General features: G+C 41.7%; 42 protein-coding genes, 2 long non-coding RNA genes and 2 other non-coding genes across 73 annotated transcripts; 20 read left to right on the top strand and 26 right to left on the bottom strand.

Moving 5' to 3' along the window:
* Positions 1-1,640: 1,640 nt before the first annotated feature.
* Positions 1,641-6,396, top strand: ddias (DNA damage-induced apoptosis suppressor). 2 transcript variants are annotated; one of them, XM_047580211.1, is made up of 6 exons: positions 1,641-1,987; positions 2,238-2,399; positions 2,908-3,016; positions 3,451-3,758; positions 4,063-4,648; positions 4,748-6,396. In XM_047580211.1, exons 1-6 carry the CDS (start codon positions 1,866-1,868, stop codon positions 5,720-5,722), a joined length of 2,262 nt encoding a protein of 753 aa, XP_047436167.1. In that variant the 5' UTR covers positions 1,641-1,865; the 3' UTR covers positions 5,723-6,396. The 2 variants fall into 2 exon arrangements, with proteins under 2 accessions (XP_047436167.1, XP_047436163.1); XM_047580207.1 differs by having other exon boundaries at positions 4,063-6,396.
* A 6,224-nt stretch (positions 6,397-12,620) lies between these two features.
* On the top strand, positions 12,621-19,380 carry LOC125004937 (zinc finger and BTB domain-containing protein 34-like). Its single transcript, XM_047579779.1, has 4 exons — positions 12,621-12,779; positions 13,672-13,811; positions 13,980-14,455; positions 19,235-19,380. The coding sequence occupies exons 1-4, from the start codon at positions 12,774-12,776 to the stop codon at positions 19,339-19,341; spliced, it is 729 nt and encodes a 242-aa protein (XP_047435735.1). The 5' UTR covers positions 12,621-12,773; the 3' UTR covers positions 19,342-19,380.
* On the bottom strand, positions 18,730-21,711 carry LOC125004938. Of its 4 annotated transcripts, none has more exons than XM_047579782.1 (7): positions 21,546-21,711; positions 20,754-20,879; positions 20,480-20,581; positions 20,258-20,314; positions 19,876-20,043; positions 19,442-19,555; positions 18,730-19,300 (listed from the first exon to the last, which is right to left on the bottom strand). In XM_047579782.1, the coding sequence occupies exons 2-7, from the start codon at positions 20,874-20,876 to the stop codon at positions 19,253-19,255; spliced, it is 612 nt and encodes a 203-aa protein (XP_047435738.1). In that variant the 5' UTR covers positions 20,877-20,879; positions 21,546-21,711; the 3' UTR covers positions 18,730-19,252. The 4 variants fall into 4 exon arrangements, with proteins under 4 accessions (XP_047435738.1, XP_047435736.1, XP_047435740.1 ...); XM_047579780.1 differs by having other exon boundaries at positions 20,754-20,876; positions 21,546-21,703; XM_047579784.1 differs by lacking the exon at positions 21,546-21,711 and adding an exon at positions 21,378-21,539.
* A 1,149-nt stretch (positions 21,712-22,860) lies between these two features.
* lpin1a (lipin 1a) lies at positions 22,861-42,101 on the bottom strand. 2 transcript variants are annotated; one of them, XM_047580588.1, is made up of 23 exons: positions 41,936-42,101; positions 38,697-38,897; positions 38,292-38,387; positions 34,624-34,720; positions 34,321-34,534; positions 32,848-32,922; positions 32,393-32,485; positions 32,085-32,196; positions 31,509-31,701; positions 31,023-31,169; positions 30,834-30,927; positions 29,665-29,864; positions 29,261-29,354; positions 29,001-29,070; positions 27,704-27,796; positions 27,240-27,304; positions 26,980-27,118; positions 26,495-26,643; positions 25,980-26,066; positions 25,753-25,905; positions 25,539-25,653; positions 25,319-25,422; positions 22,861-25,170 (listed from the first exon to the last, which is right to left on the bottom strand). In XM_047580588.1, exons 2-23 carry the CDS (start codon positions 38,886-38,888, stop codon positions 24,999-25,001), a joined length of 2,754 nt encoding a protein of 917 aa, XP_047436544.1. In that variant the 5' UTR covers positions 38,889-38,897; positions 41,936-42,101; the 3' UTR covers positions 22,861-24,998. The 2 variants fall into 2 exon arrangements, with proteins under 2 accessions (XP_047436544.1, XP_047436545.1); XM_047580589.1 differs by lacking the exon at positions 32,848-32,922.
* A 5,131-nt stretch (positions 42,102-47,232) lies between these two features.
* greb1 (growth regulating estrogen receptor binding 1) lies at positions 47,233-63,433 on the bottom strand. Its single transcript, XM_047579861.1, has 33 exons — positions 63,277-63,433; positions 63,057-63,164; positions 62,740-62,916; positions 62,373-62,555; positions 59,593-59,706; positions 59,269-59,391; positions 57,853-58,014; positions 57,596-57,718; positions 56,740-56,925; positions 56,503-56,639; positions 55,997-56,273; positions 55,763-55,891; positions 55,481-55,675; positions 54,989-55,186; positions 54,608-54,791; positions 54,310-54,493; positions 54,077-54,213; positions 53,642-53,993; positions 53,378-53,493; positions 52,984-53,189; positions 52,277-52,868; positions 51,957-52,113; positions 51,777-51,879; positions 51,502-51,657; positions 51,238-51,374; positions 50,987-51,148; positions 50,441-50,645; positions 50,134-50,296; positions 49,883-50,001; positions 49,373-49,605; positions 48,908-49,108; positions 48,651-48,789; positions 47,233-48,245 (listed from the first exon to the last, which is right to left on the bottom strand). The coding sequence occupies exons 1-33, from the start codon at positions 63,428-63,430 to the stop codon at positions 48,082-48,084; spliced, it is 5,976 nt and encodes a 1,991-aa protein (XP_047435817.1). The 5' UTR covers positions 63,431-63,433; the 3' UTR covers positions 47,233-48,081.
* A 30,206-nt stretch (positions 63,434-93,639) lies between these two features.
* On the bottom strand, positions 93,640-109,589 carry LOC125005791. Its single transcript, XR_007112490.1, has 3 exons — positions 109,558-109,589; positions 94,287-94,615; positions 93,640-93,753 (listed from the first exon to the last, which is right to left on the bottom strand). It is a non-coding gene; the product is annotated as an uncharacterized LOC125005791 (long non-coding RNA).
* An 8,732-nt stretch (positions 109,590-118,321) lies between these two features.
* Positions 118,322-148,574, bottom strand: spata17 (spermatogenesis associated 17). The gene is made up of 10 exons (XM_047581070.1): positions 148,457-148,574; positions 147,962-148,051; positions 146,781-146,862; positions 145,325-145,375; positions 142,965-143,068; positions 137,305-137,428; positions 133,931-134,170; positions 131,230-131,378; positions 130,342-130,449; positions 118,322-118,437 (listed from the first exon to the last, which is right to left on the bottom strand). Exons 1-9 carry the CDS (start codon positions 148,522-148,524, stop codon positions 130,365-130,367), a joined length of 993 nt encoding a protein of 330 aa, XP_047437026.1. The 5' UTR covers positions 148,525-148,574; the 3' UTR covers positions 118,322-118,437; positions 130,342-130,364.
* An 82,415-nt stretch (positions 148,575-230,989) lies between these two features.
* esrrga (estrogen-related receptor gamma a) lies at positions 230,990-366,035 on the top strand. 4 transcript variants are annotated; one of them, XM_047581304.1, is made up of 10 exons: positions 230,990-231,190; positions 268,049-268,147; positions 308,582-308,740; positions 319,578-320,002; positions 325,316-325,432; positions 334,583-334,693; positions 337,106-337,288; positions 354,786-354,892; positions 354,973-355,135; positions 359,660-366,035. In XM_047581304.1, the coding sequence occupies exons 3-10, from the start codon at positions 308,583-308,585 to the stop codon at positions 359,902-359,904; spliced, it is 1,509 nt and encodes a 502-aa protein (XP_047437260.1). In that variant the 5' UTR covers positions 230,990-231,190; positions 268,049-268,147; position 308,582; the 3' UTR covers positions 359,905-366,035. The 4 variants fall into 4 exon arrangements, with proteins under 4 accessions (XP_047437260.1, XP_047437258.1, XP_047437257.1 ...); XM_047581302.1 differs by lacking the exons at positions 230,990-231,190; positions 268,049-268,147 and adding an exon at positions 298,007-298,352 and having other exon boundaries at positions 337,127-337,288; XM_047581301.1 differs by lacking the exons at positions 230,990-231,190; positions 268,049-268,147 and adding an exon at positions 298,007-298,352.
* A 10,428-nt stretch (positions 366,036-376,463) lies between these two features.
* Positions 376,464-552,598, top strand: ush2a (Usher syndrome 2A (autosomal recessive, mild)). The gene is made up of 94 exons (XM_047580544.1): positions 376,464-376,730; positions 377,239-377,978; positions 378,474-378,688; positions 378,857-379,063; positions 381,943-382,111; positions 394,052-394,187; positions 397,097-397,160; positions 397,825-397,926; positions 398,154-398,343; positions 400,157-400,371; positions 402,246-402,467; positions 404,377-404,470; positions 410,574-410,769; positions 411,675-411,805; positions 411,925-412,132; positions 418,184-418,467; positions 418,826-419,051; positions 419,165-419,302; positions 421,322-421,502; positions 423,769-423,932; positions 424,087-424,245; positions 424,350-424,578; positions 425,452-425,575; positions 425,737-425,884; positions 427,124-427,405; positions 428,763-428,938; positions 429,068-429,215; positions 434,301-434,407; positions 434,960-435,083; positions 444,314-444,444; positions 448,358-448,484; positions 449,027-449,128; positions 450,394-450,582; positions 451,053-451,183; positions 451,284-451,563; positions 451,998-452,222; positions 453,081-453,161; positions 454,770-454,958; positions 456,418-456,558; positions 457,444-457,519; positions 457,803-457,888; positions 459,531-459,690; positions 461,982-462,144; positions 462,238-462,385; positions 465,994-466,151; positions 467,726-467,873; positions 469,334-469,489; positions 471,682-471,829; positions 473,294-473,436; positions 479,848-480,530; positions 480,699-480,868; positions 480,966-481,132; positions 481,223-481,311; positions 485,054-485,388; positions 486,491-486,646; positions 487,478-487,641; positions 487,895-488,104; positions 490,962-491,164; positions 491,263-491,375; positions 492,115-492,334; positions 493,385-493,553; positions 493,671-493,892; positions 503,513-503,736; positions 504,416-504,728; positions 506,651-506,848; positions 507,033-507,187; positions 512,001-512,199; positions 518,615-518,722; positions 520,053-520,236; positions 522,575-522,732; positions 525,645-525,803; positions 526,152-526,314; positions 527,194-527,411; positions 527,496-527,632; positions 537,321-537,402; positions 537,506-537,651; positions 537,742-538,080; positions 538,315-538,676; positions 538,800-539,169; positions 539,478-539,759; positions 539,864-540,033; positions 541,182-541,512; positions 545,819-546,025; positions 546,115-546,207; positions 546,348-546,493; positions 546,575-546,693; positions 546,868-546,966; positions 547,054-547,230; positions 547,384-547,467; positions 547,577-547,718; positions 547,929-548,016; positions 548,433-548,498; positions 549,308-549,505; positions 549,919-552,598. The coding sequence occupies exons 2-94, from the start codon at positions 377,511-377,513 to the stop codon at positions 550,006-550,008; spliced, it is 16,797 nt and encodes a 5,598-aa protein (XP_047436500.1). The 5' UTR covers positions 376,464-376,730; positions 377,239-377,510; the 3' UTR covers positions 550,009-552,598.
* Positions 552,599-552,940: 342 nt separating this feature from the next.
* Positions 552,941-563,936, bottom strand: kctd3 (potassium channel tetramerization domain containing 3). The gene is made up of 19 exons (XM_047580543.1): positions 563,463-563,936; positions 563,088-563,141; positions 562,043-562,088; positions 561,541-561,614; positions 561,372-561,430; positions 560,647-560,727; positions 560,343-560,495; positions 559,400-559,490; positions 558,983-559,173; positions 558,770-558,885; positions 558,448-558,535; positions 558,132-558,248; positions 557,807-557,977; positions 557,537-557,692; positions 557,227-557,323; positions 556,955-557,148; positions 556,653-556,791; positions 556,426-556,548; positions 552,941-556,102 (listed from the first exon to the last, which is right to left on the bottom strand). Exons 1-19 carry the CDS (start codon positions 563,531-563,533, stop codon positions 555,520-555,522), a joined length of 2,604 nt encoding a protein of 867 aa, XP_047436499.1. The 5' UTR covers positions 563,534-563,936; the 3' UTR covers positions 552,941-555,519.
* Positions 563,937-564,647: 711 nt separating this feature from the next.
* On the top strand, positions 564,648-576,228 carry LOC125005744 (nuclear receptor-binding protein-like). The gene is made up of 18 exons (XM_047581296.1): positions 564,648-564,815; positions 565,202-565,607; positions 566,349-566,471; positions 567,115-567,216; positions 567,368-567,457; positions 567,731-567,771; positions 567,868-567,962; positions 568,399-568,482; positions 568,811-568,869; positions 568,952-569,050; positions 569,215-569,347; positions 570,114-570,201; positions 570,369-570,419; positions 570,673-570,808; positions 571,125-571,178; positions 571,297-571,360; positions 573,684-573,739; positions 574,151-576,228. The coding sequence occupies exons 2-18, from the start codon at positions 565,368-565,370 to the stop codon at positions 574,208-574,210; spliced, it is 1,575 nt and encodes a 524-aa protein (XP_047437252.1). The 5' UTR covers positions 564,648-564,815; positions 565,202-565,367; the 3' UTR covers positions 574,211-576,228.
* A 164-nt stretch (positions 576,229-576,392) lies between these two features.
* On the top strand, positions 576,393-580,722 carry LOC125005398 (keratinocyte-associated protein 3). The gene is made up of 6 exons (XM_047580737.1): positions 576,393-576,549; positions 577,785-577,969; positions 578,624-578,683; positions 578,779-578,973; positions 579,293-579,427; positions 579,636-580,722. Exons 1-6 carry the CDS (start codon positions 576,537-576,539, stop codon positions 579,705-579,707), a joined length of 660 nt encoding a protein of 219 aa, XP_047436693.1. The 5' UTR covers positions 576,393-576,536; the 3' UTR covers positions 579,708-580,722.
* A 1,156-nt stretch (positions 580,723-581,878) lies between these two features.
* LOC125005737 (frizzled-3-like) lies at positions 581,879-608,689 on the top strand. Of its 2 annotated transcripts, none has more exons than XM_047581289.1 (11): positions 581,879-582,115; positions 583,186-584,025; positions 599,702-599,898; positions 600,343-600,645; positions 600,839-601,001; positions 601,109-601,408; positions 601,653-601,904; positions 605,256-605,404; positions 605,730-605,841; positions 606,038-606,201; positions 606,281-608,689. In XM_047581289.1, exons 2-11 carry the CDS (start codon positions 583,720-583,722, stop codon positions 606,504-606,506), a joined length of 2,172 nt encoding a protein of 723 aa, XP_047437245.1. In that variant the 5' UTR covers positions 581,879-582,115; positions 583,186-583,719; the 3' UTR covers positions 606,507-608,689. The 2 variants fall into 2 exon arrangements, with proteins under 2 accessions (XP_047437245.1, XP_047437244.1); XM_047581288.1 differs by having other exon boundaries at positions 605,727-605,841.
* kif28 (kinesin family member 28) lies at positions 607,869-617,126 on the bottom strand. Its single transcript, XM_047581290.1, has 27 exons — positions 616,962-617,126; positions 616,080-616,271; positions 615,908-615,958; positions 615,661-615,813; positions 615,543-615,578; positions 615,310-615,429; positions 615,061-615,168; positions 614,185-614,526; positions 613,977-614,044; positions 613,767-613,909; positions 613,565-613,686; positions 613,113-613,203; positions 612,915-612,975; positions 612,615-612,738; positions 612,399-612,534; positions 612,211-612,329; positions 612,002-612,109; positions 611,819-611,911; positions 611,231-611,371; positions 610,987-611,057; positions 610,771-610,905; positions 610,517-610,683; positions 610,275-610,369; positions 609,940-610,072; positions 609,695-609,828; positions 609,084-609,268; positions 607,869-608,937 (listed from the first exon to the last, which is right to left on the bottom strand). The coding sequence occupies exons 1-26, from the start codon at positions 617,034-617,036 to the stop codon at positions 609,110-609,112; spliced, it is 3,177 nt and encodes a 1,058-aa protein (XP_047437246.1). The 5' UTR covers positions 617,037-617,126; the 3' UTR covers positions 607,869-608,937; positions 609,084-609,109.
* A 603-nt stretch (positions 617,127-617,729) lies between these two features.
* ahctf1 (AT hook containing transcription factor 1) lies at positions 617,730-635,408 on the bottom strand. 3 transcript variants are annotated; one of them, XM_047580294.1, is made up of 40 exons: positions 635,184-635,408; positions 633,262-633,388; positions 632,834-632,984; positions 632,506-632,608; positions 632,166-632,346; positions 631,761-631,968; positions 631,404-631,520; positions 631,193-631,277; positions 630,898-631,048; positions 630,446-630,578; positions 630,043-630,224; positions 629,873-629,934; positions 629,530-629,658; positions 629,300-629,390; positions 629,101-629,190; positions 628,555-628,695; positions 628,344-628,448; positions 628,097-628,193; positions 627,829-627,952; positions 627,639-627,695; positions 627,193-627,339; positions 626,813-627,003; positions 626,583-626,727; positions 626,343-626,474; positions 626,053-626,200; positions 625,740-625,890; positions 625,517-625,642; positions 625,199-625,343; positions 624,893-625,108; positions 623,898-624,546; positions 623,627-623,800; positions 623,295-623,400; positions 622,929-623,050; positions 622,517-622,821; positions 620,491-622,326; positions 619,973-620,222; positions 619,607-619,783; positions 619,437-619,528; positions 619,085-619,170; positions 617,730-618,883 (listed from the first exon to the last, which is right to left on the bottom strand). In XM_047580294.1, exons 2-40 carry the CDS (start codon positions 633,380-633,382, stop codon positions 618,685-618,687), a joined length of 7,725 nt encoding a protein of 2,574 aa, XP_047436250.1. In that variant the 5' UTR covers positions 633,383-633,388; positions 635,184-635,408; the 3' UTR covers positions 617,730-618,684. The 3 variants fall into 3 exon arrangements, with proteins under 3 accessions (XP_047436250.1, XP_047436252.1, XP_047436251.1); XM_047580296.1 differs by having other exon boundaries at positions 619,973-620,192; XM_047580295.1 differs by having other exon boundaries at positions 635,200-635,408.
* A 489-nt stretch (positions 635,409-635,897) lies between these two features.
* Positions 635,898-643,299, bottom strand: si:dkey-127k13.1 (PWWP domain-containing DNA repair factor 3A). Of its 5 annotated transcripts, none has more exons than XM_047580025.1 (14): positions 643,160-643,299; positions 640,552-640,625; positions 640,170-640,477; positions 639,808-640,063; positions 639,365-639,511; positions 639,202-639,272; positions 638,895-638,971; positions 638,719-638,779; positions 638,549-638,624; positions 638,398-638,448; positions 638,064-638,299; positions 636,588-636,809; positions 636,408-636,496; positions 635,898-636,306 (listed from the first exon to the last, which is right to left on the bottom strand). In XM_047580025.1, exons 1-14 carry the CDS (start codon positions 643,189-643,191, stop codon positions 636,207-636,209), a joined length of 1,800 nt encoding a protein of 599 aa, XP_047435981.1. In that variant the 5' UTR covers positions 643,192-643,299; the 3' UTR covers positions 635,898-636,206. The 5 variants fall into 5 exon arrangements, with proteins under 5 accessions (XP_047435981.1, XP_047435982.1, XP_047435986.1 ...); XM_047580026.1 differs by having other exon boundaries at positions 639,365-639,508; XM_047580030.1 differs by lacking the exon at positions 643,160-643,299 and adding an exon at positions 641,267-641,503 and having other exon boundaries at positions 640,552-640,652.
* trnah-gug lies at positions 642,636-642,707 on the top strand. Its single transcript has one exon. It is a non-coding gene; the product is annotated as a tRNA-His (tRNA).
* A 551-nt stretch (positions 643,300-643,850) lies between the features above and the next one.
* kif26ba (kinesin family member 26Ba) lies at positions 643,851-718,438 on the top strand. 3 transcript variants are annotated; one of them, XM_047580023.1, is made up of 29 exons: positions 643,851-643,991; positions 645,262-645,654; positions 666,844-667,563; positions 676,605-676,786; positions 682,739-682,946; positions 694,262-694,477; positions 695,372-695,465; positions 698,558-698,703; positions 698,933-699,049; positions 700,080-700,266; positions 700,725-700,917; positions 703,683-703,854; positions 704,481-704,813; positions 704,900-705,076; positions 705,459-705,594; positions 705,743-706,001; positions 706,095-706,199; positions 706,359-706,486; positions 707,282-707,461; positions 707,658-707,956; positions 708,144-708,837; positions 708,934-709,868; positions 710,000-710,226; positions 710,337-710,486; positions 710,588-710,802; positions 712,759-713,027; positions 714,231-714,381; positions 714,867-715,050; positions 715,153-718,438. In XM_047580023.1, the coding sequence occupies exons 1-28, from the start codon at positions 643,932-643,934 to the stop codon at positions 715,013-715,015; spliced, it is 7,095 nt and encodes a 2,364-aa protein (XP_047435979.1). In that variant the 5' UTR covers positions 643,851-643,931; the 3' UTR covers positions 715,016-715,050; positions 715,153-718,438. The 3 variants fall into 3 exon arrangements, with proteins under 3 accessions (XP_047435979.1, XP_047435980.1, XP_047435978.1); XM_047580024.1 differs by having other exon boundaries at positions 705,758-706,001; positions 714,867-718,438; XM_047580022.1 differs by having other exon boundaries at positions 714,867-718,438.
* A 2,262-nt stretch (positions 718,439-720,700) lies between these two features.
* On the bottom strand, positions 720,701-790,306 carry smyd3 (SET and MYND domain containing 3). Its single transcript, XM_047579816.1, has 13 exons — positions 790,218-790,306; positions 789,748-789,992; positions 774,084-774,147; positions 773,578-773,685; positions 773,283-773,340; positions 773,008-773,162; positions 736,854-736,921; positions 732,411-732,513; positions 731,809-731,919; positions 729,280-729,367; positions 728,605-728,779; positions 721,740-721,848; positions 720,701-721,601 (listed from the first exon to the last, which is right to left on the bottom strand). Exons 2-13 carry the CDS (start codon positions 789,906-789,908, stop codon positions 721,485-721,487), a joined length of 1,317 nt encoding a protein of 438 aa, XP_047435772.1. The 5' UTR covers positions 789,909-789,992; positions 790,218-790,306; the 3' UTR covers positions 720,701-721,484.
* LOC125004959 lies at positions 762,987-767,223 on the bottom strand. Its single transcript, XR_007112399.1, has 3 exons — positions 767,015-767,223; positions 766,643-766,683; positions 762,987-764,081 (listed from the first exon to the last, which is right to left on the bottom strand). It is a non-coding gene; the product is annotated as an uncharacterized LOC125004959 (long non-coding RNA).
* A 438-nt stretch (positions 790,307-790,744) lies between the features above and the next one.
* On the top strand, positions 790,745-797,498 carry gcfc2 (GC-rich sequence DNA-binding factor 2). The gene is made up of 18 exons (XM_047581205.1): positions 790,745-791,096; positions 791,563-791,664; positions 792,006-792,257; positions 792,432-792,677; positions 792,940-793,040; positions 793,238-793,389; positions 793,612-793,795; positions 793,904-794,027; positions 794,112-794,163; positions 794,328-794,419; positions 794,669-794,868; positions 794,980-795,124; positions 795,687-795,808; positions 796,011-796,087; positions 796,350-796,416; positions 796,505-796,645; positions 796,746-796,882; positions 797,186-797,498. Exons 1-18 carry the CDS (start codon positions 790,796-790,798, stop codon positions 797,316-797,318), a joined length of 2,628 nt encoding a protein of 875 aa, XP_047437161.1. The 5' UTR covers positions 790,745-790,795; the 3' UTR covers positions 797,319-797,498.
* A 590-nt stretch (positions 797,499-798,088) lies between these two features.
* Positions 798,089-807,716, bottom strand: LOC125005682 (NLR family CARD domain-containing protein 3-like). 2 transcript variants are annotated; one of them, XM_047581203.1, is made up of 14 exons: positions 807,543-807,716; positions 806,851-806,929; positions 805,915-805,954; positions 805,622-805,724; positions 805,451-805,540; positions 805,254-805,367; positions 804,573-804,640; positions 802,641-804,420; positions 802,383-802,556; positions 802,009-802,182; positions 801,467-801,640; positions 799,880-800,053; positions 799,480-799,526; positions 798,089-799,332 (listed from the first exon to the last, which is right to left on the bottom strand). In XM_047581203.1, the coding sequence occupies exons 2-14, from the start codon at positions 806,872-806,874 to the stop codon at positions 798,767-798,769; spliced, it is 3,528 nt and encodes a 1,175-aa protein (XP_047437159.1). In that variant the 5' UTR covers positions 806,875-806,929; positions 807,543-807,716; the 3' UTR covers positions 798,089-798,766. The 2 variants fall into 2 exon arrangements, with proteins under 2 accessions (XP_047437159.1, XP_047437160.1); XM_047581204.1 differs by lacking the exons at positions 805,254-805,367; positions 805,451-805,540; positions 805,622-805,724; positions 805,915-805,954; positions 806,851-806,929 and having other exon boundaries at positions 807,543-807,711.
* Positions 807,717-813,623: 5,907 nt separating this feature from the next.
* psmb1 (proteasome 20S subunit beta 1) lies at positions 813,624-816,111 on the bottom strand. The gene is made up of 6 exons (XM_047581553.1): positions 815,920-816,111; positions 815,467-815,574; positions 815,010-815,091; positions 814,732-814,861; positions 814,358-814,464; positions 813,624-814,236 (listed from the first exon to the last, which is right to left on the bottom strand). The coding sequence occupies exons 1-6, from the start codon at positions 816,018-816,020 to the stop codon at positions 814,051-814,053; spliced, it is 714 nt and encodes a 237-aa protein (XP_047437509.1). The 5' UTR covers positions 816,021-816,111; the 3' UTR covers positions 813,624-814,050.
* A 1,660-nt stretch (positions 816,112-817,771) lies between these two features.
* On the bottom strand, positions 817,772-826,481 carry phf10 (PHD finger protein 10). Its single transcript, XM_047580135.1, has 12 exons — positions 826,310-826,481; positions 825,180-825,289; positions 824,830-824,960; positions 824,483-824,566; positions 824,261-824,385; positions 824,005-824,154; positions 823,763-823,872; positions 823,489-823,636; positions 823,179-823,328; positions 819,837-819,945; positions 819,017-819,205; positions 817,772-818,852 (listed from the first exon to the last, which is right to left on the bottom strand). Exons 1-12 carry the CDS (start codon positions 826,379-826,381, stop codon positions 818,755-818,757), a joined length of 1,476 nt encoding a protein of 491 aa, XP_047436091.1. The 5' UTR covers positions 826,382-826,481; the 3' UTR covers positions 817,772-818,754.
* A 395-nt stretch (positions 826,482-826,876) lies between these two features.
* Positions 826,877-832,929, top strand: rab4a (RAB4a, member RAS oncogene family). Its single transcript, XM_047580134.1, has 8 exons — positions 826,877-827,068; positions 827,880-827,960; positions 828,487-828,601; positions 829,004-829,066; positions 829,169-829,323; positions 829,565-829,660; positions 830,425-830,570; positions 831,240-832,929. Exons 1-7 carry the CDS (start codon positions 827,053-827,055, stop codon positions 830,538-830,540), a joined length of 642 nt encoding a protein of 213 aa, XP_047436090.1. The 5' UTR covers positions 826,877-827,052; the 3' UTR covers positions 830,541-830,570; positions 831,240-832,929.
* Positions 829,831-829,904, top strand: trnai-aau. The gene has a single exon. It is a non-coding gene; the product is annotated as a tRNA-Ile (tRNA).
* Positions 832,930-833,929: 1,000 nt separating the features above from the next.
* Positions 833,930-836,698, bottom strand: ccsapb (centriole, cilia and spindle-associated protein b). The gene is made up of 5 exons (XM_047579826.1): positions 836,622-836,698; positions 836,025-836,398; positions 835,831-835,929; positions 835,406-835,626; positions 833,930-835,329 (listed from the first exon to the last, which is right to left on the bottom strand). The coding sequence occupies exons 1-5, from the start codon at positions 836,681-836,683 to the stop codon at positions 835,147-835,149; spliced, it is 939 nt and encodes a 312-aa protein (XP_047435782.1). The 5' UTR covers positions 836,684-836,698; the 3' UTR covers positions 833,930-835,146.
* A 1,741-nt stretch (positions 836,699-838,439) lies between these two features.
* Positions 838,440-842,495, bottom strand: acta1b (actin alpha 1, skeletal muscle b). Its single transcript, XM_047580174.1, has 7 exons — positions 842,329-842,495; positions 841,280-841,416; positions 840,457-840,781; positions 839,935-840,096; positions 839,387-839,578; positions 839,088-839,269; positions 838,440-838,930 (listed from the first exon to the last, which is right to left on the bottom strand). The coding sequence occupies exons 2-7, from the start codon at positions 841,406-841,408 to the stop codon at positions 838,787-838,789; spliced, it is 1,134 nt and encodes a 377-aa protein (XP_047436130.1). The 5' UTR covers positions 841,409-841,416; positions 842,329-842,495; the 3' UTR covers positions 838,440-838,786.
* Positions 842,496-846,319: 3,824 nt separating this feature from the next.
* abcb10 (ATP-binding cassette, sub-family B (MDR/TAP), member 10) lies at positions 846,320-857,186 on the bottom strand. Of its 2 annotated transcripts, XR_007112478.1 has the most exons (15): positions 856,204-857,186; positions 855,358-855,564; positions 854,570-854,772; positions 852,573-852,707; positions 852,242-852,388; positions 851,659-851,794; positions 851,438-851,533; positions 850,802-851,011; positions 850,619-850,698; positions 850,317-850,497; positions 849,639-849,682; positions 849,420-849,454; positions 849,160-849,218; positions 848,820-849,068; positions 846,320-848,712 (listed from the first exon to the last, which is right to left on the bottom strand). XR_007112478.1 is itself a non-coding variant. In XM_047581253.1 (14 exons), the coding sequence occupies exons 1-14, from the start codon at positions 856,637-856,639 to the stop codon at positions 848,875-848,877; spliced, it is 2,163 nt and encodes a 720-aa protein (XP_047437209.1). In that variant the 5' UTR covers positions 856,640-857,186; the 3' UTR covers positions 846,320-848,874. The 2 variants fall into 2 exon arrangements, 1 of the variants encoding a protein (XP_047437209.1); XM_047581253.1 differs by having other exon boundaries at positions 846,320-849,068.
* Positions 857,187-857,594: 408 nt separating this feature from the next.
* Positions 857,595-871,723, top strand: urb2 (URB2 ribosome biogenesis homolog). The gene is made up of 12 exons (XM_047581556.1): positions 857,595-857,732; positions 858,293-858,458; positions 858,600-858,776; positions 858,880-860,021; positions 860,134-860,272; positions 860,397-862,878; positions 863,051-863,211; positions 863,419-863,529; positions 864,956-865,198; positions 867,787-867,883; positions 868,527-868,660; positions 871,097-871,723. The coding sequence occupies exons 2-12, from the start codon at positions 858,333-858,335 to the stop codon at positions 871,292-871,294; spliced, it is 5,010 nt and encodes a 1,669-aa protein (XP_047437512.1). The 5' UTR covers positions 857,595-857,732; positions 858,293-858,332; the 3' UTR covers positions 871,295-871,723.
* Positions 871,724-874,959: 3,236 nt separating this feature from the next.
* galnt2 (UDP-N-acetyl-alpha-D-galactosamine:polypeptide N-acetylgalactosaminyltransferase 2) lies at positions 874,960-926,506 on the top strand. The gene is made up of 16 exons (XM_047580239.1): positions 874,960-875,441; positions 902,629-902,716; positions 907,587-907,740; positions 909,680-909,778; positions 909,877-909,944; positions 910,036-910,101; positions 910,207-910,328; positions 913,195-913,282; positions 914,131-914,218; positions 914,372-914,475; positions 915,955-916,081; positions 919,454-919,546; positions 920,253-920,336; positions 920,679-920,805; positions 921,868-921,987; positions 922,105-926,506. Exons 1-16 carry the CDS (start codon positions 875,346-875,348, stop codon positions 922,258-922,260), a joined length of 1,680 nt encoding a protein of 559 aa, XP_047436195.1. The 5' UTR covers positions 874,960-875,345; the 3' UTR covers positions 922,261-926,506.
* Positions 926,507-928,057: 1,551 nt separating this feature from the next.
* On the top strand, positions 928,058-938,756 carry smyd2a (SET and MYND domain containing 2a). Its single transcript, XM_047581211.1, has 12 exons — positions 928,058-928,347; positions 929,437-929,500; positions 930,593-930,703; positions 931,497-931,557; positions 932,592-932,719; positions 934,006-934,073; positions 934,352-934,454; positions 934,541-934,651; positions 935,212-935,332; positions 935,448-935,622; positions 935,830-935,938; positions 936,226-938,756. The coding sequence occupies exons 1-12, from the start codon at positions 928,175-928,177 to the stop codon at positions 936,307-936,309; spliced, it is 1,308 nt and encodes a 435-aa protein (XP_047437167.1). The 5' UTR covers positions 928,058-928,174; the 3' UTR covers positions 936,310-938,756.
* Positions 938,757-939,483: 727 nt separating this feature from the next.
* On the top strand, positions 939,484-955,682 carry cenpf (centromere protein F). 4 transcript variants are annotated; one of them, XM_047581234.1, is made up of 38 exons: positions 939,484-939,568; positions 940,198-940,373; positions 940,508-940,633; positions 940,775-940,845; positions 941,017-941,153; positions 941,238-941,329; positions 941,407-941,680; positions 941,788-941,990; positions 942,126-942,251; positions 942,357-942,485; positions 942,763-942,885; positions 942,999-943,134; positions 943,224-943,353; positions 943,441-943,720; positions 943,904-944,110; positions 944,308-944,516; positions 944,743-944,872; positions 945,105-945,383; positions 945,545-946,123; positions 946,249-946,422; positions 946,555-947,456; positions 947,567-947,772; positions 947,879-947,993; positions 948,082-948,217; positions 948,513-948,618; positions 948,863-949,116; positions 949,202-949,310; positions 949,440-949,645; positions 949,844-950,062; positions 950,335-950,478; positions 950,584-950,773; positions 950,860-950,957; positions 951,039-951,080; positions 951,226-952,185; positions 952,428-952,557; positions 952,737-953,441; positions 953,818-953,921; positions 954,782-955,682. In XM_047581234.1, exons 2-38 carry the CDS (start codon positions 940,212-940,214, stop codon positions 954,974-954,976), a joined length of 8,388 nt encoding a protein of 2,795 aa, XP_047437190.1. In that variant the 5' UTR covers positions 939,484-939,568; positions 940,198-940,211; the 3' UTR covers positions 954,977-955,682. The 4 variants fall into 4 exon arrangements, with proteins under 4 accessions (XP_047437190.1, XP_047437189.1, XP_047437188.1 ...); XM_047581233.1 differs by having other exon boundaries at positions 948,079-948,217; XM_047581232.1 differs by having other exon boundaries at positions 947,876-947,993.
* Positions 955,683-960,436: 4,754 nt separating this feature from the next.
* LOC125005520 (potassium channel subfamily K member 2-like) lies at positions 960,437-973,126 on the bottom strand. The gene is made up of 9 exons (XM_047580906.1): positions 972,878-973,126; positions 971,337-971,443; positions 971,086-971,198; positions 970,460-970,550; positions 969,968-970,085; positions 968,754-968,914; positions 966,311-966,497; positions 966,064-966,203; positions 960,437-963,425 (listed from the first exon to the last, which is right to left on the bottom strand). Coding segments are annotated over exons 1-9 (1,257 nt in total). The 5' UTR covers positions 972,879-973,126; the 3' UTR covers positions 960,437-963,086.
* Positions 973,127-983,794: 10,668 nt separating this feature from the next.
* Positions 983,795-989,008, top strand: cgref1 (cell growth regulator with EF-hand domain 1). Its single transcript, XM_047581584.1, has 7 exons — positions 983,795-984,036; positions 984,832-984,937; positions 985,060-985,134; positions 986,634-986,707; positions 986,949-987,073; positions 987,160-987,261; positions 987,377-989,008. The coding sequence occupies exons 1-7, from the start codon at positions 984,027-984,029 to the stop codon at positions 987,653-987,655; spliced, it is 771 nt and encodes a 256-aa protein (XP_047437540.1). The 5' UTR covers positions 983,795-984,026; the 3' UTR covers positions 987,656-989,008.
* Positions 989,009-989,153: 145 nt separating this feature from the next.
* Positions 989,154-993,674, top strand: efcab2 (EF-hand calcium binding domain 2). The gene is made up of 7 exons (XM_047581585.1): positions 989,154-989,578; positions 989,776-989,860; positions 990,671-990,743; positions 991,024-991,100; positions 991,664-991,706; positions 991,893-991,959; positions 992,055-993,674. Exons 1-7 carry the CDS (start codon positions 989,491-989,493, stop codon positions 992,189-992,191), a joined length of 570 nt encoding a protein of 189 aa, XP_047437541.1. The 5' UTR covers positions 989,154-989,490; the 3' UTR covers positions 992,192-993,674.
* Positions 993,371-1,000,983, bottom strand: adpgk2 (ADP-dependent glucokinase 2). The gene is made up of 7 exons (XM_047581581.1): positions 1,000,530-1,000,983; positions 999,050-999,209; positions 997,941-998,131; positions 997,710-997,806; positions 997,377-997,513; positions 996,695-996,831; positions 993,371-996,125 (listed from the first exon to the last, which is right to left on the bottom strand). The coding sequence occupies exons 1-7, from the start codon at positions 1,000,723-1,000,725 to the stop codon at positions 995,562-995,564; spliced, it is 1,482 nt and encodes a 493-aa protein (XP_047437537.1). The 5' UTR covers positions 1,000,726-1,000,983; the 3' UTR covers positions 993,371-995,561.
* A 366-nt stretch (positions 1,000,984-1,001,349) lies between these two features.
* ctsba (cathepsin Ba) lies at positions 1,001,350-1,007,688 on the bottom strand. Its single transcript, XM_047581582.1, has 11 exons — positions 1,007,521-1,007,688; positions 1,004,835-1,004,962; positions 1,004,672-1,004,757; positions 1,003,998-1,004,112; positions 1,003,651-1,003,766; positions 1,003,384-1,003,469; positions 1,003,150-1,003,296; positions 1,002,707-1,002,823; positions 1,002,490-1,002,618; positions 1,002,103-1,002,184; positions 1,001,350-1,001,981 (listed from the first exon to the last, which is right to left on the bottom strand). The coding sequence occupies exons 2-10, from the start codon at positions 1,004,955-1,004,957 to the stop codon at positions 1,002,111-1,002,113; spliced, it is 993 nt and encodes a 330-aa protein (XP_047437538.1). The 5' UTR covers positions 1,004,958-1,004,962; positions 1,007,521-1,007,688; the 3' UTR covers positions 1,001,350-1,001,981; positions 1,002,103-1,002,110.
* A 1,954-nt stretch (positions 1,007,689-1,009,642) lies between these two features.
* Positions 1,009,643-1,019,646, bottom strand: xkr5b (XK related 5b). Its single transcript, XM_047581541.1, has 13 exons — positions 1,019,427-1,019,646; positions 1,017,605-1,017,694; positions 1,017,398-1,017,503; positions 1,017,016-1,017,182; positions 1,016,241-1,016,374; positions 1,016,048-1,016,126; positions 1,015,735-1,015,904; positions 1,014,924-1,015,035; positions 1,014,655-1,014,822; positions 1,014,362-1,014,552; positions 1,014,193-1,014,273; positions 1,013,844-1,014,027; positions 1,009,643-1,013,128 (listed from the first exon to the last, which is right to left on the bottom strand). The coding sequence occupies exons 1-13, from the start codon at positions 1,019,533-1,019,535 to the stop codon at positions 1,012,449-1,012,451; spliced, it is 2,271 nt and encodes a 756-aa protein (XP_047437497.1). The 5' UTR covers positions 1,019,536-1,019,646; the 3' UTR covers positions 1,009,643-1,012,448.
* Positions 1,019,647-1,027,115: 7,469 nt separating this feature from the next.
* On the bottom strand, positions 1,027,116-1,035,490 carry eva1a (eva-1 homolog A (C. elegans)). The gene is made up of 4 exons (XM_047580789.1): positions 1,034,832-1,035,490; positions 1,029,697-1,029,865; positions 1,028,685-1,029,062; positions 1,027,116-1,028,235 (listed from the first exon to the last, which is right to left on the bottom strand). The coding sequence occupies exons 2-4, from the start codon at positions 1,029,797-1,029,799 to the stop codon at positions 1,028,123-1,028,125; spliced, it is 594 nt and encodes a 197-aa protein (XP_047436745.1). The 5' UTR covers positions 1,029,800-1,029,865; positions 1,034,832-1,035,490; the 3' UTR covers positions 1,027,116-1,028,122.
* Positions 1,035,491-1,040,633: 5,143 nt separating this feature from the next.
* itsn2b (intersectin 2b) lies at positions 1,040,634-1,069,228 on the bottom strand. Of its 5 annotated transcripts, none has more exons than XM_047580637.1 (40): positions 1,069,161-1,069,228; positions 1,061,548-1,061,667; positions 1,060,360-1,060,449; positions 1,060,039-1,060,102; positions 1,059,750-1,059,916; positions 1,059,368-1,059,625; positions 1,058,639-1,058,693; positions 1,058,417-1,058,553; positions 1,057,772-1,057,835; positions 1,057,173-1,057,310; positions 1,056,957-1,057,045; positions 1,056,282-1,056,544; positions 1,056,023-1,056,172; positions 1,055,771-1,055,911; positions 1,055,537-1,055,624; positions 1,055,215-1,055,354; positions 1,054,791-1,054,927; positions 1,053,873-1,054,687; positions 1,053,660-1,053,781; positions 1,053,287-1,053,556; positions 1,052,987-1,053,183; positions 1,051,754-1,051,809; positions 1,051,304-1,051,470; positions 1,051,079-1,051,109; positions 1,050,628-1,050,749; positions 1,050,144-1,050,240; positions 1,049,845-1,050,039; positions 1,046,726-1,046,847; positions 1,046,477-1,046,583; positions 1,045,771-1,045,954; positions 1,045,507-1,045,605; positions 1,045,308-1,045,391; positions 1,045,130-1,045,213; positions 1,044,960-1,045,022; positions 1,044,462-1,044,611; positions 1,044,201-1,044,319; positions 1,044,023-1,044,105; positions 1,043,853-1,043,939; positions 1,043,383-1,043,556; positions 1,040,634-1,042,953 (listed from the first exon to the last, which is right to left on the bottom strand). In XM_047580637.1, the coding sequence occupies exons 2-40, from the start codon at positions 1,061,552-1,061,554 to the stop codon at positions 1,042,805-1,042,807; spliced, it is 5,565 nt and encodes a 1,854-aa protein (XP_047436593.1). In that variant the 5' UTR covers positions 1,061,555-1,061,667; positions 1,069,161-1,069,228; the 3' UTR covers positions 1,040,634-1,042,804. The 5 variants fall into 5 exon arrangements, with proteins under 5 accessions (XP_047436593.1, XP_047436597.1, XP_047436594.1 ...); XM_047580641.1 differs by having other exon boundaries at positions 1,043,853-1,043,936; XM_047580638.1 differs by having other exon boundaries at positions 1,061,548-1,061,606; positions 1,069,161-1,069,223.
* A 452-nt stretch (positions 1,069,229-1,069,680) lies between these two features.
* Positions 1,069,681-1,076,543, bottom strand: LOC125005654 (excitatory amino acid transporter 3-like). The gene is made up of 13 exons (XM_047581136.1): positions 1,076,316-1,076,543; positions 1,075,027-1,075,167; positions 1,072,834-1,072,926; positions 1,072,193-1,072,304; positions 1,072,073-1,072,115; positions 1,071,921-1,071,980; positions 1,071,652-1,071,833; positions 1,071,394-1,071,501; positions 1,071,069-1,071,191; positions 1,070,709-1,070,903; positions 1,070,382-1,070,516; positions 1,070,120-1,070,236; positions 1,069,681-1,069,857 (listed from the first exon to the last, which is right to left on the bottom strand). Exons 1-13 carry the CDS (start codon positions 1,076,419-1,076,421, stop codon positions 1,069,785-1,069,787), a joined length of 1,488 nt encoding a protein of 495 aa, XP_047437092.1. The 5' UTR covers positions 1,076,422-1,076,543; the 3' UTR covers positions 1,069,681-1,069,784.
* A 972-nt stretch (positions 1,076,544-1,077,515) lies between these two features.
* cnsta (consortin, connexin sorting protein a) lies at positions 1,077,516-1,094,297 on the bottom strand. Of its 2 annotated transcripts, none has more exons than XM_047581433.1 (13): positions 1,094,160-1,094,297; positions 1,091,742-1,091,831; positions 1,090,826-1,091,212; positions 1,088,428-1,089,125; positions 1,086,480-1,086,510; positions 1,085,180-1,085,266; positions 1,084,817-1,084,898; positions 1,083,866-1,083,887; positions 1,083,577-1,083,643; positions 1,082,338-1,082,885; positions 1,081,858-1,082,025; positions 1,080,457-1,080,610; positions 1,077,516-1,080,361 (listed from the first exon to the last, which is right to left on the bottom strand). In XM_047581433.1, the coding sequence occupies exons 1-13, from the start codon at positions 1,094,197-1,094,199 to the stop codon at positions 1,080,153-1,080,155; spliced, it is 2,583 nt and encodes an 860-aa protein (XP_047437389.1). In that variant the 5' UTR covers positions 1,094,200-1,094,297; the 3' UTR covers positions 1,077,516-1,080,152. The 2 variants fall into 2 exon arrangements, with proteins under 2 accessions (XP_047437389.1, XP_047437390.1); XM_047581434.1 differs by lacking the exon at positions 1,094,160-1,094,297 and adding an exon at positions 1,093,866-1,094,103.
* A 419-nt stretch (positions 1,094,298-1,094,716) lies between these two features.
* tfb2m (transcription factor B2, mitochondrial) lies at positions 1,094,717-1,100,249 on the bottom strand. The gene is made up of 10 exons (XM_047581228.1): positions 1,100,086-1,100,249; positions 1,099,220-1,099,554; positions 1,098,582-1,098,780; positions 1,098,340-1,098,431; positions 1,097,765-1,097,918; positions 1,097,175-1,097,323; positions 1,096,429-1,096,518; positions 1,096,170-1,096,232; positions 1,095,934-1,096,082; positions 1,094,717-1,095,833 (listed from the first exon to the last, which is right to left on the bottom strand). Exons 2-10 carry the CDS (start codon positions 1,099,502-1,099,504, stop codon positions 1,095,644-1,095,646), a joined length of 1,371 nt encoding a protein of 456 aa, XP_047437184.1. The 5' UTR covers positions 1,099,505-1,099,554; positions 1,100,086-1,100,249; the 3' UTR covers positions 1,094,717-1,095,643.
* Positions 1,100,250-1,100,528: 279 nt separating this feature from the next.
* LOC125005700 (saccharopine dehydrogenase-like oxidoreductase) lies at positions 1,100,529-1,109,247 on the top strand. Its single transcript, XM_047581230.1, has 12 exons — positions 1,100,529-1,100,843; positions 1,102,594-1,102,706; positions 1,103,925-1,104,005; positions 1,104,627-1,104,756; positions 1,104,870-1,104,919; positions 1,105,124-1,105,254; positions 1,105,726-1,105,843; positions 1,106,718-1,106,837; positions 1,106,960-1,107,016; positions 1,107,123-1,107,234; positions 1,107,524-1,107,605; positions 1,107,844-1,109,247. Exons 1-12 carry the CDS (start codon positions 1,100,645-1,100,647, stop codon positions 1,107,932-1,107,934), a joined length of 1,284 nt encoding a protein of 427 aa, XP_047437186.1. The 5' UTR covers positions 1,100,529-1,100,644; the 3' UTR covers positions 1,107,935-1,109,247.
* A 2,476-nt stretch (positions 1,109,248-1,111,723) lies between these two features.
* Positions 1,111,724-1,115,297, top strand: LOC125005699 (tubulin beta-4B chain). Its single transcript, XM_047581229.1, has 7 exons — positions 1,111,724-1,111,916; positions 1,112,119-1,112,227; positions 1,113,212-1,113,322; positions 1,113,562-1,113,806; positions 1,113,916-1,114,238; positions 1,114,337-1,114,681; positions 1,114,785-1,115,297. The coding sequence occupies exons 1-7, from the start codon at positions 1,111,860-1,111,862 to the stop codon at positions 1,114,930-1,114,932; spliced, it is 1,338 nt and encodes a 445-aa protein (XP_047437185.1). The 5' UTR covers positions 1,111,724-1,111,859; the 3' UTR covers positions 1,114,933-1,115,297.
* The last annotated feature ends 1,429 nt before the right edge of the window (positions 1,115,298-1,116,726 follow it).

Raw genomic sequence — 1,116,726 nt, 5'->3', positions numbered from 1 at the left:
TGTACTAACAGAGTTTTCTTGGATCATCTTGGGAATTATATGCATTCTCATTAAAAATGTTCAAACAAAACAAATGTTTTCTTCAGAAGAATGGGAAACTTACATAATATAACATTACAGTAAATAATACCAATAGTCCACACTAGACACCTGTTGTAATCCCTGAAAGAGAGCAGAGAGGGTTCAGGGCATTCTCTGTTTTAAGGACCAATGTGGCTTTCCATTGTTTTCTTGCAGCTACTCAGCCACACAGAGGAAGGCTTATCATTGCCAAGGTGGAACGATAAAAGATTAAAAAAATAAAGAAAGAAAGAAAGAAAGAAAGAAAGAAAGAAAGAAAGAAAGAAAGAAAGAAAAATGCATGTAAGGTGATTTACATGGCAATTATAATCATACATATAGATGTCTCATTCTATAAATCAACATAATTATACAACACGAACATCTCTTTCAATGTGTGTGATTCTTGTTAAAATGCAGAAGAAGTTCATTTCACAGGAAAAGATATTTATGTTGCAAGAGCGGTTGAGCTGACTGGTCCGTTGCGTACATTTTTCTCAGGTAAATGATAATGATTCAAGCTTTGAGTTCCAATAAAATAAAATACATTAGTCATGAAGACTCAGAAACTCAGCAGCTTTGTGTGAAAGCAGATAGTTGATCTCCTGCAATGTCACACAAGTCAAAGATCACTTCAGCCATCACTGTGTCAGCTGGTCATAAAACAGATTTTAGATGTGTTGTAGTGTGAAAACATGTTTAACACAATGAAATTACACATTGCTATCCAAAAAAAAAAAAAAAAATCAGAAATGAGAGAACAAAAGATCTTGTATTGATGATGGGAGAGTCTGAGCACTGTGCAAAGCCTCAGTTATTCCTTCAAAAACAGCGCATAATGTAGGAACATGAGCGCAGACTCGCTGCTTATGCCTCTCTGTCTTCATGATATGGAAAGCTGTTGCTGGAAATGTTGATCCACTGTTTCAGTGGAAGTGGCCTTTGGATAAAATAGAAACTACAGGAGGATGAATAATTGTACATGAACATGTATGGCAGTGGATTGAAAATGGAGAAGGAATAAATGCACATTCATGATAGAGCAGCCCTATTTCATGTTCACAGTAACTAAAATCCCTTTCTTTTCACTGAATTTGGTTTACAAAATTCTTCATACAGTCGAGATTGTAAAGTTCAGTGTTGGCTAAACAGTTTTCTCATTAGCCATCAGTAAAACTATTTATTACAGCTGTAATCCAACAGTTTTTATCAGCTTTGTACCAAAAGTCAAAGGAGTAAATAAATGACAAACAGGCAGAACTTAGACATGTGTAAGGAAAGAGATTGTTGCGGACTTGGAAATCAGGAAAGGACAAAAGGTTTCATCAGCCCCATGTTTTATTTTTGTTTTTATAAATGTGTTCTGCATGTAATTTAAATATCACAGTGATCAATGATTAAAACGACTGCAGCTGCTGTAATGTAATGAGACTGAGGATAACAGCCAAGTGCTACTCACTGACACTGTGCATGAGAACAAGTAAAAGTTACAATGGCTGAACACATTTTGCCAACTCGCTGTTTCGGTCGTCGTCCAGTAGGTGGCAGTGACGCGTCTACCATCTGAGTTTTCATACAAAACGTGAAGAAGAAGAAGGAACAGCATTATGGGAAAGAAACAAATGTTTATAGACTACGTTAAATTTGAATATATTTATATATATTAATATTCTGATAGTTGTAGCAATTGATATTTTAGTTTATTGCTATAAAGTTAAGTTGAAATAGCTCTCGACGTGTTTCCGCTAGCCTCTGTTAGCCCTCTAGCTGCAGTTAGTCGCTTCAGATTGATTTTACTCGTATAAATGTCTGTCAGACGGGCTCTGGTGGACTGTGCTGTGTTGTCTCTGCAAGATACGTGTATTTTTTATCCCTGCTGTAAAGGCTGTTTCTCACGAATTGAGGTTGAACAGCAGGACACAACGAGGTAAAAACACCAACCTTGATTTAAAAGCACTGAGTCCATAGAAGTTACTGTTGAAACCTCATATGGGGCAAAAGTGTCCGAGTTCACCGAGAGTCATTACTGGTCGTAGGGAATATCTGTGAAGTGATAGTGCTGGTAGGAGGACTGTATCTGGACGACTTTCAAACTGAAACTAAAATGACTCCTCTTTGGAAAAAAAAAGCAGAAAGTTCTCCTACATGTCCTAACCCCGAACCCTCTGTCACCGCAGATGCAGATGCTCCAAGTGTGGTTATAGTTGTCTGAAGGAACAGCTGGATTACAGATATCGTCTGTCTCTGAAGGTGGCCCGGGACAGGTGCATATTTGGTGTGACAGTATTTGGAAATAGCCTGAACCCATTCTTTGGCATCGATGCAAGTGGATTACAGAAGTGAGTAAAGAAATGACCTCTCAGGCATCTTTCTGTCAATGTTTACACTGCTTTAGACAAAGTCCACCAGTCTTATACTGTGGCATGCTCCCAGTTTTGTACAAACCTCACTTGATAATCCCAATTTAAGGCCTTAAAAAGTCTTTAACATGGACATATTTTCCATTGTAGGTGTTAAATTACTTTTATTCAAGTCTCAAATATCCATTTACCGCTTCATTTGCAGTCTGGCCCCGGCCTATTATGTTTCTGTTACTCAGCCGTGAAGCCCACCAGGAATGTCCTGAGTTGATATTTGAATGACAATAAATTTTGTTATTTTGTAAGTAATTCTGGGTCTCTGATTTATTTATTTTTTTTAATACTTCATGTAGGTCTTAAATTTAATCCATAATGGCCTAAAACACTTGATGAGGGAAATCCTTCACAAAGCTATACTTTACCCATGTTTAATAGAACATATAAAAATGTCTTTGTCTTTGTCTTTGTTGTGTTTATAATTTTTTAGGTTAGTGGAAAATGTGGATGGACCAGTCGTTCCATCAACTAGATTCACATTGTTGTTGAAGGCTGTCAAGGACTGTTTCATTGGCAGACATTTCATCTTTGGTTTGAAGGTAAATGTACAATCTGATTCGGGATATTGATTGAATAGACAACTTTTGTACTGCGTATCAAACAGTCGTAAATAAGGAGGTCCCGATGCACAGCTCCTGATCTTGATTACGACATCCGTTTCACATAAATATGAAATAATCCACAAGGCCTTCATCGCGGCATTTTTCAAAAGGCTGTCCTGAAAAGAAAAAGATAGTTCATATTCATTATATGAAGTACTAAAATCTGTGGGTGTTGGATTCATAAACTAATTTCAAAATCAAATCCTTGTTCATCCCTCAGGATAAATAAAGTCTATGTATCTACTTATGTATCAGAATTTTAATTATGCACAAAAAGAATGAATGATGGGTCCAAAATGTGTGTAATTAGATTTTATCTGTTTTTAGGTGATTCAGTCTAAACTGTCCCTGGTATCATCTGTGTCTTTCAGTCAAAAACACAAAGTGGCCCATGGTTTGGTGATCCTGTTCCAAATGGCTCCAACGGTAAAGACTCAGCCCAGTTTGTCGCCAGCCAGATGATTCTTCCCAAAACTACGGGTCTGGAAGGCTGCACGGTGGTCAGCTATTATCGGATTCTTCTTCAGAAAGCTTCGGAATTTGAACTGGGATGTGTTGATCACAACAAAACTCCCAGACCTCCAGATACAACCCTGCTGATCAATCCTGATCATTCTCCAACCAGCAGCTTTAATGTCACACTGTCTGCCTCTGATCTTCCCTCCCAGTCACCATACAGGTAATGAAATTAAGAAATGATCTGCCTGGTATATCTTAGTTTTTTATTTCCAGGGCGGATTATAGCAACCACAAATATTTAATACATGAATAGGAGTTTGTCGTAGGAAATCTAAAATCAAAGTTAAAAGAACAAGTTTTTTGAAGCTTTTCATTTCTTATATTTTAGCGGCAGAGTACAGAATTTATGACTGTGTCACTATAATACCAAGTAACTTTAAGTGTAATCCTCCTGTGGTAGCATCTCTGGAGGAACTGTTTACTTTTGTGAAATTTAACGTTTCTTGTTATTATTTCCATCTTAGATCTTTGCACAGAGACTGCACCCGCACTCCCTTTTCCGTGTGGGAACAATCACTAGGAGTAATTACTTCATCGGCGGAGCAGGAGGAAGGCTGTAGTACCCAGGATAGTGGAGATGAGAGCAGCAGACAGAGAGCCAATAGCACAACACCACATCCGGGACCCAGACGTTTACTGGAGAAGCATAAAGTCACAGAAGACAGACCTCCACTGCTCCCTTTAGATCACAGTTTTTATAGCAGTCCATCATTTGCCAAATACCCAGACTTGTCTCACATTGAATGTGCTGCAAATAGCCCCAACCTGAACACTCGCGTTAGTCCCGCGAATGAGTTTTCCCGCAGAACATTTTTGTCAAGCTCATTGGCTTGGGATGATTTGCCATTCTCAGAGAGTCTTACAGAGTTTTTATGCAAAGAAAACAAAGAAACTGTAGAAAATAACCTTGAAACCACAAACGTAACAGTTGAATCAACTTCTGTATGCCAAAGAAAAGCGCATGTATCAGGCAGCCAATCACAGATATTACTGGACATCACCAATACACGTGCACCAACTGGCAGCGACAGTCATGATTTATCTGATCAGGTATGCAAAAGTCCTGTGGAAGGTTTTAGCAGGAGTCTGATATGTTCCTGTGAGTGTAATCAGGAGGGTGACAAATCTAGTTCTCTGTGTTTTCACAAGGAAGATGAAGAGCACCCAGGAGGGGACACCTACAACTGTTCAGCAGACCTATTCAGTAGGTCACTCTACAACTCTACAAGCACAGAGATGCTCAGCCCACATGCAGAACCTGTGAGGACCACCACAGAAGCATGCACACCGTTTTCCACCCAAGATGAAAAGCAGCTTGGGACTAAAAACACCACTGTCACTTACTCAACACCAGACACACAGAAACTGAAAAGTGGTGAGCGCTACAAGAGAGACAGTCTAGTACTACATGGGGCTCAAGACTTTGACTTTGTCCCTCCCTCTCAGTCCACCCCCATTGTAAAAGTAGGTGCTGTGCCACCTGTTTTTGGAAATCTGCATGAAGTAGACAGCAAAAAACAAACTGCAACAACATCTGTTAACTGTCAATTGAACATTGTTCACACCAATCAGCTGTGTCAGGTTGGCAGAGAGTCTACAAAAGAAAACTTGGCATGGAACACGAAATCCAGCAGACGCAGCTACAGGCTTACCCCAAAAAGGAGCTTCTGGAAACCAGACAATCATAGATTCCAGGCTCAGCAACAGCAAAGCGTAGAAAGAGCGGTCCTAAACCTGGGATCAACAGGAACGATCAAAACCAAATGTGACTCAACTGATTGTAACGTAACTGTGTGTGATTTTGAGCACAGTGAAGTAGCTGTTCCCCCCTCTCCTCCGGAGAGTGTGACGCTGAGACGAAGAAGGCGTACTGGTGACAGCAGGGGTAATGTGGGATTTGCCTGGGAAGGACAGCACGGAGATGGAGTTTATTGTAAAAGAACGCTTTTGGATGGAACTCCCTCGTCATCGTTCAAAAGTCTGGTCCAAGTGGGAAAGTGTGACAGTGAGACAGTTGATGCGGGGAGTCTTGATGGATCTAAAGATCTCCTCCTGGATGAAGAGAACCACACATGTGATTGGTCTAGAGATCTGTTCTCTGACTCCTGTCCTGTTGCAGATTGACTTCACTACTTTTGCCAAGAATTCAAGGTTTAATCTAGTTTATTTCCGAAAGACAAACTGATTGTATTGTTAAGAGTACGGCTGCTGTTGTCATTACTGCTACGCTGCATTACTCTGTGCAAGTTTGCACAATTAAATACTAAAGATAGGAGAGGGACTGTCTCGCCGTGTCTTCTGCAATTTGCACCGCGCCTGAAAATGTAATAATTGACCAACTTCACCTCCCTCATTCACTTAATTTTGAGCATTTCTAAAAGGTGCATCAAATGTAATCAAACTGTTTCAGTACATCAGAACACACTAAATACACTGAAGATCACAATGTCCAACTTCAGCATCTGACATCGCTGATGATACATGTGTCAAAGAAACTCAATGCAATCATTTCCAAAAGTGTCTACGGCTACGATGAAGCAAATCCTAATTGATGTTGTAACATCTCATCTGGAATAAGTCTAATCTGCTTTTCATGATTGGTTGTTTGAGTGGAAGGAAATATTTAAGGCTTTAAGCCCCAGTAGATGTGACGTGAATGCTTTTTGCTGCTCTGCACTTTCACTGTTGCTTGTCTGTGAGGATGATATGTGGATTATTATTATTATGCTTATTGTCCTGCAGCTGTTGCAACATGTCATAGACAATAATTAAAATGCACACACATTTGTTGCACTTAATGATTTTGCATCTTTGTTGATAGAAAATAGACACGGACGAAAAACTGGTAGAGTGAAAGGACTATGATATGGGACAGTTATCCCAAGCTTGACTTGAATACGGGAGGTTATAATTTCAGGGCATGATATTCCTCACATCCCCGTGGCCAACAAGATGTTCTGTCACTCTTGGATGCTCTCCAGTCTAATTTGAACCACTCTGCTCCCTGGTACTTCTTTTGGCAGGAGAGTTCCTAAGCAGACCCGCTGTCCTGTTGCTACTGTGTGTGTGTGTGTGTGTGTGTGTGTGTGTGTGTGTGTGTGTGTGTGTGTGTTTGCATGGGTGTTAATGTCAGGATGAGTGTGTATAACAATATGCCAAAGAGTTAAAAATAGCAGCCTCCGCAACTACAATGTTCTGGATGTGTGACTGAGAGAGAGGGAGAGAGAACAAGATGAAGATGATATTACATGTGTAAAAATGGAACTGGGACAAGAAGTAAACAGCTGGAGCCTCGTACAGTTTGTGTTGCAGAAACAGGACTGGTATGTATCCAGCTCGGTATTGTCTGTGCATGTGCCTGTTAGGTTGGTCTTTTTTTATTTGAAGCATGTACATGTGTACTGTACATTTTCTTCAAGCTCAGACTACAGATCCCGAAGTACTCGTCTGGTACACGTGAAAACTATTTTGTCTGGTTTTATGTCAGGACTTTCACACTCCCAGTAGCCTGTGGAGTCAGAAAGATAATCTGAATTTATTATGTAACTACTCTTTTTCGTGGCCCTGCTGCAATACTAGCATGGCTCTGGTAACAACACAATGGTCTGTTAGTCAGTGGAGACATATCTCCAGGTATTACAGTTTTCTCCATTGGTTTGGCTCATTTTTTGAAACTGAAATTACATTTCCAAAATAACATGGATAACCCTCCAAATCACTTGGCAATTGTTCACAACAAAATTGGATTTCTCATTCATTTCATCAAACTGCAAATTTCTCAGTAGATCTTTGCAAATTATTAAGTACAGACTACAATTAGCACAGTTAGCATTTAGCACAATTTCCAAGTGAGTAGATCTTGTTAATCTAAACTGATTCTCAGTCAAAAGGTTGTTCTCTCCCAAACATGTCGGCATCATTTCACTGTATAGGTCATCACCCGTATATACAGTCAATGGTCATCACGTGTATAGTAGTCTGTTCAGTTGTCAAAATTAGTCAAGAACATTATACCATGAATACCATATATGAATCTCTTGGAACATTTGATCAACTGATTAAGTGACCGTCAGGTCAAACTAGGACTTGACGAAATCATAGTCCCTGCAATGCATGCAATGGACGCTGTGTGTGAAGATATTACAGGAGATAAGTGTGGGGGGTGGCTGCGACATTCACGCCGTTTCTTCCCTTGTTGCATCGCAAGGGAGAATATATACGCTGTGATGTGGACGAGAATCCGTGGCCCGACAGACAGCAGCATGTGGACGGCCAGGAGAGGTAGTGTGAGGACAGCGATTAGTGGACAAGTGTTAGCTGTGAAACTCCAGTTTTATTTACAGCACTGTGGGCTACATATCATTTTCCATTTTTTATTTTTTTTTTTGTTTGTCTGTGATTCTATTACAGTATATTATGTTGAACACATTTTCTTTTTACTCTGATGTATGGAAGTTACTTTATGTGTGTGAATAAAAATGGTTACAATTTCCTTGGAAGTATGGGTGTCATAGTGTCAAACTTGGAGGGCCCTTTTTTTTCGCCTGCATTTGTCTACGTAGTTAAACACCACAGGATATCAACATTATATGAGTTTGATGCAGTTATATTGTTGCAGCTGAATATTTTATCACTTCAGTATGTGCGCGTGACAATCACCGGCCCTCCCTGATCTTTGATAAGTGGAGTGACTTTGTGTGGCAGTGATTGAAGTGCTACACCTCGGTGAATACAGGGGGAGAACAAAGGGCAGAGAAGATGTGGAAGGATGGACAGGGGAAGAAAGACGTGGTGCTGGAAGGAACTGGTGGTGTGTAGGGTCCTGTGCTTTCCAAGTCACTACACTCAGGTTTGACGGGGTCCAGGGAGGTGCTTTGTAGATCTCCGGAGAGATGCGAGAGGTCAGGAGGGTAAGGGTGTCCCAATAGAGGAGCTAAGTCATAGATAGGGCATATAGTGATAGAGTGAAAGAGCAGTCCAGTCCTTATTAGACGGGACTCATCAATTCTTCTTGATGTGGCCCAGCGTGAGCTGGCAAGTGACACCAAACATGCATGTGGGCATTCCCTGAATATGAGCGAGACCATTACCAGGGCCCAGAGTCGGGTCTGGAGACCCAGCCCACAAGAACCAACACCCCAGTGCGGAGCACATGGGTACCAAGACCAGAGAACCACCAAAGCCACGGGGCGAGCACAAACCGGTACAGGCCAGAAAGGCCCCCACACGCCCCCATCCACCGCTACTCTTACTGTACAATCCTTTTTTCCCCCAATTTTATTCACAACTGTATCCTGTAAGCTAGACAAAAACCTAGTACAGTCACCACTGTCAATGAAGTACTGGGCTAGGAGGACTGAGAGGTGGATATTTCAATGGTCTTCGGTCATAGTGACAAAACATCTAAACATTATTGACTTGCAGTGCTTACACAATGCCGAAGGGACGACGCATTTTGGGGGCACTGACTGTTTATAAGAGAAGGAATTTAGTTTTGACACGTGAGTGAAGTGTTTTGTGTGAGATATGAGCTTTTGCAGGTGAACCATGGTGTTGTGCTGAACCATCAAGGTTATTTTGGCAAAAGCATCAAAAGCATCGGTTTTAAGAAATGAGCCAAAGCAATTGAGAAGGATCTTTTGCATTCTGGTGGCACTGACTATTTATATGAGAAAGGGATTTAGTATTGAAGTGTGAGGGAACCGTTTTGGGGGAGATATGAGCTTTTGCAAGTGAGCTATGGGGTTGTACTGAACTGTAAGACTGTTTTGCAAAGTGATCTTAGAATTTTGAGAATGTAATTTCAGTTTCAATAAATGAACCAAACCAATGGAGAAAAACTGTAAATGAGGTTCCATGAAATTTTCCGCAGATAGTTATGATAACCAAAAGAACTCTTCTAAATGAAGTGGTCCTTCGACATTTGGTCTCGCACCACATCCACTATTTTATCCTACTGACAGTATACATGAGTGTTTGGCACAGTTTTTTGATGATCTGACCTGTCCTGTAGCGCCACCAGCATGTCCACATCTGTAGTTCAGAGTGAAATGTATCGACAGCTTTTGGATTTTCCTGGTCTTCTGACCATAATCGGATCAAATTGCAATAGTCTCATTGGTCTGTGACAGTGAAATGAAGACAGAGAGCTGGCTGAGAGAATGTTAAGAGAGTGAAAGGCTGTTAATGAAGCAAAGGGGTCTGCTTGGGAAAATCTGACACGCATCCAAATGTCAATGGATTGTTAAACTTCATATATTCGGTATAGTTCCACAAACTAGAAAGTAGTAAACAAAGAATAATATAAAAACCCTTGAATGTGTGTCCAACATTTTAATTGGTACTATGAGTCACATGTCTAGATTTCCTCTGGGAGCTCTGGGTTCCTCTGAATTGTGATGATTAGCTGGCAACATGTAACTGCTTGTAGGTGTGAATGTGTAAAGTGCCTCTCAACCAAAGCCAGCTGGAATTAACATCAACCACTCGCAGGATAGATGGGATTGCAGCTCTATGGTGGGCAGTGTGTTCTTGCAGAGCTTCTGCTGGCAGAGAGGTTATGTGGAAACACACTTGTGTAAAATACCCTGTACCTTGTCCTGGAAGATGGTACATGACATTGGCTAATGGAGTACCCAACAGCCTCAGACATAACAATGTGGAGAATGTGTCCCTGTGGTGCCTGTTTAGATGTTATGTCATACTGGCATGCAGCTGACTAGTCCAATGCAGTCATTTTAATGTTCAGTGGTTGTGTGTGTGTGTGTGTGTGTGTGTGTGTGTGTGTTTGCCTGAGAATTTTGGCTTCAATGCTTTAAAAATAAAAATAGTAAATAGCTACCACAACATTAAAACCACCTGTCTAATATTGAGGAGGTCCCTCTAGTGCAGCCAAAAAATGCAGTGACCCCTTGAGGCATGGATTCCACAATACTTCTGAAGGTGTCTTGAAGTTGGTTTAAGTCCTGTTAGTTCTGAAGTGGGGCCTCCAGGGATTGGACGTGTTTTTCTAGCAGGTCCCACAGATGCTTGATTGGATTGACATCTGGAGAATATGTGAGCCAAGTCAGCACTTTGAATTCTTTGTCATGTACCTCAAACAGTTCCTGAACCATTTTTGCTGTGTGGCAGAGTGAATTATCCTGCTGAAAGAGGCCATAAGGGAATTGCCTTGATGGTGTGCAACAATTTCTAGGTAGGTGGTACGTGTACACAAAAAACTTGACTCATCGGAACAGGTCACCGACTTGCGTTGCACCATGGTCCAGTTCTGACGCTCAACCCATTGGTATTCTGGACGATCTGCAGCTAAGCAGCCATGAACAGTGTCTTCTGACATCTCTTTCTAGTAGTCAGCATTAAGGGTTTCAGCAAATTGTGTTACCGAAGCTCTTGTGTGTGACGAGACCACATGCACCAGCCTTCGCTTTCCTGCGCTCACTGGTAATCGTGACCCTATTGCCAGTTCGCCAGTAATTTCACCGCGGACTCCTTTTGGTAGCAAGACCCCACACCAAGACCTGTCATTACTGAGTTCACTAGCCATCACAATTTGACCTTAATGCACATGGATATATAAAATTCTTTTTCCATTCAGACTGGTTGTGCTGCTAAAGGGTGGTGCTAAATAGGCCTAGCCACAAATCAGTTTAACCTTATTAAAAAACGGGCTGTGTGCATTACCCTTCTTCCAATCTGTGTTCTTGACCATTTTTGTTTGCAAACAGCTCTTTTTAAACTTTTACTCATTCCTGTATGTAGCTCACTAACATGTGTGTGCTGTGTCTGAGAACAAGTGAGACGCATCTTCTTTTGCCAGCCACCCGTACAGTATGTGAGCAATGACACCACACTCCCAGTGAATGTAAACTCTCATAGCCACTACTTGCCAGTAATACTGTACATGTTGTAATTTGTGTCTGTCTCACTGTGTGTGCAAGAGGGATTATTTAGTTAATTATCATATGGTATGCTCACTGTCTATATATTTGATTTAAAAGTCACACTGCGGAATCATGCCTGGAATAATGAGGAGACACAGGTCACCTGTCTGGAGCCATAATGTGAAACTCAGTGCTCTTAACCATCAGGCTACTATCCTCCCTTTATATCTCTGTGGATCACTGTGCCCAACAAACCCAAATACTGAAAGAAATTTCTTATGTACACGTTAGCGTTGGACATCTACCGCTGTCTCCTGCACTATAAAATAAAATGCCAGTTTTGTATTAAAAACAATCTTTTTATAATTCAAATTAATTTCATTTCATAGGAAAACAATATCTCTGTGTCTGCATATGCGCAATGCACATATTTAACCATGACATCAAATTAGTTGTGCAGTTATTCGCTGGAGCCATGAGACTAATTTTAAATGGTTCACTGTGTGATGCAGTAGTATTTCCATTGCGCAGACGCCAGTGCTGCAGAGATTAAAAGGCGTGACAAGCACATGGTGTGGAAGGGTGGAGAAATGACTTAGTATGGAGTTGTCAACAAAACGTCAGCTGAGTGGGACCGGCTCACAGTCCTGACACTGGAGAAGCTTCCCTCCATAGAACCAAAGCAGACAGAAATGTTGATGTGCATCACACATTTATTCCCCAGTGCAAACACGAGATGGCCTGTGTGTGTTAGGTTTACGATGCAGCTGGAGATTCCTGTGGAGACCAGTTAACGCTCTAAACAGATCCAGTTTGACACCTGCAATGTAACACTCCTGTAGCTCTGGGTTCAGACGTTTCCCCCTCAAAATCACGCTCACGTGAGACTACAGACTATTTTGTGATTGACCATAACATTTGACCTCCCTGCCAAAAGGAAAACTCCTTAAGAGCTTTAAGTAACTATTCTGCTATTAAGTATAATTAACTTCCAGTAGAAATACTGTCTATGCTTGCTCCAGTTCTGTGGTCTCTTGCTGGTTCTCAGTGGGCTGGTCTTAGTCTCCCTCCATAACAGGAGATGGAGATTCTGACGTGGATGCCAGCACTCCTTTTAAGCACCTGTCCTTCCGCGTCATGCCAACCTCAAGATGAAAAGCGTGTGATTGTCTTCCGAATGATACAGTGTGCGTAGATGGTAAACTGGGACTATATATCCTCCATGGAGGTTCTTTTCTTCATTTAACTGCAAGCAAGACTGTGGGTATTTGTTGCTCCTCTTTCAATTTAACATGGAGGTAAGGGAGTATTTATTTCTACATGTTCAAATAGTCTAATAACACTTTGCTAATTGAGGCAGTGTGTCTTTGTTTTTTCTTGTCATGCATTTTAGCTGAGAGTAAACTTTTATTAACAGTCGTGTTCATTGAAGTTATAGATTTATTGTCTTTGTTTGCTAAAAGTACAAAACAGTTTCCCAAAACTGGTTAACTTCGGAAATGAAAGTTGAGGATCACTTGAAGATGTGAGTAGAAACCCATAATGCATGATAAGACAAAACTCAAATCTCTGTGGTCATTTAAAGAAGCCTTCCAAATGTGCTTTCACTGTAAGTGAATGGGGAAACAATCTGCTCAGTGCTCACTCAATGCAAAGATCTAATTCTGTTTATCAGAAACAAACTTGAGGCTTTAAATGGCTGAGTGATATAAATTAGTATCTTGCAAAGAATTTACCCATTTTGGTATGAAATGTCCTCTTTCTGTTTCCTTGCCATTGAACAATATTCAACAAAAGGGGGAAAAAAAACTTTCTAACATTAGAAAATACTAATTCATTTTATGAAATTTATATGGCGGAAGCCTCATGTTAAACGTATCTAGCCCTTTAATTTCATTGTGGTAAAGAAAAATGTCAATGGATTGTTTTGATCACGCCAAGGAGATTTAGGAAGCTGTAAAGTAGGAACATTAAAGCCTGTCTGACTTCAAATGATTAAATCCGTCATCTTACTCTGAGAGGACATACAAATGGAATGGAGGCACAAACCAAAATTCAAGCGTGTAACAAAATAAAAATGTAAAAAGTTTGAGATTTTACATTTGCTCCAGTGGAGGGTTTGAGATTTCCTTTGGTGTGCATGCGTTATATCTGGATAACTACACATAACTGCCACCCTGCACTCTCCAGGTGCCAACCTGTGCCCAGAAGGTTAACAACCATGCAGCATCACTGTTGGCATATCTAAACATTCAGAGACAACAAGCTCAGTTCTGTGACTGTGTTCTCAGACAGAGACAAAGCCCGGGTCAACTATATTCTGCACACAGGTGAGTAACTCAACTTTTTTTTCATTATTACTTAAACATTTTGTGTATATATTGCAGAAATATTCATTAGGGCAATAGAATATAATCAATACAATATAATCGCTGTGGACATCTCACATGATGTGATTTCAGGCATTATCACAAATACAGTGTTCTTTCCTCCCCCAGGTGCGTCCTGGCTGCTTCTAGTCCAGTACTGGCATCTCTCTTGTCCTCTACTGGTGCCCTGGTGGAACTGCAGGCTCCGTGTCTGACTGACTCTGTGCTTGCACTGCTTTTGGAGTACATTTACACGGGAGCTTTGCCACACACTCATAGCCAGCAGCTGTATTACAGTCTGCTCACTGCGGCCTGCCACCTGCAGATGGATAAACTGGAGGAGGATCTGAGGACTTGGCAACAGTCTGAGGTCAATGCTGTTGATACTGAACATGCATCGACTGGAGTTGAAAATCAGTCATATAAAACAACCAATACTGTTAATGGGACGAGTGTGCACACCATGAGAGATCTGCCACCAACATCCAGTACTGATGCCTTTAGAAGACCTGAAGTAAGAGACACTTCCAGTATGCAAAGTACTGCAAGTTCACCAGAGAGAGCAACTCATCAGTATTCAGCCAGTATGGAGACATGTGATGAAGGTCAGAGACATTCACCCAGTATAGATTCAAGTAGTAAAGATGCAGAAACAGATGCAAGTTTAAATAGCAGCACAAGTTGTGCAACCCACTGTAGCAGAACAAATGCACGTGCTGCTTTTAATAATATAAGTACCTGCAGTAGTGTGCTAGAAAGCATTGGAAGTAACACAAATGCACATGACTACAGACAAGTAACCTTTCTGACACCAAAGGATTCGATTAAAAATATCCCCACCACTGCTGAAGTGCATGACATGTTTGGAGAGGACAAAGAGGTACAAAAGGATCCATTTCATTTAGCTGGCATTATAAAACCAGATATCTGGCATAAGAGCACAGGGGAGGTGCTAGTGAGGTCACTTGAGGACAGGAGGAGCTCCTCTACATCCTCTTCCTCATCACCACAACCATGTTGTGAAGCTGTGCCTGTCATCTGTCACAGCAGCAGAGCAGCTATCCTGCAGCTAACAGAAGAGCCTGCAGGGCCTCCCTACCGTCCAGCATCCCAGGCTTTAGTCAGCTCCAGCAAGGCTCCTGTCTCACAGTCAGTAGCCGCAGACAGTGACAACAATTTTGAAGCTTTTTCCACTGAACATAAGAATCATTATGGGGCGAAGAGTCAGGATGATACGGATCAAGGTGCTACAGAAGATTCACATCATAGATCCAATGCAGATAGATATGATGTGCTGAAGCAGGATCACAACAGATGCAATGCAGATCAATGTATAATACAGTACAATGGACATATGGACAGTGGATTATCCCACATTACAGACTATAATGATCAGCAGACTCATTGTGATTCCTTGCAGCAATTGAGCAAAGGCTTAAAGCTTAAAAGAGATCTCAGTTTTGAAGATTGTTCCTCAAACCATAAACGCTCCAACCTACATTGTATGGAGTGCTACAAGGTCTCCAATGCAACTGCAGCAGAGGAACACTCACAAGATGTGAATGCAGTAGTTCCAGTTCCTGCAAGGGATTCAAACACAGGGAGTAACACTCACTGTGAATATATGTGTAACCAGGAAGAAGCGAAAGAGGAACACAGTTACTGTAACAGTTGTCCAGCTGACACACAGGACAGCTATAACCTCTGCAAACCTAAGACGAGCTGGTACCCGCACATGTGTCAAGCTGAGGCGAGCACAAAAGGTAGCCAGCATGACTGTGATTCAAACAACATACATAGAGCTATGGAAAACCAAGAGCACCGTATTGATTCAAGCCTGCCTTTCTCCACAAGGGCAGAATCACGTTTGTATAATGGCACTGGCTGTCCTTCTCCCTTTGAATGCTGCACATCTCCAGAACCTGAAAAGATCTCGGGCACTGAGATCCCAGAGCCACGTATAACTTTCACAACACCTGTGGATGGTGCTGTGGGCCAGTCATACCGTGGACACCTTCATTATCACTGCCTATCACGGGAGGACTTACCACACGGAGGCCCTGATCTCAAATTTTCTCAGCCTAGCCACTCAGAATCCAGTGATGAGGAGGGGGTTAGTGCCTTTGCCAGTCCAGGACAAAATCCCTTGAAGCAGCACTTTGCTACAGAGGCTACAGACCAGGTTGTCCTGCTGAACATAAGCACCAAACCTGCTGAGCTGCTTATGTCTTGCAAGAGGGACATATCTGCAACTGGGGTCCATAAGCAAGCAATGAAAATATCTAGAGTTCAGGCTGAGAGTACTGATGAGTCTGAGACACAGTCATTGTTTGGACAGGCAAATGCTGAAAGAAAAAGACAAAGCAGGGCAGGAGGTCAGGTCATAAAAAAAGCTGCGGTTGTGGGGGTGGTTTCCAACCCTAAAGAGGGTGACCACCAGATCAGTACCTGGACAGTCTGTTCATCCCCTAGTGTGCCAGACTCTGTACAAGCCTCTATGTCATCCACCTTGTCTGTTTGCATACCATCTACCCTTTCAGCCAGCACGCCAACAAATATATCAGCTCATCTGTCAACTCCTGTTCACCACCCTTTCCAGTGCTCACTGTGCGATCGCTCCTTCAGCCAGCGGGGCTCTCTGAATAGACATGTGCGGAGTCACCTTGGTGTGCGGCCCTTCCCTTGCCCCCACTGCCCTATGACCTTTTCACGTCAGTACCGTGTCACAGAGCACATGCGTGTTCACCAGCGCTGCGCCCTGGGGAATGATTTTCAGAAGCCTCCTCCTTCTTCGGTATGAGACAATGATGAGAGGCCACAAAACTGAAACAAAGATGTACTTTGTTTTCACTAGATTTGGATAGTTTCTTCCATATTTTGCAAATGGAGTTGTGCCAGATATCACTGAAATGTAATGGAAATTGTCTATTTTAGAGGTTGGCGTGGAGAAGAGAACAGAACACAGAAAGTAGCATGTATGGTAGACTCTTTTCTATGTCAATAGTGAAACATAACTCTTGAAGGATGCAGTCACTCACGGACACTTTTACAGCCTGATCTATGAGGATTTTCAGTCATATCTCAGCTGTTTTTGGTGTCAGGTTCGTAACTTTGTTTGTTCGGTTTCACCTGCAGATAGCCACAGCTAGCAGCTAGCTTGGGAAGAAAGTGACATTGCTGTGGTATAGACCAAATTAATGCCTTAAGCAGGTAGAACAGATATTTTTGTAATGGTGTGACAATGTGAAAGGAGTGTCTCATGGTGACAAATCTACAGAGAACATCACAGGACTGTATTTCCTCTTTACCAAGTATGTAGTGAGCTCCAGCTCATTATTCAGCTGAGTTGGCGCTTTAATGCCCTGCGAGCTATTTTCAATTAAAGTGCTCGAAAAAGCTACTATACAGAATGTCTCCTGCACAAGGCAGCAGATCAAGATTGAACACAGATACATACTTGGAAGTGAAAGAGGCAGATATTTGGTAGGAGTTGTTTGGAGACTGACAACTTAACATGTTGCCATGTTGCTTTCCCACATCTGCTGGATGTATAATTAATTTTGTGCTTTGCAGCATCTATTTACGGTATGATGATATTGTATGTTAATTTTGGATTAACAGCTTCTTTTTTCTGCCATAAGCAACCTAAATATTTCTTTTGCTCAGACTTCTCTCTGACTGCAGAAGAAGTGGTCGTTGATAATAATGAAAGATGTAGAACAAAAATCTAGTGCATCTAAGCGCTTCAATGCAGATTTTGCTAAACATTAAGAGGAAAAATGTAATTTCAGTGTGTGCTAATGCAGAGAGGTTCTGTAGTGCGCTCTAATTTTAAACAGAACTGTTTTTCTTACATGTGCATGTCGCTCTTTGTCATATTTACTGTATGTGTTGACTCCATTCCATTTAGTACTCTAGTGTATCTGTAGTCAGCAGTCACTACTTTTCATCAAACATTACTCTGTCGTCTTTGTTTACAGAGAAGTTCATTTGCCATATGTTTCATACTGTCTTCTGTACATCAGATGTGTTGAGTGTTTGTGCTAATAGTGTGCTGTGCTATGAAACATGAGCTGTCAAGGGCAGCTGTGAGGCTTTGTACATGTTGTCTAGTCAATGCCAAACTTCTTCTGCAAGGGATGGAAAGGAGGCATTGGATTGCTTTGTTCAGTATTCAACACTTCAGGTACCAAGAACAGTCCAACACATGTGGCTGATGTTCTGAAGTTCCCATTCTGTTGTATGAATAAAAAAAGAAACTTGTATCACATTCACCTAAAATGTCTAAAATTAACGCACAGCGTGTTTCCATTTCATAATGAACTCCAATGTCTGCTATATGTCTGTGAAGGTTCTGTCATCCAGGTCATGGCATATCCAAAGAGCATTAATGAAAGGCAACCGGACTTGCAGAGTTTTGTTGAGGTTTTAACAGAAACATCTGTGGGTGTAGCCCATCGTAAACCTTGATTTATTGCTGTTAACAACCAGAAAATGGTTCTGGTGGTGAAAGGAAACAAGTCAACTACGTTTCTGAGAGCTGGCTCAAGATAAATAAGGATATTTTTCTTTTCTCATTTGGCATTCTTATTTTTAGCTTATAACTGATCTATCAAGTAAATGATCTATAAGCTGTTGACACAGCCATTCGTAATAGGCCATAAACCGTTGGCAAAAAGTGGCATATCAAATGTCCAGTGTGAAGGATTTAGTGACTTCTTAAGGTGAGGTTGCAGACTTCAGCCAAGTGAAGTTCCCCCCCACCCACTCTCTGCTTTAAAGGTCCTCTCTAGAGTCGGGGCAGCATGTAAAACTTATAGGAAGAGGTCTAGATCCATTTGCAGACATAAGGATCTCATTCTAAGTCAACACAAACACATTGTCATTAACAGTAGTATTTTATTCCATGTCTACAGATAGATCCCTGTTAATCCTGCACACTGATCCTTGAGATTCTGGTTCTTGTTCACTGTAGCAAAGACACCAACGATTCTAATCTCACTAATTTGGTTGTTTTTTAAGAAATTCAAGAAGCGTTAACAAGCTACACTCGTGTATTAGACGTTGCGCAAACATAACGTGGAGACAAGCCAGACTGCAGTTAGATGCTGTACTGTGTGGAAAGTTCAGTGCCATGGTTCTATTGATCCTGGTGGCAAACGTCAAAAGAGGTAAATACGGCCGTAACACAGTGGAGGAAGCAGGACTCACAGAATCACCACAACACATTTCATATCATACAGGATATACATTTTAGTACATTATACACAGTGACAAGCATGTTAGTGAGAACCGGCTACTGTTTAGAAGTCATGACGCATTAGCAAAGACGGACGATTTCATGTCTTCGTATGCTTCATGTTGTTTCTCTCTGCTCATTTCAGACCCTCCTCTTGTGCTCGTTATTCAACTGGGGTTTCATTCGCCACAGCAGTCATCACTACAATGGCCTAAAGAGAGAAGAGAGAATGCTCAACTTGACTGGGTCTAATGTTGCAACGTTGTTTAAGCTTTGCAAATATTGTGCGATAAGCTTCATTTAGTGGGACATGCGCAGCTCGCACCCATATCTGTGCACCTGTGTATTTTACCTGGCTCTTTGTGGAACGCAGGGCTGCCACGGCCAGAGATGTCATTACTATCATAATTATTACGCCAACCAAATTGTGGAATGCAACGACGCTGTCCACACTCAGCCTAATGGCCTGAATAAACACAAACAGAGCACACATCTCAAAAACCCACAACTGTTTGATGACACTTCATTTCTTATATTTACTCCACCTCCAGTTTTTATGTCTACTTTCTCCCGTGGACCAGTCATATGATATGATCAGTAAATACAAAATTGTATAAACACAAATAGGTCCTTATATTTTTTGAACAATCTCTTATATTAAAGTTGTAGTTATAGACTCTCAGCTTTAAATTAAAAAAATATATATTGTGCAGCTGTGCATTTTTACTAAATAGTCATCAATAACAAGAAGAGTAAAAAAAAAAGAAAAAAGGAAATAATAATCACCTCAGAATACAATTCCCATTTGTAGGAGTCTGTCACGTTCTTGTATCCTTCTTCTTGCTCGTGATTGTGCAAATAGTGGTAGTAGTGTCCTAAGTGTGACACAGTGTGCAGGATAGTCCAACATATCCACAATATGGTTACAATGGTCAGAGCTAATGATATGGTTACCTACAGCATGGAGACATCAAGAAATAGAACAAATCCTGCCAATAGTTCACACAATATATGACAAAATTGACAGCTCTGCAAATAAATAAGAGAATTAGGCTAGTGAAAACACTGTTTTAATTGAGTAAATCATGTTTGTCAAATGGAGGGGGGTCTTAGATCTTTGTTGGTCTTCTAATTGCTAGCTTTTGTAATACGCTATTATAGAACTTACTGTTTTCTTGGTAGGGTTGTGCTCTGTCACAATATACAGGATCCCAGTTGTGACGTACTACAGACAGGTAAAGAGAAAAGTGGTCTCATTAGGTGATCCCTCAAATGCTTACAAGTCCTTGTTCTGTATAGGTTTAGATTATTTATTATTATTATTATAAGTGTTTGGTTTCGGATCTGTCTCTATAGATCAATGTGAATATTCCCCATGCTAACTACCAACCAGTGATCCCTGCAAGAAACTAGGCACGACTGATATCTCTGCAGCTGCCATAACCGAAAAGGTGAAGATGAAGGAGGACACGCCCATGATCAGCACAGCAGTCTAAAAGAAAAAACAAAAACTGTTTCTAGCGTGACGTCTTCAGCACGGCTTCACTTTTTTAGCATAAGCATTAGCAGTGTTTCCATTTGCTGTGATGGTAATGCGGAAGTATCAGTGATTATTAGTGTCAGTATTACTAATTGTTACTAATTGGTGTGTGTGTTTGTCTCACGCCAATAATCTTGGGTTGGCCCCTAATGAAGCGGTGTATTGGTTTGCTTCCTTCCAATGAGGTGACAGCAGCGCTGCCATTACTCCCACCTGGTCCAGCCTCAGCGTAGAGTTCAGCAGACATCTACTAGACAAACACCAACCCGACACAGAGAGAGTGACTGCATGAATTTGGGTATTCAGGTGGTGCAGCCGTGTTGCGGTCTTTTCAAATGTTGACATAGATTCTTAACACTTTTGAAGAAAAAATACACCACAAAAAAAAAAAAAAAAAAAAAAAGGTATAAAAATATTATTCACTGCAGATTCAGGCTGCAGGGAATATTCTGGCCTATATTACGTAATAAACATGTTTGCTGACACAAGCTGAATTTTTGCATTGCACAACATATTTATGGTTGTAGTCATGGGGCTACTTTGTAGGCTACGTTTGAAAATAAATGAATGAAACCGACGAATTTAAATTAAATGTCAATAAAACGGGTGCCAGCATAGTTACATGCATTCCTGGGATTAATTAAAAAATATTTGTAAGTTTGAACTTGCTCCGCTGTTTAGTGCAGCACCAGATATGCACAGTCTCTCCGTAGGTCGCGGACTAACACCGAACAAGTTCGTTCACTACCTTGGACTGAGTCCACGTTTAAGTTTGGTCCACTTGCTGCTCAGCTCAGCTGTTACGTACGATCTTTAAACTTAACACCAAAATGTGAATCCTGAGGTGGACCCCACACAAAAAACCGAGTATCCTGCCCCGTGCGAGTCCCGCTGCTTTGGAGAAGTAATTACAAACCTGTTACAACCAAAAGAGACGTTAGAAGACGGATAAATGCCAGGTGTTGTGTAATTCTGTAGTCGGAGCTGTAGTCCAGTGTTTGTACGTCTGACCTCACACTAACTCTCCCATCTGGAGCGAAGTTACACTGGTGGGCGACCCCTGAACGATCGGTTCATTAGGAACTCCACCGCCAGACTAACCGGCTCGTTTTAGTTACAGGGATTTTTAATTTAATGGTTTCATTTGATATTTTCTAAGATCTATAGATCAGTCATTAAAATGTTTGTTGCGACTGATGGGATGGTATTAGTAACAAGACTCACATGCCCATATAAACCGATCAGGCATAATATTAAAACCACCGACAGTGAATGACATCTTGTGACAATGAGAAACGATTGGACCTAGACCAGATCAGGTAACCCCACCCCACAGCAATGACACCCCTTGATGTCAGCTACCATCCCCAGCAGGATGCAGCCTGACACAGACACACACACAAAAACGATTTAGCTATCACACCACAGGACACCCTCAGCAGGCTCATGTCCATCCTCTGACAAGTCGCAACTGTTTTAGTGTCTTTCTAAGTGTCGGAGTGTGCGTGTCAGTATGTTCAGTAAGTAATTACGTGCTTTATAATCCTAAACCCACCGCAGGAACAGCAGCTTAAAAATGGCTGAAAAATAGATATTTGCTTTTTTTTTGCAAGACTGATGCAAGACAGCGAGAAACGTGACAAATGATCCACTCCTAAAAGAGAGCCAAACTTTCCTTCACTCTTGCCAAAGGGGGGGGGGGGGGGGGGGGGACACACGATGATCTGTGTGTTTGTGGGGGTGCACACATGGGTTAAAAGGGGGTAGGGCTTAAAGTGAGAAGTATAAGGAATGTGATGAAATAGATGGAGAGACAGACACAGGATATCCTCTTTTCTTCAAAAGTAACACATCTGTTTGCTGTGGCATTAATCCTGTTAACCCATCAATGCCAGAGAGGCGAAAAAAGATGAAATGAAAGAAAAAACGCGCACAAAGGAAGAGAAAATGGTCACAAGGGGAGGTAGTGGAAGCAGAGGGACTGATGGGTTGGGCTTCATTTAAATTAGGGCTCAGTCCTTAATATGGAACAGATGCTTTAAGAAAAATAAGCATCTCCTGTCTGCAGTGGACAAACTTCTCTTGTACTGCAGCAGAAACTTGAGCTCTGGGGTATTTCTATCATCTCGGACACACATTAAAACTGAAATACAAATCTGACATGGCCACTGTTCCTCTAGGGCTAAACATCAGAGGTGAAAGGAAGGAGTAAAAAACACATGTTCAGTGACTGCTTTTTAGTCTAATTTTATTAAATCTTTCACAGAAAGAATTAGATGATCATCATCAAGATGACTTTCTACACATTTTGGACTTAAAATTAAAATTACATGGGGCATGGAAACCAAACCATCTAATCTCTGGGGTTTCTTTTTGCATTTTATATCACTTACATTTAGCATTTAGCAATGTACCTCCCTAAACGATCGGGCGACAGGACGGTGATCGTTTTATCCACATAAACATGCATCTTAACTTTACAACAGCAAGCTTTCTTTCTTCGTGAGCAACTTAACTTCACAGATTCATGTTAACATCAGCAATTTTAGATTCAGAGAAAGATTAATTCCCGTTAAGTTCTCTTTTACGCAAAGCCATCCACAGCATGGCATCAGACAGCATTCACACTATGTACACACAGAAACAGTATAGAAACACTATATGACAGTATAACAGTCAGTCGGAGGGCTCTTTAACTGCAAATAATTTAAAAATAGAATCAAATTAAGTACAGATTTTGTCATCAGTTGATTTAAATAATTTAGTTTCAACATGCACAGTGAAGGTTTTGCAATGTGTGAGTTGATGTCGCTCTTCTCCTCCTTCAAGTTGCAAAAAATACTGCAGTTCATAATGTTTCCATCTTGATCCATATTAAACCAGAGGTACAGAAAAAAGGAAAATGACTTCATTCATGATTTATCATGAAATGAGAGAAGAGGCAATTGATCTTTTTCTTAAAAATACTGCATGTTCCTCTATTGCTTCAGTGGTAACATGGTGAAAATTCCACCTCTCAGTGCAACGTGAGGCAGTTGGGTTGAAAAAAATAAAAATAAAACAACAGTAACAATGACCACCAGTACCACAATATGTTTGACAATACAACAGAAATTCAAGAGCTTAGAAAAACTTAATTTACAGTGGTTTGTCCTGTTGTAAGTTTTAAGTAGAAACGCAGGCTTCAATCTCTCATTAATGCGGTATGGTAGATGTTATTTGATCAAAACACAAACGTCTGAAAACAAATGGAAAAAAAAGAATATGTAGAAATATGTCTTTAAAGAAACCCACCTGTCACCACAGGACAGGTTAGTGCTGTACACGATAACAGTGCAGTGCCAACATTACCAAACTGAAAAGACTACTAGTCCTATGGGAGCTTATAAATTAGTTGCATTGATGAGTCCTTAGAAAAAATTAACGATTTACATATTGCATTCTTGCATATCACTGGAGTTCATTTGTTTGCATGTTTGTAAAAGTAGAGAAATAACAGAAGTGAATTGCATTGTCTTGCATTTGTCTTGAATATAATCACTGAACACTGTAAAAATGTGCCTTAGTCACAGTAGCACGGTCAAAAGACAACGCACATGTAGCTGAACCTGTATTGGAGTTGGACCCAGAACACGTCTGGCTCTCTGCTATTTTTTTTGCATGCCCTGGATGGTTTCACTGTAGTGTAATGTGGGGTATATGGTGCAACGTGTCCACTGTTCTTGAGGTCAGAAAAGATCATTAGCTTGTGCCAAGAGTCTTCTCTCACTATTTGGTGAATACAGGACAAGTTCAGTCTTAGTGCGAAATGTGAAAATGTCAAAAAACCTAAAGGGGTGTTACAGTTACTGTAAAGTTTTACTGTGTGTGTGTTTATGAGTCAGTGCCCTTTCAAATGTGTGATGTGTGAGTCTTTGACCCTGCTTTGAGTCTTTGTTAGGAAGAGTTATTAGTTAGTTTCACTCCCAAACAGCAGTTACTTTACCTTATTTTTTTTATTTTAAAAAAATGTTTTAACACACAGCAAATGTATTTATAATGGACTCTAAGGTTAGCTATTTTTTTTTATTTTTGCTTTATTTTAATCTTACCTTCCAGGACAGCACATGACTGAATGATTCCACTATTTATGTAGGAGGCTGGAAAAACATTCATCTACTGTGAGTCAATAGTTACAGTTACTTATCGTGAGTATCGTCTTTGAGCTTATGAGTCACCTTCTATTACCGTGTACTGTGCTTCATTCTAAAATAATGAAGATCTTCACGTTGGCTGCTGGATTAATTGACAAAACCATGCATCACGGTGTCATGCCGCACTGAAAAGCTGTAATGCAGAGACTTCCATAATGAGCTTTGGTGGTGTTTCCTCAGCTTGTTTCAAGAGGCAGCGGGTCTTCGTCTTCCTGACTGGTGCCACGAGACAGTGGTTTGCTCGAGTAGTCGCTCTGTCCAAAAGGGTCAGAGCAGTGGAAGTCTGCCTCCTCGTCTTGAACCAGGAGTGGGAAGACGTGGTCCACCATCTCGCACAGGTGCCCAAACCTAGGAGAGACAAACAGACTTTTGTAGTTTTTGCTGCACAAACACCGAATTCACCCCTGCAACCCTCTGGAGGACAAACGACTATGGAAGATGAGAAGTGTTGGCTGACACTTTTGAAAATACAAAAGCGACTGAGAGTATAGCTTACGAGGAGATATTGGCTTTAGCCTGCTCCTGTGTCACCTCCCCTTTAGGATTGACAGTGAATATCCTGTTCAGAGGGACGCCCACCTCCTTGTAGGAATACACATCCTGAAATGACACAAACAATTAGCTTCTGAAGAATAAGCCACAAGATCACAATATGAATGAGAATAATAAAATAAAAATAGGGTTCTTGGTTTGTGTGTCTTTGCTCATAGTCTCACCGTAGCTCTGTTGCCAAAAGCAGCATAAAACGGTTCAGTGTTTGGGTAGAAGAGGTTCTTGATGTCTGTAAGACACTCGATCTTAAACTTCTCTGGTTTCTTCTCAATCACCTCCCTGTACAAAACATAATAATAAACACATTTTCACATATTCATCTATGTCCATTATTCATGAGTAAGGTTTTAGAACTCAGCGGAGCACTGTGTGTCTGACCTGTGCAAAGCAGAAAAAAGACTGCTGGGGCTGAGCAGCACTGGGCCCATAGGCAGCATGGTTCCCCTCTCATTGACCCAGTGCAGGTAGCCTCGCGTCATATCAGCCATTCCGATGGCCCTTGCTGAGCAGTACATGAATTTATATCCATTCCTGTGAAAAAGGGACATACAGATGTTTAACTTTGGGACATACAGATGTTTAACTTATTGTGGGGCAGCACTCACAGGCTGACTCTGTGGTAGAGCTGTGCAATACCCTGGTGAGTCCAGTCTTTACCCAGTGTGGGCAGGATGTGACCCAGCGTGTCTGACCTAAAATGTGTGACAAGAGAGGCGCCATCACGAAATTAATTCAGATGTTCCATAAAAGAAAAAGTACTCAAACTTAAACTGGGACATGGAGAAAATTTTGACCCAGATGAAGGTCCTCGTATGAGTAATGGTCAGAAGGAAGCAAAAATGGTGGTGAACTCAAGACAATTCGCCTGATTTACTTTTAGCATTTTTGCACAATTTTTTATTTTGTATTACAAAATATGTGTCATAGCTCAAGAAAGGTTGGGAAACACTGCACTAGAGCTTACTTCACACACACACACACACACACACACACACACACACACACACACACAGACACACTCACACACAAACGCCAATGCCATGAAATCGAAACACTGACATCTACTGGTGATCTGCTGCAACTGAACAGACCAGATAACTGCTATCCCTGCGTCTCTTGCCTGGTGATGGTTCCATCTATATCGGAGATCACTATCTTGTCGTCCCAGTTCCAGAGATAGATTGTGCCATTACAGCGACAGGTGCCTTGATACTGAGTGGTCACGCTGAACACCACATCGTTAGGACCCTCCTTCAGCTGCAGATTAGCCTGTAAACACAGACATACACACAAGACAAGGGCAGACACAAACATTTTAGAGTGGTCCACATATGGAATACATATAAAAACATGTCGAAAACGTCTTAGTTTCCTGTCAACACATGAATGTAATATCTAAATATTAATTTAAAGACACAGTAACTATTCATTAATCAACACCACAATGATCCTCTGAAATCCATGTGAATACAATGAGGTTTGTCAAGTAAACTTGTCAAGATGTCAATTTGCCAATATCCTTACTTTATCGCTGTAAACCATGTGTTCAATATGTAATAAGTCCCTATACAGCTTCAAGGCTGGCTGCAGGATTAAATACTGTACCAGTTGCTCTGAGGTGAGCCGAAGAGTCTTCTTATAACAGACGCTGCCAGAACTAATGGGGGGCTCTGACTGATAGGATCCCGACACCAGGTTGGATGATGTGTGGTCCTCGTCACTTGAGGACGATTCATCCTTCAACCTGAAAAGTCCAAAAAACACAAGAAGAAAAGTGATGATAATGCAGGTGCGTGAGAGGGAAACATTGTCATGTAAAGATGGAAGAAAAAGACACACAAAAACGTACAAAAAATTTGTCTTACCTGTTCACTGAGGACATAGTGAGTGAGCTCTCTTCTCGGTCTCCTCCTGCCTCTGTCGCCGATTCCTGCAGCGCACAAAGGGACAAAGGCAACAACTGACTCAGTCAACTTTTTCACACGTATGGTACGTTTTCTTTTCTTGCCAGAGTCTGTTCGTGAGTTTCTTGGTTTCCCCGCGGTTCAATTTCCAAATTGACCAAAACGCATCAAAATAAACCACGTGAGAACGTTCACTCTGCCAAGTGGTCACATGCGCCTGTCACAGGAGCGAATAAATACAGATAAAGAAACTTCTGAGCACATTCACTCATAACTTCTATGAGTATTCAAGTAAACTACCGCATGCACTTTGAGTGATGTCTTTCTTTTGGCATGCATCCAAAACAAAGGAGGAAACAAACCTGATTCAACTGGACTAAGAGAAGAGAAAATGTCTCCGACTGTGTGCCTATCTGTGTACTTACTGACTTGGAGTCACTGTTCCTGCTTCTCCATGAGAACCACCAGCGTCCTCCTTTCTTTGGCATCTTCTCCTTCATGATGTTCTCCACCGAGGCCTGGAGAGAACCATGCACATACAACTCAAAACTGACTGAAAATTGTAACTCAAAACTGATGGGGGTTAAAAAAAAACTCAAATCACAGAGACAAATCAACAAGCCAAAAGACTCAGACGTAAAACATGACAAACACAACATTTCAAACCACGTTAACCTCCAACTAATCCAAAGGCAGTTGGAGGTGAAAACTGAAACACATGTTGGCAAAAGGCAAAAGGTGCAAAGTAAAAACCTGAAAATGAAAGATTCAGGTTGGATAGTGTGGACACGTGGGGGAGACAACAAGGCACAACATGAGGAGAATGATAGAGGCAGTAATAGAAACAAAACACAGAGACATGCCCTGACAAGAAAGCATCATACAGGCTGGGAAGTGCTGGAGCCAAACAGACCAGGGAGGCAGTATGAGAAGAGGCCAAAAGCAGAAAAAACATAACTCAAACACCAACACTTGGTAAACACAAACATCCAATGGATGGTGACAGGAAGCATGTATGTAAATAAATGAGAAAATAAGGAGGGGGGGATAGAAACATGACATTATTCAAGTGTTAGGACAAAAGATTTAAGGCAGTATTTCAATGTGGTGTAAGATTGAGAGCAATCACTTGAGCATTTCCAAGTGTGTTCATAAATGACTAATTTCGATTACTGCCAGTTCTGACAATGTATACATAATGCTCATAATGTTCATAAGGTTCAAAATTACATATCATATAGAAGCATGTGTTATCCAAAACAGATGTCCCATTGTGTGTAAATATTGATAATGAGAAATCCAAAACTACTGTGAACACACATCAGCTGGTAGCATTGTGTTTAACTGACATGAGACAATGAGAGGATGCTGGGAAATGACAACACGGAGCCAAAGCGAAACACCAGGTTAAAGAGAATTAATTGTCAAATGCTGGGAGTGCACAGGAGAAAGGCGATGCAGCTACAAAAAAAATGAAACACACCAAAAGCAATCTAACAACAAATAATTTGAACTCTGGTCTTTAATCTTTGTGACATAAAAGTTCTCATTATATTTGTCAAACTAAGAGTAATCCAATCCACTCCACTACTTAAGTACAAGGTACTTTTTAAAAAAAAAAAAAAATACTACATGCTGTTTTCGTTCCCAAGCCACTTTAACTCAATATGTTCAACCTGGGAAACAAATGAAAGTGAGTATGTGTCACTGTGGTGGTCTTACCTGCGGTAGGGGTTTCTGGTAGACCTGCATGGCCAACATGACGGGAGCTGCTGTGCTCCAGTTGTAGTACCTACAACAGAGGACAGAGCAAGATACATGAAACAATTTACTCCCCAGACACACTCCTACCTGAAAGCATGGGAATACACGCTGACCGTTAAGTAAAAATGTCAGTTTAACAAATTGTGAAGCTGAAAACACATACACTGTGTTTCAGAAACAATGCACTCATGATGTTACTGAATTTAGTTGATACGTACTTGCTTCCTATCTTGACCACCAGGTTAGGGTCATCAATAACGGAAGGGTTTTCAGAGAAATGCTGGAAGGAAACTGCCCTCTCCAAGAATTGCTCTGTGGCATGAAATAATGAAATAAAATAGGTTAAGACCACAGACAGATTAGCAGGCACGTGTATTAAAGAAACATTGTTTTACTTAAAGTTAGACACACATATGTTTTGTTTGCAAATTTGAAAAAGCGGACAGAAGTGTGACACATTTCGCTTCCGGTCTCCTGATTTCAAACATTTTATTAATATTCTAACAATATATATCCATATATATATATTGAGTTTCTTTTATGCAGCAGATGAGCTGAATCTGTGTTATAAACTGTGTGACACATGTGTGCTATTACTTGTCACTCATGTTCCTTGTCCTACCCCTTGTTATCTCCTTGTTGTCTGTCAGCCCTCCGCACAAAGAGATGGCGACGTGAGGCAGGTCAACCATTTGGTCCGACAAACTGTCCACACCGCTGTCCATCCCACTGCTGCCCACTGACTGTGGGGACTGATTAGCGCTCCTCACGCCCATCATCATCATCTCCGTGTCCCCCTTCATTGAGCTGCTGCCTCCGTCACTGATGAGGAAGAAACAAAGGGCTTTTGTAAAAGAGGACACAGAAGTTTAATATGTGTTGATCACAGCTGAGGATCTCCTTTATAGCACCACATAGACCACCCCCATGTTTAGGGTGGAAATAGAGGGCAATTTGTTCCTTGGGGGGATTTGGGCAGCACCACCAATGGGGAAATAATATTTTTATACAAGATTCCACCACATTTTGGCTAGCTGCCAGCGTCTCTGCTATAGACATTTTGTCTTTTAAATATAGTTTAGTCAACGTCAAGCTGTATTCCATAAATACTGCTGAGCCTGCCCCATTTTGGAGATTTAATTCTGGTCACAAATCGACCAAACTGTTCTCACAGACTCTTATATGGAGTCAGAAGACTCAAGTTTGTTTGTTTGTTTGCTTGTTTGACTTTCTTGTGTGGGGCAGCCAGTTAGCTAGCAATCCTGCTGAACAAATTCTGCTGCTTTAAAGGAGAGACAATATGTCAAAATAATTCAGTTAGATTACTGCATTTATTATTTAACTAACTGCACAATCTCGCCCCCAGTTCACCTGCTCTTAATTCTGGATTCCTGTATCTCAAATGAAATGTGACATGCTGAATTAGATTGCGAGGAGTTAAAATTAATCACAGCTACAGTAGTAGTAGTGCCTTTGCATCCTAGACTGTGGAGCTGATAAAAGGCAAACTGTTGATCTGTTGATGATCACTGTGGAATGTCTACTCATATTAAAGTCATACTCATTACAGAAGCTGGAAACGCCAGGATGTTGCCATCCACTCGTATGTGGATGCTGAAGATCCCTGGTGCAGCCTGTAAGGAGAAATCTTTGTGTTTTGTTTGCCATCTAGTGGTCACTGGTGGTATTGCTACCTGAGCTGACCAGCCAGCCTTTGCAAAAGCCAAGAGATTTTGAAGGATACCCCACTGACGAAACACACACGGTAGACGTATATGTCTGTTGTCATACCTTTTAGGGAAGTAGAGAGCAGCTACTTCAGGGTCCAGCTCCGTAATGTCATCCAAGTATATGCCGTCAGCACCTAGATGTTGGCTTCTCTTTTCTGGAAGGAACAGTATTAAACTTAATCTGAAGCAGAAACAAATTGTCACACTAACAGACACCTTTTAGTTTAAAAATGTAAGCCTCAGACTGTACCTTTCCTCTTTGATGGGGAATCCGTCCTTCTGACGGGACTTCCTCTGTTCCTGCCTTCCTCCAGGTGATCAAGGAGAATCTTCGGAGACACTGAGCAGGCCGTTAAAGCCTCCATCTCTGCACACAGTGGCCCAACACTTTCCACCTCTATTGCACAACACAACACAACAGTAAATCAACAGACTGATGAAATAACCACACAGATCACATGGATGTGAAGGTTACAATTGCAGCATCTCAAGCTCAAGAAGTTGTCTTCTACTAAAACACCACTAGCGGTCACAAAAGAAAGGCTTCAACCAGTTAAAGTAGTAAAGTATTTATTATCAACAGAAATATGCTCCTTGGAATTTGTCAATGAAGTAGAATTGTTATTGTTAACAGATACGAAATATAGTATTCTTAAATGTGTTTTGTGTGTATTTCCTACAGTTTATTAGCTAGTGTTAGCCTTTCCATTAGATTGATTATCCTCCATATAATTACCTTGCTCGTGTTTGATGGTTAGTTCGTTAGCGTCTTTGTCCCCGCCATGAGCAGCAGTGTCCTCTGGTGGGGGGTTATAGAGAGTAAGGGAGGGAGGTCCTGCATCACTGATGGCTCTGAAGTGGGTGCTGGTTGACACTGGGATGGAAACTCTGTCAGAGTCCTGCTTCTGGTGGGAAGTCAGGAAGGATGGCTGTAAAAGACAAAGATAAGCCACATGTGTTCATTTTTGTTGCTGTTGCTGCTATATAACTAATCATACAATGTCTTGAGCAAGGCACTGAACTACTGAACCTGCTCTCCTACGCTTTCTGCCTATCAAGGGTTAGGGTTGGAAAAAATATGTGAAAAAATTGTCCAATGTGTAAAAAACACAAGGTGCAGGTTTGTTTCCCGTTCCAAGATAACAAGCTGAAATATGAACAACTTTCCTAATCTTGTTTTACAGTGCCCTGGAAACCAGTAGGACAGTCAACAAACTACATCGATTCAGTGGCTGCTGCCGTCAAACAGATGTGACAAACAGATGAAGATGCATATAAACATTCCCACATGATATTATCACTGTGTAGATACCTGGGCCGCCTGCGGCAGCTCCCCCCAGGTCCACAGCATTTCCGGGTTGTCCTTAGACTGATTGCTCAGCTCTGAGTCACTCTTCGGTGTCGATGACCGCGAATCGTCATGGCTGCGTGGAAAGTGACGTGCGAGACAAGATCAGTTAGTCTAACAGATAAACAAGCTCCTTGTAAACAGTAAACTTTAAAATGCATGCACTATTTTCTGTCTTTATCTTGGTAACAGTATTTCACAGAATCATATCTGTGCTTTTCTATCATTATTTCATTTCCATTATTAAGAGACGGTGGAACTGAAGGTGATACCTAGGAAGGGACGAGAACTGTGAATTCCGCTGGGGACAAGACATAGACAGACCACAGGGTGGAGGCATGGACAGAGTCTCCTTCATGATATTACTACGGGAAGACAAAAGGACACAAACAAATAGATAAAGATGATAAGTCACTTTTCTCTTTCCTTCTTAATTACTATCTTCATCTGCTCTTTGTGAGGTCAGAAATGCATTAACAATAATCAGTATATTCTGAAAAACAGTTGAAATGTCCAATATGGACCCAAATTAGTTCATTTATCCCCTGAAGTTTGGAAAGAATCTTCAACATGTGTATAGTAGTGGTAGTTTCCAAGGCATGAGAAACTCTTAAAAATACCGTTTTGTCATTGTAGTTGAACACACTGCAGGTCCTGTACAGTACATGATAATATAACCATATAGGAGTTAAGGTGACAGCCTTATCATAAAGTGTGTATCTAATACCTCTCTGCATGAGTCCAGTCAGCGCTGGGGCGTGTGTAGTTGTTGGCTGTAGACCCCTGATCTCTGTACACTGATCTGATCACAAACACACACATGCAAGGAGATGTCAGTCATACACATGCAGATGTTATTGTAAAACCAGTGCAGACACCACATTATAAAAATAGTGTCTTTGTTGCAAGTTCAACAATGCATTTGATCTGATAGAGATTATTCATAATGCTTTAAAACAACACGTAAAAATTATTTGACATCACAATCCTGCCAACAAAATACGCTCATCCGGTACAATATGAAGTGCAACACAAAGCGGCCACATTCTTAGATTTCTTTCAGGCTTTTAGGAATTTTCCCAAGCCCACCATGTGGTAAACTTCCTAAAAAAGGCTTGGAACCCCTGTGGTACGGACGGGACTGACAGACATTATTTGAAAGAGACACAGAGCACTGTGGGAACAGGACAAATCCCTGGACAGTGTCCAACTAAAGTCGCTCTTGAGAGCGAGCGCTGCCTCACACACATAAACGTGCATGAACTTGCATGACTCCCACAGTGAATTAAATCTGACTTCTTCCGTTGAAATGATTTTACTGAAGTGAGGCAAAGGTAACAAAAACCTCTGTTTCATGTATCCCTGGTTCAAAGTCTCTGAATGACTCTTTATGCAAATATTAGCTTTCTAGATAAGAAACGGGCAGACGTCACTCATTTGCACAAATTAATATTTCACAACATTTGTATCAAAATGTACTAACAGTGGGTTGGTTGTTTGTCCCTGTCAATCAAATCTATCGCCACACAATCCAGATGAAGTAGAGTTCCTCAATAAATAATGATTAAAAACGTCTTTAAGTCGGATTTCAATCATAGACAGAAACAAGATGGTGGCCTAACATTTGATTGTTATCGAGGCTAAAGGGTTACATCCACACCAATAAGATTTTGGGTGAAACCGCATAAGTCTTGCACGTTTAGGCCGACCGTCTACAGCCTTGTTAGTGGATCTGGAACTAAATGCTAAATTCAGCATGCTAACATGCTTACAATGACACAAGTGACATGCTGACGTCGCAGTAAAATGTTGGCCAGTTTGACACGTCAGCATACTAACGTTAGGAAGCTGCACACAACAGAAAGTACATCTGAGGCTGGCAGGAACGTCAGAGTGTCAAGGCCACCTGAATGTTGGCTCATACAAAGTTCTGGCATTACATCTAGTAGCTGTTCAGATACTTGTGTCTGGATTGGTCTGGCCCAGTGGTCGTTACAGAGCCACAAAAACATTCATTGATGGCTGAAAATCATAAACAGTTATGATGTGGTATCTTGGCAGTGGTTAACTGTCACAACATTGTGATCGCTGACGAAAGTAGTTTACCTCAGAAATGTAGTCTGACTGACATTTAGTAACCTCCTCCTCTCTCTTTCACCCAAACACACACAATCATACAGCTTCTCTTGCATGGGCACACCTGTTTCTGTCTCCCTCCTTTTCCTCATCTGAGCTCAGGTCAATAGTGAACATGTCTTCGTCCTCTGAGAACTCTTCCCCGCTCTCCTCTCTCCTCCCTCCACCTCCATCAGGCCGTGCCTTCCTCCTCCTTTTCCTCCTCTTCTTGGTCATCCCTCCATCACCTTGCTGCAGTCCCAGGCCCTGGACAGGAAGCGAGTTGCAAGGCATGGTGTCTGTGTGAGAAGAAACAGCAGGAAAAAATTATTAAATAATCACATAGATTTTCACAAATTCCAGCATTTCATCTTTTGATGGAGCTTACCATGGTGGCGAGAACTGGCCCTGCCCAGCTGGGACTCCATTAACTCCTCCCCTGTTGATAAAATGGGTGATGTGGCAAGGTAGGAAGGAACTACTTCCTGTTGACAGGAGAACAGGAGTTGATGACATGTATGTCTTTAATATGATGATTAAATCCATAATCAGCAGAAATTCACAGCACTTGATTTAATCCCTCTCTCCAGAGCCCTCTGGAGGCCACACAGAGTACTACTCCTGTCAGCTGAGAGCAGGACACTGAGGAAACTACCATCAACTACTATCAAAATTGAATAAAAAATGGCATAAGAATATTGCCTTTATCCTGCGATATTCAGTTCGTACTAGCTAGGTGTACCTTATAAAGTTTCCAGTGAAGGCAGGAGCTCATTAACTACTCGATCTGTACAATTGAGATGCAGGTCTCAAAATTTAGAAAGAATTTATAAGACACAATTAAGAGCGATTGTTATTAATGCATCTCCCAGCCTGACTTCTATTTTTTTTATTTTGTCACGCTTAGAATTCTCACTACTGTTACATATCCACCTGAGATTTGATTCACTCGTGGACAAGAAGTGTGGGAATCAAGATTAAAGTTTAAATGGTTATCATTTACATATATTATTTATATATTAATAAGTTAAATGCAACAAAAATGCACTTTCTCATGTACTGTACTGTCATGTAGATAAACAATGTAAGTTTTGTTCATACGTGCATATTCTATACATGTACAATGCACATGCCTTTGCTGATTTAAAAAACTGAAATGGGAAGTCATTAGGTAAGAAATGGAGGAATATATAATCAAAACAGCTACAGCTACGTTTTATGATAAATATAATTAAACTCATTCTGATGTTGGACAGTTAGCACCAGTCTAGAGCCATCAACTCTCTGGGGGATAACACATTAACATAAATGCTACAACCAGGCAGTGAACAAGCAAAGTGGCAATGCTAACACATTTAGCAAGCATAAAGTATGAAATGCTACTCGTCTTAACTCTATTTTATTGCAATTTCTCTAGACACTTGCAAGTGGGGGGCGCTTAGTTAATCCGGTACTGGCCACATGAAAGAACTACGGATTGATCCACTGATGACCCTGGATGTTTATCTATAGAATGGTTGTCGAGATGTTTCAAAATGCTGAACCAACAGAGTACTGCAGAGTAGAAACTGTTGCTGACTGATGAACGTGGGTTTACAATAATCTGGTGAGAATTTGGGTTTGAGTTCGGATTAGGGAAATCACAGATTTGCTCGTTAGAGTCGCATTAACATGACGATGCACGAGGAATAAATAGAGGGAAAGGGAGGGAGGGAGAGATGGGACGAACAGTGCAGACTGACACATGCTTTGCGGTGCACGTGTCATACCACAGTCCAACGCGGCCCAGTTCACGCAGACAGGGGAGGAGAAGGGACAGGACTCAAAATGTGCACTCTGCAAGGTCACATCTGCTCTGAGTCTGCCTGGAAACATCGACCCCAAAACCACTGTATCTGAAAAATACGGTGATGTCTGTTTTCAAATAGATTATCAGCAGACCACCGATTCACGAGTTGTTTATATGGCGCAAAACGTCGCAGTTATTAAGAAAACAGCTCCTATTCTCAGTTGCATGGAAATGAAAGCTAAATATACCGATGAAATAAACACGAAGACGATTACGCTCATTTTTATGCTTTCACCCGTAGGGCACATTAACGTAGAGACATTAAGTAGCTTATCTGATTCCCCAACAAGTAATGAAAGATTCCAGAGGCTGCAAACTGAAGAGCAGAACATTTGGTAAATCTTTCATGTGGAGTATCTGCTTGCTCGTGCACAAGCCCCAACAAGTCCTTGAGTTTAACTTTACACCCTGAGGAAGGAATGGGGGCGCTGAAGACTGGGCTTCATGCCAAATAGTTCATTATAATTGCCATTGAGCTTGTCTAGATAACAACTTAGACGGTTACTATAAGACGGAGCAAATACACCGATGAGAGATAAACTATTTGAAACTGACACAGTCCTCAAGCCACAACAGGATTTCATCATGTAAAGTAAAAGAAAAAGATACAGCATGCTTCAGAACTGTGTTGTACTACTATTGGCCAGAAGTTTTCTCTTCTTGTCCTGCTCCTCTTGGTATGAATGTGAATGTTTCCTTTATCTCCTACTTTGAACTGTACACAGATCAATGACCAGCAAGGTCTGTGGAGACTGAATTATACAGAGGGCGAACTGGGCATTGCTACAGATAGGTCTCTGGTGGTTTTCCACTTTGTGGAGGAAGGGTTGCATTAAGGAGAAGATTTGACCCTTTGCACAGATTTTGTAAGAGAATTTGCAAATAATGATGGGGAAAAAAAAGAAAAACCTTTGCAGTTTTAAAAGCTGTTAAGTACTGAGACTTTTCATTATTAAAGCTGGAGCCAATCTAAAGAATTCCTCTTGCACCTATGGATTGAACTGAGTGTTAGAAAATGTCTTATAATAGATACAAAGTAAGTAATGAAAGCAGAACTGGTCCGCTGTAATCGTTCATACTAGGAGTTAGCTCTTCTCGGATTATGACATATTCCACTTAATTCTTTAATTGGGAGCACAGTCATCATTGCTCACCACTTCCCAAATACCACGGTGACTGCTAAGAAAAGTTGTTTACCACTGCAGTGAATCGAATCATCCTTGTTTTCTTAAGAGGGGTCGTGCCCCACAACTTCAAATCCCTCCGGCCTCCCTTCTAACCTATCATGTTACAGAATCACTTTTCAGAGCAAAAACATCCCCACTTCAGACTATTTCCTAGTATTTGTTTTTATCAGTGGGTCCCATATAATTCTATTTCTACAGATGAATTCTGGTTCAGGAAACAAAACAACAGACAAAAGTTCCAACATGGACATTGTGTCACATTGTCATGGGATGATGAATACCGGGATATTCACTATTGTTATACTTTTTTTTTTGTATATTTAGGTTATTTTAGATTGTGCCACATTCACATGCTGATATCAGGGGCCTACTCCTGTTTTTTTGTTGACAGCACATATGGAGACAACATATGACATGTAGAAATGCTGCTAACAACACGACTCGTCTGTCCACGGTCACGCCTGAGTTCGAGTGTGAGTCTGACTGATCAGTGTTTTTCACTTTAGTCATGCTTGTCAACACGATACCACGAAAGGACAGAAGCTCTTGTCCTGTCCCCTCGTTCATCTTATATTTCAGCTGACACTGTTTTCTGCTTTTGCACAAACAGAATTAGATCAGCGGATTGTTTTTTCCCGTAATAGGAAGACGCCATTGCGCATGCATGATTTAGCTGGAAATATCTGAGTTTGAACCGGTTTAATACAGATAACACAAAAATCTAATCTTAATGAAGTAGATTCACAAGGAAATGTGAGATCAATAAAGAGTTGTCTTTCCTCTTATTTGAACTGTGTCCAGCAACAAACACCATTAATAAAGTGAAACATTGTGTATGAATTATCACCATCAAAGAGCAATAATAGAACATCCTCTCTAAGAGCACAGAACGAATGAAGCGCCCACCTGTGTTTTATTTCAGGCTGCATAACGTCCAAGTGCAGAAGCTACTGTATGTTCTCTTCTATATTTGTGTGTGTTTACTGACTTGGCGGGAGGACTCTGTCAATCATTACTCACCAGCTTGTTCTCAGTCTCTTTGACAAAGAAGGCCTCTCCATTCTCTCCCAGCTTCATGTGCAAACTCACTGGCTCTCCATTAATCTCTATGTCCACCTGCAAAACAGAATAACGAGTCCTTTAATGGGGGCAAATCCAAATTTGATCTGTGTTATCTGTAACTGTTTACTTGTCTACAAAGATGTAGAGATGAATATATGTTTTTAAGATGAAATGAAGGAAGTACACATGTGGTTTTGTAATGGAAGGTAACTACAAGGTTATATCCAGGACTTTTACTTGGGTGTCGTATTGTGGTATTGAACTTTTATAATGGTACTGAACTGTGCAAAAAGATATTTCTTGTACACAGACATTGTGTACGTACGGATGAAAGGTAAGCGAAAGAGGACTCTCTGATCTCACCAGTTTCTCACGGGACCGCAGCACACCCATCTTGCCGAAGCGGACGTGGAAGGGGGAGCACTGCAGGGAGCCATCGGGCTGCCGCACCACGATGACATCTATACACCCAGACAGTGTTGCAGGGTTGAGTCCTCTGTACAGCTCCTTGACCTGCACAAACACCTGACCCGCCAGCTGACCCACATAGTTCATGGTCTGCAACTGGAGACAGACAGCAAGAGAGGAGGAAAGAGTTTGTTGATCTTGCTTACTGCCCTTGTTTATACTTAATAAAGCTCTGTTCACATTTACTAGGTAAGGCTTTTTAATTAAGTGACTGTGCACAGATAGCTGTTTTATGCACCTCGAAATCTATGGTGCATATAGTCAGTCTGGTGGAAGAGCATGTAAGACAGTGACACAATAGCAGATGAAGCTCCAGAAAATGGACAGGACAGCAGGTCAGTCATGGTTTGTTTTTGCCTAGCATGGGCCTCCTCACTGCAATTCGCATATAGCATCCCCTCCCCTGGCAGCCATTATTATGAGGCCTGTGTGACTGGAGGGGTGATCTTATCCAGCAGATCATTATACAGGTTGGCTGCTGGATGATTTCTATGCTGAAGTACTGCCTGGGGACACCAGACATGACCACCAGTACCACCAAGGTCAACACAGTTTAGAATCTGGGTAGGTACTATGTGCCACTGTTTTTCCACTCCACAGCAATTCGGCATGGTCTTGCCCTACTGTTAAAAGTTGCTAGTTTTATACACTGATCGAGCATAACATTATGACTAACTTCCTAATATTGTGCTGGTCTTCCTTGGGTCTCAAAACAGTTGTGACTCAATGGAGTTATTTACTTCTCCCATCAGTGGCTTTAATGCTGTGGCCATTTGGTCTGACTGTTCTCATCACTTCTGGTTATAGTACCGTCCGAGTGTATTTAAACACATACAAGCATACAGTAGATCATTTTGCAGCACGTGGTGATGACAGTATGTTTCTGCATGTGAATGGTGTGGATGAAAGCAAAAATGTTTTAAGGTCTGCCTGTTGGAAACAAACCGTGATCTAAATTCAGAAACGGGTTGTCCCCTCTATAGTGCAAACACAGCCCATTAGCGACGAGATTAATCACGTGGTGCTGTGCCAGTGTCTCCGATCCACAGCCTCTGGTGATCTACCGTATGTCTAGAATGCCAAACACGGCCCTGGAAAGAGACCCAGAAGGGGAATTACATTGAATGGGTGGGGGCAAGGAGAAAGGAACGGGAACCGTACTGAATATTATTGATGTATTGTATATAGTTAAGTTGACATTTAATGCCCTCATATAAATACTGAAACATCAAAAACACGAGTGCACTCTCAAGGTCTGTTTATGCTCGTGGTCTGTGCTGTGGTGTGAAGGCTGCGTAACAAACCAGCGAATGACATCTTCATTGGGTATCACCTCAGTACGTGTGCATGGTGAAGAGGAGTTTTTAGGGGGAAAATTTCCAAATATATAAATCTGCTTTTCATATGTTGTGTAAAGCAATAGGTTCAGTTTTCTTGATACAATCAACCCACCATTGTTTAGATTTACATTTGGATTTTGGACCATTTTGTGACCATTATGCAGATGAAGAAAACATTAATAAAAGGAAGAAGACTGACCATGTTAATTAAAATTAAGTGGAAATTCAGGGCGACATATAGAAATTAAAAGAGGGGCCAATCTTCATAGCACACACAATACGTGATGACACTTTGTTCTCTTTGTCTGGTGTCCCTTAAAATATCCACCTGTCAGCTCGTGCTGGCTCAGATGCCGTCTCATACACACACAAGCACACATGCACGCGCACACACACACATTGCTAAAGCGTGCCTGGAAGACAGATGGCCTCATATTGCAGCAGACCATGATAAGAACAGTAACGATGACGAAAATTTGTTAACATGCCTCAGTTGTTGTGAATCGCCAATTGTGAATTGTGATTAGGGATCGTCTGCTGTGCTGCCATGTGACTCACTCGTCACAGGTTTGTTTTGATCAACACAGGACTTAGAATGTCGACTAGTGAATGTGCTCTGATGCCCGTCTGATACTTTTTAGCGGGTTAGCTACAACACAGATTACTTGGACATGTAAAAGTCTGCGCAAACAAAAGGACAGAGGAAACTTTGCTTTTCTTGTAATTTGAGTTGGCTGTCATACTCATCGGTGCGAATGGATAAATATTTTACCCTTTATCTCATTCCAGCTCATTCTCACCCCCTCATTCTTTATTTTCTCTGTCTCAGGCTCACCATCATGAACATGCGGTTGTTTGTGCATGGCCCTGATATCACTGGCAACAATGGCCACGTGGAAACACGCACAAGCACGTGCGCGCGCACACACACACAGGCCTGGCCACTCCTCCGGGACATTTCTGTTAAACAGTGCTTCCCTATTATGTAATAGCCAATCACGAGACCACTCATTAGGTCACTCCCTGTCATTGAGGGAACATGCTGCAAAACAGGCAACTACACACACTTCTAAATGGCTGCTCCTCTTAATCTCAGCCATGCGGTTGACCTATAGCCTACGCCTTAGGCTACAGGTCAAACCAAGGTGTAATGTAACAGTCCACAGAGGCGTCTTTATTAAAAGTTGGTGAGCATAAAGGCAGTTGCACCCCCACTACAGCAAGACCACCAATACAAACAGAGAGGCAGGCTGAGAGGTGACAGGGAGGGTGAGGGATGATGATATGAACGATTATCCAATTACATCAATTTAATGTGACTGGAGCAGCAACCTGACACCAGGATTACTCTCTATAACAAACACTGACTGCATCTAAAGGATGTCACAACTGAAAAACATTAAAACAGAGAGAAGGAATGCTTTCCTTATAATGAGATGTAGTGTTATTATTATTTTTTATTATTATGAATGGCCTTCTTTAGATATTAACAGAAATAAATAACAGATCCATGGTCCCAGTTGGATCAGAACAGTGCACAGACGTAAATGCACCAGCGTGGGGTTTGTGGTGATATTGCGCGACATGTAAACATCTGCACACGGGGTGAGGCTCTGCAGTCTGCACCGGAGCCCTGCGTTCATTCAAACAGTAGAGCATTGAGATGCGCGAGAAAAAAAAAAAAACAGCACGAAGGTTTAAGTCAGTAATGAGAAAATGACATACACGCGTATAGAAATCTCACATGATGCCTCATGGCAGCAGGTTACAGCAGCAATCCTATCGCTTGCTTACGTTATTTATTGACGTCGCTCCTGGATCTTTCCACCGTCCAGTGTTTTTTCCACTATATGTCCTCCACGGGTTTAAGTCCTCAAATCAAGCATCGTCGGTTAGTCTCGGCCTCGCTCAGTTATTCTGACATTTGATCTCGGGTTGTCTGCAGGGTACTGCTTCGCTATTTAAACCACAGCAGAGATATTCCTCCCTCCTGCGTGGAGCTGCAAACACCGAGAGTCCCGATTGGCTGACCCGTCGGTGACGTCACAAACTGTTTACTGAACATTTCCCTCTGAAACTCCTTTAAATGTGATTTTGTATTAATATGACATAATCTGAGGCCGTGCCCTCTGTTCACACCTGCTTTATGCAACTTACACGACTAACAAATCGCAATCATACCTATGATACATATATTTAATCACCCATACTGGGTTGTCATTGAATTAATTAATCCGTCAGACAGAATACTCATCGGGCCATTTCACATATTTACCCGTAAGCATCACAGCTCATCTGGTATACATCTGGTGCTAAGTACTTTAAGTGTGCTTTACTAGAAAGCTTCACTTGATTTCTCTGTATTGACTTATTTGTTTCTATCTATCTATCTATCTATCTATCTATCTATCTATCTATCTATCTATCTATCTATCTATCTATCTATCTATCTATCTATCTATCTATCTATCTTCAGCAGAAATTGTGTATGTCTGCCTTGTCTGTGTTGAACACACATGTGTTATTTGTAACATCACTATAAAGTGTATAGCGGGACTCTGCATGACACTAATATAGCATCTGAAGAAATCTCAAATTACACACACATACATACTGTACATCTGAGTGTGATGAAGAGAAGAGCAGCGGGATCACGTTTCGATTCTGAAGAAGTACAAGTCTAGTATGTGGGGAGACAAGAATAGCAGTGACATTCAGGCAGCTTGAAGTCATCTACATTCGTGCCGTCAATTGACTGCGTCTCAGTTGTCAAAATGAAAAATCTACTCAGAGTCTGATCAGGACAGTGTTGATGTTTGTTTGTTTTTTTAGCATGCCATAAGCTATGCTTAGGCTATTGCATTGTTCTCTAAGTGAGAGACTATATGGGCTGTTTTGATACTCTACATACTGTGTATGACACACCACCTACATCCCACAGCTTACTGCCATGTAGCACAACAGAGGCCTCCGGTTTTGGTTTGGTTTCTTTTCTTTCTTTTTTTTTCAGCATTCTGAAAAATACACATTGACTTAGACGAGAAGACTGATATGATTATCTGTCTGTGTGGCAGACTACATCCAGCAGCTCCTAGTCAATTACCTTATAGATAAAGTCTGGAAACATGTGGAAACGATTAACATGGCTCTGCTTGAAAGAACCAAAATCTTTCTTCTATGACTGATTTACATGTTACATAGAATCAGTTTTATCATTACAGGAGAAAGTATAAAACTGTGTCAAAATCAAGTTGTGGTTTATACATAGCACTGCAAAGCAAAGCAGCTTCCCAGCTGCCAGGCCATAAGCTCAGTTAAATTCTTCTAGGAAATGAATCTGCCATACACTTCAGCTCATCATACTGCTGTTTTGAAGTATTATATACAGTATACACAACTTTAACACCACTGACAGGAGACGTAAATAACATGTTCTGCTGGGAAAATTTTGGACCTGGCCTTTGCGTGGATGTTACTTAGACATGTAGCACCCATCTAGACCAGACCAGGCGCCCCCACACTATAGCAATGACACTCCTTGATGGCAGCAGACATCCCCAGCAGGATGTGTGATACCCTGGAACAAGGTGGTCATAATACTATGGTTGATCGATGTATATACAGAGATACTGTGATGTTGACCAAATAGTGTGCAGCAGGGTCCTGGTAGCGTCTACGTAGGTAGAACATCTGCCCAAAAGGAAATATGCATACATTTTTGAAAATAATTTATAAGGTTAAAGTTAATGCAGTTGGCCGCTATTTGGTGAAAACTGTGATGTGTATATGTTGAAGGCATGACTGAAAAACAACCTCCTTCATGATAACAAACAGCTAAAGTTACAAACTAATGCTCCACAAAAAAAAAAAAAAAAAAGGTTACTGACTGGCAGAAAACTATGAATGTTCCTCAACTCGTGTTGTTTTTATGGTCCTGACACCATAATCTGATTACATTATAGCAGGTTTATGTAAGATGCTATGACCCCCACACTAGAGTCTGGACACAGAGTTCCCACTTCTAAGAAACAAACACAAAAGTCTGTCTCCCCACAGAGTCTCCTCTGGCCGGGTCTCATGGCTTTTAGTCGTTGCTCAATATTTCTAAGAACTAGCCCACCCGAGTTACACTCCCATTCTATCTGCCTCCTTTTCTGTTTGTTATTCAAAACCTTTCAGCAGACACACAAGATGAGGTGTGTGCGCGCATGAAACTAACATGTGATCCTTGACTCTATGGATACAATTCTGCTGTCATTACACACATACTTTGCAGTGCATAGCTGTGGAACACGTGACTCCCTTCACTTTAGCAAAGTGGCAGATGAACACACACACACACACACACACACACACACACACACACAAACTAGCAGCGGGACACAGAGGGAACAAGGAAGCACGTGTTGGGGTTTCTAAGAACTGGATCATTCATCCGGGGGCAGAAAAGTAGCAAACTGTAGTGAGGAGTGGGAGGAGACAGAGAGAGTATGGAAGCAGGAGAGTGGATACACAGAGAATCTGCAGAATGTAGACATTTGTGGTTTTGTATGTGGAAATATGGCAGAGAAGGAGAGGAACTGGTCTGTCCACTGTGGGGGCACTGCAGGGTCATGTGCTTGACGTCGCTTACAGTTTGAAGTAAAGCAATAATATCTATTATAGCTGTACTGAAAAACCATTAATAACAAGAAAACTACTATAATTATCTTGTATTCGTCAAATTTCATTACTGTATCCTGACTTTTTTCTATCTACCATTACCATATATGTCTTACTTAAGATCACACATGCACGTTTTTGTGTGAAGGAAAAAAACTGTAAACACAGAACAAATACACAGCAATTTCATTCAATATTACGCGCATGGACACGTGATCTGTTTGTTTCCCAGTGACACTTAATGTTTTCTCTGCCCGCATGAACCGCATGTATGCACAGCACCGTACGTCTGTCTGTATGTTTACAGCGGGTGTGCGTTTGTGTTTGAGCAGGCTGATAAGTTCTACATCAACCTGCAACGTTTCCTCCTGACAGACACGTGAGAGGAACAGAGAGAGGAAGGAAGGAAGGAAGGAAGAAGGTGGTTTGTAGAGAAAGGGGTGGCCTGATCTCTCTCTGGCGCTCCCTCTGAGGTCAACAATGCATTCACTTCATCACCACGGAGATGGGGGTATCTTTGAGAGGGATGGGCTGCTTGAGCCAATCGGAGGGCTGCCCCGGCCACACACCACAGCTGAACTACTGAACCTGCCCCCAATCCAGACACATCACACGGCTTTAGAAAAAAATCTGCTTAGCTTGGTTTCCAGGGACAGACACGTCTGACTAAAGCCACTCCCAGCAATCCTGTTTTCACCTGAACAACAACAACATGGTCTGGCAAATGCTGAAACAACTATATGCATCATGATTTCTAATTAAGAGAGGAGTGGTGCAGTCAGCGTCATTAACTGACCCTAAAAACTATGTCTTCACACCATAAATGAGCACACACAGCTATACACCGGCCAGCCATAACATTATGACCACCTTATCAATATTGTGTAGGTCCCCTGTGTGCCTCCAAAACAGTTGTGACTCATCAGAGAATGGACAGTCTGAATTTGGAGGTCAGGTCAACATCCTGTGGTGGTCTTCGTGTTTTCTGAGTTGTTGCCAAACCGTGGGGACACAACGTTACAGTCACACATTAACTTGAGACATGTGTGGTGTAATGCAAGAGGAGATAATGTGGAGTTGTTGCCTGAGCACACAGACCTCTCACAGGGCCCAGGCATGGTGTTGTCGTTGTTATGTAATAGCTGCAGCGGCTGTGGTGGTGTAATATGCCTTTATAAGTACCTCTGTGGGCTTGAGGTCAGGCGCAGAGATATGAGCTGGGACACTGTTGTAGTGCACACAGAGACTTAAGTTCTCAAAGCGTCGCACAAACACGCTGACAAATGTAAACACAGAATGAATGTTCTCTAAAGGAGCTGGTCAGCCCGAATCCTCTCCACCTCTCGCTCATTCCTCACACAGGAATTCATGCAAACGTTGCTTTTTTCATCCCCATTTCCACTAGATTTTTTTTTACCTACGTTTGCACAGGTCTACTCACTTGCTGGTTGTTAGCAGTTTAGGCATCTTGAACACTCATTGTGTGATTGACGCTGATGCGGAATGATGCTGAATACAGCATGATAATTCTCAACACAATTTTATATCGCTAATCCGTAAAAGTATGACAACTTGAGCTGTGTTACCCAGGACCAGCTGTCATTGAGGCTGTCATCCTCACTGTGGCTGCTGAAGTCTTCTTCCTCCATGTGTGTGATGGGTCCGTGCCACATGATTCACAGTAGATGTGTATTTCTTCTTCTACTGATTCTTCAGTGAAGAGTCTCAGGACTTGAAGTTGTGAAGATGTTTCAAGGAGTCAGGAATAAATTAGGATAAAGTCTTTGTTAACTGCAGCTCTTACAGGGGAAGAAAAGCTCTTGTGGATAGTTCTGGGTGAGTCCCCAGAGTCTTAAATGTGGGGGACTGTTTTTGAGTGAGCAGATATTGCTTGAGCAGTGAGTGTATTAGACTAAATTTATCAACAAATGTTGTTCTGAGTACTTAGAAGAAAGCTGAGAGGGTTCATACTCTCCTCCTGCTGCTGCTTCAGGTGCTGGCTTGATGCCACGTGTCGTAATAAATTCCACATATTTCCTGGTAGCATTTCTCTTGAAAGGCTTCAAACGTGTCTTTCTGTTTATGTTTTGGTTGAGCTTGTACTCATCCAGAAATAAGAATTAAAAAAAGAAAAAAAAAACACATCATTAAACGTGTCCTGAGTTCAAGTTGCATCGCACACACATAGACAGAACTTCCACGTGAGTATTTGACGGCAGCTGTCATCGAAGTGTAGTTCACCACTTGACTCCCTGTCCTTGTGATACTACTTAGCTAGCTAGCAGGCTAAGAGTAGGATCAGTGTCCACTTTGGAGTCTCAAATATCTCCTGAGCACTCAGGTGCAGCAGCACACGGGTCTTATTTATTGGGACAATGTCCCTTTTTGTGCACTTTTTCAGAGAGGCATTCAAACAAACACAAGATAAGTAAAATGTCTGTACATTTATACAATTAAAGGCATACGAATCTGCGACATGCCGTCAGTACACAGTAGATTTCTCCGACAGGTAAAAACCAGAATCATCGTACAGCCTTACAAGCATAACACATAAAAATGTTCTACAATCCCAAACAGATAAACAGCTCCGCAGTTATTTTTTCTTGCACACGCTGTGAAATAAGTACTTTTTATACATAACAGAAATATGACAAAAATACAATAATCAAAATACTTTAGACATAAAAACACACATGCAAAACAAACCTCTACAAAAGTCTCCCTATAAAAATGTTGCTAATAATCAGCTACCATTGCACACAAGTGATTGTGTCCACCCTTTTTTGTAAAGGTTCTCGTGTCACGTGCACCAGCATTTAAGTCTAAACGCTCAGATATCGCGGTAAGAAATTCTAAATGACTAAATCTGCATGCACAAAAACAAGGAATCCAAAACTAGTATTTGGAAGTCTAGCAAGTTTCCTTAATGGGTAAAAAAGCATCGAGTTCATTTCCTTTTTGATTAAATCTGTACTTATTGTCCGTACAAGATGATTCCTTTCAACATTTTATCCTCACAAACACACAGTTAGACAGTGGGTGTTTACGAAACACGTTTCATGGTTTCAAAATTTCCTTTTTTTTTTTTTTAAACCAGAATTTCCCGTGAGGTCCAATCTTATTCGAGTGTGTGATAGGTAACAGTCAAAGTTTCCTCTTTCTTTTCATAGGTTAGTGCGGACTGTCATGCCACAAATAAACACAATGCTGTCTTTGGCAGTTAAAGTGATTCCAGGCCTGGCTGCGACTCTTCAGCTCACTGCGTACCCCTGCTTCAGTCATATATGCTTTCCAGTCAGGAAGAAGAGCGGTCGGTCTTCTTTGGCGTTGGCTGTCTGAAATTCGTCGCTGAGCCTGAACCTCCACTCCTCCTCCAGCTCCAGCCTGCCCACCGTCTGCCTCAGGGAGCTCCGATCTGCACTGATGACACACAGAGTCGCACCTACAGCCAGGCAGAGAGGAGGTAGCACATTCAGTGTACAGTCTTGTTCTGTTTACCCATTCTCAACGAGAGTGTCTTATTTATCAAGACCATTTTTGGCTTTTTTTCCGTCAACAACAAAGATACAGACATGACATATGGGGAAACAGATGATATGCAATCCGAGGTGTTCAGTCAGAATTGAATAAGTGACGTTGCACTTACACAGTATGGCTTTAAATCACTTGAACACAGAACGACAATGTTGTTATTTTTTTGTTTTCAAGATATGCTACAAATAGGATATTTAAAAATTCAGAATAAAGTCTTAAAATCCTGGAGCACGTTTCAGCTCCCCTTTAAACACTGTGTACGGTTCACCTGTAACACAGATGAGTATTGTCTGATATTGGTCTCCTGCTATACCTTTAAGAAAGCTGAATTTCTTGAGGAACCCAGGAGTCACGAAGGCATCGGCAAAGCAGAGGAGAAGGCCACTGAACAACAACCCTGTGGTACTGATGTTGACGGAATGAGGTCTAGAACTCACAAAACACACCGTCACCTGTGGAGGGAAGGAAGGAACGGATACACAGATAGTTTATTTATCCAGAGGGAATATTCACATTCACAGTATGCAGGGATTTATACTTGTGCTCAAAGGTTAACTGCATCCACCCTACCTCTGGTCCCAGGTTGAGGTAACAGTCCACAGACAACACAGGGTGTGTGTAGTTCTTGGTGCTGAGTGGAAACAGCTTCTGGCTGGTGTGTTGGAGGTATTTTTCCAGGAGGAGCTGAGCTGGTGTAGCCAAGAAAAGGTGCTTGCTGTCTGGGGCACAGATGTATTGTGAGGGCCCCACTGAGGTGGGAACATCTGTCATCTGGAGAAGATAGAGATTATCAATTAATCCCAAAGGCTTCAGTCAGGCGGCTCACTTTCTGCAACAACTGAAGAATACAGTGTTGGTTTTATTGAAGTACTTGCAGTTATGAAAGAATTATTATCTTTCAGTACGTCTTACACAGTAAACAACACAATCTATTGCATCAACAATATTAGCAAACAGTGTCAGCATCCTGGACGCTTTCATTGTGGAGGATGTGGAGGAAAAAGAAACACCACAATAAAAATCTTCAGCATGTACCTTGGTCTTGATAATGAATGTTCTGTATCCTCCTATGGCGATTTGCTTCTTCATGACGCTGAAGCCGTTGAACCTGCAGACGAGCAGCCCGGCACTGTGCAGCCTCAGGGTGAAGTCCACGTCGTGGCAGGTGAAGCGGTTTTGGTCGTACTGGATGTTCTGGCTCCGGTCGACGTTGAGGAGGAGGAAGTCATGAAGGAGACCTCGGGAGAAGGGCTCCCGATATTTATTATCTGATTCAACAAAAACAAAGAGCAACTACAGCGTCATTTCACACAAGGGCCAGGGATGCTTGTTTGCATTATACATCACACACATGTCTACATGTGTGTGATGTGGACCTGATTTATTAGGTGTAAAAATGCACACAATTTCCTATCTGATAAAGACACAACAAACTGAAATTTAAAGCATATTTTTGAGGCTGTATATTATATCGAATAAAAGAAAAAAATGAATATAAACAAATCAAGTAATTCAGTGAAATTGTCTGACATTGTGGCTCCTGACCTGTGATTCCACGGCTGCTCCACTTCCTGATGCCGCACAGACCATAGTGGGCTAGGTCAGGACAGGCCTCCATGTGCTGTAAGACCTGTTTCAGAGACACGGCGTGCTCCACTGGACCACTGACGACAACAGAAATCAAAGACCAGCTATGTTAATCCCAACTCGTAAACCGACAATGTAACATATTCTCCCTTCTCTTCTCCTTCACGCACAGTGAACTTATATAATGTAAATTAATTGTCAGTATGTACTTGCGTGCGTTGAGGTCCACAGCGTTCCACATAACACAGGAGTCATCAGCCAGGATAATAAAGGGCCAGACGTCACCCGCTGGGCCTCCTCCCTCCAAACGCCGGCTGCGTTCCAGCTCCAAGTTGTGATATGAAAGCTCTTTGATCAGGAAGTGGGCTGCACCTGTACGATCATCAAGTTCTTATTAGGGTGGTATTTAAAAAAAAAAAAAACACACACACGATCCTGATTCTTAACCCCCATATGACAGTTTAAAAGCATTTATTTAAGGGATCATGAATTTAAGGTTCTACCCTGTGTACATACCTATCCCAGCCCCGTTGAAGACAGTGGGCAGCACCAGCATGATGTGGTTGGGCCAGTACTTTTTGTAGACAGCCATCTCATACTCTTTGACCACAAGGATATGGAGATGTGAGGCTCCATCCATAGCATGGTACAGGTTAAACAGACCATGCTCGTGACGACCAGTGGTCGGGGTGAAGATTGGACTCTTGATGCAGTCTGGGCTCTGTAAAAGTAAAAAAAAAAAAAAAACTAAATAACAGCTTAAAGCTACGTTTATTGTGGCATGACATTCTTCTACACTTTCCCTCCAAGTTATTCTGAATAACATCTTGTCAAACAGGAATCTTCTTTGCACATATTTTTCAATATAAATAAATAAAAGCTGCTATTTTGACACAGTCTGTCAACCTACGCCACCTAGTGGACCAATAAAGGTGTTGCACTCGGTCTAACCCTGCATGTCATACTTACACTGGGATCTGGCTTGACATGATCCACAGAATCAACTGCTGATACAGAAAAATGCAAACATGGTTGAACTTCAGACAGAGTAAAAAGACATACCCAGTCAGAAGTCAGAGGAAGACGCATGCTCTCCAGCTGTCCTCCTGGCTGGCTGAAGCTAAAGTAGTGCTCCTTGGACTTTGGGATGATGAAGTAGAGCTGGATATCTTCACCAAGCAGTAGATGGGTGAACGTGAAGGCATGCAGCGTCGACTCATACATCTGAATTATGAGCAGAGATGAACGTCACGTTTACATTCTGAAAGAAGTGTCACCTCTCATGAGGTGTGCCTGCCGTGTGTTATGCTGACCTGGTATCTAGGATTGAAGCCCAAGTACTGATGACACTGTTCGCAGTGATGATACGTGTTGTAGGCTGCATACTTGGAAAGCTTAATCCTAGAAGTCCGCCGACGTATGTACACGTCCTCCTGCCGAGCGGGAGTTCCTTGAGAAGACAATATAGGCAGGAACACATTAAGACTAAAGAAAAACACACAACACAGGTAACCTCTAAAGAAATATACAAAGTAGCTGTGACTGTGGCTACTGTGTGTTTTTGAGGCTGTGCTTACCCTCAGCACTGGGTTTATATGCAGGACAATACACTGAGCTGATATCATCATATTTGGGGTCGTGGATGGTGTAGTCAAATGGCAGCGTCCTCATAATGTCTGGGTTGGGCCAGGTAGCATTGGGTGGATGGTACTGCACTCCCTCCACCTGGGCACCTAAATAAACAACACGTTTCAAGTATATACATAGCAGGGTTGGTAGAAGACGACAGCAGAACATATACTCTTTTACAAGTAGTACGTAAGGATTGGTGGTTTCTGATGCATATACTGACTGTAGTTGATGTCTTCTTCATCGTAGATGTCCACCTCCATCAGTCGGATCAACATGCGAGACAGAATACCCAGGAAGTGCAGGTAAGCTCCTGTCTTACCCACCTGGAAAAAACAATGAAAAAATAAATATATATACATGAACAATATCAGTTTAAGTTTGAATCAAAGACAGAAAATACCTGTGGAGGTCCACTGAGCAGCAACCTGCGAGGGTGAAAGTTGTCACTTCGTCCTTCAGTGCGATTGCTGCTGTCCATGTGGTATGAGCAAGGGACAGTCCACTGGCGATAATAGAGCGACTGCTCCGTACATGTCATCATTTTACTCAGCAAAGGTCTGAGTAAAAATGAGAGAGTTCATGATTACGTGCATCAAGTGTCTTCAGTTTTTCTCAGGATTGTGTTGTATCTCCACAAAATACAGGATAGAAGGTTACAAGTTCATATATTATACAGATCAAACATTCACACTGGTGTAAGATAATAAATGTTTGTTCTACCTGAAGCTGCTTGCCCACGCGACAGACATATGCGGCAGGAATGAAGTACATCGTGGAAGCCCGCTGCTGTCACTGGCTGTGATGATGTCGTAGAGGGCATGGGGGAGGAGCACAGAGGGCGGACGACTCACGCCTCGCGCCCAGGAGCAGCTCTGATGTGGAGAAGAGGCTCGTGGGGACAAGGAACCAGAGGATGTTGATTTGGAGTGCTGCCGACAAGACTGGGAAGGGGGGGGTGGTTGAGACTGGTGGTGGAGGGTTTGCATCTGGGAAAGGGACTGCTGCTGAGGGGGGGCTTGAGTGTGAGGCAGATAATTAGTTTGAGATAATGGCTGACTTTGACTGGGGGGTAGGGTGTGGGAATAACTTTGAAGAGGTTGAGTTGGGTGGTGCGGTGCTGTTTGAGGATATGGGAAAGACTGAGATGAGGGCTGGGGCTGATGCTGAGTCTGTGATTGTGACGGAGACTGTGTGGTTTCCACTGTCCCTTTCTGGACATTTGGAGAGGGGGTGCTTTGAGCAGGGAAGGGATCCAACGCAGCGCTGTCTGGGCAAGACTGGAGAGGCTGACTGGATGAGAGGGGGGAGTCTCCTGGAAACAACGAGACCAAGATATTTTTTTTTAATTACTGACCAAACCAGCTGAAATTAACATTTTTGTTTTTCTATTAATATTTCACAACTTAGTTACACGTGCTTCATCTCACCGTTCTCTTGTCCATCCTCCTCCTCATTGTCAGTGCTGCTTAGTTTTTCAGCATCGCTTTCGAGAAGATCACTTCCTGGTCCGGGGTTGTGTGGGGGCCGTGACTCCGCCTTCACTAGATAAGCAGCCAGTCCCAGCTCTTGTTCAAGAGTGGTCCGCTGCAGGTAGGAGCAGCTTATCACTCGAAGGTCACAGTATTTTAGTGACCTGTAGATAGAACAAATTCACTTATTAGAATGACATATATATTACTTTTTTTTTTCTTTGGTTTCGCTTTCCTGCAAGAAACTATGGTTTAAATATTTATGTCAACCAGTGCAAAACTACACATGTAAGGCACCTTAAACTACAGTTCACCAAGTCAAGGATTTATTGTCAAAACTCAGCGTGTGCACCTGGGCAGTGATTCTCCCAGTGGCTCAGCCCCTGATAGGATCAGGATGCAGGGCAGGGCCTCCAGCTCCAAGTAGGTACGAGGAACCCAGTCAGCATCCTGGATCTTCAACCATGTCTGCAGGACACGCAAACACAGGAACAGAAAACATACAATGTTCATACATTTTACTTGTGAGTTTTTCAATCTATACATATATATATATATATATATATCAATTTATCCTCCACTTGATGAAACTGATCACTATTAACTACTGCTCCACCTTGATCTGATCAGTGAAGGTCGGTCCGATATTCAGTGCTTGGTTGGGATTCCCAAGTATGATTTCGAAACTCTCCTCCAGACCCAGCTGCCTCCTCACTCTGGAAAGCCGTCGGTGGGCCCACGCTGCCAGAGCCAAAGAGGGGATCCGCAGCAGAACCATGTGACCATGGTGGTTTGGACATTGCTGAGCAGCAGTGAGCAGAGACTGGACGATTTCCATGGTTTCCACAGAGGTGTGTTTGTGGAGATTGTGGGAACCGCTGATTCTGCCCGACACAGCCATCAGAGCTACACAGTAGTGGTGGATCAAAACTGTAGTCCGGATCACAGCACTGTGCAGCTTTGGAAATCTGGAAGCAAGGAGAAATTAAAATTGTAAAGGAGTCTTAAGCATAAGTTGTTTATGTGGATTAAGAACATTTGAGTGCATTACCTGTCCTCCAGGGCAGATGCCATGCTTTCAAAAGAGGAATCATAACGCATTAGAGGCAGGCTGCTCCCTGAACGAGTCGACTCTAAAAGCTCTGACACACCAAAGTACCGCATCCTTTCATGATAGAGGTCCACATCCTACATACACGAACACACACAGTCAGTTATTTGTCTGAATATGTGCGGCTACAGTATGCCACACTAAGAGATAACACCTGTCGCACAGAGCCTTACATTACTGAACGCAGACGGCCAGTGGATCTCGTTGTAGGGGCTGATGCGGGTGCACTGCGTCTGAAGAGCAAACGGGAACGAGGTGACGTGGAGAATCAGGATGTTTGCGGCATCTCTGACCTGTCGGGAGTTTAGCAGTTGGTCCACCAGACCCAAACCTCCATCTGAGCTGCTGTAGGAAGCACTGAGGGCCAGAAAACACACTGATTACTTTGCTCTCGTGGTACCGTGGTGTCACAATGACTGAATGCAAACAAATAGAGGAATTAACCAAACGTATTTTTCTCCCCACACACACCTGCTAATATCCCAGTGGGCGTGGTCATGGACCAGGATGTGGAGTGTGTAGGAGTTGCTGTGGGCTTCCCGGATCAGGTTATCAATTCGCGCCTGGGCAGTCTGGTCCATCTTGACCACATAACGCTCGGCCTCTCGGGGTGCGACACACTCCTGGTCTAAACTACCAAGCTCCTGGAGAACACCTGACACATACAAAGACAAAGAGCAGGACAGGTCACAAAAACACACCATGTATTATACACACACACACACACACACACACACACACACACACTCTCTTTTACTATTTGTCATGTCTCCATTTAAAGATCTCCTTTTCTGGTTCCTGACTACGGAGTAAAGCAGAACACAACTGCTGAGAATAATCTGTGTGACTAACCAGAACTCCAGAGGTGGAGTACAGTCTGCTGAAATGTGACCTCGGAGGGCGGGACAAGGATGAGGAAGCTGACTCTGTCGAAGGAGCCAAGGTCCAGGTTCTGCGTGCTGGAGTCCGCTATAGCACAAACATGGGACAGCAGCTTTCTAGCCACTGCCAGCTGGATGGGACGAACCTCACGCCATTCTACGGAGTACTCTACACACATACAAACACAAATGCACATCATACTCCAACAAAGATTTCCATGAACATAATGATCGTCCTGTTTTGCTGTGAGTGTTTATATGCAAAATTAGAAACAAGGGAGAAAATGTAGAAAAGGAAAGATAATCCAAGCATTAACATATTTTTTAAAAAAAAGCTGCGTGATCTTTACCATTAATCGTTTTACCCATGCTCTATTTTACATTTTTGTGGATTTTTTTTTTACATTTGTGTAAAGGAGGAAATGCATATTAACACATATACATCAACCCATGTAAATCTTACCTGAACAGGTTTCTTTGGGACTCGAAACTGTCTCTTTAGGGCTGAGTGAGTCTTTTGAACACTGTGTGTGTGAATCTTTTGGACTGTATGTGTTTTTAAGGCTCTTCTCTTCAGCTGATTCCTGGCTGCTGGTAAAGGGAGATGGCTCATTGCTGTCCACGCTGGCACTGTCCAGAAGGGAATCCATGTCACCGTCTGAGAAATGAAAAGCCAAAAATGTGTCAGTAGATTAAAACGCACATTAACATGCCACATAAACATAGCAGGGAAAGTCAAACACACCTTGACCGAGGGAGTTGCAATAGTGAATGAGTTCCTGGGCAACACCAGTGGAGAGCTGGTGGTTGATTTCTTTCAGACCCTCGCTGGGAGAGAACATACTCTCAGCCAAGGCACGACACTGGTGTTTTCCTGCAACGCAAGCATGCCAGTAAGGACACAATTAAAACCTTTCAAATCTTTATTTACATTCCCAGGACACGTCCACTGCAGCCTGACACTGACTGAATGCCCCACCTGTAACTACCACACAGGAGTGTGTTTCCTGTCCCGGTGCAGTGACGATAATGACGACATAGTTGGTCTTTTCAAGACGCCCATCCATTAACCGGCTGAACGTTTGCTGGAGGCCTTGAGACAAAGATCCAACTTCCTCCCCTACCACTATCACGCCCTCTCCACAGGACGATGCAGCCAGTTGGGCCAGCCAAGGCAGCTGGCTGGGGGTGAGGGGCTGCTGGCTATGGGGAGGTACAGGGAGATGATGGGGAAGACCAGGCAGAGCGGAGAGAGTCTGGGGACACAGCAAAAAATAAGAATTTATTCAGCCATATTTTGCCTTGTCATTAGCATTTGTTCTGAAAATGATGAATGAAGAAGGGTACTGACACTTGACTCTAATACGTGCAAAAAGCAAAAAACACTTTATGTGATTCTATAAAGGTTGGGCTGAAAAATATGAAGTATCTATTGTTTACTTGTTCATTTATATTTTTATATTATTATTATTTGTCATGACAGACCTCTATGCCATAGTGCCTCCCTTGTGCTCCAGGTGTTTGAGGCTGCTGGTACTGTCGGATCTCACTGAGATGGGACTCCCTCCATGACCGCATGAATATTTGCTCCAAGTCTTCAATCAGAGGCACTTGGTCAGGGCCTTTGGATAACAAAAAAAAGACAAAGACAAGACAAACAAAACTTAACATTATTACAATCAAAACACATGAGTTTCATTGAATATGAACGCAGGCACTGACCTAGCTGAACCAGGTAGTAGACGGTGAGTAGAATCTGCATCTCAGTGGACAGGGGCTGGATGGGAGACGGACCATAATGCTGATACACTCTGGGGAGTGTTTGCGAGCTCAGGTAACAACTCTGGAGCAGAGAGCTGATGAGCACTTCACTCACGTTGCCAGTCAGCTGAGGAAGAGGACCGTGGCCTGTGTAAGTAAGAGATGCACAGACAAAACATGTAGAGATGACAGAGAATAACTTGGACTGGGGTTCAACTCACTGGGCCAACAACTTGAAGACTGTTCCTTCTGCATGTCCCCATAAAATATATGTTCCCCTTAGACAAAAGCATGTAGCTATACATATATATTATCTGTATCTGCTTGTTGAGGTAATGTGGTGAAGTCATTACACAGCAACAAACCCAAATAGAGACCAGTAGTTGTTCAGGATCCGGTGATGGGAAAATGCAGTTTTGCCTATTCTCAAAGGAGACCAGGATAATTGAGGGGGTGGGAAAAATGTAACTGAAGACACAAAGAAGTCCAAAAAACTCAGGAAATGTGAAAATGATTGGCGACGTAAAGGGCAAATAGGTAATGAGAAATGAGACAAAAACATAAGGACGAGCTGAGAAGTAACACAAAGGGGTTAAAAAGGGTAAAGGGACTAAAAGGCTGAGAAACACCCTCGGGTGTTGGCTGACCTCTAACCTGGGAGGAGAGGAACGCTAAAATAGCCATCTGTTGGGGAGTGACTGAAAAGTCACCTGCCCGAGAGAGTTCAGGTGAGTGGAAAAAAAAAAAAACAATTAATGAAAAGCCTCAAAAAAGAAGCGTTTTGTTTTCATATCACTAAAACAATTGATGTTCTAACCTTTGAATATGACAGGTTGTAGTCTGCAGGTATGTAGCAGCTGATCAGGCACAGTTACAGGCAGCCCTGGGGGAGAAACTGCGGCTAAGGACCCTTGCGATGAACTCTGCAGGGCTGAGGTCTCTGAATGTGGTCGGCAAACGAGCAGAGAAATACTTTTACTTTTAAAATACGCAAACATCACACAAAATCACCACATATGTTTCTCCTTTTATCATTTGCATTAACTCGCAGAAAGTCTAGTCTTCGGTTTGTACCTGGTCTGGTTCCATTTGTGATGACAGAGGATACTGCTAACGTGGATATGGCTAATGAAGATGGTGGTGTCTTCGCATTGCTCTCGGTCATGCTGTTGGCAGATGATTCAGGAGACCAGCCTTTGTGCCTCTTTTTTGGTGGTCCAGCATTTGCATGGGGCCCTGGATGATAAATAGCAAAATTGCATGTCACACTAGCTTAAAAACTTAAGGATTTCTATATATAACAAGTACAAAATCGCATGAACTACTTAGATTTATTTATTTCACTTTTCTGTTTTTTTTTTTTTCCAGTGTCACATTTTTATTACTTCATTTCATTCCATTTCCTATAACATTTTTAAGTCTGTTTTCTCATTATAATCACACAAATCAAACACAGGAAAATGTTTGAGGCCGGACTTCATGGAAAACAGTTGTATTTTAGTCATGCGTTAACCCGTCTCTTCCTCTCGAGTTTCTGTTGAAATGCAGTAATAAGGGATTCACATAAAAGGCCTGCTTGTTAAATGGGGCCATGAAAAAAACACCACTGACAGGAAGGAAGCTTTCCATTCAGAGAGAAAGCAAGGGAAAGAAAAAAAGATGAGACAGAGAGGGAATTTTACAACCCTGGTTTATAGACGTGACAGACTGAGGGAGGGAGAAAGACAGAGAAACAGACAGAAGAGAAAAGAAGGAGGTAGAGGTTTAGTACCCGAAGTGTTGACAAATGAAAGCAGGGGAAACAAAAGACAACCCCCCCACCCCAACACACAATGCAGCTGGCTGGCTCCCGTATAGCATGGGTGTTAGAACAGACACACTCACACACACACACACACAGCACACACACACACTGTTTAGACTGCTGGTGGCAGGAGCCTTTCAGAGGTGTGAAGAACCCCAGGGGAGGGGCTCAGTGACAACAGACACAAAGTGACCATGTGCACAGAAGCCAGAAGTCAGATAAAGGTAAGAAATAAGTTGGGTGTTCACAAACCTATTATAAGATTTCTAAATAATAAAACTTTTTATGTAATTCTCAATTATGTCCCTGAAATACGCAAAAATGACAACAGCGCTGTCTCAAGAGGGTGGAACAGGCTCTTCTGTGTATTTTCTGAGAGGGACTCAGGTTTCTCATTTGTATGATGATGCTCCACAAAATCAAGAACGACATTATTGTAGATCCAGGCACATGCACTTAATTATTCTGCCTCTCATTCTTTACAGTTACATATGGTTTATATTTGTATCCAAAGTAGTTTTGCAACCTTATCGAAACACATGAATCCTGGCTTATCGTAAGTGAAAATATGTGTCCCAATAGATCACATGAACCACGTAAGGTGGATAACTGTTCACATTACTGCACATCCCTGTGGATGTGAGTGGGAATGAAGAGCTGAAGTCACCAGTGTGCACGATCTCTACCTGTAGCTGAAGGTCTGCCAGGCCCCGACTGGTTTAAAGGCTGCTGGGAAATGGAGGAAACAGCATGGCTGCCATTTATAAGCGTGTGGGGAATGTCAGCTGTTTGTGGCTCCACATGTGGCCCTGGAACATCCAGATACACAAGACAGGAATGGTTTAATAGCAACAGTCATGAGAGCTATTTTCTATGATCGTTACAGCAAAACAGAGACTGTCCACAACTGTCACTTTGAAACCATGAAATTAAATCTCTTTTCATGACAACAAGGCTTTTGCCGATTAATTGACAAATTTAAGTGGGTTGACATGTATAGATTCTGTTACCTGTGTAGCTGCCAGGTGTGTGTGATGGCTGCGTCGCTGTTAAGGATGGTGTCTGTTCGTCTGATGTCAAGTGGCCTTCTGAGACGCTGGACCCCATCTGTGTAATCCTGCCATCTGAACCACACCAGAAACAGACAAAAAAACAGTACCTATGTTATTGTAATGACTTATCACTTGCAGACTTGTGTGTTGGTGTGTGTCAGACCGTGATGTAGAATCACGGTCTGACACAATGTATTTTGTATTAAACTCTTAAGTTTCACAAATTGATGAATTTGGGATAAACATATTGGGAAGCCACCATATCTACGGTGTTAGCGTCCATTAAGAACAGGCCTTTTCCACTAGGCGCTGTCTTTTCTCACCATTACAGTCTAATGGGTTAGCTCCAGGCTGTGGCCTCTGTCTACACTCTTTAGCTTCACCTTTCACTTGTCCCCGAGGCTTTACTTTCAGTACATCTGGTCACACTGGTACACTCGTAACTTCACGATCAACACAGGTCAGTTTTCTCTGTCAACACAGGACTGAAGCTTCTGCTTTGTTCCATTCATGGTAATAACGCCTGATATTTTCAAACATGCATGCATGTACCGAGGCCTTCTTTTTCACTAAATTCAGGCAGTAATGTGTTAAGGTGGCAAATTTGTTCATTTGCAGCCTCCAATGTGTGTAAAATCCAATTTCAAGGAGCCCTGACACAAACTGGATCAACATATGTTACATTCATTCACTGACCTACTTCCTGACCACACTAGAGGCCACATTTCTTTAGCTCTTATAATAGCTGTATGACTTTTATTTGGGACTAACACAATATACATAGACACACTGATAATTTAGCATTCTCCACTGTATTGGTAATCCATCAGCATGGCTTCGAGGGGACAACACTCAATGCGTTTACATGCAGAGCTTAATCGAGCTATGCTAGAAATTCGACTCTCTGAATACAGTCAATCGAATAACTGACTCCACACTAGGTGGCGATAGGTGTTTTCTCAGCGGAATAACACCATGTTAATACTGACTGATTTTTAAGTGGATAACTGGCCATTAACCTGTGTACGACTTCTATTCACACCTTGTTATCACAATCTCCGGAAGTGACAATTCCACAATTACAGTCCAATCAAAAGTCCAAAACTCTGTTTAGTGATGCTTTTGCCCTCTTGGTCTTTGATTGTCTTTACACATAGAAACATACACTGGTCTGCATTTACACTATGGAGTGTTACACACTGTCTGAAAAAAAAAAAGTCACCACATGGATTTAACTAATCAAATAGCTACAAGCCTCCTATTGGGTAAATACTGCACAGACGATCTTTCAGTTTTCAGTTTTCAACAAGTTATTTAACCCCAGACCCAAGAAGACTGAAGCAGAAACTACTAAAATTGGGATAAGAACTGTCCAACATATTATTAAAAACTGGAAGGATAGTGGAGAACCATGGTCTTCAAGGAAGAAATGTGGTCAGAAAAATCCTTATTGATCGTGACTGGCGATAACTTGCAATGTTTGGTGAAATCAAATCAAAGAAAAACAACAGTAGAACTCAGGGCTATGTTTAGTAGTGAAAGTAAGATCATTTCCACATGTACAATGAGAAGGGAACTCAAGGGTTTGGGACTGAACAACTGTGTAGACTTAAGAAAACCACTAATCAGTGAGGCTAACAGGGAGCATTCAATTTGCCTTCAGTTTGCTAGGAAGCATAAAGACTGGACTCTGGAACAATGTGAGAAGGTCATGTGGTCTGATGAGTCGAGATTTACCCTGTTCCAGAGTGACGGGGCATCAGGGTAAGAAGAGAGGCAGATGAAGTGATGCCCCCCTCATGTCTAGTGTTTACTGTACCAGCCTGTGGGGGAAGTGCTATGATCTGGGGTTGCTGCAGTTGCTCAGTTCCAGGTTCAGCAACTATGTCCAAAGGATGGGGTCAGCTGACTACCTGAATATACTGAATGACCAGGCTATTTTTTCTTCCCTGATAGTATGGGCATATTCCAAGATGACAATGCCAGGTTCAAGGTGCTCATATAGTGAAAGAGTGGTTCAGGGAGCATCAGACATCATTTTCACACATGGTTTGGCCTCCACAGAGTCCAGACTTTAACCCCACTGAGAATCTTTGGGATGTGCTGGAGGAGGCTTAGCATAGTGGTCAGACTCTCCCATCATTAATACAGGATCTTGGTGGAAAAAGTAATAACACTAAATGGAAATAAATCGTGTGATATTGCAGACACTTATCATAATAATGCCACAGGGAATGTGTGTTGCAAAGCTGAAGGCGGACCAATGAAATATTAGAGTGTGCGATTTTTTTTTTTTTTGGATGGGCAGTGTATCATAAAAAAACAGAACAGAAGCCTGTAAACTGTAGGTTGTAGCCAAGGAAGTCAAGGGTAATTAACTCCAGGTGTTGCTGGTTTGTGAAGAGACAGTGAGGACAGTTTGTTAACGAAAGTACACTTTGTGTACTGTGAGTACAGCCTGTAAGTTTTTTAACCATGTTCCGCACAATGCTCTTTGTTTGCCAGCTGTTCTGTGTTATGCCGTCTATGAAACCTGTTTCATGTAGAGGCCGCAGTGGATAAAGAGAGGATCGGTAGGCGGCGCTCTAACTCACTGTGCATAACCAGTCTGAATCTGTTCATGTACAACATGGTCATACAGTGCAGAAAGTCACTGCCTGCTTTTTAACTCCACTCACTAAAATCTGTGAAATCATTTCAGCTGCCAAGTGCACAGTAACAAATTTATCCTCTCTTACCATTTCCCCTCCAGCAGATGGGAGCCCCTTTGACCAGCGTGCCCTGGTTGTTTCGGTACAGATGGTACTTCAAGTGCTTCTGTTTCTTGGGCTGTGTGCTGAGCTTCAGGTTAATGTGGTGTGAGAACTCCGTGAAATAGCGGAAACCTTTCTCGCCACAGCCAATACAGTTTCCTGAGAAGCCTGGAGCATACACACATAAAGATTTACAATTACTTGTACAACATAAAGTGTTTTATGCGGCCGTACAGTTAGTCGTGGAACTGGATAATATCATAAATACACTTGGAATCTCTCAAAGCTGACATTTTAACGTGTTTTTCATCAAAAATAAATGTTATTTCCTTCTGCAAGCCTCCAGCCTCACCCAGCAGTGCGTTGTGACCCTGTTCGTCTGGCAGGAAGCGGCGATCCACGGCACACACCAGCAGGTTCTCAGGGTTGGAAGGGGACTTCACCCCAACTAACATGAACCCAGGGGGAACATCCAAGGCATCGGATGCAAGCGAAGACAGACGCAAGTCCCTGCCTGCCTGGCAGAAGCCTGTGTGGAGGAAAAGACAGAGCAGTTATTTCTACAAAATGATCTGACACAAGTACAGAAAACTAAGCCTCCTGCTAAGTGTGTCTGTTCCAACATCCATTGGACAACTCCATGTACTGTACATGTGTATGAGGACAGACCATCAGTAGTGCAGCTTCCATCAGGTGGGGGCTTCATCCGGTAGGGCGTTGGAGGGCTGTTAGACTCCGAGCCTTCTTCATCGTCTTCATCATCGTTCTCAGTACGGCCTGTTGGAGTCACATGTTTGAAGGGTGGATATAAGCGGCAAGAAAAATACGGGATGTGGTCGAAACTGGATTGAAAAGGCAAATTTTTATCTAATCTTTCAGCGGAACCCACCATCATGCGTCACCAGCTGCTCCGATTCAAGGTACAGCTGTGAGAAGACAGGTCGAGGGATGACGGTGTTGGACCTCAGCGATGCCTCAATAGAGTTATGGAGGACCTCCTCAAACCGCGTGGTCCGCAGCTGGCCTGCATAAGAGTTCCCCATTGGTGTCCTGCTAACATAAAGTACCTTTGCCTTAGTAACTGATAATAAATCTGCCAGCTGATGGAAGCTTTTGTTTGTATTTACAATCTTATCTGAAACTCATGCTTCTTGCCCTCAGTGACTGTAAATACAGAGTTAGCAGTCTTTCCATTAGCCAGAATTGTACTATTGAAGCAGTGCCAGTTTTAGAAGAAAACAATAAACACAATGATGCTACCATGGTTATTGTAAAATTTCCCATAAAATCTGACTCATAATCATAATCACATTTATTGCCACATTCACCAAAATAACTTATCTGTGTCAGTGGATTTAAAGTCCGGATTGAAAATTAAATAAATTCTCCATTAACAAACAAGGTGTGTTAATGTCATGCACTGACAAAGGTTTGTTTCTGACAAAAAGTGCGACTCAAAACCTGAGTCTATACTAAAGCTGTAAGTTACACTTTGGAAGTAAAAGAAAGAATACACCCAGAGCCCTCTGACAGCAAGATCAGATGTGCTGCTTAATACTGTCAAGTCATTCAGTCAGACACATTTGCACTCACGCACTGGTGAACACACATAAAATTCAGACACACGTCTACTCCCACAGAAACACATACAGGTCCACACACACTTCAGCAGTGGTTAGCGGTGGATGGAATCTGTCCAGACAGCGTAATATAAAATCAGCTGCACTGACAGAGTCAGGGCACCCTGACCTAGACGTTACTCCCTCTCTCAGTTTTTCTGCTTTCACTTCAAGTGCATCTCTCTCTCTTTGCTTTTCTTGCTGGCTCTCTTCTCTGGCATATTTTTTTTAGCAGATATTGCTTGTAAAAAAGTGCATTAAACAACCACACTAAATAAAATAAGAACCTTATTTTCACAAAATCATAATTTCTGCGCTGAAGAAAACGGGTCAAATGAGGAGGGAAATACCAAGATGGATTGTAAACAACTTAATATACAATCTACAACTTCTCTAAACCGCTGAGCAGCCATCATGCTGGCTGTATGCTGTCTGCTACACATGAATGACTGACAAGCCAAAAGGCTAACATCTCAGATTACAGACTTAATTTTGGTGTGTATGTAAAATGCAACTGACATGATCGGAATTATGGCGCTTTTCCAACCCTGTGCACTAAACTCATGGCTGTAACACGTTTAACTTAATAGTCTTTTTGTTCGCTGGGTCACTGTCCTTTAGCAGGAAACATGAAAACAGAAGCCAATACAGCCAAGGAGACGCTTGTTTGCTCCTTAACCCTTTATGGGGCGAAGAACCATATATGGTAACTTAACAAGCACACATATTAAATTGTGTCCCTGTGCCTCTCAGTGGGTTTTGGCAGCATGTGGTTTTCATTTAGCCAATCAGAGAAGATCAAGGCAACATGAACACTGAATACAACTGCTTTATTAGGTAACGTGAAGAAGTGGCCTAATGTTGTCTAATGTGTATGTTGAGAAGTGCCTGAATCAGCCCCTATGTTCTAAACACATGTTTACATTTGTTTATCACTTCAGGGCAAGGAACCATATATGGTAACTTCATTCGCCTTGATTTTTTTATATGAAAATTAAAATGTTTTGAAAAGTATTTCAAGTATTTCAATGAAGGCCCTACAAAGGGTTAAGCAACAAAAAATGATCTTTCTTTAAGGCTCCACCTTCGTTTGGATTCTCAGGTTACATTCCACATCATTCTGTGTAGTGGAGGATTGTAATAGATTGACTGGAGTTTGGGCTCTGAAAGCTCATCTTTCATAAATGAGCAAATACTAGATGTGTTTAAAACCATCTGAGACTCAACAGGTAACTTGGCTCTAAGAATAAAAATTTAATCTGAATAATAAGAAGCAAAACGAGAATTTTTTTTTTCTTTAACTAACATCCATATAAAGAAAAGAACTGTAGGAAAAATAACTTCACACCGTCACTAGTGAGAGAAGATATAACAGAGAGCAATAGAACGGATCACACACACCAGTTTCTGATGTAAAGAAACTTATCCACTTTAAATAAATGTCTAAGAACAACACCAGGTCCAGACGCCTGGTGAGGCTTTCTCTGAACATATATTACAAAATTAAATTCCACATTCTCCTGACGAAATTCACAGCAGAGATGACCAAGCACACACGCTCTCTCACACACACCTTACCGGCCACCTTCTGCTTCCCGCACTTTCATATGTAAAGAAGCCGTGCAGACTTTTTAATGCCTTCTACCACCTTGTAGAGAGACAGAGGGCGGGAGGACAAAAAGCCCTGTCATAACACAGCCGGTACCGAGAGGAAGTAATCACACCTTCTACTCAAGAGCAGACTGATCTTTTTACAACCAGAAGAAGAAGAGACAGGGAGGGAAACGGGGAGATAAAAGCACCTTCTTCTAAATCATACAGCTGAACATGCAGCCAAATATCTGCTCTGAATCCTAACAGTACACGAAGGAACCGCGCGACTGGAGTTGTGTTGTTCAGTCAAAATGACCATCTCCATCTCTTCTCTCTAGCTGCACATGTACTCTTCATATGTTACAGATCCTGACTTTATTATTAAACTATTTCTGTTGCCTTAACTTCGTGTTTTGCCAACAAAACCAACAAGACGTGTAACACCACTGCCATGCAGCAGAGCTGACAGAACATGAGCCGCAAGTAGAACTTCTAAGAAAGCTTTTGTTGATCTTTTCTACTTCCATGCCCCCCACCCCCCACCTTTCCTCTCTCCTTGCCGTGGAAGTGGGAGATCCTTTCATCTCACCCCCCCTCCTCTTCTTCTCTTTCTGCCTCTCTTTCACCCTGGGGAGAGAAACACTATTGTGATGTTTTATGACCCCTTGGACTCTCTTCCCAACACCACCACCCCTAAACACTGTGCCCCGCATATACAAACCTGTAGTTAGGATCCCTTTTAACTCTTAAGCTCCGTGTATCCATGTAGTCCACATGCCACCACACCAGAGCTTTTTCTATTAAGGAATTAAACACTTTTAATTTTATTTTAATATTCTGTTTTATGTGGTGTATCGCACATGAACGCCATAATCAATGCCATTTGTGAAATCTGCTTAAAAAGCTTAAGTTCTGGTAGTCACCCCTGCACACCTTTTCTGTGTTCCTCCGCCCTTAATATATGCAAACGCCCATACACACTGTGTGTTGTGAAGGCATGGATGTATGAGTTTGAGGGATGTCTCATGACCGCAAGGTCAAAGGTGAGTTCAGATAACAATGTTTAAGTAAGACTTTGATGTGGCCTATACTTCTAATGCTCGTGCACACAATCATACACACTCACACACACACACACACACACACACACACACACACACACACACACACACACACACACACAGGCACCCACACACGCTCTCCCATGGTCTCTGGCTCAGTGGACACAAAAGGCTTGTCTTGAGGGGTGAAAGGTCATCCTGAGAGAGGTCAGATAAGAACCCCAGGCTCTTTCTCTGCGAGCCAGGCCCACATACCAGCCGCACACAAACACAAGCAGCATCCCTGCTATTCTTTCTTTATGTTCAGTTTGACACGCGGGGCTGCGGTCTTCGCACACACACACAACATTACCATTCAAGGAGCACATTGTCCATCATATTTGTGTGTGTGTGTGCATTCACTTAACTGTGCATATGTGTGCATATGTGTGTGTGTGCGAATGAACAGCGACGGTGATCGGTGTCAGCTGGTCAGCGTGGCATATCCTTCAGCCCTGAACAGGGGGAATTACAACAGAAAAACATCCAGCTCTGCAGATGCTCTGTGAGCGCTGAGCCACAGCCAAACGCATAAGCAAAGAGATGTCAGCCGCGCACACACGCGCACACAAGTGAACCCTGAGATGGGCGCATCACTGACCAGTGACCCACAGCAAATGCGTTCATTCACAGTTTGCTCAACGGACAGTGGATCGATGGCCTGCCAGCCAACTGACCAACTGGTTAGGCAACCCTCCAGCCGGCCATTCAGCTTCACATCATCCTCACATTCCACTGTTAGCTAAACAGTCGGTTCAGCCACAACACACAGATCCTAATCACTGAAACCCACAAAATAACCATTTTCAATTATTTTGACATAATTGAAATAACTGAATATTTCAATTACATGAAGTCAATTTGACTGACACGTTACACAAAACAGCAAACAGGAGTCGACACTGTGTCTTCCTACACACCGCATACAGTATATCTGCTGGAGTTGGTGCATATACGTGGCTGGAAGGCATTACAAAGCTCCAACTCCCTGAAATGTTCAGCATCTGCACTGCCTGTTGCGTTGCTATCTCACTAAACGTCCTTGAGCGGTTCTTGTTTCTTTTTTCTCTCTCTATCTTGCATAACTCCAGGGAAACTTGTGTTGTCTACATGCACGACAATCTAGTAAGAACTCTACCTTAGAAATGAGGTTTGAACCATTTTAGCAGCAGGACGTCTTCCTGACTTCAACCGAATTATGAGCAAACACATCCCCATCATCATTAGTCATTGGCAACACTTATAATCCCCAGATTATCCGGCGGAGGAGTGACATACTTAAATACACAAAACTGATTATTAAAAAAGTAATATTGTTGTAATTATTTGTTGAAACACCAATTTAGAGGAAATGTTGGAGCAGAGGTATTAATGTGTAACTTCTTTGTTTATGCTTGTAGAAAGCTGTAGATGACACGCTGCAACCTAGACACAAACTTTAAAAATAATAAGAAATAATAACAGCATACAGCTATAAAAAAAAAAATAATAATAAAACATTAAAAAATGGGGGCGTTTTGTGGATAGACTGCATTTAAAACATTAGTCCTAAAATTACACAGAGACCTGTCATATTAGGCGTAAAGATTGAAAAAAACACACGGTCAAAGTGTGGAAACACACAAATACCACGTTTCCCAGCGAAAGGCTAAACGCTCCGCTGTCCCTTGTTCACGAGGATTATTTCCTGTTTCCTATCAACATCAGCAACAACGGAGCTGAAGGTCTGTTTTCCATCAATAAGAAGCCAGGAAAGGTAGTGATGTGCTCTACCTGCAGGAAAAGCTCAGCACACATCGGACTTACCTCTACAGTCCAGCGGGAGAAGCGACTATTCTTCACGCGGAGCTTGCAGGTTGGCCCAGCGTGCTGTCAACATGTCTCCAGCTCGAGACCGACGGCGGGACTGGCTGGGTGTCCTGAGTGTCATCACCTCTGATCCTCCGCGAGGAAAAGTCCCTCCCTCCTTCCCTCCACAGCAATGGTACGGTCCGATGGATTGGCTCGTCTAATCACTTCACTGAAAGTCCACATTTTCTCATAAATATCATGACATTTCATAGCTGTTATTAATATCAAGCGCGGTCAAATGTTAGTTTTGGCATAGGCAGCCGTAAAACTTTTCGGATGAGGTGTTTTTAATGTGCAAAATATTTTCCCTGTTATCCCAGATCTGGAGTTGCATTAAATAAAATCCTGGCTAATTGTTGAAATCGAATCTAATTGAGTCGTCGATTAACAATATGCAATTGAGTATTTGGGTGTTTTTTTTCAGCTTTATTTTATTAACACAAACTGATTAATTGGGATTGACAAAATAAAACAAAATGTTACCTTTCTTCTTTTGTAACGAGCGGCACAATTGCTGTTAGGCTGACTATTTTTTTAATGAATCAGACCTGACGGTGGAACCTTCCAGGAGGCCATCAATCTGATATTTCACCGTGAAAAATAAAACAGAGGAAAGCGTTCGCAAGCCCGTCAGAGCAGGAACTGTCTGTCCTCCTCAAAGTTACAGAAACAGAGTCAAACTAATTTAGAAGTCAGGCAGAATATTGATTTTCTGCCAGGTGTGCTCCATAGGTCTTAGCTAATAAGATACTGAGCACATCAGAGGCAAAGTGGTTCACATCCAATGGAAGTAATTTATTTCTGCTTCAACAATGGCATGGACTGGAATTTTAAATACAAATCGCATATAAGAAAAAAAAAGTTATTCTGTTCTTATTTACATCAGACTTAATTAGATTATTTTGAAGTTACAATTACAATACATTTATACATTTTATTTGCATTGCACAAAATCACTAATTTGCACACTGGGGCTACATCAAAAGGCACAAAACACAAAAAAGGGAGAAAACACATAAAATGAGTACTAGAAAACAATCTCCTCAGATGAAAAATAAAATTAAAATGTTTGCCAATGCAGACGGGTGGGGAACCATGTAACCCCGCACACTCCGAGTAGTGAAGTGATTTAAAACATCGCTCGAGACACCTTTCCATTTCTAGATGTCTTTCGCCCTCTGCTGGACAAAAAGCTGGACTTACACTGTCCAGCAGATGGATGAATCTTTTTGCCGATTTAGTTTGAGAGGTGGCTGTCTGATATGGCATCTACTTCTTCTGAGCTGTTGTCAAACCAAATGTATTTAAAGGTTTTCAGAATTGATAAAGGTTTGGATTTAGTCACTTCATGACTGTGATCTAAATTGTCTGACAATGAATCTGTCATATAAAAAAAAAAGAAAAGAAAAATAGTATTATTACTTGTAAAGAAGTATTTTTAGCTCAGTTTATGTAGTCAAATAGGAAACTCCCAGTGACTGCTGCAGCCCAACAGGAAACTTTCAGGCTGTACATTAATGTACATTAACAATGCAGAGGGAAACCTAAATCATAATGTCTATATATATAAATATAAACAGCATTCCCTGATCCACTGTGGGTCCTCCCTCCTAATTACAGGTTCCATTTTTTTCTCCGGGAATCTCATACTTCATCCTCTCGGCTGCCCCAACTGGGCAGTGCCAATCTGTACAGTGGCACAGCCACGCCACGCCAACACAACATCCCCTGATGGGAGAACAGGTGTTGGACAGGGTCCAGTGGAGCAGAGCAGAGCGGGCTGCCATGATATATCAGATGAACCGGCCAGCACTGACTCCTCTGGCCCGAGGGAGGGGGACCCAGCCATTTATTAAGTGTGTGTGTGTGTGTGTGTGTGTGTGTGTGTGTGTGTGTGAGTGTGTGTGTGAACCAACAATGAACCCCAACAAAACTGACTGGGACTGAATCAAAAATCCAACAGACTGGGAAATTGTTGAAAAGATGATATATAACTATGCAAGCTTGCATCAATTAAAACCAAAAAATAATTCCAACAAATTAGCACTTTTGGTGGAAAATTTAAATATTGCACCTTACTTTGACATATCTTTTTTTTTTTTTTTTTTTGCACATTTTTGGGTGGCCTTAAAACTGGTCCCCATTTCCCTTTCCTGTTTCCCGACTCTGACCATAAGAAACTGGTTTATTGGGTTTTTGAGATCAGTTTCTCAAGTCCCTTTACTGCTAATTTTACAGCCAAAATGACACTGGGTATAATGATTTGCTAAGTCGCCGTGGAGCCATATTGGGCATAGCAAGGCTTGTGGTTCCTGTTAATGGGTCGAATATAATATTTTATGTCCCGTTGCTATAGCCACGGTGCTTAACTTGTGATGTAAAAATAGTCAGGCCCATTCATTTTAGTATAAATACTTCACTTCGCTTCAAGACACAGACTTAGCTGTATGTAAAACATGTCTATTTGAATGTGCCCCGGCAGAGGGAAAAGGTATTGCTACTTTACACATAATGACGGCCCAGGTCGTTTGGCTGAGAATAATGGTGGTTTCGCTGTAAAGCATATCACTCTCATTAGGTTTTTACACACTGGTCGTGCCTAACTGGAGATGCACTTGTCTGGATACACGCACACACGCATGCACATGCAAAGTGCACTCACACACACACGCACACACACATATATCCATCTCCAAAGTCATTAAATCCCTTTGAAAAGAGGCCTCATTTGAGAGAAGCAATAAAATTTTTAATCATTTTATTACCAAAAGAGTATTTAACAAGTGGGTAATGAAACGCCAAAGGCAGGTTAGCTGAGTTTAACCTTCATAGAGGAAGCCATGTATCACATGCTGCCCCCAGGCATGGTGGGACAGAAATGTCATCCTCCATTATCCACCATACCTGAAGTGTGGCGTTGCGCGGCTGGCAGGCAGGCGTCTCGCTCTGCAAGGCGAAGCTGACGGGAAATTAGAGGGAATTCAATTAATGGACGTTTTTTACGCACCAGGGAGAGGGCACAGCTGCACACACACACACACACACACACACACACACACACACACACACACACACACACACACACACACACACCTTAACGTGTGATGCACACACATTTTAACAAACGGAACACACTTGTGAGTGCACACACATATCTCAATGCACACCCTGCGCATGGGATGGGACAGAAGAGCAGGAGGAACACATGTTCTTCTCCCACTTACTCGTCATCCTGTCTCTTCTTTTTCGCCTTGTCCGCTCCTTTTCTTAAACTTCCATCCTCTTTGTGAGCTCTGCTGAAACTCCCGTCCTCTCAGTCTTTCTCCCTGATGTGATAGGATAGTGAGGTCGCTCCAGTGCGTTCCCTCGCTGGGTCAATTAAGGAGAAAATGAGGCAGAGGGGGGACACTCTCAGTCTGTCGCCGTTAAAGCACCATATATACCTATCAACCTGCTGGCCAGTTGCTCATAATAATACACCGTCAAACTGCAAACTGTGCAGCTGCAGCCGTTTGTGCAAGTGTATCCGTGTGAAAGTGCGCATGTAAAGAGAAGAAAACGGAGAGAGGGGGGGTATCACACAGTACCTGTACTTGTAAGAGAATCGAAAAAAAAAAAGTGGTGTTTCCAGAAAAGCAATCACCAAGTTCTTAAGGGAGGGGAAAGGCTCTCGCCACCTCTGGCAGAACCAAATACAGGTCCATACATTACATCTAGCAATTTCTTTGACACGCAGGAATAATTTATGGCTGATAACAAAAATACTCTATTTTCAATAACAAGCTTCTGTGGTACTTAGAGGGACTGGCCCCCAAAGTTAATTGAAAAGTGTCCTGGCTCTCATTTGCATAAGAAACACATTTAAAGGTGAAAAATTATAAATAAATATGCGGCCACCTGTGAAATATGGCTTTTGGCCTGCTGGTCATTTATAACTTTGCCTTTAATTACGTGACAGGCTGGGGTTCTGCAGCTGTAATGAGAGGCTGGAGTGATGGAGAGGAGTGTATGAGAGGCAGAGGGCTATAGGTCATTTAGGGTATGAGGAGACAAACATGCAGGCAGACGCACACAGATGGACAGACATACACGCAGGTGGAAAGATATTAAATGCGCGCACACATGCGTGGCTTTAGATGCAGGCGTGTGTAAACGGATACACACTTGTGACAGACACAAAGGTGAACTTGCAAAAAACAGTGAAAACACAGAAACTGTACTCATGATCCCATTTTAAAGTTTTAAAGGTTACCCGCGCATTATAATGTGATGTCTACTTATAGTTAAAATCAGCACGGAGCAGAGCTTATTACCTTTTGGCGACAGTTGCAGCAAAGACGTCGTCCTGCTGTTGATCCCTGTGTTCAGGACGCACCTGCTCCTTCACACTTTGCGTAGGAACCGTGGAGATTTAAACGGACTTTAAATGCTGGAGTTTATTCAATCAAATGGAAGAATCTGTCATTCAGTGTGACATTCATCATCCCAGTCGACTGAATCTAAAATCACAAAAGCACCTTCTTAAAAACATTTTCTCTCCAGTCATGTCAGAAAGTTAAGTTCTTTGTTCAGTAATTGTTTTATACGGTGTCATTTATAGTCAGTTTTTTTCAGTTTATTTCACTTGCTGCAATTAAAAGTGGTTCTTGTAGGTATTTTTGCAATGAAATAATTCACAAATTTACAGCCTTGAATTTCATTATTTTTTTAAATATAAAAGTATGGACAGCTTATATTTGAAATTTTCAGACGGACAACGAAGGATGTGAAAGGGCTGACAAAATAGTGGCGCACAGACAAAAATCAGGCGGAGGTAGACAGGCAGGCATTACAGAACATCAGACGGATACTTAGACAAAAGACTGGGTTGCGGAGATGCAGCGTGTGGCACTTCTGTCTGGGCCTCTCCTCCTCTCACTCCCTCCTTCCCTCCCTCCTTCTCTTTTATGCATAAAGAAAACAGCTTGCATTGCCCTGCAGGTACTACCGGAGCGCTGGGCCGCCACGCACCGCTTTCACTTTCACCTTCACTCCTTCTCTGCGGTCACTTCCCGGTAGAGCTCGCGTAGCAGCAGCGGCACTTCCTGGGGTGTTCTTTCTCTCTTTCCTCATCTCCTTAAAAAAAAAAAAAAAAAATAGTCGTTCTCCATCTCTGAATAGAGGGAGGGAGGGAGGGAGGCATGAGCACGCCCCGGCCCGGGCCAGTAAGTCCTATTATAAGTAGAAGAAGGCGATATTTCACCATTTCACCCTCCAGAAATATTACAAGATAGACAAGCAAGCAGGGGCTAATCCCTGGGATGAAATTAGCAGTGGAGGGGTTAGCGGCAGGATGGAGGGATGATAGAAAGTGGGGGTGGGTAGCTGAGCCCAGCTAGAGGCAACTCGTCCACAGGGATAATTACAAGATGCTCGTGGGGTCCGTCTGTCTGTCTGTCGGCTGCGCTGGGCTGGCCTTCATTTTTGATGGCTCTATTTTCAACAAGGGGGACTAGTTCTCTCCCTCACGTGTGTGAGCGTGCGTGTGTGTGTGTGTGTGTGTGTGTGTGCGCACGCGTGCTGCCCTTTCTTTTTGTGTCTCCAGTGCTTCAGATACATAGTAAAAGCCATTAAAATTGAAATTGTTCTAGGGGCAGTGAGCGAACGAAGGAGAGCGGCGACACACCATCAACCCCCATGGCAGACTGTTTAATAATGGCTGTGTGTGTGTGTGTGTGTGTGTGTGTGTGAGAAGTAAGCCTGTGACCCAACTGGCAGTTCTTGTATGAATTTCATAATAAGTTATAGAAAGCTGAATCTGAAGTGTCCAGACATTTAGATATGTTTAAAATGACCTCCTGTCTTTAATATCCAAACAACAGAAATGCTGCTAAACTTTAGGATTAAAAAAAAGAAAAGAAAAAAATAAAGGTTTCTGTTGAGCACCCATAGCATTTTCTATCTGTGAAGGTTCTGATTCATGCAGGTTATGATCTCTAAAAAAATTAACTCGTACTAGATGAGTTAACTTTAAGGCTTTTTGCCCCCCATCCAAGTGGCTTCTTCAGTTCTAGATGACCGGATGGGAGTTTTCTTCCAAGGTTTTCTATTAGGAACCTCTGTGGGGAGAAAGTCGTCATTGTTTAGGATCTGTTAATAACCATATAAGGAAGCGTTCAGAACACCCAGGTTAATCTGAACCATTCCTCTAGTTTCAGGTGAGTATCTGGTTATGATTTTGGGATACAATAGCTTTATTGTTCACTTATGCACCATAAGTCGAGCTGCAAGATGAAAAGAATTTTTAATTCGCCCGCATTACAGGTATAGGTGAGTCAGTCTCCCTCCCTCGCTCTCTATGGTCAGCGGCGGGAGGTGAGCGTGGCAGCAGAAAGCTTTGACCAAGCACACTGACCTCTCTCTGGGGAAACAATGACTTTGAGAACGCTGGGACACACATGCACGCACACACACACGCACGCACACACACCGAAAATGAAGAATGGAATGGGCAAACTCATTCATCACTTTAACAAATATAACAGGCTATTGCAAGTGCTCGCGAAACGAAGACAAAAGCTAAAACAGTTGCACTTAGGCGAACGGCTGCACTCACTCAGCCGCGTATACGTACCGCCTGGGCGGAATATGCACACGCGCCTGGCGACTTCATGCATTTTAAATTATATAACTACTAACTGAAACTTTTATTTTAATTTAGTTTGTATGACTTTTAAGCAAATTCAAAGCAAATGTTAAAAATGGATCACTTCCAGATTGATCTGATTTGCCCTCATCAACACAAAATCAATGACTTCACTAAATGCTTTCTTGTCATATTATATTTTACCTTCCAGCAATCTGGCTCTGGGCAAAACTGCATGTGTTATTTGATCATAATGCTTTGGAGAAGATGTCAGTTTACACGTTTTTAAAACAAATATATATATAATTAAGAATTCTCTATAATACAGTCATGTATGCGGACTGGGATAAAGCACAACAAGCATCGTTCTCCCCTCCTTGAGAATGATTCTAAAAAATGTTTGTTTCCTGAAACCGGTAAACGGGTGAGAGGAATGTGAGCAGCGTCTGACGTGTTCCTCATGGGACCTGTAGATGGAGCTCTGTACCAGGAAATGATACAAGACACTGACGGAACATGGACCATAGCGCAGAATAAGACCTGGTGTGTGTGTGTGTGTGTGTGTGAAGGGGGGGTTGGGGTAGGAAAATAGAACAAGAAAGATGGAAAGTGTGTGTGTGTGTGTGTGTGTGTGTGTGTGTGTGTGTGTGTTAGGAAAAGACAGAAAGGTAGAGGAATAGTGAGGAAGAGAGAGGGAAAAAGAGAGAGCGGGGCGTACAGTGCCTGATGTTACAGAATAGTCTAATGACCGTCCTTCTTTGTCTTTGAGCTGGCAGACAGAGTCATCCAGCACATTCAGCACCAGAATAGCTACAGAACAACCACGCATAAAGTGAAGTTCTAAACAACAACAACAACAACAACAAAAAGAAGCACACTCGATCACCGAGAGAGACGGGCCCGGGATGACATTTTCCTTCTGATAACTGCAACCTCTCACATCATTCACAGATTCATGGAAACGCTTGGACTGGAAGCTCTTGTGGGTGCAATTAGTTTAGAAAAGCTGCTGTTTCGCTCCGAAACTTTTAATAAGTTAAAGGAAGCAGGTGAACGCGCGGCGTTGGTTTAGCTAAAAGAGGCTTACGCATGATCTAAAAAGAAAACAGCCACGCATGCACACACACGTACAGACATTTGAGAAATAGAATTAAAATTTATCTGCGGTCAGGGTTTTTCTAAGATGAGTTTGTAATTTTCCCAACAATCAGCGTTACTTATTTCAGTAAAACCATGTGCAGTGTCCTCCACTCGTTGATTGTGACGTAATTACAGAGTAATAATATATGAAAAATGTGGAACGTATAGGGCAGTTCTATAGAAAAAATAAATCACGCGGTGTCGCCACAAATAACCGCGTGATTAGTACATTGATTCAAGGTCAAGTGAATAATTGGCCTCATGGTGTTAAGAGGTTGTGTCACATTTTGTTACACTGTAATTAAACTGTAATTGTAGAAAATAGAAAGCGGCAAAAAAAATGTGTTGGATTTAATCCTTTATCAATCTGAGACAAAAAAAATAAAAATTCAAGTCAACTGGCCTTCAGTTTTTTAAGAACAATAGCATATCAAACAGCATCGGATATGTCAACTTTCTAACAATGCACACTTTGTGAATAAACAATTCAGTAATTTCATGCCACTCTCCATGATCTGGTGTGACACACAAGTGTCATATTGTTTTTATCCACCTTCTGAATGAAGACGTTTCAGGGTAAAAAGCTGTTTATTTTGTGTTAGTGGCAATGACATTCATGAGACTGGGATTCCAGTCTAAAAATAGAAATACAGATGTGACCAAATAACCTCCTGCTCAGTGCGGCTGTCTGGACTACCAAAGCCAAATACTGGAGCATAACAATTTAAACCAGAGAGATCGCTTTGTGGCCAAATTTTCATTAGTGACTGGAATAAGCACATTAAATAAGATCAATCATTTTAATCATATCATTTTCATTGTAAAAAAAAAAAAAAAAAAAAGTTAATCTAGTTTAGCTTTCTTTTGCAGACAGTCGTCCTTAGCGAACCTCCTTTCAAATCAGATTATGATCAGATGTCAACATAAAAACAATTCGAATGCCTAGCTCAGCCTCAATCACACTTATAAATTTAAAATGCCCCAACATTTGGCTTCAAGAAAACATTACAGGTATTTGGCATTTTAAGCATCTAGTCACTGATTAAAAGTTTTGGACCATATGTTGTCTAAGTGCAGACAGTAATGTCATAATCTCACAGAAGCTGCAGATGAACGACCACATATGTCGTACCCCGCCACTGAATATGAAAAAGGTGTCCTTGACAGTGACTCAGCCTTTTTGCACTGATGCTTTCCATCATTATTTAATTGAACGTTTTCTGAGATTTATCTGTGTCCCCTATCTACGCGCGGGTGGAGTTTCACGCATGCAGAATCATAGAGAGCACACACCTTCTTATATGTTGTTGTGTGATGTAAAAGTAGGCTAATATTCCAGTTCCTGTTTTAGACTTCATTCATTATCCTCTAATATATTATATCACCTTGATTATAGCACACACTGCTGCTTTTGATCCTGTGATAGGATGTTGTGCGTGTCCACTAGACCAACATATACTCTTAAAAGGTATCATTTGCATTTTAATGGTTCATTCTTGTAGAGTATGTTATTTCTTTTTTTCTTTTTTTTTTTTAATTTTGCCTACGGTGAGGTCAGAGCAAAAGTTTATCTGTAAAACGGCACCCATGGGAACTAGTCAGGGTCTAGTGTCTTGCGTAAGGACACAAATAAAGAGACTAAGTAACACAGGAAAACAAGATCTTGAACCTCTCTAGATTGAAATAATTTGTAAAGCGATAAATGTGTAATCACTACAAAGACGTCTTTTAAACGTCTAATACTTATTAAATTAATATCCACTGCAAATCTTTTAAGCAGCGCACTATGAAGCTTTAAGCTTTAAAAAGATTTTTATTTTTTATCTGCCCTTAAATTCTATAATCTAAGCCAATAAAAACAGGTTATAATTTCTTTCATCTTGTTTAAAGTGGAGACAAGGCTTTGACTTGGACATCATCACCTTCACACTCCCTCAAGGTGTCTCTCACATATAAGGACGAGCATGCACGGACACACACACACGCGCACGCATAACACACACACGCATAACACATACACGCAACGGGCTCTTTAGCACTCGCCATTTCCCTTTTCTGCATGTCCCATTCAGCAGTGTATGAAAATAAAGGCGGCGCCCTTGACAAAGACGCCCCATGCTGCCAGTCCGCTTTCTATTTTCTTTCAAGTTTTCTGATGGGATTCTGTGTCGTTACACGAGGACTTTGACAAATCTGTCGTGGAAAACTGACTTTTTCTGTCCTTTACTCGGTAAAAAACAATCTCGACACATGTAATACAACCATTTTAACTTGTGGTTAAAATAATTAAAATTGTTTGCATAGTATGTATAATATTATTACCATAGTTATGGTTATTATTGTTTGTGATAATCAGATTATAAAACTCATTTAAATTATTTGTAAAATTCACACAGACGCAGGAATTTTTAAATTAAAAACAAAAAGCCAAGGAAATAATAATACAGAATTTTATATTCTTTGATTTTATATTGATTTGAGTGAGGCGGTTGATTCTATATTTGCATCAAACTATTTTTAGAATACATTCATTTGTATTAACTCTTCCGATTTGTCCTTGCTTTTCGTTCCCGTTGTCATTAAGTTATTTTATCAATGGTAGTAAGGTTTATGCGCTTATACAATTTCTTGTTTCATTGCGGTTATTTAGAATAATCATCTGAATTATCTGGATTTAATCTGCTGCACCATTTCTGACACTGACGCTGACGCTGGTTCTCTCTTCCTTACCGTCTCAGTGGTCTGACTTTGTTGTGTGCGTAATAGTTCTGAACGGTTACAACTAATGAATTGACCAGCCTCGGGGAGGTATATATAAACCTATTAGCTTTAATAAAGTCTGAAGGTATAAAATGACTCTCTGAGGTATTTCACTATACACTTAGTACTCTCCTCAACCTAATAATACCAGCCTCTCGTTCAAGTACATTGCAGTGGTATTGCATCCTGGTGGTCTGCCTGCACAATTATTTACAATTTAACCACTTCGAGGACAAGGGGGAGAAAGAGAGTGAGTGTGGGAACATGCGTTGGCTATATGTAACCTCAGGGACAACTCAAAACTAGAGGGAGGCAGAGGCAGGATTAGAAGGAAGGAACAACTGAAATTAAAAATAGTGGGAATGATGAAGAGAGAGGATGAGAGAAAAGAGACAGGCAGAAAGATTGAGAAGAGGAGATACAGTTAGCTGGGAATGTCTAATGTTCTCATTTGGCTGCCACCTAATCCCTGATTCAATTTCCAGCCTTTAAACATGACGAATTACATTCGTCTCCTCACCTAATGCTTTTAACACATCCCTATAAGAGGCCTTAATCAGGTGAGATGGGCCCCGATGCTGCTGGCTGTACACACCAACACACGTTTACACACACACTGACACACTAATAAACATACAGAGACACGGCGTTCATAGACATGCAAAGTGTGCAAATATAAATGGCTGCACACATTTACAGCGCACGTGCGAGAACACACACACACACACACACCTACAGGAACACACACACACACTGATTAGCCTAGCCGCGGCGCTAGCCGCCCCGGATAAGCCACCAGGTGGATAATGTGCTGCTTTAGCGCCTTAATTACGCCATAATCTGTTCAGCGCCTCAACCCCCTGCACAGAAGGACAGAGGGAGAGCGGGGGAGGTGTGGGGGGTTGGTGGAGGTGTGGGTTGGTGGGCGGAAGGGGGGCGGGGTGGTGGGGGCAAAAGACAGGACGAGAGAAGAGCGGGAGGAGGGAGTGAATGAGCGGAGTGAGAGAAAGAGGAAAAGGAGCCCTGAGGCTTCTTAACCTATACTTTTTCCCCCTTGTATCATCTCGAAACTCTCTCCGGTCCCTCAGTCTGCTGCCTGCATCTTTCTTTCAGTCATTCCTTCCTCCTTTTCCCCCCTTCTGTGCTTACCACCATCCGAAATTCTTACAAAAAATGCCCCCAAAAAACAAAACACAACTGTTTTGTTGCCACTTCAGCTCTTGTCTCTTTGGCCACTCTCTCCGACTCTCCCTGTCTTTCTTCCCTTTCCCACCCTCCCTTCTTCTTCTCGTTCTGTTCTCTTTCAGTCTTCCACTCTCCTTTAGTTGCTGTGTGCCTTAGCATCTCCGGCCCTCCTGTACCCTGTACCTGTCACTGTGCACAGGCCTTTGACAAATCACGTGAAGGGCAGACTGAGTTTTGTAGGACGAGACAAAGCTTAAACATATGGCTGCCATGTCCCCAGGTGCTCTGCTGTGTGCTGCAGAAAGTCCCCGGGAGTCCTTCTATATAACATTAGCTACCTGTCTGTCTACCAGGCTAACCTTCTTTTTGCCGGTCTGTTTCTGAGTTTGTCTGTCCCGACAGTTCTGCGCGTCATATATTTATTAAAGTAATACTGAGAAACATATTGAAGTCAAGATAAAGAAACAAAGTTGTTAAAAACAATTACCGCACAGAACTGTTTCTTCAATCTGTCATAGTGTGGAATGATTGATATCCGCAACAACTGATTCTTACATAGCGGTATTGCTTTTGGGATTATTGTGCAGTCTCACACACGTATGTGAAATGCTACTAACGCAGTGTGAAACAGACACATGGCCTACACTCAGCTGCCTGTCTGGACCAATCATGTATTATATACTGTGAGCATAAAGCTTTGCGCGGGACAGCTGTATTAAAAGACCGGACTTTTAAAACTGAGGTGGAAATCTAATCCATCAGCCCGACCGAGGCAGATGAAAAGATTTCCTCACATACGTTGTTTGCTGTCAAACGAGTAGTTTTATTTGTGCTTAAAGAGATGGACATATTTTCAACCCGGAGACACATTTAAGAATCTTATAAATTGACGGCAGGTTGATCACTAAGATGGTTGGGTGGGTGAACCATATGTGGGTCAGGTAATGTCAAGCCAAAATCATTTTTATGCAGATGATGTATATGTTTTGTTGTTTTTGCAACTTTATTTATTTATTTATTTTTTACATTTTATTTGAAAGAAACAACCACCGGGTGACATGCATTTGACCCAGTAAAAGTGTTTATCATTCCCTGCTGGTTACGGTTCCACACACACACACACACACATGCACGCACACACACACATGCACGCACATGCACAGCAAATCACATCAGTTTTCCTGCTAATGAAGATGAAGTGAGATATGAGTGTTTTCTCACCACGCTCGATGCCAATTAAGTGCCCCATTTAATGCCAATTAGCCACTCAATTTGTGTCATGTTATTTATTCTTTTGAGCTCTTCTTTCTTCTCATGTAAGTCAACACAGGAGAGGAACTATCATTACTCGGCTGAACACTAACGTCGCTAGTCTGGTAAATGTGAAGACGCAGAAGGAACGGCGGAAGGTTTACAGCAACTTGTGCACTCAGCATGTGTTTTAAAGTTCCACCAGTGACAGTGGATGACTACAAAGAATATTATTAGTTCAAATAGTTATTGTGAAATGTTTTACCATTAATGACCAACGCATAGCGTTTTATTTTATTGCCTATTACAGATAGTTGGTCCCCGAGTGGTTTAAGCTAACTGCAAGGCATACAAGGAAAGGGAACTAACTGTGGGAACGTTTTTGTAGTTTCTGAAATTTACATCCAAGCAGTGGTAGAAAGAATTCTCATATCTATCCTAAGTGAAAGTGACAATAGTATAATTTAAAAATACTCTAACTAATTTTAAAGTCCTACATTTCAACACTTCCTTAAGTCAAACTGTATGCATGTTATCAGGAAATGGTGTTTAAAGTATTAATTTCACACCGAAAGTGGCTCATCACTTTAATATTGTGAGTGAGGTAAAGCTGATTGTACTCATTCTGTCAGGGAGCTTCTGTAGCTGAGTAAGGAACAATAGAATTTAAAGTTAAAAAAAAAAAAAAAGACCCATAAAATTAATAAGTTCAAGTATATAGAAGTTCCTAGCAATTATAATTGAGTAAACAATTACCCAGTTTTAATGACTGTAATGCATAATTTTATTGATTTTACTATATGTTGCAGCTAAGTTGATCTTATACGCTCCCTATTTTCAGCAGTAACACCATCACAACATAACAATATGCTTTTCTCTGTCTCCAAGAGAGAAAGAGAAAGACTAAAGATAAGCAGCAATGGAGAAAAAAGTGAGAGAAAAAAAGAGAGAGAACAAGCAAAGGAGAGAAAGACAATGTTTGGACATGTCCTACAAAGTTTAGAAGTTCTTTCCCTTTTTCTAACTTTATGTGTATTTGCTGGCGTGCAGAATAATTTTGGGCTTTGCTCGTCTCCAGGGCAATGGCCTCAGGGGCAGGCAGACCCCCATGGGGAACAGGTGTCAGGCAGGTGTGTGCTTTGTGTGTGTCGGTGCGTGTGTGTGTGTGCGCTAGAGTGTGTGTGTGTGTGTGTCAGTGAGTAATGGCGCTATCAACTGGCCTCCACGATCCATCATGCGCGTCCCTGGCCTAGCACCTTTAGGGCCACAGCGCACATGCACATGCACTCACATTTAAATGAGCACGCACACATAGGCGCGCGTCTACACAAGCAAATGTACTTAAGCATGGAAACATTTAACAAACCAATCAGGTGCTGCAGCCCTCGGTTTCCGTCTCCCCTCACATGGGCCCAGTAAAAAAAAAAAAAGAGAGAGAGAGGGAGAGAAAAGGAACGAAAATAGAATCCACAGCCTCTTTCAAATCAATATTGTGACTGGTTAAAGTTGTAAGAATGTTTCAAGATTGTTTGTAAAGGGGTTGGTTGGTTTTCTGCTATTTGGAAAGTCACACTAATTCACTGTAAAAATCATCTACATCAACAGACGGCAAACGTTTCCAGAGGTTTAAAAGGCGCTGGCTTTGAAACCGCACTAAACACAGCTGTACTACTACTACTACAACTACTACTACTACAACTACTACTACACATTAGCCTCCACTTCCTGCTATTTTCTCTGCGTTCATATTCTGTCTCTTTTCACTCTCTCCCCACTTCCTCTGTCGCCTTCCTTCGTGTGGCTGAAAATCTCTCAGAACGAATCGCTCTCTTCTGTTATCATCTCAGCGGGGGAGGGTGGTATTATAATTAACAAAACAATAAAAGTTTATTAATGAACATTAAAATGCAAAATAGCAGGAAGAGAAGACGGCGGGCACTATCAATCAAAATGAAGTGACTCCCTTGCTTTTTTGAGTCTTAATTAGCCGTCCATTCATTAACGGGTTGAGTGTGTTTGCGAGTGCCCGCGCAGGGGAGGTTACAAAAGGACTTTAATTGATCAGTGGCCCCAAAATGGGCTATCACCAAGTTGGAGACAGAAAAAAAAAAAAGTAATTTATATAACGGTGTCAGTTTTATTTTCACCGCAGCTAATTATGAAAGCCAAGGAGTGCTGATTTAAATAGGTTGAAGGCCTGAACACAGTAGAAGAACAAAACTATGTACTGCAGGTAACCATAGCAACAACAGCAATGGTTAATGCTGCGCTGATGGTTAAACTAAAACTAACTGAGGGCCAGACCAGCGGCCATTAGCAGAACCCAGCTAAAAGTGAATGTTCATGGAAGAATCATGGCATTCATGTGCTTCTTTTAATGACAGCAACAGAACAATTATCTGAACTGTGGAAGTAAACGTCTGAATTTATTTTTTTTATTTTTTGTAGTCCATTCTGCAATTTCTTAATTTCTGTTTGTTTGTCAGGGGGTTGACGCAACATATTTTCAGACGTGCGCTCTGTCCGCTGGTGGGAGTGTGTTCACCTGTGTGTGCGTGCATCTGGGACAGTGTTGTGTATATGAGATGAATAACACGAGGCTGTTTAGTGAACAAGGTACAGACCTATTTTACAGAAAAGCTAAACTAAATGAGTTCTGTTATGACTTGAAATAGAAAATAGAATTAAATACAATGAACTTGACCTTCAAGGACGGGGGGGCTATGTAGGGTGGGGTGGGGGGGTGGGGTGGGGTCTGATGTAATGGTAGGGCAAACACTGTCACATGTGCACTGTAACATGTAAAAGTATGTGTGTTACTATAAATTAAATTAAATTAAATTAAACCCACAATATAGTTGGATAAAGACAAAAACAATATTTATCCGAAACTCATTCTAGGAGAGATATTTGGAAATATTTATTAACTCATTATTATGGACACAACATATCTGATAGTAGTTCTCCTTAATATGAACCTTTGCAACAGCTCAACATTTTATTCTATTTTTTTTTATATGTTGTTCAGCACTTCAACAAACTTGTTCTTTGAGCAGCAACTTCAGGCCATAAACGTCCAACACCGGCAGAGTAAACATCACTACTTCACCTTTTAACTTTAAACTTCACATCAAAATCAACTCCCACAATCCTCCATCCTTGCTGTACTGAATCGTAACTTTGCTATTTGATTTACAGCAGTCAATAAAAAGAGGCCGAGGGAGTGTGATGGGATGTTGCACAAAGTGCGTAATGAGTTGAATTTAGAGCACAACTAAAAAGTCGTACACCTTAAACCAGTGAGACATGAGACTGCCCCGATGCCGCTATATTTAACAGGACACTTTAAACCAATCAGAAGCCGCTTCCCTTCTTCCTCCTATAGTTCTCACGTGCGTGCGCCCACAAATTCACACACACCAGACCCGCACAGACTCACCTGAACACATATACAGCCCAGCTCGATTTATAATAGTTGGCATGACCCCGCGCCCCCTCTCTGGGAGGAACTAAGAGAGTTCAAATCGTGGCCTAATTACGCCCCGCTCCGCTTCGCTCCCTCCGCACCGTGCTCTCAGAAAGTAGAGCGCACGGCCTCAGCGCACACATAAGCACCAACGCGCACACTGTGCTCTGCTTTCAGAACAGACGGCCTGTTTCAGAAGTAACTCCCCTGCTTCTATCACACACACGCGCAATCATACACGCAGTACCACAACTGTTCCTTTGCGTCTGTGTGGCACTATATATCAATTACACACACCTACACACACACACTTCCTGGGTCAACCTACATTTTTCTCTCAGTGAGACCCAGTCACTGTGCTGGGAGTTGTAAAGTCAGATGGCTGAGAACAAAAAAGTAAAAAAAAAAAAAAAAGGAAACTAAAAAAGATCAGTCAGAGTAAATCTGAGAGTCAGTAGAGTCCAAATTTATGTAAACATATTATACAATGTGAAAAAGTTTATATAACAAGTATTTAGTGTCAGGTTGTTGGGATGATTGAGCTTGTTCTCCAGGATGTTGAGGGGATGCTCTGAATACAGAATATAGAGTAAGAAATAAAGTGTGTTTCTTTCTCTGACATCACACATAAATAGACAAACACAGTCTCACAGTAAAGTCGTGATTTGACTTCTTCAGACCATTTTCCATTGCAAGGCATGAAGTGAGGTTACCACCAAACCAGAAACGTACAAACATTTAGATGTTTTATGGACATTTGATCTCCTCCTTGAACTGTCACCTTACTGTGGTGGAGGAGTTTGACTGCCACCCTAGGGTGGGTCTTCTATAGGCAGATTGGTCCGAGGTGAAGGATCAGACAAACGATAGTTCTGAAGACCCTGAATGAAAAATAAAAACAAGAGTCTGCATACCTGGCCCAGAGGGTTACAGAGGGCCCACCCTGGAGCCAAGCCTTGGGTTTATGGGCTAGTGTAACTTTTATGGACAGATTTTCTAGGCGCATGTTTTCCTTTGGTCACAAAATCTAAAACATCATTCACCATCAATTTAACTTGATAAATTCCTTCCAGATTTCACACTGCCATGCATGTCAGTCAACTCATTATTTCATTCAAAACAAGCTTTGTCAGAAAGCATCTAAAGTAACTTCTCAGCTGCAGCGTGGAGAGTTTTACCTCTGACAGCGCTGTGGCTTCAAGCCGCTGCTGCCTTCTCCCTGACAGGCTCCATGAAGCAAAAGCAAAAGTTCTAGCTAATGTTCTTAACCATCAAAATGTTGCAGGGAAATGGAATAACTGGAGGCGTAAAACGTTCCAGACCTCTCAATGTCACAACTTTCCAGACACAAAGCTTTGATTTAGATCACCTGACTTCGTTTGAAGACCGGCAAGCTTCAAGTTGTGAAATCTGCCCGGAGAACTTTAATTTTCATTCACGTCCATACACACACATACACACAAATGGGTAATCTCTGCTAGTGTGTGTGAGGAGAGCAGAGCTGATAAAAGGGAACAGGAGTGAATTGGATGGTGAGTGTTTGATAACTCCATTCCTTCTTCTCCTTGCCATATGCTCAGTCTTCCCTCTACTCGGGTTGTTCGGTGACATCCCGCATTTCTTCCCACGTGTCCCTCGGTTCAAACAAAGATTACAGTAAAAGAAAATGAAAATAAAGATACAGAGAGTGAAAGAGAATGAGGGAAACAGAAAACTGTGTGTGTGTGTGTGTGTGTGCGTGTGCGTGTGTGTGTGTGGGAAAGTGGAAGTGGTTGTGGGGTCTCCTCACAAGAGAGATGGAGACAGATTTGAATTGGCCCTGTGGAGTCGCAGCAACTCGACGGCTCTATTCTACTTTTGCCTTTTTTTTTTCTCTGGCCAGACCCACAGGCTTTTCCCACAGAGCTGCCACAACACATACAGCACTACTACCTCTCCTATACATAGTGTGTTTGCGTGCACGTGCACAAGTGTGTCTGTGTGTGTATGCATGTGCACAGCTTTGACCTGTCCTTGAGAAGATGTGGTTTCTAGGAGAGAAGGAGCTACTAGTAGACAAAGAAAGAAAGAAAGAAAGAAAGAAAGAAAGAAAGAAAGAAAGAGCTATGGTACATATATTTCTTATTCTGTTAAAAATATGATTTTGACTTTGCATTTTGACTGAACAAATTAACCAATTAAAATCAACCAATGAATGTATGGTACCTATGGGATACATTATTATTATTATCATTTTGCATTAAATATTAAACTATCCCTTAACTAAAATATGTTGGATTCATGTTAATGTGTATTTAAAGAAATTTAAATTTGTGGGGGAAACTGAAAAAAATATAAAAGAAATATCTAACCAACCAAAGATTTTGTGACCCCCCTGAGGTGCCTGTTAAAGACTCTGCGGTACTGATTTTGCTCTCAGCACAATCATCCTGCACAACCAGTCACACCAATCTCTTTGATGAAAATGTGTCAGGACAGACAAATGTGATTTGATTCTCTCTACAAGCCTGCCTGTGACCCCAAACGCCAACAACCACTGCACTGATGATACGGCCCATCACTCTGTGTATCTGCATGTTTGCTCCATGTGGACACTTCACTTCAAGGGACATGGATGGTGAGATTAATGAAGAGCAGATGAGAGAAAGGGAGGAACTGAGGAAGAGAAGAGGACACAGAATAGAGAGATGGAGGTCAGGAGGAGAGGAGGGGAAAATGAAACTTTAGGAGAGAAACTGAACAATCTGAAAGAGAAGTTGAAAAAGTTGATATATCTTGGGCAGTTCGTGTACCATGTGTATGCGTTTGCTGTGTTCTTCTGCACTTTAAAGAGTTCGTTTGGCATTTATTATAAATGAAACACAAAACTCTGTTTAAGCTGCTGGGCGTAATTACTCTGTATCAACCTCCGTGAGCCAAAGGTAGCGTGCGTTATAAGCTTTGGTGCGTGTGCATCCTAAGGGAATCTTCTCCTGTTGAAAATCAGCTGTCTATGTCTGCAGCAGGCTGCCAATATTTTAGTCTGCTGTGTAATTAATTATTTATTTAATGTACTTAGTGTGTACATTTGTGTGTGTGTGTGTGTGTTTCAAGTAAAGGAAGGTCTCATCTCATTCAGGTATTGATGTGCTTCAACCTTGATGACTTCCTTTCTCTCTAGACACACACACACACACACACACACACACACACACACACACACACACACACACACATCCACTTACTTACAGTGGTGTATACCTGACTGGAGCAAAGGTGTAATGGAACTCAATTCAATGGGAAACAGCGCTGACAAAAGATCACTCATTACCAGGGTCACCACACGCACACACACACACGCCTTCGGTTGCGGGTGGTTCCACTGGGTCCACATTTATTCTGATTCACGGTAGCAGATGCTTTTTTCCTCCAATGGTCTAGCCCGATAAGAACAATGTGCTGATGGGCTTCCAGTATTACCCCTGTAGTGAACTGTATTACAGACAAGTGGCACTTAAGTTTATTTATTTCCAAAAGTGGATGTTCACAAATGTTGCTCATGTGTAGGTCTCTTAAGACATGTAAAATCCAGGAGACATACATCTAAAATCCTGGTACTGATTGTGCTGTTTCACTGGCACACTGTCACAACTAGAAAATACGCCAGAATTAATGTGACTGTAAGACAGAACACAAGGCATAACATCTGCAGAGGGAAAGGCCAATGTCTGTTTACTCACGCATTTACAAGGTCAAGTGAATTTCACATTCATGCTACCACAGTGGAGCTGGCATTATTATATATCAAAGCAAGACAGTCACATGATATTGAAGGAAAATGTTCTATTATGATGTTGATTAGGTGTAATGTCATGATTAACATGTTCAGTAATTTGCATTCACAACTTAGTCTGTACTCACAAATGGCACAAATACTTTTTAGCATAATGGACAACATATGTTCCATTCAACGATTGAAATATGCTTGTGACTACATGACTATCTTATAGAATATGTTTATGAGAAGGTAAAGGTCCACACACCCACTGACCACCCACACAGATGGTTTTTCTCACTATGAGGCGTGTTGCTGACCCAAGACAAAACACATCTACAAGTCTAGTCCAACTGAAAAGTGGACTAGCAGGCTAACAATCAGCTACCAACTAGCAACCAACAAGAAGACCCCGCTAACTTTCCTAGCCAACAGCTTAGCCCATCGTCATTTAAATTCTGAGCCTTTCAACATGACATGAAATTGGACATTTTAAAGCAGATGAACTTTTTTCCCCTTTTTTTATTTTTTTTCCTGACATCTCTTCTGTTTCTTACAGTCTGTTTGTCAATAATTTTCCATGCAATTGAAGCATGTGTCCAAGACCAGCAATCAAAGAGCAGCAAATAATTAAATATGGCAAACACTTAGTTGCTCACATGTTGATTATGGGAGAAAGATGTGACAGAAGGAATGAGAATAGCTTAGAATGGCAAGAGCAGTGTGTGTGTGTGTGTGTGTGTGTGTGTGTGTGTGTGTGTGTGTGTGTGTGTGCTGGGGGAGGCAGATGCAGCCCACGATGTGACGTCTGCTGAAAAGAGAACATCTGATCTCATCTGCCACAAAAGTGACATGTGGTGGTCTGTGTGTGCGCGACTGTGTACAATGTGTGTGTGTGTGTGTGTGTGTGTGTGTGTGTGTGTGTGTGTGTGTGTGCGCGCCAGTCAGAATGAGGGTCTGCATCACTGCTGATGACCTGTCTAGTCCAGTCAGAGCCCCACAAGTGTTGTGTGTGTGTGTTAAGGGGGGGTGAAAGGGAGTCTTAAAATGTCACTTGGCACTCTTCCCTGCAGCTGCATCTCTGACCTGACGCCACCCTCAGTGCGCACTCAAATACACACAAACAAACTAGTTTTACTTGTCTTGTCTTTTAAGAAAACTGCCTTAAACAAATAGATGGTACAATGTGTTAAACAAACACTGTAACTTGAAAGTAATCTATCATTTATGGGTGAATGCGTGACTGCTGTCTAATATTTACAATGAGGAATCGTGTAGACAGTTAAGTGTTGTGTGATTACTCATGTTTGGTCAGTTAATGTTACATTATCGACACAGGTTTTAAAGTCAGAGTATTGATGCTGTAAGGGTAGTAGTGGCCTAATTGATCAAACACTTGCTTAACGCTGACAACATTAAGAACATGTTGGAACTCCATCACCACACAAGAAACACAACACACATGCACATACACAAAGGTCTAGCTAAACAAAAGACATGAACAAGTACGACAGCAATGGCGCATTTTTTTTCTCGGCGAAACTTTTTAAATGAATGAAAATGGGGCTCGGTTGTAGTCGTGTGGTGTGTGTTGTAATGTGTTTTGGTTGCAGTCAAAAAGTGTTAAAGGATAAAACATGGGCCTCAAATCCCATATCATGCAAATGACTGACTGTGATTGAAAACGTTTTGGATAGAACTGCTACAGTGGTGTACAATAAACATGTATGAAGCTCTGAAGAAATATGTTCTCACTTTTTGTTCTCATGAAACATGAACCAGGCAGAACTTTTTTTTTCTTGTGTGGTGTCCAGCAATTATTCTGTGATTGGTCAGAAACTGTAAGTGGGCGTGGTTAATGCGGAAAAGTGGAAACGCTAGTGACCTTTGTGTAACTCTGCTAGCTAACTCTCATCATCTATCTGGCGCATTCCTAAAAATGCTTAGCACGTGTGAAGTTTGCTTTGCTGCACTGGGCATTTTCTCTGAGGACTACTCCAGAGTTTGGCAGTTGATCTTCCAGTGAAGCATAATTACTTGGTAAAAATGAACGAATTTCATAGAAAAGTGGTGTAGAGCTACAAAGTTGGAGTTTTAAAGCTTACTGTTGTTCAGGGAATTATTTTAACAAACTCAATTGCTAATTTCCAAATTGTATGTTCACCATGTTTACTGTGATTCTGGATGCAATAACAACCGATAAAAGCATTTTGTTCCTAAAGAAAAATGTTGCTCCAAAAATCTGAGTACGTCTGAGAGAGACTTTGACTCACAAAGCTAGCTATCCAAATAATTTATTACACTCAGTAAATAAGGCCCAGGTTCGAAATTCCCACAGTTATCTATACAGATGCCCTTAACATGATCTATGAAAGGTGGAGCAAACTTTTCTGTCTCTTTCTGTTTGCGCCTCTTTGAGATACCAGCGCAGTTGAAAGTGTTGCGTCCCGTTTTGCTATCAGTTGCCTTCCTGCCTCTTTCTTTCTCTTTCTCTTTCTCTTTCTCAGATGCCAGCCATAATGGCAGTGCCAGGCAGGTGATGGTGATGCCAAGCTGGAATGACACGCACACACACATACACAAGCATACCCCAACGTCTCCCTACAGACGCTCTTAATTAGACTCCACCCGTCCCCCACGGTCCCTGTGGCAGGCGAGACAAAGGGAGTCTCACTCGTTTGGACGTGCGAGTGCGCCTGTGTGCGTGGGTGTGTGCGCGAATGTGCGCGCGCTGTGTGTTTGTGTCTGAGGGGCCTATCTTTAGCAGATGCTCATACCTCTCCCGTCTCTCTGTGTGCGGAGCAGCGGTGCTATCATTAAAGTGTCATTGAGAAGTGGCACCACTTAATTTTAGCTGCTCTCACTGGGGGCACCGAGGGAGACGCTGGAGACTGAGAGGGAGAGCGAGGGAGGGGGGAGGTGGAGACAGAGGGGAGGGGAGCTGGAGGAAAGATGCAAAGGTTAGATAGAAGGGATTAAGAGGAAAAACGCATGTAGGTTTAGGAGACTGACTCAACTGTTCCGACCAGAACAACACAGGGAGCAGTGCCGCGCTCAAATATGATAAGATTCACACGGCAACTGCCCCCTGTAACAACATTTTGTATTAATTTGTGTGTTTTTGCCAACACAACTCAGTCTTCAGATGCTTTCTGATAGATTGTGATAATGTCCGTTCCCACATTGACAAATCACAGGACAAAGGTTATAATACAAGAGTAATAATATGAGTGTAGCAGAGATGTCCTAATGGCTGAATTAATAGGACCATCCTTTCTGGGCCATAATCGCAGCAAATACAGAAAACGTAAGCAAATTAGCTTTATCATTGTTTTAAGCCCAAGCCTGACTCTTCTAATATGTGTAACTCCACTGGCTAAAGTTGCTAAACACCGTCTGGTCTGTTCACTATTCCCTCACCTGCTTCAGTGGATTCAAAAGGCAGAGTCAGATATCTAGTCCAAATGTGCCACTGCATAAATCCTGACTTATGCACAGATTCATATTTTGTACAGAAAAACAGGGATGAAACAACAGAAGAAGAAGAGAGAGAGAGAAGAAATAAAAGAGGTAAAGAGTGAAATTTAGTGAGCGAGTGAAGGAGTGCATTACACTTCTCTCAGCAATTTTCCAAACAACTGATTGCCCTGAGACATAAGACACACACATCATCCCGGTGGCGTCGGGCTCAGTAATGAATCCATGTCTCGGGGACGTCAGGTGAGAAGCAGCACTTCCTATGGAGGACCCAAAATAACCAAGTGGTCGAGTGTTTACGAGAGACAGCCCACAGACAGACAGACAGACAGACAGATGGAGAGACTGTGCAGATAACTGAGCGGATTTTCAGACGTAAGAGAATGACAAGTCAAAAACATTGTAGATGGAAATGTGTGTCTGTGTGCATTTTGTAATTTGTAGGGTCTTTTCCAGCGACCTTTTCTGGTTGCATTATTGACCTTGACCTTGGCATCCCCACTCTTCTTCCCCTCCCTCCTTTGGATTTTTCTGTCTGCCCAATGTGTCAGTAAAATGTTAGCACATTGTCGTTGTCTTCAAGAGCAGGTATAGACTTGTTAATCCTGCCCTCATCTCTCCGCTGCTATCTGCTATTTAGATTTTGTCTCGGAGGCGAATGTGTTTTCATAAGGCAGTTGCCAACACATACAGAACATTCTTCCACAGTTTCTACAAACTGTTACTTTTCCTGGAGGGACTTTTAAAACTTTTTTTTTTTTTGGCCTCTCCAATATTATCCCCACATTATTATTCACATTCTCACCTTTCTAGCCTGCCATCACTTCCTCCCCTCCATCTCCCTCCATTCAAGGTCTTTCAGATCTTTAAAGCTACGTTTTGCGACATTTTACAGAACTGAGTTACTTATATATGAGTGGTTATCTAGTAAAGGTAAAAATCCTTTAGTAGATAATAGCAAGTAGTTAATATTGCACTTTCATAAGGTCTAGGAGACACAATCAAAGCAGCAGAGGTTGTCCTCTTGGATAAATTCCCAGAGTGATGCCTTCAGAGACACATAAGACATAACATAGTTTCATGTGTTTTAGCCATAGACCTTCTGAAAGAATTGGACGTAGACTCTGGGTCTACGTAAGTGACTAAACTTCCAGTGTTTATAAGAGCCAGAAGGAAGAAAAGAAGTCAAAGACGAAAACAGTGAACTTTATCCTATGGCATGTATGGCCTCATTAGCAAGTTTCAAGTCCTCTTGAGTACAGTGTGGTATACATTTGGTGAATTACGTTGCCATTTAAAGCAGAGCGCGTTTTGGTGCGTGATTAGACACCGGCCGTACTGTGGCCCGAGATTCTCGTTTGGATGCAACACACCTCATCCAAAGATGGTCACTTCAAGCTCCAAAAAACTAAGATGCCAACTTCCTGTTTTGGCCAATGGGTGATGTCCATGTCTTTTAATCATGTGGTGGAAGCTGAGTAGTCCAGGCTGCAGGGTTAAGCCTCGAGTGTCTTCAGGGGCATGGGTACGTATTCCATGACTTTCCTGAGAAAAAATAAAAGTAACATCTGATGTCCTATGCAAGTTATTGGGGGGCGGGGGGGGTTAATACAGCAAAAATGATGATGATGATGATGATTATTTAGGCCCAGAACAAATGCTTTTTGTTGCGTGGAAAGGAAACTAACCACAAACCACTGTTGTCGACAACCAGTGCATGAAAAAATAAAAAAATATCGTCAGATCTATCAAGGTCAGAATCTAATCCCACATATGCATCAACGGCACTCTCTTCAGCACCATGTCCTTCCTTCTCATTTTAATACGCACTCCTCATAGTCTCCTCTCTCTCACCTCTCCTTGCAGCCACCCGCTGATCCCTTCACCCTCACTCTCTCCTTGTTTGACACTTACTGTCATACAGTCTTGGCATCTGCTGCCTGAACCGCCTCCCACATGTCTTCCTACCCTGTACGGCCCCATGTATCCTTTTACTCGGTTTACATCTCTGTCCTTCTTCCTTTTTTTTTTTTTTTTCGCTCTCTGTCTACACGCTGTGTCTGTGTCTCGTCTCATACCATGTGGTGCACTCGATAGGGCAGCTCCCTCCACGCTCCTCATGGATCTCGGTGTGTTGTTGGCTGGGAAGTGATTGAAGTGCTTTTGGTGTTGAGGCTCCTCGTAGTCCTTTCTTTTCTCAGCGTGGGATCCATCTCTGTCTGTAACCGCCTCTGTTCACTTTGCTGAGTCCCGCATCCAGCTCTGCTTTAAGCACCGGGGCTGCCTTGCAGTTTTGTAGGTGTTTTCTTTCATATATCAGAGCAGGTGAAAGTGGTTTGGTCTGGCTTAATTCGCAATCAAGTAAAGCACTGTGTCCAACCGTTATCCATCGTCGATTTCACTCTGGCTGAAAATAAAGGGCAACGCATCATGCTGTTATCAAGGAAGGATAACGTAATGAGTTTTCTGCGGGTGTTTGACTGCTGTGTTTAGACCACTAATTAATGCTCCAAAGAGTTTCCACTGTACTGAGAGCAAACCAGTGTTTAATCACAGAGGGCGATTTGTCATGACTGCAACATCTGTCCCTTACAAGTACTACTGCACTCTACATCCTCCGTCTGTGTGTCATTTACCAAGTCGGATGGGGTCACAGGGTTTGCGTTATGGGCAGATCATGAGAGTTTGCCGGGAGAGGGGATGACAGGAAAGGAGACAAGAGAACACTGGAGGAGAAAAGAGCTAAAAAAGTGAGAGTTAAATACAGGAGAAACAGAGGAGTGAAACAATAAAAAAAAAAAAAAGCGAGGTCAGAATGAGGAGAGAGGAGCAAAGAGGGAGCCGGGGCGACGCGAGAGGAGGAGACGAGCGAGGAAGCGGGAACCAGGGAAGAAGGTTGTGGGAGGTGAGACGGGAGATGAGCGGGGAACCGAAGAAGGGATGAGAAAGGAGAGGATGAGGAGGAAAAAGGAGTGAGGCCCTCTTCATTTATTGCTCCAGTGGAGAAGAACGTGGAGCTCTCTAATGGCGCTGCCATGGTAATAACAATAAAAACCAGAAGAACAGGGGGAAAAAAAGAGACGGAGAAGGAAAGAGAAAAAGACAGAGGTTAGGACAGAGAGGGAAACATAAAGTATGATTGTTTTCTTTCTTCATTTCCATATTTTCCCGTCCAGCCCCCCCGCCCCCTTCTTTCTCAGCACCCTGAACAACACACAGACACTTTCCCTCTCTTCCTCTTTCCCGTCTTTCCGCTGTTGGCGCTGTGTGTCCTTGCTCTATGCTTTGTTAGGCAGGGCAGTGGCACCGCTGTAGCTGCTGTGTCAGGGCTTTCTATTGGTGGTGATTAATGTATGGAGATGGACTGATCGTCACCAGCCACCAACAATATTCTCACCGGCGGCACAGTGGAGGTGCACACAGGGGGTAGGGGACATGGAGACAGCCTGCACATGGGTGTCAGTATCACTGAATCATAAATGCTTGTTATATTTGGACAGGCATTCAGCAGCAAAGTGTTTGGGGGAAAGAACAGAGGAGGAAAAAAACTGCCAAGACGATTTGTAGCGAATGTGATTTTCTTTCCCAATAAATCCCAGTCAGTAATTTTAAATATGCGTCATATTATAAGATAAAAAAAAAGAAAGATATTTAGCAATATGATTCAAAGCAAATTAAATATTCTATAATGACAAGGGAAATTATATGAATAAAATGTGCTGAAAATAAAGCAGTTCTCATTATTGATTACCTTTTAAGATTTTATTGATTCCAGTTCCCTAAATATAGTCTAAATAGTATGTTGTTTTTATATAATTGCATATTGATATATACAGTATTCTCCAGACAAAACCAATGCATTGAATACATTTGGATTTCCAGTGATGAAAGTAAGCTGCTGTCCTGCTTCCAGTATTTATCTACAAGTCTTTTTCTCATGATTCTAACAATGGAAAGTTTCTTTTTTCTTTTTTGCTTCGGTGAATGCATTTCATATATATGCAAACACATTGGTGTCATTGCTTGCTCCATGTTTATGAAAAAAAACATCTTGTCAGCTGTTTTGGATGAGTGGACAAGTTTGCATCTAGTAAAAGACAAACTCATTCAAACATGACGGCATCTCTGAGGATCAATACGCTGCACAGTATTACTTATGTTTCTTACGACACAATTTGACACAATGCTATAGTAACATGACTAATCAGACCAGGTATGGCCTCAGTCACATTAGATCTGCAGCAAATAAATAAAGGTGAAAAACTCTGCAGTGGTAAAACAAAAAACAAAAAAAAAGAACTATAAAACAAGATGGAGCACCCAAAACAGTTGTTATTTAATGAGTGTAATTAACAAGTAAAATTTGTGCAATATCTGAGCACCAAATGGTGTGCCAGCTTGGCATTTCTGCCCACACTGCATATGTGTGTGTGTGTTGTGATTAGGCCACGGAGACAGTAGATAAATTAGCTTTGGGAAGAAAATGAAAGTGGAAGATATACTGGATTGCCCTGTGAGAGTTCATGTAGCGAGTAGCCACACATACGCACAACCGCGTGCGGACACACACACCAACACACTAAACCTTTCCTCCGTCTCTTCCTCCCTATCCACCTTCCCATCCATCAGGCCATCTCAGGGAGCTGCCCGCAGTTCCACTGGCTGGTTTAATTGTTAATGCTAATTGCTATTTATTGGCTCAGATGCAAATGATAGGCTGGCCAAAGTGAAATTTTATGAGGAGTGAACTCCCCCTCTCACACAAATTGAAAAAGTGAAACAAGAGGAAGAGGGAAATGAGGCGAGAAGAGAAGAGCTTAATGGCGGCTCTTTAATAGCAGAGAGCAAAAATTAAGACTGATTTAAGACACGGAGCTAAATCCCCCCAAAATCCTCCGTGATACCCACTCAGGGAGACACCCATTTGGCTCGAGGAGAGGAGAGGAGAGGAGAGGAGAGGAGAGGAGAGGAGAGGAGAGGAGAGAATTAAAATAAAACACTCGGCTCAGAAGCTTGATGTCAATATTATTTATTATATTATTTATGAAAACTCTCAAATATCATGTTTTTTTATTTTATTTGATGCAAGACTAAAATCGGGTGCTGTTAAGAAAGATAGATAGATAATTCTATTAAAGGAGAGCACATGGAGGATGACACTGGGCTGAGGTCAAACTTAGCCAGTGGCCGCCTCTCTCTGGCTCCCTCTGTGCACTTGAACAACATCCACTTTCTAATACACTTTAAAAGGCAAAGCAGTATTTGCACAGCGCATTATCTTAATGTAACACTGTCAATGTGTGTGTGTGCGCGCGCTTTGCCGTCGTCGAGGCACAGGATGGGCTCCCTGTGTGACACAACAGTGTCCTCTTTTTAGGCTCACTCATTTGTTTTCTGTCCATCCATTTACTCCCTTCCTCCCTCCCGTCCATCCCTCGCTCCATCACTCCATCTGATTGAAGGATCTTCTCCTCATCCTCAAGGTGTGATCGCCCTGCCAATTAAAGACCAATCCAATCGCATCTGAGCGTCCGTGTGTCTGTGTGTACGCGTGTGGGGGGAAGCAGTGTGGTTATGTGCGTCTGCATGTATATGCTTACATGCATGAGGATGGATGCATGTGTGTGTATGTGTGTGTGTGTGTGTGTGTGTGTGTGTGTGTGTGTGTTAGATGTGAGATCTGGGAGGTTAATGCAGTTAGGGTTATTTCACAGTCCATTAAGAAGCTTATGTTGACCCCCTGACCCTAAAGCCAACAACATAGAATCCATTATCACGACAATAGGACTGTGTGCCCACGTATATGTGTGTGTGTGTGTGTGTGTGTGACTGTAGACGCCATTTGACAGGGTTATAACAAGTCTGCATGTAAAAAAAAAAAAAAAAAGATCAGAGGGAGAGGTGACAAGAGAGAAATGGACATCTGCCTGTTGTCTGTTTGATCACTGCAGGTTTGAGCACATTATTGTGGACTGTGCAATAATTTCTATTATTGTATTATTTTTTATTTTAGCATGCTGGAAATTTTTTGATTTCATTATGTAGAGAGAGGTAAAGCTGGTGGTTACCGTATGTGCTGGAGATTAAAGTGTGTGTGCGTGACTGACAGATAAACCAACAACTGGAAGAGGAAGTTCGTCAGCTGTAACAATCAGCTGCAAAACTTAACAGAAGCAAAAAGAAAGACATTTCTTTCTGTTAAAAATACTAACAGTTTTTACAACCTTACATTTTTATTGTTTTTATTATTCAGTTTAATAACAGTGTGATATTGACATACATACTGTTATTTAAATCGTTTTAACATTTTTATAAACTACAGTATTAATCATTTGGTATATCCCTGCATTGTAAAGATAGAGAGATTAAATGAGGAACAAACTAATATCAATATTTCAGTGTTTTGTGCACTGAGAGAAATGACTTTTTTTTTTTATTATTTGTGGTCTCAACCTCAGTTTCTCCCCCGTAATTGACCAACTTCAATCACTCTCACTCGCCTTCTCATCTGTTTATCCACTTATTTCCCTAACGCCGGGCGTCTAACCCTGACCCTCACCTTGCCCCTCACCGTCCACACCTCTAGGATGGTTATTGATCCACGCGCGCACCCACTCACACAACAACGTGGGGCCGGGCCGCTGCGTTCGCGGCTAACGAGACAGACACGGCCAGCCTGGGCCTGGATGGGTTACAGTGTGAGGACCTATAAATAAACTTACAATGCCCGAGGGAATCACGAGATTGAATTTATTACACTTTTGGTCACAGCTTGAAAAAAGAAAATGTGCGGACACACGGGTGAGGGTGAAAATGGAAGAAGAGATGTTACCAGAAAGAGAAGACAAAAAGGCCAATAAAAGCTACAAATCTGCAACACAATTTACAGTAGAAAAATTATACTGAAATTATACAACAGAAAAATCTGTCTTTTTAATCACTCATTTACTTTTTAGTTAGAAAGTTACAATAAAACCGGAAAACTCAACTGTCCCCCCTCTCTCTGTGCACACACACCCTCCTTCCCCCTTCACCTCCGCTCTCCAGACAGATGTTTTAAGGTTGCGCGTGTATGTTGTGTGTGTCCTGGAATCAGCCTGTTACAGTGTGCGTTACACCCTGTTTGGTTGCCCGCTTTGTGCACCTGACAGCAGCAGCGTGGCTGAGCGAGACAGTTGAAAATTGATATCCCTGGCCGTTTCTTTGCGGCCCAGGCAATATGTTGCCTGTTCAGGGACTTATCAAACTGATGGATGGGAGGGGGGCACGTCCCTCGGGACCCCGGCCTTAATCAACCGCACACTTACACACACATTTCAACAATTTTAGCATGGACAAGTTAAGACAGTACAATGTTATGTGTGTGTGCCTACACATTTAGAATCAAAAGGTTTGAGTAAAAATAAAAAACAAAAAAACATGCATGCTAATGCTTTAGACGTACACGCATGTTAATTCATGCAATCAAAGCTGACGCTCATATCCGAATGCAGCCATGGTGTGTGGGTTTCTCTGCACACGCAACCCTGTCGCGCTAACTTACGTTGCATTTTATCGTGAGAACATAAATATTTTAGTCGCACTTCTAATGACACCGCTTCGCATCATGCTGATAAATCAGAAATTTAAAGAGTGAGTTACTCTCGGCGAAATCTTCCGTACAATTTCTCAGTAAACCGGCTTTCACAAGCATATTGCTCTTAAATAAAAACTCATCAAACCTAAAGCATCTACTCATACGCATTTAATGCTTCCATCGTTTCACAATCTTATTAAATTTGTCTCTCGCTTTAACTTGATATATGAAATTGAATTTCGGCAGTTGATTAAGCTGTGATTAAATTTGTATTTGAAACATTTGTCTTTGGTCTCATGTAGTTTCACCTCTCTGAGTCTCAGTGGATTTAGTGTGTGCATGCACAGACTCGCATGCACACACTAAATCTGTTTTAATGACTCTGGAAGCTGTTTATCAGTGAAGGGTATACAATGCTCTGTTGTCAGCGCTGTCCAAAAAACACACTAGGACAAAGAACACACACACACACACACACTCTCATATAGATGGTAAGGCTCTCTAAATTGTCCTTCACACGGCTCTCCCTGTATATTGACTGTGTGTCTTTTTCCTCAAGCTGACGTTATTGTCAAATTGTTTCTCAAACGGGACACAATTGAAAAGGCGGACAGTTGTTCAATGGCTCCAGTTTTACCATTGATTCCCAATAGGGCCGTCTATTCATCTGTCCGCTGGAGGAACGGAGAGAAACTCTGCTCTGCACTCGTCCCACGACCGCTCTCGTGTTTTTTTTTTTTTCCCAGCACACACACACTCACACGCACAAACACAGGTGAATCTTTACCGCTACGCACGTGCACACACACACACACACACACACATCCACTTTCATTTGAATATTGTCCCTTTCCCAGCGCATTCTGTTACTTGATACAGTATGATACCCACAGATCAATGGAAGCCAAGGAGACACCACACACACACATGCGCATACATCAGGGTGTGTGCAGCCCGTAGGCAGATGGTATCTGCAATGGATGCTTGTTATTCTCAACAACTCTGATATGGAGATCATTAGCACAAGGAAAACACTAAAATACGTTGAAACACCTGAAGCGTAGACACGAGATAAAACTTTTTACTTTACAGATCACCATATTAAAGCGGTAGCTACGTGTGGGATTTTTCTCTTTATTATACTGCTGATAAATCATTGAATAGCCCGGCTGCAGCTAAAAAAACGACAGATATGGAGATCATTAGGGCGTAAGGAACATTTTATAATGGATGGAAATTCAGGCATGAAGTATGTACCTAAAAATTCCTATTCAAAATGTAAATGCTTTACCTTTAATGTCAAGAGAATATGCAGAGACAGTATAATGACCATCTTCACCACAAACTGGGTCCACAATCTTCTCAAAACTAAACAATTGAGACAAAATGTAAATAAAATACCTACAAATGTTTAAAATCCTGCAGAAAGTCCTGAGCATGTGAGAAAATAAATATCAAGACGTAGGGTGAGTAAGAAGCAGAAGCTGGTAGACATTACAAATATTGTGTACTTTGGCGAGAGCAGAGGATGTAAGAGTTTTAACAAACATTCATATGATTTACTCACAGGACGAAGAAGAGGTGTAATATGAAAATGTGTTAAAACATGTGAAAAAGTGGCATGTGTATATCTAATTAAATTGTATTTATACAGGGACAATAGCAATCACAACTCAAGGTGAATTACAGTATTCAGGTCCTAGAGTCTGAAAGGGTACCATTTTTTTTTTTATGTATAAGTTTACTCAGATTTTTTCAATTAAGCTGCCTCCTTGCAAAATTAATTGTGCAAAATCTTATGTGTGTGTGTGCATCTGTGTAAGTTTGATGACTTTCTGGTCACTGCTCAGTTTCCTTTTTGGTTACTCTGTGGAAGAAGTTAAAATAAAGGAAGCGTCAGCAGAGAAGAGAAGAGAAGAGAAGAGAAGAGAAGAGAAGAGAAGAGAAGAGAAGGAATTGACAAGAACAGAAGAAGATGAAAAGGATGAGCATTATTTTTCTCCTTCTCTGTCCCTTTCTCCTTGGTGGCACTTTTTCAACAGTAAATAAATTAGACAAAGTAACCACGTGTGTCTGTGTGTGTGTGTGCGTGTGTGTGTGTGTGTGTGTGTGTGAGAAAGAGAGAGAAGGAAACACAGAGTGAGGCAGATAGCGACAGACACATTACAAGGCCCGTGGTGTATGTGAGTATATGTTTGTACTTGTATAAAGGCCCTCACTGCTCGGTGCTGTTCCTTCCTCTCTGTCTGTTTGTGTGTGTGTGTGTGTGTGTGTGCGTGTGTGTGAAAGAGACAGTATCTGAGGGAGCGTGCGCCGCTAGATTGATGTGTACCGCCGGCGTGGCCGTTTCTGCTGAGAACGGCCACACTCCTCTGCCTAATGATGCCACATCCATCCTGGAGCGCCGAGCGCCTCTCGCATAGGTGTGTACGTGTGTTGTGTGTGTGTGCGTATCCACAAGGCGTCTGTCCTGGGGGCTACAACGCAGCACCTTACACAGCCTCTGATCACTCTTTATTTGGCACTGAGCATGTGTGTCCGCACACGCGTGTGAGAGTGAAGGGTCCTATGCGCCCATTAATATTAAATATAGATACCCTTGTCAGTGAATTACATCCTCTGATCCCGTATCCTCCTCTAAGGGAGGAGAGGTGAGGAAGGAGGAGGCACGGGAGGTGTAACGGGGAGAAAGTGCGGATGGTGGGAGAGGGGTGAGGACTGGCGGGAGCAAAGGGTGAGGAAGGAGAGAGGACGGTGGGTGAGGAAAAGGCGAAATTCGGGAAATTAGTTTAAGTGAGAAGAGTTGGACGCTGAGGAAAGGAGAGGAGAGGAGAGGATTAAGGACTTCTTGTTAACAGAGAGTCATAAATGTTTAACTTGACCAGAGTGTGAGAGAAAAGAAGGATTGAGAGAGGGCACAAAGGGAGAATAAGAAAAAGATGGAGAGAAAGGGGAAGAAAAGGAGCGATGGGATCGAGCTTAATGATACAGAGGAAGCATCACATTAGAAGAAGAGGAGGAGGGAGACGGGAGGTAGAGAGCAGCGGGGAGGGAGGAAGGTGGAGGAAATCTGTAGAAAGAGGGACTACAGAAGGGACTAAGGGGTTTAGGGATGGATAGATGCAGGGAGGAGGGGCCAGCTGATTGATTGTGTAGAGTGTTGGAGACTTGAGGAAAGAGGGATGACGAGAGGGGGAAAGGGAAAAGAAAACAGAGGGCTGAATCCATCAATTGGAGGGAGGAAGAGAGAGGAAGGCGCTGGCATGCAAAGACAGGAGGGAGAGTTCGGGAAGATCAGGGGAGGAAATGGAGAGTTGGGAACAGGGCAGCGGCAATAAAATGCAAAAAGTCAAATACGAGGGAAGCAAAGCAGACAGCCGCAGATGAAGGGAGACGTCGACAGGCAGAGTTTTATTGGATGAAGATGTTAGAGAGAAAGCAGTGATTGAGTGATGACGGGCGGAGGAGAAACAACGAATGGTAGCAGCTTTGACCTGTCATCTGTCTGTAATGAAGGAGAGAAGGGAGGAAGAGAGGAAAGGAGGAGTGACAGTTTGATTTTCCTAGCCAGGCGTTCATTCCCATATTCCCTGGCAAGCTCTCACCTGATGGAAAGATGGCAGAAAATCAATAGTCCATGTGCGTAATGGAGTAATGACTCTGAGTGTATGTGTATGTGTGGATAATGATAAGTGTGTGTGTATCTGCCCGATCCCTAAGCAATCACACACAGCTTAAGCCAGTCCCATGGGGCGGGGGCCACTTTAACTAACAACTTCATTACTGCAGCCACACACACACACACACACACACACACACCATGTCCCAACAGAAGCACTGTTGATCATAGATATTTCTTCACTCCGTCAGAGTCCAGTTTTACAACGTAGTTCATTTAATTTCACTTTCATCTTGAAGAGGCCTGAACGCTTCATTTGAGCCTTAAACTGCAGAGTTGCTACGTTTTACATGTGGCCCAAAACTCTCTGACATCCACTTGTGGTACTTATGCTGTAATACGACGTGGATGTATATGCAAATGCTTAGTAATACCAAAATGAATCTAAAATCATCACATTTTCTTTGAGGCCTGCAGACAGTCCAAGTGAATCAGCGTGGTGTCTTTTGTGTGTTTATCCAAGCAGCTCTCAAAGTGTTTCCAGTCTCTGCCAAGTTGTTCTGAGGCTGTGAAAACATTCCCAGCTCTGGGAATGCTGAGGCCCTGGCACACACACACACACACACACACATACAGTCACACACTCACATGAGGAGATGCACCTCAATCAACCAATTAGGTCATCAAGGGGATCTCTCATCACAAAAACAGGCTCACTGCCATGTCCAAATGATGGGGTGCTGACGTACAAACACACACACACACACACACACACACACACACACACACACACACACACACACACATTCTCAACTGCAAACTCAAGAGACACAGCATTGAGCATACACACTCAGACACGATTACATACACACGGCCTGCATGGAAATACAAGCACACACACAACTCAAACACACACGTGGCCCCTGCTCATTACGGGTCCGCTGATCAAAAAGAATGATGCTCCCTGTAACCGTGTACCAGAGGAGGACGGAGGGAAGAGAGGAATTTGGACAAAAGGCGGCCCGTTGCGGCTTAGCGTCGGCACAGACCAGCAGCTCATGGCGGCAGCCCCCTCTGTTTACTAGCGGCTAATTAATTCGCCACATATGCTGAGAACATCTGTCGCTAGTGACCTGCCGGGAGAGCAGAGGACGCACTGCTGCGACAGCCCACTCCCCCCCAACTCTCATTAGCACACACACACACACAGCCTCATACGCACACACGCTATCATACACACGCGCACAGAGATGGACACACTCACGCACGCGGCACATGTAGACATGGATGAATGTATGCAGGGCCACATAGCTTCACGTAGTAAGACGTATAAGCGCGTTGGAGCAAACTTTCATCTGTTTTTAGTTCAGGGCTCGTCTCCGTCGTTTCTCTCTGATGTTAGAAATTGATGCAGAAGATGAACGTTTCAAGACAGATGCAACTTATATTTATACATTTACTGATCTGCTGCAGTTTGGTGCTGTTTGCATAATTTTAATAATGACTAAAGATATTAAAATGTGTACTTGGTGAGGAATCATTTAATACCAAATGAAAGATTACAGGTAAAAGTTCAGTTAATCAGAAATATTTTTTCTCCCGTACATTAAAAACACAGAGTTGCGGACATGAAGTTTTTCTTGCAGAAAAATAAAGTTCAGAGTTGACTAAACCACAATCTAATATGGCTAATGTGCATTGATGTCCAATAATTAGCTGAAGGACAGCCAACTTTCAAAGATGTCCAAAAATCCATGTGATGTGGGCAGATGTATGAATCCAAATTCGAGGATACTGTGATGTCTGTACTTGGTACCGGTTTCATCTAAATATAAAAAAAAGTAGAAAACACACTCAAAAAAATAACTAGAAGTCAAAAACGTTTTCACACCTTGAGATGGTTTTCTGTTTTGTTGGTACTTGGAGAGATGTGGCAACACACTTTATCATGTGAAACCACACAATCGCACAAGTTGTATGTGTGTTGTTCATGGATACAGTTTAGTTTAAATACTTTTTGTTTGGACGCAATCAGATTGAGCCAAAGAGTCGTTTAACCTGAATATTTAGATACAATATGAGCAGCATGGTCTGTATGTTTTATTGGTAAAATACTGTCATGCCACACTTTGTGTCCTTGTGTCAAGGCGGCTGTCTCAGTGTCCATGTCCACGGAAAGCTTAGACTGTGCCTTCGCCGTTACCGTCTTTGATCCAGCTTTTCCACTACTTCAGTAAAATTTAGCACACTTTTTGTTTGCCGTGCTGTCCTTCATGCTGCACTGTGCCGAAGCCAAATTTGTCGAAATAAAAAAAAAAAAGCGAAGCTCTGCGAGTGTGCAAAACGCAGCACCAGCAGAAAAACTCCCACCAGCCAATCAGATTCATTAACCTCCACTATCCCACAATCCCCCGGGGGGGACCTACAGAGACAAAGACAAACTCTCTCCCCCTTGTGTCCTGCGTCTCTCTCTCTCCCTCTTTCGCTCCTTTCTCGCCCGCCCACACTCCATTACACAGGCCCGGTCCTCCCTCCCTCCCTCCCTCCCTCACGTGCCACCCAGCAACCAGGTCTGATCACAGGAACATCTAACAGGGACACAATTAACAAAGCACGGAGCTCTGAGGTCTTGCTCAATCATATAGAACACAAAAGATTTATTGTAGGCCACTTTTTGAGGCCTTTCCTACAGTCAGATGACTTCAGTCCCTACGTGGTTAAACTGAGTACAACAGTTAACACACAGCGTTTTTTTTTCATTAGTTATATATCAAAGTATTTGAGCTTAATTAAAATTCATTTTTTAATTTACTTTACAACAGAACTAAATACTGAACTTGCATCTCATAAATTCCTTTAAAACTGAATAATTGATTTTAAACTTTATCTTGAATGAATCAGTGGTGCTGTATGTGTCTTATCTTGTTCATATATACGGCTGTATTAGTTTTTTTTCTTGTAAAACAGAGTTTGGTTGGTTGAATTATGAAATTGAACAAACTTCTATTATTTATTGAAGATTTTTTTTTGCGATATTAAAGGTTTCAATTCGAATCTGGGCCAACAATCACTGGAATATTTCCAAGAAACCAAAAGACACCAATGAAATCGGCTGGATGCGGACTCCGTCTAAAAGGTTCACGTGAGCCTGATTCTCTTTACTGAACTAAATCTAACTGCTAAACACTTACTAATAACCACGTCAGTCAGCCTTATAACAGTCACTCAGTCAGTCAGCAGGTCATTTATGTTGTCACCTCGCCTGTCTCTGTTAATCTAGTGAGGAATCATTTAAAGCATTTAAGAGTTTTCCGAATTCCCCTCACCTTCCTCTCTTCCGAAGGCCTCTAACGCAGCCGGTAAACCAATCAGCCGGCCAACTTATCTCGGCGCAACTCAGTCAACTGATGGCCACGGCAAGTCAACAAGTCGGCCTCTCAGCGAGGCGGCCCGACCAAGCATCCAGTCAGTCAAGCAGCCACCCAGCCAGCGAGCCCCCCACCTGTCCCTGCTAATTTGGTGAGGAATCAATTAAGGCTGTGTTTGCTGAGTTCTCCTTGCCTTCAGCTCATCTGCTCCTCTCTAATGCAATTGTCCTGTGTGCTGCGTGCAGAGCGGCATAATAAAGTGATAAGGCTAATCAGGTTGGCTGCTCCTCTCCTCTCCCCATACGCACACTACACTTATTCTATTAGATGTGTAATGAGATTCTGCACTCCATCAACACGATGCCGCTATGCGTGTGTGCATGTGGGAAAGCGTGTGACTTTACCAGGTGTGTGTGTGTGTGTGTGTGTGTGTGTGTGTGTACGTGTGTGTGTGTGCGCGCGTGGAGAAGTATGAACGTGTGTGTTTGAGCGAGAGAGCTTCTGTTCTTGCAGAGGAAATTTGCTCCATTTACATTCTATCATTAGCTTGAAACAAATGTGCCCTTGAGCTTAGCGCCCCTGTCTCTCTCTGCTGCAAACACTTTACTTTGGCAGGAGATCATAGTAGCATGCACACGCGGGCGCACGCAGACACACACACACACGCGCGCACTTGTGTAAGAGACTTCAGCATATAATCGAAAGTATACATGCACAAACACACGCTTAAATGAAACTACCGGCAATAAGGCATTACTCAAACGGTCGTGCGATGCTGCACATGCTGGTGAGATCATTAGTTAAGGAATCGTCTAACTTTTTATTATGTAAACAACTAAGTAAGTGGATATGCGCAGACACATGCACACATTGCTCCCATCCTGCCACGCACACACGAAAACTCGCACATTCAACCAACCACCAGCTGACACACATGCACACACACACACACACACCGCCGAGACAAGCAGAGAGAGTGATGGCCGAGTAGATGTAGAGGACACGGGGCTCTATGATGTGTAGAACAGTTCTGGTCAATGGGCCAGATAATGAGTTGCCATAAACAGCAGCAGTCTTCCACTGTCCAGCTCAGCTCATTACCATAGCTAGCATATGTAATCAGTGTGTTGCTGGGGCGTGTCTTAATGTACTCTACTCTGCTCTTTCTCAAAGGCAGGGCTGGGCCTTCAGGGTGGGTCACGAGAAGGTAAGAATGGATCAGTGGATCATCATCATGAAACATTAGGGATTAGTATTCAAAGCGGCGAGCTCCGAAGCCAAGTCCTTTCAGATTGTTTTAACGCAATTTCGCCTAAGTAAGCTACTAAAGAGAACATTATGTCATGCAAAATACTATATATTCTTAACAGTCTCCTTGTCAGTTACAAATTGAAAGCTACTCCGAAGTGTGACGACAATTTTATCTCAAACAGTACACGAATGCAAACGCTTGAACGGTATATTTCCTCTTCTGTGATTGACTTCATTAACATGAATCAGTGGGAAAACAAAACAGCGGAGGGTATACAGTATATGGGTGCTTTGGAGGCCAGAAAGCTGTCACAGAGACGTAATTAGAAAACACGCACACACCCTCGCACACACATACAAACACAATATCAAGCTGTGCGCACCCTCATTAACTCCATGAGTATGATAAAACACGATTCGTTCTCATCCCACCCAAGATTCCATAAAGAGGAGATAGTATTTCAAGCTGCCGACACCAACTCTAATTATAACTTTATTTGAAGAAAACAAGGGAGCACTTAATAAGCAAATGAGAGTGATAATACCTCGGAATATGGATTGGACCTAACAGGCCTAGATTATAAGGGTGAACCCCCACAGCGAGAGAGAGAGAGGGGAGGGGGTGGGGGGACGCAGAGAGAGAGGGAGAGAGAGTTGTAAATAATGTGACAGAACGGGTAAATTATGAGGCTAAATACTCAAAGCTGTAATTATGTCGTTCTTTGAATAGACAGAGATGAGTGGGTGTGAGGATGATCGGATAAAAAAAGTTAACTGCCTGATCCCCCCCCCCCCCCCATCTTCTTCTTCTCTCATTTCCTCACCCACAACACAGACACTCATTCCTGCATCCCTCTACTGTTCCTGTCCTTTCAGGCTGAGTTTTCCATTGTGCATTTAATGATTAGATGGCGGCGATGTCTGAAGATTATTCTGGTTTATTTAAACCTACATAAAGGGCCCTGTACGGATTTTACACTTCTGTTTGGTTTACTCGTCAAGATGAAAGTGCTGCCTAGCCTCTTAATGCCAGAGAAAGAGATTTTATTTAACATACAGTGAATTCTAATCACATTGCGTAATGAAAAAATAGAATTCCACACTGTTGGAGTCTCATCTGCACACGTGACAAACAGTTGAGAAATATCTGCTACTTTGAAAAACCTCACTAAATCGGCGACATGGCTACTGAGAAGTTATGAAAACAATCAAAAACAAAATATTACAGACAGTTTGTGCATGCACTTTTGTCGCATATTATTTCTTGTTGTAAATTAGCTGATAACATCAATAAGATCTTCGTGTCTGTATCAGAAATGTGTAGCCCAGGGGTCAGCAACCCACAGCAACCCACAGAAAAGAAAACACTGGGAGCCACAAAACCCCTTTAACATCTAAAATGAAGATAACACTGCATATATCGTTTTCACTTCTATGCTAGGCCTATAGTGTGTTGCATTTATGAAATGAAATAACTGCTACAGAGAGATTACATTTATGCATACATTACAGGGATTTATCCACGGTTGGCTTACCTGGGGTCGAAAAGTTCAACATGCTGGACCTGCCGGCGGGTGTCGCACGTCGGCAGTTGTGACGTATATTTTGAGCGACAAAAAAATTAAATACATTTTATTTTAATGTTAGAAGATCATCATCAATTCAAATTTAAAAAAACTAACGTACTAAAATAAAAATACATTTGAATTAAATGCTCGACAACAATTAATAAATATGCCGCAATGCACTGTGGGAGTTCAGTGTTTTTTGGTTGTTTGATGTTACAACCGTGAGTGTGGTGTGGCATTCAGTGTCATTCAGTTGTTGTGTAGCTCTCGCTCGTTCACTGATGAGTGACTAGTTGCCGCTATTCTGAGGCAGTTAGCGTGAAAAAGTGAACAATGTCCTTGCTCCGCAGCGCTCGCCGCAGAAAGCCGCAACAGAGGAACGAAAGAGCCGCATGCGGCTCCGGAGCCGCGGGTTGCCGACCCCTGGTGTAGCCGGAGCTAGCAGGAAGTTAGCTTAGCTGAGAATTAGGGATGGGCATCGATAAGATTTTATTGATACCGATGCCATTATTGATTGCATAATTGCTTATCAATCCGATTCTTTACCAATTCCCTTATCAATTACTGCAATTTTTTGGTCTAGAAAGGGTAGATGTTTGTGGTTTCGTGTAAAGAACAGCCATTTTATTAAGCTTCTAAACCAGAGATAAAAGTTTTTTTAAGGAAACAAATAGGAAATCAGCCACTGGATACTCACTAGGACTGCTCTGCTGAGACTTAATGATATGTGCACTCGTTGGAGATTGCTGAATACATGGCACTCTCTGTATTTAATGCCATACGTCGTCGACAAATGCTTCATCATGTTGGTGGTGTTGCTGTGAATGATGCTCTTCAACATAAAGATTCTTCTTCTTCTTCTTTTGTTTTATGGCAGTTGGGAGTTGCATTACCACCACCACTTGGTCTGAGATGTAGAGATTCAGCACGAAAGGATGGATAGGGGCAATCGATGAGTATGAGGCTAATGATATCGATGAATTAAACCAGTTGGAACCGGTTCTTTAAAACAACCAGTTATCGATGCCCATCCTGGGCATCATACTACCAGCCATTCTGAAGTTCACAAGATTAAACAATTGAAATATTAACTACATAAGTTGTGGTTATTCTCATTTGTTACGATAAAGAGCAACAGAGTTCTGACTTTTGCATTGGACTTCTCGTTCAACATGAGAAAGCAAATGAGCCTATTTCCTGCAAAAAGAGGCGACGATTTCAGCAGTTCTGGTGGTTGGACAAAATGGAAAAAATGGAAGTCAATCACATGCGTCATCACTTGGTGCAACCACATTTATCTGTAGCTCAATATAAGGGACGCGAGGCTCACAGTGAATTGTGAATTTAATAATGTTGCTCAAAATAATTTAAATTATTGCATCATTTAAAAGAAAAGCGTTATTCAGTTAGAAAAGCCTTTAAAAAAGGCAAAGACCTCAAACCTTCAACATCATTAAGTAATACGATGTGTCTTAACCCACTGAGCTGTCGGCAAGAATAACTTTTCTATCTGCTGTACAAGTCATGCCAGTACTAATCAGTGGCACTGTTAAGATTGGTCAACCCCAATTTAACCCACAATCCCAGTTCTCATCAAGGTCTCCTTTCCCTCACACTTCTTTCCATTTTTCCTCTTTCCCTCTGTAACCCCCTTTTATTCCTCTCCGTCTCCTGTCTATTTCTACACCGTTCCCAAATCTCTTTAGGTTTGTCCCGAGCTACAGGATATGAAATTGAGTTGTAAAGAGAAGACAAGTATTCACAGAGGATTTTGCCATTCAAGGTTGATTTCATTTTATTTGCTATCAGGGCTGTCTGTCTGTTTGCATGTTAAAGATATGAGCTGGGTCGCTGTGTGTGTGTGTGTGTGTGCGCGCGCGCGCACACGCATTTGTCTCTGCCATTCAGTTAGATGTACATATGTCACACAATCTCACTTTCTATACATGGTTATATTTGACGTATGCTTAACGGGGGCCAGGGGGATCGCTTGCGGCATTGTGCGCTCAGGTTGGTGTGTGTAGGTGTGTGCGCGTGTGTGTGGTTATGTGTGCGTCCCTGAGCAGCGCTCTGTGCCGCTGTACCAATCCAATGAAGTTGTCTGAGAATGACAGCTTCATTATCTTGTATGAAAGTGGGACAAATGGAGGCTTGTCTCTCTATCACTCTGAGTGTAAGTATGGAGAGCCAAGAAAACAAAAACGATAACGCACACACACACACACACACACTGGGACACACAGCTACGCCACCCTTTTTGTTCTTTCTTCTCTAACTTGTGCACAGGCTTATGGTTCAATCTCTTTAATCACCCATCTCTCTTACAGTCCTTCTCCCGATGTGCGTGCGCGTGTTGTGTTGGCAGCTGGGACCAGTAAGTGATGACTGTGTCTAAATGTTGATCACTGGGAGATGCTCTGTTGTTCTGAAATGAGGCGGTGGGGGAGATGTGTGCGTGTTCTGGGGGGAGGTTGGTGGCAGATGTCAAACAGTTGAGGCTTCACACAGATGCTCTGACAACTCTCTTAGTAACCGGGCACCTTAGGGGGGCAAGACAGGTGTGTGTCTATGTATTTGTGAGTGAGTGCGTGTGCGAAAGACTAGGAGAGAGAGAGAGAGAGAGAGAGAGAGAGAGAAGCAGACGTGACCCCCCCCCCTCCCACGTCCCTTCCCATCCCATCTGCATCCTGACATTTGACAGGGACATCACACCGGGCCAGTCCGCCAATCCATATGCGTGTGCGATGCTTCATATCCAGTAGAAAGGTAATGGTATGTAAATGACCCCACATATGTCATCCATGAGGAGACGGGGATGGACACACATACACTTTTAACCCCACTCTCTATTATACGCACACACACACTTTAATGCCCTCAGGGTTGGGGGGGTCCTGGCCCCTGTCTGATTTCTTTGGGTCAGTTTCTCACACTTCTGACAGGGTCACACACCTCTCCTCTCATTATTAACCTGCAGTAAAGCGGCAGCCAAACGCTCAGAGTGCGTATATACGGTAGCTGTGTGTGCGAGGGATCGAGTCTGTGTGTGTGTGTGTGTGTGTGTGTGTGTGTGTGTGTGTGTGTGTGTGTGTGTGAGAAGGAAAACTGACAAACTGTTCATGTGTGTGTGGGAAGGAGATTGAGATGGAGAGAGATGGAGAACCTGAGGTGTGTAGGAGTGTATGGAGAGACAGATAGAAAGGAAGTCACTGAGTTGGGTGTGTCTATGCGTGTGTGTGTGTGTGTCCTTGGGGCATTACCTATCACATTAACAATATGACAAACTGCTCGGCCTCCTCTCTCATTTCCTGTCAATCAAGCGTTTTCAGCCAACAATACCTCACTTTGAAGAGCAAAACCAGCCAATTACCGTTTTAACACGCTGCTCCTGCGCTTTAGGACACTTCAACGTATATCCATGAACATGGAGCACCATTTAGGAGCCTTTAACCTCATGGCTCCAATCTGCAGCCATTTCCCCACAGCCATTTACAGTCACACATAGGCAGCTTTCACTTTAATTTGGTTACGATATTATGCAAAAACGGCCACGAGGGAGAAAAGGAGTCATAAACATTCCGGATGCACTGAATGTATGAGTTGTCACCTGTTACTGCGGCTTCCAAAACACCACCTCAGAATAAAAGGCAGAAAGGATTCAAGTGAGCTGTGCAGAAAATAGCAAACAGAAGCATGTGTGTTATACACACATCTCCAGGACCTTAGTTTTTGTTCCCATGTTTCACAGTGTGCCGTTAGAATGATAAAAAATAAAATCTCCTATAAATTCCATCATAGTTACTGACAGGATTATACTGTGTGCGTGTGTGCATGCGTGTGTGTGTGAGGTGACAGGAGACGAGAGTCCCACATTGTGGTCACCGCCACACAATAGGATTATGACCAACACCTACCTGTGTGTGTGGGTGAGTGAGAGAGCAGAGCAGTGACCATCAGGAGAGCCTCTTGAATGATAAACAGTGACCATGTCTGCCTTTGTGTCCTCTTTCTTTGTCTTCCTCTATCTCCCCATCTATCTCTCCAACCATCTGGACCCTCTTCTGCGCCCCCAATAATCAGCCCCCCCCCCCTCCCCAATACACACATGTTGAGTATCATACACGTGGACACAGTACATTTCTAACCGATCCATAGAAGTTAATTTGACAAGCACACGTTGTTGAGATGTCATTTTCGGCATTTTTTTTCTTTTTTAAATGTGATCTGTACTCATGTTTCTTCCTGTGCTTTAATGCACACCACTTGCATTTAAGTTTTCATACAAAAAATTGTGGGTTTTAGTCTGATGTATGTAAAAGCTGAGTTGAAAGTTGAAAAACAATTTCAAGAAAAAGTCAAAAGTAGAAAGAAGACCTTTAAACCGGCAGTACCGTATGCATATGGTACTGCAGATATTCAAGTATTGTTGCTTAATTAATAATTAATATTAAGACTTTCTGATATATTATATTGGAGTGTTGCATTTCAACAGTGGCGTGGGTATTGTCACAGCCGGTGGCCTTGTCCGCTGAGGGTGGGACGTAAACTCCAACGCTCAGGAGCGTGCCACACGCATATTTTTCTCTTTCTCATGGGTGGCCCTAATACACTTATTCCACTTCCATAAATTTGGCTAGTTGCACATTCCAACCAAAAGCTAATCAGAAGGTGTCAGGGTATTCAATTAAGTTTACTCTACTGAGCCCTCTACTTAAAAGGTCTTGACTGAGACCATATATCCTCTGTATAATAGAGGAAGTTGTTTCCAAAAGACAAAAATGTCCTTTAGAGAAACAAGGGAAGACAATTATCAGGCAAATTCACAGAGCATTTGACTCCAAACTGTCTATTATATAACACTCTGCTCTGTATAATAAAAGTATAAATGTCTTAACCTTCTAAACAAATATGTATCTGACATGAGCCCAATGCAGACAAATAAAATAAATTTCATCTCATTGTATTGAGAAGATGTGTGTACATGTGTGAAATGCGTAGTGGTGTGTGTGTGTGTGTGTGTGTGTGTGTGAGAGTTTGTGTGTGGGTGTGTTTGTGCCCCCCCCCCCCAGGCTCACTCCATCAACCTCCCTTCACCACCAGCTGTCTCCCCTCATTTACATGCTCTCTCCTCCCACTAATGGAATTAACCACACGTTTCCTGAGGTGAGGCAACACACACAGACATGCAGAACTATAGACACAAGGTGCGTGCACTGCATGTGTGTGTGTGGACTGAAGATGTTCGGGTTGTGGTGTGCGCGTCGTGGATGGGCCTGCGAAGGTCAATCAGTAGGCACAAAGAGTTTAGTCCAAAACTACTCCGCTAAAACAATAAGGAAAGAAAAAATGTGATTAGAGCTTCCCTCAAAGGCCGTCTATCAGCCAGCCAATCAGCAAACAGAAAATCAGCCAATCAGCAAACTACAGTAAAACGGTACAGTTTGCAAAGAATTGAGTAAGTTACCACATCTGTTATGTGCCTCACTGTGTGGCTCATAAAAATCCTATGTAAAATCTTGCAAACGCACAAATGATTATTTTCTATTTTCACAAGATTACATTGACTCTCTCTTCAGCTGAAGGTGGTGCAGGCCTACAGGTCGCTTTACCTACTGTAACGTGCTGCAACACTTGAAGTTGGGCACACTAGTTCCAAGTTTTGCTGTGCTTATATTTCTCATAAAATTTGCGAATGTTTTACTTGGTGTGGTTGTTTCGAAATGAACAAATTGTCTGAAACGAAAAGCGATCTTGATTCCACTGGGAGATCATTGTTCTACAGTTGGACTGCTAAATAAAATGCTTGACGAAAACTTTCCTTTCTGTTCTCACCACGACCTTGAGAAAGTTTCATAGGTTCCAGACCCGGAGGACTCCTCCTGCCTTGTCCCCCTCCTTCTCTTGACTGTCTCCTCTTCTACCCCTCTCCACCCATGGCGCTCTGTTTCCTTTTGTTTTGTCCTCCATCTTGCTGTCAGCAGATCCCGTCCATCAATAGAGAGCTGTCAGTCACTGGAGTGACAATTGGCAGCTGTCGATATGTAGTGTGGAGGGTCGGCAGTCTGTATACAGACTTCAGCTTCTAAAACGCTATCAGCTGCCAATATGTAAACACACACACACATGCAATGCTACTTGCACAGTCTGACATGCAGAGCAGCGAAAGAAACCCACACATACGTACCTTTTCCTCTTTGCATCCTCATCACACTTGATCATCGCTGACACAGGAAAATTCCGTTCAGAAGCAGCAAGATCAGATCAGATGAGGAAACAATGAACCACCTTCGGACTATTCAATCTTTAGGAGGACACACACAAGCGCGCGCACACACACGCGCACAAAGTTGTACCGATCAAGGTCTCTGACACTGACTGGAGTCATTGACACATGGCACCCCCTACTGGAGACCTATAAGACCTTTGGCAATGACATTCCAGTCCCTGGTTACACTGAGGCGCATTAACATTCATTAATTGATTCAATCATCCATCTATTCATTTAATCACTCCTCCCTCTCGCCATCATCAGTTTCACTTGACTTTATCAAATTCTTCCTTTCATTCTCAGTTTTTTCCATTGTTTTGGCTGCGTTTAGGGCCATAATGATAATGTTCAAGCACAAAGTCAGATGGGGCAAAAACACAAGCAGTCTGAAACAGATCACGTGACAGTAAAACCTAAAGCAAGCACACAGCTTATGGCATATTCTAGCGCTTAACCAATAAATGACCAGGCCTGTGTTAAACCTTTATCAGCTCATCATATATTTATAATATGCCTGATATCATAGTTATAATGTAGTTTAGTAAGAAACTCACTAAAGGAAGACAACCTATAAACATTGTCACATGCATGATATGCAGAGAACAGTTTCTGGGAAAACTTTACTATTTATCATTGTTTAAAACCTGTATGATTCTTGGATATATTTCTTCCTATATTTCTTTTTACAGTCCAGAGCAGATGAGATGAACGCACGGGGAGGAGGCATGCCTGTCTGTGTTCTCTCCTTTACGCACATAGCGTCCATCCGTATGAGAAATGTGATTACAAATGAGAGTGTGAGTGAGAGAGCGGAGTGCCACAGCTGGCATGGCATCTGGCTTGGCATATCGTTGCACGGCCTCGCCCGCTGCCTGCGCACTCTAATGTGGCTGTCGACAAGCCCATTAAGAAGCCATTACTAAATGCTCTGTCTCTGCTCCTCTTCCACGCCTTATAGCACAGGCCCGGGGGAATGCCAGCGATACGAAGGCGAGGAAGAGGAGAGAGACGGGGAAGAAAGGAAAGGGGAAAAACAGGTGGGAGGAACGCTGGAGACCCGCCAATACGGACAGCGCCAAGTTTGCGTTAGAGACATAGTAAATGTGGAAAACTTTTGTATCATGTCTGAGTGTCGTGTCTGTGTCACAGACACAGAGTGAAGGCTCTGAACTCCCGTTGTATTTCATCATCAAAACACAGATCCAGGTGATGAGTCTCTGCCTCGGGGCATAGAGAGGGGGTGTTGTGAAGTCTTCACTTCCATAAAAAGTTCAGCACTGGTCTAAATAATTTAGACTGTACATTTTAAATGAGCTGGAGAGGCCTTTGAAAGACTTTCAAACTGAAGAAAGATTACATACGTTACGTGGAAGTTATTAAAGGATGTATTTTGGATCAGCTGAAAACCAGAATATCAATCAGTAGCTACCATGGATTGTCATTATTTGAGAGTCTCCTAAATTGTAAATCCGTGACATTAAAGAGAAAAAAGTAATCTTTGCATTTGTGGGACCATTGAAAGAGCCCTTTACTTACACTATCCATATGTAGAGTGCATGTCTTCCTCCTTTGTTAACCATGTTGCACTGCCATGTTTCTACAGTAGCCCAGAATGTACAAATCAAGCTCCAGCCTAGCGTTTTCTGTATTTTGGCAGCAATGAGAGGGCTCAGGGAGGTTTATTTAGCTGACTGCAATGTCTAAGCTCACCACTAGTCCGTTAAACTGAACATGTTTGGATTTACAAGAGTCACCATGATTTCTGAATGGAAACAATGAAACAATCTTTTTAATTTAGCAGGTGACACACTGTCTACGACATGACTTCAAATAACCGGATAATATGATAAAGTATCCTCATTACATTCAGTATTATACATTATATTATACCTGATAAACCAGTATGTTGCTCTAAATATGAAGTCCATTAATATTAAATGTCGGTATCAACGTTTTAACCATGTGTGTTTGCTAAAATGTCATTTCTAAGTGGCTTTGTTAGCCCTACAAATTCTGGCATCTTCAGATCTGTGTTAATTCTAACTGGCTCAGAAGTGAAATTGGACACAACATTGTTTGGTTTGTATATTATGAAATACTGTAGAACAACTGTTCAAATTCTATAAGCATCAGGTATATTCTGTTCATAACATGAGTATATATAAAATTTAATTGTGTTTACACAGTACAACATAGCTCCACTTAAGCACTAGTACTGGCACCCTGTACGTACACAACACTTTCTGTAAATAATACCTTCTTTGCACTTTAGGTTAAATACTGTGTTGCTGATTAGAAATGTATTTCAAACCTCTGACCCTCCCTCTCTGATCTGAGTTTGGTTAATTTGTTTCGAGATGGACAGCAAATGTTGTGTATTGTTGTGTTACCCGAAGTAAAGCATCTAAGGTGCTCATGAACACATTAAAACACATATCCATCATTAAAATAAACACAACATGATGCAAATGAAATAAACTTTATTCTTACTTCTGTTAATTTTCTCAGAGCAGAGTGGAGGTGTATCACACAGTGCTGTGTGCCGTGGAGTGCAGACCAGCAAACATTGTCTTCAATGGCTGGATGGAATGAGAGACAAAGCAGAGAATCGAAAGAATACAGAAAAAACAGAAAATAAGACACACACATATATATATTAGTTAAAATATTGATAATTTAATTCAATTCATTCATTTAAATCATTCAACCAATACTATATTTTAATTTTAATTAAACCTATCAAGCTGTAATGTGGTGTGGAGAACATCCCATGAACATGGCTGGTTGCCATAAATGTCATGGTGTACATTCATCCTTTACAATTTAAAAGTACACTCACCAAGACTGCGCGCAATTTCCTGCTATGTGTGTATATAAGTGTGTGTCAGAGAGAGTGTTTGTAGAGCGATGAATTGCTCTTTTCATGAGTGACTGTGACAGGTTTCTCATCAGGCCCTCAAGCCTCTTCGCAGTTAGGGCCCATGTACAGCACAGTTCCCAGACAACAGACACACACACACACACACACACAGGCACATGAATGTATAATGAACTGGGTGATGGTATGAAAGAGTTTTCTGTGAAACTACAACGTACCGGAGCAATTACTGGTACCACACACGTACACACATACGTATGTGTTTGTGCGTCTGCACCGGCTGCTGGAACTAAGCGGGGCTCTTAATCACGCCTGTAACAGGCAGCATTACCAGCAGCGGCACCAGGCTAATGATAAATGCCCGAGTCTCCGTGCAAACCCTGACCTCCTTTTCTGCTGCGCTGCACAAAAAGCTCTGGTTCTCTAACTAAAACACACATACACATGCATTCATCTACATGCACACATACACAGGTATACAGCACATATATTTAAGCAGAAACACTGGCCAGGCAAATGAACATAGACACAAATGCTTGAGCACGCACACACACTCCATGTTACATAGGTGGTTTTGACACCAACCTAGTGGCTCAGGAAATGGACTGAGCTGTGTGTATTTGTGTACATGTAGGCATAAAATCATACAGCCTGTTCTCCAGATTCCATGACCTCAGAAGTTGCTTAATGTCCACAAACCCAAAACATTTATCTTAAATGGAAGAAGACAGAAAGAAGGAGCAACTGGAACATAAAAGTGAGAGCGAGAGGAGGAAGGAAAGATACTTTACGTGATGACAACATGAAATGGAAATGAGAGAGAAAGAGCTGGCGAACCAGGAATAAAAGAGAGGAAAAGAGCAGTGCACGAGAAAGACAGATGGTAAAAAAAAAAAAGATGTTAACAAGAAAGATTTTGCAACAGAGGGAGTGAGTACTTATAAACGAGTGTGAAGTTTTGATGAAGGACAAACTAATGTCAGGGACTGGGGCGGTTCAGGCTTCCTGCTCCCCGGCTACCACATGTGATCCCGCCTGTCACTCACACTCCATCGCCATGACAATCATCATAATGCTGACGCCTGGAGGCGGGGACAAGCCTGTCCTTGTAACAAACAGAACCCCTTCGCAATCTGACGCCAACGACTGCCGAGAAGATCCCTCTCTCAGACACACACACACACACAAACCATCACATGGTAATGCCAAACAAACAGGCACAAATATGCAGCAACCTTTTAAAATTTAAATTGAAAGCTCTATTTTTCAGTAACATCTATGTGTTACTGTCACCCTTTACAGAGCATGCTGCACGCTTTGTCAAACACATTCACTGCACTACATGCAGCATGTGTTTTTCTGCATGCGGACAGGTGCGTGTCTGTGTGTGCTTTTCTAAATGTACTCGATTTGTGCGTTCAAACAATACAAATGGGTTTGTGATTGGTGTGTTCACATATCATATGTGTATGTGACAGACAAGTGAGAGAAAAACAGAGAGACAGTGTGTTCATGTGTGTGTGTGTGTGTGTGTGTGTCTGTGCATGTGTGTGCCACAGGGCAGAGAGCAGGGACTTGTCAAAGCGAGGAAGAGATGGCAAACTGGATGGTGATGCCAGCTCTGTGCGACAGTTCCTTCACATACACACCCATGCAAGCACGCACGACGGCACAGAGGCATGGAGGCATGAAGGCACGCGTACACACACACATACACACACACACACACACACACACACCACACGCTATAGCCCCTCAAACCTACCCTAGCCCACACTCTGGACCTGTGAAAGCTGGGACACATGAAGAAAACGAGACTGGTGGAACCTCCCTTTAACTGGAGGCTGATTGGTGTGTGTGTGTGTGTGTGTTTGTGGGGTGGGGTTCAATGTGTCACATCAATTTGTGGCTGTGCTGTTTCTGAAAGAGGCTAACCCCTCTGCCACTTAAGCTTAGCACAGCAGTGAACAGCATACTTGCAGACAGGACACATACATCCATGCGCTCACATAAATGCATGCACACATAATCTTGCAGACTTATTCGGAACTGCAAGTACGCACTGTTATATAATTTAGGCTTTTGGGGAATTGTCCCTTTGTTTGAGCTGAGGGTCAGGCCGTTATATGCAGTACAATTTGTGAAGTCCCTTAAGGCAGAGTTGCGATGTTGGGTTAAATAAATAATATTTGACTTCACTTGACAGGTTCTAGAGTAGCCAGATTCAGAATCCTTCATATGGTGGATGTGTAACTTTGTCATTTTCAACTGCTGCTGCTGCTGCAAAACATTTCCTTTGGAAAAGAAAAGTGCTAATTGTTCAGCATCACATACGCAAGTTAAAAACCCATACTGATATTTGTGGTAATTTTAGACACAGGATGACAGTGCAGCGCGTGCAGCACGTGAATAAAGAGGCTTTGATGCTTTGGAAACTTATTCCAGCACTTCCCCACATCTGCTTATACATATAGTTGAGATGAATCAAATTTTATGCAAGTCTATCAAATGTTTTAGGCATATGCCTAAAATTATATTTTCGCTGGGATGCTCCATTGTACCTCAGCAGTCAGCTGAGGTGGAGTTGCTGGTTAGAAACCCCTAGGGGTGACCTGGCCTGGGCCCCAGACCACTTTAACCACTCGTCTCCATTAACAGGCTCCCAGATATCATTATGCTCCCTGGGGACCAGGCGTGCTCTAACCAACCATTTACCCTCTCTCCTCTATTTCTCTCTCATGTCTCTCTCTCTCTGCTATGATGTTACTGTATGAAAAAGGACAGCAGGGAGAAAAATATGAGATTGATTTATTTGCTTCAGTGTTCTTTGGGATGGAGTCCTCTCCCACTCGTTCTCTCCCGTTTTCTCTCTCTCTTTCTCTGCAAACTGAAACCAATTAGCGGGCAGAGCACTTGTAGCGGGGAATGTAGGGCAAGCGAGGAGTAATAAAAAAGTATTGACTTTTCTGTGACTGTATGCGGCGTGAAAGGGGTGCCGCGGCCTTGTCCGACATGAAAGGAGCTCCATTAATTTCACTTATTTCACCCAGGCCCCTGTCAGGAGGCCCTAATGCGTCCCAGGCACACTTCTCTCATGCAGGCAGACAGCGCAACACAGCTTCAGCCTGGTTACCAAATGAGTTTACATTATATATCAGTCCGAGAGAGAGAAGAGAGGGAGAGAGAGGGAGAGAGAGGGAAGGAGTCATTTCTAATTCTCTGGTTGAGACACAAAGCGAGGCCTTTCAAACGTAGCTAATTTTGCCCCAACTTCACCACATTCTCCACTCGTCTCGCTTTCTCTCATCTGTTCAGCATCATGTAAAGACCATAGTCGCAGATAAATGACCAACAATATGAAGCCACATGAAACAAATCAGCAGGAAATTTTTAAATTAATTTTAGTTCACTAAAAAAAAATCTACAAGAGCATTGTTTGAGATAGATGCACAGTTATTGTTTCTGGAAACAACCTAAGATACAAATCAACAGTCTTTTTTTTTATATAACAAATACTACTGATACTACTGATATTCAGAGTTACATGATATCCAGCTGGATTTGCAAAATGAAAACAATGTGGTAAAACAATACAGGAATATGATTTTTTAAATGTAATTTAAAACAGATTTAATTCTTCAAAACTTAGTTAGTGTTATGTTTCCACAGCCACAAAACATTTGTGCCATTTAGAACATCCATCTCTAAAAACTTCTTGTCGGGTTGGTGTTTGATCCATTTCATATTGTCTCTGAGAGACTATTACTGCTTCCGATCAAGAATAAACAGGCTCGATGATTTGTTCTCATCAGACTCTTAGTTACCAGATAAATTCCCATTTATTGGCATTTGAAAAGCATTAAGTGTGTGTGTAGGTGTATGCTTGTGTTTGCATGTGCATGCAAACATATATGTGCATGTGCATGCAAACATATATGTGCATGCTAGAAAGAGACACACACCATGTGCGTCTGTGTGTGTGTGAGCAAGAGTGAAGAGTGAGAGGCTATCTGCAGACAGAAACTAATCAGTGTGTGTGAGATAAGAAAGCAGCCTTTATGGTGTATGGTAATCAGCCCCCCCTCCTCTGCCTGCCACCACCATGCATAATCACCACGACTTATTCACATGATTGATGAAATATGCGTCTGTGAAATCTGAGCTGCTTTTGTTATCATCCCGTTTTTCCATTCTCCCTTCTTTCTTTCCTTTTCTCTCTTTTTTGTCTTATTCAACCTCTCTGTCCCTTCCCCTCCATATCTCTCCGTTGCTCTGCAGTGGCCTAAGATGTTTGGAGCCATGTACAAACAAGAAATTACACTCACAGCATGTGGCCCCTCGCATACACACCCAAACACACTCTACACATATTTTTCTCTCCTGAGGTGGTAATGCGATGCATTTCAGATGCATAAGAAAAGCAATATTGTTAAAAAAAGGAAAGGGTAAGAGAGAGTGACTAAACAAGAAGATACATTAATTGTTCTGTCCTGCAGAGAGAAGTGTTGGCTGGATTAGAAGAGGATGAGAGAAGAGAAAGATGAAGTGATAGATGGAATTAGATAGATAGATGCTTCAGAGAGCTCTTGTCATTGAGACTCAGTCGCATTAATCAGGGAACAAATGCAGAATTCACAACTAATGCAAAACAGAGAAACAAAAACAGCAGCAACGAGCAGCAGAAACTCATTACAACACAGCATCTACAAGAAAGACTGGGTACAGTTGGCACAATTTAAAATGCTATTAATAATCAGGAACATAGTCTCATATAAGAAGTTACGGCAAAATATATGTGAATCAGTCAACATAACATCTTTATTGGCCTCAACTTTCCATGGTGTATAATATGGATGGTTTCTCGTCAAGTGCTTTATTTCCACCATCGATGATGTAATGATGCAGAGTCGTAAATCTAGAGTGTGAATGTTACAAAACATTGTGCAGGGTATTGGTATCTCAAACGGCTTCAAGATCACCAATCTTTCATTCCTACACGACTTTGTATTCATTCTGTGATGTCTTAAAGTTTGAGTTATATCATCTACACTTTGGGGACTGAGTATCCTCAGGTTGCAGTATAGAACAATAAAAAGGTGAAGACTAGGAAGAAATTAGCGTTTAAGTTAGCTGCTGAGGATGTCCATGCTCTTATTTCTTTGGTAATACCAAAGAACTCTACCATCAAACAAGTATGCTGACACCCTGGGGCATAAACTAGGAAAGGACTAGCAGAGACAAAGCATGGGAAGAGGGCTGCAGCGGCTCTGATTTGGGTTCAGAGTCGGCGCTGGGGGAAGGTGGGGGCTGAGACTGAGGGTAAGATTAAGACTGGGGCTGTGGCTGGTGAATTAAGGCCCCCCAGCCTCGGGGTGCTATTACACATCTATAATGAGAAACGGAGAAGAGGGAGGCTTGTCTTTGCACCTTGGCACACCTTAGATTAAATATGCACAATTCCCATGCAAAATGGGCCACGAACAGCCGGGACCAGCGCTGCTGTCTAATCCCCTGTGCTGGAGTTGTTTCAGTCAGGGTTAACAGGCTCATCAGTCAACACAGGCTGCTTTGCACAGGACATCAAGGCCATTTGCAGGTTTAAGTGTTTGTGATTGCTTCCCTTCCAGGTCCCACTGCCGCACCAACCCCCAACACACACAGACGCACAGACACATATACATGTATAAACCATCTAATCGAACAAATAACTGTGTGGCACATTAACATTCACATGTGGCTGATTACCAAGTACAGTATAGATAGATAGATAGATAGATAGATAGATAGATAGATAGATAGATAGATAGATAGATAGATAGATAGATAGATAGATAGATAGATAGATAGATAGATAGATAGATAGATAGATAGATAGATAGATATTTTGTATCCACCCATACTGTAGCCTATTTGCATTTCACAGCCAGGGTTGACTTCTATCAGCAACACGGTACTGTATGAGTTTGCTGTCATGTTCCTCAAGTGTGTGTGCGCCGCATTGTGCATTCAGCTATCTGATAGCATGCATATTTTTCCTGAGAAAGTGTGTGGGGGTATTGAAAAAAGTTGCTCGTAGGTACTGCAAGAGGAGAAGACAGAAAAACAGAACAAGTGTGCAAATAAACAAGACAGCGAGGCAAAGAAGGAATGAAGGCAGGAGAAAGAGATAGACAGTGATTATACCACACTACATACAGTATGGTTCAGTGGAGCATATCTGCACAGGGACAGGCAGTCCATTAAAGTACAGACATCCCCATCCAGCCTGTCTGCCGTCTTTCTCTTACATCTATGTACACATGGAGAAGAAACCATCTATATAGACCTAGAAGCAGAGTCGCATCTTGACTTCACCAAGGAATAACTATGATGACATAGCATTTTACACTGGAGATATATATTTTATTTCCATACTAATAACATCATGGCATTTTACTCTGCCAGAGGTTTCGTTGTCTTATTGACTGAGTTAAGGTAACCACATTGCAATGAAAGTTACACCTTGTATGTAAAGATGGACACCACAATAATTACCACTAGTTTCCTGGTTAACTGTAATCCTTGAGTGTCACTGTCCACATGAAGAGACCAAATCAAGTCAGCTTAGTTGCCCATGTATAAATGTACACAGACTAGGCATTTGTTCTCACTGAAAGTTGATCATGTTGTTGTGAAAGAAATTGCATGTCTGAATGTTCAGATGAGCTTGACTACTGAGAGGTGTTTGCCAGCCAGTTTTTACAGTATTCATTAGTTTCAGTTCAAGTCAGGTCCAACAGCTTTGAACTTAAACAATGTGTAATGTCATTCATTCTCTTAACTCACACCAAAATATGAATGCAAAATTATTTAATTGAGACTGCCCATTTAATATCATGCTGTGCGTACTCAGTCCTCACAATTACTCAGTATTCAGGCCTCACAGTGCAAAATGCCACCATAATGGAAGCAAAGTGTTGGGTTAATTGATAAATCTAAGGTCCTCAATAGAACGGAGTGTGGCAGGGGGAATGTTTTATGACTGTGCAAATGAAGGGGCTGCAGAGTTTTACACACGCAGTAAAATGGTTATGGAGAATTAGCATTCCTTATTTTTCACTGTAGTAACACCGTGGACACTAAGGTAGCAGAGCTGGATGGATGGGTGGACGTGATACATAGGAAATACATATACATATAAACTGCTTGGCCAAAAAAAAAAAAAGAAAGTCACAGACATGGCACAGGTATATTCCAAGATGACAATGTCAGGATTCATCGGGGTCAAATTGTGAAAAAGTGGTTCAGGGAGCATGAGACATCATTTTCACACATGGATTAGCCACCGCTGACTCCAGACCTTAACCCTATTGAGAATATCTGGGATGTGCTGGAGGAGGCTTTGCACAGTGGTCTGACTCTCCCATCATCAATACAAGATCTGGGTGAGAAATTAATGCAATGGATCGAAATAAATCTTGAGACAGAAGCTTATTGAACCAATGGCACAGTGAATGTGTGCTGTAATCAAAGCTAAAGGCAGTCCAACAAAATATTAGAGTGTCTGACCTTTTATTTTTGGCCAGGCAGTGTATATACATAAAGAAAGTACAATCGAGTTTGTGAATTTCATGTTTCTCCCTCAACTTATTCTGTTGTCTGTACTTGTGGACTTGTGGGTTTAGTGATTAATTGCTAATGATGAATTATTCCCATTAAAAAGATTCTTCATGCAGTCAGTTGTATGAATCATGGTTACAGCAAACCACCATATGTGTACATGTGGGCACACTTTGCACCCACAATAAATAATAAAGCTGCACCAGAGTAGTTGGCAGGAGGCTGTGGTGTTGTCTCAGTGTGGTAAGAAGGGGGGTGTGTTTGAGTGTGCGTTGTGGTGAGGGGAGGCAACAAGGACAATACTAGAGGAACATTAAAGTGTACATGTGCGTAAGCTATTCGCTTATTCGTTTTAGTATGCATGCACATATTCATGTGTATGCATGTGATTGTATACAGTAAGTCTATGTGCGTGAGTTGGGTGAAGAAGGGACACTTGTGCAAACATTCTGTTGTGTGTTGGTTCTGATAACATGCTAGCTTTTGAAAGTTATGATGGATGTCATTTTAATGCGAAGGGAAGGAAAGGCTTGGAGCACAGACAGACACAGACGTGACCACTCACTGTAGTGTACTTGATAAGCACATAGCCTTCTAATTAGCTATCCTCTATGGTTACAGGCAGTACCGCTGGTGACATGGCTAATAACACAACCACAAAATTAGCATGAACAGAGAGTGCGTTCCCATATCTGCATTTGAAATTAGTCGTTGCTGGTGCATTTAACTGGTACAGAAGCTAAAAATCCTAATATTTTATCTCATGATAAACATTACAGTAGTTGTTTCCAACTTTAGAGAGTATAAGCACTATCTGCCTATGCGTTTTTTTCAGCCACTGAATATGAATCGAAACAGCATGATGCATGTTTTTTTTGACACCTTTCTAACACAACTGGCAGTAAAGTTTTCAGTAGTTCAGTGGTGCCATAACCACTGCAAAATGGGAACATCCCATCCACATTGGATACGCTTTTACGTGTCATCCAGCCATAACAATGTGGCCCTTGTTAAAGATGTTCTGACCCTTACTCTTTCCAATTTTATTCCCTGCTTCCTAAACATGCACTTCAGCAACTGACTGTTCCCATGCTGCTTAATATATCCCACTCAGACATCCCACTCAGATGTCACCATAAGGGGATAATCAATGTTATTCACTTCACCTGTCATTGGTTTTAATGGCGAGGCCAATCGTAGTATGAAATTAATACTTTGTGGGTAAGGGTCAGGGCACATACAAGCCAGAAAAGGGGCAACCTTTACACAGAACCATTTGGCCTAAGACAGGGCACTGAGCTCCTGGAGAGGTGGGAACTGGCATCTATGAGATTATCTGTGGATGTGTGCGTGTCCTGATGGCTGGGCCAAATTAACACTGACAGACTTTCTTACTGTGACCCAGATGGCTAAGGTAAATAAAGGTCCAGGAGTCATGGGCTATTTCTAGGGCTTGATTTGGACTGGGGACGTTGTGTACATACTGCCAAGAGCTGTGATGGTCAAGCCAAAGAGCTGTGGTCCGGAAATAGGAAAAAAATGGGCTATGTTAATGATGAGGCTCCAGGCTGTGTAGAGAAGCTGAGGCAAGGCTTAGTGTGATGATTACAAGCATTGCTAGGTAATATGGCAAAGGCTGGGTGAGAGGGCTATGACTAGGGTTTGAAAATAATTAGAGGCATGGCTGGATAACATAACTAGATTATGTGGCTGGAGGGAGGCTGGCTAGGCACAGTATGAAGATGATGAGTACCAGGGTTGAGCTGTCCACTCCACTGGCCTTGTGAGCTGTGACAAGAAGCTCTGCTGGCTGCTGCTGTAGCTGGAGGTGATGCCAATGATAGGACTAATGCACTAATTACCGCATTGTGAGAGGAGCGAGGGAGAGAGAGAGAGAGAGAGAGAGAGAGAGAGAAAGAGAGAGAAAGAGAAAAAGAAATAGAGAGAGTAAACAGAGGTAAAGCAATACAGAAAGATGAAACTTCAGACAGATATGAAAGGGGGGAAATCTGAGGTCTGATGAGCTCTAAGTGACAGTAGCATGACAGGTCTGGGCTGGGGACAGACATGACTGTCTTCATTATCCTCAACAACATCCTGTGCAGCAGTGTTTTTGTAAAAGGAGGAAATGTTTAGAAAGAATTCCACCGGACAGTTAAATGATAGGAAATTACTACCTATCTATGATAACATACATGCAGTCACTATGTTTACATGCCAAGTTAAACTAAACCAGGCATAGTATATCTACAGTAAATTGTGCACTCGTCGCAATGTAGAGGAATGTTTTGTTAAGCAGACTCCAAAATTGTTTGTATTTTATGGACTGCCATGTCCAGGTCGGGTTGTGATACACGACCTCTCTGACGATAATATAGGAGAAATGATGTCACACTTTAAATCATGCATTTTAACTTATAAACATATTATTGAAATAAAGAATATTAACATATTCTTTTACAAAGTTCTAGCTGTGATAGTTACATAGCTGGGCTGTGAATGTAGTTACTGCTCGGCTGTGGCTGCATTTGTTGTTGAGTGTGTTACTCTTTGTGGTTATGGTTATGGTGGCTGTAATGGGATATGTAATAATGTAATAAAAAATATTTAAAAATATTACAATGGATCTCATCTTAATGTGAGTGAAATTGATTTTACTTAACTGAACTTAACTGAAGAAACTCAAAGGTAGTTTATAAAAAATATATCCAACTGTGACTCCTCAGATTCTCTGTAGATTTTAAATGCCATATAAATATCTGCATACTGTATAAGTGAAGACTATATGGTGTCTTCTAAGGTTAGCTACACTGTACCTGATTTAATTTCGTAAGTGTACGTGAAAATTCATTCATCACACATGTGTGATGTACAACCTTGCGTGTAACACTCTATTTTACAAAATGTGTAAAATGTACCAAGCAAATCTGATCTTACTCCCCAGCCTCTGTTGTCAGCTGGAGGAGACCCCATTCACCCGCCCACTCACTCCCCATACTTATTTATCTCCACTTCCTGGGGCCGTGTTAGTTCATTCCCCTGTCGCTGCTCTCTCCTTCTTCCATTGCTCCGCTCTCTCTTGTTTCACTCCTCGTTTCCGGGCAATTGGGTCTGGGTGCTGGTGGTGGGGAGTAAGGGGCCGGGGTGGAGCTGCTGGGAACTTTACGTGTGTGCTTGTGCGAGTGTGTGTGTGTGGGTTTGTGTGCTGGGAAGTGAGCTAATAAAGGACGGTGATCCATGAAAGGCCTTGAGCAAAGACACAGTCAATTACCTAATGCCTGGACCAGACCGCAGGGCCCACGCACACACATTCCCTCCGTAACCTACTCACACACACACACACACACACACACACACACACACACCCATGCATACACCTCATTTACGTATACATGGAGAGGGGGCAGTGGAGGGCATAGCTGGGAATTGTATGTGTGTGGGTGGGTGTACATATGCGTGTGATGGAGAGTGGCGATTTATTAAATTGCTGTCACTTTTGACAAATTTGTGTAACACAAGTTGAAAGGTTTACGCCGCACGGCTTCTCTGTTTTTCATCTTTTATTTGAGGAGTGAATTATACCTTTCACTTGGAACCCAGGCAACTCATGTCTGCCATCAGTCCGCAAAGTTTGAAATCTGGTGTCTGAAGTGGCTTCATGACCAAATTGCAGATCCAGCTTTAATGTTGACATGGATGTAACTTCATGCGTATCCATGAGAATCCTCGACTAAAGGCATGCTCCTTCCTGTTCAGAATAAATTTTACCTAAATATTTTGTAAATATGTGACAGCAGTCTGAAGTAAGCGGGTCATTATTGCTGTAATAAGTAGGGCTTGCTTGGTAATGTGACATTTGGTTTGCCCACTTTGAAGGGTTATGGGTGTGTGGTGGCCAGGCACAGGTCTTAATTCACAGCAGTTATATCATTTCTGTAAATCTCTTGAATACCTTTGACTTGCATATGTTTGTCTGATTTCTTTACATTATTAGTTTTCAGCTTACCCTCTCTCAAAGTCAGGGTGTAATCATCTGAAGCTCTTGCTGGCGTAGGCCGGCTGAGTGAAGGAATTACTGCTGTGGCTCAGAGGGTGGAGCATACTTATCATTTCCCTGGTTGTCAAACAAAAAACAACGATAACAAAAAAAATTAAGTGGTTGTAGACCAACTGAGATTAGTCTTCACTAAAACCGGTTGAACATGAATCTATAATGTCGAAAAGGTAGTAAATAAAAAATACAAAATACACTAAAAACCCTCCAGAGGACAAATGGATACAACGAACAAATGAACAAACTAATAAGTGAAACAGAAACGTTCTCGTCTGTTGTCCATTTCGGCATTTGATTGCCATGAGACACAAGGTTGCAGAAGGTTGTAATAGCAGACAAAAAAATTAGGGTGGTCTTTAATATTGCAGTCAGGGAAATTATTGTGGGAGACAGATCAAACAGAGGGTTAATAACAGTACTTCACGCTCACACATATGCAGCTGAGTAGATTAGCTTGTGAGTCGTAATGAGTTTATAGTCAGTAAGTGTTTTAGCAAAGACACACAAGCGCACGATTCCTAATTAAAACTAATAAAAGCTTTGAACTAACACTGTTGACACTGAATCCTTCTTCAAGTATTCTTGAAGTAATCTCCTAGGATACACCTATGAGTTCCAGTAAGTCATAATTAGGATATGAAAGTGTTAATTAATGAATGAATATGTTCTTTTGAGTGCAAACAATATACATGTATACACTGTATGTCTTGCCGTCGTGGTCATGAAACACACAAAGATTCCCATAATTGCGGGAAGTCTTTAAGAAGTCTTTTGGAGCTTAATTTTGATGTAGGTTTGTAATTGTGTGATTAGCGTAGGTGCTTTGTGCCTCATTCTTACAGTGTGACACTGGGGAGTCTTAGTGACTCGTGTTCCCGCAGCTGATTTTGTGCCTCCTCCAGGTGAGTGTATGAGGTCTGCAGACACAACATCACGTCGGGACAATGCACACGCTGTTCCCACACATCTCCCGGCTCTCTGACGAGACCCTAAAATAACCACCAACACACAAAATGACAGAGTTATTAAAGGGTACAGTTTGTTTCAGTTGTTATCTTCGGGTATTTTTTGAGAGTGCTTAGATACAAACGTGTAAAAAATACATTATGCCTTATTTTTATGCTTTGTTTGAATTCACCCAACTGATGCACCACATACAGAGCTTCTGGGACCAGATCTCACAAACAAGCCACTTAAACTTTAAGCAGGCTGTCTGTCATTTTATTCTTTGTACTTCTTTTTGACATTGTGACTCCTTCCCCAGAGTGATGGGTTTCTGATGTCAAATGATAGAAATTTGCAATGACAGAGAAAAGTCCTTTTTAGCGACAAGTCTCCCTTGCTTCACAGCAAGACTTCCTCATGCTTGCCGTACTATTACTATTTACTTCTAAGCACAATAAATACATATGAAATGCATCCAATACAACAGATATTGCTTTAAATAAAACAATTTTCAATAATGTGATCTCATAAAAAAACATCTAAATTGTCTATATATGTTTAAGAAATGAGCTGTTCTCATTTCTGACAGATTGACTGATTTTTTTAAATATGTTAAGGAAAAATGGGGGAAATACACCTGTAACAATCTAAAAAAAGTTTTCACTGTCCATTATTTGCTAGAGCATATTGCATAAAATGCTAACAATTCAGATTCAGATTCAGCGAGATGACGACATAAGCTCAGTTAAAATAAACCAAGAATAAGCCAATTGTAATATATATATGAAATAATGAAAAACAAACTTGGTGATGAATAGTGGAAGTGAGTAGTGCAAAACGACTTAACATTGCATACAATATATACATTTGGGTGCAAAATTGGCAATGACGTAGGTAAAGCACGGTGTGCAAAATACCAATGAGGCATTCACCTTCAGTCTACAGTAAAAGGTTTATTTTTACAGAGTGATGTATGGATGTAGAAATGTGAGTTTATGTGATGTGATGTGTGTGTTTGTGTGTGTGTATGGGAGGGGTCATCGAAGCCGTCAACCTGAGGAGAGTCACTCAAACGCTGGGTAGAGAGAGTGGGATGGGAGGGGTCCTAGATAATCCGGTTTGCTAACCTACGTGTCACATGTTCATATACTGAAGACAGAGTTCTGATAGATAGTCCTATGATTTTGGAGCAGACAGTGACATTCCTCCAAGCGATTCTTCACTTACAAATACTGCAGGAATATTTCAGTTTCTGTGTCCACTATACAAGGATTTCAATGTGGACCTGCTACAAATGTATTGCGTTATAATTTGTGGAAGAACACAACTGAGTCAAACTTTGAACACTGCAGATTAACTTAAATGTTTCTGCTTTGTTTAAGGTGACCTTCAGTTGTTGTTTTGTGTTAAAAAAAAAAAGAAAGAAGGAGGGAGCATGAGGGGGAACGATAGAGGGAGGGACAGGGACCCTGTCCTTGTTCCTATCGCCACGGGATCAGTGGCCTGGCCTGACCACTTCCACAGCCAGCACCTCAACCTTATCCATCACCACTAGATAGTTATCTTGCCGGGGACGGGAGGTGTTTGGTGGCGGGGTGAAATAAGGAAATAAAGGAGGACTTCCTGCATTAATGACACACTTAAACAACAACACGAAAGAGACAGAATAAGAGGGACTCGCACAAAGTAGTCCTACTCATATCTGCACTAGAGACTTTCCAAACACCATTAACGTTCTCACATCCAGTACAGCCAGCTGGAGACGTGTCTGTGTGTGTATGTGTGTGTCAAGAGCAGCTAATAAAACGAGACGAATCCATGCCTCATTTCTGCTCACTTATGTTTTACATTACAAGAAACTAATAATAAGGAAAGCACTTTGCTATAAAGAGCTGCAGAGCGTAAATAACACAAATGGCGAAATGGCTCCTCACCAAATCATCAACACACATACACACACACTCATACGAACATAGAAACATGCATGACATGTAGTCACAAATGCACAGCTGGATTATGGCATACTGTGCTGAGATAATTCTCTATTGACAACAACTGCAAGAAATGTTTAATTAACTACAGTTCAGCTGAAACTGAAGCAGCTAAATGGAATTCAGCATCTTCATCATCAACAATCAGGTTGCTGCTTTGTGTTTTTCATTTGTATTTACTCTCTACGGGAATTTCTCACCACTCAGACTTAAAACAATAAAAGGCACAAATATTGGATAATGCATAGCCACACAGCCACACACAGTACTCTCTTCAATACAGTCGCTGAATGACTGCAGTAGCCCCTGAGAGAGCTGTCTGCCATGCTTTAATGATGTCATTCTTCTTTAAAAAGAGTTTAAAGGATCACAGCTTTCATCAAGTACCATCCCCTATGAGGCTAGAAGGAACTCTAATAATTACTTTGACAGTTTATTAAAGTAATTCTTTGTTTAACCTCCTGTGCATGCTCTAATCTTTTTTCCTCTTTTTTGCTTGTTTGTTTTTCCACCTTAGAGTCTGTATTTCTTTTACGCCGCTGTGCAGCCGTTCTCTGTCTCCACGTATTTATGCTTGTCATCGTTTTAGCGTTGACCATCATCACCTGCTGTTTCTTGCCAACGATGGGAGGCAGTGTGGGCCTGGAGAAGCCGGTTCTAGTGGTTTCTATCCACGGGGATTCAACAGTCCCGGGGAAACTGGGGGCTGTTGGGTCAGGAATGCCCAAGGGACACGCCCTGCCTCTGGGGGCCAGCCTGGTGGGGGCCTGGTACTTGACCTGCCTCAGCAGTAGCTCCATCTCATGGGGCGCCGGCCTGAATGGAGAGTTGTAGACTCCTGGGCTCTGAAGAAAAAAAGAACAAGAAAGAGCAAGAAAGGGAGTTTACATTAGAGAAAGAGAGACTGAAAGAGACACAAGGAATTATTACAAACAATCAGAGGCCCCAGTTTTGGAGTGTCTTACTCCTGGATGGATGGATGGATGGATGGATGGATGGATGGATGGATGGATGGATGGATGGATGGATGGATGGATGGAGAAACTTATGGTGGATAAGCTATAGGCACATCATAAATGTGGCATCACACCAGACATTTAGTTATGAATCTAGATGTTACAAGCACACATGTACACACATAATACAGTTTGCCTCCCTGGGTCTAAAGTAGGGTAGAGATTTGCCACAGACAGCCTCAGCAATAATTATTCAAATCACAGTGATCCTTTTGCATGTGTATTAATTACCAGACCAAAGCTTTGAGTTGGAGGACTCTCTATCTACTCTATATGCTAATAACACTGCTTGCTATTTAGGCCACTCTAAAAGACTGGGACAACAGAGAAAGGAGAGAGAAAGGGCATAAGTGGGAAATTGCTCCAACTATATCGACCCACACCTCTCTCTTTTTAAAATAACATATTAACCAACAAGTTAATTAGTAAATGTTTCATTATTAGAACATGATTACTTTTGATCTAAATGTCAAATGGTGGAAGAATGAGAAGTGAGAACTGAGTTCAACTTCACCGACCCCAGTGTAACTGGATAACAGTAAATGTCTGACAACGATAAGCTAATAGTAGTAAGGCTACAGTTTTTGTAAGGTCAAATGATTTAACCACCTCTTGAAATAACTCCAATTAGCTTAGACACAAAAGGAACATCCCAAAAAATCCTGATCATGCAGAAAAAAAACACATTCATACACACAGATAAATACATGAAGGTTCAAATTTCACATAGCTTAGATAGACACAGGTGCTTTTCCAATAATGTCTTTCACAACTACAAGTTGGATGTACAACACAAGCACATTAACTTTTAGAGTATAAAGGCAAATGAGCCATCACCTGAATTATAGAGGGAAGTTGTCAGTTTAAGGAATCACACATTGTTAGATCAACTTATTCTTTTAAAATGCACAATAGTATCATTATTGTGTGCACACGCAGACAGCGTACCCCAAATGAAAAAAAAAAATGAGGTCCATTACTGCTACAAAATATTGTTAAAATAAATATGTCCCCACTCTAAAAAACATGAAACATGAAATAGGTAAAGCAAATGTTTTTACACCTGCCTCATGCACATGACTGCAAGGAAGTAATTAGGCATGCTGAAAAAAAAAGCTATTTAAGGAGCACTCAGCATAATCTGAAGAGTTACCTCACACTATAACTATGTCACTCTAATCTAATTATAAACACTCTGTACTAGAGATGTGTGTACCTGAACAGGAAGGGGCCAAAGACACAACACAGTAACACAAATACAACGTATATCTCACCACTCCTAAAGATACAAACACCAACCGCACACAAACCCAAAAGCACCAACCTAGCTACGGGAAGAGCAATGATGTTGACCCCAGGAACACAGCATCTCTGTCTCTGTCAGAGGGACTTGGGGCCTTTTGGTAAGCTGTGTGTGAGTATGCGTATGTGTCTGTGTGCGTGTGGGCTGGGGTCCGAGAAGTGAGGAAGGATGAACTGTGTGGGAGAGCCATCTATTCACTGCTGACAAGGTCAGAGCTACGAAGGGAAAGAGTCCCCTGCCATATGCAGAGAAAGAGAGAGAGAGAGAAAGCGATGGACAGAGGACAGGAAGTGCAAATAAACTTCCCCTCTTGCTTTCTGTCCTTCTTGCAGAGACATAAAATACCCGTTTTATTTATTTGTAGAAATATCACAAATGAGCACGAGGGACGTTTATGGAAACCACTAATTCAAAGCATTTTAAAAGATATACATAAAAAAAAATCTTGCAATCTTTAGCGCGCTCCAGCTAACACCGCCTCAACAATTAAACGTTAAAAAGTTCTATGTATGAGATGAACGTGGGATACCTCCAGGAAGACAACAGTGAGCCTTATAATGACGACGCTGGTCGCACAAGCATGAAGGAGAGAGAGAGAAAGAAATAAAGAGATGGAGAGAGAGGGATAGACAGAGCTAGAGGAGTGGTGGTGCTGAATCAACAGTGACCAGTGTGCTTTGTCTTCATTATGATCCCAGTGGGGAGTCACAGAGATGCGTAGATGCCACACACACATACACACCTGTGCCAGGGGAAGCACTAAAATACTCCACTCAGCACATCAGAAAAGCCATGAGGACACATACTTACTCATGTGAGCACACACAACTGCGCTTCACATAGCCCACTTGTGTTGACTAAAGGAAAGAACGACTTTTTTCTCTCTATAGGCCGCTTCTGGAGGAACTCCCTGCTGTATCTGGAAAGCTTATCTTGTTGCCTGTGAGAGTCCCTGCACAGTTTGCTGTTCATGTCTATACAAGTATAGGTACATGCACTCTTTTGCCATTTCTTTAGGCACAGCAGTGAAAACAACTTAGCTTCACAAAGGTTGTGATATTCAGCATTTGATTAATTAACTGGCAGAGCTGTTTATTCAACTGTGTTATCATTTCAGAAGCTGTAGTTTCTAGTACTAATGAATTGTATTGTGTTGTGCCAAAACATGTTCCATTTATTTTAAAAACCCCATTTTAATCAGTGTTATATGGACAGTAAAGGAATATATTTCAATACAATTTAACAGCACCACAAACTACATCATCCATCCTCAGAATGAATACGTTTTCACAGGTGTATCTCATGAGCTGGGAAGTGATTGTATATTCTCTAAAAATACATTTCAGATCAAAACAGTCACAACCTCAACTGTGCAGCCAGTGCAAATGAGTTAGCCATGTCTTATCCGACTATGTGTGCAATCTTATTATCATGTTATCTTGACGGACTTCAGAATTATGCCATAAACATGGGATTCTAATTACAGTACTCCTCCACTAATTACTGTCTATTACTGTGTGTTCAAGAGCATTTAATATCTCACTGAACCATTTTCATATAGCTGTGGTTAACAAGATAGCCTTTGTTCAGATATTGGTCAAATCAGAGTCATGTTCTATGTTAAATGTATCTTTATATGTTTGTGTTCCTGTAGGCCAACCTGCTTAGTACTGAGGAGGTGGTGTAACCGATGAGCCTGGTAGACTTTGGCTGTCTGCTCTTTCGCCATCTCCAGACAGTCTCTCTGTCTCTTCTGGATTTCCTCAATTTTGTCCAGTTCCCTCCTACAGAGAACACAAAACACACACAAAGAAATTTTGAAATTCTAATTCCAAACATTTATTTCAACTACAAATACAGGTATATCAAACCTTAAATCAAATGTTCTTAATAATATTACTTAAACAACTTCAATTAAATTTCACTGCTTTATAAGTAGTGAATCAATCTAAATCATACAGGAGTAGTAGCTCATTATCCTCACACTCACATCTACTCAATGACAACAACTGCTTGAATACTATTCCTATATTTTGTTATAGGTTTCAGACCATTCTGAAAATTAGTTGAACTCATATCTTATATGAATCAGAGACTACGTAAACCTCATGCATGTACATCTGTGCACGTATCAGTGTGTATTTGGAACTCAGTCATCCACTGTAAAGCTGACAATTCCCTCAAGTGTCCTTCAGATGAATAAAAAACTGCCTAATCAAACTGGGACAGACATGGAAAGATGGAGGAGCAGTGAGAGAAAAACAAGAGAATGAGACTGCATGGAAGGAGAAAAAAAAAACAAAGTGAGAGCGTGAGAGGCTATAAGTGGGAGGATGATGGATATATTTCATCACCACAGCCAGGACAGGTCTGCCTGTGACATCTGTTAAGCGAAGCCGGCTAAATGGGATGCATTAAAACCCCATACACAGCAATTTCATTCCACAATCACATAGTCTTATTGTTACAGGGAGTAATAACTTAAAAGGGGAATTGGAAACAATTACTAAAACGCACATGCCATGATAATGTGAAAACACGCACACAAAGCTAAAAGTAAAGCCAATCTAATTCCACAAGCACAATACCAATAACAGCTGAGCTATAGCTCATCAACAATCCTGTGTCTTTTTTCCCACATCCTTCCTTTTTTCTCTAATTCCTCGCTCCTGTTTCTTTTCCTACCAAACATCTTTTTTTTTTCAATTACAAGCCTCCACAGAGGAATCAGGATATTCAAAGTGTGTCTGTAATGTGAGGTTAACGCATTCAGCGGCTACTGACATTTAAAAAGAAATCACAACACGTTCCCATTGCCTTTGCATTCTCATTCCTTCCTCAGCACCAGATTAAATTGCAAAATAAATGAAATATGCAGAGCACTGTGTGTGTGAGTGTGTGGCAAGAAGAAGACCAAGTCTCAACGTGTGTGTTTATGTAACATTAAGCACAGTAATTTAACACAGTGTGTATGTGTGTTAGTGTGTACAGATTGAGGTTGCCTGGCCCCTATTTGTCCACCTGGCTAACAGGGATATTAGTTATTATTGTAAAATACTGTGGGGCAGTCTGGTTCACAAACCGATTGGCACATATTTGTATATCTGTGTTTCTGTTCACTTTGTAATAACGCCTTAAAAATTGACTGGAAATGTTTTCAGGGATCAGGACCCGTTTTCATACGTCTGTCTGAGCGGACGGAGTTTAAGTGAGATTTTATTAGTGATATGCAGGCCTGTGTCAGTGTTCATACACTTTGCTTGTATGTCTGCCTATATGTATGTGTGTCTGTGTGCGCGCGTGTGTGTAGGGCAGGCTGAATGGGTGACCTTTGCTTCCCTGCCCCCAGTCCCAGTGTTATTAATTGCTGTGTAGTGGACAAAAGCCAAACAGATTTGTAACGGCTGAAGGCACCTCGATCTGTGTCGACCCAACCAGCCACCACAACATACAACCCTCATTAGCCCTGTTCGGCAAGCGGCACATGCCCTCTGTGTGTGTATGGATGTGTGTGCGTTTGACTGAGTGAAAGCGAAAAGAAAGAAGAAATAAAAAAAAAAAGGGCTTTAATTCTTGTCTATGTCTCAGTTATGTCTGTTTTTACTTTTTACTGAATGGGGAGTCCTTCTAATGAGACACGTCTTAGAAGGACTCACCGAGATTTTGACGTTGTTGCAACATCACAGGAATTATTATTTATCTGATTATGGCAAATGTGGAACATACATACAGCATGACTTTACAATATACTCACAAACCACCAACATGCTATTGATATGCTATGATGTAATGGGTATGAACTGCTCAAGTCAGGATTATTCTTTGTGCTTGAAATGGTTGGGGAGCAAAATGTGGAAAATATAAATGCGTATTTCTGTTCATTAGAAATAAAAAAACACCTTTACCTGCTACAAGTACAGCTAGTTAAGTATGTCTATGACAATTCTTGTTATCCAGGCTCTAATATACTCATCCTTTGTCGACTATTTAAACTAAGAACAATTTCCCACATAACTGGTACTTATATTATGCTCATCAAGCCAGTATGGTGCGACTACCGAATACTTTTAATGGCTGGTGAACTTTTGAACAAGCCAGTCAAGCATATTTGAACTATTTTCAAATATATAACCGTATACTGACATTTTCCCCCTCAACCTTGAACCTATTTAAATGTCTAATATGGTACAGCTACATTACTCACTTTAGCCTCAATAATTTACTCCTCAGTTCACAACAGGATGTCAAGGACTGATACGATATCAGAGAGTGAGGCATAGTGGGATAGTAGGCCACACCTGCGGTCATCGAGGCCAACACCAGAGCAGCTAATTGGCCAGGTTCTTAATATTTAATGGAGGCTTGACCTGATTGGCTGTTTTAATTGCCCCAATTGAATGATTCAATACCTGGCAAGGAGGGAGTAGTTAGTCGGTCAATTTAGACAGTGACCAGCTCAATGTATCGAGTCTTCACCACACTCATAACACACCGCCTTCCTATTTAAGTGACTGACTGATTGATTAACTAATTCACTAACACAGTAAAACAGATGCCATGAAGAGTTGAGGAAGGAACCAGTAATTCAAGCATTTAAAAAATACCCAATAATATTCCTAAAATATGACAAAGATGAAAAACGTTTCACAACTCACATTTTTCGACAATGTTTCACGCTCAAAAGTAATTTTCTAAAGAAACAACGAGAGCACTGCACCCAAATTATACTTCAACAGACACACACACAGACACGCTACTCACACTGAGAACATACAAATCCAATCAGACTGAAGGAGTGAACTTGTCTGCACCCAAACTGGATCAGAAGGAAAGAGCAGCAAAAGAACGACTGACGCATAGAAGCAGAGAGTGATCGCAGGGCAGGCCCGCACTCTCTCCACCATAGCAGCTCTCCTTTCATGAATGTCCTTGAGAGGGACACAAGAGAGGGAGGAATGAAGAAGTTTGAAGTAAGAGGAGACATAGTACCGGAAGAAAAGGAAAAAACGCCGCTAACATCAGCCTAGTGACGGCCCATGAATTATCTGGGAGTGTTTTTGTACTGTTCAGGATAAGTTAAAGATTTTACCATGTTGTTGCAACAACACATGCAGGAAGAGTTATTTATCTGATTATGGCAGTAATAATTACCCAGCTGTTTGCTGCAGATAGAGGAATAATTCATGCAGTCAACAGGCCGTGCTAGTGGAGGCAGCGATGACACCAGCACATTTAGTAAATATGCAAAGCGGCCCGCTCCGCTTTCCTAATTGCCCCCATCGTCCCACTGCATGCCCTTATTAAAGCCCGGGAACTTTAAGTGTCTCTCTGACAACGTGATAAATTGTTGGGGTATCAAGGAAAACTGTGGCAGAGTGGGGACTGCGCTGGGGTCCTGACTTCATTAGGCTATGCAGAAGGCGAGGAAGGATGAATGGACACTAAAGCACATTGAACCTGTGGCGGAAAGAGAAGGAGATGTAGAGCAAAACAGATTGAGAAAGAGAAGGGAAAAAATGAAAGATTGAGATTAAAGGAGGGACGTGGAAAGAGGGGATATAAGGGGATGGTGTAAGTGGCATGGAGTAGTTGGATGCTGTACCTAATGAAATGACACAGACAGCTTTGTGCTGGGGCGATCTGTCATGAGAATGAGAAACTGAAATAGAGACGCAGAGTGAGAGAGGACAGAGAGAGGTTTGGCAGAGTATATATTACTCCTATATCATTACCATGCACAGCTGATCAGCCCTCACTAAATGGGGACCATTAGTCCAACTTTGAATAATTTATGCTGTACTTTGGACAGACAGACAGACTTACAGAGGGAGGGGGCATGCTGGCGGATTAAAAAGCAGACCTTTGCAGGGTGAGTGATCAGGCAGTGCGCGATCTGAGGGCTCACCAGCTAACACGGAAAGGATATTTTAAATAAATGCCGGCACGGCGTTAATTGATCGTGACCCCAGCAGCACTAAATAAACATGTGATTAACTGGAGTCAAAGTGACCTCAACAACCCAAACCGCTGTGAAGGAGGGGCTGCGTGTGTGTGTGCGTTTGTGTATGTGTGTGTGTGTGTGTGAAAAGAGTGGGGATGTCCCACAGTTGATAAAAAAAAAAAAGATTAAAAGTGTAAAATAAAATCTAATGGTATAGCTTTTATTTTATTTTATTTTATTTTTATAATTCTTTACATTTACATCTCTTTCACCGTGCCTAATTCAACACAGAATTTCATTGGTTTCAAAATATAAACATGAAAAGATGAAAATATGTGTGACAGTTTAGCAATATAACAATACCTTACATTGCCTAGGCCTGGTCAAAACAAATGCATAATATGTCACAGCCTACAGCTACAGTTTGCAAACTTACACCATGAGTCACCCTAAGTGAATTAGGAGATAAAGTCCAGTTTGTATTACAAGTCATCATAGATGTGAAAATATTGGTCAAATTATACAGTACATACAGTACTTTTTACTAGGACGTCTGTAATTCTTAAGGACTTTGTAGTCCAATTAGTTTTAGACATTTTAAGGTAACGATTCCAGTCACTGCTCAAAATTAACTTGATGCATTTGTGTCTTTGTGTGTTATTATACTGTAATGGCAACACTTCCTTGATGGACTTTAACAGCCTAGTAGTGCCTGCTACCTCGAAGAGGGGCAAGGAGCGGGGAGGAAAGGTGGAACGCTGGTGGGTAAGTGAGGGGGGAAGTCAGTGATCCAAGGAGCACTTTAACAAATTTACATTTAATTTTAGCAGAAGCCTAAAGATATTTTCGGGTAAAATATATTAGCAACATTAAAAATGTGACTATTAGCTAAACGTGATGTTTTTTTTTTTGTCAAAAATAAAAGATGGCGTATCTCTAGCAGTAAGCCCTGGAGCGCTGGATGTTTTATTAATGCACGAGCTGCGGTTCAAATCAGAGGCTAATTTTTAATTTCTTCACATCGTTCACTTCTCTCTCTCTTAGCCTCGAGTGCTTTAGAGGACTTCTCTCTCTCCTTCTTCTTTCTCCTCTATCTCTTTGTCTCTTGTTCACTTTCAATCCTGCGCTTTTCCTCTTCTGCTACCATAGTCCTACCGTAAGGTTATGGGTACACAGGTACATCTTTGAACCAAGTGCCTTCATTCTAACCACATATTACAGTACGTGCTATATCACTTCCTGGTAATCAAAGGACCAGCTGCTATGTGTTTGCACTGTACGGTTGAGAAATATAGAAAAAAGACAACAGAACTAGAGGAGAGTGATATTAACTAGCCGCTCAAGGAAAAATCCTCATACACAGGACCTTTTTTTCTTACCTGACCAGCTCATTTTTTATGGCGAGCCCTTCCATGTAGCGTTTCCGTGCGTAGAAGTTATGGATGTACTTCCTCACAAAGAATCCTCTCCATCTCCGCTGGATCTGTGAGGAATAACAGCAGATATTTCAGTGTCTTACTGACCCTTTCTTACTGTGTACTTTGTACAGACACAAGGGGCAGGGGCAGGAGGCAGCAACTGAATCAGTTCTGGGTTTATTTGAGTCATTCTTGCTGTATGTTGTATAACCAAGCATGCTTTCTTTTTTTCTATGTTGACAGAAAGACAATCCAAGGTGGGACAGACAACTGTCACAGCTCCATATATTTAACTGTCCCAGTTCACACTGATTGAGGAGGCTGCAGATTAGCTAGCACACACACCCACACTCACCAGTGGACCATTTTAAAGCAAGGGGGCGGATGTCCTTCAGACTAATTAGGAGATTAAAACAATGGCAGGTAAAAGAATAATCACGCTATGAGAAGAGGGAAGAGAAGAGGAGGAGTGGAGGATGGGGAAAAACAACAAAGAGCAAAATGAGAATTAGCATTGATCTGCCAGTCAATAGATAATTTTAAATAAAGTAATTGCCGCCTCCCGAGTTCTTGCTGACCTTTGTTGACTAGTGAAATCGATGCTGTTGAATCTAATACAAATCCGAGGTGCGGCATGTAAACACTGGTTTCTATTACGGCCTTAATACATTATCCTCTGTTGGCTACCACACTGTGATAAAGACAACAGGAGGAGAGAGAAAAAAAAAGTCAAAGAGTCAAAATTGATTCAAAGGAAATGTCACAAAGGGATTGTGAGATGATTGCATTTCCCTTTGGGTCCCTCTTTTTCTCCACATAAATACTTCTTGGGTTAAAGAGTATACATTGTCCTTTACTCCTTCTTTTTTGCAGTGTCTTTCTGTTGAGTTTCACACAAATGAACAAAGTTTTGCTCTGTCACAGGAAGATTGAGAGTCAGACTGTAAATGTACTGTATTTGAAAGTCCAATATATACTGTGAAAAACTTTCAACAGGTGGTATTGTGAAGAGGACAGGTCCATACATTAGAGGTATTTTATCATCTGTAACAATGTTTCACTTTTTGAAGGTTTGTTGGACATAACTGACTGGTTTGGACAATTTTTGTCTCTGCATTTGCCCCATGATATCTCTTTAGGGAGCAGTGGGCAGTGCACAGGGCAGCGTCCAGGGACCAGCTCTACCTCTGAGGCCAAAGCCTTGGTCAAGGGCAGTGGGAGAAAACTGGAGCACTGGAAAAATCCCAGACAAACCCGGAGAATACACTCTCATTCGGCCCTTGAGGGATTTAAACCCTGTACTTCCTTGCATGATGTCATCATCAACCCACCGGCCCTTCTCACATATTTTCCATTAAAATGAAATAAACTGTGGTTATTTGAAAGAGTGATAAAAGCCCCTCGCCTCTAACTTCAGAAGCTTCTCCCTTGCTCTACATGGCGACACCACCTTTAACGTTTCACCCTATGACCCAAACAGCTCAGTCAAACACTACTCCTGAATCAATGTGTCTCCTATAATGTGACATTTATTGAAATAGCATGGTGGGCAGCTTTATTTGTTTGGGTTTCTATTAAGTGTAAAACCTGAAGACTTCCATTTCCAGGCTTTTCCACCAATATGAAAATATTATAAAAATATCCATCCAGCTGGTGAGTGACACACCCTCTTCCATAAACACTAGAGGATTTTTTTGTTGGTCTATAAAACCCTTTAATGGTTTAGGCAGAGTGAGACCGCTAGCCAAAAGAGAAGACTATATGGAATTGTAAAAACATAAGATTCTTGCACAATATCCCTGCGTAAAAGTGCCAAAGCATCAGTCATTCAGTATTATAATTTACGAGCTGAACAGCAGTAGCTGCTAAGGGGATAGAAATATTTGATACATGAGCACTGAAGAACTAGAATAAATAATTGTTTCTAAAACTGGCAATCGATAAATGTTTATATGAAGGATAGCATTTAGAAAACACTTTAATTCAAAGGGCCTCTAACCAGTCACATCTACAGAGAACAAAGTTCGGTTAGATCTTGACATACTCATTGAAATGTGCTTAGAGGTGTATTTATCATGAGAAATCGTGAAATACTTTTTTTAATGAAACTGAGCCGGAACATGATTCACGTGAGGAAAAAAGAAAAGGCTGTGTAAGATGAAAGAAATTTCTATGATAGACAATTTTTGAAAAGAGGTATAATGACTCGGTCAGGGCCTTCTAGTGATGGGGCCTACCGTTCGCAGTGCACACGGCGCAACAGAGTGTCCCCCCGCCACGACACTCCATTTGCTAAAACAAGACGCTCTGGTGATATTTACCCTGACCGCCATCTCCTCGTAGAAATTCATCTTCATGATAAAATATGCCGCCTGTGAACACAAAGGAAAAGATGGCGTTACATCTTGTCTCCCGGCCCTCTGATCTGTCCACAGCAGGCGTCAAAGATAAAGAGCTCCTTATACATAATACATTGCACAGAGGCAGCACAGATAGAGCCACTGTAGATGGGAGGGGGGAAGGGAAGGGGGGGAGAAAGGGAGAGAGGGAAAGCAAGAGAGACAAGTCAGAGGAATGGAGAGAAAAGAGAGGGGAAGAGGAGGAGAGAAGGAGAGAAAGGGAGAGAGAAAGTGGTTAGTGGGACTTTGTATCAAGGGGAGGACGGTACTCTCTTAATACACCAACGCAGACAAGGGCCAAGAAAATCTATGGTAGTCAAGCAGCGCGCTAATGGAGATGTATGACGGCCAACCGCTCTCCTCTGGATTTCATAATCAATGACAGCACTGCCACAGAAGAGACTCACAAAAGGCCAGAGAATATTCAGCAGCACACTCAACGAGCCGTCGCGCTCCAAACGTGCCAGCCGACCACTGGGGGCACATTTCAGGAGCAAACTGGAGTGTCGGCCATAAAAGGGATTCATATCTCAACACGTCTTCTTTAATAATGACAGGGGGAGCGCGGAAGGGGAAGGGAGACAAAGACTTGAAAGAAGGCTGTAAATTCAGCTTGATGTTTTGAGAAAAGGCTCCGCGCACATCACATAACACACGATAAGGCCTGCAAAAGAGAAAAAGACAGACCGGGAGAGATAGAGGAGGAAAAGAATCTCTCAGGGCTAATTCAAGAAAGAGCGCAGTGGCAATTTTGAGTGATTCAAATTAGCGCTCGTCTGTTTCCAAATGAGACCAAACAGCCTCTTTTTAGCCCATATGTGTGTTGTGACACATCCTTCATTGTTTATTTCAACAGCCCCCCCTCCCTCCCCCTTTCCATTTCTTGAACGCCTCCCAAACGGCGGCTGGCAGTTATGCTTTAGCAAACAGTCAATTTACAGGCATGATAAATAGCTTGTTGTGATACGTTTACAAAACTCAATCCAGGGGAAAATTATACGTGAGTGCGTTGGGTATTGGATCCGGTATCAACAATCTGTTCAATTAAGAAGCAGTTGGAGGCAATATGCTGAAAATGAGGCCTTGTTTTACTAAGGTACACACATAGGTACACACATACACACAACATACACACTGCTCTTCCCTTCTTTCTATTTGTCACCGCACTCTTCCTATATGCATCCCAGGAATTGTGATATAGATGGAATTCCTTATCATAATGCATCATTTTTCCTAAGTGCTAATTTCCCAATGTGTAATGAGTGAATTATATTTCTTAAGGTCACATGCAGGGACTTAGGAATATAGCAATTGAATTCTAATGCATGCTATCATAACATAATCAATATATCTATGGCCGTTCCAGGGACTGGCTTACCTTCACCATTTGTCTGACACGTGCCCTTGCTGTGAAGCCCCGCCATATCTTCTGTATAATGATTGCCTTCATGTGCAGATGGCTGTAATAAAATCGTATTGGGGAGAGGATTGGATGAGTATTTTTCAGTTGAATAAATAATAATAATAAAAAAAAATAAAATATGTTGTTGAATTGCACATGGAGATTAATGGATCATATCTCTGCTTGATCATTAGCTGAGTTGTTTATGTCCAGAAATGATCCAATTAGCTAAGAAAAAAGTATATGGAAAGGTAAGAAAAGCAGGTTCTACAGTTGTGAAGAACTAGCAACATGCATGTGATGAATTAAAACACACAATTCCCTAAAATCATTACTACTGGAATACACTGAAAAGGAAAAAATAAATAAAGAGTGAGTTTCAGCATACAAATCTAAGGCTGTAAAAGGACGTAAATTAAAAGGTCAGGGAAACATTACAATTACAAATACAAGCTTTCACAAAGACACACACACACACACACACACACACACACACACACAGAACATCCCTGCTCTTCCATGCTTTTCGATCATGTCCGTTGAGCCTTTCACCCCCTTTAGTCAGCGGCACACATTTGTATTCATCTTCAAACTTACTCTAAATGCAAGTCCACTACGAATCTCTCCCTCCAATGAGGCCATCAATTTCCAAAAGGCCATTTATATGCCCAGAAAATCAATGCTTATAGTGGGGATAGCACAACCCCGGAGTTGCACTTAGGCAGCTAAAATTGTTGCTAATTATCCACTTAACGCATTGATCAATTAACTAAAGTAATCTGAATTAACCTACTGTCTGGAAGTTTGTCTGCTGACCCTGCAGAATGGTGCCGGGGTCACAGTACAGGAACGCGCACAGAGGTAGAGACATTCATTTCTCTGTGTGTGAAAGGAGCACAGGGTGCAAGCGACATTTATTCCTCGAGGCCATTTGCAAAGCTCCAGAAGTAGGATAATTATGGTAGTGAGCTAATATCAGGATTTCCCTTGAAATTAACTCTCAGAGCCCTTCCTGAATGTTTTACAACCCCCAAAAGGGAAACCAAACCTTAAATGGTATATCAAATCTTAAGCATCGCATTGTTATTTTGCTTATGGCATTTAAAGTCTCCTTACAGGGTTTGCAGATTCATAAACATCACAAATAGACACTATACCTGAGGTAAGCCCGCACTTTGCAGCCTCTGAACCAGCTCTGAATCCGGGTGGCAGCCTGGACCTCCTTCTGTCTGTTCTGCTCGGCTTGGCTGGGGTACACAGACGCATATAATTACCACAATACCACCGTGTGCTGTATCTAGGGTATTTCATTATGATTACCAGCGTTCATGAGCAATTCTGATCTTCACCTCTACTAGCTATGGTCCCATGTGCTGTTTGCTATCGTTCTGTCAATTTAAGTTACATTTCAATTTTTAAAAAGCACTCACTTTGCTAAACCACTACAAAAAACTATCCGTTATCTACTGAAACAAGCAGCTCCTGTTTACCCTCTAAAAGGTGACTCAAACCTGTCATGCTAATTAACCAGGTTACCTCACGGGAGGTAGCGTCAGCTCACATTTCGGGTTTATAGGTATAAGTTTATAGGTGACTGTTAGCCCGTCACGACAGCCTTCATATTCTATATATTCTGTATATTAGATACACACCAGTTCCTGAAGAAATATTCCTTTTGAAACTCCTCGAGTTCACTTTGGACTCTCAGCAGCTCAGCCATGTCTACTCAGGCCAGTGTTTACTTGTTGTCTTGACAACATAGACGTTTCCCAGGGTACTGGAGATGCGTTCATATATATGGGAAAAAAGAGGTTTATTCCAAAAAAGCCTCTAAATTATGTTAAAACAAAGTAAAAACTATAAATTGTCATGATACACCCCCCTCACTTTTTAACCAGTTAGTATGGACATCTTGATTGCAATATTAGCCATTTTGCTGATTTATTGCTGTTGCTTTCAAGAAATTATTCAAGTTTTTGTTTTTTTTACACATTCTGATAATTAGTCCCTGAATGTCACACACGGTCATGTGTTTTGACTAAAAGAAAATAAATGGATGAAACAACTTCACTAATAACTGATTTAAAAAAATAATTTAAAATAATTATTTAAAAAAAAAGAAGTAAAATAAATAAATAAAGACCAATATGTCATGTTCTTTGGTGACATTTTTTTATGCGGCTCAAAAAAAGAAAGAAAGAAAGAAAGAAAGAAAGAAAGAAAGAAAGAAAGAAAGAAAGAAAGAAAGAAAGAAAGAAAGAAAAGAATTTATTTAATGCAACTTAAGTTAAAAACTATACAAAATCATTTTCTTCCCATTTATGATTTTCTTTTCAAGACAGATTCAAATGGCCCTACACCAAATGATTTCAGATGGGCATCAAAAGATGCAACAAAAGTCAATTAATTAATTTAATCCCACAGCCTACAATCCAATATGACTTTCCTACTATACTGAAGCTAAAATTCAGCATAAACAAAATTGCAATGGAAGAAAAATTCCCAGAAAAGACATTTTAAAATGCCTGCTCTGTGGATGCAGATTGTGGCTCCTCGTATTGATCTGCCAGCTGCCTCACGTTTTTCCATCCGTCCCTGCATCTATTTCCCTCCTTTCCTGACGTTATCACCCTTCATCACACAGTTATCAGTTTATTTCTCATCGCTCTTCCTTCCCCATTTCTGCTCATCTTCACTCCACTCCTGTCAAAATGATCGCCCCTCAGCCGTGTGTGCGCGTGTGTGTGTTTGTGCGCGTGTGTGCATCTTTGTATCCGTGCAAGGAAAGACATCTGTCTGGCCAATGGTCAGAGGGAAGGATTGTCTGTATTATAGATTACTCCTTAGAGACAGGGAGTTGACAAATAGTGAGAGTGAATGAGTACGTGTCCACTCTTTCATGTCTGTGTACAGGCATGCCTGCTTTACTGTGAGCAAGGCGGCGCGCTTGTTGAGATGCTTTTTCTGTCTCTCTGTCTTTCTCCGAGGCCAATTTGCTGTCTGAGGGCCACCATGGTGTTGAAGAGCAGTAGGCAGACATCCCAGGCAGAGTTATGGCTGGAGGGTCGGACCCATGGTGGCTCAGCCCATCCATCGAAGGGCGGCAGGAGGGCGGCCACCCTGGTAATTACTGGAGAAATGTTGTTGTGACAAGAGGGTATGAACAGCGTATGTGAGTGTGCGAGAGAGATTTTTAGGGAAGTGTTGTTTTTGACACGACTGTAAGGACGGCTGGAAGCTATTCGTCCTGCCGCTGCACTGATTAGGTGTCACCAGGTGTGTATCTGCGAGAGAACGACACAAAAAAGGAGAGAGGGAGCACTTCATAAAAAGACATGCTGTTTACGCTCTGTCTAATGACCCACTTCTAGTCCCGGCCGTGCTAACATCTTCTCCCCGTCCTTCCAGCCGCACGTGCAACATGCTCTTCCATCAAGTCCTCGCCTTCCATCTTTCCAGACATCTTCCTCTGTGCTTCCGCCTCCTGTCTCCGGCGTTCGGTTCTCCCGTTTTCTTTCGTCTTCCTCTCTCTCTCTCTGTTCTGAGTCAAAACATTTTCCTTGCTCAGTGAGGCGCGAAGTCCTTATCCATGATTACCCATGTAAACCCGCTCTCCATCTCTCTCTCTGCCTCTCGCTCCATCTCTCCATACGGGGCATGTCATTTAACATGCCTCCAGTCACCTCTCACAGTCAGGAAGCTCATCCAGCCAGTCATTCTCCATGCCCATTGTTCCTAAATGAGGGCCATATGTGCTGCGGCCAGCTCTGGTCATAAAGACACACACCAGAGGTGATACCAGTGTCTATGGGTGAGTGTGTGTGTGTGTGTGTGTTTGCATGTATGTGCGTGAGACTCTCACACATTGTTCTTCACAGTCCGCACGCATGAATCATTATTGCAAGCGTCTGTGTATGAGTGATTACGCGCAAGTGTCTGCGTGCGCCGGCCTGTCTGTGTGTTTTTCAGAGTGTCTGTCGGTGTGTGTTCCTTCAGCCACAGTAGGGTGCGGCGGATGGAATGTGTGTTTCTCGGCAGGGCCAGTTCGGCCATTATTATTAAACATCTGTCCGCAGCACATTAATTCCCCCACTCTGACGCATCCCTCTCTGCCCAGGGATCACTTAATTGAAATCCATAATGACTCTTTCTTCTCCACTCTCCCACACTGAGCAAAGTGAAGCAGGGAAATACATCCCTGATGAGAAGGATATTTGTATCAGCTATTATTATCTAATCATTCCACCAGTCTACACAAGCTTATGATTCTAAGGTAACACCGAACTTTTAGATTTTGTAAAAACAAGGAAATCTAGATAATTTCCTGACATTTTCAAGTGGTTAATTGTGTCTTGCTGGACAGATAGTCCCCAAATTATTTTAAACAAGACAGTTAAGTAGATAAAATTAAATGGAGAATGAAAACAAAAGGAAGGACTATCATTAAAACATAAATGGCAGGAGATGAACGACTAGTGTTTCCATCAGAATCAGTCAGACTCAAGACTAGAAAAACAACACCATCACTTCAGATAACTAGTAGGTATTTTGGCCGGCTCAGAGCCCTGGGGAAGTAGAAAAGATCTGTGCTGTGTCCTTGCACAACGCTTTCTTTTATCGTGTTCTTCTTCTGAGATTTTTTCAACAGCTCACATGTTAGCAAAGAATTGGTCAAAAATGAATGAATATTTGGCCAGAGAGTATATGTGGTTTTGATTTTTAACATGTTTATAATATACACATTTTTGAGCAGATTGCATTTGAGTCAACATTTAGTTGAGTTATTATAGTTCAGTTTAAAAGAAAAAAAAACACAGATTCAAAACTACAGAACAGCAAAATAAAGAAAAGAAAAAAAAGTTAAATTATTACACTCGAAATGAAGGGCCCAGCTATGGCGCTGTTAAAGATTTACCAATTTTTACACATTTTTCAAAATTTTTCTCTTGTGAAGAAAAGTTGTGTCTTCCCCTTGATTATTCACAGTATTTTAATCCTTGTTTTGCCATTTTATTTTCCATAAAAAAAAAAAATAATAATAATAATAATAATAATAAGCCCTGCAAATCATTTATTCATATTTCATCCCTGCAGGGGCAGCTGTAACTTTTTGTAGTGGCGAGGATTTTACGCCAATTTATAGACATCTATTTTTCCCTTTCTCTCCCATCCCATCCCCTTCCAGCTTTCCTCACTCCTAATATCCCACTAATGGATAAAAACTACAATTCCGCTGGTAAAGGAGAAATATCATACCTTTATTAGCTCACCTATACCCAGAGAGAGAGGGGGGAGGGGGGAGAAGGAGAGAAGTAATGAATTGAGCATTGTGTAAAATAGTTTAATGCAGGGGTGGTTCATCATTATTTGTGGCGGATTGCGTGCAGACAGGGGTGATCCATTAGTGTGGTCGTTTCCATCTGTGTTTGCGCGTGTGTGCGTGTGTGTGTGTCCCACCCAGAAGGACATTCGCTGCTGCCGGCCCCACTGTCACAATGAGAGATTCATCACCACACACACACGTACACACACACACACACACACACGTACACACACACACAGAGGCTACAGTACACATGTGGCATTATTGTTCCATCATTACTCCTCTCATTCTCCCTTTCAACAATTTGTCATTTTGCTGTCTGTGTTGACACATACACACACATGCAAAGGCTCATCTGGCAGCAGGTTTTCTGTGTAGGAAGTGAAGGCCAGAATTATGAATATTAAACTGGATCAAATAAATGTAGTGATGCCAAGTAGACAGCATTACGAGATGAATATCGTCCGCAGTCCAAAACTTTTACAGTGCTTTGTTTGCAACCGTGATTAAGAAAATCACTCAACACTAAAGCAAAGTTTAAAGAAAATTGTAATTACAATCGATAAACTCCAGAATTCGCTCATGTTTGGTTTCTGGTTTCTGTGCTTCCTTTGCAGAAATTTACAAATCTAACACTACGAATTGCGTAACCCTTACTTTTGAAAAAAATTACATTTTCCTTTTGGTTTTGTTTTTGTTTTTTGTTTTTTTTTGCTGTTACAAAATTTTCACAAAACTGAAAAAAGAATGAAAATAATTTGATTAGATTTTATTTAGTATTCCCACATTTTATGCATTATATGGGCCAGGGAAAATAAATGCAAGCACAATCAAAGCGCAGAAGAACAGAAGAACAGACTAAGATGAGGGGAGACATTTTTTTTGTTGTTGATTGCCACATCAGATGACCATCCCTTTACTCCCGCATATACACGGCCACATTCTCCCTTCAAAATAAAGCCCTCAGTAGTTTAATTGAACGTAGCTTTTTTTCTCTCTCTCTCTCTTTCAGGGCCTCGCTATTGGAGGGGTGGAAATAAATCATCCAGTCCATACTCTGATCATGGCAGGGTGTAGTCTTGCATCTCAGAATTCTCCTTCTCTGTAGCGCTTTGCTACTTCCACTTCACTTGTTCTTTTCATCAGCCCCTTTACGCATCCTCTGCTACGTTCATCTCTGGTTCTGGTTTATGTCCGTCTTCTGCTTGCTCTGCTTCTGACTGGTATTGCTTACTAGTCTTATCTTTGTCTGCCTGGGCTTCTTCATTTGTTGGACATGACAGTTCTCTGCCTCCCGGAGCATCTTTTTCTTTGACATTAAACTCTTGTTAGTTTCTCCTTTTGTTTCCCACTGTTTCCCTCCCCTCTTTCTCTAAAAAGGACTTTACGCACCCACCATTTGAAGCACAAAGAGCACATAATTTTAAGAGGGAAATGAACCACTTTTGTCACCGGGCCTATATTCAACTCTAGAAATACTCAAAAAACTGTTGGTTCTCTGTCCACTGGAGACAGACACTCGTCTCGAACCCCAGTTGCTTTTGGCTGCAGTTATGGCATTCTCCATACAGAGATACTCTATTACGTGTGTGTCCTGTCACCGCAGGATCTAGTTACACGGAGCTATTTCTCTTTGCTCGCAGCTAATTGGTTGGACTGTGAGAGAGACGGGCTGAAGAGGTGGCCAGACCTGACAGCGAGTGTGTGAGCGTGTGTGTGTGTGTGTGTGTGTGTGTGTGTGTGTGTGTCAGATGTCCTCTGGCATGCCTCAGAGAGCTAATCATAACCACACTGCAGAGATTAATGAAGTCAAGAGCAATCAGCCCTAACACACAAACAGGGACACACACATGCACACACACTCACACGTATGCACACTCACGTGAACATATAGTGGTTCTGGCTCAGATACACTGGGCCCTGTTTAGTCGAGGCAGTGACATGTGGAGTGACTTAATGATTAATTGAATCTGTTCTTATGTGAACATCTGTAGGTACATATGTCGCTGTTACCAAAGTTCCTTTTTGCATGCTTGCTTAACTTGTGCTTAGCCCCTCTGGAGGTTTTTATTTTATTTTATACTATTCCATATGGGGAAATTCTGGGGATCACTATTGTATTTACAGTATGCAGTACACCGTTGGGCAGATGTCTCAACTTTCTTTGTATATGATTATACATTTAGAGGAATTTCCTCTTTCTGTCCCAGACGGTTGCAGAAAATCACCCTCAACTACTCCTACATCACATCACGCCGAACCTCCTCCATCTCTGCATCAACAAGGCAGCCATCCATCTGTCTGGAACCACAAAGCAGAAAACAAAAATGTAGAATTGGTCCACTAGTGGGACACTTTAACCTTCTTAAGTACCTGCTTGTGCTTCTCTGTCTACTGGGCTGGATCTCCCTTCCAAGCAAGATCAGTCAGGGGACTCGTCAACACTAAAAGGCAGAGAATGTGGCCCAGTCAGCCAGCAGCCTGCCAGCCAGCAACGTGAACCACCTCACATCACTTTTAAGTCTGGGCCTCAGGCAGGCAGTAATGGCAATGGACTAGCTAGGGGCGCACCTGCCTTTGGGCCAGGAGATTCCCCAGACGCTGAATCTCCCCCCGCCCAATTACACACTTTTTAGGGGTTGGCCGTGAGTCCTGCCTTGGGGACTCCAGGACCACCGCCACCATCTGCGGATCCTGCTCCCAGTCGTCTTCCACAATGATGACATCATCCACGTAGGCTGTGGAAAACATAGTTTGGTAAATTTCTTCCTGGGACCTTTTCTCCATTTAGCACAAAGAAGACCTTGCAGATATTTCTATGGATGTCCAGACTGCAGTTTCCTCCAACAATGTCGGGTGCTTCAGAGCAAATCATTGTCCAAGAACATGTTCCTAGAGTTCCTAGTGGTGTATACTGAAAAAATTGCATGGTTAAGGGCAAATATTGTCTCAGCAGCTTTGAGAGAGCAATAGATTATAGACTTGTGATTTTGAACTGACACCCACTGTGAACCTATAGTGCGATGCTTTTTCTCCCATGCTACATACAAATCTCACCAAACTGCCACAGCAGTCATCCTCCCTGTGGATAAACAGAGCTTCTGTTACTCCTAAATTATTTAGCCATTTCTTGGCTCTTAACTTACCAAAAAGTAACAAGCACAGAAGAAACACTGGGGTAAAAAATTATATTACATCTCTTGAGAGCAGTAGGTTTTCAGCTCCTCATAAAGACCTTGACCTTTAGTCCTCCCGGGTCTCTAACTGTGATTCACGGGCTACAGGGACCTCTGATCCCATTTATCTGTTAGGTATGCCTTGTTGTCATGTGTGCACACGTGGAAGTGCCCAATACACAGTTTGTCTGATCTTAAGTGTATATTTAATGTTTGTTTGTGCACATGTGTGCATGCACACAGGCATCCAGTTTCAGCTGTGTTGCAGTAAAGAACGAAAATAATGCGATCTTCAACCATTTCATGAGTCATATGAAAGCTGCCCTGGCAGTGTGCTCTGTATGCTTTTAATTTAGTCAATCATTCTGTGATATCTGTCAGATAAAAGTATATGGCAAACACACAAGGTCTGCTTTTACACACTTTTGAATGTGATGTTGCCGATGGCTGCTAGTGACCACCCTATAACATGCATCAATACATTTGCAATTGTTGTTCACCAAGTGTGTCCAAAGAACTTTGACTGGGTTTGGCCTTTTTGGCCATTATACCCACTGGTAGATTTGTTTTCTCACTCCCATTTAACTGCTAAGTGATTACCGCGATTCGACTAGAACTTTGAAATGGTTTTGTGAAGTACATTTTAGGAATGTAAAGGGAGTCTTGCACATTAGTTAAACTAAAATTCCATTAAATTACATGATCAGTGCTCCATTTTGCAGGTACTTTGAGCTGCAGTTCCAGTTTTAAACTTCAAGAAATTCCAATAATGAGCAAAGTGTAATCAGACTACTTTTACAGAGCTACTGTTTGTACTCCATTACACACTCTGCCCACACACAAATACCTCATTCACAGAATCACAGAAGCAATCTAACTTTAAAATCGACATATAAAAAAAAACAAGCCTGGCCACAGGTGACTGGCCTGGCCAAATAGCCTTTCACTGTGTTTGTGTCTTGTATTGGATTAAGATAGAGGTGAAACGTTCCCAACACTGAAAGACCCTCACTTTGCAAAATAAACAGTAATAGTAATGTGATAACTTCAGTTCAAATAATCTTGAAATAAATTTTAAACATTTTATTATATCGTCTAAATGTTTTTAATTCTACAGGAAACCCTGAATGCACCATGGCGGTGAAGGGAAATATTATATATATTGCTTTTTCTGAAAATGTATTTCATAGTCCCTGCCCCCAACTAAATTTAAGTGGTGGAATTTCAGTCAAAAGTCAGCATCATCTGAATTATTTATGCCAGACAAAGGTCTACTGGGCCAGTCAAATCGTTTAGGCAAGGTTTATGTGGAGGTGGACAGAAGAGTAATAGCACTGTAGTCACATGAATCACCTGAGTTCTGGTGGATTCGGTTTAAACATCTAATTGTCTAATCTAAATCTAATTGTAACCTGGTTTAATTGCATGCAGAGGTATTTATTTCTCTGTATTGCCTTAAATGCCAATTCTGATGCGAATTGAGACAAGTGTGTAAAGTGTACACTGTATAAAGACATATGCAAACCAATCCAAGGCAATAGACAGATACAAAAAAAAAAAAGTGATAATATTGCTTTATATATAGTAAAAAGAGAAAAAAATAACTAAAACTGACACACCTCATGAGATGAAAACAAGCAGCTAGTGCTACGGCAAACAGTACATCAACTCATGGTGGAGTGAGTGTGTAAACCTGATGATGATGAGCTTGTCTCTTCACATGTCAGAGGCAGCAGCAAAGGTCACTGAGCACTGAGGAAGCTTTTAGGAAGGAGGAAAACACTAAATACTCCTAATCCCCAGTTTATTTGCCGCATGGGTGGTTAAAAGCTACTCTCGGCCTCATAAAATTAAAACCAAGTGTGCACTGTGCTGTGGCGAAGACCCAAAGATATGGAAATACAGCAAGAAACGAAGGGAAGGGAAAGGGGCTTGGATCATGAGGCAGGAAAGATGGAGGGATAAAGAAGGAAGGAGGCGGAGAAGAGTGTGAAGAATAAAGGGGAATTGAGAAGCGGTGATGTGCAGCTCCAAAACATTCTTTAGCAGAATGAGCTGTCACCTGTGCCTCTTTTGGTTGGCGATCTATGGTTCACACCGGCTGCCTTTGATTAATACATCCCACCTAAATCATCGAAAGTTCCCCTTTCCTTCTTACCCATAAAATGCAATACACAACACAAATCAGCCCTTTAAACAGTGGAGCCGGATAACAATTGGAAAATAATGCATCTTACCTGGGCCATCCCAATAAATTGTTCCTTATAAGACCCTCCCTTAAACCAAAATCAATTCATCCGCCTCCAATTTTTATTAAAATCTCCAGTAATAAATCTTCCCACAATGTTTGTTCATCTGTTTTTTGATACATTTATATCACTTTCAGTTCTGCTCCAGTGTTTCCCCTGCCTCTACAGCGTAAAATGGGAAAATCTATTTGGGGCCAATAGAATAGTTAAAGGGGTGTTATGGGCGCCTGTTCTTCGGGTGAAAATGGGTGTCAGGTTTGTGTGCGTGCGTGTGTGTGTGTGTACGTGTAAATGGAATCAATAAATGTGGCAGTGTGGTGAGTAGATAGCACCCTTCCCCTCGCGTTTCTGATTAACCCAAGCCACTGAAAAGCTGACAGAGATGTAACAATATTAGAGGCGAGTGTGTGAAAGTGTTTGTGGGTATGTGTGCGCATGTGTCTTAAATACATCTGAAGCTGCCTTTGTCTTTCCATAAAGCCTTTAGTAAACATGCACAGCCATGTTTACAGATGGGAGTGCTTAGTATATCCACTTAAAGGATACTCTATACCTATCTGTGAGTGTGGATGGATTTTGCCTGTCACTCATTTTTCATCAAGTTGTGTTACATTGCACCTTAAAACAACATTTTTTTTTCTGTGTTCACAACACTTCAGTGGCAATAACGTCGTGCTTGCACAGAGGCCAATGTGACTTCTTCCCGACAGTTTGATTAGCCAATTGCATCATTATGCGATCTCATAATTCCAATAATGAAATTCCAATGGCATGCTAATGGCATGACTCTTTTCCTGATCTGAAGTGGAACTTAGAAACTAAAATGTAAATGTACAAATAGATGGATATGGGAGATTTTATTTATTTTATTTCATATTATAATTGCTATAAATGTCTTTCATTAAAAGCTGACTGGGTATCAACCAGTTTTAAGGCAAAGTAATCCCAAACTTGGTAAAAACAAACTGGTGCACTAGAGCGGAAAAACACAGATTAACTGTTTAGGTTCTTTAAAATGTGCAAACCATCTGCAGCTTCAAAAAATACTAAAAATACTAAAGTTTGTTGACTTCCTCACAGTTTGGCAAATTAGTTCGTCCTTATCCATTTTACCAAGTCACTCACAACCTCTCTGTTTGTGCTCGGATGATGATGGACGATGTAAGAATGCAGAGAGCTGAATGCAATAGGAATACAATACAATAAGCCTCATCGCCCAGTATTGTCTCATTTGTTGGGTGATCAATGAATGCTTTTCCGAGCACTGGATCAGCCAGTACCAAGGAACGGAGAGATGTGGTGTGATTTATTCTCAGTGTTAAAAAAATAATTTATTTGGATTGATTAACGTTAATTAATTATGCTAATTGAGAAGGACGAAAACAGATGTGGAAAGTGCCCTCATACTCATCCCTTGGTAAACCTGACCATTTAATTACAGAATGCTATTGGTTTATCTAAAAATAACTCATCAGAGATGCTCATGTTTGCAGAGCAAATGCGGACCCTGACAGACACTAACGTGATCCTCATCGGTGTGGACGTTAAGATGCTCATACTGACAAAGGCAGACATAGGACACATGGCAAGTTTAGAGATGGTCCCACGACGTGTTGCATCATGCTCTTATTTTGAAATTGACATCTTACCAAACTTGATCCACATTTGAATACCAAATACTTTTCTCATGTGGCGGCTCATCTAGCCCAAAGACTAGATTTGTTATTCTGTTTGTTTGTGTGTTTGCATGCTCTGTTTGTTCGCTTGATTCCTGCCGCTGCTGTGTTTGAATCTCATCTGTGAAGAAAATTTTAAAAACTGAAAATGAAAATGGGCTCTGAGATATCAAATGCTGAATCAGTGAAAGCAACTGTCAACACATTCAACTGCTTTTCAGCATTTTTTTTCTTTTTTTTGTCTTTGCAGCCAACCCCAGTAAATATTAAATATTAGATCTGAATGGCTTAAGTTACACATTTGAATATGTTGCCATGAGTCTTAAAGTTTGAGTTGAGAACAGGAGGTTTTACTGTTATGCTGAAGACATGTCTCATTTTAATGTGTCTGGTAAGTAACTGTAATAGTAAACATTTGTGTAAATCACCAGGAAATTAATGTAGCACAAGTATGTGAATGTGTGCTTGTGCTGTGCTGTGTGAAGTTGGTGTCTTTGGTGAATTTCTTAACCAAAGCCTTTGTGTGTGTGTGTGTGTGTGTGTGTGTGTGTGTGTGTGTGTGTGTGTGTGTATGTGTGTGCTGACGTGCATGTACATGCACACGTATGTGTGTGTGTGAATACGTGCAAGTGTGTGTGTGCTGGGATGGGGCAGGAGGCTGCGCTGAGCCGCATGGATTTGCTGCTAAAGTTTGAACAGTTTTAAATTAAAATGTATTGCCCATTCTCAATGTATTGATCTCAGACCCAGCTGTGTCAATACGCCGCCCCGGCTATTTTTCCAATAACTTATAAAGATCTGCCAGCCAGGCATAAATTCATTACATAGCTCTGAGTTTATATTCTCCCTCTTTTTTTCCTCTCTTTCTCTCCCATCTATGTCCCTTCCTTGGTGTCTGTCTTTTTTTTTTCATAACGCTCTCTTTCTCCCTTTGCGTTTTCTTCTTTTTCTTGCCCTCACATCTTACTCTTCTGTTTAAAGGTTAACCCAGGGGACTGTTTTTACTGTTATTTTATGTCTGATGGTTACCTGTTACCAGCACTCCCTGCTGGGTTTATTGTACGCTGCTGAAAAAAGGCAACTCTACCTAACTTAATTACCCTTAAGATGCTCTTTAAGCTAATTTTAGATGGTGTTCCATGGTCCTTTGGCAGGAATCACTTTGATTTGTTGTTTTATTTATACATTGCTGTGTTGTTTTTTTTTTAATTCAATTTTATGAATTGAGAAGAGATTTTTTGTTAATGTAAGAAATTAACCACAAGCTTTTGCCCCTAAAATAAAATAATCTGAAATCATTGTTTTCCTCTTCACTGTATGAATATTATTCTTCATAAGTAAATAAATAGATAAAACATCTTCATAAACCACTGTGTAAAAAGATCATTCAAGTCGTGGTTTACTCTCCTGAGTTTTTTCCGATTGATCGATGATTCGTTCTCGTCTCGTCTCCCTCGTTTCTTTCTTCAAATCATTACTTCTTCCCCTTAACTTTTCCTCCCATTTCTCATCATTCTCCTGCTCTCATCTCTTCCTACTGTCTCTCTCCTCTTCCCATCTCCTGCCTCCTCCTTCCTCTCTTTCCATCTCTTTCGCTAATCTCCCTCCACCTCTTCTCATTGTCAATACCTATCTAATTCCACTTTAGCACCAGTAATTGGCTGATGGATAGAAGCTATGGATTGGCCTCTTCCTGATGACTGCATGACATTTTCCCCCCCTCCCCAAGAGCTGGTAATACTAATAGAATTCCAAATCCGCGGCGCTGGGATCCTGTCATGAGTAGGTCAACCGCTGTGTCAAGGTCCTATTGGAAAGCCGGCATCCAACATCTTAATTTAGACTTAGCTTTTTTCCCTGTCTGCCTTGCAGGATGATCAGTGTGTGTTGCTGCGTCTCTGTTTCTGTTGCCTGGTATTTGTCTCTGTTCTTTCCCGTGTGTCTGCACCTCCTTAACTTGACATGTAAATACTTTTGTGTACTGCTCCATTTTTTGATTATTTAAAAAGTTTCCTTGGCGGTTGATCTACTATCGTGAATTTCATCTGATGCAAAAAATAAAACTTTTGGATGTCAAATGTCAAACAAATATACATTTGTTTTGTGTACACAAAATACAAAACCACTGATGAGAAAGCAGACAGAAAAAGATGAGCCTTAGTAAAATTGTAATGGAGTTCATATTACTTTTAAATTTTTTGCCTGATTTTTTTCTGTATTTTGAGCATACAAACACTCAGACAGACGGACAGTCCTGTCACAAAAAGACGGAAGTGCTGAAAAAACACTTATTGACTCACCAGTTGAAATCCTCTGAATTCTGAAGCTCAGCGCGGCGTCTCCGCTTGTCTCCATCTTGTTTCTGCGCCGACTCCACATCCCAGCTAATTCAAAAATGGTCAAAGTGGTGAAGAGTGAGTGGGGGTGAGACAGATAGCTGGTGACCTATGACAGCACCCACTTGTCATTCAAAGCGGCCACTCCCTTAACTATGTATTAACCGAATCCTCTGCGGAATTTTAAAAAGGGCTACGTATGTACGCTATGTAAAAATGCTCCCCTTGTGCAGTCGTCACAAACTGTGGAATTAGCTTGAGTGGAAAATATTTCTTGTCCTAGGCTGTAAAGACGGTGGGCCATAATAATACAGACGTCTATAGTCACTGGATGACTGATGTCAGTCAACAGTGGGAGTTATTTAATTTTTTTCACATACAAAGGACTACCTTCGTGTCTGTTTACTTGTGAAAGCGCGCAAAAATGTACACGTTTGAGTAACAGTGTGTGTATGTGTGTGTTATAGTGATGAATCGGGCAAAAGAGGTTGGCTAAATCGGGTTGTCATGCTAATTCAGTCAGCTGACTGCATAATGAAATGCAGCGGGGAGATGGACTGAACTTGACCCTGTTAAACCTGACCTTGGCCTCCCTCTATTTCTCCCCCCTCTCACTCACATATGTGGGTGCAGGGGTCAGCAAATTAAGCCAATAAATCTTTTTTGTGTGTTTGGAGCTTCTGCGTGGTAATGTGGGGAGTATCCCAGTGTTGGCGCTAAGAGTATTAAGGATTCTCCAGTTTACCACTTCCACACATACAGACACATTTAGGAATACTCGCTGGAACATGACATTTCAATGCCAAGTGCTTGGTTTTTCCTTTAAATATTGTAGCGTTTTCTTCAAAGGCAGCCACTAAAATTCTGTGACAATATATCTTGGTGAAATATTGGAGTAGCTGCCTTGTCTTAGTGATTTGGTTTAGCTTCACAAATTTTCAACTGATTTTGTTGATTTTGTTTCAAATGAGATACTGCTACTGAGATTAGTTTCTCTCCCACAATTTTAAATTTATTTAAATACACATTGACAGGAATCCAACGTATTTTAGTAAATAGTAAACTGTTCCACACTAGACTGAGGCCACATATTACACAGTGAATCTATATATACGGATAAAGAAAATAACTGGCAATTTCAACTTCAAACATAGCTAAATATTTTTGCCATCAGGGGAACCTGACAGAATCAGCATGTAATATGCGGCCTTGCAATTGGCTCAGCAGTGATAGAGGCGGGGCCTACTGTGTACAGGAGGCTTATATTGAAATTAAAAAAAAAGAAAAGAAAAAAGTATAAAAGTGTATTATTTAAATTGCTTAATATTGAAGGCAAAATGGTAATAATAATGTGTATTTATAAATAACACTAATTTAATATAGAACACATATAGTAGGTAGGTAGTTAATCTCTCCATCAGTTTGGGGGTCCTTGGCCTGAGAAACATGGAAGACCCCTGAATTAGCATTTTGATTTGAAAGTCTTCAGCTTCTCCTTAGGGTAAGTGAAGCATGCCAGTGCACTTGTGTATGTGCAAGAATTGATTGTGTTAACTCACCAAAGAATCAAACTCGGTTCAAACTGGTAGAGGTTCTTTTTGAGCATTACTGCACAAAGGGCCAAAGTTTTCTGCTGAGATTTATATAATTTCAAAACTGGCCATATGTTTTAAACTGTATGTTATTTCTCCAATTCTTAATCTGCTGAACGAAGATGCTAAGTTTAATAGGACTGTGTTTCTTAGAGCTACTGGTCTGGTGTTTTGTTTTCTTGTAACTGGACTTACGAGATAAGATTAGATTTTCCTCCAGACTCACTAACATACACATCCCCTCTGCCTGTGCCCTTCAGGTCAGCAATGAGACAGTGATTAGAAAAACAGATTACCCTCTTGAATATGTTATAGATTCAGATAAAAAAAAATCCATCATGTGTGAGAAGACAAATCAAATGATGAATAAGTTAAAAAATAATAAAACGTGAAAAATACAAAGGGAACAAATGGTTTGAATCAGCCATTCACCTGAAGTCAAGAGTAACATTTGTTTATTTTAGCCCGCTGTTAGGAGGTGGGGTTACAAGCCTGTGTGGAATGTCCCTTTAAATTATTCAAAGCCCAATCAGGTGTCTTTTTCTCCTCTGATCTAAAGATGGGTATCAGAGGTCATTCATTCTTCCTTCCAGGGTCACCTTTCCCTCTTCTCCTTTCCGCACTCTCACAAACTTTCACTCCCTATCTCTTTCAGGTCACTGTCGTGGTCACATGCTGGTGAATTGGTCCATGCACGTGGATTTAAAAAAAAAAAAAAACAGCAACAGCAAAGCAGCCGTGTGCATATATGCACACACATAGACAGTCCCGGCCTGCGATGCACAGATTAAATGCACACACACATCCTTTCTCCCCTGCAGTGAGCTCCAGTGTGTGCGTCATTGTTCACTCTCCTTCTGTGTTTCCATGTATCTGAATACCTCCTGACCTTCTCATGGACTGCAAGGATGTGAAGCATTATTGCTCTTCATGCAACTTGCTTTGGTGGGGCAACAACAATAGGTTATAAAGGTGGCTGGCAGACTGTGGGGAGGCAGGGAGGAGGTAAAGATTTTGCTTGGTCTTTTGACTTTGCATCCGCCTGCCCTCTACATAACAACATCCAAACATTACACTGTGCACCCACAACTTTACGGCTCATTATGTGAAACTATTTTAGCTACGTTATGAGTCTATTTATAGAGATAGTAACTTTTACCGCTTTTGTCAGGAATGGTAAAATCATAAGGGACCTCTCACACCAGCGCACCGCTCAGGCTCTACAGCCTAATCAGGACAAGACCTTCCACACACCAGAATAGCTTCTTCTCTGCAGCTGTAAGATTATAAACACTATCCTGCAAACCTCTAATCATCACTTTATAGGACTTATGTTCAATGCTACGCCGTGCGTACACGTAAACATTAGATAATCACTGTACTGTCTTCATGTCTTATAATGTTAACTCCTACCCCTGAGTGGACATAATGACTGTGCTGCATTTGCACTCTTGAACTATGCTGTGAAGCTGCCATTATGTGTTTGCATCAGGACATATGTTGTGTGTGTGCAGCGCTGTAGTGCGGCATTTCCACGCCTAAATCTTCACTGTACTCTCAAGTGTGCGTTGCCAGTGAGGCTGATCTCGATTCTGATCAAATGGAAGATTCTTTGAAGTTTTCTCCTGCAAATGTGACACAGAAGCAACTTTCCGCGTGGACCGACGTGCTCGATCACGTGCGCCACTTACGTACAGTTTCATGCAGTTTTGTGTGCGTTCGTTTGCACAACTGGAGCGGCCGCCGCTTGCGTGAAAGCCTCTGCGTACAGGACGTGTGTGTGTGTGTGTGTGTGTGCGTGTCCGTGTGTGCATGCTCACCGCTGGGGGCTTGTTGTCAGAGCTTCTCTCGACTGGCCAATTAATTATGATGGCCTACTTATGATGTGTAATGGGATGATTTATTAGTAAACACACAAACAGAGCAGGGACACAGACAGTCAGGTAGCAGCACTTGCGTTCCGTGGTCTGGGATCATATACTGGGGCAAGATCACAAGCCACCTCTGGCTGTGTCCTACTGGATCAGAGTGAAGATTACAGTACACTGGAGGAGCCGCGCGTCTTTAGAAAGATTACAGGGGCTGGCAGAGTGGAGAGAATCGACATGTACAGACTTCTGCATTATGTTTGCTACTTTTGTATAGTGTACAATTTTTTTTTATTATTATTATTTAAGAACTGACATTTTGCTTGTCTCGAATACAGCACAATCTAATTTAACCAAGAAGCCAGATTTTTCAAATGAAATTACACGGGTACTTTGTTGTAATCTCTTTACCGTAAGTGCGAATATGAAGTGGTGTCAGTCAGCTGTTTATTGCCTCGGTGACCGGCGGACTAAAAGTAACTGCTGAACATTAACTTCCAATCTGATTCACAAAGTTTTACTGTATGTTTGCTTCGTCTTCAATGTCACTGTGTGATCCAAGCCTTTAGTCTCTTATTTTTTCTGCTTGTTTGTGCGTCTTTTACTCACAGTTGCAACAAATTTTTCTTTTTTCCCCCTCCTCCACCCTCATCAACGGTATTGGCCTGACTTAAAATGTTGAGAAGCTCCTGCATGTGAGCTCTTAAGTAGAATCCGTGCTCTCGCTCTCACTTTAACACCCCGTTCGTTCTTGTGTTATCGGTTCGAAAGTGCGTGTCTTCAGCATGTAAGACGCAGCCAACGCACGCACACGTGTGCTGAGTGTGTGTTCGGGCAGCTTTAGGTGCGGCAGGTCCGTCCTGGTAGCGAGGAGAGCTATTTGTTTCCTCGGCATGCTGTCTGCCTCGCTGGGTGGGTGTCCTATTTCTGGGTGACACGCACACATATACGCACCGAACCCCGTGCCCCTCTACCATACGTTGTGGGACATAATTTATGATGGCTCTGTAACATATGGACTTTTCATCACTCAGCGGCAACAAACTCTGTGGACTCAATGTTACAGCATATTGTCTCTCTCCCTCCTTTTCCCCACTTTTCCCCCCACATGTCTGCGTTTGCCTCGTCTTTGGAGTTTTCTAGTTCCAGTTTTGCATATGTTTAAATAGAACTGGAGATACTGGCTTAATAGATATTTTACATAACTAACTGACATTACCACAATACATATAATAGACAAATCAATCCCGTCTTATTTATATTGGTGATTCCGTTTTCTAAAATGATCTACTCACAACAAGAACATCACATTACAAATATTTATATCACTTTATTCTCTCTTTTCTTTCTCCTCTTTTTTTGTTTTTCTCTCCTCCTCTTCTCTCTAATATAAGACAGTGTTTTCTGCCGTGGTGGAATTTTTGGTTTAATTTGTTGGATGCCCTTTCCCTGTGCGTGCGCGGTGGCGAGTTGACACCTCATCGTCATGCAACGACCATGTCGCCACGGCTATTATAATAAAACGCTTGCTAAGTGCATAAAGGCTGGGATCGTTACGGTTTTATTAGCAAACACACACACACGCACACACACCACCACAACTCATTGTAAAACAATTCTCACGGACAGGCACAAACCACGTTAATGTCCCCATTTTAGATTTATCATGCAGTCCTCTGGAAATTCTATAAAGAGCAAAGGTGGTGATTACAATGTTGACCACTGTTGATTTTTGCAGAATAAACCTATTCATCAGTGAGCCAGCTGTGCTGTTACCATGACACTAAGCGACTAAGTGTGCGGGTATGAGGGCCACTGGACAGAAGGGCAGTGGAGACTCAACAACCTTTCCTTGAATGCTCACTTGTTTTGTTTAAGACAAGATACATCCACATAAAAAGTGAATTTTTATAAAATCTAAATTCATCCATTGCTACCCTGCCTCTATTGGAAATGTTTAACCAACTACTCAAAGAAAAACAATCGTGAATTTTGGTTGATTTTTCCTTTAATTGTAAATTGATATATTCTGTAAGTTTTGTCTCCGTGAAGGCCTTCTCCACTGTGTCTCCACATGCGTATGGGAAGTATTTGCTCTCTAATAACACACAAAATGTACACATTTACACAACTCTTAAGGTGAAAAATTAATAAATGCGCTTTCAGCCCTGCAAAATCAGCTACATTTTTCTAGCGCTTCCAGTCAGTGAAACACAAACCCAGGTACATTAGAAGCATCACTGCAACCTATACAGCTGTTGTATTCTCTCTGTTTAAACATCCAAAAGTCACATCATGTTGTCCATATAAAAATATGTAATTTTTTTATCATCTATAGCATATTTCCTTATACGGTATCTACGTATTCCCCTCTCTGGTCTATTCTACTTTGTTCTTAACCAGTGTTCTGGCACTCTCTGTGTAACTATTGATGCCACTTTGTCCTAGTGATGAAGCAAGCGGGCCGTTGTTGGGTCGATGTGTGTCATTGTTATATTGATGTGAGGACAGACCCCTGAGGCCTGCAGCCTTCTACTCCCCTGAAAGCAATAAATCTATGGCGCACTGTTCCCTGTATACTCTGCCAAACATAGCTCTCCCCCTTTCACACATGCGCACGCATTCTATACTGTATTTAGACAACGAGGAGGATATCTAAAATAAAAACTTTATAGACTTCTCATCTGCAATGTCGACGACTCAATCTCTAATCCACATGGGTTAATTGCGTTTTCATTTATAATTATTCACGTCTGCGCCTTTTTCTTTGTGTTTGTTTGTTTGTGTGCATGTGTGTGTGTGTGGGCATGAATTCCTGCGTTCACTTTCTATGAATCATTTTAATTCCCTTCAGTCAGCCAGTAGAGGCCACTCACAGCATTCAGTACAGACAGATAGCACACACACACATGAAGTCGCGCGCAGGCGACAGCTGTCCATTACTAGGCAAGGGAGAGGAGGGTAAGGTGAGAGCGCACGAGGTGGAAGCAGACAGTTCAGAGACGGGAGGAAGAAAAATATGAGGAGAAAAGAGTAAAGGATCCAGAAGGGTAAATATAAAGGAGAGGGAGTGACAGACGTAAAGAAAGCAAGGAAGAGACAGCCCCGATGATGACGTGTCTTATTTTGTTTGCTCCTGTTTATTCCCATCAACTCTGCTCCGCTCACCGTCGCTGCTTTTGACTGAGGCAGAGAGAGAAATTGGTGAGAAATTGGAATTGACACTCATCCACTTTTTTCCGTGAGGAGGGAACTGTGGAGTTTAGTTTCCAGTTGTCATCGTACTAACACGTAACTACTGTTATTGTGCATTCACACAGTGGTTCAACATAGCGATGTATATATATAAATACACACACACGCATACACACCACCACAACTCATTGTAAAACAATGAGTTAAAGAAAGAGTAATATATATATGTATGTGTGTATATATATATATATATATATATATATATAGATATAGATATATAGATATATATATATATATATATACACATACATATATATTCCTCTTTCTTTATGGCTTGTTTTTAGCAGTAGTTTAAGAAACGAAGAAGAGAAATCACAAAGCAGAAAAGCCAGCTGGAAAAAATAGGAGGAGAAAGAGAAAAGGAAGGAGAGGGAATAGTATCTGCAGGACCATTAGTGTTATGTTCTTTTCATACAGTATTTTGATTTTCCCAGATTGTTGAGGTTCTTTGAATTAATGTCAGTTAAAAATCATGAAATTCAAACAGAAAATTACAAAGTAGACACAAGTAGAAACACAAAAACTACAAGGCAGAACACAACAGCATTGTATTATATTATAATATAAAATAATATAACGATATTATGCTACAATATAAAATACTGAATTACGGTTATTCGGCATTGTCTATATAGATTAAAATATATGAAATTTACTTTTATTAATATTTTTTATAAAACATTATTTAGTAGAAGTCTAGTGGAAGACAGATAATAATACGTTTGTCCTCCATGCATTGGACACAATGCACTGAAAAGATGGCATACAATATTAAAGACGTGGGGCCATCTTTCACATGACCACCAACGTTTTGAGGTTTGAAACCTGTTAAGATTTAAGGGGTTTGTCACAAGTTGTGAGGGTCAGGCTTAGGAAAGGGAAAGGGAATTCCCCAGGCTAGGGAATGCGTTATGTCAGCGGGATGTCCTCACAGAGATAGAAACACAAGCTGGTGTGTGTGTGTGTGTGTGTGTGTGTGTGTGTGTGTGTGTGTGTGTGTGTGTGTGTGTGTAATCTGAGGGTTTAATGGGAAAGTAGTCGCAGAGGATAGTTAATGAAATCATCTTAATCCTACAAGCTGCTTGTTTCTACCCCAGCAGAGAGACATTCTTTCTTTCTTTCTTTCCTTCTTCCACCGTCATCTCTCTGCCTTCCGTGCTCTCGTCTGCGTTCGCTAATTATTTCATCTTGAGGATGGAAAGGAGACGCCAAATCAATACGCCTCCTCTGTGGAAGCTGAAGAAAGGGACGACGGAGGAGGAGAAGTTCAAGAGGGCGGCTGGAAAAAGAAGCAATAGTTTTGTATTTTTCTTCAGTGTCCTTTCCGTATTGAAGAAGTGAGGAAGGCACTGGGTGTTTGTCAGGTTACAGCTGACCGCTTATTTAAAAGGTGTACTTGTTCAGTCTTTCATTTTTAAAGGAAACAAGAACACAGTTGAATAAACACAAATTAAACAGTTCACAGTTCCACACTTGACATTTTTTTATGTTGTTTATTATTTCCATAACCCCAACACAGTTCTCTCGCTGTGGTAATATGTTTTCATCAACCCACCATACATTCGTATTCCACATTTTAGGGCAGAATGAGTTCTGTAAGTCATGTGTGAATTGTGTAGTCTGGCAGTGAAGACATGAGTAGAATAAAAACACAAGAAGAGGACGAGTGGAAAGCGCTCAGGAATGTTTTAAAATGTAAGATGACCTTCATGAGGCAGAAAGGACAGAGAAGTTTGGGGGATTACTGCTTCAATATTCTTTTGGTTATATTCCTTTCTAGGAGGGGGATAGAGTGGAGATTCCTCGCTGTGACTAATGTGATATTTGTCGAATCCAAACTTTCTCCCGCCGCCCCCCTACCTGCTCGCAGTCCTCACATGGACAAGTTCTGTCTCTCTTGTTGTTGTTTTTTTATTCACTCTTTTTTTCTTAATTTTATTGTTTGTTGTATTCGTCTGTTTTCTCCTGACCGACCCACCTGCAGGTAAACAGGCAATTGTATTCTTGTGACCAGCCTCTGTGTGTGTGTTTGTGTCTCCAGTTCATTGCTCCTCCTGGTCCAAATGTGGTTTGTGATATTATATTTGTGTGTGTTTGTGTTTATGTGTGCCTGCGGAGGTGCTATCTGTGCTCAGATAAGACTGTAAACCAGATTAATCTGGCGTGGAAGAGCTTGTCAGCAGGACCACTGTGCGTGAATGTTTGTGTGTTTGAGAGTGTGTGTGTGTGTGTGTGATTGCTGCTCTCCTCCCTCCATCTCAGGCAGCCCATCAGGTGAACCGTTGGTTCCTATATCGTCTGTGTGTGTGTGTGACCGTGTGTGTGTGTGTGTGTGTGTGTGTGTGTGTGTGAAGGAAATCTACAGAGAATGCTATATAAGTGAATGTGTGTGTAGGGTCCAGCGCTAGATAATGTGATCACGACTCCATGTAACGCAGCATGACAACAGCTTGTGTATTTGAGTGTGTCTGTGTGTTTGTGTGTGTGTGAAACACGGCATGACAACAGTGTCTCTCCATACTACTGTGGAGAGAATGGATTATTCTGCTCTCTGACTCGAAACACACACACCTACACACACACACCTTCACACACACACACACACACACACACACACACACACACACACACACACACACACACACGCTTCTCATTCTCTGACTGACTTTTTTTTAAATACATATGCCGTCACACAGTATAGTACACCTTGCATATGTGTGATGAACAATGAACAAACTTTACATCAACATTCACAAGTCAGACAAGTCAAGTTAATACCACGATAAATTATCCAGGAGATATTATTCTGGGTGAACAGGACCCATGCTCCTACAATAACACTTCTATATTTGGCTAAAATGTAAAATTTAAACCAGATTTTGGACTTTTCAAAGCCAATTACAATGGCTTTCTCCAAACTTGACAAGTCCTAGCATTCATGCTGCCGGCATGGAAATCAACAAGTGTACTATCAGAAAATTTAGACATAAAATAATAACCTACAACTATTATCAGAAACTTTTTTTTCCTTTCCAGCGTTCAACATTGTTGAAGGCGCTTAACTTCCGCGTGCAGAGAAACAGTTCCATTGTCTGTGCTGTGAAAAGTCAAGTTCTGAGAGAGAAGGTGCTTTTTTGCAAAGTGAAAAAAGTGCTCTAACTTACACTCCCTCCACCTACACATAAATCACCACACGTAGCTGAACGCATCAAGCTGAGGTCACATCACCAGATGTAGAACACTAACTAAAGCCAATATATCCTATGAGCGAACAAATACAGTATTGTCTGTTCAGCAAGCAGAAAAAAAATGATGATTTGTCGGAGCAAAACAGCGTGTACCGGAGTTTGGGGGACCTTTGTTGTCATGGTTTCAGTATTACACATAATCTTATCCACAGTAGGGTAATAAAACAACAGAAATCAGAAAGAAACCAATATTAGAGGTCACTTTAGTTGTTCAGTCGTAATAAATTACAGCTTAAAGCAACTTCTGCTTATGTACTATCACTTTGTTTTGAGCCATTCCAGGTGTTGTCGAACCCTTCATCCACCCCAGCTCCTTCTCTACACAGACTTTTTGGAGAACTGACGTATCCACTGCTTGTTTTTGGATCAAAACCTAAGCAGACCCAGAGCACAGTAATAATAATGGTTTCACACTGGGTTCTGTAAAGCACCTTGAGACAATTTGTATTAATATTAACACTGTGTAAATAAAATTGAATTGAATGGAATTGAATTAACATCCACTGACAGATTAAATCAGAAAATGCTATATCTCTCACTCCAGGGTAAATATACAAACCTTGCAAGTTGCTGCTAACCCTAATGTGAAATAAGACTCCAGACTTGGGTACAATTCTAGAAGTTAGAAGGAGTTCACGTTGTTCAGTTACTATTAACCAGTAATGAGTCTGAAATAAGTCTTTCTGCATTCCCCCTCCTATCACATACATTTGCATTTCATCAGAGATGCTGGAGGCCACCTGCAGTGCAGCGTGGGACTCTGTGTCTTATTCAAGGGCATTGCTGGTGAGAACTTTAGAAGTAATACCAGTATCCTCCAGCTGCCAGCTCACAGCTAGAAAACACCCCATGTCTGTGGCGGGGATCAACCCGACAACCTTTAGGTTATTAGTCAGCCTCTACATCCAGGCCAACCTAGGGAGAGGTGGTGGGTGGGTGAGTGCGGGATGGAAGCCAAATGTGTGTGTGTGTGTGGTTGAGTGGGTGGGGGTGTTGCTTCCCCAGTGTAAGGAGCACACTGTATCTTCCCCGACTACTCTCTGACAGGCCTACATACATCACCACCCCCAACACCTCTGTTTCTCTCTCCTCTCCCTCTTCATCATCCCTATTCCCTCTCTCCCTCTCTCCATCCATCCACCTCTGCTCCCACCCTCCCTCTCACCTGCTCCCATCTCTCATGAGTGCTGGTGTCTCCGCATCTCTCTCTTTTTCTCTGTTTCACCTGCTCACAGCCCCCCCACACCTCTCGCCAGGCCTCCCTGAGTATCATTTACATCGATGATGCCTCATCATTACCCCTGCCCTACTTTATCTATCACCCAGCAGCTCTGCCATTGGGCCTATTCCTGCACCAGAGGCCTTATTCCAAACAGTCTGTCACAGTCAATCTCAACCACTGTAGCAAGGCATGAAAAATAACAACATCGAGTTGGAGTTAAGTTTGGCATCCTAGATATTAAAATGTAAAGTTTAATCCTAAAATCATGTTACATGTACAAACAAATTTCATAATAATAATGTTAACATATAACACATTTCTAAATCAAGTTACAAAGTGACTCAAACAATGACAATGATGTACCACCGTCAAATTGAAGAAGTGGTTGAAATCAGACAGCACATAGGCACTAATCATGGCAGCACAAGAACAGGCCAAGAGTCATAGAGGCCAAGATCTACCAAAGTAGATTTGACCCAAAGGGGCAAAGCACATAGTAGCAGGGTGTAAGATGCTAGCCGGGTCAGCGTACATGGAGAGGCACAACCAAGTGGCTGAGATAGTGTACAGTAACATCTGTACCCATTATAGAATAGAAATACCCAAGTCCCAATGGGCAATACCACAGATGGTGATGGAGAACAATAGGGCCAAAGTTCTATGGGACTTCAGCTTCCAGACTGACAAACAGGTCCTGCCTAACCAACTGGACAAAGAGCAGAGGAGGGTGGTGGTGAGAGATGTCGAAATACCAGCTGACACCAACATCAGAAAGAAAAGTAGCAAGGGTTAAAAGAGCAGCTGGAACAGATGTGAAAGGTTAAGGCGAGCGTGGTCCTCGTGGTAGTAGGAGCACTCAGGGCAGTGACCCCCAAACTGGGAGAGTGGCTCCAACAGATCCTAGGAACAACACCTGAAGCCTCAGTCCAGAAGAGCACAGTCCTAGGTACAGCTAAGATACTGAGCAGGACCCTCAAACTTCCAGGACTCTGGTAGAGGACCCAAGCTTGCCCTGTCTGCCGAGTCTGGATTTCAGCTGAGACATTCAGATGGCTGGGTCATTTGGCGCAAACAACATGAAAGCATGGCATCCTGCCTTGTGTCAACGGTTCAGGCTGCTGGTGGTGGTGTAATGGTGTGGGGGATATTTTCTTGGCAAACTTGGGGCCCCTTAGTACAAACTGAGCATGGTTTAAATGCCACAGCCTACCTGAATATTGTTGCTGACCATGTCCGTCCCTTTATGACCAAAGTGTACCCATCTTCTGACGGCTACTTCCAGCACATTAACGCACCATGTCTCAAAGCTCATATCATCTCAAACTGGTTTCTTGAACATGACAATGAGTTCACTGTACTCCAATGGCCTCCACAGTCACCAGATCTCAATCCAATAGAGCACCTTTGGGATGTGGGGAAATCTACATCACAGATCTGCAGCAACTGAGTGACGCTATCATGTCAATATGGACCAAAATCTCTAAGGAATGTTTCCAACACCTTGTTGAAAGTATGCCATGAATAATGAAGACAGTTCTGGAGATAAGATAAGATAAGATAAGATAAGATAAGATAAGATAAGATAAGATAAGATAAGATAAGATAAGATAAGATAAGATAAGATAAGATAAGAATAAAGACATATCTTATCAGTAGTATCTACTGTAAAGCCATATCATAACCTAACGTGGCTTGTATTTCAATAGTTTAAATACAAATATACTGTTCCATATATAACTAATTGTGTGTTGTAGCGAAAAAAGCGACAGGTGTGTTTGGATGATTAGGGCTGTAGGACGTGTGGCAGCAGAGTCGGTCAAACTCTCAGGCCTGAGCTGTAGACGCTCCACTTCACATATTCCTTATTGCTTTTAAGAGCTTTGAAAGAGCAGAGCGGACCTGAGGTCATTTCAAGTTGGCAACATTTCCTCAGTGATGAGTAAATCCTTTAGATTAGTTTATAATGAATTATTTAAGACTGCGATGATGTGAAAGTAATACTGCTCTGCCAATGCATACTTGGACTTAATCCTGTAAGTATATATTCCCGACAGTGACAGGTTTACAGTATGTTGTGGGTTCGGGAAATAAACAAAAAGAAAAATACAAATGTTATAACCTAACCATAATCGACAGTATATAAACTGTATCCACAATATATATTTGTGTTGACAGTACACTGTTGAATAGAGTTAAAGTGCATACAACGGGTAAAATAAGTATTGAACACATCACCATTTCTTAAATATATTTCTTAAAGTGCTATTGATATGAAACACAAATAATCCACAATTTCAAAGAAATCCACAGAGTGGACCTCTGAGTGTAAGTCACCAAGTCTAGCAGCTTTATTTTCTTTCTCTGAAACCATTTGAGAGTTTCCTTGGCTTTGTGTTTGGGATCATTGTCTTGCTGAAATGTTCACGTCCTTGTTTCATCTTTATCAAGAATGTTTTGATGCATTTCCATCATCCATCCTCTGTGGTTTATGGTGAAATCCTGTTCCATGCCCAGATTAGTGCCCCGACAGTGCCCACTGGCACATTCAGAAGTTGAGATGTCCTTCTGTAACCAGTACCATCCTTTGTGAGAGTTGTGAGAGAGAGTTTTGCTTTTACCCATCCTGATATGTTTCTTCTGTGACATCATGGAAATGAGACACCTTTTTATAGGCCATCATTTGGGACTGAACCAGTTGATATTAATTTGCACTGACAAGAGGCAGAGTGGCTTCCTAATTACTGATTACTCACTTGGCTTTCCTTGACTTTTTGCACCTTCCTTTCTTCCTACCTTTCTTTGTGTGTTCAATACTTTTTCCCTGTGTGATTTCACATTATATAGGATACATAGGATGAAAATAATCCACAGTTTTTATTTATATACATTTAGCAATGTGTGTTGCACTTCTTTATGCAGTTTGTGGCTTGAGAGTGAAAATGTGTTGTTTCAAATTTGACTAATTTGCGATCTAATAGGTCGCTGTGCGGTGTCCGTCAATGGTCCCTACTATAGACAACACAACTTCAGGAAGCCTCCTCCTCCCGTGTACACGGCTAGCGACAACATTGTCAAAGGGAAGCCACATGTGCCGTCATGTGCTGCTGTCTGTGCTCGGCTGTAAAGGCTCACAAGCAAAAACTTGCGGCTGTGTTCCAACACTTAACTGTTTTACTAAATGGGCGTCCGGTGTCACATTTATTTTCTTGATTTCTTTGTGTGGATTGCATGCGCTGTAACCAAGACCTTGTGAATATGTCATGCTAGTAGCACCTTTGAAATGTATTTACCTGCTGTGTGCATGCATATACATTCTATAAATACGTGCATTCATGTGTGTAAGAATATTTAAATGGTGTTGGTAGAAATTAATGCACTTTTAGTACCATTTAAAATGAGCTACCAGAGTCTTTACACAAATGAGGAAAAGTTCCCCTTTCCTGGAAAGAAATATGTAATTTGGCACAATTTCTGTGTCGTGTCCACGAGAGAGTGATTCATCAGCGAGGGAAGACTCATCACACCTTGAGCTACTTAAATAACTGCAAGCTCTCACTCACTTATATTGACATACAAATTTCTCCTGGTGAGATTAGTAGCATTACTTTGACCTTGGTACATTGATTTCTGTATTTTCTCCTCTTATTAAAAGAGAAATGGCGCCTCCAGCGTGCACAAGTGTAGTGGAAGTTGTGGTGGCTGTGCAGGATCAGGACCTCAGCTCTGAACCTGTCACAGATTATGTGTCCGGCTCATGACTTGTGCGAGATATCATTTATTCCAGTTTGCGTCACATTTGGCTGTCTATTATTGCAGCAAAGACCTGAATGTGAGGAAAATATGCACGGAATAAGCAACCTCGTGGTGAAGGCTACTGTACATACAGTACTGTACATACAGATACGGTGGTGGATTCAGTTTCAGCCCATGAACGGCAGTTTCTCATATTTCCTGTTCTTTTCCATGGAGTTTAACAAAAATGCCAGGAACCGTGTTGTTAAAACTTCATCCAGACTGGACTGTGCACATGAAAAAAGAAATATACAGAGTAAATTACAGCTAACATAAGAAGAAAATAGGAATAAAAGCAGATTGTATGTTGCAAAAAGTTTTAATCATTCAGTTATTTCTCTTCTCTTCCCCCATTCATTTTGCCCTCTTATCGTGGTCCTCACATCTGCTTAAACCACGAGCGATATCAGATCAGCATGTGTGCGGAAGGAGTGTGCAGGGCTCCTAGGGTTAAGTCCCTCACTGTTGCTTTCGCAGCGCTAAACCGAAGGAATCACGCATGCAAGTGCAGTAGAGGAGGACTTAATAATATGAAAGAAAATTGATTTTCTGGAACGAGATTTCTCCTTTGATAAGGTATTAGCTGGGAGGGGAAAATGTTGTGAATCTTCATTAAGAGCCTCTGATATGCACTGGGATAATCGCGGGGAGAGGAGTGCAAATGAAAAATGAACACAAAGGGAGAGAGAGGAGAGTTATGCATTAGGGACAGAGAGAAAGAAAGATACCAAGAGTGAGAAAGAGCGGAGCAGAGGGGGAATAACCCCACATCCACCCACACGTATGGGCACACTCGAATCAGAGACTTAAGCAAGAGTAGGCCTCCCTTAATAAGAGTAAAAATTGATTCCTTTCCACTTCCATAAGATGAGATCTAAAGATGATGAAGGTGAGGATTGAGCTGCAGTTCATTATGGAAAATTAGGCTACGTTGAAGCCAGCGCTATATCCCTAACATATCTACGCCGGCTTTATCTAACGCTACCTCTTCACACTCTGAGCAAACGGAGATAGAAGTTAAGTGGACTGGGAGCAGACAGAGAGGGAGCAAAAGGAGGGGAAGATCAGGTGTACTGTATAGCTGAGTAAATATCAGATAATGAGACGGGATGGCAGAGGAGGCGACGGGCGCGCAGAAAGCAGAGGAGGACAAACCGTGGGTAAAAGTAAAGCGGGAGAGATGAGAGCGGGGGAAAGGGAACAGTTTGCCAACAGGGTATCTCCCACAGCAGCGAGTATTAGGCAGAGCTGAGGTGAGGATGAGGACAGAGTTAGAGAGGATAACAGGCAGATGGACTGACTGTGGAGAGGAGAATTGAATGGAGCCTAACCTCAGCTAATACCGCTGACAGAAATTTATGACAGGCCAGCAGAAAATGATAGATCAGCCGGAGAAAGGAATCCGTTTGTTGAGATAGAGGAATTGCACCCACAAGACTAAACACAGAGCGGGACTGACGGAAGAGAAAGTTCAGTTCAGCAAAAGAATGAATCCACCCGACCAAAAAAAAAATTGAAAAAATAACCTCAATTAGCAAGCAAGCAGTTTAACTATGAGTGAATTGACTTATCTGGATGTGTGTACCTGGATGTGTTTGTGTGACACTGTGTGTGTGTTTCTGCCTGTCATGATTACGAAATCTCTGTATGCAGTGTTCAGAGTGTGATGTCTCTGTATCCCTGTGTGTGTGTGTGTGTGTGTGTGTGGGTGTGTGTGTGTGTGAGCATGTGTGTCGCTCTCTGCCTCTCTGTTTCAGCCTGCGGGCTGTCTGTTAATGTGTGAAAGCAGAAAGTGGAAAAGATCAAACCCAACCGACCTGAGAATAGTACTGACACCTTCTCACTCTCTACCACACACGTCGGTCTGAGCGTGTGTGTGTGTGTGTGTGCATATTCACGTGTGCACGGTTGAGTGAGTAGGTGAAACGCGGGCAGAGAAATCACACAAAAGAAGTAGGAAAATTTAAACTGACGTCAAAAGGACTAGAAAGTTTCGGTTGAAAACGGGGGCGTAAAGGAAGACAGAATGACAAACAGCCTGAGAGAGGAAGACGGACAGAGAAGCAGTGTGTGGGGGAGTCAGAAGAAGAGAGAGAGATGGGGTGAGAGCCGGCGAACATTTATTATGCCGGTGCTTCATCTACAGATACAAATCACGGGCTGTTATCACACGGAAGCAAACCCTGCTAGGACCCTACACTTGGATCCATCTCTGCAGACGTGCACGCACACCTGTGCGCAGGGGTGTGTGTGTGTGCAGTGAGAAACCAGAGGTGTGCGCGTGTTTGTGAGCTCGTAGTGATAGGATTATAAATAGAGCCATGGACAGACTCAAAGGTGAGAACATCCAGTGGGCATTATCAGGGACAGGCCAGCAGGTTTCTGTGTATGCGCGTTTGTGTGTGAGAGCATTTGTTTTTACACATCACCGTGTCTACCAGAGTCTGCGTTATTGCTGAATCGGTTGTTACTATGAAGGGAAAACATCTGTATGAAGTGTTGATGGTGCAGGCCAAGTACAGTACGATCTGTCACGGCTAGATTTAAATTGTTTCTGGAGTTTGTGTCTACTCTACAATCTTCCTTATATCCTCTGTGATAAAATAAATCTGGTGTGCCTGACCTGAACTATAAACTTCTTCAGCACCACGGACAGTGACACTCATGGAGCACACTTAAGAGTCTTGGACAGTCTTTAATTTGCAAACACAAGTGGTTTTAATTCAAAGGTTCACAAATATTTAACCAGAGTTTCCATCCACTATGTGAAATCTCCACTGTCCACTTAAATGTAGACGTTAAATTGTTTAGTGCTGGACACGTCAGATAAAATAGCACTCAGTTAACAATATGTGTGTGTGTGTGCGCGCGCGCGTGTGTGTGTGTGTGTGCATGTGTGTGTGTGTGTGTGTGTGTGTGTGTGTGTTTATGTTTTATTGTGAAACGTGTTATCTGTTATTTGCTCTAGGAAGGTGCTATTCAAATAAGAATGAGTGACATACTAAAGAAATAAAACTATCTCACTATCTGTATGGATGCAAACTTAAGCAGACGTTTTAAAGTTTATTGTGTAATTACAAATTATAAGTCAGGTCAAAACAACAAAATGCAATCAAATAAGCAGTTATTCTTAGCCTCGTTAAATATAACAATATAATAATAACAATAATATCCTTAATTTTATCAGAAGAAAAGCAAATATGTACAGATATTCCATTTATACATAGAGGGAAAGATAATAACTGTATTTGATGAATTACACCTTAACACACAAAGGAAATGGTGCATCATTTCCAAAATTACAATATGAAATGCAAATTTAATTCAACATAAAAAATTTTATAATAGTGAACCAAAAATGCAAATCTTAAAATGTGAATTTTCATTGAAGCACACAAGAAAGGTACACTGATCAGCCACAACATTAAAACCACTGACAGGTTAAGTAAATATCATTGACCATGTTGTGACAATATAATGTTCTGGTGGGAAACGTTTGGACCTGACCAGACCAGACCAGACACCCCTACACAAAAACAATGACACTCCTTGATGGCAGCAGCCACCCCCAGCAGGAAGCAGCCTGACACACACACACACACACACACACACACACACACACACACACACACACGTGAATGGTTTAGGAACAACTCAAAAAACATGAAGAGCAACACAAGGCGTTGACCTGGCCTCCAAATTCACTAGATCCCACACTGATCAAGTATCTGTGGGATGAACTGGAACAGGTCTCATCCACAGAGACGCCTCCCCTCAACCCCAGGAATCCCTCAGAAGGCCCATCCATTCTCTGATGAGTCACAATGGAGACCTACACAATATTACGAAGGTGGTCATAATGATATGGCTGACTGATGCACAACTGCACGGTAAAAGTGGCAAAAAGCAACTGTCCTAACCAATAGGTTTAATAAGTGAATATAAACAGATATATTTGGACTGATGTTTGTATTCTTTTCTTGATTCTTACTGAATCTTTTTGGATTCTTCATGAACTACTCATCTACAGTATCATCATTATTACAATAAAATGCAAGTCGCACTGGTGACATCTAGGCAGAGACTCTGTGTGTCCCTTTTAATTGTTAGTGAGATAATTACCGTAATGTGCTGCACCATAAAGCAGAGAAAGTGAAAGGCAGCAGTTACAGTCTGACTTACAGTGAGATGCATTATACAGTGACTGTTTAAAACGACTGCCGCTAGACCACCCACATGCTCGCCTCCCTGTGCTAATGCCCTCATTTGTACTGCATATTGTATGTCCTGTGTTAAAATACTGTGACTTTGAAAATGCATTTAAAAGCTAAGGCACATGCTCAAGGTGATTCATCTAATCACTTACCTTGTTCTTGGGTGTGTCACCACACACACACGCGCGCGCGCACACAGACACACACACACAGGTATATTATAATAACACACGAAAATGAACGGAGGGACATGTGCATGGGCGACACACATGCATGCAGGCCACAGACACACATTTAATAGAAGCTCTCTGGAGCGAACGGTAGCACAATGGAAGACCTTTGCCCGCCTCCTCTGTGTATTTTTTTATTTTTTTTTACATAGACCTTCAGTTTTGAAAACCAAAACAGCTTGACCTCTTCTCTACACCCACCTCCTTACCTACCCTCCCTGTTAACTAGCTACCTATGGTATGCGGTTCTCCCTCGCTCTCTCTGAGAAAACGTATAATTCGGTGTCTAATAAGGGGGGATATGCGACGCCTCGCTTTGGGGAGAGCGGATAAGCAGAGGGGAGAAGAGTGAGGAGGGTGGGGTTCTGGGCTTTGCCCCGTCTGCATTCAAAAAGGTGATCCACACCCACTCTGCCTGCACCCCCAACTCCCCACCGCTATTTTACTCCCTTGCTTCCCTCCCTCTATTCCTTCACTCCCTCGCTGGAGTCGTTAAAAGGCCGAGCGCCATGCCTTCCCGCGCTCGACCCCAGGCGAGTGTAAGGTTAAACACCTGAACCGAGGCTCTAAAGAAGCGTGGGGGGATGAGGGCAGAGGTTTTGTTCGATTGAAAGAAAAAGGGGGTAAATAATGAGAAATATGTTGAAAATGTGACAGAGAAAAAAAATGTGAATTTAAAGGGAAAGACGTAAACAGCCATAAAACGGTCTGTTTCAAAACAGCGCTCTGCTGTTCTTCCGCCGCCTCGCTGCTAAGAGTGCGGATAGCTGTTTTTGTTGATACTTCATTGGAGTAGAAGAGGTCAGGAGTACATTAGCTGAAATATATCCACTGTCAGAAAGAAAGAGGGAAGGACTAGGAGAGAGAGACCCTAGCTGGCAGCAGTGCTGTCTTTTCACCCCTAATTCTTTCCACCTTGTTAGGCACTCCGCCGTGGGCTGGGCAAATATAAACACCCTGGCAGGAGAGACAGGGATGGAGGGAGAGGAGGAGAGGCAGTCAAAAGTGTGCATCGGGATGAAAAGGGGGGGGGGAGAGTAAATGATGCAAATAGAGTTGTGGAGGGAAAGTCGTCAAGTGGAGGCAGCTACTGTGTTTTGGATGGAGAGACGTGCAAAGAGGGAAGACAAATCAAAGGAGGACGAAGGCAGACAACTTTCTGCGTTGTGTAAGAAGACGAAACACAAGTTTTACACCCACCAGCAATATCTTGGAAATGATTTAATTTCTATGCAGTTTGACTCCCACGGTTTATGACACAGTTAAAACATCCATATCATACATTGTTCTTTCTGCTTTAGCTTCAGAATGGATGATTTTTCCTTACAGTCAAACGTCACCTGAATTCTTCTCAGCATCCAGACAAAAAAAGACACAGACCTATAAATGACCTGTAAGCTTGTAAAAATGTTTTATTTGTAACCGACTCCCTGCTTTCCTTTCCCTCCTTCCTTCTTCTCTCATTCTCTTTCTGTGCCACCCGTCGTCGCCCCCCGGCCGTGTGCTGGTTGTCGAGCAGACTTCGGCAGTATTGCCGTGGCGACAGAGACAGGAGCAGATGTGACTCTGGTTGCCGGGCGTTTGGCAGGAGCACTCATCGTCACAGTGACGGAAATGCAGCTGGACGGCACATCATCTGTAGCTTTTGCGAAGAGATGGGTGTGTGTGTGTGTGTGTGTGTGCGCATGCTGGGGAGCGCTTGTGTGCGCGAGCGCGGATCGTAGCGGGTGGGGGCGGATGGAGGTGCGGGTTGGCATTGGGTGAACTCCCCTCACCCACCAGCTCGCACACACAGACACAGTCACACACACACAAACACACACACATTGACCCCACACACCCTGGAGGGACTGCAAGTGCACAGCCAGTAACCAGACAAGACGGGGGGTGATGTGTGTGTGAGTGTGTGTGTGTGAGAGAGGGAGAGAGTGTGTGTGCTCTAACCAGGCAGCAAAAAGTGCTGTCAAACACACAAGATGTTTATTTTTTTTCCTCCCTCTCTCTCTGTGTTCTGCATTTCTTGAGGTATTTTCTTCTATTCTGGTCCCTCTGTCTGGTAAGTTGGAGACAAATGGCTGTTTGGGGGCTAAATGTTTGAACTTGAGCAAGGAGACCCAAATTGACACACTTAAGGAAAACTGAGTCCTGAGGACAGCAGAGAGAGAGAGGGAGAGGGAGAGAGAGGGAGAAGAGAGATTACAGATGGAGGCATTACTCAAGACATCTGTAATGTGTACGCGCCGCCAAAGAAAACAAACATAAGAAGTGGCCAGCGGACATGAACTGCTGCTGTGCTCACCCCTCCACATCATCTCTCCATTCTCCCTCCCCCTTCGCAAATATTTTCTCCTCTTCCTCCTGCCTCAATTTCACAGTCACACTTCCAAAACTTTTTTTTTTGCCACAGCTTTTGGGAATGATGATAAATTTACTGAAACTATGAAATGATACTTTCAGAAAAAGCATCTGAATCAAAAAGGTTTCTCATGTGTGACCAGAAGTGAGAGCGTGTACCTTCCTTGTGCGCCCGCGAGTGTGTGAGTATTAGGGAGAATGTGTGTGTGCTCTTGTGTGTGTGTTTGTGCGTGTGTGTGTGTGTGTGTGTGCGCGCGCGTGCGTGTGTGTCTGTCAGTGGTGTGCACAACAGCGGTTTGGCAGTGGCCTGACATTTCCTGCTCTGACATCTTGTCTCAGTTCATCTCCCCTGCCTTTGAATGGACGGAAGCCCTGGAGGGACACACAAGCACCAGCGACGCAAACTTGTCTTTTTGTCAGCATCAGTGAGGAGCTCTCCAGTACATTAGTCACAGACACACACACACACACACACACACACACACACACACACACACACACACACAAATGCGCACATACATACGTTTTTTTTTTCCTCCATACCCCTCCTTTTTGATGTGAAATGACACAGTGACTGTGAAGTGCAGACTGTCAACTTTCATTTGTGACGATTTAATGATAAATTTGGTGTGCAGCTAAAGAACAACAGCGGTGTCGTCACCCACAGTGTGCATCCTGAATATTCAAAGAATGACAAATTTGTGTTTTATTTTCAAAAAATTTGGTAATTTGTCTCTGCCATTAAAATAATAATTACAGCTTCAATATATTACCACAGACTTATGTCGAAGCTAAAACTGAAATATGCCTAAAATGGAAAGAATAAGCTTTCTTTCTTCTGATGATTTATCAGTGATATGTTGTGATGGATTGCATTAGCACTGTACTTAAAGTTGGTTGCACACATAAAAGTACAGCATAACCCTCATTTAGGAAATTCTCCAAATAACAGATACAGCATACAGCTACAGACGCCATAACAGTTATTCATTTTCAAATCAATTTATTAAATAGCTGTCCAGGCTTTGTATTATTTTTTTTGTTTGTTTTTTGTTTTTTTGGTGTAAAGTCAGGGGATCCCCAACGCCATTGGGATTTTTTATCCAGGGACCATGACAGCTCTAAATGTTCTGTATTTTATCTGAATAAATAGTTGTTTGGGTCGAAATAGACAACTGACCAACCAACAATCCTGCTAACAATCCTTTTTTTTTTCATTTCTGTCTGTACAAGCAGTTACACTTCATTCAAAGCGATTCCCATCGAACTAAAGAAAAGTAGCTGAGGCAGAACAAACAGGACGGAACGAGTTTCCAGTAATGAGAAACCAGATCTGAACCGTTTCTTACATCCGTGTCGCTAAAGCGGATTCAGGTGTTTGACTCTCTCCCACCTCCTCGCCAGGCCTGCCATCTTCAGTTACCCCCCTCATCTCCCAGACTCTTCCATCCCTACCTCTGTTTCTCCCCCCCCATCTCCCGAGTCAGTCTCCTACAATCTTTACGAGGCTCAGGAGAGCTTTGACATTCCTAAATGAAAAGGCTCTCTTCCCGGCACTGCAACAGCTGACGATTTATGACAACGAGGCCTCGCCGGAATCTTAGCTGCTGTCAGCCAGCATAATGATGTTTTGATATAAAGATGATTGGTGGGGCTGCATGCGCTGCACTGTGCGTCAGGCCCGCGTGTGTGTCTGTGTGGGTACGCGCGTGTGTGTGTGTGTGTGTGATTGGGTGATTTAAGGTGGACACTCGAGTCGTTTACTTCTTGTTGTCTATTGTTTAGCTGTTTACTCCGTTGGTAGCCTTCTTTTTTTTATTATTTGATTTTTATTTCAACTTGACATTTAGAGTCCCCTTCAAGCGTTTTCCCGCCTTTAGTTTTAGCTCTCTGCCCCTGTCTTTCCAGCTTCTGCTTTCCCACTCCTATTTTCTAAAGCTCTGTTTTACTTCGAATCATTATCCTTTTTTTTGTCGTTCTCTTTTTGTCATTTTTTAAGTTCGATTTTCCTTCTTTCTACTTCTCTCAAAACACGCTTGCCACACTACCCCCATCACCACCACCACCGCCGCCGCCGTCACTGGTGACAGGCATATAGTTTGCTATAGTTTCTATTAGATGATCATTGCATGCTTGAGGGCCCCCACAGATTGGTTACATTTTGTTCGGCGGGGCATTAGTGGGCCCCGTCGAAGGGCCCCATCATCATCAGTGTGTCTGCCATCTTCCGGCGGTGATCTATGATTCGGCCATCAGACGTACATAAATCAGAGCGCTAAAAGGATTTCTACTCTACCCCACAACCCCCCCGCCTGTTAAATTTATGCTGCCGTAAAAGAAAGGAAAATTAGTCATTGAGGGGACCCCCACCCCACCCCACCGCATCCCCAAGTCTTTCTCTATCTCTTTGTCGCTCTCTCCATGCGATGTGTAGCAGTAAAAAAAAAAAAAGAAGAAGAAGAAGAAGAGGAAAGACAGGGTGAACAATCGCATGCGGCGCCCATCATCCTCCCCTCTCCTTCCTCCTCCCCCTCCCCTTCTCTCTAATATCATCATTATCAGAATCGTAAAGCGAAAAATAACATGCCAGAGGAAAAAAAAAAAAGAGGTGAGGGGAGAAGGTTTTGAGGGGGCTGCGCGTGCTCCCTCCAACCTCTAATCCTTCATCTTTCCTCTTCCTCTCTTCAATCATCTCCCTCGTACACATGTTCAGGCCACTTGAATTCGAGAGGGGTTAATAATTAGTCCAAGCTTGTGTGCTCATACTTGGCTGCATGTGTGTGCACGCTTACAAACGCTTTTTTTTTTTTATTATTATTATTTTTTTTTTTCTGTGCATGTGCGTTGCCGCTGCGTTTGCTGGTGTTTGTGTGTCTCCACTGTTGAATGCAAATCAGTGAGTCGCCCAAGCAGAACGCCTTTCAAATCCCATCGCCGCTCCGCTCTGCCCTTCCACTCCCAGAATGCAGTGCAGCAAGGCAGGCAGGTATGGAGCACGGGCAGTGCGTTGTTGTGGGTGACTGGTTATGTTATTGGCCCACAATCTACTCATTAACTTCCTGCTTTCCTCTCTGTCTATCACCACTGTCTCTCACTGAGAGGTTTGTCTGTCACCGCGAACTGCTGCGTATGCAAATATGTCTGCCTGTCCTGGCCGTCGGTTCACGTGCCTTCCAGTCGGGTATTTTATGTGACTCTGTTCTGTCCCTGAGTTTCTTTTCTTTTTCCAGCTCCTGACGCCTCAATATTTCTGTCAGTATTCTTAGTTTCTTATCAGAGGCACGTTCGTATATATTCTGTACTTCACTACCTTTGTCAAGTTACTTCATCATTTTCTTTTCTTGACTCATTTATAGAAAACTAACTAGATAATAACACTTTTTTATCGGACATACGGCTCTTGCAAAGATTGCCTTAATGGTGTTATTTGTAATAGAGCAGATACAGTGCATGTAATCAGTCGTATATATTATGTAGAAAAGTCTAAACACTTGTCTTAACAACACTGCAGGGCCTCACTTTTCAGAAAAATTACATCAGTATGAATTTTTGCAAGAATCGAAAAAGTCAAGAACATAAACCCCGAGTTTAGAGAACATCTGAAAATAAGAAGAAAACTTCAAAAAGTTTTATTGTAGGCTGCAGAGTACACTGAACCGCTGTGGAGATAAGTGGATGGGCCATTTGAAGAAAATGAAACAGGTAGTTCTGGTTAAGTAACGTAACTTTAACAGTAAATAAATATTTATTGTGCATGTGAGCATGCATATGTGTGTAATAGAGAGACAGAAAGTGTGTGTGTTCACCCAAATAACAGTGATGCCTACTGCAGGATCTAGATTGCTTAACAAGCTGCCAGTTAGGTCTACAGTCAGGTGGCTGGATCAACACACACACACACACACACACACACACACACACACACACACACACACACACACACACACACACACACACACACACACACAACCCCATTTCTGAATTGCTGACCTATAGACAATGGCTGTGTCTGAAATCGCCTACTATACAGGGCCATTTTGTAGTGGTGTCCGAAACCATAGTGATCAAATCCTATGCCCTACACAGAGCACTCAAAATTTCCCATAAAGCATTGCGAAAAGTAGTGACCACCGGATGGTCAGTCAGTGGGTGGTGGGTAACCCATTCATGCATTGCTAGCAGCGCCGCCATTAATGACTGTTAGTGAGGCACATTTTTAAGTTTCGCGCTAAAATATGAACGCTTTTTTTTTTAAACACAACTTTATTTTTTATTTCGTGAACATCACACGTATTTGTTTACAAAATCATCACGTTTGAGTAATATGTAAATTATAATGGGATGACCAGGGGAGCCGCGGCATTCTGACATGTAATGATGCGACAGCAGTGACGTCATTAATTGCACCTCAAACGATGACACGTGTAGTGTCCGAAAGCTGTTGGGATTGAGCTCACTATACAGTGCACTACTGCAACCCCACATAGGGAGTAGGGGTCAGAGAGTGAACAAAAGATTTCGGACACAGTCTTCAAGTCTGGGCTCAAACCCACCTGGGGCCTCACTGTAAGGAGTTTGCATTTGCTAAGACAGTTTTAACTCCTACCACCTGTTTACATGGCTGTGATTTAATGTGACACTAGAGGACACAGCATATTTTACTATGAGTTAGTTCTGAGTGGCTGTCTTGACCGTGATGAGACACATTGTTCTTCTTTTTTGAATGACTCCCATACCTACCCCTACTCACCGCCAAGTAACATAAACTGAATACAATACTGCAAATCAATGGATAATATGGGTATAATGGGCAATGATGCATGTTCTTAAGTGACACTTTCATGCAGTCGATAATTTCCTCTGAATCATTTTGGATAATCGATGGTAATTTGTGAGTGGCAAGGTGTCTTTTTGCGTCCACGGAGCACTGAATGACAGTTTGTCCTCTTTTATTCTCGCTGCGCAACACGAACTGAGGAGGTCATCCAGTGAAAAATGCCATTAAATAATCAATACCCTTTCAAATTATTCAGTGTTGTTCTTAGATGATGATGCTTCCAGATCAGAGAACCCGCAGGAAAACAATGGCTCATTCCCCTTAGAATTTACAGGTTCACCTTTTTAGTGTTACTTTTGCATGCGACCATGTATCGTTCATGTGCGATAATTATTTTCTAACATGTCGTATTAATAACTTAATAATTTAATTAATTACTAAAAAATAGTCCAGTAATCAACTAGTTGAAAAGAGGTCCAAAACAAAAGAGAGGGACCAGCCTTACACTAAGACAAACTGTCAAGTGTAACAATACTCTTTTAAGTTTGAATTCATACTGTACATATGGTATAATAATATCTTCTTTTTAACCCTACTTGGAGAGAGAGGAGGATGAAGAAACAGATTTATGCTGTTGAGCTTTGAGCTCTTTTCTATCCATTGCTATTGTCCTTATTATCGCGTGTGCATCAGTACAGATGTAAGGGCCGTCAGTTTTTTTTTCACTCCAGCTGCACCTTTTTGGTAAAACCGAGCAAGAGAGCAGTGTTAACTCATGTCAGAGCTCTTTGAATCAAGACAAGGAGAACGAGGCAGGCAGAGGGAAAAGGCTGCTTCTCAACTACTTGTAGTAATCCTGTCTTTGTATGACGCTAATCATATGTAAATCCGCGTTGTAAAGTGATTTGGTTTTCCTCGTGTTTGAAATAATTATACAGGCTGAGGGAAAACCTCTTCAGTTTCAATTGGTACATGGCTTTGCTGTTGTCACTGCGGAGGAGTGTACTGGCTGGCGTCTTAATCCACCAGACCTGCTTGTTTACCAACAACAAGAGAGTAATATCATTGTCATTGTCAGACACACTTATTGTTCATTTGACTCAATCAGGTTTGGGAAGGTTACTTTGAAGATGTAGTTCATTGCAGAATACTGATTACCTACTTAATACCAGCTTATTTTAGCTCCACTTTCTGATTACTTTTCCACTCACTTTGGAACTGCTCCTTCATCTGCACAATAAATGGATATTTATCTGGGAATATAGCACGGTATACAATTAAATGAAACTGTGCGTGAATACTAATGCAGTTTACACAATATACTGTGTATTCTCTGACACAGAAGTGGAAACTTTTTTGTCGAATTGCAAAAAGATCAAAACTATATTCTTAAAATATAAGATTCCCCCAAATATTTTGCTATGATAATAAGATTCACACACTCATACACATTACAGTGAGCACTTGTTTCTCTCTCATGCCAAAACATGCCAGCATGGGTTAAGATCAGGTGATTCCCTTTGTGTAACACCAAGAATTTGATTTCTTCATTGCAGGAAAAAAAAAAAAAAAAACAAATAGGTGTGTTCATGCGAGACTTCTGTCTTTCCAGGCGAGACAGTGAAAGTTTTGTATGTGTTTGTGGGAATCTCTACGTGTTTGAAGTGCGTGCGTCCTGACTGTGAATTGGTTCCGTGCAGGGACCGTATTGGATGTAACACCCGCAGCCCAGAGCCAACAGGGCCCTTTTCACACCTTCTGATTAGAGAGCCAACTCTGACATCGAGGTGGGCTCTTATGTGCGGGTTTGCGAGCGCGGCTCTGTACGCGAGGGAGTGTTCATACATATTCATGCGAAGGGAAAAATCAGGTAGTGCTAGAGATGTAAAGAGACGTGAAGAAAGAGAGGTGAAACAGATGAGAAGGCAAATATGGAGAAGGGATTGAGTAAAAAGGACTGAAAAAGCCAACTAGAGGGGAAATAGATGAAGGAAAAAATGAAAGGGCCATTTGAAAAATAGACACAAGACGTCCAGCAGGAGCTAAACGATGAACTAAAGAGTGACTCAAGAGTCGACTGAATATCTTCACATTTTACCTAGAAAGGAAAAGAAGGAGTGGAAAGGGAAGAAGTTACTAAAATGTGTGCAGTTTATCCGGAACCAGGAAACGTTTTAACAGCAGCCTCTGAATTATGGTACAACCAACACACACGCCAAGAAAAACAATAAGAAGTGAACGGTATAAAACAAGGGATGGACGGTGGATGAATAGGAGGAGGGCAAGAAGAAATTGCGCATGGGGTTGTGTCAGCGGTGTGGACATAGCAGGTAGGACATTATAAACACACACACACACACACACACACACACACGGGGTGTGGCTTTTATTTACGTGTGAGAAAAAAGGCTTATCTCGCCCACAGCTGTGAGGCTAAAGAGAGGTCTGACCTCGCCTCCTCCCTGCTCCTCTCCTCTCCTTTTCTTCTCCTCCTCCCTTCCTCTCACCTCTCCCCCTGCGGCTCGGGTGCGCTTGTTTGCTTAGTAACGCGCCGAGGGCTTTAACCTGCGACCCAGGCACATGGCACGTAGAAATGATTCACAATCTTCTCTGTGTGGCGCTGTTGAAAGGTTTTGTCTTTTATAACTTTGTTCAAGGAGAAAAGATTTTTCCGGTGGACGGAGGGAAACACTGAGACTGGCCAACGCAGCAGAAGGCGGACTCAGATTCTTTATAACTTTTTAGTTTTCTCTTAAGCCACTTGATACAGTGCTAGTATATTTAACCAGATACACAGCAAAGTTTGTTCTGCTTGTTTTCATAATTTGCGTAAAAGCCAGTTTCAGTCAAGTTGCACATGTCACAAAGGTCCTTCTTAACTGTATTAGTGGTCACAGCCTCCAACAGAATTATCTGTGGAGCCACCAGGAGTGATAAACACTGAGTTTAGGGGTTTATATGTTTCTCATTGCACTCTAATTTTGTTTGCAGTAGTTGACTACGTTCAGGTTAAATGAGAAGTGCCATTCTCATCAGGCCTTTTATTATTTCCAAGTGATATTACAGCCTCAGTTTTGGGAAAATTGATAATAATAATAATAATAATAATAATAATAATAATAATAATAATAATAATAATACTAGTTTGTGTGTTGCAGTATAGTTGAAAGTGTTTTTTCACTATATATGCAGGCAAAAATAAATGCTTTTCGACCTCAACATCAGCTGTGAAAAAAAATGCAAAAACCAAATATTAATTGAAAAGAAAGAGACAACGAAACGCAGAAACAGTCTGACTCGGGCCCTGACTCCTGTCCACTCTGTCACTCTCCTCCTTTGTCGCCTTTTATTCCCTTTCCTTCCTTTCATGTTCCTCTCCGGGGCGCGTGCGGCCGTAGGAGCGATTGTGCGGCCGGCAGTGACAGATGTGCTGTATCGCTGCTTCTCTTCATGAAAGCGGATGGGGGAGAAAAAAGAAAAAAAGAAAAAAAAAGAAATCATGTCTTGTCCTCCACATGTCTGCTCTCTTTTTAGAGCTACCGAGGTCCTGGCCCCATTACACTGATTTACACACACTCTCTCCCTTTCTGTCTCTCTCTCTGTCTCTCCAAGTTAATAGCAGAATGCAGATGAGCACTTTTTCACAAGGAGTCGGCTGACTGCGTGAGGCATATATATGTGCGTGCGTCCGTGTGTGTGTGTGTGTGTGTGTGTGAATGAGTCCTTGTGGCCGAGGGGATGAGAGGGTAGTGACAGGGGTCTTGACATGCTAAAGAGGCAGAGTAAATGGGTTTTTCTAAAGCAGTGGAGGAAATATCACCGTTTTATACCAGGCCAATTTATGTCCCCTTATCTCTTCCTCAAACATGTCACTTTAGCTACTGCTGAATGGTAATTACCACTCTCTCAACACTCAGTCACTCTCTAGCACACGCACACACACACACATTTACAGAGCTGTGTTTTAAGAGCACATCCAAGTGCACGTGCATAGGCCACATGAGTAAGTACACTCATGCGCATTTTAGATAAATATTGTCTAAGACACACGTGATTACAACTACACACGCCGCTGCGCTTAAATCTCTGCGCGCAAACGTAAATAAAACTCCGCGGACGTATTAAAGCATCCTTGTTTTTCCAGCAGATTCTAATGTTTCAAGGATTACCTACTGTCTTTTCCTATGTGCGTGATTGTGTGTCAGGCGCACTGTGAGGTCCGCTTCATGCGTTTCAAATGGTCTCCCCCAATCCGTTAATCCACAAAAATAGCCATTCATGACAGACGTGGACACACACACACGCACACATGCACACACAGGGATAAATAGCCATTTACACTCATCTCATTCTAATTCTGATGGCCCTCCCTACCCCATAAACTGTCTCAGGAATTGGATCGCCCTAGGCAGATTATGATTACGGTTATCAAAAAATCACATCACAGATTGCCTCACCACTATCTCTTCCCCTCTTTGTTTTTTCTTTTTGTTGTTTTTCTTTCCTTTTTTACACCGTTTGTGCTCCCATAGAGACTTTGCTTGTCCACAAAGTTAGAGGCTGACAGAGGAAAAACGCAAAATGAGGTTTAATGGTATGTTTTAAATAGTAAGGAGACTGTCAGTGGCCCATTCCAGGTGATAAAATGAAACCTGAAAATGAAAAAGAATCTTCCTTCCTCTCCAGCAAACAGGGCAACAGGAGGAAATGTCCCTTCTCTCTGTTCCTCACTTTTTCACACAACAGATGAGTTAGTGTCTCCATTAGCATCGGGCCAGGCCAAGTTAATACTGAACACAGCTGAAGCCGCCTGCATAAATAATGTCTTAATGAGGTTCAGCAAGCTGATTAGCCAGTAGCCATGCAGTTCTTAACTGCCAGTGACACACTACAGCAGCCGCGGTGGCCATGTGTTTAACATGTTTGCTTGTTTTTTTCTGCTCCGATGCACCGCAGAAAGCTTGAATGAATGAAACAGCCTATCACACGCAATCCATAATCTCCCGCGGCAATTAAACTGTGCTTAAGCAGCGTTAATGTCAGTTGCCCAGCAGACTGTCGTTATGCCCCCTCAGTCAATCTTTTGGTGAAGAAAGGGCTGAATTTGTTTGTCATCACACGAACTTTGTGCATCTGTGAATTCATGTGGAAGTTCTTTCTACTAAACTTTTGTCATTGTTGCCCAATGTTAAAATTTTTCCAATGGGTTTAATAAACATAAATGGGATTGTAACCTAATGAGGCCCAAGCATTTGTTTGGAATTTCTATAAGATAATATTAAGATCTTTCTGTATCTAAGATTAGTAAGAAGTATAAAAAAATAAGTATAAAAAATAAGCATCATCAATGAACTGGAAAGAGTTTTGGGGGAAAAAAAGATGTGCTCAAGCGTATACTTCTGAATTTGTTAAATTTGCATGTCATATCAAACTAGAAAAGTTAATAAGCATAAATAAACAAGTGTACTGACCCTTTGCTAGCAATACACGGCAGAAAAAGGTGTCTCCATATGAGGACCACAGGTCTAAAAGAAGCAGAACAAGCTGCAACAAGCCGAAAACATAATGTCCCCATACGAGGACACCGGCTCTATAAATAAATAAAACTATCTACAGATGGAAACATTTAAGAAGACCACATAAGAAAAGCATAGATAGTTCAATTCCTTGTGACTGCCTCAGTCTAATCCAGATATTTCAAACTGAGATTCTTGTTCATAGAAGATGATTTATTTTTTGATTTCTTTATTTAGATAGTCATAGATCTCTTTAAGACTTCTACAGAAAAATAAATCATAACAAATGTCCCATTTGATTTACTCTTTCCAGAACTATTTCTATTTTTTTTCCTAACTGATAAAAATAAACATCTGCACCCACTATGTATAGTGCAAGTGGTCCCCAAATTCATCCTGCAACAAATGGTATCGCCTCCACAGAGTCTTGACAGTCAGAGCAGCAACAGAGAAAGCTTAAACTCACAGGGGCTGCGTCCAGTTCTCCCAGCTTGGAACAACCTTCGCTGATTTCCTTGAGAAATTGTATACAGAGCTGAACTGATGGTGCAAAAATATTGATTTGATTTCAGTGTCAAGTATTAAATTAAAACTAACCCCTGCATGATTGTTGAAAGCACTGTCTCTCCAGTTTTAATGCCGGAAACTTTTGCACAGTCGGTGTGTATTTGTGTCTGGGCGTGACAGCGTGTTTGAATCTGTCTCTGCATAAGAATACATGTGTGTGTGTTGAATACAGTCTCGAACAATGCGTTGGTGTGTGTGTGTGTGTGTGTGTGTGTGTAGTCATGGCCCGTGGTAGCGAGTGCCCTCCCTGACCTTGAGAACAGAGCGCTACGTTGTCAGTCTGAGAGCTATAGCTAATGCTAATGCAGAGAGAATAGCCTCAAAAAAGTGAAGCTCTCTCATCCACCGCAGTTTGAAGTCTTTCACTTACTGGGAAGAAGAGCTGTCCAATGTCTCTTTTTGTTTCATTCAATATCTTTCTCTCTGTCTTTGTTCTCTGTCTTCCTGTAACTTTATTGAATGTCTCTTTTTCCTCTCTCTCTCTGTCTTCGTCAGTTTCAATCCGTGTCTCCACGTAATCTCCCTTTTGTCTTTCTGTGAGTTTCTGTCTTTCGTTTTCCTCTATCTGTCCTCCCGTGACCCGCTTGAGTCACTTTACTCCAACTTTTTATGTCTAAATATCTTATTTCCTTGTGGTCAAACATAGATCTTTACGATCCAAATGCACCTCCCTGCCGTGTGAGGAGAATACCTTCCCCTTCTTTTGCCATTTCAAATTGGCCCTCTGTTTTCCCCCCTTCTCCTGGCGTTATTAACTACCAGTTTCTTTACAAACTTTAACTTAATAAACAAACTCACTGAGGGAATCTGTCTCTGGCAGATGCATCACTCCTTCTTCTTGTCTCTCCATTCTTCATGTCTTTCTCCTTCTTTATTTGTCTCCGTCTCAGAGCGTCTCGCTGCTAAAGCTGTAATTGCTTGCTTCCGGTCTTTCACACTGTTTGACACCAGGAGGCACAATGCGGACTCCATAATAGGAGAACTGTAGAATTAAACTATAGCAGCGCCCTCCGCTGAATCTTGAACTGTGGGGAGGAGAGCGAGAGAGTAATAGAATCAGGGGGGAAGAAAGAGAAAAAGATGCCATATTGTGAGGGAGTACGCCCAGCAATCCTGTTAGAGACTACGTCTACATTCTCATTCTGCTTGAATTGTATTTTCCGAGCAGCTAGAGTGTCTTTCAGCGAGAAACTCAAAATTTAATTTGGCCCCATTGTTTAGTCTGCTTCAAATCCACAATCCTTAATTTTATGAAATGTGCTAAAGCTGTGATCCGTGATTGTGCGAGTGACTCAAATTATCTCCTCTGACCTGGCTTGGTTTTGTAAGGGCTATACTCTATCCGTGGAAATAAAAGGAGACTTGAGGCGCGCGTGTATATCATTAAATGCAGCTATTATGGTGAGATAATACTGCTGGCGCCCATGTGGTGCCTGCATATTGTGCATTGCCATGAGCCTGTAAGTCAGGCTCAGTAAAGTGCTGATAACTTTGGGGTGACATTGAACAGAATCTGTACAAAACTCATAAAAGTGCCTGCTGGTTTTCGATACCCTATTGGATCTGATAGCATTAATTAATTTGAGTTATTGTTGTTTTCCGAAGACAAACCCCGCCATTTCTGCTGGGACAGATAGTGTTGAGAGGAGAGTGGCAGCAAATATCAGGAGGAGAGAGGGCGTGGCGTGAACTTAAAAGCTGCAAGGTTTTCAAACTTATGATGTCCCAGTTTTATGGCACCTGAAAACTCTCATATAAAGTCCTACTGAAAGGAGCAATCTTGTGATGGGGTTTTTTTTCCGCTCTACTTTCAATCAATTCACTTCATTAAATCGTGTTAGTAAAACTCACAATACACTTAAAATGCTGTTCAAATGTTTAATCCAGTGTTTGCAAATATATATATTTTCCTCTGAAAGGTTCAGTTGTTACTTTCTTCTTCTGGTGTTTCCCTACGCTGCACCTACAGTGTTAGAACCTAGTTTCTGGATTTTACCTAAAATCTTTCATTACATTTCCTTCTGCTTGTTCAGATATGCGTGCACAGAGGAAGTATTAAACTATTAAGATAGCTGCTGTGGCCCATTTTGATGTCATCACTTCGTGCGACCATGTGTGTGTGTCTATGTGTGTGTTTCTTGACGTGATGATAGTGGACAAAGTGCTGGGAGCTCGAGCTGTCAACCTGTCACACACTGACAGATATGCTGCTCGTACACCGTCCAGGCGACGCCACATGGATGCACACGCTGTGTGTGTGTGTGTGTGTGTGTGTGTCCGTGTGAGTTGGTCATATGCAGTCAAGGCATCGCCAGAATACCCAAGCATGTACTTTATACCCAAACTCCTGTATGTGTGTCAGTTAGTAAGGAGACACGGTGATGGATAAGACCTTTGATATGTCATCTTCTGAATATTTTTTTTTTCCACTGCTGTATCTGCCTGTTTCTTGACCTGATAGAAAAGCAACTTAGAGTGAGAGAAGAAGAAAAGAGAGAGAACGTCGCGTATGAAAGAGGTCATTTAAATTAATTAAGTTTCAACATGGAGCTACGTGTCACTCCTTTTACGTCCACTTCAGTCTTAAAACGAGACACTACAGGTGAATAGGGTAAAATGTTTTACCATGAAACTTCTCCAGTTACTTAGGTGAATACAATATTTTTTTTTGTAATTCTGAGAATTTATCTTTAAACATGCAAATGAGGAGTTTTCTACTTAAATATGCACTAATTTGCACATGTTTCCAGAGCAGAAATCTGAATAATGGCTAAAATGAGGTTCAAAATTCTTGTTTCATTTTGTTAAAAATATTAGATTTCCAAGTATTTACAGAGGGAATTTGGGATATCTCTTTTTATTACTCCATTAATCACAAAACACTGTCAACAGTCCACAACAACCAAATTTTGCCATGTTTTTAGGAGTAAAATGTTATATAAATCCAGCTCTGAATGCTGAATGAAAAATCCCCTCTGTGAATACCGGTAGAATGCACTTATGACTAAATCTGGAAAGTTTGGTATGTGTAAGTACTATTGAAGTAGAGATTTCTGGCTCAGAGTATGCAGGAAAATGAGAAAACGGCCTTTAAATTTTACATCACAGAGTCATGTATATTTTTTTGTATTGGAAACCACTATGTACCAAAACCAAATCTACTCATATCCTTCAAAACATATCATATAATCAAATCAAGATATATATAATAACAATCTCAGATTCGGTTTTTAATAAGTTCATTCAAGCGTGAAACATGAATAGTGATCCACTGCTGATCGTCTCTTGTCGCCTTTAATTTACGGCCAGATGAACTCAAATGACTTCCCCTCTCCTCTCCTTCATCTGTCTTTACTTTAACTTTCCTTGCTAATTTGAGCTGTGATTTTCGTCTCAGAGAAGGCTTCACTGCATTTTTAAATGTCCCTCGCAGACAAACACAGACCAGCAGCATATCTGGTCACATGACACTTGTGAACCAATCAAGTTGTCAGAAACCGGCCAATGAGCGTGCGAGTTCAGCTTCCGATCAGCCTTTCTACTTTAGAAAGCCCATATTTGGACCCGACAGACTTCTGCAGGAGAAAAAGCGCTTCACAACGGTACCTCACACACCGGGTTAGAGACGAGGCTCACACTGCTACGAGCTGGTTTACAAAGCCTGTCGTGTCTCGCCTTGAGTTTTTAATTTTGTACGTCTGATAAAGCAAAAGTGCGTTTAAAGTAATGCGGGTAACCGCATTTTCATCACCTTGTTTCATGTGTTTTCAAAGCAAACCCTTTCTGACACATAATTTATACACATCTACACACCAGATACACACATGAGCACTGGTCCCTGATCTCCTGTATGTCCAGTAGGCAGACAACACGCTGGTTTCCCTTTGGCTGAACCTTCAAAACTGAGGATTCTGGGTAGAGCTAGGATTACCAACCGTCCGGGACTGTGAGTGTGTGCTTATGTGTGTGTGTGTGTGTGTGTGTGTGTGTGTGTGCGTGCTTAACTTGCACAGAGCATTGATATTTTCTTGCCCGACTACGCTCATGCGATTGGTTCCTATTCCCAGCAGTTATGACTGTGCGTATATTCTGTGTACGTATGTGTGCGTTCTAGTAAGTGTGCGATAATCTGGGTGTGCCTGTGTGCGCCGTGTGTCAGTGCGTGTGTGCGCGCTGGCAGAACAGATGGCATCGAACTGAGAGGCCCAGTGTGAGGTGAGACGTCTCCCACTGAACTCTGATACACACACACACATTTACCAAGATCCATCATTAATATCATTATCATAATACTCTCAGTGCGACGCAGCCTGCCTGTCACAAATATGATCACTCCTATCATTCTCACCGTTACACTGTAATTATTTAACTACCTTTGTGTAAGGACTCATTGTTGGCATCATTTGTTCCTGCCACGCCATTGTAACAATTATTTGGTGATATCATTCATGATTTCCAATTAGTAAAATTAATCACCGATGCTGCTTTCAGCCATAATGTTTAAATGTAGATTGTGTAGATATTTTTTCTGCATGGTTCAGGATTGCAATGCAATGTGGAGTTAATTTACAGCTATAGTAGTTTGAGTTTTTTTTTAATATATATATATATATATATTTAAATGGACACCAGATACACTCAAGTCCTTATCAATTGATTTCACACAATGATGATAAACCTGATCTGCTCCAAGGAAATCTCTCTGTATCTAGCAGTATATATCATGGCGTCATTCCAGTGCTGGTGCAGCGTTAGCATCAACCGGCAAAGATTGATTTACAACAGTATCAGTGGACACTGGCTCCCCAGACTGTGGGAGTAAGTTGGAATTGGCGGGGAAAAAGTTTCTGATGCACAAAAAAGAAACTCTGCATACAAAGGCCCGATTACAGTCTAAAATAGAAACGGCTGCACGGCAAGGACAAACGTTACATAACACTACTAGACCTGGAAGGTCCCAGGCCAGGTCCAGATGTATAACATAATATACTGTTATAGAGTAATAATACATTTATTTAAGACATTCAATTCTTAAATGTAATTTTTATTTATGTGTTGTGAATAACAAGCCTTTAACTAAACCCAAAGACTGAAGCCCTCAAAGCAAGCGCTAAAACAACAGCGGGAAAGAACAAATTCAGGCCGCGCCTCACGATGTTATAAATATTTAGTTTTAGTCAACTCCAAATGTGTTGCAAATGCCAACCTTCCCTCTCTTCACCACTGTTCTTTTAACACTCGATAATGAGGAAAAGCCACAGCACTGATAACCCATGATAGAGTGCTAGTTAGTGTTCATCATGTGGGCTGGCATATAAGTGGACCTACGTCACCAGTCGGGACCAGCTTAGTTGTTATCCCACAGTTCACTCTACACACATTTATTTATTTATTTATTTTTTATTGAGACCTATCTGGCCTCTTCATTTGTGTCAAGTTCTGACTTGTTCTCATGAATGTAAGATGTGACTCCGTGATTAACCTGCTCCATTAGTCAGTGGCATCCACAGTGGTTCGTGGTGGGAGCAGCTTTGGTCTGCTTGTATTTGGAAAAACACAGGTGTATTAATGGGGGCTGCATTCAACTTGTTATTGTGTAATCGTTCACTGGTGTAGGTTAACGGGACATTTGATGGAGCTAATTCATCATTAATACACCTGTGCTTTCCTTACAGTGGGAAGAAGGACTGACCAGTGGCAGGCTGATTTTTTTTCTCTGTATCAGTTCAAACCCCACAATTAAATCCAAATGGCTTGTTACGCTCATATTTTCATAAGAACTGAGTGTGGCTTGGTTTATTGCAATGGGGATTCATGTTCTTTATCCAAAAGGCTGATCACAATTTACTGTTGAACTTTCTGATTGCATCAAAGGACCGGGATGGCTGTTGTTGGGGTGACTGTCTGGCCACCTGCCTCAGCAGCAGACTGACTGATTAACGGGGTGACTGACTGCAGTACAATCACAGATGGCTGCGTACATGTATCACAGACATAGAGGATCAAACACTCACATTTTACTGTCCACCTAAAATAAAAAGGTGTTTACCACGTGATGTGTTCCTGCATGTATCTACACAGAGATTAAATATATAATACAGTGCAGCCGTCACTGCAGTAGCCCATACACAATGTAAAAATAGCATGTGTGTGTGTATGTGTGTGTGTGTGTGTGCGTATAATGGTGTTGTATTCCTCATTTAGCTGGCTTGAGCTCTTCTGTCTTTAAATGATCCACTCAGCTCTGGCAGTTTAAATGGTAATTAAACAGTAGTTCCACCGTCAACATCACACACATACACACACACGCGCGCACACACATCTCTGTCATGCACAGACGTACACACTCGCAGCCCCTGCTGTTTAAATGGTAATTAAAGAGCCATTCCAGTATCAACATCTGGGCATACTTATAAAGGATGACATTAGATCACAAATGCGCATACGCCCACCACCCCCACCCCACATAAATACAGATACACGCACACACAGATGGAAGCAGCCTTTTTTCTCACTCTTGTTCACTGCTTACTAATAGAGTGTGCCCCGAAATCAAAAAGTGAACATGCAGGACAGTGGTAAAATACAAGTCAACACACACAGTAAACACAATGCTACACACATGGTCGAGGGCCTCTCCACTGGTGCTTATTAGAGAGGATTACCGCACTGACACATCTTCATTAATCACAGAATTAGACAGACGCACACACGCACACACACACTTCAGAGGTGTGACTCAGTGACTCAGGTGCTTGCCAGCCCTTGCCCCCCCCCTCGTCTTGTTGTCGCTCCTCCTCTTTCCACTCCATCTATCCCTCCATTCAGGCCTCAGCATCTCACGCTTCATCACTTTTCCATTCTTCTTTTACGCATCTCCGTCTTCTGCTTGATCTTTGCTCGTTGAGATTTGAACGCCATGTTGACTGTATCTACATCAAACGCAATCTGCTCACTGTATTGGTATACGGAAAAACACTAATCTCGAATAAATATAAATTATAATGACATTTTTGGTTTATCTATAACAACACGTACAAGATACTTGTGTAGACAGGGACGTTCTGACTGTATCTTTATGTACACTGGTGAGTTTGTTTTTTGTTTGTGTTTTTTTACCTCCAGCAATTAACATGTCTATCTGATTTTAAAAAACTCTGGAACATCTGAAGAAATCCTGATCTTTTAAAATGAGTTGTCAATAGGATTTCTTATAAGATACAAAGCGTATTTATGAACATCCGATGATTCTGCTTAACTTTATTCTGCTCTTCATTTATCTCAGAGGTTGTGTTTCTGAAAACATTTCAGTTTAGTAAATATTTAAATGTGCTCTGAGTATTACAACAGGAATGGAAACAGAATTTGTGACTGTGCGCTGCAAAGTGGTGCCTTAAACTGTGTGTCTGTCTGTCTGCACCCCCCCTGCCTGTATATTTTGTATATATTTCCACTTGCCGTCCAGGGAACAATAAAGATAAAGCAGATGCCAGCAGATGCCCTGTTTAAAGATTATCAGCCTTTCTCTCCATATTGTTAAAACTCACCAGGGACGGTACAACATTTAACACAACCCATTTACACCACACGACACATGGCAATGTGGCACTGAAAGACAAAGTAAAACAAGGGGGAGACTGGAACGGGGAGAGGGGGAGGGTACAAAGGGAAGGGTGGGATGGGAGAGAAAATAATAGATGAGTGAGCGATGACACCGCAGGATGAGACATTAAACAAAGGCTGCTCATTCTTTGAAAGTAGAGTGGATGAGAGGGAGCTTTTCTTATTTAGAAATTATACAAAAATGCATGAAAATGCAAATGAACGCGAAACGAATGTGCAGTTTGAAGTGTGTAAATGTAAAAGTGTGGTTTCCTCAGTGCAAACTTTCACCAAAGAACTTTCGTAATAACTCACATTTCTATCAATCACCTTTAAGTGCACGGAGATAAACACGACCTCTCCCATTCCGTCGCATGACAACAGTGCCATGGTGAGATTAAGTAATTAAATGTGTCACTTAAATCTCAAACACTGCAGAACAAACATGATGGAAACATGACGTGTATATGTCGTTCATATATTAATTTGACAAGCGTTACAATCTTGTTATCAGTCCACTCATAACTGATGTTTCTGTCCTCTCATTTGTGATCCCTTTAGTGGGACACATAAGACGGAGTGCTTTCAGTGCATTTGCTTTAAATGCATCATGATTTATTTGCTTGATTTGAGTTATTTATGGAGATATACCAACGTTTCCACCCCATAAAACATCTACTGAGATTTTTATGCACACATGATGGAAACATGAGGAAATGTATGGAAAGATTAACCATCCGCATACGTGGCTAATATACCTAATAAGCAATCTATCATTTCTAGTGTTTCAGGGTTTTTTTTTTCTTTAAACAGGAATTTTTACTCAAGCCTCCAGAGTTTTGTCATAGTTCCTAACAGCCAGAAATGTAAACATCACAGAATGTTACTAACACGGCAGTAACCCCTTAATCCCCAGGACGGGCCTGCGTGCACTCTATCTACCGATGCACTCGTTCACAGACACATTTTATTTCATTCAGCTCAGCCCATCATGTTCACAAAAGATCAAAGTGTGTCTTTCTCTTCCACTCTTTCTGTCTCCTTCCGTCTATGCCAGCTCCCTCAGAGAGCATAATTACCAGCACAGAACGATAACACCATTAATAACTGCACACACAGTCAGAATGAGACAATTCCCAGCGTAAGACTCATTTCATGCTTTGACAATTCCTCCAGGAATCATGGCACACAAAGAAGCAAAGACCACTTCAGGATTTGTCATATTCCTACTACCGCCTCAAAAAGAGTTCAGGACTCTTCTGTTCGCTTCTCCTCTCCTTTCATTTCCTTTCTCCCCATCCTATCTCTGCTCTGACCTCCCATTGTTTCCGTCCAACTTTCCATCCATCTGGTCATTTTCTACTTCTCTTCAAACATTTTTGTCCCCATTTCCTTAAACCCGTCTTTCTGCCCGTCCCCCGGTCGGTCCGCTTCCTCGCAGGCTATAAATCTCTAAAACGGCTCCGCGGGAGCGTCGCCCTCTTTGTTGTCTTCTTCTGCCATCTATCCGTCTTTGCTTCCATCATCTCTTTGTCCTCCTGTCCTTCCATCCTTCCCCCTCTACCTTAATCACTTCATTTTTTTTCCCGTTTTGCCCTTCCATTGATCCTTCCTTCCATCCATCCATCTGTCCATCTTCTAGTTTACAGGTCATAAATTTACAGAGCTGTTTTACCAGTGCGCCGTCCTCTCTGTCCCTAAACGACCACACAACGTCTGTGAGCGTGCATCTATGAGTTCGCCCGCATAAACCTGCGCACGGAATTGGTGTACCCACGCATTTATTGCGCGCCTCCCATTCAGGCGCCATGAGCTCCCATGCTGTTGTGGGTGTTCCAACCCTTCCCCAGTGTGTAGGACTTTATTTTGGGAATATTTCTATAAATCATTTTGTCATTTACACATGCAGCAGCACTCTGGACACCGCTGATTTGGAGTGAGGGCCGGGTTGGTTTTTTTTTTATTTTTTATAAATAAACGTATAAGGTGTGAACCGGAGATACTCACGCACAGTGTAAACACATACTCATATAAACACACGTCACACACCACACATTTTCCCTCTATACTGTGACATGGCCATAACTCACCCCACGCTACCGGGTACTGTGAAATATGACAGCCCCACTGTGCTGGAGTGCGGAGTGTGTGTGCATGCATGTGTGTGAATCAAAAAGAGAGAGAGAGAGAGAGAGTGTGTGTGTGTGTGTGTGTGTGTGTTTACGGCATGCGACGACAAGAGTCCACCCCAATGTCCTTGTCCGTCTCTCAGTAAACTTTTCATTGGGTCAGACATTAGCATAGGCGGCTAACTATAACCCACATGATGGATGGAGCCACAACTCTATCTGTGATGTGACCCATGCACGGAGCCTCAATGGATAGAAAGGGCACTTCCTGGTGGATCATGCTAATGCCTCTGGTGCGACCGGGATGGTCGCTGCAGAATTTCAATAGTGTTGTCCCTGCCTCAGTCTGTGGCGAATGCATGATTTCGCTGCCACCGCAGAACCAGGTAATGAAATATATAATTGAGTTGAACATAAACAAGAAAATAAAAATGATAAAATCCAACTTTTTAAGAAAAAAGCACAACTGGCAGCGTTTTTAACGGGTCTTGTGAAAGTGCAACAATTTGTCAAGAAGCTATGTACTCTTTTTTTGTAGGACCGTAAAACCATAGATTTACTACCGGAGTGAAGTGAAATATCCCAGGTGTTAAATGTTCTCTTTTTATTCACATTTCAGAATTATTTTTCTCGTTCACTGTCTCAGTTTTGCCGGTTGGACCTTTAACACGCAGCAGACGCCCCGCACTGTGTTAACTGTGCACACAAACCCACACACAAAAGTTTTGATACTGAATGTCATATGAAATGTGACATTCAGTATGCATTTGTATGCGTTTTTGTTTTGTTTGTTCAGTTTAGTTTTTTCACTTAAATACTTGGTTGAGGCGTTCCTTTGACACCAGCCACCTTCAAAAGTGATTCACTTCCCAGTGACCATAATGTTCAAGTGCCAAGTTTACATGGATTTAGTTTAGATTTTAGTTTACGAGTCACCATTTAAATCGTATCAAGGTTTAGATTTTTGCATAATTAAGAGAATAAGGATTAACACTTAAAGGAGACATTTGTCTTGTTGAATTTGAGGACACAGCATTACTGGATACTGCATGCTTGTTTCAGCCACACTGTTGACACCAAACAACTCTCTCTGGGGCGGAAAAATAAGCCAAGTACCAAAAGTGCAGTTCCTCAACGGCAATTTGAAGGTGAGTCAATCACCATAGACCACCATGTCCATATTAAAATGTCCAACCTTAAAGCAAAAACAAGGGGTGGATCACCTCACAGATTGAATTTGGAGGTCAGGTCAACACCTTGTGCTGTTTATCATGTTTTTTTGAGTTATTCCTAAACTGTTTTTGTGTGTGTGTCAGGCTGCATCCTGCTGCCATCAAGGAGTGTCATTGTTAGTCTGTTCTAGGTTGTACATGTTTGAGTAACATCCACAAGAATACCAGGTCCAGAAATGTCCCAGCAGAGCATTGTATTGTCACAAGATGGACAATGTTATTTACTTCTCCTGTCAGTGGTTTTAATGTTGTGGCTGATTGGTATGTACATTAAAAAAACAACAACAAAAAAAAAACACAACATGTTCATGATGATAGTTGCAATAACATAAATTTAGAAAATAAATGCGTTTTATAAAAGTGAGCCCATGTACACAGTCAGTTTGGGGATGTTGAACACGGGATCAGTGTGTGTGGCCGTTCTCGCTTTAGGCTGGTTAAACACCATCTGAGCAGCTAATATCAGAGCGGCGCTTTCACAAGAGATTTCAGGAGAGCATGAATCTCCTACCTTTGCCTGAATTGACAAGAAGGTCTGCAGGCGATAGAGTGTGGGAGAGAGCATCAGACAGAGAGAGCCTGCAGTAGGCTTTCCCTAATTAGGATTTCATCCTCACAGATAGAGCAGACAATAACGCCCGTGGCAGTTACCGCACAAACATACACTAACGTAAACACATACGGACAGCAACTGTCTATGTTCATAATCAGAGCCTCTTAAGTCTCTGATGCAGTATTTTTAATATAATTTCCCTAACTATACATGGAAATTCCTTGATATGAAGGAATACATACTGCATTTTTTAATAAATGTAACATTACGCTGGAGCGTTTCAGACGGTCTGATGATCTCCAGGCCCTTAATTCTTAAACCAGACTAAAACTGTCCTCACGTCTCTCACTTTCCACCTGCCAGTTGTTGCAACTCTCCAACCATTCAATCATCCTTCCTGCCACCCGCAGACTCCATCCCCTCCTGCATGGTCATGGCCAATCATGGTGAGCCATGTTGTTAAGGGATTAGTGACAGCCCAATCGGATGGCCTCCTTCAGATTCTATCCCCCAACTCACCAGGGAACAAATAAGGCACAAAGACACACAAACTCACATAACTGGGGAAACCACATAACAGCAGAAGTCCAAAGCATTCTCTATAGGAGCATAGGGCATGCTGGGGGCTTAGCTCTGTGACATGATGGAGGCCCGGAGTGTGTGTGTGTACATTTGTTGTGGTGCGCATCCCTGTGTATCTGCTGCGCGTTTGCTTTTTCATTAGCAGTCTAAATAATAATATGTATTTGTGTGCAAGTGCGCGCTCGTGTGTTTATTTCATACATCCCGGCCAGGTGTAGGATTGAGGTGATGGGGAGATGAAAAACGGATGATGACAACAGTCGTTTGGAATGAAATTGATGTCACGTCTCTTCGCTGTGAGAAGGTTTCTGTGACGCACACCCCCTCTGTGTGCAATGCGTTCGCGCGGGCGTGAGATAGCGAGTAGGTGCGCACGTTACATAGTGTACGAACATAATGCATCAATTTAACATCCCACTTCACTGCTGCCATACACAATCACGCATGCTACCGGAGGTGCAGCGGGAAAGCATGTGACACGCACAATGAGCGTGCAGCTAAAGATCAAAATTAAATCTGTTTACACACAAATCAAAGCGCAAAGGTCAAAAACATGAACTATGTCTGGTACTTAGCACATGCAGCAAACAGTCTATACAGTGTACCCAGAGCTATGAGCATAATGCGGAAAACATAAAATAAATAACATGTTGTATGCTAGCATGCACTGCAAACTAAAATGAACATGCACACACACGATAACATGATGACAGAGTACATAATTATCCAGTTATCAATGAGACCGTGCGTCTGCCCTTCTCTGGACCACTGGAGTGTGTCATTACGTTTCCTCACAACCCCATCCGTCACACAGGCACACACGCACAAACACATGCCACATTCAAACACACACTTTTTTTTTTTTTTTTTTAAATACCATCAGTTTAAAAATGTTAAGGCTAAACATCACCTCTGTTAATGATGCTCGGTCCCCCCGCTTCAAGGCAGAGGTCAGAGGCCACGGCCAGTCCACAATGGCATCCTAGTGGCGCTCAACAGGAAATACTGTTCAGCTTCTACTCAGCCTGACGTGTGTCATTATTGTCTGTTTGAGATTTGAAGTCAGGCACTGGTCCCCTCCCTCTCGCAGCTTGAGCATGCTGTTTGAAAATTTAGGACAGTATGTAAAAGATTAGATAGATCCAGCTCAAAACGCAAGAGTAGGTTCACACACAGAGCCAGTCAGTTCTGGAGCTATGTTGGGAGAAGAGAAGAGAAGAGAAGAGAAGAGAAGAGAAGAGAAGAGAAGAGAAGAGAAGAGAAGAGAAGAGAAGAGAAGAGAAGAGAAGAGTTTGTATCCACAGCTAAACGCTCTCACCCCTCCCTGATAATGATGAAATCGACAAGACTCGCATTTTGTATGTGGATCCCATGCCCTAGCATAAAAAGTAGGAAACTGGATGGCAGTGATCGTCTCGTACATTGCATTGTATGCGAAAAGATTTATTCCCCTGCACTGGTAATAAACGTAACGCATGGGCCCGCCGGTAACTGTGTCCCATTCAGATCTTAACAAGATATTTAGGGATGACAAACAGTAATGTTAACTGTTATATACAGCTGGGCTAAGGCGGCGTGCTGACACTCTATCACACAAATGCACACTAGAGAGCTTCTTGTAGTTTAGCTGCTAGCTCAGCGACACCACAGGAACACGCAAAGTGGGTCCCTCAAAGTGCCAACAAAATGGGTTTCTAGCGATTGTCAAAGCTCCACCGGATCTTTTCTGCAGTAAAATTGAAATTCTGACAGAAATGGCAAATGCTTTGACTGTATTCATGCTTTGCTGAGAGGATGGTCATGAGATACAGCCTTGTGATGCACAGGAACCAGCCTAATCCAAAGGACCCACAGGACTCCCTCAGAAGGCCCATGTCCATTCATTCACAAGTCCAGATTGTGTTGGAGGCACAGAGGAGACCTACACAATGTTAGGAAGGTGGTCATAATGCTACGCCTGATCTGTGTTTATTTCATGCCGGAGTCGTGGGGGGAAATGTGCATTATCAAAACACGCTCATAAAGATGTAGGACTTTAACACAGCGCACCAGTTTCGATAGATGTTGCATCGCCATAACTAAAGTATTTGTGTGTGCATGAGTGACACAATATCTCAGTTGCACAGTCACAAATTGCCATGGTAACCTGCACCAGTCATGCCGTTGAGCCCTGTCAGTCTGGTCTATTCTGGGACAGTGAATCACCCTACTTTCCCCACTCGCTTTAACTCTCCTTCTTTCCCATCTTTCTTTCTTTCTTCCTTTCTTTCTTTCTTTCTTTCCCCCTTTTCGTCTGCCCTCCGTCTCAGATTCTGTGTCTGTCTGGACCTGTCAGAAGAGGGGAGGTGAGTATCTGTTGTCCTCCAGTTTGGGTATGTGTGTGTCTCTGTGCACATGCGCGTCTGAGCTTCATCCGGTAGTTTGGTGTAGATTTCAGCTTTCAGTGACCCAGTGTGACTAAATGAGGCTTAGGTTGCTCTCATGCAGAGAGAGAGAGAGAGAAAGGGAGAGAGAGAAAAGGAAGTCAGGCAACAGAAGAAAAAAAAAAACACATTGCTTGTATTTTTACCCAAATACACAAATTATTTCCAAATCAATAATGCCCAAATGCTATTTGGATTCCTACGTGATCTGTTATATGAAGATATCCAAGACAGTGCAGGCCTAATTTAATGACACAGCAGAAAGTATAAATGCTTGAGCAGTAATGCGGCAGATTATGTGACTTAAAATATGTATGAAATTCACTACTGTACTGTAATAGCAATACAATATGATTCATAATCTGACGCACCACCGCAGAAACTTATCCCTCACTTTGTTCCTTATATTCAGGGGAACATGCACCACATTATAATATTCAAGAAAAGTCACAGTTTTAACAGCAAACATTTTAGTAAAAAGATGTGTGTCATAATCCAAATGCGTACATTGCATCACTACACACATATGTCAAGTGTGTCACAATGGCAAATACAAGACAATAAAACCAAGCCACCTATAAATTTTAATTAAATAATTTAATTAATAACTTGTGTACTTCCCAAAAGGAACCCCTCAGTACTTATCAACCTGATTTAGGCCACAGCAAAAAGTAGGTAGCGTGCACGCACACACACGCACACTCAGACACACACACAAAGACACAGACTATAGCAACATTAGCCCCCAGTGTCTACTCTCTATACTTCCTCCTATTCTCGTAACCACCTCTTCCAATGCAGCTTCCATATCTGTTATCGCTGCTATTCAATAAACCTCAGCAACACACACACACACACACACACACAGACGCACGATATGTCTGACACCCCCTTTGGCGAGACACAGATGCCCTGCTCTGCTCTTTTCTCTCTTCTCCTCCTCTTTGCCGTGTTTGTTGGCTGTCTGTCACTTACTGACAGGCAGAGGCGCATCTTTATATACTGCAGTGTTTCGCTGGTGCGCTTCACTGAGCAGTTCTCTGTGGATGCTTGTTTCCAGAGTGTGTCGGATGCCATGACAGGCAGGCTATAGAAAGGAGGACTGTATGTAAATCAGTAATGACAACGATTTCTTTATATATATTTTAAGAACAGCACAAATCGGACAAGTCCGTTATTGCAGTTTTTCTCTTGACTATATTTGAGGAACTGGGAAATTCAAGATGATCATAACAAAAAATATTCAGAAGACTATCCTGTATAATACACTTAAAATGTTTTTTGTTGTTGTTGTTTCTTCAGAATAAGGTTTTTAAGTCTGAAATATCCTTTCTTTGTTTATGATGTTGAGGTTCCTATCATTTATTTCACCAGTGCAATAAAGCACTCATCATCTCTGAGGATCGTACATAACACGAATCAGAGACAGAGAGAGTAAGCGAGTTAAAGACAACGTGATACAGAAAAGAAAAGAAAAAAAAAACACAGACAAGATTGTCTGCTATTATGTGAAGTGACAGTAGCCTTACAGACGTGTATGGGCCCACAACCTGTAGGGCCTACAGATAGAGATTCATAGATCCAGGCCAGAGAGGCAGGCCAGCCAGCGGCCTCATCCCGTGACAGAGCCCTCCTCACTGGGCTGACTGGCTGCCTGGTCTGGCCCCGAGACCCACCAGCCCTCACCTCATCTCTCTCTCTCTCTCTGCCACATATGGGCTTAGAGGCGTGCGCACACCCACACACACACAATCTCTCTTTCATAGTGTGTGTGTGTGTGTGTGTGTGTGTAGGAGCCTAGTGATGACCCTACAGTGGAATCAGGGGGTGAGAAAAGAATCTACCCAAACTGAAGTGACCTCTAATTAGCGCTCTTGGCAAAGTGGTCCTTCCCAAACACACTCACACGTAGACCCACAAACACATGCACATGCCACACACAAAAACACATGCTTGAGGGTGTAATTTTGTGTGTGCGTGATGTGCACACAGATTGTCCCAGAGAACAGATTGAACATTACAGACCTCTTTTCTAAAAATGTAAGCATGTATAACGTATAAATTATTATTATAGTAGGTTATTTTGCCATTTGTGTATATTTTGCGTGCCCTTTAAAATTCACGCAGGCCCATTCTTCTGCTTTTGTGCTAGTAAGACAACTCATGTCAGGTTTTAAATTAATATATATTTAAATAATTGACAAAGTGTCCAATCTTTGTTCTACCAGTCTCAAAAACATCTCTTTCTGTCCACCTCCTTCCGCCTCAGACTGAATTTACTTGATTTGACCCATAATGTCATTGCTCTCCTTACACAGAACCTCCTTTTTTCCTTTCTTCACTCCTCTTCCCCCTTCTCTCTCAATTTTCTTCTCATTTTTAGAGACACTATCTAATCTCTCCCAGGGACAGGACCTGTCTAAGCTGCTGAGGTCCAGGCCATGTTGTATATTCATTGAAAAAACAGAGCTTAAAAAAGAAGCAGTGTTTAGGGTGAAAACTTCAGATTGTTTATTGATTTTTATTTGTGTTGTTGAATAAGTCTGTCTGACCATGATGTCCCAGTGGGGGCTTCGCTTGGGGCATTGCATTAGGCACACACATGCAGAGACCGAGACACGAGAACATGTGCCTGGACGGCCGCACATATAGATACACACACGTACACATTCGATCTAAGAGATTTACCAGAGACACTCATAATAAAATGCATCTTGAGTGAAAATAGAAAAAAAAAAAAAATCCACCTTGACATTTCAGGTCCATGTCACAAAATCAAAATTTAATCCATTTTAAATGCAGGCTGCAACATTTTAAAATGTGGAAAATGACATTCTGTGGACGCCGAACACAGCGGCCTCATTCACAAAATGTTCTGTCGCTCAAAATAAAAACAGGGGCAGCAGTGACCTCAAGGTTAGAGATGTGAGCTTGTGGCAGAGAGGAGGCTGCTTTGACCCCTGCAACCAGCGGGAAAGTCTGGCGGGGCAAGTAAACCTGCAGCTCTTTGCCCCCACTATCACCACCGATGAGGTGTACTTTAGCAAGTAATTTAACCCCGAGTGCTCCGGAGAAGTGCTCCCTGGCCAATATCACAACTGAGTCACCCACTGATCAGGTATGCATGTCCAAACTAGCTTGTTACTTCTCAGCCACATGAGACACGGAATGAAAATAAATGGATGTGTGACCCATCTTTGAATGTGTACACAAACTACTGGAACTTGCAAAAGAAAGTCAGCTGTTTGATGTTACATCACTTCTAGAATATCTTGAAATTGCCACAGAAGCACCGGAAATTTCACGACCGTTCCCATCATTATCTCCGCGAAGTGATATTTTCTGCAGCACTTGCAATGAAAAATGTGTCGCAAGGCAACACGAAGGGAACGTATTCAAGTGTGTTTAATATGCAAAGGTTACTGAAATGGTACTGAATGAAACGATAAAAGTGGTGCAAAAAGAAGTTGGGGACGCCGCCTGATCTAGAGAATCCAATTGATCAAATTGTGATTTTATTGGTCAGCTTTGGCGTTTGAGTGTCTGCGAAGTTCATTCGTGCATCTGCGCTCAGACAGCTACCCTTGGAATTAATGCAGTAGCTTATAATAAAACAAAAACTGGTAAAACAACATAAAAATGTAACTGTGAATAATCTTTAAAGACAGAATTTGACCATGAGTTTCCAGCTGTCCTTTAGTGACTGTAAAAAAAGAAAAAAGAAGAAGTGATGGAGTGTAATTAAAAAACCCAATAAAACACTCATACACACAGAAGGGAGAAGCTGGAATGTGAACATTTGGATTTCCTTCAAGTCATTCATCTGCATCTCATAACAGACCGAATCTGCTGGCCGGCTAATGACGGCGACAGCTGCTTAATGTCTTCTTCACAATACTGACGCCATAAAACACAAGGCAAACAGGCGTCACCCTAACGCACTGTCTGTCAAGCAATCACCTTAACTACACTGGCAACAGCGCAATGAGCGGAGGGCGATGAGGGAACGGCACCAATGTGGGGAGAACAACCTGGATGGAGAACGAGGGAAAGATTAATTGACACTCAGAGAATGAGAAGGACGGTGTGAAAGTGAGCCTATGTGAGGTAGACAGAGGCAGAGCTGAGAGATGAATGAGCTGCCTCTTAGGTAAATGACAGGGAGTACTGTTGTCTGTCTGTCATCCTGATTAAAGGTATCACCAACGCACAGAATCAAACACACACACAAACACAGGGCGATGGCCTTCGTATCCCACAGTATCCTTGTTCAATACGTTCTTGAGTGTTGTTCTTCATCACAGATTGCCTCTGCAAAACTAGCTTGTATTAATATAAGCACTCAAATTATTATGTTTCTTTTTTTTTTTTCTCGTAATCTATGTTATTAACTGTACATTGGGTATTAATGGAGAGGTAGATCTCATTATACTGGTGCATGTACATTGACAATGGCGGAATTAATCTAAATTCAATAGTAGGTCACGGTGTGCAATCGAGAGCTAAGGATATTAATCATGTTTTCTACTTCAAATTCTTAAACTTCTTTTTCCCCGCCACAAGCTCGCTGTACTTTGTGTCCTTGTACCCTTCATGTGACTGTGAGCTCAGGTCCCTGCCCCTTGCATCTGGTCTTCAGTCTTTTGGTCCCAGTCCCAGTGCCCCAGTTGGGGGAACTGGGAGAGTTAGAGTGGCTTTAGACTCTGTGTCATTTTAAGGTATTTTAAAGTTTTTAATAACCTTTTTTTTTTTAGAATGTGTGACCAACACAAAGTATAGTGCATAATGTGATGTTTTACACATATCTACAGAAAACAGACTTTTGGTAAAGCTGTACATAGATAAATGCACATTCAGTTTAAATAATTACACTAAATCTGACTTATTTCCAACATTAACTGTTTGAGCCCATAATCAGCGACAAGAGATGTGGAGCCAAAATGGCAGGCAGTGCCAAGGAGACCGTAACATCCTTTGCCTGGAGTAGAACCAACACAAAACAATAAAATACTCTACATGTTTATGTCTATATGGGTCTGATGTTTCCGGTTGATCTCCGATATAGGTTTTGTTTATCTTTTCCTGTTAAGAGGACAGAATCTGGTCCATCAGCAACTGCAGCACCTTATGAGACTTCTGAAGTGAATTGATCCACTCATTTAAACTGAAGTGAAGTGAAGCAGATATACTGGAGGTGCAGGATGGTTAGCATGCACAAAACATGTAAACACGATTTAAGACAGGTGCAGAGTGGAAGTGCCAGTGGAGAAATTTGGAAATAAGTAAGATTTTGTATGTCTTGTTTCACTTTATTCTTTAGGTTTGTGGGGAAACTTCAGAGCAACATCAGTGTGAGTGCACAGCACGTGTGTGTGGGCTGCTGTGCCTCATCAGATGAGCCTGAGCCCTTCAGGGACTGAACTCCAGGCCTGTCCTGGCAGGTGACGCCCCTCACAGAGTCCTCTAGTGTCAGGAGACCCAGCAGGCTGGAAGTATAGCAGCTCAGTTTGGTAACTTGACACACAAACACAGCACAAAGTAAAGAAACACTTCTGTTGTAGCAGTCAAAATCAGAAAGTCAGTGTTTTCTGTACATTTTCACGTGGTCTGTTTTAGCCGTTAGCAAGATTATTTTAATGTCTCATTCTAAACTTCTATAACTATATGGATATATATATATTATTTTTATTTCATTTTGTTTTTTGGTCTTATCGTGCATATTTTTTTATTTATTTATTTATGTATTTTTTATTTTATTTTATTTTGTTTTATTTTTGTTTTATGTCGACCATGCCCCGCCCCGCCCCGCTCCGCACGCGCTCCTAGGAAGTGGATGCGGTCTGGGAGAATGGAGTCATTCAGGTGTTCTGTCATCAAATTTTACTACCCAAACCATAAAACTGTGTCTCGACTAAGCAACGCCAACAAACATAACAAACATACAAACAAACAAACAAAAATGACAACTGTTTGTAAATTCTCCAATGCAGCTGTAACCATGCGACACGACAAAGTTTTCTCGGCCTCTCGAAAACGAGCACGGAGAAAAGTAAGCTAGGTAGCTAACAAGTGTGTAACTTAGCTGTGCTGAGACTGAACGACAAAACAAAGGACCAATGTTGATTTGCCTCAGAGCAGCTGGTCTGAGGAGCTCCACCTTAACTCAGGTCAGTGTTTTTATCTGTTAACTTTGGGCTTTGTTGCTCCTACTATTTGTTTTCGTTTTACTTATTTTCCTAACAAGTTGCATGTTACCCACAGGTTCCAACAACAGTTGATATAATGGTTTAACTTTTATTTAATTTAGTGTTTTGCTGTGTTATGGAAATAATGTAATTTGCCGAACAGATTTTGGAAAATTTTCTTGGGAATATGTTTTGTTTTCCAGTAAGTTTTTACATATACTGAAAGAGATGTGTTTGCCTGAATTGGTGTGAAAGCTGCTGTTGTTCAGTCCCAGTGACCGTGAAGGCTTCATGTGGTTTTTGAAACTGTCCATCCAACATGAAGCCTATGAGCTTTGTGGCTGGAATTTCTAAAAAGCTTTTATCTTGATTTGCCTGACACCCTAAGACAGGGTCTGCTCCTATGATGCTGGGGCGGATGAGTCCATCAGGGTCATAAACCATTGATTTAAATGATATGCGTCTTCTGAGCGAAACTCTCCGTGATATTATTTTGGGCCCAACACAGTGAAGTACTACACACCACAAAACACAAATAGCAAGAGTGTGCACTGATCAGCCATAACATTATGGCCACTGACAGGTGAAGGGAAGGTGATTACCTTATTCTGGTACTTGTCAGTGGGTGGATTGTATTGGGGGCAAGGATTTGAACGGCATCACGTGCATCGCATCATGCAATATTGTTCTGGAGAGCTTGGGTCCTTCCAGATGTTACTGTGACACCTACAACCTACGTAAGCATTGTTGCAGATCATGTACAACAGTATATCAGTGGCTCCTTCCAGGAAAATAAAGCTTCCTGCCACAAAGCAAATGTGGTTGGTTGGAGGAACACAAACACAACAACAACTGACACACGAGGTGTTGACTTGGCCTCCGAAGCCCGCAGCTCTGAGTCGAGCATCTGTGGTACGTGCTTGACAAAGATCCATGGAGGCACATGCCTCGCAACTTACAGGACTTCAAGGTCTGCTGCTGTCATCTTTGTGCCCGATACCGCAACACACCTTCAGAGGTCTAGTGCAGTCCATGCCTCAACGGGTGTTTTGGTGGCCAAAAGAGGGACCAACACAATATTAAGCAGGTGCGCATAATATTATGGCTGATTAAAATGGTGATAGGGAAAGCGCGGAGGAACTCTCTTGAGTTTTAAGTATGTGTGTCAGTGTAAGTGTCACGAAATGCAGCGAAAAACAGAAAAAAATACAACTTCTCGATGATCGTCAGGATGGAAAACATACTTATCAACTGGTAGTTAGGACTTTGGATTGAAGCTTTAACTCTGTGCTGGTGTGTGTTTGAATGTGTATATGCACATGTATGTGATACTGACACCAAGATGGGCTTTCGTAGCTGTGCATGATTACACGTTTATGTGTGTGAATGGGCTGTTTGTTTGCATGTATGTCAGGTTTGTGCATCTCTGTTGATGTGTGTGCGTCACACATCTGTTGCTGTGTGCAGTAATTTGCGTTCGCAGCTTGGCGCCCTAGTAATTATTCAGACGCTACCTTTTGCTCCAACATTAAAAGCCTTCATCTGGCGGACATGAAACGCAGGAGAACCCGATAAGGCTTCAAACACTGCCTGCCATCCAAAGAGAAGCGGAAAAGGTGAAGAGATGCATGGTGGGATAGATGGGATTGTTTTTCTCTGGAGGTTTGCTTTCACATTGGCGTAATATCTTCTCTGCCCAAACCGCACCAGAAAATGTGTGATCACTGGATTCTAGTGGATGAAAATTGAAGTAATATTCTGTGCCGGGTTTTGGAATAAATCACATGAGTGATGTGTTGCGCTGTTTTGTTTAGATACTTAGTTGGAAAAAGATGGGCAGAATGAGAAAGACATGTTATTAGTAAGACTGAAGTGGCAGGCTGCTTCAGGAAAAGGGATAAAATGGGATCTGTTCAGAGACGTTTCGTTGCACTGGTGACATATGACATGTGCCTCCTAGTTCTGGAAAGTCCCAGGGTCAAAAACACAAAGAAGATTCCACAGTTACAAGACAGTATCTAGTTCTAATACCAATATTTAGGTTGACAGAATTCAACTGCAACATAGCCTAAAGCAGTTATTTTAGAAACAGTTGTTCACAGTTCACAGTTGTTCATGCCTTGGATCGATTTCTTTCTGTCATTAATGTTTTGAGGTTTCTTTTCTAGAAGAAAGTTTCAGTTCATTTGTATATCAATTCATTTAGAGATATTTCAGTTGTGAAACTGTTTTGCTTGGTTATGAAAGAGGAATTCACAATAATGTTGTTGGTTTCACTTTGCTATTGGCTGCTCTTTTTGCTGTTGTTGTAGGTTTTAAATCCAAAAATTCTTATTTAGCTTTTCTGCCTGTACCACTGAGCGATCAGTTCATCAAGTCTTCCATCTTATTCTTCTCTTTATGGATCTGTTTGTTGAATGTTAAAGAATCCTTAGCATTGGTCACATTTGATTTAAAGAGTGTGTTACATACTGCTCAGGTTAAACTGCTGATAGCTGCTAAGATGCTGCAGATCTAATGCTCTAACATACATCTATGTTTGCTTACAGCTTGTATCTCTCACAGAATTACTTATACATCATTTGGGTTTGGCTCAAAGTTTGACTTCCTAATACTCAACTGAATACAAAACTGAGTTATTTTCAGTTGTGTGAGAACTCGCATCTTGAAAAGCTGGATTATTTGTGTTCCCAAAATGTGCCTAAAAGAGAAATACTTTTTCTTTAAGATTTGCAAAATCTAATATGTGATCTAAATAAAAGCCCTAAAAACGAAATGAGTGATACAGGCACCTTACAAGCAATTAAAATGAACTCTCTAGTACCAAAATGAATGTTTAAAATTATTAAAAGCCAGTGTGTGAAGTCCATATATTGGGTAGCACCCAACTTGGAGAAAAATAGATGAGCTGAAAATGTAACTAAAAATCCACACACGCTTGTTCACAGGGGACTGTGTTCTGTGTTCCCCCCTTTTTTTTCTTGTTATCGTCACCGAAACAAGTCAGTTTGTCCGCACATCCATATTCATCATTTGCCTCGGCATGAATATTAATTCTGCCTTTAAGAAGAGTGTGAAAAAAGCAAGAAAATAGTAAATGAGGAAAAAGAAAATATGACGGAGTAAGTGCGATGTCAAATTCATGTCAGTTTCAAAGCCCCTGTGTCTCTATTCCTGTGCCTGACTTGTACCAACATGCTAATCAGCCTCTCACTGTACCCTGTTCTGGCTAATTGTCGACAAATTATCTCAACTCCAGAATAATGTATGCGTGGCCCTTCCCTGGTACATACAGACGAGCCAGTCAAGTCAACTCCTTCTGTTTCAACAAGCAGCTCAATAGCACCATTTAAATGTAGACTTGAGTGCCGTCCACATTGTTTTGCACACTTAACTCACGCTGTCTTGTTTTCTTTCCCTCACTTTTTTCTTTTGCTCATTCGGATTCTGTTTATAGCCAGATTCAGCATGTTTTTCTGCTCACTTTATTCTTTGTTATACTCATTCACTTGCGTTTGTCTTTGCAAGTTTGGCTCTCCATCTTAGCAACTCTTAGTTAAAAGAAATTCACTGGCTTGTTTTCTTTTTTAAATTGAGTTTCGTTGCAAGTAAAGCCTAGGATTATTATCACTTCCTGACCGACAGTTAAATTAGAAGGAGCTTAATTATACCATGATTGTCCTCAGTGATTGAATCCCAGTTTAACCCTTCTGGGAGCGCGTAATGGAAAAAGCTCTGTTGGGAAATTGATCCACTCATTTCAACTGAAAATTCCCTTGGTTTACATGTCCCTGGGAAAAAAGAAATCGCCACAACCCCCACAAAAAAAAAAAAAAAAGAAGAAAAATCTTCTCTTAGAAATTCTGACAGAAGACGTCAAGGCAGCGTTTCAGCTGATTCCTTTGGACTCTTAATTTTCAATGACATGACTGAATCCAGTCTGAATGTTAAACATTTGCTGTGGGACAGCTAGAAAGTAAGAATGTTATATTAGAGGCTTTTAACAAGACTCAAGAAATAATAATAAAGCAGCCTTTTTTTCTGCGTTTTCCGACAGTTAAAGGGCCAGTGTGTATGTAAGAATTAATGTCATCTAGTGGTGAGGATGCAAATTGCAATTCCCTCCTTCACTTTTCCCTCTTCAAGTATTTAAGAGAAACTACCAATATACTACGTCATATGAATGTATTATTCGACACAAACAAAAAAAAAACAAATTGAACGTGAAGACATAATTATGAATGCTAATCTATCCCCTTAAATCCTTTACAGTAGACCCTTTTAAGCAAGTTAAGTTAATACATTACTAGTTAATGATACTGTAAATCAGTAAATGACGGTTTGTGCTTACACTTAAGGGATGTCATGACTTTCTTTTCATCTCTCATCTCTTTACCTGCAAGAATCTTCAGTGCATATTGTTCCCATCCGTCCAGTTTGTTGTGGTCAGCAGGAATAAACATGAAATTTATAACTTCATCAATTATGCATTCACATTCTTGTGATAGTGTGTCACTTTGTATTTATTACGCTGTGTGTGTCTGTATGCATGAAGAGGAACACTAAATGAATACAGCGGGCAGCCACACTAGGCAGAAGAAAGCGCATGACGCTGGCCTGTAGATGTGTTTCATCAGTACTTGTTGTTTGTGTTGTGAGTGGACACAAGGTGTCATAGTGTATGCAGAATATTTTCAGAACAAGAAGAGGCGCGATTAGACCTTTTTACAAGTTGAGCTTTTGTGCCGTCAGAGTCACCGTACCAGCCCGTTGTGCCAAATTTCAGTCAGGACCCGTAGTTTTTCAAACGCGTGCCTGTGTGTTTTTGTGTGTGTGTGCGTGTGTGTGTTTGTTCATCTGTTTAAGTGTGTGCCATCTGGAAACTAATCTGAGCTTGCCAGGGTTCACTGAACTAAAATACACAGTCCCTCAGCGGCTGCTCACACACAAATGCACACACATCACTTGGTTTAGAGGGACTTCCTGTTGTTTTTATCTTCATTGTTAACACTTTTGTACATTTAACTATGACCTACCTGGTCAACCTGAGACTTTCCGTTTGATATTTTACTGACTCAGATGTAAAAACACTTACAAATTGAGGAGTGAGTTCAGTTTTTCACAGTTGCTGTCCGTGGTGCTGGTTCTGGAGCTGACGTATCTCCTGATTTTAGTACTTTGATTTGACTAATCTCTAGCTGTCGATAAACCTTGCTGTTCCAGACTCTGGTGGCTGAACCTTAGAAACACTAAGAACAAATTACCTTTTACTTTAAGATCAGTCATTTGGCATCTCTGACCACCTCATGAATTTCAGGTATGTTATTTTCTTTTAGCTCTGTTTTTGTTGTTGCTGCCAAAGGGACTGAGAAATATTTGACTCTTGCTCTGTTCTGTGCTGAATGTACACTGTGTTTACCAGCTAAGTGCTCACTTTCAGTTGAGAGAACAGTGGATTTTCAAGTCACGGATAAGACAACTCGTGTGGCTGACAGTCCAGCGCATGATGAATGGGCCAGAAGACACGCTAAATACTTGTTGTATGGATGACTAATGAAAAACTTTCAATTATATATATTGTTGCTCCATCCTGGTGTTGGTGGTTGGTCCGTGTAGTGCTTGTCACCTGTTATCAGCAGATTCATAACAGAATGGTGCTACCTAATAAATATGCCATGATGAGTGCGACAAATCAGCCCCTGCCTCAGATTTATACCCTTAATAACTCCATTTGGCACAACGCTGACACCTGCTCAGCCAGACAAAATGGAACTAAATATTTCAATCACTGACAAAGCACGAACAACTCTTTCTTTTCCCCTTGTTTCATCTTTTGACTTTCCCACAGTGCTGCTAACAGCCCCTCTCCACGTGTCCTTTACTAGCTTTGAGCATCAGTATCTGCGTCTTCCCCTCTGAGTGTCTCTTTCTCTTGCCCTCTTTTTAAGAGTGGGAATCATCGGGCAGATCTCTTTTAGGTATTAGTTTATGGGCCATGACATGAGCTATGAATGAGAAACAACGAGAAAGACCTGAGAACATTAATCACGGAGCAACATATGGTAATAGACGGTTATCAATTCCCTCACACTCTGTGATTAAGAAGAGAGAGGGAAAGAAGAGGGTGAGGAGGAAGGGAGACGCACGAGGGAGTGACTGTGGCAGAGAGGTGGAAAAGAAAGAGAAGAACATAAAGTGAGAGGATCAAGAAACAGAAAGAAGAGAAGAGGCTTAGGAAAATATGACAAATCCTAAAAACAAACTCAACACGGAAAAATCATTAAATAGCTTTTAATTTCCTCATTTATGGCACTGCTGGCATCCAGACAGGTAGGATGACTCCAAGAAAAAGTGTATTGTAAGAATATAAAAGTAGAGACTTTCTAACAGTGATTTACGTATTTACACAAATATCCAGGCTTCTTTGTTTTTATAGTCGTTTAGTAAGCGGTTTATAAAATAGCTTATACTACATGGACTAAGTGATGTGGACAGACACAGGAGCTGTGTGGTTGCTCTTGTAAGCATCATTAGTACAAATGAAGGATATCCATTACCAGCTTAACCTTAACCGTCTTTAATCCAGCTTAAACCACTGCTGCCATAAACTGCACCTTAAACCCAGTGTAGACAGGATCCCTGTGCATCATCAGCCTCACTGCTCACATTTTGAGGCAATTCTCCTTTGGACAATTGAATTTCTCTTTGACTTCCGCAGAAACAACCCGACAACATTCTCTCTTCAATTTGTTAAACATAAGAATGTTATTAAATAGCCTAAATAGACAGTTTTCCATCTATTTTTAATATGTTTTCTCTTTTCAGAACAATGTTTTCACATGATCCTGAATCACCAAACTCTTACATTTGTTTCAGTTTTTATAGAGTGATCATTTTTTTCTCCTGCGTTAATGATCATTGAGAATTTACCACAGTGATCGTAAGTGTAATGAGTGGTACAGTTGCTATAAATAGCCTCAACCACAACACTTAAGGACACTTGTGGGAGTGGAAATGCACCCGTTTCCTTTTCTAAATAACAATATCTGAGGCAGGAAAAGATTACTCATGCATGTTTCTGTCTTTGTTTTGTCCTATTGCTCACAGTTAAATACAAGGCAGAGATTTTGAGAATCAGTAGTGAAGGCTGCTTGCATTATTTTGTTTTTGAGACTATTTTAACAGCTGTGTTGTGTTGTTAGAATGTTGAACTTGGCTTGCCTAGCTCTCTTCCAGTTAACTGTGTTTGTAGCTCGTCTAATCTCAGAATGTATATTGAGAGATAGTGAGAGGACGTAATTATTGTTATTAGATATAATTGAGTGTATAGTGAAATATATAGGGAAACATTGGATAAAACAGCTGCATATGTTTGCCCTCTAATGATATTTAGTTGTAAAAAAGTTGTGTTGACCTTGACAGATGCAGCCGCACCCTGACACTTTCTTTTCTTCAGCTGTCTGTGAGTTTCTGTTTGCTCTTTGATTGAAATTGTAAGGTTAGTCTTTCACGTTTCTCTCACAAAGACTTGATTGGGCTGTAAGAGCATGACCACTGTTGTTCTTCTGAATTAAAGCAGGTCTGCTGTGCTATTGACGACCATACCAGAGAGAGGAATCGCCTCCAGTGTACGTTAAAACTACAACTGCAGTTGTGACAAAAGCGGATCCTGTACACGTGAGGCGTAAATGTCATGATTCCAACAGATACCGTGTCATGCCATTTAAAGAGTGACACTTGTTCAACAATGGTTTGATGGCGCCGGTTGAAGAATCTCTGCAATCACCTGTATGTGTGGCTGTGCTGCAGGCAGATAAAAACACATGTCAGTTAGTGTTTTGTCTTGTTTTATGTTATGGATTATAACTAATGACTGGTGAAAAGATATTCAGTAGCAAATTATATAAGACTGGTGAGTCTTCAGAGGACAAAACAGGACAATGCAAGTTAGTGTTTTATCTGCTGATTAGAAACTGCGTTTAATTATGGTTCACAATATGACCTGCTTTCATAAAACAAATGTTTACAGGTGGAACAGTGGTGTTTACATGTGTCTATGCGTCTAAAAATACAGAGGCAAAAAAAAAAAAAAAGTTACCATTTTTCTGTCTGTGAAAAATGACTGAACACTGATGTGGAAATAACATAAGAGGAAAATCTGAGTTTACACCCCACTGCATCCCAGCCTGTGGAGTGGGGTACCTCCTGCCTGCCCCCCCCCCCCGCGCGTTTTGGTGGAGATTTATAGACGATCCACCCTGCTCTCATCACCATGCAGCTGAATTATCTCATCGGTCGCATTAATCCACCGATTACATTTGATTTAATTTTCATAATAATTAAAGTGAACCATCACTAAAATTAAAAGCATTCAGGAGGTGAGAGCGAGCACGATGTGTGTGTGGGGTGGAGGGGGGGTGGGGAATGACGTGCTTATAGACGAAAGGGCTGTTGTTGTGGTATTTGCCATCTCTCTCTCTCTCTCTCTTCCTCTCTCTCTCTCTCTCTCTCTCTGTCTCTTTTTCCTCTGTCTATTTGTTTCTTTCTCTGCCCCCTCCCTTCTGCCGCCTCCTCCCCCACCTGCTCTAGGAATCCCGATGAAGTGATTAGATTGATAGGTGCAAAAGGGAAAGAAGGAAGGGGAGGAGTGGACAAAAATGATTAAATTAGCATATCACAAACGCCTCACACATTGCCAAACGTGGAAAACAAAATCCCAGGCCACCTAAGGCCTGCCGCAGTGCTGAAGAGCCCGGGACCTGTGAGTGTGTTTGAAACCCCACACGGCAGGATTAAAAAACCCAAAGCCTGAGCTGGAGACAAAGTAGGAGCAAAGCCTTCTGGTGCTGAGAGACGGCGTGTGTGATATCTGCATTAGGTGGCAGCAAAGATACAGTACTCCACTTCCTAGCCTACGGTGGGTTTCTCCGTGCAGGGTGTATCACCGTGTGTGTTTGTGGGAGTGTGTGTATGTGTGAGTCGGGCACAGAGAGAGGCTTAATGTTTTAATCAGAAAGCTCGGTTAAGATGCAGACAAGTAAAAATACCCAGTCCTGAATTGACACGTGCTTTACTAAAGAAAACAATTTAGAATTTTCATAAAACATCATCAAGTTAATAGTAATTTAAAATTATCCCCTAATACTTATGCAAAGTGGGCTTGGATGGCTTCACAAGGAAACTGCCCTTTTTGCTACAAATGTGTCATTTTTTTAATCCCAACTCAAAGTTTTTAGCATCAGCAATAGTATTACACTCCCTTTTGTATTTCACAACAAGGGGACAATGCTACATAAAATGTTGGTTTTGTAACCAAAGTACAGCCCAGACCACAGTAGTAATTTGCTGACCTCTGTTCCCAGAAACAGTATGTGTACTTAACCTTGTGTCTGTGCGGATACACGCATATTAACCTAACCGCAACCCGAAAGAAGCAAAACTAAATCAAAAATCAAAAGTGAAGGGCTCCTCTCTGTCATTTAATTTGTTCCTCTATGTAGCAGTAAGATGTAGATGCGGTTCACTAGTTTGTGTCCACCACGCTCCATCAATGGGACATTTTACTCAGCGATTCTGAATCACCCAGTTGTATATAATCTGATTATCTTTGGTAATCTAGGTCAACACTGTCATAGTTTCCTGGTGGTAGTTTTGCTGAGTGATACTAGCAGTGATGCTGTTGTTGGTTGCTGATATGTGTTTGATTAATGGAAAACTTTGACATTTAACTTTGTGTGCAATGTCTTTCCCTTTTTTGCAAGTCATTTGTCATACTTGGGGTCATCGATTGGTATCCATGTCACCACAGTTCCCATACTGACAAAGATCTTCCCTGTTTCTGGTGTCACACAATTTGGTGCTTGTGTATTTTTATTAATAATTTGTTCCACCCAAATGGTTATATTATTGGACTGAGTAACATTACTGTGGTTGGCTTCAACATTCTAGTTTTCTTGTTTGGTAACATTATACTTCTTTCCCCGTTGCTGGCGAATTAGCACTAGCATATGTATATGACTGGAGCACATGAACTATTCTTTATTAATGCTTGTTCTTGCTAGTTACCTATCAACCTCTAATGCAGACCTTAACAGAAACTGAGATCATTTTTTTCACCAAGAAGGAAGAAGCACTGTGTTTCAACCCACCACTCTGTGCGTGAGGCCACTGTGTACCAGATGTATTCTGATGAAGCGCTGTACAACAAAGAGTGAACCGGGGACAGTGCAGAAATGGCATTTCTCTGACGAGTCAGAAAATTTGCCAATTCTGCATCCAATCCAATATTTGCAGCCAGAATCCCACCGACAGGGCAAGAGAAAACCCTGTGCGCAATGAGCTAATGAAATCAAACACACGGTGCGGTTTTGCATGTTAATGCTGGCAGAGGGTGTCAATAGCATTTAAAGATGTCAGCAGGTGGATAGCGAGATGGATGGCCCTCTGCCTGCCTTTCACTTCCCACCCCAAGGAAGTTAAACAGCATCTGCCTTAAATAGAAAACTTCAATATCTATTTAGGGAGAGGGAAGGAAGACTGTTAGGGAAAGACAGGAGAGCGAGAGAGAGAGGGGCAGGGAGAGGGAGAAGGAAGAGTTGAAATAAGGCAATAAGTCCCTGACCTCAAGTGCACATTGCGACACATTGACGCTGTTGTCATTTGTTGATCAATAGAAGTGCTATGCAGGCTATACATTTAATGGCATGAGATTGGCAAACCCGTAACAAAATTAAGGGAAGACTAAGACCACGGCCTGTTCCTCTGTTCAGTCAATTTACAGCCTCAATGACTTCAACGGAGCTAAGGGACACATGACTTTGAGTCCACCACCGCACTGCCACAATGAAACCTTGTAACTTCCTGCTTCCATGCTTTAACGTTTTATTGCTGCGAACTTCATCCATGAACTAAGCAATCCTTAGTATAATTTTAATGTGAACTCTAAAGGATCCTCTCTTGTGCTGCCAGAACACACATGAGATAATTACGTTAGATTAGAGTTCAGAAAATGCTCTGAGCGGTGATGAAAACGTTTCAGATGAAAGGAAAATATATTGTGCAACAATGAATGACAGCTGGAAGTGATAAGACGAACATATCTCTGAATGTCAAAGAGTGGAAACGGGAATTGGGGACACAACAGTATTCTAAATAAAATGTGTCTGGTGTTATAAACTTGTTCTCAGTGTGAGCGGTTCGTCTCTTGGAGTCTCTGTTTATGTGTGCGTGTGCATGTGCATGCATGTGTGTCTAGCCTGCCCTCATTATGCTCCATCTTCATTAATAACAGCTATGCTTTTTAATTTCTTTTGCAGGGCCTAAATTAAATGTGTCATCTTTTAGAATAAATAGTGTAGATCTCACATGTCCCCTCTCCCCTCCCCCAGGTCCTCTCTCTGTTGCTACCACACACACACACACACACACACGCACACACACACACACACACACACACACACACACACACACACACACAAACAAACAAACAGGCACTATGTGATAATTTACAGGATAAATAAAGCATTGCTCCAATTAGTCTTAAGTCAAATAAATTAGTCATAAATTCAATCTACTGGATTTTATTGGTTTGAGATTCATGATGTTGGTTGACGTATGAATATATTCTCTAAGCAACTGTGTTATATTAGTGCCAGGAAGTAAAGATAACACGTTGCATGTCAAGCCCCATCAAAAAAAAGAAAAAAAAAATGCAACTATGCTGTAAACAAATGTGTTAGTTAGTAATAAATCCTGGTATGTTGCAAAAATAATTTAAATGATTTAAAAGACTGTAAAAAAAATAAAAAAAATAATGTAATATGTAAACATAAATAGAGAAATCAAGTGGGCTGTCTGAAAGGATAGACTGCAAGAATTTATTCCAACCAAAGGAAACCAAACTCCTGATAAAGAAGGTCAGTTGTAGTTAAGTAATTCTGAAATTTTGAAATAAATTTTGATGCAATTCAAAAGTCTCCTGCTGCATCGTGTCTAGACGTGGTTACAGAACATCTGTTAATGTCAGAGTGTGGCCTAGTTGTATAAGATGCTCTTCCATAACCACAGGACTCATCTGAGTTTTGATTATTTGATCTTGCAGCGGCGTTTGACTAAACGTGCATTTTGCTGAAGATACCTCTTCTTAACTTAAATCAATGATAACTTTCATCTTTGGGTACAGAGTCATTGTAAGTTAAAGCTTATGAAGAATCTGCGTTGGTATAAATTACTTTGCTACAGGGATTTCCAACATATTAAGTTTTACACCTCTTTACATCATGCTTTTATTTGTGTAAACAGCCAATGGGAGAAAAAAACACTTAAACATGTGGACAGAAATTGCAGTGCGTGCGTGTGTGTGTGTACGTGTATGTGTATGTGTGTGCGTGCGTGTATATGTGTGTGTGTGTGTGTGTGTGCATGTGTGTGTGTGTCTGCGCGTTGAGCCTTTGTGTCAATCTGAAGGATGACGGATGATCAGGAGGTCTTAAGGAGGACTGATCAAACTCGCCTGATGTCTCAGCCCTTCTCCTGATCTGTTTTATAATATTTGTGACTACTCTACCTGCGCTCGAGTCACTTTTTCCTCTTGCTCTTTATTGTTTTTCTCGTTGTGGGTGCATTCATCTTTCTCTGAGAGCGTGGCAGGGTATGATCACTGTGTCCTCTGTTTTTTTTTTTATTATTTGCAGTGTGCTCTTTTCCCCCTCTCTCACTCCCTACTGATGGCCATTGTTCTCCGCCCTCTCTCTTTTCTCCCTCACCCTCTTGCTCTCTCACTCCTGTTCTGTTCCCTGTGTGCTCGCTCCGTCTCTTGGGCCCTGACCTCCCGCTGTGACCCCACAGAGCCACGGTGACTTTGGTGCACAGTACAGTCTACTTGGTAGAAGTCAGTGCAGAGGCTACAGATATGAGCTGCAAACTTTTTTCTCTCTAGTCAGCATAAAACTATGTGTGTGTGAATAGATCCTGTTGCATGCGAGTCCTCCATTTCTCTCAGTGTGTGTGTGTGTGTGCGTACATGGTGGATCCTGTTGCATGGTAGTCCTCTATCAGTGTCTGCCTCCTGATCTGATTGATTGTTCTGGGTAAATTAGGACTGGGCGCTGGTGATGGGGACAGGAGTGAGTTACACACTTCACCCCTGTCCTTGTCCTCCACCCTCTTTGCCTTCTCCCCGCCGGTGTCCCTGCTTCTTTTATCATCTGCCTCCTGGCTCTAATCCGTTCTTTAACCTATACTTCCTGCTTCTTTTTCTGTTCTCCGTCTCCTCCTTCCTTTGCATTGTTTTTCTTTTTATTTCCAACCCAATCCGTGTCACGGTTCTTGCATATTTTTAATCAATTATTATTTTGTTTTGGTCTCTCCTCTACAGTGTTTAGTTATATGATATTACAGTACAATCAGACTGCACAATTACCCTATGTATTACAAATGCAAAATTTGTGCAAAATGCGCTCACTCTACTGTTCATTAGGTAGACTAAATCTTAGCTTTAAGAACATTGTGGTATTCGGCATTTGTTTAAAGTAGCACAGCAATTCTGTTATTTATTGGCAAAATAAAAGCACCACAAGCTGCATCCTTCAGAATGATCATACAATTGAATTACCATCTTTCCGTTATAAGAGTCATGAAGGGGATTTAGTGCAAGACTGTTATATTAGAGATGCATTCATTTTCAGTGGGTCTATACAGTATATATCGGCACAACTCGATCCAACTGTTGTGTGTGTTGTGACACTGGTGCATTCACTGTCCAGTAAACCTGTGGCTTATTGTTGACATGTTCCTTCATACTGATTTTAGATAATATTTGAGTATCTGATTCATACATTTTAGTGTGAGAAGTGGCATTTACAGTCTCGTACATCAAGAGAAGTAAATGTTCTACGAGCAAGAAAAGAAGAGAGCACTGAAGTCCATCAAATTCTAGTTGAGTGTATTTTTATTACTTTTAAGTGGTGATATGTGAATCAGAATTAAATACATACTTCCAAGACACGTGATAAAGTGCCTTGTTTCTTGCATGGCTACTCGACAGAACAAAATCAAACTCCGCCATCACCCGTCTGCTGGGCTAGATAGCCTGTTGTTGGTAAAGACAAACATGTAACTCATTTTAATTTTCATCTCTGAAGAACACTCGAGCTGTGGCTGTGGTCTCTCTTTAACTAAAACTAGCCTGATTGATCTCATGTGTGATAAGCCACTGCTGATGTGGTGCATTTCCACAGCAAATCAATAATGGCTTCTTTATCAATGCATTAGCTGCACGGCTTTCCTAAGGCTGCACCGTTTCAAATGAGGATTATAGAAATCTCAGTCAGAAAATTAACATTTTATCAACCCTAAAATTCTCTGGGAAAAAAATGAAACAAACCAACCCAATACTTTTTGAGACTGTTATATTAACTTTTCATAACAGTGGGGTTTAATCTTACGAAGAGAAATGGACAGAGCAGATCTCAAAATACAGTATAAGTATTTTTGTAATGTGTTAGCTTTATAAGCTTTTTTAATATTTGTGGTAATTCCACTGAAGATATCAGTACATCTCATATACACATCCAGGCCAGTTCATCCGTAAAATAAAAGGATAAGTTCTGATATAAAAGTCCTGCACTAAATCTTAGCTTCATGAATTTTTTTCTTTATTCTTTTTTCATTCAACTGTGCTTTCATTTTGGAAGCTGTGGTTTTTTAGTCCTATTGAATAAACTGTGTTGCATTGTATTGACACATATTTCTATTATATATTTATATTTTGACAAGCTGAATAACTATTGAAGTATTTTAGTGTGTTTAATTCAATCCCTTTTTACAGCACCATAAACTGCAGGTGAATTACCACCTTCCTCACATTGTTTCAACATCAATGTAACACACTGAAAGGGGATGTAGCGCAGGGCTTCTATATTACAATGCATTTATTTTTACTAGTGTACCTAATGAAGTGACATGTGAGTGTATATGCACTTTTATATATTACCCCAGATATGTTCTACTGCATGAAAGTTGTGTTGTTTGTTGTTTTCATGTGCACTGCTGTTATGGTAGAGAGAGGGAGGGTGAGAGTGGAAGAGTGCAACTTCCAGGATTCATACTGGTCTGCACTGACCTATTTCTGAGTTGTTTGTATTCTAGAGAATATACTGTAAATTCTCTTAAATTGTCTTTAATATTCCAGTGTAATTAGCTGCCATGTCAATATTGACATGATTCTGCGTTTGGCCACATGCTGGTTTAAAACTACTTTTGTGAAGCTTATGGGACACGTTTTTTGGTGGCAGAGACTTTAACTGAGCCTCTGCCTGTCTCTCTTATTCTCTCCTCTCCTCTCCTCTCCTCTCCTCTCCTCTCCTCTCCTCTCCTCTCCTCTCCTCTCCTCTCCTCTCCTCTCCTCTCCTCTCCTCTCCGAAACATAGTTGTTACTCTTAAACTGCTGAATTGGTAACACTGTCAAAAAAAGCTGCTAGCAAATGTGTTGGGAAACTGGACCCCCTCCTCCATAAATAGATGTTTGTTTCTGCGCCGTGTGTTTGTTTGTGTTGCTTCTTTCTGGATCTGGCCTACAGGGACCATTTTTCAGAAAAAGACAGCAAGGCTTTAGGGAATACTTAGACCTCCTCTTTTCTGCCCTCCCTTTCTTCCTTCTCGTCTTGTCGAGACATCCCTCTTCTCTTCTCTCTTTTCTTCTCTTTATTTGAAAAGTAATTATTTTGTTTCTCTCATTTGCACATTTTTTTTCATCGCATACACCACGTCACTTTCTTTGGATGGCGAAACATGAGTGATGCTGCTGCAGCTTTACAGTAAAGCTGTTTGTTTTTCCTGCAGTCGGACTCTGGGTGGCTGTCTGCAGAACGTCCTGGAGTGGCACATCAGTTTGGTCAGTTCGCCCAGCACTCCTTCCCCCTCGTTCTCCCTCCCTTCCTCTTTCTCTCACTTCCTCGTTCTCATACTACCCGGCACTTGAAACAAGAGAGAAGCGCTGCTTCATGGCTTAGAGAATCTGCCTCTCAGCTGCAGACCAAGAGAGGAGAGGAGAGGAGAGGAGAGAGGAGGGAACAGAGGGGAAAGGGATGAATAAAGGGGAGAGGAGAAAGGCAGCGGCACACTTGCATCTGTTGTGGCAGCGTCCTGCAACCGAGAAGCAAATGAGAGAGTGTGAGAGAGACAGAGAGAGTATGCCAGAGTGAGAGGAGAGAGAGGGAAGGGATCTCAGACAGTCGTGTCCTTGAGAACTGCACCACAACTCTTTGAAGAGAGCCGGGAGATGGTGTGAGTAGCGTGCATCTCAGTGGGACATGTGTGTTTTCTGCGTGTGTGTGTGTGTGCGGCTACATGGATGTACATGTGCAGTACATGCGTCTGTGTGTGTGCGTGTGTTTGTCTGCGTGTGTGTGTGTGTAACCTGCTGCTTGCACACTGACCTGCCAAGCTCAGAGTGAAGGGGGTTTGGCTGCCGATCTTCTCTGCTATTGTCTGCCTGCCTAAGTGTTGCTGACAGGGGATTATGGCAAATACAAAACGCCGTATGGACCAAAAGACACAGTGCCAAACTTCATAGACGCATGCATGCATGGATGAAGCTCCATGTTGAGAGCTCTGTTTGACTGTGCTTGTTTGTGTGTGTGTGTGTGTGTGTGTGTGTGTGTGTGTGTGTGTGTGTGTGTCAATGCTTGCATAAGTATCTGGTTTAGTTGTGTATTAGCGACTTTTTTTGAGGGATAATAACAAAGAAAGCACACACTCTTGAACATATAGTATCTCTTTCCTTTTCTTAAACTTGCCGTAGCATTGAAACCACCTGTAATGGCAGAAAGTTGGTGAGTGAGTTGACGTTAAAATCTTTGTTCCGTGTCCTATACTCCACATAGGTCCACTACCAGCTGGCAGGATCTTTGTTGCATGTAATTCACTTTCTCTCTTTACTTACATTTCCTCCGTCAACTGCAGTATAAATTAAGATAAAATGTGCAGAGGAAAGAAATTAAGTCCCTAAGTGTTTGTAAAATCTTCCAAAATAATAAAGTTTAAACAAATTAGTATGGTTATATACTAATAGCATCCTACAGAATTATTTATTCATTCACTGCTCTAACTAGTCGCCCGCAGGTTTAGAGATAAATAAATCTGCTAAACTAATTTGAATTCAGCTCAAGCTGTGCTCGAGGTGGGCCTGTGGTTTAGGGGTTGTGTGTCCGAACTCTGTGAGGTCTGTGGATCAGTGCCAAGTGGTGTGACCCATTGAACTATTTGTAACTAATCATAGGCCACAAGCCACACAGCATGCCATGGAGCCCAGTTGGGTTACACTCATCAAAATATAATGAGAGTCATCACGTCACTCATGTTTCTGAAGGCGTTCTTGAGATGTTCGTCGTTCCTGAAGACGTGTGCCGGTTTATTGCACTAAGTGCCAAACATTTGACATCACGGGGGTTGGTTCATAGGTGAAATACCACAGACTATCACATTTAAAATGAGAACCAGTCAGAATATATCGAATACTTCAGGTAGGATACTGTCACACCCCGATCTAAAAATTCTCCGGTTGCCTCATGTCTTATGAAGCAATGTGGGTATCATATGTCCAGTATCATCTACCTTGTTTGATCATCTGAAGGCAGATAAGTGTGCCCGCTGATCACACTCACCAGAATATATTTGGATATTGAATTATAGCATGCTAAGTGCATACGTGGCATACCAAAGGATGCATATCATTTCTCTTTCTTGCAGCATATGAAAGGCATATGACAGGATTCATGTTTCCAATCAACATCTGTGTTGTATCGTAAATTACAAATTGAAGTTCTCGTACCTTTTAAAGTAAACCCATGTTAGACTATATATATATATACTACTGTTAAATGAACTCAGATATTGATTAATGTTGTCTGTCAGCATAAATAGTCAGTTTAAAGCTTTTAAAGTGCTTCTTTGATGCTGCAACAATTATATACATTACCATATATGACATCACAAATAAGGAGGAATCGATTTAGTTTCCAATTAGAAATACTGTACGTTATCGTAACGACACATTTTTCTGCAGAAATGGTTTTTAACAGGTTGTGTTAAGTCGTGTATCTGAAATTTCTCCTTTCTGCATTGTTTTTGACTGTGCTACTAGATGTTGGGATGTTGGTTTTATGACTTACAGTAGAATCGGCAGATAATTTAGTTTGCTTTAAATCATTGTTAGTAGTACGCGTTCCACAGTTCAGTCTGTTGTGTGAATGATCGGTTGTATTTCTGATTGATCTGATGTATTTCAGCTGAAATGTCTTGTTAATATGAACATTGTGTCCATGATATAAATGCGTGTTTTTGCGACATGCTTGTTGTCATAATTAATGCGCTCCTAGCATGAATGAACTGAGAGGAGTACCAGGCAGAGTTGATGTTGTCCACAGTATATATTTAGACATTAGAAACTGTCCCCAGGGTGAGCATGTAAGTGTGCAGTATGTACTGAGATTTTGAGTGCGAGAGCTCGATGTGAAAATGTGTGGACGTGTACGTGCACGCAGTGTGTATGTGTGTTTGTCGCGATGTGTTTTAGGCAGCTCCAGCCAACCAATTGAGGTCAGCCGCTCAATAATTAAAGCATGTCACTGGTTAGTGCACGAGTTGGGTCAGCCAATCAGAGAGACTGATGTCAGATCAGAGTGAAAGGGAGTCAGAGAGACTGTTAATAGACGGGAGAATGGGGGGATAAGGAGAGACCAGAACCTAGGACTTTGGGAGTCAGGGAGATGCAAAGTTTCAAGATTCGCTGTATGATATTTTACATTCATATCAAGTTTATTTAAAGGTGACTCTTGTGAAATCCAACTCTACATGAGCGCCTGCCATTTTTTTTTTTTAACTTGTTGCTGTATAAATCTGGCAAAAGTTTCCCAGCTACAATATAGAGTTTTTTGTTTCACTGTATTACAGTATCTAAGGACTGAGCACACCTAACATCAGTAACCTGAGTAGAAGAATACCAGGTAAGAAGAGCAGTGCTGTCACCTCATAGTTAAAAACGTCTTTTTTGATTGAATCTCCAATACAGACACAGTCTCATCTGGCCATTGGTCATCTGATCACTGGTAGCTCAGTCTACCGTGTAGTAGGAATAGCCTACTACACATGTTCAGGAGTAAATCACTGAGTCTGGACTAGGTAGACCAGGCAGTCAGGCCAGGTGCTCATTTCTGTATAGCCCAGGTTTTGTCAGGGCCACACTCCAACGCTCCAAGTTGCTGATCTTGCTTCCTTTGGTGGTACGAGTTGGGACACTGTCAGAGCAGTTCCTGTTGGTCGGAACTGACCAGCTAACGGGAGGCTAATGACAAATCTTTGCTAATCTCAGGTATTTGTACGTTTGATCGGCTGTGTAAGGGCTCAATTTGCTGCGTGTTTACACTGGGGCAGTTTGCGCTATGAGCTTTATCTACCATTTGTTCTGTCTGCACTACATATTGCCTATTTTAGTGGATTTTTTTTCCATTTTTTTTGTTTGTTTGTTTGTTTTCTGACGGTCTTTGTCTTTGGGCACGGTTGTTACTTTTTTGATGAGCAGATTACTGTACACCATTATCCTCGAACCTTGAATATTGTCTGGAGGTTGTAATCTGATCATAGACTCAAGCCTGATGTGAGCTTCTATTTATCTGGAAGCCTTTCTGGGTGATGTGAGTTCCTATTAATACTCTATGCAGCGGTTGCTGCCTGCCAGCACACACACACAAAGCTTGGTAACCAGAGACTCAAGGCTTCACAAACACTCGGGACTGCAGTCCACTTCAGGCATTGATGATGTCAATGGGACACCAAATTATTTGTGACATCACTGCAAACAGGAAATGACTTAAGGTAGAATTATACCAAGAGGCTTTCTTTTTGGAGTTGTCACTGGTCGTAACAGAGCGACAGTGAACAGACATTGTTGTTGTTTCACGTTCTCTTTCTTTTCTTGTGATGGTTTTAAAGAAAAACCTAAAGACCAAAGTCTTTGCAACTTTTCCCGTCTTTCTCCACAGTCGTAGATCATTTTTGGCCAGGTCTCGCATTTGCAGAAGGTCCACTACCACATCCTTAGTTTCTACTTCCTCTCAACCTTTTGTTTCAGTTCGTCCACCGCTGCCTCTCTGTTCTCCGTAAGCCTTCTGTATTTACTGTTAATCCTTTTTATGCTTCTCCCAGCCGGAAGCCCCAGTGAGATCCTGTAGATTTAGCCAGAGGTTGATCTCATGATTAGTATTCAGCTGTCAGCATACGTCAGTCAACTTTTGGAGGCCCCCTCTCAATCCCCACCCCCCCACCATCATTTGCCCATTAAAATCTCAATATATACCGCTGCATTATAGCGTGTGCGAATGTGTGCACACTGCATCAGGATGTATGTGGATGCATGGGCCCGAAGCGAGAGCCCTGCTTGCATTAATGCAGTTACATATTCACCCTCCTCCTGATTTTCCATGAAGTCACCCTCCATCATCTTAAATGACATGAAAAGCGCTGGAGACAGATATACGCATGAATTAATTGGCTTGAATAGAAGTATTTAGAAGCTTAATCCATGGGGATTAAAGCAAGCAGCCCTCTCTGGATTTAAGCTTCTGTGCATTTTCAGCAGAGGATTGTTTTATTTCACTCCATCCTCCTCCTTCTCACATGCCGCCACCTTTAGTTCTTAGTCATTGAGCCTCTAAAAAGCTGTCAAGTGTAGGATTAGCGATGTAGAAAACCACTAGATAACTAATTGCCCTTAAAACCTTTAAAAAAATACATATTATGGTGATTTTTATTGTGGCATATTGTTTGAACTGCAGCTAATTTTGACTTTTTGCCTTCGCCACACGAATATATTGCTGTTATTACCGAATTAGCATAGTAGCTACGTAGCTCATCAGTGACATATCGCAGTGGTTTACACAGCGTCTTGCTTAGTTAGTCTTCATGTGTGCACCTGGGGAGATTTAGTAACAACCGAGCTACTTCACAGTGATCCGGTGAAGCAAGTATCAATGTCTGATTCAAAAAGCCCCTAAAAGATGTGGCGTACTTTGTGTTCCAGTGGAAATCCAACTGACTCCCATTCAGCTTCAGCGCTATACATATGTTGTATTGTCATGCTACTCAGATGTCTTGTTTCCCAAGTTGGTGAGTTCCTTCTGGTCTTTGAACCTTACAATGTGGAAGCAACTTGCGTGCTTCAAACATGGTGTGTAAATTTTTTTATTCTGAGCTTTATCAGCATTTGTGTGACAATAAATGATTTGATGAAGAAGAAAACAGATTCTGGAAACAATGACATAATCAATTATAAAACGTATTCACCTTAATCAGAAAACTGTCTGTACGTGAATTTCTCAAGTCAGGATCTCACATTACTAATTATTCATTGGACAGCACCAATGCAAAAATTAACTACAAACTTTTTGAATGTACGATCCAGAGTTTTGTAAGATCTTTTACAACTGTTTGTAGAATTTGACAACAGTTTGCCCAAAATTAATTTGTAAAATCCGTGTTATGCTCCTTTAATTTTCCTACTACAGCTATGGCTTTAGCAACGTAATTCCTGAGGTCTATGTTTATTTCATGAGCAAATAAAAAAATGGTAAAGAGGAACACAACATCAGGTATTAATGTCCTCTACAGGAGAAAGAAAAATATCGCCGGTGGCCAATATAGTGTCATAGCTTTTTAACCGAAAAATGTCACCTCTTGTCTTTCGTTCGTTGTCTTTCCCCCATACTCTCCCTCATCCTTCTCTTTCCAGCCCCCGCCCCTTCTCTACACATCTTTCTCACTTCTCCTCCTCTGTCCTCTTCTCCTCCCCTCTTTTTCTATATAGTGCTCCTTCATCCTCTTCTTTTGTTTTTCTTGCACCTCCATTTACAGGCTTTGCACTGCGAGTCTATGAGATACAGAGCAGATCAATGCCTATAGATTGGCTCATTGGAAGCCATTAGTTATGGGTTTTTATAAAGCTAGTCATTATTGTGCTTAATCTTGCAGAAAATTAAATTTAGAGTTGTGTACAGTGTTTTGGTTAAAAGTTGTTGATTTTTTCCCCCCTCTCACTCACTTACCAGCTGCTATTTTTCTCGCCTTTTTGCATTTATTACTCTGTGTGCGTGTGTGTGCTTGTGTGTGTGTGTGTGTGTGAGAGTGTGTTCATGGGGTTATGGAGAATGAGAAGCATGCATGTATGCTCATGTGATTATTTACTGAAAGTCCCACATGTGTACATGTGTATTTTGTGTGATTACCACAATGTGTGTGCATGTGTGACTCCCAACACAAAGGTGTGTTTGTCTTAGGTGCACATACAGTAACTGCACTTGTGCACAAACTTCCATCATATTATCACATTGGGCCGATGCTATTATAGCAATAACTTGAATTTTTTTCCACCTTGTACTTAGTTTAGTCTTTATTATTACAGAACCTCTTTTGAACTGCACATAAAACTTGAGATAATGCATTACTGGATGCTTCCATAAAATGATAATAAACTAGTATTATTTGGGTAGAGGTTTGTATGGTTGGACAGTGTCATAATCAGGCAGATAAACACAGTAAATGAGTAGCAGACAGTATTATCTCTGACCTATCTCCCCCTGGAAACTGACTCACTGGTCTTTCTGTGTGATATGTATTATATGTATAATACTTAATAATACTGTTATTGTGCCTAATAATGGAGTGACTGCAGTTGTGTCATTTCTCCCCTGTGGATTTTTCCACGTATAGGTAGACAGGTAGACTACTGCAATAAACTCCTTCAAATTTTCCTAGAAACAGTAAGTAGTCCCACACATTCTCCCGTCCCCCTTCAGATCTCGATGTATGTATGTGTGTGAGAGAGTGAGAGAGATACATTGCTGTCACTTTTAATAAGCCATCATGCATGGTCATGCCAAAAAACCCTTTAAGAAAACTGCCCATACAACAACATGGCTTGGCGACAGTACTGCACACGCACTGCAGTTTTTTTTTTTTTTTTGTCAGAGTTGGCAAATTTCTCTATTTTCAGAGCCTCTATATTCACTGGCTTTAATAACTTTAAAAGTAATGGTGACTTCATTTTTTTCCCCTGCCACTTTGCCTTTGTTTTTTCGGAGAGCATTATGGCTCCATCCTGGTCCAGCTTTAATTTTCAGAATTAGTCATGAACTCTTGGACAACACTCCCAATTCTCTCCTCATGCTGTTTTCCTGTGCCCTGCCAGACATTCCCCACCCCATTACTTTCTTCCCTTTGCACTTTATCTGTCAACCTCTTTACCATTCCTACTTCTCCTACGTCCTCAGACCCATCCTTTCCCCCCCTCTCATCCTCCTCCTTTCACCCTTTCCCATTTTCCTTGCTTTTCCCTTATTCTCTTTCTGCACTTTCTCTTCCTGCCGTCCTCAACGTATCAAAATCTCTCCTTCTTCCCCTCCTGTCACTTTTTCCTCATCCCCAGTCCTCTCGTCTTCCCGTCCCAGTCCCTCTCTGCTCCCCCTTCACACACCCACATCTTCTCCAACTAAACAATAGATGCCTTAAGCTCTGAAAGATCACTTCCCATCCCAGCTCAACACCATCAACACTGCCCACCCTCCTCCTCTCCCGCCCCGTGATGATATGCAGAGTAGGGCAGCAGCCTTCTTTTGTTTAGCTTAGCGCAAATGAAAATTGCTAATCAATTTTTACCCCCTCTTATTTCATGGCGTGTAGTTCCTGCCCCTCCCCTGCCAGCTGTCATTGTGTGGTTGTGGCGCAGGGCTGAAAGCTTCATTAGCAGGAGGACAGCATGTTTTGCCCCTCAGCGCTGTATTCATGGAATTACTAAAGATAGGACATTGCCTGGTGTTACTCTGAGAATTAGTGCACATGGACGTTTCTTGTGCCGTGTGATCATGTTTTTGTCATGAGCGTGATACGGAATTTTATCATGTTGTTATAATTATATCTTATACTTTTTGAGGCATCAGCTAAGTGAAGGCATTAATAGAGGAATGGAAGAACACAACAGAGCTGAGAGACTTTTTATATACAAAAAAATACATGTGTAAAAAAACAGCACCACATCAGAAACTTCATTGAGACCTGGTCTCTTCTGCCCATAGTGGGTTACATGAATTTCAAAGTGTTAAATCAAGCAAATCACGAGTGGGGAATCCTCAAGTTTTTGCTCTCTCCTCCTTTTCTGTTACTCTGTCATTCTCTCACCCGTCGCTCACTCTCTCTTTGTGTCCCTCGCCCTCTGCGCTGCCTTCTGAATACTTTTATTCTGGAGTGCTGGACTATGCAGCACAAAAATGTAAAAATATCCAGAAAATGAAAGCCTTTCTGTTCTGCATGAAGAGCCGAGCCTTGCCCAGTAGAAATTGCTAGTGTGTTTTTATCCTATGCAGAAACTATGCGGCCACGCAGGAAACATGTCCAGTCATCAACTGGGCCTTCGCACAAGTTTTCTGTGTTTTATATTTCCACAGGATGTTGACTGGTACCAGAGTTAGACAAAGGCATTTTTCTTTGAGTAATATACTGCTTCCTTGCCAGGGAGAAGAAGTAGAAAAAATGTAATGAAAGCCATGTTCTTATTGTTTGCTGTCATATCCATTATTAAGGTTACAAGTTTTGTTTTTTATTGGTTCTCTCACTGTGCTGGTCATCTTTTGATGTATTATCAAACTGTTAACGTGACGTGATGCTACTGCATGTTCACCATTAGCCAGTATGTGATACTCCTTAATAATATGTAAGCTTTTCCTAATTAATTTAGGTTTAGGAATTGTAGCCATTATTCCAGCATAGTATAGTATACACAGTTCCAGCAGAGCTGAGAAATCCCTCCTCAGCATTAGAGAAGCTAGGCTCAATGCAGCTAAAGTGCACAGGTCCGAGGTCACAGGATCGCCAGTTGAAATTGGATGAAATAAGTAAGAGAGAGATAGAGAGCGAGATAGAGAGTGTTCTCTAGCACTAAATAGTGGAAGCTGATCTGACACAGATATCCTAACCTCTCTCTCTTCGATGCCATTTGATTAAAAGAGATGTGGTAAGAAATTAGAGAACCACATACTATGCAACCCTTCATATGCGAGGGTTGTGTGTGCATGTGCCGGCTGCCCTAGTTTAAGCCGTCTGTCTGTTTGAAAATGATAAAGGTCTCACAGGATCTTCTGTCTACTACGAGAAAAAGTTGGCACCCTCGTGTGAGAAAATGTTTTCTATAGCCACCAAAGGCTAAGCTAAACTTAAATCAACACTGTACTTTACGTACAGTATTTCGGTTATAGAGGCAGTTTGACTGCTGAGGAAATCACAGTTCATGGTTTGAAAGAGGAGACATCGTAATGTTCATGCCCACAACCCACCACAGTCTATTTTTTTCCCAAAATACACTTCAAAATATCATGTTTGAACCCATGATCCCTTTGGATTTCTGTTCTGTGTAATTTGATAATATCCTCCAAAAGAACCTGCATAGAAAATAAAGGTTAAATAAACATATGCATGGATTTATCTAAGTTATTATTTGTTATTTGTATTTGTACTATGGCATGATGTCACCATAACAGTTACAGCAGTATTTTTTTTTTTTATCAGTTTGTGTCCTAACTGATATTTACCTGAAACTCCGTTTTTATAAAGACAAGCTACTGAAAACATTCAGCGTATGACTGTTTGTTGCTTTTCTACCTCCGTCTTACTCTTGACCCTAAGTGCTAGTGTCAGGCTTTTCCCTCTCTATCCGCCAGTTGACCGTAGTTTTTCCATCTCCTTCTATTAATAGTCCAAGGATCTGTTTGTCACCACCACTCTCCGGTGTCTGGTTGCCTCTTGGGTGTTATTAATAACACCAGGGAATATAAATATATCAATACCTTCAATCCAGGGATAAGAGGACATGACTGCCTTAATTCAATCACACTTCCTTTTAAATGTCTCTTGGTCACAGAGACCAAAGTGGCTATCTGGTGTATGCTTGTACATGAGTGTGTTAGTGTGTATGTGAGTGTAGTAGTGAGTAAGTGGTAATCCAAGAAACTGATGGTTGCTTGTGGCTTTTCTCATGAGATTAGTATCATGTTGAAACCAGATCATCGCCACCGATCACATTTGTCAATGTCAAATATCTCCATGTAGGTATGATGGATTTATGGAAACCGCCATCACAATACATACTTCATAGCTGCATTATCACATATATGTTATCTCTAATTTGACATCATAATGGCATTGACAGAGATCAATCCTTTTTCCATAAACCTTTACACAACACACACAGCTGTTTGTTGTAATATTTTTTGGGCTTTTTAGTCTTTATTGGAAAGCAGAGCGAAAATTGACAGGAAATGGGAGGCAAGCCACGCAGGAAAGGGCGACCGGTGTGGGATTTGAACTGGGGCCTAACCAACTTGTAGTGTTGAAAGTTTTATGGAAACAAGAAGAAGAAATAGATCCTGCTTTTGACTAAAAGGATTAACTCTGACTTAACTCATTAAAATTATTAATCAAAGAGAAAAGACAGAAATAATAGTCGTATAACTACAAAATGTGCACAATATCATGCTTAATTTCTATACAAATACTAAATATTTTATAAAGCTAAAGGTCTTGTGCTCTTGATTACATTAGACCTGTTAAAACACAAAAGAAAAACAATTTCTTTTTTCACTCCTTGACAGTCAGCCCTGCTTCCAATGTGTTCCTCATAACGCTAGTATTCAGATATTTTAAATGTGTAAAAGTTACTCTCTAATATGTATCAGTCAGTGAAGTTGAGTGAAACATTTTGACCTTACCATACTACCCCCAGACTCTCTGTTCTTCTGTGTTCAGCCAAACTGTAACCAAGCGATACACCAGATCGTGCCCTCTGATATGCAATACCATATTTAGACAGAGGCAGGTGTGCCAGTTCCCTCTCAATGGACCACCTGTTTGTAAAGGAGTAAAGCACCGCACCAAGATATGACTGAAAGATCTGGAATAGTTAGATATTTGGTTTGATTGGTGACAAAGTTTCCGTTTTGATTACGCAATTCAACTTGTGCATAGTATCTATAAGCAGATCTTGTAGGTTCTTTTTTTCTGTCTTTTCAATGTTAAGTCCCTCACAGTCTGAAACAATAGTGTTTCTAGAGAGAAAACCACATACACAGAAACAAGGAAAGCATACTAAAATAAGGAAAATGGATCAGGTTGTTTTTGCTATGCTACAGGCAGACCATTCTAGCAGCTCTCTTCTAGTGTGTATGTACACTATGTGCTTGGTATAGCGAGCACTGGCAAGTGAGAATGTTTGGGTGCGCGTGATACTGTGTGCTGCAGTGCATTTGGAGCCCAGTGGAAAAGCAGGAAGAGTTGCTAATCCGTGTGGCTGGCCGAGCAGAAAGGCCATTCATATTTATAGCTGACTGAATCACATTCTGTCATACAGATGTCCAATACTGAGAGCAGGAACAGGAATAACTCTAGAACAAGATAGAAGTATGGATCTAAAGGAAAGCTCAAACCTCAAAGCTCAGAACTGTGTTTACGACCTGCTAGGTCACCCTTTGATACAGACAATACCACTAGAAGAAGGAAAACTTTTGAATTAAACCCAAATACAGTTTCAGTTGGAGAGCATGATAGTCTGCTGAGTCACTCATGTTGTAGAGTGGGATCCCTTTGGAAATGGTCAGGAATTATTGGATATAGGATTAGGGTTGGGTATTGTTTGAATTTGAATGGTTCTGGTTGCGATTCCGATTCCTCATTTCCATTCTGGTTCCTAACGATTCTCGACTCTTTTAAGAGGCAGGGTCAAAAAAAGTTTACATTAAATGAGCTAGCTAACAAGAGCTCTTTCTGGATGAAATAGTCTGAACTTCTCTAGGAATTTTAATTCTATGAACTTTTTACTTTTTAACTTCACTATGAATTTCTCACAGGGCTATTTTAAACCAGTATATAAATATCAAACCTATGAACCTGAATATAAATGTTATGAATTGTCTTTTCACAGGGGTACACTTTCACAAGAGCTTTATTTTTGAAATCTCATAAACACATATACACATATCCTTAATGTACGAAAAAACATTGAACATTACTGAGCTCCCACTGATGGGATTTCAAAATTTATGCTGTAACCTTTATGTGGCACTCTTCAATTTGTTGCACTGACATCTATGGTGAACAGAGTTCTTGGCTAACATTTGCAATTTCAGGTTGTTTTATCTATGAAAAATTACATGGGCTAATGTCAGCTGGGTATTTGCGTTTGAGTTGACCCACCATTTTAGGTCGGGTATAACTTGTTAGCTGCCTCAATGTTGGCATATGACGTATTGTATTGTTACCCGATTCTAAGTGCAGTGCAGTGCTACTACGCTGAGGGTCGGACTCGGAGCCGGAGGAAGAGGCAGCGGAGGAAGGCGCAGCACGTCAAAGACGGGGCACTCTGTTAGTTCTATTCCATGTTGAACCCGGAGGTGTTTCAACATGTTAGTTGTTTACCCTCCTTTGGACGATATAAGCTTCTTGCCCAATGTTGCACTGAGCCATCTGCTTTTTTTTATTAAAGTAAAGCCAAACTTTAGATTGCTGCCTTGCACTATCCATGGCTGCGCACACACTTCCTGCGGACTCTTCTTCGCTGGTGTTCGGTGGCTTTTTCTTCCGATCAGTGCACTGAGTATCAAAACTAGGAATCCAAAATTAAAAAATTTGTACGATTCCGGGATATATGCAGTCATCATCAATCACATTTGTGGTGGAACCACTATATTTGTTAAGGAACAACAAGGAACACCTACCCATACCACTGTCCTTTCTTTTTGGCCACCATTTGACCGTATCTTACAAAAATACACATGGGTAACAATCATTAATTTTTTGTCGTTGAAATGCTACCATGAATTACAAAAAATGTCAGTATGAATGTGAATTACCATTTCCTTTCATTTTAAACTACTCATTGAACTACAGTAGATCACTCATCTCGTGCTGCATAGGCGACCTGACCGTGTAATCAGTTCATTTCAACCTGTTTTTTTAAAGAGCGAGGGACCATCCATCCATCCATCCTTCCATCCATCCACCCACCCACCCATTCATCCATCTCAATCTTCAGAGAAACACTGCCTGGCCAAAAAAAATTAGTCGCCATCTGGATTTAACGAAGCAAATGTGTATGAGCCTTCTATTGGATAAGTACAGCATGGCTGATTGTCTTTCAGCTTGAAACACATTATTTAACCCCAGCTGATGCAATAAGTAGCTTCTCATTTCTTAAACAACCATGCTGAAAGACACAGAAGGGTTAAATCATTGGCATGCATCAAGCAGAGAAAACATCTAAGGAGATTGAATCAGAAACTACTAAAATTGGGTTAAGTTTGCTTCAAGAAGAAAAATCAGGTCAGAAAAAATCCTGATTGATCCTGATTGGCATTCACTTAAACGTTTGGTGAAATCAAATCAAAGAAAAGCAACATTAGAACTTGGGGCTGTGTTAGTGAAAAAAAGGGTATTACCAAACGTACAGTGAGAAGGGAACTCAAGGTATTGGGACTAAACAGCTGTGTAGCCTTAAAAACACTAGTCAGTGAGACTAACCAGGAAAGAAAAGGCTTCAATTTACTAGGGAGCATAAAAAATTGGACTCTGGGCAATGTAAGAACGTTATGTGGTCTGTTGAGTGCAGATTTACTCTGTTCCAGAGTGATGGGGCATCAGGGTAACAAGAGAGGCAGATGAAGTGATGCTCCCATCATGATCCTAGTGTCTACTGTACCAGCCTGTGGAGGCAGTACTATGATCTGGGGTTGCTGCAGTTACTCAGTTCCAGGTTCAGCAACACTATGTCCAAAGGATGAGGTCAGCTGACTGCCTGAATATACTGAATGACCAAGTTATTCCATCAATGGATTTTTTCTTTCCTGATGACACAGGCATATTCCAAGATGACAATGCCAGGATTCATGCAGCTCAAATTGTGAAAGAGTGGTTCAGGGAGCATCAGACATCATTTTCACACATGGTTTGGCCTCCACAGAGTCCAGACCTTAACGCCATTGAGAATCTTTGGGATGCGCTCGAGGAGGCTTAGCACAGTGGTCAGACTCTCCCATCATCAGTATAATATCTTGGTGAAAAATGAATGCAACACTGGATGGAAATGAATCTTGTGACATTGCAGAAGCTTATCGTAGCAATTCCACAGTGAATGTGTGCTGTAAGCAAAGCTAAAAGTTGCCAACAAAATGTATTTGGTGGTGACTTTTCTTTGGCCATGCATGGTGGTGACTTTTCTTTGGCATCCATCCATGCATGCATACATGCATGGATGGATAGATGGATCGTTAGATGGATGGTTGGATGGATGGATGGATGGATGTACAGGCACTCAACACCATACATAATATATAACAAAAAAAAAAATCAAAATAAAATAAAAAAACAAGAAAAGAATAAAATCACAATATAGCATATGCTCAATATTGAGACCTACAGCAAGAATTATAAGTGAATTAAAATAAGTGAATACAAAAAATAAAAAAGGAGTTGAGCAGTTGTATGTCTTGAGGCTGGGGAGATTTACTGTATAATGGTGTCACAAGAGTTTTGGTTGTGTAGCATCTTTCTACGTTTTTACAGTACAACAAATGCAGTAGCACTCACAATGATGATTTAAGCTTAAAACCAGATAAATAAAATTATTCCGCGCTGTAATTTGAGTGATGGACTCAAACTTTGGAACTTTATAACTCCGTAACTCTGTTTCCTTAGAATAGGCATATAGTCATGAGTTTTGGTTGACCCAGGCTATGGTCAGTACTACTTTCTCCAAATGGCCAGTGAGACTCAGTTTAAGGACACTGTGCCATTGCCGGACTCTATACAGCCTTAGAAAAGTAAAGCGATATTTTTAACCTGATTCATCACACTCATCCAGAGGTAAGACAAGAATAACTAGAGTTGGACAGCAATAGAGGGTCTAAAAGTGAACTGTGGCAGCGAATGCTTATTTATAGTATCAAGGGTCACATTCTGTCGTTGTAGGTCTATGCCAAACAGCTACAAGTTAGGAAAAAAAAGACATGAATCAAACACAAAGCAAACTTGTATACAGATTTCGGTGACATTTCGGGGCAAATCTTGCACCGACACATGCATTGAAAAATATCTCTCATGAAAAAAAAAATAGTTTACTTATTAGGTGTTCTGTGTATGTTTGTGTATTTGTGTGTAGGCACCCTCCTGCCGGATCACTCAGATGAGTTATTTTTGGAAAACAGTTCACTCTCAGTGTGACTCTAGTCAGTGTGCTATATTCATGATTCATATCACTGACCGAGATACACCTGAGTTATTGGGCATACTTACACAGAGATGTACAACTGAACATAGAAACAAGTCACAGAAATCAACAAAATATGTAATTATAGCTACACAGCACCCGGTTGACTGAGACTCACTGTTTGACACGCAGATAAACATACAGACATCAGGGCTCTAGACAGATGTTTGACGTAAACTAAAATTTGGTTCAGATAGCGGCAGCATTGTTGTAGTACTAATATAAAACTTCTTAGGCCAAGGTCAGAAAACTGTGACATTGTTTGTTAATGTAGTTTCATAAGAATTCAGCCAAACAAACCAGTCATAGTTTTTGCTGTCTGTGTGATTGTGATATGTTATGTGGCCCAACACATACCCAATGTTTTATGACGTGTGCTCATTAGGGATGATCAAGGCTTTTAAAAGAAAAAAAAGATAGTATCAGATTGATCACATAGCCAAAACAGGGGGTCCAAAAATGTTAAGTTACCAGCTTTTGTATTTGGTTCATGGATGCTTCCAACCAAAACCACAGCTGAACATGTCTGTGATGTACAAGTATTTTACCTTGTGTTATTGGGTGAAACTAGGGCTGGGTTGTATGACCAAAAATGTATATCATGGTACTTTTCAAAATTCTGGTGGTATCACATTTCTATCACTGTGTTTGTTTTTGTTTTTCATGCATAGTCATGTGTTCACAACATTTCCTACTGGTTGAGAGAGGAATTAATGCAGTCGATTCCAGTGGATGGACTATTTTACTGTGATTATGAGTAAATATTGTAGAATAATCCCACACTAGTAGTGAAACAGGTTCGCATTGCCCCGTGTTAGCACTGCCTGCTGGTGCTGATGATGGTGGAAATCTGGGCACATTTATAGCTCGGAGATTAAAAAACAAAAATTAAATGTTGTCGAGATGAAATGAAGAAATGGGGACAATTATGGTTTCATTGATAATTGATTGTAATGTCAATAGCAGCACCACTGGCTACTGTAATAATTGTAGTCTGTGCTCAACATTTTTTTCTCATTCATAAAAAGCTAAAATTGGGGACATTATCTGGGACAGCTTTGGCCGAGGGACAGGTCATCCAAAACAGGGACTATCCCCAAAAATTAGGTCGTCTGGTCACCCTAAAAAACCCAAACAATCTACACAAACCTTTTTTTGGCACAGGTCCCGTTCTGCTGCTTCATTTTTTGGACCCTTCTATCTTCACCACACCTCGCAGTGATGCTTTTGCATCATGTGTGTTGGAAGTGCTGCTTTGAAAGTGGTCTGGTCTGAAAGAGTGTTTTGCAGCGAAGCGTTCCTAACGCATTGTAATCAAATACACCTGTATAACCGGTATACTGCCCAGCTCTAGGTGAAACCCTTGTGCATTACGTGTGTGACATAAATGAGTGCTAGCCGCATGAAACCGACACTGCTGTCTGTTCACAACAGTTTTACTGTCTCCTTACTTTTCCGTCATCACTGTGGAGTTTAATTGGAACGAAAAGCTCATTACCAGCATTGAGCCAGGCGCCAGTAGCAAAGCTAAACTAAACCCAGAGGTATCCCTACTACGCTACAGAGCCGTGAATCTGGGAAGGTAACAACTGTATAACAAAGGCAGTCAGACAGCAATTTGTAAATTGTGGAGCGGTTTTGTGGGTCTCATAGAGCTTCATGTTACTTTGCACACCACAGAGCTACTGCATATAATTAGCATCAGCAGTCGTTTATTTTGTTAAAACAATCCAGCTCTGAGTGATTTTCAGTCGAGAGCCAGTATACATTTATATATATAGGTGATCGGATTGGGACTTGGATCATTGATACTCGGTGTTAAAATGATCAGATCGGGGGCAAAAAAAAACTTGATCTGGACATCTCTGGACATGCTCATGTTTGCATATGCTGTAGGTCTTAATTTGCATAATATTTTTATCTTAGCATGAGTTTGAGCTAGATTTATGATGGAGAGTCCTAGTTTCAAAGCTGTCATTAATTAGCTGGAAGAGACCACTGTCAGCATTAAAAAACTCACAGAGCACGAGGGTCCAGTCTCATGAAGACATGAGCATCAAGCAATGATGCTTAAAGTAAGCAACAAAAATGTTAAGTTACCACTTTGTAAAGTATGTGACTGCATCGTAGTAAGAAAGCGTCAGGCTCGGTGGGGAAATAGAAGTAAATGTACTAACAATACCCTTCACGAACAATGCAGGCGCCTGTTTTATCTGACTGTGTTTGTCAAAGGTAATCCATGTTGTTAGTAATGCAGTTACACGTCGGAATAAATGAGACTAGACTAGATATTCATCGCACCGTATTTGACAAGCATGATTTATATCAATAAAAGGCGGTAATTGAAGCGGTTCAAGGGGATAACTGCTAACAATACTCCAGAGAAACAGTCATACATTCACTCCGCTTGTATTTATCCGCCAGCTGCGTTGGCGGAGCCTCTGGAGAGACAGAAATACACATTCACACACATAAACAGTCGGAGTTCCACTTATTTACATACATAAAACACACAGCAGAGCCACAGTCATTATGTAATACATCTGACGGTACGCATTTACAGTCGCTGTAGTTATAATCCACATTTAGGATTATTGAATGTCTACAGTTTGTGTGCGTGTTCCTCCTCCTTCTCCTCCTCCTCCTCCCTTGAGTATTCGCACCTCCTCAACCTCTCTCAACCTTTCCACCTCTGCACATTCCCCTCCTGTCTAGAACTAGGGCTCCCTCTTCTTTCTTTTCTTCTTTTCCTCCTATTACTCTGTCTCTTGTTCTTGTTCCCTCCACTTTTAGAGAGATATTCTCTCTCTTCCTCTGCATTGAGATACCCCCTCACAGCACCCCCAGTGACCCTGTCTATGACCACTGACCTCAGGGGTAAATGCAAGGTCCCACCTCACCAGGAAATAAAGACATTAGCTTCCTCCCACTGTCTGACCCCGCTCACCTGCCTCGTCTTTCCTCACCCCTTCCTCTATATCCCTCTCCCTAAATCCCCTCTGTACCACCTCCTGTTCTGTTTTCTTTAGCTTCCTTTCAGCCAACTCTCTAAAAACTCTTACCTCACTCTACCTCCTCCGCTCTTCTTTCACTTGTCCATTGAACGGCCTCCGCTCACATGTTTTTGTTTACTTTTTATGATATTAAACAGCCTGATTTTGAAAACATGGGCATACATTCATGCATGTCATTCATTCACTATTCACGTGTCTCCAGAACCCTTTGACTGTAGTTGGGAGCATCTTTAAAAACAAGTTCAGCTGTTGTTTTGTATTTAATGTTTTTTATGTATTCATTTTTGTCATGATTGGAGACATACAGTAGGTGTTTCTGGTAACCCTTCGAGATGATGGATGGATAATACCGCTGCGTTTCCAATTACAATCTGTGCAAGTCATTGGAGGTAAAACATACTCAACAGTATGTGTGCAAATTAAAGGCAGAGCATGCTACAAGAGCAACAACAAGTTTCCTGATGAGGTCAAAACTGAAAAAAGCGGTTGTGGTAACCTTGTATGGTAAAGATTTTGTTTTCTCTTGGTTGGAACCTTGGAGCCAAACTTAACTCTGATGAACTCAAGACTCTATGTCTTCTTTAGGCTGAATTCTGAAATCATCTTCACTGTGTTTATTTTTTCTTTTGTTGATGAGCTGAAAATAGTTTAATGTCCTTATAAGCAGATGTCTTTCAACTGTCTAATTTTGGATGCGATTTTTAGTCAAAATGACTCATACAATGAGATGTCGCTCTCCAAAACGATGTGACAAGAGAGATTAGATGGATAGTTTTCTGACTTTTGACTAAGAGCAACTTGTTAATAATTCAGAATTTAGACAGAGCTGTTCAAGAGGATCAGGGTAACGTATCGTAAGTGTTTCAGAAGGTTATAAAGTCATTCTGGTCGAATATTCAGCAGATCTAGCTTCGCAACCAGCTATCAAACTTTAAATGAGTTGGAAAGGAGGGCAAACACGCTAAACATTCCTCTGAAATACACTTTGAAAAACTGTTTTGTGAGGCGGGTTGTGCCGTGTGTGCGTGACTGGTCGGAGGTACGTACTTGGTGCTTGTGCGTGAGCTACTGTGGCTTTGTGCTTATTTGCATGTGTGTCTGCATCATTAGTGTGTGGGTTTTTCATCCACAGCGCAAAAAAAAAAAAAAAGTTCCCATGAGATTACTTCTCTTCTCTCCCTCATTCCCTTGTTCCTGAGAGAAGAAGCGCTGGAGAAAACATTTGTCTAGTGCAGTTGTTCGCAGCAGCAACACAAGTCAAGCATGTCACCTGCATGTAACGCTTCGCTTCATGCATATTCATAACTTTTTTCCCATCTCAGGATATGGAACACAAGACACAGACAGAAAACAGCTTACATACTTCATCTCGTTTCCCACTGCTCCTCTCTACTCTAAAACCATTTCACTTCACACTACAGTGTTTGTTCAAACTTTACAGAAAGTACGGAAAGATTTAGTTTTGCCAATCCAGAAAAGTAAGTAAAAGCTACACAGTGCATGTAAAGGGGACAGGAATAGTTTGTGTGCCTTGTATGCTCTGGCAGCCTAAACCCAATGTTCTCATTTGAAAATGCTCTATCTATACACGTACTATTCTAGTGATCTGTTTGCTGAGATGTTTTTCTCCCAGGGATCATAAAAATTAATTTTGACTCAAAGCTGAAAAATATGTAAACTGAAATACATCACAGTGCTGTGTTTTCTAGTAAGTTCCATACTAGGAGAATGACTTGTAATCCTTCACATAGAACAATTAAAGTCGTTTTAAAGGTGCTTTTAACAACTCTTGAAGCTTTTATTTAAAAGCAAATTTCTTTGAATAGCTGGCTCTGACATGTAGACTTTCTGTAGATTGCAATGTACAAATTTGATTAATAATGAAAGCTATTTTTAGCTGTTCCTTAATATGTTACCTGAATGTGCAGTTAAAGAAAGCTTGTGTGGCCTGTGCGTACAAAACCTTGTTCATCAATAATCAAAACTCTTTTTCTCTTTTCACTAAAATTACTTTGTAAGTGGTTATATTTGTGTTGTACTAACGTATTATGCATGTTTCTCCAAATTTATGAAACAGCGCCCCCGCTGGTTGGGTGCGATGGGTCAGCTTGTACAGTAAAAGATGGGCTATGCTAAAGAGAAGCCAGGCGAAGCTTGTCAACAAGTATTATCTTTGTACAACTGTGACACTTTGATTGGAGTTTATTTTTCAGAAGTGATCATATGGAAGGAAGTCAGAAGCATGGCAGCAAAATGATTGAAATTAAACTATTCAGAGAGTTGAGATTAGCTAACAATACCAGACCTTTGGCCTGCAAGAAGACTTGTGCAAATAAAATAAATCTCAATTTTTTATTGGGAAAGGAATGCGTTAATGATCAGGTGGTAAGTGAAAATATGCCCTTCATTCACAAATATGCCTGTTAGCTGGCCCGTTTTACTACGACATTTTATAAGTTGTTAGTAGTTCTAGCAAAACAACCGTTAATGATTGTCCGTACTTACGTTGTGTAGCAAAAATGTGCAAATACAAATGTGTTTTTCTGAATGAAGCTGTTTGTACGTATCGTAGTCAGAGCCGCTGACTTTTGGTGTTACATGTGGTCTGTATAGACACTCAGCACCATGGACAGGGCCAGTCTGGGCCTCGACTTGTATGTGGTTGGTGAATACAGTCTGTATCGTGGTCAAGTTGGTTTCTTGTTCCTTTCTGAGTCTTGCAGCTTATCATCTCTGGTGAGTCACTTCTAGTAATACTATATGAAGTTTTTTTTGGTGAATTTAAGTCATTTACATAATGCATTTTTTGATAGGGATATTACTTTTAATTCTCTTCTATGGATCTTTTATGCTCCTCTGTTTGTTAATCCGACCATGTGGGAAGCTTACCCATACTGTAGCCCACATAGTTTATTTTATTTTTTGTGTTATGTAGCCTTAGTATACAGCGATCAGCCATGGAATTATGACCACTGGCAGGGAATAAGGGAAGGGAATAACACTGATTATGTTATCTATCACTGTCACTGTCATAACTGGACCAAAGGGCAATGGACCTGTGGTCTGAATATCATTGTGCTATTAAGTCGTAAAAACTTCACATATGTAATGCCGCAATTTTCAAAGCAGTGTCAGAATGGACGGTGCTGACCATAGGATCACATCACAGTCTAATGGGAAAGCTACTGAAAACCATACACAAAGCCTTTGTAACCTGCCTTCATTACACTGAAAACTATATAGACCGTCCATATGCATAAGAGAGAGGGGAAGAGAGAAGGGCTATGGTGAAGTCAGGTTTGTCAGTTTTTCTAGCTGTGTGTTTGATTTGCTTTGCTTTATAACAGATGGGCCTACTGTGACCCACAGGCAAATACATGCGACCCCCAACCCCTCTATACACACACACACACACACACACACACACACACACCTGACTGCAGATTTTCTGGTACAGATCATATAACTGTGATGATCACAAAGTCTTGGTGCTCTAGTTAATAGTAGACTTCTGGTGATATAAGTAACATAAAGGTATGTAAGGCTGTTGTATAAAGACTTACATATTCATATACAGTCATTTGAGGGAGGAGATGACTTGAGCCAATTCCTGGGATCAGTATTTAATAAATCTTTGATAACAAAAATTGAAATTTTGGTCTTTTCTTTATCGTACTCCATAATCACTGCCTGCACCACATTAAAATGTTCAGCGGGAGTTTTTTTCTTGAATGAGAGAGAAAGTGAGTGTGTAAATCAGAAACAAAATTCAGACGTGGAGGTTGGCATAATGCTCAGGGTTTCTAAAGCCTGACTGCAACAAATCCATTATCTCTCGTCTCTCCTGTTTAGAGTAGCTGACCCTCACTCTCAGCGGTTAAAATTACAAATGTCACTGGCAGCAGGTCATATCAACTCTTCTTCACTGAATAGTTACTTGATGGCTGGCCAAGCTTCCCTCAGTAATGCCTCTTAATCTAAAGTGGGCCGTGCAAACAATACATAGCTTCACAGAAAAGTATTCCCTTTCAGACGTCATGGCTGCACGACCCAATAGCAGTGTGCGACGGTGCGTTTAAAGACCCTGCCCTCAACGTGCATTTCCTTTTTATTTTGCTCCGTTCAGACCATTTTCTGCGCTTCAACCTTTGAACCAATAACAGCGTGTAAGAGTGGGTCGCTGCAAAAACTCGGAAACAAGGTTACGTTGCTTTGTCTGCCCTTCTCTGATGTTTTTTTTTTTTTCCGTCGGTGTCATGGATGTACAAAAATACTGCAGGTCAGTGTGCCGGTTTGATCAAGTGCTGTGCTGAGCAGAGCACTGGGGCCGACTGAAGCGTGTGCCACTTCTGCGCCTAAAATCTAGCAATGTGGCACCTTTTTGCAGGGTTGTGTGGAGGTGTGAGTGCCTTTTTTGAGGTGTGTGACCATAGTGAACAGTTACGTAATAAATGTTATTCCTCTGTTTATGCTACTTCTCTTCACTCACTCTCTGCATCTGCCGTCAGCGAGCAATAACTTAATATTTAGCAAGATTTTAATTTAGTAGTAATGGAATAGCCATGTAGTATTTCATGTTTGTATTGTGCTAGTTTGTCTGTAGTGTGATATGTTATAAATATGAGGCTTACAAATGATTTGCATCTTTAATTGTGGATAGGGTGCTCAGACCAACTTATAAGATTCAGTAAGAACTGCCAGCAAAATACTCTTGGCGTAGCCACATTATGAACACTACACTCAATGCCGCTGAAAAGCAGGGCCCTAAAAGCATCCCTTTGTGAAGCATACTTGCGTTTTAGTGGCCAATTTTGTCAGTTTAACACCATTAAACTAGAGGCTCTGAGCTTTACTCCAGAGACTTGGAAGAAGGTTTGCGTGGGTGTCATGTTGAGGCAATTTGTGTGGACAACAGACAGCCCGTGGACCCTCTGGGGAAAACATAATTCACACAGCTACCACGACGATTAACACCAGAGGTCAACACGGGTCAACTGGAAAAGAAACAGAAAATTAAGATGAGGAAGAATTTGTGAGAGGAAATGTGGAGAGCATCGGGGGGAAAAAAAATGAAAAAGTGTAAAAGGAGTAAGCTAAATGGAGTAACTGGGGAAATGGGACAGACTAATGGTTAGCAATGGAAGTAGGGAAATGCATTAATTTAGTTATTAATGGAAGAAGAGGATGAAAAATTGGTGAGGGAGGAGAAAGATATGAGAGTGGAACTGAAACACAGGGGCAAAAGGAAACAAACACTTAGAAAGCAGGGTGAGTATTGTAGACTAGGATGATAATAACATAAATAATAGTAATCACTCAGGAAAAAAGAAGAAAGTAAGTTTTCATCTTGGACTAAAAAAAGCACAGCCAGTTTTCAGTTATGTACCTTGAAACAAGTACGTAGCTCCGTTAGCCTGGATTGTGAGTAATATAACGATTTATCCACTCTATCAAAAACTTACATTGTGTAATGTGCATTGAATGATAGTAGGTAATTTCTCACTTTGTGTTGATGGAGGTAAAGCAGCAAGAACATGTAATACACTGATTTGCATGGAATCCACCAATAAGCTGCAATGTTTTTGTACATCCTCAAGTATGTCGACTCCCCCTGCCCCTTCAGCACAACCATGCACAAGCACCTCAACGTCATTGACTGTATATACGATGGACAAACCAATTGTGATGTCAGCCATTGGATTCTGACCCTCAAAAATGTGGGTGGAGCCCACGGTTGCCATGCTGGATGAGCTTTACTCTGCCCACAGTCGGATACTCCGAATGCGGACATGGGGGTCATGTTGGGACTGAGCTAAAGCAGCCTGAACATTGAGACCCACCGACCCAACTATCCGCTACTTTTTAGCTCAGGCTACCGCCTGTCACTCAAAGCAGGTACACCCTTCAACCGGCTTTTAAAGCTTTTAAAGTGATCAGTTCTTATTTCATTATTTCAAGGGACAAATCATATCTTTCTGTTTTGAAATCATGCTCCCGTACTTTCACTCATCTACTCACTGCTGTCTTTCTTGCTGTTTTTCCCTGAGTGCTTGTCTACTGTCCTCTTTCATCTGCCCTGCCCTGTCTGCCCCCAGCAGCAAACCTGTGCTTATTAGAGAAAGAGAGAGAAACAGAGAATGATGGAGAGCGAGGCTGAAAAGATACAAAGAAGGAGGACGGAAAGAAATAGAAAGCAAATTTTGCTTGTCAGGATTTCTCAGTGTGTGTGTGTGTGTGTGTGGGGGGGGTGCGCGCATCTGAGACTGAGAGGAAGAGAGAGAGATTTTTGCTTATCGGACAGGAAGTGGATCTCTTACAATAGCATTCTGACGTTTCTCCTTCTCTAATGTGGAAAACTGTTAAGATTCCTATTCCAGATACCACGCACACACACACACAAGCGCACGCACACACACAAAACACACACACACACACACGTCACAGCAGTGCAGATAAGATGCAGCCGCTGTGTTGGAGACAGAATCACTGAGTCAGCCATATGTATTCACAGACTTAAGACAATCACTAATTCACACTAACAAAAAAACACACACACACAGACACACAAGCATACACAATCATACATGAGGCTTACATACATTACATACAGTTTTAGATTTAGTATTCAGCTGATGTTCCAAATGCACACAAAACATGGAGATGGAAACAAAGGGAATGCACAGGTAAAGAAAAAGGAATTTAGCTTCGTAAAGATGGATGAAATTAGGAGAACTGTGAAAATGGTCAACCAAGTTTAAGAAAAAGAAATTAATAGATATAGAGTCTGAAGGAAAGGAGTAATAGGAGTAACAAAAGTAAAAGATTATGTTAATTGGATTGTCTGTATGATGTTCAGTGAGAAAGTTAAATGTTCATTTTTTTAGGTTATTACATTTTGAGTGGATTGAATTATGATCATTATTATTATCAAAACCATCTCCTTAAGCTGAACAAGTAACATATGCTGTAGTCTTTCTAGGAGAAAAAGACTACAGCAGTATAAAGGTAGTGAGGCATTATGTGTACATTATGTGTACATTATGTGTACAATGTGCTTTGTATAATTAATGGTAGACATCAGAACCGGTCATCATGTCCGACAAGAGTTGGTCAACAGGCAAGTATTTACATTTATTTAGACACACATCATGACCCTAGAAACAGGTAGTGGGTTGTACGTATGACGTAGGTGGTTTCGTGAATGAAGTCTCAACTACTACAGTATAGAGAAAGTTTACCAGGAAGGCTATTGATCTAAAAAAATACGTTGAATCCTGTAGTTTCCCCTGTCGTCATATGACAAGACAGACAAAAATTCTAGTCATAAAATGAGACTCACAACATACTGGTATTTCATTATGGGACGTGTTTCAACCAATACAGTGAAAAAAATACCAATGCAAACAGTGTGATTGTCCTGCAACTAATCGGAGCTACAATGTTGTAAACAAATTTCACTTGGTGCTCATATGATGCTGCAGAAACATTTGTGTGCGTGCCAAGGCTGTGTGGGCCTGGCTTCCAGACTAAAGACTGTATACAAAATATTATCACCCAGTCATCAACAGTGTGGAGCTTTGGGCTTTCCAATGTCAAATCTAGCATCAGCATTTGGACAATTACTTCACTTTATGTCTTTATGATTCTTCTGTTGGATGCCGGTGTGTGGAAGATGCTGGCCCTGTTAGGCTTCGCTTTTACGTCCGATCTGGGTGATCCCATTGTAAGTGGACTGCTTCTTTAATTCATTAAAATAAGAGTCCACATGACATGTGTCCTCAGCCAGCTCTTCAGATCCGATCTCTGTGTGCAGATAAACACCAGCATCATTTGGGGTGCAGCAACTGTCTCTAATGGATCTCTATGCTGGTGGATGTACCGCTGTTTCAGAACCACGAGCAACGTTGTGTTTTGGGCGTGCATCATGACTAGGGCACACATGTAAATGTATTATTCACCAAAAATAATTATGAGAAGAATCACACACTGTGTACTGGTATGAATGTGTTAATTCTTTGTTAATTCTCTGTCTGAAAGCACACAAAAATGTCCACATTATGGATGCAACTATGTTTTCAATACTGCTGAACGACACATGTTATGACAGGGTGGATATCTATAGATATATCATGGGCGAAGCTTCTCCACATACTTTAATAATGATTAAGCTCCTGACGTCAGAACTGACTGTTAACTGAAAGACAGAGTTTAGGAAGTAGATTTTCTTGGAATTCTGTAATATGATGGAAATGATAATAAAGAAGTTAACGTAAAGACTGGAACGTAAAGACCGATGGCGAGACATTAGGAGAACAGAAGTGTGATGCAAGAGTAAAGTTAGGTGAGAGAAACAGAAGAAAGGTGAGCTAGAAATTCTGTCTGTGAGACAGAGAGGGAGACAGGAAGAAAACCCAGGAGAGTGTTGCTCTGACTCTTATTTTTCAGTAAACCAGAATGATCCCTTCCTAGTCCAGAGCTGTTGAAATGTTTACATGGTGTCTGTGTGTGTGTGTCAGAGAAAGAGAAAGAGTGGGAGAGCCTAGAAGGAGTAATACAGCTGGATATGAGGAAGGATGGGGCTGGACAGGATGCGTATGTGTTTTGTGTGAAGTGGTGTGTCTGCTTGTAGCAAACCAGACAGGTGTGTGTAAGAGATCCACCATCATACAGCTAAATTCTCCATAAATGCTTGTTTTCTTCTCGCCAGAAACACTTCAAATGTTTTTTTAATAGGCTAAGCACACGTCCATGTATTCATTTAGCCATTTTTATCCCCTTACTCATGGATGGGTAGTGGAGACAACAAGCTAAGCGAGGAATTGTGGATGTCCCTGTCTCTCAATGCAGTCTGTTTCCTATTAAGGCATCCCAGGGCCTGCCAGTGAATTAGGGTTCTACCCTAGGATTACATTGGTTAAAAGGAGGCCACAGCACAAAGGGGACTTTCCTCTTGATGTCCAACCCTGTCTGCAATGCTGAGACTAGTCAGTCTATGGAGGAGCCTGGTTTCAGCCATTTGCATGTATAACCTCATAGATGAGGGTTGGAACGAGAGCGACTACTGAATTAAAAGCCTTGGTATTTTTCAGAAAGTGTTGTGCGATATTGCTAGATTTGGTATCGATCTGATACCAAGTAAATACAGGGCCAGTATCGCAGATACTGATACTTTTTGATAATTAAGGCGGATGCCTCATGAATCTCAATCTGAATGAATTTTTGTAATTTGCCTTTTAGAGTCAATAAAGAGAAAATACTTTATCATCACAATAAATGTTTATGTTCATAAACAACACTAAAGTATAACTTGAAAATAAATTCTTTTCAGGCAGAGTGTTCATAAACTCCAATACAATTAGATAAAATCTTTAACTAAATCTAAATCTTTTATGAATTTTCCCAGCCTGATTGGTGGTGGTGGGCGGGGCTTGGTTGCCTGGTGCCGCTGATGATGATGGTACAACAAACACATGAGAGGTGGAGGAGGAGCAAAGTGAGCCTGCAGCATTTAGACAAAAAGTCTGGCCACATCTTTAATGAAACCGCTGCAGCCGCGCAAGAGAGAAAGTGAAACTTAAGTATCGATATTTGGACCGATCCACACACCACTAGCAAGCGGTAGTGGTCTTTGACCTATCGGCACTGACTCTAATCACAGCCACTTCATATTACACCGCAAACTGTCCCAGCGCATGCTGATGGTCACGATCTGATGACTCCAACATGAATACATCATCTGCAAAAAAGCATACGTGATAGCACTGTTTATGGACAGGATCTCAATGTGCCCAGTAGGAGAGCGTCAGAACTATGCCATTTATTGTAAACTTTTATGAAGTGGAAAAGCACAAAATTACAACTTTACTAAGACCACTGAGAATTTTTCTTAGTTTTTTAGAACGTATTTTATTATGTTTATGTATTTTACATATTTTATAGGCAACAGTAAACCAGAAGTAAAGATTTCTCTTATGATTGAAACAAACTTTTCAACTTAAAAAGGCAAAACAACACCTGGGACTAACTACTGGCTACTTTTTAAGTGAGGAAAGTTCGGACCTTATAGACCATTTAACTGATGGCTTTAGTGGGACAAACCTTCACAGATGATTGCTCTCATAATGCTTAGGAATGAACTTTAATCTATTGATTTCCAGATGACTGTAGTAGAGACATTAGTGTGATTCAGAGGTCTCAGTCTACAGGAATTTACCTACAAAAACCTGTAAGAGCTTGAACTGAGCGCTGTTCCCTTTTACCCACGATGAAAGAGAGGTCAGATTTTTATATGTAATACAGTGAGGTCGACTATTGTCTGACTGATGAACAAACAGTCGGGCCGTCCCCAAATCTCAGTTGGAGTTTAGGTGCACACACAGACACGCACGTGCACGCAGTAAAATCCCACTGTGTGTGTGAACAAACAGAGGATGAAAGGCAAGACAGCGAGGGGAAGAGCACATATAAAGAGCTGCTGTTTTATTAATGAACCTGGAAACAGGCTTGGGATTCTCAGGACGAGTGCGTGTTTGTGTGTGTGTGTGTGTGTGTGTGTGTGTGTGTGTGTGTGTGTGTGTGTGTGTGTGTGTCAGTGTGTGTGTCAATACAGTCCAGGCACCCACCTTGGTTTCTATTGTTGTGTGGCTGCATAGCTAAAGACACACACACACACACACACACACACACGGTCTCTAATAAATTCACCCTAATTCATTCTCTCTTTTCTCTGGGGAAGAGCCAGCAGTTTGCCTGATCCAAGGAAGCTTCACGTTACCTTCACTAAATAATTGATGCTCTCTCTCTCTCTCTCTCTCTCTCTCTCTCTCTCTCTCTCTCTCTCTGAGTTGCACTCTCTCGCTCCTCTTTTTCGCTCTCTGTGTATCTGCCTGTTTTTCCCTTTTTTCCCGTCTGGTTAATTTTTTTGCCTCTTTTTTTCGTCAGAATGTCTCTGTTTCTGGTGTGTGTCTTTCTCATTGTAAAGATGCATCACAGACACACACACAGACAGTCCTGGCTGTAACAGTGCTGGTCAGTTTTACAGGAATAGCCAGCGGTTTGGGAGTTATAAGTGTTATAAAATTGTATTTTTTTTTCTTAAGTCCCTTGTGTGTATTTTTGTGCCTTGCCTATATGTTTCTCTTTCTCTCTGAGAGAGAAACAGAGAAGTGGCTGAGAGTTTTTTTGGATGAGAGGTCTTCTCGGGTCCAGATGTCGCCCCTCAAGAATTGGAACCACAGAAAAAAAGTGTCTGCATTTAGATGCATGATGTGTGTGAAAATGATTTGTGTATATGCACGTGCTTCTACAGTGTGTGTGTGTGTGTATTTCTGTGTGGAAGTGTGTGTGTGTGTGTGTGCAGGGACCTTCTTCCCCCACTACCACAGGGACCTGACCCCACTAACCAGGGGTTAAGTGCTCCTTCTCTCTTTCTCTAACATTCATCTTGTCTTCTCTCTCTCTCTCATTCTGACATGCTATTCCCATTTCTTTATTTCCTACCATTGCATTTTTCTCTATCCTATTTTCTGTCTCTGCTCAGGGTTCTCCACAGGAATCAGGATGCATACCATCCACATTTCCTGTATCCTTGTGAATACGTTAAACTTCAGAATAGATGTGTGCTGCTGAGGCCTTACATTTGTCTCCAAATCAGCATTATTATGTGGCTTATTTAACAAGAATTATGAAAGTTATGAGCGTGAATCACATCTTTTTAAATGGTTTACATGAGTTCATAGATAAAAGTCTGTATATGCACTTCAGTAGAGAAATCAAATTAAAATAATAACAACATTATAAGCATCTGCTTTGAATAAACGGTAGTCCAGGGATGTCCAACAGCCTACATCACAGCTGTTCATTACAGGGTTTTCATTTATTTTGTGAAGAGTTGAGAGTTCCTTCACAAAACAGTCAGGATGTTTGGGCGGGGGGGTGAAGGGATACGGGAACAGTGTTGTACTCAGTGGACTGAAGGATGTTGGGCAGGGCAGGAGCACGATTGGTGGTTGAGATGTAAAGGACATCACAGAGATAGTAGCCGTTGGTCAATCTGTTTCTAAGGATGTTATTGTATCTTCCCGATAAAACAGTTGTACAGCTTTGTGGTGTCTGTGGAATCCATGCTCTCATCAAATGCAATCAACAAGTCTTCAACTCACAATGCAACCTTGTATTTAGACATGGAGTTCTGGGTGCAGTTTGCATGTTCTCCCTGTGTCTGTCTGGGTGTTTTTTGGGTACTCTGGATTCCTCCCACTTCCAAAGATGTGCTCGTTAGGTTGACTGATGATTCTAAATTGAGCCTAGGTGTGAGTGTGAGGGCCGGTGGTTGTTTGTCTCTGTGTTATCCCTGTGATACACTGGCGACCTGTCCGGGTTGTACCCCGTTTCTTGTCCGATGACATCTGGGATAAGCTCCAGCAACCCCCGCAACCCTAGTGAGGAGAAGCTGTAGTAGAAGATGAAATGAGATAACATATTTATCCTGTAACTTGAGTGAAGCTTTTTTTTATGAAGTCACCATCTGAGAAAGGTTTCCTGAGTTGAGGGCCTCAGAACTGGCTTTTGCTGCATGGTCCTGGGTTTGTTAGAATGGGAAAAAATCAAGCAGCGGCCTCAAAAAGCTGCTGTTCATCGAGTGGCCTCTTGAAGCTGGCTCCAAAAGAGAGCAAGTCCCTGTAGACCCCGATGTTAAAAAGCCCAGCAATATTAAACATGTTTACAGCCTGGTACAAAAAATGATCTCGGTCTAAATGCTTTATTTCACTATTCGTGGCAACTGTACAGGGACGACTTTTTTTGTAACTGATTTGTTTATTTTTTTTATTAAGTTTAAAATTCTGCATAATCAAGGCATTTCTGATTTGAATGACCGGCGGTACCCTTAATAAACATGTAGTGGAGAGTTGGCTGCACTCTGCCCACTTCAGGCTTAAATTTTTAAAGTTCAGAATCCAATAGGTGACGTCATGATGGGTTTGTCCATAGTATGTAGAGTCAAAGGCAAAAGCAGTTGTAGAGCTTGCAGACTAGATGCCATGCTGTCATTTGGCACCATAGTTACCCTGACATTTGGCTTTATTATTTAGTGTTGTTGTATATTATACTCTTTTGTTAGTAGTGTCAGTAGCAGACACACTTGCTCTTGTTTTTTGTGAAGAAAACTTATAAATAAATAACTTACAAATAGTTTTGCACTCTTTGCTGTATTTTCAGTTCAATCATATTTGGTCAACTGTGGCAAAAGCTATCGCCACGTTAAAACTAAATACGACAGTGCAGTCAAGTATAAGTCCATATGTAGGTCATATTCAATTATCTGTTTAGGACTTGCTGCAAGTCAATTAAAAAGGGACTATGGGACGCAGTTGAATTGAGTGACACCTCTGCTGTAGACAAACCCGAGCAGCATGATACAGGCGAGCCTGACTCTAGATAATAGTTTGCAGCTCTGTGAATCTGTCTAGCCTCCCAACTAATAGGAGCTCTTCTTATTTTCTGAAAGCGCTGTTTGATGTAGACGTGGAGCTTACGGGCCAGTTGACCGTTAGCTGTGGTCTTTCTGGGCTGTTCAAGTTCAAAATTATGGCCCAGACACAAGTGACCTGAGGTGATGTTACAGTCTTTGTTGCTATTTGATGGCAGTTTGGTGCATACCTACTATTAGATGGATCCCCAGCTTCTCAATTAGAGGTCAAGGCGTAAGCAGATAGTGTATGTGTTCAGCCATGGTATCAACGTGTTTGACCAACAAGCCCTTTAGTTTGTGTGATTTTTTTGTATTAGGTTGGGATTAAGACTCTTATTTATTATCATTCTTTTTTTTTTATGTTGCTCTAATGCTGAAAATGTATAAAAACTGAGGGCTAATGGGGACACTATCTTCCAGTTAACAAATATCAGTCTTTAAAGTGCAGCATGCTCAACTTATGTGTGCGACACACTCAACACATCAAGTGGATTTTATAACATTTTGTAGAGTCAAATATATGCTGTAGCAAGCAGTAAATGGAAATACAAAGCAGCACTCGGTACTGCCTGTGTGTGTGTGTGTGTGTGTGTGTGTGTGTGTGTGCATGCTTTTTGCTTGTTGGTTCTTTAGTGAGAGGCTGAGAGAGTCAAGAGTCCCTAATCCTTGCCATCAGAGACTTCTCAGCACGCACACACAGATTCAGGCACATTCTTATCAGCTTGCCCAGTGAACCATTATGATGTGATGCGTGTGTGTGTGTGTGTGCACTGATGAGGGGATACCAGTCCTCCCATGACAGAGGTAATCCTGTTCCGTGGCAGGTCTGGATATTCCTGCGTGTGTTTGTGTGTTTCTCTGTGTGTATCCCATAGCAGCAGGTCATAGAGCCCAAATCTACTGTCTGCTCGTCTGTCTGTTAGTCTGTCTCTCTGCCAGTTTGTCTCCGTTCTCTCCGTGTCCCATTGTGCTCAGACTTCTGTCCATCTGCACTCAAGCGACTGTGGCTGTTTGTGAGAGAGGGCTGCTAATAGTTTTATCCTAAAGAGGCTCAACATACAAACTCGACATGGTGTATTAGTGCAACAGTGGTGACTGTGGTTCTTGGCCCATCATGCTGCTGCATGCGGAGCAGGGGGCGTCAAAAACATACGGCCCGCGGACCAAACCCGGCCCGCCAAAGGATCTTATCAGGCTTATGGCATGAATTTGTACAAAAGTACAAAATGCAGAAGTTACATAGAGGACTACTGGTATTTGGGAAGATTCATTAAGTATTCGGAATGTCCTATGTCCAACGTGGTTCCTGAATGCACCACAGTCTTGCATCGCAAATGGTATGGCGTCAATCAGAGATGGAGTGAGACAGAAAGTCAACGCTAAAACTTAGTCCAAGCTGTAGATATTTAGGTTAGTGGGAGCTTTCTTCCATAGTGAATTCTACTTAATTGCTGTTAAACCGTGACCCTACCACGGACCATTGCTAGTTAGCTCCTCGTGCTGTCAGTATGAGAGACTTGAGCTTGGGAAACACTTATTGCACCAAGCTGGTGACAGTCTACATTCTTTTGATCGTGGATGGAGCCTGAGTTTGTTTTGTTTCTTCACCACTGTTACGGTACACTACTGAAGGAGTGTGTTGCCACTGACTAACAGCATCCTGCATCCCAGGAACTGTGAGAACTGTTAAGACACTGTGAACTGGATTCAGATGAGCTCCAACATGTGCATGTAGCAACTTTTTGGTACCATGGACTCTTTTCAAATCGTTTCAAAATACATTTTTTAGTTTTGATATGAAATTGCAATGTAGGGAAAGACACACATACATATACATTGGTAAAGCCGTCATCTGTTTACCTCCCATGGAAAGAGTGATTACCCACCCTTTTGTAAAATAAGAGAACTACATATAAGAGAGTGTTACAAAAGTAACTGCTGTTCCTAATTTATCCACTGTTTTAGTAAGAGTAGTGGAAAGAACTACTATACCAGAACTAAATAGCAGACAGCAATAAAATTGTACATTGTTCATGACATCTTTTGGAAATGGATATCTTTAAATCAAATCATTTCTATAATTGTCTTCTTTGCACTAAAACAAAGGGAAACATTCAGAATTGTCTTTATTTATATATTTTTTAATAGTTTATTATACCATGTGAGATCAAATCTGAACTAAAATGAGTTGTAGAGTAATGTTTAGAGTAGTACTAAGGATCAGTGTGGAGACACAAGAATGTTATGTTCGGCTTGTATATGGTGTTTAGTGTCATTCAACCTTATTTAGGAGTTCACTTGATTTTCTTCTTTATATTGAACACTTATTGATCATTTAAGTGCAAGGAGCTTTTGTTGTGACACTGAAGGAAATCCTGTGTGTTTATCACTGGTTTACCTACATACACGTACACAACAATAGTAGCTTGAGTATGCTCATGGCACATTTAATGTTATTGTGTGCTGTGTGTGTTGCACGTGTGAGTGTGGCTGCGCACAAACTGTAAATTCGTCGTCATTTGTGTACGTGCATAAGGTGCGCATGCAGCTGACTGAATGTGTTTTGTAATTGTCTGAGGGTGAGTTTGCTTACTTGCATGCTGACATGGTTTCAGATAGTGCTGTGTGCGAGTGTGTATGTTTAGCCGTGTACTGTGTTGTGTTTTGGGAGCGTCTGTTTTTCAGGACGCCAGCGGGGGGCTAATGGAACGGCTTTGTTGGTTTAAAAGAATTACCAGCTTCCTTCGCCAAAATCAACTCATAATCTGCTTTACTGGCACCACTAGGCTCACTGCCACGCTACTGACAGCACCTAACAACACAACACAAACACACACACACACACACACACACACACCAGTGGTGAGCAGCCAAACAGCACTACAAGATGCTCTCATGTGAATACTGACTTGATGAAAAGAGAGAGGGGAGAGCAAGAAGACAAAATGAAAATGCCAGTAAGACAATAAGAAGGGGAGAGAGGTATGAGGTGAAGCGACAGAGCTGGAAGAGTGGGAGTGACACAGAGGGAGAGAAAGAGAGAGAGAGAGATGAGATGCTGCAGGGTTATCAGTGATTAACAGCTCCACCCTATAGAATGTTGCATCTGACATCAAAGAAAGCTGCTTTTTGTTTCCAGGCCTTGAGTGTAACCCTGTCAGGAGCGTGGTGTTTACACACTCATATACACGCTCCAAGTTTAACAGTGAGGGACACAAGAGGCAGAGATTGAAAAAGAAGGAGAGTGACCGTGAGTGGCATGAGAAACTGTCAGAGGATGGTGGAGGGATGGGTGGAGGAAGATGGGAGAGAGCAAAAGGAGCTAATTCATTAACTGTAACACATGTCAGGTGTTCTGAATCAACCTATTCACTTTTACAGCATTTAGCTTGTCATTCACATGTATATATATTTTGTTCTTTTTTGACTGAAGAATTACGCAGCAAATCTGACATCATGTCCAACTTTTTTTTTGCTCTCTGACCAATGAATTTGCCACACAACACAACATTGGATGACCATAACCAAAAAGTAGTCAATGACTTGGTTGATTGAAAATTTATGTTAGTCAAAGTCATCTAGCAAGAAGGCAACTTGAGTTTCTCACTTATAAGGATGTGTTAACACCTAGGTCTTCAACAGGGGGTCCGTGACCCCTAGGGGGTCCACAGAGGTACTGCAGGGGATGTTGCAAAATCTTTGGTTGATTAAACATTTTATATATATATATATATACATACATTTTTTTTTAAATTTCTCCCACAAATTTAAAATTATTTGTATACTACACATTAACATGGTTCCAACAGATTTTAGTAAAGAGATAAATGGAGGCACAAGACGTTATCTTTGAGTCAGCACTTCACTTATTCAGCGATACAGGAGCTGTCTCAACAGCACACTGTTTCATACAGATGAATATTTGGACCTGTATTATTTGAATAGCTTAATATTGAATGCAACATGATAATAATAATGTAAATTTATTAACACCTAGGCCCAATTTAATATAGAACACATATAGTAGGTAGGGGGTCCCTGCTTAATCTTGTCATCAGTTTGGGGGTCCTTGACCTAAAAAACATTGTGTTAACAGGATTTTGTTACAAAGGTGGAACAAACATTTGGATGACTCAAGAAAATGCTGCGTGACTGGACATTTGTGAAAACCCATGCATTCTAACATAACAGTCCTGCACCACATCCCCCTTTATGACTGTTATTTATTATGTTCAGTTTATAGTAAAACTCCATGATCATTACAGAGGATGTAGTTTGAGGTGCTGTTGAACTGGATTGAATTAAACACTAAAATGTTTCTGATGTTAACCATAGCCCACTGACTAAAATGGATTTGTGAAAATAATAGAAACTTGTGTTACAATACTAATAATTATACTAGAAACTACAGCCTCCAATATGAGAGCACAGTTGAATCAACATCTGTCTCAGTTATTTGAAACAAAAGCTGAAAACCATAACCTTCATGAAGCTAAGATTTAATGCAGGGCCCTGCACTTAAACTGGCAGTGAACTGGCAAGTGAAGGTAGAGACTTTCACTTTTTTTCAGTCTCGGTTTCAGTCTTCACCTGTTGCAGCCAACAGGATTCATTTTGTGTATTGTTCAAAGGCCCACACATATAAACTAGCACTAGCAAAGCACAGCCCCTAACCTGCACACACACACACACACACACACACACACACACACACACACACACACACACACACACACACACACACGCATTGTCTCATACTTGCCTCCACGTATAAGCACATACACACACAGAAGTAAAATGCTCCATCAAAGTACAAAAGTGGAGCGAGAGAAGGAGATGGAGAGGGAAAAAGGGAGAGGTCTGAGATCTGAGAGGAGAGGAGACGAGAACAATGGCTTTAAGTCTTGACAAACACTTAGCTGAGGCCTTTAGACTAACACTTTGGAGCAGACATGTCTGCCTGCATACCAATGGCAAACACTGTCATTCCCCATCTAACTCAGAGGCTTTTGATGTTCTATTCACAGAGATAGAGAGAATGGAGGTGAAGGAGGGGAATGGAGGTAGGGAGAGTGCAACAAGGGGGATAGGGGAAACACAGAGGAATGATAGAATTAAAGAAAGAAAGACAGAAAGAAGGAGCGAAAGCCGAGTGAATGAAAGGAAGCAGCGAGACCTTTAATTTATTGAGCAAACTGTGCCATCGCTGTCTGACATTTTTGTTATGTCTCCTCTCTTCCCCTTTGCTTTTCTCCCTCTGTGTCTCTGTATCTCTCTCTCTCTGTGTTTCAAACAATTTACAGATCATAGCAGTAAGAGGAAGTGGCAAAGAGAAGGAAAAGAAGAAGACGAGCAAAGAGCAAGTGGAGGACGCACAGTGGATCTTTGTCCGTAACATAATGGTAGATAACTTATAATGATGAACTTGACTGTCTCATTCTCATCTTCTATAGCCGCTTGTCTTCTGGAGGGTTGCGGGGGTGGGGGGGGCTGGAGTCTATCCCAGCTGTCACTGGGCGAGAGGCGGGGTTCACCCTGGACAGATCTCCAGTCTATCACGGGGCTAACACAGAGACAGACAACTATTCACACTCACACCTACAACCAGGAATCAATGAACCTAACGAGCATGTGTTTGGACGGTGGGAGGAAGCTGGACAACCCACGCAGACACAGAAAGGCCCCAGTCTTCCTTCAGGGACTAACCACTGCTCCTGGCACCTGCAGCTGTGTCATTCATCTGCAAAAGATTGCTTACTCATACTAACGTTAATGGAAATATATGGTGTTTAGTATAATAGGTCTGTAAATAGCGATAATGAGTGAGTGTTATGTCCACAACTCTTACTAAAACAGTGCACTCTCTAGTAGACAAATGAAGAATAAGTTCCTTCTATGATGCTGCACAGTGGTGTGGTGCCATTCATTCTTAAAGTACTGAAGATCCTCTACAGCTTTTCATCACACCAACGATGGCAAATGTTAGCTGCCGCTATGACATTTAACGTTTACATTTTTTTAAGGATTGCTGCTTTCGTGTAACACCGCTGACATACAACTGTGCATGCATGTATACCATTACCAGCGACACCTATTATCTGCCAAAGTGCACAAGCACTGGCAGGCACACACACAACCTCCCCTGCAAGTTGATAAGTGTGTTAGGAGAAATTATTAATTATCAGGCTAATGGGCACCAGGCTGAGTTCTGCTTCATTAAGCTCTAACTGTTTGTGTGTGTGAGCGTTTGTGTGTTTGTGCATCAGAGGATGGGAGATCTCTGAGTAATACACAAAGACTAGTGGAGGCAGGGAGGGGTTAGAGCACGACACATTCACTCAAGTAGACACTTGCATGAAAAATGTGAGAATCCCACTTTAGATTAGAGATTTTACCGCATGTATGTCAAATGTGGAGCCATTTGTTGTTGTTGTTGTTGTTGTTTTTTTATCACATCACACATACAATCCCAGCGAATTCCATATAGGACTGAATGAACTGAAAGTGGTCTGTGGCTTCGACACAGTATTTTCATGTGAGCCATGTTAATCATGGGCAAATGAGGCTTTTGGAGTTTGAAAGAAGAAATTTCTGTAGCTCCTTCAGAACCAGAAATCACCAACTAACCATGCAGTATAACAGTAAACTATGTGAAAGAATGGTTCACAGGGTGTGCCTGTTTTGTGTTTCTGTAGCACTGGTGGTATTTACACCCTGTGCTAAACGCTGTTGCAGTTTACTCCCGCTCTTTTGCTTGGAGGCCTGTGCTGGCTCCAGTATGATAAGTAAAACCAGCACCGACTTTAATCTGTCTCACTCCCACTAGGAAAGACAGATAAGAGAAGAGAAGGCAGAGGGAGGGTGAGACAGTGCGAGGAGTCAGAGAGTAAAACTTCCATTGTTGGAGTTCTTTGGATATTAGATGGAGCCCTAACACAGTCAAATCACAGAATACACTCTTTAAGGATATTGTTTGGCTTGGGACTTTCTTTGGATGCTTCAGTGAAGGATAAAGAAGAGGTGGGTCAGATTCAACAAACGTCCTGATTCCAATCAGGGACATTTCATTTCCGTAGAACCACTAGAGTTTAGACTAAGAAATTGTGTTGCAAATAAAATCCCAAAAAAGACGAGCATTTTAATTTCCCCCTCCTGCTGCCATCTTTCCTCATTTCATCCTTCCATGTTCAGGTTGAAGTTTTGAATTTAAACACCTGAGTAGCCCAGTATTAACAGCATATGACTTTGATTTGTGTGTGTGTTGACACATGTGTTTCCCTATAAATAGCTGTGATGGTAACATAAGCGGGGGCCCAGGCTCACTGGTTTTTCCCATTGATTAGATGGCTTGCTAATGCACAATCATCCCCACCACCCGTGCACACACGCACACATGCACACAAAATACTGCACTCGGCTAATGAGAGTTGGTTAAGACCCCCTAGGAACAACCAACCACCACTTTACTCCTTAGGGAGACAGGGGATGAGAGAGAGAGCGAGAGACTGGAAAAGGCGTCAAAAGACGAGGAGGTATAAGTCCGATAGAGAAACTAATGTGAAAAAGAAGGAGATAATATACAGTAACAGTGGACATGTGAATAAGTCCATGTAATCCTGCCTTAATTTTTGTGTGATTGTGGGTGTGTGTGTGTGTGTGTGTGGTTACGATGCCCCTGAGGGGTGTCCTCTTGCCGTCGATGTGTGTATCCCCATGTCTGGGTGTATGTGTGTGCTAGAATTACCCAGAATGCTTTAGCAATTGACTGGCTGGCTAATGGTGGTCTCTGTTTTCCTCTGATGGTCATTGACTAGGCCTTCTCATCAATACCTGTTTTTACAGCTATTCTAGAGGTGTGTGTGTGTGTGTGTGTGTGTGTGTGAGTGTGTAGTTGTGTGGTTATGTGGTTGTGCGCGCTACTTACGAGAGAAACTGCCTCTTCTTGGGAACTCCTGAGCTTTATAACAGACTCTGTTGCGTCACTTCTCCACACGTCTCTCCTTTGCTCTACCCTCGTCCTTTTTTTTCCATGCTTATTATTAATTCCGTTAGTATCCGTTATTATTACAGATACTAGCTGGAATAACGTCTGCTGCTGCTGACACATCTTGATATCAGTGTGGTTACTAGATCTGCTTATTTTGACTGAAGTAGAACTGGATACACTCGATTTTTTTTGATTTTAAGAAATTATTTAAAACTAGTTTTGCTTTGACCTTTTAACAATAAAGTTAACAAAGCAATATGGATTTTCTCTTCTGGGATTAGTAAATTGAAAATTGAAAATAAGCACAAGCCCATAAATATAAATTTTGATTATATATTTTAAAAACTAGCATGCTTGGGGTTGAAAGTGCACTGGCCCCTTCCTTGTCCCTGTCACAGGTGTGCTAAGCTGCGTGCCTCTGTTTGAGTTGCTGAAATAAATAATCTGCCCATTATGAACTCCAGAAGCCCAAGGGAGGCAGAGACAGTAGCAGTAAAAAATAATATTTCTGTGACAACATATTCAAATGAATCGATTACACTGATTTACTGACTAGCTCCAGCTTGAAGCATTTTAAACGTAATATTATATATTTGCGGGGAAACTATCCAGAAATGTGCTTGCTTTACTTTATGTGTACCATCAAATGCTGCTGGATGTCCTGTGTAATATTTAAGACAACAATAGCTGTAAAATGCTGCTTGAAGTTTACCAATACAAACAGAATATAGGACATCCCAGTGTGAATGAGGGGTTGCCTTCAGATGCCAAGTTTTGAATAATTCAGTAAGCACACTACATGAGAAAAGTCTCTTTAAGTGGCCCAAGATCTCCCTCTCTCCTCTTCCTTAGCCCCTGCACCTGTCTATTTTCCTTTCTTTTCCTTTTTTCTCTCCCCCCCTCGCTCTCCTCCCACGGCTCTACCCTCAGTTTGGAAAGGATTCGGTCTCACAGACACTCAGCAAGACTATCACCACTCCACCCAGGAGACCACTCATCTCTCCCTTCAACTCTTCCACCTCCCCTCCAGCCTCCTTCTATCCATCCATCTACCCATCTATCCATCCATCGATTGCCACTATTCCTGGACTCCTGTTATCCCAGTCCTGGTCCAGCTCAGGTTTCCCTTCCCTTCCCACCACTCAGCTGTGTGCGCGTGTGTCTTTGTGTGCTAACCTCCGTATTTCCCCCTGCCTTTTTCACTGTCACGTTTGATTAAGCATCAAATCCGCTCCAAGAAAGCCGTCTCAAAGAAAAATGAGCATTCATTTTCTTCCACCGTTCCCGATAGAAAACGATTTTCTGAAAATCAATAAGTGATCACTTTTTATTTCTTCAAAATACTTGATTGCAGAACTTGAAATGCGCGCGCGCGCACACACACACACACACACACACACACACACACACACACACACACACACACTCATTGAGAGCCTCTTTCCACGAAATGTGACTCAATTCCATGCTCATTAGTAGGAACAGTGCTCTCGTTGGCCGGTCACCTCTAAATGGCCTAAGTGGCCCAAGTATTGACCATCTATAAGAACTGGTCAATTGTATGAGTAAAGCTGAGCTGATCAATGGCCTGATTACTCTGGTAATAGGAGACCTCTCAACTCATTCATTGTTTCTTTCATTAATTTAATCATTCACTGTGTTTGCACAGATTCCTATGTAATGGGCACATTCAGGAAGCATTTTCGGTACCGTAGTACCTTTGTTAGAAACACATATGGGAGAGATGACAGGAAACAAGGTCCTACATCGCTAACGCTCAGTTTTTGTCAGTGACTTATCAAAGACCGATGCTGCCAATAATTTGTGGTCTTGTTATTGGAATTATCAGCTGTGCCGCTGATGATCAGGAGTTACACAACATCTGTCATACTCTACGCACTCTCTCCTCTCTCTTCTTATTTATGGAGGTGTCATGTTAATAAATGCTTAAGTGACAGACTGTTTAGGTAGAAAAAAAGATTTCCTCTCCTCTCCTCTCAGCAGACTCTCTTTTCTCTCTACAACCACAAGAGTGAACAGGATGCTGTGCGGCAGAGCAGACGTGCAGCGTGGCTTTGTGTGTGTGTGTGTGTGTGTGGACAGTAACTGTCATTGCAGGGTTTCATGTCACTGGCTCTAATTGTCTTTCATGTGAACACAAGAGAGGGGTGTTTGGCAAGCGCAGGGTAAAGAGACTGAGAAGACACAGAGGATGAAGTGGGCTGAGGGGGTCGCCGCGCTGCGGATGAGGGAAAAGAGAATAGGCAGATAAAGGGAAAACGGGCAACACGGGCAATCCATTGAGATGCCGGCGTTCACTTCCCATTGTTCTTTTAATGTTTCAAGAGACATTCCTCTGTCATTTATTCTCATGTGAGGACGGTGGATTATAGTAGTGTGTAGGATTTTTTTAAATTCTGTAACTAGGAACCAACTGTTTGTGCTACCAGTCTGACGTTAACTGTACGGACACAGCAAAGCAACATCAGAGAATCGGGAGCAGAAGTCAATTGTGACGTCACTTCAGGTTCCACAGACCCTGACCACCCAATACCAAGCAAACAACCGCATATTCACTCAGTGTCTCTCTGCCCCTCCCTGTACCTGCGCCTTAACAGAGTACCTGACAATAACACACATGCCGTTCAGAATGAAGTGGAAATCATTGATGCACTCACTTTAAGGCAAATTCCCACTTTGTGCAAAGAAAAATAAAGTGTGCCCTGAGCACAGCAACCCTAGCTCTAATACATGGTGTTCTTTCTGGCCGGTTTGTTCCTTCACCATCTGCCTGGCTCCTTTATGTTCGCCACAACAGACTCTGGTGAGGGGAATTTGTTTTAAAAGCCTGGTAATTGATGCTGGGCAGATAGCTAAGAGAGAGGCTGCTGCAGTTGATTAATGTACACTGAATGTGTGCGGCATTTCTTTCTTTCTTTTTTTTTTGAGACACTTTTAACTTGGCCTCTTAAATGATCACGGAGGAGGGGGGGAGACAGACAGGGCTAGAAAAAGCAATTCCCCTATTGCTCTCATTTTACTGGTCTGTGTGTGTCTTGTGTGTAAACTACCCCACTGTAGCTATTAAATGAAGTGACAGCTGTATGAGACACGTGCAGTTTAGCAGCTTTTGGAATACAAAATAACATGCAATGATGCAAAAACGTAATTAAAGCCCATCGCACAGATCAAAAGTCACTTTTGGAAATCAGTTCACCTCAGGTGGACTGCAACACATTGTACATTATAGTGTGAAATCATTCTGGTCATTATTAAGTGGTGCATCTCAGTTGTATATAAGAAAGAAGGAACTGTGAAAATGAAAGTGATCTTAGAGTCTTCTAGTTTTCTTCAAATATCAATGAGGGACCAGCTAAAACATATGGGTAATGAAGGAAATGTGGTGTGATTAATGCACTGTGGTGAATGTAGGAGGAACTCTGTCTCACTAAGAGGCCAGGATGTAAAAACTAACAAAAAGGACATTAATGTTCTAATATTCGGTGTCATTGGACCAAGTCCTCTGTGCCTGTATTAGTGTCCATGTCTTTGCTCGAGCACTAGATTGAATGCACTTCCACATACCTCTATGGAAATGAAGTCACTCACACACACATACACACGGTGGGACAATCAGGTCATTCCAAGGTAAAAGGACTTAGACATAGGGAAATATTCATACTTTAGAGGTAGTGTGTGTGTGTGTGTGTGTGTGTGTGTGTGTGTATGTGTGTGTGTGTGTGTGTGTGTGTGTGTGTGCGTGCGTGCGTGTGTGTGTGTGTGTGTGTGTGTGTGCGCGTGCGTGCGTGTATGTGTGTGTGCACCAAGCTCATGACTGCTACAAGCAGTTCTCTTTAATTGAGGTCCTGACGCCTCAAGCAGAATGCTTAGGAGTAAGATAAAACCTGCACAGTGGTAGGTGCTAGTGCACACACACACACACACACACACACACACACACACACACACACTCACACTCTCTCTCTCTTTCCACCTACCACACTCGCACAACAATGCTGACCTTAAAAAGTAAATAAATAAAAGTTGGGTATCAGGCAGTCTGAACCGATAATGATGCAGGATGCTTGCTGGTGACAAACGATGAATGAACATGTGACTGTTTTAATTATTAATTGCAATTCATTGCATGTCTGACAAGGTTGACAATATCTGGGTTTGAATATAGTAAACCCTCCTATAAATGACTTCCACGGAGGCCTGTGTGCTTACATGTTCAATTTAAATTTATATATTTTAAAGTTGTTACAGATGTCTTCCTGCAGGCACAAAAAAAGCAAAATTGATCATTTTTTTTCTCCTACTTTAACGATTCCCTCCTGATGAAGCTCAATTCCCACCATATAGCCTTTTGCTCTGGAACACAGACGTTTTATCCTCTGATTACAATCACAAATTTACATTTTAGCTATGAAGGCTAAAGCCCTTAATCTCCATGCCAATTACAAAGCAGTGCTTGTTGTACTGAATTTTGCGCGGTAATAGATCAACCCATTTGACATTTCTATTGGATTTCTGCTGTAATTGAACAGCTTTCCTAACTGTGTTATGAAATGTGACTTGATTAACAGTGTCAACTACAGGCCACCATAACTCAAGGGTCAGTGGCTGTGGATGCTCTGGGCTCCACCGGTGCCGTTTCACTTCTTATTGGCTGTCTGCAAATCTCAGCAGAGGTCATAGATTACGTAAGAGATACTTATATTATCAACTACAATTAAAATATCAGTTATTCAAAACTTTTAGTGTGCGTGTGTGTGTGTTTAGCATACAGTAGATAAGCCAGCCTTACAAAACAAATCCCTTTGGTATTTTCCCTGTATCACAATTATAGATATTCAATGTTTGACAAAAGATATTATAACACACATTTTTTACCCTCACGAACATGTCCCTGCACACACTGTGTGTGTTTGTAAATGAGAGGTAGATAATGGACAAAAGCTCTATTGTTTTCTCCAGAGATCTAAATATTGGTCTCCACTAAATAGTTTACAGAAGATAGTGTTAGGCACTTTGACTGGATACACAACACTGTTTGTGCTTGTTTCATTGTTCCAGGAAGTACGTGCCTGTCTTCATTTGTATGGTTTTTTAAGTGTGAAAGTTAAACAGTTCCATGATTGTTGGATTCTTTCTGGATCTGTGTGTCTGTGTGTCCATGTGTGCGGTATCATAAACTACCGGTTTAGTCAGTTTGTGATAATAGTGTGTCTTTAATGTTCAGTGTTCGTGGTTTCCTGTGTTCTCTGGCCTTTAGTGGCTCTGATAAGAGGTTCTTAATATGGTGTTAAACCTTATCAAGATTTTCCTCTTCCTGTTTCTTTCTGTCTTTCGTTCTGTTGCTCTAAAGTTAACGCATTATAAAAAGTTATACGTGAACACATACATACACACATACGTGTACTCAGATCCTAGCACTTTGCAGAAGCAGTGTTTTAAAATGGTGCGACGCATAGTTACTGCTGACTTGTGCTTCTGTTTTATTTATTTTCCCGCCATCCCATCTATGCTTTGTGAGTTCCTGTCTGTCTTCTTCTTTTCCTCCATTGCGTTCTATCCAGTTGTTTTTCCTGTGTTCCTCTTCTCTCACCTCAGTTGGCAAATTTTTCTAACCGACATTTTTTTCCTTTTTGTTTCTGTGATTTTCTCTATTCGTATTTGGAAGTGCACCAAAAAAAAAAATTGTGCGGCTAATTAAGACGTATTTTAGTGTTCTGGTCTCAGCAGCAAAACAAGAGCACCGAGGATGGAGAGAAAGAGGTGTTCCCCTCCCTCCCTACTTTCCACCCACCTTCTAATCCCCTAAAAGCACTTAAGAGATTGGCGCTGCCCGCCCGCCTCTGGCTGGTTGTCTACCCCGTTGGTCGCCACGGCAGCTGATTGGAGGAGTCGGGGTTCCTAATTGGATCATGAGGGTGTGATGCAGGCGACAGCAGCCACATTATGGGAAGCTGACTTTGTGCAGCGTAACCCTGCCAGGATGACCCTTTCCCTGTGCATGAAGGCGTGTGTGCATGTGTGTGTGCGTGTGTATGGACTGACCCCAATGTGACTAAGAGCCTCCGTTCATCAAGGCAGGCTGGCTGAGGCTGCAGCAGAGGATAGATTGATGAAGAGAGGATGGAGAAGTAGAAGAGGGAGAAAAGAGGAGAAAATTGAGTAAAACCTAAAACGGAAAACGGGCAAAGCAAAAAGGAGAAAGGGAGATGGAGATAGTAGCGCAGTGCTAAGGGCGCTACGTTTCAGTTTCCCTTTTTTTTCTTACAATTTTTAGTTCCTTTCTGACAATAGGGGGTATGGTAGGATTGATGACATGATGCAGTGAATTAATCCCCCTGAACTTTGTGCCTGCGCTCTGTGTGTGTCTGCGAGTGTGTGTGTGTCTTGGTGTCTTTCACTTTGGTGCAAAGTGACTGTGTTGTCCGTTACGGTGTAAATTGATAGCGTCACTGCTCTTTGCCGCATTATGGGGAGCGTTGAGCTGTACATTCAGTTTCCTAACTGCATTCTATATCACACCATCATGCACACCTGATCCCACGGACCTGAATGATACACCAGGAAGGACTATTTCTAAACAGTTTCACCTGAAACCTTGCTGCCTTTGTATATTTGATTTATTCTATTCAGCAGCATTAGTAGTAGATCTGTTAATTTAACTATGCTGAGTATTTTTTTTTTTTATCTGGTTATGTAGTTTAATGCTGAAAGAAAAATGTTTCGGCTGCTGCACAATTTGCGGTATATTAAAAAAATCTTAAGCGTTTAGGCAAAAGAACATCGATGACAAGACATTTATATTTCGAAATATACATTTTACATTTTGTTTTCATTTTTTGTATCTTTGATTTCTGTTCAGCTGAAAAGCAGTTTACAAGGGCGTTCAGTTTCCAGGCTACTGAATTTTTCTAACCAACTTAGGATATAATTTAGGGCTGGGTATTACTACTGATTTTATTTGGTGTTGCGAGATCAGATAAAGGTTTCTCATGAAAAGATATTTTTTAGAAGTGGTCCAGTTCCAAGCAGGAAAAAGTGTAAGGATTTGAGCGAGTTTGACAAAGGCCAAATTGTGATTGCTAGACAACTGGGTGAAATGATCTCCAAAACTACAGTTCTTGTGGGGGTGTTCCTGGTCTGCAGTGCATAGTATCTGTCAAAAGAGGTCCAAGCAAGGAACAGTGGTGAACTGGCGATAAGGTCATGGGCTGCCAAAGGCTCACTGATGCTCATGGGGAGTGAAGGCTGGCCTGTGTGATCCGTTCCAACAGACGAGGTACTGAAGCTCATATTGCTGAAGAAGTTAATGCTGGTTCTGATGTCTGTCAGAATGCACAGTACATCACAGTTGGTTGCATATGAGACTGTATAGCTGCAGACCAGTCAGTGTATCATGTGGGCATCAGGAGGCAACGTGGTGCTGTGGGCAATGTTCTGCTGGGAAACCTTGCGTCCTTCCTTCCATGTGGATGTTACTTTGATACGTACCACCTTGCCTCTCTCTGCAGGAAAAAAGCTGGGTCAGGAATGCATTTGAAGAGCACAACACCGAGTTTGAGGTGTTGACTTGGCCTCCAGATTCCACAGATCTCAATCCAATCCCTCATCTGTGGGAAGTGCTGGAAAAACAAATCCGATCTTTGGATCGGGAATCAGAAAAGCTGCTGCTAACATCTCGGTGCCAGATGCCACAGCAGACCATCAGGGGTCTCGTGGTCATAATGTTATGCCTGACTGGTGTATTTCTCCAGTAGTCCTGGTTATTATGTTGCTGCCTTTCTGAGCTGATACAAGGTGTTTCTTCTGCTGTTCTTCTGTCAGTTTGGTAGCTTTGACTCCAAGCTCAGTGTGGTTCAACAGGGGACGTCCCGGTGTATATCTGAGCCTGTGCGGGCACGTATAGACGTGGGCTTCTAAGTGAGGGGATTTGTGAGCGTGGCTCGACCATGCTGGGAGCGCGTGCATACGTGTGCAATCGTTTGTGCGTGTGACCATGTGAGTTGATTTCTGTGAGTGCGCACGGAAGGCCGTGGGCGTGTGCGGCGTGTGTGTCAGTGAAGTGCGGTGGTACAGCGGGGGCGTCTGATCCCTCCACCTTTTAAGAACATCAGAGGGTGTGAAAAGCACTGATTGCCCTAACCGCTCTCATTGGGACTCAAACCCCCGGCTTAGTTGTGCTTGAGCGAGTTTGGAGAGACAAGACAGAGAGAGGGAGATGTGTGTGTGTGTCTGTGTGTGTGAGGGAGGGAGTTAAGACGAAGGGGAAGGGGGAACAGGGGAGAGACGAGGGACAGAAGAGAGAGGGTGGAAGTGAATTAGTTTGGAGAGAGGAAATCAGGGTCAGCGAGGGAAACAAACCAGCACATTTGGTAAGAGAACAGGGGCCGGGAGCAGAGGACCGAAAGAACAGAGGGTAGAGAAATAAAAGGTGTATGATGATAGAGCATGTACGTTAGTGAAGTGGTGGACAGTTTATTTTTTTCAAGGCATTTCATATTTAAGCTGCTTGTTGAGGTCCATGCTGTTCTTAAACGTACCTAATGAATCCATCAGATTTACTAGAAAGCAAAACAATTTATTTCTACCTGAATAGGAAAAAGTGTAGGAATAAGTGAGCCTCAAAGATAATAATTCTTCCTCTTCAGTTTTCAGAGTCAAACATGTCGAGGGGCGACTATTTGAAATGTCGTCTGGATGACCAAGGTCAAGTCTGGGTGGAAAATCCCGGTTGCGTGTCTTGTGGGAGGGAAGTGAATCCCTGCCGGCTCTGGCTTTGTTGCTTTGTGCTTGACACTGTGTGATAAATGTCTCAGTTACACTATATCTTTGCACTGAATTCATAAGTTTTTATTCACAACTCTTAATTGAACTTTTATTTTTCATTTGAAACAAAAAGAGTAATTTACTTGTTTACTTTTTCCTTCGGTTCTTGAAGATTTTGCCACTTTTACAGATGGTATTCAGATATATGAACTCTAGTTTTGTTCCTTGGAAGATCTTTTTGGGCGACAGTGACCTTGTTCTGCTGTAGGTGTTTTTGTTGATGAAAGATTCATTTTAAAATACATGTTATATACAGATTTCAGCTCTTGTCAGATTTTTTTCCTGTGTGTGTATTTTTTTTTGTACCGGTGCGCGTGTGTGAGTGAATGTGAGCTTAATGTCATCTAGGGGTTAAACGCAGTGTTGACTGTGTGGAGCAGAGTAAGGCACAAGGCCTGCCAGCTGATATCCGCTGACATTCAACACATTAAGCCCTGCGCACTATCTACATGTGCTAAAAGTGCTGTTTATTCTCCCCCAGCAGCTGCATAAAGATACAGGCAAGAGACCTTTACCCTAACTCATATTTATTCTTCAGTGACCTTCAAGAGAGCAGCCGAGGGATTGTGAGAAATAAAAAGATATAGAAAAAAACACGTGCATATACTGTACACGCATGTCTTAAGTTTGTCTGACGCAGGATACAAGTTAAGAGTTATTTTAAACAAGTTCTTGTATATGATGCCATTAATAACGACAAAAAAGTAACAAAATAAACCGAGGAGATGAGACTAAGGAGCCTCACACATTAAGACAAAAACATGTATGTACACAAGGCTCATACACACAAAAGCACACATAGCATTGCCCAGCAGATTTATATGGGGCAGAAGGGTCTTGGGGTCAGATATCCAGGGGTAACCAGAGGCCTGACCCCCTGGTTTGCTTGGGAGTTCAGGGGCACACGTACACACACGGTTACACTCACGTGGAATTTAACACACACGTATTTGCTGGAGAGAAACATAAGAGTTTTCTTAACTCCTAAAAGCAATAAAGCAAGTAAATAAGTAATGATTGATGTAAACCATTAATACAGTATAAAAATGAAAGAAAGAAAGAAGACAAAACAACAGCGGATCTGGTGCTTAGGGGAAATTGAAAACACACACACACACACACAGACACACACATCAGGGTGGGGGTCAGGTGTGGAGTTAGGCTGTGAGGGTCTCTAATAGGTTCCCCTGACACATGAGGTGTCAACACCGGAGACAGAGATGTCATCACACTCACACACAGACACACTTAAGCACACAAACACACACAGGCCGACATGACACGGCCGCAGACATTAAACTGGCAAGATTACGTTAACAACTATAAGGGATTTCACGAACGGGTCGTAACACCAGCCCGTAATAACAGGCAATCGCTGCCGCACACACACAGACGCCCACACAAGTCTCAGGACCCCCGTCTTTTTGCACTTTAGCTTCTCGTCCGTTTGATCGTCTGAATTTAGAACCGGCTTTCACTGTTTATCTCGCAACCGCTATGTTGCACATTTGTGCGTGTTGCCGTGCTTTGCTGTGGGCCTGAGTAATAAGTGTGTCTTCAGTCTGTGAATATGAGAACGTATGAATGGATATGTCCGGTGTCTGTGCTTCTCTGTGTGTGTGTGTGAGACTGAGTGAGTGTGTGTGTGTGTGTGTGTGTGCGAGCGAGTGCACATGTGCGTGTGTCGTTATGGATTGCCACATTGTGGACTTGACAGGATCATAATTACAAGCAGTGATGAAATCTACCAAGTGTTTTCTCCCTGCATGGCTGCATGCGTGTGTGTGTGTGTGAGACAGAGAATGTGTGTGTGTGTGTGTGTGTGTGTGTATAATATTTGTCATCTGTGGCAGCACGCTCCCTGTTAGCACACAGTAACCATGATCACACCTCCATCTTCCACTAATAGGAGCACGACAGACAGAAGGAGAGGAAAGGAAGATAGATAGATAGATAGATAGATAGATAGATAGATAGATAGATAGATAGATAGATAGATAGATAGATAGATAGATAGATAGATAGATAGATAGATAGAAACTCTTCCTCTGTAGTTGGCCTCCCTCTGAAAATGTGCTGTTTTGTTGTGAGTGACTGAGATGTAAGTGTGTGTCAGACACGCACCCATTCACCACATAAAGGTGTTTTTTCCCCCCCTCCGTCGGCTTGTGATCCAGCCCTACCTGCCACTGTAGTCAAATCACTGTGAGGGAGAGATGGTCTGGTGGGGCTGGGGGGCAGAAGAGAGAAGAAGATGGAGGAAAGATGAGAGGAGTCAACAGAGATGGGGTGAGTGAGAGAAAGAGGGGGAGAGACGGGAGGCGCTCAATTTGCCATCACGGGTGCAACGGGGCAGAAAGTATCCAAGAAAGAGGATGAGTATGCGTGTGTGTGTGTGTGTGTGTGTGTGTGTGTGTGTGTGCGCGTGTGTGCGCGTGTGTGCGCGTGTGTATGTGTATAAGACAGAGAGTGAGTGTTTATGCATTTATGTGTGCGCGAGTGTGTGTGTGTGTCTAACAAGGGAGAAAAGACAACTCATTTGAATGTCAGATACAGAGAAGCGTGGCGTGCAGGGAGGGAGGAATGAGGCGAGGAGGGATGAGAAGAATGAATATGGATTACTGGGATGAAGATTCTATTATTTTCTGCCCGTTTCTCTGATCTCTTTGTCGCAATGCTATAGGCCCGTGTGCGTACGTGTGTGTTCAAGTAGTATAGAAAGAGTGCAGGTCTGCGACAGAAGGGCTATATTTGCTTATCTGCAGTCTGTATGTTTTTGTAATAGCGCTTGTGGTGTGAAAGTGTTTCGCAACATGTGCACTGGGTGTCGGTGTCTGTTTGAGCGTTTATTTTGTGTGCGAGTCTGAGACAGTTCCTAAGTTTCGATGAATGATTGGAAAACATGAAGTTAAGTGTTGGCTTCTTCTAGCCTTGTCATGTCCACAGGTGTCGTTGACATTCACTCGCACACACAGCACACAACCAATCCACAATTGTCATTTTTTTAAGCGATAACAAAAATGTGTTGTCGAAAAAATTTAATCAAAAAGCATAACGACATTTTGCAGGTCTAAAGATTTACTTGTTTTATTCTTGGGTGTGGGCATACCATATATACGACTACATTTTGTTTTTCCATCTTTATTCAAGAGCGTCTCCCTCAAATCAAGGGTCACACAAAGGTTTGCTCTGCTGTGAACCGCACATCTCCTGTCAGACGTTCTGCTGTTTGCACAGATTTCCTACGATCCCACTCAGCCCCTCCACCTAACTCTCTTCTTTTTGTGAAACTTTTGCTGTCAGATCTCTTCTCATGTTCTGATGTAACAGATGGCAACACCGATAACCAAGTGGCTGGGGGAGACTGGGGGACACATGCACCTTGCATGATGGCTCTGCCGCCATTGGTCTGTGATAGCGTGAAGGGATGAATCAGAAACTTTTTGAGAACCACTTAGATAGACAATCCCTGCGTCAGTGCAGACCATTTGTCATTTCCTTCCTGTGAGGTTACTCTTCTTCTAACCAGGTTCAGCTTTTTTCTACTTTTGGACTAAACAATTCATACTCACTATAACTCTGTTTGGAACAGCTTAGTAGCCGTAGCATATTATCATAGTCTGACAAATATTGTATAAGTGGAGAGGAGAGAATGATGTTATTGGAGCAGAATCTATGTTGAAGCATGGCGGTGGCAGCATCATCTTCAGATGATAACAGAGTTGATTAAATGATGGAGCAAGTCTGAGAAGATTCTCAGTCATCCAGGTCACAGTGCAGATGTTTCACTCAAAAGTCTTTTTCAACCTATTAGAACTAAAAAGATATGATCGATGGTGCCAGATACATCGCTCCAGAGTGCAGCAACCTGAGAATAGGACAGATGCTCACCAGTCAGTATACTAGTGTAAGAAAGGATGTAATCAAGACAATGCTGAGGTAGCTTCAGGACAAGACTCTGACTCGAGTGGTCTAGATAAATCCCAGACTTGAATAACCTAGAATATCTTTAGACAGAACTGCACATGGTAATTCTAAGAAACTTTCTGTCCTATCTGACAAAGCTTGGTGGGATGTGCCTGGAAAAATGGATTAAATTGGCCAAATCCTGGTTTTCAAAGACGCAATAAACCTTGAAGCTGTAATAGTGGCTAAAGCTCTTCTACAAAGTACTGGAATAAGGGCCTGAATATTTTCTCACAGCATCTGAGGACTCAGCTCTTTTAAGAAATTGTGAAAACCTTGCCCTCAGTGACAAAGTGTGCAAAAATTCAATTGCTCTGACCACTTTCTGAAACAGCGATAAATCCTATTAGCATTGTGTATGACAACAAACATGAAATTGTATAGTTCTTCATCTTTCGTCAGTCCTCTCCTCTTCCTTTTATATTTTACCACAACATTGTTTTTCTCCCCATCTTTTCTCTGATGCATATTGTTCCTCCTCCCCCCACTCCACACATTATCAATCTCTTTCTTTTTGTCTATTGCTCGCTCTCCCCGTCTCTCCGGTTGAGTGGCGAGCAGACAGAGAGGGAGAGAGAGAAAGATGTGAGTCCTGGCCAATTTGTTCTGACACATAGAGATGCTCAGCTTGGAGAGAGGTGTCAAACAACCAGGGGAGAGAGCGAGAAAGGTTTGTAGTAATGTGGGAGAGAGCGGATATAAGAAAACGGGAAGACACGTACAGGAAGGTAGAATGGCAGAGGAAATATCTTATATAAAGTATATATTATCACACTGAAAGGCAGCTTGGTGTGTGTTAAGATTTTGAGCAAAGAATCCCAATACGAGACACAGCCAACAGGAACAGACCCACATAGATGGTTAAAGAGGCAGCTGTTAGCTCTTCATGCCTTCTGTGAGTCTCAGTTATACATTTTAATGTGTCTGCCGCTGCAAGAGCTGTACTTAAGTATTAAAATACAGCTCAGGTACATCTAAAGGAAAGTCCGCTTGGACCCTTTAGCTGTCACTGTGACAGCTAAGGCTCAGTTATGACTTCTCAAATGCAATATTTTTCTTTTTTTTTCAGATTTGCCTCAAACATTCACTTAGAGTCGAGGATGGAGTGATCAGATTTGGTGGTCAAAGGTCATGATCAGTCACCTGACATCCATCCCAGTCTCGTTAATGCAATGTATCGTTCTTCATGGAGTTTAGCACCAACGTCCACTTGGACTCAAGAAGGAAGTGACTGGAGTTTTATGGCAAAAAACCTATGTCATGTGTCAACACGAAACCTGTTTTCAGGAACTCAGTAAAAACACATTAAATTCTCTTTAGTCTTCCCTGCATTTACTACATGTATGGTTTGGACAGACATGAATGTACTTGAACCTTGGCGTGTTGGTGGAGACACATAATCGTGAGGTTCTTTTTCTCGTATTCTGTGATTGAAAGCCACTTGGAACCAGGTATTTCACGAACATGTGGTACTGTCAATCATCATAAAATCACAAATGAAAAAAGACTAAAATTTAAAACTAAAAAAAAAAAAAAAAGTTGGTAGAGGAACCCAGATTGGGTTACCAGGGAATAAAATGCCTAATGACGACCTCTGCTTTATGTCATCAAATCATTTAACCTCTTTTATGTCATTTGAACACTTCTTTGAGACATTCAAATGATCAAATAACAGAAAGGAGCAGATAGTGAAAGGTGTGAAAGAGAAAGGGAAAAAAAAACAATTTTACACCAGAGAGAAAGGGAACGTAGATGGTTCCTGGGGCATCCCCCTGTGATAGTGGCATGTTCCCCTTGTGTCGCAACAAGAGAGAGAGAGTGGGATCGACAGAGAGAGAGATGTCTAATCTTAGAGGGTAAGGGAGCGTGGACTCCCCAGGGCTTGTCATGCTCAGCACCTTGTTAACCAGACATCTCTCTTTCCATCTCTATTTCCATCTCTTTCTCCACCTTGCTTCCTCTCACTTTCTAGCTACCTGCCCCTCTTTCTTGTTAGGCAGGCAGAACAGGCGTCTCTCCTCGCCTCCCCCTTTGCAGCTCATCATCCGTCCGTCCGTCTGTCTGTCTGTCTGTCTGCTATCAGTACCTATAATGGTGTATAAATTTTGTAATGATTTTGCTTGTGTGTCTTCTTCTTGTCAGGTGAAGGAAACGTCTGTCTCTGGTTAATGGAACATCAACCAAGGTTAACAAAGAGTGGCAGCTAAAGTACGGACACACACATAAACACAGGCACACACACACACACAAACATTGCCTCTGAGTCTCACGTGTAAATGCAGGAGGGCTCGGTTGCTCAGAGTGGTCAAGCCTTGCGTGGTAGTTTCCTCCGTGTCCCCCAGTGAACCCCCAAAAGCCTGAATGAGCCTGCGTCTCCTCCCAGAATCAGAGTGATACTGAATTTTAGGCGCACCATTCCCACAAACCAATCTCCCAAAAAGTTGTTGTGTGCAAGCAGCGCTGCGCGGGAATAATTCTTTCCCGAATGGCTTGATAAATGATGTCCAATGAGTCTTGCTCATGAACAATTTGTGACGACAGAGTTCCAGGCTAAGGCGTCTGTGTGGGACTACAGGGTATTATGCTGCTTAGTGCTGAGCTTTGAGGTTTCAGGATGCTGTAAAACAATGTGAGAAGCACTTTCTACTCGTTCAGACACTGCCGTAATGAGAAAATACTCTTAATCCAGCTCACACATACACACACAACGACACGCGCAGAGGCGTATTTCTGCTGCCGAGTGGTTTCTTGGTGAAAGCATATTGCGAGAGAAGCAGTTTAAGGAGTGGCAATTATAGTTTTGGACAACGTCATTGATTTAAACTCCTGATTAGAGGAAAGGTGACAGAGGTGGTACACACAATGGTGAGTGTAGGGGTGGGGTGAGGATGGGGGAATAGCACAAACACACACACACACACACACACACACACAGCCGTACTCTTTCCGTCAGTCATGGGAATGCCTTAGAATGGCAAGGGTCCCCCCCTCGCTCCCGCTTTCATGTTTCTCTCTCTTTCTCTCACACACACTCACTCTGTCTCTCTTTTTCTCGACACACCTGACTGAAATATTGATGTCTCCCAAGCGCTGCTGTTCATGCCTAAGTGGTTGTTTTTGTTTCAAAGAAAGAGTGACTGTTTCACACACGCGCACATACACACAAAGAGAAAAGACGTAGAAGAATGTAGTCAAGAGACGAGACACATGTAAAGTTGCTTGATTGCACGTGCTCATAAACAGGTTATTAAAATACGGCGCCACAAAAATACAGATGGTAAAACTTATTTTGTATGAATTTTGTCGCTCAGCAAATCTTACAACCTGAACATGTCAGCTTTTCCCTGGAGTTTTTATCTTTATCATTCATAGACAAGTTTCTATTCTTGGTTTGGTTTATGGTGCAGAAACTACTTGGTTAAGGTTAGAGAAGAATCCTATAGCCATGTTTTAGGAACTAATTGTGACTGCTGGCAGAGCACTTTGTACAAATGCTTGTCGCAGGCACAAGTTGGACACCTCGTATGCCCAGACAACACCTCTGTCCTTCTGGTGCAGATTTGTTGTTTGAGATGTCAGAAGATACTTGATCTACATTATAAAATTAATAACTGTTCACCCCACCATTATCTTCTCCCATCGCCTTGACAGTTGGTTTCTAGTGGACAGTCCAGGATTTGGTTGCCGAGGCAACCCATGTATATTTCCCTCCCCAAAAGATATCCATCTGGGTTCACCTGAGCCAGTGGTGCTCCCTTTCCAGATGGTGACGTTGGTGGTTTGAATCAAAGTCATGGGCGGTTTGTCCTTATTGTAAAAGTTTGGGGAACTCTGTATTTGTGCCATATGTCAGTCGGCAGTCATCGGCTCTTACGTAAAAAGCATAATTTCTGTTGCCTCAACGTTGAGATTAGTTAACTTTGTCCCTGCAGGCTTTGTGTTACTAAGGTGTCACTACAACGACCTGAAACCATTAGCATTCCATAGCCTTGTGTCACCACGTCACTGCTCGTCTCTCCCTGTGTGTGAGCCTGTTTACTATCGACTGGTCGGATCGTTTCCGTAGGGGAACACCTTTAGAAAATGTTGACATGCATAGTTAAATTGTCCCCGAATGTCAACATGCTGAGTTCTATTATTCTTGAATTTTATTTCAGTCCCAGTGGCATTCGTCTCGCTGCTTGGCAGGAGAAGTGTATGCATGTATGAACACACCCTCGGTGTTAGATGCTGTTCTGCTCCGTGCTGCCTTGGCGTCTCCATTTAGCATATCCTATTAATATTAGATGAGAATCATTTGTATCTGAGCCCACCATTGACCTTATGCTGCAGTACATGTGTATGTCTACATACCTGAGCCCTTGTTCTCAGAGCTCGAGTACACGAGATGTGTCCATTTCCACCAGGTCCCGACTCCTTGCACATGCCTTAGCTCGTTGTCTCTGTGCAAAAATAAAGATTTAGGCAATTTGTGCAATTTATTGTTGCACACACACAATAAACATGTCGGTTAAATGCTCGGGAGAAAATTGAATGACCAGGTTGCACCAGAATATCCACTTTCTGTCTGATACCTCTTTCAGTGAGATCCCAATTAATCCTGTGGTATCTGCACTGCTACGAGATCCATTTAGACTGTAGTGCTGTGACTGTGTGACCTCTCAGTGTTCGTGTGTGTGTGTGTGTGTGTGTTTTCGGGTAAAGCTGGGGTCCGCAAGCTGATGTCAGATAGTAATTGAGTAACTCTAGTTCAAATGTGTCTCCATTAACTCTACCTATCAGTGTGAGCTCACTCTGAGCCTCTAATTCACCCCTGGTTTCTAACTCTCAGGGCTTGAGAGGGAGGCTCCCAGAATCGTAGTTCAACTCTCACATTTTTAGCATTTCAAACCTTTTTATGTAATACCTGTCTGTTACGATGGTTACTTTAGTAAACAGACTTAAAAATAACAAACTGATCAACAATATAAAGCCCAACATCTTATAATCCGTGGGAAAACACACCAGGCAGTTCTCTGATTGTGGTGGTTGAATGGCAAACCTGGCTATTTCTGCACACTAACCTTTTGGACTATTTTATGTTTTTCATAGGCAGCACCTCTTCATTGTAAGAATGTCACGATCGTGACTAACTCAGCCACTCAAGAAATTTAGGCAGTCATGTGATCTGTCAGCCTGTCAACAAACTCCATGGCTGTTCCAACACATTGGAAGAAAAAACTTTTTAAAAGGCAAAATGTTTTCTTTCACTTTTACATTCAAATCTAGTGTTGTAGTGTTGTTTGCATCTCGTCAGATCATCTGATCTCGTCTCTTGTCATGTTGCAGTTTTGTGGTATCGGCTAATAAATCCACATGAGCTTAACAGTATTTTTACTGTTAAGCTCTATTATTATAATATTAATAATATTAATCTAATATTATAAACTGTAGCTGTCATTTCATTCAGGTAGCACCTCAACCCCCACACGGCTAGAGCCTCTTTTGATAGAGGAGTTCAGGCCTCTTCAGATACTGTACTGTATGTGTTTCGCATTGTGTGTACATGAGTGTGTGTGTTCTTCTTCATCAGTGTGTCCTCTATGCCCCTGTATTGTTCCCCACATTGTTTTTCTTCACAAAAAGTCATGGCCTGACAAGGTGCTGCGTGCTGTAAAAATTATGCCTTGTTTATACGTATTTATTTCCCCTTGACAGTTTAATTATTTCTGGCCCCATTGGAGGAAACCACATAAAAAACTCCCCATGTTCACACAGATTCTAATTAGGAATGCTGGGAAATTAAAACAGAGTTGTTTCGAAATGCTGTCATTTTTCCGGGGCCTCGTCTTGGAATTATGTCTCAATCAGCACAAGCGGAAATAATTACTTGTATACCTTCTAACTGCCAACATTTACCAAATGGCAAAGCAATTTACAGCCATCATGGCCCGAGAAGCAATCATTGGGCCAACTATAAATTCACAGGCCGACGGTTTGGAGAGCAACATTGGAAGGAAGGGTTATTGTGGAGAATTAGAGAGCGAGAGATAAAGGCTCGGGCTGTGTCTTTCTACCTGTGCACTCCCTCGCTCTCTGTCCCTTATTTTCTCTTTCCCGTTCCCTTTTCTCCCACTTCAGTCCCCCTCCTCACACCAATCATTCTCACTATTTTAACTCTCTTTAGTCCTCATGGCCTTCCCACTTAAGCCTGCATCTTTCAGCTTATTTTACAGTGAAAGCATCACATCGAGCACACACACTCAAACACACACACACACGCCTCAAATGGAGGAAGCGACGATTAAGTGATTATTTTCACACACACCATTAAACATACTCACTGCAGGCCCAGACATAGACAAAAGCCCGGATAAAAACATACATGAGCACAGACACTTAAACACCCGCACACACCGGCTTTAAAGTAATTACTCACACACGTCATTAGACACAGACACAGATGAAGTGGAGTGTGTTTATGTTCTGTGTATCTTTCGGTGCGGACTCTTGTAGTCCGAGATGTGGTCCCCTTTACTGGACGCAGTAATCTCATCCATGTCATCCACACATTTTTTTTTCATGGATAGAAAAATACATAGCAACAAGAAACAACTGAACAATAAAACAAATTTTAATGAAGCTGTTAACTTTTGACAAACACAGCTTGGGAAATTCAACAATCAGTAAACAGCAATTTTTTGTATTATTTATTCATTTATTAAATGTCATAGCTTCCTGCTTCAACCACATGGTCACATCTCTCTATTGTGACTATTATATTGTATTTAACATCCACCCCGCCCCACATGTGATCAACACACAAGCACACAAGGTGGAAGTTACTGTATCGTTGTAGGACGGAGAGTGAAGTAGAGTGATGAGTAAAGCAGTTCAATGTAATGTTTAACATTTCAAACATGCTTATGTGTGTTTTCAGAGAATGTTACTTAAGTCACAGACATAAAACAAAACTGTACAATTTAAAAAAATATTCTATTCTTTCAATAGAAATCTATGAGAAAACACCACAGATTGGAGTTGTGCTCATAGTAAGTGTCCTGATTATGGTGGTTGAATCGGATTAACAAGCACATTACACCATTTTTCTGTCTATTACTTTGTTAATGTGCATGTTTATTTATTGATGGGAACCAAAGAATGTGAATTGTTGAGTTTTAATTTGTTTGGGAAAGTTTTTTACTTTCAACGCTACCAGTGACTGACGCGACACGTATTCAGAAACCTCGAGAGAAATAGAAACACCACAAATGTGTTCATGTATTCTCTGACAGTTGGGAACCCCTAATTTTCCCCACATGAAGTTATGTTTCGGATCCTATATGAGTCAAAACTATATGAACTACACAGGCAAATCAAACATCCGTGCACTCCAGTCTGAAACTTGCAATTGATGTCAAATCTTGTGTTTGCTTGTCCTTGAACGACACATTTTACCGTCGGCTTTCCCCTCCCCTCCACCTTTCCCTCCCCCCTCTTCCTGTCTGTTTTATCCCTTTTCCTCCTTCATCTCGAACGTACACACGCTCTCTCTTACCGTCTTTATTAGTAGTGAAATTATTCACTTGGCTTGCACCTCAGTTTGAATAAATTGAGTGTTGAACTATTGAAGAGGGGGGCTTTTTTTGGCAGGCACACATGAGTGTACGAGTGTACACGCGTGTTATGTGTGTGTTGCGCTAACAAAGAGGCCGCATTGAGAGACAACTAATCCCAGTGGAATAGCCCACTCATGTTCTGTTTGAGAGCGGCGTAATTAAAGGAGCGCACCTCTCCGAAGTCACCTATTTCAATACAAAACACTGCTTTATGCAGACGCAGGCGGAGGGAAACATGTGCGCGCACACACAGACACACAGACGCACAGTACTTTCTTACCCTGGCAGAACTCGCGCTGTATATAATTACATGCTGGTTCTAATTTATCCCTGGGAATATATCAAACCTGAGGACGAGAAGGGCGCGGGGAGAAGGGATGGAGGGTGAGGTGGTAGCAGGGAGGTTTGGGGAGATCATTAGGTCAAGAGAATGTCAGAGAGTAGGGAATCGGTGACAGAGGTATTTGTTTAGCTGCTTTTACCAAAGGAAGCTATGTGTTTTGTGATCAGTCAATTATTGTACCTTCATTTCATCTTCTCAACATTTCTCTAAAAAGTTCCTATAGTCACTTCAAACTCATAACTTGTGGCATTTCCTGATGCCTTTTGCACATAAATCAAGTTTAATTTTCTCAAAAAATAAGTTTTATAAATTAGTCACCACTTTGGTATTGGCTTCTATTGACAGATGAACATGAAATGTTTTTTTGGTGTCGACCCGTGAGGCGGGTTGGAAGTCTTGCTCGGGCCGTGTGCTCGTGCAGTTCGTGGCAGGAACATTATGGAAATCATATGCACACACTAACACACATATCGAATGTTGACATCTATCATGTCTGCCCCGTCTGTCCACGGATGATGAGGTCACACCTCGGTCCGGCCCAGAGCCGTCCCCTTTGTCCGTCTCCATCTGATGAGGTCGCTCATGTGGTGAGGTGCGGTCCAGCCAACCTTCAGTCTCACCGCTGACAGGATGCTGACCACGAATGACCCAGCATTTGTGTCTCTATTTTTATGTGGGGGGAGAAAAAAATCTTCTATCTTCTTGCAGTCCATGAAGAAACTTAATTGTGGAAACAAGCACACATCGTATTTGTGTACGGTAAATGTGGAAGCAGTTGTGTACGAGTGTGTTCACATTAAACATTTAAATGTAACATTAACAGTGGAACCTTGTGAAAGTTTAGATGAGGTCATTCCTACCTTTATGTGAATGTTAAACTCCCATTCTCTGCATGACTCTCTTTCCGAGCCTCTGTTCGTCACCTAATTATACACGTGCCGTTCTCTATTTCTCGCCACCTCTCTCTGTGCGGTATTTGTGTATGTATCATGGTGTTGCCCACACACACCTCTGTTCTCCTAGCCGAGAAGCCTGCCTGACCTTTGCATGGAATAACCGGACTGTCACATGCCTCCCTGTTCTAAAGAAATCGCAGCCTCCCGTTCCCATGTATTTCCGCGTGGACACATGAGACGGCTTTGTGTGTCAGGTGCGCTGTGCGTTTGCCCTCTTCAAACTGCATGCAAACCTCCACACAAATCTCGTTTACTGTAACGGTGCGTTGCAGTCAGACATAATTGCAGCGTTGTCATCGCGAGCGCGCGTCGTGCACGTGTGCACTTGGAATTTCCACGCAGCCTCCTCCGAAGGTTACCCCGGACAGAGTTTTGGTGACAGGCTTCAGAAAGCCCCCTAAACCCGGCAGCTTTTCCCAGCAGCTGGTGTTCTCTCCTTGGCCTTGATCACTATCGCTGTCCCTTCCCTCCCCGCGGGTACTTTGGTTGACCTGCACACGTGTCCCCATGTGCACAGAATGGTACAGTGACCAAAGCAATGGCTTTTCTAATTTTTAATGGCAGGCGTCGGATTTTACCGCCAGATTTGTTTGTCTGTGTGTGTTCTGCAGAGTGTTGATAAAATGACCAAACCAAATAGTTCCACCAGTGCATCCGCTCTTTTCCTATGAAAACAAATGTCCTGCAAAGTAAACGGATCTTGCGTCTCTGTCTAACTTATTTCAAGTTCATTTTTTAAAATTGAAGGCTGAAAACCTCAGCTTCAGTGAAGAGAGCTTTGAAGTGTCAGAGCATGTGTTTCCTGAGCAGGCGCTTAGGGAAACTAGCTATGTGGACATACAGTAAATCCACATGTGCAGTGTGGACTTGACTTTTCAGTTGTCTGCATCTGTGTACTAATTTTTCTTTAAGGAAATCTTCTCACGTCACGTGCAAAGCCAAAGAGGCCTCAGGTACTTCCTTGGTGATTTCCAAACTGGGGGATTTAAGGCCAAGTTTACATTTGTATACACATTTATGGTTTATAATGCAACTGTTTCAGTTATTACAGCACGGTGGCAAAGTGGACCTTGTGCTTGACCACTGATAGCTGGGATAGACTGACCCCGTAAGCAGTGACTGATGGATGGATGGATGGAAGGTCACTTCATATGAACATGCATTGCAACAATAAAATCACATATTGGTTATTTCATTCATTAATGACCCTATGTTATTAATACCAGTTATATGAGTCATGTGTTTTTAAATGATACATTGTTTATTTTATTTATTTAGTTACTGCCTGCCTGCCTGCTGCTGATACAGCTCAGTTATCCTAAAAGAATCAATGTTTCATCTTAACACAGCGTGAACGTAACGGCCCTAAAGCGGCAAAGCAAGATATTTGGTAACACGAATAAACACACTCACACACAGCCCGAAATGAACTGCGGCTTAAGAGCAGGTCTTTATCTAATAACACCTTGTGACTGCAAAGCCTCTCACTGCTATTGCAGTCATTGGTCACAGGGATGTCCTTTTAGGTCTACATTTCAATTTTTTTTGCTCCCTGCTTTGAGATTCTCTCTCTCACTCTCTCATTTTCCTCCCCTATCTCTCGCTACCTTTTCCTCTCTGTGGGTTCTGTAGGAAGCTGGTTGGAGCAGCAGGCAGGGGGTCTGTGGTCAAATCGGCTGTTTCCACTCTGTGTTCTGCTATACCTGCTGACAGAGCTATCAGATAACTTAGCTCCATCTCTCCTCTTCCTGCTGTCGCTGTAGCTGTGAGTTGTGTGTTTTTGTCTGTGTCTGAGAACTGAGCAATTGTTATTATTGGTGTGATTTGTGAATTATGATTCATGCGTTATTGATAAACACACTTTTAAGCACATAAACACTCTTGCACACACACACACACACACACACACACACACACACGCACACACACACACACACAATGTGTAAGTGCTGCAGTTGGCTGCAAGCTGACCAGAGTCCACAGCTCCCTCTGTTGGTCGGCAGTGAAGTACAATCTCTTCCTCTCTACAGAAGCAAAGTCCAGTTTGTGTGTTTTGTAAAATCTCCAAATGAGTTCTGGTCAGTTTTGCTGCACTTTTAGTTAAGATTTCAATTGAGCAATGAAACAATAACCACTCGTAGTAATAATTTAATGCGACATAATGATCATTAAATGCCAATTAAAAAAAACAAAACCAAAAAAACATTTCAATTATCAACAGCGTCACATTTTTGCTCATCGTCACTGGGCTTTGTTTGCAGTCGTTGCCTCAGCTTTGTGTGCGACTGGCACACGCGTGTCGATGGGCGGCCGGGGGGTCAACTGCCTAAGTGGACACCTCATGAATTTGCGTTAGACGGTTTTGACCAGCGCAGGCACACATAAACACACACTCCCATATATTGCCTTGAATGAACTTGCTGTGGCCTATTGAGTGATGTGATTGATGTCGGTGAGAGTTGCAATAGATAATTCTTCCATAGACGTCAACAGGCCGCCACCACGGGGTCAAAACACACACAGACACACACACATACACAGACTTGAGAGGATTGAGATGAATGAGAGCTTTTACATAACAACCGCATCCCAGAGATGATGCAAATAACCTCTCGTACGCATTAATTAATTGTGACAATAGTTTTCAATTGCAGGACAATTTTATTTTAGTCTGTATTTTGCATGTAATGTTTATTAATTCAAGACGATGTTAGTGCTGGAGCCAGCAAACCAATATCCCCACTTGCGTGAGCGCACAATTTATTTCCTTAGCTTTTATTGTTATGGGTTTGTGTTTAAGAGGTGTGTGAGGTGGCCTAAAGGGGTCACTGTCAACATACACACTGGCTGAGAGCCAATCAATAGTCTGGGGAGGTTGGGTGTGTGCGAGGTCAAAGAGGGAAAAGAGGAGCGAGGCATGAACACAGAGCAAGTTTGTTTTAGGGTCAAACTGAAATGACAGGATTTTTTGGGATAGTATTTACATAAAAGAACATGGAGGAACATGGTTTTATGTCCTTGATAGGACTTTAATGTCTCACCATAACAACTTTTCCCTATTTGCATAAAAGACAAACACATACACACGGTAAAACCTGGTCCTTAGATTTCATTTTTGTCTTTTTAACACATTGCTGCTTCCACTAAAACCATTTTCTGTCACCTAAGCATCACTCTCTAGCACAAACTGCATAAATTACAGAATGTGGGAGAAAGTGTCACAGAAAAGAAAAATAATTCTGAAGTAAAGCACCACAAAAAAAAACGCCTCCACAAGCACAATCATTTCATCATAGATGTACTATTTAATTTATTTATTTTTTTATAAATCAGTTTTTGTCCAGACATTTGTTTGCAGTGAAGCCATGTAATCTTTCCTTCCCATTGTTTGATTAAGCATTATGTGAAATATTTGTATGTATAATCTGAGTTCCTGCCTCCCGTTCTTTCTTTACAGATTCAGAGATGACAAAAATATATGTGTGTGTGTTTGCGTGTGTGTTAGAGACAGAGGTTTTGGTAAAGGATTTGTTTGCCCAGTAGTGACGGCAGCATTGATTCACACTCATCTTTGTCGATGCTTATAAGCCTCTGGATACATCATAACTGTGTGTGTGTGTGTGTTTGTGTACATGAACCTCACAGCATCTGTGTATACACGGGTTTAAATGCATGTCCTTTAGTGGCAAGAGGCGAATGGAGGTATGTGCGAGCAGTGTGTGACTGTGTAACTAACCAGTTATTCTTGGAAAGATGCAGAAACAAGTTGTGTTGTGTTTCTGTTTGTCTCCTTCTTGCTCTTCTCCTACTTGTGGAATCACGTTTTGGTTTTTACGTGCAGCAACTTAAATCTAGAAGAACTGTAGAAATGAGGTGTTTAGTGTAAATATCTGTATTTTCAACGTGTCTCTGTACAAGTCAGGTACCCAGATTATAGGAATTAAGTAATGGCTGTAATCACAGCACAATGATTAATGGAGCTACACACGGTTTCTTTATCAGCACACAAAGCCAATATGCACATTCCACCCTAAGAGGCATATTTCTTTTACGTTCTAACTTCATTGTTTCAACATAAACCTGCTGTTAACTACTGGAAACGTTGAACGTTTCACCCAGTGTTTCACGTTAAAGAAAATTTGAGAAAAACAGTCTGGGGTTACTGTTAGACACACATACACACGCATACATCAAAGCAGGGATTGGTTTCAGGAAATGTTTTATTATCTGTTCAATTCCAAAGCTGCTAATCACAACCACTCTCTTTCATCTTTGCATTCCCCCCTTTTCCACCCCTTCCGATTTCTTCCTCTGTATCTCCCTCTCTGCTCTACACTCCTCTCTTCCCCTCCATCCGGTGTGCAGGGTTAGCAGACCGTTAGAAAAGTCAAATAGAAAGGAGGAAAACATTCGTAGGAAAGAAAGGAAAGAAGAGCGAAGGAGCGTGCGGCAGAAAGTCTCCCTATGGGCTTTGTCTTTTTAGAGAAAATCTTTCCCTATACGTTTCTCTTCCTCTTCCTCCGTCTCCCTGATGCTCTGAGACTCGGGGGCTTCTCCTGGAGAATCCCTCTCTCACCGGCAGCACCCAGGATCCAAGACGTTTGGAAATCCTGGGAACGCACAGCCGAGAAGACGGGGAGCGCGACAAAACAGCAAGCAGCGGGGAAAACCCTGTCCCAATCATTCCCAAATCATTCCACAACAAAGAACAAGCGCCCTGGAATTGCCATAATCTCACATTTTACTGCTGGGCTGTGATGGGCTCAGCTGCGCGGCGTCTGTGTGTGTGTGTGTGTGTGTGTGTGTGTGTGTGTGTGTGTGTGTGTGCGTTTGCAGTGTGACACGTTATTCGGGCTTGGGGTGTAGGGTCAAGCAGGGTCACACTCCTTCCTTTGATCTAGCAATTCTCTGGATGCGATGGGGCCAATTTTACGTTTGGTGAACAATTTCATATTTTCTACATGAGGGACGCCTCGAAACATGGTGCGGCACAGATGTTTAGCTCCTTTTGTTAAAAAAAGAAACAAAAAACAACAACAAAAAAAAGATTTTTGTTCTTAAAGCCTTTAACGTAAAATAAGAAAAACTATATTTATTTTACATATTGTCTTTTTTAACAGTTTTTTTTGTCAGTGACATTTCCAGTGGAGCTGCTGAAGCAAAGTCCAGCAGAGAAACTAGTTAAGAAAAAGGGGGGCTGGACAAAAACACAAAGAAGGAAAGAAAGAACGAAGCAGTGCGGCTTGTCTCGCTTTAAACCTTTTCCTCACCTGTCTTCTTCCCCCGTTCCCTCCTTTCCTTCCTTTCCGCCCTCCTTCCCTCTTCCCCTCCGTGCTCTTTGTCTGATCCCTCCCTCTCCACCTGCTATTCTCCCTCTCTCTCTCACTCTCCCTCCTTGTATCCACCCCTTTCCCCACCCCTGCCCGCAGCCATTGGCCAAGCGTCCACCAATCGCCGCGCGGCCGGGACCTGAGGGACTGCATATGCAAAACGCTGCTTAATATTCATGAGCTGCTATCGCGGCTTTAAGTCGTTGATTAGGACAGCGGCACAGCTTTCCGTCCCAACTGCCCGGCTGGCTGGCTGTGTGTGTGCCTATAGCCCCCCTCTCCCCGGCTCCCACAGACACAGTGCGCACACACGCTCCCCTTCACATCCACGCACACACGCAGAGCTGATCAGTGCAGGCGGCGCAGAGCCCGGTAATTGTATTGCTCCCTCCAAGTGGAAGGAAAGGACCGCGAGAGAGGAAGACGGGAGAAAGAAGAGGAGGAGAGATATTAAAACTTTGATTTTTTTCGAATTTTCTTTCCGTTTCCCTGGAGGAGGTTGACATGACAATGACCCGGTATCGCCGATGGATTCGGTAGGACACCACTTATCCGAGTGTTTTTTAATGCACTCTGAACAAGAGTAGGTAAATTTTACCTTTTAATCTTCTTACCTTTTCTCCATCATCCAACTTGTCATTGCCATTGTCTGTTACACTTTGAGTGACTGTGCGCGCGAGTCAGTGAGCGGCTGAGTGTGTGTTTGTGTGCTGGTATGCAGCGGAGGTGGCCGGCACCATGTCAAGGTTGTTTCTGCTGTCAGGTAGCACGCGTTCACTGTCTGTGTGTTAGTGTGTGTGTGTGTGTGCACTTGTGTTTGTGTGTATGCGTGGCTGCAGTATCCGGACGGCAGCTCTTACTCAGTGGGTAGAGGAGCGGAATTTCTGTCCCCTCCACCTGAGAGCGACACACACACTCCAACACACCTGAACACACACACACACTCAGAAGCATAAATTCATTTAAAACCCAGAGACAGCGTTACTTTTCACTTTCTCCGTCTTCGACACAGTGTTTTACTTTGATTGCTCTTAGGATGAGGTGAGACGGCAACTCGGGCAGGACGCGTCCACATGCTCGTACGCCTGTGCATGTGTGCGTACTTGTGCATGGGTGTTTTTAAGCGCATGTTTGTCCAAGCAAAGAATCAGCAAGGTAACAGGGCATTAAGGTTACAGGAATAACGTGGAGAGACGGGAGGAGAAGGGGCCATAAGTGAGGAGGAGGGAGGAGGACAGGGGGAGAGCTGCGCTCTTAAATGCCAGAGGAGGTAGAATTTCAGACGGGCAGCTCAGCGTGTGGCCCGGCACAGGAATTAGAGACAGTTACGCACACTCACACACACACACACACACACACACACACAAACAAGAGAGTGCTGCTGAGCTGCTCCTTTCGCCAACGCTTAGCTCTTTTAGTTGTATGTGAAAGAAGCTGTTCAAAAAGCAGATTAACTGATTGGCAGAGCGGATGGCAGCGTGTGTGCATATATGTGCGCATATTTACGGGAATACGAAATTAGACAAACAAGCTAATAAAGTATCCTAATACCCACACTCTTCTCCAACATTTCAAGGTAAAACGGCTCTCTGAAGTGAAGTGTGTGATTCAGTAAGTGGACATCACTCTCCTTTTGCATAGAGGGATGAATTCATTCGTGGCACTGACAATGTCAGATTTACACTGATCACATTTAAAGCCAGGCTTTTAGAGTGAATATGTGTTAAAATTATTTAAATAATAGAAATGTTTAGATCAGTTTTGCGGCGATGTCTTTGATTAATTTAAAATGTGTGGCACCAAATCAAAGCCACGGTTTAAGTGTCTTTACGGTGGAGGACAGTCGGAGGTGGTGGACTGAGAGGACGAAATCAAAGCAGAAGCTGATGATCGGTGATATCGTGATGTGTTTCCCCAACATCATGTGTTTAATATTTTTTAAAGACAATGGACAGTCTTGGTGTGCTTTGACCTCGCCTCATCTGTGTGTGTGTGTGCTGTGTGTGTGTTTTTGTGCGTGTGTGAACGCCTTTGAATTGTTCTTAACAGCATCTGGAATAGTGAGGGACATTTTAAGAGGAAAGGCCATTCTTTAACAATACTCTCATCTTTCATTCATTTTAAAATATGAAACTTTTTTTTTTTACTGTTTCTACGAGTAAATAAATAAATAAAATTAAAGTAACCCTCTTTGAACCACTTATTTGTAGAATAAAGGACTGACTGAGCGCATTTAGTTGAATCCAACTTTCGGTGAGATTGAGTTGAAGAAGGACGACTTTAGAACTGCCTTTCACGCTGATTTCCTTTTGTCAATCGATGGAATATTTAAAGCAAAGTCTACATTTAGTGCAATTCCAAATGTAAAGACGAACAGTCCGTGTGAGCGGTGGTCTTCCCACTGCAAAGCGCTGTGGTGTATTTTAAGAATCTGCGACAACTCAGGCTTTTAATTCTGATCTGGACAAAAAGAGAAAAGACTTTTGCCCAGTGACCGGTGTCTGATGGGTAAAAAGTGTGAAGCCTGCGATCTGTGTGAAATTACCCGTTAACACCCTCTGAAAAAAAACGCTTTCAAATCCAACAATTAGACTTTGGTTTGTCTGTGTGTTTCAGCGAGTGTACAGAAGCTCTCCCTCATTTTTTTTTTTTTTTTTGTAGTGAACCCTCTGATCCAGTCACCCGTCTGTCCGCTCCTTCATCCATTCACTCGTCCATCGATCCATCCTCCGCTCTCTTTCCCTGCTCAGGCTTTGCCTCTTTTGCTCCCAGGCACTGCTTTCCTATACTAATTAAAATATTAGGGATAATGATGATCATACTGATAATAATAACAACAAGTACCGCTTAAGCTGTTAACATAATTGCATTCCCCTCATGCCACCATATACATACAATTTGCATATCATTAAAATACATTTCCTTCAGTGACTTTAGTGAATTTGGTGTTTTTCGTCGCTGGGTGTGAAGGAGACGGACGGGTGGTGCGAACTGCACCGCGGCCGTACACATCATTCAGGGGAAAGTGTGCAGTGCGTTGGAGAAGATAAACACAGGGCAGCATTAAGTGGTTTCCTTCAATTTTTTTTTTTTTTTTTTAAACTGATCTGTCTAGATTAAATTTTACTCACAAAGGAATGATGATGATTTTTGGTGATTGTTTTGTTCCTGCAGTCAAATAAAAGATTTGGTGCATGTGTGAAATTACACTCGATCACAGAGTTCTCCCGGATGAAGATTTGAAATTTACCAGATGAGATTTATGAGTCCTTTATAAATGAATTAATTTAATCAGTCATATTTATTTACATTTCAAATAGATTTAATGATTAACCGCGTGCTCAGTTTTTTTTTCCTTTGCAAGGCTTAGAGCGTTGCATCTCACGGAATAAGACGACAAATCCCATTGTTTTAGGTCACGTTTGGTCAAATGATTTTAAAGGTGTCATAATGAGGATTTTTTTTTTTGTTTTTTTCAGATTTGTTTTTGCGACATGACCTACTACTTTTGACAAATTGACTGAAGACAATCAAATTTGAAGAAAAATCCCACCTGAAGGCCAGCCGCTCTGCTGCCGCTCTGTTATCAGCGAGTGACTGAGGGAAAGATCAACCTATGTGCAAAATTAAAAAGTATGAGGAGAAAATACCGCAGAGCATTTCTGGCATGTTTCTTAGTGGCTTTCTTTATTTCCACTGTCTGGTGCACTCTTTTTTTTTTTTTTTTTTTTTTTCAGGCAATCAGGGAGAAAACGCAGTAGAGAGATAGATAGAGGGGGGGAGTGGGTGGCGGTGGTGAGGGGGAGGCGAAGAGAGATTGCGTAAATTAAAATCCTTTTAATCTCCTTATAAAATCATTTACTTAATTCATCTGTCAAAGCATGTCAATATGTGATGCACTGATTTGCTGGCTGTGCCCGTGTGTGTCCTGTGTGAGTGTGTGTGCGTTTTGCATCAGTGTGTTATCGCACACTGGTCCGTGCCTGCTTACGAACGTGTGTGTGTGTGTGTGTGACCTATTGATGGTTTGTATGAGGAGAGCTTCATCTCCTTTTTTTTTTCGTACGTCTCCGGGCCTCGTCCGTCTGCCCCTGCCTACGCCGTTCGTTGCGCGTCAGTTTTTGCATTGTTTAAGCTCAAACGCACACTCCTGCGTACGGCGGCCTCTCTCTCATGTGAAGGGTCCGGGCATTCCAGTGGTAATTTAGTCCCGTAAAGAGAGAGAGAGAGAGAGAGGGAGAGAGGGAGAGAGAGATGCAACGAGAGAGACAGACAGAGCGAGAGGTGGGAAGGCAGGGAGGAGGGGGTTTGCTTTTGTCTGACACCAGCACTCAGGAGGTCCGCTGGACACACATGTACGCATGAATGCACACACACACACACACACACACACATGTGGGGAAATGCGCGCACACACACACACGCAGCAATAGACAGAATTTTTTGGCACATTCGCAGATAAAAAAGTGACCAAACTGTGTCCGATGCGATTGCGCATCTGTTCACACGAGAATGCAGGAATTAAAAGGCACCGTCTCACGTTATAAATTTGTATACGAAACCACAGAGAGGTGACAACAAAGTGGGATGAGCCCTGATGATGGGAATTTCTCTGATTTATGTCCAATCCATCATTGCTCTGTGTTTGTGCGAGTGTGTCACGGGTCAGCGGCGGCCTTTATGCGTAGAAAGAGCCGTAAGAGAGACTGTACCAGCTGTGGCACACACACACACACACACAGGCTGCAATTAGCCATTACACCACATTGCAGATGAAGATGTGTGTGTGTGTGTGTGTGTGTGTGTGTGAGATTGAATGCCAAAGTGGTGATTGAAAGAAGAGAGGGAGTGATATATAGTGAGGAGCATTGCTGCTCATCTCTTCTCCTCCCCCCGTCCCTTTCTCCACGGCGCTCATCCGCTCATCCCCCGTGTTCCATCATCCATACATCTCCGTCATCCATACATCAAAATGTGCATTCAATTATTATCAGTATCATCACTATCTATCTATCAAATCATGTGTGGTTCATCGAAGAATTACCCTGCGGTTTTAGAAATATGCACAATTATTATTTTTTCTTTACATTTTACAAAGTTTGCTTTAGAAAACTTTTTCTTCAATATGTTTTACGTATAATTGTTACTATTATTATTATTGTTATTTTTTTGGTCAAAGAGTCACTAAATCGTGAATTCAGCTGTTCACTCGATAAGCTGCGCTTTAGATCAAGAGACCGGTGCATGCATACGTGTGTGTGTGTGTGTGTGTGTGTGTGTGTGTGTGTGTGTGTGTCCATCGTGTTGTGCTCAGGGCTTCTAATGCTGCTTCTCACTCCTAATGGGAGGAGACAGCGGAGACCGGGCCACAATAGAACAGATTTAGATGGAGAGGTGCTGTGTGTGTGTGTGTGTGTGTGTGTGTGTGTGTGTGTGTGTGTGCGTGCATGAGTTAAAGAGAATGGAGAGAATGATGCGGGTTCAAACGACTTGTCTGTCTTTTGCACTTTTTCTGTCGGGCTGTCCGTGGGGAGAGCCCCTAACGATTGGCTGGTTGGGTAGTTCTCTCCCTCTACATGCGCGGGCCGACAGTATGATTAAATTGTCATTGTTTCGACGGTGTGTACGGGTGGTTCAAAAAGAGGAAGAAGAGAAAAAAAAGAGGGGAGAGATACAGCAGAACAGAAAGGGATAGCTACTGAGGGTACGAGAGAAAGAAATGAATGACCATGCCGCCTTCCGACTGACAGTGAAATATTCCCCCTCTCATCCTCCCATCATGCTTCATGTGTGTGCCTGATGGGGAGAGAATGACAGGCCAGCCCACCACCCCACCTCTCTCTTTAGTTTTCTTTTTTTTTCTTCTTTTACGCTGCCTTTTTCTACCTATTTCCATCACTCATCTGTGCACTCCTCTCCTGGTGTAATTCGCCAACTTTCCAAAAACCTGCCTCCCATCACACGAACATTTATTTAACGCCGCTTATGCGTCTTTAACAAACGTTTTCTCTGAATCAAAGAGCTGTGGTTCAGTAACACCTGAAGGTAAGACTCCTCGGAGGAAACCGTTTATGATGTATGTTTAAATTTTCCTGCTCAGTGCCCCCAAACATTTACTGAAATAGACTTTCGTTCCCACTCGCTTCAATGAAACACAAACAAAAAACAAGACGCGCTTATGTGTGGCTTTATTGTGTTAGTTGACGTTCTGCAGTGTTTTTGTGGAAATGGAACCACACGTTTTTGCAGAGCTTTATTTTGACCTAAAAAATGAAAATAAAAATTAGCTCAACAGCGTTCGTGCTCAAACCGTCCCGACGATCTAACTTTGTTACGGGAGCACACGTGTGTGAACGTGTCGGTCACATGTTCGGATGCATTGTCTTGAAGATATTGAGAGGTCTTTATCTGGAAACGTCACAATCAGAGGCCTCATTTCTCTGTGCGTTACATTTTAAAAATATTTTTCATAAGCGTTTGGATTTTTTCTTTTTAAATTTTTTTTTTTCCTGGTTTTAAACATTAGCACCGTATGTATTTTTTTATCATTAACTTTAACAATCACAAATGAGGAAAAGTCCACAGCTGCTAAGCGATTTCAAATCTTTCAGGTGTGCCGTGTTGCTGTTTGAAGAAGACAGCACTTCTGTGCTCAGAAACTAGATTTTTGTCTTTTTATATCTCTCTTTTTCCCCCATATTCTGAAGTAAAACAGTATCAGTTGGACAAATATTTGACACTTTCAACTCTGGCAACTTTACATAGCACCGACAAGGTGAAACCTTTCGTTTGCCAAAATATTTATACATACAAAAATATATAAAAAAATATTGTATAAATTATTAAAATACGATTAAAATTATAAAACAATACAAACACTTCCTGCCCTCAGGAGTTGCGTTCCTCTGCACAGCTGATCCGCACTTTTCTTCACCTCTGCGGATAATTCATTTTCCCTTTATCCCTGCCTTCCTTCACCACTCACCACCCCCCCCCCCACCCACCACACACACACACACACACACACACACACACACACACACTCCTCCTCTCCCTCTCCACACGCCCCTCCCTTGTGGAGCTGTCACCTTTCTGCACCCGCTCAGTCCCTATTAAGGCCGACAGCCCATCTGCCGCCTGCCCCGCTAACAGCTCCCGTCGCTAACGCTAACGCGCACACACATCCGCATCCACAGAGACACACACGGGGCTGCGTCCTGCCCCACCTGCCCCGATTCATGTGCAGACACTCAGAGGAACGTAGACGGACACATTTTTCTATAAATATGTTCCTCCTCTCAGCGTTCATGATTACCTAATGACTGCTTCAGTGTGCTCAGGACGCACAAAAATCAAAATGTCATCCTTTCGCCCGCGCAGACTTTTTAGGCAATTTTTAGGCAATGTTGTTTCCTGTAGGAGGTAGTAGTTCAGAGTGTGGGCTACAAGTGCAAACGAAAGAGAGAGTCAGCAGCCCTATCTCGACACCTTTTCAAGAAGCCAAGCAATAAAAGAAAAAATCATTTAAGATTCGGTGCTATTGTTAAAAAGCAAGAGAAGGAAAAGAATAAAGGGATTATGGGGTTTATTATTTTTATGTAGCAGAAAGTGTGTATTTATTCTCTGCTCAAGCACACAAGACAGACCGAATCTAGGTTTTCCTTTTCACCATAATCCTACAAGTTAGACGTCTTAGTTATTTCATATGTGTGTAAACCACGCACACAACTAGCAAACTACGTTTATGCATATTTATGAATACATATCGTACGTGTGAATAACATCACACTGTCCTGGCTAGAGGGGTAATTAGGTAGGGCTGTGTGTGTGTGTGTGAGCATGTGCGCATGTCCTTGTGCCTGTGTGTGTGTGTGTGTGTGTGTGTGCATGTGTGTGTTGTGGCATTTGCTCCCTTCAGGGAAAGGTGCATTTTGCATTAGCAAGAATGGCAACTGTCTCATCAATCACTGCATCACCATGTCTCTCTCTCTCACTCTCACACACACACAAACAAACACACACACACCCACACACACACATATTGTGTCATGGTCATTCTGTTCACAGATGGGCCAGCAACACATGAGCGAGTCACTGAGCATCAGAAAGACACCCACGATCTCCTTACTCCTTACACACACACACACACACACACACACACACACACACACACACACTGGATGTTTGTATATGTGTGTGTGTGCTGGTGCTGCTTACATGTAGTGACAGGAGCGTGAAATAGGTTAGGTAGAATCACACAGGTTAATAATCTTCTCTTTTAACCTCTACTTTTTCTTTATATGCATATATAAATATTTATGGTGGGAGCTATTTATTTCTTGAAGTACTCATACTGGGATTCTGAATGAATATAATAAAAAAAAATATTTAAATGTTCCAAATTCCTTTCTTCATCTGTAGTACTGTGCGCGTAATACACTTCTTCTCTTGTGCAGTTGCCCTGCATTGAATGGCTTCTGGTAACGCCTGATTAAAACCATCGACTGTTGATTTTAAGATGCCTGTTAGCCTTATTTTAATCTTCTGGAATGAATCAAGACCGTAAGAAAATATCCGATTACGTGACCTTAATTAGTCGGAGCAATAGTTAGTTATCTTGGTTATAGAGTAATAAGACAGGAGCCCTTTGTAATCCCCAACTGTTTCACTGCCCAGGTTAATGCAGGTAGCAGGCAAAGCCTTTTTGTCATTTAGCTAAAATTCTGTAATAGTGATTCATCTCGGATCCTCTACTTCGTGGTTCACGGCAATTACGATATAAAGTTAAATTTATTAGTTAATTTCTTTTTCCTTTTTTTTTTTTGTCTTGATTAATCCCTACGAAAAGATGTAACTGAACAACTTTGCATGTGACTGTGAAGGCCAGATTCAGACAACAGTATCATTTGCACATGGCACTGGATGTACCTTAGCACGCTGTGACACTCCCCAATAAAAAAAAACAGCAGTATTAAGTGTTGCCTGTCTATATAGCATTGTGACACCGCAACCAAAGCCAATAAGTGTCTGAAGCAGCAGCAGCAGAAAGATATTGATTCCTCCTATTCACCAGAGTGGAACTAAAACCTACATATTACACACCCTCTACACCTCTCGCTGAGCCGGCCCCGCTCTGTGGACGGATGGAGGGGCTGTCAGACAAGTCATTGGTCCGTCTACCTGTCCGTCTGCCCGGCCCTCACCTACAAACAAGAACCCACAGTGGAGCAACATCCCACTCACACGCGGAAACACAAATGTCTACGCAGGGGTTGTTTGTGTGGTAAACACATGTCTGTTAGTTTGCAACACATACAAACATCCTGCTCTGTTTACTGATGCACTGTCCTGGAGGAAGCGCACACTCAGGTACACGTTAATGCAAGGAAAACTCCAACAAAGCTTAGACAAAATCATGTGCTTGGAGACGTTTGGATTTTTATCCTTGTCCCACTTGAAACAATAAGTTAAGTCGGTGCCAGGGAGAGAAACTTATTCTGTTTCAATTGGTAGAATCGTTCAGACAAATTAAATATCGATGATAATTGATTTCTGTCTCAGACTCGTTTCGGAATCAGCATTAGTGTAATTATTTTAGTGCGTCTGTTACAACGCAAAAAAAAAAAAAGAAAACACATGAAAGGCTGGAAGTGCGTCGAGCGTCGCCAGCACCTCCGCACTCTCCATTACTTGAGGCCGATCGCTGTATTACTAGTTGTGTTTTGACATCTCTTCCCCGCTCTGAATTGGTTTCCGTATTTTCCATATTTTGCGTTTGTAAAGTGCTTTTCTTATCACAAGGCCCGCTCCGTTCTCCCCTGATAGTTTTGTTTTAAATGTAGGACACCCGCACTGTTCTTTTACAACCAGCCCTGCTCTTCTTTGACGTCAGCCTCCATCCTTTTCTTCAGTGGCTCTGTGTTATTTAATTATTTCATTTTTTTTTTTTTTTTTTTTGCCGTGGATGATTTTGATTCTGTTGCCCGCGGTGACCTTATCACCCCAGTGACAGCGCTTCCCCTGACGCCAGCGCTCGCTTTGATTGACGCGTGGCAGTACCTCCTCTGGTGCATTTACTTTTATATTCCCTCGGCCTGAAAGCCTTTTTTTCGGGGCTGAAACTGGTAAAAACTCCTCTGACGTTAAGTGAAGCTGGAATGCGCTTCTTGAGCTGTCCGACGCCGCGACTGATGCATGTGCACACGGGCAGATGTATTTGATAGAAATTTGTTAACACATTCCAGGACAAAGGTCTCGTGTACCGGTTTGAGTTTACAGCCCGTCCTCTGTCTGGAAGTTGTCTGTCTGCCCGTTGGCGTCCTCAGTCTTAAATGCCTTTATTTGAACTTGCGTTTCTTTCTACCTACTTGTGTTGGAGCTGTCAACTTATTCTGATACAGAATCAGTGTGTGTGAATGCGTGTGTCCTTTCACTGTATTTATAACATCCACCACTTTCCCCAATACATTTGTCACCACAATTACTGTGAAATTAACTTTCTGTTGTCTGTCAGTATGATGATCTTCTGGACATATTTTTAGAGATGTTCTTTTTTTGTTCTTTTTGTATTTGGTTTAAACTGAGACATGAAAAATAGTAAATATTCAATAATGAGACAAAGCTTTTCTATTTTAAAACTCGTCTACATTTAGTTTTATGACATGATTTTAGTGATACTTTATCGGACGTCCCAGTAGTGAAGCCGTGCCCCGGCTTCACTTCCCCGCCTGCCGTTTCTCTGTCTTTCTGTATATTTCTCTACCGTCACTGCCATTTCACTTCCTTCTCCGCTTCCTTTGCCGCTGCCTGCAGAATGAACTTATCGAAGGGGCCATTGGTGAACAGCAGCAGTGAAGATAACTCCAAGTCAACGTATGGTAAATGCGGCGCTGGCGCCTGGAGGATGCACCAGAGCTACGATCCACTGGAAGCCAACCACATGAGAGACGCACATGCCCTCTACAACCCCAGGTAAGACGGTGTGATGAGAAGAGGGCAAAAAAATAAAAAAATAAAAAAAAGAGTGAGCAGATGACGCAGAAGGAGGGTGACTGTAAATCTATGAATCTGTTCAGTTTTACACAAAAGTCACACTTGACCTCTTTAAAACTCGGATGAAAGAGAAAGGAAAGCCAAGCGTTTTGAGACATCCAAAGCCGGTGTGTGTGTGTGTTTTTAATGGTCAGTGTATTTGAGTGTGTGCGAGGCCTACTGCTGAGAGAAGTAACCTTTCTCTCTTTTTCATTAGGCTATTAGTATTTAGAATTTTATGACAATTTGGTTTATTACAGCAGCCTTTGAAGGAAACTGTCTGCATCCACGTCACTAAAGGCAAGAAGCAGCAAAAAAAAAAAATGTTGTTTTAGACTAGTTCACAATAGGTATCATGATCCAGTAATTTCTTTTTTAGTGAAAAGAAAGAAATAAACTAATACACTGTAATTCTTCCTAAAAATAGTTTCTAATATTTTTGAACTCCCAAATCAATCAATATGTAATTTTTAAAATAATGTACGTTCATCTGGGCAACCCTGGTTCAGTTTTTTTTTTTTTTTTTAACGTTTTCATAGTATGTGTCAAGTATCACAAGAAATTGGGATTCAACTTCTGGCTCAAGGACACTTCAGTAGTGCAAATGCGTCGCAGTGCAGAGGCTTCAAATCCTATCATTTGGTTGAAGGACATTCTCTTTCACCATTACAGTCATTCCCCCATGCCATCTGCATGTGCAATAAAACCTCAAGCAGGAAAGGCTTCAATCGAAGTGAAATTTCTCTTTAAAGTTGTCCGGTGGAACCAGTTCTGAGTTTGTGTTGCTGGGGGCAGGTTTTTACTGAGGGCTGCTCTGTCCATTTTTAGAACAAAAACTGTAAATACGCAGCTTGTTTCATGTTACAACACAGGAAATGCGCGCGGCGTGAAATGCAGACACACATTCTCTTCCTCCACATTCTTCCTCCTCCTCTGCCGCTTTTTCTCCCTGGCTTTTAATAATTAAACATCTCTCTGGATAAGAGTCACAGGCATATGCTGGTAACAAACTGTAAGTAACAGTTTTCTTTATAATTACCATTTTTTTTCCTATAGGTTTCTGGTTTTGTCTGATATCACATTTCAGTCTCAGGTTATTTTTGTGACCATGCAGCATGGCCTCACCAATTAACAGGAACATCTTAATGTTTTATTGCATAGCCCATTAAAACACTATTGATTAGTGCATTGTTAGCCCTTTGTATATGTGTGTGCGTGTGGGCACTCTAGACCAGGAAGTCTTAGTCCAATAGGATTTCAGGGTTAGTCTGGGTCAAGCCAATTAGAGGTCTGGCAAGCCATTCTCACGCAGACCCTCAGCCAGTCACCGAGAGGAGTGTTAGTAGCACAATGTGAATGTGTGTGTGCTTTCGGTGTGTTGGCAGACAGTGAAGTTGGGTGATGAGAGGTGTAAAGGTTTGCCAGGGGGTTGGAAGTCACGCCATGGCATGAAGTCACACACCACGTCCGTCCACGTAGACAGACACGACACACTGCTCCACCATGCAATGGTCCTCGTTTTGACCTGAAATAAAACTGATTGTAATTATGAATTAACTTGCCAGAGAAAAAGAGAAAAATAAACTTTTACTATCTCACGGAATTTAACACCAAAAGCAGTGAGTCCAGTCCCACTAGCGTCCCAGTGAATAGAAACAGAAGCAGCTAAATGGAATTCAGCCGTCATTAATTATATCATTTACTGCTGTCACAGCAACGTGTCCCATTCCTTAAAACAAAAGTCTGTAAAGACAAAGTAAATGGTAAATAGCAACGATGAAGGTAAAAAGTCAATTTCAGCCAACACACATGCATTTGTTTCCCCCCCCACACACACACACAGTAGAAGAAGCACATTTTCACACACACCTGCTGTATGAGATCACATGAACACTTCCTCAGGATATCTGACCTCCAACTGCGGTGATAGGATTTAGTCACGATTTAGACACACACTCTCTCTCTCAAGCACAAACACACAGAAAAGGAGAAAACATGCAATTCCCATTATAAATAATTATATATATATATATGTACATGTTACAAGTATTACAAAACTACATTTAAATTATAATGGATTCATATATATATATATTTATTTTTTATCTTACTACAAAGAATGACATTCCCTTTTGATATTACAAAGCTCTCATAAAATCAAAGCTATAACTGTTTTACACAAGACAACATGAAAAAAATAATTTGCTTCATTTCCCGGAGCCTTTTCTCAAATCAAAACTTTTTCTAAATTGTGAAGAAATTCCTAATGTGTTCTTGGACATCTGCGGCTTTCATTGGACAGCAACAATATTATTCCTCTTTTTATTTAGGCCATCAAACCATGGGAATGTGATTAATGTCAGGCAGCGAGGGTGCGCTTGAATACACACACACACACACACACTTTGCTGTAAACTGAGCCCAATGTAATCATAATGATAAAGCAGATTGCCTTAACACACAGATGGGCCTCCCAACAGCTCTGTGTGTGTGTATGCGTGTGTGTCTGTGTGTGTGTGTGTGTGTAAGTGTGGACAACGCTGATTGGATTGCAGATTTATAGAAGAGGATTACTGCAGGAGCAGAGAGAGAGGGAGAGAGAGAAAAAGAGGTAGAGGGTTTCAGACACTCACCTCTCATTAACTTCCACCCCGCCTTCACCTCGGCTCTCCTTATTCCCAATCATGGATGAACACGCACATGTACACACGCATACATATACGCAGTTAGGATCCGCTGGAAATGCAGCTCTGCGTCTGAAGCGCGTAGATTCATTTTAGTTGCAAACTGCTGAAACTGCGTTTAAATCTGTGTCATTGGCAGTTTTAAAGGTGTTGAGTTTTAGGAAAGTTTCGGGAGAACAATTAAATCATGTGGAAGTGAAGCTAAAGACAAAGACGACTTCGCTGATGTTGACGGATATCAGTACTGTCAAATGGTTTAAAATTGTAAAAAAAAAAAAAATGTGTGTGACTGTGAATGAGTAAAGAGGAAAATGATACATAAACTCAAACTGAGACTAACACAAAGGAGAGAGAGAGAGAGGGAAAAATAGAAAAATAGAACAAACTAACAAGCGACAGTCAAAGACGGAACAGAAATCGGACGGAACGGAGCGGGCCAGGGACAGAGAGCGAGACAGAGATGGGCAGAGACCGTGGGCACTCCAGCAAACCTGATTATGACTGGATGTGAATTAGATTCCCTAACAGATGGTCCAGGAGCGAGGCTGTAAGGTGCATCAGCCAGCAGAGAGAGGGGGGGGGGAGGGCATGCGGAAGGAGGGAAGATCACGCAAGGAAGCTGAGGAGGCGAGTGTCAACAGCAGCTTGTGGCAGGTCAAAATGTGCAATTGTGTATTCGCACTGAGCTGAATCTGGCTTTCAGATTATCGTTGAATGAGTTCTAATGTGTGTTGGGTTTATCCACAGCAGACGTCATTGGCCGCTAGTCAGGAACTGGCTTTTAATTCAGCCAATTTAATAAGTGTTAGTGATATCTGCATGATGTTAAGTATCATCTTGCCGTTGCTGAATTTAATATTTGTCGCGTATTGAATTGAAAATTGAAGACTAAGGCCTGGATGGCTCCTGTTTGGGATGGATGGATCCTCCATTTTTACAGCTGCTGTGCATTATTGTACATGCTCTGGCTCTGCTTCCCTCCCTCTCCCTGTGATGGATAGGTGTAAATCATCACAATCCTGTAGTGACAGCCCAATTTCCCCAAATCTGATCTGCTTAAAGAATGCAGCATTGACGCCGCGCTCACTTGTGTCTCCTCTCCCCTCCTCTCATCCCCATTTCCTCTCCTCTCCCGCTTTTCGTTTTCCCATTTTTCCCACATCTTCTCCTCATTCTCTCAAATGGAGTAACATTTTACACACACACACACTCTCCCTCTCTCTCTCTTTTGCAGCATTGCGCTCCTTTCCCCATTCCCTCCTTGTCTCTTTCCCTCTCCCTCCCCTCCCCTCTCCCTGCCGCCCGTGTCACATTTGAAAGCCCTGTCATATTTACTAGAGTGGAAATCCTCTTTCACCATCTGCTTAATAAAATGTGCTTTTAATCCGATGGGGGACATTTTGTTGTTTTTTTTATTTTTTATTTTTTATCATATTTCTCCGCAATTTCATTTGATACGGCGCCTTGCCCCGGTCTCTGTCTGTCCCCGCGTGAGGGAAAGAGCAGGAGATCCGTACAGTGCATAAATGGCCAAGTGTGCGCATACGTGTGTCCGTGCGGGCGCGCGTCGGCGTGCGTGTCGGCGACGAGCGGCAAGTGTCAGTAAGTGTTTGGAAGGGCTGTCGCACACCTAATGCAAAGCGATAACGTCGCTAATCCACACACACGCACATACACAGAAAGAGAAGAACACTAACCTTGATCAATGACCTTTCCGTTGTAAAGGAGCCAGCCTACAATTTATATCCGTTATACTCCTGCACCAACACTTCTCACCAATATCGTGTGAACGGACAGTTTGACTGCTGTTCGGCTGCATCAAACGTGTGGCGCGCAGCATTTAATCAAATCAGATATTTTGATAAAAAAAGAGGATTTCCCACGTCCAGTGTCTTCTTTAAAAGGTTTACCTAACTAGAGGATGCATTCAGTAATTTTATTGATTTCCACTCTTTCAGCCTTTCCAGTAAAAGGCTGGAGGTCACTACAAGTACATGCCGTGCATTGCGGCGCGCATCAGAGGAATAGAAATCCAAATTTTACAGTAATTTGCGCATTTATTCGGCGAATAAACGTTTCGCATAGTTAACAGATGCGGCGCGGCGTCGAGCTGTTTTAGAGACGTGAAGCACTGTTCTTACGGTAGACAACCACCCTTACGAACACAATGACACGCAGCAGATAAAGGAGACAGAACGGAGAAAGAGCGGCGCAGAGAGAGGTAAGGAAGGCAAGAGAGAGACATGGTGACAAAGATAGTGCCTGGCAGCAACACACTTATCAGCCACTGCTCCGCGAGAAAATGACCTAAATCATCAAGATTCCCATCTGACACACACACACACACGCACGCACACACACACAGAGGGTGAGTGGTGCACTGCCTTCCATGTTAGCCCTGAACATGTTCACCCTCTTCATATCATTTCACTTAAATAACTACACCGTCACCGCTGGGGTCTAATATCTAAGCTTTACACAGACCGTGTAGGAGTTGGAGAGACAAAGAATTTAAACAGAGGAACAGACAGGAAACAAACCAGAGAGGAGAAGATCATAATAACTTTAATGACAAGACACATGAAAAGTATCGATGTCACCAGACTCAACATGATGCTCCTGACTAGTTTGCAGTTTGAAAACACATAATTCTTAATCAATAGTGTTTGGTTGCCCTTCGTGTGCTGCCTCCCACTGTTTACCCATTCACATCTAGAGTGTGTGTAAACTTTATAAACCCCGGGATACATCTAAACAGCTTTAGCTCCACTAGCGTGTCTCTGTAAGTGTTGCCCAATTCATTTCACACCTGTGTGTGTGTGTGTGTGTGAGAGAGAACTGTACGTGGACAGTGTGTCTGCGTTTGTCACATTAAGATTCATACCTAGAAGGAGGCATCGCGTCTCGGCTCTCACACGCGCAGCCAGAGGCGCTCAGGAATATAGACACACACACTCGCATTTCCTCTCCTCTGCTAGTCTTTACAGCCCAACAGCCCATTGGGCAGAATGTGTTTTAGCCATTATCACATTGATTGTATGTAATCAGGGGTTTATTCTGCAGCCAATGAAGTGAATTACAGGTTTCCTGCCCGACTAACACTGTAACAATTGATCTGCTCCCTGGTGTGTGTGTGTGTGTGTGTGTGTGTGTGTGTGTGTGAGAGAGAGAGAGAGAGACTGGTGTGGATGCACGAGCAAGAGGGAGCGAAGCAATGATAGAGGGTGTTTGTGTGTGAGAAGTAGAAACGACGACACAGACAGAGAGAGAGAGAGAGAGAGAGAAGACCCCGGGAGCGCAGGGAAGAGAGGGCTAGAGAGAGCCCAGTAGGAGGGAGAGTGGTTCAGATTGACTGTCGCTGCTGGAGTTTTTATTTTTTATTTTATTCTATTTCGTCCCTGAAAACAACTATAATCATCGACACACTGTGATTCTGTAAACTCAGCCGCACACGTAAAACCCACAGCAACACTGCACCGAAAGGCCCGACTCATTTATTTATTTATTTTAACCTCCCGAGCTCCGCTTCTATGTCTTTAAAAAAGTCACGCTACGCACAGTTCAGTTTACTCAAAATACCGTGTGTGTGTGTGTTGGATCCAGTGTTTAAAAGCCGCAGCAGTAACGTGCTCCGTTTGAACCAACGTGTGCCGCTAACAAGTCACCCTTTACACGTGTCTGTGTGTTACGCTGGTTTCTGTATCAGACTCCCAAGCTGACAAGCAGCTCAACAACCCTCCACAGATCGGAGGCCGTTATAAATAGAGAGGGGGAAAAAACTGACCGAGGAGTGTGAGGCCTGAAGAAGCAATTCAGTTTATTGATGAAATCATTCTATTTGTTCCACTATGGAAATGTAAATGCATTTTGCTCCTCTTCTCCTCCTTAAGTCCATTCTTTAATTCAATGTATTTTCTTTTATGTCCCCCATCCTTCCTTCACTTCCTCTCCCTCCCGAAGCATTGCCGCCGTCATCTAGATAGAATTGTGTAAGGTTTTCTCTCTCTCTCTTTTTCTTTTTGCTTATTGGACTGTGTGTTCTTATCAGCATTGAGAGCACAATGCTTGGTGTGATGGAAAGGTATTAGCCGTCCCGTGGTAGCTACATTGTCAGCACTTCTCTGTCTCTGTTGCGACCACTTCTCCTTAAGAAGTCTCAGTTTTTTGTCTCCCCTCTTACTCCTCTGTAGTCATTTTAGTGCATTTGATTCAGTATTTTAGTTTATATTAAAGGGGACAATACTAGGATTCACTCTTCATTTGGTCATTTTGAATTTCGAATACATCTGCAATAGTTTGTAAAAAAAAAAATAATAATAATTTTAGAATAAAATCTGAGCACACATTTTATTTTATTTTTTTCACTATAGTCCATCAGGCCTTTCTCTTCGTTTCAGGGGGTTAGAGGACCAGTTTGGAGTTGTTGGTTTGTGTTTATGGCTGCCATCTAGCGAAGCAGTTGCACAAAGATTGTATGTAATAAAAGAGCATGAGTGCAAACACAAACACAGGCCGGAGGAGAGCACAGAGACACAAAGTGAGGCAGAGAGTAGTTGCTCTAATACGATGATTGTATGTTTGTCCCTGCCAGTTGTCGGGCCACTGCCTCAGCCCACCGCTCTAATGACAGCTTGTCATAGCAAAGTGGCCCACCTTCCTTCAAAACACACAGGGGAAAAAAAAGCTACATTCTTTCTATTCTTCCTCACTTTCTTTCTTTTACACCATTATTCTGTTCCTCCTTTTGCTCTCCTTCTCTCTCTCTCCCTGTCTCTCTCTCTCTTTCTGTTCCCCCACATATTTATCTGTCTTTCATGAGTCACTGTGCTTTCCTTCAAGAAGTGACAATTGAAAAGAAGAAATAGGAATTGAGAGAAAGAGAAAATGACAGGGATCGACTTGGAAATGGAGACAAGCAAAGGTGGTAATCTTTCTGGTGTGTGCGTGTGTGTGTGTGTGTGTGTGTGTGTGCGTGTGTGTGCGTGTGTGATCCCTCGGTAAGACACAGGTAAAAAGGCCTGCTGAATATTTGATGTCTGCTGGAACCGAACAGACACCTTTGTCACGCTGAAGATCGCAAAACTCTGTTTGTGCTCAGTGGTCAATTTTACTGGTAAAAGTTAATGAGGCAGCTGGGAGTCGACGCTGCTAAACATTCACTCTGACTTTAGATTTATTTTAGTTATTTAGTTACAAAAATCTTAACTTAAAAAAAGTTGCAAGAAAAATGTATTTATATATATATTCCACCTTCTTTGTGTGTCATGTTCCTTCCCTCCATCCATCCTTTATCTACCTATTACCGTGTTTCCTTAGAGGGTCGAGGGGGGATTCGAGAATATACGCCCTGGAGAGGACGGGTCTCCAGAGCATCACAACCAATATTTGACCACTATCCATTTTCTTCAGAGAGATTCTGTCCAAAATTGGGCTAAAAAAGTGAAGCAAAACTAAATGTAAAAAAGAAAACGTGTATTTTTTTCAAGGAATTTACTATAAATATTCTTGATGGAGTATGACGATTGATTGGTACCTTGTGTTACACACAGTCCATACAAAACACAACAATAAACTCACTTGACATTTTAGGACAGTGTTAGAATGCGCTGCTCTTCTAGTGAAGCTCATCCCAAATGAAGAAATGAAGAAAATGAATTTCAAAGCCCTTTTCTGCAACAGAATTAAGCAAAACACCTCATACCATGCGATTAGATATATATTCATCACAATATAGTATATACACAATATTTACAGAATTATAAAAAGATTACTGTACCTTTTGGTGTTTCATTGTAATGAGACATTCAAAAAGAAAAAGAAACACGTATAAGCCGTTTTTCAGCTTTTTATAGATTTATTTCAACACCTTAAAATAATAATGAGTTAAAACGAGACCCAACCCCTTCCTTCTCTCTTCACACTCATCTGAAGAGCAGACAGGCACAATAAGACTGCTCTTTCAGCACTGAGCCGTCGCTACATAGCGCCATAATTATACTGATAACATACATACATAAATGCATTCAACCTCTCGCTCGGCACAGCGCACTGGCTGTGATTTCTTAATCTTCTTTCCTCTACTCCTCTCCTTTGCACGCATGTCTTCTTTTTTATTCTTTTTATTCCTCCCCCTTCGACTGCCATTATTTTTCATTTATAAGCAGAGCGCGCCGGAGAGATGTGAGGGAGGGAGGAAAAGACACGACGGAGGGGAAGAGACGGAGAATGGAAAGAAAGATAGATGAGAATTTGAGAGAGAAGGAAAAAAGCGCCTGAGATCTTTTGGCACTTAAACTCTTTCACTTAATGGTACTCAGAGGGATTGACGGTCGAAAGGAGGGGGCACAAAAGAGCATAAAGAGTGAAAAAGGAGAGATTAAATCATCACCATCACATCATCTACTTAAATGGGTCTCTACTCTCTTTCTTTCGCCGCTGTGTTTTCACTGCCTGTGTTAGAACACAGACAACCCCGCGCGATCTCTTTCCTTCCCATCACTCTTTCCCTCATTTGCATTTATTACTTACTTTGCTCGTATGTATTTCTTTCCCTTCCTCTCTATCGACCTCCTGCGCGTCCTTTTCTTACCTCTTTTCCTCCTTCCTGATTTGCGCCCGGGCCTCTCTCGCGGCGTCCCTCTCATTCCAAACTAAATGCCCACCTTAGCATCAGATAAATGGATTTATAGACATTGGTGAATACCACAAAGCCACGATTAATGGAGTCCCTGAATTAGACGAACCTGCGGGGAGGGGAGGGGAGAAGAGGTGGAGGGAATAAAATATATGATGAAAAGGGTGAAGGAGGCCAAAGTATTCTACATCATAAATGTCATGTCACTTTATGAAAGGGAAAATTGACTCAAAAAATGCAAGTGGGAAGCAGGGAGATGTCAGTTTTCTTTTCAGTCTGACGCATTCAGTTCTGCTCTATATTAAAAACCAAACATGCGACGTTAATTTGTCCATCGTCGATCATTACCATGGAAAACTCCTCTTCCTCCCGTTCTGTCGTTTTGCTTCAGCCTGTTTTCTTGTCTGTGTCCATTCTTCTCTCCCTCCGTCCTCCGTCGAGGCGCTGCCTCTGTTTTATGGGTCCCTGTAGAACGGGGATCTTTTACAGGCCGACTGGACTTTAGAAGCCCCTCGTTTAGCAGCATCCTGCCTTAATTAAAAACCCCTTTTGTGCTTTCTGCCTTTAACAATGAAAGGAGAGAGACGAGAGGGAGGGCAGGGTTAAAGGGGCAGGGCGTAGCAATGTGTAGTGGAAATGAAAGAGAGAGTGGGCAGAAAAAGATGCCCGTGAATAGGAAGTGATAGGGAGACGGGCAGATAGATAGTAAGGTAGACAAAGGGGAGGATGGAGAGATACAGACAGAGAGAAGATAGCTGTTAATTACAACTGCCATTAACAAGACACCAGCCAGCCTCCTTAGGGAGAGGAAGAAGGAGAAGCAGGGGAGGAGAGAGGGAGGAAGGCGAGGAGGCAGAATATAATCTAGAAAGAGAGAAGCGGAACAAAATGGGACGAGAGGACTACCGCTGATACTTAGGCACTGATTAGAATTCAGTTTAACATAAAAATAATTCATTTCCTTTTGCGTGGCTGACTTCCACTGCCTCTACGGGTGTGCTTGGATATGACCATGTATGAATGCGTGTCTCCGTGTATGTGGGCTGTCTTTGGGATGATTGAGCAGCAGAGGGGCTGCTTACTGATTACCTTCATGTAGAACAAGCTGTTATTGACTGGAGAGTGACGGATGACCTCGGCCCCGAGCCTGGGAATGTGTTTGTGTGACTGTGTGGTACTACAGATACCTCTCCACTGCACTAAAACGCACGGCTCCCTTATGAACTGCTTTTATTGTGATTAAAAAAAAAAAGAAAAAATCCACAGCACAAAGTGAAAAATATGACATTAGAACAACGATTGCTATAAAAGTGAAAACAGTCTTTCCCTCTTCTCACAGCAGTTTCTCTCTATTGGCTGCTTTTCTTTTCTTTGCGAATACACATCACATGCATTTTCTTGTAACACTTTTCTCCTCCTTTTTCTTCTTCTTCTATTTGTTCCTGTCTCTTTACCACAGGCTTCTCTGCAGAATGTCCAGTAAGGAGCGCCACCTTGAGTCCAATTGTCCGTCCTCTTATATAAAGACTGAGCCGTCTAGTCCTGCCTCCCTGACTGACAGCCTAAACCATCACTCCCCCGGTGGCTCCAGTGACGCCTCAGGCTCATATTCGTCCACGATGAACGGCCACCCCAACGGCTTAGACTCCCCGAGCCTTTATGGCTCCAACGCAGGACCCCTGGGGCCCGCCGGTGGCCCCGTTTCAAAGCGCTACGAGGACTGTTCATCAACAATCGGGGAAGATTCGCAGATTAAGTGCGAGTACATGTTGAATTCAATGCCCAAGAGGTTGTGTCTGGTGTGCGGGGACATTGCGTCAGGGTACCACTATGGAGTGGCGTCCTGTGAGGCCTGCAAGGCTTTCTTCAAACGCACCATTCAAGGTTGGCTCCCATTTTGACTTCAATTATTTCATTGTTGGTGTATCTATGCATTGTCTGTGGCTGTGTAATGTCCACCATCACATGATTGTTCTGTTAAAGTTAAAGGTACACGTCCTTCTCTCGCATATTGAACCAAAAGATTTGAGAGCAATCCTGCACACATGGCACCTGAAGCCTAAATGTGTTGAAATAACCATTTATAATTGTTTTCACACACTCTGAAATGACCTCTCTCGCCCATACACACACACACACTCACACCAGACTAAATCCAGGACATATGACGATAGCTCCGGGCCAGATGTAAACCCAGATTTTTTTATAAGGTACATTTCTCCTCCTCTTTCTGCTAAGTGAGCCACCAGGACAACCACACAGTCTATTTTTTTTCTCTCCTTCACAGTTTCTATTTCCATCATGCTTGCACACACACACACACACACACACACTCACAAACGGCCATTCAATCAAGTGCGCACATATGCACCAGCTCCCAGACACCGCCCCCCCTCCCCTCCACCCCCACGGTCACCTTCAACCTTGACCTCCTCCTCGTCAACAACAATGAATAATTTCCTAGTAGTGTTTGCGTTTCCAGATCGGGCTGGTTAGGCTTCGCAGGAAGAGCGTGAGCTGTAAGCCTGTTGTCTAGAAGATAACGTAGTGTCAGATGAAGGTCAGGGGTCATGTCTGAGTGTCAGGAGTTTAGGTTACGGGGTAGAGGAGAGAAGGGATAGAGCAATAATCCACATGATGAGAAGAGTACCAGGAATTAGGCCCAGTAATCCTTTGCTCATCTCTTGTTAGGTCTAGAAGTAGTCCAGGAAGTACACAGGTATTTGAACTATGCTCTACAGGAGTGCGGATATTCAATTAATTCTCTGCTCTCAGCTTGACCACCGTTATATCTTTGATTATAGACACAGTCAGATGCAGTTTGTTGTGAAGGAAACCATCTGGTACATTGACCTTTATAACAGAACATTACAGATAAAGAGTTAAGAATAAACTTTCACTGAGGTTGATTTAAACGCAACTCACAAATATGTACACTTCCACCCCGTATTAAGTATCTAGGAACTAAGATGGTTTATCAGAAACAAAATACCAGATCATATGGCTTTTTCTTTTTCTTTTTCTTTTTTGCACACTATACATTTGTACCCCACAGGAATATGATGGTTACAAACACATGTGTATAGATCAATTCATAATTGGTTGGGTGTAGTTACAGAGTTTTTTTGACACTAGTGCTTAATAATGTCATCAGACTTGCCCTTTAATAATCTATTAGTCCTAGGTTCTTGAAACACTTAAAGTCTGGGTAATCAAGTTTTTATATTTTATATTCAGAGCGTCATGACACTTTTGACTGTTGACAGAGACTATGTCAGTGAGTGATAAAGCTTTAAAGATTTTGTGTTTGAGTAATAATCTTTTATGATTTGCTCGAGTTTTTTTTTTTCTTCTTTTTTTTTAAATAGCTAATAGGGTCCATCAGTCAGCAGGGCAGCGCTCTTGTCAGTCAGCCTGGCACTGCAATAACCAAGCTACCAGTCAGCCAGCCAGCCGTCATCGATCCATTGAGTCAGTCAGTCAGTCAGTCATATCAGACAGGATTCATCTATCTGCCTTTCCATCCATCCACCTATCTGTCGCTGCTTTCTTTTGGCTCCGATAAGCAGCTTTTCCAGTAAAGCCCCAGAGACAGACAGGAAGATGTGCAGGGCGGGGGTGGAAGTCTTACATTCACTAGATGGTCACCACTACCCAGAGATGACCTGTATGTGTTTATTGTGGGATGAGATCAGGACACGGTGCAATCCCGACAAATAGATTGGAGCACACGCATGCAGAGATAAAGGCAGAGACACACTGACGTACACACCAACAAAAACTCAGGGAACCACACTCAAACGCAGACACCGGCACACAATACACAACCACACACACACACGACCTTGTAATGATTCTGTGTATAGGTTGAACCCCTGATTCATCTGTCATTGCTCCAGTGTCATATACTCAACCAATTCCACATGTCTCTTTTCATTTAGAGTACTTGTTAAAGGTTATGTAGGTTAGGACACACTCACAGATTTAATACTATAGCCCAGAAAACATATGGATATCATGCTGTGATGACAGAGGAACCTCTTTTGAGTATGACCTTGGGCAGCTTTAAAGCTCTCTCTCTCTCTCAAGTCTTCATTTTCACTGTGTTTGTAATCCTGCCGTCCTCTGTTGTGGATATGTTGCACATGAGGAAGGTGAAAGTTAGAGGTCATGGGTCATGACCTGTAATGAAGTGCTTAACTTAAATGGAAATACTTTCATTTTAAAAAGTGGAAGTACCCCTATTCGTTCCTTATGGATTAGTTGGCTTAACTTCAGCCATTGTTATTTTACATTTTTATTTAAAATTATTGGGGAAACATTTTTTACATTTTGTTAATGGCGTGACTGGTGGTTTCCTGTTCATTTGATTAATACACACCAGGACATTTTTCAAGTAGTAAAACTCGGATTCTTTGTAACAGATTTCTGTTCATACTGTTTGTGCTACAGTAACACTGTTAATGTTTGTTTGGATGCAGACTGAGCCTTCTTGGATCCACTGGAACAAATGGGTCATGACATTATCTTTGGCTACCACACGCAGCCAGCTCATCTGCAGACAGTGTGGATGTCGGGTGCCTGTGTGTGGGCGTGTGCTCATCCAAATGTAAATGAGCACAAGTTTATGTGCACGTCTGTGCACATATTCCCGCTCACGCGTGGTTGTGTGTTGGGGTGTGTGTCCTGGCAGGGAAGCATGGCCAGCCTCAGATGGGCAGTGGCAGACATATTGGTATGTTTCAACCCATTAGCCAATAAAACCGCAGGTAATCACCAAAAAAACACCTCCAGCTGGACAGAGAGGAGAGGAGAGGAGAGGAGAGGAGAGGAGAGGAGAGGAGAGGAGAGGAGCAGATAAACAATAATTTGAGACAAGGACTGAGAGAAAGGCGTGGAGAAGACGGAGGAAGGAAGGACTGGGCACATGGATGTAGGAAGGAATTGGTGGCATGTGTGCGCCGGTGTGTGTGTGTGTGTGTCACTGCGTGGAGGAAGTGGCTTTGGCAGCTGCTGTTTCTGTGGCGTCAGTCCAGCGACACCTGACAACCTGCATCTATCACTCCCTTATTGAGAGGGGGGGATAAAGGGGAGTGAAGAGGAGGGCAAACTATGGTAGAGGGAGGTATAGTGCGATGAGATGGAAAGAGTGGGGCAGCAAGAGTGATTAAAGAAAAAGTGGAGGAGAGCGGGAAAGAGGAAGATGGGAATGGTGATAGTGATGTAGAGCGAATGAATAACTGAAAGTAGTAGATGGGCTCAAGTCATTGTTGAGCAGTATAAGCAAAGCTGCTCACAATGACGAAGGTATTTCTGTGTAAATACAATTCTCAATAGTTTAGCAGTTACAGAGACAAAAACATGTTGCCATCTTGGCGTATTCCTATCTCTACCCATTTTTGTTGCTCTCCAGTTAAAAATGTCTTATAAAAAGCCTCTGGACTAATACAAAAAAAGTATACAAGAGAGGGGAGGATATAGGTATAACACAAGGAGAGGCAAACAGACACAACACAGAGGATGGCCGGCCGAAACACACTCATATACTTATATTACATTTATATTGCACCATACAATAGTGGTCAATTGTCATGCAGCAGGTGGACATACACACATCTCAAAGGAGATTGCAGGGGATTTGAGGCCCTCACATATCCCCCACTTTCACAAACACACACACACACACACACACACACACACACAAACCCGCATCTTGTACACAGGAGCCTCCAAAAACCTCTTCGATCTAAGCTTACCCCGGTGCACAATAAGACACACAAAGACACGCATGCACAAAGAACTATGCGATTCTGATATAAACCCTTCTGCTCTAATTCCGGCCCTGGACGCCCACTCTGAGGGATGTTTATGTCTGTGTCTGAGCATACAAAGAGTTTGCAGCCAGGTAACACATACAGTAGGTTACAGGTTTCATCAGATTCCTTTTACACAAACATGTGACAGCAGTGTTAAACTCCACTGAACCGGCAGTCGGTGCTATTCAAATGATATACTGGAAACGGAAGTTTCACAATTGCTCTCATGGATGTCACATCAATCAATTAATAATATTAACTGACTTCCATTCAGGCACTCAGCATATCTGGCTGCCGACAGTCTCAATGAAGGTTTAGCATATTTAGCCTCAGTGCCTTCCACTCCCTAAGTGGCTCTTTGCCGCGGCTACCCATTTAGCAAGGCTTGCCTGTTTCCTTTAAATATCATCGAGGCCTTTTACCGACTACCCATTAACCAATGGTGATTCTGTGTCATTAGCGCATTTAGCCTTAATGCTAGGTAACTGTTCCTTTAAATTGCTTAATTGCTCCCCCTGTATCATCAGCATGTAGAGCTAGCTAACTAGTCCCATTAGACAGTATGGCTTCCCTTAGCATTTAGCATGTTTAGCCTTTACTTTAACTAACAAGGCCAATTAATGGGTGTCTTGTTACCCATTAAGAAGTGCATTTAGCCCTTTCCCAAGCAAGCTAGCCCCTTAATCAGCCCAGTAATTGGAAAACATCCTCTCCACAGCAGCAGTCAATAGTAATCACTGTTTACTCTGTTTCAGTGGGAGATGTATTGGCTTGCTGGGGTACTGTAGTTCTCAGATTGGCATGGGGGAAGAGAAAATAGTACAGATAAATAAACCTTGCTTAACGTAAAAGCAAGTTGAGCATTTCGGTAACAGACCAAGTCAACAAATCAACAGCCTACCTGGGTGCTACGTGAATGAAATGATCAGACATGGAGGAAAGTGAAGCTGAAAAAGGAGGCAACTAATAAAAGATGCACAATAAAATGGAATAACAGCCACATTATGCATAACAAGTAAGCCACTGTCTATATTGTAGGAAATTTAGTTTGTCAGTTGCAAAGTAAGTGACAAAGTAAGACACTGTTATTGATGGTAAAAGTGGTCACCTGTACTGCAGAAAGTCACACATCCTGAATTCACCCTAGAAGACAACTACATAAATACACTTATGTTTCTGTCTTTTTAAGATAATGCAACTACAGATTTTAATTCCGCGTACCCTGATCAATCTAAATTAACACATGTTGTGTATTTATTTGTCTATGTCCAGCAGGATGAGCTGAGGACTGCTGTCTAACATGCCTGTCTGATGTGCTGTGTCTATCTGAAATGAAACTTCTCTTTTTGTCCTCCTCCCCCAACATGCCTACGTGTCATAGGCAACATCGAGTACAGCTGTCCAGCCACCAACGAGTGCGAGATCACCAAGAGGAGACGCAAGTCGTGCCAGGCCTGCCGCTTCATGAAGTGTCTGACTGTGGGCATGCTGAGGGAGGGTAAGGGAAAAGGTCTCTTCCTTATCTTTCTCTGTTAACTATGCTACATGTGGCATTTTAAAGTATAGAAACATACTGTATTTAAAAGACAAGGCTGTTGTCAGTGAGAAATTCTTTATGAAAAAGTGGGCTAGTCTGAGACGGTGTTAAATAAACTGGTCTGCCAACTATTCAAACATCATATTTTTACATTAAATTTGTCAAAATACCACAGGCAGACCGGTAATCACTGTCGTTTAACAATGCTACATGTAGCATGTTTAAGAAAAGTGAAACTCATTGGGATCTATTTTGTGGTCGCCCCCTTCCATAACCATCATTCCTATAATAGCATGTTAGTTAAGTATTTATCTCTTTTCTTATCCCAATTAACAGTGGTCTGTGTTCTTCCCTGTGTGTGCTCACCTTTCACTTCCAACTACACGTTACATACAATAGCTGTGTGAGCAGGTACGCTTCCAGACACTGACCACATCCTCAATTTACTTTACAGAAATTATAGAAATATAGAAATCACCTGATAATTGTGACGCGCAGCAGTTGTTCAGTGATGATGAAAGCTAAAATAACAAGAGATATTATCTGCCCCCACACCACTTTGATTAAATACACTCACTCTCTCATTTTCACACTCCTCCATTGCCTTTTGCCTCTTTCTCTCCCTCTTGTCTGCCCACCTCTGACCTTTCTACTCCCACTGCACTTCCAACGATGAAAGGAGGGAGAGGAGTGGCGAGGGACGAAGAGGAGGGCTGATAGAGAGAGAGATCTACAGAGAGAGGGGGAAGGTGGGAGAAGCCCAGGCGAAGGGAGGGAGAAGAGATTGATTTATAGGAGCAGAGGAGAGGGACCAAGGGAGGATGGGAGGCAGGGGGAGGATGGTTGAATGAAGCAGAAAGTGTGCGAGAGGGAGAAAGCAGAAGAGAGGAGGGTCAAGGTTGTAATTGATGGGAGACCTGGCCTACGCCCCCTTCCTTACAGTGGTCAGGGAGCGTGCCTGTGCCGACGTCTGCCAGCCCTCCCTCCATCCATTCCTGTCTTCATCTCTCCCTGCAGTTCTCCCACTCAGTATTATTGTATTGCTTCTGTCGTATTCTTTTTGTTGTTTTCTGTGTTCTGCCTGCAGCGAAACATCCACACCTACTGCTTTTCACCAGCCCATGACGTTATTACGTGCAGCCAAAATGTTCAACTTTGGATAGAAATGTTTTATCAATTTAGATCACTGCATCCACAAAACCACAACTATTTATCTATATTATATAAATATAAAGCAGAAAAAGAGTGACTTTATTACAAATTAACCTCATACCTAAACATTTAATAAGGTGTCACAAAATAAAAGCTAAATCAAGTATTTGTAGTAGTAAAGAAACTTCTCCCACTTCACTCTTTCTCAGATGATTGTTCTAAACGGGAAGAGAAAATTACAAAAACTGTTCATTGTTATTCTCAGAATTCAGCACTGACAAAACCCTGATTTTGACTTCACGGTAAAAGGACGCTCACCTCCGTCTCTCTCTCTCTGTTCTGCACGGTCACAGAAAGACAAACACACACACACACACACACACGCACACACACTCCCAACAAGCTGCTGTCTTGGCGTTTGTTCTCCCAGTCGATCTGACACAGGCAGAACCTATGTCTCATCTCCTGTTTTGTCTCGTGTATGTGGCCACAAACACACACACACACACGTGTAATGGCATGTAGTATTGGCAGCTCCAACAGTCTCACAGTTTACACAGCTCAGACTGCATTCTCTTACTCAACACAGAAACCACATCACTCATCTATAAAGTCAGACATACCACTTATTAAAATATTAATACTTTAATATTATTATACTATTAATACAATAGCTATATATACATTTTTAAATGCCTACCAGTGAAAAGCCAGCCTCCTAAATGCTATATATATATATATATATGAACAAATCAGAGTGTCAAATTAATCATTTTACTGTGAAGGATGGTACAGTGTGTAGCTGAGGGACACATGTTTGTGTTTCCGTCCTGAGCAGGCAAACAAATAGCAGCCTTTTGTTGCGGCTGCTTCCCTGCTCCACACACATACATCATGCACACACACATCGGCCTGCATATCTATACATCAACATGACAGACCACAGCCACCCCATTTGTTGTGCAGGGTGTGAATTTAATACAAGGGGGTCCCGCTCTACATATGAATAAGGGTCATTTGGAAAATTGATACATCCATTTTCTTATATTTCCTTATTTTAATTCCTTTTGAACCCCATGGGGAATGTGAAGCTACCAGCGGCTATATGAAGGAGCAAAACATTTTTCTTCTCCACTAGATTTAGTCTGCTGGAACTTTAAGCTTATTATAAATAAGTGTCATTTTTAAAGAACCATGCAGTGCATCTTGCTGATTCACTCGATATCGCCTTAAATTTTTATGTGTAAATTGAACCCACAATTCAGACCCATTCTAATCGTGCTAAAACACACAAGAACATTTTATCACTCTCTACTGGGTCCTTCAAATACAAAATACACTCATTTAGGAACATTACCTTGTGTGTCTCGTGCTGCCCTTTGGGCTGCAAGCATTGTTGCTGCAGTGTTGCATAGATGATAATGGTAAGTGGCTAGATCTGTTAGCATCAGGGCTAACAGTGGTTGTCAGGGGCTAGCTCACGGGAGAAAGGTGAAGATAAAGTGGTATGGGTGGGGTGGGGAGGAGGACATGGGGTAGTGTGTGTGTGTGTGTGTGTGTGTGTGTGTGTGTGTGTGTGTGTGTGTGTGTGTGTGTGTGTGTGTGTGTGTGGATGCTGTAGTTTACCCCTTAGGGCAAGATCTGCCTCAAATTAGCTTTGTCGCCCTGGGAGACAGAGAGGGTGAGATGAAGAGCAAGTGAGGCAGCAAGGCTGCATGTGTGTGAGATGGAGAAAGAGAGGAGAACAAGAGGCCAGAGGGTCAGTAAACCATCTCAAAGCTTTTTTCTTTACATGTTCCCTTAAACACACACCTGATCATGCAAATGCACTCGCACGCAACCCCGTCCGTGTCCGTGTGGAACATTGTATTTTCTCACCCACTACCGCAGCCACACCACAGCAGAGGAGACGAGAGGAGCCAACGGGATAAACTGGAGGAAGGAACAAACACGGGGCACCCACCTACCGATATGTAGCAGCTAATTTCTGGAGCAAGGCAATTAAAAAGCCTGATTATATTATGAGAACTAACCCTCTGGCAATGGCTGTCTGTCCATTTTTAATGAGGTCATAATGATGCGTCAGCTGAAGACCAAAAGGTCATGGGGCGGGACTTAAATCTGCCTAGATGGAGGAATGGAGGGGGGGTAGGAAAAAAGGGTATAATAGTTGCAGGTAAAAAAATAAATTAGATGAAAAATAACAAAACTACACAAGTTGAAGGAGATTTTTAACGAATGCCAGCCTCCGAATCCATTTTATTTTCAACGTTGGTAAAACTGCAGCTGTCAGTCATTTCCCTCCACGCATGGACGGCAATGCAAGATGGACATAATACGCTCAACACCCGCACTAATGCGCAAAATTATCATGAAGAGAATACAAAGCACAGATCAGACATTTGAACATGAAAGGCTTTGGCAGAGACGCGCGAGCTAGGAGCCAGCAATATTCAATAGGTGTGTATGCTGTACATATGCTCATATTGACAGATTTGCTCCGTTACAGCAGCAGCTCTGATGGTGGCGAGTCTGATGAATCGTGCTTAAACAGACAGAATGCGCTGAATCCAAAACCAAAGCCTCCATCTCTATAATGCTGTAAACGGCCAGCTGGATTCAGATGCTAGACTACTGGAGGGACAAGTCCACGGACTGCAAATATAAACCTTGGCTCAGTGCCCCTCACATGCACATGCGCGCACACACACACACACACACACTCACATTAACGGCTCGTGCCAACTTTGGCCGCGCTCCCCACGGCCTCTAAGACCTAATGAGTGAGATCGGGTGGAAGGGCCCAGTCTGTGTGAGTGTTGCCGCTTGTGTGTGTGTCTGTGTGTGTGTGCGTCTGTGGTTTATACACAGCTGGTAGTGTGCGTCACAACTCTCCTCATAGCTCAACAATCTTGACCGCTGCTATCCAATCTCATTGCTCCACACACACGCAGTCACACACGCTAACAACAGCTGCCACAATCTAAATAAAAGGGACTCATTTCTTGAAACATGCGAGTGATTAAAGAAGCGAAATAAAAGGTGGATTCGGGGGACGGCGGGTAAACAGGAGGCAGATACGACGATAAGGGGAAAAACTGACGAGAGGAGGAGAGAGTGGATGATGGAGAGAGGGGAGGAGACGAGACAAGAGGGGAAACAAAGGAGGGGAGCGCCAGACAACTGGTGGCGTCTGGTGTTTCCCCCATGGGAAACTTGTAGCTAAATCCAGCCCTGTAGCGTCTGTCCTGCGTGAGTGTGTGTGAGTGTTTGTGTGTGCGAGTGGCATCTGGTTGCAACCCAGCTAGAAAGGAGCGATAATGGAAATGGTGTGGCGAGAGATCTGTCTAAGTGGTCTCTCTTTCACATACACTTTCTGGGAGAGGAGAGAAGAGGATGTAACAGGTAGAAGCTGCATCCAGTCAGACTCACGTAAACCATCATGGAAGGAAAGGAAGGACAAAGATCAATGGTGGTTTAGTATCCAACTTTATCTAACCATTTATTTAAGAGGAACTGATGACACCTATCCCAGTTTTCTATTATTTTAATAATGTAACGTTTAAACTAATATAAAAGTAACCATGTGAATCAAAAGCTCAGGCCACACAATACAGAAAATTAGCACAATAGGTCTCCTTTAATCGAGCTGATTGTCATAAAAACATCAAAGAAATATCCAAGAAGGGAATATTGGCACATCCAGCTCAGGAATCATGGACATACAGTCGTTGGATCAGTGTGTGACATAAACACAGTCCTGGAAGTAAAAAAGAAAAACACCAGACTCTTTTAGAGACACACACACACACACACTCACAAATTCACACACCAGTGACAGCCACCTGCCCGCTGCCTCAGGCAGTGCTGTTCTGGTCTAAACAAACGTCACTGCATGACACAACACACACTTGCCTCCTCACCCACACTCCGTAGCTCTCTCATCTTTATTTTTTCCTTCTCGAGCTTTTGTAGTTTTTTCAGTTATGACATAAAGATCATTGTTTACGTTACATTTACTTACATTAAGTGCTGCTTCTTGAACCCTAACATATAGGGTTTAAGTTTGAGGTTAATCTAATTCCTGATACTAAACTCGTACATTATGAGAACTTCCTACAGGGCCAGAAGGGAGACATGTCCTCTCAATATGACTGAGTAAATAGATTTATGTCCTCACAGCATGAGTAATACAAGTACCTCAGGCAGACACACACACTACATATAAATCCGTCTGTTGTCTTGCCCAATCTACTCACCTATCGTTTCTTAAACCCACATAGGAAAACCCTTAATGTTATTACAATAACACTGCAGTTTAACACTCATAAATACACACACAGAGAAACAAGATGTGTAAAACAAGATAGGTTTGAGGCTTCAACCTAGTTACATATTGTTAAATGTTCTCTTTCGCTTGTTGTTTTTTCATTTATTTTATATCATTGACCGTCTGAAATCGCTGCATGTCCCGCTTTTCCTTCCAACCTCTTCTCTCCTTTCCTTTCTCCTCCGTCTTTCTCCTGCATGTCAAATGCATTTCACTCGCAATTCTTCAGCTGTTCAAGAACACACACGTACGCTGACATGTGGCGAAGGGGCAGCTGTGTAAAAATCTATGCTGATGTGATCAGTGCAGATCGTACTATTGACAGACAGCAATAATCCCACGATGGCAGTGATTCACCTTCATCACTGTCAGACAAGAGATGTGAAAAACTGTTAGGTTAGACGGTTTTAGTTTGATACCCAGCTTTATTAAATGTCTGGTGTCAAATACAGCTCGCTGTGTGGAGCAAACAAATGCAGAGCAAATGTTTATCCCGGCATTTGATGTGAGTGTATCAGTGAAAGCAGAAGACTGGAGCGTACTGTTAGTTCATGGATCCTTCCTTTTCCCTCTCCTTTCTTATTTTGTTTGCCAGGCCATCCATAACGTACCTCTCCTGCTCATATTTCACAGCCCGCGCTCTCTTCTTTCCTCTGTTCTGGCTTTTCTACTCCTTCTTTTATCATGGTCTTCCATTAACCTGCATAATTAAGGAAACTTTATTACCTTTCTTGTTATTCAATGCCGTAACCGTTTATTCTGCCCTTCCCTTCCTTTTCTGTTTCCTCTTTACCTGGTTTATTTTTTCTTATATTTACTGTACCACTTCCCGTCTCCTCCTTTCATCCCCCACATCGTCTCCTCAGTCCTTTCCTTCTCGCCCCTCTTGCCCATTCTTTATGATTTGAAGGCTCATTTGTTAAGAAGAGGTAGCACACTCTCGCTCTCCCCCTAGGTACCCCCTGTCTCTTTTTTTGTGGGCTTTGGAAATATAATTTTCAATTTTTAATTTGATTCATTTAGATTTGATCATTAATCAGTGCTGAGAGAGAGTTAATTTGGTGGAAAATAGATGAGGTAGTTAGAGAGGGCTCTTTATGAAGTGAGCTCAGCACAGCTCTCGGTTTAAGGTAAGTGGGTAAGAGAAAGAGAAGAAATTGAGAGTCTGTGAGGAAGAGTTTGTGTGCAGTGTAGCAGGAAGTGGTGTGGAAGTGTTATAATCTGCGTCATTATGAGTAATATATGTTGATGCTTTCATACGTAAGTACATCGTTATCACTTTCAATCCAACAATAAGCAGCAGTTTCTTCCAGCCTCTGGTGTTTTACAGCCCGGATTAGAATGAGTTTAGTTTTTACCGTGACAAACAGATCTCAGAATCACTGGCAGACGTTTCACCACAGTGAAGTAAAAAATGTGTTTTCAATATCCTGAAATAAAAGACATCAGAGAACAACACTGTACGATCAGGATGCAATAGAAATTATGGGAATCTTGTGAAAATATCATAATTAGCGCTGCCATGGCATATAAGATACTATGTACAGAAGCTTAAAAATGATTTGAGTCACAGGAATTAAAAACTTAGTTGAATACCACATTAGATGTGATCTCACGTTGTGAACTTTGGTTGACAGTAATGCTACCCACGATCACTATGATTTCTGTGTGCTACCTCTGTTTAGTGTCCAGCTTAATCCAGAGATTTCAACAACATGATCTGGCCACGAATTAAGATGAACCTATGACAAGGAACGTATTAATTGCTTCCCTTTAACCCTCCTAAAATTATCATGGTCAGTGTAGTTTTCTTCTATTTTGATTTAACGCTGCCTCTTTAAATACGTAGCCAGACATGTGGTGCCACTCCACTCCAGGTGGACTTGCAACACAAAGGTTCTTCCAAAATCAAAATTCCTCCAAAATTTCTCATTGAATTTCATCGTCTGCTATTTTTGCTATAATTTTTAAAATTAATATCATTTGTTTCATTTAGATTTTATTTTTTAACTACCTTTCTTCTTTTATCTCCTGTCCTGTACTCTCTCTGCTTTCCCTCTTGCCCCCTCTTTTCTGACCAAGCACTGACCCAGGTAGTGACAGAGCAAGCTGCTTGTCAGGGTTTACCCAAACACAACACAGGCCTGTGGGCTGGAGAAGACGCTATGTGAATGTGTATGTGAGAGAGAAAGCGTGTGAGTGTGTTTCTACCCCCTGGTGTTAAGAGTCTCTTGACCGTTTGCTGACACTGGCCCCCCCACTGTACCTGGACTGTCAGCCCTTCTGTCCACCTATCTCTGTCTAAGCACTCACACAACCACACACACACAGATGTGTGTCATGTTCAGTGGGCAGTTGAACAAATCTCTTTATTAATGTATTTAGAACTACTTCCCTGATATATATATATTTTTTTCTATTTCCTACCAACAGGAGTTTTTCCATTAAATCTCTGAAGTGTGTTGTCTTGGATGTGGTCGCACATTTTCCAGAGGATTTAAGACTCTCACTCTTAATGCACTTTTCTCCATTTTTTCCTTTCACTTTGTAAATTGAAATAAACATTTTTGTCAGAATATGAAGCATCACATCGACATGTTTTGTTCCTCTTTGTCATTTATTTATTTTACACGACAGCAGGTTTGATCTGCAGCTCTTTGAGACTTTCTCATTAGTCATTTCTTGTGTCTTGAGCATTTACAGCTGGATATGAAATTGAGATTTGCAACAAAAAAAAAAAAAAAACTTCCTCCACGTGTCACTGTTAGTATTTTTGATGGAATCTTACACACCAAATGGTTTTCATCAAGAGGTTTTATTTTATACCTTTCAGGTCTTTAACGTTGTGTGCTCAGTGTTAGAATAACCTATATATGAGAATTTTTACAGGTTTACTTCTCATCAGTCTTTTAAACTTTTTTTTATTTTTAACTAGTAATCAATCTTGTATTTTTCTCTTCCCTTATTACTGTACATTAAAGCAACTTGAGACACAACTTGAACCCACTTTTGCAGCTGATTTTCCTCCTCAATTGGTTAATGATCCATCAAAAGTTCATTTGGAAAACCTCTTCTCCTCTCTTCCTCTCCCTCCTCTCACCTCCTCTCCTCTCTTCCTCTGGGGTACATGACACCTCTGTCTATCTTATCCATCTTTAAGTGGTAACCACGGTAACATCCAATCCCCTGAGAGATAGGCCTAATTAAATTAGGACTCCTTTGTGTCAATTAATTAACCAGACAGAGAGGGAGACAGCAATAGAGAGACTGAGATTGGGTAAGAGACAGTAAGTCAGAAAGCCTGAGAGACGACGTGTGAGAGAGAGAAGCTTTTTACTCAGATGGGCTCGCTATAAATTAGTCTCGTAGAATAAAAGAGAGCTGAGCAAACCTCAGAATAACATAATAATGAACGAACAAGCGTGCAACAAGTGTAATTACGTACACAGATCTCATATGTCGTTCCACACTCCTCATCCCTCATCCTCTTAACTCCTGCTCAGTTTTTGTTCGCCAGCAGGTTGGTTTTTCCTGTCTTGTGTAGTCATCAAAGAGTTACCTCTTTTTTTTGTGTGTGTGTCAAGCACGATGTATTGATACATACATCTTCTTTGCGTCACTTCTTACAGGTGTTCGTCTGGACAGGGTGCGTGGTGGGAGACAGAAGTATAAACGCCGGATAGATGCAGACAACAGCCCGTACCTGAACCCACAGCTGGCTCTGCCCCCCAAGAAGCCATGTAAGAACACACACACACAACGCGCGCACACAACCAACAAAGCTGCAAACAGTGTATAAAATAGCAGCCTTTTAACAAGGTTGATCAGTGATTGGTGAGGACAGGAATGTGTACACTCTCATTGTAAACCACAGTCTGTTACAAGCAAATGTGCAGACGCATCTAACGCTGTGTGAAGATGTAACAGTTTAGAAAGTACAATGGACGACGCACAAAGAAAATCTCAAACAAAACAATTATATCCAATAGAATTGAATGTCTATGTGCAGGCAGGAGTTGTTGTTTGGAGATCAGAAGTACAAGGAAGCGCCTTTCTATCAGTTTCCCTCCTAATGGAGACAGTTGGACAATAATTCCTGCAGACGCAGAAACGCTCGCGCACATAAATAGACACAAGGTAGTGAGAAGCCCATCTGTCTGGGACCATGTTTATCTCCCTGTTTCTACTGCCTCCAGTTTGGGATCATAACATTTTATATGTGTAATATTTCACTATAAAGGTATTCATTTAGCGTCGGCTGGATTGGCTGCGTTTTTTAAAGAATAAAATCACAGCCAAGGCCTGATGATTGAAAAATTAACAAGGGAGCGAGCGGGTGAGAGTGACAGAGAGACAGAGATGGAGAGACAGTAAACCTAAATGAGAGGGTTTCTCAGAGGGAGAGAGAGAGAGGGAGAGAGAAGAGGAAGTGAGATAGAGGGAGGGAGACCAGCCAGAACTCTAATCCGGATTAAATCCAATCTGGCAACCACATCAAACTAGAGTTAGCTCTCTAGCTAACCGTCTGCTTGCACGCATAACACATACACTCACACACACATGCAGTGCAGATTGAGCAGTGTTTAGCAGCTTGGTCCCCAAAGCCCATTTTGCTTAAAGCTGAAGCATATTCTGCTCAAGGCCAATATGCTGAATGGCTGCACGGCAGCTTACTGGGACTTTTGCCCTACTAATCATTGAAATGATGGGATAATGTGAATGTGTGTGTGTTTATAACGTGTGTGTTTACATACACAGAGCATTCATGTGCTCCAGCTAAGGGAACATCTTTACTGGCAACTAATAGATCCGTTTTCCTTACATAGTTATAATTGTTTTTAACCGGGATTGTTCTTATCCTCATCAAGCTGCTATATTCTTTAATTTCATTCATCAGTAAACGTTCATCTCTGACCAAAAAACAAACCTACTCTCCAATGTAGAATGTAACGGGTTGATATAGACTTCCTACATCTTTTCCGTTATTTCTGCACACACAGTCAATACACACACACACAAAGTATTTCTGTCCCTCTCGCACAGATACACTCACACAGCCTATCTATCTGTAGTCCAATCCCTAGCCTCAGCGTCCCCATTGATTGTGCGAGAACAGAACAATAGCCCAGGGTTTGGAAATGGGCTTCCATTGATTCTAATTAGGGAAACATTAAATAAGATTTACCCACAGATACTGCTGTGTGACTTAGATTGGTTAGGCTCAAATGACCCTGCAACTGGACGCTGCATGTGTGCGTGTGGACACATGCATACAGTATGCATGTGTCCACACGCACACAAACACACACCACCTTGTGTGTGTATATGTAAGAGAATTGGGGGTGGTGTGTTAGATCAATACGCAACTCATCCCCACAACTCTGTTTCACTCTCCCTTGCTGTTTATCTCTATCTAGCTGTCGCTCTCTGGACTCTTCCTGTCTGTCTTTTACAATCTGTCCATGGCTCAATTTCTACCTGTCTGTCTTCTCCCTTTTTTTCATTGCTAATCTCTCTCTCTCTCTCTCTGTCTGTCTCTATCCCTCACTCCACACTTGCTCTTCTATCCTCCGTTATTATTCCCATGCTTGATTAGTCAGTGGATTAATTTGGAAGCAGGGTATCAGTCTGTTGCTAATGGGCCATAGAGGTCTCATCACCACATGTCACCATTACCAGCTGAGCTGCTTGGCTTTCAGTATTATCGTTCCCTTCTGTATGTATCGGTGAAGCTTCTTAAGGTTGGGATACAAAAGACGACGTTTTGGGAAAGTTGAATCTCGGATAGTCATCACGTTTATGTTGTGGCCTGACAAATAATGACTGGAAATATGGTGTAACAAAACAAAAACTGCAAAGGTTTAATTTAACTGTAAGATTATTTTGTGTCAAATGTCTTTAACCTTATTCCAGCTTCATGTTTGTGAATTATGCTGATTTTATACAATGTGCTATGTCAGGTGCTTTATATGCCACATGAGGAAATATACACGTGTGTAACCAGCCATGTTATCAGGGACTTTGCATATGACCTTTCACATTTTTTATTTTTTTTGCACCGGATTGGTGTGGAACAGCTTGTAGCCCTATATGGCAAAAATTCACCATCTCTCTGTCTCTGTGTTTTTCTCCTTGTCTGGTGGTCATGTCAGTTGCCTTTGGCTGCCTTGCAGATAACAAAATCGTCTCGCACCTGCTGGTGGCCGAGCCAGAGAAGATTTACGCCATGCCTGACCCAACAGTACCAGACAGCGACATCAAGGCCCTGACTACACTGTGTGACCTGGCGGACAGAGAGCTGGTGGTCAACATCGGTTGGGCCAAGCACATCCCAGGTAGGGAAAAAAAAAAAAAAAAACCCTGCTGAACCCTGACTCTCACACTGAACTTAACCCTCACTCCATGTTGAGGCGCGCGCACACATATACAGCACACAGATTTCATTTTCAATGTCACAGTCAAGGCGAACTTCATACCCACGCCTGTATATGTGGTACACACAAGCTGTGTGAGCTGGCAGAGTTTGAGGTCGGAATTGGCTGATCCAGATGCAGTTCAGACACACTTACATAACGTACACACGAGTACACCTGATCTAAGATGTTACCTTTACCCCTCACCCTTGGGCTCAGACAGTGTGACCGTGTGACTCTTCCAATGACAAATCCTCAAAGACATGACATCATCCTACACACACACACACAAAGATACGTATAGTAAATACACTGCATCACTTGGTGTCTACAGTCTTTTTGAGCAGTGACCTGTCAGGGTTGTCAAGTTTAATGTATAATGTAGAGAGGATATGTCCTAAAAAATCTTATCAACATACGTATAAGAAGTAACTTCTCAATAATATTCTTATGATATTATTATAAATAATATAATATTTTTTATGAATTAAACTATAGTAAGTAATCTATCTATCTATCTATCTATCTATCTATCTATCTATCTATCTATCTATCTATCTATCTATATTATATATACATATACATATATATATATTGTACACACACACACACATATACGTCGTCTGTACCACATTTGTGTCCCTGGGTTCATTACTAAAAGAAGAATTTAAATTTAATCTTCTTAAACTAACCCCTTTTCTCAGTTAATCTGATCAAAATTGGATCTAGACAATGAGATCACAAACTTAACATAACGGCAGAGCCATGAGGTGAAGACAAAGTAGAGAAAATAAGGAAGTATTTACCTAAAAAAAAGCGCTTACCTAAAATGTGGAGGAAGCCAAGCAATGAGATATCAGGGAGAAAGACATGAAAACTATAATCTGATTTTGGTTTTAGCGAGGGAGCCTGCTGTGACAGCAGAGAGGAGGGAAGAGCAGTGTCTCAGATTAGCACAGATTAGCCGAAAGATTAGTCCCACTGTCGAATGGAAGTATGGTTATAGAATAGAATAGAATAGAATAGAATAGAATAGAATAGAATAGAATAGAATAGAATAGAATGGTCCACTGTTGCCACTGCTCAAAGAGTGTAGGGTGTTGTACGTGTGCAGGGGGAAGGCACCAGATTAGAGACATAAATACCACTCAGTCATGCTGCATAAATCTATAACAATAAAGTCAGTGGCGTTGGATAACAGGGTCTCCAAATGACATGTATATGACATCAGTAAATCTGAAAATAACTGTGAGAAAGAGAAAAACATGATGGTGATAGAGAGAATATACATTGCTTCTAGTTATTGTATTGATCCATGTGCTGCTATATGGACAATAAGCAGACATATACAGTATATTGATCCATATACTAAGTACAGCTCTATGGAAATTTGATTTTCTCTTTAAAACAAAACACATATCGCCTCAATAGTACACTGTCTTTCCTGTACTTTGATCTAAACTCCCCTTGCCCCTTTCCTTCCCTTCTGTAGTTCCTCCCTTACCCCGGGGTCTCCCTGTCGTCTATAACAAGCACAGACACAGAAAAATAACTCACTCACTCAAAATATACAACATGTATTGATTTGCATCAGGCCTGCATTTCCCTTGGATTACCGCTCTCAGAAGTGAGTGGACGAAGTTAGCCAGGTGTGCGGTGGGCTTGGTGTGTCGGCGCGTTGTGTGTGCATGCGTGCGCCGCTTTCTCTATAAAGGGAGCGAAGCGCAACGATTGCTTGGCGGAGGAGAGAAGATGGCGTGATTAGATGAACGAGGAAGGCAATCCAGTGCTCACAGAGAAAGATAGAACTCTTCATCTTCCAAGAGTGTGTGTGTGTGCGCGCGCGTGTGTGTTATATGAACACCTTATGAAATCCTCACAGTTTACAACACTGAACACTGATCTAATACTCACACCACACACGCACACACATACAGTACATGCCCTCACACAAAGTGATCTACTGTTCACTCAGAGTGGAAAGGATTGTCAGAAAGACATACGCCTCCTCAACATTCTTTATCAGCCTCGAACACACACACACGTGTGGACACACACACACACACACGGACATAGAATAGGGTAGGATAGACCTGTTAACCTTTTTGCAGCCCTCTTGTTTCACATCTTGTTGTGTGTGCGCCCGTGTTTTAGATGTCTACGTGCAGGGTGCACATGTGAGCACACACGTTCACAAGTCTTTGCTCGACATGGTACAGTAATTTTTTTAATCAAATTGATGGAGAGAGACAAAGAGAAAAAAGACAGAGGCAGAGAGAGAGAGAGAGAGAGAGGGAGGTGAAGCCAATTTATGCTTCATGATATGGCTGCGCAGGGCTGCATTCACACACATACACGCACACAAAGGCTGCTAACAGTGGTAACAACGTGTCAAGGCGAGCGCCAGGCAGCTAATTTGAAGTCATTAGATGTCTGCCGTACTGGCAACAATTTGTTACGCTCCCACACGCACAAACACACACACACAAAAACACGTCACATACACACACTGAGTTAAGAGCCGTCTGCGGATAGCGAGGAGCCTAAATTGTAAACTAATTTAAACATCACTCAGCATTAGAGAGGCTGCCTGCAAGACAGGCTCCCGGATAACAAGGCTAGGGTACGCGTGTGTCTGTGTGTGTGCGTGCACGTGTGTCTGTGTGTGTGTGTTTGTGTGTTGCTGGTCATGTTTGACACACAGAGTCGCCCAACCTTACAGATTTTTGACAACGCACACATATCCACAGATATCTCTTTGATTGGTTCTTTTATTCTAAGACTTATGTGTGTGTGTGCGTGCGCGCACGTTCATTTCCATACTGATATGGCCTTATGCAAACATTTGATATGTCATTAGGAGAGGAAAATGAGGTTTCAGACACAGTGTGCTCTTGTTATCCCACAAGGAATCGCACATGTGTACTTCACACATGCACGTGTGCATCAAAGGGAGCGATGAAATGCATGCAAATCCATAAAAACGCTCAAGTAATAGAAACTGATTCAAACTGTGGCCATGGCCTGTACAAGTCACCTCAGACTTACACACATCGCCACAATATGTAGTACACAAGCACTAAACTGTGGGTATGTGGAAATGTTAGAAGTTATTATTCAGAGGGCATGAAAGGCCTTAGCGTCCAATAATATGGATTAGTGAATAGGAGGTCTCGTTTTAATAGCTCTCAAAGAGACAACTCCAGTTGCATATTAGACTCCACGTCACTGTCAAGTGTGTGTGTGTGCGCTTGAAGGAGGAACGAAGTGCAGTCAGGTGAGAAGAGGAGGAGAACTACAGCAAATATTTAAACAGGAGCAAATGAGAGAGTGAGTTGAAAGAAAGAAAGGCCATTCAAAATGAGCCATTTATCTGTCAGTAGAATTAGTCTTTTCATCCTCTTTTCTGTAGTCTTACTCCCTCTCTTTCTGTCTCTCTCTGCCTCTGCCCCCCCTTCTCTTTCTCCCACTATAATAAGTAAATGACTACCGGGCAGTCATACTAGCAGCTCTTATCTAGACTCGTGCACACAAAAGAGAAAGACAGACAGGCGAACACTTGACTTGACGAAAGAGCAAGGAATGAACAAATGAATGAATCGACGAATGAGAGCCAGAACCTATAACACAGTCTATTTTACCAGAACCAGGGGCCACGCCATTAGTGCTTCTTTTTTTCTTTTCTTTTTCTTTTTTTTTTTTTAACAATCCCTCTCCCTTTTTCTTACTTTATTCAAGAAAGAAATTGCTCTTGGGCCAACCCCCCCACTTTCCCATAACTATTCTCCTGCTTCCCTATCTTTTCTTACTTGCTCTTTCTTTTCTTACCGTCGTTCCCCCTGTCTTTCTTTCTTTCTTTCCCCTTTCAATTTCGACACTCAGGATAAGCAGTCTGTGCTCGGGCAGTACCACAGCATGATTGAGCTGTTAAAATGGGGGATGGGAGGTGGAGAGGGGGGCCGCCGTCAGTCCATTCATTTAATCGGTCTTTATGGAGATATGGGAAGTTTGGGTGGTGGTGGGAGAACAGGTGCTGAAGGAAGCCCTTTCACTTCATGTTCTGTTTCTCTCTTTCCGTATTACTCACTACATTATTAGTCTGTTGCTTTATCATTTGTGTGGTTTTTGGGATCAGTGTGGGGGTTGAAGTAGACTATGACGAGGCTGTAAATATAATCCCTTAAATTCCTGCTACCAGGATACGGTAAGTGTGTTTCCACTGTTGTACTTGAACGTCTAATTATTTTCTGTTAGAACCCAACGCAAGCCTCACAATGTAAAATTCAGTCGAAAAAGGTTTAGAAATACCTACCCTAAATAGGTTCATTTTCAAAGTTTAATAACTCTTACCATGAATTAAACTGATGGTTCTAGCTTACAGTGGCTCTGTGCTTAAATCCAGTTTGAATTGAGCTCGAGTTTGATCACAGTGTGACAAAATACTGAAGCTGTTCACCTTTCTATTTGTTCGTAGTTCCTCAAGGCTCAATATTAGGTCCTGTTGTTTTTATTATTTTCATAATCATTCATACAGTAGTGAGACCATCTTTGGTGGACAACAGAAGTTAAATTCTATAAATGAATTTTTAATTTTGACAGCAACTTGTTCTTTCTTGTTTTATTTATTAAGTCTATAATTGTTTTCGAATTAAATATTTCATGATGATTTATCGCCATGAAATATTTCCTTAGTGTGATGATAAAAATACAATAGTGGAAGGAGAATGGCAACATTTAGGTGTGAAACAGTAAAGACAGGGTTGAACAGAGAGAAGAAAAGGATAGGAAATGGGAGCGTGAATGCAAGCAAGGAGGTCACATACATTACCTCAGATTCTCCCAAAGAGCCTTTAACACAATACCATTTTGACCGATGGCTAAATATCCCCCACCTCTTCAGCCTCTCTCTTGACCTCCTACTTTCTCTCTCCCTCCTTCCGCGTGTCCCTCCTTTACTCCCTCTCTCTGACCTGACCTCCCACCCTCTTTCTTCATGGTATCCTTAACCTCTTCATTATTAAGTCAACCCCATCTCTCAGCCCCTCTCCCCTCCCACGCCCCTCTTCCCTCAGCCTCCCAGCCAGCCATCTTTTACTCCCTTGTCTTTGGTTATGCCTGTCTGTGTATGTCTCTACGGGTTCAGTGATCAGAGTAGATTGAATCTGATCTCAGATCTAGTTTTGGAAATTTCAAGATCGACTGCTCCTCGAGTTGGTTCACAGCTCTCAATATGCAAAGTCAACTCAACTTTAGTCTCTGCTGTTGTCGTACTCCGTTTGTTTCTCTGGTGGAAATATTAGAAATTGTTTTCACGTAGAGATGTAGACACACAGTCAGGCAGGTTATTCAAGCTGCCAGTCAGTCTGTTAGTCGGGTAACTACACAACTAGTCAATCAACCAGAACGGCAGCCAGTAGTCAGCAAATATTGATTAATAGAAGTGTCCCGCTCCTTTTAGCAAATCAAATGTTGAGTCTCGGCAGCCAAGGGGAACCTCTACACACAAACACCCCCACGCTTATACACTTGGATACACACATCCTTGACTCTGATAGTGCAGCTCACTAAATTAACTGTGACACATGTTATAACACTTCAGAAGGAGATGCAGAACAGCACTGTGTGTCTTTTTGATGTCGGCACGTAGTTTTGTGTGTGTGTGTAGAAGGAGAAGAATGTAAAATCCCAGACTGGTAATGATGTCACTCTACAGTCATCCTCTTCAGTGAGTGTGGTCATGTCTTCAATCAGCAAAGAGGTTGCTGGTAAATCAAAGGAAGAGCAACTCTCACTCAAACACAAACTATTTTTTCTCCACGATTTTAAAGGCAGTGAACTCCATTACAAGGAACAACATTATTATTGTTGTCCTACTTTCCTCTCTTCTTCAGCAGCACTTCCCCTAGTTCATCTTTTGTGTGTGTGTGTGTCCCTCAAAGCTTTTACCCCCATTAATAAAATGCCATGAAACACACACACACACACACACACACACAGGAGTACACATGGACACACAGACGCTCAAGCAGATTTGCCCCCATTCTGTCAGGTAAGGCTAGTTCACCTTGACAGTCACAGCATGCTGGGTGCCTCTTTAACACACAAACACAATTCCCCAAAAAATACAGTACATTCACATAGACACTCGCATGCAGGTACAACACAGTTCACACACAACTACATTTATGTGACAAATACGTTGTGTTTTGTCAGAAATATACAACACGAATTTCAAGGTATTTAATTTTGAGTCTTGGTTGGCACAACTTCTAATATTTGTATCAATTGCATCACACATATTGTGGTGTCACTGAAATTTGCCTTTAAATGTCTAAATGGATCCATCAAGTCAGAAGCTGATACTGTAGTGAAAACAGATTATGATCCGAGAACAGCACAACATTTAAATTCTACATAGATTTTCCTCCGATGCTGATGCATTTACTGACTCTGGCTTTCCCTATGCTAATGAGGTCAAACTAAATATGACTTGATTAGGATCTGATTTAGATTTAGAATCAGAATTGGTTTTAGCTCATTGCCTTCGTCAATTTTGTGGTGGATGTCTCTCCAGCACGAATCTTCAAGCGTGTGTTTCCAGTCTCTGTTGATTTTCCGTGAGCTCTGTTGGGCGTGTTTGATTTCCATTCCTGCTCGTCCCTGAGCTGGATAACACATTTAGAGGTTGACGTCTTGGTTTCAAGTATGTGTGTTTGCCGATGTGTGAGCGTGTGTTTGTTTCATTGTCCACGTTCATGCAAAAGAGATATCTTATTTTCCATTGCAACGCCATCATGATTTCTTCTTGCAGCCCATACAAACAAACACGCTCCTGTTTGCAGATGAAAACAAATATTGATGAAATCAAATTAGGAAAAGAATATTTGATATTTGAGCTTAATGTTTGGATTAAGTTGGGCTTTCCTTATTGGATTAAGCCGGTGGGTATTGGAAGCATCGTCAGTATGAGAAAACAAAGGAGGGAAGGCATTTTATTTTCCCTCTGCATTGTATTTGTTCCGTTTTCATTTACTTCATCGTCTATATGTTGGTAAATATATTATTATTTAGAAGAGAACCATTTTTTTTTTTTGTGAGTTAGAGGATGTGAAACACTGCAACATGTAAACTAGTAAGATTTTTAATAAAATAAAGTTGCAGTTCACTCTCCAAAGATGCCAGTATTTTAAAATATCATCCACATCCACGTATCTATAACAATGTGCCCCCGATGACACACAAATTTATATTCTGCTTCACAAACACACTGGACACAGGCACTGATATCATCCTCTATCAGTCCACACCGTGGTGAGGAGGACGCACACCTTACACGTTTAAAGTAGAGCAACATGTCACATCATACGGACAGATGCACACATGCACACACAACTTGCTTTATGCTTGGTAACAGCTGTCAGTGTCACTGCATCATGTGTTACGCAATCAGAAACTAAAGCACAAAGAAGTTACTTTACAAAACACAATACGTTACGATGTTACAATGCTCAAATTACAGCTTCTAATTCCAATTAATTATTAATACTACATATCAATATGCACTATGTGTTATTATTACTAATACATATCAATGACTATTCAAATTTATACAGTGGATACATGTGTTTTAGACCAAGTATAAGCAAAAAAAAAATAAAAATGTGCTCAGCAGTCCATTCATGTTTTTCCTTATTGGTTTGATTACATTTGCAAATCAAATTCATTTGTCTGTCAGCCTTTGAGACACAGCCTGCAATCTGAGTACACTGACTAATCTGCATCAGATAATATCTGTCACACACACACACACACACAGACGAGAGAGAGAGAGAGAAGCTGCATAGATGCATGCACACCAGCCCGCATTCACAGACATTTACGCACACTTCTTAAAACGCATACACACGCTTATAAAAAAAAAGTGCACAATTTTATAATATGTGAAATCAGACGAGCAGTAACAAATAAATCAGCACACCATCTGAGCCCATCATCATCGGAGTCATTACTAGCAAACAGTCAGCTTTTACTACTTTCAATTTGCTTTTGTGTGCGTGCGCACGCGCATGTGTGTGTGTGTGTGTGATTGTCTAAGAGAGAGAGAGAGAGAGAGAGAGAGAGAGAGAGAGAGATGATGTGATGTGATATGATATGCTGGCGGGGCATAAAGATAGATGATCATAATTACGCACAGGCCAAACTCCATTTCAAATCATCATCATCATCCTATTCTATCAGTTCTAGCGGACATGTACACACACACACTGACACACACACACACAAAAACAGCAATATAAAGAGTTCGCACACATATATGGATTCACAGAAATCCACACTCACGTATCACACACCTGTGCCAGCCGCAGATCTAGTGGAAGGAGGGACAGACTTGTCATGGCATCACATTATTTTTGTCGGTTCATGCAAAGTTCACAGACAGGCGTGAAATAGTTATTCTCTCCCCGTCTACTTCTTCGCTCTCTGTTTACCTATCTACCTTTTCTCATGGTTTCTGTCTGCATTTATTCATTCTTCTCTTTTCTCATTTTCTTATTTGCTCTGCCCACTGCTGATAATCCCTTCACTACTTCCTCCCCTCTTCTGTCTCTCTCATGCATGCTCTGGCATGTTTCCTCCTCCTTCCCTTTCTCCTTCTCTCCATCTCTTCCATGTATGTTTTTATTTCTGACTTCTCTTTTTTTTTTTTTACCGTCCTCTCCTTTCTCCAAGATGCTTGTTCTACCCTCCCGTTTTCTCTTCCCATATACCGCTCCTCTCCTCCTTTCTCTGTCCTCTATCCTCCATCCATCGTTCTTAAATAACAGACCAGAGGATTCATCCTTTCCATCAGGAAATAAGCAGGTGGGAAAATAGGATTGGAGCGTGCCTGTCACCAGCTGGGGACGACTTATGGCCTGTGCACACAACACACACGCACACACACATATACAAAAGAAAACACCTGCTGACAGGCGACGCTTTGGGACTGCCCCTTTTGCCAACGCGTGACCAAACAGTCCCCGATCATAATATAATATGTGTGCGTTTGTGAAATAATTAATCTAAGGTCTGTTATAGTTTTCCATTAGCTTGTTGTATTTTGTCTGTGATGATGTTGAACTAGTTTCTCTTCTTCATGTTAACTTATGGTGTCCACTCCCATCGGTTTTGCATGTGGTTCCTTTGGTTGTGGTTTGTGTGAAACACTTCATCTTTACACAAGTATGTCACTTCCCACCTGCTATGTGGCGAAGCACCATGGCCTGTGGTGTCAGTGCTTCCCTGTGCAGCAGTAATAATATGTGTGTTTTTGTGTCTATTTAATCTTGATGGGTTGTTTCATCTGCAGGCTGCTCTCACAGCTGGCTGCCTTATTGTCTGGGACAGGCTGATGGCTTTGTGTGTCTGCTCGGGTGTGGGTGTGTGTGCGCTTGTATGCGAATTCTACAGTTTGTGTTTTTTTTTTTTTTTTATTAGTCTGCATGTACGTACATGTTTTTAATGCCAGTAATCAACAGTTTATTGCTTACACAAGATTAAATCCATTCGCCTTTTACATATCTAACCATCTTATATACCCGCATTGCAATATGTACATATGCGTGTGTGTGTGTGTGTGTTGTGTATATGCGCTGTCCATCAAGCCACACACATAGCCGCACCAAACCATTGGCTTGGTTGCTGATGATGACATATGAGTTCCTGGCCCTGGTAATGGCTGTTAAATCTCATAATTACACGCTTCTTTATTGCAATGCATAATGACCCTGCAGCACTATTGGACAATTAATTAAGATTTTCAGCCCAGGCTTTTTCAGACCCAGATGAGGAGGTGGAATGAGGTCTAATGTTCTTGACTTGAAGCTACAACATTAAGGCACGGTGCTGCGGGAAAGGGAGGCTGTCTCTCGCCGGCCACATTCGTTTTCATCTCCGTCTTCCTTTCAGTCTGTTTATGTCTCCGTCATCCTCTCCGTGCCCTCGCTCTCCTCATTGGTCTGATTGTTGAGCCCTTCCTCTCGATGCTTGTCCTCGATGATGATATTGGAGACCATATCTCTAATCTGTGAATGGTAAATTAATCCCTGCGGAGTTTCCGTGGTCCTCTCTCTATGGAAAGCTACGGGGATTAGGAAGATAGAATCAACACAGCCTCATAATCTCATATACAGACACTAGGCCTGGACCGGGTCCATTGGGTTTTGTTGTAAAGCCATAATCAGCAAGTTTCTACTTATACATCAATAGTTCTTTGAAAGGGGGGAAAAAGTCGGTGTTCTACCTATTTCACAATATACTTCCTCTAGCCCAGTAGAGAGTAGGGCACCCCGTTATGTCCTTTTGGGAGGATGGATGGATGGATGGATGGATGGATGGATGGATGGATGGATGGATAGATAGATAGATAGATAGATAGATAGATAGATAGATAGATAGATAGATAGATAGATAGATAGATAGATAGATAGATAGATAGATAGGACTGAGAGCATTGAGGCATCTTTATTCTTTAACTTTCTTTACAATTTTCATCTTTCTTTTTTGTCCCCAAAACTGTTGGTCAGCAATGTTACACATGTTTTGTATGTGTGTGTCAGAGACAGACACACGGACAAGGTTGGTGTGTAAGCTGCTCAGCAGAGTGTACACATGGTTAATTCCCCTGACAGATTTGTGCACACATGCCCATGCTCACACACACACACACACACACGGACAGAGTGGTCATTCTTGCCTGCATCAGCGTTATATTGATGGAGGGAAGGGCGGGATGCAAAGGATGAGAGGTAAATGGATGCATTGAGTGAAAGAAAAAGTAAAAGAAAAAAGAGGAGCGTCAGTAGACCACAAATATGACGTCGAAAGCTAATATGCAGTCGCACGTATTTCACACGAGCGATTCTCAAGCAGGGTCGTCCATTGTCACTCGAGCAGTGCTCTTGCCGCTGTGTGGAGTCAAGAAGACGTCGCCTCAGCGGAGCCCACACGCACTCACCCACACACTCCTTGACACAGCCCTGATGGAGCTAGAAGTGGGTAATTAAAATGTAAATATTGATATTTTATTATTTGAAACGGCTCCTCTGCAATGCTCTTAATGTCACTCCATCTGTCACCTCCACGGAGACTTGGGGTTGCCCTCGACGACCAGCTGCCCCCACACTAGCAACCCCACCACGGCGACAGCCATAACAGGCCATCTCTGCGTTCCCGCGTTTTCCATTTTGGGTCTAATTAAGTGTTAAATATTAGCACCCGCAACCACAGAGGCAGCACACACCGCACACACGCACACAGGGAATACCACACACAATCCGCCTCTTCTCATCCGTCTCTCTTTGGCGCGCACACACTCACAGGGCACTCATCTCCACTAGAGCAATGGGAAGATTTTAAGTGTTAATCTTGCAGTGCTGCTGATGGTGTCTAATGTATGCAATTAACAGTCAGCCAGGACTGAGGGTTTGGTAATTAGCTGGCTGTTCACACTGATTAGAGGCTACCGCAACCCTATGACTGCTCTACTTTCCCCCAGGCCACACAGAGAAAAGAGGGGTGTAAGGGGGGAAAGAAAGGGCGCGGGGGGAAGGGGAAAGAAATAGAAAAAAAAAAAGATATTTCAGCCAACAATATTAGAGGGGATGAAGGGGATGTGTGTGCAATGTACGCATTAAAAAAGTGCACAAATATGTTTACAGAAAAATATAAATAATTCATCTAAGTTGTAGTCTTTTACTAATTTACAGAATTTGAAACAAATATCCACGTGCAGGTATAAGATTAACCGCCACTAAATTTTAAACCCAATTTTAAATGTGACGTGTCTCAGAGCTGAATTCTCAGTCCAAACAACCCCAACAAGTCGATGGCACCTCCTGCAAAGTGACAAAGAAAGTGCATTGGGTTCCACTGGTAAGACGTCATTTTAATTTTAAATACTGAACACATGACAACTTCAGCTTCACTGCGAAGTCTATTCAAAGTACTTGTATGCCCACATCTTACACTTTAGATTTATTAGCATCAGTAGCCTCAGTCTCGCTACTCCACCTTGAGTTGGACTTGAGTGCAGTCTCTTTGTACACATACATGTCTGATACAATATGCAACAATTATGACAGAGCAGCTCATTTTTGTGTTTGTGAAAGATGGTATTTATTTCATATATTTGCACTTTCATATACTAACTCCACACATGATGCCTTTTAAAGGTTAAGTGGCTATACACGTATTTGGATGTTTGTGTGAAAGGAGGTGTGTGTGTGTGTGTGTGTATCTTTAAGCCCTTTCTAAATTAGGTGGTTCTCTGGGTAGATTTGTTTCCATCTCGTTGCGCATCTCTGTGTAATTGGGTCAGCTGGTGGATGTGTGTTCGCGTGTGTGGATGCGCGCGTGCGCACGTCACAGCGTTTGCCAGTGTGCCTGTCGCGTGCGCCTATCTTGTGTGTGTTGTTTCAGCTCGGCCAAAGCCGTCACAGGGGGTCCGTGTTCATTTTGGCCGGCGTCTGGCCGTATGGTACAGAACAGTTTGAGACGTGAACACACACACAAAGTGAAACTCATAAAGTACCACGAGGGAGCACATGCGTCGCACAGCAAGCAACAATATGCACGCATTTAAACACAAACACATACAGAAAGTGGAAAGGAAAGGGAGCAGCGGAGCCGCATAACACAGTGTGCATACAGAACAAACACGCAAACACATGCAGGGCAGCGGTGTGCTGGTAGCTGCTGGAAACTTCACGTGTCCTCATGCAATCTCTATCTCAGTGGGCCAGTAGACTTAAATCTGTCCCCTGCAGAACACAATACGTGCACACGGTGAACATAGACAACTGTTCTTCTCACAATAAACAACTAGACAATCAGAAAACAGTTCATGTCACAGTTACCATTACCCCTTTAAATATGTTTCACTATGACAACTGCCAAAATTACAAGGATTTATACAATTTATACAAAGAAGAGTCTGGACATTAAACAAACTCACATTAGATATTTTAACTTCTCTTGTTGCTCAAAGAAATGAAACAAATGTTTATCAGTCTGTCGCAGCATCCTTAAATAACACATTGTGTCCAGCACAATTTGCTTCTCGTTCATTTGTTAAATTGACAAGCTTTAGGTCAAGAAGTATCTGCCTGCCTGTAGTTTCCATGGGAGTCTTTAGTGTGGCTTTAGCTTTGCTCTGCCGTGTGACATTTCTGTGACAGCGTGTGGAGCATGTTCGCACAACTTCGTTGAGAATAACTTGATAAGCACGTGAGTCTTTGCTGTTACATTGTTGAGACAGACTGAGAAGGCTCCTGTTTAACGTGTCCTGAGGCTGTGATCAAATAGGATAGAAGACAGCGTTGTACGAAATTTCGTAACCTATTGTATTGTATTGGATGGCATCACATCATAGTAAATTCTGTGTGATGACTTTTTTGATAAGACTTTTTTGTGGTTATTACAGTGCAGATGACCAGAAGTAGTGCCTATTTAAAAAAAAAATATATATATATACACACACACAGACACACCAACAAATCATAAGCCAGAAAGCCAAGACTTACAGAATGTGAAGAATAGTCATGTGTTAGTAACTGGGACCAGATCACCATCGCGACCAGTTTTCACACCTGTCACATTAATCAACGCACACACAAAAAGAGTAGCCTCTGTAAATGTCTTTACAGGTGCACACACAAGCGCACAGGTACTCATAAGAATCACAATCGCTCCTCACTGGTTCCCTTTTGCCCCGTAACCACAAGAAAACAAATATAGGCCTCCTGGATATGTGTGTTTGTGTGCATCTGTAAAGCAACTGGGGCATGAGAGAGGGCTATCCTGTCTGTGTGTGTGTGTGTGTGTGTGTGTGTGTGTGTGTGTGTGTGTGTGTGTGTGTGTGTGTGTGTGTGTGTGCGCGCTTGTGGCAGACTGTTGTGCGGTCTCCGGTGTAAACGTGCAGTCAGGACTCATTTGGCAGACAAACAGGCCGCAGGGTGGCTGGGGAATCGACGTGTGTTTGTGGGTGTGTGTTTGTTCTCATGTGTGCACCTGATAGAGGAAAGGGAAAAGAAAAAAGAAAGAGAGCGCGAGAGCGAGCAGTAGAGGTTAAGTTTGCATGACTGCACTGTAGCCTCTTTCTGTCAGACATGGCACACACACACGCATACCTACATACACACACACACACACACACACTCTCTCTCTCTCTCACTGTACTTTCATAGACCCAATAGTGTCCTGCAGTTTGACTTTAAAGCAGACACAGCCACAGTGCAGACACACATACAGTACGTAGCTAACTCCCATGCACCTCTTTAAACGTCTAAAATATACGTGTGCACTCGTGTTTGCGAAAAACGCAATTAATATCAACACAAACCAGGGTTTCATCAAAGCTAACTAGATGTTTTTCTAATGCAATCTTCTCACTTTTCAAGTTCACGCTAATATTATTGAGCATTTCGCGTTAACCGCACATTCGACACAGCACCACAACAAACAACACACAGGTGGTACAACGTCCGCACAAACACACTCATGCTTCCCCACACAGTATGAGATGCCTTATCAACAATGGGCAGAAAGGAAATGTAATTAGAGCCAACTAAGGAACCGTCTTTTGTCAAGTGAAATCGCAGGTATGAAAGAAAGGTCTCCACCCCCCCACCACCTCCACCTCCACCACCACCACCTCTCCTTCCAACACCTCTCCCCCTTTTAACTTTCTTCTCTCCTCCATCCCACTCTCTCTCTCTCTCTCTCTCCCTCTCTCTCTCCATCAATACCCCTCTCTCTCCATCATCAGCACTAAATTCCCATTGATGTTTCTTTTCTTCTGTTGTATCGATCGCTTCATGAGAAGGAGGGGAGGAAGGGAGGAAGGGAAGAAGGGAGAGATGGCGTTATCTGTTAATTAATTTGTCCTGAAGCCGGCCGCCTATTAATCAGACAGATAAGAAGCATTGGATGGCTGAACGGCGCGGACAGGCTGGTGGGGAGGGGAGAGGGAGATGCACACACACACACACACAACACGCAGATGGAGACACACATGCAGAGGCTCGTGGAAACGCATGTACGGGAATGTTTGCGTACACACACAATACAAACATGCTGATGAAGCAACATGGCAGTGCTTCGACAGCGCACGTGTGAACGTTGTGTTCGCATGCACAATATAAACCTGGAGAGTTTCACATACAGCGCACACCTATATACACACAGAGACCTCATCCTGATAAAAATCATTGATGTGCCTCAATAAGAAAAGCTGCACTTTCAGCTCAATAAATTAATCACAAGGGTTTTAATTATTGGTGTTCCTCTTTGTGTGTGTGTGTGTGTGTGTGCGCTCTTTACGTGTAATTAGGAGGGAGGTGTTTGTTGATGGGTGTATGTAAAAACTCTGTTATTACTTTTTAGATGATGTCCACAGATTTTTTTATTTATTAATTTTTTTTTTTCACCGTGCGTGTACTTGTGTATATGCGGCTCGTTCTGTATGTGCGCGTGTGTTTGTGTGCCCTCATTGGGCCCGGATCAAATTCCACCAGAGGGATGCGTGTGAATTGATTGAACCCTTAGTTCTGCCCCCCGATGCCCGAGCTCCGAAAACACACGCACAGGCAAGTTAAAACACACGACCAGTGACACCATTAAATGATATTAACCCCTCACTCATGCCTTCTACTCTTCACTTGGCCCCCGGAGCTGGACTGATTCAATAAGTGCATGTGTGTTAATTTTAGCAATGCCAGTGCACATTTCCCCCGCTCACAATGAGTGCTGAAGTCCTAAGGACCCCCTAAAGACATCTGCCTCCGTGAATGAGAAGCGCGCGTGTGCGCACGAAGACCCCCTTAAGAAATTCACCTCTAATCCCTTCTGATGATTTCATTAAGTAGAAGAAGACACTGCCAGTTGGCAACGATACTGCTCCCTTCACTGTGCCGTGTGTGTGCGTGTGTGTGTGTGTGTGTGTGTGTGTGTGTGTATATCAATCATACACATTTGGATTCATTCCAGTGTGTTCCTATGCATTTATGTCTATGCATATGTGATGTTGTGTCTGCGTGCGCGGCGTCTGTCTTAGCGCGCGCGCCGGAGATGTTAACAGTGGTAGATAGAATGAATTAGAGCACATTACAAACAACAATAGCCTGCAACCTGGACATAATGAGACGCCTGCCATTACCCATCAACACACTGCGAGATAAGAGCCCCTAACGCACACGCACACAAAAACGCAGCAACGCGCACACTCTCGCACACCTAGCATCTAAAGAGGAGGCACATCGCAGCAGATGTTGCTGAAGAAATATCTCCCTTCTCATCTGCCTGCTTCTCCTGGCAGGATGCTGCTCTCAGACGCACACACACACACACACACGAACACACACACACACACACACACACGCACACACACACACAAACACGCACCGGAGGGCTGCGGCGAGGTCTGACAGGTGTGCTTGCGTGGCCCACTGTCTTTGCCTTTCCTATGAAGCCTTGCGCTTGCAAAAACACACACACATAAGCAGACAGGCAGGTGCGAATGGACAGGTGTGTGAGCGGAGGACAGCTGTGAGGAAAGGTGTGAGTGGGCAGGTGTTCCATTAAAGAGGTAGACAGAAAGAGAAAGACTAAGAGGGACAGACAACAAGTGACAGACCTGCACTTAAGACCATAATGAAACGAAATTAGATGTGACGTTACAATACGAAAAAGCAGCAGGTTCAAATATTTAACAGATACGCCCAAACAGAGAGGTCACGCAGGCTGACATGAACCAAGACGGATGGAAAAATGGTGAAACGAACACCAGACAGGCTGTGTGTCACGGGCGGACACTGCCAGATTAAAACAAGTCCTGGATTGTGATTGGAGGGACGGACAGATATTCAAATAGAAGGACAGGCATTGACACCGGAGAAAGCAGGAGTTTTGAGGCCGTAGCAGCAATTAGTGTGTGTGTTTGAGCGGCGAGGCAGCGATGGCCGGCATTGATCCAGGGAGGCTGTGTCAGGGGGAGATAAGGCCTGCCTTTCCCCAGAGAGTAGCCCTGGGCACAGAGGGGAGAGAGGCAGAGGCAGAGGAGGAGGAAGAGGAGGATGAGGAGGAGGACTCTGGTCAAGTGGATGGATCGAGGGTGGGCAGGGAGGGGATGGAGTCGATCTTTACCTCCTCAGTGGCTTCAAAATAAGCTTTATTCTCATTTAATTTAGCTCTGTATTTCCCATTCATTTACTTTACAAAGCAACAGAACAGTATACACAACAATAATCCCACTCGGCCTACCTTTACCTAGTTACCTGCATTATTTTGCATTGGATATATTTTTTCCATATGGCGAAACAACTTAAAAGCCTGACTTGTGAGACCTTTTGTATCTTATCCTCTGTGTATCTGTGTTCTCCAGGTTTCTCCACGCTGTCTTTGGCAGACCAGATGAGTCTACTGCAGAGTGCATGGATGGAGATCTTGATCCTGCGCGTCGTGTACCGCTCCCTGTCATTTGAAGACAAGGTGCGTGTTGCCTCTGTTTGTTTCCTGTGCTCGTGAATTCTAACATCTTTCTAACGTCTCCGACTCCATCTGTTTTCTAGTTGGTGTATGCTGAGGACTACATAATGGACGAGGACCAGTCGAAGCTGGCGGGACTTCTGGACCTGAACAATGCCATCCTTCAACTGGTCAAGAAGTACAAATCTATGAAGCTAGAGAAGGAGGAATTTGTCACTCTCAAGGCCATCGCTTTGGCTAACTCAGGTATGAAATGCTTCCTCTTCTGCTGATTTTCTTTCTGTCTGCACATCTGCGTCTGCCTGGTGGAAGGGAGTTAATCCAAGGAATCTCCGGTCCCCTGGGGCTCATTTAAGCTGAACCGTCAGAGGACTGATTTCAGTCCTCGGCATCCAGACACACACAACATCTACACGTGACACATGCTTACACACGGGGAGATATTTATTCTTTGGAAACATAAGCAGCTGTCAAGATTCCCACTTTCACTGTTGTCTGATCTTGTGGACGCAAAACAATATACTCGCACGTTAACGGCAGCACAAACTCACACACACACACACAGTCAACCTGAACCCCACCCCCAAACAAAGTGGCGATCCTTTTTACAATTAGCATAGTCGTCTCTTCAGATGCCTGTTAAATAAGGTGAAATCATTAGAACCCAAAATCTGTCGATAAGGCCCCCTCTCTGATGTATCCAGCTGCATCGACAGCTGACTGACACACACGCACGCACTCGCACTCTCTCACACACACACACACACACACACACACACACACGCCTTCTTCCTCCCATGACCCGTCTTTTGAACTTTGTCTTGGATGCCGGCCAGCTCTTCAGTACTCTTTAATTACAAGGGGGGAGCTGTCAATACAATGTGTTTAAATGGGAGAATGCAATGAGAGAGCTTTGAATAGAGAGGGGGGGCTTTTGTTCTGGTTCTGACACCATCAGCGCACGCACGCATTCTTGCACACATACACTTTCGCTCAAACATGCCTATTCAATCTCTCTCATATATACTGTACGTGTACACACAGTCGAACATGGGACTTTAGCGTGTACCTAAATATAAATCACTGAAAAGTGTTTGCTCACACACACTCGGAGTACATACTGTTATGCACATGCAGAAAATATTGACATGTTGTTTTCCTGGGGGCTTTGTGTGACAATCAATCCTTTGCCTCTGCCTGTGTGTGTGTGTGTTTGTGTTTGTGTGTGTAGGTGTGTCTGTTGGTGCATTTATGCTGTCGACTGAAGTTAAGAAAGCCCACTGCCTCAGCCAGCTGGACAACAGTGTTGATGATCACGGCGATGATTAGAGGAATGACAAATTATGTTGCAAACAGCCGTGATTAAACCATAAATAATAGTAATATTTCCCCGATCTTTTAAGGGACAAATAGCTGCAAATAAGAATAAATTAATTTCTTGGGACAACAGTCCTGCAGCAAAGCTTTGTCTTCACTGTAATCAGAAGGTATTGATCCGACTAATTTTTATTGCTGTTAATCTGCAGATTATTGTGCAGATCATTTATTAATCGTTATTTGGCGTGAGAAAACAATCCAAACAGCAAATAACCCTCCTCCTTTGAGAAGCTCTAGATTCAGCTTCAACTTCTGAGTTAGTGCTGGGTTTGTATTGGACTACATTATATTGAATTGTGTTTCCAATACTGTGTCCACCCACGTTTACACAGGAGGTGGACACGTGTACCTGGCCAAAAAAAAAAAACATGTTTTTTCTTATCAATAAATCCTTGTTTATCTTATTGTTTTTACATATTAAGTGTTAATAAATTATATCAGGTGCATTAAAATATCTTCCTGCTAAAGACAAAAGAACTGCTGGACGGGGGCTGACTGACAGAGAGAAAATAAGTCTTTCGTTATGATGGCATGTTGCTAAACCGTGTCAGAAGCTTACATCACTCTAAAAGAGAACTCACATTTCAAACAGCTATTCTTTTATCTGACTGCAATCGAAACAGCTGACGCCCAAATAAGTACTTTGTATCATTGCCCAGCCTCTCTAGCTGCTCTTCAAGACAACAGAATGCTAGCATTAGCATTTTGAAGGGCACTGACACTAATTAATTCGCAGGATGCTAATCGTCTGCATTAATGAAGCCAAGCCTTAAGAAATGTTAGCAAACGTGCCCCACATGTAAAGAAAGCTAAACTAGCCATGGGAAACGGGAGACACGCGTGTGTCTGTGCTCGCGTGTGCATTCATTTATGAGCGTGCATGTGTTGTGAGTTCCATGTTAACATGTGCGTTTTAACTGCCTCGTGTGCTTGTGCTCATTAACGTCTGCTGTTTTACTTGTGAGTGTACCGCGGGTCACAGCACAGGCAGAAGCCACGTCCGCCAGCTTAAATACTGAGCGCACAACACAATGTGAAACTCATTAAACTGGTAGTGTAACTTCTGCAAAGAACAAATCTAGGAATAAAGAGAGGAAGTGGAAGTGTTGTCATTGACTGACATAGGTAATTAATTTTGCATTTTGCGCTGCTTGTGACTTAACAGGATAACTCTGTGTTACATTAATTCATCAAGAGATACTTAGGTATTTGGCCAAGATTTATTGACAAAAACATAAAAATAATTCACACTAATTTGCATTGGCTTGCCAGTTCATTAGGTACACTAATGCATCAGTCTTCAGGCACTAAATCTTATCTTCATGAAGGTTATGATATTTAGCTTTTGTTTAAAATGACAGAGAGCTGTTGACTGGACTGAGTTATCATTTTGAAGGCTGGGGTTTGTGCACTTTGAACTGCTTTGTGTTGTACTGACACAAGTATTTTGACAAACCCGTTTCTGTCAATGTTCTAGACTAAATAACACAAACGCCACAAACTACATCCTCCACAGTGATCACATGGTTGAATTGTCGCTTTGCTAATGCTGTTTCAACATAAATGAGTCATTAAGGTGGGATTTAGTGCGCGACTATTGTATTAGAATGTATTTGTTTTCGCTCATGTACCTAACAAACTGCAACAGATTGTGTGTTCTGTATGTCTAAACAAAAATGTGGACTTTAATTGGACGTCTCCCCCCATGATCAGTGCTGCTCGGCAAAATGTCACCAAACAGAAAAGTAAAATGCAGAACAGTGCAGCACAGGTAAAAAAAAATAAATTGAGATCCAGTGGAAGCTGAGTTTTCTATTGATCCCAGCAGAATCCAACGCACTGACCGGCCTGGCCCTGCATACTGATACATGCATTACACTCAATAGATCCAGCACTGTGTATTAGTCCCCGCATCTGTGTGTGTGTGTGTGTGTGTGTGTGTATATGTGTGGCTGTGTTGACTGTGTTTTGCCCAGACAGTTTTTTCACACTCTTCTTTCTTTTTTGTGCATGTGGATGGTGTGAGCATGTGTGTGCCTCTGCAAGCTGCAAACCGTGATTCTGAACTAAAAGTGGCTCTGTCCCTTTGACCAAAACGTGACTCCATAAATAAACTTTTCAGTTGAATCCACCAGTTACACACACAAATCAACCCCACTATCTTAATATTAAACACCTGTGTTTCTACCTTACAGTCCTCAAAAGCGTGGTGAAGATAGTAAAAAGTGGGTCTGTGATAAAAAACAAATTTACCTTTAGATTTTATATAAAATGCCACGGCCTTTTTAAAGTGTGAACATACACTCATAGGCCTCATCACCTCTGTAGATCTGTTTTGTGTGTGTGTGTGCGTGTGTGTGTGTGTGTGTGTAGGTGTGTGTGGTGGGCAGAGGTGGCCTATCAATAGTTGTCTTGTGATTATTATTTAACATGCATGTAGCCATTGATCGGACCCATTGATCGGAGGTTGGGAGCTAAAGGCCAGCTCACATTAAGACTTTGCCTCCCTAAGGGGCAATATAGAGCATTATTATTGAGGGACATTCTCAGCCTTTACTGCCACATAGGCTGAAACACACACCTTGCATGCCTGCTCAGAGACAGCGTGCAGCCACGAGCTCTCAGGTGTTCCTGCGTCTCTTCATCATTCTACAAGTCTGCGTCTTTTTTTCTCCGCCCACTCGTCTCTTTGCCCGTCCATTCATCACACCCACAGATCCGCACTTTAAAGACAGAGAAGAGAGCTGGCTGTGGATAAAAAGCACCATTCGCGCATTTACTTTCAACCAGAACAGATGCTTTTATAGTGCTGTTGTGCACTGAAGAGCAGTCACACATTCACAGTCGTTTTAACGCTACTACAATGAGCTTTTGTTTGCTAAGATCTCAACAGTCAAAATACCAGTGTATTTCTGTGATTTATTTTCGAGTGCAAATGTAAATAGGTTTTTTTTTTTTTTTTTTTTTTTTGCACGTTTGCAGCAGATGTAGAAAGCAGTGGAATGTCAATACAATTTACATTTGTAGACTTTACAACCTGAAATGATGTTTTCTCAGGATCATTGCTGCATTGTTTCTATTTGTTTGGACTGAATTTTCTCTGTTACTCTGAATAAACAGCATCACAGATGGGGGGGCAAGCGTAGTGAAGACACTTACTGTTGAAAACTTCTCAGAGAGTTGTGGGGGTTCTCTGCACTGCCCAACTTGAAGTTTAGAACATCTGCCATTTAACAGAATGATGGGCTTATTTTAGAAAGGCCCGGTGTCTCTGTTGAAAATGGACTTTAAATCTCATCAGTGGACAACGTTGAATGTATATTTTACTGTAAACACCTGATCAAATGTTTGCTTTTGAATTGTAGTTACATGTTGTGCGTCCTCTGTCTTCAGACTCCATGCACATTGAAGATGTGGATGCAGTGCAGAAGCTCCAGGACGTGCTCCACGAGGCCCTGCAGGACTACGAGGCCTCCCAGCACCAGGAGGATCCCCGCCGGGCGGGCAAGCTGCTCATGACTCTCCCCCTGCTCCGCCAGACCTCCACCAAGGCTGTGCAGCACTTCTACAGCATCAAGCAGGATGGCAAAGTCCCAATGCACAAACTCTTCTTGGAGCTGCTGGAAGCCAAGGTCTGAGGACGGGGACTAGATGGAAGGACAGCTGGACGACCGTCTCAACCACCTGCGCTTCAAATCTAACTCTGAACAACAACTTTGAATGACCTCTTTCTCTTTCTCACTTATACACACACACACACACATAAAATGTCTCTGACGTTTAGTCACCCGTCTGTGGCTAAAGAAACTATCTGAACATGTCTCCTGACCTCTGAACCACCACTGTCTTGGACACCAGGGCGGCCACTTGACCCTCTGATTTGGGGAAGATGCTGACAGACTGATGTGACCCCCGATTACCAAGGGACAAAGATATTTCCCCGAAATTACTTAAACACAATTACTTAACAGTTACCACAGTGTGACTCAAGACACTGACGACGGAAACTCTCTTATGCATTTAATAACAGTTAAGATGTTATTAATGAAACATTTAAATGAGGACACATTTAAAAGAAACTCTTGATTTTAGTTCTGAGAGACTCGTGTCTCTCTTTCCCCCAGCAAAGTTTTTTAAATGTTCAAGAAGAAGACAAGCGGGGGGGAAAATAACACTTGGGAAGGATTAATGACGTTTGTTGTCAATGTACATGTACAGATTTGAATGGATGGACAGAAAGAAAAGAAGAGGAGATTTGCCCTGCCAAAGAATGGAATCATCCATTCAGAGGATGCCAGCAAACTTTACTGTCATAACCCAAAACTCTTTCTGGTTTGGTCTGTCAGTGGCTTTCAGTCCTGGGCCTCAAGAGTACCGCTGGTTCTCTGCTCTAACAGTAATTGTAAGAAACAATCTGATTATTATGAAAACCAGCAGTGTTTTCTAGGACCAGGATTGGAAACAACTGTTGGAAACACTTTCTGGTTCTCCCTAAATTCAGTCCCTGGTTTCCCATGACTCCCGTTACTTCAACCACAACTTTACTTATTTGTTGTATTCTCTGAGGTTCCTGTGATCCTGGCCTCCCAAACCTGTCAGTATTATCACAGTACGAGCGTTTGTATGCGTAGTGGAGCTAAAAATGCTTTCAGATTTCTAAACGCTTGAGGTCTGATTGACTGTAGCAATATTACTTCAAACTTACAACTTAATAATTATCTATACTGTCAAGAATGGGTTCCTGCTTGGCTAACAGACAGATGTGGGCTCGGTTCACATTGTCTGCAGTGCTCTGCGATCTAGCCAACACTCTTCTTGCATTTGGACATCTGGTTGGAACACTTTTAGCTTCTTGGTGGCCCCGGTTTGCAGCTCTTCACATACCAGTCAGTAGAAATTTCAGTCCGTCAATGTGCCATTAAGAATAGTCCAGGCCATGCTCATTACCCGCACTCCAGAAACTCCACCTCGGCACCACCCTCTTCGGCCCGTTGTTCTCACTAATTCCAGCTCATGTCTTCTCTCGTCAGTACCGAGATGTTTTTGTGACTCATTCAGGGAGTGTAGGGGGAGCCTAACGCAGTACGAACCAGATGGAGAGGCGTGCTGACAAAAACGACTGAGGAACAACAATCGTTGCTTTGAAACTCCTCGTTTTTTTCTTAATTTCTACCTTGAAAATAATCTTACCGATGGTACCGATATTAGGATTGTAAATAGTTGTCATCCTGTATATGACATATAACACGGCTTTTGTTTTTGTTATTAATATTGTCTTCTTAAAACTGAATCAATCAATATGTCGTTCCTTTTTTTCTATCAGCTTGACCACGTTCAGCAATTATCATATATATATATATATAAATATAACAAGTAATAATGTATTAACAAATCAGCGTTTATCTTAGAAACTCTGAGCAATAGTGGTTTTTAAAGGAGGGGTTTGTGCATATGGACTAAGTCTGCAATATTAACATTACGTGCCAGTCTTAAATTTTGGAGCGAGAGGGTGAGGATTTGAAGAAGAATCTGTAGCTTCTCTTTATCTCTGTGTAACTTGCCATAAGCTATTAGAAAACGTTCAACATTTCCTTCGTTCATGACGGTTAGACAGGAAAATTATGGACCAGGAATGGCAGCACAAGATGTTACTGCTGTTTTCAGATAAAGACTGTTGGCGAGAGGCCGTGTTAATGAACAATCAAAAGCAGCTAAACGCAAAAAGATCCTGTTTGGAATCATCACGTGTTCTCGTGCCCAGGCTTTGCAGGTCACCCTTTACCTGATCAACTGTTCTTTGCTGAAAACAGTCGAACTGATGATACATGGTTTTTGTCCATTTGCAGCCCAAGGTGTACGTTTTTTTTTTTTTTGTTTCTTTGTTTGTTTGTTTTTGGCCATGTGACCGAGTATGGGGACCATCAGAAGAACTTGACTAAATTTTGAGGTACTTTAAATGGTTCTAGCAAAATTTAAAACCAAATCAAATGACATTAGCCACTTCCTGTTAGCTTGCCGCCCCCCCACTTGCAACTCAAAGGAAAATTAGATGTTGCAACGATTAAATCTGTTTACCAAAAGCCATCTGAACTTCTAAAGAGGAATACAGGAAAAGCAGTTTGACCGATATCCCTAAATGTTCCTCTTATCTTGTTACCTACCTGTCTATCTTATGTTGATATTTAAAGGACCAGTGCGTACGATTTTGTGACACCTGTTGGTAAGGTTGAAGATTGCAATCAACTGAATAACTCTCCATCATCGGTCCATTACCAGTCATGTAGGAGAAACTACATTTGTCATCACTTCAGAGTAAAAAACCCCAAAGGCTTTCTTTAGAGCCACTATTCAGTTTGTCCATTCTGGGCCACTGTAGAAAAGGATGTTCTCCCTACAAAGATACAAATCGCTCATTTTAAGGTAACAAACTTTTGATTGTGGTGATTATACACTGATGAAAACATGGTTACACATACTCTAAATCCTCCACACTGCTCCTTTGAATCTGATGTAGTAGCCTTAAAGATAACTAAGTAAGTTGTAGCTTTAACATACTTCAAATTATGTCCGCTGTTAGCAGGTTTAACGTTGAACTTCAAAGGGATTCTCTGGAAACAGGAAGTGGAGAAGCTGAGCAGACAGGAAGCTGTCTTACATGTTACAGTCAAATGCAGTGGCTCTGACTTGATGATGTAATGCGTGGTTGACTGATCACAGCTTTAACGGGTAGACAGTCGAGGGATTTTTTTTCTAGTTTTTGTTTATGCATTTTCTAAAGCCGAATAAGAATGCCAAAACGTGTAAAGTAGACGACAGTGTAATCTAATATAAAATGGCAACTTGTCACAGCCGAGGAGCGCTGCAGTTTAAGTGTAGTTGATCTCTAACATCAAACATCAGTATTATTAGTAAGGGGTATTTTCTCAGCCTTCTTAAACATTGTATATTGTAAATTATACAGATTATAATTCTAACATAAGACATTTTATTGGAAACAAAACAGAGAAAAAAGAAAAAAAAATGTAGTTCAGCCTGTGTGTTTCATGTTTGCTGTTTTTTCTACCAAGAAAAAGACCTCTTTCTTTGGGTTTTCTCTGTTTCAGTTCTAAACTTCTGTTTCTGTTTGATCCTTTCCTCCTCTGTTCAGTCCTCTAAGGCGTTGCTGTGTACTTTTCTCTTGTGGTGATTCCCGTTCTTGTGCCGTGTGCTTCTTCTTTAGACGACACAGAGTAGAATAGAGGCCATGCTGTCTGTCTTTCTGTCTGTCTGTCGGATCAGTCCGCTGGGGGTCCAGGCACCGGATTCTCTGACAATGAACCGAACCGGATACAAGACTCTTCTTCTAGAAACTTAAGACCACCAGGATCAAATTACAATATTCATCTTTACCAAACTATACATAAATAATGAAATATTTAGTATCTAAATGAAGAAATACCTTAACGAGCATTTAAAAAGGGATCATTTGTGTAACTTTCCTGTAGATTAAACAATATACTGTATATCTTTAGGTTAAATAAAGCTGAAATGAAAAGGACATTTGAGTAATTCAGAACTGTAGGTGACTCTTTTTTGATAAACTTGCTGTATATAACTGCCTTCCATACAGCTCATTATACTTGCTGTTGCAGCAGGCTAAAAGAGGAAATACAAAGACAAACCTTTTTTTTTCAGCTTATTTCCTAGAAAAACTTTTCCTTTACTACAAACACTGAAACACGTCAGTATGATGTGTTTAGTTTGTGCTTGCTGTTTTTCTACACCATGCATTCATGACATTGTGCAGACGTGGTTCTACATTCTATTGGACCTAAACCACAAAATAGGCATTAAAACCTCCAATTTCGCCAACTCTTCAAATGATCTCACTCTACATGTCGATGCAGATTAACAGTATAGATACATATGCATATGCATATGCATATGCATATGCACTAATCACACCATCACAATGGAATATAAATATTCTGTTGCCTGATGTAGCCAGACTCAGTTCTTATGAGAATACGAGTCTGCTAACGCACCACTGGGTTTCCATTTGACCCTTGGCGTGTTTGCGAGAAACAAAATACCTCTGCAGGCATTTGAATAGTTTCTACAGCTAGTCAATCCAACTCAGCTCCTCGGCACTTAGAGGACGTGGATGACAACGTTACTCTTCTGTCCATCGCTGCTTAAAGCCTGCTAAAACAGCTTGATTGGCCCGGTAGATCTTTGCCAGGGCGTAATCTGTTCCCAACGGAGAGACTCCAGACCAGGGAAGTTGAGGTTGGCTTCCAGGCTAAATGCTCTTAAAAGTTAATCAAAGGTTTTAAGGTCTGTTGTTTTTTAAAGGAAATACATAGAAAAGATTTTTTCACAACTGCATGCAAGAAATTTCTAGGTCAAGATGAATTTCCTATTTTGACTTAGACTACAGCCCCGCAGTCAGAACGATAGTGTTTAGTTCCATCCTCTGTACATTATTCTCCAGGAACCTCCTGGAAGAAAGGGGCTCTTTTCTTACTATCGTTTCACTTCTTTTACTGTTCTAAGCGGTCATGCGTACTCCTGAACAATTCAACACAAAGAGAGGTGTTCCATGTCTCTATGGGGTGAATAACACTGAGCTGAACTAAATTCACAGCCATGTTGGAAAATGGGACTGGTGCCACTTTGGTTAGTTGACCAGGGCCATTTCAGACAGAAACACTGGAGCAGCTAAAGTCAGGAGGGGGATGTTTCTTTCGGATGGTTTGATGTAACTCGCTGCTCATAGTCACAGTTTTATTTAGATGTACAGGACAAAGCGTTTTACCTTTTACGTTGTCTTTTTTTTTTTTTTTTTTTAATTATACCTTGTTACAAAGCAATATTTTGAAACCTGTGCTATGACGAGGCAAGAGTTGCACACGTTTGTGTTGGGTTTTACATCCAAATACTGATGTATCTATTAGATTGATTTTGCATTTAGTGTTAAGACCTCATAAATAACAACAAACTGAACTGGTATTTCCATGAGGAGCAGTGGAAGAAGGACTGTTTTGTTTAAGTTTTCTTTTCTTTTTTTTTGCAGAGACACTGATTCAAAGAGTTTGACCAGGTTGCACTTTGGGCATCACGTGATTAGATCCTCATTAGATTCCTCATATGCAAACACTCCATGTAACAATCGGCTGGAGCAGCAAGACGAGTTTTCGAGCCATAGTCACAAAGCGGGACTGTCCATCTTCCATAGCTGCCCCTGAAAACTGCTAAGGCCAACAACCTGTCTATCTACAGCTCTACAGTGTTTAGTCCTTTAGTTGTATTTAATCTCCAGATGTAACTGCCACTTGTGCTGCAGCCTTCCCTGCAGCCTGAATTTGCAAATATGACGAAAACATGTAAGGGAGAGAGGCGTTGTTTGGGAACATTTCGATAAAAGGGATGTTTAAGGATTAAAGGACCCTTGAGTGGTGGACGAGAGACGACCCTGTAGTGTTATTAAAAACATGTCCGTAGATTTTAGATGTGCTTCACATCAGTAAAAGAAAGAAAAAGAAAAAAAAACAATTACCTGTATATTTTTGTGACGTGTATCATACAAGTGTGCTCCAACAATAATGTCCATTTGTGTAAATGTATTTATTTCACATTGTATATATTGTTCAATGCAAAAAGAGAGACCTATGATTCTGTAACTTAAACTACTATGGGTTGAAACATTACATGTGTTACTCCAGACTATGCCTTTCAGGATTATTACAGTAGAGCAATATCAATTAAAACCAGGCTTCCAGTTTTGAAATCCGTCTTTTGTCTCTGATTCTTCACATTTGTTGTTGTATCTGGTATGTGTGTTTCTTCTAGAGTGGCGGCCGTCAGTAAGCACCTCACTGATTTAACACAGATAAACAGAGAAACAGAGAAACCAGGAATACTTAATTAATTATAAAATTGGTTTATTGCTGTTGCTCCCATGAAGTGATAGTTGCAAAGTGACACAAGAGTAATGTAATCAAATACAAATAGAATTTAAAAAATAATAAATATGGAGGCTCCCACACTAAAATATTTGTTCCAACCCCATGCAGATGTCTGCTGAACCTCAGCAGAAGCTTCCTGTTCAAGTTCTACTGAGAATGGTGAATTGACGTTTCTCGTTGGCCTTCTGATTGGTCTGCTAACCACCAATCAGAAGGCACTTACCCTTGGTCAGGCCACAACTTCCATGTTACTATTAGACAAACAATAGAAAAGTGGGGGTCCATTCCCAGAGAGAAACTTTGAAAACCTCTACACTTACTTAGCACTGAAACTCGTAATTTTGATTCTTTAGTGATACAGTGGGGAAACAATCACAAATAAGAACTGCAAACTGGTGAAAAGACAAGGACCCACACTTATTATATTTGCATTAGCAACGTTAGCTGTCTCTCCTCCACGTATCTGTGAAGGTTCTCAGTTATTACAGGTTTTAAACATTTTCCATTGGCAATAGCCCCCCACAGCGACCTCTGAGCAGAGGTCAGCAGACCAACAAGAAGGACAACACAGATTCAGCTGTTTGCAGACCTTGCTGGAAAGTTGTCAGCGTTTGCTTGGCTACACGTTGGACGGGAGTGAGTCACTGGTAATGCAGCACAGTCCAGTTGTTTGAAAAGCCCAGACTGAGCCACTAGCCAAGATTTCCATTCTTGTTGTAATGCTTTATTTTATTGTGCGTTTTAGTGCCTTGTGAATGGGAACCATCAGAGTGTCAAGGGAGAGGTGACATTAATATTATATTATTAATGGAGGTGTGTTCATCTACATTTATGCTTGACAATTGCACAAAAAAGCACGAAAATAAAGAATGGGAGGGGGTAAGGATGGGGGGAGGATAGGAGGGAAGAGGAAATGGGAGCAGCTTGCTCCAGTGGGTGGCTAACTACTGTCCATTCTCAATGGCCAGATCTCCTGCTCTTGCCAAGGGCACTAAATATACAAACACACACCCGCACACAGATTAGGACATGCTGCGTAGAACAGGCAAACAAGAGTAAAAACACAAACGTAAAATCTTCTTGGGCTCCATCACTCGCTTTGCGAATGACAAGCCTCTGGTCTCCCTCCACTCAGACATCCCTCCTTCTTCCTTGCCTCCTGTTCCCTCTCTCTCACAGTCACATTCACACCTCCTTGTTTCCCTCTCCCCCTCTCCGTCTCCCTCTCTGTCCCTCTCTCTAATAGCCAGCAGCGGTAAATGGGATGCAGAGGCCAGATATTTAATGTAGCAGAGAGCCGTGAAGCGTTTTAAGAAGCCTTTTTCTAACAGGGGGGAGCCCTGACCTGCAGGCAAATATTTTTCAACCAGATGACATAAGAAGATATTAGTGGAAAGAGTGCAATGTTTTCACTCCTCTTTTTTTTTATCTCTCTCTTTGAAATACCTCTCCGTTCTCCCTTCTGTTTGGTTTGCTGCCTGGCCGCCCAGCCCTCCGCACAGATGTTTTATTTTACTCGCCTTTTTGGAGTTCATTTGTTTTATTTTATCTTTGATTCATTATTATGATACGATAAAAGCTACTTGGGCATTTCAGCTGCCGAGGGGCTCTTATCGTTAACCTTGTGGAACGCGTCTAAGAGTGGGTTCCACACGCCGCATCGCTAATGGCCAACTTAACTCCTTTCTTCTCCTCCTCCACCTTCTGGCTTCATCTACATCTCTCCCTCCATCTCTGTCTCCGTCTCCGTCTCTCTCCAAGCGACGTTCACCTCTTCATCTTGCTCCTGTGCCATCTCTTCTTTCTTACTGTCTCCCCTAATCTTCACCTCCTACATTTATATATGTTTTTTACTCGTGTGTTTATATTTCTTTTGTTTACAGGAAAATTTAAAGAAAAAAAACACAGGTCTGTTTCAGTCTACTCAGCATAACTGTCTAAACAATGACGCCGTTGTTTTTTTTTTTTTTTTTGCGACTGTTTAATTAAAACGAGGATATAACCCTGATCTGTCACAGTTGATAATTGTGATGAGCCAAATAAACTCAGTGGTTTTAAAGCTCGGCCATCTGATGAGACTACCCAGCCGCTAATACATCTGTTATTTTTGGGGTCCCAGGGGGTCAAAGTTTCAGCCCCATTTCATTCTCCATTTACATACATAAAGTTTCACTGTTATACCAGTAACACACAGTTATGGCTGCTCATAACACCTAATGATACCATTAGTCTGGTCATGTAGAAGCTGCCTTGCAGATATGAGGTGTTGGAGGTTGCCAACATTTGCACAACCTAATGAATCCCAGTCCAAACGATAAGTCCCGCTTTCAGTTCTGATGACTTCGTTATAATCGTTTACTGTAAATGAGGTCAAATTTCAAGGAAACCCTATTAGCAGTTTGGCTTTTGATGGAGAAGTAGACAATTAATGTTCACAACAGTGTCCAGATCTACCGAACTTGGCCGCATCTGCTCGCAACCTGCAGAGGGTAAAGGCGCGTCGCCGACGTCGCCAAAGAGCGTGTCGCCAAAAACCTCAAATTAAAACACGAAACCCAAACACACATTTGCACATCCCTCTCCATCCTTTGGGGCCAGCACTTTGTTTATTACACAATCTCAGTTCCTCTCACACATCTGTTTCCTTTATTTGCAGATTTTTTTGGAAACTTGCTCCTTTACTTTGGTCCACATTTAGCCTCGCCTATAGTGCTGATGTGTTGCTTTTAACGGTAGCAGCTGCTCTCTGCTTTTCTGCTGCAGGAAGATGTTGCGGTATTCTTCAGAATGTGGATGTGATTTTCACCTCTTAATGTGGTGCCAAGCAGGGTGAGTCTCCAAGGGTGACCATATCTGTTTTAGGCTATGTGACCTGTAAAGTGCTAATGTGTGGTAGCTTCACACCGATCGCACCAACACTGTTTCAAAGGCCTGGTTTGGAGCTATTTAACCCCTATTTTATGCGTGCGTGTGTGTGTGTGTGTGTGTGTGTGTGTGTGTGTGTGTGTGTGTGTGTGTGTCGCATCCCTACATATGTGTGTGTTTTATCTCTGTATCCCCTTGTATCAGTGGTGGGGTTCCCTCGGGTTTCACAGACCTGGTGACACAGACTCACGGTGGTAATGGCCTTTCACAGCATCTAGCTCCCCAGACGCAAGCAGACACACACACACACACACACACACACACACACACACACACACACACACACACACACAGACTAGTACCACCTGAAACACAGATAAGGAGAATACCACAGTGCACAGTGACGAATAAATGTGTGCACATATATGACTGTAGGTGGACTGGAAGAAATCTGCATCGCTGTGTACAGTATATTTTGATAAATAAGAGACAGAAAACGCATCGAAAATATCTTTAAAGAAGCCAGAAGTCGTTCTCTCTGACTCTCTCTTCCACCGCTTTCCTCTTGCTTTTCTTTTCCTCTCCCTTACCCTCCATTGACCCTCTACATCAGACCACATGCAGCCTTAGCGTGGATGCTAACTAGCGGACCACTCCCATGTAATTTATAGCCCCTCGTTTGCCCAAACGTCAGATGATTTACTTGTGCCGTGTTCTTTTCCTCTTTCCCTCTTTTTGACACCATCTCTCTGTCAATCATTTTTTTTTTGATCTCGCCTTTCATTTTTTGTCATTCACTTTTAATCTCATTCGGTGTGACTATAAATCACCGCTGCCTCACTTCTGTCCCTCGCCCATTTCCATTTGCCCATCATCTCATCCTCTTGTGTCATCCCATTCTCCATCCTATTCCCTCTCTTTCCCCATTCGCTCCCCCATCCCTCCATCACGCGGGGTGTAAAGTGGCCTCGGTGGCTGCGTGCATCTGCGCTGCCTTCGTGAGCTATAAGAGGGTCAGCTGTCTATTTGCACTTTTAACGTCTTAACTCCATACGATGGGCCATTTATTCTCGCTCGCTCCTCTCTCGCTCCCCCTTCCTGTCCTCTTTCGGTGTCTATTGCTCTCTATCTCTCTCTTAGGACAGTAAATGTTTTAACTCTCCATTCTATGGGCCATTCATTAAGTTAGTGTACTTTAATAAATAGTCTGATGTGTCACTGGCTAGTGAATTAGTGGCACTTTAAATCCCCCACTAGTGGCCAATAGAGAGCTGGAAGGTTTGATATGCTGCGGCCACTCATTCTCGGAAAACCAATTAGAGCCAACCAGGGCCAATATGTATGTTAATGACACATGTTTCTATATTACAAAATGTTTTGGTCACTCATCTCTGCTTGTAGCGACTCAAGAAATGCAAGACTCTTCTCAAAACAATCACAGACGCAACTCACACAGTCAACAAGTAACAGACAAGAATGCTGTAACATGACTGATCAGAGCAGTCCAGCATTATCTTCATGTGGCAGCCCAGTGTCCATATATTCTTCCTCTAATATTCAAAGCTTCCTTACTGTTTAGTCTAGTCATGCTGTTCATTGGTTCCTTCAGATTTCATCTTGGCCATTCGTCATACAAGGCCCTGAAGAATGGAGCATGTCTTCAGTAGTAAGTCCTTCATTCATTTGGTCATTCCCATTGGTTGTTGGCTCTTTCATTTCAGCTGTTGTGTTACCACTCCTATCTTTTCCTGTTTTCACCACGCCAAGGCTGCCAAGCTGTTACGACTGGAACAGGATCTGAATGAGACCAACATTGGTTGTAGTTGGGTGCTGGGATCAGGACTTCATTGTGAGCTGTGATTGTTCAGTTAGCACGGCTAAGCTAACCCTGCCAGGATTGTCAAATGGCTGGTTTTATCTCAGCTTGCTACCGGACCGGGTGTGGCACAGACAGATGGAACCAGAGGACTTCCAGCAACAAAGCAGGCGGTGACCTCACCTCACGTTGCCAGAATCAGAGCCAAACGTTTTCACTTGAACGCAGCACACAAACTACTAGGCTAGAAGGTGACGAAGAGCAACAACGTGACTCTCTGCAGTGACTCGTGCTGATAAGTGGGTGCACAGATGATCATGATAAATGATTATTATTTTATTTCACCTTTATTTCTCCAGTTGAGTCAGTTGGGACCGAGTTCTCATTTGCAACGATGGCCTGGGCCAGAGGCAGCTAAAAAGAGAACAATACACAAAAGAAGTTGCACAATTCATTACGAACCTATGATGCCTTAGCAGGGAAAAGCTGCTACGCTAAAAGGAATGAATAAAAGGAACAAAAACAGAATGAGAATGATTCATTTGATGAATGATTCATGAGAATGAGGGATTTCTTGTTCTGGTTCACTTTTTTATCCAAGAGCCCAGGACAATAGATGAAAATGTGTCTTTTTATTTTATTATTCGGTCGATCGAGGTAACGGTTATTTTCACATGGACGTTGCAGTCTGTTTGTCAGATTTCAAAACAGTGCAAATGTTACTTGATCTCCAAATCTTTCTCAACTTTATTCCACGCTGCTGTCCTCCCCTGATGTGGAATTCACTGCGATTCTTTTCGAGAAAATAAATAAACAAATTCTGTGCATTTATAGGCTGATTCCCATGAGTGAACGTAAGTGATGATAAGTTTCTGAAGAGCCCCAAGCTAATAATACAGCCTTGACAGGGGAAAGGTGATTGGCATAGACAAAGTGTGTGCGCGTGTGTGAATGGATGATTATGTGTATGTGCATTGTCAAGAGAGGCAGGAGGTTAATTCAATCCTATAGAAACGCAGCATGGAGGGGATTGGACGGCACAGCCCTGAGGGTGTCACTGGCCTCAACCCCAATAGGGGGCAGAAAGCGTTCCCGCACACACATGCGCACGCACACTCACACACACAGACACACATACAATATGGACAATGTGACTTCAGGGTACAAAATCTGAAAAGCCTAGGAAAATCCAAATTGTTTTTATATCTAGTTTCTGGTGCATTTCATTTGGAGCCAAGGAGGATAAATGATGAACATAGATTAAAATATATATATATATATATATCTGTCTATTTATAGAACCTGCTGCATAAAACAAGGACAAGAAAGAAGAGGACGTTTAGAGAGAGGCGGTGATGGAGGACGGTCAGAGGGTTTGAGGGCAGAGGGAGCGGAGAAAAGAATGAGCGGCGCCTGTGCCTGGAGAGTGGGGCGTGTGTGAGAGGTGTATAAGCGCAGGACAGAAGTGACCAAAATAGAGAGTATGGACAGCAGGATGACGCAAGTGTCAGGGGGAAAATGGAAGAGATAGCCCAAAATAAGACTTACATCAGCACAGCAAACTCACTCACAGCAGCATATTTGTCAAGCACGCGTGTTGCCGTGTTGTTTCTGATGTATGTGCATATTAGATGACAGCGGCTGTAAATTAGGTCTGACGGGTGAACAGCACAGGCAAGTAAAAAAATTTGGTCAGGAATTTTTTTTTTTTATATTAAAACGTGATCACTGTTGAGCTCCATGGCGTGTGTATGACTTGCCAAAGAGCATTTTAAAACCCCTATCCTTATCTTATTTATTTATTTTTTTTTTCTGGAGGTAAAAAAAGACTGTGGAGAAGGTTGCTGTTTTTAAAGCTGCAGTGACTGAGAGACCTCTTGTCTCCCCCTCCTGGCCTCGTCCAAAGAAAAGCCACACCTTGTCACAGTCGTCTTTTTTTTTTTAAACCACAGTTCTTCTTCTGGACACAGATTCTTTTTTTTTACCTGAAACATCAGAAATTTTCTTTTCCTCTATTTCGAATTTTTTCTGATCACCAGACACAACTCCTTCATCTCAGCAGAGCAAGAGGCAGTCAGAGCAAGTACAGCGGTACAAGTAACACTTTGTTTTGTACAATAACTGACACAACAAATAAGATAATATAGTTAGTTTTGAGAACTTACAAACTGACACAATTGCGCATTCATAGAACCTTGATTACATTCATGACCCTCATTTTTCCACATTAAGCTCCACTGCCGCTGTGGCTTTGTGCTCGTTGTTGCTTTTGGCTGCCGACTGCTGCTATGGCTGACCCCTCTTCAGCTCTGACAAACCAATCATTGCTCACACTGATGTTATTGTTGATGTAAATCATTTGTTGCGGGAACGGCGCCACAGTCACATGATTTAAAACCCCACTGCAATGCCATATTTGAGAGATTTACCTGGTCCTGATTAGAGTAATCATCCCTGTGCGAACTTGTTATGTTGCTGGAACGTAACAGAAGTTTACATATATTTTACTGCAGCTTTAAAGAGGCACCGTTCTTGATCACTTCTAGTGCCATGGAGCCACATTTCTGAAGTGAAGTTGTTACTTGTTTTACACAAACCAACATGTCCCACTAGGCATGATTAAGGTTTCTTAGACCTTAAGGGTCAATACAATAGATGAGAAACATAACTTTGTGCTGACAAAAACTCTCCATAACCTGCGTTATAAACACGCTCACACACACACACACACACACACACACACACACACTGGAAACAAATAGAAATCAGTGGCAGCCAAATGACGACCTCGCCCGCACCACAGCCCTATTATTCAGGAGCTAAAAAGTGCTCTTGAATCCATCTAGCCTAAAAATAAATCTGTGTGTGATGAGAGAGAGAGAAGAGATGCAGGGAGAATATGCATGTATGTGTGTAACATTTCCATATTGTTATCCTAATAGCATGATTGCCTGAGTCATATTTGAATGTTTTAAAGCAGCAAAACCACAATTTTTAGAAGCATATTGGTATTTTTGTTGATATTATAGCAGTAAGTCAAAAAAAATGACACAATGACAATTATGCTATTAGGCTAGCGATATGGAAAATCTAATATTGTATTTTGCTTTAAGAAACACATGCAACCCACCCTCCAATTTATTCCACTTTCCCTAATCAGCGGCGAGGCCAAGGATGTCTCCATACATATTCATGCTGCTCTGAAGACTCGGAGAGACGATACACTTACAGCCTACATTTACCCTGTTAGCCTTAATGCTATTAGACCAGCAAATACAATTTGGCGGAATATAAGTCATACACAAGTAATTTAGAGAACGAGGAAGTATTAATTGTGCGATCGTCATCCAGTCTTAATCCCGCTCATATGATAGCGCTTCAGCCTGTGGAACCGAATGTGACTGGCTGAATAAATTAGTACAATCAATGTATGACTAGATTCTTCGTCGTGTGGACACACTCTGTGCAAATCTATGCAAATGTCTTATGAGGAGAGGATAAGAGAAACTCTTCTCGGCTAACAACGCTCTTGATGATCATAGTCTATCTGACACTGTGGTGTAACGTCATTTTCGGCCTCTCACAGGAAGAAAAGAAAGATGGGAAATGGGAGGAGAATATGAAAGAGATGAATATTTTCTGGGTAAATGGTCAAACCGCATGTGAATGTTTGCTTGTAAAGTGATGTCGACGACACCATTGATGCTGCTCATTCTGCCACACCTTGTCTTGATGGTTTTATAAAATAACTATGATCACGTTTGTCGCGTTTTCCCGGCCCCTGCTAGTGTTCCATTTTCCCATTTCTTCCTCCCTTCATCTTCCTCTTCTTTTCTTCCCCACCCCTTTCCTCCCTACCTCTATCCCAGCCCCTAACCGCCTCCCCTCTCCTCCTCTCCCCTCCCTTTGCTCCTCTCTGCCTGGTATTGATTAGAAGGCGAACCTCTAATCTCCTTAAGGTCATTAGGAACACTTAATTAAAACCTAGTTAGAATGCCTTTGTTCAACCAAAGCAAATTGCAGCTGTTCAAACGCGATTAGTATGATAACGTATAAACTTGTCGGCAGGGAAAAATGTAAGAGAGGGCCTTTTTTTTTTGGTAGAAATGTTTACACAATTTAAATGCAGAGCGCCTGAGTACACAGTGGAAGTCTGAACTGCTGTACTTGAGCTTGAGTCTGAGCTTCTGATGTGTGTGATTTTGTTTGTGTGTTAAGGGACTTGTTTATAGTTTGGATTTATGCATGTTTCTGGCTCAGATTAGGCAATGAAGATTTGTCATAAAGGCCTGAAGAGGTGGTAGTGGTTGTCTTGTTGACCATTGTCAGAATAATATCCTTGATCTTGGGCTAATCAAATCAAAAGCAGAAATACAACAAACAAATACTTTTTTCACATCTAATGTGTCTTGTTCTATCAAAGATGCACTGTTATTAATAAGTCTTTGTCAGTTCTTAGCCAGGCCCAGTTAACCAGTTAACCAAGTTAACCAGACACAGTGGTGCAGCAGTGGCTGGTTAGAGAAGTGGGGTTAGAACAGAGAAAGTTCAAATCCATTCTATTCTTAATCTATTTTTCAGCTATTTTCCAACACCATTTGGGAAAGATCCCCAAAACCTGTATGTGTGGCTTGCTACTCTTTGTGCAAACATATAGATGAGTGAAATGCAACCTAATTTGGTTAAAATAATGTTTTAGAAGCTCTTGAACTGGTCTTCCTTTCGAAAATGATTATTTGGAGACTGAGTAGTTATTCAAGGCATGCCTGGCTTAAAATATGAATTCTCTTGACGCATGATGTGTTTGTTTCATTCATCTGTTGTTATCTTTGTCTTGTTTTTAACTTCTCTCCCCCTCGTGCACACTTGAGTCATATTTGAAGAAATTGAGACAAAACCACATTCTGAGCTGATCCGATCTGATCTATAACACTCGCACACAAAACGTGCGTTAAGCCTTCCAGTTTGTGCGAGCAGAAGATGCCACTGCACTCTCTCACAGAGGTGGTGCATGAGTTATTGATCCCATCTGTGCATCCTTCCCTTTGATTACGCCTTACATCCCTAAAATGTGATGCATGTGCTGGTAATGAATGCCGCCGAGTTGATTAGACCATAAGAAATAAATAAAATGATTCCTGGGCTCGGCGCGGATCACCGTTGCCTAGCGACGGCAGTAGCGTTCCTCTTTTCTCCGAGAGCCACTTGTCTGAGACGCATCCCTCTTAGGAGGAGGAGGAGGGGGGGTAAGGCATTACTACAAGGCAGGGGGTAATTATTTAAACCGCATATTAATGCCTCGTTGTCAAAGACAATCTTTGGTGTTTTGTAACAGACGCCAAAGGGATAGGTCGCCTCGCTGTTTGCCTCCGGGGCTCTCAAGTTTCCACTACTTTGCTCGCGAGGAGTTGTAACGCTGCGCCGCCGTTCCTCGTTACTTTGGGCCCGGTATCCTGCCGCCTCGAGCGCTGCTGGCCAGATGGCAGCTCGTGGTAATCTGCTTAGCAGCGCGCGCGCCGCATGTTCTGAATGAGAGATGTAAGACAGGGAGGAAGAAGAAGGGGAGCTTTGTCAACTTCAGCTGTACTGTCATTCAGCTTCAACTCTTTCTTTACAAAAAAGGGGCGAAACAGCTCAAGTCATGTCTGGGAAGGACTATTTTTTCTACGGCAGCCGCGTCCGTCCTCGCTGACAGGCAGCCAGGCGCAGAGACAGACAGTTGTGCGGACCAACAAGTGGCTTGTTTTGTTCGACTCACGCCGGAGCCAACAAGTGTTTGTTGACGCTGCACTTGTGATGGGGACAGAGCTTTAGTGCTGGGAGTCCACAACGACAGGTAAACCCTCGAGGAGCTTCCACATATTTTGGGGTGTTTATCTGCATAGAGTTACAAATTAGCCCTCCTCGGACACCCCGTAAGCCTTCCTATTTTCTAACGGACGTGACAAGCGAGAGCCTGGACCTGTAACACTAGAGAGGAGAGCTCGGCTGGCCTCTTTTCCTGTGTCAAAATGTGAAATTGAAGCTGCTAAGTATTGTAATGAAGAGAGCTTTGGCCTAAGCCTCAATTTCCAACAAACTTATGTGAAAAGCCGTTTAGTTGGATAAAACCCGGAGGCCAGGTGCCAGAGGAAAGGGGGCATGTTTAATTCAATGGAAAATGAAGAAAAGGCGAAAAGCAATGTAGCAGTATCCGTTGAGCTGTGCTTCCATCAAGCTGTACATGATAGTGTAGGCTTTGGCTAGGGAATAGCCTGCATGGCATTTCACTCTCCTCAGATTTGTCTCATGTTGGATTTTGGTCTGACCACGGCTCTCTTTCCTTCTCTCTTTTCCCTCTCTAGATCGTGAAATCCTACCTATCATGTGAAGGCTATGGTTGTGGTTTGTGTGTGCGTGTGTGAGGGACGGAGACAGTGTTACAGAGAGCTAAGCTTTGCAGCTTCACCCCAGGGGCACTGGCCTGTTAAAAAATGTCCCTGTAACCCTGGAACCAAGAAACCACGACAGTCATCGCTTATTCAAACGCCGCCGGGAGGCTCCAGAAAGAAATCCGGGTTCTGGAACAGCCCTCTGCTTCTGGGAATGTTCTCTCAGAGTTTCTAAACCCGGAACCATGCTGGAACCTTCAGAGAATCCGATTCTGAAACGTCGTGAGGTCAAAGGGCAGAGACGGACTGAAGCGAGGGAAGACAGGACCATCAAGTCGGGAGCTACGGGAGAAAATTTGCAAAGCAGAGCGGTGAGCAGAGTGAGGATGAAAAGAGGAAAGAACGAGCAGTGTAAATTATGGAATGGTGACAAGACGGGAACGAGAAAAGTAGCACAAGGAAAAAATGGGATAACACGGAAAGAGACAAGTGAGATGGATATCTTAGGGAAACGGACAGTTACGGAGAGAGAAGACGCACAAAAGGAGAAAAGCGTGAGGAAAAATAATCAGTGTCACGTCTTTGTGCGGGAAAACATCAGTAAAATGAAGGTGAGGAAGCAAGTCAACACCACGGGGAAGATGTGGCATCGTTTCTTCCACTTGTTTCCTCTCTTCTTCCTCAGCATCTGTGCAAAACCTGCTTCATCACAGGTAAGTGTCCCTTTCCAGAGTCAGTTTTAATTCTGTTAGATAGTCTCAGGAAACGCACAGGTACAACTATTCACATTAACAATAACAATGGCTGCGTTATTTACAAGTTACCCAGTAAGTTTTTGCAATTCATTGCCACGCACATTTCTTGAACTTGAAGCAGCTAAAATGAATTCCACCATTAATCATTTAATTATTTACAGCTGCTCTTTTCCTGCTGTCAGAAGCTACTGTAAAATCAGGGACTGTCTATAAAAACAAATATATCCAAATATGTTATTTTTTTGTTTTTGTTTCACAGGTTTTGTGTTCAAATAGCAAACGTGCTACATCATAAACCACAAATTTAACTTATTTAATAAAGCCTTGAATAAGATATGCCTTACAAGTTTCCACTATATCCAAATGTTTCTCGTCGCTTTTGCCCCAGATAAAGTAAATTTGTCCGAACACTCAGAGAGAATGGAAAGATCACATTTGTTTAATCCTTCACAGGGAAATTTTCCACGAATGGAGAACATTGCTGCCTTTAAGCCAGTGTCCACCTCTCCGCCTCGTTCCACCTGTGGTGTTCCAGAGCGGAGCAGCTATTGTCAGTCACCTTCATCGCAGGCTGAGCTGCAGACGTGTTATCAGGCCTTCTGTATCCAGGAGTGTCCCTATAGATCCTCCACTCCTCCGTACGCCCCGCTGCTGCTGGCTGCTCACAGGTAGCACTGAATACACATTCATGCTCATACTTTATTTTAGAATGTTACGTTATTTACGCTCTTTGAAAATGTTGCTGACACCGTTTGTGTACACAGTATTTACAAGTGGTGTAAATGCCTGTTAAATTCCCTCGGAGGAAACATTCTGATACATCTTAATTTCACCAGGGGTACCTGTGTAACTGAAGACACGAATGACACTCGTCCTGAGACTGGAGCCGTTACTGGTTCAGATGGGGTTTCTGTTGGTTCTGGGAGTCTGCTCTTCATGCCAGGCCAGGATGGATGTCTGGTCTCTCCTCCGTCACAGGCCCTTGGAGCATTGGGTTCCCTCACCCTGGCCTTGTGGATAAAACCAAGCTCTGTTGGAGAGATGTGAGTATTTTTTAAATATTAAATCTCTCTGTTGCATTGTTGGAGATAAATAGAAGCAGTCATCCCCTGCTGATCTGTTATAAATGGAAGGAATTGAAGTTTGTACAGTACTTGTGCATTACAATTTTATATATTTTAGGGTAAATGCAATTGACCCTGTTTGGTATTGATACATGAGAGATGTGGGTGAGCGTTATCTTGTTTAATGGGTTAAAACAATCTAATTTTGATGGAAGAGAGTGATTTTTACTAAATGTTTTACGTGACTCAATATAAACTCTATAAAAAATACTTGAAATATTTATGAAGCTCCAAATTAGCCAGGGAGAAGCATTGATAAGTGATAATAGTCTTATCTCAGTGGAAAAATTAGGCACATTGACACATCAGACACCGTTTGACTGGTTAGAGAAATCTCTTAAAAGCTGCAAGTCTCTTGGTGAAGAAACTGACAATGACAAGGTTAAAACAGCCCGTGTCCCTGTCAGCAATGATCTTAACATATGTTGTATTAAAAAACTCAAATGATGTTCTTAATTTGGAGAGACTGATGTATCAATTGAAAACTAAATGTGACATGTACTTCAAGAGTTTGTCAGTAAAATTTCTGCTCTACCAAAAGATGAATAAATGTCCTCAAATGCACGAAGGACCAAAAACATGAAGGCTGTGTTTCCCGTATGTTTTCTGCATGATTTTTTTCCTCCTCCCCTCTCCTCACGTCACTCTGCATCTCTTTTCCATCCCTGTCTTTCTGTCCTGTCTACCCCCCATTTTGTCAAAGTGTATGTTTTGTATATGTATGAACGGGTTGATGGCTAATTTCGCTGGTACTTGTATTAGTGACAATGAAGTTTTTTTTTATTTGGTTTGATGATTTCCACTGTTTGGAGTTTGGCCTGGTGCTCCTTTAGTTATATCAGCTTGTTGCTCTTTCTTCTTCTACATTTAAATGCCTCAGTACTGCTACTGGTACCAGCTATCAGTTACCTATCAGTCAATTTTGTCCCTCTGATGAACTCCACGTTGTAGGGAAAGGTAAATATCTGCCCTGGTATGACTCTGATTATGGTTTTTCAAGTACTGGCAAGAAAGGTGCAACCCTGCGATTTTGATCTAATAACAAGGAATAGGTCTGGTCTGGTCAGGTCGGGTCAGTATCACCATCAGGAAACAACTGGCTGTCATGTCCTACTTAGACTTGTTGTGTGTTAAAGACAGAGGAAGAGTGTACTGGTATGTTGCAGACAGGTGCAGAGTTACACACACTCGGATCAGCTTGCAATCACACACTCATACATACACAAGGCTCACGCACACTCGAAAAGAGATCAGTTGGCTTTTCTTGGCAACCCCACGTCTTCCTCCACACAGCAACACTTAAGAGAGAGTGCTTGAGCAACATTTGATGCTAGGTCTTGAAACTGAAAGTAAAGGAGGATTTAACTAATGTGGGATGGCAAATTCCTTTGTAATTCAATTGTGTTTGTGAAAACATATTTAATAAGCTGTTGTGATTGTATGGGTTCAGATATTTGCTAAAAAGATAAACTTATTGAGCTTTACACTGCTGACAGGTTTGAAGTATGCAGCAATAGACAGGTTACGTGCATCTTACGTAATACACATGTGTCAAGTCTAACTTTGAGAACAGACAGAGATCAGATCTCTCCTTTAAATTTCAGGCACTGATTTCTGTTTTTGGAAATGTCTGTCCGGGGACTCAGATGACAGACGAGTCTTGTTGTCTTGGTCGGCCGAACATGACACCTGTATGGCTGAATTCATCTGAATGGACGTAGTTCTCTCCCAATTCTCTCTCTCCCTCTCTCGGTTTCTGCTGTTGTTGGCCGTCATTCTTTTGTTGTAGAGACGATCATGGCTGCCATCAAAGAAGGCAGATGAAAGGGGGTCTCTGTCCTCACCTCTGTCCATCCCTCCTCACCCCGCTCTCTTTGTCTCTCCCCCTCTGATTTCAAATCCCTCCCCACATCTGAACAATGGACAGAGCTAGGCAGCCACCTGTTCTTACAAACTAGTTTTTATTACAGCGTGACTCCACTGATTATGAAGTTATTTTATATTATTTGAGGATTCTCATTTTAAATAGATATTTTAGTTTTTTACATGCACTGGACCTTTCCTCCCTAGATTTTCTCTTAAAAGATGAACAGCCAATATATTGTTGGAAAGTAGAGCCAGAACATGAAGTTCAGTTAATTAAAAATTAGAATAATCAGTTTATTATTTCTTTTAACTATTGCTTCTTTCGGTGTCTGTGGTAGACGACTGGATAACTTTGCATTTCAGACATAACAAGCTATTTAAATATGTCCGCTTGGTATTTGTGAGGGGAATTTTCTTAATTTCTGCACATTTTATACCTCAGTTGATGAGTAAGAAATAATAATTCCATAACTAGCCCAGACACTTCAGTCTCTTTGTCTCTGAGGCACCCATTTACACACATACTGTACATGCGCGTGCAGTCATATATTCAGATGCTCTTTTTCTCCTGCATGCATCTACAGTATCTGTGATTTATAGGGTACGCTGCTCTGGGTTCATAAAAGCTATGATTTCCCATAAAATGTCAGTGATGGTGGTTAATATGACACGTGGAGGGTGTGCGTGTCTGCCCCCAGCGTAGCAGCTGAAACCTCACAGTCATGTAAAATATTGATATTCCATGTGAAAATGTCAGGATGAGAGACTGTGTGTAGTGATGCTGGACTCGTGGGGTCTGGCGCCCGTACGTCCACTTGTTTTTTCAGTTAATCGTAGCGTCTTCTCAGTGTCAAATATGTGGACTGGGGGCATTTTGCTGAAATGATGAGTCCTTCACTGTTTACATGTGTGTTTTTGTTTTCTTTGTTCAGGATGCTGCTGGAGAAGAGTTTAGGGGAGCAGTTGGTATTTTCTCTCACCGTGTCCGGGGAGGCTGTCACTCTGCGCTACGGTCAGTCCAGCAGTCGGTCTTCTCTGTCCAACACCTTCAAAACAGAAGGCAGGCTCGGCCTGGAGAAGTGGACTCATGTTGTTTTGCAGGTAAGAAACTTCCAGAGTAAACACCACTGCCCTGTTGAACATGCTATAATCAGACAACTGGTTATGAACATTTACTGTATATCCCTACAGGGACCCATAGATATGTTTTTTAGTATAATGTTAAACAACTCCATTTGGTTTGCATTTATCTGCTCTTTTCAGGGTTGTGAAAGCAGAACAGTCTCTTTTCATAGCAGACAAACTGTAACTTTTTTAATGTCTGTCTTCCTCTTTAATTCTGTAAATCCATTTTGTATTATGTGGGGTAATTATACTGGAAAACAAATGTTTTCAAACAGCTGCTGGGTCCAAGGACATACACGTTTTTTTAGACACACAGACAGATGTTGCCTCACACTTTCAACATGATCTTTCAGAAGCTTGAAGTGTGTGAGTTTTTTCTCTATGGTTTACTGTAGACAGCTCAGCTAAGAACCTGCTGTTAGTATGTTGCTCATGTTGCTTCATTTTGTTTCTTATGATTTTTGTTGTGCTTTGTGTAGTAATATATGACTTCATAACATGTTGGATAATTAACAGTAGCAGAGAATATATTGTGACAGCTAAATTTGCCTCAGTTTGGTTTATTGTGGAAAACCTGGGCATATAAATGAACGCTGCAAAGTTGAATGTAGGCAAAACTTGAATATTGGAGAACCAAACCAAAACTTTTACTCTTTGGCATCAGATTTGGTTTGAGAGCTACTCTCTCTCTTTTTTTTATTGTGTTTAATGTGGTACTCTTATTTCTTTTTACCTCTTCCTCTTCATTATCTTTGTTTTTAATATATTTTATATATTTTTGCATGTGCTTTATAAATAAATTGACATTGACAGAAAGGTTTACAGTCACAAAGCCATAAAAAAACTAATGGTTTGCAAAGAACATATCTCTGTGTAGTGCATGTAACTTAACATATATACTGAATGTGTTATTCTCAGCCTCAGATGAAGTCACTGGTACGTCAAGTTGAAATTGTAGGAAGTCATCCGAAGATTGAAATACAGACTGTCATGGACAAAAACACCTTTCATGTGCTCTGATCACTCTAAAATGACAGCTAGTGAAGTGAAGAGAGTTGTGAGGCCCCAAATGCATCAGTGTGTGTGTTTCTGGTCTGTTGAGGAGTATCATTTTACAGATTACCCCAGTGGACAATCTCTCTCTTTCAGCATCTCTGAATAACACCAGGGCTAGAAGGGGAGAAAATACGGTCACTATGACAAGCCTTATCGCTATAAGTGCTTGTAACTTAAGTTGCCTGTTTGTCTGCTTTTTGTCTGTAAGATTTTTGTTCTTGACCTTGCACAAATTGCAGTGCAAATGCCTGACGACTACCCCGCTGTAACTAATAAAAAATAATATTAAGAAGAAGACGCAGGAAATCAGTTTTGCAGAATTTACATTGCAACGTTTGGTTTGGTTAAGTCTCACAAAACTGTCTTGTTGCAAAGTAATTTGTGTTTTTGTGTATTGGTAACATACTATAACAGCTCTAACTGGCCACAGATCAGCTCTGTATTGCTATTATTTTAATATAAAGCTCAGATTTCATGCTTAGGTGTCATAGTAAAAGGAGAAATAGTTGCACAGATACTAGATGTATTGAGAGATGATTGTGGCCGGTTGAGATATTTCAAAACCAAATTCCCTGTGTTCTCTTAATACTCATATTCTGTTCTGTGATACGTGAACCAAGGTTTTAAGGTCAACTGCAAGTTCATGATTAAATTTTGTGTTACGCATGTTGTTTTACTAAGTTGAAGGACCAGGAGTTAAAAGGATATTTTTTTTGTACGTTATGCACTGTGTTAAAAGCAAATCATTGACACTTGAAGCTGACCAATTTTTGATGCTTTTTCTGGATTATTATGAGGCCGGCCAAAGATCTCACAGGCCAATAAAATAGTTTGGGGAGACTCTACGTGTTGATAGACAGAACAGTAACAACATTGTTGTCTTACATGTCATCGGATACATTGTGGAGTTAAAGTTGTTCAGCACAATGGTTCTTATTGGTTGTTGGCCCACCCAGTTGCGTCCAGAGGTGTTTTCTTTCTCTGCACCACATAGTAGAATCCAAACGGTGTTTTACCAGACTCATGTTCTGATATAGTCTGAATGAGTCTGGCTGCACAAGGCTGATGCCTGGTATTTTAGTTTGGCTAAATGCAGCGTTGCTGATGGCTTCGTTGGTATTGTGTAGAGCATGCATGCCCCATGGGGATAAAGTAGTCATATGTGTCTGTGTACAGTATATTGTATACATGTGTTGTACATGTGCACAAAAAGTGTAAGGCCTGTAGGCATTTTGCTAAAAGTGTGTGATGTTGATGTGACGTGGAGATATTTTGAAACTTTGTGCGTTCCTGCCTCTCCGTGATTCAGTCTGCCTTTTGTTTAATGGTATGGTGATGTGATCTGCTTTGACCATTCAGAAGAATAACATAATCGTCCTTGACACTCAAACACCATTCGCATACTTACGCTCTGATGCATGCACACACACTTATCCGCTCTCTCGTTCACACGTACACACAGGCACTAACTCAAAGTTCAGCTGTAATTTGTAGCAGTCTGTCAGCCACAATACAGACATTACCCTGTGAAGGAGCTGGGTAATTTAGAAACCTTTCCTACACACGTATAGCACACACACATGCCTTACACATACATACGCACACACACACTCACACACCAGTCATCTGTCGGTTTGTAGAGATCAAAACACAGAAAAAAAGACAGTCAAAAGGAATACGGGTTTCCAAGTGCCAGGAGCAATTCACCCACATTCACACACACGTACACACATGGTGCCAGGAGCAAGGTGCTGTAGGGATGCTGCTGCTCCCTAGGTAGTTGTCTTATCTGATTATGGTAACGATGTAGAGAATAGCGGAGGAAAGTGTAGCCTGGGGGAGGGAGGGACTGACAGAGGGGGAGAGATGAGGGGGGGGTGAAGGAAGTGGCTCAGTGTAGTTAAGTGATAGCTGCAGTCTGTCTGGTATAGGACTCACCTCTTAGCACATTTATTTCCCAAATATATTACTAATTAGTAGTTTGTCCATACAAAAACAGCTGAAGAAGTGTTACAAAATGTATTCACTTGTAGATCCTGACAGAATGGTCCCATCTTTCTTTAAAATAAGGGAATTGTATCTCAGCCATTGTTTTAAGTGGATTGTTAATCATTGTTTAATTGTCAGTTCACTGAGCTAAAGCTTTTTGCTGTACACAATATAGATAAAACCCTCATATCTGGATTGAAACACTCATACGACATCTTCGTATTCTGTACAAGTGTCAACACTATTCTGCACTGAACAGCTGGTAAGACAGACTGTCCAGTACGCAGTAAATAAACATGAATGAATCTAAGTTGATGACATATGTTCTTTCGAAAAATTACAGGAACATTTGACATTTGATTTTCAGATGACAGATACGTCAGGTGGAAGACACCAGGGAATTGTTAAGATGTTACCTGGCTGTTTAGAGAGTAAATCATCGTTACATACATGAATACCTGTGCAGCGGCTGATGACGCGGTTGCGTTGAGGAAACAATGTTATGTGGGAAATCTAGAAATAGGTGTCAGAACATTAACTGAAATGTGCTTGAGATAAATTGTAAAATAAAGTCTTGTAAGAATGAAGAGAGGAAGACAGTTCATAGTCTTGAGTACCAACAGACTGTGTCCCTGGAGGACCCCCAAAAGGGATCTGCCGCTTGGTGTCTTATTTAACATATCAACATTATCAGATGAGGCAGGGACAGCCAGTCACACCGGTCTCATCACAAGCCAACGCGATAGTATGGATGGTTAACACTTAGATGCACATGCCCGCTCAGAGGGTTCTTCTTGTGAAGACAGAGAAGAACGGGCAAGAGACAGAAAAGTTAAGACATGATGAAAAAAGGGGGTAAGTGGGTCAGTGTATGAGTGTCATTGTGAGTTAAAGCTAAGTCAGGATTACAAGGACACGCACTCTTCTGTCTGTGTATTTATCGCGAGGAGTGAACTAGTTGTTCCTCGCAATTTGTTCACTAGACTCTGACAGCTCATCTGCTTCACTACTTTGCTCTTCAACAGTTTGGCTGCTAAAACTTCTACTGCATGACATAATAACCCTAATGAATGTTTCCACGCACAATTACACCGGGAGGCCTGTGTGTATTGGGACTGACATAGTCTTCGCAATTTTCAGACACCACCACAGTCTTCCCGTCTCTGTCGGTGTATTGTTTTCTATTGTGGGTGTGAATTGTTGCATTTTCTCCTATGCGTGTCATTGTACACTATATATATTTCAACATGTTATAAAGCAGCAAATAAACGGTATGAATTCTGTTACACAAATGAATCAGTGCTAATCAGATCTGAGCAACCACTGTAGGCGTCACCAAAAGATACTTGTTTGCAAGCCTGCTTGCTAATGCTGGTGCTAGCATTTTGAAAACTTTAGTTTTGGGTTTTCAGCTTATTGTTCAGTGAACCATGCAAGCATTTCTGATTCAATCTGCTACTCTGCTCTATGTGGAGATGAAAATAACTTATAATAAGTCATTACTTTATAACAAAAAGCCTTTTATGTGTGCAACTGTGTGTTAACTGTTGGAGTGCCAATCCTCTTTCTGTGAGGAAAAATCTGGGGATTTAAACTTAAGGAGAACAGTGGGCAGCGGGACAGAGAGGTCAAAAGGGTTGGCATATATGGGAGTCAAATTTTATTATTATTATTTTTTTTTATTTGTTTATCACTTACATATAGTATAGAATATACATTGGAGGTTCACAGCAAGGCAAATCCTGTTTGAACCGCATAATTGCTTTGCTTGGGCGCTGAGGGGAAGCAGGGAGTACTTTGTGGATCTTAGGTGATGCTTCAGTCTCTGCCCCAACAGGAATAACAGAGAAAGATGGTTAAACACAATAAAGGTCAATGTGTGTCTGTGTTTATACGTGCATACACAATGTGTGTATGCAGGGGGTCATTTTTTTTTTATGCGTACTTGTATAGAGAGTGTGTGTGAGTTTGCACTGTGTGTGTGTGCTATATAATGTCTGAATGTGTGGTCGTGTGCATGTGTGTGAAGGTGAGGCAAGGTTGTTATGTAGGGGTGAAGCAGACACCTCTATGGAAGCCCTCTGCCTGCTGGCATCAGAGGCGAAAGGGCACAAGACTGGCATCAATTACAAAGTGAGAGAGAGAGGGAGAGAGCGGGAGAGGGAGAGGGAGAGGGGAAAGTGTGTGTCTGTGTGTGTGTGTGTGTGTGTGTGTGTCCCACTGTAGATTTTATCTCCTTAAATTAATTTTTTAATTTAACATCAGTGTTTCACGTAAGCGTTCAGTGTGATCCAGCTTAAAAGTGAGAGCAAGGCACTAACACGGCCAGGGTTAGGGGTTTCATTCCCACTGGAGCTTTGAGATATGAGAGCTAAAAATGTATGCAGCAAGGATGTTGCAAGGTGCTCCGGATAAAAGAGCATATTTTATGTTAACCTGACTCTCCTAGAAATATCCATGCTAAAGGAGAAAATTCATGGCATAGGTTTGTAACCCCGTAGAGCAGAAGGAGACACTAATGTTCCTGCCTGCTGATCCATTTAATGCAGTAAACGTCATAAATGAAAATCAGTCAAAAGTGACATTCAGTCATCGCCTCTCACAACAGTGTACCCAAGTAGAGATAGAAATAAGGAAATAAGAGAGAAAAAATAAATCCAGTCTGTTTCAGAATTAAAAGGTAGAGATGCTACTATGGGTCTATAAAGGGTCATTGCTGTATCCTGAGAGACATAAGAGGTGGAATGATTCCTTTATATTTTGTCAGGGCTCTTCAGGTACCAGAAATCTACTGAGTTCACCTCAGTCTTGTATTATTTCTCCATGTCTCTCCGTCTTGCAGTGTACCTGTGCTCCTCCTTCATGGTCTTTTTAAAGGGGCCCCTCCTTTTGTTCAACAAAAAAGTCTTAGAGACTTATGGTCTTTATTAAAAGGTTGGTGTGTCACCTTATATATGTCCCCCCTCTCTCTCTGTCTTTTTCTCTTTATCTTTTTCCTCTGCTGTTTTTTTTTTCCAGGAGATAATTTTCTCTTCCTCCCTTTCTCTCTCCCTTGCTACCTCATCTATCTCTCATTCTCTCTCCCTTTCATTGTCTTCCCCCCTCTACCTTCTTTGTCCTTCCCTCTTTCCCTCTCATTTCCTCACACACACTGTCCCTCTCCCCCTCTCCATCTCCCTGGGGACAATTTTCTTTTCTTAAATAAACTGTCATAGCTAGTGTTAAAATATGGGCCTTACATGGGTTGAGCGCGGCAAGGCAAAGGCATGAGGCCTTGGGCTGGTATAAAACATGGATAATATGCTGTGAGAGGTAATTGTATCTTTTAGCGCTGAGATGAGTAGAACAAATGTGTCTCGTCCCCACCATCTCTCTCTCTCTCTCCCCCTCTCTCTCGTCTCTTTATTCCTTTTCCTCCTCTTCTTCCTCCTATCTCTTCTTTTACACACTGCAGCCGTGCTAATATGATAGAGAGAATATTGGCTGTACATCAGAGCCGCTAACAGCTCATAGTGGTAAGGGCAAGTATAGAGGGGGGAGAGAAGGCCAAAAAGGGTGGGTGAGGCATTGAGGGTGAATAACAAGGAGAGGGAGGGTGATAACAGGAGAGAGTGAGAGAGGCAGAAAGGTGACAATGTGCCTGGAGATGGTAAAGTAGTAGCTGGTGACACAAAAAGTCAAAATACATTTTGTGATTTCACCCACTTTGTTTTGCATGTTGAGTTTACATCTGCAAATGATTTGACAGTTAGTCTGGGGTCGCTCCAGTTGGATTGATTATGGCCTGGCTGGTCTTTGCCAGGGGAAATCTGTGGGTGGGCTTTATGCAGTGATGACCAGAAGAGTAACAGCAATGTTGTCATTCAGGTCATCTGAGCACCATTCAGTTGAACACAATCGCTCCATCCAATTGCCAAAGTCTATCGACTTGTGTGTAGAGTTTTTATTTTCCTGTGTAACATTTAAAGCACATTCTATAATGAAATACCAATGACATGTTACTAGACTCATGTTCTGATAAGAATTGAGTCTGACTGGTGTGAATGGTGTGGATCTGTCTTCAAGTTTCTTTTATTCGAAATGCAAATTGAGTAGAAGATGTGTACAGCAGTATGACAGTGCCTTAACCCCCTTAGTGCAAATTAAAACATGAACGAGTAACAGTAGTTACTTAGCTTAATTGTAAGTTAATTAATTAGATACAGCTTAAGCAGAGACTGTGTAGTTTGCTCAGTTGAGCTACTAGTAATTTTGATTAAGTGAGCTCTTGGGAGCTCTTGCTTCCGCTGAACGATATTGTTGCCTCTTAGCCCAGGTTCATGCAGAATCAAAGCAATTTCAGCTCCATATAATAGTAATATCACCTTTTTTTTTTCTCCATCCTTTCCCTAACCTATCCTTTTCATCTTGATGTTTATTGCCATTCTGCACATTGCCTTTATCTAATGACGAAGCCCAAGTTCTAACTTGATTCTGGTCCAGTTCAGTTAATAATGCCTCAAGATCCTCCTGCCTAATCATTTAGACCCCATTAAATGGGTTTACTGCTTATTAAATGCCATAGACTGTATATAAATGCTAATTATCTTTCAGGAATTATCATTCCTTTTCCCATCATTATTTACGCATCGTCTTCAGTCTCCATCCAGTATATCTTTGCATTTCTTTTATTTGCCAGTGGATAGTGGGAACTAAAAATAAGGGGAGTGAAGTGGTGAGGTTGTGGTTTTTTGATATTAAACCCTTGATCATAAGAACAGTTAAACATTTACAAAGCTTTAGTTTCTGTGCTCCTCCTCTTTTACCCTCAATCTATTTCATTTTCACGCATTTGAGTTTAATAATATCAACAGCAATCTCACATCCCCTTTATCTGACTGTCCTTGTACTGTACACATCTTCTGTGTCACTCTGTCTCTCCCATGTATCCTGCTTTTCTTTTATCAGCATCAGTATCATTCCCTCATTCACCAAACTCTTCACTCCAGCCTCATGTTCATCATGTCTCTCTTTATTTCTGTCCTTCTCTCGTGTTTCTTTTTTTCCTGCCGTTCTCTCTCTCTCCTTTTCTCTCCCTCTCTCTCCTTTATGTCTGTCTTTATCCCTCCATTGACAGCTTCACTGGCTGTGGAATGAGGTGTGTTATCAGTGAGTGGCATGTCAGTCAGTGACTGGGCAACACAGCCCGTAGAGGAGAGAGGAGAGGGCCTGGCTGGAGAGTTTGGTGGAACAGGATGTGTGCCGGCTGAGACGGGGAGTCTGAGATTAGAGGAGATTGAAAGAACGGGTCGAGGTGGGAGACGAAAGCGAGAGATGAGCACAAGAGGAGCAACAAGAGATGAGGAGGTCCGAGAAAAGAAAAGCTCAGTGTTGCAGTAGAGTTCAATGGAGAAGAGTGAGAATGTGGGGGGGGGGAAAAGGAAAGGTGGGGAAGGGGAGAGGAGCTGATGAGAGGGAGGAGTAAAGCGTGGGAGACACGTGAGACGATGGCTTGTGGGTAAAGGTCATTCTGGGATCGGGGATTGTTTTTAAACAGGTGTTTGGGGAAAATACATGTCTTTCATTTTCATATTTTTCTCTGTCATTATTATAAATTCACAGTCCCACATACGTTAAGCTCTTGCATTGAGACGTGTATCGATTTCTTATAAAAAACATTCTCCGTGTCCATATTTTACTTCCACCTCAAATTGTCCCATTGTAGATTGTTTAATAAGCAGTAATTTTATTCCTTCGGCATTTCTTTTTTAAGCCTGACAATGACTGTAACTTGTCAGATGTTTGTATGATGCCTGGCTGTTCACAGTAAGGAGAACTGTGTGTTTGGTCAAAGTTTCCTCTTTTTGGTCATTAATAATTTGCTTCCTTTCAAATCAAGACATTTGCTGGTCTATTTTAAAACACTGGAAAATTATCCAGCCAGAATAGTATGTCCTCACTGTGGTGAGGTGTAGGTCAGCCCTGGATAAAGATCATGGAAAATGACTCGGGTCATCAGAAAGTCTAAGTGCTGCCCACACCACATTCCACTCCTCTCCTATCGTGGATGTTAGATATCTCTTAGACTGTCCCACTTTTCATAATTACACAGCTAGAAAGAGGTCGGTTACTCAGGCCATCTGAGGTTATTTGTCCTTTCTAACGCAGAATAAAAGCTTTTGATTTTTATTAGTATTTTCTTCACCGTCTTTTACTTTTGTGGCTTACAGCTACAAAGGCCGTTTAAAGCAAAAAAAAAAACAAAACAAAAAAAAAAAACACTGCTGTCCACAGTGTGTACTGAGCCACGGCTTGGCAGGAGTGTGAAAATCGAGAAGAGCTTTAGTCAAAATGCCAGTCTACAGATCACTAAAAGCTTTCCACTCAGGGTTTCTCTGGGCTTTTAGAGAGGCTTAGGTGGTATTGTTGCCAGGGGGTGAGTCTCCAAAGCGAGAGTGCTTGAATGTCCAAAAGGAGCCCTAAAACAACAACAAGAAAAATACATTTAAGTGACAAAGTTTAAGAAAATTCTTTAATTTTGGAAAAAAAAGATGAAAGTATGTCTTTGGAAGGAATTAAAAAATATTGTACGTTGCTTTTCCTTACATGGTCGGGTAATCACCTAGGACAGGTGATGCTGCATACTGTATACAACTTTGCAGCCATCAGACTTTTCATTCATTACATTATATCAGTACATATCATATACTGTAATGAATCAGGTGTGCTTTAAAAGTGCTGCTTTAACATGACTTGAGGAGAGAGAGAGAGAAAGTGTTTTCAGTGCAGACAGCAAAGCCAGGCACTAATGGTACTAATGGAGCCATGAATGGTGGCAGGGACCACAGGTGATGCAGGGGTTAAGATTCAATATCCAAGCTGGCCCAGGATTGAACCGCACTGAACTTGTGTGTACTTCCAGTGGGGAATATCATACTGTGAGCAAAGAAAATGGTCTATGTAATGTGCATATCAGATTACTTTCCTGTAGCGTAGGCTTACTTTTGGAAGTTTACAGGGAAACAGTGTTGGACCCGTAGATTTAACTAAATACACTTTAGATTGTACAATCACTAATGTAAAACATATAATTAAGTAAAGTCACACTAATTGTGGAACATCGTTTATTTCTGCAAAAGCATGCAGTGATTACTTTACGTTGCTTTACACAAACTGACATTCCCTTTGTATAAATGGAAGAGGATAGGTAGAGTTTGAAGTCGTTTCTCTTCCAGTAGACTCGGTGGACACAGTCCAAATGTGACTAGTTTTCTGCAATAAAGAATTCTCCAACTCCTTTTCCACTTTCCCCTCTGTTCTCAAAGAACTGTGAAGTTACATTGGCTGAAAGAGACAAAGAGAGGTAGAGGGAAAGAGATGGTAAACATACAGATGGGCAGGGAGAAGGCAAAATGGAGGGAAAGTGTTTGTGAAAGCTAACAAAGGGAAGTTGGCTGTGTTTCAAAAGGGCGCGTGGCGGCTAAGGAGGATGAGGCGCTTCAGGATTCATTTACATCAGGCCTGACAACTGCCTCACATCTCCCCAAGAGCCACACAGCTCTGGCTTAGAGATTCCTAAAGAGGACCCTTCTTCCAGCTCCCTCTCTTACACCCGCTCTCTGACTTTTCTTTTTCTCCCTCCTGTCTCTTTTTTTTCCTCTTTCCTTTTTCCCCTACTCTTATTCTCTCTCGCGCTCTCTCTCATGCTCTCATGCGGTTGCCAGTCTTCAATCAGCCATCATGAAAGTGTCTGTCTGGGCGTCTTAACTATCCTCTGAGAGGCAGACACTTGTCTGGGCCTCTCTTCATCCCCTAAAGGCGTTTTTTGACTTGGACTTATTTCCCTCCTCACACCTTTTCAACTTCCCTAAAGAGCTGACAACAAGTGAGAGCGACAGGGCGAGATAAACATGAGGGAAAGAGACAGGACGGGAGATGAGAGGAGGAAGTCGTCAACTGAGGGGGAAGAGAAAGTTAAAATGGTAATGAAAAATAGGTAGAAAATGAAGATGAGCTGAGGAAACTCAAAAACAAAAAAAAAGGTGAGGGATCCGAATGACCTCTTGAAGAGGAGAAAGGACAAGGTGAGGGGGACCAGACTCGGGGAAGGAGACGGTAGTAAGACGGGGAGAGTCAAGTTTATCAGTGGTCCCACAGTGTGTTTTGCGAATACAGGATTTGGAGATTATAGTGAAGGATTTTTTTTTTTGGCATTAGCGTACAGTGTATGTGTGTCTAGGTACGTGTGTGAGGGGGTGTCCCTCTTATGGAAGTATCTTTCTTTTGGTTTGATGTGAAAGGGAGCTGCTCCTGCTTTGACCGTGTTGTCTGCCGTGCAGTTTTTAATATTCATGCAGCAGATCAGGAACAGAGAGCGGAGAGGAGATTTTTGGTCAAACAGAAAGCTAATTTGCAGCTGAGGCAGTTTAGCCCGAGGCTCTTTCTGCTACTGGGGAAATGAGCTGGAAGATTAGGCGTATGTATAATTCACACACACGTGATCTCACGCACGCGTAGTTACGCACCGACAGTGTGTGCACAGACTTTTGCGAAACGATGCACATACGCGCGCACAAAGCAGATGCCAATTTCTCTGAGATGCTGTGTGTTACAGTAGGAACCTGCTACATCTGCACCTTGAGCTGCTCCCTTAATAATATTCAATGTTTTATGTTAATCACTTATGACTCATTAGTTCATCATCTTTGTTAATTATTACAAAATTGGGTATAGAAAGATAATGTTAAGGTATAGTTTATAACATTTATTGATTTGCTCCCACAGGAAACAATAAACAGAGGAATAATAAGAAAATACAAATTTCACACTTTGTAGTTGACTCTGATCATCAGACTTGTGTCTCCAGTGACTCTGACTCTGATTGATTTCCAGATCTATGACAGACATGTGAGTCTCTTTCTGGACGGCCTTGAAGAGGATGGGACACCATTTGACACACAACTTCTGAATGCCAGACTCTCTGATGTCAGTGAGGACGGTGCCATGTGGGTAGGAGTCAGCTCCAATGGTAAAGATGAATGTTCATTTTTAACACTCACCTTTTTTGGTTTTCAGATTTGTTTTAAGTGTTTATTTTAGTGCTGCATTAGTTCTAGATTTTTAGGAGTATTTAGATGTATCCAACCTGTAAAAGAAAATTTTGTTATCTGTTCAATTAAATGCATGTTAGTTTCAGTATTGGCAGACGAGGAACCATTAATAAACATGTACTGCATCAGAAATCTCAAACGTGAGGCTGGATTGTGCCTTTTTAGCTCCGCCGTCCTCTTCCATAACACAGACCACGGTCTGCTTCTTCACTCCAAGCAAAGAAAAATGACTTCTTAGCTTATCGCGTCTGTATATCTTAATATGGTGTCGATGACTACTTCACCTTTATTTTCCTCGCAGCCTTTATCCTTCTTCAACTACACATCTGTGATTGATTCGTGGTGCCTGCGAGCCATCTCAGAGTCAATAGCAGAGAAATTGAGAGAAAAATGATATCCGTTCATCTCCAGGGTGATAAACGAGTGTTTTTCTTCTCGTTTATCAGCCATTGATCCCTAGTTCACAGCAGGTAGCATCTGATCAGCGGAAGATCACATCAGAGGGGGTGATCAATGCAAGTGATTGGCTCAGGGCGGAGAGAGAGAACGACACACGTGTGTGTGTGTGTTGGTGTGTGTGTGTGTCGTTGTTAACCCTGGGGATTGTGTCTGGAATTCTGATCAGTAGATTGATTATGCTGATCAAGCGTATTGATTAGCAGCTTTATGTTTTTGGAGAGGGGCCTATGAACCAAAAACTATATGTACATCACACCAACCGTGTCCTTTAAAATATTCAATAAACAAAGCATGATTTTTCAGCTGTTAATAACAGATTATTATTAACTGTTAAGAGAACTGATTTGGCACAGTAGTTTCAGTAGTTTCTATTATTTTATGACCACATTTTAGTCAGTAAAATTTAATAAAGTTTCATAGCAGACTAAACCTTTTAACTGTCATGAAGATGGATTTAATGCAGGACTGTTACAATAAAAGATTGTTTTTTGTTTGTGTACCTAATGTTTTGGTAAGTGAGTTTACATTGTGACATATTTTGTGGAAAAAGTGCTATATAAGTGCATTTCTGACAAACTAGCTGCCGAAGGTTTGCTGCCTTTAGAGTCTTGGTTGTTTCATCAGTGGCATCTTATAATAATGAGTTTGCCTGTGACAGAATGGAGAATGAGGCACAAACCACACATACAGTACCTCTTATGTCCCAGCATTTACTGCCATACCTTTAAACAAGATAAAAACAAAGACGAAGGGAAGCGGATGACAGAAACTAAAACACACAGAAAGAAAAGAGAGACCTACACAGAGAAGAGAATTAAGGCTTATACCCCGCATCATCCCAGTAACAATGGGGAGAGTGCTTTTCAGAAGAAGGCATAATCCCATTTCCACACGCTAAAGAAATCCTGAGCCAAAGCCTAAGGCTGCACAACCACACACTGATCTAACACACTTACATCCCGTAACTCGCTCACTCTCTCTTTCTGTTTTACATGCACACACACCCCATCCAAAACACACACACGCTCATGCTGTAGCTGGGCCAAACACGCCAAAGCCTCTCTCAAATGCAAATACACATGTGCGCACACACAAACCCACTCTAAAGTACGGATGCTTTTTGGAATGCACACGGTAAAGCCTGTAACACACACACACTTTCACACACAAAGCTAGACATGGCAGTAGTTCTGACGATACTTTGAGACGTCATCCGTCTTCTAAGAGTTACTGTCAAACTAGGCAGAAGTTGGTTGGACACTAAAAGACTCCGGTCCAGTTTGATCCAGCACCGTCCTCTATGTCCGTCTCTAATGTTCCATCCAACATAGTAACCTGCATGGTTGTGGATGGAGACGTGTGTCTTTGGTGTCTAATCCAGCTTCTTCGTGTGCGATTGGACATTATGCCGTTATGTTTGAGATATTCCACATATGTGTGCTTCTTAAAGAGACTTTGAAAATGTTTGCATTGGAGTTTCTTCAGATTCCTTTTCCTTTGTTTTTCTGTAAGAATGTGGTTTTAGTGTTGCTTGTTCCAGCCTCTTAAGTGTGAACGTTTCCTGATTTACCTTGATGGTATTTCTCTAGTATTGGGTCACACAGAGGTAGCTACTAGCATAAGTTTGGTTTATACTCTGGTCTACGTGGAGCCTATGCTGAAGGGGCTACGATGGTGAAAGCATTTATACCTTTGTGTCGGCATCCTTCTCTAATTATACCTTTGAAAGGGTTGGTGGTGATTCTTCAGCTGGTCCAGTCTCTGATATACCTGAACAAGAAAATGCATTTCTGACCCTGACAGCCTTTGCCATCTGTGTTGCTGCGATGCAAATGTTAGATTAATGAATTATTTGCAGCTTCTCTACAGTTCTACAAAATACCCTTTTCCGCGGTTTAGAAAATAACAAGATTTCAGCGTGTCCATAAAAAAAAAAGTCTTTTTGTATATCAGGCTGTCTGTGGTCAGCAATCGTTTCAGTTTAAAAAGAGAGAGGGAACACACTAACAAAACTCAGTGAATGACTCTTTTCTTTCCTAAGTAGAGGAAATGAATGAAGCAAGTTGGTCATAACTGTCTTTATACAGACATACCTGTTTTGGCCTCCTACCATCCAAACTAATGAATTTACCCTTAGAAGCCTTGCTGCTCTCTAGTGGAGACAAATGAAGAGTGTGGTGGACCCTGTCTGGCTTTGTATCGTGAACTTGGCCATTATAGGCAGCTGTGGGCAGCCTCACTTAGCTGGTATCAAGAAACTGATAAGATAATCTACTAAATACTGTGAAATCCTCTCACTCACTACCTCCAGTGCAAACCCATTAACACCTTCTTTATGTTCTTTTCTACTCTCCTTTCATCTCTCCAGGGTCTAATCAGTTCATTGGGCGGATGCAGGACTTTAGATTTTATCCCGCCTCTTTGACCAACAGGTGAGTTGGATAGAATGAGACAGAGAGAGGCAGGTAATGAACGACTACGGGGAGAAAAGGGAGGGAGGAATCATAAAAGGACCAAAGGAAATGAGAGTAAGAAAGGGTTAGAAGGGATAAGGAAAGGAACCGCGAGTTACACAGAAAGGAGGTCATAGTCTATCTTTATATGGACTGAATAAAGGGATAGAAATGAGCAGAAATAGACAGATAAGTATAGATTAAGTCGATAAGAGAAGAGGGGCAGTCTGGAATGATAAAGGAAAAGATGGTTAGGGGAAAGAAGGCGGAGGCTAATCATTGCATTTTAAGATCCATACTCCTTCCGGGGGATTTTCCTGGGAATCCAATACAAAGCAATTAGTGTTTTGCTTACCAGTCATGTAATGCACAAAATAAGGACTTGGCGTCTACGTGTTTGTCTCATCAAGATTGAAGTAAGACAAAGTGAAATACTGAATTTTCAGCTCATGCCTTTGATTTTCTACTTTGCACTAAATGGTCACTCAAAAGCTCATCAACAGGTTTAAGATTGTATCTTGGAGCAGAAATCTGGGAGCTCCCAGTGCTGAAGAAGCAAACTTTTAAGAATATACCAAACTAAATTGGCACTTTTTTAAAATTAACGATTTCGTTATTAAATATACTGTATCTATCTTGACAGGGAAATAGTGGAGTTGTTCTCTGGAGTCCTGCCTGAGCTCCATGTCCAGTCTGAGTGTCGCTGTCCTCCCAGTCACCCGAGAGTTCACCCTTTAGTTGAGAGGTACAGTGTCAAAAGTTTTCTTTACATATAATCACTTAATTTCTGTCATTTCAGTTTTAATTATTTAATGAACAGTTTGTATTGGCTTTTCAGAAGCTTGCATGTTGGCCACTTCTAAATGTCTTGGTGATTATGAAAGTTGTTGGGTTTGTCATTTGTGTTCAGCAGAACTGAGGTAAAAGTTTTCTATTGAAAGTTTTCAGTGGCAGTAATGTCCCTTATTACAGATACTGCATTCCCAATGCTGTTGAAGACACCACTAACGACAGAGTCCTAAGACTAAACCTCAACGCCCACCCACTCAGTTATATCAATGACCAGGACATGGGCACAACATGGCTATCAAAGATCATGACTACGGAGGAACTGGATGAAGGAGTCACTGTTACACTGGATTTGACTAATGGACAATACCAGGTAATACCAGCATGTAATATCAGCTACTTCCACCCAAGCAGACACACAGACATTATTCTATAATAAGGACAGACAAACAGGTATGTGTTGAAACAGACCAATCAAGTTTTTTTTTGACAACGTAACACTAGTCTCAAGGCTGCTGCTATTTTTTGTGATATGGGTCTATTTTAGTGTTCAGCTCAAGGCGTTAAATCTGTGAGAATGCAATTCAATTTTAACTGCTATGATTCAAATGGGAATGAGTTGAACAGTGGTGTAAATTATGTAGCGGCCTTATAGCGAATGAATACATCAGCTAATCAGAGCATGTTGGTGAGATGTCATTAAGTTTTGTATGTATTTTATTGGCACATACGTGCGCAGGACATTTCTTTCTAAGCACCACACGGAGGTAGAGAGAGAGAAACAGATGCAGGTTGCTGGATTTGGGTATTGTAGACCCTGGTGTTGTCAAAGGACTCATCCCTCTTTGCTCGGAAGTGCATCTGTGAGTGTAGGCAGGATTTTGGGAGCTGTCCTGATGTGGTCTCTCAACTTAAGTCCCCAGATAAAAGACGCTTTCTGAAGTTCAGGGTGTGTGTGTTAGTGTGTGCGCATGGGTTTGTGCAGTGGTGGTGGCTTAATGCACTCCTGCTGTGAAACCCAGTTGTCCCAGCCCACACTGTAGAGCCAGATAACACTTAAAGACACACACACACACAAACACACACACACACAAACCGTTTATGTGTAATAGAAACCTATTTCTTTGTGTCTGTGTGAGTGTTGTTTGTTTTAGAATTAACCCCTTAATTGTGTTGTTACTCACCCAACATAAAGTTGAGTCATAACATTCAAAATACCATAACATGATAATATTCTTACCACTCCACATATAGTTGGCACAGGGTGTGAAACACCACATTGCACTGACAAACTGGCTTTTTACAGTGATTTACTGCCGTTGGCAGCATTTAGGAGTAGAGGCTCACGGTGAAGTGCTGCCAATCCATCAGCACACTACAATCTTGTTGGCAAGAATGAATTAGTTTTGTAAAGTCTGCCACCCATCGACTCAGACCTGGTCAACAGCTGAGTATTTTTTTATTTTTTTTCCATTTCGGTCAATTTATTTGTCGAAGACGAAAAATCTTCTGAAAAAACGTTACATACGGATAACAAAATCGCAAATCATCACCCTCAGCTGTTACTATTACTTTGTTGACTAAACATAGCATTTAGGTACAGAAATAACATCCCTCACTCAGTTTTCATCTGCCCTGTTTGCATGTCACATCTAAACCGCCAACTACAGATCAGCATCAATACTGGATACTTAAAAAAAAAGTTTGCAAGAAAAGTTCTAGAGCAATAAAACCAGCTGCCAATAATCTACCGCAGGTCACAACTGCGTACTCCATCTTTTTTTTGTGGTTCCTGTACTTGTGTATTTTTAGTACGAATACAGGTTATGTTACGTAATAATAATAATAATATATAATTATTTCTTGTTTACTACACTGGAATGTAACAGTTGTATCCTTTCTGATATTCACCAGTGCCTAAATGTGCCAGGCAGTCATGAAAATATCCAAGTATGGTTGGCAAGGCCCTGATGCAGTGGGCAGGGTGCATTTGACTGAGGTCTGAGCTGCCAAGACAAAGTAAAAATCACTGACACACTGCAACCATTAAATAAGGAAATAAAGTGAATCAATATGTCTCACCCGGTGCCAACAGAAACATTTGACGCTTCAGCAAAGGAGGATTACCTAAATGTTTATGTCTTATAGTGCAGGTTGGTGTGAATATGTATCTTTCTGTCCTCCAGATCTTCTATGTTATAGTTCAGTTTGGTGGCCTGTTGCCGGAGTCGGTTCTGATACAGAGACGGAAGTTTGACCTCACAGAACCCGAGCGCGGCACCGTCACAGAGCAGCCCTGGATGGACTGGCAGTACATGGCTAGAAACTGCGGAGTGTTTGAAATGCAGAATGACGGGCCTTTACACACACCAGACTCAGTCAACTGTCTGCAGCTGCCCAGGTAGGTCTGACATGTGAATGCTGGGGGAAAAAAATCTCTGATGTTGTAATGGAATATGTTGGCAAATACCCATACTTACTGATGTGCTGAAGCACTGGGGAAAATTGACAGCGAAAATGAAATTGATCTACATCAGTGACCAAAAGGAAATGCCTCTAAGATGTGTAATTTGAGAATAGATGAGAGTGACAATGTTAAGTTGCCTTTGACACATGCATACAGTAAAAGCATTTGAAAATATTATTAGCTAATAAGATAATTATTATTAGCTTTAGTAAGGTTTTGAAAAGTTGTACAATTTTGACTGGACATGTCAAATCATTGTCTGAGAAAGACAGTAGTTTGAATTGAATTGAACAGATTGAAAATGTCTTGAATAATCTATATGTGGAAAAGACAAAAATAAACTCACTGTTATCGTATTTGGGGTCTTTTTCCCCAGAGCAGGACACATTTTTACTCTTTGGTGGTCATGGCCTCCCTCTTCGCTGCAGGAGAGATTACACATAAAAACACTGGCAAGACTAAAGAAGTATATGAACACAAACACGCACACGTACAAATGCACATTTATGCACGCACATGCACAACACACACTAATCAAAAGTCAAAAGAAATCAAAGGAAACCAGACACGAACCCGTTACACGAACTCAGGTAACACACACTGGCACCCACACAGTAACTAGATTTATAAAGCTAACCACCTACAGCGCTGCTTTGGCACATGACTGGTAACAGGCGCTCAGCTGGCACCCAATACAGAACTGGACTTGGAACATAGTCGGAGCACACACACACACATAGTCTCACACACTGAATCTTGGCATAGCAGGTTGTATCGAGGGCTTGGTTGGCACTAGATGGAACAGGTATGAATAGATCACAGATTATGTAGTCACTGCTTATTTTTCACTTGACTGACAAATGATATCACATACAACCTTTCCTGGCAGAGTCGTACATATTAGTTAAATTGGCATGAGAGCAATTGAACCTCACATTGATAACACATTAATGCACTTTGCGGTTGATAATTAGATCAAAAAGAGAACTTTATTTGATCTTGTAAGATTTATATTTTTTGCATATATTTATTTTAATCCTGGAAGACCCATTGCTGAGCCCACTGGAGTGTTAGTGTGTAAGAGGAATTTAGTCACACATCAGTCATTTTCGGTTTTCATGTTTGCCTCTTGTCTACATGTGCAGATAAACTGGTAATTTTATACCAGTTTTTTTTTTTTTTACCATTTTCATGAGCAAAGTGAGCCACGGTGGCATAAAATCAGTTTGAACATTACGTTTTGATGTTAGGTGAACATTTTAATTAAATGTTGATGGGTAGCACATTTTTATTTCATCATTCCCTTTGTATGAACCTGCACTCTTCCATCCATACACCAAAATGTGCATGTGATAGTTTAGATGTCTCTGTTTTAATGGTAACGTTTGGTAATTTAATCCAAAAACACGGCGGAGAAACCGTAGACACTGGCCACTTTAAAGCAGGGGTAGGAATGAATGAATGAATGAATGAATTGTGTGTTTCTGCTGTACATAATGGCCAGTACTGGATTTGGGAGGCTAATCATTATCGATGGCCCAATGATCTGAATACATAGTAATGATGTTATGTCACATGACTTACCAGCACCCACACTGTGAAGACTCCCTCGCTTTGCCATGACATATTGATACTATTGTTACTAAAGAATAAAGAAATAACCCGGCCACCTGGGCCACCTGTCCAAAGCAAAAGCCACGTTTACAGATTTAATTTACGTGTATGAGAATTGTAATACTGATGTGGCTATTAGTTACATATATATTTGTTTCTAATTTGGACTAATGTTTATATCTCCTATGCACCAGTGACGTGCCCTTCTCAGGAGGTAACGTCACATTCAGCTTGCTGAGTTCTCGGCCAAACCTGAGACCAGGTTACAATGACTTCTACAACAGCCCGGCCCTGCAGGAGATGGTCCAAGCTGCTCAGGTCAGGATACATATGAGAGGACAGTACCACACCAGAGCAGCTGGCGTGAACCAGCGACACAGATACTTTGCCATCAATGAGATCACCATCAGTGGCAGGTAAAAAATGATCAATATTTATCCGGATGTGTGTGGTGTTTTTCCTGAGAGCTGTTGATGTTCTGTAAATTATGGTAAATGTGATCTCTGAATCTGAAGCTTTGTCTTATAATTTGGAAGCATCAGTCCTCAAACATAAGTATTTAGTGTAGTTGTTGTATGTTATACGTGATAATCTGGCAGTATACTGACTTTTCAGTGTTAACAAATGAATTCAATGAATTTTGACAAATGAATGAAGGAAATTACCTCAAACCGTGTCGTTTTCTTCCTAATTTTGTGTAACTGGCAACATTGATTGAAAGAAATATTTGCCGATCTTTTCACAGCTGGTTAGTAAAAAAAGAAAAATGAATGAGCACTGTTTGAAAAAAAATATTTTGACACAGATTGTTCAGTTTGAGCAGAGCTTTCTGAGAGTAATTGTGAACACATCTCTTCATTAGACTGACAGAGTGACTCGTTTTTATGACTGTGGTAATTATAGGATTATGCAGGAGGCAATCATCTCTAACTCTTTCTCTCCCTCCTCCTCCCTCTAAGCTGTTTTAATTAGTAGCTTGTTACACTGAAGTAGGAGAAACAGAGATTTAGAGCTGCTGAAATCTCATCTGTGCGTTCTTTAACCCTCCCCGTCTCTCCCTTCTCTTTCATTCTTCTTCCAGCTCTTTATCTCTCTTCTCGTTGAGCGCCATCATTTGTAAAGCATCTAAATAATGTGCTGCTCGCTTGTGTGTTTTGTGTATGTCTGTTCGCTTGAACACTGTTTGTCCTGTGTGTTACACAATAAGTAGACCTAACAGCAGCATTTAAATACAGTGGTATTTAGTCCAGGATATAGCAGTGTGACCTATTCAGAATTTTAATATTAGATCTCAAAACAACTTAATAATACAATCAACATAATGTCTTTTTTTCTTTTTTGATAAACACAGAACAAACATTTTTTGATAAGAATATATTTTAACTTTGTGACAAGAGTATCTCCTGAGCAGCTTATCTCAAACATATATTTTTCATTTCCAGATAATTTACTATGCGTACTAAACATAAAAAGTCCAGACAGAGACCTGAGACTAGCAGCTAAATGGCAATTTTTTAATTCCTCGCGACATCTTTGATCCGTGGTCAAAGAAAAGCCATTATTAACTGAGTAGCCTCATTGCCCCATCTTTATATTGATTGAGTTGGAGCTCTGCTGTTTATTGCTTTCATTTTTTTATTCAGACATGGTGACTGTCCCTAGACACATGACAGATGTATCTATTATAGTGACATATATTTAATATTATACCACAAATACTTGTTATTACACATTCTTGTCTTGATTTCCTTGAAGAATACCGTTATTATTATTATTATTTTACATTGTTGGAGTGTGGTTAACATGAATCAGAAACACTGTTTAGATGGAGAAAATATCTGGAGTCAATATGTTTGACACTTATTAATACACTCATCTTATAAAAGAAACAGGAATTAAGAGAACAAGAGGTGAAAGGATACGAAGGAGAAGAATGAGAGAAAGCAACCGAATATCTGAATGAATAATTAAATGACTGCTGTGCTGTACGTGTGTGTGTGTGTGTGTGTGTGTGTGTGTGTGTGTGTGTGTGTGTGTGTGAGAGAGAGAGAGAGGGAGAAAGAGACATGGCCGTCTGCTACCTGTTAAGTTGCTCTGATAATTCTCAGGGTGGCATTTATACAAGTTGAATGGGAACTATATGCTGCCGTTCAATGGAGGAGAAATAAAGAAGATGTCAAAGGCGCTTTTATAATGTTGTTTGCTGTCCTGTTTATGTTACGTTTTGGTTTGATTTTTCACTTTAATAAGAATTATGTCATCACTTTTAAACGACACAGATTCATTGTCGTTGTCTCCCCCTTCCTTTCACTGTCACCTGTGCAGATGTGAGTGTCATGGCCACGCAGACCACTGTGACACCAGCGTGACACCGTACCGCTGTTTGTGTCTGCCAGAGAGCCACACGAAGGGAAACAATGTGAGTAACTAGCGCTTGATTAGAACAACTTAGACATGTTGACCGCGTCCGCCACATTTGTGAGTGTGATGGTGGACCTCACACATTCTTTGTTAATGATTTATGCTGTGTGTGTTATGATGTCATTAGAGGGTCATACTGAAAAGTTCCAGCTATCCTTTTCTGTTCCCAATTATCAATATCAATATCAGTTTTAGATCCAGGTATACAGAAATCATTCCCTCTCTCTCTCTCTCTCTCCCTCACACACACACACACACACACACACACACACACACACACACACACACACACACACACACACACACACACACACACACAGACTCTGCACAGAGAAATCCCCCCGGGGAAAAATCTACTCATGGTCTTAATTAAGCACCTTCCTTCTTAACGACAAGAGGACTTCTTTAATAAATTACACACAGACACACGCGCGCACACACACACACACAGACACACAATCTTGCTCCTCTCGGTCCATCTTTCTTTAAAAAAACAAAAACAACTTTTTGTGTCTAGTAGGAAATCAGTTCATTTGCAGTTTGTTTTGATTAACAGTCAGCCATCAGTGGAAAGAGCAAATGAGTTGATTTTTTTAAACTGGATGAAATAATAGCACTCAAGGAGTTATAGATACTTTAGTTCATTTAACATGTTTCATTTTACAGGTATATGGCACAGAGGCCTGACTGTAGCACAGATTTAGGCCATACATGAATACGGTCACAGCAGCCTGCTCTTACCGCAAGATTGTCTAGAACTGTGCAATTGCCAGAATACTGCAGAATAGCCATGCTATGAGTTCAAAACCATCTAAAGCACCTTTTTACCAGACTTATTTTGCAGCAAAGTCAATACATCTTTCGAGGGTAGTTGTCCCCACAAGAAAAGCCTCCAGTTGGTCAGTATTGAAACGTTGAGTATGGCTGCTCCACCTCACTGCAGCATAGGGCAGCCTGCATTATTCACTACTTATGTATCATTCATATGCACATGTCTGTTCAGTGGTGTGTGTATGTTTTAGACAGACGACAGAGTACACCCGGAAAAAGCTGTCAACTAGTGGCTGCTCAGTGGCTTCTTTTATTTTACCTGCAAACTGAAATATAAGATATGATGAGATAATACTTTATTTATTCTCCAGTGGGGAAATTCAAATGTTACAGCAACACAAGTCAGAAAAACACAGTGACCAGAAAGAAATTAAATAGGACACAGAGAGCAGGCTGCAAACAACATTAAATAGGACAAACATAACAGGAAACACAAAGTATATTACACAAAGTGACAACAGTTGTGGATAAAGTGACAAATACAGTGAAATATAAAACATTCCTATACTCTGCTATTGAATAGTGTTGAATTCTGTACTTGAAAGTGCATCTACACTCATGTTAAAACAAGTCAGATAAATGCCATCATTCAGATTATGGCCAAAAAAATCAGTTTGTTTCTTCTCCTTTTCATGTTTTTATACACTATATTCATATATTCTTCTTTTCCTCTCTCTCTGGGTCACTCTCATGCTCGCTCTCTCCCTCTCTCTCTCTCTCTCTCATGCTCGTCTTTCTCTCTCGGGTCTCAGTTTAAATAATGTCTCAAATCGACTAGAACAATGACATTCCCTCAGCATGCATCTCTAATCAGCTCTCTTTCTTTCTCTGTTTGTCTTTCGCTTCATTTCACTCAGCCGTTTCCTCCGCTCCCCCTCACTCTTTATTGCCTCACTTTCTAAGTATTTAATTCATTCCTGTTTGACTCCGTTTCTCATGTTCCATTCTCCATTTCCTCCATTTTTCTTACCGTCTCAGGTCGATACATCCTCCCAGGCCGTTCCTTTCCTATTCTCTCATACATACATTAGTTCTTTTGTGTTGAAAGACGCAATGGAAATAAGCAATATGGATATATTTTATGTAAATGAATCTCTACAGGAGCTACACATCTGTGAAGCGCCTTAGTGTGTAATTTGTCTATGTGGCTACACAGAGTTCTTTTTGTGTGATATTCTGTGTGTGTGTGTGTGTGTGTGTGTGCACTTTTCTCCCAAACCTGTCCATGTCATCTCTCTGAGTGAATATGCAAGACCTTTCTTCTGTCTCTGTAATATTGGAGCATAAAAGGCTGTGAGGAATATTAGCCTTTAATATTGCATGCGTTCTGTTGACTTGGATCGGCCTAGCACCATGACGGATGTTGTACTAATCTGCAGAATTTCCACAGTGACATTAAAGTGACAGAAATGCTCAGACATGTGTCAAGATGATCAACAGAGGCCTTAGAAGACACACACTTAAACTCTCTCTCTCGCTCGCACACACACACACACACTTACACACACATGCATGCGCACAAACGGACAGACACACACAGACACTCTCCCGCTTTCTCTCTCTGTCTTTTGGTTCTTTCTTATGTGCACTCTGTGTCAGACTCGATCTCTCGTTCTGTCACTCCGTCTCTGCGCGTCTCTCCACAGCTGATGGATTCCGTCATGTCTGAAAGCTATATCATATACTGCACATCACACACACTGTTTTCAGTCATACAAGGCCTTTGACTTTTTCTGGTTTGGAGTTGTGGATTTAATGCTGAGTATTAGTATCACTAAAAATGTGTAATTTTGGCAAAATGCATGTGTCTGCACCCTGAGGCATGGTTGCAAAAGGCTTGGCAACAGTAAGGGAGTTCCTTGTGTGTGTGCGTCTTGTGTGAGTGATGCTCAGCGACACTGTGCACACTGTGAAACTGTGCTATTTATATGTTGTATATAAATTCTGAAAATTCTACCATTTTTTTTTTTTTTTCTGTTTACATCTGTGTGATAGATACTGATGCGGAGTGACGTTAAGTGGCGTTTCACGGGATCTGTTCTGCTCAAGTCTGCCTCAGCAGCAGATTTTCACCAGCTCCGGGGTTAACGGGGTTAACTTTAGAGACACACAACACGGACATGTGCACACAAACACGCTCGCGCATACGCAAGCCGGTGCCACGACCTTTCCACTGAGACCGTGAAATTGGTCATGGCATTTAGGATAAGATGAGTTGTCCCGGCAGATTTACACATCCATACTCTCTCGTTCTCTCTCTGTGTTCCTCTCTCTCTCCCACACACACACATGCACAAACACGCGCAAACACAAACACACAGATGCTTATGACAGGCCATCTGAATGTCCACATATCCATTAGAGTACCCTCCTTACTCAGCAGGTTTTGTGGAAACATTTAGATACAAAGTAAAACGTTATCCATTCTCTGCTTCACAGTCCAGAACACACACACACACGTGTTCACACTCGCTGGTTTCACTCCCATTTTTAAGCACTAGACTTGCAACGAGAACGGGTGAACGAAACAATCAGCTACAGTAATAACAAAGTGTTTCACTATATGCTGTTTCCTAATCTGTTAATGGATGCTTTTTATAGCTTCCTATCCTCTTATCATTCACTCACGCCTTATTTACGTAATTGAGTTCTACCATAAAATTGAGAGGAAAATATTGAAAGCATCAAGAGTCAGTACAGACAGACAGAAGTACCGTGACATAAGCAGGACCAGCTGACTAAGTTGACGGACCATGTGCAGAAGATAAAAGCACCAGAATTAAATCCACATAAACTCATTCTTCCTCATGCGCTCGTCTTTTCCTGCCGTCGGTACTGTGTACAGGCGATGGCGTGCCGTCAAAACCTTTTGTATGAGGAAGAGAATGAACACGTGCGCTCCTCTTTTAACTCCCTAGCACCAGTCCCTCGACTAATTAGCAGGCTGGGAGAGAGGGAAGGTAACGCAATGCTGAATGAAAAGAAAAGAGAAGAAAGAAAAAAAACCCTTTCCCTTTCATTTGGTATGGTAATATTTCCTGCTCACATACTCGCCGTGGATATGAGAACAAGCGGTTGGGGGAGCTGGTAGAGATGGGCCAAGCGAACGACGAAGGGGAGAAGTGGGAAGGCGGGTTGAGATGTACAGAGAGATTTGTTTTTCAGAAGAAGGGAAGGGATCGGGGAGTGGAGAACTCACTACATCCTGCTCCTGGACTCATCACCAGCGGATGAGACGAAGGCTGAGATGTAGTGAGTGCTTGCCTTTGGAAGTGAGGGAAGAAAAGTGTCTTTGATATGTGAAACGGTTTGGGGCACGGAGCTGCAGATTGACAGGCAGGCAGGCAAAGACAGATGGGCAGAAGGGGAAAGGAAGCATGGACAAACACAGAGGCAGGAAGTGACTGTAGGTATGACAGCAGATAGACTTGAGACCAAACTGTGTGGCGGAAAAATGAGCAGACAGACTGACAGAACCAACAAGATCATGCAAACAGCGAACATGCAAGTACTCCTGTGGAATTACATGTCCCAAGACATGTTGGAGTGTAGGTCTTTACAGACTTTATTAAATTACTACTTCATTAAAGTCTGTCTGTCTGTAATACGTGTGTCTATTTATTTCTTTATCTCCTGCTGTTTCATTAGTTTTCATTAAAAATCAGGTAGCACTGAGTAGTGCTCTAGATGCTGTACACTCACATATTGTGCGCCCACATAATACAAATACACAACACTATAGATTGTGTTCAGATTATATAGTTGTAACACTTTTACAGTAAGAAATGTAGGACCATAGACCAATGACTTGTAGAGTAGGTCACAATTTTGCTTGTTAAAAGCACAAGGACACCTGTGAGCATGAGTGACCTTCCATTGGTATCCAGTCAGTGGATTTTCACAGAGAAAAGGGAGATGAAGAAAACACAAGAATATAAATAATACTTATTTAAAAAAGTTTCAGTGTGGCCCAAATTCATTAAAAGCATTTGTTTAACCTCAAACATAACAAACGCTGAAAAACTGACAAACTACACTCCACGGGTGCAGAATGTTTTGTTATTATTATTATTATTATTTAAATACGATTTTATTTTTTTGTTCTTACGGGTTTCATCCTGGGGCTTGCCTCATGTCGTTACGCTGGGCCTTTTTTTTTTCATTTTCATGTTGGAACACTGATTTCTTTCGTGATCCCATTATTCTTCCTCTTTCATTGTCCTGTTTTCCGCCTCACATTGTCCTCAGACACTTGTGGATTGTTTACTTTCTGTTTCTGTCCTAATCTTTAAAACGCAAATGCCTTTTTCTCCTCTGTTTCCATCTGTTTTCTGCAGTTCGTACATAATTCCTCTCCCGTCTCTCATATACAAAACAGGAGCCTCTTCCCCCCGTTTCCATCTTCGTTCTGCCCCTCCCCCTGGCTTCCCCCCTGACTGCCCCTCCCCACTCTGTGTGTCATACATAATAGGCCCAGTGCAGGTCTGCATGTGTCACACATGGGAGGAACTCCTGTGTTTTTTAATACATTTTTAATCCCGCCATTTGATGCCCCCCTTGTCCACCATAATTTGTACTGACTGCTGAACAAAATCAAAGGGCTTGTACTTGCTGCTTCTCGCCTCTGCTGCTCTCTGCTACAAAAAAATGCATTTTTTATACCGCTTTCCTCCCCTTCTGCTCCCACACTCGCACCTTGGTATGTTTATTTTGACATGAAAGTGGGAATGTGTGAGAGCGCTGGCTTTTGCAAATCACTCCTCATTAGTGGTCTGATTTCCCTATGCTAAATGTGTGTGAATGCACAGGCTTCTTATTATATAGTGGAGAATACCCCTGTCTTTTCTCTAGAGTTATATGAATTCTGCTCCGCTCTCTTTAGATTTAGATTTACACGGGCCACTGATTTTCTCTCTTTACATTTTCACCCCCTCTCTTTCATTCACGTTCTTTGCTTATAATGGTGCTTGTCTGTCTTTGTCTTATAAATACAATCTCTTTACTTGTCTCTTTCTATGTACACAGTCATTTTCGTTGACTGCACATTTTTACATTTAATACGTGCTATTGGATAAATACAAATCCCCCAAAGCCGGAATGTGTTCACATTGTTTTTGATTGTAGTTTCAGACTTCCCTTGCTGAAAATCTCTTGTTTTGAAATCTTGTTATGGCAACATAATGTATGTTACCTCATATATTGTGTTAGTTTACTGTGTGAAAAAAATCTGTATTTATGTTCAACATGCAATTTTTAATTGTTTTCCACAGTGCCAGCGTTGTGCACCGCTCTACAACGATAAGCCATTCAGGTCAGGTGACCAACTCCAGCCTATGAACTGTCGACCTTGTCAGTGCCATGGCCATGCCGTCTCCTGTCACTATGATATTCAAACTGATGACCAACCAGATGAGCACTATCGGGGGGGAGGAGGTGTCTGTGACAGCTGCATGCACAACACCACAGGTAGTGTTGCTATGGACATAAATAAGCAAATCATCTTGTCACAGTTTGTTTGATCTAAATAGTTTTTTTGGGTTTCGTAATCTTTCTTAATGTCAAAGGACTACAGTACAAGGATATACATATATACTTACCTGGCTAACCTATTTATAATATACAGACACTGACGTCACATGATTAAGATTAATGCAAATACTAAAGAGGTGACACAGACTGCATATAAACGGGTTTCTTGAAGAGCGATGTAGCACCTCCAACTGTCAACGTCTTGGCTCCATCTAACTCAGTTCAAAAATGGGGAAGAGTATGTAGTGTATAACCCAAACCCTAAGTGGAGCTGAGGTGGGTGGGTTATGCCCAGGCACACAGAGACAAAGTGGAACAAACTTCATCTCTTGTCTAAAATTAAAAGGTGAATGAGGACACATTTATTTCTACTGTAAAGTTGGTAGTTGATTTTTTTAATATGGAGATTTATTGGGATTGACTAGCTCCATTTTTTAACTTTCGGTTAACAGCAGATATCTTAATTAATATCAGAGTCATGTTTAAATGATTTAACATTGTAATTTAAAGTCATAATCAGCGTCAGTGTTGCTGATTAGTTTTGAAACCTTCTGTATTCTGACTTCCTCATTTGCTTATATTTATATATTATATTATTATATAGACTCTCTTAAATTGATTAAGATTGGAAGGAAATACAATTGATCATCTGTGGACACGCTGTGCTCAGTCATAGTACATTTTATAATGGTGATATACAATATAACCAGTTGTAATCATGTCCAGCTAGAGAGAGAGTTGAAACATGGACTTTTTTTTGTGGTCATTTCTCTTGAACCCTGCATGGTTTTTATCTGTCGACATGTTTGCTCTGTCTCACCATGTTTCTGTGTCTCACTCAGGTAAGAACTGTGAGCTGTGCCTAAGTGGATTTTTCAGGCTGGAGGAGTCCGATCCCACTTCACTTGATGTGTGTCAGCCCTGTAACTGTCACACTGCTGGAACGGTGAACGGCAGCCTGGAGTGTGACCAGGTACATACCAACACATACACCACAGCAAGTTGTTGATGACCAGTAAAGCCCTTTAACGTCAACATTTCATGATGATTTTTTTTTAAATCTCATGTTCTCTTTCTGTTTCTCCCCTCCAGATCGGAGGTCAGTGTCAGTGTAAAGCTGCAGTAACAGGTCGTCAGTGTGCAGACTGTTTCCCTGGTTGGTATAATCTTAAAGCCTCAAATCCAAATGGCTGCGTTTCCTGTAACTGCAGTGACTTGGGAATCATCAGCACCTCAACAGGAGCAGTTCCCAGCTGTGACCAGCACACAGGACAGTGTCAGTGTAAACCTCATGTCACAGGTAAACAAATCAATGACACAGGGGCCATTCAGACTTGGGTACTTTGATGCGTGTTGACTGTGATTGGATCACAGGTAACCATCTGAAAATACTGTGCTCACATTATTGAGAAGTAACATGAAATTAACTACACGTGACTGCTTTGCATACATCAACATGATCACATTGATAATGTGTTTCTTAGAAGAGAATTACACACATTGTTGTGATATTAAATATGTTAAATTGTTAATTCTTGTATATATTTATTTATTATTGAGCTCCCAGACTACCTACAAATGTGGTATGAGTGATCGGATCTTGCATGCTTCCTACGTGTGTGTGTATGTGTGTGTGCATGATTTTTAAGGTATAAACTGTAAGATTCTAGTGTTTATATACTGGCCTATAGGCTTTGGCACAAAGCAGTAGGTTTTTAGGTTGTCAGTCCCATTTTTGGAAATAGTCTAGATGCTTGAATAAAGCTGTTCAGATCAGCAAAGGTATCAGCTTTGACTTAAAGATGACCACTGAATGAATGTAAAGAGGACGTCACCAAAACCGGGCTTTACAACCCTCCCCAAAAAGCTCTTTAGAAGCACTGGGTGTGGTGGCTCCTGTCACCTTCATCTTAGCTAAGAGTCATAGTGTGAGTGGAGCTGAGGCCTGTGGGAGTTGCCTACATTGCTTGGTGGTGACAGTCACTTTTCTGTTCATTATTCAATGATGTAACTGACCAAAGGGAAGATTGTGACCATTGGCCAGATACCCAGTCTGACACTGTCCACTGTGGTGATTGTATAAATCTTTTGCTGTGATGGTTCCAGACAATTCACATCAGAACTCTCCATTGGGATTTCTACCGATACAAAAAGAATATCTCTGCACGCGACTGGATAGTCTGATCTGAACTAATCAGAGCGACTCAGTGGTTAAGGCGTTCTCAACAAACGCCTTCATCTCTTTAATTGTTCGTCCAGTTATTTCACAGACAATATCTATTAAAAGTGACATGATGGCTGATCAGCTTGTCTCTCCGAAGGCAGACATTTATTAAGGCACCAACATTTAAAATCACGGCCCTCAGATCACTTGTGTGACTACGCTGCTTTTACTCTTCTGTCCAACATACAGTGGTGGAAAAAAGTTTTTAGACACCGCATGCATTTCTGAAATATTGCATTGAAAATCTCTCTTAGGTCTTCAAATTTCTTTCAGTACAGTCACAGACAAAACACTAAACAAATCTTAAAACAGTGATTAAACTTAAAAAAATTATTGGTTCCATAAAAATACATAAGAAATTTTGAGTATTGGGTCATTTTGGTACCATTGATCTACTATTGAAGGCTGTGCTTTTTATTAAAAGACACATTTTCTGTTGCCATGCTTCATGTTTATATACAAATATATAGTGTGTTTAAGAGCAGGTCACTGAAGTCAATAAGGTAGGATTTAAAAGATGCACTGTTACAAACATCAATCCTTTTAATACACTTCAGAGCTTTATTGTGGAGCAGTGGTTCTCAGCGTTAGTCAGTGAATGAGCTCTGATGTCTGTGATCTGTGAGAGTGTCTCTACTGACTAATGCTGCTGTTGTTTTGTATGTATGTACAACATGTATGTACAGCATCTTTATTATCTTCTGCTTCTTCCTCTTTTATTGCGCTTCCCTCTTTTTCTCTCTCTTTTCTTTTTCTGCTCTTTCTTCTCCTTCTTCTCTCTCTTTCTGTCTCTTTTATCTTTTGCTTTTTCCTGCTCCTCCACTTCGATTCGAGTTTTGATTTCACTCTTCTCTTTCTCTGAGTTTTGGTTTCTCTCCTCCGGGTCTTTGTTTTTCTTCTCCATTTCTTCCCTCTCCTTCTCCAACTCATTATTCCTCTTTTCCAGTTCTCTATTGCCCTTCTCTCATTCTTTATTTCCTCCCACTCTTTTAACTTCTCTGTCTGCTCTTTGACCTTTTCCTTTAGTTCTTTGTTTTCTTCCTCCAGCTCTTCCTTTTTCCCCTCCAGGTCTTTTACTTTCTCCTCCATTTCTGTCCTCTTCTCCTCCAGTGCTCTCTTCTCCACCTCCGTCTTCTCTCTCTCTGCCTGCTCCTCTCTGAGCTTGTCCTCCAGAGCTCTGCATTGACTCGTCCACAGCTCCTGTCTCTGGATGTTTTCAGTCTCTTTCGTACGGAGCTGGTTTGAGGCGACGCTGAGGTTCACACAGAGACTCTCTTTCTCCCTGTCTCTGTGACTGAGCTGCTCCCTCAGTTGGTCGATCTCCTGCTGTTTTTCAGCCAAGACCTCAGATTTCTGTCTCTCCAGAGAGACATTGTTCTCACTGAGTCGGGCGTTCATACGTCTTTCAGCATACAGGTTTTCCTGCATCTTTTCGTGCTCCATCTTGGAGGTGTAGAACTGCTGGCACTCCTCTGTAAACATCCTCTCCCTAATCCCCAGCAGTCCCTCCAGTCTGGCATTCCTCACTTTGAGTTGGTGAATTCTGTGGCAGAATCTTATCCTCTCTGACCTGTACGACTGTTCATCTTGGAACGGTGCAGACTCACTGTGGCCGTCATGGTGGTGGTACCCTACAATTTGTTGGGCTCTTGCGAATCCTCTGTTAGGTGTGTGGTTGCTTCTTTGGGCCATTGCATTGAAATGAAAACACTAGAGATGTTGCCTAGCAATATGGATCCCCGCCCACTTTCCAGAACCAGAACATGTTCTGACCACGCCCCCTTTTTGAGGAAAACATTCCATTCAACTCAATGGCCACAGTGTAAACACTGTGTATACAAACCAGTAAATTATTAATGCCTTGCTGAAGGGGTTCTGAGTAGTTGGTTGCACTGCCAATGAATTAAAAAACTCTCTTTATCTTTTAACATGTGACAAAACATGTAGCCTGCACTGATTGGTATAACATTAAAACCACCATCCTAGTATTGTGTAGGCCTCCTTTGCAGTCCTTCAGCTGTTGGATATACTCTGCAGAAACACAGGCGAACCAATAGCTTGGAACACAATCCAATATCTGGGTGTCCAAGGGTTTTTTCAGCAACAAATGACCACATCCTGATCCACATGTGCAGGGAAAACCACCAAATGACATCACAGGAGCTCAACCATCAGTGGTCAAACCAAACTGGTGTCCAGTGTTGCACCCACACTGTACGTGGTCACCATTTAGATCACGCCTTAAGGTGGTGAGGTTTGTGGTTTGTGGATCCATGAGTGCTGCTGGTGGTGGTCAGCTCACTGTCTGTGATAGCACATTGAACTCTGCCAAATACTGTGCCATTTTCAAAACCCACATGCTCCCTTTTGCACATGCAGTGTTCTGTTGAGGTCCAAACTGGATGTCTCAACAAGATAGGGCCCTTCGCCACACATACAGGGCCAGTAGTTAAACTGAACATAAAGAGCAATATCTGCAACAATCTGTATGCAGCAAACAGCATAAAACCACACAGAACTCCCAAATACTTTGCTGTTGATAACTTGGGTTTTTCGGTTACAGTTGTCAAACCACGAGCCTTAATTAGTGCATAGGTGCACACAAAAGCAAAAGTGTATACAGTGGGTGCACATGACAAACCAGACATGAGCACATACACACTGATGAACGCACACATCCATATCCCAAAGTGTTGTGGCAGCCAAAATAAACAGGCTTTTCTGCTGGCGGTGCCTCCAGCCGTTGTGCTTCTCTTTGTGATAAATGGTTTCACTCTCTCCCCTGTGTGTCTTTGAAGACCAGGCTCGTATGAAATGCAAAACCGGCCAACGCTCCTCAACTCAACGCATCGTGGTTATTGCTAAGCCTTGCTATCAAGGGTGCACATTGTGCGTGTATGTGTGTAAATGTGTCTGTTTATGAGTATGTATAAGAGAGTATGTCAGGATGTGGCCATGTGTTGTTGTACTTTTGTCTTTGCCTGGCTCTATGCATTGTATGTTAGAAATGTTTCTTTGCGTGCATGCGTGCGTGCGTGCGTGCGTGCGCCATCAAGGACGATGCTGGCATTTAATTCTCTAATTCAGTGCCAAGTTGATTAAAACAAACTGCAGCAGACCCTTGTATTTTTCACACTCCTTCTTACAAGACCCGTTTTCTTTTTTTTTCCCTGTCCTTGTTTGTTTGGTTGCTCCCACAGGTATTTTTCAGAAATGAGATTTGATTATGGCAATTTATTACCGCCAAGCTGATACTTTGAGTGGAGCAATGGCAGGCGCGCTTCAGAAGGACGGAATTGAAATGTGCGCACACAGACACGGATACACACATGCAAAAACGCGTGCACACTCATAACAAGGTGCCAGAGTGCAGTGTGTTCATAATAGTGTTTGAAATGGTGATGCATGAGCCTGTTAACCAGCTGGCTACTGATAAAAGGGCCGGCCACGTCCTGGAAGCACACGCGCGCACATATATACACACGTATGCACACATGTGCACGTGGACACCTCGATACCAAATTACATCTTCTCTGTTCTGATCTAATGTCTTCTAACACTCTCTATTCTCTAATGTTCTCACTTGGCTTCTCACTTTTTTTTATCCCACTTGTTTCTATTGTTGTGTATCTTGGACATGTACTGGTATTTGAATGTCAAAAGACAAATTGGAAATACAGAGGATGTAAAAAGAAGACATACTTACGACGTCAGCAGCTCTTTTGTTGCGAGATCTGGGATTCCTCACAAATGACAAAGCTTTATTAGAAAAAAACCTACATTGAGCACAATATATGAAATCATCAGTATGCCTGCATATTTACCAATAATACACTGCATTCACACTTCCTCACACACAGACACACATCTTCACCACTATGAAATATGACCTATGGAGAGAAATACTTTCATATCTGTAAAATCATTAAAGTGGGCAGACCAGGGGAAATGCCAAGTGTCTGCTGCACACAAAGTAAGACACGCGCACACACACATAGATGTACAGGTATGTTCTTATTAATACATGTGCGCACACACATCCACATCCACCCACATATGAACACACACTCCCTCATAAACGGCTGTGGTGACTGCGTTGCCCCCAGGCTTCCATTTAGGGACAGATTGCCTGTCATGGAATACGTATGGCATATTCAAATAAGCCCCGTACGCACACACCGCATTTCATAGTCCAACCAGCCTTATAGCCGGGACTGCTGCTGCCTCTGCAGTAGAACCTCTTAACATGTGTCTTGGTGTGTGCTAATTACAGAATTTTGACAAACAAGACAAAAAGCATTTAAAAAGAAGTATTTAATAATACTGAAAAGACACTCGATCAAATTTAAAACTAATATATATATGTTTTATAAAGATAAGTGGTTTTGCTGAAACTGTTAAAGAGTTCATTTCATTTACTGGATGACTCTCTTTTGCAATTGAAAAATTTAGATAATATTGCATTGAAAAAAACTTTGGAAGACCTTAAATGTACTAACAGACAAAATATTAGAATCCATGGCTCTAAAAATATTATTCAAAACGTGCAAAAAAAACCATCTTCTACTTATTTAAAGTCAGTCTCTCAAAGATGAGGAGTTCTTTTTCGCAAAACAAGCTTTTTTTTCCTTCTTTTTAATCGAAGATGATGATTCAGTATTTTTTTTTTAACATTCCTCTATCCAGCTTTCGTTCCTTCCATCTCTCTTTCTCCGCTTCCATTCTTTTCTTGTAGTTGCTTAATTTATTTATTTTTTGCTCAGTAAAATTAAGTGTTTGGCCTTAGGTGAGTGATCCATCATATGTAGAGGGCCTGGCCCTAATGATGGCAGTTTTATACACTCACCCACCATTCCTCTTGCTCTTTCACTCTCTCACTCTCTCTCTCTCTCTCTCTCTGTCACACACACACACACACACACCCACACACACACACACACACACACACACACACACACACACAAGTCAGCAAACCGAGAGAGGGGCTAAACCCCACGTTGGTGAACGAGTAAGCACCAGTTCACTCTTTTTCTCTCTATTTCCCTTCTGTGTCTCTCAGCTGGTTCCACCTCAACATTTCTTCTAAATATCATTTTACCTTTTTGTTCACTTGTGTTTTCTTTATAGGTCTTTCATGTGACCGCTGTGAGTTCGGTTATTGGAACCTCTCCCACCCAGACGGCTGTGTCCCGTGTGACTGCGACCCCTTGGGTTCGCTCAGTCCGTTCTGTGAGCCTGATGCTGGGCAGTGTGAGTGTAAACCGGGGGTTGGTGGCCAGCGATGTGACTCATGCGGCAGCGGTCTGTTTGGTTTGAGACTGGAAGGATCCTGCGCCCCCTGCAACTGTTCACATAAAGGCACAGTACCTGGGACAGACTGTGATCCTTACACAGGACAGTGTGTGTGTAAGGCACGTATGACTTTTTTTCCAGACTCTCATGTGGCAAAAACGAATATAAAAAAGCCAATCTATGTAATCAGGCAGCCACCTCCAAGTTAGCACAGCAAGATATCATCCAACAAGCTCAACTCTTGCTGGTAAATTGCAGATACAGTTTACAAAATATATTATAGGAGATCCTGGATCAGGATATCAGAAGAACATTCAACTTTGCATTTAGACTTAAAAATATTTTATAGATGAGAAGGTCATAAATATGGTGCTATCTGATCACAAAAACAGAACATGTTAGATTATTTATTTAATGCTCATTCTTTGCATTCTTCTGTTTTCTGCCTCCTGTCCTTCCTCCATGTTTCCTTTTTAGGAACATGTGGAGGGCCGTCGCTGTGACTCTTGCCGTCATGGTTACCACACCCTGGAGCAGCGAAACTCCCTGGGCTGTTTGCCGTGTGTGTGTGACGTTAGTGGAACTGTGCCAGAGCGTGTATGTGATATGTGGACTGGACAATGCCCATGCAAGGAGGGGGTGGAGGGAGCACAGTGTACCAACTGTGCACACAACTACTATAACAGGAGTTTATACGTCGAAAGTAAGAAAACTCTATTTATGAAGTTAGTCGGAAACTGTTCATAATCTAATGTAAGTTTCTCCTTTAGGGGAAAGGCATATAACTCTCTTCTGGTGCCGTTTGTGTCCTGTTAGATGGTGTGTCCCATGGCTGTGCACCATGTATTTGTGACCCCACCGGGACAGTGACGGGGTCTGTCTGTGACAGTACCACAGGACAGTGTGTTTGTGCACCAACACGCTATGGAAAGGACTGCAGTAGCTGCCGACCTGGTGAGTTAGACAAATGGATAAAGAGATGGATCATAAACAGATAATAAACCAATAACTATAGTGGATGCGTTTATTCAGACCGTCAAAAAATGGTGAAGGTTCTGAGCCAGAAGTTCGAAGAACAAAGGAGGATGCTCTACACTCACCTGTCACTTTATTAGCTTCATCTGGTACCGGTTCCTCCTCAGAACTGCCTTAATTCAATACAAAGGTTCAACAATGTGTTGTAAGTATTCCTTAGAAAGTTTGGTCTATAATGACACGATAGTGTCATACCTGAGACCTGAGGACAATGGAGGTCATTTAGGTTCAGAAAACTGAACCTAAACGTTAAAGACACCAGTTTGAGGTGATCGAAAGACTGGTGGTCGCAAAGGGAAAATGTGGTCAGCAACAATAATCAGTTAGGCTGTGGCATGTAAATGATGTTTGATTGGTTCCAAAGTGTGCCAAGAAAATAACCACCACACCATAACACCACCAGTAGCCCGGATCATTGATACAAGATGGATCCATGCTGTCATGATGTTTATGCCAAATTCTAGATTGAAGTCATGTTTATAATCACTTCCACAATATGTTAATAAAAGCAGGCAGAGTTTTTAAATATTGCCTCTGTTCCACTGTGCTACATATGCTAGACAAGACATGCACAATAACTGCAGCTAATGTTGCGCTACTCTATCCACTCCACTACAACATACAGTATTATGACAATGAATAGACATTTCAAGTTCTCCCTCTACAATCTGTTTGCTGCAACAAAAAGCAGGATCCATAAGACCATTTAAATCCTATCTGCTATTGTCCAGTTTTGGTGACCCTTCAAAATTATAGCAGCTTATAGTAGTCTGGCCATTCTCCCCTGACTTTGGGCTTAGCCCAGAGAACTGTTGTTTACTGTGTATTTTATCTCTTTTAGACCATTCTCTGTAATCAGCTTGAGATGGTAGTGCACAAAAATCCCAGTAAATCAGCAGTTTGTCAAATGCTCAGACTAGCCTGTCTGGCATCAACAACTCTGCCAGATCCAAAGTCACTTAAATCCTCTTTCTTCCCTTCAGACTTCAGCTTCAGCAGATCACTTTGACTATGGTCGCATGCTTTAATGTATTGAGTTGGCTGATTAGATATTTGCATTAATGGGCAGTTGAGCAAATATACTTTATTAACTTGTTGGTGAGTCTTTATCTGTATTAGTATGTACCTTGTGCCAGGACTCCACTCAGGGTCCGTTGTGTTCATGCCAGACCTTATTAAAGAAAACACAGGGGAGAAAAAATGCTGCTTCTTATTCATATTTTCAGAATATTAGGTACTGTAGCTCAAATACCATAGAATAAAAAAAAGCATTGCACTATAACAGGGTAATATAGACGTGAAGTGTTTTAAATTCCAGTATTTCATTGCATTTGACAAACAAATTCCTACAAATTGCCCATTTTAATTTCCTCAACTGCCTGTTCATGATATGCTGTACAGCCACTCAGTATTCGCTGCCTAAGTAGCTAAATAGAATATCTATTTTTTTTTTTATTAGCTGGCAGGTACTGAGAAAAATAAATGAAATTGATTTATACTTTGGAAACGGGAGTGCTTAATGTAACCTCACGCGCGTTTATTGGATTTGTGTTAAATTTTTATTACAAATAAATGGCAAACAACACCTCCGGTTAATTATTAGCAGGGGCATAAAATGCTTGGACGTTGTTTAGCATGGACGTCCAGCAGGATGGCTTGTGGATTTGTTTATAAAAATGCATAGCTCTGTAATTTGAGTCCACTACATTCTGTGTCTATATTTTCACCCGAGCTTTGCTTTACATTAACTCTCTGGGACATAAATAATGGTCTTATTTTAAACGGAGCCAGACATAAATGCTTTTGACTTAAATGCAAGAAAACTGACGACAGCACAATCACCTTAAACATTGAATGTTGTGGGTTGTGTGTCAAGCGGCAGAAAAGTTAAATAAATAACTGTTCATTTGATTGTGGTTTATATTTTCCTCCGTCCAGGTTTCTACCTCTCTCCAGATCGGAGTATGTGTTTGGAGTGTGACTGCCATCCCATGGGAGCATTACAGCGTGGATGTGAGAGCCAGACTGGACAGTGTGTGTGCGCCCAACCTTCAGTGGGGGGGCGACGTTGTGACCAGTGTCGAGAGATGTTCTTCGGGTTCAACCCCGGTCTGGGCAGGTCTGCATTTATTAATCACATGTACAAATAACAACATTACTGTTAGTTGCACATCTTTTAAACCTCTTATCCAGTTGATTGATGTAAATATACACACAGTGTAACCACAGACTCACATGTAGCTGTACGCATGAGCACACCCACCAGCAGGTGCAGTCTCTGTGAAGACAGTGTGTGACTTACATGAGTTAAGAGCTGCTTTGACCTTTACCGCTCATGTCTCCACCTGCAGGCTATCTCGCATACACAAATGTAACTGTACACTTTACACCCTGTGCGATACTGGTACGCACACATGCATACATTCCTCACAACACGGTGTCAAGCAGACGCAAACCGTTTGACGAGTGATCCACTGTGTGTGTGCGCGTGTGTGTGTGTGCGCTTGCACGTGCGTGTGCATGCACGTGTGTTAGCTGACCTTGTCTGATTGCCGTATTCTCCAGTGTTAAAACATTAAGGATGAGATCAGGCTGTGGCTGAGATCTCCTCACTGTAGAGAGGGCTGAATGGAGGGAGGGAGGGGGGAAAAAGCTTAAAGTGATAAAGAGTTTACTTCACAAGGACGGAGGGGAAGGGAAGCACTCTGAAGAAAAGAGTGGAATGATTTAAATATGAGGGAAAAATAGGGATGAGTTGGTCCTTACATGGGCTGATAAAGAAAGAGAAAGATGTGAAAAGATGCTCAGAGGTAGATTTGTTGCTCTCTGCCTCAGCCTTATTTCATTTAATTTATTTCATCATACAGTAAATTAAGCCTTAGCTTCATACTTGTGAATGCTTTTCTTGAGCCCAGAACCCTTTCTGGGTGGAGTTTGTATGTTCTCCCTGTGACTGCGTGGGTTTTTATCTATCTATCTATCTATCTATCTATCTATCTATCTATCTATCTATCTATCTATCTATCTATCTATCTATCTATCTATCTATCTATCTATCTATCTATCTATCTATCTATCTATCTATCTATCTATCTATCTATCTATCTATCTGATTAGGACATTACACCTTAAACACACCTTAGTAGACACTGTTAACAGTGAGTGTTTACTGTAGCATGTTATAAGTGGGTAGGCTCACTCAAATTCTCTGTCTGTTACACACATACTGTAATTTGAAGGTGACGGAAAAAAAGAAAGACTTGGTGTGATGTTGGTGTTTTCTTTCTCCTTGGAAATGAAGTGAAGGTCGAGTCACCGTGATATTTTGTGTACGTGTGTACATGTGTGTGTATATGTGTGTGTGAGCACCAGTTGACAGGACAAATTTGCGGCTCGTTACGAGGCTGTGGCTTTTCACACAGCAATGAAGAAGGTGTGTGTGTGTGTGTGTGTGTGTGTGTGTGAGAGCGAGAGAGAGAGAGAGAGACAGAGCATGTATGTGGTAGAATAAACCCACATGGATAATGTCCGTATCTGTCTGTGTGTGTCTGTGTGTGTGTGTGTGTGTGCAAGTGACAGTGACATGGCTTATACTGTGACACTCAGCCAGTGTGTTGTTCATGTGTGTGCCAAACATCTACCGACAAGCAGATTGTGTTGTGCATGTGACCACACGTATGCTTTTTGGATGCGTGCGCACGTCTGTGTGTGTGTGTGTGTGCAAAGGTGTGAGGTGGCTGGCCGGATGATCACCTACTGCCCAGCCCCTATGAGGGTAACACCACCCTGGTGACCCAGACACATGCACCATCACACGCACACACTCACACACACACATACACACACACACACACACACACACACACACACACACACACACACACACACACACACACACACACACTCTTTGACAACTCTGAGGGGGAATACATCTTCTGTGAAGTTAGTTTCGCAGCTACGTAGATGGTGGTGGCTGGGATAGATGCTAGTGACAGTTTCCCTGACAGTGTTAAGGAGAAGACCCAACACCTTTCTCACACACACACACACACATACGCTCACACTAATACACTTTGGTTTAGTTATGCGTTTTCTTTAGTTTTGACTTGGCACCCTCCTACATCCAAGCAATAGCATTTACAGACTGGTTACAGGTTGTCAGTGAGAACAGTTGTTATCAATAGTTTATAAAAACACTCACAGGAAGGCTATGTTCTTTTGATTGGTCTATTCTGTAACTTACTGTGATATCCTTCAATATTTTATAAGTGTAGTTGCAATTTGGCTGTGGTGAGATTGTCACCATTTTTTCCAGCTGGGTGAATAAAACAAATATGAAGCGTGATCTTTTTTTGTTGTTTTGTTGTTGTTTGTTTGATGAGCAGATGCCGTCCTTGCGCATGTGACCCAGTGGGCAGTGTCAATGGTTCATGCGATCCAGACTCCGGGGTGTGTGTGTGTAAGCTGCTGGTAACTGGAGACAAGTGTGATTTGTGTCATCCTGGAGCCAGTCATTTTGATCCTGACAACCACTTTGGCTGCAGTAAAGGTCTGTTTTACATGTTAATAAACACATAAACACTCAAGGACACACCAATCCGTTGTTATTGTTAGTTATTGTCATCACCCTTTTTGTGTGTGTGTTTTATGTCATTATTTATCACTGATTAGCTTATTTTATTTTTACTCTAACCTTTTTGCAGCACCCTCTCAACAGCCTGCACCAGTGGGCTTTGCTCTCAGCTTCTCCTCCATTCATCTATCTTGGCATCCACCTGACTCCCCAAACTCACACAGACTCAACTACACACTCATGAGGGATGGGCAGTCTGTGCATACCATCCAAAGTCATTATCCTTTCAGTAAGTATCATCCCAGCGTTATCAGACTTTATTCCCTGCTTGATATTTTGTATATATGTGACACAGACACGGTTTATCCTCACTTCTTTTATCCTCATTTTCAGGGCCTGAATCATTTGAAGACAGTGGTTTACTTCCCTTCACCAACTACTCTTACTGGCTTGTAACAGCTAATGTTGCTGGTGCAACAATTAGTGCATCTTCCTCATACCAAACTTTAGGTGCTCCGCCTGAGGCAGACCAGCTCCAATTAAACCTTGTGGGACGACCGGGTCCGACCAGTGCGAGCTTTAACTGGAGCACACCGAGAAACGATACAGGCCCAGTGGAGAGGTAAGGGATGGGGCAGAGGAGTGAGGCCTTCAGAGGGGTTGGTTTGCAGATTCAGGTTTCACAAATGTCCTAATTTTGAAATTCAAAGTGGCAAACTATTTTCAGATGCTACACCTGTAGTCCATGTCAAAGTTGTGACTGTAGCTGAGTCACAAGGTCATAATGTAAAATGTTCAATGTAAACCATTCATCTTAGAAAATTATATTTTATAATAGATTTAAATGAACAGGCCATTTTCAACTTCAAATATTGGAGCCTTTCTTCGTAGAAAAGGTTATTCATTTTTAAACCCTATAGACAAGATAAACTGAGATTACAACAGAGCAACAACAATGAGTAGAGCAAAGGAGAATGTGAAAGTGTAATATAAGAATGTGCAGTACACACATGAGGCTGTGAGTTAATCTGTAGACGACCATGTAAGTCTTTAAATGTGTAAAAATATAAACTTGAGAGTATCAGTAAGTGGTATGTTGAATTAGGGATGAGATGGAGGATAGATGTATGAATGGAAAAAAAACAGTGTTATGGTCAGGAATAACAACAAGAAATAAAATGGCACTAGTTTTTATTTATTTATACATTTATACTGTTATTATTTGGGAATTTTTATAATTAATACATTCAGTAGGTAGAAAGAAGAAAGAAAGAAGATATGGGGCGAGATATTTGGGGATGATGTATGACATTAGCCTGGTTCTCAGAATTTGACAACTTTACAGTTTGGACAACATGGTTTGGATCTTACCCCGTGTGCCCCTGTGATGTCCAACCACTAGTTTCTAACTGAGCATTACTAAATCAGACCAAGTGGAGTGATAGTGAAGAGGAAAAAAAGAGCAATTGATTATGGTAGTGTTTGTCTCCCATAGGTTTGTGTTGTCCTCCATGGAGTCATTCGGTGTAGCAGAGCCTGTCATTCACTACACAGGCTTATCTACAGAGACTGTGGCAAGAGGGCTCAAACCTTTTACCCAGTACACTGTAATACTGGAGGTAGGTATGGCACAAGGATGATTCTCATTCTCAGTTAAGAGATATGTGAACCAACTGTGTCTAAAGAATGAAGTCACTTTGACCAGTTTTTAAAACAGTGTATATTCTCAACATGAACTGCCTTCACAATGGAAATTAAAAATTGTTACCCCTGTCTATAGGCGTGTTCTTCAGGGGGGTGCACCTCTAGCACACCACGGTCTGTTCTGACGGCCTCTGCTGCCCCACAGAACCAGCCTCCTCCCAGAGTCACTGCTACAGGACCTCATACACTGCATGCTTCTTGGGAGCCTCCCAGTCAGCCAAATGGTATGACCTCAAATGTATGCACACATGCTGTATAGCTCCTGTAACATGTTAAACTTAATACACAAAAAAACATGCCCTTACACTCATGCCTGCACAATTAAGGCTAAACAATGTTTATTTTTTAGCAGTATTGCAGTAACTTGTCAGTAAACACCATATAAATTATTAACGCCCATGTCAGAATGAATAATAAATTACATATAATCATACATACACAGTTTTGTAACTAACACGCAACACTTGCCCTGTAGCACAGTTTTGGGCATGTGTCATTCAAGAGGTATGAGAGTTAACTAGCACTCAGATATACACACTCTGAAATACACACTGAACTGGAACTGCCTTGGGTAAATCCAGAGAGCTTTGTAGTAGCTCTAAGGCTCAGTGTCATACAAAGCCCTGTAACCAGGCATGCTCCCTGTTTGTGTCTCTTGTTTTTCTCTTTACGTCTGTTAATCGGTTTCCCTCAAAGTGATATACCAAACCCACTTTTATGCTTTTCTCTGTTGCTCCTTCCTTTATTTTTTCTGTCATGCGTTAATCAGAGTTTGTTCTTGTTGCATTTACTTAAATTTAAAATAGTTATGTTAGGACTTTTACATTTTTTCAGGGTTAAATACAAATGGGAGTACATGTAGGTTGGCCTTATTTGTGCTTCTTGTGTCCGTGTCATTGCTTTCCTTTGAAGAAAAGTGATTGATCAGTTGTAAATACAGTATAACAACACCAGTTTTAGGTTTCTTCCATTGAGTAGGGAGATACAAATGTGTAATGTATGCTTGGTTGTGTCAAATTTCTGTCTGCTACATAATGCCTTGTGCTTACCAGATACTGATGTAACTAAAACACTGTTGGTATTTTCTAGATTTGGATCAGAAGAGTAACAGCAAAGTAGGCACTGAAGCAGTGGTGCGACAAAGTGTTGCCCCCCTTCCTGTTTTCCTATTTGTTTTGCATGTTTGTCACACTTAAATATTTCAGATCATCAAACTAATTTAAATATTAGTTAAGAATAACACAAATAAATGCAAAATGCAGTTTTTAAATTAAGATTTTCATAAGAGAAAATAAAATCCAAACCTACATGGCCCTGTGTGAGAAAGTGATTGCCCCCTAAACCTAATAATTGGTTGGTCCACCCTTAGCAGCATTTTCATTTCATTTGAGTTTTTGTTGTAGCCATCTACATTTAACCTCTTGCAGATTTCTTTGATTGATCTTTTTTTTCTTTCCTCGAAGGTGTTATCACGAGGTATGAGGTCTTTCTGCGTGGACCAGTTGAATCACAAAACCTTTCTGATCATGCTGTTGAGAAGAGAGTATTCTCTAGCTCCGGTTGGCTGGATCCAAGTGTTTCCCCTGAAGCAAACCCAACTAATAGAAGCGCAGTACCACCCCCTGAGAGCAGTACTGTAGTATCAGATCTGCAGGCGTTTTCCATCTATCAGATCAGAGTTGTGAGCGTCAGTATTGCAGGAAGTGTCTCATCAGAGTGGACCACAGCACGCACCATGGAGGGAGGTGGGTATGAACTGTGATCATGATTAAACTACAATATATTGACCCCCCAGTCATTAGAAAGGCTTCCTAAGGAAAACATTTCAATTTAACTTGTAAGACTCTTTGCCAGTTGGCAAACATCACCGGCTGAGTGGTGAGTCCAGTGAGGACCTTTTTAAAATTGAATTCCTTCCACAGCTGGTTTAACTTAGTTGCTGGCTTCAAAAAAATCCTTCAATTTTAATTCATTGTCATCCAAGTGTTGCCATCCAATGTTGTATCTTAATAGTAAAGTGGGTAGATGAATAAAAAAAAAAAAAAAAAACGGTGAACCAAAACAACTTCAGACTGATGTGTTGCTGCAGTTTATTTACTAATGAGAAAGATGTGAGCAAAAAGGATTTTAAGAAATGCTAGATAATCACCAATATGTCACCAAGTGATAATTGGGTCACACCCAGAGTTTTTTGCTTATGGATGTAATGAAAGTCTAATAAATGGAAGAAGGGAATTTGTCAGATGGATTGGAGAGACAGGAAGTGTGGAAGGAACGAGGAAATGCAAACTGCATGCGGGGGGATGGGAATCTCATTAAGGTATTTGAATTTCAAAGAGATGATATGGCTCATTAGGACTAAACGATTGCCTCCAACATCACTCTAAGCTATGTGTCTGGATAACAAGCATATGATAACACCATTTTGAATGTGGCATGTGTGTCAGTGTATGTGCGTGCACATGGGCCATGCTAGAATGGGAGAATATGACTGTGGTTATGTCTACCATGAATCACATTTCACAGCATATTTCACAGTTAGATGCCATCAACAGTAGAATAAAGAATTCTTCTCTCTAATCTGTCATGTAATGGTGGCTATCACAACCGTAGAATTATGGAATACTTAAATCCATTAAGGCCACATAATATCCGTCAAGTCTTGATTTTTAGTGCACCTCTCTGTTAGTATTTTATTTTTAACATAACTGTTTAAGTTTCATTTGGACCTGTTAAGTGAGAGTCAAATGAAAGTAACTACAGAAATACTAAGAAACAAAAAATGTTTTTATATTTTATGTTTGTTTGTTAGGCTACTTCATCTCAGAATTTAAGGTTATACTGTATAAATGAAGACAAATGTGACCTTCTTCTCTGCCTGTGATAAAACAATAGTGCTTTATGCAGGTGTTAATTGCTGGTAGTGAAATAATGTCTCCGTAGATATCTATTAGTAATCCATTAATTACTGCAAAGCTTGTTGTTCTTCCACATTTTTTATGCTTTCTGCACACACTCAATTCCGGCTGAATAGCTCTTCACACTATCAACACTGTTAACCCCCTTCTATGTACAGTTGTGTGATTGTGGCTGTGTTTCCAGTCCCAGAGTTTATGACTCCTCCAGAAGTGTCGGCACTTTCATCCAGCAGTCTCAGAGTTACATGGAACTCTACCGAGGGTCACGGGCTCATAGCCAGAGGAGAGGTCACAGAATATCGGGTGAACATGCTCACAGAGCAGACCAACAATCCCTATGCTCCTCCAGTTGTTAGTCAGGTAAGTGGACACACACACACAACACTAGATAATGAGTGGGACATCTACTAGGTAGAGAGGTGAATGCTGTTGGATGAGCTCATTGTACTTTTGACTTTTGAAAATGCTTTAATGCCCTTCTGTTGTTAGGTCCTGCATAGGGCTGGACCATCAGCACAACCTGTTCATGTTGTCCACGGACTGAAGCCTTACCATGTGTACAACTTCACTGTCACAGTCTGCACCAAAGCAGGTTGCATCAACAGCCTGCCGAGCACGGGACGGACCTTACCAATAGGTATAACTATAAGATCCGCACGCAAACACACTTTAACCTGAGATTTACATCACACCAGCAAACCGAGAAATACCTACACTCCCAAAATGCCGTTTAAAGGACGATCGCGTGCTGCATTCATCACGGAATCATGAAAGCGCGTCTATTCCCTTCACAACAACTGCAGCACACGCCTCACACTCATGTGCACACACACAGAAGCACACAGTCAGTCATCGGGTACTTGAGTGGCGACAGCATTGGTCATGTTAACCAGAGGGGATATTCATGGTGCACGGCAGTAAAAACAATTTACTGTTAATTACAGGGAGAAAAATGTGGCGTAGCACACACTTCCTGCTGGCAATGAATCAAACGCACACAGCTATAGAAACACACACACAGTGTTTGTTGGTATCTGTCTCTCTCTTGCTCTCTTGCTCTTTTGCTCCCTCGCTCATCTGTAAATTTCTAAGTCTGGAAGTAGGTTGGTTACTTGTATTTAATAACTCAGACCCAAATGACTGAGATGAGAAGTAATTGATCGGTGCAGGACGACGTAGACACACATACAGAACACTTTTACCTGTTTCTCTCTTGACAGCTGTGCAGTCTTACTTTCTCACTTTTTCACTCCCTCCATCCTTCACTTTTAACTTTACCTTTCAGTTAAACATAAATAGCACATGGTAGCAGAGGAACATGAATCGCTGCGTATACATGTTGCTCTCACACGCACATGTGACCCTCCAACACACTTTTCCATCTGTTCCCTCACGGTCTCTTCGCTTGCTGCTCATGTATTTCTGTTTAGTTTTGTTTATCTCTTTACGTGAATAGACAATGGGAGCGCTGAATAGCTGTGAACAAAAAAAAACAAAACCTTTCATCTATAAATACTTGTTCTGGGATTTCAGCTTTTGAACGTTCTCTTAACAGCTACATCTGTTGATAGAGCGAATATTCTTACAATTCTCCAAAAGTCGCTCCTTGTGTTCACTGTGATGAATGGTACTTCATATTGTAATCGCTGGACTTTTTAAATGTATTTTTAATGGCTACATCTGTTGACACAGCGACAGTGTTTATTTCAAGTCATTCCAAAGACTTCTCTTGACTGTAATACAGTACAATTCAATATGGCTTATTGTACCCAGTTGACTTTTTGAATGTATTTTTAACAGCCACATCTGTCGCCACCATTTTGTTTCATCCAACGCCAAAGATGTCCCTTGTTTCAACTATAAGAAATGATAATGGCATATGCCGTTTGGTGGATTTTTTTATTATTTTTTTTTTCATCTCCAAACAATTATAATAGCATGTGCTCCTCCACTGGGTATTGAGCTTCTGTTGCAGCGCATCTCATATCACTTTTTTATTATGGCTCAACTATTATCTTGACAGTTTACAGAAAATATTATATTACAGTTATCTTTAGAGCATTAAAGAAAGGTATTCTGAGATGCACATCCGATTAGCGCTGCATTAATCCAGTTTCACTTTAATTAGGCCACAGCTTATCGACAGCAGCTGTTATAATGAGATGGGAATTGCATTTCTATTATTATTTAGTTTTTTGTGACCATCTATGTAACCACAGACACACTGGCCATACATATTTTTTGCATGCTCTTGCCATTTTACTGTTGTCTCAATTTAAACATTAATATTTGTTTTAATTTCATCATTTTACTCAGTATTATATTTTTTTTCATGGACTGCATGGACGGCTCATTCATTTCCTTTAAAACAGTGCTTGCACAAAAGGTTTGGATCATTTTTTATTTATAATTTGAACAGACATGACCTGTAGTTACGGGTAAGTGGCATTTTTCCATCATTCTCAACAGCAGGACACAATAAAAGGAGGGGGTTAACTCTTACCTGCAGCTCTTCATCTAACAGTTCAAAATATTTTCATCCATAGGCCGTCATTCACTGATAAACTGTGAGTTAACAGACATTTGTTGGAATAAAAATGTTTGCGTTTTGGCCCCCTAAGAAAACCTTTTGGCTCCCCCTGTTTTAGTAAAAGTGCTTGTGGCACCTGACAAAAAAAACTCCTTTATGATTTATCCATGAATATATACTTGATACTTTTAATCTTTACTCTGTATTGTGAAATAAAACGAACAAAACTCTATTTCAGGAGAAGGTGATCCTCACACTAAGCGGTGCTCCTGCTACGATGTACTTGAACGTGGTGCGGATGCGCTGATAAATCTGCCACACATGCGGCCGGCCCATTAGAGCCGGCTACCATCTGCTGAAAGTGAGCAGGCAGCATCTGTGAAACCACTGGAGTTACACCAAAGCACACGACTAAACATTAGCGCGCACACTGAGACATACGTAACGACACAAGGAAGGAGGTCTGGGTCCGTGTGTGTTGATGCATTTGCGATTGTTTCAACGTGTGTGTCTTCTCGCAAAGTTATCGATCACGACGTAAAGTGAGTGGCTAATCAGGGGCTGATGGTGATGTTTTATGTATCCTACATCCATAAAGGCTTGTTCTACAAGACAGACACACACACAGACATACACGCATACACACTTACACTGTAACACCACTCAACAGAACAGGAACTTTATTGATTTACGCATAATTGGCCTGAGGCCCTTCTTGAGAAGAGAAATATGCATGGCAAGGGATCGCCATGTCAATAAGTGGTGTGCTTATGTGCGTGGTGTAACTGTACGCTAAGAGCCTGTTAAGACATGTCAGTCGCTGTAAAAACAGGAAACACACACACGTGCACAAATGCTCCTGGGAGCTGGCCCATGATTTAGCTGCTTCATTACCATGTCGGCAGCTAAAATTAACCTTTCTGGTGGACTGTTAACCTTGTGTGTGCGTTTGTGTGCTGTGTGTTTGTGCATGCTCGTGATAAGGCGGCTGGGTTTCGTCAAACCGAGTGTGTCATAGTGTTAAGTTAATTCAGTGAATTAAGCTGCAGATACGAGACACGAGTACATGACATGCAAAGATTACATGACAGTTTATTGTAATCACACCAATCACTAAAGAGAAAGGTAGTCTTATTTGACACCAACATGAACACTCAGTGTCCTTTGCAGTCTGTCAGGTTTGTAATGCGTTACAAACCTCTCCACAGTGGCTTCTGCCTCGTATGGGCTGGGTACTGATGAATGAGTTTAGATGTTCTTTACAATTCTTAAATAATTTTAACCCATTATACAACATTTTCGCCCATTTGATTCCCTGTGGAGACTCACACATTTGTTAAAGATAAGAACTGTGATTCTTATGTTATTATTGTTTTTCGTAATTACATTGTACTACATCACAGTTGTGTTGAACACTTAAATATAAGACAATAGTGGACTGAAGGTTTTGCTGGATTCTTTCATTTTACCATTGAACTGGCAATGTTTTCATCAAAAGTTACAGAGCGTGATGCTGCCATAGGAAGACACATCCCTGTAGTTTTAAACGGGTCCAGTCTAGTCTTTACAGTAACACACACTAACTGGATGTTAACTGATGTCCAGTGCCATCATAGATGACAATCTGACAGGGTAAGTGAATCAGTGACAATGTCCTCAGTAACGTCGCAGTGTCACAGTTGGTTGTCACCAAGGGACGCCACAGTTCACTGAGGTCAGTCCAGTTTGATCAAACCTCAGAACCAGCAGACCATGGTCCATTTGTCCAGTGAGTTTCACTCAGAGTCATGCAACGAAAGGTTTCTGCTGTCTCATGTACAGATACACCACGGCTTAGTTATTGAGAATGTACAGGTCTCCAGCAGACTAATGTCGTACCAATTACTGTAATGTAATATTATATAAGTCATATTTTGCATTTGCATTTTCCTCTCTGCTGCCTAACAATCTCCTCTTAAAAATGATTCTTATTATTTCTAGCAGTACTTTGTAGAATACGTGCTAACAATAAACCACTGTTTAAAGGAAGATGCATGTTCACACATATATGTGTGTTTGACACAATGTTCCTAATGTCATCACAGCTCAATATCAATAGACTGGTAAGCTATCGATTGGCAGTAATTTATGGTTTGATGTGCCAGGATGAGGCGCCTAAGACAAGCTGTCCACTTCCCTTTTAAGAGCTCTATTAGAACTCACACTAAAGATGGCCCGCACGCCGAGAGCTAATTTACTCCTACCACGGACCATTTAGACAATTACTGAAACACACACACACACACAGGGAGAAACACAACGGATGGAATGACACTTAATGCACACACGTCTTTCCCATCTCAACACCAGTCCATCACTCGCTACGTTTCTCCTTCCATTCTTATATATCTCCTTTCCCCATATCAGCCCGTCTCCGGTTGATTTATTTATGATACACGTTGAAACTGCGGTTCCAGCACCTCCCAGTATGTTTCAGAGGGGCATTTAATTTAACATCTAAAGTGAAAGAAGGAAATTAAATTGATCCTCGGTTAAAGGAAAATGGCGATTTTATTCAGTCTGGAAACAGAATATACTGAAGGAGAGACGTGAGCTGAAGAGCAGGGTCCTTCTGGGAAATAAAAAAAATGTATATATATCTGGAAAATGCTGAATATATTTATTCATCATTAAATCATTTTGAGTCAGTGAGCTTTGGGATACAGGTTAACTGTTTGCACATTTTACATTAAACATTTTGAACAGATGTCACGACTGAACAAGGCTTGAACCCAAATCCACGACTCAGAGATGAAGAGGAAAAATACGATGAGAAGTATTAAATTCACAAGGAAAATAGTTAAAGTTAATGGAAAACTTTGACCTGGTCAGAACAAAGCTGAGACGAAGCTGGTTCTACAGGACGAACTGGCAAAGGATTAAGACGCGGACACACTGGGGACATTAGACACAGTTGGAAACAATCAGGGTGGGGAAGACGAGCACAATGGTGGGAGCACACAGGACGGCCAAGCCAACGACAACACAGAAAGAAAAGGGTCAACAAAACAAAAGTGGAAACAGAAAAAACAGAACATGACCAGTTTTACTTTCTCAGTATGACAAGAGAGTGGTAAATGTTGGAAGTCAGTTCAGATGATTAACTAACTTATTAGTTAACATTATGTTTCTATTTGTCTTTCCTGCTCTCAGCTCCAACAGGACTGTCTTCACCACGATTATATCCAGTAAATGAAACCACCATTCAGATAGACTGGGACCCCCCAACCCAACTCAACGGACCACACCCACTATATCAAGTAAGAGCTGGATTTAGTATATGACAAGTGGTATTTTTCCTTTTTGTGTGTGTGTGTGTGTGTGTTTTAATAGAAAAGTAATTTATTACTGTTGTCTTGTTATGCCACTTGCATGTCTCTGGGTATGATGATGTCTGTTGTATGACCCACAAATGTATAATAAATATATACTCAATGGTTTGAGATACAGTTGTCGTTTGGTTGATATTTGTGGTTTTGAGTGAAATGTTTTAACATATTTTGTAAAAATTGGTGTGAAATATGCAACTTAAGGCCTTGAAATAAACTGCTATCCAAATGTTTTTGGTTATCCCCTGATTCTCCCCTGATATGTAACCGTTAAAGAAAAAAAAAAATCCAGTTTGCCCAATTATTTTTTTCATAACCGACTATGTTCTAAAGTATTTGATGTTGATCAACCTCAGCTGTATTTTTGTGTTTCTTGCCAATTAGCACATAATATCACCCTAACCAAGACATAATTCAAAATAATATATATTAGGAACTATTATATCAGTGTTAATATTAATGTTACGATGATGTGTTTTCCAGGTGGAGAGAACAGACGTTTCTCTCTCTGATCCACAAGATCCAGTCGTCAGAGGAACCAGATTCTCAGGAAACAGTTACTACCAGTTTCCCAGTGACACCCTACCAAGCAACACCGACTTCACAGGTAAGAAATAATGTCAAGGTACGTCCAGATGTTTACGTTTATCAGAAAATGGACAACATATCCATCCACATTGCCATGCACTATATGTGAGCACAAGCATGCTGTACGCATGCCTTTGTTTTTGCATTGTTCAGTGAGTTCACTGCAGTCTCTCAGTCTTCTAGCGACATCCCTTTACAATGACTTCCCCAGTCATCTTAAAGGACAATTATCTTTCTGTTTACCAGCATCATTAGAGGGTTGAGCTGCACAGCCAAACATGTTCTGCTTCATCTGAGAACATCACCCAGTCTGACGCTCATAATTAATGACTGCTGATACTAATCAGTGGGATTTGAGCAGCCAAAGCTCTTTGACGCCACTTGAGATTACTTCACTGTCCTGCACAAACCTTGTATCGCCAGTTGTGTTTTTCTGTCTAAGCATAAAGCTCAACGTTAGCTGATAGAGAAAGCTAAAAAAATAAATAATAGATATAAAAACTGGGATATAAATGTGTGACATGTTTACATCCACAGTAAAGGAAGCTTTCTGAAACTATTGCCAAATTCTTGGCTTTGAGCAGATGAAAGTGTTCATCTGTAATTCTTATGAGACTGATCCACTGTAATTAAACCAACAAAGCCCTCTGCGTTGGTCACATAATCTTGCTCTATCTAAAATGTCTAATCTAATCTAATAAGTTTGTCATGCACAAAGTGGCCATCATTTACCGTTCTTGTTATATCCGAAACACTATGTGCTCACAATCGAAAAACAAAATGTACTGGTTCCCTACAGTATTTGAGTGTCAGTTTTAGTGGCCTTTAAAATGGGGTAGTAGGAAAATATGGTGTAGAATCACAAAGAGAATGATTGAATGTTTTCATCAACTAATATAAAAGTGCAGTAACATAAAATTATTTTAAATAATGCAAAAATGGAGCGGAAAGCAAATCATGTTTTGTAGAATTAAATCAGCCATGCGATGTTGGAGAAATTCACACAACCAACAATACAATATTTAACTACAACCTCTTCAGCTGATGCTTTAAACTGGATCTTTGGAACGTCCTTTATTATTTACTATTCACACTGGATTATATATATTGTTGTGTGTTCACCTATTCTCTATCCTGTCTCCACACTGATCTATTGTTTGCTCATATGGATGTGAGTGATCTGAGCTTGTTAATATGGGTGTGGCTAAAACGCAGCATGCATGCAGAGTATAATTTATAAAGCTGTCAGATAATTTTTTTCCTATATTAATGTCAACTCTCTGATCTTCTTTTACTCCTTTACTCCTGTGCGATCTGACTCCTTGAATGAGATGATTGTTCTGGCCCATTAGGAACTTCTTTTCTAACAAACTCCTTAAAATAAATGTAAATAAATACATGAGTGTACAACTATTTTAATGCAAAGAAAAAAAGCTAAAAACTTTCTTGTGAAATCTTAAGAAACCCAAAATCAGTTTTCTCCACCTGCTGCGTCTTGCTTCTTCTTTGCTCTTGAAATTCTATATTTTTATCTCAAATCGGCAAACGATGATTTTAGATCTCATCCTTGCCTGTCCAGCACAAGGTAAATAGATCTCTCTGAGTATGTCCAGCAAATAGATGATGATTTTTGCTATTGAGAGACGCTTCTCATCTCCTCCACTCTCCTCCTTCATAAAGGGTAATGGATCAGACAATCACTTTCAGACCGGATCTATTCTGGACCATCAATGTGTCGGCAGTCCTCAAACCATCGCCCTTTTACAACCATCAATACTAATAGCATCATCTACAGACAATTATTCCCATCGAAGCGCACGGAACAGCGAACAAATCAAAGCCAAATTGGATTATGAATGTAATGCAGTGTAATGCCCCCTCGAGAGTCAATTGATCACAGAGGAGAGACTTGTCAATCGCTGATGTCTTGTGGAAACCTGGTAACTCCGTGCATGACAACTGTAAAAATGTTACGAGTGCAATCTTTGCATAGTGTGGCATCGCAAGGCACAATACTTTATTTAAAAAACTCCCCTGCTTTCAAGTGATCCTGATAGACCTTTTGAATGAAAGAGAAAACCATATTTTTTCTACGTCAACATTTTGCATGCTCCTAGAATACTAATATTTATTTTTGCTATTGATATTCGTACTGCAGGCTTCCTCATTTCCCAAACTTATCAATTAAGGGTGCATCATTGAGTTGGGTCAATATTCCGAATGTTAAATCTTAGTTAAGGTCAAAATTGTTTATCATGTAAAATCACATGATATCTGCCCTTTCTCCTGTTACTTTATGACCACTTTACTAAAATCATTTTTTGGCCAAATAGGCTTTTTTCCATATGCAGGCTCGGGAGTGCAGGTCTCATAAATGAAGTCTGTGTTTAAAGAAGCTTTTTAATGCTTAATGACAGTACTTGAGGTCAATATTTACCACACTGAATCTTACTTAAGATTAGATATGACTATAATCATGCTGTGACGTGAATAACCCGTAAGTGCTTGTTTCCATAAATGCATGTTAGTTCATTCATCTTATCTGTAATGTTTCTGTATCTAAAGCCCTGACTTCTGCTCTCGGTGTTCATATTTGAATTCTCTGTGCACCTCGGTTAAGACTGACATATGTTATTCTTTGTAAAATCATCTGTTTAAATGGAAATGGGTCAAAATAGATTACACTGTCCACTCTCCTCCCCTTTGTAATTCCTCACTGGTTTACCCTGAAATGGGCTGTTTAAAACGAGGATGGTGCCCCGCTTACGTTTTTGCTAATTTGATGCATGCCTTTAACAAACACCAAATGAAGAGAGATGAAACATCATGCAAATATTTTATAAAAAAAAGAAAAAATTAACGTAGAAACAATTAGACTTGGATAATCTCCAGACACGTCTAATACAGTACATTGCAGCAGTACCACTGCAGCAACTGAGCAGGAAAGAGGGAAATGTTAAATGATACAAATTATTTTTCCTTAATTAATATGATTGATTGCCAGGCATTGACGTTGAGAGGAGAGGGGGAGAAATGTGTGAAGGGAAAGTTTGCACAGACATCATTAGTTTTTCCCCATTTAAAGATTAATCAGAAGAGGCTGGGCTCTTTAATTCTGTCATTTGTATATTTAATGGGCTGCTGCAGAATCTATGGGTGTAATTAGCTAGCTGCCGCGCTCTCATTAATACGCCAGGCTCTGATTAATGCCAGCAGAGAGCTAACATGACTGGAGTTATTCAGGTTATGTTGTGTAGATGATTACACACAACCTCCACTATTTACTGAGACAGAGAGAGCAGACACAATGCACATGAAACAATACCACCTAATAAATAAGACTGCACTTAAAACTTTAAATGGCTCAATATTACTACTTGTAGTAATAAACTTGTAGTGTGTTATGGACTATAACACAACTCTTCTTTTTTTTTTTGCTCTGAAACTGTAAACTTAACTGTACGTCATGAATTTCATATGAAGCATTTCTTTTATCATTCAATTATTTCAAATTCCTTTCACAGAACAATTCTTGGGTTAAAGTTATTGGTTTTATGTCTTTATAGTTCATAAAGTGTTTCACACAATACATTTCATATCGTGTCAGTCAAAAAAACTAAACGAACAGGTGCATTGGAAATTGTAATGAACATTTTTGTCTTTGTGGGCCACTTGAAGGATTATACACTTTCCCATTGTTTTAACAAACTGAGGTTTTTATTCTTCAACGGAAGGGCATTCATAAATACATTGTCTGATTGGAATAGCCACGATGGAGATACCCTATTTAGATATATAATTAAGTAAATGCAGCCAAAATACAATATCCTAACAATATCCACAGATTTAACCAGAAGAGCCAGAAAGCGCATCGTAACTCCTTGGAAAAGGCCAGGCAATGTAAACACAAAAGTTTAGCAAAGAAAGTAGATTTGTTTTTGTTTTATTCAGTCATTTACAAAGTCAAAATTATCACTAGACATTAGAGATCTTAAGCAGGCTATTATTCACTATATAAAATATCAAATTAACATTAAAGTAACTGACTTGGATTTCTTAATCATGCTTCTATTATACTTGATATTTATTTATCGAGTTAAATGGTGTAAACGTTTCTGTAAACATGCATTTGAGCATCTGTGAGGATTTAGCATGTAAGTGCTGTTGTGTTTGTTCTTTGCACTGCTGGTGCTTGTGTGCATGTGTAGTTGTTTGAGAGTGTGTTTACTTGTACTGTATGTGTAACAGAGTCACCTGTCATAGTGTGTGCTCAGGTTTGTCTGTTGATGGCTCCAAAGTGGTTGTCAGTGTGAAGTAGCACAAGTCCTTAGGGGAAATGTGAAGGAAGTAATGCTGAGCACGAGCAGTGTCACTTAGATGCTGTACATTTGGACATGCTTGGCCATCTTGTCCATCACTAGAAGTGTAAACTTACACATGCATACTATACATCATATGCAAGCCCCAACACTTGTATCTCTTAAAACAATATCTTAAAATGACATATATATACAAAATGGCCCACTTTGTTTAGAGCATCCAGGAAAGCAATATGCATTCATGTATAGATGTACAATTCATCCAGCTGCTTCTGTCGCCCCATCAGTGAAAACTAGTGATCCAGTGTCAATGGAAGCTATTCATGCCCATGCCTTAAAATACATCCACAGTGTTTTACTGGGGATTTTGTGTTCTTCAGATCCTTCACTGTCCCAAGCCTTGTCCTTACATCTGTCCAAAGAGGGATGGTCCTGGAGTGGTCGAGAGAATAGTCTAATCTGGCCTTTTGATTATTGGGGTTATGAGTGATATGCATAGATGTTGTACAGACTATTCAATTAGTGGACTTGATTGCTAGGCGGATGAGGAACCCAGTGGACCATTGCAGGAAACTAGCAGCGGTTCATCAAGTGTGCTGAAATGCTTCACTAAAGATGAAGCTCCTACTGTGACAGGAAAAATATGTAATAAACTGTAGAAAAAACCCGGACACCTGCTAAGCTCCAATTTAAACTTTTAATGTCATGACATTTTGGACCAGCAGGTCCTTCTTCAGATGAATGAAAAAACATACAGAAAACACCATCTTAAATTCTCATCATGCATCTCTCAGCCAGTCCTTAAATACAATAAAAGTACTACCACAATTTAAACTCATCTGACAAGGCACCCGCTAAATTTGGCATAGCAACAGTCCAAATCCTCTTGGCAGCAGTTAATTAACAACTTCACTAGAAGACTTGCCATAAAAGAGAGGAGGCAATTTGTTGGTGAAATTCATTGTCAGCATTATTGGACTTTAAGCTGCTGTACACGAAAAAGGCTTTGAAGAAATACTGCATTTTCTTAACCTGGCTACACTATCCCATGACTATGAAGTACTAATAAAAGTTATTGACAGTGCAGATTAATATAGGCTATATGGGCAGCACAAAGTATTGATAAGCACACGTGTTTCTGTTGTGTTGTATTAGTTGACATAGTTTCTGTGGTTGTCTTTTTTTGGTCCTTGATGTCAGTGAATGCACCATGAAAGACACAGATTTGCTGAAAGAGCCTGACAGTGTTTGTGGTGTTGGCATGGGCTATGGCCGACAGTACCCCGTGTTCAAGTGTCATTAAACTTGCAGAAAAGCCTTCGCAGCTTCCTTTGTGTGAAACACTACAATATGTGTTCAGGTCAGAATATAGATTTCATAGTTGCAAAGCATTACTTTCTACTTTGTTTTTATGTGACGTCAAAGGCAACTTGTCAACTTCGACTCGATTTTCACCACATGTTAGTTCAAATCACTAATTTATATCTTGTGTTGAACTTTCTGCGTTTGGTCTTATACTTTCATGAAGTCTTACATCAGGATACTTGGAAAATGTTGCTTCTAATGAGTAAATGAGGGAATGAGTGAATTTCTGTGTTGATTTTACCTCTCATAATGTTCCTGCTGCTTCTCTGACAGATCTGTTTGTTTCATGTAGCCTAAGAAGCGTCTTTTCTGAGAGCTTTGAATGCATGTTGTATGTTCAGAGCAACTCTAAGAAACATCTCCAGTTTTTTCCTTGATGATATGTTGAAGTAATACCTGTATCTGTCCACAAAACACCTTAAGGCCAAATTCCTTATATACCTACAACTTGAATATATGCTTTGATAAACAGCTAATAACCTAAAAATGTACCCAAACATACTGACCAGTCACAGCATTCAAAACACTGACAGGAGGAAACTTTTGGACCTGGGATTTGTGTGGATGTTACTGGTGTAACATTTTTTTATAGACTATAAGGGACACCTACACAATATTAGGAAATTAGTCATAATGATAATGATGTCAGCCTGAATTGCACAAGTGTATTTCATTTAATGCTTCTAACCATTGGACAGAAGCTGCTTCTCAGCTGTAACTTCCTATGAATGTGTGTCTGGGACAATGGGCATGTCCCCTGTGTACATTGTGTGTATGAGATAATAATATTCCTGGCACCCTGCAGTAAAGAAAAAAAACACTGATGCCTCTCTCTCTCTCTTTTAATCTTAGTAACAGTTTACACAAGCATAATATCAGTGAAAGAGGGAGGAAGCACAGAGTAGCATGTGTGAAAAGGAGCAGATTTGAGAGTGAAAGAAGTACAAGGTAAATTGAAGATGCAAGGATAGAAAACATATTCAGGGGAGGTAGAGGAGGAGAAAAGAAGAATGAAAAGGTCAGGATGAAGAAGAGGAAGGTTAAAAGCAGAGGGAAGAGAGAAAGGATGGATTGAGAGATCAGGAGACGGTGATAGAGGAAGAGAAGGTTAAAGGGGGGTAATGTAATGTCAGGTATCTGTCATGACTTCACTCATCTCTGTGGTGACAAGGTCATGAATGTAAATGACACATGCGTGCATGATGTACAAAATGCAAGTCCAGTGTAAAGAACATCTTTGTCTTGTCTTAGCTGAATACTATCACCACAGTTATTGTACTGTACCATCTGTCCATATATGCTAGGATCAGTTGAGATCAGTCGAAGTCCATGAGAGATTTTTAGGGCCGGACATATCAGACCGACTGTCAACTTTTACCGCCACAGTTTTTGTGGCCCTAGGCCCTAGTTTTTGTGGAGTGTCCAATGCTGTAGGCTTCATTCAGACTCCTTGTTGGTTACGTTTTGACCGATTGCGTGTGTTGAACCTTGGGCGGATGAGAGAGATTGTTCTGATTGGCGGTTCAGCTTAGCCATTACACAACCAATACACAAGAAGGAATTGACAAAAGCAAACAAAAGTCGAGCAGGCACGCATAAAAGGCTTTTCTCACCATCTGAACATCCCAATACAACAATATGACTATCAAGATTACACAACATTATTATAATAACTGAAGATCAGCTGATCACTATGATTTAGGAGAGGCCACCTTTGTATGAATTTGTATATTTACCATCCTAGCTCTTACATTTTCCATTTTTGAATAACAAATGCAGACTACTGCCTCTTGCAGGAAAAGTTTTTACTCTAACGCCTGTACAACATGTTCTGGTTGACTACAAGCTACAGTCTTTGCGGTGTGTTTTTTGACAATTTGATGATGTCTGGGCGAAATGGGGATCTATGTAGGTGCTACAGTGACACTGCTCTTAGACCAGTGGGAATTTATCTAACGATATACAGAGTGTACAAATCCCAAAAATATGTGAGGTACGTATTTTTGGCTTATATGCATTTGATTGTCCAGTTCAAAAAGGGCCAAAATGAACAACATGAAAAACTGAGAGTTCTGTGAAACGGTTAATCTGTATTCATTTTGAGTTTGCCGTGTAACTGTTTGACTCCTCTCCATGTTAAGTGAATTCACACACTAATTATTTTGCTAACACTGGCTTCTGATGAACCCCGTGCCGTCTCCATTCAACTCCTCAGATCTTCCCACACTTCTGTTCTCTGCAGAGAGAGACGGAGCTGAGGAAACACACACATAAACCTGCATGGTCTGTGTGGTTATGTGGATCTAGTAGTGGATTAAGATCCAATCTCTGATCCACAGCAACATGACAAGACGGCACGCCGGATGAATTCTCTGCTGTGTGCGTTGGTGTGTGTGTTTTAGAGGTTCTGCTGTTCTAAGAACCAGCGAGTTTCCCACATTGCTGAAGCTTTAAGTTGAACATGATAGAATAGATAGAACAATTTATCCAGAACTGTCTTGGTGAAATTTACAATATATTCTTCATAACTTGATTTTTTCAGATTCCTGCTAATGTGTCAGATTTTTTTCTTACTTTATTGCATTTAAGAACAGCTTTATCTGAAATATGACAACTAACTTATCTTTCGCTGGAAATTAGATTGTTTTTCTTAACGAAATTTATTTCTGCGTTCCTGACCAGTGTTGTAACTTGACGATGCAAGAAGGCAGTGTAGTAAATTGATAATCACTATTAAGCTGATTTAGTGGAATATTTGGATGTGTACATGTGTAGATCCCAAGCGTATAATGTTTCGTTTTTGTCAATAGTTCCAAATATTCATAATTACTTTCTTTCATTTTTTGTCTCTTATAATGTAGAAAATTAAGATCCAACCGAAAGATCACAAGTGGAAGCTGGTAAAAATGTGGAATGAGGTGCGTCTTAGACTAGTCTCCTCAGGCTCATGTTTCCCCTGATGTATCTCAGTGGTAAGATTATCCTAGACAGCTTGGCTTACTGTGGAAATGAAGTCAGCTTAGACGATCTTTGCTGTTGGGAAACAGAAATCTTGATAGAAATGTAAGAAGTACGTTTGCACATTCCTTCTGTTGTTAAGCAGACCTATACAATATACCTGGTTTCAAGATCTGAAGAGGGAATCAGGACCAATGAGACCTCGTAATGGGTTTCAAATGTAATTTTCATGACAGTGGTAATTATGCAAAATGTCTGAAGGAAGAAACACGCGTCCAGTATATTGTTTGTGTGTTGATCGTGGTCCTATTCTTTGTTTTAGGGGAAAATGTGTGTAGCTGCTTGATATCTAAATGTTCAGCTTTAGCTCTGGGAACTCACAGGTTCCAAACTTACCCCCAGTGGGTCCAGCAGAGTTTATGGTTTTGCAGCATATTACATATTACATGGTTCTTGTATTTCAGTATGACAAATTTTCACATTTATTGGAAATGTTGTCAAGATGTTTAATAGTACATCTTAAATGAATAAATCTTAAATCTTAAATGTTATCTTAAATGAATGTCTTATTCAGTATTTGTCTTCACACTTTTCTTTTTTGTGGCAGGTGTCGCGCTGAGTTTCAAAACTCGGTCTCCAGATGGTCTGCTGCTCTGTGCCTTCTCTCCAGGAAGTCAGGAAGAGTTCTTGGCCATTCAGATCAAAAATGGACGGCCGTACTTTTTGTTTGACCCACAGGTATATAACCTTTTTTTCGATACCTTTCACAATGTGGAAGCAAAGATCATATGTTATAGACTTGTACTAAAAAAAAAAAAAAATCAGTTTAGATTGAATTTGCTGCCCACTTAACATGTTCATTTGCTTCATGTGATTTCATGAATCTTCTTCACCCACGTATGTTTTTTGTTTTGTTTTGTTTTATTCCATTTTACCCACTTAACTCACTTACTCACCCTCAGCTGTTTTTCTTTCGTTTCTTATAATCCAGCTCTGTCTTTCTCTCTTTTACATCCTCTCTCCGGTCTATAGCAGTTTCTCTCTCGCTTGCTCTCATCTAATAAATGTGATCTGTAGCCCCTCATTGGTTTCTGTCAGGGAGACAGGGAGAGGGGGAAAACTTTGAAAGTGTGTCAACGTTTGAATTGGACTGCAATTAACTCATTCCCTGCAGTCACCACGCGTGAATACCAATTGCAAGCTAATTAAGCTTTGCACCCTGACACACACACATACACACACACACAGACACACAGTCCTGCCCGCCTTATCCATCCATACAGACACATGTAGAAGGGTTAAAGAGTCAACGACTTCAATGATGAAATTGATGAAGGGAGATGATTACACATACTTCCATGAGGCCACCAACTAATTACACACTTAGACAAACACACACATACACACTATACTTTAGGTCCTTGTCACTATCACTACGCAATACTTTGTTATCAAAAACTCCAAATCAGATCGTAAGTACTGGATGTATGTCACTGAACAGTGTGTGTCTGTGTGTGTGATGGAGTGAATGTGTGTCTTCACCTACTGGGTTGATTCCTTTGTTTAGTCTAGTTTGGTGTAATTAACAGTGGGAGTGGTGTCATGGCTTATTAGTGTTCCCCTAGATACATATAGCTGGGCCCATTACTTCCCCCTATTAGCCTGTTGAGTTAGCCTAATGGGATTACCAGTGCAGGGGGTGGGGTGGGGGTGGGGGGTAATTTAGCATGACACAGGAAAGTGATATGCTCATAAATATGTGCACATTTGAGCTGCCACACGCACGCATCGAACCGCAAGAACACTCCAAGACGCCTCCTTTCACATGTAGAAGAGCCACTACCTGTTTAATCAAAGTTTTAAAGTTACTTGAGTTGCTTGTCATTTGTATGCGATAGTCATAGTATGTGGTATATTTAATGTTTGCAGGAGAAAGCAAGCTCATGAGAAAGTGTCCTCTGTGATGAATGGAGACAGTGAAACAGACCAAACCCTAACCATGAGCATCCATATTTATAAATGGTAAATCTAAATTAAGTGAAATCGTTGCCAAGAAGGCAATGTGTCGCAGACAAGTCGCTAAAATAAGTTGTCATAGTATCATGGCTTACTCTCCAATAATGACTGAGATGTTTTAAAATCCAGGAGAATGGATTCGCTAAACCTCCAGGTTTATAAGGATCCAGGAAGTAGCTGGGGATCCTCTATTAGGGAGGATGTTGATGGAGATAGAGAGCTGGGTGTGTCTGCCCCAATAACAAAGGGAAAACATTAAAAATAACTTAATGGCTAAAGCAGGAGTTATTGTCCACTGCGGGTACCTTATTAAATGAAATGCATAAGTCCTGGTTGCTGTAAAGGAAAGTATCATCAGACTGGTTATTATATTCTTACTCGTTTTGAAGTGTTTTCAACATATTTTAGTTTTGAAATGCATTTCAGTGTAACGCTGTTATAGCGCACTTATATGTTGATATATATTGTGACAGTTTACAGCATACAGGACGAGAATGTGCTCAGACCTTATCATGATTCCCTGAGCACCTTCCACGTGTACAGCATCATATCCAGATAAAAACAGCTTGTGAGTTGACTCAAGTAGAAAAATCTGAAGATGACCTGCCTCCAAGTCCTGTTATTCTCTCCACATGTCTGTCAGCTGGTGTTTGAATGGGTGCATGCACTGGTGCTGGGTACATTATTATTGTTTTTTTTTTTTTCTTTAAAAAAAAAAAAAAAAAAACTGGGCTTTTAAGATGACACAATTCTGTGAACCTTCTTTGATTATCTGTCACAACTGTTTAAAAACAGTTGGCTGCCAGTCTTCGACAGTGTGGTTAGAAGGTCACCGCACCGGTGAAGACCTGGGCTAAAACTGTAACACGTTATAGTGAAATACTCTTACAAGAATGGACAAGAGAAAACAGGTGGGAGATCCTCCGTGGAGACGGTGAGTGAGACGAGAGACCTAGATGTTATCTGATATGAAAGTGACAAACCACTTTGTCCCAGGACACCCTGATCTTAGTGTTTTGCAGAGATAGTCTTTGTGTGCACGCACATACACCACACGTTTTAGTTTATTTTGTCTTGTTATTACGTGTCAGTGTACAAACACACAAACACACACTAATAATGCTCAAATTAAGTAGGAGGCTACTAAGTTGTTTAGCTGAGAAAGCCACAGGGGCAGCACTTTGGGTAAGTGCTACTTATTTGGTGTGTGTCTGCCCACCATCCTCCAGTATCACATACTGTATATTAAAGATATTGGGCGTTGGGGCATTCAACAGTGGACCCATAACCCAGTGGAGTGCTGTACCACTCAAACAATGACACCATCGCATCAGTGGGTCTTTTCTAAAGTGAGGTTTTTTTCATCCAGCTATTCACTCACACATGATTTTTTTTCCTAATACTTTATGTTGCCCAACAAAATAAAATAAAACCGTCATTAGTCTTTGCCAAAACCACTTGAATAGTTATCAACGCCTTGCTCGAGGGTGCGTCAGCAGTGGTCCCTGGGAGAGTTTAGCATCAAGTACTTCCACTGCTTAAAGCTGTATCTCCAGGCAGGTGATTGAGATGGGCGTGTTTACGTGTATGTGTAAGATAGAGAGGGGAAAAAAACGAGATAAATAGACTCCTCCTCTCTTGTCTTGTTAAGTAGAGCCGTCTAGCAAAGGTAGTAAAGATGTCAGATGCTGAAATACTCTGGCATTCATACATTTATTGATCTCATCATTAAATCTTCATCACCGCACGTGTGTCTGTGTATGTGTGTGCGCGCGTGTGCCCGTTACTCTTGTTTTACTACACTACTCTTTGCCTACTTGCTAAAAGCTGATCACAACAATGATGTCATACTTAATAGGTCGCAAAAAGCCCTGTAACAACACTTTGATGATTATATGTGCATGTTCGTGTCCTTTCCAGGCTGCCGCGTGTGTTATGTGTGTCGCCGATTCTTAATGTCTAACCTTGCACTAGTGATCATTGTAAGTAAGCATGCCTGATTGCACTGTGATTTGAAAACTGTCTCTTTTGAGCCAGAGGTCATGGATTTACTTTACTGATTACTGTACGACACGTACGCCCGTGGGCAGGAGTCAGGGAAGAAGTGAGAGTCAGCGGCTGTCTTCACACCATTAATATACACCGATCAGCCACAACGGGAGAAGTAAATAACACGACAATAAAACTTTTGGACCTGACATTCGTGTGGATGTTACTTAGACACCTAGACCAGACCAGGCCCCTCTACCCCGTAGCAATGACACTCCCAGCAGGACGCAGACACACACACAAAAGAGGTTTAGGAACAATTCAACATAAAAAACAAAACAAAAAATAGAACAAGGTGTTGACCTGGCCTCCAAATTCACTAGAGCCGGAACTGATTAAGTATCTGTGGGATGATCCACAGAGGCCCCTCCCCTCAACCCATAGGACCTAAAGACCCCCACTAACAACATCATACCACCAGACACCACAGGACACCGTCAGAAGGCCCATATCCATTCTCTAATGAGTCACAACTGTTTTGGAGGCTCAGGGGAGACCTGCACAATATTAGTTTAGTATTAAGTCATAATGTTATGGCTGATCGGTGTTTAACTTCTTGCGTGTGTTGTGGTTGTATGTGTTGCAGGGCTCAGCAGTGGCTGTGAGTTTACAGGGTGATGGAGGGCGCCGCTACAACGATGGACAGTGGCACAGCATCACAGCAACGCGGCGAGGGGCCGTGGGAACAATCGTTGTAAACGATCAATACCGAGGTAACTCTTCTCATATTCATACTGACCACCGTGTGTGTCTGCTCCGTGTGTGGGTGTGTGAGTGTGAATGTTAGTATATTACACTCATCTACTCAAGCAAAGATGTACACATGGGCATAGGCGAGCAATAATATGTGTGTGTGTGTGTGTGTGTTTCTATGTATGTAAATCCCCCAGCTCCGCGTAGAGGTATTAGCAAGGTTAATCCCAGCCACTCAGTGTATGATGAGAAAAATACTGCTTCACACATGCACGTAGACACTTAAGATCTTCAGTTGTTCTCAAATATGTTATTCATGTTTTGTACCTGTGTAAATCTGGAAAGGTTTCCATGAGTTAAACCCTTCTTCAGTGTTACTCCTTTCTCCTTTTCTTTCCGTCAGTTTTACAACCTTTACCCTCCTCCCTCATTTGTTGTTTGTTGTCATTTTATTGTAATGGGTCCCATTCATATTTTTTCCAATTTAATAATTACACTTACCGCTCCTACTTTTCATTCCTTGTGCAATGATTAACACCCCCACCATCACTGCCACCACCAGGACTTGCGTCAGCTTCCAGTGGCAGTACTGTTATTGGTGAGAACTCGGGGGTGTTTATTGGAGGGCTGCCTGAAGACTTTAATCTGCTGAGACACGATTCAGGTAAGTCCACCAGTTTTTTGGTTGGCATTAGGTTGATGGAACGTGTCATCTTTGTCAATGTATTTACTCCTTCTATAATATGTAAGCTAAGTTTAAAAACAACAACTCTTTCAATACATTTCCACAGGCATGTTGTGTTCTCCACGGTTATAGAGCCTGTTCAGACCGTGCATTAACATCTGATCTAGGCACTCTGATCACAAGTAACCAGCTGTTGGTGCGTTTGTTCATACTTGGCATTAAACATGTGTCTCTAATGGATCTCTACCACTGATCTAGAAATGAGAACAACGCCATCCTATGCATGCGCGTCATGAATTTGATGCACAAAGTTTCCATATGCACCGTAATTTCTGGTAAAATGAATAAATAAAGGACTTATTGACGTATCAATAAAAATCACACTTGTGTACTCATATTAATGCTTTCATTTACTTAAAATCTATTTTTTTACTTAGTTAACAGAAAGTACAACGTACAAGGACAGAATATTTTAAATGACTTTCATTACTAATGAACCATCATCACTTCTTTTTATTTTTAAGCAATTATTATTAATAAAGTTTTTTTTCCTTAACGAATGAGGCAAAACTCCTGTTGAGTATACGTGGTCTTTAATGTGACTCAAGACACATTGTGTTCACACTTCCAAAGCAACGAGGACACATGCGACCCGGACCACCTCCTAATGTGCTCAGAGATCGGATCTCTCAAATATGATCTCCGCATGCTGGATGTGTTCACACCTGTCTTTTACGCCGACCACTTATGCTTAGACAGCCCAGATTAGAACCTAATGCACTGTCTGAACAGGCCCAACAGTATATTAAGGGTTAGGATGGATGGAGTTTCACCCTTTGTCTCTTGGTTGAGGTCTGGCTTCAGCACTAAACTAATTTCCTGCCTTCATAAAATGAAATGCATATCCCAAATGGTCCGAAAAACACCTCAAGTGAGCAGACTTTATTTCCTGTACAATTGGAAGAGAAAAGTGTTGGTCTTTAAGGTGATCTAGAGATGTAAGTGAAATGTTGTGGCACACAACAGCGTCTTATTACAACTGCTATGTTATTTTCTCAATTGGTCAATGCTGTTTAATGTTTTTCTTGCTTTGGCGTGTGTATTTTTGTCTTTTGAAACTTTCAAAGTGTTTCAGATATGCATTTCATTCAACCTGTAGTGCAGTGCAGTTAGGTCTCCTGGGCTCCAAACGATTGCCACTGGCAAGCAGAATTCAATGTTTTTATTCTTCTCTGTCCCACCAGGAGAGGCCCAGCTGGTGCGACAGGGCTTCTCTGGTTGCCTCAGAGATGTGAGCTTTAAGATGACTGACACCCCCTCAGAGGAATGGCAACCTCTGGACTGGGCAAAGGCCACAAAGACGTCGGCGGTGTATGAAAGCTGGGAGGGATGTCCCCTTCAGACAGTGGATGGAGCCCATTTCTTGGGTCACGGTAGATTCTTATTGACTGTTTCTCAATTGATGAACATTAGTGCAGATTGCATGATTACAATTATTGCACAATTTATAATGAAGTGATACATAAACCTTGCAACATACAGTGTAGTAGAACTGCAGCAGGAGCAAAAGCCATGTTGGTCGTCAAGCTGTGAACCAATTTTCAATTATTTTCAGTGGCCCTAATACACGGGCATCCCTGTAAATCTTAATAAGACGCTTGCTGCTGATGTTGGTGGTAATGAGACTGTTTCATGTGAATAAATATGATGATATGTTAATTGGCCTCTGTGTGAAAGATCAGGGTCATTAGTGTACATTTCCTCTACTGCTGCTATAAACAGGCCTGCTCATCCAATCTGTTATTAGCCCGTCACTTGAACGTATGACGCCACATTTTAACACTTGTTTATCATGTTCTCCTGTTACAAAATGTCATGCATTAGTGTTTCTTCTTCATTTCAGGTTACTTGGAGTTGGGCTCGGGTGTATTCAGTGGTGGACAGGACTTTGACATTTCTATGGAATTCAGAACAGACCAGCTCAATGCACTTTTGCTCTTTACGTACAACACACAAACCGAAGACTTTATGCTGGTACGCACAGAAACACGTTTAAAATTTGTAATCCTAAACTGAAAATATGAGTAAGTAAGATGTCAGCTTGTTAGATTTTATTTATCGTCATGTGTTTTAGGTGGAGCTTGAAGGCGGGCTCCTGTCCTTCATTCTTTCCTCTGAAGGTCAGGTGATTGAACTCAGCATGTGGGTGGGGCTTAGCTACTGCGATGGAGACTGGAAACAATTGTCATTGGCAAAACGAGGCTCACTCGTCTCTGCTGAAGTCAATGACTGGGCCGAGGAAACAAGGGGAGTAGGAGGAGCGGTGAGGCTGAGAGTTGACTCACCGTTATACTTGGGGGGCGTGCCAGCAGAGCTCATACATCCTGCACTGGACAGCCGAAGTCACAAACACGGTGAGATGTACAGTGTGTATGCACAGAAATGGTGTTTGATGATGTCCCCTATTTAATGTCCCCTGTTAAATATGTGAGAGTACAGGTGTTTGCTTCAGTTGTCTGTCAAGAGAAGCTTTAAATGAACTAACTAAAATCATTAGTGTTTGCTGACAATGGACTTAAACATACCAATATAGTAAGAATAGTAAATTTAACTTATTTTTAAGTATATTGATAGCTTACTTATCTGTCACAAATTGAATTTGGTGTGTGAGGTTCAGTATTGAAGTGGAGGGCAGTCATGGCTGTTTAAACAATGAAAAATGTGAACTGCAACAAGAATTTTATAGTTTTCACATGAATAGGATGAACTTTTCTCTCTTTGTTTGACCTCTGATGCCTTCCATTTTCTTTTCTTTTCTACTGTCTTCCTCCTCTCCTCCCTCTCACAGGCCTAGGAGGTTGCATAAGGGGTCTCACAATACAAAGTGATGAAAGGAGCCCTCCTCTCAGTCAAACTGTTAATCTCTCTGTTGCCTCACGCCGTTCTGTAAGAGTCTACTTAGATGGCTGCCCTACCAGTGAAAGTCGCTACAACTGCAGAGGAAACGATTCGGTGTTGGTGTATAGTGGGAAAACAACACAAACCACAGATTCTAGTCTGCAGCCTTTCACTGGTAACTAAATATTACTGTACATCACCCTTCACACTATAAACATTAATCATTTTAGGAACATTTCAGTAATGAACCTTCCTCAGACATTAGCCAAAAATGATACAGAAAAAATGACAGTCAAAAAGACATTTAGTAAACAAGCCTACGTGACAACAATGTCATTAGTATTTTTATTTAGTATTTACAGCCGGGAAAATCAGATATAGGAATCCACAGTATCAAGTTGAGTGCTTCTCATTAGTTGACTTATTACTCCCAGTAAAGCTCAGAATATACCAGGTTAATATTTCTTGTGTTACTGGGTTGTTATATAGTAAAAGACTTGTTTTTATGACTGTATTATTTTTATCCTCCAGCTGTTTATTTTCCATGTTAATTCACTCTTACACTTAGTAATTGGTTGCTTTTCAACTCTTTTCTCTGATTTAAGTTTGGTGCTCTACTGCAGTATGTGCATGCACAAGTTCTCAGTACATGCAACATACTGTTATATGTTAACTTGCATAAAGTACATCCATGCACAGGTGCATATGTACATACTGGGTTAATAAACACATACTGGATGTACTTTACACTTTATTCTGCAACATTATATGTCCATGTACTGCCAGTGAAAAGTTTGGACTTATCTTCTCATTCAACTCAGTGAGAAGTTGGGTCCAAACTTTTCATACATATTTCTGTATTTGGAAATAACATCACATTGTTGCTGAGTAAGCATGATACATCCTTTGTGCACACTGAAATACGTTCTCAACTAATGCGTTTCATCTGCATCTCCCTTGTCTAATGTGTACCCCCAACCCTCTTCTCTTATGTCTCTGTATGTGCAAAACATGCACACACTTTTCTTTGTAGAGTACTTGTACAGGTCTGTGGCCCTGGCTGCAGGAGGCTGGGCGGCAGGACCGTGGCAGAGGGGGCGCAGCCGAGGCAAAGGTAAGACCTCTCTCACATCTCTGTTAGTAGTCTGTGTGTGTCTACTGTGTTTTATCAAATAAATGTGCAAGTAGATATGATGATGGTAGCAGTGATAACTGTGTGTGTCTGTCTTTTTTAAAACTTACAAAGAAAATGTCTAATGTGTCCTGATTCACTCAAATATTTTTCATCACGTAGTACACAGTCCATTCCCTTTGTGTAACTTTGTTCTATAAAGTTTCTCTTTAATCTAAAGTCATTTTGCATGTTAAAGCAACTCTATCTTGTACAGTATGTGAGACTTATCCAAAGCCAGTGATATTACATGTGCCTGACGCTATGAGAGATTGATAAGGCCTCCATAAAGGGCATCACAGTAAAAGGCTGTTAACCCAGAATGGCCTGTGCGCTCCCTTGTGTAATATAAAGCTGCTCGTTAGTAGTGAACGATACTGTGGTAGGTCTCAGTACACCACGCTATGGCTGGAGAGAGCTATGGATGAGAGGGAGGGAGGAAGTGCTAAAACATTAAAAACTGAAGGGGGGGGGGTTCAAGTGCAAGGAGTCAAAAATTGTAGGAAAGAAAGGAATGGACACAAGAAGGGAAGATATTGGAAATGGAAAAATATTCAATGTGAGTGTGTAATGAAGGGAAGAAGAGAAAACATTAAAACTAGAAGGCAGTTCAACAGTGGTTGAAATTGAGAGGTAAGGTGAGAAAGGAAGCAAGGAAATTAATGACTGGCTGAATAAAAACAAAATGGTCACAGGAAATAGAGCATGAAGCAACTCCTCAGTTCTGTGCTGTTTTACGACTCAATGTAAAGCAGAAGAACATCACAGCTAAATTCTCCACTGAATGAGATCAGCCGTAGATGGCATTTAATTGTACACTGTTTATAAATGTTATTTGCTCCAGAATGACGTGCTCTTTAAATTTCAATCTATCATTCGTCCCTGTTCCCCTTGTGTTTTAAGAGTTTGCACGGACGGTCTGCTTACCCGAGGACTAAGTCCTATTTTATTGTGGGTTGGGGACAGATGTAAAGGAAGATGAAAAAGATCAGCGTAGACAGAAAACAAAAGTGGCTGCGAGGCGGTGGGATCGACAGAGACGGAGAAGGAGGAAGAGGGGGAAAGGCGATGGGCCATCCTGCTGCTGATGGTGTCAGAGAGAGAAATAAGGGGAGTGCTACAGAGAAGGAGGGAGGCTGATTGCTTTGAAATATGGCCCAGAATGAATGGCTGCCTGTATTAAATCAGTGCTGAAAAAGTTACTGCTCTCATAAATACTATTTATGCTAATGGTGGGGTATGATTTACTGGGCCTATTAAAACACAGAGAGATGGGGAATGCTTTTCCTTTAATCTCATGTGCTCCTGACCTGTTGTTTTGCCTTTTTTTCATGTATATTTTCCTGTTCGGCTTTAATTTTTTATATTTGTACCAACGCTTGTTTCTGTTTTATAACCTCTTTTAGTTTTTTTTCAGTCTTTGATTCTTTTATTTGGTACATTATGTATTGCACTAAATTATCACATCTAGTTGTGACATTAGTTTGCAACCTATATATTTTTCTTTTCTTTTCTCGACTCTCATTCTGCCTCGTTCTTTCCCACCTCTAGTTCCTCGGTCTATACCACCCCCTAGGACGGCGCAGAGTCTGAACGGCTTCAGAGCCAAGGTGAGCTGGGTGCCACCCTCTGGTGACTTCAGAGGGCTCATTGACAGATACGAGCTGAAGGCCTACGACAGAGACCACCCAGAAGTACCGCCCATCAGAACCACATACCCGGCTAACGGAAATTTCACAGGTAAAAAAAACAACCGCAACTCATTGATACAGCTTATTTAAACTTCGCATTCTCCTTGAGGAGGGACGAAACAACTTAACGTCTGTATTAATAATAGAGCCACTTTCTGACTTGAGGCACTTTATGTTGTGTGATTTAACTTTTCTTTTCCACTGGCAATACTTTGTAGTTCTTGTGATCGGTTCCTGTGATTTAACTTTCATTTTCCTGCTGCATTCTTGTGAAACACGTGAGGACATTTTGGTTCTTACTGAAAACACATTCTCATTACGTTTTTCACTAGTTTCCATCCCGTCTTAAGTACAAACACACATACACACACACTGTCCCAGGCAACCCTGTTAATGTCTCCTTGGCTAGTCCCCAGCTTTCGGAGACTGTCTCCATTTGGAACAAGACACTCAGGACTATCCCAGTGATGTCATACCCTGGCATCGCTCCCTTTCTCTCTCTCTCTTTCTTTCGCTCACTTTTCATTCTTTCCTCTCTTCCTCTTTTATGATGATGATGATGTCTGCTTCCGCTGCTGCTATTCGTCCCCCGTTTCTTCCAGTCTACCATGTCTCCAGGCAAATATGAAGATGAGCTCCTTGTCTCCGTCTCCCTCCGTGTCTCTGTGGCTCCTCCTCATTCCCTCCCTCCCTCTCTTAGCCAGACATTAAGTCCAGGGTGATAAGGCTTCTTCTTAATTTATGATGGCCTCAACACCTGACTACAGAATTACACCAATGGCTAAAAAACACAGAAAGCAAATGAGGGTGTAATGGCAGCGGAGTGGGGCCCTGGCCCCTAATTGAATTAAAAGACATGGTAACAGTGAGAGACTGCAAAAGGAAGAGAGAGCAAGTACAGAGTGATTGGACACTAAAGGTGGGGAGAGTTGGGGTTGGTGGTGGGGGGGTGTAAAAGAGTGATTTAGGAAATACAGAAAGCAGTGGAGAGGGCCAAGACAGCTAGGACAAAAAAACATCAGCGAGAGACGACTGAGGCTTTACAATTAGAACAGACTCTCGTTGTTTGCCAAACACAGTAGATTTGCTTAGCAACAGCAACACATAGAAACAAGTGGAGAATTCAGATGGCACTGATGAAGCATATTCATACAGACTTCAGGAACACACTGAACACAAGTGTGGTGGCTGCTGTGGCTCATGTGCTCTGACTTTCTGATGAGTCTTCTTCTCTTAATGTTTTGCTTTAATGTATATGTCACACATAAAGGTTTCTTCATGTTGTTGGGTGAGACATGGTTTGGACAACAGAGATGTCAACAGGTTCACATTTCTCATTACATATCGTTAATTTGCTTCGTGACATATAGCTGACTTAGCAAAGTGGTGTGTTAACAAGTGGTCATCTTTCAAAGTTGTTATTTATTTTACAAAATCCCCTCGGTGGGTGTTCTCTGTTTAACTTGTTCTCTGTTTAACTAACATCTCTTGTCGTGTTCATGCTCCAGGTGTCCTGTCAGGTCTCACTCCGTCCACTCGCTACATCGTCACTGTAAGTGCCTGTACTCCTGTTGGCTGCACTGAAAGCCTTCACAATGACAGTGGTGATGACGATGATTTGAGATCGAGTCTCACAACCCCAGAGGAAGGTAACAGACACACACACACACACACGCACACACACACACGAGAAACAACGTCTGTCTGTCTCTGAGCCTACATGAAAGGTTAATTTATGACTGTTTCTAAATGTGGACACTTCTGAACACGCTTAGACTCTCTCATGCTGTCTCAGTAATGAGATGTTTGGCTCTTAAGAAGAGAGAAGAGGAGCAGCCAGACAAGAAAGACGGACAGTCCAGAACTGAACAAACAAAAGCAGGAGCGTAGAATGGATGTAAAAAGAGAAATGAGACTCTCGTCTCAGGAAGTCATGAAGGGAAGAGTAGAAGGAAAGGAGAAGGTGACGAGAAAAAGATTATTCTTCATACTTTAGTCACTACATTAATCTGTGTTGGACTAACTGGCCTTGTTGGGGAGATAATGTGACGGCAGGGGTCAGTACAGAGACAGCGAAAATCAATCCAAAGTAAAAGGAAAAAACAGATTACTGTATTGATTCTCACCGGGCACAGAGTTAAGACTGGGAAGCCTGTTATGGAGACTGGAGGAAAAAAAAACTATATTTATCTAAATGTTTCAGTACAGGTAAAATTTTCCTCTTTAACACAATATCATTGACGCTGAAAGTTGTGTCTGTCTTTATGCCACATGAAATTGAATCAATTATTAATTTGTCACATTTGATGCTACAGTCCTATAAATTTAAATCTCACCTTTAATTCTGCTTTGAAACTGTGACATGTTAATGTTGATAAAATCTGTTGCCTATTTCCTTTACTATTATTACTTCTTGTTTCTAGTACGTGTCATAGAAAACGACTAGACTTCCTCAGTTCCTTCCATTTTCTTATGCCAAACACTGTATTTGCTGAAAAGTGTAAAAATACATCTTTATTCTCCTACAAATTCAGCTCCAGATGCTGTCTCTTCTCCAGTGGCGGTTGCCTCTCCCACTGCTCTCAGTCTTACCTGGGAACCTCCAGCAAGGTAACACACTGTCTCAGCTCTCCCATCTTTTCTCTCATCTCTCTCATTCAAACTGCTTGTTAGTTGCTGATGTTTTTTTAAGTGTAAATGCAATTGAACACCTGAATCATATAAACATAATGTTCAGCAAGAACAGTGTCCGGTTCTGTTTACAAGATCTTTTTTCAACTTGCATAAATTGATTGAACACAACGTATTGACTGTAATTTAATGTCAAAATACTCCATGTTATGTTATATAACATCATAATATTGCCCTCATTTTGTTTTTGTTCCGATGATAGGCCCAATGGAGGCATTACAGAGTACCTCCTCTATCACAACAACCACATGGTCTACAGAGGGAAAGGCAGACAACACAACATCACTGGTAAAGAGGAGAAAATGTGTGTGTGTGTGTGTGTGTGTGTGTGTGTGTGTGTGTGTGTGTGTGTGTGTGTGTGTGTGTGTGTGTGTGCTACAGAGTAGCTGTGACTGTGGAGCGATGGGGCCTCGGTGTAAAGAGAACGGGAAGAGTGAAGAAAAGCAAAATGGAGTGGGGGATTAGCATTTGAAAGGGGAAAGAGTGTCTCAGTCCTTACCAGGGGAATAGCACTTTGAAAAAGGAGGCTAAACACACACACATGAAAATGAAGCGACGGAGAAACAAAGAAAACTAAACATTAGCGCACATGCATACACACAGCTCGCTTTGAAAGCTCTCACTAAAGAGACCTAAAGAAGGTATGAAATACATGTCACACCGCTGAGAGTTGAGCGCTGCACCAGGATGCGAATAGATACACAAACACTTACGCACACAGACACCATGTACACAAACTCACATGCAACGCACACGCTCAGGACAGTCATCCTACATGACATTTCATATGAGCAGAATAGATTATGACTTAGTTTGATGTTACCCGCACGCTCATACCACGATGAGCTAAACATCACACTGGCCAGCGGTGAACGTCTGTGTCTTTGTAAGTTAATGAAGGCTTGAGAGCACATATCATCCACGCTGGGTTAATAATGCAGAGTGTCTGATGTTCACAGTGATTGGAAGGATTATGGACATAGTAATTATACAGTATGGGCAAGAATAGATTGTTACAGAGAGTGAGACTGCAACATTGTGACAGATGGAGAGTAGTTTTGAGACAGAGACGGACACTCGCAGAGGAACAACAGAGTGGTTGAAGGAGGGAGAGGTGGAGAAGTCAGAGGATTTAAGAGGTTAAGAATTAATAGTGTCTGTGAAGGTTCTCGGTTGTCCAAGTTATGGTATGTCCAAAAAAAGAACTGGAAACAAGGCCAACTGGACTTGTAGGGTCTCTTGAAGACACTTCATCACTCATCCTAAGAGCTTGGTCAGTTCAGTTAAAACACAAACAAGGTGGAATCTTTCACACAATGTGTCAATGCAGTGGACAGCAACAAGTTCACCCAGTAGGACGTCAGTGCTTTGGTCATTTTGGACCGTGCCCCCCCCCCCTACACAGAGACCAGCATCTTTTAGTTGATTCCCTCCTCCCTCTGGAACACAAGCTAGGGATGATCAGAATCCCACAGAAACAGGCACAGACTGTACCCACAAGGACAGAAGGTAAAGAGAAGCAAAAACTCATCAAACTAACTGGGCTGTTGTCAGACGCATAAAAAGATTTCTTAAAATGGACAGAGAAGAACAGAATCCTTTATGTGTTTGAAGTGTTGGAGAAACTCAGGACAGTTTTCAATAAATGGTGCACCCTACTCCCTTCAAACCCAGTATCACTCTGAGGTGGATAAAACACCCTGGTTAAAACTTGAAGGTATGAATAAAATGTAACCCATTCACAAACACATGACTGAACACAGGACGTCCAGCTCGTCAGGCCAGAATCCAGCTGTCCACCTGCACCTTAAGGACAAAGAACAACAGCTTAGACCTTTTAAACTTTGAAAGAGGTGCTTATTTCAAGGGCTGATTGTGTTGATGTGTATTTTTGTGTATCTCTCTACATATCTTTCTGTTTGTGTCTCAGGTCTTGGTGTCTACACCACCCATATCTTGGTACTGAGTGCGTGCACCGTAGTGGGCTGCACCAACAGTTCACAAGTTACAATGTTGACCTCTCAACTGCCTCCTGGGCCACTACAAGCACCGACTCTTACTCTGCTCGACTCTCGGACTATTTTTGTAGAGTAAGTACACACTCACAAATATTGTGGGAATATAAACACTGTACATATAGTCACAGAACTGTCATCAGCAGAGAATAGTGTCAGAGCACAAAGCAGGATGGAGCACACACACATAGACTCAGTACATTTGTTTCTGTCCCAACATTCAGTCATGTACTCTATACACAAAGAAAGTTTGCAAAAGCATCTTATTTGTTTATTTATTTTCTGGAACAACTATACTTTACCATACTGTCTGGTAAAATATTGTTTTTTCAAAAGAGGAAAATATTTTACAAAAGTGACCAGAGCTGTTGTACTGACAAATGTTTTTTCCCTACAAAAGATCTTGTGCAGACTCTTAAACACTAAAAGTGTGTAAACATGTATATGTGGTCTCTAAACAGCACTAAAATTAGAGAACTCCATGAGAGAACTCCTGTCTGTGGAGCAGGGAAATATCATCATATCTTGAGTCTTTAAAAAGCCTCGGAGCAACGTATTCACCAGGTGTGGGAGGGTCGTGTATTGCCTTGTTAGCACATTGGTAATAGTCAGAGGTTGAGAGATCATACCTGGTCAATACCTCTGTGTTGTCTGTGGGAAAAGTGGAGACAAGGGAAAGAGAGAGATAACAAACAAAATGATGAGAGACAGAGAGAAAATGTGCAGGAGAAATAAGTGTTGAAAGATTTAAAGAAAAGAATCTAGGGATGAAACATCTGAAAGGAAATTACATAAAGTATGTGAGAGATTCAGGCTGAGAGATGGTGAGAAAGGTTGAGGTAGGCTTCAGGATATAAATAAAAATAATACCAGCAGATTTATTCCCTGCCCTCACAATAAAACACATTCATACGCAAACAGGTAGATGCAGGAACACGGGAATACAATTCTCTGTAACTGTTAGACTTACACAGTCACACAAATGTTGAAAACCTGATGAGACGTGATGTGTTCAGGACACAGTCAGAAGGATAAACTGAAACGACTTGACCCGAATGTGCAGACATAAGACATTGCTGAAGACTTTTTGACTGTTGTGCAGATTTTCCAAATTGAACGCACACCGTGCTTCACACTTTTAAAGCCACTGGTTTTCTAAAACCATTACCGCGGTGAATTATGTTACAGATTATTACAACTCCCCTTTGATTTAGTTTTTCAAAAGTGGACATACATCACGCTGCCAATCGACAGCATATAAATCTTATAATAGATGTGATAGATTAGCCAGGGTGGCTAATTGTGTGCTAACACACACTCATCAGTCATTCAAAAACTGGCTTCTAATGGGAGTAACCAAGAAAGGAATCCATCACTTTTTAAAATGGCCTCTCTCTGCTACCATGCCAGGAGGGTTGGACAACTCTCGGGAATTTGTTGGAATTGCGGGACAATTAATATTTAAAAACTAATAATTTGGTGTTCCATTGTTCGCGACTTATTTACCTCAGAAGCTTTGTCAGACTCATGTCAGACCATTAACATCTCAACAACATCATGAATGGGTAGGAACAACATCGCGTTTATAAGGACGCTGGGAAACATAAGAACAACAGTACAGTAAAATGTAGCATTAACGTGGGTTCAATTAGACAAAAACAGTTTCTTTAATTTTCTTCTTTACATTTTGTATTGGCATTCCTCTCTTTTGACAATTTATTACACCAGCATATTCATGAATGTTGGCCCTTCCCTCTCTCCAGAGGGGATGACCTTCCTGCTCTAAATATAAAAAAGGAGAAACCTCTACCTGAAAAATAAAACTCATTTTCATCTGTTTGCTGATGGAGTGATGAAAGCAGCAGTGAGATTTCCTGATTGGACAAGAGGAGCAACAAAGAAGCGCACAAATTTACACATTTACACTTCATTCTTAGAAATAAAATAATATAATATTTTCCAAAGTTTCCTATAGTAAAGACGTGGGTGTGTGCAGCTGATGACTTTCCAGCAGTAGATGATCTTAATATGTCGCATACTTGAAACTCTCTTGCAGGCACAGAAGGACATTTATCGTACTATTCTAACGTGATATAAACTACAACTCATTTACATTTGCACTTAAATACACTGGCCCTGTGCATCACAATGAGTAAATATGTCATCTGAAGCAGTGGATTGTCTCTTTTGCAGGTTTTACAGTTTTGAGGTAGAGAATCTTAAATTCTGTCAGACCTTAATTAAACAGGAAACATTTTCTTTATTTGTTTTCTTGGATAAATATAGTGTAACACGTGTTGTTTCTAAAGTGGGAAGACATATTCTTGTGGTAATTTACTCTCCTTATTTTTCCTCTTCTTTTCTAGGTGGTCCCGTCCCTCTCAGATAAATGGCGTCTTGGAGTTCTATTCCATCTTCCTGTCACGTGACGGTGCCGAGCCCGTGTTAGCCCACAACACCTCAGAACTTTTTGAAGACCACACACTCCGCAACCTCACCCCAGGAACGGCTTACACCATCACCGTGGCTGTGAGCGCCTTACTCCTTTATTAATATGTTTTTAATCTGATCATTATTATTTCATTTTCACTCTCTTTTTTGCATCGTGTCTGCACGTGCCAGGCCTGCACAGGAGGCGGTTGTACATTAAGCCCCCCGAGCCAGGCTCAAACTGAGGAGAGCACCCCTGAGAACGTCTCTGCACCGCTGGTCACCCCTTTGTCCCCGCATGCACTCAACGTCAGCTGGACTCCTCCTCACACTCCGAACGGTGAGAGGGAACTTTCTCTGGGACAGATACGTAGCCAGTGCTTAAACATTTATCAGCAGCTGCATTTAAATTAGAATGTTTCTATTTAAAAATAAAAATGTTACAGTAACATAATTTAAAACCAGTAAAAAATAATATTATGCTGATGGTAACTGATGTCACATAATTTGTGTCACAACTGAACGAACTGTACAACTGAATACACTGTTTATACAGTATTTGCTGCAGCTCAGTCTGTGAAAGAACTCACAGATGTAAAGACCCGTACACAGGTCAAGGATGGTGTCCATGTTACTATGAAACATGAGAACCTTTCCTTTTGTGTGCGGGGAATCAGATGAGTCTGCAAGAGACTCAAAAAGATAAAACAGACAGAGAGCCAAAGAGAGAGAAAGCAAAGAGGGTAACAGAAAGAGGAACTAAAAGGAGACGGCATAAAGGACTCGGAGAGAAAGGGGAAAGAGACAGAGACGGGGTGAGAGAACAAACAATTTGAGATGGAGACTAACAGAGGCCGGGAGTGAGAGGACAGTGCTTCACCGAGCTCCTTTAAGTGGATGAAAAGTGCTCCCTTTTGACTGAAGAGAGAACTGCAGCCTGGAAGCACATTTACTCACAGCGACTGCCTCACTTCTGTGCTCCTCTGTTCTTTTTACCTTCATCTAATTTACTTAAAATCTGTTTATGAAAACTGGGCCAAGATATTTTTTTATGTATATAGGATATATTCATTTGGGATCTGACTGGACTTCAGAGATTCAAATTAGTCTTTTGTCAGAGGAGTTTTTTGTGCAATGTAGTCTAACTACACAATAGAGTTATCTGTAATAAATAAAGGTAAAGGTCATGTAAAGGTAATCTATAAACATTGTAACACTGGAAGTAAAATCTTCTCTGTGCCACGTCTTCCTTTCACGTTTAATTTACACATGTGGTTCTGCGTCCTATCAAACAGAAATTAGTAATCAGATATTCATTAATTCATTTTCTGTAACTGCTCTGTAGGTTCACGGGGGGACTGGAGCCTTTCACAGTTGTCGTAGGACAGCATACACCCTGGACAGGTCACCAGTTTATTGCAGGGCTCCAGTCACATATACAGTCTATATATTAAATTTGAGGACCAATGGCACATTTTTAAAAATGCATTCAAATGGAAGTGAAACACAGGGCGTCCCCCATGTTTTAGGGGTTAAATGGTGAAGACCTCTGTGGCACGTCCTTCACCCACCTCTGTCTGCTCAATATTTGTACAAGCAACACTTGCACCCAGTGAAAAGAATGTACCGAATAACAAAAATACATTAAAAATGAATGTAAAAATAAAACACACTATTATGAAAATAGAATTCTTACTGTATAAAGTTTTAAAAGTATGTAAATCATTGTGTATCACATCCAGTACTTAAAGTTATCAGATGTTTATTGAACAGTCTTCTTTTGTATCTGACAAAAACTCTTAAAGGTCTATAGTTTACATTAATAACCACTATAACACAGTTGGTTTAAGCTGTGTCCTGTTCATTTTTTTCACAGATAACATGAATTATGAGGGACTATGGTAACAAATAGTATATCTCCTGAAACCAAATTAATTAAGCAATGACAACCATCTGAGGATTTCCCACCCCATTTCACAGTCTCTTACGTGCAACACACCACCACATATTATCAAGTGTTACTGTCATGCTCGTATGCATAATTCCACAATGTGTGTGTGTGTGTGTGTGTGTGTGTGTGTAATGTGAATCATGTGTGCTTTACGCTTAATGCCACACGAGTGCATTTTGCGCCATAAACCCTGCGATGTGTGTGCATATTAGCCCGGATAAATTACTTAAAGCTTTTCTCATCTGATGACAGAAATTTATAACAAGGGAGACACTTAATCATGATTACCCGATTATCTCATGCTTAAAAAGCTTTAATTTTTTCTTAAAAAGAGGAAGAAGAGCTCAGTGGCTTTTTCGTAGACTCCCTTTTTTTTTTCTAAATGGAAGGCAACAATGAAGATGGTGATGGTGATGGGTTCCAGAGGAGAGAGATCTTGTGTTATTTTCCCTCTCTCTCGTTCTCTCTTTCTCTCTCTCACCCCCCCCTTTCTCCCCAATTCCGCAGGGATTTGTGCGGGATAATCCTCTCGGGGATTAGGTCGGGGCAACACGCAGACAAAGAGGGGAAATAAGCCTGTTATGCATTCGCTGCTTCATTTCCCAACCTGTCTTTATTACAACCTATACTGATACGGGCTTATTCGCACACACACACAAGCACATACAGATGTCTGCACGCATATACACACGCGCTCTCATACGCATGTGATTGGCCACATTAAGATCTTCCCAGATGTAGCTTGCGTCCGTGGGGTTTTTGTGTCTTCGTTTCCCTGATAGGTGTGTGTATCTGTATTGAGCAATAATAAAACCCACACATGATTAAAGCAGAATAGACTCTTAGTTCTTAGCACTGATCTTTTGAGCCCCGTGTATGCATTTTTATTAAGGAAAAGCACATTTGGCGCCGTACTGCTTCATTTTTTTTATTAGGTGGATGTAATATAATGTAATTATTGTGCTGGTGTATGTGTCTGCATGAGGAGCGTATGGACACGAGTGAGTTCCCAGATAAATGTGTGTGTGTGTATCGTTACGTGGGCGTCCATGTGTCTGTTTGCGTGTGTGTGCACACCTATTTGCAACCTCATTTGGTTGCATGTGTGTGAATGCTCACTCGAGAACCACTGTCCTTCTCAGGGCCTTTATCCTCATAACGCCTATGGTTACATTTGTCATTTCACTGCTGTTTTCATCACTGGATCACTCTCAGACACACTGGCTGGCAGGTCTGGAGCCCCTAAGTCAGTTTTCATTTGCATTGTAATCCGGTGACCCAGGCTGCACCTCAACACAGCAAAACTCACTTTGTGATTGTAATTTCTTCACAGTCTGGACACAGACCTGTCCTATACCAGCGTAAATATCATCCAAAAAAAAGAAAAAAGTATTCAGATTTCTCTTGAAAATGATCACAAAGACAATGAGAATTAAGGTCAACACGCAAAAATGATTGGTTGTGGCCAAGCAGCAGCCTCACAGGGGTCCTTTCCTCATACATGACAACTGTACTTAATTATAGTAAGACTTATCTTTATCTAATAATGATCTAGGGCCTGTCTGCTGTGAGTGACAGCTACGTGCTCTTACGAGCTTTGAATTAGTTCGGCAGAAACAGGCTTTGTCAAGATGGTTGGTAGTGGATGGTACCGTCCACACTGAGCTTCAAAAATGCTCTTCAGGATTCTTACAGAGGGTTCGTCCATTTTTTATACAGTCAGTGGTTGTGATGCCCTTATATCATGTTCCTCAAAGTTATGATTTTAAATAAAAATCAATATCTAACATTTTCAACAGATGTGTCCCTCTTACATTTTATAAAATTGTGCTTGGAAAGTCAGTCTATTAGTTTTTTTTTACACAAAAAGACGATTATGTAAAGTAAAATGTTTCGAGGAGCAAGGAACTATCAAACTTGTTGGTCACACAGGAGACTTCTAGCCATTTGTATCTTGTGCCACATACATGTCATAATTAAGTTTGTCATTTTAACAGGTATTATAACAAGCTATGGTCTCTGGCTGGATGGAGTTCTCATTTTAAACTCCAGTGCCTCCCAGAGGTTCTTCGTGGTGGACGGACTCTCTCCGTGGAGCCGGCATGTACTCAGACTGCAGGCCTGTACAGCACAGGGCTGTGGCAAGGGACCAATGGTCAGTGAATCTCTTACTGGTACACACACTTGAAGTGATCAATTACTTTGTGAGATAGACTTGGCATTGTTGGTCGTACTGGACCAATAGTGCCCTTTAATTTTCTACAATATTCTTTACATTTTGCCTAATTATGAGCTTCAAAACTATTTTGCTTATTTATGAGAGAAATCTTCACATAACGTATGTTGTGGTTGGTTTCTGAGATTTGTGTTATTCCATAATATTTTACTTCTATCCTGACGGTGCTTTCAGAGTTGGAGCTTCTGTTATGTTTTGGATCTCCATCACACGTGCCCTTATCTTGTTTCCTGCAGCGGGATTTTTTTAAACACAGCCCTTTTAATTCCCTATTTGATGAATCATATCATGTTTTCATTAAGGATAAAAATGCTCTGACTAATCCAAAGAAATGTGGGACTGAACTTCTCAGAGATGGTCAGAGTGCATGTGTGTTGTAGGTGTATGTGTCTGTGAGTGTCACTAGGCGTCATAAAGGTGATCGATTCTCTCGGCTCAATAACGAGGGTTGGTGTGGCGACGGTGACATTTGGTAGGAAATGCCACTCTGTGCTCAACCAAACGACATCTCTGACGACGGGCCACATTTTGGGGCATTTTTCCAATACGGACGCCATGTTTAGTCAAACGCCAGGAGAAGAGCTGACACAGCAGAAGAGGAGGAGGACAGTGGTGGGGCGGGGGCAGGAGGAAGAGATGAGAGGATGGGTGGAAAGAGTAAGAAGGGAGTGCGGGGAGGAGAAATGTTAGGGATAAAAGTGAAAAATTGAGGAGAGTAAATGGTCAGAGCAGAGGAGAAGGTAACTGGAGAGCGAGACAGGAAGAAATGAGACAGACACAGACAGCGATAGTGGAACAGGAGAAGAGGATGAGTGAATATGTGGAATATCAGGAGAAAGAAGAGGTTAGAAACTAAAGGCAGAGTTACGGCCAGATGTGTGTAGCATCATTTTAAACAGTTATATTATAATCAGTCCACTCATGGAATCTCAACAACCTGATTATAATTATAATAGAGCAGATTTTATTAAGTTTTTAAGCTTTTTCCTTTTTTACTTAACCTCCTGAGACCCTGTGTCCTCATATCGGGACGTTAAGTTTTAGGTTTTATTGCAGCGATCTGCTTATTTAAACATGTCTCGTTAGTGACATGGTCTCTATTATGATAGCAAGGTTAACTTATTTATATCTTATACAGCAATTTAACAAATTAGCAATTTTTGCTAATTAACGACTACTCGTTTGAGGACGTCGGGTCTTGGGGTTGGGTCAATTCTGTCATTGCACAGCCATGTTCAGGTATTAAAATAAACAGTTTTATATTTTGTCACATACTGGTGACTTTTGTTTTATAATATAAATGATGGAATAATCCTAGTGTCCATATCATTTGTTTGGTCCTATAATCCCAAATTAAAAATATCTACCAAATAAAAGCTCGGGCCTCAGGACGTTTACATATATACATATACATAATATATATTTTCTCATGTTTTAACTGCATTTAAGTCATTCTGAACATAAGTTTGCCTGTGTTTTATTATTTTTTCCAGGTGGAGATGCGTACATTAGAAATGGCACCAGAAGGCCCTATACTGCTGGAGCTGACCAATCAGAGCTCTAGGTCGGTGCGAGCTCGCTGGACGGCCCCTCCTAGAGCAAATGGGAACCTCAGCTACACACTGTACTATAAAAGCAAAGGTGAAATGTAAAGCTATTCTCTCCGTATCTCACTCTTTCTCAGACCTACACACAAATACAGACAACACACAATATTAAACCTTAATACGCACACACGGCAGAATACATGCACAAAAAGACAAGCGACACTTTCTTTGCATGTGTAGTACTATTACTAACTTAACATGCAGTATTTTCCACAAATATTTTAAAGAATAGTTTTGCTTTAATTCTTTTTGAATTTAACTAAATTGATTCATACAACATTTGTGCATAAAATGGTTAACTTGGTAAATATTAAATTGTTTATGTAATACACAGTTACACACCGATAACACAGAAATACTCTCTAGCATGGTGTAAGTACACAACCTGTATAGATAAAAGGATTGATTGGAAGCTATTAATATAAGTAATATAAGTACTAAATATAATATTAATATTAGTACTAAATATAATATTAATATTAGTATGGTTTTGACAGAATTGTCTTTCTGATGGCTAGTACTGGATAGTGTGGATAGAGGCGGATGCATAAGTACACACAGACACACGCAATCACACTCTTCACCAACAAAGCCAACTTACACTGAAAGTCATGCATGAAATGGGAAAGTGAAAGGAGTAATCAAACCGGAGTGGTATTGAAAACACAAGGTTTTTTGATATTGTCAGTGACTCAATCGAAGAGGTGATATAGGAAAGTAGAGCAAAACACTAGTATGAAGATTGACAAAAGAACAAAGACAAGTGGCAATAAAACAGTTGTATACAGTGAAAAGAGAGATGAGAAGCTCATATTTCCATAGATGTATTAGATTATAGGTAAAAACGATGTAAGACATGAAGAAGAAAAGCGTGGAGGCAACCAACAACGCGGGAGAAGTGGACTCAGAAAGAAAAGAGGACGAAGGAATTTGAGCATCCAATACACACAAAGATACACAGTCTCTCACTCTCTCTCTGTCAGACACACACACGCACACACACACAGTTTGGGACTTTGATCTGCTCCTCACAGAGGAACCGGCAGATGAAAATGAATGGAGTGAAGGATAGAAGAGGTGTGGAAGAAAGAGGGAGACGGTGTTTCGCTCTAGTTACCCACAACCCCTTGCTTCTTTGATCCAAACTGCCTTCATCAGTCCACCCAAACTGAACCGTGTTTGTATGTGTCCGTCTAAATATGTTGGATAGGCTTCCACAGTGTGATTTTCCTGATCCTTTTATTATTTACTATCTTTGCATAACCTCAGGATGGAGAACTCTCTCTTTTGATGACTCTCAGTCAATCTGAGTCTGCGCCGCTCTCATATAACATCTCTCTCATTCTCTCTTCCTTTCTTTGATGTTATATCTCTTAAGAATCACTGTGACTTAACTCTAATGAATAAATGAAAAAAGTCTATGCGAGACATGACAGTTTGCCCTGAATAGACCGTGCTTGGCCGTGGACCTCAAACTCTTTCTCCGTCTCTTAGATGGTGATGCTGTGTTGGATGGCAGTACAGCAGCAGGCGTCTGGTTGTCTGTGAATGACCTTCAGCCCTACACTAACTACAGCTTCTGGATCAGAGGGTGTAACACACAGGGCTGTGTTGAGAGCCTGCCACTCAGTGTTACTACTCCCCCAGCAGGTACTCACATTCAGAATAAAACAATTTGTGATGTGTTACCTGACTTGTCAGGTGAAGGAAAGGTTGCAAGTAGGAAAGAGCATGGCTTTACGTGGCGCGATAAAAAATAACTGTAATTAAGTGGTAATTTATAACACTTCAACATCTGAATCTGAATTAGAATTTATGTTTTAAAACTGTCCTTTGCAATGATTGCAGCATCCCTGTTGTTGTGATGGTCACATCTCCAAGGAGTAGGAGAAAAAACTGACCTACGTTACAGTAAATCACCTCTTAAATAGGTTATAAATCTAAATCGTCTTATTTTACTTTCATCTGAGGCCTGAACCATTGCAACAGTTGTGTTTATTCAACTGCAAGGGTTCATATTTTGTAAATTCGCTAAATAAACAGTTATTCAAAGGAGCAGCCAGAGACACACGCGCATGAACTCACAGCAGAGACTGATTGTACGTACTGATAAATGTCAAAGCTGATCAGAAGAGCCTGGAGATAATAGTAACCAAACAGTAACACACAGCTGCACTCCTATTAACACACATGTCACCGCCAAAAGTCGTGAACACCTTCGCGCACACCACACCCGTGTCTTATCGGGAGAACAACAAAAGACAGACTCAGGAAAGTTCTGCTGTTCAAGTTCAAAACAAAGGCATAAGAAAGTATAAATTTTAAATACCAGACGTTTACTCTCTTTCTATCTCTCTTTCTACCTCTGTGCCTCTGGCATCTCTTTAGACTTCTTTAAGGCAAACTGTCTTGATGCGTCCTTGTTCTATGAAAGAACAGAGAGAAGATCGCAGAGCAAGAGACAGAGGAGCAGGGGAGGAGGAGAGCAGAGAGAGAGAAGTGAACATAAAAGTGCATAGTTTAAAACGATTAGTGACACCGCTGATATTGTACCTGCTAACACACCATGAGAGAGACACAGGCTCGCCAACAGTGTGTGTCTTTGGGATGTGTGTGTGCGTGTTTGCGTGCGTGCGTGCATGTGTGTGTAAGAGAGGGAGCGGGAGAGAGAGAGAGAGTCAGCATTTCAAGAATTACACACATCAGGTAATGACCATACTACTGATCTGATCTGAATCTTCATCATTAACCGTAGATTTCTCCTATAATTTATCAAACGCTCATTTAACCTAAAAACATGTAGGTTATAAGGAACATGCCAAATTATATCAAGTCTGAATTTGTCTTTTTCCGTATCCTTTTCTTCTTTACTCTGTTTCTGCGTTTTATGTTATTGAAGCTGTCCTCTTTTTACTTGGTGCCGAGAGAAGAGAGTACAACTACACATAATGTTCACACACGTATACAATCACACACATATAGAAATCAATCTTTGAAGAAAAAAAGCTCATGTTTTCTTGTGTTTCAAGATAATTAATGCAAAATGATGATTTAAGATGCTGAACCACCACCAATATCACCAATATTAGAGTTTTGAGACCTTTTTTTTTTTTTACCAAGTGTGTGTGTGGTTGTGTGTGTGTGTGTGTGTGTGTGTGTGTGTGTGTGTGTGTGTGTGTGTGTGTGTGTGTGTGTGTGCGCGCCATCTTTAGGATAAGATGTCTCCAGCAATCAGTCCCGTTGTAGTGGAAAGAAGAGAGCTATGTTTGATTGAAGGGTCACTTTATACATCAGAGGGGCTGCTCTTATTTCACACAGTCAACACTGCGGTCACTCTGATTTTCTCCTTGTATTTGTTGTCCTTATCTCTTTCTTATGCGGCCCTCTCTGTTTCTGTTAAGGGCGCAGCTATCATATTGGATCAAGATGTTTTTACCGATTTTCCAACACTAACACTATACTGTCGTGCTCAGCTGGGAGTCAGCCAGGAGTCGTACTGCTGAGAGAGTTGTGTGTAGGCATGTGTGTGGAACTTCACAGTGATCGTTGGTTTTTTCTTTTCCTGTCATGTATTTTCCTCTTTTGTTTTCACCTGTTTGTCTTCCCTCCTGTCTGTCCTTTCCACAGTCATCTCTTCTTTTTCTATTCCGTCTTCAACAGAATCATATCGATATACAGTGTTTCCCTCTAGGTTGCAGTTGATCAATCAGATTAATAATATCTAAATGAAGGTTACATGTCTTTTATGATATTTTTCTTCTCTTACTCTATATTTTCCATTCCTCCTCCATCACCTGCTCTTTCGTCCCGTCTCCCTCTTACCATCGTCTCTCGCTTCATAGCCCCAGACGGTTTGTCACAACCAACTTTGACCCATGCAACTAACGCCAGACTGAATGTATCCTGGTCCGCCCCCGCCAACTCCAACGCACCCGGCCCACTCCAGTACAGCCTGCAAATGAGGATATCCCCACACAGGCCTGTCATAAGGTGAGAGAGGCCCTGAATGCGCACAGCAGGTAAACAAGTGGACACATTTACACAAAGACGTGCACAACACATGCAAGTCGTCCCAGACGCGTGGAATAAATGACAGTAAGAGAACGGCAACGATGCTCAGCCCTTTCAGACATGTATGTGCCTAAAAGTGTGGAGACACCCATATGCATACACATGTACATACTAAAAGGTGCATTATACAGCCCAGCCGAATATGTCACTTCAATATGACATACCATCAGAAAAATAGAGGGAATGGAGCAGGGAGACGGGGATAGAGACAAAAAAGACGGAAAAAAATCAAAGACGGGGAAGGGGGAGAGAGAGAGGTAGAGAAAATGTGATAGAATAAAAAGAGAGAGAGGGTGTGCATCTGATATGTATTCATTACATGCTTCCTGACAACAAATTGCAATTTAATCCAAGAAGAGGAGGCTCTCATTCTGTGGTAATAAATAAATGACTAGCTACATGTATTATATATCAGACAGCCATGCCCTCCTCCTCCTCTGCTATGGAAATCTCATTGTTCCCTGATTTATTCATTCATTCATCCCTTCTATCCATCTGATGCTAACTGGTCAACGGTCCCTCATTTATGACAATATCCTTTTACTTTGTCCCAGATTCCTTTGTATGATTATGTGACACGGGATTAGGTATGACATGGAGAGATAAAAGGCTATGAAAATAGCGCACATGCTGCGAAGATGATCTGTGTTTTATTGACTGTATAAAACTTGTCTTGAAACCCTTTGGTAATGTCACACTTAAAATTTATTTTACATTAGAATACAACAACAGGTTGTTTTAAAGTAATAAAAAACTAAATGTTCCATCCATCTGCAGCGGTTTATGTCTTTTTCACCCCCTGATGAAGATCTTCCATTATTCACTCTGGAATTATCGCTGCCTCTACACTAAAATGGGACATAAGTGAACAAACACTGGTTGGTAATAAGCAAAAAAGTAAAAAGTTGCCAGTTTTCTCTGGAAAAAGATTTTGTACAATGGGAATCTGCATTCTAGCAAATGCCTTTGTAATCACAAAATGCCATATTCACAGCTGACTATGTGAATGTACAGAAAACACAGTGTGTGGAGTCTGTTAAAGTCTTCAGTTATCCAGGTCTTTGTACGTCTGAGATCTAAGCCGAAACTAAGGAAGTTTGACTTGCTTGTGTTTTCTTGGTGACCTCCTCCACCTTTGGAACTGTCCAGTGCTGAAGTTTGTGTGATTCGAGTATTAAAGAATGACGTACATTTTTCAAGACAGTAACCACATTTTCAGATGCGTGCTCATGGTCATGAGTAACATTTCGCACAAACAACTACTAGATCAGCATTCATAAAATATTATTATATCACAAATATCACATTTTAGCCACCTGTTAACACAACATTTTGCATTGACCGGCAGTAATTACATTTATCTTTCTGTTCATCCACTCGTAGGCTTTTAGAAAATGCAACAGACACCTTTTCCTATCACGTGGAAGACTTGTCGCCATACACCGAGTACCAGTTTAGAGTGGTTGTGTCACACACACACGGGCAGACGGCCGGACCCTGGGCGACCCTGCGCACAGCAGAGGACCGTAAGTACACATACTCAGCTTTTACATTGTTGTTCCTTCTGGTTATGTTTACATGGACACTTGTAGTGCTGTTTAAGGCGTTAGTCCATCTTGGTCTCCCTTGAGCTTCCTTCTCTATTGAATGAATTCTGTATTGGCAACAAAGTTGGGGACAAAAAGTCTTCTTGTTCCATCATTTCCTGCAGATTTGACACCGCATGGCAGGCAAAACAACCTGGCACTCGTCAACAGGATCACATTCTGATCGATGTTTTGATGCCTGTAAACACAAACCGATCTGCCATAACATTAAAACCACTGACGGGAGACGTAAATAACATTGACCATCTTGTGACAATACAGTGTTTTGCTGGGAAACTTTTATGCAGATGTGTATCAGCCACCTAGACCAGACCAGGCACTCATGCCAGCAGTCCTGCCAAGCTCTGCTAGTAACTGGCTAGGAGGTGGCCTCTGCTGTCAGTTTCCCATCAGTGCTGCTGAGCCAAAGTTAAACTCAAAGAGTCTGACGGATCTGTTGATTTTAAGTGACGAGCTAAAAAATAGACACACAGCAAAAATAAGGTCTGTGGTGTGAAAGACAGCACTGTCGCCCAGTTCACGTTTACTGATACTGCCCAAAGTTGCATTATAGGATAAGTGTGGTCATTTCCTGGTTTTAGTGCCAGTGGTCAGTATGATAACAACAATAGCAGTGAGAGAAAGAAACTACACAACTGAAGAAGATAGTGGAAACTGGCAATGCTGGGAGAAACACACTGACAGGCAGAGATGATTTGCATACTGTAAGGTGTGTGTCTGTGTGTGAGTGACCTAGCCAGTGTCATTGTGGGCTAATTGCTGTAATAGAATCATATTAGCCACTGGAACAGCCTCCTCAGTGCAAAGTTATAAATTAATTAGCACCACGCTATTATCACATACATTATCATTAAGCAGCTGAGATTTGCATACATTGATACACACACGTGTACACTCAGAAATGTGTACAAAATACATACATGTATGCGTGGTGTACATACACATCCGCATGAATACAAGTGCAGTTACACACATTCCGATGCACGCACACATGCATTTAAGCGCACACGCAAATGCAGACATTTAGGATGCATTAAATTATGGCCCTGCGCTTTTCTCATTGCTATGCGGGATTGAATTCCCCCTAGCAAACACACACACACACACACACACACACACACACACACACACTGAAACACAGTGAGCTTTTTGTTACACAATTTTTCCAACTCAGCAACTGTAGCTAATGTGCACAGCGTGTGTGTTTGTGAACACACTTAATGTGAGAATTAAAACTTACATCAATCTACCTCTTTTTGTTGTTTGTGTGCGCAAACTGTATAGTTGTGTCCAGTGAGTTGCACCGTCTGTGTCTATTAGCCACACACACACACTGAGAACATGTGCCCTACACATGCACACCTCCTTATCGTCCTTATCAATCACACACCTCATGATGCTCACATGCAGTAGCACAGAGTCACAGTAACACACCATTTCATGCAGACATGCAACACAAAACACTGGGATGCTACTTAACCTGCAGCCAGCTGTCACAGAGGTCAAACCCCCTCAACGTATCTTATGATTCCTTCATATTAATTCAGATTGTGCATGTAATGGAGGAAACCATCCTTTTTTTTGACTATAGATGAATCTTAACGTCTGAATTGTTTAAGACAAAATATACATTTTTAAAATATGGATTACTTTTTTTTTTTTACCACATTAATATAAAACATGATGGGTATGGATGTTCTTCATAAGAAGGGATTTAAACCTATGATGGGAGAAGGCCACATGTGGCCAGATTGGATTTTCCTCAGTGTGTAATTTGTCACCCTAAACCATCCTCTTGTCATCTTGTCAGTGAGAGGAAAGGCTACATTTCCCTCCTAATCGCCTCGCTCACACTAGAAATAATTACTTTTATGCTTTGAATTTCATCTTTTATTGTTTTTGTGGAATTTGTGGAATTCAAACACTAAATTAAACATAAAATGTTAATACAAATACATAAATATGGTCACGCATATACACACACATGTTTAAATGACATATACGTTAGACGTTAATATACAGTGTGTGTTTCAGCCCTTTGTGAAGGGATTCCTCTAACCAGATCAGTGTGTGTAAGTGTGAGCTGTAACCTTGCAGCGTTTCCACTTCCACATACTATACTGTATGTTGACATGAACCTCTATTACCCTGCCCTTTATATTTCCTAAACCCCTTTTCCTTTCTATCATTCTGTTTTTGTCTCATCTCTTCCTTCCTCCTCCTTCCTCCTTCCTTTCTGCTTTCACTCTGACTTCGGAATTTCACTTCTTATGGGGAGGAAATTGGGGAAAAGAGAAGAAAGCAAAGTGTGAAGAGAAAAAAGGTAAAATGAGGACTTGAGGAAAAATGAGGAAGAGAAGAAAAGAGAGGGCTAATGACAGAACAGAGAAAGGGAGAGACCCACGCTTCCTCCTTTCCTTTTTATCATTCCATTAAAGTTTTATATCCATCTTTTTAATGTAATTTGGTCCCTATGAATTCCTGCCGCTGCAGAACAGACAGACGGCTCCTGTGAACATAAACTCTAGCCGTGTTGGACAGCTCCCTTTCCTCTGTCTACTCCCATGTTCACACCAGCTAAGTGATCTAAGAGAGAGAGAGAGAGTCTGTGTGTGTGTGTGTGTGTGTGTGTGTGTGTGTGTGCGTGTGTGCGCGTGTGTGTGTGCTTTACAAAATTAAACCTAAAGCTCAGAAAAAGAGAGAAGTGTGAAAGAAAAAAAGAAACAGACATGAGGTTACCTGTAATGTCAGAACACAACAAATTCATGTTATTTAATTAATGAGTGACTGCATAATAAGGAATATCCTACCTCATGTCCCCTGCTTTGTGGTAGGTTAGCATTACCAGGAAAATACTGAACTGATTTGTACATAATCCAATTCTACATATTAACTGAACTGAACACAGTTACGCATGTGTAAATGTTTTTGCTCGGTTTGTACCGTCAACCTCTGGGATTTTATTCCCGCTGAGACTGAAAAGCCTTTATGCAGTAAATGGATGCATGAGGAGGTTACCTGGAATTAAATGATAAATCAGTCAAAATCATCACCGTCTGAAAAGCACACTGAAGTTTTTGAATGACTGACATCTCAAAGGTATCGTGGTGGTTACTTAAAGGCTAATGCACATCTCATATACTCGGGATGTTATGGTTGCAAATCAAGCTCGTGACCTTGGTCATGCATCACCCTCTCTCCCGCTGCCTCTTCATCGAATCCTAAAGCAGCAATGACATTAAATAATCTGCAGAAAAAGTAAAGATATCCAACGCAATGTAAATTCTCTGCGTATTGCTCGTCACGTTTTGACACCGCGTCGTAAGCATCTTGATAACAGTAAAGCTCAGCGTTTGTCCTCATTATGACTCCTAGGAGCCTCGGCTAACCTTCAAATGCCCAGTCACCCACATACACACATGCCCACAAACACACACCAGTATTCACGGGGCCCTGTGCAAGGCTAAAAATAATACCCTTCCTCTTCTCTTCACATGGATACACATAGATATGCGCACTTAAATATACACGGATTCACTGCTACCTACACACATATGCAGAAGCTTGTATACACCCACAAGTACGTCTACACGTACACACACACACACACACACACACACACACACACACAAACCTCCTTCCTCACACCCCTCTTCAAGCCCTTGTCAGTTGATTGTGTTATTACTATGCTAACCAAATCCTTATAAATGTGATTTAAGGCTTGGTGGCCCTGCACTCCTGTTTTAGCCTTCTGCTACTGTGTTTTACTGGAGAGAGGGTGGGAGGTGTGTGAGGGATGAATGAAGGGATGAAGGGTGAAAAAAGAGGGAAAGGCTTGGGGAATAAAGAGATTGGAGAAAGGGTAGGATCAGTTGGGAAAGGGAGGATAGGAAAAGGAAAGACAGAAGAGGTGAGCAGGAGCGCGAGAGGGGTGAAAAAAAAAGGGATAAGGAGTCAGGAAACCAGAAAGAGAAGTGTCGCTATGCGTTCCCTCAACACTCGTTCCTTCCTATCAGGAGAGCAGTAAAGCGTCAGTAAAAAAAAAAAAAAAAAAAGAAAAAAAAATGGAAAAAAAGCATCACCTGCATCTTAAATGAAAATTTCAATTGAAAAACTTAACAGCCCTTCAAATTGCAGAATTTTACACGCGCCAGTAAAGCCTAAATAACACTCCACACTTAGAGGGAGAAGGGCGGTGGGGGAGGAGGGGATGAGAGCGGGAGGAAGGAATGGGGGTAACAACAGGGGTTATTTTGGTTGGTTGATCGGGACTGGATCAAGGTGACTGGATTGTTTTTGTGGTCAAATTATTTTCGGTTTAGGACTTTCTATTAGTCCACCTCTCTGTGAATCTTTAGCCTGTGTTTTTGCAAATCTTAAGCGGGGCGGTATGCAAAGATATAGTCCAAAAGACAGGCAAATGCGGATTATCTAATTAGACGTTCAACAAACAGGTACACACACACACACACACACCAGCCAACCGCAAAGGCGAGCAAGCACGCAGCGAGCCACGCAAGCATGCACATAGGCAGACAGGGAGACGGGCTCCTTGGTTATTCGTAGGGTTCAGTGGACCTTTGGTGGTAATTGAATCAGTGTGAGTGCTGAGTAGAGCTAGCATAAAAACCTGTTAACCTAAAAGGTCAACTTTCTGCATTGTTTATTTAGCAGGGAGACCAGAGAGAGGGAGTAAGAGAGAAAGAGAGACTCAGACACAAAGCATGAGTCGGGAGGGGGGGGTGACAGAGAAGAAAGAAAATGAGATGGTGGTGGGGGTGAAGAGGGAGAGAGAAGGAAGTGGTCAGAAAAAAGGAAGGCACAAACAGACTGAGGCAAGGATGGAGCTGCTGGGTGAATCTTTTTGTGATCTATGAAATCAGCCGAGCTTTGCATCACAGTTTTTATACTGTTATTTATTTGTTTGGGAGACACAATTCATATGTGCAGGTGTGTGTATGACAGGCCACTGTAACACATCTATGTCTTAGCCTGTGATCTGCCTTTGTCAGTATCAGACTGTCTGCTTATACGCATGCCATTCTTTTTGTATTTTGTGTAATCTATTGATGAAAAAGACACGCGCACAAGGATTAAGATTTTTGGAAAACTTGTAAAAACTATTTCCCTGTAATCACAAGGTTACGATCTTCTACTAAAAATAGAGTGTGAGGCAAAACGTTAACATTTCATAAGTATTAAACTAAAACATATTTAAAAAACCTTTAGCAGAACTGGACATCCCGGGCCAATTACTGGATGTTAGCGGGCCTCTTACTCAGTGGGAAGTAAGGCCCTTCAGTTAATAGATAGTGTGCACAATACGCACATATTCTACTTACACAGCTGTTGTCTCATGTGCATGCATGCTGACATTCACACATATACATGCTTGCACACTTTATCTCCCAAACCGTCATTCACGCATACTCTAAACTGCTCATCTTCTTTTACTCTCTCTCTCTCTTTCTGTCTCGCCCTTACACACACACACACTGCCATCTGGGAAAGCCGTTAGCGGTTAGCGGTAGCACTTAGCGACGCAGCACGCTCCCTCAGTCCGCTCAGTCACCTTGATCTGCTTGCCCTTCACACAGCACCATTACTGCTATACTGCATTGCTGTGGGTGTGGGTATGTGAGCTTGTGTGTGTGTGTGTGTGTGTGTGTGTGTGTGTGTGTGTTAGGAAGACTATGTGTCTATGTGTATGGGCACGCATCTGTGTGTGTGTGTCCATTACAGAGCAGTACAGTGGGATGTAAATGCTGGGGGAGGAGGGGAGAGGGGGCATTACCTTCAAATGAGCTACCATGAAGTGAAATATCACTCTGACTAGTGTTGTGTAGGTCCTTGGATGTGCACGAACATGTGCACGTCATGTGACTTCGTGTTTGCATCTCTGTCAACCTGCATATTTGTGGGATTTTTGAGAGACAACATACAGAAGACCTAAGAGGTTAGAGGTCACTAGCTCTCAGAGGTCACCACTGGACTCCAGCTGTTCTTCATTTTGAGCTTTAATTACTAAACTTGGTATTTAAGCTTAACTTTGCCAAACTATATACACATATAGATATATTTCATTGACACTAAAAGATGCTGCCTCACATTCAAACAGTCAGAAGTGCAACAGAATCCATAAATGCAACCTTAGTTTGCTCAAGGGGAGAAATTGAGAGAGAAAAGGAATTTCCATGTTAATCCCTTGGATAGTAATGGCAAAATCACTCTTTGTCCTTCTGATGTCATTCTTGATGTTGCTAGTCAAATAATGCTTTAGAACAAATCCTCCTCTCCCTTTATCTTCATCTGTTTTTCCCTCTCTCACAGGTCCTGGACCAGTCGACACACCAACTATATCAGGGCTTCATCCTCAGAGTGCATCAGTCACCTGGGCTCCACCCACTCAGCCGAATGGCATTATTACAAATTATACACTTTATCTTTATCCCGGCAGCATCACGTCTTTACACTTTGAACCCAGCTCAGTTTCTAACAGCAGCTTGACCCTAAACCCCAGCTCAGGTCCTAACCTAAGCCTGCTATCCAGTGCACATCTCAGCTCAGGTCAAAACCTTAGGTCAACATCCAGTCCTACCACCGCTCAAAGCTCAAGACACGTATCCACATCTTCTAGCATCACAGACACTTATGATGATTCAGACACAATTCAAAACACTACACACAATCTCCTGCCTAATCATTTCTCCACATTGAGGCCTTCTATAGGGGAAGGGAACTACGTAGAGTACACGTCTGTAAGCAACATAAGCCGAACCCCAACTTACATGTCATTTAACCCAAGTGAACCCAGTACCCAAAGTACAAACCAAGAGTATAGTGCAGCTAGGTATAATACTACTGAACATTTCAGAGAAAACCTTTTCCACAGCTCCATCTCAAGTTCTTTTAGTGCAGCTTCAAGATCGGCGCCTCAGTCAGTCAATGTTCCAGGAAATACCACCAGCTACACTTTCCTCGACCTACTTCCCTACCAGACCTACAGCCTCCAGGTACCACAGCTCAGTATAAGGCTAGATTGTAGCTTGATGATAAAATTATGGTACAACATAGTAGTGTATAATATCAACTAAAAGAATATATTATTCTAAAATGAAAGAAAAAATCAAAACATATCAAAATTTTTTACATTAAATACAAAATTACTCTCAAACATCTAGGTGGAAGCATGTACCAGTGTGGGCTGCTCCGTGTCTGGGACATCTCAGCCTTTTCGTACTCCCCCAGCTCCCCCTGAAGGCGTTCCTGCGCCTCACCTTTACTCTGACACACCCACCTCTGTTCTCTTATCATGGGGTGCACCAGAGCAGAACAATGGACCACTGGAAAGGTGAGAAACAAATGCATGTGGTTCAAAATCCCTTGATGACACTCAGTTTTGTGTGTTAACATCAGTGTTTTTCCATTGGGTGATCTGCTGCCTGAAGGTGGCTGATTGAGCGCAGAGTTGCAGGGACCCAGCAGGTTTCCAGAGTGGGCCATCTCCTGCCAGATCCTCCACCTCTTTCTTTCCTTGACTCTTCATCGGCTCTCAGTCCCTGGACTAGCTACCAGTATCGACTTGTGCTTCATAATCAGGCTGGCAACACTACAGGTAAGACTTTGGTATAATGTTTAAGTGAAATTACATGCAGACTTCTGCATTTCATTAAAGCTCTTCACATGTCTTTGTACGTACTTGCAGGGCCGTGGGTCAGTGTCACCACCAGACCTTCTCGACCTGCTGGTCTCAGTCCTCCAAGGGTGATGGTCTTGGGGCCAAAGTCACTTCAAGTAAATACCTTTTTTTTTAACTAGCTCCTCACTGGTTCACTCAAAGCCTGTTGGATCTATTTTCTGACAGGAGACTCACACTCTGAAGCAAACAGTTATTATGAAAATAGTATTCATATATAATAATATTCATCGATTCAAATTCCAACTATTCGAATTTATAAAGTGTTTTTTCCACAGAAAATCCAATTCAGCTTCACTGAAAATCTCTTCAGTCATTCTGGGTTTGACAGAGAATAAAAGACAAAGCAATGTCACACTGATTCGTCTGTCTTTTGCTTTTCGGATTTAATGAGAAAGAAAAACATTCAACTCAAGGTCCCCTTCAGAAATGGGAGGGGCTGTGACCCTGTCTAAGGCAGCTTCCTTCCTGTCGGCCATTTTGAAGGAGCGACCAGAGTTAAATTCCTCCACTGGCTAATCTCACATCAAGGCCTATCAGTGAAAGCCACTGAAACAATATCTTACATTATCGTATGCATGCACACTCAGAGATCCACACACACTTGCACTTGCAGCCCTGCACTAATGCTAACTGCAGAAAAATGCTAATGCCTGTCATCATTTCAGAAACGCCCCTGTCATCTCTGCAGCAGCACAGCTTTAAGGGTCATAGGTCCGAGAAGGAAAGCGTTCCTTCCTGGTTGTTGCTAATTGGACAGACAGGCAGGCTGCTTCCTGGTTACTAATTGACCTTGACAACACAGTGAATGATTTTGAATATCTCCCTCCATACTCTGAATTGTGTCATTTTGTGTTCTCTCCTTCATTGTATATAATTTCTTTCTTGTGGTGAAGAAGTCTCACATCACACACCAGTTTCTTTTAGCCATTATCCCATTTTTCAATTTGCTTCAACTATGCAAGTGTCCCTTTTAAGCAGTAATGAACTATTAACAACATCAAAGCACAGCCAGCACCAACATTTTCTTTTCTTGTGAGATGATCACATTTAACTCATTCAGTGTACTACTGGCTTCATCAGATTGGATAGTTTTTTGAGTAAGTATTATGGAGTAAGGTATAACGATCAACACTTCAACTGTGATGGGTACATCTAACAAGTATTAATAGTGACAATAATACATTTAATGTGTGGGTGCCTTTCAAACCAACAGAGATGCATTAAACATCATAAGAATAAAACAAACAATGGAGTAAAAAAAGTACATAGAATTGACATAAAATTGAAAACAGGTTAAACAGAGTTAACGACTTAAAAAAGCTAAGATTTTGATTCTAAATTTGAAGGTTGGCACAGAGTCTATGTTTGGGATGTCAGGTGGGAGAGTGCTCCAAAGGTCTGGGGCTTAGCAACTGAATGCTCTGAAACCCACAGTGGACAGTCGGGCAGGTGGTGCAAGAACAGGTGTGATGTGGTGTATGGAGGAAGTTCAGCTGATGATAAGAACTAATGTTTTGGATCAGATGAAGTTCGTGGAGACATTTGGATCATAGACCAAAGAGAGCAAAGTTACAGTAGTTAGACCGTGATGTGAATGCACAGACACGAACAGCAGGTTTGGGAAGGATTTGTAGGAGGTGGTATCAAAGGCTGCACTCAGAATTCAGAATTCTGAAAAGTCCAGAGTCAGCTTACATGTTGGAAGGAGTTAAATAGACATAGGTAGGAGTTGCAACAGGTATTTTTTTAGTATTTTGACAGAAATGTGAAGTTTTAGGTGGAGCGAAAGTTATTTAGGTTATTGGGATCTGCACCATTTTTTTATTTATTTTTTTAATACAGAGGTAATTGCAGCAGTTTTGAGAGAAGATGGAACATGGTCAGACACCAGGAAGGAATGTATAATGTTGGTTGGTTATTAGAGAGGGCAAAGAAGGGGTCTAACTGACAGGTTGATGGTTTGGACATACTAATGCAACACGCTTTTCATGTAAACACACTTGTTGTGCTGTACAGTGTATTCTCTGCCAGTGAGTATGGCTGGACTGGAAGAAAGGTCAGCATGGAAAGGTGCTAACTGCACATACTTTATGTCCAAAGCTCGACTTGTCAGCGTGTGTTCCCCCATTTTGGTGTTTGATGTGAACATTACCTGAAGCTGCTCACCTGCGTTTACATGATTTCATGCTGTCCGTCTGTCACATGACCGGCCAAATGGATATTTGCAATAATTAGCAGGCTCAGCATTTGTATATATCTCCTTTGTTACTATCTTATTTACAGTTTATAGTGACAAGTTCCTCATTCTCCCAGCGTTGTATCTGCCAAGATAGTCATGGATTACTAGTCGTAATGGGAAAGGCATGTCAACAAACTTTAGCACATTAAACTTGATATGATCTGGTCTGGATCCCGGACTTGTTGCAGAAAGATTTTGTTTGTTGCACGATTACATTATACATTTTCCCAAGTGTATGAATAATAGTGTTGAAGTATGTACAGGTTGGTTATGCATTGTCTGCCGCAGAGCTTTCTCAATGCCTTTGAGTTTTTACTGAATATAACGGCACGGCTGCACTCACAACCTGCCCTTTCACACTATTCTCTCTCTCTCCAAACTTAACTCTCTCTCTCTTTCTTACTCTCATTTATGTACACATATACAAACACACACACACACACTGTACTGGCCTTAGCCCCAGTGCTCTGTGTCAGCCCAGGGTCTCCGCTGTCTTCACCATCTCCAGATTACATCAAGCTATTCAATCTGTAAATGACTTCCACCACAAAGCACACCCAACACGCACTTTGGGAAATGAGCTACCTAACTCAAAATGACCCTGCCCATATGTGGTTGTGTGTGTGTGTGTGTGTATGTGTGTGTGTGTGTGTGTATGTGTGTGTGTGTGTGCGTGTGTGTCCTGTATCACCTCACAGTGTCACTTGTTAAATGAATATCAAGGTTGCATAAGAAATAATTACTCTTGACGTTCATTCATAATACTGTCATCAACATTGACCACCTAATAAAATCGTAAGTCTCAGCAAGCTCTGAACTGATCAGTTATTGTTCTTGACAGTATCCACAATTTGTGTGTATGTGTGAGTGAGTGTGAGAGAGAAAGAGAAAGAGTGAGTGTGTACATGCAGTTTTTAAATGTAGGTATAACTTTGTCATTGTGTATTTATGGGCGGACAACAAGTGTATAAAGAGTTGCAGCTTGCGCATGTAGAAGGGTGTGTGTGTGTGTATGTTTGTGTTTGGGAGTCTATGTGTGTATTGCCATTTGTGTATGTGCCAGTTACCTTCATCCTCAGTCTGAAATGCTGACAGACTGAACTGTTTCCAAATCAGATGCAGCGCTCAACAGCAGCAAGCTTTTGTTTTTGCATGCAGCAATTCCATTACCAGTCGCTTTCATTATTTTAGCATGGTGTTTGTGTGTATGTGTGCGCCTTTGTGTGTGCCCGGTTTTCAATGTGATGAAAGCAGTCTTCTGCTCAAGTCAAAGTCAGGTTATCTTTCCCCACAAGACAGCTGGACAAGCATAGTGATCACTTGAATGTTGATTTTTGATTATCCTGGTGACTGGTGGCGTTCAGACTTGACCACACATGCATCCATCATGTACATACTGTAGTGTCACACTGCAACCTATGCATGTGTACGTATGCAATGTGCAATGACTGTCTACAGTTCATCCATCTAAAAGCTTTTTTCCATCGTCTTGCAGAGAACATTTAGAATTGAACACAAATTGTCTGTATAATTGGAGTTCATCCAAATATTATGTTTAAAAAAAAAATGTTTATGTTTCCCAATCTTTTCTGTTTCAGGTCACATGGTCACCTCCTCTTATTCCCAATGGAGAAATCCACGGCTATGAGATCCGCCTCCCTGAACCTCGTATCTATGTCGAGGCCAGCAATGAATCTGAGCTCAGCGTTAACATAACGGACCTCGTTCCTTTCACAAATTACAGTATCACTGTGCTGGCGTGTTCAGAGGGTGGAGGGCATGTTGGAGGGTGCACAGAAAGTCTGCCAGCTCCAGCTACCACATCACCCACAAACCCTGAAGAGATTTCACCTCTGTCAGTGGTGGCAGTCAGTGAGTCTTTCCTGGCCATTTCCTGGCAGCCACCAAGCCGGCCCAACGGACCTAACATCAGGTACCATGGATATTACACAGAACTGTACAAAAAGAGCTTCTTTCTTACCAAGGGTGGGAAAGTTACAAGGTTGAAGATATACAGACTAACAAAAGATGCAGCATCACAGCAAAATGTCATTTTGTTTTGTTTTTTTGGAACATTGATGTTAACTTACTGGCGTCCAATGGTGCTAGACAGTAGCACGTTATTTTAATTACTTTTTCACATAATGTAATAGTTAACGCAGTGCTGTTGAGTTTTGGTGTGGGGTGCATATGTTTTGTAACAAGATATATATATATATATAAAACAGGATATATATATATCTATATATACATATACATATACATATATATATATATATATAAAAACAAATTGTCCCTGGCAGAAAAGGGATGATATGTTGTATGAGTAGCTACAGTCCAAAGTTAAAGATGATAAAAATCTCTTGTTGACACTTAAATACAAATTCTGGAAATGTTCAGTTGCTGCTGTAAAACTTCAGCAAATGAGCAGATAGGAAGACGCTAACAAGCTGCTAACATAAGTGTCTTTGTAACAAACCAAGTGTTGTGCATTTTTTAATTAATTCTCCGTCCTGTCTCTCACTCCGGTCCATTTTGTTCTGTCCTGTTCTACTATGTCGGCGATTAGGCCTAAAATAAAGGTCCATTTTCCTAGCAGGCGATTAAAATGCATGAGCCTGTCTCTGTTCTGCTCTGCTCAGCTCTGTGTGTTTGTTTAAGTGGGTTGGTTAAAAGGCGGCATTAAGCCCTTCTCTTCTGATTACAGCAGAAATTAGCATCACTGTGGGGAGAGGAAAACACAAACCCCGCAGAAAAAACAACGGATGGAGGGGTGTGGGGAGGGAGGGATGAGATACAGTGAAAGCAGAAGAATAGAGATGATGAAAAACAGCAGAAGAGGAGGAAATGAGTGATAAGAATAAGAGTCAGTCGAAAATTGCGGGTGTCAACATGTGTGTATACGCAGGCATGTGTGTGTGGAGGGTAGGGTGTGTGTCTGTGTGCTGAATTTATGTGCATGTTTTTTTGGTGTTAATGGATTCCTAAATATCCACCAGTGTGTGTGTTTTCCGTTATTCAAATTTCCCCTTCAGATATAAGTTGCTCAGACGTAAAACCCACCAGCCCCTGGCCGTCGCCACGGCCCCCACATTAACAGCCTCGTCCCCGCCCCCCTCTGAAGATCTCCATCGCTGGCTCCATGTTTACTCCGGCACCAAATTGTTCTACCAAGATAAAGGCCTAAGCAGGTGAGATTACTGAAATGAGCTCTAGAGCAAACGGCAGCGCCGCAGCAAACCGTGTGTGCAGAGCCGATCGGCGAGCTGCTGCTGATGCCGATCTTTTAATACCGCTCAAAGATACATTAAGCAAATATCCCAAAGAATTAAATTGTTTTTCACACAGCGTCCCCTAATCTCAGTTTGGCACTTGGTGGAATCACTTTTTTTTTTTTCTGTGTGCTTGCTAAACAGCTCTGGGTTTATGTCTCTACTGGGCTTTGTTCAAGAAGTAAACTGACAAACTTTGAATATATCAGCACTTTTAACTTGGCAGGATTTTTTAAAGCTGTATGAGAAAATACTTTTGACAAAGTAATTGCTTGTTTAATGGAAGTTACTATTTCAGAGGAAGAGTAACTTTAAAAGACCTGTTGAGTTTCTTTGAAGGTTGGTTGCACGGTACTTATACATATTCAGTATCACCTACAGTAGATGGTGATCAGAATGTCTCAGATTTGAAGAAACAGAGTTGAGTACCGACTCAGAGGCCAGGCAGTGACATTCAGTGGAACAACAAGTTCCATGCTCTGCGATAAAATTACTTAAATATAGTTGCTTTGAACATAGCATTGATAGATAGATACATTTCTGACTACATTTGTGGTCTGAAATGCATTTGACTGCATTCCTTTGGTGATGTGGAAACGCATGTGAAGATACATTTTAAAGCCTTCTGTGAACACATGTACTTAAATCTGAACACCTGAAGTAGGACTGCCTTAATAAGATAATGCAAGGTCTGATTTTGAAAGTTATACGTCTTGTACTCTGTAGTAACGATACTCTCCCTCTCAACAGATTCACTCGTTACCAGTACCAGTTGGTAGTTCATAATGACGTGGGCTACTCCTCAGGAGAAATTGTTACCGCGGTGACCATGGCTGGGCTGCCCCTCCACCCTCCATCTTTGTCTGCCCAAGCCATCAATCACACTGCTGTACACGTCAACTGGACACAGCCGTGTAAGACTACCCTCTTTTCTAAACATACATACACATATACACAACCCAAACAAAGGTCTTCATTCAAAAAAAGCAATCACACTCAAATTGTCTTGCACAGAAGAATAACTACACACACAAATCACATGAACTACACGCATATATTCATTGCACAGTGTTCTGTGAGGACTCTGCCGTCACTTGTCAGTTAACCACAAAGTGAAATCAGAACTCAAAGTGATGCTTATATTCTGACTCTCCATGTCCTTCTCAGCTTTGCAGGACCTGCAGGGAGAGGTGGAATATTTCTTCGTCACAGTAAAGTCTCCCCAGCCAAGTCTGATCTTGACTTTCGCCCCCAAGATCTTGTCCACAGTAATAAGTGACCTCTGGCCCAGCACCACATACCTGGTGTCATTACACGTCTCCAACGGAGCACACAATACATCTAAGGCAATGGTTAATGTTACCACAGCAGATGGAGGTATGTGTGTATTTTATTATTGTTCCTGGTCAAAAATGGATATACTTTTTTTTTTTTTTTTATTACAGTTTCAGCGTGTTATCTATTGACCATCAGTTCAGCGCATCTTAAAGAGGTATTGAGGATAACATACATCACAGGAGATGTTAAACACATCATGTAGCGAGGCATGAAATCAATATACTGTGTGTGCTAGACAGACTTAAGGAGTTGTAAAATGCTTGTTGGCAGACAAACACACACAGAAAATAAATGCAGATTATACTTTATAATACAATGACTTTTTCTTTACCTTAATTCTTTATAATATTCAACCACAAATCAAATCTTCCATTTTATTGTAAATCAAAACCCATTAATATCGTACAATATGATATGCAGAGGTTACCAAAGAATGAGCCATCTGATGGTGAATCTTTAGCTACGGATAAGTTCATAGTCTTACGTAACCTCCCCTTTGTTTCTGAACTGTGACACATTCTTACTGTTTACTCCAACATCTGTTACTCTACTGATTTACTTCTTGATTCAGTAATTCACTGATTCTAACATACTACACACATTTCTGTGCACCACATTATAAAATGTTTGAAAAAAATCATCTTTCCTTTATGTCCAAAGCAAAAAACGACCACCAAAATGTGCAATGACTTCATTACATTTATACATCTCTAATACTGAGTCATCTGCTGTCACGGCTTTAGCTGTCTGCGTGATCTCTTAATGTTTCTAAAAATGAACAACTGGGACCCCTCATCAGGATGTAAAATCTGGAGCTTTGAGAGTGACATATGAGGATATCTCATCTTACATCTACTGATATTTCCCATTTCAGTCAGGGTCATCCTTTATTATCTTTAGTTATAGGTCTGGTGACGGTATGATGGCCCACTGTCATCATATCGTTCATTCGTTCTCCCTTCAGCTCGGTCCCTTAACATTTAAGGGTTATCTTTGAAATCAGTCTCTATAATCATATGTCAGAGCTCCTTACGCTGTCTGTTGTTTTATTCTTCCCTCTCTCTGACCATCCTTCTGTTTCTTTATTCCCTCCACAGTTCTCTCCCTGTGTCATATAATCATATGTCAGAGGCCTCTTTCTTTCTCTCTAATCTTAGCAGTATAATAAAAAGTGCATTAAAAACATTAGAAAATCATTAGGTGCTAAAGGCAAAGCATGGCTCGTTTAACTGAGAGGGCTCTGGAGGTAATTTCATTATTTTACAGCTGTAACACCGCACACATACACACGTATGCACACACCAAGGAGCCTTCATATATTTTAACTAATACAGCTCAGCCCTACCAACCATCCTAACATGGCCTGCAATCTACAGGGCAATGCTAACATCAGGACTAATTGGCAAGGAAAAATGTGTGTGCCTGTCTCATGTGTGTGTGTGAGTGGAAGAGGCTCGGTGTGCAGTATTGCGTTGATAATGCCTTCCTGCAGTAAATGAAATGTAGAGTGGTAGGTTGGGTTTAGGTAAGTGCATTGGCAGCAAATGAATTGGGTTAACTTCTCGTAGCTGAGTGCATTTTCACTTAGAATAATAGATGGAGTCTGTATGATTACCCCTCTTACACACACACACACACACAAAGGATCTCTAGTATTCACTTCCTCTGCATTTTATTCTCACTCTTCTCTTGATTCTATCATCATCGGACTAAAACACAGTTAAATGAACAATATTCTGTGTTCTTTTTCCCTTTCTTTGATTCTTGATTTTGTTCATTGCCTCTGTAATGACTTCTTGCAAAAAAATGATTGCAATTATGCATGTTTTCCCAATACTGCACGTACAAGTTGTCCTTCTGTTTCTAACATACAGTATTGTATGTCACGTACTCACTCTGTTTCCATCTGTCGCACACACCTACATACACTCTCAGTCTGTCCACAGTCTTGATGTCCGTCTCTGTCTTCCTGACTCTAAAGAAAGTTCAGGTTAAAACTGTCATTTGATGTCTAAAGAAAAAAAAAAGGTCAGACTGTGTGTGTGTGTGTGAAGCTTGTGTGGCTACTTAAACCTACGATATTCCTAGTATTTAAAGAGTTTTCAGAGCAGATTTTAGGGCTGGGTGATATGACAAAAACTGTACATTACGGTATTTTTCAAAATTCCGACGGTATCACGGTATTTTTATTTCCCTGCATAATCATGTGTTCACAACATTTTCTACTGGTTGAGAGCGGAATTAATGCAGTTAATTGTGTAAATGAGTAAATATTGTAGAATAATCCCACACTAGTAGTAAAACAGGTTTGCACGGCCCCGTGTTAGCACTGTCTGCTAATGTGGGAATCAGCAGCATTTATAGCTTAGAGATAATAAAAAACAGAAGAGAATTAAACGTTATCAAGATGGAATGAAGAAACGGGAACGATTATGGTTTTACAAATATGTTCATATTTAAACATTTGAACTGCTGTGTCTGTAATGTCCATAGCAGCACCACCGTAGTAATTGTAGTCTGCGTGCAACATTTTACTTTTCCGTCTTCACCACGCCTATGCATGTTTAGAAGCGCTACATTGAAAATGGTCTGGCCTGAAACAGCATCTTCTGTGTACACTGTGTAATCAAATACACCAGTAGGCTGGTATGTTAGAAAATCATATCATAACGGATAAAATACCGGTATTTGCTATGAACTGGTATGCCACCCAGTCCTGGCTGATTTTACTGACTTTCACGCGCCTCTTTCCTGATTATCGCTAATGTTGCACTGTTTTGGGACACATTCAAAATATTTAGTGATGTTTGACAATTTAGTGAATATGGTGGTAAAATAGACACACCAAAATAATTTTCCACAAATTCAGCCTTTGTATCCCATGTGCCACTCTCAGAGCCAGAAGGGCTGTCTGCCCCAGAGGTAGTTCCAGTGAACAGCAGCGCCGCACGGGTGCTTTGGCTCCCTCCCCTTCGACCCAATGGAGCAGTTACCGGCTACAAAATCTATGTGAATGACCGTCTCCATGGCGATGTGGACAACAGCTCTGGGTCCTACCTGCTGGGAGACTTGCTGCCTTTTACTGTCTATAGCATACAGGTACACAAACTACAACAAAATAAAACAAGAACAGACAAAACAAGAAATGAACGTGTCTATTACGTTTCTTGGCTCATATGTCGGTCCGTGTCTTTCAGGTGGAGGTGTGTACAGTATATGCATGTGTCCGGAGTGATGTTACAAAAACAACTACAGTGGAAGATCTGCCTGCTGACTTGGCCGTGCCACATGCACAAGTGATAAATCCCAGGTAATAGGAGATGTACTGTTATTTTTTTCTGTCATACATCCAGCCTCTGCATGTTTGCTCAACACTGATAATACCAGTGAAATGCTTTTTATGTTTTGTTGTGTCAGTTGTACTTTAAAGCTGTATTCAGTGGACAAATGGATGATGACTATATTTGTTTCTACCTTCCTGTACAGTCCTTGAAAACTGTCAAGATGAATTTATAATGAAACTTACACTTTCCTTCTTTAGTGTTAATTACTTATAAAGCATTTCTCATTTTGAGTTTTGGATATACTCTAATCTATTCAAATATATACTATATATCTATTTACATAGCAAAATGTGTAATATATATAATGGTAGATGTTGCTGTTTAGTTTATGTTAATTACTTTTACAGTTGACAGAAATCTCTATGTTGCAGAAGAATCTTACAGTTGCAGAAGAAGTGCTGGTTTATTTATTTATTTATTTTTGTCTGAGAAACTGTGGAAGTTGTAAGTGTATGTTACTACACGGGTCTTTCCCCTGCCAAAGATGTCAGAGCTAAAAAAATAAGGGAAAATCAATAGTGTGAAGTCTATAAAGATACGCACACACCCTGACACTGTAAGTCAACTTTGTCAGGCGTTAACCATGCATGGATGCATGTGTGTGTGCGTCGGAAAGTTTGTGTGTGACTCCTTATGTACGATTGTGTGAAAGGAGTGTGAAGAACATACTCCGACCTGTCACTGTCACTTTGTTCCCTCTGTCAGGGTGGTGAGATTAGATTGGTCCCATCCGGGCAGACCCAGTGGGATCATGCTGGGCTATGAGGTTTTAAGACGGACCCTCAGATCTTGCACTGGTGGGGCAACATCCTCTTTGGGGGAAGAGTCGGACGGCGTGAGAGGTTTAAGGCTCAGATGTTCCTACCAGCAGTGTCCTGTGGGTCACGGTGTGTGTGGGACATCCTGCTTTCATCCTGACGCACAGGTGATTGTGTTCAGATAACTTTCCACATGTGTTTCTTCTTTCTCTCTGATATTTTTTTACAGGTTAAAAATGACATTTTGATTGTAAGAGAGGAGCTTTGACTTTGCATTTCTTTTTATATTTTGTCAAGAAGCAGTTTAGAATATGATACAATTTGTTGTATTGACAATTATCAGGTGGGTTATTTCTCTACTGCTGTATCACCTCTTCTTTTCCCCTTATGTCTTAATAGCTGAGTCTCTTTTATCAACAACTTGATGTGAAGTGGAAAATACATTGTTTCTGTAATTGTAATCTATTCCCTCAGGACATTAACCAGACGCACACACAATCTCAACAAAAACAAACAAACAAAAAAAAAAACATACAGCCCCTCAGACAAAAACATGCGTTTCCTTTTCCGAGCATACGGTCTATATGGGATGCATGATCAACCTCTCAGTGATTAATTTCTCTAAACAGATTAACTTGTCATCTGCATTCACTTCCATCCTTGTGTCATTGAATGCCAGCCAAGTTGGCACAGTGGCTGCCTGCTATACATTTACCCCACAGCATCCAGTGGCACAAGAAATAACACCATTTAAGCTCATCTGTAAATGTGCACACATCCAAACCATCATGTGCTTAAAGTTCTTTGTACAGTATGTCTGAATGTTGCAGTTACATACAACATAAAGGGAATATTTACAATCCACATGATGCTTTCTTCTGTGCTTAATTGAACTGCATTTGTAATGTCCCTGATGAACAATGTAGTCTCACATAGAAAGAAACTACATTTCAGTGTCTTACCTCTGCATCCTTAGGTCAATATTAACAAACACTAACATGGGACTGTTAAACATTAAGAATTATGGACTTGGTTGGTTTTAACCTTCCAAATAAATGAACTCATTATATGTGATACAGTATATATATGAGTATATATATATAGTTTTTGTAAATATATAATAATAACTGTGCATTAAAAGTCATGTAATGCACACATCTCTGTGTCTGTGTATTTGTAGTGATTTTGTTTATATACCTCTGTTGTGTGTCATCCAGGTTTGCTGCAGTGGAGAATTGCACACAAAGAAGCCACGCCACCACTGCTGTGAAGGCAGCTACCTGAGTTTGAATAATTCCTTGAGACCAGTTTGCTGCAATGGGAAACTGGTCCCAGCTCTCCCCGGCCACCAGTGCTGTGGAGGATATTACGTACATGTAAAAATCAGTGAGTTTCAAATGACTCGCTGTGTTTACACATCAGATCGGTCGTGTTCTGCTTGACTTGAGTCGCCTCGTCCCCGCGTTGTTCAAGTGTTTCCTTCATCTGTCCTTGTCTTTGTAGATGAATACTGCTGTCCTGACCACTTGCAGGGCCGGGTCTCAGTGGGACTGGGTGACAGCTGCTGTGGGGGGGTTCCTTTCTCCATAACAGGCGGCCAGCTCTGCTGTAGTGGAAGCCTCCATGATGGCTACGGGCTCCAGTGCTGTGGAGGCCGTATTGTAGACGATACACTCGTGTGCTGCGGTGATGCTGAGAGGGGGGAAGTGCATAAATATACTCCGGGTGAGTCAGGAAATACACAGAAACACATGTCAGCTGTTGTCGAAGTTTGATGAGCCGCCGAGCCATCTAGATACAACTTTGGTTTGGTCAGGAGAAAATCTTTTATTCTTTGGTCCAATCAACAGAAAGCCATTTGTGTAGAAAACTCGTTACTCTGGTGCAAGAGTCCCTCGTGACTTCCTAATGTTTATGGGGGAAATGGAGAGTGAGGAAAAAGACCAAAACTACACAAGGGGAGAGCAGAGGAAAGGGGTTGAGAGGTAGACACATGGTGCAGGAACGTGGGGTCGTTTCCCTTTCTTCCTCTCCCGCAGTGTCCCAAAGCACCCGGATACCATGGCACAGATGGGACTGTGCGTCTGTGTGCATGTGTGAATGTCGGTGCATGTGTGTGTCATTAGACATCTTTGTCATGGCAGATGATGATGAAACACACTCAGGATGGCACCGTTGAGGGCACTGCCAAGCACACAGCAGGAGAAATACACACTCGTTCTCTGTCGCGCACACACTTTCACGCGTAGACGTATCACAGGCACCCACACACACACACACACACACACACACACACACACACACTCACCGAGTCAACAGGGTGCCCTCGGCAGGGTTCGCTTAGTGTTGAGTGCCAGAGACAGACACGTGGACTCTATTCATCACACATAAACAATGGCCCCATATGGGCAGGCCTATAGTTCTCTATTAGCCTATGCACAAACACACTGACACGCACACAAGTTCCACACAGAAATACACGTATTCTGACAAAAAGTTACTGTAAAGAAAGTTAACAGAACAACTGTATAAAATTTCAAGTTTTTTTTATTATTATTGTTTTTCTTTTTTGCTTTATGATCCATATTCTATTCTATCTCAATATGCCTCATTTTGTCTCAGCTTTCTTTTCTTCTCCTCCGCGCGGGCCTCCGTTCTTTCTTCCAGCTGAGCAGGCTATATGGTCATCCTTCATACGAGGAGGCCTCCCAACGAGTGCATATGCTCCCAGCCTCCTCTTCCTCTCCATCTTCCCCTTTTATTTATTTCTCTCTCCTCTTCTCCTTTGTCATCTTCTATTGTCACCTCCTTTTCCTCAGTGTGTTTCCCCCGGCCTCTGTTTCTATGCCTGGCCCCTTGGCCTCCCTTTCTTCTCTTACTATTACTTCCTACTCTCCCCCCTCCCTTTACGCGCCCCCTTCCCATCCACTCATCAGTCATTAGCGTTAGCTTCCCCATTGAGAACATATGGTATGATGGATCGCAGAGCTAGCGGCGCTAGCAAGGCTAAGGGCCATTTGCCGGGTGCATTGCGCTGTCGGGGAGCCCTGGGGCCGGCTATGCAACCTCGACCCCACACGTCTGTTTCAAGACAGTCACACACACAACATGCACACAGCAACAACTATTATAGAATAGACTACTTAACCTTGGCACCACTCACTCTGGTTGCTCCCTCTTACCGTGTCTAGGGCTTTGTACTTTTAATGATATAGTTAAGGATGGATCTAGAGAGAAGAAAGAAATATGGAGAGAAGGGAGAATCAGACACAAAACTGTGATGGAAAATGCAGTTAAGAGAGGACCACAGAACACATGCAGTGCAATTTGTAGTATGCACTGAAATGCAAAAGTATACAAATTGTAAAAGTAATAGGTGAGAGACGACAAATACTCAGTTAGAATTTTTGTGCAAAAAATATGGAGAAAGAAACATAAGAGCAATTAAAATTAAAAAAGAATTAAAGAAAGAAAAGGTGAATTAGATGAATGAAACATTGGGAGAGAAAAAAACAAGAGTAAAAGAGTTAAGAGTGGAGAGAGAAAGCAGGAAACAACAGAAGAGTGGTGAAGAGCTAGATGGAGCAGATTAAAGGAGGAGTGAAGGGTATCCCATTGTGCCCAGCTGATAGACTAGGTTAGGCTGATGTGATTATGGGGTCCCTGAAGTGCGATCTATCACACATTACCGTCCACACTGTCAACAACCATACACACACACTGCAGGGGAACAGCAATGCCAGGAGACAGCCGTCTGGCAACAGATACGCGTACTGGCTCCCGCGCACATGTGCACCAGCGTTCACACAGCAACAATGCAACACAAACAAACAGACCTGCACATGCACACTGATCCAAAAGTATGCAACACATACACTTACACACATGTGCTCTCTGGGCTGGACAATTTGATTTGAAATGGGAAAGCACCCAGTGTAAATCAGGTAAAATAGAATCAGGGTCAGAAGTATCACCTCAAACAAACCGTCCCAAAGAAGCACATGAAATTAACACCGAGCTGAGCCAGTGGACTCCTTCCTCCCAAATGTTCCTTTGCGTTTCTACCTGCTAGTCAGTGTCATTTGCGCCCAGCAGAAATCTCTTTGTTGAACATTTTTTCCTAAGAGTGTGTAAACTGTTTTCTTGATAACAGTACTGTCGAGGTATCTTGCAAAAGATTTCTATATTAAATAGTGCTGCTATGTACACCAGTCACATAATGGTCAAAGATGAAATCCAACTTATGAGTCTGTCTTCATTAACTGATCCCTCATAGTGCTAATGTGGCTCCGTATCCACTGTGTCACTGATTGAGATTTACAAGTGCTTCAAGGTTCCCTCCAAAATATTTTAAAGTAACATCTAGATAACATCTTTAACTTCTGGTTTTAGTCTTGGGTGTATTATTGAGATGGGCTGTAATCCTTTCCTCGGTATCCCCAGTTGTTACACAATAACACAAAGTCTCTCTGCTAAATCCTTCCCTTCCAAATCTGCCGGTTTGTTTAAACAGCTTTCATTTCACTTTCAAGTAGATTAAATGCTGTTTGCTTTTGGACACGAGGGCCTCTGTTTTCTTGCGGCATTTCCTCCTGTGCTGCAGGTTCAGGAGCAACTTTTAAGCTCTTCATTTGCTCCTCTTTTCTTCTCTCTCTGAGTTTTTATGTAAGATGTTTAGTTAAGACTTAGGTGAGATTAGATGGTGTTTAAAGGGACATGCATGGTGTCTCTGGCCTCCCGTTGCTCCCGCTCTCACTGTTCTAATCATTTACCCCTTTATCTTATTCTTTACGGTGTCCAGTTTTTTAACATGTGCTTTTCAACCCCACAGACCCCATAGCACACTGTGAGTGCGACCATAAATGCCCTCCCCGCCTCATTTTTTATTTTTTTTTCCCCCCGAAAGTGAGTGAATCTTAAAAATGTGTGCATTTCTTTAACTCCTTCCCTTACTCCCTCCCTCTGTCCCAGCCCAGCAGGCCCCATCCAAACGTTCAAGGACAAATCTGAATATCCCTTTTCACCGTTTAAGTGTTAAAAGCCTGGCGGTGCCGGGGTGTTATCTTAACGCGCCTTGCCGTGCCATCATCAGAGCGCGTGATGAAAATGGCTGTGATGATGCTAAAAGAAAAAAAGAGGAGGGGGAGAAAAAGTAATAATCAAATATGTTTTTCAAGGGCACAGTGACCATTTGCTGGAGGGAAATTATCCCAGTAGTTAAGCTAGCTCACTCTGAGCCTGGTGGAGTTGTGAGAGTGGATGCGTTTGTGTGTGTAAAAGTGTGCGAATGTACATAATGTATGACTCCAGCTTACTGCATGCATCCACTTTCTCTGTGTGGTTGTCCGTTCATACGTGTCTGAACGCGTTTTAACATGTATCCTTATGCAGACAGACGTACTTTCTTTGCACGTCCTTTGATTGATCTGCCAAAAGATTCCCATCAGTTTCAGGGTGTGTATTTCTCTCTGTTTGTGTGTGGTTTATCTTTGCCAAAAGCCCCTCATCAATGATGGGTAGCAAATGGCCAACAGTAGTGCATTCCAAACAGCAACGTCTGGCTGCTTTAGAAGATCGAGTGCTCTCTGAACGCAGGAAGACATTTCTCTCTCTGTTAATGTATTTATGATGATGGCTTTTCTATTAGGTTTACTTAATGACTGGCAAGAATAAAACCAGAGGCTGTCAGGAGCACAGAGATCGGCTGTGTCTACGTGTATGTGTGTGCACGTGTGCACATTTCATTTGCCTCGGTTCTATTCTTGTTATGCATTGTGTTATTAAGAGCAAAACTTTCAGGTAAAATTTAAAATTTAAGTCCACCTGCACACAAACACACACACAACTCTGCAGTTAATTAGCAAGACTTTATAGCAGGATTTAATAATCATGTATTAATATGTGAGTTGCACAGCATACGTTAATAAATTTGCATTGCACTTTTTGGACGTTTTGAGCCTCACCATGCTCATAAAATCTCCCTTAATTACATTTTACTTTTATCACTTTTTCAACACTTTAAGTAAGTTGATTGCTCTCTCTTTATTCGCTCTTCTCTTCATGCCTCTCCCTTTCTCACAGACACTTTAAACACAAATGGACAGCTGCTTGCTGTTTCTCCCTCTTTAGTGAATCCCTGTAGGGTGGTGAAAATATAACTGCTCCCAAAGCATTTACTTAAGCTCAGCGCGCACACACACACATGCGCACTCGCTTTCTCTCTTAAACAAACACTCAGGATGCAAAGATGCACATACGGGGAAATGCGCGCACTGTCACAAACGTGTCCAGCTGGTAATGCTGGTAAAGACAGGAGGACATCCAGCCAGCTGGGAAAAGTTGTGTGTGTGTGTGTGTCTTTTATTATGTGCATGCTTTCTGCCCCAATGTCCCCAACACACATGTGTCCACAAGGGAGCACTGAGCAATGTGTAAGAAAGTCAATCCACTGTGATTTCTTCTCTCAACATGGCGTATAGTGTGGCCCCCTAGAGCACAGAGTCCTTGTGCCTTATGCACATACTCAAATACACACTCACCCTTCTGCAGTGTCTGTACGTACGTTGAGGTTTCCTTTAACCCAACTCATCATATACTGACTAATGTATGAGAATCTAGCACATATAGAGTAAATATTATAACATCCCTGAACCAGAGAGAATCGCGAAAGGGGGACAGCACCTCAGTTTTTAATCTGAAGAGCACAGCTTGTTGTGCAAGAAGGGAGGGGAAGGCCTGTATGGTATATGGCTCTGGCCATACTATTTTCTTGTGGGGGAATGTCAGATATAGCCGTCTGAAGACGGCTATATCTGGTTGCTCCAAAACCAACCAGATATGAAGCAATGAAATTGATCTATAGGTCGTACTTTCTCAGAATTAAAGGTAAAAATAAAATAAAGGAGTGTTTGTTTAAACTGGATAAATGTGTGTCTCGTGGCTATGAAGGACTTAGCCAAGTTTCATTCCCCATTCCCATGCAGTTTCTACAGCGTTTCAAGTCCTTATCCTGTCCATCAGTACGTCTCAGCCAAGACAAAGACAAATTAAATGGCACTAGTATGCGTCTGTGAAACCTGCTGAAGCACATGTGTGCGCTGTTATGTATACGCACAAAACTGTGTATGTGTGCATTCGCTGTGCACTTACACAAACCCCTTGTAATATATTCAGGTATTTAAAAGTGTTTGGTTTGTTTAAAGTTGTGGAGGGGTTTTGGTCTCCTAGAGAGCTCGGATAACCCTAATCCACAACACACATTTTTATCAGTAGTTCATTGGCAGGGCTAAATATTGACTTATCATTAAGTGGAATGACTGAAACCCTAATAATAATTCACGTTGTCTAAGCACCTTGTGTTGACGCGGCGCTCCCTACGCTATTAACGAATGTATGCAAATCCTGCGTAAATCTGAAGATTAGAGCTGAAGCATTCTGTGATGCAAGAGAGAAAACAAGAGGTGTGTGATAACACTGCCGGCAACACACACACACACCCATGCAAAAAAGACACGCAGCTTATAGAGGGGAAGGAAAAATAGGGGTGTGCGTTTCAAAATGTTAACACAAATGTACGGCCGTGTCACACACACCCATGCGCAGATAACACCCACAAAGGCAGGGATTGGATTTCTGCTGAATGCATGATAATACAATAGTGAAGTTTAGCTGCACAAGAGTAAACAAACATGTAGACCTATGAACTCTGGATGCACAGAGAGAGAGATAGAGAGAGAGAGTTATAGTGGAAGGAAAACAGGATGAGAAAGGTGGCTGAGGAGCAGGTAGATACATGCTGAAAAGAGAAGCTAATAAATAGGAACTAGTAGTTTACCCTGCGTGTCCCACCTAATTGCATTTACTATGATAAGAAAAGGCGTTCACATAAAGAGTTGAGGAGATAGAATTGAACACGAATAAACTAAAGAACGTAGAGAAAGTTGTATTGGCACAGTGGTTGGGTATGACATTTCTTCACTCTGAACAGAGTTGTGTTAGACGACGCTGAGAGAGACGGTCTGATTTGTGGGAATTATGAGATGTTGGGGACCGCGCGTCCGGACGGAAGGGAGGACTAGAGGTGAGGATGCCGAGAGGACGAGCGAAGCTATTTTGGAAAAGTGTTGAGCTGTTTATTTGCGCGTCATTGAAGCTGAAGTAAGGCGCTGGGGGAATTGGCCACCAAGCCCCCGCTCCGCAACAGCTGCCGCTGCTAAGTGAGTTACTAGCCGTCAGACTGCTTTTATGTCACACAAGCACACACACATACACATGTGTTTTCCTGTCACATGGTGCCTGTGATGGATGCGCTGGGGATATAATGCACTGCAACAGCGCGGTAGACAGGATGCGCTATCCTCTACTTTTGGCCTTTGAGTCAAATTATTGTTTAAATGAACTACATTTAATGCGCCCTAAGTGTGAATGCTGATTAGAGTATTAAACAATAAGTTATTTATCACTCCACAACTAGCTGCAGCCTCGTTAAAGGCCGAGGCCACGATACAAAGCAGTGACTTAGTGTTTAATGTGTGGTGTCAACTGAAATGGGCATCACAGCTGGGGGTAGATAGCTCCAAAGATCAGCTTGTCATCAACTATTAGGATAAATTTGCAAAATACCTCATAAAATATAGATTATTTTTACAATAACCTAAATAATCACAGAAGACTGAGACTTTTTTCAATAGTTCATTCTCAAATTATTATCATTACAGCTATGATGTTTTCATCAAGCTACGCCATGCTTCGCTCATTTGTATTTCTCATGCACCCTCGCAGCGGGGAGCTGCTGACTCAGTGTTATACCAGGACAGTATTAGAGCCATAATCCATTGCAAGGCCAAAGCTTTCCGGTCCCCATCCTCAACCAAGCTAAGCCATCAAAGTAACCAGAATTGTTTGACTTGTGTTATTCAGAGGGCCACTGGAGAAAAGGCGTCGTATTCACTCTGCTTCATTACACTGTCTTTAGCTTTCATTGGTCGTGCGTCTCCTACATGGGAGCGGCTTGCAGTTTTAGTTCCCCCTGGTGTCCATGATCAAACTTTGGTTCGGCCCAATTAAAATCATTTTCAGCTCTATCTTTTGAGGGTGGGACTTCACCAAAGCAGTTTTGCATGTTTTTCAGGTTAAACAAAATAATTATTTATTGTGTGTATAGAGTAAAATTTCCACAGTTAACACAAATTTATTACACTACACCAAAAATGTATTTTAAATGTACTTGCATGGGATATTTTTCTCTTTTATATTAATCTTACCAACATCTCAGCTGCTCAGAAAGCTCCATTCATAACTCCACTCACGCCAACAGTGAATTCAATGGACTTTGTTATAATCCAGAGGCAGAACTTTGAAGCTGAATTTTCTATTCAAAATCATCCATCCATCCATTTCAGCTTCTTTTTGCCTACTTGCCTTCTTCATCTTCTTCTGTTTTTTGAAAGTTTTGGCGCTAAAGGTTATATCACTGCCCCCTGTAGGTGAAGTTGCTTCCTGTGACTGTCTTCAGACTGCTTCTCACAGCGTTACTGTAGGTTTGAGCACATCGGGTCGAAATCCTAATTACAGAACGTGCATATATTAATTGTCCGTTTAAAAGATTTGTGGCGTTAATGGATTTTTTTAAAACACGTTATTAGCATATTGATTGCCCTAACATTTATCTTATGTCATTTATGTAGCCCATCTATCTGAAGTAAGCCATTTCCCCTCTGACTCATTAAGGCCTCTCTCCCAAAACCCCGCTTTCCTCTGATTGGCCAACGTCTTCAACTACCTTGAGCTGTGTGTGTGCCTTCTCTATTCTCTGTCTGTAGCAGGTCTAGAGAAATGACTGGAAACCAATTGTTCGGAGCAGCCTCAGTCCTCACTGTTTACCTCATCATATAAAATTCTAAAACACTACACAGTATGTATTGCAAAACTAGGGAAACGCATGATAGATCTACTTTAATCTTACACACATGAGCCCCAGTGTTTTCTGAATTTTCATGATGTAAATCAACCAACTGGAAACAAGTTGATTTAATTAATATAGTGATATTTTTTAAATTTATTTATTTATTTTTGTTACATAAGTTAGCGATTAGAGTGTTCAATTTAGCTTTTTATTCCCTGACCTGATCATCTCTGGTCAGTGTTTTTGCAAAGATTTCATCTACATTTAAGTTTGCATTCAACATTGAGAGACTTTACCTTTATGTACCCTTTTATTAGACTTCATTTCATTTTATTAGACTCAAAGGTTAATACTTTTTAAAGCAAAACTACACACAAAGTATACATAGGATTACTCTTTGAACATTTCAAACCATGAGGACCAAAGTGGAGTTTCTCCACCAGGAATTTAAATCCCAAATCTGCCGCAGTTCTAATTTGTCAGTCATTTAAAACAGCTCCAGATATTTGAATGTGAAACGTGGGGCGCCGGAGAACGTGAAGGAACATACTATGAATTTGATATTCAGCTGCAAAACATTTACAAGCAAATGGAGTGATATCATGTATTTTAAATGTCACCTTGCTGCTGAAGGTGAAGTGGCGGCAGACAGACATCACCTATCACTGTCAGAAATGGCAGCTCTCAGAAAAACACACTTCGTCTCCCCTTGCAGTCTTTCAGCGGCGTAGCCTGAATATTACTGCTGAGAGATGAATACGGGAGAGGAAAAGACGTGTGCAGGAGGAGGAGGGAAAGCCGGGAGAGGAGAGGATATGTGGATGTATATAGGAGTTGATAAGAAGAGATGCACAGTGTTATTCACAACAGCCTAAATACTGTTCCTGTGCAGATAGAAGAGAGCAGGAAAAGAAAGTTTGGGAAGTGACAGCAAAGCTCAGAATTTTAGTATGAGGAGAAAAAAAAACATAAAATGAGAGGTGAAATGAAATGGCTTGAAGAGGGAGTAAAAGTTAGGAAGGGAGGACCACAGACTTGACCAGGCAAAATAATAGGATGATGAGGAAGAGAACATAGACCACACAATTCAGAGATATCAGACATTGTTGGTGTTGTTATATAAAAATATAAAGAGAGTTTGTTTGTGTGTCTGCATAGGTTTGTTCAGGTGGTCTGACTTCCTCTATAGGTTCCACAGAGAAAAAAAAATGTTAGTTTAGATAATTGCCAGAGATCTAAACCACCACCTGTGTGTGACTGTTAGGCATCGAAACTTCCACCATCTCCACCATCCTCCATATTCAAACCAGCCTTAAATAACAAAAAACACATCATCTGATGCAGAATTTTTTTTTTGTAATAAATAATTTTCTGTTACAATGAGATCATTAGTGAAAATGCTCATGAGACAGTGACATGACACACATTCTCTTGTTTTCAGGCTTTGTCTGCTGTGGTGAAGAGTACATAAATTCTTCAGCCTCTCTTTGCTGTGTGAGCCATGAAGGATATCCCACAATACACCCTGCTGGCAATGCCACAGTGACTCTGCAGTGCTGTGGGTCAAATGTCATTCATCAGGAAGAGAAATGCTGCAACGGGATCGGATATGACCCCCAGCGACATGTCTGCGCTGACCGGCCCACCCCTGGCCTGTCGATACAGGTGTGTTTTATTGTGACGCAATGTGTGTATCACTACATTTATGTCTAGATGCAAATTTAAGATTTTTTCTATTTTCTCGCTTACACAATGATTTGGTTTTAAACAAGGAAACTGAAAGCAAACAGATCAGTCAATGAAGTTATTTCAACATCTTTTACACTTTAGTTTTTTCTGAATTCGTACCAGAGCGCATCATCTCCAGCAGCAGTGTCCAGTGGACATTAGGGGTTAGAGAGAATTTCTCAATTTCTCCCCCTTTCTCTTCAAACTCACTCTCATTGTCGCATCAGGAGCTGGGGACTGGGCCATCTTCCATTTATCAACTGCGGTCATGTGGCGTTTGTGTGTTCCTAAGTCAGCATGAGATGGCACATGAAGGCACACACACGCACACACAAGCAGAGACGAGGGGTGGGAACTCTCATTAGCTCTAATGATGTCATTAAGGACCATGTACCCCACACACACACACATATACATATCATACATGCATGTATATGAGGTAGAGACAAGCATCCAGGATACATTATACACATACAACATGTAGGAAAACAGTAAACTTCTGTACTGTATTTATTTTGTTCTGCTTCTGTCGCTGATGACTCATTATGAATATCTCTTCTCTCTTGTTCTTCGTTCTCTCTGTGTGTCTCTGCCTCTCTTCCTTTCCTCTGGGCAGCACCAGTGTTTGCAGGGTGCTGTGTGTCCTGTGGCTGCAGCATCCACAGCTTACTGTGGCTCCTGTGACCTTGATCCATCTACGACTGCCTGCACATGGGTCCTGTCTGCACACACACCGCCCGGCACGCGGCCCGCGACGCAGCCGCCGTTCATAAGCGCCGTGCAGGAAACGCACTCAAACAGAAGCGATAACACTTACAAAATAATAGACGCGTACAGGCACACTGAGAACGTGGGACTCGAGAGAAGTCTGTGCCTGTCACATGAGGAGGTTGTGTACAGCGGAGATGCCAGCATATACACCTATACAGGTAATCGATGGGTGCGTTTGTCTGTTCTTTAACATTTATCCATCTAGTTACTGTCACAAAATTACTTTTTGCCTTTTTTATTGCCTTTTTCTTCACATTTCTTGGATTGCTTGACTGAAATCACATAATCATTTTTTTTCTTCTTTCTTTTTACAATGTGTTGTAGTTTAAACGTTGACAAACTCAAGGCATATAACCAGAACCATCACTCTTAGAGGTGAAGACTGAAACTTTCCTTGAAGCAGGTTTTAAGGTCACTATTTTGCTGTAGGCCTATTGTATTTGAGTTTTAAACATTCTGGCCATTCATAATGTATTTCCATCCCTGCCTTTGACATATAACTTTGCTGGAAAGTAGGACTCTCACTTCAATCCTCAGAGACACGGTGAAGAATAACTAATACAGAACAGCCATCTGTGAAACACGACTCTCATAGAAATTGCGAGCCTGCAGAAACCAATTCTGCATTTACTCTAAATGTGTCAGCCGCTAAAACCAACGAGGTTTACAGACAGATGCCCTTCTGCACACACCCCGTCTCACATACACACACCAAGACAGCTGCTGCAGTGTACATTAATAGCTGTAACATGGTAACTCTCTCTGCGCTGTACACTTGTGTATCATTAAAACTTAGAGATGGGCGTTTAAATGCCATTTCAACGTTCTGTACTATTTATCAGCCCAAAGGGAGCAGTGTGTTTATTTGCGTTTGTGGGCGTGGGCGTGTGCATCGTGATTTTCAGTCTGTCAACCCATTATTTATCTGGTTAGTCGTGTCTGTTTAATCAAGAATAATCGTGGTTGGAGATGTATGAGTGGTTGTGTACTCGTAATGGCACGTGCTTTGTGTGAGTTCGGGTCCACTTAGTTACTATTTTAGGTTGCCTCTCTAGTGAATGTAGCTCTGTGTATGTGTTTTGATTACGTTGCGTGTGTGTGTGTAGCGTGGGGCGGTTAGGATAAGAGTTTCTAGGCGATGCTGTGACACCATCTGGGCAGAGGCACATAAAGCTGTCGCCACCCACCATACACCAGATGTTTCTCATGCACACATACGCACACACACACACTTGAACACACAGAGTATCATGTTATACTTCTCTGGTAGAGCTACACGTGCAGAATGACTGCTATAAATATATACTATATTGTCCACACATATATTTATCATAGTTTAAACGGCGTCTTTAGCTACTTCAGTTAGCACAGTAGTAGAGACAAGTGTCTCACACAGGCACCGGTCCCTCTACACTCCTTTACACACTTTCACATTGACGACAATGACAGAGCATATACTTGGTGCATATTCATACAACATTTGCGGTACAACTCCCAGTAGAGGTGCGTAGAAGGAACTATCACTATTGTTTTAGCTTACACAGAGCAGAATGTTTTTCCAACATGTTGATGCATATACATACATGGTGTCTTAAAACTTGTGATCAGTCACTAATGTCATTCGTTAAAACAAAAACAAACAAAAAGAAAAAAAAAATAGAAAATTGCACCGAAGACATCAAAAATACAATTTTTAGCTTTGTTCAACGTGGTTGTTGTATACTGGAATTATTACTGTAGATGGGCACCTGCAATATTAATCACCATGAAATAAGTGATGCACTTATTGTACATGCACTTAGTGACAGATTTGTGGCACCCCGCATTAACCCCTTTAAAACTCTGTATCTTGAATGGTAGCTACCCAACCCTGAACTTTTTAATAGGGGCAAGTATCGTATCGTATCGTATCGTATCGTATCGTATCGTATCGTATCGTATCGTATCGTATCGCATCGTATCGTATCGTATCAGCAAAGCCATATGTCTTTTTAGTGAAAAAATGGTTTGGGGGTTATTTCTTTTTCTCTTTCACTTGCTCATCTCGTCTGTCCTTTCTCCGCTCCTTATTCTGAATTAGACTCAGACCTGGAGCCTTTTACCACATATGAGTATAGAGTAAGTGGCTGGAACAGCTTTGGCCGAGGCTCCAGCAACGTTACAACGGTGACGACCAGTGAAGACAAACCATGGGGAGTGGCAGCACCCCGCTGGAGTCGCATAGGTGAACGGGATGACATCATCCAGCTGCAATGGCAAGCTCCCGCCAGACCTAATGGTTCGTATGTATGTAATTACGTTTCCGATGTTTTCACAGTGATGAAAATCTAGTAATAAAAGGTCTGTAGATGTGGTCTGTTTAGTTAACTCTGGTAAAGGATGATTCATTGTCAGGGTAGATGCAGACTGAAAAATCTTACAACGATTACCCAGTTAAACTATTATGTTTTCCATTTGACCAGGGGAGATCACCCACTATGTTATACTGCGGGATGGACGAGAACGTTACCGTGGAGATGAGAGCAGTTTCACTGATGTTGGTGGGATCAAGCCTTTCCGGGAGTACAAATACCAGCTGAGGGTCTGTAACCGGGCGGGTTGTACTGACAGTGCACAGGTAAGACTGCATGTGTGTTTGGTGTCAGTGCTATTATAGTGCTACTGTATTACATAGATATTTATTCTGCATCTCATGAAGCTAACCTCATGCTTACCTGCCCCACAAAAATAATACCAAGTCTGACAGAAAGAGACAGTAAAACTTTTACTGGCTGCAACTACAACAGTTCTGTTGATTCCACATAAATGCTTTGTCTCTTTCACACACCAATACACACACACTTTTCAAAACCTTACTTTATTGTAGCACCCCATTTCATAATGACATTATTCCACTGTATGATTATCTAATGGTTCCTCTAAAGATGGCCTTAGCTTCACTGAACTAAGCACCACTTTACTCTGTAGTTTAGTTCACTTCCTTAATTTAGCTTGAACACTTAAAGGAAAGAAGTGTGTGCAAGAAAGTGTAGTGGTGTGTGTATTTATGTGTAAAAAAAAAAAAACAGACGAGGAAAGTCTGAGAAAACTCAGCTTCCTCTTAGAATTACTATTTGCGTCATTTGATAGAAGTAAGGAGAACATACATTTACCCGTTCATCGTTTCTTGTTAATGTTTTAGTTGCAAAAATTTGCGAATTTGCCAATTAACCAAAATTTTGCTTATCGAGAAATGTACCACAATAATAAACCACAATACTTTATTGCTTCTTTGTGAGTTTGTGAATGGACAAATATCATCTGAATCTGAATATTTTCTTTCAAGGAGTGATGCACATGTGACCGCCTGGATAAATGTAAAACATCAACCTTGTAGATCTGGTCTTCTTTAGTTTGGCTCTGATCTGATCTATTGTTTAGCCACTGGCCTCTGAGCTAAATGTCCTTTTACCCTCTTGTTTAAGCCACCTCAAATGCTCATTGCAGATGTCCAAACATTGTGTACATCATAATTCTGAAGCAGACTTTTTTCTCCAAATTATATTTTACAAATCCTAAACCTGTCTGACCTTTGGCCTTAACAAATGACTGTTTATGACGTTTGCACACTGTGTGAACTCTGTACTGTTCCTGTGCAGGAACACGTTGTTATTTAGCCTTGTTTCCACTCTCAGCCTGTATGCGAGACCCTGAATTTGCTGAGCCCACGCGATGTTTGTGATAGCGCCCATAATACCTTCACACAGAAGTCTCCCTGCTATCTCTCTGGCTGTAGCTGAGCTGATATCACCACAACAATTAATTTCTGTGGCTTAGTGGGGATGAAAGCTCATGTTGAAAACTGTCTTTCTGGCTTTTTTTAAAAAAGCTAATTTAACATCTCATTATTTTGGTGTGCGTTTTCTTACGTAAAGAGGAAGCCTATAGCTGTGGATGAGATGGAGGTACGACTGGTTGAACTGGTTGTGTAGGGACGATGTGATGGATAGATGTATGTATATGATGAATGGAGGCTGCAGAGAATGACTGTATCAAATATGTATTAAATAGGACTATATTATGTTTTTATATTCACAGAATAGTAAATAATAAATATAATAAAGGGTGTAGTCCAGGTAAATTGGCCTGTCAAAAACGAGACAGCAACTTGTACATTCATTTTACATTTAGAGTAAAATATTTGTGAAATTAACAGTGTACTTTGACTTATCAATATGTCTGATGTACCACGCAAAACTATTTCTATTATCCAAGTTGAGTGAAACGTAGTCATTTCACTGGAGATATTGATCAAAAAGCTGGTTCCATTTAATGCAACTACACATTTATTTGATAGCTTTAGTTACTCTTTTTAAGATGATTATTCTACAGCTAATGTAACAAACATTTAAATGCAATGTTAAAGATTAACCCCATGTTATTTTTTTTTCTTCTAACGTATTCTGCAGTCTTCAGCAAAGATCATATTTTTGATGTCTGTCATTTCATTAAATGTTCAAAAACTCAAAACTGAAAAAAAAACATCAAACATCTAAAATCTAGAAATCTAAAAATTGAATTTATCTGCTTTTCATAAAAATGTATATAAAGGAATTCAAACTAGCTTTATTCGTGCAACTACAACTGTAACATGCTGCTACTGTTGATAATCTTAAGGCATCATATATAATAATCAGTCAGAGGTATCCAACCAGTACTTTTACTTTAATACAACTAATCATTTTTTATGCTGGGCTTTTACTTGTTATTTAAAATGTTTACTTTGATGCACTGGTAGCTTCAGCAAAGCTTAATTAATACTTCATCCATCACTGCAAACAGCTCCAATCTCAGCATCGTATCATAGGCACAGTTGATGGTCACACTGAAGTCTATGAATACATATACAGTATATATTCATATACATACATATAGATACATGCACCAATCAGCCGCAACATAAAAACCACTGACAGGTGAAGTGAATAACATTGACCATCTTGTGCAAATACAATGTTCGACTGGGAAATCAAACATTTATGAATGACCTAGACCAGACCAGGCAGCCCCACCCCATAGCAATGACACTCATTGATGGCAGCATCCACCCCCAGCAAGATGGAGACTGACATATACACACACAAAAACCATTTATGAACAACTCAACAAACATGTAAAACAGCACAAGGTGTTGACCTGGCCTCCAAATTTACTAGGTCCGAAACTGATCAAGTATCTGTGGGATGCAGTGCCTGAACCACAGAGCCCCCCACCTTCAACCCATTTGCTTTTTCTGTGCCCCTAGTGTAAATTGCATATAGTCCCTTTCTCAGTCTAGAGGCGGTATGCTGCTTCTATAGCTTGTTGAAGTCCAATCAAGGCAATATTCTACATTTGTTTGCCCAGTACAAGTGTTTGTCAAAAAGATTTGTAGTGGTATAGTGTTATACTGTGATACTGAAGAAACTCTACTAGGTGTAGAGTGTGGTAAGTCCAGGACACCTCACCACACTATTGAGCCTGTGCTTGTTGAAACACCAGTTACTGAGAGCCACCCCACCATGATGACCTGAGTAGGATTTAAAAGCCACTTAAAGGTACAGCACACTCAGCCAGGACTACGCATGGATGGCATTACATGGTATCCAGACCCAATGGCAGGTCAAAGTATTGCTTACTTATTTAAACATCGACTTCCACACGAATGCTAAACCAACTTTACAGTAGACCGACAATTCTCAAAGCCAACCACTGGATCCTCCTGGATGGAAACTTTAACCATGTGACTGAGTATATACCTCACACAACTAACTGTCAGACCTCCACCTTCTCTCTGTCTGCCTTCTTGTCCCACACACACTAACACACACATGCACCCGGCGGTGCACACACACTCTGAGCAGAGAGTGGAGAGGGAGTGAGTTGTATTAGTTTGTACACCAGTGAGAATTGGCCAAACAGTCCCAATTATGGGATAACTTGTGCTAACCTAATACACCACTGCAATTACCTGGCATCAGCCACCCTCACACACACACACGCGCAGGCACAGACAAACAAACGCAGCCACACACAAACACTCGCCTGCCGTGACAACAGAAGGTGCTGATCTAATGTGGTTGGTCACTTAGAGCCGGAGGAAGAGCGATTGGTCCTCTTCTGTCTTTGAATCCTTTCGTCCTGTTCTCTCTGCTATTTGTCTCCTGTCATTCCTCTGATCTCAACCCCGCAATCGCCCGGTTTCTCCTGACTCTTGTCTCTTTCCTTTCTTCACCTCTCTCATCCTCGTTTCATCCTACCGCCAAGTACCAGTTTTGGCTCCTGTCATCCGGAGTCCAACATTTCCCCTTTTCTCATATCTTTATGTTTTTCACAGTCCTGTTTACCTTTGCTTCTCCAAGTTTCAAGTTTCTTTGTATCCTGAAACATGGATGGAATGAAGAGTGTCCTTTCAAGCATACTTTCATACTACGGTCCACCAAAGCTTTGGATTTGCACACAAAAGGGTCTTTTTTTTATTTTCTTCACATTTGAGTAAAATCTTAGCAGACGTTTGAGTTGACTCGCTGATGAACTGGATCGTTCTTACCATCTTCTTCTTCTCCTCCTGTACTGTTTCCTCTCTTACCTTTTAGCGTTTGCATGCGTGTACCTGCGCGCACCTGTGTGCGTTTATCTATGTGCATGTGTTTGTGTGTCTCCTTAGTTGTAGTAGCAGTGCTCTAATTGCATAGCACTGTGTGGGACAGGTGGTGGAAGTGCTAGTGACAGTCTATTAAGGCAGGATATCCCTGTTGCCATTAGGAGCAGATTGCCCTGTGATTCTGTGGTCTCCACATTCACCCAGCGTTCACAGGGGCCCACAGATCCTGCACTCAGAATTTACAATAAGATGGTCACTCTTATCACTGTACTAAGAAGCATCATTTTTTATTTATTTCCTTTTTTTTTTTGCATCAGCTAAACCCCTGGAGGGGCTGCTTTTTTGTTTTCTTCTTGTAGTAAAGACGGGCAACACTACTATTGATTTAAAATTACACATCATCAAACCTGCAGAGCATTGTTTAAAAAAAAACTTTAAGTTAGACTCTTTGCAAAGCAGAAATTCATTTTATAGTTTAGTATTTCCCCTGCCTTTTTCTGTCATGAAGCTTAAACAGAACAATACCAGAATTAAGGGTGGGTAGTTTCCTTTGCATTAAATTGTGCTCTTGTTCACATACAAATAAATAAAACTGGAGTCCATTAAGTTACCAGCAAATGTCTCCATCTGTCATCACCAGGATCTTTATTATATTAGGAAGAGAAGCCCTGAGTTTGGATTCAGTTGTTTGCCATATTAAAAGATGATCCCAGCAGAAACCCGACTGTTCTCTGGATCTTTTCCATTCCGTAAAATATCTCTTGTGTTTGTTTTTGTTTCCTGTTTATGTCTGGCTGTGTGTGGTTAGGTGGTGGCAGTGACGGTCCAGGGAGTCCCAGAGGACGTGCAGCCTCCAGTGGTGACAGCAGCGAGCTCCTCCTCCCTCAACGTGAGCTGGTCTGAACCTACTCGACACAATGGAGCCGTACAGCGGTACCACCTGAACCAGACCGGTGTCGGAACCATATTTACTCTCACTGATGGACCCAGAAATTACACAGTGGCTGGTAAGATACATGTCGTATGATTATGTTACTATATGCTCACTTCTCCTTCCTTGGCCCATCAACTTCCTTCCTCTGTCCACCTCGGCTCACATTTATTTCTTCTCTCTCCTTTTGTCTTTCTACTCCCACCACCTCCTTGTTTCTTCGCTTAATAATTTCAACATCTCTATGCTTACCTGCCCTCTCTCATCCGCCTCTTTCTTTCCCCTTTTGCTATATATTAGTTTGTAAATACTGGTTTGAGGAATGTATGTATTGCACACATGCAGAAGAAACAATACACACAAGCAAGCATGAGTCCACAAACAGCACGATAAATACATGAAAATGTTTGAGACTCCAGTGCTCCAATGAAACAATGAAGTAGTGGGTAAGTACGCAACAGATGTGTCTTAATTTTGCAGAACTGCACACAAACATGATGTCAGGCCTGGGTGATTTGTAAGTTTAGTTTTATCTACCCTGAGGAGGAGCAGTGTTGCTGGCCCTTTGCCATCAGTCACAACACACACACACACACACATGCAGACACAAACATCTGCATGAAGCACTGTAAAATAAATGTTAATTGTCAGCATTAAACCGAATGTTTTAGAGAGTAACAGGCAAATTCCAATAGAGTATTATCACTGTAGACGTAGTGGCTGCTTCTGGGACTCGGTTTAAAAAAGTTCAGTGTTCCAGAGTCGATTTAATTACCCTATTTTCAATTTTTACGTATGAGAATGGACTGATGACATCTTTCGAAACTGAAATTCAGTAGCACTTTCCCTTCACAGCGCTCCGCTCTGCTCTGTCTTGGACTCAGACCAGGCATCAGCTTTGCCAGTAGCCAATAGACTATTCCCATGGTGCCTGTGGTTGGCTTGTATGGTCAGGAGTTGTGTGCAGTAGTGTTTGTATGTGTAGGCATGAAGCAAAGCAAACAATGCCAAATAGAGATGGTAATGTGCTGTAATACTGTACCAGCCCCGTGTGCCAGTGTAAGCAACCAGCATGTGTGTGTGAGATTCCCCTGTCCCCCTGTGAGACACTGGAAAAGCTCGCGCATTCAGCCAGAGCCACTACTGGGGCAGTCTCTTTATCTCTGCCTTTCACTTTTTATCTTTCCACTTTGCAGCTCTCGTTTACACAGTGCATGCATGTTTTAGGAATATGTTACAATGTTTCAGTGGAGTGTTTTTACAGCAGCTCAACTGAGGCCAATGTTTCACAGTAGCGAGGGGTCACAAACGAATGAACTATCTATACCCTATTCAGAGAGATTACAGAAAGGCCTCGCACTCAGATCATTCTCCAAGTCTCCATGTTTATTGGTTAATATTAAATCCAGCACACAAATTAATTCATATCATTTACAGCTGTGTTCATGTACACCTTTACCTTCAAGTTGAATGTGTAAAAAAGGACTTCAAAATGTGTGTTTTTAAAGAAAGAAAGTAAGAAAGTGTGGCAGGACTGAACGGTGCACAGAATGACGTGCTTTAAAAGAGACTGAAGGAGAAACAGTGGAAGCAGTGGGACAGACAAAAGATGGATGGATGAATCTAAGTGTTTTCAGTGAAATATGAATAGAAATAATTGCCGCGCTATTCCCTCATCCTTAATGTTTAATACGCTATAATTCATCTTCTCTGCATCTCTCCGACGGTTCGTACCACTGTCAGAGACAGACGCTCGGAGAGCTCACGCGCACACACTCACTCAAACCGCAGAAACCGGAGAAGTCAGCTTTTTTTAGCTCCCAAAATGTCGATTTTAGATTGAATCGTTATTTCAGTGCTGTAACTTATTTGATCTGATAAATGTGTGTCAGGCCAAAGGTGCCTCCTCCTCATGGAGGATTCTCTGCAAGGTGTGCATTCATTTAGAAACGTTCACGTGAAACCACACATGTGATCACACTAGTATTTTAAATTATCATTTATGGTTCATTGAAAATAAAGTTTTGTTTCCTTCTAGACAAATGAATCAAGTTTTTTATCACTCTCCTGCAGCACTGTCCATGTACGAATATCTTTTTGTCATTACTGCTTCTTACTGGTTTTAATAATCACTTACGATGCCAGAATCTAAAATTAAAGAAAACTATTTCTTGTTTATTATCCATTTATTTTGCCTTAGGAAAAATGAGAAGCAGACTCTTATTAATAGCATTTTTTTCCTTTACACGTCATAGAAAGAATTAAGCACTACTATACAAAGACACCCCATGTGAATCGATATTAAGTATTGCTATCATTAGCTCACAATGAATTATTGCCTGCAATTATATAGATTATGGCATTAATCATGTGTTTAATTGGCCTTTTGTAGGCTCGTTATTAATTCAGAACAGCGGGGAATAGAGTATGCTCTTTTATTTATTAATGCATTTCCCACATAGTCAACGCTCTTATTGGTCCAGGCCATAGGTAGAGACATGTAGACATGAGAGAGGGACGAGAGGACACGAAGCTTATATCAATGTATCAATCCTGAGACTCACTTCTATCACAACATAGATATCATGTGTACAAAGAGTCTTTCAACAAACAAGTTCACGAACACAACTTTTAACCTTATTATGAATTGTGCTGTGACAAAGGTGCAAAAGCAAAGTTATAGAAGACATATCATAAAAAATAGAAGTCAGGAACGCAGCCTGCTGTAAGGACGGATGTCCTCTCACATGCTGTTGAGTCGCAACTCTGCTACAACTCTCCTGTTTGTGTCCCACATATGTCCTCTTTATATAACACAGAGACAAATAGAAGTGTAGAAGAGGAGAGTTTTTTCTCTTCTCAACAGTAGAACATAAACAAGCAGTTTGTGGGCCTGTTTCAATATTTACTTTGAGCTAAATCAGTGTAAATGAAGCTCTGCTGCTGGATAAAAAATATGACCATGAATCTTCTTTCTGAATTTTCTTTTCTGTCTTTCCAGTGATACCTTGTTTCTCTGAAATCTGAAAACAAACTTAATTTCGAGCTTACATTTTTATCAAACGCACACACAAAAAAGCACACATAAAACAAATTACAGCTTCTAGAAAGTGGACGCATTCCTTCCTCTTTGCCTGGAAACGTTGTGGCCTCGACTTCCACCACTTGTGTGTGTCGTCATGTGAAGGCTTTGGATGCTTTATGTTCAGTGCATCAGGTTAACTTGCATATATGGTTTTGGGTTTAGGATATCTGTGTGTGCGTGTGTCTGTGTGTGTGCGTGTGTGAACCTGATCTCATTGTTCCATCCCAGACTGCCTCTGCATTAGGCAGCCACAGACAGGAAGTCAAACTCTTAATTATTTAGGAGAGGTGTTATCAAAGCTCTCTTCCCTCTCTCTGTTCTCCCTCTCTCCGTTATTTTCCTTCATTTTCTCTCTCGTTCTTGCTACATCATCTGTTTTTTCATGCAAATAAAGCTGATTACGTCCTTCTTTCTCCCGTCTTTCCGTCCCTTCGCCGTTTGTTTTTTCTCAGCTGTCCTCACAGTTTTCGCTTCTTTTGTTAGCCCGTCTGGCTTTTCCACTTTCTCTTTCGCCTCGCAATCGCTCCCTCTTCCTCCCCCCGTCCCTCTCTGTATCAGGTGGCAGGCATGGTATTGCGGCCTGCGCCCATCAGCCTATCATATTCTCTATTGCAAACAGGGAATGGCACCCTGTCAATAAAATGCCATTTTAAATCAGTTATTTTTACTGCAACACACACACACAGACGCCGGGCTTAAAAGATACCCACAACGGTCTCACCGCCCTGTCGCTTATTTGTTGTCTGTCTCTTGCTCTCGTGTCTTTCTCTTTGATGTTTCGATTCGGCGCGAGCACCAACTCTTTCCTCTGTCTTGCTGCCAATGTCTCTCTCTGTCTCTGTTTCGTTTGGTGTCTTACACAAACACGCACAGATCTCCACTGTGTCCGGCTCTCGCAATGACAGTTACAGGCTTGTCTCGCTCCGTGTTAGTGAGCCGCTGGCTGCTCACATCAAAACCCCCCCTCCGCCCGTTTTTCACTTCCCGGTGATCACTGTTAAAATGATTGAAGCTTCCTCTGTCTTTCCATAATCAAGCACATGAGCACACAAGTGCATGCACGGGTACACACACACACACACACACACATACAGGTACGCACGTACATGCCCGTAGCCGTGGCGTCGTTTCTCCTGCAGACCAACACTGCCCTCTTCAGTCCGAGCGGCGATGTTAAAATGAAACGCGCTGAGGAACATCAAAGGTCTCCGCGTGTGTTTCCGCGCGTCCGCACGTGCTCATGTCCCGAACGACATGTTGCGTTTATGTTTAAAACAGCGAGAGCAGCCGGAGCATCAGGTGATAGTCGTGCTTGTGCTTCCTTTACTTTCAGGGTGGAATTGATAAATCAGCTTTCACCAGCGTGTTCTCTGATCCGGCCACTCTGCTTCCTGACATGAGAGTTTTCTGTAATTAACAGGCAACACATCAAAGCAATCAGACTATTCTGATTAAGCGCACGGCTCTCAACCTAATTTTCTAGTTTCAGTTTGCTCTGAAGCCATTGCCACATGTCCTCATCGTCACTTAAATTCCTCTTCTTGTAGTCCCGTCTTAAACGTTACAAGGCAGTCGTCGGTGCAGTTTCCTGACTCCTGCACTGGTGCTGTGTGTAGAGATTGTAGTGAAGGGTTACTGCTTTATTCAGTGTTGCAACAAATGACATCACTTGCAGTGCAGATATCATTTACTCTGGTAGAGCGCACACATGCATATACACACGCTTAGTTGCACAGTTAAATAGTGTAACAGACCCGTTCGCTTCAGCCCTCGTACTTTTGTATGGCTGGCAGATTTCCTTTATTTAACCCAAACACGGGGCAACATTGTCGGAACACTGGCACACACGCAAACACACACACAGACACAGACGCATTGATCAGAGGTTGGGTTAAGCGCGGCGGGCTGCGGGGCATGTTAAGCAGGCTAAGCAGCAGAAAGAGACGTGAGCGAGATGTGGTGAAGCGTTCTGTTGTGCGGTGTGTCCGCGTGTGCTGGTGCGCATGTTTCTCTGCTGTAAGCAGTCAACACAGGGTGAGTATCAACATGCGTACAACAGCTGAGACACTCAGTAGGGTTTCCCTTTCTGTCTGTTATCCTTCAGATACGCGCAGCTGGAAACGGGAATGAATCATTTTGATTTTTATTAGTGAAATTGAATCAAAAAGATGTTTATTTTACGAGTGGTATTTTTTTTACTATATCACTGGTGTGATATTTATTTAATTTATAATATCAATGACATTGAAATTATGTTTTAGACAGAATAATACAAGTATTCAATACACTGACATCAAGCTATTAATTCGTTTTACATTATTTTTACAGCAATTTACGTTACAAATAATAAAAAAACTAACTAAAAAGGCCCATTCTGTGCTTATTCTTTGAAAATGTGTGTAACAATTAAACCTATTACTAAGTAAGAGGATGAAGGATAATGAAAAGACTAGTTGTTTATTAATAAAAACGTATTTATCTATGTTATAAAAAAAATCAGTAATAGTGTAAAACATTTACTGCCTCTTCTAAAAGGGCGCGGATTTAATGCAGAAATAAAGAATTCAACACACTATATTATGCAGTCATCCTTTTGAAATAAAGTCATTTAGTTCTTTCATTTTCCTTTGAAATTGATTTGCAGGCTGTTGTATGCTGTCAGCTAAGTGAATGACCATAAAACACCCCGTCAACCCCTGTGGCAGCACTGAGGATTTGCATTCATCCTCATACGTGCGCCTTAAATCAAGACGCAGGCAGGAAATATATCTCAAGTAAAAAGAGGTTTCCAATAACCAGACACAGTAACTTTGTTTAGGTGCACAGAGGATTTTTAGCAACTTCAAGTATTTAAATCTCATTGGAAAAGCTGATTTCCTCTGGTTGCAGTTAAAGGACCACTCAGTCGCGGTGTGATTTCTTTTAGACTGCATAGCGGCTGCCTATAAATAAATCATGTCTGGACACTGTAGCCTAAACGCATACAGAGGTATCATAATTATCATAGATCAAAAGCTGATGACATTACAGCGTTGGACCGGTCCTATCCCATGTCAGTTCCGCGGCTGCCCATCTTTACGTTGTTTCATTATTGAGTTATGGCATGCATAATTTAACACCGACAGATATGGATCCATCCGTTGAGAGTGTGCAGAAAAAAACAGAGGGAGGGTGAGTGAAAGCGAGAAAGAAGAAAAAAAAAGATTCAGGAAAAGAACTAGTGCTATGAGCAGGGCAAGCTTTACTTTTCTTGTCTTCTGCTTTGCCCTCTTATTTGCAGTTAGGATGCTGTGTACGCCTGTAGGCTCTTTGTAAACTTAATTATGCTAGGAAAAAAAAACAACGTATAAAAATGCGTGGATCATTTTGCATGTGGTTCATTTATTTTTGCTCTGTTTTCATACAGGTTTGCAGCCATACACAAACTACAGCTTTGTGTTGGTGGCCTGTACAGCTGCTGGATGTGGAGCCAGTTTACCGTCCTCAGGACGCACACTGGAAGCCATGCCTGCTGGTATGTAAACACGCACACTCACTGCAGATGCTACAGAATCTTCAAAACTTCCACTTTTTGTCTATTTTATGTCACAAAGTAACCTTCATTTGCAGGTACAGTAGTCGTTTCCATGAGAATGGGGAGATCAAATATGAAATAACTTCTTTTTGTTGAACAGATTTAAAAACTACATTGTTCTAAAACTGATTATTGTGAGAGCTGAATTTAATAGATGGTCAACACAAAACAATATGACAACTTATTATTTTAATACACACCAAAATTCACATACTTTTTTTTTATATAATTTACCTTTGTCTTCTTTACTGATTTTCACTTTTAGAAATGTTTCCACGTTTTTTCTCCAGACTTCTCTGTTCTGCTCCCGTTGCTGTCATTTCTGAAATCCTGTCTCTACATACAACATCTCTCTACCCTGAACTTATTTATCTCTCATCTTCTTCGCTGTTGTAAACGACTCCTTAAATGGAGCATGGCTGAAAACATGTCATAGATTATTGTTTAAGAAAAAACTTGATTTAGGAACAATTGTCTTAACTTCATTCACATCTCATTTTTTCTCTTCTCTTTGTATTTTGTGTCTCGTCTTCCTGAATCCTACTGTAAATATTTTTAGTTTCCAATATTTGTCCTATTCCTTTTCTATCTAAACATGTAATTGGGTCCCCAGTCCACCTTTTAACCTTTTAACCTATTTGTTTACCTTTGCCTGTTTTTGCTTGTATTTATTCTGATTTGAACTTTTATAAGGACATTAAGTTTCCTACTTCCAACCACTCTTCTCGTCTACTACATTAATCTAATCGTTCATACATTAATCTGTGACTGAAATATCATATCTTCTGCTTGTTTGTGTTTATATATATGTAAATGATTTGAATTTTAATGAACTCTTTAAGTCATCCTCCGCGCTGATAAATAGTTGAGGTTTAGATTAATTCTTCTCTCTTGAACTTCATATTATATAATAATTCAAATATCACTGTCCTCTCATGCTTTCAGTGTAATCTTCTAAGGAATCGTTTCCTCCTTATCATTTTCCATTTATTTTAAGGATTGAGTTGTTTCATAATTTAATGATCTGCTTTCACAAAACATGTCACTATTTTAAGACACCTTTTAACCAAGTAGTGATTCATCTTGTCTTCATTTAATAAATAAAGTGGACGTTTTGTTTCAGGAAGAAAAGGATCAAATTTCGATATCCAAATTAGTTCTCTCGTGTGTGAAATAAAGAGAAGAATAACTGCTAATTAATTACAGGAAAAAGGTAATAAAAGTAGAAAACACTCACTTGCCCTTCTCCTTTCTGTGCGCTCTCCTCCAGGTGTGTGGGTGAGGCCCAGACACCTGATAATAAACACATCTGCGGTGGAGCTGTACTGGGATCAGCCGTCCCGGCCTAATGGACACATCTCCCAGTACAGACTGAACAGAGACGGTCACACTGTTTTTACCGGAGACCACCGTGACCGGAATCACACCGACACTGGACTCCTGCCAAATCACAGGTGGAGAGCGTTCGCATACGTAGGAGTCACACGCATAAAAACACTTCACTTGTAGCGTCATAATTAATCTTCACTTTAGTGCCTCGTTTTTTTCCCAAGTGAGACGACGCGCACATATGTCTGTGTGTTCATGCTGGAGTCACCCTGTTTTAAAAGCACTCCCATCACCTCATCCGTGTCTCTCAGGACCGCACTCTGTATATGTCTGTTTGTGTCATTTAACGAGTCAATATTTGACGTACCAATGACAGATGCAAACACTGGCATGCGCACAAATTAAAATCACACATCAGATCTGGCTTTTTGCTTACCGACAGCAGTGGAGCGTCAATTTTATTTATCTGTTTGTTTTCATTTAACCTTTAATAATCCATGTATTTATTTGCAAATTTATTTATTTATTCTCAAAATGAAATTTTCTGTTTTAATTATCGGCGTAAAACGACACCCTCTCTCCTCCTGTCCTGTCCCTCCTGCCTCTCCTCCGGCTCCTCTCTCCAGAGACAATTTCTCTTTACCCCAAATAGAATTCTTGGGATAACACCCTGCAGTACTCCAATCTCCTCTATGTGTGAGTGAAAGAGAAAGAAAGGAAGGAAGGAGATGGGACTGTGTGTGTCCGCGCGTGTGCGTGTGTGACGTTTAATTTTCCCTAATTCCAGATAGTCTGCCAGAAGGCATTCCCGCACCGACCCTTCTCCTCTCATCACTTGTCTCACTTCCCGTTCGCTTCTCTCTCCACCTCACCCTCCTATCCTTCCCCTCTTACCTCATTCCTTCCCTCTTCCCCTTCTTTTCCCAATTTAGCCCCGCGCCAAGAATTACACAGGGAGCACCGGCCCCATTATCCAGGCAGACTCGTGTGTGCGCACCCTCGCGTGTCTTTGTGTGCGTGCGTGTGGCTGTGCGCGAGGCCGCTCAAAGTGGCCATTGATTATTTATGACAATGTTGATTAGCTGTCACTTTGCTTCGGCAGCCCAGGAAGTGTCTAAGATGACGAGAGAATTAACCTATTCCCTCTGGCTGCCCCCGCAGGACACACACACGCGCGCGCACACACACACACACACCCAAGCAAACAGATGCAAATGCCTCACTCACCGATTACCCGCCGCACACACACAATTCTACTTTTGATATCCCAAGGCGGTGTTTACATTTAAGTAAATATCTTCCGGTGATGAAGTGTTTAACTTCATTCTCCCACTGAAACCTTATGCCATGATAAAACTCTCCCTCTCCATCACACTCAGTCTCTTCCTCTCATGATTTCCATCCCTCCCTCTTTCCGTCTCTCCTTGAGGTAAATGGCGTGTCGTGGGGAAGTGCATTTATTTATGTTTGTCTGTCCGTGTGTGTGTCTGTGAGAGTAACATGTGAGCGGCTTTAATACCTTCTCCTGAGTGCGTTCTAACCCAGTGCAGAGGCACTAATGGCCTCCTGTTTAAAGCGCTCTGCACAGGAACAATAACCCAACGCCGCCGTCTATTAATGCATGTGTGCTGGAGTTTATAGCAAATTAAAGGCTTTTAATGTTAAATGGTGGCCCACTTACACAGCTAATGTAGGCTTTAGCACCAAGCAGCCACACACTCTTAAAAGGGAAATCTATCTTATGATGTCATGGGCTGGAGAGGTGGAGAGTGGGTCGAGAGAGGCAGCGAGACAAATGAAAGAGAGGGAGGGAGGAAGGTGCATGATGGAGAGGAAGAAATGGACCTCAAGGGTTACCGTATTAACATGTGCACACGTACTTTGAAATGCTGAAATTTAAATTGTGCTGGCATTTGGAGTAACGATGTATTGTTTGTGCCTTTTCAGAGAATGTTGTAGAAACGTTAAGACATTAAATCTGCCCCGTTCATTAGTTAATTACAACTTTCTCTGATTATAAAATATTCCTAGTTTTGTTTACTTTCTTTGCCGTTTCATGAGGCAAACTACACACTGCATGTAATTACACAACATTTGTGGCACAAATGTATGTTTTCTGTAGTGCTCAGTGACTGAGCTCTTCATCTGACTTTATTCAGACTGACTGTTGGTCACTGTATGAAGACAGGTCAATCAAACCACCTCTAGTTTAACATTTACAGTGTTGTTGAATGCTGCTATAGATGAATACTTTATAGAAAAAGTGACATGGAAAGACAGTAACTTATAATTTAAATAAATCCACTTTTAAGTTGGGTACTTACTTACTGGAGAAAAGTGTTATTTGAGATTTATTGAAATTGTCCCATTAACACTGTCTTTCTAAATACATTGTTTTTTTTTTCCTCCTGTGACCCCTTTGCTGTTTTCTCCACACCCCTCTTTATAACATTATCTATTTAGGTATTTCTATCAGCTGGAGGCTACTACGGGGGGTGGGACTGCTGTGAGTGACAAATATGTTATACAAACACCAGTCTCATGCCCCACTGGGATCCCACCTCCCCACAATGTGACAGTGTTGGGCCCCTACTCCATCTCTCTTGCCTGGTCCCCCCCTGGTGAGTAGCAATATAAATGAAAGGATGTATGGACGGATGGAGTAATGGATGGGCCTGAAGTCATTTTCTGTGGATGGAGCCATATTTAGTCATTTCAATTTAAAATATGGTTTTTAAATTTGGTTTGGTTTGTGATGACAGAACATATTAATTTATAGCAGGTCCCTACAATTTGTAAGTTTAAACCTGTTCTTTAAAGATACAAATAAATACAAATACGTTTTATTCTTCTGGCATTTTTTCTCAGAAACAAAGCTGAAACAATTAAAATTATTGTGGTGATATTGTGCTACAGTCCCAGAAAATATATGGTGTGATTTCATAATGAGTATTTCTGCATTCATTTTTAAGTATTACATTAGAACGAGCTTAGGGAAATGATATATAAAATAAAAATGGCAAAAATAAAACATCTCCTCAACAGTTTATAAAATGGTGTTGCTTACTTGGATCTTTGCTTTTTAAAAAAATAAGTTTTAATGTGGTTAATGGAAAACGGAAGCAAATATATGTGACAAAGTTCTGACACAACGACTAATTAACTCTAGCGATTGATGAGCTTTTTCATCTTTGAGAGTAACTTGTAGCCTGTAGCATCCTCCACTGAGACACTATGCCGCCTAATAAATTCACTTTTAATGGAAAGGCAGCTAATTGATATATGCGTCTTTTGCAACGTTATAAAAAGCGACTTCGAATTTGCTTAACGGTTATAAACATTGCTTAAAGAGAGGGGTCAAACTGAAACAAAGCCCCGAGTAGTTTTCCATTCACCTTCTGGCCTCTCAAGACCTGGACGCATACACAGGCATACATGAGAATACACTTGGAGCTGGCTCTCATGCTTATGGGGCAGTGATTGTCTGCCCTAACCCATCTATCATTGACTATTACTCTCTCATTAGGCTGATTTCCCATCTCAGAAACTGCTTAAAAGGCCAACTAGCAAAGACACTTCACTTTGTTGTGTGTGTGGAATGTGTGTGGGTTTTGCCTCTGTGTGTTTGTGTTTGTGTTTATGTATGCATCTTTATACATGTGTATTTCAGTGTGCGTGCACGCATGCTTGTGCGTGCACATCACTCTGAGATATTTCCATAGGCAGGCCTATTCTATTGTCATTATGGGCTGATTTTAAAGGTGAGGAAATATCGGCTGGGTTCTCACGCTTGGTTAACTCCCTGAGCCCGGAGTCTGGAGTGTTTTCGTCTTGTGTGCGCACGTGTGTGTGTGTGTGTGTGTGTGTGTGTGCATGCTTAACTCTCTGACAGTGTGTTCGTGCATGTGCATCTTCATATGCATAAACTGACTGCCAAAGCACTGACGTATGGCTGTTAAAAAGACATTTACTCTAAGATCAGTTTCTCCATCGTGGTGTTTGTGGTTGTCTGTGCCTACGTGTGTGGGGAACCGCAGGAAATGCATTACATGTATGGTTTTTGCTGTAGGCAAGAGTTTATGTATGTGTTTGTAATTGTGGGCATGATGTGTATGAAATAGAAGATGGGGAAGCAGGTCTTTGGTTGTACATAATAAAACTTAAATATCACAGTGATGATTAAACCTATACGGCATTAACACCTCTGTGTGTGTTCACACATAAATATCCCTTAGTGTGTGTGTGTGTGGATTATGTAAAGGTGTGTTCATGTAAAAGGCTCCATGCGCTGAAGTCAGAGGTGTGTGTGTGTGTGTGTGAGTGTAGGTGCATGTGTGCATATGTGAGTTGGGGGGTGAATAATTGAAGTCTTTCATTTGTCTGGTAATCAGTTCGTTCTCGAGATATCCAGAGTTCATGAATGTTGAATAACCCATCACAATACAGTTGGCCTGAATTATGGAAAAACCTCCGGCGAGAATATTAACAAAGTCTAGGGGCGCGTGTGTGTCTGTGTGAGTGTTGTCTGTATGTATACATTTGTGAGTTTTTTGTCTGGTTGTGAGACCTCGCTGCCAGAATCATGAGGCCAAAAATATAAGTACAGGTAGATTTATGTGTTTTCGATACAAAATGGGTCTATAATTACTACCAACCAGTCAGGACACTGAATATCAATAAAACAGAATGAAATAATTAGGCGATCAGGCATAACATTAAAAACACCTTCCTAATATTGTGTAGGTTCCTTGTGCCTCCAAACCTGCTGTGACTCATCAGAGAATGGACATGGTCATTCTGAGGGGGGACCTGTGGTGTCTGGAAACACACTGTTGTTAGTGGGGGTCTTTGGGTCCTATAGGTTGAGGGGCGGGTCCTCTGTGGATCATCCCACAGATACTTGATCAGTTTGGGATCTAGTGAATTTGGAGGTCAACACCTTGTGCTGTTATTCATCTTTTTTGAGTTGTTCCTGAATCGTTTGTGTGTGTGTGTGTGTGTGTGTGTGTGTGTGTGTGTGTGTGTGTGTGTGTGTGTGTGTGTGTGTGTGTGTGTGTCAGGCTGTATCCTGTCATCACGAAGTGTCATAACTATGGGGTGGGGGTGTCTGGTCTGGTCTAGGTGGGTGGTACATGTCTAGTAACGTTTGCTTCTCCTGTCGGTGGTTTTAATGTTGTGGCTGATCAGTGCTGCCCTCATAGATGTGTGAATAACCCATGCCATGTGTGTCTGTTTAAAACTCCATCACAGTCATTTGAAGTTTTTGCTTCATCTTTCCAACAGCTTGTAGCTGTTGTGTGTTAGAACAGAGTTAAAAAATAATCAGCTACCACTCCAGAAAGGCAGATACTGACCTGCCTTACAAGTCATATCCTAAGCACTAAATGGGGTCTCTGAATTTTTCATTACAAGTTTTGCTTTTGTTCTATTTTTAATGTTAACGAAATAAAAATTAGCTGTACGTTGTTGTACATTGTTGTTTTCAGTTTAAAATGAGCTGCTAAACCTAATCATAATCTGTCTCATTCCACAGTTCATGTGAACATCAGCCAGCCTGTGAACTACAACATCTTGTTAAATCCAGGGAGTGACAGTGCCATAAAGCGTCAGGCTGGTCAAGACCTGCACCTCACTGTGACCGGTCTCGAGCCCTTCACCACTTACTACATAAGAGTGCAGGCCTGTCAGACTGGTAAGAATCCTTTCTTTTCAAAGGTCGTCTGCCTGTAATAAATTGAGCCAATCAACAAGTTCACTTGTCAGCTCTATTTGTGACTAATGTAGCTGCATTTCTGATATTTTAACAGACACTATAGTCCTGGAGGCAAAGTTTTATGCTTGAACTATCGTCCAGGCAGGTTAAAAAATACTTTAATGTTAACCAATGACCTTTTCATTGGAGATAGTGTAGCCTGATTCAGCTGAAGTCTCTCACTACAGCCTTTAAGCTGCTAATAACGATATGTTGTGTAATAAGGTAACACTAGGAGACTTGTGCATGTATTTTTATTCCACAAATGTTCTACTTTGTTCTCTGTAGATGGGTGCGGAGTAGGAGATGGTGTCTATGTCCAGACATTAGAGACGGCCCCAGAAGGTCTCCTGCCCCCCACAGTCAAAGCAGCAGGAGCCAGTGTGCTGGAGATCCACTGGTCACCTCCCAAAAAACCAAACGGACTCATCACCTCCTACCATATATACAGGTAACAGTCTGGAAGTTTCACATGTAAACCTGTTAAGAGCCCAGCTGAGTAACCAGAGCAGGTCTGCAAAAATAAACTGAAATGATAAAAATTGGCACATTGTGTTTCATTTCTTTAACCTGTGATGTAGGCGAAACATTTCTTACCATTACAAATACTAGGTGGCAAAACCATTCCCAAAGACTACAGCAGCCGGTGAAAGTTTTGGTGATGTCTCTCCAAGAAAAGTCTGCTTACCAATCTATGTATTGTGTGAGCGGATGTGCATCTGTGCATGTGCGTATTAATGCATGCTGAAGGTCGTGGTCCGCTTGTTGACCGAAGAGTGTGTGATCTGTATGCAGGGTCAGACCAGACTAAGCCCTTTAAGTCCTCAGGAAACACACATTAGCATAGCAGTATACACACACACACACAAACACACTGACACATCTGGCATGATCAGACTCAGGCAGACAGGGACTTGGATAAAACAGGAAAATCTCTCTTTCTCTCTCTCATACACACACCTTATACCCTGCGTCGACAGACAAATGGGCTTACCAAAGACTTCAGGTTGCTTGCATCAGCCAGTGACTTACACACAATGTTTTAGACGTGATGTTACTTTTTTATTACAAATCCACACAAACTACCTGATTTCAAAAACAGTTAAGGATAACATGTTCTCCAATATAATTCACATACATACATTACACCAGAATTGCACAAAAAGTGTGCTTTGATTACTTTGGTATTAAAATTTCCAAATCATTCACAATAAATTCCTTCTGCTGTGTTAATTTGAGGTATCTGGACATATAGGATATTTACATAAAATATACATGTTTATAGTTTGGGTTTTCAGAAAATCTAATCCAAGAATTCATTTTACCATAGGCGTCCCCTGGGAACCGAGGAGGAGCTGCTGGTTTTCATCTGGTCCAGTGGGCCGCTTGAATTTTTTGATGCCAGCCCTGACCTGAGACCTTTCAGTCACTTCCAGTACAGGGTTCGGGCTCACAACTCAAAAGGCTCAGTTCTGAGTCAGTGGACTTTAGCTCAGACCTTAGAGGCCAAACCTCAAGACATGTCCGCTCCCATTGTAACACCCTCAGGTAAGTTCACACAGTCTCATGGAATCTGGTATATTTAAAATGTTTTCACATTGAATCACTGAATCATGCTGTGTTCTATGACAGGGGCCTACTCAGCCCACCTGAAATGGAGTGAACCGAGACAACCCAATGGTCTCATTTCCCATTATAGGCTGATTTACAAGAAGCAGCAACAGGACCCAACACTCAACTCAACCACTGTTACAGCTCTCACTGTAGAGGTAAATGCTCTCTCTCTCACACGCACACAGAATGAACACCCAGAGCTTTATTTAACTTGAAGCATAGTCTCATCTCTAATCACTGTTAGTATTCCACTGCTGCATGTTGTATCACCAGAGCATTTTCCCTGTACTGATAACTCCATAACGTTATTGACACATATGGAAACACACTTTTACACAGACAAAGCTAAAAACATTAGAGAAATAAATAAAAGTGTATTGTATTTACATTTTATTGTGTGTATGCGCGTCTATGTGTGTCTATTGTCTTTCACAATGCTTGTGAAGAAATTTAGAGTCTACCTGTGGTGCTGGTGCCATCTGTTTACCAGTGAGGGGTCTGAAGACACACACACACACACACACACACACACACACACACACACACAGACACACACTCACTCACTGAGCCCAAGGCCTGCTACTCTCCAGGGCCCTTCCCACAATTCTGTGCTATGTCTGATGCTTCAACAGGGAGAATGACTACAATATAAGTTTCCTAAAACCACACACACACACACGCACTTCACATTCACACACTGTATGTTACCGTTAACAGCTGTCATCTAGTCTCAATATGAGTTGGCAGCACAGTAAGCAGGCTAAGTTCACCCAAAGCTGCAATGAGATATTGGCCAACAGTAGCTGGCCTCCTCTCCGCATGCCACCACACACAAGTATGTGTGTCTGCAACAGTACCTCAGACTCAGTCTTGAAAATTAGAATTAGTTTTTCTCTCTTTCTCTTTCTTTCTTTTGAAAAAAAAATTGAATTAAATAATAAATAAAAAACAAGACAGGATAAGAGGAATAAGTCACTTAGTAATTAAACAATACGTTGTAGTGATCTGTATGTTCTGGCATGTGTAGTGTGTTCAAAGGTTGATAAATATAGGTTTAGATTAAAAAAATAAAGTGAAAACTGGCAATGGAGTTGCTAGAAAAGGTAAAAAAGAAAAGAAAGACGAGCTGGAATTAGTGAGATGAGAAGTGGAAGGGGGGGAAGAGACAAGTGGATGGAGAAGAGGGCGCTGAGACAGAGTGATAGATAGGGGAAGGAAGGTGGAGAGCTAAAGAGGGAGAAGCTTTGGAAGTATAGATCTATATTCTGTCCATACGTGTGGCCTCTTCTCCCTCTGTGACCTTTGGCTTGTCACTCATAATTAATACAAGATGTAAATGGAGACCTTTCACCTTCTCATTGATATGGAACACTCTGTGTTTGTGTGTGTGTGTGTGTGTGTGTGGGAGAAAGAGAGAGAAGCTCATTGACATGGCATAGACTTATTTTGGTGGCGGTCATTTGTCACACCGTTGCCTTCACCACATGCACTGCAATGTTTGGCAACACACAAAGGAAAAGGACGATGAGCAAATAAGTTTTGAAACAATGTGAAAAGGATAGACTTGTAAAGGATTGTGCGAATTGTTTCTATTAACTGTGTGCATCCCTCGTGCTCACAGTGGTCATTCATTAAATCTTAAAGTGGTGCTTAATTCAATGTTTTGTACAGTATGGATTCTTCATCATCAAGTAACTTTGCTCTCTCCTTAGTGTTCACCAGTCGGCCCTTTTTCTTACACTAAATATGTCTTAGTTTTGCAGCTGCATTGTTTGTGCATGTGTGTGTGTGTGTGTGTCAATTTGGTGTGTGTGTGTGTATTGATCTCAGGCTGGGCTGGGAACCCTGCTCTGTGCCAGCTTGGCTGATTAATGGGGTCGTCATGGCAATCGGACGGAATGAGGGTACGAAGCGCAGGCGGCCTGCCTCGCTAGACCCCTACACGCCGCCTGGCACGCACATAGTCTCACACGCACACACACACACACACACACAAATTCACTCTCCATGCCTTACACCTTCCTGACAGACATGTTAGTCACTCACACAACCCTGTCAGGATGCCTTTCTTGCTCTGTGGTTACCTTACCTGTCCTCTGCTTTCTGTTTTCCTTCATTATTTTGTTTTTATTTATTTATTTCCCTGCTCATCTATCAGATGTCTCCTGCTCTGTGTCCACGTCCTCTCTTATCTATGTACAAATGGATGTTTGAGCTAACGGTGTTCATGTAGCTCTCTGTCAGTTCTGGCCGAGGGCTTCGTTGAACAACTATAATTCAACCATACACTCCTCTCCTTTACTTTGTGTTTCATCCTTTCTTTCTTTTCATCTTTTCACAGCCTTGACTATCTTTTAACTTTCCTGGTCCATTTCCTCTTGTCTGTCTGCCTTCTATGTTGTTTTCCTCTTATTCTAAATGTTACATTTCCAGTCTCCTCTCTTCCATCTGATTTACCACCTTCTTTTACCTCTTCCATCCTTTTTTTCCGTCTTCTTTCCCTTCTCTTACTCCATATGCAGTCATTTACTCATCTCCCATTTTTTCATTGTCCCTGCTCTCAGTTTTTTTTTTTTTGTATTTTCCTGCCTACCACCTCCTTCTCTGTTCTCTGCTGTCCTTTCCTCCCTCCCTTGGCTCTTCCAGATGTTACAGTGTGGCCCCTGGGACCGCTGGTGAAGGGAGACCGTGGGCATACGTGTGTGTATACGTGTTACTCTATGTGCATGCATATGTCTGAATATGGTCGTGTGCGCCTGTGTGCATGCAGAACATTTTTGTTTGCGTGTGTCTGTGTGTGTATATGCAACAGTGTGTGTGTGTGTGTGTGTGCTGTATTAATACATCCCATTGATCAGAGCAGGACCCCTGACAGTCATCATCCCTGAGAACCATCTGGCCGACGCCTGACGCTCCCTCACCCAAACAGAAGCTGACACCCTATTAATCTGACACCGCCATGCATACATAGGTGTGCGTGCGTGTGTTTGTGTGTGTGAATGAATGAATCCGTGAGAGCGTGCGGAAGAGAGTGCGTAAAAGGTTATGTGTAGCGCATGTGTTAACATTTCTGCCATGTCTTCTGTTTCTGCGTACGTGTTTGCGCGTGTGTGTTTGTGTGTGTGTGCGCGCGCGCCAAATCCAAACTGTGCACACGCATACAAACGTGTACACGCACCACCATCCGCCAACAACAGCCGGCGCTGAAGGGAGCTGAAGGGTGCTTGGAAATTAAGGTTATTACACAAATTGAGCCATATGGTCTAAATATTTCAGAGCTGAAATTTACTAGGCAATAAAAATGGCCCCTACCTCGGTAATGGTGTAAATTACAGCTTAACCACCAGCGCTAATGATGTCCTTCTGTACGCCCCGTAACCAACCGTACATGAAGGACACATTGTTTAAAAAATACCCCAGGAAAAAAGAAAGAAAGAGGGAGGGGAGAGGGAAAGGGAAGAAGGGATGGGGAACGTGGGGGGAAAAATGAAGCGAACGGAGTAAAGGAGGAAGGGAAAGAAGTGAAGGAAGCGGAGAGTGAGGGGAAAAGAGGGATGGATGAAGAGAGAAAGAGAGAGAGTGATTAATATGAGAAGTGGGGAGAAAGAGAGAGAGAGCTAGCAGCATGTTTACAATCTGTTAGTTTACCATTAAGAGCCCGTCAGAGAGTGTGGGACAGCGAGGGCCAGCCGGCGAACTGTTTCTCCAAGCCGATATGAGGTTTCAGTGCGTGTGTGTGTGTGTGTGTCACACTGTGTTTGGGCACGGTGTATGAAGATGGACATGTCAGAATATATGGTGACCATGTCTAACACTGGTCACCATAAACATATCTGATTCTATTTGAACACACACCATGAATATGGAAGCATGGTTTGGAAATACTTGAGTATGTCAGATTGGAGACTGGTATAAGAATCATACATGTCACTTGATCCTTATTGCATGTTTTCATGCAATGAAACTCACTAGGAAAATGTATCTGTCCTGGCAAGAGCAGGGTTTTTCCCGACCAGTCATATACACATAGTCATATAAAAAACAAAAGCGAGCACTTTGAAGGAATCCCTCAACATCTTTAAATATCTACTAGGTCCAAGTTAGATGATTACATTGATGCCATTCCTATAGGTGTGGGATAAATATTAGGAGGTCGTTAGCTCTGGACAGAGACTAGAAGAAGGAGGAAACCACTGGCCTTGCTTTGCCGTAAAGTAAACAAGTACCCCAACATGACTTATTAATCAGTTTATTATTATTCTCCAAAAAAGTATTTTCTGTTGGTCATTTGCCAGACTTTTCTGTATTAGCAGCACATTTTTGGTCACAGGTGTGTTACATCCCACCATCACCCACATTGTTTGTATCAGCAATAAAAGTCCAGCCTCAAAAGATTCTTTATAGCATACTTTCATATGATGATGTAAAAACATATACAGGTGTTGACACATGATAAACCTGTGAACAAGTTGTGTTAATTTGGACAGTCAAGCTGGACTGGGGCAAAAGCTAAACTGCTTTAGGTTTGACCCTCTCTTTCTTTGAGCTCAGTTTAAACACCAAAGACAGTGAGCGAAGGCAAAGAAGATGGTTGAATAGGAATGATAGGGCTTTGTCCTTGCTCCTAGTGACATCCTCTAACAAATGAGGGAGACAACGGGAGTGGAGAGAAGAGAGAAATGGAGAGCTGAGTGCACAGAGACCGAGGGGCGAGGGACGAGGAGGTTAAGAGAGGAGGAGGAGACAGGTGAAGAGAGGAAGGAAGGATTATAGGAGAGGATAAGGAGACTCGGATGCAGAGTTTGTTAGGCCCTCTGCCTATCACACCCCTTAGTTAGATGTCTCCAGCTCTGATTGGAGGGCTCTCAGCATTCTGCATAAACAGCCAAATAATCAGGCTGCAACACTCCCTGATCTTTTCACTGCAATCTTTCCCTCTGTCTCATCATCTTTGTTGCGACTCCTCCCTCTGTCGCTGCACACTCCTTATTTCTCCCACCATCACTACATTTCTATCTGAGGCTTCCCTGCCTCTGTGTCAAATTACAGTTTTTATGTTGTACTCATCCACCATCTTGCCCCCTTCATTCCCTCTTCTTCAAGTGATTTTTTTCCCCCCAAGTGACTTTATATTCTTCTTCTTCCTCTTCCTCTTTCTTTCTTCGCATCACTCTCTTTCTTACATCCTCTTCCTCAAAATAATGACAGGTTGTGTGTTATTGTGTGTCTGTCTGTGAAGTGGCCACACCATCCATTGTAGTGCTCTTCACTTGTCCTAATGGATGTTTAGAGCTGCAGCCGCAGTATGATGGCCATCACTTAAGAGGAACACTGAGAGTGTGTGAGAGTATAAAAAAGAAGAGAAAAAATAAATAGTGTATTTGTCCATTCAACTCTGTGAAGGCCTTCCTGTCTCTGTTTTTTTCTCTGTGTTTTTGTTTGTACAAATACACATAATTTTCTGTCATAATTAAAACCAGCAGACCTGTGCATTTATCAAATGTTGTTTCACAAGATGTCCCTCCATTTTACAGTCCTTTAGCCCATAATATGTCCACACAAATTTACAAACACATGCTGAAGTTATATACTGTATGCACTGTATATACATATAAATATATACACACACACACACACACCACATATGCTCTTCCTGTGGTCTGGAGCCAACAAAGCCAATCATAGATGTCGGTGTGAAGTGAGCATGGCTGTTCCAGACCCCTACAGTCCTTCTCTACATCTGTGCTGGGCACAGACAAAACACATGCCTAACGGCACTCTGTGTGTCTGTAGTTGTGTTTCTGTGTGTGTCTGTTTTTATGTGTATGTCTGTGTGTGTGTGTCGCACAAACGTCTGTATGTGTCAGGGTTTGTCTAACGCACCCTGACTAGCAGGGACACACATGCAGGGCATTTACAAACAGACACAGGGCAATTGTTCCAGCAGCATTGAATTAGGCAAGAACACATAAATAGACACACACACACACACACGCACACAAACTTGGCTTGAGAGCTTGGCATGGGGTGCAAGAGATCAGCGTGTGGTGCACTGGCTCACCTCAGAAACCTCTGAAAACAATTACAGCTCTCACAGGGCTGGTCAGGACACAGCTTGTGCTAATAGACTGGACAATTGAATTGAACTGCGTTGAATTCAACTGAACTGAATTGAATTCCACTGAATCGAGCTCAGATGAGTCACATCTGATCGCATCGTGTTTCATCTAACACGTTTTACCAAAACTGGAAAGAAGTAAGACGCTTGAGAAAAGGTGAAGCAGCGTGGCGCTTTATTATCTCTCCGGGATTTAATGTAACAGAGCAGCGAGGCCAGAGAAGGTCTGTGGAGAGAATCATCCCAAAGGCAGAGCAGTTGGACCCCGTTCACCTGTCATTAGGCATGCTTGTTTCATGTATGCTCTTTTTACTTTTACCTGCTTGTGTCTCTGTGTGTGTGTGTGTGTGTGTGTGTGTGTGTGTTGTTGTGTGTGTGTGTGTCTGTGTGTGTGTGTGTGTGTGTGTGTGTGTGTGTGTGAATGAGAGACAAAGAGATGGAGAGGGGCTGTTTGTGCGTGTGTGTGTGCATGCATGTGTGCAGCCATATGCTAATTTTGGTCGGTCTCTCTGTCTCTGTCTCTCTGCGGGGCCCAGTGCTGGGGCCTTTGTGAGATAATCAGCATAATTCTTTTGACAAATACACATGGTTATTCTTAATTAGTATCACACACTGTCCCCCCGGCTGCACCATGCCTCTCTACCTGAATATCACACACACACACACAGATGTGCACTTGCACGCATACTCACTTTTAGGGACACATGGGTACAAAACAAAAGTGCTTGCAGATGCGGGCTTGTTAGGATACATGCATACGCACACACAAAATCAGAGATATCGGTATACGTGCACCAAATCAAGCCACGCAAATGCACGCTGATCCTTTTATATAGGCTGCACGTGCAGAGAAACACACTATCCGGAGTACCCCTGCTGTAGCTCAGCTCTCACACCAAAGAGAATGAGGGGGGAAAAAAGATTGAATAGATTGCTTCCTTGCCCTCGATGCTAAGTTGTGTTGAACCATGTAAGATCCGAGAGCTCTTTAATGTATAAATTAGTAAGACCTGTCTTGTCTCTTCCTTCCTTTCCACATCATTGTCTCCTTTTCTCTCCCTCTGTCTTGTTTACACGGCCCCCAGTCTCTTCCTTTCTCTTGACTCCTTGCTCCCCTCTGTTCTTTTGCATTTTGTATGATTAAGTGGTGACTTTGATCATCCACACACGCGTGTACTGTACATGCTCACACGCTCTGGATTCAGGTTGACAAGAACCCTTTCTTCGTATTGTAACTCTTCATGTGATCTTCATAGGTTTTTTTTTTTTTTCCCTCTCAAACTAGGCTGAACAGAAAAACCACCATTTATCAAAAAGCGCCTGTTAACGTTACAGTCGTTGACAACCACTACAGCTATAATGTTGCATTTTTTTACAAGATCTGTAAAATACGTACGTTGCAGGTATCAGAGGCTTCTGCTAAATTGCAGTGCAGCTCAAACCCACAAATTGGCAGTGAAACATGGAGTGATCTCCAGAACCGCCAGGTCTAGTTGTTTAAACACGTCAAGGTCAGATCCTGCATAAAATAAAAGTGTAGACCGAAACCTTACAATTACAAGATTGGGGAATACCATTCCAGCTGTGTGGTCTTTAGTTTCTCCTGTGCTCCCACAGGTTTATCTTCACTGCAGATATTAGAGGGTGTTACATTTACCTTGCAGCTCTGTTATTCATGTCATGATTTCTCTGCTAGCGCCATGTATTTGTCTACGTTTTCCTTAATATGGGCTTTAGAAGATGTTGATGCGAAAGAATTGTGTGTATTTGTGTGTGTGTTTGCGTGGCGTGTGGATGTGTGTGTATGCGAGAGAAATAGTTATTGAGGGAGCTGTTAATGTAATGTAATAGTTGTGTGTTTCAGTGTTACACCATTTGATTACAGCCCGTCTACGTGCCTGTGTGTTTGAATTTCGCAGTACTTGATTCTGTGTGCGTGCGTGTACGTGTGTGTGTGTGTGTGCGTGTGTGTGTGTGTGTGGCGAGCAGGCCGTTAATGTGGTGTGTTTCAGTGATAAAGTGTTTGAATGTATTGCCATCTAGAGGCATGTAGCAGAGTCTCCATGCTCCTATAAAATCTGCCAGCGCCAGATGCTGCTATTGACAATGTGCATATGTTAACCGCTTTATAGGCCACATGCCTCACATATTTCACTGGCTTTTAAGGTAGAGAGATCTCTCATTCCCGCTCACTTAATCTGTCTCTCCTTTTTGCCACATCTATCTTTTTTTCCCTCTCTCACTTTAGCTCTCTTCCCTCTTTTTTTTTTTTACTTCACTCAGTCTCCCTCTGTCTTTCTCTCCCCCTCCCTCCTGCCTCCCTTTTTTATTTCCTTCAGCAGTTATTAACTTACTCACCTCTTACTTTTTCTTATCCCTCTTTTCTAACTCTCTGCCCTACATTGCCTTACTTACACACACTTCATTTCATTCCCATCTCTTTTTCCTTTTGTCTTTATTCCTCTCTCCCTCCGCCCCTTTCTCTTTCTATCACTCTCCATCCCTTTCCCCACCCTTTCTCATTGCGTCCCTCCCTCCCTCCGTCTACGGAGAAGTGCTGTGATTTGCAGGAGGATTTAGCTTGTGTCTAGGTGTCTGGGGGCTTATTAATCCTATTTTACTGTGGATGAAAAATATGTTGGCTTCCAGACATGAAAACAGTGAATACATGCATTCTGGTTGTTGTTCAGACAGTTCATCCTTGGTGCCACGCTACGGTGATTTGTCAGGGTTTTCATTTGATTCTGTTTGAATTGGAGACTTTTTGATCCTCTTGCCGCGGCATTGAAGTGGGTTACCAGTTAATCTCTTTGCATATGCTTGGTTTTGTGTGAGCATACAGTCCTGAGCAGACACCTTTTAACTGCAGAGTCAACACTTAATAAAAAAATACAGGCTCCTGTGTTGTACTTTCACTCAAATATGTTCACACGCACTAAGTGAAACATCTCTCTCATAGCTGCTTCAGAGCTTCATAAACAAACACACGCTCACACAGGCATCGCTACGTCCTGGAGCCTGGTGCTCCCAGACTACCATGTCATTGCACGCCAGGGCCCTTTGAAACAACAGTGAGTCTCTTATCAATTAGTAAATGGCATTCCCACTGTATCACACACACATACACACTGTCCCTGTGTTTGCCAGGGTGTTGGGCTGGCTTCCACTGCCTAAAGCTACTGGCAGACACCCTGTGTGTTTGTGTATGTGATATGAAAGGGTGCATGTGTGACATAAACACTCAATCTGGAAGCTTTGAATTCACCCATAAGGGACAGCCGTCTGCCTGCCAGTCTCTCTCTGTCTCTGCCACTTCTCTGGTGTCTGCTTACTTTACCATGGCAGAGCCTGTATGTTAAAATGTTGATATCACAAATCCCATGTTATGTCATCTTAGCTTGCTTTTGTTTCTGTGTTCCTCTTCATATTCCATTTTAATGAGTAACGCACTGGTATTTATTCATGCCGGATTTGTTTGTGTAACTGAATTCATCTCTCTCTCCCTTTGCTTTGTTATTCTACCCACTTCCTCTGTGACTTTATGTATCTGAAATTATTTATTCTGACTCTTTACACTCATTCTTTTGTCTACATCTAATTTTCTTTATGCATTTCCATCTCTTTCTCCTACTTTCTCTAATTTCTTCTCCTTTTGATTCTCTTAGCTCCCTGCATTTTATTGCATCTTTTCAAATATCATGCCTTGGTCTTTCCCGTTCTTATAGGCTTCAGTCCTGGAGGCAACTGTGTATGGTCTTGAACCGTACAGTCAGTACAGTCTACGAGTGGAAGCCGTGAACGGGGCAGGTGGGTCGAATGTGATAAGATCAGTTAAAACATCAGGGATGAATAATAAAAGCACCAGCTTGTGAGCACTTGTGTTGAGCCTAGATGTTTTGTGGCCCTTCAGGCAGTGTCTTCAGCCAATGGGTGGACATTAGGACCCTGGAGGCCTCTCCGGCCGGCGTGGCTAACTTCACAGTGGAGCAGCGAGAGCAGGGCAGGGCGTTACTGCTCAGCTGGGATCAACCACGTGCTCCAAATGGAGTCATCACGGTACATGCAAAATCCTTAATAAAAACAATGAAGTCAAAGTCTGGTGCTCCTCAAAATCACAGTATTATTATTATATTATCTCCCTCGCAGATGTATAATTTGTACAGTGAGGGGAACCTAGAGTTCAGCGGGCTCTCACGCAGCTTCCTGTTTCGTCGTTTGGAGCCATGGACCATTTATGCTCTGACTCTGGAAGCGTGTACCTCAGCAGGATGCACACACACGCCACCTCAGCACATCATCACAGCAGCTGCACCACCTGCTTCCCAAGCGCCTCCCAGGCTTCTCTCAGTCGGCCCCGATCGTGTGTCACTTTCATGGGACCCACCTTCCCAACCCAACGGGCCGATTGGCGAGTATTTCTTGCTTGGGAGAACGGAGGAAGAAGGGAGGGGAAGGAGTAAGGAAGAAGATATGGAAAGGGGGAAAGTAAGTTAAACCCAACATCTTTCTGAGTTTAGTATCAATCATTCGTAAGTTGAAATATCCTTTATCAAATATTCAAGTCATGCTTCTATAACTAATACAAATATGTCAGTATATAAACATTATAATACGTCCTACGGGGGTCACTGTATTTCAGTTCTCACCTTTAAATGGGAACTGTGTACTTGCTGTTCAGATTAAATCATCAGGTTCACTCATCCATGCTGTATCCAACAGGTGCTTTTCAGAGAAACATCCCCTCAACAAATTGAAAGCTTCTCGTATACAGTGACTGGTTTGCGTCCCTGGACAGAGTACGAGTTCAGCGTCTGTACTCGTAATCCAGCTGGACACACCTGCAGCCCGTGGGTGACTGTAACAACCAGACAAGCCCCCCCTCGTGGCATAGCCCCTCCAAAAGTCAGTCATCTCCGAGGCCGGCCCAGTGAGGTGTTGGTGTCCTGGTCTCCTCCTCTGGAGCCTAATGGAGTACTTCAGTCTTACAGGATTCAGAGGAACAACGTCAGTTTCTCATTTAGTTTTGACCCTACTGTCCTCAGCTACACGGATGAAGACCTCCTGCCATTTTCAACATATAGGTATATTATTTACAGACTGTTTTCTACTTTCTGATTTTCTCATTATTCCAAATAATTGTTACAGATAAATCTGTTCCAAATAAGAAAAGTAAACTTAATTCTGTTCTGTTCTATTTTCTACAGCTACTCAGTCATAGCCTGCACATCTGAGGGATGTATCACCAGCCCTCATTCAAACATCACCACTCTAGAGGCTCCACCTGCAACAGTGGGAGCTCCCAAAGTGGACGCCATCACACCAAACAGCATAAATATTTCCTGGAGTAGACCACCGACTCAGAATGGAGAGGTGACAGAATATGTGCTGGAACTGAATAATGAAGAGGCTTATCGTGGCAGAGACCTGAGTACAGTGCTGTCAGGTCTGCAGCCGCATACGTCATATCAGCTGGCTCTGTCTGCTTGCACCAATGGCGGCTGCACTACCAGCGTCACGATGTCCACTGTAACTGGGGAGGCTCCTCCTGCTGGCCTGCCTACTCCCACGCTTAAGGTGTCTTTGTTCGTGTTTGACTTCATTCAATCAAAACCTCTACTGAATGTGTGATACATAAATCTGTGGATTTCAGTTCAAATTCGGTTGAAGGACATTGTGATGTGCTTTGAAGACTTTTAATTCATTTATTTAACGAAATTATTATTATCTATTTATCAGTAGAAAAAGTGGAAAGAAAAGTCGATGCATTTGTTTGTTATTATTTTTTGAGATTTGTAATAAGTAGATTGGTACATCTATTTTACATTCATGTTAAAAGTAACTGTTTGATCTGTTTGATGTGACCTTTAACTTTTCGTTTAAAGGTCACTGGCCCAGAGTCGGTGGAGATTAGTTGGCGACCACCCGAGCACCCCAATGGCATCATAACTGGGTACGAACTCCGCAGAGACGGGGAAGTTATCTACGTCGGCACAGAGACCCATTACCACGACTTCACACTCCTGCCAAACGTGGAATACAGCTATGTTGTCAGGGCCAACAACAGTAGAGGTGCCGTGAGCAGCACCGTCGCCACAGCAAAGACTCACCCATCAGCTCCGTCTGGTGTGGGTCCTCCCATACTGACACCTGTGGGCACAAGTCAGGTGGGTCACTCACCTGTTCAGTGCTCCGAGAGTAAAATCTGAATCAAGAACCACTGAATTGTTACGAATTTTTATTTTTTTTTTTTGGTCTGTGTTGTTGCCAGGTGACGGTAGAGTGGCGTATTCCAGCCCGTCCTAACGGAGACATTGTGAGTTACACTGTGTATCAGAGAGATCCAGTCCAGCTGAGCACCATGAGCTCTGTGTTCACACCAGAAGACACTGGTTTCTCTGACAGACACACCACTCTACGTGGACTGGCTCCTTACCATAGGTGAGACCAAGCACACGTCCTCCACTGTTACCTTTGATCCCGGTCAAAGCATGTGTACAAGTTAACTGCATGTTTGGTTTGGTTTGCAGGTAAATAAGAAAAATACATATAGCTTTTGTTTGTGTTTTTGTGTAAAAAAAAAAAAAACTAAACATTTTATAATTTAACTCAATGAAAATGATTTAGACATTTACATTATATACATCATATATTATGTAGTAGGTTGTGCAACAGAGGGGTGGAATGGGAAGGAATGAGAGATGAGAATGAAAAAAAAAGAAGGCAACAGAGTGCCATCTCTTGGTAACAGAAAAATACTATCACCACAACCCAGGAACTCTTGGATGACACATCTGTTAAAATCAGAACATTATTCACTAGTTTTAGCTTTGATTTATTATTTATTTCTTTTTGATTCACTTTTGTTCTCATTTCAGTAAATGAATAACTTTCATTATCTTAGTAAAGATAGTAAAGGAAAAGAAAGGACTGTGTCAAAAACCTCAGTGGTTTATATCATTTAATTATACATTGAAAACAAAATCCTGGAAAGATAAAATCATACACACCATAACTGTGCACTCTTAGTCAGGAGACATTTAAACACGAATTGCTGATGCTGATGCTTGTGCTAAAAGTTGTGATACTAAAGTACTTGCCAAACTGCATCATCCCTGATTTGGTGAAAAATATGTCGTCACATGGTCAGAATTTCAGCGTACCTGAGTGTGTGCAGTGTGTGGATGTGGTGACGATAACTAAAGCCCATCAGACTTATTAAGATCACTCACACTTTGTCTGGTGAACTTCTGTCTATTTAACTTCTGTTCATCATGTTTTTGTTTTCACTTTCTTTCTAAAAAAAACACAGCAGACATTTCTAAATCATAACCCTGTATTAACCTCAGTTGTTTTCATTTGCAAATGGGGAGAACATGAAGCACCCTCTGAAGATGGGCTGAAAACAAAGCTTTTGACGCATATTAGTTTCTGAATAAATCTAATACAAGAACAAGACACGTTTTTCACGTTTTTTTTTTCAGAATTTTCTGAAAGGCTTGTGCAAGTTATCACCAGATTGTAATTTAAAAAAAAGAAAAAAAGAAGTAAGATACCTCTTACAAATGTGTGTTTATGTGTGTGCACAGGTATGAGGTGAGAGTGGAGGCTTGCACAGCACTGGGCTGCTCCTCCAGTGATTGGTCCTCTATTCTCACGCCTGAAGCTCCCCCTGCTGGACAGACGGGGCCACTGTTGGACCTCCAACCTGACACACACACCGGCCTACAGACCAGCTTCCTCCTCACCTGGTCCCCTCCAGCTAAGCCAAATGGTAGGATCCTGCATTATGAGGTGCACCGCAGACTGGAGAATGCCACTGGCACCCACCGAAGTGAGGCAGCAACAGTTGTCTGCAGGAACGTGTCTACAACTTGCAAAGACAACGGACTGCAGCCGTATACTGTATACCAGTACCAGGTATAACGCTATGTGCATTTAGATGTGTGTGTATGTGAGAACAGCTAAACTGTAGCAACTGCTAACTACTTGTTTATTCCATTAAATTAGTAATTACTTAGACTCAGCAGTTGTTGAGCCCTTTAACGGTTTCAAATGCTGAAATGATCCATAATGATCTGATGCTACAGAGCATGAACAAGCTGACTTATTTTGAGACCTTTCAAATTTCAGATATTATTTTAAAAAGCAAACATCACAGCATAATTTTTGGATAAGGAAAACGAAAAATTTACACTAGTGAGAGGTTTGTTTTTCAGCTGTGTCTTTGTAAAGGCTTAAAAACTGTGGTCTTATTTCACCAGAAATGTCCGCGTTTCGTCCTTTGCATCAGACACAGGAGTTAAATGTTTTATTGTGAACCTCTTTTGCGAATGAGACTGATGCGACTGACTCATCAGACGATGTAGCCTGCTTTCACAATGAGATGTTTTGTAAAAGTGTCGCCACACGCGCAGAGCTAGAGGGATCATTGTATCAGTGTTTTGCATCAACTAAAAACGGCATCCATTCTCTGCAACAAACACAGACACGCGCAAACACGCAGGCCGTGTAATCAGACAGGTGTTAAATGGAGCGGTCCATATTCATGCCGTTGTGCCTGTGCATTGGTACACTAATTGACAGGTTAGCCCTTTGGAAGCAACAATAACATTAGCATTCCTGCCTGTCAGACATATGAGCCGAGGCCAGAGAACCGCTGTAATTGATTGAGTTTGCTTGATTGTGGTGCCGTCTTTATTTACGAGGGTCCTAATTTATGACATGAGGAGGGAGGGAGGGAGGAGCTTTGGGAGATGACGAGCGGGCAACAGAGCCATTAATCACTGGGCCCTCCGAGCACCCCACTTCCTGATTACCAGCCAACCAATCGAATTAACTGTTAGCCTCCTTGGTAACAGAGCTTGTATTGGAAAGACCTTTTAATGGTGACCGCTACACGTCCCCTGAGGATTTGCTAGTGGGGGATTCGGGTATGTGGACAAGGTGGTGGTGGTGTGTGTGTGTGTGTTGGCCATAAACACATCTACACAGTATAGTATTCAGTGTGTTTGTGTGTGCCCGTAAACATGTGTCAGTGTGTGTGTGAGAGAAAGAGAGAGAGCTAAGGAACTGTATACATTTATGGATGTTTCATTCGAAGCTATCACTTAGTTTTTGAAAACAGAGAGAAATGGCAGGAAGAATGTTTTCTCAGCTTGTGTATCGATCTATCAGCCTGTCCACTTACCTCCTACCTACCTGTTTGTCTTTCTGTCTGTCTGCCTGACTTTATTTTTATTTAGCTGTTAATCTGTCTCCGTTCATATCTGGCGCTCATCCTTCTCCCTCTTCGTTTCAGGCGTACACAAGGACGAGTCAGTTTAGTTTAGCACACCACAGCGCAGAGAAAGAAATCATATTAGGCTAATTACACTGGGTCATAAGCTCCTATTGACAGCTTTATGCTTGGTTTTAATTACTGCCCACTTTCACACAACTTAGCCCCTTCACCCCAAGTAGATGCACCCGCCAAGTAGCTCTGTCAGCCTATCAGAGCACTTAAATCGAATCCGCAGTCCAGCCGTCCAATAAAAAGGCTCAAATACTATATGGAAGTTTCCTGGAGGCGTTTGTTGCCATGGCGGCTCATTTGCTGCCATGGCAGCCAACAGGGTATATTTTTATTTTGTCTCCAATAAGCCAAACCATGGCCCAATAGGAAAAGAGAGGAGAGAAAGCAGTAAAAAGCCCACGGATGAAATACGGACGGGGAGATGAATTCTACCTTTTAGCACTGGATCAAGGGCAAGGTGATCTGGACCGACTTTACTTTTGAACTTTTTCTCTGTTCTAAGTGGCACAAACTTCTTAATCAAGCCCAAACTCATGCGTCACTTCGAGACCGAACTGTGTTGCTATCCAGGCGAAGAACATGGTTGTTGCTGGGTAGAGATGTTTTATTGCCGCAGCTAATAATTCTGTATGACGACACAAGTGAATTTAATCAGAACCGCTCTGAGCAACAAGTCAAGTTACAGCTCCTGCACAGGACCTATGTTGTAAAACAATATGCTATTACACTTTCTTTCGAGTTGTTTAATGAGGCGTTTTGCTCGCTCTGTTCCATTAAAATTGTGCTTCAAATATGTAATTACAATAACAATAAAAGTCTGTTCTGATCAAAGGTGAAGCAATGGGAGCTGCAATCTAGACGGTGTCACAATAAGTGCAGTTAAACTAATTGTTCAATTGCAGAAATATAGAGAAGAAATGACATTCTGACAGATAAGTCACCTCTGTATCATTCAAATGTAGTATTCACATGTGTCGTTTTATTAATAATCAATAACAGTTCATTCATTTCTCATTTACATAACTGATTTTAATACACCATATTCAAACAAAGGCATGCACACTTTCTTTCATCCCTCATTTTGTTTTGCATTCTTCATCATTTACCCGAGAGGACGTACTATAATACTATAAAGAGACACTCTTTATAGAATACATGTAAAGATTTATTCTACTTTTCTGAAAGCTTCTCACTTCAATTTTAGTAATGACAACTACATCAAATATTTTGTAGACATTTGTATGTTTCAGGGGTATCATACATAAATAAAAATAATATTTCTTAGATGGTGTTTAGATGGCTACAATTTTCCATCATTATATTTAATTAAAATTTAGAATTCATTTCCGAAATCCATTCTGCATCTTCTTGTTACTCATTGAGCTCAAGTGTGAGTGTCAGCCGCTGATTGTGTAGTTGCTGCTGTTACTTTAGGCTGCGTTCAGTAAAATAACATCTAGTTGATACTGGAACATCTTTTGCAGCACATTAAATGAAGCACATGTGACTATCAACTGTAGCAGTAGAGTATTATTTTAACTGATGCCTTCACTCAAGGTTCCTGGTTCATATCTCCTCTTTTTGCCTCTGTACTATTGCTATAGTGTTTTGCTGGAGAACTGAATCATTTAATTAATTTCACACACAGTTTAAGTGGAAACAAAAATAAAGTGCAGTAAATAACAGGTGTTAAAAGTGAAAAAGAGAATCAAACAGGAACATTATCAGCAGGATTGATGCAGTATCTGGTTGGACGGACTCAGAGTGGAAAATTGTAATGGCCTCAGTTCCTCACAGTTTCATGGTATGGGGACGTTTGGTGTCTTTGTTGAGAAACTGCAGGTATAAAAATCACAAATACTGAGGTTATATTTAATATTTATCCTTTTTCACACTAGTTTTTACACATTGACATTTAGTGAGGTGACAATGATTTAGTCAAATAAAATCTCCAGTGACTTGCAGTAAACCTGTGCTACACAACCATAACCACAAATGTTTAGAGAAAAGCTGCAGCCTTTTATGATTACATAATAATATATAATAATCTCTAATATCATGATGCACAACGGAAAACATTTTTGAGCTGTTGTTGTTCAGGATACATCCTTAGAACCCGTTTGCCTTTTTTTTGCATTGTTTTTTTGTTGCTGTTTTTTTAACATTCATTCAAAATTCCTCTCGGTTCCCGGCCTTGTTTTCCTGCTTCTTCTCTTTGCATCTCGTCCACCCTTCATCCCGTCTTCCTCACCCCGGTCTCTCCATCCTTCATTCTTCTTTCCCTTCCACCATCTCAGTCCATCTGTGCTGTCAGTTAGATCAATCAGTCTGATTGATCACAGCCTAATTGACTATTATTGAGGTTAATTCAACTCTTAACACTCTCGCATGCACACCCGTGCGCGCAGAAATCTCCCAATCATAGCCACAAACAACAAGCCGCACACACAGAGACACACTTTCAACACTAAAGCTCAGACCCATCCATCTGCCTTCTGCACTACTTCTGACAGGCTACAGATGACTTACACATGCAAATCTCCACCCTGCCTGACCCTGTGCTGTGTACACCCTCTAATTATACACAACACAGGCACACAAATAAGATTACTAAGTGTGTGCGTGTGTGTGTGAGAGTGTGAATAACTCCTTGATGAAGGTGAAAAGTAATTGTCATGCAGATATGTTAGTGTTGGGTTGCATGGTGAAAAGGTTTTGCTCTCACTGCTGATGGTAGTTTTGATGGATGGTCCGGTGAATTGACTTATAGCCTTCTGTTGGTCTGGTGGATGCTGGGTAATTAAGAGAAGCTTTCATCATTAAGAGTTCATGAAATGCATCAAAAATCCTGATGATGGGAGAAAAAAGTTTGTTTTGGGGTTCGCCTCACTATTAGTCTGTTGAACATGGATGTTTGTTTGTGAGCGACAGGTGTGGGCGGTGAATTCTGCTGGTCGTTGTGAGAGTCCGTGGGTCGGTGGGAGGACGGGACCTGCTCCGCCCGACGGTGTGGCCCCGCCCGTTTTCCTGCACGTGGCAGCGACCTCAGCCGTGGTGGCCATCCACCCTCCGGCCAGACCCAACGGGATCGTTAGCCTTTACAGAGTGTTAGCGCTGGACCACAACAATCACACTCTGGTAACATTCCTTGGTTGTCACTCTCCATTTACAACCCCTCCCTGACCACTAAAAATATCATGACTCTCCGCAATGTCTTCTCCTTGTAGCTCTCAGAGGGGACGTCCCATCAACAGACACTCCACGGTTTACGTCCCTACTCCCAGTACCGGATAAGACTAGAGGCCTGCACCTGTTATCAGGTAAAAATACATAATGCATATAAGCAGATGAGACTGACTCAAAATAAAATATTTATCAACACATCACTTGACTCAACAGTAGCGTTTCCACAATGAAAGTTCACAGCAGAGTGTTATTCTTGTTTGTTTTTATGTGCCAGTGTTGTAGCCGGGGTCCACCGACCAAGCTCCACACCCTGTCTGCCCCACCAGCCCGTCAGCCTCCCCCCCGCCCTGTCACCCTGACCTCCCGCTCTGTTCAGGTGGAATGGGATGAGCCTTTGGCTCCTAATGGAGTCATTGAGAGGTGAGGAGAAATCTTAAGAAAGTTCGCATTGCGTGAGCCCGAAGCATGCGCCGTAATTTCACCCACTCTTCCTGTGTCCAGCTGTGAGCTACATCTCAGATCGCCGTGCCCACAGCCCCCCCAGCCGGTTCCCCTCCCCTGCGTTGAAGAACCGATGGAAATCTGTTTCTTTGGCAAAAAGAGGAGCTACAATGTTACAGGTTTTTAAACCCACGCTGTCCAGACACACTTAAAAAGAAAATAGATTAAAACTCATTGGAAAATGACAGTGAAAGAGAGACAGTGATCACAAAACCATGTTCAGTATTTAAATAAAAGTGTAGAGAAATACATTTGTTGTTCTGATTCTGACTAAACGCAACTAAACTGTGCAGGTCTCCAGCCGTACTCCACCTATGAGCTGAGAGCTGCCTGCTTCAATAACATGGGTAGCACTGCCTCCAACTGGACGACTGTCAGCACACTCAGCGAAGGTAACAAGTTCAGTCCCTGAAACGTTACAGCTACCAGTTATCAGAAGCATAAAACACATTTTTTATATCCTTTCTTTGTCTCTCCAGCTCCCCAGTATGTGTCTCCCTTCTCAGTGGACAGTAACCTGACGGTTATCTGGCTGGACTGGACGGGGACCTTCTCCCTCAACGGCTACCTGAAGGAGTACAGCGTGACTGAGAGCCAGCTCAGGGTCTACACCGGCTTCTACAGCTATCTGCATATCCCACGCACCTCACAGAAAAGTGAGAGCACGTGTGTATGTGTAGGATAGGATACACACACTAACTTATGTGCATCTGCAGAATTATAATAGAGCAGGTGCAATTACAAAATTCATTGGCTTCACTTTAACCAACAATGTTTTGTCTTTGTCTGTCTTGTTCTGTTCTTCTTAGCTCTGTCATTCCAGGTGACTTGTACCACCGACAGTGGCAGTGCCAGCACTCCCACCATCAGATACAGCCCAGCCACAGGCATCGGTAACAAACAACACACATCTGTCAGCTGAAAATTCATTTTAATGATAAAACTGTCCCCAAAGAATGGCAAATCTACAAAATGAATCTCTTTTTCACTTCCTTTGTGCAGGTCCTCTTGAGTCTGAAGACGGTGGTCAACAGGGGGTCAGCATGTCGGCCACCCCGGTTTACTCTGAGCTGTGGTTCATCCTGCTGTTGACCCTGCTGGGGCTGTTTCTGCTGGCCATCCTGCTGGGCTTGGTGCTACAAAGGTATTGGATTGTGCAGCTTTTAAAAAGTTTAAGACATTAACAGCATAAGAAAGTATATAATTACATCTCCTGTGTTCTGTAAAAGTCAAACTGCATCAATACAACTCAGCATATGTTAGATGTGCATTTACAAACAACAGGATACCTACTGACTTTTTATCTGAAAGAGAAGAACAAAAAAAAAAGGGAATGCATTTTTCTCCCTTTCAGAGCCTTGAGGAAGAATCCATCAGCCAGAGAGCGCCCTCCGCTGGTCATGCTACAGAAGACCAGAAAGGCTGGAGGAGAGACATACAGGGTGAGAGGAAACAGAGAAGCCACTGAGAAAGAGAGGAGGTTGTTAACAAGGAGCAATGACAGATAGTTGGTTAGAAAGAGGAATAACAGAGAAGTAACTGGGTAATACAATTTAGACCAGGACTTGCTTTTCCGGAAGGTTTTTAGTTATAAAATTGTGAAGGACAAGAAGAACCCAATGAGCATTTTTTTTTTTTTTTTTTTTGTTAATAAAAATAAAAATATCCACCTTTATCTTCTGCTTTACTTCATTTTGTAACTTTTTTTCCATTCAGTTTAACTGTTGCTTTTTTATTTCCACAACATAGTATTATTTTAATTCATTTAACTGTTCCTTCCGTTTCCATTCTCAAATCTGTCTGGCCTTTTATTTTTTGGTGTCACTCTCTCCATCCTCTCTCTCTCTTTCTCTCTCAGAGGCCCTGTCCTGAGTTGTGCTCTAAACATCACTCCGGCTCTGTGTTCCTCCCTGATCGCCCCACAGTAAGATTATTTTTTTGTGTTTAACGTCACAAACCCTAAATGCTTATTTTACTGTCCCCCTGCAGTTTGACACTGTAGCAGACTGTGTTGAGATCAGCAACGTTATACTTAAAAGCTACACTTTGTACAATGAGGTATGAGATTGTGCATTGTGCGTTTTTGTGGGCTGCCTTTCTACGCATGTCTGCTTTGTTGGCGTTTGCATGCTTTGTGTGTGTGTGTAAACCTACCACATAAAGACAGCGGTTGGTTTGTTGTGCTGCCTGAGGGTAAGACGTGTCCATTATGTTGGTTTGTACTTAAATACAGTGTTGATGGTGCACACATGCACCTTTTAGCTGTAAGAATAAATACAGAATTCATAAATAAAAGCTCTTCCACCTGTTATCTCAGTGGTGTCTTTGTTTTATGATTCAGGAGAAAGTGCTTCATGTGTATCTGCTTTGGTTTTGCTTTTGAACAAACCTTCAATTAAATGATCCAAAGGGCCAATCCTTGCAGAGTAGTGCCCCCTGTTGAATTTTTATATTATGACAACTAAAAGAAATTCTGTTACCGGATCAATTAATAAAAGTCATTTCAGTAATAAAAATAATAATAATAACGATTAATAACACATTTAAATCTTAGGTAGAGCTAGTTAATTACTGTTTTAAGTGTCTGGTTCTCAGGAGGACAAGTGATTAAAGGCCTGTACTAGTGTTTTTGTAGTTGGTTTCTTGGTAGTACTATGGAGTATTTGAATTGAAACACTTGAAACACTGACCTGGTCTTTTAAATGACTCTCTCACTGAATCTCTACTTCTCAGGGTCTGACAGACACAAAGATTGGCAGCGGCCCTCGGTTCAGCCCCATGTCTGTCCTGCGGGTTCCCAGCCAAGCAGACCTCAGTCAGGCCTACTCCCAGCATTCCTTGCACCGCAGCATGAGTCAGCTGATTGACAGGAAGTCCCTGATGCTGGAGGAAGGAAGCTGGGACAACGCGCTAGGACATGATTCCGGACTGGTGAGGACGTAAATATGTTTATGTGAATTTGTTAATTGCAGTGACAGAGCAGAGCAGAGACTACAGTAGAAACAGTTTTTTTATCTCTAGCAGGAGTACGTGCACCTCCACCTATTAGTTTTACTGTAAAGTCATTGGAAGGCTTTAGAGGAAGTTATATATATCTGTTGAACATGTTGAAGCCTAAATAACCTCTTACAAATCTAAAATATGTTACTGTACATTTTCTCCAGGTGAAACCAGCTTCAAATGCTCAGAAAATGTAAAAGACATTTTTGTGGTCAAATCACCACACACTAGTGTCCCACATTTTCCTGTTACCACAAGTCAAAAGGTCGACTGTGAAAAAGGACTATTGGTGTTTCTATTGGTGTTTCTTCAAGATTTCTTCACTCTCGTGTGTTTTCTTTCAGTATGTGGAGGACGACGAGATTGTGGACGCCATCCAGGCTTTAAGTTCTGTGAAAAAGGAGCACACCATGTTCACTGATACTCACCTTTAAGACAGGATGTCCACACCTATCAGGTATCACAGTTAATCCTGGACAGTTAAACATTCATACCAGCTCTTTGGAGTTAGCTGAGGAGGGGTCTCTTTTTAGAGGTTTTCATTTGCATAACAAGTTTAAATGTAAATGTTTATGGATATGAATTATATAGAGATTATCATAAAGGAAAAATTAAGACCCAAAAACCTGGGGAAAAAGAATAAGAGTCATAGTTTTCTTACCGAGGTCTTCATCATTTAAAAGGTGTTATTCTAAAGAACCAGTGTGTAGGATTTAGTGACATCTTGTGGTGAAGTTTCAGAGTGCAGCCAACTAAATATTTCCCCTCACACCTTCTTTCCAAGGATGAGCGTGGGCCGTCACTTAATCAAAAGAAAATGCTAATGGCTCCGTCTGGAGGAAGTGTATTATTTCTGGACTACTGAAGAAATGTGTGTGATTGTGTTTGAGAGAACCCTCTCAGTATTGTAGATATAAGAGTTCAAAATAATTCATGATTTTAAGTGAAAACCCCAGTAGTGAAAAATATGTTTTTGCCAGTATAAATCTTATACACGGGTCCTTTAAAAGCAAGTGTCGTCAACACCTGTGGGGCCTGATAGACTTAACTTAAGGTGCAGGGAGCTGATATCCCTAAATGTAGTTCACATGTCAGGTGAAAACTAAAGGTTACTGAGTTCATATCTTGTTACATCTAGGAATTACAGAGTATATTAAACCCTAATCAGATTAAGAACCACAACAACCCTTAAAATACTTGTATTGGAAATGTCATTGTTGTACTATGATTCACTGCCTCGCTTGCCAACTGTTAGTAATTTATAACATGTTTCAATGAAGTTCATTAAAATCAAGTATAGCAGGTTTAATACTCACTATCCACAGTGAAACCAGTCTAGTCTAGGTAACGACAGCCACCTCCACTGCATCAATCTGTAATTGTGCCTAGTAAGCTCACACGTAATCAGCTGCAATAGTCCTTTAGTTGAAGTAAGAGACATGGCCTTGATGTGAGTTTTATTAGAACAAAATGCCAACAGTTTTGTTTTGTTTGTTTGTTTTTTAACGTGTTAAATGTGGCTGGGAATCACTGATGTGCCGTCTGATTGTTGTGATTACGTGATGTAACTTAAAACCCTAATCGGAAATGTGTTGTCAGCTGTAGTCGTCCTGTTTACTGCAATTTAAACACACAAAAAAAGCTGTGGTGATGAAATTAAGCTTTGCTCGGCTGTAGTGAAGCTAAAAGTCTGGGTTTGATTTTAGACTTTAGTTATGAGCTTGTCCGTCGGTGTTTGTCTGCAGTTGACACCAATTTTCATCCTTCTATCAAGAACACGATCAACATCCTGTTTAGTTTTTAGTTGCGGGATTGAAACATTAAATATGTGGATTCCACAGATTGGGGCAAGAACCAGTGTTTATCAGTGAGAGACGTTGACGTCTGTATCACGTTGATGGGTCTTGATGTTTGTTTTGTTTTTTTGTGGTCAATGTTGAAGCCTATTGTATTATTTCCTGTTTCTTTTTTACACGGGCAGTATTATTTATGGTTGTTGTATAAAAAGAGTCTTATTTATAGATGATTCATTGATCGATGTTTGTGTCTTTTCTGGGAAATTATAAAAAAAAGAAAAGAAAAACTTGTATTTGTTTTGTGTCGTTACATTTTCTTTACTTCCAGGTTTTTGTTCCGGATCATATGTTTAATGCACCGTTATTTTAATAAAACAAAACCCGTCTATGTTTAAAAAAAAAAAAAAAAAAAGAAGTGAGAAAAGTACCACAGACGCCTTTTCAGTATGTAAAGACAGCGACTTAAAATATAAGACACACAAATGTGCCACTTTGCTATTTAAGCCGTGCACAGTGAAACATAAATGCATATAGTAATACACAAATATTTCCATAATGATGTTGATATTATCGGTTTATGGAGGCAAACTATATATATTTAATGATGTGAGTGTGTGTGGAGGTGAGGGACATACTTCAGACTAATTTAACGGCTGTTCTAAATGAATCTGTTCTATGTGAATGGTTTCAGACTGGTCATGGTCTGACTGAACTCTCTTTTCTGCTGAGTTAGTGCAACACAGACGCGCCACCAGCTGCACAGAGACTTAGTTACCACACACAGTCAACACACACCAGCGCAAACACACAGAGGGGCCGGTGTCTCCGTCAAAACTATGCAGCAGTAATTTAGTTTTGCCCCAGCGTCCCTTAAGGGGACATCAAGGCAAGTTTGAAATTAACAAACTGGCAGTAACAACAGTGCCCTCGCTCAAGGACACCAATCTGACAAGGGCACTTCTAAAACATTCACAGCCACATTCACAGCTATTGTCAGCCACGGAGGGAGGGAGAGGCTGTGAAAAGAGAGCTTGTGGAGTGATTGTAAGGGACAGTATGGCCCTGAGCTACACACACACACACATACACACACACACACAGGATTTTATTAAACTCATAAATCACAATGACGACAGACGCCATCTCAGAGAGGAGACTGTCTGAACGGGAAGGTTAGTGAAATGAAAGTGCTGGGGAGACACACACACACACACACACACACACACACACACACACACACACACACACACACACACACACACACACACACACACACACACACACACACCTCGGTGATGCTAAGACAAAACAGAAACTATGCACTTGGGCAAAATTTCCATTCAAACTGTGACTGACAGCAGTTCTTCAGCCTGTTTCTGGTTTCAAAGCTGCATTCACAAAAACTACATTAATCACCCTAAAATGACTGATCACTGTTTATCTGAATCTTGCTGATGTTCTTGTCCTAATGGTTTTTTATTCAACCATCGGAAAATTCTCAAACACATCAGACTGTGAGGTAACTTCTGCAGTGTCGTGTAAGAGTGGAAAGAAAATCACTGTGGACGGGTTCCAGTTTAAAATGACAACTGTGACTCAATGCCAGCTTTATATTTGATCAGGCAAATGCAAATAATATCACAACATAACGCAGCATTTATAACATACACGATGTAAAACAACGACATACAGGGCAGTTTAAATAATCAGATATGTAGATTTCTTTTTCACTTATTAGCATCTGGCTGTAATATAATGTAAACATAGCCAGAGGGGAATTGAGGGACGACGGACAAACTATGTGCTGAAATACACTTTAAACTGTATATTTGTATAGAAAATAAACTAGCGAGTTACTGTAGTATTAGTCTTCTTAGTGCAAGTGCAAATGCAGTTAGGTCCGATAACATGGTAATACCAACATAGGCCTTATATGAACAGTGTATATGTATCAACACACTATCGCACATATCAATGCATCCTGGTTAGGATTTTGTCTTCAATATGTATGTCTACTTTCCGTACAGTTAGTGTATCAAAGTCTACGTCTTTGTACAAGCATTTATGTTTAATACAGAAATGTTACACGATAAAAGATTTCAGGTCGTTTCTGTTCTGTCTCGTTCTCCAGGTTTGTCCCCACAGTAGCTATAACAGAGTACCAGAGTCATTTCAAACTACTAGTGGAAACTCCACAGGGATCTAGACAAAGAACAAGCTACAGATTAAATGTCTCAGGAAGAAGCCTGGTTTTTTTTTTCCGATATTAATCTATGTCGATAGATTACTGATAACATACAATAGATTATTTTATATGTAATGCCACTCACAAAGTCTCGTTTGACCTGCTGTAAATCTGTTAAAACACAATCCTAGCCGAATCCAGAGTGGACAGGTCCGTCACACGCCTCCGCCGTGAGCTCCGTTTCACGAGCCTTTGGTCGCACATCTCTTTGAGTTAAAACACACACAAACAGGCTGATAACCCTTAAACAAGTTAAATAAGGCACTGCAACAGTCATCCAACACGGCGCACATTAAAAACCTGCTTCAAAGGGACTAAAGTGATGTAGTGTAGGTCCTCGTGTTAAGCTGAGTGTAGCGATGTGATTGTGGAAAAAGGAATCAAATAAAAAAATAAATAATTAGCGTGATTCTTGCACAGGCACCACAGTGGAAAAAAAAAAAGTACACTGACTAAACTGAAGCGGGAACGTCACAAATGTGAGCAATAAAACATGTACCAGATGATTTCTCTTCTCTGCTTCCATATTCACATTTAAAAACGCTTATTAAAGTACGGCACTGGGACACACTTCACTGTCACGCGTCGCACACCACGGCTCCCAGTGTTGTGCCCTTACAGAGGATTTATACAGAAGTAAACAACGTAATGCTACTGGGCTGGAACGAACAGGTACAAGTCTGACAATTGAAGTGAGAAGCCGACACAGGCCCACATGTGGGTTCAGTGTTTCAGAGGGCGATCGTCCATGTAGAACTCAAACCAGAGAGTTACTGTTGTGCATCACAACTCCACTGTTGCATAGTACTGAGCTGCTGAACAACAAACCGTGAGCGTTTTATTGCACTGCTGGAGCTGCAACGTGACCTAACCGCTTGCTGTTGGTTGGCTTTTAGTGTCACTGCTTTGAAAAGAACAACAAATGTGTCTCAGGCTGCAGCAGAGTATTTTTGGGGCCGAAGTAGCTGCCAAGATTCTGGCTAAGGTCACGTGTTCAAGGTGAGTTAAACTGCACATACTGATATAATAATGAACTCTGTCTTCTGACAAATCTCCATGAAGCTAGTGTCTTCGTCTTTGCTGCTTTTCCTGCTGTATGCAATAAGTAGAAGTATTTGATCATGGAGATTAAGGGTTGAAGATCTCAACACATTTTAGTTGTGATGTCTGTTTAAATGCAGATGTTCTGTATAACTTTAAAAGGTTAAGATCCAGTGCTGGATAAAGTTATTCCAATAAGGTGTGCCTTTGTTAACTGCATTGTGTAGCTGTTTAACACTCTTCAAGTGTTAAGAGTCTTGATTCTATTGTTACTACTGTGCTGTGGTATCTTTGTAGTTTGCAGAACCTTAAAGTATTCAGTCTACACTTATCTGAGAACTGACGCTTGTGCTTCCACCCAACAGGCAGCAACAACACACCCGTGTCTGTACCTGACCTGTGCAGCTACTGTGTGTCCTTTAAGATGTCCAGACGGAAACAATTTCAAACTTCTTAGCAGGCTAATTACTGTCTGACTCGCGTCTGAAACTTTAAAGTGCTAACAGCATCCCCAATCACTTCCAACAAACAGCAAAGGCAGACTGAGATGGTAGGAGCTCCAGTTGCACCCAGAACATTTTTCACAAGACTGATCAAAGTGAAATCAAAAACAAAATGCATTCCTGTTCTGCTTGAGATGCTGTTATCGTCGGGATGTTGTTTCTGCTTCTGCATGGTGGTCCCTTGTGTCTGAGAGAAACAAACATCCTGAACCATGAAAGAAGGGTGGAGCCAGAAGGCGATGTCGCCTGCAGCTGATTCTGTGTTTCCTCTGTTATATTCAGCCCTCATCTCCAAAATAATATGTCCTACGTGCAGGATGCCCCCAACAAGACAATACCGCTGACTGGGATCCGAAACTCTCACAGGCTGCTGTCCAGGCTGGACGTCTCAGGTGCCAGCTTCCTGTGTCGGGGCGAGGTGGCGGCGCCCAGCTTGGTTGGGGAAGGCGACGCGTTTGACGAAGAGTCGCTGCCGCCACCTTCCGATCCGGACGGGACGGAGGAGAGGTGAGGAACCGGAGGAGCCCTCTTCCTCGATAGAAAGCCCCCGTCCAGCACTCCCCTCTTCCTCGCGCCTCCGTCCACCTTCGCCCCTTCTCCCCCCGGTCCAGCAGCCTCCCCGTCCTCCAGCTGAGGATGCACCTTTCGCCTCACGTCACCTCCTGGGATGGGGCTGTCTGGAGGTTGCCGTGGAGATTCTTGACTGCCCTCTGCTTTGGCCCCGGAGACGCCAGCGGCCGTCATGGCTGCGACGCTCGTGCTAGAGCTTCCGCTGGTGGTTCGGTGAGACCAGAGCTCCATGACCGAGGCTCTCCTCTCGCTGTCCTCAGCCCCGAAGTCACAGAGGGAACGGCGGGCATCGGGCGTCTGGCTGGGGCCATGAGAGGACGTCAGGCCTGTGCTGTCCAAGACACCTCGACTCAGGCTGAAGTTCTGGAAGTCTCTATAGAAATAAATAATGGAGTCAGTTACAGGTGGATAGAGGAATGTACGCAGATTGTAACCAGGAGGGCAAGAAGGAAGAAATTATTTTAAAAAACTACATCCAGTGTGGATCCCATTAATCTGATGTGGGTTGAGCACAAAAGGTCAAGAAGAACCATCAAAACATAGTATTTAGAAATCTATGGAAACAGTGACCAGTTCCCATATTTGTCTTTTTTTGTTTCAAATCCTGGGAAGCCTCAGATTAATTCATTTTAATAAATAATGTTATCTTTTTAATACTTAAACCTTTGCAGCACCATTAAGTTACAGTCATTGCACCTGTAGCTGTGGAAGGACTCGGTTCGACGGGCGCGGGCCAGCAGGGGGCTCTCTCTGTAGGGTCTCACAGCTCCGTACGTAGCCTGGCTCTCGGGGATGGTCTCCTGGGCCTGTAACTGCAGACTGAGGAACAAGAGAGGGGCAGGTAAGACATTTAATGGGCGGTCGACCGCATCAGTAGCCGTGGCTGCAGCCTCAAGTTTATGTCTGTCTTCTGTCTTCCCAACCTGGAGCAGGACTCCCTGAGGCGTGCGTGGTGCAGAACAGATGGGGCGGGGCTAATGTTGGGTGTTGCACAGCGGGAAGTGCTCAGGTCGCACTGGTCCAACAGCTGTAGCAGCTCCTCTTCTGTGGGCCCACCAACATCTGGAAAACACAAGAGCAGCTTCAGTCCAGTTTTTCAGTCAACACAAACCAGTAGCTGATGGACTGTGTTGACCCACAGCTTTGTTTCCCTGCGTACTTAGAAGTCTTTCTACCAACGCCCAAGGTTCTCCTGACTCTCCCTCCACCATCCGTCTTTCCTCACCTTCTTTCTTCTTCTCCTCTCCTTTGTTGGCGGTGTCCATGGCGGTGGTCAGGTCCCACATCTGGATGCTGCCGTTGCCGTGACCGGTGAACAGGTAGCGCCGAGGCCGGGATCCCATTCGGCTGGAGCCCTCACACTCCCGCACCATGAAGCATGAGATGGTGGTCCCATCCACTGACTGCACCTCACAGATCCTGACGCACACAAAATGTCGAAACCGTCAGTCAGCGTGTGACGAAGTCAGGTGAGGTGTATGGAGAGGGACATTGTACCTTTTTCCAGTGGATGAGAGCCTCACAAACAGCTTGTTGGTGATGGGGATGACCTTCTGTATGAAGACCTGCTGATCGTCTCGCTCTCCAAACGGACCTGAGAGCGCAGGACATGTCCCCTCAACTAGGTATATTACATCTAGTCCACAAGCAGCTTTATTCATGTGATCAGTAATTTGCCCGTAATAGATTCATCATATCCTCAAGTTGAGGTCATCTGCTGCTTTAAATATCAATCTCCAGTCAGTGACCGTCTCTACATATGAATGTGTCTCCATTCATATTAACACCAGCTTCTTTACTTCCTCACCTATGTCGTTCCCGGAGCCGTAGCTCCCGTGGCTCTCCGTCTCCTCCAGGGACAGGATCTTAAAGGAGGCCAGAGGGGTGGAGCCTGGCTGCGTGGAGATCATTCCCCGGAATCGGGTCACCGTCCACGTCCGAACGTGGTTGTTGTCCGCGCACACTGGCAAAAAAAACACAGCCACAAAAGATTTCAACCACAATAAGAGGTATGTAACGTGAATAGAAGCATCATCAGGCTGTGCTCGTTAATGAGGAAGTCTACCTGCGTCCTCACCTGATACCAGATGTTTCTCAGACAACATGATCTTCGTCACTGGGCTCCTGTGCACAGTGAACGTCTGAAAGAGCTGAGGCCCCGACCCCACTGTCTCAGGATGCTGCACGATCACTCTCACTGCGCCACTGCTCGTCCCGTAGGCTATTTCTATCCAGTTCCCACTCACACCTGAGAGCAGAGGCAAAACACAACATAAATACACACACAGGTTACTGTGACTTGTGTCCAAAACTGTCATGGGAGGTGAATCGAAGAGGGTGGGGAAGTAGATGTGAACAGAACTGAGACGATAAGACAGAGAAGATAAGAGACTGGTGCTTACTGGTTTTAGGTGTGAGGTAGACGGACAGCGCAGTGATGGCATCGTTTGAAGGGTCGTGATAAAGCTCAGTCACCAACAGATCGTTGTCCTTCATCCTCAGTGGAAACTTTTGCATGTCTGAAAAGAAGAGACGGACCACATGTTAGAGGACTTTAAGAATAATAATCAGACAAAAATACATTGTTTATATTTGACTCATAATAGTGGCAGCTAGAGTGAGGACATTTTGACAAAATTGGGATATTTTTGCCGATCCTCTCTTTCCAAATGGCTGTTTAGGCCACAGGACATGGTTTTAGGATCGAGGTGTTTGTACCTATGTAATAGATAGAGCCGTTGTTGCAGCCCAGCAGGAGGAAGGATCCTGCTGTGTCACAACTGGTGATAGGAACCACATCTTGCACCTAATGCACACAAAAAGTTTAGATGTCTTTCACTGTCGGAAGCAAAGATAAAGTCAACAGACAACAGAAGGTGAATAAAATCACAACATTGTTGAAAACTCACACACTGAGGCAAAACACCTTCAAACAATGTGTGGTCATCTTTACAGCAGATGCACACAAACGAGGAGGATCTCAACCACTTCCTCTTCCTCCTCATCTCTGTGTCTAAGGCAGCAGCATGAGCCTTCCTACCTGCCAGTGTTGTGTGACAGCGTTCCACACCCCAACCTTTCCCGTGTGGCTCGTAGCCACCAGCTGGCTCCCGATGAAGAAGAGGTCATCAACAGGTACGCCGAGACTGAACACACCTGTGGGAGTGGGTGGAGTAAAGACGGAGTCATTGAGGTGGTGGGAATCTTTTAGAAAATACGCCTCTCTTACAGGTTTTCTGTCTTTTAAACCTACCTATCTCGTTCCCACTGCCTCCATCTTGGATGCTCCACAGGATGATGCTGCTCTCAGAGGAAGCAGCCACCATCTTGTCCTTGTCTCCATGCGGGCCACCAACCACCTTGGCGTTTAGCGCGATACGCTCAATGGTCCAGTCAAGGTAGGGGGAGGAAAACACCTGCTGCCATCCAGACGACTCCTTTATCCTGTAATGAGACCATGCACATACGATATGTTTTCCTGCTTTAATATTTCTTGTTTCCTCCAGGATTTTCTATGATGCAGCTCTCCACTGAGCTGAAGGCTGGATGTGCATGGAGCCACTGCTACTTAGTCAGAACTGTTACAGACACAAAAGATAATGACTCCATGGTAAACAATGAACCAGAGCTTATAGAGTTTAACAGAGAGACTACACTGTGGTGATGTTACCTGTAGCAGATGACAAAGTGTGCATAAGCTGCTACAATCCAGTTGTGGTGTCCCGCTACAATCAACACTTTCCTAGGGTCAACCATGGGACCTACACACACACAAACAAAACACACGTAAACACAATCCTTTCATAGCCTGATCATTGGTTTTCACCTTTTTTTGTTCATTCTTTATTATCACCTCAATTAATCAAATGAATGAATTCAAACGTAGGAGCACATAGTATGTTTTTGGGCGACCAGGGATCAGGCTGATTTGAAACTAGGCTACTTCAGTGAGTGCTGTTAGTCAGTGTACTAAAAGGATGTCGGGTCACATTAGCTGCAGCATTAATGCATGCTCACAATAACTCTGGGTATACCGTACCCTCTTACTGGCACACATAACAGATGTGACACACAGATAAGCCCCCGACAGAGCTAGCGGGCATGCCAGAGCTCATGAAAAGGAAACGGTTTGTGAAAAGACGGAGGCCGATAGTCCACTGGCATCGTAAGAGCCGCGGCTACATCTTCTGCTCAGCTGGAGCTTACACTGAGAAACAGAAAAGATGTGAGCCTCAACGTTTAATTGCCAGTTCACTAGTGAAAACAACTGCACTCTAATAACAGCCCTGCACTGAATCTTATCTTCATGAAGGTTGTGGTGTTCAGCATTTGTTTAAAATAACTCGGAGAGCTGTTGATTCAACTGTGGTTTCATTTTGAAGGTTGAGGTTTGTAGCTACACTCAATTGTACTTTGTTGTGCCGACTCAACAGAAACGCTTTAGATTTTACGCCACAAATTAGCTCCACCTCCACGACGATCACACAGTTGGATTACAACAACTTAAACAGTCACTACTGAGTCTAATGTGATAGTAAATACTCTGAAGATGATCACCCATGTTTACGTGTTAAATGCAGATCCACTTCATGGGGCTCTCCCACACTACTTACCCACTTTATGGATGTCCTCTGTTCCAGGTGAGCCAGAGAAGGCCGGGTGAGGAAGGGGGCCGACACGGGTGAAGCCCTCCGCTCCACTTGGACCCGGCCTCTCGTCAGAGCCAGACACCGCGGGGGCAGGGCTCGACTTGCGGGCAGGGATGGCTGTCGAAGGAAAGATTCACTTCTATGATTTAAAAGGAGGCCACTTCAATCCTGTTTTTGTTTGTTTGTTTTTTTAGACCTCAGCAGAACACCGTATTTTAAACTTTATTTTCAGTTCAGTTTCTTTACTGCATCAGAGTCGTGCGTTTACCTGGGGGCGGCAGGTAGCCGTGGAAGAGAACACTACCGCATGATGAGCGGTCCAGTTCTTCACACAGCAACAGGCGGCGTACTACACACACATAAACACACACGTAAACACACACACAGATAAGAACCCATCATCAGCAGAACCACATGATAATGCACCACAAAGCATAATGACTGTACCACAAATATAAATACATGTGAATCTGGGCGACGATATTAACTGATACTGATCTACAGCTTCTTCCTACTGTTATAATTATTATTATTGTTCTTCTTATTTTATGAATTTGAAACTTTATATTTACTTTATCCAGAATATATCTATTTCGTCAGTTGGCCTGTTATTTATATGTAATTACTCTGCATCGTATTATATAACACACATTATGATTTAAAGTAGTTTTCACAAAGGTAACACTCCCATTCAAGTACGCAGACAATGCAGGGAAGTTACAAACACCGAAACAGGATGTAAAACAGTAGAGTACGTGGAACTAACAGCACTGAGGTGGTGACACTGATCAAGTTAGAAGCCCTAAAGAAAATTGACAATACAGGATAACAGGCCACTCTAAGCAGCAGCAGCAGCTCCTTTCTAATGTAGTGGCTCAAACCCCACTCTCCTCAAAACAATCCCATTAGAAACATGAAGTGGCTACTGGCGTATCCTGTGAAACAAAAAATTATTTTCTACAGCCAAACTTAAAATCACTACTCGCTCTTTACCTAACGGAGTAATGCCGTAGAACTCTGCTTCATGACGCAGGACGCTGATGTTGACACCCCTACAGAGAGAGAGGAAAAAAAAAAGCAGCGTACGTATCCTGTGAGACGATGTTTACGCAGCCAAATAAGAAGTCAGGGATATTTTCTGAATCTTGTTGTGACACCTTACCGCAGGTCCAGTTCTTTGGTTCGGAGGAAATTCAAAATTGGTGCAAAAGCTGTAGGGTCTCTGTCAATAAATATCTGTGAGCAAGAAAGTCGGGAGTTGGTTAATCACTGAGAAATACTTGTGTACATTTAGCCAGGTAGACGGGGCTTGTATCAGCCGATTCATTTTTCCGTCACATCACAGAAATTTAACTTATAATTCTTATAAAATAATCAGTTAATGGTTTAAAGTAACCCAGACTGAAAATGTCACCAAGTGTGACATTTATTTTCTGACATCTTACTGATCAAACTACAAGTTTAAAAAAAGGTAAAACCAGGCATTAATCACACCAACAGTTCACCATCCACAGGGTCTAATCTCACATGCAGTTGTTAAACTAATGTTATCATCTCAGTGGCACCAGAGCTCAAAAAGCTGCAATAACTAAATAAATGTGATGTCCTCTTGGAGTGCAGATGCTGTCCTAGTCTTGGAATAAGAAGCAACAGAGGCTACTCACAGCTCCAGTTTCATCCCGAAGAGTGGATATCCTCCCACTCAGTAAACTGGAAAACACACACACACACATGGTTGAGTTCTCCAGTTAACTCAAACACTTCTCCATTTCCACTTACCAGCAGTCTAACAACTACCAGCATTTTACACCAGACAATACTACCCTGAAGTACATGTTTCCACCATATGAACCGTCAGTGATAATTCAAGAGTTTGTGTGATAAGTGGTTTTATACTGCAGGCAGCTGGGAGCAGAGAGACTGACAGGCTGGCAGGCAGACAGGTGGGTTGGCAGACGCTCTGACAGGCAGCTACACTCCACGGTCAGCTGTCGTCAAACTGTGAGCTCAGTGTTTGAGTTTGTCACGACTGTGGAATCTGCCCAGCCTCAATCTGCGTGCTCCCCTCTCAGACTAGGACTGCATTTAAATAACTCACTAGAAACATATGAACATCATGTTTCCTTCGTGAATGTATGTGAATGTAATATCTGTTCTTAAACTCAAAATACAAATGCTTGAAACAAGACTTTTCCACAGTCTTCCCATGAACAAGATGGTTACCTCAATAAAATACCAAAACATTTATGAAGCACATAGAGCTGTAGTTGAAATCCCTTGATTCTTTCCATCGTCCCACAGAGCATCACTTAACATTAAATATGTAACATAACTTCTGTTTCTGTTCTATCTTTACTAGTCTGAAGGCTAAACGCTGTAGTAATGCAGAGGAACTATATCTGCTTGATGTAAGTGAAACATTAGTTGGGTTTCAAGAAATGTAAACATGTTTAAATTATTTACTGTGGTTTAGTGGCTCAAGTTTTATATACAGCAAAATGTTCCACGTCGTCTACAGCACACGCCAACACTGAAGTAAGGTGCTTATACTCGTTCTTTACAGATCTGATCTGGTCTGAATGGCAGATAACTCTGAGATATAACATTTTACAGAAGAGCATTAGTGAAACATCTCATTCGGTGACTAAGTCAATCAAGACAAAAATAAAAAAATAAATAAATGTCAAAATGTTGAAACATCAAACCAACCTTGAGAAGAAAGAGTCTGGGATCCACATCAGAGTCTGTCTGGAGGTGCTGAACCTACAGCGGGAAGACACATCACAACATTTTTACTAGCGCTGTCTTGTTTTAAATAGCCTGTGCACATCCCTGGCTGGAGCAGAAGAGTGGGCTGCCATGCTGAATAAATGGTTAACGTGTGAGTGTACAGTGTGTACTATTCGGATTTTTAAGAAGCTGCTGTGTGAGAGGATAAGAGAAGGAGTAATGATGAAGTGCGCAACCTTCTGGTGTGTGTGTCTACTTCAGCTACATCCATGTCACGGAGAAATCATCACACGTAGCCAGAGCTCAAATGTCCCCAAATATTGACCATCATGTGTCGAGGTTGAAGGATCTTACCGCGTCCCGCCGACGTTCAGCTGGATTATCTCTCCCATCCCCGGCGTCAAACTGCTTCCATTAGTGGCCATGGTGACTGAACTGGACCCGGGAGCTGCCCTTTCTGGAGACTCGGTGTCCCGTTATAAGCGTTTCTGTCACGAAGGCTAGTTGCTAACGCTGCTCTCCCGAGCTCAGCTGATGCCCGGACTCTCCAGCCTCTCAGCCCCACAGCCTCACAGCCTCTCCCTCGTCCCACCCTCCATAAAATATCCGCTATATGCGGCCTGTGTGGACTGCGTTGATGTCCTTAAACCTCCGCATAGTGGGCGAGCTGAGGCGGGGGTCTGTCCGTCCAAAAGGCAGCCAAACAAGAATCCCTTTATTTTCCTGCTGCTGCCTTCTCCGCATCACTCTCTTGAATGTAAACCAGTTTGCGCAGAATTTTAGCAACGTGAAACAGCTGTACGCCAGTCTACGCAAGAAGCAAGAGGCTTCACCCCCGACAACTTCCGTTTTCGCTGAATCCACGTATCGTGGACGGGGAAACTCCACGTTTTACCAAAATATGTATACATTACTGTCGAAGAGCGTAAAGTGTATGAGTGTAATGAACTGGTGAAATGTAAAAGTTAGATATGTACATTTTAAAATCACTGTGAGTCCCGTGAATGCCCCCTTTCCCTCCGAAGTCGTATTTTTGATGGTGGGATCTATCTTGGTTGCGCTACAACCGAATTCGAGTGCGCTTGATTTTCTGAACCGAGTAACTATGAAGGCGGTATATAGACTAACTTTTATGGACGATTAATAACCGAAGTAGACTACTTTTTGTGGAGTTTTGTGAAACACAACCCAGCATAATAGGTGTTGAACAAAAAGTTCTTTTTTTTGCTCTTTATTCAATATACGTGACATGAGTAATAATAAAATGCTGCATTTATTAACCATAAAGTCAGTCGTGGTGTGTGAACGGTGCCGCACTGGAGAGAAAACAAACACACTGCTCTCTGTTGACTCCAGAGATAGGTCTACTATTCAAATAGTAGCCTAGTGTGAAGATATATGTTGTTTGCTAGTATCGGAGCGTTTTAGTGATTTATTCAAATGTTATTTAAACCTCTCCCGTTGTTTTTATTTTATTGGCGTCACGAGTGGTCACGCTACGCTGCCGCGTTTCCTGTGCGCAAACGAGCGCTCCCTCCCTCCCGGTAGTCCTGCCCGCCCCTCCCACTTCTGCTCCGAGAAAAGGACTTGAAACCCCACAACATTTTTATGACGAACTAGCATTTTCTCTCCATACGTCTCTTTTACTGCGTTTTCATCAGCATGTAACCTAAGGCTATTTATTGGGCTTCACTCTCCGGTTCCACGGTAAGATTTTGGGTGATTGTTCTCTCACTTTATGTGTGAAACTTGTTTATTTACCTTCCATTAGCTTGTTAGCCGGGGGAAAGTTAGCAAAGGAGTGGGTGGTTGAACTTGTCTCAGTTAATGTAAACGCTGAGCATTAGAAGAGGCTTAACAGCTACCATAGCCATCTACAGAAGCCGGTAAAGAGTTTCCCACTGTTTCAGACTTCAGTAATAGACACGTCCTCTTAGTCTGAGCTACTCGTAAAGCATATGACACAAGTTTGTCCCTCGGTAACATACGCGTGCAGGTAAAAATGCGGACTAGCATTCTGAAAGATCCTTCCTGACACGTCCTGGTCACATAACAGCTTTAGGCTCCTAACCACCCAACATATATGTTCACAGTCCTCTCTCCCTGAGCGCTACCTTGTCGAAAGCCAGGCCTGGCTAGAAGATGGATGTGTGAGCCGTTCAATCAGAGAGGAGAAAGCGATACAGAGGCGTCCTGTCACTTGTTGCAGCGCAGCATCAGGAGCCACGAGAAAGAGAGCTAGTGAGATTACATGAGGAGATGATGGATATGTCGGAGACTGAGGGGAGAGGAGCTCCTGGCTCCGAGGAACCCGAGTTACCAGCGGGGAACGTGTCCGGCAACAGCCCACAGGTACAAAGTGGAGCCTCTGTGTCCTCGTCTGTGGCCTCCGCACAGAATCCTGCCACATCAGCAACAGAGGATGAGGATGAGAGTGAAGATGAGTCAGACATCCTGGAAGAGAGCCCCTGTGGCCGCTGGCAGAAGCGTAAAGAGGAGGTAGGAAACTGCCCCTCGATGACATCAAGTGGAAGCAAGACTTTTGGCTTCTTGAATATGTGGTGTAACGTAGTCATGGATCCAGCTGGGTAAACAGAGTCAACCCAATTAAAATGTAGCTCTTCACCTACTTGGATAAAATAACCATATTCATCTAACCTTTTTTTTCTGTGTGAAATGAATAGATAGCTACCCTTTGAGATGTCCTTTTCAAATAGTATTTTATTTGTTAATACACCATATTATTTCCATTTGTTTAACAATGGAAGTTACACAATAGTGCAATTAGTCATATGCTTAACTTCATTTATCATCATTTAGACGTATAATCAAGCTAGAATGATTTATGCCAGGATTGCTCTTCACAAAGGGGTCCACGCTGGATGTTTGTCTAAATGCTTTAGTATTATTCCAAAATGTTCCTACCTCACAGGAGTTATTTCAGTTTTAGTTCAGTTTAGTCAACTTGTGCTCAAATGTTCAGGAATAATTGGCAACTGTTATGTTAATAAAGTGTGAACTTAAACGGATAAAAATAAATTACTGAAGTAAAGACTGAGGAATAATGAGAATGATAATGCATGACTGTAATCAAATGGAAACCCAACACCAGGAGGAATAATGAGATGTGTGTACAATATTTATGTTTGTGGAATGGAGATGGTTTTTTTTTTGTGAATTGCTGTTGGGTCCTGTTTCCTTCAACTATTTCATAACCTGTTTTGTTTCCTTCTAATGTAGGTGAATCAGCGTAATGTCCCTGGGATAGATGCTGCATACCTAGCTATGGACACAGAGGAAGGTGTGGAGGTAGTTTGGAATGAAGTAATGATCTCAGAACGGAAGAACTTCAAACTGCTTGAGGTAAGACCCAGAAATGCAGAGTGTCTTGTGCAATCTTGACTCGTGCACATAACTGAACATGGAGTGGAACAGGGAAATAACTGACTAAAAAATTAAGAAGATCAGTTGTACATGAAAACAATCGTATATTACTTTAGTAGTACTGGTATTGGTGGTGCAAATAAAATATACAGTAGACTTCTGTTCCACTGTCGCCCTCATGTACAATATTAATGACCTGCTCTAGTCCATATTTCGACTTCAGTTCTCAATTACATCACTGTTATCAGCTGTGAGTTCTGGAGTTCTGACAGTACTATTGTTCTACTGTTGTAGCTTACAGTGACATCACCAGTGTACTATAACTTACTGTGACATCACTATAATGCTATAACTTACTATGACATCACCAGAGTACTGTGACTTACTATGACATCACTAGAGTGCTATAACTGACTGTGACATCACCAGAGTACGTATACTGTGATCTATAATGATGTGATGATCTTGATTTACTATGAGTGTCTGATTGACATCACTTGGTTTTTCTCTATGACACGTTCTATAATACAGTGACAATGATTGAGTTCTTATGGTGAAGACAGAGTCAATGCAAAAGCAGTATTTATTATGTTTGTCCTGTTCTGTTCGTGCCTGGTTTTAGGAGAAAGTGAAGGCTGTATTTGACAACCTGATCCATTTGGAACATGCCAATATTGTCAAGTTTCACAAGTACTGGGCTGACACAAAGGACAACCGGGCTAGGGTGAGTCTCAGGTCTTGCAAGACATTGTCAGCTGTTCTGTCATCTGCATGAATAATGTCCTCATTCAGTACAAGGTCTAACCACCTTTTTTAAACTGCACTTGAACCATGTCTCTCTGTGTATTGTTTACTGTTTTCTTTCTCTCCCTCAGGTGATTTTCATTACTGAATATATGTCATCAGGGAGCTTGAAACAATTTCTGAAGAAGACAAAGAAAAATCACAAGACCATGAATGAAAAGGTAACACCAGGCTTTATGTAAATGCGTTTTTAGTACAGTAACAATATATGACAATGTTTCTTAAAATGTAGATATGTCAGCCCTTCTGTCTGGAATGGATGAGACTGGATTAGTAGAAGAAGGTGTAATTTCAATAGATCAAAATGTTTGGGGTGAGAAATATGGTGTTGAAACATCCTCTGAGCAAAGTTAAATGGCATTGAGCATTGTGCATGTGTAGCTAATTCTGGAAACTAGCTAGAAAGCCCTCTGATAAGGTGTATGGTCCAACAGGCTTGGAAGAGATGGTGCACACAGATCCTATCTGCTCTCAGGTCGGTTTCCCTTTAGCACAAATGGAAAATAATCTATATCCTTGCATATAAACTTTGCATGTATTTATGAATATTATTTTTTTTCCTGTCATATAGTTACCTCCACTCATGTGATCCACCAATCATCCATGGCAACCTGACCTGTGACACTGTCTTCATTCAGCACAACGGCCTCATCAAGATCGGATCAGGTATAGAGTTGCACCAGTTTCATCCCAGCGTTTAAGGCAGCGGTGCTGGGGCCATTGACGGAGTCAAATTATACTAAATTATGGATTTCAAGGACAGGAAGGACATGTCATTGTATAGTAAATTTCTATGCATGTACGAACAAACATTGTCTGGTCCTGTGAACATTAAGTTCTTGTGAGAAAGACTTCGACAATATTGCCTCTGTCTTGTACAAAGTTACCCTCCACATTGAATAGACTGAAAACAAAGGCGGGGTTTGGTATTAAGCGTCAAAGCTTCCAGATAACCCACACATAATTGACACAATTTAAAGGTTATATTTATATTCCATGTTTTCCCTGCTACTTGTTCTTTCTCGTATCACATGCTCCATACTAACTGGTCTCCTTCCTGTCTGTTTGTTCTCTATATTCTGTCTTCATGCCTCGTCTGCAGTGGCTCCAGACACCATTAACAACCACGTCAAGACATGTCACGAGGAACAGAAAAACTTACACTTCTTTGCCCCAGAATATGCAGGTAGAAAACATTTTGGTTTGTGTTGTGTTATTGCTGATGTAACGGTAGTAACCAGGTCAAATGACTATATAAGAAAAAGCTTTAAAGCTAGTAAGTGGTATTAGAAAATTTGTATTTTTCAGTTTGATACACATCACATTTTTGCATTAAGTGTGAAGGCTGAGCATGGAGAAGCCGTTAGATTAACATGCATCGCCTCATGAATATCTTAACTGTTCACTCTGCTGCTGTGGTGTTACAGTCACATTTAGATCCCGGTCGTAAGAACTGACTAACCTATGATACCTGTTGACACCTCCTTTTCTTTTTATTCTTCCTCCTGTTGAAGCTGTTGAGGATGTTACCACCGCTGTGGACATCTACTCGTTTGGCATGTGTGCCTTAGAGGTGAGATGGGGCGTGTAATACAGAACAAATTAGCACTTTGGTTTCCTAAAGGAGTCACTTAATGTGTGGTGATATGTTGCAGATGGCGCTTTTGGAGATTCAGGGGAATGGAGAATCCTCTTATGTTTCTCAGGAGGCCATCAACAATGGCATACAGCTACTGGAGGACCCTCTGCAACGGGTGAGCTATAAACTGCTCATCTTGAAATATCATAGCAGATTAAGCATTGTGTGCATATTAATATGTGTCTTTTTTTTAATTTATTTTATTTATTTCAAATTCTCATTCGTATATAGGAGATGTTTGTCTGATTGTGTGTAACCCATATGTTTTTTTTTTTGTAGGTGTTGATCCAGAAGTGCCTGGAGTGTGAGCCTGATAAAAGGCCCACAGCCCGGGAGCTGCTGTTTAACCAGGCTCTGTTTGAAGTACCACTCTTAAAACTACTGGCTGCACACTGCATAGTTAGCCATCACCGTGAGTCCTTAACACACACATACAAAAAAAATAAACAAAGATTAATAACATTTCCATCTGACTAGAGTAAGTGAAAACAATAGGAACTAAATGACGACTCAAAGTTTTGGTGCATGGTTGATGATCGAGGTTTTTTTTTTTTTTTAAATGTGAATTTTACAGTATTATCAGGCTCCAGTGTATATGACCAGTCAAGTGACTTCAGCTGGAGTTAAAGGTCGTAAATTTGCTCCGCTGAGTGAAGACTGTGTCTAGTGTTAAAGTGCTTGCTTATAGTTGCCACACAGCACTCAGCTGAGGGCAGACAAGTAAAACTAGTCAATCATGCTGCAGCCTAAACACACTGATATTTTTCTTAGAAGTTGGTTGAAATTGAAATAACATAAATGTGGGGTCAAAATTGGAGACCAAAATCAAATGAATACTAAGTCTGTCTTTTCTGGATGTTTACAAAGATTAAGATAGATAAAGATAGCGGCCTGTTAACACATTTGCTACTTTTTAAAGACGTGTTTGTATGAACATTGGTGCGAACTGCTATTGAAGCTACAGAAAGGGTGTGATTACCACAGTACAAGTGTCATTAAACTTTAGTGCAGCTATTCTCATATCGTAAGCAATCTGCAGTCTCAACACGTCACCACCATTTCACGTCACAGCGCAGCCATAGGCGGAGACGTTTGCTAGTGGAAGAAAAAAACGATAAATTGTTAGTATAATTTATAAAGGTATCACCTAATTTCCGCCACGGTTTGTCCTTGTTCAGACATGATTCCTGAGAATGCCCTGGAGGAGATTACCAAGAACCTCGACCCCAACCTGGTCATCGCTGAGCGGAAAGATGTGCAGCTCAAGTAAGTGCCTGGGATCTTCAGAGAGTCTCCATTCAGACAGCAACAATAATCTCATGACAAACCGTGCCAAGTTAATGTAATAATTTTGTAGTTGAGAGGGATTTTCATTCCTTTCAAATAGAATAATAGAATTTATTTATTTATTTATTTTTTATTTATCTTTTCAGGCTTTCACAATTTCCTGCGTTGGAGCTTGATAAGTTTCTGGAGGATGTGAGGTGAGAAACACAGCTGTGTGCAGAAAGACAGCTGCTTTTTTAGCTGTTTATTCCATCTTCATTCAGAAGCCACAACGATAAGTGGCCACACGGGGGCAGTAGTGGACCACCTGACTGTCTCTACCGCCATCAGCATTCATGTTATGTGTTTTATGTTATATTTTTGTTGTTATACCCGACCCTTTTTAACTTCTCTCCCCTCTCTCTCTGTCATGTGTCCTCTCTGTTTTGGTCTCTCCAACCTTTGTTTCAGGAACGGTATTTATCCCATGACAGCGTTCGGGCTGCCCTGCCCACAGCAGACTCAGCAGGAAACTGTTAAATCTCCTGTTGTCGTTCCACTGGTCAAATCTCCCACCCCCGAACCTGCAGAGCAGGAGACACGGAAGGTGAGTACAAACACGGTACAATGGACACCAGAAGTGTTTGAGAAGAACACGACCAGACACTGTGCACTCTCACTGCATCAAGTAGCAAACACAACATGCCTTAGCCTTTGTTTGGGTGTTTTTATTCTGAAGGTGAACCAGTTTTTGTTAGTTTATCTTTCTAAATTACAATGACCATGTTGTAACATGAATGCCACAGGTTTAAGGTCCTTTCTTTGTACTGCTCCCTGCTGGAGTTGTGTAAACTCCTGGCCTCACATTTTATCAATGCTAGTTAAACACCATTTCTATTTTTATTCTTCTCTCCCTTCTGCAGGTCATTCAAATGCAGTGTAACTTTGAAATTGTCGAGGAGGGAGCAAAGTATCATGTGAGTCTCTGACATAAAATTCAAAACACAGCGTTTCCCTCATTTAGCAACTTGATTTATTTACAACAATAGTAAAATAAAATAACGTCTTTCTCTGTTGTCTGTTTATCTTTTTTAGATAACGTTGCTGCTGAAGCTGGACGATAAACTGAATAGACATCTAAGCTGTGACATGTTACCTCGTAAGATCATCTCTTTATCATTTCTTCACCTTCATATAACACTGACACATACACAGTGGTACATAAATAGCTACCTCCAGTGGTCTTGGAGGTAAAAGTGAGATTTGGGTACTTTATATAAACACATGATGCTGTCATCTCTGTCCATTAAGCCAATACAAGGGAGTATTGTTTATATAACTAGAAACAGTGACTCATGCAATTTAATAATGTTGATGGTGTGTCGTTCTCACAGACATGTTTGTCTGGGTCACTTAAGCCCACACAAGCAAATTTATGTGACTTTAACAAGTGGTTTGTTTTTGTTTTATTTGGTGTGTTTTTTTCACGCAGTAAATATTTATTATGTGTCCATTGTGAAGGAACCTTTGTGTGTGTGTACATGTGTACATGCACATGTTTTTGAACACGTGGGTTTCTGTTGATGTGAGATTTTAAAAGTTTTATTTCTAATGAAGTAACGCCTTTTAGCTTATCTGGTTTAGATGTACAGCTACTGGGTTACTGGAGGAATTACATTTGACTAATGAAGTCTGTGAATTATTTCTGAATTATGTGTGTCTGGATTACTGCACACAGGAGGTCAGATTTCCCCAGATGGTTTTAATAATCAGTACCTCTCTGTGTCTCCACACATGTTCTCTGAGGCTCGTAGAAAGGGAAAGTGAAGTCCAGATATAGCTTGAATGGCGTCACAGTGCAGTATGTAAGGCTATACTGGGCCGGGAAACTGTCTCGTAATGCAATGAAAACCTTCTATTGCTATTTTAATAAATGCATTTGGACTGCTTTCAGGGTTTGTGCTAACAGCCACATTGGCTTTAATAAGCATGAAATGTGGTCATGATATTTTCTTGTAAATCAGCAGTGATTGTTTTTTACTTGTTGTTTTCAAAAAATGTATTCAAAAAAAAAATGCAAACAGGAAATCAGAATTTTCATTTCACTGCTACGGACAAGAAGGGCCGGAGGGAGGCAGTTGATAATGTAGCAGACAAGTGGTTAGAGTAATGTGGGCAGTATGAGCTAATATGCACACACAGGTATGGCAGGCATGTATAGTGTTACAGGCGTGTTGGGAATGTCGGCCCCGCGAAAGGCTGCAGCTGACAGCTGTCACCTCCTCTGCCCATCTCTTCCCAGGCTTTCATCTCCCTGTCCCTCATTCACACACACTCTCTGTCTCACACTGACTTCAGGTTATCTCCTCTCACGTCATACGTCTTCTCTTGGACGCTCACCCCTTAATTCCACAGACACACATACTGTAGCAGCAGGTCCATGCACACCCACACACACTGATCAGTCACACAAACACGCCCTGTGCTCTTTGTAAACAGACCTCCTTCCTGATATCAGGGGATATTATTTAAAACCGTCCTTATCAACTCGCCAAAGTCCAAAGTCGCACTGTGCAGGATCATTGGTTAACTGAGCCACTCAAATTTCACCCCTGAGACCTTTTGGATGGCTCCTCTACACCCCCCCACATACATTACATTAACAATTTAAACTTTAAGCTAACTTCATTATTTATTTATCCACGTACAACATTTTGAAGACGCTCAAAGACCAGTCGTGTCAAACTTTTAGGAAACTGTTTTTTTTTTTGTTTGTTTTTTTTTGTTAAAGCCTTTGGATGCCCCCTCTCTTCCTGAAGTTCCCTGCCACATTCCTGTCACGGTTGTAAATTGACAGCTAGGTTATTAAAAAACTGATAGACCAGGACAACTCACGGGGCGGTAACTAAAATGACAGCAAGACATGCAATAAACCACTAATTAAAACAGTCAGTCAGAACTGAAAGGACGACTATGCACAGTAAAGGTTGTGCAACATAACATTATGATGTGTGTTTTAGGGGAACAGTCTTGCATATTTATTATCTGTGTATTATACAGTTCTTACACTTAATTCACAAAATATAAAATGTCAGTATAATGAGTTATTTTGTGTAACAAGAGATTTTGCAGATAAATGTCTTTTCTGAGACGTTGTGTATAATTGTTGAATGCTGATTCTTTAGAGGAGACTTAATCTGCATTTTACTGACAGTTGACATTATGACAAATGTCAACGCAGAAAGCTAATTCTGGGGGACTGTAAAACCGAGAAAAGAAGGAGTCAACATGTTTTAACAGATCGCACCCTAATTAGGATTACGCCGGTTGAAACATGTTGACTTTTTCATTCTGTTGGACGAATCCCTTTCTGGACTCTAAGACATTTAAATTGTCGTGGTTATCACCGTCTCCTCCGAGCCTGACTTCTTTTTACGCGATGCGATGGTGAATCAATAACTGTGCTGGTGTGTGTGTTTCAGATGAGAGTGTTCAAGATTTGGCTGAAGAGTTGGTGCAGCTGGGCTTTATTAGTGAGGTGGGTGTTAACTTTTCTAAAGACGCATTCACGTTGCCTGTTAACATCGTAGGTGAGTGTGCCGTTTTTCAGTGAGTGTTTTCACATGAACGTACTCCGCACACAATGCCTCAAGTACACTTCACCCCTAAGAGCGTTTTGCACATTTACTATTTTAAATGTGTGCCATGGTGCCCACACACTTGGGCTGCACAAAAACCCACACCAGTGTTGTACAGTCACTTTTTCCATCGATAGAAAAGGCACATTTTCTCCATAATCACTGGATCCCTTAAATGGATTTCATAGAATTGTAAAACAGTTTTTATACCTTAATTTGTTGCATTTGGCTAAATAACTAAATTGTGCATCAGGTTTGTGTGTTTTTGTAACAACCTGCATTGATGAAAAATGTCTGTATTTTCTCCACAGATGGACCAAACCAAAGTAGCCTCTCTACTAGAAGAACATATCAACCTAGCCCCTCACTAGCACTCGTTCCCCTGACCTATCTTGTTACTATCTCTTTAAAAGTACACTCTCAACCTTGTTACATGCTTTGTTTGATGACTAAATGCAGTGACTGTATTCTATGGATTTATTTCATGTCTTTTCTATAAATGGTGGTAATGTGACCAAAGAGTGGGGTTTCCCTTACATCTGGGTGTAAAACGTCCCCAAAGCACTCGAAACCCTTGTGTGTAATTCATCTGAATTGGGTTAGCATTTAACTTGGTTATGTCTGAACCTTATTAATGCTGTAACAGACTTCTCACAACAGAACTAGACTAGAATATTTGTGGCTTTGCATTGAAACCTACCCTTTCATCGGAAACTGCACAGTTGTCCTGTTTGTGTCCTGGGAATAGTTAGACCTAAAGCATCATCTAATACTGATTCTGACCCTCAGTGGAGTCACACAACTGACTCACTGGTGTTCAACTTCTAAATTTTAGTGGTAGGATCCTGCAAATGACAATCTGTAAAACGGTAGCTTCCCTGGAGAGGGAGAGATACATTTCCACCCAGGAAATCCTAACATACCATTCCTTTCTCATTACTTGTTCTTCTCCTTCTTATTTGATTCCCTTTTCCTGTTTTGCTCTGTATGAACAAAACATTCTGAGTTTTACTTTAACTGGACGTGTGCATGTTGCAGGTGTGCAACTTCCTCAGTTAACCGGATCACTTTAAAATATCCAGGATATGGAAACATTTTGATAAAGAACAACATGTACGTGCATAACTGCATCTTGCCAATTTTCACTCGGTTACTTTGAGGTACTGTGAACTATGTGTTACTGAGTTTCTTTGTTTGTGTCTTTATTATTTGCCTTATTTGTACATCCATTAAAGTCCTCTTTTTTGTATTGTTTGTATTGTTTTATTCAGTTTTAGCATTTGCTGCTTGTTTGGTTCGCACACGCCACTCTGCCTTTAAAGAATAGATTGCCATAAATTGTGGAAAGAGGACCTAGCATTTAGCTGATATGTGTTTGTTTTGTATGTTGCAGACATTGTATATCAGGTTTGAGATTTCCCTTTTGTTGGCTACATTGTTGAGTCTGAACTGATGCGCAATATTTTGTGTTTCTGTTGTTTTTCATTTGCTAACAGTTGATTTGGTAAGACAAAGACCTAAGTTGATTGGCATTATCCTTTAAAACGCAGACACTTGAATGCATCGTTTTACATCACACAGGTCTCGTCGAGATCTGTTTTGAAATCAGGGCAATACGGGATATATTGGCTCAGAGCTCTTTGTGGACTGCTGGTACTACTGTGTCTGGAAGCTCGTACAATTCAGGAGTCCACAAAAAATCATTCTTAGTTTGTATAGAAAGAGTAGACACTTTGATACAGTAACCTTTTTCTATCAGAATCACACTTGGGCTGTTTTTACAGTTTTTAAGACCAGTGTTTGAGCTTTCAGATGAATCTCTACTCAGATGCTGGTTGTTGAATTATAATAATAAGTTGTACACATTCACCAGTGAGATTAATGATTCCAGTGCTGTGTTTCAGTTTTCTTTTTATGTATTCAGGTTACTACTGTAAGCCAATTTTCCTTTTCTTTTTTTCTGTCCATAGAGCATCATGCTTTGTATACTTTCCTCTGTTTGTATGTCTTATGTATGAACTGCTACGATTGTATTTTACAAAGGTATGTTCTCAAGTCAGCCAGGTGAATGTAATGCACCACTTCAAGTATGGAGAAGTGGTCGAAACCAACCAATGTGATCACCAGAGCTTTACATCGACTCTCGCCTCGACAACTCCTCTTTGTAATGTCTCTTCCACCCAGTTTGCTGGTGGTGACTAAACTGGTTATTAAATAATCGTACAGGGTGGGCAGCTTTGGCCTGTGACTCCCATGGTGTGAGCTTTTGGTTATGTTTGGAAGACCTTTCTATTTGTTTATAACATCATTGTCGGTAAATGTATCCTTTCATGTGCTGACAAAATCAAAAAAATAATGCCTGTTATTTTAAATAAACATGTGAACTGCTTCACTTTGTTCTTTTTTATTAGAGAGTTTCACATCTGTTTGTTACAGACACTTTATTTTTAATACCAGTGAAGGACGCTTAAAGTTCATCTATCTGCAGTGACTATTTCGCCCTTAGTCTGTAGAAATGTTGGTGACAGCGGCTCTCCTCACAGTGCCGCGAGAGCAGGTAGATCACAGGTGAGTTTCGTGACGTCATACAGGAAGTGGACAAAAGGACGTCCGTGTGGACTTTCTGTTGGTGTTGAACGGTTCCTCGGCAATTGCGGAAATTATTCCAGAGGAAAGGCTCTTCCTTCGCAGAGAAAGATGTGCACGTTTGGTGAGTGTTTCTCTTGACTACATACTGGCGTTGCAACGGAAAACGTTCCCGTTTGTCGTCACGTCGTGGGCAGGTGTTTTCCCTCTCCACAGGTGGAAGTGACCACGGGCCTACGCGGCAATCAGTTTTAAAACTTTGCACATGTAGTTTGTCTATAACCTTTATTGTTGTGGATTACAGTCTACCTGGGGAACACACGACGCAAAAATTTCAAAAGTAAATTACGAGATCAGAACTTTGAATATGATAAAGGTAGCATTTACGGATTTATGCTCAGCCTCCTCCCATGTCAGTGACTCACTCGGGATTCACCCACAGTCTGTGCACTTGGGAGTTAAGAGCAGCCTTTAAATGAAGATGCATGAGTCAAGCCCCTAAACTGTAGACGGTCACAAGTTAATCAAGTTCTGTTTCATTTAAACTTAAACAGGTATGGATGAGTACGATTTAAAAGGTGTCCGACCAACAGTTCATTTGTTGAAGCATATTCATATTTATATAGTTAATTATTTACTTCCTTATCACAAATAACTAATAACTTGTGCTCCTCAGGGGCGTAAATATTTTATCACTGACTGCTGCATATGTCACTCAAACCTAAGTTGTTCATTGATGAGCAATCATGCACAATGTCTTTGATATACAATAAGGAGGTATATACAGCGAATACACCTACACACACATAACAAGGATATCGGGACAGAGTTGTTAAACTGATGATAGATTTTCTAATTTTTAACTGCCAACAGAGACACACAGCTAATAGATGAAGAAAGCCACTGACTAATTTGAATTTATTGTAAATATATTTCATCACGTCGGCCTATATAAACAGCCTAAACATTTTCATTACCATTACTGTTATCTTTTTTTTGTCCACCAGAGAGCACTGACAAATTGATGTATAACCTGATAAATTGACGTATATCAGAGTCAGGATTGCATTTGTTGTTGCGTGTACATAAGGAATTTGCCTCGATGGTTGATGTAATAAACACGGACATAAACATGAATCTTAGTAAGAAATAAGAACAATATAAAATATATAATGAATATAATGTCTGGTTTAAAAAAAAAAAGTCAGATGTAAGATTTAAATGAAGAAACTGTACGGACTGTGCTTTATACAGTAAACATGCATTACTTAACTTAGAGTGCAAAGTGAAAGTTTCATGCCATTTGAATATGGAAAGTACTTTTTGTTACTTTCTTTTTTTTGTGTTTCTTACATCCAGACAAGGACAAAGGACCAAGGAGGCTGATGAAAAAGGGGTTAACTCTCATCCTGGTCGGCCATATTAACTTCATCCTTGGAGCTATTGTCCATGGCAACGTCCTCCGCCACATTTCCAAACCCAACCAGCATATTACTCCTGAATATACTGTAGCCAACATAATTTCTGTCACCTCTGGCCTACTGGTGAGTCAGTAGTTTAAACGCTTTAAAGTCAACTCAGCAGTTCAAATGAGGAGTTTGTTCACCAAGAGACTAAAGGTGTGTTCAAATACAGAGGGATTTTGCGCCCTCAAAGAACATTAACTTTCAAATTGTTAAGTATTTATGACACCAACTGACATCAAAACCACATTTATCCCATGGATCCTCTTTGATCTGTGCATCAGAGCAACAAGTGTTTGCTCTGAGATTATTGCTCCTTTAGCTCAGTAATAGTGTTGTGTATGTTTCTCAGCAATCAAGACTGAACTTGTCTAGTTTAAGGGAGCTGGTTCTTCAAGCCAGTCTCTAGTCCCCCTAGGGCAGGCTTCATTACATTTATGTATCAGATTAACTGCCTCTTGTTGGATTCGAGAAGGTCCTTTGAAATGTCCTCAACCAGAATATTTAAGGGTACAAGTGTGAAATTACGAAATATATCTGATCGCTGCTTTCTATTGACACCCTGACACTGACTATACTTTGTTATAAAAATCAGTTAATTTAATTTAGTGTAAGTTTTCTTCTTTCTAAATGAAAATTGCAGCCTCACATGCTTGGAGCCAGGCTCACTACACTATCGAATAAACCCTACTTGGGTTAAACTGAAATAATTATCTTATTGTCTGAATCTTACAGAGCATTGCCAGTGGAATTATTGCCATCTTGGTATCAAGGAACCTTCACGTGCTTAAACTGGTAAGAAGTTAATTTGACATTGTGAGTTATACACCTCCCCAGGTGTGTGTAATGTGTTTGACTCTACATATGATCTGTGTATATGTGTTTTCCAGCAAATAGGACTTCTGATTGCATCATTCCTGAACGCCCTGCTCTCGGCAGCTTGCTGCACTGGGCTTCTCTTGGCCATCAGTATCACTGTGGCCCAGGACGGGGAGGGTTTGATGTATGGATGCAACACCACACAGCCCATCAACGCTCGGTCGCCTGTCAGTGCCCAGTGTCCGTTTGATACCACACGAATCTATGTGAGTACAGTATGCTGCATTCACATACTCGTCGAATGGTTTCATTTCCACAGTTGCATCATTGTTTATCTAATTTCAGGGTGTTTGTGTGCTTTTAAGTCAGAATGTGGAAACAAGATTGATGCTATGAATACCATAATATGCAAATAATTTCATTACATACTCACAATTGCCGAACCCTAATGTGGCAACTTTTGCCACATTAGTGTTACGGTTAGTTACATTGATCTTGCTTCTTTAGATGCACAAATAAGATTCCCTCTTACATTTAAGTCTTGCTTTATTGTCTTCCTTCTTCCCACTTCTTACGGGGGCTTAGGAAACCACCCTGGCACTGTTGATCCCTTCTGCGGTGATGGCAGCTGTTGAGGCTGGACTGTCAGGCTGGTGCTTCCATGTTGGACTGGCTCTCAGGGGGCTGGCACCCTGTGGGAACAGTTACATCAAAGAGCAGGTGTGTGTCTTTGTGTGGGGCAGGCGGATATTCTTGAGGAGTGTGAGGTGTGTCTGAATCAGACAGAAACACGTTCTTGGTTTAACTCGAACTCAGGACTTCCTCACAGATATCCACTCCGTCACGCTCTCTCATCTTCTAAATCAAAGCTGCACACAGTCACACTCAACTCATCATTCCTGATCTCTTCTTTAATTTTATCTGTTAGTTGGAGGGAAAGGCTGAGTGCTCCCCCCACAGCCGACGCCTGATTGGAAAGCGCTCGAATCCTGAAGCATAACCGAACAAAAAAGCATGAAGGACAGACAAACACAGCCACATTTCAAAGGTATCACTGCATCTGTGTACAGACTGAAGTATCTACAATGAATTAGGTGAGTGTCGCTGCAGTGATGTAGGGCAGGAATGGAGTCAGTTCAGACTCTTCCTTTATGGGACCATAGTGCTACATACAGTTAAGTTGTGGGTAGAATAGAGCAAAGCTAATTTCAATACCCAATGAAACCCATCAGTGGTTTAGTCTGTTCAGTCCATCCTTCTGTTCAGGTACTAGAATTTAGTGTGTGTATATGAGAAAGCTTATACCAAACAAGATTCATGCAAAGAAACACTTATTTTTGAAGACGTCCCATATGATATGTCCCATTTAGGAAACATCTGTTTTATTTTAGCTGAATGTGTGTATGTATGTATGTATATATCACGAATGTATGAACTCTTATTTCAGCGACATTTGATTTTTATTGCAGTGCTTTTAAATTTTTTGATAAACCACTCCATTGCATCTGAGGTGCTTTTAATGGACATGTTTAATGTCTAAAAAAAGTCCAGTTCCAGCCCCTCGTGTACATGGGTCAGTTATAATGTGAAGTCACGTCATGTAAACAGGTAGATGCTATTATTTACTATAAACTACTATTTCTAGTCATGTCTAATGCTTGGCAGATTTAATTTGGCTACAAACTACATTAGATGTGCTAAGCTGTACTTCCTGAAAACGGTAACAGATAATTATAACTTCTGTTATAAAGTCACATGTTCATGTGATTTACATGTCACATGTAAATCACTGGCTCGTTGAGCTCACCACGGCCACAGAAACTATGCTGTATTTTATATGCTTTTTTTTATTGTACTCCTTTGTTATTTGTCAGCTTTGTTGTAGAATCGAGTGAATTTTGTGAAAATGTCCCTCACACAGAATTATTTTATTTTTAGAATATGTTTTGCTTTTTCTCTGACATTTGAAGGAATTATCAAATCAAGAGATTAAATATTTTATCTGTGTACACCCAGACTGTAGTTCTCGTCTTATCATTTACAGATTATGGTGATCAACTGTGCTTTCTATGAACAGTGTCAATTAAAAGGAGGCTCCATAAAACCGTGTTAGCATTGAGTGCACTTTTGGTCTAGAACTGTGGGTGACTACTAAGTGCTTTCAGGAAGATAAACCAGTAGATATATGGGCCAATGGTACGGCTGCAATATACGCCCCCGCCACACACACACACACACACACACCGACAGAAAAGATCAGATCAAATCAGCCATGAAACGGTTAATCTAGTGCCCTGTTCAATCGTGTGGAAAGAACTCATGGCACAGTACTAATCCTGAAGCTGTAAGGGATAAATATTAGCATAGTGTTGACTGCTACACTCACAACATCTCATGTATGGAGTTGACCCCACACATGGTAAGTATTTTTGAAATCACAGAATGGCTAAATGTGCAAATATAAAACTCAGAGGCAGTTTAACTTTAATGACATTTCCTCTTAATATTATAGTGCGTCATGATTTAAATATTTATTTTGTAACATAGTTAACTAATGAGTCATAAATGTCGGTTCAGAACATCAAATAAAATAATGAACAATAATTAGAAATTGTTCTGTGACCTTTTTATTTGTTATAGGCTTAACAGACATAAAGCGCATATCAAACGTATTAAGAAATTCAAAGATGGGGTGGATTGAGATATAGTTTGTGCATATGAAATAAAGAGGTTAATATATACATGTTTTTTTTTTGTTTGTTTGTTTTGTTTTGGTCATTTTTTTCTTTTAATATTAGTATATAATTCCCAGAGCTAACACTAAATGAACACACGATTGTGTTCATTTTTTTTGTTTGTTTGTTTTGTTTGTTTTGTTTTTCATATAAATGTAACTTTGGAGGACGTATTTTGCTGTGCGATGTAATGGGTGCCCCATATTTAAAAATTGTAGAATATAACCTATAATTAGGTAATCTCACAGTATACCAATGAACGGCGATCTGTTAGCGTACTGTATGCGCTGTATATTTGAGATATATATATATATATATATATATGCAGTCGTCTACAGTGACAGGTCCGTGTCATACGTGAAGCTCTCATCCTGCGTCTCCTGGGGCCAATTTCGTTGTGCCTCTGCGCGGTCACGTGAGTGCGCGCGGTCACGATGAGTCGGTGGCACGCTGCAGGCAACCAGCTGCAAACAGAGGACCGGGCAGCGGTAGAAGTACTGCAGTCAGTCGGAGGAGCAGGCGGTAGTAGAAGCACTGCAGTCGGACAGAGGACCAGGCAGTAGTGGTAGCAGTAGTAGTCGTAGTAGTAGTAGTAGTAGTAATAGTACTGCAGTCATTCAGAGGAGCGGTGGAGCCGAGGACCGCCCCGACAGCTCGCCGTTTTCCGCGCAAGGTAAGCGTTTATTACTATGACGTTAGAGCCTAACTGTGCATGTCACTGAGGGGTCAGCAGGTAGACCGGGATAATACATGTATATACAGCCTATATGCGAGCTTAAAGGAATCCCAAAAGCAGAAACACCACCACCACCACCGCTGCTGCTGTTGGGCTGAACGCACTGCGGTGACAAACAAACACTGATTGATTGATAGTCTGTTGAATCGTGGCGTGTCACCGTGTGTGGCTCCTGCTTCAGTTACAGCGAAGATGACTCAATGAATTCAAAGCTTTCTCAAAAACTAAACCGGGTTATCTCCGCGTCGAGTGAACAGATGAGCTGAAGGCTGCGCAGGTGTTGACTTTATTCATCTTTAAACGTGATAACGTTAACGCTCCTATCTATCTATCTATCTATCTATCTATCTATCTATCTATCTATCTATCTATCTATCTATCTGAGTGCAGTGTGCCATCATTACAGACAAGTTAGCCCCACACTAATGGTCGCCTTTGACGCATGTGCGCTAAGACTCGATAAATTGGGGCTTTAAATAATAATACCACTACTATTATTAATAACAATAATAACAATGTAATTTTCGGGCGCGTTTCTAAAGTCCAGTGTTTCGATAAATAAACACATTGTAGTGTGAAACATCGCAGGGGAGCGCGACGGTTGCCCTGTCAACCTCACACAAACATGAGAGAGGGGGAGTGTCTGTGGATCCGCAGGTGTAGCCCTCACATTAGCTTTGGCACATTAGTTCGCTTTGAACGTGTTGTCAGTAGTCTGTAATACGAGCCCGCTGACACAACGCTCAAAGATGAGGATCATTTGATACTGAGGCTAGAAGCTAAGGAAGCTCAGCGGTAACACGCAGCCTGTCACTGTCTTTCAGAGGAGACCTCCTTTTACTCCTATTTGGCTGGTTTAGATTTCATGGGATATTTTAATCCTTACATGCTTACTTGTGTGGAGGAGGGTGTGGCTGGTCACAGATAATAACACATACAGTAAAGTTCAAAGAAGGCCCCGCTACCTTTTTGACCATTAAGCCTCTTTTTGTGTTTTAAACCCATAGGACCCGATGGATTCGGCCCGGTGGAAGACAGGATCCTGTAGGAGTAGGCGAGACCATTTGGATGATGATGTCATATCGTGGGCAGAGAAATTCTTCTGAGACATACAGAAACCCTGAGGACACCTCCCAACAGATGGCTTGTGGTGGGGCTATTATCCCAGGGACATGTTCTCAGTCCGGGGATGGAACAAGAGGAAGCTGTTTTTGACCAAGGAAGCACCAGGTGGTGGAGAGAAACCGTATGATGTTTTTGTGTCGATAAACAATTAGACACTGCGTTTGAAGGCGCTCTTCGAGAGACCGAAATGAAAAGCAAATACTACAATGGTTGCTGAAGACTGACAAAGAGCAGGTCGATTCAGAGCTTGCTAATAAACTGGACCTGCACCACACCAGAGAGTGTACCTGCCTCGTGGATTTATTGCTTTTACCACCACCACTGACATTGAAAATGGACTCATTATCTTCAAATGCTCAGTACCGCGGGTCTGTCTAGGAGATTATAGTGTCATCAATTTGAGACCCTGTGGAGAAATGACCAACATTAAGATGCAAACACCTGTTGGAAGAGGATGGATCAGAGGCAGGTTTACAGAAACTACAGCCATGGACTGCAGGCGAAAATGCCCCGTTTGTTATGTCTTCACGCCTCTCTTTCTTGTCCTCTTCTCCCTGGTTACACCCACACTGTCCATCCATATGGAGTACATAGAAAGCCACAGCGAGTTTAGCTGTGAGCCCATCAGACTGAGAATGTGCCAGGATCTGCCTTACAACACCACCTTCATGCCCAATCTCCTGAATCACTACGACCAGCAAACAGCCGCACTAGCGATGGAGGTAGGTCGTTCGTGTAGTGTTGTTCAGGTGGCGCTTGAATTGTGTGCGTTTCAGGGAGAAATTGAATAGCTGCTCCAATGAGGAAGAGGTGGAGCTATGTGTTTTTGTTTCTAAATTGTACTGAAATGTTTTTGAGGACTTTTATATAAAAAAAAAAAAAAATGCATAGATATTTGTCTTGGTGACGTGGGACAGAAATGGTAAACAACTACAAAGCAACCGCCTGCAGAGTTTCACATTGTGGTGTCATGCACCTGCCAAGGACAAAAGGATTTCACATACGGTGTAAAGACACCGTGTCAGCGCCTTAGGTGGTGTTTGGCTAGCTCAGATATAATTCCATCTGCAGTGGAAATGTCACAACAAACATTTTTTTGCTAAGGTTGTGACACATTGCTTTCTCATTGGTGTAGCCTGAATTAATTTACATTTAGTAAGCTTTCTCCAGCCTTACATCGGTGTTCTGCTGTTAATCCAGAGTCAGGAGGCAGCAAGCTAACCAGCTTCTTATAGATGTCCTTTTCTCTTGCACAGTTTTCTGCCCCTGTCTGAAAATCTGAAGTTATTCCCAGGAAAAGAATTGATTTATTTACTATATCATAGTAGTCTTGTAATTTGTACGCGGTGTGAGTAATTACTGTCAAATCATATGATTATATTTGCAGCAGAGCACTATGCAAGCTCACAGCCGACTTATGCAAATAACCCATACATATGTACGCTGAAATGGTTTGCACAGAAACAAGGCTGCGGCCTTGTTTTACACTGGGACGGAAATGTGTTGCTCTTTAAAAACATTACCTCTAAATGCCCAGGCTACGCAAAGCCGCAGGCGTAGAATATCAAGCAGTTAACTGTTGCAGTGTAACAGCTGAGAAAGGGTGATATTTAATCCACCTTCCTCGTGTTACAGCTTCATCTTCGCACTGCATGTTACTGTCTTGTGCAGACACACGTGAATGTGTATGTGCTAACCTGAGAGCTCCTCTTTTTTTTTGAATTTGAGTAGTAGCTGACAGACAGTAGGTGCCATTGAATCAGCAGCAGAGGGAGCAAAATTTATTTCAGTGAGGTGCTTGTGTGATTGATGGTTTCGGAGAAATGTGTTTCTGTGTAAGAGCATTGGTTTTAGGCTGCAGAAGGAGAAAAGTACTTTGTTACTCACTGTCTGAGTGCAATAGCAGACACACACTATCCATCTGTATCGTGTTACCTCTCTTTCCTACTCCTTTGTTACTCCCTGGAGACTGAGAAAGAGCCTAGAGCAAGGTGTTGCTCGATAACCGGACTGTAATTACCAATTTGAGTATTTTTTTTTAATACCACCAGCAATGTATGGTCTGTTTGTGTGATGTTGACATCATTGGGTGTGTTAGTTGTACTAAAATGCAGCAGGAGATGTAATTCCATAATTACTATAATAGCATTTACTGTAAACTAACTATACAAACAAAGGAAAAAATCCTCATAGACACGCTTAGTTTTTTTTAGGTGAAATCTAGATTGATGATTTGTGTTACTGCTCAGATCCGTGGTCCTGTTTCTGTCTCTTCTTTCATCCGCATGCTGGATGACATAGTTTTACCCACGTTTTGACTACCATGCAACTGTGGTTTATGATCCACAGAAGGGTAACGGATACAATCAGTTGAATTAAATCTGCCTCCAGCTGTTTACAGTTGGCATATTAAATTACTCCTGTTGAAAAGCAGATGATCTGGACCAGGCCGATGTTGGTTCGCATGTTTAATCTAGAGGTTTTTTGATTTTCAGTTCATATTTAGTTAATATTTTCCCATGTCCAAATCAGATGAATGTCAACTACAATATCAATCTAAATTTCTCCTCCTTGCTCTGCATGCTTAAAAAAAAAATGAATTTCTGTGTCAAAATAAGCAGTGCATTAGACTTTAAGGATCACTGCTTTTAAAATATTAGTATTTCCCTTCAACAAAATAGAAGTATTGAGGATACACAGCGTTGTTTTAAATGGACATGGATGTATTTTTGAAATTGCTCCGTGTGTTTTCAGTGGATGCTAGCAGTCCTATAGTCGCAGGACCATGCAAATGTTCATATCAGTCAACTCCCCAGTGTCTTGTCAAAACACGCTGTGTCAAGGACTGTAAGAAACGTCTGTTGTTGAACTTGATTTGACCTAGATGAAGAAGGAGCCAAGTAACTTACACCCTCGGTCCCTCTAGTCGTGGAAGAGACAGCTTTCTGGAGATGGTTGTGTAGCAGCATGAGTGCTTTTAGGTTTCCTGCTCTGGTCTGCTTTGACCAGGCGTGGTAGTCCTGGTGGGAACCCTGGAGGAAATTTAATAATATCTCTCAATAGCACTGGCTGCATAATACCAACTTTGTGTGTGCGTGTTTGTGTGTGGGTATGATTTCACATTTATTTGAAGCTATATCATCCCGTTCTTTACATTTAGATGTATCCCAAGTATTGTCATTAGGAAATTATCTGTTGTTGACTTAATCTGCTAAATTTATTGATCAGGAAGTATATTGTGTATTATTATAGTATACAGACGAGCACAACACTTATAGTTAACCATGTCCGATGTCTCTGCGTTGTATATCTTTCAGCCTTCTTGGCTGATAAATTATGTGCCATTTGTGTCATAGCAATATCAGCTGAACCTTCACGATGTTGGAGCCGTGCTCTGAGCAGCTGTCCAGAGGCACAGCTGGGTTAAATGTGCATGTTCCTTGTCTCGAACACAGAGAGTCTGACACTGTGTGCTCGATCTTTTCAAGAAGTTTGAGCTCATAGACATGTAGGAAACACAAAAGTGTGTGTGAAGAGTGAACTTGACCTTGCAAATCATAATGGATCATTTTGGTCTGGAAGAATGTCAGCACCTGCACAACGCTTGTGTTAAATGTTACACTGCTACGGTTTTAGTGCCTCCATACAAGGAGATCATTTTTAACAAAGACACACTTAATGGGGCCAATTCTGGATTCTGTTAAAGCCTAAAAGTGTTTTGCAGACTGGCTCATGCATTAAATAGTTTTTCTCTGCTGTTTATTGTGGGACATCTTTCTGGTAAGAAATGCAAAATAAACAACTGCTGCCGGTTCAGCGTAAAGCTATTCAAATGCCTTAATGAAACCAGGGCTGTTTTGAGCAGCTGTTGTAGTCACTTTTTGGGTAAGATCACATGATGAATGTTTGCTCTGCTTCAGTGATAAAGGTTTCGCGTCTTGACTTTCTTGCAAAGTAGATAGACCATTGTAGTGAGCTGTCACGCTACGTTTATTTTTGTTGTCAGGTTTCTGGAAATCATAGGTTGAGACATCATTTCATGGCCTGGATTTAAAAACATTTTAAACCCTGGTTCGTTTGAAGTGGCATGCTGCTGTGCCCCTGGTGAGTTCTCAGTTTTGACTGATACTGGAAGTCTTGCCTTTTTTTTTTCCTTTTAAATGTCAAGCTAATCCCAGAGCGTAAGTGTGCATGATTTACATACTAGACCACGTTTACTCTGTGTCTCTTCAGTAACAAGCTTAAAATACTGAGCAGTATTTTTTCTCTACTGAACCTGGCTAAAGGCTAACCTGGCTAACTGCTCTCTAGTACTTCCCGTGTGTGCGTGGGCGAGAGAGAGTGAGGCAGGCAGTGGCGCTGCCAGCTGTCATCTCTCGCTGGTGCTAACTAGCTGTTAATCTCTCACTCAGTTTCACAATGATGACATTGATTCCCACAGACCATCGACCGCCCCCATCTGCCACAATAGTCAATTAAACCTGAGCGAAGAGGGTGAGAAAGACTGAAACATGAGAGGGAGAAGGTGGAAGGAGAGGGGGGTTGAATTTAAAATGGGAGATGGTGTAACTAGTGAAAATTGGAAATGTTTCTTTGTACGCTTCCATGTCGCCATGCTTTTGTGTCTATGCTGTCGCGTAGGAATACGATCTGTACGGTCCATCTGCCCCAGTGTAAAATGGTTCCCAGAGGATGTACATGGAGGTCTATGCATGTTAGGCACAGAGATTTAGACGTATGACATCACTGGGGTTGTGTATCTGCGCTAAGAAACGAGAACTGTTCGTATGGCTTTAACAAAGTCAGCTGTCTCTTTCAAGTAAAGATTATTTCTGAAGCAGTCGTTCTCCGGAAATTATATTATATATTTATATAGCTTGTATTTGAATGACATACTGTATGTCACGATGCAAGAGTCACTGTGCCTGATGTCTCTTTGCTTTTATGCAAGTTAGAGAAAAGGCATTCAAAGTTAAGGTTAAAAATCAACATTTTACCTTTTTGCAAATTGGTCAAAGCTGTTTTTGTTGCATAAATTCATTCTCTGGAATATTTTTCATGTCAGAGAGCTTTTGATTTAACCATTTTCTTCAGGCTTTATATTGCCATAGTTAAAATTAAAATAATTCATTGAGTTTGCCTGGACAATCCCGGCAAAGTCGTTGTTATTTATGTTATAGCTTTAGAAACCTTGAGTGAAAGACATTTTCACTGCGTTTTCAAGGCTGCTGCAAAATCACGTTATTGGTAATTTGATGTTCTGCAGTAACCTGAGTCTTATGAAACCAACCTTGTGTGTATGCAGCTAATCTGTAATTACATTTCTTTTATGGAGTCACTTACATTTATGAGGCAATGCTGACAGTTTTTATGTATTAGTGATAAAAGACGCTGGAGCTAATGCAGCATTAGAAGGTGCACAGTCTGAGTTTCAGCTTTTCGGCTGCTGAAGCACAGCAATCACAGACACACATTCTCTTTCTGAAGTCTTTGCACGGCATTGCATTTATTTGCTGTACCGCAAAAAAAAAGCTTTTGAATTTCTCTTTGAAAATCTCCAACAACAGGGAGAATTGCGATTCTACTTAATCGCAATCTTAAATTTTCAAATTCATAGTTCTTTTTGGTGTTGCTACATGAGCCTCTTTAAATTACCTTACAAGACTTGTATAATAATAGTAACGTGTGTCTTATGTAGGACTTTGCTCCTTTCAAGGTGTCACATGACCTGCTGTTGGCTGGAAAGCGTAGTTTAAAAATGGTGTAATGGAATATAATAAACTTTCAGGTCTTGAATGCATAATTACTGTATAAAGATTTGTAAGAGCTTTACACATCCACCCACAAGACCACCCACTATACAAAGGGAGTCCATTTGAAATGTACTGTTAGTTCTGTAAATGCAAAAAAAAATCCAGTTTGTCTTCTTGTTTTTGTTTATGGAAATCGTTTAATTGATACTGCACTTTATATGTGTAACGCCCTGGGAGAATAGTAGATTCTGATATTTATTTGTTGTAGAGGGAGATGGATTAATCCTTTGGGGTCACAAAAAGAACAGGAGGAAAAGGGGGTGATGTGTCAGAAGAAGAAAATGAGTGGGGCAGTAGAGCAGAAGAAGAAGAATGTCAGAAACTAAATGGAGGGAAATACTGACGGAGTGACAGGTTGTGTAAAGTCTTTAGACTCCACTGTCTCCGCTGTTTGTGTTTCTCTCACCATGGGTTCCTGTCCTTCAAAATAAGACCCTGCTCTGTTTAAGAAAGGCCACCCTGGGGCCACCAGGTCCCCACAACAGAAAGTGTGTGTGCGTGCCAAATCTGGAGAGTTCAAGTGTGGTCTGCTCTGTTGTGTTTTTTGTTTTGTTTTTTTACTTTGTGTGCATGTGAATACAAATAAGAGAGAATCAGGTTTTATAGAGGTGTGTTTTTGTGAGCGTGTGATGGCTTGGTTGCTTCAGTGCTGTGTGTGTGTGTGTGTGTGTGTGTGCGTGTGTGTGTGTGCGCGTGTGTGTGTGTGTGCGCGTGTGTGTGTGTGTGGGTGGGTGAGAGAGTGGCGTTCAATGCATCTGAAGAGGCTGATTACCCTATTCACTCTGCAGAGGAGAGACAGGTCCTCATTCAGTTTAAAAGTTCCTGTTTATTTCAGCTGAACTCTTGATTATCCTGCTTATTGTGGCGGAGTCTATTGAAGCTGCCAGTCCAAATGAAGCAATCATTTATTTATGCACAGAACAAAGGCACTGCCTGGTGCTGGATTTTGGCACACTGTCCCCATCTACATAGCTGCTGCCACTGCTTATCCTGCCTCACAATGCCTACTGAGGAGAGATTTGAGAGATTTTCAAATCTCAAATGCTGCTCTGTAGGCCGCTGCTCATATAGTAATACAGGGTTTCATATGGATTAGTGATTCCCTAACATAGTTATGTTGACAGTGAGCTAGGACAATAGACAGTAACAGTCAGTAACACCTGCTTTATGCCATCTTTTTTTTTTTTTTTTTTTTAAAGAACATGCTTGAAACGTGATTATTTTAGTAATATTTCCATGCAAAGCCCACAGTGTCATCATGGAACAGTGCCATGTTCATGTTTCTATCTCAAATCTGTTGCTTCTTTCTTCCAGTCCTTCCACAATTTCATGAAATTCTCGACCCTCTCTGGCATACCAAGTCTAATAATCCCCTGATGTGTTGTGTACCTCTCTCTGGACGCCCTCCACTGCCTGTGTGACCTATTGTATGGATCCCATGCTGTGATCTACCATCAGTGTGTGTGAAGCGCCTCTCTGTTCAGCAAATAATAAATATAGGTTATCCACGTCTTATGGTCTTAATCTGAACCCATGACCCAGGCTGAGAACCTGCATGTGCGACTGGTGAGAGATGCTAAGCCCAACTTCACACTAAACATACACACCGAGATACAGTCACACAATCATTGATCCCTTTCTCACGCAAAGCCACTCAACACAAGGCGGCTCTAACATTTTTCAACATACTGCAGCCCTGGAACAGCATCAGCTTTACAGGCTCTTATTCTGCTAATTGTGCACTTGCCGACCCACATGTAGCTCTCGACTATCCCCGAATAGCTCCCACATGAATGCATAGAGGACGTTTAATGGGTTGAAATCAAAGACTAGCTGCACTATATTCCAAAGTGTTTTGTTGTAATTTTAGAAAGTGTAGTTGCTTCTTGTTACTGCCTCTACAGCAACTACCACCCAGGTATTTGCATTCTTGCTTCGTATGTCTGAAAACCAAAGATATAACAATTACTCATGTTTTTGGAATAGATGAGCATGTTCTCTGGATAGCAGACAGGGGTCGGCCTGCTGTGGGTGGTGGATGCCTGCTTGTGTACATCTCTCATCCGTCTTTCCCATCTCTCTCCAACCACAGCATCCCACTCACTTTGTGACTCACCCAGCTAATCCAAGAAATGCTCCTCTTCATCATTATCATCATTGTTGTTGTGATTTTGAGGTTTAATTTTATAACTGAGGAAAGGGATTGAATGAAACCGTCGCACAAAGGAGCAATACATTTATCTTTCTCCTCCTGAGTGATTGTTTGAAACAGACACAGAATCATATTAACGTTGTCTTAGTATTATGTGATTTAAAGGAAGAATATTTACCAAGACACTAAAATGTACAAGGTCCTTTATTTTATGGATATGAGATTGAACATGAACTAACCTTGTTTTGTTCAATATTAATGAGCAGATATATTTTAATATTTCTCTTGAGAGGCTAGAAACAATTTTTCCTCAGACCTTGATGGAGCGTATATATAAGTGGCAAACAGATGGACGTGCACAGGCGGCTTGGATGGAGTTAGGATGTGTGTGGGTGATCTGATTCGGCTCCATTGTCACACCCTTGGCTCCCCATCTACATCTCTATCATTTTAGTTGATCCTCTGTCCCATGCCTCTCGGTTTCTCTTAATCTCACTTTCACACTCTCTGCCGCTCTGTGTGCGAGCTTGTTTGCTATGCTTTTTGCATTGTTCACCCACTAAAGAACTACCACAATGTGAGTGTGGGTGAATGTGCGTGTCTATGCGATGCGTTCCTGGTAGAGTCTCCACATCACCTGTTGCCATGGCAGTTAAATAGGCAGGGAAGGAAAAGGAGGAATGGAGGGAGACTGGAGGCAGGAGGCAGGGGAGGGAGGGAGGGAGGGAGGGAGGGAGGGAGGGAAATTGGATGATGAGTGCATGTTCTGGAATAGACTGAGGAGAGGTGGAGGAGAGAAAGGACTGCAAACGGAAAGGAAAGAGAGGAAATACAAATCTTATATTTAATGGGAGAAATACACGTATTTCTCTGGAGTGCTATTTGTCTTTTGAAGTCACAGAAAGTCCACAAAATCGGTGACATTCACACCCAGAGGCGCGTAGTCAAGAAAAACCTGCTGTCCACTTCACTAATGAAAAGACAGACGTCCGTTATTGTTATATAAGACGTGAACTAAAGAGGAACAGCAGCCTTGAAAAGCCACAACACAATTTTTCCTTTGTTCATTGTTGTCTGGAAAAGTCAGACACGAACAACCGGACAAAGGTATAATTTCCAGTAATTTCAAAGATGACTGGTCTTCTCAGTGTACATGATAATGGTCCTCCCTACACAAGAATGGGCGGATAAAATACTTATTGTTCTCCACTTTCTCAGCCTGAGCAAACAGTACTATTATGTTAAAAGGGTGTTTTATCATGTCCTAATCAGGACAGGTAAGTGTTAGGTAAGTGGCATCAAGCCTGCTAATGTTAGTTTCAGTTTATGCTGAAGCTGTAGATTTTATTTGGATAAAAATTAAAAAGGCAAGAGTTGTTATTTTTGTACATGGACTTTGTACATAGGCACAGATGTTGTTGTCCAAAGTAACATGATGACTCTGAATCCTGGCTGATGAGTCTTGATTGATGAGTTGAATTGCTAACCAGCAAAAAGAGACGTCGGTCTGGCGTTGCACCACGTTAGTTTGAATTGATGAATGAATCTGAAATGTGGACAACAACTAAGATCCCGAACCAAGCAAAAACCACTGAATACGCTAGTGGGAAAATCTACAATGCAAAGATCTTGTCAACACAAATCTTGTGCAGAAAGCTGCACATATGAAATATAGTTTTCTATGCTGGAAAAGGAGTAATCATAACAGTTTATGTGCAAAAGAACGAAAGAAAAAAATATGCACCCCACAAAATGAAACTATTTAGACTATTGTAAAACTGAAATGGGAAAGAGAACTGGGCGTTAATATTTCTGAAGATGACTGGCTCTATATTTGTATAACACATCAATCAACTACATCATCACAAACTTGGAGATTATATTGGTGGAAGAACTTAATTAGATTCTTTGTCACACCCAAAATTAGCAGAAATTACTCGTCTGTATTACAGCCATGTTGGATCATTCTCATGTTTTTTAGCTCTGCCCTTAGATCATAAACTTTTGGGAGGATGTTCATCTAATTATTGTCAGAATGTTAGGTCCTGTATGCTTCTTCATTTAGGCAGTATGACAGGAATTGTGTTGAAAGAAGACAGATAGTTGTTAGTAGGAACTCGAGGAAGTGGTACAAGCCACACACACCAACGCAAAATGACTGAAAATTGTGACTGAAATATATGTTAGGGAGCAACTGACTCATAAGAGAAGGACCCAAAAAGAACAATGTCAAGAGAAATGGACTGTTTCTACATCAACGACACGATAACGTCTGACTGTAGTACAAACTAACTGTAGACACATAGAAATCCAGCTTTTCATTTTGTTGATGTTAGTTTTTACCTTTTGTTCTGTTTTTGTCGACATGTGCTTGTTGCAAAGAAAAAAGCACTAAAAAGAAAATATCAGAAAAAGCCATTGAGACAAAAGAGGGCAAAGCTTGATGGAAGGCAAAGATAAAAATGCATGATACTAATCTGTCCCAAGATAATAAGTGAATAATTTCAGAAATACCAGTCGCAAAGAAGTGACGAGATATGGACAGTGCAGAAGCAGTGCAGGGGATTTAAGAGATGATGAAGAGACAGAGTGATAGTTTGGTTAAGACGTTTTTGAAATGACAAGATAATAGAGGAGGGTAAGTCGATGAATACTGATGTTGGAAGGGAAAAAAGGCAAAGCAGAAGCGAAGGAGGACAAGTGCATGTCAGGATAATTGCCAGGAGTAAATGGGAGCCAAGGAAAATAAGAGATGAATACAGGAGAAAGAAGATAGGAGGAGAGGAGGAGGGGAAGTGAACGTGAAGGGGAATGCCATTAAAGGCTTTGTCCAGCCCTCCCAACTGAACCAAGTATGGACACGGATAAACGAACAAATGAATGAAAGGGAGAGAGAGTGTGAGAGAACGGTGCCCCTTTCTTAACTGTCTTTTCAGAGATTAGGGAGGAGAGCATCACAGTGTGTGCAGCTCATCTATTCATGGCCGACGCCTGTGTCTCTCACAAGCATGTGGGAGAGGAGGAGAGGCAGGCACGTAGCCAGAGACAGAGCGTCTGGTGGTGTGAATTTATCTGTGGACACATTTGTCATGTGAGCGCTTTTGGAGTGAGAAATGAGGAAATGTTGCCCGAGATCTCAACATTATAGTGGCAGCACTAGGGAAACAATAAAACAGAAATTATGACAGTAATAACCATTTTATCGAAGAGAGGGAGATCACGTGATCATGAAATTGCTACATGACTGCAATGGTGCACTTCTCTCCTACACTGTAATAGAGAGGGGAAATGTAATTGGCTTTAATGTATGGGCGCAATAATGGAGGATGCCGTTAATAGCTGGAGTGCAAGGAAGGAGAATGGAGGGATCAAGTGGCAGGAGAGATTCAGAAGCAAATATAGTTTCCACAAAAAGAGATAATGAAGGATTTAGTTCTCTTGGCCAGTGGAGAGGGGATGTTGAAGGGATGTGGTAGCTAGATAATGGGAGTGGAGCTGATGTGGTCTGACAGCGTTTGTGCTGCAGGGCCTGACAGACTGATTTTAGAGTAAATTACGGTGTAAGACGGAGATGGCACGAGAGGAGGGAAAAGAAACAGAGAGCGTGTGAGGATGGCGTGTCCAGATGGACTTCAGCCACGTTTAACAGGAAAAAGCCTGAATTTTCTCATCTAAATTCCTTCTGATCTGTCTGAAAGAGGTCAAAGTGATGGTGCACTCTTCCACTGCATTAAGAGATAAGCATTTCAGTGCTTTTAATTCACAGGTTCATGGAATTGAGGTTATTTCACAGTCAGTGCTTATAAATATTCCAGTAAAACACATATTAGTAAAACATGCAGCTCATGTTTTTTTGTTTTTTTGACCTACTTACTAAAATTCTTCTTGAATAATAAAAACACTTAATTTTATCATTTAATTCATAGGATTTTGTTGCTGTATTGTCTGTTTTGTTGGGTCATGATCAGAAATCACTTTACACAATCAGAGTCTCTGTTTATCATCTCTGTGGAGGCAATGGGTCGCATCACATCACTCGTAGAAATCCAGGACCAGATAAAATATTTTCTATTTGATAGTCACACACACACATCTGAACACAGAGTTGGACAACCTTACAAAAAAATCTCACTTTTGTTCTTGAGGGGGTCTTTGCTGCCAGTTCAGGAGTTGTTTCTTTGTAGGCTTCGACCCAACAGCCTGTCAACTTGATCCGAGCCCAGCACAAAGCTGGTGACAGTTTCAGGAAGCGTGTATGTTTGGTTGAGGTTCTCACACTCTAAACACTCCTTCCAATCCATTTGACTCCCTAATCCACCGGGAAGTCGCCACTCTTTTTCCCCATTCCTCCCCAGCTTTCTGTTTTTTTTTATCCTCCCTCCTTTCTCCTACTCCTCCTCTTTTTCTTGACAAAGTGTATGAGTTTTTGCGGAGTTGGCTAACTGGATTTTCTGCAGCTGCTCTAAGAACCAAAATGTGCATGCACGCACATGAACACACACATACACAAAACACCCACTGGTTCAACTGCATACTCAAAGTTATTACACATTCAGAAATCCAAGTTTCCATGTTTCGGATATGAATCCAGATTTAAGAGTCAACCAATCCCTTCTTCTTGGCCGCCTCCCCTGACTCTTAAAGAGCGGAGGGAGTCATGGAGGAAGAGACGTAAGAAAAAAAACAGCAGTTGACCAATAAAAAATGTCATTTGTGGTTAATCTGATTTTGCATGGTGGGCAACGCTGCCGACTGTTTCTAAAGCCTTAAGTCGCAAACCACGGACAATAAAAAAAAAAAAAATTAACCCAACAAAAACAACTTGCCATCCTATCTTGTATTATCCCTAAGACTTATAGTATTGTGAAAAAGAAAAATATGCGGTAAGAAAAATTTGGACAGAATTCTGCATAGTGGAGGTTAGATTTTCTGGTTTTGTTCCCTACAAAGCTCCCTACATTTATGTTTTTTCGAATTGTAATCACATTTTTAACTAGTCTTCATCTACACTCACTAAGGAGGGAACACGTTGTGCAGTAATGTTTCAAACTAGTTCAAAACGTTCCCACCTGTGAAAGCCCTCGTAGCATTTTGTTTTTTGCCAGACGTATTATTGCCTGCATTTCGTGACTGTTAATCACATCCCCTTTACTCTCTGTCTTTCTCTCAGTTTTTTCTTTGTTGATTTTCTTTCTTTTTTACTTTTTTTTTTTTTACTTAAAGCTTTTTTCTCCTCCTGTTTCTTTTTCTCTCCCTCCCCCTGCGTTTCTTTGGAGAGCAGGAGTAAAGAGAAAGAAACTTAATCCCTCTATTGAACAAGAGGTGGACCAGTCAGGGGCTTTTTTTTTTCCTTACTCTCCTCCGTGTCAAAAAACCCACCCGGCTTCTCATTCCTCCTTTCATTCTGAATACTCAGAGCAGCCGCTCGCGTACATTGAAAACATTTGATTTGTTTTAAAATTTCATTTTCATCCAGCATTGTCTCCCAATTTGTGAAACGGTTCTCATAGTTGTCCGCTGACTGAAGTCAAACTACCATTCACACAACTGGAGACCCATTGGGGGGACGTCAAGTTGGAGGACTGCATGATGGGAGCTGTTTTGCCATGTTGTTTGAATGGTGACCATTGATAAGTGGTAGATGTCGACATCTTGAAAAGAAATTTAAATTGAAGTGCAGCACATGACAGACACATTTTTGTCAAAGAGTGAATTTAGATCACTAAACACTGAAGGAAGGAATGAATTAATACATTTACTTCTTATACTTAAATCCTCTTCTCCCTTATTATTCATGTTTTAGTAGGAGCCTGACTCAACCCTGGGGCCAAGCTCACAGGCGTTTCTGCTTTCCTGTCCCTGCTCGTCCATCACAACTGACAAAATGCACAGATAGGCCACTTAATATCAATATTCTCTCTGTGGTGGGAGCCCTGACTGTCAGAATAATTGTACACATTGCACACATGAGGCGACTTTTAGTTTTACTCAATCACACGTACTGGAAAACTGGGACACACTGTAAACACAAATGCAATGGCGCACCAGCCTTGTGCACATGTAAACTTGTGTGAACCCACTTGCTCGGGAGGAACGGGCAGAATGGGGACACGTAAAATAGGAGCCGCAAACATATTCGCTGTAGAGTTAGTGTGAGGAGAATTGTAGAAAGCCACCATTCTCCCAGGCAGGAAGACACGCTCATCCAGAAAGAAGCTACCACTCATTTAAGTGTGGCCCTAGGCTCGCACCAGAAGTATGAGCGAGACTGGTGGACGAGCTGTTCTATTCAGGTTGATTCCCACTTCTGTTTCTGTTGAGGCCAGACAGTTGGAATTGCACTCAACCAATTCATTAATCATATTGTCTGTAGGCTGCATCATCCTCAGACATGTTAAATGTTTCACTTATTTTTTTATTTACTTCTATAGAAACGAATTAAGTCCCATAGAAATGTACTTTTTGACATATTTGGTCAAGCACACATTTGATCTGATTTGAAACTGTTTTCCAGTTTAAGACAAAAAATAGGGTATTTGCGGAAAGTCAATAACTGAATAAAAAAAGGCAGCAGAGCAGGACGAATAAAAGTCCTTGAGGCATCACCATACTAAGAAGTCACTGAAGAAGTGGCACTTTGTCTAAAACAAGACACAGTGTGTTAGTGAAATGTGGTCAGAAGTGATGTTAGAGAACAAGTTGCAGTCAAAATTAGCTAATGGCTGAGTAGTCCAGTAACGTCCTCAGATTGTATTCAAGTGTACTTCAGTTAATTTTAATTTAAAAAAAAATGACTAAAATGTGTGATTTTGTTTTATTCCCCACTCTAATCTAGATATAAAATGTCCTGCACACCAACTGTTCAGGTATAAACCTTTTGTTGAGATCACTGACCTTGTAGATGTAGGTATGTGGTCATGAATGTGGCATGAAATTCATCTATTATCTTGCAACTTGGTGAACGTTTCCTTCAATATATTTACAAGACAGTGTTGCTGACTTAGTCCACACATTATGTAGTATTAGGTTATGAAAGGTTTAAATACCAAGTATCTGTTTAGTATTTATTTAGGTATTTAGTTGTTTTACTATTGAATCTTGAGCGTTTCGTTTTGTTTTACATCTCAACATAAACACAGCCCAGTTTAACTTTGCGTGTTCACACACAAGAAAAAAAAATCCCCATGTTGTAAGATGAATGAATTATTGAATGGAGCTGAGTGGTGTGTGCACACACTTCCATATGTTTCTGCACGATACGGAAAAACTGTGTCACCCAGCTCATGCACCACTGCACAAATATACTCGTGGAGCATCTCTCTAATGTGCGGATCTAGAACGCAGCAATTGAGAACGATCAAAACATACAAGGCCCCACTCCACACAGAAACATGCATGAGACACGCACATACACTCACTGATGCATGGATACTTGCTTCAGTGCACTCATACAGTCTGTGACCTTTGTTGTTAGCAATCAGTGTAAATACACTGTTTCCAAGTACACAAAATTACACACACACACCTAAGATGCTGCAGGCAACTTGTCTTGTTTCATTGTAATAGTTCTGCTCTGTCTCTTTTCTATTGTAAAAGCTGCCATGAAAATTCACTCAGAAAGTCTGAACTCTTCAACGTATCAATAGATGCAGGTCTTTGTAGACACATTGTGAGATTTTGCTCTGTCTTCTGTCTTAGTTTCTAAATTAAACCGCAGTAGTGCTCTTCTTACATGATCTGTGACTTGGGAAAAAGTAGGGGATAGATTTTATTTGGTGATACAGCAGGAGACAAATTACCTGTGCACAGTATTCAAAAAGACACAGAAACTTCACTCAGCTCAAGTCTTTCTTCGTGTGTGTCAACAGTCCATCAGTCACAATTTTTCCAATCATTTGGGGAATTTTAACCACAAGCCTGAAGGCCACGGGTCTTTCCTTCTAACCTTTCAGTCTACCACTACAGGGCTCAGTAACCACATGGCTGTGGTTCAACTTTCAGAGGTCTGTCTTTATTGTCCCCTGCTTCAAAGTCAACTTAATTGCTCCCATACATGTTTCATAAATGAAATATTAATGGACTATTGAGTAGTAGTGTAAGCCACAGAGGACAAGTTAGAACACTTCTCGTTTTCCCTCCAACGCCTTTGATGATTATTCCAGGTTGAATATGAGCCGCCTCACATGTGCCACTGATAGCAGTGATTCATGCCTGTGTGTATACATGTGTCAATATCAAGATACTTGTGCAATACTCTTACCCACATGCATGACAGGTTTAATAACAAGCTTGTCACGCTGTTTGTGACACTTTGAGAGGTCTCTCACACACTTTATTGCACCAGCCAGTGTTTTCAGTTCACATAGTAGAGTTACGTAACGTGTTTAAGCATAAATTAAAATCCTGATCTCTTGTCTGCTGTCTCCTCCAAAGCCTTTTCATCCAATGGTAAACCTGGTGTGCAGTGAAGACCTGAGGATGTTCCTGTGCGCCCTGTATGCTCCGGTGTGCACCGTGTACGGCCGGGTGTCCATGCCATGTCGATCCCTCTGCCTGAAGGCCAAGGATGAGTGCCACAAACTCATGGAGGTATTTGGAATGGCCTGGCCAGATGACATGGAGTGCAGCAGGTAGGAGTGTATTGCTTTTATTCATATTTATATTTTTTTAAAGCTCAGTGCTTGAAAATATGAATGGTGTAATCACTAAACTGGGTTCAGATACAGTATACACCTGGTAATTATACTCTGGTTGGTTTATTAAAAACAAATGTATGTGTTTCTTTTTGTGTTTAAATCTTTTTACTAATTGTTAAACTCCCAGAAGCCAGGTCTAACGGGACCTTATCCAGTAAATTGTACCTTCATGACGGTTGTAATGTTCAGTTTTAAAGTGTTTTAAAGTAATTGTTAATGCATCCCTCAAGTCATTTTGGAGGCTGTTATCTGTGCTACTATTTAATATTGAATAGTGTTTATATGAAGACTTTATAATATTTGATTATTGATCAGTACTATTCTTAAAAAACTGTTTTAATCATATAACTGTGGTCTGACATTATTATTGTTTTTCAGGTTCCCAGACTGTGATGAGCCCTATCCACGTCCTGTGGACCTGCTGACAGGCTCTGAACCCACTGACCAGTCGTCCATGACCGTTCAGAGAGATTATGGTTTCTGGTGCCCCCGAGAGCTCAAGGTCGAACCCGAACTGGGCTACACTTTCATGGGTAGAAAAGACTGTTCTGCCCCATGCCCCTCAATGTTCTTCAACCAGCAGGAGCTGACGTTCATACGATATTTCATCGGAGTGGTCTCCATTTTGTGTCTGTCTGCAACGCTCTTCACCTTCCTGACATTTCTCATTGACGTTACAAGGTTTGAATGATTATTGTCTATTATCTGATATCAACTCAGTATTTTTTATGATTAATATGAACACATCTAAACCTCAGTCAGTGGTTTTATCAATGCATTGATTGACAAAAATGTAAATTGATATGATATACAAAGTTATTGCACACATTCAGATTTATACAGAACGTTTTAAGAGACCTTTGATGTTCCTCAGATTCCGATACCCTGAGCGGCCAATCATCTTCTACGCCGTGTGTTACGTCATGGTGTCGCTGGTGTTCTTCCTGGGTTTCCTGTTGGAAGACAGGGTCGCATGCAACGCAGTCAGCCCTGCTCAGTTCAGAGCTTCAACCATAACACAAGGCTCACACAACAAGGTCTGATTTTAATGAATTTACCAAGATCTTTTTACGGATGCAACAGATAGCCTCTGCCGCATGACTAACTGAACAAAGGTTATTGCTCCCCCATCTTTCTCTTTCAGGCATGCACGCTGTTCTTCATGGTCTTGTATTTCTTCACCATGGCCGGCAGCATCTGGTGGGTCATCCTGACAATCACTTGGTTTTTGGCCGCTGTTCCTAAATGGGGCAGCGAGGCCATTGAGAAGAAAGCGCTCCTCTTCCACGCCATTGCCTGGGGCCTCCCAGGGGCCCTGACTGTCACCCTGCTGGCCCTCAATAAAATTGAGGGAGATGGGATCAGTGGAGTGTGTTTCATAGGGCTGTACGACATAGATGCCCTGCGGTGGTTTGTTCTCGCACCGCTCTGCTTCAACGTGGCGGTGAGTATAGTCAGAAGATGAATGAGTGAGGGGGTGGCTCAAAGAGGTGATGAGTGGGATGCTGATGTGATTGATGGGCGGGTGGATGAGATGATACAAGTGTGAGCAGAAGAAGAGATGGACAGATTAGTGGATGGATGAACATCTTTTGGCCTGTCCGTCAGACAGCTCTTTAAAAACAATCATTCATTTTCCTTTGTGAGATCTATCGCTGCGTTCCAACACCTCATTCGTCTTTCTTCAGGTTGGCGTCTCCCTGCTTTTAGTGGGCATTGTTGCTCTGAACCGGGTGCGCATGGAGATCCCACTGGAGAAGGAGAACCAGACCAAACTAGTGAAGTTCATGATCCGTATGGGAGTGTTCTCTGTGCTCTACCTGGCCCCCCTGTTTACCGTGATCGGCTGCTACATCTATGAACACAATTACCGGAGCATTTGGGAGACAACGTGGATGGAGGAGAACTGCAGGCGCTATCACATCCCCTGCCCATACAAGGTAAAGAGAGAGGGAAGCAGGAATCTGTGTGAAATCATGTACTGGCCGTGTGCTTGAAAAGATTAAGTGTGTCTCTTGATAATAGATAATCTACTTAAAGTTGAGACATTATTGTCTTTGGAAATATAAATATAAATGCTGCGCTGTAATATAATACTGGGAACATATTTTAAATCATGCTCGTTGATCCACTCATCCAAACTATTCTCGGTGTGAAAACAAGCTGCCTGTCATCTGAGGCACACTGAAAAAAACACACATAGACGGTCTTGACAGAATATCCAACTGCATTCTTATCGCAGCTCTGTGCATCTCACTCATTCACACTCACTATCTGTTGTCACAATGCCAGAGGTAGCTGGAGAGAAGCACTCAGGAACCTATGTGTGAGGATAAGGTGGTTGTCCCCGCTAGAGAACACTCTGTATCCCATGAGGAACGTCCATGCTAAATAAAAGATAAATACAAATGAAGACACCGGGCAATACTTTGTTTACCTGGGCAATATTTATTCAACCTCAACTGAAATCTTTCTAGATTAGATACTTCAATGTAACCATTTACAACATTTAAGTAGTTCCACAGTAGATGACAGACCCATGTTTTCAACCCCGCAGCCCACATACATCCTGGCTTTGTTTATCCTTTGATACAACTTGTTTTACTGCCACCATGTCTCTGTACTTCCCATAATCTTACCATATCACCTGATGTTTACCCACCATAGAGAAAATATATGTATTTAACCCGGAGACAGGCAATGGGATGTTTACGTTGTCATTGGCAACTAATATTCATGAGGCATTTTTTGTTGAGATCAGGTTCTTGTCGTGATTATTAGTGGAGTAGTAGTGTCTATGTGAAGGTAAGGTAGCCACTGAGAGAGCCTAGTGCTATTTATAAATATTCATTATTATTATCATTTTGCATTCAATATTAAGCTATCCCTTATCCCTTTACTAAAATATGTTGGATTCATGTTAATGTGCATTTAAAGAAATTTAAATGTGTGGGGGAAAATTTAAAAATATCAAAAAAATGTCTAATCAACTAAAGATTTTGCGACCCCTGCAGTGCCTCCACAGACCCACTAGGGGCCGCACACCCCCTGTTTAAGACCTGTGCCATCATCTAAAACAATTTTCTATTTTACAATTAAGTGTTACAGAGCAAGAAACCAATTCATTCACATGATACTCACACAGGTTCTACACCAGCCTACAGTACAGACAACCACTTAGTTTTGAGGAACAAACTAAAAATTGTAACACATGTTTCCACACAATTGAAAAATAAAGAAATAGGTCAATCTTCAGTCAGAGTTCAACCACAAATATTAATAATAGTTTGAGAAAAAATGTTTTCACATAAGTTCTTGTCTTTGTTTTAGAAATCCCCCAGACGTTTAACTAGATCAGTAAACCTAATTACAGTAATGTCATCAGTGAAAGAGGCCAGGTTGTATTCAGCTGAAATCATCTTCCCATCATCAGACTGTGTGTTTTGGAGGCAGAGTGAGTCAGATAGAGTGAGATATATGGGCCTGAGTGAGTTGGTATTTGCGGAGGAGGGGGGCAGACTGCAGTATGCATCATTAGCTCAGTTAATACAGCCTCCAAGAGCAACTCCACACAAAACTACCGTCTCTGGTTTGCTCTCCTCCTTTGTCTTTCACTCTTTCAGCTGGTTTTCACACACTAGCATCTCTCCCTCTCTCCGTTGGTGTCTCTGTCTCGGGGCTTGCTCAGTCATGCTCTGCTGACTGTACTCTATGAGGCCTTTGTAGCGGTTATGAAGAATGGTGGGAGTGTGGTGTTTTAAATGAATAACCAGATAAATGTGCACAGCCCAGACAAAAACACACTCTATCCTCCCTGACACAAGTATATACACAAGGCAATGAGAGCGTTTCATCAGTCTGACACATTAAAACGTTGTCTTCAGAAGCAGCTGTTTATGTTTCCGTATTTCATGATTATTATGTCGGAGTACAGTAATAGAAAGGTGCCAGCTAATTTGTGAGTGACAGACGTGATATGAAGGAAGAGTAGAGGCAGGTGCAGCAGCTTATGTTACTTGTTAGTGTATGTTCACGTCTGTAGCCGTGTGTGTGAGAGGAGAGGAGAGACACGCTTTATGTCCAATTGTAACTCTGGAATTTCAGTATTGCTATGTGTCATTTGATCTTTGCCCTCTGGGAGAGTCTGGGCGCAGATGTTTGGGTGTGTGGAACGGGGTACTATTTCATGTTTTTGGATAATTGCAGATTCTTTGGGCATTGTTCAGGTTCAAGTGACTTTCTTTGTCTGTGTGTGTGTGTGTGTTCCTGGGTGAGACATTTAATCTCAGCCTAGCCAAGGCCGAGTGTGAGGATTCATCATAGTGCTAAAATATTTTGTCAGTAGCAATCCTCACCAAGATTTGATCTGATTTGATTGTGATGGGGAAACAGTTTAAGATCGTAACAGGTGCAGTGTGCAGGATTTAGAGGCTTCTAGGATTGAGACTGTAGAACCAGTTGAATGCCCCTCACCTCACCCTCCACTTCCTAGTGTGTAGAAGAAACTACAGCCACTAAAAATGTGAAAAGCCAGTGAAAAGCACTGTCTCTCTAGAGCCTAGAGCGAATGAAACCAACTGTGAAAATGATATTTCTTTCCTGGGAATTGATTCACATAAATCCTTCACACTGGACCCTTTAAACGGCCACCCTAACTAAGAGTAATGACATTTGTTATTTACACAGCAGTCACTGTGTGCTCAAGGGCTCTCCAGAGGAAAGTTTTGTCTTTCAGAAAGATGAAACCACTTCTAGGGCTTGAACTACATATAGATGTTCTCTACATTGGTTGAGCCTGCTGTCTATTTATGCCTCTTAACTCGGTGCAGTTTTCTTGGGGTTTTAAAACATCAAGGGTTTGTGGGTTTTAATTCAATAAAATGAAAAGAGTGCATCTTTCAACCCACTACAGTTACTGCTTACCGAGACAGGGAACTGGTGTAAACTGCTGCCCTCTGCTGGGGGATACAGGCGGTCACTGTGGTTCAGCTGCTGAAGCAGCTGGGTTTTTACAGGATTACCTCACCTCTTCCATCATTTAAAGTGACTGACTCGGATAAAACACTTGTTGATGCTTAAAGCTTTTGGTCCTTTTAATGTGAACTTAGTTTCAGTGACATTCCAGGGGTTAAGGATGTCTGTACCCTGTTACTACTGAGGAGTTATTCCACTTATACAATAATAAAAGCAATTTTCCTCCTGTTCCTCCTTTTATGTTTCAATTTTGTTAAAACTTGTTGAATTCTGTGTTGGTTAAATGACTGCAGAGTTAATATTTCTGTGCTCCACAGGTCAAGCAGACGAGCAGGCCGGCCTTGTTTCTGTTCCTGATCAAATACCTGATGATGTTGGTGGTGGGGATTCCTTCTGTTTTCTGGGTGGGCAGTAAGAAGACCTGTTTTGAATGGGCCAACTTTCTGCATGGACGGAGGCGCAAAGAGTAAGAAGCTATACTACTAATTTTTAGTCCTGTTTTCCTCCTGTTTCACTCCCGTTGTCTCATAGTACATATATAACCGATCCAGTTGATAGAAAACTATAGAACCGGTGCCATATTTTTATGAGAATCTTTTGGTTTTCCTCTTTTCCAATATTATATTTAGTAACACATGTTTCTATGGTGACGCAAGGGATTCCTGCGTCCTTGTGTCCTTTCATCCTCAGTAACAGCACAATAACCTTTTTCTCCCCTATGTTTTCCTCTCCCTGTTTTCTCTTCCTCTTCTCATCCTCTTTTTGCCCTCACCCTCTTCTCTCTGTAGCAGTGGGGTGAATGAGTCTCGGCAGGTGCTACAAGAGCAGCCGGACTTTGCCCAGTCTCTGCTGCGGGAACCTAACACCCCCATCATAAGGAAGTCCAGAGGGACGTCCACTCAGGTACGACTACACATAAAATAGTGATACATGTTGAAGCAGGCACTCTTTGTTTCTGATTCTCCAGATCCAAACGTCAAAAATTATATTTTTTTTGGGCATACAATCAGAAACCACGATGTATGTGACTGAAGCAGACACTTATTTCTTTGTGCTGTAAATAAATGTCAGCTGTCACTTATGTCTGATCCTTCTGCAGGGCACCTCCACTCACGCCTCCTCCACCCACTTAGCCGTCCTAGACGACCTTGACGAGCCAGTCAGGACTCACCACGGACACCCCGCCTCTACCAGGAGCAAGGCCAGCAGCGTCCACAGCAAAGCCAGCTACCACGGCAGCCTGCGCCGTGTCCGAGATGACAGGTAGAACGGGAAATCCACAAAGCCGTGTCTAACCTCCCTTTGCTTCTTCTCTAATTGTCGTTGGTCTCCTCCCTCTCAGAAGCGATGCAAAGGTTTACAGAGGTGCGGAGGAGCGCAGTTTCCATGGCAGCATGCCACGTCTCGACCACCCTCTCTCCACTCACAGCAGCCTGCATCAGATCGACGCCCACTCACGGCACAGCAGCCAGCGAGACGCAGCTGACGCTCCCCCCACACTCATCACCCATGGAACCACTTCAAGCGACGGCGGCCGAGCTGCGGAGAATGAAGGCACCAGCGCCTGACAGCAGTGACCGATGTGGCGATGCAGGTGCCGCCTTTTAAAGAAAGATGTATCCTCAGCAGAAAGACAGGATCCTCCTCCGTGCTTTTTTATGATGGGGGCTGTGGTGGTGTTAGCTACATGCCGGCACAGCTCAGTCATAGAACATTTTGTGTTTCAGTGGCGTTTCTCATGGCATTATTCAGGGAAAGTTTTAGAAAACAGAAACTGATGAAATACAGAGAGGAGGGTCAGTGTACCTGTTATATTTAAACTGTTCCCTGCTGGTGGATTAGATGAATGTGCAGGTCGGACACCAGATTTGATCTTGGAAGCGGCGTCGCCGAAACACGGTGGCACTATTCCCGGATCTTGCAGGACCTAAATGAATACTGTTAATGCGTGAACACTGCCGAGCATTGCTTTTGTAACAATCTTAAATGGCTGGTCCTCCTCCTTCTTGGTGATGTCTCTCAGAAAAAAACTTGAGACTGGATTATTCCCAACATGTGTTTATTTGTTCTGGACTGCATCCCTTAATGAATGATGTTTTATCTCTGCGTGGCTTCACAGGCCGACGAGTACGGGCCTAGCTTGAACTTGTGGTTTAGTTAAATATTTTTATACTGTGAAAAATGTCTGGAGGTGCTGAAAGTTTCAATGTGTCTGTGTGTCTGTGTGTGTGAGTGAGTGAGTGAGTGAGTGAGTGAGTGAGTGAGTGAGTGAGTGAGTGAGTGAGTGAGTGAGTGAGTGAGTGAGTGACGGGGCATCAGTAATATGTTTTAACCTTATTTCTTCCCTTTAGCTTGAAGCGGGGAGCTGAAAGATGGACGTGTGTAAACCAGAATGTAAAAGGGTCGTTTCAAAGTGAGAGAGATATAATATGGACGTGGTTGTTGTCTGGAATAAGGACTGTTAAAACACTTACATCCAACTCAGTCCAAAACTGTGTTAGCACTGACTCTTCTCCAGAGCCTTTCGCTTGGCTAAGAAAGACAAGGCAGCTTTAGAGACAAGACAAACGTTTACTAATAACACACAGGACGAGAGGTCCACATCTACAATGCATCTCACGTGGCTTTACAATCTGTGTATAACCTTACAATAGGAAAACTGAGAACCAGTATATCAGTACATTGTAATCTGAATTCAGGTATCCATCACTGCTTTCAAACCTCATGGCTGCACAGGCAGGACTGTCGTTTAAAAATGGAAACAGATAACCGCGCTTCTCTTCTGAAACACTTAAAACAAGGAAGTGCTTTTTATTTTTCTTGTGTAAAATTCACCGCTGTGGTTGATATCAGCTACTGTACATGCTCTGTGTTCACATGTGTTTGTGTCCTTAGCCCGACGAACTCTAATATACCCAAAGAGGTGCTTGTGCTTCATGTTTTCCTCCGATGTTCCACTTGTTAAGTAAATGTTACAGGTACTGTACACGTGCATAGTGTAAATGTTTTGTTCCCCTGCTGACCTACCTCACCTGTACCCTCAGCCTTCTCTCTACCTGCACGAACACACATTAATCGGGTGCTTTTCGGAAAGTAAGTAGTCCTAAACTCATACAATCATTTCAGTGTAAACGGTGGAGCTCAGAATCTCAACTAGTGCATAATCTGACCCAATCACGTATCTTAAACTGTCTGTCCCACAGTCGGTGGTTTTTCAGTCTACCTCTTCAGTTGAAGCCCAGCTCACTCTCTGCCTTTCACTGCTGCCTCCGTCCTCTTGTCCGTCCTTGTTCCTCCTGTCCAGCCGCCTGCGTATCTCTTGTACATAGACGTCCTGTACTGTGTGATGACTGATCTGCCTCACATCTACCTTCTGCCTCTCATCCTGTATGTGCCCACGCTAATCTTCTTTTGGACCTACAGCAATTGTCTGTACTCTTGCAAGTCGTGACTGCTCACAAACATTTACCTCTCAGCTGGACATGACAACGAGAGATGCTGTGGTGCATATTACAGCATTAAATCGGTCTCATTCAAGTCCCTTCACAGAGAGACATGGATTTCTGATGACATCTTATGAGACGAGTTCAGATTGAAATGCAGAAACCTGAAAATATTTCCTGATGGTTCAAAAACATCATAATGTTGTGAATTTGAAGACTTGACTTGTATTTGCCTTTTAATTTATTTGCAGTTTGGAACTGTAATGACTTATTGTACATGCAGTCTATTAAACTTTTTACAGATGTCACTTTTTGTTTTGTTTTTGCAGTTAATGCAACACTTTTTTTCCTAAACTACTATAAAAAAAAACTGTTTCAAAAAAGGAAATCAATCTATGACACAGCACAAACATGACCTGACGTATTTCACACACTGCACAAAATATTACATCTCTCCAGCAGCACTTTGTTTTCAAACACTGCTTTCAATGATGCTCTGAGTGCACTGGTATATTTTGCAGTTTTCCTTGATGGTAACAAATCCAAACATTTGTATCTGCAAAAAAAAATGTTAAATGTATTTCTCGTGCTTCTGTCAGACATATAATTAACATGCAAAGGTCCAATTCATTCACCACATTCAGTTAAACAAATCTGTAGTTTTAGAGCGGAGTTGTTATAAGGAAAATTTTAGAAGTTTACCTTCTTAAATACTCTGCAAAAATCAGTCAAGACCAGGTTCCTGATCGTTCTCGTTTCCGGCGGACGATGGCGGCTACGTCTTGCTTTAGAGCGGAGACGCTCTGCTCCAGCTGCTCGGAGAAGTCTCTCAGCAGACGACTCTGCTCGTCCACAAACAGTCTGAGGCCCAGCAGGTCAGACTCCTCCTGGAAAACACAAAAACACACATGACCTAGAACATTAAGTTTATGATGCAGGTGTGTTTGGAACCACAACTAATTAAGTAACAACTCCAAGAGGCTGTATTTCTGACTGTAAGTTCCATTACTGAAAGGTTTATTTGGTTTGTTTTGAAAAACAGCTGAATATATGTACGATCTATTTCCGATGACAATTACAGAATATAGAAACTAACTTCAAGACCACATGATAATCTTGTAAAGTTAACATTTAACATCTTTCCTGAAGGATCCACTCAAAAAAAAAAAAAAACTTAAAAGCAGTCACAGTAGATAAATAATCACCAGTTACTGTAATCAGTTCACAGACTTTTCCTGACGTGTTGTATTAGCAGGACATTGTTGTCATAATATTCACTGATACTAAGGCTGCAGGCAGACTTGGATACGTACACTGGGCCTGTGTCTGCGCAGGCGCTGCAGCTGACCCCTGACTGACGTCATACTGTGGTAGAAGACCTTCAGAGAACGAGCAAACTCTGCGTCACAGCTGGGACGCACCGAGCGACCACGCACGCCTTCCCCCCCTAAAACAGGAACAAGAGAGAGGAAGAGTGTGCGCAAGTCGAAGCCTCGCAAAAAATAAACGGAAGTATGTGGTGTAGTATGTTGTTGATCTCAAACTGTGTGTTAGTTACCGTTCCTGGCTGAGTTCAGCTGTTCTCTCAGACTGTGATTTTCTTTCCTCAGGGAGGCGTTGACACTCTTTAGTTCCTCCACGTCCTGCTGAAGAGCTCTCACTGAACCGCTGAACTCTCCTGAGACCACAGTCTGTGATAAACAGAATCGTTTATTTTCAGTATGTACACACTTAAAACTAAAATGTCAAATTTACCATCACGTGCAAAAGGACACAAGTTTTGTTAAATGAATGCAAAATAAGTCACATATAGCAGTCTGTCTGTTAGTATTTTTTTTTTTCATTCTGTATTTTAAGCCCATGTTAGGGATCATTCCTCGACATTAAACTCACTGCAGTTTCTGCTGGACCTGACTCATCAATGATGACGATCCCCTCTGCAGTCATCCTCACAGCTTCCAGAGAGGACGTCAAGTGAGCGCAGCCCTCTGAGACACAAGACCAACACTATGAAGATGTTTTTGAAGACAAATGTAAATAATGTGATGTAATGTGTTGCTAGGTAGAGTGAGAACTAATCACTATACAAAAGTAAAATCCCCAATCTAATCACCTATCCATCTCCTCACCCTCACCTTGAAGGCCCCAGAGCTCCAGCACCACAGCGCTGCTCTGCAGGTAGTCCAGCAGACGTTGGGACGTGTGGAGGGAGGCGAAGTGGACCCTGTGATCCAACAGAGGATTGACGTTGTGCCACACAGCAGGAGTGTAGAGAGGCTGGCTGCAGTCAAACAACCTGAAACTAACACAGAGGGAGATGAAGGTACCTCAGAGGAGAACCAGATGTCAAACTCTGATACCCCCCTAGACCAAGCAGCACGTCCCTCACCCAATTTGGACCCCTCGATTGCGGGCCTCTCTGATCCAGCGGAGACCACAGCACTGATCCAAGACCAGCTGGAAGTCCAGTCGTCGACCCAGGATCTCAGACGGGTCAATCAGGATGTCGTCCTCACCCAGAGGGCTGGAAGGCGAGAACGCTTAGTTACTGACGCATGTCTCATTGTGTGTGTTTACGGGGTGGAGGGGGATGACTGGGACGTACAGTCCAGAGGAGGTGCAGGGGATCAGCTGTGCTTGAAGAATGGCTTCCTCAGTGCCCTCTGACCCCAACACCTGCACACAGAGATTATCAACCAATATTCATATTATACCGTTAGCTCAGGATGTGTGTGTGTGCGTGTGTGTTCTTGTGCAGCTATTATTCTGAGGACCAGTTTTTGTCTTAGGATTCTCATGTCAGTGAAATGTCCTCACATAGATAGAAACACGAGTTAGCGTCTGCGTACCTCTAGCTGCTCTTCCAGAGGGATGCGAAAGGCCAACGACTGAAGCCAGAGGTGAGCAGTGCCCAGGAGCAGAGGCTCCACTGGATCCCAGAATGGGTCTTTGTCTCTGGGTAACGCAACTGCTGACAGCCCCTGTACTGTCTGTCAGCAGGGAGCAAAGACAGGTGAAATATCAGAAAATAAAGAGTTGAAAATTATTGATATAGCTACCAACAGGTTTGGAGTTTACTAGGACATGTTATATATAATAAGGGTCACAAAATCCTGTGTTACCTGAGAGTCTTTGTGATTCTGTGACCATAAAGTTGTGAGTTCCCGCTAACTTATTTTGCCGTTTCTCTATATACCCTGAATTTAAAGCATTACTGTGAAAATAAGTACAGCAGCAGGTTCTGCCAGTTTCTCAGAAGTGGAAACAGGCTGATCCCACATGTATTTGTTGCTTTTTTCTCAGAGGCTGTGTCAGTTTCTGAACTAGGTTTTCAGGACAAGGGGAAAAAAACAACAGAAACTCAGCTCATGCATTATTCAGATTTTGTTTAAGAACACTTTCTGAGAGACATTGGTAACATTCTTTCACTAACATACGTTGTCGGCGCTCTGCTCAGCCTGGTGCTGCTGGTAGACGTCCTCCATCAGGAACTTGCGGTTAACAAACTTGGCCTTGGACCACATCCACACCTGGGAAATGGGCGTAAATATAATTTTTTTTTTTTATGATTCTTTAAAGCTATTGCACACGAGAGACAACAGATGTAGAGACAGACTGACCTGCTTGCTTCCTTTAGAGGTGACTCTGACTACGATGTCCTTCTCCAGATCATGGCCTTTTGAATCGGACAGCGCCAGATTCTTGATCTCCAGCTTAAACTCGACACCCTGAAAACACAAAGACCATCCATGGATGGATGGATGGATGGATTGATGGATGGATGGATGGATGGATTCTGAACATTTGCAGCATGAGGCTGTGAATCTACCTTGTTCAGTTCCTGGCTCATCTGGTTGGCCTCCGCCACCATGGGCATCAGTTTGATGTAGTTGTAGAAGACAGCGAGCAGACTGGGGTCTGTTTGATTGGATCCAGCGCTGGACTCACCTGAACACAGACAGGTGAATAATAAGTTTCATTTCAAAGGTCAGACTTACATTTACTGGACCCACTCACCCAGGTGGATGCCCTCAGCAGCAGCCACTTCAGACTGGAAGTAGTCGTAGTCGTAGCGCGTCCAGTCATCCCCGCCCCTCTCGGATGGATAACCAATGAACAGGTATGTACAGTTGGAGCCCAGAATGAGACGATCCTGAAGAGAGAGACAGAGAAATATGTTGAGCGTGTACGAACATCTTGTTATATAACTGGTGTGTGTTTCAAAAAACTCACCAGGTGCTGCAGCTCAGTTGTCTGGGAAACAGCATTTCCATTGACAATGACCTTTGACCCCGGCAGCGGGGTCAGTGTCACGCGGCGCTGCTCATTCCTGAAGACTGCGTGGCGATCCTGAATCCTGACGACCAAACACATGTGAAGACAATAATGTGTGAAAAATCAATACGTCTGCCTTAATATTACTGATGAGCAAATATTCACAAATGTTTTTCTTTACTAGAATATTTTTAAAATGATTGAAGAGCCTGCACTGACTTATATTTGCACTGGGTTTGAGATGTGAGGAGAACTCACCCTAAGCCTTTGATAGAGATGGATCTTGGGGAGGAGTCGATGAGCCCCATGTCCCATTCACCTGGAAGAGGTTGCCATGGACACGCTACTTATTATTTACTTTATATAACGTACTGACCTCTCTGCTGCCTCTCAGGTAAACTGAGCCAGGCAGTAAGTACGTCTCACGGTATGTAGAGACAGAGCAGATGGACTAACCCTCCTGGATGAAAAGCTTGACGACCCCCGACAGCTGAGCGTCCTCGTTGATGTTCAGGATGTAGGGATGCATCTGCATCATCCTCCTCTCCTGACGGTGAGGGAGAGGGACAGACACTTTATGAGGGGTCAGGAAAGAGGAAGAGGAAGCTAGACTTGAATAAGAGTCTGGTAACACGCTATTTGGATATGGATTTGGACCAACTTTCCACCAAAAATATATCTGTAAGTGGGAATTTGGTTTGGGTTCAAGGCTACATGAATAGAGAAAGTCTGAAAGAAGAAATCTCAAAATGTACCACTGCATGAAAAGTACATTTGTGTCACATTCATAGCTTAAAATTTATTTATATTTTAAGCATCCAACAACTGCATTGAAATTCTGCACACTTCTGTGCATTTTCCAGAGCAGTCCTGAAACAACAGAAGCTGTGCTGTCTCTTAGCGTATACCTGTGTGATGTTAGCGTACTGCTGCTCCCAGTCTTTCAGCGCCTCTTGCAGGTGTTGCTCCCACAGAGTCTGAATGGCTCTGATCTGGAGCTCATTGTGGGCCAGCAGCTGCCGAAGCTCCTCTGAAAACACGAGCACGGTTGACAACCTCCCTCTCACCCTCGCCCGTTGAACCCCCCCGTGCTCAGACCCTGGCTCTTACTGGTCTCTTCGTTGGTTCTCCGTCCCTCCTGGCCCAGCCGGCTCAGTCGCTGCAGCAGCCTGGCGTTCTCGGCCTTCAACTCTTTGACGAGGCGCTCGGTGGGGCTCTCGTTCACCACCGCCCGGTTCTGGATACGCTTGGCCCTGAAGAAGAGCGAGAGGTCAACAAAATTGTGGATATGTTTTACACTAAATAAATAATTTACTGTACCTCTCAGCGTAGCGTAGAGTGGAGAGAGACTCCTCATAGCAGATATCAGCAGGACTCAGAGTGGCAATCTATGTGAGAAATGACAAATAATTGTAACCAACTAGCATTACTGGTCAGGATTTACCTAAGTGTAAAAAGTTGTACTACATTAAATAAAGCAACATGAGTATATAGTATGTTAGAACTCATTTCTAGAGGTGGCACTTACCATAACCGTGCGACTGTTTCCTCCCAGAGCCGATTGCAGCAATTTAGTGAGAACTGAATCTCTGTAAGGGATGTGGACAACCTTCTTCCCCACGGCCACATCAGCCAGAGCGCTGGAGGACAGAAGAGGAGAGAACCTGAAAACACTGATAAAGCACAGTGAGAGAAAGCTTAAACAGCAGACCAACCTGATGACATTGCCCAGGGTGGTGAGGCTCAGGTTGATGGCCGTGCCCTCTTTGAGTCTGTCAGCTTCTGACCCTGACGACCGCTGACGCTCACTGCCAGCCAGGTCCACCAGGTTAATGTTGGACTGCTTCGTGATGCTCTCTTTAGAGAAGATCTGACAAGAAGCAGCCATTCTATAATTCATAATCCAAAATCACTCTCATAATGTTTCAGTTTATTGTTTTTGAATTATATTATATTTGACTTAATCGTGGGATTAATGGGCCATAATTTGAAAAGTTTGGAAAGTTTCAAACTAATCTTTGAAATCTTAAATAATGCTGTGCACGTCAGTCTGTCAGTCCCAACGGATTAATAAACACAACATGTGATGGACTGTATTTCAGGAAGTACTAAACAAAAGGTTAGAAAACATCTCCACTTCCATGAGATATGTGTGCAAATATGCGTCTTTTAAAATAAAGTTTTCCCTTTGTGGAACTCAAGTTGCACATGTGTAGCACTGACCAACATGTCAAACATTTTAAAAGAAACGTGAAAAATGGGCTGCATCTTTGAAGGACACCATCACATTTCAAATATTTTTATTTTTTTTTTTTTTTTTTTGCACTTTTGGATTATTAAATGCTCTTAATCCTGTAAAAAAAACTGAGATAAAAATGTGTCCCTATTAATTCGTTAAACAAACCTGTTTGAGCTGGAGGATAATGAGCATGTGCGAGCGACTGCTATTGGCGTTCATGTGGGTGGCAGCGGTGGTTCTGGTCCTGGTCCCCTGTTCCATCAACTGCTCCACCTACAGATTTGTTTGGTTTTAATGACTCCAATTTCAAACTTAGCAGTGGTTTAGGATCTGTGTCTGTACATTAACATTAAATTACTTCTCATCTGCTGGAAAGTCAAAAAAACAAAACCTACACCCTCTAAATCTGTCTACCTGCGGTGCACTTTCACAGGGGACAGTACGGAGACCCTCCACATAGAAACCTCGTTGCTGCTCCTCTCTGACTCTGAGCCCTGCTGGTGTACGAGACGCCCGGGACAGCAGGTCAACCACCTGGACAGAGCCGGACAGAGGGCATTAAGAAACGTGATGTAATTCTGAGAAGAGTCACATAGAAAGGAAACTGATTACACAAATAGATCAAGAGGGCAGAGAATGGCAGCCACCTGCTCGTTGTAGATTTCCAACATACTGAAAAAGACCTGTGGAGACATCGAGAGCAAGGACATTTAGACAAACCGCCATCATCAGCTCCCACACACGTGAACTGGACCACTTGTTTACCTGACACTGTCTGTTTTCCTCGTTTCCTCTGATGGCCTGAAACAGCCGCTCACAGAGTTTAGGAACCAGGCCCTTGTTTGGCCCGTAGCCCACCATGGAGTAACTCTTCCCTGAGCCGGTCTGCCCGTAAGCCAAGAGTGTGGCGTTGTAACCCTGTAGAGGTTATTTCAGGATATTTGTTATTATCAAAGTCTGCATGATGACATCATGTATGAGAGTATTAATTCAAATATAGAGCGATTGCTACCTGCAGTGCATTCTCTAGTATTCCTTCTCCCAGGTCCTGGAACACACAGTCCTGAAGACAGATGTTATACATACTCAATAAACTAGCTACAAAACCTTTTCTTTTTTTATTATTACCTTACACACACAAATGACTTGTCTCTAATCATCTACCAGGTCTCCTTGGAGCTGACCTGGTCAGCGTAGCGTCCTCCCAGCTCTTCGGGCACATAGAGGCCACTGTGGTTTCTTGTGAAGCCGCTGTGGGACCAGTAGGCATAATCGAAACAGAACGACCGGCGGTTCTGGGAGTCGCGCGGGTCCTGGATGGTAATGGAGCTGGACACCAGAGAGACGACACAGCGGCTGCCTGCATCCCTCTCTCTCTGAGCAAGGGAAGGAAACAAGAAAAGAAGAGAACACAAACCTGTGGGAAGGTTTCACAACCATGTTCATATCAAGGAACATTTGAGGAAGGACAGAGAGTTTTTAAAGCACATTGATGATGAGAGTCAGTGTAGTCACTGCAAGGACTAATGACTTTGAGGTCTCCATCCTTTCATCAGGCAAAGAAACTCGTGTTTTTATATTCATCCATTTATTCACAACTCACAGAGCAAGTGTTAGACTCCTTCAGAGCACGCACACACACAATGGATTAATCATTGAAGCGGGAAATAACCAGTATTCAGCAAACATGTGAAATTAAAATACTTACACTATGTTTTTTGTTTTGTTTTTTTGCACAAAAGACAGTTCTATTTTTACCAGGTTTTGCACATTGATGCCTTCTATGCAGTTATAAACGTGCACAAAGTCAACTCATGATGTGAAGAGTAGAGGTAATATTTATATCTATTAATACAAGCTTTAACATGTCAAGCTATTCCCTGCAATTACTCCTTTTAACTCAAGTACATCAGAGTATGTACTCTATTATATACAGTCATTCAGTACAGTATCTATCAACAGCTACTATACATGTCTACATGTACGTGTCTGACATATCTGAAATAAGCTACGAAAAGCTACGTGATACATATTCTACAGAACAGCAGCACACTGACGACACTGACCTTGTTGAACGGACGGACTCTGACGGCCACTTTGACACAGTCCTTGCTGTGCATGTCTGAGGCCTTAGCCCTCATGGTGCAGCAGGCAGGTAGCGGATCAGGAGACGGGCAGACTGAGTGATCGGCTCCCTCACACAGAACACGGCACTCGTGTCGAGTTACTCGCCGACATGGACGCAGGCTGCTCAGTGTAACAGTGACGCTGGTGTCCAGTAGAGCCAGGAAACTGGGCCGGACTGAGATGATGATGGTGGATGCAGCAGGGAGACACTGCGTAACACTAAAATTAAATATTAACCAGTAGCGTGGCCGCCGTTTAAATATTTAATAAAAGTAATGACTTCATAGGTTAATGTGGGAAGAAATAACGTGTTTAATTTTTCATTTAACGCCTTTCATCTTTGTTAGTGAAGTGGAGCAGTGGAGATAGCCCGGTTTCACTTTCACTTTGTCTATGAATTATTTAGGAGACAGAGAAGTGAGAGTCACATATACAGGACACTTACACATTACTACAGCTACGTCTATGTCAACATGTGAGTGAAATCAGACTTTACTCCAAGTGTTTAAGTGCAGCCATTACCAATAACCTGACCTTTAGACCGCTTATGATACCTGAGGCACCGACACGATGACGTCTCAGCGATAAGCGAAGGATAATTAAAGGCTTGTAGCTTCTCTCAGTCAACTCAGGACAGGAACAGGCTTAGTGATCCATAACTATCAGAAACACTTCTGACAGACAATAAACTGAACCAAGACAGTCGGTCAAGTATTCAAGCATTGTCAATTTATCAAAGAGCAGTCATCAAAAATAAGACATTCTACATACATTCATCAGAAAATAGCCTGTGTCAGATGTTTGTTGCCATAAATTTAATTAAACAAACCCATTAACAAACCCCCAACCAAATTTAACATCTGCAAACCGTTGTGCAAGGTTCTTCTTTAACAATATACAACATCTGCATCTCCAAATCAGCAAACAGTGCTTACTTCCAGAAAACAAAAGATTAAGACTATGGCATAGGCTGATTAAATGATCAAACGCATTCAAGACACTTAAAAACTCAAAACCAACATAATTCTTTAGGATTTATTTGTTAACTTTATTTGGAACATAGCAAAAGTCTATATACAAATTTTAGCAGTAGAAATATTCCTCCACTGGATTGGTTGCTTTTCCTCTTAAATAGAAAAAAAACTGCAGGCCATGAAATTTTAAAAGTAAACAACAACAAAAAAATTAAAATTAAAGAGAATGTAATTAAAACCTCTTTATCAGAGGCATGTTCAGTCAAGTCTCTGTTTTTTATTACCGGGAGCCTCCGACACTGATTGCTTTCCTTGTGTCATTCTGTGCCCAGAGAGTCAAGAAGAGGAGCATCGCACAACGTCCAACACAAAACAGCCACGGATACAATATGGTGTGAAATCAACTTAGCAAGGGAGAGACATGTAAACTCCAAAAATATAGTCCTCTGTCTCACACCGATATCCACCAGTGTGGTTTGTCCCAAAAATATATTTTCCCGCCTACGCTGCTTCTATTTTATTTTCTACAGAGAAGTCAATGTACAAACTGCAGCGCTGAGGCTCAGGAAACAGAACCATGGTGAGTTTAGGCATACGTTTTTATTTGACAGCTCATCAAGGAGTAGGTTCAGCTCTTCAGGTGGCTGTCTGAGGTTCACTGGTTAAAACCACCAACCAACCAACCTCCTCACAGTTTCTTCCTCCGGGTGACGGGCTTTGTGAAAACCGTGTCCATGACGCGTTTGCGTCGAAGGTTCCTGCCGACGGTCGGGACATCTCCTTCTGTGATCCTCTTCAGAGCTCGGGGGAGAGGTTCGGCTGGACTGGGCAGAGGGGAGATCAGGTCCACCTCTGCCAGAGGAAGCGGCTCCACAACAGGTTTGGATCTGAAGATGAGAGTAAACAAAGGATGATGCTTTTCAGCTCCGTCTGCTTCAGACAGTCGTGAAACACATAAGTTATTCAAAACGACGTTTTAATAAATCCAAAAACCTCGATTTTTTGTCAGATAAAACAATTGTGTAGTCTTGTGCCACACAACCAAGCAGCAGGGTGCAGGAAATATCTATTTAAGGAGAGATCCTTACTTGGCTGTTCGTTTGCCTGTTTTTCTCCTTTTAGAAACAGAAGCAGCCACCTCCGCTTCCACATGGTCTACTGAAACCATTTCCTCCTAGAAAAAAAAAGTGATGTAAACAATAAAAAAATCTTTTTTGAAAAGACTTCACATTTTATTACTCCCTCAAGGTTGCATGTTCATTCATTTTTTATTTTATTTTTTTTTATATCATTTTCATAACTTCGGTCCAACGCTTTTCAAACGCTCGTGATGGATAGAAAGATGAATGCATGTGTCTGGATAAAGACGTGATGAAGAAGTGATGATAAAGAAACAGCAAAAATGACTTTTAAATGACAGATCCAGTCTGCTCCTGTTACCTGAGGGTCAACATCTTTGACTCTTCTTCTGCTGCGGCGCGTGACAAGAGCTGATGACTCCTCACTTGGGCCCGGAGACTCTGCTCTGTGGGCTGACACACAGACACAACCCAGGGTTAAAACCATCATGGACCGACCGACGAACACAAATGAACTGGTGCTGTGCTCACCTCTTGTTCTTCTTCGTGACGGAGAGTAGATGAATGAATGCTCGCCTGGACTAGACTCGTCTTCTTCAGGTTCAGGCAGCTGGTCGTCTTTTGTAGGAGGCAGAGGATGATCCTGCTCCACTGAGGACTTGGTGCTCCTCTTGCTGGTTTTCACCGTCTTTTTAATGACTACATCATCTGTATTTAAAGAATTATACATTTATATTCACTTGATCCGAGAAAAATAAAACCTATAAAATGGAAAACTAACTTATCAGTTAAACATTTAAAGGCATTAGGTAGAACACCATTCTGTGCGACCATCTTGGCATCGCTCTGTATAAAGTTGATCCTTCCATTTTCACTTCAATGTGGCCTTGAACATACCTTCTCGCTTTTCTTCATCTTGTAGTCTCTTGATGAGGGCGTCTGCCACAGGGGTCTCTGAGTTCACCTCCAACGGTGAGTCCAGCAGGGGAAGCTCTTCGTCGGGGTGGTCCCAAAGTTTGCTTCTAGTTGTGCGACGGGGGCTGGGCTGACTAGCACTTCTTCTGACCTCGAGCAGCTCTTCATTTTCAACCGTTTCTCCTCTCACCTTTCTTACACTCTGAGGAAGTGACACAGGAACCAGTTTTACCTGTGAGTGTTAAACGGGATTAATGAATCATGCATGGACCAGCATTCAAGCATGCAATGTGGAATAATGTTTAAGGCATGCATAAGATGCATAAGAAACATGCATAAGAATCGCGATGAAACAGATGAAAATGAACAACTTTACGATGAAAGTCACTAATCAAAATGAGAAGATGATTTGCTTAATTTGTGTGCGTTGATGAATTTTCTATTTTTGTTATTAACAATTACTTTCAGCATTTTTAAACAAAAAGAATTTGCATCCTCACTTGTGGATATACGTTCAGGGAAATCTGTCTAGAGCGTCGTGTCGCCCTGCCAGGGCTTGAAACTTGCTGTTTTTTGTCCTCTTCCTCTTCCAGCGTGGCAGACGGTCTCTCCGGTGATTCTGTCTTTACCTTCCTGGAGCTACGTCTTACAGGGGACTCGAACACCTCATCCTGTTCCTTCTCTTCTCTCAAGATCTCAAGCGCGGTTGGCACCACCTCGCTGCTCTTCAGTGTCCTTCGGCTGGATCTCCTGGGAGTGTTTGCCTGAGCGGTGCTCCGTTTGGATGGGGTGGGGGTTTTGCGTTCACCAACTTTCGTATCTTTGACTTCATCCTCTGTGGCTGCAGACGCTGCCTCGCTGCCACTTCGACTCTTTATGCTGGTCCTGGCGGCAGTGGTCCTGCTTGAACGTCTGGAGGGAGACGAGGCCTTGGAGGTTGAAGCGATTGAGGTATCGTTATCCGTAGCTTCCTCTTCTTCAGTCTCATCTTTAGGAGGGTCTGGCAGAGCTTTGCGTGTACTTCTTCGAGGGGTGCTGACTCGGACTTTGGTTTCTTTAACCTGTTTTCTAGGAGTACGACGAGGTGACGCAGGGACCAGATTGTTTGTTTTGGCGTCATCTGAAATCCCATCCTCCTCTGGATTGTCCGCTTCCTCTGAGAGGGGAGAGATGAACTTAACCGTCCTCCTTGTGATCCTCCGTGTTGGGGTGGAAGGAGCCTTCTTCCTCTGAGAAGTGGGAGTCTCTGGTACAGGTTGTTCATCTGCCTGGCTAATGGAGTTCAAACTCATCTCGGGTTTCTCTTCTTCAACATTTTTAGATTTCTTCGGTCTTCCTCTTTCTCTCCTTTTTGTTTCCTTCTCACTCTTCATTTCGTCAGCCTTTTCCTTTTCTGCCGTTGTTAAAGCTCTGTGGTCCCGCTCCTCCTCCACAGGAGGCTCTGTATCGATATCAACAGGCCCATTCTCCTCAGCAGGTGTTGGTTTGTCTTCCTCTCTCATCTCCTCATCAGCAGCTTCTTCTTCTGTCACAGAGTCTTTGTCATCCACAGGCTGTTGTCCCACTGAAAATAGTTCAGGGGCTGTAAGAATCACAGATACATCATTGTCACCCAGCCTTGCAAACTGTACAACCTGGTGTTCTTTAGTATCTTCCATCTCCTGCTTTCCTTCAGTGTATTCAGTCTGAAAGTCAGTTTGGAGTTCGACTGGTTCTGGTTCTCTCTGTCCATCCACATCATTTATATCCAAGATCTCAATCTTTTTTCCTTTGGCCTCTTCTGAAGCTTCTTCAGACTGGGCTGATTCCTGGTCCTCTGTGGCCAAAAGAATGATCTCAGGTTCATCACCAGCATTCACAACTTGTGACTGAGCGGACGGGTCCGTGGATAGCAGATCGTTCCCAACATCCAGCATGTCTGCCACTTTATCTCCGTCCATATCCAGAGTTAGAGAGAAGCTGTTGTACGTTTCTGACTGCGGGTCATCTGCCACAACGCTTTGCTGAAGTTCAGGAATACCCAGCTGGTCGGCCAAACCTTGTGGTCCCTCCACAAGCTCCAGCTGAGCACTGTCGGCCAGACCCTGTTGTCCCTCCACAAGCTCCAGCTGAGCACTGTCGGCCAGACCCTGTTGTCCCTCCACAAGCTCCAGCTGAGCACTGTCGGTCAGAACCTGTTGTCCCTCCACGAGCTCCAAGGGTACCAGGAGAGTGGTAGAAGGTCTGAGCTCCATGTATGATGAACCTTGGTCTAGGTCGTCACCTGGATCCATCCCTTCATTATCTGCCCCGAGTCTCACCATCACAACCTCACCCTCCATGTCCTCTTCTACCATCTGTAAAGAACCAAGAATTTTTAATCATTTATACAACAAAATGTCTAAAAGCCGACTGACTAAATTTACAAAAAGACATTTGAGAGAAAAGAAGCTCACATTAAAGAATTCTTTGATAAATGACCTAAATAACTTATTTTTATCAATTATTCTAAAAGTTTCTAATTAGAATTAATGAATAGTTTGTTACCTTCATCTCTGCATCTGGGTTGATCAGAGAGAACACAGCAGCCTCCTGCTCTTCCAGCGTTGGCAGGAAGTGTGTGTGCTCCTGCTGTACAAAGACTGAACTTGGCTGGAGGGGTGGCAGCCTCCCATTACCCTGGACCTCCTCAATGATCTCCACCTCGCTACCGGAGTCCTCTTCGTCCTCCTCTTGATCCTCCTCCTCCTCCTCCGACGATGAAGACGACTCATCCTCTTCCTCATCTTCATCTTCTTCCTCTTCAGATGCAGGACTGGAAAGCTCTTCACTGTCGTTGACACTCACAACAGCTATGAAACAAAAATTGCAAACAGAAAACATGAGAACATTTTATGAGGCTAAAATAGTATTGCAACACCAACAGCACTGCAGTTAATGCGTGCACAATCCTCCTCACAGTGGGAGTCGGTGCCAGTTGGCTCAGAGGATGTCACAGAGGCAGCGGATTTTTGGGTCGTCAACACCAGGGAAGCTTCAGCAGCGGGCTTCACCTCCTCTTCATCCTCAACTAATGACTCACTAGGAGAAAGTGAGAATAATGGTTATTTTCAGCTTGCCACAGATGGCTACGGCTGTAGCTCAGGGAATAAAACAATAAGCAATAAGAAGATACATTCTCTGCATCACTATAAAGGTTTCTGGGCTCCTAGAAATTTTCCAGCACACTGACATTACACACACACAAAACTACCAAACTGGCCTGTTAATGTTTTAAGAGGTTTTAGAACAAAGAGTTTGTCATTTGTTTTTATAAAATACAAACCTGTTGAAGGAGATCTGGATCTGTGATTGACTGTGGATTGCAGATCGGGTAAGCAGAGAAGATGGCTCACCACCAAACAGGTGTTGTTGTACAAATTCTGTCAGATCTGATGGCATACAACGCAAATAAACGAATAAATGAGTGTCATCATAACCAGCACCATGTCAATGTCCACTTACAACATGTGAACTCTATAATATCTGACCTATACTAACACAGCTTCAGGTTTCTGTAAATCTACTCTGCATAATTACCATCTCAGACATTTACTAAATGACTACAATATGAGACAGAAATCCCTTATGTTACAGAATAATCATTCAAAAATGGACCTGTTGATTGCTCCACATCTTCTGCTGGTTCGTTGGCAGTTTCAGTTGCTCCACGTGGTTCAGGATGCTCACTGAACTCATTGGTCTCAGGGTTGATATCCAGACCCTCGGCTTTCAGATACTGAGATTCAACTGCAGCACCAGTGTCCGAGCTCTCGGTAACCTGGTTAACAACTAGTCGCATACAAATAATGTCAAACAGGGTTTTGGGAAAGTGTGGCAAGACAAATAACTTCAAGACTTTTTATTTGTGAGAATGGAAATGAATTACCTTGAAGGTGACTCGATATCTCCTCTTGGTCAGGAGTTAAAACGTCTCCTTGTTCGCCGCTTATCTCAATATTCTGATCATCCTCCTTTTCAGACTGAACTTTGTCCTCATTTTCAGCTGAAGGTTCGAGACTAAACTCCATCACGTCCTCAAAGGTTTCATCCTCCCGCCCCTCTTTTTCCTTCTCTGCATCATCTGTTGTCTGGTGATCGCTTTGATCATCAGTTGACGGTAGCTTTTCCACAGTTTCCTCCTTTTCATTTTGGGATTTAAAGTTCAGTGTCACAATGTCCTCATCTTTCTCTGTGGCACTTTGTCCTTCTTCCTGTTCAGGGGCATCATAATACTCTAGAGTGGTGTCTGTTGATCGAACAGATGCTAGGCTGGTGTCAAAGCTCAGGACAAGTCTTCCCTGCGGTGTGTCTGATGGTTTTGTTTCTCCATGGACGGAGGATGACTCACTTTCTGAGCATCGCAGCTGTGGTGAGGAAATACCACCTTCTGGAGGTAAGATCTTTACACGGGGTTCTTCCCTGTCCTCGTCTCCAACATCCTCCTCTTCAGCTGGCTGTGAGGACCAAGTCTTACGTGCAGCCTTGGATACTGTGGAGCCCTTCGTCAGCAGGCTTATCTCACTGTCTGCAGCCATCTACACAGGAAAACAAGCCAATTGGATTTATCATAAAGAGAAAATCAAACCAAGAATGAGCAATCAGTAAGTATGTCAATACATGCTGCTAACACAAATTTGTCAGAAGCACAACAGCATTTTAGTTTGTACATATTAGTGGATTACTGCACACTGTGAATAGTTAATCTAATCGGTACAATGTATTAAACTCCTGAAAAATAAAATGTGCTAAGTACACTTATTTTTAGGTATCAGGTTAAAACAACCCATCTAATAAGTAGCAACTGGACTTCAATACCGACAAGAATACGCTTTGTTTTTGTTTCTGTGGTGGTCTCTCAAACCACCATGATCCAGGTCATACCCCATTAGTCCAACGGACACCCTTCTCCGGTTCAGGGGATTCTGCCTCCTCGATGAAGGTGATCCGGCTCTCTTTGTTGCGGAGTGGGGGGGTGATGGACCGTCCTGGAGAAGCAGAAGGGGTGGCCACGGGTGTGGGCCTGAGGCTGCTTCGAAGGATGGACTGAGGAGTGAAGGCTGAGAACACGGGGCCAGAAGCAGCCAAAGCCCGAGCTCGCTGAGTGAATGAGGGAAAAAAAGTGTAAGTAACAGAATAGCTACAGTAACTACTGATAAGAAACTAATTATTCTACATTTGTCTTCTCACCTTGACAACTTGCGGGGTTTGAAGCAAACTAAGTTCAGGCGCTTTGCTGATGCTCTTTGGAGAAACCCAGGAGCTGGGGGGTCTGGGAGGGCTGAGAAGAGGCCGAGGGGTCTGACAGGAGGGATGAACCACCAAGTCCACCAGCCTGGGTCACAGTGAAGATAAGGAAAAAATGTTCTTACAAAACGCATATGCCAAATATTTCCGTGTTCCGTGTAAAAATGCTGCATCCAGTTTCACATGGTTAATTTTAAAGGTCACTCTCAGAGCATAATAGCACAGTATTCTTCACTTAAATTTTAGCATTTATGAGAGTACCTTGACTTTCGTTTGGCGGTCATGGTGATAGGAGTTCCTAGGAAGGGTTCAGGAAGGGCCAGGGAGGACGGCTTGGGGCTCTGAACGTCAGCTCTCATGGGGGTCTGAAAATCAGGTCTGATGGGACTGGAAAAAATGAAATGGAAGAAATTTAAGAAAAAAAAAAAAAATCAAACAAAAAATACTAAAAGTTTCTAACCTTGAGATGGTATTTTATGCTCACCTCTTGGCTGGGGAGGACTGTGGTGTACCATCTCTTCCTAACCACACCTCTTTAATCTTGGTCAAGACATTATTGATCAGTCCAGCCCTGGACATCACCTTCTCATTGGCAGAACGCTTGGTGATAGTTGACAGTGGCTGTGGCCGAGAAACTAGAGCACAGTGCATAGATACATTATTAATAATTGATAAATGTTTTAGAGCTCCTGTTTAGTTTGAAAGTTATTTTCTGTAAATATTCTGATAGACTGCAGTTAAAGCATGCTTCCTCTGGGGTGAAGTGTTACAGGTCCAAATCAAAACCGCCTCTTTACCTTCTCTGTGGATGGTGTAGGGATGTTGGTATGGTTTCGCTCTCTCCATTGCCAGTTTCCTCTGGACTCTGGGCAAAACTTTGCCATACTGATCCAAAATACAGTTCCTGGTGTTGGATCGTTCTTTAAGCTTTGGGTCTCTCTCATTCTAGGAACAAAGACGCATGAGAAAATGTTAATTAACTTAAGATTGACAATTGATTGATACATCCGAGTGTTACTGCTATAAATCTAAATGTCGTATATTTATGTTGTTGCTATTAGGATACTACTGTATAAGTCAAACATACCACAAAGTTCATTTTGATGCTGTGGTTAAGTTGCAGGGCAGGAATGTAGTTGGCCTGCTGAAGATAATGCACCAACAGTAGTTCTCTGTTCTGGAGACCCCCTGTACCCTGGAGAAATTTCTCCAAACCTTCCTAAACACAAACCAAAGAAACGGGATTAATGGGTTTAAGCATACAAATCGATAAAACAATAATAAAATGAAATGTTGGACAATTATATTAAAAAAAATGTTTCTCTACCTGTTCATTGAGGCCCAGGGGAAGTTTGAGCAGCTCCTTGATGAGGCCAAGCTCCTGGCAGCTCTCATACAGGAAGCCAAGCAGCTCACCCATGTTCAGGCTACTAGAGTGCTGCTGAAGTAAGCACCCAGCCTCTATGAGACACCTGGAGGAAGGACAGACGGGTTGGTTGATGAAGGTAATTCAAGACTGCTAGTGTATTCTAGCGAGAAGAACGCTCAAAAACGTACCTGTTGTGTAAGAGTACAGACAGGCAAAGTTTGGCCTGTGAGGTGGAGGTGATGGGGGGCTTTGTAACATTGAAGTACCGCAGTGCCACCGACTGCTGGCCTTGACACATCAACGCTTGCAGGACACGCTCATGCTGCCACTCAAAATGATACTGAGAAGCAGCTGGATGCAGGAGCAGCTCAAATGAGCTCTGATCAAGACAAAGAAGGAAATAACAATAACTTTAAAGAAAAAATTATAATATAGGGTCTTATATACATATATACATAGAAGGATATGAACATAAAATATCCTGACAACTCAGCAGGTAAAGGAGCAATGCATTTATTTATGTAATCACTGATTTTATTATATAATCTGTGTCTAAATTGATGTTTACCTGATGGTCGTGGTGGTCCAGAAGCCATAGGCCTTGTACAAGTTTGACCAGTCCGATAGGGATGGCAAAAGCTGTGGGAAAAGATTCCACTGATGCTCCATCTTTATTGGGAAAGGAGTACATGACGTCCAGCAACAGGTAGATTACCTAGATCAAGGGGTCAAGGATTATACAGATGGTGGGTTCCAACAAATCTATTTCAGACTGAGATTGTTGTTTTAAGAATAGTGCATTTAACCAAGGTTACCACTAAATTGTACTAACATTGTAAAATAACTGCTCTAACTTCAATAAAGTAATAGCAACACAAAATTTTAAAACTGACAGCTGAGGCTCCACCAACCCTCACAACCCTAGTGAGGATAAGCAGTTATAGGAGATGAGATGAATTTTAAAACTGAAAAATGTGGAAGTATTGCAAATGGGCAGCACAAGATGAAGGATACAATTGCTTGTTTGGTAGCTTCTTCAATGTTGTCAAGTAGATATATGTCCAGCAAGGCCTGCAGATAAAAGATAAATAATTCATATCCTGCTCTTTCCATTGTGACAGTGGAGGAAATACAGCATAACATACAATGAATCACACAAAAGAAAAAAGTTTTACATTATATAAAGTTATAAATTACTCCTTACATGCAGTGTAGGTGGCGGGTATTGGCCCGTTCCACCATCATCCCTTTTCCACAGCTTGGTTAAGCGTTCACCACACTGGCCAACCAAGCCGTCAATCATCAGGCAGTCTGCGCGCCACTTGCCCCTGAGAAGTCAACAACAGACTGAGCTTTAGATCAACTTAAACTATCATTACCAAGGAAAAACATGAGACCAGCAAAAAATTTGATTGGCATATGCCATTTTACTTATTATAGGCTCAACAAGTAACTGAGCAACGACTACTCACTTGGCCAGCCTGGTCAGCTCCTCTCTGCGAATAGTATAATAGTTGCTGATGACTGAGTGAGTGTAGAAGGGTCTAGAAATCTGGAGAGCATCGTTATCTGGTGGAGGAGAAGTGAAAAGTCAGGGAAAAATAAATCTGAATTCATTAACGATGAAAGGTTAGGCAAAGGCCCTTTGCACATTCTGTGATGAGAGTACAGCTTAAACGGTTTCATCACTCTTATGAAATTCCTCATAGATCACTTTACCTGATCCCTCAGGGAGTAAGCCAGTACGACAGAACCAGAGAACCACTTGGGCATATTTGGAAATCAGACGAGACACCACGTTCTTGTTCATCAGACCTGCAAGACCTATAAACAGAACAAAACAAGAGGACATGATATTAATAACATGCTGGCTAAGCTGGTCTCAGTTATATCACAGGACAGGAGGAGAGTGTCAGTGTGGACATGGCACCTTTTTGTGTGAGCTCCTGAGCTTCACTGAGCAGACAGTGGAAGATGGCACTGAGGTTACTGAGCAGTCTCTGACTATGCTGTAGCAGAAGCATCGTCTGAGGGTCGGTGAAGTTGGACGAGCTGTCAAACAGTGGTGCACCTACAAACAATACACACACAGAGGAACATATGCATCACTAATAACACACATACATATATATATATAATATATAAAGAAAGAAACAACTGCACAGAAAAGGATTATTTATGATATTGACGAACAGGCCAAACGTCCTATCCTTCAGAAGGGTAAACAATACCACACTGTCAATGTTTAGTCACGACATTGAATTGTAGGCTTGCAACCAGGATATGCAAACATATCTGATCTAATCTATTCAAATGGGAACAGACAAGGTTTGTGCAGATGTCCAGCTGTACATCAGAAAATGTACAAAAGGTTGTAAATATTACTTCACACATTCTAATGTGTCTTAATTAAGACTATAATATGAAACAAGATTCAGAAAACTCTATAGAATGTAATATGTCTATTAAAACATACAGATGCCATCCAGTTCTTCCTTGGTCTGGACCACTTTGTTCCAGGCCCAATCCAGGATGTAGCGCAGGTTCAGAGCAGAGCCTGGTTGTTCTGTTGAAGAAGAACAGAATTTAGATTATTGCATGTTTGCAGAAGAGTATGGTGCAAATTTTACGTAATATATGCCTGTATATCTGTAAGTCAGTGCATGACTCCTTACCTTCAGCAGTCCACTGCTTGATGCAGCCAGTGATCAGTCCCAAGGAGCTGGTCTCCACTGCTGTTGACAAAATTGCATCGAGCTGCTCTTCCTAAAGGCCAACATAAAACCGCATTTTTAAATTCAAACGTTTATATAAATATGTGACTACTTTCTGGGCTGTGGGCTGTGGTGCAAACAAGTGGTTGTGATGAACATGTTTTCTGCTGTCTGCTGGTGTGGACATGTACCTGAGACAGGCTGGATGCCTGAGTGTCAGCCAGGCGAGATGAGAGCAGGCCAGACATAAGGCAGTGAGAGTAGCTAGTGGAGATGGTGTCACTGGAACAAGGAGCAGCTTTCTTCAAAAAACTCAGGGTCTGGTTTTAACGACAATAACACAGCGTTGGTCAGCGAAAACCATTTCCATCCCATTATACATACTTATTAAAATCCTACATGAATAGTTACTGTTGCCTTAGCAGTAAGTATAATCATCTTCAACCATCACAGTGAAAATAAATAATAATCATAACAAAATAATATCAGACCAGATGTCAAAAAGGAAAACATTAAACAGAAATAGAAACTTGCCTCTTTCTGATACCCAGAGCAGGTTAAGTGCACAATACCAGAGTTCAGCAAGCCAGTGGCATCTGAAACACAGCAGACAAGTGTTACATTTATATTAAAAAATAAAGAAATAAATAAATAAAAAATTTTGTTTATCAAGGTTGTTGTTGATAAACTGCATCTAAACCTACCAAAATTATACGTAGTGGGGTTGAAGTACTGCTCTGGCGGGGGGCATGTGTAGGGCAGGCCCCTGCTTAGGCTGCGCTCATGTACCACCACATCTAGGAGGAAATGGGGAGACACCATCTGCACCACTGGGTCCAGAGACCAGACTGCCAGGTAGGGACAGTTCTGAAGAGACTCTCCCGTTCTATAAAGTGCACAAAATTGCAATGCAACATTAAATGCAGCAGTTAATTCCACTTATTTGTTGTTTATTTTTCTTAAAGAACAAAAAACAAACAAACAAAAAAACAGACCTAAGCGTTTAGTACAGAAAATATATTGAAGATGCATTAATTATTTGAAATCTGTGTAAATATAGAACACAAGACACTTCTTTAGTAGCTACAAAATCCATCTCCACTGTACCTTAATGAGTCTGGCATTTGTGCGTGGTACCAACGATTGATGTCAAACACCCCAATGTAGGTAGATGGAGTTCCCTGACCGTAGGCCTTGACTTGCCAGCTGAAGATGGACACGCTGGTGTCTGGAGATGCAACTGAAATTGGGAGTTGAGGATGAAGAGAATTAGAAAGGAGATGGAAAAATAGAGTACGATGCACTGGAAACCTAAAAAAGGGAACTGAACTTGTCAGAGTTTTCCTTGAGTGGTGAAACGCAATCAAAATACAAACAATTCCAGTGGCCTTTGTTTTAGACAGACCATGACCTAGATGACTCAGAGTCTTCACAAACACATAAAAGTAGCAGTTTTCCTTCATCCACTACAACAATGGAAACACTACAGGGAAGTGCTTTTCAAATTTAATAGTTCCCTACATACTGCTGTGTTCCACAGGAAGTTGAATCAGACTAACCTTCATTCATGCTGTCATCCCTGTCAGGATGGGGTCTGAATTTCTCGATGGTCTGGCAACTCAGCAAGCGAGTGTTTGTGGTTTGGGCCCTGAGGGGGAAAGCTGTGCCACTTAAGTCCTGACTGTAACGCTCCTCACAATACTCGAGACCCTGTGCGAGAGTAAGACAAAAATGGGATATGAAATGATAGTGGATAGATAAATACACAAGACGTTTGTTGGGACATGAACTGCAAAGGATCCTTTGATCAAAATGAAAAGAATATACACAATTTATATAGTTTTCCCTACGGACCTCATAGAGGATCTTCCCTGAAGTGAGACACTTCCTTTCACTGAAGGCCAGCTGAAGCAGGTGGAGGCTGACCGTATCTCCTTCACTGTGTAGGTGTAAAGGTAGACAGAGGACAAATTAGAAAGCAAAAGACATTTGTGTGGAAGAACCACTTGCAAATTCAGCTGAAGTTAATGGTTTAAATTCAACTTAAAATACAGGCAAGACTTACAGGTCCTGAGAAGACTGAACAGCCCAGAGGTAGCAGCAGTTCCTGGGGTCGTTCTCTGGCTCCTGGAAGGTAAAGGCATGCACAGGAACCCTGCCACCCTCTAACTGAGAGTGGTATCTGAAATTAAATAATCAAACAAATATTCATACATACATAGTGATTTTTGAGAAATTGAAAAAAACAAACTATTGATACAATTTCTTAACAAATTCGTGTGTTAGCCGGTCCTGTTAGCAACACATTTCTGACAAATGAATCTATTTTAAGGCATATCCAGTGGCCATAATTCAGGAAATGTAACCTAGGACTGAAACTCGCCTTCCACACTTGGAAGTCAGAGGTAGTACAAACACTCACTCCTTCTTTAAAGTCTTCATGTTCCACAGCTGTAAATATCCATCAGAAAACCCGACCGCCAACTGGTTGGTCCTGGGGATATACTGCAGAGCTGTCGCTCCAACTCCATTGGGTGCATTCAACTGCAGACAAAGGTGTCTGCCCTGTCTGGTGCTGACTTCTCTAAGCCTGGGGATCTCTGAAGGAGACTTGGTTACTACCTGCAGGTCTGCAAACAGAACACAAACAGGAAAAGAGGTGGTTTTAGAAAAACAGAGAGCAAGATAATAATTTACTAATTCACTATTAAAACTATGTTTATAGTATAGTATAAGTTTTATTTTCGCTGTCTGGTTAAAAAAAAATAACAAAATACAGGAAAATTAAGGAATATAAATCCAACTCTTCCTCATGGACACTCCTCACCTGAAGCCTCCAGTTCAGTTTGACTGCAGGACAGATCGTCGAGACAAAGGTCCACAAGCAGAACATGACCAAGATCCGTTACTATGGCAGCAATGCCAAAGAACCAGCGCAAGCTCTGGTGGAGGTGTTGTGTTGAAGCACTAGCTCCACCATAACTCACTAATGGCTCAATAGCTGTAATCTAGATAAAAGAAAAGACAATTAGACAAAAACATTCACATTATCAATTTTATTTTAAGTTAATAATAATTTTAGCATTTGAAGCCAAAACTTTCGTATATCTTGCTCTTGTTGACCGACTTTACCCATACGCTGAGAAACTGGTTAACAGGAAACTCACCCTTCCTGGTATAACCACAGATTTGACCACTCGTGACAGTCCCAAGTCATAAAGACACAGCACGCTGCCTTCTGCTTCTTCCAAGCCAACCAACAATCCAGACCTATTAAATAAATATGTATCAAATGAGTTCACTTTTCATAACACACTTGTTGTATTGTTAAAAATGATTAGAAACCCATGAGAATGCAGTTATACTCATTACATGTTTGAACAGTAGTGGGCACTTCATTGCTATCCTGACTGATTGGACTCCACATCACAGAGTGATTAAACAGACAAAGACAAAAAAAACAAAAAAAAAAAAACAGTAAAACAGAGTCCTGACCGTTTGAGCCAACTGAAGTCCTTGGCAGCAAGAACACAGGGTGGGTGCTCCCCTCCACCACTGAAGCAGTACGCAGACAGCCGCTCTCCGGTCACTGCATGGACAACCTCCAAATGGGGACCGCAGGCCAACCAGGTCAACCCACTCCGGCCTACATACAAAGGAATAAAAGGTGGGTTATTATCCAAAGTTAAGTTAGACATCACATGCTCCACATTGTAAAATGAAACAAATTTAAGTAACCAGATGTTAAACTGAGCCAAATCCCTTCACTCAGATTTAAATATCACTTTTGTTTCCCCATCTGGGTGTTACAAACTTAAGAGCTGCAATGTGCTCAAATCTTCAATCTGTCAATATAAATAATGACAAAAGTTACGATAAAACACACACAACAATGGAAGTGATTAATCATGAAATATGCTTACCAGCAGAGAGCTTTCCAAGAAGAACGGAGTCTAGATTGATCTCATCCTCTCCCAGAGCATCAACAGTCACTTCTGAGAAAGGCAGCAGGCTGCTGGTGACTTGGGCAGTCAGGTCATGCATTGTTCACTGTATAAAAAAAAGAAACAAAACAGTAGTCCATTCAACCTTTGTCATTAGTTCCTGCAAAGCAGTGAATAATCTGTTATACAGTAAAAATACAGCATTTTTTTCTCAAGATCATCATGCCCTAGACACTTGCTCATTAATGGAGTCTGTCTATCTGTCTGTCCTACTCCGTAGATTTCCTTTAGCATTTATCTGCTCAGCCAGGGTTTAGAGTACAAAAGAGGTCTTTCTTTCAATCCACAGCTGAACCCCCAGTCGTCAGCAAACTTGCTGACAGCTGAAACTGGGTGCGCATTCTCACCAACGTCACATTACACACTAATACACATCTGTTAGTAGACATGGGTTGTAACAGATCTAGTGTGGACGTACAGCATTACTACAATCATCAATTAGTCAGGGCTCCAAAGTGGGCTTGATTAGGCTGATCATAAACAATAAGTAATAGGTGTACACTTAATTAATAATACCAGTTTCACTCGTTTTATGTTATTACCATTATTGAACAAAGTCTGTAAATGATATGTTGTCTCTCAGCCTTGTCATTGTACCAGATAATATTATCTAGGCGGTGAACACAGGTGTTCAGCCAGAAATGTTATCCGTTTCCCAAGGTGCACATTTGGACACAACACTGCCCTCTGTGACCAACAAGGAAAACACAACGGATTCAAGTGAACTCCCGCGCAACCGGCCTGTCACTGGCAGCCACATGCCATAGGGTGGGATGGACCACATAGACCAGACTATTACTAACCAACAAACGCAATATACCGCAATTAAAGAGTATTAACAGAGCCAGAGACTTTACAACAGCAAGTGAGCCGATAAGATAAGATAACACATCTCGCTTCACGAATAACAACACCTAGTTGTTCACGCGTGACAGTTTTCATTTGTAGCTTTTACCACATGCTAACAGACAGAAATAAAGTAGTGAAGGCTTTCACGATTGTAAAATGACTTGCTAGTCGGATCTCATGAGTTAGTGTGTGCAGAGCAAAGATTAGTATCATCCGCTGTCAGTAAACAACTGGTCGCTAAATAGTAGGACAAAGCACACACCCTAGTCGAATACCAAACACTGTACAGATCCCTTAAACATATGCTGGTGTTATCTGTTGCTACTCTACGACTAAGAGCTATTTTACAGTTTCACTCGGCTACATTAGCTGCTCGGTTAGCTCACCAGCTTTTACACTTTATTCCAACTCGCCGTTAAAGTTAAGCTAGCTAAACTAACGTTAGCTAAAACTACATGCGAGCGTTTTGTAACAGCGGTTAATGGTTATTCCACGTTAGATTATGGGATTTATGCCTCAGCAAAATAACGCAAGCACTAGCGTTTTAATACAAGTTTATTTAATAACTAGATAAACGTAAGGCCGGCTAGACTAGCCTGGGCTGCATAGCTAACGCAGCTACCTTGAGCAACAGAGTTGCACAACATGTATCGTTTACATTTGTTTTGTTCTGGGCAGACCAACATGAATAGGATTGTATGATGCTTATTCGTATTAACCCCATAATACAAGCCCCGCTCTCTGCCTTTACCTGAGATTTTAGCTCATTTGTGCTCTAGCTAGAACAGTTCAAACGCAACGTGAGCCACTAAACAGTTAGCCCGTGGCTTCGGTAACACCGTGGCAAAGGCTCTTTCTCAGGCACAAGTAATGTTCTTACTGCAAAGCGTTCAAGGGATTAAGTCAGGATATGCGCATTCAGTGAGTTCGGCTTGGCCTCGTTAGCGCTCTCCTAGAAAACGTGATGCAATGTGCCGCTAGCTGCTACCTACGTGAACGTTACACCACCTGTCCGACGATGTTGACGGCTTTATCACAGCCACAATGGTTTTGTTTTCCTCGACGAATCTCCCGATTCCCTCCTTCCTTTCTCATAATCCGCTCCTTTTAAAAGTACTACTCGGAGAGCTCCAACTGACAAGCACGTATGAAGTCACTTCAGGCTTCTACAACGCAGAGCGCCATTTCCACAATCTGAAAGTGCCCCAAGCTTTTCTTCTTCTTCGCCGTCTTTGATCCTGGATGAATACACAGCTAAGGTGCACTGCTGCCCCCTCTGGCTGGGCCTGCTTCAACATTAAAAATATTGATACTTCCCCGTCACCCGTTGCCATCAATACAAAGACGTGAGACTAGATTTGCTAATATGTTACTCGAATCTGTGCAAATGCACGATAGGCACAAACTGGGATTAAGTGATTTCTGGCCCTGTCTGCCCTTGTTATGCAATCGACCAGTATATGTCTGGTGGAAATTATATAAACACTTAAATGATGTTTAATGCCCAATGTACAGTCAAAACAAAACAAAACAAAACATCAAAACAAAATCATTTCAAAATAATATTATGGGCATTCTTTTATGATATAAAACAGCCTACATAATTTCTTTTGCTCATTATTTCTGCTGTAAAGATTATGTTCAAAGTTTTGTTTTTTTTTTGTTAGGTATTTCCCATCCCCTATTGTAAGGAAGCACACATAAACTAAAGGTTTATAAAACATTTATTTCTCCAAGTAACTCAAAGGCATACACAGACAATAGGTTCACATGAGCTCCGAGAGATATTAGGCAGCTTATATTGTGACAACTGCAAACTAACAGCAAGTTAGTTAGGGTACAGACAAGATTGTTTACATTTGTTTACATGTTTACATTTCAAAACCAGCAGTCAATCCAAAGTTGCAAGCTTAGAAGATATTACCTGAATCAGAGCAGTGCGATTTATAGTTGCAAGGCACACAACAAAATTTTGCTGAAGTACAAAGTGAATCATCTTTGCGATCCCTAGTCTTCTAACCAACAGGATCAGACACTAACAAAGATTTCGTTTTCTGATGCTGAAATCTCTCTCTTATCTGCCGCTCAATCATCAAGTCAAACTCTTCACGTTCTCTGAAAATAATAATAACAAATATTCCATCAGTAATTAACCATATTTAGTATTTAACCCAAGAATAGCATCTTTCAAATTTGTCGAGTGGATTAAATCTTACCTGTTGCTCACACGTCGTCCTTTCAGGTACTTTTCCTCTGCCTTTTTTATGGAAACATTATCCACTCCAGCAATGGCATTGATGATGGCCTGCACAAAAAAGACAATAGTCTAACAACAACGAAAGAAAAAAGAACTGCAAAGAAAACATGCCAGAGTATGGATGTAAACTTAAGCTCACCTCAGGAAGAAGCACATCCAAAATGAAAGGAACGCGCTCCATGAACGTCACCTCATTCTGGCAGGGGGCGCTGGCCACAGCCGTTTCATAGAGCTCATTCAGGTACAGGTAGACCTGGTCCAACTGGTGGTCATCCTCCAAATATATGTTCACGATCCGTCTCTGTTTGGCACTCAGAAAGGAATGAAGCCACCTGGACTGCTGCTGCCCATGAATCACAGCCTGTTAGTAGAGAGATAGAGGAGGAATGGATTTATTTATTCAGGGACAGCTCCCCATGCATGATCTTTTTAGTGTTACATATATATCCATTAAATCTCACAGTACACGTCAGTAGTTTCTCTTTAAACAGTTCCACACTAACCAACAGCAGAGACTAACATTGCCAAATTAAAAAGAAAGATTTAGAAAATGAGAGTAAAAGGCTTCCTTTCATAAGTAGGTGAAAATATATTTTCAGGCATACGTAGGACTATCAGTCTAATGCGATTGGGGCAATGACCAGTGTAATGGGAGTGACAGAGTTGATTGACAAGTTGGCAAACACAGAGTTCCTAAACATGTCTACCACAAGCACAAAGAGCTCGTTCTGCCAATGCACTTTAACTGTTTTAATGTTCTGCTTGCTTCACTCAGAATCTATCAAGATGGGAAGTTTAAAAGAGGGTGACCTCATGTAAGCTGCCAAGCTCCATTTAGGTTTAGGTGTGTTTCCTCTACAACCGCAGGTCACATTTTGGCTGCCTGTAAGCAACTGTCCCTTTTGATGTGTTTTGTCATATATATATATATATAGAAGTATATTTTTATAATTAAGATTCCATTTTTTGTTTTTAACCTTTCGAGGTTGTTTTTGTTTTTCATCCGTGTCAATCTATGGGTCTTACAGTATTAATAATACAATCATTTTTTCATTATAAATGTTAGTGGTGATAAGGAAGGGACTCGTTCCAATGACTCATCTGTATTGGATCACTGGGCTATCGTGTCGAAACACATGGCACTGACAGTGATATGCCGTATATGGACTGGCATCTAGTTGGGAGTGAATCCACAACTTACAAATAGGCACAGTGAAGTGTTTCTGTATGAAATCCCCATCACTATTAATGTAGGATCCACTGACAAAGGGAGTTTATATCTTAGGGGTACACAACTGATGATGTGTTGTACTGGTGGAAAGACCTGGTTATTGTGCCTGTCCTGTTTTTTTTTCTGGCCCTTCCTCTCCTCCCTCATGCAAATACAGGATTAGAGCATTAGAGCAAGGAGAGAGCACGCAGCAAGATCCAGTGGCCAAGTTGGCAACCTGAGCCAGTGAGTCTACACAACATTATCTCTTTCCTGACAAAGTCGCCCCACATATGGTGGCTACTGAACTGTTAGGGACAGTAACACCTACTTCTACAAGGAAATACAGAATGAATGCAGCAGTGAATGAAGCAGTTTCTAATTTGGCGAGAGAATTCTTCATACCAGGAGGTGTCCCTCCACCATGCGTTGCTTGACGATAAAATGTACGAGCTTTTCATTAGCCCGGTTGTGTGCAGCATGTGTCCGGTCCGGGAGCAGCCTCTTTGAACTCCTGATGTCTTCCTGCTGTTCACTAAAGCTGCCGTCCCGATGATCGTCACATGCATCCTCTGTCGTGTCGCTGGCAATGGTTAGTCCCTCTGAGGCAGCCTGTGAATACTTCTTCCTCACTGGATAGCCTGGAGCAGTCAAAGACCAACAGTGAGGAGTGCTGTCAGAACCAAGTATAGCTATGTGTGTGTAGACGTTTGACGCCATCATCAGCGATAGAACTTACTCATATGATGATCAAAATACTTGATGAAGGAGCCAGAAAATGAGCCACATGCTGCAAAGAAAAAAAACTCATTACAACTGTTACAACTTGCTACAATTGTTTAAATCTATAATGTTTCTGTTTGCATAACCACCAAATGGACATTACTCACCAATCCGGAACATGTAATCATCTATGAGTTCCGAGGCCCAATTAATTGTAGCCTCATACTCTTCTTTGGCTTGACGCTGTAGTAAATATGACAGACACAGTCAACAGATTTGACAAGACCAGAAGACATTGTTTTTAGGAAGCAGCTAAAAATGTATGAGCAATTCTTACCATCAGCTCACTGGCTTCTTCACAATCAAAGGGCTTCAAGGATTTCAGACCCACAGTAATACTTAAAAAAAAAAAAAACAAAAAAAAAAAACAAAAAACATAAAACTGAAAACTCCATATGACTGAATCATGTTTTGCATAAATATCTCAATTTGCAAAAAATTTGCTTTCCCTACCCTTTCTTTTGTTGAATATTTGTGCCATCAATGAACACAATGCTGGCTTTTTTCTGCTTACGATACACATTTTTAACCTGCAGAGAAAAATAGTACGGATTAAGAAACATTTTAAAAGATTAACCACTTTAATACAGGCTTTCCTGTTTTCAATCACTTACTAAAACAGTAATAAGTTTCAAATGATTAATTAACTGATCAATTCAAGCTGTACAATAAAAAGAGGATTTTTAATGTCGAAATAAGTCTTTAAGCAATTTCAATGAGAAATCACTAATCTACATGTTGTTGTTTTTTTTGTACTCACCCATGCAGGCCAGAACGGATATTGTCTGAACTTGCACCACACAAACACTCCTTCAATTATAGATGGGGGCTCTTAAAGACACAAATTTAAAAAGAAAATCCACTTAGTGCAGTGCACACAATCCAGATGATTTCTAGTCCTTCGTCAGTGCAGTCTCTCTCACTTTTGTCCACCTGCATCAAGAAACTTGGGAGCTCTTCCTCCTCCTCCTCCTCATCGCTTTCTTCATATGTCTGGAAGGACAATGGTGGTAGCTGTTCGTCATCACGACTCAGCTCTATTGACAGATCTGACGACAGCGCAGTCTCTTCTTTTTAAAAGAGAGGGGGGGGAAACAATAACACTAAATCAGAGGAGATAAGTTTGCTCACATGCACATTTTGAAAAATGTTCTCTGCTCCACAAGCTTAACATTATCAGCAGAATCGATCAGAACACATTATCAGTCCTTCACGGAAATTCTAATTCTGTTGATATTCCTCTCATAAGTAGCATTCTAGCCGATGTAAAATAAAACAGATGCAACAAATTTCAGACAAAGCCATTGTGAGGTGGATGACCACCTTGCTTCAAAGTGTGTTAAGACAGAAAGAAACATGACGCAACCTTCTGAAACAGGCTTTGCCAGTTCAAATCTCGGTCTGGAGCGTTCGGAAGATGCACTGCTGGGATCATGTTTCGATTTCCCAGTTTCAGTCTTGGGCTTCCTGCCCCGCCGGGACTTGGCTGGAGGACCGTTTGTTGTAATGTGGGTTTTTTCCTTTGGCATCCTTTGTCTAACTTGTCTTGGATGGGATTCACGAACCCTCTTATGTCTGCTTGAAGATTTTGCCTTGGAGCTTGGTGAATCGACCGCTGCCGTCTACAACAGTAGACACAGGTACAAAGTCACATAAAGCAAAGTGAAAATGTGTAAGCTGAAAATGCAAACAGCATTTGACAAAATTAGCATTAACTTTAGATCACACCTTTAACTGAGTAATGATTTCCGTGTATCCCAAGTCCAAGGGTTTTACTTCTGGGGGGGAGCCTGTAATGTTGGACAGGATGTCCGTGGAGGAGCTGTGGACTGGCGTGGAAGTCAGGGAGGCTTCCGCTTGCTGTCCTCTTTGCCCCTTGCGTCTCTTTGGAGTACTTGGCAGGGAACTCGCAGTGTGGACACCCATGTCAAAGCCTGACACGGCGCTTGATTCCTTTGTAGCAGAAACTTTGTCTGGGCTGACTTCCTTTGTGGTCGTCTTTCTTGGTTCCCTTTTTCTCGCCTTCCGAGGTGCCCCTGAAAGATCATTCACGTCATGGATGTGTTATGTTTAGGTTGCTAGAAGGCAAGAGGTGAAGTGATGCTGTTACCTCTCATTGTTGTATGACTGGTTGTAGTCCTCTCATTGGAAAGATTCCCCTTGAGTTCCAACGAGCTGTCAGAACTGCCAAAAATTAAAAATATTCAGAAGCTGCAAGGCAGAGCAAAACGGGAAAAGGAATTCAATGTTGCTCAATGTAGCTACAACATTAAGGCTCTTCCTAGTAGGCCGTACTTCGGCCTTAACGATAGGACATTTTGACACTGCATTCACAAACATGCGCGGAGGCATGTTGTGATGCAGACCGGACAGTCTAAATAAACATAACAACGGGTGTCTGCAAACGCAACGATAAACCAACATAATGCTGCTGATAAGCGCTGTAATAACTCACCCATTCTCGGACATGACAGCGGCGAGACGCTAACAGACTGCTAGCAAACAAGCTAAACAAGCGTCATTGTTTATGTGAACAGCCAGACGGTGAACAAATGAACAAATTAAATCAATATTTTATTTCTATCGCGATTCGTGCCATAAAACATGAGCTGCGTTGGGGTGGTTCCCAGTGGATCTTATTTGTCAGTTAAATGTCATGACTGGGCGCTGCCATATACTCACAGGGAAGCACAGGCACAAATAAAACACACAATGCGACAGTTAAAACTCAAGGTTACAGGATGAAACTATGCAAATATGTGGCTCTTTGCATGTCGGAAAAAGTACCCACCACGCATGTAACTTAGCTACAAATAGCCCCTCACCTTAAAATCGCTCTCGTTTGGACAGTTAGCGACCGGCTGCAGTTTTAAAGAGTTGGGACATAATCGCGGTTGCACACACACGCCGCTGAACAACGATCGCAATCTCTGACTAAAACACTTGTGAATTCCGATTTTTTTTCTCTTAACTGTTATAGTGAAAGTAATTCGTCGTACAAATACAGACGTAACCACTGCACTATTTTGTTGTCATTCTACTGCTGAACACATTTAAAAATGCAGCGCCGCCTACTGGAGCGGAGTACATGGCCACGACCATACAGTCTTTTATATACAGTCTGTCTATACTGGTCAATGAGTGTCTATTTGAGTCATACATTTTTGATTGAATAACTAAATAAATCTGTTTATTTTGTTTTATTTTATCTTCCGCTCTTACATTCAGTAGCCCCTTTCAGTAGCCACTTTATGCCACATGTTCAACCTGTCCTCATTATCTCCTCTTATTAAATCTCCTGTAATACAGTGCACGTTTTCATAAACTATCACATTTTCACAAGATTAAACTGACAGAAACTGCTGTCTATTTTTGTGGGCAGTTATAATTTGGTGTTTTAAATATAGGATATGCCACAAGCAATACTGACATTTAAATAGTTCATGAATTTGTGCATACACACCACGTGTAGCCTCACATATCTACTGTCTGTTTCAACACTATTTTCTTAATTAAGAACCAGCATTTTCACTTACACCAGGACACACGTTGCATTTACGTGTGTCCAGGTAATTTGAAGCACATCATCACTGAGTGTACATTGCATCAGTTTAAAAACCCCAAACTTTCAAATGCTTACTTTAGAGATGTTTTGTGCTTTCTTAGACCATTAGATGGCAGGCTATAGTGAATATTTCTGTAAAAACTTCATTAGCGTGACGTGTCTTACTACGCACATACTATTGAGCTATCTCGTTACTCCAGTAATACCCTTGTGTTACAGCAGAGGGCACTGTGTAACCACTCCTCAACCACATACAACCCTCTTTCCTGTAAACGTTGCTGCAGTGACTTTATATCAAAGATAGAAATGTCTCCTTCATTACAAATTCAGAAACATTGCTGCTCATGTATTGGTTGTTAAACTCCTACAAACGGTTGTTTTTTAAATCCAAGAGAACAATTAAACGAAACACAAACACTAAATTATTTTGAAGACCATGCAACAATTTTAACGCTGCTTTTTCGACTGAGATGACATTTGCAAGTTTGTAAAGGGAGTGTCGGTCAAAAGAATCACTTAAAATCAGTACAGATCCACGTAGTGCCACAGCGAAAGTCACCGCTTTCCTCCAGCGTAATCCAGTGACTCTATGCTTTTTGTTGGCATCTGTCGTCGGCTCATCGTAGCTCGCCGTGATCGTATAGTGGTTAGTACTCTGCGTTGTGGCCGCAGCAACCCCGGTTCGAATCCGGGTCACGGCATTGTGGTACAATGTCACGGCAGATGAGCTCTTTTGACAAATTTAGTTTATACGAGTGATTACTAAAGGATTTTATTTCTTCTTCTGTAAAGTAGGAAGTTCGTAGTTCCTGATACGGATGATTTATCCAAGTACGTGAGTCTACATTAAGCCAACATGAATTGCATTCTGAAAGAAAATATGGACCTGCAACTATTTTATCAACATTTGTTTAGGAAATAGTTAGCCGAAATAAACAAATGTGTTACATCATTTTAACTGTATTGTGCAAGATCGCATTGACCTCGATGTTGCAGCCGCTGAGGTGCGGCTTAAAATAGTGTAGCTCTAATTAACATTAACATTTAGATTAACGTTAATCTGATGTTACACCTAAAAGTTTTTTTTTTTTTTAAAATATATATATATATATATATATATATATATTCCCTTTAAACACAAGCAGCAGTTCACCTGCCACTCAGCTGGGACCTCTGGATGTGCATTGGCCTGAGGTTGATGAGGGGCAGGTTGGTCCCGCCCTCATCCAGATGTGCGCCTCTCTCCGGTCTTTAGTCCAATGCTGGCTTCAGCACAGCGCACAGCCTCGGGAAGTCAACAGGAGGGTACGGATAGTAACAGTCGAAGTACAAACAACAAGGAACTGCATCATAGCTGCGGTCTGCATCAGCCGTATCTCACGTGATCCAATGAGTCGCAACCTTGTCGCTGGCCCAAGAGACCCGAGCCGTGCGTCGGAATTTATCCCGGGGCGTTTTGTTTCACCTGGCCAGCCTCAGACGCAGAGCTGATGGAGAGAGGCAGGGCTGAGTGCGGTGCCAGTCCACAGCGGTGCTGAACAGAGAGCTTCATTCAGCGCAGAGACCTCTCTGCTGACAGGGAGCGGTCTGCTTTCTGGCATGACCTGTGTGAATTCTCAGTCTGGGTTTTAGAAGTGCTTCGAGGGGGGTTCTTTAGACGCAACAAACCCTGGAAGAAGAAAAAAGAAAACCGTTTAGGATATTTATTTTTTGTCAATCGGCTGCGTAATGGGGATGTAAGCGGTTTCCAAATGCGCCTGGAAGTGGCTTGATGTTACCTCCAGCCCGAGAAGAGCAAACTGCAGGGGCGTGTAGTTAATTGAAATCGATCCGGTGGTTTCTTTTTGAATGTGAAGCGGCACCAGAGGTTTTTCCTGCTCTCCTCTCCTCCTCCTCCTCCTCCTCCCCCTCCTCTCACCTCCAACATGACTTCACTGTCGGGGACTAAGGAGAGGTCTGTGAGCAGCCGGAGCAGAAAATATGGGGTAGGTTATTCATTCCAGCAGGGGATGGGGTAGATTCTCCACTGTTACCAATAAGCCTGGGAATAACAAAAACTTACCATCCATTCAGTGCTGCATGCGCTTCATCTCGCCCGCAGTTTGAATGGGAAACTGTTGTTTGCTCCCCTTCCAGTGTGACATGACTGATGAAAGCGCTCAGTAGATTTGTGTTCATGCTGGTGATTGATTGCTTTCTGAAGATCACACTTCACACATCACTGCTTACAGTGTCACAACAGCGGCATGCTTTTCACTGATAGTTCCGCTTAATTATCACTAACCGAGGACCAAGCTGCTAAATCAGGTATTACACTCACACCTGTGTCACTGCCTACCACCTACACACTAATTAGCGTTAATTTATTACACAGGGCTTGGTCACATTATACCCACCTCTTCACTTGGCGATGATTGAACATTCCCACCTATCATCCTACTCGGTGCTGCCTTATTATAGCCCTTGTGAGGGATCACAGTAGTGCCCAACCTCTTCAGTCACCGCCACATCAATAGCTCTGTTCTCTGACTGGATTTACCCAGCCACAAAAGATCACATTCTCAACTCCTTGCGGCTCATTTGATCTTCCCATTTGGCTGAGTGGAGCAAAACAACACAGGTCTACACGGACTTGATCCTATTTAGCAGATAATGGAAGCATTCAATTTGTTGACTGACTTGGCGTGGGTCTTCACAACGTCTCAGTAAATTGTTTAATATCGCCTCCTCTTTATAGGTTTTTAACTGGACCATTTGATGAAAGTCCTGACGTTAGACCACTCACTGGAACCCCACTGCCTTTGTGTGTTATTGGCGTGGAAATGACTGCCTTTATAGCCTGCACGGTTTCTTTCCAGAAGCATTTATATTCGCCACTGATCATTTGTTTGCATGTGGACTGAGATATTGGAGCTTTGAGGTGGGCAGATATTTTTTCAACCGCAGCGATTTGTTTTTGAGAAATATTTGATGATTTGTTAAGCTCAACAACCTGCCAAACATAGGTCGACAATGATGAAGGTTATTTTGCTTTGCAGGCTAAATGCAAATATCTTGACTTTTAATTTCCATGATACAGGCCGCGTACTTTCAACCTCTCCTCATGATTTTGGTCTCATCCCACTGCAATCTGCTGTGTGGGCAGTGTTGGCCCTTTTTATGACATATTTTTATTTTCTTGCCATGGCATCCCACACTGTCTACAGCAGAAAGGCCCATAATTAAACGTTGGCTCGTTTTCATCATATTTCACAGATGCCTGACACTTCTCCGACCAAATCTGCGTCCATTTTCCCGGACACATGGTACCGAAAGGCCTATGAAGAAACCACCCGCTCCAGCACGCGCCCCGCCCCAGAAGGTGCTGGCTCCATGCCCAGCTCCACGGGCACACCGTCCCCAGGCTCAGGAATCTCTTCACCGGGATCCTTCTCCGGATCACCGGGCACCATTTCCCCAGGGATCGGGACAGGATCGCCGGGGTCTCTGGGCGGCTCCCCAGGGTTTGGTACGGGATCACCAGCGTCTGGCAGTGGGAGTTCCCCTGGTAGTGAAAGAGGTATATGGTGTGAAAACTGCAATGCCCGGCTGACAGAGTTAAAACGACAAGCACTGAAACTGCTCATCCCTGGACCTTACTCTAGCAAGGTAAAAACACGATTATTTCCTCCCCCCTGTGAGTTACTGTATGTTTGTGTCCTACCCGATCTGCAGCGTTGAGTTGGTTATGCTCAGTAGCACAGCATCCAAAAATAACTTGCTCCTTCATTAACTGTGGCATTTGGACAGTGAGTTATTAACTTGGTTGCTCATGAAAGACCAGCCTCCTAATCATTCTTTTGCTTACTGAGTTGCTGTGTCGTCAGAGTTATTGTTGTCATAAATCATAAGGATGCTGTAATTTGTCCAACCATCCATTTGACCGACTGTGAGAAAGAACAGCCTTTGGGATTTGGGGGTAATTTTTGAATCTGAAACTGTTGATCAATTATTGAACGAGTGCCTAAAACAAAATGACCAATGGAGGGATTTTTTTTGTCTTCCAGTTCTAACTGATGGATGATATTATCAAATCAATGAGCTCACTTTCTTCTATATTGCTTTTCTCCTTTTGAGGGAATTAACGTGATGGATTGACCTCTTAAAGCAGTTATTAATCCATATGGACTGCTGCCTTTATCAATTTTCTTTGACGGGTGATTCCTTTTTTGGTAGGTTGTCCATATAACCAGTTCAGTTTTCATCAGTCTACTGATTTTCAGTCGCAGGATAACAAGTCCCACTTTGAGTCCCAGCTTGCTGCAGTTTGATTTAGGATAAAATATAATTGTATCATTGTCTATGGTTGTCATGTTTCGCATTGTCATTTCTACTAGTAACTTATGATTAATAAGTGAAAGAAGCTTGTGTATGCACAAAGTTGCACTACAGAAAACAAACACAGAAAACACAATTGAAAAAATAATCATGTTTTTGTGTTGACACTGGTTTGGCTCACAGAAAGTGGTTATGCACATAGAAATCATGAATTAACATACCAGAAATCCTCCCGGCAGGGCTTTTGACTCTGCATTTTTTTTTTTTTTTTTTTTAAACATGTTGCCTCTGGGTTTGATGCTGTTTTGCTGTAGCAGCCTGATTTTTACAGATGAATACAGTGGGTCACACATCAGGCTTTGAGTTAATTGGTAACAAATGAGCACACATTATGCACCACAGGGCTAATAAAGTGAGAGAGGCAAATACTGGACTACAGTGCAGGACACTGAGGCAGTAACAGCGGTGGAGGGTTGTGGTAAACTGTTGGGAACTGTGGGGGTTAGCTGGGACTGTCAGCCCACTAATTAAGTGTTATTTGTGAGGTTGGGTTTAGTTCTTGCTAATTAAAGCTTCCCCATTTCGGTTAACTTTATTGGAGCGTTGAATAACATCAGGCACAATGTACAGTATTATAAATAGTGTAAGTACGGCATGTCTTTATGTAAAACGTAACTGCGTATAGCAGATTTTTGTCATAAGTACATCAAACCAAAACAAGGATAAAACCAATCTTAGGTTCCTCACAGTCCAAAATATCTCTCATCGTTCGAGATTTTATTCAAGAATCAACCAAAAATCACGGCTGTGGACTGTCTGTGTGTGCTTGTATTAATGAGTAAATGGACTGGACTGGACTTTGTACACACCGTGTGTGCCGTACACTGAATACTGTGAGTAATTTTACACTGAGAAGACGGATCGTGTGCCTCTGACACATATACGTACACGCGTTGTGTTTGTGAACGGGTTGAGGGCCAGGTCCAGAACACAGTGAACGTCTATCACTGTTGGCGTGCTGTACGTTGCCTCTTTCTATTGTCGTATGGGGATTTCTAAAACGTGCCTGTTTGGAAGAAGCCAAATCATGAGACCCGCTCATCCAAACAACCAGCCAAAGATGGTATGAGTAGATGCAGTCAGTGAGTTGTGTTCTGCTGACGAAGCCTCTTCCACGAGTGTAGTGGGCGTTCAACTGGTGCCTGTTTTGGAAGAGGCAAATTGTATTTTGATTTATTGAAATACAGTGCTTGAAAAGTGTTGTTACGGTTCTGTGAATGTCGCCCTGAGGATGAAGACATACTGCTGTGAGAGCCTGATAGAAAACTACTTTCAGCGAAAATATACCAAACAAACCAAACACCTTTATACTTGACACTGCACTTATCTTGGTCTCTAGCAATACAGCTGCCTAGTGTGAAACAGATAAGCAGTTGTCCAGAATAGTGAGGAAGAGGCACACACATGGACAAACACAGAGATGACTTAATTTAGTAGTGAGTGATATGAGATTGTCTTGAGTAAACGCACTTGACATACTGCATTAAAACCATTTCATTTGCTTTTATAGCAAATCGGGTAAATTAAACAAGCTGTCAACCGGATCTTTAATGGCATTGCAGGAATGGTTGAACTCTACAGAAACAACATGTGAAGGTTAACCCTGTAATTAATATGTACTGTCCTGCTGAATCTTTGTCCAAGTCTCTGACTACGAGCCCATTTTTACTAAGTACCGGTAGCTAATGTTATCCAAGATAACATAATACTTCTGGGTCGTCCAGTTATTTTCACCATTTATTTTCCAGTTAGGATTTTCTGTCTGTTTTTCTTCTTTCAGCCTAGTCTCCTCTAATAAGAGTGAACTGAAATACACAGGTGTTCTGTGCCAAAGAAACGTTGAACCCATGTCCTTGGTGAAGCAAAGTGACCTAATAATCCTTCTCCTTCACCAAATGTGCCAGAGCAGCAGTTCAGCTCGCGGTATGTGTGTGTGTGTGTGTGTGTGTGTGTGTGTGTGTGTGTGTGTGTGTCCCTGATGTAGTGTCAGCATGAGACCCCATGTTATTCCCACAGGACTCTGGGACATATGTGACCCCACACAGCTAGAATACAAACACACATCCGCTGACCGACATAACCCCCAACACACACACACACACACACACACACACAACCACACATTCACACCTACAGTATCTTTCTCCTTTGGGTATGATACATGACAGGTCATGCTTGAGCCTCGCTGGACACAAACACACACGCAGAGTTTGGGTTTCCATTGAGTCAGCGGACATTACACTAACTTACACAAATTCCCTGGATTTAGTGCTACTTAGCTAATTTTCTAAGTCTTGATTAATGATTTATATCACTGGGACTTTCGGTTTTTCCATACAAATATCCCCACAATGTAACGCAGTGTAAAAACAGATTGGCCAGAAGTACAAACAACCTCCTCAACCTTTCCGTGGAGCTGGACACAGACAGCCGCCTGTCACTGAACAACGTTGTGGACATTATTCATAATGTTCAGGGTTCATGCGTCTGCCACCGAGGTCAGGAAATCATGCCATTTATTTTTTGTTGTTTATGTTGACTGCCACTCATCTCTGTATTAAATTATTCAATACCAAGCTGCTTGGTCGTGGCTCATAGGAGACATGACAGTTAATATAAGGATTTAGAAAAGAGGAGTAATTTATAGCTTATAAAGGAACATACTGTTTAAAGCATGGTTTTTCTTTCTGATGTGACTTAAACGTTGTCCTCAAATTAAAGAGCAGCTTATTTTGCTGAAACTGGTCCCCAGTCAGCTGGAGAGAGAGGGATAGACAGGTCATATTGCCTCGGGCAGCATGGTCAGCCATGCAGAGGAAAACAGTGTTCTCCTCAGGGATTAGAATGAGCAGAGTATGTTTTCAGGTTGGGACGCACACACGCGAAACATGCATGCACACTCGTAGCCGCCGGCCTCGAAAGCACATCTGGCCTCACAGCTGTAATCACTTAAGGCCGCTGTCCCTGCTCTACGGCTGTGGCTAGATGTGTGTGTTTGTCTGCATCTGTGTATCCATCCCTTATATGCACGCCCGTATCATACATGGATGGAGGGGGATCTATGCCTTTTGGGTTGGTCCAGTTCAGCTCAGGAAAGTGGGTCACTGCATGTGTGTGTGTTATGGTCACGAGCTAACGTGTCTGTTTCAGATCAACTGAAAGTCTAAACCATCCATGTTTATAAAGTGAAACATATACAATTCCACATGAGACATAGAAATTTAGCCAAAGAAGGACATGTTTGTGAATATATTCGCTCCCCGGGGACCTCTTACTGGCAACTTGAGATTTATTGAGATTACTTTCATCTGCACTTTCTTTTGTCAGGTTGAACGTGTTCTGTGAAGTATAGAGTACTTCAACTTTTAAGAGTTTCTCCTGGATAAAAGTATCATATGGGCACTTAAAATGCTGCATTAGCAGACTCTATGATGTGTCTGCCAAGATGTGACTCTAGATTAAACAGTGTCATCAACTTCAGCTGTACATAGATATGAACCTTTAAGGCACATTATAAAGGCACTTAAGGTATTTACTATTAAAATACAATGATATATGCCAGGGTTACTTCACGTACATGTTCTCTTTGTTCTGTTACTTTAACGTTAGACAGTTCTCTGGAAAGTACATACAGTATGTAAAAACACCTCTCTGCTGATCACCATAAACACACCAGGTTCACTGTCTGACTCACTTCCATACACATTAATTGTCTTCATTGTCTTCATTGTTGTGTAGCTATTATTTGTTGACTACTACTATTACCTTTATCATCATCATCATCATCATCATCAAGATAGCTTTTATGTCATCATCATAATACATCAACACTTTGTACCATTACTGAACAACTGTGGCTGTTAATAATGTTCATAGGGTAATGATGGAACATCGTGGTTTAATACTTTAATAACTGCTGGTGCCGTTATTTTATTACTTTTTTATGTGTCTTGAAAATAGTTCTTGAAAGGTTACATGGGCATAATCATTAGAGTGAGGCCTACAGTGCTGCAAAAGTCTACAGTCACGGCACAGAGGCCACTTCCCTTTTGAAAGCTTTCAGCTGTTTCACACAGTCTTCACCGGCAGATGGAGTTTGCCAGTTGTCACGCAAGCTCAGTATTTGTGATAATTTAATGTGGAAACCATGTAAGACTTTCTGTCCGTGCAGCAGGTCACGTAATTAGTCAATTACATCAGTAACAGTTGTCAATTGCAGCTCTATGCGTCCATCCATTATCTATGACAGGTGGAGTACGTCCCGTTGTCACTGGGGACATTGAGTTCTTTCTGGACAGGTTGATGGTGTTATCATGAGGAAAACACAAAAAATGTACAAAGAGGCAGACAGCCATTCGTTCTCACATGTACACCCACAGCCAGTTTAGAATCACCAATTAAGCAAACAAGCACGTCTTTAGACTGGAGGAGGAAACCGGAGCAGCCAGAGAAAACCCATGCAAGCACCCATATATGTGGCACTGCACCATATGACAATGGACAGGACTAATCACATTCATTACAGTATCTGGTAGAGCTGTTGTTCTGCATATTTAAAGAATAACAAACTGTCAAACACTATTCTTGTAGTTAGATGCAGAAATACTGCCGACTGAAACTGGAGCCCAACACAATCAAAAGATTTTGTGAAGTTTGTCTGATCATCAGGTAAACTGGACGTTTAGACCTTACTGATGTCTCTGCTGCCTCAGATGCATTTCCATTTCACAAAAACAAGTGGCACTGATATCCTTGTGGATATAATCGGTTTAACTAATCCCAGTCTTCGGGTAATTGTCGCCTACAACCAATAATTAGTCTGTAATTGGTGTACTTCTCAGATCAAATGGTGGAGAATCATTGCTCAGCAATCAGCACTCAAAGGAATATATTTGTGCTCACAGGTAGCTAGCTATGCTGTAATAACCAAATCCCATAACCCCACAGAGGCAGGCCTCTGGTAACCACGGCAGCTGGTGTTGCCACGGCAGCGACATGTGACAGATGTGAGCGGCATACATATCTCCATCAGTGTTAGTGGGCTCCTCATAGTTGTGTGGGTGAAGGTGAGAGGCAGCGAGAGGGTGAAAATCTTAAGGAGTTCATGTGAATAATAACACATTAGAGTCCATTTTTGGCGAGAAGTATGACTGTAAGATAGTGTGATATATAAGTATGATATACGATATACTGTATATATACTGTATATATGCAATATGGAGCAATTTTGTGTTTGCGTGTGTGTGCATGCGTGAGAAAGAGAGCGGGGATGATCATGTCCTCCTGATGCCTTTCAGGTGTGAAAGACATTACCATATAAAGAGGTTGCTTCATCAATAACAGCAAGGCGTTATGGATGGATGGATGGATGGATATATGTGTGGAGGGATGGAGGGAGGAAGGCATGCTGACGCAGGCTGAACTGAAGAATAAACTAGGTTTATGTCAGTTAGTTCCATCTGCACACACATACACACCATCACAACACCTAGTATTATATTTTGTGAAAATAACAAAGATCAGCACATATTTTAATTTATCTGATGGGGAAGTCTCTTCAGTGGACACACATTTAATACAGATTTACTGGGGTTAAACTGGTGTTAAACTGCTACAGGAAGCTTGAAAGCTGTTTCTAACCATTTGCTTGTCAATACGACCATCACCTTTTTTCTACTAGATGGATTCTCTCTGTAAGATAAGGCACAATGTCATCAAGGTGACTGCGTGTCAAAATGAAAAAGCAATGTTCCTATGCAAAGCAGTGCATCTCATTTGGGATGGGCTGGAACTATTGAAGATCTTGAGGGGATAAAAGTAAATGAGAAATATCCTTTTTTTTTAATATCTTTTTTTTTCCTCTTCCAGACACTTCTTGTCCTCACTCTAAATCCCTCACATCTTAAAACTTAACCCTAAATCCAAATTTGACTCTTTAAAGTTGACATGTCCTCCTTGTGCTGGTTTTGAATTAAAACGTGTCCACACAAACACAGGAAGGAACGTGTGCACTCTCACGCCCAAACAGATTTACACCAGGCGCTGGAGAAAGGGAGGAAAGATTTAAATCTGGAAGAGAAAAAAGAGACGAACAGCAGGGAAAAAGGTGGAGCTACCGTTTCCTCTAATAGTACTATCATCGTCATTACTGTCACTGACCCAGAGCGGACACACTTAATTAGACTAACTCCCTCAGCCGGTAGGCAGCCTCAGTCAACACACTGTCTGTCTATAAAGAGCCAGGGAGGCTGGGAAAAAAAGCTTTACCAGTTCCAAAAGACAACAGACGATCACTATGAGTTTGTCAGTGTGCATTAATAACAAACTTGATAACTGAGCACATAATTAGTACATGCAAGGAAGGATTAAAGGAAGCAAGGAAACATATTCAAATATCTTTAAAAAAAAAACTCACCATGTAATATAAACACATGGGGGCTGGGGCATCATGAAAGATGCGTCTCTCCACCCAAGCAGTGAAATAAAGCAAAGTTGCTAATGTACCTTTCACTAATTAAAGCGAGGACAAAGGAAAGCCAGCTTTACATTTACAGCACCTCTGCATTTCTCACCAACTAAAACAAACACCCTTCACTCTAGCACGCAGACAATATAATGCAGTAACAGGCAAATCACATGCATGAGTGCACATGCCCAAACACAGGCTACACAGCAGCTTGCGCAGATACTCACAGAATTATACCAACATGCACACAATCAAGGTACCCTGAGGATCACACGAAAACACACAAATGAACCGGCACCTGTGCTTGTGCTTTACCAATAACACGTGTACGTTGCAGGATGGTGGAAAAGGTGGCAACAGCACCTGCTGCCATGAGGTCTGTGGCTACCATGGCAACTGCCTCTCCGCCACGTCCACAGTACGGAAATATGTGGAGTACAGTAGTTATGCAGCTATCTTTTCTGTGTCTGTCCTGGACGTTGAACCACAGGCTGACATTTTATATGTGCACATACACACCTGTGACCATGACAATATAAAAATAGTTCCATATAGTAAGTTGTGAATAATGTATGTGTGCGTCTCTCTGCCTGTCACAAAATGTGCCGTTCCAGCTCACACGCTGTCTCTCCTGTCTGGACTTTGAAAAGTTTGCGGTTTCATCATCGTGAGCCAAGATTAAAAGTGAAAATGTTCCAGTGTTCCGGCAACAGCAGGTGCCAGCTCCAGCACTCTGTGACACTGTGAAGTCTCGCTCGCTGATGGGTTTATTTGAAGACCTGTTAACCACACTTCTAACATTAGCCAACCTGCTGTCATAAGCTGATATATCACACAGGAGCGTGCGCATCCACTGAGGCAAACACGCGCACCGTCACAGGCTATCACATAGTCACACATAACACATCTATCTTCAGCATCTCCCACAAGGAAAAAATCTCCTGACAGGCTGAGGTGTGAGTGACACAGATGATGCGTGTGTGTGTGTGTGTGTGTGTGTGTGTGCGTACTTTATTTTTATAGAAACTATTTTAAGTTTTCAACTTTCAAAGTAGGGGCACTTGCGAAGTAAGGGCAATTTATTTGTGCCTTGTTCCTTCTATGGATTGCTTTGTAATCAAGGTTAGATGGTTACACGAGAACAATAATGACACTAGTACATGCGTGTATGTTAGTGTGTCAGTGCACGCGTATAATTAACATGGCTTCGGATTCAAAATATGCATGTAAGATGTTGCTGCCTTCTTGTTTATCTTCTGCTTTAAGAGTCGGTGGATGCGTCAGGTACGTATGTTCACGCTTTTAGTCTTGATGTGGAACTGCGTGGCATGAATATAAAGTAATGTATGAAGTCATCATGATACGTCGGCACAATACAGATGAAACTGGAGAAGCTTGAAATGGCATAGAGGAAAGAGGATCAATTTGTTTCTGTCATGCACACAGACACACACACACACACACATAGAACATACAGCCCCCTGCAGCGTTGTTGCAGTGCAGCACTTGCCGCAGGTTTATTTACAGAGTGTGAGCTCAGTCATATCTGATTCTGTGCCTTCATAGCTATCTGAGGTGACATTTTCAGCATCTGACAAATGACAACGCAATTGTTAGAGACGCTCAACTGCTCGCTAGCTACAAATTCTTGCTGTACTTTTTGTTATATACATTTAAAAACTTTGTAAGAGATGCCTAATGTTTTGCATATTTCATTCCACTTGGCTTTACACCTAAACCACCGAAAACTAGTATTGCTCTGTAGTACTCCTCTGATTACATCCTGGGGAAAACTGCCATTTTGTGAACAAGGTTTATAGTTTCTTTTATTGTATAATCTGTGCCTCTCACCCTCCACTATAGTATAATAGCACCTGAGGGGAAAATTAAGGGCACCAACACTTACGTAGAGGTGATTAACTTCTAATACGGTGATGATGGCCTATAAGAAACGAGAGTGGAAAAGCGAGCACAGAAATAAATGATGCAAAAGAGTGAGGACAATGAAACTGTTAATCACATTTTGTGCTCGATATTTAATTGAACCTGACAGCTGTAATGGTGAATCTGACTCAGGACTGAAGCTTTTTGTCAATAAAGCCTACCTCACAAACCTACTGTGCATACCGCTAGCTACAAAGCATACTGCAAACTCAACGTGAGATGTGGGGAACAGTGAAGAGGAGTGGGATGTAGAGAGCATGTGGGAAGAGGTGACTATAGTTGCTTGTACAAAGGTGAAGTGGCCCTGTACGCTGTGTGTCTGTGTCTGTGCCAGCTCAAATGCCTTTTAGGGTCAAAAGTAATGCCAGTCAGGCGTCCATGTTTTACAAGTACTGTAATGGCATTCCTGGTCTGTACAGTGCTCTGCTGGCAAAATTAGCGTGTGGATGTGTCTGCATTCCTAGCTTAACTATATAGGTTAAGAGGCTGACTAATGCCAAAGATAGGATAAGACCAGAACTCAGCGTGTGTGTGTGTGTGTGTGTGTGTGTGTGTGTGTGCGTGTGCGTGTGTGTGTTTTAAGCAGGACTGTAAGTCTATTGTGCCCAAGCATTGTAAAAGGCACGAGGTGAAACGGAGAACAGGGATGACATTTAAGCTGCAGTCTCCAGTCTGGCTCAATGGTGGATTTCTCTGCAGTAGTTATGTAGCTGGTACTGCAGTATTCCTAAAAAAGGCTTGAACATGATCCGATCCAGCTGATTGTTGACGAATCTCCCCAGTTTGTTGAAGAGATGGAGGGTTTGAAAGGTAAAAGAGAGAGGGAGGGACAGAGAGCCGGATAGAAAGAAAGACAGAAGGGAAAGTGTACGTTTAAAGGAGAGGCAATAATCCTTGTAGGTAGCACAAAAGTGGAATCAGGAGGTGAGTGAGAGAGAAAGAGAATTAAATTGGTTCCTTGTTCCCAGTCTCTGTTTCAATCAGACACAGAGAATAGCCTCCAGCCATTAAACTTTCCAATTACCTTGAGCAGACAGAGCCTGCGGGGTTCGATTTAGCCGGCTTGAAATGGTTGTTGTTGTTTACCGTTATTTGCTATTGACTGTACACCAAGCTACATACAGTGTCAGAGAGAGGGCCGCCCACACTAAAGCAGGGGTTTCCCTCTTTAATCTTTACCTTCATATCTTTAAATTTCTTGGTCTTGCCCTGTCTCCTGACTGAACAATGTCCAACTAATCGTGTCTTCTCAAACAACATCAGCCTGTTGTGTCAGTAATAGTTGTAGATGTGGCCTTGTGGCAGGATGGATGTCATTTTGAATGGATGTTTGATGAAATATAGATGAAGCCTCCCCTCTCTCAATAACAAATGTGCTCTTGAGCAAGGTTCTTAAACTACAGCTGCTCTCTGTGAGGGCCTTGTTGGCCAACAGTGCAGCACTGTGCTGTGCTCTACGGGACTCTCAAGTGTGAATGAGTGCTACTGTGTGATGATGGATCCAGGAAAAACAGCAAAGCACTCTCTGTTGACTTTCATGGATACTGGACTGTTGAAAATTGTTTTAGTTTTATAGGTTTACAGGACCTTTTCAATAATCCTAAATTTTGAAATGAATGAAATGCTTAATGTGTTGGTTTATGAATAGGCGCTTATAGAAATACTGACATCCCTTCAGCCACAGGCGCAATTTATGTCCACCAGTAATTGGCCAGTTAGCATGCTAACATGCTAAACCTCTGTATTTAACTCCAGCATGTTAATCATATAATGACTGAGCATGTTAGCATCCCGGTATTAGCATTTAGCTTGAAGCACAGACATGCTATGGTTAGGTGAATACTCTTGGTCACATAATCAATTAAAATTTTTGTCCATTTTGCCTTAAATATTGGCTTTTGTTGAGGAAGAAAATGAGAAATACAGGTGAAGAGAAAGAGAGAGGTGAGGAATCAATAACCAACATTTTTCCAAATGCAGATTACAAATAGCTAAAACATAGCTGGACGCTTACATATGGCACTTGCTGAATAATGTATTCAGTATGTATAATGTTCATGATTGACAGCTAAACATACAACATTATTTGAGAAAACCCCTGACATGCTCCGGTGCACTAGTTTGTATATTTTATTTTGCATGTCTGTCTGTGTAAAGGTACCCATAGTGCTTCTGTGCACAAACAGTTCACCTGGTTCCCAGTGTGTGTGCACACATGTATAAGCGGGAGTCGTCAGGCAGATCGTTCCCTTCAGCTCCTCCCCGGTGAGCCTCACTAACCTTGGGATGGAAGGATAGTGGAGGGAAGACCGCATGGGTGTGAAGAAGAAAAGGATAAGAGGGGAGCAGAGGAGGAGTGAGAGGGTGTTACAGAGTGTGTATTCAGGTGTGGGATACGGAAAGATGGATTACCCGGCCGAACAGGCAATTTATCACTGTCAGAGAGAGAGAGGGGGAGAGAGGGAAAGAGAGAGCGAGAAGAGAGGGAACCTAAGAGAGAAAGTGAGGGATAAGAAAAGAAAGGGAAGATAGGATGGAGTGTTTGAAAGAGATAGATAAGAGTAGGTGGAGGACAAAACGGACTATAAGCAGTTGTGAGAGAGAATCATACAATCAGGGACATTTTCACAAAAGGTCCAGTAGAGGTGTGACCCCATCCCTTTAGAGACCAGAGACAGGAGAGAGAAAGGAAAGTATGAAAGGGAGTACAATGCGTACATTTTGTATTTGTGTTAACTGGTGAATGTAACTTTGTTTTACAGTTCATTATGACCCAGGTAATGCTATTACTGATTGAAGGGTGGATCCCTTTGATTCAGATGTGGAGCATCTCATTGACACAAGCTGACTATTCTCATTGGCAATAATGAGCATTTTAGTCTTAGGTCCTGATATGAATGGACAGTCCTTTTAACTTGTGCCAACAGGGCAAGGGAATTTTGTACAGTATCCAGACTCATTATAGATGACCTTCCATCGTAGGTAGCTGCCAAAACATACACATATATGTGTGGTTATAATTAGACCATTGCCATCCTCTCGTCTCTCTTTTGCCTATGGTGAGGAGGAACACAACACATGAAATGTATTTCTTTAACTGTGAGCTGAGGGTGGTGTTACAGGATTACATCCCTGAGCCACCTGGACCTCCTGCAAATATCCCATGTGAAATCAGGTACTGACATCGACTACATTCTCAAATTATTTAAATACATTCTCTTAAATTATCTAGAACTAAAGAAAGTCCCTCATTCATTCAAGAGTAGGCAACTTGCTAATTGGCAGCTCACTAACACACAGGATTAGATTATTCTCACGTATAGCTGTGGTAGCAAATGCCTAATTTACAGTGCAGCTCTGTTGCAGATGGTGCACTAATTTAAACACAGGCAGCAGAGTTTATATGCAGTTCATTTACAGTCGGGCACCGCCACGGAAAGCCAGATAATTTAAAAACAGGCACTAGCAAGTAACTTCCACATAAAAACAGGGTCAGTAATTTAAACAACTATTTCATTTATAGCACTGGGCACGGATGTAGATGGCCGGATAGTAAAACCAGGCTCTCTTCCAGCAAGCTAGCTCATTTACAGTATAGCGGGGGGGCTCGTCTGTAGACTTAACTATGTGCAAGCTGAGACAAGATTCGTAGCTCAGGCTGTTAATAGAGGGCAGGTTTTTACCACACAACGAGGACAGCAAGGAGGGAGGAGGACACGCAAACTTAAATATAGACGAAGGCAAAATAAAGCGGGCGCAAATTTAAACGAGCATATGTTATGTTTGCACAGACAGAGAAACAAAGGCATCTGTTTACAGTATTTTATACCCTCTTTGATTGGGTTTCCCACTACACACAGCTAAGCTATCTGGTCAAGCAACTCTTTTTTGTACATACATGCACTGTGAAGCCACAGCAATGTTGACACAACCGATTTATTATGGTTGTCAATCCCAAACAGTGGCTGCATGAATGTAGCCTCTTGGCAGCCTGCAGACCAAAGCACGTCATCAACATGGTCTGAGGGAGTGCTTCAAAGAGCCTCTGAAGGCCTCTCCTTAAGACCTTCACACTGACCCTGCTCCATGATGGTCGTTTGCCCACAACCTTTCAAAGAAGAAAGATTTCAAAGTAGACTAACATCTATGATGCCCAACACATTATAGCTTATGAAACCACTATCTTGTCATGTTTGACTGAACCCATCCCAGGGTGCTGAGGTTAAGGTCCAGCCATTGGCAAGAGTTGGAGGCCTTTTAACTCAAGGGCACGAGATGGGAATGGCACGCATGCACACGGTCATTTATGTTCACATATTTTTGCTGAATTTATACTTAAACTGGAAAAATGTGCACGGTTGATTGCGTGATCAATTTGGCCTGGTGTTGTTTTTTTTTGTTTTTTTTCTTAGATGGATTATTTACTGCTGTGTTTTATGGTAGCTGTTTCAAACTAACATGCTGCATAATTACCTGCTGTGTCAATCTGACTGAAAATGAAAATTGATTTTTATCGCAAGAGAATACAAAAAACTGATCATGGTGAACTATAGCCCTGAGAGAAAGATCATCGCAGAGAGAGATCAATTTCAGTATGTGTGTCATCAAATGTGACACATACTGCATATTATTACAGATGGAATTAAGCTTCACTACCTCACCCACCTCTATACAATCCATACACATGCAGCACAAATATCCATATATAATTATTCACCCAAGTCTTATGAAAGAAAGAGGTAATTTATACCCCATCTCTCTAGTTAGTTGTTTATGCTAATTAAGGTCTGAATTTCCATAGCAACGCAAAGATTCTAATGCATTTCTCTTTGTTATTAATATAGCATGCCAACAGGGGAATGTGGATGTGTGCAGACATGCGCGGTTGTGTGTGTGTGTGTTCGCCGTAATGCATGCATAAGTGACTTTATGTGCAAATATGTCTGTGTGTGTGTGTGTGTATATAGAAGGTAACAGTTGTGTCCAAACCAATCCAACACCTACACCCGTTATTGTATCATGTGAGCAAATGACCAATTAAAAAGGTGATTAAAGGAGACATCCTGCAGAGTGCGTAGAGAGGAGAGGGGGAGGGTGCAGGTAATATATGTGAGAAAGGAAACCTACTGGGTTCCTTAAGTTATTTGTCATTGGGTGGAAACAAAGAAAGAAAAGTGAGGGAGGAAAACAGGAGATTGGTTTCCTCGGTGTCTAGACTCCCACAAAACATGCCATTAAAAACAGTGTTTGCAGTGTGCCGCAGAAAAAACGCCTGACTTCCCTCTCCTGTATATCAGTTATGTGATAATGGTGTAATATAATGCTGCCATTATTCTTATTATCGTTGCCTGATAAAATTCACCAACAAAAGACCCGTTTCTGTTCTCAAAATGTTCTTACATATAGTATTGTAAAAAAATAAATTCAGTAAATCATGCTGTATCATTTTTAGCTGCATTCCAATTGCACTTTCTGTTCAGCTTCTGTTGTGTAGTTGACCCTAGCTGACTCATGTCTCAGTGAGACACGACATTTTCAGGTTTTTGACCATATTCTGAAATAAAAGCAACCCCCGACACCCACCCACAAAAGGCCAATAACATACTAAACAATTTACACGACCAAAGGAAGTTAATAGCCCTGTTTACACGTGGCATGAACTTTCCATTGAATTCTTGCTGTATTCTCATTCTGTGTGCTTTGGCCGTATGGACACAGTCTCACTTTTCCATTCCTTAAACAGCCTTCTGCAAAAGGTTAGCAGTGCAATACTGGCACATATCCAAAACCTGTTGATATCCACGTTTTTCATGTGGTTTAGAAGTAGTTGTATTTTTCCAACTACTGGATGTGCATCTCTTGTTGGCTTGTGTGCAATGCACAGAACTGACCATAAACAGGCAAGAGGCCATCAGTAGCATTTTAGCTATGATTGAAATCCCAATTGAAGTGCATGCTCCAAAGGTGCTGTATACATGTCCAATGTCAATATAATCCACATGTCTTAACTAGAAACATTTGGAGAAGGGCCAAATTCCAAGTATGTACCAAACAGTTTCATATTGTGTGTGGGGGGTTTTAAAGGGCACATAGTATGTGCTCCTCTCACATGCAGATCTCAGAGAAGACTACAGTGTATTTTGAAAAGATGGTGAAAGAGACCTGTGCTTGACCTCAGTCAGTGTAACATTTGTCCTTAATAAATGTGCCCATCCAAGTGTTTGATGTCTGTGATGTCATTTAATATCTCTGTGTTATTGACCTTGCCGCTGCACAGACACCAGACTCAATCATTCACACACGCACAGAAACACACACATCATTCTCCATCATGAGACCAATGCACGGGATCATGGGCCACCAACATAGTTGAAATTTATAGCGTTTCCTTCGGCCTTCCTGTCCACTCTTTGTTTTTTTTCTAGTTTACATTTTTCGTGGGCGGCCTGTGTGTTGCCATAGCAGGTGCAAGAGACCGTCTGTATCATTTATGCATGAATTCACTGATCCTAGACCTGCTGGGAAATGCCTGTATATATTATAGAGTATGTGTGCAGGAGCAAATAGTGGAGAAATTAAGTGAGGAAAAAGGACGAGGGAAAGTAAATGAGCGTGGGGGTTGGAGTAAAGGTTTATCTTCCTTTGGTACTCATGTGGAACTGATTACACAGCCCAACATTAAAGAACACAGTTTTCAAGTTCTTTTTCTCTCTGATCGTTCATCCTCTCCTTTTTTTTTTTTTTTTAGCATGATGCAATGAACTGCTGCTAAATATAGTAGAAGTGAAAATAGTGAATGACAAAATAGGAACACAGTAATGGGAGGTGGGACAAAACGCTGCCTTCGACTCAGTCAGTGATGGACAGGGTGTGTTTTTCCATTTATTTGCCTGTGTGCTTATAAAAGGGGAAGTGTCTTATAGTGTTTGACAGCCCATTCTCCCAAACCCTTTACTTCCTGGGCACTCACACACATACAGGCACAAAAAAAATCTATTAGGTGCAGAGGGCCGAGCTGTCTTTTCTCATCAAATCTCAGTCATAGCATCCTTCTGTGTCTGCACAGTCTGCACCAACACCCCCACACACACACCCACACACACACGCATCCACACACACATCGCTACACATGCTCTTTGAGAACCACTAACAGTCATAGGGGTTACTGTTCAGTTTGCTCTGATGTGTCTCTGCTTTCCCTCTCTTTCTGTCACTCCATCCGTGCAGTGTAGAGCCGGGGCTATGTTTGTCTGCCCCTACAGGAGGAAATGAATCAGACGCACACATATAGTATCTGCGGAGCTGAGACTGATTGAGTCACTCGCAGAATACTGATGAACTCAGAGGTGAGGAGATGGATAGATGTGACGGAACAAAGAGGGGAAGGGAGCAGAGCGGGAAACACAACATCACAAGAATCTAACCACAGTCTTATGAAACGGAATTATGTTTCAGTGTGCTACTGTGAAATTGTTGACATTTATGGAAAAATAAATTTGCTTACAGTTGGATTTTCACAGTGAACTCTTTAAGACTGTTTTCCCTGGACTGAACTCGTGGCTTGTCTGCCAACATAATACCACACTAATGAGAACATGTGCGTGTGCGTGGGAGGATGTAGATGTTAATAAACTCAAACTTATCTCTACTTGAAGATGAGCTGGAAATAACTAAAAGGAAATATTAGTGCGAAGACAAATACAGAAATGGGGTCAAAGAGAGGGCACGGAAAAGGGGTTTGTGTGTGAGTGTGTAGGCAGCATCCTTGGCCAGTGTTTCTCTTTATTTTCAAGCCCCCCTCCCCTCTCCCCTCTCTCCTCTTCAAGATCACAGCTCTCCTTTTCTTTTTTTTCAATCAGGCATTTAGGCAGCTCCAGCAAACACCAGCAAATCTCAGCTAATTTGGAACAACACGACCCTCATCTCAAGGACCATACACCGTGTCCAGTTTATTGCAGCTTTAGTCGCCTGCCTGTCTGCTGTGTGTGTGAGTGTGTGTGTGTTTGTGTGACAGGGCGAAACAGAGGGGTCAAAAGAAGCCAAGAGAGATTAAATGTTCCCTCCTCACAGACTGTTGGCAAAGATGAAACTTTTCCAATTCTACCCAAACAGGAAAGGCTGGGCTGTTTCTTGGCACCGATCAAAAAACCGCCTCCTACTGTGTTCTCAGTGGTTCATTTTAATTGTTACAAACACATGTGATGATAACTGACATGGACAGTCAATGAGACTGCGCTGCATTGGTAACTCAGCTCACAGGCTGGAACAGAAAAACACTGTACAGTGGAATGAAAACATCCATGAAAAAGTATTTCTGCAACATCATCCCCCTCTCCAGCATATGTCTCTTATCTGTGCGCTAAATACGCTGCTTCTCTTTAAATCTGCACGTGCATGCATAATGGGAATTACTTTATTAATTTTTTGTTTGGTAGTAGGTTTTCCTTACCTCGCTAGGAAGGTGGGTCCTTGTGATATTTGTGATGGCCAGGGATCAAGCATCACTCCATTGTGCCAGGCTTCAAGCTGTGAGCATGCGGCTGATCCGCAGAGGCAAGGACTAGTCAGCGTCCTGTGAAGACCGAAAAGAGAGACTTAATGCACAAATCCTCTCTACAAACTTAACAAGAAATGTTGAACTAGAAAGGAAGCTTAGTCTGTTGTAGACAACTCAAGCTAAGTCTGCACAATATAGTTGACATGACATTATGTATATATTTTTTAACATCTGTAATGATAGTAACCATTTTTCTAGCATGTAAAATAAATGCTTTTAGTGTATGTCTCAGAAATAAGTTGAAACGCACAATTTTAGTCACGCAGGGAGAGGAGGAAGACATGTTAGTTTAAAGAAGCTTTGATGAGCAGAATGTAATGTGCAGCCAGAACACATCGCATTAGGAGCACATTAAAGTGTTGTGATCATTACTGCTTCTGTCATTACTGCTCCTTCCCTCAGCCCCGAATCCATTCAAAGTCTTGACTTAACATACAGTGAAATAAAATCAGTTAGGTAAATTATCCTCCTTCGCCTCAGCTCTCTTTTCTCCCCGTCACTAGCTTATTTTAAGTGGCATCTCACTTGCTCTAGTACACATGTCTCTGTATATGTTTAACACCATGTTCTGTTCATTATGCTACTTAGTTTACACAAGTAACAAGGTACTCTTTATCCATAAAAACCCACAAATGCCTGCCAGGGTTTGAGCCCCTGCCTTGTTTGTGTGTGTGTGTGTGTGTGTGTGTGTGTGTGTGTGTGTGTGTGTGTGTGTGTGTGTGTGCGTGTGTATCTTGTGGTATTGTGGTTTGTTGACATAGCCAAGCAGGCAGCTCTCACATTGAGAGGTAGCATTTTACTATTAGATGAAATGTTGCCTTGTGCACACACACACACACACACACACAGACACACACACACACACACACACTGTGTATTGATTGAGGAAACAGGCTTGTTATTGAGAGAAGCTTGTTTGTGTGTGGCAGAGAGTGCGTGACATTTACTTTCTCCTTCTTGCTAACAGGCTCCTATTCCATTATTAGAATATGGGCCACCAGAGTGGGTGACCACACACATAGAAATCCAGACAGACAACTGACAGATATGGAGTTTTCTACAGTGTTAACACTGTTTTCAATTCCTGACAGAAACTCCTCCAGAGGGTGGTGGGGTGCATGTACAGTGTGTCTGCATAATAACCATCTCTTGATGAATCACAAGGTTTTCTGTGCATTTTTCTACCTCCTCTGCCAATCATCTGTCTCTTTGTCTTAACCTGGTCTGAAGAGATGTCCATCACATGGCTATTGATTGGACACACACGTCCATACATACAGTACATTCTGCATCTTCATAACTCACGTATTGATTAAACATCAGCAGGCCAAGAGTGCCAGCCCATCACTTTGATTCATACATCGTACAGCTTCTTTCCTGCCGTGATGCACTGAGATATTCAAATAGACGTCTGTAAAACAACTGTTGACGTGTCTCCCCATACATCACAGAGAAAATGTCTTGGGTTAATTAAACGGCCACACATATAGAATCTTTTCCGGGAGATGATGTTGAGTGTAATGGGTTAGTGTTAGAAAAGGGACAGATGAGATAACAGAAAGGCTTGCAAGTCACTCATGCAAGTTAAAATACCGTTTACCGTTCAACCTTGCACTGCCTTTGACTACCGTGTGAGCAGTGATGAGTGAGACATACACACACAGTGTTACATCAGAGGTGTGCCAGTTGAAAGGAAGATGGCAGTTACTCAGTGTGTTGGCACCACCTACGACAGATGTTTTCTTGAATTACAGAGGTCCACAGACACTTGCTAAGACCACACCTACAGTTAAGCTAACAAGAAGCTCACAACGGCACTTTTAGTTGGTTAAATCCCACAAACAGCTCCAAGGGCCCTGGTCCCTGAGCGAAGCCTGAATTTATGAGAAAAAATAAAAATAATAACAATAACAATCATAATAATGATAATAATTCTATGAAATGAACTTTGTCAGATAACATGAAATGAGAAACAAACGCATTTCACTGAGGGCAAATGGGATTTAGAGAATGCATGTGTGTGTGTGTGTGTGTGTGTGTGTGTGTGTGCGTGTACGTGTGCGTGTGCGCCTTTTGCTTGTTAACTTTGATATTTAGATCGGAGAGTCATGGCAAGAGATTTAGAGTGGCTTTGCTCTGCGCAAGTGGTTCCAATTAGTCTGGAAAAAAACACACACGCACAACACACACCTGTACATGCACAAATGTCTATAAATACAAGAACAATAAACTGGACAAATATCCCAGTCTCCCCACACAAGAAACCACAACATAATTGCTCACAAATAAGCCTACATGAAGTGTAACTAGACAAACACTAACAGGGACAACTATAAAATGCATAAAGTCACATGAGAAAAAACACGGTTACAGTTGTTTTGGTCTCCAGGTGATATATCTGATGGCAAGTGTATTTCAACTATTGAATGCTAGTACAACCAGTGTAAGTACCACAGATAAGACCTCAAAAACCCTTTGTGCACAACTATAAATCCACCTTTAATACATGAGCTTTCCTTAATGCTTATGTTGCCAAAATTGTTCCTAATGTCTTCATCAGGTTAACTTAGCAAAACTATGTACAGACTGATAGTTGACCCCATTACAGGGACATATCTGTGAAGATGTTGTAAGTCCAACAGTTGGCTGACTGCTGAGTTAATATAGCCTTGACAAATGCTAGGAAAAACAGTCCCTGGTTACTAATGGCACTTCCTCAGTGGGAGCTTCACATGTTAACACTACTACTTCAGGACAAACACTGCACCGTTGCTTAAACTTCAATTTGATACATGTATCTATTATAAATGTCAATATCAATGTGTTAATGTTAGTGAAATTTCTCATCTTCTGAGACCACTACAAGACAGCCTTTGTGTGTGTGTTAGTTCTTTGTAAGCAACAACCCTTTATACCTTCAACCTTTATAGTTTTCTTTTTATGGTCATTGTAGAAACCTTCAGTAGAACAATGATTTAAAGCAGATGAAAGCAGCTGTCAACCTTACACTTCTGAACATATTCATCAGTGGAAGATGTTTAATAATGGGAGAAATAAACCATTTAATTCATCAGTGCTGCAGTGTGATAGTCACCTAGTTAACATCTGGTGGTGTGAAGTCTAATCATTCACTCAACACACAGTGTCAAGCTGCACTGTGGCATTTTTTTAAAGAAGGGAGAGAAAAGGAGAAATAGTAGAAGGTCCTTCTCCTTGCTGCCAGCTTCTGTCATACTTGTGCCCTTTAGAGTTTAGACCATTAGGATATAGCGTGTGTGTGTGTGTGTGTGTGTGTGTGTATGTGTGTGTCTGTGCATTCTTGTGTGTGCAATGGCTGTGTGTCTGTCTTGCACCAAACCTTTCCCCAAGCAAAATAACAGTTTTTCGTGTTTCTATAAATAGACAGTACTTGTTCAAAACACCTCTAATTTCTCTTATTCTTCCAGTCACCAGACTAAATCCCAGCTTGTTGTTTTTCTTTCTGTCCTTCCAGGATCCCTCATTCTCACTCCTTCTACACGATAAGCTTCAGGTGCCCAACAGCTCCCGACGAGCGTGGAACGAGCGTGACAGCCGCTGTGACGTCTGCTCCACTCACCTCACTCAGCTCAAGCAAGAGGCTGTGCGGCTGGTCCTGACTCTTGACCAGTGGGATTTGTCTCCCACCTCTTCCCCTCCGGCTCTGATTGGACGATATGGATCTCAAGGACCTCCGGGTCCAGTCGGAGCATCTGGAACACCGGGAGGTTCTGTGTCACGTGACTGGCCTGCTCCCTTCCTTCCCTTCTCCTCCTCCTCAGCCGTTTCAAACCCTCCTCACCCATCCTCCCAATCCCCATCTCCAAGCCCCAGCCAGACACCAACTCCCAGCCCGAGCCATGGAGCATCCACCCCCAGCCATGGGAGTCCCTCTGTGGGACAACCATCCTGCTGTGCTCCCACAAACCTGCAACCTCAAGGTGCAGGACACAGGCTGGGGTCTAAGCCCAGCTCCTTGGGTCTTGGTGGTGGGGTAGACAGAAGAAACGGGTCCCCCAGTTCAGGAAAAGCAAGTGGTGGCCAACAGCAACCAGGGACTGGAGTAAACAGCCCCAGCAACAACGGTGGTAGCAGCAGCAATAACGGGAGTGGATCGGTACTGAGCACAGCAGCTCTGCAGGCACATCAGCACCTGAACCGAACTAACGGAGGAGTTACACTCTATCCATATCAGGTATGATATCTGGAGACACAGTGTGTGTGCGTGTGTGAGTTTTGCATTCACTCTGAAATACTTTTCCCAAACTTTAACCATGAAAACGGGGGAAAAAATGTATCCTCATCATATAGGAAACTATACAACATGGTAACACACCTTCAACCTTCAACCTTCAACCTTCAACAGTCAAGACAGGAAGCAGCAGCAGGAACATTTCACTTTTTCAGTACTGACAACTAATAACATAACATACAGATACAGATCCAGTCCACTCTCACGTTTCTAGTCGGACTGTGAACAGTTTGGTCCTAACATAAATTACCTGTTACCAGAAGTCCTGACAACATCAGTGGTCACCAGATAATAGTTGATAATAGTAATAATTGTCCTCCCAGGTTGCTGTTAAAGTGACTGACTAAAAATATTCATTTCTGGTGAGCTTCCAACTTCTGTATTTTCTGATGACCACTTTTTTTTTAACAAAGAATCTTTTGTTGTATTAAAAAACTTGACATTAAGCATCCAGTTAGTATGAACCAAACCTTAAAAGTGACTCACATGCAAACTGGAGATTAAAGAAAATGTTTTAGAAGGAGACAGAGAGAGAGGGGGAGTGTGAGTAGAGAAGAGGGGAGGATGGTATGTGGGAGAAATTGCCTGAGGTGGCGAGGTGTTTGGAGGGAGGCAGGAGAGCTGAGACTCCAGGGGAGATCCAGAGGTGTCTGCATGTGCGTGTGTGTATGGACGTGCTTTACAGATGTAATAAGTCATACAGTGATAATTAAGACTCTAGGGACCCTATGTCACACACCCCCGGTACCCCTTCGCTCTCATTCACACACATTTATTCCTTCTCCATTATCATTTCTCACACTTTTGTCTGTATATTTTTATTCAGCCCATGACTCGAGTCAGATGAAGAGACATGGATTCTCAGTTGGAAATTGTTTTGTACGGCCTCTCAAACACGTGAAACAGTAGGGTGGCCGTGCAACTGTCGTAAACATAGATAACATAGATATACCTGTCATAAACTTAAATGGTATGTTTACAGGTAAGGAAAATAATTGACAGATTCAAGGTTTAACTTTAAATATAGCTAAATGTAGTAGATACAGTGAATCACTAAAACATTTTAGCTTCAGTAGTTTGAAGGGAGCTGCACTGTTAGCTTCTCTTCTGCTAATATTGCATCGTGTATCTGGGATTTCACGTGAGGACTGAGTAGTCTCTCAACCGAATACGGGGAACCTGAAAAGAGTCAGTGTAATATGCGGCCTCGTGATTGGCTCAGCAGTGATAGGGGATCTAAAGATAATTGTGGGGGGAAACAACCCCCTTAGCCCGAAGTCCAGTTCACATTGATTAAAATTTTCTAGTTCACATTCATATTTCAAAATGTAGAATTTCTGAACTAAGTGCACAGTCCCGAATTAAATAAGCTGCTTCAAGCTCCTTTCTCAGTAACTCCCTCCAATGCGGCTACCCCCCCGGCTATTGCCACTTTCCAGACTAAATTAATCACTGTTCACTTCTATAGAATCATAGACAAAGATTACTTTTGAGATTACTGTGTTGGGTCATGGTGTTGATGATGATTTCTTGTGATCAAAGATATTCCCTGGTCAAATGGTAAAACTCCATGTCTCGTTTTGTCATCAATGTGATGTCCTGATGTGTTTGTGTGTGTGTATGTGTGTGTGTGTGTGTGTGTGTGTGTGTGTGTGTGTGTGTGTGTGTGTGTGCATGTGAGTTCATTTCTTAACATGGCTCCGTGTACTGTATTGTCGTTAGCCTCTGTGTTGGGAAGTGTAAAATGTTATTGAGTGTTACTGCGGTGACTTTGACAGTAATGGTGTTTCAGCAGCAAAGGAGAAACGGACTACAGTAATAAATCACCCTCGTTTAGACTCACCCCTGATAGAGAGAGAGAAGGGGAGAGAGAGGGGAGGAGTAGCTGAGTGGAGACATGATCAAAAAATGGAAATTGAAGTAATGATGAGCAAACGAAGAGAGATTAGAGCGACAAAGGACAGAGAGGTTTTGGGACACGAGATAAGAAACAACGTGGGTCTGAATCTGGTGTTTTGTCATCAGTATCTGATGACGATGATCATCCTGAGACACCATCTGTGTATGTGCTCAGACATATAGCCACCTTGACACTCCATTCTTATTATGCCAGAGAATTAGATTTTATTGGAAACGCGTTCTGCTGCTTAAAGCACAAAACAGATAATGGAAGAACATCACGATCTTTCAGAGGGTCTTACGATGGCAGATGATTAAACGCAGGCCAAATGAGGAATCTCCTCCAACATGTTCACGCTCTTCAGCAAATTGAAGCGAAAACAAACACGAGAAGGGTTCAAGTAGAAATGCTGCAGAAATACTTGAATGGATTGTTTCTGCGGTGAATAAATAGAGCCACCAGTTGGGTCACTGGTAAGTGGTAGCACAGCAAGAAACAGAAGAGAGAGCTGAAAGAGAGAGGGGCCAGAGGTAGACTGAGAAGAGAAACTGCCTGTCTGCCAGTGTTGCTGGCATTAAATTGTTGCTGCTTCAGCAAGAAGTGACAACCTCCACATTTTATATTTATTAGGATTTTTTTTTTTATGTTTTTAGTCTCATGGATAATCTTGGACAAATGGAAACACTAATTCAATTAAAACAAGGAAGACTTATAATCATTATTATCGTAGGCAGCCACGGATATTCTCAAATAATTTATTAATAATAATTTTTTTATTTTTTTTTTTTGGAATTAAATTCCTCCTTAACACAGATTTTTATGCATCAGTGCTGGCAGCAGACAAAGCTGGCGGCTGTTTTCATCCGGCCCTCCTTATAAACATGAAATTTCAGGAACGCCTTGAGGGAATTTCTTAAATTTGGCACAAACGTCGCCTTGACTAAAGCCTGAGCTGATTAAATGTTAGTGGGCAAAAGTCAGTGCTACGTTAATGCTAGGCTACAACTAGGATAAGTGTTGCTGTTTTATATAGTGGCATCACTTATTAAAGTGCTCTGATACCACATCCACTTGTTAAACATTACTAATGAGTCTGGATCGTCAGGAGATGTGAACTTGACTGGTTGAATGGAGGGATACAGCCATGAGGCATTCATATTAGTTTGTTACTCAAATGAATTGTATAACTGAGAGCAGTTATAAAAGGGCCATCTCAGATTGTAATACATTTGATGATATATGTGAGATTTCAGTGGAATTTGGAGGTCTGTGATCTACATTATGATACAGCATTGTAGTGTACTTTACAGAGTTCAGAGACAGAGTGTAATTTCTATAAAAAACAAGCAAACAAAAATAAATACATAAAACCGACACACGTTACACGTGTTAACTTTTTATAGTGATGGATCTGTCCCTCTCTCTTTACATCTATGACAAATCTAATATTGCCTCTTCAACCTCACTGTGTCCTTCAAGCAGCTAATTGAAAACAAGTTCATACAGTACGGTGTGTTCCTGTGTGTGTGTTTTACTGTATACAGTGTAATTGTTAGATTAGCTGTCCTAATTTACCGTGAACCTGTGTGTTGAGCTTGAATGTGCCTGGTTGTAATTGTTGGTCCCTCTGTGAGAAACAGGATGTGAAATAACAAATCACACGCCCGCATAGATTAGTATGAACTGCTCGACTTGGCTGGATACCCTCTAGGACTAATTAGGGTGCTGTGGTTACTGAAAGGTTAGAGAAACTCGTGGCTGGAAAGCTCGATCCCCAGACCGGCAGAATTAATCTGTATGAAGAGAAAGAAAAGGCAGCACATGTGTCACCCTCATTACGCTCACTGTTCAGCCCTCGGAGATGAAGACCCGTAACCCACAACATGGAAAAATAGGAGCATTAGACTAAACATGTGTAGTTAACAGCCGTCATTATGTGTATTTTGTATTTGTGCTCTGCATGTTTAGTCATGACAGCAAAGCCAGTCCTTATCTCCCTGGATTCAAAAGAAACGTTCTGCTAAGTGGACCGCCCATCTGATCTGTGAGCTATGTAAAGCATTTCACCTGCAGTGCTCCAGCTACAATACTGCCTCCATTTAAACAGTTTGCTTCATCTGTCAGAAGAGCTACACCTACACAAAAAATAACAAGAAGTAAACAAAACTTATTCACTGAACAGAATAAGTGAATATAGTGCATCAGGATCATGTTATCAGATGTAATAGAGTGAGTTCACTCACTCCTTTGTGTAAGAAGCAAGGCAGACACAGACAGACAAAAATGCACAATGGGATCAAATTAATGTGTCTGTTATTTGTGGAAATCAAATTAGGAGACAACACAAGATTACCTGATAACCGTCTCCCCAAGTCAGCCTCACAGTGTTTTTCTCTTTTCGTTGGCACCAAAACAACTGTTGCACCTCATCCTTAATCAAGGCTGTAAACACTATCATCTGCATCGATATGCTGGGGAGACAGGGTCCTTGGATGTGCACGATGCTACACGACCTGCATAGTAACCGTCCAGGGCTGAGTAACAATAGATTGTCATCACTGTTTTAACATAAGATCAATTGCACTGTGAAGAGAATGTAAATAAAACTACATATCTTAATATTTCTCTTCCTTTAACTCTCATGAATTTTGGCATATGTTGCCACAAGTGTTTTTATGTTCTATATACTGTATGCTATATTCACACATTTATATAATTTGCTCACAATCTTCCATTTCTTCCTCATCTCTGTCCCAATATTTGATGTCTAAATGGCACAATGAGTCTTCTTTCATTTAGAAAGGGTAGCTTCTTTGTCTCCTCCTCGTGAGCATGTATATTGTTTACAGATTATGCTGTATTATGCTGTTCCTTTTACAAAAGCAGACAAGGTCACACAAAAACACAAATCATCTACATAATTGTCTGGTTTTCTCATCCTCATACACACTTGACATTTCAGACTCATACACCTTGTGGGCGGTTTGTAGCACAAGGAAGAATATAATAAATGTAAAGGAAACAGATGAGGTGAGTGCATGGTGCCTTTTTTCGAGAAACAGGGAAAGTGGATGTGGGTAAGTGATGTACTGCAGGGGAAATGTTTGAGTAGCAGAATAAGTGGGGTGTTTTTCCACCTTGCCTCACTACCATTTTCCCACATTGACGGATAGAAACTCAGGGTCGAAACATGATCAAATGTTGTGTTGTTATTGATTCGTTTCATTATTTTCACTACATTTGGCTGTCATACATATTCTACTCAGTTATCTCTATTAGTCCTGATATTAACTATATAATTTTCTCTGCTACTGTGACCTAATATCCCAAGAGGGATCATTAAAGTTTCATCCAGTGTAGTTTAACCTAATTTATTGTAAAACCTAGAGGCAGCAACTCAGCCATTGTGTCCTCTGGGAACATCTGAATGGAGGGTAATAACTACATTACAAAAAATGCCACATTAGCAATCAATGTAAATGTTCTATGGCCTAGTGACCATCTATTTTTTGTGTGCACAATTCAGATGTGGACCCACTTTGACAGCTCTCACACAATAGATTGAGAGGGATGAGGCACCCATCAGTACACGACTAATACAGATACAGAGAGGCAACTGTTGAAAGTCATGAAAATTTTAACAGAGCCAATATTCATGTTACCCAAGTGAGTCGTCTTCTTGGCTTTAGTTATCCCCTCACCTGATTTGTACCAGGTGTTACCATGCAATCTGCAACAGATAATCTACATGGATAAAGGTCAGTTCGTGGTTTCCATCTAGACCTGTGATTGGAACCTTGTTAAGTGACTGTCCACACTAGTCCACCGTGAAACTTTACAATCGCAATGGTGGCAAATCTACCCATTCATTCAAAAAAAGCACAGTGTGCTACTGTGGTTATCATAGTACTGGGTTTCTGGGGAATTTGTTCCATTGTGGGTAACGCCAAATATCCTCGTGCAGCTGCTCCACAAAACAAGCTGTTTTATTTGCTCTTATGCAGTTTGCGCATTTTAATTTTTTGTTTGACTGAGGTGTCTGTAAGCCACAAGGACTTGGATGGCAGAGAGCTCAGCCAGACCACGTATGGATGAGGTCATGCTCCCACCATGATTGGATCTCAGCATGGTTTAAATTCAATGATCATATGACCAAAGGACCTTTCACAAGTCAAAAGGTCACCTAACCCTAACCTTTCCTGATGAGTTAATAAATCTACCGGCAATAAGAATTATTATGCAAAAGAGAGAGAGAAAAAGAAACAAAACAAAACAGATCCAATAAAGCAGCATTGCTTCACTTTACTCGGGACATGCCACATTTGTTGACAAGTTATAATTTTGAAAAAGCCATCACCATTTTGTTCCATGCTTTGGTTCATGACTAAATTCCTGTAAAACCGTGTCTTTAATTTGTCACTCTAAACTTAAGAAGAAAAGATGGAACAACATTGCTGCACATTAAATTAAATCACTAAGTTGTATATAGACTCTTATTCTTGTACATTGTCAAAAGGATCAAAACCTGAGTCTCTATGTTCATCCGTTCCCAACAGTGTTAACACTGATGACCATGTGCTGACCACGTTCATTCACATGTTCAATGGACATAATGATCTTCTGTGGGACCACATTGTTTTATAATGGGCAAGCGGATTCCCTTCTTCCATTCTGCAGGATTTATGAGAAACCAGCACAATTTCACAGGTATTCCTGTAGCATAGTAGACCGTCATTCTATATGTTCACGACTCCTTTAATAATGCAGGGGTAGCAAGCCAAGTCTGAATGTGTAAATGCGCTGGAGGAGCATGGTATATAAACTATAGAGGCATCTCATTTACAATAGGTAATTTATCAAGGCAGTGGGCGGCGTGCTTGGACCCCAGGAGCCCTCCACCGTAAATATATCCACAGTGGAGCTGATTTACGGACATGCACACACACACACAGGTGCAGAGTAGTGCAGACACATGCACATACAAGGACACATTCAGACGTATTCACAATAGACATACAGTATGTTAACTCTCACCTTAACGCTATAGTTCCTTGGTTGAAATGTGTGTGGTTATGATTTAAGGGCTCTGCTGTCTGGCTGCGGGCAGCACATAAACTTTAATCAATAATCCATATTTATGACATGAATGCTTCGTCTACACGCGCAGAACCACGGATGTGTACATGAACACATAAACATACCCATATATACATGCATCATTGTGGCAAAGAATACAAGAAAACAAGACAAAAAAACACAATTTTAAGCAAGCACATCAGTAGTTTTATCGATATTGTCAAAAAATGAATAAGACAATTATGGTATTAGGCTAACAATACACAAATTCCTCTCTGAGGACTTGCTTGTGTGTGTGGTTTTGTGTGGGGCTGTGTGTGTGTGTCAGAAACACAGGGAGATTCTTATCATGCGTGTCTCCATTGCTTGTGGCTTTACTTTTTGATGGACAAATCACACAATACAAATATCACTGGCATAAGAGAGCTCCTAACACATCCCACACACCGACTCACATCCATAGAGATAGACGTCTCTCAACATCAGCTTTGATCTCCTCAACATCAAAGCTTTAACCTTGATGGGCTATTTAATATCAGAATAATGTATGTAATATCAAACTACTCTTTAAGAAGAAGATTTCAGTTTGTATGGAATCTTGTTGAACACAAACACTTTACATTGATCTGCACAGGCTGTGAACTGGTGGAATAATATGCAGTATGTGGTGAACAGCTGATAGGACCTCTTAATTTCCTCCTATAAATGGTTTATGTGCCAAGCAGCCCATGTTGTATCTTCCCCTTCTGTTTAAAAGGCACCAAAGCAAAATAAGATATTGAACAGCTGATCTAATTAGAAGCCTTGAATGAACCATATATTCAGGCATTTATTACCTCTACTAAAGTTTTCCTCTGAAATGGATTTTGGATGAAGGACTTAAGGATATATCCCCGTTTTTGCTGATTTTGTCAATCAGTTCAAGCATTATTACACAATTGCTGCATGATTTCTGCTTGGACAGTAAAATAATTGTTCCTTACGCATTAGACTGATTAAATGTGATTTTTTTTACATGTGTATATGTTCAGATAGTTTGGTAATGCAGCTGCACTGACTGTGTGATGTCTCTATCCCCCCCAGACCAGCTGGTCATAGAGTGGAAACCACGGCAGTAGTCCCCTCTACAATCAATATAAATTACTATACTTTAGACACACTATATTGAACACAGTATATAAGGGGAAAACACTTTCAATCAGGCACAGCAGCGCCATCTATTGCCTTGCGTTGTACTCATATGATAAAACATTAACAGCAAATTTCTTATCTTATCAGTGTTCTAAGTTCAAATGTTATTTTATCTGTATATCAAAACAGAACTTTATTTCTTAAGTAATGCTGAGGCAATGACTGCCTGAAGTCTGGAACCCATTGACTTCACCAAATGCTGGGTTTCCTCCTTTGTGATGCTTTGCCAGGCCTTTACTGCAGTTGTCTTCAGTTGTTGCCTAAGTTTTGTCTTAAGTAAAATGCATGCTCGACCAGGTTGTACTTAAGAAATGAACATTTTATTCATGGTCATGTTAATTTGTCCAGTTACTTTTGAGCCCCTGGAATGAGAAAACTTTGTTTAATAATGGTTCCTGTTCCTTAATGTTTCGTAGGATAATTTTGTTGAACCACTCGAATTAAACCTGAAAGTCTGCTCTTTAACTGCATCTCAGCTGTTTCGTTTCAAATTCAATGTGGTGGCATGCAGAGCTGTCCAAATATTTCTGGGCCTGTAATGCATTCCCTAAGCCCTGACCATAAACCATAACTTCATTGTAACTTTTATCTTAAAACCAAGTCATAACAAGCATAACATGCTCTCTCCTCTAAAAGTTGAGGAACCAGGCGAAAAGGGCCCCACAGTAACGAAATACCCCCACAACGTTAGTTTTCCGTGAAAACTTAACCGTCACACATGCAAAGTACCCATAAAGTGTGGATATTAATAGTGTTTTTTATTTGTTCTACTAACCCTGTTTGTCGCAGTAAAGAGCCTCTCTCTGTATCTCGTCAGATTTCCCAGATGATCTCGGAGGCCTCCAGAGACGAACTGACTGAAGCTGCCCTGAACCGCTACAACACACACTCTCCCTCCCACACAAATTCATCATCACATACAAACTCTCCCTCTCACGCTCCAGCTGTTACCACCACAGCGTCAACCGCCACCTCTGCTGCAGCCTCTTTCTTTGCCAGGTAAGCTGTGTTCACATCGAAACCCAAGTGACTGAACAGGAATTGCTACGTAGATCACCTGTTTTTGACATCTCCAGATCTATCTTTCAAAACATGTCTAAAATGTCAGTAAATCAATGGTGGAAGGTGTCTGCCGCTTCTAGTAGTGGGCCACAGAAAGTGCTGACTGCAGTACTGTGCTAGTGAATTTGCAATTTGTTGACTTTATGTGGATTATTAGAATCAGAATTATGGAGAAAAAGCTCGTTCATATGAGCTTAGAGGGTCATCACTGGCTTAAGTTCATCCAGAGTTGAAATCTCATTGATGATATATACTGTACAGCCGAACATGTTGATGTTTCTTCTCAATCAGTTTAACAAAGCATTAGAAATAAAGGACTGGACTTCAAATAACTGCACTGTAAAGGTGTGAACACACCAAAATGACGTCAAACACTACCGGCAACAAAGGACAATGGTACGTGGCCCCATATCACATACCTGAAACAAAAATTTGCATTTGAACACGCGACTGTAGCCAATGATCAACTTGAACATACAACCTGTGCCTGTGTGAGAAGAAATAACTCATTAGCCTGTATTCATATTTGTATGAGTATGAAGGCTAGAAAGGGGAAGACCAATAGATGACTTCCCCTGAATCATGCTTTTTTTTTTTGCGTTTGTTCAGGTAAGATAAAACGAGCACCGGTTTCCTAAGATAAACCTTTCTTGCTTCAACTTTCTTCTGGTGCTGGTTCAATGTGGTTCACTGTCAGTACTAGTGCCAAAGCTAGTTGCTCATGGTCTTGAGACGAAGGTGTTGGAAAGATGTAAGACTGTGATATATTGTTCATAAGCGCACCTACTCATCACACGCTTACGTATAAATCAACTATCCAGTCATCAGCTGTCAATGAACTGTATAATCAATTTAGAGAAATGCAGAGCAGCTCCACATAAATAAGACACGGGTAATATGGCTGCATTATTAATGAAAAAACATGGCACGCTCAAAACGAACAAGTAAATTATTCATGGATAACACCAGTCTAGGAGTGTGTCACACCGTCTGAAGCATTGCTGAGATGTCCCATCTAATGAGCTGCTCTAAATCACGGTCTAAATGATACTGATGGTTTTCCCTCTTACTTTCACATCTCTTCTCTTAATCTGGAGGTAATGAAATGTGTGTTTGACGTATAACTGTCGTGAAACTGTCATGCGTCAGTGTAGCAGACACCGACGAGCGCTGTCCATCATTCAACGCACCGGCGACCAGACACAACTCATAAATTGTAGGGGAACGCACGAGAGCACACTCTTTCTTTCCGTGACCCCTGGACGTTCAGGTATCAAGGCCATTTTACACGCGCACATCTGGTTGACATTCCACGCACACAGCCAGATGGCGTTGGATGATTTATGAGTGTGAACATTGTAAGTGAAAGAACATTGTTGGTTTAATGGCGCAGGTGTCTCTCTGTGCAGATGTGCATCTCTGCATGTGTCCAGCTCTCGCACTTTTCCCACTGTTTTAAACCTTGTGTCATCGTGTGTGTTCTGTTTGCTGTTTCAAACTCCATGTGTATACACGGGCCTCCGCAGTTTCCTATTATTTGTTTCTGCACTGTGGGACTGTGTGTGTGTTTATGGTCATGGATGCAGCCATGCAGTGCTGGTAAACCCCGTGCCTGTCTTGGTCTTTCCTCTAAGACATGGACTGCATACAAACACTCTTATCACACACACAGTCACGCACACTTTCCCTCTTGTGCGCAGTCTGCACAAAACCAAATCCCTGTATCCACCCCATCTCCTCTCACCTGATCCCCTTCTTCCTCCTCCTGCTCTCTTTCCCTCATCTCATTCTCCTCTGTTTTCATTTAATTCTCTTTTGCTCCCCTTCTTTCCCTCATTTCCTTCGTCCTTATTGTTCTCTTATACTTTTCTCTCCTCTTTTTCCAACAATTCCTCATTTTCCACCCTGACCTTTCCTTTACCTCGGCTAATGTGCATGTGAGTAATATCTTTCATTAGTACCAATCTGTCTGTGGATATGTCACACTGGCATAGTAGCTCTACATCTTCCCTGTGCTGCAGTGGCCCTCTGGGGACGCTGGGCTGGAGGATAGAGACATGCTGTGGTGTGTGCATATTCTTACTCACTGGGGGAAGGGAGTTTCTATCAGTGCAGGAATTTTTTACTGCATGCTCGGAGGATTGGGTCTCCAGGGATTTGGCTGCCGGTGTGTGAGAGTGTGCGCTGCTGGAGGTAGCGGGGTAAATGAATAGGTCCCAAGTGAATTGGTGAATTGGGAAGGCATTGTTATTTTGGATGGAGGATGGCAGTGAGATTGGGGGCTGCTGTCTCTTTCTTGGCGCCTCTCTACTGGCGCTCTTTTGCATTTCTTTAAAAACAAGTATTCCATCAAATGATAATTGAGCACCAATTAACCACCCGTCACAAAGGTGGATTGATGATTGCTGGCAAACTAATTATCATATCAACTACCTGATAAGATAAGGATCACATTTTTTTTCCTTCATTAAATTAATTGAGAGTGGCGACTTTTATTTTGACACCAATTTGCTCTTCAAGTGGTTTTGCTGTTTTAAATATTAACTGGAACCCATCAGCTGTCACCTTATGATTTAGCCTCTGGTCGTGATGACCAGTGTTTCAGGTCTTCTGTTGTTGAGAGATAAAAAAAAAAAAAAATCATGGATATTCAGGCTAAGGCTTCCTGTTCTGTGTGCTGGTGTTTTTCTTACTGTCCAATAAGCAACTGCAGACATGAGAATGGAGTTGGATTTGAGAAATTATGTCTACGACTTCAACTAATTAATCAACTAACTAATCTAATCAACTAATTAACATTAACTTGAAACCTACCACTTGTTACATATGCCTGTTATGTTGTGTCTCTTTTACTCTCTGCATGAATTTCATGCAGCAAAAAACAACTGAAATGTGAATGGTTGATGTAACTGTGACTAGAAATGGAAACCAGAAAGTGTCGAGTACCAAAATATTGTTCCTTGTCTATAAATTTTGCATATTCACATGCAGTGTTCATAGAGATTATTTCAACACTGACCTACCACCTTGCATTGTTATGTACATTATCAAATCGTGGTACACCTTGGTAATATGGGATGTATATGTCTGGATAACACTGAGCATAATTCATGAGTTTGTGCTATTACAGACCCGCGCACATGTTGGCGTCTTAGCGAGAGATGTGGCGATTGCAGGCATGTACGTGTCGATAGATACTGTCAGTAAAGTCAGCCTTCTCGTCCGGGCCGGTCTCTCTGACCCCCCTCCGTCACAACACACACTCTCAAACAGCCACCATCGCTCTCCGTCTCTCCCTGTATCTCCCTCCGCTGACAGTCTGCTAAACAGAAAGTAATTAGCTACTGAACCAACAACACAGTCCAGAGACACTGCCATAAATCAGCTCTGTGCACTGGTTTCAATGGTTTTTGCTATCTGTGTGAAAAGAAAACAAAGCAACAACATATCACCAGCCAGGCTGTTTGTGACCTGTTCCCGCTTTTAACAAGGGGAAGACACTAGAGTAGACTGAGGGGAAGAGAGTCAGGCATGACTGGAATGATCAATACATGTAAGGATGGTGGGATGGATGGGTGGATACATGGAGGGCAGAGAACCAGCAAAAGCTGAAGAATACAAATAATGAGAGAGAGGAATAAAATAAAGTGGAAGGTACTTTTGAAATGCTGAGGGGTAAAGCAGAAAGGGGTGAAAGGATGTAACAGAGGAAGAGCTGATGGATAGAGAGATGGAGCTGATGGATGGAAATCAAGTGCCCTTCACTTTAGGGTTTGATTGGAATAGATCCACTTAGCCAAATCCCAGGCCACTTGTCAATAAACGCTACCAGTTAGGTGGTGTGTGTGTGTGCGTCTGCCACGCTTCAATTGTGCCATAGATTAAACCAGTCAGGGTGTGAGAATATAATGAGAGGGTAATATGACCTATACACACATACCAATGGATGCACAGCCTGCATTGTGAAGCTGGATGGATTCAGAGGATGAATCGTAAAAGCGGCAGCAACAAAAGGCGTATAAAGAATAGAAAAATGCTTCGCTGCGTCCAAGTAGGAATCTCCAGCAGCAGAGTAATTGTGCACGAATCCATCATTGTCACGTCGCATCCTGCAACCATCAGCAGCACCGCGGAAGTCTGTCCTTCAGTTGTTATGACAAAGTCAGATTTTTTAGATTGTAATTATATTTGTCTAATTGTATCCTTTGCTCTGAACAACATCATCACTCCTTTTAATATTTGGCAAATTCCTGGACCTGCCAGACAGCTCTCTATAATCTGCACCGCATGCGCCACACGGGCGGTTTTTAGCATCATACTGCCATAGCAAGAAAACCTGTAATTGCCTTTGATCGCATTTGCTGCAATATGTAAGCTTAGCTCGCGCAGTGTAAAACCAATTAACGGTCTTCTGGCGCAGGTTTGTTTCACACACTATGCACTCACACGTATTCACGCGCACATTCATGCACAAATCTCCTGGGAGAGCTAGTCAAATGGTGAAATGCTTGGTCGTTCCATGGGTCGCTGAGCCCACATCTCTCTTCCTCCCCCTCTCATCTATTTCTCTCTCTTGCGCTCTCTTTTGCTGACTCTCCCTCTTGCTCTCATTTCTGTAACCTGCTGCAGTTAATTGAAAGCCAATGGTGTGAGAATATGGCTCCTTGACAGAGAGCTCGGCGCAAGGTCTCGCACTCACTCTCCTTTTATAATCTTAGAAATATATGTGAGGATAGATTAAAGCAGAACAGCGCCAGGATCCCTGCCAGAGATGTTTTAGAGGTCTTTTTTGTTTCATTGCACTGTAATGCCTCTGTTTGTTAAGTTATGAAATGTGCTGGTTTCATTTGTAGCGTCTTAAATTTTAAGGGAATACAGTGACACACATGACAACAAATCACTGAAATGAGTCATTACCAGCAGATCTTTCTGTCAAGATCACTTGCACTGATCACTGTCTTTCTGCTCTGGCCTGTGCATTGTAATACATTTTATTACATTGACACACACTGTATTTGACAACACAACGCTAATATATAATTAACTACACAGCAATATAAATAATAATAGTCAGTTTAGAACAGATTTCTGTGCACAGGTTCTGTTTCCAGAAAGAAATAGGGATTCGACAAAGACAAATGCAACAGGCTGTCGCTTAATTTTATTATTTCCATCACGTTCCAGCCAACATGTTGTATGTTTTCAAGCTATTATCAGGCATAAAAACATTTAGATTTGGCCGTGATAATCTTGGCAAATACAACAAGACAAATCTCCTTTCATGTAGGTTTAAGCAGAGGTGAATTAGAAGGTGATTTATACTTGTACTCACAAAAGTTAGAGACTAAAATGGTGTCGTTGTCCAGAGATAAGCGCGAACCTGCTGTGGTGAAATAAGAAATGAGAGCGAGCAAGCAAGAAGTAAGAAAAGAGGGCAAGAACACAAGAATAGGAAAAGATGTAAAAGTTAAAGTTAAAATAACAGGAGAATCTGAATGCAGGATAGATGGAGTATACTGGTTATAAATATCATCTTCAGTGGCTCCTTCTGAGCTCAGTTCAGAAGGGAATTGAGTCTCAAGGAGGGAAATGAACCACTCCCCATCCAGATGTTGCTACATATGTAAACAGCAAAGTGTACGTGTAAGTGTGGGCTGAAGAGTGTATAATTTGCCTTCTATTTGCAATTAGTATATGCCATGGTTGTACTTTGGTAAAGTTTAAAGATCTAATTAGAGGCATGTGTCCATGCACACGTGGCATCATCCCTCCAGTATCCATCCACTAAGACGTTCGGCGATTAAAGAGGTTTTTACAGTAATCAGTTACGGGTTTAACTTAATTCGACTGGCTGACAGCCTCCGTTTCTTTTCTGCTTCTTCCACTCAGAGCTGCACAAAAGTTGAACTTAGCATCAAAGAAGAAGAAGCAGAAGTCGGCCGCGGTCACGGCCCCAGTGACATCATCGTCGCCATCATGTGACCCTCCTCTGTTCCCCACTAATTTCAGCGCTGCTCTGTTGGTGGCCCCTCCCCCAGCTCCACCATGCCTCCTCCGTGCAGCCAACAAGATCAAAGACACCCCTGGACTTGGAAAGGTAACGGATAAAATATATTTTTTAGTATGAATATCGAGAAGGTGAACACCTAACCAACAGCAGAAAACATCTAAACGTATTTATATCCACATCATGTTTTGCAAACTTTGTATGGGCCTCACTCATTGGGCTAACTTTGGAGAGTATTTTTTTTTTTTCATTGTCATGTCTTTTGTGTAGTTATAGTTATAATTCAGTTTATTTTAGCTCCCAATAAAACTTCAGTACCATGGCTCTCCTATATGTTTCTGAAGTTTGAGAGATTTGATTATGGAGTCTGGCACATTGTGTCTGTTCTTTTAAATTAAGTGCAGAAATCATATCTTTTTAAAATTATGAAAGGTATTTTACTGCTGCAAACATCTCAGCGTAGGCGCATGAGACACATGCTGTTTTATATAATTTGTTATTATGTCTCTGAAAGAAAAACTGTGCCAGCATAGCTCAAATTCCCGACCAGTTACACTTTATAAAATTAAAAAGCATGAACAATATTTCACCTGCAAAGTATATAGAGAAAACATAATGGAATAATGAATTATGCATGTCTATTCATCTACTCTTTATGGTACTACATATTTACAGAGATCCAAAAAAAGATTTTGATTATTTCATTAATGTTTAATGAAATTTTAACGACATAATCAAAACCTGTTTTTGCTTTACTGGCAGCAGTTTGTATTGGTGGCATTTACTATAAATCAACGACTAAGCGGAATAAAAATGGTTTGATCTTAGGACGAGTGCCACTGCGGCCACACAAACAGCTGGAATGTGTTAAAATATTGAGCTGCAGTATTTTGTCACGACCTTGACCAGTTTATCTAAGTGGTATGTGCGTGTCTCCCCCGTTGTGCCATACTGAAATGTAACCTAATGGTTACCACGGTAACACATCTCAGGCTGACAAAAGTCATCTGTCACCGTTGCCAGCGGTTGATGAAACGTTTGTGGGTATGTGTGTGTGTGTGTGTTGTGGATTCGGTGGTGGTGGTGGAGGTGGAGGTGGAGGTGGGGGATTCTCCTCAAGTGTGGGCAATATTGATCGTCCATGTAATGAGTTTTTAGTGTCCCCTCCTCCACAGTTTGAGAGGCTCACTGACTTTGTGTGTGTATGTCCTTACAGCTGGAAAATGAATGAGTGTGGAGGACGAAACCCAACACTCGCCAAACACTAGTGTCTTTTACCACACGTGGAGAAGGATATAATATACAGTTCGTGTGCATAGATTTGTGTGAATGGAAAAGTTTCCGCATCACTTGGCAATCTAATGCATCACAACTGGGTGTCCCTGAGCTCGTGTCTGTCTTCCTGCGTGTACTTGTCCGCATGTGTGACGGAAATCGTTTTTTTTTGTTTTTTCTTTGTTGTTGGCAGTTTTCATCTTTATTGGAGAGTTGATAGTGACGATGCAGACAGAAACAAAGGAAGACAGAGTGGCAACACATGCTGTCGGATGCGTGCCATGTGCTGCAGCCATTTGGCTACCACGGCGCTCCATCACTGTGTCATTTTAAGTGTGTGTGAAAGTATGCGTGCGACGCTCGTATTAAACGCCAGATGAGACCCTAACCCATCTCTCTCATGTCAGATCAGTTACATTTGTAATCAGATGTAGAAAAATGTTATTTAGTTAAATTAGTCCAGGACGACATTGACTAGCACCTAGAAAACCCCTGAAATACTGAATGAGAGAACATTTCATAAATGAAATGTAAAGTATTGTGGCGTGAATCTGTTTAAGGATCTTTGCTACTTGTTTTAGAAAGAAAAAAAAAACTAATTTTTTATCAAAAACTTAATCGCAATTATTAAAAAGCTGAAATGTGAAACGGCAAAGGATAAATGGATTGAAATCTGTTTCTCTGCTGAATAAAATACATTATAAAAGTAAAATTATGCTCAAATCTTAAACTCACCGAATCAAATCAGTTCAGATGTTTCATTATTAATTTACATTAAGTGCTGTGTGTTTCTCTTGGTCCCTCTTTTGAGTCTCCGTCTCTCCTTCCTTCCCATATGGAGATGACAGATGTCTTCTCAGTTGTCAAGGAGACAGATACACACACACACACATATTTACAATCATACTCACACGCACATAGCAAACGGTTACATTATCGACCCCTAAACAGAAACCACAGAATATGCAAACCAGGAACCACATACACAATTATTTTTTCCACACAGCCTCTCTGGCCTTTTTCCTTCTCATTATGTTATTTTCTGCTCTTCTATCCCACGCTGATATTCTGTGATCTTAACTGTGCAAATGTGTGCAAATGTGTGCTGCTGCTACTACTGTTTAATTACAAATATGAGACACCTCCCGCCCCCATTTCACAGTCATGTGGACTTCTCACAGCCGTTATTGTGGTGTGATCTTTGTTACGGTGGACGCTTGATTAGCATGAGCATTTTAGCTACGTAACGAGTTCCTGTCGCTCTGCTGGCAGCATCTCATCTTCTACCACCGCTTATCCTCACTAGGGTCACAGGGGTTGCTGGAGTCTATCCCAGATGTCATCGGTCAAGAGGCCCTGGACAGGTCATCAGTCTATCACAGGCCTAACACAAACCACCCTCACACCTAGGGTCAATTTAGATTCACCAGTTAACCTAACAAGCATGTCTTTGGGGGTGGGAAGAAACCGGAAAAAAACCCACGCATACACAGAAGGTGGGGGCCACTGGGGGGGCCTGTTGTGACAATAACAAAGATTATTATCCATCCTATGTCTGTTAAATAGGAAGTTACATCCTGAAGGTGGTTAGCTTAGCAGGGGAGGACATTAGCCATCCTGTCTTCAGAATAAGAAATTGTGTGTGATGTAAAATCCTGTTAGACAAAATTAATTGATTGTACACTTCAGTTTTTGTGCAGATGTAACAACCAGGATTTAGCTTGTTGGCTGAGTGAACTTTGTACAGTCCAGTCTTCATTCCAAATCAAGCTATGGATCTCTTGGTTTACTGTTGGATGCCATTTGAAAAAAAAAGATTTTTCATGATACGAAAATGGCACCAAAGCAGACCAATATTCTGGATGGACCGTTACAGACCTCGTCTGTGAAATCAATTGAAGCTTGCCAAGACTCAGTCTGACACACAGCGACGCGTGCACACGAACATGCTCATGCAAACATATGGGAAGAAAATGGCTGTGGTGACATTTCTCCAGCAAAAAAATGTCACCTGCGGTGGGGGTCGGTTCCCCGCTGAAATGGCATTTGCACACATTCACACTCACACACGGGCTTGCATGCTCACAAATTCATAGGATTATAGTGTACAATGAAAGCTGTCAAGGAAGCAGCAAAGCCCCCGGTGGAAGGGTGCATGATACATCCTGCAGGATACATGGGCTTGTCTGCGAGTGTGATTGGGGGTTAGTGTGCTCCCCCAGTGTTAATATGGCAGAAAACAGATTGAGACATCACATTTAAAGCCAGGGGAAATCAACCTGTACAGGTCAGACGTACTGCCGCGCATGTGTGTGTCTTGCGTGTGTGTGCGCTACAGAGAGAGAGAGAGAGTACCTGCTAGGGATGTCGAATTAAAAGAGAATCCCTCGGTGGATGTGTCTGAGTGGCGTCTGCTTCTCAAACTCCCTTCTGTTATTTCTGTACACGATGCTTCTCTCCGTGTTGTTGGTGAGCGCCATCTCACTTTAATCACATCAGCCAGTTGGGAGCCTTCCATTCGGACCACTGACTGCAGGGGGAGATGTGTATCAGTCAAGGAAATTAAACCGTGTACGTATAATCACTTAGGGAACCATCTGTAGTCGTACACAGAAACACAGCAGAGGCTGCAAGTGCCATGTTTTTGAAGCTGCCAAATGCAAAATAAAGATATGAAAAGAGACACAGAAGATGTGAATGATAATGATCCGCATCTGAACTAAGAGAATTTGTTCTAAAGGGATTTTATATTTGCTTTCTATGGATCTTAAAAGAGGCCATAAAGGCAGCAAACAGGTATGGACTTCATGACGGATTTCACTGACATCATTCAGCATGAATTAAGATAAGCTAATGCTTGAATGCCTTCTCCCTTTCCAAACCGCATCCACTGATATAATTTGACAGATGTTGACAAGAAAATATTTGTCTTTTTATGAAGGAGTCTTAATTGAGTTACACTTTACGGTGTCATGTGCTGTTTTGTAGCCTTGCCTGCTTCCTTAGACGTGCTAGCAGCATTCAAAGCCCTGCTGTGCCTCAGAGCTGCCTCACAGTCTCCTCCAGGTGGGAAATACACGAGCATGTCACAGTAGCCCCAGGGCATACATATCCTTCTTAAAGGTGTCTGCTGCTTCATGCGCTGTTCTGTGTCAAACCTGATCTACATACAGTTTATCTGGAGAGGGATGAGAATATTATTCGAAATGTTATGGCAGCTAATATGTGGAGCTTTCTCTTGCCTCCTCTTCTCCCTCTTTAACCTATCTTCACCTCATCTCTCTTATCCAGTGTATGAATATGTTTTATCTCGTTCCCCCCTTCTCTAACATATCTTACATATCTACCCTTCTCCATATCTGAATGACAATGAAGGACTGTGGGAGTCTTTTTCCCCCCCTCACTCCTCTTTCATCTCTGCAGTCAGATTTTGCACACATGCACACTCACAGATTGCGCCTTGACCTTGGGGGAAAATGATTGTATGACAGCTAATCAATTTTTAATAGCAGCTACGATCCCTCTCAGGCCACAAGCTGTGTGCGTCTGTCATGAGTGAGCATGTGCAAGTGCATTTTCGATGGACATTTGTGTGCCTTTATGCCTATCTGGGTGTCTGCGTGTCTAGTATCTAAATGACTGACTGAGTCTGTTATGGGAATCCAGTACAGTAGCCACTTTGTTCCACCTTACAGATGAAATATTAATGCTGTCAGTTTTGGCAGTATGGCCTGTGTACGGGGGCTTGTGAGCCTTTCTATCTTTGTGAGAACTTTCCATGGACACAGTGCATTACCCTGCCCCTTACCCATAACCCCACTCATCTCACATAAGAGTCTAACCCTAATCATAACCATAACCATGACCTGATTGTATGTTTTTTACCGAAACCAAGAACTGCTGAATACTAATACTTTGTATTGTGTCCAGAAAAATGCCCCCACAACTTTAGTATTATGCATGCATGCACGTACGTACACACGTACGCATGCACCTTGAATGAGGCATGGGAGCCATTAAAAAATATTCATTTTATTCTTGACAGATTTTTATTAACACATGCTTAATAGTCAACACATTGCCTGAGTGGAGCTATTTTATTTTATTTTTTTCATTCTGTTTGCATTTAAAGTCAGACATAACTGGTGGCTGATAGTTCTGCGTTGGTTTGAGGCTGCACAAGTGCCTGCAACAGTTTTTCTATGAGTTAATTACCAAGTCTAAACATTTGCACTAAACAGCCTGAGCAGTTTCTGATTAACGCAACAAATGATTAGGTTACACTTGGTTTTATGATACCCATCTTTCAACTAAATTACTATTTTGCAGCAGCTTTATATGCAGTGTTTTCAGCTACACTGATCAAGCATAAAATTATGACCACCTTCCTAAAATTGTGTACGTCTGCCTTGTGCCTCCAAAACAGTTGTGACTCATCAGAGAATGGACATGGGCCTCCTGAGGGTGTCGCCTTAATCGTCCTTTGACTTGTTCCTAGACCGTTTTGGTGTGTGTGTCTGTGTCAGGCTGCATCCTGCTGCCATCAAGGAGTGTCATTGCTGTGGGGTGGGTGCTTATCTATTGATCTGACTCAAAATAAACCAGTGTATTCATCACAAAGGAACATGTCACCTAACAAAGTGTCTAAGTAGCTCTATCCTCTGGTGTTACACAGTGTGTGAGGGCTTCAGTAATGCTGCTCTCTTAACACATGTGACATTTGACTCATTTCGTTAGTGGTTAACCTGGACTGTACGAATTTAGTATTACTTGAAGTTGCAGTGCTTTGCTATTTCATAATTTTAGGTACAGAAGAGCTCCTCTATGTCATATAAATGCTCCTCCTTGTCAGCATTACATCCAACTGAGAACAGCCAACATGGACAACATGATTATGATACTATGAGCTGAGCTGGAATGAATAAACGAGTTAAAATTAGAATTGATCCGAAGCCTGAACTATTCCCATATGGTATTTGTATCTACGTCTTGGTACATGTGCTGGCACAGATGTGTGTTCCGCAGTGTTTGGGAACCAATTAGAACTCTGTTTCAGTCTCTTATTGATTTTCCAGCCAATAGCAATGAAGCGCGGCTCTGAGGGACTATTGAACAATCTGCTCTCAGCTCAGGTTTGGTTGTTGCTGTTTTGCTGAATTCCTTTGCTTAAATTGGCTCAAAGAGTCCATTGTTCCTGAGTGTTGTGTTTTAGGCGGAGGAACAGTTAGATCGCTATCCAAGAGTGTGTGCTATGGGTGAGGTCAGTTTCTCAGTAGAAAAACCTGACTCCTTGCCCTTCAGCTTGGAAATGAACCTCAAAGCTGCCGCTGGTGTAATCTTCAGTCCGTATATAGGTTGAAAATAGGAATCATACACATGTGCGCTCAGACTCATCGCACAGATATCTAAGCAATTGGAAAATAAATGACTACATCGAGAAAAAAGGAAAAGAAACTTGTGTTTCAGTCGATCGTCACATTTGAGAGAAAATGAGAATAAAGAACAGGTGAGAGATAAGGTATTAATATTAAAAAAAGAAAGAAATTGAGATAAGTGAGATGAGGCAAAGAGAATGGACCGAGTGGACAGTGATATCGAGCAATATGATTTTTCTCAAACACAAAGAGAGACTGAAGAAGAGACGGTTATATGTGGTGTGAAAGTGAAAAGCAGACCGAGGAGGGTGGGGAGAACATCTGCAGTACAAGAAGGGAGGGTTCAATGAGGGATCAAGAGACAGAGGATTGACAAAGTGAGAGTCTCTAGAGTGTCATTAGTAACCTATTTCTCTCAGTGTTTCACTCTGTCTTTTTTTTCTGAAATAAACATCACTGCATCTTTCTTTTTTTTTTTCATTTAAATGAACAAAGAGTCCATTAGCTTTGTGTTCCTCCTGCACATGTTGTATTTGCTGGAGCACTTTGGCGCATGTATTGATTCAGTGGTGGAACTAGGCCAAGGATCCTCTGAGAATACTGTGGGTGTGTATTTGATAAGGCATACAGGCACACAGTTTCACAACCGATCTTGACCCAGGCTTCAGAGTCAGATTCAAGTTCTTAAACTAGTTGTTGCTGTCGGAACAAAAAAAAAAAAAATGTTTTATTAAATGTTTTATTCAGGTGAAACAGACGCTGGCAAAGATACAACCAGACCCAAAGTTTTGGGTGTAGTACAAATACACTGCTCCTATCAATATATTATCATTAAAGTATTTATTTGTAATTCCTCAGTCACCTTACGGCTGGTGTTATTGTGCTGATGTGTCCATTTCCCAGTTGTTGTTATGTGGTCATCAGCACCGGTCTTTGATAGTTTGACAAAAAGGGAATGGAGGTTAATGGTCCCCGGAGTGACTTTTAGCCGTTTCACATACACACTCAATATTTGGAGAAACGGACATGGAATCGCGTTATAGCCCCATTTATACCAGACACACACCTTTCACACTTTCAGACATGAGGAGGAAATAGATTCTCTGGAGGGAAGACTTTATGAGTTACGCCTTGTAAAGCGTGCAAAGGTAAAATCTTTCCCTCCAGGCTCTTACTGATGTGATGGGCTCTTTTATTGGGGTCAGGAGAGGGCCTACCTAGCACTCAATCTAAGAGTGTGTGCTAGAAAAAAAAAAGAGTGTGTCTGTGTTTGTGTAGTGGTATGGGTATTTAGTCGTATTTTTTTAACTCAAACTCTTGACCCGACATTAAGCCTCAGTATCCTGGGTTTCTTAAGGGTCACGGAGGTTACATATTTATTGTGGTGGGGTGGCTCCACTGTTCATTTTAGACCCTCGTCTAAAGGTACACACACACACGGTTCAGATGCCAACATAAACACTCTCTTATACACACTCACTCACTGAATTTATTGAACCAACCCTCTTAAATGGCCCATGGTCATTTAATGATGCAACCAAAGGAAAGCCTTGTAATGTGCTGAATTAGATGTGTGTGTGTGAGCGAGAGGGAAACGTGCATATAAACATGAACATGTTAAGAGCTTTTAGAAGATAAATTGTCTATGTGCTTTTTATGTGACAGTATATTATTTACTAGCTTTTGTGTTTTTATATAACTCTTAGCCATCCAGGTAAATTTGCTCAGTGTAATCCAAGCTTGTTCTGGTCCCTTTTTTGTCCATGAAGTGATTTATACCCAAAACTTAAAATTTAAACGTATTTTGGAGAAGATATGCTTCATAAAGCTGAGTTGCCGTTGACAAATTTTATAATAAGTTGCTGAACATTTTTTTAGTTATGATCAGAAATAAGAAAATACTTACAGTGCTTTTATTCCGTTAATACTCTGTCTCCGTGCAGTGGGCTTTGGAGTGTTTTGGGATTACTGTGTGATGCGTAGTCCCGTCGTTGTGTTTAACTGGAAGAGCACTTCACACGATTATTCATCTGTGCTAACGAGCAGAAACAGACAAAAGATTTCTCTCCCCACCTCGTCTTCCCTCCTAGGAGGCACATAAACACACTAGTCTTCTTTCATCTGCCCTACTACGCTGCTCAGTGGAGACATTAAATCTTACCTTGTTCAGAAAAGACATGTCACAAATAAAAATACAGATATTTTCTTTCTTTTTGCTACAGTGAACTATTAGATAAGGTCGAGCTAGCACACTCCAGTAATTTAACATCTTCATGTAGCAGAGGTTATCTGACTCAGGTTATGACAGCTATCAGGATTAGCAGAAATACGTTATCCTCCACACTATTACACATCCATCCACATACTCCCCTATCATTTTTTGAGATCTAGAGATCTAGAGCTTTTCCTCCCATGCACTAGGGTCTGATAGGGGACTCATACTAGATCCTGACGCCCATTTCAGGGACTGAATGCTTAGTTTGGTCCATTCACAGGATTCAAGGCTGCGTGTGCAGCTCCTATCTGGATGAGTCTCACACAGACCAGAACTAATGGTGCATTCATGCTGTTTCTGTTAAGTCATAACATCCAGAATATAACTGCATATCTTCTGCTTGTCAGCCAGTGTACTGTACATCGTCACATCGTCTGCTCTTTGAAACGTTCAGCTGCTTTCATCTGCCATGCCTTATGCCGCCTTCTTCTCATATCCTTTAAGCTGTAATTACGTGCAAGAGAGTGGGAATGCTCACGTCAGCCGTCGATTCCAAGTCTGTCCACCCATACCTCTATCATAAGTAGTGAAAAAAGCTGCTGAAAAATCATTGGATTACTGACTTAATGGCTACGAATGCACCACAACTAAATCAAAGCTTAACACTTAATGTAATTGTTTCTGAACTTCAAGTTTCAATTTGTAACAACCTTTAACATTTTACTGCTCAAAAACAGAATAAATGCACCTACCTACGTTAAGATATAAATTTAGCATGTGCCAACACAAGACAATACAAGAGACATCACTTCAATACAAAGATGTACAAAGGTGTAAGAATAACGTTTGGATCTCTGAAAGACCAAACAGAGAACTTAACTCTTAAGGGTGAACAGAGACAACAGAAAAGGTCAACTGACTCCCAGAGTGACATATGTGAGTGTTTGCAGAAACAAAATGCATGACCTTTTTCAGATTTGCGAGTATTATAGAGTCAGCTATGGCACCAGGAGTGTTTGTCTCTGAGTCTGAGCATTATTTTTTATGCTCAGACTGTTTATTTGACTTTTTTAACATTAACTTATTCCATTCAGTTCAGTGTTATTTATCCAGCTTCAGTGAAAAATACAAATGATCCCAAATGCTTTACAGAACCCAGCTTGAATCACCCTGTGCAAGACTTTGATCATGGATTGGACCAAAAGAGACAAGACAACTGTAGACATTTTTGCCACAAGCTTCTCCACTGTTGTGTTGCCTGATGAGTCTCTGGTGGGAGATTTTACATGGACTCATTGATATGACTGCGGGAGGGCTTATAGCTACATAAACACTCAGCTACATCCGGAGTCGCAATATAAATATCGAATGTACGTGATAACCAGGGCGGCTCACATACCCTGAGACAGTTGGTGTGAATCATAAAGCGGCACCTACCTGACACCAACCTCCAGTCATCCGTTTCAACCGAGCCTCTCTTAGAAAGGAAATGTGGTGTTAAGCTTCTGGGTAATCCTGTGGTGTGATGCCAGAAGAAATAATAAGCGACAAATCATGGAAAGAGCAAGACAGACATGCTGAATCAGACAGTGATATTATCAGCGGCAGATCAAACGGAGAAGTGCAATTAATTCACCTTTGTGAGTGAGGGGAAGAAAAGAGAGCAAAAATAAACTGCTAGAAAGTGCCTCAAACTTTTAAACATCTTGAACAAACAGAGTGGTTTATGTGTTAAAACTCACTCAGATTCGATGACGCAGCGTTTTGCCACTTCTCATATCAAAGAAAACAACAGCAGCTGTCAGGCGGTAAATTGCGGCTGCTAACAGTTTGTGACAGGAGTGGGAGGAAAGGAAGAGCGAGAAGGCGAGAGAGCTAAAACAGGATTTCGGTAATTTAGGCTTCTGATGTTTGGCAGTGAGCTGAAGGTAGGAAGGAGGGATGAACAGAGGAGAAAAGGATAGAAGGAGATCATGAAAGACGGACAGGTAAAGAGGTGGGATGCGAGGTATACTTTCAGGATGAATGAGGTGATGACAGAAGGAGCAAGAATGTACATTCTCATGTCGTACACAAGTAGAAAGCTGAACTGTGTTGCTCTTTGTGTTGTGTGACGGTGAAGGTCACATCTTCCAACAACAACGCTCCACTGAAAGACCAAATCTGTCCCTGGTTTTAACTTGGGTAGACTCTCTCAGTGAATTATAAGCGAAGAAAGCTGTAATCAATCAAAAACATAACAAAACATAACCAGGACACATGCCGCTGTGTGATTGCTAAGATGGCACAGTTTAGAAAAGCATCTCGAAAACTCTCAACAAGTTTTGTTTGTGCATCCTGTGCCGTGTTTTGGGGCATTGTTATATATCAGATCAGAGTAAATTTATCTCTCCACCATGCAGGTTGTGTGCGTTTTTAGCGTTAATCACTGTATCGCTGATTACAGATACGTTTGCCTTCAGCCTGTTCCGTTCTGTTTTGCTAGTTTCAATTTGTTTCTGTCTCTAAACATGTGTTTTCTGTAACTGTACAACCCTCAGGTGAAAGTGATGATGCGCGTTTGCCCGGTGTCTCAGTCCGACGCAGCTGAGTCCAGCTCCTTCCTCAAAGTGGATCCCAGGAAGAAACAAGTCACCATCATGGACCCTTCAGCAAATCAAACACCAAGCGCTGCTTCCCAGAAAAGGGCGGGAGCCAATCAGGTCCCTCCGAAGATGTTCACCTTTGACGCTGCCTTCCCTCCTGATGCATCACAGGTCAGAGAGAAGAGTCTGCAAGACGAGACCTTACATGAGACGATACACTGAATATCAAGCTTTCATTGAAGTGATTCCAAGTTTCTGAAGTAACTGCTTAGATTAGTACACTGACTAGAAACAAAGGGTCTATAATAGCTTGAGAATACAGCCCATGAAATAATTGTTTTGATGAGGCAGTGAATGCATCACACAGTATATGCCTGGGCATTTCTTTACCAATGATAAACAGATGTGTTTTTAACTGTTAATCAAGTGAAAGGTTAATAGACTGCTGAGATTTTTTTTTCCATTTCTTCTGCCAACATAGTGTGAGTGTTGTTTTGTGCTGCCTTCAAATAGAATAGAATAGACTTTATTGTCATTGTACATCTCAGCATAAAACGAAATTGGAGAGAGCAACATCTCTCCGGTGCAAGAACAAGAACACCTCTAGATGTATAAATAAAGTAGAGCAACACTAAAAAGACTAGATGGGCTTCTGTTTAACACACTCACAAGAAAAGTCCATCAGAGAGGTTGTGGGATACGTGGACTTCACGATTTTTTTTTCCTTCTGAATTTTACAGTGTCTGAGGGAAATGTCGATATTCTCCAACATCCTCACACTGTGCCTTTGCATTTCTTACATTAGCCATTTATTAGCTTGCTAAACTTGGTCCTGTAAGCCTCAGTGCCTTCTAGTTGGCAGCAGTGGTGCTCTCACACCTTATGGCTGATGTTACCATTTGAACGGCTGCATGTCGTAAATCTTTTATGACACATCAAAGCGATAAATAATAATGATAATGAAGCTCTGACGCAGCTCCACTTCTAATATGGACCATGTCCGCTGATGTGTTAACGTGTGTCTGATTTTCTTGACCTTCTTCCTATATCCTTGCCTGTTGCTAGGCGGAGGTGTGCGCAGGAACGGTTGCTGAGGTTATTCAGTCTGTGGTGAATGGAGCAGATGGCTGCGTCTTCTGCTTTGGACACTCCAAGCTGGGTAAGACTCTCTCTCTCTGTCTCTCTCCGTCTCACACACACACACACACACACAAAATGAAAGCATGTGTGGTATGTGAGTCATCCTTAGTGTGTGTGTCTCAGCATCAGCGTGTCAGTCCTTCACTTGGCCCTTCTCTCGGCTGGCCCTCATGTATCAGAGAGAGAAAGAAGAGGATTAGTGTCTGCTGAAGCTGAAAGCGTCCTCAGTCTGCTCTGTCTCTGTCTTCCCTTTCCCCTCACTAATCCTCCTGAAACTGCTTTTTAGAGAAGCTGTCTTTAAAAGGGTCAGGACCCCTCGCTGCACACTGCAACGTGTCTGATTCCAGACATGCACTGACACAAACAAAGACCCACAACACGCACGCACGCACGCTCTTCAACACAGGGTCAGCCCCGGTTGTGTTTATCCCTGTACATTCGAGCAGCATTATCCGTCTTGGTTTGTGATTTTCATGCTGGAGTTTCTAGCTCCCCTTGAACTGATGGACAGAGGACAAGCGGAGTGGAAACGCCTCCGATCAGCAGGGAACATGGAGTTTTACGTTAAACCAACACGCAAGTCAATGTTTCTTTGTTGTGGTGCAGGAAATTTGTCCCTTGCCAAAGCTTTAATAAATGTATCAGGAGTTAATGATCATGCAGTTAGTCATTTAAAGTGGGCCTCGGTTATTTATTTCTGTTAACAGTTATGTCAGCTTCTTAATTGCAGACAATAGGGCATGAGCAGTTGTGTTTGTTTTCATAATGGCTGTTTTTGTGCCGATTATAAACTCCTTTTAGGAGGCTAATGGGAATCCAAATGAAGAATTAAGAAAAACTGTCAGACCAGCACTTAGACAGATTCAATAGCACGCTGGTTTTAGAAAAATGGAAAGGGCTGCTCTATTCCTCTTTCATGTGTTCGCTCCATGGATTCATTATTGTGAAATTTGCTCAGTGGGCAGAGGCCATTGAGCAAATGCACTGGACTCCTCTGGCTGAGCAAGCTGAGAGCAGGCGTGTAGAATAGAAATAAGTTAGAAAGAAAATAATAGCATCAGATCATTGGCTTTATCGCAGCGAACGCATCAGATATGTGATTCCAAGTAGTTTTCAAGTCAAATTCGGTACAGACCTGTGTTTGGGGAAAACTGTGCACCGACCATCGCTGTTGTTTTTGTCGTCAATGAGACAGTGAAAAATCAACTAAGTCCACCTGAAACACTGGTAAAAACTCATGACCACTGTAAGCTGAGCATGCACAGTCCTGTAGAGTAGAATCTTGTTGTACAGATCAAGCCAACAGATGCACGTATAATTACTACAGATCTCCCGAGACACAAAACCAACACAACAAGCAGACTCTCTACAGTAGATCAATATTTTTCATTTCATCATGTTTACATGTTTTCATCCTGCTGTCAAATACTGACACATGACAACACAGACTGTAGTGATGCATGGCGATGACTCATAGAGCATAATATGACTATGGCTGAAACTAATATTCCTAACACCCCTTCTTATTGCCACGCTTGATCGTGTTGATGATACTGAAAGTGCTGTCCTTTGATTGAAAGAGCAAACTATCTTTGATGGATTCCTCAATCAATTTTACCGTTATATTAATGCTGTGACCTTACTTGTCTCAGTTGAAACGGCCGCTGCTTGTAGTCGCAGATGAGATAATTCTTTATGATCTAGCTCACCTAAGGCCATGGATCTTAATGAGGCGGCATTATAACGGCATTGCCTTATTTCTAATTAAAATGGGGAAAGTAACACAACCAGCATTTATCTTCGGCTCTGTGGCCCTCGGCTGTAGACAAATATGGAGGCTCAGAAGCAGCCAAGTCTGCTCACCCACGCGCTCATGCGCACATGCACTAAGAGCAGAAAGGTTTTTCGTTGAATGGAAAAAATTAACTCAGAGTCCAAATCCTCCTGAACAAAGGGATAAAAGAATCATCTCGCTTTAAGTCATGTCTGAGGGATTTTGTTAAACGTACTAGATTATTCATCACCTCTAAGTAATTATAACTGTGTGTGTGTGTGTGCTCATACCACCTCGATGACACTGGTCGGTATCGCAACTTGGTGAGATCAGTTACCAGAAATATATGTGAACTGACTCAGACACAATCACAGACACACACACGTCTCTCTTTCCTGCAGTGTATCATTACTGGGTCATTTCAGAAGTCAGCCGGACTGAGGTAGTCAGATCAGAAGCCACATGCATACTTACATAGACATGTATTTTAAGACTGAAAAGACACAGGCCTGAAAGATAAGAAAAAAGAGAGAGCAGGGATGCTCAAATGTTCTTGGGTTTCGGTTGCTGTACGGCATAGGGCCATTATCAGAGGGAATCCTTTCATTAGTTAAATAAAAAGAAAGCAGGTAGTAACTCAGATAAATCAAAGGAAATGAAACCCAGGGACACTTTACATACATGAGCTCTTTTGATACAGCTGATTGGGGCATCTAATATATGTCTTAACATTTATTTAACAGCACTTTTTATTTAGAGGAACGTTGAGAGAAAGATGGTTTATTATTATTTAAACGATAAATGATATAAATGCCACTACAATGGCACAGGGTTTGCTGAATGCAGCTTTTTTTTTCTAGCCAATTTACTGTCTCATCTAGTTTGTGACCAATAATGAAGTGTGCATGTGTTGTGACAGTTAGTCTAGATGCTCCTGGAAAACACTGAAGGAGAACGATGTAGAATGAGAGTGCAGGTGACAACCTCTCCTCTGTCTTGTCTCAGAACAAATCAGACACGTTTCTCTGCTGTGCATTGTAGGAGTTTCATGTCCTCTTTTTTTTTTTCTGTGTAAGTGTTTGTGTTGGTGTGATTGCTAGCTGTGACATGTGGCTTTGTTAAGGTGTGTGTTTGATCTCCAACTTCTGACGGCCAGAGCAGGTGCGGCAGGTGGGGGGCGGGGGTAACCATCATCCTGTGACTGAAAGGGGCAGACCCATGCGAACACACATGCTCAGGCTCTCAAACAAAAGCATGGCACACACAAAGCTATTTCTAGTGTGTGTTTTTTCATATTGTTTTTTGACAGATGTCCATCTTTTTTTTTCCCCATCCAGGTAAATCCTACACAATGATTGGCCGCGACGACTCTCTGCAGACTCTGGGTATAATCCCCTGTGCCATCTCCTGGTTGTTTAAGCTCATCAATGAGAGAAAGGAGAAAACTGGGGCACGCTTCTCTGTCCGCGTCTCTGCTGTGGAGGTCAGTGGAGTTTTATCCTGCAGAAATGCCAAACACAAACATTTGACGAAGCCGGCCTCTTATAGGCTGTTAGTTAGTTTTCTAAAACTGTGATCATTTTAATGATTGGCTTCTTAAAGACGTATTAAAGGCTGGATTCTCCCTTTTAGACTGATATAGTGTCCATAGATCAATCAATTAACTGAAAAAAAGACAGTGAGGTGACTGCTATCAATGTGTCTGTGTGAAGGTCTGGGGAAAAGAGGAGAATCTGAAGGACTTGCTGTCTGAAGTGGCTACAGGCAGTTTACAGGATGGACAGTCACCTGGAGTCTACCTGTGTGAGGACCCCATCTGTGGCATGCAGGTACACCCACACACATATACTTCTAAGCACACCACAGCTGACAGTAGCATCAGTTTACGTAATGCAGCCGTGTCTGATTAAATCCTGTGAGTGTGTGCATGAACACTCTCTGGCTTTGTATCAGTGTGATTTACCATTGTTTATTTAGCCTCAGGTTGTTCTCTATTGTCTGGGATGTACCAACAGGCGCAGTACAGTAGGCTAGTCTTTTTTTTTTTTTTTATCCAAAAACACATTATAAATATGTTAAAACACATTCAGGAATAGCTGCCTGATTAATTCATCTGCCTCAGACTGGACTCTGAATAGGTTCAGCTGTAAATGAAGAGAGTAAAAGTGGAAAATTATGGCTTTTCAGTCACTGAAGCTTTTAGTTTTAAGTTGTTGTTTTTTCTTTTTTATTTATTTATTTATTTTTTTAAATGCAGTGATTGCTAAACAGTCCACTTTGGTACACATGATTCAGATGACAAAGGGCTGCTTAAAAGGAATAAATCTAATCACTTCCATTAATCTATTACCGGTGCCATAATTCTCTTTTTGGCGACTACATGGCAGTGGTCTTAATAGCATGTGCATGTAGAAAAAGGCCAAGAACAACAGTGACAGTGAATGAGCAAGTGTGTGTGTGTGTGTTGATAGGATTAAAGGGTCTGATACAAGCACATCTGTGTAATCCTTAACTAATCTGACATAATCTCATCAGTAATGATATCCTGAACCACGCACACACACACACCACCATGCACTCTCTATTGCTCATGTCTGCTTCCCTCTGTCTATTTCTCACGTACCTGCAGGCAAATTAGAAATGTTTTATTAGAATATGTCAGTCAGTCCCCTACACGCTGAGCCCTCGTAACACGCGGTATTATCAGTGTTTAACCACTTCTTGCTGGATAAATACCATCCTTTCCTCCTGTCTGACTGTCTGTCCTCTGGCCATTCTCTTTTACTTCCTTATCATATGTGTAAAAGTAGCAATATTTACCCAACATTTACATCTGTCCTCCTCCCCCACGTTTTCCAGCTCCAGAACCAGTCTGAACTCCGAGCTCCGACCCCAGAAAAGGCAGCCTGGTTCCTGGATGCAGCCATAGCAGCTCGCCACAGCAGCCAACGCCCCAACACCACAGAAGAAGAACACAGGAATTCACATATGCTGTTTACGTTGCACATATACCAGTATCGCATGGAGAAGACGGGCAAAGGCGGGAGTGAGTACTGTTTGCTCTGATGCTGTCATCACTGGTGATGTAACGATGGTGCAACAAGAAGAACAAACTACCGCATTTAGTCTGTTTCTGCTGTTGCAGATATGACAGTAGTACTGTTAGAAAACTTACTGTACACAGCAGAACAAAGCCAGATAAAAACATGATTATACTGAGTAGAAGCATGAGTGTAAAAAAATGTGAATCTATGGATAAAAATGTGAAGCTATGGAGAAATGACTCACTGATGTACTATACTATACTTATGCACTATGAATGCTTAAAGACAAAACAATTAAGATGAGAACATGCACATTTTGACACTACTGATATGAATTTTGAAACTATTGCAAACATCTGTACAAATCTATCTTTAGTCTGTTTATTTAGATTTCTCCTCCGTTGCTTACAGCCCTCTGCCTTCCCTCTTTCATCCGTGACCCTTTTTTTTCCCCCACTAGTGTCTGGAGGTCGCAGCCGCCTCCATCTCCTGGATCTGGGCAGCTGCGACGTCAAAGCTCTTGGCGGAGGAGGAGGTGGTGGGAAGAGCAAGGAGAACTCTTCGCCCAGCTCGGCCCCCCTGTGCCTTTCTCTGTCCGCCCTGGGCAACGTGATCCTGGCCCTGGTCAATGGGAGCAAACACATTCCGTACAAGTAGGTTGACGTGTGGCGAAAGAAAGAAATGCGCTAACGTGCCCAGATTAAAGCAAGAAGGCGAAACTGAACCAAGAGGCAAAAATTTACAAATGAATGAAAGAAATGTGGAGATGGGTGACGGGATGTTTTTTTTGAGCTGGAAGAGAAGGAGAAAGGGAAGCAGACGGTAGATTTCCTAAGGTGCTGCGTGTTTGGGGGACTTAATGTCATAAACAAGAACAGCTGCTGTTACATATTCATCACATTCATTTTGCTGGTTAACTGACTGGCAAGGAGAGCAAAGGAGAGAGCGGGAAGGAGAGATAATGCAGACAGAACATGAAGCCAGAGTTGAAAATATAAACAGGAAAAACATAAATACTGTGGTGACATTTAGTCTGCTCAGACACTGTATACAGTATACGAGACAGTTATTGTCCTTCTTTTGCCTTTCTCTAATTCCCTGCTACTTGCCTCCTTTCTTCTCGCCACTCCGCTCTCCTCAAAGCTGTATAGCTCTGTGCCGCTCGCTGGGTTAATTTAATCACCAGCTTTAGCATTTACATTGCAAAACAACCTGCTACTTAGCACTGAAGCTGTGAGCAAAGCTTTGCTGACTCTGGTCTGGCACTAATGACTCAGACTGTTGCTGGAGTGCAATGGGATTTGACTGGTTCAACAATCGATGCTGCCACTTCTCTACATCCAAGAACTTAGAGCAGAGGCTGTTTAAAACAGAATTGATGTTTCACTGCGGGGCTGAAGTCAACCAGGTATTTAAAAGTGGTCTTTTATTTAAAAAACACTGTAGGTGCTTCGGTCTTGCCTTCATTTGCCTCTCCCTGGTATTTATAATAGAACAAAAGATGACTTTCGTCATACAATGATTTTAATTCAGCCTTTTTGTTGAATTCTTAAGTAGACTGAGGTAGAAGCGCTACTTACAATTAAATGCACTGAATACAACAGCTGATAGGAATGAATGTATGTACGTTATTAGTATTGGGATTTGTTCAAGAAGCAGCCAGGTGAACCAGGTGATGCATCAACCAGCTGACGGTAGCCGCCTTTGACATCCACAGAAACCAAAAGAACTAAATTTAAAGTCTTCACGATGCAAACCAAAAATGTGTTTATTCAGGATTCCTGGAAACTCATTTTTTTCATCCACGTTGCTGAGCCTGCCTCGCAATGCATCACTGCTTCCAGCATAGGGTCCCATCCTGTTCTCATAATCCCAGTCCTGTTCCAGGACTGTTGCTAGGTAACTGGTAAATCTACTGTTGATCGGCAGATTTTGGACTTTGTATTTACCAAATTACAATTCAGGAAACGAGGCAGACTGTTGGCTCTCTCCACAAGAGCCACGGTTTAGCTCTTGAGAGAATGCAAATATTTCAGTACACACAGTCAACATCTTTACGTGGCCCATGTTTCAGCTCATGAAGATGTAAAGGCTCTTAACATATTAACTAAACATCAACTTTTCCCTTCGGGGACCTTGTCCAAAATCTGACCTCTACCAAAATGGTTGGCAGTATTAAATTATTAATAGATTTCTCTCTGCCAAACGATCCTGTCCAGGGACGCTGTTTAATTTCCTTTTTGCCAATATTCAGTTGGATGATTGCAGAACCAAGTTTGAGCAATATAAGCCCAAACTCCAGAAATGTTGAGATTTATTAATTCAGTTGGAGATATTAGTTTCCTGTAATAATGGGTGTTTAATAATGCATTCATCAGAGAATAGTTTTAATCACAGCGAGCATTGTGTTACATGTACACTTCTCCTCACTGGTAAAACTTTCGTAATAAATCCAGCACGGGCTGAAAGGTAAGCTCTGATCCACCGTTCCCATCACTTGAATTAACATCCAAATGAATACTTCATGAGTCATGAGTTTACCTACATTAATCTCAGGGAGAGATGCAGGAGGATAGAGATAAATCGAGGGAGCGAGAGGAGGGTTTGTTCAAGCCTGCGGGGGCAAACTGAGAGAGAAGAAAAGAGAGGAAGAGAGCACCGACGGAAAAGAGGAGGTCAAGATAAGTGTGTGTGTGTGTGTGTGTGTGTGTGTGTGCACGTATGTGAGTGTAAACATACGTGTGTGAGGCTTGACCGCAGGCTGTGTTTTTAGAAAAAGGGGGACAGCAGCATGAGGTATCGAGCCACAGAGGAGCTGTACTCACTGTCAGCCTGCAGGCCTCATCACACACACACACACACACACACACACACACACACACACACACACACACACACACACACATACACGTATACAAGTACGTACACTATGAATGATTGCAGTAGCCCACCCAGGAGAAAGTCTTTTCTTAAACACACAGCCTAGTTTTACTCTCCATCTGTTAGAATAATCTCTGTGGGAGATAGACTGTCTCCTAATATTAGACCTCGTGATATCCAGAGTGTTTCTTTTAAAACATTTACAGTAAGTCTGGAGCAGTAGTTTTCATGTGTTTTTGCGTCATTAATCAAAAAACATGAATGTTGATTACCGTTCATTTGCGGTTTTCTGCACTCCTTTATTTCAATATGTGAGCCCAATTTTGTGTCATTATTGCCATCATCAGTCTCTCCAAGTTCTGGGAAACGTTCAGGGATCTCATCAAAGACGATTTATTAATAATCCTTTGTTAAATGCCAGCTATACACTACGTGGGCGTCTGTTGGAAAATCGACCCGTTTTGTCGCATGTTTAAGTCGCCGTGTGCGTTTCGAACGTGTCTTTGGTGCTTACATCTCGGTGTATATGTGTAACCAGGGACAGCAAGCTGACCATGTTGCTAAGGGAGTCGCTAGGCAACATGAACTGCCGGACCACCATGATTGCTCACATCTCTGCCTCACCCAGAGATTTCTCAGAAACCCTTTCCACCATCCAGATTGCTTCCCGGGTCCTCCGCATGAAAAAGAAGAAAACTAAAGTCACTGTGGTGAGTTTTGATCAAACCTTGATGCTATATTAAAACCAGGAGGCAACTCATCTTGATACCGTAAAACTAAAACTTTAGGTAAACGATAACCACATGAAGACAACTTTGTAAGTCTCTTGCAATAGATCTTCAACAGGCAGACACATGTTCAATCAACTGTACAATGACTGCATCCTGCTCATTACCTTCACTGTTATGTTGCACTGTATGTTTTATTTTTTACTTTGAGAAAAAAAGGCATTGAAAGTTGAAATACTTTCTTTTGAACGAGCATGTTATCACCTTGTCTTTTTTTTTTGCTGCGGCTACCATCTCTCATCTTCCACTTGTCATTTTCACTTCAAAATGGTTCAGCAGAAGAAGAGGTAAATTGAGGGCTTCAGAGCTCTAAAAGTAAAGCTCACGGCAGAGTAGAATTTTAGTATGCAAGACGGCTAGGTTTTGATTTAAATTCTGCTGTAATGTGTTATTTGTTGAGGGTGCATGTTGGTCTATTATTTGTACGGGCATGCCTTTTCTGTGTGTGAACCGTCAAAGGCTAAGAGGTTCAAAAAGGAAAGCAATCACACTCTGCAAACCTGCAAATTGAGTGTTTTCTCTCTCACCACCCGACAATCTCTATTCAGCAATACACATCCAGCTCCTCTGGAGGAGAAAGTTCCTGCGAGGAGGGTCGCATGCGTCGCCCAACCCACCTGCGACCCTTCCATCACCGTGGTGACACTGACTCCGACCTGCCACTGCTACGGCTGTCCAGCGACCCTGACGAATACTCCAGCAGCGAACAGTCATGTGACACAGTGATCTACGTGGGCCCGAATGGAGCCGCGGTGTCGGACAGAGAGCTGACAGACAACGAGGGGCCGCCAGAGTTTGTGCCAATTATTCCCGCTTTGCTTCGAGGTAAAACGTCAGAGCAGCATCAAACACAGAGGCAGACGGCTGGTGCACACAACAAGGTGACTTGCGAGGCAATTAACAGTGATCACAATATTCATTGTTAAGAAAAGCTAGATTACTTACTTCACAGTCATTTCTGTGACAGGTGCAGCCTCAGCCAGATGATCTGCCCAGCGGCCCCTCTCAGCCCCTGTTGCAGCCGTCTCAGTCACTCCTTGGTCAGCCGTTGGCCCCCGTCCCAGAGGAAGGAGCTGAATGTCTAAAGTGCAACACCTTTGCTGAGCTGCAGGAAAGACTGGATTGCATTGATGGCAGTGAAGAGGTGAGAAAGGCTTTTCCTTTGGTTGTTTTATTGATTTTGTACTGTGAAAAACAACAACAACAAAAAACATATACAATATATACGGTCAACCATATGTAACCATTAAATGGCAGTTCAATAGTAGATCATCAAAATGAAAAGAACAATCGTTATGTTGTTATGTTATGTCTACAACAAGCTGAATTCCTTATGAATTCCCATTAGGATTTTGTTTACATTTGCTTAACAGTTACCGCATGTGTCGACATATGCTTGTTGTCACAGCAATGTATGTTTTAAAGAAGTATTCCCACTGACAAATGTCAAAACCAACCAAGTACGTTAATGTATGTTAATCTCATAATCAGAGTTGTTGTTCTTTTTTATCCGTTCACTTTTACAGGTGGCAAAGTTTCCCTTTGAAGAAGTTGCAGCGAACAAACAAGGAGTCAAACAAGAGCCATGTCCACCTTCCTGTGTTCAAACCTCTGCCACTGCTCCTGGCTCTGCAGCTGTGTTGGACACAGAAGTCAAAACAGGTGAACAAGGCTTTAGTTGATTTATCACTTAGACTGCATGCATGTGTCTCATATAAATGGTATAATGTATGTCCAGAAACTATATTTTGCGATATTCTGTAACAGAAACCTTTCCTTTGTCCATGTCCTTGCAACTCTTTTTGTCCAGGTTCTGCATGTGCAGTAGGAGATGCAGTTCAGTTCTCCTTCTCCTCAGCAACGGCAGCCCCTAAGAGGAGGACCAATGACCAGCAGCTGCAGGAGATCAAGGAGGTGGTGGAGGAGGCAGAGCTGGCCCAGACGATGATCCATAACCTGGCTCAGAGTTCTGGGTGCCCCATAGTTACTAGTACCAGGAGCGTTACAGGGAGCAGCAGCATCACAACTACCCCCCTGCACAGGGCCAAGAGCACCCACCTACACGACAGGTTAGTGTGTTATTTAAGCTTAGCATTTATTGTTGTGGAAGTCTTTTGGAAATATTTCACTTTGAGTGTCTCCTCTGTTTTCTCTCCGTAAAGCCGTGAGAGTCTAAATGTGGCAGGTAGTGGTGCTGAGGGGAAGGCACGCTCTCTAGGATCACCACGCCTCGGCATTGCCAGCCTGACCAAAACTTCAGAGTATAGGTGAGGCTTGCATGCACTTACAGTAAATACAGGGATAATAATTACTCACTACCAATGGAAACTTAATTTAAGCGTAATGTAAAAAAAAAAAAAAAAAAAAAACAGTGCACAGTGAGTTCTATGTGCTAGTGATGAAAATTGATATGTATTCCTCGTCAGGCCTCCGTCCTCACCATCCCAGCGGTGTAAAGTGTACACCCAGAAGGGCGTGATGCCAGCAACACCCCCCCTGTCCTCCCACACTCTGGCTCAGGACAGCCAGGCCACAGATGCTCTGCCTTCAGACAGTATGTGTCTCTTTGCTTTTAGTTTATGTTCCTGTCAAAAATGTCCTTTAAAAGAACCTAGATAGTAGCAGTCCATTGAGCCATTGGTCATCCTGCCTATCCACATTCAATTAGAAGTACAACAATAACCTATAACCTATAAATAACACATCACTCACAGGATTCTTCTACTACCTACTACTACCACAAAGGCTCACCTGATGGAGTGGGTGACACATATGCTGACTATAGACCTCACTGAGGGATTAATTCCAGCCTGCACCCTTGTGCTGCATCTCGTCCTCTCTCCTCCACCCATCATTTCCTGTCTCTCTTCAATGTTAAATACAGAGCATAAAATTAAACAGAGAGACAGCTCAATTGTAACACTCCAAGGAAAAACACATTAGCAAGTTCCCTCAATTTAATTTTGCACACATTTGGATAAAAAAAGGAATTATTTGAGTACTCTCAGACTGATTAAGACATGTTACACATAGTTTTGTGAGTCAAAAGGGTATTTGGTTATAATATGAGTCTTATATTTAATTATGAGTAACACACATGAATAGTGTGTTTTTGCTTGGCGTGAAATGCAACTATTCTATAGCATCTTGTATTTGCTGAAGGCATATCAATTATAGACACATACTGAATTACCTGAGCAAAACACAGTTTGTGAGCATAATAACCTGAGGTTTGAAATTGGCATTGTAGCATGGTGCCAATTTCTTAAATTACCAATTCACCAGTGGGTGAATGCACACTGCACTTGGAAAACAAAACTAATTAAAATACGTATTTCTGATTCTGCAGACAGTTTGGCTGCAGACAGTGGCCGCTCCTCCACAGAATCCCCACTGTCCAGGACTTCTCCTGTGGGTATGAGTCCACAGGTCCGAGAGCCAACTCCTTCTCTGTCTGCCAGCCTGGGCTCAGCTGAGACACTTTGTGACGACGACGTACCGCCAATACCTTTGGACACGCACAAGGATGGTAAGTTGCAATTAAGAGAAATAGCTGCTTTAACCCAAGGAAAGGGGAATGAGATGCAAAATAAGTCATGGAGAAATATTCTGGTCCTTACAGCTATGTCCAGTACATAGCCACCACATGTACAGTAAACAGTATTTAAGTGACAGCAACTTGTAAGAAACTCATGGTAACTGTATTTTCTCTCCTCCATTTGCAGCCTCATCAGGATTATCTGTAGGAACAGTTGGACCTCTTTTGCTTGGTGAAGATGAGCTGGTTTACACGTTGGCTTCTGAAGTTGAGGAAAACCTCGATGTCACAGCTCTCATTGAGAGTCAGGGCCCGGCCTGTCGACCAACGAGCATCATCAGCTTCAACAGTGACTGTGGCCCAGCAACTGCCCTCACTACAGGCTCTCAACACATCAGCATCATCACTGCTTCAGATAGAGCTATAGAGGATTATCACATGCCTGCAGCAACCTCAGGGGTTACAGAGGTTGTTGCAATGGCAGAGGTTGGTGTGACACTGTTGTTTTATGCTTGGAGTAACTGGTATTTGACTGTCGGCATTATATCTGTGAAGGTTCTCGGTCATCCAGGTCATGGTAATCCAAAAGGCATTATAATTTAAACCAAAGCCAAATCTGATATCACTGTCTACTGGATTTCAAGATACATTGTTGTACTGATCTCTGTTGCAGGTGGCTATGGCCAAACTGCGGATAGAGGGCGAAGCCTTAGCCGCAGGGATGTCTAACTGTGGTTCACCCATCTCCTCCTGGATGAGCGATCTGAGCATGGGCAGTGAAGCAGACCAGTCTCTCCACAGTTTCAGTCAAACTCAAAGCCAGCAAGGAGAGGCACTGGCTGATCCTGAACCAAGCCAGAGCTTTGGAGTCGAGGGACTGGCTGGTTATGAAAGCAGTGGCAGCCCGAGGAGAGGGAGTCTGGAGGGAGGACTGGTGCTGTCAGACAACCTGAATGATAAGGGCACTCCAACCAAAGACCGGCTCAAGAAACTGCCTCCTTCTATGGCTAAAACTAACATTCAAATTCTAGTAGGACAGGGCAATTTCTCACCTTTCAAGAGCACCGTCAGTGTTCACCCATGCGTGGTTGTTAAACCCATGGTCCTGCAGGAACCCACCATTCTCTCCTCACCTACAAAGACCAACCTAATGAAAGACCCAGTCAAACCCAATGTGGCACTTTTAGCTTCTATGTCCAGCGAGATGAGCTTTGAAGACCCCTGGCTGAAGCGGGGCTTCGAGGAGGGAAGTTCTTCGGAGCTTGTGTGTGAAATGAAGCCAGAGAGAGAGGTGGAGCATTTAAAGAGCCACTTAGGAGAAAAGTCTGGAGGTGGGAATGGAGACAATCGGAGCTTCTGCAAAGATGGTAAGAAACACAGATAAGGAAAAAAAAATCAATAAAAAATAAATCAAGCCTATGTTCTTATTTCACTTTCTTTTTTTGACATCTCTCCATCACCAGGTGGAGATTATGGCAGCTCCAGTTCAGGGGGTGAGGTGGTGTCATCTCCAGATTCACTTAAGAGAGTGGTCGACGGTTGTGAGATGGTCGCTGTTGTCGCCCAAGGGGAATGCCTGACTAGTATTTACAGCCCAGAGATCCATCGCACAGCCAGTCTTCCCCGTGGGTGGCACCGTCTCAACCGCCATGATGGCTTAGACAGTGGAACTGAGTACCGTAACCTTGGGGTCACCACTTCAACCCCCTGTAGTCCCCGCGCCACACTTGACCGCTGGGGATCAACTGGAAAACAGGGATTTTTGTCCCACAAGAAAGGCGGAATCCCACCACTGCCACCGGTGCGAAAGTCCAGCCTTGACCAACGCAACAGAGCAGCCAGCCCTCTACACCAACCCACTCATGGAGCGTTAGCACTGGGAAATTCAACAGATGATGCAGGAATATCTGGATGTGGCTCTGCAGGAGCCATCAGACAGCGTGGCTCCAGTATAGACAGCAGTAGGCTTTTCAGCGCCAAATTAGAACAACTTGCCAACAGAACCAACTCTCTGGGCCGCGTCCACACTTCACACAGTGGTTCCCACCACTATGACTGCTTCTCCCTTGAGAGAGGCGAGAGCCTCAGAGGGATTGGAGGATCGAGGGGGGAAAGCACCATGCCTCGTACTGGACGCAGTCTCACCCGTGCTGGATCAGTATCTTCTCCCACTGGAAACACCAGCAATTTCAGTGGTAGCTCCAGTTCAAGCAGTGCCCCCCAATCACCCGCCAAGAGCAATGGCCAATCCAAGATCTCAGCCGTCAGTAAGCTGCTGATGACCAGCAGTCCCAAGACCAGGAGCCTGTCTGCCTCCAGCACCAAGACTCTAAGCTTCTCCACCAAGTCTTTAAGTCAGACTTCCAGTCGTAGCTCCAGCCTTCCTCCTAATGGAAAGGTAACAAGGAAACTATATGGCTATGCTCATTAAACTTTGTGCACTTAATCTTTTACAAAAGAGACATGCCTCAATAATTAAATGTAATTAAATCAATCTTTGACTCCATTTCTCCTCCATTATTTCCATAGCCTCAGAGTTCAGTCCAAGTACCTCTGCAGCAGCAGGCACCTGCTCCTGGATCCTGGTCTACTCAGTCTCTGAGCCGCAGTCGTGGGGGAAGCCTGGCTGCCAAATTGCCTCTGCGGGCTGTTAACGGTCGTATCTCAGAGCTCCTCCAGGGAAGCGCTGGCTCACGTTCCAGGGGTCATGCCCAGGGAGGTGGCTCAGAGTCAACAGAGGAAAGAGGTGGAGCAAGGTCAGCCAGTTTCACTTCTTTTGCATGTCAGTAATTTCGTAAAACTCTTCCAGAAATTAATTTGTTTACTGCTTTATGAAAATGCTTCTGGACCGTTTTCTTGTTCTCAGTGGAGGAGGAGCTGGAGCAGGAGGAGGTGGAGGAGATAGTACGGGAGAGGAGAGGGCAGCAGTGGTACAAACACTGCCCTCTCCCTATAGCAAGATCACAGCTCCCCGAAAACCACACCGCTGCAGCAGCGGCCACGCCAGTGACAACAGGTATGGGCTCAAGTGCACTGAGAACTATGAAATTAGTGCTTTTGTCTGCTTAAAAGATTTAGATTTCATTGTGAAGTGTTGCCTCATATCGCCTTTAACAGCAGTGTACTGAGTGGTGAGCTCCCCCCGGCCATGGGGAAGACGGCCTTGTTTTACCACAGCGGAGGCAGCAGTGGCTATGAGAGCATGCTAAGAGACAGCAGCGAGAACACAGGGAGCACCTCCTCTGCTCAGGACTCCCTCAGCGAGCACAGCTCAGCCACCACCTCCTCCCGGCGGAGCTCCAAGAGCAGCAAGAAGAGCAGGAGCAACACAGGTCACGATTAAACATATTTTCTAAACCTTGCTTTAATGATAGTTAGCACTGACAATTGGATGGACTATATGTAGGTGGCATAAAGACAGAAAAGCAGCAGGGAGCCGTGAATTTTATATATATAGGGAGATGTGGAGCATGCCTCATTTAGTAATGCTGTATCTCCCATAAATTTGTATACGACAGGGCTGTGAGTGTGATCTACAACTCCACTTCTGGTGAAAATGTGACCAGAAAACTGCTAAAGCTTTAATAAAGAAAGAGGTAGTGGGAAAACAGAGACCTCTGTGAGGAGAATCCATTGGTGAAAAGGCCTAATAAAAAGGCAATGAACGGGAGGGAGAAAAGTGAAGAAAGCTGTGGTTGCAGGAGGTGCCAGGTAGGAAAGGTGACCCTGACCATCCATCTGTGAAATGGTAAAAGGGAATCTGCTGGTGTAGGCTGTAATGAATATATATTCTCCAGGACACAACGCAGAGTGCTTGCTAATGTGCCTGCCAAATGACTCTCTGCTGGTTGAGCATGAGGATGGATATGTGCATAAAATCAGATTGGGGAGAATCAGCTCATCATGGTGTGTCTGATTATTGATTTAAATTGGAATTAGGTTTTCAATCAAAGGGTCGAGGATGCAGCTTCACCTCCTGCCATGCAGCATAAAGTCTGGATTTACTTTCATTTGGCTCCAACCACAACAGACTCTGTGGATCCGTGCGAGAATCCTTTCTCTGTCAAACCGCCACAGCACAACACAAAGAAATAAAGGATTAGGTGTAGCCAGTAACAAAGGAACAATACTTACAATTAAGTCCTGAATCACAAAAACTGAATGCACTGCAAATGGAAGAAAGAGCATGTGAAACAATGTTGAACTGAAAATGTTAATCTCATCTCCAGCTGAGTCTCTCCGTGTGCTCATTTTTGTTAGATTTGATTCTCCTGCTCTCCGTCTCTTCATGTGCTTCCCTCTATTCCTCTCGCACATTTTCTCATTCACTCATCCACCTCCTCTCTCCCCTTGCATCTCATCCTCCCTGCAGACCCACAATCTTTTTCTGTCCCGTTTTATGCTGCTTCCTAATGAAATACAAATGTCTCTGCTTGACCTTTCTGTGCCGCGCTGAGACCGAGAGACAGCTGCAACCTTATTAAAATCACCACTTTCTCTCTGGTCTGTCTGACAAACCTTATCACGGTGCTTTGATGAATCAGATAACTCTCATTCCTGCCGACAGGGTTGGCAATTTCTATGTAAAGCCTGCGTGTGGACGTAGGGGTGTGTGTTCAGAGTAGTCTAGTTGGCAGATTAGAGCGACTTGCTGCTCAAATCGAGAAACTTTTTTTTATCTCACTTTATACTCCATAATCTATTTCTCATTGTCTGTTTGCTTTACAAACACGTGGTAGTTTTTCTTTCTTTTCTCTCCAGTGATTATTCTATCACAGTCTCATTTTACACTACTCTGGACATGGGTTCATGTTATATCTGATATTTGATGTTTAAGGACCTTTAGGTTCCGCTGTATGGCTGTGGATGAATTTAACATTTAATGAAACACATATATTTTCTCTTTTCCAGAGAGTTAGATGAACAGATTGAAGATTGAGAAGAACTGTCTCTCTCATTTAACACACATTCAATACAAGACTAGACTCAGCAGTTTAGCTCAGCATAAAGACTCTAAACTGGGGAAACTACTTGCCTCCTCTGTTCCGGAGCATCCTGATAAATCTTGCTACTGACAAAAAGTGCAACTCTCAAAGCTAGAATAAATTAATCAACAATTGCTTCATTAAGTATAGTGAGGCTATTTTGTGCATTTCAGTGAGTAAATAATTCTCAGTTGTGGGTCTGTGAGCTAATGTTCTGTGTACAGCATCCTAATGTTTATGCCACTTCATGATAAGTTGTGACTAACGCTGCTTTTGGAATCTTCCCCTTAACGTTTCTTTCAGGGCTCCAGCGTCGTCGTCTGATCCCAGCACTGACCTTGGACTCTTCATCTTCATCATCACCTTCTCACCGCTCCTCCAAACAGGCCATCACCTCCTCCTCTTCCTCCTCCTCCAGCCCAGGGGCATGCTGGGTAGACGGCCCACTGGGGCCCCCTGCACCTTCGAACCTCCGGGCCGCGGTGACAACAACAGAGACCTTTGAAATCAAGGTGTATGAGATAGACGACGTCGAGCGACTTCAGAAGAGGAAGGACAAGGGAGGGAGCAAGGTGAGAGGGAGAAAGGAAGTGGGTGAGGCGGGTGAGGGGGGACACCAGCTGCTGTCAGCCTTTGGGTTTAGGTATGGGTCAGCTTTTAATTACAGTTTTAGAGTTAGGATCCTTATCTCCTCCCGTCCACACACTAACATGCCCTTGATCAAAAACCCATATAACTCACCATGTGGCTGACTTTCACTGGACGAGGGAGAAAAGAAATAAGAACCTTAAAGAAAGGGTGTTTAAGGCAAAAAGCATTTAAGTGATAAAGTTTGAAGTTACTGTAATCACTCCAGGCATTATGTTACTGACCCAACTTCATGGAAAAACGAATTACTCCTACGACAGAAGAAGCAGTGTTCTCAGATTCATGTGTACTACCCAGAGCTTGTAGTTTCACACCCAAACGTCAAATTGTAGTCGGAGAAAAAAGGGCACGTGAAGCTAAGAGATGACTGAGGGAAAAGGAAAAAAGCAGGAAAGGAGAAAGCGCCCGAGGACATGTATAGTGGTGGGTTGAGGAAGAATGATGGATGGATGTGGAGACAGAATTGAAGGAGGGGGAAACCGAAAGAGCGTGAGACCCACTGCTCTTGATAAATAGTTGTAGAAACACAAGAGGAAGCTGAAGAGGAAGGTAAAAGATTTGTGCTACGGTGTCAGGGAGGGAAAAAAGTCTAATTTAAAAAGTAAGGATTTTTAAGGATTATCAAAGAATCCACATTAGCACTATTCTGTACAGCCAGTGAGTATTTTTGTTAAATCCACATTACATTATCCTCTGTATTACTTGTGAACTATTGCGCTTTTAAAATTATTATAAATTCCTCAGACTTGGCAGAATATGTAATGAAGCTTGCCGAGTTGTTGCAGTTTTGGGGGGGGGGGGGGGGGGGGGGCATTTCCACCTTTATGTATTCAGTGGAGGGAGCAGTGTGAGCTTTGTGAAGGAGAGAAATAAAATATAGATTTACTCTGCAGCGGCATCAAGAAAGCCACTTAACCCCCCGCTGCTCCAGCAAAGCCGCTCAGTGTCCGAAAGTACCCGACTGCATTCGCAGTGGGGGTCGATGGGGTGTGAATGTGCGTAACTGCGTGGATGTTGAGCACGCCGCCGCTGAAAGGCAGCCACATATGTTTCACGACGCGCTCCTCTGGAGAAACAAAGGTGAATAAAATCCATATCTGTCTGCCGGCCTACTCTCTCTGTGTCAGGAGGTGGTCTACGTCAGTGCCAAGCTCCGTCTGTTGGAGCACCGCCAGCAGCGCATCAGTGAAGTCAGAGCCAAGTACCAGTGTCTGAAGAAAGAACTGGAACAAACCAAACAGTACTTGATGCTGGAGCCACACAAATGGACCACTGAGTGTAAGTGTAGCACTCAGCACCACATCAGGGAATATAATGTGTGTGAGAGAAAGACTAGTAGAGCGCTCTGCTTACTGTGTAGTAGTGTCCATCAATCAGGGTTATAACAACAGTGACGTTAATCTATTTCTGTTATTGCAAAGAACTGAATGCAAGAAACATTGCATTTGCGTGTCTCAATTCTTTCAAGCTTCGACATCCCCTTATAGTTCCTTTGTTCCCTAAAATGTCTCTGTAGCTTTGACAAATAGAACAAAAAAAATCTAATAGAAAATAACAATTTGTTGGGAGCTACTTCAGACTCCATCAGGTTTTGGCTGCAAGGATATTATTTTGAACAATTCCTTGTTGGTTTTGGATATTTCACGGGGTGTGACAATATGACGAAATAATTTCCCCAGCCTCGCGTTTCTAACTGATGCAGTGCGTACTTTCAACACTGTTTTAGCGTGACCTCTTTTCTCTGCATGTCCCCCTATAACCAGTTGAGCTGCAGCAGCCCTATGAAGCCGACTCACTGGAGTACCTGGAAGCTCTGGAAACGGTGACGGACAAATTGGAAACCAGGGTGAACTTCTGCAAAGCCCACCTCATGATGATTACCTGCTTCGACGTGTCCACAAGACACCGGTAGACAGATGGAGGGGCGGAGACCTGGAGGACGGAGAGGTAGACACACAGCCAGACTCAAAAAGACATTGATGTAAAGACCTTTTAAATAGATTAATAAAACGTGTTAAATGTCTCTTTAACAAACAAACGTCGTTGGAGGACTGGACAGCTGGAAGGAAGGACACATCGCCAAACTGATACATGTCACCCTAAAGTCTCCTCTGGATGGATGTGTGGAACGGACATGCACTGAGATACCAAACGGACCAAAAGACTATTGCGTTGGGTTTTGGTAACAGCGTCAGAATCAGATATGAAATAGCATCATATGGACTTTGAATAACGGCTGCCCAGGCAGTCTGAAAACATCAGACAAATAGAACAAGACAACTGGACTGCAGAGACACCTCCCAGCTGAATGTTCAAGAGTGAAATGAAAATAGCAAAAGAGGGAGGGTCTGAAAAAACTGCCATTTTTTTTTCTAAGCAGTGAAGGATGAAGAAGAGGTGCAAGAGAAGACAATTTCTCATCTGACATCGTTTTGGAAGAGCACTTTTTAGAGTACTACACAATGGCCTGGTATTTTTGTGCCGTACATAAAAGAGACTGACCAAGAAAAAGACTGGAGGACGAAGAAAATGATTTAGTGCCTTGTGAACATTTCAACAATACTGAGACCAATTCCCTTTCTCTCTCTGAATTTGTGTACACGCAGTAAGTATGGTGCTAGCATAGAACAAATAATAAAAAAAAAAAATACCCACAAAACGTTCTTGGTCCTGAAAACGATTTTCACGTATATTCATTAAATGTGATGTTTCACTGTGGGTCAGTGTTTCACTATATAATGAACTAATTATGTGTGTTTCAATGTATTGTCTTTGGTACATTGATGAAACTAAATTAAAAATGAAAGCTTAAAAAAATAAAAACTTAAAGGAGACCAACGGAGAAGCAACACCAAGTCAACGAAACCGTAATAAGGACCAAATTTAAGGACACACGCGATTTTTGTCATGTGTGTTTAGATACAGAGAAAAACAAAACAAAACAAAGCAAAACACTAGTTTCTTGTGGTGTTGTTTTTTTCCCTTGACTTCACTCACAAACAAAGCACATCTGAATTTTGACCCTCTGGGGTGTATTTCCCTTGATACAGACGTGATGGCTTTTTCATGTTCACGAAACAATGAGATGTCTGAGTCACACAGGAGTGGAAGTGAAAATGTTCCTCTCTGATCCAGTGTTAAGTACATCCATCACCTGAGTGACAGGCGGACTGTCTGTTGTTTGTATCCGTGTTGTTCTGCTCTATTCTAAAGAGAATGATTTGTCAATGTGTGTGTTTTATAATAAGGTATCCTTTGTTTTTTATTTGAGTGCAATGGGACCATGTAGAATCTATGTAAGATAAAGGAAATATAAAGAGATATTTAAAAAAAAAAAAAAAAAAAAAAAAGACTACACAGACTTTATGCCTGTGTTATTGGAACAAAGTAGTGAAATTAGGGTGAAATCTGTTTAAGTGGTTCCAGTATTGTGTGCCAACGTTATCAAGGAACAATTAAGAAAAAAAATATATAAATAAAGTGTGAAAGAAAAAGAAAGAAAGTTGATGACCATATTAAAAGGCATAGATCTCTGCCTGGTTCCATTTTTTTTGGATCGATAGCAACTTAAGATTTGTTAATATTATTATCTATGGTGCTTGAGATGTTTATGATCTAAATGTTTGTACAATTATAAATATATGAACGAGCCTGTTTCCCTCTGAAATACACAACACTACCCTTCACGTGCTTCTTCTACATCGCTGTCATCCCGTCGTCTGTCGTCTTGAACATCACGGCTCTCTCCTCTGAGTGGCTCTGACTCTGAGGCGAAAGGAGGAACAGACGCTGAGTTTAGAAGAGTGGAAATGCTGTAATGATACCACGATTTGTCAAAAGCGCTCACGTTATCTCTCTGCTGTGAGCACGAATTCCACTTTGTTTCCGTGACAGAAACAGAAACTCTGAGAGTTTTTTTTTTAAGGTTTTTTTTTTTATATATATCTCTGCACTGATGTGTAAAGGGGTAACAGGTATTAGTTTAACGTGCTACAGGGACGGCCGTGACGCGATCTAGCGGAAAATTACCCCAGAAACAATTTTGACAAACTGCTCTCGTGAAGTGTTTTCACTGGAGGCAGACAGAGTGACACCTCTGACCAGTTTCCCGTTCTTATCTCCCAGTTCACGGTCACGAATGAGAGTTTATTTATTTGAGCTCAAGAGCGCGAAGTCGCTGATTAACGTCCTTTATTTATTTTACATCTTATGATCTTAAAGAATTACTATGCATTTCAGAAAAATAACTGTACATACTTTTCTGAGCCCATGCCATCTATAAATATATATACTGTGCACATATCATATATGCGCTCATTTTTATTTCATGTATCTTTTTTGTAGTTTTCATTTGCTCCTCTTGTTTTTCCTCCCGGGGCTTTTAATGGGTTTGGGGTTCCTGAAAACAGTCACATCCTGTGTAGTTATGTGGAAACAGCACTATCATTTGACCAAATCAGGGCCAGGACTTTAAAATAGGGGTTTAATCTTTTACAGGTGAAGAAGGAAACCATTTAGTGTGTTGTTCTAGGTGATATGGCTGCATGTACTGCAGCGCTAACTACAGCCTAGCTAATTAGAAGTGAGTGTTTTGGGAAACCTGACCTTTGGACGAGCTGATGGCGTGTACTTGTTTCCTGAGTTAAGATGCTATGTGGGAGGGTTGTTCCTTGATACGTCACTGCCAAATCTACTGTGGTAGCGCTTTGTAATTCTAGCAATAACTGAAAGTCACACGGGGTTTCGGCGTCCCATGTTATTTATAGCTCGCAGAACAGTTTGTGTAAACTATGTGCTTTAAACCAGATTAGTCACCAGATGCCATCTGTAATGTCAGACTGAAGGGCAAACGGCAAAGACACACGGTCTGAGGAACAAAGTGTCATATGAGCTGTCTAGTGGGAGGGTTCAAGAATTATACTGTATTATCTGGAAATCTGACACATAGCATCTTTCACAGTGTCCTTAAGGAGTACGTTCAGCTGTGGGTGGGACCACGTTTACCAAAAACAGATGCTATCGTTAGTGTGAGGAGACAACTCAGTTTTAAGACAGCAGGGTCAAGCTGTTCAAAAATCTGGAGGTTACTGATGAAAACCAGCTTTCTGCGTCGCTCTGTTCAGAAAAATGATAAATACCCTCAGTAATTCTCATGCAAAGCAACAGCACATCACCCTTGTGTGTGTGTGGTGCGTCTGTGATTCAAACTCCCCTGTCCTTGTCCTTGGCCCACAGTCCCCTGCAGACTTTCTGGTTTTGTTAAATGTCGACTGACGCATTTGGTTGATGAAAAATATGATGGAGGGATGTAAATAAAGGAATGTATTGAAAGAGACCAGACTCTTTATTCTTTGCGCGCAGAACACACAAACGAAGTGACCGGCACATGTCCATGCACGTTTCAGTCGGGATGAAATATCTACAGGTTGCATCATGATGATGTTGCACATATTTAATCTGATATTTAAGACGGAATGAGGCAGCTCATGAATTCCTACTTCCTGATGTTAAAGTCAGACACTCTACACTGCATTTGGCTGCTGAATGCACATGTGTGTGCATTTACGTGTATACTATACATGTGTCCATTGTGTGTATATGTATACGATGGACAAGGAGGAAGGGAAGGACAATAACAATAGCAAGAGGAGAAAGCATTGATAGAGGAGACCGGTGGTAAAGAAAATCTGTTTTATAAAAGTGGAGGAAGGATAAAGTGGAAATGCTGCATGAGAAATAAGATGCTGGTGGATTCTTGGATTATCAGATCATAAACTGATTTTGTTAAACCATTTGTTTCAAGCAATTTCATCCAGAATAAAGAGACTGGACACGTTTAAAGTCATTTCAAGACAAACAACAGCAACAAACAAAAGCAAACAGCCCCTGTGGGACTCATGTACCTGCCAGTTATTTTTTTTTTCACTCAAGGAGCGTGTTTAGTCGTTCCACACGAGATAACTATAATAAAGCAAAACCTTTCAAACACGTGTAACAACAAGACAAATAGTCAACAGTCACGCTAGCAGCTCTTTACACCAATGAAGCCAAGTTATAGTTTGCTAGATGAAATGAATCCTGAGGTGGATCTGAATAGCTGCACTCATTTTTGTTTTCGCAAAAAAATAAAAAATTGATCCAGTCTCGTGTGAAGGAGTGAAGGAGTGAAGGAACGGGCGACTTTGAGTTCAACATGACAGCACATAATAAAGCTGACACGTGTGTGTTCAGGTACTTTCCCAGAGACAAACCCTCTTCAGCTCGAGTGTCCTTAGAGAGAGGACATTTAACAGAGAAGGAACCTGCTGTTGGTGATCTTCATACCCCACCACCCAGAAACACATGTTTCTTGTTCTTAATTTGACAATAAAGCCTGGGGGAGTCATGCATGTTGTTGATCTGTTGCATTAATAGGCGCTAATTCAATGGAACCAGTAGAAGATACTATATTTTCATTTCTAATCACTGGACGACCATTTGGATTTGGATCACAGACTGGATTATATAAGTGTGGAGAGGAGCGCTAGAAAGATAAAGTTGAAGAAGAGGGAGAGAGTGAGGTGAGAAAAAGGTGAGGTGGCGCAGAGCGAGGGTCTTCTGAAATGAGAGAGAAAATTGAAAAGGATGTGGAAGGGTTAGTGAATGAAGGCGGCGAAAGCCTTTTTCACTGTTTTTGATTGGCTCAGGGCGCCTGCAGAGACACCCAGTAAAAGAGAGATGAGAGACCAATGGAAGGTGAGTTTCATTTGAAAGCCTCCGGGCGAGAGGGCGAGGGAGGTAGGAAACGGGGGACGGTGAGCGGCAGAGGGGGAGAGAGACAGAGCGTTATGGTTAAGCAGTAGTAAATCTAATTTGATGGGCGTTATAAGGCGAGAGGAGAGGAAGGGAGAGGGCGAGAGACGGAGAGCATCAGAGCCAATGAAGTGAGTAATGGAGGACGGAGCAGTCGGCAGGACGGACTCTTCCACGGGCAATTCAGCCCACTAGTGTCATTACTGCACGAGTCCATTCAGTCTGGAAGATACAAACAACTTTTACCTGCAAGTCATTCATACTGGAGGGGAAAAAACAATAATATTTGCCATTAATATCATCAATAATTCAGATTTAGATTAAAATATTTAGTCTCAGCATCACCTTTAATCACAGCAGGACAGTGACAGTGAAAAATGTCAGAAAAACAAACACACACTCACACACACAGAGGTCACACACACAGGTTTATGTTTTTCCTCTCACAGGAAACACTGTCATCAGTTTGCAAACAGCAGAATTTTGGGATTAACGTTGGACGTGTGTGTGTGTGTGCCTGTGTGTGTTTGTGTGTGTGTGAGAAGCCCTTTACACAAAAAAACAGGGATTAACATGGGAAGTGTGTGTGAAGGATACGAACAGAGGATGATGGATGTTTTGAAAACTCGACTTTACTAAACCAACACACACAAACTCAAGCGCACACGGACTTACACAGTAAGTCGTGGGCCTGAAATCACTCACCACGATGGAATCTACAGATTACACTGGAGACAGGGGCCCATGGGGCCCACGGCCCCCCCCCCCCCTCCCTCCCTCTCACACTCAGACAAAATAATGAAACTTTGTAGGGTTCGTTTTATGTCCACAAACTTCACTGAAATGAGCTACTGGGTAACGGCAAAACACAACTGCAGAAAAATCACAGCCTGAACGACAATGTGTTCAAAACAAGCTGTCAACAACGGTTACTTCTGCTCTTAGACATTGTGTGTTTTCTTTGTATGTTTGGGAGAATGCGGTGGAAAGCAGCGCCTGGGATATTCTCAAAACAGGTTTTATTTGTGATTCGGTGCAGCAGAAATGCTTTCAAAGATTTTTTTTTAAGAGTTGAAGGAAGATTACAATTCTTAGGGTAATTTCTAGCTCCGACATCGGGGAAGCTACGCTGCCAGCACAAGAGGAGCCGCAGGTTTTCTACATGGATCGGTCGAACAGAAGAATGGAGCACAAGAAAATGTCCTTATAAAAAAGTAAAAAAAAAAGTGTATACTGCTCTTAATGTAACCAACAATGACATCCAAGCTTTATCGAGCCTTTATGCAACACTGGTGCACGTTGTTGCATGTTACAGAGTGACCTTGCTGTTCCAGCTGCAACATGCCTATTATGTTCATTCCTATTGTTGGTACAAAGGCAAACTCCATGAAGAGGGCAGTTGTTGCGTTTTAGTCATTTTCCAGTCTGTTCAAACAAGGTTGACCAAATCTGAGCAGTCTAAAAATCTTATCAAATAAATTAAAAGGTAAACTGACGGACACGATTTCTTCTTTTCCCACTTTTTCATCGTATTACAAATGTCAATAGTTTGAGATGTGAATGTGAGAGTGTGTACTGTAATCCGTGTTTTAGTGTCTGTTGAATGCCTGGTGGTCCATCTCACTACGACATTCCTCCATCTTCATCATAAGGTCGGTCGTCAAGGGGTGACCATCACCATGGGTGACCTTTAGGATTTTATAGGCCTGGAAGAGGAGCAAAGGTACAACTAAATAAAAAACGGTAAAAAATGAGCAATACGAAAGCTGGGGAAAACAAATCAAATGAGACTTGTGGTACAAATGTAAAATGTTTTTCGACTGCTGGCGTTTCAATCCTCACACCTGTTTGAATGTGTCCAAAGCCTCCTCGATGTGTTCCAGGAAATGCTGCAGCTTTCCAACTCTCATCAGCTGGACACTGTGAACTGGATGAGGATCAGGGTAGTAGTTTCTTCAGGAAGATAAGAGAAAGAGAAACATGTTGGTCATTCCACTCATACATTAACCCATGATGTTCTACCATTGTCGTCACTGCTTTGACGCTGGTTTCTGGTGTCATCTCTATTCTTACTGTGATTCTCATTCACCTTCATTATCATTCATACTGCTTTACTGCTTTGTCTTATGTGTAAGTCTTGTACCACCACAAGGAACCTGGAGGAACACGTTCTCACCGCCCCTGCAGTGTCCTTGCAAAAGGAAAGAACAGGTTCACACTTCAGGGTCAAGTTTGCTTTATGCTTCTTGAATCTAAATCACCCTCAGTCTCCGTCCTTGGTGCAGACGTCCCGACACCACGCCCCGGTAACAGGAAGTCACTCTCCAGTTTTTTAAATAACAGGGAACAACTACAGGCAACGACTCTGAGCTCAACACATCAGTAAATATTGAAGTGAAGCAATGCACGCATGAAAAAAAAGAGAATATTTAAGTGTATGCATTATCCATGTCCCCAGGCCGGTTTGTTTGTTTGTTTGTACCTGCTTGAATGTGTTTCTGCATGTTTATGTCTTTTCTTACAGTACAATATTTGGAGTCCTTGTTCTTATTTTGAATTCATTTCTATTCTAGTTTTACTACTTTAATAAAAAAAAAAAATAAAAACAAAAAACTAGGACGTGACATACATGTGCAGAAATACACTCCCAGTCAAAAGTTTGGACACACCTTCTCATTCAATGTTCTTTCTTTATTTTACTTTCTACATTGAAGATAAAAACTGAAGACATTGAATATATGAAGCAAGAATATATGAAATTATCTAGCAAAGAAGCAGAGTGTGCGCCAGTGTTTCTAAAAGGCAAATCATTATGAATTTAAATCATCTCTCGAATTATGCAGCTAATGGATTTGAAGGCACTGAAATAGATACGCAACATTGTTTATTGGCTTTTTACATAAAGCCCACATACTGTAAATGTGTACACGCATGCTTCAAAGTGAAAGTTCACACACACATACACAGAACTGGGATATGCCTATAAAGATAAATATGCCCCAGAGACTTTTAGGAAACAGCTTTGTTGTTGGCAAACACTGGAGTCCTCAAAACACTCATTTACCCGACTCTGCTTTTCCTTTATTCTCTTTTCTTCTCCATCTCTCCCCACTAATCTCTCATTCCCCTTCCGACTCCACATCTCACATCCTCTGCTCCTACCCATTCACCCCGCTTCTTGCAGGGATTACAGTTGCTGAGGTCGCTCGGCTGCTTCCCTCCCTCCACTCTACTTGTGCTTTTTAATCTTCCCCCTATTTCCCGTTGTCTTCCCGTCTCTCGATTACACGGAACTGCGGTAAGATGCCATTGAAATGTGCAAAGCACCGACCCCTCTTCCTTTTCATTTATTCTTTCCGGTGCAGTCTGACATTCACAAACAGATAAAAAAAAAAAGAAAAAAAAGCTGTAAGTCAACACAGGCATATGAATACGCACATGCACACCAGCATTAACGTATGAGGAAAAAAGAGAAGGTCAATATGAACTGATTTCACCTTCTATAACCTTCTATATTTGCGAGATTTCACGAAAGAGGGTTCAACCTGCAATACAATGAGGCAATGTAAACAGAAAGAGCACTGGATTAACAGAGACATTACTCTCAATTATTTCTTTATGCAACGAAAACAGCAACTTCCAAAATAAATAAATAAATACATTTTAAAAATCCACTCTTCACTTTAAAAGAAAAAATCGGTTTTGTGAATCAATTGAAATCCAAGTCAATTAACATATAGTGGCCACACCCAGAGTGATTTCAAACTCACACAGCTGCTCTGATAACGTTCCAGCAGAATTTTCACTCAGTTAATAAACCATTTGTTCACACCTTCAAGCCTAACTGAGCTATTAATTGACAATTCTACCATTTTGCAGAGGTGGTCCCCAATCCTGTGGCTAAAATTGAATTATTAAATAGAAAGTTCAAAGACTAAACCAACAACATTAGTCCTCCATGAATAATAACAAGTTGCAATATTGATTTAATTACCGTGCCAGTGATTCTGGCTGCCATCACTTGCAAACACACACATCAAGAACTAACTCCAATTATATTATCCTCTTTGCATATAAAGGCACAAAGCAATTAAACTAATTCCATTCACTTGCTGTCTCCTGATTTATCCCTTAATTTTTTCCCATGAGAGTAAATTGAAGAGAAATACGGCCGCGTCGCACGCAGCTAGTTAGAAAGCTGTGGCTCTCGGCTATGCGCAAGACAAGAGGCATAAAGGAGAATTTAATTGTTCTGGAAAAAAGTATCATTTCCAGGCAAATGCAGTGGAACTAATGAGGGACTTGTTTGGAACATGACGTGCTGTTTGTGCGAGGAAAACATGGGTTATCTAACTAAGTAAAAAAAAAAAAAAAAAAAAAACAGGAGGAAACATTAGCTGTACTCAGCTTAATTGAAATTTGCTTTCTGTCCAGTGCAACTGTAGTTTAGCAAACTTAGAATAACCTTGCATCTGCAAGTAAGAGAACAATTTAAACCCTAGTTGAACTATTAGTCAACCCTTCTGTCCAGACAAACTCACCATTTACTCCTGCAGACTAGTAGATGAAAGTCTTGCAAGACACAAGGCAACAAAGTAGTTGATAACACTGGCTCCCAACTTTTTTTGGGCTTGCTTAAAGGTAAACAATATCTACTCAAGATCCCTCTGTCCAGACCACATGTCTATGAGCAACGAGCACTTCAAACCAGGGACAGACTGGCCATCTGGTATACTGGGCATTTTCCTGGTGGGCCGACGTGTTATTTGGGTCAACAGTCCCAACACTGTTTTAAAAAAATAAAAAAATAAATTATATATTGGTCTGACCGGCCCATAAAACCAGTAGATCAGTGGCCAAACTGATCACACTGTTAAACACCAACACCTTTCACTTCAGTCCTGTCTGTTTGTCCTGTTTCCCAACCACCGGCCCTTGACAAACTATTTTCTTCACTGACATGGGGCTGACCCAATCATATCCTCCCTTTGGCTCGGTGCCAGTGTGCAGTGCAATGTGGGATGAATGTAACATTATCTGTTAATGCGAAGGATGCGCAGAGGAACTGCAAGAAAAAAATTGCCAAAATTACAGACACGTGGCACTCACACAGTTCACATAGTTCGCACAGTGAACAGGAACATGTAGTAGAACCCGTGGTAAGCTGGGCGACTTTCACAACACTTAGTCTATGGAATGAGTAGACTACAACAACCCAATCTGATGTCTGATGTCAATTAAATAATTTTGACCAAGTTAGTTTGTATTGTAAAATTGAATGAAATTAGCTAAAGTCCTTACCACTAGCGGCTATTGTGTACACTCACTGACTGACTATAGACATCGCGTACACTGACTGGATGAGAAAATACGCCTAGGTTAACACTTTTCTTACTTTTCTTCTATCCTGAACTAAATAGTCTTGAATGTGAGAACAAATTTAAAAACCACCATTCACCAAAAATGACAGTAAGTCTGTAAGTCGGGCAGCAATCTAATTTCATTATTGGACTATTGTTTGTTTGTATTGAGTAGTAGGCTAGAACAAGGCTAAGCTACATTTTGGCCATGGGGAAATGTGTTAGGCAGTTGTTATGTAGGTGGTTAGGGACAATGTACTGAAATGAAAGACATCACACCAATAATCTAATAATCCAATAACTCTAGTGTTATTCTGGTTTCGTTATTAGTCTATTAAGTGTTTAACTAGTAGACCTAGTCTAAGTTACTTTTTAGGGCTGGTAGCCTAGGTGACTTAAGATAATGAGGGATACACTGAAAGAAAATCGCCCTTTTTAAAATAAGATAATTTTGTTCATTGACAGTGTTTTGCTAATTTGCTAATGCAGCTGTGTCAGAGAATCCCAGACTAAGACCAAAAATGTGTGTGTTACCTAGTCTAAAATGCCAGGGACGTTTTTTTTTTTTTTTTGTCCCAGTCCGCCCCTGCTTCAAACAAAGACAAATGCTCCCCTCTCACACTGGTCATTCAACACTTAGTGGCTATAACTGCATATAATTTATTTTCTTCAATTTGTCTTCTACTCAAGTCAGTAATATGCCTGCAATACCTTTGTCTTCACCAGAGAATGGAAAAGCAGGGGTGCAATAATGCTGGTTTGAAAAGAGTTGGCATTTAATATGCAGCCGTCACAAAGATCGACATTGTGGGTGCACTTCGCTGGTCTACCAAGGACACGGTCGAGGCACAAGTCTTACGCAACAGATTTCTCTCCATAATACTGTTGAATGTTAAAGTACAACTATACATCGACGGGGATAAGTCCTTGTTCATGGACTGTGTGAAACTAACCAAAACCTGTAGAGGAAAAAGCTGAAAGTTTTAGCCGTTACTCTCTATCAGTCCTGCAAATCTCAGTATGATGTCACAAAAAAGGAAGACTAAGTAACACTGGATACACACATCGATCCTCATGCAGCTGCAGGAATACATGAATCTGTTTCTGTGTGTGTGAAATATGTTCACATGCACGGAGACTTTCAATAAGCCTGGCGTGTACAGCCTGCAGCAGGTGTGCCTTAATCGCAGGGAAAGCCCTCTCGATACATCACAAACTGAAAAGAGGAACTGAAAAGACCCGCAGAGAGAGTGGGAAAGAAGAAAGGAATACAGGATGAGGGGAAGGGCGGGAGAAAGAGGGAGAGAGATAACTCCTGCAGCTATCTTTCTACACTGCCATCTGAGGAGCCCAGAGAAGATAGGAGATGAATATGTAGCATCCTCCTCCCACTCTTTTCTCCTGAACCCTTCTTCTCCATCCATATCGTTATTTTTCTTCCACCGCTGTCTGTTCTTTCCCAACTAAAACTCCCATTTTTTCCATTTCATACCTAATTTTCACGATTTTGCTTCCCTACTATACATCACTCGCTCCCTGTTTCCGTGTGATTTTGTCAACCCTTGTGCCCCTCTCTCCTTTTTCATTCATCTCCTCTCTGACTGCCTCCCCTAACCCTTCTCTCTGCTTTCCCCATAAAAACCCCCATCCCTCACTTTGGTTTTGTCTCCGCTTCCTTCAGACACATTTTTCACAGCGCCTTTGATTTAATGATCACTCCATCCCCTTCATTTCTTAGCCATCTCTTGCTCTCTCTTTCTTTCTGCTGCTCTGCGTCTGATTATTTATTTATGGGCTGTTGCAATTTCTCTCTGGTGGATATGTTGTTGCTGGTGTGTGTGAGAGCACGGCTTTGCCACAAGAGCGCTGCCCTTCACACCAGATCAATTAGTCTCACACACACACACACACACACACACACACACGTGTATAATGTTGAGTTGTAGAAAACTGCACTGCAGAAAAGAAGAGCCAGATGTGTGTGAGGAGTGGTCATCCCAAACTACAAACCGCTGACGTAGGGTACGGTAATGTGGGATGCAGATTTCATGCATTCATTCTCAACATTTCCTTCTTTTCTCCTTTCCATTTATATAGTTTTGATTGCGTTTTTTTGTCTCATCTTTTCTCTTTTGCTCCTTTCTTGCTACCTTATAGCATTGTGAGTGCTGGTTAAGCAGCTCAGATTACACTGATCTCGAGATCTGGAGGCACTCAGAAAAACGGGCTGAAGAATAAACCACAATAAAATGAATTGCATTTTGTAAAATTTGAATAAAAAGTTTTCTGAAATATGAACCACTTTTTATAAACGAACAAAAAATTGTCTCTCTGCAAAATTCGACTGAAAAATATGTGTGACTTTCATGACATAAATTCTATATTATATAAATATAAACTGCAGGCTCAGTCCTGGTTTCTGAATCAATAATTACTTGATGAACACATTGTGATTATCGCCTGAAACCAACAACCTCACAGCAACAAAACAAGCTGACATGTCGTCATCATGGTGATGTTTCTGGGATGTAGTCTTACACGTCATGCAGGCGCTGTGGAGTTGAATTTATTTACAACAAAACGGCTCTGACTGGTTGTAGGATTATCCAGTGGCGAACAGAGGTATTTTGTTTCTCTGTATCAGCTGAATTATGTCTCGTAATGAAATCCAACTGGTGTGTTATCAGACTCGCATTGTGACTTTGAGTCTGGTTATGTGAGGCTGATAAATTGCTAGTGTTTTGAACATTAACCTGTAGTTCCTAAAGTCTCCTGAACAACAGTTTTTTCCATGATGTCTTCGTCACATCATCTGTCTCACGAGTTCTGGTGGACTTTCTTTTCTTCTGCGTGACAGAACTGAATCCTCACATCCTTTATTAGGCCAAAGAGCAAAAATGCATGAGCGTTTCTGCACTCAATAACTTCTTTCAGATTTTATTCTGTTCAAACTCAGAAGAAAAGGATCCATTGTATGTTAACCGACCAGATTACTGTGACATACCAAGTCATTTTTTCCCCATTACATCCCACCCATGCTGAGCATCTCCGCAATCTTGTCTAGTTATCTGTCTGAGACTGTCCCCTTTCTATCAGAGAGTAGAAAACGACTGAGATTGGTCTAAAGTAACTTCAAATGAAATCGGAAAGATGTGTGAGGACTGTGAAGGCTTTGAGGATGAGCAGTAAAAAAATATAAAATAAAGCTACTGTCATCTGTTTTCTCACTTCACTGTTCATCCTAAAATCAGAACTGAGAAAGCTGCTGAATCCAAGCACACAGGGAAAGTTTTAATTATTCAGTGTTTCCTTTTATCCGTCGTCCACACATACAAAGAGACGGACTCACCTGTATGCTGGGAGTGTCTTTAACCCGTATCTCAGAGCTTCCTCCCAGTGCTCCAGGTGAACAGAAGCGTCTAAAGCCATGTCTGTGACTCTGAGCTTGTAGAGGTTTTCGTCGGGAACCTCGCCACCAGCAGTCAGTAACAGATGACGGCAGCTCTCTGAGAGCGCTTGCCAATCTGGAAGGTGACTTAAGGAATAACTGAAGACTCACAGAGGAAATCATACGTATATATGAAAACAGCTTAGCAAGAATCTGTGGATTTCATTTTGTGCAAACACGTGTTCCATCATGATGAAAACGTCGCATATCAATGGACACAGCACCTTGATCCATATTCAATTAGCGTCTTAATTATTTAGTTAATTGAGTCTCAGGTCTCAACAGTTATCCAACGTCTGAACTTACCTCTGAGGAAAAAAAAAACATTAATAATGCTGGTAGCTCCATTTGTACATCAACCTGTAATCTAAGATTATACATACTTAATTAGTATTGTTGCATATTAATTAATATATTATCAGTCAAATTTTGTGTCTATTGTGGGGGAAAAACAATCAAAGCTGAACCACTAAAATGTTTTAGATGAGAGATGCATAATAGCAAGAAGCAAGAAGAACATCCTAAATAAATGTGACAGCTGTCTGGTCCATTGTGGATCTTGGGGGTAAAGGATACTGGACTCAGTCTTCAGTTTTTCCAGTCTCGGTAGAGCCTCCTTCAGCTGGCGCCATGTTGATTCTTCGCCTGACAGCATCAGTGCCTCCTGGGCAGAGAGGAGAGGAAGGACTACCTGAGCATCCACATGACTTCAAATCGACAATAATTCTTCAACACTTTGATTTCATCATGATTAAATATTCCAACTTTTTTCAACATGTGCAAAATGGAAACTTTGGATCATATCTGCTTCTGGAAATATATATTTTTTTGTGTTTTTTCCAGTCAACTTTGTTGAAAAAAATAAGTTTGTCCAATACAAACAGACGTTTTATGGTTTCGCACACATTTATTCTGGCTTTGTTCATCCTTTCAAACTCATGCTTTAAAACTTGTTTTGCCGTCACTGTCATGTCCCTCGTGGAAACTCATCATGTTTGATTTGTTTACCCATATGGGACAATTATGCACAGAACGAATGATTCAGCTCCAGCTTGAGAGAAACATCTGGGTAAATTTTGCATCGATATTAAGCATTAACGTTTTTCTACTGGATCTAACGGATTATCTGAGATTAACACCAGCCCTCTATCCTCAGATTTTCATTCACATTCATTCTGATCAGACCTGTCCAGCTGACTTAGGAAGGAAGAGACAGACGAAATGAATCCTAAATTTGATTCTAGTTTAAGACATTTACATATCTTTACATAGTTTTAATGAAACTATAGTGTCACTACATTGTTACAAACAAGTATTCTTTATTTGTGTGCATCTCAACGCAAGCACAACATAAAAAACAAACAACTCTGACGCCATCCCCCAGGTTTGATGTCAACGGTCATTTGTCGCCATGACAACTTTGGATCACAACCCAGCAGCCTGCAATCATCAGCTAGAGATTAAAGAGACAGTAGATGACAGAGGTTGTGTGTGTTGCATGCAGAACAAAGGTTGCTGGAATAAAATGAATGTCATTGTCCCAGAGAATAAACTGAGGGCTCCCTCTTACCTTATCGCAAACACACACAAAGGCTTAAACAGCAACAATAAAGTGTCATATACGGCACATGGAGGGAACAAAGATGCAGAGAGACAAGAGGAGTGAGAGAAAAGAAGCAACATACGGACTGGGACAGACAGTGACGCGCTGGAATACAGTGGGAGGACACAGTGGATTAAGATGGATGGAAAAGAAAAGTGCAGCTGAAAGACAAGATAATTTTCTCATTTTTCAGTAGGTGGTCAGAGAGTGAGAGAGGTTGTGAAGAGGTGGAGCATGACAGAGTGACAGAGGAAGAGGGGGACGGCAAGAGATAAGATATGAGAGTGAGGGAAGAGTGGCGAGAAGAGGATGGGGAAAGGGTACACTGAAACCCGTTATGCACCGATAAACTGAGCCAACAAAGGCACGGTGGACAAAGGTGTGTGAGAGAGAGAGATAGAGAAGAGAAAAGTTCCACAGAGCAATTCCTTACTAATACGACCTTTGAGCTAAACTCATAAGCAAGTGGTTACGTCATGTTCAGAAAATACTTGACGTTCAAGGGGTAACGTTAGTCGCACGCTGTGAGGACACCACTGCTAGGAAGGTGATCGTTAGGGCTGGTGTGAACATACTGATCACACTCACACAATCAAGCTGGTGAGAGAACTCGCATACACTTGTTCCCTGGGTGAGTAGGTGGCTGTATGTATGACTTCTCCTTCTGAGGTGTCTGACAGGAGCAGTGAACCTCCTCAGCACACATGCATACACGTTGTGGATGCTTAATCAAACTAAACATGTTGAAATCTAAATTTCCCTCAAAATTATTACCAGTCACGGAACTGTTTGAAAGTGTGTAGATTTGAGAAAACTGTCCTGATTGCCCCGTGAACACGAACCGAATGGAGTCATATTTATATAAAAGTCAATTTGAATTTTTTATTTATATAGCCTCAAAAACAATACAACGCTTTACAGAGCCCAGCCTGGTTCTCAGTCTAAAAGCACAACAGCTTTTAGATAATTGTGTGTGACAGTCAGTAGAAGATATAGACAGCTAAACTGAATTTTAACCACTTCACTGACGGTTTTGTTGGTATTTTTCATATTGGAGCATATCAGCAACACAGCACAATCCACATATAGATGTTTCTACAGCGCTACATGAAAGCGTGCCACTGTGTCAGTCCCTCTGTTTCATCTCTCTCGAGGACTCTCTGGACTGATAGATTTTGCACATGCTGTGTTAGATTCAAGACAGTGTTAAAATGAAGTATCGAAACACTGTTTCATGGCAATATTTTTACAAATGAAAGTCACAATTGTATCCATCAGCAGCATGAAAAGGATCAGGCTTGCTTTTGAATTATACCAGACACTTGTAATGTATCTTTAGTCTTGATGGGATTCCTCTAAACTGGTGGAACCATCACAATTCAGCTGATGCCTTACGTACTTACATTATGTGCATTTGTTAACACAGCTACTGAGTTAGTTTGTGCGGATGAGCGTAGATAGGAGTGACGAAAAGAAAGGAGGAGATCCAACGTTGGTCTAACCTTGTCTAGAGAGTCACATCGCTGGCAGTGGCAGGTGAAATGGTACTGGTCCTCCAGCTGTCTGCGTCGATCTTCAGTCAGTGACAACGTCTCGATGTAACTTATAGTTATCTGGACACGGAGAGAACAGTTTAAACCTGAGTTCAATTTAAATTTTATTTACATTTTTTGTTATATGTACTTTGTTTGTGCTTGTGTGTGTCTAAGTCCAGATGGCAATGATGCATTACATATAGTCACAGGGTATGGAAATGTGACATTTTGCTTGTGTTGCTGTGATGTTTGACTCAGCTACACGTTTTACTAATTCTCTAATACAGTAAGTTTAGTGCACATCCATCAAAATATATTATTAATAGTACAATAAAACTAACTCAGTCCATGGCAGATACGGTTGTTAGTTTCATATATTATGTAGAAAACTGCCTAAGGTATTGGCTCCTCCATCAATACCAACTATGAATAAAGAACGTTCGATAAATGCTGCTCATAAAGTTCATGGGCATAAAAGCGAGAGCAACATCACAGTCGATGAAAACACGGTATATTCCACGTTATTAATGCAGAGAAGACGCAGTGCGAGTGCACTTTCTTCCACATACCTCCTCTTCAGGGCTGATATCCTGAACAGCTCTGAGCTGCAGCTTTGTTCCCTCAAACACCATCACGCAGTTTGGCCTACAGTCATGGTTTAACAGAGATAAACTGAGGGAGAGCAAACAGGGAGCAAAAGGGAGAGCGAGCACCGCCGGGTGGGAGGAGGAGGGTAAAAGAGAAAGACCAGAACAGAGAAGAAAAAGTAAAGAGTTGGAGGAGAAGAACGTGGGAGAGAAAAATGTATCTGTGATTAAATGTTTAACTTGGCAAATGTATGTCATGGTGTGTGTGTTCCTAAATCATTCTGATTGGTAGTGCTCTCTTTTAAACACACACAGGCACAATAAATACAGTGAGAAGACATGAAGCACATATTAAAGGGCTGCGACTGATCTGAACTGGCCTCCTGAGGAACCAACCACAGGTGGTTTTGAGCTGTGTCAAATCACTCAGTCCAGCAGTGCCTGAAACAGTAATTGGTGCCAACATATTCATGAGAGCAAAGAAAAACACATGTTGACTTCCACGAGATTAAGATCAATGTATCAGATCGTTTAGAGTGACAGCTGAGGAACTCGGAGAGTCTTTTATCCAAGGTGCTGTCTCTTAAATAGCATCTGGCAACGTGAATACTCGTAATTTGAATCCTACACATTAAACACTGAGTGCTGAAATAAACTGAACGCTCAAGCAAAAAGCACACACACACACACAGAAAATTCCCTGCACGGTGCAACAAAATGAGTACTCTGCTTCTGTCATAACAAATGTCACTCTTTATTTCTTTCTGTTGGTCTATCAGACTCTGTGTCAGACACACATACACACATAAATCAAGAAAGGATGGGTACTCCACTTCTGTCACAACAAAGACTTCGGTCCCATTTCCCAAATTTATTACAGATACAAATCATCTTCCTCCTCATCCGCCGGCTGATTTGTGTTGACAACAGTGTCACCACCAAGACACTTGTATCAAACACAGGTCCTTTTATTGACACTCCACATTTTTTCCCCTTAAAGTTTAATATCAGTGGTATTACTGAGCTGGGGTTTTATTTGACTCACAGTGACACGGATTTTAAAACAATCTTAGTAAAGCTTAGTAAAGATATCACTATATAGCCTCTGTATAGCAGAGCTGGAATCCTTCATTCATTCATTCGCTTGGGGTGAACTAACAGAGACAACTGTGAGAGTGGGCTGTTCAGATTCTGGTCGCATTAGGTGAAGCTTTTTGTTTTTCTTTTTTACACCTGATCCCTCTTGATGCAATGTGCTGCAATTGTGCACATTTGATGACTGGTAAGCGATGTCCTAGGCTTACTCTACTGCCAAAACACTGAGAAACGGCTCTCACTTCAGCATTACCACATACTGCAGCCTTCAGAATGATCATAAAGGTGAATCCATAAGGAGAATTTATTGCATGATGGCAGAAGCTAAAGCTTAGTGAAATAACTTGGCCACAGGAAAGACCCAAAAACCAATTAAGTGTCGGGTATAGTTGTACTATTTGATAAGGTTTGCATTTAATGTCTGTCCATAATACTGAGAAGGTAATTGTGTTGATGCTGTGCACTGATAAAAAGTATTTGAAGACCTCCTTGACTCATGAAAGGCATTAACTTTCACTGTGCACATGACTGAGAAAAAACACTGGAGAGGTTTGTCTGCTTTTATGACCCCCTCCATTACTGATGCACTCGTTTATCATATTCAGAAAAACAATGGGTGCAAGACATAGAGAGTGTGTGTGTGTGTGCGTACATGAGTTCAGCCTTTGTGAAACCATCAGTAACCCCCTGGCTTTGTTCTTCAGTGGAGTAGTTGCAGGTTGAATATCAACTAGAAATCAAGCCCTCCAAACGATGCTTTTATCTCATGGAGAGTGGCTCATTAGCATACTAATTAGATTAATTAACTAAACCCCATCTCACATTAACGCTATCTGCTCACACGAACTGAAACCAACTGTTGCTGTATCTGGCAAAGAGGAAAGTAAAATATCACGTGTGTGCAGGACCAGGTTCAACTCAGCTGAAGCTTAATGAGAGAAAAAGCTCAGTGCTCTCGACTCTGTTGCTGTTGTCACATCAGTCGTTCATGTGAAGAGGTAGTTCACTACTACGGCATTAGTGAAGGACTAAAAATAAAAAATATTGTTATGTAGATTTATTACCTAAAACCCATAATTTTTTTTTTTTTACGCTTTCTTAGTTTTGAGAGTTTGTAATTTCCCTGAAAATTGAATTAAACATGTTGTCGAAACATCCTGCAGTCAGAGACGCATACATTTTCTGCATCATGGAAACTCTTGAATTTTCATGTCCCTGCCTCCCGCTGTGTCTGTCCTTCACCAGCAGCTCTGAAAGCTTCAGCGCCCTGTAGTAGGTATGTATGGAACATGTATGGGAGGAGACTGAGCATTAGAGCTTTACAGAGCGAAACCAGAGCAGCAGGGAAATGCAGCTGATCATAATCATAGAGTATCATAAAGCATAACGTTTCTGAAACAGAGCAGTGTGAACGTGTACCAGCTACACCTTACTGACATCCTCCTCATCCCTCTTTTAATTTAATTGTACCTGTTGGTATGGGAAGCTTGTCTGTTATCATCCTCGTTATTATATATAGCCTGCTGACGCCACGTTATTCTAACAGCATTGACTCCGACGTGTGCTGTGGTCTGCTCTGTGGAGAGACCAGTCTGTGTCTGAACTATTAATTACCAGGGTTGTTAATGCAAATTCCTTTCAACCCCATTAATCGCTTTTAGCTCGCCATTAATGAGCACACGTTCAGTCATCTGACCCTGTGCCCCTAAGAAAACTGCACGGAAGGAGGGGATAAACAAACAAGTCCTCCCGATGGCAAGCGCGGCTCCAAAGCCCTGGTCAGATGGCTCTACTGACAAGAACAAAGCCACACGCTTTCACTGTCGACGTGAACCAAACACCACCCGCTGGCGCACGGTGGACAGCCCACAATGCAGACACAGCATGCTTTTCAGCGTGCAGGACCTTTGAAGTTATTTTGGAAAAATATTCTGGACATCATTAGTCATTGTGTTCGATTTTCAAAATAATTACCAGCATTTGCATAAAAGAACAGATAAAGAAAACAAAAAAATATCCCTTAAGGTACTTTTTAAAAGTCAAAAATCTGCTTTAATCAACTATAGAAATCGTGATATCAATAGCAATTATATATTTTAATTCACTGACAGCCTCAGTTCAACTGAGTGCAACACTCTCTGACAGGTGAAGCATAATACAAATCACTTCTTTTGCAGATCTTAACACCTCTGGGCGGTGAACAACTCCTGTGTGAGGATTTGACTGCAGCAATTCATGGGTCCAAATGTCTTTGCGTTACACAGCTAAGGTAGATTACAACGTGTGAACAAAGGTCTGTGCGATCAATTCAACTGAAAGCTCAGAGGATTTCACATTATATTTCCAACAGGCCAATTAGCATCAGTACAGAGGTAGACAGAGAATGAAATATATAGAGGGATGAGTGCAGGGGAGAATCAGAAAGTCAGCTAATGAGAGAAAGAGTTTCTGAAAGGCGGCAGAAACGGAAAAATGAACAGAAAGTGACAGGATGAACAGAGGTGTAGCCCCGCCAGAATAATCCCCCCTCTCGTTGGCAAACTGGTTGCTAGGCGACCCAAAATATGAATAGGCAGGGGACCATCCTGCGAGGGGGCCCATCATTTATGGATGAGTTACAACACAAATCGCACACAGACACACATGATTTGGCTGAGCTTTGGTAATGCCACTGTGACCATCTGACATCTCAACACCAGCCAGATACACCGGCTGGGATACCTGCAGTCTGTGTGTGTGTGTGTGTGTGTGTGTGTGTAGCAACACTAACAACATGCAACACAACCGGCCAAATCCCCCACCATTCACCCAGGGCTCTATACAGGGATTACACTGTACACCACATTGCTGTGCAAGTGCTGTTGTGTGAAAGTCTGCGTGTGTGTGTTTCACTCTCATGTTCCAGGCAACAGTCACTTCATCAATCACACAATCAGTCGGGTCAAACCTGGCGTGTCTCAGAGCTCTGGGCTTTTCTATTGCCTCAGTCTTCCTCAGACAGGGTTATAATATTCTGTCAACATTCATTTTCAAGTTTTCGCCTCATGACAAAAATTCGCTTCCTCCATTCCTCCGTTTGCTCCTCGCACTTCAAAGAACTGTCAGGAAAAAGGCGAGGAGAGTGGGGAGGGCTTTGAAACTGAGTGGGTAGGGACGGGTGGGGCTGCTGGGGTGCAGTGATGGTGGAGCAGGTGACTTTTTTTTTTGCACAAGCAAGAGACAGGGGTTACCATCCGACAAAGATTATGAGCCAGACTGAAATTAATGATGCTTTTTAGATGCGTCGTCTTCTCACATTGCCCTTTATATACGTGTGTGTGCGTGTGTTACCTTGGATACAGCCCGACTCCAATCTCTTGCAGCTCACCGTCACTGATGGTGAAACAGTTACATGTCACCTAAAGGAGTGAAAGGGGATAAAAAAAAAAAGTGTAGACAAAAGAGAGAGCGATTATTTGTTAAATTGCTTCAGGGAACAGACAACACCTTTCATCATATGTTCTGAATATTGTTGGCACTGCAATGGCCCATCGACACTTAGACTGAAACATAGCATGCTTTGATACGCAGGAGATTAAAAGGAAAATCACCAACTAATTGCTTTTAAGTGAGGGATATGTTATCTTAAGAAAAATAAAAAGGTATTGAAATAAAAATCATGCTTGTCATATTTTTTATCAACTAAGTAAAATTAAAAAAAAAGCATTTTTTTCAGTCACCTACAATGGAGTTCAATAGACAAAGTAAAACACTTCGTCTCTCTATGTTACAATGAAAATATGAAAGTTAAAGAAAAGGAAAGTAAATGTTCTAAATTATGTTATTAAAATATGGAAGAAAACAGCACAGAAAATACAACAACTACTTTGGAATAGAGCTCAGCTTCCCCACTGCAACAATCTGCATGAGAAAGGCCAGTTCATTAGCTACACTTGTGAAAACTAATGCTTGTGTCTAAAGTAACACACTGTTATAATATATAGTAAAACTTACACTAAACCGTAGCTTCATGTTATCATATTCAGCATTTATTTGAAATAATTAAGAGACCTGTTGATTCAACTGCGTTTTCATTTTGGAGGCTGGTCTCAGTAGGTCATAATGAATGAATAAATACATCTAATTTTCTTGTTTAAACACGTGTCAATAAAACATACCTTTGTGTATCAATTTAAGATAAATAATAAATCACATATCTTCATTATGAAAAGACGAATTTCACCCTGAAGTGTTCAACACAAATTATCAGCATGTCTTCACAGATCTCAGTTCTAGAGATTCTTTGGCACTTGTGTGAATATAAACCTCTCACAAAGCATTCGGATGGTCCTGGTGGTTTAAATGACACATGCCAAGAATAAATGAATTAATGGGCCAAAGCTTTCAAACTGGGGACAGAGACGGTTTGCTTCTTTCAACTAGCGGAGTTGGCTCTGACACGGTTTGAATAATGAAATGGCTGAAAACGAAAGGGAATGACAGAGAGATGATGAAGGAGAAAACAACAATAAACACTCTGAGACATAAAGTAAGTTAACAAAGAAGTGAAAACTAAAATAAATAAATAAATAAATAAACTCCACCGTCTTTGATGTGTCAATTAGTGAGCTGGAAATCGCAAGTGAGCGTGTTTGTGCGCGTGTTGGAGATTGTGGTGTGTTTGTGTTTCTCTGCCCTGTGCAAAGAGAAGAGAAATATCTATGACTTTGGTAGCGTTGATATTTATTCTGTCACGCTGTCTTTCTCTTTAAGAGAAAGCAACATTCCTGCAGAGACGCTCAGAACCACAACTCATCAATATTCGACGTGACTCCACAGCCGCAATAAACACCATTAGAGTAAGACCTCATGGGAAATGAAGGCTTTTACTTAACTTATTAACCACAATTTGCAAAAATCTTCGTTAAAATCTCTCTCTCTCTCTCATACATAGAAATAATCCTTTCTTCATCTTTACAGCTTCATTGTTATTCAGTCGCTCTCACAGTCATTCATCTTCTGTGCTATGAAACCTGCATCACAGTGGGGGGAGACAGATACATATAGAACAGCCATATGTTATAAGTGCGTTTCAAAACATCAAGACAGAATAACAGTTAAGAGCAGATTCTCAGAAACACAGCCCAGAGTGATAGTTTAACACGACTTCTCTCCATCACTCTGGAGAGAAACGAAGATGTTAATGATATAAAACTGATAAAACTGAAAAATGAGTCGACTCGTTCAAAAGCTGTGCTCAAATCAAATTTTTTAATTATTAGAAATTAAGAAACTGTGGGACCTTCAAGGACACAAAAGTCTGCAATTTAATATTAACAAATCAAGTAAGGAGGATATCAGACAGGTTTGGTCACATGCATTTACTCATTTAGATCATCTGACATTAAACCAATAACATGAACTGGTGAGTAAAACTGGAGACGTCTTCTAATATTCTTCCTGTTATCCACCTGTCTGCTGCATGGCAAGAGGTATTTTACTAGCCAAACATTTTCACCTTATTAGGAAAAGGCAGAATCTGTTAGCGATAGCACAGATGTGAGATATGGGGAAGAACAAACAGAGTTGGGGCGATCCCTCAGTGTCTCTCTCTCACACACACACACACACATTTGTTTCTAGTCTGTCCCTTGTGGGGCCTTGCAGTCTGGATGTTAATTCCAAGTGAATTTACATAATCTTTATAGCAACTTTCAGTATCTAAACTCTGGTTATTGCCAACATCATTTTTAAACTTTATAATCTGTTGTATTCTAAGAATGTCCATATTATTATTGTTGTTGTCCATTGCAAAGCTTTATATGTTGTTGTGAAACTTGTTGAGAGCCCCGACTTAACTTACTTCTGTGACATGTAGCTGTCTTTATACTAATGCTTAATATCACTTGTAAAATTCTTCTTTTTTGTGACTTCCAGGAGACAAACGAGGACACTCGTGATATGGCAATGGAGACACAGACACTACCCACAAATCTGACAACCTGGGAGACTTGCCAAAAGGCTGATGCCAGCACACATGTAACAGATAAATGTAGACTTGCTGATCACAAAATGTTTCTGTTGACTTGTATTCCATTTGCATCCATTACTAAGCTAAGACAGAGTTCACATTGCTTTTCTGATGCACCTTTTGAGTCTGGGTTCTTCATTGTGTGATGTGCTACTGAGTGAAACATCAGACTTAACCTGACAAATGTCTTTTTTGACTTGTGCTCCTAGTGCTAGTTCACCTCACACACCTATTTTCTAGTCTTGCCCTTGTGGGGACAGTTCATGTCTTTACACCAGTGTTTTTCAACCACTGTGCTGCAGCACACTAGTGTGCCGTGAGAGATCGTCAGTTGTGCCGTGGGAAATTGTCCAATTTCACCTTATTGAAAACTAGTTAATTATTATCTGCAATACATAATATGCCATCGTCGAGTGTCTGTGCTGTAGTAGTGACTGGCAGCGTAAACGTGTAATACTCTTCCTTATCACTAGATGGCAGCAGGCAGCGAATTGCATCGTACGTTGAGACCACAATGACAGTGATGGAGAAGTTTTTGAAAAGAAAAAATGCTAACTCAAAACTGAGCACTGGACAAAATTCGGACCCACATGAAGCCACAGCGAAAGTTACCATTCATTTGGATTTATTTTTACCGGGGAACTTTCTTCGTTGTGCCTGGTGTGTGGTGAAAAGCTATCCAACAGTGCCATGGTACCCAAGCAATCTAAAACGCCATCTCCAATCGACACACTCTTCGCCCCAAAACTAGAATGCAGACTATTTTGTTGGCCTGCGTGAACACACGGAGAAACAGGCAACTTTTATGAGAAAAAAACACAAAGGTAATTGAGAGAGCCCTTAAAGCTAGCTATTATTTTCTCAGTGTGGAACAGTGACATCTTTCCCAAGTATTATTGCTTCTGTCAGAATAAGAACTGTATTTCTGTATTCCTGCTGCAGAAAGGTTTTGGACAGAGTTAGAGTTTGTAAAACACTTGCCCATGTAGTATTTTTCTACTACCTCTTTAGTTTTAAGACCACATTGTTGTGGCGTTTCATGTTCAAGCTCTATTTTTGAAGTGTACATGTTAAGTGCACTTTTTATTTGAAAGAAGAAATATAAAAATACTTTTTTTGTGTTTATTTGATTCCTATTGAAGACTCTTCGATGAGAAGGGCTATATTGTTAATTAAATTGCACTTTTTATTTGGAAGAAGAAATATAACAGATGAAGTACTTTTTTCTTTGTGTTTATTTAATTCATATTCAAGACACTTTGATAGGAATGACTATATTGTTAATATAGGCTGCAGAGTATCATTTTTTTTAACGGTTTTTCATTGAAAGAAAATGTACCTTGGCTCACAAAAGGTTGTAAAACACTGCTTTACACTGATATGGTTTTCTTCATTCATCCCTTCCTCACACACACACATTTGTTTCTAGTCTGTCCCTTGTGGGGCCTTGCCGTCTGTTGATGTTGTTTCAGTGGCTGTCCTGTAAATCTCATTTTTACTAATTAATATCAGTCCAAGTGTCTATCTACCTAAGCTCAACACCATGTTATTGATGCATGTTGATTTTGGGGGTACTATCATCAATTACCAAAATACTTCATTCATGCTCATTTATATTAATCCCTTAGTCTAATAGTTTTCCTCCAATTGGTAACTTTATTTGTATTTGTAAAGTATTCAGTATTTCTGGACTGCACAGAATGTGACAGCTAAGAGTGTAGTCAATTTTAATCATACTTTCTTTAAAGATTGAGTTCCTGACTTTCTTTTTTTTTTTTAAATGTTATTTTTCACTAAAGACTGAATGTCTCAGGATCAGATGACTCAAGTACAGATAGTGAAGTGGAGTATATTCCAAACCCCATAGATGAAAGCAGAGACAGTGACAGTACCTTGGTATTACACCTTAAAAAGAACAAAAATCCATTTACTGTTCAGAGCGGATCCAAGTCTTCCAGTCAGGGCCACAGCTTAAAAAAACAAAACAAGTAATAAAAATCATAACTGCTGGTATAGTGGAATAGTTCAGAAAATGTCAAAACATTTGTTCTGAAAACGCAGTGATATGTTTGAAGTTTCAAAAGCATTAAGCTGGAGACGGAAGGTGACTGCAATTATATTATATTATATTATATTATATTATATTATATTATATTATATTATATTATATTATATACAAAATAAGGGACATTTTAAACATAACACCAAAGTTATGGAGAGACATGAACGTAAACTCATCCCTTTCAAACAACCAAAGAATAATACTCAAGTGCAAGAATGTATGCATTGTTTGTACTGCTTCGGATTGTTCACAAGAAGAGTAATGTGGAGTGATTCAAACCTGATACAACCCAACAAGGCAAAACAAGAGTCCAATCATTGTGTGCTTTGCTGAACCTGCTCCAGCTGAATTTAGTGATGCATACTGGAAATTCCTAAATGATATGAATCAAGACGCAGTTGCGCTTGCTATTAAGCAAGACCACACCATCTGAGACTAAGGCAACAGGCTCTTTAAAAGGAACGAGAAGGTGATCAGCCAACACCAGTATATTCGACAAAAACTGAGAGAGCTTGGCAGACTGGTGCTAGCAGCAAAAACAGTTACACCAGTAAAGACCATAAAAGAACACGTTACACCTGATAAATACTGTCATGTTGTCACAGCTGTAAGATCCCTGGCTAGATTCAATAATGAAACTAGTCAATATCGATGTCCTTCCCTTGCTTGCAAAGTTGGGCACAGTTTGCATGCTTTGGCCATGTTTGTTAAGTCTGAGGCATTGAAGAGAAAAAGACAAACTGTGCAAGATGCTGAAGAATTGTGTGAGCGGATAGGTGGATGTGTCTCTGACTGTAAAAGCGCTTTGAGTACCTTTGGGTAGGTAGAAAAGCGCTATATAAGAGCAAGACCATTTACCATTTACATCGCAAGTCAAGCACTTACCCAGCTCAACCAGGCCAAGAGGAACGCACCTCGACTGCTGCCATTCAAGCAGGATGTGCAGAATCTGCATAATCTGCATTCCTATTTGACTGTGCTACATGAGCAACACTTGAATGTCGTAAAAGAACAGGTCTCCTCCCCCAATTAGAAAGACCTTGCCAAAATTACTCTGGCACAGGTTATCCTGTTCAACCAGACGAGAGAGGGAGATGTGTCCAGAATGCTACTGTCCAATTACCTCTCAAGAGACAAGTGTGACACTCATGACAATGTCAACTTAGCCCTCACGTCACTTGAGCAAAAACTTTGCAAGCCTTATGTTCGGCTGACGATTGTGGGAAAGAGAGGAAGAAAAGTGCCTGTTCTCCTCACCCCACTCATGAAGGAATCACTCGACGCCCTGGTTGAAAGACGAGGAGAATGTGGGGTGCTGGATGAAAAATGGATTCTTACTTGCATTGCCACATTCTGTCCATCACCTCAGGGGTTCTGACCCCATAAGGGAGTTTGTAAATGAATGCCATGAGATCAAAAATCACAAAGCAATAACATCTACATCTACATATACATATATATATAAAATGTCGCCTGAGCCTCCCTTTGATTATGTATTTTGAATGGATGTGTGGTTCCCAGAGTATGTTCTGTGTTTTTATTTGGTTTTAAAATGTTTTTTATACATTTGAGAAGTAAACCTTCACGTGACCCTCCCCTTGTTTCCTTGGCCAAATACATGCTCATTAAAGGCTATGTCCACAGAGCACTTTTTAAATATTTTAAATACTCACAGAACACGTTTGTTATTTTCCTTATATTTCAAGATGTAAGACATTGTTTATTTATCCCATGTAAGGGAAATTTTTAACAGTAGTATTAAATTTGACAATATATTCGAAAAACAATAATACATTTTTTAAAAATATACAAAAAATAGCACAGAAAAATATATAGACAAAAAAATAGAAATATAAAGACCTTTTGTATGTGCAGGGTGTTGGCAATTAATTAATATACTTAATTTCTAAAAGTGGTAAATCAAGGCTATAAATGTGGTTTCCTGGCATTGATGTGCAGGTCCTTCAGTGCACACTAGTCTACAAAGTTGGTGATGACCTCCCTGTACTCCAGATCGTTTCCCTGAGATACACGCCCGACAATGGCTGAATCATCAGAGAAAACTTCTGGAAGTGCCAATGGTCAGTTGGGGGTTGGGTTGGGGGATCAAGAAATCCATACCAGCGTAAAGACATGAACTGACCCCCATAAGGGCAAGACTAGAAACAAAAATGTGTGTGAGTTGAACTAGGACCAGGAGCACAAGTCTAGAAAGCCATTTGTCAGGTGAGGTCTGATGTTTCACTCAGAGTTGTAGTACATCACACTATAAAGATCCCAGACTCAAAAGGTGCATCAGAAAAGCAATGTGAACTCTGTCTTAGCTTAGTAATGGACGTTCATAGCATCAGAAAGTCAACAGAAATATTTTGTGATCAGCAAGTCTACATTTATCCGTTACCTGTGTGCTGGCATCAGGCTTTTGTCCTGTCCTGTGTTGTGATTTATAGGATTTGTCTAAGTGTCCATTGCCACATGAGAAGTCTGTCTGTTTGTCTCTTGAAAGTCCAGAAAAAACAAGTAGTTAAGAAATGACATGGATACACATTTATACCGATTCATATACTCGATAAATCCTACACTCAGTCAACTAACCTTTTTATGCCATGGCCATTCAGAGTTGCCATAGTTGTAGTGGATTTTAGCTCCTGCTTCTATTTTCTTGGTTGCAAACAGATACAAATGTGGCCTGTTGTATACGATTACTTTTTTTTTTTATGGTGCAGTTAGGAGATTTTTGGTTGTCATTCACTAATTGCCCCAGTGAGTCAACTTATTTGGATGCATCAATACTGAAAGCAAAGAAAACTGCCCATTAAACAATGTTTTGCTTGAATATCGAAAGTTTCTCATTGAATTGAATGTGAAGAAGTGGCCAAACTTTTGATTGGTAGTGTTAATTTTCACAGTTGTAATGTAACACATGGCACATTAGCTCCAACTGTATGACAAAAAAAATGACAAACTAATTTTCTGTAGCTTGTAGCTTGAGAAACAAGGCAAAAGTGATTCACTGAGAAATTGTAGCAACCAACCTCCTGCCATAAAATATTTTTCTGGATTGTATTCATTCATCAGAAATTCAATTTGAGTATTTTCTTTCCCGACATTCTTTGGCAGTTATCAGTTCACCTCTGTACTCCAGGACAAAAGCACCTGGTTCAAAGGGCTGGCTGGCAAACACCCGTCTTCCTATGAGGACACCTAATTAACACATTTAGTCAGAAGAAACACAGAGTTTTCTTAACCTCCTGTTCTAAAGTCGCAGACATGATGCAACACATTCAATTTGCCACTAAAATAAATGTGGAGCACTATTGTTCATTTCACCAACATACCACATTTGTGTGACATGCCTGTTACTGGCTATATTGGATTTCATAAATCTGGCAGCCTAACGGCCCAACCCAACATGTATGTTTCTTAAATGGAGCCTATATGTGTTTATTCTATACATGAATAGTAATAAGGAAAACTTAATTAAGTCGTTACACGGGCATGTAACATATGAAAACAACCTCCCCCGCAATCTGAATTACTGATCAATTTATTTAAATGGATAATTTTTATATTCACAAATTTTTGATTTTCATGGAGTGGCTAACCATCGGAACAACAGGTATGACCAATACAGTCTCGCCCAGTATTATCACCGTCTACTGGGGTGTGCCAGTAATCAGTGTCCTTTGAAATTCAAACCTATAGCCAACACAATACCCACGAATGAAGAATAATTTCAAACGTGTAATTAATGAACATGTTTATATATTATAGATTCTGACATTAATCAACAAACATAGATCACAGTAATTCAACTTCATAGATCCTGCTCTGTGATGTGTGTACGCAAAAAAAACCCTACCCCATTGCGCTAATACTCCCAGCGCACACCCTGGCAATGAGAGCCCCACTGCCACCTACTGTATTGGATATGCAATTGCACTTTCTATTCTAGTAAGGCAAAAAAAAATAAAATATATATATATTTTTTTTCCCCCAGGGTCACACTTGCCCCCCTGGCATTGCACTGCGCCCCCCACTATTTGTAAAGGACCGCCTTATGTTCACAGCAAAAAGTCATGTTTGCCCATACTACCATGTTGCATTGGATCAAGCGAGAACCAATGGTTACTCGAGATTTCAAGGCAGTCGCTGATTGGCTAAAACGTCTAAAATGTTACACACTTCCTAAAGTGTGTATCGACTGCACTACCACACTTCCACCAATAGTGGTCGATAGAGAGCAAAATCTTTCATACACGTTTCCATACTTTGTCACCTTGTGGGCCAAGCAAAACAAAGCATTAGGCATACAGGGGAGCCTCCCAAGCTCATTTAAATGAAAATCAGTGTGGGGCCCATGATTTCTTGGGCCCAACACAGTAGTTGGGCCCCACACTGTTGGTATGCTCCCGGCGACAGAGCCCCACTAAGTAGTAAGTGCGAGTACACATACACACAAGCACTCCCCCTCTCAGGGGACAAGAATCAATCTACCAGAACATTCACATCTGCAGAGCTGCTCGGTGGACGCCCTTTGTATCCGAAACATAAACACATACAAAAATAATCTCACAAAGCATTTTTTATCTACCTTACACAGGTCCTTCCTCTCTTTCTCTAACTCTGTCCCTGTCTTTCCTTTCACCACAGACTCTGAGCCTTATATCTGCAGGATTAAACCGTGATCTGTTGGTGTCACTCTGAAAAAGTTACCTGTAATTGTCAACAGACACAACACCATGCTCTTTACTCTCAGGGGTGGATCGTATATAAAGATAGATGAGCCCTCTGTCACATCAGCCATAGGTTTCTGGGAGGGTGGTTTTAAAGCTCAGTAAGGTGTCTCAATCTTGGTTATTGACTGACTCCATCTAACTGTCACTTAATTCAGACATGGACAAAGAGGTGGAGCCTGAGTAGAGCTGAGGTAGGCGGGTGGTGCTTTGGTAGACGACTAACAACCAGTGACAGCACCCACCTATTAATCATGCATACTTTTAAGCCTTAATATGATTTAAACAGATGAGGTGTGGAAAAGTCCACCCCCGTACAGTCCTCTGGGGACCAAAACTGGCTTGTTTTTCTATCAGGTTGTCAAAATGTTTATTTCAGCCGTGTAGTTGGGCATTTTAACTTGAAAGTCTATGAAGATTAATTTGGCTTTGGAGCGAGCCAGCCTTCCACTCTGATTTTGCGTCTCAGCCTCAGAGGTTGCTGCTTCATCCCAAACAATTCTGCTCCTAATACAAAGTATCTGCATGTCAGCTCCATACACCTGAGTAAAAGTATTTACTGAGGACTGATGTGGACTGCTGGTTTCTTCAAAGGTAAACGTGAACCATACGGTACTAGTCAAACATGTCCGGTTTTACCTTCTCAAATGTGATTATTTAAACCATTTCTTACTCTTTTATGAAACTAAACAGTTTGAAAGCAGGACAGACTGTGAGGCAACACAAAGGATCGGACTGGATGGTTCACTATTATGTGATAAGACTGAACAATTTATGAAGAGAATAACAGGAAGACCAACCGATAAAGAAAAACACCCATTAACTGCAGCTCTATACATCTGTAGTCAGATTGTCAAACTGAGCTCAGCATTCAGTTTAAAGAAAAGACTCCCTGCTTCAGCTATGCTTTTTGCAGAGAAACAACACATAATACAGCCTAGTCCCACAGCTGAGGAAACATATAGTCCATCAGTCACCATGGAGATGGCTGCAGCCTTCTTAAGAAGATGGATGTGGAGAACCTCCTACAGTTTACCTATTTATTTATACGTGCTAATAATGAGATCCCTCTGCAGCAGCGTGGATTCATGTGAGGTGACGCTGAGGTGAAGTGCTACTGAGGAGAGACCAGTTTAGAAGGAGGTCTCAAAGAGAGGTAAGAGTCTACAGGAGTCCTTTCTTTCATCTTGAGTGAATGAATTGTATCCTGTAAAATGAAATGGAAGGAGCTCTCTAGCAAATAATAAGACAATCCTTAATAGGAATTACAGGCCTGATATAATTCAGCTGCTGCCATGCCCACTGTGGAGAATGACACAATTACTGCATCTGTACAAAAGGTACTAAAGCGCACGTTTTGTCTGGGAGGGTTTACTTCAAAATGATGCAGAAAATGTCAGAGCATTCATCCATTCGTGTGTTTTCTCATTTATTCTCTTGCCTATCACACACAATATTTCCACTGATTAGATTTGGATGAAACTTGGAGAAATGATAAATGTGAGATAGACCAACAGAGGCAAAGACAGGCGAGTGAGAGAAGGGTGTGGTGAGCAGCCTGTGATGTGGAAAATGGGAAATAAGATCAAAAATGCCCCAGTCTGTCGGGAGTAAAAAACTGCATTTGCAAATTTTGGATTTTATACTAAAGGCAAAAATAAAGTTTAGGGTAATGAACAGTGTTATTGTATAAGAACCTTTATATCTGCATGAGGTGTTGCCTTTCATTTAGATGTATGCTCATTAGACTAGAAAGACCCTAAGATAGTAACACCAATCTGTACTACAGTAATCTCTGGATTATACGGTGTATGTCGGTGCTTTAATTCAGTATTGACTGCAGGAGGGGCAGATCAAAATGAGTCCAGTGACATTTTGAATACATATTGAGATGGGATGTCTCTAAATAGCTGGATGGGGGTCTGGGATGGTGCTGAATGGGAGGTCCTGTCATCTCATATGGAGGGATTGGATTGGTTTGCTTTGTCCCGTCATGTCAGTTCAAAAACCTTGTGACTGGATGGTTTACGTCTTTAATGTTGCTGGAATCGGCTCAATTACTGTCACTCTGTGGAAAACTACAAAGGCCATCAGACCTGATCAAAGGCTGCATCTGTGTGTGTTCTCTGTGCGTGTGTGCACTATTAATGCTTTGATAAAGTATTTATGGCCTAATCATGGCTCTTTCATCTCTCAATAGACAGGCAGACAAACACCGTCAGAATTACAGAGGAAATATGAGAAGAAGAAAAAAAAAATGAGGCTAATCTTCAACTTCTTCTTGCTGTGACACCGCGGCATGCACAAAAACTATCAGTCGGATTTAAGGACACATTTGACGGTTTTCTACAGTGTAGAACACATCTTAATACGGAAAAATAAAATAAAATAAAAAATACATTTGGAATAAAGTATTTCAACACTATTTCAGAAAAGCAGAATATGTTTAAGTTTTAGATTTTTGAAGTTTGCTTTGTTGACAGTATTGCACAACCTTGACAATCTCGGATTTGGATTGTGCAGACTTGAAGGTTCAAGTTTCAGATCTTGGTTTTCTGGAGTCAGAAGTGACCATGTATGGATGAGAAGGTGGAGCTGGAGAGGAGCGAGGATCTGTCTGAGGACCCAAAGACGCCATATACACCCATACAGCAGAAACTTGTTAGTCACAAGGTAGACACGCCCTAAAGCTCACCCTGCTTTGTTGTCTGATTTACTCTATTATTTATAAACTGAAAATCATGCTGTGTTTAAGACAAATTTAAAATAGTGGTTTGGTGTAGATGAACATAATCATATATTTTTTTTATTTAGACAAGAAATTACCTCATGAGACTGGGTAATGTAATACCAATAGTTTGCAAAGTTTTCATCAAAGCAAACAGTAGCAACAATGACGTTTTTAAAGCAGCATGTGCTAAATAAATCAAGTTATTTTTCTAGTTCTGGTGAATCCAGTTTTTAGTAAATAATTAAAAAAGAAGAAGATCTTGAGTGTATAGGTGCGTCTGAATGTTTGCCTGGTACTGTACACTTTGTATCAACAAAGAAGTGTACAGCATCTCTGGGTTTAGAGTTACATGCTGCCAGTTTGAATGTGTTTCATTTGGTTCAGTCTTATAACACTCATCTGTGTTGTTTCAGTGTCCAGCACCAAACCACAGACCAACACAGAATGGTTACTCTCTAGATAAAACAAAACTCTAACAGAGTTAAAATTGTAACTAAATATATTTTTTATTCACTCTAAATCTTTGCCTATATAGGCTAACACACAGGGGAGGATTACAAAAATACTACATGGACAGAATTAGTTAATGCTGATGTCACGATATACTGGCATTTATGCTCCGTCATCTTTCTCCTGTTGACTCACTAACAAAGACACCCAACACCCAATAAAATCCTTTTAATCAAACACCAGTACACTGGGTATCTGATCTGATCTGATCAAAAAATAAATAAAAAATGTCAAAATATGCATGTGGCCCCTTTTTTAAAGTTTACATCCTCCTCTATTATTCTCTCTGTGATATTTTTGCCTCCACTAACCTTTTCTAAATAAACACGCAGTTTTCAGGCACATACTGTTTTTTAAACAGCTGTAGCGTGCGCAGCCTGCCCAGTAACAGGCATGCTAATGTGTTCGTATATGTGTGAGCGACATGCAGTGAGTTTCACAAACCAGATTTGTTTTCTACACTTGGGAGCCTGAGCATTTTCATGATGTGTCTGTGTGTTTGTGCACGAATGGTTCGCAACAGCTTAGTAGCTCATCAGCTGAAAATGTGCCAACGTGACAAAAACACATGTGGACTTGCTTTTCCTATTTCTCTCAGATTTGATTGGATATCAGAGCGAATCAGTCATTACGGAGAGGGAGGCAATCTTGTGTTTGATTACACACAGCCCGGGGCGCATGTGTTCATGCGGGAAAAATTCTGTGTGCGTGCACCTCATAGTATACATTTTCTTGAGATTATGTGTAGACAGTTGCACACATATGTTTGCATCTGTGTTCACTCACGTCACTGCTATTCCATTTTCCACTGACTTTTCAGCGCTTTGGGGCTTTTAGTGCGAAACCTCCCAGTCAATATTGCTCAATGTTTTCCTACAGTGCACCTTTCTAATTCAGCCTGCCAGCTTTCCTTCACACTCAGTAACTCCACTAACAAGTTGGCTAACGAGTTTAAACACAGTTCTGTTCCGCTCTTCTCTCTCTTTTCCGTCATTCATTTGTCTTGTCCTTTATCCCTCCACCTCACCAGCGGCCTCTTAACATGTGTCAGCTCCTTCTTTTTTCTTTCACTTCTTTCTCTCTGTGGGAGGGCGGTAAATCATAGACTTGTACATCAATTATGATTATTATTAGGATAAGTAAGCCTCCAGGATAATGAAGAGCCATCGATGGTATCAGCTCCCTAAACAGGAACACAACATTTTCTCTGATGTCCTCAGAATTAAAGCCTTGGGTATTTTTTTTTCTCCCTCATTTTCCCTCGTTTCCCATCAGGGAGCATTTGCATTCCTAACTGAGCTACCTTGTCCAGTAAAGGTTACATTTTGTATCTCATTAGCAAGATTTAAGCAGCCCCATGTGTTCTGGTGGCTCACACAGATAGACTCATAGCAGATGGCACAGTGTTACTTGGCTTTAGCTGAACCACTTTCTTGTCTTACTTCCCATCCCCAAAAATACAGAAATCGACAAATACTGCACAGACACGTAATCTCTGCACATGGAATAAATGACATAAGAGGCCATTCAGCAGCGCTTCTCACCAAAAGAAGCAACTAAAAAAGCAGCACAAGGTAAAAACAAGCAATCAAGCAAAGTTTAGCCTTGGAGGCAGTCTAAAGGACAGTTACATCAGGAGAATAGAGGATGGTAATGATAAAAGGAGCAGGTTATTGTTTTCAGAGCTGTATTCTTTGTATAAAATGTTTTTTTTAATGCTTGGCTGCTCTGCTGCAGTCTGAATCAAACAAGGTTTCACAGGAGAATAGCGATTCCTTCTTCCACTCTAAAAGCAGAAGGCAGACAGCTCTGAATGGTTTTCAAAGCCCACATCCTCTGTGTATATACAGCACCCACAATGTTTAGCTAAAACATCCTTTTCATTCTTCACCACTGGTTAATGCCTATTGCACGTATTAATATCACCCATCAGCCAAGCTATATTAATAGTATTTGAATGTCACAATTAACATTGTTATATTTGATTCAGATCATGGGAGACTGTATGCAAAACTTGAATCAATATTGCCGAATGATTCTAGCTGAACAAAACAACCTAGCAGCCTGAAAACACATCTTATATGACAAACAGTGACCAGTCATGCCACCTGCAGAAGTTTTCAGACAACACTGCAATTGTGGGGTGTATCAAGGATGAACAGGAGCAGCAGTCCAAGGATTTGGTGAAAAACTTCAATAAAGCTAAAACCAAGGAGATAGTAGTGGATTCCTAGAGGTCCAGACCGCACCTGCAGCCTGTAACCATCAGTAGAGAGTGTGCAGAGGTGGTTCAGACCTATAAGTACCTGGGTCTACAGCTGGATCATAAACTGGACTGGTTGGCTAACAGTTTACAAGACTCAGTTTACAAAAAAGGTCAGAGCTATCTCTATTTCCTCAGGAGGCTAAGATCCTTTCATAGCTGCTAGACATGTTCTACCAGACCACTGTTTCCAGTGCCCTCTTCTATGCTGGGGAGGCAGCGCTGAGAAGAAGAACACCTTGCGCCTAGACCTACTGGAGTCCCTGACATCAGTGGCAGAGTTAAAGGCCTCAAACAAACTTCGGTCCATCATCAACAATGTCCACCACCCTCTACATGACACCATAGTCAGGTAGAGAAGCTCGTTCAGTGACAGGTTGCTGTCTCTGTCCTGCTCCGTGGGCACATTGAGGAGGACGTTTGTCCCTCAGGCCATAAGACTCTACAGCGCCTCCCTGTGATAAATATCTATCCATCTATCTATTTGGCTATTTACAAAAACAATCATATAATAAATATGGGCTCAGATTTTCTGTGGGATTCACACCCTCACTAGAATATTAGCAGCTCTTTAATATATAACTGAGTCTTATTCTACCCCCTGGAGAGTTTTCTTCACTTGACTGGATATTGGGATGGGTTCTTTTACCACTGTTGTCTTCTGTCTTCTGTGGACATCAAATTGTGTCATTGTCCAAAAACTATACTTAACTATAATAAACAGAAGTGGAATTGCTGACTTGCAAACAGACATACAGGTCTCCGGTTGTATACGCAAGCATAAGTTGCAGGTATTTGCTTAAGTTTTATCTCTGCTGATAAATTAGCTGTGTCAGTAAATATTTTATTCTGCACACACAAATTTAAAGCCCTCATTTTCATCTTAAGCACTGATTGTGAAAGACTTAACTCTGCCAGACAAATCACTTTAACCGCAGAGATCACTTGTGGAAAATGTTTGAAAAATAACAGGTTCATCACAGTCAGGTCATATATTTTACACTGGCACCAAACACAATCAGTCCAGTGTGCGTTTGACATGTGTGCCGTCAGGAGACAGATGTCAGTATCGTACAGGGACGAAACCATCAACTCGATGAATTTCAAGAGTAAGCCCCAAGTCATAGAAATGGTGAGTTTGGACATGTGTATGGTGACAGACAAGTTTGATGTTAGGCCGTGATGGTTGGTTGCCAAGTAACTGGTAATTCTCCTCTCATCCATTTTCAATACTGCCTCTCTCACTCAAGCACCAGCTGATCTCTTGCCAATACTTCATCTACTTCTGGGTATTTATAACTTCTTTATCCTTTTCAAGACGCAATACGCTGGCACAGGTGACCATGGCCTGGTACAATTCCCCATTCTTTAAGCCAAAATGTGTATGTTTTTGCATATTATCACCAACATGTTGTTTATTTGCTTAAAGATGTTCTTCAAGTATGCTATTTATTTGAATCACTGCACAGTAAAACTGAAGCAGGCTTGGTTTTAATATAATAACATTAATCGCTTTAAATCAGTGGTCAACAATAAAGATTAGACTCTTCCAGCATGTGGCTAAAACATATTTTATTGAGGGAATAATATCCATTTCAATAAACAGACCAGTGTCATTAGTTGATTATGTTGCACATAAATAAGACCTCTCTTTCTGGGTTTTAAATTCTCTCTCTCGCTCTTACACACACACACACACACACACACACACATATACACACACACACTCACATAATCCCTGAGGTTGTAAAAGTACAATTATCTCCTACTCCAGGATGGCCATGAGGTTATAGGCCAAATGCTTCCTCCAATCATCTGTGTGTATACCTCTGTGTCTCTCCATTTGTGTTTACGCGTCCAGGCATGATTAAATACTTACACATTACGACCACACCAACAAAAGCTTGTGCCTTTATGTGCTACAAGCAGCGTGTCCTGAGCAAAATGGCAAGATGATAATGGCATTTTTATGGCACAGATAGTGTTTAATCAATAGTCATCATAATAATGACTATACCCATTACAGCTGTGTTTAAGAAAGAGGCCGTGTGTGTGTTGGGTGTGTGTGTGTGTGTTTGTTTGTGTTTATTTTCTTCAGTTCCGTCTCTGTGATTTGCTTCACCTGTAAATTAGTATTTACAATTTGGTTCTTTCACATTCTACTATGATGAAAACATTTAAGGATTACATGATTCATTTAATGGTTATTCTGAATCACGTTAAACATGATTGAATGTGTAAAAGTGTTTTTTCAAAAAAATATATGTAATTTCATTTTCACCTATAGCTCATTTTGAACATGTATATATATATATATATACACCTGTATTTACACTTAATTGGTAGTTCATTACGTGTACTGCTGAAATCCAATGTATTGTAATGTACCAGTCCTGCATGAAACCTTAGCTTCATACAGTTATTCAGCTTTTGTTTCAGACAACTGAGAGAGATGTAGATCAATTTTGGAGGCTGTGGTTTGTAGTACTGTTGAATAGTGTTGTGCTGCACTTACACATTTCTATTATTTTGTCAACCCCATTTTAGTAATGCTAGATTTAATAATTCAGTACCGTTTAACAGCACCACAAATCAAATCTTCCAAAATGATTAGAAAATGATAGAGTTGAATTACCACCTTTCTGATGCTGTTTCCACATAGACTTGAGATTTACTTCGCAGTCATGAAGGAGGACTTAGAGCAGGACTGTTATACTGTATTTGTTTCACTAGTGTACTAAATGAACTGGAAATATAGAGTGCATGTGTTGTATATCTAAATAATATATATGTGTCAATGAGAACAAAGTACTTAAGATATGCCTGGAAAAAAACAGAACTAAAAGAAAGTCAACTGAGACTCTTGACATCCCTGTCATTGTCTGGTGGAGTTTCGTTACACACACAGTGTGGCTGCCATTAATACGAGTGAGTGAGAATGTGAGTGTCTGTGAATACTTATGGAAAACAGTGGATTGCTACATGCGTGGGTTTGCGCATGTGTGCCTGGATGAATGTGACATGTACAGAGGTTTAATGTAATCTGCTCTTGATTTAAAACCCTGTTTGGTTCTTCAGTAAGTAGTGCCTTGGGCCATGTGTGTATGTATAAACAATACGTGTGTGCACACCATGGTGATAAACTTGTTCCTGGGCCAATGGAAATTACAGTCATCCATCTCCTAGAGAGCACAAGCACACACAACACACACAGAGAAAAAGGCCGACAACAGAATGAGAAGACGAGGAGTCTTTGATATTACAATAGTCAGTGAGTTCTCTTGGGGTAAGAAGACTCCTAAATAACATGTAACAGGCCTTTATAATTTAAACCTTTCTGCAGAAAAATGAATGAAGCCCAATTTAATAACATTTACAGACAAGACGCTGTGATGTTAAAGTGATCCAGAAAACTCGAGTTCAGTCAAGTGAGGCAGCAAAGAAAAAACATGTATAGGATTTTTCTACCACATTCATGTCAGGAAATATAATAAAACGGTATAATAGACACAACTAAACAGCCATACAACACTGAACCATAAAAAAACAACCCTGAGCTAAACCTTGTGTGAATAAAAACTCAAATCTTTTTGAATCCCTGCGATGTTACAACAAGGGTCCAAGTCCATTCAACGGTGTAGGTGCAGCAAGACATCAGGACTTTGAAAAGAATTGTCTTGCAACTAATGGAGAGAGTGTAGGTCTGGAGCGACGTGTGCTCTCACATTGGCTCCAGTGAAAAACTCCACTGCAGTAATCTGAATATTAAGAGCTGTTTTGATAGGACAAATAAAAAGTAAAGTACACTACAATAATCTGAATTTCTTTTCTCTTCAAAATGAATAAATGCAGGGATTCAGGTGTAGAGATCGTAGTTAGTGTTTTAACTCTGTAATCAATTAATCTAGATAATTTGTGAAAGTCAAAATTAGTCAGTGAATAGTACAGGTGAATATCATCTGCATAAAAGTGCTATAAGACATTGCTGAACAGATTAAGAATCTGTCCTAAAGCAAAATTTTGAAATAGCAAGAATAAAATAGAGCCCAAAACAGAACCCTGGGGGACTCTGTGTGAAAGGGCTGCTGTTTGTGATCTGATTCACAAAAAGACCAAAGCTGCTGACAGAAGACAAAAGGTAAGGTGACTTGTGATGATCAATAGGCTCAAAATCAGAAGTAAAACTGTAAACATTCTGCTGTTCAAAGCTGTTGAAGTCGTATCAAATTCTTACCGTTACAATATTAGGGGCATACTTTTTTATCTACAGGCCTGTCTGTTTAGCATTTTGCAACAAAAAGCCTTTATAATTGCGTAACTATGCAACATTATTTATTCACTGTGTGTTGTCTAAAGAACCATTGTTCTATTTTAAATTTAGATTATTGAATAATTCATGTATTTATCCCGACTTATTTATTAAACTGCACACAACAAATAGAACTAACCTCTTACTGATTGTTATCCAGGGAGAAAGTCACGTCAGCACAACAAAACACACACACACATCCACCCACACTTGAGGTAGTTAATTAGTGAAACTCCATGGCTGATATTTTTGTCTCAGGAACAAACCATGAGCCCCGGGGGCCGAGGGAAGGGTTGGGGTAGACAGAGAATATTACAAAAAGAAAGATGAGGATAGGAAAGGATAAAACGTAAACTGATGATGAGAGAAGGCAGAGAGAAAGACCGGCTGTGAAGAAATCTGAAGGAGGGAGAAAAAAATGAATAATGAAACTGAGAAAAGGAATGAAAGAACAAAGGCCAGGAAGCAGCAGCAGGGTTTTAACATTTGTTGCAGTTGAAGTTGGACACAGGGCTGGATAGCTTTAGCCAGTGATTCATAGGTCTGTAGGATTTAATTAAGAAATGTCCCATCTAAAGTTTTGGATGTTTAATGGCTATTCTGACCTTAAAAGCAGTCTGTTAGCAAAAGAGTTCATAATGTAGAACTAAAGATTAATAATGCTCTCACAACTACAGGATGAGAAATGTCTTCACATTGAGTCCTGCAAATGATTCATGAAGCACCCATTTGGTTAAATTTCCTTTTAGTTCAGTTCTTTAAAAGAAGAAATCTGTTCAATTGTTCACCAGCTTGAGACACGAGACCTGAAATAAAAACTCCACCCAAGCCAAACCATTTATCCTCCTCACCCTCTTGTTCAAGGTGCTGTTAGTTGTTCATGTTTTCTATTTGCTGTCTGAGTGGTAATCTCAAAGATGTTTCATTCACCTCTGTGGCACCGATGGGGATAAGCCACATATCCTAGAGATCAGTGTGTGACGTTGTCAGTCAGCTGGACCACTCTTCCATAACAGTAATAAAATAGTCATCTGTATTTTATCTGTTTGTTCAGCCACAGTAAGGATCACTTGCAGCTAGCAGAGGGAAAAGAGCTGCTTTGTGCTTGGATGAGCTGAAGAGTTCAATCTACTGCACTAACTTCATCTATTCTCTTTCTCAGGAACATAAACGCTGACGTTGGTGACATGCAGCTGTTCTGTGTGAAATCACGGTGAGAAAATCAAATCAAAACACATGTACAGACACACTGGCACATGTTGGCAGAAAGGCGCACACCAAGTGCATTGACGTCATGTCTAATAATAACAGCTGCCGAGCAGAAAAAGTGAATTATTTTTATCGCTGACTTTTCAAGCCCCCGCATTAGTAGAGTGTGTGCATTCTCCTTTAGTTCCAATTCCCATGAACCTTTCCACCTTGGAGTACCGCACACACACACACACACACACACACACACACACACACACACACACACACACACACACACACAATGCTAATAACCATGCTTCATCTTACACAGGAAATTAGCTGCATCTCACAATAGATCGATACATGAGTTAGACAAAATAAGAAGGTGCTGCTTTAGTTGAACTCCTGCTCTTTCTCAAAGACTTGACAGAAGTAGCTGAATTTCTATCACATGAGCTCTTCCAGACAGTCTTCAGATCTGTTGGCTTCAAACGTACCACAGTATAAAAAAAGTTGCAGGTTGAGTATGATCAAACGCAACAAGGACTCTTTACAGCCAGAACAGCAAATCTAGTGTGACTCTATGTTTATAGGTAGACTGGTTATCAAAGCAGACATGAAACCAACAGGTCAAGATTACAGAGTATGTTTGTGATTGACAGCTTACTGTACATTTTATCTTAAATTATTAAATTAAATTACAATTTGTCTTCAATTGCTTCATAACCGACACGTTGCCACAGAATGATAATGACTTTGTAATTACAAAGCAGGAAGCAAAGCACTTAGAGGATGGATGTGTTTTGCATTTTCCCCATTTTAGTTTTATGCGAGTGCTGAATTTATACAAAGACTCATGTGCAGCAAATCATCATTTAAACTGGCAGATCTAGGACTTGTTTCAACTACAATGTCACTTCGTGTTGAGGAGCTGCCACACTCTGAAGCACATTTAGACATAGATCCTACAGTCACTACAGTTCGGTACTAACACACACAAGCACACCTCCTAAATTACCAGCCAACGTTCTTGAGCCGAAAAAGCAAATTGATCAAATGCACTTCTGTGGTGTCAGATGGGTTCATGAACACAATGGCTTAAAAGGATTTTATCATCTGGAATTCATTCACCATTCTTCACTATGAGTCAATTCGAGTCAGCAATGAGTCGTTAAACTTCAGTCGCTTACTCTGTTGAAAAATACAGTCCGACACTACGGCTTAAAACGTCGACCCAAGACACTCTGAATCAGGAGAGAGTTCTCATCCTGAACATTGGTTTTATATTTTATGAGAGTTCATCATTAGAGCGAGAGATGAGGGAGGAAAAACAAGAGGAGGAGGAGAGGAAAGAAAGGAAAGAGAAGGAGATAACCGATGAACGAGCACACACGTACACACAGATACACAGATCTGGGGGCTGGAGTCAACAACAGCAGGCGACTGTCTGGAGGCTGGCTTCAACCAGCAGCTTCAAACAGCATGATGGAAATGTGACAGAGTCGTTCCTGCGGGGAAGGTTTGGCCGTACTTTTCGCCCGCAGTGGTCAGACAAATAACCCTTCAGCCTCAGCATCACAGAAATGCAGCTTCCCTCCTCTTCCAGGAAATAAGGCTATACATCTCTCTGAAAGAACCTGCAGGCGCCCAGACAGAGCCCTCGCTAGTCTTCACATTAATCCAGCGAGTTTATGTTATTTTTAGATCTTATAGCAGGAAGTGTCTCAGGCTTAACATTGCGTTACTGTTTATTTTTACAGTATAGGAGGAGCCTATCGGCACTGGTGCAACCAGTGTGTGTGTTGTGAAGTGTACTGGAAGAGCATTTGTTCTGCTCAGTGGAGCTGACATACACCAGCTGTACATGGCACTGAGGTAGCCGGCGTAGCTAAACATGTCACCATCAGGAATGTCGGGAAAGAGTGTGTAAGTGTGTGTCTGGTGGCTTCACTAAGAGTGTTTGGGTAGCGGCGATGGCAGTAGACACACACCGCAACAGAAAAGAGAAAATGAGAATTGAAATATGGAAAAGGGAACTTCAGGAGAAAAAAAGAAAAAAAAGAGATTGGCAATGCCCTTCTGTAACATACCTTTACATAGACCTGTCAGTGTGTGTGGGTGTGTGTGTGTGTGTGTGTGTGTGTGTGTGTGTTTCTATTTCTTACTGACTTATTGATTCATGGATCCCCTCCAGGAATAGGATATTAATGATGACCTCCAGAGAGAAGGAGAGTCAGAGGAACAGTGTCAGAAAGGGAGGAAATAGGAAAACGTGATGCATGACAGATGGGGGGATGTGTGTGGAGAAATTCCAATCGGCAATTGGTATGGATTTCAGGTGTCACGACATCTCCAAAGCATTAACTGTATATAAACCTACAGTAGAAGAGCCCTCAGAGAAGGATTTCTGAACTAGAAGCTCAGTAAGGGTGACACAAGTCGTTGCCAAGAATCTCAATAAGAGTTAATAAGGAGGGTAATGGTCCGCAGTTGAATTACAGACTTTGTGGACATCACTAAATGGTATTACTCACAAAAATACATCTGAAGACTGTCATCAGTCATCAGCATTTCATCAAGTTGACATCTAACAAGCCACAAAGAGAGAACAAATATTTGAAATGACTAAAAAGATAAGGTTAGGACCAGTGTGTACGTTTTGTTTATTTCTGGTGTTTCCAGCTTTATACTTACAAATGGGAAACAAGGAGATGTAAAAGAGTATGGGTCGAGGAAGATTATTAGAAAGCTTACATGATGGTCAACTAGTGAATACTAACTGACTAAACCCCAACAACATCTGATGACTTAAACTAAAAAGACAAAAAGAAAAAAAAACGAATTCAAAACTAAAAGTGATATGAGAAGTGGTGAATACCCCTACCCTTAGCCCAATATCCTAAAACCTTCTCTGATCCCCCCACCCCACCCCTGCTTCCTCTACTCCTGGTTGCCCCCCCTTCTCTCTCTCTTCAATCAACACATCTTACTTTTCTCACATCTTCCCATCTTCCTCGTTCCTCCTCCTCGTCTCCTCTGTCTTGCGCTTCCCTATCCTCTCCCCATCCCCCTTTCCTCAGTTCTTCATCAGCTCATTGCCCATTCCTTCAGAGAGGTGTCGGCCTATCTGGTGGTACAACCATGGGATGATGAAAGGATGAGGGAGTAAAAGGAAGGTGGTGGAGGGGGAGGGGGGTGGCAGCTAAAAAGGGTGTGGTGAGCAGAGATTGCGATGTGAAATGAAAGATCAAAAACCTCTAATCTCTGAAATGTCAGCTAACTGAGGAGGAACGCCCACCCGCAGGCGCACATGCACACACACTCCCACAGACACGCACACACACGCACACACACACAGACAGACAGAGCTCTAACAAGTTTAGACACAGCTTTGAATGAATTCCAGCTTTAAAGATGTTTTTTTTTTCTTTTTTTTAAAAAAAAAACAAGACGTTGGAAAGTAAAGATGATTCTGTTTATCTATATATCTTAGACAATGATTTGCTGCATCTCACCTCTGCACCTTGTTGTCTGCTTGTGTGCCAGTTTTGTACAGATGAAAGTCGGACACGATAATTTTCAAGTCAACGAGGTGCCATATTTGTTAACGATTGGCTCATAGGGGAGTGCAAACGATTTCTCCTTTAATATTTTTAATTCCTCCTAATGCTCATCACGATCTTTATCTTCTTTTCCTTATCCCGTTTCTTTCTGTTCTGCTCTTGCAGAGACAGTCTGTGCCTCCTCACCTGTGAAGCTACAGTATGTCCTTGACTCACAAGGACAGTGTGCGTGTTTTGAACAAAAACAGTACATAGCACACCAATCTCCATCAGTCATGACACTCACACTCCCTAAGACCAGTCAGTCAGTATCAGTGTGATTGTTATTATGAGACATTATTGCCATGTGTTGAAATTGGATTACATGTAGCCTGAAGCTAATGACATTCACAAGACCGATGAGTACAACTGGAAAGTGTCACCAAGCGATTCAATGAAACTGATGCTCACACACTTTGCCTGTAGGGCATACTATTCACCAGCTTATCTATAACCTTCTCTAATCACAAATCACTGATAGAGCCTAGAACTAAAGGGGAAAATTAAATAGCTTTGAAGAAAGGAGGGCCTTATTAAAATGTTCAAACTACTTTACTAAATACTTTTCCTTGCAGTGTTTATTAAAACATTTCTTATGGGATTTCCTCTTTTTTTCTCTCTCACACACACATTGCAAGGGGTTCGCAGTGGGATTCAGTTAAAGAAGCTCCCCATTGTAATTACACTATGTTAGATACACTAGCCCACTGGGAGATGAGTGTTTGTGTGTTTGTGCTTCTTCCCCTCCCATTCTTTTATACTCTCTTCATCTCCACCTGGGGGTGTTTCCAGGGAGGGGCTCATTAAATCTTACATCCTACTTTGGTCTCTCTAAGAAATGATAGACAGTGATTGCCCTGTTTGTTTTTATCATTTCAAGCGAGGTGTAATGTTATTGAAAGTAAACTATTAAAATAAATTTGCTGGAAATGCATTCTCTTTAATTCTCTGAATGAAAAATAACATCAAAAAGACACTCTCTGTCCCATTTGTCTTGTCTCTTCTCTTTTCTTGCTTTCTGTGCAATAAGTCACTGAAACTACTGATTTGTCAACCCCTGCTCTGGCAGATTCAATCAGTACACAGACACAATCTCACATCAACACACACAGGAAGATGTGGTTTTTGGAACGTAAGCTCCAACTAGAGGGTTGTGGTGGCGAGTTAGGACAAGAGTAGGGCACCACATTTGTTATAAAGGTGGTTAACAACATCCTGTGTATTACAGTCGTTACATGTGGATGAGTACTCACTGTATGCTAGTTTTTGTCCAACTCTGGCAACGAATAAAAACAGGTCTAAAGTGTCAAATTATGACCTTAGATATGAGGACATTCTTAAGGGTTTCACTCTTATGCCGTGACAGCAGGACATGCTTCTATTTTTATCCTTGTTTCACAGGTATTCTTGATGACATGAGCGAGTTTGTCACTGAAACGGGTTGATGACTCATCCTGTGCTTGAGGGACATAATTTTCATTCAATTAAACATTTTTATATGGTTTTATGTCTCCCTGCACTGCTGGCTTCGAGTCTTAGCTCTGATATGTAGAAGCACGGACTTCTCAGGCCACTGGAGATGACCAGTCAGATTAGACTGTCCTTTTTTTGACAGGGAAAAACCTCCCTAGCTCTGTTTTTACAGGAAATGCATAAATATGAGCAAGTAAATAGCACTGCACTGCCTGTTTCATGGCCGTCTCACTGTTCATCCAGCGGAGAGGAGGGGAGAAGGATTTATGATGAGAATTGAGGATGATAAATAACAGAGATGAATGACATTACAGGAAACGGCAAACATTAGCAGATTCTTGAAGAGAGAGAGAAGACTGATTTAAAACATAAATTTTGTTTAAGAAATAAAGATCAGCCTGCCAGTATCAGTATTACCATGATTTCCTGCCGCCTTGTCACCATTTATTGACAAACAACTGAAATGAATTCAAGGAACTCGGTCAAAACCAGAATCTGTCGTTTATGCGTAACCATTGCATTAATCAAGTAAACACATCAGGATGTGTACGTCAGTAAGCTTCAGGAGTGCACCTTATTTTGTTATTATTTCACTGAGCCTAAGCTAAGTGAACAAGGCAACTTCATATTTGCTGCTCTCAGACACAAGATAGTGAATACACGTGTTACCAAAAAATGTACAACTCTTCCTTTAAGATAGTGTGAAAATGCAATGAAGGTCATTGTTATTTAAAAACGGTTGCTCCACCGCTACAGTATATTTGACATTTTTCTGGGAATCATGCAGTCAGTGTTAGGAAATAAATTATAGTTTACTACAACAGTAATTTACAACAGTGGGTCGAGTTTCTGTTTTGTTTTGTTTGCAGGAGATGAGACAATGGAGAGAATAAAATGTCTGTGTGTATCTGCATCCACATCCCAGTGTTATTTGTGTTGCTGATGGACTGCTGATGTTTAACAAGAGGAAGCACAGCATGGATGCTGCCCATTTAAAAAAAAAAAAAAGAAAAAGAGAGAGAAAGAGAGAGAAAATAAAACCCACAGACACAAATTGAGCTGAGCTCTCCTCTCTGCTGCCGGTGTGGGACAACAATTAAGCGCATGTACTACCGGAGCAGACACACAAATAATTGCTGGTCCCTGACTCTAAAAATAATCCTCTTCATAATGAGGTACAGCAAACAGGCTTTAGAAGTTTCCAAGTTTTTTTTATGCACATTTACATTTTAAAAGATGGCAAAAACCCAAATGTAGCGAAAGTACACACACGCGCGTGCACACACACACACAAACACACACTGAAGAATGACAACTTGAAAGTCAAGCAAGGTGTGTCCCGCTGTCCCTGAACAGAACTGAGGGTTTCATGTGTGGGCATGGTTTGAGAAGAGACGAAAAACATAAAATGAGAGAGAGACTGAAGGAATGAAACATGAGGAAACTAATTTATATTCAGGATGGGAAATAAAAGGATTGATGGTTAAGCAGGCTTTGGCTTGATACTTAAGGGGCTGCAGAATCTTTGTTTCACTAGAAAGTAAGTTTTAAATAAGTCGCAAATGACCCGCAGACAGGTGAGGAAGGAGACCGGATGAATGGAAGAGGATATAACTTGAGCCTGTTGTAGGATCTGAACCACGGCCACATCTACAATGTCACGTCACATTTCTGTAAAATGTGAAATAAAATATTTATCAAAAACATGTATTCATTGCAAATTGATGATACATGATACATAGAAATAATTATAGTCTCCTTCAGTTTGTATGATGACATTTTACATTTTGCCATAACACATGAGAAATTCAGTCCATCGCATCTGTCCAAAAACATAGAGAAGAAAAAGATCAGTGAAGGGAAGAAGTGTTATTCCAGAAATGAGGAGAGATGGGTGCATTATGAAACCACCCCCCCGTCCGCGGAAGAGTCAGACAACACAGAGTCTGTTCATGGCCAAATGAATCTCCTCCTTGTGATCAGTAGAAGAAAATATACTGTGCGTGACACACTAGGTCAATAGTCTTCATCTATAAATAAGAAAAAAACTTAGTCGAAATCTAATCACAAAGACAGTAAACAAAAAATCAAATGAATCCAATACAGAACAAATCTGTGCCCCCTTGTGTGGGGGCTGGTTCTCAAATGGTTCTCTTTATCTACTTTTAGGACTTGTGTGAAAATCTGATGATGTTTTAGGCCATATTTATACAGAAATATAGAAAATTCTAAAGGGTTCACAAACTTTCAAGCACCACTGTAAATAACATTGACCATCTTGTGACAATACGATGTTCTGCTGGGAAACGTTTAGATCTGGCATTCATGTAGATGTTAGACACACGTATCACCAACCTAGTCCGGACCAGGTGCCCCCACCCCATAGCAATGGAAACACCTTGATGGCAGCAAACATCCCCAGGAGGATGCAGCCTGACACAGTCACATGCAGGAACAACTCAAAAAACATGAAGAACAGCACAATGTGTTGACCTGGCCTTCAAATTCACTAGATCCCAAAATGATTAAGTATCTTCCTACACTATATTAGGAAGGTAGTCATAATGTTATGCCTGATTAGTGCCAAATATGATTTTTCTGTGTTTAAAGGTCTGTGTCTAATCCATAATGACAGAGAAATGTCTTTATGACCTGATTTCGTCCATATCTACAAGAGACTAGCTGATTACATTTTGCTCTGGGTCCATGATGACTGAGAACCTTCACAGATGCTATCCATGCTATCTGTATCTATATTAGTATAAGATGTTGGGTTTTAAGGTCATGAATTAAGATTTCTTTAAATTATGCAAAAACACATTAGTCACTCACTAGTTGGTTGATTACTGAGCAACAGACTGAAAATCAACAGGAGCCAGGAAGCTCCTTCTGAGTTGATACCCACTTGTCCTTCATTTCTAACCCAGGAACATGAAGTGCTTCAGAAGAGCATCCACCACTCGATCTGGAAGTGCCCTGATGAGGAGAAGGAAGTTTTTTCTTGCCATATTTTAGCAGTGCAAAGACAGTAAGCTAGAAGCCAGAGATCCAAGGGTCTTTTATGTCGTCTAAAGCTGGGGGCCGCCACCACATCAAAACCCAGTGTGTTTCTGATACAGTCTAAACCCCATCCTCATGATCATTAGGAAACGCCAGGTAACCCACAGGCCACAGGGCCAAAGTCATTTTCATCCGAATGGCTCAATAAACAGAGAATAATTTAAACATTGACGGTGGAATATAAAACATAAGTGCAGCCTGGCCATCTGGAGAACCTCGAGTCTGTTTCCCAAGGGGAAAGTCGGACTGTTATGAAAAGATTAAAAAATGTCCCATGCTGTTGAATCTCGTATTTGTCTGGCAGGCCGGCTGCAGACAGAGGTGTGTGTGTGTGTGTGTGTGGCAAAGATATAAATTCATTACATGTCATGAGGGCAACTCTGCTCCCTATCCAGAGTATATGCCTTTTGAAAGAAGTAAAATTATGGTGTTAGCAAAGAAGATGGAAAATGTGACAAATACTGTGCAGCTTGAAAATACAAACAATCTATTTCTAATATTTCTCTCTGTATAAACGTACTGAAGGATATCTTCAGTGTGAATGATGCTAGATATGCTCCATGCTGGGTGGACTGGTGTCAGTCTTTGTAATGAAAATGTTTCCCAGTCGAGGTGTCAACTGTGAACAAAATAATTATCTGCGGAAAGTGCACATTTTTTTTAGGAAAGTGTGTATTTGCTAATGAACAGCCAACACAGTTCTTCATCAACTGAAATCCTTAGCATTTATCAAGCCTCAAGCCTTTATTTGTCCTGTGTAAGTGAACCAATAAAAGCACGATCAGGACAGGAGCTGATAACTCACAGGGCTGAGATACGATTATTTACGACAAACCCAGGGGCAAATATGGAAGGTAAATGCTCAGTCAGAGAAAATGTCACAGTACACGTATCTGTCATCTGAGTGGAAGTCTACATAAATAAATAATTTACCGTTTAATTATTCACTGGGAATTCAGCAAAGTGTGCCACACAAATGAAAGTTCAAACATTGGGTTCAGGGTCAGGAGAAGGTCCGTGATCTCATGTTGTTACACATGTGCAGCAGACACAGGTCTCTGCTGGGTCACTCAGGCTAATTGGTGACATAAATCTGGTTCAGAAATCTGACTTTCTGGAAGGTCTCCCCGAAGGACATTCGGGAAATTAGCTCAAATACGCGAAACACTCACATTTTGGTGCATTATCAGGCGCCATCCTTGTATGAATCCCTCTGAAACACCAAAGAACAGCAATTACTGTACATGTCGGCGCGACAGAGGAGAGAGCAGAGACAGTCTGAGGGATGATAACAGAGACCGGAGAGATGGAGGCTGCTGCAGCTGTTCATTAAGACCAGCCTACTCCCCCCAAACTCACACACACACTCCTATCTCCTGCAACACATTGCTATTCAAAACACTTTGAACAGAAGTGAATGATTGCATCCGTATTTATTCAGAATTATCCAATTTTAAGTCAAACTTTGTCCAATCTTAATTTCCTCTTGCTCTCTTTTTTCCCCTCACATCTCTCCATTCCCTTCACATTAAACTTATTCTCACCCTCTTAACTTTAACATCTTCAAGTCTTATCTCATGACCCCATTTCATTCACCCTTGACCACTTCCATCTTTTACAGTTCCCTTCTCACTGCTCTCCTCCCCCAGGTCAACCGTTTACGAGACGTCTCTTCTCTTCATCCTCCCCTCTTCTTCTTCCTCTCCTCACGAGCTCACGCAGACAGCCAATCTAAGTCAATTAAACAAAGGCTTTTTTATTCCATCTTCACATTATACTGTCTGTGACTGCATTCGTGACGGACTCATAGTCATTACGCTAAGCTGCGCGTGCGCGCGCGCGTGCGCGCGCGCGTGTGTGTGTGTGTGTGTGTGTGTGTGTGTGTGTGTGTGTGTGTGTGTGTGATTTTTGCAAAGCCTAAGCTAATTAGGTGGCGCCCATGGCACTGCCAGCTACAATGGCAGATCTGGGAAATGCTGAAGAGATAAGGCAGAACATACTAACACAGACACACAAGGATTATTTTAATGACTTCACATGCGGGCCAACACACATGCACAAACACACAGGAACAGGCTGACGCTAGTATTTTTGTACATCCCATTATTGCACTGATTTTTTTCCTCTTATAAATCCCTCAATTATGTACAAACTCTGTGTTTAATTTCCTACCCCCCTCTTTCCGTGGCCTCTTCCTTCCTCAGGTCATTTATTCAGAAAAACACATTACCTATACTTCTGCATATAATATATTTTCTCCTATGTAAAAAGTTTGTAGGATGACAACTTCACCATTTGTGAATGCAGGCCAGTTTGACTGTGCCTGCATCCCATTTAGCTGCTCAACAGATGGCCAATAAATATAACGCCACGAGAATAAATTATTCCTCCACACAAACAAGTAGTTACACTCACACATGTACAACACACATCTGTCCGCACGTAGATTTACACCCACACACAGATTTATACAAGCTATGTTACGACAAACCAGACACACAAGCGCGTGGAAAATTATAACAACCAAAAAAATTGAAACAGACACACACACACACACACACACACACACTCCTCATTCCTGCTCCTGTAATTGAAGCCAACAGTTGTTAGCAGGGAGTATAAATTTATGGGCTCCTCGCTCACACTTGACATCAGGAGCGTGTGTGTGGGTGTGTATGTGTGTGTGTGCAGTGCATCTGTGATAAATCGTCTCCATATATAGGTAATAAACAATACAACCTACTTTTCCATAGAGAGTCGCCTTGCTTCCACTGTGGTCAGATGGGAGGTGTGTGTGTGTGTGTGTTTGTCCGGGTTTCCCATTAGTCCGACACACAGTCTCATACACACACCCACACACACACAGTCATAAATACAGCTACATCACACCTTTTATCGGGCAAAGTATGTTCTCCATGTTCCTATTCCTTTTCCACTTATTTCCTCCTTTTCTTCATCTCTCACATGTTCTTCTATTTTGACCATTTTGTTCACACTCCATATCTATGTGTCCTGCCATGCTTGCCGGGGACGTCAAAAACTAAGCTATATAGGACAATGTTGCAATGATGGTGACCACATCAATCGGCTAAACAGTTATCGTCACACTGTAGTGAACACTTGTTTTTTGCAGTTAAACTAGATGGCTGCCATTTATAATATATAAAGGCAACTATGTTGTACGTTTAAACATCTCATACATTTGAATTTTAGGTGCTTCGAATCCAGAATAAAGTTGAGACAAAGAAAGCATGTTGCAAGTCGTCCCTGAGCCCATTGAGACTGAGATCATGCAAAGGTGCGGCTATCAGCTCTCCATGGGAGATGGCTTGGTGCTAATTGGACTATATTCAGTGACAATCACTGACAGTTGGCCAGACACTGTGGCTGAATGTGGGGAGAAAATCACCTCAATGGAGACACCGCCAAATGCTTGTATAAAACAAACGTGAAGTTCCAACATTTTACGTAAGGCTTCAAAACATTTCTGTCTTCTTTGTGCAAAGTGGCACAGGGCAGTCACTAAAAACTGATATGATACTGAAATACCGAAAGGAAGTATGTTGTGTTTTTCGTTCCAAACAGTAGCTGAAACAAGAAAATCTTTATAATTTGTTACATGGTTTAACTTCCTGTGAGAAGTTTTTGGAATTAATCCTAATTTGATTAAGATCTTTAGGTATTCGTCATAAGTAGGACCCAAGAAGTAGAAAAAATAAGCATAATTATCTTAGTAGTAGTTACTTAGTACTAGAAGTAGTTATTGAAAGAAAAAAAAAATCCTCATATGTGGACACTGGGATTATTTCGTTGTATGTTACAATAAAGTCACCCAATGTGTACCAAAATATAAAACTGTTTATTTTAATGCAAAAGCAGAACATCCTCAAATGAGTACTTGCTAATTAGCGACGTAGCTTGTTACTATTGACAGAATTTGTTAAATTTGTGTTTCACATTAAACTAGAAAAGTTAATAAGCATAATAGGCAAGTTTATTAAGAGCAAGATTTGATGAGGTTTTGGGCCTCGTCCACATTTGTGCCACGGCTGCATGTAGAATGAGTCTGCTGAAATTTCTGTTTTCATGTTTTTACACCGACTGGCGTATGGACCCTTCACTACCAAGACCAAAAGTGCCTCATTTTGAGGACAACAGATCTAAATGAAGCAGAAATCAAAGCAGATGCAAAACCTAAAGCATAATGTCCCCATATGAGGACACAGGGTCTCAGGAGGTTAACGGTGTATGTGCTAATAATTATCCTTCAAACTGGGGTGTACAATGTCAACTCACTCCTTCCCATCATATATGCTTAGCAGTAGTTTATGCAGGAGCTTTCAATGGAATGGATTTCATGAATCATCACTATCTTCTTAAATTGTGGTAAAAATGCGCAGTATGTTGTTATTTCACAACTCTGACTTTCCTATGGTGTTTCAGAAGTTCTATCACTCAAAACTTTAAATTCAAATTGGCTCATTACAGGACTTGGCCAGTGAGCCGTCTTCCTAAAGTTATATATAACTCTCCTATCAAATGCTACAGTTAAAGAGACTTGGCCTCAGCATGAATGAGATGAGGGAACATCCGTGAAGGAAAGAGATGGCAGAACTTCAGGCGGTGCAGTGCAAATGAGTGAGAACCGGATAATAAGAACAAGACACACAGAGACAGGTTTAGAAGAGAAAGAGATGTGTGTGTGTGCGTGTGTCTTTGTGTGTGTTTTATGGAGTAACATGTTGGTCATGAAAGGGATCTGTGTGAGAAATGGGTCTCAGCGTGGTAAGGCCTGATGCAGCATAACAATAAGTTCACACACAGACTCGCAGGCGTGCCAGTGCACACATACAGATGCGAAATGCGAAAGAGACAAATACACATGTCGGTATGTATATAAGCATAAACGGCACAAACCTGAAAATGTGCAAGTGTGTAAACGTTAGCTTAAACATATGCAGAGACAGACAAACACCCTCCAGAGGGGCAAAGTTGCTTCAGGGAAGCATTACAATGTGCTGCAGCCAGATCCCCTATGTCACTGCTTATTACACGACCACAGTCTGACCAAAAAACCCACACTGCAACAAACATAAAACCCTATTGTAGTATCAAGCAACACATGGACAAACACAAATACATGCCCGAGCAGTCTTTCTGCATGACATAGATGCAAAACATTTACTGAGATGGGGTCACCGAAGACAGCTTTTTATGACTCAGCTTAATGGGGTCACGCTGCAGAATGTATCAGATCAGCTGCTCTGTGACAGTGGTGCACGATGGAACCTGAGCATCTCAAGCATCTCAACTTTTATACAAAGCACACAAAAATGCACACTCCCCTCCCTCCTTCATTGCTTCTCTGGGTGCAGCAAGAGCAAGAATGATGCTGTGGCATTGCATCATTGGCTGCATCAATGTGCATGCATGGAAGTGTTTGCGTAACACTATTAGTGATGGGAAGAAGGAGGCTATTTACTTAAAGAATGGTATTATAAAGCACACACACACACAGACACACACAACAAAGACAAAGCACTCTCCCTTGTGAGCAGACCCCCAACATATACTCACAGTAATGACCTATTTTGTTAAGCACACTGTACAGTCAAAGTACACAATAATAAACTCCTCATTTGTTATGTACTAGAACCATTAAAGAGAGAGACCATAAAGGAGAGATAGAGGAAGGACGAGAAACGAATGAATGCGTAAAGAATAATGAGGTAAGAGAAAGAAATGTAAGGACAAATGTACATAGGTTGAACTAGCAGAGATTCGTAGCCAGTTTAAGAATAAGAGAGAAATAATAAAGGAACAAAAGTGAAATGAAGGTCTTCTTTATATTGATCATACAGGATGTCGACTGTGCAATCACAGTGCCCCCTATTGGTCCATGAAACAGCACCCTGGATACTGGCAAAACCAACCTCACAAGTCCCCTTCACTCTGCTAATCTCACCAAAGCCAGGAGCTTTAATGATCCCACTTAATCTATCGGTGTGCTAACAAGTCTAAATTACTGATTAGAGTACAGATAATACACATAACAGTACATTTATTTTTTAGAGAGATAAAAACGCAGCATTCTTATGCAGAGATGTATCTGCTGCTCAGCCTCAAAGGGGCTTTGAGTAATATTTTTGAGGAAGTTGCTTCTTTAGGACATTATATTAATTTCCAGTGACATCATAATTGCACAGTCATACTATGCAAATAAAATACGATCGATCAGGCAGAACATTATGACCACCTTAATAATATTGTGTAGGTCTAACAAAACAGCTGTGACTCATCAAAGAATGGACATGGGTCTTCTGAGGGTGTCCTCTGGTGGATGGGAACAGGATGTTATTAGTGGGGGACTTTGGGTCCTATGAGGTTGAGGGGAGGGGTCTCTGTGGATCATCCCTCAGATACTTGATCAGTTTGGGATTTGGAGACCAGATTAACACCTTGTATTGTTCTTCATGTTTTTTGAGTTGTTCCAAAACTGTTTTTGTGTGTGTGTGTGTGTGTGTGTGTGTCAGGCTGCACCCTGCTGGGGTGACCTGTCATATGAGGTGGGGTTGTCTGATCTGGTCTGGTCTGGTCTAGGTGGGTGGTACATGTCTAATGTCTCATTGTCACGAGATGGTCGAGGTTATTGTCAGTGGTTTTAATGATGTGGCAGATCGATGTATGTCTCCCTAGACTTCTATAACAGATGCTGTATCTAGTGAATGCAGTCATGTTTGCAGAACGTCATGTCGTCACAGTGAAGTTGTCCTTTCAGATATGAAATGTTGTATTTTTTATCCTTTCAGACATTCGGGTGAAATGTTTTCATAATCAACACATAATTACAGCCAACAACATGTTTCGTGAGTCACAGTAACAACTGTGCAACACACTCAGTGCATCCCATGACAAATTCCATTCACAATAATGGACAGAACTAATGTGCAGGTGACCGTCGCCAGCACAGGGCCGTAATTATGTTACGAATATATAAAAAAATATATAAAACAACTTAGTGCTTTAGTGTTTTAAGGGCGGTCAGATATTTAACTTAAAGGTTTGTTTTATGGAAACACTTTTCGCTCCTTATGACTCACACACTCACGCAATCATTGCGATGACACACACAAACGCACACTCGAGCTAGAAATCACAGGGAAGTGTCATGGAGGCTAACAGATAACAGAGGCATTACGAACCGGAGACAAACACATCCTTGCACACAACAATTTGCGGTTTGAATTCCAGTGAAGGCAGCTGGCGTGTTTTAAGAGAATAAGACCTGAAGTTGTTCTGGGAATAAACAAGCACAATGATCTGGTTACAGATGCTGGGAAAATCTTAGACATATGTTGGGTTAAAGCCAAATGCAGCAGGGGATACTTAAAGCAATGAATAGTTCCTTGTGTATATCTTTATTTTGTCTAGAGGTAGACAAGTTTGTGACTGTGTATTCACGTGTTGCGTAAGTATGGAAATGCCTCTATGTGCTACAAGCTAGATGAGAAAACGTGTTAAAATGCGATTAGCTAACCTTTGCGATGAGGCTGAGGGCTTCTCGGCAGGAAGGCGGCAGCGCTGGCGTCATTTCCTGTGTCATGTCAGGTATTTCCTGTTGTAGGTACAGCTCTAACATTGATGCCAGTTGGCACAGACCTTGTTTCTTCTGCTCAGACATAGAGTCCAGGTCTGTAAAAAGTCACGGTAACACAATAATGGGTCTGCAGCCAAACAAATGGCGTATCAAGCTAAATGTGTCTAAAACAATCGATGCGTTTGTCTCGAGGAGTAGTGCTGCGATAGACTTACGTGATTCATGCTCTTCTAAAGTGTAGAGCTCCTCACTGCTGCTCTTCGATGGACTCAACTAAGTGGAAGAAGAAGTGGGCCATTAGCAGATCCTTCTAGTTTAACAGAAATGTTATTCTGCTACTGTTGCACATTATGTGTCGCTTTTAATTTACTGAGAAAAACATTATGCACAGCAGGATTGTTACCCTATTAGGGCTAACAGAAGGATAGATGTGAACAGCAGTGTTGCTGCATCTGTCTTTATACACATTATTCTGAGTCAGTTAAAAAGTGACAATGTCCAGAAACGCACCAAGGCAAAGATAAGCCTCGCAGCCAGACGGACTGAGTCAGTGGGAAGTCGGGGTAGGAGGCTCCGCAGACATTTGCATTCTCTCTTATGACCTGACCACGCTTGTTTCTGCAGGAGAAGAGCATTTCAACACACTGATACACAAAGACACACACATACAGAGTCATGCTGCCAGTATCAGCTCCTGGAGACTTAACCTAAGTCTGTGTTTCTACAGAAAGAGCGGCGTACACAGGAGGCGTTCAGGTACATTATGTTTGAGCCAAATACACAATCACTGTTGTTACATAAGGAAAACAGACTCGTAGCCAAATAATCCCCTCAGGCCCCAGCTACTTAGTCGTGTACGTTTGAAATGCAAGCTGTTGCCACGTCTTAACCTTGACACTTTATCATTTACATTATGACAATTGTTTGTTACCCAAAAAGGGAGGCAGGTCTCCACAAAGTGACAGTATAAAGAGGCTTATGTTCCCACATCGTGTGCAACAGTGCACATACTATACCTGGCAAGTGACATTGCAGTAGCGAGCCGTCTTACACTGGGAGCACCTCAACAGGGTCTGGCATCTACAAAGAAGAACAGAAAAATTATGTGTTAATTCTTCAACTAAAGAAATTTCTGCCACCAGAGACAAAATAAATAAATAAATAAATGATTCAAAAACCTCCCCAGGCCAGAGGCAGAGTAAAATATTAAAAATATTTTAAGAAGTGACTGCCTCAGTGAGTTAGAGTGGAACCAGACCTCTAGGCTTTTAATATCACTCATGTCGTAGCTTAGCTTCGACAATACCAAACACATCCTCATGTTCGCTCAGGCATGTTGCTGTCATTATCTTGGCCTTTTCCCATGTACCAACTATATCTTATTCTTTTCAATTTGCTGCACTGAGCTGACTGTGTGCATCCATTATCTCATTTTATCTACCTACCCATCTCCAATTTGATTGTCATCTAAGGTCAATACATTAGGTACACTCTCCTCACTGTCACAGCTTGTTAGTGTCACAGCACTTGCATGTGTCCAAGTGTGTGTGTGCGTGTGTGACGGCTGCGCGTCCACTTGCAGTGTTTATGCGTGTTCTCTGTGTGTGTGTATGTCCTTTGCCTCTGAGGTCTGATGTGTTTCTCAGAGTAATCCTGCTGTCCTCTCCAGTTTGTCTGTCAGTCTGATAATGAGCCAGAGAACAGCAGAGACTGTCTGCTTCACGCAGCCAATTACAGCCCGTAGAAAGCCCATAGAAAGCACATCACTAAAGCACACACACACAAAGTCTGAGTCATATAACTGTGAGGGTGTGTGTTTGTGCATCAATATGAACCATCGAATTATTTCCACTGTTTACTGTGCTGTGTTACAAAATGACTGACTGGTGCTCAGCTCACGCGCTTTGCGTTGGATTCAACGATCAATAAAGATCATCTGCTTGGTAACAGACACTCAGAGCTGGAGGCAAGCTGGTGAACACGATGGATCATTTAGCAGCTAAGGATTCAAACACGCCACCAACTTAATGAGAACGCTGCATGGAGTCGAAAATAAGAAACTGTTTTCTAACAAGTTCACTGCATCAAGTTAAAGGCTTATACACAGAGCAGGCATAACATTATGACCACCTTCCTAATATCGTACAGGCATCCCTTGTGCCTCCAAGTGACACATCAGAGAATGGACATTGTTCACAGGATGTTGTTAGTGGGGGCCTTTGGGCTGAGGGGAGAGGCCTCTGTGGATCAGGGTTGTTCCAGATAATGCCACAGATACTTGATCAGTTTGGCATCTAGTGAATTTGGAGGCCAGGTCAACATCTTTCTCATGTTTTTTTGAGTTTTCATATCTGTGTCAGGCTGCATCCTGCTGAGGATGGCTGCTGCCATCAAGGAGTGTCATTGCTATGGGGTGGGTAACGTCCACATGAATGCCAGGTCCAAAAGTTTGTCACATTGTGACAAGACAGTCAGTGTTATTTACTTCTCCTGTCAGTGGTCTTAATGTTCTGCCTGATCAGTGTCGGACACTCCTAGCTTAGTACAGACAAAGGGGCCAAAAACGTTATCAAAAAAACACGAACAACAACACTGAACATTTTCTTCTTCACTACTGTGGCTGCTCTAAACCAGACACAAGAACCACGAGAAACTCTGCCTGTTAACACAACCAAGTCAACTGTTTACATTGTAACCATGAGGCTGCTAATAACCCATAACAATATGTTCCAAAGCCATATTTACATTATTATTCATATTTGTATTCTGTTTAATTTCATTCCATTTTGGCTGAGATTTCGATATTTTTTTCTCTCACCACTATTCACCTTTTATCTTTTGAGTACCTTTCTTTTTTACGGTTTATACTGAGCATCTTGCAGAGCTGTAAACAAAATGTTGTTGCACTGTACAACCTGTATTCGGCAATGACCATAAAGGATATTCTATTCTATTCTATTTATGATCACATTAAAATGAAACAAACAATACAGCCAGGAAAAAAAAAAATGGGATGGGCGAGAAGACCCCATCCAATAAACCTAACCATAACCCAGCAACCAAGAACCTCTTCATTTAGACACACACGTACTGCCAATAACCATCATCCAGTTTTCTGTGTGTGAAGGATGTCTGCGCATCACGACTGTCATTGCGACACCATAGAATAATAATAGGAAGCCATGGTTTCACAGAGGTGGGTTTACCATGAGCTCGTGTACAGTAAAAGGACAGAGGTACTTGTGATCTATGATATGATGAGAAAAGGTGAGAAAATAAAGGAATACTGCTAATTAAATATGACAAATAATGGCATTATGAGTGAAAATACTCAAGTGAAGCAATGAAGAAAAACATGTTTCTATGGGTGTAACTACATCAGCCCTGGGCTTATTGTACTGAGTGTGGATAATTTGATTACACTGGACATATGTATGAACTCTTTAAATGACATCATAAGCCTTGAGACTGTAAAGGAAAGACATTTAATATAAACACAAACACACAAACAGTGTTGGTCTGACCAAAGGCTGTTGTCTGCGAACATTAGCGACAGACGTTTTGTGTTTCCTCTCAGCGTTTTGTGTATCAGCGTGCGACTCGACCGGACTGTTGTTTTTGGCACAAGGCCTCTGCAGACTCATGTTCACTCCTCCCCACTATCTACAAAGCTTGTGTTTATTTTTTCCAACTGTCCTCACTCCTTTTCCCAACTTTTCTCCCCCCACCGTCTCATCCTTTTCTCCCCCCTCTTGTCATGCCACCGTCTTGTTTGAGTTGACCTTTCCAGCCTGGAACCCAGTGGTAAATTTATAGTCTCGCCCTGGGATGGTGGTTCATGAAAGCACAGCTATTCGTGTCATGTTGAGACCGACCAGAAGCTGGGAAACCACCCACAGTTTAAGAAACAGATGCCTGCAGTCCAGGACATAAAGCAGTAACAACAGATAGGACCAGGTCAGACCTGAACACAGTCAGAACTCATAACTCATACACTAAGAGTTTGAGCATTAGCTGACGGCTACAGGAAGTCCATCCATCTTCCAAGAGCCAGACATGAAGCCTGATGCTGACATGTGAATATTGTGGGATATGTTTTTAACCACACGTTTTTAATACTAAAAAAATAAATAAATAAATTGGGGGAAAAAATCACTAAAACCATTAATGCAGTTACATTAGCTAACGCACAGTAGTGCCTCAGCAACTGTTGTTATGGTGATCGCCCCCAGGCTGATAAGCTCACTGGCTTCAACAGACGCACTCACACACAGATGGCGCTCACATAATCCAGGTATTCCAGTGTGGACGTAGAGGGTTTATCTCAGCTTAATGTAACTGAATATTTTCTCTGTAAGAGTTGGATGATACTCATAAAAACAGACCATTTTGCTCTCTATTCATCCAAAACTGAAATTTAATTCTAGCATAAAAGCATTAGTAGAAAAAGAAACGTCCCAATTGCAATTACTGGTACACTAAAATATGTTTGGAAAGCCAACTAAATGTTTTACTTCCCCACGCGCCATAACAACAACCACCACAACAACACATTTCTCATCCTACAGTTCAATGCTTCCTTCCAAGGGTCCTTTCAACCGAGCTCTTACTGTTTGTCAGTCGGGATCGCTCGGTTCAGGAAGAAACACCCACACACGCTGTGTACATTTCACGCACAATATTTCATGATTCACGTACGCAGCGATGACCCTGCTCTGGCCTGCAGGCAGGAAGCAACGGGAAGTTCAGAGACGAACGCTGCTTCCTGCAGTACGTACAGTAAGAGACGAACGCTGATTTAACACAGTCCAAATATAAACGTGGACGAAAATAATATCAAAATAAACAGAAAAAGACAAAGGGAAAAACACATCAGAACCCATAAGCTTCCTTAGCCTTCATCAGTTCATTAGTGGCCAACAGGATTCCTCCTACGAAGCACATCTGTCTCATCTTCAGCCACATTCTCTCATGTTCCTTCTTCTCCCCCGTCAACCCCCTTCCTCCCTTCATCCCTCGCTTTCTTTCCTTTGCCTTTTGTCTGCGCTTCTTCTCCCTCTGTGTCCCTGTCAGATGTTGTGTGAAGTGATAGTCTTCTGGATGGCAGGTCCATGGTTGGACTGCAGGCACAGTAAGAAAACTCATGAATAACATTAGATGGCTTTCATTAGTAGCATGCAGAAGGATGAATTAAAAACCAGACACGCTCTCTCTCTCTCACTTCTTTTCTCTGCACTCTACGCTGGTTCCTCTCCGTCATACTCACTGTCTTATTTTACTATTTTAAATATATATATATATATATATTTTACACCCAACGTTCTCATTGGTTCATTATTCATTATAAAAATGAACAGTTCACACAATGACACCGTTACACTTTCATTACTAATTAATTTTGGGTGTGTGCTCCTGGTTTCAACTTCTATAATTCTTTATCATTTTCAACTGTAGGTCATATGAAATAAGCAATATAAATATGCCATCTGGTAGAACAATATAGTGGAAAATTTCACTAAATAAAAATTAACCATAAAAAATAATCTGCACATTTCTTACACAATATCTACTGTAATGAGAATATGTTTATTGTAAAAATACAGTATAAGGCAACATCTGTGTTCTCACATAATTTGAAAGGAGTCACATTTTAAAAGAAATGCCACAAATTATTGTGACGCTGAAAATATTCTTTGAAAGAGTACGCTTCCATTTAGTGTTGTCTACTTTCAGTCTGCAGCAGTGTGTTTTTATGACCTTGCAAATTAGACAACTCTTGGGCTGTGCACAAGCTGGCGAGTTCAAACATAAAAGCCTGATGCAGAACAGAGATGTTGGTATGATTCAAATGAGTGGAGAAATGAAAACCAGGAATAAATGAGAAGACGTGTGGGAGAAACACAAAAGCATAAAGACAAAACTTAGAATAACAACATAAAAACTGCCACTCAAGAGGAGTGAAAGTGACTGAAAGATACTGATTTCCTCCATTGATATGCAAGAGCATAGATCTGTGCAGTTGCATGTGTGTATATGCGGTCAGTTTCGTTAAGTCCGTGCTATGAGATGCCTAATTAGGCCTACCTCAGCATAACTCTGTTGGTGTGTGTAGCATGGTAATTAATTTCCCGTGAGTATTGGCTGCTCCACCGTGTCCGCGAGATTTTCCTGTGTCTTCTTCGTGTGTGTGTTTGTGTATGTTAATAATTAGCGCGGTTCTCGTTTCTGAGCTGTCCAGTCGCGCCTGAGTGCATTTCCTCATTTCCAGGCTGAGTGGCCAACGCGCCATGATATGTCTCACTCCAACGTGACAGGCAGCGCGTGTGAGTACATGTATGTGAAATATTAACATAAATACACTGCACCGTTCTTTACTGATTTGCAAAAATATACCGTTTTGCAGGAAACCTGACTCTGGTCTACTTGAGTCATGAGTGAATTTGAAACACGTTTTTCTTAAAACTGCCTCACTACCATAGCTCCTCATCACACAGCAAAAAATTCCAGCACCGACTTTATAAAACAGACATGTATTACAAAGTAAATGTGGGACATTGTATGCAGGAGTACTGAACAAATTAACACCACTTCCTTAAGGGGCTCTACTGCCATCCACTGTCGCCTCTTAGCTATGACAGGACAGACAAACGAGGCTAAATCACTCAGTGCACTACGTGCCTCCACAGCAAGGCTACAGGGATACATAAAGGCAGGAGTTTAGTGTAAACTGGTGACTGACATGTACGGCACCGTTGCCCGTGTGTGTGTGTTTGTGTTTGTGTGTGTCTGTGCGTGTGATAGAGACACCAGCTGCATTTCAAGTTGTCTTGAAATCCTTGTTGAGTTCTTAATGGTTGTTTAGAGGATGATTCATTGACACCTGAGGGTACAGGGACAAGTCTGCTTGTGATTTTATTATCGTAGTGATAAGAGAACACACACACACACACACACACACACACACAGAATAGTGAACTCAGCTTTTGCATGGAGCAAAACAAAACAAAGAAAACAAGAAAGGATGGAAACTATAAAAGGGTCTTTTCCTGATTTGAATATCTCTTGACATTACACTGACAGCTAGTAGTAGCAATAGTACTGGAACTATTTTTTCATTGCTGGGACATAAAAAAGCTGAAATGATGTTGTATATATAACGGCTTATTCAGTTGTGTGATGCCATTGTTAAAATGGACCCTAACCACTGAAATACTACACAGCTCCATAAGGAACCAAGTGAATGTCAAACTAATTCAGGGGTGACATCCACAGCTCGACAAAAAACTCATCCAGATTGGTTATAGACACAAGCAACTCAAATCTTTTAACGAATGCGTTAATGGAAACACAAAATCATATGTGAGTAATATTATCTCAAGCATCATTTACGAAACTAAACGACAGGGGGATTAAATTGTGGCTGTATTCCTTCAGCTCTTTACCTTCGGGAGACTCATTAGTATTCACAAGTAACAGATGCACTGTCTGCGATCAGCAGAATAATGTGAATCTACAGGGAGTCTTGCTGCTTTGCCTAAATTTCTAACGGGACCTAACACACACAAACAGGTTCCGTTGTTTTTCACTTGCTGAAAAAAAAAACACACACACACACACACACACACACACACACAGGCTTTTATTAATTGTGTTGCACCAAGGCTACCCATGCCAGAAGAATTAAACACTCACCCTCCAGAGGACCAACATAAAATGTCTGGGAAGACTTGTTGTCCTCACAAGTAGAGTTGAAAAGCGTACACACAGATGTGCTTGCTAGATGAATACCAAGCATTGCACACATGGGGAGGTGTGTTCCCAGTTTACGGCAAATCACTTGGTTTGCAAATGATTCAGCTGTGTGTGTGTGTGTGTGTGTGTGTGTGTGTGTGTGTGTGTGCGTGTGCGTGTGTGTGTGTGTGTGTGTGTGTATGTGTTTTGAGACACCTGGGCATCTAACTACAGGAGATGGAGAACAGAGGGGAGGAAGGGGAGGAGAGCGAGGCAGATGCAAGCAAAATAATCTACACTGGGAATGAAACAGGAGGCAGAGGCAGGTGGGATAAAAAAAATATGTTTCTGAACGACCAGGGAGAGAGAAGAAGGTGGAAGAGAGTGGCTAGGACAGAGAAAAGAGAGGGAATGAGAAGGGAGACAGATGGAAAGAAAGAAGATGTAGAAGGAGGAGAAGCAGAGGGGAGGAAGAGAGATGTCGGAAGAAGCAGATGGGAGAATAAATCGAGAGGAGGGAACAAGTAAAAGGAGGAGGGGTGCTGACTTGCCTTTTGAACTACTTCCCTCCTCTCATCTGCTCCTCCTTGTGTAGTCTTGTCAAACTGCATCTAAAGAAGTAATCTGTATGCTTCATGTACCATCGCATTCACGCACTCTTATCAGTGTGTGTGTGTGTGTGTGTGTGTGTGTGTGTGTGTGTGTGTGTGCTGGTAGGAAAAGTGGGGATAGATAGTGTTTGAAAAAATGTGTGAGCAAGAGACAGTATAAATGTTTAAAGAGTCTTACAGTTCACTTTATGTGTCAGAACATAAAGCGATTAAACTAGTCAGTACTCTACATCACTAACTATAACAAACCTTTAAAGCAGGCATGTCAAACTCAGTTTTGCTCTGGGGCCGGATCCAGACTTTCTGTTCTCAGGTGGGCCGGATCAGTAAAAAGTGTCAACTCCAAATATTTAGCTTTGTTTTGCAGTACTATGCTTTATCATTCAGCCTACATTTGTAGCCTACCCTACATATTATAATCACGGATGACAAGGGATCTTTTCTAAGCACAACACATTTATTCAAAAACAATGGGAAAAAAATGATTTTTCATGTTTGGCCGTGAATGTGTTAACAACTGGTTTATTTTAACAGTTGAGTGAATGCAGTTTTACACCTGAACCAACTCACCACACTAAACAAACTCAAGTGGGAGCTATAAAAAAAATATTTTCGCCTTAATTGTCATACTGCTCTGAAATAAATGAAAAAAGAAATACAAAATAAAATAAAATAAATAAATAAATAAAAAAGTTATAGCAATGCATGGGCAATAGGATTACAACTACTAGGCTGGGCCTACTGAAGTTGAGAATATACTGCACAATATTAATTGTCTTTAATATGACATACTTGTCTTTATGATGAGTGGCGCCGAATATTAAACTCTTTGAACACTGCAACTTGCTGATTACATACCAAGCACACTGGTTTTGCATTCACTTCTGTGAATAAATACTTCTCGGTCCATTTCTCCTGGAAAACTCTGCACTCCGTGTCCACTCTTCTTTTTTTGACAGTGCCATTTTGGGAAGGGTGTGTTGACCGATAACTTGTTTAGTAGTGGTGAATGGTGAAGCAAGATTGCCGGTTTATTTTTACTTGAACACATCACGTTGCGAATGTTTATTTCCTGTGACTAACTCGTGTCAGTGCCGCATGCTTGACGTGAGCGCTTTTACACATTTACTGCCCTCTAGCGGCCGGAGGGAGCATTTGGTTTGTATTTATTTTAAAAAATCACAACTTTTAATAGAAATTAGCTAGAGACTCGCTTCTTTTTTGACATACTCAGAAATTTATGCCGGGCCGGATTAAATGACCCAACGGGCCGGGTCCGGCCCGCGGGCCGTATGTTTGACATGCCTGCTTTAAAGGCTGCCTGACCGTACCAACAGACTGACATTAAAATCCACAATGATGATCCAAACCAGGCGTAATGAGGAAGAACTTCAGATCCGATCACTCAGAGCAGCTACATTTGGAGCTGGTTGTAACCACATTGTTTAGTGCCGTCACATTCACCAACCACCGACCCAACTATCACCCTCTGCACAAGAGTCATCTATTCAGAAATAAAGCACAACAGCTACTACGAACAGTAGCCAGAGAAGAACCATGTGCTACACACACAGATCAGGCATAACATTATAACCACTGACAGAAGTGAATAACATTGAACATGAAGCCTGATATGAACACATACACAAAAACGGTGTAGGAACAACACAAAAAAAACATGAAGAACAGCACAAGGTGTTGACCTGGTCTCCAAATTCACTAGATCCAAACTGATCAAGTATCTTTGGGATGATCCACAGAGGACCCTCCCCCCAACCCATAGGATCCAAAGGCCCCCACTAACAATCATGTGTCACCAGCCACCACAGAAACAAGGGATACCTTCACAATATTAGGAAGGTGGTCGTAATGTTATGCCTCATCTGTGTATATTTAGACTGACTAGCTCAAAAGGCTTCGTCATGACTTTTGAAGTTTGCTTGATGTACCGTTGCCTTGTTTTTGAGTTTTGTTCCATTCATTCAGCTTCCTGCCGACAGACATTTACATCGAGCTGAAATTGGAACAAGACTCAAGTCGACTGCCTGTCAATATTTGTTTTATGGTCTTTGACTCAAAGGATCCCGTGAAAACTGGTTTATCGCACATTTCTCTCTATAAATAAAGACAAAGGTTTTAGATGTATTGTTTTTGTTGTGTGCACTATTCTGCAATGTGTGCGGCCCAAAGAGACACTGAGTGAGAGATTGGTGTCAAATATAAAAAGACTTCCTCTGACAGCATTAGAGTTGCCCTCTTATCTCACACACACACACAAACTGACTTTTCAACCTCCATCTTCCTCTTCATTCAGTTTCAAGGAAAATAAGGAAATGTGCAACTGTGATTCTTTCTCAAGATTACATCTCAATCCACAATGCAGACAACGACTTTTGTTTAATCAGTAAAACAATATATTAACAACAACATATAACAATATAAAGAATATATTTTGATGAGTATATCTTATTCTGTTGTTTTCTGTTGCTTTTGACGACCTGACTTCACAGCCTCACCTGAACCATGAAAATGTGAGGTTATTTACTATTAGTATTAAATTAATAAAGTATTAAATGAATAGATGAATCAGAAAAGACGAAGCCCAAGGTTTGTTTGGTTATATCTTATAGAAATATATATCAGTCACCACACGCCTCCAGAGAAGTAACACAGAAAACAGCTGACATGTGAAATCTTCAGACAGGTGGCGAGTACCAACGGATTCACATTAATATTAATATATGTGAAGTTATGACATACAGCTCCGATGGTATGAGCTATTTAATAAAAACAATTTACCTCGGATTAGCTTCAAAAGCACTTCAGGGATGCTCAATGGAAAACACTGACACCAAAGAGATTGTTACACCAGGTTTTCTAATTAATTAGCAAGCAATGTGGCTGCATTTCAAATGAGGCTTCACTTTGCATTTGTGCAATTTAAATCGGTAAGAAATTCTACTCGAGAAAAAAAAAAATCATCTTTCCTCCAGTCTTTGTTCCCCTTATTAAGTTTCCTCACCCTCCTCCTCCTCCTCCCTCCGTGAGTCTGAGAGCCTCAAATAGTTGTTTGTTTGTTGACCTCAGGCGATTTGATCCTAGTGAGATGTGTGTGTGTGTGTGTGTGCGCACGTGTGTGTACTCCCTCAGCATTTATCACTCATTACTTACATACAGGCTTCAAGGCCTGTAATTAACTTCAGCTTTGATGCCCCACCAAACCCACCACCACCTGCTCATTTCCTGGACACACACACACATGACGACGCACTCACACACACACACACACACACACACACACACACACACACACACACAGTTGAAGTGCATTCAAACATAAAGTACACCTCTGTTCTTGCCATGAGATACAGTCACACACAGAACGACACACTCACACATGTCCTGCTGAGAGACTAATTGTGTTTTAGTGAAAACAGGAAAAAAACACTTGAAATCTGAGACCAGCCTCAGCCTGTGCGCGTGTGTCTATCTGCATGTGGCACGAGTCAACGATTCCTACGTTCCACGGCCGTTTTTGGCGACATAAACTCAGCTCACAGATCTTTCACAACGCCTGAATCAATAAAAGACGAGAACACATTTTGATACCCAGGTTGACAAATGTCAGCCTCAGGCCAAGCGGATGTCACACTAATTCATTATCTCAAAAACATGATCGCAGACTGAACTACAATCTCTGTCTTATTGAACACGCACCTCGAATAATACAAGGCTCCGTTTGCCCCAAGCTCATGGAAAAATAATGGAAGTCAGCGGAGGCATATGCTCTCCAGTTTCTATTGATTTCTGTTGTTATAACTCCACGTTCCGTGTGAAAGGGTGAAAACGTTTTTAACAACATTGAACATGTGTCATCTTACAATGTTCGAGCCTGTAGCCGGCAGTCCTTGTCACTTTGGGAAATAACTCTCCAATCCTTTAAAATTCTATGCCTCCAAGTTTTCTGGTTCTTTTCAGTGAGACCAACATGTTTTTCTGACAGTAGCAGACTGCAAAACATCCAACTCATCAGTCTAAACTGCTGCAGGAAGGAAGGAACAGTCCAAAACGCGGTTTCATTTCAGAAAGAAAAACAAATGTTGTGCAAGTCTGTAAAATTCTACTTTCGAGTAAGGTTGGAAAAACTGTAATAAGCTGAAACACCTTTATGGACAATATGAGCTTACATTTGAATACAAGGGACACTGTGGCACTACACTGTAACATCACTTAACAACTAGAGGTGGGTATTGTCAAGAACTTCATGATATGTATCACGATACCTGAGTCATGATACGACACATTATTATGATTTTATGATATTGTGATATATTGCAATATTCCACATAGTTCACTGAGAAAGTTTAAATGCAGTTTAAAATACACATTGTATACGTGTACATCAGATGACAGTGATAATTCATTGGAGAAATTGAGTCGAGAAAACAATATTAATCCAAATGATCCATTTCCTGTTTATTGCACTTGCACAGAAAAAGTGGTGGTGGAAGCGCAAAGTCGTTCACACTCGGTCAAAAACATGACCTTTTCTCTTTCTTTTAAAATCTATACTAAGACATTCAAAATCGATATTATATATGAAGAAAAAATATCTCGATATATCACCATATCGATATTTTTTTCCCACCCCTAATAACAACGCTCAAATGCACATGTTAAGCAAATATTACACTGACCGTCTGAGTGCCACTATGCCAACATGTCCTAATTATCAGTGCACAGACAAAAAAGTACAACTTCATCTGATGGGAATGTCAATACTTCGAGGTTATTTGATAATGTAGCAATACTTGGACAAGAGGTAATTTTGACCTAATATCGGTGTTACAAGAAAAGTCAGAGGATCACAAAGTCTGTAACAGTCATCCTCTGGGGATCATTAATGTCTGTACAAGATTTCATGGCAATCCGTGAAAAAGTTAAAACTATCTGGACCAACGTGTAACAACAATACTGTGATGTACACTGATCAGCCATAACATGATCACCACCTTCCTAATATTGTGTAGGCCTCCTTTGTGCCTCCAAAATGTCTGTAACTCATCAGAGAGTGGACATGGGTCTTCTGAGGGTGTCCCGTGGTGTCTGGTAACACAGTGTTGTTAGTGGGGACTTTGTGTCCTGTGGGTTGAGGGAACAGGCCTCTGTGGATCAGGCTTGTTTCAGTGCAGTGATCAGTTTGGGATCTAGTGAATTTGGAGGCCAGGTTTTGTTTTTCATGTTTTTTGAGTTGTTCCCAAACCTTTTTTGTGTGTGTGTCTGTGTCCTACTGGGCCGGAAATGCCTCAATAGAAACGTTCAAGATATTATGAGATACAATCGGACATAAACTATGTCAAAATAACAAACAATTTTATGACTAGACCTCTTTATTTTCAGTCTTCAGTCAAACAAAGACTGACTAAAATTTAAAACGGTGAAGGAAAAATTACTTGCATAACCAACACAGATTAATTAGCCTTCTCAAGTCCTTCTCTGCTGATTGATTCATGTTCACCTTGGCTCATGCGATTTAAATGACTAGCAGACTGCAAAAGAAGCAGGAGCCTGAGGAGAAAATTTATATTAACAAACACTCCTGTCATGCCCTTATTTCATGAAGCAGTAATTCTTTTCACATCCCTGCAGGCTGTTTGAGGCTATTCTACCCAATAACTACCCATTCAAAGAACTAAGAGAGAAAACACACACACACCACAGCTAATAATTGCATAGCGACAGTCTTCCGCTGCTGTCACAGCAGTTTGAGGAGCAACACACCTCTCAGGGGTAGTTGAGGACAGAGAACTGTTCTCTCACCCACATTAACTTCATTACCTGTGGATAAAGTGGATGCGTTGCGGTGCCACATGTACTGATCGCTACCTGAACCGGCTGTTTGACAACTAGAGCCGGTGCTTTAATGACTAACAAGCCATTGATGTGACAGAAACCCACGAAAGAGGATCTGTCCCAGTTTAGTAGAAATGGACCGCTCCTCATCTAGCTCAGAGAGCTGCATATCAAATGAGGAGTGTGCGATGGCTTGTCAGCTACTTATTCATCATAACAACTCACTACAGCACTGAAACACTAACATCCCACAAACTGTACATACTGTATGTCCTTTCAGTAATAATCAATAGTATCAGCTATTCTCAGGTAACACACAATAAAGGAGATTTTAGTTCTTTTTAAAGGGCGACACAAAACACACACAAGCTTCTGTTCCAACTCGATGGTTGTTTCCTTGATCTTAAAATATTTTTCCTCTCCTTTTAATAGGAAACTTACTTGTAATGCACAATTATTTTTCTTTCCAAGCAAAACAAAAGTCGCTAAACTGGTCTTCTTGCTTTTGGACTTAACTTAACTACATTGACCATGAGTCAGTCCCTTTTGACAGAGGTTTGTTAGATTGACAACAGCGATGAAAAACTGAACTCTGAGACAGTCATGATGAATATATCAAAATTTTCCCCAAGTAAGGAAAGCACAGGTGCATTAATGATGGCTTAGTTCATATACATCCTACAATGAGCCATGGCTGATCAGCACGGCACAAAAGCAGGACCTCCCCAAAGTGGAATGTGACCATCAATAAATAACACACATGTCTTGCTACTGTGAAAATGTAAAGGTCGAAATGTCAACAGTCTATCTCATTTAATAAGCTGTACAGAATATGGTTTTCTGCCTAAATTTTTAAATCCTTGCGTGATAACAGTTTGACAGCGTAAGAATATGACAGTTTACAATATGCCACTAATGTTTCAACTTTGAGCTTATGTTTTTCTATGCTTACGCAAAGCACACAAGGCAGTACAAATACATAATTCTTTCAAAGAAATAACAACAGAGTGTGCACACTCTGAAATAAACTTCACTTTCAGGTGGAAGTCTGACGTGGATATGAGCTACATCTTTATATTCTCCCAGAGGACGCCTGCAATGACCATTCTCATTAATCATCTTCCTGTTCATAAAGATGCTCATATACCTTCCATATACCACCTAAAGTAATTAACCCTTCATTCACTTTGTCATGCCTGAACCAGGAATCAGTTAACATATTTCTCTCTTAACCAGCCTCATTAAATTCTCACACATGTATTTAGCCTGATGAAAGGGTTTTGGCTGCAGTACAGAAAACGTCATTAAGCGTCCAGCTGAACAAACATCACCAGCAAATGGGATGAAACAGTGAACCACTTATCACATCGATGCAGATAGAGGATCCACAGTACGCCTAACATACAATTAATAAAGATCTTTATGCATTATTGTGTCATTTTATATCAATATTAGTATAATAGTATTTTTTGAAAAGCAATTGTAGATTAAAAATAACCTAACAATAATATCTGGGTAATCCAATTTAAAAAAACAAAACAAAGCTAACATGTGCCACAGGGGACAGATTAACCCAGGCTGATTATTTTGGAGATATTCATCATACATGCACAAGGACTCACAATTAGCTAATTAAAAACACCCCATCATTACGCCTTTCAGCAGCTGATGCTGTGTATTGATTAGAGGTATATGAGCCCATGAGCCCAAACATTCGTAGTATTCGTTATATGACCAACTTCCAAAAGGCACACAATGAGGTTGCTGGCAACGTCACACAACTAGAAATCAATTCATCGTTACTTCTCTGAAACAGCAGATGCCCACGGCAACACAGGGCAACCTTCTGTGTTTTACACCGGCAGGAAAGAATTGATTTCTGAAAATGTCAACGATCTGGTCATCTGGAACAGTTTTTTTTTTTTTATTATACATTGTTAATATTGGCTTGATATCGGTCAGTATGCAAGGTTCATGAGCTGGCACTGGTGAGAACAAAACAATGGTGTCAGAACATCCCTATCTGGACAACAGCATTTCTTCCAAGAGATCTCCACATTCTTGGACACTCTAAATTATCATTAATGCGAATAAAAATGTTCCCGCCCATCCTTTCTGCTAAGAAAGGGCTTTGCTGCCACCTAGTGGCTAAATGGAGAACACATCACTACTAACTACTGCAAATGCTAAGCTGATGCAAACATGGAACATGAAGCCAATTATACTCATAAGCACACAATTACACAAACAGGCTGAATATACATCATGCTGAAGACAAACAGAACGTGAAATTATCAAACCAAGTGAGTGTGGTGTTGTTAACTTAATATACTTCATCTCTTCATAGGGCAGAAACATGCCAGCAGCGAGTCCTTATAACCTGAACTAAAGCTACGCTCAATATCAGAGGAGCGTTTGCTCTCAGTTTGCACGTTCAGCGTGTTGCCAGTTCAGAGCACCGCCTGTCTCACCCATAGGGTCTCACCGTGTGAAGCAGTGGTGGCAGACTTCTCTGGACAGTTTGTTGGTCACACAGCACGCCAGCGGCTCGGCTGAGGTCACCAGCTCTCCTCTCCTGATCCTGGCTTTCGCCCGAGCACCGTTACCTTTCCCGGGACTGATAAAACGCTCCAGCACCGGTGCCATAGTCGGTTTTCCCTCCACGTGAAACCAGCAGTGTTTACATCCGCGATGAACGCTGCGTCATGACGTCACACGTATACACCCTGTCTATTCCATTGAAAAGTAAGATCTCATTTACATGCATGATAAATTAAAAAAGGTATATATATGAGAGAGAGAGTTTTTAACTATCAAGCATATATTGCCAACAGTAGGATTTCTCATAAAATGTGACTGATAGATTTATCAAATGCAATACTTCTAAGTAATACTAAGTGCACCTAAGACCATTCTCATCTGAATAAATATAAAAGTAACATGTAATTGTCCTACCTTTTCAACTTTTGGAATAGCCGCACACGCGCGCACAGGCGTGCATACGTGCATCACACGCACACAGGTATACACAATTAAGGTATAAAATCAATTATAATAGATTTCCTCATTTTTGACTCATCGCTTAATCCTAATCATATACAGGCAAACACAGCCATGATAAATATGAAAATGATCACTGAAAGTGATTACCAATAAACCAACGGCTGCCTTTTCAATGTATATTTCAAATCACATAAAACATATTTTACATTTTACGGGTTTGCTTGTTTCTGTTTCTGTCAATTCTAAAGGAATAGCCATTGAGATTATAAAATATAAAGTATCAAAGTAATTCTCTAGCATTTAAATATTATGTATTTATTGACGGATTGTGAGTTTGTGTGAACACCGGACAAATTATCTTTTTTAATGCCAATTGCTCAGCCCGTGCACGTCTGTGGTGCACGAGCCCTACATTCTCCATGATGCATTGCGGCAGCTTTACGACGTTTTTAGGCGATTTCTGTCGTGAGGCACCGCGGTTTACGTCTAGTTTACAAATCAGGTGTTACGTCCGTCGTTCGTGGAGCGAAATGTTCAACAAGAAACCAAGGCGAAACTTTCGGCAGAGGAAAGACAGCTCGAGCGACGAGGAAGAACAGAAGAAGAACAGTGGAGGAGGAGGAGACGAGGATGAGAAAGCTCCAGCCGCAGTTGTAAATAAACCTTTTAAAGTGACGCAGGCCCGCGGGATCTCCTGCAGCTCCAAGCGGGAAGCGACGCCTCCGAAGTCGGACAGCAGCGATGGAGAAGACGGGGAGGCAGAAGAAAGACAGGAGAGGAAGAAAGAGAAGAAAACAAATACTATTCTCAGTTTCTCTGACGATAAAGAAGGTGATTACGGTTACTCGTTACATCAAAGCCTGTGTAATATCACAGTCCTGCACTCAATCTTATCTACATGAAGTTTGTTGTATTCAGTTTTTACTTAAAATAACTGGAATAAGAGCTATACGTTGATTCAAACGTGTTTTCATTTTGAAGGCGGTGGTTTATTGAACTGTTGTGTTGTATTGATACACGTTTCTGCTGTTTTGACAACAACACCTCATCCCCCAGAATTGCCACCTTACCAAATGTGTCAAACCTTTCTTACTCTGTTTCAAACTAAACTAAACTGAAACTAACATTTAGAGCACGACTGTTATATTACAATGCCTTAGTTTTCACTAGTAGACCTAATATTTTGGCAAGTGGCTGTTGATTCAAGGATACATCAGGAAAACACAGAGTGTGGCGTTTTGTAATCGAGAATCAATATATAATTGCGTGTATCGCTTGTTTTTTCTTATTTTCATAGCTGAAGAATCAACATTTAAATTGAAGAAGTCTTCTGACAAAGCCGTGCTGTTCCAAGTTAGGAAGAAGGAGCCTCCACCTGCCAAGACCACCCATAGCACAGGTATGTTCATGACCAGAACATAAATCTACATCCACAGGAGTAAAACCAGTTGCACAATGAGTTCTGAGTCCTGGAAGTGTAACTCAAGTCAAGCTAATAGAGAATAATACAACTCTGCAGTAATAAACTTAGCAAAGTATGTTAAAACATATATGATTGGTTTTGGTGTAATTTCACTTTATGGATTCATGGTTGGGTTGAAAATAACTCCGGCATTATCTAAGAAGAAGATTCTGTATAGCACAAAGAAATGTATTTGTTTTTTTTGTTGTTTGTTTGTTTTTCTTAAAGCCAACAGATTTACCGTGACCTATTTCTCTACTTCCTCTACTTTTTTTCAGCCGCAGGTGGCCACGTCCCATCATCTAATTCTACCAAGCAAGATTACGACATTCAAGCTTCGCCTAATTCTCTGCAGGAGAATGATGATGATGATGGCCATGATGATGATGATGATGATGATGATGATGACGGCAACAACGAAGATGATGATGGTGTTGGTAACGATGATGACGATGACAGTGATGGAGATGGTGCCATGTCTCCCTCAGTGAGCTCAGCCTCAGACTCCAGCAGCTCTGCTCCTAATCCATGTATGTGTTTATGTGCATTTATAATGTTTGTGCCAAAGAGGATTTTTGTGGTTATGCAGTTTTTTTCTTTTTTTGTTGTGTTTAAATGTCGGAAAATACCTTATTTCCGTTGACCGTGTGCTTATACATTCATGTTTGTGCATTTATATGTTTGTCTGTTTTTGCCTCTATTAGGTATCCCTAATGCCCGAGAGATTGAGGCGGCCAGACGACAACGTCGTGCCAATCGAACCCGGAAAGAGTTCATTCCACTGAGTAGAGATGCCCAGAGCTCAGCTGGCAGCACCCCAGATCACTACAGCAGGGAGGAGGACGATGACCAAGTTGAGGATGATGACGATGAGCCAGATGATCATGAGAGAAGAATTGAGTTCGCCCCACGAATGAAGAGCATCAGGGAAAGGATTGCAGAGAAGCTTGGTATGAGAGGGAGGAAGGTGGGAGGGTGACGGGTAAAGGACTGTAGAAAGAGAGAGCCCCAGTAATGGAGGTGTGAAGAATAGATGTCACATGTTTTGAACAAGCTGATAGTGTCAGACATTAAAGCCACATAGGATGAAATGAAAGAGGAAAGATGTACGCAAAGAGGTTAAAAATTACCTCACAGGCTGAGTTGTTGTATTTGCTTGAATGAAACTGGGAATGTGACATGTTCTGTTTTGTGTGTGGTCGTTTAACGTAGGAGGAAGTGAGGGCAGTCTCTCAGGAAGTGATGAGGAGGAGCAGGAGCTTTGGGAGGAGACACAAATTGGGAAGGGAGTTAAGAGGCGACCGGGGGAACAGGTATGAACGTCCATTACACGTTTTGCTTTTGGTTTATGACTTGGTTTATCACTCTTTGTAGAACGCCTTCTAAATGCTTTATGTTTTCTGCATGGTGTGATTTATATTGTTTCTGTGCTTTCCGTGTTGCTCTCATCCTCCTTGTACTGTATCTACTTGCCTCCATTCAGTTTGCCTTGGTCTTATTCTCTGTTTAGAGTCCATCGGGCAGTGAGTGCAGCAGCTACAGCAGCAACAGTAGCAGCCGGCGAGACAGAGGAAAAGTACACAAGAGATCGACGGGGCTCAGAATCCCAAAGACTCTCCCTCCCGTCACTGTCTCAATGGTCAAGAGAAGAATCGTTGAAAAGTTGGTTTCTTTAAGCTGTACTTGCTCTTAATGCTTCATCACAATGATTTGAACAATCAGTGAGATGATATTTTTGCAACAAATATTGAATTGACTTTCTGTTCCAGTACCAAAGATTACCAAAAACAACTAAACATTACTTTGTTACTTGTTGCCAATCTATGTCATCTATGTTTTCCTCATTTTAAACTTTATATTTCTCCCTGAATTCTCTCTACCTAGACTCGACTCACTGAAGGAGGTACACAGAGCACGGCAGGCTGAGCTGAGGAGGATCGAGGGTGACTCTGAGAGCGCTAAAACCTCCGTGGAGTCCATAGAGGACAGTTCCTCAGAAAACCAGCTAAAGTTTTATAGGACCATGACCCTCTATGTCAACAACCTGGTAGAGTGTCTACAAGAGAAGGTCAGGATGTATAACGTTTTAATCTTTCTTTTAACGCAAATAAGTCGAAATGCTTATTAAAGGCAAGATAATAGATGACATCATTTGACAATAATTTGTTGACCACAGGTTGTTGAGATCAACGCGTTGGAACTGGAGCTGCACACTCTGCTGTCCGACCACACGGAGGCGCTGCTGGCTCAGAGACGAGAGGCGGTCAAGGAGCAGGCTGAGCGCCTGCAGCAGCTCAGCTGTGAGTAAAACATGTCAAGGTCCAGCATGTGTCAGGAAATAGTCACTGGATGTACTACGTTCATTAACTTCATGTCACTTGTAGATAACACAGATGAGCAGAGTGGAGGCTCAGCCAATGGAACAGAAACTCCCTGGTGAGTGGAACAAAAATAACTCAAACCTTTCTTTTGTTTGTTGATATTTTTTTCTTGTATTATAGTAAATGTATTGTTTACATGGTAGTAAAAATAGGTATCTTTAAAGGGCCTCCAGTCAAATCATAAGCAGGAATTTGTATATTTTTCAATGTGTATTACAGCGAGGGTGTCACTGGAGGTGAGGAAGACTGTGATATGCCTGAAGACACACAGCCTTCAGCAGAAGAAGAGGAAGAGCTGCAGAAAAAAATAGGTGAGATGGAATTAAATCTGTTTTGCCCTCTAAATGTTATAAATGTCATAGAATATACAGTAACAGTTTGCACGAACTACCACTGTCTTCTTTACGCTTCTCTTCACTTTTTAATGCTCTAAAATACTGTTAAATATAGTTTTAGTACATGTAGGAGGAAACAACACCTCTCCTTATGTCTGGGTATTTGTGTGGCCCTGGTGCTGCTTTGTCTCACTCTCTTTCCTTCCCCGTCTGCTCCCACTCCAGATGATATATTGTTGAGGTCCAAGGCAGTTTTTTCTAACGTCCAAGAAGACTTCTACAACGTTAAAAAGATTCTGTCTCGCTTTGAGGAGTGGAGAAGCTTCTACTCAGACTCCTACCACAGTGCCTACATCTCTCTGTGTCTGCCCAAATTACTGAACCCCATCGTAAGGCATCAGCTGCTGGCATGGAACCCTTTAAAGGTGCTTTAGCTGGTGGATACATGAACACAGAGGCCTACTTATATATACACTGCTCACACTACTCAATGCAGGATAGTGTGATAATGGTAGTCATCTTTATGTGTTTCTTAGGACGTGAATGGAGGCTTTGAAGACCTCCCATGGTTCACAGCAGTGGAGACGTTCTGCCATGGCCATGGCCACGAGGAGCTGGACCACACTGACAGAGAGACCCTCTCTAATGTCATTCAAAAGACCGTCCTACCCAAAATGACTGGTAATTTGCTCTCTCTCTCTCCACTGCACACAGATTTAAAAGATTTTTTGAGATCCCAACTGAGATATTCTTTCTAATCTCAAACATACATACACTACAAGAGTTTAAAATATTGGTGCACTATACACTGCAAGGTATTGTTAAGATCATATCAGAGGGAGCAGTCGGGGAGCAATGGACCACCTCACAACATCTGACATGGAACACAAGTCTAAGTAAAACTGGTGCTGAATGTTAGAAATACTTTGCAGAAAGGAAAAAAATGAATTCAGTGTGGATGTGAACATTGTTGAGGAGACAGATTCTCAATTCCTAAATATCAAACGTGTTTGGTATTAATCAGGACAGACTCAGTGAGTCTTCGAACGAGTCTTCCACTAATTTGCAGCCTCTCCACATGTGACATCAGACTTCCACTGAGACATTTTTCTTACTACTCGCCCATCTTTGAAGTTGTCCACACATGTCAAAAAGCCTATTTTCAACCTCATATGTGTGAACAGATGAAACCTCCCTCTCTCTGTCTGCCTGTCTTAGTTTGTTTGTCCTTTTGTCTGAGCAGCCTACGTGGATCTGGTGTGGGATCCCATGTCCCAGCAACAGTCCCTCTGTCTGTCCGATGTCTGTCACAGACTGAAGGAGGACTACTCCATCTTTGAAGGAGAGCAGAGTAAACCAGTCAAGGTAAAGCCAACACTTACACTTGTAGTTTACAGGATGTTTACAGTTCATCTATCCTAGTATTTTACACTGTGCTCTAAAGTTTGAGTTACAGTCAGTGAATGTCTAAGGTCTCTAACAGTTAAAACGTACGAAATACGTGTGATGATATATTATGTACCATACATGTCGGCCATATTGTATTTCCTGTGTGTGTCCCATGCAGGCATTCACAGAGGCTGTGGTCCGCCGGCTCAGGAGCTGTGTAGATGAAGATGTTTTCGTCCCCCTGTATCCCAAAAAGTCAGTTTGTTGCCTATGTCTCAAACTTTAAATATTAACGGAATATTAAATGTCTACCAGTGAGACAGTCATTTGGGCCTTACCCCAGTGACATCCCTGTTTAGGATAGTGTAACACATTGATTTACAATCTATTCTCGCCCTCTTCCAGTTTATGGTATTGACTCAAAGTCTCTCCTCATATTTTGAATCATAGTAGTGTCAAATTATTTTATAGTGTTATTTGGTGCTTACTGTCTGTTCTTTATGTTGTTTCTGTCCAGGTTTCTAGAAGACAGGTCGTCTCCTCAGCATCGCTTCAGGGATCGGCAGTTCTGGACAGCCGTAAAAGTACTGCTTTAAAACACTCACATGCTTCATGTTGTCTCAGTTTTCTCATATAAATTCATTAACTTGGAGTATATTCTCTATGTGATAGCTACTAGGTAACACGGGGAAGTGGGATTTGCTGCTTCCTGAGCCTGTGTTGAAGGAAGTGATGTTGGACAAACTGCTGAACAGATACCTGTTGATCACCCTGTGCAGTCAGACACTGAACAACGATGCTGTTCTCAAAAAGGTATTTAAGTGGCTCATGATGTGATCTCTATGTTAGACACTGATACTGATGGGATTTCTGTCTTTCTTAGCGTCACTATATTTTCTCTTTGTCTTCTCAGATAGCAGATAGTCTGCCACTCTCATGGTTCAAAGAAGAAACCGCATGTTTGCCTCAGCTCCAGAATTTCAGGAACCATATAGTTGAGAAAGTTCACAGCATCTGTAAACAGCAGCCTCCCCAAGATCCAAACACCAGGTGACAAAGCACAATGTTGAGATTGCTGTGAGGTCACCTTTACTGTGTAAAGGGTATAGGGGAAAAATATGTCTGAATGATTCCTGTCATTCATTTCACCTATTAACAACAAATAGACTGATTTTAATGTTATTTTCCCCTTAAATTAAAGATTTTACTTTATAACTAAATGTTTCCAAGTTCCAGACGTAGTGAAATGTGACTGCAAATTCTTTTATTATATTAAGCGATTATCTTCATTATTTTATATGCAGATGACAACAAACCACATGTCTGAAATCCTTTAATCCCTTTGTGCTGCAGGTCGGCTGTCGTTGAAATGCTGAAGGTCCTCAGTAGAATCCGGAGCCACGACTCAATCATGGCCATAGCAGAGAAATACCACTACCAAGACCTCATCTACTCTCACCAGCTGCTGAACCAAGAGACAGTCTAATCACGTGGAAAGGGTCCAGCTGAAGTTTCAGTTGTCAATGTGACGCGGAGCGTAGGTTAACTGAACTGTACGGGTAAAATGTCTCATCTCCCCACAATACTTAGTCAGGAGCAATTTGCTATCTTGTATGATACAGATGACCGTATTTTTATGAATAAATATTTGGATTTTGTTAATATATTTTGTGTTTCGTTTGGAATTTACCGTGTATCACATCTAGGGTTGGTTGTACACTGATAACTTTCCTTTCTCAATATCATCTGAGTGTAGTCAGTTGATGTATAGTACACTGCTGCCAGATAAACTAAACTAATAGGAATATGAGAGAGTTCATTTATTTAGGTTTCCTTCCCTGGCCTACACTAATTATCCTGTTGCAAGGATGCAACAGTGTTATTCTCACCACTAATATTTTAATTTATATGAAAAGTGCAGTCCACATACTGCTGCAGTTAGTCATTTTATTAGTGGGTTGCTGTCTGTTTCTACTCCTCTCCCCTTTATCGTCATCTTATAAAAACAGAAAATAAACGCAAAAAATACAGATATTGCATCTGTATATTTTAAGATTTCCCACAATTTCCTTAACTTATTATTCATACTCTCCTACTCCCTGGCCAAATGGTTTCTGCCCAGAATGATAACAGATATTTGTAGATTTTCATATTGGCTTTCATTTCAAAGGAGCATTTCACTCAATTCTTGTGTCAAACTTATTATGAAAGTGACAGAGAACCAGTTGTTGCAGAAATCCCCTTACACAGCAATGCTGATGGGAGGAAGGTTTTAATAAACGCTAAACGTGTAGACAGAAATATTAACATTTACTTGGTTTTTAAGAACAGCTGATAGGTGTGAAATAAGAACACAAAAACCACAAGAGGTGGTATGGAGTTCCACACAAAGAATAAATATCTTTAAAACAGTATCACAGCCACTGCTCTTGGCAATAGTTGCCTCCTTATATGGTGCGGTTGACATAAAAGTCGCTCCCTTCAGACATTGTTCAAATGAGCAATGATGTCTGAAGATAATGAGATACATGTAGTAATAGTTATTATGATCAGTCAATTGCCAGTAACATAAATATGTTTAATATAATAAGTATACTAAGACCTATACAAACCCAAACCATCACTGTTTTGTTCCTGTAGCTACAATATTGGATCAGAGAATATTCTCCCCTTGGTCCCAACCAGCTGAACAGAGCTGGGTAACGACAGGTCTGAATTGTGGCCCAGGGCAATCTTTACTCTGAATATCTACACTCTCCAACAATATCTACAACATTTTAAAAATAACCAAGAGTGAAAATTAAATACTTTATGACAATGGATCTTTCAGTCTACGTCAGACTGGTAAGCCACCAGTGAGAGACGAGGCTGGTACAAAACAATAGCAGCTATGTGATCATCAGTGATAAAGTCTCTATGAAGAGAGGTGACTCTCTACAGAGAACACAGACGCACTGAGAAACCAGGTGACATGAGAGACCATGACCAGAACCCAAACCCAGGATAAAGAGGTTCAGTGAATGCTGTGTTGAAGGTGTGGAGGTGGATCAGTGTGTCAGGGGAGACTCTGTAGAAGGACAATGTCCCAGCAGGATGGTCAACATACACTGCCACTCTGTTGTAGACGGAGGAGGATGAGGAGGAGCAGGAGGAGGAAGGGATGGAGGTTCCTCTTTTATTATGCCAGACAGAGTAACCTCCGTCGGAGCAGAACAGGGTCCAGGAATGATCGTTCCCTCCAAACCAGCAATCATTCGTGTCTCCTTTCCTGCTGATTCTCCTGTAGCTCACTGAAATGTGAACCCCACCGTTCCACTCTACCTCCCAGTAACAGCGACCAGTCAGACCATTTCTACACAGCAGCTGATGACACCGGTCAAATCTGTCTGAGTGATCAGGATGTGACTGATCCTCCTCCACGTAGGTCGCATTCCTATCGTTGTCAGACAGCTGGACGTTCCTGTTCACTGTGTTTGCGTCAATTTCGAGTTCCAAGTAATCTGATGTAGAGATGAAGACACAATAAAGCTGCAGTCATTTAACAGAATTTCATGATTTATGACATCAGTGATCATCTTCAGTATCATTCTCAGTAGGATTTTAATGTGTGCTGCTCAGTTTCTATGAATCAAATTAAAGATGCTTACACTTCCTTAGACCTGGTCTCAACCACTGATCTCCACCAGGCTCCACTCTGAAAGAAAGAGAAGAAGCAGGTCAACCTAGTGTCTTTCACCAATTATATTGCTGTAAGCATAAATGCTTAGAAATACAATGCCAAGTCAAAATGGGGCACTTGTGACATAATGGATGATGACAGACGTAGTCATTCACCAAACATACATACACACACGTGCACACAGTCTGTTATTTTTCACTCTCAATATGTTTTGTACTTTTTATTACAAAAGCCAAGGAAAATTAATTTTCTTCTCGTTTCAGGAAAGCATCTTTTTATAAATTGATGGCTCCCACTCTTTATTCTCATTTAATTTTTCTCCTCTCTCAAACATCGTGTGTGGCCGCAGCAGCCAAGCCTTTACATACTTGAGACCAGCCTTTAACCAGTCTGGGTCCTCCACTGCATACGACAGCATCTTCACTCCTGCTTCACCTGGATGGTTGTACCTCAGGTCCAGCTCTCTCAGGTGGGAGGGGTTGGAGCTCAGAGCAGAGGCCAGAAAACCACAGCCTTCCTCTGTGATCAGACAACCGGACAACCTGTGGACATGTAAACCACACACATAATCTTAGGCGACTGCAGGACTGGACAAGTTGTCTGGTATACAGTGTGTCTGGTACTGCTTTTTTTATATTCAGAGAAATAGAAGAACACAGTGGTGAGTTCAACAGAACAGTCGTGGGCGATCTCAGGATCCATAAAAAGTACAAAGCTTTCATGAACATCATACCACATGACTTCTAAAAAGGACGTCTTTGCAGGGATGAAATCCAGATCAACCTATAACAAGCAATAACTTAATAAGAAATAAGTATGGAAAACTCTTAGAATGGCTCATGATCTGAAGCACACACCAATGATCCACAACATTAAAACCATAGGAGAAATAAATAACATACCCCAGCAGAATGCAGCCTGACCTGACCTCTAAATTCACTAGATGCTAAACTGATCAAGTGTCTGTGGGATGAACTGGAACAAGCCTGAACCACAGAGGCCCCTCCCCTCAACCTATAGGACCCAAAAGGCCTCCACTCACAACATCCTGTTGCCAGGATGCAAGGCTCATCTCAGTGTAAGGTGTGTGTCCCATTAGAACAAGTGTAGAAGTAACACCACATTTCAGAAAAAGAACATCATCATGTGATGGTCTGGGGCTGATTTGCTGCTTCAGGACCTGGAAGACTTACTGTGATAAATGGAACCATGAATTCTGCTGTTCACCAAACAATCCTGAAGGAGAAAGTCTGAGCATCTGTTCATGTCCTCAAGCTGAAGTGATTCTGCAGCAGGACAAAGATCTAAAACACACCAGCTAGTCCACCTCTGAATGGCTGAAGAAAAACTAAATGAAGACTTTGGAGTGACCTAGTCAATGTCCTGACCTGGATCTTGTTGAGATGCTGTTGGCATGAGCATAAAAAGTTGGTTCATGCTGGAAATCCCTCCAATGTGGCTGAATTACAACAATTCTGCAAAGATGAGTGGAACAAAAGTCCTCCAGAGTGTTGTAAGAGACTCACTGAAAATTATCGCAAACACGTGATTGTAGTTGGTGCTGCTAAGGGTGGACCAACCAGTTATAAGGGGGCAATCGCTTTTGTAGGTTTGGATTTAGTTTTCCCTTATGAAAACCTTCATTTAAAAACTGTATTTTGTGTTTACTTGTGTTATTTTTGACTAATGTTTAAATTAGTTTGATGATCTGAAACATTGTGTGTGACAAACATGCAAAATAATAAGTAAGAAAAATACTTTTTCACACCACTGTAAATTGACATTTTCAGTGTTAAAAACTCTTTGCAATCTTATCCCAGACTGGTGGTAGTGTTTATTAAATCAGTGTGAAATAAAAACATCATAAACTAAATAACGAATACTACTGAAAAATTATAATCATCATTCATTCGTTTAAATGGATTTAAATGCTCATTAGGTGAATCATTTCTGACCTGAGAGTTTCCAGGATACAGTGTGGACTTTTTAATCCATCAGACAGACGGTTTACTCCTGAGTCCTGCAGGTCGTTGTTGCTTAGGTCCAGCTCTCTCAGACTCGAGGACGGGGAACTGAGAGCTGGGGACAGAGCTTCAAGACTTCTCTCTGAGAGGTTACAACTCGACAGCCTGAAGAGGCGACGATGGAAGAGAAAAAAAAAACTTCGAAATAAAGCTTATGGCAGCAATATACTTTGAAACTGAGACTCTCAAATGCACACACAAAAGAGTTTGTTTAAACTACACCAAAGAGATCATTTCAAAAAACAGAATTGTAAGCATTACACAAATAAATCATGTTTATGTACAATAAATGGCATTGGCAATTGTACATTGTTGAAAATAAAAAGGGATTTTCCAGTAAACAATAACAGTAACAACGTTTTTTTATCAACTAAATAATGTTGAAGGAATGATGTTGGTGGAGAGCCTGAATTTAACCCACATGTCAGGATTTTCCTTCCTTCCCCCAATGTCTAAATCTATAGTGATCTAACCTGAGATTTTCCAGTTTACAGCCTGGAGTTACCAGTCCAGATGCCAGCAGCTTCACTCCTGAATCCTGTAAGTTGTTGTTACTCAAGTCCAGCTCTCTCAGACAAGAGGACGGGGAGCCGAGAACTGATGGCAGAGCATTAAAGTTTCTCTCTGAGAGGAAACAGCCACTCAACCTAAAGTAAATTTAAAATGAATGGGAGGACAATTACCATTTGTATTCAATCACATCTAAGTAGACAACCTTAACAATCTTGGTTAGTATTAAAATCATGTTACCTGTTTCTAATGGATGAAATTAATAACTTAAGAAATGGCACATACTGCTGCTGGAAAACATGAATTTGATAAAAATGTATATTTATAGTGATCTAACCTGAGATTTTCCAGTTTACAGCATGGAGTTACCAGTCCAGATGCCAGGAGCTTCACTCCTGAGTCCTGTAAGTTGTTGTTACTCAAGTCCAGCTCTCTCAGATAAGAGGACGGGGAGCCAAGAACTGAGGACAAAGCTTCAAGACCTTTTTCTGAGAGGGTGCAGAAATTCAGTCTAGAGAAAATGTTGAAGACGAAAATTAGCTTAATATGAAAGATAAAAATGCATAACAATACATCCACATGTCTGTGTACTTACAGTGCTTTGTTGGATGATTTAACTACTGGCAACAACCTCAGAAGAGCCTCTTCTGAGGTTGTGTATTTACTCAGGTCAAACACATCCATATCTTTGTCTGATGACAGTAAGATGAAGACCAGAGCTGTCCACTGAGCAGGAGACAGTTTATCTGTAGAGAGTCTTCCTGAACCCAGGTATTGTTGGATCTCCTCCACTAGAGATTGATCCTTTAGTTCAATCAGACAGTGGAAAAGACTGATGCTTCTCTCTGTCGACTGATTCTCGCTGATCTTCTCCTTGATGTACTGGATTATTTCACCCCTGGTCTCTGAGCCTTTCCTAGTCTGTTTGAGAAGACCTTGCAGAAGAGTCTGACTGGTCTGCACGGAAAGACCCAAGAGGAAGCGGAGGAACAAATCCAAGTGTCCATTTGAACTCTGTAAGGCCTTGTTCACAGCACTCTGGTGGAGATGGTTCAGATGTTGTTTGCTTTTAAATATGCCAGGCCTCCAATAAGTTTTTTCTTCTAACAGATTAACACCAGAGGTGATGAATGTTGCATGGACATGCAGAGCAGCCAGAAACTCCTGAACACTCAGATGGACAAAGCTGAAGACAGTGCCTTGATACAGTCCTCTCTCCTCTTTAAAGATCTGTGTGAACACACCTGAGTACAATGAGGCTGCTCTGACATCAATGCCACACTCAGTCAGATCTGATTCATAGAAGATCAAGTTTCCTCTCTGCAACTGCTCGAAAGCCAGTTTTCCAAGAGAGTCAATCGTCTCCCTGGTCTTTGGACTCCAGAGTGGATCTGTCTCAGTTCCTCCATCATACTTGACCTTCTTCAGCTTGGACTGAACCACCAAGAACTGGATGTACATCTCAGTGAGGGTTTTGGGCAGCTCTCCTTCCTCTCTGCTTTTCAACGCCTCCTCCAGAACTGTAGCAGTGATCCAGCAGAACACTGGGATGTGGCACATGATGTGGAGGCTTCGTGATGTCTTGATGTGGGAGATCATTCTGCTCGCCTGCTTCTCATTTCTGAACCTCTTCCTGAAGTACTCCTCTTTCTGCGTGTCAGAGAACCCCTTAACCTCAGTTACCCTGCTGACAAACTGAGAGGGGATCTGACTCGCTGCTGCAGGCCGTGTGGTTATCCAGAGGCGAGCAGAGGGAAGTAATTTCCCTCTGATAATGTTTGTCAGTATCACATCCACTGAAGTGGGCTCTGTTATATCCGTCAGGATCTCATTGTTCAGGAAGTCCAGAGGAAGTCGACACTCATCCAGACCGTCAAAGATGAACACAACTTGAAACTCGTCAAAAATGTATATTCCTGCTTCTTTGGTTTCAGTAAAGAAGAGATGAACAAGTTCCACCAAGCTGTACTTCCTCTCTTTCAGCTCATTCAGTTCTCTGAAAGTGAATGGAAATGTGAACTGGGTATCCTGGTTGGCTATGTCCTCAGCCCAGTCCAGAGTGAATTTCTGCGTTAAGACTGTTTTCCCAATGCCAGCCACTCCCTTTGTTAACACTAATCTGAGGGGCTCATTTTTCCCAGGTGAGCTTTTAAAGATGTCGTGGCATCTTATTGATCTCTCTGATATGACAAGTTTCCTGGATGCAGTTTCAATCTGTCGGAACTCGTGTTCATTGACCTCTAAAGTTTCCCCCTCTGTGATGTACAGCTCTGTGTAGATCTGATTTAGAAGGGTTCGGTTTCCTGCTTTAGCAGTTCCTTCAAACACTGACTGGAACTTCTTCTTCAGGTTGGATTTAAGTTTTTGTTGACAAACTGTGCAAGGCGATTGGAATGAACACAAAGGATCAGTGAATTATATAATACATAATAAACGTATGCCTATTTGAATACATTTTGGTTATCTCTTGAGACATTAGCAAATATCCTATTAATCCATTTGGTCATAACTTTACAGAAATGCTTACCGTCGTGCTGCATTTTATCCTGCTCCAAGCACTGACCACATAGATCATCTGAGCTTTCCAGGTCAAAACTGTGGAGGAATCAGAAAATTAGCTCTCAAAGTAAAGGACCATCTGATATTTGGATGTGAACTCTCCCTAAAATAAAACTGATTATCTCAACAACTTGCAAGGTTTTATTATTATTACCGAGGGAACAAAACAAAGAGCTGAGGTCCAGTCACAACACAATAAAAATAAGAAATGGCTCTAACAAGAGAACGTATAATAAATCAAACAGAGATCGGTGGAAACTGATCACCAATGGAAATAACCAAGCCATCTGAAGATCTTACTAAATGGTCTCACCAAATTTTTCCCAAGGCCAAGTTTGTACTTGTGCATCCACCCTGCTTGTCAAAGTTGTAATTTCAGCAGAGGAGGATTTTAATGACCACCATTATGCACTCACTACACAAGGTCAAGAGTCACACCATTACCAGGAGCAACCCAGTTAATGGACTAAAGGACATTCAGAAACAAAGGACAACTAACCGCTTTCCCTAGACTCACTCATGTTTTTGACATCAAACGCAGTTACAATTTATATGCCTATGATAATTAATGCAGTAGTCTTTCATTTGACCCATTATGTTTGTGTGGCCTGTGTGAAAGAATTAAAAGTATCAGACTGTTACAGCTTACATCGTATCAGCAGATGGATTTTGTCCTTGAAAGTCAATGACAAATGATATTGAGTCATCACTCCTTAAGGACAGACAGCTGGATACAGGAGAATCTGGTCTCTGCTGCTGGATACTGAAACAAAATCAGATAAATATGCAACAATGTGGATCAAAACTGATTTTAATACAAAGAACAATGTCAGATTAAATTCTTGCCTTCCATCAGCCACTTGTCCAGGAAGAACAGAAGGATTCAAACAGCTGTGTTCAGGTCCACCAGACAGTGGCGTGTGTTGCTGCTCGAGGCTTTAACAGACACAGATTTGAGTACTGAGCTTTGACGGACATGGAGAAGGTCTAACGGATGGTTACAGACAGTTTTCTTACCTCAGATGTTTCATCTGGCTCTCATGGTCCCCACACAGAGCACTTTTAGTGGGAGGTTCTCCCTCCTCTCTGTAGTCCCACTGATTCATGGTAGAGCGCACACCTTTACACAAACACAACATCCAGCTAAGAGACTGCACAGATTATGTCTGTCTCTTATTTTGTTTAGTCACACAACTAACACAGAGAGTGCTGAATGAAGGAAACCTAATGAAGGAAATAATAAACGTATGCCTATTTGAATACATTTTGGTTATTTTTCCATTTGGTCAAAACTTTACAGAAATGCTTACTGTCATTTCTGCTCCTCCTCTGCTCTGTATTGTCATCTTCCTGTTATGAATTCAACATGTTATGAAGAGTAATTATACACACACACACACACACACACACACTTTTAAATTTACTATTGATTGATCAATACATTGCTAATAATCTGTAATCTAAAATATACAGTGAGTGTAGATTCACAATGATCTTGTCCCTAGATCAATGAGGTAATTATCCACAAGGTAACTGCTGGAGTATGTATTTTTCTTTCTTCTTTTTATTTTTATTTTTGTATTTTTGTATTTATTTTTTTTAAAGTTCAAACTGCTGACTGCAGACAATGATGCCATTTCTTTCACTAGAGACAAATATGACCATCCTGATTTGAACTTGACCTACTTGATCTCTTGTTACTGAAACTTGGTATGTTAACTGCTAACAGTCTAACCCGCTGGAGTGTGTGTGTTATTACAGAGCTCAGGCTGCTGCTGACTGCACAAAATAATGCAATTCTTTCACTAGGATCAAATGCATTTTGACCACCCCGAACTCCAACGTATGACTGAAAGTTAAGGAATACCATTCCACATTTTATCACCAATTTCCCAATAGACCCTCAGGATAAATATATTTTTTCTTTTCTGATTCTGAATTCTGATCTTCTAGGTGTTTTTGTCTTTGATGTTCAGGTGACCAAAGTCATGCAGTTTTGTTTTGCAAAAAGACCACGTACCTAAAATGAGAAACTGCTAATGTTTTCCTCCAACAACTGGGACAAAATACTACTCTATATGTATACTACTTTTCATGAGTGAAACTGATTAAAATCATGGAGAAACTGAACACAACATGTCCATGTTCGACAGACTGATAATCCACTAGTCTACAAATACATGAAGATGACTGAAAAGGATTTGTAGACAATGTAGACATAAAAGTATTTGCTTAAATATACAGACCAGAAATAGGGAGTCATGCTGCATCTGATCCTGCTCCAAGAACTGACCACATAGATCATCTGAGCTTTCCAGGTCAAATCTGTGGAGGAATCAAAAAATTAGCTCCCAAAGTAAAGGACCATCTGATATTTGGATGTGAACTCTCCCTAAAATATAACTGATTATCTCAACAACTTGCAAGGTTTTATTATTATTACCGAGGGAACAAATCAAAGAGCTGAGGTCCAGTCACAACACAATAAAAATAAGAAATGTCTCTAACAAGAGAATGTATAATAAATCAAACAGAGATCGGTGGAAACTGATCACCAATGGAAATAACCAAGCCATCTGAAGATCTTATTAAATGGTCTCACCAAATTTTTCCCAAGGCCAAGTTTGTACTTGTGCATCCACCCTGCTTGTCAAAGTTGTAATTTCAGCAGAGGAGGATTTTAATGACCACCATTATGCACTCACTACACAAGGTCAAGAGTCACACCATTACCAGGAGCAACCCAGTTAACGGACTAAAGGACATTCAGAAACAAAGGACAACTAACCGCTTTCCCTAGACTCACTCATGTTTTTGACATCAAACACAGTTACAATTTATATGCCTATGATAATTAATGCAGTAGTCTTTCATTTGACCCATTATGTTTGTGTGGCCTGTGTGAAAGAATTAAAAGTATCAGACTGTTACAGCTTACATCGTATCAGCAGATGGATTTTGTCCTTGAAAGTCAATGACAAATGATATTGAGTTATCACTCTTTAAGGACAGACAGCTGGATACAAGAGAATCTGGTCTCTGCTGCTGGATACTGAAACAAAATCAGATAAATATGGAATCAATGTGGATCCAAACTGATTTTAATACAAAGAACAATGTCAGATTAAATTCTTGCCTTCCATCGGTCACTTGTCCAGGAAGAACAGGAGGATTCAAACAGCTGGGTTCAGGTCCACCAGACAGTGGCGTGTGTTGCTGCTCGAGGCTTTAACACACACAGATTTGAGTACTGAGCTTTGACGGACATGGAGAAGGTCTAACGGATGGTTACAGACAGTTTTCTTACCTCAAATGTTTCATCTGGCTCTCATGGTCCCCACACAGAGCACTTTTAGTGGGAGGTTCTCCCTCCTCTCTGTAGTCCCACTGATTCATGGTAGAGCGCACACCTTTACACAAACACAACATCCAGCTAAGAGACTGCACAGATTATGTCTTCTCATGTTGTTTACTCACACAACTAACACACAGAGTGCTGAATGAAGGAAACCTGTTCAACCTGTTGTTTCAATCAGCTCATTCCCGTCAAAACTAAATGCAACTGTTTTTATGGCTGCGTAGCTAGCATTTTGAGACCCAGTGTCATATCTAATAACTCTCACTCACAATGGGATTGTTTGAAAACTAGATGAATCCCCTTAATGTGATTTTATGGCTTTCTTTAAGGATAAGATCACTTTTTTATTTTATTTTTATTGATATTGAATAAAGTTACACTTTCATTTCCAAGGCTCACACAACTTACGTTTTTATTTGTTGTTCTTGTTTTATTTCAGCAACTTCTGTGAAAATTCTAAAACATAAAAGCAAAAATGTATTATAAAAAATTATAAGAAATTCCAACATTTAAACGTTTAAAAAACATTTGTTCAGTGTAAGTTGCACACTCAGTCTAATGACTTGCATTATACAAGTTTTCCAGAAACTTTTTAATTTCTCTGCTTACAATCTTGTTCATCATATATCAGTTTTGACAGTGAATCCAATTCATCTGTTTTGGCTGTATGATGAAAACATTTGGGTTTGAGATCAAAAGAGGAATGTGAGACATTTATGAAACTGAATGAAATTATGAAAAGCTCTTCAACATTTGAATTGTTGCTCCTTGTCCACTTTAGACTTTAGGCAGATGCTGCCAACATCCTCATCTGGTCCCAGATATCTTTGAGTTTCTCTGTAAAGAAAACGCAGAGAGCAGAGCTGAAACCATTCCCATTGATTGGCACTGATTCATTCTGAAATATTCAATTTAATGTGTCTTCTTTCTTGACAATAACCCCGGATCTACTGTTTTCTAACAATGGACTTCCTGCTTGAACGACTTGCGCGGTTTCCAAGCGTAAAGTGGGGAAAAATAGAACAGCACGCCTGGTGGAAACACACACATTGACTTGAATTGCCGTGGTCTGCATTCTCCAACCTTTTGCCACATTTCATCTCCGTGAGGTGGGTTTCTCAGCTGTGGCTTCGGTAAAAACAAAATGCAGCTCCCAGCTCAACACTGAGTATTATGAAAATTCACCTGATCACCGGCCTTGATAAATGGATTTGCTTTGTTGTTTTGTGTTGCCATTTTGCATAAATTTAAAACTGTTTAAACTGAAATTTAAAACCGCAGACAGTGATGCCATTTCTTCACTAGAGACAAATGTGACCATCCTGATTTGAACTTGACCTACTTGATCTCTCTTACTGAAACTTGTTATGTAACATGTTAACAGTGTTACCTGCTGGAGTGTGTGGTTTTTTACAGAGCTCAGGCTGCTGCTGACTGCAGAAAATAATGCATTTCTTTCACTAGGATCAAATGCATTTTGACCACCCTGAACTCCAACGTATGACTGAAAGTTAAGGAATACCATTCCACATTTTATCACCAATTTCCCAATAGACCCTCATGGATAAATATTTTTTTCTGGTTCTGATTCTGAATCTCTGGTCTTCTAGGTGTTTTTGTCTTTGATGTTCAGGTGACCAAAGTCATGCAGTTTTGTTTTGCAAAAAGACCACGTACCTAAAATGAGAAACTGCTAATGTTTTCCTCCAACAACTGGGACAAAATACTACTCTATATGTATACTAAACTGCGATTGCGTCAGATGGGGCTTTAAAATCCACCCTTGTTTAAAGTGGGGAATGACCAACAAAGATTGAGAAGCACTAGGGAATCATCATGCGAATATAGACTACCACATGAAACAGACGCAGGGTAATATCTGAATCACATTACGTCCCAGGTAAAACTAATCTGGTACTAATCTAATATCTCCTGAGCACGAGAAACCCTTTACCTGCCCTTATGGGGCCCGAAAGTAGATCTCAATATTTTTCCGTGGAGAACTCTCGTCTTTCATCCAAGTCAAACATCCCACATATGGGCATATACAAATATACAGTTTCATAACATCACATACGCTGACAGAGACATTAAGTAATGGAGCAAGGGTGCGTCCCGCAGGCGAGGGTGGCATTATCATTAAATTGTGAGGCTCCCGCTCAACCAGGTGAACTACGATTAAAACATGTGGGAAAGTGAAACGGTGACACGAAAGACCCGGACAGTTTGTAAATTTGTTCACTGATCGAAAAACTCAGGAACCTTTAAAGGTGGCTAACTGGAGTTTGAATCCGGAAATACTGGAACTGCTGCAACCTCCTTCTTCCAGGCAAACTTAAAGCTCAATGTAAACATAGCTGTCAAGTAATTTTTTTTACTTTTGTCATGAAAATAATCCAATGCCGGCTCGCTCAGACAATCAAAACTAAGCGTAAATACAATATACAATACCTTTAATGATGAAGAGAGTCAAGCGGTGACGAGACTAACTGAGTGAAACCAACCTACCTGTTGACACCCGAAGGTCGTCTATACATAAGACGCTGGGTGATGGTGAATAGTAATGAAATATCGATACCTCCGATACCAGATCTTATGGTCTAAAATCGATTCTCAAATGAAAATATCGATACTTTATCCCCACTAACTGTCTGTATTGTATTTTTTGTTTAAGTTACGATACTGGTCAGTATCGTATGGATTTATCAGATGTAGACTTAGACACGTAGGCTTATTAAAGAGGACATGAAACACTAAAAGCAGTTGTGATAATTTAAAGAAGGTCTCTCATACTAAAAGATTATTTAAGTTTTAACACTGACGGCGCACTGAGCAACTACATATACAGTGAAGATGACAGGGGAAGAGGAACAGATTACGGATTCATTACAGGACGCATGTTTCGCATGCTCCTGGATGATCACGTGAGTTTCATAAAGTTAAAGACTGAGAGAAACCTGTTCATTTGCATCTTTTGCCACCGACCCCACCACCTGTTCTCCGTCCTTGACTAGCTGCACTCAAAAAGAAGAATTTGGAAATGGGATTGCATTTTGCATTTTGCACTGTTGGATATTGAGACGGTTCTAAGTAGAACTTCAAAATACAAAAAGAAGTGGGGAGTGGGAGCAAGAGATCACAACTTTGAGCAGACAATTTATTGAAAACAACTTTTTTTATTTGTTTATTGTTTATTTATTTATTTAAGCAGGGACAATGTACATTAATGAAGACTCCTTTCAAGCATACGAACAAATGTGCAAAAAACAGAGACGGTAGAATATATATTATTTCCATAGGAATGACAGTCAGGTGAAATAGTGTCCATCCAGTAGCTTCATCACATAGATATATATAACAATAACAACATACAATAACAACAACAATAAAACTATATGTAAAATCAAGGTTCAAGATTCAAGAATCACTTATTGTCATTATGTTTGTACATAACAGACCTTTGACTGGTACCTCCTGCTAAAGTAGTGCAAATATAAAAACAGTAGAAAACACTATATATATTTTTTTTAATCTTACAGTCAGACTGTTCTTCCTAATGTTTCTGCTATATCTCAGATGGTTTTGGTTTCGTGTAGCTCAAAAACGGACTGTTTCAGTTGTCACAAGTAACTTGGGTACTTTATTGATTACTTGATTTTAAGAGTAACAAAGTTAGATTAGAAGTTACTTTATCACTTACATTCAGCAGCTGCTGACAACACCCCCTGCCTGTTAACAGAAAAATGACAACCAGTTTTGCCAACTCACTTTATTGGATGTGAATTTTAACAGTTTTAACTTTAAAAGCATTTCCCCCACAACATACTGCCGGACCAACTTCTTCAATTCTGCCCCACTTACTGGTTTTATACCAAGTCCAGCTTTTGCTGTTTGGGTGGTGGGAAACGTCCCCCTTTCTCACCTGGTGGGCTCTCTGTAAGCTTCACGGTGACATCCTGCACATCCAAACAGTTCTTTAAATTCAATGTTGTGTTTTTGAAGCTAGACAGGGCTTTGCCAGCACAGAGTGTACAGCGAAACTTAGGCTGTTTTTAGTTGACACAAATTCTAAAGTGACGGCATTTACAGCTTGAAAACGGAGAGTCTCTCCTCCCTCCACCGTTGTTTGCTAGGGCTGGACGTATTGGTCTAAGTATCGATAGTATCGATGCCTTGGCCAACATCGGTATCGTATCGGTACAAGCGTGCTGACATCGATGCTGCTGTTTTCGTCTAAGCAAATTACTCGTCACAGAATTCATGCGAGTGCAGTTTCTCTCCAAGTGTGTGCGCTACAGAAGCTTCTCCATCCTCACCTGTAGTAAAAGGTGGATATAGACAGAGTTTGACACTCAAATCCTAGCATCACAGCAGTATCGCACAGCTGGAACTGACGCCTTTAATAAAATGCGTCGGTAGAAAATTAATGAGCCACCATTTCCCTCTCTGTGCAATTTTCTTTTAATTAATATTACATTGCTGTTTTTGTTTACTTATTTGCTCAACTGACTTCTGCTACTGACTTTATTTTCCATTGTTGTGTTGTTTATATTTTTGTTACATTGTTCCTTTTTCTTATTTGGCAATAACGAACGTTTTGTCAACCCAGTTTTGTCAATAATGCAAACCATTGTGAGATACGGTAACTCAAAAACCGAGTACTTTAACAGATCGCTGAGATCCGCTCGGTCCTGGAGGGTTAAGGTTAGCCTTTGCAATTGTATGGGGGGATTATTTAAATGTTGTACTGTTAAAGCGACTTGGATAAGACCTTTTGGTACTTTATACAACACAGCTCCAACGGCTTTGTAGTGTATCCGGGATGTCCTGTGCCTATCTAGTGGTGTTCATTTGCATGTTTCATTGCACAATATGAGTGATGCTTCCTTATCTCACCCCTGTCACCAGTTTGGTTGTCTCAACTCTTCGGGACAGCTGAAGCTTTTATTGTTATATGAATATAATTTATTCTTAGCTTTAAACCACACATCCATATAGTGTAGTCGAATAAGAATGTGTGTGGCAAATCAAGTCCCACACAAGCTTGACCCAATAAAAGGCCCATTGCAAATGTGCATTTTACTAGATGGTCTAGAGCACTGTGTCACTGACGCTTTGAGTAATGAACCCTTTGGTCAGGTGCACTCTAATTCCTATTGCTCATTTACCCACTAGGCAGCAGCATATGAGCTGTAACTCTCATGAAGTCTAATATTCCAACATCTCATAATACTCCTGGCCCCCTGCGTCACCTCCATAAATTGCAATTTTTGCAATTTTTTTTTTTTTTTTATTGCAACACTTAGGTTTTGCTCATTTCTAGGAATAATTGAACAGCCACTGAGAACACAGATATTTCGAGACTGGAATGACTGTTCAGACTAGGAGCATCATATCACAATGTTAATTTGCATTTCTCTAATTTCTTGACCAAAACCCTTAACTTATTTTCTATTTGAAATTCACTAAGAATTTAAATTGTGGTAACAGAACTCTAATATCTGTCCATTATGCATTTCAAGTAATACCAATGTAATATCAATGATGGAGGAATCAACTCCAAATTAATACCGGGTCCTTTTTGGTTAGCATAACAAGTAACAGAGTGATCAGCAGAAACATTTAAATCCGAGCATGAAGAAATGCAAAAGAACAAGAACAGCAGATTTTTCAATCCTCTACATTTATTAAGAATGTAAAAAGAAAAGCAGAGCACAAATATCTGAACAGAGGCAGAGGCTTGGGTGTCTGAAGAGGCGGTTTCTCAGAACAGGAGTGCTGATCCAGAATCAGGCGCTAGGCCACATAAACAAGGATGTGAAAGGATGCAACAATGTGAGTGGAATAACTGGAAAGCAGGAGAAACGCATCACTTTTAAATGAATGTAGACTTTGAATGGATATAAAAAAAAAATGGAAAAAATCAGCTCTCCAGTTAAAGCCACATTAAAGAGGCCATTTTAACGAACTACTGGATCAATGCTCATATTCTAAGAAACCTGATGTAAATGGGCCAAACCAGCAGGGTGAATATGGAAAGAACACCAAAAAGGAAACGAGAGACAGATGGAAACATCATCTCTCCTCCTCAGTCCTTCCTCAGTGGTATAGTCTGCTCATTGATGCCCTCCTTAGTGATGACACAGATCCGAAGTGCATCTCCGGTGTAGACGTCTCTCTCTGCGGCAGAGATGAAGACATCTTTGACCAGCTGAACCGCCTTGTCCTGGGTCAGGGGAACATGTTGCACACCTTCCATGTTCTTGAAACCAATCTGTGTCAGTTTTAAAAAAACAAAACAGACAGTCAGACTGTGTTCACTGTGTGGAAACAAAGCGATGTCCCATATATTTGGATAGTCATTTAGTATGCAGGAGTATGTATACGTCATGTACCTGGTTGTCTAGTAGTGGCTGTAGCATGGCACTGGCTGATCCTCCGGCCTTGTAGGTGTCTCTCTGGTAGGAGCCCACTGGGTCAAAGCTGTACACCGCTCCCTTGCCTACATTATATATATATATATTACAAATAAAACAGTTATTACAAGATGATAATACAACCGTATGATACACTGAAGCGACACCCTACGCAATCTCTTTTCCCTGCAATAGACATTCTTACACGTCGTAATAGGAAAGGTACATTAAATAACATCAGTAAAGGTCTATTACAGAGACTACACAGTTACAGCCTAAAAATGAAAGGTATTAAAAAATGACATTAAAAATTATAAACTGATTCTACTGTTCGACATGATCTCAGTACCCACCCTCTTCATCCAGGCCTCCAATGATGTTGTAGACATAGTAAGGGAAGAACCGCCTGCCGTACAGGATGGTGGACAACATGGCTGCAATGGCTCCACTGGTCATTGACTTATTGTTTGAGTGTTTGTACATCTGAGGGAGAAGAGGGAACAGTGGTCCAAATTATATTTAGTAACACATAGTTTATGTTGCAATTTTTTATGTCTGTGAGGAGATGTACAGGATCCATGCTGTAAAGTAAACTTGAGACCAAAAAAGAAAACTGTCTGCACCAGTTCACCTTTAGTCTGGCATCAATGATTTTAGTCAGAGTCAAGCAGTCTCCATGGAAACCACTGCAGCCAATGACAGTTGTGTCTGTCCTGTTAGGAGACAAAGAAAGTCAGTGAGACAATCAGAGAGTCTGCAAATATATTACATTTGGGAGATTCATGTTACCGACATAACAATTTTCAGATTTCAACAACAACTGTGAGTCACTGTTTTTAGTTACTGACAAACAAGCAGAAACCAATTTAATTCCCAATCTTTGGAAGATCAGAGTTAACTCTTTAGAAACTGCAGTTGTGCTCTGATGCAGTTTGTAATATATTTATATTTTGTTAGTTTTTTTTTTTTTTTAAATTTTACACAGTAGCAAATACAGAGAGTAGTTATAGAGTAAGTGTATTATGTGTATGTATACTGCTAATGTGCTGCCTTTTATTGGCTTCACAGGGAGGTGACAGTGCACTTACAGCTTGTAGCATTTCGGGGAGTCCCGGCTGTGGATTGAATAGCCTTCACTCAGCCTGGTGTCTGAAGCTACGATGGCAAAATCTTCCCCAGCAACGGCTAGTACAGTTCTGAAAAACAATAACAAAGTTTAATTAACTTATCTTACGAAAACAGCTCACATGGGCTGCCGCCGCAGGATCCTGCTAACTAAAGCTACATATTCGAAACTGAAACTATGAAACTCATCATTCATCCTTTCCTCATAATTTGTGATTTATGATATTAATCTGTACATTAAGACAAAATGTATACGGAACCAAACTCACGAGTTCTGTTCGCAACCTTTTCATACACTTAATATTTGTTTTTTGTTTACAGTTTGTTTGCTAAGCAGGTTAGCTAGTAACAGCAGTCCAGTGCAAACGCTAGCAGGCTAACATGCTAACTAGACAGAAGAAGAACACCGCACTGACCCTCCGTTGAAAGCGTATGGTGAGAACTTGTGCTCTACTGGACCGGTGTAATGATAATCTTTCATCCTCCCGGAATCTCCAAAACTCTGAGAAGAAAGCATCTTTGTTACAGAAAGCCGACGGAATAGTAGCTTCCGTCCGTCCGATAAACTCGCTGTATCACTGCAATATGGCAGTCTCTTCTTTTACCCTCAACATACTCTCCTGTTCTTACGGCCTCTGTGCGAGAGCGCCCCCTAAGGCTGTTGGATGTACAGCAAGCGGTGCCAATATGGTATGAAAAACTATTTATTATCAAGAATAATAACATATATTATGTCGGGGGCCACTATCCCCATTAAATTATTAAACATCATCAAATAGGAAGCAAATAATGTTCCATTACAGTAATATGAGAAGCAAAATTTTGAGCTAGCAAAAGGAGTATTTGACCTACTTAATACTCACTGGTACTTATTTATATTTTAGATATTTTTATACTGTACATACTTCATCCTCGTCCTGTGTGCTATTGTTCTGCCCTCTCTGGTGCTGTAACACTGTACCTTTCCTTCTGCAGGATCAATCGAGAAGTATCTTAATAGTGAACACATTCAGGAGTCAATATTCAAGATGCTGTCACAGTACTGTAAAAACCACAGTTTACAACATAGAGTAACATCCTTGCTTTGACCATCTCCCTCACTGAAAATAATAAATAAATAGAGAGAAAGACATATAAAATCAAAAGACTTGAGCCTTTTGCTACAGACACAGTAAGTGGGAGTGGGGAGGAAGTGAGATGACGTTGTCTGAACTGTTGAGGAGCCTGATGGCCTGAAGATAGACAGTGTTGGCACAGTCCTGTAGCATCTCCCTGATGCCTGGAGTGTGAAGAGGTTGTGTTGTGGTTGTGTGTTGTCCTTGTTGATGTGACCGGCTCTCCTGACAACCCTGGTTCTGTAAAGGTCCAGTAGTGATGAGAAGGCTCCTCTAGAAATGAACTAGAGAACCACCCTGTCCTGAGCAGTGCACCTGGAGACCAGATGAGATCCTTGCTGTTGTCCTGAGCAGCATTATTAGATTGGAAATACTGCACCAATGCATAAGCAGCTAACAGCATGGCTCCGAGCTAAAGGCAGCAGGTCTTACTGAGGTGATCCTTAACAGCTTGGCAGGTAACACCATACACAAAAGTGCTGACTAAAGAAGCTACATTTCACACTCCACTGAGCCTGCACCCACTTGGATCACCTGGTTGCACACAGATATAGTAGACACACATGGAGTTGGTAATTGGGATGTTGAAGCCTATGTCTCCTTTATAGATGTGTGACAAAAAAAAAAAAAAAAAAAATGCTTTTTACACCCTCTCCATGGCATCAATTCTCGAAAATCAAACACTAACACTCCCGTCTCCAATTCAAAGCAACAGAAAGAGGAAGGGAGTCTTTTTTTCCCATCTTTGTTTCTCTTTGCATCCTTTTTGTCTACTTGGGAGGGCTCCAGCATATGTATAAATCTCTCGTACACCTGTCGGCCCTGACGTGTTGGCTCCTCCCGTCGTCGTTAAAGATGAACCAGCCTACGAGTCTGTTCACTGTCTCCGACCTGGAATCATCAAAGTCCTGAGGTGTGGAGTGAAGCCAGACTAAACCGACTGCCCCATCTCAGCAACACAGTTGGTCCCATGTGCCTGTGATGACGATCTTTAAAAAGGTAACACTGGGAAGTTGGATGTCAGTCACACACAGCTTCAATTTTCCTTGGTGTTCAATCTGTCACAAATGTTTAGAAACACTACTAAAGTAAGACGAAGTAACACAGTTAACAGTTTAAATTCAACATGAGACACAAATAATAAAGGATGAACCAGTTTTTCAAAGTAGCTTTTATTGAAAAAAACAGTTCAGTGACCATGACATTTTCAGAAACAAATATTCCTTTCCGTACCTGTTTATTGCAGGACAATACAAAATAGACAGAGAACATTATTTTCAGCTGATCGCAAACAAGTATAATCAAACCGATGTGAACGACGTTTCAGTGTAATTACAATTCAGTGTGTAATTACAAGTGGTTCCATTTTTGCACAACAATAACAGTGAGGAGACAGTGAGGAGCTGAGACACTCCTTTTAAGATGATCAAGACTGACTCCCAAAAGCTGTCAACACCAGCAGCCATGATGTGCATTACATCTCACTACACAGGATCAGAAGGACCGTGTCATTGCTAGCTTAAATAAGATTGCTCTTGCCTGCCTCATTAAATAAAAGTTCATTAAACACAAACTGTAACAAAATACAAAATACAAAAAAAGTAATTCTGAAAGAAACTGAACTACATCAGCGAGTTCTAGTAAACCATGATTGTTTCAGTATGACAGGATTAAAAGCACCATTTAGTTCAACTGGAACTACTCCACAGCGAAGAGTTGATCACCGTGGAAACGTTCAAGTCAGAAATCCACCGCTTTCATGAAGCTGGAATGTTCTGATATTGTTAGTGGTTAGTTCAAAGGGTCTAGTCCAGTTCATCCGGTTGGATTTTATTTTACAGATTAGCTGTATTCATATTTATGAATGAGTCTGACACAGTTTATCTTCTGAAATGAATGCCTAATCTGGATGAACATTAGCTGCAAAATCACATACACAAAGTAAATGTTTGGCTTACATATGTGAAATAATAGTAAAATAATCAGCCTGACCTCACCACAAACTCGGCTTCTACAATTATCATTTTCCAACAGCACGTTTTCAATTATCTGATGTTTTACAGCTTCTGTGACTGGCTAAATATTGGACACTTCTGCAGAATTTGGTCAAGGTTTTATGGTTAATGTAGTTGTTGATCATTTGTGAGCAGACTTGGACTTCTTAGGGGTTTTGGTTCCTCCTTTCTTCTTGGGTGTGTTGAAATCTTTGTCACAAACTTCACACACCCAAAGACCTGAAGACACACAGAACGAATTAAGAACTACAACAGAAACACACAATAATACTGAAGTGTATAAAGAAGACAAACTAACTGTGCTTTTCTCTGTCCCTCATAGTATCTATTGTTGTTTCATGTCTACCAATCAATCCACCCCAGCTCACATGACAAACACTGACCTGTAGGTATGGAGTCCATGCCCACGCAGAATGTGTGGTACCCACGGTCGCACTTGTCACAGAACATCATCTCGTCCTCGTGGTGGGGCTGCTGGCACACCGTGCACGTCTTACACTCCATGCACTGCCAGCGGTACGTCTGGATCACGCGCACCAGCTCCTCGCTCATGTCCAAGCAGGACGGGTGTCCTGGAGGGTAAGAACACAGAGACACGAGCACAGAAGCAGAAGAGTCGAAGACGCACACGTAACCACATAAATACACGACACGTGCACAGACACACAACACCAAGACACAAAAACAGACAGAATGTGAGCGAGCTCATGTACACACGTGAATGCAGTGTCCTGTCGTTCTAGGGCAGCTCACACACACCGCGACACAGCGACATATCCACCAACATGTTATAGTGATATAATTACTGTATTTTCTCTGGCCACCATTAAATATAAAGAGCAAGATGATGTTTCTGACCAACGACAGCGAATGACTGCAGCTACAAAAGTGTGTCCATCTAATTCATTTCAAAAGTAAATTACACCCAATAACTGAACACACACAAGCTTCACTGTCTAGATGTAAACACAACGCTCCGACACACGATGACATGACGTTAGCTGGTGGTTTCGTGGATAGTTGACCGTTTTCTTTAGCTAACTGTACAGATGATTCATTACATAAAAGACTCTAAGCGCAAATAATGTATAGTTTATAATGGTACAATTTTCTTTTTTTTTTTTTAAAGTACAACATACAACAAAACAGGACATTTAAAAAAACAGGAGACTACCCTATAAACCTGAGTTGGTGTGAACTTACCGCTGTTATCACATTGGGAGCAGTGAATGAGAGCCTCTGGTTTGCCTTTCCTGTTGGCCTCTTTACCCTTCTGGCAAATGCCACATATAGCATTGGGAATGACCTTAGGCTGCAAGGGCAGAATAACGCTATAAAAACCAATCACACACTGGTATCCTGTAGTCATGGAAATACAGATGTATACAGTATTTGTTTAAAGCTGGTAGCCTGGTTTTCACGGCTAGTGGAGTCTCTGCACCAAACTTTAACAGTGTAAAAAATACCAAGAGATCAAAATATATCTGAGGGCACGAATACGGGAGAACTGCCGCTGCCCGAAAGCACTTAAAGACAGTAGCAACTGTTTTTGTCCACTCTTATCAAACGGTGGCTGAGCCTCAGATTGTGACACAGAGGGCGTCACATTCGTAATTTCTGTCCCCTCTATGACTTTAGAACGCTTAGTTTGTAAACGCATTAATCCAAAGTTGATACTGAAGTTACCGTTTGGGGACAGAGAAGAAAGAGTAGAGAGGAAAAGAGGATCGGGGACATTTGAATCAGGACACAGGCAAATAGGAAATATTTCCATCTTTAAAATCTTCCCGTATCTGTGCAGGAAGCAACAGAATTGAAAAAGCATTTTTACACTTTTATTACGCTTTTATCACTGAGCAAGAATGCAAACGATTATTATTACTATTATTATTATTATTCTCTTAACTATTACTGGATTATTGCCACTGGCATAAATTAAAAAAAAAATTACAGATCAACAATCAAAGTAGCACCTGACGTCTTCTTGTTATTCATCGGCAAACAAATAACTTCGTACACTCCAATATTTGTTGGAATCCTTGATTAAAATGTCCCTGGTCCCTTGAAGTGAGCAGATCAGACTAATCAGCCAACAAGTACAAAACTATGGGTAAATAAAGGACATGGTCTGGTAATGAAAATCCAAAACTAGAACCAAAGCAGAGGACAAAACTAAGAGCAAGACAGCAGCAGGAGAAGGAAATAAGAAATGGAAGAGCTGGATTCAGTCCTCTGAATTCCTTGTGCCTACATTCAGACATATTCAAGTTTAAAACTGTAAAGTAAGAGGTTTAGTGAACGCTAACATTGTGAACTCATTCCTCATAACTATAGAAATGTATCTGCAGGTACGTGAAACATGTCGCGTCTAAAGCTTAGCCCAGTGAATGCACTTAAAATGTTTCTTCTGTGAAGTCATCCAGTCATGAGGCTGAATCCAACTAGTTTGAATACATTTTATTCTAAATTAACTGAATTTGGACAATAAATAGTGTATAGCATGCACATAAAAGAAAAAGAAAAAACTCTTTCGGCATCATTGCTTTTATATAATGTGGCAAGAAGTCTTTCCGATGGCATCTTATTGCTCTTAACATTAATACAGGAATGAAGAGTAAGTAATAGTTTTATAGTCGCGCTCGCTTGTGGAACCGAGCTCTACAAACACAGTCCTATAAATATCAGACGTCCTCATACTCAGAGTCTAAATGATGACACCAGACTGTTAGAGGTACGAAAGGCTGTCTAGCTCCAGCTTCTCATGTCATGTTTCTGGTGCAATATACATGTACTTATCATATATATTATGTGAACAACACTAATGCTGTAGAGGAACTCGTCATAATCCCAACTTTGCTGTTCACAATTAGTTTTTATTCATGTTTGTGTAACACCACACTACTCAAACGCCTTATGGAGCTTTGACCAGTATCTGCTGCATGTCCTGTAGATGGCAGCCAAACTAGAGCTGTGACGTGTTAATCAGCCACATGTGGTGTCGGGGAAGTATTAAAAAAATCATCAAAATTTTAACTGGGATTTTCTGAAAATGCGAAAATAAATGACAAATCTACCACTGACAGGAGACTGTTTCAACTCTACACTGTCACAAGCGTTTTTAATTTGGCCAATTCACCAAGAGTAAAAATTTCTATATACTGCATTTATTTATTTATTTTTCAAATATAGAAATCTGCATCGTTTTGTATTGATCACAAACTGATACAGTACAGGGGGAGGTATAATGGAACTGACTAACTCTAGTGAAGTCTGTCTGCCATGCTACGTTTGCAGGCTCAAAAGAATATGGAAAATCATCAGATAAATAAAGGTAATGAAGGTGAATTAAAAGTTAAGTTAAATCAAACTTAAATACACTGAAACCGGTAACAGTTTAACAGACACTTTAAGAGGACCATGCCCACACCACAAAGCTGAGCTGAGCTCAACTGCATTTACTCAGGTCCATTATATTCTCTGCAGAGATAATATATCAGGAATTTAAATAATTTATTTAAACGGTTAGAAACCTTCTTATGCAAGGTTGTTGAAAAGTAAACTAAAATCAGAAAGTGCACAGTGGGGTGTAGTGAACAGGTGTTATCAGTGTCTTGAACATTTAGACAGAATTCAACGAGTAGCAAAGATGATCCAACACTGGGTTTTGGAGAAAGGTGAGGTTATATCGTGGCTCGTCCGGCTCAGACAGTCAGCACACGGACTATTTCTAGCTCAGCTCAGCCACAGTGTGAACAAGGTCTGCAAGTCCTCATCACTCCAAACGACATTATCGGGACAGGTAATGCCCATGTCAAACAGCTGTCTGATACTTATTAACATATTAACAGTACATCACATGGTGTATGAACAAACATGTTATTTTTACTAATACACACTTAAAACATAAGGGTTAAGTGCCTCCTACACTTCAGATAGAAATGTTAGAATTCTCTAGTGTTAACATCAACTACGTTTTAAAAGCAACCACACACTGTATGTGGTTTATATTTTCTGTAATAGAGTAACAAAAAGAATTTTCTTTTCAAAGAGAAAAAAGAAAACTAGCAGCCAAAACATCCACTTACTTGTCTTGGAAGTATCTTTTTTGACAAGTGAGGACAGACAAGAGGTATATTGAAGACAATCAAGGAAAAACTTTTAAAGTTCAAATTTGTCTTCGCTGAAAAAACAAAAAAAAAGTGAAAGTGCAGTGAAAAAGAAACAAGTGAACTGTTCCTTTAAAAGGTTCTTATTGCTCACAGTCTGTACAAAGAGGGGGGAGAAAAAAAGCCACGTGGGAATCATAAAAACAAAAACTGTAGACGGGACCCCCAGTGTGTGTCTGCGTGTGTGTGTCTGTGTGGAGCAGGTTGTCCCAGCTGAAAAAGCTGGCAAACTGTAGAAGCCGGAGAACAAAGTGAAGAAAGCTAGGGAGGGGTGGCGGGATGGATGGAGTAAGGGAGTGGTAGTAGTAGAAAGAGGAGGAGGTGTAGAAAAGTGCTGCTGCTGTTGTTGGAGAAGAGTTCAGGTGGTTTTGTCCTCTACCTTGTACCCTGGGGTGGCTTTGTGGGAGGCAGAATGACGAGGGTTGCCGTCTTTGCCCGTTGACATCCTGTCTTTGGCCTTGGATTTGTGGCCCTGTCCACCTCCTCCCTCCTGGCTTTCCACATCTGATGTGTTGCCTGAAGAGCTGTCCTGCAGAATAACAGAAGAGGGTGGAGGACAGATGGTATAACACTGATGTTCAAGAATCTGTCACACAGACACTAGATTTACTGTGCAGTTGACATCCATTACAAATATGCATCATTATCCTGGATGGATGATTCAGACACAGCCCAGCTTAATGTCTTACAGATGAGTTCTTGTTCTTCTTGTCTTCCTTGCCATCCTCTGCATCGTCTGAGTCAGGCTCAGAGTCCAGTGCAGGGAGCTCTGGATCCAGTGGAGGCTCAAACAGAGCTGTGTTCAGCGGCAAGTATCGCAGCTCGTTGGGAGAGTACCTGTCACAAACATTGTGAAGATGCATCACATAATCAGCTCACCGAGAAAAATGTAACTATAGATTTTTAACTGACCTAACCTGAAAAAAATGTAAATAAAATGCTGTATTTTAGAGTGTAATGTACCTTTTGTAGTAGTCCTGGAACTGTCCTGGTATGAGAGCCACAGGGTAAGGCCCTGTTTGGGTTAGCTCTGGAGCCAGTACCTTGAACCTACCCTGAGGCACCTGGATAATCTGGACAACAAACGCAACGCATGTCAAACTCTCTGAAATCAATTAAATTCAGAGCCAACCGTGCATCAGTGTCTCTTTACAGAATCTCTGGAGTAGAACAATGAAATGTCTGTCAATTCAAGTCGGACTCACGTGTGTCTGGAGGTCAAAGTAAGCGCGCCTCTCTTCCATACGTTCCCTGTTGAAGTTACTGTTGAACTCCGCAGCTTTTTTTGCTGCTTTCTTAATGTACTCAGGGACCTTGCTGGCCTCCACCTTTTGAGGGTTCTGCTGCTGCATTTGCTACGAATAAAAATCAAATAATATAAACATATACATGTACACAGAATATTTCTTAAACATCAGCTCCAAGTTCTATACGATACTTCTCCACTATTTGTGTACTTACAGAATACTCCTTTGCTATTCTCTGCCGCTCCCTCTCCTGCAGTATGACTGAATACTCTGAGTGTTTGGTGGGATACTCCTTTATCATCAGGTCTATCACCTCATCACTCCGCAGAGCAGTCAGACCTGGAGACAAACCAAAGTATTCAGTGTGTGCATCATGTGAACAAGGTACCTTGCTAGCAATGTTGAGTACATGTGTGATTGTTGGGATCTTTTCTACCCAGAGTGCACTGTGTTTCAGTGATGACGTTCTGTTCACGAAGGTAGAGCTTCTCTTTGTGGGACAAGTCTCTCCTCTCCATGTCTACAGAGAGATAACAGAGTAAAAACACACGACCGATGTTACAGCAGACAAAACACGCTTACAGAGCTAAAGCCTGTGTTAATAAAACCACTGCTTATGTACAGATACTGAAATATCGCTGTTCAATACATTAACCAAAGGCAGAATTTAATTTCTACAATACGATGCAATACAGCTGAATATTTAAGTCTACATCATCTCCACTACAAAATATAATAAACAGTTAAAGAGACAGAGCATTATCAATTTACTCCAGTTCTTACCAGGATACTTCCTCTTGAATGATGTGACTCCCAAATACTCGCTAACCTGCTCCTGCAGCATGTAGTACTCTCCTGTGTCATCTGGGGGCCACTTGTACTCTGTCAGGTTTTCAGCAGGAAAATATGTGGGACTGGAAGGGAAGGTGGAAACAATAAAAAAATTAAAAACAATAAAAACAATCATGGGCAGTTAGGAGAGCTTGGCAGCTGAAGTTGTAAAGTTTCACTAAATACATAGAAATTGTGTTTAAAGGGTACAGTAAATGAAAAACATATAACATAAAAAAAAACATTTAATGATATGAATAAACATGAATGAATGATACAATGATAACGCAGTGCCAGCCTACCCAAGGTCTTGACTGGAGGTGTCACAGCTTCGAGAGCTGTCCCCTGAACCCATTCTCCTTCTCTTCGGAGGCTGGCTGCCATCATTGGACTCTTCTTCTATTACATCCTCCTACAAAGGAAAAAAACAAAAAACATTTAAACCAAAACACAGAAAACTAACATAATGTGATATTGGCAAACACACAATGCTTTGACTTTATACCAGAAACTTTTTATGATTTTTGTCAGATCATTATCTACACTGAAAATCAAGACATTTTAAAACTGTCTTGCGTCAAATCTTAGCTTTGTGAATATTCACTAATACTATTCAGAATTAGTTTGAAATAACTAAGAGCTGCTGATTTAACTGTGTTTTCATTTTCATTACATCCTATACAATGTTGAACTACAACTTGCAAGTAGATGGGAAGCGAGAAAAGGAAGAATTTGGAATTAAAAACAGCCACAAAACTGAACATAAAGCAAAACTCTCAAAAAGTCAAGTATATAGATCCAGCTCCTTCCCCTAAATGTAACACGCGATTGTGTTAATGTACATTTACGGATCGATTTAATCCAGTTAATGTATCAACACTAAAATCACCTCAGTAACTTCCATCACATATATGTACTGGAGGGAATTTTAACTTATATATTAAGTTACTGTAGTGGGTGAAGATTTTATTTCCACACATTAATTATGAAATTCTTTTGACCATCGTTGAGTATAATTATAATGACTTATCAACAGAGTGTCGCCTGTGATTGTGAAAGTTTGCAACGTAACAAAACAAAACAGTTTTTATACACAGCTGGGGAAGAAAACGCAGTGACAGAGAGGGCCAAGACACCCGTAAAAGAGCATTATACTATTTAATGTCACGCTCCCTCCTTTTTTTTTTAAAGAAAAAGGAAATGGTACTGTCTGTAAAAACACCAGGGACCTGGAGGAGGAACGAGCTAATGATCCGTTTACACTACCCGTGAAAACAAAGGAGCGATGCTACTGTGGCTATCAAGTGTCAATCAATGGACGGAGATGGCCGTTGGCTAGTCTGCTAGCAGTTAGCTGAGCAAGCAACCACGTAGCGTCCATATACCAAGGCTAATGAGACTTGTTCGCGATTTTAGGCAGTGCAAGTGTCACCTTTATGGATTGTGCTCCCGGAGTAGCGGGGTTGCTATCGCACGGCGGTCTGACGGGGAGCACAGCAGCCATATTCAGCTCCAGAAGCTAACTCTCATTAGCCGTGCGTCTGTTTCTTTTTCTTCTTCTGTTGAACCGAACTGTGTCGGTTACTGCCGGACGTTTAGGAGACATGGCCGACACCTGGTGGACTGGAGTCATGGTTGGGAAAATATCTACGTCTATGTCTTAATTAATTGATATTGCAATTTTATACACAACAGTCTAAACGTATGGAAATTCAAGCGTTGATTTAAAGTTAAGTGTACGTGTCAAATTTGAATGAAAACTCTGCTCTGAACGAATAGACGGAGCTACTAGATCCATCACTTGGGGAGACTACTTGAGGAGACCTCAAAGATCTTTTGTCATTTACGCAAACTCTATTCCTGTAGAGCAACTAAGGCACGGGACACTCCAAATAATTTACAAAGTGCGTATTTCTGTTTTCTGTGAAACGTGAAAACATAGCGTGAACGTCTTAAACAGCGCCACCCCGCGGCAGCCTCTGTGCATTACAACGACTGGGATCACGGGCGACTCTTATTTTGAAACAAACCACATACGGGAAGTCGGAGGGGAAAATCAGCTGGGATCCGCGGAAATCGTCCACAGGACTATTTTCGTTTACTTAGCTAGCTCTCCATCTGTTAACTTCTCTTTCTCCCTCCCTTCATCCGTGCTGTCAAACCGCCACCCCGGTGATGTCGGAGTCATACGGTAAGGAGGCAGCTTGTGCCCAGTGGGCACTGTTAACATCTCCCTGGAGCCACAGAGATGGGATGAGGCAGGTGTGCCGAGTAGAGAGGGGTTTTTCCTCATCGTAAACAGATAGCTGGTAGGCTAACAGAGCCGTCGATGGCCCTTAAAAGAGCGATGTCAGCGTAAGGAAATACACGCAGGTTGTACAGCAGAGTTTATCGTAGCCCTCCACGCGAAATGTATCGAGTTCACAAGATTACAAACGTAACTGAGGTTGGAGGAAAAGACAGGAAGCTGACAGCTGGTTTCAGGGCTGGGTGTGATGGAGCTGATATGAATGTCTGACCGGGCTGTGTAACCCGGAATGACCAATAACACACATCTGTGAAGCACTGCTGCTCTGGTTTACACATTTTTGCATTAAAACAATGATACGTCATACGCTATACTGCAAGGGATTTATTGGTGGCGCGATTACATATAGTTCTATGAATATTAAATATTTTTTTTGACTTTTAAAGGCTGTTTACAACCAAGCTATGTTGTGTTTTTGCTGTATTTTATGATGTTGCAGATTTATGAGGACAGAGACACCCACTAACCATAAATCAAGTGCTATTTATAGTTTAAAATAAACATTCATACAGGAAGTAGAAAAGCCTTTAAATATGCATGATATAACAAAATTTCAAGATATCATCGCTGTGGTGCTTTTAAGAAGAACAGATAGATAGATAGATAGATAGATAGATAGATAGATAGATAGATAGATAGATAGATAGATGTTGTGTTGCATGCATTTTCACTTTTGTCTGTGCTTCCTCCTCAGATTTCCTGTTTAAATTCCTGGTGATTGGGAACGCTGGAACAGGCAAATCCTGTCTGCTGCACCAGTTCATAGAGAAGAAATGTAAATCAGAAACACCCAGCATGCACGCCCCGCTCACTGTTTGTCTGACTTCTAGTGCAACTACATGGCTACGAGAATAATAGCAATAATCTCCTATAAATCTTCATTTGTATGGCACTTTTCCAACAAACATTACAAAGTGCTTCACGAAAACATAAGAATATGCAATTTTAAATACAAGCAAACGTAAAACAAAGTTGATAAAATAAGTAGAACTGGACGAATGAATCCTTGGACAAAAGGGAGAATCATGGTTTAGTAATTAACACTGCACAGCAAACTGTTAATTAAAACTGAATGAATTAATTAGTCACAGGAAACTGTAAATGAGTTAAAAACAGTGTTAATTAATAGTCAACACTTATTAGCGTGTTTTTTTTCTTTAAGTGTAATATCTCTAGAAATGTGTTATGGCTGGATAGTCATACATATTATCTTGTACAGTGTATTCTCATTACTGTGCCTTCCACTTTTTAATGACGCATTTTTAATGATGCATGATTCCGTATTTCATTTTCATTTCCAGTTAAGGATGAGTCCAACCACACGATCGGAGTGGAGTTTGGCTCCAAGATCATCAGTGTGGTCAACAAAATGGTCAAACTGCAGATCTGGGACACGGCAGGACAAGAAAGGTTCAGGTAGGCAGGGACAGATCCCAACATAAACACACAGCTTCACTGAGCAGCGCACAGGTTTAGTCCTTCAGCCTTAACATATTTTAGACTGTGTGTGCACATATGCAAATTGGCTGTTGCATAATCAAACAGTGACCTGCCCTGCAGGAAGGGAGCTATAATCAGGAAGAAAATGAGTGAAAGTTAGATAAACTTTTCACGCAGCAGACATTTTCACTTCATTAGATGTATTTGCTGCCTTGGATTGTTGTGACTGCTGTAACAGAGATGTCACTAATTTCATTTGTTCCAGTTTCTACTAGAACAAGATTTTTTCTTTTTATAAAGGCAGCTATGATTAAAAAAAATAAAAGTGTTTATCACATAGGATGTATTTGTATTGACATGTGTGTGTGTTTGTGTCAGGTCTGTGACGAGGAGTTACTACAGAGGAGCAGCAGGAGCCCTGCTGGTCTACGATATCACCAGGTATCACAGGACATGACTGAATCAGGTCCTTAGACAAGATCCCATTTTCTGTCCAGCTTCCAATCCGTTTCTTCCTTCTCTTTATTCCTCTCCTCGCTGCAGTCGAGAGACATACAACGCTCTGACCACATGGTTGAGTGATGCCAGGATGCTGGCCAGTCAAAACATTGTCATCATCCTGTGCGGGAACAAGAAGGACCTGGACGCTGACAGAGAGGTCACGTTCTTGGAGGCATCTCGCTTCGCTCAGGAGAACGGTACGAGCAACAGTTCAGGGATTCATTCTTCACCACAAACTTCTAATAACATCTGTTTTTATCAGAAGGATATCACCTATTTTTGTCTTTAGTGCTTAAATTCCTGAAACAACTGTAATTTACTTGTGTTTGGTCTTGTGCTGCTCGTTGTACATTGTGTTGACTACAAAGGAATGAAACACTATACGCAGACACTGCAGCTGCACCTTTCAACACTTTTGTGTGTGTGTGTGTCTGTCAGAGCTGATGTTCCTGGAGACCAGCGCTCTAACAGGGGAGAACGTTGAAGAGGCTTTTGTCCAGTGTGCACGGAAAATCCTCAACAAGATAGAGTCAGGTAGGATCTGTGGTCGTCGCCCAGACCCGTAACCATTAGTTCTAAATCCCCTCTTAACAGGATCAACTAGCAGGTGTGTGGCTCCACACAACACAAGCACAGAAGTCGGTTGTTGTCATACACAGGCGCTCTTGTGGCCAGGACGTGGCATGCTGAGGTTCCTTTGTGTTGGCCGGTTAGCTCAGTTGGTTAGAGCGTGGTGCTAATAATGCCAAGGTCGCGGGTTCGATCCCCTTATGGGCCAATAGTTATCTCTCACCTATTGTTATCGCCTACATTGGTCTTTGTTCTTAAAACTGGTACAGTTTGAGTAGGAGCTGCTTTAACGAAAAGTCATTTCCCCCCAGGATCAATAAAGTCATTCTGATGTACACCAATCAGCCATAACAATAAAACCGCTATCTCGAACATTGTTGAACCATTTTCGCAGATGCTAGCAACACAGCCCTTTACACTGATCAGCCACAACATTAAAACCTTTTTGGACCTGGCATTTAGATATGATCTTAAATATGAACTACCTACACCAGACCAAGGGTTAGGACTCAAAAAACATCCCAAACTGATCAAGTATTTGTAGGATTATCCACAGAGACCTCTCCCTTTAAACCATAGGACCCTGAGGCCCCCACTAACAACATCCTGTTGCCAGACACCACACCACGCCCTCAGCCTTTGTTTTTAAAACTATCAGGAATCTTGAAGGCCTAAAGTTCAGAAAAAAAAAATTTCAGTCTTTTTTTTTTCTTGTGCCTCTCTTTCAGGAGAGCTGGATCCAGAGAGGATGGGCTCAGGGATCCAATATGGCGACGCTGCGTTACGACAGCTCCGTTCTCCTCGCCGTGCTCAGCCGCAGGGCACCCAAGAGTGCGGCTGCTAGTGTTCGGGTCCTTTAACAAAGACAGACAAGGTGAATGAGCCAGACTGTGCCCATTATACAACGATGAAATTTGGCTTCCATGCAAAAAAAATAAATAAAAAATGAGGATACTGGAGATGTGGCCAAGCAGTTCTTTACAAGCTGTCTGGAGCAGATTAAAATTCTGCTCATTGCTCTCGACTCTCAGTCGCTCTTTGACTCGACTGTCACTTGTCTGATGATTCACAAACCTCTGCAGACTGAATTCAGATTGAGAGCAGAGGGGTTTTTGAGGACATTTTTAGCTTCGTCTGCTTTATTTCTGATCCAAACATCAATAAATATGAAAGGACTGTGGTTATTCAAGAAGAATTTTAGGTTGGGAATCATTAATCGGTGAGCTGATATTTGATTATATTTATTGTTTTCATCAACATATCACGCGAAAGGAGCAGAACCAGTGATTCGTAGTCTGCTTCTTAATACTGTGTGACTTCTCCTGCTTTGACTGTGGCTCCTAGTTCTTCCTGAATCTGGTCAGTTAAATCCACAGATAAATCCACACCTGGAACAAAGATGTTTGTTCCAGGTGTGGATTTATCTCGTTTGTGGTTGATGAATGTGGTTATTGTGATGAAGTAACGTTTTGGTCTGTTTGAGCGCTTGTCGATGATGTACCTTTGATTCCTCTTTGATCTTTTACTCGTGTGCGTGTTGCAGGCAGGTTTGTGAAGACCAGGAGGAGGAGAACAGCCATGGGAGACCCACCGACGTTGGGTGCTGGTTGCGATGCTGGTGACTCCTCCCTGACCTTTTTGATCTTCGACCTTTGCACGGACCCTCCAGAACCTTCGTTGCCATGGCTGCACCTGGAAAGACTTCCCAGCCACGCCCCCAACCCCACCCTCTCAGAACTCTGAAGCTCTCCAAGGTAACCAGAGACCGCCCACCCTCCAACAATCTGCTCCTCTATTGGACCAAGCTGTCCCCAGCCCTCCAACCAGGACGGGAGTTACTGACATAGCCGCGTCTCCGACCTCTCTGCTTCACACGGCGAACTCATTTCTAGCTTCTAGCCTTGTAGGAATACTCTACATGTTGCTTTACGTGTTTTAAAAAAAAAAGAAAAAAAAATTAATTAGTTGACTTTGTGTGGCTTGAATTTCAGAGCGAACCACATAAACCCTTATTATAGGCGAAGTTAACTTGTTCCGGTTTGATACTTACTAACGTCCCCAAACACTTGAACTATTCCTTTAAACACATACTCACTTAAGACGCTCTCCTTCTATCGTAGGTCTCTTTCTCCACCCACCTACTGTGACTACCCGTCTTAAACACGCCACTAACCATCTTCTGACTACCTTATATGCTCGTCCCACTCTCTCCCAGTTAAGTGCTCCGTGGCGGTGCAGCCACCGGACCGCGCACTACGCTCTCACCCTCCTTTCTTGCATCGTTTACACCCGCCGTCTCTCTCCCCCACAGCATCTTGCAGACTGTACAGTGGTTCTGTATATAAAAACTGACGCATGTTTTCTCGAACAGAATATCAGAGTATTTCATTTTGAAGAAATATTATATGTATATGAAAATACTAGATATCATATTCAGCGTTTGTTTCATGCTCCACTGTATTATTATTAATATTATTATTGTTGTTGTTGTGTCGAGCTACAATACACTGGCAACTTGTAAGCAGTATAGATCGGAAGTGCTCTTTGCAGGAGGTATTAGTGTTTGTGAAAGGGTTGCGGAAGAAAAAGTGCTGGTTTGGCAGATTTAATAAAACTGCTTGAGTTTTCTCTGAGCAGACACTGGGCTTTCTGTCAGCTTACTGAAATCCTTTGTGTGAACGCTAACGTGCCGTCTTTTAATTCACCGTGGCACTTCAGCATCACGTTAAAAATGGTGGTGGAACACACAACATTCTTTTATCAAGGACTCCATTCATGACAAATTGGTCGATGCGTCTCACTTTTAAATGTTGCCTGTTTACACGACCGAGTGCAGCCAGCTGTGGGGTCAAACTAACGGGAAGTGCTACGACGCTCTCTGACCTGTGCTGTATCTATGTTTTAAACTTTGGAACAGTGAGCGCGAGGGCGCGTGTTTTGCGTTGGTACATTCAAGCATTGCAGCATGTCATAGACAATTTCAGTTGTTTTTAACCTTCAAATTTAGACGCTGAAATTAGGCACTCTTCAGACAGTAGTAATATTTCACGAGTGTTTGGCGTCTGACGGTGGCTTCAGCTGCTCCACGTTGTCTTGTGTTAATGTCATCAGGTCCTTGTTTATATTTCTGTATGTCTGTTTTTCTCTCGACATTCTGGATATCATAGATTTTTAATTTATTGTGTATGATAAAAGCATATGTTTTTAAAATAAAAAAAACACTGCAAATCCTGCAACGTCTTTGAATTTGTTCTCGAGCTAAAGAGAAATAAAACTATTTTCAAGCATTTTTGTTTTTAAACCGTTGGAGTCACACACATGAGATAAAATGTAACTATGTACAGTTCAAAATGTTTTGCAATGACACACATTGAAATAGTCGTCTGTTGTGTTACTGCGTTAGATTCAGGTCTTGAGAATAATGCGTCATTTGCAAGCAGAAAGATGGAAAGGTGATTTATTTGTGGTTTGACACAAGCTTTGTGTCAAACCATTTAATCCCAACTGCTGTCTTCTACATCAATTCATAATGTACATACAGTTTGATAAAAATGCAGAGAATTGAGTTTTACAGTATAGAAAATGTATCTTTTTCCATTCAGAAGCATATAGGCATCATTAAATAAATCTCTTTTTCATTGAAGGCAGTAATATTACACTTCTGTTGACTTATTTGTTGTAAAAAATCTATTTTTCTGCTTTGTTAATGCTCAAGATAATTCGGAAAGACACATCTTGTCAGTTTAAAAAAGATGACGTGATACATATTTCCTTACCAGAATTAACTTAATTAATGCTTCTACAGTAGAAACAGAAGCTCCACTATAAAGTTTGGTTTCATTACCAAAGTCATAAACAACTCAATTATGACTGAATTAACTGTCCTGTCCCACTCCTGTTTTCTGAGATTGTCAAAGATCACCACACATAAAATAAAACAAAACAAACAAACAAACAAAAAACCTATGCTGGCTCAAATGCAGTTTTTAAATTTTCATAATATTGCACTAAACTATACAGCACTGTAACGTAATACCACTGAAAACGAATCACTGAAAAAAAAAAGTGTAATACTGAACTCAAAGTTGAAAAACATGTTAAATATAAATGTAAAGCACAGGATTCCTACACTCTCGTCTTTTTCCTTCTGTAAAATATTCACACCAATAACAATAGTTTACAAAAAAGGGGGGTTTATGGCACAGTGAGGATCCTAGTAGTGGGATCTGTGCAAGAGAATTTAAATATTGTCTGATGTTTAATACACTCAAAAAAACAAATTACCTCTATCCCTGATTTCAAAGTGCTGCTGGATTTGGTCACAACTGAACAGTAAATTAGCAACATGTGCTAAACATTTCTAACTAGAGGTCATTTAGGCGTCAACTTATTGTTACATTTCTACCTCTGGCTCTGAAGCCTATTCATAAACAATACATAGGAAGAATTTTTGGCCCCAACGATCAAAACTGTAATAAGAATCTAAATCATGTGTCTCTTTTTCAATATCACATTTTCTTTCTGATAAGAATGACCACAGGCTGCGTAACATAAACACTGTGGCTTTCAAATACCATGTTAGCACCAGGTTGATTGAATCCCAACATTTCTGCTGATTAGAAAACCTTTTTTAGTCGACAACACGTCAAATGTTCATGAGCCCGTGAGGAAATGCAACTGCCACAACACAACAGGTGTGAGTTTTACTGTCAGCACAGAGTGATTCGCTATCTAAAGCCTCGATCAATCTATCGAGCGGTACACAAACACGAAAGTTCACACCAGTGAATCACTAAAAGATTAGCCTATAAAACCATTTAACACGCGGTATTTATGAGTATATGAGGGTCAATATTTGTTCCCAGCAGAAGAAATGAAAACAACAAACCATTACTGTACATCATGAGCCACATAGATGAGCACATTTTGTTGAAATACAAACAATGTGTTTGATTGTTTGTTCATTTATCCAGATTTGCTGCCATGAGGCTTCATTACAGCTGTGAGTCCGTTGTGGTTTGATATTCCTGTATAAAAAACATCTACAGCTGGGTGTGTTTAAAGGGACTCCATCAAAATATGGCTGTCAGACACACTGTGGCCACTTAACGCTCATTTAAACATCTGTACTTGACAGATGTGTTCATTTACTACAAAAGACTGCCTCCTCCCACGTCAAGTGTTTTGTATTGTACTGTACACCTTAAAATTGAGTGATATATAAAAACCTGACAGTCCGCATCTCGGGGAGTAAGCCACATAGTGAATTCAAGGTTTTATCCATTTGAATCCTGAATGTGAGAGTGGTGTACATTTAGGAGACTCTGTGTCCATTCATGCGCGTGTTTGAACACACTGTAGGTGTTTAAACATCTGCGATGAGAGGCAGTAATGGCTTCATTTCTGCATTGTCGTCATTCTGGTGTATCTGTTTTTGTTGTGCGCTCCTGTTATCGGGAACGAGCAGAGAAGCAGCGCATATACTCAGTGAGCCAGGGGTTGAACTCTGGCTGAACCACAGTTCTGGCCTTATCCACCTCAGCGGACTTGGTCCTCCGGCGCGCGGTTCGCTGGGTCTGGATCTGTCGCTCCACCTCCCGCCTGGTCTTAGCGCGCAGGGCCGACTCGTGGATCTACAGGGATTTAAAGGACGACATTCAAGTTGTCCGGATACTCCTGTGTCTACAGATCTACAGAACGAAAGATTACCTCATTAGTCGACGCCACAGGGCCGACATTGTGCGTCTTCCTGCTTGCGATGTTCGCATCCTTCTCCCCTGAGCCGTACAGAGCAAAAGGGTGTCTGCCCTCCTTCATGTCCTCCTTGGGCTGTCGTGATGGGGCAGGCCTGACCCGCTGGGAGCGCCATGCTTGACTTCTGGATTTGGGGGGTTTACTCGACGGTGGTCGTGATCCTGCAGGGACTTTCTCTACAAATAAAAAATACAAAGGGGTCGAATCGGTAAAGACAAGATTGGAAGGAGGGATAAAAAGCCATTCATCAGAAAGCATCTAGAGTAATTATGTTTTTTATTACTGTCCAAATACACAAATACAGGCAATTTAGCGCAACTTCAGGGCTGACATATGTCAGGTGCACACTATATTTTAACTAGATTTCTACTCTGAATCACCTTGGTCTCCTCTGTGTCTACCACCTCTACTGCCGGCTCTCTGCTCCTCTCCCTCCTCCTGTTGTACGCTAGCCTCCCCGGCCCCATCAGGCTGAGAGACTGAAAAATGAACAGCATCATACATATGATACAGTAGAGGGCCATGCATGCATCTCAAAGTACTTTACAGTCCTTTTTTTATCACTCATAGTTACCTTGGACTGCAGCTTGTTCAGCAGAGACATCCTCCTCCTGCTCCTCCTGAAGAGGAAGCCTGGGTACAGGCCCTGAGCCCCTGGTCTGCGGCTGTCTGTCCGTCCTGGCCCCCTCCGCCTCATTGCTGCCCTCGGCCCCTACCTGGTTCTTGCTGGGAGGAGTGGGGCTCCTTCCCCCGGAGTCCGAATCACTGTCGGAGCCGCTCCAGAACCAGGGGTTGTGTGTGTGCTCCAGCAGTCTGCGGGTCAGCCTGTACTTGAGCATCTCCTCGTAACATTTAGCGTAAGTGTCCCATTTGGGATCCTTGAATTTCTTCATGTACTCCGAGCGGATCCTCTTCGTCACCATCTTCTCGATCGAGAGGGTCTTTGAGCTGAAGTCAGAAACCAAAAAAAAAAAAAAAAAAACTATGAATAACGGTTTATGAATTATCTACGGTGTCGTAGACAGCGTCACAAGCGTAAACAACGCAGCCACGCAGCCCCTTGTTTGGAAACACCGCCAGACATTTAAACCATAACGTGGAGGCGCTGAAGCCAATAGCAGAGCAGAGAAAGACGCCCCCTCCTCCTCATGAGGAACCCGCCTACTCGTACCTCCTACCCGGGGTTAGGTCGCCATTTAAGTCCGGAGGGGGAAAAAAAGAATAAAAATACATTTTCTCGTGGAAATTTAAACATTCGCCGTGTGCTCTTTAATCTAACTCGGTGTGTTTCCCTGTAAAACCACGGCATAGCCGGACACCTGGAGCAATCGTTACAACGTCAGCTGGAGAAATTTCCTGAACGCGATGACGTAACTACGTCCTCGTCCTCTGATTGGCTGTGACTATCTGAACCCCTGTTGACTGCTCCAAATGAAAGGTTAGCCACGATAACAGTGTGTAATAAACGCTGACGCTTATATAATTAATTCACATATTTTATTCACGTATGATCTGGTTTTAATGATACAACGTGTTCCTGTGTCCGTGTCCGCTGACATTATTCTATGTCCTGTAAAATGAGCGCACATAAAGCAGAACTCTCTAATTTACGTCATGACGTTATAAAACAATGTCGGTGTGCTGCTTATTTAATTGCCCGTTGCTTTATATTAGGCTCGCTTTCCCACGACGAGTGTGTCAAGTAGCTGTGTGTTAATCACAATTTAATATGGAGCACCGATTATCTCCTGTCAGCGCCTGCACGTAGCCTGCAGCTCAACGCAGCTTTAAATCTCGCTGACGACCCCACCGACTCCAGACAACAACAGCGCACAGCCCGACAGGAGAATTTCAGAGCGTCAAGAGTCTAATTTTGTGTACAGTAAGTATACTTACTCTGGGGTCGGATTTCACGGAAGCGGGCAGGGCAGATGGCGTTCGCGGCGCTGCTGCTGCTGCTGTAATCATGCACAGGCTGCGTCTCTGAGTTTAGCTCCGCCCGCCCCGAAGACGTCTTTAAAAAGCCAAACACACCCGCAACAGGTGGCCCGGTCAGGGATGACAGGAATGCAGCCAGGGTGACTACCAAACATTAGGCTGATAATGGTTTTTTATCTGATGGTAAAGGTCAAACTGTTTTATTGTCTTTAGAAATTATGCACAGAATCGCGTAAAACCTAATAATATCACTTCTCTGGGACCAACTAGTAACTTGTTAAATTAGGGTAGATGATGCTATAGTAATTACTCGCTAATGGTTCCAAAAATGTTAATGTGAAAGAAAAGGACTTAAATGTTTGGCTTCACTGTGTGTCAGTGGGATGTATCTAAAATGGTGCGTGCGTCCTCAGCCGCGCCCCGTGTTCTCTCCTTTGTACTTTTAGCCAAGACCTAAACCCACACCCAGATAACCTGGTGAGCTGCTATGCATATAAGGTAGGGCTGCGGAGATGCCCCTCTGTACACGGGGTCTGGTTTTGTCTAAAGATGGTCTGGGGGAAGGCGAAGCGCTTATGGTCGCACAGGGCAGGCAGCTCAACAGGATTCAGAGCCGGTGTCAGGTGTCCAGTGCTACTGATCCGCTCGGTCTAAAGTGGAGCTGCCGCTGCTGCTGCCCGTGCGCATTCCTGGCAAGTCAAACTCCGACTGTCGAGGGTTGAAGGCGTCGCCTATAACCTCTTTAACCTATCAGCCCCCCCAGTCAACTGTTGCTGATGGGCCAGAGTCATCATCCCAGCGTCGGTGCTAATTGTGTGTCAGTTAAGTTGCTCATGGTTTGCTATTAGGTCTATTTTTAATTTTCTCAGTACTTCCCCGATTCCTGCTCGAATTGTTAAGCTACTGCCCGGCCATTTTGACATGACATTTTTTAATTGGTTTCCTTTTTGCAGGATACCTCTTAAATGGGATCCCCCCACACCTCCTTTTAAGTTTTACCGTGTCCCTCCCACTATACCCTTCCCCAGAAGAACAAGGCCAGTGGCAAATATACCAAATAATGGACTTTAATAAATTATCAATATGTATATACACTTACATTCACATGTGTTGGGCAACATGTTGTTGTTATTTTTTTTTATTAAAGTTTTTTTGGTGGATGCATGGTTCAGTGGTGTTTTCACAGCCTTTCTCCGTGCAACACATACAACAGACAGCTATAAAATATGCACATTTTAAAATTATAAAACATGCATATAAATGTCAACAGCGCAGACAGACAGTCCATTGACAGCAGAGTGTTGCTGTGTCGCCGAGGTTGATCTTCCTCCTTGATTGATCTCCAGATAGCTGATGGTGAATATGATGGAGAAGCTGGAGAAGAAGACGATTGGGGATTTAGAAGCACTTCCTGTGGACAATGCTGGGGCCTGCCTCGTCGTACTCCTGCTTGGAGATCCACATCTGCTGGAAGGTGGACAGGGAAGCCAGGATGGAGCCACCGATCCAGACGGAGTACTTCCTCTCGGGGGGAGCAATGATCTAGAGGGGGAGGAGGAGGAGAGGGCGGATAAGTAATGTGCCAATAACGAACAAGTGTTCTGCGAATCGTGTGCGTAATTGTGAGTTTATGCGGACAGTATGTCAGTTACTTCTTAAAGTGTGTTGTTTTTAGTTCCTATATTTAAGTTTCAAGTACCTTGATCTTCATGGTGCTGGGGGCCAGAGCAGTGATCTCCTTCTGCATACGGTCAGCAATACCAGGGTACATGGTGGTACCGCCGGAGAGCACATTGTTGGCGTACAGATCCTTACGGATGTCAATGTCGCACTTCATGATGCTGTTGTAGGCAGTCTCATGAATGCCAGCAGACTCCATACCTGTTCAGATGAGATGAGAAGTGAGAAGCGAGAAGAGACAAGGGTCCACATGTCTGATACTGGTATTTTGAGACAATTAAGTGATTTTTGAGCAAAGAAAGTAATCGTTTTAAGTACCGATGAAGGAAGGCTGGAAGAGGGTCTCGGGGCAACGGAACCTCTCGTTACCGATGGTGATGACCTGACCGTCGGGAAGCTCGTAGCTCTTCTCCAGGGAAGAGGAGGAGGCAGCGGTAGCCATCTCATTCTCGAAGTCCAGGGCCACGTAGCACAGCTTCTCCTTGATGTCGCGCACGATCTCACGCTCGGCTGTGGGGGGACAATTTGATGAGTTTTCGTTCGAAGTGCACAAGTACATATACACGATACTTTCGTCTTAACAAAAGCCATTTAGAGACACGGACTACAAAAGATACTTGGTATTAACTAATTTGCATTGACAGTGTTGATGTATTTAACCGTTTAAATCTGTATGCATAATTTTCAGTAGTACCAGATGTAAGGTACACGCAGATCTTTCGAAAACTTTTCGTGCACGTCTGCTCTTACAGAGTGCGTAAACTGAATGGTCTTATTTTAGCTGATGTTGATAATTTTGAAAAGTCTCAAGAGAACAATTATTTTCTTTCTTTCCCTTTGTTATTAGAATATGCTGAGTTCCTCACCGGTGGTCACGAAGGAGTAGCCACGCTCAGTCAGGATCTTCATCAGGTAGTCGGTCAGATCGCGACCAGCCAGGTCCAGACGCATGATGGCGTGGGGCAGGGCGTAACCCTCATAGACTGGGACGTTGTGGGTCACACCATCACCAGCATCCAGCACAATACCTGAAGAGAGGTAAGGAGGGGATTTAGTAAAGTCCGGGAGAGTAAAACATCTTTAAACTTTTCACTTGTGTGTGTAAAACTGTGGCTACGGTGGTTGGACTAACAATTTTGAACTATACGGTCTATAAACTTGAATAAACAGTCCCAGAAATGCTAATCGACTGTGCGTAAAACCGGTGCGTAAAATGTCTCCAAAAGGGAACACGCTCCACTATAGCTCTGTTAGCAATGTGTCTTTTATTTTTTGTCTAATTTTTAACCATTAGAAATGTCAATTATATACTTTTCTATTGTCTATATGTCATATGTATATGTTTGGTATGTTTAAGAGTGACAGCTGTTTGTAGTTGTTATTCTTACCGGTGGTACGGCCGGAAGCGTACAGGGACAGCACAGCCTGGATGGCGACATACATGGCGGGGACGTTGAAGGTCTCAAACATGATCTGGGTCATCTTCTCTCTGTTGGCCTTGGGGTTCAGGGGGGCCTCAGTGAGCAGGGTGGGGTGCTCCTCGGGGGCCACTCTCAGCTCATTGTAGAAGGTGTGATGCCAGATCTTCTCCATGTCGTCCCAGTTGGTGATGATACCGTGCTCAATGGGATACTTCAGAGTCAGGATACCTCTCTTGCTCTGGGCCTCGTCGCCGACGTAGGAGTCCTTCTGACCCATACCGACCATGACACCCTGAAGGGGAAGGAGAAGGCGAGATAAAGGAAAGGTTAGCCGAGGACGGCACATAATCCATACAGAGATATGACCTTTTTCTGCCCAGATTAAAGTCTTTGTACAGGCATTGTGTCCATTGCGTAAATGTGCCAAATAACAGCGTGGGTCACCGAAACAGACTGTACTGTGACAGTGTCCATTCACGTGTGACTAATTTAGTCTCAAATAGGCAAAGGCGGAGCCAAAATTACATGGCTCCGGATACATCATTCCACGCTGATGATAGCAGCACAAAAATAACTAAATATTCACACTAAAATGATAAATACTATCTGAACAGTTCAGTCACTGTAGCTGACCCCATTGCCAAAATAATTTAAAGATGTTTAATTTGTACTTTCTAAATAGTTCAACCAGATATTTTCATCTATTTTGTAGAATAAATTGACTTTTGGCGGCTGGCTTCTATTGTTTTCTTAAAGTTTAACCTATTAGAGAATTCTCTTCGCTGTGTACCTGGTGACGGGGGCGGCCGACGATGGAGGGGAAGACAGCCCTGGGGGCATCGTCTCCGGCGAAGCCAGCCTTCACAAGGCCGGAGCCGTTGTCGCACACAAGGGCGGTAGTCTCATCGTCGTCACACATGTTGGCTTCTGTAAGAGAGGAGGGGGGAAAAAAGCCATCAGTTCACCAAATCAACTGAGAAAACAGCTGTATATGTGACAGAAATACATTCCAAACTGAATTTCAGGCCACTGTTAAGTTTTCTGTACACCTATACCAGGTATCTTAGTTTTGAGCCTTAAAACACTAAAATAATTTAAATTAATATTTACTGGAGCATGAAAATGTTCAGTTTCACAGCTCGCGCTAAATGTGTCAATGCCACAGTGCCACCAGGCGATTACGCATGACGCATAAGCCATTATAAAACCTGTCAAACCTATAAAACCTAAACAGAAGTAACTTACGTGAAACCAGTCTACGGATATCTGTTGGAATTTGGTGAGACTTGACTAAGTTCTCATTTTTATTTATTTATTTATTTTTGAACAGTTTAAACCTATCGTACAATTTAAACGAAATCAAGGATCTATAGCGCGTTTAAAGTGAACTAAACCTTAAGTGCTCTTTTTTTCTCATTATCCTTTCTCATGTAAACTTTTCTAGCGTTTCTGATTGCCGGGATTTATTTTAGTTACAACTCTGTAAGTGCAGAACCTGATCAATCAATCAGTCAATCAATTAATCGATCAGTCTGTTTTTTCCATCTATTTACATTTTCCAGATCTGAGGCGTATGATCTGTCTCGTCCTGTACTCTACTTCTTTGACTCCATCCAGTCTACTGGCTTCAACTACCAATAATTCTTCTTCAGGTCTCCCCTACAGCTTAGCCTGTCCTTCATAGTAGAGTAGCCTTGAGGGGCATCCCGTCCTAGTCCTCCTGTTTCTCCCTAACTTTTTCTCAAAAAGATGCTTCAGTGGTCCTTTGGTTAAGGCCCAGCCTAGAGTCCCAACCTGGATGAGTGGCTTCAGGGTTGGCATATACTACCAGGGTCTTACCTTAGGAGAGTGTCTGCGGCTCGGGGAGAACGACCCAACCAGTGCTGCTGCTGAACCAGCTACAGTCCTTTCTGCTGTCCGTCCAGCTTTTATACTCATCCTCCACCATTCACAAACCTCAGCGCTGGCCCCCATCCCGGCCCTCTGCCATATTAGGATGCTGACAAGTCGAGGTTGAGGAGTGGGTGGGGGTGCAGCAAGGAGGCGCGCCTCGTGGGGAAGGAGGGATCTCCATCCAACAGGTTTCAGAGGGGGACCCGAAGTGACGCTGCGCGCCCTCGGCGAGGAGAGAGCGCGCGCCATATATGGAACTGTCGCTTTGACCTCCCATCGAGCCCCGCGGTCCCACCTCGAGGGCCGTATAAGGAGCGCGCGGGCCACTGGGGGGTTTCTAGGGGGGGGGACGCCAGTTGCTACCAAGCAGGGTTATAGATTTGCTGCTAGTAGGCCTCTTCCAGCCTTAAAATGGGAAAATGCTTCCCTCATCTGAACAGATTTAGGCCGTGGTGAGAGCCAAGACCTTAACGAGTCTGACAATTCAAAGTGCCAATTAAGAGTCCAATACTCATTATAGGTGTTCATACAAGACAACTCAAGATCCATTAATAAAAGCTGAGGGTGGACGTTCTGTGTATAAACATTTGAACATGTGCTCCATTCCAGTCATCAGTAATCAGTAATAAAATTTGAAGGAGTGACAATTAATTGCATAAAATTGATCCCTATATAAAGTCATGGGTGGGTGGGACTTTTTGCATCCGTACTGATTATAAGCACATGTCACTCAATAAATATTGATGAGTGTGCACAGACGATCTCAGCATTGATAGAGTGTAAATTGGAACCACTTCCGTTCATTGTGCCGTACTGCACACTCCACGCTCTCAACAGTGCACTTTAGCCATTAATTGCATTCAAAATCTGCCATTCTGCAGACCACATGGCTCAACAGTCACACAGATATGTCTTGAGTTCAAACAGCCAACAGCTGAAACCTTATCTGCAGGGGCTACTCTGCTCTGTCACTGGAGCAGTTGGATTAATTATAACTCTAATGGAGGGGAGGGAGCTGGTGCATGTGTGTGTCTGACAAATGGAGAATGTGTGTACATGCATGCACATGTATGTCGCGGCATGAGAGCCCAAACGCAGGGCCAAGGTGGCTCTAATAGACTCGAAGTAAGAGAGGAACGACAGAGGAACATAAGTGTGGAGAAAATTACACTGTACATTATATTATAGCGGTATGTTTAGCCAATTAAACACAGGAGAAAGACACAAACCGCTAAGAGGTGTGACAACCCTACTGACACCTGGAGACAACTGGAGGAACCACGCTGAGAGCGACACATGCTGCGAGGACAGTAAACAACAAAAATGATGAAGCTTTTCATGGCTGGTTGTCTTTCGAAACAGTTTCTTCATTTACAGCCCCACACTGTGCTCTTATATCATCATGTAAAAATCCCTGGATCCCTGTGTGAACAGAGAAATATTTTCCTAGATCCTTTTTAAGTAAAATACAGACTCAGAGGCTGCAAAAAAAGAATTTCAAGAAGGCAAAAACAACCCTTGTATCAAAGAAAAACACCTTATAATTTGTTCAGAGACGAGAACTTTGTGGTCATTTTAAGCTTTTTTTGTCAAGCAAAATGAGCTTAACCCATTTTTTTCTTAATATAAGGTGATTTGAATGTTTTGCTTCTTTCTAGTAATGCTGTTTTTGCAGTGTGTGGATATGACAAACTCACTACATGTTCCAAAACAGATCTTTGGAAGAGAGGATTTTTGATTAGTTTGCGTTTAACGACACTGAAAGAACCTGCAGTATTCAGTATTATTATACAGTATTGTTCCTGAACTTGGAATGCAACATTAACAGCAGCAAACATATATTATTTTCTTTTATTTTTTTGATTTTTGATTTTTTGATTTTGTTTATTAATATGTTAGGAAACATTTTTAGATATCATAAAATGTCTGGAAAGCCTCCTCTGGTGTGGGCTGAAAGTAGTGAGAGTGTGTATTAGGGAATGTGAGTATGAGTGTGTGTGTGTGTGTGTGTGTGTGTGTGTGTGTGGGAGGGGGCTAGAGTGGAGGGGCTGCACAGCAAGGTTGAGCTACTTTTATGCACTTGTTGTGAGCCACTTTGGATCCCTGGGCCTGCAAAACACCTAAAATGTAAATGGGCTGGCAGTTGTTGGGGAGTGAGGGAGAGAGGGAGGAGGTGAGGGGAGGTCAGAGGGGCTGTGGAGGAAGAGGAGGAGGAGAGTCGAGCGTCTGGCCGGGGAAGGGGGAGGAGGAAGAGGGAGGTGAGCTCAGGGTGTGTGTGCAGAGCAGGTGGCAGAAGACAGGAGTTTAGCTCGTCAGAAGATGTGTGACCAGGCCAGCTGAAGACAGACAGAGACTCTGGGAAAAGAAGATTCTTCTTTTTTTTTTTTTTTTTTAGTGTTTTGAAATGTAGTTGTAGCACAGACATGGCGAGGACCATTACGATTGAATGTTATGATTTTAACCAGTGACTTCTCAAAGAGGAAAGGTAGAAACAAAACTGATTTTTTTTTTTTTTTTAGCTCCACGTTCAGCCAGATTTCCACTTTATTACACAGTTTAATAAAGGACTCTAATGAAAGCAGAGAGAGGGCGAGTGTCAGAGAAAGTGTAAGAATAGCACAAGCTCTGGCATTCAATGGCTGGAACCAATACTCTTGCCGTACACGAGTGTCCTACCTTTTAAAGTGTGGCAGCCCGCACGGCATGTGTACAGTAGAGTTTCTTTTTTTTTTTTTTTAACGAGGGATCAGAGAGGACATCTAGCTGGAGACATTTCAATTAGTCGACTATCGATGTTGTTTCAGTGTAGGATGACTGAGGATGGCTGTGGATGAGAACAAGCAAGACACAGTATATCCCTTTGTAAACAGTAGAGTTTGTGTGTGTGTGTGATGGCTGGCAGGAAACATAAGAGATGATGGGATGCTACAGAGGCAAAGCCAGGGAACAGATCTCAATGTTGACAGGTCAATTTATTGTACATTATCTTTTCTTCTTTCCACGTAGTCATTCTCAGATTCTTCAACAAGCTCTCCAACCATGGCCATATTATTTAAAATTAATTTATTTACCCATTTTTGGGCAAGGTAACATATTGTATTCTTATGCTCTTTATTTTTTTCCGGTGACTCAGGAGTTTGAAAATTGTTGCGTAAGGTCGGGAATGGTCAGAAAAAGCTTTTCTGTAGTTCCTCAAATAGCCCGGTGGAGCTGCAGAGAGAGGCAACGGCAGCTGCGGCACATGGGCCTTGGAATTGGAAACTTGCACATGGCTGAGCAGCACCTGGTCTGCTGCATGAGCACGAGTGATGGCTCTGCTGCGAGAGCGAACCCACCGCCTTGTTTCAAGGAGCAGGGCACTTAAGAGGCATTAGTTCATTATTACAAATTACAGAGAGGTCGAAGCTCTAAAGGAGCACATCAAGTCTTTTGGTCTGTTAAGAAACTGGACATTTTGAAAAAAATATGTATAACTTAAATAACTTTTCGCATCAAATACATGGCGTATAGACATTTGATCTTGACCAGAGCCTTAACTCAGGTATAAGAAACTGTTTCAGTGACTCCATCCGCCCGCTGCCTGGCCTCGTCCAGCGTGTGCGCCACCAGAGTCTATTTGCAGAGGAGCTCACGACGCTGTCAACGCAACCTACCGACAGCTGAATACACATTACTCATAACATTACTAGGAAGTTTTATTTTGGTATGATCCCACCAACCTGCAGCGAGCCCCTCCAGAGCCTGGAAACAGCTCAGTCTGTGAAGCAGCAGCGCCACCTACTGAGAATCTGGCACACTGCACAGAGTAACAACAGCTTGTGAGACATCGCTCCATCAGTGTGACTGGCTCTGAGACGAGGAGGTCACATAATAGAAAAAACTATTTCAAGCCCTTCAAAAGAATTAAAGGGTTTGGAAAAAAAAATCTTCCCACAAATAAAAGCTATTAATATTTCACTTTATTCATTGTTTTTTTACATACAAGTGTAATAATTTATCAAACACAAACATTATTAAAATCTTTCATGTAGATCATATTTATATCTCATCACATACAGGCTAGAAAAAAAAAATAAACACCCAGCGGTGACCTGTGTTAGCACATGGATCCATTATAAATACTTTCAACATTTACTTCAATCCCATGTGAAATGAAGCGGCGAGCAAAAATAATCTTATCTTCTTTCCGTTTACTTTTCGTAGAGGTGATTTGGCAGTGTTACTCCGCACAAAACGAGACGCTCGCACAGGCCAACTCCAGGGCGTCATGTGAAGTGAAACATGTATCTGGATGAGAAGACAATATCTGACAAGGTCCGACTAAAACTTATTCCACGATGAACCTGTGATGAAGACGTTCATTAACATAAAGGGCGGCTCTCTAATTCTTCTGCTCTACAGTGTACACACTGTTATGAATAAATACATCTCTCTAAAAATACACATCCAGAAACCAGACAGTATGATGAGGCCACTTGCTGATCAATGCTGGATTCATTTCTCTCTTCGCTGATCATACAAATGTCTCTCATGAGCCATAATCCACCGATTTAAGAGCTTTTGTCAGTCACTGCCTTCAAAATGAAAATGTTTGCATTCTTCTCATTTCAGTGGTAAAATGTTACCCCGCCACCTTTCAAACCACGTCTGAACGTTTACTGTGATAGTGTTTGCACAAAGACCAATTAGTCTTAATGAGTTATCATTTCCAAGTATCTGCGTGTTTGATCCACGGGACAAATCCTTAGATACAGGCTCCACCAAACAGATCGGAGCAAGATAACCACAGAATGTTTGCCCTTGAGTCATTTCCAGTGTCCATCTCAGCACCACGGCTACAAACGGACTCGATCGTGGAGAATTCAAGCCGTTTGGCACGAAAAGAAACCGAATCCTCTCTGAAACGGTCCGATCTCGACCTTCACTGAGCAGTGAAGAGGCCATTTACAAGGCAAATATTTACTGAGGAGGATCATTCCCTCTTAGGCAGGCCCTCCACGCCAGCTATAATATTTAGCCAGCTTAACGGCTCTGCAGCTAACATGTACATGGTCTGAAAGGTGTTTACACAGGAACGAAGGCCGGCCAAGTGCACGTCCTGTAAACACAGAGCGGTGCGCGGAGCACGGAAGAGACGGTCATTGAAAAAAGGAAGTGACGTGAAAAGGTATAAACAGCGCGCAGGCAGCAGTGGACGACATGTTCAGTCGGTAATGTTGTTTTTTTTTTTGTTTTTTTTACTGCGTGAAGGTGAGAGAGTGAGATTTGTGAGTAACTTTTTGTCATTCACATACCGGATTGTTCAGATTGTTCTTGTGATGTGTGTGATGACGGCAAAGTTGTTAAATTTCACAGCTGTCTGTTCAATTCCTAGAGTGGGTGAAGCATGTAAAGGCTCATGCAAAACAACTCCACTTCAAACATTATTCATCAGCGAGGTTCACGTACACAAAATACTCTTTTTTGTTTTGTTTTTTTCGTTACAGTTGTTCCAAAAATTAAAACTGTTTGCACGGCTAATGAAAACTGAATACTCCCTCAACCACCTGGATAAGGCTGGTGGTGATATCAGTTTAAAACAGTTGATATCCAAGTTTAAAAGCAGCTCCTAAAACCAGAATATTATTGACATGTTGCATGTCTTAATTCTAACTATATCTTAAAAGGCCTAATTTGGTGTGTAAAATGGAATATACTATTAACATGCCTATTATCAAATGTTGAATATTGTTAAAATCAACTGTGTTTTCTGAGATATGAAGCACCGATTGTAATTCCCTGGACTACCGCTATGACGAATGTGCATACGTTAATCAGAATAGTGTTCAGTCCTGTTTTACGACACAGTGTTAACGTCACAAATAGCTGCTTCCATTTGTTTAGACAGTAAAAGGCTCTGCCTGTGAGCTTCAAGTCTCAACACGACACAACTACATAAAGAAATATGAGCAGTGCCGCAGAATAACACATCAACATCATACTGAACCTTATCTGGTTTCACTGAGAAAATCACAGAGTGGAGAAATAAAGTGTGACACGGCTGAGACTGAAACAGGATGTCATCTCGTCTTTTACATTCAGTATGTTTCTCTCGTGAGCTCGAAAAAGATTTGGGCTTTTCATTAAAACTACAGCAGCGACACTTCAATCAGTGCGTAGAGTGATTGTCTTCTTTTCTCTGTCAGCGTTGTGTCCTGGCTTCTTCTTCTTTTTTTTTTTTTTTTAATGTAGAATGAGATGTTTTCAAACTGTTTCTGTGAACTCATCCCTGTTTCCGTTCTTGTGAGGCTACGTGTTGTTGTCTTGTCAGTGATGTGGAAGAAAGGAAGGCTGCAGAATTAAAGAGAATTGCTCCGTGTTTACTTCCTCATTCTCTGGAGTTCAAAGTTCTGCTTTCCTTCAGCTTTTATCGGGAGCGTTTTTTTTCATAAACCAACCTCATCTTGTGATTTCTCCCTCTTCCTCATCCACGTATCTGTGCTCCCCGTCCCGTCAGTTGAGCGCTCGCTGCTGTTCTTCCTGCAGAAAGGCCTGTTTCTCCATCAGTTTCCTGAACAGTCCTTGCCTGTTTGCAAGCAGCTCCGTGGGCTGGCCGCACTCGGCTACACGCTGCTGGTTCAGCACGGCCACGGCGTCTGCGTTCTTGATGGTGGACAGGCGGTGAGCGATGACCACAACTGTCCTCCCTGTTGGTCGGGTGAGAAGGTCAGAAGGAGCAGTGCCGAATGTTTTCTCGATTACAGTTTATACATTTGACGCGAGGCAGAAAAGACGTACCTTCCATCAGACGCTCCAAAGCCTCCTGGACGAGGAACTCGTTCTCTGAGTCCAGTGCACTAAAACAAACATGACAGGTTAGGATTTTCTTCACCAGCGCAACATTATGCGTCTCCAGCCATCACAATTGAAACAATGTTTTAAAGACTGCGTCACAGTTTATCTAAAACGCTGTCGAGATGAGTAAACACTGGCCAAAAGGTCAACACGGTGAAATGAATGTTAAGTAGTTGTGATTTGGTCCATTGTTTAATTCTCACCTGGTCGCCTCGTCTAAAAGCAAGATCTTAGGATTCTGTGGAAAGGAAACACAAATGGTGTTCGAGGTATTAATTCAGGTTTCAGAGAAAAAGTGAAGAAGCTTGTTCCACTAATCACTTTAGAAACACGGCGGATGGACTGATATGAAGACGTAGTGTCCTATGGCCTGTACCATTGTTATTCTGGTGGGTTTTCAATAACCGTGCTGTGGTATTTACCTTGAGCAGAGCTCTGGCTATGGCTATCCTCTGCTTCTGACCCCCTGAGAAACAAACACACAGTTAACCATTTACACACGTAGATAGTGTTGTATGAACAAAGCTTATATTATTACTATTATAAATATTATTTTATTGACTATTGGCTATAAATACAAATGACAAATGCACCTATCAGCTCATGCTGGCAAGTTTAAAGTCTGTTTATGGCAGCAGATCTGATGAAAAGCCGCGTGATCAAAGAATTCCAACAATGAACATAAGAAGATAACACTATTTCCACATTTACTTTTGAATGTTTAATCAGCCGTAGTAATATAAAAGAAGAATATTTTCTATTTTAGGTTTAATCCATGTGTACACGCTTGGAGCAGCAGGCAGCTGAGTGCTGGCAGTTGTTTTCGGGTTATGTGCGTCGAGGGAAATTCAGAGTCTGAGCCGCTGTTGTCCCCAATTTACTGTTAATCAGGTGAAACCTGTACAAACATGCAGCGTATACAGCGATGGACAAACCCTGTTATATAACAATTCACCTCTCATACGGCTGTCCTGAAGGGGCGAGAGCCTTTTTAGTAACAGGTTGGGCACCTTTTCACACTAAAGTTGGGCACTTCTGTGTTAACTTTGACTGTTGTGAAGCAGGTGTTGTTGTCATCGTTTGTTGTGTAGGTTCCTCACCTGACAGCAGCACTCCCTTCTCCCCCACCACAGTGTCAAAGCCCATGGGAAACGCCTGGATGAAATCATAGGCGTTGGCCACTTTGGCTGCCCTGTAGATGTCCTCTGTGGTCACAGCATCTTGGTCCACTACACCGTAGGCGATGTTGTCTCTGATAGAACAAGAAAACAGCACTGGCTCCTGGGAGAGAGGTGAGAGAAGCAGAGGAGGAGTGAGACAAAGACAGAGTCGATCTTCACATCGTGTGCCGACGCCAAACCGAATGTGTTGCATCAAAACAGGTTAAACATTGATTTATCACCTGGCTGACGGTTCCAATGTGACTCCTGAGCCAGTAGGGATTGAGGTCCCTGATGTCATGACCATCGATAGTGATGATACCTGGAAAAGAAAAATAACTGGCATTTGACGTAATCTTAATCATTTGTTTTGTAACTGATCAGGAGTCTATTGTCTGTGTGGGACAGAACAAGCTCGTGCTCACCAGCGTCGGGGTCGTACAGCCTGAGCAGCAGTGAGACCAGAGTGGATTTCCCCGACCCACTGGACCCCACCACAGCCATGATGGTACCGGCCGGAACCAGGAGATTGAGTTTCTGGAAAATGGGAGACTCCTTGCGTGTCGGGTAGGCAAAGGAGACGTCAGAGAACTGTAGCTGGCCTTTGAGATGGGCTGGAGGAATGATTTGGCCTTCTGAGGAGGAGCAGAGGAAGACATACTTACTGCAACTCTCATTTATTTATTTATTGTGCAGCATAAACATGGTTGATCTGACCCTTTTTGTTCACTTCGATTTGATAATAGCAAACACAACTGTCACATTTTAAACAATCTGTAAGTATTTAAATGTTTCTAATAAACACATCTAACAGTGAATATAGAAAGACAACTGGGACTCCGTTTTTATGCAATACTAACGTTGTGGGGTTCAGCTGGGCCCCACGGCTTCTGGGAGTTAAAACGTGCTAAGTTCTGCTTTTAGTGTAACGATTACAGTTTGGTTTTGTGGTTAAGTGAAGGGGCTAGGGAAGGGATTATGTCCTCACAAACACTTAAACACAAAATCTGTGTGTGTGTGTGTGTGTGTGTGTGTGTGTGTGTGTGTGTGTGTGTACTGACCATTCAGAGGGAGTTCAGGCTTCCTGTCCAGCAGCTCCCACAGCCTAGATCCTGCTCCAAACCCCTTCATCAGCTCAGAGTAGAATGAACTGAGACCTGCACACGACACAGTAGAGCACTACGCCGTTAGCAACCACACACACAAAACAGCATGCACAGAAGTAAACTGCACATACAACGGGAATTCATTAGTTGGATGTGTGTGTGTGTGTGTGTTTTACCTGCAATGCTGATGCCCACCCAGAAGGTGTACATGAGGAACGATGAGAGCTCCCCCACTGTCATGTGCTGGCTGGCCATCAGGAGGCCTCCTTTGTAGAGCACCGACAGGATCATGATGTTACCACTGAGGCCGGTCTGAAACGCACACATACGCACACAATGTTATTCAGTTACTACAACATCTGGCATCGCTGCTACTCCCTGACACAGCACTAATTACACTGATTACAACCTATCTGGAGCCGCTCAGACAGGAGACTATATGTTCATACGACTATGTCTGTTTGGACAGTATCAGAGTGATGCTGACTGAATTCTGTATCACAGAGAAAGGTCTTTCAGATACGTTGTGTGACTTCTGATATAAAATAATATCTTAAGCTAACAGACAAGCATCGTGTTGTGTTTGAATATTTTCTCTCCCGGATTTTATAGTGAGACGTCTTGTTACGTCTGGTGCTGCGGTTATTGTGAGAAACCTGAAGCTTGATGGCAAAAAGCAGAACCCCGTGTGCAACGTCCGTATTTGCCAACTGTGAATTAGGTTTGCACCATTGCCAGAAAGCGCACACGCTCACTTACGATTCCAAAGAAGCCAGCTCGGATCACAGCCTCCTTCTTGGCCAGGTTGAGGACCTGATCCGTCTTCTCTTCATACGCGCTGACTTCCGACAGCTCTTTACCAAAAGCCCGAACCGTCCTCATGTTGCTGATTCGCTCCTCTGCCAACTACACACACACACACCAACACCAACAAGCAAATAAAGTTAAGTAGAAGCACGACATTTAAATAAAAGTACACAAAAATGAAGGACAGAATGGCTGAAACGTAGTTTCAAGAGAGAGCTACATTAACACTAAAAATGGACATCACGTAGTACATCTCAGCATCTACTCCAGTCGGCGGGTGTACCTGTGTGGCTTGTGCGAGTGCGTCCTGTGTGCGTTTGGAGATGGAGCGAAGGTATCTGCCGTAGACGACGGCAAGGGCAGCCATAGGAGGAACAATCAGCAACACAAAGCTCGCTAGGCTTGGGGAGACGTAAAACTGAAAGAGGAGAGGAAACGTCAGTGAATATGAGTTCAGGCAGAAGGAGGAGAGGATGGGGCAGATGTGTGGAACAGAGGAGGTTCAAAGGAAATGTGTCCATTTGAGAGTCAGAGTCAGACACAAGTGAAATCATGCAAATTATGTATTCTGTAATTATTTTTATCATGCTATTATTTCTCACATAAACTGAACATTGGAACAGTCACAAAGGAAGATTAAGTGCAGGACGGCACCACTGCCTGAAAATCCGTAAAACAACAATACAACATATGAAAAGCAAAAGCCAAACCCAAATAAAATGATGTGTCTGTTTAATAACACAATAAGCTCTGATTGGAAAAAAAAATGTGAGACGGTGGATTCATTTGGATCATGACCCCTTTGCTCTTTCACTGTAGACATTGTGTAGAAATCTGTGTGCGGCCGTTCATCTGTTTGCTTTCCATCAACGTATTTACGTTGTTATAGTCGCAATTAAGATCAAAGTGACACATTGGAAGATTGAAATGATTCATGAAGGTGCTGCTGCTGCATAAATGTCACACAATCTCTCCCTTGGTGTTAAGACATTATGGATTGGCCAATTAAACTCCTGATTACAGTAACCTTATAGACTGATGTTAGAATTACTTATGAGCTTATCAATGATGGAACCAGAAAAAAAATCCAGTTTTATAGTTAATTATAATTAAAAGAAGATGACTTTATTGCTTCGGAAACATGGCAACAGGACATGGTCACATGAGAATCATTTTGATTAACAGCTCAGTAAACTCTCTCAGGATCACTTCAATAACCTGTGACTCACAGTGAACAGTAATGGTTTGGACCAAGGTGTGGCCTCCTTTACTAAAACTTACAAATCCATTTCCTCGTACCGATAAAAAGTATTTTGGTAAACCTGTTTTTCAGCAATCTATAAAGAGGAAAGGAAACTCTCAGGTCACACACAGGCAGCACATAATAGAAAGATGCAGACAAAATATGTCGAGAAAATGTTAACTACTTCCTCGTAGTGAGAAAAACAAACAAACAAAAGGCTAAAGTATGACAAGCAGGTAAATCTATCAGTTACATACAGGAGGATTTTATATGCGGCATTTGAGATCTGAGATGACATTTATCACTGATCCTTGTTAAAAGTCAATCTGATAATGTCTGTGAGGTTTCTCAGTCATCCAGGTAATGATATATCCAGAAAGCGTTTAAAAAAAGCAACTGGATTTGTAGTTTTTTTTAGAGGATGTTTCGCTGCTCATCCGAGTAGCTTCTTCAGTTCTAAGGGACAGGTGGGAAGTTGAGGTGTAAATAGGAAACTCTGTAACCCGACAAAAACTTGCTTGACTTGTTGCTTGAATCCATTTACATCAATTGCCTTCAAATTTACAATACAGTCCTAACTTCTGTCCCCAAGAAGTTTCAAACTCATTTACATCTTGAGACTGGAGCCTCTGACTGATAACAGAGCACCATTCACAGGGAAAGAAGCCAGGGACAACCAGTCCGCCCTCAATGACAGGTAAGTATCAAGGCGACTTAATGGGTATTAGTTTCTGGTCGTTTACAGAAGCAAGTCGTGTCAAGTCTCTGGTGGGTTTTACCTACAGAGTTTCCTATTCAAACCTCAACTTCCCACCAGTTAGAAATGAAGAAGCTACTTGGATGAGATGAAACGTCTTCTGAAAAATCTCTAACAGTCCAGGTGCCTTTTTTAAGCTTTTGGATTTCAAACTGACAACAGAACCACATTGATGTTGTGCCCAGAACAACAGACACGTCATTATTTCGGTGGCTAACCAACACCAGACCTGCCCTCGGCGACCACAGCAGACTCCTCAGCAGCACAGGGACGTACTCACCATCATGCTGACACCAGCAGCTGCCTGGGCCACGGCCCTCAGCCCGTCCGCCAGGTTGTCTGTGATGGAGCGGCCCACCACGGCAGAATCAGCGGAGAGCCGGTTGATGAGCTCGCCAGTTCTGTTCTTGTCAAAAAATGCCACTTCCTGTCTGAGGATGGAGGAAAAGATCGAGGCCCGGAGATTACGAACAATCTGCTGACCTGAGGAGAGACGATGTCATAGGGGCAGAAGTGTGAAAGCGATAAGTTAGAATTTAAGAGTCATTTAATGAAGTTACAAAGCTTGTTTACAAAAGCACACGTCAAATGCTATGATAAGGTATGACTGATGTACCAAACATTTTGAGAGATATGCCTTCCAACACTTCTATTGTTTATGATAAAAACACATTATATCTCATGTGTTTAATCTGTATACCAAAAGAACAACTGCCAGGCAACCAGCTGCCGGAAGTCTCAGCGCCTAGACGACTGCTGACAAGAAATAATTACAGCATGTACCTTTCCACAAAACCACAAATTGTACAGGAACAAACAGATATAACACAATAGTCTAATGGCTTAAGAGTCGCTGCCAGGTGAATTTTGTTAACCTTTGAACAGAGGAGGGCCAGTCCCCTCACCTCGTGCTTTACTTTGCTGAACAGAAAAAGAGATATGTGTGGATTTCAGGTTTCAGACGTCAGTGAGTTCATGTACTGTCCCACCTGTTTTATGACCATTTACCTGATTATGTACCAGCTTTCTTTGTGCTTCCCTGCAGAATTAAATCCACCCGCAACTCACCTGAGATTTGCATGAGGTAGACTCTGGCAGCATTGGCTGCTCCTCCGCACAGAAACACTCCCGTCAGCATGATGCACAAGGACGTGAGGGAGGCCGTCATGGTCTCTGTGTCCGTGCCCGTGGTGTAGATGGTGTCAATCACTTTGCCCAGGAGGAAGGGAGCTGACATGGTTACTGCACTGGACACAGTGAGGAAGCCCACAGCCGCTGGGGAGGGCAAAGGAGAAGAAAGGAGATTAGAATCCTAACGTAAAAAATGAATTATTGTGGAAAACATATGCTGGGTCTTATCTTTGAAAGTGGAAGGGGCTATTGGAGCCACACCCACGGCAGCTTTTCAAACCCGAAAATTACTTTAACAGAGATTGAACAGTTTCACTAAATATATGCCTCTAGTTCGTAAAAGACTCTACAGAGTCTTCATGATGTGGGAGTTTTGAAAGAGGAGGTTTTGTGAAAATCACATAAAACACTGAAAACCTCTGCTTGGGGAAAAACAGGAAGTAATTCAGTAGTTTAATATGAGATCAGCTGTAAGAAGCAGACAAAAAAAATGCATTTTAAATTATTATTATTATTATTTGTTCATTGGGAAGAGATGATGCAGAAAGACGAGGTGCAACACTGGCACACCATTACGTCCTAAACTTCTCTGCACTGACAAGAGGCGACACTTTTCAGTCCAGTGAAGATGTGCAAGCTTTAACTGAGTGTGCGACAAATGAACCATTATCAGTTACAATGCGTCACTTCATCTGTCAGTGAAGCACCTAAATAAGACGAGTCTGTGGTGGTGATGGGGATGTTTAGTGGATAGAAAGTTCCCTCCGTTTACACAAACTGTACCTGCCAGTCTCCATCTCTCCGGGTGAGCGAGTGTCATGATCCTTTTAACATCCTGCAGAGGGACGGTGGTCGGGGTCTGCTCTCTCTCTGAGTCCAGCTGGGTCTTGGCTGGTGTGGTAGTGGAGGCTGCTGAAGAGCTGGCAAAGGCAACAGGTGTGTGGGTGATCGTCCGGCCCGTCGGAGTGTGTGAGGAGAGTACCGACAGACCAGTGAGAGGTCTGCAGGGCAGGACGGTCGCGAAGGGCCGGGGTGAGCAGAGAGGGAAGGCCGGTGTCGCATGGACGGAGGACGGTACCCCGGTCGACTGTCTCTTCCTCCGGAGGGACGCCGAGAGAGTCGCCCGGTACTCCAGCCACGACACCCTGGGCTGGGTCAGCCTCAGTTTGGTTAGATGGACTCTGTGTGTGCAGTTCAACACTGGGTTTAAAAGCCGCATCCTGCGTGCAGTTAGCTACTGACTTAATAAATAAAACAAAAACAAAAAAAGTTTCTTTTAAAATCCCAGTATTTCCTTGTCGGTCCGTCCGATTCAGTAGCTGGCAGCGTTGTCGTGTTTCTTGTTGAACTAGTCCACTAGTAAAGACATTTTAGCGTCCCAGATGGTGGGTCAACACACCGTAACCATAGCCGTCCAGCTGTGCAGCTTGTTGTCGCTACATTGTCGAGTTTTTACCGTTAATGTGCGTTTTATCTGCGCCTGACAGCCGTCTTTAGCCCCGTTTATCTCTTATCGTTGAAGTGCCACCGACACCCTGCCTCTGCCTGTCACTGTCATCTGCCGCTAAATATTTGTTTGGCAGGAGGATGAAGTGAAAACGCAAGCTGCCCAACACCTACCCACACCCAACCCGCACTGAGAAGTAAAACAAAATTAAAAGAAAAGGCGCTGAAGTGATTGAAACGTGAAAGGTGACCCTGGTTTCGTTCCCGTGTACTTCACACGATAGCTCGTTCCTTCCCGACAAGGAATTCAATGGCTGATGACATAAGGAAACTTTCCCCAGACATAACCAAACAAACCCAGACCAGTAGCTCTCACTCATAAAGGTTTCACCTGGCTTGAACGTTTTGAATGAATTAATATATATATATATATATATATATATATATATATATATATATATATATATATATATATATATATATATATATATATATATATATATATATATTTAAATTTGCTTACACAAAGAAAACAAATGTATATTTGTTTTTTATTATGGGTGTCATGATTTATAATGTTAAATATTATTGAGCTAATGTCACGAGATATAGGCTAAAGTGTTTTGATTATAGTCACATTTTGTCTTTATGTCTCTGTTATTTAGAAACTAAGTCAGTTAAACGAATATAAATACAGTGATTTAATATATTTTCTAAAACTGCCTGATAAGTGGTGGCTAAAATGTAATAGTAACCCTGGCCGATGTGTTACATCCAACCTTGATTGCTTCGGTCTGGCCGGCAGGGTGAAGGGTCAGAGTTCATCTGCATCTGAAAACAGGAGACACGTGCGGATTCAAAAAGTAGTAAGTTTTATAAGCCAAGCTTGTACAGGTTAATGTTACTAACGTGAAACAAGTAAATTAGAAGCCCGACTGTGATTTCGTGGTGTGCACAGAAAATAGCATCCCAAGCGTTAGCTAGTACACGCTATGTAGCTAGCCTTTAGCATACAACCATTAGTGCATGTATCTGACAGTCGGGAACAGACTGGAAAATAATGTTTTGTGTGCCACTCACACCCAAAACACACTGTACATAGCCTTTCATGTTGAAACAGCGCGAACAAGTTGGAGATCTTATAGCCGAGCTATATCAGTAAGAGATTATGATTAGCATTTACAGAAAATAATATGTAGTGTTGGTGAGGGTGGCATTGGTTGCTTCGGTCCTTCCTTGAGGAACTAACTACCTACAAAGCATGTCTTTTTTTTCTTTTTCTTTTTTAAACTCTGATTTAATGATTTTCCTTGTTTGTTTCTTAACTACTCCCATCCAAATAGTTTATTGTCATAAAAAAATGTGTACAACTGATCACGAAGAGGAAATATGGATAACTGACGCTTGATCTTATCTGTCTCCCCAGGGTCTTGCATCAGTAGCATCAGTAGCCATCAGCTGCAGCGATGGCTGCCATATACTCAGGTATCCATCTAAAGCTGAAGAGTCCTCAGACTCCATGGGAGGACAAGCTGAAGTTGGCGCGTTTTGCCTGGATCTCCTCTCAGTGCCTGTTACCTAACAAAGAACAGGTAACTGATTAAGTTGTTGCATGATGTGAAGATAATGGTAGACGCTTTGTGTGAGAAATGGTTACACTGATATATCTTATGGAATGTCAATATGTAACACCTATTATTATAATGCCTGTCTTGAACCTCGTTTATCTGTAGGTGCTGTTGGACTGGTGCGCCCATGCACTCACAGTCTGGTACAATAAAAAGGTGGAGTTTTCCCAGGAGGTTTTGGAAGGCCTGTGGTGCTACCTCGACGATGTTCTTCACAGCAAGAAGCTCCTGTCTCTTCTCAAACAGGGAAAGACCATCAGTCTAAGAATAAACATGGCACAGGTACATCATTATTTAAGTGAACATTGTTTTCACACAGAACAAGAGTCAGATTACGTTTGTATTTGGAGGTTTTATTGACAGCTCTCTCTCTGTTTGTCTCTAGCTGCTGCTTGACCGTCTGCAGGAGTGTGCACAGGTTGACTCCAAGTCGCCGGTGTGTTTGTCCACCATACTGAGTGTGTGTCGGGGTATCCTGTCTTCTCCTACACTCTCATCTGTTTTTACCACCAAGTATGAACTCATGGTTGACCTGCTCGCCAAATTCTGCTTGTTGGCCTGCCGTGAGCTACAGCAGCCATTTCTCACAAAATACCAAACGGTAGAGTCTGACTCAAGTCCAGATGAACTGATTACTGAACCTGTAACAGAGTTGGACACTTCCCAAAATGAGCCACTGACTGCCAGTCTACCAGATCAGACTGATTTGGATGCTGATAAATCCCCTTCTAAGCAAAAGGGAAACCTGCGTTTGGCTAATTTATTTGAGGTGTTGCTTCAAGTGATGTCAAGCTATTTGTCAGTTCAGCGACAACAAGGCAACCCTAACAGAGTCTTTACTATGGTCACCAACCAGCTGATCCAGCCTCTAGTGCTGCTTCGACACCTGCTGACCTCTGGGGAATTTGCAGCTTCTCACACAAAGTTGCATCTCCGTCAGCAGCTGTGCAGAGACATCCGCATCAAGATAGACTCCATTGTTCAGTTAGGTCTCTTCCCCTCCGAGCAACTGACCTTATACAAGGAGGAGCTCCTGCCATCAAAAGAGGATTCTGGGAAACGTAGTTCTGAAGGGGCAAAAGGGCCATTGAAGCCAGTCAGTGCTGTTCTTTGCAAACTGAGTGCCCAGGGCTACTGTGAGCCGTCGCTACACTACTCTGTGAAGTCCAACACGCTGCCCCTGCTGTTCAAGTTTTTTCTGGAAAGATACGGCAAGTTGAAGGGAGAAGTTGAGGAGGAGCAGAGGATGCTGTGTTTCTATTTTCTCATCAGATTGGTCCCAGCTTTAGATCTTCATCTTGATGGATGCTCAGGTTCACCTGCTTCCTCCGGGCAGAAGTCTCCTCTCCTCTCCTCCTCTTCCCCAGAGAGCTGGAGCCTGGCTCTGCTGGCTGTGGAGTCCCTGCTAAGCCAGGCGATGTCAGCTGATATATACAATGTTGCTGCAGACAGAATACGACATGGAGAGGTCCAGCTCAATTTTTACAGAGCCTTGGGACAAATGCTCTTCAATGAGGCCCAACCAAGGTAACAAACAATACATCATCATATACATTTCGTTGCATCTAAAATTCATTTTTTTCTTTTTTTTTTTTTTACACAGAAAATGATTTACATTTTTTTTTGTCTTGACTTTCAGCATACCATCATGGTACCGCTGTTTAAAGGTACTTTTGAGTCTCAATCATCTGATTCTTGAGCCAGACCTGGACCAGCTGTTATCTTCAGCTTGGGTTAATGCTGAATGCATGGATGCACGAGTACAACGGGCCAGACAGGTACTGATTTCATTTTTATTTTAAATGCAATAAAAAATCCAGTGCAAATCTTATCATATACTATTACATAGAAAAACTGTTAGGATGAACTTGTTTGACTGAGTCACTGTTTGTTTCCCAACAGCTCATGGTGTGTAGTCTACTCCAGACCTACACTAAGCTCCGTCAACTGCCTCATCTGTTCTCTAAGCTCCTGTCTGTGATCTGTGAGCCAGCTTTGGACGACCTCCGACCTCCGTTGCTGCCTGAAGGCATTTCCAACTCTCTCAGGACTTCCCTTCTTGACACACCCCCATCCCAGAGCATAACAATATGCTCATTAGTGTTGGAGAGCATCAGGAGTTGTGTACTACCTGATCTGGTGAAAGAGGGAAACGAGGCAGAGAAGATGGAGATTGGCGACGGCCAGACGGACCAAGAGAGAGAAGATGCATCTCTGAAACTCTTCTCCCTCATTCAGCTGCTTCATACTGTTTTGTTTAGTCTCAAGACTCTAGACAATGCCTCTCCTGTTCCTTTAGTCAAGCAGAGTCAAGACCTAATGAAGGAGATCCAGCAGTTAATTAAGGAGTTACTCCATGTCTTGCCAACAGAGAAGAAACCTGTTGAAGGAAATACAAGGCAGCTTCAGAAGACCACAAAGAAAGGCAAAAAGAATCTTGAACGCAAAGGATCAGCAAAAGTTTCAGGGTCTGAAACAGGAGCATTGTGGCAACAGAAGACTCAAGAGGCCGCTCTCCTGCTCAAATACACCTGGATGGAAGTAGACACACTGTTCTCTATACACTGCAGCAAATACTCATCTCTTGACCCAACCCAGACATCAGTATTAAGTGACACAGAGGAACGATTTTCTTCCAGTTCTCCACAAATAACCAACATAGAGAATCTTCTGTCTGGTGAGATTTTACCAGCACGTCTCCATGCATCCCCCTCCCACAGCCCCATGAGCTGTTTGCTGCTCAAGATCCTAACTTTACAACAGATGAAGAAGATTTTGTCTAATAGTCTCTTACAGTGTGAGTCCAGCACTGCTGCAATACTAAACAGGGCCGCCCAGTTTATCGTGGCAAAATCTGAGCTTGAGATGATGCCGGATGGAGAGGAAGCCTGGGACAGGCAGATAAGCAGCCTAAATACCAGCAACTACTTTGTAGCACACTGGTATCTTGTCACGTCCAATCTGCCTTTGATTGTTCCCCACCTGAGTGGAGAGGACCTGGGCTGTATTGCAAATGCGCTTATGAGCTCATTGCTCCTCAGTCAGACAGACAGATCCAGAGACCAGCTGCCTGGCTGTCTGACTGTCTCCCTCATATCTTCACAGCTTCTCCAAAGCAAAGTTTTTGCTGAGATGCCTTCACTCTTCTCTGCTTCGGTTTGGTCCCTCACACAAAGAATCATCGGTGTGCTCAAAGCCGCACATGCACCCAAGGTTTGTCCTACGCTCCTGACATTTCAGAAGAAAGAAACCGGAGCGCTGTCTTCAGGGGGAGGTGCCGGTCAGGTGAATAAAGAGACCATTGTTGAGGATATTTTGTCCTCTACAAAAACTGGAGAGATTCCTGTGATGCTGACTGAGACACAGACCAAGGAGCTGGTAAACCTTGTCCAAATCTTAACAAACCTAAATCCAGATGGGATGAGCTCTGATGATCTCTCCTCCATTTTCCTTCTCCTATTTTTTGTGCTCACCTCCACCTCCAGTCAACCAGACCAGATGGCTGTGGACCCTCCTAAATCCGGAGGTGATGCCCTATTCAAAGGGAAGCTGCTCAGAGTTTTGTCTAATCTCTCGGAGGGTCGACATTTCCAGAGTGTTTTGAAGCTCATCCACGGTGGTAGTCTGCTACAGGCTGCTGTGTCATCTCTACTCTGGTTTTGCAGAAGTGCAAGATTTCAAGCTTCTTGCTGTCCCGATTGGTTGGATCTAATTAAAGCAACGCAGGGTTTCATAAAGTCCTTGGTACAATTGATTATCAACAGAAACAGCAGCGTTCGACTCAACCTTGATCAGTTCGCTTCCTATCTCACCAGTAAGCAAATTGTGGTTTCCAGTTCAGGAGCATCCATGTTATCTGTCCATCTTCTGCTGGCGTCTCTGACTTCTTTCTCCCAGGCAATGACCTCAAACTTGGGAAAAAGTCAACAAATGGATCAAACTTTGACCCAAATGTTAACAAGAACCACCGCTTCACTGGGGCCAGCCGTTGAGTCCGTCCTAAAGCCCCAGACTGTCGATCAAGCAGTCATCCAGCCAGCCAGCATCCTCGGCCAAGCGTTTGTAGTGGAAGTGGTTACGGCCATGCTGCGCTGTGAACTGTCCTCACTGTCAGTGGAGGATGAGAACAAACAAACAAACAAACTCGTCCTGACTTATATGAGTCTATATCAGAGCTTCTGCCAGCAGATACTCAAAGAAATAAACTCTGCTCCCAGACCCACGGACTTCCTGGTTTCCTCTCTCCAGTTCCTGTCTGCTTTTTACAAAGCAATGGAGACAATAGGAGCCGAGAGGGAGCAGGAAGGAGAGGTGAAGAGGGATGGAAAGGACCTAGATGAGCTGTACATTCAGCTACTGCGTAATGTGCACATGCTGTTGACAGGTAAATAGGCTCACATTAAAAGCACAGATACTAAATCATTCACGCAAGTCCCATGCATATTGCAGACACAGACATGAGCTCTTGAAAGACTGGTTTATGTTTTTGGCTCAACTAAATTAAGTTGTGTGTTTTAGTGGTTTACTTATGTACAATATTTTGACTTTGTTTTCAGCTCCTTGGCTGTCCTCAACTGATCTTAGTGAGCTGGAGCCCATTGTGCAGGAGCTGTTGCGCCACCTAGTGGAGAAAAGCACGACAAGTCAGTTCAACCTGCTGCTGATGATGATCAGAGACGGTCTGGATGTCAGCAAGCTGAGGGCAGGAAACTACAGGGTGAGGGCCCAGATGAATTTTACTAATGTAATGTTTCACATATGAAGATCCAAGTAATTGTAGATTTTTTCCTGGGATGCTATTTCAGTTTCTCTTACTTTATGGGAGATTCTGCTTCGCTTTTATAGTGAATAATAACTGCTCTGACGTTAAATTCTCATTAAATTAACTGTTTTCTAACTCTTTCCTCCTACATACTCTCCTCAGGAGGTGCTATCTACAGTTGTCATCATTAAGCTGCTCTCCTGTTGTCAGTTACCAGAGACCTGCTCTAAAGCTCTGTGGCTCATTGCACCACAGATTATATCTGCTATGGTGGTGAGAAAACCAAACACTTACACACAAACACACGCACACAGTCACCCGCAGCTGAAAAAAGAACATGCTTTAGTGGGAACTTGTTACTCATAGTCAGATATGCACACGTGCTTGAGCAGAGGTTTGGGATTTATTTGGATCAGTCCAGTCATTTTGTTACTGTGTTAAACCTCGTTACCATTAAAACATCTAAATTTAGGCTTAAGAACAAAATAAACTTCAACATTGCAGTTTCTTTCCAAACCTGCCAGGAGGAGCTGCCATTCAAACCAAAATCATTTAATCTGTATTGTGTCACTGCAGGCCTGTTTAGTTGCATTGTTCAAAAACCTGTTTCACAAACGCAGCCTAGTGTGAAAACACTGGAATGATGATAAACCGGGTTAAGTGCGTAGAAACATGCATCTTTGTGTTCGAGTCCTCAGTGGAAGAAGACAGACGGGGGAAAAAAAAGCTGAGAGGTTATTCCACACTGCCACCGAAAGGGCTGCCACTACATTTGAATAATTTAGGGAGTTCTTTCTTTTGTGTGTGGATGAAAGCAAAAACCATTAAGCAAGAATCCTCTGTCCCAGCAATGTTAAGAGGAGCGTGGGGAGAGGGCCATGCTGAGAGCATTTGACATAATGTCCTCTGGTCTCTGTGGGAATAACTTTAGAGGGAAGATGTGCTGGAAGTACATGTGACAGCCTTCAGCAGATAATTGACAATTACAGTCTGCTCATTCCATTTGAAATGCCTGTTATTTTCGGCTGAGGCTGTTTTGGTCACTTGGTTTTCCATCAGGCAAATACTCACATGGCTCATTAACATGCTTGCCGTGCTCTGTTACCCACACTCAACAGTGTACGTTAACTTTTGTAAAATATCCATTATTGTTTTTTACCACATTTATTATATTAATGTTCAAAAAGCAGTACAACATCTGTGACTTAACAGAGACTTTTCACATGAGAAGTTTGTATGTATGGAATAGTAGAAAATGCCCAGGTGTTATGTTCCATTCAAGTTTAACTTGTAAGCCCAGAATGATTAAGAGAATGGGCACATCATTTTCTGAGTTCCTGTGGTAACATCGGCTGTAAGTTGTGAAACTGGTGGTGCTAGGCAACAACTGGCATCTAGAAGACGCCCAAGCAGTTTAGCAAGAACTGGATAACTTTAAATTTGAATTGCTAAGGTGTAAATATGAAAAATATGATCTTCCTCACATATTACAAATTACAATAAGATAGATTACAATATGTTAACTTAATGTAATTTACTACACTTTCCAAAACACATGAAGTCGGACCTGTCTGAAAACTTAAGCAAGTTCATTCATGAAGAAGATCCATGTTCAAGTGTTGTGCGTGCCGTGTGCATGTTTGCAACTGCTTGTTCTCATGGCTGTGTCTCAGTGTGTTTATCTGTGTGTGTGTTACAGTTCTTAGTGAGATCTTCCAGTCAGGACGTCTCTCTCACCCTGCCCTTTACCGTTCCCACGGTGACCTCACTAACATCGCTGCTGCATCAGGGCGAGGGGCTCATCACCAACCCCCACCATGTGGTTCTGGTGCTTGGGGCGCTCCAGTCGGTGCCCCTCGACCACATGACCCCTCTCGTCTACCAGTCAGCGTTCCTGGCTGTTCACGAGGCGCTGTTCGCCATCATCATGTGTCACCCTCAGGTACGAAGAGACGAGTCAATAGTGGGACCATTGTTCAGTGATTTTTTTGCACTAATATTTATCTTTACATAAATTAATATAGTCAATAAAGTCTTATCTGAAACTGAACTGGCATAATTCATAAAAATGGGCGATTAAATGTCTTTGCCTGTAATGAAAGCAAAACAGGATAAGGATCATATGATAAGATAATCAGACAAGGAGATCCATTCAGTCTTTGTTTCACACATGTGAAACAGGCTATTAAGAAAGTTGTTAGACTTGCTAGACTTCATCACTGAAGTTAACAATGTTATTGAAGTTTAAATACCTCGACGGACAGACGCAGCAGGAACCTACAAACACAATGTGGAACCCATGACCTTCCTGGTGCAAAACAGGGTCAATATGTCAGACAAATCAGATTTTGATTAATGCATTTTTCTCTTTTTTTAATCGTTTTTTTGGCTCCAAACCAGCAACAGACCTGGCTATTATGTTATATTTATGTTTTCAAGTTGTAGGTACATCTGACTGGTACATTCTTGTATGTGTGATATTTCCTGAAAAAAAAATTAATCAGTTTCTTTCAGTTTGTCAAAAAATTCAACTTGGACTCATAAAATGAACTGAACACAATTTGTTCATCAAAAGTCACTGTGACTTTGATCATAATTCAAAAACACTGATCATGACAAAATTTCAAACAAATATCTTGGATGATTTTATGTCCAAAATTCTGTCTGGACGGACCTGGATCTGAACAAAATGTTAACTATGCACACACAAACGCACAGTGTCGCACAGTTTTTTAAGCAGATACTGCTGAAGGAAAAAAAGAGCTCCAATTCCTCTGCAGTTATTTGGTAACAAAAAAAAAAAAACTGTCTGTATTAACAGATCATGAATAGTCAGATTAAGACAGAGATAAAACTGCTAGTTTAGTTTAAATATTATAAACCTGTCATCTAACCATTTTTAACGTATGTATTTTTAATTATTAATTATTAACATTATTTTGGAGAACATAATGACCAGTTTCATCATAATTTATAATTTCTTAGATGATGCAGATGAATATAGTTTGAAGAAAGTAAGACTGAAAATACTTTGTGACTGCGGTCTGTCCTCCACTCATGAAACCAAACCCAAACTCATGTCGTGGGTGTCGTTGTAGGCCAAGGCTGCTGGTTAGATATGTGCTGCTGCTGCTGAGCCCACAGGATGCCTCAGAGGAATGTTGCTTCTAACTAAAGGATATTGCAGCTCACCAGAATCGTGCAGCAGCTGCATGAAAAACTTGTAACATCCATATATTCGACCTTTACTGGAAGCGGTTGCATGACACATAAAAGCTCAGACATACATCTGAAAGTCTCCAGTGGAAACAAACATCATTAATCCTACACACGGCCTATAGTTGTGAACGTGTTAATGTGATAATTTTTTTCAGTTTCTCTCTCTTTAAAATGTTGACAAATTTTTGTTCACAAACAACGTCAGAGCAAGGCTGAAACAGGACAGCTGCGCCGAATAAAACAGGCCGACAGCCGGCTAACTGAAATCAGATGTTTGAGGACAAAAGGCGTCGGCAAAGAGACCAGCAAAGAGGGAGGAAGGGAGAGGTAAAAACTGAGATGGGAAAAGAGGCAGTGAAGGGTACATTAGTGGAGGAAGAGAAGGGAATAAGGCATGGACATTCAAGAGACTTAGGAAGAAGTTGGAGGTGGACAGAAAAGAAGGAAAGGTTTCAGTGGAGAGTGCTACAGGAGGGAAGTTTTAGGACAAAATGGAAGAGTGGTGTGAGCTGGAGAGAAGAGGTGTGATAGGACAGAGAGGAGGTGGAGAGGAGAAGTAGGTGGGCTGGCATGCGGAGTAGGTTGGCATGGAGCGGATTGAAGTCGATGGAAACAGTTGCTGAGCTCCAACCAGAGCCGGTGACATCATCCCTCCCTCATTTATATTCTCTGTGTCTCTCACACAGAGACCAGAGGAGAGAGGTATAGACAGGACTGCAAACATAACTCTTATGGGAATCCGACTTTTACCTCGGCCACTGTGCGAGAAGTTCAAGGCGGGCGACGTCTTCCACGTGGCGTCAATTAGTTGGGAGCTGGCTTTACGTAATCGCCGTTAAATCTCAGCGTCTCCATCAGGCTCTACAAGTTCAAAGTTGTGAAAACATCTTTAAAGGTAGTCTATCCACCCAGCAGTTAAAAACTATGAGTCAACACTAAAAAGGCAATTGATGTGCCACAAGATCACAGCCCTACCGACGTCCTGAAACTCTGCACATCTTCTTAGAAGTTTCTTTAAACTTAAAAACATTGTACCACACATTACGGTAGCATCACATTAAAATGTCGTGCAGGATTCACTAAAGTCTACTAATTAGAGACCTGAATACGCAGTAACATGCACCGGGGAGGATTTCACTAAGAATAAATGAAGCACCTCATGGTTGTGTGATCTTCTGCTGGTTCCCAAAGATTAACAAGCCTTTTTTCAGTGTGGAGCATTAAAGACACCAATAGGATATATTCATACTCACGTTATTGTGCTCTTATTATGACGCTATATTCGTGTGACCATATGTTTCATGTTTTCAGGTGATGCTGAAGGCAGCTCCGACATTCCTGAATGTCTTCTACCGTCTGGTGGCATCGATCATGCAGGAGGGTCGGCAGAAAGGAGACAGTGACACAGGTAACGCCGGCAGGACCGGTCAAGAATTCACCTTTCAGCACATAATAGTTTAACTCGAGGCCAGGGTTTTTTTTTTACCGTGGAATGAAAAGCTGTAAGTTGAAGAAGCTCTTTCATCTAAAGTGAGACCAGTGATTCTCAGTAAACACTTCCGTACAGGGTACGGGTTAGGTCCAGGCTTGGCCTCTAGTGGAGCCCTCCCATCCATGAAATGGAACCAAGAAAAACTTGAAGATAACGAATAAACTGTGCAAACTACACTTTGTGTTAACTGTAATCACTTTCCAACGCTGTTGGCAGTTTCTGATATTTACTCAACGGCGGTATCCACGCAGAGGCACAGAAAAGGAAAGATAGGGTTCACCGTTCTGACTCATTTTCCAGTTTAAACCTACTGTAAAGTGTACATGTCTGTTGTGTAAGTCTTTATCACCATAGAAACTATTTTTACCCACCCACCAGTGCTGTATTTATTCATTTTTCTTTTTTGCTGCCAGGCCAAAGTATCATTTAGAAAAGAAATTAAGAAAAAGAAGGCTACCTAAATGCAGGAAACTGCACCCAGACTCTGTGTGTCTAGTTTAATGTCTGTGAGGACAACCTTGATGTGAGTGAATGAATGAACAATCTCTGTTTTCTGAAGGTGCTGGCAGTGATGTGTACTTGCAGTGCTCCAGGCTGGTTGAGAGGATGTACTCCCACATTGCCGCTACACCTGAGAGCTTCAGCACGCTGTCAGCATTCATGGTGGCTCAATATGTCACGGAGCTGCAGAAGGTACACTCACACGCTCGCTATAAATGCGCTCTGTGTCTTCTTTTTACCGATATTTGCATAAGAAGATTAATCTGACTGAAAGTTTTACGATCCAGTGACGGAGCTGCGAAATGCCAGACAAACACAATCGCAGTCAGTCATAGTATCATACAGAGTGAATACAGCTCCTGATCCCAACCCATCAGTCATCCCTTGTGATTGTTTACAGCTGTAAGTGACGCACAAACTCGCTCCTGCATGTATGGAAGAGTCAGAGGATCTCAGCTGATCTTTTTATCCGGCCCAGTTTGTCTGGTTCCAGTTTAGCTGAGTGACAGAGACGCTGACGCTGAGAAGAAGGAACAGGGAAACATTTCCATTTGCCAAATTGTAGATCTTCACAGATCTCAGTGAACAGGTCCAGGATTACGGTAACTCCATGTGCTAGAGAGGAGCTTTAAGCTGGATCTTCCCTCAGTCCAGTGAGTCACGTCTGGCTAGCGAGTGCGGTTCCTCTCTGCTGCCAGACTGTACTTAAGATGACGCCGACCTGACTCAGCAGTTCCCGGCAGGGTAACACATTCAGAAGAAGGCATGATGGTACCCATCCAGCCTGTTAGAGAGGACGGACAGGGACAGGAGGACGGATGTTAGCGAGTCTTTGTTCTTTGTGTGAATTTTAAGTTTGTAAGTTGGAGGTAATTTAACTGTCTCTGTGTGCTTCATTGGCTCTTCGTTGGGTCTGATGCAGCTGCCAGGTGTTATAAGGAAAAGGCTGGACTGGCTATTCAATTGACTTGGTTAGCTGTCTTTGCCTTTAAAAAACGATGTCAGAACCACGGTGGATGTTTTAAAGAATGGTACATTGTCTCTTTGAACTTTATTTCAGTATTTTATGTCAGTCTACAGTGCTTAATTCACACAAACTGTTGACCTATTTTTGCCTTCTCTTCATTCAGAGCAAGGAAACCTGTTCTTTTTCTTTGCCTGTCTTTCCTCTGAGTACACAGATTCTTTTTGATCCGATGCATCATAAACTTTTCTTGGACACTTCTTAGGTTGTATTTCATTACTCCTGAATGTTTGAATTCATAGAAGCTCCTACTCATAACTCTCTACCGCGATCTCTGTCACCTGCTGTAGACTTCTCTGTCTCTTTTCCTATGGTTGCTCTTATCTTAAGCCAAGATTTCGTGGCTTAAATCATGTTGTGAAATGCAAAGAGAGATTTACCTGCTACTGATCCTGCATTACAGCTTGAAGTTTAGTGCATCAGACCACAACAGCATAGTTAGCGCACAGGTACACCTGACTGATAAAATCAGTGGACTGTTATGAATAAGGAAGGGTTTTTGCGAGTTCAGTTCCAGGTGTTAGGACAGTCTGCAGCAGTCTGCGCATTGCGTACCTGTAGCCTTCAACAAACTGCAGCTCCATGACATTTGGATTTATTATCACCAGCCTCCAGAAAACCTATAATTTGTTGCTGCCTTCATAATCTGCAGCCTGTCATTAGCTGACAGGCTAATCATTTAACAGTTAACAGAGCAGCCGCAACCTCCTCACCCCGTGTCATGTCTAAGGACCGAGCACTGCGGTCACAGCAGATAGCATCAGGTCATGGTGTTTAACACCTGTGGAGTAGCCGGGGTATAATGTAACAGACGTGAATAGTCGGACGGTATTGGGTATCCTCCTGGCGTCTTCTCCAGGGTTCACTAAGCACTGGCCCTTGTTTGCATTGCATTGTTGTGCATTTGGAGAAGGAAATCCACACTTCCCGTAGTGTTGGTTGTCATGCTGGCTGAACACGCTGCTCTGCTTCAGTTACTCAGTGCAAATTAAGTTTGTACTCCTCCCATTTGCAGAGATCTAAACAATTCAAGGCTGATTATGGAACTTACTGGGATTACAAGTCAAAGTGTAGTGGTTACAACCGATCACAAAACTGATAATGAAGCAGAATATTCTGGTATTTATTGACTTCATTTGGGAATTTTTTTTTTTTTTTTTTTTTTTTTTTTACAGATTTCTCTGTCATTTAAAATCTTCGTATTTCTTTGTGAATGTTTTGTACATTTACATATTTGAATGGCTACTGCATTCAAAACGGGTGTTAATTGATCATCCGTGATATTGCAGTCGACCTTTTGATATCTGCAATAATGTACTCGTCGTGTATGTCTTTCGATATCTCTCTCATTCTGAGCTCAACATAAAAGCTGAGTGAACGTTCAGCTATTCTGACACATAATTTATGGATTGATATGTTTGCCTCTGGCTGTTTCAGGTTGTAGCACATATTGTTGCTATGAAACGATGATCTTGATAAAGTTTTCAACAATAATATGAATTATGAACTAGACACATTGTTCAACCTCAGAATCACCTGCTTTGCTTTTTTTTCCCCAATTCCTGTCTTTTTTCATTGTCTTCTCTGCTCTTTTGGCTTTTCAGGTTACTCTGCAACCAGATGTGAAGCTGCATCTGACTGAGGGCATCTATTCGATACTGGACCTGTGCATGGAGCAGGATATCAAGTTTCTGGGCGCCGGGCTGCAGATGGGAGTCAGAGAGGTGTTCAACGAGCTGTACAGCAGCTACACCCACTACCACAAAGCACAGAGGCAAGGGGAGGACAAGTACACTGTTTGAACTGGCGAAACAAACACCGGCCACCTTTGGTTTAGGTTTCAGATTAATTCTCTGAAATAACATCTTTCTGGATACATATTTATATGTATTTTCTGCTTTTGAATGAGGAAGTGAGGAATAACAGCTTGTGGACGCCATATGATGTACGCATATGGTGTAAACACAGTGGTCACTGTGAGCTCGCTGTAGATTAACTTACGCACAGTTTTTTTTTTTAATGAAGACAACATAGTATTGATTTGAATTCATCTGAGACCGTTCCCCAGTGGCACAGAGACCAGTCACATTGTGATGGAGTCAGCACAGGAAGTTTTCAACCGAACTGTCTCTCATTGAAAATATGATTATCATAATGTGTAAAATGATATGAATGTGTGTAAATTGTACTTAATATCATTGTTATTGATTTCAATACAGTTTCATTTTCAAGCCTGTGTTTCAAGCGTCTTTCTCTGATAAACTTTGCCTGGAGTGTGCACCACTTAGCATGAGGGAGAGGCGTTTAAAAGGTTTAAGTTTGCTCCAGATTAGATTTATATTTTATATATACATTTATACTTGGTTTTCATGGTATTTGAATTTTATATGATCTTTAAAACCGACATATAGTGTAAAATGAAAAACTGTTAAGACTGTTTGGATCAAGTTGAGCTTTTTAAGAATTGGCAGATGGAAACGTTATTGGGGGACTTAGTGGAAGTAAATGGTCCGGGGGAGTAAAACAGTATTTCACAGCCTCAAAACTTTTGGGAGCTAATTAAAACATTTTTTTCCTTGCAGTCAAAGTGGTCAGTTTGGCTGTCAGATGATAAATGTGTGGAAAAAATATTACATGACTAAAACGTAGCCTTCAAAAAATCTGAAGCCTAAATGGAGGCTGAACTTGTTGCATCTTTTAATGAACGCTGGATGTAGTGTACTAATACTAGTGAGGTAACACCACCATTGTGATAACAAAACTCCATTCTCATTTTGGTGTAAACCTGATGTATCATTTGTCTTTTTCTGAGTTTTTTTTTTTTATCCAGTTTTTCTAAGACTAATATCGCACTGCTACATTGAAATGATTCCTCCCTGGTAATGTTTCATGCACCTATTAATTACAGTTTTTTATATTCCTCTTTTAATCCCAATAGCCAAAACTGTCTGCAGCAGCTAGCTTCTGATTACCTGCTCATGTAGTATTACTATTATACAGAGGAAACACAAAGTACAAGCATTTTGTTCTATTCAAAGCATCTGTTTTACAGGTAACATTGCTTCCAATTTCACAGCCACGACCAGAGGCAACAAGACGTCACTTGTTGAATTCTTGGAAAGCTAAAGTGACCCTCTTGGGGGATAATTTGAGACCCTCATAACCGCCATTAAGAAGGACATCTGAGGACATTCTGGGACCAAAGATAAAAACCTCTTTTACCTGTTGGCTGCTAAATGTGCACATCTGTTTCTCTGCTTCTTACGCCTCCACCCCCCTCTCTCTCTCACTCTCTGTGTCTGACTTCCATCCAACCATGCTCTAACACTACTGTAGGTAACATAAACACCGGGTCTCTTCTCAGACCACTGCGGTGAGAGCAGCAATGAATAAATAGGTGTATGTGTGTTGAACTACTGGGACATCTTTGGAGGAACAGCACAATGTGCATGTGTGTCTGAGACTAAGTGCTTCAGACCATAAAATAAACCCTTTTAAACTGCTTTCAAATTATTTGAACATTGCGAGTGGTTGAGTGGTTTATTGAATATTTAAAGATGTTCAGAAACGATGCAGCAGCTACAGGATTAAGTGGCACAAAATGTTTTCTTTTACTTCCCTTTCTTCCATTTCTCAGTATCTGAACGTTAATGCATTTTGTGATTTTTGCTTGGAGGGCGGTTTTCACACCCAATTTTCTGCCAATGTCAGAGCAATTTTACATATTTCATATTAAATGTTTTCAGTCTGTTTTGTCTTGTTTATATTCCTTTCTAGTTTCTTCACTAGTTTGAGGATAGTAAGGAAAGAGTAATGTTACAGAGACAATCTAGAGGTTTGAAACTGCTTGTAATTTTTATTATTCAATGTGTCCTTCCTCATAACTAAGACAGGTAAGCTCATAAACCTCTCTGCATGCTATATCATAAATAAAAAGAAGCCTAATCATAGTTATGACTTGATAGGACATTACTATGAGAAAAATGAAGATCAGAGGATGACCGATATCAACCTCACTCCCATGGTTAGAATCAGACTTTTAGGTGTCATCAGGAAGCTCACCCCTTACGTCTCAATTTAAAACCTGGTGCCTAAAAATCGGAAATAAATAACACATGCGACATTTTTTTTTACTTAATAATTATAAGCTGATCACAGTGATGGCCACAGGGTTGGTCGCCCTCTTTTGTCTTCTCCTTCTCCTTCTCTCTTGTATTTTTTTCTCACGCATCCACTCGTACATTTGCCTTCACGCACAGACCGACTAACTGACTGTGACGCCCTATTAAAACACAAGACTTTGTTAATTTAATTAAAACTATGGCACTCCAAGACAATGTGTCGCCTCCCTCCTGATTACATCTTTAGGACCGGATTATTGATCGATTTACTGCACAGTGATAAGTCCTCATTTTATTTTGCCACAGTTAAGTGAACTGTTCAGCCACAACATTAAATCTGCTGACAGATGAGGTGAACAACACTGAACATCTTGTGTCAATACAACGTTCTGCTGGGAAATTTTTGGACCTGCATTCATGTGGATGTTACTTAGACATGTAGCACCCACCTAGGCCAGACCAGGGACCCCCACCCCATAGTAATGACACTTCTTGATGGCAGCAGCCATCCCCAACAGGATGCAGCCTGACACACACACACACAAAGTTTAAGAAGAATATCCCAAACTGATCAAGTATCCGTGGGATGCGCTAGAACAAGACTGATCAATAGAGCCCCCTCCCCTCAACCCATATTCCAAAGCCCCCAATAACAATATTGTGTTGCCAGACACCACATGATGTCCTCAGAAAGTCCATGTCCATTCTCTGATGAGTCACAACTGTTTCGGAGGCACAAGGGAGGCCTACACAACATTAGGAATGTGGTCATAATGTTATGCCTGACCGGCGTCATTGTTGAGTTTTTTATTGACTTCCAACTAATGATAAACTTGACTGATCAGCTGATAATTTTCTCGATTGAAGATTTAAATTGTGAAAAATAATCACTGTGATACCCTGGAAACAGTACATCCCAAGGGCTAAGAAGTTTGCTAAAAGGAAATGAAACTTTTCTGCATGGATCAAGTTGGATCCTGAACTAGACAAATGAGGAAAATATTTTTCTTTTTGTTTAGCACTTTCAAATAAATACAAACTTATCAGATTTGGATTTGGATCATCCCAGCCGTGGACTTGTATTTCTACTGTTGTCCCAGATGTTTCTACTAGATTACAAGACAAGGATGAATAGGGGGACATGAGATAATGAAATCAAATCCTTCAATTCGTTCGCATTCATGTTTCCATCTGTCTTTGGTTGCCTCCCATCAGCCCAGTGAAGCTTTAAACAGAAAGCTTTTGTCTTTTCTGTTTAACCCGGGTTAAAGTGTCTCTGGCGCCCCTACCGTCCCCATATAGACAGCGAACCCGTGTAGCTTGCTGATCACTGATCCCCTCTCACGGCACCCAGAGCCACATTACTGAAATTTTACAACAATCATTTCCCACAGGGACGGTCCCCACCCCCCTCCTTTCGCCGTTTAGCACGGAACCGTACGGCACGGCTCGACTCCTGCCAGCCCCGGCCCTCCTCCGGGGCTTCCTGAGCCGGTGTTTGATTGGATTAGAGTCGGCTAGCCTTTGCCCTCTAACCCTGCCGATGCTGGCTCGCTGCTTCCTGCTCCCTTCGCTCCCCCTGACCGAGTGACGAAACCTGCCGAAGCCGCACGGCGAAGCGCCCTGCACGGACACAGCCGACCGGGACGAGCCGCCACAGCCTGCCGGGGGAGAGGAGAGCGGAGAGCCGCGTTAACGCACAGGCAGGCGGACTGGAAGAAAACGAGCAGCCATGCGGAGGAAATCAAGGATATTATTGTGTTTCGCGGTGCTGTGGGTGCTGGGGATAGCCTACTACTTCTACTCGGGGACAGCGTTGAGTCGAAAGGTAGGATTTCCGTTCCTCGACTGCTTCTTTTTCTTATTATCATTATTATTTCTCCGATTTCTCGGTGTCGGTGTGGATGTTTTCTCCCAGGACAAAGCGAAGATGGAGCGGTGTGATTTGTCTGGCGTGTCTCCCCCCTTTTTTTTTCTCCTTTTCGTGAGCTCGCTGATTTCGTTTTTGCTTTTTTCAGCGGCTGCACGATGCTGCGAGGAATGTGATAAAGGGCCTGCTAGTATCAGTGGGCAGGCATTGATTTGGTGGAGATGAGTGTGGACAAGGGCAGCAGGGTAGCGGGGCTGGCCGGTCTGCGCGCACCGACCTCCCGCTGCGCTGAGCCGGAGATTGGCTTCCCGTGGCAGTGGGAGCGGAGCACGTCCACACCGGGCAGCTCGTTAAACACTTCACAGCGACAGCGCCCGGTCGCTTAATGTGAAAGGATAAGATGTGAAAACATGAAGGGTGATTGTTATTAATATGAGGCTGCCGGCCTGGCTCCGAGGGCCGGGGGGGTTTTCAGGCTGTAGAGCACGTCAGCACAAGCTGCTGCTCCCAGAAACGAGCTGAGAGAGAAATCAGGAAATGTGCAGATTACGCCGGGTTACAGCACCCACTCACCACACTGCTGCATGCACGGTAACCTACGTTTTTTTTTTTACAAACGATGTGGTTTTATTCGGTGAAAAACCCTTGACTCAGGTGAACTTCTGATTTGGTGTCACGCCTTTCTACAGATATCTGCTAGGTGCGGATTTGCTGAGCTAAACCTAGTGAAGTCTGAAATAAATCCTCTGGTAATCTTGTTTTTAAATGTACATATTTACTGACTATTGACAGAGCTGGAAGAATTAAGACTTTTTGAAATTACAAAGTAAACATGACAACTTGAATTGCTTTACACACCGACCATTCATAACACTATGGCCACTAGACAGAAGTGAATAACATTAAACATCTTGTGACAACTCATTGTTCTGCTGGGGAACTTTTGGACCTGGTATTCATGAGGATGTTACTTAGATATGTAGACTACTACTCACCTAGACCAGATCAGCCACCCCCATCCCATAACAATGACACTCCCCAGCAGGATGTAGTCTGACGGCAGGAGGATGTGATGGGAAACACTTCACCTGTGCAGCACCACGTTTGTTTGAACAGTTTAAATGTCGATGTTAAAGCAAAAATGGATTCTAGCCTTGGTCCGGCCTAATCGAGGGATTTTATTCAATTCTGTAAAACCTACCTTTCTACAGATTTGTCTGTCCTCCATCCAGCTCAAAACACATAAGGATAATTCGCTGCTTTTAATTTTTTTCTTAAATGACAGTAAAAAGGGATGTTTTGACTGATGGGAAGGCAAAAGACGACATGTGAAGGCATCGCCTTGGAAACCGTGATGGGCTTTTGTCACTGCTTTTAGACATTTCGCAGATGAAAGTGATTAATCCAGGGATGACCTGCCAGATCAATCAATAATGAAAATAATTGGTATGTTCGGCCACATTAGAACCGCTCCTCGGTGTGACTCAATACAAATTAACTGCAGCACCTCGCTGCAGCCTCTGAAACCACCACACCATTGAATCAACGCCTCTCTGAGACAGTTTAAATAGTAACCGGACGTTCTCTGGTTATAAAGGCGGGACTATTTAATCAGGCTCGTGTCCCTAATGAATTGACACTCAGCCAGTTTTCTGGGGCTCCTCTTGTGACTTCACTGACTCCACCAGACAGCCGTCTAATAGCTGGTACAACTGACTCAGTGTATGTGTTGGCCTGGATTCCTTTCCAGGTGAACCTGGCCTGTACATGCACTAGTATGTCATGCATGAATTGTAAGTTAAATATCCTCCAGGTGTTCGTGCGTAGAGTAAGACGCGGCTGTACGCACGTGTATATTTAGAGCGTGAGAGCGACTGAATCACTTTCTTGGGGCTGAGAGGCCATGATCTCTGGCTGTGTGTGTTTGTGCTAATGTAGACCGGCGCATCCTGCTGTGTGTATGAAATGCTCTGCGTGGGCGGTTGTATGCACACTACACTGCCTCTATTCCCCATCTAAATTTGGTTGTGTGTGCGTGCGTGTTAACGTCCTGTGTGTATTCCACCTGTCTCTTGTCTTGTCCTATCTGTCTCTCTGTGTTTGCTTTACTCCAGTCAACCAGATCAGCCCTTTCACTTTTCCATTAGGCTGATAGCTCGGCTCGCTCCGTTTGTGTGTGTGTGTGTGTGTGTGTTTGTATTTGAGGTTCTTAAGGGGTCAAAGTGGCGCCCCGTGATAAGCAGTTTTCCCTCGAGTTGAATTGCAAGTAGCATCCATATGGACGGCGCTCTGTGCCTGGCTGGCGTCTCTGCATGCAGCGACATTTAATCTGTTTAAACAAACGCGGGGCTGCACAGGTGAAGTGTTTTCCATCACATCTTCCCGCCGTCCGAATGAGAAGAGGAAGTTAATAATTTCTCTCTGCTGTCATGGAACAAACTTTATGACTCTGGTTTCGTGAATTTTTCAAAGGCGCTCATCGCTTACATAAAGTCTCTCCACAGATGTAATGAATTTCCTATGAAACCGGTTCAAACCCGAATTCAGGCTTTCAGTGATGCAACTAGAGATCACTGTCACTGCTGTTGAACCGGCTTGATTTAATGAGTTGTTTTGATTTATAAAAGACGCAAAATCGGTTCAAACGCTCGATCGTTATGTTTCCAAAGGCCAAAGAGCTGATTGACGGCACAAAGCAGGTTTGTGATTGCGTGTCACTTTGTGAGGCGTAGCTCTGGACCCTACACACATAGCCTGGCGTGCACCTCCCCACAAATTTAACTACATGTTGCGGTGCCACAGACCACAGCAAGCCGTGATTGGTCCAAAAGGCATTTCCTCGTTCACGTCTCTCAGCAGCCAGACAAGCCCAGTAATTTCCCCCCTTGTTCTGCCTCCTGCACACCATCTACCCAGACGTCTTCTCTGTTTTGCGTGTTGGAGGGATTTCAGTGAAACTGCTGAGCCACGTTTATTAGCTCACACTCCCAACATGAAACGCTCTGTCCCCCTCACCACTGTTTGAAGTACACAGAGAAATTCAACGAGGCTGAGTCGCTGAAGACCTGGGATTTAGTGGTGTAATTGCCGAACAGTGCTGACGCAGCAGCACGCAGGTATAAAGGCTTTCACTGGCGCAGCCACCTAAGGCAGAGGCTACGTGTGGGCCTGTTGCAGGAGGGCAAACCTTAAAGCCTAAAACAGAGAAAATGCACACGCGGCGCATGTTTCGAATTCATTTTTGATGACGATGTTTCAAAATTGATGATAAAAGCCCCAATCCAGAGTCTCACAATCACTCAGGACGTTCTCGTGTTTCTTTTTCATTTCATGAGATAGCAGGAACCTTCCATCGCTCCGTTATCTGTTGCAGGAACTTCTTGTGTTTGCACTGCGAGAACCGAGGATGACGATGGTAATTAAAACTACATTTCAGCTCGTTCTTTTAGGAAAGGTACTTTCCCAGCTGAGGAGGAAGCTTTGTTTATGGAATGTGCGATGACTGATGTGGACCTAAGTACATGCTGCTGAAAAAACGTGTAAACACAGTGAAATGGCAGTGAATTTCGGACTTTGTTGAGCCTATGTGCATCTGCAATTATAGTTCTCGGGGAGCTTCCTGGACAACAGCGCCTTTTGAAATAAGGTTCATGGACGCTGGACATGGATATTTAACTGCAAAATATCCTTATTTGCATCCCGCACTAGACTAGATTTTCTACCGTTCCGTCCTTCTGCTTCCAGGTTGTGCCCTCAACCAGTAGTTGATCTCACAAGGCCACATGTTGCTGCGTCATCTGCTGTGGTGCATCCAGCAGCTCTGAGGCCGCCAGCATGAGAAAGACTCCCTATCATGGCCGCTAATACAAATGAATTATCTGAAAGACACCGTCTCTGCCAGGAGAATTAGTGCAGCCGGCTCCTTTGGCTCTGTCGCACACCAACTATACTGTGGCTCTTAAGATCAAAGCGGTAACCGAAGAGCTTTTGCACTATTATCTGCTGAAAAGCCCCCTATTTGGAAGAATGTGTCTCTTGTCGGAGTGTGTGTGTGTCAATTTAAAGATACTTAGTGAACAACGTATTAGAGCCCGCGAGCTATCACAGCGCTCTGAGCAGAAGGGAAAGCCGCCGCCGCCTCGGAAGGAGCCTTTTATTTTTATTTTTTTTGGGGTGTGCCAATAAAACAAACCCAAATGTCACCCTGTATCTCTAGGGGTCAACAGCAAGCCTCTACAAAATGTCCCTCATTGTTTGTTCACAAATGTGAAGGTGTGTGAGTGGGGAAGTTTGTCTTTCTTTTATTAGTGTACACAGTGAGCGCACCGCAGCGTTTCTCATGCTGACTGGCCTCCGTCATCAGCTTAACTGTGTCAGATGAGAGGACTCAGGCTTAGACATGACTTTTACCGCCGCGCAGCTTCATTTTGGTGCTTTAAAAACCCATTCGCCATGGAATCTCTTTAAAAGCGCCGTCATTTATAGAAGCGTTTTAATTTTTCAAACGTTTTCCAGCAAAGGCCAGCCGACTGTTCATATTATCAGCCCCGCTCAGTTAGAAATTGAAAATAAATTTCAGCTTTTCCCATAATAACTGTAAAATCTTTTCCTTTTATGTTATTAGACTGAGGGAAATGTCCTCTTTTCTTCTCCCATACTTACTACACAGCGTGTAGAACGACTGGAAAACAGTGGGCTACTACAGGTAGCGACGGTGCAGACCCATGTATCTGTAAGTGCATTGTTGTACACAGGAGGGTAATGTTGCACATATGAGCCTGCAGCCTCACCATGACGCCCCATTAAAGTCCTCCTTGTTGGACAGGCCATAGGGGGGTTTTCCTGCCAGCTCCTAAGAAGCCGACCTCTCTCTGCTGAGTCCACCTTCCTGCTAATAAACAGGATGCTAGGGGAGCTAAATGGCAGTCAGTGGAGAGTGGCACCAAACCACTGGAAAAAATGAAAAAACAAAACAGAAAACACACGCTTAATTAAGAAAGTTTCATTATGTCTAAGCAGAGCGTGCGGCAAGCTGTAATTGGAACCATGTTTTCTTTGTCTATGATGAGGTTTGTCTCCTCATCTTAGACTTAAAATTAGTTATAATTATTTTGCCCGTTACAAAAAGACAAAGGGGGAAAGGGCAAGAGTGACAGTTCTTGAGCCAAATACAAAGGCAGGCTGTGAGCAATCGTGCCGGATTCACTTCTGCACATGTTGAACCCTGTTGTCAGCCGTCACCCGAAGGTGCGGCGGAGCCTTGCGCCGGTCGAGAAGTTCGCATTTAGCTTGCCGTCGACGGGAGAGGACTGTGGACTGAGTGGCCTCTCTCCTCCCAGTGAAGCGCACACGAATCGGGTGAAAGTTACAGTCTCTGTTATCTGCAGCTCGGTGCCTTTCGGCTCCTGCCTGTCCGTGCATGTCTCACGCTTGGCCTATATCAATACATCTGTCTCTCACCTGTGGCTGCGTGACTTCTACGGCTCCGAGCGATTTGCTGTTCTAAAGCAGAAATTTGGGGAGGGGGGGTGCGCAGACGAGGATGTGGCATTATGGTTTTATCGTGTTACACTGAGGTTGTGTTGAGTTCTGCTCCTTTATTTACACTCTCACTTTTCAGTTCATGGGGTACACTAGCAAAAAGGAATAGTATATGTCTTATATTAGTGTACCTAATGAACTGGCAAGTGAGTGTATATCCGACATGGAGTCTTTATGTCTGTACACACACACACACACACACACTGCTCTACCCATTATGCTGATGACATGTTATTGTGTAACCACTGTACAGTCGTAGCCTTTGAATCCCCTTGAGGTCACCAGCAGCTCGATGTGTTTATAATCCCAAAGTACAGTGTCACTTCAGCCATAGCACACATTCACTGTTGCTAACTAACTAGATGCAGTCCCACAGAGCAAATGAATCAATAGACGGTTTAAATTAAACCAGGTGGGTCTTTTTCAGTTATACAGTTTTTGTTTGAAGTATTGATTGCGCGCGCTCGCTTCTTTAAAGTAATGATCCCTCCAGACAAACGCTCGGCCGACTCACGGTGTAAATGGAGATGCCAAAGAAGATGTTGTGTCACGGCTGTTTTTCCTGGATTTATTTTCCCATGGTTCAGTTAGAGAAAATGGTCTTTTTAACCAGGAAACTGTTTCGCAGTCGTTCTTACACAATAGCTGAGAGTCCCAGGAGATGGAGTGTGTTGTTGTGGTGGCGAAACAGCTCCACAGACGTGTGTGTGTGTGTGTGTGTGTGTGTGTGTGTGTGTGTGTGTGTGTGTGTGTGTGTGTGTGTGTGGGGACGGGCGCATTTCTTGAGACACGGCATATGTGCGAGAAAAGGAACTGTTCCTGTTTCACCTGGCCTCCCTCAGAGACAAGTCCAAAGAACTACCAGCGGTAGTAAACTTTGGCATGTGAAGGCCAAGGACAGTTTATTATCATCTGTGGTTTAAGGGTGAAAATAAGCCCTGGCCTCAGTAGCACTTCCTCTGTCTGGATATTATTCCGCTGCTTTGTAGAAGTTGGTTGTAACTGCTGTATCAGAGTTTTCCTGCTACACCACAGCATTTTCTAAGAAAGCGAAGAAAGCGTGACTTTCACAGAGTCAACAACTCAAGCTGTGAAACAAAAAATGTCTGCTCTCATGAACCACAGTTGCACACGTCATGCAGCCTTAAACCTAATGTTGTAGTTGTAATCTGTGTCGTCTAAACCCTTCAACAGCATTAATTGCTATGACTGGTGCTCCTTTGTCGTGTTGTGACGCTCGTCCTGCCAGTGTCTGGGGCTATGTCCAAAATCTCTTCCTGTTTGCTTCATGGTGCACACATCGCAAGGAGTGATACGTTTGTGGCCCAAGGCCGGAGTAAAGTTTTGAAATCCACCTCATGCATTCACATATTTGGTCCAGTGTTGATCACTTCAAGTTTATAACCTGTACATGCAGAACGCGGTCCACTGCAATATGGTGACCACAGAGCTGAGCAGCGCAGTTCTTCCTCAGGTGTTGCTATGTCTTCTCGTGAGCCTCCTTGGATGATAAGCCCTCCGGTCTGAGGTCATGAATGACTGCATGACGGCCATGCTTGTGCAATTTTCTTAAGCTGATTTGCAATTTTTAAATACCGAAACCAAAAATGCCGAAGAAACAACTTTCAGCGAGAGCTGTGTAACTTGTCTTCTTCTGCTTTAGTCCACACTCGTAGTGCATTTAAAGCCCTTAGTGTCCGCCGTTTCATTTCAAATGTATGTCGTAATTGTGATATTCCACAATTCAACAACAACAACAAAAAAAATCAGGTTAATTAAAATAATGCAGTAATGCAGAGTAAGAAGCTTGCGGTAATACAAGTAATGCTGGACGCTTTTATCTGCGTCTTTCTGAGCTGAACAAACTATTTAAAAAAAAATGACTCAAAGCGTTTGAGTGGTAAAGCTGCAGTTAAGTGCCATGAGGAAACGCAAACACTTGATAGATGTAGTGGTGAGAAGTAACAACCTCAGCCAACACTCAATTATACCAATCACTGTTATTTAGTTACGCCAAAGCGGACAAAGAAAGAGTGACTGCCGAAAGATGGAGGACAGAAATGAAAAGGAAAAATGTGGTGGGATAGACGCAAGATCCATAAGGGGGTAGTGGTAGGTCGTTGTCGGGTTATATTTGCGCAAGTCAGAAGAAGTTAGCCGATGTGCCAGCTCTGAAATCGACCGACTTTTGTGTAGATGAAGAGGGATAAAGACTGAGACAAAGCCAAGAAAGATGACAAACAATTTCCTTAATAGATCCACACAGGTTGAGGTTTATGCCTGTGGTTTATATTCTTCTTCTTCTGGCAGACAGTTTGACTATATCCTGATCTGTGATTGTATTTGCTGTGTCTTTTTATCTTGCGCATTACATCCTCTCAGGCGTTGGTTGGTTGGTTGGGTGCGTGCGCTCCACACTGGATTATTTTCTCCTTATGATGATTTTCCTCGCTGGCAGATGACGAGCGTTGAAGGAAAACTTGAAAGAGGCGAGGATACCCATTGTTCGCGGGACCAACGCGGAGACGAGAGTTTTACAAAGAGCTGTTTTTTATTTTAACATCGAGAGAAAACAGGGCGGCCTCCTTTGTTCTCCTTTATTCAGTTTGTCACTGAGAGGGAAACTATTGTAGCTGCGTTACAGCGGTGACACGCTCGCAGTGAGGTCAGCAGTAATCTGTGTTCCTGTTATCACGCTAAAGTATTCAAATAGGCCTGATATGGAGCGCACAGTATTTCGCCTGTGCCCTGTTTGTGGTACGGTCATTCAAATAAAAGAAGAGCTGCAGGTGTAACTGAAACAATCTGCCACATCTGTAATTTAACCGCAGCACACTATCACTGCTGTGTTACTGTTAGTGCTTTAATGGAAATGATGGCCTTCAGTCAGAGAGAGTGGACTCGGTGCAGCCGGCCTGCAGTTGTTCCCTGAAGCGTTTTAGGTTTGCTGTGAGAACACACGTTACCCACGGGCCGATGCAACTGCTATTTATAAGTTATTCAGCCGAGCAGTTTACCTGACGCAGGATATGTAGTTTTATGCCTCCAGCGCATCGGAGGTGTCTGGCAGCAGCAGCAGCATCTAGATACTCAATCAGATGCTGCGGATGCTCTGATTTCCTGAAATCCAATTTTCCCTCATCATTGTGACCAGTTACAAGAGTCTGCAAGCGTGTAGTGATGAGGGCGTGTCACAACTCATTTGCTCTGTACACACAAACGGAACCAACCGTGCTCTGTGAGTTACTCCCTGAATGAAATGATCAGCACCTGCAAAAAGTCGGCTCCGCTATTTCTCTTTTAATGCAGGTGCAGAAACATCTTTGGCAGATTTTGCAGTTTGATCCAGTGATGGAGTTCTTACGCTGTTCCCTTTATTTTTTTTTTTAAACATTAATCTCTACTCTGCTGCCTACAATTGTAAGGTGGTTGTGTTTACGAGCTGGAAGTTGAAATAACTTTTCAAAAATAAAAAAATATGTCTGTATCAGCATGTGTCTGATCTGTAGGTAATAATTTAGCTCAGGTTGCTTTTTGAAGTGTGCTCTATCTTCTCTGCTCTCAGCTGTTTGTTTGTTGCTGCTGACTTGCAAGTCAAATATAAAGCGCAGGAGATTGAGGTACGTGGCAAGCATCCACCCTGGCCTCCTGGAGGGTGTGCGAATTTGTCACAGGATCCAAATGCTGACGTTGTGTTTAGGCCTCCACCTTGTGTACTCTCACTTGTATGATTTGTGAGACATTTTAAGCAACATGTAATAAAATGATTTGCTGAAAATGATTCTGAAATTTTGACCTGTCAGTAGCCTCACAGAGGGAATAGATGAAGCAGGGCCTGTCCATAGCATGTGCCCAGCAAAGCTCAATGTTTCCATTTGGTGGAAATGGAACACGTGTCCAGATAAAGTCTGGTCGGCTGCCAAAGTGGTGGGTACATAGATAAATGAACAGTGGTTTGTGGGAGGTGTTAATTTCTCACTATGCATCACAGTCGGGGACATTCAATTATCATCTGACATTCGCTGTAGATTGACTCTGTGAAAGTGTCGCCCTTAAAGAGAACCAGTGCAGAATTTCTGTTAATACCATCTGTTTCTGGTGCGCTTTGATGTTGAATCAGCTCAGTGTTAATACTTTTATGATCTTCAAGTTTTGATATTGGCTAGTGAGAATCAATGACAAAGGCTTTCTCTCTCATTTCAACTAGAGATGGACCGATATATATCGGGCCGATATTTGCGTATTTTACTGGTATCAGCATCGGCCGACATTTTATACATATATGTGCATATGTATAAATATATATATATATATTTATTTTTTTTCCAGTAACAAGCTTTACAAATCAAGCGTCCACAGGCAGCCCTGTGTTACTGGAGACACTGTGGACTCTGTGGACCCGTGCAGCCCATACATTGGCCGTCCCCCACTAGCAGAGTGCGTGCAGGTGGAAGTTGTGCTCTACCTGTTTTTACCAGTTTATTTTGTATGCATAAGAGCTTTAAATATTCTTTGAGTTCAGTAAATGTTTGTTTCTGGTTAACATTTGTTCATCATTGTGTCTTTACCTTTATGTGTCATTTCTTTATTGGGTTTATGGAAAGTGTGTGCATACATTAATCAGAGTAAAAGACATCAACCGTTGGGTGCACCAGATGTAGCAGAAAGATAGTTTCCATCTCCAGTCCATCTGAAGACAATGCAGGTCACAGTGAAACTGCAACTCGCTTACTCAAAAACTCTGACGCTGCTGCTTCCTGTGACCTCTCCTCCATCTAACCCCCATCACAAAGACTATTACAGGTCTGAAGTGAAGCTTTCATAAAAAGCTCCACATTCTGCAGTCAAGTTGGTAATCTTATTGGTCAATACTGGTAAAGCAGAGGCTTGTTAAGTGCCTTTTTACTGTATGTTGAAATAGGTTTCAGGAAGCAGAGACGCTGACTCAGCCCTACCATCCTGTTGGAGCTCCTTTAAAATGGGGAAGAATCAGACGGAATAACTGAGGAAGCAGCTGTCGTAAAACCTTTTCTCGCCATTCAGAGCGCTGCAATTATAAGCCTGCTAGACCCTTATATGTTAGCATACTGTATAGGAATGCACATGTGTGAAATGAAAAATGAAAGCCCTCTCTCCACTCATATTACGCATTGGCATATATCTGTGTTTGTGTCGGGCAGCTGTTTATACGCCAGATTTCTACACTATTTAGAAACTCGGAGAATGTGTTTTATTTCACTCTTCAGGATAAGCTGTTTGTGTGTGACCTGGATAGCTCAAATAAAGCAGTGAAATGGTAGCTTGAAAGTGGAGAGGGTGAGTTAGAGAGGGGAAGGAAAAAGCCTGAAAAACGCATCATTAAAAAGAAAAGTCTGAGCGGTGGTGGTGTTAAAAACAGACTGCTACTGTATGGAGTATTCCTCTGGTGACACAAACCACGGTCGGCGGTCGTGTAAAAATAGATGCATTTAACATAACGGTAAAGTACTCCACTACTTCAACACAAACCCCCCCATTTCAGCACCAACTCTGTCCAAAGCTCCCGTCAGCAGAGGTTTGTGTAAGATTCGATAGGAAATGTTTTGTTGGTCCAAATACGATGCTGTGCCCATCAGTCCCAGTCAGGAGCACCAGCACTACCAGGGAACGCTTTGTAGCTGAGTGGTAAGCATCAAAGCTGATTTAAAATTCCTCCCTCTACAAGAACAGAAGTGTGAGGAGTGGATTAAACTGTGTCATTATCACCGCTAATGTTGGCATATCCAATTAATTAGCTAATGCCAACAGTAGTCACCTAATCCAGCGTTAATTCCTGGGGGCATTCCAAACTACATGACTTAGGGTTACATAAAAAGAAAACAAAGTCTGTTTACAGTAATAAACTGACAGTAAAGTGCGACTACGGTTGCATCTACGTGGCTATATACAAGCGTTTTTTTTTTTTTTTAGTCGGTGTTAAAAAGTTAAAGAAAGCTTTTGTATCTGAATTTGATAAATTTCAGGTCGAATTGGTGTCACTATATCTGAATCAAGGTACTTAAGACCTTTACAGAGTTTTAAAATTCTCGCCACATTTGGTGTTTTACTAGTTTTTAACTAGTTAGTTAGCTTGCTAGCTAGCCACGGCTGCCAAAATCTGTGCAGCGGCCGTTTGAACTGACAAAAATAGATGATAAATGAGAAGGAAATTGAGAAACCTTCTCTAATCTTTCTCTTCCTTAAGTCGGTGATTCATTGTTTTGAACATTTCAAAATTTCCAAAGTTTTAAATCTGTCACAAGTGTCTCTGTGCCTGTCATCTTTAGTCTTTAGCTTCGTATGGGTGATACCAACAGCCACCACCCTGTGGCCACTAGAGGAACTGCTGTTTTTGGCTTAATTTTTGTGCCCTGGAGGTCGGCCTCATTTAACCTGGACAGGTGGGGCAGTAATGTCAAATAAGGACATTGGGGCACGGCCGTCGGTTTCCCAGGTTTGATCTTAACACAGTTTAGATGAAGAGGGATTATTTGTACAGTGTCAGCAGCCGGGCTGCAGAGCGTCCCACAAATACATCACATAACGTGGAGACACGCTCACATATTGTTTTGTGAGGGCTTGTTGATTTAGCTTGTTGCCCTTGACTCCGGTCACATTTCAGTTTCTATCCAACAAGCCATATGGTAATGCATTCATTTCCCTCGACCTCTCTCAGCTTCTCTTCCTCTTTTCCTTCTACATTTCTTTTCTCACTTGGTTATTTGCTTTGTTTGTGCTTCTGTCTTTTCACATATGTGCTCTGTTGGAATGCCTGCTCGCTTTCTCATGCTGTTTGCTTTAGATTTCTTTTTTCTATTTACTTTGTTGGTTATGTTGAAGTACCACAAAAATATAGTCGTCACCCTGGGAGCCAATTAGAGAACACAATACTCCTTCCATGTGCAGACCCGGCAGAAGCACGGCCATGACCCACTTTGGGGCCCGAACCCACAGTTTTAGAAACGAGAGTAATAAAGAAAGTAACAAAATATCTCGAGCCCTTGGGCCAGCAGGCATGGTGCCTTTTTTCTGTGACTTTTTGCCTTAAAAGGTAGGTTTGATTTATCTGTGCTTTCAGCTCGGTGGGGGTGGAGCAGACGTGATTGTGTCAGACCCCATCAAGACGGGCTAAGAATAGCTGAAGCCATCTAACACCTTAGCTTGGATTGGTTTGAAATGGGTTGTTTCACGCCTTCTCCGCTGAGAGTTTCATGCTCAGGAGTCTCGCGTCATGTTCGAGACGAGGCCAAGTCCGCTTCTAACATGCACTTTACAGCTGAAGCTGCTTCTAGCTGAGGTCGACCACTATAGTCTTTGTGAAACTTAAGGCCGTCTCTCTGCGCAGTCCTCCCTATTTGTGGATGCATGGACTGTTTGCAGGTGACACCACAGGCTGCCGTCTATCAGCGTTGTTTGTTCCCGACACACATCGTCTCACCTGTCAGCCTCCCTCTCCTCTCTGTCTCCTCTCCTTCTGCCGCCGCCTGTTGACAACATGGCTGCCGCGAAGTGTGTGTGACGTTCTCACAGGCCAGGGTTCACTGTCCCAGTGAATGATCTACCCTGTGAACTACAGCAGGACAAGGATCTGAAGCCGCTAACATCCCCGTGCCCGGGTTTCCTGTCAGCTGCCCGATTTCAAATGCACAAATGAAATTACGCTTTCAAAACTATCATGGCACGGTTGAAGTATCTCGTGTCATCAGTGGGAGTTTGTATTCTGGCTGCAGTGAAGTCTGTGTTGTTACTGTCGTTGGCAGATCACAGAGCTCACGATTACTCACTGTTCTCACGAAGCAGCAGCAGCGGCAGCACAAGAAATGAAATGTAGTCATTTCTCTGCAGCTGGAGCTCGGTTGGTGAAAATAGACGCTTGTGATTCAGTCTGTTCACCGAATGATTTCATGTGTAGCTGAACTTTGACTATATTATTTTAGCCTCGTACAGCTTTATTTAATCTGCATGTACTCTTTTTAGAAGCGAGCACAGGTACGCAAAACATAAGGTCAACAAGGGAAATCAGCCACAAACACGAGGCCCAGAGGACGTACTCGACCGGTGACCATTTGCTGGTGATGGTGCTTCGGGATGGTGCGAGCGAAGCAGTGTTAAAACTTTAATTAGTTCTGATCCTGTGCTCTCTGTCGTGATCCCAGACAGCGTCATGTCATAAACCTGCCTGTATCAACATTCACATTTAGCTGTTTGTGTTCTACAGATTGCGACTCTTAATGCCACTGAAGTTGTATTTTATATCAAATTTCAAAGGGTGTGATGTTGAAAAAACAACCTGAGGTAGCGTAAATGTGATGCTTGGCACAGGATCAGCTCCCTTACGCTAACAGTTTGCGTGTCACTGATACAAAATGGTGATAAAGAGTCTTCTGACAGCCTTTTTAAAACGGTCCAAATATTTATCATGGCTGAACCGAACTGTGAACAACACACCCCCCAAACTGTCAGAGCCCCTCATAAAAATGGCTTGATAAAGGTCTGTGATATGTCACTGTCTGGTTACTGAAACTATGGGCCATAAGTCAAAATGAGACAGATGCCTTTCCCCAGGGGAGAACCACACGACGAGACTAGTAATTTGTTTCAAAGGGCCTGTGTCCCATTACAAAAAAAAAAAAAAAAAGTCTTTTTGTGTGCCAGAAATGCTACAGAACAAGATCTGGAGTGTGTAATTAACCTTCATTAAAAGTCTTACATCTGTTCCCCGTCTGTGACTCCATCCTGCTCAGCGCCTCTGTGAAGTTTAACGAAATGCAACCGGAGTCGGTGTCGTGATCCCGGCCTGCTCGCGTCTGAAAGGGCTCGAGTGCTCGCACGCGCGGAAACATGACACGCGCCTTCATCTGGAGCAGATGTGTTAATGGCGCATTAAAAGAAGACGCGCGTCACGTTACGCACTCAGCGTTCACGAGAGCAGAACGTGACGCGGGCACTTCACAGGTTGCACGTTGCGGCGACACTTCGCCGAACATCATTTTGCACTTGAACCTAATTGAGCTCGTTGCAGCGAGCGCTGCTCAGCCCGTGTCGGTGGTGCCATAGTGATGGCTTCGGGGCTTGCGTGTCGACATCTGTGTGACAGTCGGAATCGAGCTCTAGATTAATGTGCACCAGGGATTGTGTGAACAAAGAAAGGGTTTTATTTACACGTTTTGCGGCGTGAGTGGAAGTCCTGTTGAGGGGATGGATGTTGCTTTAGTTCAGAACACATATCAATCATATCAAACAATAATGAGGTTAATTATTAGTTGGAAGCCTTGTGTAAAACCAAGTAATGACAAAAGGCATCGTCATGAGCTTCTCAGACCTCAATAACGGCGCACCCTCTGCAAATCAAAAGAGTGTGTGTTAGCTGCATTCATATACTCAAACCAGTCTGGATCACACATGTAGGGTCCTAGACTGATATGATCAGGCATAACATTATGACCACCTTCCTAATATTGTGTATCTCTCTACCTTGTGCCTCCAAAACAGTTGTGACTGATCATAGATTGGACATAGACCTTCTGAGGGCGTCCTTTGGGTCCTACGGGGTGAAGAGTTCAATTTGTAGGTCAGGCTGCATCCTGCTGGGGATGGCTGCTGCCATCAAGAAGTGTCATTGCTATGGGGTGGGGGGGGGGGGGGGGGGGGGTGCCTGGTCTGATCTAGGTGGATGTTACATGTCTAAGTAACATCTACACCAAGGCCTGGTCCAAAGGTTTCCCAGCAGAATTGTCACAAGATGTTCAGTGTTGTTCACTTCTCTTGGGTTTTAATGTTGTGGCTGATCACATCAATATGTGATTCCCCTCTATGGAAAAAAAAAAAAAAAAAAACACCTTCCCCCGCTGACTTACAGAAAACTTTTTTCCTTGTACGGGAAAGAAAATATTTATAGTCTTAAAGCTCATTCTTGTTCCAACCAAACACAGACACACAAACACACTCCTATGCTATGAGGTAACATGTGCTGTGTTGCTATCTCTACCGCAGTACTGATACTCCAACGAGGGTTTGAGGATGTTACCGCAAATTCGTCCAGCGTTTTCTGATCTTTCTGCCACTTCAGGGCAAAGTCCTGAATTAAAAAAAACACCAGGAGCTCAAATCTTAAATGAGAGCCCTTTCAAACATGCAGATTGTCTAACTTGGGAACGCTTTTGGAAAAAGTAATCACAGAGCACCACTGGTGGCTGAGGAGGGACAATGAATTAGTGTTGGCAGGGAGGAGGAGGAGAAGGCCGAGAGGAAGAGGGGTTTGAAGGGAAAGAAAAGGGAGGAAGCAAGTGGTTGATGAAAGAGTTTGTACGAGTGAATTTGGGATTTTTGCGTCCCCACCCGCTGCACCCCATCGGCCTGACCTACTTTTTCCCTCCGCTGACAGATCCTCTCGGATGATTCAGCGTTTCACTCCATCTCCCTCTCCCCTCTGCTTCATCCTTCACCCTCAACGCTCCTCTCCTTCTCCCTCTCGCTTCATCTTGTTTAGCATTCTCTCTTTCGGCATCTCCAGCGGGGCCTTCGCTCTTCTCTGAAAATTGAATCTGAACTCACCCGTTATCAGGAGTCATTTGCTCAAATTAATTCTCTGACTCCCTCCGACTAACAGTGGGGGAATAAGCAGCTCTAACAACGCTAACTAATTGTTGCAACCAGGTGAAAATCTGGCTTTTTAACACGTTTCCCTGCGCAGGATGTTGAGTCCTGCTCAGGCTTTGAATCCAGGTACTAGATGGATGGAGTCCACATAGTTTTACAGGGTATCATTTGATGACTCCTTGGGTCCGGTGTCCAATCGCTCTGCCTCACTTGTTCATTTGTTCCCGTCCTGCCCCCTTTGTTTCTTACCCCCACAAAACTCTTCACAGCTTCTGTCAACAACTGTGAATCAACTCTCCAGCTTTCTTTGATGCACTCGTTCTCACCTTTTATCTCTCACTCTTTTTACATTCGCCCTCACTCCTGGAAAGAAACACTGAAGCTCCTGTTTCTGTTGCCTTTCTCTCAACATGAAACCACTGTATGTGAGTGCGTCTTAAAAGGCCTTACTGCAGTGCTGCAACAATAGTTGGAAAGGACACCATGGCACCACGAACATGAGCTCTGTTTATTGTGGCCAGTGAACCGTCACTGGCAGACTGGCAGACAGATGGTACGATGGTTGGTTTTCCTGGGCAGCAGTGTTTGGTAAACTATCTGACAGGTTATATGAGCAGGTAATGACAAATGATGAAAAGGCCCTTTGAGTTTCTGTTGGATCCACCTCACTCGCGCTCAGTACGTTTACACGCACGTGTAAAAAAACTAATTAATCCGACTTTAACTGGACAACTTAAGCGCGTGTAAACGCGTTACTCCGGCTAATATCAGAGTTCTCTTTATCTGATTAAGACGCCCAGATAATGCGATTGGAAATGGGTTTTCACCGCCATGTATACGCCTTAATTGGAGTTAAACTGGACACGGCCACAGAAGAAAAAGGTAAACAGAGCTGGTAGAAGAACCACCTGAGGGATAGGGCGCATCTTATCTGCACCATAAGTTTGAGATTAAAGAAGCCGTACTGTTGTTCATCTTGAACCACCCCAGTTGATTATTATACGACGTGAGGGCCGTATTTACCCACCCACAAGGAACACATCGCCACCTGGTGTGGAGCAGGATGTTCCCGCAGTTATTCGATTTTCTTGTTGCATGTAAACTGGGACAAGGACTGTAGTCAGAAGGTTCTGAAGTATGTCTTACGGCGTCCTACAGAGTCAAAACATGTACAAAAGCAAGTTCCTGCAGAGAAAAAATAACAGAGAGCTGTTGATTCAACAGAGTTTCATTTTGAAGGCTGTGGTTCATAGAACTGTTGAATTGTATTGTGTACCTAATGAACTGGCAGGAGAGTGTATGTTTCCTTATTGTCACAAAAGGCAAAGAAAATCAATGAAACCTTCCATCCGGTGATGATAAAATGTTTGGTATTTTTGCCTGAAAATGTACTTGTACAGTGGATCGATTTCCAGTATAGTTTCAACAAATTGTTTCAGCCTCACCGGAGGAAGAAAAAAAAAAACCTTTGCTCGAGCGTAATAGTAACCAGAACTCTAACGACTTCTTCTCTCCAGCGTTGTTAAGCTGCAGCTGTGGAAAACCACTGCAGCAGGCAGCTCAAACGTTTAAAAACCCGACTTCCCCCCCGGAGGCAAGATGTTCCACTCGGTGGACGTTTTCTCAAAGCTGAAGGCGCGCTGCTACTTTGCATTTGAAGAAATGACAAAAGAGGCGGAAAGAGGCAGAAAGGTGCGTCTTACATTTCAACCCTGTAATTGAGAGAGTTGCAGGTATATAGTAGCTGGTGCGGGGTCTTTTAAATGATCCTGGATGCGGTGAAGCGAACGGTCACTAATTTGCTCCTGGATGACGGGTTTGGGGAGAGAAGTCAATCATCGTTGCAGCTGAGACGTCACCTACACCAGACAGCACTGAGCTGACTTTGTTAGATTTCAAATTAGGTTAAGTTTGATGCTTTGTGTGTGTGTGTGTGTGTGTGTGCGTCTGGAGTTTGTGTGTGTGTTGGATGCAGATGGAGTGTTGGGATGGAGGCCAGCACACACAATTGCTCCATTGAGCCGGTTTACACCCCCCGAGTCTCTCTCTCTCTCTCTCTCTCTCTCTCTTTCTCTCTCTTTCTCTCTTTTTTTCCCTCTCTGTCTTTCTCTCTTTCTCTCTCTCTTTCTCTCATGTCTCTCTCTATGTCTCTCTCTATGTCTCTCTCTATGTCTCTCATGCACACATCCTGGTGAGATTTGTCACAGTTTGCTCGGTGCAGTCTGAATTCTGAACCGAGTGAAGTGTGGAAAGGCCTTCAGCGTTGTCTCCTAGATTTGACGAGCGCGCCCCTCCCCTATTGTTCTGTCCTGCTTTTCTCTCTCCTCTCCGTCCGTGACTTTCTGCCTTTCTCAGAACATTTTTTAATTCAGAGGGGCAAAAGTTTATTTTTAAAGTCACAAACAACATAATGGGATCCATGTGAGAGAGGCACGGCAATTATTTATTACAGCCATGAATCAGCAGTGTGTGTGTGTGTGTGTGTGTGTGTGTGTTAGAGAGAGAGAGAGGGTCTGACACACTTCACATACCTCAATGATGTTATGAATAACTTCAATCGTGCATTATTAAACATCAGGGAGTTTGGCGTGATTGGTTGATTCTCTGTTACAGTCTGGACAGATTTTTGGTTAAGATGAGAAATATAGTGATCTCTGTCTAAATTACAGGTCAATGTACCATATGTCCTCGCCTGCCTTTCAGTTTTCCATCACAAACATCACCATGGAGTTATTAGACGGCTTATTGCTGCTGGATAACTGGTGCCAGAGCTCTCCTTGAATTTTTTATGTAGTATCGTAGTTCACGGAGCGGGGCAACGCTACTTATTGATAACAAACCTAATATTTCTTTTGGATCTCCTTCCCTCGTAGATGATTTTTTTTAAAACCCAGCCCTTCTAGTTCATCAGTTTTTCCATGTTTATGAAGCAATATCAAAATACAGTGTAAAAGCGTGTTCCTCCCATCTATTATTTATTTGACATTTAGGTTATCAGTTGTTCCTCGCCCTAGTTTTTAGTCTGAAACCTCCCCCGGCCGTCATCGACCTGTTCCTCTAAATCTCTCACTTTATCAAGCATTCATCAGAATTATACAGTAGGTGAAGGCCTCCTAATGCACTGGGAGTAATCCTGCTTTAATGACAGGGCCATGATAACATGGCCCACCCATGATGTGGTTAAACCTCCCACAGACTCCCGCAGTTGCATCGTTTTACTCTCCTCTCCGCTCTCGTTTCCATTGTTACTTTTAGTTTTTTTTGTCGTTTCCTGTCTCTCCTCCACAAAACAGAGGACCTCGCCTTTGTGACAGACAGTGAGGTGAAAGATTAGTCGGGCATGTGGGAATTATTCTGCAGCACTTAGCGGCATCGGCCGTATTGAAGCAGTGAAGAGTCGAGCGGAGTTCCTGGTAAATGGAGAGTCAGACGTGATTGTTAAATGTGACTGTTTTTCGTTCTCTAGCGTCTGAGACGTAGGAGGCGTCGGGGGGCTCGGTCACATTGAGGAAATAACGGGTTTAAAATCTAAATGTGGAGCTGATAGCTGAGGGAAGAAGAGGCAGAAGCAGAGCGGAATGAGGTGAGGTGGTAGCATATCGAGGTGAGGGGGATGTGAGAGGAGACGCCACCTCATGACAAAGAGCTGTAGAGGAGAGAGTCAAGGAGAAAGGAGAAGTGATGCATGAAAGTGAAATGAAGTTCGGAAGAAAGTTGGATGGGGGGGTTCACAAGTTTATTCATGTGGAGTTTGACAGTTTTATTCCAAAGTTTCCAAAAAGTCACAAAAAGAGCTCATTGCAGCAGGTTGAACCTTCCAACCACATTGCTGCAAACCTCTGCCGGATGGTGAAACTAAGCGGCCGCAAGTCCCAAAGCCGAGAGTCTGCGCCCTCCCTCCTCAAGTAACCTTGGTCTCCCCCTGTGCAGTGACATCCAGTTATGGATGTTTTTAAGGCTTGTTTTGAGCAACAAGCTCCTTTCATCTTTCATGGTGAACTGTGTGTGTGTGTCTGTTTGTGTGTGTGCGTGTGCGTGCGAGGGGCCCGAGGACACTGAGTGATTAAAGAGGAGGAAAAAATGTGACTTGTTCTAGATCCTTTCTTCTCCTGGATAAACAACTTGCAGCACCAGCCTGAGAGGACGCAGCATCACAACAGGGAGCCCGAATCGGGGATATTAACACGGTCACATGTAGATGAGGATGTCACATTTTCTGTGAAAATACACACTGTGTCCCCAATTTTCTTTCCCTGCTGATCCGTTGGAGGGAGTGAACTGGAGGCTGAGTCGGTGGGAGGAGTTCTTCCTGTGTTTGTCCGCGTGACACTTACTCATAATGAAGTTGGCTTTTCTACTGCTTTCCATGAACCCGTACCGTATCGTATCGTACCGTATCGTATCAATACTCCCCTTGTTAACTGGCATCAGTTTATCTGCTGAAAATGGGGCAGAGGTTTGACTTGTGTTATATTTATTACTTGTACATCTTTTAGTTTATTGATTTTCTTGTGGCATTTAAATTACACATGCCAAATGCATCTATGTAAACGCTGAAAAATTCTTCTCATTAGCCGAACACTCACTTGCCACTTTATTAGATACACTTGTGAAAACGAATGTATTCTAATAGAAGTGTCCCGCACTGTATTCTCCCTGTTTACGTTCACATTTAAAGAATTCAACAGGATGTAGTCAAGACCTTGGTGCAGCGATGGACTGTGTTAGAGATGATTGTAAAAGCCAAAGTTAGTTAGCAGTAGATTTTACTTGACGTGGCGTGAGTTGTGATTCAGGGGCTGATGTGAGGCACTTGTTTAAAAGATGAGTTTTCCGTGGAGCGTGATGGGAGATGGCTGGTGACTGCACCGACTTAGGGAAAGTCATTCTGGAGACATTATTGATGTTTATGTGACCAGACAGACAGGCTAAACATGGATTCCTTTCATTTAAAATGATGGCGAAGTACAAAAGCGTGTTTTGTTTTAAACATACCCTCACTCGTTCTCAAGGAAGCTGTGGTTTGATTTCCTCTGGGCCAGCTGGAGCTCTATGATATTTTTATGATATTGCTTGGAGCCCTTGCGGGGATGTTTCTATTTTCATTCCTCGGGGGGGTCGAAGGTCAGACTCAGCCGTTGCTCACAATGCTTGAAGCCAATCTGGATTCAGTGCGCTGCTTGAGGACACTTTAACAGGACAGATGCTGGTTGTCACAAGGATTCCAGCCTCATTCGTCCAGTTGAAGGACGTCTTCTGTAATCAAGAACATGGCCCGCCGCTGTACGCCAGACTGTGGGTGAGCGCCTGCAGCAAATGGCTCGAAGCGATAACAATCTTGCCCTCTGCCTTGGGGTGATATTAACACATCTGACACATTTAATATGACTCTAAATCTGCTATGACTGTCCAACCTAGGGGACCGATGTCTGTTTATGGTAGTATACTGGATATGTTTATTATATTCCCTACAACCAATATAATTATCTAACAGTAATAGGGTTACAACAAACATTCTGGCATTTTCTCACGGTACCACATTTAAACATGAAATTTATGAACGAATAAACCCTTTTAATCTTGGGCTAACTAATAAAACTATTCATGACAAAAAATGCACTTAAGGCGTCGTGTTAGTTTAATTGGTCCGTGTGCCCATAAACAAACTGCTCACAACAGCCATCAACATCTGCTCTAGGGATTCTTCACTGAGTAAACACTTTGAAATGCAACAGGAAAGGACGCGGCATTTGATTCTGGCTACCAACCAAAAATCAGGCTGAACTCACTTCAACAGCCTGAATACCTTCGCCGTTGTTTTGAGGATGAAAAGCTGGCAGATCCTCCGTTCAGATGCCGGCGCAAAGTCTCCATTTTATCGGGCTGTTATGGAGAAAGTCTAATTTTCCTGCCTGGCAGCGGCAACTGGAATAATTGGGGATGAAAAACAGAGCGATAAAAAGACATTAGAGTAGTGACAACCCTTGGCATCAAATTGTCTCATCCGTGTGCGCCGCTGTCCATCAGTTTGTCTCGTAGCTTCCTCTTTTTGCTGCTGGCTGTTGTCGTGTGCCGTGCTGGTGCTCCTTGTGACGAATAAGGCCGACAAAGCAAATCATATCACAGTTTGTTGTGTCAGAGACGTGGTTTAATCTGGATTTACTCTGTGAAATCAAAAAACAGTTCTGGCTTCAGTGTGACTGTGTTTCTGGAGAACCGATCGACTAAAGATGTTGTCTTCATGCTGTGTTGGGATGGAGTAATGCATTTTGTAGAACGTGTGTTTGGACATATTCATGTGTTTTCCCGTTTCCAGGACTACCTTTGTGTGTGTGTATGTGTGTGCCTGTGTTGGTGGTGAAGACATTTATCCTAGTTAATCTATCAGCGGGTGTGTTCAGATTACTGTGGATTAACTGGACTATTGGAGGCTTGACCAAGGCTGGATAACGTGGGCACGCACACACACAATCGCAGACATTTAGATAAGTGCACAAAGCATGCGTGTAACCCGGCTGACACGCTAATGCAAGCGAGATCAGAAACCCCCGCAGACGCAAATGTGAGCTGACACCTGTTAACACAAACGCGCGCACACACACACACACCTTAGGTCTTTAAGTCCATCCCATTATCAGACAGGTGTGAGGGAACCGTCGTTGCCCCGGAGTTGATGTTTCTGTCGGGAAAAAGAAGGAAACTTTGCAAAGGTTTATCAGGAGAATCTTGATGCAAGTGTTTCCGCTGAGTGTCGTCTCAGATGAAAGTGACGTAGACGAACTGAGCAGCGTGGTTCAGGCCAGTTCTCCACAGGTTTGAGTGATGAACACTGTTGCTATGGAGAATTACTCCTGTCACGCAGGTGCAAAACACAAACGCTAGTTGGTCGCTGGAGTCTTTTGGGCATGTTCAGTTCGAGGTTTTTGGCCACAGTCTGCCCCGGATGCCTCTAGTGCCGGGTGTTGTCCTGGATAGATTCCATTGAGTTTACCGACAACATTTCTGCTCTTTATTTATAAGCAGCACTTTCAGTTTTTCAGAACAAAACTAAAACCTGATGTCTTTTTTTATGACAACCCCGTTGTGTCGACTTCTTGTGCTTGCAATCACAACATGTAGCCGTCACACTGTGGAAACTTTGCTCATATCTCTACCAGGTGTCACTGACGCTCTTTATCACCCCTCGTTAAAGCGCGACGCAAAAAATCCCCCAAACTGTCCTCTTCGATGTGGACTGCGTGTCTCTCCGTGTGCGGTGAGACGCCAACGACTAAGCGGGGAGATAAACACACACCGCAGGGACGCGTACACCCACGAGAGCTTTTAGGAGGCGGAAAGCAGGAAAACAAACCAACCACCGCGGGAGAACAATCCTGAAAAAATGCGGATGAAACGAGAGAGGGAGATAACCAAACACAACCAAAAGGAGCTGCACCTCGGAGACGCTCACAACAACCCCCTTACGTGCCTTTACAGATAATGACAGTGGAGTCGTCTCTTGTCTCAGCTCAGCGGAGAGCTGGACACAGCCCGACTTCTCACCGCGCCTCAGATGCAGCATCGTCTGAATGAGCCGAGTGTCGGTCTTTGTTGTTTGAAATTCGGCGAGTGCGTTTGAAGTGTGTCTTTTTTGCCTGTGTGTGTCGTGACCATCTGTCGTATGGCAGACCAAGCAAGCGGCTGCCCAAGTGACACGAAAGAAGCAGAAAGATGACGTGAGAGACAAAAAAATAAAAAAATGTGAGAAAAGAAGCAGTGAGAGACTGAAAGATGGTGGGAGAGATGAAAAGAAAGAGAAGAAGGACGGGTGGCGGATTGAAGAGGGAGATATTAACAATATATATTTGCTTTTTTTCCTGCGATTTAGGTGATAAGATCCATACTGCTCTCGTACCTGTACACTAGATGTTAGTGATTTTTCCTGCGCAGCTTCCTTCTGTTTAATTTGTCTCAGGTTGTAGCTGAACCCAGAGGTGTGCGTCCTTTATGTTTCCATGTCGTGTACCTTCTGCCTCGTCTCAGTCAGTCACGTTTGTGCTCGGAGGAGAGGCCGATATGGGCCGAGGCCATTTTCTCCGAGATGTTTTCAAGGCCATTCATGTGATACGAGTTGCAGAAATAGCTCCGCGACATCTGCTCCCCGCTTCCCCCGTATTAAATCATGTTTCAATCAGCGATAAGTCACATTTACAGCAACTATTTTCTGATAAATCACGCGCCCTGCTCCTTAAAGCAGCGCATTGTTCCCATCATCTCCTAATGTGTTCTGTCTTGGTGTGAGCTGTGATGGACTGCGGCCTCTATAAATCAAAGGCAAGTTTAGAGAGCGTCGGACTTTCTCTCTTTTCACTTTTCTCTCGACTACCTCTTTCCTTCTGTTCCTGTTGTTTTAAGTCGACACCCTGTCCTGTCTCCTAACGTCTCCCACTGTCCCACCGTTAAATTTCTGCTTTTTCATGTTGAGTGCAGACATGAAGACAAACGTGTGGGGCAGATATCGTTTGGTAGGCATACAGTAATTATACAAAACCCAAACAGTGAGTTTAGGTTTGTCAGCTTATGGCTTTTATTTACACAAAAAGTGTGTGTACTATATCACAGTGTAGGTTTATTGGTAGCTTTGACTTTAATCCTTGAACTCAACAGTCCATTTTTCATATGCAGTTACTGCTTTACTGCTGTTTAAATGTTGACTTATCAAGCACAGGCAAATACTAGCGCTAACAACCACAGGTTACAGTAAGTAAATAAAGTGGATTTAATGATGGCTCATTTACATTTATCCGCGTCTGATTCCTGGTTTTACGACTGTCCCACTCTCACAACTTACTTGGAGACTTGAACAGAACCGTTAATGTTAAAAGTAGCACCTGTGCTTCTCCTGCCGTGACAATTCAAAATGTGAGAAATGGAGGCCTCCTGCCTTACTGCTATAGAGCTGCACGCTAAAAACTCCCAGAAAGGCCTGTAGCGTGCAGGTCGCTCGCTGTATGTTACATAAATGTAATGACCGGATCAAGTAATTAAAATGAAGCTATGGATTTTTACATCGGCGAAAGCTGCACGCGTGCATCGCTGGGTTAGGTCCCGTGTGCATCCAGTGTCTTTGCCCTCACTCTAGTCTGCTCTGCACACATCCTTTGCAGTTGTCTTTTCTCGTGAGGTTCTACACCAGCGCTCCAACACGTAACTGCCTCTGTAGTGGGACCGAGGTGTGTGGCTGGGAGGCAATGAGGCACATGAAGAGGCAGAAAGAGAGGGAGGTGTCAGGGGGACGGAGAGACGGAGAAGACATGGAAGACATAATCAACTTTGAAATGACAGACAGCGACAAACAACACAGCTGTCTCTGCTCATTTGAAATTGTATTAGTGTGGTCACATACGCCGATCAGCCACAACATTAAAACCAGGAGAAGTAAGTAACGTTGTCCATCTTGTCACAAGCTTCTTGATGGCAACAGCTTTCCCTAGCAGGAGGCAAAAGTATGATCACTGCAGGGTTTATTCACATTCAAAAAAATGAGACTACTTGGAAATTAAAAACACCTGCAGGTTAGTTATGGTTTATATTAAGTATAATCTCATTATTCTTTCTCAGTGAAAGATGTGTTATTATCTAACTTCAACTTTCTGGCTTGACGAGTTGACTGTAATGTTTTTGTCAACAAAACAGTTCAACAAGAAAAATTCCAGAGTAAATTTCTCATCCTCCGAAGCTGCATGAAGACACCTGCCAGCTTTAGTCATCATCCAACGTTTAACAACATCACCTGGCTGTACGTGCACTCATCTGTCCTGAGAGAAACCGATTTAACGGAGGATCCTTTTAACAGTTGCTACGTTTCACGTTGGCAGTGTGAGCCCATTCAGTGAAAAACAGATGTAGTTTGAAAACAGACGGGAGGCCCTGCTCCAAACAGATGATCTGAAAATCTGGCACAGAGTCAAATGACGAGTAACAGTCGGTGAAAACAACAGCAGCTATTTTACTACTAGAATTTCATGTCCGTGGAAAAAAAAAGCGAAAGACTAATTGTTTCCACCCTTGTCTTGGATGGGGACGTTAACAGTTAAACACCATCTGCTGTGCTTCGTGACGTCACGCTGCCGTTGCTTGTCCTACAGCAGAACCGAAAACAGATCAATAAAGCATTTCAGAGAAGCTGAAGGTGAACGTGAACTACAGAGCAAACAAGAGAGTTGAACAATACGTTTTCTGGAGTCAAGGGCAGCGGGCTGGGCAGCGGATGAATGGTGCTAATTGTCAGAGCCTCTCAGTGTATCGACCGGCTCGGTTTTAACAGTAACATGTGGAAATGCTGAGGGAATGAATATGACTGTGTCTCGCAGTCAGCTGCAGAAAATACTCGCTGCAGATGGAATGAATGAATGAATGGAAATTTAATGAACTGACAGGAGAAAATGAAAGGACCAGATGTGTGAGTGTATGAAATAATGGATGACTTAACCTGTTTCCACACGTCTGACTCACTCCTGTGAAATGAAACGAAATAGGTTTTCAGTCTGATTATCGGGGGTTTGAGGAGTGGGCAAGTGAACTGGTGTAGCCAGTCTATGAACTGATTGATTTATCTGGTGAAGTGCTTAGTGGAACGTCTCGGGAAACCACCATTGTCCAAGAAGAAGCGGACTCATTCTGGTCCAAATAAACTTTTGTAAAACACTACCTGTGAATTTAATCTAATTGGATTGGAACCAAATAATTGGTTTCTCTTATCAGAAAACATGAAATAAAATTAAACGTAGGTACAGGTGGGTCTGTTCTTATCGTGTCCCATTGAAGCTGAGTTCTTTCCTTTCGCGTTTCCCCCGACAATCTCCGCAGCTTTTCAGATAAATTTGACTTTTCCAGTATCTTTTGTTCCCGTCTTTGCCCGCGCAGTCACCTTTACTCCAGCTTGACGTGTTTCGGCTTCAGCTGTGCGTGTCCAGGCTAATGTCTGTGCTTGTTTTCTTTGTTTCAGGATGATTGGGGCTCCAGTGACTCGTCCGGGAGAAACAAAGCTCGCAACTCAGACGACAAGGCTCACAGCCTGGAGACTCTGCCACCAGGTGGGAAGCTTCATCATCGCCGGTGATACGCCAGCGACTGTCTGCTCCTGATTACTGAATCAGACTCTGATTCAGCGCCGTGATGCCTTAACTTTGTCGACTCACGGTGCACACATAGTTTTATGTTGGATAAAAGTCGGACCACAAACTGCTTGGGCAGGTTTTATGCGATGATGGACAGAGGATTAACAGCATTGTAGTCGTACACGTCATTTGAGGGCTGTTCAGTCCATCTGCTTGCAACAAAACTGCTGCTGGAAATGCAAGATCTATAGGTTGTTTCATGCACAATGAGAAACTTGATGCTCAGCATACGCTGAGTCGTTGCTCTGATTGGTTGTGAGACTATCTAGTTTCATGCAGAAGTATTTTTTTCTCTCCGTATCAGTACATAATGAAATCTACCCGATTTATATTCCGATAAGAATTGATTATGGTACACTATTTGTAACATACACCTGAAATCTTGAAAGTGTTGGAGTTCTCCTTTAATGCTGTGAATAGAGGCAGAGAGATAAACGATCCAAGGCGCGAGGTTCATGCATCAGATATATCGTCTATCTCTTCATATTCATAACCAAGATATGTGAGCAGGATTCCTCAGGATATGTTAAGAGTTCATTTTCTCATTGTTTGCAGTTGTGTTAACCAAAGGGAAAGGAAGGACAAACAGATCCCAGCTGTAGATCATGTGCACGGCAGACACTGTGCACCGCATTCATGTATCCAAAAAGCGTTCCACATCATGTTCCCTCGGCCAAAACCATTTAGTCTTCACAATGCGGTGACACAGTTTGGGTTTTATTACCAGAAGAACATGAACATCCTTAACCTTAACGGCTTCAAATAACCACACGGAGAGAAGACAATGCTCCGCAGCCAGCTGTGGGATGCCAAGTTAAAATGGCTGGAGACAACAATTTATCCAAAATAATTCGGGCATCCATTTTGATCTTCCCACAAACCCAACTATGTGTCTCCACCCAGCCTCTGAGAAATATTGTTTCAGTGTCCAGTGGTGTAGAGGAGAGCAGAGAGGAGTGTCGGAGCAGCGATTTTTCATTCAGCTCCCATCACCAGCCTGACTCAAAGCAGCAGCAGCAGCAGCAGCAGCCGTGGCTCCTTCACAAGCCGGTGACCTGCGAACGCTGAACACACACTCTCTTATCTGATCCTGCAGTGGAAATGGAATCCAATTTGAATGTTGAAGTGAGGGCATTTCAACTCCAGGGTGACTTTACACTCAACAACGACAGCGTATCACGATATCAGCCACAGCGCAAACTAAAGAAGACGAGGAAGACGGAGGAGGGAGGTGGGGTGAGGAAATTAAAGAGTTGTGTGAAGGGAAGAAGAAGAGTGGGAGAGGAACAGATAAGACGATAAAGTCTAGAAAGATTGGGGAAGTGGAAAAAATGCACTGGCTCTTCAGAAATGTGTGTAGCCTATTTTTTGCTCTGCAGCGTAAAACCACTCAAACAGTCTGGAAGAAGAGCATTTAATTAGGAACCAATGCATTAAATATTCAGTGTAAAACATTTAAAACAGAAATGTTCCTCGTAATCCTTATCACGTTGGATCACTGCAAGTTGTTGTGTGAAAGTTAACCGAGAATACTAGTTCTGCTAGAAAACAGACACAGGTATTTCACCAACTTCTACAGCTTTCGACAATGAATTGTTGAGGGTTGGCGGCGCTTGTCTGTCTTTACACAATGACGTAGGTCTTGTGTTGACAACCCACTATGTTGAGAGATGTGCTTGAAAGCTGGTGAGGAAATGTTGAGTTCTCACTGTCAGTGGATTAATCGGGTGGCGAGAGGAAGAGTAAACAATAGAAGAAGAAATATTGCTTATGTGGCTTGGGCGTCTCAAACAAACTCAGTTCACGTACTTCAAACACAGCAACACACCAGCGTCAGAAATGTGAACACCCCGAAGATAAACAAGCGATTCGTTCAGAGCCAAGACTGTGGTCAACCCACATGTGAAGGACATAGGACATTCTTTTCTGGACAACAAGGTCCACATTTTAGCCAGAGAACACAGATGGTCTGAAGGGAGATGCTGCGTCCTCATATGGGGACATCAGGTTTTAGGCTCGTGCCAGCTTCTTATTCTGCTTTATTTAAACTTTTATCCTCATGACTAGATACTAGTTGGTGTGAAAGCATGGATTAATTCTACAGACAATCACATATAAAAACCTCATCAAATTTTACAGTTGAAACTTTATTTGTGATTATTAACTTTTCCAGTTTAATATGATACACATTGACATTCTATCTGTAGTAATGAGCTATAACTTTGCAACTCGATTGAAGACATTTGCAATTCTGTTTTTGCACAGGCATGCTCAGACATACAGGTTTATATTTTGTTACTTATTGGTGACTTTATTATAATATTGAGTGAAATGACCCCCGTGTCCACACATGAGGACATAATATTGTCCAAAAACTGCTTCCTTTTCAAAGAAGATGCTTGGTTCTTATAGTTCTTAGGTCCTAATGATCCCAAATAAAGAGAAACGGAGAAATTAAAAATGCATAGCAAACAAAAGCTCAGGAGGATAAGATTGGATGAATCTTCCCCTGAATACGAGGAACATCTGTCCCCAACAAGTTTGACCCCAGTTCACACTTTGAGTCTGGTGAGTTTCTGGTCATTAGTGAGTACCATTAATTGTGGAAGAACAGGAGCCCACCCACGTTAATCTCAACATTTTCCTCCTATTACATCAGCTGAGCCTAGTCATGTGAGTTTCAGGTAATCATCATCCTCAGATGGTCCAGATAAAAATCTAAACTCACCAGTCATTTAGAACTCAGGTCACATACAACATAAATCTACTACGTGAAACAAGAAGTAACATTGAACTAAATACTGATCACAGTGTCCTTAAGCTTTGCTCAGATTGTGAAAACCCAAAGAACTTCAGTATTGGAAATCAGCAGAAACTAACCATGTGGAGACTGAAACTGGAGAATGTCTGAAACATAAATCATTATTAAAAGACTTGTCAGTTCATTTTCTGAAACGAACTGACACATTATTGTTGAAATAAGTCATGCAGTCCAGTCCATGCATCCTGTCTTTTGTTAATTAGATGAGGTATTAGCGAGGTGTGCCCAGCCATTTATATTCATTCAGTTATTGTAATTTATAACACTGTTGCCTCCTTGTTCTGGGAAAAAAGGGAGAGACGCCTCATACTCCCTCAGTTCAAGTACCGAAACCAGGAGCGGTGAGAGGGGCTGCGTCTCTAATTGAAATGCGCCCGCTAACTGTTTGTCAGGGAGTGAATCAAATATGATCTTTGTGCACATTCATCGTCCTCCGAGTTGGCGGGGAGCGGGTCCACGGCTCAGTGCAGACGCAGGGATGCTGAGCACGAATGTGTCTCGCCACTTCAAACAAAACGAGTCAGACCGCTGCAGTGGCAACCAGCGGACCACGCCTTTAACCAGTACAGAGTGAGACGGAATGAGGCAGCGAGCCACCAGCTGAGACGAGATGGATGCACCCGCTAAAGGCGCCTCCGAGTATTGGAAAGCTGTCAGATAAATGAGTAATCTCCACCAGAGAGTGGAGACTTAATCTGCTTTGGTGTTCAGCATGCAAAGAAATCAGCAGCGTTGAAAGGGAGACTATAGATAAACTTAAGACTTTCAAAGACGCGTCCAAGGGTCCGCAAGGTGAATCTAAGCATTCAAACTTATTAATTACTTGATGCCACTAAACATAGATATCAGCAAGGACATCACACGCTCTGACACATGCAGCAGTGTCTCGGAGGCACTGTTACATAGACGAAAGGAGATCATTCAGGCTTCGGCTAATTAACATGCCAGACACATTCTCATGGCTGTCAGGGTAGACACACACACACACACACACACGCACACAGTCTCCCTCCTCCTCGACGACGGGCTCCGTTTCTCCATCCGACTGTCTGTCTCTGCCTGTCATGCACACACTCATCTATGCTGAGAGATACTGTAATCTCACACTGCCATATGCTTAACACAAGTCATTAGCATAGCAGCTGCAGCCAGCTAATTAGCTGTATTAGAATTCGTGTGTGTCTGTGTCTCAGCGCTCAGTGATAAACTGTGAAATTAAACATGACAACTTTCTCTGTTTAGTGCGCATTGCCCGTGGTAATCTGGTGAAACAGACGCAGCGTCCCCGCCGCGTGTTTGCGTGCTCTCGAAAACGTAACGATGCCATTTATTCATACTGACCGTATGCATCTCCTTCTCCAAACTTAGCAAATTAGTAAATTGGAGAATTTATGTAATTTTTTTTCCTGACTCACCGCACCGAATGATAAAAGTCCCTTTGTGCTCACTAGCTTTGCTGAAGTAGTCCTGTGAATTCTGCTCTGCATATTTTCACTTACAGGCAGCATAGATTTCATGTCAGCTTTCCTCGGTGGCGTGTCGCTGCCTTGTCGAGCGGCGAGGTTTCCTTCCTGCCAGTTGTAAAGGATCCGTGCATCAGCCCAGCTGCCGCTTACATTTCAAATTCCCACTGATGTATAATCCCATTCATTCCTGAGATATATTTTCAGCCTTTGTGAGGGGCTTAACGTCATCCTCTGTGGTGGATTTTACTTTTGAATGTGCCGTGTTTATTCAACGTTTACCAGATCATGGATTTACAGTTAGTTTTTTAGTGGTGTGAAGTTTGTTTGAATGTTTAAACACACAGAAAAACTGGGAATTAGTTTTTAATCCTGATTTTTCCCGTCAGCTCAGGAGTCGACAACCTGTTGTTGCTCTCTCGGTTGCATACCACAAGTAGTGTAACCTTCCATTAAAGTTTATAGGCCAGGTGCTTAATGTGTTTTGTGTTTTGGTGTCCAGGTAAGGTGCGCTGGCAGGACTTTGACCAGGATCTGTATGTCGGCGCCACAGTGGTCCGGCCGGGGCAGGATCCTTACGCCAGGAACAAGTTCAACCAGGTGGAGAGCGACAAACTGCGTATGGACAGAGCTGTGCCCGATACAAGACACGACCAGTACGTACCTTTGTCAGTGAGCTCAGCACGCACAACAGCTGATGTGGAAAACACAAATCCGTCCCTGTGAGCTTTTACAGCAGCTTGTGTAATTCAGGGGAATGTGTGCGTGTACATGCTGTCCTTTGCCTTCTGTCTGTTTGACTAATTGATACCAGACTAGATAAGATCTCTTGGGAACTCCCTCTATTGTGGTCTATCAGATGAAACCAGGAAGCAGCAGCGGAGCAGACAAACTGTACACTGTCTGCCATGGTCATGAAACAAACCCCTGGTAATGGCTGCTGATTGTTTCCGCTTGATAAATGGATGAGGAGAAAAAAAATAAAACAAGGATGAAATGAATCGGTTGGGCTGCCTAATCGCAAGAATATTTTAGGAAGCTTAAACTTGAAAGTTAAGTCAATAGAATAATCAACAATTACTTTAAGGATAAATTTAACTGAAACTTTAAGCCGTCACAGCTCCTGGTCTCGCCCAAATTTCTTGTATTGCACAGATTTATTTACCTACGTTTACTACCCTCTGGGAAAAGGTGTCAACACTAAGGCCTCCACCAAAACAAGAGACAGTATTAAAGTTCATTTAAATGTTGAAGATGTTGAATATTACAACCTGAAACTCTGTGTCCTACCAGGGCTTCACGTTAAAGAAGGGAAGCTGGTAGAGTTTCTTGGAGACGTTTCCACTCATCCATGTAGCATCATCAGTTTTAAATCACTGCTGTGCAGTTGGTGTTTAAAGAGGCACATCTGTATCATCATTAACTCCTATGACTAGTGTCTTCAAGAAACACACCAAGTCCTTTGGTTTTCTCTATCGTCTTTTGGCTGTACCGTGATCTGGATGACTGAGAACCTTCACGGCCGTACTGCTAGGGCTTATTTTTGTAGTAGCTGGAGGGATTTCCTGATCAAGTCACAAGTGCAAATTCTTAAAGTAATTACTTCCACCAATCACTCATTATTTAATAGTCTGTTTAATAATGTTGGAGTTTCTGCAGGAAAATTAAACAGCAGCTTACGAAACAATCTGTAAAACAGCTGTCATACGGTCAGTAATTTCATTCCTCTTTAGACACACTGAGTGATTCAAACAGTATCTTCATGAAGGCAGTCATGTGACCTCACTGATATGTTGGCCAGACTTAGACAGTTGGAGCCATTAGCCTACTAACAGGGCTGGGATGGGTCTCTCATTGATCAGGTACTGATGTGTCATTTGCACAGAATACAGCAGCACTGACTGTGATGGTTTTAACTCTGGATCAAGAACATACAGACTCATCTGAAGCTGTACGAAAACAACTTGTTTGTCATTGTATAGTGTAGATGCACAAGAGCACATCATTTTAAGATTGATGCGGTGACTCAGGCTGAAATCCAGGGCAGCATAAACCTACACATATGTGACATACACTTGATCCAAAGCACATGGGTCTGTGTATCAGGGACATACCCAGCACCTCTTCATGCCTCCCTTGACTCCTTGTCTCCTTCATGTCTTGTCACTCACTCTCCTCGCCCTACAACCATGTCCCCCACTTCTTATTCATGGCAGGATTTGTCTGTTTTGGACGCGCGCTCACTCATGCAACCTCATGGGATTTTTCCCCCTGCTGTCTGCAAAGCCCACTGTCAATCCCGGCTTCAGCAGAGCATTACTTTGCCAGTGCATGTGTCTGTGTGTGTCCCTGCAACCTCTTTATATCTGTGTGTGTGTGGGCACCTCAGTGTCAGTGCGTGCTGAATCCTATTTATTGTTTTCTTGGATTCAAAATCGGCTTCGGGAACCGTTCCAGCTTGCAGCTTGGCTCGCACATTCGGCGTTGTGCTTCTGGGTGTGCGAGGGCTTGTGCATGTGTGTGAGCACTTTGTCGTGTTGTGTTTTTCTCTCCTGGTGTTTCTGATCGGTGCGGATTCTGTCTTTGCATGTGTAGTTGCAGACATAAACAATGGAAGTCGGATCTACCGGCCTCCAGCGTCGTCATCACATTCCACAATGAAGCTCGCTCGGCTCTGCTAAGGACTGTGGTCAGGTAGGTTGATGGTGTGTGTGCTATCCTTTAAAACATCTACTTTAAACTTGTGACGAAGATTCTTGTGTATGCATTTATACCCTATTGTTTTCATTCAGTGTCTTGAAGAAAAGTCCTCCTCATTTGGTCAAAGAGATCATTCTGGTCGACGACTACAGCGACAATCGTGAGTAATGCACTTGGAAACACAGTTCACATCAACGGACACATGAGCATTGGTGTGTAAATCTAAATGCGCTGGATTGTGTGTGTCGCAGCTGAGGATGGAGCGCTGTTGGGGAAAATTGAGAAAGTGCGCGTGTTGAGGAACGACCGCAGAGAAGGTAAAGTTTATCGTATTATTAACTTTTATTTAATTTTTTTTCCCCATCCTGTCGGATTAAACTGTTCAGTTTTCTGATTAACTTTATTTTTGTAATTTCCTTCAGGACTTATGCGTTCAAGGGTTCGTGGCGCAGACGCTGCCACAGCACCAGTCCTCACCTTCCTGGACTCCCACTGTGAATGTAATGACCACTGGCTAGAGCCGCTGCTGGAGAGAGTGGCTGAGGTACACGCACACACACACACACAGACACACACACACATAGACACACACACACACAGACACACACACACACACACACACACACATAAACACGTTTGTGTGGCCATCTCTGTGAGGATATTCATTGACATTGTGCATTCCTTAGTCAATAGGTTTTCAGCAGTACTGCCAAGGGGGAGGGGGGGCAAAATTGTTGATTGATTAGATATTTTTTATATATATTTTTTATTTTCTCCACAAATTTAAATTTCCTTTAATCTGAATTCAACATATTTTTGTAAAGGGATAAATTGAGCCAGAAGACATTACCACCACCCTACTGTTGCACATGTTTGAAATAAAAAAAAATGAATATTTGAAACTGTATATTATTTGAATAGCTAATACTGAAATTATGATAATAATGTATATTTATAAATAGCATTGGACTGAGTTTAATATAGAACACATATAGTAGGTAGAGGATCCTTAGTTGATCTCCCATCAGTTTGTGGGTCCTTGGCCTGAAGAACATTGAAGACCCCTCCCCTAGCCCCTAACAATCTCAACTAGGTGCCTACCCCGTACCCAGTACACAATTTCCCTGTGGAGATCAATAAAGTGATCTTGAATTGGTTGTTCACACTAAACAGAAACTAGTTCAACGTTTAGCTCGCGCAGATTAAAGTGAACTAATTCAAGTTCATAGTTTATCATTTCTTTCATTTTAAACTACGTCCATAGACTCAAAAATTAATGGTTTGTGTTCATTTTTTATTTTTATTTTTTTTAAGTCCATTTATATCGCTTCAAAGTCCACAATGGTTGATGTCCAGACCTGTTTTTTCAGACCTGGTGGGCACAATTTGCAGAAAAGCGTGATGGTTTTTTTTCATCAGCGTCTGTACTGCTCTTTTCAACCCTTTGTGTGGATCACTCTTCGGTGCTGGAGGCGGATTTTCTTTCAGCTCTATCAGCCGTGCTGTTTGCCATAAAATTGCATGTCGACTGACAGCTGTCGAAAAACTTTTTTCTTTCCTGAACGGGGGGTGAACGTCATTATTTCCCTGCAGACTGAACAAAACTTGCACGTATGGAAAAATGATGCGTTCAGTTCAGAAAGTTGCACAACACTGCTGTTACCCTAATCCTAACCATAACCTAATTGCAACCAAGTCTTAACCCTCAAACACACTTGTAATGAAGTGAGGACCGTCCAAAATTTCCTCACTTTGCGCAAATGTCCTCACTCTGACAGTGACTGGAGCTGGTCCTCAGAAAGATAGCTGCACAAGAGTTTACACCCACACACAGACAGACTTATACACTTCACTGGAACTGCACCCCAATAATGTGCCGCATACTGCCTGCTGCTGTTGGCTAGGCTAGTTAGCTGGTGTGTTCTTGTTGGTTGCTAGTTGGAAGCTGACTATTAGCCTGCTGGTCGGTTTTTCACTTGGACTGGGCTTCCAAATGTGTTTTGCCTCATACCGTGACACAAGGGATGTAACATCTCATCCTGTGCAGTAATGAACACTAATAATATATTACCGTATTTATTCACACACCCCAGTGAACCAGCAAGACAAGAGCAACAATATGATGTGGTTGGTTTTTGTCAGTTGAGACACACCCAGTAGAGCACCTTACCAGTAAGTGAAGTCACTGTTTCGGCCACTTTCTTCCTTGAAATGAAAATAAAAAGTACAGGTTTCTTTTAAAAGTGGCAGAGAGTGGAAAATCCAGGTCAAACATGACATGATATTAATATGAGAACATCACTAGATCACTCTTCATTTATTGTATTGAAACCACTGCAGCCCACTTAGTTTCCATCTACTGAGGTTTTGCACTTAATGCATGAAAATCCATTAACTCTGTAGTTGCACTTTTAAATGGGTGGTCACATAGTTTGTTCAAAACTATAAAACAGAGCAATAAAAAAATCCAATAAAACAATGGAAATAATGACAATCTCAAACTGTGCCACATCCCAATGCTCAAAATAAATGCAATAAAATGATTCGTCTCTGTCAGGATTTTTTCTTTTTTTTTTCTTTACCCAGCTGCAAAGCACCACCCCTGGATCTGTTAGTCAGTTAGTGCCGGTCAGTGTGGTTCATTTAGAAACAGGAGGAGCACATGACATCGCTTCACTAACAGGAATGTTTCAATATAAAAGCACGTTTTCACAACCACAGAAATTCGTGCTTTCTTTCTGTGGTTTGACCTGCTCACACCTGTAGTGATGCTTTTTATTTTTTGGAACCATCACAGTTACATATTCATTGTTTATAAAACTGCACGTGAATTGAACTTCTTTAGAAATGGTGATGTTCATAGTGAAGCCTTCTGATAATGGCTTAAAAATTATCTTCTTGATTGTAATATTAGTCTGAAGTGGGGCACTGAGTGTGAATTTGAGATTGTTTTCTAATAAAACTGAGAATAGTTTAATTCTGCGTTTGATCCCCTTGAAAGTTGTGTTTTGCCGTTCTCAAGTTAATAAAAGCCTGGAGCTAAATTGAAAACATTCTGCCATCAGAGTAAATTACTTTATGTTTCTTCATTTTAGTTGCACTTGTCCCTCCTCTAAAATACTGCGTGATGTGCTGTGGCTCTGCTGGTGTTAGCTTAGCTTTGATTTGGTGTGAAAAGGACAAAGCTGCTTCGCTTTTAGTCCTACTACATATACATAAACTAAACAAGTGAATCACTGGTGTCGATTGCAGTATTTACCGCTGCTTCAAAACACGGTGCCCAGGGTCATCTGGAGCTCTTCACCATTTGGTTGCTTTGACTTGCAGTAAATATTTACTGATGAAAGTTTATCTGCGTTTATCTGTAGCTGAAATACTTTATAGGTTTTTTTTTTGTCTTCTCCATTCAGGACAAGACCAGAGTAGTTTCTCCAATCATAGACGTCATCAACATGGACAACTTTCAGTATGTGGGAGCCTCTGCTGATCTGAAAGGAGGTAATGTACAAAAACACACACACACACACACAACTCCTGTGTGGTTCAGTCAGAAGAACATCAGTTCATGATATAATAGAAGGGTCGATGTCTTAATACTTTGAGCTACAATTAGTGCTTATGCTTGTTTTACTCGCAACATTAATAGTGCGTTTTTCCAGCTGCTGTTTCTCACGCACAAATCCAGCACTTCTGCATGTTTAGGTTTGGTTGATCTAAATTTATGAGTAACTTACTTAACTACATCGCAACAGATAAAACTACTCATCTGGTCTATATAAGCACTAAGTTGAAATTCTGCTGTCACCAAAATCTTCTGCAAAGCATGAGGAGAGTTAAAAGTGGTACTGCGGCACATTTGTTGGTTGGCGTTTGTCAACCCAACATTACAACTTGTCCCCTCCTCCCCCGCTCAACGAGAGAGACTAGCGGTGGTTTTGTCAACTTCGTCCTGTCAACTGTGGCCTTCTGCTGAGTGTGTGTGTCTTTGTGCGTGTTTGTATTTATGTGTGTGTGTGTGTGTGTGTCTGTGTGCTTGTGTGTGTTAAATTCCTGCAGCTCTTTATACGTCTAAATATAAAGCACTCGCACCCTGCACGCTGTTAATGGCTGTAGGCTACAAACCAACTCCACAGAGGTTGCAGCCAAGACACACAGTAAAAATGAAGAAAATGCAAGAAGAGGGCAGATAAATGCATCACCACACACTTACTGATGACTCATCATTTGTGTATGTTGCTGTGAATCTAATGTGAACCTGCCAGATACTATTACATAACCAGATTCCCACTTAATCCCACGTAGTGGTCATAATTGTGCTGTTTTTTCGTCTGTGTTTATGTTGGTAGGCTTTGACTGGAATTTGGTGTTTAAATGGGACTACATGACGCTGGAGCAGAGACGAGCCAGACAAGGCAACCCCATTGCCCCCATAAAGTAAGAAGCACCCACACACACACACACTCTGAAACACTGTTGCCTAACTTTAGACACACACACACACACACACACACACACACACACTCACGGTTGACACACATCTAATCCCCTCTCTTATCCACCTGGCTGCTCTTCCCTCTGCCCCTGCAGGACTCCGATGATAGCAGGAGGTCTGTTTGTCATGGATAAGGAGTACTTCGAGCTGCTGGGAAAATATGACATGATGATGGATGTATGGGGAGGAGAAAACTTAGGTAAGTGCTGCAAATTGAGTTGAGTGATGATGGTGATTACAGATGTTTTGCCGACAGAAATACTTTACAAGTGAAAGTCACTCAAAAAATAAATAAAAAGACTTGAGAGTGTAAATTCGTGTAAAGCTGCAGGTAAAGAAAATAAACTTTAACAATTTCCGTCAGTGCGCTTAGCTGCCTCGTTCGCGATGGTCATTTCCAGGCATCTTTCAGCAGTGGTTTGATATTGTTTTATAACAATTACATGTCTTTCCTTTCAGTATGAGGCTGTCTGCTAGTTAGCTTAGCTATTGCAGACACTAGAAACAGCAGTACATTTGCTCTATCCAGAGGAAACTACGTCCACCAAAAGAGCAGTTGCACAGATTACAAGCATGCATCATTGCATTGTTTTTACACATTTGTTGTTGATGTTGTCTGAAAATCCAAGAAGATTAAGTTAAGCTAGAGGGAGGTGAATTATACGGCTCTTGTTACACACACACAAGGACATGGTGGCAGCTCTTGGAGAGGGTGCTTAATTCAATGGAGGGATCTTTATGTTTCACAATTGTAGGAGCAGGACCATATTGAAAAATAAATCTGATTACTTCTTATCAAACTCTATGTTGGCATTTTCATTATGTGGGTTTTCTTACTTTTGAAAAGCAAGAGCAAGGTTCCCCGTTTCCTCCTCAGTCTTTAGGATTAGCTGAACTATCTGCCCTCTGCCTGTAGCTTCAGATTAATGCTACTGACATGAAAATGGTGTTAAGCTCCTTATATCATTCTCTCTAAGAAACCAAATACATTTATGTTCTTTCTGTTTAAAGCATTGTTTCTGTTATCGGGCACATAAATGCTTCGCTTTTGCTCTGAGAACCACAGCTTCCAGCTCCGCTCCCCTGTTATATTTGGTGCTGAAGTAGCACTGTGGATGTGTCTCACGTCCTGATATGAGCTCATCAGCGTTTCCATGCCAGGAGCACCACGAGCAGAAAATCCATCCGTAATTTTCCTGTCATTTCCGGGTAAAAGAGTCTTCTTCAGTGCAGCCGATCTTAGAAAATTACAGTGGTAATGATTACAGTCAGCACTGAGTGAAAATAACCACAGCGCACAATAGTGATCATTTGCAAACAGTACAATGATATAATAGCAGCTGTGTCTCCTTGTTGCTTTTGTCTGGATTCATTTGGGAACTCTGTGAGAATAAGCAGCCAGCAGTGAATCACGCTCCTCACAAGGCAGCACACTGAATCGTGGCTGGATTGACAGTTCGCACACAGGTTTATTCATGTGCTCACTTAGACAACACTCACTCACGCGCACGCAACGCTGGAGAGTGATCCGAACAATATCAACACATAGCCAACGTTCATGAGGTGCAGACGGACGGAATTAACTTCACCACAGGTCCTCCTACCAGCTGCTTCTAATAATTAACGGACATTATTTTATTATTATTATTTAATTTTTTTTTATCTGTGTGTGTTTTAGAGATCTCATTTCGTGTGTGGCAGTGCGGCGGCAGCCTGGAGATCATCCCCTGCAGCAGGGTTGGCCACGTCTTCAGAAAGCAACACCCATACACCTTCCCCGGCGGCAGTGGCACTGTGTTTGCAAGGTAACACACTCATCAACAACTCATCAACCAGCCAGGATCCACTTATAACCTTCATTAGTTTATTTGCCAAAACGCATTTCTAATGTGCATGCGGCATCGTGTGCTTCCCCTCGATTACATCACACTCAACACAGTATTATCCTGCAGCTCAGGAAGAGCAGGTATTCAACACAGTCCCCGGCTCGTCTGGTTCACACGCTGACGTGTCCCTGAGCAAAACACTGAGCCCTGAAATGCTCCCAGTGGTTTAGCCATGCCATCAGCGTGTGAGCGGATGAATAAGTATTAAATCCCAAAAGGTGACTTAAATATTAAATAGTCATATTTTCTATGGTGTAGTTCTATTTGACTTAACTGTGATGACATTTTTATCACCGTAAGAGATTAAATGTAAACACAGTAATCGTTCATTTCTCACATCATCATTAGATGAGTGATTTTATTTAGTTAGATTTTATTTTATTAGATGATGATTGAAAGCTCCAGAATAGTTACTAAACGATTCAACCTTCAAACCATAGGTCTTCAACAGGGGGCCAATAAATAAAAATATGGTCTCTCTTCATGTAAGCTCCACCATTTTATGATAACCTCAGGTTCAGTCTATATACATGCTTAATGTCGGTGTGCTCTAGGGATGTCTTATGACTGTAAATTACTTTTTATTTTTACTGAGTTTTAAAATAACTTGTGATTTCAGTGCCTTAGTTATTTGCTTCACTTGTGATGTGCATCATTTCCTGTGGCCTTGCTTTGCATGTGCACCATCGAAGCTCTCGGACTCAAACCAGCGTTGGATGATTAAAACAAAAGCACCGTCAATTAGAACACAATAAAATGTTACTAAATGGATAATTGCCTCCATATTTTGCAAATGAATGAAAGGAAATTTGCTGCATATGTCGACATTCATAGCTGTGACACCAGACACCAGTAATTAGGAGCATGATTCATGGAAAGAAAAGAGTCCGTCCTTTTGAAACAGTCTCCAAACACAAGTAATCGGCCCTGGAAACGAGCTCTGCAAACCCTCATAGTCCTGATTAGGAGCGTATGGGCGGATCAATAACCAGATAGCAGAGAATTTAAAATGCCTGTGGTTTCTCTGCGGTCTCAAAAAGAGAAAAAAAAATCAAGATGACTGACGTGTGGTCTCAGACTGTGATTAACTCTTCTTAAGTTGAGGTCCTCTTATCACTTTAGTATCTTCCAGAATAAATAAAATCCCACTGGATGTGTGTGAACAAAGCCCAGTATGTTTCACATAAAACTAAACAAACTAGTCACGTAACCCTTTCCCACAATTCATGACATCATTTGTTAATTGATGGGTACCGCGGCCCAGACCTGTTCCTCCAGCCCTGGGCAGCCTCCGTCGTCCTCTACGGCTGATTCATTCCAGTGTCTTGCCCTTCGGTCCTCGTGGCTGCTGGCAGTGACCCTGGAGAGCTGCGAGACACCACCCATTCTGTCTGCCTGGATGACATTATAATTGTTCATCTGGGAGCATCCTTTCCAACACTGCCAAGTTATAATGGACATGTTGGGACGGGATCAGCTTACAATAAATGTGAAGACAGGTCTCTGGAGACCTGTCTTTTGTTGAGTGCAGATGGATCAAGATAAAACTGAGAGGTTTCTGCAGAGGGCAGCCGGGTTGAATGTTGCGAATAGTGATGCTTTTTTTACAATATTGTCGCGCTGGAAAGGCATCTGGTGGCATCCCCCCGGCATTTGAATTTTATGTTCATTGACCCTCAGTTGTTTTTCTTGTAAGGGGGTGCTATGTTTGGAAAGGTCTAGGAATGTGTTCGCACAAATGTCACAAAGGTGCTGCTCAAACAGAGACATTCACTGAACCTTAAGTTCAATTTCTTGGTCACATTTTCTATTTTTCTATAGGCCCAACGCTGTGGTCGGTTTTAGCTGACGAAAGCAGCTTCTTCTAAATCAGCGAATCCAGGGGGATTCATAAAAGACTTGCTGCTTCTTAAAAGTTTAACACAACACAAACAATTATTTTTATCTTCACTTGATCTGATCAGTGACTTGATTGAAGAAATTATTAATAGTGCGTAGAATTGGCTCTTTGTTCTTTTCTGATTGTAAATTTGATGTTGATTTTCTAATATTTAAGCACATAAAGTGACCCCCACCATCAACATTTGCAGCTTTATTAGCTTTAAGCCACTATATCTGGGTCATTATGCACATTTGCCGTGTCCCTTAACTGTAATAAACGTCACAATAAAACTCCCCTCAGTTACCGTCTTTCCCTCAAAGCGTGGGAAATGTCCTCAAGGACTCAGTCGGTCGTCCCTCTGTACAGTTACGCCTCGAACTCAGTGATCCTCCTTCAGGAGATGGTGTATAAAGCAGCGCATCGTAACGTACACCGATCAAGCATAACATTATGACCACCTTCCTAATGTTGTATAGGTCCCTTGTTCCACCAGAACTGTTGTGACTCATCAGTGAATGGACATGGTCCTTCTGAGGGTGTCCTGTGGTGTCTGGTAACAGGATGTTGTTAGTTATGGGTTGAGGTGAGGGGCCTCTGTGGAGGACCTCTGGATCACCTCTGATCATCTCTGTGGATCGTCCCAGGTCACCACCTTGTGCTGTCCGTGTTTTTTTGGGGTTTTTTTTGGATGTTCCTAAGCTGTTTTTGTGTGTTTGCCTGTGTCAGGCTGCACCCTGCTGTGTCATTGCTATGGGGTGGGGGTGCCTGATCTGGTCTGGTCTAGGTGGGTGGTACATATCTAAGTAACATCCACATGATTTCATGGTTCAAAAGTTTCCCAGCAGAACATTGTATTGTCACAATGTGGCTAATGTGATTTATTTCAACGATCATTAGTTTTAATGTTGTGGCTGATGCGTGTAGATCTACAGTAAATTAATCTGAGTGCTCAGTGTTTGTGTAGCCCAGCAGCAGCCTGGCCAATATAAACTAGTCGTGAAGTTTTAAAATGTCAGAGAGGCTATTAATGTACTTTTCTTGCGTCAAATGACAGATTTTCTTTTTTCTTCTCGTGGCCTTGTGGCTTGATGTAGTGTAGGAGCAGCAGTGTCAGACTTAGAAAACACAGTGACATCAGTTGACACATGGTCTGACTGTAGCGACTCCACTAATATACACCTTCAACTGTGTAACCAGCTGAACTCTGCCCCCTAATGGCCGAAACCACGTACAGATCCCGGCCGTCACTCACACACATGCCTCTGTCTTTCACCTGTCTCTGTTATTGATTTTCCATCTGGCTGTCACCACCACTCCCTCTGCTTTTAGTTCCTTTGTCCTATTTTCAACCTCATCCGTGCCTCCTTTTCTCCCTCCACTAACAGTCCATCTTCTCACCCCTCTCTCAGGAACACGAGGAGAGCAGCAGAGGTGTGGATGGACGAGTATAAAAACTTCTACTATGCCGCCGTCCCCTCGGCGAGAAACGTGCCCTATGGGAAGTAAGTACTTTGAAGTATTAGCCCTGCGGGCGTTTGACACAGTAATATAGCTGGATCATAAAATTACAGAGACGGACGTATTAATTATGTTGCCAGTTAGCCGCACGTCAGACGTGAAAGGATTTCCAAATGTACTGAAGTGACACGAGGCTGTTAATGTGGCTCCAGAGAGGACAAAACGTCAGTGCCTAATTTGCACACTTTAAAAGACTGGCATATCATACGACACCCTAAATGGATCAATGTGAAATAATGAAAGCGGAGTTCAAATATAATAAACATAATGGACACAAATAGAATCGGTGAGGAGGAGCAGGGATCAGATGACGGAGCTCTTTGTAATGGGTAGATAGTAAATAGTGATAGTTTAAGACAAGCTGGCAGCTGATTTTAAATATTGTATGTTGTTTATTTTAAGAGATTTCCGCATGTTTTCTGTTACTTGCATTGCATCAGGGCGCAGTCTCACATTCATAAAGCGTAGCTAGACGACAATGAAAACACTTATTATGTGACCCTGTGGGAATATGCTTGGCATCTCCCCTCTAGTGCCAGTCTAAGCAGTCGCTTTCCCCAAAGGACTTAGCCTCAGACGTGCCCTGGGCCTCCACTCTCAGCCTCTTACAGGGTGACTGGTGAATGCTGAAAACCACAAGAGCCCAACGCTTAAATTCTCCTGGTCTCTCACTGTCTCTCCCTCCCTCAGTATCCAGAGTCGTTTGGAGATGAAGAAGAGATTAGCTTGTAAGCCGTTCAAGTGGTACCTGGAGAACGTCTACCCTGAACTCAGGTAAGGAAATGAGGGAAACTTTTTTTTTTGTAATTTGATGGGACGTGTGGCACTGTTTTATATAATATTATATAGATCAGTTCAAGAACCTGAAGCACACTGTGGTTTGTTAGAGACGAGTGTGACTGATCTAATGAAACTCAAATGACTGCAGTGACACTAATGACTAACCATTAGCCCCAGTTATGATCGAGAACATCGTTACTTTGCAGGTTTGTCACACACTTTAATGATTTTAGTTTCCTACTCTTTCACCTTTCTCCAATAAAACTCCAATAGAGCGAAAATAACCTTGAAATTGTTTACATGTACTTGAACATCATCATTCTTTGGTGCGTTCAGGGTCCCCGATCACCAGGACATCGCATTCGGAGCCTTGCAGCAGGGAGGAAACTGCCTGGACACCCTGGGTCATTTTGCCGATGGGGTGGTCGGCGTCTACGAATGTCACAACGCCGGGGGAAACCAGGTAGTGTTACCAAGGCAACACACGCAGGTCAGACCGAGAAGTCCTTGCTCGAGAGGCACCTGGGTGGCAGGTGGTGGTTCCTGTGGTGAGAGCACGGGGGGGTAAATTAAAGGATTTAGCTTTTAAAGGTCAGGTGTAAGACACAAAGTGATGCTTTTAGTTATAACCAAAAACTGAAAAGCTGCTTTCACGCTACAGTCAGGGGAGACTATAGATATATGAAGAGAACCTCGTTATAGGTTATAGTCAGCTACTGAAACTTTAATATATCTATAGTGTCTGTGTGCAGTGTTCTTCAAGGGAGCACTGTGAATGTGAAGTGTGGGGGGGGTGCATGTCAGTCTGTACTGGTGTCCTTCTGTCAGCAGTTTCTCAAATAGTTTTTCTCCTGAAATAGAACGACAGGTGCAGAGCAGAAAACTGCTGTCACTCGGAGTTATGGAGTTATAGACCACTGGCTTTGCATGTCAGGCTCACCACTCATTATTTTGCGATTTTTTGCCTTTTTGCCGCCTTTTATTTTTAGTTTGGAAAAACAAATGCCGTTCAAATCTAGCTTGACATTCAACACAGCCGAGGGCGACGCCCTTTAGTTTTAGAGTCAGAGCGGTGAATGATGGTGAAGCTCTATTGTTTTTGGGGTGGACACTGTGAATATGTGTGTGTGGATATAGAGTTTAATGTGACACATAAAGTCTCTCATCTCCACTCTTATTGTGCGTTCCCTCTATTGTGTGTCTAATCAAAGCAATGTGAGCCTCGTAGATATCAAGGAAAACTATTGAAGAACACGGCGCCTTTTTGTTTGCGAGAGTCTCGCTTTACATGTGAGACGCACTTGATCAGCCGGTCTGAGGAAGACGCTCTCGGTTTGATTTCTGCTGGATATTTTAAACCTGATTTAAGGCTTTTGTTCAGCTTTGCTTCTTCTTCCTTTGTGTTTTGTAAGTGCACATAAGCACTTTTTAAGCTAAAGAGTTAAAATGGAAAGATTGAATGAATGCGAAGTCGTTCCTATAGCCTGTTGACTAATCTTTTTGCATGTATCCATGTTTTGTGAAGGAATGGGCCCTGACCAAGGACAAATCGGTTAAACACATGGACCTGTGTCTCACTGTGGTGGACAGAACAGCTGGTTCCCTCATCAAACTACAAGGCTGTCGAGAGAACGACAGCAGACAGGTAAACGCAGCTTCCCTGTAGTCCGCAGATGAGAAAGCGAACGCTCCAGCAGATGGACAGCTGTAACACTTGGTTCAGAATTCCTTTTTGACGTCACGTGTTGTTTGTTCGGTGCAGAAATGGGAGCAGATCGAGTCCAACTCGAAGCTCCGTCACGTGGGCAGCAACCTCTGTCTGGACAGCCGCAGTGCCAGGATGGGCGGACTCACCGTGGAGGTCTGCAGCCCGAGCCTCAACCAACAGTGGAAGTTCACCCTCAATCTACAATCGTAGGGGGCGCTGTAGACCCCCCCTCTCCTCTCCCCTCTCCCCAGGAGGACATTGGACATTGGATAGAGACACCAACGGACTCTGAGACTTGACATGGATCGATTTGAGGAGAAAGACAAACTGGATGAACGGATCCTTCTTGCTCCTCCTGCTCCTCAGAGGTGCAGCCAGTCTTGTGTACACCCCTCTCCCCCAGCTCACCACCCACCCCCCTCCCCCTCCTCCTCCTCTCTAAATGATGAGCCACACCCACTGGGGGAGGGGCTTGTAGACCCTAATGGTGCAAACAGGAAACTGACTGTCTGGTGGTGGATGGAAGGTGACAGCGATGATCATGTTGAGGATAAAAGCGATGAAGAGGCTTTTGTTTCAAACTACATACCTCAGTGTTTCTCATTGATGGTCACAGAGGCAAATGACGAGTGAATTCTTTTTGTTCTTTCTTTAATGCTGGTGAAACGGAACTCTTTTGGCATAATTATTTTATTTTCTTACTCATGTTTTTTTTTTTTTTTTTTTAGCTGTTGATTTTCTGCAGATGCTTGCAGGAGCTTCTTTTTGTTCTTGAAGGGACCCTGTGACGGGAGACTGAGGAGGCTTCAGGTTGCGGTTCCAGGGGAGGTGTGGGTGTCGAGTGATGTGAACTGAGGAAACCGACACGAATCTTTGAGCTTCTCCTCCCGTTTAGTGTCATCGCTTCACGGGAGCAACGGAGCAAAAATGGAGGCAGTTCTTTTTCTGCAGGTCGGGTCTTGGGGAGGTGCAGGGGTCCAGGGCGGGTGCTTCTCTGCTTTGCGTTGGGTTTGTTGCCCGGGAAAGTGTGAGTGAGGTCCACCGTGAAGATTTTACTGTTTGTCTTCAAGCTGCAGTGTCCTCACATCTACGTCTTTCTCTCTCTGAAGAAAATACACAAACAAAAAAAAACAAATGTCCTCTAAATGTTTATTGTTTACCTTTGTCGACAAATGGAACCAAATTTTGAAAGGACTTAGGTTTCAGGAGAGGTTAGGTTTTCCTTTATTTACTCCAGCTGCTCTGTCACGGCTCCCTGTGGGGCAGTTCACTTTATCCATCCTTGTTTTCCTTCACGGATAAAGTCCTTTGCCTGTGTCTAATGTTGCCACTGTAGGACCGTTACTGTCTAATAATAATCAGAGTCAGACTTCATTTGCGTTGCAGCTTCTCTAGAGCTAACGAGTGTTGCCTTCCAGTGGGTAGAAGCGACCTCCGTAATAACACTCAGCATTTTAAAGCTCTCATCTCCACTTCCAGCTGCACCGTGCACGTGCCGGCAAATTTAAAGAAGAAATCTCATCAGTGTCTACACATGTGTAAACTCCTAAGATAACTAATAATGCAATTTATCAGAGGTCCCTCTTTTTCTTTGACAAAGTAAAACCCTGCTTTTTTCAGCCATGCCATGAGAAAAAAAACACAAATACTAGTAGTCAAGTGACGAAACGTGACGTGCGCTGTGAAAAGCTCCCTCTGACTGCATGTACCACCAGCATGTTCCACCAGTAGCAGTCGATCAGCGGTGAAGCTGAAATAAACAAGGTTTTACTGGTCGTCGCTCTGTCTCTGATAAAGGTGAGCAGAGTTTCCTGGTAGCACAAGCAGAACTGCTCAGTTTTTGCTGACACAAAGCGTAAATGAGACCTCTTGTTTGTTTCAGCAGGCGGCTTTATTGAGCGCAACAGTGCTTTGGTGTCGCAGTCAGCACGGTGCCACTTTTTAGATTGTTGTTTCCAGTTTGTTCCTCTTAGTGCTACTGACCCAAGTTACAGTACATTTATCACTTTTTCAAGTCTGATGTCTTTTGTGTCTATTTTGCTTTATTTCTAGACGTTTAGGGGATAATAGGTTTTGATTTGAATTGGCAACTTCAATGCAATTATGTTAACACAAAGTATATCTGAATGGATACACTGTACGACAGAAGTATTTTAAGATCATGTCTCCCATTTTTAAGTTTAAAGTGATTAGAAACCAGCTGAAGATATTCTCTCTTTTTCTCAGCCGATCTCTCGTGCAGCTTCAGGTCCTCCGTTATGAACATTTTTTTTTTTTTTTAAGACACATTTTACTGAGCTGCCAACTGACAAAGACAGCCTGTTGTGTTTGCTGTGTTGTCTGATACTTTTGCATCTTCTCTTACGCTTTTTTTTCTATCTCTCTTTTTTGTTTCTTTGTACCTGATGTTTTGCCTTGTCTCATGCGTTCATCTGTAAGCAGAGCGAGTTGAGTTGTCCAGGTCAGCTGTAACTGCAGCTGGTTGAAAAGCCTATCCTGTGACTTGATAGGTTGCTGCATTGTGCTGTGAGGCACATGACCCACAGACGTGAGGCCGGTCGACTCTAATAAACTCCCACTGTAGGTGTGAGGAATGTTTGGAGGCCTGATTTAGAAGAAAAAAAAAAAAAAAAAGTTTGCCACTCTGTTTTGAAAAAAAAAGAAAGAAAAGAAATATTTTCAATGTCTTAATTTCTTAATAATGTTGCGATACTGAAGAGGAGTCGATTGGAATTTAAGTTTTAAGCAGTTTTTCCTCAGTTGTGAATTTAATCATGAGCTTCGGTACATGGGCGTTAACTGCGGGTTAAGAGACACATGCAATGAAAAATTAAAGATTTTAAAATGAAAACACGAAATTGTTTTACCTGTGTTCATGAAATGCTGCCATTATCAGTGGTTCTGGGCATAAATAACAATTATGGAAGTCTGTGATGTCTTATAAGAAATTGCTTCCGAATAATATCATTTTCCCTGGTTATTCATTTCCATTAAGTCTGCTAACGGGCACAATTAATGTATATGTGTTGAACCTCCTCGCTGCAGAGCTGTATGTGTTTTGTGGTGCGTAGCGCCCTCTACTGCCACAATTATGTGAGAAACAGCTTTGTGAGGACAAACAATGGGACTTGAGCTTTTAAGTTCTCACCCACACTTCACAGCCAGAGACTTCTTTTCTTATTCCTGTTTTATTGTCTTTTTGTTTTATAAACTGTCCTTTTGGCACTGCTAACCCAACAGAAAACTGCTCCACGAACCAAACCACACACACCTGAGTGACCAGGTTCATATTGTCTGCTACGTGAGTTCACACAGCTTTCTTCTTTTACGCTAGTCTTATTCTTGTGAAGATTTAATTATTATTTTTCATTTTTTATTCTTTTTATGCTCTACACAGAGGAAACGACTGTAATACTTATGAAATCCAGCGTCTGGTTTTGATTGGATGATTAAATGTTTACATCTTTAGCACAATGTGCCAAAGTTCCTTCCTGGTTTTTGTGTATGAGGAAGACTAAGAAAAGGTAAAAATCTTTGGAAAGGGTTGGGGTTTGATGACCTGCGAGTTTTATAATGAGTAGTCGGTGAAAGATTGACAGCCTCTGATTTGATGTCCTTAAGCTCGGATGTCTTTGTTGAGACACAGCCCACCATTTGGAAATAAAAACATCATTCAAAGCGAGGAAGAATATTAAACTAAAGCGTCCTCCCCACTCGTAGCCCGTAAGGCTCTCTTATTGGCACTCACTGTGTTCTGGAGGGAAACCAACAACTGTGTATTCGTTCTCTCAGCTTTTCCTTTAAACGGGGACAAGACGTTAGGTCACGATTCGCCCTAAAATCGGGACATATTCTCCTCTGTGCCCACTTCAAATCCCCTCTTAGGATTAACAGCAGGAGAGCCCTGTCTGATATGTGAAAAGCTCTGCTGAGACATCCAGCTCAGGACTGCTTAAACTCCTCCATCTTCTGCTACGAGCGGCTGTGACAGTGACTCTGGGCACAAGAGGGGCTGAACCTGCACATAATAGACAGTATACTGTAAAAGTCTCACCAACCGGTGATAACGGATGAAACGGTAATCGACAGGGAGGGACATGAACTGATTGGTGTTTGATTCTTTGTTTCTTTTTGTTGTTTTTTTGTTTTTTGTTTTTTTTTAATGAGGAATGTTGTTGAATGAGTGGTGTTTAAAACTACGAGGTGGTGGATACGACACGAGGGGTCACACATGTAAAAGTGTATATTTTTGTATATACCTACGTCAGTGTGTGTACAGAATGTACATATATACACAGTGTACTCAGCCGCGGCTCCTAGTTTTGTTGTCCGACTGTACAGCGCTTCTAACTGTCCCCTGTTTTATAGATACTGCAGAAATTCAACTTTGAATGAGAGGAAATGATTAACTTAAATAAATGCATTTATATATATATAAATATATATATAAGCTCAACTGTGTCAAGTGTTTTATCTGCTTCAGTGGGAGAAGCTCACTGGAAGTAGTTTACTCATGCAGCAATATAAATATAGAATATGAATGAACAGTTGTTTCAGTTGTCGCAGATATGCAGGTCCTGGATCTGAACCCTGTCTGCGACGCCAGGATCGTATTTAATGCATTAAAATGCTTTATTGCTAATGAGTCACATTGTTAGATGATGGAAAATCAATTATGTCTAAATTTCTTCTAGACTTTTGATGATGCTCCATGTGGCAGCTGTACAAGAAATTTAACATTTTTAAAGAGGGAACATTTTCCATCCATTAGTTGGTTGCTGTCTCTGGTTTGGCAGCCTATTGTGTGTCTTATAACCACTTAATATACTGAATACATTTTCTGTAATTGCTGCGTTGCCCCAAGGTAAACCAAGCTCCAGATTTCAGGAGTGTGAAGACAGGTGATGTTTTCCCCAGCAGCTGTGCATCCCTTCTATGTTTGTGATACTATTTAACATTTGGCATTAACTCTAGATTTTAGGCCCTGTGACTGTTTTGTATTAAGGACAAAAGAGCTACATGAAAAACTAAAGAAACTGGACAGACACAGCGTTCTGGGGATTTTCAGCATAATTTTTCTTACTTATGGGCATTAACATGTTCTCCACAACGGTTTTCACTCTTCTGGAAAGGTCTGCTGCAGGATGTCAGAGTCTGGCTGCTGGAGTTTGCTCTTATTCAGTCTCAACCTCATTACGTCCAACACTGAAAGAGGGTGATGAGGCCATTCTCACAGTAACATAATAATTATTTATTTTTGTTGAAGCTAATATAAATGTTTAATGGTTCATATTCATTTGAACTGTCTTTGCTGAATTTTGTTGCATGTAGACATACGGAAAAAACAGCAGCAATCAAAAAAAGAACCTGACAATAACTTATAAATAGTCTATATGACCATATTTGCCATGTATATACTGTATGAACACATATCTGCATTAAATCTGTCTGTCTTTTTATTTTATTTTTATTTTAGTAGTATTTTTTAAATACATTTATTACCCATACTACTTCTGCGAAAAGGTAAATAGCACACCACAACCTCTGTAAATATACAATCCCTGTAGTTCCTGTTTACCTTTGCACTTTAATCACTGTACTCATAGTCATGTTTACATCCTCCGTGGACAGTTCAAACATTTATGGCATATGGCAGTTACTTGTTTTATTTTTGTATTGTTTCTTAAAACTGTATTGCACGCTAACTGTGCCTTAAATTGTCTCCCAGGGACAAGTCAAGTTTTCAGAATCTGAAACATAGACCAGAGGGGACATGAGCCTCAAAGTTGCCTCTCTAACCACTAATTCCACAGTTTCACCAAACGAGGACACAAAAAGCTCAGAACGCCTTTTTTGAGAGGCTAATAGATCAGACATTGTGTTAAATGTACAGTATACTGTGCTAAGAGCAGCATAACAGCAGCATAACATCCCGTGACCAGTGACCTACTGTGTCAGGGCCTGTGTCGTCGCCTGTCCAGCAGGGGGCGATGGCAGCCGCACGGGTCACAAAGAGGAGCGGGGAGGAAGAAGGGGCTCAGCGGCTCAGACAGAAGCTGATTAGAGCAGTCAGCAGAGACAGGTGGCGTGCGGTCCTCTCTGAACCGGAGAAACAGAACAAACCATGAAGAACGAAGGTATAGAGGGGACGGAGAGGTTCCTGAGCCCGGACAAAGGAAGCGGCCTGCGGGCGCTGAGGCACTTCTCGGTGGGGGAGCTGGTGTTCGCCTGCCCTGCCTACTCCTACGTGCTGACAGTGAATGAGAGGGGAGCCCACTGTGAGCACTGCTTCACCAGGTAAACATGCACCTCAGCTGACAAAACACGTCCGAGTACCTTTGGTCCAAAAAAGAAAAAAAAAAAAAAAAAAAAAAAAAAAGAACATGGCGACCAGTGTGTCCAGTTGCGCTCCAGCGGCTAACCTCTGTACATGGCTAGGTTAGCTGTTAAACCCCTGGACACCTACCTAGCTGGTGCAGACTTAAAATGGGTCAGAGGCAGCTCACCTGACTGAGGCTGCAGCACTAGTTTGGAGCACTGCAGAGCCAGCAGAGTCTGACATTTAGTGGGTTGTATGGCCAAAATGTAGCATAACTTCATTCTAAGTGAGACTGATAACGTGCTAGACTATTAACGTGTTACCAAGTATGCTACACTTAGTTAAAAGAGCACCTTACCTGTTTGAAACCTTTTTATACCACCGCTAACACTGCAAACACCACCGTCTCTTTACATAAAAACTAATGTCTCCATTATATCACACTCCACCATTGTCATGCTTGAACCAGTAACTGTGTAGGATGTGTTCAAAAAGGGCTGGCCTACATCATTCAGACAACACTGTCATGTGTAGGAGCGTGTAGGAAAAACAGAAAAGGACAGACGCATTCAAGAGTTTCAAAGTTTTGCACTCTGACTTGAGATGTGATGAGCCAAGTTACTGCCGTCTCACTCTCACCCACACACTTTCATTCACACACATGCGTCCTACACAAGCTGCCATTAAAGTGTTTGTAGAGCACTCAAAAGGTTAGGGGGCTAATTTTAGGTGTCCATGTGTCCAAGGGGAGGAGGAGCCTAGTGAGGAGAAGGCCAGGGGTGCGTGTTTTCATTGAGAAGGTGGGGGGGTGGACATTTGCCCCCATACTGTCAGAATTACTGAGGCCAACTTTGTCACCTGAGATCCTCAAAGGACTTTTGTTTTAATAAACTGGAAATGGTTGGAAATTCTTATTTCAATTAACCGTAAAGTTGGACCTGAACATATCAAGTCTCTATTCTTGACCACAAAAAGAATTGTCTGTACAGAGTTTAATTTTAATCATCCCCGAAAAATCAGCAGCAGCAGCAGTGAACTAAAGTGTGTATGTCTTTGTGTCGTTACAGGAGAGAAGACCTTTTTAAGTGCGGTAAATGTAAGCAGGCCTACTACTGCGATGTCGACTGTCAAGTAAGAGGGATTTTGTATAATAAATAGACTGAACTGGGGCCTTATGTGTAAAATACCTTTTTGTTAAAGGCGTTTTGTCCTGGGTGTTTTTAAATTTTGAATACAATATTTGTCGTTCTTGTTCCTCCTGCCTGTTTTTAATAGAAAGACAAAGAGTATGAGAATGAGCCTAGTTGACCTTTCGTTGTCCTTCTGATATGTCTGCTGTTCAACCAATCAAAGGACTCCTACCTGTTTGTCATGTCCCAACTTCTTGTGTTACTGTTGTGAGGTTAGACAAACAACAGCAATGAATGAGCTTATTCTTATAGAAAAGTGTTGAAAACCTGTAATAATGCAATGAAGGCAAGACCACAGATATTAGCAACCATAATGATGTAAGCAGAAAAAATTACCCCCACATTGACATTGTTTGTCTAATTTAACTTAAGTAACTGTGAAAGTTGGGACTTGACATGGCAGCTGCCATGTGGTTGGTGGTCAGCAGACCGTTCAGAAAGTGAAACAAAGCTTCAGTCAAATGACAGTCATAGTCTTGGTCCACCTATTATGTTACATTTTACGAACGTAGCCATTGGTTCTTCACGTCTGCTGCAGTTTCTGACTGCACCCACTCTGTGTGTTGGCAATAGGTGAACATTTTATCTATGCTGCTGCCGCAGAGTAATTTGCAGAGCTTAATTAACGGTTGTGTGACCCACTTCGACACCTTGGACCACATATTGAGAACCACTTAAGAAGATCTCATTTTATGCGTCACCCAGGAACCGAGCGACTGCTGTTGCTATGACGATTCATTCTGTCCTCCCTCTGACTCTGTCTGGTTTTAGTGTCATGGTACAAAAAAACACCCTGCAGTAAAATATATAAAGAGAGAACGGGGGAGAGGAGCAGCGCCTGGTTAATCCTTCATGGATCATTTGCTCTTTGATAATAAATTCATTCATCAGTCTCTGCGTTAATTTAATTCTGCTTTTCTACCTTCTTGCTTTGTGGCTCTTTACTTGTTCTTACTTATCCAGTTGAGCAGAATGCATTTTACAAAAACAAAGCTTGCTAACCATTTTGTTGTTTGTTTGTATGATTGTACAGAGGGGTGACTGGCCCATGCACAAGCTCGAGTGTGTAGCTATGTGTGCCTATGGGGAGAACTGGTGTCCATCAGAGACGGTCCGACTGGTGGCCAGAATCATCATGAAACAGGTGAAGGAACAAGAAGTAGAAGAGAAAAAGTTTCACTATTCAGAAATATATGGAGCAGAACAGGACTGGGTAGGAAAAGTTCAGCATTAGTATCTGAAAGGAGTCGAGGAAAACACATGAGACAGTTATTGTTCTGTTTTTAGTTCCACCTTTTTTTTACCTGTGCATTTAAAAGAGATGACGATGACTGAATGAAGCAACATGGTGAGAATGCAGCGGCACAATTAAACAAATTTTAAAAGAGATAAAGATTAAAGTGACAGAGTCTTTACGATAAGTGGACTCATTTCATTTGTGTATGTTTGCATGAGTGATGTTATGGCTATTCAGGTTAATCAGATTACATCAACCGTTGCTCTTGCAGTCTTCACAAAGTCTTGCTGTGTTTTTAATGAGACATTAGCTTGTAAAAGTGTTCGTTTCATTCAGTGTCAGTGTTAATGCTGACTTTCAGTTTGGCTTTTAAGCTGCTCATTCATTCATTCATTCATTATCTGTCACCACCAGAGTATCACAGGAGTGTCAGAGCCTATCCCAGCTTTCATAGAGTGAAAGTTGGAGTATAACCTGAGCTAACACAGACAGATAAACAAGCATTCAGACTCTCATTCACCCCTATAGACAATTTAAGATCATCAGTTCACCTAGCAAACACTAATACTGTAATTAACTAACTCTCCCAAATAGTTTTTTGACAGTACCACCTACTATCAGTTGTAAAAGAATAATTAGACTCTTTTATACCATTACGTCTTCTCATTAAACGGTTTTTGATTTGGTCTCATCATTGCAGAGAGTCACGACAGAGCGCACCCCTTCAGAACGGCTGCTCCTGCTTAAAGAGTTTGAATCCCGTAAGTAGATCTGCACGTATGTAAACACGAGTCTGTACGCTTACTTACATATTCATGCAGTTTTAGTTACACAGTGCACTGTGTGAGTGTCTGTGTGTGGCATTGCTGTGTCTCTGCAGTTGTGACAGTGTGTCTAATAATATCCTCGGCTGTAGCCTCCAGTCCTGGTTCTGTCGCTTTCATTCACTCCAATTGTGCAGAGCACTGGGACTTAAATCCCAAGCTCCTGGGTGCTGTAATTTTATGTTCTCTCCACTCCTTAAACAACTGCTCCCTCTGTGCCTTTAAGCGTGCCACTCTTATGCTGAAACATGCTCGGGTGTTAACGCAACCCCAGTTTCATCTCAGAAGCTGAACAGAGTTTGTTTTTTATGCAACTTTAGTGATTAACTGACTAAGTATTGGGTGAGATCTTTAGGTTTATTTGAAGGAATCCCTGAAAAATGAAGCTGCCCTCAGTGCTTCTGTGCTATAGGTTCATCAAACAAGGCTGCATTTGGAATTATCATTCAGCCTGAGCTGCTGTTTTCAACTCTGACGTGTCACCTCACCACGGGGTTGTCACAGAATTAACCACCACACCTGTCTCTCACAGACAAAGCAACTGTGTGGCCAGCTGCTGCCAACAGTCTGTATCAGTGTGAGTTTGTGTGATTGGCAAAGCCACATGGTCTGTAGCGGTGCTATATTTTACACTTGCTAACACTGAGGGGTTCTTGTCTGGAGCTGCATAAGAGATAATTATAGCAGGTGTAACAAATGGCAGCAACCATAAAACATTGAATTCATTGTATAACCTTAGTTTTTCCCTTTTAATTTCCATTAGCAATGAATGCAGTATTCAAACCTCATTATAGCTGACAGATGTAACCATGTTCCACTGACGTGCGTTAACAAGACTGGGCCTCAAAAAGACATTTTTAGAAGTTGTCTCAATTATGTCATTTGGTCCCATCATGTATAATATTCAATACACTTCTCTTTCTGTCTGTGTTCTTTCTAAATCTGTCCCGTTCTCTTTCTGCCTCTGACAGATCTGGATAAGATGGACAGTGAGAAGGATGAGATGAACCAGACGGACATAGCAGCGCTGCATCACTTCTACTCCAGACACATCAGTGACCTCCCTGACGAGCAGGCTCTCACTGAGCTCTTTGCACAGGTAAAAGTAGACGTTGATCAGGACCCTTATGAGACAGTAGGATCAGAGCTATTCAAAATGTTTCGTTTTTTTAAGAGTGTGGAGACACCAGCGGTCTGAGGTCTTTAGCTGGCCTTCATAGCTATGACAGTAATAGAAGTAATATCCTCTCCAGGTCTCAGTCAGCATTAGTATTATAAGAAAGTTCTGAAATGGTCAGGATGGAGTTTGATATATAATTACAACAATACATTATAGGGGATAATGTCTGCGAGGACTCTCAGTCATCCAGTTAATGATCCTAAACAAAGGCAAAATTGAAGCAGCTGGAGTTGAAGAATCAACATGGTTGAGTGGTTGAACGATGAAAACGATGTTTTGTTTTTTTGACGGTTAACAGTGTTTGTGAAAGGAGGGCGGACATTCAAGAAATATCTTTCAGCTCCTAATCAAACTGGTCGTTCTGGTTACATATGGTGGTTTGTGCTTTGACTGCTGGGGCGCTGGACACCCATGGTGGATTATTATTTCTCTCACATGGAAGCTGCTTTCTCATTTTTTGACTGCTTCTGTGATTGAATGAGAGATGGTGATGCTGTGCTGTTGCAGGGATCCAGACCAAGACAACCCGATTAAGGAAGGCCAGAGTCTAAAAACATTTTTTAGTAGAGAAAGATCATCCAGGCTTCCAAAGTCTAAATGGACTGACTGTCCCCTTTGGCCGCATCTGTCTCTGGTTTATACTCTTGCAAATTGCAGGGGGCTGCAGTGAAAGCATTTGTACCTGTGCACTCATGTCTTGGCTTTCGGTCAGCTGTGTTGAGCCTGTGTACTTCACACGATCAGAAATAATGAATGACGCACAAATGGGTGTTTGTCTTCCTATAGAAGCACACTCTGGATTGAACCATACACTGATACAAATGTTCTGTGTTTACATGTTAATATCTGAGTCAAAAAATTGTCTCTTTAACCGCTGACAGACAGACGCACATGTTGGTTGTAACCAGGATGTGTACCACACACCCACTGGGTCCTGTCTCTTTAACTCTGTGGCTTTCAGCTCTCTAATTTGATCTGTCTGGGACCTCTTCTCTCCTTTCTCTTCCTGTTACACTAATGGAAACAACCTCTTTGGTTTCTTATCGCACAGTTACATTTAATCTCTACTACCAGATTTCCTGGTAGTGACACGAAGTGTCACAGAGTTACCTACAAGTTGTTGTATCATTTTACTTAACCTTGCTGTTCTCTGTCTCTGTTCTTTATTTGTCCCTCTGTGTCTCTCATGTTTGTTTTGTCTCCAGGTTAACTGTAATGGCTTCACCATAGAGGACGAGGAGCTTTCCCATCTGGGATCAGCGGTTTTTCCCGAGTAAGTACTTAAGACATCATCTTTCAACAGTCCATCCAAAAAACTACACAGGACAGTGTATGTAACAATTATTTTAGTCTTTGTGTGTTCAGGGTAGCATATACACTGCATAGGTTTGAGGAACGTAAGATTCGACTAAAACTTTTACAAAGCACAGTACATAAACCATTAAAGAGTTGTACTCGCAGCATCGTACAGCTGCTAAAATATAGTGCTTTATCAGTATTCTTTGATTTCACACGTTTTCCTCTTTCTTTTCTTTCTCTTCTTCCTTCCAGTGTAGCACTGATGAATCACAGCTGCAGTCCTAATGTCATAGTGACGTATAAAGGCACCGTGGCAGAGGTCAGAGCTGTTCAGGAGATAAACCCAGGAGAGGAGGTGAGTAAACACAGGGGTTGTGAAACCAAATACAAATACAGGAATATAAGTGTAAATAAAATAAACGTTGCTTTCTCTCTCCATAGATATTTAACAGTTACATCGACCTGCTCTACCCTACAGAGGACAGAAGAGAGCGGTTATTAGATTCCTACTTCTTCACATGCCAGTGTACCGAGTGTACCACCAAGTCTAAGGTGCTGAAAACTCATCTCACCTTTTTGCCTTGTTAATTTGAAGGGTTTGCAGAAATGCAGCAGGGTGCTGGGAGCATTTCTTACCGTGTTTGTCTCACTGTCTTCCTTTGTCTGAACCTGTACCCTTCAGTCATACTACATGGTTTGACATGACCTTTATCTACTCTATGCTTTATAAAGAACAATCTTTATAGTGTATCTATTTTGGAGGGCAGATATACCAGACAAGTGGCTGTCCATTTTACTCTTAGACACTTAAGTAATGAGACACCAGCCAGCTTTTTTAAAAATAAAGGGTGAATTCTTCCCAGTATTGCCTTTTTTAGTAATTAATTGTTTTCTAATAAATTCCAGATGTGTTTTGCTTGCGTTGTGGTACAATGATTCCTCACTGTGCACAGGCTGAGTGAATAATACATACTGATATATACATAGTTTGGTTTACTGTAGTGATGATGGTGCACAGCTGTTATAATATCTCTTAACTTAAACCCTGTGTTGATTTAGAGTATATTGTGTAGGACATGTGGCCATACAGCTCTTTTTGTCTCTCTCTCTAGGACAAGGCAAAAATGGAGATTAGGAAGCTGAGTTCTCCACCAGAGCCAGAGGAGGTCCGGTCCATGGTCCGTTACGCCAAGAATGTCATCGAAGAGTTCAGGAGAGCCAAACACTACAAAAATATCCTCTTCCCGTTGTATGCAAGCCTCTCTCTTTATCAGCGTTAGCCTCCTCCTCCCCTGCCTCCTCTTCTTTTGCTGCTCTGTCTGTATCATTATTCCTTGACTGTTTGCACCGCCCAGTGAGCTGCTGGAGATGTGTGAGCTCAGCCAGGAGAAGATGGGAGCTATATTTGCAGACACCAACGTCTATATGCTGCACATGATGTATCAGGCCATGGGCGTCTGTCTCTACATGCAGGACTGGGACGGTGCTATGAGCTATGGGGAGAAAATCATTCAACCATATAGGTAAATAGATGACCTGCAGTACATACTCTATTACATGTTATTTTTGCAGTAAACAATGCTCAGACATGTTTACCAGAGTATACACTCTATGTTTTATCTTGTATCATTGTGTTCTCCCAGTTTTATGTGATGCACCATGTGTAACATTAATTGAGGATTATATCTCGTGATTCCTCTCAAGTTTGATGTATGATGTTCTCTATGCAGTGTTCACTATCCAGCCTACTCTCTCAATGTGGCGTCTATGTATCTGAAACTGGGACGTCTGTATTTGGGACTTGAGAAGAAGACGCAAGGAGTCAAAGCTCTGAAGAAGGTGAGATTATAGACATTTGGTTTGTTGGTAATATATCAGTAAAAGACACTGTGGGCTCTTAATAGGGTATGAATAAGGGTAGACATGTAGCAAAGAATGAGTCGACCCTAAAAGCAAATAACTGGGAATCATGTTGTGATACTCATGTTTTCAAAACGAGTAATTTTAAGTGTTATAAACTTTCCTGGCTATATGTGGGTGTAACCTCTTTTACGCATAGTTTGATCAGCTGTTATTGCGAGAGCGTTTCTAAATGGTCTCGTCTTTTTTTTTTTTTCTGTCTTCAGGCTCTGGCCATCATGGAGGTGGCTCATGGAAAAGATCACCATTATGTAGCGGAGGTCAAACGAGAAATTGAGGAGCAGAAGTGAAGAAAGTGGAGCTGAAGGAGCAAAAATATTAAGGAGTGAGGAACCTCCCCAACAGCAGCAACAACTAAACACACATGACAAATGCATGGCATGCATCTTATACCTCTCGGTCGTTTATTTTTTAACATCTTCGTTCCTACTCTTTTTATTTTCCTGCCTGTGTTGAGGCAGATTTCTTTCTACATGTCAATATATTCTGGCTGAGGATGACCACATTTTGTACATCTGCAGCAACCTGCTTTCTGTTGGACCGGAAACTTTAAATCTGACAGACTCACATTTCTTGGGATGGACAAGCATCTAAAACATTTCTCTTCTAACCTTGACTCAAACTGTTATTTTGAAACGTTGGTTTCTCTGTGCTGAGGCTCAGAAAATCCTGCAATTAAACAAAGGACTTGGGAGGTACAAAATTTCAGACGTGGCGAAACAAACCTTTCATGCGATATCTTCATTTTCTGAAGTTAGATTTTTGCCCAGTTTTCTCTCTAAGTGAGTCTCAAATCTTTTGCTGTGTTTTCTGGACCCATCAACACGTGACTGTTGCATCATAAATGCCTGTGGCAGCAGTTTGGATTGACTGCACTTTGTTGCTCCGGGGCAGTTGCTCATCATTTGAAATCTTGTACAAACTGCTGAGCGGTTGTTACTGAGGGCATTGCGACTTATTCACAGCCATTTGAATTCTGTCACGTAATCAGCAGCATTGTTACTGGCTTCATTAATTCTTTTTTAAACTGTGAAGAAAAATATTGACCATGCATCAGGTACTCTGTAGCAACAGAGAAGAGAATGCAAAGAACTATTCCTGAATGAATAATGAATATTTTCAGCGGCTTGTCTTACAGCGTGTTCTGCTTGTTTAAAAAGAACCAGAAAGTGTTGCATGTCAGACTGTTCATATTTGTATTTGTGTTCTGTTTAGTGTTTTCCACATTAAGCTTGTTGACCAAATGGGCCACGGGTTTAACAGACGAGGAACAAGCTATTCTTCTATTCATTGGCGCTATGACCTGACCAATGATTCTGGATCAGAGCCCCTTTGCTCTCAGGAATAGGAGGGGCAACACTGTAGCTTTGTTTCCATTAGTCCAGAGATGCTTGTTGGTTTCTCAGAAGCATCATAATCCCTAAGAATCAAGTCACCATATCGGCTGGGGACACTATAACTTGGTATAGTTAGTTTTATAGGATAGAGGTTTGCATCTTCAACATATATGTTTACATATTTTCATTATAGTCAACAAGTCACTCCTCATCTAAATGCGCATAGATAATTTAAATCAACAATTTAAGAACAACTTTTAAGGAGGTTTTTGTTTTTTTTTTGTTTTTGTTTTTTTTTAACATCTGTGTGGTTGTTTGTAAAGAGACAATCCTCTATCAGCAGCAAGGTTGGTCATAAGTACTGGAGGTATTGCTTGTGGCTAATGGTGTCAGCTGACCGCGACCCTGACCCCAAAATCACAAGATGGTGCTGGAGAAGTTGCAGGTTATAAATTGAAGTCATGCATAACAACCAGGCCACTGGACTTACTGTCTCTTGCTGTTGTTGTAAAAAAAATAAAAATAATAAGCATGAAGTCTCTGTGGGAGGCTTTAAAAAGCTGAGTTAATGCAAAGATCATCACCTGGGCCTTATTTAAAGGTTCCTGTTGCACTCAAATTCTGTACCTTTTTTTTTTTGTGACAAAGTGATGTCAAATTTAAACCTGTAAGCACATCTTGTTTGATTTGTTTCTTAAAACGGACAGTTGGGCTGAGTGCAGTCTTCACTTTGTACTGCCAGATGAACTAAAGTCACAGAAACCATTTCTTGATGCTTTTTAATGGCTATAGTCTCTGTGTATTGTTTACTGTAGAAGCAGGTTCATGTACCACATGCATGTGGTTTACTGTTAGATCGATGAGTTGTGGTCATATTTGTAGCAACTCCTGTATGCGTGACTCTTTCTGTCACCTGCAAACATGCATCTAAAAGGTGCCTGCCTTACAACTTTGTCTAGGTAATCCAAAAGCACTATTTGAGCAACTCTTCCATATCTTCTTCTTCTTCTTTTATTTATTGATTTTTTTCCAGTGTTTCTACAAAAGTAAAAAAAAAACAATGCAATGAGGATGGAGGCTGTCCCGGACAAGCCAGAAACCCCCTTAACATTATCTTGGCCAGATTTCAGCAGTGCATTTATTTCTGGCCAGAAATGTGAGATATGCATTTATATTTTATTTCTGTGATATTCATTATACATCCTTGGTAGTAAATTGAAAACATTGGAATCCATACTCATGCTGCATGTGAACCAGGTTGAAAGATCACCTACAGTTTCTGTAATGAACTTGTAATCGGGCATGAAGGGTATTTTGTTGGAATGCATAACTAAAATCTGAACCTCTTGTTCTTTCTGTACCATGTCAGTGCAATTCAATAAATGGCAGTATGACCCCTGCTTTTCTTCACGTGCATCTAATTGTTGAACATAAGATTGCACAGAGATGGACTCTCCTGTCATCCTCCTCCCTTACTGAGTACAGGGAGCAGCCCAGGACAGAGCTGGACTTCCTGATGACCTTGTCCAGCTTCATCCTCCCCCTCTCTGTGATGCTACTGTTCCAGCAGACCACTCTGTACAGAATGACTGATGCCACTACAGGTGTCATAGATGGTCTTCAGGAGTGCCCCTTTCACACCAAAAGATCTGTTTTCTCAGGAGGTAGAGCCTTCTTGTAGAGTGCATCAGCATGAGGAATCCAGTCCAGCTTATGAGAGTCCACTTCCTTTGATGTCCATAGTTAATAATTCAGTTATAACGCATCTACAGGACAGTTTATGGGAAGTTGCATAGTGTTTCTGAGTGCAGTAGCATCATCCCAGGAAGAGGTAATTTAAACAATATTTTAATCTTAAATAATAGGGGAAAAAAATAGATTCAGAGTGAAATGCAGTTTTTCACACGGCAAGCTTACAAACTTTTTGGTTCAGATTCAGGGTGTAGTTCAGACGGAGTGGCGGAGTTTGTCTTTGAGGGACATACCGTTTTCCTGATTGGGATCAGTAATTACAAACTCACACCACGTGGTGGCACTGTGGAGGTCGAGTCTGACGTTAACCAATCAAATGCGACGATAATCTGACGTCACGTCGATCAGCCAATGGGCGTGCAGCTGAGCCGTTTGAGGTTTCCTCCGCTGGAGTTTGAATTTTCCAACGAGAGCAGCAGCGTCCGACCGTGAGTCTGATAAAAGAAGCGTCGCGCCCAAAGTAAGTACGCAGTTATCCTCAGGTTTTTATAAATCGTTTCAGCCTCAGGTTAATATTCGTACATGTGTCACTCCATAACGCTTTAGTAATATTTAACCGTTGACTGGTTGATTTTTGATTTAAATCGCGATGAAAGTTGGTTTGTTTGTTTTCGCCGCTTAGTTAAAACGTCCAGTAGAAACTGTTCTCCAAATGTAATATTAAATGTTAATTGTATGGATATTAAATATGTATGTTTTGTGCTGAATAAATTGGGAGTAATGATGAATGAGGCTGCATTATCCGTGTTGGCAAAGATAATCCTCTCTAGCATTGTTTGCTAACCCTCTCTTAAGTTACTTTAATGAAAATCCTGTTTAGTGCATCAAACACAGTCTGCAAACATCGGAGCTGACGTTATTGACATTTTTATTTTAGTTATTACAACTATTTAATGCTACGTTATGTTTATTAATGCTCCGGTTAACGTTGCTGTATTTCCTCGTAAAGAAATGAATTTGAACGCGGCTTCAGACTCAACCTGTTACTTGTGTTGCTCCTTCTGACATGTTTTTCATCACGTGGTCATACACGCAGGACTTGGTGTTGGTGTGTTGTTGATTGTTGATTATATGCATGTGGTTGTTCAGTCAGCTTCTGAACCATGAGCTGGGCGGTGGAGGAGTGGAAGGATGGACTTCCAGGGAAAGCCCTGCAGAAGATCCAGGAGATGGAAGTCCAGCTGGACAAGCTGAAGAAGGAGAGGACACAGAAGCAGTTTCAGGTGGACTCCTTAGAAGCTTCCCTGCAAAAACAGAAACAAAAGGTCAGCATTTGATTCACTGGGAATGGTTTGGTTGAGTACTCTGGGGATGATGCAATGGTCTGACGAAAGGAACACATGCACGACATTTTAAATGCAGTTGTTGCATTAATTGTCCGTTGGTGTCTTTTCTCCAGGCGGACAGCGAACGCACAGAGACTTCTGCTTTGAAAAGAGAAAACCAGTCTTTAGTGGAGTCGTGTGACTCACTAGAAAAAGCTCGTCAAAAGGCCGTCCATGACCTCGGAGTCAAAGAGCAGCAGGTCAGTTTTGAAATATCTGTTGCTACAGTCTGAAAAGGAAAAGTGTCTTTTTTCTTTGCCAAGTATACCTAAACACTTAAGAACTGGCTTCTATTCTACTATTCTGAAATAACCATGCCATTGTCCTCTTCCTCAACCAAGGTGAGCTACCTCGAGGGTCAGCTTAACTCCTGCAGGAAGACCATCGAGCGACTGGAGCAGGAGCTCAAGAAGTGAGTTCAGTAATGTGTGTTTTATGCAGCTGAATGACAGTAGGACATATGTGTACACATAAAAGTAGCCATGCTATGACTTGGTTCTTTGTATAGAGTTGATGAAACTATTTGAAATCCAGCCTCTTGAATAGCTAGTGATGCTGTATGTTTTGTTTCTGTTCTTCCCAGGTACAAAAATGAACTGGACCGTTCTCAGTCTGCTGGTTCTTCTTCCCTGTCTTCCTCCTCGTCTGAGCTGCAGCCCTACAATACTCCACAGAAGAGTTTCCCTACTCCAACACCTGTCCCAGCCTACAGGCAGCAGGGTATAAATAAATAATATAAATAAAGTAAATTTCAGCTTGTCTATCTCTGACATATACAGTAATTTGTGTACATGTGTTAAATAGATAACAGATTAGAAGACCTTCAGGAGAAATACAACCACGAGGTAGAAGAAAGAAAAAGACTGGAGACTGAACTCAAAGTCTTGCAGGTCAAAGTAAGTAAATAATTTATTTTATAAACATGTTTTATATACATATGTTTCTTTGTAGCTTAATCTAGTCTCTTCTCCAGCTGTTGAGCCAGTCATCAGTCAGTGTAAGCCACAAAGACATTGCTGCCCGCCAAGCTGGATCCTCCATATTTCCGTGGCAACAGCAGGATCAGGCGAAGAGCCGCATGTCTCAGGATGCAATGGAAACGCCTCTGAAGAGGCGAGGGATGTCCCTGTGGGACACCCTTGAGGAAACACCAATCAGATCCAGCCAGAGGACGAGCTCTGCCAAAGTGGTTCAGAGTCCCAGCGGATCCTCCCAACAAATGGAGCAGCTAAAGACTCTCAACCAAGGTTGATTGTTTATCTGTGTTGGATGGTGTTGAGTATTTTATCAGCTGGGTTAGACATCCAGCATGCGTACAGCAGCATGGATTAAAATGTTCCTGTTACTTCTTCAGAGTTGCATGGCCGTGTGTCAGAGCTGGAGAGGAATCTGTCCAATCAGGAGAAGGAAATACGCGGCCAAGCTTCTAAGCTGCAGGAACTTCAAAGTCAACTGAACCAGGCCCGCAAAGACCTTACTGAACGAGACAGAGACCTGACCAAGACCAGCCATGAGCTGAGTCAGGCCACAGACAAACACCAGCAGGCAGTGACCAAGGTAGAACGGATACTGCTTGTTTTATATTTTTCTTAGGTGCAAGAATTATTGTTTTCTTCTTTACACTAGAAACAGTAAGGAAACATGTAAATGACCTGTAAATATGACTAAAGTGTTGCACTGGGTTGCACTTAGTGTTCATCAGTTGAGCAGAAGCTGAAACAAGTCACAGAAGAGATGAACTGTCAAAGGCACAACGCTGAAAGCTGCAAACGAGCCCTGGAGCAGAAACTCAAGGACCAGGAAAGAAACAGTCAAAAGGTAAAACAGTGTATTTTATCCTTATGACTTTAATGTAAGTTTTATCAGAGATTTAAAATAATAATAGAAAGTGAATTTGATTTGAACCTGTTATATTTTGTGTAGGAACTAGCCCAACTGCAGAGTACCCACCAGGCTTTGGATCAGCAGCTGAACCAAACCAAGACAAAGCTGAATCAAGAGATCCAACAGTCCAAAAAAGACTACAATGTGCTGCAAGCCGACATGGAGAAGGTAGCCGCAGCACTTCTTCTCTTCCTTCACTTACTCAAATTCTTTCTTAGTTTTGAGGCCAAGTCACTGAACCCTTGGTTTGTGGAGGCAGAAACCAGCTTTGTAAATTTAAAATGTAGTGAAATGTTTAATATCTTTATCATGTTCTGTAGCGTTACACGTTAACTTCTGTAACACCCTTTGACAATATCCACTATATCACACAAGCTGCTGGCATAGACTTTGAAAGATTAGAACATTTCTCCTTGACATTTGTATCATGCTTGTTCCTTTGCAGATGTGCCTCCAGAAGAGACAGATGGAGAAGGAAATGGAGGAGCAGAAACAGAAGTTGCTGAGGTCAGAGCAAAGCCTCCAGGCCACCCAGACCAAAGAGCAGGAGCTCCGCAAGAAAATGGAGGTGTGTGGTTTTCGGTGTAAAATACTTTTTCTGTGATGGTGAATAGACGACCTGCAAGCATGTTTTTAGTTCAGGTCTGAATGATGTGCCCGACTGATCCACGTTCTCTTCAGGAGCTGCAGAAGGAAAAGAACAGTGTGACTGTCCAGTTGGACCAGAGCAGCAGGCGTCTTACTCAGCTGGAAGAAGAAAAGAAGAGTTCAGAGCAGAGCCTCAAACGCACACAGGGCCTACTAGACGATCTCAAAGGTAAAGTAGTATTAGGAAAGCTCATGGCGGAGGTAGCAGTTAACTAGGGATTTATCTTGGGTTGTTGAGTAATTTCTCTTGTTCTCCAGCAAAATCAGATGGACAGACGGAGGAGCAGAAGAGACTTCAGTCTAAACTGGAGCAGCAGACACAGGCTTCAGCACGAGATCTGGAGAACCTGAAGAAAACACTTTCTGACGCAGAAACCAAATATGACAGGTGAGCATGAATTTACTTTTGGGAAATCTTTAGTTGTGATATTTGATTTGTTCGTGAATCATTGTAATTATTTCTTTTAACCTCTAGATCTCAGAATGAGCTACAGAAACAGAAGCAGGAGACAGAGAGGCTGAGCAACAGGCTGACAGTCCTAGAGAAGGAGAGCCAGGAGCTGAAATCTAACCTCACTGTGAGCCAGAAGGAGTGCGCTGAGCTGAAACAAGAACATCAAGCTCTGCTGGAGTGGAAGACAGAAAAGGAAACATTAATTAACACAACTGAAGCTGTGCAAAAGGAACTCAGTGACAAAATTAACAACTTGGAAGGCAGCCTCCGTGCCCTGAATGAGGCTAATGATGAACTTAAGGTATTTAAGGCATTTAACTGATTAATCCTGCTCTAAAGACATCTATAATGGGACATTTGCCGTGAAATCTATAACTACTTTCCCAGTACATTCTAGGTTGTGTAGTTTCTGATTGTCACCACAATTACCGACAAGAACACAAATGTGAAATGTGACCAACTTCAAATCCTTTCGTTACTGCAGGAGAAGTTCATGTGTGTCGAGGGAGAAAAGGCTTGTCTGTCTTCTCACGTCGATTCCTTGAAGGGAGAACTCCTCAATAAATGCACAGAGCTGGAAGAGAGAGAGCATCAGTACAAGCAGCTTCAGTCTCAGTTCTCTGAGGCTGGACAGAAACACACCAAAGACCTGGAGAATGTTGGACTGCAAGTAACTCAACTCGAAGCACAGGTCACTATTAAAATCACCCTAATTCACCACAAGATATACAATAACTTTTCTTTAAAAACAGGCCTGATTTTAAAGTACTGTGATCACTGTTCATTGATTTGATTCCAAATCAGCACTTGTTGAATCCTTATTATTATTATTATTATTATTATTATTATTATTATTATTATTATTATTATTATTATTGATCTGAACAGGTCAAAGATCTGGAGGCACGGTTGCAAAAGGAAATCGGTCGTGCAGAGCTTGCTGAGAGGACAATCACCGAGGTCCAGGATCAGCACCAGGCAGCCTGCGACCTGGTCCGCTCCAAAGACCAGCTGGTAGAGCTGGGTCAGGCTGAGATCAGCCAGCTGAGGGAAAGCCTGGCACAGGTTACTACACAGCAGGAGGAGCAAAACAACAGGTGGGAATTACATAAAAATGTTCTGGTTCAATTTTTTTGGCGGTGAAGTTTGCAGGGTAATAGATGTAGCTACAATAAAATAGTGTAATAGAATGGTCCGGGATTTCCTTTGAATAAACCATGAAAACATAGTATGTGTGTCCACCTTGATTCCTCATGGAAACAAAGCATGCAGCTTGCTTATACCGTATTTCCTGTCTTATTTCCTGTTTCTAATGTCTTGTAGGTTGGCAGAGGAGAAGGCATCCCTGCTGAAGCACTGTGAGGAGGCTGTTTCAGCGAAGACAGAAGAGACTGAGAACATCAAGCTGCATTTGGAGGAGGCTCGTCAAGACCTACTGCTCACCAAAAACCAGGTCTGTCCCTCTCACTTCAAACCGCAGCGCATGCTTTTTAACAGACTGCTGGTTTTTCATTAATTTTATTTTCTGTTCATTAAGTGGCCAGCAGTATATTAAATATTTCTTCATAATGTTATCAATACAACAATGAAAATCATTATTATTATTTTTTTTATTGTAGAAGAAGTTGAATGAAATCCAGCTACGAGGCTGTAGACAAATCTGTTGTTGCCTGTTTGCGTTTCAGATCAGTTCTATGGAGCAGGTCCTGAAGGTCCAGGAGCAGCTCGGGGCTGAGCTGCAGAAACAAATCAAAACAATGTCAGAGGAGGAAGAAGAACTTAAAAAGGCGTGTGAGAAAAAATCAGAAGAGCTCAAAGAGTTAGAAAAGGAGCTGAAGCATCAGCTGAGCCAGACAGAAGAAAAGGAGAAACTACTCACACAGGCTGAAGCTCAGATATTGTCCATGGAGAAACAAAAGGCTGAGCTGGAAAATACAGTTCAAGAGATGAAGAAAGAAGCCGAGGTAAAAATGTTTTCTATCAATACCCAGAATATTATTCAGGGCCTGTAAGCAAATCTTGGGGAATGCATCTGTGTGCTCATTCTTTGACTTCGTCTGTGTTATCTACATTGTATATGTAACTGTCTTAAAATTAACAAAGTGTTTATTTTTTTTTAATAAAGATCATCGAGCATGCGCAGACGGAGAAGATCAACACCCTGCTGGTGCAGATTTCTTCCCTAGAAGAAAAGATAGACACAAACAAAGATGCAGCAGAACAACTTCCAGCCTTGAAGACTGAGCTGGATGTTGCCAATCAGTCCTGTGCTGAACTTAAAAAGTCTCTCGAAGCTCTGGAGAAGATTCACTCCTCCACCACTGAAATCAAGTCTAACCTGGAGAACACACTGGCAGAGAAAACTAAACTCATCTCCGCTTTGGAAAACGATATAAAGGATCTCACAGAGAAAATGAGTAACGAATCAGAGTGTCACTCTTTGGAAATTGAAAACTTAGTCAACAAAGAGAAGATCCTTAAAGAGCAACTAGAAGCCACCAGGAAGTCGGCTAAAGCTGAACTGAGTACTCGTCGGGAGGAGATAAAAACCATGAAGGTGACTCTGACTGCTGCTCAGCGGGGCTTAGAAGAGAGAGACAACACCATAAAAAGTCTGAAGGAGAAGCTGAATAAAGCAGAAGTGGAGCAAAGCAAGACCTCAGATCTCCTCAAGGAGAAGATGGTTGCTATGAACAAAATCAAGGTTGGTTATTGATGTTTTAGGTTTTGTCTTAGCAGTGCCATGTTAGTCTTAGAAATGTTGAAAAAAAAAAAGTACCGGTACACAAAGCAATTTTTAAAATGATTATCTTTATTCCTTCAATTAAGGTGCAACTGGAGATGTTGCAGATGGACCTGGAGGACAACGAGTCAGCTATAAACTCTTTTGACAGTCAGGTGGAGGACCTAAAGGGAACCATCGAGTTGCTAGAAGCTCAGCTCGCTCAGAAAGACACACAGATGTCTGACATGGAGGCCAGGCTGGAGGAAAGCAAAGCACAGGTTTGGCAACCATCTTATCTTACACAAATATCAGGCACATTCCCTTCGTCTGACTCGAAAGGTTAATGATTAATTAAATCTGGATTAATCTGGAAGTGTAATATTGTTTTTCAATAAATAAATCTGTTGCAGGTCTCTGTCTTGGAAACTCGCTTAGATGAGGTCCAATCCCAAAACTCTGAGCTGGAATCAAAGTATGTCACAGCTAAGGATGAGTTGTTTGAGAGGAGCCTTGAAATAACTCGCCTGGAAGAAGAAGCTTTCAAAAGAAACCAGCTGGAAGAGAGCGTGGCCGCATTAGAGTCCCAACTCAGTCAGGTGACGGAAGAAAATGCCAAGCTAGAGACGTCTCTCAAGCAAACGATTGAAAACAGAGACAACAGTCTGAAGCAGTTACTCCAAGAGAAAAGCAGCTTTGAAACTTCTTTGAAGCAGTTAACAGATGACAAAGAGAAAGTAGAAGTGGAAATTATTCAACTTAACGGGCAGAAACAACAGCTGGAAGCCAGTTTAGAGAAACTGTCTGAGGAGAACAAACACCTGCAGACCATAGTTCAGCAGGTAACTGAAGAGAAGCAGCAAACAGAAGCCAAGATGGATGAAGTGACTGCTGAGAAAGATGAAGCTAAATCAGCCCTGAGTCAGGTCACTGAAGAGAAAGCTCAGCTAGACGTTACTCTCAGTCTTCTAAATGAGGAGAAAATTCAACTTGAGAACCAAGTCTGTACGTTAACCTCTGAGAAAAGTGACTTGATTGTTAACTTCGGTCAAGCTTCAGAGGAGAAGCATCAGCTGGAATTTAACTATAACCAGCTGTCTGAAGAAAACGTCAGACTACAGTCTAGTGTGAATCAAGTGACTGAAGAGAAGCTGCAGTTACAAGAAACCATAGAGAGGTTTGAGGAAGAGATGGCTGCTCTCAGAGAGGAGAAGGAGCGACTCCAGCGCTCCCTCCTGTCCTCAGAGCAGGAGCTCCAGAGGCTGAAGGAGCAGCTTGATGTGAGGGACAAGAAAAACGAGGAGATCAAAGAGCGGTACGTCTGTTATCCACTTTGAAGTTTCCACCATTAAGTTCCTCACTGTCTGAGTTGTACTAGTACTTGTAGCTGGAACAATATGGCTTAACTTCTGTGTTGTATCACAGGAGTCAACAGTTTGAGGCAGAACAGGCTGAACTGCACCAGAAGCTGGCGGTATTACAGACGGAGCTGACTGTGTTCAAGCAGCAGTATGAGTCGGTTTTGGAGCAGGTGAACCAGCAGCACAGCCTCATACAGCAGCTCTCAGAAACACAGGAAACACATAACCCAGAACGTATCGGACACATGGAGTCTGGACAAACAGAAATTGGTAAGTGAAGCCTAATGTTTTTCACAAAAAAATACTTTCTACCATTTTCTACTTTCATACGATTGCATATATTTATATTTAATTATCTGTTTCCCACCTCAAGCAGAGGGACAGACTGATGTAGAGGCAGCACTTGATACAAGCGTTCGTTCCAGCACTGAGCCTCTTCCAGGAAATGAACAGCACCCTGAACTTTCTCTGCAGCCTGATGAGGCTTTCAGGTACAGTTTCCTACTAAGCAACATTTACCTTCTGTTTTGTGTCGAGTTTGTTTTGAAAAATGAATCTAACCATTCTCTTTCCTAGTAGCGAGGCAGAGCTGGTCTTCAGAGAGGACATCACTGAGCAAGAGGGCGTCGAGAAGCAGTTGGAGGAGGAGAGCGCAGCTGCTGTGGAGGAAATGAACGAAAGCACTGGGGATGAGCCACCACTTCATCAGCAGATGGTAAACAACTATTACAACAGTGAATTTTTCCTTGAGTCATGATGCTGCTGTGGGTTTAACTTGGAACGTGGGATGTGCTAATGGCTTATCATGAATTAAATCAGGGAACGGACTTTTAATATTCTCGGTTTAATTTTTGATTGGATGTTCATGAGTTTCAAGGAAACAATATTCACCTTCTTAACTTGAAATTTCTCTTCTGTTAAGGGAATATTGCCTTTTTGCAAACAGAGCTATTTAATTGTTAATATGCGTTTTCATAATGGTGAGAATCATTTCATCCTCTTTGCTGCAGGTTTCTGAAGACACAGAAACGTCTGGTTCCAGGGACGAACCTGTAACCTGTGACCTGTCTCCACCATCTTCCCCCCTGAGTGAGATGAGAGACCTGGAATCTAATGGTGAATACACACTGAGCACAAAAACCAGATTAAGAACTGTATTTAAAATCTAAAATTGCACAAGAGTTCTGTTGTACAGAGAGGGTTTTATTGAATGTTATTAAAATTTTAAATTAATGCCTTCTTGAGTCAGTTCATGGAATCATGGATCACACTTTCTCTCTTTTTTTTTTAATGTATTCTGCTTTTAACTGACTCCAATTAACACTGGTTTAACTCACACACATCTGTCTCTCTGCAACAGAGTCACCCCAGGTGCACGATGACCTCAGCACTTACAAGGAAATAATGACAAAACAAGAAAATGAACTTCAGACTCTTCGCTCAGAGTTTGACCTCCTGAGTTCTGACCTCGAACTGAGAAAGGAGTTGACCTCTGAGCTGGAAGTGCAAGTTCAAAACCTGGAGAAAAAGGTTCAAGCTGCAGAGGAGGCGGCGCAGGGTGCAGCACATCAACTTAAAACCGCTTTGGACGCAAAGAAAGGCCATGAGGACAAGGTAGGAGGAATTGAAATAAGGTCACATTTCGGTTGATGCTATTTTTTTCAGCGTCCTCATATTAATATGGTGTGCTTCTATTTAGTTGATCCAGCTGTCTGAGGAGAAGGCGACTTTAACTCTACAGCTACAAACGGCTAAATGTCAGCTGACTGATGTTATGGAGATGCTGGAAGGACTTGAGATGGCCAAAGGTATGTGTTTTCCTCAAACCATATATATATATAAGAAACTGGTTTAGAGAGCACAGCATAGTTTCAGCTGCAATCTGAAACAAGGAAACATGCCTCAGGTTAAAGGTTGTTGATTGCTTTCGTCTGTAGGTGGATGGGATGAAAAGTTTCTTCAGCAGGAGAGTGAGCTGAAGAGAGTTCGCTCTGAGAAAACTAACCTGGAGCAGCACATCCTGGGAATGGAGTCTGAGCTGGAGACCATGCAGGTGGAGAGGACCGACCTGAAGGATGAAATGGAGAAGCAGAAGAAGACGTGTGCAGGCATGGAGCAACAGATTGAAACACTCATGACAGAGGTGAGCACTCATGAAAATAGTGAGTTAAAAAAATATACAAGTGCGTTTTTCAGGGAACAATAATAATCAAAGCAGTATTAAAGCTCAAGCTGTTTCAATTTCTCTTACACAAAAACCGAGAACACAGCAAGATGTTATTTACCTTGTTCCTACTCACTCTCTGTGGTCTAATCTTTCTAATTGTTAATTTTTCTCCAGACAACCCAGCTGAGATCTGAACTTGTGTCTTGCACTGAAGAGCGAGATGAGTTCAGCCAGTCTGTGAGCCACTGGAGAGAGAAAGTTCACAGTCTGGAGAAAACGAACTCTGACATCCGAAACCTACTTTCCATCCTGGAGGACGACATCAGAGCAGGAAGGAAGGAATACGAAGCCCTGCAAAGCAACATGGAGAAACTGAAGACGGAGAGGCAGCAGGTACATGCGTAGAAAATTAAAGGACGGATTAAGTTAAGGCCGGGACATGGTTATAAGCCAGATCACAAGCCTAAGTAGGAATTCAGTATATTTACGTCAGATTTATTTACCCCTTGGATCAGCAACATGTTCTTGATTGAATGTTGTAACATGAATGACAACAGAAATGTCTCTTTGACTCTAACAATAAGCTCACAGCTCAAATTTAAACAGTGTCTTAAATTTTTTGTGGAAAACCCCCCAAAACATTAATCTTTTCATTTTGTCAAAAGCTCTTGGAGCAGGTTAAGGTGCTGGAGCAGGCAGTCTCTCAGCAGCATGGAGAAAGAGAGGAGCTTATCGACCATCTTAACCAGATAAAGGAAGATCACACCTCCGCTAATCAAAGCACTGAGTCGATGGTTGGCAAAATACAGGTGAGGGGAAGCAAGACTCAAGAGCCCATTTACAAAGTGTCCTTGGATGGTAGAAATGTCTATATTAACTTTCCTCCTCCTCGTTTCCCTCCTGTTTTCACAAAGGCTTTAGAGGGAGAAGTGTGTCGTCTTTCACAGTCTCTAGAGTCCTCTCTACTGGAGAAAGGAGAGATCGCCTCTCGGTTGAACTCCACTCAAGATGAGGTCCAGCAGATGAGGACGGGTATCGAAAAGCTTCAGGTTCGCATCGAGTCCGATGAGCGTAAGAAAAAGAAGATGGGAGAGCTGCTGAAAGGTGAAGGACGGTGAACACGTTTGTAAATAACACGACTCATGGGTTTCGTGAGGTGTTGGTTTAAATGTGACTCTGTTTCCCTGCAGCGGCCCAGAGAAAGGCTGACTCACTGCAAGATCGCATTGAAGCTCTGGAGCGAGAGAAGGAAGATGTGGAGCAAAGTCTGGAGGACGCTGTGCTCCAGGTATTCTGTCACAAACAACCCAAAAATAACCAGAGCATCTTTCTTACATTGAGTACATTAATTTGATATTCTCGCCCACAGACTGAAACAGCCAAAGCTTCACTAGAAGAGGAAATGACAAAGGTACATTTTCATGTGTTATGTTCTATTAGTAAAATGTTATATTTTTTGTAAACCAACTAAGATGTTAATCAGATTTGTTTCTCTTGTGTTCCTCTCTCCTTCAACTTGAATTCTTCACAAACTTCAACTACTTCCTGATGCGTAGGTGGAGGAAGAGAAAAAAGAGCTCAGTGAGAAACTATCAGAGCTCTCCACCATGCTGGACAACCTGAGGTCTGAGAAAGAACGCATGGAGAGAGAGCTGGAAACAAAAAATAGAGAGATAGAGGAACTTAAGGCGGCTAAGGAGGATCTGGAGAGAGGGTTGGAGAAGGCAGAGGTCGACAGAAGAGAGGAAGAGGAGAAACAGAAATACAGGGTAGAAGAGCTGGAGAAAGGAATGAGGGAGGAATCGGAGAGACAAACTAAACAAGTAGTCGACCTCCAAGCACAGCTAGAAGCTTCACGGCAGAGAGAGATTTCACTTGAGCAGCAGAGCACGGAAAAAGATGGAGAGAAAGAAAGGATGCAGTCTCTTCTAGAAGAGTTAGAAAAGGAGAAACAGTGTCTGCTGAGTTCTCTGCAGGAGAGTCAGACAGAAGGAGAGAAGCTCCGGTTTCAGGGAGAGGAGTGGGACAAGGAACGAAATAACCTGAGGACCCAGATCAAGGCTTTGGAGGAGGAAATGAGGGAGCTCAGAACACTCATTAAAACTAAAGAGGAAGAGAAGGAGAAATTACACTTGACCCTCTTATCATTAGAACAAGAGAGAGATAACCTGCGCTGCAAGGTGGAATCTGTAGAAGAAGAGAAAGAAAGATTAAACCAGGAGAGATCTGCGTTAGCACACGACTTGGAGCAACGTCTTTCTTTATCAGAGCAGGATAGGGAGAGGACAGTGGAGGAGAAACTGAAGCTAGAGGCTGAAAAGCAAGAATTGCAGTCGACCATCTGTCTGATTGAAGAAGAGAAAAAGAACTTGTCTTCAGCTCTTTCTGCACTGGAGCAACAGATGCAACGAGCACAAGAGGAGAAGGAGAAACAAGAGAGTCTACAGGCATCAGTTGCCTCTATGGAGAAGGAGTTGGAATCACACAAAGAGTCTGTGTCTCAGCTCAATGAGCAGGTATGTACATGAGCTCACAGATCCAGACCTGATCTATAGAAATATAGATAAACTTGGAAGAAACAAATGTCCAGTTCCACTCACCATGTGCACACATGTCCAGAGGTTGTAGCATGAAATAAAACCAGGCAGAAAGGCTGCCATCCAGCAGTGTTTATTATTAAATGTGATCATATGACAGTGTTGGTCAACCGCTAATGATTTTAGTTTTTCTTTTAATTCACACTGTTCATTCCTTCCAGGTATCCGAGTTAACGTCTCAGGCCGCTCGTCTGTCTAAAGAGAGAGACTCTGCCCTGAGTAAGATGAGTCTCTGGATGAAGACCTGCAAACAGCTGGAGCAGGAGAAACAAATGATGTCAAACAGCTCAGGTGTGCAACAATCTAACATCCAGTCTCCCAGTGAACTCTGTAGTTATTCCACTGTAAACAGATTAAACGCTCTGAAGAGGAATGCACCACATTAAAGTTTTCACCCCAAGACTTTTTAAATTGTCTCCAGAGTGTGCAGAGTAATCTTTTTTTTAACAGTGACTTTGTTTATGTTTCAGAAGAAGGAAATTGCAGTGAAGAGGTGCAGACTGAGGTGATCCAGCTGAGAAAGGAGGTAGAGGAGAGAAAAAAAGAAGTGGAAACCCTGAAGTCGGCACTGGAAACGAAAATCACAGAGGCAGAAGAAAGACTGACAGAGTCGCAAGAAAAGAATAAAGAGCTGAAGGAACTGGAGGCCGCCCTTGAAGGAAAGAAGAAGGAGATAGAGGAGAAGGACAGAGAGCTGGAAGAGATGAAGAGTGAGTTGGATGAACTGAACAAAGTTCTGGAGGAGAAAAGTTCAGAGGCTGACGAAAGCATGGAGAAATACTGCAGCCTGATGGTTAAAGTCCACAAACTGGAAGAGACCAACGATGCTCTGAAAACACGACTGGAACAGATTACCACTAGCCAACGAGCTAATGAAGCTAACAGCCACTCCAGCAGCACGGACGGCCGCCGGCGCTCTGTACGGAAGTCTGCCTCCAAACCCAAGGAAGAAAAAATGGATGATAACACTGAGAACATGGCTCCTTCAACCACTCAGAGGTCTCCTCAGGGGAAACGAGGTCATCACGACATCAGCCACAAAGACAGCGCCCAGGAGGCCCTGCACAATCTGACAAAGAAGATCAAAGCTAACAACATGGCCACACCCAAACAAAGAGCTGAGCAGGAGGATGAAGAATTCAGACCAGAGGGACTTCCTGAGCTGGTGCAGAGGGGTGAGTGTTGGGTGGTGAACTAATGTAGCCACAAGTTCACCAACGTCTGCCACAGAAACGCAACATGTGCCTTTGTTCCAGTGTTGTCTAGTTTGAGTTTTAGTGTTTTTGCCTCTCGTGTGGGACAGAACATGATTAGAATGTAACTGGATGGATCTGTTAATACTTAACAGAGAATTAAATAAATTGAACATTAATAAGACTCATGGCTTCAGTACAGTTCAACCAGTTTCATACAGTTTTGCATGGAAGCTGTGTATGTGTGTAAAATTATAAATCACTGTTTGAAATAGCAGCTCATCGGATAAGGCGACACATTTCACAGAAGGGTTTCGTTCTCTGGAGGGGAATAAGACATTGTTCCTTTGTCCCTCAGGATTTGCTGACATTCCTCTGGGGGAGGCCAGTCCGTTCATCGTGAGGAGAACCACAGCGAGGCGCTGCAGTCCTCGGCTTGCTGCCAAACAGACTGATAGCAAGGTGAGTGACACCACCGTCTCCTTCTTCCTCACAAACAGATGCCACTTGTCTCTGGCTTCACAACACAGGCACTCGTAACAGTGCACGTGTTATTATGTACAAATCAGTGGAGCAGAACAGGAGGAAAAGGATCTGATCTAAGAATGAGCTGCCATTGTCTCTCTAACATGTAGATATGTCCCTTCTTAAGCTCTGCTACTTCTTCTTGTCTTTCATAAGTAAAATCAACTGCTATATATTCAGGAAGTACATACACATTTAATTTCTAGTCAGATTTTACTATTAGCTGAAACAGCTGAGCCAAGCAGTAACAAAGGGGACATTAATATGAATGTTTTATACAAGATAGGACTTAATTGAGTGAAAATGTAAACACTGTGGACATCATGAATACTGACGCCTCCAACCGGAGGATAGCACTTAATGGAGCAAGCACCAGCTCATAACATCCATGTAATAGTCACCGTAAAGACAGAGATACACTGTTATTATCGTAGAGTGTGGACATGGTGTCTTTGAGGTGACCTGCAGGAGGTCAAGCTGATTTTCCAGTTGGCTGGACAGAGAGTTGGGAGGATGTAACTCCCGCCAGCTCACTAGGTCAGTACGTATGCATTAATTTAGATTACCGGGCCCCTAATGCGTCTACAGGATATCCGGACCCCCCTCACTGGTTGGTCACTACAGGTCAGTGAAGCAGTAGATTTAAAGGAAGTAGAGGTTTCAGGTCAAAGAGTTATAGAGGAAGAATAGAAAACCTTTATTTGTCCCTCAGTGCCTTAACGTTATGTTCATTGTGTCATTCTGTCAGATAGACTTCATGTTTAATTCTCAAATATCACCACGTCTGTTTTCAACAGGTTTTGGGGCCCATGTCTCTCCAGAGTCCCTCTGCAGCCACGTCCACAGGCTGCTCGGCCGGGAAGTGTCTCTCCCCGGGGAGTGAGGAAAATCCTCTGAATGGTTCCCTGAGTTTGCAGAAGACACCAGAGCAGATAGAGAAACGACTTTCAAGAGAACAAACACAGCGAGGGGACAACTGTCAAGTCCAGTAGATCAGCTTTCACGTGCACACCACAGATACACTTTATATTTAGAATCACACATCCTTAAAGACACATTTATTTTTAAAGCAGAATCCCACCTGAATAGTTTCAATACTTTAAATGCACCATGTTCTTTTGACGGTGGCGGGTGTTAGGTTTTTTCTGTGTGTGTTTGTTTTTCTGCTTTGTTGATTTCTTCCAGGTCTTTAAAAGACTGCACGATTTTACCTGTTCTCTTTACTCTGCTGGTCACTGGATGTCATGAGAAACTCAAAGCACTAAAAGGAGTAAGACGATGAGGCGGGTTGAAGTGGGGCGGGTAACGACGCCTCTGAATGTGTTTGCTCCTCTGTCGCCTCTTCTTCACTTAATATCTTTGTTTCTTTGTGTCGTTACCACACATTCAATGGACTTTGTTTTCTGTCTTTTTCTGAACCTTGTTTTTTGTACATAATATCTACAGTAATGCCAGTTATGCTACTAGCTCTATATCACATAACCTGAATGTTAATGGCAGCTAAGATTTAGTAGAATTCTTGCTTTTTTTATACATATGTTATAGATATTTTCTAGCCATCAAACCAGATCTTGTTTTTGTTTTTATTTCTTACTGATGTTTATTTAGTTGTTTAGGCAGCGATCAATATCACTGATCATTGTAAATAGCAAAATAGCTTCTTTTTTTTCTTTTTTTACTAAACCTATTTCAACTGCTTCCTAATTTGTGTGGTCTCTTTTTCACTGCCGTGTTTGAAAAGCTTTTCAAAAGGTTCACAAAGTGTGATGAGGATATACTTGTGTGGACACAAAGTAGACTCTGCCACCACAGGGTGGAGAACCTGAGCCACACAGAGGAAAGGTTTGCAGGCCAGTACATCACTGCAGGAAATTAAATATCTACTGGGATGGTTTGATTGGATTCCTAAGGTCAGAGCAGAAGCAGGAAATGTATATAATAAAAGGATAAAGTGAATCAAAAGAAAAGCTAATAATTTAGCTCAGCAAATGCCTATGTGCCTTTTTAATAATGCAGGCCTCTATACACACAAACTAAACTAATTGAACTAATTAGAACTTGCTCATAAGACATGAGAAAGTGTTTTGCAATTGTGCAGGAGACATTTGGGAAACAAACTAATTTCACCGTGATGGAGTGTGATAATCAGACGGTGATTCTGTTTGGCTTTATTAGGTTGTGTAGCATTAAAGTGTCCAGTACTTGGTTTGTATCGGCTGCAGCTGGAAGTTATATTTCACACGGTGCACTCTGATTAGACATGTTTCATGAACCCATGAAACTTTGTGACGTTACTAACAGCAATATGTTATTATTTTCATGATTCCTGTTTCTCAATTAACTCCCCTAATAGAAACATCTAATACATAGTTTGAAGGACACAATGAACTGACCAAACACAGTATCAGGTCCTTCTTCACACTTTAACAAACTGTATGTATGATTATATTTTACAGACAGGAAATGGGCAGAGACACACATTTTAACCACAGTGGTGTACATCAGGGTGTTCATGTTGAAACTGAAGCTGAATACACATGCAACCATCTAAAAACTATTTAAAATCTACGAAATTTAATACAAACACATGCACTATAAAAGGTAATTGGTACGATCATAAAATAAGACATTCATGCACATTTGAGTATCTGCTGAGCTCCTCATTCTGACTTTACTAATAGACAGTAAAGTGGTGTCTCACTGTACGAAGGTTCTGGGTTTGAATCCATCAGCAGACTGATGAGATGAGACAAGCAGGACTATGGTAGACTTGCAGCTGTCAACGGTGATTCAGTTTAACTCTGGGTGAACCTTTATGTCCCTGAAACATTGCTTCGGATCAATAGCATTGATCTTCTTTTTTAGATGTTAGAATTAGAGCTCCTGTTGTGCGCCGACCTTTTGACCTCTCATTCCGCTGAGGACACGTTAAGAAGGAAGGACACAGAGACATTCATCAGCGTCCTATCACAGGAGCACATGGGAGGGAGAGGCTGAGTTGTGTCCGTTCACCTGGTCGGTCCGTTCACTCCCATAAGCTCCTGTCTGTCTGCCTGGCAGTGGGTGAGAGGACAGTGGGACACGCTGGGCTATGGGAACAGAGAGGAGACGGTCCTGCTCTGATGTCTCTGGCTGGAGTTGTTAGCGGAAGCTGCAGTGCCAGAACCAACTCTGGCCGAGGACACGGGAAATGAGGAGATGGGTCCACTGAGCTATGTTATCACTGGCACTCAGACTGGAGAGTGTGTGTTTGTTTATGCGTGTGTGAGTGTGTCTGTCAGTTAACAGTGACAGACTGACTGACTGTCAATCCCCCCGCTGTATGCATGATTTGTCCTATTCTTTATCCAGCAGCCCTGTGTAAGCAGCAGTTCTCAGGGCCAGAGGACAGTCACAGGCAGGAAGCATCCACTGGTGTGAATGAACAGGCCGGAGAAGAAGACCGATGTTGATGCATTTCAAAATTAAATCACAAGTATTACATTTCAAAATAATTCATTTAAGGACTGGCTGAACTGATTGATTACATAAAAGAAAATAATTATTTGTGCTTTTGCTTTCAAGCTGACCGGTCCGATGAGAAATTAGTGCTGGCAAAAGCTTCCTAGGTATGTATTGGATGTGCACAACTTTATTGACAATTCTGACATGTGCAACACAATACAGGATTGAAATTAGCTTCCTCAAAGGCCTACAGAGCAGCAGCTAAACAAAAAAATGTAAAGATGTAAAAACAAGATATCTACTGTAGTATTTAGCAGCTCAGTGTTTTCAAAAGCTGACATCCCACCATACATCCTACCGATATTTGACCTGCCACAGAGACACATTAACTCCAGACAGTTAGTATTTCAACTCAACTCAAAATTGGAGGATGACTACTTGTTTTGATTGTTCCTTATTGTTCTACTGTGTTTAATCTAAAAAGTAGAAGTAGTAGTAGAAGAAATTCTGCAGTGATTTAAACATGGTTTCTAAATTTCAGCCACTGAGGCTTCATCAGTTTGTGTGATTATGTGAATAAGTTACAATCTGCACTGATGAGAAAACTTTTGAAGGCATCCGCTGGGTTTAACTCAATGTGATGAATAATGAAAAACAAAACCTCAAATCTTCAGCTGAAGTCCAAAATGAACTTTTGCAAAGAATTTAAATGAGCAAATCTATTCATAAAGAGATCTCTTCATGGTCAGTGTAGCAAGGAATAATTCAGTTTATCTATCAGCTGTTTTAAGATGAATGTGAAACTACCTCCAACAGAGAGACATCCCCGAGTATCAGTCTGTGTTGTGTTAGTTTTGTTGGCCTTTCTCTACCTTGTAATCACCCAAGACTCTAAAACTCCACACAGACATTTCACGTCCAAGGTATTCACTGAAGCACATGTCCTGGTGTAGTGGTGGGAAAGGATGCGTCTGGTTCGGTTTGTGCTGTCTACAGCTGCCACCGTGGGACTGTGAGACAAGACACTGGAAGCAATGGAGAAGAGACCAGAGGAAAGAACAAGGGAAAAGATTCAGATAGATTACTGACATGGGGAAAAAAACGCTGGCTGATTACATAAACATGTCTGGTCGTCTCCACGCTGAAATATCTGTACGTCTGGCCCTCACTGTGTCGACTCCCTGCCCTCGCTGCCTCCTCTTCAGTGGAGATAATATGTTCAATTACACTCCCAGAGAATGAGCTATTTTTAACAACCAGTGTCCTCCGGCGTCTTTACGGCACCTTTCTGCTAAAGAACTGCCTCCACGTGTAGAGAAGTAAAAACTGAACCATTAGAGCAGAATAAAAACCGCTGGAGGCTTCAGTTCATGTGACTTCTGTAGTCATTATGTTTTGAAACATGAGCAGCCCTTAGGGAAATGATTGTAATGGTGTGAAGAGAGAAGGTGCAAAACCTTTGAATTTACTTAGTAGTTTTTTTTATTATTGTGTATCATTGTGTTTTTCACCCCAAGAAGTCAAAGCAACAGCTTCATCATCAGATATACTAAATCACTGTTAGATACATATGTGGCAAAGTATCCCATTAAGACAATTTTAAAGCACTAGTTTGATATTTTAAGAAAATAATGCACAATCTTGCCAACAGGTTGATGACAATAGCACCCTGTACACAAAACTGAACCTGCTCCCTATAGCTAACCTGGATGAATCCTTTAAAACACGTTAAAACCTTTGGACGCTTTGTCTTATGTGCAGCATTCAGATGAATCAAACTCTAACCCTTTGAAAGGCCGCATGGGCTTTGACATTAGAGGAAGTGTCTTGGTGAACTGAGCCGGTGTACTGTATCTGACCGACTGTGTGGTGTTGATTCTGGTCTGTACTTCCTGCTTTCATAACTTTACCTCACGCGTCAGTAGACCCTCTGCCACTGACCAGTCACACTCATCAGCCACTCTATCATCCAGGAGCTTCAGCAACAATTACCCAGCGGCTCAGCGGCTGTGGGACAAAGGCACAAACTGATTAATGTGTTTCCAAATATAACAATAAGAATTACTTTAGTGGGAATACAAAGCCTACAGTCGCAAAGATGACTCTCTAACCACTGCTCACCCTCAACAAATATTTGGCTCAGGCCACAAATGCTGGGGATGCTGGAGATTAAAGTTTACCGTGCAGATGCTGGATTGATCCCAGGGCCTTTCACTTGCAAAGCATGCTCTCTACCACTGAGGCAGTTGTTTCATATCTCAATGGGGAAAAGCCCTGAAAAACTGGTTTAGTTTCATGAAATAAACAACGTGCAAAATTAAACTTAAAAACATACTTACTTACTATTAGTTCAAGGCTCATCGGAACAGCGTGGGTGTGGTTTGACCAGATTTGATTAACCGTTCTCCATCAGACCCGTCAGCCAGATCCTGACTGCTGCATGAAGGTGCTTGATGTAAATTGCAGCAATTACAGCGTCTTAATTATCTTCATGAGCTGAGTGTCACAGCTGACTGAGCTGACTGCAAAAACAACTTGGAGTTATTGTTAAAGTTCCTGCATATTCTCTCTCAGACTTGTTCATTGTTCTATTTGTGTTCAGAGTACAGTAGAGTTACAGATGTAACAGAGGACCCGTCCGGGCAAACCCATCAAAGGTTCAACAAGGCTGAACTAGACGGGTTAGTGAAACACTGTGTGGGTGTAACTCTACAAGTTTGGCAAATGTTGGCATTAAATCCATTATTTTATTCAGTAAACACTGCTCAAAATGTCCTTCCTGCTGTATCAGAGTAGATTATAAAGATTTTCTATTAATACTGAAGAATGATGTGATTCAACAACAATTGAGGTAAAACATTTAAACATTTTACATAAATTACAAACTTGACTGATTATCGTGTGATGCACACTCTTCTTCTCTGCTACAAAAGCTAAAACAAGAAAACTGTTTTTTTTTTTACGTATTTATTTCAAGTCATACTTTGTACAAAAATCTGAGCTACATGGGAGATTAGCTCTACAGACATGTTATTGTTACAATGTGCGAACAGAGTTTAGAAAAATACAGCTATCATTAGAAAAAAAGCCTTAACACACAGTATGAGAGAGTCAGTTTCAGTTCAGCATGGCTAAGAAAAAAAAAAGATGACCATGTAACAATGACATGTTGAGAAGTCAGAACAGCACAGTGTGATGTCACTGTTCGTTCCATTCAGAGTTAGTAATACAGAAAAAAAAACACTGTGGTATAAACGTCTACAGGTCTGTTTCAAACTTTTCATCAGTTTAATAGACTTTGTCCATTGAGACTAATCTCAGTAGCAGAAGCACATGTGTATTAACAATGTCCTTGTTCCATTAAGTTACCCAGAAAGCCAAGTAGAAGGCAGTTGTCATAAATACACCTGCAGTGAAAAGATGTCTGCTGTGAGAACGGTCCATTAGAAAGCCCAGTGGCACTGTGACAAACTAGTTTCTCACTTATTTTGGTTCTAGTCTTTTAAACTTTTAAAACTACAGACTGCACTATTACCGTGTTTCGTCTTTATCAACACTTTCACTAGATGGATTCAAACTCTGCTGCTAACGTGAATTATTTGTGGTTATCGACCTGCTTTAGGCATCAGACATACGTTAATTTTGCACACCTTGTGTATGTGGGCACTAATCTGAGGATTGAATTGATTGGCTTGTTTAAAAAACAAAAAAAGTTTGTGTGTCACACCCGTGTAATTTTTGCCACGTAACGACAAAAAACAAGGCCGTCTAACGGGATGTACTGACTAGCTGTGGAAGCTGTGTCACGATGGTACGTTCAAAGGCTGTGGAATCAAAGTGCATTTTCAACGGCAGGTGTGCGCACATGGAAGAAACCCCTCAGACTGTGTGTGTGCGTGAAAACCAGACATTCAAACTGAATCTTCACACTTTCACAATCGATTAAGCTGCAGCCTTCATCTCTGGCCTCAACAAATTTACTGTCTGAACCAAAAGGTCAAACATGTCCACGGTAAATACTTAATTACACCTTCACAGCCTTCAAACCATGACCGCAGACAAAGATGAAAAAACAAAACAAAACAAAGAACACTTTCTTGTACACATGTGGTATTAAGACTCAGAAGAGGCATTTGCTGTGAGTTATAGCAGCTTTGATTGGTCAACAGAAAGTGAAATGAAACAAAATGTATCAGAAGCTATGAGGTTACAAAATCCTTCACACGATGCTGCTTTTGTCCAGGGATGACAGAATGTGAATTACACACATCTGGCCTGATTGAAATGACTGACAGATGTGCAGACATTCACCTGAGATCTCAAGTCATCACATTATCACAATATTTTAAGGGCCTCGGAGCAGAGGGCCGTAATTTATGTGACCCTTCAGAACAATCCCAGGCAAATCATATTATGATAGAAAACTCAGATTATGGAAGATTATTGCTGCATGTCGGTGTTAGAGATGCTAAAACAATAAAAGCGTGAATAACTGATTTCATCTTTTGAAGTAAAACAAACTAGAACGGCTAACGAAGCACACGCAGTATTTAAAGTATCACTATGCAGCTCAGTGATAATTCAGTCACACTGTGCTGTGCTCAGTCTTGTAGGCAAAGTAAAGTCTTTGAGGCACTGCAGTGGTCTGACACAACACATCTTCATCGATAGAACCACATCTCAAGTAGTGTGCTTAAAACAACAGGACTGTGAGTCTGACATGAGTGTAAACTGAGAACTGTGATCTATAATTATTTGCTGTGATCATCTTCCAGCAAACCACAGAACAACAAACATAACAGTTTAGTTTATCAAAAGCAAAGTAAAAATCATATCTGACATACCTACAAAAGGTTATTGGTGATAAGAACAAGAACGTTGGTAGTAGTCACAGTGGTAGTGATTATATCGATTAGAAACTTCACCATGATATGAAACAATCAAGTCAAAAGTGATTAATTAAAACCTCATTCGTCTGAGATACTTTATAAAATAGATAATCATCAGCAAAATGTTTTAGATTAAAATCTTAATGTGACACAAGTGCTATAAAATAAAAGTGAGGGATTGAAACTGCAAGTTGATGCTGACATTTTTTCCCAATGTGGAAAATTACTAAAACAATCCTTTAATTTGAGCCAAGTGGTTACATCCCAGGTTTGACACAAGCCAGGGAGGTTTGTTCCTTGTCATAATCGTCTCTCTCTCTCTCTAACTGAACCATAACGATATGTCCATACAAATGGCTGTTGGGGCGCTGCAAACACAGACAGGCAACTTGGGCACATCTTTTGACAATTCTTTTGGTTTTGGCTAATCCCAGATATTGATAATGACCATCTTTCCTTCGTATGGAGAATCAGAGTAGGAAAGATTTCACTGACAGACCCAGTAAATGAAATAAGCTAACTTGCTGATATTTGAGAACGTTGAAGTGAGAAATCAACAAGAATTCACTGAAGTGTCATTGAGCTTTGACTTGTCTTAAGTCCCTGTAGAGGGGGAAGATCTTTCTATTTGGGTCACAAAGTACCACATTGTCTTTGTTGTTTGTTTCGGTTCATGCGGTGATTCAACCCTGATCTCAGCACTGACACCATCGATGAGGCAAACAGAAAGGCCTTGGAAGAATCTTGAAGGGTGGCAACTGTCCTCGTTCTACTTGAGGTGTTCAATAATTGAGATGTCTCCTCTCTCTGGGTCCAGTCCGTTCATGAACAAACCACCGTTTCTGTTGAGAGGTGTCATCGAGCCCTGCAGCATGGCCTCCTTCTCATTCCTGTCCCGTTCGTCGTTGAAATTGACCGACACGCTCCGTTTGGGCAGCGTGAGCTCAGGGGCTGGGCAGAATCCCAGCTCTGAGGACAGCTTGCGTTTGATCGACGCGGCCCGCTGGAACTTGTCGTAGATCTCAACGCTAACACGCCGACGGGTTTCTTTAAACTCCGCGGAGACATTGGCCGTCCACTCGGCAGCATGAGCTCGGATCTCCCCTACCTGCATGAGACACGGAGACACAATGAGAGGGTGAGTCACAGATTTGGACGTCAGTTATACTTTAAATGAGACAAATGGCATCATTTCGTTTGAGGAAGGCTTCTAGCAAAATTGTTTTGCAGAATATTTTAGTCACTTAATTCCATTTAATCCACTACAATGGCAAAATCCACATGTAGAGACTCATCAGAGTAAACATTTTTCATCTTTACTGTTTTTGATAAAATGATAAAATTAATATGGATAGCTGCTGATTTTGTTTATGCTGCAAAGCTCAGAAAATGTTATGAAGGTAGAGGATGGAACTGATGCCGCAGTTAAAATGCACTGGTTTGCTACAGGACGACTGATTCTGTGGCTCTCGAGCAGAATTAGCACATGCATAAGAAACAAACTGGTTCCCTGTCTGTGGAAAAACCCTGTTACCAAACTGGACACGATCTCCTTTGCCTACACTTTGACAGGCCTTTAAGCTGATGCTGATGAATGCAGTAGTTATTATAAAAACAACCACAGTTTTGTCCTTTAAAAGGCTCCAGTGAAACATTTCATCATTCACACTCAGTATCCTCAAAGTTTAAACTTTCAGAGAGAGAGAAAGAAATAGGGCGTGAGTGAAGTGGAGAGTGATGATATTACTGACCAGGAAGTCAAGTCAATTACATTAAGGATTCATCATCCATGGAAAATCTAGAACACGCACACAACTGAGTATATCTTAAAATAGCCTGATATCACAACAATAACTTCACTGTGTTTCAGAATACAAGACATATTTAATGTCTCCTACAAAACAGAAATACACTTCCTGGCCAAAAAAAAAAAAAAAAGAAGAAGTCACACACTTTAATATTTTGTTGGACCACCTTTAGCTTTAATTACAGCAGCATTCACTGTGGCATTGTTTCAATAAGAAGCTTCTGCAATGTCATAAGATTTATCTCCATCCGGTGTTCTATTCATTTTTCACCAAGATCTTAGACCTGAGCAACTGCAGCAACCCCAGATCATAGCACTGCCCCCACAGACTGGTGCAATAGACACTAGGCATGAGGGGGGCATCACTTCACCTGCATCTCTACTTACCCTGATGCCCCATCACTCTGGACCAGGGTAAATCTGGACTCATCAGACCACATGACCTGAATCCAAACTGAATCCTTTTTTTCTAGTTAGCCTCACTGATTAATGGTTTTCTTAAGGCTGTTCAGTTCCAATCTCTCGAATTTCATTGTACGTGTGGAAATTCTCTAACTTTTACTATTAGACAGAAACTCACATAACTAACATCGCTACTCATTACATCAGATGTGGTTAAATAAGTTGTTGCCAGCTGAAAGATAATCGCCCATGCAGCAATTATCCAATAGGAGGCTCGTACAGTACATATTTGCTTAGTTGAATCCAGGTGGTGACATTTTTTTTTTTTTTTGGCCAGACAGTGTATAATAAATGATAATAAAAAATAATATCTATCTATCTGAAACAGCTGATGGCTGCGGCATTCAGATCAGCAGCACCTTATATAAACAATTCATAACAGGTCATAATAACATTTTAGGACCTCGGTGCTCCCACCTTCTAGTGGCTAATGTCAACAGGATAATGAATTCAATAACAGTCAGAGATCAGTGGGAACTGTTTACATCATAAAGGTGCTCCACAGTAATCTGATGTGTTCCCACAACACACTGTCAAATCCGCACCATAAACGATTAAAGTGGTTCTGGACCGGAGGTGTAGAGGTGTTTATACAGGATTTGAACTTTATGTACCTTAACAGTCCACTGAGATACTTTAATTTTGACCAAACACCTCCGTGACAGTTGGAGCAGCCAGGGAGCTAATCTGAACCAGTTCAGGCTGAAAATGAACAATGTTCCAGACGCTGATAATGCCTCTATTTCTAACAGCATCACAGCGCCTGGTAACACACACACACACACATTCACAGGCCAGTGAGATTCTGATGTGCCACAGCAGGACTTCAGCATGAAAACCCATGGGAGGAAGGTCTCTCTCTCTCACACACACACACACACAAATAACCACAGATGAAAACCAGCTTCGTTCAATTAATCATGTTTAACGAATGGAGACACTGTGTCATGTCATCATGTCGTTGTGTCATCGTGTTCTTTTCCCCTGAAACTCGAGACAGTGTTTGTCGGTTAGGAACTGGCTGAAATTTATGTCAGAATCTTTATTCATGCTAAATACAGACATCTAATTATCACCAGGGCAACATTATCTGGAGGGGAACCTACGAGTTATTTTATGAAGTGCTGAAAACTGCCAGATGTTCTTTTTGGGAAACGTAAATGTATTTCATTGCCCGTGTTATATTTAGAGACAGTTCTGCATTCATTTTCTGACGGGAACATGATCACACATTGTCCAAATGGGCTGCCTTTCTCCCTCTGGAGAAGATCACAGTAATATCCTAAGACTGTGTTTGGATGGCAGAGAGTCGATTGGATTAGAAAACAGTCATATCATTGAAATGAAGTTAAGCAGAGGGCAAAAGTTGAGGTGGGGATATGGCAATGTAACCAGGGAGCCTTGCGTAACCTGTGTCACTGTACTGAAAAAGAGACAGATGACGGGACGAGATAGAGAGGTATGACGTGTGACGTACCTCTTCTTTTGTCTTCTTGGAGATGACTCTGAACCAGTCTCCTATCATGCTGAGGATTGCAGCGAAGTAAGCCAGGCCCACCAGAATCCAGAACCACACGACTGGTTTGTAGTAGTCCATGTACTCTATTTCTGACCCACCTGGAGACACGGACCCAAACTGAGGAATGTGGGCATGATGCAGAGAAACTGACAGGCTCAAAGTGTGAAAGTGTGTGTCTGCATTCGATCACTAGCTGCGTTCGCACCTGCCACAAAATCCCCAAATCCAATGGTAGTCAAGGTGATGACCACGAAGTAGAGGGACTCCAGTGCAGACCAGCCCTCGATGTGTTTGAAGATGACCGCTGGAAGTGCCACAAACAGGAGGCAGCCGAACAAGACGAACAGCAGGGTGGATATGACCCGGATCTTGGTCTGACTGATGTCCCAGTGCTGAAGTGGGGAGAGACAAGAGAAGACGCCTCTTTATTTAACCACTCACCAAAACTAATTGTGTGTCTGTAAGAAAGCCTGGGATCATGATTCATCTAAGAGAGACTCCAGACAGTGGTAGATACTGGTTAGCACCTACTTCACAGTTATGCTCTATGTCCCAAACTACAGGATTTCTGGACGGAAATATTTTAGTTTTTTCCAAAGGTTCTTAGGTTAACAATAAAACAGATTCACTCTTGATTGTACTGGTGGCATCAGGGAAGTCTTAGAGTCTGCAGAATACTCAGTGATAACCACCTTCTGTCTTACAGCCTCTTGTGCAGGAAAAAAAAAACTCTTACATTGGAAAATCGACAAAGACACCTACTTTTAAGGCCTGGATAACGCCACTGATTGATACATTACATCTTGGTATATAATTTGGTATACGCTGAATGAGAAGATGGATGTCTTCCCCAACAAGATCTGTAAACCAACAACCTCATACAATATGCAGCACAACCCTCAGTAGCACTTGATGGGTGGGGTGGCTTTTTTTAATTATTTTTATTCATCTCCCCAGGTACTGTTTATTTAAGAATTGTATAATTTTGCATTTACATTACAGTTTTACAATGTGTTTGTACAAGGGAAATGAAGCAATGTTTATTCCAAGAAAGATTATTTTATCTACTGAAACCGTAGATAGTGGTTAGCACTGACTAAATTGTTCCTGGACGTGAGTGTGAATGGTTGTTTGTCTTTCTGTGTTATAGACTGGCGACCTGTGTCCAGCCTCTCGCTCAGCTGTGACAGGCTCCAGCCCTCCTGCAACCCTCTGGAGGATGAGCAGTTACAGATAATTAAGGAAGGAATGGCCAAACAATTTGAGGGGCAGCAAATGGGGTGCTGAAGTGTGAGGGAAAAGTTCTGTGACTCACATGTCCATTTGTCCAACAATGACGGTACATATTTAAACAGGAGAAAGATGCCAAATGCCATTTGGAAACTAAGAGTCTACAGCTGCTAGAGTGGCTCAGGATGTCCAGCTGAAACTGTAAGTCATAAAACAGTGTAATGGAAAAAAACAACAACTGTAACTTGGTGACAACCTGTCTATGTTTGTAGAAAGTGTCTCTGCAAGAGTAAAAACCAGGGGATCACCAGCGTCATTAGGCCTCATCGTCTGGTAAATCATTAAAAATCTGCGCAGTCCAATCCATGGAAGAGCTGTTGCGATATTTCAAACTTTTTAAGGATCTCAACAACCATCTGACAGCTATGAAGCACACTGCTGAAGAGAAAGCTGTTTTTGAAGTGAAATGTTAAAACAGTTTGACCCTGTAAGCAGTAATAGTGTTATTCCATAAATTGCTCCCTTGGGCACAGTAGAAAAGAAAAGACATTCACTGAGGATAATGCCAAACAATCTGCAGAGAGCAATAAGGCTTTCACAAACCCACGCGCTCACGCAATGAACTTTTGTCCCCTTCTTCTTAATCATAATATTCATTACCGAGTCCCTCGGGTGCCTGGAGAGCAGCAGAGGGAACAAATCATTCTAAAGTACATTTCTGATTTCTTCTCATTTCACTCAAGACCACAAAGCAAATTACTACTTAAAGCTACTTAAACTTTGAAAACCTGATCATAAATGGAGCTCTGTCCACCTGGGATCTGCACCGTGGCATTTTGAGTATTTAAAAGACTGCAAGCACACACACGCACACGCAAAATCAATGACACAAACGTTTAACTCCCACTGGGGCAACTCATGTCCACTAAAAGCCTCAAAAAAAGAAGGAAGACTCACATCGGATGGTGGTGATCAACAAATCCATTCAGTACAATATGTGAGCTGACTCAAGCATCTGAGCTAAAACAGGTCCCTGAATATGTGTGTATTGCACAGTGATATTATATTAGAGCTTAACAGGAACAAAATTGTGTTTTTTGCATCAGTTCTTGATCTTTGACAAATGTAATCCGTGTAACAGCAAAAGTAAAATTCATTTTTGGAGTTTGTGCCACAGGATTTAATTATTATTTAATTTATGTCTCTTACTCTTAGTATATGCTCTGGTTTGGTAAGTGCATGTTGCAATCAGTTCAGAAGTTTTTGATAAATAGGAATTAAAAGAGATAATTTGATGTAAATTATTCTGGATGGCCTACAGCACATAATCCTATATGAACTCTCATTTGTCTCCAGAGAATCTGTTTGTCCATCTATACCTCATACTTTGTGTTGACAAAACTGCGTATGTCACTCACCACAAACATTTTCTCCACTTTGGCAATGCCCTTGCCGAATATGGTGCCAAGCTGATCTCCAACACCAGCCAACAGGAAGCCAAACAGCGGGATCCCCAGCAGTGCATAGACGATACAGAATATTCTTCCACCATCAGTGTGGGGAGAGATGTTCCCAAAGCCTGCACAGAGGACAATTAGAAAAAGGGGATTACATCACCAGTGAATCGATGATGTCTTGTTCTTTAGCCAAATGTGGTCAAACACTTTGTACAGCACGTATTACTTCAGGGGAGGATTCGTGGTCTAAATCATTGAGAATGGAGCGACATAGAGTGGGAAAGTCAGAGAAGAGATGAACAGTGCAGGAGAAACATGAATACTCAAAGACTGTCATATGAAGAGACACAACTAACCACTGATGAACACACGCATGCATGCACAGTAAGTAAAAGTAATGTAGCAATATGTGTTCTAGTTTCATTACAGACGGGAAACAGGTTGAGGAGAATCTCTGTCCACTTTCCACAGAAGTAAGTCACTGTCATTTAACCACATTCAGAGCTTTCTCCACACAGATGCAAACACGTAATACAAATTGAAGACCAGACATTAGACAAATACATTTATTCCCACAAGTATAAAAGTAGCAAAAAGGAATCTCCTTCTGGAAGACATTCAAAAATTATTTACTGAAAGGGAAGGGTTCATAATTTAAGGGGGAAATTAAATTACAGAACACTTAGGGTACAGACAACAAGGAGGACTTTTAGTGTATCAGTTTGTGGATTGAAATTATGTAACAGTTTGGAGGGGACGCTCAGGGAATGTCTATTATCACTGGGTGTTGACCGTTTTTTTAAAATGTATTATTATTATTATTATTATTATTATTATTATTATTATACTGATAGGTAGCGAAATATTCAAATATTACTGATCTGTTATTATTATTCTATTATTCTAAGGGGTGGGATACAATAAGTCTGTACTTCCTCCCACTCCTTTTCGGACATGTAGAATATGTCAGTGTAGGTTTTTAGTTTTTCATTTTGTGTTATTTATGTTCACTATGTCCATTTGCGTATGATTATTTTGTTTGGATTTTACATGTTTGAAATAACCTAAACTAAACCAAAAGATAAATAAGTTTTACTGAGGAGAAGTTCTTTGACTTGACAGTCTGTATAGACATAGATATCCATTGCATGAGTGTTTCTCTGTGTGTTTCCTACCAATAGTCGTGATGACAGTTCCAGCAAAGAAGAAGGCAGAGCTCAGGTCCCACAGGCTGCTGTGGTTGGTCAGTGTTCCTGCAGGGTTCACTCCTGACCGGATAGCAGACACAACTTGCTGGACGGGAGGAGGGGGAGAGAGGAAAGGGTGAGGAGATACCTTTAGACCCTTTTCTGACTTAAAACACACATTTTGTCGCTTTGTCACTGCTGTGAATAATTATACCATAAAACTTTAAAGTAGTTTCACAAACACAGGTTTGTGTTTCCCCCGGCTTCACTCATGACTTAAAGATGGAAATATTACAACTTGTGTGACAGGCAAAAATCTGCTGAATGTAAGTGAAGGTTTCCTAGTTCAGAGCACCAACAAAAATCTGGGGCTTTAAAGTTGGAGGAGCTGTCCACGGTGCTGAAACCAATGCTGCTGTTCAGGGCAAACATGCAATATTTACATTTTAAAATGTAATTTCAGAGTGAGGTCACGCTCACCTTCACCAGCTCCTCCAGCTGACTTTGGTTAACACAGGAGTGTCTGGACAGGAACTCAAGCTTCTTGGTCAGGATGGCCAAACGCTGAGCACTAAGAAAGAGAATCGAGAGGAAGAAAGCTGCATTGAGAAATAACCCCATCTCTGTATTTCAAAAATAAGAAATAACGGTTGGCATTACTTACTGATGATTTTGGAACTGCTGCTTTGGTTTCAACTGCGTGGAAATAAATATACCGTGGGGCTCATTTTTTATTATGTTAAATTACATCTGTCACGTGTAATCATTTGTTTACTGCTGTGCACTGCATGTCTCTGACTTAAAGACTGAAACTATGGAGGCCCAACGATTGAGCCCTGTGGAACTCCACATGCTCACTCCAGTTTCATTTCAATCATTCATTTCAGTCATTTCAAGTTCTAATGTTAAGAAAATGTAATACAGAAATAAATATGTATGCACTCAGACATCTGTAGATTGAATAAAGTTAGATAATAATGTCATGTCACTGGCTTTGAGGGACTGTCTGATAGTAATGACAGCAGCTGGATGGGATGACAGTGGGTAAATGATGGATGGACGACTTGAGGCCGACAGACAAGCAGACATGCTTTTAAGCTGCCTACCTCTCATGAGGCTGCTCCAGGTATCTGAAGACTGCTGCTCCCATCACCAGGTACAGAACCACCAGAAGAAAGATGGCTGACACCGTCTTCCACTTCATCACTGTGGCAACCACCTGCAACACTTCAACTGATCAACATACATACAGGAGGAGTCTAATTTATAAAAAACAGTTTTCCCACTATAGAATAAATACCTTATGAATTTTTTTACATATCACTTTGTCAGTCTGGGTTCCCATTTTTTCTCTCACCTCGCTGTCCTCCCGAGGAGTCAGTGTGATTGGCTTTGTGGAGAAGGAGAGGCGGGGCTTAGTGTTGTGAGTGGCGGATTTAGGGTCCAATAAGTCTGGAGCTGCCACTGTCAGGGGGAAATGAGAAAATGGCTTTGAATTCTTTCCCCCACATACTTTCCCCCCGCCCGCCTCTGCTCACGTGCACCAGCCTACACATTTAGCTGTTAATTTTAGAAATCCTTATGAATAAATCATCAACGAGCTCTTGGAGTGTCACCATCCAGTGTCAAATCCTGACATTACATGGTGAAAGCATGAATCAGGCCCTGATGCTTAGTTTAGCAACACATGAGTCTGTAAAGTGTGTTACACAGTCCAGCAAATAGCCCTACGCATCTTAAACATAAGAGAATGGACCTAGTGAGCATATGAATGAATGAATAACAAGTGTTAATAAGACAAGTAAATAAGAAAACATTGAAGTGTGAAGTAATTATGGAGTCAAGAGAGAAAATTAAATCGTTAAACATATTTATATAAAACCAGGCGTCCAGTTTACGATGGGCATCATAAACAGAGAAGATTAGTATAAAACCATTGTTTTAGGATGTTGTGGTTAAAGAGAAGTCACAGTAGAGATAACAGTGTTGTGTCACATTGAGTTTCTACAGTTTGTGCAAATGTTGACTCTTGACTTGTTTTAATTTTCTTTTTGTTTTGTTCTACACTTACTTCAACTAGAAAAGGTGTAAAAGTATCAGTGCTGACCAGTGTAGCACATTGATAAGGACATAGCTGTTAAATTTTTATGATGACATTGCCAAATAGTCTAAAAATCATGAATAAGAATATTTAAATGATGACAGATATTTTGATGTTATCCTAAATGAGAAACACAAAGCTGTCCAACACTATTAAGACACTTGTTAATATTTTTTAATTAATATTTAAACCGTGAACTCTAAACCTATATTTAGGTAGTTAAAGTACCAATAGAATAATACATATATGAATAACGCCACTGAAAATACAAATAATAAAAACATAGGTAACACAATTTGATTTACCCACATTTAGATGTGAATGTACAAAGTTTTAATTAGGACAAGATTAAAAGATTTAAAGATCATTACATTCCAATTTAAATAAACTGTATTGTACTTAAAAGCAAAAGAGCCACTTCTATGTATGTCTAGATGGTCTTTTCTCCTCTGTGTGATCAGATATTATTATGAATGATTTAATACAGCGGGCACATGTCATATATTTATGATTTGTCCTAGGAGCTTGCAGTTTACCAATAAAAACAAATTCAGAATTATTTTGTCTGGCAAATTGAATGAATAATAAAAATAAAAAGGTTTCACAGAAAGTTCTGTTCAGGGTTACTTGTGGAATAAGTATTTCCAGAAAGCAAAAACGTGACATGCAGCCTTCTGGGTGGAGAGGTGTGACATGCAGCTAGTTTGAAATGTGAGCAGCTATGTCATGAAGAAGTTGCAGCGAAAGTTCTGTCTTCCCATCTCATACATGACATATGGCAATGTTTGCATACTTACTTCTTGTTGTTACCTATCCGATGCCCTCCGCTCTCCTACTCTCCTCATCCGAGGCTCTCACTGCGTTTAGGGGAATCTTTCCTCCTCTGCGTGTCTCCTCCCTGCGGTGCTGAAGCGGGGGGACGAACAGGAGCTCCGTTTTCCTTTCTCGTCTCTACTTTTACCGCTGATCGGACACCGATGCTGCGCCTGCGTTGCGTTTCCTTGCCGGCACCTGTCACTGCAAAGAGCTTTCCCTGGTGTTCCTCTGTGTAGCCTCTGTCCTGTGTGGGTCCGCTTGGCTCCGCTGCCTTCTGGTTTTTGAGCGGTGGAACAACACGGAGGGCAAGGAGGAGGAGGAGGAGGAGGAGGAGGAGGAGAGGGGTGGAGAAAGGACTGAGGGGAGGCAGTGCAGCTTACAGAGACGTGATTCACAAACTGGACTCCATAAACTTGTTCACTGAGGTAAATGGCCAGCATTTAATTTGGCTTCTGCATCTCTACATCCCATGTCTCCCCACGACGCAGTTAACAATAAAATGTCACAACACCCACATCAGAATGACAGAGTTTCTGGGTTATTTTTAACCAAAATTAAATATTCTGACATCTGATCTTGGACAAGGAGCTGTGATGAAAGAGGACAAAAACTTTGAAACGGAAGTAGGGAGGAGAGCAGTGATTCAGTTCAGTTCAGTATCAACTCAATTTTAACTTTAAAGAATCTATATTAATCCAAATAATTGTATGCTTGCATGTGCTTTATAAAAAATCTGAGTGGTTCTGGTCCAGTATTAGTCTTCTAGTGACAGATTAGACACTCCTGACACACTACTGTCCAAAGTTTTAGCTTAATGTGCCCTTCAAATGATCCAATGTCTACTTGCTACAAGTAACATAAACTGGGAACAGTTCACATAATGTGTTTTCTTTCAGCATCTTAGATTGGTTTGTTCGTATTATTATCAGAGGCATTAGTAGGAAACCGTCCAACCTTTTGCAATAAAATTTAATTTACATGTTAGAGCCCATTGACATTTTACTCGCTGTTGCTAAGGACTGAAATCTTACTTTCCATAAATAAATAAATAAATAAATAACGTGAATCCCTGCATGTGTTTTGTGTGGACTTTAGCTCAGTATTGGTGTCATGTGAAGCTGACCGAGCCTTGAATATACAGTCACGGATGATGCTGACGAGAACAGGGATGCTTCATTGTACTTCACCCAATGGAAAACAAAACGAACCATAATTGGATTTGCGTGTTTGTACTGTATGGGATTGTTCTGTGTAAATGGAAATCTCTAAATGGTTAACCAGCGTGGCGCTGTAAACCAGTTATGAATGAGCACCAAGCTGCTTCACTACCGTACTCATTACCCGCAAGGAGATACATCTTATTTGCTCAAGGATATTGACTGATATCACTGTGATCACAAACATTTTATTTTATTTATTTATTGGTTTTGTTCTGGATAGATCAATACAGACTGGTGAGAGGACGAGATGCCTCTCATAAACGGGCAGATGTTTGTATGGCACAAAGTGAATACGACAAAGTCAGTAGTTTAATCAATCAATTTCAACTAGTGCAGTGCATGTTTGTTTCCGATATATATGAACATCTAGATGTAGTAGTGAGACAAGAGAGAACCAAACCTGGTTCACTGACTTGGAGCCAATGAGGTAACAGGCAAACAGGTTCCTTTTAATGGCAGGTATAAAGGGAAGTCACTGCCCTTAAGTAACACTGACTGAAGTGTCAAATATTGGCTCGTCTGCAGGGAGTCTGTCTCCAGTTTCCTGCACCCTCTGATTGAATCCAAATCTGTAGGTTTCTCGAGGTGAAGACTGTGGTTTGCTGTGAGTCGGTGTGGGTGAATCAGGCAGCTAATTAAAGCTGTGAAGTTGCAGAAGCAGAAAATGGTGGTATATACATAGCGGAGTGTCCAACAGCTAAAAAGTCATTTTTATTACCCTAAGTGTTTATGCTGCTTTCCAGGAGTCATCGGTCAAATATGGACGTTTACTGACTTTTTTAAAAATGTGTCAGTCAGCAAGGAACACTATTTAACATCATCCATCTCCCATGCTCCATTGGTCTTTTTCTCGTTCTATTTTTTTTTCTCCTCCCACTCTCTCCATTTGTCTCTCTGGGTCTCTCAGACCCTGATGAGAAATTAATAGCAGTTCAAATGTTCGTGTTTCCACCTCATGAGTCTGACATGTACTCATTAATTACACGCCTATTTATCCAGCTAAACATAGATACTGTGTGTGTGGCTTCCCTGAATGAGTCTGTGCGGGTTACTGCTGCATGTGTTTGTGTTGCACGCTAACATGCACCTGTAGTTTTTGTGTATATAACATTGTCTGTGTGTGTGGTAGTGGAGAGGATGGGGGTTGTGTAGGTGACTTAGAGAGAGAGAGAGCGACCATAAGCAATGTGTCACAGCCTTTCCTCACCTGTCAAAATGTGTCCACACGTCTGCTGCTTTGTGTAGGCAGAAAGACCAAGTGAGGTTTGTCCCAGTTCTGTTACACTGAGCAGCAGATGTCGGTCAATATACTTGTAGCTTTGTGACACATTTTTATTATTTTCGCTATTTCAGTGGGCAGCATTTAAGTAGCGCTGAGTACGTCAAAGAGGTGTCGCTGCTCAACAACACTTTTAAAAAACCTGAGTCAGTGGAGCTTGTCACTGCGTTGTAACATAATGGGAGTCAGTCTGCTCTGATAACTCAGTTATGAATTAGAGTCTGACCTACTGACTGTGTGCATTCTGCTTGTTAGGCCAACTATTAACTAAACCACATTGGAGTGATGAGGCAGGCGGTCGCTTCGTTTAAGCGAACAAACCCCATCTTTATGTAATCTTTATCTTTATCTATCTAATTCTTAACGAATTTATACAAACCACCAAAGTGATTCCCACCTCTGTCATGTAACTAGTGACTCTGCGAATCAATATCCTGTTTCAGACTGGAATAGGCTGATAGTTGCTGCCTTGATATCTGCTCTATCTTCAAACTTTTCCGTCTCTTGGTGCCAAGATATTTAACACTGTTGTTGACACTGTCACCATCTTAAGAGATGCTACAATTCCCCAATGAAACACAGAGGATCATTTAAGTTTTTAAATGTAAAATTGTTATTTTGCAAACTTTAAAACTTGTGGAAATGTGCCTACATCCACAACGTATGACAAGTGTACACAAACACATGTTCTGTTTTAGTTACCGCCTTGAGGCACTACCACTTGTTTCCTAGATCCTGTCATGCACATTGGTCACACCCATTGCCTCCTTTATTCTGTCACCTGATCAGCCACCTGTCAACTAAGTGGTTTCCATCATTCATTGGCCTTCTTGTTTATACACAGCACAGTTTTCACTCCCAGTTTGCTCCAGGTGTTTTCGTATGGGCTATTTTGTTATATTCATTTCTAGCTGCTGAATAAATAACACGTAACGTCCATAAACCCTGATCACTCTTGAAATCTTATTACATTGTCTGACCCTTTCAGTCTTCAAACTGCTGAAAATAGTTGTGAAAATACTTTTTGCGAGCTCGGGATAATCTGTCATGAACATATCTCCTCACTTTCAATTAATCAGGTCTTTTATAAGTCTGCACCACACTTGGTGGTTCTGATAAACGCTTGATAGAAATATTATTTCAGTTGCATTTTACGTGCCGTGCGTGTGTCTGTGAATCCCGTCTCGTGCTGAAGCGGATCGTTTCGAAAGTGATTGCTTAATGATAGCAGTCAGTCTGGTGAAGGATAATCAGTGATGCTCATGCTCAGTCACAGTCAATTTACACAGCAGTGACCAAATATAGAACTCTCATTTCAGATTATTTTCCCATCATTTGTTATCAGTGATATTCAGTCTGTCTGAAGGGTAAAAATAATACCAATGCAAACATTCTCCTGCTATGAAGTGATATCGTGTTTCAGGGAACTCATTAAAAACTGGTGCTCTGCTGATGTGAAAACAGGACGTCACAGGAACTGTAGATTTTTTTTGCTGAACGCTGTTAGTTTTACAATTTTGCGGCTCATGAAACCTGATGAATCATGTTCACCTTTAATCATGAAGTGAACTAAGAAAAACAACAACAACATCGGCACCACAGCATCTTCGTGTCCGAGTGGTGATTTTTTAAATTGTATCCAGCTGTATTTATATCCATTTATCAAACTTTGTTGTCCCACTCAGATGCATGCAGCAACCATACGTCTTTCTCTGCCCAGTCTAAAATTAAACACTCAAATTTTAATGTTGTTAGACACAAAGTGACTTTAGCTCAAAATACTTTCACAGTCTGGCGGAAAATCAAAGGGAAATATGGACTAGAACAAAGGTCAATGAATATTATATACTGGCCAAGTTCAATCATTTACTTTATTTTGATCAAATTGAGCTTGGTTTCTTTCTGTTGGCTGCTTCCCAAACATTGTTAATAATTGATGAATGGCAAAAAACAACACTTATTTAACAGCATCCATTTCAAAATACAAGAGGACAGGAGTGATATCAGAAAGCAGAGGGAAACAGGTGAGGGAAAGTATAGACACAGCGAGCATCCAACAAATCGTCTCTTAGTTGGAAACAAGTATGATCCTCCCGACTCTCTCTGACATTGTTATGACAACTTGACAGACTATTTAATTACCTAAAAATGTTTAGTAGATTTTTTCCCACCATCACTTAATCTCTTCTAGTGCATCTCTTTGCATATGTCATGTTTCTGTGTACCTGTGTAGCTCAAGCTGTTGTTGTGTCCTCTGGGTATGGAAACGTGGTTTGTGTGCACCTATGTGCGTGTCAGTTGTGAGCATGCATTGTACATGTGTGCACGGCACGTACGGTAGAACCCTATACAAGAATCAAAGCCGCTCTTCCAGGTGACTGGTCCTGACACGGTGGTGCCCCCTCAGAGGCCTGTGGAGAAATGGCCCTAGGTCCTCAGGAAATTATTTGGCCTGTTGGACAAGTCTGCAATTAGACCCCAATGAAGCGGAACTGCCCCTCTGTGACTGTGTGTGTGCGTGTGTGCACAAGTACAGTATGTGTTGCCAGTATGCAAGAGAAACATCCTGAATGACTGTGTCCGTGTGTGTGCGTGTGTGTGCGTGTGTGTGCGTACGTGCGCAACAGAATTAGTGCTCCCTCTGGTTCTGTGGTTGACCTGAAGCCCTGAGGAATTAGTTTGTGGAATGTGACAGCAACTATTTCAAAAAAAAAATCATAGTATGGAGCTGTCCTGTGTGTGTGATTGTGTGTGTGTTTGTGTCAAAAAAGTCACACAAAAATGATGGATTCATAGGATTCTCTTGTAATGTCACACGTTTTTTTTTTTTGTTTTTTTTTGTATGTGGTACGACTGAGTAAACATCAAAGCTGTAACAATGTGTAAGTATACTTTTTCTGATTGTTCACAACTTACAAATGTTTTAAATAGTATTCTTGTGTTTGTTCTACCTTCTCTATAATGTTAGAATTAAAAAGCAAATAAATAAGTCAAGTCTATCTCTTAAAAGGGAACAACATCTCTTCTAGTGGTCAGTCTCCTAGCAACCATGTTCTTACTTACACATATACTCAATGTCCCAACTAAGAAATGCCACCTAATGAATTTCATTACGGCAATGAGAGAGTCTTCGGCCTGAATTTAGGGTCACTCCGCTACTTCCAAGCTCTTTCTGTTGCACAGTATTGGCGGCCGATAAGTGAAAACTGACTCACTGATTTATGATAGTCCCCGATGGCGCACTCACAAAGTTGTGACAGTGGCTGCTGGTGTCGCTGTGGGAGGCCCCATATCAATGTTAGGAGGACACGTCCACATGAGCATCGGTGTAGCCATTATTACGGTAAGCATCTGTTGATATTACAGTGGGGTGCAGGGTTAAAAATAGCTCACACAGTTTTGACTGTTGGGGGCCACAAAATAGTGGAACGTAATCCCTGTTACATAACTGAAAGGGCGAAAGGCTTCTGTATGTGGCTTCTGTGTGTGTGTCCGCCAGCGTATGGGCATGTTTGCATGTGAATGCACTTGGGCTATGCTAAAGACAAACAGACCCATGCAGTTGCGTGACATGGTGCTGGGAAGTGGGGACAGCAGCCAGAAAACAGAGGGTCATTTTGTCACATTTTCAAAGGAACGGGTCTGTTAAAATTCCTCAGGTGCGCTTCCAACAAATCTGTGTTGTTTTTTTGTAGCTTTTGTAAATTCATTCCAGTAGTGTAAGCCAAGTGCACATATATCCTGTGAGTAAGAGATTAAACAACAGGTCAAAATGATTTAGTTTGCTAATAACAAGGACTTTAGGAATAATATGTTGTATAATAATATGTATGTATAATATGTGTTAATATAAATAATTTAAATTTGCTGTGGTTAGGTCACGTTAACGGTAGACGTGATCGGCACTGATAAAACCTGCTTTTCAGGAGACATAGAAAACTGACATCTGCCTTATTGTCTTTCAGATGAGGAGGGTGCACTGTATGAGGTGATATGGGGACAGGAGGGGGGAAGAGAAAGAGTTAGAAAATGCATCTTAACTTGTGTTAAAAATAGAGCTATTTGGCAACAAAATCCACAGTACATGTGTCTGATAATAGAGATTATATTGAGACATATCTGGACCCATGCAGGTGTTCTTGCCCGTTTTGCCTGATTAGGTCTGTACTCAGTCAGGACTGAGCGGGGCTGCCCACACTGGGCTTGATTAACTTTAGCTTTCACTTTCATGTGAGGCTTGGGTGGAACATACTCTTCTAAATAAAGACTGGCGACAAAATGAAACAAGCCTTTTCTACAGCATAGCACAAAAAGCACAAGTTGCAGTGTCCTTGACTGTGACAAGTCAAACATCAGCCTAAGCTGAAGATTCAACGTGCACATGCAGGTATTTTGGTACAACGGTACGGCATATTTCCATTGAGCAGTTGTTTTAATAGCCATGAAATGACAGATGAGATGCACAGTCTTGGTGATGATAAATCCAGTTAAACAATGAATGCCTGAAAATAATCTGTGACCTGTACAAAAAAGCTAGACTTGTCAAGTTTAATAGTTTTTTCAGTCAAAATCAAAACACACAAAAAGTCCTAAAGGCTGTTCTGTGGGTTTAAAGCGAGTCTGATGTCCACGCTTTGGATCAAACATTATCAAAAAAAAAAAACAGTTATGGAAATGTGCCAGACAGCAAGTGGACTTTTATTTAAAAAACACAGAAGCAAATGCAGCTACACTCAGCAGCTCTGTCAACAGTCATGCTGGAGCTTTCCTCGATCGATTCAATCAGTGATACCGGGCTGTGAAATGAAGCTCTGTTATGCTGCATCCCTCCCACTCAAGCTCATTCCCGGCAATAGATAACACTGCAGGGGAGAGGCATCTTTGTGCAGAGAAAACATTTTGCACCGAGCATGAATATCATTCATAGCTGCAAAAATAACAAAGAAAAAAGTTTTTAAAAGTATACAGAAAACTGCTTCTGTGCCTGTCACGCCAATTCTTAGCGTTAATACTGGTTACTCTGGAGTTTCTATCCAACCACACGGTCGGGGCAGCAGGAGACTGGCATTAACAATGATGTCACATTGTGTGTGTGGTGTGATGTGTAAGGACAACACCACGGCCTGACTGCCAGTCTCCTCCCTCACGTCTTTCCCTCTCTTTCTGCCTCCTGCTGTGCTTTTCATTTAATGTTCTCCAAATGAAACGCATCACCTTACACACAAACACCGATACTAGACAGCAACTCATGTTAACAATTACAGAGTAATCTCTGTTCCTGTAAATGAGTGTCAGTAGGATGTTTGTACTAACCAGCTGTGAAATAATGAGCTACTTCAGAGCCAAGCTACTGGGTGAGTCACATACCGGGATGTTTGAGTTTATTTCTGTCTCAGTTTAGTACTTTTGAAATTAGTACCTTTTGAAAGGAGGACTCACAAAATACTGTAACCTGTGACGTATTTTTTCCATTCTCTAAGGCCGATCCTAGATGGTCACCAGTCTATCTCAGAGCTAACAGTCAGGACATGAACCTCCACATACAGCCTTCCTCTTTGCTGTGAGGCCACAAGATCTTACTGTAATGAAGTCATATTATATGAAATGAGTTCAAACTAATCTGTTTTGTTACTGCCTTGTCCACTCGTGGTGATCAGCCGAGCAACTTTCTCACTTTATAATGCATCAGATTCACTTTGTGTGGAAGACAATAACCAACCTGATGTTTCCCTTTAATGTGAATCAAGGGCACGCGACTAAGTTCTGTGGACAGTGTTTCAGGTTTACTGGTCACTTTTGATCACAGACAGTAGAAGGCCTTGACATAAGTACAGGTCCTGTCAGAGGTGACATGGTGACATAGGAGCATGTTGGTACTGTCCTTCAACCTCACAGTCCCAGCATTCAAAAGACAGATTTCTGCTCTGGGATCAATGAACTCCACAAAAATGATGATATCAGTTTCCGGTGTTGGTATGGGAACGTGTGTTCAGTTGTGTGTGTGCAGCTCTACAGGTAACCATCCAGTCTTTCATCTTCCTCAATGCACATGCTTTTGTTTTCAGTTCTCTCACGTTTTTTTTACATCATGTCATTCTTCTACCACCTTCTTATCGATTTAACCTGCGCAACTTTCAAGTTTGCTTTAAACTGCAAACTTCAGTCCTGCTTTGTCTTGGCAAGTTGAGTTTTAGCCTTTTTCTCCCACCTGTTTCACAGTTTTTAAGATTTTTATAATTAAATTCAGTGAATGGAATTAAAAAAGGATCTTATCAAAATACCAAAGGATTAGTTTCATTTACCCTCGTTCTCCATCACAATAAGCACTAAATATGGAACTTTAAATTTATTTTCTATAGTTTAATGTTAGAGATAAAGTCCAGAATAACAACACATCTGCATCGAAGAGGGCATCTCTGCAGAGTTTATTTGAGGCTTTACTTTAAATACCGTGCAGACACATACTGTAGACATGTGACCACAGTGACATGTACCAATCAGTCCATTCATCTGTCCATCCAAGCAACACGCTGAGATTCAGATGTTCCAAAATCTTCCAAAGTATCTTCACTATCAGTGCTGAGACCATAGCATGTTTAAAAACTAGCTAAAAAAAAAAAAAAAGTCAAGTCTGCAAGAGGATTTTTGTAGATGACACAGCCTTAGGTCAGGATGATTAAATTCTTTTAGCATCTTACTCCCTAATGATAGATATGTTTTAAAAGATGGAGTGTAATTAAGTTGCTTTGCCAAATTATAGAGCTAATGGGGGTTGCAGGGCCTAAATATTCTGCTGACATGGGACCAATAAAACTGCCTTGAAAGTGTCTAATGAACCTGCACACACCCCACAGAACCAGTAAACCTCAGTGTGTGAGTGTGTGTGTGTGTGTGTGTGTGTGTGTGTGTGTGAGTGTGTGTGTGTGTGTGAGACGGGGTGGGGGTGAGGGGGTATGGTTAGAAAAGTTTTTCAAATAAATGGTAACAGCGACAGCTTGTGGTCAAATACCGGAAGTGTAGTGCACGTTTCTGATTTTTATTGCTGTGTGTTTATACCACACAGGAAACAGGTTGGTTATAAATTGTTATGGTATTTAGACATAGAAAAATGCACATACTTCACATTGAATTTATTAACTATTTTCCATTTCCTTGCATTTTCATTTAAAATAGTTAATTTATCTCATTTCTGCCCAAAGCAATCTACTGTAAATATAGTGCTGACAGAGTTGGCTATTATATGTGCACCATAGGCTTGACTATGCGTGTAGTTATTTAATTATTGTCTTTTTAGATAATTTTTGAATAGTATCATACAGTAGAAGATAATTATCAGGTCTCTACCCCAGTTAGGGCGGCCACCTTTCAGAAATGAAAATAAGGGACGCCCACCAACACAGGCCGAGGACCCATGGAGTGGGGCGCCTGCAGCAGTGGTGTGTTCTATTTTCTGCAAGTGTTTTTAGTAAAGGGGTGATCAAGAAAGCAATTGGTCACATTTAAAATGCTTTACTAACAATGAACATATTTTTTGTGCAACAGATGAACTAAAATAAATAAATAAATAGAGAACTTCATGTCATTTCAAAGTGCATAACTATTCTTGCAGTGGGGGCACTTTGTGAACCCTGGGGACATTTTTAAAAAAAGTGATAAAATTCTGAACAGGACTGCTCAGAGTTGAGAGTGATCAGGAGCTCCCTCCTCATGAGCTCCATTGAGCACCTGTTCCTGCAGTTACTCTATTTTCTGTGGCAGTCTCGAAAATATCCTGCTGGATATTACATATCCAGAAGATGTTGGTATGCTCAGGATGTGGCTGATGATGATAAACAGCGTGCCGAGTAGAACAGCTACTTGAAAGAGAGCCATCCACCTGGCCACATCTTTAGACTTATATTCAACTTCAGCATCTTCTTTGAGCCTCTTGATTGTTTATTTTAGCAATTTGCAATGCAAAGTGAGCGAACAAAAGGAAAATGTAAATCACATAAATATTCGGCGTCACTACCCTTTGCCTTCAAACCAGCATCAATTCTTATTGGTGCACTTAAATCCTATGATCGTTTTTTTTTTTTCTTGGAGGACGAGGAGTGTGATTCCTTTAACGATCCACGAGGGAAATTACTTTGTCACATTAACTTCGTTGCACAGAACCATGAACAATTCTTAAACTGTTGAATCAAAAGCTCTATTTGTTATTTGAAACAAACGCTGAATTCCATAACCTTCATGACGCCAGATTTAGCGCAGGTCTGTTGTGTTGGAGAGCACTAGTTTTCACTAATGTACCTAATGAACTGGCCGGTGCGCGTTTAATGCTGAGCTATGAGGCTGTGAACCCGTACAACCGGAATCTCCCCGTCGGTGAGGACGTGGCGTGGCGGAACAAAGACTCCTCCTGCGCAAACTCACTGACATCACGACGGCTCCGGTCTTCTTCCACGTGGACCCTGTCATTGACCAAAACACGCGCCGGTCTCCGTGGCAGCCGAGGGTGCGCGCGTGCCCCCGCCGTTGCGCAGTGCAGAGCGGGAGGCACGAGCGGGGCGGTGCGGGCCAGAGGTGTTGCTCCAGATGTAAACCTGTCCCTCACCGGAACTAGAGCTCCGTACCGTCCACACGGCAATCATGCAGACAGGTAGGACCTAGTTCACACGTACAGCGGATGGATCTAAGAGTGCGCTCTGTTTCAGTTCAACGATTAATTTACACATAAATAAATGGTTAGCTAGCCACTACTGCTTTACACCTTGACCTATTTAAACTAGTCTTTTTAGTTTTATTAGTGGTCTCTGAAGCGAATAAAGGCAGTGTGAGTTTCACACCGACTATCTGTGGTTATAATGGGTCGCTTTCAATGCTGCAGTGGGTTGACGTTGTTAGCCGTGGGTCGTGGACCTAGCATCGCTGATCCTCCACACAAGGAAACTGCGGGACTACAATTGGGATAATGCCGCACAGTATACAAACTACTGCATCCAAAGTGATTTATTTTACAAATGTAACTTGTCTAAGTGGTCTGGAGATGTGTGGACAGTGAGCAGTGGGGACAGTATGGATGGGCTTAGCTATAAATAGATGTAGAGATTTTAATAGATTTTGTCATCATGGACCATAAGGTCCGCCATAAGGTTAGTGAGGGCTGTGGGACTGCAGCACAGCACTGCAATGACTGCCTGCTGTTGTTTTTCCTACAGTAACAGGTGTAAGGAAGTAGCAGTGGAGATTCCAGTTAGTGCAGCATTATGCTATGCTCTCCTCTCACGTGCCTCACATGAATCATTTATAATTGCATTTCAAGAATCAAGACCAGCAATGCATGCACCCAGTTGCATGCTTTCACTTTCTTTTTTTTTTTTCTAGTGTTTAAGTGTGGGGGCATATAAATGGATGGCAGTGGTTATCATTTCATAACACGGTTGTACACTTCCAGATGTGTTCATGGAGGCTCGCCTGGGCCAGCTTGTCCCGTGTGTTCTGTCTCTGTCCATGCTGATTCACCTGTGCCTGGCTGCGCCGGGGCTACCTGGGACACAAAGGTAACCACAACTCCTACATATTCCCGTCATTTGGCTCTGGATGTTATGAACATTGTCTGCAAATGGTTGCAGATTTTTAAATGTAAATGAAAGTGTTTATCTGTGTGCTTTTTCTCCTCCAGACAAGAATTGGTAGACGCTCACTCTCCTTCTATTGCACTACCCAATCCCTTTGGCTCTGGAGAGGATGAACGCAGGTGAGAGAGGCACTTAGATATGCTGCTTTTTGACATGCAACCTACATCCACGTTTGTTAAACCAGTCTGGTCACTCTGTGGACTTTGGCTGCTTTGTTGCGCTAATGATGTGGCATGCACCACATGCGATAAGATTCCACGTCACACATAGTGCAGACAGTATCTGAGCTCACATTAGTGTCACTAATCTCTAATAGTATGAACTCATTCATAATGAACTTTTTCAGGTTAGATTCAGGTTAAATATCACTTCATGGCTGTAGAGTTTGGTGTTAAGTAACAACGTGGCTGCAGCTTCGTTCTTTCCACCAGCTGATAAGGATGTGAACATTGACTCTGTCACGTTGTTAGCTTTAATCTATTGAGTGCAAGACCAAATCAATGTTTGTAAGTTGTATAGACAAGCAGTCTGGATCTGCACCACCCTACACAAACAATGCACGTTGATTTACAGGAGACCTGTGAGCAGCCTAGAGTGACTGACTCGCAGAGACAGTTTGAGCATCAGAGGAATATTTTGACCATTTAGTCACTGTCGATGATATGCATTTAAAGATGTTAAGGCAAATGACTCTCTGTTTGTTTTGTCTATATATTATTATAATGTGCTTCTAGGTTTTACGTAAAGCATGTGACAGTCCTGGGCACAAAGGGGTTTCCTTCAGAGCAGAGCAGGACAGAGCAGCTTACAGTTTATCACTGTTGCCTGTTTTGACCTGAGTACGTTTTGACCAGATCCTGATAATGTTGAGTTGTGTGGTAAGAAATAGTAAGTTGAAAAACAAACCTGCCCTCTTAAGACTAAATATCATATAGAGTTATTACAGCATGTTCTTTAATACCTATTTAGTATAGTCACAAATATACACATTTCAGTGGCGCACAACTGGTATTTCTCTTAGATGTTTTCATTTGGCTGCGCATGCACTAAAATCCTGTTGTCATATTCTGATGCTGGTTCCATTGACAACATACACAAAAGCAAATGTTGGTTCCTTCAAGGAAGTTCTAACTGGTTGATTCAACTTAAAAAAGAAACATATCAGAAAACTGTTCTCGTACAGTAAAACTATTAATTGAGTATTTAATAGGCAAAACTATTTCTGTGAGGATTCATTTATACTGAAGCAATACAGTATTTTAGTTTCAACAGAGGTTGGGGGCCAGGTACTGAGGAGCCTCTTTGTTTAAAACTGTCTAACAGTCTGGTAGCGGCACCTCAGATGCTTCAGTATTTTCTACTAAATAGTATGCAGTTGGAACAAGTCTGTAAAAATGGCAGCTGCGTGGCAGATGAAGTGTTTGCTTTAGATGCAAATATCAGCAAATTATTTTAATTGATCCAAAAAGTTTTAGTCCTGATTTCCTCTGTCTCTCACAGCTTTTATGATAAATATAACAAATTCCTTGCAGCGTTAAACAAACGTGACCATTCAGTGTTGATTGTTGGCTCTAAATGTTTTACTGAATTGTATTTTGTACTGTGTAAACTACTACAGGCTGTTACAGACTTACATTCAGTCCAGTTTGATGAAGGAGCAAGGAGGACCAGAGATCAGCACCTGGGAACAAGGTAGACAGCACCTAGACCTTTCTGATCAAATATATACAGTAAACTCTTATTATATCTGTCTAATTTCAGTATTTTGAGTATTGAACTCTGATGATTGTGGTAAAGTTTTTACAGCCAGTTGTTAAGTTATCTGAGGTTGTGGTGTGAGAGTGCACAGCAGTGCAGTTTGGACCTGTGTACCCTGAGCAGATTCTATCAAATGTGTTTCCATTTCAACATGTCACCCTTCTGCTTCGTTCAGAGGTTTTCTTCCTGTTTGGTCTTTATGACTATGATCGCAGCGGGTTTTTGGATGGCTTGGAGATGATGAAACTACTTTCAAACTACACATCCCATCATACACCTGGTGCCCAGGCCAGTGAGCAGGTGAGCTGAAGTGCTTAGAGATACGTGGATGCTGTGTGTTTGTGTGCACTCACCTAACACATGGATACTTAATGTGTTGTTTTCAGGTGGTTTCCATGGTAGATTTCTTACTTCAAACTCAGGATCTAAACCAGGACGGCCTGCTGACCCCTTCTGAACTGCTCTCTCCTCCAATCACTCAAACCCAGGTACTTCACACATGAAAAAAATAGTGTTACAATATTACATTTTGGTTTGTTAAGCTGAATCCAGTTTTATTGTTATTGACTGAAGTAACATTACAACACACTTTGCATCTCCAAGGACTCAAGCAACAATGTTGCACCTCACCAGGATCAGCAGGTGGCAGCAGAGGACACACTATCAAACACCATTGGTGACCAGGAGGATGCAGCAGTGGAGCAGATGAGAGAGGAGGGGGCTCATGAGGAGATTCAGCTTCAACATGATATGATGACAGAAGAGGAGAAAGCCATACACCAAGTAGACGAGCATACGGGGCAACAAATCCAAGAAGCCCCAGTAGCAGAACAGGGGCAGGACCACAACATCCCTGTACATCAGGGTCAACCTGAGATATAAACACACAACATACGCACACCAGAGAAACCACCTCTCTGTTATCCTGGCCTCTTGCCTTCAGCCTGCTGAAAATGGATGATTGGATGGGAACGGATGAGAGAAGTTTTTAATCTTCATCCCTACAAATGGTTTTTTACTTGGATCTAAAGTCCAAGAGACATGTGCATGGCTGATAAAAGGTTGTTTCTTTGCAGAGCACTCCTGTCTCTGTATTGGAATAATATATGTGGCAGTTCTCAGTTATTCGGGTCATGTACATCTAGAAACAAAACTTAGACTAAAACAAAGGCAACTGGATTTGTTGAGTTTTCCTGAAGACTTGTCACTACTGATCAAAAAAGGTTTCTCCAGTTGTAAAAGGCTGGTGGGGAACTTTTATTGGGTCACAAGACGAGAGTAGCATCCATTTGTGTCTGATTATGGGTATTTTTATTTTTTTTCCATTTTAAATTTTTTTAAAAAATGTTTTTATGAGCCTGTCAAACATGAAAGTTTATCTAATCTAATATCTAATCTAAAAAAATAAAATAAATGAGACCCAACAAATTCCTTCAGTAACAGGTGAGTATCTGGCCTTTTTCAGGTCCAACTTCTCACCAGTCATGTAGAACTAAAACAGACCATAATGGTGAAATGTCTCAAACAAACCCAAAGTCCAGTTGTCTTTATTTCAGCTTTGTTTTTGGGTGTATTTTTTATGAATGCAATGATTTATGAAGCTGTTAAAGGGACAAAGATTATGAATTCAGAATGCAATATTATCCATCATTAGTAGAGACTTTTGAAACACTTTTTCTTACTTCCAAAAAGTACTGTACCATGAGTGGGGCAGTTTCTGAACCACTGCATTCTGTTTACTGGATGTTACCTATGTCATCAAAATCCACCTCTTCAAATGTCAGTAAACACTATTTCATGTACACGTTGATGGGCCCCATCATCTCTGCCCCCCTCACAAGGCTCTCACCGGGACTGATATTTATTCAACCTGCTATTAAAGTCAGTTCAGCCCGTTTGAAGAGACCATCTGGTGTGCCAAAGAAATAACTTGTCTTCCTTAAGAGTTTGCTCAACTCAATAACACTATGATTTTACGGAGTAAAAGTAATACTTAATTAGTTAAACGACTTTTACCTAAAATGCTTGGGCCACTGACCAAACGAACTGATATTCTTAAGTACGGTCACAAGAGTCCTATTGAAATAACTTAAAATTATTAACGTTAAATTCTAAAGTCTTTATCTGCAAACTTGAAATGTGTTTACAATATGAAACTGTTTACTTGTTGGATTATATTTGTCATTTAACCATTTATGAATTTATACAGCTGGAAAATAAAGCAGATATTCGGTCGTCCCTGTTCTTTTGTTGGATTTGTTAGAATTTAAACTGCATATAATTAACATTTAAACAATTAATACTAGTATACTTTAAATACATGGGAAAAGCTGATGAAGCATTACGGTTTGCCCACATTTAACACATTTATCAACATCAGTACAGTTAATAATAATGCCAGAAACACACCAGTCTTAGCTGTAAACAAAGGAATAACTCACAGTAGTTATACATAGGTTGTCCCCAGGTAGTGCATGTATAGGTCTTGTACTAGGACTGAGCCAATGACCTGGATTTTGGTCCTCACTGGACTACACCTATAATACATCAACACCCACTCGGACTCACCCTGAAACCCACACAGTTACGGAAGAGAACCACCAATGACCTCAGTCACAAACAAAGTTTAGTCAAAGACATAATTTTTGAATCATCCATAAACACACGCTAGGTTTAATTTAGCCTGATTTGGAAAATGACAATGAAAATGATAAAAAATGTTGTTCCTATGTGGGCAGCGCCACTCGGTTGCTAGGCAACACTCTAACAACGGGGCAGTCATGGCGGAGAGCAGCCAAAGTGCAGGTTAGCACTAACTAGCTAATTATCTACCGACTATTCAGCGGTTTAAATAATAATGTTCAGACAGAAACAACAGGTGTAATTTCGTTTTGTCTTGCTCCGTGATAGCGTAATATTTTAACTTCAGCGGTTATTTCTGCAGTAAAAGGCTAGCTAACTGTTAGCTCTGTGCTCTGCTTTGTTTTCCTTTTCTCTGCCAGAGACCAACCTGACAGATGTACAAAATGACATCAAAGCTGCCTTCAAGCCGTTTGATTATCAGGCTAATAACACGGTGGACGTCAGGTGAGTCTTAATAGCCCGTAGCACAATGTAAAAACACTTTGTTTAAAGGTCCAGAGTTACAACATTTAAAAAACACAAGTGTTACTAACAAATTAAAAGTACGTTTTGATAATGGTCCTTCTAATGCAATGCAGTAGAAATAGTATTTTCTATTAGTTGCAGGACAAGTTTGTGAATCTTTTGTTTGTGAGCTCATGGAAATCTCTGCAAAGGGGTTTCAGCTTAAACCTGGACTTATCAGCCTTTTCTAAGTTTATTGCATAAGTGACTGTGTAAAATCACTGATGTAGCTGAACATTTTCTACACGTCCATCTGAAATATATCACTCAAGTACAGGCCCGTCTCTTTAAATAAAAGGTGCTTTTCTGTGTTCAAAGGAGATTATTATGCAACAGGTCACTGCTTTTGTTGTGGTAGTCTCTAAATTATACTAACTACTAACTTGTATATATAAATATACATGTCCTGTCAAGTCCAAATAGTTGGTTAACAAGTTCATTTGACAGTATGTTTCTAAAGAACCTCACGCCACAGATGACACGTTGCGTTTTAAATAGAGTGTAAATTACACAGTGAACATAATGAATGTTATGAGGAAAGTTACACCCATTTTGTCCTGTAGTTTTTACTGTATCCCTGCTCCTTCCTGACTGTTTGGTGAACGGTGAAACATGTCTGTTTGAGGTCAAGGCCGTCCACTGAATCTAGTGCAGCTAGATAAATAAACCAGTGAGATCAGTATACGAGTGGTTTAACTGAAACTATCCGGTTGATTTCTTTTCATTAACGCCCTGTTTTTGTTTTTTTAGGGAGATTGGCACCATTATATATTCACTGGGTTGCTTCCCCTCTCAGGCCGATCTACATGACTTCATAGCTGAGGTCAGGACTAACTTCTGGTTTTTCTTATTTTAAATGAACCAGGCAAACATCATCTTCTTCTGATCCCCTTAACAAAAAGTGTTCAAAAATGTACATTTGATATTTTTAGTGAGTAGTATTTGTTTCATTTACTGTTGTGCAAATCTGGAATTGCAGTCAGTCTGACTTAGTAATGTACAGAGAAAATTATTATTATGCTTAGTGACATTATAAGCAGAATGTAAAATGTAAGTATTTAAATGAAATAATAAAACAAAAGAACATTGTTCTTTCGGACCAGGTGGAAGAAGATCACACAGGATATGTCCATTTGGACAGGTTCCTCCCAGCCATGACTAAAGTGCTGGTGGAGAACAAGTAAGATAGTTCAGTTATCGACAGTGTATGTGTGAATGTATGTGAATAGTGAAATATTGACCCCAGTTTCTGGTTAAGCAAGTTTCAGAATTTTCCTATTTAAACCTCAATTTCCCATTAGTCTATCAGAACTGAATAAGTTACTCGGATGAGTGGCGAAACGTCTTCAAGAAATCCTACAAGTCCAGTTGCCTTTATTCAACACCTTTCGGATTATGACCTGGATGACTGAGAACCTTCACAGACATATGTGAATAAATGCAAATAGTTAATTTAGATGGTGAGGTGACTGCAGGTGCTTGTTCTTGTAGTATAACATTTATTGCTGTGAATCAATGAATGATGCATCAGTTTTCAGATCACGTTTATATCTGGTAAATACTGTATAATGAGATTTCTACAGCAGCATTTCACTGAACAGTTGTGTATTATAAATCTGTAGTGGCTTACTCTGTGTTCTTTAATCTTTTAGTTATGTAAATAAAAAACGTAACCGACACATTTCTCTTGCGATTTGTTCTGAAATAGTACTTTTACACCATATCTTTATTATTGTCTTTTAGGTTCCCTCCCATCCCTGAGGACCTTCTGCTTCAGGCCTTTGAGGTGAGAACAGTAACGAGTGTTACTGTTAATGAGATGTAAATGAAAATGAGTTGCCTGGTATTGAGAGTCTCCCAGATCTGTATAACTGGAGATCCCTTTAATGTCCCTTACTAATACAAGCAACTGTGCAGTATAATAATGTATAGTATTTGTTCAAGTGTAAAAGTGCTACCGCGGCATTTCCAGGTTCTGGACAAAGAAAAGAAAGGATACCTGGAGCCTGAGGAGCTGATAAAGTATATGACACAAGAAGGTAACGCATAAGCCCTGACGCCCACAGCATGACCCATAATGCAGGAAGAGTTTTTAACCGTTGCTGCGTTGTGCTTATTCATGGTTGTTTTCAAGGTGAGCCCTTTACTCAGATGGAGGTGGATGAGATGCTGACAGCACTCGCCGACCGTGAGAAGAACTTGATCTATTACAAAGACTTAACCAGCCAGCTGACTATTGACCCCGACATGAAGGGTTATCCAAAACGTTGAGGACCATCACAAACTCACACAATTTGTGTAAATGGTCTGCAGATAGTGCAGTCTCTCATTTTCATGTTCACATTCAAGACGCTCAGCTGCCATAAGAGCAGTGTCTGTTCTTTTCTCAGTATGTTTTTAATATGGACTTGTTGCTCTGCCACCATGGTATAATTAATACATAAACAAGGTTTAGTTCTCATTATTACACTAATTAAATTGTAAAATCATTGTTGGATTCAGATCAAAATGCTTGTTCAAATGGGAAGATTTAAGAAAACTTATCAGTGGTATTAGCTCATACATTGCGGCAAAGCTCTTGTATTTAGAGGTTTGATCTGGCAGAGATGTTCTCATGAAACACATTACACAGGAAAGGGCACATATAGTATAAATCGATTTGACTGAAAGCAGTCCACTTTTTGTTAATATATTCACACATCGAGATCATCATGTAGCTAATGAAAGACATATTGGTTGTAATCGTGCACTTGAGTGGGTTTAACAGTGAAGTCATTCAGACTGCTGGTGTGTGGATTCTGGGGCTTTGTGAGGTGATCTGACGATGCTAAAATATGCATCTAAATCTGAGAGGGAAACGCTACTTGTAACAAGAGCTTGTTGCTGTTCCAAACCCAGAGTGTGGGCTGAAAATAGAGTCTAAGGCAACACGCTGGGTTTCAAAATAGCATGCTCTGCTGCACAGGATTTACAGCTGTGAAGCACGGTAAAGCCAGGTTTTGAACAGAAAATGTTCACCGTTGTAGATATTCAGTCTACAATCCCATGTAGCATGGACTCAAGGCTTGATCCTTAAGCTTCCTTAAGCTGCAGATACGAAGTAGCCACTCTGAAACTTCAACGTTAAAAGTAATTTGACATCTGACTGACAAGCTCCTGAGTGAGAACATAAATTATTTACAGTATCTGGGCACCCTGGTGGCGTCAGTAGGTGCAGCCAAAGTACATAAATAAAGCAGGAATTAGTAACAAAACCAAGGCCAACAACACCACCAGTATGAAGTGATGCTAAATGAAATGAAACGTGTTAAATGTTGGGAGGAAACTACGTGATGGTGACTTTGCAGTGACAGGATGGCGTCTTTATCGCTGGTGTCTTGTGTCTTAATGATCATTAGCTTTGCAGTAAATGACCCTTGGCGTATTAAAAAACAAAACAAAGCAATGATCGCTTAATCATCGTAGACTTTTATCTCAGGTGATTCTGCATTGGATAAACAACATGCATGAAACAGTTAAACACAGCTTTGGGACATGGATGATTAGACTTATCTAAAGCTTAGATAAGTACTGCAGAGGGAAACACAAGCCGACCTCTATATGAGCATGGATGCATGCGGTGGCTCCAGTTCACAGTTTAACACAACCCGTCATCTTCTAATCACTGTTTAAGACAAAAAAGAAATCATTAGCGTATAGTGATAGAAATAAATCTGCACGAAAAGTTCCCTTTTCACAAAACGTGAAGTAAAAACAGAAAAAAGGCTCATTTACTTTCAGTTTAACTAAACAAAAGCATCAAATCAGTACGGTGAAAAGACTCGCGAGGAAAAGATTTAAAGGGATTTCTTTGCCTTTACATTCTTCTTTTTCTCTGGCCATCGTCCTTTTGAACGTGTTCCTCGTTAAAATGTGGCTGTAAGCTTTCGACATCACATCGCTAAGAAAGCAATGAACACGTTTCTCAACAAATTGTGTACTACACTGAGTGAAGAAAATAACTGAAGCTCGGTCTGTGGAGGAATGTTTGTACATGGTGAGGAAGTTGTAAGGCTGCATCACCAGTTCAGTCCAGTTGCATCAATAAATACGCATTTGAATATAAGTGGTCGTGTAGAGACAGGGCACAACTTCTACCTATAGATCAACATTATCTCATTAATATCAGGAAACAGGTGAAAAGTGAAAGACGACACATCATGCTGGATCATTCTTGTAGCTGGACACTGAGGGCAGAGCTGTCTGGCTTTTAATCCTACTACAAGAGAGACAAAGGAAACGTATGGAAACATTTACGAGTGGTCCACTACTCCACAAATCAATGGGATTCATGGTGAGCAACACCATGGCTTCAAGTAAAGAGATCCGTGTAACTATGTTTCACTGTGTCCAAACACATAATGTGAAATGTGAGACGCATGCCAGTAACTTCTCCCATGCAGCAACGTTATCTGGAGCAGTCCACACTTATTTGGTCCTTAAAGCATCAGAAATTGACAAAAGGTGAGAGGTAGAGACCAAGAGGAACTATGACAGATACAAGTATGACGAAGAAACAGGAAATAGAGAGAGACAACAACAGGTGATTGACAAAGGGAAGGACAAACCACTCTACCCTTGCATGTAGGTAGAGAGGAAATTTTTTGACATCATATCCAGTAACCTCCTAACATCATTTTTGCAAGATTGCTCCACAACGGAACTACTGAGGAATGACAAACCAAAAGAAACACACCCTAACTACTCTGCACACTTTTCACATATACTGGGAAGACCAGTAGCTTTCTACCATAAATATTTCTTTGCCTTAGTGAATGGGACAGAAGAGGGAAGAGGCAGGACGGCCTCTCAGTAAAATGGTCTGAAAATGCATTTTGCTCAAAGGCAGCTGAGATCAAAGGCTTGTTCACTGGTTTGAGCTGTAGCTTTAATGTAGCCGGTTCATATCTAATATATGAGCATCATTTTTGAATCGCTGCACAGCGAAGTGGTCAAAAGAATTCATCCAATAGCCGAGCAAAACTTGACACACCCTCTTTATCTCATCCTGACTGAAGGCCTGAGAGGAATAGAAAAGGACAGGCCATTAAAATCACTAGAGTCGGACAATGACTACAGTGAATGGGTGGGACGTGTTTTGGCTCTAAAGGTCAAATAACTGAGTGAAAGGGGCTCAACACTCAGAGACAGAGAATTAATCATTATGTCCTGACAACGTTAACACAAGGGAGGATTAAATCCTTGACGACGCCCTCGTCCAATGTAAACACAAACACACCTAACTGAGACTTAACTGCAGAAAGTCTGGTTAGCATAGAAATCACTCAGTTGTCAAAACTGATTATTGAGTTGATTGGTTCTTCATGAGCAAAAACAAAATCAAAACCAAGTTCATATATTCAAAGAGTGGGTGGCCTAGCCTGTTGAACAACCACTGCACTCCATCATCTGACTCCTATGAATGAGAACAATAAATTTCCTCATGGTCCACTAGGCCCACGAGCTGCAAAGGTTACCACCGTTAGCCTGATACCTGCCACAGCGGCTGGTTTGTGTCACGCCCAGATCAAGTTTCCAGAGTCACGCTGTTTGCCGACATCTAGTTCGTACTAGACAAGCATGGATCATTTCGTGTCCTAAACTAGATCTGCAGCACCAGGCCGGCGGCTGAGATGTTGTCCCCTCCACCTGCGGTCTGGTAAACCTCGGTGCACACCAGCACTGGAGCCACGCAGATCTCGTAGTCGTCCTCATCCCAGCAGCTGACAGGCCTGGTCTCCTGCAGAGGGATGCGCTGGCTTCCCTCCCGCCGACTCACAGAGAAGGAGTCGTCCATGATGAGCCTCGCTTTGCTGGGGTCAATGTCGTTAGAGCCACAGACGTGGCGGTTGGCTGTGAGCGAGGCCTTGGCTGTGGCCGACATAGTGTTCTTCCACTGGGAGCCACGCGTCACGATCATGGCCTGGAAGGCCAGCGTGTGGACGTGGAGCCGGGTCAGCGGCTTAACCTGAGCTTGACCACCGCTTGTGTCACTGTCTGCGAGTGAATCCTTGTGGCGCTGGTTGAGGATGCGATAGACCTCCCTCATCTGGTCGAGGACAGTGGCTACTCGGGGGTTCGGGTCTGACAACACGGTGATGTTGGAGCCTTTGAGCAGGCTAAGCAGGTTGGGAAGTTCCTGTTCATTCATCCCTAAAGAGTCCGCCTGAAAAAACAGGATTAGACCAGTTCATTAAACTGCATCAACCGAACTGAGCATCTCAGAAAAGAAAACACACTGTTGCAACCAGGTTTTTGCAATGAGAGACAGTCTTTCACAATCATTAACACTGTAAGCGCAGGGTATTTAAACCAAAAAAAAAAAAGATTGTGATCTTAAACATTTCTTAGTATACGTCACACTCAGGTACACGCCTCGCTGACTGTTACGTTTCTGAGCTGAGTGGAATAAAATAACTGCAGTTGAAAAAGAAATACCAAGCAGAAGACTTTTAGCAAAAATTCTAAATTGTGACAGTAAGAAAACAGAGGAATGTATCATTCATTTTTTTTTTGGATGTAAACAGTATGTAAATAAAGGGAGGTACATGCAGTTCCTACTGTGCCGGTTTTGTTTACCAATGTATTCAACAAATTTTACTAAACAAATCTCAAACTACCCGACACTGTGTGCACATTTGAACTACGCTGCCTCAGACTTTTCTATTTTTCATCCCTGTGTTTGATGATCGTTTGACTCTCTTGCGTTAATGTAAATGTTGAAGTCACACATACGTGGGGGATGACGTAGTGGAGCAGGTCTTCCATTATACTCTCTTCCACAAAACTGGCCATTTCGAAATGGATCCCGATCTGTGGCTTCGTGGAGGACAGCAGGTCTGCCAGGCGGGAGAAGAGAGCGCCTCGTTCGCCTGGAATAAGGAAAGAAAGGTTAGATGAAGAGAAAGGAAATATGAAGAAGGCATGTCAGGTAAAAGGATGCTGAAGGAAAAGACTGACAATGAAAAGAAAACGAGGGAAGGGAAGTTTGAGAGGTGAGAGACGATAGAAGAGGGATGTGGGAGAAGAACAAAGCGCCGACAAAATGACTGTCACATCAAATAGCACACAGATGATTGACTGTACAAACAGTCTGGTTCAGAGGGAGAAGTTAGTTATGATCTGCCTGTGCCTGCTATGTCCTCTCAGTCTGACCGCCTTTTATTCCCTCTTTGAAGACCTGTCCCCATCAACAGCCATTAAAACATGTTTTAAATTGAATGAAGTAGTTATTTGAGCCCAAACTCTTATCTACAGACGTGACTTCAGAGAACAATGCTAATCAAAAAGTAATTTTCTTATCAGCATGAGTGTATAAAGATTAACTGCCCGTGGCCTTATTTAACCTTTGAGCGTAACCAACTGTTTGAGCGAAATTAATTTCAAATAAATAAAGGTTGTCACAGTCTTTTCTGACCTGACTGGAAGGGGAAGTTGTCCATCATTTGCAGCCCACCCACCACCAGCAGATCTGGTTGAAAGTCTTTTAGTTTCTCAGCAAACGCCTCCATAGAGGCCAGGTAGGGGTTGTGGTCATCACTGTGGATTATATATCTGCAAAGAACAAACAAAAACAAACAGAGCCAAATAAAGCTACCAGGCAAGTCTTACATTTGTTTAAATATATGTGTATGTGTTTGTGTGTGTTAACCAGAGCCTGATATAAAGAGTGAAAACGTGTCTTAATACACACACACTTTTGTGTGTGTTTTTAGAGCCGGTGCTCTAAAATGATCTCAATAAGACTTACCTGTTGGCTCTACGTGATGTGTACCTCCCCCAGCTGGCACCAGACGGATACTCCAGGATCAGGTGAATGTCTGGCTCTTCTACTATGTTACCCGCCACTAGACAGACAGAAGCATAAAATAATTAATAGAGGAGGAGGGAGTACAAAAGGAAAAGTCCAGTGTGCGTGATTATTAAAATGAGATGGACAGATCAGTGAAAGTCGTAACAGTGCGTTTGTCTGTGCGTTTACCTGTAATGTGCTGGGACAGGACATCAGTGAAATCGGGACTGAAACTTCCCCCTAGCAACACATCACATCCCTCTATTGCCATGCGACCAGCCATTACCGGAGCGTTGCCGCCTACTGACCATCTGTTCCCAGGTAAGTCACGCGCCTCCTCAACGAGCTCACTGAAGAGGGTGTCATTAAACATGAAACGCCTGCAAAGAAAACAAGTGAAACGTTGAGAAAATGGAAACACTGAAACTTGAAAGCAGCTACAACATTTGTTCCTTGTCTTTCTTATCATTCATTGATCTTATTGAGGTAGGATGATGTGGCATTAAATACATAAATTATACATCATTACACAGACCGTTAAACTGGTCTATTGGCAGACATTATTGAATGTAACAACAATTTCAGTGAAACGGGTCAAAGTTTATTTTTAATAACCTTCCCCCCAGAAGGATATTGTCTGTGTGTCGATGAAAATATTTTCCGACTGATGCCACTGATCAAGACATGTCTGAGGTACCAAAAGCTGAAGATACGGATTCGCCTGAGCTTGTTGTAGACAAATCTTGTTTAGGGAGAATGACACATTTAAAATAAGAGAGAGAAACTCCTTAAACAACTATTCGAGTAATGTCATACGAGAAATATGAAGCCAGTGCTGTGTGCAGTAAACATACCAAGTCCAAAAACAGACTCAGAGCGTTGTAAAAGCGGCATGTCTGCATTTTTTTGAGTTTTGCCTAGTTCAACTTCTAGTTTAAGGTTAAATGTAGTTCAACTGGTAAAAGTCACTGGAAAATATGCCTATTAGTTAAAAAAAATACAGAACATGCGCTTTTTGACACATGCTCTTGGCCTTTTTGTCTTTCAGGAAGTGTGTATCCACGGGGTGCGACAAGGAAACTGTTTTAAAATGGTCGTTCTCTGCTCTCACGAACATTGTATCCTCTTGTAACAAAAACAATAACAGGAAGGCACAGTTAACCTGTCCAAACACTTAAACTTTCACATTCAAATATTTGCAGGTGTACTGGTTTATGTTCATGTGCATGTATTTTCATTAGAGCAGTGTAAACCTCGGGTTACTCGACAGCTCGCTCTTGTCACACAACTTTACTTACTCTGCAGCAGCTCCCGGTGCAAAGAAGTAGGCAAAGCTCTGAGCCAGCTGCTCAGCATTTTCTATGTAGTCATGATGTAGAGGCTGGTCCGTTGAAGGGAGGTTTATCTTCTTCAGCAACGACACACCATCTACTATCAAGTCAACACAACCTCCAAAACCTGTGAATCAAGCAGCAAAGAGAGATGATGACGCAGCAAAAACACACTGAGCTGCAGGTATACGGTTAATTATTTTGGGTAAACAAACACGAGATGAAGAGATAACATCGCAAGATGACATTGCATTTTCTGTTAGACTCAACTAAAACCAGGCGCACAAGCCACGCAGCTGCTGCGTCCAGTGCTGCTGCAGCGGACGGTCAACTGATCAAACACGTCGTCAGTTTCAGCTGCTGGATCGAATGTCTCTCATCAAGACATAGCTCTGAGCTAAAACATTCCCTGTCAAGTCTGAACAAATGCCAAGACAAAGGATAACAACGCCAGATAGTTTACCAGTGAGGAAAAATGGCTCAGAGAAGCAAGAAATATTAAAAAGATTTCACATTTATTTAATCTGACTTAGTGGCACCAGCTTGATTCATCCATCTCTGTCAGGAAGTTGTTTTTTATGTTGTTGTTTATTTTGATTTATTGATTTTCAGTAAATAACAGTTTGAAATTCTTGTCATGTCCTCAGCATTTGTGTTGCATTTCTGAGACACTTTGTCAATTTGACACTGTGTTATAGCTCTGAATATTAACAGATTAGACTTCGAATAATTACCAACAATTACAAAGTTAACAGGTGTGGACGTTGTGGCTGGACCTGCTGATGATCTGGGTAAAGGTTGGGCAGATAAGACTGTTTTAGTGTTTTTTTCCTCACAGTCCAAAGGAACAGGTTTTAGCCATGATCATGAGAGACTGGACAGAGGACAACTGTGGGGACTATCAGTGAGAGAAGCTTGTTGAGTGACAGACTGATGTCTTTGTCCTGCTCCACAGGGCCCTCAGGATAAACTAAGTGTCTATCACATGGATGTTTACCAGCATTTTAATACAAAGCCCTGGTCTCCAACTGGTTCGTGGAGGATTTCTGCTGAAAATCTGATGACTGTGCAACTCATTTGTGGCTTTAGTGGCTGCAACATAACATATTCTCAGATCCCCTTGACTTGATAACTGTGATAGTTTGTCTCATGACCATTTCAGATTCACTTTACTTTGTCCCTGTATTTTGTTAGAATTTTAAGCAATAACGCAACATAACATTAGCCATTTTATTAGCTATACTGTAAAATACATGTTGATTTCAAACCACCATCTGTTTCATTAGCGAAAGGGTAAAAAATAAATAAGGTTAATGCTGTAAATGTTCATCTGGAGCGAATTAATATTTCGGATGCCATTCGCCTCGGATTTGGTGATTATTAACCCCACATACCCCCCGGACTGTGTGAAGCTATCCACTGTGGGCTAGCAGCTCTCAGTACGTACCCACAGCCACTCTCGGTCTGGCGACGTTGTCCACGAAGACTTTGCTTTCAGCCCGGAGCAGAGAGGACAGGACGGTGTCCAGGCGGTCGTCCAGTCCTGCATTCTGGGGTGAGCGGAACCAGAAGGCCAACAGAACCACAAACAGGGACACAGCAGACCCGTATTTCATCCACGACACCCTGCCTCCCCCTTCCATCGCTCCCTGTGTTGGCTACGGCGGCGGCTCGCGCAGTAATGAACAAGCGCTCCCTCCTCTCGACCAGTAACGTGCGGCGCGGTCGGCCGGTCTGTTCGCTTTGAGAGCCTGGCTGTCCCGGATGTACCTCAAATGGGCGGATACTGAACAATATCCGGGAGTTCAGTTTTGAACTCGAATCATCACCACATCATCCCTCTTATTACTCCTCCTCCAAACACTTTCTGAAGTTGTTTTGCGAAGTTGACCACTTTCACACGTCTTATTTTGTAGCACCGCTTCCTTGGTTGGATAATGGGCGGACGCTGGTATTGAAAAGTAACCATCTTTAAAGTCTACTACGTGGAGAGGGGCGGTGTTTGTGTTTGCTGATAAGGCGGAAGTGACTCATTTAGGACAACCCAGATAATTACATACTAAAAACAAACTCTCGTAATCTAAAGGTGGATTTTTTCCACATTTCGTTTCCACATTAGAAGACAAATTAATCCATGAAGTAGTAACACTCAATACCTTCACCATTTTGGATTACATTTTTAAGAATGAATGCTCTGCTGCTGTATTCATGTGTCACATCTAACTTCTTCGGGCTTTAAATAAGTAAAAATAAATGTTACAAACACGTAGTTGAAACCAAATTTTATTCAATTCAAAACAGCAATGTATCGACATTATCAATACTGACAGATAAAAACACTCGCATCTAATTTCTAACAGTGTTTAAAAAAATCTCATACTAAAATTTAAAAACACAAACAGGCACAAGTTCCAGACAGTACGTTCTGACATATGGAGTAGCACTGGTAGGGAATTCAAAGTAGCAAATCAATATGAAAGCTGTGATTATCACAAATTACTCATTCAAACAAACAGGCTTCTTGTCCTTAATTAACCACAACTACAATCATTCTGCTCACAAAATAAAGTCCACATTGTACACCAGTGCAAAAAAAAAAAATAACATATTCCTCTCGTGTCCTGCTTGTCATACGAAGTGAAAGACGAGACCTAATCTGAACCACGCAGTGTAACTATGGCATCTGGTGCTCAGGTATATTGTTGCTGTGTCGTCCTATTCCATCTGTAAATCCACCTAAAGTAAGTGAGTCCTGTCTGTCAAAGGAAAACCACATGCAGTGTGCACAAAGCGATCCGTTGGCTTTAACTATTAAAAAAAAAAAAAAAAAAATTAGTTGTAGTTCCAAGCAGTGTGTGTCGCCCTCTAGTGACAATGTCATAATGCTGCAGATAAAACCCTGCAAGAGAAAAACAGTTTTGTTGAGACACTGAAGTTTTACATTATATTCACAAAGTAAACATTGGTTTCTTTTGGCCAATACTTTATATCCTACTATGTTTTATGTTTTGTTGTCTTACCTGAGGTTTTATTTGGGAATTCCTGCCACAATTTCAGACTCAATACCACAATGATCAGACCCACGCAGGAATTTAAAGTACCCTGAAGATCAGAAGCACAACGACGTTAGTTCAACGTACAATCAAGAAAGCAACACATGCACGTCTCGAGTGTGACTGCATACAGACGCACACAAATATGGCGGGAACCTTTAAAATGCATGGAGTTGTACATATGAAAGCATAACAGACTTGTACATTGGTAGATTCATTATTTAAGTAAAGGTGAAATTATTTTAGTACAACCAGTGTATTGGCTCCAACAAAAATTGTCACTTTTACACACACAAACACTATATAAGAAATGACTATTTTCGTGGCAACAGTAAATTCAGTGTTTTTACTCACCCTTGTCACCCCAGTCAGTGTTCCAGGAGTTGGCACAGAGCCAGTAGGGGACACCGTTCTCCTCTCCCCAGCCCAGGATCTTGATGGCATGTCCACCCACAGCAGATCCTGACATGTGCTGATACACACCTGCAAGGAACCGGAGATCAGACACATTTAACACACCTCCACGCAGAACTGTTTATACCACATGTCTCACTGGTGCATGTATTCTTACCAGACTTGTACGAGACGAAGTCCTCATAGACTGTGAACGCTCCCTCTACGGGGCCGTTCTTGTAGATCTCATGTTGGATCTGCTCCTCCTCTGACGGCACGCTGTACGATGTTTTACCTGCAACACACTTTGAGTTAGGTTCCTCTACTGCATGTGTGTGTGTGTGTGTTCACCAACATTAGGGCTTCATGTAGTAACTAGTGGTAATTAGTGGGGTAATGACTCAGTTAAATATGAAGCATACTTAGTCAAGACAGTAAATCATCCATCTATTATTCAAATTAACTTTACCAAATGCATTTCAACAGACTGAAGCAATCACACGACGAGAAAAAAAAAAAATCCTTTTTTAATTTAAATGTAAATTAATGTGTTTTATAATTACTGGCCAATACCCTCAAACACAGCTCATTTTAGAGTTATTTGGGAAACAGTCTCCTCACCGTAGTGCTTGTCATCCTGGTAGCTGGGTTGGTATCCAGATTCACAGCTGTGTATGCACTCGGGTGTGTCGCCACCCTCCCCAGTGCAGGGAGGCCTGCTCCCATTCACATGGTGCTCACAGGGGGCGATGGTGTAGGGCCGGCAACCTGTAGACCCAAACGTATGACGTCATTATTGTAGATGCCCACACACACGCACACGTGTGTGTGAACCACTATAGGAAACAAACTCACCAATATGGGAGTCATAGAGACCTCCAGAGACCAGTCCCTCTTTGGTCCAGTAGTTCCAGGCAGCTGAAGGGTAGCCACCATTGCATCTTAAAAGCCAGAAAAAAAATCTTTTACTATCACATATTTCAGCTTTGCGCATTGACATAACTTCAGATGTCCATTGTGCCCAATAACAGGAGGCACTCGTGATTTTTTTTTTTCCTCCTCCTACTACTGATTCTGTAACAATGCGAAAAGAGAAAGTGTTTCCACATCGCTGCCTCTCACCCCATGCCACAGCTTTCACAGCACGTCAGCAGATCCTCGGAGGAGATCTCTACATTGACCTTGGCGTTGCTGTGGATGCATACGCGGTCGGAGATGGCCTCTGCAGCACCAAACGCCTGGGGGGGAAGAAGTAACCACCAAATCAAAGAGGGCAACAGTGCACGAATGAGATTTCACTTTACAGCAGCATAAATGTTTGATTGACTTCATCTGAACTGTGGGTCTGTGTAATAGAGGTTATCATGTGCTGTACATATTACAAAACCCTTGAAGGCAAATAATCCCAGCTGCACGTCATAACTTTTTTTTTTTTTTCTTTTTTTTAAAGCAGCGAGTGTTTATCTCACCCAGCAGGATCCACAGGAGCCCTGGTCTCTGATCTCCTTCAGGGTGGGACAGTTGGGCCACTGCTCCCTGGCGTCAAACTGTTTGGGCAGCGCCACGTCTCCAACATACTGAACCCTGCAGAAGAGAACACAGTCACAGGTTCGAGAATTACTCAAGCGGCAAACTCGGAGGTTGAAAACTGGAGCCAACGCTGAAGTCTCACTTCCTCAAACGACTAGAGGCTTCCTCAAAAACATGAGTCAAACCCCATGGACCTTCAAGTTAAAATACTCGACAGTGTGGGGTGGAATTCTAATACAACTCATTTTAATCATATCAAGATTAAAGCCATGTATTATTAAAGGGTGTGGTCACTCTCAGCGCGTGCTGTCGCAGATAAGGTTTCACCCACCAGCCTCATTTTCACCTCTTTGCCCATTTTTTGTATAAATCAGGCGTGAGGAGGAAGAGGAGGACGACATGGTCTGATGACCAGTCACCACACTGACCTTCAAAAACTCTTCAGGAAACTTATGAGTGTTGTTACACAGGGCACATCTTTACTTTATGCTACCGCAGTGTAACACAATAAGTCAGCCACCCATATTATTGTATGTTTTTATTGGGAACACCTGTGGGTGGTGACGTAATGTGTAAGTAGATGCCCGTCAGACAAATTATAAGCAAGACTTACATGATTGGCAGTTTGGGTCCCTTCAGCAATGTACCGCAGAGTTTCCGGACATAACTGTAGTCAACGTTACGGAAGTTGTGACCAGCCTGCAGCACAGGGAGGAGATTGAGTCAGACCGAGTTCATCTGGTTGAATTCTTAACTGAAGGAAAAGGAAATCTTACCTTCCAAGTTGTATTTAATTTATTGATATGGTTGATCATCTCATCAGACAATGGATGGATGTGGGGCCTGGCCAGGCTCACCGACAGGCTGGCAGCCAGGAGGAGGATGGCTGAGTGCCACATTGTGCCTGGAAGACGCGAGAGGAAAAACCCCATTAGGAGCTGACATCATATCCAGCAGCCATAAGCTCCGGGCTACGGTAACATAATAATTTATAATTTGATACAAACCCAAACCTAAACATAGTTTTGAAGCTTTGTTAACATGTTTCAGTTTCAAAGAATTATTTTAGTAGAGGCAGCGCTCTAAAGACTTTGCACTATTAGATGCACGACACCAGATAAGATTCCCACTCAGACACGCTCATGAAGCTACAAGGCCAGCGCAAAAAAAAAAAAAAAAAAAGAAGCAGGTCACAGATGATAAGACATGGCCACATGGCTGAAGCTACAAGTGGAACACAATGTTCACAAGTGGCACAGAAAACACTTTTATTCTCAGTCATGCTGCTCAAAGTCTCCTCCAGTGGTTAAACACTGCACCAGCGCATGTTCAATAAGCCATCCACCCATTTCAACCAACTCACCAGACTTAAATGTCAAAGGTAAAGAAAATGCCTTTACACTCGCAACGCTCCGTGCAGGGCATCGGCTTGTGGGTTTAAATTCATGCTGCAGAAAAATGCCACAATACTGAAGTAGGAAACCCCTCCTTACCCTTGTAGATTTAAAAAAATAAATAAAAAATAAAAATCTCAAAAAGACCCAAATTAAATACAGAACATACTATTGAAGGTGAAGTAGAGCGGAGAGAACTGAGATCACTTCCATTAGAGATCATGATGTTTTCCATTAAACAGGAGAACGGGCTCGAGATGAGCAGGAAGCTCAGCAAAATCAATACCAGCGGCGCCACAGTGATGACGGGAAGATCTACTGCCCTCAAGTGCTGCATGTTATTTTATCAGAATCCAAATAAACCAAATGCGCCAACTGCCATTATATACATTATGAATATCATTTTTGTTGGCACCCAGACATATTTTTTTCCTATTGAAAGTTGCAAGTTGAACAGTTGCCTGTTCAGTAAGCACACCTGTTTATGCATGTCTTCCTGTTAATTACATCATATCGGACGTCTAGTGAAACTGGTTTTATATCACATGAGCCTACTGTAATTACTGTCAGAAAAAAGTACACAAAGGGAAGAAAGAACAGATAAGAAGAACAGATTCCCGCTACAGATAGACATGCACCGAAGACCCACTTTTCACCACGTAACCAGTGAACCGTCTAAAACGCAGTCAGAGTATTTTAAATCGTGAAGTAACAGGTTGTTATCGTAGTATGCGTCCTGTAATAATATGATTACTGTAGCCGTCAACCTCAAATAACAATTAACTGAGGTCAAAATAGGAAAAGTTAAAAACAACAATAAGTGACAAGTTTCAAGGACACTAGTGATTTCTCTACATTTCAAGAGAAGTGGGTTCAACCACAGAAACCAGTAGTTTAAAACTATTATTTGGATGTGATTTGAGGAAGTGACCCTGTTCATTTTCACAGCTGTCCTTCTTCAACAACTCCACCCTGATTACTCTCCACATGCTCCCACAGAGAGAGGAGGCCGAGGACGCTGCTGCTGAGTCATGGTAGAGGGCTGCCAGGACTTTCTGAAGAAGCAGTTTCACATCTCCAAAAAAATATCGGAAACAAAGCAGCTCACACTTTTCAGTTGCTGACTGTTTATTTCTGGTGTTGACCACATAGAGTCTTAAAGGCCGTAAAGACGCCGTGACATTTCCTCAGTGTGTGGGAGGATTAAAGATATGACAGGACTGGATGAGTCACTCACAGACCCCTCAGCACCTCAGCACCACCGATCACATAAATCCTACAATGAACCGCATTTAGTTGAATTCAACCTCTTTTAAAAAAGTTGCTGTAGTACAGTCGGGACAAAGCAAAGCTTGTCTGTTCTAGTTGACTGTACAACCTAATCAGATAATTGTGTAACACTGCAATGTAAACCCGGGCCCTGTTCCATTTGTCCTCAAATAAAACGCATTTCCTTGTTCCTTGACATCATGCTTGAGGACAGGACCTGGGGCCTAATATAGTTTACTTCATAATTCACTTCTCTGAACTGACCAGCACACTGTGACTGTATGAAATTAAACCAGTGTGGTGGTTTTACAACGAAGTTCATCCCTGTAACAGATACATGATCCTAACATAATAAACCTGCAGACTCCTCTCCCTCGTCTGAAGGACGGTTTCAGTTTCTATTTTACAGATTTCAGTATTAAGTTTCGTGTTCATTTAACATTTATCTGTACTTTCTGAAGGTGACTGGTCCTTTGTTAATGATATAGTTGTGTTTTCGCAAATGTTTTCCAGGCGTTTCTGATGTTTGATCCTCTCTGACCCTGAGGCTAAAAATAGGTCGGACAAACAACAACAACAACAGCAGCAGCAACACATGAACAAAGAGCTACACGAAAAACATTAACGACTAGTGTTTCACTTTATCAGTAAACACACATTTTCTGTTACAAACCGGTCAACACCCGTCAAACCAGTGGTTTAGCGTGTTTTCGTGTCTCGGGGTTAGCTAGCCGCTAACTCTGCGCCTGGAAGTAACGAAAGGGAACGAAACAATAAATAATAACAAATAAACTGTTACCTATAGTGAGATTGCCAACTGCTGGTGTGAACTGGGTCAGATCTTCGGGTCCAGGTGTGCCAGGTCACAGTGAGACTGTGGGTTTGAACACGGCCCTCTTTTTATTTATTCCCGAGAAGAGCACGTGAATGAGTCACATGAACTCAGCTCATGTGATCTGACCGACTCAGTCATACTCACCGACGACAGACTCCTCCTCCTTTTTATTGCTGCAGACTTGTCTTATTTGTGTTGTTAGAGCTGAACTATCACACCATATCATAAATAATCAATGAATTTAACGTGGATCCGACAAACTAAAACGCTGAAACTAAAACGGGCACAGCTGATCTCCACCAGGTGGCGCTAAAGTTCACACTTCATCTGTTCATGTGAAAATCTTGCGAAAGTATTTTTGTTTTAATAGATTTTGCAGGGTTGCAAAGTAAGAAGCAAGTATTTATATTTCACACAGTTTGAACATTGCTATACTTTAGTACGTTTATCTGACAGAATAGGACAGTTGCACAACACTATCCTACTGTACGAGTTCCTTTAGTGTATTACTGTGTTGTGGTACAAACTTGGGCAACATTTTAAAAATTGAATATAGACACGATCTTGAGAGGCCAAACACATTGCAGCCAGGAGTTATTATTAATATGTGAAGCTGAGTTCACAGAGGATCTTGGTTTACAATCTTAAATGGTGTGAAATGGGAGCTGGGTTTTAGGATTAAGAACAATAGTGATTTCTTTAAAACATTAACATGTCACCATGAATTCATTATTTAGAACAGTAAACGATCTGTTAGGCTATAAAGTCAGCACCGTGTGTGTTAATTGATCCCAAATAATAATCCAGTGGTACAAAATGTCAAACTCTAACACTGACAGAGCATATTTCAACATGTAATGAATACTGAATACTTTTACGTGTATACTTTGAGCATTTTGTATTTGCTGATGATACTTACACATTTTACTTAAGATTTCTTTTTTTACTTGGGCTGCCTCTTTTTATATAACATGTTAAAGTTTACAGTCTTTTTTTGCTGTTTTTAGTTTTATGTTATGCTGTAAAATAACCAGATTTCCATCTATGATAAATGACAGTAACAGTTGTTCCAAACAGAGATTGAGATCTGGAAACGCTGAAGAGCTATGAATCTGCAGCTCACTTCCCCTCTGACAAATGTCACTGCTTCCTTCAGCAAAGGCCAAAAGTGAACATCATCCTCACTTCTTAGTTGCAAATAATTCTTACTTCTTTTTTTTTTTTTTTTTTTATGTGTGCACTATATATAACTATATAAATGCATAGAGGTTTGGAGTATATGGCAAATGCTGTCAGCAGCATGGTTTATTTTAATCATCACTTCAATTTAAACAACATCTTGTGATTGATAGCTGATTGTGACACATTTTGTCTCTACCATGAATACTTACCACAAAGAACATGTTGTCTCACTGCTTTCTCTTCCCATTTACAGGACTGTCATCTGACTTTCAGACTGGGGAAAATACTGTAAGCACCACACGGCAGCTTTAATCATCATTTTAACAAAGAATATCCTCATTTCCTCATTTGTACGGCAAACGTAAGTGACCAAATACACTTTCATTTGCAAGCAAAGAGAGTTACTTTGTGAGAATATTATTTAGAAACACATACTGCATGTGACTACAGTCTGAGGTTGAGTGAGACTATGATGAATGGACAGTGACACACTGGATGCTGGGTAGCTGATTACAACTGGGGACAAATTAAGTTAAAAGAAAACTAATTGATTTAAAACACTACCTAAACAATAAGGTGATTTCTGCTGCTTCTGATGCTTTAATATCTGATCTATTGAAGATGCCCCCTGTGTGAAAGTCTAGTTCAAATCATTTATTATTTTAACTAATATTATACTGAAATAATACCTAATTTCATTTATCATTAGATAAACATGTAGCATAGGAATGCCATGCACAAAGACTATAGGGAGGATCCCTCTCACACATTATCCCAGCCCTACATTTGCAAATCTCTGCATCTCTGCACATGCACTGAGAGGTTCATTTTCTCAACATTTAATTTGTGATTCAGTCACACATCACTGAGGCTGATGAATGCAACACAACAGAGCACTCGCGGATCATGATTAATGACTTTATTTTGTCACATCAACAGCACACTTAATGCGTCACTACTACCAACCACAGTTGTTCTGTGGAAATCCTTGCAGAGATGAGGTGATGGAGGCCATCCAGTGCGTAGATGAAGTCAACAATCTACATAGTTCTGTCAACAAAAACTATCTGAAACAACTTCACGTGTGAAACTTCAACACAGAACTTTGTCCACAGATTTCATAACAGATGTGAACGTAACATAACAAATGTGGTGACATATAAAAAAATACAAAATGAATTGAATTATAAACTAAAGTGAATATTCTTATATACAACAGGCACGGGAAGCAAAGCATGTTATGCTATTACAAAGCAATATACACACATGAGACAAGCATGGCAGCACACGCTGTCTCTCTACAAGGCAAAGCGTTGAGTCATGATAATCGGTGTGTCGCTGCAGCCTAAACTCGTGCGCGTACATATTTTTTTCCACTAAGATACATTTCGTTAGCTGGACTATTGCTCTGCATACACATACATTCAAGCATGTGTTAACTACTATAATGTGCATGTGTTAAAGTAAGTGCTTTCTTTCTCTATATGAGTGGATACAACTCTCTGGTTGCCTGTATGGATGAGTAACATGCAGTGACTCTTCAATCTATCAGAAGCCTGCTGTTTACGGGCGCTATCAGATAGAAACAGTGTGATGAAGTGGTTCTACCAAGAGCAGATCTTTCTCTGTACTTTCATAAACCTGTAGAATAGCTCCAGTGTTGCACTTTTTGCAGCGCAACCATTCACCTGATTATCCAGACACAATCTGTTACTGTTTCACAGTCACACTTTGTTTAGAAACAAACAACAAAATATTAAAGCCTGTGAACAAATTCACTTGGAAGACTGGAATTGTCATTCATTGATCATTCTATTGCATTTCACATATTTGCTCCATAAAATGTAATACATAAAAATACATAAAACGTTTCCATATCTCTGACATAATACTGGCACCGACTAGACTTGAAACCCATAGCAGCATTTCTTTTCTACCTTTATTTAAACTCTGAACTTACGTTCCTTGTCTATTTTGTCTCCTTACAGTTTACAGAGTGTTTAAAATGTTTAACAGGTGGTTAAACTGTGTCCGGTTATACACAGAAAAAGAGAATAAATCAGTTTTGGGTAATTGAAATTCACTTCTGCTGAGGTAGGAGGTTCAACAAATAGATAAGCCGCAAAAAATGTTGTGAATTGAATTGTTTACAAGAACTACATCAAAAAAGATTTTCCCATCTCAATAAATGCCTCTTAGCTTTTATTATCCCATTAGTTTTAATTGGGACCTCAACTACTAAACCCAGTCAATATAAAAGCTGATCTGGGGTTTTAGTTTGAACAATGAAGTAAACGTTAATCTATACATGATGTTGTTCACATTAACAACGCACACGACAGACAAATGCTGCTACTGCAGATCACTATCTTGTATCACACATTATAACTTGTCACCATTCAACTTCCTTCAGTTACAACAAGAGACAAGATGTGATTGTCAGAGGTGTTCATTAAAGTTTCTTCCTCTCTTTCTGTCTGTTGTTCTTCATCGTATCCAAGCCTCTAGATAAGTCAAATAATTTTATTAACAAGTCAAATATAAATGATATTTGTTCACTAAAACCTTAAAACATGTAATCAGCAACTTAATAATATGAGATAAATAATTAAAACAGGGAAGCATCAGGTTATTCTCCTTGAATATACTATATTGCTCAGTTGACCTTTCATAAATTTCCTCGTTACAACTGAAGTGTAGTTTGCAAAATGTCATGCTACAACAACTGAGATGGAAAACCATGAACCAGCTGTAACTTTTGTGTAGTAAAGTGCAGACTGAGTGAAATTATTGCATTGCATTTAAAGCAAACAAATAATTAGCAAAGGGAAATCTTCCTTCATTTTATATGTTTTTATAAGCTATATGCTATATGCACTTTAAGCCTTTGCTTTTAGTCTTTGTCCGTCTGATAGTTTTACTGAAACGAGGACAGACACTTCTATTGAGTCATTTTACAAGAAATTAGGACGTCTGTTTTTCCATGTATGACAGTGATGGGTGTAAACACCAGCTGTGTGCTGTACAGTCAACATAGAAAGCACCTGATGGACTGAGTGGATGAGTGGATTCCTGAACAGCGGACGGGATTTTTGACATCATCTACAGTTAAGAAAATCGAAATAAAAAGTGAAATAGCCGGGCTGTCAGCAGGTTTGGTTCCTTTGCAATACTTTGCCTTGTTCCTTATATATCTATTGTTTCAATGTGATTGTCTGTTGCTATTTAAAATTCAGCCTTTGTGTAAAGTCATATTTTAATATTTCTTTTCTTAGCAACTGGTTAACGTAAACTATAGAAGTGAAATTTCTCCCAAATCTGAAACTGACGGTTCTCTCTATAAACCAGTATTTGTCACTGGTAACCACTTTAATTTCTCACATAAGGACATAAATAGTTTTTTTTAATCTTCCTGCAAACAGCAAAAAACATGAGGAGGTTCATGCTATTCATACCTTCCTAAGGCAACTGCTCTAATTATCCCTCGACCCTCCTGAGCATCCACACACACACCGCTACATCTCTGCATTTAATTCTCTGCACAAGGGGAAAAATATAATTTACACTGTCTATTATCCTTCGATGGTTGGTGGTGAAATGAAAAGACCTCTTAACCAGATGTTAGTGAATGCATGATTTCATGCCACAGCTAAACTAGAAAAGACACCATTCCTCACCCAGGATTTTCCTCACCCATTACCCTATCCTCCTTACACTGCTCTCTCTCTACTGTCCACAAACTGGACCATCTGTTTGCGAGCGTGGGAAATGACCGGAGTGAGGGGAACGATTTGGATGCCAGGCGCAGTAGCACCGGGGGTTGAAGCTGCTGGAGTTGAAGCTGCAGGTGTTGTAGCCCCTGGAGTTGACGCTGCAGGTGTTGAAGTACCCGGAGTTGAAGCGGCAGGTGTTGAATTACCAGGGGTCCCACCTGGGGTAGCGCCTGGTGTTGTGCCAGGAGTGGCGGGAGTGACAACAACAGGGGTCAGGCTTGGACTTTCAGCCCCTGCTCGAGGCTCCTCCATTCGTGGGGTGGATGTGACAAAACGGGCCTCCCTGATCCGATAGGGGGTTCTGTAGCCGGAGAAGGGCGACAGCTCTGAGCCCCAACCGAGATAGCTCCCACTGGAGGGAGACTGTGCGTCTGCGCTGAAATACAGCGTAGTGCTGGATTCTCCGGGGATCCCCGATTTGTTCTCCGGGGAACCGATCAGGAGAGGGGACCGTCGCTCAGGTGACCAGCCGGGCGTCTTGATGTCCAGAGAACCCACGGAGGACGAGACTTCTGTCAGAGTTGCAGCGTTGCTGTCGATGTGGCGGAGGCTTCCACCTTGTTGAGGAGATGAGAGTGATGGAGAGCCGTAAGCTGCACTCTGGAACTCCTCGTCACCTTGGAAAACAAAAGCAATTTAAAAAGTTAAGTCGTCCACCGGGATTAGTAGAGGTGGAAGAACCGGGGCACTTCTCTAATCACTGCAAAAGATCTGATTTCAGACAAATACTTTAAGATATAATTGATTTGAATGGCTTATAACAACACACAATGTTAACTACAGGGAAAACTGAATAACTTATCATCTATAGCAGAGTCAAGTTTTAACTTTCCATGGTCCAGATTAAAACATGAGATAAACTACAAGTGGTATGTTCTACGTGTAAATGCTCCTTCTAATGAAAATAAAAAAATCTATAAAGTTATAGACATCCAGAAATATTTACTGAGTAGCTGGTGAACATAGTTTAGCATTTAGCTGCTAAAGAGACATACACTGTATTTTGCTGGCAGGAACTAGAACTAAGAGGGAGTTCATCAGAAGGTCTGAAACACAAAACTGGACAAGTGATAATGTTTCTCTGTGTTTGTGTGTTGTGTCAATAGACAACAGTGAAGCTGGACAAGTGGCACCTCATCAAAATGTGTTTGTTCCATTGATAGATAAAAGAAGGTGATGCTGTCAAACTCTGTTCTGTATCAATATACTGTATGCTAGTATTACGTGATTAAATGTGTGACAGTGTAGCACTAAACAACTGTACTTCATGTATTTGTGTTAACTGTGTTTATGAGTCTTTGTGTAGAGTGTGGTGTTTATCTGATATCTAACCTTTGTCCTCTGATGGAGGGGCGCTGGAATCTTCTTCTGCGGTCTCTTCTAAAATAACCTCCTGTACTGGGATGATCTCTGGAAACCTTCTCATATCCTGGATCGATGTGGGAGGAGCTTTCCTCACCGGTCGGGCCACTATACTGGCATGAGCTGGCTTTGGTGGCTGGACCACCTCTGTCACCTGGACACAAGGGGGGACAGGTGAGCCTCGGCCTGCAGACGTAAACCGCTGTGACCACATAGGTTGTCATACAGCCTCGTAGTGTCCCACTGAATCTACTGAAAACTATGAGTTTACTATTGTCTTAGATTAAAATTGCTAAGGACAAATAAACAAAGGCCTTGCCTGTGGTGTCTGGGTCTGTGGGGGAGCCGGAGGAGGAGCTGGTGGCGAGATCTGAGGAACCTGCGGCTGAACAGGTGGAACCTGACAAATCACAGAACAAGTAAGAATAATAAGTCCGTCCACCATCACACTGAGGCAATGTTTAAGCATGACTAAGAATACAACGAACCCGAGGGACATAATGCTCATCGGGGGAATGAAGTTCTTCAGACAGACCCATCAGTCCGGCTAGTCCGCCCTCACCATACGCAGACCAGATAGTCGAAATACTCCCAGTCTTCATAGCCAAGCAAATAAGCAGCCAGTGGTGATGATTCCAGCCCTCCCATTGGCGAGGAAGGTCCATGAGGGTCCCACCTCCTGTTCACAATATCCACAGTCAGATAGATAGATAGATAGATAGATAGATAGATAGATAGATATTCTTCATTGATTCTTCAATTATTTATTTACAGAACAGACCAGACAGTGTTGCATGGCGATGGAAAGTGGGCGTGACTTTCTCTTCCAGTGAAAGCGTAGATCCACGCTCCGTGCAGGCTCCACCTATCCCCCTGTGGCGAATACTTTGGAAGATCTCAAAAGACTTAGGGTGGAGGAAACGGTAGTACAGCACCAACGCTATCACCCCTGAAAGAAAATTAGACAACAAAGAAACAAAAAATGACACATGCAAAAACAAATAATAAGCAGACGCACTGTATAATTTGAAATATAGCATGTGGCTTTACCAATAAGGAAGCTGCAGAACACTGCAGCTGGGATGCCCACAGTGTCCCAGGACACCATGGTAAAGAGCCAGGAGGAGGCCAGAAGAAGAAAAGCATTTTCTAAGAACATTGCCTGAGGAAGAATGAACAGAAAGACAGAATATATCAGTCCTCCATCATCAAATATCCAGCAAATATCTGTATTTACTTCAGTTTTAGCTGTTATTTACTTAATATATGAGGTCAACAGACTAAACAAACTGGTGAGGAAAGCCCACCCGGTGGTGGGATTGATCTTGGACTGCTTGGAAACAGTGGCTCTGAGGAAGGTGAAAGACAAAATCTGTGCAATATTGAACAATCCCTCTCAGCCTCTGCATGAGGAGCTGTGGCTGATGGGCAGCTCATTCAGCCAGCGGATCATCCCACCTCGAGCTCATATGTAGCATACTCACATTGTCACTTTATCCACAACTGTTGTCACTTTGTGTACTGTACTTCTTGTTGCCTGTTGTGTTTGTTCTATTTAATGTTGTTTTATGTTGTTTGCTGTGTGCCTCTGTGTCCTGTTTAATTTCTTTCTGGTCACTGAATTTCCCCAATGGGGAATTATCTTATCTTATCTTATCTTATCTTATCTTATCTTATCTTATTTTATCTTAATATGACACTTGGCTCCAAAAAAAAATTAAAATAATTTGGGACCAGACATTAAAATAATGTTTTTGACAACATGTTCAGGGAAGAAATGTATTAGCATGCAGTCATCATTTCAAATTCTTCCATGACTAAGTCAGTGAGCCCACAACCTCCATCATGATGAGACACATACCAGGTAGAACCCGGCCATGCGGTATCTGGATTGACCGTACTTCACATTGAGGAAGAGAAAGATATGAATGGCCCCCAGAATAAGGTTGAAGAGGCTCCATTGACCGGGTGAATTTACGATGTCGGTCTGCTGGGACACCATCCAGAAAGTTGCACCCAGCCAATGTACACCTGAGACAAACACACACACACACATCAAAACTGATATTCAACCTCTAATATGGCAAATAAATACAAGTACAACTAGACACAATGCTTATAGTGTTACTCAGCATTAACAAATGTTCAGATGAAGCATTTGCAGCCAGTCTTACCGATCACTCCCAGGATCCACTGTTTGAAGATACGTGTGAAGAGCATGAGTACAGCAAACCTAGATCCCAACATGCTGACCTGCACACAGAGGAAACATACTTGTTACATGCAAACTTATCAAAATGTCACTTGTGATATTGTTCAGCGTGTATGCTGTACATACTGGTTGTTGGAAAGCTTAAATATGCTCACCCTCCACAGCAGTCGACAGAGAATGGCAGCAGGGGTCATATGTAAGTGTCCAGGTCTGATGAGTGAACAAGCTCTGGCGTAAAGGACCAAGGCCCAGGCGAGAGACAACAAACACACCACAAAACACACCGAGGCTGGAGGTGTTAGAGACGGGAGAGAGGGGCAGAAAGAAAATAAATGAAATGTAATTCATCAGGGTAACATTACCTTTCATCCTTTCTGTCCTGTTTAGGTCTCCACTGCCCTCTTCAGGAAATGTCTAGTAGTGCTTCCATTAACTAGACACTAGCTTTGCAGTTAGTATGCACTAGGTTTATCATAGTGTCTGACGTGGTGCCAAAATCACAGAATATATGGATGATTCTGAGGCAATAAGTAGAAACTCCCTGCATAGCTTCATAAAGCTGGAGTGAGAATTGTGCTTTCATTTTTCTAGGTACGTCAATAAAAGACGCTTCTTTGACAAAAAAATTTGAGAAATATAGAGATTAACTGCTTTAAAACGAGTTTATTGCAAATCTATTGGAGTACTTACGAGTTGGACAAGTACTTACTTTACTACCACACACACAGAATTGTAGAACTTATTAGATTCGTTTCACAATTCAGACTGCAATTAAACAGGGCACCTATTTATTTTATGTCATCTAACACAGATTTTACAGGGGTGGTGTTGGTTCTGAGTTACCTTTTGTAGCCTAAACCTGTTGGTGATAGTTGAGGTTCACTCTCACCCAGTCACATTCATCATTCACAACTCTGCCGCTTTGTTTACCTGGAGATTTGAGTCCTATGTCAGTGCAGATGAGTACATAGGTCTGCAGCAGCGTCTCGGGGAGCGTGACCACCAAGGCCTCAAACAGACGTAAGGCAGAGGCATCAGCCTGCTGCATGATCTCACTATACACATCCTCATCTGGCAGACGCATACACTCCCACAGCCTGTGAAAGCCAACCAATCATGAGCACAAACAAAGAGGCAGACGTTACAGAAAGAGACATTACAGTTATTATCATCATACATTAGTGATGATGGATTTTAACCTCAGCCCAACCCTTCAATTAGCACAAAAGTGTTACCATTACAGAATGTTTGAGCGTTGTTGGTTACTGATGTCATAAGTTCATCACAGCACAAAGATGTAAGGTCAACACACCTTTTAAAGATACCGAGATGCAGTATGTGCGTCCACCTGAGAGACTTCCTGCGGATCCGTCCATCAGACAGGTACCACAGATAACTGAGCCACTGAGGACCCCAACCTGAGGAACACGAGGTGATAAACATTATTTTCAATCATTCTTTGTCTATCAGTTTATCTTCTGTGTCTATGTACTGGTCAGTTTAGTGTTGTAGTTGTCACCTGGGAGCAGGAACAGTGCAGTGAAGCCGGCCAGATGGGCGTAGCAGTAGTTGTGACCTATCCACAGATAGTACACAAAGCAGTAGATCACTGTAAAAGGAGAGAAAGCACACTCATATAAACAGGCCATCAACACTCATATACTCATTTGGACTGTCACTGACATTTCTAATAAACCCATAATGATTGAACACACTCACATAGTCCGGTAAATCCAGTTGAGGATTGTAATGCAACACATTTATTTACATGTACTGGAGTAAACTTTATAGATGTAAAAATACCTGGTGGTGAGATTGAAACGGATCATTCTCCCTTACAAGTAGAAGATGGATAAAAACACCTGCTCTAGAGTCAAAGTTGTGTTTGTTTGTGTTGCAGACATGGTGCAACAAAGCAGACACACTGTGGAAGCGCACATGCTCCCTATGTAGATAAAAGGGGCTCATTCTATTCTAACAGAACATTTTTGTTCTTTAATTAAATAAAAAATGATTCCCCAGTTCTGTTAATAGAGTCCCATAAATCCAGCACTCAGGATATTTAAGATAGTTGAGGGTTTCCGTTCAATGTTGATTTATACTCGAAAATACACTAAAGAAATATCATGTTTATTTCTGTCAGCAACAGTTACTGACCTACTCAAGAGTTTGCACAAATTATCTCTGTTGTGTCTATCATCTATTCACATTCAACTGCCTTCTACATATTAGTGCATCATTACCAAACAGTGTGCATAATAATACTGACAGGGGCATTCTGCTAAATGATGAGTTCCTGTAACAGATAAAGCCTAGGCTTTAAATCCAATATCAAATTCTGTTGTCTCTACTTGAGAGAAGGTTAAGACAGACTTCACACAATAATACTACATGAGCATGTAAACTACAGTACTCTGATCCAGCATGTTGATATTACAGCGTTACAGCATCAGTGTATTCTGTAATGTTTACACTGTACTGTTTAGATTAGTTTTTGCTAGGAGGAGTAACCTACAGCATCATATCACTGGATGAATGCCAGAACATTTGGTATGCACTTTTTCAATGACCTCTGTTCTGCACTTCATCCCCATCTACAGTTATTACTGACAACAAAGCTGCCTGCCTTCTACACCTCAGTCTGGGGCTCTGCAGCTCTGCCATCCTCCACCCCTCCATCCGTGAAACCTGACCCGGTTCAGCAGCTAAACAGGCGGGCTGTCCGGGCAGACTAGGCCCCGTCCTGGGATACGCCCATCCCCTCGTCCATTCATGGACCTCCAAAAAAAAGAGCGCTGAAATGTGTCAACATGCCTCTTGTTGATTTTTATTCAGGACTGATAACTTTAAAACGACACAATTTAAAGGTGGGAAACTCTGATATGAGTCAGCAGTCTTGCGGCGCAGGATTTCATAACATGCGTGATGTAAAAAAAAAATAGGAAAGGGGACTGCAGAGTCTTTTGCGGCTCTGTTAATCGTGACAATACAACCGGAGGAAGATGCTCGAGTGAAAACAAACTTTGAATGTTGAATTACTGCAGATTCAAAAGCACACCAATGGCTGTCTCTACTTGTCTGTCCTCCAACCTCAGTGGCTGTCACGCTGTGCATCCATGCACTACGGCCAAGATGGCACACGCATAACGCACGTGAGCGCGCGCACACGCACACGCACAATAAAGTCAAAAATGGCAATATAGATTTAAGCTTAGGGACATCTTTACAATCAGCTAAACACACCGTCCCGTCCGTGACACAGCATCTTGTTAAGTGTATGTGTGTGTATGTGTGAGAATGTCTATGTGTGCGTGTGTGTGTGCGTCTCAGGTAGGACTCACGCGCAGTCCTCTCTGCAACGATGAGAAATGCGGTAAAGGCGAAGACGCAAACTTGGCAGCACGGCATGCAGGCGCCTCCGTGGCTCGGAGTGGCCGTGTAGTCTCTCATGTTTAATCCTCGACCGTGTTCTCAAATTGTTCTGCGGTGACAGCGCATCGGTGTTGTTCTCGTCCAGAGGAGTCGGTCCAGCTGCATCAGCCCGCTCTCCCTGCTCCCAGATCCCCGGCCCAACGTCCCCGCCCGTCCCGTTAAAGAGATAGCACTGGTGGTGTAGGGAGGTAAAACAAGACACTGATGAGACGGCTTCACTTTTAACATTATCAGTATTTAATGTCTGGTCACCCCTTCCCTTTTCACGTTTAATTACAGGACATAGAGATCCTATGATAGACACTATGGTCAATTATCAGTCAAAGTACTGACAACAAAATGTAGTTAAATTATTAAAGTATGACATTAGTCTCTGTGACTGATAAATTATTACATGTCAAATTATTCACACTAAAGCATCAGTGTGTAAGCAGCATGTCACTATTATATAGTCTGTGCTGCAGAGGGAGCTACTTTCAATTCTTCACCTACTCTCTCGGTGTTATACACATGGGTATCAGATCTGGGGTGGACAGAAAAGTTTTGTCTATGAAATATGATCTGTTAAATCTTCTTAAAACAAATTAAATCTGTATTTAGTGGCATTATATGGGAATAATTAAGTAAAGTAGCCTACTTCTTGTAATTACATTAGATTATTGGATTCAGATTCAGATTATTGGGGGGAGACTTTTGTGAGAGGGAGGCCTTTATTTCCAATTCCCTTTCATATTGGCAGACTACGCACCGGTATATTTGTTTTCCTACCATTTACTCTGTTGTTTTTCATTACACCATACACGCAACAGCAGCCGGACAGGGTTAAACGCTTAAGCACGGGTGGAACAAATAAAAACACCACTGTATCAGTTAAAAAAAAAAAAAAAAGTCAGGGTCAATTTATTGGGCAAACTGACAAGGTGGCCATAGGGTTATTCTTTGCGGAACAATATTAAAGCGTTTCGCAGCTTCCTTTCCTTCATTTTGCTCTGCATTTTTCAAAACCTATTCGAAGTTCACGTGAAATTTTCTTCTTTACGCCACGTTGAAATAATAATAATGATGATGATGTGTGCAGTGTGCTGCTGAGATAAAGGCAGTTGTATACTTTGTCTGCAGTTGAAAGCTGTTAATTATATGATGGTTTTACCTAGACATCATGTTTATGTACATTGGTTTATGGTGATTTATTTGCGTAGTGTACGTAGTTACTGCATGTATCTGTGACCTGCTTGATGTGCTGCTGTATTGCATCAGGGTATCAAACATATCATTTTATCTTAATACTATTTTCTTTATGATTTACAGGCTCAAAAACTCCTAATTCTCTATTACTGCAACGTACTGTATGTGTCAATGTGCTCCATTTGTAGTTAATAACTTCATATGAATCCAAAGCCCTTTGCAGCGTAGCTCAGCTCTAACTTATTGCCAGAAAAAGCAAAGCTCGGATTATTGACCTGGGCTGTTTTCTTACACAATTCAACATGTTTAGAACAGACTGTCACAGTGCAAGAGAATTAGTAACAGAAAAAAAGGCAACACGCAAGGCTCGTAAATCACAACCTTCCACACACAAAAATAAATAAATAAATCAGAACATAAAAAAGAAATATCCAGGAATAAAGTGTGCTTCATGTTTGCCTTAAAAATGTATCTTGTCTTCATCTTGTCGTCATAGTAAACTTTCTACAGATCTCTGGAGGGCATCAGGAACCGACACCTCTGGTCTACTTTGGACAAAGCACTGACAATAACAGCAGAGATGGATTTTAACTGTGGCTGAGTTTGTATAAAACCAAATTACACAAGGTACAAAAGGAAAAAACAACAGGAACACATCTAAATGTGAGCACATCATTTATATAAAAAAAAAACCCAGAACCATATCAAACCTATTTCAGATGCAGTTTGGGTGAAACAAAGCCTAAACGCAGACTTCATAGCTAATAATCACAAAGCAGTGTCTCAGATGTTAAACTTCCTTGATGTGCAGAGGTTCCTTTAGTGGGACAAAACCTTCACCTTCTGTTACTGTTTTCATTGTTTCATCTTCAGAGAAATAAGAGTTCAGAAACTGAGAGAGAGACAGAAAATAACCTGGTTTTCACTGCATCCGCTCTCAAAAGTTTGTCTGCTCTGAATAACAGGAAAGTCCGTTTCTTCACAGGAGTAACAGTGAAAAAACATAGAAAGAGAGAAAATTAAAGACAAGGAAAAACTTAAGGAAGATACAAAATTAAAAATACGAGAGCAGGCAGGAATGCAGCAACCAGTGAAAATCTTACATGTAACTTTCATGGGATCAATACGGAGATTAAAGACAATAAAACAAATAAAGGAGGCCGGTCCTCACTATAATAACAAAGTACTGACTGATTCGAATCATTTCTCCGTGGGGCCCTGAGACGTCCTGCTCCGCGTTTAACCTTCCTCTTCTTCTTCAGTGACTCCCGGTGCTCCTTCTTACGCTTCTGAACATCAGTGAGTTCATTTGTGGCCTCTCTGACGATTATCCATCTTGTTTTTGGACTTTTCTTGGTTGTTTGACCTCTCCTGTGGAAGGTTGTCTTAAACCTCTTCTACTTGTTCACAACTGTAGATTTGTGGATTCAGAGGTGGTTTTGTAATCTTTACAAGCCCAATGAGCAACAAGAACTCTTTATCTGAGGTCCTCAGAAAGCAACTCCTCCTCATGTCTAACAAGTCTCTTTAATCACAGTGCAGTTCCCGAGCACGATGAAAAGGAGGTTGGGTGTTTGTAACAATCGCCAGCTGTGGAAGGACATTGTGGGAGCAGCATCCAACTACCCTCCTCAGTCGGTGGCTTTTCCAGGAGTGATTGTTGGCCACCGACATCTAAGGACAATTATGTATGTACCCTGTGCTTACGTTCAACTCATTCACAGTTAAATCTTTACAGTAGAAGATCAAACATGGTTACTGAAAACAGCCTTGTTTTTATAGGCTGGTATCAAAAGATGGAAAGTCTAATGTGTCTCGTTTTTTTTGTGTTTGTTTGTTTTTGTTTTTTTTTACAAGGCAAAAAGAGAAAGGGTGATATGAGGAGGATTCAACCTGGTGTTGAAGGTAAGAGAATATTTCTGTAGAAAAAATGGATAAATTGCACATACCACAATTTCATTTAAAGACACAAAATGCAAACGATAAAACTTCATTTGTTGTCAGCCAAATAAATTTTCTTTTTCAAGAGTGCAAGTTTAAGAAGCAGCGTTTGGTTTTAAAACAGTTTTGCTCAAGGCTAAATGGACTGATGAGTTTCTGCATGTGAATTTAAGACGCTGAACAAACAGCCAAGAAGCAGCGAGTGGCGCTGGTGCATTAACAGGACGTTGCATCGTAGCCTGGTGTCTGATACAGTGAGATGAATGCCATTAGTAAAGCAAGAAACTCAGAAACTCAATTCAAATCACAGACAAGTCTCTTCTCCCTCACTACAACCACCACATAGTCACATACGTCAAATCCAGCAGAATCAGCAATATCGACCCAATAAAACGGCAAAAAAAATACATAAAATATATAAATATTATTCAATTTACTCACCAGAACTTTTATTTTTCTTCTGATCCTGTGAACCAGGGGAACTGCTCCTAGTTTTTGGACTGAAAGAGTCGGACAAATCCTCTCCTGTAGCTTCTGTAGTTGTCTGATCTTTCTTAACGATGTCCAGCTTTCCTTGAAAAGTCCGTCTTGAAAATGGCTTTGCCACAAATCCTCAAACAAATCCATTTCTTCTCCTCCTTCAGCCGCTATTGAGTCAACACAACTATATTTCGTCCAGCTCGTGTGTGCGTGTCTATATTGACATTGTTTCGTTGAAAATATGGGTTCATGTGGCACTTTAAACGTAGCTACTGCCACCTGTTGGCACTTGTTGACACGACATCTACATCGAGCTTTAATTGAATATCGGCCATTAGAAGAAATACGGTAAATTAATTAAATTAAATTAAACACGGTTTTAATGAAATCAGTTTAGTAGAAAATATCATCTTTTCATCATCTTTTGAGAATATTTTGAGAAGGGGTTAAACTTTGAATTCAGTCTTGTTTCAGTAATTTAATATTTTCCTTTCTGACTTTTAGGTTAATTCGATGTAAACACACACACACACACACTTTGATTCAGCTTTTAACCATTTATGCTGTAACTAAACAATGAGAAGATAGGATGGAGGTTTCCTGGCTGAAACAAACTGTGGAGTAGTGGCATCTTATGGCCACCAGGTGAAGATGTTCTAACATATGTGGAACAGGTTTACATTTACTTTTTTCTCCATCAAATGGATCTCTTTATGTGTGAACGTGTGAACAAGCACCTCTCTTGATGATATAAGGAGTCAGATTTCTCAAGGTCAGTGTTAGACACTCAATACTGCTCACACACTCAGGTACCAGTTCATTTGGTTCACTTGTGAAAACTAATACATTGTTATATAACAGTGTTGCACTAAATCCTGCTTCATGACTGTTGTGATGTTCAGTTTATGTTGAAGCAGCATTACAGTGGTGATGATTCAGCTGGATGATCATTTTGGAGGATGTAGTTTGTGGTGTTTTTTTCAACTATAGTGAATTAGACATAAAAGAGTTTCTATTATTTAGCTCTGAGTAAAATGGGGCTGTCAAAATGTTAGAAATATAAGTCAGTACAACTCAATATAATTCAATAGTTTAATAAACCACAGCCTCCAATATGAAAAAAGAGTTCTCTGTAGTAAATATTATCACCTTCATGAAGATAAGCTTCATTGCCTGACTGTTATTATAGAATGTATTTGTTTTAACCAGTGTTTCTAGGTGTATGTCCTCTTTCTTTCTTGGCTCCGTTTCCTTCTTCATTACAAACTCTTTCTCTCTTTCATGCATGAATTATGATAAACTCACTCAGGATTTTTTTTACTAAGTGTTGTTATACATCCTTATCGGTGTAAAACAAGGTTGCAAAATAAAGATATATTCTCTCTGAACTGAGGAGGAGAGTGCGACAGAAGTAACAGTCTCTGAACTGTAGATCCTCATTGAATCTCGACTGTAACTGGTGTTTTTCATACTATATTCTTGTCAAGTCTCTGAACTGTTAAGTCTCTGAACTGAGTATATTTCCTCACAGTATCTTACAGCATGTATCATATTTCCTGTCAAATCATGTTCATTTGTTGCTCATTTTTGAGACTATTTTCTATGATAGTTACCAAAGCATCCGTAGCACAAAGCTACAAGACACTGCAAGCAGATGTACTTGGTTCTTCGTGTGCATGCAGCATCTTGGCAACTGCTGGAGTTTTTTGCTTCCTTGAGCTCGGGCCAGTGGTTTCTGGGGGCATACTGGATCTCATGGGGGACCTTAGACACTGCTCTCCGTTTTGTCGGTGGTGGAGTGGCACTGTGTTTGCCTCTGGTGTGTATCTTCACGGAGAGCACGAGCTATTGACGCCTTGAAGTGCAGCAGATCCTTTGCTTCATTTCCAGACGTTCTATAAAGGAGCCAGACATTCACAGTTGTGACATCAAGGAAGTGAATAAAAACTCTGCTGTACCACCGTTTGTTTCTGCATCGGTGGGGATACATAGCAACACATTGATCCATGAGATCTACTCCACCCATATGCTGATTGTACAGCTTCACAGAAAATGGCCTTTGGATGTTGAGCATTTGCTTCTCCTTCTTGCTCGATCTCTGTGCCACATCTGTTGGGGACAGGCCAGCGTGTGACAGTGATGTTTCGCACATTGGTCAGGACAGAGACAGATCCTCTTCCTTCTTGCTTGATTTGCTTTTCTCTTTTCAGCTTTTCTTGTGCTCCATGGAGCCTGTTGCCTCTATGTGTACCAGTGTCATAGATCCCTTGGTGTTCCAGTGCCTAAAGGAGGGGAATGGTGCAAAAGAAATTGTCAAAAAACACCTTGTGATTCTTGTCCTGAATGTCTTCACAAAGGCGCATGGCTACATCTCCAGCCATTCCCAGCTGACTGATCTCACCTCGTCCCCCAGCTGTACATGTACCCAGAGGATCCTGCTCACACCCACACTTTAATTACCCAGGCCTTGGGTTATTTGGGGACATATTGTTTGATAGACAGGCGTCCCTTGTAGAGAATCATCATCTCATTGACCGACTGAAATTCTTCTGGATCAAGTGCTGAGCAGAAGGTTCCTTGAGTGCATCCAAGACTGGTCTGATTTTGACAAACCTGTCGGCATTTTTGGGGTCCAGTGAGTAGTTGTCAACAAAGTGCATGTAACTAAGAATTTGCTCAAATCTGTTCACTGGCGTTGCATCGGCTACCAGTTCAAGACAAAGTCCTGTCTCTGATGACCAGTACATTCTGGATCTAGGATATCTGACATATGACATTTTCATATTAATTCCAAGAAATGTTTTGAACTCCTCTGAGGTCAATGGCAGCTGGTCTTTTCATTTCTGGACAGCGTAGTGGTTTGTATAGTATACAATGTCATCAATCATATCCTGGGTGAAAAGATGCATGAAGAAATCGATTACATCTGCTCCCTCAACATTCATCTTGCTCTCTCCTAAGAAAGGAGGCAGGTCTCCCTCAAACTGGTTATCCTTAGCTTTCCCGACATTTCTGACACTCTTTTCTTTTGCTTTTTTCCCCTGAGCTCTGAGAGGCGGTGGTCCCTCAGGTTCAACAGCCTCATCTCCTTCAACAGCTTCATCTCCTTCCTCAGCCTCAACTCCCTCAGCAACATTTCCAGACTCCTCACTGTCACTGTCACTGCTTGATCCTATTTCTCTGCTTGCACCTGTCTGTACTGGCAGCCATTCCTCATCACTGCTACCAGAAGCACATTCTTCCTCACTTGAGTCTGGTAACTCCTCTATTACCCTGTATGCCTGTCTTTTTGAGCTCTACAGAATATAAGGATCTACAGAAAAAAAACTCAAATTACATTATAAAAACATAAGGAAGTTGATTTACAGCCAGAACATTATAGGATATGAATTATTTTCTAGTACAACGTTGGCTGTAATTGACATTGCATTGAAGTTGAAACATAGCTAGTGATGCATGATGCACAATTGAGTGGACAGATGATTAATCTGTAATTTCCTCCAAACATAAAATCAAAACTTGGAAAATCTTTACATAATATGCACCTTAGACGTTACTTAATGTAATTATATTTTTTTAACCTGCAATGGTATCTTTTTATAGAAGGTAGGAACCGAAATAGCCAAGGTGTTTGGTCTTTCTCCCTGTCTGTCGGCCATCTTGGTTTCACTGACTACTTTTTCCATTACAATGACCACCCAATGGGATTTGTTTATATGGGATGATGCAATAGCTTCCACTAGAGTGGATTATATGCAGCAGTGCCCAAAATTGCAGGCATATATGGAGGAAAAAACACTTTTAAACAGCTGTACACAGTAGTGACCTCTATGCATGAAAGGGTTGTGGATTTATGTCTCCAATTCTGTAACTACTGCTGTCTTTAGACAACCTGCCCCTTTCTTAATATATTAAAAATGCTTTCACACACATACAAACCCAGAAACAGTCAAATAAAAATAAAACACGTGAACCACAAATTCCAAGTTTAAATTAGAGAATTTATAATTTTTCTAATGTGGAAAAAGCCTTTGACAAAATCCTGCAATTTTAATTTATTAACTTTTTCAGTTCAAATACAGACATGAAACATGATCTTCTTAAACATAATGATCTGTTATTCTAATGTACAACGAAACCTACAGCAAATTAGCTGCCAGACTACACATACACATCTGTTATGCTACCTGTGAAGCCATTCCTTAACATTTTGTGTCCTCTTTGTTAGTGTGCAGTCATTTTAGCAATAGATTCAGAAATACAGCATGAATAAAAGCACCAGTGTACCTCCATCTTTGCATGGAGATGATTTGCTCCTCTATGGAGAGGAAGCTTTAGATCCATCGTTACCCATTTCACTCTTTTTCCCTTCAACTGTCTTTAATTATAAAAAGAGTTTCCAGAGCTCACGCCGTGACTGGAGCAAATTAACAAACAAATAAGGATGAGTTGAGAAAAGTGCAACCACACAGTATCAGACTATATCAATTTGAACAGCTGCAGAGCTGCAGCCTTCACGAGGCCTTCAGCTCATCCTCCAGTTCATCCTCCAGTTCATCCTCCAGTTCATCCTCCAGTTCGTCCTCCTGTTTGTCCTCCTGTTCCTCTCAAAACAAAAGCACCTGTTAAAAAGTAGAAAATCCCAGTAACTGTATATATACAGGTATATATGAAAGGATCTGTGACAGATCTGCAGCAGATTACAGTATGTGGGTTGATTCTCAGGGTTTTCAACTTCCAGACATGGCACCGACGTCCTGTATTAGACGACTGAGCCATCGCAGATTGTACGTTTGCCACAGTGACACAGTGACTGCTCCAGGCCGTGACAGTCTGAAACGACTCTCTTTGGTGCAGTGTGTACGGTCGATGCAGCAATGAGTTGATGGTGGATGTTGTTTACTTTGTGTTTGCTTGCTTGTGCACCTGTTTATTCACCTCCTATCCCTCTGTCTGCCTGCATTGCATTTCCCTTTCAGTCCGTCTGTTTAGGTCTGTGTCAGTAATATCTGTTGAGGCTTTGGGTGACGGTACTGATGTCAGGTTGGCCGTTCATCCAGATCTCTCGGAGAATCCTCTCCCGCTCTTCTAGCCTCTGGGCCCGGTCCAGCTCTGATGACACACACAAAGAAAGATGCTGAGGCAAACATTCACTGTTGAGTCACATAACCATCAACCTCGAGTTCTATTCATTATTTTATCTTGATGCGCTCACACGTAAGAATATGCCTGACAGCCCAGCATTTAATCCTTCATTAGGATAAAGTCCTAAACATGGGAACTGCACAAGGTGATTTAACTTCTTAACATTTTACATGTCACTGTTTCAGTTGCTCTAAAACACGTGACATCTGTAACAGTTTTGTTTTGTTTTGTTTTTCAAATTTCTCAAGTACTCATGTACAAGTAAAGTACATTTTGTAACACACATTCCAACATTACAAGTTTAAAAGATCAGATCACAACATTTAAAGATGTCGCTTGACTCCAGTTGTCAGGATCTTGTTCTTGATATGTGCTGTGAGTCTGTGTTTGTTGTGTGTTTTTTGTGTGATAGTTACCCTCAGCTGACGTGAACATGGTGGCGTGCAGCAGCGCCCTCTCGAAGCGTCTGCGTCTCCGTGCTGACAGGTCAGACGTGTCATCCCAGTCCTCTGACTCGCTGTCCCCAGTGGGCCCAGTCCCCCCAGAGGCAACAACAGCAGTCTGATCCGGGTCACTGTCTCCGAGTTGACGGTGGGGACAGTTGGGATTGCGACGATGATGACGGTGATGATGGTGATGATGATGTTTGTTCCTGTGGCGATGTTGAGGATTGTTGCTGTTGCCATAGTGGCAGTCAGCTCGACAGTGTATCTGGAAGACGATGGCGCAGAGGGTGACGAGAAGGCCAACACACACGCCACCAAGGAACACCAGGGCTGTCCTCTCAGGCTGGTCTGTGAGAGAGGACGGAGAAATCAATAAATTAATGGAAGTTTACAGGCATATTTAAAGATGTCGGCTGTTGATTCTTCTCACTTTGGATCCAGGTCTTTGTCCTTCTGGTCTTTACAAGCCCTGTTGCTTCAGTGTCACTTTCTTTTTTCATAGCCTTTGTGTTAGTGGATCCTCCTCTACCTGCCTGTCTTCTACCTATTTACTTCTTACCTGGATGCCACTAGTAAGACACTTTGCTTTGACAGGTGTTAGGTGTAACGCATTGCTCTGTTGCTCAAAGTTTGGTCCTGGCATTTATGGGGATGTTATTTACTGACCTACTAACTTTTTTGCTGATCAGACAAACCACTCCTTGATCCCCTCAGCCCCAGCAACAAACCTCCCTGATGGCCGTACCCAGCATGGCAATGCGCCTTGCCACGCCACAAAAACTGCTCAGGAATGGCAGGACACCTGGAAAATCGAATCTCATCCTGGTGAGTCAAAGCTGTTTTGTTCAAACAAGGCGTCAACATTACTGGGCAGCTGGTTTTAATGTTTTGGCTGATCACTCCAATCTTTTCTTTATCAAAGCAAAAGAGTTAAATGCTACCAACAGTCATAGCCATGGTGTTTTTTTTCTCAATACCGTACCTGCAATGAAGGTGTACGCCGCCAGTATGTTGCTAAGCAACGCCATCTCCTGGGAGACCACCGTCACCTCGATATTGGGGCTTCCCGTCGCTGGAGCGCTCATGATTTCACAGTCAGATGAGGTTCTTCTATTCTCACACAGAGGTCGGTTCAGTTTCTGGAGACTCCCCTGGAGTGTGAGGACAGAAATTATGAGAGACGGAGAGATACATAAGTACCACTAAACAAACAAGAAACGCATACAGTTCATTCAAGCAACCTCATAACACATTACACAAAAGGTCAGGGATTAGAAAAAAATGGCGAAATGTTTCTTTTAATGCGATTTGTAAAAGACATTTAAGAAGGGTTTTTAAGATAGTGGTGCTTCCCACCTTATTCAATGCCCAAGGTGCATAAGAAGAGAAAGTGGAAACTCTGAATACATCGTGGAGCACATAAAGCCTTTCCACATGTTACTGTTAAATAAATGATACACTCATACTCTACTCTACTGTCTGCTCTTGTATAAAATGCATTACCATTTTTTTTTTTTTTTTACTATTTATAAATAACTGAATCATGTCTTTTATAGAGACAACCTGGCGTGATCAAACTATCATTTGACAAATTAAAGGTAATCATAGAGTGCTTTGGAAACTATGAAGCTTTACCCAGTAATCTATACGTCTGTCCCAATCTTCACCGTCATTATCAACATGCCTGGGCTGTTTTCCTGCAGGCCCCAGAAGACAAACAACAATGAAGCATTCATGCCTCGTAAAAATCAGCTCAGCACACACAAACATAAACACACACACACCTTATAAAATGTTATAACCTTCTGGTGGAAGGAGGGTGGAGGGAGAGAACAAGCCTAGGTTACATCTGCATGGTTGAAACACTCAGACAAACTGAATTCGTAGCATGAAACTGATTCTTACAAGATCTTCCCCAAACAGTGCCTTGTATAAACAGAGCACATAAAATCTATGGCTATAGATGGAAATACTGTCGACTTACTCAACCACTAGGCGGCAACAAACAGTCACCAGTGTAGCTGCCAAGTTGAACATATGGTGATCAGCCAAAACATTGTGACCACTGTGAGAAAACAACTCAGGCGCGTTCAAGTAAATAACATCGACCATCTTCAGAGTCAGAGTCAGCTCTGACATATGCACAACACATACACAGGATTCAAATTTCTTTCCTCCAAGGCATACGATGCAATGACTCAAACATGAAATGTTCTACTGGGAAACTTTTGGTCCTGTCATACATGTGGTTATTACTTATGTACCACACACATAGGCTGATGTTGAGAAGACAGCTATGTTTTTTATTGTTTTTAAAAATGTCCCTGTACATAAAACATCTAATGCACAAAAATTACTCTATGTTGTAAAGCTGTCCATCGAGCAGAAATGTGACACTGATTATGCATACATGGACATTTATTTGCTTGTTTTATGGACATGTTAGCTTCAAACAGAGTTTACTGTCTACACTGGTTAACAGCACCCAGTATATCTCATTTTAGAGAGATGATGAACTAGTCATGAAAAAAGATTATATACGATATGTATAAAACCATATTTCTGCTACAGTACATACATATTTGCTCTTCATTATCCATGTCACAAAACATTTTGACTTTGCTCGAACTAATTTGTTTTGAAAGGTCACAACGTAATTCTTTTTTGAGCCTTTGCGTGTTCCTTCAGATGTGATGCTGCGTTCATTTAAAAATGTCATGATGCGGTTTCACTGCTGTGCTGCTCCAAAAATAAACGCTAATAAAAGATAACGCTAATTAGCAGCCATTGCTCAATATATTTGCAGTGTGTGTGTAAATGTGTAGCACAAGTGTGCTCATGTTATTGTTGCTCTCCTGGGTTCCCAAACACTCACATCCTGCAAACATTCACAGTCCAACATCCACAGAGTCAAGACAGATTGTTCTTTTTATCTGCAAGACCGATCTGCAAAACACTTGTGTAGAACAATAATCTGCACATGAGTGACACTTAAATCTGAACTGTGCTCGAAGCACAGCTCTCTAATTACACAGAAAATCTGCAAAGCTCCTCAGCAACACTGACTTTCTTTCCTGGCATTTCATAATGTTGATCTTCTCCCAAATAAAATCAAGCTGTGTGGATGTGAGCATTAATCCTCTTATGAAAGTGCAGACAGAGTGGTGCTGGGTGAAGGGGACACAGACAATTATTTTCTCCTTTTGCAGAACTTTTTGTAATCTCATAAATGTGTCAATTTCCCCAGCCGACAGCTTTGAACACATCTCATTGCATGTTGTTACATGAGCTTTGAGCTTTATCCCATTAAAACCCTTTATTAATGTGCAAACACATCAAATGACTTCATGACGGCAGAGCGGCCTTCGTAACAAACAACAGGAAAAGATATCACACTAGGTCTTTAAAAAATTAATGAAAGAGTCTTTTGAGTCTAAAACTGCACGTATAAAATGCCTGAACCTGAACACTATACACTCAGGCTGTGATGCGGTGAACGCATGGTACAAGATTAAAGGTGGACGTATAAATAATGGATGATGCTCTCAGGGACAATCAAACTGGCCTAATTCCTGAGTATGTTTTCAGCTGTAAAGACACAGAAACAAAGAACTCTTGACCTGTAAACAAACCAAATAATACACTGGAGAACAAATACGCATCTTATCTTTCACATTTTTGAAAACAAAAAGGGCCCAGCAAGATGAATTTGTGTCCTGTCATTACTCGTTCATTAGCACAAAAAAACAAAACACTTTGGGGCTGTAATTAAGTTACAAAACTAGCTAAACTCTCCAAAATAGCAAAAAGAGCAGAAGGAAAACACACAACAACAAACTGCATGACATTGCAGGTCGACCAAACACAACCAAATACAACACAGCCTCCAAGCACTTCTAAATTCACTGACTGTCAGGGTCATTTTGTTGTGTTGTGTGTAAATGCTGCAGGACGTGACTGCCCTTCTTTGCCTGACTCTCCCGCTTACTCTCTAAATCTATCTTTGGATTTCACAATTTGGGTTACAGCAAAAAGCATGTCATTGTGCCATCACAAATAATGTATAATGTACCAGTGTTTTTGCATGTGTCCCTGAGAACAGACTTTATTCTTTGGCTTCGTGAAGTAACTGCTTCTATGAACCAGAGGAACAGAGACTAGATGTTCATCAGTGTCACAGCAGGTAAGTGTTGGAGAAAAAAAATCTGCTTTAATTTACTATCAGGCAGCTGAACATCACAGTTACATAATGACATTAGTATGAGATTATTGGCCTGCAGCCATCTCATTACAGCCAGTCACAGTCTGTTCAGCAGTCTAGACAACAGGAGCTGTTTACACCGAATACACATGCAAGTCTATCTATCTATCTATCTATCTATCTATCTATCTATCTATCTATCTATCTATCTATCTATCTATCTATCTATCTATCTATCTATCTATCTATCTTGCAGATAAAATTGTATAAAAAATACAACTTTAAAGCAACAATTTACTTATTAAATTACATACTATTTGTGTACTTTCAGGTATATGTGCTGCATTCTAGGGAAAATGAAAATGACCATAAAATAACCTAAATTCAGACCAATTCATTTTAATCTGCAAGATTAAAATGAATTGGTCACATTTAGCCTGTTCCCAGTATTTATGCTAAGCTAAGATAAGCTAACCATCGGTTGGTCATAGATTCATAATAACTACGAAGCCATGCGTGTGGTACAGGTCCTCTTACTAAATTCTACCTTTGCCTCATGTGCATTCATAAATAAGGTCTGTAAGAATGAGGCCTCCTGTGGTATTTATATTCACTCACAGGGTTAGAGTTCAATAGTTGTAACATCATGTTTCCTCAGATTTTCAGAAAGGTTGGAGATGGAAGTCTAGAGTGTTCCTCATAATTTAATAACACGTCAGGGGAAAATGATTTTTATTGTTTCATTATGTCGTTGGCTTACTCAACTGTTTCTGATGGGAAACTGGCTTCAAGACTGCAAGATTCGCAACACGGCTGATCCAACGACAAGCATTTTATGTGCATGGTTTCCCACACCATTACCACGAGCTCCCAAGTTCCTTTTAAAGGCAGCAAAAAAAAAAAAAAAAAAAAAAAAAACTTCAACAATGAGAAATATCAAGTCTGGCTGATTAAACAACACATATCTAAGAGCACATCTAAATACAGAACTAATGCAGAATAAAGAAATATGAATGAAATATAGTTTAATCATTCACATAGTTCGGTTACATAAGGACAGAATTTATTCCGCTCTGACAGATTAGATAAACATGTTAACTGGCATGGTTTACATGTCGGTAGGTGTATGTAGATGAGTCTGAACAGAGCTGAGTTAGTTCTTCCCGTTGCTTCCAGTCATCGTACTAATACTTCTGGCTGAAGTTTCATGTTTACTTAGTGGTTTTAAACAGGGTTTAAACTACATGAAGTAATGAATGGTCAAGTTTATTGCACTGAGATTATTCAGAAAAAATAAAACAGCCAAAGAGAAGAATGGACAAAAAGACTTTCCTTTCCCACATATTGAGTGTCACAGTCTAGTCCGGTTGTTTATATGAATGAAGAAACTGGAACAAAGTGGAGGTAACACTTTCCCGTCCTCCTTTGTTTTTCCTCTCAATTCCCTGAGTCTGTGCAGTCTGGTATGTGGCACAATAGCCCTTTGTCTTTTTGCATGTGGTTTAGCAAACTACATAGCTCCCAGGATAGTTTCAGCTGCGATGCAGCGGCTCTCCTCACACATATCCTCCACCTCATCACACTTTTAGTGTAGTTTCTCCCTCTGTGTGCGTCTGCTAATGCTGATCTAGTGTGACACTGGCCTTTCCCTCTCCTGCTGCACCGCAACTGTCTAACGTGACCTGCAGAGAGAGGAGAGGCAGCACACAGGTTTAGAAAATACGGAACAAGACAGAACTAGAGCACGACAGGGTGAGGATGGGTGAGAGGGAGACAGTGGAGGAAAATAAAGTAAACCAGGAAAGACGGAGCGTAGATTCTCTGTAAAATACTACACTACATAAAGTCACCACCATCATCAGCAGACAAACAACAACAGCACAATCATCACATGAAAACAAGATGTTCATACTTACATCTGATTAATGCCAGGTTCCCATCTGGTGCGCCTCCTCCTCTTGTGTCCTCTCCTCTCCTCTCATCTTCTCTTTCTCCTCCTCCTCTCTTTCCACCTCTCCCCCTTTCTCTCTGCTCTGGTTTACTCCTCTTTCCTCCTCCACTCTCTGCGCTCTGGTCTCTCCTCCCCTTCCCTCCGTTCCCTATTATCTCCTCTCAGCTCTTTGCCTTCCCCTCAAAGAAAACCAAAAGAGCACAAAGAGTACAATTATACGTATAAATCTCCTCTGTGCTCCCACAGTTGTCAGACAGGCCCGCAAGCCTCCGTCTCCTCTTCACTTTCTTACGTAGATACAGATTAGAAACGTCAGTCATTCTCCTTTCTTCTCCTCAGTACTTCTGTCTCTGATGCACAAGCAGCAGGAGAAGGAGGAGGAGGAGGAGGAGGCACGGTGCTCCGACTGTTTCCCAGAGTGCAGCTGTCCGTTTTTCCATGTCAGTTTTTCCAGGTTATTTTCCAGACAGGGAGACAGAGGTCAGCTCCCGAGGGCACAGATGGGACACGAGAGACCTCGACAGGTCGGCCGAAGCTCCCTCTGCCAAGTGCCTGCATCCCCTTCCCTCTGTGTCACACTACTAGGATACACGCTCACACACATGCATAGTTATAAATGCAGACTCGCTGCCTCTCCTCTCTGTCTGCCGTGCACATCAGAGGGAGGAGAGAGGCTGTGAGGAGAGAGGGAGGGACTCTGTGACAGCGAAGCAGGGAGCATACCTTGTGCAAATACATCAAATTAATATTTTATCTGTTGAAATATCTAAAAATCATAGATGCAATGAAATAGCGCATCTCATTCGCCTGTGTTTGGGAACTGATCTTCTTGCTGCAGATGTGGTTGAGCAAATTCACATAAAGTCAGTTACACAGAAGCTGTTTTTGTTGTTGGCGCGTGGATCAGCGATTTGATCTTCGAGGCAGAATGGGACCGATGTTTCAGAGCTGAATCAACAACTTTAAAAATCATATACTGTTTATGAAAAATTTATCAGCCAACCTGTCATCTTGGCAGGTTATTTTTGCGCTGATGTTATGCAACAAGAAAAGCCCATAAACCCTCCTGACTGTGGCTGGGGGCTGACAGACTTTTTTTTTTTAGGGAAACAGCTCTCAACAGGTATGGGAGGAAAACAACAAGCCCAACAAGTCCTGAAAAATACTTTTCCTAAACTTGCTTCTAGGAAGAGTATGTGTTGCTGGAAGTAGATCTGTCAAATCAATGATAGCAGTGCTATGAACTGAACTTCCCTTCAATAAACATGGATCACCTCTGATCCTCATCTATCTAGAAGCTAAACACTTAAAAATTATAGACTCCTCTTACTGCAAAACCATCCAACACACCCTTTTAATCCCGGAGGTGCACTTCAGCTGTCAGTATTACTTCTACTTGTGCTGCATGCCTGCACACACTGTCATCCTGAAGGCTATGCCGCTGCTTGTAGCCGCTGAGAACATTTTAAAACCCCCACCTGCATCATGTTTCCTTGTGGAAACTTTACCATAACATGGACTGAAATTAATGCTGCGCTTTGAGCTAAATGGTGGTGTCGTCAGCTCATAGTTTCAAGCCGAAAAACCACCAAAATGCAGTTCAGTCAAAGCACGGACCTCATCCAGCAACACATGGCAGCAGCCAGTCACCATAGGTACTCACATTTAGGAACTACAGAGTCACACACACACAAGTTTGTATGTTTTGCTTTGTGAGGACAGTCATTAACCCTTAATCTATCCATGCCCAAACGGTTACGTTTAAGGTCTGAACCCTCAAACAGACTTGTAAGGAAGTGAGGACCGGCCAAAATGTCCTCACTCCGATGGTGTAAAGCTGGTCCTCATAAAGATGTAGACCTGTAGAAGAACATACGGACAATTCCAGTTTGGATTTTGTTCACCTGCCATCTTAATTTTTACTTGCAAATCTGGCAAGTAAAACATCTGCCAATCTGGCAACACTGCTAATGGTAACACCCTTTGTTTAGCATGTTAAACACAACTTCAAGCTAGAATGATAGGATGGCATTAGTTGTTGTTGTCTTTTTGTTATGAACCTAAATATTAGGCAAAATGAGAGATGGCAAACAGAGATGGCTGCAACCAGACAAATTAACAGGGATCGATAAGTTCATCCTCCTGAAGCAAACATGAAAACCTGAACCAGATCGACATTAATATCACAGGTCATGACAAACACAAACATGGCTTCACTCGTGTTTGTGTTTGGAACAAAGACATGGCCTGACCATAGACTGTGTGTAAATAAATAAGGACGACCAGCCCCTCAGAAGTGAAGTCAAAGCATGTTGAGCTCCCCTGGTGACAGGCTGGAGTAAAGGTCATGTTATGTGACATGAAATGAACCACACAAAATCTCCAAGTAACCATTAAATGATCCTTTTTTTCACCCCAAAGATGGTTTCTGTTATTTTATGTCTTTAATATCACGTTATCGAATATAGTTATTTGATGTTATAAATACAGGAAGTCACATCAAGACGGATCTGAGAGCAGTGGATGCAGAGTCACAGAGTTTCCTTTGCAGGGTTTCCTGCAGATAATGGGGATGTAGTGTTGACAGTGTTACACATCTGCTTTCGATCGTTTAAATTTGTGTTTCATAAGATAATCAGAAATGTTACATTGCAGTATGTCGTAAGTTATTACCTAGCTAACACAACAAGTAGTCTAACGTGACAAAGGTAGAAAACATTTCATGCCTCTAATTTGACAAAATAAATGAAAGAGACAATTGAAAACAATCCAAATATCACTGGAATACAGGAAAAATGTGATTAGAAAACAAACATACACAAGCATAGTGCATCTATTTCTGCACCTCCTGCTCAGATTGATAAAATATTAACTCTCATAACGCTGCACTGTGTTTTCTGGGAGGAATTGTTGTCAGTCATCAGCTCTGAAACAGCGAGGGACAGGTCTTGTATGTTTCAGATGCAGAGTGGGAGCCTGCAGCAGTACAGGCTTCACTCCACTGGTATTTCACTTTATTATTCATGACCGTGAGGTGCGTTTGAACAGTGAGGTGAGGCTGCAGGTCAGTGTAGCCAACCTTTTTACAGAATACTGAATAAAACAGCGTTTGTCTCCTGATGGATGAATGTAATCAGTATCTGTTGATGCATAATGCGAATGAAAAATAATAATCAGACTGAACTACAGGTGTCTCAGCATTACCTGTTCTCCCTGTTTACCGTGGTAAATGATATTTACTAAGATCATATTATAAATCGATAATAAATTACAACTGGAACTAATTTCAGCTCTGGATTAAAATGTTTTTATCAACCTTTATTGCTTTATTGCAATGGACAAATATCACCTAGAGTAGCAGTGTGTGCTTCTAATAAGGCTAAAAATGTGTAAAAAAAAAAAAAAAAAATGTTGTATGAGCTCATTGCTGACTGAGACCGCCTGCTGTTTGGTGCTGGGCATTATTGGAAAAGTTGCCTACAAAAGTAACATTGATGTGCATTGAAGTACAACAGCCAAACGAAATGAAAGGTACCACTTGACAGAGTGGGAGGGAACTGCAGAGTCAGATGGGTTCATCACAAATCACCACAAAGAGTGCATGGCCTGACTTTGTCTGTAGGTTGGCTTTTATGTGGACTTTCGCTCTCCTGTCCGTGTTGCTACAGGCCAACTTCACTCGGTGCGTGGAACACACACCTCTCATTATTTTTGAGTCCTCTTTGTGTATGAATTCGTGTGTATGTGTGTTACATAAGACAGCTGTTCATGTGGCCATAATCAAATCATTCCCATGACTAAGTCAAGTGGAACTGAGGGCCTCTCAGACTCATCCTCTATGCACATGTCTCTCTCTCTGTCTCTCTCTACTCTTTCCGTGCCTCCATGTGTCTTTCTTTCCCTCTGCCTCTAAACTGCTCTCTCCTTCTGCTCTCCTGCACTTTTCTTACTTTATCTCACCCTCGAGCTGTCTCCTCTTATTCTTCCTCCTCTGCTTCTCATTTTCTATTTCTCTTTTGTCTGCATCTACATTTACTGTAGCTTGTTTAAGGGGGAAAATAACGTATAGATGGGTTTGATGAGTAGATGCTCTCTTAGCTCTGTTTTGGTCTCCACCAGTCCTTGAATGAACTATCAGGCTCTTTGCTGCTTAGCTTAACACACAAGACAGTGCTAAAGTCTAACCAGCACCTGCTGTGGTTTAAGGAGATATATCAAAAGTTATGTAATGTTGTATTCTTAACGATGTCTCCATTCGTGTACAATCACCTGTTCCTACCTCAGCTACAATGAGTCATTCTTGTCTTCATACGGTGGAGGTCATCTTCCATGGTTTCAGTCTCTGTAACTTCAATGATAACTGTGCAGAGGGTTAATCTTTACTGTACTCATTCATTTACATTTTATAAATTCCTGACGTTTCTCTGTGACGGATCTAGAGTTTGCTCTGTCATATTTAGCTGCTGTTGCATGTTCTAATCATTGTCTGTATATACTATGGACAAACCCATCGTGACATCACCCACTGGATTCTGAACCTCAAAAAACAAGTCTGAAGTGGGCAGAGCCCATGGTCGTCATGTCGGATGAGATTTACATACTCCAAATATGGATATAGGGGGTCATGTCAGTCGTTGAGACCCGCCCACCCAACTCTCTGCTACCTGTTAGCTCAGGCTACCGCGGGAACAACCTTAATTATGCAGTATTTTAAACCTTAATAAAAAAAAATAAATCAATGAGTTAGAAAAAAAATCCCACCCCTGTGCAGTCGTCATGAATAGTGAAATAAACCATTGAGACCAAAATCGTTTTTTGTTCCAGGCTGTAAACATGATGCCTTAAAGTTTGGCTTTTTAAAACATGGGGGTCTATGGGGATTTGCTACCTTTTGGAGCCTCAAGCGGCCACTCAGAGACCTACATTTTTTTGCACTTCTTCATGGGCTTCATTGTTCAGCCCTGTAGGTTGCAGCAACCTTAGACAGGGAAGGTTGAGGGTTAACTAGCCAGGTAAGTGCAGTCTGCAACCTCTCCACTAGATGCCACTAAATCCTAAACATGGGTCCTTTAAAAAAAAACATCATTCAAATTTTAGACACCGTTACTAAATACAAATGTTGATGGTAGAGTTTATTATCTGCTTTAAAACGGAATTGATTGACAGATGTTCCCAGTGGTTCATCTGTGACCCATTAGTTACCAACAGCTACATCTTCACTACTTCGAATCCATTACGAACGCTACAGAAGGTTAAATTCAGCTGACTCCTTGGGCTCGGTTGCACAGCTGTGTGTGTTGCCATCAGCCATCACAGAGCCACTGAGTGTACTTACGTAATGCTGCTCCTGTGGCCCCAGAGTCAGTGGAGGGTGAAGAAGGACTTAATGAGGTCTATTGGTGCGCACTGGCAACCCCACGCTGAACTTCACTGAGGCTGGACACTGACAAAAATCAAAAGGAAAATCCTCGTAATAAAATATGTTGGAAATATGTTTGGTCTTACGACACCTTCATTTGAATATTTACTGCATTGCAAATAGTAGTAGCACCGCAGAGCGAGACATGTTTATGCCTAATTTAGTTGAACTGACTTTCTCTGCACTGCTTTTAAAAATGGCTTTATCAAGATTACTGTGCATTTACACCACACAAAATAGTAGTGTTGTAATTATGTACAAAGGATGCAGCAGTGTGTTTCAAGCAGGGACAACTGGATCTTTCACTTCAAACTTATGTCTTTAAGGAGGCAATAATTTGACAGTTTGTTTATTTTTAATGCCTTTAATTTGCCTTAAGAAACCCTGATTCAGAGAGTGACACGCAGAGGCCAAAGTGAGTACAGACAGCAGGTTACAGACTCCAGCCTGATCAGCAGTGTACAGACAGTCTGGGTTAGTGAAGCCATAAACTCAGCTAGCACAGCAGCAGTCAATGCAGAGGGCTGCGGGAAATACTATGTAACACAAAAGACAAACTCAAACACCCCTACACAGACCAGACAGGGAGTCTGGTGTCTTTCCACAAAATCAAAATCACATAAAATGTTAATAAAGGACTTAAAAACAAGGTGTTGAATGAATAAGACGAATATAATGTACGCAAGAGCAAAAAAAACAAAAAACTAAACAAAATAAAAACAGCAGGCCAAAGAAAAAGACTAGTGACCTAGTCTACTTACAGTATAACTCAATGTTCAAGAGGTTGAACCAGCTTTGAAAACAGTATCGACGTTTTAATAGCTGAAGCCACTCACGTTTAAAGGAAACCCAGTGAATACAAACTAATTATCCAAGATGACACAGCAGAGGCAGGCGCTCCAAACCTTTGGATAGTCACACGCATAAATTAAGAAATAAATACTTTTTATATCCAGAGCACCCAGCAGACTCTAAAACTTAGGAAGCGAACAGGACATGGAGCAAAAACAACAGAGAAGGTGCCATAAAGTCAGCCTACAACACAAACACACTGCTACTACAGCCTATATGTTATGAAGCTTTCATGGCGGATGCATATAAAGGGCTATATTTGATGCAACAGAGATGGATAATATTGCCGTCAGTGAGTCAGAGCCTGGAGAAAGACGCCGAACATACGTCTGACAGGGTGAAGGTGTAAAGAAATTTAGAAAATACTGTTTAATATAGCTTACAGTCTGCGACACCTCAAAGTCCTCTCCACCAAAAACAGTAAGACAAGAACAACGGACTCGGCAAGAGAGAGCGATCGACGTGTAGAAGGAAACAGTCACCCTACTTATGTTACAGTCTCACGTTAAAATTACTTGGCTTCAGCTAATTTTGCACAGTAACGTAAAAGCAAAAGAAACCGCCATCAAGTGCAAATTCATCCCAAATAAATCAGAATATTTAAGAAACTGAGATATTTTAAAAGATAAGTTGCATTAAGATCAAAGGTCAAACTCCAAACGCTGCTGCATCAGTATACATCGACATACTTCTGCATTGTAACTTGTTTGAGCATCTTTACAGTTCTACACTTCAAACATATACAAACACAAACACACATACACAAAAAAAAAAAAAAAGCTAAACAAAATAAGTGTTCAGTTTTGTTACAGTCACACAGACTTGACCCAGAATAACGTATCCTGAGATCTTCTGTCTACAGTATTAAACTGACTCCGGACCAAAACATGTCTGAAGCGTTTCATGTCGCTGTCCATCATCTGTCATCTACCGTTTCTGACCTCCTTAATGCCACGGCGAGAAGACCACACTGTGACAGCTCATGATCAGAGACAGCTTAAAAGCAGGGCACTCAAAAGCCATCAGTCAAATCCTCTCAAAAACAAAGAAAAAACTCCAACATATGTATATGCTGACGGTTATGATAAAACACGGGTTACTTTGTCAACTTATTAAATGGCCTTGGTTGAGCAGACTTGGCAAAATGTGAATACTTAAAAAAAAAAAAAAATTAGAAGACACATTTAGTTTTATTGCTTTGGTAGTGCTGTGATTATTGAAACAGGCTTCGTCCAGTTCTAACTTTATCTCCAGGTTGTAAATTATTGCAGATGACCCAGCTCCAGCTTGATGACACACTCCGTCTCCACGGATGAAGAAAACAGACTCTCAGTTTAAATCCTGGACTGGAGCAGACACACTTCCCTTTCCGTTTGGTGTCATCACTAGGAATATATGAGAACTCCGAATGGCGGCTTCAGATGTCGTCACACGAGACGTAATCCCGACTGATGACATCAGAAGAAATATTATTAGCGCTGGTTAATATTTAATTTCTCAAGGTGTGAAGTGTGAAACACAGGTGGCTTTTTGATGTGTCTTCTTTCAGTCCATTTCAAACGTGTATGAGGAAGGGTCCCAGTTAGTTAATGTGAAAACAAGCAGCTTCTCTTATTTGGTTAGTTGTTCTTACTCATATTTCTCCTATTTTAGTTCGTTCTGAGCGTCTATTTATTGGCGAAGAGCTGCAGGTCGAGGCGGACCCACACCTCCCCCGTTGAAACCTCGTGCAGCAGGAGACGACGCGTTACTGGTCCTTTGTTCTCAAACTCTTTCTTTATGGTTGCCACGGGAACCTCCGTCCGACCCAAGAAGTCTAAAATGAGACGAGGAATAAAGAGGGAGACATGTTGGGAGGATCATTCATCATCACGAACATTTGGTTTAACCATCAGTCTGAAATGCACTTTTTTTTCCTTTTTTAATTTTTTTTTAAGTTTAAAACAGAGGTCTTCAACATTTTTCAGGGCAAGGACCCCAAACGGACCAAAAGGACCCCTAACTAAAATACGTTGGATTCATGTTAATGGGTATTTAAAAGAAATTTAAATTTGTGGGGGAAATCTCAAAAATGAATAAAGAATAAAAAAAGTCTAATCAACCAAAGATTTTGCAACACCCCTGCAGTACATCTGCGGGCCCCTGTTGAAGACCAATGGTTTAAAGGTTCAATATTGGAGATTTTAAAAAATATGAGAAGAATTTTGAAAAAATAAATAAATGAATAAATAAACATGCAGCTGACCATCAGGTGAAAATGGGTCTCTCTCAAAGATGGTGATGCAGAGGACGTCCTGGTAGAGGTCTCTGATGTGAAACTGACAGTTGAAGTTCCACTTGGGGTTCAGGGTGTCGTTGAGCGTCCTGGATGTGAAGATCTGAGCTCCCATGGTCACTTCACAGTAGGGGTTACTTTTACCTGGGGGAGGGAACGAGGATGAGACAGGCAAGTGAGCGAGACGAACAAAAGATGAACAGCAAGAACAGCAGGCGTGAGGAGGCACGAAGCGAGTCAGAGAAAATAAAGGAAAACTGTAAAAATGAGGCAGAACATGGGACAGAGGCAGAGGAGGCCCATGACTCAACGTGAAGTGTTTGTTTAGGGGTTATTCCTGCAGCAGGGAGTAAGAGCTGGATCTCTGCACAGCACACAGTGTGTTTATTAGTCCACTGAACTGTAAGCAGAGCTTGTGCAATGAGTGTATTCACACTCACCGTTGGGTTTTCCCGGCTTCAGCTCAGTGGCTTCTAAGATGGTGACGAGGAGTCTGCCGATTCCACTGTTCTTCACAGATCGAGCTGCTAACACAAACACAGACGGATTAAACGATGACTCGAGGTCACCTACGTGGCGTGAATGTGTCCGTCGTGGCGTAGCCACAAACCTTGATAAGCCTTTTCCCTTTTTTTCTTTTCAGTCTCAATAAACTCCTCAGACGCAGCTTTAATCTTCTGAACCCAGGCCGTCCTGAAACGAACACACACAGCATTTGCAACAGTCAACAAATGCACCACATTTCTCTGCATGTACACGTGTGTGTGTGCGCGTGTGTGAGCAGCTACCGTTCATTGATGTTGTCCGTCTTGAGTATGTAGACTCTATCGATGTGTGAGATGTGGAAGACGGGCTCATCGCTGGAAGGATCAGGAAGCTTCACCAGGACCTCGTTTAGCAGCACGGGCTGCAGGAAACAAAAGATGACGTGGTGTCATGCGTGAAAATACACAAGTAACATTATAACCGACACCTTCTGAAAGTCTCATGCTTTCTCAAAGAAAGACACTTCTGCTTTGTGCATGTGGGTGTCTGTGTTTCTGTCTTACCGGTTTGTACATCTTAAGCTGTACGTTATTCCTGTTGCTGAACAGTTTATCAGGCCCAGACGACGCGAACTGTTTTGCCGCATGAGTTAAAAGCAAGAAGTCGTTGAAGAGGAAAGCCCAAAGTTCCTTGTTGCCCTTTGCTTTGTGCATCTGAAAACAAAGAAAGAGTTCAGGATCAAGAGGTTTAATCTAAGTATTTAACTCAGATATATCACCAGTGTCTCAGATCCATCTACTGGGAGTCTCTCAGATGAACCAGCTCACTGGTGTCTGAAACTTTCACTCTGTGTCGGAGGTTTTGTAACGGGAAACCACAACATCCCGGGGTCTGACCCAGGAATGTTTCACATTTTATCTCCCAGTACGCTGCACTTTCCTTTTTGGATTTTAAAACATTTATACAGTCAGATGACAAATTGCCTTTTTCTTTAGTAGAGCGAGACTTATCCGCTGACCCTGGTGGTATCCGAGGTGACAGTTTCAGAGAGTGGTACTCACCTTCCCGCTGTGGAGCAGCTTCCTGGGGCCCAAGCAGTTTGTAAGAGAGTTAAAGACTAGATGCTGTGAAAGGAGACAGACAGGAGTTTTCATTGTGTTACTCAGATTCTTACCTCATCACTTTGCACAGTTTATGAGTTTATCAGTCAACAGTGTAACAGCATAAATACCTCGGCAGCTCCATCGCACTGTACGTGGTTCTGAATCCACTCCAGTCTGTCAGAGTTCTCCTTTTCCCTCACACCCTCGTTCACCTGCAAAAGACACAGTACAGACATGTCATTAAAATAAAAAGACAACAAGTTCCTTTTGAATTACAGCAAAAAGAGAATGAGAGAAGAAACAAACCTGTTGACAAAGTTCCTCCGCCCTCTCCAGAGCCTCCTTCAGGGGCCCTCGGTCAGCGTGGCCTTCAGCAGTGCACTCCAGGATCTACACACAAACACACACACATAAATCCACACAGCTGTTAATTACCAATGGGAGACACACAACTACACACTGTAAGGTCAGTATTTCAACTTCACTCAGGAACCGGGTGGCTTACGTTTTTGATGTGAAGTGGGTAGCGTGTGATTCTCTGCATGGGTTTAAGCAGGAAGCTGGACAGAGGCATGCCCTTACACCTGTAGTCCGTGGCGATTTTCTGATGGAAATAAAAGACAACACTGAAAAACACATTCTTGTTTCCATCTTCATTTGTGTGAGAACAAGACACGAGACACATACACAGGCTTCAGAGGGTCAAACGTAAAACTTTCAAGATGACTCCACGTTCCCTCAGCGTGTCACTCCTTCCCCTCCCCCCTACCTTGAGGAAGTCCTTGAAGTCCGGCTCGTTGTCAGTACGGGTCTGGAGCAGTGTGGCGCCGTTGATCTGACAGGAGCAGAAACGAATGTAGGCCTGCATGTGGGACAGCTCTGCGGCAAGGATGTCTCCGATCATCTGCACCGGCATGTTGTCTCCACCCGTCTTCTTACGAACACGCAGTGCTCTGCACAGACACGAATGTAAATACTGGATATTCACATAGACGGTTCTGTATTTTTGTACAGACGGTGTCCACATGAATAATAAATAAACAACAATGCCTTATTTAACAACCTCAGTCAGAACAGACCGGCTCATATGAGCCCCATCCACAGGAAGAGGAATTTTAGTCAAAGGGCGAAGGTTGGTGTGAACATTTACATGAAGTTCAACAGGGAAAAGTAGCATCAAATATCCATGTTAACACTTAATCCCTTCTTTGCCTGGAATAAATAAATTCTTTTTGCCCAAACATAAGTACAGCAGATCTATCCCACACAGCCTTGGCCGTCTTCTTCTGAATTAATGTCTTTTATTTCCAGCAGTTTAAATGCTCCACATTGAACACAATCACATTGTCAATGTTAAAAACGTCCTATTGTGACTTCTGTTTTGTTATCAGATCATTTTAATTGGTGTAAACAGTTAATGTCTGAAACATCTTGTCAAAATGATTTCAGTCGGGTTGAAGAATTGTAATATTTACTTGACAAATTTAGTGTTGCACGCCAGCAGCTCCTTCCAGTTGACAAAGATCATGGACATCTCTGCCTCACTCACACGTCCCGACTCAGACATAGGCCTGTAGAAAACCTAAACACGCACGGACAGGGACAAATACACTAATAAGGTTTGTCACCAGGAGCACATACAGACAGCGTGACACATCTCACACACACAATGGATGTGTAACTAGTTTATACGAGAGGATTTACACAGGGTTTGTGTATGTTACCTCCAGAACTATCTGTAAGTCTTCCACATATCTCTCCTCAGTCTGCATCAGCTCGTGGATGTAACCTTGTCTCTTCTTCTCCTGTGGGCTCAGTGTGTCCAGGCTGTTCAGGTCTGCACACCCTGCAAGAAAGAAAGAGCCAACACACAACAAGATGTTTGTTAAAAAAACAAAACAAAAACTGGCAACTGGCAACTAGCAAGCTGTGTGGCAACACTGACACATTTACTGCCCCCTTCTGGAAGCACTGGGACAGGAAAACATAACAGTCCTTCACAACGCAAATGTTTGAAAATTTATTACAACAAAGGGGAAGGAGACGAATGGACCAAAATGTCGATCAGCAGACTTACCTGCTACAGGATGCCCATTGGACCATCTCTCCATGCAAACTGACTGCTGGTTCCTCTCTGACCCTTTTCTTTCGTCTCCCTGTCTAGCTTCACTCTCATCGTCTGTCTCATCCCAGAGGTTTAGAAAAAGAAACCGGCTTTGTGAAGCCATTAATGTTTTATATTAATATGTGGTTTTATCCTCCAGGTATTCTAGGCGTCTGTCTGTTGAGTCTGGTCGCACTCTGCCACTACTATCTGGTTTGTCTCTTCCTCCTTCGGTGCCGTTATCTTCTCTCTGCTACTAAATCTGTTTGTACCAAAACAGGAAGGGAGATTCTTTCTTTTTCACCCTTGAACACATGTTCAAAGTAGATCTAGCTGTAAACTCTAGTTTTCTGTGTATTGTGCTGCCGATTTAAGTCTGAAAATGTAGTATTTATTTTGCCTATAGTATATTTAGTTCAGACAATTAATGCTCAGTGTGGGTTAAGTTGAGATTTTACCAAAATTACTGATAATCTTGTAAAAAAAAAAAAAAAAAGAAGGAGTTTAACGTCATTGAACTTTAACATTATTTTTTTTGGCAGCAATCTCCAGTTTGACAAGAAATCCATTAGGACTTTAAATTAGAGCTACAGCTTCTACAAAGTATCTGAATTGGTAAAAAAAAAGAGAGACAGTGGACTATCTGACAAAAGCTAGTTCACATTTATCTGTTCATCTTAATCACATGTATCATGTTGACCACATAAACACCAAACACACACGTCAGAGATGACCAAACGCATTAAACAATAATAACTCACTAAAAAGCAACCTTTATTTGTATGTTTTATTTCAGACAATATATTAGACACTCTCTGAAAATAGTGACACCATCTTGTACCATAAATATTCTACATATCTGTCGAGTCACAGCCTCTTTTGCTGTGAACCTTTTGTTCTGCCGTCTATCGCACGTTTACCTGCAGCTTTTTACCTCAGATCTAAACAGACGTGTCTGAATTGAATTGAAAGAAAGAGATTAATAAATGCTCCTGCAGCATTTCACTTTCCCTGCATCAGAGCATCATCAAAACGTCTTGCAGCATTTTCCTACTGTTGACTTGAACAAAATGTATCCTCGATCCTGGCAGCAATCATTACAAAGGTTATTTTTTCCACTGGTGACACTATAAGCAGCAGCAAAACCATGTTCAGTTCATATAAAGTGCAGCAATCATCTTTTATCACCACCCCTGGAGGCAAGGCATGAATCTGTTAATGGCTTTGGAAGAATTCCCCCAAAAGGCGAAGCTCACTTCAAGACGCTGTACTCTCAGTTTGTGTTCAGCTAGTGTCAACAGCAGACCCACTCATGGCTTTTAGACATAACAGACTTTCACTGTGCTTTTCTGTGTGCTCTATAAATGAAGCTAAACAGAAGCTTTTCAAAGGCATGAAACCACAGAACCACTGCAATGGTTATAGTGGTGGAGGAAGGCTACGGTTCTTCTATAAACTTTGGTTTAGCAGAAACTGACTACCACTCACGTTCCTACCATCCTGAGCAAACGTTGAATATATTCTACTTTAAAAATTCAGCAGCACGGACCAAGGCTGTAATCAGGAGCGTCCACTCTTTCCCAAAATATCAAAAGTCCTGAAGAGGAGTGGGATCATCAAGTGGAAAGAAAAAGGTTTAGAAAGTTACATGAACCTTGTCCACTGCGTCTAGAGACGGACACACGTGTGAGGAGTGACAGATAAATAAATAGTGGGCTAGAGAAATGTAGGTAAAAGGAAATAGTGTGAAAGGAAACAGAGGAAGCTGTCAAATTAATGGAGGGGAAACATGCACTGATCAGACATAACATTATGACCACCTTCCTTATATTGTGTGTCTCTTCCCCTTAACCCACAGGACCCAGTCTTCTCCCAGTGCAGCCCACAGACACTGGATCTTTTTGGGATGTAGTGCATTTGGAGGCCAGTGTCATTACTATGGGGTGTGGGTAACTGGTCTAGTCTAGGTGGGTGATACATGTCTAAGTAACATCCACATAAATGCAGGTCCAAAAGCTTCCAAGCAGAACATTGAATCGTCACAAGACGGTTCATTGTTATTCACTTCTGTCAGCGGTCATAATGTTACGCCTGATGAAGTGTCTTGCAAAGAGAAACAAAAGGAAAGAAGGGGGACAAGCCACAGAGAAACCCACTACGGTTCTGCTTCACACACTTTTCAATTCACAACAAGGGTCCAAAGAATCAAGAAGGCACAGTGGCTTTAACAATGAGAGTCATAAGAAAATAGCTTCAAGTTCCAATTCACTCAAAGAGCCACATTTTCAGTTTCTCCTCCAACACCTGTTCCCAGTCTGTGTTTGTCTCACACGTTTCTCACGGTAACATTTGCTCAGTGGGAGAAGTTAGCAGATAAGAGACTCCAGACACTCGGCCCCCGTCAGAGCAGAGTGTGATAGTGGGTCTCTCTGAAGTCAGGAGGAGGAGGAGGAGGAGGAGGAGGAGGAGGAGAGGAAGAGGAGGTGGAGGAGGAAGAGTCTTTCTACCACCCTAGAAGGAGAAAGAAACAAAAGCCAGTGGAACATGAGAGAGGAATGAAGAGGGTGGACGAGTCAGTGGGAAGGAAAGATAAGATATACAGATGCGTGGATGGGTTAGTGGCAGTAGATGGAGGATGAATGGATGAACAGAGGATAAAGATCAGTTAGTGACAGGTCTGAAGCTTAATGTTTTGAACATATTTCCTTTCATGTGTAGCCATGGTACGATGCTACTCACACTGCTGGCTTGGGTCGCAGTCTGCAGTGGTTAACTTGACGTAGTTGGTGGGGAAAAGGCCGGTGACGCCGTTGATCTCTCCTCTCCACCAATCAGGGTTGTTCTTGTCTAGAACGTTGATCAATTGTCCTTTAGCGAAGCTCATCTCGTCCCCGTTGGCAGCGGTGTAGTCGTATATGGCTATGACCTGACAGACTGAGGAAACGAGTCTGTATTTATTATTTATTCAATGCTTTATTCATTTAGTACACCTTCTTGTAATCACGTGGTGTAGAAAGAGGCGTGTGTGTGCGTGTTACCTGCTTGAGGTGCCGGTGTGGACTTGCCACTGTTGGATCCCAGTATCTTAACATGACTGGAAGGAAACCAGCCCTTCTGACGCTTTTTACCACGAGCCTAGAGGCAGAATAACACAGACAAACATGTATTGGGGGACTATGAGCAGACAGCAGGAATGTTGAAACAACAATTATCTTTGAACACACAGTTATCCAACAGAAACATCACATCTGGTGTAGTCATAAGACAAGTCTGACAGGTTGAAAGACAAACAAATCTGCCTCCAATCAAACAGAAAACACTAAAAGAATAATTATTCAGATAAAAAGGCATCAAATCAGGTTAAAGCGGTTTTGGTTTTCCAGCCAAAGGTTGAGAACAAGGTGAAGAACTGCTCAGGTAGCACCGAAGCTTAACGGCATCAGAGTTTAGCTGAGTGGACATGAAGTAAATCACAGACTCTCTGTTGTTATTTACTCTGCTGTACACAGAACAGACACTGACCTGCAGTTCTCCGAGCCACCAGCCTGACGCGTTCTTGCAGAGGATGACGATGAGCTGACCGTTTTCCAGATTCAGTTGCTCAGGTACGGTGGAGGCGTGGGCCCTGATCACCTGGGCAACTTCTGAGCAAACGAGACATGCATACATCAAAATGTGTGATGGGTATTTGTGTTTGTATGCGTGAACCTTTAGCCGTTTTCACACATTCAAACACGCCAGACGCCCAGATGTCACTACTGTAAATATTCGTTTGTTTCGGTTACGCTGGTGTCATACATGGGTTCAATCTGACAATAAACACACTGTACAGAAGGCAGCTATCAGGGTAAAGTTTAAAGTTTTAAGTCTGGCTGATTTGGACATTTGTTTTCTCACACAAAGCTCCTCCAGCTGCAGTGCATGTGTAAAAACACGTTCAGAATTAAAATGACAGCAAAGGGGGAAAGGTTACCTGGCTTCTTCTTTCCAGATATACTTGATGTCTGAAATAAAAAACGGTAGGTTTATTAATTTGTTAAAAATTTCAGTGTATATACATCTATATAAAACACAGGCTGTACTCTAACGCCACCTATTGGTAGAGAACCAAGGAACTAAAATACTTATTGCAGCAAGACAACTGCATCACATCAGAACAATTGTCTCCTATATGTCAGTATGTGTCGAGTGTCCTTACGTCCGTCTCTTTGGGTTTCACGTAGTTGCTGGGGAAGAGACCGGTGCGGTCGCCTATGGCGCCGTTCCACCACTCTCCCTCTCTGCGGCTCACTAATATCACATCCCCCTCTTTGAACGTCAGATCACCAGGCTCCGGAGACTCATAGGTGTACAACGCCACATATTCTGAGAAGCACACGTGAACAGAAACAGAGAAGCAATGAAGATAAGAGTTCATACACATTTCCTCTGCTGTCATGAAGAACGTGAACACCTAGTGATTTTTAGGGAAACACAGAATCTTTACTAACTTGACTAACTACAACACACAATTGAAAACCAACACAGAAAAAGTCATGCGCATCTTGTCCGTTATGTGAAAATCCGATTTAAACGTTTAAATGTGATCCAGACAAACAGCAACTCCTGACTGTTTGATGCATGTAATGTACATTAGGATGATGTTTACCTTCAAGCTGCAGGCTGTCGCTAGACTCTGAAGCATCAGGAGGGGAGCTCTTCATGCTGTAAGCACAGAAACTATATTAGCACCAGTATCTTTAATCTTTATAAATCACTGAACAGATTACAACCATCATATCACATATCACAGTCATGTTTGTCAGCGCTTCCTGGTAAATGCAAGGCGGTGAGTTGTAATACCAGGAGTTAAATACTCTAGCTATTAATAGCTAGAATTATAGTATATTAATACTCTGTAAGCCTTTCACTAAAACCTCAGGGATACAGGTAGAGGTGGGACTGTGTGCACGTGACTCACTGGTTAATTGAGTTTCACCATCACAGACAAGGGAAGAAGTCGTTTCTATGACCTACATACCTAACATACTGTAACTGTTACCTAAAAGGGTGCATGCAGGTACTATCATATCATCATGTGACTGATGCTTGCTTTCAGTAATTTACGTGAGATAAAAACAGGCTTAAAATATGTGACCTAACAGATAGAAACATGAAAAAAAAAAAAAAATGATCATGAACAATGACTGAACTTGTGGGGAGTAATATTTAATTTGTGTGTGTGGTTGTGTTTGACTATGTCAGGCAAACGTTGCTCTGCTGTAATAAAGTGTGCAGCAGATTAAAGTTTCAGGAATTGAAAGCATAACTTGAAATTAGTTATGTTAAAAGTTCAAACAGTGTAAAGCAGCAGATACTAAAGCCACATCAAAGATCTATCAGCAAGGACTGTCTGAACCACAAATCTGCACTTGAACACACCACAGACGGCAGTGAGTCGACACATAAACTACGATCAGAGAAATGACTTCACACCAGCAGGTGGCAGTAGCCGGTTTTTCGTGATTCAAAGGAGCAAACAAGAGGAGCTGTAGTCGGGAGGATAAGAAGCTAGAAAACCTCGTACAGAGCTGGCTTCACCTGAATCACCAGTTGGTCTACAGTTTATTCATTCTCATGTTGGGAAAATATTTGTGTAAAATAAGAAGAGCCTCCTGTGTGCCCTTTGAAACAATTCATTCTGACAGACATCCATTCATTGTGCTGAATTTGGACAAACTAGAGCCGCAGATGATCACAGATGGTCTGACATAAGGAAACTGTAGGGTTGTTGTCGCAGCTTCAAGTTTAATTTAAGTCAGATACCAATACGTTGCTCGTTTCTTCCTTGTATGAAGCAATAACCTCACTCAGCCCCATTTGGTTTGATGTGCGTTCTTACTCTGAGCTCTCTTCTTCTCCCAGCAGCGTCACATAGGTCTTGGGGAACCAGCCCCGTTCACCGTTCAGGTCGCCCAGCCACCAGTTCTCCTGCTGCTCCAGCACCTGGATCACGTCGTCCTTGTTGAAGTTGAGATGGTTGTCCGTCTTTGCCGTCCAGGAACACAGGGCCTGGGCCAGCAGGTTACCCACCACCTGCTAACAGAGACAAAGGCAGCAAAGCGTTTGAGACAGTATTCAGACAGTGGTGATCAAAAGGGAGTTGTGTGGTGCAGCATCAGATGCTCTGTGAAGTCCTCACCTGTCCCTGTGTCTCTGAGGGCGCAGGGTGTGGAGAGTGTGTCGGTGTGAAGGCAGACTTTGTCCCTGCTGCCATGGCAGCCTCGAGGGCACTGGAAAGCTGTGACTGAAGGGGCAGTTTAGAAACAGGAGCAGGAACAACAGGAGCAGCAGTGTTATTAGCGGCCTCTGATGGAGCCACTCGCTCCACGTAGCTCTCTGGGAACCAGCCCATCTTCCCGTGTTTGCTGCCGTACAGCCAGCCCTCCTCCCGCTCTGTCGTTTCATCGACCTGACAACAGGAGACAGGAGCGTTTCAGGGAGGAAATGAACTTTCGCGGGAATAGAAAAGAGACATGTGAACATCTGGAGAGAAGATATAATGCCCTTCTAACCTCTATGACGTCGTCTGCGTTAAAGCTGAGCTCTTCGTTGTTGCGAGCTGTGAACGGGTACAGAGCTCTGAAGGAAGTCAGAGCTGCTGACTTCCTGTGGTGCGTGGCCCTCGGCTGCCCACCTGAACCAGAGCAGCAGGAGACACAGTGTGAGCTTCTTTAAAAGGACGACAGCACAGAGAACAACAAACCTGTGTAGGACATGTGTCTCACCCTTTCTCTCCTCCAGTCCTTTCAGCAAAGACGTCAGCTTCTCCTGAATGTCCAGCTTCCCTCCTCCGTTCTGCTGCTGACGAGACGCCTCATCCCTCCTCTTCCTCTCCTCCTCCAGTTTCTTCCTCTCTTCTTCTATCTCCTTTCTCTTCCTTTCCTCCTCTAACTCCTTTCTCTTCCTTTCCTCTTCTGCACGTCTCCTCTTCTCTTCCTCCTGTTGCTGATGGAGCCTTCTCCTTTCTTCATCCCGCCTCCTCCTATCGTCCTCCTCCCTCTTCTTTCTCTCCTCCTCCTGTTTTTTCCTCTCCTCCGCATCTCGGACAGCCGCCTCCGCCGCCCTCTGTCTCCTCCTCTCCTCCTCCTCCTTCTGCCTTCGGCGCTCTTCCTCTCTTCTCTCCTCCTCTAACCTCTTCCTCTCTTCTTCCCTCCTGTGCCGCTCCTCCTCTTCTTTCCTTCTCTTCTCTTCCAGCTTCCTCTCTTCCTCCAGCTTCCTCCTCTCTTCCTCCAGCTTCCTCCTCTCCTGCTCCAGCTTCCTCCTCTCCTCCTCCTGCCTCTGCCTCTCGGCTTGCCTCTGGCGCTCCTCCTCCTCCCTTTTCCTCTTTTCCTCGGCCTCTCTTCTCTTCCTCTCCACCTCCTCTTTTGCTCTGAGCTCTCGTTCGGCCTGCTCCTTGGCAGCCCGGATGAGAGCCTGTCTCTCCTTCTCTTCCTCCTCTCTCTGTTTGGCCTCTCTCTCCTCCTGTAGTTTCCTCTGGCGCTCCTCTTCCTCCCTCCTCAGCTTCTCCTGCCACTGACGCTCCTTCTCAATCTTAATGCGCCTGGATGTGTGAAGCGTCAAGAGAAACACATCGAGATTAAAAAGCTAATACATTTAAAAATACTATGCTAGCCCTAGGAGATGAGAATAATACTACACTGTACCTCTGAGCCTCCTCCTCCTGGCGTTTCCTCTCCTCTTCCTGCTCCTTCCTCTGAATCAGCTCACGCCGTTTGTCTTCTTTGATGGTTCGCAGTTTCTCCAGCGCAGCCTGCTGCTTTCTCTGGTTCTCTCTCAGTTCCTGATTACACGGAGAGCCACAAATTTACTAGCAGTAATGTGAAATGTGATCGGGTTAAAGAGCAAGCGACTGGACGGACGTAGCAGGCTAATGACTGTAAACTATCGACATGCACAAATAAACAACGGGCAAAACAAATAAAGTAGTGACTGTGTAGTACTTGAGGTGAAGTAAATAGTAGCACATAATAGTAAACAGTCATTGTGGAGAGTCTGTGCATCAGTCACGACGACCTTTTGAAATATTCTGTCCACTCTAATAATGCCGTGCTCGTAATTAATTCCTACCTGCACGTCTTTGTTATACCGGTCCATCTCAGCCAGTTTGTCTGCAGTCTCCTTCTCTAGGATTTTCAGCTGGTCTCGCAGTTTCATACATGTCCCTCTTTTCTCTGTGACTCCCACCTTCAGTGTGGACATGGTCGATACTACAGCGTGATAAAACACAGTTATGGCATCATGAATGGAGGTAGGTTTACAGAGAAAAACCTTTTAAACTAATAATCATTCCAACTAAAAGCCTATTCTAGAGTTTCCTAATTTTATTAAACCAAGTAGGCACTATTTGTCTTTAATGTTTTTGTTGTTCCATTAATTGACCCGTACTAACCAGGCATATTATTCAGGGACATGTTATTGAGTTTCTCAGTTAGACTTCTCTGCACAGGGGTCAGGTGAGACAACTTCCTCTGGAACTCCTGAACAAGAGGAAACACAAACAAGAAATGCATCACTAGAAGAAAACATTTCTCAAGAAAGCAATGAGCAGACAAAAAACAGCAAATAAATGACTTGCAAGAGTGGAAATGTTCAGTTAAAGTCAGAAAAGACAACAAAGACAGACCTCGATCTCTTTCTGCAGGCTATTGATGTCCTGCTGCCGTGTGTCTTTCCTCTGACTGTTCAGATCCAGCTCTGTCCTCTGAAGCTTCTTCTTGTTCTGAATGTCTCGGAGTCGGTCTGAGATCTGACGCTGCTTGTTGCCCTGAAGCGGAGCGATACGAACAAATGAGTGTGTGATGAGTTACAGACACGGGGACAGATAGAGAGTGTGTCAAAGTTGCACTGAGATGAAAACTGTCTTTTCAACACTCACCACTGCCTCCAACTCCATCTCTAGACTCCTCTTCTTAGCCTTCAGTTTAATGATATCATCCTGCTCCTGTTCTTTCTTTATCTGGAGCTCCCCTCTCCTCCTCCTCTCCCACTCCTCTTTCCTCTGACGCTCGAGCTCTCGCTGTGCAGCCTGCAATAAACACATCAGAGGAGCACACTGAACATACATGCGCTACATGTGACTACAAACAGACTGCACATGCACAGCTCATTCACACGGCTCTACCATCTCCACTCACCTCTTTTCTCTCTATCTCCCTCTGTCGCTCCTCTTCCCTCTGTCTCTCCAGCTCCCTCTGTCGCTCCAGCCTCCTCTCCTCCTCTTTCCTCCTCCTCTCCTCGGCCTCTCGAGCCTCCCTCTCCCTCCTCTCCTGCTCCTCTCTCTGCTTCTGAGCGCGCCGCTCCTGCTCTCTCCTCTCTGCCTCCAGCAGTGCCTGTCGTCTTTTCTCCAGCTCGGCATTCCCGCGCTCCAGGTTTGCTTTGAATTTATCCTCGAATGACACTGAACACAGAGAACGAGAGCGTTTTGATGAAGTCGACTAAAACACAGACACTTGACGATTGATGGATGATTTGAAAAACACTTGATATAACATTTAAGTGTAGCTGCTACAACTCGCCCTAACTTTGAGTAAGATGATATTGTGGACAAACCCAACACCGAAGTGTGGTGCCCTACATACTTGTGTGTCACTTGGCTGCTCTTGGTTGACTATAGTTTGGCTTGTTGCAGGAGGCTACAGTCAGGAGTCAGTCAAAAAAATGAGTTCGTTTATGTTAATGTTGTTGCAGTGTGCACTGTGGCACAAATAAACAGTGAGATTGACGTCTGTGTGAGCGGCAGCCGCTAGTTACACATGACGCAGCAGATGAACAAGGCTACGGTCAGTGTGTGGAGAAGACTAAGTACTGACTGTTGGTTTTGGTTTTCTGCGGAGGTTCTACGTCCAAGTCGTCCATCAGAGCTGCATAGAGAGAGGCGTTGGATCCATTCACTCCAGTCCTACAAAACAGATTGAAATAACACATCTAATCATTCTAACATTATGTCAGTGCTCCCATTAATATAGTCAAAGCACATGCTTTTTTTAAATGAGGACTTTTTTTTTCCACTGACTGCGTCCACATACCTTTGTGAGGGTGGAACCAGCTCACTTGGCAGTGTGAGTGGCAGTGGCTGTCCGCTCTTTGCCATGTCCACAAGATGCATTGCCAGAATAAACTCCTCAGCTTTCAGCTTGCCATCCTTATCCACGTCGGCTAAATTCCTGTAGGTTGGTTAGAAGTTGAAGATGCAGCTTTAAATGATTGGAATATTGAATGAGAGCAGAATACGGCACCTTAAGAATATTTTACGTCTGTTAAGATTAGCAACGAAAGCACAGTGTTCAGTTCCCTTGCATTAAAAAGGGGGTTTACAGCAAAACTATGTATAAAAATTCATAATTTAGGCTCAATTTCACAAGTTGAGTAGGTAGAGATGATGCATCTCAGTGAGGCCGTGCTAAATAAGACAAACAATGACCTACATTTTGTCCATCTCTTTAATAGTAACAGACACCAAGAACATTTGTTAATATATATTTCCTTAACAAACAAAGAGCTACTGTCATACCAGATGTAAGGAAATTAAATGTTTTACTTCAAGCTGACAAAACCTTTTAACAGTCAAAAGACACATATAGAGAGACAAACACACACACACACACACACACACACATATTCTCACCAGATGGAGGCCAGCTGTGTCTGCGTCAGCATCGTGGTTGCCATGGCACCTCTCACCTGCTGGCCTGAATATGGATGACACATGTTAGGGCACATGTACAGCACAGATGTGTAGCTGACACTGAGGAAATATTGTGAATGTGTTGGACAGAAGTTTACACCAGTTTGACATTATTAAAATAATGGAACAACAAAATATTTCAACCTTGAATTATTCACCTGGATATAAGAGCTGATGACCAAAGGACTGTGACAATATAAATAGTCAGCCTTTTAAACCGGTTTACAAAGAGTCTGGACTGGGAATTTAAATCAAAGACCTTGCGTCATTTGTTTAATGCCATGTCACATTAGTAAGGAAATCATTTGCATGTCAGGCTGAAGTGAGTGAGCACGTGGGTGTGCTGCTGCCGCCACCTCACTAAATCAGGGCTTTTTCCAAGAGAACAGGTCCAGCAAGTGTGTCGGCCGCGGGTCTGAACACACCCGCAGGATCCACTTCCTCAGAGTTAGCTAAAGGGAGGCGACCGTTATGAAATCCTCAGTGTCTGTTGTTCAGGAACATCCACGCCTGCATTCCACGCATAGCTTGGTTTTGTATGATCTACACACTCTAAGTACATACACGGTCAGAAACACATCATACCAGTGAGGAATCCAATCATCTGTTTGTCCAAGCTGTTGAACTGCTGCCTGTATTTAAGTCTGGAAGCATGTGGCACGGCCCAGTCGCTGGGAACAGCAGCCATGGGGGACAACCCAGACGGGGATGAGGAAGCAGAGCTGAAAGACAGAAAGTGTTTAAAGAGATACTTGAAAACACTTGAGACTCATGACATAAACCACAGTGTTTTTGTGTGTGTTTTACCTGCCAGATCCCAGTCCGAGTGGTGAGGTGTAGGGGGTCACAGAGAGCGGTAAGCCTGAAGAACACACAGTTTTATTACATACATTCTACAAGTCATTTATATTATTAAAAACTTGTATTCTCTCTTTTCCCTCAGTGATTGTGATTTTATTTTTTGCTGAAGAAGGAGGCCTGTAACATTTAACAATGCTGGACGTTCCGGTCACTCCTGTTACCTCCTGACAAGGACAGTGAGGCTATTGGTATGGAGATGAGACAGAGACCTGACTCTGCAAAACATGATCAGGAGTCATTCCTGTTCTCCTTCAAAGCTATAGAGTACTTGATCATCGGCATATACGCAGTATCTGTTAGTCAGAGCTTTTTTCCTCCATTGGTTTTCAAAAGATTCAGCTGCATTAGATGTGGCTCAGACTCATCCTTTAAGGAGACAGTGGATTTTGTACAACAATTACGTAACGGAAACAAAGACACAAAAGTGTGACCTTTTTACTTGTGGTCATACTATATATTTGTCTTATTACAGTCCATGAAATCCTTTTAACCTATGCATTAAATGATGATGATGTGGCTAATAGAGTTGACTTTTAGAAAGAGTCAAAGGGAAATCAGCGTGAGTCTCCAAGCTTATCACTTACTTCTATCTACGTACTAAACAAGGCAATGGTAATATCTGTGCTTTTAGTTGGCAGGACAACACACATATAAATAGATGGCAATCACATGTACCAGTAGACAAAACTCCTGCAGGCATTGGATGGAGAAGTCCCATGGTGCCGTTTGGCATCGCAGTGTTTCCCATGGTAGACATCATGGGCCTGGTGGGGGTGGAGGCTATTAGTGGGTTGAGCCCCGTTGCTGTAGGAACCATAGGAGTCAGGCCAGGCATTGGTGTCAAAGTTGACAGTCCAGAGGTTGCCATGGGGATAGGAGTCAACATGGTAAGGTTTGATCCGGGCATCATCAAGTTAGGCACAGAACTAATACCTACAACACACACACAGATTATTATTACATGATATGGGAGTGAAATGACTGGGAATATCTAGAGATACTATAGATTAGACATTAAACGGTCTAATAATAATAAGAATTGATAATAATCATGTACCGTAGGTTGGTTTACTCAGGTTGGGGGCAGGCACCGGTGGCTGCTTCATGATGATTGGCAGGGCTTGGGGAAGCGGTGTACCCTGAAGTTTTAGCTTTACGAGCTTCATAGCAATGGAAAACTCCAACCTGTCCATCTTTCCATCTTTATTCATGTCGGCCAGAGCCCTGGGAGACAGATGAGAAGAAACAGTGTTAAGATACCTGGTTTCAAGTGAAGATTTTGGTGAAATCTTCATCACTGATAAATCTGCCTGGACCACATGTGTGAGCGTGGAAGAGTTTCTCACCATATCTCAGCCAACACGGAGGCAGGCAGCCCCGACTTGAGGAAAAACTTCCTCGCCTGTTCTCCTACAGAAAGTGAAGGAAAACAACAACAATAAACTGAGTGTAAACTGATGATGTTGGTCCCAAAAAAAAAAAGTGTTCACTTAAAAATGTAAATCGGTGCATCAATATCTGGAATATGTTTGAGTCTGTAGGTGTTTCTATATTTGTCTGATCACTTGAGCAAGTTTATCATCGCTGGTCATTTACATTTTACATGTTTACGTGTTACTGCTGCATTGATGAAACTCTTAGTTAAGGCAATTAGCCCCCGTCTGTACCTGAGACATAGCCCATCGATGGGGAGAGGGTGTCGAAATTCTGATCATGTTTGTCCCTCTCCTCAGGAGAGATGGCCCAAACACTTGGACCTAAAGAGAAAAGGGAAATTAATATTAGATAAAAAAGAGACCGACCAACTCTCAATCAGCATCTGCTTCAGCTTTTAGGAATATCTATATCCTCTTTTAGCTGCTTCTTGATCAGGCCCCCTGTTATTTTGGTCTGATTTGAGGAACCTGAGAGTATCGAAATATGAGCAAGGCAAATAAATGTACACTTTTCATTTTACAACTCGCAAACAAGCAGGAGGACAGGTGCACACAACCCCGGATGATGTAAGAGAGCAGCCAGAGGCCAGGCTCACAGGCTGTCAGGAGATGGGAATGCACTGATATTGACAAAGTGATAATGAAGCTCAGTGGTGCCAGTGATACTGTGTTACTTTGTTCAGACAGGAGAGCAAAACAAGCGCACACTGTCACCAGTACACACACACAAACCAAGGCTGACTGCACATCAGTGTTTCCCCCACTGTGCATCTGCAAGCACAATGAATGGACGGTTGACTTCGTTAGAAAACTACATAACTGAAACTATTTAACATGAGCTGTGGTCAGGATATTAAATTATAATGAAAAAGAGTTAAAGATTCAGAGAGATTTAGTGTTTAAATCTTAGGATTAGAAACTATGATACATTAAGAAACTATAAGAAACTCATTCATTCATTTTCTGTAATTGGGGCGAGAGCCTCCTATTTGTCACAGGGTTAACACACAGAGACAGACGACCATTCACACTCACACACTACAGTCAGTTTGGAATCACCACTGAACCTAATGATCATGTCTTTGGAGACATGCAGAACCTACGCAAGACACGGGGAGAACATGCAGCCTGAACTGGGCCGACGGATTCGAACACAGAACCTTGCTGTGATGCATCAGTGCTAACCACCACACCACTGTGCTGCCCAGTGTAAGAAACTATAAGATATAAAAGAGAAACAGTGTGTGCGCAGACAGACATGTGATACTACAGTAGCTCTGTCTTGGCCTCAGTAGATCCTAACAACATACCCCACAATCTCTATCCCCACAAACACACAAACACACACACACACAGAGGTTTACCCCCACATTTACACACACACGCACACACACACACATACACCTGCACAGGTCTTACCACTCATATCTGCAAGTGGAGAACTCCCAGCGGCGTCCTCAGCTACTGCTCGTGGCCATCTGGAAAACACACAGTCCAGTCATCAGTCAATACTGCAGCTGAGACAGAAGAGCGCTGTGGCTGAGAGAGGGAGAAAAAAAGACCAGAGAGAGGATCAGAGAGAGATTCTGGTCAGCAGAGTCAAACAGGGCTCCTCCTGTTCTCTTCAGTCAGGAGCACTCTGGCCACGTCCCAAACCTTTTAACCCACTGGGACTCGTTTCAACACTATCTGCACTGATACTGCACAGTCCAGAGACCAGTACAACACATACTATAGAAGCTAAAATGACAAACACTCATTCAATCCCCCCCCGTCGACACACACGCACACACACACACATTACCATGTTCACCACAGTTTGTGATCTGTTTGCTGATCGAACAGACATAATCTGCAGAATTCGTGCAAGTCATCAACCTCAACGAGAGAAACAAACCTTGCTTGGCAACAGTCACACTTGGCACACGGTGTGTCTCAAACTTGTGGTTTCACTACATAACAGCGCTGCTCTGTCACACTTCCTACTGTGACAAACAAGTGAAACAAGTGATTTTATGTCAACAGCAAAGTTTAACAGGTCACACCTGAGTGTGGACAACCATGCTAGCAGCGCTGTGAGGCTTAAGCACAGACCTAAGCTAACATCTGCATGCTAACATGCTAACATGCTAACACGACGTTCACACAAACAGGTGTAATGTTCACCATCTTCACTATTACAGATAAGCATGTCACTAATACCTTTATGTTACTGGACATATTTACATTGCACTGCATGACACTGAAAAAGGAAACAAACTAATTTATGAGTATGAGTGGTGGACCTACATTGCCTTCTGTTCAGCTATGGAGTGAGAAAGATTAAAAACCAAGGAACTGGACTCATCCAAGCAACGTACTGTCAGTGACTCCGAGCCCGTCTCACTGTCACCCGTGACTCTGCCTTTCTCAAAGTCTGTTTCATCATTCCTTTCAACCATTCTTGTTGAGGCACGCACAGAACGCGTGGAAATGGCCGCATTGTTGCGTAAACCTGTTTTTCAGTAACAGGATGTCCCCCTTCTATAAGATCAGTCGTGATTCAGACTGAAAAATGTCTACAACTATTAAGACACATTTGAATCATATCTGAAGTTCCTGTTGGGATGCATTCTTCCGATAATTCGCTCTCTTGTGCGGGCAGTAGGTAAAAGTTTGATCTTGTGCAGATAAATACTGGTTCGACATCAGTTTTCACACTGTGTCTGAGATGTTGTGTCTAGTGCCACAATTCAGTTTTTAATGAAAACTCTCAAACTGAATCTACTTGAATCTATTACCTTGACATTAGGTTGAGACTCTCACATTGCTCTTGGGATGATTTGTTATTCCATTCCTCTTATTTGCTGCCCATTAGGAAATGCGAGCATGCAAACCTGACATGGTGATATTAACCCTGATGAACATACTGAATATATTAACATTACTGTGGTACGGTTCTTAGTATTGAGCCTGGTGGACAAACTGTTTTTAAACAGAGTCTGAAAGAGTTACCAGCATAGATGAAGTCTTTAGTTTAATACTACCTGGGATGGTTGGGAAGAAGTGTGTGTTTGTTTGGTCACAACATGAACTAGACTGTCCATGCTCTTAATGTACCATTAATGTGTATCATGCTGGGTTTGCAGGTGTAGTTATACGTCTCATCTCTGTTCTACTGTTGAAATACAGCCATCTCAAAACTGTCTTGTTTGGACTGAAAACACTTTTTGCTGTGGAATGAACAGTATTGTGACAATACAATGTTCTGAAAACATGGCATTCATGTGCATGTTACTTAGACATGTACCACCCACATAGATTAGACCAGGTACCCCCACCCCACAGCAAAGACACTCCTTGATGGCAGCAAACACACACACACAAAAACAGTTTAGGAACAACTCAAAAAAAGATGAAGAACAGCACAAGTTCAAATTCACTAGATCCCAAACTGATCAAGTATCTGTGGGATGATCCACAGAGCCCCCTCCCCTCAACCCATAGGACCCAAAGGCCCGAACTAACAACATTGTGTTTCTAGACACCCTCAGAAGGACCATGTTCATTCTCTGATGAGTCACAACTGGTTTGGAGGCACAAGAAAGACCTAGACAATATTAGGAATTGTATTAGGATAATGTCGTGCCTGATCAGCGTAACTAGGTGACTTAATTATTTATTTATATGCGACTATCACATTGTTTCGGTAGCGCTCTCACACTGACTTCATCGGGGGCGTAGTGAACACCTGCTTCCTCTGTGATTATCTCTCTGCCATCAGGCCGTCACACTCACATGACGAAGGTGGAGGAGGAAAAGGAGGAGAGAAATTCCAATCCTTCTGTTCAACACTTCCTGCCTGGTAACCCACGGACACAAGCATTTCCTCATCAGTTGACAGGAAGTGATCACTGATTTTAGGAGAGGGGTAGCTTTGATGTCCCAAAACATTAACGAGTGTCTGAGCTGTGGTGGAAACCGGGGCCATATCATAGACAGATTTTTTAGAAAGCAACTTGGCCGATCAGAGCTTCATGTGGGAGAACGTGGATGACAAAAACTGAATAATGAGAGTGAATGACTACCACAAGGAAAGTAAGGGAGGGTTAATCTACTGTGTGCCATCTGTCGCTCTTCTTCTCTCCTTCCTCTTTGCCCCTGGGACATGTCCTCCTCCTCTTTCAGTCTCATTTATCATCCTTCCCTTCTTCTGTTTCTTTCATGCTGCATTTCGTTTCACTCCTTTCACTCCAAACTTTATTAACTACTGGAGTATGAGTCCACAAATTAATTATTTTAAATGGAAACTAGCTAACACATGGTTTACTGCTGTTGTATCTGTTGCACTATATTGACGACGTCATGTAAAATGTAGAGTCCAGTCAGAGCTTTATTTGGCAGAGGTGAATAATGAATTCATTTTCATAGGCTTTAAAGATACAAACAAATATTTAGACAGGATGCAGCACGCTAGGCCATCAAGAATAATAAACATCTTAATGCTAAGTGCACTTAACCAATTTAGCATTGCACTGCTACAGTATTGTCACAATAGGCCGCTTAAAAAAACAAAAACTTAATGCAGAATTGTTGTTCTGTGTAATATTTGTCTTTGCCAGGCGGCTCACAGCTCGAGTGTCGAGTAGTTGAGTAATTGCTACACAAACAATGCAGAAGTAACACTATGACCTAGCAGGTGTTTTTCTGTTTTTGTTTTTTTTTACACATTGTACAGCACTCTTATAAACAGCCACGGTATTGACAAAAGCTGCTGGTTCTAGTCCCACTACAGCGCCAAGGACTTTTCTTTTTTAACATAGTAATGTTGCCCTTTAAACATATGCACCGATACAATATGTACATACATACAGACATCAGAATATACGAGTGTAGTTGAGGCCCTGGACGTGGTAATGTAACACTGTAGGGATTTTAATGAATAAATGAAACATAGCAGTAGGCAGTCAGCTTTAAGGTTTACTGTTTCTTAACGAGAGAGGAGACTGATGCTTCCTGACCAACTGACCGACTGAATGACTGACTTGTGTGGCAGACTCAGGTGTGCAAACCTCATGCAAATCCTGTCTGAAATCCCTCTCCACACAAACGCAGGCACTCTCCCCGAGTAGTAGCAGAACTGACCTGCTAAATGGACACAGCACAGTCTCTATTTGCATGATGATAAACCTACTGATAAACCTGACCTATCCCGAAAAATTATTTTATTTGCAATTCACCATCTTCGTCTTTTAAAAACTACTAAATACTCAGGAGAACGGACGCTGAGCTACAGGAAAGTGGCTGCGGATAAAAGCGGCACTATTTTGATAGCGACAGAGTTGTGATCGACAGAGATGCGAAGGATAACGGCATATATTCACAGACCACACAAAGTTTTATTTTTCTAACATAAAGGCTGACTTTTAAATGTGCTGGGAAATGATCAGAGAACAGAAAACACACAGTACAGTCTGGACACAGCATCCTTGTAATGGAAACTCGAAGGCATCCGCCTCAGTATGAAGCGGCCTTTTCAAGATGAGTATAGTTTTACCAAGTAGGGTTATGAGCAAATGAAGAATTTATGTTTGTCTTACAGATGTACACAGTATACGGATGAGTCCAGAACACATCTGTATCCGCCCTCAGACACAATGTTCACGTGATTTGTGGCTTCACTTGTGTGGAAAGAAGCCACACCAGGGGGAAATGAACAAACTCGTCAACTGATTCGGACCAAACAAACAGTGTTCACCTGCTTCTCAGGTCTCTGGGCCTATGTTGACGATGTGTTAGCCACATAATCTAGTGTCCAACGTGGATACAGCAGCCCCACTACTGAACGCTCAATACGTGCTATAAATAAACATATGACTGATACGAGTCCCAGCCTGTATTTCGTCACTGGTTATGCAAAGGTGGTGAAACAGACAAGCACACAGCGTATTTAGTTACTGACAACTGCAAGGATGTAACAGTAATGTCCACGGTAGTAGTTCATCACCTAGACATTGAGTTATTTGTCTTCACTCACAGCAGTCTGGGAGCAGATGGAGTCTTTGTGTCCATATGTGTCGCTTATTAACTCTGAGGTTTACTTTACGCCTCAAAAAGATCTCCGCTAGACAGCTACCAGGAGCCATTAAGAGCTTTTGATTGTACTTCTTCACTCGCATGGAACAATAGATAATAATCATTTTCTGCTCATTTTATCCATTTTATTTTAAATATTAAACCTCTTAATATATATTTACATATTTTTAATCGGCCTTAAATGTGCCGAACAATTATTCAAATCTGGACAGAGAGTTCACGTTAGTTGTAAATGATGTGCAAAGAGGAGTTTTGGAGCTTCAGGAAAACGTAGCCTGAGGGGTGATGAAGAGCTAGTAGCCATTCATTCACTAGCCCTTTTTTATGTTCTGCCTGACTTGGAAACATTTGCATGTGGGAAATATACAAGAGGGCTACCAACTATCGAGTGTGAGCTACAAGCCGATGGCCGACGTACAAATCATGTAGACGAGGTTTAACTGTCCTGCACTCAGGAGGGACCAACTACTGGAGACACTGTAGAGAGGGATCACAAAAAAAAAGGCCCATTTCACCCCAGTTTCTATTTTTAGAGTTCAACAGTGTGCGTGCTCTATGAAATAATTCTCATGGTTAACACATTTCCCTCCCTTTTCCTTTGACCTTAACTCTTATTTTCAGTGTCTAATCAGCTCAAACAGCCCCACGCTGCTTCTACATCTTACGCACATTAAGTTTAGACAAAAAAAATCCCTACACATTATTCTCAAGGTCACCATAAACCACTTATGCCTGACTAGAGGGGGGTGGTAAAAGAAAAGAAACTCGCGTCCTGAGTGTGGTCTGTCTTTTCATTTGTGGCTTGGACCTCACTTGTTACCGTTGAGCCTTGTTGAAATACGGGAACATTTCTGTCTCTCAGTTAGTACATACAACACTGAAGACTGTTGGATAAATACCCCGGCTGTCCCTGACCGTAGCAACTTCAGCAGCAGCTTTGAACCGTTTACGTCCAACTCTCAGTTTCTCTCACTCCTGAGTTCATGTGTCTGTCTGTCTCTTATCATAACAGTGCACCTTTATACTCCACTTTGCTGCCATCATGCGCGGTGACAAAAGGAAAAGAACTTGAAGCCCAAATTGATAGTTGAGCCTGAGGAAAGAGATATTTTAATGTCACCATTTCCTCATTCCAAAACGGTCTCACCAGCTATGATCCTATGCTCCGTGGCCTGTGCTCGTAACTCCTCTGTTTAGAAACCAGTGCTGACCAGCTGTTCTGAGAAACGATTTTCATCCGCCTTGCTCGCTGACCTCACACCATGACCTCAGCAACCACAACTTTTGAGTTTCCTCAAAAATAATAGCACTAATCGTGCTCCTTAGATCATTCATTCTCCTCTTATCCGGCTCATCAATTCATTCTGTCATTCTCACCTCTTCCCACCGTGCTGCTAAGTAAATATAGCGATATTTCAGCTCAACACATGCACTAGTGACTTCATAAAAACACAGATGTAGCGTTTCAGACTGATTCATTCTGTTTGCAGTGCTGGATTTTTGTTTTCTTAGGGGGCATGGCATGCCTCTCCCTGCTTCAGGCTGCTTTGACCCGCCCTGATTTCTCCACACACTATATCAGGATGTGACCGGACTGGAGAAAGTACTCCAATAAATGGCTATTTGCTAGTCAAACCAGCTCACCAGTGTCGCTCTATTGTATGCATGAATGAGTATCACCGGTCTCTTTTAAGGATACATTTGTGAAGGAGAAGTAAAATGAAGGAGTTCTGGTTAAGCCTTATATCTGCTGAATCCGTTCTCAGGTGAGCAAATGCTGAGCTAGAGGTTGAGTGAAAACAAAGTACGTCACTGCTCAGTGCCCAGTATTTAATGAAAGAGATCTTCGCTCCTGGACTGAACTGCAGAAGTATGTCAGTCAACTTGTCAACATCAGACAATACCTGCCCATGACATTTACACTGGAGTGAACATCACCCTTAAAACTCATGCTGTTTATTTGGTGCAGCTAGGTTTTTAAGAGAACGTCTACCATGTAGGAAGAAAATGTGGAAACCGAGATTTGTTTGTGGAAAACAGCAGAGATGCTGATTCATTTGCATTTTGTGAAGATCAACACTGACCTTTAACACATTATAATACTGTAGAATAAGTAAGCTGCTATCAATCCTGCCAATTAATAGTTATTCACTGCCTGCTGTTCACTACTATCAATAATTCTTTCAACAATCGTGCTGTGTGTATCTTCAAAGTGATGCTCATTTAATGCTCACTGGACGGTGTCACCTTGGCCAGCTGACAGAAACAGGCCAAAGTTTCCAAAACTACAAACTGTTGAGATTTTCTTCATTCACAATCTCAGACCATCTTTCAGATGTTTCCCGTCTGAAGATAAACTGATAGAGTTGCATTCCCTGATCACTTGTCACCAGCTACTGAGACCTGCCTGCAACCTGCTCGACTAGTTTGAACCGAGAGGAATTTAGGAGACTCTCCTGCAATTCTGCTTTTACAAACTGTCCAGCTTTACTCTAGTAAGGATAAAAAGCAACACGTTCGCGGTAAAAACCTAAAACCTAATGAAAAGATAACTTTTAGCAAACTAGCTATTAACTCCCTGGTGGTTCTGATATGATCAGCATCACCCATTCAAAGAGAGATGTTTCCATTATGTTCCCGAATAAAATAAAAAGCACAAATAAGCTTTAACGGGCAGATGTATTTAGAAAAAAGCTCACGTACAATCTCAAAGAGAGTCTATAAAATGTATAAAATGATTCCCATAACAATATCAAACTTAGACTCATGCTTAGATAAGCAGTTTCGCCTGCGTACCTCTCTCACCACGGACAAAAAACCATCAACTTCCGAGCTGTCGAGAGGCCTGATAAGATTGTTCACCACTTCTGGACGGTTTCCCAGACAAACTCTGGAGTTCAGTGTCCGAGCAAAGCTGCACTTGTTGGAAAAATGTGAGTTTAGGGAGTGTTACTTACTCAGAGAACCTGTTGCTGACAGCTCAGTACAGTGTCACACCAACAATATGGCTGACGGCGAGGGCTCGGAGCCGTGTTTACATCCGTAATGAACGCTGCGTCGTGACGTCACGGTCACGTACTCAGCCTATGTGTGACACGTAAAAATACACAAAAAAATTATTTATTCTTTGATTGTGAACAGTGAGTGGAGATTTAGGAAGTTAATAAAGTTACACTTATGATAATTGTTAGTTTTGCAAAGATATTATGTCACCAGCAGTCACTAAAACCATAAAACCATGATCATATATGTGTTTCTGTTGCGGTTTCTGCCCAATTTAAGATTTAGTGTATGGCTTGTACAAACACAAAGCTGAGTTTTTCACTTCGATAATATTTAACTGGATATTTGGTTTGCAATATTATAAGTTATCTCAGTAATGTCTTTAAACTTGCATTTATGCGCACTGTGTTGAGTGATTGCAAGTGACTGATAAACTATTATTATATTATTAACAAACTCACACTGAAAATAAAATAATTTTCAATTCAATCAGTAACTACATTTATTAAATCAGTTCAACAACTTCACATGTTACATCAGTTCATTTCAATAAATGTAATGCCAATTCAAATGACAGTCTATGGCTGATTGTCTTCAGCGCAGTCGTAAAAGATGTCCCCATCTTGTCTTTCAGCTCCACTGGCTTCCACCCTAAAAAAAGCACAACACAACCATGTGACACAAAGTGTATAAACTATGAACAAAGTCTATGTCTGGTCTCGTAACTCTGGACTATTAATACAACTACTGTCATAACTTATGCCATTTCCCGTATGGTCAAACAGTTGGTATTCCTGGTTTTGACTCAGGGGACCTGGCTTTCTGTCAACTCTGAGAAATGTTTGAAATTCTCTATAAATGTACTCGGTTGTGAGGAAAATACAAAAATATGAGACCATCCATAGAACACCACCTTTGCCTGTCTCGATTCTGCTGCTCCATTTCTTCCAGTTCCTTTTTGGACAGCTGGTGGACAATCGCCACACCGAAGCAGTCTCCCAAAAGATTGACAACGGTGTTGAGGTGATCTCTGAAAGAAAAGAATCACAGCAAACTATTAAAAAATAAATGAACCATTAAATGTTGTCTCCAGTTTAAATTTAATCTCCACACAGCAATAGCGGTTTTTATTGAAAATATGTTTTCAGTTTCTGTTTACTACAGATCAAATTTACAGGAGACACTCGAAAACCAGCAAGATGGATGCTTCTTCTGCAGGTAATCCGACGGCAGTCAGGACAAAGAGCGATGTCACCGCTCCTCTTGCTGGGAGCCCTGCAGCTCCTGTGCAGGAAACAGCTGCTGTCACTCTGTAGAGCAAACACACAAACTCAGTGACCTACCACAGTGTATTTCTAAAAACACATTAATATGAAACTGTATTAGACATTTTTCAAATTGCTACCTCTGAAGTGTCCCACGTTTCATAGTTTAACATTCAAACAACTGCCATTTTTTTTTTTTAACAAACAAACACTTAGAGAAAATAATTTGGCATTTACCCAATGGTGATCAGCTGGATTAAATCCAGATGAATATGGTTGAGCTGGGCAACAAATACTGCAGAGACCACCTCATAAATGACAGTTCCATTCATGTTGACATTGGTCCCGATGGGTAACATGAAGCGAGCAATTCTGCTGTCAATCTCACTTCTCTCCTCACAGCACTGCAAAGTGAGTGGCAGCGTGGCAGAACTTGGAGGCAGACACATTAAAAAAATCTGTTAAATCCCCTAGACCTTTTAAAATAGATATTGCTTATTACCATTTCACCTCCGACAACTATAAGAACAGGCACCACTGATGGACACTGAGCTAACTACAGACAGCTGACTACAGCGCCCTCAGAATTAGATTTACCTGGATGAGTTGCGGATTGCAGTCTGCAACGCTGGAAGGAAAGTCTTGATGACAGTATAAGGGTTACGTCTCCCCCACAGAAGACAGACCATCGGCAGGACAACTGCTGCGTGGATTATGAGCCTGAAACAATTTAATGCACTTCATAATGAACACTGATGCATACGAATACTGATTAATAATGAAATTGCTGTTAAAACTATGGCAGAGATAAATATTTTATTGCTGCTGTCAGAAGGGAAAGATATGCTGATAAACTGAGATACAATCAGTTTTTTTTGTTTGTTTTGTTGTTGTTTTTTAAAATGAATTTAAAACGACAAACCCAACGATAACCACAGCCACAAACATGGCCAGTTGGTAGATGATTTCCCAGCCATGATCCTCATAAACATGACTCGCAACCAGAAACAAGACTCCCACTGGCAAGTAGCTGGAGAAGACACAGCCAAATTACCTCATTGCTAGAACAAGATGTAAACACATGACCACAAACTAAAAAAGAATACTATATTATCAAGAATAACATGAGAAATATTAACTCAGTGCATTCTGCTACACTGACTAAGGTGTTGGACTTTACCACAGAATCAAGTTAACCACATATTGGGTGCTCCCATAGAGGATGGTGAAAATATCAACAAGTATTTTCCCTCTGTCCCCCATCTTCCTGAGCACCACTCCAAAGACGGTGGAGCAGACAATCAGGCCCATCGTGTTGACTCCATTAACGTGGCGACCCACCAGTTCAACTTCAGTGACATTCTGAAGCGAGATGCGGAGCCGAGTAAGATGAGCGTTCTGACAGCAAACGTAATCTTCATGGTTGGAATAGTTATGAGGAGGATTTACCGTTTCGGATGTAGAATTTGAGTCGTGAACTTCAGTCATCACCTGCACGTGAGTCTCGTACTAAAAAATCAAACACACATACACATTATAATTTGCATGGAAATATTTGCATGTATGTGATTTATGCAGCAACATAAGAAAGATTAACCTACTTTTTGGTAGCAGGCCTGAACCAGATTCAGCGGCAACATGTTTCTGTAAAGAATAAGGCAACGTAAAACACCTGCCACTACTGAAGACTATACTTATGAGTCTTAGCACTGTGTTCTTACCTTACTAGATCCATTAATGCAATGCTACTGAAAAACATTTTCTCATCCTCAGTTTCATTTATTCCAACAGCAAAGTTAAACCCTGGCTCGATCACCAGTACCAGGACGAGTCCTGAAACACATATCCAGGGCTGGGCATAAAATCCTTAGACACGTGTTTGCCATAGATGAGTTGAGAACAACCGATAATGGCTGCAATAATAAGTCTTACTGGACTGAAAAAAGATTCATACATTTAATCTTCCAATGATTTCAATATGGCCTCACAAAATTACGTTACAAAGTTCTTATCTTGTATTCATATTTGTCCAGATTTATTAGGGTCCCAACTGTAAAGACAACACATGACTGAACCTTGTTTGATTTTAATGTTTGTAAAAAAAAAAACTCTACTAAAACAGTAGCTATGAGGAAACACGTGGTGTAGCTGAAATCATGTTTAGCCATCGTTCAGCTGTTAATAATGAAGCAAATGGGCAGCACAACTAACCCTTTTGTGTATATAACCAGAACCTGACAATTACCGCTAACATTTTCTTGTCATTACATAAATAATATAGTAATTATTCAAGGTAAATAAAGTAAAAATAAATTATGTGACTGTATTCAGAAGCATCTTAAAGTAATGTTGTATCTCTTACCTACACACACAGACATTAGAGTTGTCAAGATAAAGTACATTGCTGCACGCCTAGCTATTTTTGCGTTGATGTCAGTGTTTAGACCAGCAATTCCTATAAAAAAAAAATATAAAACATAATAAGAATAAAAATCCGAACAAAAACAGTAACAACATTTTCTGCTTAAAGATGACCAGCACAAAATCTACAATCTGCATCATCAACATCAACATTTAGTATGTAGATACTGGCATCTGTTTGAAATGTTTGTACATTACATCCAAACTGTATTATTTACATTGCGGTCCATTATGTTGACTCACTTTTCTCTTACTTACTCCACACTTGTACATCACATATTGAAAGAGTTTGCATGTTCTACATATACTAATGTCCCTGAAATAAAACTCTGAACGTGCTCTCAGAAATGCAACCGTTTACTGAACAATATTTTGATGAATGTAGAGTTAGGTTAGGTTATATTTGGAGTTCACCAAAACATGTTCAAGATACAGTTATATACTCAATATGGACTAAAGGGGCAGACTCTCAGCTGTTTAATATGTTTAATATGGCTTTTTAATATGTAGTTGCCTCTTTTTCAAGGGACCAAACGTAATTGTACTGTTGACTCAACAGCTAATACATGGGCTGTGTGGGCTATTCCCTCATTAATTCTTCATCATTGAAGCAGGTAAAGGGTCTGGAGTTGATTACAGGTGTGGCATTCGCATTTGGAAGCTGTTGCTGTGAACCCACAAGATGTGGTCAAAGGAGATTTCTATGAAAGTATAACAGACCATCCTTAGGCTGAAAAAAATAAGAAATCCATCAGAGAGAGAGCGGAAATGTAAGGAGTGGACAAATCAACAGCTTCGTAAATTCTGAGAAAAAAAGAGCACATTGAAGAGCTTGAGAACTCAAAAAAGGCCTGGACGTCTACTGAAGACAACAGTGATGGATGACCGCAGGACCCTTTCCCTACTGAAGAAAAACATTCACAACATCTAACTAAGTGAAGAACACTCTCCAGTAAAGTAGGTGTATCAGTATCTAAGTCTACAATAAACAGAACATGGTGCAAAACATTAATCAGCATCAAAAATGGAAAGGCCAGATTAGATTTTGTCAAAAAAAAAAAAAGGGCAGCATTCTTTGGACAGATAAAACTATAATCAACCTGTACCAGGATGATCGGAAGAAGGAAATATGCAGAAGGCTGGAACGGCTGATGATCCAAAGCACACCACATCTTCTGCATATCTTTTGTAAAACATGGCAGTGGCAGTGTGATGTATGGGCATGCAGGGCTTCAAATGCCACTGGGTTACTAGTGCTTTATTAATGACAGTACAGAAGATGGATGAATTCTGATGTGCCAAACGCAGCAAAGTTTATTGGACAGTGCTTCACTGTGCCAGTGGACAATGACCCAAAACATACTGCAAAAGCAACCCAGAAGTTTTTTAAGGCTAAGAAGTGGAATATTCTGCTATGTCTAAGTCAACGTCAAACCCTAGATCTCAACCTGATCGAACACGTTAAGACAAAACTAAAGGCAGAAAGCAACAACTGAACACAGTTGCAATAAAGGGCTGGCAAATACTCATGAAGGAGGAAACCCATTTGGTGATGTCCATGGGTTCATTGCCTGCAAAGGATTCACAACAATACTCATGGTAATGTTAATTTGACTAATTACTTTTGAGCCCCTGAAATGAGGAGACTTTGTTTAAAAATTATTGCTATTCCTTAAGGTTTCATTGGATATTTTTGTTTAATCCCTTGAATTAAACCTGAAAGTCTGCTCTTCAGTTGCATCTCAGTTGTTTCATTTCAAATCCAATGTGGTGGTACAGAGCCCAAATCATGAAGATTGTGTCACTGTCCAGATATTTCTGGGCCTAACTGTACGTGTTGTTTGGTTCACCATTATAAATGTGAAAATAACTGATTAATCATATGATGGCAATACTCCCATCACTATTGATAGATGAACTCATTCTGAGATTTGATTCTGAGTGTTTTGTGACAGTGTTAAAGTTAGTCCTAATAATCAGCATATCTTCACCTGATTATTAGATCCAGAAATAGTTCTTGAGGGGCTAAGCCAAACTATAAGCTTTATATTTTTGGATAAAGATTCAAGCCAACTGTTCAGACCTAATATGTGTAACCTTACGTAATAGTTAAGATAGTATGCCTTTAGTTTACCTGTTATCACACTTGTCACGATAAGACAAACAACAACAGCCTGGAGCATTCGCAAGAGAAGTTCTCCTGGAAGGCCCATATAGAGTCTGTCGAGGTTTGAAAGAGGAGAGAAGGTATCCATAATCCCGCTGATAACAGTCCCTGTATGGAAATGACACAAATAATAAATAATATTAGAAATACAACATATAAAACTTTTGAATACTCATGAATGCTTAAATATTATCACTTTAAAGTGACGGTAGTAATCTCGTACTCTGTGGGAATGGCCCAGGTCCAGTCATCCGAGCAATGACTTAAAGTTTCCAGTAGGTGGAGCTCTACCGTGAACGACTGTTACCAGGCAACACGACCAGGGTCAAACGAGCTAAAGTTGTTACAAGGTGTTTTTTTAACCCCCTCCTCAAAGGGAAGGACTATAGCTAACACTCATAAATATTCGGCTAACTCTCATGTTATACTCAGTTATCTTTGATTATAAATCCACAATAATAAAAGATTAACATGACGCCCAACGTCATGTTAGATGTTTTTACCAGCTCCAGCTCTTGTGAAAAAAGTTTTGAACTTCTGTTTGCCATGTATGTCCTTGCAGGCCCAATTACTTTAGCTCATACAACTCGTTTTTGTTTGTTTGTTTGCTTTTGTTTGTTTTTTAGGGGAAAAAAACATTATGTAGCTATTATTTTGACCACAACAAGCTATCAGATTAAACATATTGTACTATTTATCACAGATTAGGCTACTTTATCTCAGTCCTTACCAAGGTCACTGTTTAGAAACAGTGAAATGTGACCACAACTTCAGTGAACTTGTCTTTTGTTTATTATTGTTGATACGGAAGAGTTGTTAATTGTGTTCATATCTTAATTGTGTTGATAATGTGGCCAAGTTTTCAATATTTTGCCCTTTGTGATATCGGTTAATTTTGACTGGGAACACACACACAAAATGTTATTTTGTGCAACTATTTCAAAAAAATTAAATTTGACAGGGAACCTTATTGTTAGCCTTAACGAACCCCCAAAACCTTTATACACAAGAGCTGTTACCCATTAATTTCTAATGACAGGTCATTTTTGACCGGCAACACCATTAATACAGGTTGAATAAACACACACAAAAATAATAATAATAAATCCAAATTTCGGTCAGATTGGACTGACATATTTATTCAGTTGACTCTGAACTAAAATAAATGATAAAGTTGTGAACTGCTTAATTTGTTAAAATACATTTGTATGTAGCAAAAGTTAGATAACTTTAGATTCAGTTTAATTTCAACTTACCCACGGCAACGGCCGCGAGACTTGAAAATAGTAATAACTTCTGGACAAATTTGCTCCTGACGATTCCAGAAATGGTGTTGAGATCAGAGTCCGGAGATTCTTCCATTTTCACGAAGCTTTTTTTAGAGTCATAAATGAAAACACATAATATAATAATAATATGGTAGTATTATTATTATTATTATTATTATACAATTATATAACAGAACTCCAGTTAACGAATAATTAACGGCCAGTGGGGGCTACTATGTGGTGGAGGGTGGGGGTGGTTCACGACGCAGGACACGAGTAGCGCGAAGTCAGCGATTAAGCTTCTTCTTTATGTTTATATAGTTTTATTTATTTATTTTTTTTTTAACTTTAAAATTTTACTGTCACTAATAAGTTGAAGTATCGTAAAAAAAAATCGGCTGAGGGACTGAAAGTTTTCTAAATGAAGTAGTATGAAGCATTACCCTCTGTAATGGTTTAGTCTGTCTGCCAACGTTAGAGCGGTCAGTTTAGTGCTAACACCAAGTTGTCATGTTTTGCTTTACCTGTGTCCTGAACACAAAGAAAAACATGTTTTTTTCCCCATGATACATGAGGTTTTTAATTGTGTAGAGGCTTAAGCACATAACACAGATATGGTAATATATATAAAGTTTGTTAATGACTTCCCTAATTCAATCCAAAGTACTTATTAATGTAGAGGTGACAGCTGTTTGATGAATTATTAGTTAAAAATGTTTAATATGTGATTTATTTATTTTTAAGTTCAAAAGATGGAGATTGGCTGCTTTTCTTTGTATCTATTCCACATCAGACCATGTCCAGATAATCGCTCAATACTGTAAATGAAGCTGCTACTGATTAGTAAGCAAACTTCTCATAGGGATTTTTTGTTTGTTTGTTTGTTTGTTTTGAACCAAAACAGAACTGGTGTGTGTCAAAAATGTCACAAAAGACCTTTGAGTTTCTGTTCGCCTACTATGTCCCACAAACATTTTTCAAGGTCAATCTTTAAAAAAAATCGCTGCATATCAACAGGACTGATGGGAAAATTTTGAATCTTCTCTGCTAAATTATTTCATTCGAACTTTTGCACATCAGCTCCAAAATATCTAAACACCAAGGCTAGTCCATGAGCATGTAGCTGAATGGACAGGAACATTTTGTGTGTGTGTTATGGAAGAGACAGACTGAAGGCTCACAAACAAATCGTTTGAATGGCTTTAACATGAGACATAACAAGAACGAGGTGCTTTTTAACAACAAAATAAAAACATCACCCCTTTGTTACAATCAGTAAGAACAAAGTAAGTGTCATCATCAAACAATCTGAAAAAGTCATCAGGCTGATAGAAGTGGAACAGTACTCATTTCATTCGCTCATTTCTAAAGTTCAGGTGAAAACCAACAAGATAAAGTAAATTAAAATGCATTAGTAACAAGTTTTAAATAATCTTCAGGAACTAAAAATAAAAAAGTGAGTAAAAACAACAGAACTCTTTTAACTCCCTCCTGATGAACAGTGATTAAAAACCTACATATCTGATGTACACATGTGAAGAAATAAAACAGAAACCACTTACATCTGACATCCCTAGGATTATAAATAATTAAAATCATCTCAAAGATTAAAATAAGAGGTCTTCTGGGTGATAGCCGTCTGAACCAGCCAGACGACATGTGCAAAATAAAAAACAAGAGTGGATCTCCAATCCCTTAGGTCCTGAAAAAACCTCATGACTCCAGCAAGTTATCAGGTTATTGTGAGTGACACACCACGAAAAAAAAAAAAAATACTGTTTCATCCTAAACTGTAAGTGATGAATAAGTATGACATTCGAAACGCCTCTCTTTAGTAGAGATTTGTTTTTGCTGACAGTTTAGACCTTTTGTGGGCTACGTGGTTTTTCCAGGGTACTTTTTATGCCATCCACAAAAAACTGCAAATGAAAGGATAATTTAGAGTGCACCAAACATTGTAATATGTCAGAATAACAAAGCACAAAAAAGTGAGATGAAGCTGTATAATAAACCCAATGAGCAGAAATAAGAACTAAAGCACTGGTGTGAAAATAAAGGGACGGTTTCCCTTTTCCATAACAGAATTGTTTAAAACCCTTCATAAGGAAATCATTTTGTTTCAGAGAAAATCTTCTTCCCAGCACTCAAATTTCGAACACATGTAAACACAAAAATGGCAAATCATATCTAAGTGACTATTAAGGAAGACCAAGTGTAGGGAAAGTCTCAAGGCTTTCCAAGCTGCAGAAAAATTATTTTGTATAAGTCAAACAGAAAACAGACGACAACAGAGAGGATTATGCAAAAAAAAAAGAAAAAAAAACACACAGGCAAGTCTCAAATGATTCCAGCAACATGAAGGCCTGTACCGATTACAAAGCTACTTTAACTGTAAAATGATCATTGGAGGAATATTCCACACCCACTTAAGACGTGAGGCTGTTCTGTTCAGTCTGTGCAAACATTCGGTGGATATAGATACTCTGTTTCTGAAATTAAGTCAAGCCTTTATGTTTAGGACCAACAGACCAATCAATGCCTGTAGAAATATTGCAATATCTGAAAAAGTTATCATGTGCAACATGTTAAACATTTCTTTGACAAAACATACCGAGGTGCATTGTGTTACTGTACATGTTGCATATGCTACACAAAGCTAGATCTAGCTCATTGAAACCCAAATATACGAAAAGTTTGGATTTATAGTCTCCAGCGACGGCCATGTCAGCTCACTGTAAACTCTTTGTTGGTAGTTACATAAAAAAAGAGCAGCAACGTGACACTCGTGTCAAATGTGTGCAAAGGGGAAAAGCGCATGTCGAGCATTGCTGTGCGTGTGGCTGACAAACAGCTCTTTGGCACATGTTCGCTGCGATCGCACGGATGTTACATGCAATTAAAACGGTGTTATTTTCCCCCTTAGAACATATTTGATGCAACTGTTTTCCATTTACGGCTCAACTATGATAAATACCAAAATACCCTTTTAATAATCTGACAACACACAGATGCCCCACTGATGATACAATGCAAAGTTAAACTTCAAACATTCATTTAAAAGTTTAAGACACGATAATTTCATTCCAAGTAAAAGACCACAGAATGGTTTGTTCGTTTTAAATGTTTTTTTTTTCATAAAAAAAAAAAAAAGTCAATAATAAAAGCAACACCCGTGGTTGCAGCAGTATGTAAAACACCCATTGGGCCTATTCTCACCTCTGCAGTGCATGTAGAGAGAGCATCTTTGTGCTCCCTAGTTAACAAACTATACATTATATGTACAACATTTTTGCTTAAATTTCCATGGATTGCAGCTCTTATTACTTTGTTGTGGAGCTCATCAACAGTGTCCAGTGCCAGTAATTTAGTTTGTATCCAGCCATGGTTCATTTTTCTACCAGTGACTTTTGAAACTTAACTACCAGCTCTGAGCTGGGTCAACAGGACTCTTAAGTTACACAGTAATTTCTAAACCTATCATTAGAATTTATAACTTAATCAAACTTAAGAAGGTTGAGCAGGCAGACGTTATTCCTCCATTTTACAGTCTTCTTCTCACTGAACTTTCCCTCTCAACCTGGAGTTGTGAAGGGACAGGGACCGACCACTTTGAGTGGAACCTGAAAATTGTATTCACAGAGCGTTAAAAATGCAGTCGAGCAGGTTTGCAAATTCCAGCTGCGTCTGATATCGATGTACAGCCGCTTACTCGAAGCAGCAGCAGGAGCTGGAGTGACCGACCGGCACCTTTACCTCAGAAAACATTGTCCCAAGAAGTAACAGGAATCTACGGTGGTGAACTCAAAAACCAGCGGCTCCACATTGTTATGACCAAGCAGTCAGCCAGTGCTGGATCTGAGTGACCCCACGTTGTATCTGGCCCATGTAGAAGTCTGCATTCCTGGAGAAGTCCTGACACACCGAGGACTGAGCATCACCTAGAGCACAGTAGAGGGCGGTGCCACCCACGCTGATCACAACTGTAACCAGACATAGCAGGAAGAGAAGCAAGCAGGAGTCTCCTCCACCGACATCTACAGACAAATAGATACAGAAAATGAATATGTGCGACAGACGTTGCCAGTTTTACATATTAGACCACTTACAGTGAGGTGAACCGTACACATACCTTGCTCGTAACCATCATCAGGTACTTTGAAGCGGACACGTCTTTTAGCGGGGGCTTTTTGAGGTCGGGGCTCTGAACTGGCAGAAATACTCACAGTGTCCATACAAATGCTTCGCTTCTTCAGTATAGACACCAGGCCAGAGGCAGGAGATATCTGAGCATAAAAACACAAACAATGTTGAAAGAAAAGGAAAAGTCTAAACTTTTCTCTTTACAAAACAACTTGAGGCATGAGCCCCAGTGTGCAGTGTTGAACAAGGAGGGTGCGTCTCACCGGTCCTGTCCACCTGGGGGCAGCACACCTCATTATCAGCAGGGCTGCACTATGAACTCTATCAACGCTCCCTCCGACATAAATACCATCAGTACCAGTCACTGCTTTCCTATGATTGACGTAATGCGCGTTAGACCTCGAACGTTCCCAAGATCAAGGCAAAAGGGTTTAAAACCGAGATAAAAATGTGGTAAACGAACCTTGGACAAGCCGTGGCGTCACATTTAGTAATCGTGTGGGGGGTATAGTCATCATGTGGCAAAGATGAGGTCACCAAAAAGAGAGTGATTTATAGAAAAACTGTTTACAACCTTGAGAAGAAACCTTCATGTGAAAATAAACTACATTTTTTTCATAAATGAACTTCCAAGTACGATTTACAGTATAAGCCAAACAGATACAAAAGTGATCAGTGTGAATTTGAGTGGTGGGTGTGACATTCTTCATTAAACTATATAGATTTTAAAACTTTAACCTTTTAAAGGCTTCAAAAAGGCTTCACTTCAGTTCAGTATTTTGTGCATGCTCACAGCTGAGATGGAAAACAGAACCAGAATCATCTCTTAATTCAATACATCACAGTGAACCCTGCTTTAATAGTGTCTCCCTGTCTGCGCTACATCCTGTAAAATGGCTTTTATATTGGCTAAATAAATCCATAATGGGTCTCACAGTAATGGTTAGGAAATACCATTAGGGCTGTTCCAACAAGGCGATGTGCAGCAGGGGGGCACAACCTAATAATAATCGCCAAATAGAACTGAAGCTGAGATTTTAGGCCAAATGTAAACAAACAAACATTCATCCAAATGCATTCACAAATCTCTATGAATACCCAATAAAATAAATCAACACAAAATACACATGGGCAGTTCATAGCCAGTAAAAATGACGGCATTCTAACATTACAATGCTAGCTTGATGAAGGCTATGGTGTTCAGCATTTGTTTCAGTAACAGAGATTATTCATTTTATTTTATAGCACCACAAACTACATCCTCCAACATGTGCATACAGTTGAATTACCACATTCACACATGCTACTTCAAAATAAGCTGAAAATTAGTTGTTTGTTATAGTTACAGTAAAATATTACTTCCTCATACTCAACCTGACAGTGTACATACCTCTTCTACAGTGATGAGTTTTGCCATGTCATCTAGCGTTGGAGCTTCTCTAATGATGTTAGCTTGGTTTACTTCATACTCCTCCTCTCCTTCTTCTTCTTCTTCTTCTTCTTCTTCCACGCCCTCTTCCTGGTGCTTCATATGAGTCTCTTGGGGAGGGTGTGCTTCCTGGTGCGGACATTGACAACAGAGAACAGTTATCACTTGCATATCCATATAGAGACTGTAATTCACTTTGTTGCTACTGCTCTGGTTACAATGTTCTGAATTATGGCCACTCCTATATTACACAAAGCAACGTGAACTTCAACAACACAAGGAATAAAGATACTTTCCTTATCAAAAGACATTCTGTTAAACTCACAGATAATGTAGAGGAGATTTATGAAGTACTTTGATTTGTCTCTTCATATATTCGTTAAAATGTGTTAAAATATAAATGTCACAGTCTCTTTAGTTGCTCTTAATGATAAAACACACCTGAATCTTTAGGTTTTGCTGGGTCTCGACGTGAAGCTCCTCCTGAGCTACAGCATCCGAGTGAAGCTGCTGTCCCTCCAGCTCTGTCCCACTGACAATAGTCTCCACTGGTGGAGCTTTCTGACAAAAAGGTGAGTCTCTTTCCTCCTGCTCTCCCTCCTCCTCCTCCGCCTCCTCCTCCTCTTCGTCATCTCCTTCAGCTTCCATCTCCTCTGCTGCCTCCCCGTCTTCTGTTTTTACCTCCTTCTCCTGCGCTGGACCTAAATCTTCTCCCTGCTGCTCTGCAGACGTGGACTGATCCATTCCTCCAGCTGTAGAGGGGTGCAGTCCATTTCCTATGATAGAAATGGCGTGTCCCACCCCTCCTTCTGCCTGTCCTCCCTCCCTGTCGCTGCCTGGCTTGTCAGACAGCTGAGATCCGGCGAAACGGTCCGGGCCTTCCCTGTCCTTGTCTTGGACCTCAAGGGAATTGAGCCTATCAGGCAAATTAATGGAGGGACAAGAGGAGTCCTCGGCTCTGTGCTCCATCCCTCCTTCAGCCTGATGGACTGAATGAAAGAGCAGATGAAGAAAATAAACACCGGATTTTCCCTTGACTGAATTTCCCATGTGTGGTATTAAAACCCCACTCTGCTGAATAAAGCTGTAGATTGAAAGCTCACTTGTGTCTTTCACTGTTGACTAAAAACACTTCTTGGATGTGTCTCACTCGCGGCAAAATGCCTACTAATGCATTAAAATCAGAACCTGTAGCTGACATGTCAATACTGGACACTGGCAAAGTAAAAGTCTGAGCAACGGTAAAGTTTCTGGCACAACGAAAGCGGACTTTAGCGTAATCATCGTAAATATACAGAAGTAGGAAAAGGCAGTTTGAATATATTAGACAGAACGTATTTATTCTGCCAACTCATTACAAGACTCTGGACTGGCACCACTAGATAACAGGTGCTTAAAACAGGTTTTTTTATCTGATAACAAAATCCTGACCCTTACATTTTTAAGAGCGTGTGCATGTGTATATGAGTCGTCACACCTTACATCTCTTTTCATGTGTTTAACAAAGGTCCAACCCTCAATCTAATGTCGTGTCAATAAAACAAAAACATTTCACTAAAATTCTCAGGATATAAAAAAAAAGAGTATTCAACAGCCCACCAGAGGCTTTGCATGTTTTAACTTGCACAACTACAAATTGCATACAAATTCTATCATAAAAAACAGTTAACTCTAACTCACCTGAGGTACATGAAGCCAGTGCACCACTTTCTTCAAATTTAGTTTTCAAAAAGTCCAGAGATGCACACTGTACACGCATAAACAGACACACAAAGAAATATTTTCAGAGATGCCATATTTACATATGCCAAAAGGTTTTATATTGTGTAAAAAAAATACAATTTAACCAGGAATACTTATGAATATGAATGAATACTTATCAGGGAGCTACTTGAAATGGACAGTAAGAATGACTCACTGCTCCTCTGATGCAGCTGAACAAACACACAGAGCATTACAAACGTCTTACCTCAGCATCTCTCGTCCTTGGTCTGTAAACAGAGGAAAGAAACGGAGCGAGTCAGTGAGAGTCTTGAAGCTCAGTTCTTGGTTTTAGTAAATGAAGACGCAAAAGATAAGTGACCCTTCTACTCTCCCAATCTAATATTAGCCCGGACACATTTCCCTGGCTATTACAACGTGTTATGTGTGTGAGACAGCTTGTGCCTGTGAGTGTGTGTGTGTGAGCATGAGTTAAGCAAAGTGTAACTCTAGCAGTGTAAAGGCTCAAATGTCTGAAAGTGCAGAAGTAGCAGCCAAGGGCCACATGTTTTAACCATCACTGCAGCGCACATCACACACTGAGAAAAATAAAATAGTGTACTATCACAGGCACAGAAAATTGTTGTTCATTGTTACATTTTTTTAATTAACTGTAATTTCCCATGGATTAAAATACAAGCCCCCCACCCCGTACACAAACAGACGCACCATTGGATCTTCTTAAGTATTATGTATTCCCATCTATACATGAAACACTAACTCTAAATTGCAAAACGTATTCCTAACATACCATTTTTAAGTCCTTTGTTTGCAGTAAGGACATAGCCTCATAAATTTATTCTCCATCTTTCTGACAACAGTGACTTCGATGAAAAAAAAACGCCGGCTCAGATGATGCCTTCATGAAAACTCGGAAATTCTGTTTTCCAACACGGAAATTTCAGACTTCCGATATCATCAGTTCAGTTCAGCTCCAGTATCATTCAGTTGCAGGTTAATCTCGCAGAACAAATAAGTTTGGTGTAATGTCACCGTTACTGACCAATATGCAGATACGTCTCTCTCTGTCTCTCTGTCTCTCTCTCTCTGGGGGTGAAGACCCCTGGTTGGGAACCACTGTCTTAGAAGATCTACTGGTTGTGATGACTTTAATACTAAAATACAAAGAGCTCACACAGACATTAGCATGCATACTGACCGAGTGTGCGTCTGGCAGATGTGTTTAAGAGTGTCCAGATGTTGGGTTGTCAGTTCAGAGGACGTCCTTCTACACTGACCCTCTAAGACAAACAGACAAAAGGACAAAGAACATGGTTCTATCAGCCAGGAACCAAGAGCTGAGCAACATAAATTCAATCTAGATACTGCAAATGCATATTATTATTGTATCCAATAGATGACCAGTGTGACTGGAGCCTTTGCGTAACCACGCAGAGGTCAAACTATGTATTAAAAATATTAGAGCCTTTTGTTACATCAACAACAACAAAACTACATTTGCGAATACTTTTGTGAATACATTAAAACTATGTGTCCATGTGATGCATGTGTGCCGTGTTACCCCACTGCTGTTGAAGTGCGTTCAGGTTGTCCAGTACCCTTTGATGATAGAGTCTCTCTAGTTGGATGCACCATAAAGCCCGCTGGTCTGAACACCTCAGGTTAAGACACAAACAAACAAAGGTACAGACACAACGCACCAAAACACCACACCACACAGAGAACTGTTTGCTTGACAAGAACAAAACTCTAAAAACTTTCTTCGTTTTCTAATTTAAACCCATTATAGCTGACAGAGGTAGAGATAGAAGACTGAAGAAAATAAAACGGAGAGCAAGGCCAAAAGAGACAGAGGGGGAGAGCGCTCCAGGATGCAGTCTCATGTTTATGGATATGAGCAGCCAAAACACAATCCTTCTTTGACACAGCTCAATGCTTTCTCTCTTTCAAGCCAACCCTCCATACATGCGTGACATAGCTAAGCTAGCGTTCTCTCCTCTTTGACTCTTTCATTTCTTCCCTCCCACTGTCACTTTCCTCTGATTAAACCTCAGATTCTTTTCCACGCTTGCTGTCGTGCCTTTGTTCTTCGCTTTCATTTACCCTCAACCTTTCCTCCTACTCCATCTTACACTTTATCCTCACTCACTTTGTTCACATGCGCACATTTCCACAGTTTTTGCCTTAAAACGACAATACTCCAGCTAAGCTACTTGAATACCACTGTGCCATTTTAGTTTTTTTGTTGTGGCATGGATCTCTACCCCAGAGCATAGTGCTCGCTGGCTGGTTTGTCCACAAGGAATTATACATTATACACTATTGTGTATATGCTGACAACAAATAAAAGGTTCAGCTAGTTCACACTGTTGTTTCACTTGCATTGATCTTCATTGATCGGTCATTTAGATGACATAATTACTGAAATTACATTAAATATAAATTACTAGGCTCTGATAGATGGAGTTGTTCTATACTTCCCATCATCATGATGTGACTATTTATTCCGGTGTACTGTTTTGGCAAATACCCATCTTCTCCTCTGTCTTCCTGCCTCTCTAATTGAAGAGCCTCTGGGCGTGCTGGAAAAGTCAGCTCAGAAACCAGCTCCCAATTCTCCCTCTGTTTTCCCTCCTGCCTGTTCGTGTTCTCCTTATCTGTTCCCCTTCTTCCTTGTTATGTCTTTCTACTTAGTGTTGTCCCGCGTAATATTCTATTTTCAACATGTTTCCTCCATCACTCCTACTTCAGGCGGTGAACCTTTACGGCATCTGTTATAACTTCACAGCAACATGAACAGTTGCGATAACCACAACTGCATGGACAACACGGCGAGCTCACCACATGCAAAGTAAGGATACAGTCTTCATGAAGGACAAACGCCTCAGCAACCTGCAGAGAGAGACAGAGGAAAAAGAAAAGGTTACAACCTTTGATAAAGAGCATGTGTGTTTTCAAGTCATCACACAGAAGCGATCAGAGGAACTGGCTCAATGGGGTTTAAGCCAGACTGAGACTAATCCCCATGTAGAGGGCTTCCTCAACTCAACACGAGAACGGTCAAAAAATGAAGCAGGAGCAGAAAGAAAAGAGAACATACACTGAACGATATCACACACCTGACACGTAAATGGCAGACATCAAAAATCATTACCTTGACAGAGAAAAGAAAATCATTAAAAGATATCTTCATGTGATCTCCTGAATCTCTGAATACCGGTCTCATAATGAAGCAGGTAAGCTGCTGAGTCAGTGAGACGCACTGGGTGAGAATGAGTTGAAGTGAAGGGAAAGACAGCGAGAAGGAAAAATGAGAGACCAGGCCAGACACTCTACCTCTTTGTGTCGCTTTCATGTCGTTCTGCTGTTCGTGGAATAAAGAGTGTGTGTGAGAAAGAGAGAGAGAGAGAAAGAAAGAGAGAGTGTGAGAGAAAGAGAGAGGAGGAGGAGAATAGGAAGTCACAAAAGGCTCGCATTTCTAATGAGGAGAGGGGTGGCGGTGACGACTGAGTGACCTTTCAAGGTAACTGTGCTGTCATGGTTTGGAAAACAGAGTTTAACAACCTTCCACTGCAGGTTATGACAATCAAATGCTGTGCACCAAAAACAAAGCTCAGTTTCCATTGATTCGTGTGGATGATATATTTGCACATAAAAAAATATCTCTCTTTGTATTAATGTGTGATTCTTGCTGCCTTTCGCCGCTGAACTTCTCTCTCTGATGCAGACTTCGGACTTTGGACCGTTTAGTCCATTCCTCACCGGATTTCTCTGTTCTCTCTCCAGCTCTCTCCACATTTATGCTAATTGTGTTGTTTAAAATTCTGCAGTCATTGCTTAACTTCATTAACAGTAACAATTGGATGTAACTACTGACTATTCATAAACCTATTCAAATAAACCTCCCTAAAAAAAAGTACTCTCACTATCCATTATAGTTTATTCCCTTGTTTATGGTTCATTTTGTGTACATAAGTATATAATATAAATATTCAGTGTTGTAAATTAAGTGACGTGTACGAGCGCTGTGTGGGAACCTTTACAACAGGGTCCAAAATGAATATGAGCTTCATTTTTCTTTTTTTCAGCAAAACCATTCCTGCTCCTCTTCTCCCGGTTATTTTTCGCTGATCTACATGATCTTCCAATCAAGTGACTGACGCCCCACAGTAAACCTCAGTGTGCATGTACGTTTTCCTTTAAAGCCCACTGTCCACGTGCAGAAGGACTTCCCAATGTCACCAAGTATGTGTCCATAATTAGCTGAGTTGCACATTTATTCCACAAAATGCCAGCACATCATTATCTATAAAGAGTATTTAAGAAAAAACATTTTTTGGGGAAACTGAGTTATTAAGTATTTCCACTCTCCCCACATCCCCACTCACATACACACCTGTTTGCCTGGAAGTAAACATAGGTCACGTCTGTTTGGTGGAGAAATGTATAAATCAAACTGACAAGAAACCTTTACACACCCCGTAACATTCTTGTTCAGTCATGCAGAGCTGTGTTAAAGAGAGAGCGAGCTCAGAAAGACTGGTAATGTGTGTCTTTTTATGCAGTGTGGCTTTTGTGCCTCCTTGCATTCGTGTTTGTGTGTACCCACGCGGACAACACCCGTGCCTCAAGGTGCAAAGTGCCATTCCCGATTATGAGGTTGAGTGGATAACAGTGATTTAATAACTAGTGTGAGAGCGAGATTTTAACGAGGCTAAAATGACGGCGAGAGTATTTTTCAAGAAGCCCTTAAAGAGACGAGTTTTTGACCTAACAGGTGGAGAGAAACAGCTGATTTAAAGGGCTTACCTGGTGGAGATACTGTGGAAGGTGGGTGTCATCTCCCCTTTGTGCCAGCTGCCCTAGACTCTCCAGCAACGCAGTGTTCAGAATAGGCCCTGTGGCAGAGGTGGGGACTGAGGAACACGTGGTCACTGGAGTGTAGGAGGATATGGGTCCTGTGGTGGAGCTGGATTCTGTACCAGTAGTTGTAGGTCCTGTGGCGGAGGTAAGCAGTTCTGTCGTTGCGCTCATAGTGTTAGAAGCAACTGAAGTGTTACTGCTTGTGAGTGTCGTTGATGTGGTGGATCCCAGATATGAACAAGTAGAGCCACCGACATTTGTGGGCCCACAGATAAAGGAGGGCTCTGTGGATGAGGTAAGTTGTTCTGCAGAGGAGATTATATTTTTTGCTATCCTGTCAGCGGCTCCCATGATACACGTAGGCCCAGCTGGGCCAGGAGGACCTGTGTCGGAGGTTATAGTTTGTAAAGTGGGATCTGACGGCCACGTGGTGATGGTGGGTCCCTGTGTGCTGGTAACGGACCCTGTGGTGGAGGCACCCGATCCAGAGCTGGAGATATGAGAATCCATTTCAGCATCACTCTGGCCTGGTTCCACTGAGCCGATGGGAAGAAGAGTTTCAGGACTGACTACGGGAATGACAGGGGATGTAGGCTCTGGACTGGTCCCAGGGCTGAGTGGATATGGAGTCTCCAACAAACTGCCTACAGTGGGAAAGAATGACAGCAGAGAAGAAAGATGAGAGATGAGTGAAAAACAGATAACAACAGATCTCTTAATTTGTCAGTGTATAATCAAATCACATGAATTTTTTCTCCAAAATAAGCAACAAAGGAGGCAGATAATCACAACGTATGTTGATTCCACATACTCATCAACACAGCTTCTGCGAACATAAACCTGAACTTATTTGCTCCAAACTGGTTTTGTTGTGTTACAACCATGTCTGGGAAATGACAAACTCTAGCACCACTTTGCTTCCTGGTGCTTTTAAATTTTATCTATTCCTCTTCTCACAGTCTCTCTACAAATAGCTACTCTAATAGATTTTTCCAAATTTTATTATGTCTTTCTGTCATATGAGTACAATGACGTCATCACACTCACCCCAGTCTGACCTCAACCCCATGGACCAATGGACCATTTAGCCACTGAGTGAGAGCCAGACCCTAAGCTGAGTCACCATCTCACAGTGGAAGCTAATTACCCCAAACCCTAACAGCTCACAGCTAGAGTTCATCTGAAAACAAAGCTGCTACATTAATGTTGATGTTATACCAGTAAATACAGTAAATGGGAATGTACATTTTTAAATTTTATATTAAAATATAAATGTTATTATAAAATATAATATTATATTTTATATTTACTTCTGAAACTGCTGTAAATTATGTAAAACTTATTCCAAGGTTTATCTACACCACTTTTTTTTAAATTATTCATACGGACTTCGATAAGACTCATGTAATGCAGGAAACAAATGCCAAAATGTTTGTTTATTTATTTATGTAAGTATGTAATGTGAGTAAAATTTCATGAAGATTCGTTGGCTACACCTTTTTTTTTTCAACAAGCTTTAACATGTGGAAAAGCCAAGCTCATTTTAGTAGCAAGCAACCAGTTAGTTTAATCTGCAAAATATGCAACTTCCTGAAGATAATAATAGAACAGACAGAATATAATAATAATAATAATAATAATAATAATAATAACTACAAACAATACAACACAAACAACAGCTTTGAAAGTCTGTAGCATTACAAACTATTTTAGCCTCTCTCAGCTTAGTTTCAGTTTAATCATCTGCAAAATTTCCATAGTCACTCGCTATCAGCTGTCTTGTTTCCAGTGACAACATGGTTGCTGTTACATGACAGGTAAGTCAAGTAATTGTAAGCCACCTCCATACAGACAAATGGCATGCAAACAACGTCAGTGACTAGCAGGTGAAAGGTGAGGATATAATCATGAAGAGATAGAGGAGACCAAACCAGACACTACTTCAGATTTACATTTCTGTCGCACAAACAGCATTTGAAATTAACAGTGAAGCTGCTTTGTGTACGCCAATAACAAACATGACCAGTAAACATGTTATGGTTTTCTACTGGCACCACACAGACACAAAAAGTTTTCAACAAAAAGGTTATGCAAATATGCACTCACTCAACACAAGCCTAACCTACTCCCATTATTATCACACAGTGTTGAACATGCTGTTCACTTGTACACTGTCCGCTTGCCAAAATATTAGGTACACCAATAAAAATGAACAAATATTAATATACCAGCCCTGAATTAAATCCTGAGTTTGTCCAGTTTATGTCGAAGCAGTGTCAGAAATGTGGTAATTAAATTGTGTGATCATTGTGGAGCATGTAGTTTGTGGTGCTGTCAAACCTACCAGTCTCTGAATACGAGGAGTCAGTCATGGGAGTCTCTGGAGACTGGCCGCGAGTTAGACAGCTAGATTCCTCTGATTCTTCCTCCTCTTCTTCATCCCTCATCACTTCGTCAACGTCTTCTTCGTCTTCCTCCTCTTGGCTTCTTCCTGCCTGTCCCTCCTTCCCCTGTCCCACCTCCTTTTCCTTCCCATTGTTGTTAAGAGAGGTTTTTTGGAGGCCACATGTTCCTCCCTCCTCATTCGGTGAAGGAGGAACACTGTGAGCGTTTGCCTCGTTGAGGTTTCGGGTTTGGCCAGCCAGAGCTTCAGGGTTTGGCAGGTTATCACAGAGGTCGTCCCCGCCCACACAAACCTGTGACATTCCTCTGCCCTCCGTCTCAAACTGGCCTGAAGACACAATAGGGAATCAGATGAAATCACAACAGAAAACTAACAAAGTCAAAGGACACCGAAAGTATGAAAGTTTTTCTGCTGACAGTATGACTGTCAGCGACAGCTTGAGCAGTGTTGCCACAGTTACTTCGAAAACTGATTTCTCCTTTCAATGAGTAACTTAGTGACTTTACTGATTACTTGATTTTAAAAGTAACTAAGTTAGATTAAAAGGTACTTATTAGTTGCATTTTTAGTGGAAGTGCATTTTTAATAGTTTTAACTTAAAAAGTATTTCCTGACAAAGCATACATGTTTGTATAAAAAATGCAGTATTTCCTCTACAACATAAGGCTGCCCGATCCACTTAATGATTGAACCACTGAGGAAAGTGGTCAGATTAGAGTAACGCGTTACTAAATAACGGCATAACCGCCATATCTGAGCTTGAGACAACTGAAACCACAACAAAAAAAAGAGCATTTATACACAAAACACAGGGTTTATATTTTGTGTAAAGTTTTGAAGATATTCAAACATTTACCGCCATGATCCATTGGGTTCCACCCTGACAACGTTTGACCTTTCAGCTTGAGGGTCAGTGTCTGCCAGCTAGACAAGTCCTTCTTCAGGCCTGCAAACATAGAGGAAATGAGACAGAATAACATTTCAACTCCACCTAAAACCGAACTGGTTAAGTATCATTCTCAGGTTGACAAACAACGCCTTAGGCTCAAACAGATAAAAAAAAAAAAGGTCATATGGTTCCACCATGTCTGTCCAGACTTGTATGTAGTGAAATTCATTTGATGAGAGGTATTTAATGTATTTTTGACAAAGTGATAGCTATGACCACATTGTTCACGACAAAAACAACTGTTTTCATGTCTACGTGCTCAGAAGAACCGAGCTGAACAAACAACTACATTTAAAATAAAAAATAGTATTACTGGTTTTAAATTGTACAACTCCCTCATTCACTGCCTACACAAGATGACTATAATTTACACACAGCAATCACACGCTAAGTTTTATTTTTAATCATTGTTTTACTTGTGTTCATAGATGATTCATCAACACAGAAACAGATCTGTGGTTAGTTGTGGTTAGTCTGTTTTGTCATGTTACTATATTTACTGTTAATGAGGTAGCTGCTTTTCCCTTTCTGTCTGACACTAATTAATTCCATATGTGGGCAAATCTCTGGACATCAACTAGACACATGCATGAGGAATACACAATGTATATGTAGCATATGCATTATCACAACAAACACTAATACATAACACTTTTCTTAACTAATTGTGGTGATATTTTGACTCCTTAGATGATCAAATCCATATCCAGGTTAATGACGGTCTATCTCAGAGGAATATTCTGTCCTAGTATTGCTGCAGCGCTGGGCTAATTGTTCTTCCTCTAACCCTTTATTGCAAAATGCAAGAAGCCAGGACAAACACCACAAATGACAACTTCTCTGATTCTCAGTATCCATATTTGTATTCAATTTTCATTGGAATTGGTGAAAAAAACGGGATTGCAAATGTGTCCCAGAGAAACGTCTTTGGAGAGGAGTCTAAGAAAAGCAATGAGGCTTGATGTCTCCAAAGGGACGTGGAAACCTATGGAATGATGTAACATTGTCTTTCTATTGCAGAGGCTCCACATATTTTAACGAGGAACAGCCCCATCTGGACAAGGATCTAAGTCTAAGTCGTGTTGATTCAATACTAAGTGAAATACAAAACATGGTGGGATGGAAGGCTGTCATTAAAGTCTAACAATTACTCCAAGCCCTGCCTGTCCCTCTGGATCGAGTCCCAGACCATGAAAAAAAAAACCATCAGGGACAATAAGGCTTATGCAACAACAACCTCTGCATTACAAATACAGGTGTCGCTGTTTTTTTTTTTAATTTATCCCCTAATGATCCTCTCCCAGTGAGTCATCTGTCCTTACAAAGTCCATCCTCTCACCTCTTTTGTAAGAGGTCTACTCCACAGGGGGCCATAAATAATTTAAAGACAGAAGAAGGGACATACGGAGAAGTGAATCCAGCCAAAGGGACAAACACAAAGGTGAAAGGAGAAACAAACCCTGTCCTCTGAGAGAGACCTGGTACACACAGGACAGGAGATACAGACAGGAACAAAACTAAAAACAACGACCAGTGAACTGACACATGCAGACTGTCAGATGCTATGTTTACGTATAGACGTTGTATGAATTAGCACAACACACACAGAAAATATTCGCAGTAATTATGCCTCGGTGATCCAGAGAAGTGTAGTATGAGTGCTGTCCAGCATTTACTTTAGGCCAGCGAGTCATTTTAGCAACAGCTACACAATGTGTTGCTAAGTAACCACGCTCCAAAAGAAATGATCGACTTTATGTAACATCTACACATTTATAATATATTTTAACGCTAGCTAATGTTAGGCGTGGTTAAACTCACAGAAACAGTGACTAAATGGACTAAAAGCACATGCAGTGACAGCAGACAGTAACTCACTTCCCTGTACTGACATAGCTTCAGTACCTGGTTCCTCTGTGTTGTGTTTAACCGAAGCATAGCTATGTTGGATATGAAGCTAGCAGCTCACTTTAACTGTAGGTACATTATCTCGGTTACAGTCGCTACGTGTGAAAGACGGAGGTGATTTACCGTTTAGCCAAATGGGTAGATGCTGCTAACAAACAGCTATCGATGTTAACCCCATTGAACGCCGACATCTAAAGCCGAGGAGTCACGTTTGTTAGTTGAATGTTTCTATACGTTGCTGTTAAGCTAACGTAAGCTAACGCCAGCCGAGTACAGCGTAAACATCTGGGCAACACGCCGCGGATAGCCTCACCTCTGAAATACACGCCGACATTTGAATCACATGATGTGCTAGCCTTCAAAACACTGGACCTCTGAGACTTCTGCGACACCAAAGTGACACGAAGCTGTACTTACGGCTGTAAAACGGGTAGCTGGATGGTAAAGACTCGAGCATCAGGCACCTTGACACCTGGAGTTGTTGTTGAAAGTCACCCAGAGGCAGACAGGGCTCGTTGCACCGCTGTCACTTACAGAGCTACAAGAGAGAGGTGCGCCATCCTCTGTCAGTGGGCTGTTACTGTTCATCTTCTTTGTCCCTTTGATCATTTGGTAGCTCATCAGTAAAATTAAATTTTATTGAAAAGATTAAATGAAATGAAACTTATTTAATGGATAAAACGGTTATAGCAAAAACAAAATTCAACAATATCTGTTATTTGATTGATTAGTCATGCCTGCTGAAGCCGGAAGAGGGAGCCTCATTATCGATAGTTCGATAGCATCTGTCTTGTTTTTTTATTTACACCTTTTTTGGTGGGTATTATTAGCACTTCTCAACACTGCTAACCTGTCAGACCTCTTTACCCGAAACAATTTTGCCTCATGATGCAGGAATGACAGCTGTAAATGTTGTTTACATTTACAGTCCTCTGTACTTCTGGAGGCCATACTTTCAAAATGACATAAAACGATTTTATTGTAAAATAATTTATTTCATACTCTATTTCGTGATTCACAGGTATTATTGCTTTACGTGCATTACTTGAAACCAGGTTCTTTTATGCCATTTGGATGCATTATTTCAAAGAAATGCTCAAAACACACATGGCCGACATACAATCACCAAGTCTTCAATGTATTTAATCAGAGAAGTAAAGTAATAGATAAAGCAAGGCTGGACTCCTCAAAAGAAGAGCACTGATGATGGCGTATGCTAAAATTACACCGCATTTTGTTTCTCATGTGAAAATCCATATTTAATTACCCGTTCACAAATTATATTAGATACACAGCTCACACATATCATAAAACATGACATTTAAACACTTAGACAAGCTTATGCACACGCAATGGCTATACAAAAACATACAAGACTTGAAGCTATACAGTGGAAAACTGTCGCCAGCACTGCTGCTCTCTTTAAGAAGGCAGTTTGCAAAATTAATACCAGTGTATAGTGAAAATGCTGTCGCAATATAGTACAAGCAGTACAAGTTTTTTCCTCCACAAGGCGCTGTTGTATTGAAAAAATAGATTTAACCAAATATTGACACATTTATCCTAATAGAAGTTAAATCTTTTAATTCCAGGAAACATTCTTTCTGCTCCTGGTTACATGAAAGGTGACAACGAAGCCTACTGATTTTACAACTCAAATTTAAAATCTCATTATTCTCAGTTCAGTTGTGATTTTTTCTCAGTCACACTTCTTCCATTGTCCCAAAAGCGATCACTTCATTCACATCACAATTTATGATCCTTTCTTAAAAAATTTTGTTTTTATCTATTTTCATCACATATCATAATATTCTTATATATTTATTACATCATCAGTATATGTATCTAACTTTTATGGTTATGTTGTGTATGTCTACGTCTGTGACCTGTTTGTCTAGATTTTAGGCCCACCCATCTCTCTGTGTGTTCGCCATCATCTCTTCGTAAAGCCAGCTTTGTGTAAACTCCTGGCTCTTGTCCATCAGTTGGAACAGTCGAAGATACTCCTCTGGATAAACGTGGCCTGTCAGTATGTCCTCTTGCAGGCATATCTCTGATAACAACTTACTTCCGCTATCTGGAGACCAGAGACTAGGAAAAAAAAAAAAAGCACAATAAGCAAGAGGAAAACTGCAGAAAACTGTAATATTACTGCAGCGTGTACAATAAATTGCTTGTGTGCAATGCTTACTTGAGCAAGTCAATGAGCTTGGCTTTCCTTTTTGCCAAACACTGTTTGATCATCATTAGCAGAGTTGAAGCATTGGAGGGAGTGAGGCCTCCAGAGAACAGATCAGCCCGTGGACGCAGGCACACCAGGCACAGGTGGTCATTTGGAAGCTGAGGGTAATGGGTGGAAATGTTATATTAAACAGATAATACTCTTCAAGTTTCCACTTCTGTTACTGACCCTGCTCTCTTCCTTACCGTGCTTTTGGTGTTTGGTACATTATTTGTTTGTTTTGAAGACACAAATGAGTCCCAGGGCTCCTGCGCAGACAGAGATGAAAGTGAGACTATTTTAATTAGATTTCCCCTTTTTATGTTGAAAATGTTTATGGGCATGATCTGAGAAATCTGTTTTAAGGAGCCAAGTCTTTGACTTAGTAAAATCTTTATATATTTTTTTGTTTTAATACATCTGCGTAAACACTGAGATTCATTGCGACACTCTCTCATACTATACCTTGTGCAGCAGTTCGATCTCACAGGCCATCTGCCAGAGGACACTGAAGGCTCTGTAATGTGCCATTTGACCAGGACAAGACACCATTTTCTGATGGAGAAATAATTGTGTGAAATATTTGGCACAAATATCAAATAAAACAATAGTCTAACTCAGCATCAGCAAGTGGTTGTGTTGTGAGCATGGAAAAGACAATTCAAACCAGATCACCATAACTTTGTGTTCTTGTCAGACCAGATGTTTTTGTGTGCGTAACAATCCGGTACAAGTGCCCAGCTTTAAGTACTTGTGTTAACACATAACACACATAATTAAAATGCGTCTCAAGCTAGAAACTGAGATTCCAATCTCAGTTTCACGCTCTATATGCAACACACAAAACTATTTTGGGTAGATAATTTTAACAGCAGCTGTCTCTAAGAAATTGAACAGTGGTGTTCGTTGTGTGTGCATCATGACATGAAACTTGAGGATAACAAAAATACAAAATGCAAACGACCACAGCGGTTAGGAATGTGGTCCTTAATGTGACCTAGTCACAACCTCCAAACATGGTCTGAGTGATCGGATCTCACGTGCCCTGGGTGTATTCACATTTGTACTTTCCGCTGGCCTGTTACAACATTACTCAGAATACATTCAAATAACCAGGTCTGAACAGGGCCCATGATTCTACTATCAGCAGTAACAAAACACAGACTCAGGTTACACACTGATCAACAGATTAACTGACACGGGTCTTTTACCAGGTATTCCTTCTCGCTTATGAAGAGGTTGAGCTCTATTCTTCCGTATCTGTAGACAGACAGCCGTTCAAACAGAGAGTATATCATCTTCAGCAGCAAGCCATGCTCATTGATCTGCGGCATGATTCCCACGACCTTCACAGGGACGTCTAGAGATAACACAAACAGCAATACATTACAAAAGCACACCATTTTATTATGTCCTAGGTTTCCAAAGGGATATCTTTCTGGACTGGAAAGAGCTTATTTATATAAATATAAAACTTACCAGTCACATTTTAATAATTGTCTACATTAAGATGGAAATGGACCAAAAACATGACAACCTCAGATGAGTTGACACGGATTGGAAAAAACATTATGGTCAAAAGTGTAAATTATAATGACATATCTGTACATTCATTACAGCTTTATTATCTGATTTTTTTTCCAGGAAGTTCTTAATTTCTCTGTAGTAACTGTAAGTACTCTATAATTAACATTAATTACCATCAAAATGACACCTCACTTTGTATGTACTAAGTACTTGGTGTGTGGGAGGCAATTTACAGCATAGCAGTGGTTTGCTGTCTGTGTCATTTGTTTCTCACCATCAGTCCAAGAAGCTTCTGAAATTCCCAGGTCAGTGAACAAATCTTCAGTGGTCATTGTTGGGGGTTTCATGATGCCCGCACCGATGGGATCTAGTCTAAAGTAGTCACAGTGCACCACTTCAAGCTGACCATCAAGTTGACCCTCCAGCTCCTGTAACACAAAAAAGTCGACTTATTTATTATAATTATTATTTATTTAACTGGTACATGAGTGAAACTAAAAATGACCACCAAGCAGTTGATGCTACTGCCAACTAGCCACACTGCAGTTTGCATCTACGTCCTAAGTCATATATCTGTAGTAAGGACGTAGGGGAAATTAAGAAAATAAAAATGTTTCTGCACAACTTTAGCACAATCACACCAAGTCCCTTTTCTTCCCTGTGACATTTCATCATACAATTTGCTCCGTTTTGATGAGAAGCATGTTTTGGCCAGAATGTGGTCATTCTTTGGTCATACTTCAGTGTGATACAATGACTTAATGCTAATTAAAAAAACAAATAGGTTAGAGAACTGGTATACTGTATAGATACACAACGTTGTTCAAAGCTTAGATGTGTATTTGTTACCTGTAGATCATGTAGGAAGGAACTATTACCCTCGAGAGCCACAACTCTTTGAGCGCCAGCATTTAATAGTGTCTTTGTCAACACGGCAGGACCTAACAAAGACAGAGAAAAACAACGTTTTAATTACAACGCAAGATAAGAACAATATAGATAAAATAAAAAATAAAAAACAGCTTAATTAGCATATTTAGGTTGAATGAACTTTACACAACAACAACACCAGGCAGAATACAAATACATACCTGGGTTACACTCAAAGATAACAGACTTGGTATCCTGTAGATTAGGTCCTAGATGTTGTGTTACCAGATTAGCTATGTCTGGATCAACTATGAAGAGTCTTTTTGTCCTGTTTTTTTTACTGGCTTGAATACGGTTAAGATTCTCTTCTACCTCCCCAATGTTCAGGAAGTCGAATCGGCACAGAGGACGACACTGGCCCTGAGGAAAGACATAAATGCTTACAAAGTGGCAACAGCATCTTTGTGTGCTTGTGATACAAGCACAAGGGCCCCCGTCACTCTATTTCAGTATTTTAATATTTAAGCGTATCGAGAATTGCACACATGACATGGTTTAAATAGCCAGGAAACCTTGAGTATTGTAGGAGTAGGGAATCAAGGTGCAAACTAAAATAGAGTATAAATAAGGCAAAACAGATCTAATATATGTGTTGGACACCCTGATAACCGAGAAAAATAGCAGAATAAAGCATGCTATGACACAAGATTAATTAAAAAGACAATAACAGAGTAGATTCAGTGCTAGAGCCTGTATGTCTGTCAACAGGGCTTTCAATTTAGACTGCAGTGAGAGAAGGTACAGAAAACATACATGAAAACTATGGTTAGGAATCAATCAAGCACAGAAAACTGCCTACCTGTACAGCTACGGCAGACAAGTTTCTGTGTGTAAGTGAGGATGAGGGTGATGTCCTCTCTGAGCGAGGCTGTTGGGTGCTTGGAAGCGCTGGCCGACCAGGACCTGAAGATAAAGTGTCCATGCTGTAGGCCCTTCTATGAAGCAAAGGGGCTCCAAGAACCCCAAAGCAAGACGGGCCCACGGGGGCCAAAACTGCCTTGTGCACACAGGATTGACGTCTGATCGTCTGGCAGCAACCAGATCGGAGCATCAGCTCCACCACTCTACAAATCTGGGAGGACATGGTGAACCAGAGGACAAATGGCTAAAAATGGGACATCAAGAGGTCACAGCCTAAAGGATAAGGAAAAGGGAAGAGAATGAAAAATTATTTTCTGCAACAGACATTTCAGAAACATTGTTTACATTCTCTATCGTCAAAATGTTAGTATAGTAATCGTTCAGTCTTTCTCAAAAATAATTTTAGCTCTTATCTTATGATTTAAAAAGCGCCATTTGCACACCTCATTAGACTATGTGGCTTAAATTGATGATTATTAAACACAATAAGGTGTAGCCTAACTTCTTGGTAATGCGTGCGTCTATGTGAGCGCACTCCGTCCTTTAGCACGTGTGTATGTGGTGAGGGTCGACATCTGCTGCCTTTAAGGTCTTAACCTTATCCACCTCACAGAGTTCATGGTTAAAGTTCATCGGCTTCACCAAAAGAGACACAACACATGGTGATATACTTTGTGCCGAATGAGTACAGTCGCTCTCCTAGTTATATCGACGCTGTTAGCCTACTGGATTAGCCATGCGCTACGCTAACGTCACTCAGCTATAGCACAAACCCTTGATTAAACGGGAGAAACACAAAGTTACCTCAATGCAGATTATTTCAAATTTCCCAACTTGACGACATCGCGGCTTTAAAGTTGAATCATGTCCGTCTACGTGCTGGTAAAACTCCGTGACATTGAGCCATCAGCATCCTGACCCTCCATAAAATGTTTTCGCAACTCTCGTGGTGTTTCAGGCGCATGTGATTGTCGTCATTGGCAGAAGACACTGCGACGACCAATCAAAAACTCCAGGAAGTAGTCGAGCTAACGTCCAAGGCTAACATCCAAATACTAACAAAAACAAACTATATGCGACAAAGGACATGCATAGTTAAACAAATACGGGTGTATCCCAAGTATAAAACCACAGAAACTGAAATCAATACAAATTGTTTCAAATAAATTGGTTCGGGAGCTAAAAACCACCATTCTTGACAGAAGCGTGTTAGCATAAGTTTGCTACGGAAGTAGATCAACGAGCGCTGGGCTGAAATGAGCAGCAGGCTGGCTCTCTCCTCCTCTCCTGTCAGTTCGTCAGACTCTGTCCTGGTGTGAAGAGCGTAGGTGTCGCAGTGAGGTTCCCCATTCTGTCTATCACCATGGCGTGTGTTGAAACATCCTCTAGCAGGCCATACCACCTGGTTATCTTCGGGGCCTCTGGATTCACGGGACAGTTCGTGGTGGAGGAGGTGGCCCGCACTGTGTCCGAGGGTCCGAATGGGAACCTGAAGTGGGCCGTGGCTGGCAGGAGCAAGCAGAAACTGGAAAAAGTTCTGGAGCAGGCCGCCGGAGTCCTCAGTATGTATCTGATCAACCCCAAAATTTTTGCATTTTAAAAGCTGAACGTTTCTATAGGTGTTTCCGTACCAGGGTTGCACTTAAATTAATTGGTTCATCTCAGACAATGCATTGATGTTGAATTAAACTAAACATAGAGTCAGAATCCATCTTGACTAAAAGATGAAGAAAACTGGAGAAAAGACGAAGGGAAAATGCTAAACTGCGACACAAGATGATTCAGCTAACAGATGAGGGTTAGCTTGACACGATTCCGACCCTTTGACATAAGTCCCAAGTACAGGAGATGTTGCAATGAAAATTTGAAACAGTCAAAAGTCAAAGTACCATTTTTATTAATTGTTGATTATCGTTTTGCCACACCTTACAACCCTATAGTATATATTTCTAAGCATGAAATTGTGCTTTCCATGAGGCTTTTTATCTTAAATTAAAATTAAATTATTAACATATTGGGAAACTGTGAATGAGTGTTACCACAGGTCCTCCCTGTCTGCTCCTGAGAGACTGTGCAACCAAGCCTGCTCCCGAACTACTGTTCTGTTTAAACTGTTGTCATTTTTGCATTTATCTAATGTTTTACCTTTCTATAGGCTGGGCACATTTCCCCGCTTTGGGATAAATTAAAGGACCATCTTATGTTTTTAGACAAATAAATTAATTTACTGATGTTTCAGTGTTGCAAAAATGCAAAAACCAATGTAATTAATTTGCCGAATGGAATAATTGATATTTTCTAATATATTTGGTGTGACACAAGTTTTCCATGTTTACGATCTACACATGGAAAATTGTGTCCATCCCCCAGATCAAGACCAGGCATCTGTTCACTAGCAGATGCATATCTCCACAGGATTAGATAGTTATTTTGTTGTCCCCTGCTGTTGAGCTTTCTTTTCAGTGTACAACAGCTGATGGAACATACCAGCTCACTGTGCTATCCCGTCCATCAGAGCATACACAGCCTGTCAGGTCAGCTAGTCAAGAGTGAGGGCTGAAGGCTGCTGAAGGAAGATATGTTGTTTCAAAGATCTTATCCTGCACATTTGCACATTTGATGTTATTATTGTTCTTTCTCATTTAAAGTGTATTCATTTTCACACACACACCACTCATGCTCAAACATGTCCACTGTATTTTCTGAGGAAGAGGGTGATTCATTTGATCGTTTCTATTAGTTGATTGTAACTTAAAACCCAGCGCCAACAAGTCGATTTGTTAATTTCAAGTTGCCCCATAGACACGGCCCTTGTACATGTCAGTGACTCATGTTTCATGTTTATTCTCTGCAGAACCACAGTTGTGACAGCTTACTGCTGTGCATAACCCTAAAATGTAAATGTCAAAGGCCTGTGCTTGTCTTTTATGTTGGTTGTGTTGTCTTAAGGAAACCTATATCTCATCAGAACAAAATTTCCCCTTGTGCTTTATGTATAGATTTTAAGCCAGCTGTTGCTTATAATGTTGTATATTCAAATACGTTACCAGGCTTGATGAAGGCAAATTATCCACTTTGCATCTTTTATTGGTTTACTGTATAATTGTCGCATTATATGACAGCAACCCTGCTTAACTGACGCACAGTGAAAGTAAACCAGGTCTTTGGGCTCTAATATAAACAAATAATATGGCATCAAGTATACTTTTTATTAATTATGCTAATTATGAGCTGTGAATTCTGACAGTCTGATGGTAGGCGTGGCATGTTTGCATCGTAGCCTCCATCATGCGTGTCTTATTGTATGTGCAGGTAAGCCTGAGCTGAGGACAGAAGTGGACATCATCGTGGCGGACATAGAAGAACCAGACACCCTTGCGGCCATGTGCAAACAGGCTGTGATTGTTCTCAACTGTGTGGGGCCTGTAAGTACACGAGAAATGTGTGTGTGTGTGTGTGTGTGTGTTTGTCTTTATCACGTAGAACTCGATCAGCCTCATGACATAAACCAGTCTTTTCCCTCTTGCTCTCACAACATTGGCATGTTGGCATCTTCCTTTGGCGTCAGTTTAGCCAATCAATCCATCCATCTCTTTCTCCGCCTTTTTACTACTGCTCCTTCCTGCTCCTCTCCCTCCCTCTCTCCTGCACACACAGCAGCCTTCATTTACACAATGAAAGCTGCTGGCTTACAGCACACAATAAGTTGTATTGTGATAAGGTCAGAATGGAGAGTAGGTTTCCAGCACCACTGCAGTCAGTCTTGTGCATAATTCAGGTTTGTGTTTCAAACTAAACTCTTCCAGTACACTATCCACCACTGTTGAACACGGGGGCACTTTTCATGCTTGGTTCAAGCTGAGGCACAGAGCTGGAGCCGTAAAGGACCATTTTGTGTTTCTTCTAGAGTCACAATTTCATGAATAAGCACAAATGTATTAAAGTTGTCCAATAACAGAAAGGTTGGCGATTCAATTCCACCCTATCCCTAGTCTGTCGTTGTGTCCAATGGGCAAGACACTTAACCCACCTTACTCCCAGTGCGAACTCCACTGGTGTATGATTGTGGGTGAGTGATGTTTGGTGGTGGTTGTAGAGACCGTAGGCGCAGATTAACAGCCACGTTTCCATCAGTCTGCTTCAGGGCAGCTGTGTCTACTGAGGTAGTTTACCACCACCAGGGTGTGACTGCGCGAGCGAATGAATAATGTATTCAATTGTAAAGCGCTTTAAGCGTCTGTGATAAGGTGCCAAATAAAACCAATGCATTATTATTATGGTTTGTAAAGTGTAAAATTTGTTTCCATTTGATTCTGTAGACGTACCTAATAGAGTTGTGTGTAAGACAGGACGGCACAATGAATGAATTTACTGGACTTTCTCTGAGTCCTGCATTCAACAGTTGCATACATGCAAAATGCAGTGAAGACGTCATGTCTTGCTGTAACATAAGGGCACCTCTGTTGAGGATTTTAACACATTAAGTGAACATAGATGGAAAATAAGTGGCTAACAGACAGTTTTTTCTACAGACTGGCAGGGACATTTAGCAATGTCATGGACTGTAAATGGGATTTGGTTCAGATTAGGAGAAAAGTTGGTTAAAATAAAAAGTGTACGTGTGTTCCTCTTGGTTTCTACAGTACAGATTCTTTGGCGAGCCAGTGATCAAAGCCTGTGTGGAGAATGGAGCCCACCATATTGACATCAGTGGAGAGCCTCAGGTATGTAATTTATAGTTTTATTTATCCTTTTATTTGGTTTGGCACATAGCTGAGAAGTTTCTTTTCTTTTATTACAGATGTTAACTCAAGGAGCACTTTGATATTTCACCCCTTTAAAATCCCTCAAGCTCTGAACTCAAACATGCAGTATATGCAGTATTTAATGTTTAACTACACAAATGTTAAATATATTGACTATCCTGCATTATTACTTTTGAATAATAAGTCTGACTTTAATCATAAGACATGTGTTTTCTCAGTGGACACTGAATAGATTTTGCCCTGCCGATGCCCTGACATTCATCTTTGAAATTGCTTGTGGTTGGATTAAATGGGAGACGTGCTGAGTTTCATGCTGTACCCTGTTAGACAAGATTATCTCTCACTTGGCCACATGTTAGCAACTGTTCCCTCACTGAAACACAAACAGCACATTGACAACATGACTTGTGCTTGCGTGTGCTTTCTGATTTTGTCAGTTCTAAAGTTCTTCAGTTCAAACTGCACAAAATATCTCGCCACTTTGATCACATCAGGACAGAACTCGTTTCAAAGGAGACTGTATTGATTTTAACAAAATATAAAGTTATTAAGGTGTGTGTGTGTTGTTTGTCTGTGCAGTTTTTGGAGAGCATGCAGTTGAACTACGACAGCCAGGCAGCTGAGAAAGGTGTGTACATCATTGGGAGCTGTGGATTTGACTCCATTCCTGCCGATATGGGCGTCCTCTACACCAGGGACCAGTTCAAGGGTACGCACATATCCACATGTACACATCCAGTGTGCACACAGAGTTAATGTAATGGTTTCCATGGACTTTCCTTGTGCTTTCTGCCAAAATCTGGTGTGTCTGTTCGTCCACAGGTACACTGACCGCGGTGGAGAGCTTCCTGACTGTCGGCTCAGGACCTGATGTATGTAACTACGTTACCCAGGAGTCCATGCACTGAACCAGCTTGTTGTTGATCCTTGCTCACACACATTGCTCAATCTTTGCCCCCTCCTTTACTTCTGATATTTATGTGGCATCACATATTTTTCTCCTCATCTCACATTTGTCTCGTTGGTGCTTTTAGGTTGTTTATGCTCTCTCTATATTTTCTGCCATCCTCTGTCAGGGCGCCTGCATCCATGATGGCACTTGGCAGTCAGCCATCTATGGTTTTTCCGACAGCCAGAAGCTCCAGACTCTGAGGAGGAAGTTTAATCACAAACCTCTCCCTACGGTTGGCGCCAAGCTTAAACGCAGGTACGTTAGGACAGGAGTTTCTTTTAGGGGGTATTTTCTGTGCGCATGGTCCATCAGTGGCTCAAAGCTGAGGGTCAGTAAAGTAATAGTTTGTAGCTTGATGGCCATGACGTTTTTGATGCAAAGGGATGTTGATATGAGTGTTAAAAGATCCACTGGCAATATATCTACCAAAAAAGTTACCTCAGAAATGTTTTAGTTATAATATCTAGGAGTCAGTATACACACAGTAATAACATTATTGATCCGTTGCTGTGTCTCCACAGCTTTAAGATTCAGGCCAACCAATACATACATGCATGATACTGTACGAGGTGTCTGTGACAGGAGAACCTCTGTTTTGTCTCAATGGTTAAATCCCAAAATGCTTCATTACACACATGAGCACATGCTACCGATTACCTCAATGAGTATCAGGCCAGACTTGAAATGATTTATTTTCACAGCACATGTCTCCATATGTATCTGCAGGGGAAATTTGTTCTTCAGTAATGAGATCCAGCAGTATACGCTGCCCTTCATGGGCTCCGATCCCTCTGTTGTGAAGAGAACCCAGCGTTTCCTGGTGGAGGAACATGAAGCCACACCGGTCTGTCTTCACATTGTGTCCTTTTTACACAAAATGGTTTCCCCATGTACTTGTAGAGAAGCATGATGTACACCCAACTGTATTCAAAATAATGACTCACAATCTTATCTGGTGGCACATGGCCTGAAGTGGTCTCACAAAATCATTTCACTTTAATATTTTGTCTATTTAACGCTTCTGGGCGCAATAATTGAACTGTCAGGCCAAAAAAAAATTAGGGACCTCCAAAACAAAATGGCCACACTCTAATATTTTGTTGGTTCGCCTTTAGCTTTGATTTCAGCAGCATTCACGGTGGCATTGTTTCAATAAGCTTCTGCAGTGTCACAAAATTTATCTCCATTCAGTGTTTCATTCATTTTCTCACCAAGATCTTGTATTGATTAAGGGAGAGTCTGGCAAAGACTGTGCAAAGCCTCCTTCAGCACGTCCCAAAGATTCTTAATGGACGTTGGTTCCCCACTATCCTTACAGTTTTTATTAATGCGTTGGACAGTTCTTCACCCAATTTTAGTAGTTTCTGCTCTGAGTTTCCTTAGATGTTTTCTCTGCTTGATGCATAACAATGATTTGACTATTCTCAAACTGACTAACGTCTTTTCCGTGACAACGGGATGTGTCTTCAGACATGGTTGTTTAAGAAAATGAGATGCTACTCATTGCATCCGTTGGCGTTAAATAACTTCCAGCTCAAAGATAATCGTCCGTGCAGGAATTATCCAATGGGGACTTGCATCTGTTTGCTTAGTTAAATCCAGGTGGTGACTTTTATTTTGGCCAGGCAGTGTACTTACTAACCCAAACACTTTTTCAAATTAAGATGCCACCATCACTAAGCAGCGTGTTTATTACTGCCTGTTCTTCTCAACCTCAGGTCCAGTATGGAGCATATGCAGGAGTAGGAGGCCTGGGGAGCGTTGTCAAGTTGATATTCGCTGGAATGATGTTCTGGCTCTTAGTCAAGTTCAGTTTTGGACGCAACCTGCTCATCAAGGTAAACTGACACGTGTTAACAGAAAGAATGTTTCTGACATAATGCATCCTTCACAACGGACCATAACTCAACTGTAAATGTTTTCTTTTCTTTTCTTTTTCTTTTCTCACCCACGTCTTCAGTACCCAGAGTTTTTCTCTTTCGGATTCTTCTCCAAGGCTGGACCAACAAGAAAGCAGGTGAACTGCTGCAGGAGCTTGTTAAAACCAATCCTGTTAAGATAAAGGGTTCTGTACACTCATAAGAACATGTATTGTGTTATGTGTGTGTCCATTTGTGCATTAGATGGAGTCTTCATCCTTCCAGTTTGCCTTCTACGGACAGGGCTACTCAGAGGACCAGGACCCCTCCCAGGGAAAACCTGACGCCAAGATCCGAACACTGGTTCAGGGACCAGGTGACGTGAAATTAGAAATCGTTTCGACCTTGGTGCAACAAACTTGAATACAATCATTTGGATGCTTGTTATTTACTAGTTGTTCATAGTTTATTCATTTTTATTGGTATACAACAAAACAATGTTTTATTAATTCCTCACTAAAAATGCAGAAAACATAAAAACATAGATGTAGACTTGATGAATGCTGAAAAATGTAATAAAAAAACATTATCTTAGGCTTCCAGGCTTTCTCAAGAACTTAGGTCTTCAAAGTCTAATTAAAGTCATTTGATCTGTTATTCCTCAGAGTGTGGATATGTGGCTACGCCCATCGCCATGGTCCAGGCTGCCCTGACTATCCTCAATGAATGCAAGGCCTTGCCCAAGAAGTGAGTTATCACACCACACATCAACTTCCTGGAAATGGCTCAAGTACATACACCATGACCTCAATCCAATTTGTTACTTTGAATAATTTATTTGTTCTGGTTTGATGTGTTAATGGTAGAAAGGTTTTTAATCACTGCACTTAATAAATATTTCTGCTGCTGTGCTACTGTGGTGCAGAAATGAGTTATTATTATTATTTTTAATTCAGTTCTTCTCACGCTTTCATCTATTTTCCAGGGGGGGAGTGTACACTCCAGGAGCTGCCTTTGCAAAGACCACACTCATCAACCGTCTCAACAAACATGGCATCCAGTTCTCAGTCATCTAAACTTCGCACCCGTCTCTGATGCCGTATTCCAGGTTTTAGTGAGCACTTACTAACAGCATAGCAACATCTGTGGCGTTTCTAACTTAAAGAGAGGGCTGTTTGATTACGAGAGGCACAACAACCACAGGTGGAATGCACTCATTTAAAGTCCTAACATCGTTTTTGATGCTGCTTTTTGCATTTTTTTTTTTTTTTTTTTTTTTTTCATTTAGAAATTTCCTCCTATTGCCTTGAATGTACTCCGAACATTCTGCTTGTAAAACAAACAGCACAACTGTGGTGACCAGCTGTGTGTAAATGGATTCAGCATGATCGGCCACCAATGTGATTATATCTAATGAAAGAAAAATTTGGGGCTGAATTTGTTGCACTCCACGTCTTTAAACGTAGACAATAAATAAGAAAATATGTTGTGATTTATATTTGTTTGTAATTGGATTGAAAAAAGGTTAACTGTCCTCTTTCTGGCACTGTGCTCTATTTTAGATAAAAAATATGAAGTTAATATGAGACCAAAGATAGCTTGTGACATTTTTTTTTGAGGACAGATAAAGTTGCATTGAACACATATTCTAATGGTACTAAAATAAGTTACTCACACAAGCACGTGGGAGTCTATCTGGGATTTTAACCGGCATAAACACAAGTTTAAAATGTCACATTCCCTTCTGTTTTATTACATAGTAACAAGATTTTCACTGTAATGATTTTCTGTGGCCGGGTAGAGGGTAAGTGACGGTGGTAGAAAAAAGTACTGCAGCTGTAAAAACACGTTCTAGGAAACCTGAAAATACTGTCACCTGTAAATGTTGATGTTCTTTAAGTGTTCTACAGTAGCATCAAAAGTACCAATACAAGTACAATACTCGGTAGCACTGACATGATAGTCGGACATGCTCTGTTCTGCTTCTGTGGCGTAAAGTCGTCGAGGACAGTAAGCTGCTGTGCACTCATACATGCTTGTCTGTGCTGGCATGTCGAATAAACTCTTGACTTCCTGGCTTCTGGCGGTTACACGTTGGACTATCACTATCTAGGTTTACCTAGATAGCTTAACATTTGCTTTTGGGTCTTGTCAGACAATGCATTGGGCTGCCTGTGGATCCGACGGTGTGAAACAATGAAGAGCTTTTTGCTGCTCCTAAGGGCCAAAATAGTTTCACACACAAAGCGATAATGTTGGTCTCTATGCAGTGTTCTTTTTTTTTCCATATTTGAACATATGTGCACTTGACAGGCTGTTTTGGGGGATTTTTGTTTTTGTGTGCTTTGCTTTGTGTGAAGGCCATGAATAAAGCCACCCCAGCAAACAATTACAAGTTTGTCTTTTTTATCTTATACTCCATGATTAGCACTTCCATTGTAAACAAACACACATAGCAAATGAAAAATGACAGGAAAATGTTTGGTAGGACTAGTTTCACCTCTACATGCCTAAATATATTGAAGCCGAAGACATATTGGGAAAGGCACAAAATAACGATGTTTTTTTTACAAATACTTATTTTGAGGAAATAGTATAAAAATTATTTGTATTCGACAACAAGACAAACATCCTATGAAAAAGCTGCCTTCCCTCATGTGACCACGCTGAATATTTGTGCGCTTGCCCAGAATCAATTACTACAGTGGTGGAATAAAGTTTTCGGACACCCTGTGCTGTGCAGTCACAAAGTACTAATCAAATCCTAAAACAGCAATTAAGAACTTAAAATTGATTGGTTCCATAAAAATACATTTTTACACAAATTTTTGGGTCTTAGTTCATTTTGGTGCCAGTGATCCGAACGAAGGCCATGGAACAATTTAAGGCACCCATGAGCAACACGACTTGCTAAACACAAAACAAAAGCCATGTTATGAATGTTTGAAACTTTTCAAACCGTCCATAGAGGATGTAAACAAAGATAATGTAATAAAATAAAAAAACATAACTTCCCTGGCTGACACATGAATCCCTGGTACATTTTACAAGAGTAGGTGATTAAAGACTTATGTAGCACATGATTATATAAGGAGCCGTAAAATTAAGGGTTGCAAAAGTTTGGTTTGCAATTACTGAAATAGATGATGTATTGGGGAGTATAAATATAGAGTGTAAACAACAATAATAATGATAATTGCAAATCCAGATACAATTGTAGTTTGTGCATCTTTCCTGTAGTTTCTAAGCTTGTTGCCAGAGGTTTCCAATATTGTTTGTGACTTAATTTGTTAATAATTGTTCGTCCACTTTCATGTGAAAATGACCTAATAAAAATATACTCATATTATAGTCTTCGGAAATCATGTCAGAAATTTTTCAGATTCTATAATGAAAATCTGAAGTTCAACACTAAATATAAAAGTATGACCAAATTTTTTTCTTTTGTTTTGTCTTTATGTTATTTTATTATTATCTTCTTCTTCTTCCTTATGTTTCTCCTGTTTCCCGCACACATCTTTGCCTCGTCTCTCTTCACTTACTACAGGAGACAACAGGAGAACAGTAATGAATTCACTGGAATCACATAATACAAATATTGATCATAGTGTAAAAAAACACCAAAATGTGTGTTTACTTCACAGTGCAGGTGGTCACATGTCCTTGGCTCTTCTTCTTCTCTCATCATATTATTGTTATTCTAAATAGGGAAAAAATGATAAAATTAGATTTCTTGAGAATTATTCTCAATATTTCTTTTAGTAAATATAATAATAGGATATTTACCATTATTAATGAGACCATTACATTTCATATTTTCCCTTGTGACTTCCTTTTCGTCTTTTGCTTCTATTTCATCTTCTTTTTTTCTTGTTACTCTTTCTTTCTCATTTCATCCTAATTGTCTCTTCTTGATTTCACAGCCAAGGTGTCGAGCAGCTGTGAACGTATAGTGGTTAGTGCTCTGCATTATGGCCGCAGCAACCCTGGTTTGAATCCGGGGCACGACAAAGACCTCTGAAGTAGAAGAGTCTACATAATTTCTTCTTCTCTCTGACATTTTCTTATTGAAACAGAAAAATGGCCAAACCAATAATGGAATTAATTCACTGAAATCATGAGTAAATAATGTATTTCTGATGTTCTACCATAGTGTCCACACAAAACACATCCTCACTGGCTCCTTCTTGTTCTTATCCTTTTTTGTTTCTTTCTTACAAGATGCCCTGTGTCTGAAATCGTTCACTCCCTCCCTAACCCCTATTCCCTATGTAGGGTTGCACTATATAGTGAACTATATAGTGAGCTGAGTTTGGCGCTGTCATTATGTGTTAGACTGCCGCGGCTCCCCTGGTTATCCCATTATAATGTACATATTACTAAAACGTGATAATTTTGTAAACAAATATGTGTAATGTTCACGAAATAAAAAATAAAATTATGTTAAAAAAAAAATTCAAAATGCGCCTCACTAACAGCCACTAACGGCCATTAACGGCAATGCATGCTGTGACATCCACCACTCATTGAGTGACCATCGGATGGTCACTACTTTTCGCAATGCTTTATGGGGATTTTTGAGTGCCCTATGTAAGGCTTATAATTTGATCACGAAGATTTGGGACACCACTACAAAATGGCGTAAACTAAATACGGTCAACGGGCCTACCCCAAGTGGGGCGGGGGTACACCCAAACGTTGACGCCCTCTAAATCAGTTAGTTTGTTGTTTCCACAGAGACGCAGTGTAGGTTAAGTTCTACTTAGCGTTACCGCGGTAACCAAAACATCAGCGTCCAATCAAAACTCGGCACCAGGTCGTTCCAACCAATGAGATGCCTGCTCTGTTTTGATTGACACCAACTTGCTCCAATTGCGTTCGAGCACCGCCTGTAGCTGGCAACGCTCATACCTTCTCAGGTTATTCAGTCGCTGGAGTTCAAGAGCGGTAATAACTGTGTTCAGTCGTCGTTGAGTTTCATTCTTTCATTCCGATAAAACAATGAGGGAGATCGTTCATCTGCAAGCTGGCCAGTGCGGCAACCAAATCGGGGCGAAGGTGAGAAAAAAGTTTTCTTCTTCAGCTGAATTGCCGGTTGGTTAGGACGCAGTATAAATGCTGAATGTGGTTTTTGGGCGGGCTGCCGAGGTAGCTTACTTAGCTACACAACTAACAGCTACTAGCGCCGTTCGTCCTGATCTGACCGTTGGTGGCGGTGAGCCGTGAACCGTTGGTCTGAATCCTTTCTGTGTGTCTCTAGTTCTGGGAGGTGATAAGTGACGAACATGGCATCGACCCGTCCGGGACGTACCACGGAGACAGCGACCTGCAGCTGGAGAGAATCAACGTGTATTACAACGAGGCCTCAGGTGAACTTAACTTGGCTGAAAGCTCTAAGCTACACAGTTAGATCACCCTGGACTCTTGGAGAGCCGAGGTCATTGAATAGACTCATACACTCGCTGCTGAGCCGATGGACCCTTCTTGACTCTGCTTCCTAGTTACTGTTGCTCAGTTTCCAGGACACAAGACGTCAACAAACCCCCCAGCTAACAATTGAGGCCGCTGTTTGAAAAGCCCCTAACGTTAACGTTGTATGTGACATTAAAATGACTTTAAAACGTTAAATACAAGAAGTAGGCGAGTTTCCGGTATTCATTAAACCAACAAAGCAGAACATTGGATGGGGTAGATCATACCACAAAAATGTACACGAACAGGTTTATCACTAATACCATTTATACATTTTATAATTTATATAAAGGAGGTTTACTTAATAGAATAGTATAGCATGCCCTTTATCGTCATTATACAGTGTACAACGAGATTGGAGAGATTCTCCTTTTCAGTGCAAAAAAAAATCATGTATACAAATAGTGCAAAGGAGGTATTATTATATATTATATAAGATTTACAGCGAAAGTTAAAATACTAAAAAATATTCAAAAATTATAAAATAATGTAGTGGGAAAAGCGTAGCAGCAGTGGTACAGTGTACACATGTAAACATGTATTGACAAAGTTTTATAATAGACGGATAAGACATAGTCGCAGATTGTTGCATGCGAGTGTTCAGGGTCGTGATGGCTCTTGGAAAGAAACTGTCTTTCACTCAGTTAATGTTCAAATAACTGAAGTCTTTTACTTTTGATTGGCTCATTCAGCTTAGATAAGATAAATAAAGTTGATAAAAATCTTATCAGTACTGACAATGTGGGCCAAGAATGCCCTTTGGCTTTCATCTGCTCATCATTTAAAACTACTATAGTTCCTATAGTATATTGCACTAATAAACTCTGGAAGCTCTGTTTGTTTCTTACACTCATTGTTTTGTTCCCGTTCTCCTTCACCAGGCGGCAAGTACGTCCCTCGTGCAGTGCTGGTGGACCTGGAGCCAGGCACAATGGACTCTGTGAGGTCTGGTCCCTTTGGTCAGATCTTCAGGCCGGACAACTTTGTCTTTGGTGAGCGTTTAAACCTCAACTTGACTTCATTGAGTGTTGAAGTCTGTTTTTAGTGCTTCAGTGCGTTTTCCATCAGGAGTCAGTCACATTCAGTGTATTCGCTGTTCATTGCACGTAAATGCAGTGTTTTCATTTGCATGTTGAAGTAAGTCCCGTTTCAGATAGAATCAGATAGCCGAGGTGTCAGAAGCTTCTGACACCACAGCATTCAAAGACTTCTCTATTTGCATGTAACTCAGGCCAGAGCGGAGCAGGTAACAACTGGGCTAAAGGCCACTACACTGAGGGAGCTGAGCTGGTGGACTCGGTCCTGGATGTGGTGAGAAAAGAGGCAGAGAGCTGCGACTGCCTCCAGGGCTTCCAGCTCACACACTCTCTGGGAGGAGGCACCGGCTCCGGCATGGGCACGCTGCTCATCAGCAAGATCCGAGAGGAATATCCAGACCGCATCATGAACACGTTCAGTGTGGTGCCCTCACCCAAGGTTCGCATAATTCATTCACATATTTTCAGATGAAACAGCCTTCTGCCTGATTCCTCTGTTCATTAACACATGTTCATCTACTCTCTTTCTCTTCACTCTGTTCCTCCAGGTGTCAGACACGGTGGTGGAGCCTTACAATGCCACTCTCTCAGTCCACCAGCTGGTTGAGAACACAGATGAGACCTACTGCATTGATAATGAGGCCCTGTATGACATCTGCTTCCGCACACTGAAACTCACCACACCCACCTACGGTGATCTCAACCACCTCGTCTCAGCCACCATGAGCGGGGTGACCACCTGCCTGCGCTTCCCCGGCCAGCTCAATGCAGACTTGAGGAAACTGGCTGTCAACATGGTGCCCTTCCCCCGGCTGCACTTCTTCATGCCAGGCTTTGCCCCCCTGACCAGCCGAGGCAGTCAGCAGTACAGGTACAGTACAGACGAGCTGGAACCAGCCTCTCAGAGGCTGTTGGTTTGATTTGATTTTCATTTGCTTTTCAGCTTACCTAAAATCTTTCTCTTTCTAGGGCATTGACGGTTCCTGAACTCACCCAGCAGATGTTCGATGCTAAGAACATGATGGCAGCTTGCGACCCACGCCACGGACGCTACCTCACGGTCGCCGCCATCTTCAGAGGACGCATGTCCATGAAGGAGGTGGACGAGCAGATGCTGAACGTGCAGAACAAGAACAGCAGCTACTTCGTCGAGTGGATCCCCAACAACGTCAAGACGGCCGTGTGCGACATCCCTCCGCGAGGCCTCAAGATGGCCGCCACTTTCATCGGCAACAGCACGGCCATCCAGGAGCTCTTCAAACGCATCTCCGAGCAGTTCACTGCCATGTTCCGCCGCAAAGCTTTCCTCCACTGGTGAGTAAAGCAGAGTAGCGCAGAGATTCCTCTTCACAGGCCTGTTTTTAGCCCAATGCGCCTACACTGGCAGAAATTAAACTTTTAACTTGTGATGTTTTAGGTACACGGGCGAGGGCATGGACGAGATGGAGTTCACAGAAGCTGAGAGCAACATGAATGACCTGGTGTCTGAGTACCAGCAGTACCAGGACGCCACTGCTGAGGAGGAGGGAGAATTTGAGGAGGAGGGCGAAGAGGACGTGGCCTAGTCTGGAGAAGTTCGGGTCCAGTTGTAGCAGGAACTCGGCGACATCTTTTACCAGCTCAGTGGTGTTGTCAAGTTGAACAAATGTTCTCTCTCTCTTTATTGTTCAAAATACGTTTGTGATTAAAAATAATGTAACACTGGCCACTTCAAGACACTCTTTGCCGAGTTTGACAGGTTCTCTTAGAATATCATTTTTGGCAGAATTCAATCATTTATTGGACAAAAAAAACAATTGCACTAGAGCACTGAAAGCGACTGAAGGAGCGTCTAGAACTGGTCACTGCTATGCAACCGTTAGTGTGCTTGTTCTAGGACGTTGAAACCCAAAGTTTATAGAGATTTTAATAAAGATGTTTGGACCTGGTACTACTGTGTGGCTCACTAAAACCTTTCTTTTATCTGTTAAAATAACTGTGGCTTTTAAATATCAAATAGTACTTAATATAAGACAACAAACCTGTCTGGGCTGAATTCAAATGAGCATGAGTAAAGATATCAATATATCGAAGTGTTTTGCTTCAGTAAAAATAATTCTTATGCCGATAACATCTTTTTCAGTTTGATTCATGCAAACTAGAAGCTGGTCATGTTAAGTTTTAGTCTTTACATTGAAGGAAGTCATCTGTCAGCAGAGGAAATAGATCTGATAACGTCCAGCATCCTTATCCACCTACTCTCTATCAGGATAACAGCTAGTTTCCTCTAACCCTCATTAAACCACTACACGCTCACTAACATTCTGTACCACAAAACACAATGTCAGCGTGACTGCAAAGAATATACGTAAGAAAAAAGATCCGAATCACTGACCCACCTTCTGTTAAATGAGGGAATAGCAGCAGCGTTTGCAGTCTTCGCAGGAGGCCCTTAAGGAGAAGGTGGAGGAGGAGGAATATACCAGAAATAAGTTAATGGACAAACTTACACATCTAGAGCAGCAATTGGAGGAGGCACCGACAAAAAGAAAGAAGAAATCTCTGAAGAAACGATTCCTCAGCCTCTTCAAGAGAACTTCAAGGACCTGACCTCTGACCTTCGCCACAGCTACAGTCCAATCCCACTCTCCTCCTCCAGCCCCTCCCACTGTAAATACATGTTTTTAGTTTTTGTCTTATTTTGTTTTGTCTTTGTCTTGTTTCGTTTAAAGGGCAGCATGGCGACATAGTGAGTGACATTGTGTCCAAGGCCATACATGTAACTCTGATCACCCTTTGCCCCCGTACCCCATTTCTTGTTTTTGTCATTTTGTGTCTGTCTTGTGTTGTTGAGTACGAATGTAAGTGTGCATGGTTGTCTGTCCATATCCAGTGTCTCTCTATGTGGCTCTGTGATGGACTAGCAGCCTGTCCTTACGGTACTGGTCAAACAACCTTTGTCCATTGCCTGCTGGAAGAAGCTGCAGACATCAACAGAGTAAACCTCTCGCCATCTACAGACAATGAATGAGGGAATGGATGAGTGAATTAATGTTTTTGTCAAAAGCACAACAAATAATAATAATAAAAACACATAAAGCATTATAATGTTTACACATGTTTTTAATTGAAAATATCATGATAGAATCAGAGTTGAAAAAACAAACTGAAGCCATTTTCATGCATTTATGCACGTTATCAATAGAGGATATGCACATGACGCCACAGCAAGCAGACGTTTTTTTGTCACTGAGTGGCAGAGAGTGACAGCTGAGTACGGAAATTAGCAGCATTAGTTTGAATCATAGACTTTAAACTGTCTAAATTATAAAAGTAGCTGTTGTGCAGTTGACTGTACCAACAGATTTGAAAAGTCACAG

Source organism: Mugil cephalus, chromosome 3 (genome assembly GCF_022458985.1).
Source record: "Mugil cephalus isolate CIBA_MC_2020 chromosome 3, CIBA_Mcephalus_1.1, whole genome shotgun sequence".
NCBI lineage: Eukaryota > Metazoa > Chordata > Actinopteri > Mugiliformes > Mugilidae > Mugil > Mugil cephalus.
The sequence above is the reverse complement of the archived record's forward strand: the minus strand, read 5'-3'. Positions and strand labels throughout refer to the sequence as shown.

What these genes read in the sequence shown, in the direction of transcription:
- ddias (XM_047580207.1), top strand. Translation starts at nt 1,866, where the DNA reads ATGTCTGTCAGACGGGCTCTGGTGGACTGTGCTGTGTTGTCTCTGCAA. An exon ending in GATGCAAGTGGATTACAGAA is followed by an intron (nt 2,400 to 2,907) that starts GTGAGTAAAGAA and finishes ATAATTTTTTAG; the next exon opens with GTTAGTGGAAAATGTGGATG. An exon ending in CCCTCCCAGTCACCATACAG is followed by an intron (nt 3,759 to 4,062) that starts GTAATGAAATTA and finishes TTTCCATCTTAG; the next exon opens with ATCTTTGCACAGAGACTGCA.
- LOC125004937 (XM_047579779.1), top strand. An exon ending in CAACTATATTCTGCACACAG is followed by an intron (nt 13,812 to 13,979) that starts GTGAGTAACTCA and finishes TTCCTCCCCCAG; the next exon opens with GTGCGTCCTGGCTGCTTCTA. An exon ending in TATGGAGACATGTGATGAAG is followed by an intron (nt 14,456 to 19,234) that starts GTCAGAGACATT and finishes TGCTCATTTCAG; the next exon opens with ACCCTCCTCTTGTGCTCGTT.
- LOC125004938 (XM_047579782.1), bottom strand. Translation starts at nt 20,876, where the DNA reads ATGTCTGCTGAACTCTACGCTGAGGCTGGACCAGGTGGGAGTAATGGC. An exon ending in GCCAACCCAAGATTATTGGC is followed by an intron (nt 20,582 to 20,753) that starts GTGAGACAAACA and finishes TTTTTCTTTTAG; the next exon opens with ACTGCTGTGCTGATCATGGG. An exon ending in ACAACCCTACCAAGAAAACA is followed by an intron (nt 20,044 to 20,257) that starts GTAAGTTCTATA and finishes TCCATGCTGTAG; the next exon opens with GTAACCATATCATTAGCTCT.
- lpin1a (XM_047580588.1), bottom strand. Translation starts at nt 38,888, where the DNA reads ATGAACTATGTGGGTCAGCTGGCGGGTCAGGTGTTTGTGCAGGTCAAG. An exon ending in GTGGTCAAGATAGGAAGCAA is followed by an intron (nt 29,071 to 29,260) that starts GTACGTATCAAC and finishes CCTCTGTTGTAG; the next exon opens with GTACTACAACTGGAGCACAG. An exon ending in ATAGATGGAACCATCACCAG is followed by an intron (nt 26,067 to 26,494) that starts GCAAGAGACGCA and finishes CACACATTTTAG; the next exon opens with GTCAGACACGCTGGGTCACA.
- greb1 (XM_047579861.1), bottom strand. Translation starts at nt 63,430, where the DNA reads ATGGGGAACTCTTATGCAGGCCAGCTGCGGACCACGCGGTTTGAGGAG. An exon ending in GGAGGATGGACAAGAGAACG is followed by an intron (nt 52,869 to 52,983) that starts GTGAGATGAAGC and finishes CGTTGTTTCCAG; the next exon opens with GAGACTCCCCCCTCTCATCC. An exon ending in GAGCAGCCGTGGAATCACAG is followed by an intron (nt 49,606 to 49,882) that starts GTCAGGAGCCAC and finishes TTGTTGAATCAG; the next exon opens with ATAATAAATATCGGGAGCCC.
- spata17 (XM_047581070.1), bottom strand. Translation starts at nt 148,524, where the DNA reads ATGGCTGAGCTGCTGAGAGTCCAAAGTGAACTCGAGGAGTTTCAAAAG. An exon ending in TCGTTGGCAAGAAACAGCAG is followed by an intron (nt 131,379 to 133,930) that starts GTGATGATGGTC and finishes TGGTTATTTTAG; the next exon opens with GGTCTCGTCAGAGAGCCGGG. An exon ending in AGACTCCCCAGTGTCACACT is followed by an intron (nt 130,450 to 131,229) that starts GTAAGAATGAGG and finishes TTTGACAACCAG; the next exon opens with GGAAATGATAAGTATGCTCC.
- esrrga (XM_047581301.1), top strand. Translation starts at nt 298,297, where the DNA reads ATGGATTCGGTAGGACACCACTTATCCGAGTGTTTTTTAATGCACTCT. An exon ending in TTAATGCACTCTGAACAAGA is followed by an intron (nt 298,353 to 308,581) that starts GTAGGTAAATTT and finishes CGCTGCCTGCAG; the next exon opens with AATGAACTTATCGAAGGGGC. An exon ending in TGTGGGCATGCTGAGGGAGG is followed by an intron (nt 325,433 to 334,582) that starts GTAAGGGAAAAG and finishes CACTTCTTACAG; the next exon opens with GTGTTCGTCTGGACAGGGTG.
- ush2a (XM_047580544.1), top strand. Translation starts at nt 377,511, where the DNA reads ATGCTGGAACCTTCAGAGAATCCGATTCTGAAACGTCGTGAGGTCAAA. An exon ending in CCAAGCTCTGTTGGAGAGAT is followed by an intron (nt 379,064 to 381,942) that starts GTGAGTATTTTT and finishes TTCTTTGTTCAG; the next exon opens with GATGCTGCTGGAGAAGAGTT. An exon ending in GGACTGGCTCCTTACCATAG is followed by an intron (nt 540,034 to 541,181) that starts GTGAGACCAAGC and finishes GTGTGTGCACAG; the next exon opens with GTATGAGGTGAGAGTGGAGG.
- kctd3 (XM_047580543.1), bottom strand. Translation starts at nt 563,533, where the DNA reads ATGGCCACTAATGGAAGCAGTTTGACGCCGGGGATGGGAGAGATAATC. An exon ending in AGAGGACATCCATAAAGTGG is followed by an intron (nt 559,491 to 560,342) that starts GTAAGTAGTGTG and finishes GTGTGTGTGTAG; the next exon opens with GTCCCATGGTTGACCCTAGG. An exon ending in CTCTCATCCACTGGAAAAAG is followed by an intron (nt 557,149 to 557,226) that starts GTACAATGTCCC and finishes TGTGTGCGTCAG; the next exon opens with GATCTGTGAGGTGCAGTCAG.
- LOC125005744 (XM_047581296.1), top strand. Translation starts at nt 565,368, where the DNA reads ATGATGGATATGTCGGAGACTGAGGGGAGAGGAGCTCCTGGCTCCGAG. An exon ending in ACAAGACCATGAATGAAAAG is followed by an intron (nt 567,458 to 567,730) that starts GTAACACCAGGC and finishes ATGGTCCAACAG; the next exon opens with GCTTGGAAGAGATGGTGCAC. An exon ending in AAGTTTCTGGAGGATGTGAG is followed by an intron (nt 570,420 to 570,672) that starts GTGAGAAACACA and finishes CCTTTGTTTCAG; the next exon opens with GAACGGTATTTATCCCATGA.
- LOC125005398 (XM_047580737.1), top strand. An exon ending in CTGTCACCTCTGGCCTACTG is followed by an intron (nt 577,970 to 578,623) that starts GTGAGTCAGTAG and finishes TGAATCTTACAG; the next exon opens with AGCATTGCCAGTGGAATTAT. An exon ending in ACAGTTACATCAAAGAGCAG is followed by an intron (nt 579,428 to 579,635) that starts GTGTGTGTCTTT and finishes TTTATCTGTTAG; the next exon opens with TTGGAGGGAAAGGCTGAGTG.
- LOC125005737 (XM_047581288.1), top strand. Translation starts at nt 583,720, where the DNA reads ATGACCAACATTAAGATGCAAACACCTGTTGGAAGAGGATGGATCAGA. An exon ending in TTTCTCATTGACGTTACAAG is followed by an intron (nt 600,646 to 600,838) that starts GTTTGAATGATT and finishes GATGTTCCTCAG; the next exon opens with ATTCCGATACCCTGAGCGGC. An exon ending in CGCCGTGTCCGAGATGACAG is followed by an intron (nt 606,202 to 606,280) that starts GTAGAACGGGAA and finishes CCTCCCTCTCAG; the next exon opens with AAGCGATGCAAAGGTTTACA.
- kif28 (XM_047581290.1), bottom strand. Translation starts at nt 617,036, where the DNA reads ATGAGGGCTAAGGCCTCAGACATGCACAGCAAGGACTGTGTCAAAGTG. An exon ending in CAACTGAGCTGCAGCACCTG is followed by an intron (nt 612,535 to 612,614) that starts GTGAGTTTTTTG and finishes CTCTCTCTTCAG; the next exon opens with GATCGTCTCATTCTGGGCTC. An exon ending in CCCTGCACCTCCTCTGGACT is followed by an intron (nt 610,906 to 610,986) that starts GTACGTCCCAGT and finishes CTCGCCTTCCAG; the next exon opens with CCCTCTGGGTGAGGACGACA.
- ahctf1 (XM_047580294.1), bottom strand. Translation starts at nt 633,382, where the DNA reads ATGCATGACCTGACTGCCCAAGTCACCAGCAGCCTGCTGCCTTTCTCA. An exon ending in GTTCAGTCTTCTCAGGACCT is followed by an intron (nt 631,278 to 631,403) that starts GTAAGTCTTGCC and finishes ACACCTACACAG; the next exon opens with TGAAGGAGATACGGTCAGCC. An exon ending in CAGTCCTCCCCAGCCAAGAG is followed by an intron (nt 625,643 to 625,739) that starts GTGAGCATAAAA and finishes CATTTTTTCCAG; the next exon opens with TCCCATCAGACCTGATTTTC.
- si:dkey-127k13.1 (XM_047580025.1), bottom strand. Translation starts at nt 643,191, where the DNA reads ATGCACATCCAGAGGTCCCAGCTGAGTGGCAG. An exon ending in CAGTCATACAACAATGAGAG is followed by an intron (nt 640,478 to 640,551) that starts GTAACAGCATCA and finishes ATGATCTTTCAG; the next exon opens with GGGCACCTCGGAAGGCGAGA. An exon ending in TGGATGTGCTTCTTCCTGAG is followed by an intron (nt 636,497 to 636,587) that starts GTGAGCTTAAGT and finishes TTTTTTGTGCAG; the next exon opens with GCCATCATCAATGCCATTGC.
- kif26ba (XM_047580023.1), top strand. Translation starts at nt 643,932, where the DNA reads ATGACTTCACTGTCGGGGACTAAGGAGAGGTCTGTGAGCAGCCGGAGC. An exon ending in ACCCCATCTGTGGCATGCAG is followed by an intron (nt 699,050 to 700,079) that starts GTACACCCACAC and finishes CACGTTTTCCAG; the next exon opens with CTCCAGAACCAGTCTGAACT. An exon ending in AGAAAACTAAAGTCACTGTG is followed by an intron (nt 703,855 to 704,480) that starts GTGAGTTTTGAT and finishes ATCTCTATTCAG; the next exon opens with CAATACACATCCAGCTCCTC.
- smyd3 (XM_047579816.1), bottom strand. Translation starts at nt 789,908, where the DNA reads ATGGCACCGGTGCTGGAGCGTTTTATCAGTCCCGGGAAAGGTAACGGT. An exon ending in CGAGGCTTATCTTTGCCTTG is followed by an intron (nt 773,341 to 773,577) that starts GTGCGTTTCTGG and finishes TCTTCCACTTAG; the next exon opens with TTGAGTCCATCGAAGAGCAG. An exon ending in ATATCAGCCCTGAAGAGGAG is followed by an intron (nt 731,920 to 732,410) that starts GTATGTGGAAGA and finishes CTCCGTGTCCAG; the next exon opens with ATAACTATAAGTTACATCGA.
- gcfc2 (XM_047581205.1), top strand. Translation starts at nt 790,796, where the DNA reads ATGTTCAACAAGAAACCAAGGCGAAACTTTCGGCAGAGGAAAGACAGC. An exon ending in AAGAGAAGAATCGTTGAAAA is followed by an intron (nt 793,390 to 793,611) that starts GTTGGTTTCTTT and finishes CTCTCTACCTAG; the next exon opens with ACTCGACTCACTGAAGGAGG. An exon ending in TAGAGTGTCTACAAGAGAAG is followed by an intron (nt 793,796 to 793,903) that starts GTCAGGATGTAT and finishes TGTTGACCACAG; the next exon opens with GTTGTTGAGATCAACGCGTT.
- LOC125005682 (XM_047581203.1), bottom strand. Translation starts at nt 806,874, where the DNA reads ATGCAGCATGACTCCCTATTTCTG. An exon ending in AGCCAGATGAAACATCTGAG is followed by an intron (nt 805,541 to 805,621) that starts GTAAGAAAACTG and finishes TGTCTGTTAAAG; the next exon opens with CCTCGAGCAGCAACACACGC. An exon ending in TGGTTAAAGGCTGGTCTCAA is followed by an intron (nt 799,527 to 799,879) that starts GTATGTAAAGGC and finishes TCTTTCTTTCAG; the next exon opens with AGTGGAGCCTGGTGGAGATC.
- psmb1 (XM_047581553.1), bottom strand. Translation starts at nt 816,020, where the DNA reads ATGCTTTCTTCTCAGAGTTTTGGAGATTCCGGGAGGATGAAAGATTAT. An exon ending in TGGAGGCCTGGATGAAGAGG is followed by an intron (nt 814,465 to 814,731) that starts GTGGGTACTGAG and finishes TATATAATGTAG; the next exon opens with GCAAGGGAGCGGTGTACAGC. An exon ending in AGCCACTACTAGACAACCAG is followed by an intron (nt 814,237 to 814,357) that starts GTACATGACGTA and finishes AAACTGACACAG; the next exon opens with ATTGGTTTCAAGAACATGGA.
- phf10 (XM_047580135.1), bottom strand. Translation starts at nt 826,381, where the DNA reads ATGGCTGCTGTGCTCCCCGTCAGACCGCCGTGCGATAGCAACCCCGCT. An exon ending in ATTCAAGAGGAAGTATCCTG is followed by an intron (nt 824,567 to 824,829) that starts GTAAGAACTGGA and finishes ATCTCTCTGTAG; the next exon opens with ACATGGAGAGGAGAGACTTG. An exon ending in CATGGACTCCATACCTACAG is followed by an intron (nt 818,853 to 819,016) that starts GTCAGTGTTTGT and finishes GTGTGTCTTCAG; the next exon opens with GTCTTTGGGTGTGTGAAGTT.
- rab4a (XM_047580134.1), top strand. An exon ending in CCAGTTCATAGAGAAGAAAT is followed by an intron (nt 827,961 to 828,486) that starts GTAAATCAGAAA and finishes TTTCATTTCCAG; the next exon opens with TTAAGGATGAGTCCAACCAC. An exon ending in GCAGGACAAGAAAGGTTCAG is followed by an intron (nt 828,602 to 829,003) that starts GTAGGCAGGGAC and finishes TGTTTGTGTCAG; the next exon opens with GTCTGTGACGAGGAGTTACT.
- ccsapb (XM_047579826.1), bottom strand. Translation starts at nt 836,683, where the DNA reads ATGTATTTTTATTCTTTTTTTCCCCCTCCGGACTTAAATGGCGACCTA. An exon ending in GACCTAACCCCGGGTAGGAG is followed by an intron (nt 836,399 to 836,621) that starts GTACGAGTAGGC and finishes TTCTGACTTCAG; the next exon opens with CTCAAAGACCCTCTCGATCG. An exon ending in TAGACACAGAGGAGACCAAG is followed by an intron (nt 835,627 to 835,830) that starts GTGATTCAGAGT and finishes TTTTATTTGTAG; the next exon opens with AGAAAGTCCCTGCAGGATCA.
- acta1b (XM_047580174.1), bottom strand. Translation starts at nt 841,408, where the DNA reads ATGTGTGACGACGATGAGACTACCGCCCTTGTGTGCGACAACGGCTCC. An exon ending in TCGGCCGCCCCCGTCACCAG is followed by an intron (nt 840,782 to 841,279) that starts GTACACAGCGAA and finishes CTTCCCCTTCAG; the next exon opens with GGTGTCATGGTCGGTATGGG. An exon ending in CGCTTCCGGCCGTACCACCG is followed by an intron (nt 840,097 to 840,456) that starts GTAAGAATAACA and finishes ACCTCTCTTCAG; the next exon opens with GTATTGTGCTGGATGCTGGT.
- abcb10 (XM_047581253.1), bottom strand. Translation starts at nt 856,639, where the DNA reads ATGCGGCTTTTAAACCCAGTGTTGAACTGCACACACAGAGTCCATCTA. An exon ending in CTTTTAGACGAGGCGACCAG is followed by an intron (nt 849,219 to 849,419) that starts GTGAGAATTAAA and finishes TGTTTGTTTTAG; the next exon opens with TGCACTGGACTCAGAGAACG. An exon ending in TTTGGAGCGTCTGATGGAAG is followed by an intron (nt 849,069 to 849,159) that starts GTACGTCTTTTC and finishes CCCGACCAACAG; the next exon opens with GGAGGACAGTTGTGGTCATC.
- urb2 (XM_047581556.1), top strand. Translation starts at nt 858,333, where the DNA reads ATGGCTGCCATATACTCAGGTATCCATCTAAAGCTGAAGAGTCCTCAG. An exon ending in GAGTACAACGGGCCAGACAG is followed by an intron (nt 860,273 to 860,396) that starts GTACTGATTTCA and finishes GTTTCCCAACAG; the next exon opens with CTCATGGTGTGTAGTCTACT. An exon ending in ATGTCACGGAGCTGCAGAAG is followed by an intron (nt 868,661 to 871,096) that starts GTACACTCACAC and finishes TTGGCTTTTCAG; the next exon opens with GTTACTCTGCAACCAGATGT.
- galnt2 (XM_047580239.1), top strand. Translation starts at nt 875,346, where the DNA reads ATGCGGAGGAAATCAAGGATATTATTGTGTTTCGCGGTGCTGTGGGTG. An exon ending in GGACAGCGTTGAGTCGAAAG is followed by an intron (nt 875,442 to 902,628) that starts GTAGGATTTCCG and finishes TCTTTGTTTCAG; the next exon opens with GATGATTGGGGCTCCAGTGA. An exon ending in AGAAACGTGCCCTATGGGAA is followed by an intron (nt 919,547 to 920,252) that starts GTAAGTACTTTG and finishes TCCCTCCCTCAG; the next exon opens with TATCCAGAGTCGTTTGGAGA.
- smyd2a (XM_047581211.1), top strand. Translation starts at nt 928,175, where the DNA reads ATGAAGAACGAAGGTATAGAGGGGACGGAGAGGTTCCTGAGCCCGGAC. An exon ending in TGTGAGCACTGCTTCACCAG is followed by an intron (nt 928,348 to 929,436) that starts GTAAACATGCAC and finishes GTGTCGTTACAG; the next exon opens with GAGAGAAGACCTTTTTAAGT. An exon ending in GAGTCAAAGCTCTGAAGAAG is followed by an intron (nt 935,939 to 936,225) that starts GTGAGATTATAG and finishes TTCTGTCTTCAG; the next exon opens with GCTCTGGCCATCATGGAGGT.
- cenpf (XM_047581231.1), top strand. Translation starts at nt 940,212, where the DNA reads ATGAGCTGGGCGGTGGAGGAGTGGAAGGATGGACTTCCAGGGAAAGCC. An exon ending in ACCAGCAGGCAGTGACCAAG is followed by an intron (nt 941,991 to 942,125) that starts GTAGAACGGATA and finishes GGTTGCACTTAG; the next exon opens with TGTTCATCAGTTGAGCAGAA. An exon ending in TTGAAACACTCATGACAGAG is followed by an intron (nt 949,646 to 949,843) that starts GTGAGCACTCAT and finishes ATTTTTCTCCAG; the next exon opens with ACAACCCAGCTGAGATCTGA.
- LOC125005520 (XM_047580906.1), bottom strand. An exon ending in AACTGTCATCACGACTATTG is followed by an intron (nt 968,915 to 969,967) that starts GTAGGAAACACA and finishes TCCTCTGTGCAG; the next exon opens with GCTTTGGGAACATCTCTCCC. An exon ending in ATTTGGGGATTTTGTGGCAG is followed by an intron (nt 966,204 to 966,310) that starts GTGCGAACGCAG and finishes CCGTGTCTCCAG; the next exon opens with GTGGGTCAGAAATAGAGTAC.
- cgref1 (XM_047581584.1), top strand. An exon ending in GGGCTACCTGGGACACAAAG is followed by an intron (nt 984,938 to 985,059) that starts GTAACCACAACT and finishes TTTCTCCTCCAG; the next exon opens with ACAAGAATTGGTAGACGCTC. An exon ending in CTCCAATCACTCAAACCCAG is followed by an intron (nt 987,262 to 987,376) that starts GTACTTCACACA and finishes TGCATCTCCAAG; the next exon opens with GACTCAAGCAACAATGTTGC.
- efcab2 (XM_047581585.1), top strand. Translation starts at nt 989,491, where the DNA reads ATGTTGTTCCTATGTGGGCAGCGCCACTCGGTTGCTAGGCAACACTCT. An exon ending in AATAACACGGTGGACGTCAG is followed by an intron (nt 989,861 to 990,670) that starts GTGAGTCTTAAT and finishes TTGTTTTTTTAG; the next exon opens with GGAGATTGGCACCATTATAT. An exon ending in TACATGACTTCATAGCTGAG is followed by an intron (nt 990,744 to 991,023) that starts GTCAGGACTAAC and finishes CTTTCGGACCAG; the next exon opens with GTGGAAGAAGATCACACAGG.
- adpgk2 (XM_047581581.1), bottom strand. Translation starts at nt 1,000,725, where the DNA reads ATGGAAGGGGGAGGCAGGGTGTCGTGGATGAAATACGGGTCTGCTGTG. An exon ending in CAGACCGAGAGTGGCTGTGG is followed by an intron (nt 999,210 to 1,000,529) that starts GTACGTACTGAG and finishes CTTGATTCACAG; the next exon opens with GTTTTGGAGGTTGTGTTGAC. An exon ending in GCACCGGGAGCTGCTGCAGA is followed by an intron (nt 998,132 to 999,049) that starts GTAAGTAAAGTT and finishes TTTTCTTTGCAG; the next exon opens with GCGTTTCATGTTTAATGACA.
- ctsba (XM_047581582.1), bottom strand. Translation starts at nt 1,004,957, where the DNA reads ATGTGGCACTCAGCCATCCTCCTCCTGGCTGCCAGCCTGTCGGTGAGC. An exon ending in GCTCCTGTGGATCCTGCTGG is followed by an intron (nt 1,003,767 to 1,003,997) that starts GTGAGATAAACA and finishes CTTCCCCCCCAG; the next exon opens with GCGTTTGGTGCTGCAGAGGC. An exon ending in TGTGAAAGCTGTGGCATGGG is followed by an intron (nt 1,003,470 to 1,003,650) that starts GTGAGAGGCAGC and finishes CTGGCTTTTAAG; the next exon opens with ATGCAATGGTGGCTACCCTT.
- xkr5b (XM_047581541.1), bottom strand. Translation starts at nt 1,019,535, where the DNA reads ATGAGAGACTACACGGCCACTCCGAGCCACGGAGGCGCCTGCATGCCG. An exon ending in TGCACTGTTCCTGCTCCCAG is followed by an intron (nt 1,017,504 to 1,017,604) that starts GTGACAACTACA and finishes CGTGTTCCTCAG; the next exon opens with GTTGGGGTCCTCAGTGGCTC. An exon ending in GCATGGCCGGGTTCTACCTG is followed by an intron (nt 1,015,036 to 1,015,734) that starts GTATGTGTCTCA and finishes ATTCTTCCTCAG; the next exon opens with GCAATGTTCTTAGAAAATGC.
- eva1a (XM_047580789.1), bottom strand. Translation starts at nt 1,029,799, where the DNA reads ATGAGCGCTCCAGCGACGGGAAGCCCCAATATCGAGGTGACGGTGGTC. An exon ending in GGCGTACACCTTCATTGCAG is followed by an intron (nt 1,029,063 to 1,029,696) that starts GTACGGTATTGA and finishes CCTCTCTCACAG; the next exon opens with ACCAGCCTGAGAGGACAGCC. An exon ending in CATGTTCACGTCAGCTGAGG is followed by an intron (nt 1,028,236 to 1,028,684) that starts GTAACTATCACA and finishes GTGTGTCATCAG; the next exon opens with AGCTGGACCGGGCCCAGAGG.
- itsn2b (XM_047580637.1), bottom strand. An exon ending in CTGCGACCCAAGCCAGCAGT is followed by an intron (nt 1,046,848 to 1,049,844) that starts GTGAGTAGCATC and finishes TCTTTCTTGCAG; the next exon opens with GGTGTGCAGACCTGAACAGC. An exon ending in ACCCACTTCACATCAAAAAC is followed by an intron (nt 1,045,392 to 1,045,506) that starts GTAAGCCACCCG and finishes GTTTGTGTGTAG; the next exon opens with ATCCTGGAGTGCACTGCTGA.
- LOC125005654 (XM_047581136.1), bottom strand. Translation starts at nt 1,076,421, where the DNA reads ATGGAAGAATCTCCGGACTCTGATCTCAACACCATTTCTGGAATCGTC. An exon ending in CGTGACAAGTGTGATAACAG is followed by an intron (nt 1,072,927 to 1,075,026) that starts GTAAACTAAAGG and finishes TTTTTTTTATAG; the next exon opens with GAATTGCTGGTCTAAACACT. An exon ending in GCAATCCGCAACTCATCCAG is followed by an intron (nt 1,070,904 to 1,071,068) that starts GTAAATCTAATT and finishes TCTGCCTCCAAG; the next exon opens with TTCTGCCACGCTGCCACTCA.
- cnsta (XM_047581433.1), bottom strand. Translation starts at nt 1,094,199, where the DNA reads ATGCTCGAGTCTTTACCATCCAGCTACCCGTTTTACAGCC. An exon ending in CAGCTACCCGTTTTACAGCC is followed by an intron (nt 1,091,832 to 1,094,159) that starts GTAAGTACAGCT and finishes CTATGTTTGCAG; the next exon opens with GCCTGAAGAAGGACTTGTCT. An exon ending in ACTGGCTTCATGTACCTCAG is followed by an intron (nt 1,082,886 to 1,083,576) that starts GTGAGTTAGAGT and finishes TCTTTCATTCAG; the next exon opens with TCCATCAGGCTGAAGGAGGG.
- tfb2m (XM_047581228.1), bottom strand. Translation starts at nt 1,099,504, where the DNA reads ATGTCCTCCCAGATTTGTAGAGTGGTGGAGCTGATGCTCCGATCTGGT. An exon ending in TGTCTGCCGTAGCTGTACAG is followed by an intron (nt 1,098,781 to 1,099,219) that starts GTAGGCAGTTTT and finishes GTCTTTCCTCAG; the next exon opens with GGCCAGTGTCGTCCTCTGTG. An exon ending in AAGCTCATTGACTTGCTCAA is followed by an intron (nt 1,095,834 to 1,095,933) that starts GTAAGCATTGCA and finishes TTTTTTTCCTAG; the next exon opens with TCTCTGGTCTCCAGATAGCG.
- LOC125005700 (XM_047581230.1), top strand. Translation starts at nt 1,100,645, where the DNA reads ATGGCGTGTGTTGAAACATCCTCTAGCAGGCCATACCACCTGGTTATC. An exon ending in ACATCAGTGGAGAGCCTCAG is followed by an intron (nt 1,104,006 to 1,104,626) that starts GTATGTAATTTA and finishes TTGTCTGTGCAG; the next exon opens with TTTTTGGAGAGCATGCAGTT. An exon ending in TGCAAGGCCTTGCCCAAGAA is followed by an intron (nt 1,107,606 to 1,107,843) that starts GTGAGTTATCAC and finishes TCTATTTTCCAG; the next exon opens with GGGGGGAGTGTACACTCCAG.
- LOC125005699 (XM_047581229.1), top strand. Translation starts at nt 1,111,860, where the DNA reads ATGAGGGAGATCGTTCATCTGCAAGCTGGCCAGTGCGGCAACCAAATC. An exon ending in GTATTACAACGAGGCCTCAG is followed by an intron (nt 1,112,228 to 1,113,211) that starts GTGAACTTAACT and finishes CTCCTTCACCAG; the next exon opens with GCGGCAAGTACGTCCCTCGT. An exon ending in CGCAAAGCTTTCCTCCACTG is followed by an intron (nt 1,114,682 to 1,114,784) that starts GTGAGTAAAGCA and finishes GTGATGTTTTAG; the next exon opens with GTACACGGGCGAGGGCATGG.